Source organism: Anolis carolinensis, chromosome 1 (assembly GCF_035594765.1).
Source record: "Anolis carolinensis isolate JA03-04 chromosome 1, rAnoCar3.1.pri, whole genome shotgun sequence".
Lineage (NCBI taxonomy): Eukaryota > Metazoa > Chordata > Lepidosauria > Squamata > Dactyloidae > Anolis > Anolis carolinensis.
Window position 1 is genome coordinate 263495972 of NC_085841.1, and position 1068451 is coordinate 264564422.

The following is a 1068451-nucleotide window of genomic DNA, read 5'->3' on the forward strand; positions in this document are numbered from 1 at the left end:
TGTGTAGAAGAGAAGCCCAGTTCTGTATCTTGCGATAGTGTTTGAGTTTTGGATGAACACACTAGACAATTAGGATATGAATCCTTCATTTAGTCATGGAAACCTACAGTGTGTCTTTGGACAAATTATATTCAAAGAAGAAAATGATGGCAAATCTCTTCTGAATAACTTCTACCAAGAAAATCATGGGGGTCTAAATACCCTAAAATGCCAGATCCTGACTGAACTTGGAGGTTTAGCATGGCGACTAGTTGGATAAAAACTACCAATGAATATCAGATGCTGTAAGCTATATTTCAGAGGAACTGGCAAAATCACCTCTGAGTGTTCCTTGCCTAAGAATACCCTTTGAAATTAATGGTGTCTCCATATGTTGACAGGCAGCGTGAAGGCACATACATACACACACAGAAGCCAAGGATAAGATCACCATAAGAAGACATGACCTATTACAAAAGACTAGAAATGCTTGCTAAGGTAGAAGGCAGTAGGAAAAAAGGAAGATAACATTATATCAAGGAAGTTACAGCCCTGAGTCAACAGGACTTCAGCATGATAGGGTAATTTGAAGGTCTCTCATTCATTGGGCCGCCATTAGTCAAAGTTGACGTAACAGCTGTTAACAACAAGGTCACTATAAGTTGGAGTTGACTTGAAGAAAGAAGGAGGGGAGTGGGGGTCCTGGGATTTTGGCATGGTGGCATACTTGACGTGTGTATGTGTATGTGTATATATCATTTTAATTATTTAACTCCTGCACAAGTGGGCATATTAGTATCAGTGGAGGTGCAGATGACTGGAGCAGAATAGAGGTATAGGATAGAGCAGGCCCAGGGATAGAAGGTGTTATGAAGTTCATGAAGGTAGCAGATACATTGTAGCATCATAAGGATATGTTTCATTTTGGTAAACCAGATATTGAGTTGTCGCTAGAGAGACCTCCAGTCGTGGGCTATGGTCCATGTGATAAGTGCTGGTGTCATACCCCAGCCACCTTTGGCTTCTGAACCTGATCCAGAAATGAACTTTGACCAGGATGAAGCTTATTCTGACCTTTTGCCCAGTCCTCCCAGCTCCTTTTAGTTACAGCTGCTGGCTGTTGATAGTTCAGATGCTTCCTTAATTGGGAGAGATACTGGAGATGTTACTCCCCTGGCTGAACCAGGGGTTCCCTAGAGAACGTGCCCTTCAACCGAAAGGAGTTTTTGCATCGCCAGAGATCAGAAAAACAAGGGCTTAAAAGGAGTAACCGCTTGGCATCTCGAGGGGATTGTGGAAAAGAAGATTCCCTTGGGAACCTTTGGGAGTTTGGTCTCCCTTCGTTGGGATCTGATCTTCATTCCATAAAAGTGCCTTGCACTGTAGACAATTTGCGGTGTCAACGTAGCATTTTCCTGAGAACATTTCACTGACTCCAGTTCCCTGATTTCACCAAGCCAAGCCTCCTGTTTCTGGTGGCCAAGCTGAGCCGTGACTCCCGATTTAAACCGGAGTCAATTCACTTCCTTGCCTTGTTCCTGAATCAAGTTTGATCTTCGCTTCGTCTTGTTCCTGCTTTGATATCCATGATCTCCTAGTGACTGGGGACCTTGTTATTCAGCCTTGCTTCCTTGTTGTTCCCCGCTCAAACTTCCCAACAGTTTGAGCGTGTTTCGGTTTTGGACTTTGGACAGTAATATTGGACATTTTCCTTCATCTTTTTGGACTTATTCATACCTTTCCACAAAGGACTATTTCCCACTCATTCCTTCTGCTTATGCATTCCTGAATTTATATTTGCGTTAATAAAGATATTATATGATTATTGGTCTCTGTCTAGTTCCCAGTGTTCACGCTGCCTTGGGGTGCAACAGCTGGTTTGGACTAGCACCAATCAAAAAGCCTGTGCTCCATGCGATCAGTGCAAAGTCGGTACCTGGCACCCATTAAAATTCGCCAGACCCAATGAGGAAGGCTCTCGGTTGGCCCCAGCGCCATGCGATCTATGCTTGAACTTGGCCAGCGCACATTGAAGGAGATTGGGCTCCCTGCGAATAGACGCTGGTCCAGACCAGCACAGATTAAAGAGCTGGGTCCAAAATAGAAAATAGAAAAATGACTTAATGGGAAGGATGAGCTGCTGGTGGTCGCTGGAAGACTTCATGTAAATGGAAGGATGCCACTTAATTCCATTTCGACTTATCATCCTTGGAGAACTACACATCTTTTGGGGTGAGGGGTCCTGTGTTCAGCAACAATACAGGTGCCCTCCTGCTTTCCATTGCACCCGTTGCTCCCAATCTCAGAGCACAGACTAAAGCCTATTGCCGCAGCAACAGTTGGCTCTTCTCCCCAATCCCATCCCAAGCTTATAACAACATCCACTCGCTTGGGAGGTAAATTGGTGTGGTGCTGTAATATATAATTGGGTGAAATGGGCTGGAGCAGCGGTTCATTTCTCTGTAGAATTGCTAGTATTGAAAAGATTTATCTCCTTCCTCTTAATCATCCTAATTCATGAGGCGGCTAATGATATAAAACCACAGTTTTAAAATGGCAATTAAAACAAGCTGGCTTTGTATGTGCCTCCCTATGAATGCTTGCAACTAATCTTTTCTTCCATGCAACCTCCTCCCTTCATTTTGGGTTCCTCTCACAAGTTCACGTTGTTCACGCAAGTAGCCACCAGGTGGTGCTATTTTATCTGTAACATCAGCAGCAGCCCTTGAGTGAGATGTTTGCAAAAGGTGAACCTTTTCCCAAAGAAAGAGATTAGCTTCTTGCATCTGTTAATCATTGACATAACTGTAAATAAAGGAGAGCCTTAAAGAAGTTGGCGGGCCTTCAGAGCAATTCTTGTGCTATCAACTTTAATGTAGTTGCATTTGAGGCAACGTTTGACATTAATCAGGTAAAAGGACCTATTCCATCCTCTTCCATCCAGGAGTTATAGTTCACCCATATTCAGAAGACTGAAACCATCTGATGAAGGATCTGGACCAAACTTGGCACACAAGTTCAACATGGCCAACTGGGAATACTGGTGGACTTGGGAGGTGATTGACATTTATCTCTGGGAGTTATAGTTCACCTGTATTCCCCACCAATGACGGATTTGGACCAAACTATGCACACAGACCCAGCACTGCCAACTCAGGGTGATTGACCTTGGCACAGTTCACCCATAATCGGAGAACACTGAACCCAGCAAGTGACAGATCTGGACCAAGCTTGGCACATAGACTCAACATGGCCAACCGGGAATACTAGGGGTGTTTTGGGAGGATTGACCCATTATTTTGGGAAATATAGTTCACTCACATCCATGGCATTTTCTAATGGGAACATTAATAAAAAACATCAGGAAAGACTGAGGTTTTTTTGGTAAGAAATAGCGTAACATATGACCAAAGTAATATTACCTAACATTCAAAAACAAACAATGCCCTTTTCAAATAACCCAGGCATCGCTGGGAACCCAAGCTAGTTAGAAATAAAATAATAGCAAAATAATTCCACTGAATATAGAAATTTATCTTTTTGTCTTTTTTAGAAAACAGAAATAAGACAGCGTATAAATAATATAAATTTGTGCTGTTTCTTCACTAGCACATCCATGTCATACTGGAATGCCAAGGAAAATCTGTGGAAGTGCCCAGTCTAGCAGATAATCATAACAATAACTGGGTTGCCATTACCCAGATTGGTGAGTAAAAGTGCTTAAAATTCCCTTTTTGAATTGATCAGAACTAACTTGCTCCCTAGGGAAAATCAGATCTCTTCCTAAGGATGCACAAGGCCAGCCTTAAGACATTTATGTCCTTTAAAAGCTATCCCTCTTTTTTTCCTCATAATGTAGAATTAATGCAGTTTGACTCCACTTCAGCTGGCATGGCTCAATGCTCTGGAATCATGAGAGTCACAGTTTCACCAAGTCTTCCTCTTCGCACATTTCTCCCCTTTGCCCTCCATTCCTGCCTCCTCAAAATCCACAGAACTGGTGGTAACAGCTGACCTCCAGTTATTGCACTTTGGGGCCAGGGCTTGGTGTCACTTGTAATTGGACTACCTCCTAGGGTTGTTATGAGGATAAAATGAGGAGAGGGGAAATGAAAGAACAGTTAGAGATATTTACCTGATTACTTTTTTTATTTATCCAAGCTTTTAAACCCACTCTGTGCATTAATTACTTGGTTTTAGTTTGCATTTTATATCTTACATACTGCATTTTGAACCGTTTCCCCTCCATGATTGTTTTAGATGTTTCTGGCATCTGCTGCCTTGTTGCTGTTGTTGTTTATCCTGTTTTTGAAAACATTGAATTGTGCTTTGCTGCTCTATTTCATTGTGATTGCATTTTTTTCAGCTATTGGCCCTATTGATTTTTACCATTTTGCTTTATAGTGTACATTGCATTGAGAGCCCAGAATATGGGGTGGTTCATAAATTTATTTAAATAAATAAAAAATAAATCACGGAATAAACAGGGAATCCAGAAGAAGAAGGAGAGGCAGAGTTTGCAAACTCCACTGACTTTTTAAAAAATTGTGTCAGAAGCGACTTGAGAACATGCTGCAAGTTGCTTCTAGTGTGAGAGAATTGGCAGTCTACAAAAACGTTGCCCAGGGGATGTCCAGATGTGTTACCATCCTGCTGGAAGGCTCTTCTCATGTCCCCGCAAGCTAGAGCTGACAGAAGGGAGCTCACCCCATCTCACGGATTCAAACCGGCAGGCTTCAGGTCAGCAACCCAACCTTCAGGTCAGCAGTCCTGCCAGCACAAGGGTTTAACCATGGACTGAGAGGAAACTAGTACAGATTGGAGAACTTCATGCATCTCCCATTCAAACAGTGGGAAAATGCTCTCTCCTAATACTACCACATCCTGGGTAAAATGAAGAATATTTGTTAGAGCAGTGGGCATTGAAACATCACTCTTGATTAGGAGAGCTTTCATATGTACTCTCATCTTTCCACATTTGCTGGGGTTAAGGGGCCAAGATCCAGTAGAGGCAGGAAAAATGTAAATTAAAAACCTATTTCGATGTGTTCTGCGTACAAGTTGAATAGGTAGGGTGAAAGTATGCAGCCCTGCCGCACTCCTTTCCCAATCTTGAACCAGTCTGTTGTTCTGTAGTCTGTTCTTACTGTGGCTACTTGGTCTTTATACAGATTTCTCAGGAGACAGACAAGGTGACTTGGTAATAAACATGCCATAGTTTATTATGATCCACACAGTCGAAGGCTTTAGAATAATCAATAACGCAGAAATAGATGTTTTTCTGAAACTCCCTGGCTTCTTCCATTATCCAGCGGATATTGGCAATTTGGTCTCTGGTTCCTCTGCCTTTTCTGAACCCAGCTTGGACATCTGGCAACTCTCGCTCCATGTATTGCTGGAGTCTGCCTTGCAGGATCTTGAGCATTACCTTACTGGCATGGGAAATAAGTGCCACTGTACGGAAGTTTGAGCATTCTTTAGTATTTCCCTTTTTTGGTATGGGGATATAAATTGATTTTTTCCAATCTGATTTATAGTTCACCTACAATCAAAAAGCCCTTGAACCCCATCAATGATAAAATTAGGCCAAATTTCTCACACAGAACCCCATGACCAACAGAAAATACTGGTTTTTGGTGACCCCCATGACACCCCCCTCTCGACCCCCTTCAGGGGTCCCGACTCCTAGGTTGAGAAATGCTTCTCTAGGGCTTCCAGTGCAATTCTGTTGTCTGAAGTTGAGCATAGATTTCCGCTGGAGGACCTACAAATGCTTAGAGAAGTATGACTTCTGATGGAAATTGACCATAGAATTGCAACTGGGGAACTAGTGATCGCTGAAGGGAACATTAATCAATCCTACAAATATTAAATCCACAAAAGTCAAATCCGCAAATATGGAGGCCCAAGTGTATATTGACCACTTCACCATGTCTGTCCCTTTCTAACTCTAGAGTCCTGTTGTGTTGCATTGACAGGGTGGGATGTGGGCGTCAGAGCAGTAGTGGCTCCTTGGATTTGTCATGTAAAGAAAAGTTTCCATTTTCACTCAGTAGTGATTCAGAGCTCTATGATGCTGGTCCAGTGTTGTGCTTCTATTTCCTAAAAAGCTCAGGTGCAGAGGAAAGGCTGTCTGAGTCATTAAGGTGTGGTGCGTTTTCCTCAAGGAGGTTCTGCCAGGTGTTTGGAAACAGAGCACTCAGGGAAATGGAATCTCTGACTTCCACTGAAGAGTTCTCACTCCTTCAAAATGTCCTTAAATGGGAGAGTGAAGTGTAATTCATACAGTCATAGTGCATTCATACAGTCATAGTGCATAGTATTTTAAGCTATGAAATAAGGGGAATGAGCTCAAACAGGTGTGCTCTCTAGCTTCCAGGAAGGGATGCCATATTTCAGACCTCAGAATACGTCTAGAAAAGAATGACATAAGCACAATTCAAACTCATGATGTGTAGATTGGTGGCTTTTAAACCCCATCTTTTTTCTAGGAGCCCTTGGTGGCGCAATGGATTAAACTCTTGTTGCTGGGTTGGGTTGCTGACCTGAAGGTTGTTGGTTTGAACCTGGGGAGAGCATGGATGAGCTCCCTCTGTCAGCTCCAGCTCCCCATACGGGAACATGAGAGAAGCCTCCCACAAGGATGGTAAAAACATCAAACATCCGGGTGTCTCCTGGGCAACGTTCTTGCAGTTTCTCAAGTCACTCCTGACACAAAAAAATCATTTTTTTTTCTAACATGAGAACCAAAGTGGCTCTCAAACAGATTAAAACGGAATCATTATAATTAGAAAACAAAATGAAGAAACATTCAAGAAGCTCTTTTATTTGAAGCAGCACTACCGGTAATTTGAAAAAGTTCTGAAAACATTTAAACCATAACAAAAACAGAAGTACAGCACCTGCTACTGAAAGACCTTTCCACAGTAACTAGTTGATACCCTATATAAATAAGAAAGCCTTTATTGCCTGTCAGACAGTGATCATTGTATGATAGCTGCATTTGAGGTAAAGGGATCTATTCTATCCTTGCCTTCCTATAGCCAACTCTATAAACAGACTAAAATTCTCCTAAAGATGCATTATCAGTGTAATATTTGACTCTTATGTTTTAATATATACCTGTTGTGGGAGGGGGTTCCAGAGGCTGGCAATATCATTCATATGGTTTCCATCTGTCAAAAGCTGACCTGAAGGCACATATTTTGTGATGACTCATGGGCCTTGTAGTCCCGCTTCTAGTGTCCCTGTGGCAGATGAGGATGAAAACATGGGGTTTTCTCCGGATCAACAACAGCCGGAATCCTTTCAGATGCCTGATGTTGATGTTTTTGCCCAAGAAGCAATTAAAAAAGACCTTGAGCAATCCTCGCCTCCTTTTGCCAGGAGACAGTCCTACACTGCGGAAAGGAGAGAAAGGGAGCAGATTCGCAGGAGTCTGAGAATCGCAGCTAAACAAGACACTGATTAGCCATGCTTCCCTTGGGAAAATCTAGGGAGTTTCACATCTGGAGAACACTGGGTTTCGTTTTCCGTTCTCTAGGGAAAGAGAACGCTGGACACCTGTTTGGCGGGAAAACGAGACCCAGATATAGGTGCCTGGCACGGTTGGATTCTGGCCACCGGGGGGGGGGGGGGGCAGCTGCTTCATCATCCACTGTGACAGCACTTCCTCATTCCAACGTCGTAAATTAGTTAAATTTGCCTCCCCACTTTATAAGTGGTACCTTATTTCCTACTTGATAGATGCAACTATCTTTCGGGTTGCTAGGTCAGCAATGAGCAGGGGCTATATATATATATATATATTAATTGACGGGTGCTCACCCCGCCACGGGCTGGCCTCAAACTCATGACCTCATGGTCAGAGTGATTTATTGCAGCAGGCTGCTCACCAGCCTGCGCCACAGTGCGGCCCCAGTGACACAACCACTGAGATAGCACTGTCGTGGGGCCTCACTAAGGGCCCTTCCACACAGCCCTATATCTCAGAATATCAAGGCAGAAAATCCCACATTATCTGAGTGTGGATGCAGATAATCCAGTTCAAAGCAGATATTGTGGGATTTTCTGCCTTGATATTATGGGATATCTAGAAGGCCCCTATATGTGTGCATGATGGGACTAAGAGAAAGCCCTCCCACAAGGATCTTAAAGCTCAGGCTGGTTCATATAGCGTGGTGTTTCTCAACCTGTGGGTCTCCAGCTGTTTTGGCCTTCAACTTCCAGAAATCCTAACAGCTGGTAAACTGGCCAGGACTTCTGGGAGTTGTAGGCCAAAACACCTGGGGACCCACAGGTTGAGAACCACTGATATAGGGAGTAACAATATGACCCTCATAAATATCCATCCACATGATATATTTTGGGATTTCGCATGGTTTTGTGAAACCACAGATAACAGTGAACCTTATTATTTTCAATGAGATGAACAACGGAAGTTCTGAGGTGAGGGTATAGCTTTGACCCTCTGCCCACTTCTTTTTCTCCTCCTTGTGCCGGGGTGGGAAGACATTCTCAGCTTGGAAATGAGTTCCAATTTCAAACAGGGGTTCATTGCATTCCAGCAATGGGCAGAACTAAGGTAAGATCAAAGATAAAATAAGCAGGGATAGATGTGGTTCTTATAGTTAAAGCTGAAGTAAAATATGAATGCTATAATTGCGTAATACAAAAGGGTCCTACGGCTTTTTTCATGCCAGGGGCAACTTGAGAAACTGCAAGTCACTTCTGGTGTGAGAGAATTGGCTGTCTGCAAGGACCTTGCCTTGATGTTTTAACATCCTGTGGGAAGCTTCTCTCATTCCCTGCATGGGAAGCTAGAGCTGACAGGCAGGAGCTCACCCTGCTCCCCTGATTTGAACCGCTGACCTTTCAGTCAGCAGTCCTGCCGGCACAAGGGTTTAACCCATTGTGCCACAGGAGGCTCCGGTCCTAAGTTAAAGCAAGTATCATTTAAATAATCATACATTTTTGCACTATGACTCCATTTCTTTTGTTTCAGAATGCTAATTCCTTGGGACAGCAACCGATTGTACCAAAAAGGTTGTGTACACAAATGACATGTTATCTCTATGATTATCATTAATGGGAAATGAGTGAGATCCTGAATTGAAACAATATGTTGGAGAGCTCTGAAATGTAGCTACTTTATTCATTGAGTGAGATCCTGAATTGAAACAATATGTTGGAGAGCTCTGAAATGTAGCTACTTTATTCATTTGGCATAAAAGAGGCTCAAACTTATATGCTTTCAGAACTCTGCAAAACTTTTGTGCTTACAAAAATATCACAGCCCCATTCATAATTGCAGTGATGGTTATCATTTTGTCTAGGCCGAACTCAGAGTTAAAGCAGATACAATATTAGTGGTGCAGTCTTATGGATGACAATAAAAAGGAAGCCTCTCTGCATTCAATGGGATTTACTGCTGAATTCAAAAGTACAAGATAGCAACCTAAACGTGTCTTTAAATTTAGTATGTTCGAAAGTCAAAACAGGATCCAAAGGGAGCCGTGATCTAACAATGGAAGCAATGAGAGATCTGTGCTCAATACCAACAGTACTGTCACATGAAGGATTTTCTTAAGATCACAGTAGGAAAGAAAGGAGCAAAATTCATCCTCCAGGCCTGCTGCAAACCTCATAGCTAGAGAGACTATTTGCTGTTAAATGCTACATTGCACATTAAATGCAAAGGCAAAGTTAAATAATATCTAGTTTAGCCCTGGGGCTTGTTTACATAAGCATTCAGTAGAAATAGGAAAGTGATGACTCACATCCCATTCTAAAAAGGGACTCTTCAGAGGAAATGGCTTCTCCATGAGTAGCACATCCCAGCATGCCTTGCTCCAGACGGTATTGTTAGAGGAGACATGGCACGGGAGTGGGAAAGCCAGGGACAAAACAAAGGCTGCGGTTACATATTAAAATATACTTCTGCAAGGAGATAATATGTTACCGGAAGCCAGAGGATTAAGCACTAAAATGCAGCAAGTGCATTCTTCTCTTTCCCTTTCTATTATTGCACCCACTTTTATATTGCGTTGTGAAAGGCTTTCATGGCTGGAATCACTAGGTTGCTGTTTTTTGGGCAAAGTCAATCAGTGAGGATATTTGCATGAGGTAGCCTAGCTGTTGTTGCCTGGGGGAATCCTTTGTTTGGGAGGTGTTAACTGGAACTTGATTGTTTGCTGTCTGGAATTCCTCTGATTCTGAGTAGTGTTCTTTATTTACTACAGTGTTCCCTCACTACTTCGCGGTTCACTTTTTGTGGATTCGCCATTTCATGGTTTTTTAATAAACTCTAAAAGACTATTATAAATCATAAAAATTACAATTTACAGCCTAAGGAAGGGAGGAAGGAGAAGTCAAAGGGATAGAAAAGGAGCCCAAGAGGCAACAGAAGGAGGAGGAGGAGATTTATCAACACACGATTGGTTGATAAAGACTTAAAATAGTGTATAACTACTAAAATAATGTATAAATATTAAAATAAATATAATGTCAATACTTCGCGGATTTTCACTTATTGCGGGTGGTCCTGGAACCTAACCCCAGCAATAAGTGAGGGAACACTGTATCTTGATTCTGGTGTTTTTTTTAATGTTGATAACAAGATTTTGTTCATCTTCATGGTTTCCACCTTTCTGTTGAAATAATAACAACAACAACAACAACAGCAGCAGCAGCAGCAATCTTTATTTATATCACGCCACCATCTCCCTGAAGGGGCTTAGGGTGGCTTACAAGGCATTCCAGCGTGCATATATAACATACAACAGGTAAAAACAGTACAGAAGTATAAAACAAGTCATATAAAATTATAACAACAACCCCCGTCAACACATATAGCATAAAATCAAAATAGCACAATTTTAAAACAACAGTAGATAACTGTCATAAATTCACAAAGTGCCAAGTGTCAGCTTCATATGGGCCCATTCAGCCTACTCAAGGTCAAAGGCCTGTCTGGACATCCATGCCCACATGCTTGTGGATTTCAATGGTTTCTCTGTGTAGTCTGACATGATGTGTAGACTGCTACTGGAACATGCCCATACAGTTCAAAAAACTCACATCAACCTACCATATATTGTAAGCTGCAAACTAAATGATCTGCTGCAGTTAATTGCACTGTACTTACAGGTGAGAGGGGCTAGGAACCTTTATGGGTTTTCTTAGGCAAGAAATATTCAGAGGTGGTTTTGCCAGTTCCTTCCTCTGAAATATAGCCTACAGCACGTGGAATTCATTGGTCTCTTATCCAAGTACTAACCAAGGCTGATCCTGCTCAGCTCCCAAGATCAGACAGGATCCGATGCCTTTAAAGGCATTAAGACTTATCTGTCTCTACTATTACCCTTGAATCTGCAGTAATCAATAGTACACACAGGGTGTCAGATGTACACTAGAGAATGAGTCCACTTTAAATCCAGTTTCTACCTCCTTAAGAATTCTGGGGTTTGTAGTTTAGTGAGGCCCAGGATCTTTCTGGCTGAGCAGTTTAAAGATTCATCCCTAAACTACAAGCCCCAGAATTCTGCAGGAGGCAGAAACTGGATTTAAAGTGGAACCATACTTTAGTGTGATGAGATCCGTAGTCATGCCATCAAAGATATGATAAAGATCATTTTATTCCTTTTACGATTATAGTCAATAGAGAAATTGCCTTTTTATAGCAGCTACACATGATGCTGCCATTGAGCTATCTACTAAGATCTCTTTCTTGGTCAGCAGTAATCCTGACAATGTAAGTGCAAATTAGAGATAATTTACCCCAAAGTGTTAGATGCCTTAGCGGATGAACTCAAGCCGCACATTGAAAGGATGTTCCTCGATACAACTATTAAAGACATACCAAGTATATCACAGCTGCAATTCAGTTTCGATCCCTTCTACTAAAAATATTGCTACCTACAAACTATGAATGTTTATTGCAAAGTTCAGTGGTGAATGTGGAGTAGGCCTGATAGCAGCGATCCACTTTTACAAGTGGACAACAAAATATAATGGCAAAGGATACTGGACTTAATTAAAAAATAGAAACATAAGGTATTTTGAACACTATAACTTTCTGAGTGCTAATTTCAAGACCAAGGCAATTAGGAAAAAATATTTTCAATTTTAATTTGGAAATCTCACTGTAAATTATGCTGCAGTTCAGCAAACAGTTCTTTCATTCACTCAATGATCACCATAATTTTGTGAAGAATCAGAGCAAAGGCTGATCTAGCCTAGCATCCTGTTTGTGCAGCGGCTAATTAGATGCCATTGGGAAGCCATATCAGGAAATGAATGCATTAGTATCCCCTTGCTTATGTCTCTTAGCAACAAGTATACAGAGGCATACTGACTTGGAGATAGCAATATATAGCCTCCATGCCTAGAAGCCATTTTTAGCCCTTTGCTCCATAAATTATTCAAAACTTTTTAAAAACTCATCCGAGATGGTAGCAAATTCTATAGTTTTGCTGTGCACTGTGTAAAGAAATACAGTACAACTTATGTTCAACTTATAGATTTTCTTGGTAAAATTTGCTCAGAGGGGGTCTGCCTTTGGCATTCTCTGAGGCCCCTTCTATACTGTCATATAAAATCCAGATTATCTGCTTTGAACTGGATTAGATGGTAGTGTAGATTTGTATAATCCAGTTCAAAGCAGATAATGTGGATTATCTGATTTGATAATCTGGATTATATGGCAGCATATAAGGGACCTGAAAGAGTGTGGCTTGTCTAAGGTCACCTAGCAGGTTTCTATTGCTGAATGAATATTCAAACCCTGGTCTCTAGAATCATAGTTCAATGCTCAAGTCACTGTACTGTGCTGCTCTCTAATGTTTTCTGAACAATTACCTACATTTCTGTAATTTTATCCTTGTATTGTAACTTATTCTCACAAGGTAGTACAAACTCCTTGATCATTTTCATTGTTGTTTTCCCTCCCAGATCCAAAATCTGCTTTAGAGTGGACTGACCGAAGTTATACACAGTATTTCAAATTCAAAGCTTGCACCATAGATTTCTGTAAGGGAAACATATTGGCAGTTTTATTTCGAACTCCTTTTCTAGATTTCACTCTCAATGGGGAATCTTGACAAGAAGATGCACAAGGGATTGGAATTGGCATTTTTATCAAGCTACTCATCCTAGCCCCAGGCTGCTGAGGCTCTCTACACAGATACATGTGTAAATCTCAGCAGTGTATCTGTGAAAGTACTTATATCTGTTTTGCCACAATGTGTACCACTTTACATTGTCTTAGAACAAACTGCATAAAATATTTGAATGCACATCCCTGCCGTTTAAATAGCCCTTTTGGTCTTTGCAATCTTTTTATTCTAAGCACCTATTTGCTATCCATAGAAAAACCTGACTACATTGTTGCTCATCCCAGATTATTAACTTGGGCCTTTTGGGTGTTTGGACTTCAACTCCCAGAAATCCCAGACATCTTACTGGTTGTTAGGAATTGTGGGAGTTGAAGTCTAAAACAACTGGATGGCTGAAGTTTACCCATGCTATAGCACAGGCAATGGCAAACTTCGGCCCTCCAAGTGTTTTGTACTTCCAACTTCCACAATTCCTGGTCTCAGACCCTTTCCTTTCCCTCCTCAGCTGCTTAAGCCCATGTCTGCTATAGCACCTATATTTGTTGGCAGCATCCCATCCAAATATTCACTAGAGCTTATCCTCTCAGCCTGAGTGAGAGAGGATCTACCCTAGCAAAGTTTTTGTATTGTTATCCCAATACCCCATGCATATGGGATATGTTGAGCATGGTGATCAGATCATGATATGAATAAACATAACAGTTTAAATAATAAATATAAGGCCTTCTCGCAGATCACTCTGAGAATTTCGGGGGGAGGGGGCTGAAGCCCCTCAGGTCCCCCCTCCCCCCGGCTACATGCCTGACGTGAGTAGATCAATAGGTACTGCTCCGGCGGGAAGGTAACGGCGCTCCATGCAGTCATGCCGGCCACATTACCATGGAGGTGTCTATGGACAACGCTGGCTCTTTGACTTAGAAATGGAGATGCTTAGAAACGGAGGGTTTGAAACCGGCGGTGAAGAAAGACCAGAGTCAGACACGACTGGACTTAGTGTCAGGAGAAAACCCTTAATTATTATTACAGTAGAGTCTCACTTATCCAACACTCACTTATCCAACATTCTGGATTATCCAACACAGTCTGCCTTTTAGTAGTCAATGTTTTGTAGTCAATGTTTTCAATACATTGTGATATTTTGGTGCTAAATTCGTAAATACAGTGATTACTACATAGCATTACTGTGTAATGAACTACTTTTTCTGTCAAATTTGTTGTATAACATGATGTTTTGGTGCTTAATTTGTAAAATCATAACCTAATTTGATGTTTAATAGGCTTTTCCTTAATCTCTCCTTATTATCCAACATATTTGCTTATCCAAGCTTCTGCTGGCCCGTTTACGGTGGATAAGCAAAACTCTACTGTATTATTATTCCAGACAAGAAAAATCAGGGTCAGTTAACACCTCCTAACCAAGGTGTCCCTCAGGCAGGAAGCAGCCAGGCTTTGAAGCTGCAAGGCTATTCAGTGCTAATCAAGGTGATCAATTGCAACATTCACACTTGCCTGAGGCAGGCAAGAGTTCTTTCTCCCACCCTGGACATTATTCCACAGATATATAAACCCCACTTGCTTAGTTTCCAACAGGCCTCACAACCTCTGAGGATGCCTGCTATAGATGTGGGCGAAACGTCAGGAGAGAATGCTTCTGGAGCATAGCCATACAGGCCAGAAAACTCACAGCAATCTTGGATGATTGTGGGGACCTCTGGGAGTGGAAGTCCAAACATCCTGAGGGAGGAGTGTGAGGGAAGCCCAGCTTGGGGGTCTTGGGGCGGGTCTCCCTGCCCCCTTTCCCAGCGCCCAATCCTTTGCTCTCTTCCCTCCTTCCCGGACTCTGGGGGCGGGGCCACGAGGGCGGCGAAGAGAGACCAGAGCTGGATCCATCTGCCAAGAGGGCTCGCTGGGCTTGGAAGGATCAGCAGCAGGCGCTGGAGGTGAGGCTTTGCTTTTTGCCGGGGAAAAAAGGTGCGCAAAGGGGAAGCACTGCAGAAAGGGAAGGGGGTGGGGGTACGCAAGGGAAAGCAGGGTCCTTCTGTCTCCGGTGTGGATCCAATCTGGCGCCTTGACCCATTTGAGAAGGCCGAGAAAGGACGCACCACTCGCCCAGAAAACTTGGAGAAAGTGGGTTCGTTTTCCCCCCGCTCGCTGCCTTGTCTCCCTCCCTTTGTCTCTCCGGATGTCTTCGTAAGGCAAGGAAGGGGCCTGCCAGTGCTCACCGGTTGAGTCAGATTTCAAAGCAGCGGAAGGTTAACCTGGTTATTTTTCTTTAACTATAACCCTTGCTTTCGGGATCCAGGTGGGGTCTTCTGCCTCTGCGGCGGGTTTTATTTTTAATCTTCTCCCCTAAGGCGGGATGGGCTGAGTGGGCTGTCTTGCTTTGTTTTCAGAATGGGAAAGATCACTCAGGCCAACAGCAAAACATTCCTGGTTTCTTCTAGGCCTGTTCCTGGGGTTATTCAAGGCATTGATTCAGAACATTGCATTGGATAGATTGTGCAAGCATGGGCAAAGTTGGGCTTAAGGGGGAAAAGGAAGGGGCCTGAGGCCAGGAATGGTGGGAGTTGAAGTCCAAAACACCTGGAGAGCCCAACTTTGCCCATGCCTGCTCTAGTGTCTTAGATATAGTTGTCAAGATTTCTTATGGCGACTGGTAGATGGTATATGTTCTGGGTTGTTGTGACTTTTCCCAGCTGTATGGCCACGGTCCAGAAGTATTCTTTCCTGACGTTTCACCCACATCTGTGGCAGGCATCCTCAGACATTGTGAGGTCTGTTGGAAATTAGGCAAGAGGGGTTTATATATCTGTAGAATAATGTCCAGGGTGGGAGAAAGAACTCTTGTCTGCCTGAGGCAAGTGTGAATGTTGCAATTGGCCAGCTTGATTAGCATTGAATAGCCTCTATCCTCCTTCAAGAAACAACTGAAGACCTGGATGTTTAGGTTGGCCTTTGGTGAGACAGTCACTGGATGACCAGCCTCAGTTGGCATTATAACTCTATCCTGAATTTCATTAGGTCCCTTTTATTCTCGTATTTTAACTGATGATATTTTTATATTGCTGCTGCAGCCCCCCCCCCCCCCCCCGCCACCAATGAAGTCAACTGAATTGTACTTGATGGTTGATTGATATTATTACTGCTGTATTAACTCTTGTTTTATTGTCTTACTGTGTTTTATTTTTATTTTTTTTGTATATTGTTCAATGTATTTATGCTGTTGTTTTTGTAAATTGTGCTAGTCGGGCCTTGCCCCATGTGAGCCGCCCCGAGTCCCCGTGGGGAGATGGTGGTGGGGTATAAATAAAGTTTTATTATTTATTATTATTGTTGCAGCTTCAAAGCCTGGCTGCTCCCTGCCTAAGGGAATCCTTTGTTGGGAGGTCCTAACTGACCCTGAAATCAGGACAGCAAATAAAGAATAACGCTCAAAAACAGGGCAATTCCAGACACCTTTGTTGGGAGGTGTTAACTGGCCCTGATTGTTTCTTGTCTGGAATAATAATAATTTTTATTCATTTGCCCCGCCAACATCTTCCCAAAAGAACTTGGGGCGGCTTACAAATGGGACATATGTCCACAAGACGTAAAAGCAAATACTGTACAATAAAACAAACACATTAAAAGGAGTGTCATAAAATACAGCAACCAAATTAAAACAGACTAAACATTACAGAATAATGCAGATTATAGAATCCACAAGAAATAAGGACCACATTTCTAAAATGGGCATGACAGAGCTATAAAAAACCTGGGCAGGTGATAGTGCAAATGGAATTTCTCTGTCTGTATCTCAAAAACTAGAGCTGAACTGGTGCCATTTTTGGAATCGGTAGGTCAAATCTACTCAGAAACAGGGCACCAAAATGTGTGTTGCCACTCCAGCCCAATATATATCTTTTTTTTAAAGTTTTGGGTAGCATCGGAAAAGGTAAACAACCCTATGGTGTTTGTTTTGTTGTCTGTGACTGTTTAAAATATGTCACCTCACTTTCTATCCCTGTGATAAATGGACTTTGAAAAATGTGATTTGTTGGGGAAACAAGGATTGATGAGAAAACTTTAATTGGGACACTTTTTCCTCATGATAACTCTTTCAGGAGTGACTTTCCCTTCCTAGAGGTAGATTTCTTTCATTTCCTGTTGTCTCACCACCTTTTGTAACTATGAGTCATTTGTAAGTCAGATGTTTGTAACTTGGGGACTGCCTATATATGTAGGAACTTATATATAGCATCTGCATTTTACTCCAAGATAATACTTACCTTTCATAGTCTGGATCCTGTTTGAGCATGGTGTTGGAAAGTTGGTATATTTGCTAAAAATGGTATGCAATCAGCTCTCCATATCCACAGATTCTGTATCCATGGATTTAACCACCCACAGCTTGAAAGTATTTTTTAAATCCCAAAAGCAAACCTTGATTTACTTCATTTTCTCAAATGCGGCTGGTGAGGATGAGAGAGAGGGCTTTCTCGGTGTTGGCCTCCCAGCTTTGGCATGTCCTCCCAAAGTAGATCAGGTTAGCTCCTTCTCTTCAGGCTTTCCAGACACAACTGAAAACATGGTTCTTTGAACAAGCCTTTGGTCCATGATTAGTACCTTCCTCATTAAACCTGAGGACTTAGTGATTGATTCTGCTAGCACTAGGTATATGGACTAAGACAGTTCACAGCCTGTCATATCTGTAGCCTTGCAGCATTATTGGATTTTAATTCAGTAGGGTCATATGTTATTTTATGCAACTATTGGATTGTAAATTTATTCTGCTATTGTTTTATTTGTTATGTATCTTATTGTATTTTGTATGTTCTTCACTATTGTGTGCTTTTTGTGAGCTGTTCCGAGTCCCTTCTGGGAGATGGTGGCAAGGTACAAATAAATACATAGGTAAAGGTAAAGACTTTCCATTGACATTAAGTCCAGTCGTGTCCTACTCTGGGGGTTGGTGCTCATCTCCATTTCTAAGCCAAAAAGTTGGCATTGTCCATAGACACTTCCAAGGTAACGTGACCGGCATAACTGCATGGAGCGCTGTTACCTTCCCGCTGGAGCAGTACCTATCGATCTACTTACATTTGCATGTTTTTGAACTGCTAGGTTGGCAGAAGCTGGGGCTAACAGCGGGTGCTCACTCCACTCCCCAGATTCAAACTTGCGACCTTTTGGTCTGCAAGTTCAGCAGCTTAGCGCTTTAACACATCGGGGGCTCCAAAGTATATGTGTGTGTGTGTATATATATATATGTATACACACACACACACACACATATATAAGATAGCATTTTACTATACCACTATATACAATTGGATTAGCATCCATGGATTTTGGTGTTTGCAGGGGTCCTGGTATCAACGCCCAGCAGATACGAAAGGCCCATTGTATTTGCTAAATCAGAAATGTTGTAGCAAAAGAATTAGCTGCAAAAATAATTAGCTGTAAGTAAGATACATGTGTGTATAAATGTAGTTGTGAAAGCTGGCAAGTGAATAAAACTAATAGGAAGAATGTCAACTCATTTGAAAGATGCTGCAGAGGAGTTCTGTAGATGCTTTGAATTGTCCACAAGCAAATTAAGCCTGAAATCTCACTAGGGAACCTTCTACATTGCCATATAACCTCGTTCAAAGAAGATAATCTGGATTTTATATGCTTTGCCAAAAGTTGAAACTGAATTGCTGGCAAATAGCAGCAAAGGTCAGAGGTAGGGACTGGCCCAATAAGTTTCAGAACTTATTGAGATTCGAAACTAGTTCTCTCTAGTCCTGCCTGAATACTCTTAACCACGAAACCACTCCAGTTCCCATCGGAAGAGGAGTGGCTTTTTTAGTTTACTTTTTAAACTTGTAGCTAATAAGGTTTACAGCTCGTAACTTAAGTGTGTTGAATTTTGAAATGTAAAATTGAAAGCAAAGTAGAAGTCATAGAGGAAGTATTCAGGAAATGTTTCTAATGCTGCTGTGCTTTGTTCATAGTAAAGCAGCCTCAGAATGGCCTGGCGCTGTAATAAAAAACCAGTTGTATTTGCATTGTTCCCTTGCACCAAATTGTAACATTAGCTAACAAAACTATAGCTAAGAAATGGCACCTTTGTATTATCTATCTCATGCAGACTTTCTTAGCAGTGTGTTTTTCAGATGGGCTGGATACAAGCTCCCATCATCCCTGAACACAGACCATGGTGGCAGGGAAAATTTTGCCCAAATGTCAAAGAAGGCTAATTTACTACACTGTAAGCATTTACATTGTTTGTATCGAGACACATGTGCTTCTAGCAGTTGTGTAGTTTGTTTGTAGATTGAGTTGAAGATGGAATGCATTTTTCATATTTCTCTCACCCAGCAGAGAAAAGGAAAAGAGAAAACGATTTGAATAAGTGAGTTAGAGGGAAAAAAAATCCCAAGTGTAGAACTAAAAAGGGCATTCAGACCTGTAGGCAGTTCTGGACAACTGTCTCTAGGAACAAACAAAGCTGAAAGCAGGGAGCAGTGGAATTTGTTGGCATTGGCTGTAAAGGGCTGGAACCTAGCCTTAAAGGAGCAAAGTCCATTTTTAACCTTGCAAACTGTATCAGAGTATTGTTTACCTGTGCGTAGTTTGAAATTGTATACCTGTGTGTAGTTTGACATTTTGGAATCTCATGTTTAATTAAGGTTGATAGTGGAAAATGTCTCATGAATACATTTTGTTTCAGAGCTTGAATATAAACCATTTGTAGTAGAGCTTTGAGGGAGCTATGATACTCCTGTGAGCTTTGGACAGCTAGAAAGACATTGCTCTGCCTAAAACGTTAGACTATATTGAATTAACTAGTCCGAAGTTTGACCTGGACATTTTAAATGTGCATACATTATGCTTCAGAATAATTTAAATGGGCTTCTTTGTAAATACAGTACATCCAGATAAGATTACAACAGTTTATATCTGACTCTGATAATAATCCAAAAATGTTGATTAGATAGAACAAAACTGGCTGGAAAACTATGCCTCAGGCATCAGATTTGGTGGGCAGTTTAAGGAGCGATTTTTCCTGTCAAGCTTGCCATTAGCCTTCATGTTTGGTTACTTGCCAGTGATACTGAGTTGCCACAGGTAAGTGTAATTTCAAATGCTTGGTATACCCATTATGGAAATATTGGTTCTACGTTTGTGAAGCATAGGGTAAGAATTCTCTATTTCTCCCTTAAATCTTATGATTTTCCTACCACAGTCACCCTGAACAGCCATTCAATGACTGGTGGAGGTCTAGGGCAGGATAGGAATAGTATCTGAGATCTACAGGGATCCTCTGGAGGTATTGGTGAATAGTGCTGTTAATCTAAATGACATCATCCACTGAAGTCTGCAAAGGGTCCTCTGGAGGTCATGATGGATGATGCCATTGGTCCAAGTGACATCATCCACTGAAATCCATGGTATTCCTGTTCCTTGCACACTCTACCAGCCGTAGAATAGCCATTCTGGGAGGATATCACATAAAAATATTATCCCTGGGGTGGTGGCTTTGATTATTGTGGAAAGTGCATACCAGTGTCTGCAGTGGAGCTCATGGTAGGGCAGAAAAGTGAGTCCAAGGTCCATGGCTACCCCTTCTTTATTCAGGGAAAGCTATGTTAGACTGTTGCAGCCAAAAGCTAGGGAAGGAAAACAATGTTAAGACTATCCAGACTACTTTAATATTGAGCTTTCATAGCTTTCAGTCCTCTCCTTCAAATGTACTTGATAAGAGTAGTAGTAAAGCCACAGGTTTTATAGCTACATACGTGTATTAGTGGGATGGAACATGTTGGAATACAGAAGGATGCAAAATGTGACATTGGGCATTAATCTCCAAAGAGCTGTGTGAGATGATACTGGCCTCTCTAGTGCTGGTAGTGATTTTTCAATGGTTGGTTAGAACTGCCAGGTGAAAGCAATAAGTGTTTGCCATGGGGTCAAAACCTGATCTGAGAAGCATCCTTTTGTTGTGTGTGCAGCTGTGACAACTAGTGTATTTTTCAAGTGTCTCATGAAACCACTATCTCTCTTTGCACAGAGATCCAGTTCCTGTCTCAGGCAGTAGAGGATAAATTGAAGGTAAATTGAGGTTAAATTAAATCTGCAGGAGGCTAGCCCTGGGAAACCAGAATGAATTTGTATCACAGACGGCAGACCCTGAACCAAGAGTGGGCAGCTGTGGAAGACTAAAGATATGGGGAGGACTAGACCTCTTTTCACAAAGTAATTTTTGTCTTCTTTTGAGGCATGTTTTTTTTTGGCCAACTTGGGCTCCTACAGGGCATTTTTATTGCACAAAATATTGTTTTGACCCCTTGAGGGATCAAAGGTTTGTCAAACCTGTGGAAATGTCCTGTACATACCTAGATACTTTTCATGCATTTTGCAGCCCTCCAAATTAGAGTCTGCCTTAAACCTTAGCTAGGTTTCTGAGAGGCACCCTTCACATTGCACCTCATAGCATGCACTGGTTTTGTCAGCTTTTCAGTCAGTCCCATTTAACATGTTGGAAAAATAATAGGACCGCTATTGATGGAGGTAAATAGGGAGCGTCTCAGTGGTGTTTCAAAATCTTCATCCAGAACAAACTGAATGTGTTTTAACAAGAAGGGGCTGCCTGCCAGTCAGACATTCCAGGCACCTTCATATATAAATAAGCAATGAATAAGATAATTTTGGAGGGGAAAAGGGGGAAATGTTGAAAAGAACTTCAGTTGACTTAAAGATTTCAGTTTGAAAACTGTGCTCTTTTTTCAGCCTAAAGCCTGTACTGTAGAAATGAGCCAGGCTTTGAAGTAAACAGGTACTTGGTGCCAGCATTTCCAGTGGCCCATTGCCAAATTGCATCCATGAAGTATGTGGTGCTGGGGGAGGGAAAGTCATGTGAGTTGAAGGCCTGGTTCTCATCTTTGTTTCCAAGGCAGTGTTAACCTTATTTTTAGTTTACACATGGGAATGTTGTGCAGGCCCTCCCTAAATAAAAATTAATGGTCCAGAGGGGAGGAGGAAAATCAGAAGCAGGCAGGATTATTTCCTTTGCAACCAGATGTCTTACACAGTCTTTTTCAGATCATTCAATGGTTAAGGCCAACGTTACTCTGTGCAATAAACCCCAGAAGGACTTGTTTTTACATTCCAATCTTCCAAAATACCCTGTCACCCAGTAATGTTATTCATTGTTGTTTCAAAAAGAAGCACACGGTCTCAAAATCATGGAGTCTGTGGCTGTGCTGGGAGTGGACCTAAGATAGCATATGAGTCTCCTGCAATGAAAACAAAGTCAGGATATATTATTGTAAAGGAGGAACTTTGCTGCAGCTATGTTCTTGTGTGTATCCCAGAAATCCTCTACTAAGAGACCAGTGTAGCAGGTACTATTTGATCCTGCAAGCAATAAGGGATCACTGCTTTCTGTCAGAGTTCCAAACATACAACCTGTTTTAAAGCTCACACCTGTCCCCTTAGTAGTGCTCCAGGGTATGTTGCAAAGTTATTTTTACTGCTTCTTCTGTCTCTTTCACCAAGTGCCTATTTCATTCTAGTACCCTTCATATGATCTTTTATCAAAGTTATACTATTGTCTGTGTAGTCAGCCTCCATATTTGCTGAGGCTAGTAAAGAACCTAAAATAATAAAATGCCTGAGAAAACACCTCTGGGAATCTCTAGGTCCTCCAGCGCAACACCATGATCAACTTTTGGTGTTTGTACGTTCACTATGTACATGTGTGTTTTCTGATCAATAACTGAATATAGAGAAAGCAAGAAAGTTTGTCTAGTGCGGAATGACTGCTTACTCAGGTACAGGTTATTTGGCTGACCACATCCTATTGTACTAACCTGTTCGGACCCTGAGATCTTCAGGAGAGGCCCTTCTCTCAGTCCCACCTCCATCTCAAGCTTAGTTGGTGGGAACAAACCAACCTTTTCAGTGGCTGCCCCTCAACTCTGGAGCTCCCTTCTTCCCAAGGAAACCAGAATGGCCCCCTCCCTGCTGTCCTTTTGATGGTAGGCTAAAACCTTTTTATTCAGGCAGGCTTTTAAAGATAAAGGTGTTGCGATCTGGACGGGGGTGTTGTAGTTTTGTATGGTTTTATTATTTTCATAGAATCATAGAATCATAGAATAGTAGAGTTGGAAGAGACCTCATGGGCCATCTAGTCCAACCCCCCGCTAAGAAGCAGGAAATCGCATTCAAAGCACCCCCGACAGATGGCCATCCAGCCTCTGCTTAATCTGAATTGTTTTAATATTGATACTGTTTTAATATGTGTATCGTTTAAGTTGTATAGTAGTGCTTTTAATTGTGAGACGCGTTTAGTCTCTGTATGGAGAGAAAAAACTGGATATAACTAAACATAATAATAATAATTTTGTGGTGCAGGATCCCCATGAAAATATGACTATAGGCCTGTTGTTTGTTATACTGGAGAGAATACTTCTCAAAGCATCTCCAGGTCCTTCAGTGCAATTCTGTGGTCGTCTTTCTCTGGATGTGGTATTGAATGAATCACTACCCTGTTTCCCCTAAAATAAGATATCTCCAGAAAATAAGACCTAGTAGAGGTTTTGCTGAATTGCTAAATATAAGGCTTCCCCCGAAAGTAAGACCTAGCAAAGTTTTTGTTTGGAAGCATGCCCAACGAACAGAACACCAGAGCATGCAGGATTGGTAAATGTACGCACCATAGATGGTTGTACATGGAAAAAATGGTAGTAACAAGAAATTCTTGATAGGATTCACAGTTTGTCTGATTATGCTGGTTTGTGATGACAACTACTGTACAGTATATAATAAATGTTCATTTTCAGAAAGAAAGACCTAGCGCAACTTTGGGAGCAAAAATTAATATAAGACACTGTCTTATTTTCGGGGAAACACGGTAGAACTCAATACATTAAACAAAGTAATGTATTCCTGTATATTACTCTTTAACAGAAAATTTGGTAGCAGAGGAAGTAGTTTTCATTTTGGTGGACATACTTATAGATCTGGCCCTCCAGACGTATTTGACTTTCATCTCCTAGAATCCCTGATGATTGTCCAAGGCAACTAAGGCCCCTTCCACACATATAAATAAAATCCCACATTATCTGTGTTGAACTGGGATATATGGCAGTGTGGACTCAGATAAATCAGGTCAAAGCAGATATTGTGGGTTATTCTGCCTGAGTTATATGGCTGTGTGGAAGGGCTTTGAGTCTTCAGGGAATTGAAGTCCGAAACACCTGGAGGAGTAGAGTCTGGAAATCAATGAGTTTTTAAAAGCATGCTGAGGGTATCTGATGAGCCAGGCTAATTTTCTTTCTTACGGTTTTGCTTTTTATGAAGGTCTAGTAAGAGATTCCAGAGATAGCTGGTGCTTGCCTTGTCTTTTGGAGGTAGAAACATACAACTAGAGTAGGACTGACTGATTAAAGTTTTATTCTTTCCTAGCTCTTTTATCACGTTGTTTACTGCAGGTACAGTGTCAAAACCTGACAATTGAATTTCTATGTTTTGCCTTGGTTGGCAATTGGCCATGAGAAAGGGAGCTATTGGTGGGTTGTGTGGTATTTTGGAGGCATTTATTTTTCATAGTTTGTCTTTGAATGTGTGTTGCCAGAGTTAATACTGTGCCATTCTTCCCTCTCATTCCAATGTTGCTATTTATCCAGCCGTAGGCTGTCCTTGTCTTTCTCTTGGTGGGCTATGTGCTGATTCTTTTGGATTCTTACAAACAGTTGTTATTTCAGAAACAAATAAAATGTTTTTCAAAATGGCTGAGATGTGGTCTTGTGTCATCCTCCCAGAACTACTAAAAGGGCGGGAAGCTGCAAGAGAGGAGAGTTCTTGGTGTTTTTAACCACAGGTGCTATTCATTTTCCTTCTCTGGAGGATTAATTTTCAGGATCTGGTTTAGTTGGTACTTGGTGCCGCTGCTATAGCAACAGAGCGAGGGAGTCTCAGGGTATTTTTATGGGGGAGGACAGCACTAGTCATGCATTCCTACATAACTTATAAGTAAGTCTCCTTGAGTTACTGCTTACTCCCAGCTAAATGCACTGGAATGGCAATCATAGGATAGGGTAGTTATAATAATTTTGTTTTGTGTCTGAATCATTTTCCTATGATCTGAAAGCAGGAAAACTTGAGTATTTGCTAGAAGGGAAGGTGAAAGAACAAGAGTTAAGCTGAACCTCTGAAAATACATCCTAGTGTTATCCTGACTAATGTAAGTTAATAGTGCTGGGGTTTGAAGATGATGGATAGAAGCTCTTATGTGTGCCCGTGAGCCCAGAGTCACCCTGCAGAATGATGCGCCACTCAGCTTTGCAGAACAAATAACACAGGAACTTTTACTAAATCCCAGAGATCAACAGAACAATGATATTTACAATAGTCCCTCTGATTGCTTACAGAAATCAGCATTCATAAGCAGTCCTTCCTTAGACCATAAATTTGCTTCAGCAGCAAACAAGGCCTCAGAAATAGTCAGGCCTCTCTGAATACAGAGCCCTCTTCTTTTCAGCCAGTACTCAGTAGACTCATACACACACAGAGGAAAACCTGTTCAAACAGGTTATCCAGCAGCAGGACAGCAATAGTTACAAAACAATTCCCCAGGTCCTTGCAAACAAAGCCAATCGGCTTTATGCATTTAATTTTCCAGTTAACACACATATAGTATCTTGCAAACCATGACAAGTAGGACATCTTGAAAATGTGCCTTAATCATTTTCTAGTTCACATAAATAACGGACAATCATCTTTACTATTGCAATATGTCAATCTAATATCAGAATGTGTAATATATATCTATATTTATCTCCTTATTTATTCTGTTTTCCCCCCATCAGTACTGGGACACATGGTAGGTTACAAGGACTAAAACAAATATTGATGAAGCACACATCAGTAAAAACATGAAAAAGTTAAGTACCAAAAACTCTCAGTAGCATTAAAAGCTATTTTAAATATGCTCATAAATAAGAACGGAACATCCCATTATTAACAGTCCTTATGGGATACATAAGTATATTCCTATGTCCCATATAGAGTGTTTGAGGTCATTCATTTTTTTATATATATAGGAGCAGGTGAAGTTCCCTAATGTGGTCCTCTCTTCTTCCACAGTAGCCTGTCCCCATTTTAGTCCATTAATAATAGGCTTTGGTAACGAACTGAAGCAGCTTTCTTTGATTTAGGTGGAAAAGAAAAATAGACTTAGATGTTGTTAGCATACTGAAAATATTAGGTAATTTAATTTAATATCCAAGACTCTGTCACTGTGCCACAGGGATTTGATGGGCCCTGAATTTCCAGGTATTTTTGCCACATTTATTTAGAATGTTTTTACATCTACTCTTTCTGTCACTTGAGAGGTGGTATAAATTACTTTTGAGATATGCAAAATTGTCCAACTCTTAATACCTTTTTCTTGTATTTTAATCAACCAGAAGAATACAGTCAAACAAATCAAAGAAAGAGCAATTAGATCAGTAATTCTCAACCTGGGGTCCCCAGATGTTTTTAGTCTACAACTCCCAGAAATCCCATCTAGTTTACCAGCTGTTAGGATTTGTTGGAGTTGAAGGCCAAAAACACCTGGAGGCCCCAGGTTGAGAACCACTGAATTAGATGTTCAATAGAGGCCCAAGAGAGAAAACGTGTTTTTGTTTCCTTGTTTTCTAAATGGGGTTATAGTCACACTAACCAAATTTTTCCAAAGGCAGTGCTACAACTGGCCGGTTTATGTTACCACCCATCCGCAGCTATGTGGAGCAACTGGGCTTCCAAAAATTAAAATTTGTGTGAGAGAAGACTATTCAACTTTTTTGAATTTATCTTAAATGATCAGGCTTCTGCATTCAGTACTGTAGTCATTCCCCATAGCTGTCCCTTTAACCCCTCCCTTCCCGATACTCCCACTCTTCCCACAATATCTCTTTCATTCTATTTCTCACTATCTTGCGGAAGTGTTTCAAACAGTATCTTTTGTTAGGCTTGACTTCTCTGAACCCCACTCTCTGTTTATTCATACCTGTCTGGGTTGTAATACATGAAGGGCTCTATAATGGGCTAGTAGTTTCACATTACTTTGTTTGCAGTTGGGTTGGGTTTAGCAAAGTGACCAGACTGAAAGGGGTAACCGTTCTAGGTCTCTAGTCTTGATACTTCACTAAAGGATGCTAGTTCTGTCTTCCCACTTTTTATTGTCTTCACTCTCTTTCATTTCAGCTGCTTCTGAAGTGGCTCAGCATTTCAATGGAGTAAAGTGTCATTAGAATGAAAGGGGCTTTATTTAACATGATGATGTTCTTGCAGTGGCGCTTCCACCATTCATCTTGTTAGGGCTGCCTTCCTAATATAAACACAACAGAGCTGACTGACATTTTCTATTCTGTTGATCTTACCGTAAGATGATATTAGCGCAGTGTATTCAATTTGCAGACAACAGATTGCAGTGGAAGTGTCTCTGTGCCCAATATTACTGCTCTGCAATACATAAAAAAGACATTTTTAAAGTGTTTTGTTCTAAATTGTTCTTAAAAACTGTTTTCTGTTTGTTGGCTGAGTAGTTCCCTAGAATGTTGCCTACTTCAGAGAAAGATGTTTCAAATATAGCTGCAGAATGTGAAATAAAGCCTTGGCTACTGCTGAATCATGCTATGAACTGGAGGCCTCAGGACCAAATCTGGGCTCCTGTGGTGGAATATAATGGCCCCTTTGCTAACCTAGGAGTGTGAGAGAAAGCCATATATCTGCCAAAAGGATTTGCCAGCTGACTATATTTGGTAGCAGGACTTGAGCTTTGGTTTTTACGTGCTGAGTCCATTACCCTAGAACAGAGTTTCTCAAACTGTGCTCCTCCAGATGTTTTGGACTTCAGCTCCCACAATTCCTAATAGCTGGTAAGCTGGCTGGGATTTTTGGGAGCTGAAGTCCAAAATTGGACAATCCTGGATTCTATCCCTAGCATGGTGCTCCACATGGAAAGCTCAGATAACAAAGTGGTTCTCAACCTGTGGGTCCCTAGATGTTTTGGCCTTCAACTCCCAGAAATCCTAATAGCTGGTAAACAAAACGTTAGGAGAGAATACTTCTGGAACATGGTCATACAGCCAGGAAAATGCACAACAAAACAGTGATTCCGGCCATGAAAGCCTTTGACAGCACACACCTGTTAACTATTATTTTGTTCTCTTACGGTGTGTTTTTGCCAAATTGGAATGTTTGGGAGGAGCCATAAAGATAAATGGTCTGATTCCAGACCCAGGCTTAAGCCTGCAGATCCTTCCAGCTGTTACATGCTAGTACTTCTCAGGCCATCTGATGTGAGGTACTGGCAATGATTTTTCCCCAATGATCCAGGGACTGGGCCCATGTGCCCATCTACTACTATTTTTCTTTCTTTCTTGGTACTTGCCAGGGTCTAGCAAGCAATGGATCAGGGACTGGTACTAGACCAAGGACCACCACTTTGAGTAACACTGTTGCTGGAGAATTTTAGCTAAATGAGAAACTGACTGGAACTCGATCAGAGTACCGCAAGGGGAAGAAAAATGAAATCAGTTGCAGAAGTCAATTCACTCTGTCAACCATAGACTGTGTACTGAGATGGAAGAACAAAACTCTGCCATCTTCTAGAAATGGAAGCAGATGGGATAAAACTTTGCGTTTAACTTTTGTTCTGCCTTGTCTTCTGAATGTTCACTGACACAAAATTTCCTTGGCTTTGTTTCTTAAGCTTTTGATTCTTTGTGTAGATCTAACCTCAAGGTAGGTTTAAAAGAAATAGCTTTGGGACCTGCTTTCTTTGTTGCTGTACAAGTAGGGACAAGTGTGCCAGGCAAGGCGTGTGTGATTAAGCAAATGTATAGTCCATAATTATATGAGCACGTGAGTCTGCAGAATGATGCATGCTTGCCAGTAATTGCCAAGCACTTCCCAACGTTGGCAATACATTCAGTACTCAAGCCGTTGAACACCCCAACTGAGTGAACTTTGTAAGTAACGTGTTCCATGACTTTTGTGAATGTATTTCTCCATAACAATAATATGTTGCCTCCAGGTCTTTACAGTCCTTTTAATAATGCACATCTTGGGATACTTGCAAACAGCTTGGCAGAATTGTGCATGTTGTGCTTTGAACGAGCTTGTGTTGCTGAGTTGGTAACTCAGTCCCTGTACCTCAGTTGAGAACATAATGAAATATGGGTTGGGCAGGTGGGGCACATTCCAAAACATTCAAAATCTTTAGGAATTGCACGAGTCATCTGGAGTTAATGGTATGATTTGTTCTTTTCATATTGGGTCTCTGTTGTGGTTTGGAATGAATGGGCTGACCTGTTTGGTGGATGGCTGAGTCTTCATCCTCAGTATAAGGTTGGAGCAGCTGCCCATGGCAGCCTCTCTCAGTTCTGTGACTTCCTTTCTTCTCTATGCCTAAAACTATAAGCAGAGAAAATGACTTCAAGTTGAGTGTATGTTGGAGTTTGCTTGCTCAGGAAGCATGCATTTAAGATCTTCGTGGTCTCAGTGACTCATACATAGGACCACCTCATCCGTCATAGGGGCAAGACTAATTTCCTTTTACTGCCAGCAATATCCATAATTTCCTCATCCTGTAAGCTGGGAGAGGGTGATTCTTGTTGGCTCTGATTTATACATAAACCCCACCTTTATCCCAGTATATATATGGAACAGTAACTATGAGTTGAAAAGGTCTGTGCAAAATTCAACATGTGGCTTTCAAACTTCCACATTATAGCAGTGAAGTCAGTGCAGAATGACTTTGGCCTTACTGTTTTGACATGCTGTCAACCTAAAAGGTACTGAATCTCACCTGATCCTGAAAGCTAGGCAGGGTCAGCCCTGGTTAGATCTAAATTGAGAGACTACCACAAATGCCAGACTCTGTAACCTATATTACAGAGGAAGGAATTGCCAAGGATTTTTTGCCTAAGAAACCCCTGTGAAATTCACGGGATTTCCATAGGTTGACAGGCAACCTGAAGGTCTATGCACACAAAGAGAGTTTTTGCAGTAACTACTAACATTTCCTATTGTTTGGGCCAGCAATACAAATTTTTGAAAAGACTATGTGTAGACAATAATTGTGTCCTATAGTAGGATTTCCTATTGAGTGAGCAGCCCAAGAACCACCATATACTTTTTTCTTTTTAAAGGGAAATTCCCAGTCCTTGTGTGTGAAGACCAACTTAAATTGCTATCTGAAATAGCTTTTTGAATCTCAGAATCTTAGGGAGGTTAAGATGAGTCTGATATGTAGGTTTTACCAAAGAACTAGGATTTCCTTGACTGGCTTAACTTTATTGTAAAAAAAAAATAGCATGTTGCACTTAGGAGCTATGCTGACTAGGGGATTTAGGGAGTTGCAATCCAAGAAGTAACTTTTCCAAGTTTTAGTATTGTATACATTCTGTTCTAGTGTCATGCTGTGCATGAGTGCTTGTGTTGTGCTGTGCACTTGTGTTTCCACAGTACTTTGGGGAATGTCTTGCTTATTTTACGGATGGCACAGACAAGAATACAGAAGCAGTAAAACGTTACTGCTTACACAGTATGTTTAATTCCCAGCAGCATTCCTCCTAGCCTGCTAATTTAAATGCAAGAACAGTGCTATGACGTCCTGTTTCTGGCCAGGATCAGTGGAGACAGCAATGATTGTTCTGTGCTTCATTGGCTATCAGTCCCACATAAATCAAATGGCTCATAAACCTCCTGCTGTACCCTGCCTACAACACTTAACCTAATGAGAACAAATTTTCTCTCTCTGCCTTTACGTTTTAGCCCTTATTCACAATTTTCCTTCCTTAACAATTTCATTGAGTAGTCAACCCTCCAAGAAACTGATGTTGGATGAGATGTCACCCAATATCCTGTATAATTCTAAGAGATTATTAGGTGATCATGGAAAATGTCCAAGAAGGAGCAATGTGTCCATGAAAGGGTTGAAAGGATGAGCACATTTCGTACAAATGTTCTTTCATATGATAGCTTCTATGCACTGGAAGTGGGGGATTGATGGCGTTCCAGATGTGAATTGTCTTAACTCCCATCAGTCCTAGGATGTCTAGTGCTAGAGGATGATAGCAGTTGCTTTCTGTCTGGAGAAGCACAGATTCCATGCCCCTCTTGTACCTTATAAATGTGGCATCAAAAAAGCCAGTCACCTTTGCAGCATGTTGCAAAAGGAGAGCAGAACTAGACTCTACTCATTACACAATGTAGGTGGTTAGAAGCGCTGGAAAATGAATTAGCAGACTTTTTACTTGTTACTTAAAACAATTGTTGATATTTGGTCAGATAGTAACAAGATGATATCCATAAAGGTTGTATTTTATAGCAGAAGTCAGAAGGCCAATCTGGATTTAGCAGTGAGTCTTTTACTGATTCGTAATCTATGAACAAGTACCTAAAATAACACCTCTGTAGGATTCTCTAGGTTCTCCATTGCACCTCCATGATCATAATATATATTAATTAAATTCTTGAGTAATCAAACCCATGAATAATCAAATCTGCAAAAGTTAAATCTGCAAATATGGAGGGATGACTGTATTCCTGGTACCCAATTACCAAGTAACCCTTCCTCAAATTACAGTATCGAATGGAGAAAACTTGAAATGTGAGTTTTCCAGGAAGGCTTGTGAGCTTCTTTCAGTTTTGTTATTAAAAATTTCTAGACTCAGAATTAATTAACTCAGAATTTGTCTTTTGCAACTAGCGGGTTGGTGGATTTTGGGTTCTTAGAAAATAAAATCCTTAAATGTCTCTTCCATTCTAGTGTGGGATGATGGCACTCTGCTTTAAGACAAGTCTTACCCTCAATGTATTTCTTCATGATTTTCTATATCTTGATGTGGAGCATTCACAGAAGTGAATGTTGACATCATGGTATCATAAAGTCTGTCTGTTGTAGAATTTTATAGGATCCTTGCTTCAGGATTGATCTTGCAACTATTCCTTTTGCTATCATCGCCTGAAAGCAGTATTATTGAACCCAAGCCCTTTGCACTGAACAGGAGTGTTTTCCTTATTAAGAAATGCATGTTTTGGTAGAACATGTAAAACAAAGTTCTAGGGAAAGTAACTACAGTAGAGTCTCACTTATCCAAGCCTCGCTTATCCAAGCTTCTGGATTATCCAAGCCATTTTTGTAGTCAATGTTTGCAATATATTGTGATATTTTGGGGCTAAATTCGTAAATACAGTAATTACAACATAACATTACTGCGTATTGAACTACTTTTTCTGTCAAGTTTGTTGTATGACATGATGTTTTGGTGCTTAATTTGTAAAATCATAACCTAATTTGATGTTTAATAGGCTTTTCCTTAATCCCTCCTTATTATCCAAGATATTCGCTTATCCAAGGTTCCGCCGGCCCGTTTAGCTTGGATAAGTGAGACTCTACTGTATCTGTATTTAAACTCTGTTGCCTCTTTTATGCTGCCTGAAGGTTATTTCAAATGTATTGATTGGCTTTAATTATTAGATTGCATGTGTATAGGAAAGAGCATAGTTCTCAGAGCAAGACATCTGCCTTAGTTTCCACCAGTGGCCCCTTGAAAGGGGTGGGTGCTAGGAATCTGCAAAGCAGGAGAATGTAATTTTTTTGTCTTCAGCTCCAAGAACCTACTCAGCCAGCATATAGTCAAAATAAGTCGCCCAGTTTTTGAGCATCTCTTAACAGAGAATGCTTGGAATCCCTTTTAAATAAATAACCAAAAACTAAAGTTCCCAGGCTTTTGTGTGAGGTAAGATACCCATGATAGTTAAGGCAGCTTGTTTTCTTAGCACAGTTATCTCTTTTTAGTGGCTGATATCACTGAATTATCTGTTCTCTATATAAGCAACAGTGTTTCTATTCTAGGTACAGTAAATCTCTCATCTTTTATAGACAGTAAATCTATATGGAGAATGGCAGAGGGGTGTTTTGAGGGCAACAGGGATGTATGCCTGAGTAGAGTGGAAAATTTTCATGAGCACTGGACTGTCAGGAAGCCAAGAAAGGAGCCTCGTTGTTTTCTCCCTGATGCTATCTCAGATGTATGCTGTAATTCCTGAGCCTCTCCTTTTGCTTGTAGACATGGCTTGCTGCCAACTCCGCTGTGTCGGCATGTGTGTAATTGGGCAAAAGAGACAGGCATAGATCAGCTCTGGAGATGGACGAAGTTTGGGGAAGTTATCCTTTAGGGCTACAACTCCCAGCCAACATGGCTAGTGGCCATACTATCTGAGGAATGTTGAAAGTTTTAATGCAAAAGGATCTATCTACCAATCTCGAGGTGGACTCATTCATCTCATGGCATCTCCTTTGGTATAAAGTTAAGTCTTAAGAAAATGGCATAACCCTCAAATGCTCTGTTTTTTAGCAAAAGTCAACACCAAGGGGATTGGCACTGCTACTTTTTCCAGTTGCCCAAGAAGACTGCCCAAGTCCGCCTAATTGGTGGGGCTGATGATGGTTTATAAAACCTCATATGGCCTGTATCTACTATATTCTGAGGAATACTTTTGTGCATTAGGATTCCCATGCCCACTAATACCAATAAGGAAAATGTTGATCGGCCTACTATTAATCTTGAACCATGCTGTAGATATTGGGCAAGTAGATTGGAATATTTCATGTATTAGGGGACAGTCATTCAAGCCCCTTAGTTTAAAAGAGTTCCACTTTTGCAGAAAGCACACACAGTCAGCATGGCCAGGGAGTACTCTGGCAATTGTAATCCAGAAACAATGCTTCTTCGCTCTGATTAGATGTAGCCTAGAGATGACACTTCCTATTTGTATCCATGTGTGTCTATGGTAATATTTGTTAGTTTTCTTTCCTGATATCCGCCAACATCACCCCCCCGCCACCCCACCCTAATTGTTTATAGCAGTGGTTTTCATTCTTTGGGTCCCCAGATGTTTTGGCTTTCAACTTCCAGAAATCCTAACAGCTGGTAAACTGGCTGGGATTTCTGGGAGTTATAGACCAAAACACCTGGGGACCCACAAGTTGAGAACCACTGGTTTAGAGACTACAGTGTTCCCTCACTACTTCGCAGTTTGCTTTTCGTGGATTTGCTGTTTTGCAGTTTTTCAGTAAACTCTAAAAGACTATTATAAATCATAAAAAATTACAATTTACAGCCTAAGGAAGGGAGGAAGGAAAAGCAGAAGGGAGAGAAAAGGAGCCCAAGCGACAATGGGAGGAGGAGGCAATTTAGCAAAACATAATTGGTTGATAAAAACTTAAAATAGTATATAACTACTAAAATAATGTATAAATATTAAAATAAATATAGTATCCCTTCTTCGTGGATTTTTACTTATTGTGGGTGGTCCTGGAACGTAACGCCCGCGATAAGTGAGGGAACACTGTACTGGGTACAGGGGAAAGATTGCAAAGGAGTGGGAATTGTTGCATTGTGGCCAAAAAATGAATACGATTCTAATATTGGTTGATTTTTTCTCTGTAATTGATTGTTTTCCCATAGATCTGATTAGTTGTGACAATGCGTGAATACAGTGAAAACAAGGAAACATGTGGGACCATCTGCCTCAAATACCTGCTCTTCACCTTCAACTTCTTTTTCTGGGTAAGGAGCCAACTATAATAATTTTCTTAACCTCACTACTTTAATGCTATGAATTTGGGGTATTCTTTAGCACAGGTTAACTATAGCAGTGGTTGGATCTACACTGCCAAATGATGCAGTTCAAATTGAATTATATAGATCTACACCAGGGGTCCCCAAACTAAGGCCCGGGGGCCGGATGCGGCCCTCTAAGGTCATTTACCTGGCCCCCGCCCTCAGTTTTAGACTTAGGCTCGCCCAAAGTCAGAAATGGCTTGAAGGCACACAACAACAACAATCCTAATTAACTTGACTATCTCATTGGCCAGAAGCAGGCCCACACTTCCCATTGAAATCCTGGTAGGATTATCTAGGTTAAAATTGTTTTTAATTTTAAATATTGTATTGTTCTTTCATTTACTAATATTGTGCTATGGTAATGATATCATATATTGTGTACTTATATACATATAATATTGATAAAAACAAACAAATAATTGTTGTTGGGGTTTTTTTGCACTACAAATAAGACATGTGCATTGTGCATAGGAATTGGTTCATTTTTGTTTTTTTCAAATGATAATTCGGCCCCTCAACAGTCTGAGGGACCATGAACCGGCCCTTCACTTAAAAAGTTTGAGGACCCCTGATCTACACTGACCGTATAATGCAGTTCAATTGCATTATTTCGTAGTGTAGATCCAACCAGAATTGTTTGTCTTCTGGATTATTTTAAATGCAACAATATATCTGCCTACTAGTGTGTCTCAAAATACATAAGTATCAATAGAACATCATTCAGACAGTTTTTAGCTAATTTATTAATTCATGAAAAAATACATGCTTCCTAGTACACTTTGACTTTAGGTTGCAGGTAGGGAGTACCATGTTTAAATGCCATCTCCATGTTGGAAACTTACAAACAAAATGAGCATGCTGACTGGTAACTCTGCTTCCTAAAATGTTGGTTTTCAGAGTTGTTGACTGACAGAGTAATTTTTAACTGTGCAATCCTTCAAATGCATTCTCAAGATGAAATTGAAAAAAACCTGACCTCTGGAGAATTATTTTTAGCAAACTTTCCCACTATATTCCTTGACCATGAGTATGTATTGTTTCTGCTCCAGAAAACTTGGCATTTGCTTGAGGTGACACAAAGGCAATCAATTGAAGGTGGGAGAAATTAGTTTCTAGCTCTTGATTTTTTACAGAGAAGCCTTTCTTTTTTATTATGAGCTATCTGCTTGTTTTTGCATGCCAAGTCAAGAATTGCTTTCTCATAAATGCTTGTGTCAAATTGCTTGTAATGCCCATTGTCCTTATCCTGGAAAACCTACTAAGAAAATTCAGGAAATTGATTATTATGATTTGATATATCATTTATGAAATATTCTACTGGAAAAATCCCTAATGAAATGTACAGAGAAAGGTGGTAGAGGGTTCTGTCTTGTTTCAGGCTGATTAATGAGCTACTTCAATTCTTGTATACAATTTGATATAATCTTGATTTCTCCTTCAGACTAGATTTTATGTCCCTTTTTAACCTTTTGTCTTAAAAAGTTTGTTCATTTCAATTGAATATATATAGACAAAAATTGAGGATATAAGCAGGGGAAATGCAAGCTATCCTATGTGTGAGACTGACCATTTCATTTTTTTCTGGTATTGCAAAAATCAGTACCATATTTTCACCCATTAGCTAGCTGTAATTGTTTCCTTCTTTCCTTGAAGCATGTCAGGTACTAGAAGCCATTGGCTTGTGGATTGGTACCAGTCAAGGGACCACTAGTTTGAATAGAACATCTGTAAATAATTATTTGAGGGGATGAGATATTCCTGCACGGAGAGTGAACCAAATTTGTTATCATTCCTTGCTAATGGCTTGAATAGCTTTTAAGAGAATCTGAGGTGATTAGAGAGAGTAATGCATCAAATCCACTAATGGAAGCATTACCCTATCAGACATCATAAATCTTTCCATGTTGTGGATCTGGTCCTAATATATAACTTGTGTGATAGAAAAGAATATATTTTTTACTTGGCCTTAGATTTACACTGAAATTTGCAAGTGCCTCTATCATAGGGCAATGCAACTCTGAGTAGTGGTGCCACCCCACGAGTCACCAGCTACCAGTCCCAGAAGAGTTTCCAGGGGACAAAGAAACAATTTTAGTCAATGGGTTCAAATATAGTGCTGGTCCCAGTCACTCTGGGGAAAAGGTCCCATATATCAATTTGCTTAGGAAGCACTGCTACAGGAGACCTTAATGAAGACAACATGATAATGCAATTGTGCTTTTTAACAAAGAAGCATCTTTTCAGAGAATTTGCACTCTACTCGCTTTCTCTTTCAGCTGGCAGGTGGAGCTGTAATGGCAGTGGGCATCTGGACTCTGGCTGAGAAGAGTGATTACATCAGCCTCCTGCAGTCCAATACATACATGGCGACAGCCTACATCCTGGTGGTGGCAGGTGTCGTTGTCATGATCACTGGCATCTTGGGTTGCTGTGCCACATTCAGGGAGCAGCGGAGCCTGCTGAGAGCGGTGGGTTCTCTCTTGACTGTACTGAAAGTTTTTGGGCACCAAATGGGATGGACAGTTATGCTATGTCAGGGTGGGTTAAGATGACCTAAGAGAGAAACACTTGGGCTGAACTGATTCAAGACGAAGGGATCCTTCATCTTTTTGACTTGAATATTAGTGCCTGTTTTACAGAAAGCTGCTGCAAATCTCATGTTGGAATAGCATAGTGACTATCATATCTGCTCCAAATCAAGGGTGAAGGGAAGGTGTACTTGAAAAACAAGAAGACAAAACAGTGTCTAAAGCTTGGCTTTATTATGTGCATAACAATGGCCACTGTACTGGAAGGACAAAGACATCTTGATGGTATTTCTGAAGTGCTTCTCACAGATAGCAATGATAGCAGCGCTGACGTGGCCTCTGGACTGCACCATTCCCTTTCGACATGCACACAATGGCCCATTGTTCTGAAAAGTTCTGTGTCTGCCCCTCTGGCACCCAGCTTTTCTTACTTCAGTTCTTCCATGCCAGAAATTACAGATGAAAAATTTGGTACAGTGAATTTTGTTGTTTTGCCACAGAAAACTAATAATCGTCTCTTGGGAACAAAAAATCCCTTTGTTCCCATCTTCTCTTCTCTGAATGGCTGGTTGTGACAGATCTATTGTCTGCTGTCAATTGGCTTCCAGTTTAGTTGGCCTTAAGCAAATATGCTCAACAAACACTTTGCAGCCAGCCAGACTATGTCAGCCAGAAGGCTTCTGCCAATACTGAGTTCAGTTCATATCCCCAAGTGTCTTTGCAACAAGAGTGAAGGACTATGTACCATCAAATCCCAACTTCTTTCTGTACTGAGGTATACTATGACACTCAATAGATGTGCAAGGGTTGTGGATGGTAATGGAGAAAGAAAGCCTGAGTGGCTACTTCTCCCTTGCACTCTTAGTGATTCAAAGGTAATGACCACCCCAAGTCAAAATAGGGTTTCTCCCGCCATTCAAATTATGGTTTACAGTCAGCCTTCCACATTTGCGGTTTTCACTTTTGAGGATTTGATTATTTGTGGATTTGAGTAATATGTTCTTTCTAGGGATCTGTAGGTTCTCCAGGATGACTCTGTGGTCAACTTCTGCTAGAGTTTGACAATAGAGTTGTGCTGGAGGACAAAGAAAGAACCTTTGCAGGTTTTCCAGCATGATTCTATGATCAACTTTCAGCAGAAGTTGACCGTAAAGTTGTGCTGGAGGACCTAGTTTCTTAGGGAAGTGCCCTGACAGGTAAAATATTTTTTTATTCATGTTTTTTTTTCACTTTCATAGGGGTCCTGAGCCCTTAACCTCACCAAATGGGGAAGGATGGCTTTATAGGCAGTCCCCAAGTTACGAGCAAGATAGGTTCTGTATGTTTGTTATTAAGTTGAATTTGTTTGTAAGTTGGAACAGGTACATTTTAAAAGTGTTACACCAGCACTCACTCTCTCTCTCTCTCTCTCTCTCTCTCTCTCTCTCTCTCTCTCTCTGTTGTCGAAGGCTTTCATGGCTGGAATCACAGGGTTGTGAGTTTTCCAGGCAGTATGGCCATGTACCAGAAGTATTCTCTCCTGACATTTCGCCCACATCTGTGGTAGGCATCCTCAGAGGTTGTGAGGTACCTTACAACCTCTGAGGATGCCCACCATAGATGTGGGTGAAATGTCAGGAGATAATACTTCTGGAACATGGCCATACAGCCCGGAAAACTCACAACAACACCCCCCCCCCATCAACACCCCATATATGTATACATACATACACACACACACACACACACACACACACACACACACACACATAAGCTTTGGATAGCTTAGGGAAGGGCTAACACACCCCTGTGGTGTTTCTTTTGCTGTCTGTGCCCTTACTCAGATTTTACCACACCTTCTGTTCCTGTTAGATTATAAAAATTTGGTTAGTTGTGGAAACAAGGATTGGTGATAAAGCTTCTGCTGAAACACATTTTTCCCTATGGTAACTCTTTCAGGAGTGAATTTGCCTTCTGAGGAGTAAATTTTTCTCACTTTCTGTTTTTTCACCCCTCTTCTTAATTATGAGTTGTCTGCAATTCAGATGTTTTGTAACTCGGGGACTGCCTATATTACCTTCTCTCCACTTTGAGACATGAGACATTATGGCATATTTCTGGGCCACATATAACTTTTCAGTAAAAGACTTTTGCTTCTGTTATGCCAACACCCTGACTGACTCAATTACATAATTTTGCAGTGAGTTCAGATGATAGCCTCCATTTGTAGATTTTCCACATTTGCTGCTGCTGCTCCCTTCTCAAACTTTCCAATAGGAAAATCCTAAGGAGGGAAAGATTGAACAACTACGTAGTATTTTTGACTGACAGAGCCAAGAGGAACTGATCTTTCTCATGAGAGAAGAAATTATCTTTCTCCCCAGTTCCTTTTGGCTTATAGTGACTGAGGTGGTTCCTTCCTCCTCGTCTTTGTCATATGGCTTTGATAACGTATTGAGTCATCCTCAGCTGTCAGCTCTGCTGACACTTGAGTAGTACATATGGTATGTCTTTCATTCCTGCTCATGGCATTCTGTGGGCCAGAACACAAAATGACTCATAGGGAGCAAAAGTATGGCTGGACAACCAGTGGCCTTCTGGCCATACTGGAGGTTCTATTATCTCAGTGGTTCTCAACCTTTGGGTCCCTAGATATTTTGGCCTTCAACTCCTAGAAATCCTAACAGCTGGTAAACTGGTTCTGGGCCAAAACACCTGGGGACCCACTGTGTTATCTAAATCCAGTGTACCCAATTTTCTCTTGGGTTGCAAAACTGGTGATGGAAATAAATTAAAGGCTACGGTGTGTGGCATGAGATGCTGTAGTTCTTCAATGACCTAAAGTTGTGCTCATTTGAACTGGGGCTTGTCTATAAGTCTTGATAATTCTGATGGTGTTGGAGAGTGATGGTGTGAAGTATTATCTCAAATGAGGTAATGTCAGAACACAAGCCAGAAAAGTGGATCTTTCCACCTCGCTGGTTGGTTGCTTCCTTTCCTCTAATGTATCAGACTGACAGAGGGATGAGGTCAGTGGCAGCATTTATTAACCTGTCTCTCTCAACAAAAGAAAAGGCAGTCCTTCGGGCAAAGGCATGTTTCTGTTCTGTTTCAGACTCTCATTAATGGGGAGGTCAGCCTTTGACTAGCCAGCTCACTATTAGGTTACTCATTCCCATGGTATGAAAGAATAGCTTGTCCAAGCATGTTGATGAACTGATGCTTCCACAGACATTGGTGGGCATGGCTGAGATTATCAGCCAGACTTTAGTCTGGGAGCACAAGGAAAAATTTCAAGTGTTACTACTGAAGCAATAACCCTTTAATCCAGTGCAAAAAAAAAACACCTTGTTTTATCATTCAATTGTTACCATTTATATCCTGGACTTCAACAGAATGTATTTTCAGGGGGGAGTTAACATGAGTGCCTGTTTATCTCCCTTTTACTGAGTCATTTACATCCATACCCCCCCCCCCCCCACACACACACAGATATACAGATTCCTAAAACTGTATGTTGGAAAATACCACAAATACAAAAAGATAAACACTATACTCTAAAAGAGAGAGAGAGGGGGGGGGGGAGGAAAGAAAGAAAGAAAGACAGAAAGAAAGAAAGAAAATGTCCCATATTCATGGGTTCAAATTACCTAACATCCAGTCCCACATACCACAGTGTCACCCTGCAGGATCTAGATATTCCTAAAGAGACTATTTCCCCCCAGTAATTGAAACTACAAAGATGGGTCTGTGGTTATCATGGTCTACTGCAGTGGTTCTCAACCTGTGGGTCCCCAGATGTTTTGGCCTTGAACTCCCAGAAATCCTAACAGCTGGTAAACTGGCTGGGATTTCTGGGAGTTGTAGGCCAAAACACCTGGGGACCCACAGGTTGAGAACCACTGGTCTACTGTGTGTTACAATTATTGCATAATATACTAAGGGAAAATAAACACATTTTCACCTGATGCAGCAGAGATACAAGGCAAGCTTCCTTGTAGGAAAGCATTCTGTGGGCACCATAGCTGGAAAGGCATTTGTCTTGGTCACTAACTACTTTAAGCTTGTGGTGGTTGGAATATGAAAGAAGATCTGTAGATTAGTAGTTCTCAACCTGTGGTTCCCCAGGTGTTTTGGCCTACAACTCCCAGAAATCCCAGCCAGTTTACCAGCGGTTAGTATTTCTGGAGTTGAAAGCCAAAACATCTGGGGACCCATAGGTTGAGAACCACTGCTGTAGATGATCTTTGAATTCAGGCAGGCTGGTGTGGCAGGAGATGGGCTAACCTGATAATATGGAGCCCTTATGTCTGCAAGTGTAATGGCCCATGCAAGTCTGTTCTTAGAACAGCTTTTGTAAATTGAGTAGCACAAGGCAGTGCACTGGAAGACTTAGAATGCCAGTCTAATTCTAGTACAGAGCTGTTTATTGGGCTCCAGGAGATTTCTTCATATGTTTCATTTGCCCCCCCCCCCCCCAAATCTCAGTTGCAGCCGCTTGACAGTTCAGAGCAGCATTCCTGAAGCTGTTTCTGTGCTGCATGTTATGGTCTTTTGTCCACTTGGTAGCTCCAAGAAGCCCAGTCATTCCAATATCGTTTCTGCCTTAAGTAATTAAGCATTCCACAGTCATCTAACAAGCGTGTGATGAGTTTGTAATGATGTCAGTCGGAAGGGTTGCATTTCAAGACAAGTGGCATTGGCAGGAGAGGAGCCGGAATCACAGCTGTGGAAGTGATCAGGGAGGGGCCGTGGCTTAGTGGTGGAGCACATGCTCTGCATGCAGAAGGTTCAAGGTCCAGTCCCCTGGCTCTCCTGTTATAAAAGGATCTCAGCCAGCAAGACAGGAAAGGCCTCTTGCCTCTCACCTTGGATTTCCATTGACAATATTATGCTACATGAACCTGAAATAGCATTGGGGTAGAGAGGTAAATCTTCACCTATTTCATTCTCACTTGCAAAAATGAATGATTTCAATCCCTTCCTCCCATAAGACTACCAGAATTCTTGAGCATTTAAAAATGTTTTTTCATATTTTGGCATTATAATCATGAAAAACTGACTTGCATAAAGTTTTTGCATTAAAACGGCCTCTTCTGCACAATCATGTTTTTGCACAAAAATAGAAGGACCTTTGCACAAACATAGTTTCTACAATAAAAATATCCAAAATGTGAAAAAGTCATAAGGGGTTGACTATTTTCACAATATTGTATCCTGTTGTGTTGAAAAACGTTCTTGTTGAGGAAGATAACATTTTTTGTTGTTGATTCTAATGACATCTGTGTGTTGACAGTTAATGAAAGGCTGCACCAATAACTGCACATATCCTGTATAGCTTATGATATTAGGGGCACATGACACTGGGGCAAGAGCAGTACACAATGCTTCAAAAAACTAGACTGGAAAGTCAAGGTCAAGAAGACTTCAAATATCATACATTATACAATGAAATGGCTGCCAAATAACCAAGTTCTCTTAAGGTGATTTCTCTATTGCAAGCATGCTCCATATTTTATTGCAGGCCACAGTTTCACTAGAGGAGGACCTTTCCTCTTAATATATGGGGAAAGTGGGTTTGTGTTAGAATGGAACATTTTCCCATAGCTCTACATAAAGATTTCAGGAATATGCTCTACTTTCACTTTTGTTTTGCAGTATTTCATCTTGCTGCTGTGCATTTTCCTGCTTGAGATAATTGCTGGAATCTTAGCCTACATCTATTACCAGCAGGTAAGCAACTATCCTTAATGAGCAAGGAGCCCTTCAGTATGTCAGGTTTTATGTTGTTGATTTCTGTTACAATCTTATTTCTCTCCTCCCAAGGTCTCCTCCCTGGGTTCTCAATTATGACTTGAGTGCATCCTGGTCCCAATGGCTAATGCAAACCAGCACAATTGTTGCTGCCACAATGACAATAGTGTTTCAAATCACAGGCTTTACAACAAGGGAAGGGTTTCCCCATATACAGCCATCACTACCATTAAAACATATGTATTGTAGATGAGACCTCCTATAAAATAGAGTGGCGCATTACACCAGGCATCCACCTTGAACTGGGGGTTGAGATTGTAAAGAAAGGGTGTACATGTGAATGTGTGCTTGTGTGTCTGTGTGTGCAAGAGAAAATGTTGAAGAGGGCAGACCTGCAGAGTCAGAAACAGTTTTGAGTGGAGTCAGCATTGATAGAAGTGCACTGAAATAGAATCATAGAGTTTGAAGAGATCATAAGGGCCATCCAGCTCAGCCCCTGTTATGCAAGAAAATACAATCAAAGGATACTTGACAGATGACCATCCAGCCTCTGTTTAAGAATCTCTAAAGAATGAGACTCCACCATGCTCTGAGGCAGTGAGTTCAACTGCGAAACAGTTCTTATTATTATGAATTAGTTCCTAATGTTCAGATGGAATCTTTTTTCCTGCAATTTGAACCCATTGTCCCATCTCCTAGTCTCTAGAGCTCCAGAAAGCAAGCTTGCCCTAACATAAGAACTTACAACTTGCAATACCTAGTTTGTTCCATATTTATTTTCATAGGAATTTAGGAAAATTTTCTTGTTCAGAATTTTAATGATGATTCTTGTGGAGCTCATGACATGCCTTGTACTACCATTTTACTACAGTAAATTGGTTAAGTGTGTAATATACACTTAAGATTTAAGGGGGGAAAAAATCAGAATTGGACAGTAGAGGAGTTGGGATCAAAGGTTTTGTAAACCAGCTCCATGGTCTTGAAAGAGGGAAGAAGCCTAATACTGTAAATAATGGGGGGATTTGATAGGTGCCCATGTTCAGTCATATCAACAAAATCTAGCAGTTGATCCAAAGAGGGCTTTTTATGATTATAGTAAATTTTAGTACAGCCGAAGCACAGTGATGACAACCATACAGATTTATAACTCTTTGCTACAAAAATGGCACTACCACCCATATATTCTGCTTGGAATAATCTTTGCATGTCAAACCTCATAATATGTGTTTGCCAGTTTTAAAATACCATGTAATTGATCAGTTCTGAGCCCATCCAGAATTAGTTTCATTAGCTGTGAAAATGTTAGCTAACAAAGCACCTGGCTAACCTCATATATTATTGGAATAAAATTTCATCCATGTTGTCTTTCTTTCTGCTGTCTTAACTTGGTCTTGTAAGCTATCTGGATACCTGATTTCTGTATTGTAACAGATGAAGATCACCAATAGCCAGGTGATAAATGATATATGAAGTGAAAAGAGAGAACATGTAACATGTCTCTGATAGCTGAACAATGATTTGACTGTGAGCTGTGGCATCTGACAGGGGAGACGGGTGACGTTGACATATGATGTGGCTTACACAGAGTACATCAGGATTAGAGAGAGGTTGTGTAATAGGGAATTGCACATGATGTGTACTAGTGGGATCAAATGCAATATTCCCTTCATTTCAACTACTGCAAGTTTCTGTCTCTGAAAACTATGGGTGGTTGAATGTCATGCATGACTGTTACCAGAGAATGGGTTAAGGAATTGTGTCAAGGTTAAAGAAAGGCATGGCATCAATTTTAAAGACTGGAAGAGGGAAAGGCATGTCATGCTGAGATTTGTAATCATCTGGGGGAGATGAAATGTTGTGTGGATCCATCATATATTACGAATGCCTCTGTTGCTTTGCATGCTATCCTTGGCCGGCCTGCCTTTTTCCTCATTCCTAGGGCACAAAATGCTCTGTCTTTTGCAAATGTGCCTTCTTTTATTTCTCCCTTTTTCTGCCTTGTTTTCCCAGTATGTATTTTTAAACTATGTGTGTGTTTGTTTTTGCTGCTTCTGTTTCATGCTGCAGTTCTTCCCTGTGAACCCACAGGTAATTTGCTTTTGTTTTTCCCTATTGGGAATCTGCTAATTGAGAAGTCTTTTTCAATTTGGTGTCAGCAAGCCTTCCGGTTTTGTGTTTATGCCAATGATTTATCCCTAAAGCCTGACACTTTGGGGGTTTAAACAAATGCTCTCCCAGTTACACCAGCAAAAATCATATTCACTAATGGAATGATGCACATCATTCAGTGGTAAAGAATATGCACAAGAGCAAAGATGTAGTTGATGGTCTCCACACTAGAGCTGTATTTCCAACAGTGCCAGGACTGCTTAAAAACCCATGCCATAAATTAGACCTGTACCACTTTAGTCCAAGGACTTCAATCAAGCTTTAAGTACTTTGTCTAGCTGGTTTGCAAAACAGACTGCCTGTTAGTTATGTAAATAGATTCAAAGGAGACCAAGACAGTCTTGCATTAGATTTTGTAAAAAGTAAGGGTGGGCTGTGTGTGCAGACAACTTCTGTTCAATTTATATTTTACAAATTGGGCTGGACATCTGTCAGGCCACTCTGTGTGCTTTTTAAGCATTGAAGTGAAAGTCCTCCTGAGCAAAACTGGTAGCGGTTTGTTTTGGAGGAAGTTTTGCTGAAGAACAGCTATCTCTGTGTTTTTTTCTGTCCCTGTTTTCTGTAGCTGAATGCAGAGCTCAAGCAAAATCTGAAGGAGACAATGACCAAGAAGTACCAGAAGGAGGGAGAAGAGGGTGTGACCAGTGCAGTGGACAAATTGCAGCAAGAGGTATGTCAGGAAATGGGGGTTTTCAGTGGGGCAGAACACACACACACTTTGATTCTCAATTTGTCTAATTTTGACAGTGACATCATTGACAGCAATTTTTTGACCCACATATTTTTTTCACTATTTGACTGGCTTTCAAAATTGGCCTAAAGATCTGCATGCATTGGTCTAAAGATCTGCATGTAGAAAAGGTAATTTCTCAAGTCTTCTTGGATTTTTGCCTAGAATATATGGCTGTTACCAGTATAGTCTCCTAATTTAAAAGGAAATCCACATAGTACTCTATATACTTAGGTAGAAGTTTAAATTGACCTAAAAACCTGGGTTGACTTATCCATAGGTCAACGTGAGTACCATACCTTGATCCTTATATAAAAAAAGGAAACCATACCCTACTCTGAGTGGAGTGGTGAAAAGTAAGACTCATAGGTTGAGCAGGAAGGTCTGAAGGATCCTTCCATGTGCATTCACCTGAACATGCTTAGATGCCTCAGTGCAATTAGGAATATAGCCCATTCAATGTTTATAGATGCCTTTATACCTGGGAAGGTCCAGGTGGCAACAATGTGTGTGTGGCCCTGTTCATTTTGGAAGGCCTTACTTGGCTTCTGTGTGCTGCAAAACAGAGGGGAATGCAAGGGCCAGATTGTGGCCTGCTCTGATATGTCAGTTTTAAAAGATGAAAAGGGGAGAGTAAAGACAACTCTACACTATATAGTTAGAGCAGCTTTGTACCCTTTAATCTGTTATAGCTTCCTGTTGTAAAATTCTGGGGTTTTGTTGGGAGGGGGTCATGTGGCAATGGCCAGTTTAGTCTTCTAAACTACAATTCCTAAGTACGATAATCCTCAGTTCCTGTTCTCTCATTTACCATGGGAATTATAGTTCAGGGGGAGTACACACAATAAATCTAGCAGATAATTTTTTAAGTTCTTCACTAGACAACAAATCCCAGGATTCCAAAAGAGTGGATTTATGCAACTTAAAGTGGCATCAATTTTTGTAGCTAATTCTCATGCAATTATTCTTGCGAGGTTGTATGTGGGACATTTTCAGCAAAATCAGCCCTATGCATGTATTCATTTATTCCATCTGTCACTTTCTGTGACAGATGAAGTATGTAAGCACCAGCATTAAGAGGGCTGAGCTACCAGAGACTGGATTTACTTTATATTTGAAAAACATTTCGCAGAAGAGATCCTAGGATGCCCTATTTAGACTGTTGGTAGATCAAGCAAATATCATTTTCCCATGCCTTCCACTTTGTGTTGACCTCCTTAGAATAGCGGGTCAAGAGGCATTGGATAGGGAAGGCATATTTTTAGCATTATTGGCCTCATTCCTGGAGCAGGAAATCCCAAAAGACAAGCACAAGTGCTTCTGTTTAAAGGGAACAGGTGGCCATATTCAGTATAACAGTATAAGTGTCTCTGTTTTTCCTCTTTCCCTGGCTCAAGTATCATGGCCTCCATGCAAGAGAAAAGTGAGGCAGCAGATGGGTCTTCAGTTGGTGACACTTAGTTTTAATTTATTTTCTGTTTTACGTTTTTATTTCCAATAAACAAATTTAGTCATTTTTCTTAATACAGAAGGTGGCATCTTATTTGGCACTTGTATTTTTCTTTTAGCTACTTGTGTCCAGTTACAGAGAAGCATGATGGAAACATAATTTATAAAGGAGCATTGTCCTTCAAGGGAGAAGCGCCTGGGTTTTTGTCTTATTTTTAATCTTACTTTAGCTGCATTTCAGATCAATCCATCATACAACACTTGGCTCGATGACCATGTAGGACTGCCTAGATTTTTAAGTTTTGAAAAATGGGATAGACGTGTGCTGGGTTTGGAGTACATACAGGGTAATTCATAAAGAAGAGCAGACAGGGAGGAGTACTTACCCATGTCGCTCAAGGTGGAAACTTTTCCTATATCAAAAATAAAGCAAGAACTTATAGCAGTTATTCATAGGAAAAGGGTCAGCTTTGTTATTTTTTCCTGTTTTCTGTTCATATAACCACTTTAGAGCTATATTTTCAAAATTAATGATATGCTTTTGTAAAATTGTTTGGATAGTAGAATTGGTATTATCACTCTAAAAGTATAATCTTAAGAAAACCATACATGCTTGGCCTTTGGAAGCCAATCCATTTATATTGCCTGAAAAGACTGTGTGTCTTAGGTTGTGCAGGAGATTGGTATATGCAGTCAAGAGCATAATGCAGTCATATATGTCTGAGTGCTGTAACTTCTCCTGGAAAAGCTGAGGTGTTGATTTGGTTCCTTCATATTATGTTTTTCTTTGTGTCATTAGTTTAAGTGTTGTGGCAGCCATAATTATACAGACTGGAGTGACAGTGATTGGATCAAATCTCCTGAAGCAAAAGGGAGGAAGGTCCCGGACAGTTGCTGCAAGACAATAACGACAAATTGCGGAACAAGAGATCATCCTTCAAACATCTATAAAGAGGTAAAAATAAAACCAAGCATGAACCATTACCCCTTGTATACTGGCTAAGCAAGAGGCCAAGTGACGCTTTTGATTTGTGATCACTATTCTCACTTTTACTCATAAGTCACCAACTCAGTCATAAAGCATGACAAACTACAGCTTGGCTTATTTTGCTTTTATTCTTCTAAAACCTTAACTAGACAAAACCAGATAGATCTGTTAGTACTTCACGGCAATGCTGCCACAACCCACTTCAGCCCCTGAGTTTGATGTTTTGCTGTCTTCTTGGAGTGTTCAGTGTGCAACTGAGGAAACACACCTTGGCATATGATATTTGGATCTCACATTTCCAGAGTATTTTAAAAGGCCCTCCCCCTTCTACTCAGAAATGCCTCTAAGTTTATTTAAGCACAAAATTCCAATTTCCGACCTATCAGTCTGCAGGGTGCTGTTCCAGAAGAGGGTGATGACAAAGCACTCACTTTTCATTGGGGTTCACAGGGGGAATTAAGTGATATGAGGAGCTTGAATAACTTGTGGAACTAGGCTTGTTTTGATCAGGCAGAGACAGACTAAGTCCTATGCCTTAGGGCATGATTGGTGACTGCCGATGACACTCCCCCACCCCATTTGTTTTTTCTAATGCATTTTGTGGAACAAGAGTAGAAGAGGGAAAAGGGCTGTCTTCTTGCTCCCCTTCGTGTAACATATATACGGTGTCAGTGTGTGTGTGTATATATATATATATATATTGTCATAAAATATATAAAATTATTCCCATATAACAAAATCACTGTGTCATAATGAATTTTCTTGGGGAAATAATGAATCAAAGTAGAACTTACATGCCTATCTAGAATGTATAGAATTCCACCTGGGTGATACTGTTGAGCACACATGTGGAGTTTTGAAGTTGTCATTTTATTCATTTATTCATTCTTTCAATTTATATGTTGAATTTCTTCTGAATTTGGACCCAAGGCATGTAATCTATGATTCTGCCAACACTGTTTTAATGTCACAGTCACAAAGATACCACTCCCTATCAAGCAAAAATATCAGATGAGCAGCCAAGAAGCTACAGGAGTTGGGAAGGGGTTTCCTTAGAGGACTCTGTAAACAAGCCAGGACATGGGCTGAGAATTAGAATGGTCTTCCATGAGATTTTCATTACTCTCATATACTAGAATGGCAATGGATCCACTTGCAGAAAGGAAAACTAGTGACACAAACGAAGCTTGGTTTTTATTGCTGTGCAAAATAAGGTATAGAAATACATAACATTTTGTATAACACATCCAAATATTCAGAGCAATTCATGCACTTCATCTTATTACACAAGTAGGAAAAGTTGTGGGTTTTTTTTTTAGTACAACTCAAACTCCCAGCCAATTTGGTCATGCTGGCTAGTTAATGCTTGAAGTTGCATTAATTTTAGTGAGTGTTAGCTAGTTAGCTAGTGGAGCCCTTGGTGGCACAGTGGGTTAAACTGCTTAGCTGCTGGACTTGCTGTCCGAAAGGTTCGCGGTTCAAATCCGGGAAGCAGGTACTCTCCTGTTGTTAGCCCCAGCTTCTGCCAACCTAGCAGTTTGAAAACATGCAAATGTGAGTAGATCATAGGTACTGCTCTGGTGGGAAGGTAATGGTACTCCATGCAGTCATGCCGGCCACATGACCTGGGAGGCATCTATGGACAATGCTGGTTCTTCGGTTTAGAAATTGAGATAAGCATCATACCCCAGGGTCGGACATGACTGGACTTGATGTCAGGGGGAAACCTTTACCTTTACCTAGCTAATGCAGTGCAACTCTGAATAGTAATCAGTGGATTACGGTGCCTCACAACATGTTGGCTGCCAGTCTATAGTGAGTTTTCAGGAAACCACATCAATATGATAACAATATAGCATAAATATGATACCATTCTCTGGTATACTGGACAATAACTGTAAGATGAGTTACTATTATTATCCCCCGCTATTCCATATAAGGAAACTGTGAGGTGAACCTGTTGCAAAGTGGATACGAATGGCTGAGACATACATGTATCATGTAGTTCCATTTCTGTAGCAATGTCTTCCAATGTTAGCTACCCAAAACTCACCTTGTAAGCAGCGAAGCCAGCCCAACCCCCATACAGTCAGAATGGGAGGAAAATAATTGGGGATACATCCAGGTATTCCAGCAGCTGGAAATACTGTCACAGGCATCTTCAGGAGGTCTGTACAAATGACATCATTGCAGCACTTCCAGTTACAGGAAAATATCTGGATACATTCCTACTCCTCTCTCTCCAACATCACTGAAACGGCCGAGGAAGCATTTGCAATGCTTACAAGATGAGTTGAAGGGGATTTTGAGCATTGCATGTTTGAAACAGAATTATGACCTCAGAACAACCAAAAATTCATTTGCAGTGGTTTGACTCTGATTTGCACCATCATAATTTACCAATGGGATGAAGCCAAGTGTTTTTAATGCCACAGCCACAAAGATACCACCCCCTATCAAGCAACCTTTGCTTCCTCTCTTCTCCCCCCCCCCCCCCCCAGCATTTGCCTCACTATCCAGTTAATCCTGTTACAGCTTCTGTGTCTGCAGTAATTTGGCAAAGATGAGGAAGAAGCAGGCAAAAGGCCAAAAGCAACATTTTCAAGATGAGACAGGCAGTAATTGATCTCCCCAGACTCTGGGCTTTGCTCCACTTCTTTGTGGTGCCAGCTATTCCAGTTTTAAAGGTGCCTGTGGTGTTCCAGTGACCTAAGCTACTAATCTTGGTCAGAAGACATAGAAACCTTTTGCTTCGTACCAGCCCTCTTGTTTGTTTACTTGCTATGTGTCTTGAAAAATCTGGCTATTATAATATACAAAAAAGAATTACTGCATAAACAGACATTTAATGATGAAATTGTGTTGTTACTTTCTTTCCAGGGTGGCTGCATCACTAAACTGGAAAATTTCATCCAGGAGCACCTGAAAATTATTGGAGCAGTGGGGCTTGGCATTGCATTTGTACAGGTATGGAAGATGAAATTATGTGAGCTCAATGCTTGGGAGATCAGAACATCCTTCCCTGAATTAACTCTAATAGAGAGGGGCTGGTCAAATAATAGCATTTGAAAAAAACGTGGCACCTGGATGTGTTCCATTGGTGCTTCATGCAGTCAATGCCGGCCACATGACCTTGGAAGTGTCTACGGACAATGCTGGCTCTTTGGCTTAGAAATGGACATGAGCACCAACACCCAGAGTCGGATACAACTAGACTTAATGTCGGGGAAACCTTTACTTTTACTTGGATGTGCATCACTTGGTTTCCTACAAAGCTGAAATATGCCAAATGACAAAACCTGTAGAAGGCACTTGGTAATCAACCACCACAAAGAGGGGAAAGGTTAATGTCTCTGTTCTCCTGGTCATAGGAATACTCTGAAAAGAGTATATTTTCCTTAGGTGTGGCAGGACAGGAGATTTTGCTTATTCTTTTGTCTGATAGTTAGTCCTAGACTGGCTTTCTGCCACTTATTCTGCCGCAGGAGAAAAAAAAGTGTTTTTTTAAAAAACAACAACAACCAATTATCTGAAAATTTAATATAATCACAGAATTACGAAGTTGGGAGAGACTACAGGGGCCATCCAGTCTAACCCCCCCTTTTTTGTGTGTGTGTCAGGAGCGACTTGAGAAACTGCAAGTCGCTTCTGGTGTGTGAGAATTGGCTGTCTGCAAGGGCATTTCCCAGGGGACGCCAGGGTATTTGATGTTTTACCATCTTTATGGGAGGCTTCTCTCATGTCCCAGCATAGGGAGCTGGAGCTATGGAGAGAGCTCACTCGCTCTCTCCGGATTCAAACCGCCGACATATTGGTCAGCAATCCTGCCGGCACAAGGGTTTAACCCATTGCACCACTGAGGGCTCCAGTCCAACCCCCTGCCATGCAGAAACACACAAGCAAATCACCCCTGACGATGGCCATCCAACCTTTGCTTGAAAGCCTCAAGAGAAGGAGATTCGACTTGACTCGCAGTCAGCATATTCCACTGCTGATAATGGCACTTCGGGATCTAGGGAACCCTTTGAAAAAAGTTTTTGCCATGTAAAACTTATCAGATTTGAATATCTGTAGAATATCCCTCTAAGCATGAGGGGAAACTGTCCTAAACAGGGGGATTTCATAGATGTGTGGGCTTTGGGGGAATAATTTATTTGGATGAGGGTTTCCTTCCTAGTATTTTGACCTTCTAAATCTAGCCTTATCTTTAGCAATGATTGTCCTTCAAACTGAAGTTGACAGTTCAGATGTCTGAGGACAACTCCAAAACAGCATATATTTGCATTAGTAAAGGTAAACATTAAGTCTAGACGTGTCTGACTCTGGGGGGTGATGCTCATTTCCATTTCTAAGCTGAAGAGCCGGTGTTGCCTGTAGACATCTCCTAGGTCATGTGGCCAGTATGGAACATTGTTACCTTCCCGCCAGAGCAGTTTCTATTGATCTACTCACATCTGCATGTTTTCGAACTGCTAGGTTAGCAGAAGTTGGGCCTAACAGTGGGAGCTTACCCCATGCCCCGGATTCAAACTGTCAACCTTTCGGTCAGCAAGTTCAGCAGCTCAGCGGTTTAATCCACTGCGCTACCAGGGGAACCCATATTTGCATTACGAATTACTTAATCAGCTTTGAGAGCAAAGTAGTTTTAAGTTTAGAATTGATCACAAAAGTTTTTGTAAATCTAATATGAGGGTTTTGAAAACAGAGCAGTGAAATGTCCCTGGCACTAGTCCAAAACCTCTCATGACACTACAGTATTAGACAATACAGTATTAGACAGTATTAGTGTTCAATGACATATAATTCCTCTATGGCACAGTCTTCTGTGATTCTGTAATGTGCAAAAACTTGAAATGTAAAAATTCACAGTGTCTGAGAAATATCACTACATCTCAATTAAAACTGATACCAATGCAGTAAACAGTTTACAGCTACAGAAATTGCATCTGATATTTTACCTGGAGGGAACGTTTTACAACTTTCAGTTGTTTTTCTAGGAAGATCTTATAACTATTTTACTGAAGTCATTCTACAGCTGTTCATTTCCCTGATAGAATCTAAACTAGGAAAAGAAAAGCCCCGGAGGTATATTTTTAGTGTTCAAAACTCTACACAAGAAGTGAGAATTGGCTATGGAGCAGAATCCTGTAAATTGGTGCATTTCAGCCACTTCTTAGTTAAAAATATTATGGCTTACAAAGATATTCTGAATATGATACAGTAATTCAAAAATGTGAGTACTCTTCAAACAAACCCCACCCTACATCATTAACTTGATCACAACTCTGAAGAGGATGAGTCAAAGAGACTGTTATCAGGGTTCATATCTTATGGAGTGTGTCTGTACATATCAAAAGCTATGTCATATAGATGCAAGATCCCTCTTTCCATATTTGCTTAGCCTCAAAGATAATGCCCAAATATGGCAATTATCTTTGTCATAGTGTACTTAGAACATTTATTTATTTAAAGATTTACATTGCAGTAGGTATCACTGGAGTTCAGGAGAGCAGGCAAGTAACACTAATCTTAGCTGTTTGGAACAATTTTAAAAGAAAAAGAATAAATTATAGTTTAAATAGACTTAACCCTATTAAACATTTTAGCAAGGGAAGCTATATTAAAAAGGTTGCAAGTTCAACTTTTAATATGATGTACATTTTGAAAGAAATTATTCAAAACTCCAAGGGTTTATTTAGAAAGTTGTGTTTTTATGAATGAATGAAGCTAGTTTTAGTAGCAGTCAGGCCTCCAGATAAGGACTCGTGTGTCACAATAGAGAAGTGACTCTTGTATGTTCTCCTGCAGAGTGTTGGTCTCACCGGAGAGAGACAGAAGAGAATTACTTGAGCAGACCTCACTCCTATGGCAGGTTTATATAGGGAGAGGCACTCCTTTACACTTCAAAGCCCCAAACTCTTTAGCATTGATTTTTTTAAATCCTCCAAAGAAGGAGCTTCCTCCACACTCCAAGGCAGCGAGTTCCACTGTTGAACAGCTCTTATAGTCATGAAGTTCTTCCTAAAGTTCAAGTAGAATATCCTTTTCTGTAATTTGAACCCATTGCTCCAAGTCCTGATCTCCAGGGCTGCAGAAAACAAGCCTGCTACTTCTTCTTTATGAAATCCTCTCAACCTTCTCTTCTGCAGGCTTAACATACCCAGGTCTTTAAGCCATTCCTCATAGGATATAGTCTCCAGAAATTTGATCATTTTAGTTGCCCTCATCTGGACACCTTCCAGCTTGTCAATATCTCTTTTAAACTGTGGTGCCCAGAACTGAACATAGTATTCCAGGTGAGGTCTGACCAAAGCAGAATAAAAGGGACACTATGACTTCCCTTGTTCTAGACCAGGGGTTCCCAACCTTTGGGCCTCCAGGTGTTTTGGACTTCAGCTCCCACAGTTCCTAACAGCTGGTAAGCTGGCTGGGATTTCTGGGAGCTGAAGTCCAAAACACCTGCAGGCACAAAGATTGGGAACCACTGTTCTAGACCAACTACTCCTTTTGATGCAGCGCAATATCCCATTGGCTTTTTTAGTTGCTGCATCTCACCGTTGACTTATATTCAACTTGTTGTCTACTAAGACTCCAAGATCTCTTTCATATGGATTGTTGTCAAGCCAGGTGTAACCCATCCAGTATCTTTGCATTTCGTTTTTTTCTGCCTAAGTGATCTTACATTTCTCCTTGTTGAACTTCATTTTGTTAGTTTTGGCTCAGCTCTCTAATTTGTTAAGATCAGTTTGAATTCTGATCCTGTCTTCTGGAGTATTAGTTATACCCTTATAATTTGGTGTCATCTGCAAACTTGATAAGCATGCCCTCTAAACCCAAGATGTTGAACAGCACTGGGCCCAGCACCCCACTAGCCACTCTTTTCCAGGATGAAGAGGAGCCATTGGTGAAGACCTTTTGGGTTTGGTCACTTAATCAATTACAAATCCACTTTACAATAGTATTGTCTAGCCCACATTTTACCAGTTTTGTCTGCAAGAAGGTCATGGGGGACCTTGTTGAAGGTCTTACTGAAATCAAGATATGCTACATCCACAGCATTCCCTGCATTTACCAAGCTTGTAACTCTATCAAAAAAAAGAGATTAGTCTGGCATGACTTGTTTTTTAAAAATCCATGTTGACGTTTAGTGATCACAGCATTCTTTTCTAAGTGATTACAGACTGCCTCCTTAATGATCTACCCCAGAATCTTTCCTGGTACTGATGTCAGTCTGGACAGTAATTGTTTGTGTCTTCTTTTTTTCCCTTCTTGAAAATAGGGACAACATTTGCCCTCTTTCAGTCTGCTAAGACTTCTTCTGTTCTCCAAGAATTCTCAAATATTATTGTCAGTGGTTCTGAAATGGTTTCTGCTAGTTCTTTCAATATTCATGGAGTCTGGCTCTAGAGACTTTAATTCATTTAGAATAGCCAGATATTCCCAGACTACTTATTTAAATTTTGGGTTGCATTCCCCCTGATGCCTTTCCCATTCCATATTGCTCAGGCTGAACACTGATTTTCTTTTGGGAGAAGACTGAGGCAAAGAAGGTGTTGAGCAACCCATCTTCTCTCCTGTTAGCATTTCACCATCTTCTCCATGCAGAGGCCCTACCATTTTCTTATTCTTCCTTTTTCTACTGACATAACCAAAGAACCCCTTTTTCTTGTTTTTAATTTCTTTGGAAAGCCTGGACTCATTTTGTGTTTTAGCTTTTTGCACCTTTTCCTTACATATATTGGCTATTTGATTGAATTCCTTTTTGGTGATTTTCCCGCTTTTCCATTTCTTGATCATGTCTCTTTTAAATCTTACCTCAGTTGAAAGTTCTTTGGACATCCATTCTGGTTTCTTTACACTTCTCTTATTTTTTCTCCTTGCTGGCACTGTTTACAACTGTGCCTTCATATCTCATTTTTAAGAAACTCCCATCCATCATTTACTCCCTTCTCATTTAGTATTTATGTCCATGGGATTGCACTCAGTATTTCCTCAACTTTAATAAAGTCAGCTCCCCTAAAGTCTAGACTGTATGCCTGACTTCTTTTAGTTTCCCCTTTTCTCTGTATCACAAACTCCAGGAGCACATCCTACCTAAGGATCCCACCACCCACTCCATTGACTTAAGTTCTCAGTGCTGGCTAGGATCAGATCCAGAATAGCTGATCCCCTTGTTGACTCTTCCACCTTCTGGACAATAAAATTGTCAGCAAGGCAAGTTGAGGAACAATGTAACAATGCAATTGTATCATGTTATTTTTAAATTAAGGATTTTTTAAAAAAAAGTCAGACCTAAAAAAGAGAAGAGTAATAAAAATGCTTAAGAAGCTATTTGCAGCTCTAATGCCCTTACAAGAAAGGCTTGAGTTAAATGACTGAACTTGATTGAGGAAGCCAAGTTCTCTTTTGCTAGACAGCCTGCCAAAGTTCCCTGTTTTTACCTGCGAAGAGCAATTGGGACACATAAGGTTAGCTCTTGCTCTCCCTTACTCCAGGAAGGTTTTTCCCAATGGTCAAATCTCATCTCCTAGCCGCGAAGACACCACTAAAACTGTCCTCACTAAGAGATTTACAGGAACTCTCAACTAAAGGTGTTGAGCTGCCATAGTACTCCAACCAAACATTAATGTTCTCCCAGACACACAGAATAGCAGTTTGCCTGTCTTTGTTTACTTACATTCATCATTTGGGATATACACCAATAGCATAAAAAGTTGATTCTGTTTCAGTGTGTAAAACCTTACAAATCTCAAGAGTTGGTGTTCCATAAAAGAGTGGTTCTCAACCTGGGGTCCCCAGATGTTTTTGGCCTACAACACACACACCCCGTCCGGAAATCCCAGCCAGTTTACCATCTGTTAGGATTTCTAGGAGTTGAAGGCCAAAAACATCTGGGGACCCCCAGGTTGAGAACCACTGCCATAGAAGCAACAACGTGAGGAACTGTATACAAACGTGATGTCATTATAAAGGAGGAATGCCACAAGATATTGTTGCTTTTATACTTGGGTTGTTATCTGCACATAATTCTAAATTTCACTATAAAATTGAAAAACTTGTTCATCCTCCACTTATTCACAATTTTCTCTAAGCATGTAAATGGGAGATCCAATAACATGTGTTTTAAACAGAATTATAGGGACTGACTAGGATGAGTGGAGACATGTTGTTGTGTTTCTAAATGCCTATATAGAAATGACTCAGTGAAATTATTACACTGTTTATAGAGAGAAGGGATACGAACACACATCTGTTGGTAGTGTTGGCAGAAAGCAGCCTCTAGCGGTGATTCATTACAATAGCACTTGGATTGAACATTATGCCTTAGGCACCAGATCCCATCTGAACTTGGAAGCTTAGCAGGGTCAGCAATAGTTAGTACCTGGATGGGAGATGGCCAACAAAAATATTATAGGCATATTTCAGAGGAAGTAATTGATAAAACCATTTGTGAGCTTGCCTAAGTTGAGGGGCAATTTGTAGCAGTACAGATACATACATTTTTAAAAGCGCTTCTTTTAAATGTTATAGTAACATGGAAATAATTCTGTTGCAACTATTATACTATGAGAGATCAGATAATCATATAGAATATTTTCTTAACTCGATATGCCTTGCCCTTTGTTATTCATTTCAAACAATTTTAGAATCCATAAATGAAATGTGATGTAGTCCTAATTCTAGAAAGGCAATGCCTCTGTTCTTCAGAGCGATTGTTGTAAAAGTCAGCTTTCTAAGGAGAGGCTCTTTTTTCTGTGAGTATATGTGCACCAGGAATCTTTGTTTTCTCTTTTTTAATTGTAGAAAAACACAACAGTGAGAAGGAATTCCTCTCTTGGTATTCTCTCTTGCGTTTATTGCCCTTCTGCTCAGATATTCCTTTCATTCTAACAAGTCTGGAGTGAGAAATCTTTACTACTTTAGATATGTTCCTACAACTCCAGTTAGCCTCATTCAAAATAACCAATTGTAAGGAATTGTGGGAGTTGTGGTCAACAACATCTGGAGGACCCACGGTTCCACCCTTCTCCAAATCCAGTCAGTCATGGGCCAGTAAAGTCTCAAACTCTGCCTAGAATACTCCACACTCCTCCTTATAAAACACTGGGATCCAAAACATAAGGGGCAGCTAAGGAGATTCACACTGGAAATAAACATTTGTCCCAGAATGCAGAAATCCTTTACCAGGTTTTGTACATTCTGAAAATGACAACTTTTAGAAACCACCCAGTCATTTTACTTGTTTCTTGTTTCTTTTTTGGTTTTTCTAAAGTGTAAGGGATGGAAGAGATGTTGCAATGCAGAAACTCTTATGATGTCTTTTCTGCCACTTAAATGTATTATATCTGCCTTCCAGATCTTTGGGATGATCTTCACTTGCTGTTTGTACAGGAGCTTGAAATCAGAACCTTACTAGGTCCTTAAAGACCACCCACCTGCTCAACTCCAACACGTTCCATCCTGTCACCCCACCCTTCATCCAGCAGCGTGGAAGACTCACTCTCACAAGGACTTTTGCTGCTTAATGAAATTTATTATTGGATAACCCAGTGCCTCTAACAGAGAAAACAGCTCCTTCCCTTTTATGGCAATTAAGGGGGGGGGGGCTGTGCTTCTTCACCCAGCTGTGTTTCTTTGTGGTCCAAAATAATGGAGACTTGCAAGGAACTCTTCCAAGCCAAGCCTGACCTGGAGTCTGAGAGAGAGCTCTCATCCAGTGCCTCTGTGTTTCCTCTTCAGCCCTTTGAATCAAGATGTCAGCTGTTTCCTGAGGGATGACAGCTGACTTGCAAACATTGGAAGAGGCATATGCAGGGTGTAGGTTTCACTACTTTCTTCCTGTATGCCTGTTTGTAAAACCAGAAGTTTGATGGCAGCTCCACCCCATCCATGGCGGATACTGTTCTTGCCAGCTGCTTCCCATGCTGGACAGTCTTTCACCATGAATTTCCTGAGACTACACCCAAGAGATGGATGAACTAGGCTACCCAACTAAGTCAGCAGCTCTTTTCTCAAAGCCTCCCTCGCTCTTTCCCTCCCTTCCACCAGTTGGACAAAGTCCCTTTAAAATAGAGAGAAGTGTTGTGCCTTTCAAGCTATGTGCTGGAGGACATTTTTTGTTCTCTTAATTAGAAGCCTTAGTCTATTTAATAAAAAAGGAAATAAGAAGAAACCATACAACTCTGGAAGTTTCAATTAAAATGGTTTCCTGCCATTGCAAGGTTGTCAAGGTGCTGTCATGATAAACCCACTTTGTGGAGTAAAAGATGCCCTGACTTAGACCCTTCCCTAGAATAAAGCTTCATTTATTTAGAGAGAAGATAAATGAATAGAAAATAACATTGCTAGCTTTTAAATCAATCTTCAAGGTTTCATTAGCCAGCGATGTATCTGACTGGGCTTGAGACCTAGAACTCGGCTCTCCTATTTCCTTTCTTGGTAATTTACTGAGTGTGCTTCTTTTTTTGAAGTTGACTTAACTAATATTTTTTAAAATATTGGTAGTAAGGCAAACACCAAATTAATTACTTGGCAGGAAGGAGACGAGTGCATGATATCTTCTGTAGCCACAGTGCCTATTTCCTCTTTCATAGAGGAAGTTGTCTTAGGAATGACTTACACCACCAGATTTGCTAGATTTCCCAAAAGTTCCATCTATACCAAAGGTTTTCATAGAACCTGTCTATAGTAGTTATTTTCTAAGCATCCTTTTTATTGTCCCGTTTCTATGGCCAGTGCGAAAATATTGCCTAATTTTAAGTTTTTCTATTATACTACTACCTTATGCTTTGGTTTCAGTACTGGAACGTTTTGGTTAATACCTTTTTCACACTTTCTCTGTGTGTCTAATTCAGCAGTATGTACAAGAATATACTTCCCATAACTTTGAGAATCTACTATACGTAGATAATTGTGGCAGCTTATGTGTTGACATCATTAACTTCTATTCCAGATTGTTGCCTTGCAACTCCATAGCAGACTTTCACCCCTCTCCCCTCTATTTACAGACCTAAGAATGTTAATAAACAAACAGTCTAGATATATTTAGTTTTTCCCTTTGAATGTCAATCACTTTAGACCCAGTTGTCCTTCTGCCATGACCTCATGAGTTTCCTCTGCTCACTAGATGTGACTTTCTTCCATCTGAAATGGTGACAGAAGACCATGTTTATTTTGAAATTATAGGTGGCTTATGGCCTTGTAGCTCTGTGCAGACTCTGGCAGGACAGCATTTCACATAAACATGTTCTTGTAACTAATTTTTAGTGTGGCGTGTGGCATCATTGCCGAGGCATGTCCTCTTGGCTTTGTCAAGAGATCTCAATCTGAGAGAGTATTAAAAAGGCAACTGGGGAGGTGAAGATGAGTCTTTCTAACTGCAATATGTGCAGTATGTTCATGCAAGGGAGAGATTTTGTGCCATTCTCATTGTTAAGGAAGAAAAATATCTGTATTACTGCAGGATAAATTGCTAAATTATTTGTTAATATCTGCATGGTGTTTTCCCTTTGAGAAATTGATGACTAACTACTGACTTAGACATTTGAAACAGTATTTGACTACTGAAGTGTTTGTGTATATGGCTTGCCTTCTTTTTCCCCCTTGTCCTCCTGGGAACCATATAAGAAAAGGAAGTGAGGACCCGGTGTATCAGTTGGCAGTCTGTGCCTGATCCTCTCTTTTCTTCATACCATAACCATGCTTTAAATGCATTTTTATGTTGCTGGTCAATAAAGCTTACATGTCATATTTTGTTTTATTTAATGCTGGAATGAAAACACAAGCAACAGAAAATTAGCAGAGCACATGCTCACTGGAAGGGTGAGCATGAAACTGCAGGGCAGATTGCCACCCATTGCTACCATTTGTTACTCCGTTATTGTGTGCCTTCAACTTGTAAAAGAGATCCAGTATAAGAATAAAGTTCTTTCAAACTCGTTACAGCTTATAATCCAAAAGAAAAGGAAGTTGCAGAAAGGAAAGGTTAGTAATTACACTAAATGGATGGGAAGGTAGCACTGCATTCATTTATTGATTTCTTAACTTGTCAGATCAATAAATGGAAGGCAAAAGATATTCTTATATCTTGCATGTATCTTTTTTCTTTTTCTTTCCATTTCTTGCACACCATATTATGACTTGCAAGACTAGTTCTCTTGTACCCAGCATTATATATGTTGAAACTGTTTCAACATGCCCTCATGTAAGTTTGTTGGAAGAAAAAGGCAGATAGAAATGGAAAGGACCATACAGATGTGATCAGTTTCAAAATGTGTTCTAAATAAGAATAGTAAGGATCTCCTGTAGCTTTCATGTGGTTTTTAAAACCTATTTTTCCAGGGTTGTAAATCTGAACAAGGGGACTGCAGAAGAATGTACCAAATACTCATTAGTGATGGCGCAGGTGACTGGAATATCGTATTTACAATCTCATGTCACACAGCACTACTGGTAGCCTTAGATGTTTTATCTGGGATGAAGAAATTAAGCCACAACATATTGCAGTAGGCTTACTGAAAAACATATTTCTATAGAACAGGGAGATATGTCAGCTTTGTTTTAGATAATCATTGGATTTTGTCCATCCATGTGAGCAAATAATACACTGGATCCGTTCAAAAGTGAAATCTTTACTTTTGTTATTTTTCTCTTATATGACCACTGAGTGGTGTCTGACTACAGTATATAGCAGGCAAAGAGGCAAGAGGCTCCCCCCGCTTTACAGCAGTTTCTGCCTTGAGTCATACAGTGCAAGATAACAATATGGTCCACAGCTACCCTGACCCAAGTTGCATTACCTTCTTTCATCTAATTTAATAATAATAAATAAAACTTTATATCCCGCCACCATCTCCCCGTGGGGACTCGGGGCGGCTTACATGGGGCAGAGGCCCAAACAACATAGAACAAAACATAGGCAACATAATACAAATCACACTATAAAAAGATAAAACAGTAATACAATATATCAATTAAAACAAAAATACAGGATAAAAAATTGCATTTAAAACATAAATGGTAAAATCGTAATAAAAACGGGATAGATTATTAAAAACCCTCTGGGGCTGATTAATTAATGACTCTATCTCCAAAGGCCTGCTGAAACATCCAAGTCTTCAGTTGTTTCCTGAAGGAAGGTAGAGAGGGAGCTAACCTAATCTCCCTGAGGAGGGAGTTCCAGAGTCGGGGAGCCACGGCCAAGAAGGCCCTCTCTCTCGTCCCCACCAAATGCAGTTGTGAGGAGGAAGGAAGCGAGAGGAGGGCCTCCCCAGAAGATCTCAGCGACCGGGTGGGTTCATAGGGGACGACGCGGTCACTAAGATAGTTTAGTTCCCAAGCAAGGGTGTTGGCCTTCATCTCCATGAATACCTGGAAACTGGTCATAGTGTTGAGAGTCTCTGAGGTGGCCTTCCAGCAAAATATGATGACCTGAGCATGGTAACCTCAGCTCTATCTGAAGGTGATTTGTTTACCCCTCTTATCAGCTACAAAGATTTTCAGGACAGTGTTAGCTAAGTGAAAAGATATATTTTCTTAAAAGATTCAGCTCTATCACAGTAAACCAGTGATTCCCAAAAAACTATTTTTTCACATGTTTTGAACGTTAATTCCCAGAAGCCTCAACTGGTTGAACCAATGATCAGGGATTTTGGGAGCTAAAGTCCAAAACAACTGGAAGTACAGAATGGGAAACACTATTAGTTTCCATCTAGTTCAGCACAGCTACTATTTACTAAATTAAGCCATTCATTGTCACAGCATATAGAAACTTTGAATCTCTGTTCGCCAAAGTTAGGTCCCTAACTTTACATAAATAAGTGGTTGGGAGCAAAGCAAACGTAATTTATAACTTTTTGATTTCATCTAGCATAGCATACAGTTAACATTCTAGATCTTTGTGACACTTGGGGGATTGGTCAAAATTGTTTTCACGTGAGTTGAAGCTAGAACAACAGCAAGAACATTCACTGCTGAAAAGATGGAATCCTTGCAGCCTACCGCTGCCCACACCCAGTCATCCAGTTCCATGCTCTCGGTGATCACTAGAAATGTGAAGAGGCCAGTTTCATTGACAGTCATGAAGAAGAAGTAAATCTGCCCACTTAGAGAAATCATGCCTGTATTAAGCTGGTGTTCCCACCCTGTTTCTGGTCAATCTTCATAATTCCTTCACTGGGAAAAGGCAACCTGTAACTTCAGGGCATGAGATCCATGACCTATATCAAAATAACACTACAACTGATTATCTCCCAGCCTGTCACAGTAATGTTAGTGGGGGTGCAGCCACAGTTGGCAAAATGAGGATATTGCCCCCCCCCCCCAAATTCTGACCCTATCCTCTGAACTTTTCTTTCAGTACCACAAATGTCTGGCATTGCAGAGATAGTGAAAATTGAATGTATATTCCTTTGATTACTTTGCTTGTTCTTTTTCTTTGTATGCCTAAGCTGTACAGAAGGACTCCTTTATCAATTGATTCAAAATCCATGGTTTCACTTACCCACATGCCGAAAAAAATATAACTCCACTCCCAAGAAGTGCTTGTGGGACTCTCTAGGTCGTCTAGGGGGATTCTATGGGATGCTTCCAGCCCAAGTATAGTCAAAAAGAGTTTACTATTTTCCGCAGTTTCAGATATCCATGGGGGTGGTCTTGGAACCTATTTCTCCGCAAGTAGTGGCATATTGTATCTCTAAATGTTCCGCTGAATTCTTAAGATACTGCAATACAAGAAAATTGGGGAAAATTCATGTGATGGCACAATTCTTAAAGGAAGCATCCCCCTTTATATTCTTGTGTGAGAAATAATGAGAGAAGGCGAATTGCAGGAATAGAAGGGGGAATCGCTGCACCCACACGCAACCTTTTGACACTATCAAGAGCCAACTCAACACCATACTGACATAACTCTTAAGAGAGAAAGAAATTGCCTTAAATGCTGGTTGAATTGATGCTGCACTGGGCAGAACTGAACTCATGTCAATAGTGATTTATCAGCATTACCTGCTTTATAGAATTACCTGCTTTCCGTCAAGCATTAGAAGTTTCAGAATGGGGACAATCACTGCCTGATTTTTTTCTCTGACAGACAATAAGATGGTCTCAGGTATCATTACTGCTGCAATGGTAATGTATCTTACCATATGCCACTACTAGTCCCTTCCATCTCCCAACTGATTGTAGAAACGTTTTCAGCAACATTTCCCCATCAATCAGTGATAACTACCCTCCCATAATTCTGGTTAATTACTCCAATGCTCTTCCACTTGCAGTAATTAACAAAACTGGCTGTCGAGCCAACTCATTTTGTTGGATTTGCAGTTACTGGCTGTCCAAGGCTGATGAAATATGGCTGTTTCTTTCCCCCCAAACAGATGCACTGCTTCTTTTCTTTTTAAGTACAGGCAAATACTCAACAATTGGAGCTCTATATGGCATGAAGACTATTTACAGTTGGCCCTCCATATCCATGGGTTCTGCGTCCAACTAACTACAACTAAAAATGTTAGGAAAATCTCCTGCACTCATTTAAGTTGTTCACCATTTCGTATAATGGATAGTATTTTCCTACAGCATGATATATAATGGGACAGATTTGAATATCCATGGGAGTTCTGGAACCAAATTGCAAGGGCCCACTGTATTTATGGGTTCATTTCATATCCATGCTTCCTTACTCTTGGAGTGGGACACAAAGTGTATTGAAAGAAAAGAGTAGCGGCTGCACAACAAAACATGGCATGCAGTGCACTAGCTGTTGGTGAACCTAACTACAACAAAAGAAATCTCAGTCTTCCAAACCCGCAAAGGCATAAAGCTTACAAGAAGGTGAAAGCAAACATAGCAAGCATCTCTCACATCTAGTTTACATTAGTGGATATTAAGCGCAAACTAAAAAGATCAGATGGGGACACTGGACCAGATGCACTGTGAGGAGGGGATGCTTCCTGCTTAAAGCAAAACAATGTTGACAGAGGTCCTTCAAGGATCCTTAGTACAAATCTACCAGCTTCCAGTCCCCAGCAATTGATCTGATTTATGGGTGGTCCACATTTCCAGTTCCTAAGAAACCACAGCTATGGTGTTGTCAAGAAAACTCTCACTTCCAAGCAAAGGTATAATTGATCCCCAGAATTTAGAAGGAAATGAAAAGGGGTGCCTGATGGCTGCCTGCTCGGTTTCAGGAAGGATCCCCTTAAACTGAAAAGTTTATTGTTGTTGCACTTGGAACATGTTTTTACCAACACCACACAATGTTCAGATAATCCAATAAGTAAAAGTTTAGTAATAAATATAAAAGGAAAAAGGCAAGTAAAAAAGAAGCAGCAAAAGTACAAGAAGTAATTCCCAATGAGATCAAGAGTTCATCAGCCTTTGAACCAAGGCATTGAAAAGTAATCCACAGAGTCTTAACACAAAGCAAAAGAAACCTCAAGCAAGATACTGTTCAAAAGTTATATTCATAAACATGAAAACAGGAACACAAGAAAGGCAAAACCTCCAAGAACAAGAAGTGATAAACAAGAATCAAACCAATAATCTTAAAATCCAGGAATTTAGGACTAGAAAACTGGGAGCTGTGTCCCCTTTTACAATGTTGTTTTCACTAAACACCTTGAAGCCCAGAAACCACTTAAAAGGCCTCAGTCCCTCTCATGACGTCATTTTGCACACACCTGTTTTTTCTTTCTTTATCTCTGAAAAAACAAGTTTGTCCTTGTTTACATGCTGCCTCCTAATTTCACGGCGACTTGATCTGGAAAACCCTTCATCTCCCACATTTTCTTCTGAAGGCCACTCTGGCCTATTCTCATGGGAACTGATGCCACTTTCTCCCATTGCCTGGGAACAGCCTGGAGATTCCAAAACCTTTCTCTCCAGGCCACTGCTATCTTTTATAGACTCCTCAGACATTACAGGTTGCAACCCATCAGCCCCTTCTTAATTATCTGAGCACTCAGAAAGCTCATCTGATGCTTGCCGGGCTACAACAATTGTCCCATCTGCATACGCTTAATCATTTTCAGAAATTACTCTCTATAAAATGTCTTCATTGGAAATTATGACTCCACCTATTATTATGGCTTTAATCAATTTACACATACTCAGATGAAAAATTTAGTAATAGAATCATAGATTTGGAAGAGACCACAAGGGCCATCCAGTCCAAGGAAAATAAAATACAGTAAAATCACTTATCTTCCTGACTGGACCATGGTTATTCAAGATTGTAGCTATGACCATTAGATAACATAACATCCAGTCCTGGCCTACTATAGAGTTGTGTTGGAGAACTCAGAGATTTCTAGAAAAGTATCCTCTCTAGGAATTTGCTGTGTCTTCTAACACAACTCTATAGTAACTTCCACCAGAGGTTTACTATATAATGGCCTAGAAGATCTAGCAAATTTCTAGAGAGACAATTTCCCATCTGAGCACAGGTAACTGAAACTGGATAAGGCTTCCACGGTTACTGGAATCTGACGGCACTAAAATTATAATCTTTCATATATTCACTCACACACTTTTATGTACATCTACAACTATACTTCTGTGTTCCTATGCATCTGGTGGTGATATCTCCTTTATTATGGGAAAACTCTAAACAGTAAAATGGTATTTTGCACAAAAAGTACAATAATCTCATAGCCTTTAAATTTGACTAACTATACCTAGTATAGGAAAACTACCTTCCTGTCTCTCTAGCTTGCACTCAGACTCAACATTGAGCAGCCAGAAGTTCAAGCACTTCCCATTACAGTTTTTAAAGACCCCCTTCCAGCTCCTTTCAAAAGATGCTGTTCATAGTATATTTCATCCCCTTTACCTGTTGGGGAGAGTGGAATGTGCTCATATTAATGAGCCCTCGGTTTCACAGAGGAAGTCACAGAGTCCTGTCTCCTGTCCAAGGCTTTTCTTCTTCCAAACTGTCAGGGTTGTCACTGAACAGTCAAGGCTGTTAATGCAACCTGAAACAAAACGAAGGCTGATGCAACACTCTGGAAAATAGGAACAAAATCAGACAAACACACATCCTTGCTCTTGTTTCTGCTAAGGTCAGGAGACCTGCCAATCTTTTAAATCAATATAAGTCATATGTACCACATCCACCTCCTGGTAATTAAAATAGTTTTGATGGGAATTTTTTCTTGAAAAATGTAATCACGGTAAAGCATTTGAATGTGTCAATACAATAATGAGATGCTTCTGTGAGTGTTATGGGTTCAATTCTCTGCTGCAGAGAGGTTCCAGGATTTCACTCTGACAATACAATGTGCCCTTCCCCCCTAAATGTACGCACTCTTTAACATTTAATAGTAGCTATGATAATAATTTGAAGGCTAAGTATACATATTTACATTGAATAATAATGTTATAATGATTTAATCAGAGTTACAAATTCCATCCTAAATTTCAATTTTGTGTAATACATTCAAATAGTCATCCCAGTGCAGCAATGCACTACTTGTATTGTCGAAGCATAGAGTTAAAGGTTTTCTTGGAATTTCACAACATGTCTCTTACTGTAAGTTTTTATCCTGTTGTGGATATATACATTTCTTTTTTTTAAAATGCACACATGTGTACCCATACCAAGAATTATAAGCTGTTAATGGTATATAACTTCTCCAGGACACCCTATATATATCTGGCATACATTTTGTTTTGAAATGTCTTTCAAGTAGACTTCAGGAGGTCTGGATTATATGATTTCACAGTATATATTTAAATAAAGATATGTGTGGGAGCTAGTGCTCGTAACAGCTGAGAAAATCCATCTTAAATTGTTAAATGTTTATTATGAAAATGACATCTAAAGATAGATATATCTTTCTAGATACACGACTTTGAGAAGTAGTGGGAGGAAGTGAAGCCACCTTCAGATTATCAATCTCAGACAGAAGGGACAGATTAGAGTCGAGGGAAGAGGGGATACAAGAAGAAATGCCAGCTATCGCACTTCACAAATATATCTGCTATAGGCACACACTCTTTCATAGAGGTGTAATTGCACTCCACTTCCTGCAGTAAAACTATTTCCAGTCATAATGTATGTGCTTCTCATCCTGTTAAAGAAAAATCAGAAGGTATGAAACAGAAAAATTCCTTGTACAGACAGCTTATTTTTTTTAGTGTAAAAGAAAATGCCCCTATAAAATGTTTCCAACCACTATATCTTTAATTGACTAGCATACCTGCAAGCATGCTTTTACTTTTCTGTGTGAAGAAACTCAAAATCCTTTCATGTTAGAAGTACATTTCTCAGTTAAGCGAGGAAGACTAATAAGGTCAGAGGAGGGTTGGCAAGAGTAAAATGATTTATTTCACTTTCCTAGCTGGCTGCATTTCACAATACCCTTCTGTCTCCCATGTTTAGATCACGGTAGCAGCTGTGTGGATGTAGTGGTTTGAGTGTTTGACTCTGGAGATGAGGGTTCAATTCCTCACTAGCTATGGGCAGAATGACATAAGCTGGTTGCTCACTGGGTGGCCTTGGGATAATAATAATAATAAACAATAGACATTGACAAAATTACGATCTGCCAACTGCAAAAGGCCACCCCACTGGGATCTGCGCACATCATCCGAAAATACATCATGCAGTCCTAAACGCTTGGGAAGTGTTCGACTTGTGATTTTGTGATACGAAATCCAGCATATATACCTCGTTTGCTGTGTCATACTATGTCGTTGTTTCAATAATAATAATAATAATAATAATAATTTTTATTTGTATTCCGTCCTATCTCCCCAAGGACACTCACACACTCTCATGCCCATAAAGCCCCATCATATGGTCTCAGGGTCACCAGAAGTCAGAAACAACTTGAAGGCACATGACAATAACAAAAACAAGCATCAGTCAAAATAGATGATGTAGAAATATAAGACCAGTCTATTTATGAACTTCCCCACAAAGTATATAATATGGTATATTAGGTCTGTTAGGACCTCATCAGACACAGAGAGGAGTATCTTCTCCCCGCTTCTCTCTGCTGCCGGAATGAAGTCCCATGGAGCCCATCACATGATGCTGAGCAGCTTCCAGTGGGAGTCCCAGCAGTGGAAAGAAGTGGATCCCAGCTTGCCTCTGGAAGAGTTGCTTGCTTACCTGACTCCTCATTGAAGAAGGTGAAGAGGTAGCAGGGACAGATGAGGAAATGACATGGGAAGAAAGAAGATGGACCCCAACGGGAGGAAACAGAGCCTGATGGTTCTCTCCACTGTCCCACACTTTTCCCCGCTGTCCTCTGTTTTACCCATGCCAATTTGATGAAGTTCTTACTCGCAGTATCACAAAAAGAATGTTAATTACTTGCTGTTAGTTGTTGCTGTTGTGTGTCTTCAAGTCATTTCTATCTTACAGTGACTCTACAGTGGCTTTATCATAGGAATTTCTCAGGAAGATTTCTTCACAAGAGGTTTGTCTTTGCCTTCCTGAGGCTGAGAGTGCAATTTGCCCAAAGTTACCCAGTGGGTTTTCATGGCAGGGATTCAAAGCCTAGAATCATATCTCTTAGACCACTACAGCATGTTGGCTCCCTTGCAGATTGTTTCTCCAAGGCCTGTCTTCCAGATGGATCTTTGACATGGAATTTGTCTCTGGCATGAGAAAGATGGTTTTCCAAGCCAGTCTTTCCGGAATGCCTTTAGCTTTGACAACTACTAGTGAGGATTCAGGTCTTAGTACAGGAGAACATTAAAACTGAAAAGAACAATATCTAAATGAAGCAACTACACATTGTCTAAATCAATACCAAGCACCTCCCTGTGGCCAAGAGATAAACATGCCCTCTGCCAGTCCTTTGAGAGCCACATTTACCCTGTATCTCCAAGGTTGTATAATTTTAGCATTGAAAAAAGCCCCATATGTCTTCTGTGGGCTGGGGGGATTTTTTCAGGCTGATTTTTTTTTGCAATATCCCAGTGCCTAAAAACAGCAAATTTGCCTCTCCAGTATCTCTTGAAGGGCCTGATGAACTTACTCAGTTAATACTGCTTTAAAATTGTGGTGCATAGTAGCAGAGTCTGCTAGGCTCCTGGGAAGCCAGATGTGGCTCAAAGGCTACCCTTTCTCCAGCCCTGGTCTAAATATAGTTTCATTGCAACAACATTTTTGGGATGCAGAGAAGTGAAGATCTGTAAGAAGGGAAGTGACAGCACAAGCAGATGATAACTAGATGGAGCCAAAGTCACTCCAGGAAGGCTAGTTTGGAAGATAATCAGTCTTATGGCCCAAGATAAATTGCCAAGCCAGGCTACCTTGAGCTCTGATTATCCATCTGGAAGCCAGGGCATGGCTCTACGCTGAAAGCTCACGGAAACATGAGCTAGAATCCTTTTGGCTAGACCTGCAGATATCCAAGATGAAGGTGGTAGTAGTGTCAGGAAGGAGAACAAGCTACTGAGAAGGGTGAGGAAAAGAGAAGACACCCAGCAGCAGTGGCAATTGGAGGAGAGGGGAAATCATGGAATAGGGGGCTTGGACTTCCTCCTGTGATACACACAGTGCTCACGCTTCTGTTAGGGCAACATCAGAAAAACTGCCATGTAAAAGTATCATGACTTTTCAATAATGAAAGTCAATTTTTAAAATGTGGGAGGCCAGGTCAGGAAGGCTTTTGGCCACATTCCTAGGCATCTACTGTTGCTGCCTGTGGCTATCAGCTGAACTCCTGCAATTCAGGGCAATCATTTAGCAGTGCTCCAAAGAGGCTGTGCATGGATTTTGGACCTATTCATTTCTCTCCTTGGAAGAAGGCCAAGGTACTGAGCCCTTTAATGAAGTGTAGCTGCTTTTGAATAGCCATGTCATCAAGAGAAGGCCAGGATATGTTGGTGGCATCTTGTGATTTAACAGCGGTGTGGAGGAATAAGCAAGGATAGATGAAGCATCAATGGAGTCCAAAGAAAAGGTCATTTGAGAGGGAGGAGGCCACGAAGTTATTCTCTCAGATTCACTAAAATCACACAAATAACAGGGACGGCCAGTTCCCAGCACAGAAATTCACTTAATCACATTTCACCCAGACCTGTGTGGCCAGCACAAAGTTTAAAATCACAAACCTTTGCCACTCTCATTTGCTGCAAAAGAAATACATTCCCCTTAACCTTGTTAAGTTTCCTACAGACATACACACAGAGAGGCCATTAGAGCTCGCAGCTTTCACTCCCTGGCTTTTCTAATCACTCCTATTGCAGACAAAAAGACCTTTTGAGAGCAAGGCACTTTGGAGCAGCAAGAAGCACATTCTCGGCAATAACAGGTTCCTGCTTTGCTGCGATAATGATCTCTCCAATTTAAAGAGTCTCCCCCCAACCAACTAGCTATTGCCACCACAACCAGCTTCTGCCATTCTGCCCAGACTCCACGGGAGGAGAACATTCCTCCTGTGCATCGAGAAAAACAAGTCATTCTCCCTATTTTCAGTGGGGAAAAATTCAGCAACTGCTCCTGCTGAAATCACATGCTATTAAAGGATGTTGAAAATGAGGAGATTCTGCAAATACATTTATATAATAATTTGGCTCTCCCAAGTTCAACAAGAGTCCTGCTGTGGGTTTCATGGTGCTATGACCTACATGCAGGTCATGCTTTGTTTCATGCAACTGATATCCTGCATCTCATCTATTTTGCCATGGTCATTAGTTTATTTGTGAAACAGGTTTGTATCCTGCCTTTTCCCATGTATGTGGCAACTCAACTGTTTATTTCCCTTTAAATCAGGCAAACTCAAACTGTGGCCCTCCAGCTTTCTGGGCCTCCAAATCCCATTTGCCCTTGCCAGCTTGTTCAATAGTCAGGAATTCTGGGAACTAGAGGCCCAAACAGCTGGAAGGCTGCAGTTTGAGGATGCCTGCTGCATCGCCCAACTTCCCCATTTGGTATTTGGTTTCCTATCTCTGGTGTAGCACATTTATACTAATCTACACAGTTGAGAGAAACACATGGGAAATATCTAAGATTTAAGAAATGGAAATCACACAACCAGAAAGTATTTTTAAATTTAATGAAGAGAAAAATAGTCTTTCCTGTGGAGGAACCTCCCCTGCAGCTCACAACACCCAGCCACAGAAAAAGAGCTGCATCCCCCACCCCCAAGGTATCCATCAATACAGAATGGGGATCTTGGGGTACGGGTGCTATTGAGAAATTGATCATCTCCTCTAGAATTAATAACTACAAAGTTATAATATATTTTTAGAGCTTGGTTGGATCTCAGCCAAGCTCAGCCCCAGCCCACCCACAAACATTCCTGGGAGGAATAATCTGATCAACTCTCCTTTTGTGATTCTGAGGAAACCCCTGGAGCCAAGATGAGACTATGACTCCCAACATCTTAAGATTGATCTTTCCCTCACCTCCTGAGCCCCACCCTCTCAGGCTCATGATAAATAAAAAGATACACTTCCCTTAACCTTGTCACCCCAAGAAACACCTACCTACCTAAACATACACACACAAAATCATAAACAAAATAGACCCTGCTCTTTTCCACTGGTTGTCTCTTTCTTTTCCCCCCAACTTCTTCACTGTTGCAAAACTTTACATAATCAATCTGCCAGCTTTAATATGTTATCATTCTATTTCTACAACTGAGCCCCTGTAATACAGTGGACGAGGGACTGAAGGATATCAAATATCATAACTTATAGTGCTTATGTGACTTTGGACAATGGGGCTGTCTTGAGAAACCACACAGATTCTTCCAGTGGACTCCCTGCTGAGAGACTGATTGACAGCAACCCAGGACCCAGGACTCATCAAGGACTTTGTTTATCCACTTGATTGACTTTTCAGGTTCCCAAGCCTCACGTTTTGTGTAGGGATTATTCCAAGCTTCCAAAGTCAATTAGTGTTAAGTACCCATTCTTTCAAGTCTGGACAATGAAGCCCACACCCTCAGAGGTGAGCACAACAACAAATCTTTAATTTTGAACCTCACCAATCCCAGCTGTTCTCTCTTTCCACCCTTGTGTGTGATGTCAGGAGGACGTTTCTCTCAATCAGAAGGTGGATCCTAGGAGGCATGTCTCCTGACCAACCTGGGACTGAAGTGGGAGGTTTGAATAGATGCCAAACTTTATAAAATGTGCTGCACTTTTCTGTATGAGTTATGTCAGTTCTTTTGGCAATCACACGGTTCTGTCATCCATCTGGCCTGATGAATAAATTTTTGTTATTGCCTCCCAACCTGATCATGTTTTTCCTGGCTTTCAAAGTAGCATGGCAAGCCATGCAACAAACCTACACTGCCCCCTGGTGGCAGGTAGTTGATTTTGGTAAGTGGTGCACTTCTCAAAAGGTAGTTTTGTGGGGACATTTTGTTATTGTGTGATCAAAGGTTATTTCTGACTTGGGTAATGTCTCCAAAAGTGTATTGTAATAGCATGAGGAAGACATATGCCATCCTAATTCATTAACAGGATGCCAGCCAATCATGCTTTTTGAGAAAAGCAGATTATATGACTGTTTATTCAGTCATTCCAGACTCCCAAGATGTTTTTATTCCAGCAGGGGAAAAGTGTGTATATAAGTGTGTGAATTACCATTCCTAAAACCCTTAAGGAATGAGAGTTAATCTTTAAAATAGGCTGCAGGGACCTCCTAATTTCTTAAGTTTTTTTAAAGTACACACTTTTCAAAGGCAGAAATAAGACTTCTGGCCAGTTCTGGTTTGGTTTTTGGCAACCTTTCTGGAAGGTCCCATGAGCAAAGATTTGTTTGCTGGACTGTCTGCAGCTCTCGAATCCTGTTATATGTCAAGGCTGTGAACAAATCTTGCCAAACCCCCCCCCCCCCCCCCATGATAGAGTTGCCATTAATTGGAAACAACTTGAAGGCGTACAGCAGCAGCGCCTGCCTGTTCTGTATGAAGGAAGTAATTAGATATGTAGCCAGATAGGCCTCTTTTCTTCTGTCCAATTTCTGTTCCTCCACCTTCGAAGCCCCAAAAACCGCTGGGCCCTGCCCTTTGCTGTTATCAGCATGTTGTCTTCCATCCCCACCCAATCCTTTTTCTGTTTTGCTCTAAAGAGAAGGCAATGCTCTTTCATTATGCATCCCCATGCTGGTTGCTATTATGGAGTACTTTACATTTACTGTATCTAAATTAAATCTCATCCCATTTAAACTCATCCATTTGGCTGAGGTCTTTCTGTCACTAAGTGATTCCATTTATCTGCTGTTTTTGCAAGTCCTCCTTGTTTGATCCACAAATGTAATCAATATTGCAATGTATTTTCACCTCCAAAACCACTAATGAAGATTTCAGGGAGCAGCTAGTCAGAGACTGACTGTGTGCTTCCTGCCCCTAATATATCATGCCAGGTTTCAGAAGTGTTCGGCATAATTGATTGTGGACAGACTGTCAGCTCGCTCTCTAGTTGCATCCAGCAATGATTCCAAAGAGAACATTCCAGTGATGTGTCACAATTTCAGATTTGTCAATCTTAAGTAAAGCAGAATTAAGACTTATAAAAATTACTTATAATTATTTCTCACTCCTCAGCCTCCTGAATGCTATTAATGTCAATCAGACTAGACTCAACAAATCAAGGGGATTCATTTGTTGATTTGACTGATTGTTCAACAGCTTGTTAAAGAGATATGTTGTGGCTGATACTTAACAAAGGATTAAGGACCCAAACTATCCTGCACATACAGAGTCCTTTCAGACTACATACATATAATGCTATGATTTCACTGTAACTCCTGTGCCAACATCCTATGGAATCCTAGGATATGAAGTTCTGGGAGATATGAGTAATGAAAGTAATGCCTATCAGGCCATAACTCCTTTTTTAATCACATGAGATCTATGCAACTACAGTAGAGTCTTGCTTATCCAACCTTCACTCATCCAACATTATTATCCAATGCAGTCTGCCTTTTAGTAGTCAATGTTTTTGTAGTCAATGTTTTCAATACATTGCTATGCTCTGGTGCTAAATTCGTAAATACTGTAATTACTACATAACGTTACCGTGTATTGAACTGCTTTTTATGTGGATTTGTTGTAAAATATGATGTTTTGGTGCTTAATTTGTAAAATCATAACGTAATTTGACGTTTAATAGGCTTTCCCTTAATCCCACCTTATTATTCAACATTTTCACTTTTCCAACGTTTTGCCGACCTGTTTATGTTGGATATGGAGACACATCATGCGACGTGCGGGGCTTGAGGAATCCAAGGCTGGAGTTAAAATTGCTGGAAGAAACATCAACAACCTTAGATATGCAGATGATACCACTCTGATAGCTGAAAGTAAGGAGGAGCTGAGGAGCCTTATCACCAAGGTGAAAGAAGAAAGTGCAAAAGCTGGGTTGCAGTTAAACATCAAGAAAACCAAGATTATGGCAATCAGACTGATTGATAATTGGCAAATAGAGGGAGAAAACGAGGAGGCAGTGACAGACTTTATATTTCTAGGCGCAAAGATCACTGCAGATGCAGACTACAGCCAGGAAATCAGAAGACGTCTATTTCTTGGGAGAAGAGCAATGGCCAACCTCGATAAAATAGTGAAAAGCAGAAACATCACACTGGCAACGAAAGTCCGCATAGTCAAAGCAATGGTATTCCCCATAGTAACCTATGGTTGCAAGAGCTGGACCATAAGGAAGGCTGAACAAAGGAAGATAGATGCTTTTGAACTGTGGTGCTGGAGGAAAATCCTGAGAGTGCCTTTGACCACAAGAAGATCCAACCAGTCCATCCTCCATGAAATAATGCCCGGCTGCTCACTGGAGGGAAGGATATTAGAGGCAAAGCTGAAATATTTTAGCCACATCATGAGAAGACAGGAAAGCTTGGAAAAGATCATGATGCTGGGGAAAATGGAAGGAAAAAGGAAGAGAGGCCCACCAAGGGCAAGATGGATGGATGGTATCCTTGAAGTGACCAGCTTGACTTTGAAGGAACTGGGGGCAGCAACAGCCAACAGGGAGCTCTGGCGTGGACTGGTCCATGAGGTCATGAAGAGTCGGAGACGACTGTGTGAATGAAGAAGAAGAGAAGGGGACTCTACTGTACTGTGATGACTCATGGGCCATGTAGTCCCGTTCCTAGCGCTGTTGTGACAGATGAAGAGGAAAACTTAGGTTTTCCTCCGTTTCAGTCAGAATTGGAACTTTCTCAGCCAGAACTGGAACCCTTGCACCTGCAGGAGGTTTGCTTTCCAGAAGTTTGCCAAACAAGCCCTGAGCCAAAATCTCCCCCTTTTTCTCGCCGTGATTATTGTCAACAACAGAGAGGAGCTCAACAGGCTAATCGCAGAAGCCTGAGAATCGCGGCCAAACAAATGGTTGATTAGCCTGCTTCCCATGAGAAACTTTAAGGAGTCATGCATCTGGACCCAGAGAATGGCTTTCGCTTCTGGTTCCCCAGAGAATCTGCTTTTGGCGGGAAACCGAGACCCTACTTAGGTGTTTTGCCCTCGTAGGAATCTTGCGGAGTCAATTCGTCAACTACGGGAGTAGGTTGTGTGTGGACTACGCTCCCGTTTCCAGCCTTGCTTTGCTTCCCAGGACCTTGTTTTGCTTCGCGGACCCAGCCTTGCCTTCCTTGACCTCGCCACGAATTTACCACGGATCCTGTTTTTGCTCCTTGTTCTTTGTTGCCTTGAATTAAGCCTTGTATCCAAGAATCAAGTTATTACCTTGCCTTGCCTAAGTTTCATGGACTTAAGGACCTTGTCTTCTCCCCTCACTTTGCTTGGCAAAGTGAGTGTTTCGGTTATTGGATTACAACTTTGGACCTTAATATCTCATATTGGACATTGTTTCTCTGGACTAATTTTGACCTTTCCTGAAAGATCTACTTCTGAACTATTTTCTACACTTGCTTTTATTAACTTTATATATTTCCTCAATAAAGATATTAGATAGATTCTGGCCTCTGTGTATGGTTATTGGTGCTCTGCAGCCTGGGTCGTGACATGTACATACATATATAGCTTTTTTTCCCAAGGTGGACTTGATGAATGGGCTCAAAGTGGGCACAAAAGCATTGCCACTGGTGGAGACTAGTATCATGTTGTAGACAAAGAGGTACTTTCCTTCATCTGACTAAGAAAGTGGAAGCCTGAGTGCGCCAGATCAGGGCTACAAGGTAGATGTAGCATCACTGACAATCTCATTTGTTCAAAAGCTTATAATGTTGCCAAAGAAGTGTGTGGTCATGCATAATTCATGGTGTAACTGGATAGCAATCAGCTGTTTCTGTGGTCTTTTCTTATGAATGGCTTCTTGAAAATAGGAGTCCACAGCAACTTTTTCAACCAGATCCTTCTTGGAAAGTGCTACATTCCCTTTGGAAGACCCTTCATAACCACCTGTTCTTTTAAAATGTTTTTGAACTCATTCAGCTTCATGTATGCATTGCATTAATATTTATCTCCACAACACTTTGGTAAGGAAAACTCAGGCACTTTCTGATTAGAAAAGGATGGTTTGTGAGAAACGCTGCCTAAAGCCATTCGATATCTAGCAATATTAAATTTCCTTTGTCAGCTAAATCTGCAATTTTCTCAGAGGAGGCTGTTGGGTCTGTCTGGCACTATCTGTTCTTTATGAACACAAGTTGCTTATCACTCACTGTGTTGTTCTTTCATAAAAGCTGCTGACATATTGATTCACACACTACATTAGCCTGGCTTGGAAAGTGTGGTTTACCACGCAGGAGTGGAATTGACAAGTAGAGGTCCATTTTCCCGAGCAAATTAAAGGAAGGACTCTTATTGCTGGATTCAGCCATTCCAGAAGGGATGTGTTGCTTCTTGGTCATCCAGGCCTTCCCAAACAATACTTTAATATGAGCTAACTCTTTATGTTTGGTGGGTGCATATGCATTTGTATATATAGGAGAGGTGGACATAGTGTCATTTATTGGTGACCCCCTTGGTAATTTCTGTGGCTTGTCACCTCCGATTTCCATCAGTCCCCTGCCAAAGCCCACCTATATTTCACCACTATTGGCCTAAATTATATTTCATCCCTCAGATATCTTAAAAAGCTTCAAGTTTAATGGAAATGTTTGTTTGATCCATTTAGATGACAAAGTTATCCCATCTAATCCTTATAAGCCCCTTTCCTGCAAAACTGGGACCCAAAATGGCATATAATCTAGAGAGAATCTATATCTATATCTATATATGTTATCTCTCTGTATAATAAAAGTGAAAATATGTTTGTATGTATATATGTGACTATATATGTTTGTATGTGGAAAACACAACCAGAGAGCCCTGTGACTCCCACCTAGGAGCGGCCCTAGGTTTTCTCAGTATGTAAGCAAACCTAGGGCCATGCCCCTCCCCCCGAAATTACACCCCCACCCCAAACTTACCGCCGCCGCCGGCGACCATTGGGTTGCTCGCCGCGGAACAAGGAAGTATTTTGTATTCTCGCGATATTTTGCGAGATCTCGCGAGATCTCGCGAGAATACAAAATACTTCCTTGTTCCGCTGCAAGCAGCCCAATGGTTGCTGCCAAAGCCGCCGCCAGCCACCGCTTCGAGTGCGCCCAGGAAGGGCTGTGCCCGAAGCAGCGGCTTCATGGGCTTCAATGAAGAACTGGGCCTGCTCTCACCAACTATTTTTCTTGACCAAACGCGGCACACATGCTCAACATGACTAACCTTAAATACTGATGGCATTTGGAGGAAATTGACCTTGGAGGTTGGGAGTTATAGTTCATCCACATCCAGAGAGCACTCTGAACCCACTAATGATAGGGCTGGACCACACATGGCACACATACCCAACATTACCAATTTTAAAAACTGCCAGACTTTTTTTGGGGGGGGGGGGGAATTGGCCAACAACGTTGTGAGTTGTAATTCACTCACAATCAAAGAGCACTGTTTACCAACGATGGATCTGGACCACACTTGGCACATATAGCCAACATGACCAATACTGGCAGGATTTGGGGAAAATTGACCCATGTTGTTGGGAGCTGTAGCTCACCCACAACCAAAGAGCAATATGAACTCAACTGACAATGGATCTGGACCAAACCTGGCAACCTGGCAAACATACTCGACCAACTTTGAATACTGGTGGAGATTGAAGGGAAATCACCCACGTTGCTGGGAGTTGTAGTTTACCCATAATCAAATAGCACTGTCAACCCCACAGATGATGAATCTGGACCAAACTTGGCACGCATACTCAACATAAACAACTTTGAATACAGATGGGTGTGGGGTAAAATTGATCCCTCATGTAGTTCACTAACATCCTAATGCATTTTCTAATGGGAACATTAATAAAAACAAAAGCAAACAAAGGCGATTTCTTATAAATTGCATAACAAAAGACCTAACCCAGGCATCACCAAGTACCTCAGCTAGTTACAAATACAGACATATGCAGGGACCCTGAGATCTTCAGGAGAGGCCCTTCTCTCTGTCTCACCTCCATCGCAAGCTTGGTTGGTGGGAACAAGAGAGCAGGCCTTTTCGGTGGCTGCCCCTCGACTCTGGAGCTCCCTCCTTCCCAGGGAAGCCAGAATGGCCCCCTCCCTGTTGTCCTTCCAGTGGCAGGCTAAAACCTTTTTATTCAGACAGGCTGTTAAAGAGGAAGGTTTTTAAGATCAATGCAGGGGGTGGGTGGTTTTTAAATTTGAATATGTTTCAATGGTTTTTAAGATACTGTTTATATTTAATTCTGTTTTAATGTTTGCATATTTGCATATTTTAAATTGTATGATAATGCTTTAAGTTCAGTTGCTTTGAATCTCCTTCAGAACAGATAAAGCGAGGTATAAATAATAATATAAGACACTGTGATCCCTAAATGTATAAGGCTTTATAACCAGGCACTTTGAATTGTGCTTAGAAACGGATTGGCTGCCAGTGGAGCCATTGTGTGCTCCCTGTAACCAATTCCTGTTAGCAATCTTGCTGCAGCTCTTTGGACTAGCAGACTCTTTCCCACACAAGACAAAACATAGAAACTAATTAATCAGAATGAAAGTTTACAACTACATTTAAATGCAATTTCATTTCTTCTGAAGGACCACATATGAGATTTGGAAGCCCCAATGGTGCATTTTGTAGTACCTTGAACTGGTTCACCAACTGTTGCTCAATGTAAAAAAAAGGTGCCCCCTTACCTCATCTGTCCAAGTTGTAGTGATGTGGTTCATGATACCAGTTGGTGGCATTTTTTCTAAGGTTAAATGCTACATATGAGGTGGAGTTAAGTGGAAGTTGTAGCCTCCTTCTCAAGATACTATTCCCCTCAAAACCCTGGTCCTTCTCAAAGGTTTTGCAGGGAATTGAGGCAATATGGGGTGGGGGGTGGGGGTAGTTGTCTCCCAAAATAAGAATGTTGACCCTCCCATGAAACCTTCCTTCATGTCCACAAATTTTTAGCATTGTAGAGAATGAAACACTGGAAATGATTCATATCTACAGTTCATATACCTGCTATGTTCATATTGCCTTGGTAACATTGTCTGCTTCTTTTCTTTTAACACTTAAACTTTATTTCCAAATGCTCAGTTGAAGTTTTAATTTACTGCAATGCCAGAAATATGGGGGGATTTGTATGGAGGGCAATACCCTCATTTTGTCCCACCCCCATAGATACACCTCTGTGTTCCCTCCCGTACTTACATGGCAACTAAGATGTAGAGATGCTATTCTATTGGCACCAATGGAGACTCAATGCTGTGGACAATAGATCTGGAGACGATATTGGATGCTCATTAGAACAGAGGAGTCACCTCTACATTGAGGCAGATGATTGCACTATCTACCCCAGCATTTCAGGACTGATAGGCAAGGTTTTTTTGTGTGTGTCAGGAGTCACTTGAAAAACTGCAAGATGCTTCTGGTGTGAGAGAATTGGCCATCTGCAAGGACATTGCCCAGGGGATGCTCGGCTGTTTGATGTTTATCATACTGTGGGAGGTTTCTATCCTGTCCCCGCATGGGGTGCTCCCCAGATTCGAAACGCCAACCTTTCGGTCAGCAGTCCTGATGGCACAAGAGTTTAACCCACTGCATCACTGGGTGCTCCACTAATAGGCAGTGATCCTCCAAGATTCAAGCAAGGGTATGATTCTTTTTTAGCCCTAGCTGAAGATGTTAGATATTGAACTTGGGATTTTGGAGCTGAGATCTTATCATTATAGCTGAAGTATCCACCAACGAAATTATGCCACACTGGCACCACACAGTTCCTATACTGGATACCTTCATAGAACAATATATGAATATATTGTCATCTTATTGTGCAAAGCAGAGATGCAGTATACAATGTATAATGCACATAGACATACCACTCTAGATTCAATACTGTGCATATACCATGGCTCTGCATGCTGAATGCCACTCAGCACCATTAGCTAGACATGTCCATTCCACATTGTCAAAACAAAAACCATTCCACATGGCTAACAGAAATTACACCTATGTATTCCACCAACATAATTTTTGTCATTGTGTGTAATGCCATTGAGTTCTGTCCCATTCTTAGCAATGCCCCAGATTGCCCCAGTCATGCATATGTGGGCAATTGTTATGAAATAAATGACAGGCTAAACACTATTTGTATCATGGAATGTCTTACAAAAAACACCTGCAGTTTGATGCCAACTTTCTATCTGCTGTTAAAGCCCAGGGATCTGTACATCATCTGCACAGAATTCTTTAAACCTCATTTTCCAATTACAGTGATTGTGGAAAAGTGATTAAATTTCTGAAGGATTTCCCACCTAATTCCCATAATGCCCATGAAAGCAGAGAGCAAGCTATTCCTTTATCTGTCAGAAAACCAGCAACAGAGCTTAGAAAATGTCTTTTTTTGGGCTATAGCTCCCCGAACTTCCCAAAACAGCATGGTTGGGAGGCTTCTCGGAACTGTAGGCAAGCAAAGTAACTTGTCTGAATGATGAGAAGCAGAATATTGAAAGAATGTGCCAGCAATTCACTGGGCAACACTGCAGCAACACTACAGGGAGCTTTTTGCTGCTGCCTTGAGACGATGAGCTTAGATAAGATTGCAGAAAACAACTTTGGACTGATTGTGTCTTCTGTAGTTAAGCTTTGGCTCTGCATGATGCACACTAAAAACTGTGATTTTTTTCCCTTTAAGTTATCACATCTAATGCCCAACTACATCTATGACTTTGGATTAAAGCACTTTAGGGAAAACCCTAATCTTTTTGTCTGTAGTTCCTGAGACCTTCTTGTTTTATTTTTCAAATACACACACATGTGCACACACTCCATCAGACAACTCTGAGCTATGGTTAACCATCGAACTGTAGCTGCACAAATAGGGTGATAATGCAAGCGTCCTGTCTTCTAGGTCCCATTATACATGGCTCCCTAGCTTCCTTTGTTGCCTCATAGTTTATAGGGGGATGTCAACTGCTAATCCTCTCCCTTTGTCTCTTTCCCCCATTTTGAGGTCCCTTCGTGCTGACTCTGTCATTGTTGTTGTATAAATGTTTCTGATGTCAAAGGCCCATTTTCTTCCCTCGTATCTGCTATGTGGAACAACCCTATGAAAGCTCACAAGCAATTATTTTTATTTCCGGTATTTCTACCCCGCCCTTCTCCCCTGGGGGACTCAGGGCGGCTTACAAATTGGCAACACAGTGCCATCACATCAACAATACAATACAAAAGGCATTAAAAACTAAAAACATTTAAAACGTCATAAAAACCAATATACAATAATAAAACATTACCATGCACCGAGGTAATGTCCTTTCATTCACTAGACCTTGTTAATTACATTAAATTGAAAGCCATAAAAGTTACAATTAGACTTGTACTGCATTGCAAAAAATACAGACCACATGAACGAATACAGATGAGTTTAGTTCACTATCCCATGTTCACAGTGCTGAAAGCAATACGTTCAAATTTGAACATCTGCACATTTTACTTTGATTACCCTATATAGCAGGCACGGGCAAACTTGGGCCCTCCAAATTTTGGATTTCAACTCCTACCGGCTGCTTGGGTCAACTTCTCCAATGGTCAATGTATGTACTGTGGCTGAACTCTTATCAGAAAAGGAACCATCCCTTTTCTGAGTAGACTGACGAAAGGCAAGAGCTTAGTCCATTCTGGGAGAACCCAAAAGAAGCATTAGCGTCCCTCTACTCTTTCAGCCATGCTGCTGTTTCTGGCTTTTTTAAATGCCTGTGTGGGAAAATGGCAGACAGGGGTTGCTGAGATAGCATTGGTGCTTTCTCCACCGCATGGGATGACCCTCAACTTATCTACAAGTCATATCGAAACCCATTGTTTTGCCCTCAAACCTGCCCTGGATTTATGCTTGAGGCTGACATATGCATGAGTACACACAATATTTGTGAGTTTGCCATCAATAATTAAATAGAAATTTTGGGAGAGCTTCACATTTGTGGAAAACTTAAGATAATATACAGAGCCCAAAAAATGTAAAGAAAACTAAAAAAGTTTAGTAAGTTATAAATGCATAAACGTATGCACTGTACTTTTTTTTGGTATTAAGGTTTGGGAGGCTTAGAGATATTCATGTTTTTCCCCCACTTCTGTAGGATCCTGAACTCCTAAACTACTTTTGCAGACTGGCACAGGAGGAGGAGCTGTGTAGATCAGGCACGGGCAAAAATTTTTGCCTTGGGGCCACATTGCAGGCCTGGCCAGGAGGGAGTGGGGTTGGGCACACGCTGGGTGAAGGTGACCCAGGAGGGAGAGGGCCAGGAAAGGGCAGGGCCCGGGTCACCCTCAGGTTGTTCTCCTGGCATAAGGACCCATCCCTATGCTGGGAGAAAGGCAAGACACATAGCGACTGCCCTGATCCTCAGTTCCGATCCTCAGGCTGTCCTCTTTGCATTATGCCAGGAGGAAGGCAAGACAGGCGGTTACTGAGAGTGATCCAGAGGGCTCTCAGCAACCGCATGCCTTCTTCAAAACATTTCTCCTGGCATAAGGATGGGGCGCTTGCACTATCCTTATGCTGGGAAGAGGGCAAGACACGTAGTGGCTGAAAGCGCTCCAGAGGGTTCTCAGCTTCCGTGTGCCTCCCTCCCTCAACTTTTTGGCATAAGGACATGGCGGGCCACCCTGTTCCTATGCCAAGAGGATAAGGAAAATGAGGAGGTCCTGGGCCTTAGTTTGCCCATGCCTGGTGTAGATGCTGAACCTTCTAATATTTTGCCAGGGCATCAGCAGAGGCACAGCACAGACAACCTCCAAACAGCTTTAATAACGTGTAAAGATCAGTATAGTGGAAATATTGGAGGTTTGTTGCTCATAAACAGTGATGTCATGGCACCTATCATTCTAAGGTGCTTTCTTAGTGAAAATAGTCCCATCATTCTAAGGCAGTGGTTCTCAACCTCTGAGTTCCCAGGTGTTTTGGCCTACAACTCCCAGAAATCCCAGCCAGTTTACCAGATGTTAGGATTTCTGGGAGCTGAAGGCCAAAGACCCATAGGTTGAGAACCATTGTTCTAAGGAGCTTTCTTATCAAAATGGTCAGTGCTTTCCCTCACAGAATGGGTCAGGCTCAAATGCCTGGCTTCAAGGAAGGATTTCTTAGATCCCTGCATTAACACCTGGTGACTTTTGTGGAAAAGCGCTAGCCACTATCTATTCCCCATTTCACTCTTCCAAATGCAAGGCAGAAGGAGTGGTGGTGAGGCTGGTGTTACTTTCTATAGAATCCACATACTCACTCAGAAGAGTGAGAAGGGGAATAAGTGGTGGCAGAAGCCATTTCTCCTCTTGCTTCAGGTGACATAAGAGCCCAAAATGCCTCTGACCTGATCCCTATAAGGCAGTATAAAACCCAGTTTGGATCAAGAGCAACATCTAGAGTTTTGAATTCCAGGCAAATGCTGCTTTCCAGCAACAGCTTGGCTATTTCTGGGAAGGAGGCCTGGAGTTTTCCCAAGATTGGATGACTAACAATATTGTGTCAATTGTCCAGTAAATAACACTGTTTTCTGGGGAGAGCTGTACTCCACAGAAGAGAGAACACCAAGCCCTCCCATGTTTCTTAGCATCACAAGCCAGATTTTCAACAACAACTCACCTTCTCCCCAAACAACTCCTCCGTGAATTTGTATCTGTAGCTAGATTTTCAAGCCTGCTTGCTCATAAATACAATCTTACAAAATTTGGCAGCACTTGCAGAATTCTTGTAGGAAATGTGTCCTCAAGCCATGCATAAACAAATTTTGTTTCAAATTCCCAAGGTACTGCACATTATCCCTACAATAAGCATGTCCAATTGCTAATTTCCCGCCTCATGATCTGATACACAGACTCATTTTCTAGCCTATGTGTGGCGGGAGACACTCCCCCATCCACCCTGAAGAGAAGCAAGAAGATTTGTTTATTGCAAGAAGTGCAATCATCAGAGTGCATCTTGAAGTATGTTTGTTCCAAGGAAGAGGAAAATGAGTGACCTCCGGATCATCCCAATTAAATAGACTCATTCCTGCCGAGTATAATTCAAACTTAGAAAACAACACAGCTGCCTCATGCACTGGGCACCACATCAACCACAGTAACAAATTTGTTGATTTGTAGACATGTTTGAAATCTCTTGTTGCCAAAAAGAAGAAAAAAAAGAGGAGGGAAAGATCAGGCTAGGAAGAACAAATGCAATTTCGCTGCATCACTTGAGAAAGCAGGCTGAAAGTCAGCAGCTGTTGCCAATCAGGAGGATCAATTAGGCATAAACCCTACATCTGCCTCTGGAGTCCTACTACGATCTGCTGCAACCACAGTGGTGCTGCGGCTAAACCTGTCCCCATCTAGCATGATGATTTGCTGATGATGCAGATTTATAGTACAGTACTGAATACCCAAGGGGTGAAGGTGATTGTCTAGCCTTGGCTTCTTCTCTCACGACTATGTTTAGCTTATACTTAAATGTGAATTGAAAAACTCAGTTTCTGTAGTTGCACAGAATTGATGAAACCGCCACAGAAAACATTCTGGTGTACAAGAAGAATTGCAGTGATGACTGGGAATTTTGTCACTCTTTTGCAATACAGCAAAGTAAGTTTTCACTATTTCTATATACAGTATAGATGAAAATACACACACACACACACACACACACACACACACACACACACACAGGCTGGAGTTAAAATTGCTGGAAGAAATATTAACAACCTTAGGTATGCCGATGATACCACTTTGACGTCTGAAAGTGAGGAGAAGCTGACGAGCCTTCTAACCAAGGTAAAAAAAGAAAGTGGAAAATCTGGGTTGCAGTTGAACATAAAAAACCCAAGATTATGGCAACCAGACTAATTGATAACTGACAAATAGAGGGAGAAAACATGGATTCAGGGACAGACTTTGTATTTCTAGGTGCAAAGATTACTGCAGACGCAGACTGCAGCCAGGAAATCAGAAGACATTTGCTTCTTGGGAGAAGAGCAATGACCAACCTCGATAAAATAGTGAAGAGTAGACACATCCCACTGGCAACGAATGTCCGTAAAGCAATGGCATTCCCAGTAGTAAACAATGGATGTGACAGCTGGACCATAAGGAAGGCTGAGCAAAGGAAGATAGACACTTTTGAACTGTGGTGTTGGAGGAAAATTCGGAGAGTGCCTTGGACCACAAGAAGATCAAACCAGTCCATACTCCAGGGAATAAAGCCCGACTGCTCACTGGAGGGAAGGATATTAGAGGCAAAGATGAACTACTCTGGCCACATAATGAGAAAACAAGGAAGCTTGGAGAAGACAGTTATGCTTGGGAAAATGGAAGGAAAAAGGAAGAGGGGCTGACCAAGGGCAAGATGAAAGGATGGTATCCTTGAAGTGACTGGCTTGTCCTTGAAAGAGCTGGGGGTGGTGACCACTGACAGGGAGCTCTGTCGTGGGCTGGCCCATGAGATCATAAAGAGTCAGAAGTGACTGAACGAATAAACAAGAACAATATATAGTTGGCACACCCACTTTTCACTAAGGAATAGTTTTGAAAGCAGCTTACTACAGGCTAGTAAGCTGTTGATAAGTTTTTGGTCCCAATTCAAAGTGCAGGTTATTACTTATAAAGCCCTACACGGTTCAGGTACAGCCTATCTTTGTGACTGCATCTCCCCCTATAAACTGATACGAGCTTTAAGATCTGCCAGGGAGGCCCTCCTCTTGATCCTGCCTCCGTCTCTAGTGTGGTTGGTGGAGATGAGGGAGAGGGCTTTCTCAGTGGTGGCCCCCCAGCTCTGAAAGGCCCTCCACTAGGAACTTAAATAAGCCCATACATTACAACATTTTAGGAAAGAGTTAAAAACTTGATTTTTTCAGCAGGCTTTTGATAATGTCTAGACAGTAACCAGAACTGATTGCCAATCACTTAGCACTTTATATCTACATTCTGTGAGCATTCAGTGGGCTGATATATTGATTATATAGATCTTTTTACTGATTCTACTTTGATAGAGGTTTTATCTAATTTATATACCTGGTTTATGTAATATTATTGTTTTTATTTTGATGTATTTTATGTTATGCATTATGCATTATGGATTTTATGAATGTCATCTTTGTGTGCTATTTTGTAAGCCGCTCCGAGTCCCTGTGGTAGCAGGAGGTATAAATGATGTATTATTATTATTATTATTATTATTATTATTATTATTATTATTATTATTATAAAATTCTTTATGATAAAATTGAAGTACTTCCTCATAAGTATAACAGCACTCCAATGGGAAGGAGAAAGTCTGAAAAATCCAACTCCAGCATGGTGGAGCCACACCTGATAAGACTTCGTTCTTAGTCCTCAGCTCTTTCACCACCAATGATAACAGCTACCTCAGCTGTATTTCCAACCTGCCTGGTTTTTAAAGATCAACTTAAAGAGGGGGCAGTCTAGAAAGAAATTATTATTATTATTATTATTATTATTATTATTATTATTATTATTATTATTATTATTATTTTGATCATGAAAGCAGATCAAAATCGATCACTTTCCTTATCCACATTCTGCATGACGTATTGTCAGGCAATAACAACAATATAATAAATTGAATATTCACCTCTCCTTGCAGCTTGAGGCAGGGTGCAACAAGGAAAGTCCTGAATTGTACTCATGGGCAGATCTACTTTCCCGTCCTCAAATTAAGAATTCGTTGGAATACATAAACCATGGGGCACCATACTATTTTTTCATCTATTTTAACCTCTTCTGCAGTGAAGTGATAATAGGCCAAAGCATAAAACAACAGAACCCCCAAAGTGTTGTCGAAGGCTTTCATGGCCGGGATCACAGGGTTGTTGTATGTCTTTTGGGCTGTGTGGCCATGTTCCAGAAGTATTGTCTCCTGACGTTTTGCCCACATCTATGGCAGGCATTCTCAGAGGTTGTGAGGTATATCTTTTTCTCATATACCTCACAACCTCTGAGGATGCCTGCCACGGATGTGGGCGAAACATCAGGAGAGAATACTTCTGGAACATGACCACACAGCCCGAAAGACATACAACAACCCTAGAACCCCCAAAGTAAGGATTTGCATTAAATCCAGCAGCACTAACCTGCTGTAATTCTGTGGTGCAAGTACAGGCAGGATTCCAGAAACCATATCCATCAAGTGGCATCTACTCTCAGATCATGCAATTCTTCAGAATTTTTAGGATTTTAATCTTGTTTCTTTGTACAAAAAGTAAATGCTGCATCCAGTTTCATAATAAAGCAGAACAATGCTTACACTACACTCTCAATGCACCATTATTTGATCTTGTAAGCTTAGCAGGATGGGGCATTTCCATTGAATATCAGATACTGTTGGTTATATCTCAGCGGAAGCAAATGAGTATTTCTTGCCTAAGAAAGCCCTATGAAATTCATGGTATCTCTATAACTTGACAGGAGCCCCGGTGGCGAAATGCGTTAAAGCACTGAGCTGGAGACTGAAAGGTCCCAGTTCCACCCCCGGGAGCAGCGTGAGAGGTCGCTGTTAGCTCCAGCTCCTGCCAACCTAGCAGTTTGAAAACATGCCAATGTGAGTAGCTCAATAGGTACCGCTCCGGCGGGAAGGTAACAGCGCTCCATGCAGTCATGCCAGCCACATGACCTTGGAGGTGTCTACGGACAACGCCGGCTCTTTGGCTTAGAAATGGAGATGAGCACCAACCCCCAGAGTCAGACATGACTGGACGTAACGTCAGGGATAACCTTTACCTTTACCTATAACTCGACAGGCATCTTGAAGGCACTTATATGGACTAATGAAACAAAAGCTTATTTGGCATAATATATTCTGTTTTGACAATTTTGATTGGCTGATTGAGCTGGTAGTTTAATTGTTTAGCACAATGCTAAACAAAATGCATAGTGTTTTGAGCTGAACTACCAGTAGGGGTGTGTGTGAAATATTTTTTGAAAAAGGAACTGAAAAATCTCTTCAATAAGTGAATTCTAACAATGCTCATGGGGCAGGTGAAATATGACTGCCATTCCCTGATGGGGAATCTCAGGTGGAAATGCATGGCATGGTTTCCCTAAAGACAAGACAAGAAAACCAAACCTGCTTATAGGGGGGAATCTTGTGCTCAAACTATTCTGCCTTTTCTCACTGTCAACACAACTGTCAACACAAATATCTGTTTAAAGCTCAAAAGAAGTGAGCAAGAACAGGCAGGAGTTCCATCTACCTAGTTTTAGTGAACAGGATAAGTTTTAATCTCAGAGGAATCAGAACAGAAGAATGAGCAAAAGCAATGTAGGGATCCGGAAAGTTTAATGCATGTGTCCTTTCTAGCTTTGGATTCTTTTCTGTGAAAGGTATGAACTCTGTGTGGGCAACTTACAACTTGGCCCCATTTTTGTCTTAGTAGTTCTATACTGTATTTTGCCTCTACGAGAGTCTCTTGGGTTTGCCTCTTCTTTTTCTCAGCTAGCAACCAAAACAGTTCTAAATCTTCAGAAGATACCAGGTCCTTTTCTGAGCTTGAAAGGTAATCAAAGGCAGCCCTAGTTAGTGCTTAGATAGGGGGCTGTTTTCAAGAAGTTCTTGCTAACAAAAACCTTATGAAGTTCATGGAGTCATCATAAGTCAACAGCTGACTTGAAGACACACAAAGCTAACAACTTTTGGAAAGGGAGGCACCTTGAGGAACTTTTAGTCACCTGATCCCAAACATTCCAGAAGAAGTCTGTGGCAAAACCACATCTGAATACTCCTTGCCTAAGCAAAAAATGGAAGGAAAAAGGAAGAGGGGCCGACCATGGGCAAGATGGATGGATGGTATCCTTGAAGGGACTGGCCTGACCTTGAAGGAGCTGTGAGTGGCCATGGCCAACAGGGAGATCTGGTGTGGGCTGGTCCATGAGGTCACAAAGAGTCGGAAGCGATTGAACGAATAAACAACAACAATAACAACAACAAGCAAACCCTATGAAATTCATGAGGTTGCCATAAGTTAGCAGGCAACATTGGGGCATGTACATACATATCTGTGTAGGAGGGATGCCTGTAGTGCTCAGCCTCTTTTCAAAGTAATGTCTCCTAGTGCCTCTGTAATTCTGTCAATGTCATGACTTTAGTATGACTCCTTTAAGTAAGCGTTTGTTTCTTGTAAGCTCTTGAGTATGGCGGAGTCCTTTTTATATTGAAATTCAAGAACTCCAATAACATTTTATTATGAGGTTTGCTATTTTTGGGACCACTGTTACTTTGTTATGAGCAAAGTACATAACATTTCATGATATGAAATCATTATGGGGACTGCTGAGTTCATTACTAGGGCATTTCAGAGTATTAAAAAGAAATCAATAGCACATACTAATATGGCAGTGTGATACCACACTTGAGGTATGAATAGCACAACTAGAAATAGACACAGTACTCTCTGGGCCTTTGTCTACTTCTTTTTCCAAGATGTCGTACTTTTCTCTCAAAGGCTGGGATGGACTTAAATTGGACTGCAATGTAATTATTTGTTTCATATTACTTAAACATTTTTTCTCAGTGCTATTTTCTTTTCTTTTTTAAAGTCTGGCAAAAGTTTACAGCTTGGAAACTATCTTTTTCTTGGACTACAACTCCCACAATTCTCCAGTCAACATGGCCACTGGTTGTGCTGGTTGGGGGGATTTTGGAATTGTAGTCCAAAATTGCAACTTTTTTGGTCTTTAGCCAGAACTTTGTCTTAGAGTATTCTCAATCTGATGTCCTCTCTAATTTTGATATGCCCACTCTAGTCCTGGTTCTGGTTATTGAGATTGTCTCTGATTTATTTTAATGATGTTTTTATACTTTACTGTTTTAATTGTTTAATTAGATTGTCATATGTTTATTGCATTTTAAAATGTGCTTTTACTTGGTTAACTTTATTATTACTGGGCTTGGTCCCATTTGTAAGCCACCCTGAGTCTCTTTGGGGAGATGGTGGCGGGATATAAAAATACAGTTATTATTATTACCATTCTTATAATTGGCTGAAGATTATGGGAGTTGTATTACAACCACATTTAAAAGACACAAAGTTCGGAAAGATTGTTGCACATAAAATGTAATTATATTTAGGTTTCCAAATGAATACCATACCTGTATATTCTAATATGTGCAGTTAAATACAATAAAAACTTATCCTAGGTAAGTGTATAGGACTAGAGGCTTAGATATTTCCTGGAAAATCCTTATTACATGTTTGGATTGATTGATTGCAATTCTGTAGCACTGATCAGTCAGCAATGCTTTCTGAATAGTGCTATCTCTCCTTTCCAATGAATCCAGGGGAGCATAATAATTCCCTCAAACTTCAGGGGTTCAAATCAAAGTTTTGGAATCTAACTTTTCCAAAACCAGAATAACAAATAGTATAATGAAATGAAATAAAAGCAATTAAGGGATGGAATTAAACAATTTAGAAATGGATAAAAAACTTGGCTGAATAAGAAAGCCTTCATCCATTCCATAAAAGATGGCATAGTAGACATGAGATGAGCTTCGAATCCTGAGGGTGGATTTCCAAGATAGGGAACTATCAATGCAGCCTCTTTCTTTTGCACCATTCATCTCATCTCAGGGAGAGAGCGCTATTACTGATGGTCAAAGTGGGTGGGAAGTTTGATGTGGGAGTAGGATTTCCTTCAAGCTCGTGGCCATGCGGGAATTTAAGGGTAAGGAACTGCATTCAGAAATGATCCAGGAGTCACCATAAAAACAGCACGTCAGCTTTCAAGGAGATAGTTGTGTTCGTCTTTTTCAGTATAAGAGGAAAAAGAATGAGAGGAATCTAGCAGCATCCTTAAGACTTAACTGATGCATTTCACTCTTTAAAAGCTATAATGTTCTCACAATTATTTTGTGAACGACACCCTGTGTAGCCCTTGAATATGAACCTTTTTGACAAAATTATAGGTTACTTTTGGAAAAGATCTTCCTTAGATCATTCCTTTTTTCACTGAAACACCTGTATCACTTTATTCTTTTTCTTACTCCCGCCCTCACCCTATGTTCTCCATTCCATAACTTATGTTGACCAGTCTATTCCTTATGTTGCAATTTGCATTTTGACTTTGCCCCATTGTATCTAGGTCTTCAACATGATCTGCAAAACATTTAGTGCCTACCCCATTCCCTGGCACATCTATATTAATCACTGTCTTTGATTCTCTGTGATTCTATATACTAAAACCCTAACTGGCAATCTGAGGTTCATTTAGTGACCTAATCATTTTTTCCATTTAGTATTGCACAGCCAGGTATCTAATTTATCCATGCATTTATCATAGCCTATGGTTTTTGAGGGAAGTTTTTACTTGGGCCCTTTCGTACTATACACTTATAGCAGTTTGATTTCATTTTAATTGACATGGTTCTATCCTATGGAATCCTGGGATTTGCAGTTCATAGAGTTATAGAGTTAAAAGGAATGACAAAGGTATCTAGTCCAATACTGCTATGCCAGAATACACAAACAAAGCCCTACGGAAATATGCCCATCCAACCTCTGTTTACTGAACTTCTGCATTGGAGAGCCCACCAGACTTTGAGGCAAGCTGCCCTTATAATAAAAAGGTTTGCCCTAACATTTTGGTAATTTCTAGTAATTTGAGCACATTGGTTTGCATTCTAGTTTCTGGAGAAAGAAAAAGCAAGCTTTTTTTCTACATGATATTTATTTATTTATTTATTTATTTATTTATTTATTTATTATTTCGTGTCAAAAGCATTGTACAACAAATACATTTCAAATAATGGAAATTAAAAAAAAAAGAAATCACAAGCAACTAAATAGTTTTGGACCAAAAGCGGGCAACAGCAACCGCATTGTCTGTAGCTTTAAACAACTCCTCCTCCGTACATGAGGCAGGGTATTGTGGGCAAGCATACATATGCTGAGTTGTTTGTTCAGCTCCACAGTCACACAAGGTGGAGGATTCCTCCAGGTAGTGCCACCTTGCCAAGTTGTCTTTTGATCTGCCCACTCCACTTCTGAGTCTGTTCAGGGACTTCCAAGTTGCCCATTCTTGGTTTGCCCCTGGAGAAAGACCCTCTTGGGGGGCCATCCAGTTAGAATTGCCAGGTTTAGCTGCCCAGAGGGACACCCTTGCTGTTGCTGGAGGAACATCAAGAGGAGTGGTGGTTCTCATGAAGCCCTTCCTTGATTTGTGTCTGGTGGGAGGAGGCTGGTAGTCATGCAGTGAGTGGCTTTCACAATGTTCGACCTTTTCTCTCTCACCGTTAGCAGCAACTTCCCGTCGCACGTCAGGAGGGGCAATGCCAGCTAACTTGTAGAGTTTATCAACAGGTGTAGGTTTAAGGCATCCCGTGATGATTCTGCATGTTTCATTCAGTGCTATGTCCACTTGCTTTGCATGGGCAGACTTGTGCCAAACAGGACAGGCATACTCTGCAGTTGAGAAAGACAAGGCCAGGGCTGATGTTCTTATTACTTGTGGGTCTGCTCCCCATGCGCTGCCAGTCAGTTTCCGCAGGATGTTATTACGTGCAGCTACTTTGTGCTTGGTGTTCATGCAGTGTTTCCTATATGTTAGTGTTCGGTCTAAGGTGACACCATGGTATTTAGGATGGAAACAGTGTTCGAGCTCTTGGCCTTCCCATCTACATGATATATCCCATTAGATATTTAAGGATTGCCATAATGTATCTGTCAAACTTCTCTTCTCCAAGCTAAACATATCCAGCTCACTAAATCTGTCAGCATAAGGCTTGGTTTCCAGAACTTTGGCTGTCTTGGTTGTCCTTCTCTGGATATTTCTTTAATTATGGTGACTAGAACTGGACACAGCTGCGAGAGGGCCATTTCAGATCCTCCATCAGAGAGCTGCTCTAGTGCTGCTGACCTAACTGCAAGCCCCAGGTTTCTGTAGCATGTTGCCATGGCAGTTAAAGTGAAATCATAGTACTACAACTTTGTAGTATGAAAGGATGCCAGTATTTAATGTGTAAAGTGCAATCTCCCCATTGTGCATCCATTGCTATTAACAAGATCAACACTTACATGAGATGTTGCAGATACATATGAACACATAGGTGCTGAACGTAATTTGCTCTAGAGAAGAGGAGATAAACTATATTTATAGCTACATATTTCATCAGAAAGGTGTCCTTCAAACTTCATGGAACTCTTATTTTTTTGCCTGGCCTATAAGATGTTGGGCACCTCGCTTGTTCAGTTCCATAATCTGTGTTCCTGTTCTTATTGGTGAAGGGAGATTTAAAGAGCACTTTGCCTATGTTTGGTTTGTATGTGATGCTTCATAAGATATTGTATGATGGGGGAGAGGTTTGGGATAGAGGCATTGTTTAATTGCTTGTAAAAATGGGTACTATATTTAAAAAGTGTCAGAGAAAGCTACGTTTGTTGTCTAAAAACACTTCTCTATGAAGTTTGGGGATTCTGCCATTAATCTGCACCAGTGGTCCATGGCTGCTGTCGGCTTGAGCCATGGGCGTCTGCTATTATTCAAGGAGAAAAGAAACGTGCCTTGTGTGGGAAGCAAAGAGTCACTGACACTAGTATAAAGTGATTGGTGAGAGTCTAGACAATGCCTGCCCTTCGCATCTATCTTTCTTTGGGCTATGTACTTAAGCCTTTTGCTTTCTTCTTACTTATTGAGGTCACTTTCCACTTTTTCAAGAAGTTAATCCCATTGTTCCCTTTGCCTGGGAAAGACACATCCATGGGACTCCAACCCACAAATTGCTGTTTTTACCCAGCAACATTTAGGAGCTTTTATAATCAAGTATAGGCCATCTTCTTTCCTATTTTAAGATGGATTTCCTGAAACAAGAAATGTTAAGTTTTCTTTTTTGCCTTCCAAGAACACCTATAATAGTTACTGCAGTTTCTACCACAAGTAAATCTTGCACTAGCCTGCTGCACTCTCCTTAATATACAATGTTCCCTCACTACTTTCACGGTTCGCTTTTTTGCAGATTCGCTATTTTGCGGTTTTTCAATAAACTCTAAAATAATATTATAAATCATTAAAAATACAACTTACAGCCTAAGGAAGGGAGGAAGGAGAAGCTGAAGGAGAAGGAAAGGAGCCCAAGTGGCAACGGGAGGAGAAGGAGGTGATTTATCAACACACGATTGGTTGATAAAGACTTAAAATAATGTATAACCACTAAAATAATGTATAAATATATAGTGTCCCTACTTCACGGATTTTCACTTATTGTGGGTGGTCCTAGAACCTAACCCCCATGATAAGTGATACCAAATATCCCTACACCTTCTACTTAGAGGCACTTTAGTTGTATTACTCATTGTTGTTGTATGCTTCATATTGCTTCAAAATAATAGTGATTTTAAGGTGAACCTGTCATGGGATTTTGGGAAGGTGAACCTATCATGGGAAGAGCTGAAAACCTGGCTATTTCGATGTGCATTTGACTGATTCGCCACAATTGCTGCTGTCCTTTTACTTCCACCTATATCCAGCCATTGCACTTTATTCTAGCCCAGCTCTAGAGGTTGCAAGATATTTCACATATATAAATTCTACTGCATTACTTCCAATCTTGAATATGTTCACTGCACCTTGGCTATTGGTCGGTTGAGTATGTTTTTATTGTATCTTATATGCCTTGTTTTATATGTTTATATGTTTTAAATGCATTTTGCTGTTGTATTTTATGCTGTATTTTGGGCTTGGTCCCCATATGAGCCATCTCGAGTCCCTCTGGGGAGATGGGGTGGGATGTAAGAATAAAGTTGTTGTTGTTGTTGTTGTTGTTGTTGTTGTTGTTGTTGTTGTTGTTGTTGTTGTTGTTTTTTGGAGTTAGAGAATCTGACAGCTCCCAGTAGATTTTCATAGCTGAATGGGATATCCTCATCCAATATACAAACCACTACATCACAACATAATTAACACCAGTTCTTTGGAGACGTGTGCTAGAGGTGTCTTTGAAAGCCTGCCTACCTGGAGAGAAGCTCCAAGGATTGAGACCACAGGTCCTGTGGGTGCTTATTATTAGTTTCTGGAAATAGTGCCCAATCTAGATATTCCTTCAATTTAAAAGAAAGCCCACAATTTAAAAGAAAGCCCCATAAAGCTCTTAAAATGGGCTCTTTGAATTGAAGCTGCTCCTTAGTGTTATTACTGCCAGTTGTTTCCCCCTTCATGGAGTCTTATGTGACATCAGCAGGAAGCCATCCACCTGCACTCTCTGTGATATCCACTAATCTCACCATTTGAGTTGAACAATTTCAGAGATACAGGTAAAAGTATTATTACAGGTGTATTTTATTTTTAATCCTTTCACTTCTGGAATCACAGCAGAACAGGCCTGTTAAGATATAATTTCTACTATTTTAAAAACTTAATGGGACTTACTTCTGAGGAGACAGGCATAGGATCACACCACGGAGAGCCTAGAAAGTATTATGTCTGTGTTATTTATTCTTAAGCATTATTTTCCATGGAAATAAATGCTGAGCATTACCTACAAACAAATCCAGAACTCTGCCTTTTCCCATGAATCTTATTTATGTGTGTTTTGAGATGGATTTCTCACTGGTATTGGGGCTTAAAACAAAACACATGCCTTTTACCAAACCTATTTTCCCTCACTCCTCCATTTTTTTCCACATGTTCAATTCAATTTTCTACTGGCAATAGTGTTGACAGTATAAGAAAACAAGTCCACAAGATTATGTTATTGTTTGTTATTTTGTTTAGTTCAAAGAACAATAATTCAGGCTAGAAGTTAATTATGATAGCTCTGGAAATTATGCACTGTGACGGATGGTATCCATTTATCAAGGTTGTTTTTAACAGAGAGTGAAGCTACGGTGTGTGTGTATGTGTGTTTTTCTTACTTGGCTGACAATAAGAAAAAATAAAGTTAGTGATGACCTGAGCCGGGGGCCTTTTCTGGTAATAACGTGAAGCACTCAAGCCATTATTAGCTTAATGGCTTAATTTAATAGATCTTTCCTGGAGGAAGAATTTATAGTATACACAGGCAGAGTTAGAAAAAGTAAAGTTAATAATAGCTTGAACTGCATAGATCTTTATGGGAATTGGCCTTCAGCACTAATTATGTTTTGATTTTCTAAATTTTAAGCAACACCTCTCACTTGATTATTTCATATTGCCAGCTTCGGTGTTTGGTGTTTCATTATCATTTGTTGTTACACTCTCTAAAATGTATTAAAGCAGTATGGAAGCTTCAAAACCCTCGGGTTAGAATATATCTGTTTCCCAATTATGTTTGTGACCCAATGTGTAATATACCATGATAGTAAGTAAAGTCAGGGAAGAAATAAAACTCATGATAATTTTGTTAGAGCTCGCTTATGACTTATTCCTACAAAGAAGGGGAACAAATCACAGAATATATCCTAAATTTTTGGTCAATAAAGACATCATTTTTTTTCTATAGTTATAGACTCTTTTTAAAGAATTCTCAAGATGTTGCATATAAGCGGGACTATGGTGGAACATTCAAGAGGATTGCGATCTTTCATTGAAAACAATTGATTTCTTCCACATAGGTTTATACACAGTCCAACACAGAGATGCCTATTATCTAAAGCAGGGATGTGGGCCCTCTGGATGTTGGACTGTAAGACTCAGAACCCTTGGTAGCAGAGTATGATGAGAAATGCTAGGAATTGCTACCCAATAACATCTGAATAATCCTTACCCATTAGTCACCTAAAGTTTCATCTGACTGGCAAATTTAGGTAAATGTAATAATCTCAGGATATTCCACTGAGGAGCAGAGCCAGTAAGGTGGACAATAGATCTACTAGCTTAGTATCAATAGTGGCCACATGAATAAAGGCAGATTCTGTACTCATATGGGAAGAGGGAATTTTAGCAGGGGTAACTTGCATGCCAAGGTACAGCATATGAAAGATCCTCTTTCAAGACTTCTTTCATGGTGTGAAAACCTTGTCCTCTTTGTCTTGTGACCACTTTATTAATATCCTAATCCTAATAGTGGTATTGCCGTGTGCTCTGTCTCTCTGTTCTAATTCTGAAAACCTAATGGGAATCTCTGAGTAGTAATTGCTTTAATTGCCAGTCAGGTGCTAATTTTTGGAGGATGCTGGAGAATGCTGTAATGTCAGAAAGAGGACGTCTATACCATAGCATCCAGCATTTCACTGGGCACAATAGCCAGGCCTGTAGCGAGGGGGGGGGGGTTAGGGGTTCAACCCCCCCCCAAATTTTTCAAGTTATAAAAAAAATCTCGTTTACTCATGAATTTTAACTGGTTAACCAAATCCCCATGCTAAGTCTATGAGATGCAAAACATTAAGAGTCCCTCCAGGCACTATCTCAAGCAGATATTGACAGGTTTGTAGCGGGGAGGGGTATGTGCTAGGGGTTCAACCCCCCCCCCCCCCCGAAATTTTCAAAACCCCTCCCGAAATTTTTTTCTGGCTACGGCCCTGACAATAGCACTTAAGCAGAAGTGGAGGATTGTACGGTAATTCCCTTACAGAAATAGATTCCTTAGGGAAAAGAATCTTTACTTTTGCAAACTAAGAAGGAAAATTATGCAAATTCTAGACTAATCTCAGAACAGAGTGGCTGATTACATGCCACTAAAAAGAAAGAGGAGAAAAGAGAATGCAAAATTTCACATATTTTACACATGTTAATTAATATGTACAGATGGTAAATTCAAGGTAATTGTTACTATTAAACAGCGCAGGAAAAAATGCCACTAGGGAATTGTATGGATGCTTAGTCTTTTGTTTAGGTCTAATTGTTGATGGGCAACTTCTAGGCCCCTGTTCTCCCTTTTAATGATTCTTTAACTCTAAACCAGAATGATTTTAGATTGAAAAACAGATTGTCCAAGTCATCTGGAAGCTCCTTCCAATAGAGAACTGTCTTTGGATGATGGCCATTCATCCCCACAATTGCTACCTCAGTTTATGTCCATCCATAGGCTCAAGACCCGTATTGAAATTTTAAAATAACTTTTTTAAAGTTAAAAATTACAAACACAGTGCAAATGTGAACTACAAAAGCAGACAAAAACACACCACTACAATAGAAAGAAAGATGTATAGCATTGGTTGAAAGGTATGAGAAAAGGAGGCAGTACATTAACCAAATACGAGGAAATAAATTGTTCTGATTGTACATCTATGCTACTTAGCTTGTTGACAGTTGGTGTAGCCTCTTCTTCCCAGACTAGTTTTTTCTTATAAGTGCTGTCATCAATGGCATGGTACCAACTCCCCCAAATAGTAGTTACAAACTAAATCTACTGAGAAAGCTACTGTTTTCTGAAATGTATATTATGCTTCTTCTCCAATGGGTTCAAGGTGACATACATGGCTCTTTTTCTCTCACCTTTGTCCTTCCAAAATCCTTTAAGATGGATCATCTTCATAAAGAATGGCTGACTGAAGATCATTATGTGAATTAAATAGTTTTATCAGAATTATAACTATTATCTCCCAAATCCCCTTCCAACAGCAATGTAACTATGGCATCATCCTATTAAACAGTTTAAAAAAATATCTTGTTGGGATGAATATTTAGTTGTACAGTATTAGATATGCATCATTTCCTCCCCAACATATTGGATATTTGGGAACTTGTTAACTACTGTCACATTGACTCACTTATGGTGACCCCATGGGAGAGGGATCTCCAATTTGTCCTATCATCAAATGTTTTCCTCAGGTCTTACAGATTCAGGATCATGATTGAGCCTATCTATCTGGAAGGGAAAGGGAAGGAATTTATTTTTCTACTTTTTGTGTTAAAATATCTCTTTGCACTCACCCATGGAAACTATGCTGTCAGAAACAAAATCCTGCCATTCCTTTCAGAAGATTACACCACACCAATCTCTTCCATTTCATGGACTAAAGAATCTACTTTGGATATTCCCTGTTCTTGCTGCCTTTAAAACTACTGCTGTAGAAAACCACCCCAGATTAAAAGAGTCTTGAATGAACTTGCCCAGTCCCATAAATAAAAAACCAGACTCATCTTCCGTGAAGCCATAAGGATTAATCAGGCAAGGTCAGCCCTTGTGCATTTCAGAGCTGATGATGACCCATAGGTCTTTGACTCCCTCTTGTGCTGCTGACCTTGCATACATTCTTTACATTGTCAGAGAAATCCTACTTTTGTTTTCATTTTAAAATGTTATCCCCCTCTTCTTTGTTAATTTTGCTGACGGGGGACAGTTGACTGCAGAAAGCAAGGTGCTGGCAGTGGCCTAGTTTGGCTAAAGGTGAGCCAATGAAAGGATTAGGTATGAACTATCATTCTGGTGCCAGTATACCATAGTGGTTTGAGCATTGGCCTATTGACTCTGGAGAACAATGTTCAAATCCCCTCTTAGACATATATATTTTATAGACAATATGCGTATTATGGAAATACGTTTAATATGTATCTTTTATAGAACTACATTTTAATATGCGTATTTATAGAATTTTTGCAATGTTTGTGTGTTTTGACTGCGCTGTGACCCACAAGAAGAGGCGGGTAAGAAAATTATTATTGTTAATATTACTAGACATAACACCCACATTTGGCAAGTCATTCATCCTCAGAAAACCTGTGATACGTTCACTTTCAGTAACAATAAAGATTCATCAAATGGAACAGGGGACAACGGGGGGGGGGGGGGGGGGAAAGTTGGAGGGAAACCAAGGAAAGTTGGTGTAACCACCGCACCCTGTTCCTTCCCGTCTTTTCTCATCTTCTGGGATGGCCAGCCATCCCACGTGCTTACCCTGCCCTTCCCAGTCTTTCACCCACTTTCTGCTGCTAGGAGTTGGGTAAAAACCAACTCATGAAGATGGCTTCTAGGCTCTGTTTCCATGCACTGTGGAAACAGAGCCCTGCCAGAAATGCCTGTACACCATGAGACTCTGTTTCCACAATGAATGGAAACAGAGCCTAGCAGCTGTCTGATGAGGTCCTAAATCAGAAACAAGTTAAAGCCACACAACAACAACCCTCCTGAAACTTAATCAGAACTTCTTGTCTAATCTGGACCAGTTAGTCTGTCTCAAGGGTTTGACATTTTTTTGTGGGTGCAGGCTGGAAGAACATTCAAGCAGTGAACACACAGAGCTTGGAAAGTGACATGGTAAAAAGTAATCAATGTTATTAGTCATTGCAAATCTCCCCCTCTCCAGTTATTGTTAAGATTACAGAGATGCATTACATTGTTCCTGACATTGATTGTTACATTTTTCATCAAGGGGAGGAGCACTTTAGAACTTCAGACAGCACAGAATTTGAGAAACTCCATTTAATTGTTTTCTTAGTCCGTAAGAAATAACTGTACAATATCCTCTCAAACTCCTTCCTTTTTGACAATCACTTACCCACTCACTTTTGTTCCCAATCATCAGGCGACTTTTAAAATGTAAATGTGTTACACCCTGCCATTTTAAAAAGCAACTTGTTATAGTTAGTTGCCCTCTCTGTCACTCATTTCTTTCAACTCCGTGAAGACAAACCTTCAGCTCACTGCAAGGGCACGCTGAAATCCTGGACTGCATTATTACAAACATGCCTCAAATTGGTTGGTTGTACAAAATCAGCCCACGTAGTTGAACACTGTGTAATATGGGTGGACAAATAATTAGACAAATGCTAGCTGCTCGTGTGGGTAGCAACTGTTTTGCTCCAGCTCTAATTACATGACTGTTATACAACATCCTTATGCATGGCCAGTAAGCTTTTCCCTGAAAGCAGAAACAGGTGATAATGTGGAAAGTTCCTCTAGGTTTATTCGTATGAACTGGAGGGTTCTTTAACGGTACAAGAGCAGAAAAAGTTCAACATCTGTAGTATAGACACCTTGCCATAACCGAAGGGGCATTTGTGGAGATGTGTTTCTAGCCTTGTAAGTGAGGAGTTACAACCCTCCATCCTTCTCCGACAGTGCTTTTAATTCAAGCTGCCTCCTTGGTTGCTTCCCCAAGTAGACGATTAACTGTCTGGGAGAACAGCTTGGAAGCAAGAAAACAGCTCTTAGAGCCTGCAAGGGAATTGTTGGCTGTTGTGTCAAGGTGACTGATAATGCAATAAAAAGAATCCCGAGGAAAGACCCCGGAAGAGTGTCTGGCATGAGAAGCATTTCAGGTGGGAGAATGTTGCACCTGTAGTTTGTATGGTGTCAGAGGCAAGTATAAACAGAAGGCAACGAACCTAGTACATTTTCCTACTTACAGATGGGGGAAAGTGACACCCTTTTTCAGTAGAGGTGCTGCTTCCCCACGTAAGCCGGGCCAGGGAAAAATCAGTTATATGAGTAGGTAGCTGCAGAACATTTAGAAAAAGTCTTCTGTCTCAAAATCTGATACAGGTTGAACATATTTTAACCAGAATTCCCAATCCTCCAAAATCCCAAATTGTCCACATGCATGGTTGAGGTAGACACCTTCTGATGGTTCAGTGTAGTCAAATTTTGTTTCATGCACAAAATTATTAAAAACATCATCTAACATTAACCTTCAGGCTATGTGTATAAGGTGTATGTGAAACATACATGAGTTTTGTGCTTAGATGCAGGTCTTATCTCCAAGATATCTCATTATGCATTTATAAATATCCACAAATCCATAAAAATCCAAAATACTTCTGGCTCCAAACATTTTGGAGAAGGGATACACAAACTGCATTGCAGGTACAACTCATTATTCTTTCATGCCACATGATATATATTTACTGCGTATGTCAGTAAACATATATCTGCTATATGTAAATGTTGTTATTCAGAATTTAAAAGCGATACAAATCCATAAAATACTAGTCAATGTGACTTGACTGGTATTGCAGGATCTTAGAAATATTGTGATAGAGTCGCTGATTGTAAGACCAGCACACAAAATCCTGGACAATGATGGTACTGATGGTAACTTTTGACGCACTAGACATTGTTGAACTGTAGCTCTCATGAGTTCTGATTTGTATGCTGTTTATTTGTTGTCACTTCCAACTCTTTGTGGCCCACACCAGAGCTCCATCGGTGGTCACCACCCCCAGCCCTTTCAAGGACAAGCCAGTCACTTCAAGGATACCATACATCCATCTTGCCCTTGGTTGACCCCTCTTCCTTTTTCCTTCCATTTTGTGGCTAATAATGAGGCATTATGAGAATTGCAGTGCAGCTATATTTAGAAGAACGCATGTTCCCCATCCCTGGTTTCATATAATAGAGCTGACAAGAAAATTCTCAGTTTAATTTGTAGGTTTTCATATAAAAAAGAAAAAAAGCTCAGATATTTCTATTTGTAGAATTCCCTCTTGCTGTGCTCAAATCTATATGCATTTGCTAGTACAGTGACCAGCCTTACCTTAATAATAATAATAATAATAATAATAATAATAATAATAATAATAATAATAACAACTATTATTTTAATATTATTTATTTATTTATTTATTTATTTACAGTATTTATATTTTGCCCTGCTCACCCCAAAGGGAGATATATGCTATAGATACATGCTATCTTTTCAATACTTACTTAGACAGCATATAAGCCTAACTTTCAAAGACAGCCTCATTAGTCTACCTGAGTATCAAAAGGCAGACTCTTATGATACCTTAAAGACTAATCACTTGATTTTGTATATAATAACTGATAAATCTAAGAAGCTGCATGTGCTCTTTTGACAAAGTATACACTTTGTCAAAAGAGTATACTTTTGACAATACATGTACTAAGCAGGGGAAATTAAAATTAAAAATGAAATAAATAGGAGAAAAATGGCCACAGAGGCAATTGATTTACGCTGGATACCTGAGGAAACACCGCTCTCAACTGGCAAAATATTCTTAGCTGTGTTGCAGTTAGTATTTTGAGGAGTGAAAGTTTAAATCTTCTGAAATAATTTTATAAGAGAAATTCATTCCCAAAATTAAGCTCGTTTAAGTCCATGCCATCTGTGCAACTGAATGGTTACCAAACAATTTTTCTATTATAATGTAAAATTAATAATCAAGTGCTGGCTGTAGTAACATAAATGGTGAATAGACACCCCTCTTCTGCATTTCTAGAAGCAGTTATTTAGTAATAACAAACTACTATTTGTTATTTTCCTAAAGGCAGTGCTGGCTATTTTACTAAAATACTTGTTTTTGCTTTTAGGGTAGGGATAAACACAGGATTTCCTTACATATATATTTGTAATTCAGTGTTGAGAAGGCATTATGATTATATTCAACACAGTGCTAGTGAGTGGGAGCAGAAAATTGGGTCAGGCCATGGAAATATGTGCGTTCCTGTGCTAAGACAGAAAGAGACTTTATCAGGACATCATTAGACAGTAAATGTTGTTAAAGGAAGCTTCTGACCAGCTGAGTGAGACTCTTGCTGGTTTAGTATTGGTGGAAATGTTGGAAGGGCCTGCTTGGTTTTAACAAGGTGATTCTGCTTAATGCCTGTGGCTGGGATGGGAGTCAGGGGGCTCTCCAGACAATGTCGGACTGCAAATCCCAGCCGCCCTAGCCAGTACAACCAAGAGTGAAGCCTGTTTGGAGTCACAATCCAACAACATCTGGAAGGCACATGATTCCCACCCCTCACCTATTACTTTGTGCCAAAATGCATGTTCCCACAGCCTTCTGTGATTGAACATTTCTGCTCTGTTTTATTTAAGGAAATGGAGTGGTGTGTGGAGGGGGAAGGTTTGAATTAGGGTTAACCTTCCCTCCCGAATAAGAGCTATGATTGAAATCACCCTCGTCTCCAAATTGCTAATTAATGTATGAACTGGAGAACCCAGCCGGTTCTTTTTGCTGTGATCAGGGCAAAGTTTCATGGGGAAAGATCCACACCCTTTCCCCTTTCCCCTGAATCAAATTGGCATGGCAATAACATTAAAAGAAGTCTTGAAAAGCAGCTAAATTGACATGTCGAAGGCTTTCATGGCCGAAATCACTGGGTTGCTGTGAGTTTTCCGGGCTGTATGGCCATGTTCCTGAAGCATGCAGGCAAAATGTCAGGAAAGAATGCTTCTGGAACATGGCCATACAGCCCGGAAAACTCACAGCAACCCAGTGAAATTAAGTCTTACCTCCCCTGCAAATAGCAGCAGAGGCTAAAATAAAAGGGATGCAACTGACACAGGGTGAGCCAGTATAATGAATTGTGACTCATTTCAAACATTTCTGCACATATTGCAATCTACTTCGGGTTGGGAGTTCCAGTACCAAAACCTGTGGATGATCAAGTTCCATTATTTACAGTGACACAGTAAATTAGTGTCCTTATATAAAATGGCAATGTTTTAATACATACTGGTATTTTCAAACCATAAATGGTTGAATCCAAGGATATGTAGGGCCATCTGTACTTCAAGCTTTCTCTGATCTTGTAGTGTATTCAGAGAACTGAAACTGAACTGGTTGCTAACTAACCCAATAGGTATGTATTTTAAGTAAGTTAAAATTCCTATGTGGTAATTATTTGGGGAATAGCATACTTTCAACAATATAATATTTCACTTGTAATCAAGTAGGAAACATCCTTTTGGGCTCTTTAAAGAAAAAAAAATATACCTCAACATGGAAGCATAGAAGATCAGGGTTTGTTCTCATACTCATCATTCTTTTGCTTGCAGCTAGGAACAGCCCAAGTAAGATCTAGGTTAGTGCTTCTCAGGCTAACGGATGTGAGAGAACAGCAATTTCCTTCTTTAATATGTGAGTGACTGGTACCATATAAGTGCCCATTGGTCACAACTTTTTCTTTCTTACCTGAGACTCTCCAGCTATCGGCAGCTGTTGGCTTGTGGACTGGTTCTGGTCCATGGACTACCACTTTGAATAAAACTGAGCTAGGTAGCATCAGAATAATATGGGGGAAACTGAGTCAGGAAAAACAGTATCTAAAAGCAGAAATGGCTCTGGATCAGGTATTATTAATTTGCTTCAGTGAGGAAAAAGGAGAATGATTTATATAGCTATAGACACACATATTTGAAGATCAACTATTTCAACCCCCCGTGCAATGAAGGGAGCAAATATAGCAATCATGAGAAATGGCCATCAAACTTCTGTTCTTCAGCAAAGGAGAGCCCATCACCTCCTGAGGCAGACTGTTCAATTACTGAAGTTTCTTTTTGTGTTAAAATGACATTTTCCTTCCAATTGCTACCCACTGGTTCTTGTACTCCAGGGCTCCTCTGATTTAGTCTGTGGCATCTTCTGCGTGACAGCACTTCAGTTACCTGAAGACAGCTATCACATGTCTCTTGTATCTTCTCTTCTCCAGTATAAGCATGGACAGCTCTTTTCAACCTGCTATTGCTGTAGGATACAGAAATTTTGTAAATATGAAAAACCAAATAGTTATTGCCGCCAAAGCTGGGCTAGGAATGGTGCCCAGGAGAAGTGCTTGGTTGGGCTACGTTGGGTTGAGGCATCTCTCCTAGTTCTCAAGGAAGATGTTGATTCTTCCTTTGATTCAACAGAAAATTAATACCTTGGGCGCCTGACAGTGAAATCCCATGCAGTGGTCCCTGAATTTTTAAATTGTTTTAGATTTTAGCCTGTTCTTGTAAGCCGTCCCGAGCCCTAGGGGAATGGCGTCATATAAGTTTGAATAATAAATAAATAAATAAATAAATAAGACCAAACTAGATGGGAACCAGGTCAGTGGTTCTCAACCTGTGGTTCCCCAGGTGTTTTGGCCTACAAGTCCCAGAAATTCCAGCCAGTTTACCAGCTGTTAGGATTTCTGGGAGTTGAAGACCAAAATATCTGGGGACCCACAGGTTGAGAACCACTGAACTAGGTGGTCTATCTCTAATATATCTTGTGGTCTTTCTAAATGTAATATCAGCATTATATGACCAACCTTATCTACCACAGACATATATCAAAAGAGGGTAATGAATTGTTAATAGTGGCTATGCAGCAATGGACCTGATTTGATTTAATTTCATGAAGCAGTCTTTCCCTTATCTTCCAATTAAAGTTGAACCCATTAAAGTTTGAGTTTATATCACATTGAAAGATCTCAGTGGGAAAGGGCTAACAGTTGGGATACTACAGCCTCATCCTTGACCCCAACTATTCTTAACCATTTTTAACATATGAAAATTTCATGTGTTGAATATTTTGCATCATCATAGGAAACAGCCACAGCATGTATAATATCTCAAATTCTCAAAGTAAATGTCCCAATGCAAGTGTCTGATACCTTAAACCAGATTATGATTCAATTAAAAAAACAGATTATGATTGAACAGAATTATAATTAAATTATTTGAAAAACCTACCATTTTAAGGTCAAAATTAAGGCTGCATCATATGGGCATTCGGTAGCACTTCAGAGGCTAACATGATGCCTTAACAGATTTTCCCATGATCTGGGATAATGATGTATAGTGGCATAAATTTCACTTCTTTATATCTTATCCTCCATATTCCCAGACCTTTTGTGGTCTTTCAAGCAACAATCCAAATGGGAAGGACAGAAATCAATAAAGATATCCCAGCTTGTCCTGTTCCTGTGTTACCTTGTAAAACATCAAAGCTTTATTGCATTGCTGGAGGAACTCTAGTGTGTGTTACGTAGTAATCTATTTTTTTAAATCCATCAAAAACACTACCAGAGAATTTTGAAAACTGAATAAAGCACATATGACAGTTAGTGTTGTTGTGTGTCCTCAAGCGGTTTCCAACTTACGGCAAATGTGGTATAGTGCTTTGAATGTTTGATTATGACTGTGGTTCAATTCTGTCCCCAGACACGAAATCCACTGGGTGACCTTGAGTGAATCACAGCCCCAAAAAACCCCATGACCTTAGGGTCACCATAAATCAGAAATGACTTGAAGGCACACAGCCGTAACAACAAAGATGATCATGTTATGGGGACTTTTTGACAAGATTTCTTCATAGAGGTTTTTTTCCTTGCCTTCTTCTGAAACTAAGAGAGTAATAATAATAATAATAATAATAATAATAATAATAAAATTTTATTTATACCCCGCCACCATCTCCCCAACGGGGACTCGGGGCGGCTAACATGGGGCCACGCCCAGAGCAATACAATATAATAACATATAAAAACAACATATCATAACATAATTAAAAGCAATACAATAGATTATAATAGACATTACATCAAGAAATCCAAAAAAAAACCCAAAACAGTTAAACAAGGGCAGGCCGCATGGACACAAGGATAAAACTCCGAGTGAGAGGGACAGAGTAGGAATATCCAAGGTCACTTAGGGGGTTTTCGTGGTCGAATGGAAATTTGAACTCCGGTCTCCAGAGGCCTAGCCCAACACTCAAACCACGACACCCCGGTAGCTCTCTTCAATTAGAGTTGCATGCATTTATTTAACAAGGGGATAGAAAGAGAGAGGGGCACTAGGGGGAAAAGTAGGGCCTCTTCTTTTAGGTTAGGGAGTCTTTGGCTAGAAGACAGCTGTAGGAGACAGCTTGTGATTTTTTGAATTCAAAGTGCTGCTGGTTGAATGCTTTGTAAGAATATTTGGCTGCAGTTGTCTCCTTTGCTGCCCTGATGCTTTCATTTATACTCCCAGTGGTAAATTTCCTATCTCACCTTTTCCACTCTTTCTTAGAATGAGAAGCAGACACTGAGCAGAATGCACTAGATTGCCATATAAAATCCCTTGGAAAATGTTGCTATTACTGGCAGTATTTTGACTTCCAGATAAAATTGAGCAGCTGCAGCCATAGGCGTTAATGGAGCAGGAAGAACTTAGTTTCTGATCTGTTGCTCAGAACTTCACTAATCCAGTGATGGGCTGACTTCCTTTACGAGATTGAATATCTTTAGTATATCCTTAGTTTTCATCAAAATCGGGGTGGGGGAATTGCAAAACTTGGCAAAATTTTCTTTTAGGACTACAGTTCTGGAAGCTGTAGTCTGTTCAAAAACTAGGATATGTCAGTGTCAAGTGCTGGACTATGGCAGTTTTTATCTGATTAGCTTGAAGTTTGACAAAACAATAAAATAAAACAATTCCAGTTTGAAATCTGGCACAAATATAGGTCTTGTCAAGTAAATCATGGGCCCCTGGTGGTGGCGCAGTGTGTTAAAGTGCTGAGCTGCTGAACTTGCAGACCCAAAGGTCCCAGGTTCAAATCCCAGGAGCGGAATGAGCTCCTGCTGTTAGCCCCAGCTCCTGCCAACCTAGCAGTTCGAAAACATGCCAATGTGAGTAGATAAATAGGTACCACTCCAGTGGGAAGGTAACAGCGTTCCATGCAGTCATGCCGGCCACATGACCTTGGAGGTGTCTACGGACAACGCTGGTTCTTCGGCTTAGAAATGGAGATGAACACCAACCCCCAGAGTTGGTCACGACTGGACTTAACGTCAGGGGAAAACCTTTACCTTTACCTACCAAGTAGATCATAGATGCCAAGTTTCATTTTATCAATGGCTTCAGGCCTGGGTTCAGGCCTGGGTTCAGTACCGAGACGGCTTTGGTCGCCTTGGTGGATGACCTCCGCAGGGAGCTGGACAGGGGGAGTGTGACCCTGCTGGTTCTCTTGGACATCTCAGCGGCTTTCGATACCATCGACCATGGTATCCTTCTGGGGCGGCTCTCTGGGATGGGCCTTGGGGGTACTGCACTCCAGTGGCTCCAGTCCTTTCTGGAGGGTCGTTCCCAGTTGGTGAAGCTGGGGGACACCTGCTCGGACCCCTGGCCATTGACCTGTAGGGTCCCGCAAGGTTCTATTTTGTCCCCCATGCTTTTTAACATCTACATGAAACCGCTGGGAGAGGTCATCCGGAGTTTTGGAGTACGGTGCCATCTCTACGCGGATGACATCCAACGCTACTACTCTTTTCCACCTAAATCCAAGGAAGCCCCTCGGATTCTGGACCAGTGTCTGGCCGCTGTGTTGGCCTGGATGAGGGTGAACAAACTGAGACTTAATCCCGACAAGACAGAGGTCCTCCAGGTCAGTCGTACGTCTGATCGGGGTATTGGGTGGCAACCTGTGCTTGACGGGGTCGCACTCCCCCCCAAGGCGCAGGTCCGCAGCTTGGGGGTCCTCCTGGATTTGGGGCTGACACTTGAGGCTCAGGTGTCGGCCGTGGCCGGGAGGGCCTTTGCACAACTAAAACTTGTGCGCCAGCTGCGACCATACCTCGAGAAGTCAGATCTGACCATGGTGGTCCATGCCTTAGTTACCTCTAGACTGGACTATTGCAATGCGCTCTACGTGGGGCTGCCTTTGAAGACAGCCCGGAAATTACAACTAGTACAGCGATCGGCAGCCAGGCTTCTAACTGGAGCGAATTACAGGGCGCGTTCAACGCCTCTGTTTAAGGAGCTTCACTGGCTACCATTTACTTTCCGGGCCCAATTCAAGGTGCAGGTTATCACCTACAAAGCCCTAAACGGTTTGGGACCCACCTACCTTAGAGACCGCATCTCCCTCTATGAACCCACACGTTCTCTTCGCTAGTCGGTGGAGGCCCTTCTCTCGCTCCCACCACCCTCACAGTCGCGGTTGGTGGGGACGAGAGAGAGGGCCTTCTCCGTCGTGGCCCCCCGGCTTTGGAACTCTCTACCTAGAGAGATCAGGCAGGCCCCTACCCTCCTCTCCTTCCGGAAGAGCTTAAAAACCTGGCTGTTTCAAAAGGCCTTCGATGTTTAGTTGTTGCTGGATTTATCTATCTGTCCATTCCATAATAGTCCCATTGTTGTTGTCTTGCCATTTTATACCGCACTTTATTGTCCAACTGTGAAATTTCCTTTTCCCATTTCGTATCACTCTGCATTTCACCTGGGATCTACGAATTAGTCTCCTGTTTTTAACACTGTATCCTGCTTGTTGATTTTAATGATTGTTTTTATTGATGTTGATTTTTTTTTACTGGGATAATTGTTTTATTGCTTTGTTACTGTTTTGTTTGTTTTATCGGGCCTGGCCCCATGTAAGCCGCCCCGAGTCCCTTCGGGGAGATGGGGCGGGGTATAAAAATAAAGTTATTATTATTATTATTATTATTATTATTATTATTATTATTATTATTATTATTATAATGGGAGTAATTTTATATTCACCTTAACTTTGGGATCATGCTGATATTCCCTTAAATTTGTTTCCTACAAAGCTTCAAATCCTATGTTTTCTCCAAAGATATGGAATTGGTTGTGGTATTAGATGTTGCATGGCATATTCCTCTATGCAGAATTATTTTTAGGTATTTGTAGCGGTGATACATTTAGCTGGAGACTAAGTGTTTGGAACAGAGTGTTAAAAGCCATACCTAAAACCTTCATAAAGCATAAGATTAGACTACTAATCCCTTGGTTATTCTGTCTCTGTTCTTTAGAGTGCTTGATTGTAAAGAACATCTTTGATTATAAGCCTCTAAGATACCGAGACCGTAGAACTGCAGCACATAAGAGCTGCTTGCTTTTTATACTACTGCTTTACAAGTTTCCCCATATAATCTAATCACCTTCTGACCTTCCTGCTGACAAGCATCAAGGGATGGGTGGAGAAGTTCAACATGGTCATTACTGTACTGCACTTTGCTTGATGTACATCAGTGGGATACATACATGTGTCTGTTAGAAAACACCGCTTGGATTATATTGCTAATGTGCTCAGGAAAGCATTTATCAGGAGGTGGCCTCCACTGTTTTATTGTGGGTTGCCAACAGTATGTTAGAGAACACCTTAAGAACTCAAGCCAGGTAATTGTAATATCTTACAAGGAATAATTTAGCTAGGAACAATTCAGAAGGACTTTGTTTTGTGTAAGTTTTTTCTGCACTGCACTTGTTATTAAATATCATTAATCCTTTGAAAAAGGCTACCCAATGTTCCTATAATCTTTATGAGACGGATCTGCTCCTTTTGAGAAATAGTATATTCTGACTCCTATTGTTAGTCTCAACTACAGCAGATCCATTAAATCAAGGAAACTTTCATAAGTGTTGATTTACCAATTTAACAATAGAGGTTCAAATTTAGAAAGGACCACTCATAGGAACTGAGCCTAAAAATGTTTCACTCAATGCATCTGTCAACAGTTGTATCCCTTCTTTAGGCAGCAGGAGAGATGTCAGGTGTCTGCATGCACCTCCGTCTGAGAAGATACTTGCTACTTACTCCCCTGCTGCCTTATGGCAGTGGGGATATTATTATGCTGCTTCTCTGTGAACAGAGAACTGTACGGGAGGGTTTGAATGAGGCCTGGTTTCCTTATTTAGTGTTGAAGTGGTATAGTTAAAAACAGAATTTACACCCTCATCTACTGGTTGAGAGAACATCTCTTTTACCTTTTGCACAGGACCTCCACAAAGGTGAAAAACCAGTGAATTTTCAAAATGCTACTTTTTATTACATTTCTCTAGGATTTCTAAATCCTCTAGTTTACAATGTCTTATTGCACCTTACCACTATCCTCATTTTATAGGCCGTCAGTGTTTTAATAAGACCGTTCCTTCGTCCTTTCCTGATTGCCTTTATACTATTTATGAGCCCTATCCAGAGTTCTGCACACGTTTCTTTCTCTGCACATGTATTTTATGTCTAGCTTTTTAAAGCATGTGTTTTATGTCATTTTATATTTATTTTGTCATATTGTTTTAATTCATGGGTTGTGTTTTAACCTATGTTGATGTTGGACTTGTCCCCATGTAAGCTGCCCCAAGTCCCTTCAGGGAGATGGAGGTGGGATATAAAAATAAAGTTGTTGTTGTTGTTGTTGTTGTTGTTGTTGTTAGCATATCCCTATGGCCAATGTCTGCAAGTTGACCATAGAATCATACTGGAGGACTTAAGAGATTCCTAGAGGGAACATATTAATCAAATCTGTGAATAATTAAATCTGAAAAAGTTAAACTAGCAAATGAGAATGACTTCATATCACCTAGTAATAGCTAGTGCTACCTCTATAATAACTAGCATCAGTTAACAACCTTGGTATATAGTGTTGTTTTCCATCTTCAAAAGCCATTGTGTTGCAATAAGCAGATGGCTTCTGGCAAAATGGCAGCTGCATTTTAACTTTTCTTCCTCCTCCTCCACCTCATTGATACATGTAGTACCTTATGTCCTGAAGCATTAGGGTGTGAAATTTCCTGTTCTCCTAATGGCAGCAGCAGTAATGTTGAATGGGAACAGGGAAATGCACATTGCTGCTACATGAATAAGTGGTATTATGGGACAGCTACTGTTTTCAATGACAGCTTTGTGTTTTTCATAATAATGAATCGTGCCCTGGGTTGGCGACAACAGTTCTCTACATTTACACAGAAAGATTATGCTTTGAGGGCCTCAAGTTATCTCTGGGTAAATGCCATATCTGGAAGTATCTCAAGGCTAACCCTGACTTAAATTCCAGGTACCATTGAACAGATGGGAGAAATCATAAATGTACTTATCTAACATATTGACAATGCCAAAAGGTTGCAACCAGACCCAATCAGCCAAGCTTTAATCACATTGGAATCAATGGGATTCCAGTTAGCTGTGGTTAAAGTGTACAACTAATTTTATTGAAATCGACAGACAATCCTAAATGGGAAGGTGAGAGTGAAGTGGTAGATCACCCACCATTCCAAAGCCCCACCTTGCCAATAGTGGAGATGGCTTATATATTTTTTCAATTTTAATGCTTTTTTTAAAAAGTTACCTTCTTGTAGCTTCAGGCAGATACCTATACCAACTCCAAATTGGCATGTGTGAGGGTTTTAATTCTTATTGTGGGAAAAAACCCCAAAGGATCCTTGGATCCATGCACATCAAGTCCTGCAAGTATTTTGTTGTGTTACTGTCAGTGTAAACACCACCCGCAGCATATATAATGATGGAACCCTTATCCAGGTTGGTTTTGCAGTCTCAATCATTGGGCTCCCATAACGGCATTACCCTTACCCTCCAAGGTCACCCCCTTTAATGTATTATTCCAACTTCAAGGTGTAATAAAATAAACATCAAGTCTTCAGGCTGCTTCCACTCAGTCTACAACTCCTCAGTCTGAAATAAAATAATACATCTCCCTGAACACTCTTCACATTCTCAATCGCCATCAGTCCTTGTTCAGATCTCCTACTTCTTCCTCTTTCTTTTTAAATATTTTTTATTCAAGAGAACAAAGTTACAAACATCATAACAAACAGACTTGTATACAAGAAAACATATTGAAACAGTATCTGCATCGAGGAAGTATGCTGTAACAAAATATTTTTCTTAATGTGTAGAGCTAAAGGGCCACAACAGAACGAAATCTATGGCCCCCACTGCACTGATATATATATATATATATATTGTTTACAGCTAATAAAGTCAACAAAGATACAATATCATGGAATCATTTTGCATTCTGCAATTTGGACATTTTTCCTCAAACATTGCTTAGGAGTGAATTAAAGGTCTTAACGTTACTGATTAATAAAGTGGCCCTTGCTCTATTTCTAGCTGGCATCTTTATCTCTGACTGGCCCCATCTAACTCTTCAACAGAAAAGTGTATGTTTTATTGTTTATCTGCCCCTGCATTTTAAAAGTTGTGATTGGCAACCTTTGCTCAGTCTTGCCCAATTGCTTATTTTATATATGAATATTCATGCAGTTTGTCATGGTCGTCTAGGAGATTGGGGAGGATGGATTAACCCCCATCCTAAAAATCTCCCGCCAGCAGGTCTGGGTTTTAGGATTATTCTGTAAAGCATGACTAGTTCAGAGTGGTTTCAGATGGAGCTTTTATTATGCACCACTTTGCCTCATTCACTGCACTTCATAGGGGATTCACAGGATCTTTCCCACTCATAAGCCTTTCCTGTTTTTCCACTGTTGTCTTCTTTCTTTATCCATAACCACAAAAAACCCTTAACATTTCAGAGGGAATAGTTGTGTGGTGCCTTCCAACTGCCAGCATGGAGAGCCCTTCATCTGGAAATGCAATGTATTTGATTCCAGCCAATAAGTTCTCATGTGTGTGCATGTTTTAATTCATGCTTCGGAAGCACAGAAGGAGAAAGAGAATGGTTAGAAATTCAAATTTTAGTTGAAAAAGGTACTGATTGTCTATCATCCAGGAGGAAGAGATGCCTGGCACCATCTCCATATTGCAAAGCAATTATTTTATAGAGACAGCAAAAATATGGTAGATGATCAGATAACAAAGAAGGCAGGAAGGGCAAACTCATACAATGGAAAGTTCCCAGTTGTCAGCTAGAACTGTAGGCTTTATCAAATGTTATCTACAATCCATTGTATATTAAGAATTTCCTGTATTTCATCTCATGCACACACCCTGGCATTGCCATTCAGGCTCTAGATCCTTAATTTGAATGGGCTGTTATAGAGGTAAAGAACAATATATTGCTATATATTCTATTTATATAACTTGCATGAATAATCTCAATGGTTCTTGGCTTTCTCAAATTTTCTGAGAGTTATTTTGAAGTATACAAATAGCTATCAGCTTATGTATCTCTTTAGAGTGAAATTGACAACCAGTATCCTTGGGCTGAATCAATTTTTTTGAATTGGTTGGTTGTTGCTTTAATGTTTACTTCTGCTGTAAAATACGTCTTCAAGAAATTGAGAGAAGGAAATGGTAGGTCTTCCAGGTTTACAAATTGGAAGGCATTGTAGAGTTGCCCCACATTTTCCTGCTTAACAGGTTTTCTTCTTTATGACAAAACTATGGAAGTCATGGTGGGAAATCAAGGGAGGACTATAAGTAGGAAACATAAGTGCCTAGACCAGTGTTTCTCAAACTCTGCCCCTACAGATGTTTTGGGTTTCACCTCCCACAATTCCTAACAGTTGGCTGGAGCAGAGTTTGAGAAACACTGGCACAGACCTTTCTCCCACTAAAATTTAGTGAGGGAAGAAGGTTTAGGGTACAAGAAAAGCCTTGGCTGGAATTCCATATCACAGTTATGAATGCATAAACTGGAGTGACACCTCCATAACTGATCTGTATTCATGATCCCTAAATAGTAAGGATGGTAGCCTTATTGCCATGATCATAATTGTCCCCTGAAGCCTGCTTTACTAGTCATGAATCACACAGAGAGAAGGTTTGTTCTGCTAGCAATTGGAGGATATTCTCACTCCCACCAGCAAATGAGATTGTAACTATCAGATACAGGATCTTTGTCAAGCTTCCATGTAAAAGTCTTGTTGGCTGGAGGGAGAGGGTGGAAATACAATTACGGTAACCTGTACTCCAATCACCAACAGAATGGATTTCCCCCTTCTCCTTTGTGTGGTTGCTGGCTGGTAGTAGGTTAGGAGGGTCAAGCCAGGAAAAGCTGTTTAGTTATGCACATGTAACTAAGTAGCCTGGGTGGAAGTCTGCCTAATGCCTGAACGAAGCTGGAAACTTGTTAGAAACATTCCTATTGTTGCAATAATGTTCTCTAGTGGAGAAGATAAAGAATTGTATACAGGGAAATAAGGACTTTTCATCTCCTTAAAATCATAGAGTAGGAAGAGACCTCGTAGACTATCTAGTCCAACCCCCTGCCAAGAAGGAGGAAAATCACATTCAAAGCACCCCTGACAGATGCCCATATTGCATTTCACTTCATTTGTGCCCCTCCTGTTTTAATAAGCATGACTGGACAGAAGTGCTGGGTGAGGATGGTGGACGGTGGTAGGCCACGTGTAGGTCTCTCTATCCAACTATTTAATTCAAATGACTAAAGAGTTCCAAAGTCCTCCTGTGCTGTTTATAGTTTTATAAGGCTGGTTTCTTGGGAAAAGGTTTTCTTGTTTCACTTACTGCTTCCCTGTATTCATATGTAGTATTTTATCTTAGCCACTCTTGCATGATTGGAATAGTACAGTTAGGGAGCTCAGAGCAATGTGCCCTATTTCACTTTCTCAGCAACATGGTGGAGGCACAGGAAGCGGAGAGTGATTGATTTGCCCAAGGCCCCAGTCAGAACACACAGGGGCTATTCAGATGGCTGCTTGAAAGCTTTTGAAGTCCCTTCCCTAATATTCTGGCAGAATGTTTAGCATACTCTGCATTGGATTGTCATTCCTTCAGCCCAGAAAAAATGAGAAGGCTATGCAGTAAAAACAGCACACATATCTGGTGGCAGTAGTCTCTGCAACTTGGAAGAGCTCTACTCCTTTTCCTCCTGCTGTGTGCACATGACAGTGTGAGAGCCCTGACAATGTAGAATACACACAATGTGGCGTGAGCTTTCATTTCCTATCGGCCACTGCCCTGAAAGGGCGTGGAAACAGTAAAGGGAATGACATATCTTGAACGTGTGAAGCAGCCCTTTGAGGTTGTATGAATAGGCCTCCAATGATGGGAGATACAGACACAGATAAGTTTTCCCTCTCTTAAGACATAGTTGAAATTTCAGTTAACAGTACAATTTTCACTCACCAGATAACATTCACTCTGTGAAAGATAAGCACATTCATTTTGAAGTATTCTGAAATAACATCCTCACTGCAAATATTCTTATACAACTTTTTAGTGGTTTACACATTAAAATCCTGACATCCTATCTAAGTGGGTGAACAAACAGCTGCAGCACACGGCAATCAACAATTTGTGTTCCCCATTAAAGAAACAAGAGCATGCCCTCCACACTAATTACTTTCTGTGCATAATTGCTGGAATTGAAGCACTTTTCTATCCCTATTAACATATTTAAAAGTCACAGGGTCAAATTCTCTCAATAGCAAGGAATTATAACTGAACGTGGAGAGATTTATCACAGGTCTCAGGTGCCCACTATTAGATGTGTTAATTTTCCAGCCCACACACATACACAGAAAAGTGTATTTCCCCACCCTGGAGGCCTGTTTCCTCCTATTGCTATAAAACAAGTTTAGTTCTATTGACTTCAATGAAAACGTATATGATAGCAGTGGTGATGCTGTTGACAGTGACTCACTTTCAAATGCTGTTGCTTTCTGTCTTTTGATGTCTCAGACATGTTTGCTGCCCGCATTTTCAGCTATCTGTCTTTTGCCAGGTCACTTCAATTTTGCCCCAGCTCACTCAAAGCTTTATTCCTGCCCTCAGCTTATGTCAACACCCAACAAACACATCAGCTTGTCTGAGTGATCTTTTCTCAGACAGCTTGCTTTATATGGTTTTTAATATATCTCCAAAGTTTTGGAAGATGGACAATTCCTTTTTATCCCATTGCATATGGCAGTAACTATGCTTCACAGGCACTAGATCTGACATTGCTTTAGTGGCTTGCACATGTCAATTCTCTTCTTCTCATTTAGGTTCAATATCAGTTTGTTGCTGACTATTGCTGACCTTCAAAACAGTTCTGACGCAACAGTTTGTTGTGGTTTGATTAGTGCTAATCAAAGCTTGCCCATTCCAAACCAAATATGGCTATAGGAAATAGTAAGTGGAAGTAGTCAGTAGCAAATGTAAAGACGAGTCTCGATCATATTTGGAATGGCTATGCAATTGTTTGGGAATGACAATCTGGCAGAGCTAATCACTTTTTTCCTTTCCAATCCTATGCAATTCTATATTATGGTATCACATTGCGTATTCTTCCCATCTGCCACCAATAGCCATTTATGTGAATTGGAGGAAAGTATAACGTGATGATGATTGTGATGTTAGTAGACCATGAATATGCTGTGTTATATTGCATGTCATCAGGAAGACAACAAACATGGAAAAATAAGTTTTCATCTTGCAACATCTAGGTTAGCACTAAAGTTACTGGTTCAGATAAAATCAGTATCGGAGACAGGCATATAATTCAGTAACAGTTTAAAATGCTATTTTATACTGTACACAGTCAATTCACCAGAACTTGAAAATGTGAAGAAAAAAGCATTAAAATATGTCAGCCAGCCAGATGTTATGAGCCAATGTGACCTGGCAGTGGTTCACATGATTTTGTATTGCAGTATAACCCTACAGATAATGTTGAGGAACCCTAACTAGTCTATAGTAAATAAGGTAGAGGTAGTATTTATTTATTTATTTATTTATTTACATCACTTTTACCCCGCCTTTCTCTCTGAGGGGACTCAAAGCGGCTTACAGTAAATAGGCAAAAATTCAATGTAAAAAACAACAATTCATATAAAACAATCTACAAAACAACAATTCATATAAAACAGATACCATCACAAAATAAAATCACATTATATAACATTTTAAGCACGTCCAAGATTAAAATCCATTCATCCAGAATCCTCAGTAAGTCTTTGTACAGGTCATGTAAAGTCCATGTTCAGTTAGTAGTGGGGAATGATCAAGAAGAGTATAGCACAGGATAACCTTGGGTACCCCGAACCAGCTTTTGGATTGTACTATGCTCTGTATATACTATGCTCTAGTGTAGGTAATCAGTAGGATACTTTTGAAAACACATCTGGATGCTTCAAATTACTAACCCATAGAATAAAATACACTCATCAACTATGTTGAGCCCTGGTGGCACAATGGGTTTTAAACCCTTGTACCAGCAGGACTGCTGACCAAAAGGTCGGCAGTTCGAATCTGGGGAGTGGGGCGAGCTCCCGTTTGTCAGCTCCAGCTCCCCATGCAGGGACATGAGAGAAGCCTCCCACAAGTACAGTAAAACATCAAACATCCGGGCGCCCCTTGGGCAATGTCCTTGTAAACGGCCAATTCTCTCACACCAGAAGCGACTTGCAGTTTCTCAAGTCGCTCCTGTTACGGAAAAAAAAAATCAATTTTGTGTTTGCCAGGGGTGGGGGTGGGGGTCTAGTATGTGACTTTGCCTGAAACATGGTTTCTCTTCTAATTTAGTAAGGCAACACTCCTCCCACAATGGGAAAGGTAACTTTAGCTATATCTCTGAAGGAATAAGGCTATCCCTTATTAAGCTAAAATGGTAACGTAATGTAGTTATACATGCTTTGGGAGAAAGGTGTTTCATTCTATTGTTGTGGTTTGTCTCCAAGACATTTTTGACTTATGATGACCCTATGGTAGGGTCTTCCTAGCAAGATTTGTTCAGAGATTTGCCTTTGACTTCCTCTGGAACAAAGAGAGTGTTATTTGCCAAGGGTCACCCAATGAAAGGAAATAGTGACAATTTGTTGCCCATAAGGTTATCATTTCAACAAACAGTTTGTCAATAGTTCCTTTTGAGATTCAGGATAGTGTTAAGCAGAAGCAACAAGAGGTGGATTGCTACTGGTGAGAAACTGGATAGCAGAGTGCACAGGACCTCATGCAACCAAGTTACTAGCCCGAGTAATAACAGAGTTGTGGTCAACATGAGAATAGAAAGTGCTCATTCCATTGGGATCCTTGTTCTGGGTGTAACTGAAACACCATTTGATGTGCAGATGTAGTGCCAGTGCTCTACCAGTGGGGTCCTCTCAGAGAGGGTAAAATCTGACAAGTGGCTCATGACTATTGTGGGTAGAGTTGTATCTTACATCCTCTTTCTGTTCTCCTCTCCTTTGCTGTACTTATGCTGCTTGCCCGTTTTTCAGGATTTTTTTTTCTACTGTGGTGCTATTCATCTTATTTCTCATGAATCTTATGTTCATCAGCCTCAGTATGGGTGTGGCAGGCAAAATGCTTGCAGTTGTAACAGTGGTGCCCTCTTGTGTTGTTTGCGTGAACACATATACACATGAAACCACCTGGCTTGTGGAGGTACAAGCTGTGTCAGAGTGGTAGCCATCTTAGAGGTAGGTACTAATAAAAAAAAGCAATAGCTAGTATATCCACTAAACACCAATGAACAGAAACATGTTGCTTCAGCTAAGTTGGCACTTACAAGTTAGCACATGATTCCCAAAAGATGTAGTTTTGGATGGACAAAAAAGCAAATAAGGTAACTGATGCACTCCAGAAACAGAACATTGTTTCTCCAAGCATTTTCCTAGATAATGTGGCAAGCGTACAAAACATAAGCTCTCCAACCAACTGTGAAACACAAATGCCAGAATTAATCACTTAATGCCCTTTGCATTAGGATAAAGCATGCAGTTTAAAATACAACAGAGCACTTTAAATGAGGAACTGCTGAATGCTGGGAAAAAGAGCAATCTCCTACATCCCAGCAATAAACGAAAAAGGAAGCTTAACTTGTAAAGATTCGTAGAACTGATGAGAATAATAACAGCTAGCAGTTTAATAATGTTCTGAAATCAGGTTTTTTTTTTTAGAGAAGCAAATTGATAACAAACTCAATTAAAAGAGTCTTGCCAAATGTGGGCCCCTATAAAACAGAAGTTCTGCACAGCTAGAAGTACCAGTAACTAAACATATACACATAGCTGGTCCTCCCTATAATTTCTCCTCACCTGCACTGTGCAGAGACAAACGTACCAAAACCACTTATTAGGAGGCCAAATCACATTGATAGTAAAATATTATCCCATAATTTTGGGTAACATACCCATGGATTATGTTACAGCACCAAATTTATGTCCCTTTTCTTGGACATGGAAGATTCAGGAGACATTTTGGGCATCACCAAGTCTTTTACTGAGGCCCGGCACCAGGCTCAGATGCTTCCATTTCATTTACAAATTTATTTTCCAGCCCGACTCAGATGAAAGCCACTGGTCCTAGCACTAGCAGTGAGGTGTACATGATAGATAATACCCCTTTTCTCAGATGCAAGGCTCTGAGATTATGCAGAGCTTTAAACCACAGCAAACAGCTGATATTTGGAGATATTACTTGAAAGCATGCACTTATTTTTATCACTTATTCATCATGTGGTTCTGAGTAACACAGCACAAGAACTAATGTGTGTAATGATTCCTGGAAAGTGCAGAGACAAGAAGGCAGTTTTCTCAACTGCTCTGAATTTCTGAAGCCGCACTCAACCTTTGGAGTTTATACCACAGCTCAGGAAAATGGACTGCCAGTTTTGCAATATGACATGTGAGAGAAATGGAGGGCGACTGCATTGGCAATATACACTGCTATCTTTGAGGATGTTCCTTCCGTGTGAGCACGCGAGATTGAATGTGATTGATAATGTCCCTTCCCCCCCTTTAAAATCCAGAGATATTTTTCTAAACAAGCAAAATCCATCTTCCATTTTTATTATTAGTTTTTCACATCACAACCCATGGCACTTGACACAGCTGAATCTCCAGTTTTTTTAGATAATGTCATATCATACAACAGGCTGGAACAATACTGCAGAGGAGGTTCTCATTCTCCATAACATTGACAGATGCCAGGAGCAAAACCCTGAAATTCAGAGGTTAGTATGCAGCTAACTTTCTCCACTTTCTCAAATAAGATGTGGCGTAACACAAGGAAAAGATGACAAGGAGTGGAAGGGAGGACAATCATCACAACATCATGAGCAGACTATATTCTAAAGTGTTATTAAAACGACTGCCAGTAACTCAAAAGTACAATTTTAAAAAATTCACCAGTCTCAAAATCCATGGGATTCTGATGAACTTCCATCCCTCTTTTAATTAAAACTACAGTCCCCAACTGTGTGTAAATGGATTTCAGCTTTCAGTAATTTCCTTTGAAGAGGTTAGTGGCTGGAGCAGCAGTGTGCCCAGAAAGTAAAATCCCTGACTGAGAACAATCTGCATTTGCAACCCCAGAAGTTCGGCTTGAGGATTTCCAGCAATACTCTGGGTCCATGTGTGAGTATGTGTACGTGTCTTGTGCACACATTTCTCCTGCCATTTATTTCTCCAGTGGGGCATAATTCAGGAGTTTCTCAATCAGATCAACGTGGGCAAGCAGCATTCGCCGGCAGCAATATCTCTTCAGACCCAGAGCATCCAAAGCATCACTAAAAACAAACAGAAGCAGGACAGTTTTAAAAGAACAGCACCACACTAAAACAGATCTTATCTACAAGGACAAAATTCAAGGTCTTTCTCATAGGGTAGGAAGAAAAAAACATGGAAGTGGAGTGAAGGAAAGAGAACTCAGTATGGGCTATTCAGTGGAAGGTACCTAAGGTTCTCCTCTCCTATACCACTCTCCTCAAACCGATTATGTTGCAAGAACCATGCTAATAAATTGCAGTCACTTATCTTGCATTCATGAATTTAACCATCCATGGCTTGAACATATTTAAAATCTCAATCACTTTTTTTTTTTTATTATAGCTTCCATTAGCTATCATATAGATCTAGAAAAACACTGGGGCCAAAATCCAGCTCTAGGATTTCTCGAAAGATTATAGTTTTTTCTCATGACCTATCATTTAGTAGTTTCCTAGTTGAAATCCTTCTCGTGAGGTTTTGTCAAAAGCTTTACGTTAAAGTATACTGGCATGCTTGAACCTATCTTTTTCTCTTTGGCCCCATTCATATCAGAATGCAGTGTCCAAGATTTTTCTGAAATTAAATGTAGGGCTAAAAGAGGTTCCCACATGTATACCCTATTATGTAGCAGAGGGTTGGACTAACTGATCTCCCAAGTCCTTGAAAACTCTATAAAGTAGGCATGAAACAGAGTCATAACCACTTTCCAAACTCAGTATTTCAAATAGATACAATCTCATTTTATAGCCTGAGAAGAGGATAAAACAAACACATCCCTGACCCAAAGCAGATTGCAGTCTAAAAATAGAGAAGAGACCAAAGAAATCCGAAAATGGAACAAGAATATGCAACTGATATACAAATCAAGAACAGAACACCAGAAAATAAGGCTAAAAAGAGAATTAGGAGGATGGATGTTTATCCATAAGAAACCTCTAAAACACAGAATAAAGATGTTCATTCTATTGTACAAGGAAACTGTTAAGACATTTTAACCTAGGGTTGTTTTAGCAGAACAAGGAGAACAAATACCAAGTTCAAAAGATCAGGAAGAATTAGCAATAAATATGTAAAATAGTAGGAAAAACAACTTATGAGAAATCTAGAAGTAAAAGAAAGAATAGACATACTGAACTGACAAAACACATCCATAAAAATGATTTCAAAAGAAATAATGACAACACAGTTTAGTAGTATTAATATAAGTACCCAGTAACGAAAGTATTTCATTTAGGGTGAATGCATGCATGCACAGAGAGGCTTTTACTGTTTGAAATGACAACCTTCACCAAGCCTTCTCTAGTAATGTTAGTATGATCTTGTTGCTTACTGTTTCCTGTATTCATATTCTAGTTTGCAGCTTCCTTTACTCTATGGTTTCTGAGAAGTTACAAAGGGGGCTGCAGACCACATGCTATCTCTCCCTCCTTTTGACTATGTGACCTGTTGATAGCTGTTTTGTTACAAGAGAGATGCCCTGGCTGATTGGCACAGGGAACGACCCAAACATATTTGAAACTGGACTAATTAAGTTTTTGTACCTGTATCTGCTGATCACATGAAAGTTGTGAGTAAACCAAATATGTTATTTCCACTGAAGTCTACTTAATTCTTATTTCTTGACTGCATGGTATGAAACAAGTTGTTTTATTAGAGAGTATTTTTGGGCACTGAAAAAGAAAACACTTCTAAAGCCCTGCTGTTTTATGCACTGGCAAATCTCTGTTTTCCCGACAGATCAGAGATTGCGGGTTATTCAGTCTAACAACTGAAACCATTGCCTAGCATAATTATATTTGGTTGTATACAACAAGAGTAGTTTCTGCTCTAAAATATTTTTTGGCTCTTCTTGAAAAAGTTATGCTCTCTAATATTTATATTACAGCTAAGTGCATGTGCATCCAGGACAACAGCTAAGTATATTTGCTCTTGGCTTGATAGTATGCATGTAAAAGGGACATAATTTTCCCCCAAGGTAGTTGGGGAAAAATTACCTCTCTATTACTTTGTCCCTATAGTACAGATATGTTCATTAATGTATTCCTCAAGGGGTTAAACCAGGCATAACTGGAATGGTTCTTAATCAATTCTTGCTGCTGTAGCTTGCTCTTACATTCCTGGTGCCACATTGCAGTCTGCTTCTTGTTCACTCTAGTGCAAAGGTGGGCATTAATGTGAGTTAGGAGGTTGCCAACTAATATGGATAACAGAGTTGAAATAAGACCAAGGATACTAGTACCTAATGAACTATTTCATTATTCTCCCTAATAAAGTGATGCCAAGATTTGTAAGAAAAGCTTTTATAATATACGAAAAGCGAAATGCCAATTGTCCAAACTGGGTTCAGTAAAGAAAGAGGCACTAGGAAACATACTGCAAACATATGCTGAATAATTTGATGAACCAGATTATTTCAGGAGAAAATCAATCTGTACTCCATAGATTACTGTAAAGCTTTTGACTGTGTAGATTATGGGAAATGTTTCACTCTAAAAGAAACGAAATGCTACAATATCTTATTTTCCCGATGTAGAACCTATATTCTGGATGAGAGACCACCATCAGGGCACAATAGCAGGATTAAATTGTGAAAGGAGTCAGATAAAGCTGCATTTTATCACCCAATCTGTTTAATTTATATGCAGAACATATCACATGGAAAGCAGGAGTAGACTCAGAGGAAATCAGAGTAAAAACTGAAAGAAGGAACATTAATAAATGTATTATTATTATTATTATTTTTTCGTGTCACGAGCAACCGGAGTTGCTTCTGGAGTGAGAGAATTGGACGTCTGCAAGGACGTTGCGCAGGGGACGCCTGGATGTTTTGATGTTTTTACCATCCTTGTGGGAGGCTTCTCTCATGTCCCCGCATGGAGCTGGAGCTGATAGAGGGAGCTCATCCACACTCTCCCCAGGTGGGATTCGAACCTGGCAGCTTTCAGGTCAGCAACCCAACCTTCAAGTCACTTAGTCCACTACGCCATCTGGGGGCTCAATAAATGTATGATATGTGATGACACTTTGATCAATACTGATGAAACTGAAGAAGAAAGTGCAAAAGTGGGGTTACATATCAGCTTTAACAGAATCAAAGTAATTACTACATATTATTTACATAACTTTAAAGTGAGTAATTAAGATATTGAAATGGTTAAAAGATTTTCTATACTTTGACTCAGTCATTAATCGAAATTGAGAAGTCAAGAAATCAGAAGGAGACTAAGACTTAGAAAGGCATACGGGGAGGAACTAACTAAGATCCCTAAGTAAAACATATATTGAAAGACACAGAAACTAGAACCATCTATGCTATAATATTTCTGATTTCTGTATGTGGCTGTGCAACATGGACAGTGAAGAAATATGACACAGTGAAAATAAATTCATCTGAAATGTGGTGTTGGAGAAGTTCCACAGATATGAATTGCTAAAAAGACAAATTAGTGGGTATTAAAGAAATCAGGTCTGAGCTCTCATCTAAACTCAGGCTCACATACTTTGGACATATCATGCAATTACATGATCCAGTGGAGCAGATGCATAATGTGTAATGTGGAAAGCAGTAGGACCACCATAAGAGAAAATTGATTTGGCAGCAAATAGCAACAACAAAGGATGTTGCATTGGCTCCACAAAGATCTTGGAGGAGTATATCCTAAGCCATTTAAAAAATATTTTCCCTCCAAGTGGCTTCTAAGGAGAATTGATGGCTATCCCTATTTTTTTTTTTCCATTTGGGCCGTTTTAGCCTGAGGAATGGAATTTTGTCAATAAGTTGAAAAAAGGTATTTCCTCTTTTGAAAATGACCTGGGGATGGGGAATATGCCAAAACTGTCTCACATATCTGAGGAGACATTATTGGGCAATGTTTCAGTTATTTCTGAATTATTATTTCATCCTGGGGACTACAAAAGTACGTAGTTCTGTGGATTGCACTTTCCTCATACCTGCTCTATAGCATGCAGTAGAATTACTGGAGAGCAGTATGTAAGATTGGGTACTGATTTTGGAGAGGTTCTCTGATCTGGACACTGTCATTTCCATGTCCTTGTTATTCAACCTATACCTGACAGAAGCAGGTTCTCACATTTCAGTCCTGGCTTTTTAGGTCAGAATTCCATTCACTTATGTCCCCTGGATTTCAACTGGGAATAATTAGCTAGAATTTATATGGTTAGGTTGCTGGCCTACTTGAGCTGATGACATTTTTTTAAAACCCTAAAGTTTTGAACATTTATTAAAGCCCATTTTGACATGTAAGAAAAGAATAAATCTCATATCTAAGAATTCTGCTCATGATTTCTGCCAAAATGGTATATATGAGAAGAATTAAGTTTCAATTTTCATGACTGGTTAGAGGAATTAATATTCTGTTTGAGATGTATGTCTCTTGCAGATCAAATAGGCAAAAAACAAATGAAAGATAGTATCTCTTGACCTTAGAGTCCGCCTGCATAAGAACTCAGTTCTCAAACAGGATTCTTTCCTCACTACATTGTATGATCACTCGTTATTCAAATGATTTAAAAAGTCTGTTAAAGGTCTGAAAGAGCTGCTTATTTTTAAATTAATTTTCCAAGTGTTGTAATCAAATATTTCAGTTACCCTGCAATCCTATGTATGAGAAAATTTCACAGAAACCCAAGGAACTTACTAGCACAAAATAGCACAGCACCATTCACCACCAAAAAAATGCAAACAAAAATTTAACAATGGAACAGGTTTTAAAATAAAATGATCATGCACTGATCTTTATGAATACCTGATTCTGTTTTTAAAACCTTATAGGAGCACATATTTAGCTCAAGGAGGTTATTAAGCAAAACTGAATGTACTGCTGAATAATTTCTCCTCTTCCTCCTCTAATACTGCAAATGGTAGTTTCATGAAACTCAATGTAAGTAAAAAGCAGCAATTCCAAATACTGCTTAAATTCTTTATGCACAGACAAGCAGATTATTCATCCTACCTGCCATATTTTGTGCCACAAGAAATGATTGTAACAATACCTGTCATATGGATCTGCCCTGAAAAGTGTCACAATTTAAACAATAGAAAGTTTTGTTGTTAGGAAAAACTCAAATATGCATTTGTCTTTCCGCTTGGTTAATGTAAAAAAATAATAATCATGTAATAAACTAGGATCAGATTTATGCCCAAGGCATGCATCGTGCAGGTGCATTTATCATGCAAATTATACTAAAATGCTACTTAATCTCTAAATTTAGATTCATAAGCCCCAATTTTGTTTCTGTAGCGAAAAATCAATGGTTATTACATATCTAATATGAAGTCTGGGGAAAAGGGTGATACGGGGGGGGGGGGGCAGGTTGGGCACTCGAGGGGTGGTGAGCGAGTGCTGGGCAAGCAGGTGAGCAAACGAGTGGCGGGGGGGGGGGGGGCGCAGCACAACTCGCCCGCCAAGAGAGAGGGTGTTGTGTGCCCCTTCTGGCACACATGCCATAGGTTCGCCACTACTGGTCTAGCCAGTCAAGAAAGCAGCACATTTCTAACCTTCTCTGCCATTTAATTGTTGTTACAAAAATAGTGCCGTGAAAAGCCAATTACCAAGCACTATAAATGAAATATACACAAGCAGTATATAAAGGTAAAGGTTGCCCCTGACGTTAAGTCCAGTCATGTCTGACTCTGGGGTGCTCATCTTTATTTCTAAGCCGTAGACACCTCTAAGGTAATGTGGCCGGCATGACTGCATGGAGCGCCATTACCTTCCTGCCGGAGCGATACCTATTGATCTACTCACATTTGCATGTTTTCAAACTGCTAGGTTGGCAGGAGCTGGAGCTAACAGCGGGCGCTCAAGCCGCTCCCGGGATTTGAACCTGGGACCTTTTGGTCTGCAAGTTCAGCAGCTTAGCGCTTTAACGCACTTCGCCACCAGGGCTCCTGTAAGCAGTATATATTCATATTAAATGTATAATTTATTTAATTTACAAATCTTAATTTATATAATGTATGAATTATAAATAAAGAGCAACAACAATAACATCACAAAAAGAATGTACTAAATTGTACTAGAGACAACAGGAACATTAAACTAGCTGAACTTGCCAAGTGGCCAAACTCTTCCTCTCTTAAAATGGTTCCCATTACAACCGATCATTATAAGAGCTGAAGCTTAGTTTGCTTATTTTGTCCTCCCTCGTTATCCCTTTCCCCTCCTTTTGCATCATGTTTTTTAGACGGATCCTCAGGGGATGGTTTATGATTTATATTGTCTGGGAGACTTTTTGGCTGAGTAGCAGAGAAAATATTCTTCAAATAAATCAAACTTTTCTACCTCATTATGGCTCATTTTCAATGTTCTGAAAATGCAGATGTAATTTAAGATGTTTTAAACATCTAATATTAGCAAAAAGGCCAAAAAGCGACTAAAGCTTTAAAATTAATTTAAAAATACGGTAATTTTTTGTATTCTCCAAAGGGGTTTCTAGCCTAATCACTAAATCATTTTTGGATGATCTAGTGATAGGGCTTGAAAATCTTTTGGAAAGCATAAAATTTTGCTGCAGACACTACAGAATTTGAGAAGTTGGCGGGATTTCCAATAAACGCACAAAAAAGATGATGCTATACAAAATGAGAAAAGAATCTTAATGATAAAAACAAAGTTTTGTTAAGATCGTATATTTATTTCAATCCTGCTTTTGACTAATGATAAACTATGTAAACAATGGCAGAAAACTCTATTCAAATTCAAACAGCAAGATATGAAACCAAGTGTCAAATGTAAGGTTTTTACAAGATGCAAAACAAAAATGAGAATGGGAAATATCAGGTGTGACATTTCACTTTTCTGCATGCTGTTTGGTTTGTTGGAAAGAAAGGATTGTGTTGACTAACAAGAGATTATCAGGCTTGGAAGAGCATGGCCTGAGATTTGGGTGGCATGGATACTTATGGCACAAAAAGGAAAGACAAATGTAGATTGTAATGGTCATTTTGTGAGACACGCCTCACAAAGAATATGGAAGAGATACAAGGTTATGCCCTAAAACCCCTCTAGGGGTCTCAACGCAAGACGTCTTTTATAGGGAAGAAACAACATCAGAAGAGAAATGGGCTATTTAATAAGATCTTTGAAATTTGATCAATAGAGAATTAAGTCAAATGAAGAACAACTATCAGAAAGTTATAGTTCTCAATGTTACTATCAGAGGCAAATGTTTGAAAGTTTTAAAATGGACAAAATATATGGTTTTGAAAAGAGTAAATTTAAATTTGAGATGCAATTATGTGTGGATGAAGATTTTATTGGTAAGATGCATAGACTTTTAATAAAAACTAAGAAGAGGAACAAGTTAAAGATTGTATGATATAATGGGCTCAGAATTTTGAGTATACCAATCAAGTAAAACTCAAGAGTAAGAGAATGGAAGACCATTTTTCTTCCCCCCTTTATCTAGATCGGCTCCCATTTCACCTGCTGCTATCACTGCAGCCGCTGCCACCATCCTCTCCCTCAGTAGCCGATGTCCCACGCTCTGGCTCCTATTCTGGCTTCTTGTCTGGAGTTGGTGGCAGCACACTATTCTCCTCTGGCTCCCGAGTGACAGGATGGATGCTGGTGGTGGTTGTGTACCAAAGCAGCAATGGCAACAGCAGCTCTGAAGCAGCCCTACAAGCCATCCAATTACAAGGGAGCTGGAGGTGAGGAGCACTCCACCATTGCTAGAGCCAGAAACAGGTGCATGAGCATAAGGACTCACCTGACAGGGAAAGCATAGCCAGCAGGAGTGGGTAAAATGGGAACTGGTCTAAAGAGGGGTAAAGAGATACTTGATTACATACATCAGTTGTCTACTTGTGAGCAAACTGTTCGAATCTAAGATGTAGACAGAAATACAATTACAGGTAGGTGTGGTGCTAATAAGGTGAATCTGAGGTTGAATAATCTGAATTACAGCTAGAGTTTTTTGCTGGTTTAAACAAGCCCTGGGTTTGAACTGAGTAGAAAGGTACAGGATTGTACTGCTGATAACAAATACAGTTGTGTTTGTGGGAATATTACACTGAAATACAAAAGATGGAGAACCTTATTTATTTATTTTTCACTGTAGGATATTTTTTTTATTTTATGGCCCACAGCAGCAGACAGTATGCTTGAATACAAATGCTGAAAGACTGTTCTTATAGAGCCCTAACCTTGCTTGACTTTCATGTTTAATTTCTGTCTGTATGTCTCATTTATAAGAAAGCACTTGAAGTTCAGAAATGTGAAAATGAAATTAAAAATATTCTTTGTCCTCCCAAGAACTAGCAACTGAATAGTAGAAGAAAATGAATGAAAGTTGTACAATTCATTATTTCAATGGAGTCTGCATTTTCTTCTTAGTTTCCTTTATCAACATTTATTTAAAATCACTATATAAAACTGCTGCAGGGGAAAAGAATACTTTCTCCTATATGAGCTATATGCAGAACAAGGCAAACGAGACACTGTTATAGTTGCAAATGCTACATATGTCTAGGATTTCCTGATACTGTTGGATTACAATGCCTAGAATTCTTAAGTATGCTGCCTGAGGCTTCATGGAATTGAAGTCCAATGACATCTGGGAACCCAGTGTTGGAAACTAATGTTCTAGAAAAGATTCTAATGGTAATGAAGACTTCCCGGGAGCAATATATCTTGTTTTTAGATAGAAAATACTGTATATATTCAGTGTTGTTTTAATCTAATGGTGAATTTGGGAATGGGATCAATTTTTGGACTTTTATCTTTTCTTCTGCATGGTGTTGATTGCTTTGTAGTTTATATAATTTTCCAAGCTGCTTTGCACTTAACACTGGTGCCAAAAGATAGAGTTAAAGCTAAAACACCATGTAAAATATGGCTCTAAAATTAAATTAAAAAACAAGTAACCAACGCAGGAGAAAGGTATCAGACAAATGAACCTTGGTTTTCCATGTAGCAAAAATGTTAATAGATTCTTAAGACAACAACTGTGGAAATCCAGGTATATAAAAGGAAAGGTTCCTACCCTTCTGTATATTCTGCTTGCAGAAGGCCAAGATATGCTTCCCATTTGTTTCCAACTATTTTGCCACAAGTGAAGCATCTCACAGGAATAATCATTTTACACCTAAGAAAACATTACAAACATAAACATTCAATATCATATAGAAATCTGAAACTGAAAGGAAGCCTTTCTTTTTTCACAGAAAAACATTTAAGTATCTTTTATTTTGTTACTGAAGACAATTTGTTGTAAAAGTAATTCCCTCTAGCTGAATAGTGCCCTTGTTTTGTACCTTATACTTTTTGTAAAACTGGCTTCAAAACCTAATCCTAAATATATTTCATTTGGCACAAGTACTATTGACAGGGAACAATTAGGAGCAATTGGAGGCTTTTAAGCAGAGGCTGGATGGCCATCTGTCGGGGGTGCTTTGAATGCGATTTCCTGCTTCTTAGCGGGGGGGTTGGACTGGATGGCCCATGAGGTCTCTTCCAACTATTCTATTCTATGATTCTATGGTACTGTAGAGCAGATTAAGTACAGCAAATAAAGATTTGGTCAGTGTGTCTCAGGCCCCTTCTATACTGCCATATAATCCAGATTTTTAGATCAGATAATCCACATTATCTGCTTTGAATTGGATTATATAAGTCTACACTGCAATATAACCCAGTCAAAACAGATCGTCTTTTGACAATTACCCAACCATATGTACATAACATTCTGAATAATACTTCATGCACCTGATGTTGTAATTTAAAGCCCATGAAAGTTTATTCCATTACACATTTGTTTGTTTTCAAGATGCCGCCAGGCTGTTGCTTGTAAATGAGATGAAGTCCAATAATAAATAAAATAATTTAAGACTTCATAGTATGATTTGCAGGTATTAATTCCCAAAATTCTGATTTTCTTGAAAGAAAACCAGCGCTTGTTACAGGCCTAATTACAGTTCATTATGAAAAACCGTAATTCTTTGTTCAAAATATGACATATCTTGCTTGCAGAAGAATTCATATTTCAATGAAAGTTGGGTGGTTTGGATTATTTTGCTTTGGGATAGAAAATAATAATTATACCAAGCGTGTGTGTGTGTGTTCATGCGCACACTTTTAAACAGGTATACTACCAAAACTAAGAGGCTTCTAGCACTCTTTATAAGTATTTCACCTCCAACAAGGTGAACAAAGCATGTCAAACTGATTTTCTGGATATGGTATATATAGCCCCTGAGTTTGACCTAAACTGCATGCATGATTAGGCAACTGTGGTGTAGCAGCAAGAGTGCTGAAGCTGCATGTTGAAAGAAACCCAATCTTAAGTTCCTACTCAGCCATGGAGTGCAGTGTGTGCCCATCAGGAAAACTAAATGTCTCCTGGCATGATAGCAACTTCATGGGACTACTATGAAAATGAAATAGGACAACTCAAACTAGTGTTCTATGCATGCAAACTTGTGTGTTCATCTGACAAAAAAATTGTAACTTTTAGCAGGATTGTTGTATTTGTCTGTTATTGAAAACATAAATGAGAAGTTTCTGGCATCTGGAAGAATAACATTTACTGTCAATTAGAAATATCTGGCCAGAGTTATTTATAATTATAATAATGCCTCGAACTTTAGCTTATGGTGAATCTGTTGATCTTTGATTCCCATCAGAGCCACCAAGAAGGTCTGCAATTGAAACCTGTGCCTGTTGTTTCAATGTGGGGAACAAGAACTGTGGTGTGATAGAAATGAAGGAAGTGAGGTTGACAGAGTGAAATTTGGAGAGACCCTGAACTTCTAATAGTAGGATCAGTTGCAGTTGTCGCTGTTCCTATTATAGTTATTTATACCTTGATTTTAAGCTCAGGAACCAAGATCTACAGTGACTGACAACCTTAGACAAACACACCAGGGGACTAGGATATGTATTCCTTGTTTAGCCATGGAAACCTACTGTGCAACTTTGGGCAAGTTATATTATTTTGCTAAAGAAAAAAAAGGCAAATCTCTGAATAACTCTTGCTAAGAATATACCAAGATCCGGTCTGATTTCAGAAACTAAGACATGGCGAGTAAATGGATGGAAGTCAACTACCAGGTGCTGTAAGCACAGTCCCCAAGGGAAGAAAGGGGGGTATAAACAAAGTTGATAATGTCTGAAATGACAACCTTCTTCAAGCCTTCTATAGTAGGTCCCTCCTCCAAATTGGGTGGATTTTACAGCTGAAGCCCCTAAATTATTTCCATTCAGAGTGCTGGCTTTAGCCTATAAAGCCCTAAATGGTTCTGGCCCAGCTTACCTGTCCAAATGTATCTCCCTCTATGAACCTCTATGAAGAGGTTAAGATCTTTTGGGGAGGCTCTGCTCTCGGTTCCACCTGATTCAACTGAAGACTTGGATGTTTCGGCAGGCCTTTGGAGATAGTCATTAATTAATCAGCCCCAGAGGGTTTTTAATAATCTATTACGATTTTACCATTTATGTGTTTTAAATGCAATTTTTTATCCTGTATTTTTGTTTTAATTGATATATTGTATTACTGTTTTATCTTTTTATAGTGTGATTTGTATTATGTTGCCTATGTTTTGTCCTACGTTGTTTGGGCCTCTGCCCCATGTAAGCCCATGTAAGGGGAGATGGTGGCGAGATATAAATAAAGTTTTATTATAATTATTATTATTATTCACAAATGCAGTTGGTGGGGACGAGAGACAGGGCCTTCTCAGTGGTGGCTCCTCTGCTCTCGAACACTCTCCCCAGTGAAGTTAGATCAGCGCCCTCCCTTCTGGTCTTCAGAAAAAAAGTAAAGACATGGTTATGGGACCAAGCTTTTGGCCAGTAAAGTAATGCAGTGCACGAAATTAATAGGGAATAAGTGCAACTGACAATTGGAATGGCCTGGTCTACGAATTTGGATCATGTGATTTTAATGTTTGTATTAGGTGTTTTAATTCTATGTTTTCATCCCTCTCGAAAGGACTTTGTGTGAGTCAATCCAACTGTTCTCATGATTGTATATATGTTGCTCTGCATTTCAAAGAGTAAAAGTTCCTGTTCTTTAATTATTATCTGCGTGGCATATTTTTTCTCTGGCCAGACAGAGTATGGACTGGTCAAACATGAACTACGCATGATTTTCATTTCGTCACGTGTTAGGCATTGAATTTTGCCATTATTATGTTGTACACCGCTTCGAAACTTCCTGGGGTGAGAGGTATATAAATATAGTACATAAATGAAGGTCATGTGTGACACATTGGGTCCAGATCCATCAAGCCACAAAGTACAAATCAACCAACATGCAAACTTTGATGTTTATATATAGAGACTGTAATCTCTATAAACCAGGGAGACCAAAGTGAGGGAAGGCACAAAGGCATGATCATCAAGTTTGCAGACGACACCAAATTGGGAGGGATAGCTAATACTCCAGAAGACAGGAACAGAATTCAAAACGATCTTAACAGATTAGAGAGATGGGCCAAAACTAAAAAAAATGAAGTTCAACAGGGACAAATGCAAGATACTCCACTTAGGCAGAAAAAATGAAATGCAAAGATACAGAATGGAGGACACCTGACTTGACAGAAGTTCATGTGAAAAAGATCTTGGAGTCCTCATGGGCAACAAGTTAAACATGAGTCAATAATGTGATGCGGTGGCAAAAAAGCCAATGGGATTATGGCCTGCATAAATTGGAGTTTAGTGTCCAGGGAAGTCATGCTACCCCTCTATTCCGCCTTGGTCAGACCACACATGGAATCACATCACACTGTGTCCAATTCTGGGCCGCGCAATTGAAGGGAGATGTTGACAAGCCCAAAAATGTCCAGAGGAGGGCGACTAAAACGATCAGGAGTCTGGAGAACAAGCCCTATGAGGAGTGGCTTAAAAAACTGGGCATGTTTAGCCTGCAGAAGAGAAGGCTGAGAGGAGACATGATGGCCATGTACAAATATGTGAGGGGAAGTCATAGGGAGGAGGGAGCAAGCTTGTTTTCTGCTGCCCTGGAGACTAAGACAGGGAACAACGGCTTCAAACTACAGGAAAGGAGATTCCACCTGAACATAAGGAAGAACTTCCTCACTGTGAGAGCTGTTCAGCTGTGGAACTCCTTGACCCAGAGTGTGGTGGAAGCTCCTTCTTTCGAGGTGTCTAAGCAGAGGCTGGATGGCCATCTGTCGGAGGTGCTTTGAACGCGATTTTCTGCTGCTTAGCAGGGGATTGGACTGCATGGCCCACGAGGTCTCTTCTAACTCTATGATTCTAAAGACACAGGAGTCCTTTTTCTAATTTTTAACTTGAACCTGAGGAAACAGCTTCAGTCCTCCTGGGAGTTCCTCGCATTCTTTTGGCAGGAACTCCCAGCAGCAACCGTCTCCCCTTTTCTCTTACCCGAGTGCCTCTAGAAGGGAAACGCTGTAGGAAAGCGGGGTAAACAACCGTTGCCTGGTCTCTACTAGCAACAAGGCACCGTCCTCGATGTGGAACTCTCTCCTGCGCGCACCGAGCTCGAGGCTTCCGAACAATGCCGCGGCCACGCCCCCTCTCCTCCCCCCGCCTTTTCCGGCGCTACCACTCTAGCAGAAAGGGGGTGTGTGGAGTGTTTCCTCACTCCCAATTCCTACCTGGGCCTCACAAAGCGCTGAAGGATAACCGCGGTACTGGGTGTCTAAAGAGAGGACCGTTCTTCGTCTCAACACCTTCACTGTTTTGTTTTTAAACTCCATTCCTCCCCAGAGAAGACAAGGTGGTACCTCCCGAGCGCTACGGCGCCTCGGTTGGCTCAAGAGAGTGGCGTCCGGCGAGCGCTTCGCGATTCTCGTGCGCGCTGTCTTGAGTGGCAGCTGGGGCGGCGGGCGCGTTCGGGCTGCGGAGAGCGGCGAGCGGAGGGTCCTCGGGAAGCCCGGTTGCGCCTCAGGTATTGGCTGCTTTCCTCTCGCTTTGCCCATCTCCGGAGCGCTATCAATCATCATCATCACCCCCTGGTCATCTTGCGCGGGGAGGCATTCAGTTTCGGGAGGGAGGCGCGATTTGTAGCGGAATAGGCTGGAAAGCGAGCAACTGGTGGTGTTTTGCAAAGAGAGCCCGACTCAAGTTTTTTCGCTGCTGGTGCCGAGCAAGAAAGAGGGGAGAGGGAGGACGGAAGGGAGAATTATTGCGGTTTGATACCGCTTTAACTGCCGTGGCTCAATGTGTGGGATCTTGGAAGTTGCAGTTTGGAGAGGCACCAGTACTCTTACGCAGAGAAGCTCACTACAGATCCCAGGCAGGAAGCAGCCAGGCTTTGAAGCTGCAAGGCTATTCAGTGCTAATCAAGGTGATTAATTACAACATTCACACATGCCTCAGACAGACAAGAGTTCTTTCTCCCACCATGGACCTTCCAGAGATATTGAATAGCCTTTCAGCTTCAAAGCCTGGCTGCTTCCTGCCTAGGGAAGATAAGAGCTCAGACAAAAGCTCTTTCTCCCACCCTGGACCTTCCACAGATAGCGTTGAATAGCCTTGCAGCTTCAAAGCCTGGCTGCTACCTGCCTGGGGAAGATCAGAGCTCAAACAAGAAAGTTCTTTCTCCCACCCTGGACCTTCCACAGATATATAATCCCCACTTGCTTAGTTTTCCAACAGACCTCACAACCTTGGAGGACGCCTGCCTTAGATGCAGGCGAAACATCAGGAGAGAATGCTTCAGGAACATGGGCACACAGCCCGGAAAACTCACAGCAATACAGCTCCCTTGTTTCCACAGCATTTATCCCCAGCCGCCCGGTCTCGTGGTGACAGTCGGTGCATCTACACTATCCGGTTAATGCAGTTTGTCACCGCTCTGACTGCCGCGGCCGGGGGCTGTGGGATAGTGGGAGTTGTAGTTTTGCCAAAGAGCGCTGCCAAACGACCGCTGCGGTTTTGTTTTTCCCGTGTCAGGAGCGACTTGAGAAACTGCAGACTTGAGAATTGGCCGTCTGCAAGGACGTAGCCCTGGGGACGCCCGGGTGTTTTTTTTTATGTTTTATGTTTTAACCATCTTTGCGGGAGGCTTATCTCATGTCCCCGCCTGGGGAGCTGGAGCTGACAGACGGGAGCTCACCCCGCTCCACGGATTCGAACAGCCGACCTTTCGATCAGTAGTTCAGCCGAACCCATTTGCGCCGCCACCACTCAGAGGATTCCATCTCACTGGATGTGAAAGTGAGGTCAAACCGCATCGATTCTCCAGTGCGGATCACCCCAGGAGAGACCTGGAGCGGAGCTGCTCCCTGGATCCCGCAACCCCCACCCGATGCCCTGTTTTGAGGCGCCACTTCAGAGCGAGGGCTCCATTTACTTGGCAGACGTGGAGGCTCCCTCCCTCCCTCCTTCCCTCCTTCCTTCTCTCGGTTCCTCGGGCGGTTTGGGCGCCTGGGCCCTTAACCCGCGTAGGCTTCTCAAGGCAAACGTTGCATTGCCGTCCACGCAGGTTAGTGCGGCTCTGCCCGTGATTTGAAGCCGGCATCGTTTCGGCTCTAAAAGGCTGCGCGTCTTTGCCAGGCTGGGCTTTCCAAAGCTTCTTCAGCATCTTCTGTTTGTTTGTCTTCCTCTGAGGAGCTGCTTTTTTCCACCGGAGGCTTGTTTTGGGTTGTTTGTTTCCCGGGAGAGAAGGAAGGAGGGCACCGGAATCCGAGCGTGTGCTTGAGTTCAGCAGGGCGGGGGCGTGGAATGAATTACCCACTCGTTGACCAGAGGGATTGCCGGATATGCAGTGGTTCTCAGCCTGTGGGTCCCCAGATGTTTTGGCCTCCAACTCCCAGCTGGTAAACTGACTGGGATTTCTGGGAGTTGTAGGCCAAAACACCAGGGGACCCACAGGTTGAGAACCACTGTGTTAATGGGACTTAGAATCATAGAGTTGGACGAGACCTCACGGGCCATCCAGTCCAACCCCCTGCTAAGAAGCAGGAAAATTGCATTCAAAGCACCCCTGACAGATGGCCATCCAGCCTCTGCTTAAAAGCCTCCACCACACTCCAGGGCAGAGAGTTCCGCTGCTGAACAGCTCTCACAGTTGGGAAGTTCTTCCTCCTCGGGTGGAATCTCCTTTCCTGTAGTTTGAAGCCATTGTTCCGTGTCCTAGTCTCCAGGGCAGCAGAAAACAAGCTTTCTCCCTCCCTATGACTTCCCCTCACATATTTATACATAAGTATTTATACATGACTTATGTGAATTGACACCCCAGGCAGTAAACAGCCAGACCTCGAAGCTGCAAGGCTATTCAGTGCTAATCAAGGTGGCTAATTGCAACACTCACACTTGTTGCAAACAGACAAGAGTTCTTTCTCCCTCCATGGACCTTCCACAGATATATATAAACCCCACTTGCCTAGTTTCCAACAACCTCACAAGCTCTGAGGATGCCTGCCATAGATGTGGGTGAAACATCAGGAAAGAATGCTCCTGGGCCCAGAAAACTCATAGCAACTTGAATTGACACCTCTTTAAGCATGGCACCACCAAGCTATGAAATCCTGGGAGCTGTAGTTTGGTGAGACACCAGCCCTCTTTGGCAGAGAAGGCGAAAGACACCTCCTCAAAGGACAACTAACTCCCAGGATGCCGTGGAAGTTAGTTGAGAGACTGCAGTTAAAGGTGTTCAACTGTGGAACTCTCCGCTTTGGAGTCTGGTGGAAGCTTCTTCCTTGGAGTCTGGGTGGTCATCTGTTGGGGGTGCTTTAATTGTGCTTTTCCTCCATGGTAGGGGGTTGGACTAGATGGCTCATGTGGTCTCCTCTAACTCTAGGATGTCTGTACATCAGGTATGGGCAAGGTTTGGCCCTCTGGGTGTTTTGGACTCCAACTCCCGCCATTCCTCACAGCCTCAGGCCGCTTAAGCGGCTGAGGGGGAAAAGGTAAGGGCCTGAGGCTGTGAGGAATGGCGGGAGTTGGAGTCCAAAACACCTGGAGGGCCCAACTTTGCCCATGCCTGGTGTAGATGCACCTTTTTTGGTCCTACTTTTCCTCAGTTTTGGCTGAAGCCTCTGGGTGGGGCGCCTTGGACTTTTGGAATTCTCTCTCAGTCTCTCTGTCTCTTTGGCCACAGAATGTCGCCTTTGAAATGGGCGGGATCCCTTCCTCGGCACGTAATGTTCCAGCTCCGGGAGGATTAGCCTGTAACCTCCTCCGGATTGTGTCCAATGGCAATGTCTTTTGAGGAGGGAGAGCTGCTGACGAAAAGAGTGGGAAGGGCTTTTTGCAAGTGGCCAGGCTTGGCTTTTCCACCAGTTCGGATTGGTGCTCCTTCTGCCAGTATTGATCAGAAGCTGCACTTGTGCCTGCCTGCCTTGGCTTGGGAATGGTGCTTTGATTTGAGCTATTCCAGACCAGGGGTGCAGCTACACTGCAAAATTAATGCAGTTCGATGCCACTCTTAACAACCATGGCTCAGCTCTGGAATCCTGGCTTTTTGGAGTTGTACAGACACTTTCCCTGCCAAGGATTGCCTTCGTCCCTCCCAACTACAATTCCCAGGATTCCATAATATCGAGCCACAGCAGTTAAAGTGCTGCCAGGTTCGAATCCCACCCAGGGAGAGCGCGGATGAGCTCCCTCTATCAGCTCCAGCTCCATGCGGGGACATGAGAGAAGCCTCCCACAAGGATGGTAAAACATCAAAACATCCGGGCATCCCCTGGGCAACGTCCTTGCAGACGGCCAATTCTCTTACTCCAGAAGCAACTCCTCTCACTCCAGAAGCAACTTTGGTTGCTCCTGACACGGAAAAAAAAAAAGTGCTGCCCAACTGCATCTTCGGATTGGGTTGCTGTGAGTTGTCCAGGCTGTATGGCCATGTTCCAGAAGCATTATCTCATGACGTTTCGCCCTCATCTATGGCAGGCATCGTCAGAGGTTGTGAGGCTTTGGAAACTAGGCAAGTGAGGTTTATATCTGTGGAATGTCCAGGATGGGAAAAAGAACTCTTGTCTTGTCTGTTGCAATTGGCCACCTTGATTAGCACTGAATGGCTTTGCAGCTTCAAAGCCTGGCTGCTTCCTACCTGGGGCAATCCTTTGTTGGGGGTGTTAGCTGGTCCCGATTGTTTCATGTCTGGAATTCCCCTGTTTTCTGAGTGTTGTTCTTTAGTGACTCTCCTGATTTTGAAGTTTTTAGAGTGTTTTAATACTGGTAGCCAGATTTTGTTCATTTCCATGGTTTCCCCGTTTCTGTTGAAGTTGTCCACATGCTTGTGGATTTCAATGGCTTCTCTGTGTAGTCAGGAAAGAATGCTTCTGGAACATGGCCATACAGCTTGGAAAACTCACAGCAACCCAAAATTAATGCAGTTCGATGCCACTTTGCCATGGCTCAACACTATGGGTCCCTGGCAGTTGGGAGTTGTACAGGCCCTTTAGCTTTCCATGCCAAGGATTGTCTTTGTCTCTCCCAACTACAATTCCCAGGATTCCATAGCATTGAGGCACAGCAACTAAAGTGTGCTAAAAGCCCAACTGCATCTTTGGAATGGTTTAGCAGTTTGAGTGTGGATTACAACTCTGGAGACCAGGGATGTCTTTACACCAGAACTTTCCAAACTTTCCATGTTGGTGACACGCTTTTTAGACATGCATTCATTCAAGACACAATAATTCACTTTTACTGCCGAACCCCTTATAATGGTTTCATACCCTATGTCTAGTATACAGGGCCGTAGCCAGAAAAAAATTTCGGGAGGGGTTTTGAAAATTTCGGGGAGGGTTGAACCCCTAGCACATACCCCTCCCCGCTACAAACCTGTCAATATCTGCTTGAGATAGTGCCTGGAGGGACTCTTAATGTCTTGCATCTCATAGACTTAGCATGGGGATTTGGTTAACCAGTTAAAATTCATGAGTAAACGAGATTTTTTTTATAACTTGAAAAATTTCGGGGGGGGGGGGGGGGTTGAACCCCTAACCCCCCCCCCCCTCGCTACAGGCCTGCTAGTATAATACATATAACTTTCATATAATATTTACTGTTTAAATGAGGTTTGGATTTTTTCTTCACACTTCTTATGTACTACAGTTGATTCTTGTGCACTTTCCTCTATAGCAGTAGTTCTCAACCTTTCTAATGTTGCACGACCCCTAAATACAGTTGTTCATGTTGTGATTCCCAACCATAAAATTATTTTTGTTGCTGCTTCATAGCTGTAATTTTGCTACTGTTATGAATCGTAATGTAAATTTCTGATATCCAGCATGTATTTTCATTCACTGGACCAAATTTGACACAAATTTGAATACTGGTGGGGTTGGAGAGGATTGATTTTGTCATTTGGGAGTTGTAGTTGCTGGAATTTATAGTTAACCTACAATCAAAGAGCATTCTGAACTCCACTAATGATGGAATTGAACCAAACTTGGCACACAGAACTCCCATGACCAACAGAAAATACTGGAAGGGTTTGCTTGGCATTGACCTTGAATTTTGGAATTGTAGTTCACCTACATCCAGAGTGCACTGTGGACTCAAAACAATGATGGATCTAGACCAAATTTGTCACAAGTACTTAATATGCCCAAATGTGAGCACTGGTGGAGTTTGGGGGAAAATAGACCTTGACATTTGGGAGTTGTAGTTACTGGGATTTATAGTTCACCTACATCCAAAGAACCCCCTGAACCCCACCAACAATATAATTGGGTCAAACCTTCCACAAAGAACTCCCAGAAAACACTGGAGGTATTTAGGAGGAACTGACAGTGATTTAGGGGAGATGTAGTTCACCTATATCCAGAGAGTACTGTGAACCCAAACAATGATGGATTTGGACCAAATTTGGCATAAATACCCGATATGCTGAAATTTGAATACTGGTGTGGTTGGGAGGGGGATTGATTTTTGCCATTTGGGAATTGTAGTTGCTGAGATTTATTGTTAACCTACAATCTAAGAGCACTCTGAACCCAGCCCACAATGGATCTGCACCAAACTTGGCACACTACCTACAAGGCCAACATGTACTGATGGGGTTGGGGGGGGCTGTTTTCGAATTTTGGGAGTTGTAGTTAACCAGCACTCAGAGAACATTCTGTACCAAACTGGTGATGGAACTAATAAACTTGCCACACATACCCGACATGCCAAACTTTGAATACTGGTGGGGTTTCTAGGGGACTGACCTCAGAGGTTGAGAGTTATAGTTCACTCATATTGACAGAGCAATGTGCACCCAACTGATGGATCTGGATCAAACTTGGCATAAATATCTAATATGACCAACTTTGAATGCCGGTAGGGTTTTTTTTGGGGGGGGGGGGAGTTGGCCCAACATGATGGCAATTGTAGTTCTCACTGCATCAGAGAACACTATGACCCCCACCGATTATGGATCTGAACCAAACTTGGCACACAGATCCAACATGGACAACTGTGAATACTGGTGGATTTAGGGAATATTGACCTATGACTTTGGGAGTTATAGTTCACCCACCTCCTTATGCATTTTCTAATGGGACAGTAATTAAAAAAGCCAATGGAAAGATTGACTTTTTCTAATAAATAGCGTTAAAAATTACCTAAGCTTCTTCTGCTGCTCCTCCTGATGCTGCTGGGCCACTCTCAGTCCCACATTGTGTGGGCGCTTACCCCTCTGCCTTGAAGGGACTCACTGGCGTGAGCCCCCCCTCCAACCTTGCACATTCTCCATTGCGCATGCACAACGCTGCCATGCGCCGAGCATGCTTGCTCTCTCTTCCCCACTTGGAGTCTCAGAAAACAGCCCTCCTCTTAGCTGGCAGGCCGGCCAATCATAACAGGGGGAGGGCTTTTGGTGGGAGGATTTGCCCTTTGTTTCCAAAAAAGGAAGAGAAGGACAGATGGAAAGATCTTCAGTCTTCTCTGCCAAAGGGGTTTCTAAGACCATCAGAAATATGTGTTTTCAGATGATCTTTGGTGATCCCTCTGACACCTCTCTTGCAACCTCCCCAGGGGTTCCAACCTCCAGGCTGAGAAACGCTGCTCTATAGCCACTCCATGTGGTTCCTCAGAAATATCATACACAATGTATTTTCTTCTCTTAATTAGAAAGTTATCTATAACTTATATTAATAAAGTTTAATAATAAAGTTTGTTATTATTATTATTATCCATTTTAGTGGTATTTACTGCAACTCATCAACAAATTGGACATATTATAAAAGTTATAACAGTACCTAAACTCAAACAACACCAGCTTTTATTTGTGGGGGCAGTGGGCGGGAGAGCATTTTTCACGCGACACACTGGGAGACTACCGGTGACACACTAGTGTGTCCCGACTCACAGTTTGGAAAGCTCTGTTTTACACTGTAGGATTACTGCAATTTGGCACCACTCTGACTGCCAAGGCTAAAAGCTATGGGGTTCTGGGATTTGTAGTTGGGTGAGGCATCAGCATTGGCAGAGAAGATTAAAGACTTTGTCAAACTAACACTCACTTTACCAAAATGGAAAGCATAAGAAAGGTGGAGGCTGGTAAAAGAAAAAGGCATCCCTGGATGCATTTTGAGGAAAGGTCCTCACATCTCTAAAAGGTTCCAACTGTTTACAGACTAACCAATATATTGCAGAGTAATAAGCTTTTGAGTACTAGTCAGATGTATGAACATTTGTTTTAATTGGTTGATATATATATATATACACACACACACACACACATACACATACTACTCTGTGAGCTGCTCTGAATCCCCTTCAGAATGAGAAGGATGGGGTATAAATTTAGCAAATAAATAAATAATAAATAATAGATATATGTAAACATAAGGAGAGCAAAATGGGACCAACAGTAGCAAGGCAAAAATACTATCTGTGGTGGTCTTACAAATTGTGATAGTCTTATAAACTAAAAAGTAAGCTTGTGGCATCTTTGAGCCTAAGTGAGAAAAATAAACCTTTGTGGACTCCCATCTATCTCATCCAGATACAAGTGCTGTTTTTTTTAAAGCGAATGCCATACATTTCTTTATCTTAGTCTCTAAGGTGTCACACAATTCCTTTGTGTCTATTTCAATGCTGAAACAGATTAACACAGCTATGTCTTTGATTACTAATAGCAAAATCATCATCTGAATCTGTTCTTTACAAACAATAGCATCCAGGAGGTATAAGGAGGCTTGGAGAAACATCAACATTTGTAGAAGTGCCAAATAAAGCTGGCAACCCATAAAATAGCATGGGGTAGAAGATCACAAAATAGCTCACTGAGCATAGTTTGGTAGGTGAGAATGAATGTAGGGGGCATCATGGATAATGACGTGGCTGGATGGAACAAAATAGCCCTTTGGGTTGCAGATTCTAGTGGTTCTGCGCATGGCTTAAGAGGAGCAACATGACCATTCACAACATTGTTGCAGCTATGCTGTGTGAACAATGTAGTGGTACAGAAAGTCCTTGCCTCTACTCAGTTCATCACAGAGTGTTTTAAAAAAAAATCAAATTCAGCTCTTTGACACTGGAGCCTTCCTTCTGAAGTCAATTAGTTGAAGAATGGCAAGGTTCAAGACAGAAATATTGCAGAAGACTGAAATGCTCTTCCACTGGTTTCTGGTCTTATGGATTATTCTGAAGGTTCTGCAAATAACAAAAAGTCAGTAGTTCTCAAACATTTCCCCCCAGAACACTTGAGAATTGCTGAGGTCTTTGAAGGCCACTTAGTAACCTTTTCTTTTGCTTGTATGCATTAAAGCAGCTACACATGATTCATTATTTAACAATAGTCAGCCTTTCACATTCGCTGGGGTTAGGGGCATAGGACCCTTGTGAAAGTGGGGAAAATGTGAATACATAAAATCACTTTTTAACCTGAGAAAACACCTCTCTAGGAATCTGCAGGAAGTTATTATTATTATTATTATTATTAATTTATTTATATCCCGCTTTTTCCCCAGATCGGGACTCAAAGCGGTGATCATAGAATCAGACTAGAGGAGTTAGCGATTCCTGGAGAGGGATTCTCTCTAAGGTTCTGGCAGGCGTTGACTATAGAGTTGTGCCTGAGGACCTGGAGTTACTTAGGAAGATCATTTTAATGGCATTTAAGTATAATCAGATTCATAAAAGTCAAACCCGTGTTGAGAGCCAACGATCTTTTCCAGCACCAACTTTCTTGACAAAACCAGTGCCTTAAGTGGCATTGTAAACTGAGTGGTAATATGTGTGACTGGAGTCATTGGAGTTCATCGCATTGCTCCAGCTTTCTCTGTGCTTTTTCATTACAGAGAATGCTTCTGCACTTGACTGTGGTTATTTGCTGTTGGTTCAGGCTTAGATTCTATTGGCAAAGGCAAAAGTTATTCAAGCATCCAAAGGCAAGTTGGCATTAAAATGACAGTGCACCTGTCTGTGAAATCCAGTAGTTATTTCTGTTGTCCTGAAAAGTTAGGTGTGTGTGCACACATGAATGCATGTGTGTCTTCAAGTCACCTGTACCAACCCTATGAATTTCAGAGGGTTTTTTTAAGGCAAGAAATACTCAGAGGTTTTTTTTGTATAAAGCATAAAGCACCTGGTGTTTGTGGGTGGTTTCCTATCCAGATATTAACTTGGGTTGACCCTGCTTAGCTTCCAAGATCACATAGGATTTGGTGCCTTTAGGTTATTTAGACTAAGAGTTAGATACTGAACCTTTTGTTGTTTTCCAAAATGAAGCCTTTTCTGTTTCCCTTATTCATGGGATAGCTGCAGTGTTTATCTCAGCATGAAGTATGCATTAGGAACAAACCAGGGGGAAAATAAGAGAAGTTAAAAAGAAGATGTGTGAGAGGTACTGCTGTTGTTCAGTAGTTCACTGAAATTACCAAAGGAACAAAAGCTGAAGTAAACACACATAAACATCTTCCAGTCAAGCCTAACCTATGTGATCTTGTTAGAATAAGGTTAGATGTTGTTATACGTTATACATGAAAGTTGCAATTTCAGACACAATTATATTTGAGTAACCCTCCTGAACTTAATGGGAATGGCTTCTGAGTAGCTATGCATTGGATTGTAGATCAGACTAGTGAAGCAATCTCTGGGAGCCTACCTATATATGTATGTTAATGAGGTAAAGCCAGCAGTTGTAATTTTAAAACACTTTTCTGTCTGAATTCTGGGCAAGGCAGGAATGTAGCTATTTAGAACACGGCATGAAGCCCCTTTAAAGCAGTGTTCGCTAGTTATTCCCATGGACCAGATCTGGTGTTCACCTTCATTTTCTTTGTCCTCTCCTGAACTCTATCAAGTTTTCATCAAGTATGATAAAATCTGATCATAAAGAAACCAAAACGTTGGCGACAGAGATCTTATAGTTACAGCTTGTCCTGCTTCATAAGTGTGAAGGCTTTATTGCTAGACATGTTGAGATTACATGTTAAAATTAAAATTATTTATTTTCCTTTTTTTGTCTAGCAGTGCCTCCAAAGGGATGTAAATTAAAATAAAATATCCCAGAAACTTCAAGCCAAATGGAATAGTGTAGCTCTGCTCACTTCCTCATGTCCAACAGGGATGGAGCCAACCTGACTTGGCTTAAGAGGAAGCAAAGAGAAAACTCTGTCTCGTGTACTCACCAACGTATCTTGACAGAGTAATGGGACATGCATGGGGCCTGTTGGGAACATCTCAAATTCTGGCCAGTCAGCTTCACAAGTGAAAATAACATCATCCTAACGTCTTCTTTTCTTTGACTTTCTACTTTTCATCCCAGAAACTTAGGAAGGATGTCTTAGTTAATCGTTTATTTGCTTCCAAGAAGTTGAATCTACAGTTTCTGCTATAGACAGCACAGGGAAAAGGGAGCACAGGTGGTTTTTTTTGGAAGTTGAAGGTTGGCATCCATACTGTGAGAGGGTTATTCTGCGAACTATAACTCTATTCTTTGATTGACTGTCTGGAACAGATCCCAGAGTTCAGAAGTGGCAAGATTGTGTTAATAAGATCCGTCAAAACTTTGGCATTTTTTTTCTTAATAGGTACATTAGTGGCACGTTCTAAAATTAGCTTCATATTCAACCTGAGTGCCTTTTAAAGTTTGCCTCTTAGCAGTTATTAATGCTTGTTCGTAAATAACGCATTAACATTCAGTGCTTGTACACACACGTTTTGATTCATTTCCTTGTGTCTAGTTGGTCTAGTTAATGTTGGGCTATTGTATTGATAAAAAGGTCCTGTGGCACTGAGGGCAAATGTCTAGAAATAAAGATTTCTCCTCTTAGAATTTTTTTTATAAAGCAGTTGGAATAAGCAAGCCAGGAAACTCTTTTTTTGTGGCCCATGTTATCAGGGTGGTGGTTGTTGTGTTTCTGTGAAAATGCTTGGACACAGATTCATCTTTTTTGTCAGATTTACTCTGGGATAGAGAGAGAAAAAGAGAGGCCATATACACTCAGAATGCAAATACAGTATTATATGTGGAGTAAAACATGGAAAACATTTTTCAGTACCAAATCCTAGAATCCCTCAGATAGCATGGACATTGTTTGTGGTGTTCTGGTAGTTATGAAAAGAAAAAAAGTCTTTTCTAGACTGAGACCTGGAGCTAGATAGGTGACTGACATCAGAGTTAAGCATGGTTAAGGACCATGCGTATCAAGGACCGAGGGGTTCAGAAAGACTCAGTGGTCTCCATGGCACCACTCAGCCCTATGTGAGACAATGTTGTTGCTTCATGCCTCCACTGAAAGCCATTAGTGTTGTGGGGCCAAGGCACTTAGAATCAAGGCTCCAGACTTTTTAATTAGCAGGGGCAATGACATCCTAGAGGCCGTCCCACCTTACCCTGACCTCTCTTTGCTGTGCATAGTCAAAAGACCATAGTAGAGAATAATTTTACTAGTAATGATAAATTGTTATTAACTATCTTTGACAGCATCCAAAGCATTTGGGTGGCTTTACAAAAAACAAAAGGAGAAAATAACTAAAAAGAGGCTCCAAAATAATTGAGCCATCATGGCACACACATCTTTACAAAGTTCTTTATAAAACATAATTTTAGTAGGCGCGGTGGTACTTTCACCTGACAAGGAAATTCCTTAGCAATTTCCAAATACCAGTAATTTGTGCATTCTACTATCTCAAAATTTCAGAGCTATGAAAAGTTGTATGCAAAACAACATATTGAAGTGTGCAAATAAAACATGCCTAGAAAATAGAACTCTTGTGGTGCCATGCTATTGTATGCCATTGCAAGCTACACTTGTTTAACTGAGCTTTTCTTCTTGTACAGTCTGAAAAACTGTGTCCCTTGGTTATCCTTGTTACTGGGTCTATTAGTATTATGGGTTTTTCAAGTGCTAGTTTCTCTGAAAATAGAATTTCATGAGAGTTAAGATAAGCCATTACTGCCCTGTGTATAAATAATTGTGCCTTAATGCACAGCTTATGTTAATGCGTCTTTCGTGACTATTTTTTGAAAACATGGATTATTGACCTGATGTGCTGAAACTCCAGCCTCAACGTGAACTGTAGAGGAGCACATGCCCCCAATATAGGCAACAGGGTTCTGAGATAGCTGAAATATCAGTTTTTTATGCCTTCCGGGACTAATGAAGTTAGAAGGCTTGTGTTTTTTTTGCCCTTCCCTAGGACAGTCATTATTTTATGCTATGAACAGAAGGAACTGATTTGATTCTAGGAATAGAAGCAACTAGTGTATTCTTGTAGAAATGAATATACTACTTCCCCTTTTACCTTTAGAAGTTTTACAAACTTAAATTTTGAATGGTGATATGTTTTGAGACTTTACGTCTCTTGTTTGAAGGCAGTGTTAGAAGGAAGGCTGCACTCATAAACAGACTAAATAGGAAATTAAGTCGCATGGTATACAGCAGCATTATTTCCAAGTTGTAATGTAATTGGGCTGTAAGAGCATCATGTCCTTTTTAAAAAATGGGGTGAAAGCTGAAAGCAATGCTACAGGATTTATTTAATTATAGATAGAAAGTGCATGCATAGCATCCTTGAAATAACTGTTTGCTTACAGGTGTTCAACAGGTGTAAGCAAACAGAACCTGGTGGAAGCAAATTGACTCCTACTAATGATGCATCTGATGCCAATGAGCTCAAGATGTTTTTACCTTCTGTCAGCTTGCAACTCTCACTCTATGTGTCTGCATTCAAACTGTAAAAGCTCCTTCTGGCTTCCCTGACTGAAATTCAAGTGAATGAAAATTTAGAGATAGTTGCCTGGAAAAGAAACTTACATTATAATGTTATGAGTTCTAGATGTGGCTCCAAGATGCAGATGCTAATTTGGGATTTAGAGGTTATTTTGACTTTGACTCCAGCCCTCCCTAACCATCATGATCAATGATAAGAGATTATGGAAACGGAATTCCAAAATGTCTAGGAATTCAGTGGCTTTCTGGCACTTTATTAGAATTTATCTATGCTTATTGCCAAGAGTTTGGTTCATATTATAATCTAGGTCCAGGATCATTGAGGAGCACACAACTTTTCTGATAAAGTTCTGAATCATTTACTATGTTTCTTAAACAAAACGATACAAGATACTTGTTCATTTTGATCAAGAGATTTTAAAAAACAGCCCTGCACTGTCTCAGGCCCCTTCTACGCTGCCATATAATCCAGATCCAAAGCATATAATCCACATTATCTGAACTGAATTATATGTGTCTGCACTGCCATATAATCCAGTTCAAAGCAGATAATCTGGATTTTATGTGGCAGTGTAGAAGGGCCCTAGTAATGTTGCGCAACAACATCATTTTAGGTTGATCAGGACTTTAGCATCACAAACCATGGTGATGCTTACTGTTATAGTCTGGTTGATTTGAAAGTCAACCCTACTGACTTCATTGGAACTAATTCAGAGCATAAGAAAGCAAGATACAGTAGTTAAAAAGTATATTTGCTTAAACATATCATTTTCAATATCAGATTGGAGTTTGCATGCAGCCTGGGATGAACAATGTGCCAACTTTGATTTTTTGTGTTCTCAGAAACTTAACTACTCTTACAGTGTATGAAATTGCAAGGTTGTGAGGCATGATTTATGTGTTGTGTCCTTTGTTATTGAACCACCTATTCACTTTCTTTCCTGATCTATAGTCCTGCAGAACTTGAGTCAAGATGATTTTGCTGACTGTTGTCCTAGTAATGTAGGTTCAGCTTGGTAGCACCAGGAAGTATCCAAAATTTTTGTCTTTTCTTGTTGAAATCCATCTCCATCTATATATGTTTAAATGTTGCTGTCCCTGACAATCTCTTGAAGATGTAACTGCACTGCATTACTAGGACAGTGCAGAGCTGTTGTTTTTAAACAACCAGGGTTATGACCAAGTGTCAGATGGGTTTACCTGCAACATCTCAATTATTCAGAATGATCTAACCTACCAAAAATTATTACTGCATTTTCAACACCTGGACTCCATTTTGTTTCTCTTTCACTCTAGTTATTCCTTGCTAACTCTGAGATAGCATTGCTTTTCCAGCTCAAGTGGTTTTTCTGAAATGTAATCTCTATATATTACCAATAAATTAAATGGGGGTGGGGTGATGGATGGAGGCTTCTACAAGGATCAGGGACTAATTAGTTCTGGAGATAATAAAACATCCAAGTGTTCAACATCTTGTCAATGCACAAAGTTGTCTAAGTATTTAGTCAGACTTCACTTGTGCAGAAAATGGGACAGACTAATGACAAGGAAACTGGACAATGTATTCTGTGGATTCTCACTACCAACATAGGTGCCCATCCTTTTTAAAGTAGCATATGGCTTGAGCTCTCAGTTGTCAATCTCCTGCACAAAAATAATTGGTATGTCAGGACATCTGTTCATATCCATGAGATAAGCACTCAGAACGCAGGAAGTTTGGTCAGAAATTTGTCCAACTATACTAACCAATCAATGCTTCAGGGAGGAAAATTGTGAAGGAACAATCGTCTACAAAACAGACCCAAAACAGAAAACAGAACACCCCTGGGTTTTTTTTTCCAGCTCCCAATGACAGTGCTGAAATTCATAATCATTGAGGTCCAACTCTTCTCTCATGGGATTTGGGTGTTGGATTTATCCTTGCTTAGATACAGCTCTCAAATCTTAAACAGCTAGGGATATTAACCTAGGGAAAGACCCTGCTACAAACTCTCCCCTCATTCTTTTCTGCCAACAAGATCATAAGGTAAAGGTAAAGTCCAGTCATGTCTGACTTTGGGGGTTGGTGCTCATCTCCATTTCTAAGCCGAAGAGCTGGCGTTGTCCATAGACACATCCAAGGTCATGTGGCCGGCATGACTTACTTAGGCGATCCCTCGTAGTTCGAGGATGATGGTCCTCCATTTCTTGGAAGACGCCTGTGCGTGATTTTTTTAAATGTGTGGAAGTCGGTGCATGGCTGTGCCCTCAGATTCATTGGAACACGCAAGCCCCCTTGCCACGACAAGGTGACAGTCTATCGAGGGGGACCGGCATGACTGCATGGCGCGCTGTTACCTTCCCGCCGGAACGGTACCTATTGATCTACTCACATTGGCATGTTTTCGAACTGCTAGGTTGGCAGGAGCTGGAACTAAAAGCAGGCGATCACTCCGCTCCCGGGATTTGAACCTGGGACCTTTGGGTCTGCAAGGTCAGCAGCTCAGTGCTTTAACACACTTCGCCACCGGGGCTCCAACAACAACAACAACATCATGGGTCCTTGTAATTCCACCCATAACATTAGTGGTGTATTTGCTATACCTGTTCATCTTCCACTGTCATATATGTTGTATTCTGCCAGCAGTGCCCTTCTGCATTCACCATATTACAAACAGAGCAGCAAGAGAATAAATGGCACAAATTTGACAGAAATGTAGTATCATAAAGGTAGTATCTGAACTACCTGTTCTGATCTCTAAATGTCTCTAGGGGAACAAAGGAATTTGAAGAGAGAGTTCTCTTCCTTGTCCACTGAGAAGGGGGGGGGGGGCAAATGAAGTGGGATATATTTGCAAATTTCATTAATTTAGCAGAGGTTTGAACAGAAGCAATGGCTCCTTAGCACATTGTACCCATACTGATCTGCTGGTTTTAAATACAGTTTTGTAAACAACATAAAATCTTCTTTTTAAAAGTCCCTGTCTTACCAGAAAGCAGTATTTATGTATTTCTCCCACACTTCGGAGACAATTAAGAGCCTAGCAGTTAAACAGATCTGCCATTAGTTTACAGGAGCCAGATTGTTATGCTGAACCAATCTTTTCAAGGTTGATTACAATGTTAACAATTGTCTTTTCCTGTATCTCATTACCATCACTGTTGCATGTTTTATGATGGTGTTTGGACAATTTTCCTCTAATTGTAATGTTTGCATCCACCTGCAGCTTAATATGCCTGTAGGTTAATTCTGTCTTTTTCTCTTGACTTAGACAAAAACTTTTCTTTTCCAAACATTGATCAGTTTATGTACACTTCATGTACTTGGGTCCCATCTATGATCTCTTAACAACTGTTAAACATCCAATTAAAAACGGAACTAGGCACTCCTTGACCATCCTATCATGGTTTGCACTTGGTTTCACACTTGCCCTGCAGTGTTTGCTGAGTTTGTACCCCATGCAGTCGCAATGAGATGAACAAGTGGACCATAGTCCATGAAAGTTTATGCTGACATAAATTGGTTAGCCTTACAGGTAAAGTAGAAGAGCAAGCCAGATATAGTGATTTCAGTGTTGGACTTGGTTTCCAGGAGACCAGTGTTTGGATCTTTGCTCCATTTCCATGGTTGAATCGCACACTTTCTGCTGTAGGCAAAGGCAAATCATGTTGAGATAAATCTGTAATAGAACTGCCTTAAGCTAGCCACAAATTAGATGCAACTTGGAGGCCCACAACAAATATGCCACAGTACCAAATTTTCTGTTAAAGAAGTAATGCCCAGAGACACATTGCCTTGGTTCATGAGGTATACCTGTATTTCTCACTGTGTGTGAGACAAATCTTGTCCAAAGCAGGTAATGATGTATATGATCACCTTGCTAGAAAATTAGCAGAAATGCAGTAGATTTTGTTTTGTGGGACTGCTTTTCATCCCCTACTTCGATGTTCCTTTGCAAGTGATGATACCCTATAGGGATATTTTCCAAGATTTCCCATGTATTCCTGAAACCGTAGATAACATCACACACTATATTGTGATTGTACTTGGACTGGAGGCATACTGTAGAACCGCACTGGAGGATCAAGAAAGGTCCACAAAACTTGTGGGAGATGTTTGGAAATGTGCATAAATGGAAACATGGATATCAAATATGTGGATAAGGGGGTCATACTATACACAGTGAGCCCTTCGTATCCACTGGAGTTTGGTTCCAGGACTCTCTGTGGATCTCAAAACCCATGAACACTTAAGTCTCATTGTATACATTGGTGTAGTAAAAAGGTGTCTCTTACATTAAATGGCAAAATCAAGATTTACTTTCTGGATTTTTTCTCTTTTTTGGGGGGGGGGGAGTATTTTCAAGTGGCGAAGTGCGTTAAAGCACTGAGCTGGAGACCAAAAGGTCCCAGGTTCAAATCCCGGGAGCGGCGTGAGTGGCTGCTGTTAGCTCCAGCTCCTGCCAACCTAGCAGTTCGAAAACATGCCAATGTGAGTAGATCAATAGGTACAGCTCCGGCAAGAAGGTAATGGTGCTCCATGCAGTCATGTTAGCCACATGACCTTGGAGGTGTCTATGGACAATGCCGGCTCTTCGGCTTAGAAATGGAGATGAGCACCAACCCCCAGAGTCAGACATGACTGGACTTAACGTCAGGGGAAACCTTTACCTTTACCTTTATTTTCAAGTTGTGGATGATGAAATCTGTGGATATAGTTAGGTGACGTAGAGTGCATCTAAAGTGCAGAATTAATGCAGTTTGGAATCAGTTTAACTGATATGGAATTCTGGGATTTTTAGGTTTGGTGAGGCTATAGTTTTGGTAGAAAAGGTGAAAGCTTTCCAAGACTCCCACAATTCAATAGCATTGAGTCATGGCAGTTAAAATGATATCAAAGTGCAGTCATAGTACAGTGTAGATAGATACACCCTTAGATGAATTCTGCTTTGCATTACCCTTTAATACCCAAGCAGGCAAAATCAGAACAAAAGATTGAGTTGGAGGTGGCTGGTATGACTAATCATAATGATTTCCTGGGAAATACATTAAATAAGAGCTGAACAATGGGAGTGCATCTCTTTCACCCTCTTACTTTTTTAGGTGCCTGAGTTGGAGTGGAGACAGACAACAGGGTTGTTGTTTTAAAAAATAGTTTTTGCTATGAGCTCCGTTTCCTGTTGTGTGCATGTTCATCCCTCTCTCATCTCTCTTGGCAAATTTTTGTAATGCTTTTAAGAGCTGCCTGGGCCATAATGACAGTGGGACAGAAATTAAATGAGAGAAAGTAGTTACCTTCCATGCTCTTAAAAATGAGTGCTCAGCTCTTAAAGTGTCAGCGGGGCAGTATTTTGCTTTTGAGATACTCCCACATGCAAGGAAGGGATTTTCACTGATTTCCCCTTTGCAGAGGATAAGTCGGGATCCAAAACGAGCTTCTAATAGAGAGCTGGAAATGGTGGCAGAAAAGGGCAAAATCCAAATGATCAAGGAGACAGAACAAGCCTCATATGGGAGCTGAGATTACAGTGTTCAGATCTTTTTAGGTTATAAAAATACTGAGTTGGAGAAGACATAATACGGGTGTAAGATAATATTTGTGGGGGTGGAAAAAGTGATAGGGAACAGCTGTTCCTCCTCTGTTAAAATATTGCAATTGTCACCACTGAACCTGAATGGTGGGGGATTTATCTGTCATGAAAAGAAAATGTCACATAGGTAAATTATGGATTTTGCTGCAACAGGATTTGTAAAGGCTACCAGCTTGGACAGCTGCAAGCATTGGTTGAGCAGATTCATAGAGGGCAAGGGTATCAATGGCAGCTAGATATCAGAGATAGGGGGTAGGTGGTTTTCCAAAACAGAACATTTTCCTGGAGAAGTGATCTCCTTTTCATTCTCTCTTTCCATTTATCCAGAGCTATCTAATGGTTGTACTGTAACAAGTATTTCAGTGAAATAAAATGTGGGTTTATTGAAGGCAGTGGATGGGCTGCAACAGGCCCCTTCACACTCACAATGATAAGCATTATAATTCCACTTGTATCCTATCGAATATTGAGTTTCTAAGTGGGGTACCATAGGACCCTTCTGGCTGAGAATCTAACATGCCCCTCCCTTAAACTCCAACTCTAAGGATTTTGTATCTTACTATGGCAGTTCAAGCGGAATGGTAGTGCTGTAAGTTTGTAGTGTGAACAGATCCTAGACAGGCCTCCAGTCTCATGCCAAAGTCTTGCTTTTTATATGTCACCCTGTGGAAAATGGCTGAAACCCAGCAAATTAAGCTGGAGCATGGCTGGAGATGTCACAGTTAATGCTTGCTAACTTCACACCCCTGATTTCATTAAAGGTAATGCTTATACTTATGGAGGAAAAAAAGTGAAGCTTTTGGTAAGCTTGTTATGTTGGGTGCAATGAAGAACAGCTGTGGAATAAATGCATACATAATATCCATTGCCAATTTGGAAAGCTACGCCAAGCCCTTGACTTGTTTGAAAAGGGGAAGGGGGACTGATAAGGCAGGTGGCAGGTTGTTTATTTTACACCTTGTTAATTGCTGCTGCTGATTTGGTTTCAGTGTTAGGCTGGATAATAAGGGGAGAATCGCCTCAGTTTTTTTTAAAGAAAACTTTCACCAGCTTTATTTGTGTGACGCCCAACAGAAGCCCTTGGCATCTTTCCACTGAGCTTTAAAAGCTTCCCGCAAAGCTGTTTTGCTTCTGCTGCCATTAAAAAGCCTTGAGGATCGTGTAATTTGGTGTAAACCTGCCATGTTCCTCGTGCTATGCTTTCCTGCAAGAATACACACAAAGGAAAAATCCCTGAATCTCAGTATAATTTTCACCCTTTGTACACACTGTGTTATTTCTTGGACATGGAACATAGGGAGAAACATTTCTGTAAGTACTCCTTTAATGTCATTCAAAGTCATATTTAACAGAGTCAGGAATTGTTCTTGCATATACCTGATTTCTATCCAGAAGCTGGGTGTTGTTCTACCTGCAAGTCATGGCACTTCTTGATTTTATTGTTTGTTTCTGAAGCAGGGATCCTAAACTGAATATAGTGCATACTTTCAGACTCCTGCACATGTCTCCTGGTTATGTAAATACCTGCCACGTGCGTCTGTGCCATCTGTTGGATCTGCGTTGTACACTCTTCTCAAAAAATCCAGTGACCTAGAGTGGGCAAGGAATAAATACTAAATTCATTTTTTAAATTATTTTTATTTATAAATTTATCAAGCAAAATATATAAGTATACATTCTTTCCTCTTTTTACAATACCTTAGATAAAAGAGTATGTCATATTGTATACAATCCGACAAGAAAAAAATAAACACATCTTTATAATAACACACTGATAATAAATACTAAATTAGTATTTCATTTTGTTTATACAAAGGTTTCTTAAAGTGTATATTGGTTTAGAGTCTCCATTTTTGTACCTGGAGTGTTTATATAGTTAAGAAGCATTTTTTGGAACCATTTTCCTTCAGGAGTTATGGTAGAGAAACAGACTTACATTTGGTTTCCAGTAATATTGTAAATGCCCCTGGTGGTGCAGTGTGTTAAAGCGCTGAGCTGCTGAACTTGCAGACCAAAAGGTGCCAGGTTCAAATCCCGGGAGCGGAATGAGCGCCCGCTGTTAGCCCCGGCTCCTGCCAACCTAGCAGTTCGAAAACATGCAAATGTGAGTAGATCAATAGGTACCGCTCTGGCGGGAAGGTAACGGCGCTCTATGCAGTCATGCTGGCCACATGACCTTGGAGATGTCTACGGACAACGCCAGCTCTTCGGCTTAGAGATGAGCACCAACCCCAGGAGTCGGTCACGACTGGACTTATTGTCAGGGGAAAACCTTTACCTTTACCTTACCAAGGGATGTACAGCTGTAAACATTCATACCACCCTCAGCATAACTGTTTGAGGATAAGGATGGAGATAAGGGAACCTTTCCATGGACATAATTTTGCTGCTGTCTTTTGCCATGCTGATTTAATAGAGGGATGAAGTATTCTGAACAGAATTGTGTTTTTTACATACTTCATACATCCAAAAGAACTTCACAAACAACACCATAAAAATGTGAAACGATCTACTAGAAACACAACAATGCAGCCCCATCTAACAGCAGGGGAAAATCCAGGGTTAAAAATGACAGTTATCAGTAAATGCTTGGAACACATTAGCATTTTGTGTGTTATGTACCAGAGAAGGGAAATCATATGAGATTCAGTGTGGAAAAGGCTTTCTCCATACTTCTGTTGAATAGAAATGCATGGGTTGCAGGACAAAGAACAGTCAATCCACTGACATTTGTTATTGATTTGGGAAAAGATGCTGCTCATTTTTTGCCTAAATGGAACTTGTCCAGTGTACCTTTGCAGGTATGGTCTAGTGGGGTGGGAAAAATAGTATCTAGATTAGTTTGAAATCATAATCATAATTAAGAACAGGAAGGGCTTGAGTTGTCCCACTTGTCAGGGATATGTTGTTGTTTGAACATTTTGAAAAAGGCAGCATTCTGCATATAGAAGTGCAATAGTGAAAGAAGATATCTACAGATGAAATACACCATTGTTGTTGCAGTGTGCCTTCAAACCATTTATGTCACCCTGATCATAGGGGTTTCTGGGTCTGAGAGTATGTGGGTCACCCAAGATCACTCTGAGTTTCCATGGCCAAACAGGAAATCAAACCCTGCATAGTCATAACCCAGTGCTTCAATCACTATACCATGAATTCTGAGTAATATTAATACCAGTTTGCTTTTAGGAAAGGACCCAGGCTAGCTGCGTAAATGCCATAACCTGCTCCCATTCTTGGTTTTAGAGGGGAGGCCCACGGGATTTTTGTCTTGTGCCATGTGTTTGTGTGGTGGTGCTGTTAATTCAGGGCACTCCTCTGGGGCATTCCTCTCAATGTGGTGGCCCATATGTCGGTGCCACTGGCTGCTGGTCCTTGGTGAATTTCCAGGAAAGCAATAAGTGTAGCCAATGAATGCAAAATGTAGTACCAGCCCCTGGCACTCAGTTGGGGTGAATTGCTGATCCCCAACATCAGACAGAGTGATATGTAGTGCTCTAGATTTCTTTGGCAGAAAATTCTAAATCTCTTACAAAACAACATATCCCAGAGCTCCAATAGGATGGAAACCAAGACAAGTAAAGCAATTTCAGATTGCTGTAACTGCAAGACAGTCTCCAGGTTATGAACAAGATAGGTTCTTTGAGTTTGGATAGCATCAGGAAGGGTTAACACCCCTCTGGTGTTTGTTTTGCTAACTGTGCTTCTGTTCAGAAGATTTTACTTCATTCTCTGTCTGTGTGATAATTGGATTTTGAAATAAATGGCTTGTTGTGGAAACAAGGATCAGTGATAAAACTTCAGTGGAGGCACCTTTTCCACATAACTCTTTCAGGAAGGAATTTCCCTTCCAAGTGGCAGATTTCTCTCACTTCCTGTTGCCTCATCACCATTTGTAACTATGAGTTGTTTGTAAGTTGGATGTTTGTGACTCGGGGACCGCATGTACATATATTCCTGTGAAGTATATTTGTGATACAGATGTGCTGGGTGACTGAGAGGGTGGGATGTTTTCCAACTGGTCTGAAAGAGGAAGTTCTCTTCTTGAAGAATCAGTTTTGAATCTTGTGACGTCTCATGGATCTTGTTTTGTTAGGAGAGATTCCAATAGCTAAAAGTAACATGGCATGCCTTGTGCCAAGTTTTGCTCATTTGTCGGCTGTACCCATCATGGTGTAGTGATTTGAGTATTGGATTGTATGACTCTGGAGATCGGAGTTTGAATCCCTGCTCAGCGATGAAAGCCCACTGGGTGATCCTGGACAAGTCACACACTTTCAGCTCCAGAAAACCCTGTGATAGGGTTGCCATAAGTTGGAAATGAAGGCACACAGCAACAAAACACTTTTAACTGGTTAGTGTCTGGTCACAGATATTCCTGCTTTTGAATTCCTTATTTTCCATTATATTACCACCTTGGATCCTCTGCTGGGAGAAAGGTGGGATACAATTAAAATAAATAAAATCACAACAAACCTATGTGTGAGAGGGTGTGACTGGCATAAGATAATCCTTTAATTTGATGTCTCAGTAGAGATTGGAACTTGAGACTCCCAAGTTTTCATCCAGTTCTCTACTTCTACCCCACATTGACTTGTATTCATGTCCTCGTAACCTTTGGAAGGTATTATATTTGGAGTTTCCTTTGAAGTTGTAGGAGCCCCAGTGGCGAAGTGTGTTAAAGCACTGAGCTGTTGAACTTGCAGACCGAAAGTTTGCCTGTTCAAATCCCGGGAGCGGAGTGAGCGCCCGCTGTTAGCTCCAGCTTCTGCCAACCTAGCAGTTCGAAAACATGCCAATGTGAGTAGATCAATAGATACCGCTCCGGCGGGAAGGTAATGGTGCTCCATACAGTCATGCTGGCCACATGACCTTGGAGGTGTCTACGGACAACGCCGGCTCTTCGGCTTAGAAATGGAGATGAGCACCAACCCCCAGAGTCAGATATAACTGGACTTAACGTCAGGGGAAACCTTTACCTTTACCTTTTTTGAAGTTGACTTGAAACTTTCAGATGGCACAGAATACATCTTGGCACATGGGTTAGAAATGATATATTGTTAAAGTCCTTCTCTAGCTGTCTGACCACTTTTTTAAGACCCATTCACAATATTAGAATGGATGTAGAGTTCTAAACAGCTTGGGACTACGTACCTTAAAGGAACATTTTTATTTCATCTTGCAAGTACTTAAATGCTCAGGCTCTACTTGAGGTGAAGCAGAGTGAAGATCTTGTTGTGCTTTCCCATCTCTGGAACTTTATCTACAAGAATTTTTGCATGATATTAACTTCTACACTTCAATCACTACCCTCCTTTCTATTTTTCCAGTTTTTATTTGCTGTTTGATTTTGCTGGTTTTAAAATATACATATATATTATGGAATAGTCTTATTGTTTTGATGTTGTAAATGTTTCCCATTAATTGTTATCTTGTTGCCTCCCTTATTTTTTCCCCTCCTCTCATAAGCCTGGCAATTCATCCTTGTGCCCGAAGCTGGCATGTCTTTCCAAAACACCTCATGTTTGGGGCTTGCTTATTTCAGCTTACCTATTAAAGCTTTATTTTGCTCATTTGCTGGTCCACTGGTTATTTTAATTGCGAAAACTGCCCTGGAACCAATTACAGTGAGGAGTGGTCTATACATATTTCACATAAATAAGCCTCTCCCGCAGAGTTAGACAAACTTTTGAAAAACAGAAAGATTGTGCCTTTGACATATGCATAGCATGTAACAAAATTTGCTAAGCCAATTTGAGAGCCAGTGTTCTGTCCCTCAGGAAGACAACTGACCATAGCCCAGACCTCTATCTAATTGCTTTCTTTTGTATCCTGTCCTTTGAATGTTTGCCATTGTATGTTGGAATCCGCCCTGAGTCCCATTGGGGAGATAGGGCAGAATACAAATAAAGTTTTATATTATCATCATCATCATCATCATCATCATTATCATCATCGTTGTTGTTATTGTTATTATTTATTGACACAGCAACATGGTATGACACAGCAAACAAGATAGATATGCTGGATTTCATATTACAAAACCACAAGTCGAACACTTCCCAAGCGTTTAGAACTGTGTGATGTGTTGTTGTTGTTGTTGTTATTATTATTTGAAGGTACATAGAGTGGCGAATATGTATTGCCATTAGATTTAGTTTAACCTTTATGCGACATTGGTTCTATCCAGCTCAAATGAGCAGGGGAGGTGAGAAGGGAGTAACACATAAAAACACATGCTGTGGTTTTTAAATTTGGATGTGTTCTAATGGTTTTAATTGGGAATTTTTAAAATACTGGTTATATTTAATCCTGTTTTAATGTTTGTATATTTTTATATTTTTACATTGTTATGCTGATGCTTTTATGTTAAGCCGCTTTGAGTCTCCTTTGTGGGAGATAAAGTGGGGTATAGATAAATATAATAAAAATAATAATTGTATGGCCAGCACAAAACTTGGTTTTCCCTCAGTATAGATTGTTGGTGACCATTTGGTGGCACACCTGGACATAACTTGGAAAAGTTACTTCTTTTGACTATGTGGCCTTATGAGCTGTGGGAATCTGGGAGTTGTAGTCCAAAAATTTAACTTTTCCAAGCAGTGCTCCTGCAGTTTTGATTGGCTGCTTTTTCTTTGAGGCTATCTGGTCTGACAGTAATGGAACAGGAACTAAATAGCATCTCCTCTTCCATCAGAACTGGGCAGCATGTATGTATGGTACCAGGCATTGCATTATGAGTTATAAAACATGGCAGCCACCCACCACTAGTTAGAGCTAAGCTGCTTATTCTATCCCCTCCCTTCTGACCATTATTTCACTGCAACCAGTATCTGCCCAGAAGATAGGGAGGATAGTGACAATTACAGTAGTGTTGTGACTGAGGGATCAAGTGGTAGCAACTTCAGGTGTACAGTAGAGTCTCACTTATCCAACATAAACGGGCCGGCAGAACGTTGGCTAAGCAAACATGTTGGATAATAAGGAGGCATTAAGGAAAAGCCTATTAAACATCAAATTAGTTTATGGTTTTACAAATTAAGCACCAAAACATCATGTTATACAACAAATTTGACAGAAAAAGTAGTTCAATACGCAGTTATGCTATGTAGTAATGACTGTATTTATGAATTTAGCACCAAAATATCACGATATATTGAAAACATTGACTACAAAAATGTGTTGGATAATCCAGAACGTTGGATAAGCAAGTGTTGGATAAGTGAGACTCTACTGTATTTTGTTGCTGGGGGAGTTCACCTATTCTAGGACTTGTCAGTGATGTGTTGAATCTGATGTTCATCGTTTTAAAAGAGCTAGCCAAAGGGCCCAATAGTTTGTGGAGATAATGTTTAGCACCCTGGACAGCTCATTGGAAGTACAGGGTGCCACTTGCCAGTTCCCTGATCTGTAGCAGCTCAGGAACCCCTTGGTTGGGGTACTGCAGAACTGACACCCTCAGACATAACTGAAAGCATCTTTTAATATCTGTTTTCTGCTGATCCAGGGACTAGGACAAGAACCAATGAGTTCAAATAAGAAAAAAAGAGTTTACCTAAATATCTGAAAGATTGCCTCAAACAGTGGTGGATTCTTCATCTTTGGAGATCTTTAGACAGGTTGGATGGGCATCTTTTGGGTGTGCTGTAGTTGTGTCTTTCTGCATGGGAAGGAGTTGGACTAGATTGCCCTGAGCATCCCTTCCAGTTTTTATGATTATCTTATTTTATCTTATCTTATTTTAATCTTATGATTGAAATCCATAGCAGACTTACCTCACCTTTCAAATGAGAACCACTGGCTGTCCTTAGTGAGATAGCAATTCCAGCACCAAATCTGTTCCCCTGTCCCACTTTGGGCACTTAGAAAGGAAAAGAAGAGGGAACATTGGTGAAATGGAGCCCCCCCCCCCCCCGGTGATTTAATTTAGTGATAATTTAACAGTCCAGACAGATTGGCAGCACAGAAGCTTAAGGCTGTATGTCAAAAGTCACATTTTGGAAGTTTGTGGGCCATTGGGTTTGTACAGCTTGATTTGTTCAGAGGCAGGAGAGAAGATAAAATCTTCACAAGAGCTCTGTGGACTGCCTAATGACAGCTTTTACTGATATGTTCAGTCTTTGTTTTAAATCAAAGCTGCCATTTTGACTTTGTCTTTGGGTGAATTATATCATGCTGTCTGGCATGCCCTTGGAACAGAAAGGCTGCTATTATGTCAATATGTTTCATGCTAATTGTAACCATACAAATTTGTGAATGAGAAGAAGAAGAAGAAGAGGAAGAGGAGAAGGAGGCGGAAGATGAAGATGACGATGACTAGGGGCCTTTCTGAGGCATCCTTTGAATCCATAAACAGCAAGAGACCTGGTCCTCTGTCTCTCTTTTCCTACTACAATTAAGAGTTTAATTCATTCTGTGACCAAGCTCTTAACTGAAATTGCTCTTATCTCAAAGTGAATTTTCCCATTGAAATGCATTGAAATGCTATTCATCTGTTCCGCCCCCCCAATCCCCCATTTTTTGTTATGTGCTTTTAAATAAGAAAATGTACTTTATAAATAACAAATAATGTATAAATGAACATTCACATGGAACAATAAAAAAGTAAGATCATCTTTAAAATGGTAGAAGCATAAAGTTGTGACAAGGAAGCCCATAGTCCAAGGCAAAGAGGCAGAAGCATCATTTTTTTTTCATCCTGTATTCATTCCATCCTCCCTCCCTCTCCTGGTCTCTATTCCCCTCTTTCTCTTCATAAAGCTTAACATACCAGGAACAAAATCAGCACAAAATCAACTAACCCAAAGTTCCTCCAAGCGGACAAGAGCATGAAGCACAGAAGCACAAGGCACGAAAGTTGCTCTCTTGAAGCCCTAAAACCCTGTGCTCCCATGCTAGCACTCCCTCCAGCTCTAGTGCTCCCTTTGGCTAGCTCTTAACTCAAAATGCTGCTTGTATGTCAAAGCAAAAACGCCCAAGCGGTGGCTCTTAACTCAAAATGCTCCCTTAAGAGTTGGGACACTCTTAAGTCAAGGTTCCAGCGTATATGTCTCCTTTTGCTGGACTCTCCTTGGGGTTAGCTAAACCTCGCTGTATTTTTTCCTTGCAAAGGGGGATAAAAGGTATTCCAGAAAATTTATTTTCTTTCCTGTTGTGTAATTAATGTACCAAATGCTCTCTTCAAAGTTTCCATAGTTTCAGTATGGATAGGAAAGCATTCGATAGCTCTAAATGGCGGAAATGTGGCATAGGGAGGATACATTTAGATCTTTCTATAGGAATTCTTAGAAAGAGAAAACCTCTAAATTTCTTAAATATTTTGGATTATTAATTATCTGCTCCATGTCCAAGTTCCCCTCCTCCAAATCTGAGGATGATTGTTTAATGATAATTCTCTCTAACTGATCGGGGGGCCCCAGTGCTTTCCTCAGTCTTTCAGTTCCCAAGAGGCACAGACAAATGTGCCTAGAAAATGCACAGACAAATGGAGAGAAAACTTCGGCAATGCTGTGGGAGTAAAATGTTTCTCTTTCAGATCCAATTGGGCTCATAATGATAGCTTCCACTCTCATATCCTTCACTAGGATCTTTTCTGCTAGTGGCATCTTCAAAGTCTTGATCTTACATATTATGGTATCTCAAAGGTTTTCTCTCCCAAGAACAAGGCTGGGAAGTGTGCTACCCTTGAGATACTGTTGGAATATTGTCGTCGTCATCATCATCATCATCATCATCATCATCATCATCATCATCATCATCATCTATAGCCCACAGGTGGTTGATGTGAGTTGCAGTCCACCCACTAATTCTCCAGCTGTTTTCAGGGTGAAAATAAAAAGCCAGTTCAAAAGAGTAGAGGATTTTCAATTGTGATTCCCAATCCTTTCATTGATTGCTGAACCTCTCCCTCCTGGTGCCAATCCTCAGAACAAGAAGATTTGAAGTGGTGCTTTTGTTCTGGGTCATTTTCTAGGTGGCCTTTGTCTCAGTGCAACCTGTCAGCAAGGGTAGGTGGCACTTGATCCTTTGGAAAACCGTAACAACAGTAAGGCCTTGAAAGATAGCTTGATTTCTTTCTGGTCAATGAGTCGGACAGTTCTGATCTGCAAGTTATATTTTCAGCTGTCCTTAGTATTGGGTGATGTTTTGGGAAATCAAGGGTTTGGTCTCCTCTGAGCCATAAAACTCTCTTGGCCAGTTGGTTTCTCAATCTCATGGGACCACATCCTGGAATTATTTGTGAGGAGAACCATGTACATCCTTGAACTTCTTGAGGGACACCAATGCAATAACTAAATAATGCATTCATCTTCAGATTGAATACTTTGTTCCTTTTTCCTATTGAATAAATTATTTTGTAATCCCCTTAATTTGGATCTTTGTGCCCACCTTTGTCTTTTATAAAGACAGAATGACACCTAACTGTACTCTGAAATGGAGGTGACTGTTATAATCCTGTTCTAAATGCTTGTTTGGAGAAGAGATTCATTGTGAGCCCAGGCTTTGTCCTGCAGGAGAGCTGATGTGGCATTGCACTTTGTCTCCATCACAGGTGCCCAGATGCTGTCATGTGCCAGTGTGATGGATTTATTGCATTCTTATGAATGACAAGCAGTCTCTCATATGACAACATTTGCAAGCAGAGCTAGAAACTAGAGTTCTTTGACTCTTTCCCTTCACACCTTTCTTTCTAATGAAGGTGTCAGTCTGGGAGCAGGAAGAGGAAATCAAGTGACATCTGCGTGGGCAGGGGGAGAAAGCCATTTTACTCCTTTAGGTGATACTAAGGAATGTACTGCCTCAAGGTACTTTATCCATTCTATTTTTAAGGGTATTTTCCCCCAGAGGTAAAATCCAATATGACTGGCTAGGTAGTGTAACTACATGCCTTCGAAATGGAGGTGGAATGTCTTTTAAATTGATGCTAGGTGATCAAGGATGTAGCAGGGATGAGGAATGAAGGCATTGATCTCCCAAATTAGAATTTTGTATCTCTCAATGACATTTTCATTTAGTCCCCACATTTTCAACATTGCACTTGAACATTTGGAAGTACAGTTCGGGCATGCAAAGAAACGGATCTGACAGAATCTTGCCAAATTTTAACATGAACACTTCATGAACATTCTCGAACCTTGTCTGTTGACAAAGAAGCCTTTCCAGGCATATACATTTTGCACCATACCAATGTTCATCACTTAGTCAGAGAAAAACAAATCTAGTGACCGTGGCTTCTGAAAGTAAGGTGATTGAACAAATTTCAAGTGGAAAGTCTCTGCAAGTTAACAGACATCATGGCTCATTAGATTTTTATTAACAGTTCAGATTGTTACATGACTTGCACAGTACTCATTTACTGCTATTTAGTTTATACAGGCAGTCTCCAAGTTGTGAACAAGATAGGTTATGTATGTTTGTTCTTAAGTTGAATTTTTATGTAAGTCAGAACAGGTACATTTTTAAGTGTAACTCCAAGCCAAGCTTTGGATAGCACAGGGAAAGTTAACACCCCTGTGGTGCTTGTTTTGCTGACTGTGACCCTGTTCAGAAGATTTTACCTCACTTTCTGTCACTGTGATAATTGGATTTTTAAAAAATCTGGTTTATTGTGGATACAAGATTTGAAGATAAAACTTCAGTGGTGACATCTTTTCCCTGTGATAACTCTTCCAGGAGTGAAGTTCACTTCCTAGGGATGGATTTCTCTCACTTCTGTTGCCTCACCCTAGTTCTTCACGATGTATTGTTTGTAAGTCATCTATTCCAACTTGGAGACTGCATGTCCAGTCACTTTGCATCAGGGAAAAAACTTAGCTTGCTTTTTTTGAAAGCTTCACAACATACTTTTTAATTAAAATATATTAATAGGGAGTTATTTTTCCCCATCACCTATGAACACATTTCCCCACTCTTTTATCGTGACTGATGCCCAAATCCTTCTGCGTCCCTCCCCCCAATGAAAACTATCTCAGTTCTGTAGGTAATAGTACAGTAGAGTCTCACTTATCCAACACTCGCTTATCCAACGTTCTGGATTATCCAACACATTTTTGGAGTCAATGTTTTCAATATATCGTGATATTTTGGTGCTAAATTCATAAATACAGTAATTACTACATAGCATTACTGCGTATTGAACTACTTTTTCTGCCAAATTTGTTGTCTAACATGATGTTTTGGTGATTCATTTGTAAAATCATAACCTAATTTGATGTTTAATAGGCTTTTCCTTAATGCCTCCTTATTATCCAACATATTCGCTTATCCAACATTCTGCCAGCCTGTTTATGTTGGATAAGTGAGACTCTACTGTATTTAAAAGGGTTACCAGATTGATAGCTGGGGAGGGTCCCTGTGGTTTAACAGTTGTGTACAAGAGGGAATTGCAGCAGTTATTGCTTCTCACACAACCGGATAACAAGCAAAACCTGCTCATATTCCCTCTTCCACACATCCATTAAAGGTCACTTACCAGTTTTCACTCTGGCAACCCTAACCAAAAGGACATTTCAGGGGCATTTTATAGGGAAAGAAAAAAAAAATACAGCTCCATGACTGCCTACCATTTCCAGTAAGATTCCAGAGCAATTTTGCTATGCATGGTGGTGGCTGTTGTGCATAACTTTGCCCTTTCTAAACAGACTTTACAAATAGGAGAAGGAAAAAATGAACCCCCTGTATTATTGGAGATCCTGCTCAAATGTTGCAGCACCACCTACCCTGCCACTACTGGGGGATTGATGTTCATGTCCCCCAAATGCCTGAACTGGGCCAATGTTTAGATCAGAGCTACCTACTTTAGACGTTGCATGAAGGAGAGTATAGACAACTGAATTAGCAGAGACTGATTTGAACTTAGCCTTGGGATTGTATCACACCAGGCGCTTTTAGCACAGCAATAGCATATTTAATGCAAATGTAAACATACCAGCATTACATTTCTTTCTTTTGCATTTTCTCTGTAATAATGCTGTGCTCTCACTTTGATTATGAAAGTTCTCGTGATCAGTATTTCTCATTGTTGACCATTTCTTATTACCCATCTTTTCCTCTTCCAGTGGATGCACCTTTCTGGGGAGCAGAATTCCGCAATTACAGGTTTTTGGAGGTTTTGGAGTGGGAGAGGACTATTGTACCTGGGGCAATAGTGGAAAAGCAGCAATATTGGTATTTATTGATGAGTCTCTCCCATTGATAAAAAGATTAACCACAATAACTATTGAAATACACACCAACAACAACAGAACAGTTGTGTGATAAGCAACAGCCACAGACTCTATTACCAGTATTCAGCTGCAGTGACCCTGTACCAGGCTCATGTGATAAAGTCCTTGGTCTGGATTGAGTTGGAAAATGTGCTTGAATATCCCTCCTCTGCTTGCTTTGATTGTTCTAATGGCTGGTTTTTGTTTTTGTTTCAACTTAAGTAGTAATAGAATAGAAATACCTAAATGCTTCATGCAATATTTATGGGACTAGTATTGGCTTCTCTTGACAATTAAGTGTGTCACTTGGAGTGCCCTCAGGGTGACAGGCACAGCTCAGCATGGTGGCTCTCCTCTCACCTTAAACGTGCATTAAGGCGGCATGCTTGGCTTCGCAAGTGATACCGAAACTATTGCACTGCAAATCTAGGAACCATGGGGGTCCTGTTCTTAAAGCACTACTTTAAAAATTACCATTTCTTGTCCTCCCCCCTCTTTTTGCAGCAGGAACACACTGTTGAATAGCAAATTGCTTTTTGTTGTGTTCTGTTCAAAATGGACTATTCAGGACTTAAAGCTACTGCTATGCATGCATAGTAACCGCTGTGGAAAAGGCTTTTTATTACAGTGTTTAGGCAAGAGTAGAAACGATTACTTGCTGATGGGCAAATAGGAGGGAAGCCCTTAGGTCTGTCCGCTGCCTTTATAAATATGGATTTGAGTTCTTTTGTGCTGCTTGCATACACATTCCATGAATGTGCCACTGCCATAATTTATTGATGCTGTATTGAATGACAGATATATCCAGGTGAGAAACGAAGCACACTGGGATGATTGGTGTTATGTCATACACATATACTGTTCTCCAAAGCTTTCAGCAATGGTACATTATCCAGAAATATCAGGGTATTTAGGATATGGGTATATTTTATTGTGGAATGATATTCATTGGTAAAGATTTTGTAAAGTTTCAGGCAATGATCATCAGAAAAGCACTACAGTTTACAAATGTTTTAAAAGTAGGCTGTATTGAAGAATGTGTAAGATTATAGACTCCAACTTCCTGTCCCACCACCACCTGTGTCACACTTCCTTCATCTGTCTCAAGGCCTGTCAGAGAAGTTAGCATAAAGGTAAAGGTAAAGGTAAAGGTTTCCCCTGACGTTAAGTCCAGTCATATCTGACTCTGGGGGTTGGTGCTCTCCATTTCTAAGCCGAAGAGCCGACGTTGTCCGTAGACACCTCCAAGGTCATGTGGCCAGCATGACTGCATGGAGCAACGTTACCTTCCCGCCGGAGCGGTACCTATTGATCTACTAACATTGCCATGTTTTTGAACTGCTAGGTTGGCAGAAGCTGGAGCTAACAGCCGGTGCTCACTCCGCTCCCGGGATTTGAACCTGGGACCTTTCGGTCTGCAAGTTCAGCAGCTCAGTGCTTTAACACACTTCACCACTGGGGCTCCTAAAGTTAGCATAGAATCATAGAATCATAGAGTTTGACGAGAACACAGTGGCCATCCAGTCCAGCCCCTGCTATTCAGGAAAGCACAATCAAAGCACTCCCAATAGATGGCCATCCAGGCTCCTTCTTCAGGAGAAGGAGACTCTACCGCATTCCAAGACAGCCTAGTTCACTGTCAAGCAACTCTTACCATCAGGACGTTCTTCTTAATGTTTAAGTGGAATCTGTTTTCCTGAAGTTCCTGAATCCATTGTTGTGTGTTTTATTCTCTAGAGCAGCAGAAAAAAAATCTGTGTCATTTTCAATATTACACTCTTTCAGATATTAAACATACCTATCATGTCACCCCTTAACCTTCTCCAGACTAAACAGACCCAGCTCCCCAAGCTGCTACTCATAGGGCATTGTTTCCTGACCTTTACAGTTTTAGCCATTCTCTGGACACATTCCAACTTGAGAAAATTCTTCTTGAATTTCTATGCCCAGAACAAAATGGACACAGTATTCCAGGTGAGGTCTCACCAGAGCAGAATAGAGTGGTAGTATTATTTCCATGGATCTCTAGACAATATGTTCTCACTGATGCAGCCTAGAATGGTTTTGGCTTTTTTAGCTGTTACCTCATACTCTTGACTCACAGAATCATAGAATAATAGTTAGAAGAGACCACATGGGCCATCTAGTCCAACCCACTGTCATGCAGGAACACACAATCAAAGTATCCCTGACAGATGGCCATCTAGCCTCTGCTTAAAAGTTTCCAAGGAAAGAGCTTCCACCACACTTTGAGGCAGAGAGTTCCACTGTTGAACAGCTTGTACGGTCAGGAAGTTCTTCTAATGTTAAAGTAGAATATCCTTTCTGTTATTTGAACCCATTGCTCCAAGTCCTAGTTTCAAGGGTGGCAGAAAACATGCCTGCTCCTTCTTCCTTATGACACTCGTTCACATATTTATACATGGCTATCATGTCTCCTCTCAGCGTTCTCTTCTGAAGGCTAAACTAATACCCATTTCTTTAAGACACTGCTCATAGGGCATGGTCCCCAGACCTTTGATCATTTTAGTCACTTCCTCTGGACACCTTCCAGCTTGTCAATGTCCTTCTTGAATTGTGGTGCTCAGAATTGGACACAGTATTCCAGGTGAGGTCTAATCAAAGCAGAATACAAAGCAGAATAGAGAGGCTCCATGACTTCCCTCGAAGTACATTTCTGTCTCATGTACTAAATTATCAGACATTTTGCTGCTTGAGGAAGAAGGTGCATATGGTATCCCAAATGTCTGATAATTTAGTATACGGGACAAAAGTTAAAAGCCCCTTTCGCATCCTGATATTAGAAAAAGAAAAATAATAAATCCTGTAACTACCCTGTTTCCCCTAAAATAAGACATCCCCAGAAAATAAGACCTAGTACAGGTTTTGCTGAATTGCTAAATATAAGGCCTCCCCCGAAAGTAAGACCTAGTAAAGTTTTTGTTTTGAAAGCATGCCCGCCGAACAGAACACAAGAGCATGCAGGATCGGTACCATAAAGTGTTGTACATGGAAATATTGGTAGTAACAAGAAATTCTTGATAGGATTCACAGTTTGTCTGGTTATGCTGGTTTATGATGACAACTACTGTACAATATATAATAAATGTTCATTTTTTTGTTCAACAATAAATGTGAATTCTTCTTCATGGAAAAATAAGACATCCCCTGAAAATAAGACCATCTAGAGCATCTTTGGGAGCAAAAATTAATATAAGACACTGTCTTATTTTCGGGGAAACACGGTAGCAACTTGCTGTCTTTTTATGAAACCCCGTGTTTGTTTTCTGAAGCAGTTGCCTCAGTTTATTTAATGACAGGACCTTCCCTTGTCCAAATCTATCCCAAGTTATTGACAACTACAAAACAGAACAAGATTTATGTAAAACATTCTGGCTTGTTCTGTGTAATACAGAAGACTTTCCAATAGCTGACAACTAAATCTTAAGTTTTTCAGTTTAACAAACTCTGAAGGAAAGATCAGAAGTCAAAGAGCTGTGTATGGAATCTTATGTGGATGAAACAAGAACATCAAGGCTTCACTGCTAAGCATACTTGCTTAGATCTGTGTCTCGTGGAGCTTAGTAAATCTTGCTTCCAAGTGAAATAACTTAAGAGCAGCCTGTTTTAAAACATTTTACTTTGCCTGGTGCCAGTAGAGTTTAACGTTTAATTTCTTCTCTGTTGACGGGTGCACCACCTCTCTAAGCACAGTAAAATAGTGGTATGTGCGGCATGTTAAAACGGTGGTGCTCCTGGGGTGTATGATTAAATCATATTGCTAGGCACATCGGGGAATAGTTATTTAAGAGTTTGTTCTGAAGGGCAGCGGTTTCTTTTTCTCATCTGATAGGCAGCTGTGGAGAAGCTTTCCTGTGGAGAGTGGGAATAATAAAATAATGTTCTGAACAGAAGGTCACATGATAAAATGCTTTGTAATGATTGAAAATTTTGATAGATTGATGGTTATGAAGAGCTATGCACAGGAAAATGATTAATTCGCAATCTGATTTTTCTTTTCTTTTCCATGGCCATAAATGGTGTGTATATGGAGTTCTAAGTCAATGTCTCTTTGATCAAAGTTTGAGTTTTGCATGCCTACTTTTTCTTGTCATGTCCAGATTGGTACCCAAGATTTGTCCCTCTTGACCATCACAAATGCCTTCCCAGTCCTTCAAGTGTATGCACATGAAATGGAAAATCTCTACCAGCTTTTTTTGGGGCCCAAAATAGCACTTTTAAAGGTTGCAGAACTTTCTCAATGTCTTCCAAATGACATTCCTTCTGGCTTATTTGCACACCAATTGCTGTTATCACTTAATAACCTGAATTTGTGAAATTGGTCGCATCAGTCATCCCAGGATAAGTCTGTCACTGGGGGAATCGGGCTGCAGGTGGTGTTGAGAGGGCTCCAAGAGAGTTGGGTGCCTTTTCCTTCCTTTCACATCATTCTGTAGATGGTTTTATTGACATGGCAGGCCAGGACATTGTGTGATGTGTGTTGCAGTTGCTATAACTTCTCTTTCAGTCTACTACTTCCTTTTCTTAACTGGTGAGTGGTCAGAGTTGTTATTGTGGCTGACAGAGCATCATCCTCACCTTGTCAGTGGAAGTCTGCATCAGCTTTGTTTCTGGTGCTGTGTAGAGTGAACCTTTTCTTTAGCCACTGCCTGCAAATTTCTTCTTTCACCCTGCAAATTCTCTGGGTCTTATGGTGGATCTCTTACTTTAGGAAAGATGTGCTGCAGAACAGAGACCATGCTGAGCCTCACCATTGGGCACAGTTAATTAGTCATACTAAGTAGTAGATTTGGAGTTTCCTGAAAGGATTGTTCTCGTTGTTGAATGCTTTCTAAGTCATTTCCAACTTGTGGCAAATTTAAAGTGATTCTATTGTGGGAATTTATAAGCAATATTAGTTCACATTAGTTAGCCATTGCCTTCCCTGGAGACTGAGACATTGTGACTTGCTCAAGGTCACTTAGTATTTTTCCATGGTTGAGCAGGGGTTCAAACCTTAGCCTCATAGAGTCCTAGTACAATGCTGTAATGCTGTCACCATCCTGTTCCAGACCTACCAGTCTAATTTCCCCAAACAGATTCCAAGCAGCAGTAAATAGTCAGTGTGGAAGGTGCTTATGCTACCCCCCCTCCTTAACCCCACATCTGATTCTTTTATTTGCTATGATCTTATAATAAGATTATAGCATGTCCTATCATAGTGCAATTTTGCCATCATAACACTATTAGGATTACAAATTAAAAATAATAATTGGACAAAAGTGAGGAGGTAGAGTACAGGAGTCAGTAATGATGCTTAAAATGCAAATACAACAAAGATGTGACGGAGAGCATCAAGAATCAACTACCCTACCCTCATAAGATTGGGTGAATTTCAAACAGAATAATGTTGCATTAAGTCTTGGGAAGCTTCAGGATAGTTCATGCCTGAGAGTTTTCTTTGTAAGGAGGGACCACCGGAAAATGATGGTGCTTTGGGATGAATTTACACATTTATGGACTGAGCTGAGGCCATCAGCACAGCACTTCTAACTAGTGCTCCACATCGTATCTCTAGAGACAGTCTAGCATTTGCAAGAAGAGCCTTTCCCCTAGAGCTTAGAAATAATTTGTTAAGCCTGAATACATGAACCCTAAGTTATATTTTAATACATGTTCAGCGATAACAAAACCTGTTGTTTTGCTTTCTAGACTCGTAACAGCCTTACTTGTTTTTTTTAAAAAAAACCAATGATTCATCATTCCCATCATTTTAATTTGTTATTGGCCATTATGAGTCATTTTAAAGCATTATCAATGTAATGAGATAACTAAAGTTATGAACTTGTTAATTTCATTTCTTCACATTTTAACTTTAACATGTTAAAGTCACAATGGTAGAAAATAAACCTGTTTGGGGTGGTTCAATGAGGCTTGTAGTTGAATTAGCAAATGTCTGCATGTGGCCCAAAAGTTCCTTCCTCTGCTTACATCTTTAGTTGGGTGGAGCAGGGAGTCAGTCATTTCACACTCTCACAGTTAGAAGAGAATTCCTATGAATCAATATGATGTAGTGGCTTGACTGTTGGACTGAGATTCTGGAGAACAAGGTTCAAAACCATGGCCAAAAACACACAAGTCACATCATCTTAGCCTTAGAAAATGCGGTGATAGGGTTGTTTTAGGGTTGCCATAAATTGGAATAGACTAGGGGGCACACATCGACAAAGTTGTGCCTTCTCTAGAGTTACAGCAGAGGAAGTCAGTTCAAAACCTCCTTGTTTGGAGAAGGCTTTATATTCAGTGCCTGCCTTCCTTTCCGATGGTTGTACTTGCAGCTTTTTTCTGCCCTGCTGCCTCTGCCTATACCAGAGTTACACAATCCTAAGGATTCAGCGTCTTTCTTGATGCCATTTCTTTACTGCCTGTCAACCCACAAGAGTATCTGGGATGATAGTACATCTGGGTAAAAACATTTGGAGCACTCAGTACATATTTTTTAAAAACCAGGCTCAATTAGTTTGGCCTCTTTAAAATAGTTTGACTATCACAGACAATTAAAAATAGCCTGAGCAGGAATGCCTAATTTGAAGAACGAAAGGCCAATTGAAACAGCACTTTCTTCGCTGCCCTTTGGAAACTCAGAAGGGATGGGGCAGATCTTTGAAATTCATGACATGCAGGGTTGACAATCGGAAGGCTGCTGTTAACAAGTCTGTGTTCTGCTCAAATATCAACCAGAAGTATTGATTTCCGTTTACTTAGCCATGTGTTTCTCTATAAAATTAACACAGTGTCCATTTTTCTTGATTACATGACGCACATATTTCTGTTTTTGTAAAGGGCTCACACCTCAAAATACAGGATTGGGGGAGCATCTTGTTCAGATCTAAATAAAATGGAAAACCTTTTTCTTTCTTTTTTTCTTTTGTCTTCTTCTTTTTCCATACCTTTCCTATACCCAATATTGTTCTCACTCTTTTTTTTATGTATAGACACATCCAATAAAAATATTTTTAATAAAAAAAAATGGAAAGCTTTCCAACACTCAAATATGAACATCCCATATAATAGGGAGTACCTACCACTCCTTTAAGGGATAGGCTTCCTGACACTCATATAAGGGACAACCCTTATAATAAAGGACACCTGGCAACCCTAATCAGCTCCCATTTTCTTGGCCATTTGGAGTCAATAGCCAAATACCTATTTAACTACAGTACAGTCTGGGTTAGTATTATTTTATTACACACACACACGTTGTTGTGATGATGATATACCTTCAAGTAATTTCTAATTTTTAGTGACCCCAAGGCTCCATCTACACTGCCATTATGCAGATTGAACTGGATTATATGGCAGTGTAGACTCATATAATCTAATTCAATGCAGTTTAGTCTGTATTATATAAGTCTACGCTGACCATATAATGCAGTTCAGACTGCATTATATGGCGGTGTAGATGGGCCCTAAGACAAATATACCGTGGAATTTTTTTCGTCACGATTTGTCCAGAACTGTCTGTCTTATCTCTCTATGATCAGCTAGTACTTGATCCCCTAGACCACAGAACTGCCTTCCTGTGGCCTGTAGGACCCACTTTGCCCTCTCTGATCTGTGCTCTGAGGCTTTTGGTTTTATTCAAGGATTGGGCCTAAAAACCGGTCCCCCCATAACTATTTGCATGTATACAGCAGGGCGCTGATGGACACTGGCCAGACCAAAAAACAATAGAAATCCATGATGGAGCACTTCTGCTTTTATAGAGAAGGTTGCTGGACAAAAGTAAAGAAAGTTCCTATTTTGTACTACAACTCAAAGAATCCCCAGTCGCTGACCCCTAAAACCCTGCACCATGCTGTCTGGAGGATTCTGTAAATTGTAAACCAAATAGTTAATTTCCCAATCTCTGGTTTTGACGGAGCACATTGATTGAAAGCTTTGACAGTAGAAGAAATGGCTGGATATGTTTTTTGATGGGTCCTATAGTCTCCACTCGGAAGACTTCTTTTGTTCTTTGCCTTCTCAGTAGAACTAGCAATGACCTTCTAGCCCTCCAATGCCAGGTTGTAGAAAGTAGCAGCTGCTTGAAATTGTGTGGTTGATGATAAGGAACATCTTTATTTGTACAAGGAAACCTAGATGTGGCATTTTAAATCTTGAGCATTAAGTAGCGAATGTAATTTCCATCAGGGAAGGAAACATCCCATCTACCAAGATACTTACTCCTCCCTCCTTTTCAGTGTCTTGTAATTATCAGATTAATGGTTTTGCTTGGGGCTTTGTACATTATACATTAAAAGGGCTTAATTGTACAACATTGATTAGTGAGGTGGGGAAGAAATTAATAACTTACTGCAGTTTATCAGGTAGAATCTAAAACTCTAGGGCTACCTTTTACAATTCACACATTCTTTGTGGATGTTGGACTACAGCTTCCATCATCCCCATCTGGCACCACTGATTTGGAATGAAGGAAATAGATTTGCAATGTTTAGTCTACAGTATGCTACAGATCTAGGAGAGGCACATTACTTTTTCAAGAGGTGTATCTATGACTCCTCATTGATGTAAAAACATTCGAGAAATTCCTTTCCAACCCACTGTTTTCTGAGTTATATAAGCATTACATTCACTAGCAGTCAAATATTATGTCCAGTGTGTTATGGTTAAGCAGTTGCTTTGATTTTAAAGAATTTTTTGTAAGTAAGGGAAAGTTGTGGCTGTTTGTATTTCAAGTTCTTGACGGGTTATGCTTGGGACATTTGATGTCATATGCAGGCGAGAGAGTTGGCAGAACATGTGACTGTCTGAGCTTGGCAATAGCCAGAGGGAACATTAAGTGGAAAAATATTCTGTCACCCATGGAATAGACACATCACCCAGTCCATGCCTTATTGTGCTTATGAACTCTGTGGCCTGCCAGGTGCCTTGCCATGCTTTCCGCCTATTGCACAATAAATGCTGTTGGGATTTTGGATGTGAGAGCGATCTGGCTGTGACATCTGTCACCCCATTGACTGCCAGGGTTGATTCGGCTGATCTGGCTGGCTAGGCAGGTGTCCCTGTCCTTCCTCACTGCTCCATGTGGGTCGCTCCCGACGCTGCATGCTCGGTGGAAGAGGATAACGTCCCAGGTATAGAAGGAGTGTACCTTAATAGGTTTCTAGTCTTCAGTCCCGGTTATATGATAGCTGCGCTCCCCTGCTAGAACCTCCAAACAAGCTATTAGGATCTTGTTTCTGAACCTCTTGCATGATGTCCATCCAGGTAGCTCTCTAACTGACAGGGATAGTTTGTTTTCTCATTAGTAAAAGTGACAACATCATCATTGGTGGGAGCATTGTGGGTAGTTCTAGATGAATTACAGTAGAGTCTCACTTATCCAACACTCGCTTATCCAACGTTCTGGATTATCCAACGCATTTTTGTAGTCAATGTTTTCAATACATCGTGATATTTTGGTGCTAAATTCATAAATACAGTAATTACTACATAGCATTACTGCGTATTGAACTACTTTTTCTGTCAAAGTTTTTATATAACATGATGTTTTGGTGTTTAATTTGTCAAATCATAACCTAATTTGATGTTGAATAGGCTTTTCCTTAATCCCTCCTTATTATCCAACATATTTGCTTATCCAACGTTCTGCCGGCCCGTTTATGTTGGATAAGTGAGACTCTACTGTACTACTCTTACTCATTTGGGTATTACAGTCAGCTGTCAGCATTTGCTAGAGTTAGGGGCACTTAACCCCCATGAAGGTGAAAACCTCTAAAAAAAGACATTGCCTTTTTTTTTTAACCTGAAACACTTCTCTAGGGACTTCTAGATCATCTAGCATGACTCTGTGTTCAACTTCCAATTGGAGTACCTGGAGGTCTTCTAGTATGACTGAGGTCACACTGGATGACCTAAAGATTCCTAGACAGAACATTTTAAATCAGATTCATGACTAGTCAAATCTGCAAAAGTCAAAACCATGGATGTGGAGAGATGACTATTTAAAGGGGTGGAGCAAACCGAGACATTTCTTATTGGTTAATTCTCCTGTGAACAATTAGGGAGTGAAAGATGGGGCTGTAACATAGTATATTTTGACTGATCTATTGAGAGCAGTCTATCAAGAAACACCCAGGGATGGCTAGAAAAGACATCTAGTGGCAGTAGTCTCAGAATAGAGATCAACTTCTGGTTGATGGAAAGGATCACTGTGCACTCCCATTTCTCTAAAGCCCCCAGTGCCATCTCCTATGTGCTTTATTTTACTTTTTTCCAGGAGGCATAGATCTGGAATAAATTTGAGATTGGCAACTGTGGACAGGAAACGAGGTAGGGGAAAACACTTTTCATATTCTTTATATTATTTGTATTAAACTCAGATTTTGTTGTTTTAAAAAATCTGAAAATATCATCAGATCTATTTATCAAAAACTGAATTCTTTATATAAGAGAGAAAGAACTGTCAGGGGAAATGATTCGATCTCTGAGAGCAAACATAATAAATCACAGTATACCATGTAGTATTATGAAATGCCTTCTCTACCCAGGGAACAGTAAATCATTGTACTTGCTAGGATCCTAGAGATAATACAGCTATCACCCACTTACTTGATGGGTTAAGGACTGGACCACTGTCAGAAAGCGGGGTAGTTGAAAAGTGGGACCCAGTTTTTTTTAGCTTGCAACTGCAAGACTAAACACTAAATGGCACCAAATCTAATTGGGTGTGGTGGTGTAATGACATGCCAAAAAGCAGCAACAGTGGTAAAAATGCTGGAAAACACAGAGAATGACTAGAATTTAGATCTATCAAAATGTCACAATTTCCAAAAATGATGGGTGCCTGTATTGGGTACATACTGTACCACACAATCATTGCAATTTCCCTCCTTTTTGGGGGAAAAATAGGGTGCAACTGTTAAGCAGTGGTGACATTATGTGGTGAGAACTCCTTTGAGAGGCTTTTTTCACTGCATAATGTTTCCCTTTGAGGGTGCAGCCTTCTTTCACTTTAGCACTATGGGGGCCAAGTCAAGTCCCATAGTGCCTGAGTGAGTGTACTAAGGGTGCAACTATTATGTGGGGAAGAGCGAAATACCAATTTTGCCTTCTCCAAAAAGAGGGTGCAACTTTTATGCTATGGCATTGGCTGCTATTATACAATGAATTACAGTAGTTAGAGTTACCTTGTATACCAGGATTCGCCTAGATGTGTTGGATTACTTCAGATATGTTTGATTTCAACTCCAGTTTTCTCCATTCTTAGCATCCAGTTGGCAGACATACTTAATCTGAAATATATGTATTTAAAAATGTGGAAAAAACCTGATGTGGTTTCAATCAGTTATTTTAAATCTATCTTCTCTTGATTATTTAAATTGACTTGATTTTAAATCAATCTAGTCTTAACTCTTGAATATATGGAAACAATCAATAGAGCCAACAGAATTGAAGGGCACCAAGACTCAGGTAGTTTGCTCTAGAAAGAGATGAAGAACTTCGGGTCTGTGGCAGAGGGCAATTCAGTGGGTAAACCTCTGTGGTTATCTCTAGTAGGGTTAAACCCTTGTGTCAGCTGTACTGCTGACCTGAAAGTTGGGTTGCTGACCTGAAGGTTGCCAGTTCGAATCTCTGAGATGGGGGTGAGCTCCCATCTGTCAGCTCTAGCTTGCAGGGACGTTAGAGAAGCCTCCCAGCAGGATGGTATTACATTCGGGCATCCTCTGGCCAATGTCTCTGTAGACAGCCAATTCTCTCACACCAGAAGCAACTTGCAGTATGTTCTCAAGTCGTTTATGACATGATTAAAAAAAAATCTCTAATAAATGCTGGGTGTCTTACCCATTTTTTTTGTTATTTCCAATGACCTCATGCTCTACGTGCCAACTGAAATGCAGTCCCCCAAAGCCCTTCTTAAATAAGAAGTCAGACCATGGGCCGTAAAGGCTTCATCTCTGCATAAAATCACACAAGTTACTATCACTAATTCCAGTTGAGTTAACATACCTTCCAACTGTCCCAGTTAGTCAGGTACAGTATATACTAGAACAATAAGACTTTTGGAATTTTCTACTTTTGAAAAAGAAAATATACTCATCCAGGTCTCCAGAATTAGGAGACTTTCTGTTAGAGAATATTTGGCTTCCTTGCAATAATTTGGACAGACCCTTAAAAGGGATAGTTTATCTTTAGCATAGGGACAAAAATCCTGAACTCCACTACCTATTCCTGTGAGTTTCTTTTGATATTTGTAACATGGGAAGATCACAGTTGCTTTCCGTAAAGGAAAGTACTGTTGTTTCCCAGCTCTGTTAATGGCAAATGGCACCCATATGCTATCCTGGCTTAGAGACATTTTGAATCCTGCCAACTCTTTCGCTTTGCCTATTTTTTATTCACGTTGGCTTCAAAGAAAATATCTACACTATTTCCCTGATCTTAAAAGGTTTCTTTAAAAGGTAGCTCTGCCAAATACATACCGTTCATATTTTCAAAATTGGGTTTCTAACATGAATGCAGCTTTGTTGCTGCAGTACCGTCTTCCCTGTTCCTATTGAACTGTGGCAACAGTCACAGAAAAGAGCAGTGAGCAATAAAACTTTTAATTAATGTGCCGGACTTCTAGGAGGAAGCATTCAAGGTGATAGTGGGTCATATTTCAAATAAGCAGATACCGCAGCATGAACCAGAGCCACACAGGATTGCTTAAGATGCCCTGTGAAAGACTCGGGCTGAAATTGCACATGCATTTTCGAAGCGTTTAATTAGCACGGAGGAAATTTCCCCTCCATTTCATTTAGTGTGCATTCCCATGCTGCCCAGAAGTGATATTTTTCCTTGCTTGACACTACATTCTTCATCTATCCTCCCCCTACCCCCAGTGTGGAAGCCTGCTCTAAAGGCAAGGCTTGGTAGAGGTACCTTTCTGTAATATTTCTGTTCATGCTTGTTGGGGTATTTGTGCTGAAGTTACTATCTAAAAAATTCACTTTCTACCCGACAATCTGCTTAATAGCTGTAAATAACCTGAAGTCCCACAGCATCCATCTAGCTTGCTTTGCTACCTTGTTTTTTCCACCTACCATCTTGCTTTCCAGGCTAAAAAAATGTCTTTGTCAGTTTTTCTCTTTCTCTCCACTTCTTCAGAAGCAGAAATGGCTGTAGCAGCAGGGGGAAGGAAAGAGGTGGATTAGTAACGTCAGTCCCTGATCATTTTGATTTTTGAGAGGGAGAGAGAGAGAATGAAGATGAGATGAATCACTGAAATGGCTGAGGCGTTCAACCACTTCTGAGCAAACAAAAGAAGCCAAAATGTGGAAAGAAGGGAAAAAACCTTTGAAAGTCAGAATTGTGCTGGCTCTCATTGGTGTAATTCATACTATCGGAAGAGTCTTGGGAAGCAGAGACCTCAGCTCTGAAGACTATGTGTGTGTCGGGTATACATGTCTGAGGAAACATCTACATGGTAGAATCAATGCAGTTTGACATCAGTTTTACTGCCATGGATCAATGCTATAGAATCTTGGGATTTGTAGTTTGGCGTGGCACAAGCACTTTTTGACAGAGAAGGCTAAAGACCTTGTAAACTACAACTCCTGTGAATCCATAGCATTGGGCCATGGCAGTTAAGGTGGTGCCAAACTGAATTAATTCTATAGTGTAGAAGCACCCTGAGAGTGAGGGGAAAAAGTTGATGTAAATTTCTTGCCCTTCCCTGCATCGATAACAGTGGGATCGTATTCTCTGGAAAAGTTTAGGCAAGGGCTAAACCTTTCCAAAGGCAGCCCGGGTTGTGCCTCTTTTTCATCTGTTTTTAAAATGTCCTAGTTTCTGTCTCCCCCCCTCCCCACTTTGTTGTTGTTATTATTATTTATTCATTTCTATCTCGCTTTTCTCCCACGAGTGGGACTCAAAGCGGCGTACAAAGTATAAAACCAATACAAATGCATCCACACACAATGCACAATCAGCTGAACATCATATCTATACATATAAAAATGTAATGTTCGTTTTACTATGGAGTAAACAACAAAACCACTGAACCAAATCACACCAAATTTGTCCACAAAAGACATAGTCATCCAAAATATGTCTTTCAATAAAAAAGAAACTTAGAAAAATAGTCCAAATTACAGAGGATGAGGAAGAACCTTTCTCCCCCTAACTGCCAGTTAGAAAGGTAGGCTCTGCTGCCTTTAGCCCCCCCCCCCCGCTGCTTTGAGGCCCCGCCCCTTCGTATCCTAGCAACTCCCTCAGCCAAAATGGTGCCCAGGGCACAGGCAGAGTGCACTTAGGCCTGATCCACACTGCCTATAAAATACAGATTATCTGATTTGAACTGGATTGTACAGCAGTGTAAACTCAAGGTCCTTCTACACAGCTATATTACCCATTTATAATCTTATATTATCTGCTTTGAACTGGATTATCTTGAGTCCACACTGCCATGAAATCCACTTCAATGTGGATTTTATACAGCTGTGTGGAAGGGGCCTCATCTAATCCACTTCTAAGCAGATAATATAAGATTATAAATATGAAATAATTACTGTGGTATAATAATACAGAACAATATAATCTCTAAAACCAGGACAGTAAATAAAGAGCAACACTCTGAAAGCAGGGAAATTGGGAACTCCAGAAAGGAAACAATCAGGGCTAGCTAAAACTTCCTAACAAAGGATTCCCCCAGGCAGGAAGCAACCAGGCTTTGAAGCTGCAAGGCCATTAAATGCTAATGAAGGTGCCTAATTGCAGCATTCATACCTGCCACTCCGAGACTATTAATTGCTATTCAAACTGGCCAACCAAGGATTCCGCAAGGTAGAAAGCGGCCAGGCTTACAATAAGCAAGGCTATTCAGTGCTTTTCAATCCAGCCAAACAATGATTTCCCCTACAAAGGAAGTAGTCAGGCTTCAAAGCTGCTCTTTGATTGAGGGTGCTACTCCAGCTACTCCAGAAAACGGCCAGGCTTCGAGGTTGCAAGACTATTCACTGCTATTCCACCTGGCCAACAAATGATTCCCATAAGCCACAGCAACATGTGGCCGGGCAAAGCTACCATAGTACAAATATAAAAATGGCCAAATTTAACACATCATATTAAACAGTTAAAACTTACTGCAGATACCATTTCAAAGTATCCATAACTTCAGTAACCATTACCAACAACAGATCTACTTGATAATATGGCTATGCTCTCCCGAGAAAGCTTCTCTCTTAGGGCAGTTCCTGTTGTGGACATCTCTGGCACTGAATGTGTTGGTCTGGTGTGGGATTCCCCTGAGAGCATGGCCTTTCTGCTGGTGTACCGTGCGCCTAGGGCACCAGCAGACAGCCTATCCCAGCTGCTCGAGACTGTGTCGGAGTGGTCCTTGAGGTTCCCCAGACTTGTTGTCCTGGGGGACTTCAATGTCCACGCTGATACGGACTCTTGTTCAGCAGCGGCTATGGACCTAGTGTCTACCATGGAGACACTAGGACTCTTGCTCTGCAGTACTGGGCCCACGCATCAGGCAGGACACACGCTAGACTTGATCTTCAGCGCAGGAATTCAAGTGACCCAAGCCTCTATTTTGGAGGTTCCATGGTCGGATCACTGTGCCCTGAGAGTCAGGCTGGAGCACGCCTACCCACCTGGCAAGGGGGCCGAGCCGATTTGGGCTCGCCCAAGAAGACTTATGGAACCTAGTAGGTTCCAGAATGCCCTGAAGGATCTGGAGCCTGTCAGCAACTCAATCGATGTGCAGGTGGACACGTGGAACATCAGGCTGTCCAATGCACTCGACGAGATCGCCCCTAGACGCCCTCTCCAACCCCGCCGCAATCGGTCTCCTTGGTTCACCGAGGAACTTCGATCGATGAAGCGGGAAAAGAGACGGCTAGAGGGCGTGTGGCGAGAACTTCATGACAGAGCTTCGAGATCAGCTTACAGGGCATTTATGGAGTCCTATGAGCATGCTACCATCGAAGCAAAGCGAGTATACTATGCCTCTTTGATAGAGTCCGCCAGCTCATGCCCGGCAAAATTGTTCAAAATAATTAGATCCCTAACGACGGTTCCTACCAACCCAAAAAGTGATGATCAGGCCCCTTCAGCTGAGGCTTTTCAAAGCTATTTTGCTGACAAGATCTCACTACTACGCCGGGACCTCCCCGCCACAACTGATACAATGAGAGAACTTGAGACTCCGTGGCCACTTGCTGGGCCCACCCTCGACCAGTTCATCCCACTGGACGCAGAGGCTCTCGGTAGGCTCATAGCTGCAGCTAGACCGACCACTTGCTCCCTCGACCCGTGTCCCTCTTGGTTGGTAAAATCCTGCTTGGAGGGATTATGTGACCCGCTGCTGAAGATAATAAACAGCTCCCTTGAGCAAGGAGTCTTTCCAGAGGGATTAAAAGAGGCGGTGGTCTCTCCTCTGTTGAAAAAACCAGATTTAGATCGTTTGGTTCCCTCCAGCTACCGCCCAGTTTCAAATCTTTCATTTCTGGGCAAGGTGATTGAGAGGGCAGTAGCGGTGCAGCTGCAGCAGTTCCTAGACGACACAGCCGGACTGGATCCTTTCCAGTCTGGCTTCCGTGCGGGGCATGGGACAGAGACTGTATTGGTTTCCATCACAGATCATCTCCGATGCCAGCTTGACCGGGGTGGGTCGGTGTTGCTTGTGTTATTGGATCTCACAGCAGCATTTGACACAGTCGATCACAATCTTCTGACCCACCGCCTTGCCGTTGCTGGAGTTAGGGGGACAGCTTTAAATTGGCTGGCCTCCTTTCTTCACAACCGTGGACAGCGAGTGGAGAGGGGAGGCCTGGTCTCTGAGAGGTCCCCTCTACATTGTGGGGTTCCTCAGGGGGCCATTCTCTCCCCTCTGTTGTTTAACATCTATATGCAACCACTTGCTCAGCTGGTCTGAGATTTCGGGCTTGAGTGTTATCAATATGCTGACGACACTCAGCTTGTATTAAAGATGGAAGGCCAACCGGAGTCTGTACCCGACAGTTTTCACCAGTGCCTCGAGGACATTATTGGATGGTTGCGTTCCAGTAGGTTGAGGGTGAATCCAGCAAAGACTGGGCCGACCGGGCAGTGGGGATATCCATTTGCCAACCCTGGATGGCGAAGTGCTACGCCCGTCTTCACTAGTAAAGAGTCTGGGAGTCCTCTTGGACCCCTCATTGACGATGGAGGCCCAGGTCTCCGCCGTTACCAAAACTGCCTTTTTTCATCTTCGGCAGGCTAGACGGCTAGCCCCCTATCTATCTAGGGACAACCTGGCTACAGTGATTCAGGCTACAGTCATCTCGAGACTGGATTACTGTAATGCCCTTTACATTGGCCTTCCTGTGTCAGTGATCCGGAAGCTCAAATTGGTGCAAAATGCAGCTGCCCGGCTCCTTGCGGGAGTCCCGATAAGATGCCACATAACACCAATCTTACGGCAGCTGCACTGGTTACCAATTGAGCACCGGATCACTTTCAAAGTGATGGTGCTTACCTTCAAGGCCTTACATGGTCCAGGGCCGATGTACCTGAGGGACCGCCTCACCCCCTACAAACCCCAGAGATCCCTCCGTTCTGAGGACCAAGACCTGTTGGAAGTCCCCAGTTTTAAGACCTTGCGTCTAACTGCAATTAGACGCAGAGCCTTTTCAGTAGTGGCGCCATCTCTGTGGAACACCTTGCCACCTGAAGTTCGTGCCTTGCGGGACTTGTTGGCCTTCCGCAGGGCATGTAAGACACACCTGTTTTGGCAGGCTTTTGAGTTCTGTTGCTGATGTTTTAAAAGGTGCTTTTAGGATGTTTTTAAGATTTTTTAAAAGATGTTTTAAAAATGTTTTTTAAATTGTTGATTTTAGCAGGTTCTTGTAAGCCGCTCCGAGCCCTAGGGGAGTGGCGGCATATAAGTTTGAAAAATAAAATAAAATAAAATAAATAAATATAAATATATTTTTGCTTTATAATAGAAAATTCAGAACATGGTCAGATATAATTATAATTATTGTTATGGAAGGCCAGGAATATGTAAGCTTTAAAATATATCTCAGGATAAATCACAAAGGATGGGACCACCACCATACTGAGAGGCCTCCCTTCTGGTAAACCAGTGGTTCTCAACCCTTGGGTCCCCGGGTGTCCTGAAATCCCAGCCAGTTTACCAGCTGTTCTCAGCTTTTGCATCAAATTGAGTTCAAAATACAAAAATAGTTTGCATTCCATTGCTAAGGAGAAATGAAAGATGGGGTGGGATTTTCCCCTTTTCTTTAGACATAGTACTTTATCACACCAACTTGCTATTCCGCTATAGTTGTGTTAGCATAGAGCAGTGGTTCTCAACCTGTGGGTCCCCAGATGTTTTGGCCTTCAATTCCCAGAAATCCTAACAGCTGGTAAACTGGCTGGGATTTCTGGGAGTTGTAGGTCAAAACACCTGGCAACCCACAGGTTGAAAACCACTGACATAGATAATAGATACATACCACTTTGAGCACTCTGGATATCACACTTGTCTTCACTAGTGTAATTGTATCAAATCACCATTCCATGGTCCGGCAATCATACTTCTACACATTCTCATAATCCTGCTTTTCAGCACTACTGCATTTTCTTTATTTTCAATTATTATTACTTTGTTTTAAGGCAATTGCACAATTTCAGCATTAAAAATAATAACAAAAAGTCAAGATATGTATAAAATGAAAGGAAAACTGCCACCGGGGGTGGGAAGGGAAAGCAGGAGAATCCCACCTCCTGATGTCACAAAATTGCCAACATGCTAGCATAGAACCCATCACGTGAAGATAAGCCGTGAGAACGTTATGGCATTGTGGACTATTGAATAGCTAGGGATGGGAAGATTATAGGGAGGTGAGCAAACCACTAGTGAGATGTACATTATTGTGCGATGGGGACTGTCCCCAAAGTTCACAGTCCAGCTGTGACGTGAGTTTGCCTGCTTTTTGTGATAAAGTACTTAGGGAAAAGCAAACTGTTGCAGCCTCTTTGAGCTTGAGTGCTCTTCCACATTAATAGCCTTTTCCATTTTAACCACACTCTGATGTTACTTGACTATATATGTCTCCGTTTCATCTGTTGGAGGGCATGAAAATAGGCTTCAGTTAGATTTAACTTTCCTCCTAAATGGCTTCCTCCTTTGACCTGTAATTTTAATTCCATCGTCTTGCATGATTAATTGCGAAAACAGACCTCTAGAAATCCCTCAAGTGCATTGAAAGCTACACTTAGTCCTTTGCACAGCCTTATCATTAACAAAAAAGAGGCTTAAAAATACTTCAGATGTCAATTTTTAATATTAAATCATTAGCATCCATTCAGAGACCTGTATGGACAAGATGACCGTGATACTGTGTTAGTATTCATAATGAACTATTTTTAAAATGTAACTACTTGCCTTATTTATAACAAAAAGCTTAAAATGGATCTGCTCTTATTTTTATGTTCAAGTTTTCCTTTGAAAACATTGTGTGTATCTGAGGACGTAGACTTAGTCTACAGAAGCTTATGTTGCTAACTTTGTTCTCTCAGTTAGTCTCTAAGGTGCTACAAGATTCCTTTGCATACTGATATTTCAGACTCACACAGCTATGTGTTTGAACATATGTCTGCCTTTCTGTGAGTCTGAAACCAGAAGATGAGAATTGCAAATACTACTTTCTAGTTTTAACTAGATATACGATGAATGGGAGACTGCAACAGAATACAAAATATCAGTTTATTTGGTATGCTTGCATAAACTTTCATGCCAGCTAGAAAATAGATGTTCCTTAAAGCCCACACTGTCATGTTTCAGACTATCTTTCACAATTTTTTGGGTGGGGGTGGAGGGAGAGGACATGAGATATAGGAGTTACTGTTTGCTTCAGAGCCTGTCAAATAAGATCTGATGAAGTAGGATGGAGTCCATGAAAACTTGTGCCCAGTAAAATTTGTTAATCTTTAAAGGCGCCACAAGAGTCTTTGTTTGTCAGTTAAGACTTATCAGTGTAAATCATGATCACAAGGAACGCATTCAACTTAAAAAAGAGAAGCTTCCTTATTGCCTATTTTGTTAGATGACAAGATTGTCTCCCACTGGGAAATTATTTCTCTCCTTAGGAAGTTTGCTGCTGGAAAGATGGTCTGTAGTACTCCATACAAAAACTAAAAAGAAGCAGATGCTCACAAAAGAGTGGAGACAGTGCTATAAAATAGATTACAAACTTTTTATAAGTTGAAAAGATAGTAAGGTAAAGGTAGAAGTTTTCCCCTGACATTAAATCTAGTTGTGTCCAACTCTGGGGGTTGGTGCTCATCTCCATTAATAAGCCAAAGAGCTGCCATTGTCTGTAGATTCCTTCAAGGTTATGGGGCTGACATGACTGCATGGAGCATCGTTACCTTCCCACAGAAACGGTACTTATTGATCTCACATTTGCATGTTTTCGAACTGCTAGGTTGGTAGAAGCTGGGGCTAACAGCAGAAGCTCACCCCATTCCTCACATTCAAATTGCCAACCTTTCAGTCAGCAAGTTCAGCAGCTCAATGGTTTAACCTGCTGTGTCACTGGGAGCTATAAAGCAGGGGTGAGCAAAATGCTGCCCCCCAGACATTATTGGGCCACAACTCCCATCATTCCTCATTACTGGTTGTGGTGGCTAGTACTGGTGGCCCTTTGGCCATTCTTGCTGTACAGGCTACCTTGCTCCATAAAATGACATGAAGAGCAGCTGACACAATACATCCTGAAGTTTTTTCAAAACTCAAATTCCCCACGCCCGATAAGCTGTGTAGTGGTAGTGGTGATAGCTGAATGGTGTCAATATGATCCCAAACATTTGCACAGCATTTTAATCTTCGTAGACAGACTCTATAGAAGAAGCCTATGATTATAGAAGGGACCTTTGACTTCAATCCAATTGTTATTTCCTATTAGAGAAGACCTATTGAACCAATAAAATGTACTTACATCATGACTTACCAGTCAACAGTGGATTCAGTGAGTCTAGTTGAGACTAACCAATATGATTTTTAAGTGTGCATCATCTACGTGTGTGTATGTTGTGTGCCTTAAAGTCATTTCTGACTTATGGCAACCCTATTGCAGGTGTTCCTGGCAATATTTGTTCAGAGCGGATTTGTCATTGCCTTCTTCTACGAGTGAGAGAATATGACTTGTCTTAAGGTTGCCTAGTGGGGTTTCCTGGCCTAGCAAGGATTGAAGCCTGGTCTCATGGGTTTAATCCAGCACTCTAACCATGAGAAAGTTCTGTCTCTATCCATGTATAAAGCCTTTTCCTTTCCTTGGTGTCACAGGTGTGCAAAAGGACTTTCTGAAGCTCATTCCCTGCATCATCCACCAAAAACTGGGACCCTATGGAATGAGGGTTGTGTATGCATGGTAGAAGTTGGCTGGATCCTTGTCGCATAGCTCTGTCAATTATGGGTGCTTTGAGTGGAAAGGAAAGAGAATTGGCAATGTGAACGAGAGAATATGCAATTTTTCTTTAACTGGACTGAAACAAAGGGGAGCATCAATTTTGGGGGGAAGCAGAAGGTGAACTGAAATGAGAAATGAATAAAAGGGAGAAGCCAGGAAGAGAAATTAATCTGGATAGTAAGAAAACATTTTCAGTAAGCAATGATTTATTTAAAGCTTTCCAGCACTGCCATTCTGTTCTTAAAAAGGTCCCCCCAAGGAAGTTTATAGCACATGTGTATGTTTGAAAATTACAAATATGTAGTCAACTAGTTCAAACAAATGAAAGTAGAAAACATTAAATAACATCAATTAAAATAGCAACAAGCGGAGAACAGAAATCTGGGTCAGTTACAAACGAAACCAACCAACCAACCAATGGCAAGAGAATAAAAACTCAGGGTAAATTAAAAGCTTGTCAAAATAAAAAATGTTTTTGTGGCCTGCCCACAACATAAAAGAAGGAAGGAGCCCACAGAATTTTTGTGACAGGCCAGAGAAATGGTAATTGTTCTGAATGCTTGAATAAGTAGAATTGAGTTGGGTAAGCTTGAGAGACCCCAGTCTAGCATTTTGGAACCACCCAGACCCAGACCTGTAGAAATTCATGTGAAGATGACAGTACCCAGTACTAAGGGAAGGAACTATTCCGCAGGAATAGTGAGGGATAATGGGATCTTGTGAGACCACAGATCCCATTATCCCTCACTATTGGTTATGCCAGCTACGTAGATTGGCTGGGAGAGCTTCTAAGCTACCACACATATCACCCAATCCTCACATAGCATCTGATATTTTTCTCTCAAAATTGATACCTTTGCCACCGGAGCATAAGAAGCTGCCTTATACGAACATATGCCATTGTTTTAACTCAGTATTAAGTATTCCATGCCTTGACAATCTGGGTCCCTCTTGATATTTTGTCCTACAAGTACCATCAACATAGCCAGTGGTCAGGAATGAAGACAGCAAATATCAAAATATGGGGAAGGTAAGTTTGTGATGGCATGTAGGAGATCTCTAGGGTTTCAGGCACACAATCTCTCTTAGCCCTGTTTGGGGATGTGAGGGACTGAACTTGGGAACTTTTGTACCCAGGACCTATATTCTACCGTCATGCATATGGCCATCTTTTGAGGAAGATAAATCTAGGTACCTAGCCTACATGCCTTATTGCAATAGACCTCATTCACATAATTGCATTCTATTTTTAAAAGTATTGTATGTCATATTGTAGGGGTGGCACAGATGTGCCCCCCCCCCCCAACTTGAACTTTAAAGGAAAGCCAAGCTGTTGAACATGTGGCACACCACTTCTATTTATCACCAGAAAACTTGGAAAAACACCTGTTTGGGTGAGAACCCCCAGAATCCGCCATCTATTATGGCCGGTGAAAGGTGTGCTGCACTTGAACATGAAGGATTCATTTAGTTGTTGTAGCTGAACATGGATGAGGCAGAGTCAAAGAGATTTGGGTAAGTGGATATCATTAATAATCTTTATGCATTTTTTACATGCTTTCTGCTATCTTGTTGTATTTATGCCCCCCTCAATCCCATGCATTGGCTCACTTTTACAGATATAAGTTAATTTATCTTGGCAAGTTGTTCCAAAATCATTGGCCAGATGTGCACTTCTCAAAAATGTAAACTTGCTAAATTTAGGACATATAAATGTTCTTGCCCACTCAGTTCTTTGTTCTTTGTTTTTCTTGTGAACAAAACTGTGCTATGTTGTAATTTGAGGTTTATTCCATTGTTTAGTTTAACGTAAGAGGAACATAAATGGAAATATCCATATGAGAAGGGACTACAATGGGACTACATATTCACAAGCATTACCTCTTTTACTTTTTTGGTTTGTTTATTCGGGTGTTTGTTGTTTATTGGTCTGCAGTTGTGGTTTTTGAAAGGATTTTTTCCTTGGAGACCTGATGCTGTCTTACCAAGAAATGCTGACCTGCTTGGTTTTTGGTTTGACTGCTTTTTGCCTCTGGGTACATGGCATTATTTTAAATCAGAAAAGTGTTATGGAAACTCTCAAACTTGAGAATGAATGCATATCTGGTTGTTGTACCTGGTGAACCTTCATTTTGTCTGAAAGATGTGTATGCCTGTTTGTAACCTGAAATTTGCCTGGTTTAGGAAATACCAATTGGTCTTTTAAAAAAGCGCATTTGGGAAATATAATCAATTTATATTAATGCATATATCCATAGGTAAAGGTAAAGGTTTCCCCTGACATTAAGTCTAGTCATATCTGACTGGGGGTTGGTGCTCATCTCCATTTCTAAGCTGAAGGGCCGGCATTGTCCAAAGACACCTCCAAGGTCATGTGGCTGGCATGACTGCATGAAATGCTGTTACCTTCCCACCAGATGGGTACCTATTGAACTACTCACATTTGCATGTTTTCGAACTGCTTGGTTTGCAAGAGCTGAGGCTAACAGCAGGAGCTCACCCCCCCCCCCCGCTCCCTGGATTCTAACCGCTAACCTTTTGGTCACCAAGTTCAGCAGCTCAGTGGTTTAACTTACAGTGCCACCAGGGGGCACGCATATATCCATAACCAACATGATATAGTGGTTCGAGTGTTGGACTATGGTTCTGGAGAGAAGAGTTTGATTTTCTGTTTGGCCACAGCCACCCATAAGACACCAATAGCTTTAAGGCAAACAAAGAAGCCCATGTCGTGTTATGCTGTATATTTTTTCTTGTTTTCTGCCTTCTTGTGTGTTTTTTTAATAATCATACTTTTAAAAGTCATTTAAAACATGCACACGCGTTACTAGTTGGCCAATAAAATACGTATTTTCACTGTTTGAGTATTTCTCTGTGTGGTTTATTTTCTGTAGGATTAGATGTGCCTGAAGACGGCTGAAAAGTTGAACTCCACTTTTTTTTTTTTAATCTTAGCACTTTCATGTCTCCAAATACGTTTTACTCTTGACTGTGTGTACCCTACGATGGGCAAACTATTATTTGAAACATAAAAAGAGGTATGCGTAAACCAGGCAATTACACTTCATTTATACAATTAGCTTCTAGTCTTTTGGAATGAGCTAGTGTGGAAGCTTTGGAGGGATGAGAAAGCACGGTGAGAGGGGCCGTAAAAGGAACAGCATTTGTGCATTGAAATCTTCCTTCTTTCGTGCTGCAGGCCTCACACAGAGCTCAGCCCAGAACATTCATGTTTTGAATCTTCACCAGCTACCAACTGTACATTTATTCTTTAAAAAAAAGAAAGGAAAATTACTTTGGCTTTTTAAAAAGTGTGGTTGCAGATACTAGATCTTGTGTGCCAGATAGTTTAGTGATTTTATGGACTAAATGACAGCCTCTATTTTTTTTCCTAAGCTACCTGCTTTACCTGTGGTCTCGCCAACCTATGAAACTCTCTTTCCAAAATTAAAGTTTGGATTATGTGTTTTCCTCCACAGTTGGTGATATTTTATGAGATGGTGCTTATGGAGAGAGACCTGTAAGAAGCAGTCTGTTGGCACAGAGTTGGTTCTTCCAGTAGGCAGAGGGAAGTGGTGAACACAGATGTTCAGAGAGTAGTGCCTGCCAGCAAGAATAGATCTCTCTCTTGCTCTGTGACATAACCTGTCTTATGTCCCCTAAGCTAGCCTGAATGCCTTCAGGTGTGGTGGAGCTTGTCATCCCCTTGGCCATATTGAAATATGAATTGCTAGGTTGGTTGTGGAATGTGTGCATGCGTGGGGTGGTAAGATGCCATTTTATCCTTTCCCTCAGGCAGCAGAGTATATTGACTGGCTCTAAATTAGACTCACATGGACTTCTCAGGAAAGGGCCATGAACAGTAATCATAATTTTACTGGTTTGTGTTTAAATTTCCTTTTACAAAAATAAAACCAGCACTCCTCCCTCCATGCTTATTTCCCCCTGAAGCTTAGGACTGAGAAGAACAATTGCAGGGATGTATCTGACATTTGTTTCAGGTGACTGCATTGGTTTTTCTTGCTCACCAGGAAGGGAATGTGGTTGGCGCATTTTACCGCTGGCGGAAGGTGGCCTGGTGTGCAGCCGTCTAATCCTCTTCCTTTTAAATGCACCACGGTGGAGGATAATGCTTTCATTTGACAATGACTCACTGTGTTTTGTACATTTAAGGCCAAAGCTCCCGTGTACTGGACTGTGTCTAATGCCTAATTAAAGACAGGAAAGGGAAGAAGGAAGATCGAAACAGCAGAGGATAGAAGTCCTTGTTTCTAACCTGCCCTGTTTTGTACCTCCCAAAATGTTTTCACAGGGAGGCGTGACCCTGGGACACCAACTGGTATCATATTTCTGTGTAGAGAGGCCAAATTTGGAGGAAGGTGTTCACTTTAAGATTGTAGGCTCACACAGGCAGGGCTGTGGTTTCTACAGGCTGTTTGTACAATGGCTCTTTTCGTCTTGGAGAAGCAGTTTCCTGAGGCTATGCTAGTAAATGGTATGTTTCTGTATTCCTGGTCCTACTTGAATAAAGCTGCCACACAGATATCATGTATGTCTGGGTATGGGTGGGCGGGCATGTGGACAGAGGAATTCTGTAAAGGAGTTACTTAAGGGAATATGAAAAATATGAAGAGGTTGTATTATGGCACAGGTTTTTTGGAATAATTTATTGAGAGCATGGAGAAAGTATGGCTTTTGCTAGGAAGTATACTCAGAATATTACATTTTGCATAGCTGCAGCAATCTATGGGGATAGTCCATGGATTACCAAAATCGGTGGATGCTCAAGTTCCCTTATTTATAATGGTATAACAAAATTGTGTCTCTTATTTAAAATGCCAAAATCAAGACTTGGTTTCTGGAATATTTTTCTTTTAAGAATATTTTCAAGCTCTGAATCCATAGATGTTTGAATGCATGGATACAGAGGGCCGAATGTAAATGCTCTGGAACCTTCAAGAATCCTCTAGCAATGAACGTGCTGACTAGGACAATTCCGGAGATTCCAAAGTAATATAATTTAAAAGCAACAGCAACACATAACAACAACCCCACCACTGTATTGACTAGCCACAGAAGAAGGACAGCATACTTTGGATCCCTCCCTCTATCAGCCTGATCACTAGTCCATGTGGAAACCCTGCCCTTGTGTGCATGCATTCCCTTAGTGCAGTGGTTCTCAGCCTGGGGTCCCCAAATGTTTTTGGCCTACAACTCCTAGAAATCCCAGCCAGTTTACCAGCTGTTAGGATTTCTGGGAGTTGAAAGCCAAAAACATCTGGAGAACCACTGCCTTAGTGCTTATGGGCTTCCAGGCTATTGCTCAAATTCAAGGGTGAGTTTAAGATTTTCAGAACTTCAACATGCAGTCTTAAGGCACAGATACCCTTAGACAGATATCCATGTATCTGATTCTGGTTTTCAGAGAAACCCATAATTACATGGAAGTCCAACATTTCATAGCTGAAAACTGGGAAGTAAAGTAATGGTCATGGTATCAATAGTTATTAAAGAGGAAAATCAGGCAACTAGAAGAAGCTGAAGCAGTTTGCTTTTGTCAGAGTCTGTAGGTAACAGTAAGATTCTCCTTTCTCCCTGCTGATTTAATTGGGTGCACTTTGAACTCAGTTTGCAGCAACTAAAGAAGCTAAGAACAAAGGAGGAAATGGCAGGTAGAAAGAGAAACCAGGACATTTTAAAAGCAGGTAAAAACTGGGTCAATAGAGGATTGATTTGGGCAATTGGAAAGTATGGATATACTATAGCTTTGTCATATTTTATTTTTATTTTCTTTCTCTTGTTCTGTATATTTCAGACTGTCAGAGGTATGGCAATATTCTGTTTTTTCTTGCCACCCTGAGGCTAAAAAATCTGAAGAAACTCATTTGTTATTTGTCTTGGCCAGATTGCTGGTTCTGCAGGACTGCCACAGAGCTGAAATTCAATTCTGGTATCAGTGGCTTCTTCTTTCAAGGAAGAAGCCAATTAACATGGTGTGAAAACACCATAAATATTCCCTGTTGTTTTTGAAGTTTCTTCCTCCAACGGACCATTTTAGAGGAGGATGTATTTCAGATGCGTTGGACTGCCTTCCTTTATAGGAGTGCATATTGTGCAATTGCATGGAGCAGTACTACAAGAGGAAAGAGTGGCAACAATCTTTCCCATTCCGTGTTAGCACTTGAGGTTACAGTACTTCCACCCTTCATTCCCAATTTGTTTTTGTTTTTTTATTTTCTTTTCCTTGGTGAAACATTTTATTTTGGCTAGTGTTATGTTCACTGAAGTTAAACTAGCATACCTTTCCCCAACCAATAACATTATTTGTTCATACAAAAGTATGAGGATAAATTAAAATGTTTAGTTAACACTGTAAGGCAGACATTCTGTAATCTCTTTTTACCAGCTATTCTGCTAAGTCCTTGTGGAGATGGTAGAGTCATTCAGGCCACTGCATGCAAACTTATTCAGACATTATTTTGCTGCATAGCCTTCAGGATGCAGAAGAAAGCAGGGAAATGATTATAAATGTAGGGTTTGTGTAATGTTGCTTTAAAGGTAACCTAAGTAGGAATGGAACCAGTGTGGTGTAGTGTTTTCAGTGCTGGACTATGGCTCTGGAGACCAGGGTTTGAATCTCTGCTTGGCCATAGCCACCCACTGTATTTGGCAAACCACATTTTCTCAGCATCATAGGAAGGCAAAGGCAACTTCCCTCTGAATTAATGTTGCCAAGAAAACCCTATCAGTTTCATCTTAGGTTTGCCGTAGGTCAAAAATGACCTTAAGACACACAAAAGCAAGTAGAAATAGTACTTTCTTCCCAGGTGACAGCTCAACAAAGATCTTCTGCAGATAATTCAGTTGCTCTCCTCACTTTTAGTGCTCCACTTACAATAGTCTCAACCTTTCGGAATTAGCAAGAAGTCTTTACAATTACATTTTTTGGGGTAAAATTTGATTAAGCATTCTCCATTCAACATAGTGTTTTATCTCTGCTAACAATATATCATTCCCATATCTAGCTTCTTTACTTTATATCTGACAATGAATTTGGTACAGTAACTTACACTTGGCCAGACAAAGTATTCTGCATTTGATGTCTTATGTACAAGAATATTGTGTTTTATAGTAAATACCCGGTATTTGACAGCTGGCATGAAGTGTGTTGAGTATCTGACATGATTTAATTGGAAATGCATCTTGATGGGGATGAAACAGTATTTCCAGTTCATATGACATTATGCAAACTTTGAAGCAATTGCAGCCTATGGCTTCCGTGTCAGGTGGATATTGAATTTATTCTATAGTTTAGTCTGAACTTTAAAGGAGATATCCAAAATGCTAATCCTATCTTGCCAAATAGATGCAGCACCTTGGATAGCTATATCCATATCAGCACAGAGCCACTGCTTCACTGACATAGCCACCAGACACTGCTGCTTTTCCTTTCTTCCTCATGAGTACACACAGCACCACATAGTGTTGTTGCATTAGTGCCAGTGAGCTATAGTTTAGATTGCCTTCTAAACGTGTATTGTAAACAATTACTTGTTGCATATTAATTTATTGGCCATAATATTTCTGATTACTATGTGTTGGTGTAAGTGTTGGACAGTGAAGAAAATTGATAGGAAGCAAATAAAATAAATTTCCTGGAGGAAATTCTGTGGATCTGATGGATTGCTAAAAAGACTAACAAATGGGTCTCAGAGCAACTCATGCCTTTATTCTCACCAGAGAGTAAATTGATGCTGTTGTACTTTGGCAGTTGCAGCATGATACATTAGAAATGACAGACATGCTTGATAAAAAGGAAAGCATTAGGAAAAGAGGGAGACCAATATAGGTAGATTGATTCAATCAAGTAAACCATGCACAAAGTTTGCAAGATCCAAGCCAGGCAGTTCATGACTGGGGATCTTGAAAGTCTGTCATACATAAGGTTACCCTCAGTTGAAGTTGACATGACAGCAGATAACAGCAACTCCGTTTTATGAAATTTGTAATCTGACTTTTCCCCAATAAGGGAGGAAAGATGGTTCTCAATATATACTAAAACCAAAGCTAAAGTCATTTGCAGTAGTAGCAAATAGTTTTAAAAACATTGAGTGAATGATCCTATTGAAATCCACAGTAATTTAAAAGCATAATAATGTATGCAAATGCTTAGGATCTCCTGCTTAAAGACACTTCCACAGCCACCAGGTAAAGGTATTTCTGTGTTCACAGAAGTGAAATACAGAGGAGGATAGCTTGGAGTCTCAAAGTCCAGGAGCAGCCAGTGTGGGAGGATATCCATTTTCCCTTGTCAGATGTGCTTGTGATTATGATCAAAGAATGGGAATGGCTTGAACTGGCCTGGTGCCATCTTCTACAGCCAATAGGTCAATGCTACAATGAAGAGAATGGCTTTATGTTCAACAAGTTGTCTTTTTGCTTATACTCAAGTCCTTCTGTGTTCCCCAGATCAAATAAGAAATGTGTCTGAACAACACTGAAATAAATCGGCAGCTTTCAAGCACATGCTTGTGGTGAACTACACTGCTGATTTTGGACTTAGACCCCTTGACTTGAAGACTTATTGAATCAACAAACCTTGGATCAAGCACAAGGCATCTGCTCTGTCAAGTTCCCAGAGGGTTGGCCTTTCTTGTAGAAACTATCTATGGCAGTAGAAGGAAATACTCTGGTAATGGTTAGCAAATAAAACACTGAAGGACAGAATGGAGTCATTCTGGCATTTTAGTTTAATTGGATCATGTTAACAGATGCCATCCTGAAGTCAAGAATGGCTTGTTTCAACATTACACACTCCAGGAGCAGGGAGACTCTAAAAGGGATACCTTAGGGTTCCTCCAGATGAACCAATAATATCAGGCTCTTCTATTCTTGGTTTTCCCATCTTGTAATGTTTGGAAACAGCTGTTCCTGTCTCTACATCCAGTCACAGCCTGAGTATACTGGGGTTTTGTAGCTTTCATTTTGGTGTGTATTGGGAAATATGGGAGATTGTTGTGGCTTTCTCAAGCAGAGCATATGATGTGCTAGGCAGAAGTTTGAACAGCTGACCAGCCCACCCCACCCCATGCACAGTATCTATCAAGAAATCAAACTTTGTCTTCGCTCAAAGCACATAAAAGTAGTTTTACTCATGAGTACTTGTGCACCATCAACACAAGTTCATCTTCTTGAGGATATGTAGGGAAAAGTTCTACTCCACAGGATTGGGAAAGTTAGATCATCTCAGAGCAGACAGGAAGAGAAAGAGATGATCAGATAAGACTTTTTAAAAACAAAGTAAAGCCTACATAACAGGAGGAGAATAGGTATTAATGAACACACAAACAAACAATGTAATTGTAGACCTATTGTATCTAAAAATCATACAGAGTCATGCAATTTTCAACTGAGTTCAGGCAAGCAAAAGGCTGCTAACTTCAAAAGTACGGGCAAGGTTTCCATCACCTCCTGTCCCTGCATTTAAAACTCATGTCATGTTCCAGAAATTCACAAATAGACTGGAACAGGAGGTGTATTGTTTGGATACTGGAAAAAATTCCAAAACATACCAGATTTCTCCTGCCAAATTTCAAGGCTTTTGTCCAATCTGGATGATTTCTTAGATAGAAAGGATTTTTTTACATTAAAAAAGATATTCTCTATTATAGAGTGCCCATCTTATTCATTTCATCTCTTATATGAAGTTGTGATAAAAAAGGAGATGCTCCTTGTTCTGGGCTAAGACTCAAAAGAGATGTGCACAAGAAGTAAAAAAGGGGAGATGCCACCAAAGAAGAATTCAAATGAATAACCAACTTCTGTAGGGAAAAGGTTTGCAAGGCTAAAGTGCAAAATGGGCTCAGGCTTGCCAGGGACATGAAAAGCAATAAAAGGGCTTCTTTGCTTACGTCAGTAGAAAAAGGAAGAACAAGGAGGCGATCCGGCCTCTGCGAGGAGAAGATGGGGTGATGCTGACAGGGGATAGGGAAAAGGCAAAACTACTTAATGCCTTCTTTGCCTCAGTCTTCTCACACAAAGAAAGCCATCCTCGACCTCAGCAACATGGAGTGGATGAAGGATTAGGGGAAATCCAACCTCAAATAGGGAAACAAGTCATCCAGAAATACCTGGCCATTCTAAATGAATTCAAGTCTCCAGGGCCAGATCAACTACATCCAAAAGTATTGAAGGAACTAGGAAAAGTCATTTCGGATCCACTGGCAATAACCTTTGAGAGTTCTTGGAGAACGGGAAAAATCCCAGCAGACTAGAGGAGGGCAAATGTGGTCCCTATCTTCAAGAAGGAAAGAAAGGACAACCCAAACAATTACCATCAATTACCAGCCTCACGTCGATACCAGGCAAGATTCTGGAAAAGATCATTAAGGAAGTGGTCTGCAAACACTTAGAAACAAATGCAGTCATCGCTAATAGTCAACATGGATTTATCAAAAACAAGTCATGCCAGACTTATCTGATCTCTTTTCAATAGAGTTACAAGCTGGGTAGATGCAGGGAACGCCGTGGATGTAGCCTATCTGGATTTCAGTAAGGCCTTCGACAAGGTCCCTCATGACCTTCTGGCAAACAAGCTAGTCAGTTAGGCGGATCTGTAATTGGATAAGTGAATGAACCCAACAAGTGCTCATCAATGCTTCCTCTTCATCCTGGAAAGAAGACACGAGTGGAGTGCCGTAGGTCTTGGGCCCGGTTTTCTTCATCTTTATTAATGACTTAGATGAAGGGTTAGAAGGCATGATCATCAAGTTTGCAGATAACACCAAATTGGAAGGGATAGCCAATACTCTAGAAGACAGGGGCAGAAATCAAAACTATTTTAACAGATTAGAGCAGTGGTTCTCAATTTATTTTTGACCAGGGACCACTTGACCGGGGACCACTTTGACCAGGGCCCACTCTCCAACATTAGTACCAAAAGGGTTATGAATTAGTTTTTGGTCAACTTTAGATTTGGTTTGGTTATTTGGGGTGCTGATTCAGAAAATTGCACTGGATAGATCACATCAGCTCTAGTTTCTGATACAGAACATTTGCCATCCAATAGTGGCCATCTGCTTGCCCACAGAAAACGATATTTAATAATCTAGAGCTGAATACAATGGTCAGCTCTGCTGAAAGGAGCAGAAATAAAATAAATAAAATAAAATAATAAAGAAGAAGAAGGTTCATGGACTGGATTTTTGTTCTCACGGCTTACTGCTGGGCCACAGCCCACAGGTTGAGAACCACTGGATTAGAGAGATGGGCCAAAACCAATGAAATGAAGTTCAACAGGGACAAATGCAAGATACTCCACTAAGGCAGAAAAAATGAAAAGCAAAGATACAGAATGGGATTTTGGCCTGCATAAATAGGAGTATAGTGTCTAGATCCAGGAAAGTCATGCTACCCCTCTATTCTGCCTTGGTCAGACCACACCTGGAATACTGTGTCCAATTCTGGGCACTGCAATTGAAGGGAGATGTTTACAAGCTGGAAAGCGTTCAGAGGAGGGCGACTAAAATGATCAAGGGTCTAGAGAACAAGCCCTATGAGGAGTGGCTTAAAGAGCTGGGCATGTTTAGCCTGCAGAAGAGAAGGCTGAGAGGAGACATGATGGCCATGTACAAATATGTGAGGGGAAGTCATAGGGAGGAGGGAGCAAGCTTGTTTTTTGCTGCCCTGGAGACTAGGATGCGGAACAAAGGCTTCAAACTACAGGAAAGGAGATTTCACCTGAACATTAGGAAGAACTTCCTAACTGTGAAAGCTGTTCTGCAGTGGAACTCTCTGCCCTGGAGTGTGGTGGAGGCTCCTTCTTTGGAGGCTTTTAAGCAGAGACTAGATGGCCATCTGTCAGGGGTGCTTTGAATGCGATTTTCCTGCTTCTTGGCAAGGGGTTGGACTGGATGGCCCACAAGGTCTCTTCCAACTCTGTGATTCTATGATTCTATGTTTAGCATTGTGAATTGTGTTGGTGTTTATCTCTGGTATGTGTTTGATGCTTTCAGGAACTGCTATATGAAGAAGAGGTTATACCGTAAACAAAGTAGTGGAATTTGCTCATGTTATCTGGTTGGATAAGGCAAAATCAGGACAGAGCTCTGACTGGCTGCAGTTCCTAGATCTGTTCTTTATCCATGGGTTTATATAGCGTTCCAGAAAGGCGTGTACAGTTGCGGTAAGAGGGATAATGGTAGAGTATACAGCTCTTCTCTCTTGGGGGATGACTGGCTAGTTAGCCTGCTGCATGTGGATAATCCTTGTCCAGTCGTGACAGTCTGCTTGCATAGCAGATTACTCCATAAAAACGTCAGGGAATTTATGATCTGAGATGATGTATAACAGAGTAAAAATAAATAAGACTATAAACTATTATTTGCTTGCCTTTTCAAAATCTGGGATTTCATCCATCAAGTTTGTTGACATTCCATGTGAGGAAAGCTGGGAAAGGCATGTTTACGAATGTCCTGTGGAGAGGACCTGAACAAGAGAAAGCTCAAGACTAGTTGAAGTTAAACAAGGTCTTTCAGTCGCCTTATTTTTCATGCATTGTGAGGACTTGTTAATCCTTACTCTTGGAAGGGTATGTGAATGTTAGCATAGACCTTAATCAGATGGAGAATATGGTGGTCAGCATATATTTATGCGCCTATATCTAGCCCACATATCCTGTGTATTATTCTACCCCCTTTCCTCTTTATTTTCCCCCTCTTTTTACAAAGACCTTTTTTTTCATTTACTTAATTATGGTCATTTTCTCAGAAAAATGATGGGCTTAGATGTGTCATGCATAGAGCCACCCAGTCCAGTTTTACCACTGGCATAGCATCTGAATAGTCATGTAATAGTAACAACAACAACAACAACACCACCACCAACAACAACAACTTTATTTCTAACCCTCCCTCGCTCCCCAAAGGGACACAGGGCGGCTTCCAAACAAAGGCAGACATTCAAAGCCCCATCTATATATATAAAGGATAAAAAAAATTCAGCCTAGGACAAAATAACAAAACTACACATCCCAGAACACTAAACTTGGCAACACAACCTCTCATCCATGCCTCTACGTTCATACAACAAGAAAAAAAAAGAAAAGTAAAGTCCTAATTAGAGGGACAGGACTATTGTTTTTTATCAAATTGCTGCCAGTTACAAGGCTAAACTCTGTCCACTTGGTCTCCTAGCAACCTACTCAGCCCAGGGGATGGGCACAGTTAGGCCTCAGGCCTCTTCCACACTGCCTATAAGATACAGATTATCTTATTTGAACTGGATTATATGGCAGTGTAGACTTAAGGCCCTTCCACACAGCTATATTACCCATTTATAACCTTATATTATCTGCTTTGAACTGGATTATCTTGAGTCCACACTGCCAGATAATTCACTTCAGTGTGCATTTTATACAGCTATGTAGAAGGGGCCTCAACTAATCCAGTTCTAACCAGATAATATAAGATTATAAATATACAGTAGAGTCTCACTTATCCAACATAAACAGGCCGGCAGAACGTTGGATAAGTGAATATGTTGGATAATAAGAAGGGATTCAGGAAAAGCCGATTAAACATCAAATTAGGTAATGATTGTACAAATTAAGCACCAAACATCATGTTATACAACAAATTTGACAGAAAAAGTAGTTCAATGCTCAGTAATGCTATGTCGTAATTACTGTATTTACAAATTTAGCACCGAAATATCACAATGAATTTAAAACAATGACTACAAAAACATTGACTACTAAAAGGCAGACTGCGTTGGATAATCCAGAACACTGGATAAGCGAGTGTTGGATAAGTGAGATTCTACTGTAATATGAAATAATTACTGTGGTAATCCAGTCCAACCCAATTTTGCCATGGAGGACACAATCCAAGCACGCCCAACAGATGGCCACCCAGCCTCTCAATAATAATAATAATAATAATAATAATAATAATAATAATAATAATAATAATAATAATAATAATAAGATGATCATACAATCATAAGGTTAGGAGACACCTCTAAGGATCATCCAGTTCAACTTCCTTCTACCATGCAGGACGACACAAACCAAGCACTCCTGACAGATGGCCATCCAAGATCTGCACAGTAATAATACAAATTGAATCATAGAATCAGACAGTTAGGAGAGACCCCTAAAGACCATCCAGTCCAACCCAACTCTGCCATTGGACGATACAATCCAAGCACTCCCAACAGATGGCCAGCCAGCCTCTCAATAAGAAGAATAAGAAGAATAAGAATATTATACAATCCTAAGGTTAGCAGATACCCTTAAGGATCATCCAGTTCAACTTCTTTATATCATGCAGGAGGACACAATCCAACCACTCCTGACAGATGGCCATCCAATATCTGCACAATAATAATACACATCGAATCATAGCATCAGATAGTTAGGAGACACCCCTAAAGGCCATCCAGTCCACCCAATTCTGCCATGCAGGACACAATCCAAGCACTCCCAACAGATGGCCACCCTGCCTCTCAATACTAATACTAATAATAACAACAACAACATCATCATACAATCCTAAAGTTTGGAATGACCCCTAAGGATAATCCAGATCAACTTCCTTCTACCATGCAGGAGGACACAATCCAAGCACTCCTGACAGATGGCCATCCAGCCTCTACATGATGATGATGATGATGATGATGATGATGATGATAATAAAATCATAGAATCCAAGAGTTTGGAGAGACCACTAAGGGCCATCCAGCCCAACCCTTTCTACTATGCAGCAGGACACAATCCAAGCATTCACAACACCTAGACAACGTATAAATACTATACAATACTACACAGGGACATAGACCCCCTCTACCCTCACCACTTTCACAGTACACAAACAACCAAATGCATACTAAACATAAAGACAACCATACAACAGACATTCAATACCACCACTACCTCAACAAGTTCTTACCAAGACCACCAGACAATGCCACAGCAACGCGTGGCCGGGCACAGCTAGTACAATATAAAACAGCATCTTAAATTAGTGAAGGTAAAGGTTTTCCCCTGACATTAAGTCTAATTGTGTCTGACTCTGGGGGTTGGTGCTCATCTCCGTTTCTAAGCCAAAGAGCTGGCGTTGTCCGTAGATGCCTCCAAGGTCATGCGGCCGGCATGACTGCATGGAGCACCGTTACCTTCCCGCCGGAGTGGTACCTATTGATCTACTCACATTTGCATGTTTTCAAACTGCTAGGTTGCAGAAGCTGGGGATAACAGCGGGAGCTCACCCAGCTCCTCAGATTTGAACTTTTCAGTCAGCAAGTTCAGCAGCTCAGTGGTTAAATCTGCTGCGCCACTGGGGGCTGCATTTAAATAAAGTTACAAAACAGATAAAAACAACCCACATGGTTTATCTCTCTGCAAGACTTTGTTTTATGAATAGATTGTGACCCAAATTCATCATCATCACACTTTCAATGCATGGCTTAAAAAATAAATCCATGTAATTGAAGAAGGTGCTGTGCTATAACATCCTAAGCAGTGCTTATGCTATTTTAGTCTGTTGTAAAATCTGCATGTGATAAAATGAAGTTTGGAGGGCATCTGTGACTTTTTTGTTTTGCTCTTGCAGAGTTCTCAGAAGCGGTGGCTTTGCAGCACTTAGGCTTTCCTCGCATTAACAATATCTCTCAGAGGGAAGATGTTTTTTCAGCTGCAGGGGCATATAATGAAGCAATGCCATCTGGAAATAGCATTCCTAATTTGTGCTGTTTTGAGCCAGGTAAAAGTTTCTTGTTACAAGCTGCCAGGCATTGCCTTCCCATTTCCAGAGACTGTTTTCATGCTTTCTAGATGAGAAACTGATGCATATTCAGCTGAATTCTTGGGTCAAGTAGGATTTTAAATAGACCTTTGAGATTCAGTCATGTAGAGACAATAACATTTCCCCATTTTTGAGAGGGACTAGCAGCCAAGGTTTAAAAGAGTTTGGTTTCCTAACAAGATTATTATAACAAAATAGACAATATTTTTAAGAAGAGACCAGCTTTTAAAATTTAATACCTTATTGGTGGCATGACACTTGTTAGGTCTTTTTCAGTCTGATATCTCCAAATGTGTTAGACTACAGCTCCCATTGAGCATGATATAAAAGGCTGCCTTCAATTAAGAATATTTATTCATCTGTGGTAGTGAATATTAACAAAAAAATGAGAGAGAAGGTTTAAAGTAAAAATACACTTACGCTTTGAGGAGGAGACATTTTAAGTGCCACTAATAGAGGAAATGTCATGAATATCCTAGCTAGATTCTCTATGATATGATTGCAAAACTGTTAAAAGCTTTTATAATTTTCTGCATTTTGGTATTTTTATTTATCGTGTACAGATAAATCCCAGCCTCTAGCTAGAAAAGAAAATCCTTTTAGGAATATTTTCTTTCCTCGAGTGGGTAAAGAAGATCAACAGGCACCCCGGAGGATATGTGTGGTTCCTGGATGTGATAGTAAACAGGAAGTTATCCCATGTCTTACTTTTTGACCGCATCTCCCGCTATGAACCCACTCGTCCTCTTCGTTCATCCGGTAGGGCACTTCTTTCGCTCCCGCCACCATCCCAGGCTCAGTTGGCGGGGACGAGGGAGCGGGCCTTTTCTATTGTTGTTCCCTGGATCTGGAATTCCCTTCCGGAGGAGATCCGGCAAGCACCCACCCTGGCTTCCTTCAAAAAGCTGCTTAAAACCTGGCTCTTCCGCTGCGCCTTTGGATAACCGAGCCCATAGCTATAGTAGTTGCACAGGCCATCTCTTTGACTTGAAACATTGCACTATATTCCTCTGCCCCAAAGCATCTTAGAATATAACATTGTATTTTAGTTCTAGTGGTCCCTCCAGGCCATCCTCTCCTCCATCCTAGTGGTCTTTTTTCTTTTTTCTTTTCAGATTCATATGTTATTTGAGTGATTATATTCCTTTTGTTTATGTGATTGTTTTAGTCAATTGTTATGTTTTGTTTTTGTTTTTAATTCTTATAGCATTTTATAGTGTTTTCAGTGTTTTATTGTACAATGTTTTATGCTGATTTTATATTGGAAACCGCCCTGAGTCCCTTTCGGGAGAGAGGGCGGTATACAAATAAACTTTTACTTACTTTACTTACTTACTTACTGTACAGAAGGGTGTAAAATTCACAAGTGCATTGTCATCATATGCATTTCATGGAATGTAAACACGCAGAGATTCTATGACTAGTTTTGGCTTTCAAACACAGGAAGGCTCCCCACAAATGCAGTAAAACGTAATATCTTGATTTTATAAATAGTGCTTATAGATTTTAAAATGTATGCTTTTGGATTCTAGTTTTATTCCTGCATCAACTAAGCATCATCTAAGTTTGAATAACAAAACATAGCCACACACATCTACCAAACCAGCTACCAAATGGACAAGATGAAAGACAACAGGTTAAAGAGCGAGTCAGGATGACACCTTACTTCAAGACAATACACTATTTTAATTTTATTATATTTATATTATCTTTTTGGACATGGTAGCCAAGACTTCTCACAGCATAAATTAAAACACCGCTAAAAGAACTACAGTGCATTAAAAATGTTTCTGTATAGCTATTTAGTTTTCAAATGCCTTCTCAAATGAAAATGTAAAAGGAAACCACAAGATCAGTCTAGCCTTCCATGGGAGAGAATGGTATAACCTGGGAACAGCTGCAGAAAAGGCCCTCCTACATGTCCTCACATATTGGCATTGTTGTTGTTGTTGTTGTTGTTATTATTATTATTATATTTGTTTATACCCCGTTTTATCTCTCTTGCAGGAGACTCAAAGCGGTTTAACATTTAACAATAATATACGCTTGTGATAGTGATGGGGCAAAGAGAAAGCCTCACTCTGAAGATCTGAAAACTCTGGCAGGCTTATACAGGGGGATAAAGCATTTCTAACAGTCTTTAGATTTGCTTCACTCTACATATAGTGCTTGGATTGCCATATGGCTGCATCCTGCGGAATCCTTGGATTTTTAGTTTGGCGAAGCACTAGAGCTCTCCAGCAGAAAGTTCTAAATGTTTAATGAAAGCTGGAAAGTTCAAGATTTCACAGGATGAAGCCATAGCAATTGAAGTGGCATCGAAATGCTGTAATTGCGGAGTGTGAAAATGGCCTAATTCTAAAGATATTCAGTTATTTTTTAACTTATTAAGACAGGTAAGGTGTAAAGGAACAGTTGCCTATTTTGGACAGTCTTAGAAATGAGTTCATTAAAGTCACTAATCATTAACATTTTCATTACCCCAACTTGTCCATACTATCACAGCCTACTTGTATGAGTTTTTTTAATTCAGGGGTGGAAATCATGTGACCTTCCAGATAATTTTGAACTGGCAAGTTCCCACAACCCTAGTCCCCATGGTCAATTGTGAGATATTTTGGAAATTATATTCTAATAGCATCTGGAGGATCACATGACCCCTTGCTCCCATGGATCTAAATGCAAAAGTGTGTGCACATTCTGTCTCTTTCTCTTTGAAGCTCCTCACCTTGTTTGTTTTGGAGGTCATTGAAACCACCAGTGACCACATGAATAGCTACATAAAACTGAAATTAGGAACGGACTTGCTTTAGAAATTGATCTCTTGCTCTTCTTCTCCCAGATTTCTAATTTATTACCTTTGGTTTGGACTTTGGTTCACGAATTTTGGTTCATGATATTGCAATAGTAGACCTGTAATTACATACAATTCGACGATGGAACGGCCTCGGACTATGATTTTCGGATGATGTGGTTCTAATACTGAATGTAATTGTTTTAAAATGCTTTAATTGTTTAATATGTATTAATTTTAAAAAAGTTAATTGATTTTAAGTCATTGTTTGTATGTTTTCAAGGCATCTAATGGTTGCCATATGTAAGCCACCTTGAATCCCCTTTGGGGTGGAGAAAGGAGGGGTAGAAATAAGCTAAATAAATAAATAAATAGTATTCCATGTCAAAAATGCTTGAACAAATTTCTAATACATTAATCAAATGCAGGGGCAGCAAACAATTTGTTCATGGATCCTTTCTGCTTGGTCCATGAATGGAGAGGAACAAACGTGGCTTAGTAGAAAGCCATAAGGTCACAGATATTAGGAGAATGCCACTGGAACTCGAAATTGTTTTGGCTGCAGGAGCTGTATAAAGAATTAAAGAAGAACCCCTGTTCTGTTGCTCATGGGAAAGGCAAACATTTAAAAGGATGTGATGTGTTCAGGTTTATTTAAAGACACAAAATAAACCTATGCCTTTGGGTATCCCTTTGAAGGCTAACCAGCTATAATGGTTGCAGTTCTGAAAGGGGGAAAAAGACTGAAACAAATTGCAGATATACCTTTTGAGTTACAGCTAAATGAGCAGAATGTACCAATTTGCTATTCCTGGCTTGTGCATGAGGCTCAGGGTAACTTCACAAAGGCACACTTTCTCCCCTGGGACTTGAGCGTGTATGAATCAGCCATCAGAGATTGAACACTACAGAACTTGTGCTACCTCAAAAGGAATATTTATTGTGATAGTGGTGTGCACATTCGACTTCATGGAACAGTGGTCAATGTTAAGTGATGCACAGACACACACGAACCAGTTCTTGATTTTGTTCAGAGAAGTTTTCATAAACTGTATTGGCAAATGTAACATTGATTAAAAACAAAAAAAGAAAATGACAGATATGATCAATTTCATGGAGTTTTCTTAGTGAAACAGTATTCAGAGGTGGCTTTGCCAGTGCCTTGCTCTCAAATAAAGCCTAGTATTATTTGGCAGTCTCCCATCCAAGTACAAACAAAGGCTGAACTTGCTTCACATCCAAGATTAGATGGGATTTGAGGCTTTTAGGGAACTGGGAGCTAAAAAGGGATATACAGTAGAGTCTCACTTATCCAAGACTCGCTTATCCAAGGTTCTGGATTATCCAATGCATTTTTGTAGTCAATGTTTTCAATATATCGTGATATTTTGGTGCTAAATTCGTAAATACAGTAATTACAACATAACATTACTGCGTATTGAAGTACTTTTTCTGTCAAATTTGTTGTATAACATGATGTTTTGGTGCTTAATTTGTAAAATCATAACCTAATTTGATGTTTAATAGGTTTTTCCTGAATCCCTCCTTATTATCCAAGATATTCGCTTATCCAAGCTTCTGCTGACCCGTTTAGCTTGGATAAGTTAGACTCTACTGTATTTTGAATTGGAAATGCTCATTATGACACCCACAAGCAGCGTTGTTGTGATCTTCTTGTCCCGTGTTTTGTGCGGCACTTGCAGCAGTGTAGGTGTGGTTGTGGAGTCTCAAGTGCAGTATACATAGGCTACTTCCATCCTGCCCAGGTCCTTCCCTGTTTTATCCATTTTTCAGAATATTTTCTGGGACATTTTCCAACCATGGTCTTGACAAAAGACCACGTTGACAAAATGTGCTGCATGCTCCTTGGGCAGCAAGACCAAACCTCATAGCCAGTGAGTTTTGGAATTTGTGGTGTGAAAATTTAGCAACTGAAAATACTTAAATAGGATGTGAATAATCCCCCATGATGCCTCTGGACCCCCTCCCCCTTCCCCAATCTTGATTTCGTGCTGCCTGGCATCATTTTGAGATCCTGAACAGGAAGATGACTCAAGATGTAAGGCAAACCTTCTCCCTTGGAGGCTTAAGAAGATGGTGACATGCAGAGAAGGAACTGAGGATGCTTAAAATTTTCGTCATGCATCAAACTGCCTGCCCTTGAGGCTGGTAGAAAACCAATGGTGTGTGATACCCAGCTGAATTATGACTGGCTCACCTGTGGAATTTCAGTATCAAGAAAGCAAGAACTTGGCACCATACACATCACGAGGAAGGGAAGGTATTGTTGCTCATTTTATTAATTCTCTTAAACTTTGTAGTGCATGTTTTTGCAACACTCTTACCCTTCTGGGTAGTATTTGTCACACTCCTCAGTTTCACTTGTGGTTGCCCTCTCCTGAAAATAATATTTCACCAAGTAGGAGAAAGTGTTCCTTAGCAAAACAAACACAGACTCATACAAACATACTTTTCTAGCCAATCTAATTAAGATATTGTTCCAAAGACTGATATGAGAACTGGATAGATCAAGATTATCTCAGTCAATTATCTCTGCTTTCTTGTTAATGAAATAAACAAGTCAAAACCAGTCTGTGACACCCATTTCTTGAATTGTGAGCCTATTCTGTCAGTTTTCTGCGATCCTTCTTGACCAATTAATGTCTGGTTATGTGCCTTCGTATCTGTAATAAACCTTATGGGCATAAGTGCGCACAATTATACTCTGAGTCATGCAAACAGGAGCTCCTCTTCAACAATATGCCTGCATGTATGATATTATTTTTTTGTAGTGGTGGTGGGGCTTTGTCCACTTCTGTATTTTAATTCATTTTTTCCTGCATCCCTCCTCCTCGCAAGCTAATTTGTTAGTCGGTCAGGTGCCACAAGAGCCTACTGTTTGGGCTGCAAATTAACACAGCTCCCCTCCTGGCAATTATAACCTGTGGCAAATTGCAAGCTGATTTGTTCTTTCTGCTAAATGCTTTTTCAGATCTATGGTCTTATCATAACAACCGAAATCAGTCTGCAGTAATGGGGCAAACTCCTTGAATAAGTGAATGGCTGTCTGATGTGTGTGTGTGTGTGGTGGTTAGCAGTTACATCTTGTAAGAAGACATATATCTTCTCTCCCCCCACTCCCCCTCAATGCTGGTTTCATGCCCTTGGCCTCTGTTCTGTCATCTGGATTTTCAAAAAGAGCCCTAACCTTGCAGGACATGGAAGTGCATTTTTCATGGTGCTGGCAGGCCCTCTACATACCTCCCCCACTTCCATCTTTCCTACACACTCACACTTTCTGTTCCCTACAAAACTGCATGAGTGGATTAAAAGGCTCTTTTCCCAAAGCCTTGGTCACACTGTGAAGATTTCAAATCTGTCCTTCTCTTTCTGTTTCCTTGACAGTTTGCCTTGAAATTTTGAGCTTGTTGGCCTCTGCTGGTGCCTGGGTTTCTTGTGTCTTGATGCTTGTTTTTTCCCTCTCAAAAGAAGCTTTCAGGGCTGCACAAATGAGAAATTTGGTGTCTCACAGCTGGCAGATAAAAAGTTCGGAGGAAGGATGATCATCAGCTATTTGTCATTAGAATGTCCTGCAAAGGGATATCCTTTTTAAAACAATATTTCATGGTCTGCAATATCAGATTTAAAAATGTGTGATTTTCCAATCATGTTTGTTCCCTGAGTGATGCTAAAGATGGCAGAAAATTAAACTGCTGGATGATGAAAGGTTCCTTCCATTTAAAATGAAACTTGTTGTTTCAATACGTTTATTTAAGATATTTTTGTTATTGGGTTGCTGTGAGTTTTCTGTGTGGTCATGTTCCAGAAGCATTCTCTCCTGACGTTTCACCCACATCTATGACAGGCATCCTCAGAGGTTGTGAGGTCTGTTGGAAAACTAGGCAAGTGGGGTTTATATATCTGTGGAAGGTCCAGGATGGGAGAAAGACCCCTTGTCTGATTGAAGCAAGTGTGAATGGTGCAAGTGGCCAGGTTGATTAGCATTTAATGGCCTTGCAGATTCACAGCCTGGCTGCATCTTGCCTGGGGGAATCCTTTGTTGGGATGTGTTAGCTGGCCCTGATTGTTTTTGTCTGGAATTCCCCTGTTTTCTGAATGCTGTTCTTTATTTACTGTCCTGATTTTAGAGTTTTTTAAAATACTGGTAGCCAGATTTTGTTCATTTTCATGATTTTCTCCTTTCTGTTGAAGTTGCCCACATGCTTGTGGATTTCAGTGGCTTCTCTGTGTAGTCTGACATGATGGTTGTTAGAGTGGTCCAGCATTTCTTTGTTCTCAGATAATATGCTATAGCCAGGTTGGTTCATCAAGTTTTCTTTGTTATTATTGGGTTGTTATATGCCTTCAAGTCAACTTCAATTTACAGTAATCCTAAGAGAATGGTCATGGTTTTTTTTGTTTATTCAGAGCGGGTTTGCCTTTGCCTTTTTCCAAGACTGGGAGAGAGTGACTTGCCCCCAGGGTCTCAGTGGGTTTCCAGGACAGATCAGGATTTGAACCCTGGCCTCCTGGAGTCCCAGCCTACCACTCTAACCATTACACTGCACTGGTTATACTTTGGATGAACAGTTATCCTTAAAGCTGCTCAACAGGGCATGCCATTAAAGTACAGTATACTACCCATCTAGTAGGAATATATTTTGGGCCTACAAGACCCCCCCCCTTCCCCCAGCAGCAAGGCCACTGGTGAAACTGGATAGCGATTCTGGGAGCTATAGTCCAAAAAGTACCACCTCAGGTATGCACATGGAAAATAGGTTTAAGTTCTATGAGTCCCTTCCTCCTCTCCCACTTCCACATCACATCTTTATGCATGACACTAACATATCAGAGAGAATGGCAAGGCTAGGAGCAATTTTCTTTGTGCTAGTATTGTAAATGTGAGTATCAGGGTGTTTTTTTTTTGGATGGCCATATGTCCAGCTTTGCAGAGAAGAGAAGTGCTGTTGAGTCCAAATCCAGGTTAAAACATAAAGTGTAGGAAAAGAGAGCAGGAACCTTACAGTTGCCCATCAACAGCAGATCACCCAGGGCCCTTTCAAATTACACAGTTTTTTCCAATTCCCCTGTTTATCTGAGAAAAATGAGGTCTGGATTATGGCCAATGGTGACTGCAAATATTAGCTGTTTACTACAGTCAGCATTTGCAGAGTGCTGCCTTCCCCACTCATAGTGAAACGTGTAATAGTTGCACTATGGTAATGAACTTATTATTGTGTGGTATATCTGTGTGCAAAGATATAAACAGTAATTCCTGTTGTAAAAGGACCAACTGGTGAATATTTTCAAATGATTGTGGTTTTGAGATGAGATTAAAGCTGTTGAAAATTATGAAAATGGCATCAATTCTCCTTCCAATACACCAAAATGTGTCTTCTGATATAATTCTTCCAACCCAGCCCAGCAAAGCCAATCACTAGAAGTTACGGAAGACATAGTCCCAAACATCTGGATGGCACCACTTTGGCTTTCTTTGTCATGTATTGAGGTGGTTGTGACCATAAGCAAGAGCTGATGGCTTAGGCGGTTCACTGAAGGTCCATCACAATCCTCCCCCATGTTCTTCAAGCTTTTTATGAAACTATAGAAAGATTTCTTGGAGCAAGTCAATTGTGCGACTTTCTCCTTTAGAACCCGGCTATTGTAAGGAAACAGCTTGCTCAATAATAACAGCTTTTCCCTTACAAGATGATTAATTCGTTACAAGAGTAGCTACTGCTGTTGTTGCCACAGATTTTTATAGTACACCATAATGTTATGTTTAAACATTTTAATGACCTTAAAAGTGTATTAGGGATGAAAAGATGGATGTCATTGTCTGCATTGCGTCAATGGGGAACAGAGGCTCAGAGTGCTACAGGTGACGAATCAAGACGCAGAGTTGCTATATATATGTTGCAGACTATATCTGCAAGTGTGGTTATGTTTTCCTGGCTACTCTAGATTCTCTCTCTCTCTCCCCCCCACCCCAATATCTGAGGGGGCAGGGTAGCTCCCACACAGAATGCCTGAATGCAAGGTCTAGCTAAGCCCCTTAGTTACCATCCATCAGCCAGTGGACTGTATGAACACCGCCTCCCCCAAATCCTTGTATCAGTCACGTGTGGATGTATACCAACAATATCATATGTGTGTCCTGGGGCTTCTAATGTGAGTTACTAATTCAACTATTACATGGTTGCCTAAAGTTACCAATTGGATAGATTTCTCTCTGTTTCCCAATCTTCCCTCTCAAAAATGAGAAGCCTACAGAGCAAGCTATTAGAATTTGTTGCAATAATCAGTGTCCTAGACTGCATTTTCCCCAGATTCAGGGTTCTAGGCTGAGGAGGAATAACCCAACAGTTCTTGAGAAACTTCTAGTGAATGCCAGTAAGTATTCAAGACCTCTCCGTGAACTTCACCCCAAACAGAGATTTTAAGTCCAATGTTCTCTCTCGCTTGAATTTATTTGCCAGGGATTTGTACATGGACTACATCTGAATGCTGTTTAACTGAATGTTCTAGCATATCTGTCTGTGAAGATGGCACAGTATTTCTAAATGTGGAGATGTTTGTAAGAATATTTAAGCCAAAGTGCTTACCTCCCCGCTCCAAAGATCTCATAAGCAGGATATATTGAACTGCTGGGGACAGAACTTTTGTATTTGATGATGCAGAATGGTGCAGAATGGTATATGCATAGATATCCAACATTGTCTGAAAGTGACAAACTGCAGTTTGCACCAATCTTATCTCAAATCAGGATTCCGAACTAAGTTGTGGGATGCCAAAACATAGTTTGATTCAAATCAGCAATGGAAATGTTTCATCACTTATGCCTGATGAGAAGGTAGGAGAGAACATTATCTTCTAACAGGCAACAAACCACACTTGGCTTGTTGCACTAGAACTAAGCTTAAGTTTGAATTGCAATATAATTCATTTGGGTTCAAACTACTTGTGATGACTATACATCCATTCACTTAAAGCAGAATTTGCTCCAGTTATGCATATGTGAAGCAGTGCTTGTCTTATTTGTTTGTTTATTTATTTGAATAGATGAGGAATGAGTGGTGCTTCCAACAGCTTAGATTAAAAAAAGATATATAAAGCTCTAGGAAGCTTTTGTGCCAGGTTATTTCGGTTTAGTTTGAAGCCTTTTGTTAAAACAGGTAAGAAATAATATTTACTGGCTGTGATCTCCAAAGTTATCATTTGGGAATTGCACGTATGACAGATTTTCTCTTTACTTCCATTGTTGGACTGCTTATCATCTGTCCCACTTACTACTTATTTTTTTTAAAGATGGCAAGGTACCAGCTATATTCTGAAGTTTCACTGGTCCATTAATTCATTTTGTGCTTTTCTAAATTGTAAATGAATTGAGTCTTTGAATACTATTAGACTGACATCCCTCAAGAGATGCTGGTTTTCTAATTCCATAGTAGAAGCTTAGTATGGGCAAGAGCCATGTCAATTCCCTTGCGTGGCTCTTTTGAAAAGCCTTGGAAACTGAAGGCATATTTGCTTTGGTGCCAGCTCCATTTTTGTGTGTGTTACCACTTTGCTTGTTGAAATTGGTGGGGGAGAAATTATTTTTTTAAAAGAGAAACAATCAGACGGAAATGAACCATATGGATTTGGGCCTGAATTTAAACTTTAGGAACCTCATAGAGGAGGCAAGTATTATGAGATCCCTGCCCCCAGAAAGCCTCCATGATTTTGTGTACTCCTGTGGTTTGAACAGGGACAAAGGTGTTTTATCATATGTTCATAAATTCATCAGTGAAAGGATGTTGGCTTTATCTGCCAAGGTATATGTAGTGAATGGTGACTATTCATTATCTATAATGGGGGCAACGTCAGTGGATTAATTCAACCCCCTTGTCCTCACTGGGGGCTGCGTTCCCTGAAACCACTGCAGTCTCAACATTTTAACAACGCTTGCACTGCTAAATTTGGGTGGCAAACCAGAACATATCATTAAAATAGATTGGAAATGCTTGTCTGAATAGGGCTTCTGTGGTTTGTTGATGATTTCTGTTGCCCAGTTGCAGCCCTGCCTTTTTAAAGTAAACATTTCCTGCTTTTTTGATGGCTTTTAATGGTTTGCCGCTAACATTTGGTATAATACATTCAGCTGCCAATTGTTCAATTTGTTTTAGTACACCTTTGGGAGCGGGCGGGTGGGGGGACTGCAGAAATACTGCACAGATCTTTTTTATCTTTATAGGCAAAATATATGGCTGTCGCATTTGGTATAATACATTTTTCTCTGTTAACATTTATTTATTACCTTGCAGCCTACTTTTCCTATTTTCCTTAGAAAATCCATAATGTTTTTTCTTTTTTCATTACAGTTTGTATTGGGGGCGGGGGTCCGTCCAAGTTCTTTTTTGTTTCAATTAGTGATTAGCTAAGTTGTGCTTCTTGTAATAGATTAATCTGTTATATTTCTAGTTTGGTTTAGTTTTAATTAGTTTTGTGTTTATACATATATGTTATACATACAGGTATATGTTCTTTTATTTTTGTTTTACCCTTTTCTTTCTGATTTTATTGTTGTGAATTAGTTTGTATTAAGAACCAATAACTATGACATCTTTAAAAAAAGAAAAAGATAATCCATAATGATTATTTCATTCATCATGCCAGCCAATGGTTTTCATATCATTGGGGAGGTGAATCAGCTCTGGGTTTATAGTCTGAATTTTCATGGATCTGTATTATTATTATTATTATTATTATTATTATTATTATTATTATTATTATTATATTTATTTATACCCTAATTTATATTTTTTGCAGGAGACTCAAAGCAGCTTAACATAAAAGCATCAGAATATACTTTAAAATATACAAATATGCAAACATTAAAACTGTACAAGGTACTAAGCTTTAATTTCCCCAAATGGGTTTATCACTTTGGATAGCTCCTGTAAAGTTCAAATTTTAATGGATCTACACAAGGTGCTGAGCCCTAATTTTCCCAAGTGGGTCTATCAGTTTTAATAGCTCCTGTAAAGCTCCTTTAAAGGCTAACAGCCAGAACTGATGCCTCACTCCCACTAGCATGGGAGCAATTGGCTGCCACTGGTGGTTTATTAGTTACATTTGTGTCCTCCGTCCTTGCTTTGTGAACTCTGAGCAAAGATTGTCCATTCTGTGCTTCAACCCAACCCAAAGCATGGTCAGACCCGTTTAGCTTCGGAGATGTGGTACTGTGAGATTCATTCATTTTTCCTACCTACTTTATAGTCTCTTGGTGGAGGCAAACACCCTTGGCTGTTGTTGCTGGAAGGGGCCTACGTTGTGCCCAGGGGGAGGGACCATTACCAATATTCTGTGCACCCAGTGGCAAAATGGTGGCTCCTTCACCCATCAAACAGTGGCTGAAATGAACATCTCTAATTCCCTGCTCTTTCTAAGTTGTCAATGTTGGAATGGCATTTCAATTTCAATTGAGATGGTGTCTGCCGTGACAAAGGAAAAATACTTTCAGAGTGAGTGTGAGAGAGGGGGAGAGTGTTAATGCACTACCGCAGGCCAGTGAAAAGAAAAATTTCTTTGTTCTAAACGAACTCCTAAGTAAATCTGTCTTCTTTAATGTAGTCAGAGAAAAGGAAATATTCTTTGTTCTAAATAAACTCCTGAATCTAGCTGTCTCATCCTAATGCATAATATTCAAAGGCTACTTTGATAAATTACAATGGCTTATTTTGATTTAACCCCAGTGACTGAATACTGTTCCGATAGTTCATTTTATTTAGGCTTGTCTTTTCTGGCAATGGTGTAATAATACATCTGCCTTTCGTGGTTTTCCAGAATAGACTTATCTTATGATGACTCTGTGTGTGTCTCCTTTGTTCCACTTGGCAACTAGGAGCACACAGGGAACCCACTCATTTCTCAGTGGTTTACTATATACCACTCACAAAGGGCTAAGAACAGAAGTAACTGCCTCATACAGGGCTGGATTGTTGGTCCTGTCTGCACTAACTGGCAATGGTTGAGTTTCAAATTGGGTGCCTCCTCCCCCACCACACTCACAACCTTGTTTTGAGATGCTGTGGATTGTATTTATAAATGTCTGCATGCAAAGCATGTGTTCTGCATCCTTCCCCCCAGGGAATGACAATGTGGAACGTCTAAGAGAAGAGTGTGCATGTGACAGCTGGAATATGGAAAATATCCTAGCTGTGTGAGACATGCGTGAAGTCAGTCTAGCTACAGCATACATATCTGAGTAAGATCATGGTTGGATTAGAATAGCAGAGTTTTGAATCTTCCCTTGGTCCAAAATTCACAGGAAGGGTGTTGGTAAGTATGCATGCATGGGACCGTGAGTCCTTTCTGACTTTGCAATTATAGCACTATGATTTTGCTTTAACTGTGATGGTTCCATCCTAGGAAAAGTTCGGATTTGCAGTTTGTAGAGTGGCATTCAGAATTCTCAGCTGGAGAGTCCTCTGGTGCTTTCACAAATGAAAAATCCCAGGATTCCATAGTATGGATCTATTCATGGCTGTCAAAGTGGAATCGCAATGCTGTAACTTGTGTAGTTTGAATAGACCCTGTGTCAGACTCAACTGGGGAACCTGTATTGGCAGAGCTTGGAAAGCCACCTTTGAAATAAATTTACACCACTATAGTTACTCCTATGCAACATGACTCTCTTATTCCTGGACTTGATAACCACAGTTTCATCTATCCACTTTCCAAAAAAATATCCCCACCCAGATATTTTTGTGGGCCTTTCTAGGTCCTCCAGTGTGTTCCTATGGTGTGCCTCCATCCCAAGTATAGTCAGGATATGGGGTTTGCTTTTATCTATCTTTTATCTCAGGGATCCATGTCTACATTACAGAAAAAATTGATATTGAGAAATGTCTCTGTTGGACATGTAGCCATCTATGTATAATTTGAAAGATTAGAAGTAAAGTAGAGTCTCACTTATCCAAGACTCAGTTATCCAAGGTTCTGGATTATCCAAGGCATTTTTGTAGTCAATGTTGAAGCCGCTGGGAGAGATCATCAGGGGTTTCGGGGTCCACAGATGATGTCCAGCTCTGTCACTCCTTCCCACCTGTCACTAAGGAGGATGTTCAGGTCCTGAACCGGTGCTTGGCTGCTGTGTCGGACTGGATGAGGGCCAACAAATTGAAATAGAATCCAGACAAGACGGAGGTCCTCCTGGTCAGTCGGAAGGCCGATCAGGGTACTGTGTTATAGCCTGTTGCTGGATGGGGTCACACTCCCCCTGAAGGTGCAGGTGCGCAGTCTGGGGGTGATCCTAGACTCATTGTTGAGCCTGGAGCCCCAGGTTTCAGCGGTGGCTAGGGGAGCCTTCGCACAAATAAAACTTGTGTGCCATCTGCGACCGTACCATGGGAAGCCGGACTTGGCCACGGTGGTCCACGGTCTTGTTACATCCCGTTTAGACTACTGCAACACACTCTACATTGGGCTGCCTTTGAAGACTGTTCGAAAGCTTCAATTAGTCCAATGGGAGGCTGCCAGGTTAATAACTGGAGCAGTGTACAGGGAGCGTACCACTCCTCTGTTACACCAGCTCCATTGGCTGCCGATTAGCTACCGAGCACAATTCAAGGTGCTGGCTTTAGCCTATAAAGCTCTAAACGGTTCCGGCCCTCCTTATCTGTCCGAACGTGTCTCCCGCTATGACCCACCTCGAAGCTTAAGATCATCAGATGAGGCCCTGCTCGCGGTCCCGTCAGCCTCACAGGTGCGGCTGGCGGGGACGAGAGACAGGGCTTTTTCAGTAGTGGCTCCCCGCCTATGGAATGCCCTCCCCATTGAAGTCAGGCAGGCTCCCTCCCTCCTGTCTTTCCGAAAGAAAACAAAAACTGGTTATGGGACCAGGCATTTGAGCACGAGTAGCAGCAAAAATGAGATATGAATATATGACCTACTGACAAACCCCACCTGGACATGGAAAACGTCTTAAATGTATATTTAAATGTATAATTATGTATATTTTAATGTATATTCTTAATTTTATTGTAATTTTTAATCTTGATGGATTTTTAAATTTGATGAAAACTGTTTTTTGATGTGTATGTTTATATTGCAAGCCGCCCTGAGTCCCCTGATGGGTGAGAAGGGCGGGGTAGAAGTGATGTAATAAATAAATAAATGTTTTCAATATATCATGATATTTTGGTGCTAAATTTGTAAATACAGTAATTACAACATAACATTACTGCGTATTGAACTACTTTTTCTGTCAAATTTGTTGTATAACATGATGTTTTGGTGCTTAATTTGTAAAATCATAACCTAATTTGATGTTTAATAGGCTTTTTCTTAATCCCTCCTTATTATCCAAGATATTCGCTTATCCAAGCTTCTGCCGGCCCTTTAGCTTGGATAAGTGAGACTCTACTATATGTGTCTTCCACAAGTATTTGGAGAAGGATAAGGGATACATTGTTGGGGTGGAATTTTGGGGGGGATTGTGTTTTAATTGTATTTATTCTATTTTAACTGTATTTTCAGCCTAACACACACAGTACTACTTAATTGTTTTTTAATTATTGTATTTGCTCTTTGATTAAAGTGTGTGGCTGTCAGCTGCCTTGATTCCCCTGGAGAAAAAGGTAAATAAAGATAATAATAATAATAATAATAATAATAATGATTATGATGATGATGATGATAATAGGTTGCTGTGAGTTTTCCGAGCTGTATGTTCCAGAAGCATTCTCTCCTGACGTTTCACCAACATCTATGGCAGGCATGTTTAGAAGTTGTGAAGTATATTGGGAACTAGGGAAGAGAGGTTTATATATCTCCCAGGGTGGGAGAAAGAACTCTTGTCTGTTGGAGGCGAGTGTGGAAGTTGCAATTAATTACCTTGATTACATTGAAAAGCCTTGCAGCTTCAAGGCCTGGCTGCTTCCTGCCTAGGGGAAAACTCATAGCAACCCAGTGATTCTGGCTATGAAAACCTTTCACAACACAATGATGATGATGATGATGATGATGATGATGATGATGATGATGATGATGATGATAATAATAATAATATAATGGTAAAGTGTTGGTACAAAATGGGTATAGCTATCTTCATTTTTATATCTGATTTGAAATGTTCTGAGACTACTTAATTACGGTACATTTTTTATTTTTAATTTAAACACTATGACCCATGTAACCACAGGGGGTGTGTTCCAAGACATTGCATGGATAATATGTAAAACCATGGATAATAGTGGACCCTATTGAAAAAAAGGATTTCAGGACCAAGAATTACATAGAGCCATATTGGAGGACCTAGGACAAGCCTAGAGATGTCCTGTTCTATCAGACATGGATAAATAAAACTGCTGATACTGGTTCCATGGATATGGGAGTCATAGTGTATATATACCAGTTTAAGATTCAAGGCAGTTTACAATAGTTGAAACAGACATAGTTAAAAATTCACAGTTAAAAAGCAATTAAGCTATTAACAATTATAACCAGTTTAATGTTTTTGAACTGCCAACCTAGCAGTTCGAAAACATGCAAATGTGAGTAGATTAATAGGTACCGCTCCGGCGGGAAGGTAACGGCACTCCATGCAGTCATGCCGGCCATATGACCTTGGAGGTGTCTACGGACAACACCAACTCTTTGGCTTAGAAATGGAGATGAGCACCAACCCCCAGAGTCAGACATGACTGGACTTAACAGCAGAGAAAACCTTCACCTTTACCTTTAATTTATAACTCATTAAAAATTATAGCAACAAATCAAAGTCCAATGTACTAAAAAAAATTCTTGCCAGAACTATTGTTGGAAACACCTTGATACTAGTGTTACCCTCTGAGATAATGCTGTGTGTTCCTCTAACAACATTAAAGGAATCTAATTTGGGGAGACGAGGATCTCTGTAGCTGAAAATTCAAAGGGCTCCGCTCAAAACTACATTTCCCAGAATTCTGCAGATGGCGGGGCTGCCCAATTTAAAGCCCTGGTGTTTGGACTTCCACTCCCAGAAGCCCTAGCCAGTTTGGCCAAATGTTAGGAATTCTGGGAGCTGAAGTCCAAAACATCTGAAGGACCAAATGTTGGGAAATATTGCTTTAAGTAAGCATAATGGCTGTGGCAAATTCTCTTCCCAGGACATGTGCATTTTCTTTCTTTATTCAGAACTCAAGAGTTTTAAAATTTCATTTATGTCTGTTTGCTTATGTTCAGCCTTCCACAGAGCCAGAATTGCCAAATCACAATCTGAATCTTATATGGTAGACACACAGTCTTTTTTTTTCTTTTAAAGCAAGACTCTTTGTCTCTTGCCCTCCTAAGCAGTTATTCATTTTATACTTTGAGGTGTAGTTATATCTCCTCTTCTAAAAAAATGTTTAGTGAATGGCCATAGTTGGGATCTGTGTAGTCCACCCCACTATTGCTTTCTAGCAAGGGATTCTACACACCTCACCAAATTACAAATCCCAAGGTTTCATAACATGGAGCCAAAATAGTTAAAGAAGCATCAAGATGATATATTTATTTAGTATAGACATTCTTTGAACTGAATACTAATATAAAATGCACATGGGGGAAATGACACAATTTTTTAAATTTGGTCCATCATTTGATAATTTTTGGCATTCTCATAAATGTGTAGCTCCTGTTAAGTACTGCTGTTCCAGGGAGGAATTCTGATATTTTTAAAAGATCTCTGCAAAGCCAAAGACTGAGCAGCTTTGTTGTTTTGCTTTCTACATCTCCTTCAGTAAGGTTGATGACTGCTTTGTCTCATGTTCTGGTCAGATGATGTAAAGGGATTGTGAAATCTGTTTCTTCTTGGCCTTAGACTTTGTTTTTCCAGGCATTACTTTTGTGGAGAAGTTTGTGCTTCAGGGTAGGTTTGCACAAGAAAGGAAAGCCTTTGCGTAGATGTTAAAAAGATTACTACCTTAGGAGAGGTTCCCCTTTGCCCACAGGGCTTTGTAGTTGTACACAAACATTGGAAGTGCATATTCTGCACCTGAGGGTTTATCTACACTGATCAAATGAGTCAGGGTGGAATGAATGGACTCCTTAGTGTCCCCGCGACACACCAGACTCATTAGCTTGAATGCCCACAATTGGGAGCATGCAGGGAGCTCATCATTTCTCAGTGGTTTACCATACACATAGGGCCATTCTCTCAACTAACACCACATCAACTAACAAGGATCAAAGGTGTTTGGAGAACATGAATTAATTCAGACAGAAGCCAGAGCCAGAAAGAATTGTTTTTTTTTTTTTACAGAATCAGACTGTTATTCCAGTCTGGACAGTTGATCGCATACACCCTGAAGCTCCAGAGCTCAATTGACTTTGTATAAAGAGTTAGCATAGTTCCCATTTGGAACTGACTGTTGCTGTTCACATGGACACCCCACTTTCCCCAGGCTTAGGTGGCTCAGGGACTAGGGATGGCACTTACCTCCCCACCCCCCACCCTTGGCTTAGCAGCAACTTTCAGGTGCAACATTACTAGTGGTTATCACTTGTCACAATTACTGAGGTTGACCAGAGTGAGTGCCAGGGTTTGTGATGAGGATGAAGATGAAAAGCTTCACACAGCATCTGAGTCAGGGGCAAACAGAGAGCAGCAGCTTGACACTGAGGAATCTCCCCCTTCAGAGCAGGACCAGGAGCCTCAGGTAAGTAAGGATGCAGAGTTAGGGCAGGATCAGGAAGCAGACCAGGAGTTAAGCATTCCAGCAAGGCTGCAACTGATGCCATCCAACAGAGGAGACCTAATTGGTTGGCTCAGACAAGGGCCAAAAGGTGAGAGCACTTGTGAAAGTGGCATAAATAGCTGGAGGCTGGAACTGGTAGTTGCTGGTAGCAACATTGTGGAACTGCTACAGCCTGAATCTCTGTCTGTGAATGCTTTGATCGGACCTTGGCTTTGGTGACTGGACTATGGCTTGTGTTGGTGAGATTGCTTGGCTTTGATCCTTGGAGTGAACTCTGGACTATTTGTATGCTTTGCCCTTGTTGGACGGCTTGCTGTAACTGACTTTGAATTGCCTTTGACTATGAGATGGTGAGTGGCTATGTTAACAGAGATTCTATGGACAGAACTGACAGAGAAAAAATGATTGAAGAAGAGAAGGGGAAGGAGGTATTTATTATTCCTTTCCCTCCTTCCATCACCTGTGTTACTCTGGCCAATGTCAGTAGATATGCTGAGCAGTGACCACTTTTGCATCTGGTTGTTACCACCAAACCAAGGATGTGGGGGTGGGGGAGTAAGGATGGTAGTCTGATGGTACTGAACCAGGTTTGACACAACTGGGCTATGCAGACTTCATCCAGCCATCAAGCGGACTTGGTGCCACATAGTATGGACATTTGCCAGCTGCCGAGCCAGCCTCGGAACTGACCGTATGGACTCCTGCACTCTATATCAGCATTGATGTACATGATCCGTGTAGAAGGGTGCTGAAGAACTTGAATTCATTTGCATACACCTGCTTATTTTCTATAATCTGTCTTCTTTAGTTTGGAATGATTGGGTTTGATACATTTGGAAAAGACTGAAGAAACAGCAGGAAAAAGAGTCAGTTATAGACAGTGGTGGCAGTGATGCGATAAATTAGCTCTGAGGTTTGGTTGAGACCTTTTTAAAAATAATTCTTCTTGTTTATTTATCTAGTGTGATTATATAAATAGTATAATTGGTACAATGTACAATTGTTTCCTGGTACATTAAAGTAAAATAACCAACACCAGTCAATCCTGCTTTAATGGAACTATTCAAGGTGCTGAAGTCCAACTGGGTTCAGTACTTTAAAGTTAAACTAATTTAACTTCAGCGGACACAGAGGATGGATTTACTTGCCCACTGACATGGAAACTCCTTCTGACTCAGTTTACAAAGACAAGTGTTGCTACAGGGAAAGAACAAATACTAGGCTGCCATGAGGTGGCTAAGGGACTTCTGTGGGACATGGGAAATACACATTTTGACTACAAGAAGCTCCCATGTCCCATGTCACACTACAGTTTGGTTCCACTTTAAATCTACTTTAGGGAGGGGCCTTTAAATAACTCAGCCTGACAGGTCTTGGGCCTCACCAAACTACAAACCTCAGAATTCTGCAGGAGGCAGAAACCAGATTTAAAGTGGATAAATGTTCAAGTGTGATGAGAACCTTTATTATTTTTTTAAAAACCATATTCATCTTGCCCTGTAAGTCAAGGATTTCCTCTTTATAAGTATTCAAAGGAACACCCAATTCTTCCCAAGAATGATTGAAATCTTCTATGATGAATCTGATCACCTGCTAGTTAGGAAACATTGTGCTTGCTTGCTTGCTAGGATCAGCTCTGTTGCTCCTGGAGCTGAAAGGGAGTGAAGACAGCCAGAAATAGATGCAGCTTTTCAGCATTCAGGAAGCAAATTGGTGCAGATGTTGCTTCTCCCTTAAGGGTGACAAAAGAGGTGTATGGTCTGTCAGGTTGATGCCACTGTGGAGGTGATATACTATGGCTTTGGGAATATGAACTTTGGAAGGGGTGGGGAAAGAGAGCATGAAGATGAATTGTGTTGGCTGAGGAGTTAAAAACTGTTGGTTTCTGCATGTTGCTGTACTGAAGGAGTGTCCGTCAGTCTTCTCCAGCTGTTGATGGATCCTGCTTGGCCAAGTGCAGCCTAGGAAACAAAGACAGTTGTGCTTAATGCTATTTTGGAGTCTGTGTTGATTTACAAACAACCCACAAATGTAGCAGAAGTTTTAACTACAAGGTCAGACCTAGCATTAGGCAAAGTAAAGTGGTTGCTGCAGGCAGTAGTTTTTGGGTGTGACGAAAAGGAAACAAATTCTTGCTTATCTCGTCTGTTATTATGGCTCAGAGAGGAATTTGAGGGATTTCTGGCCCATGTACCAAAATAACTTAACTGGCTTTGGGTAATATGTATCTGGATAGTTCTCAACATTTATCTCACACCTCGCTCAGGTAACTTGCCTCAGGAAATAAAACTTAAATGTCCTGCTTGAATATCTGCAAAATGATTGGGGCCATATTTTTGTGATATGTTATTTTGAACCAGAGATAGTTGTTATCAGATGATATAATTTTAGCATTCTGGTAGTTTGCTTTTTAAAGACTGGCACACATCTCAGGAATTTTCAGCTGTGTGGTCTGCCACTTTGGCTTATTTCTCTGAAGGCAGTGCTGACCACTTCATTCTCTTGCAGACCACTGGTGATGGAAATTGGCACATATGCTGGGCACAAATGACAGCTTGTGTCATAGAGAAGTGTGCCTATCAGCATTTGATCAAAAAGGCAGGTTTGTCTGGCCTCCCATCTCAATGCATAATAAAAAGTTGGGTTTCAGCATGAGGAGGTGCTGCTATCTTGTGTGTGTGTGTGTGTGTGTGTGAAATATTCTTAATAATAAATCATGTACATGGTGCTTGTCACTTAAAAATAGAAGAACATGCGCCATTAGCATAGGGCTGTGCATAGTGGGGTGGGCTGGTATATTAGGTTGTGCATATCCAGTGCTATTTATGTTGTGTAGCAAAGGGTAGGACCAGAGGAGTTCTACACAAATGTTTCTATATTTCCGGTCCATCTAAGATTGAAGTCTTGGACTTTACAAAAACGCAATTGAAAACAGCTGTTGAGAGACTCTCCCTTCATGTTCTGACTGCAACTGCTGTCAGCTTGGAGGGCGAGAAGACCAGCCCAGAGGATCCCCATCATGCCTAAGTCCCAGTGGTTTGTGAGAGCTGCATCTTCCATGTTCTGAGGAGGAACATGTCACAACTCATCCCCAGGAGTCAAATAATTCATACGGAGAGGAGGAGGTGGCAAATTCCTAAGAATCTGCATTTCCTGATAACAGTGATTTTTCTGAGTCCAAGGTGTCAAAGGACCTATTCCCCAGCAGGATTCTGCAGATGCTGAAGACCTATTACCACCATTCATCAACTGACAAAGTGAGAAAGAGCTATTGTAGTCTTCCCAGAGGTTGTTAAGTAAGAGACACTGACTTAATTATGCACCTGTATCTGGAGACCACTATCTATAGATCTTCCAGCCACTTCCTGGCAGCTTTGTTGTTTTCAACCCTTCTTTTTAGTGACTAACAGTAAGTTTTCAGTGTTTCATGTTTTCCTGACCTTGAACTGGCTACAGTTTATGACTCTATTTTACTTTTTGCTGGCTTTGTTTATCAGGACCACTAACTTGATGAATGACTTCTGGACGGCTGACAATCACTCTATTATTTTCCCCTTCATTCTGCTGGATATCCTATGACTGACACAAACTGAATTAACTACTTGACGGCTCTTGTACTTGTATTCCGGTTCCTGAATGGAACACAGGACAGAAGGACAGAAGCTGGAAAATGCTGCACCTAATTCCTGTCTCAACATCCAATTTGCCTTATGTGTCGTGTTTTATTTAGATTGTAAGGCTGAGGGCAGGAAACTATTAAACTAAGTCATTGTAAGCTACTTTGGCAAACTTTGTGGGGGAAGGATGGAGTAAAATACTTTTAATAAATTAGAAGTGTAATCCAAAGTGACTCAGAACTGTGGTCCAGTTAAGAGCTCAGTAGGTTCACCTTTGTGTGTGTGTATGTGGGGGGGGGGGGGGGAGGATGTCATTAAACAGGAACCTGCATATATTTTTTGCTGAGTTGTTAGTCCTTTACAGAGTAAGAAAGCCCTGCATATTGCCACTGGAAATCTTGATGCTTTCTCCTTGATCTCTCTGCTACCTTGTTAAAGATGACATTGACATTCAGCTATCCTTTCAAAGTTCCCTTTAAAGTGCATGTGCTAGAAGCAAATGTAGACTGAGGATTTCAAAGTGCCAAGTTCCATGCTCATGTCACTTAATTCCAGTAATATGATAAGTGAAAAATGCATGATAAAACTTAGGTTCAGTGAGATAGCAAATCTCCACAGGTTTGGTTTCAGGATCCCTAGTAGATACCAAAACCCATGCATGCTCAAGTTCTATTACATATAATGGTATAGCAAAATAGTGTCTCTCATATGCTGTGTTAGCAAGAATAAAGACTAGAGAGCTCATGTTATAAATAAACAGAAACTCCCAGAAATCCCAGCCAGTTTACCAGCTGTTAGGATTTCTGAGAGTTGAAGGCCAAAAACATCTGGAGACCCCAGGTTGAGAACCACTGCTTTGAATAGTCTTTCAGAAATAAATGCAGTCCATCTACAACAGACATGGGGAGGTCATTCTCCTTCCTTATATAAAATTGCAAAATCAAGGTTTGCTTTAAAAAAAATTTTTTTTGGGGGATATCTTTATACTATGGATAATAATAATAATAATAATAATAATAATAATAATAATAATAAAAAAAAAAAACTTTATTTGTATTCCGCCCTATCTCCCCAAGAGGACTCAGGGCGGATTCCAGCATAGAATGGCAAACATTCAATATCTCCGTAAACAAACAATACTGACATAAAATCCCAGAGAAACCCCGCATATAAAAATAACATTAAAACATAACATCAATTTAAAACCAATAAATTAAACTACATGTAGTCAAACAAAATTATATAGTAGCATAAAATCCAAACAAACATCCACATTAATTTACAACAGCCAACTAGAGTTCACAGTGTGGGTTGGTTATGTGGTCAAACGATGACCATTGGGCTGGCGTGGACTAGGAAGGTCCAAATACAATATAGTTCTCAGCCAAGGGCCCAGTAATGATCTCTCTTTATCTAATCCTCCTCCTCTCCATATGCTAGTGAGCATAAATAGGTCTTCAGTTGTTTTTTGAAGGAGAGGAGGGAGGGGGGCAGCTTTATTTCTTTAGGGAGGGAGTTCCAGAGGTGGGGAATGACCACAGAGAAGGCCCTCTCTTTCCCACCAACCGTACTTGAGGTGGGGGTGTGACCGAGAGCAGGCCTCCTCCGTTGACAGCAGTGCCCGGGCTGGTTTGTAAGAGGAGATGAATTTGGTGAAATAGCCTGGACCTGAGCCATTTAGGGCTTTAAAGGTAATGACCAGCACTTTGTACGAGGGCTATCCAAATGCTTGCAAGGAAGCAATTTTGGGACAGGAAAGGTGTGCTTCTTGCAAAACGATCCAGGACGAGTGTGGGGGAATGTGAAGCAGACCGGCAGCCAGTGGAGCTGCCACAAGATAGGAGTGGATCTCTCCCTGTATGGGGCTCCGGTTAGTAATCTGAACCAGTTGAAGCTTCCAAACTATATTCAAAGGCAACCCCACGTAGAAAGTATTGCAGTAGTCCAAATGGGATGTGACTAAGGCGTGGACTACCATGGTCAGATCTGGTGCCTTAAGGTATGGGCGCAGCTGTTGCACAAGTTTTAATTGTGCAAAGGCGCTCCTGGCAACTGCCGACACCTGGGGTTCCAGGGTCAGATGCAGTGTTGGCGGCTATAAACACTTTTTCTGATGCCTTCATTGCCACGGAATAGGCTTTTAAATGAGCTCTAGACTGTGTTCGGTCAGACTCGCTGCGACTTTTATGCCAACACAGCTCTTGTTTCCATTTCACTTGCTTTATTGGAGAACCAGGGAGCTGACTTAGATCTGCTTTGTGAAAGGAAACGCTCGGAAGCAATTGTGTCAACCGCCTGGCCATCTCCTTATTGTAGCGGTCTGGCAGGACTTCGACAGAATCACCTTCCAAGGAGGCAGGAAAATCCCCAAGAGCCGTCAGGAATCCATCCGGATCCATAAGCCTCCTGGGGCGGACCTTCCTAATCGGTCCTCTACCCCTGCAGAGGCTTAGAGCCCCAGTGAGTCTAAACCTGACCCGGTAGTGATTGGTCCATGACAAAGGAACGGTGGACAGTTCCTCCACAATACCATCACCATTATCCTGCTCTGAACAGAAGACCAGATCTAAGGTGTGTCCAGCACTATAGGTGGGGCCAGATACCATTTGGGACAGACCCATGGTTGTCATGGTGGCCATGAAGTCCTGAGCCACTCCTGACTAAGTGGTCTCAGCATGGATTTTGAAGTCTTCCAGCATGACTAGGTGTTGGGAGTCCCAACCCCAGGCCCGAGATCACCCTGGCTAGCTCAGTCAGGGAAACTGTTGAGCAGCAGAGTGGACGGTACACCAACAGAATCCCTGATCTGTCCCAGCCACTCACCCTTAGGTAGACACACTCGAATGTGGTTGACTGTGGGACGGGACACCTGGCCAGGTAGTCTATAGATAAATATAACCTCCCCCAGTATCCTAATGACTTGATGTCCTCCCCTCCCACTCTGTATCATACCCCTCCCTTTTTTTATACTCTCCCAGCTCACCCGGTCTCTCAAAGATCAATGTATCTTATCTGGGGACATGCTAGGCATAGTTACAAGTCCTTAGTTTGTGCGGGGGGTGGAAAATAAAGTAGGAGGTCCTTGGGGTGGGGGTGGGGGAAGGTATCTTTTCTGGTGGTGTCATGTGGAAGGCTAACAGTATTTTTTCTTTTGCTAATCTACTTATTCATAAAGAGTTGTGTACAAAGAGGAACTGTGTTTGATATTTTAGAACATTTTTGTGCCTTTAAGTCATGATAAAGACAAGTACACCTTCTGTGATGTAGAAATAGAGACATGAAAGGCTTTCTCTGATTTTGGCATATTTATGCATAGATAGAATCCAAAAAGTTGAGCAATTATGGTACAATAGACTGCAAGAGTGCATTAGGAATGGGAGGGGAAGAGAAAGAGGAGACTGCGAAAAACAGTGCCCTGGAGCACTCATGGTCCAGCCCTGAAACAATGGGCTCCTTAGAAAACAACTGATAGGAAAAGCCCAACAGCAAATTTCCAATGAGTTGGATTTCATTCTATCCCTTACATATGCTGGGAGATTTCAATATCTGCGCTCTAGGGCTGGTAAACCTGGGAAGAGCAAAATTTGTCCCATGGCCTTCATGCAGCTGGTAGAAACCCTCAAAACATTCACAGAATTCCTACCCAATTTAAAAAATATCCAATCTATCTCCTCAAAGCAACCACTATGTAACATCTTACTCTTCCACCCCAAAATAAAAACAAAATGGCAAAGAATAGGCTACAGTGGCATCCAGAAATACCATATCTGTTCTGGTGGCTGGAATGTGACAGTGTTCTGGTGGTGAGAAAGGAGCAACTCCATAGTCAATTCTCCAGAACAGATGTCCAGATAGTGTGGTGGGTTAGAAGGAGAGGAAATTGCGTATTCCAAGATCTGCTGGTGGGCTTCTTCTTATAACATTTTATAATATAGTATTCATCTATACAGACTTAAAAATTCAAAAGTAACACCAACTATTATAATACGATAAATACGGTATCTTTATAACATGATAAATATATCTTTAATGTTATCAGCATAACTAGTTCTAATCAAGAGATAATTGCTAAAAGTAGTTACAGGGCATCTGTTATTATTCAGCAAGCCATACATATTTTGACCCTAAGGTCTTTTTCATTGGCTGTAATGGCAGCTGTAACAGTATTTCAGAAGCCCAGTGTCAGTTAATAAATACCTTGAATGAATGAAATACCTTCATTCAGTACTATTTCAAATAATAAAGTCTCATTGTATTCCAAAGACATAATACTAATGAACCAACTATTGTATCTAACCCACAAGAGAACAAAGCATTGATAATACATAATATTGGATAAAAGTGTCTCAATCGCAGTATTTCTTTTAGGCAGCCTTTCCTCCATTGTCTTTTGTAAATCGGGTCCATACTCACCAGTTACCTATGTGCTTAATTCAAGATTGCTCGATACTTTTTTCAGTCTCTTAAAGAGATACAGCAGAGTCTTGCTTATCCAACATACATTGGTCGGCAGAATGTTGGATAAGCAAAAATGTCGGATAATAAGGAGGGATTAAGACAAAGCTGTGCGTTGCTGTTTTTCTAGGTGGCAATGCACAGCAGGCTTCTCCAAGCTGGGTGCTTGCCGGGAGGGACGAGACATGGCTGGTGCAGACGTTTCCCTCCCTGCAAGCACCTGGCTCGGAGAGGCCCTCTGCATGCTGCTGCCTAGCAACGAGCAGTGGACCTCTTCAAGTGCTGGGTGCTTGCTAGGAGGGACGAGACTTTTCCCTCCCAGCAAGCACCTGACTTAGAGAGGTCTGCTGTGCACTGCTACCTAGAAAAACAGCTGTTTCTCAGCAATGCACAGTGGGCCTCTCCAAGCGCCAGATGCCCACTGGGAGGAGCAAGACGTGGCTGGCGCATCGGATCATACGGAGTGTCGGATAAGCAGAAGTCGAATAACTGAGACTCTACTGTAATGTGAGTTAGAGCATAATAGAAGTTGAACTCTTTCAGGCCTATCCCACTCAAAAATATTTTCCTGAAGTGAACACAATAACTAGGGACCTCAACAAGGTGGTGGTGGGGGGGAGTGGGGGGAATTGTCTTCTTACCATAGTGTTTAGTTTTGGTCCATTTATAAATAAAGTGGATAATATATTTACTCCCACCACACATGATGAACTTTTGGCCATTTCTACTGTAATCCTCCATGTTTTGAGCTATCACATGGATGAATGTAGTCCCCGCCCTTTCCACATTCTTTTTTTGTGAAAGTTTGAAATCTAGGTCTAAAAAAGAGGGAGATAGAGCCACAGCAAGTGGTGACATATCAAAATTGTGCAATTTCTGAAGAATACATTATTTTTCAAAAATTACCATAAAAGCTTCATGCAAGAGGATTATTGACAAGAAGAGCATTGAGCATTGAGGCTCATTTAGAGTTCACCCATAGGAATGCTCACTCTTTAATGCCACTTAAACAATCTAACACTAGGGAATCCTATTCCATGTGAAAATAAGCACCTTTACTCTTCTGTGTGAATCGGGAGCTCTAAAGACGATTACTACCCGACTCCCAAGACTTCAGTTTCTACACACTTTAAATACATTTTTAAGATGTCCTTATGTCCTTAAACTGTTTTTAAAGTGTGTAAAAATTGGGGGGGGGGGGAGAGAGGAAAACCCTGCTTCTGATGAGGTTCTAGGAATTGCAAGAAGTATGCTTATCCCAGCCAATTTCTCAAAACCTTTTCACACTTTTTAGTTTTACCACCACCCAATTAATGTCCTCATTGCATGTGTAGAGGTTAAAGATTTCAAACTATGAATCCAATGAACTTCTATTAAAAATAGTTTCTTTCTGTTTGCATACACTTTTAAAATACTTCCAAACTTCATATTTCGGTCAACGTGACATCAGTCCAAAACACTGGAACATCTCACTGGAGGGGCACTGAATCCTCCCCACTATAACATTTTATGTTTACAAATCTTTTTTTAAAAAATCTTGTAAATTCCATTTACAGTGACTAATAATAATAATAATAAGTTTATTTGTATCCCACCTCCATCTCCCCCGAAGGGGACTCGGGGCGGCTTACAGCAAAATCAAAATACAAACAATGATAAAATATAAAACATCAGGACAAAAACAAAACCAATAAAAAATATACACAATAAGTTAAAAAAACACAACGCAGAATTAAAACATCAGGTTAAAAACAATGAGGTTGCAATAGTGGATAAGCAAAGTGTACGGTGCACATTATGGGTAACAAATTCATAAATAGATAAAGTGCATTAGAATCATTTAAGGTCACAATAGGTACGGTAGGGAAGAGTCCTGAGTAATATCAATCAATCAGGAATTGGGAAGAGCGACCAGTGCAAAAGGTCGATTAGCATAATAATTGTGATGGAAAAAAGATGATCTTAACCAAAGGCCTGAGTGAAAAGCCAAGTTTTCAGACTCTTCCGAAATGCCATCAAGGTGGGGGCTTGCCTGATCTCTCTAGGCAGCGAATTCCATAACCGGGGGGCCACTACAGAGAAGGCCCTGTCCCTCGTCCCCACCAACCGCGCTTGCGATGCTGGCGGGAGCGAGAGGAGGGCCTCCCCCGATGACCGAAGAGACCGTACAGGTTCGTAGGGGGAGAGACGATCCCGAAGGTAGATGGGTCCCAAACCGTTTTGAGCTTTATAGGTGATCACCAGCACTTTGTATTGGGTCCGGAAAATAAGCGACATCCAGTGGAGCTCCTTAAACAGGAGGGTTGACCGCTCTCTGTATTGGGCTCCCATTAGAACCAAGGCTGCCGAGCGTTGAACTAATTGAAGTTTCCGGGCCGTCTTCAAAGGCAGCCCCACGTAGAGCGCATTGCAATAATCCAATCTAGAGGTAACTAAGGCATGAACCACCATGGCCAAGTCAGACTTCACGAGGTATGGTCGCAGCTGGCGCACAAGTTTTGTGCAAAGGCCCTCCCGGCCACCACCGACACCTGAGCATCAAGTGTCAACGATGAGTCCAGGAGGACCCCCAGGCTACGGACCTGCGCCTTCAGGGGGAGTGTGACCCCGTCAAGCACAAGTTGCCACCCAATACCCCGATCAGGCATGCGACTGACCTGGAGGACCTCTGTCTTGTCGGGATTAAGCTTCAGCTTATTCGCCCTCATCCAGCCCATCACAGCTGCCAAGCACTGGTTCAGTATCTGGGGGGCTTCCTTGGAGTTTGGTGGAAAAGAGTAGTAGAGTTGGGTGTCATCTGCGTAGAGATGGCACCGCACTCCAAAACTCCGGATGACCTCACCCAGCGGTTTCATGTAGATGTTAAAAAGCATGGGGGACAGAATGGAACCTTGCGGAATCCCATAGGTCAATGGCCAGGGGTTCGAGCAGGTGTCCCCCAGCTTCACCAACTGGGAACGGCCCTCCAGGAAGGACTGGAGCCACTGCAGAGCAGAACCCCCAAGGCCCATCCCGGAAAGCCGTCCCAGAAGGATACCATGGTCGATGGTATCGAAAGCCGCTGAGATGTCCAAGAGAACCAGCAGGGTCACACTCCCCCTGTCCAGCTCCCTGCGGAGGTCATCCACCAAGGCGACCAAAGCCGTCTCAGTACTGTGACTGGTCTAAAGCCAGACTGCGATGGGTCCAGAAAATCAGTGTCATCCAGGAAACCCTGAAGCTGCGAGGCAACCGCCCGCTCCAGGACCTTGCCCAAGAAAGGGAGGTTTGAGATAGGTCTGTAATTGTTTAAAATGGTCGAATCAAGGGAGGCCTTCTTCAGGATTGGCTTCACTATGGCCTGTTTAAGGGAAGATGGAAATTTACCTTGATCCAAAGAGGAATTAATTATCCTCACAAACCAGTCTCGCAACCCACCTCTGGCTGATTTAATTAGCCAAGAAGGGCAAGGATCCATGGCACAGGTAGTTGGTCTCACCGCCTCAAGGATCCTGTCCACGCCATCTAGGTGAACAAGCTGAAACGAATCCCACAGGATAGGACAGACAGGTGCCTCGGTTAACTCACATGGCATTGCAGCAACGCTAGCATCCAAGTCATGACGGATCTGAGCGACTTTGTCTGCAAAATGGTGCGCAAACTCGCTGCACCGAGTCGCCGTGTCCTCGGGTGCCTCCCCACCACCAGGAGGGTGGAGGAGCTCCCCGACGACACGGAACAACTCCGATGGTCTATTAGTTGCAGACGCTATGCGGGCAGTCGTGAAGGTCTTCCTGGCTGCCCGCAAAGCCACGGAGTAGGCACTAATAGCAGCACTAGCCCGTGCTCGGTCAGAGGCGTCCTGAGTCTTCCGCCAGCGGCACTCTAGTCCTCTTCTCTTGCGCTTCATCACTGCCAACTCCTCTGAGAACCAGGGAGCCGACCTGATTCTGCGCAAAGAGAGGGGACGTTCGGGAGCAATCATGTCAATTGCCCTGGACATCTCGCTATTGTAGCGGTCTACCAGGGCATCGACAGGATCGCCAGCCTCCATGACAGGAAACTCCCCAAGAGACCTCAGGATCCATAAGTCTCCTGGGGCGGACCATCTTAATGGGTCCACCACCCCTGCAGAGGTTTGAGGTCATGGTAAGTCTTAAACTGATCAGGTGATGGTCAGACCATGACAACGGAAGAATATTTTGCTCTTCCACTCTGACACCACCATCCAAAGCAACAAAAACCAGGTCGAGTGTGTGACCAGCTTGATGGGTGGGACCAGATATCACTTGGGACAGCCCCATGGTCGTCATGGCAACCATGAAGTCCTGAGCTGCTCCTGTTAAGGCTACCTCAGCGTGGATGTTAAAGTTCCCCAGCACTACCAGATGCTGGGAGACCAATGCCACATCAGAGATCACCTCTGCTAGCTCAGGTAGGGAGACTGCTGTGTCGCGGGGTGGACGGTACACCAGCAGAATCCCCAAGCTGTCCCGGGAACCCACCTTAAGATGGACACACTCAAAACCTGTAGATTGCGGGATGGTGCACCTGACCAGGGAGATGGACTGCCGAAAGACCACCGCAATGCCACCTCCCCGCCCCCCGGATCTAGCCCGCTGTTGCACCCCGAAACCTGGAGGACACAGCTGGGTGAGATTTACCCCACCGAGCTCGTCCAACCAGGTTTCAGTGATGCAGGCCAAGTCCGCCGCCTCGTCCAGGATCAAATCCTGGATGATAGCAGATTTACCATTAACGGACCTGGCATTAAAAAGCAAAAGCTTTAATCCGAGGGGACTGTCATGGAGGCTACCACATCTAACCTTCTCCAGGGTCGCCAGAACTCTAGTGCGCTTCTCCCTGGGTCGATGGTGATTATTTCTCCCCCTTCCCCACACGGTCTCAATGGTCCCCCCCCCGGTCATGGCCCACCCCCTCCCCTGGGGCCCAGGCAGGTGAAAGCTGAAATTGGGGCATCCTAGTCAGCTCTCCTTAATTGGAGAGCTACGTAAGTTTGAATTGTGTCTATGATAAGAGTGTAGATCTTGAGATGGTGGTAATGATAGTGACTAGCTTGGACATCCTGTCACATGTGGCACCCAGCATATTATTGGTAGAGAACTGCTTAAAATCAGAATACAGCATCTCATCTGAATCTGAAAAACATTTGTTAGCCTTCTAACAATTAGCATTGCTCACAGGGGAACTTTTTTTTTGACATCTCCTTTCATTATTCAAGATATTAATATTTTCCTTAAGATATTCACCAGCAAGTTCTTAATATTCTTATTTGTTAATACATATCAATATTTACATATAGTGTCTTGGTCATGTTTTCAACGGCTAGGCTAATTATATTATTAGCTTACTTCTTTAATACTTTGGGTTCCAATGATGTTTCAGTATTTTTATACAAAAACCTATTTTCTCGAACCATTGAGCAAATATAACAGCATGTACAGGAAAGTCAGATATTTTACTCCAGTTCTTTTATACTCTCAAAAACTGACTGTACAGGATGTATGCTTTCCTAATTGAAAAAGAATTAACGTTTTAGACTTTTTGTACAATTCTGTAGTCAGCTCGCTTGATGTGTCTAACCTTTTCATCTGAAAAGTATATGCTAATTTTATCATACTTATGGCCAAACTTAATAGTGTCAGATCTCTCATTTAGAAATACACTGAACAAAAGTTAACATTTTTGCTCAAGGAATTACAGTAGGTCCCTCACTCTCATGGGTTAGGGATTCAAGACCGCCATTAAAGTGGAAAAAATGCAAATATCTATAGCACCCCTCCCACTTGCTGGCTCTAGCAGCCCAGATCTTGCTATGATGTGTTCCTGCTCTCATTTGGAGCCCGTCTTGGACTAAACGGTCCCTTTCCTTGTTCTTTCATAGATGTGCGGTGGAACTGAGCGAAAGAGACTGAAATGCCACTTTCCAGTCTCCTCCACTTGCCCTCACCTGCTAAAGGGGTGCAGAGGTTGCTACTGTCACCCTCCTGAAGACTTTTTTTGTGGCACAAAGGCAGTTAACATGCCCTGTCCCAGAGCTCCATCACTTGCCTGTGCCACCCTATTGTCTCCTTTCTCCTGCCTTGGAAGTGGCAGAGGTATCTCCATGAAGTCAATGACGGGTGGTCATGGCTCCTTGGCCTGCCGCCACTCCACTGGGGTTACTGCCTCAGCCTTTCATGCCCCAGGCCTTGGCATTGAGGAGGAGCAAGAAAGTCCCATGCTCCACCACTAGCACCCCTCCAGTCTCCAGTCTGCTCAAGCAAAACAGGGGAACCTTATGTGGCAGGCCAATATTTGGTTCTGTGTTTTGTCCTGGTCATTCTGCTTCATGAGGAAGTAGAAAACCAAAGAACCCTGGCAATGTCAGAGAACATTTGTTTTTATATTTCCCTGGGATGAATCAGGCAGGTGGGGAAAGCAGAAGCTACTGTTTGAAATAAGATTAACAAATACTGATTTAGACTCACATAGGCATAGCTTTTTAATTCTCCTGTTGTATATTTTATTTTAATAACCTTTAATATCCTGTTGAAATTTCTGGAATTTGTATTCTTTCAACTCTTTAAGTTTCTCCATCAATTAATTTAGGATTGCTTTCATCTTTTGGACTTCCATATTAAGTCCTTGGCTCCATCTTAGAGGTTTGTATAAGGTCCATGGAGCATTTATTCAAAACAGATCTACTAATTGGCTTTTCTTGCCAGCCCATTTGGATCCCAGCCACAAAAGTAAACCAGGGTGAGATTCTTGTTGCCCTCCACATGTTTTCGGACTGCAATTCCCAGTAGCCCAACTTAACATAGCCATTAGACTTGTGCACAGATTCATATTGGATGTTTGTCTTTGGCTTGTTTGACTTGTTTGGCTGATTCGGAAGCCTGTAATGTTATGGACTTCACCGCCATTTTTTTACCAACTGAAACAGAACAGTGGCTGTTGAAAACCAGCTGCTTTTGGTTTCCTTCAGTTACACGTTTAGTGCGGGGAGGAAGGCAGCCACTAAAAGGAAAAGGATGCCAGGAAGCGAGTTTTTCTTTTAGTCCTTTCTTCAAACCCAGGTCTCCTCTAAAGACAGAAGGGAAAGGATCCCGGGAAGTGATGTTTTTTTTAAGCTCCTTATTAAACCCAGGTCTTTTCTAAAGAAAGGACAGAATCCCAGCAAGTGAAGTTTCTTAAGCGCTTTCTTTAAACCCAGGTCTCCTCTAAAGACATAAGGATCCCAGGAAGCAAGGTTTCTTAAGTCCTTTATTAAACCCAGGTATCTTCTAAAGACAGAATGGAAAGGATCACAGAAAGAGTAGTATCTTAACTTTGATGCTTTTAATTAGGTCTTAATGGAGGATATAAGGACAAATGATGCCTAAAATGATGGGAAAGGGAGCTGGGAAGTCCTCCCCATTGTCGCCAATGGGCTGGATAGAAAACAAATTCTTTGTCTTCCCGGATCGAAAATGGATTTCTGTCCTCCTGAATTTGGAGAGCTCCTGAAAAATGGACTGGAGCCCCTACTGAAATCCGGGACACCGAACTGGATCGTAGTTTACCCAGATTACACAAGCCTAATAGCAGTGAGGAACACTGGGAATTACAGCAATATTGGGAGGGCTGCATGATTTCCACACCCTGAGCTAAAGTGATCTGAATTGCATGAATTCTGTGGAGCCAACTATAATTGAATCCTTCAGATAAAATCTCAATTGAATACATAAAAGGACAATATGACAAATCATTTATTAAATCAGATTTCATATGGAATATTGTGTCCTGTTCTGGGTATCACAATTCAAGAAGAATATTGACACGCTGGCAAGAAGCAGCTGACCAAAATGATGACTAGGATTTATGGAAGTTGCAGTCCTGGTAGGCAGCACGATTCTCACCCTTGCTTTAAGACCAACCACATTTTATGTTGTGATAGAGAAACAAATCTGGCTTAATTTAGAAAGCCAGTCTTGTTTCCATGTGAATTGCCATTTTTAGTACCAGAATTTAACACTGTTCTTAATTTAACTAGTATTTGAAATAAAAATTTTAAAAATTGATTTTTTATTCTCCAGTTTTGTATATTATTTTTTAAGAAATCTCTAACGTCCCATTGAAATGTCAGGAATTTGTATCTCCACAGCCTTTCCAATATATATGTTAGCAAGAAAAAATTTCATCCTGATGGGCATCCAGCAATCTTACGTAGACAAAGATATCTGAAAGGATTTTGACTGCAACAACTTCATGCGATTTTGCCTGGCTGGTAGCTGAATTATATAACTGCTGTCCTGTGGCAGTAAACCTTGTAGAACATAGTGAGGTGTCATAAATATGCACAGGGTTATGGTGTTTGTCAGAGTTACTATCATAATGCATAAAATAAAAATAGAAAAGAAATTATTATTTATTACCAGCTTAGTCGTCACTCATTTGCTATGTCAATCAGAAATTCTAGGAAGGGCTTTGTCTCATTCAAGTACGTTATCAGCCACTGTTAACATTTAGTGCTTGCAACCATTATTTCTTTATACTCTAGTTCTTAAAATGGATGGATCTACGTGCACTACCAAAAAATGAATTTTATTTCCTTTACATTCCACTCTTTCAGTGGCACATTTCTCATTTTAATAACATTTTAAAACTGCCTGGCTTAAGGATTTTCACTTGAAAGATCAGCTGAAAATCCTGGCTTACGTGGAAAATCTATTACATGAAGATATGATCCAAAATTTCATCAAACTCTTAAGATTTATTGTATCTCATCTGACTGGAAGCATGCCTGCAAAGGTAAGAATGATGAGACATGGAGTCCTGAAGCAAAGTTGGGTTGTTTTGTGTGTATGTGTCTGGAAATTTGGAATCAAGAAAAATACCTATGTGTACTGTTACAAGAACACTTTTTTTTTAAAAAAATGTCTTAATTGCCTGTCTACCTAATTAGGTGCTTCAGGGAACGTACAAAAATTAGAATCCAGGGGATATCCTGCTATTTTGTAGTCAAGGAAAATGCTCAAGGTGAGAAATTATTCCTTCTGGGGAAACAGCTTGGCAGATTTGCAGGCTTGTGATGTAGGTAGGTAGGTAAAATCTGTGGGCAGAATGATGATCTTACTTTTTTAAGTGGTCCTGCTTCCATTAAGGTAGTGAAGCTTTTTCTGGCATGGAAATAAAGTGTTTGGAGGAGGAACCTAGTAGCTTAAATTTGGTGTGCCTGTCTATTGTTTAAAGGCATGGGACATGGATAGTAACAAGAACAAAAACAATAGTTGTGTTTGTGATCTTGCAACCCTATTGGGTTGCTGGTCAGTTTTATGCTTCATTGCACAGTAGTGTTATATGTGCCGTTCAAAAACACTCATCCAGAGTATAGTGTGGGAGGATGTTCCTCAGAGATCTGGTGAATTTGAGTAATTGTTTCTGTTCCTTTCTGTTGGCATGAGAATGCAGGAGAAAGTCTGATTGCAGTTAATCATACTCTACAGCTCTGTCAGTGATATTTCACATGTTGCCAATTAGTCGATATTAATATACCCTCCAATATTTCATATGTAGAAATAGTGACACTTTTACATACTAGGAGTGTGACTTTCCTGAAAATTATCCATTTCTGATTGTAGGGAGCTGGGTGATAGAAATAGTTCTGTCCTCTTGACCAATATCTTGTTGCCTTCTGTCCTGTCCTTGCTCCAGAGGAAAGGTGTTTCTGAAATTGGGGGTTGCTGCTTTTCTCATAGCCAAGACAAAGACAATTCAACTGATGCTCACATTAACAAGGAAGGAGGGCGGCTTGACTAAGCTTTCCCTCTCTTGTGAGATTTCCAACTTTCTCCAAGCTTGGTGAGATTGCTGTTTGACCAGTGCAACCCTAACCTATTAATTCAGGTATTTTTATCTGCTCCAATCTCAAATTTGGTTTGGGGAAGGGAAGAGGTGATGGTGGGAGGGTTTGTTCTATGCGCCACTGGCCATAGGAACAGGATTTGTGAAAGATTTATTCATATGGGACTGTCCCTGCTGAGGCAGTAAATTACTCAAGGAAATTTGAATGAAGGCCACCTCCAGTTTTGTTCTGTCATATTTGTTTGAATTTTTGGCAGTTAGTATGGCACTCGGAGAGTCTCAGGGTACAGGTCTCAGGTATTTTTGTTTTGTCAGAGGTCATTTCCGACCTATGGCAATCCTGTCACAGAGTTTTGGTGGCAAGATTTATTCAAATTAAGTTTGCCACTTCAAATTAAGTTTGCCTGAGGCTGAGAGAACATGACCTGCCTAATGTTACACAGTGGGTTCCATGACCAAGCAGGGAATTTCAAACCCTGATCTCTATAGAGTTGTACTCCAATTTCACACCACAAGATCTATGGTCTAGTCAGCAAACCAAACATACTTTATGATTCAAAATTTGCATTTCCAAAAAGCTGTCAAATCAAAATCAGAAGAGTGCTTAAAAATAAGTTTGTTTGTGATGAGTATTCAAAGACAAAGTACAATTGGAAGGCTTCTTTGGGTTGTCCCACAGGGTGGCTATAGGGCAGGGCTTCTTAAACTTTTTCCATTTGCGACTGTCACACTCCAGAGCAGGAACCCTCTGACTTGAAACAGCACACCAAGTTGGTAAAATCAGTAAGCAGGTTATTGTAGAATATATGTAGGCAAAGTAATAAAAATAGTAATAAAGTATCAATCCAAACTCCAAGATTATCCATACAATTTCAGAAGAAAGCCAGATCCAATATTATATATAAATCCATGAAGCAAGGCACATGAAAACAAGGAACCAAAACAGCAGAAACCTTCAGGAATTTTTTTTAACTTGACAACAGCTTGATACATGGCACATGGAGCACTTGGAAATGAAACCAGCAAGGTTAAAAGATGTTGACTCGACTGAGTTACTAGTCTCCCATGAATAATTATAAACCCTTTCCAAAAACCAAAACTGACAGGAAAGCATTCTTTCTCACTTTCCCACTAGATAACTGGTTGTTATCTTTCCTTTGTTGTAAATGAGCAGAGCGCCTGAGATTCTGAAGGTTTTGCGTTTACTAAAACTTTGTTTTCTGTCCAAGGTTTCACTATTGACAGCACCTGGCAAAGCAATCTCAGAATCATTTTCGGGCTGTTTCTCTGAGAAAAGGGGTGAAAGGTCTTTCCCAGAAATGTGACCTAGCTCAGGCCTCTCTTCTGAACCTAACTTCGGCCTGAACCCATCAACAGGAGCATCATCCCCATTCTCATTATGCATATCAATATGAACATCATTTCCATCATGAACACCTAAATAAGTTGATTTTCCTTTTTCTGAAGTAGAGCTGAAGGACTTTCTGCAGAGTCCACTGCAAACGCTGCTTGTTGTTGCTAACAAGTTGATATAAATGTCTAAAACAGCCACTAGGTGGCACCCAGAACATTTTTACTTGACAATTTTTTTGCGACCCCAACATTGAGGTAAGGAATCAGGACCCACTGTTTAAGAAGCAGTGGCCAAGGGAGATTGCTGAGGAATGTCAGGTTGTAGTGGTTTTCAGGAGTAGCAATCTTTAAAGGATGACAAACAGAAGTGGATATTGGATTGCTGTGAGTTTTTCAGGTTGTATGGCCATGTTCCAGAAGCATTCTCTCCTGATATTTTGCCCACATCTATGGTAAGCATCCTTCAGAGATTGTGAGGTGAGAATGCCTGCCATAGATGTGAGCGAATTGTCAGGAACATGGAACATGACATACAGCCTGGAAAATTCACAGCAACCCAGTGATTCCAGCCATGACAGCCTTCGACAACACACAGAAGTGGATATTGATAATTTTTACTCACAACCTTTACATTGCAGTAGCATGAAAAGTACTATTTTTGTGTTAAAAAGCTGAACACAAGTATTCCTTTACACTGCATGCATAGTCTTCCAATAGCTGTGGTTACCTGGTGTAAAACAGTTGCGATTCCTAAAGCAACTATTGAAGAATTTAATAGAAGAAATCATTGTATTTATTTTACTATTATTTATAACCATTACTTTCCACCTTCTATTCAGTACGCTCAAGGTGGAATTCACAGGTCTTTCTCTGTCCCGCTTGACATTCAAAACCAGAACTTTCTGGACAGACCACCTTATTATGGGGAACTGTTGGATATGAAGATATACTAATACTTAGTACAGAAAAATTAACAGCCATACTATGGGCTTGATCAAGTAATGTAAAATCAAATAAGCTGTTGATTTTTTTTGGAGAAAGATATTCTTGAAAAACTGCAATGATGAGAAACTAGAAAAGCTAGTTTACTTCTTTGTGACATTTGTGTGTGTCTTAAGACAAATATGGTTCAACTGTGATTTTGAGATTTTTCTCATGGACCAACTGGCTTTCTTTACTTTCTGTGGCTCGACCTTGAAGGAACTGGGGGTGGTAATGGCCGACAGGGAGCTCTGGCGTGGACTGGTCCATGAAGTCACGAAGAGTCAAAAACGACTGAACAAGTGAGACGATGACGATAGCATTAAAAATGTTTCTCCCTACTTGTAGCCTATGAAGTGATTGTAGATGTGCAACAGACGATGTAGGATTTGTTGAAGTCAATTTGCATGGACGTTTATAAGCCATGTGTATAGATAGTCCTATATTGTAAAAATGAGCAGGAGAGACATAAATTTTCAATATTGTCCATGTTAAAAAATGAAAATAAATAAACCTAGTCCCAGTGGCAAGGTTTATTGTCTGCATTTGAAGTCACATGTACTCCATAAAAGTAAAATACCCAAAAGTTATACATCAAAAAATATTTCATAATGTCACTTAGCTGGAAAATAAAAAGGACTATCCCTCTAAAAAGAGGACATTGGGAGTTTGGGAACAGAGACAGCAGTTTTATACACATTTACCTGACACTAAAACTCATAAAATGCAGGAAGGCTTATTTTTGAGCAGAAGTGGAAATAAATGGGGTATAAGTGGACAATTCTTCCCTATGAAAATTTGTACTCATATCAGAGATTATTTCTTTCTCCAGGTTGTGAGTTTCCTTCTAGCTGGAACTTTCAAGGATATGATATATAATTACAAAAAATTCAATAAAATCAATAAGACAATTCATTACTCCCCCCCCCCCAAAAAAAGGAAACTGCAAATACTATCTCAAAAGGAAAATAGTAAATTTTCAAAGACAACAGTTATGAAAAATGCTGAAAAATCCATTGAATGAAATAGATTTGTTTCGAATGCTCAGTTTAAATAATTTGTTTTTGTAAAAAGCCTTTTGTTTGGAAATATGTGAACTGTTCTTCCTAGTCTCCCCCCCCCCCCCCAATTCTTTGATGGCGACTTTTGATTTTGAGACTGTATTTGTTGAAGCCTGGATCTCCAAGACAGACCATTTTTTCCACTGTGAAGCTGACAAATAGATACAAGAGACTATATAGTTGATGGGACTTAAAGCAAAGGCGTAGTTATCTTCTTTAAAATGAATTGAGAAGTGCAGAGTAGGTAATCCCTTATAACCTAGTAAAATTTCACAGCCAGCCAAAATTACAGTGTCAGTCTTCCTCTGCTCCTATCTAAATTGGTATCTAATCTTAGTCACCAAGAGAATGAACAGTCAGGGATGTTGTTTGTACTGATGTGTGTGTCATTGTTCAAGCAGAAGGCGAGATTTGAACATCTTCACCATCTTCAATCAAAGAAGGCAATTTGGATGTAAAATCTGTTTCTAGTTGTCCAACTCTTGTGGATGTTTATTTTCAAGGGCTCAATCTATTTATGTAGCTTAATGCTTTGGACAGGGAGATGAAAAAGCAACAGTGTCTCATGTGGCATTCACACAGGTTTCACCTTATCCAGCAGAAATGCAAGAAATGGGCAGCTTGCTTTTAATCCGGGCTCTGGAGGCTTTCAGACTGATCTTTGGACATTTTTTAGAGCAAGGTTTTTGCTCGCTGCATTGTGGCCCTTGGGCTATACGCTTCTCTGTGCTTTCTGAGCTGATGTAAACATAAGCACATTACAAGGCAGTATGATTCACTGCCAAAAAAGGAGTTGTGTGCTGTATTTTCTTTCACACCCAGTTGTATAAAGATACCATGTATTCTGTTCTTCTGATGCTTTGTGTTCTGTCTTTCTCTGTCAGTAGTAGCCAACGGTAGAATCATAGAATTATAGAGTTGGAAGAGATCTCATGAGCCATCCAGTCCAACCTCCTGCCAAGAAGCAGGAAAATCTCATTCAAAGCACCCTCTGCTTTAAAGCCTCCAAAGAAGGAGCTTCCACTACACTCCGGGTTCCACTACTGAACAGCTCTCACAGTGAGGAAGTTCTTCCTAATGTTCAGGTGGAATCTCCTTTCCTGTACCTTGAAGCCATTGTTCTGCGACCTAGTCTCCAGGGCAGCAGAAAACAAGCTTGCTCCTCCCTCCCTATGACTTCCCCTCATATATAGATACATGGCTATCATGTCTCCTCTCATCCTTCCCTTCTGCAGGCTAAACATGCCCAGCTTTTTCAGCTGCTCCTCGTAGGGCTCGTTCTCCAGAATCTTGATCATTTTAGTCACCCTCCTCTGGACATTTTCCAGCTTATCAACATCTCCCTTCAATTGTGGTGCCCAGAAATGGACACAGTATTCCGGGTGTGGTCTGACCAAGGCGGAATAGAGGTGTAGCATGACTTCCCTGGATCTAGACACTATATTTATGCAGGCCAAAATCCCATTGGCTTTTTTAGCTGCTGCATCACATTTTTTTTTACTTGTTGTATACAAGGACTCCAAGATCCTTTTCACGCATACTGTTGTCGAGCCAGGCGTCCCTCATTCTGGTAAGGCACATGATCAGGTAAAAGCACAATACAATGCCTTCAAGACACTTTGTCACTATTTTGTGTCAAGCTAGCTTTGCCTTATGGCAGTCCTGAGACTGAGAGACCTCAACAAACTAGCTCAGGTCAACAAACTCTAGAAAATCCAGAGTTATAACCTAACACTCAAACCATGCTGGCTCTCCAAATGCCTGAATATTGTTGTTGTGTACATTCAAGTTGTTTAGGACAACTCTAAGGTGAACCTGTCATGTGGGGATTTTTTTTTTGGCAGAATTGGTTCAGAATTTGCTCTTGTCTTTCATTGAAATGGACAGAGCATGATTTGTAGTGAGTGAACTCCAGGCATTTAAGATTTAAGACTTTCAAAGCCCCAGAACTGTATGGATAAATCTGCCCTCCACACATTGTGTAATTTTTACTCCCAGGTTCTTTCCATTCCTAATATGAAGACATTTGTAAAGTTTGGAAAATTCCTGTAAAAACCCCCCGAAATGTATTTCTCCCCCATCCCTTCTTCACTCAGTGGACGATCAGGGATATATGTTCCAGAGATTACAATATCTATATCTTCAGTGTCCTCTGAAGTCCTTGCTTTAGAATGTTGTTATATTTGACTGTGTTGGATTATTAACAATTTATTCAGTTAGTACTTGTGCTTATACTTTTTTGAATTTATCTACTGACTGTTTTCTGAGGCATACTGGCAAAAACCTGCTGATCAAAAATTAAAAAATAAATTTACTGTAACATACAAACACTCATAATTTTAAAAAGTATAAAATTATTTAAAAGACATAACAAAAAGATGACAATGTGGCACTCTTCCCCATTATAAAAACTCTTCTCTGCGACCCATTAGTCATTAAATGCCTTTTTAAATAAAAGGTCTTTGCCAGTTAGCGAAAGGAGAGCAGATGGGGGAAAATCCAAACTCTCATGGGAGGGGAGTCTATTCTCTGAGTCCAGACACTAACATGTCCATCTCAGGTGTCCTCACTAAGTGGGTCTGTGATGGTGGTGAGATCATGCCAGTAAATTTTCTTCATTGTGTAAAAATTTGATCAGACCAAGTGCCAGGATATCATACAGTGTCCCCAAATCCTATCCCAGAGAGATGACCCAGAATGATAATATGGACAATGATTTTGAAAGCTATTCAAAGATCAAACAGAGCCAACAGGGACACAGTTGCCCTGTCCAGTTCCTGGTCTGGATCATCTTTCAATGCAACCAAAGCTGTCTCTGATCCATAACCAGGCTTGTACAATAAAATTGGATTTAAATAAGATTTTCATTCCGGAATCCCTAGAGCTGGGAGGCTACTGCAAGCTCTAGAATTTTTCTAAAGAAAAAGATATTGAACATTGGCCAGTAAGTAATTCTCTAATATGGTGCAGGTTGGGTTTTTTTAAAGTAATGCTTTGGAATGCCCTCTTTTAGGTAGGACTGGCTTCTGTCTACAGTTTGGCACTTGCACAGTTGGCCAGTCTCCTTTTGACTACTTTCATAAGCCAGGAAAGGGATGGGTTCAGAAAGCTTATGGTGGCTGTCACCTCTCCAAAGAGTTTGCCCACCTGCACAAATTAAAATGTGTCCAGAACAAGCAGGGGCCAATTTTGGATCTGGATCAACTAGAGCAGTGGTTCCTAACCTTTGATTCTCCAGGTGTTTTGGATTTCAGCTCCCACAATTCCTAACAGCTGCTAAGATGGCTGGGATTTCTGGGAGTTATGGATAATGGGGTGGTACTGTACTTATGGCTAAGTGTATCACTTAAGGGTCGAAGGGAAGACATTGTCCAGGCTAAATTGATCATGTTGTTCTGACTCTCTGATGTGTATATGTGTGCATGTTCAGAAGGTACCACCAACACATAGCTCTTATAGTATTCCATCATTGTTAAACATGTTTTGCTTGTCAAGTCTTCAACAGGCCTTTGTTCATTCCCAGTTCTTTTCTCCGGGCATAGTCTCAGTATGCATCCATATTGATCAACAGGCTTTATTACAATTTCTGAAATCTGTTGGCTGTCTGTCTCTTTTTTCTTTTTAAAGACTGTGTGAATTATTGCAAGCAAGTAACCGATGAAATAATGTTTGTGTTTTGTAATAAGGCTGGTGTGCTGCGCAATCCGTCCTAGCTGCCACTGTGCTGTATGTAACAATATATTTTTATGTTTGCCTTCCTTGGTCTGCATTTGAGTTTAGATTAACATATTTGAACCATTATTAACCTAAAATAATGCAAAGTGAAGTTAAACACAATGCGAACAAGCGTTGAAATCTACTTAGTGCTGGGTAGAGGGAGTATAATGGAGTTGATTCCTAGTTGCTTGCCTTCCCATTTTTCCCCTTGATCTGAACTGACTGGACAGGCAAAATGTGCTCGCTCCATCTTTTATGCTATAAATACCGTGTAGTCTGAGAAAGAGCTTTTAGCAAGACTTGAAAGCTTTCACAGTACTTAGTAAGTATTCATTGGTGTTAATATAGGTGTGGTTTTATTGTCTCTCTATTCAGGGTGCTAAATATGTATGGAAGCAATGTAAAAAGAAAAAAAACATGAGCATTATCTGTGCAGATCATTTTTCTTGCTACTGTATTATTGTATGTAAGGCAGACCTGCTCCCTTTGCTTCACAAGCCTGATCTATTATCTACCTATTTCTGCTGCGCAGACAACTTATGATTTTGTTTTACTGGAGCTGTTATACCAGAAGCTGTAGTAATTTCCTAACAAGTTAAATGGGACCATCAGCAGATAGAATGCTAGCAGAGTGATAAAGTGAGAGAGCTTTTCTTTCAAGGCATGTATGGCCTGCTGACAAAACAAAAGAAGATCCTGTGTGAAGTCACAGTGTGAGAAGAGTCATACTCCAAAGCTGAAACCACTATGCTGAATTGGATCTCATTTGTATCCGATGTGACATAGTGGCTTCAGCTTTGACTGGAGACTAGGGTTCAAATCCTCGCTAAGTCACAGAAACCCACTGGCAAGTTTTTCTCTCTCAGCCTGAAAGTAGAACTTCCTCTGAACAAATCTTAACAAGAAACAACTTGAAGGCTGTTCTTTCTTGTCTGTGATAGGACACACATTCCTTATGCTTTTTTGGCATTGGGGTGTAATACTTTTCTTATTTACTTTATGATTTCCATCTCTCAGAATTGGTGGTGTACAACCTTTTTGACAGCAAAGGAACATTATATCTGATAATATTTCACAGATGGAAACCAGGACAAATATGGCCAAGCAATTCAGACTGTGGTCAAGTTGGCAAAAAGGATTAATTATGTACAACAGATAAGCTAGGAGAGGCTGCAGCAGTTTGCTTCTGCCTTGACCTTACTGGGAAAGGTGAGATCCCCTTTTCTCCCTACTAAGTTAACTGAATGCAGACTAATTTGAACTTTGTACTCAGACTGCAGCAATTAAAATAATCCGAGGATGAAGTGATAGTGTGGGAGGAGGAGAGAGAACTGTAACTGGTAAAAGTAACTGGAAAAGTGGGACAGCAAAGGATTAATTGAGACTGTCTCTGCTAAAATAGGAAGAGTTGGTGGATACAGATTATGGCGGATATGATCCTGCCTCCTTTGCAGGCGCGATTGGTGGTGACAAGAGACAGGGCCTTCTCAGTAGTGGCCCCTCGTCTGTGGAATTCTCTCCCCAGGAATATTAGATCAGTCCCTTCCCTCCTGACCTTCCATAAGAAAGTGAAAATGTGGCTTTGTGACCAAGCCTTTGGAGAACTTGTGCAATAGATAGAATGATTTGAAATGACTATTGGAATGGCCCAGATTACGTTTGAGGATTATTTGATTAATGATGAATGTATTGTTTTAATTGTTTTTAATTGTTTAAATATATTTTATGATTTTATAATTCTATTTATATGGTTTGTTTTTAAGGCATCAAATAGTTGCCTATGTGTAAATCTGCCTTGAGTTCTCTCCGGGGTGGAGAAAGGCAGCATAGAAATGCAGTAAATAAATAAATAATCTGCATTTTGATACACATACTAAGCATGTAAATCTTGACTTACTTCAGTTTTTCAAATAACAATGGAAGGGTTTTAATTTTTTGACTGAAAATGTTATAGTCTGCATGGAAGCAATGTTTTTTTTTTTTAACATAAAAATAACAAAATCACACTTTTTTGTGGGGCAGTTTTTTGTGCAGGTTGACAGTTTTTTTTGCAAAGCTTTCTGCTTGGGGATGAGAAACCTTGTGAACATTTCTAACAGAGATACACTCATACAGACACATAAAAACACAATGGTTGCCTTCTTTTCTACTAGCAGGAGGCAAAGACTCAACCTCCCACATTTTGCAGGAAAAGAACAATTTGTATGAAAATCTCTGAGAAAGAATGGGGAACCTCACCTCCACCACCTCCTTTACCAAGCCCATTTTCTCACTGCTAGCAGCCTTCAAGGAAGAAGATGGCGGGTAGGATTTGGCATCCTGTTGTGTTAGGAACTGTAGATTGACCACTCTGGCTGAAGATAAACTGATATCAGCCAAGCTGCTTGATTCTGAATGCTGATCATGTTGTTCAGCAAACCTTTCCACTTAATCCCCTCACTCAAATAGATCTTCTGAGTAAATTTGTATAATTACATCTTTATGGGTGCTAAACCCATCCAGTTTTGGATATCCATGAAGCATAGCTTTCCAAGAATCCTTGCTGCACTGGCTAGCTAAATCCCTTCACTGATAATACTATTTTTGCAGCCCTTGCATATGGCATTGTGGACAACCCGTTCAAATACAGCATGGCTTCTTTACCAGCTCTGGATTTGTAGAGACCTAGAATACATGCAAGAGTTTTTATTTTTTAAAGATGAATGCTGTTCCCATTGATATCTCTGACAGAAGTGAGAAGTGTAAGCAGATTTTTAAATGCAGCAAACTGCCTGTGGGGTTGCCAAAGTATTCATGTTTTTATCAAGCCCTCAGGTTATTTCCCCTGATCAAAATTATTCATGAATCTGGAAATGTCATAAGAACGTAAGAGCAGTGCGGAATCAGATTCCAGGTCTTTCCAGTCTAATATCCTGTTCCGACAAAGCTAAGAGAATACATTACATTCTCTGGTTCCTTCACCATGGCATTTGAGGCATTAAAGCACTCTTCTATCTGTTCATTGGAGCCCCTGATGGCGCAATGGGTTAAACGGCTGAGCTGCTGAATTTGCTGACCGAAAGGTCGGTGGTTCGAATGCTGGGAGCGGAGTGAGCTCCCACTGTCAGCTCCAGCTTCTGCCAACCTAGCAGTTTGAAAACATGTAAATGTGAGTAGATCAATAGGTACCGCTCCAGCAGGAAGGTAACAGTGCTCCATGCAGTCATGCCAGTCACATGACCGTGGAGGTGGCTACAGACAATGCCGGCTCTTCAGTTTAGAAATTGAGATGAACACCAACCCCAAGAGTCGGGCACAACTAGACTTAACGCCAGAGGAAAACCCTTACCTTTACCTATCTGTTCATCACATTCAGATGAACAGGAATGATTAGATGAGCATCCTAATCATAATAACAAGCTCCCCCCTCCTTCCTAGAAAACGAGTCTGTGTTCAGCAGCAGAATTTTAATTTCAATTTAAGATAATCCTAATAATATCCTGAAAAGATTTAAACCAGCCTAATCTCCAGTTGGTTGATACAGGAACAATCCTTGTGTCTATTGACTCACAGTTGAAATTTGCTTATGTATATTGTTTTTGAAATATATTTCGGTGGTGGATTGAGGGAAGGGGAATTTCAACCATACGTGGCTTTTACCTTCAAAATTCTGTATACATATCTCCAGGTTACTGTTTGGTCCCAGATAGGAAACTACTTACAGTATACTACATTTTCATCCTTCCAAAGAAAGCAGCATATGGCATGTGTCAGTATGCATATGATAATGATGAGAAAATAACATGGAGAAAGGGTTAAAGGGTTAAATACCTCCTTTCTCCATCACCACTCTATAGAAATTGCCATTGACCCCTGCTCTCTCCATCCTTCAAAAACTCTTAGTACAGCTAATCATTTATGGCCTTCATAATGTGTAGTTTGCCCATAAATATTTATTCTGAGAATGTTTGATCAATGGTGGCATGTTTTCAAATAGATGGGTGATAGTTTATATACAAGTTGAGAACCCTTTATCTGAAATGGTTGGGACTAGAAGTATTCTTCATTCCTGTTTTTTTTAAATTTTTGGGGGGATACTTGTATATACATAATGATATATTTTGGAGCTGGGACCCAAGCCTAAACACAGCATTAATTTATGTTTCATATAAATTAATATGTCCCCGGTGGCACAGCGCGTTAAAGCGCTGAGCTGCTGAACTTGCGGACTGAAAGGTTGTAGGTTCGAATCCGGGGAGTGGAGTGAGCGCCCGCTGTTAGTCCCAGCTTCTGCTAACCTAACAGTTTGAAAACATGCAAGTGTGAGTAGATCAGTAGGTACTGCTAGCCACATGACCTTGGAGGTGTCTACGAACAATGCCGGCTCTTTGGCTTAGAATGGAGATGAACACCAACCCCCAGAGTCGGACTCGACTGGACTTAATGTCAGGGGAAAACCTTTACCTTTATCTTATCTATATATATAAAAGAGCGATGGCATCACGGCGACCCACAAAACAACAAAACTACAGGCCCCCCAACCTCGAAATTTGACAACACAACCCATCATCCACGCCTCTAGGTTGATACAACAAAAAGAAAAGAAAAATAAAGTCCTAATTAGAGAGAGAGGAATAATTGCTTTTATCCAATTGCTGCCAGTTAGAAGGCAATAAAATTAATACAATAAAATACTATAATAACAGAAAATAACTAAAAATAATACAAGAAAATAATAAAATATAATAAATAAAAATATAACTTACAATAAAATTAATTAAAAAATGCAAATAAAGTCAAATAAAAATTACACAACAATTTTTAACCAATACCACCACCACTTTGCCACAGCAACGCGTGGCCGGGCACAGCTAGTATTCCTTATATACATTGTTCAGTGGTAATTTTACACAAATATTTGCAAAACGTTTGTGCATGGAACAAAGTTTGTGTACATTGAACAATAGAATGCAAAGGTGTCACTGTCTTAGGCCCCTTCCACACGACTATATAAAATCCACATTGAACTGGATTATATGGCAGTGTGGACTCAGATAACCCAGTTCAAAGCAGATATTGTGTATTATCTGCCTTGATACTCTGGGTTATATGGCTATGTGGAAGGCCCCTTAGCCATTGATGTGGAAAGATTTAGATTTTGGAAATCTGAATAAGGCATATTCTACCGATATTAACAACCCTCTTTCTCTTTCCGTTGAGTTTCAAGGCCATCTTGTTGTGTAGCCTTTTCTGTCTGTAGCATCTAACATTTTGATGTGAACTAGTGGCCCTATTTACATATCCAGTTTCTGACACTGAAGCTGGATCTATACTGCCCTATATCCCAGGATCTGATCCCAGCTTATCTGCTTTGAACTGGATTATATGAGTCTCCATTGCCATATAATCTGGGATAAGCAGATAATCTGGGATCAGATCTTGGGATATAGGGCAATGTAGAAGGGGCCTGAGAATCATCTGGTATAGACATTATCTTGCATCAGGATTCTTTTTTGTTAAAACGTGCATTATGAGGTAAAATAAAAATTCCACATTCACCGGGGTTCAGTAGGGGCACAGAGTCCCAGCAAAAGTTTACTTGAGAGAACACCATTTAAGGAATTTCTCGGTCCTCCAGCATGACTCTATGGAACATAAATCCACACTGGAGTACCTAGAGATTCCTAGAAAAGTGTTCTGACTAGGACTCTCTAGATTTTCCTGTGAAATTCTGTATTCAACTTCTATTGAGAGATACTACGAATAAGACCATCAGTTTTTCAACTAGAGATTCCTAGAAAAAACATTTCACCAATCCATCAAACGGTAAAGGTCAAATTCACAACTGTGGAGGGCCATCTGCATATGGTCATACAAATACTCCAGAATATCTATTCATCCAAATACATTATCTCAAGCCATGCTGTTGATGATCTTCTTTAACAACAACAGCAACAACAATAATAAAAATAATAATTTTATTTCTTACTTTCCTCTCCTTGTGGCTCTAGGCGGGTTATAATATAGTTTTTTTTTCATGTCAGGAGTGGCTTGAGAAACTGCAAATTGCTTCTGGTGTGAGAGAATTGGCCATCGGCAAGGACGTTGCCCAGGGGATGCTCAGATGTTTTGGTATTTTTACCATCCTTGAGGGAGGCTTCTCTCCTGTCCCCGCATGGAGCTGGAGCTGATGAGGGAGCTCATCCACGCTCTCCCAGGGTTGGATTCAAACCAGCAACCTTCAGGTCAGCAACCTAATCTCCAAGTCAGCAGTCCTGCCGGCATACGGATTTAACCCACTGCGCCTTAGCAGTATGAGGAGAACTTGAAGTTTAGCAAAGATTCTGTACTTATTTTGCTATTTGTTTTCCAAAAAACCTCAAAGAAAGCTGGGTCTTCATGTTTATGTCTGATTAAGATTTAGGTCAATAGATGTCCAGGTCTGACTACATACTATGTTTGCCAATTGCTGGAAATCTGATTTCCAATTCCTTTGTGGGCAGCAAATTGTACCACAGCTGTAGTCAACTGTCGCTCTTGTTTTTTTCCTCAGGGGACCTGTTAGTAATATGTGTTTGTTTTCAAGCCTCCTTCAGCTTGATTAATAACACTCATGAAGCTCTTTTTTCTCAAAAGCCTGCATGAAACATAATAAGTTATAAATATTTCTATTCTGCCTTTCCGACCCATGAGAGAAATGAAGTGAGAACTATTGAGCTATTGGGGGAAATGGGTGGTGGTGGTGGGAATTGTGAGGAGGGGAGCAGTTAATTCACTGACCCTCAAGGTATAATAAACTGGCAAGGATCATGGTGCTTTTAAATAAGTATAACATTTGGAACACAGAGTACCTTGTGTTCACTCCCTGTTCTCATAGTAAGGGTGACATGCAATCCTCTCCTGGTGCTTTTGATTTTCAAAGCTATAAACAAATTGGATATTGGATATCTGAATATATGCTTCTTCCCTTGCATTGCCACATGGCCTAGTTAGCTGGTGTGAATGAGTATAGCATGAATTTCCAGCATTTTTTCCAAATAAAAAAGTTCATAACATACTGAAATAGATACATGTGGCCAAATGTGCAAGCTGTGTTCATCTGTCCAATAATTTTTGTGAGAAATTACCCACTTTGACATTTTCCGTTGCTAGTAGCCAATGAAGGAAACATCAAGTGACTGGGAAAGGGTATTGTCCCCAGGAGTAAACAAATAACAATAAATGAACGAAACCAGTATCCTACCCATTGTCTGAGAAACAGTCTGCTTGGTTCAGCTTGAAACCGAGCTTTTGGGAGATCAGTGCTCTAGCTGTACCTGTCCCTAGAAAATTGTAAAGAAATCCAGGTTGTCAGTGCTGGTTTAGCAAGGACAAGAATTCTCACGATCTTTATAACTTGCATCATCCTTGATATGAAAATGTGGTTTGATTCCTATTTTCTGATTTTGTAAATGTTAAGAAAACATTCTGCCAGTACATGTTGAGTGTTCCTTATCTACAATTCCAAAAATTTAAATATCCAAAATTGGGTAGTTGAGTCAATGACACTTTGCTTCTGACGGTTCAGTGTAGACAAATTTTGTTTCATTCCCAAAATGACTAAAATATGGCCCAAAAAGCCTTTTTGAAGTTGTAGTTTTACAATGTCTTCAGCCTTCTCTGCCAAGTAGTGTTGGTGCCCCACCAAACTACAATTCTCATGATTCCATAGCATTGAGCCATGGCAGTTAAAGCGGTGTCAAACTGCATTAATTCTACAGTGCAGCTTCACAATCAATTGATATTATTCTGTGTGAGGAGCCTCAGTTCTTCTTTGAAGCCATGTTATATCTGAAACAGTGTTTTAATGTGGACCCAAAATGGGAAGAGATATGAGAATTTGGCTCAGGGAGGTCCAGGAATGAGTGGCCCAGTGGTGACTAAGGTGCTGAAGGGTTTCAATCAGCCAGTTTAAACTTCTGGTGCCTGACCTGGGAAAAACTGATGGGGTATGGAACTTGCCAGATGCTACTAACTCTGAAACGTTTTATACCACAGCCTGAGTATATTGACATTTAGGAAATGCTTCAAAACATTTCTGCTTACCCAGCTGGTTGACATTTAATTGATTTTTGTGAACCATTTGACTGGTGTTATGGTCTTTTATAATGTAGGTATGTTTTTATATTGAACTGGGTACTTAACTGTGTTATAAACCAACACGAGCTCATGTAGAACGGGCCATAAAAACATTAATGGATTTGAATTGTTTCCTCTTGTTAGCCCTATCCGTTTGGCTTTTTTTACCTCATTACTCTTCATTTCTCTTTGTAGTGCAGCTGCTGCCTTTAAGACTATAGACTTTTTAGGTAAGTGCATGCCATGTTTTCCAAAGGCTGCCACTTAAGTCTCCCCTTCTTTTTTGGGGCCAGACTGGGGATTGTCTTCAAAATGTTAATCCTTTGTTGAGCTCAGGGAAATGAACTTTGAGTGTATGTACACTGACCTGGAGTTGGAAAGCATTACGGGAAATAACTCCGTAATACAAGCAGCACACACTTTGCATGCAGAATGCTCCAGATTCAATCACTGGCATTTCCAAACAAGGCTGGGAAATGCCCCTGTCTGAAGCATGGTTGAGTCACTTCAAGTCAGCATTGGACTGGATGGACTAATGGTCATATATCAGGAGGGGCAACTGCTTCTATGTCACGCTAGTGAGCTGTTGGAGGAGGCACAAACTACCCATGCTACCTTAGGAGTGAATCAGGACTTAAGACTGAACTCCCCAAATCCCCCAGCCTAGCCAAAGGAGTTTGGGAGCTGTTGTTCAAAATAACAATTTTTCCAAGATTAGAAAAAAGTTCCCTCTTAAAGACCTTACAAAACTAAAATGTCCCATGGTAAAAGACACCAGTGGCATGAAGCTTATTTACAGTTTTAGGGTTACTCATGTGGGCCTGAAAGAGGGGATGCTCAAGTCCCATTATATGCAATCACATCACAAAATGGTGTCTTTTACTTAAGATGGCAAAATTTGGGATTTCCTTCATGGAATATAGTATTTTCAATCTGTGGACAGTTGAATCCATGGATACTGAATCTGTGGCTATGGCTGGTCAACTGTGGTTTTGTGGGACAGTCCTCTTCCACATCAGGGGCAGAAGTGGAGTCAAATGACACTGATGGGTGTTGTAATGATGGCAGAGTATCCACGGGGCAGGTTCTGGGACCCTGAGGTTCTATTATATATTAACAAGTTTGATGTAAATATTTTCTAAAGAACATGGTGGCTAGTGTCTCATGGTTGGTCCTACAATGTGCAAAGCTTTCCCACCGACTATGTAGCTCTTTGAATATGCTCACACTTTCTGCTGTATTGAGGACATCAAGACAGGCAACCCCATTCTCTCCAGCTATTGTGCACATTAGTTTCCATAAACCTCAGCCATCACAGTCAGTGGTCAGAGATTGTATGTACTGTCTCCCAAATTATCTGGAAAGAACCAGTCTCATATTCTGGTTTTCCAGATGAAAGCATTGTGGATTTAACATGCAAGAGTTATATGTGTGCTTGTTTAAATAGTCCCTCAAAATATAATACATGAAACTATAAATAATTATTTTGCAGTAGGGCTTTTAAAAAGCAAGCAACAGACAAGAGCTTACATGATTTGGCCCCCTTGATGGATTGTCACCTTGACGTGGTGAGGGGGCTCGCGTGTTCCAATGAACCTGAGGGCACAACCACCGGAGTCATGCACTCCCAGGAGTGGCCACAGGGGAGGTTCCAGACCAAGAACAATCCGAAGACCCAAAGACCTCCACGGCGAAGCAGGTGGAGGATAACATGGTACATGTTACAACGTCTGTGAAGGCGGAAGAAGGCTTATTTCCGATGGCTCTCGTTGTGTTAATCACACCACTGCTGGGACCTCAATCTGTGAAGACTGTGTGTTGATCGGCCGTGCACCGACCTCCACACATTAAAAAAAATCACGCACAGGCGTCTTCCAAGAAATGGAGGACCATCATCCTCAAACTACAAGGGATCGCCTAAGTAAGTACATGATTTGGGTGGCTCTCTAGCCTCAAAACAATTAATATGCACCACCTGAAGAAGATTTTTCATTGTAAACTGATTTTTTTCAAGCATATGAAGGCTAGAATATAATATAATTAAACTGCATAGATGCAAGCGAAAGTCATTTCCCCACTGCTCCCTGTCTCATATAATTTACAGCATTTTTCTGTGTATTCTTGTCATTGGAGAGTCTTTGTTTAGAACAGGCTGTGAACCTGACCTTATGATAATCAGATTGTATAAAATAACAAAAACAATCGAAACAAAATATAAGAAGCTATGGAAGTTTTTCTTTTTCTTAGTGCCGTTTTGGAGATGGTTATTTTCTTTTAGGTAACTGTGCTATTGGTTTATGATGTAGAATTATTGGCTTTTATGAAATAATAATGAAATATAGATTTTTTTTTTAAAAAAAAGGATACTTGATTTCAATTGAATTACCAGCAGATTCTGGAATAGGAAAAGGGCTTTATTATTTCTATCAATACTTTGTAAGTGTAAAATAAACACCTTATAGTGAGTGGTAATGTTTAGTATATTTGTTAACAGACCTACTGCTTTTGTTGGACAAATATAGTGTCCCCATGAGCAAGATGCAATTGATTTGTTGGGACAATTTTTCTGCCAGTTCTTGATTCTTTCCATAAACAGTTTCAAAACACTGGCTGAAAGTTGGGTGACTTTGTTTAAACTCCTTAGGTAACAGTGTCAAAAAAGTGCCGACATGACAGCTCTGTGGTATCAGAATGTTTTGTCTGATAGGATGAATGTTAAATATAAAATCAAAAAGCCCTATTGACTGGATACTAAAGATAAGGAAATGCAGGTATAGAATGTGGGCCATCCCTAGGTCCTGATGCTCTGTGCCTCTGAAATGGTTCTTCCGGGGTCCACCCCCACAAAAATGGGACTAGGCTGGTGATAGTAACCTGTTTTCCTGCCACCAGATTTCCTTAATTAATCACCATAGATCCAAGCCTACACACCCATTTTGAGAATCATAGTAGACATAGTTATGTGGCCCTCCAGATGTGGATAGAAAGTATCTTCCAACATTTCTCATCATTGGCGCCACTGGTTCCAGCTTCTGGGAGATGTAGTGCAAGTACACAGAATTATAACATTATATAATATAGAGTTGGAAGAGATGCCAAGAGCCATCCAGTTTATGCAGGAATGCACAATTAAAACACTACCGACAGATGTCCATCCTGCCCCTGTTTACAAACTGCCAGAGAAGGAGATACCACCACAGTCTGGGGTAGCATATTACACTGTTGAATAGGTTTTAGCACTAAGACATTTCCCCTAAAGTTTAGATTAAATCTCTTCCTTTGCAACTGGAACCAGCCTAGGGATAGATGTTTCTTTTGTATCTTCAAGTTGCCTGTTGACTTATGATGGCACAATGGTTTTCCCAGGGATTTTTAGACAAGGAATACCCAGAGATGGGTGGCCAGTTTCTTTTTCTGAAGTATAGCCTTCAAGACTTATTAGTTGGTGGTCTCCAATCCAAGAACTATCTACATTTGAACTTGCTTAGTTTCCAAGATCAGACATGGATATTTATAGTATTTTCTTTTTTATAGTAATTTTTATTGTATTATATCGTGTTTCCCCGAAAATAAGACAGTGTCTTATATTATTTTTTACTCCCAAAGATGCGCTAGGTCTTATTTTCAGGGGATGTCTTGTTTTTCCATGAAGAAGAATTCACATTTATTGTTGAACAAAAAAATGAACATTTATTCTATACTGTACAGTAGTTGTCATCACAAACAAACACAAACTGTGACTCCTGTCAAGAATTTCTTGTTACTACCATTATTTCCATATACAACTGGTATGTACATTTACCAATCCTGCATGCTATGGTGTTTTGTTTGGCGGGCGCCGGGCATGCTTCCAAACAAAAACTTTGCTAGGTCTTACTTTCGGGGGAGGCCTTATATTTAGCAATTCAGCAAAACCTCTACTAGGTCTTATTTTTTGGGGATGTCTTATTTTCGGGGAAACAGGGTAAGTAGTATTTATAGTATTTTCTTTGTTGCACAGTCTGTATAATATTGTACAATAAACATTTCCTGCTGTGTTCTACAGGTGTCTAAATTGTTTAATGTAACAATTAAATTGTGAAGCCATTGAGGTACACAGACACTTGACCAGGATAAAAGTCATGTTTAGACCTGAGTACTAGATTCAGGGAAAGATCCTGAAATCAAAAGGGCAAAGTGAGTGACAGGAGTCAGAACTATGGGCCCAATATGGAGAAGGGTTCTTTCCCACTTGTGTTGAATAACAAGATTGCACAACTGAGGGAGTAATGCAACCAGTTTCTTCAGGTGCAGATGGATACCGATTGGCTGAGAATGCACATCCAAATGCACAGTGATGCAGTGTGTGCAATGACATTTCTGCAACCTTGAACTGAATGTGAACATGGCACATGAGAGATGAGTTTCTTTCCTCTCCTATTAGGAAATGTACACATGCATAAGGTGCCAACAGGATTCAGCTAATGGGTTTATTCTGGCAGACTTCCATTATATTCAGTCTACAATTGGGCAATGTTTGACTTTAAAAAATAACACCCCTACTACCCGTGCTTCTACAACTCCTTAACAATGGCTTGTTCGAAGTGCCCCCCATCAGAATGCTATGTTAAAAAAAAGTGCACATCACCACAGGTACTACGTTTCTTCTTAGTGACTCCTCATGCTGATAGAAGTTTACAATGCTCATTGGCTTCTCCACAGTTTCAATGTTGCAGCTCATTTTTTTTGGTCATTACTACCCTTATTTCTCTCTACTCCCTATTTCCAATCCTTTGTTATGTTGTAGTGATTCTTATTTAATTGAATGTTTTCTCCCTACCAAAATCTTGAATGACTGACTGGTTACTTTTCTTCTTCTATCCCGAGAGTGCAAGTCTGGTAATATTGCCTCTGTAGTGTGTCCGTCTTTGAAAGATTGCTTGACAGCACATTATGATTATCAGTTAATGTTTCCCCACTGAGCTGTCATTCTGCCTTCTTCCACACTTGGGTGCCTTGCCGTATTCAACTTCTTTCATATATTTATTTCATTCAGATGGCTGGATAAAATTGATCTAGACATCTTATTTGCTGAGAAAGCATGATAACTTGGAAAATGCAGGGCTTCTCCACATCCTGTCTTTCAATATATACTAATATTTAGTATATCTGAAAGTCTACTTATTTATCCTTATGCGTCTATGTGTGTCATGTCTACCTGTATCTATTTATAATATTGTTTAGCAATTATGTGTAGTATCCTCCACATCCTAATCTTTGGTCTCCTATCCCGATGAACCCTTCACCAGTGGTGTTTGCTCTTAGAGATGTTTTCACAAAGCCCCACAAAGTGGTCATATGAATTCTCATTTTGCAAAGTGCAAGATAAGGATTACATCTCTCCTCCATTTTTGCAAAAAAAAAAAAAAAAAGCTTGAAAAAAGAGTGCTAAAATTGTTTTTTTAAAAAAATGACATGAAGCATTTTTATTTTTGAAGCTATTTCAAATATCACAAAAGTGTGTAATCTTCACACCAGGAAGCCTAGCGGGTCTGAGAGCTCTGCAGAGAGACCTGAAAAGACCTTCCTTAGAATAAAAGAAATGCTGGTGGAACACCTGTGGAGCTTTGTCTTCCTTAATATATCCTTGGCACAAGGGACTTTGAGAGGGAACTGAAGTTTTTGTCTGAAGCATTCAGTCTTGGGAGTAGGGTTTGCAGTTAGATCAGGTCTAATTGTCAGGATTCCTGCTTCGGTTAAGGTTACATCCCCACCCTACAAAATAGGAGTACTACTTTTAGCTTGAGGGCTGATTTTTCTCTTCCAATTCTCTGTGTAAATACAGGGCGTAGTCAAAGCCACAAGTTTACATATCCCATTCACACATATCTATTTATGTATCCATCTATAGAACTGTGTTGTCCAATACTTACATTTTCTTGTGAGGAAACTATTTAGTGTAATTAGAACTGTTATTAACTGGGTCATTTCTTAAGAGTGCTGTAATCTTCCACCCTTATTTTTAAAGAAAAACAAAAGGCACTCTTGCATATCCCCTTTTAAAAACCTTTTGCAAGACAGATTTAACACCTGCCCTTTAATAGAGCTGGGTGAAATTATTATTTTTTGTTCCTAGAATTATTCCTAGGATTATTGTTCCTAGAATGTCTCCACCAGCTTGGGAAGCTGAGCATTTTAGTCCAACTACCCTCAAACGTTTCTTGTTTTTCTAGTAGCTCCAAAAAAGGTACCTGTAAATGAGATACGCCTCATTACATTTGTATATGTAAACTAGAGCTTGGAAAATTATCTTTTTCATTTTGCTCAAGACTGTTTAAGGTGGTCATACATCTGATCAGTTTTTCAAAGATGGATATCCAAAGAAACTAAATTGTTGGGAGTGAGATGAAAAGAGGGAACAAATTTTATACAGAAGTAAGAGAAAAAACACGGGTGCTTCACTTCCTCTTCCTCTTCCTCCCAGAAGACTGTCAGAGTGAAAACTGGAGACCACTCCTGTACCTTCTGTGACCTCTTATATCATAAATAAAGCAGGTTAATAGTATTTTTGGCTTCAACTTGCCTTCTGATGTCTTCTGTTGTTTTCCAGATGGAAGACTGTGTGGAAAGTGTTGCTTTTACAGAAATAAGATATCCATTACATGAATCCTTTTGAAAGAGAAACATTTTCAACAGTATCCCACTGGGAGAACAACAGAAAATGAACAGGGGCATGGGATAGGTCCAGCTGTTATTCCTCTGTAATTGGGATTTACCAGAGGAATTGCCCCATAAGGTCCTAAGAAGCAATTTTAGCAGGTGCTGGCTCCACGGTCTGGGAGCAGCCATTGAGAAGGCTGTCCATGTGTTCATGGATTGGTGATGGAGGTAAGATAAAATCGTTTCTTCCTGAGGATCTTAAGGTCCTGGAATATTGCTTGTATAGAGAGATGGGATCTTTCAGATAGTCTAGTTCAGTGGTTTCCAAACATTGGCCATCTAGATCAGGCGTTGGCAAACTTCGGCCCTCCACGTATTTTGTACTTCAACTCTCACAATTCCTAACAGCCAGTAGGCTGTTACATCTTCTGACATCTTTCTGTTCTGCTGTGTGTATTAAAAACAAATCCTTTTCTGGGTGTTGTCTTCAGAGTCATGATGAATCATGCTGATAGGGGGTTCTGACTGTTACAGTCCAAAAAGTAATTTTGAAAGCTCTCTTACAAACTTAATGAGATCCTCTGGGAGACTTTTAGAGCAGGGGTTCTCAAACATTTTCAGACACTGAGCCCTTTTTGTAGCAAAAGTCTAGTGTGGAGCCCCAATTCGTGTTCTTATATATTATATTATACTAGCTGTGCCCGGCCACGCGTTGCTGTGGCGAAGTCTGGTGGTATAGGAAATAAAGTATTGAGGAATTGGTGGTAGTTAAGGTAAAGGGTAAAGGTTTCCCCCTGACATTAAGTCCAGTCGTGTCTGACTCTGGGGGTTGGTGCTCATCTTGAGTCTACATTGCCATATAATCCAGTTGAAATCAGATAATCTGTATTTTATAGGCAGTGTGGAAGAGGCCTGATTGAAGTGGCCCTGGGCTGAGTGGGTTGCTAGGAGACCAGGTGGGTGGAGCTTAGCCTTCTAACTGGCAGCAATTGGATAAAAACAATTCTTCCTCTCCCTCTAATTAGGACTTCATATTTCTTTTCTTTTTGTTGTATGAACGTAGAGGCATTGATGAGGGGTTGTGCTGCCAAGTTTAGTGTTTCTGGGATGTGTAGTTTTGTTGTTTTGTCCTAGGCTGAAATTTCATTACCCTTTTATATATATAGATTATATTATATTATATTATATTATATTATATTATATTATATTATATATATATCAGACATGGGTAAACTTTTTAACCAACACAAGCTTAACAGTATTTCAGCGGTAGATCCCAGGGGCCATCCAGTTCAAGCCCCTTCTGCCATGCAGGAAAAGCACAATCAAAGCAACCCCAACAGATGATCATTCAGCCTTTATAATAATAATAATAATAATAATAATAATAATAATAATAATAATAATAATAATAATAATATAATAGCAGAAACCCCAGGGGCTATCCAGTCCAACTCCCTTCTGTCACGTAGGAAAAGCACAGTCAAAGCACCTCCTGAGCAGTGGGAAGGAAATAGGGTTTGAAAGCAAGGAAGGCAAGGGAAAAAGAATCTGGGTGGTGAGGAAGGCATGGGAAAAAGGCTTTTAGTGGCCAAGTGGGGAGCAGGAAAAAGGAGGGAAAGCTTGGAGGACAAGGAAAGCATGGAGCCAGTTACTGAGGGGAGTATGCTTTGCGAAGCCCCAAGGACTCCATGGAGCACACCGCTACTTTAGAGCAGGTGTCCCCAAACTTTTAAAGCAGAGGGCCGATCCACAATCCTTCAGACTCCGGAGGGGCTGAATTATCATTTGAAAAAAAAAAAACCAAACAAATTCCTATGCACACTGCACATGTCTTATTTGTAGTGCAAAACAACAACAACAACAATGAAAGAACAATACAGTATTTAAAAATGAAAACAATTGTAACCAACATAAACCTATCAGGATTTCAATGTGAAGTGTGGACCTGCTTCTGGCCAATTAATTGGGATTGTTGTTGTTGTGTGCCTTCAAGTCATTTCAGACTTTGGCAGACCCTAAGTCTAAAATTATTTATTTATTCATTTACTACATTTATTTATTACATTTATATCCCGCCCTTTTCACCCCAAAGGGGACTCAGAGCAGCTGTATGTACATACAATATATTATATTATTAGCATAGCACAATATTAGCATTATATATTACTATATTGAACTATACCACTATACTGTAATATTATATGTAATATATAACATATAATTAATATTATTATATGGTATTATTATTAGCATTATACTGTATAACATTATAATATTATTATCAATATTATATGTATATACAATTATTATATTATTAAAAATGATATACAATATTATATTATAAAACTGAGGGCGGGGGCCAGGTAAATGATCTTGGAGGGCCACATCCGGCCCCCGGGCCTTAGTTTGGGGACCCCTGCTTTAGAGGATCAAAGAATAGCACAAAAAATAATGCTCAGACCATATATATAAGATAGTCTGTGTTCACTTTCTACAGCTATTAAGTTTTAAGTTCACAAAGTAACATAAAATACTGGGGAAGAATGTTTTCAGTGTTCATTGTTTTGCTCAAGATGCATGTGTCATGGTTTGAAGTATTGTGCACTTGGCATTCTTAAAGGTCATCCTTTCAGATGAAAATGGTGGATGGGTAATTACCCAATTGACTACTCTGTTTTAATGACATCGGAAATAAAAAGCCAGCCTTTTTTTCAAAGAGCAGTTCGAAGAACTGCTGTGAACAGATATGTTGGACCCTGCATTTTGCAGGATAGCAGCATATAGATGTCAGTTGTGCTAGGAGAAGTAAGTAAAAAGAAACATCTAACACATATAGATTTGTTTAGTTCATTTTATTTACTTGCAAAGGCATTTATGTGCCACCTTTCAGCCTGAAAGCACCCATCCAGAGAGTGAACAAAATAAAAAAATACCACAGAAGCAAACAATGAAAGTTTTCAAACAGAGCTAAAGCAATGCAGAGATTTCTTAAAAGTCCATGCATTTCTTTCAGAGGAAAAAGACTATGACAACTGCACTTATTAATGCACATGACGATAAATATTAGCACTGGTGGGCAATGAGCTAGCTATATATTCCTGTTTGAGGACATGTTGGCCTGTGCAGCATGTCTGTCTGTCTTTGATTTGTTTCATGGCATTTGGAATCACATGGCATAGAATGGAGGTTGGAGGAACTAATTTCTTTTGGCAGTTGCAGCATAACATTAATTCAGTTGGGGGAGCCATCTGCCAGTAGAGAGATTTGTCCCTTAAAAGTGGGGTTGGAAAAATGTGGCTCTCCAGATAAGTTTGGACAAGAATTTCTAGCATTCCTAACAACTAATCTAGCTGCTTTGGAGCTTGAACATCAACTTCAGCTTGGTTCTCCAATTTCTATGCTCCTGATGTTTTCCCTATAACCTTGCAAGGAAGCCAACACTTGGCCATTCTGGGAGTTGAAGTTGCAAACATCTGAATGACTGCTGATGTAGTCATTCAACTTTTTCAAGGTTTAAGCCAAGGAAAGTATTGAGCAGTTGCAGCATTTTTCACTGTGGTATTAGGTCAAAAGAAGCAACACCGGTGACATTCATCCTTAGACCTCTTTGGATGTAGACTCTGCCATTTGGTGAATGAAGGTATGTGTCTGTTTTTAAAAAGAGATAATAGACAAGAAAGCAAGAAGTTGAGTTTTTAGAGAGGCTTACACATAACTAAATACATGAGCTTGCTTTTACAAGCTCCCTTTTAAACTGGTTTGTCATTCTGAAATCCTCAAACCTGCATAATGATCGCTTGTATTATGCATGTTAAAATGTCAGTGTTTTAGTGCTCTGAGACATCCTATAGCCGTTAAATTTTAGTGCATATGAAGTCAAGCCCTCAGCTGGAGGCCCTAGAAATGGCTTTCTCTGTGTTAAAAACTGGTCGTGCGATTGCTCATTAAGGTTCAAGTTCACTCTCATGAACAAGAAAACATAGATCCATTACATCCTTCTGGTTAAATAGGCATGCTTCTTGGGAATATCTTTTGAATTAAACATTTCTGGTTTCAATTCACAAGCAAGCCATTCTTCAAGACACAAGTTATTTTGAAAGCCTCAGTCTAATTCTGGAGTCTTGAATAATGCAGATTTGCAGTCCTACATTCACTTACCTGAAACTAGGCCCTTTTGAACTTTGAATTGGTATAAGATTGTGTTGTGTGTTGATGCGGTTGATTTAATATCTGTAGGTTGATGTCAGATATATGTGCAGCAGATGCATCTTAAAAGTCTTCATGGCTATTTTTTTTGGTGTAAGAGATGTTTATAGTTAGCCCAGGATACCTAAAGATGACTGTGTTGCTCAGGCAGGACATGATCTTTGTATTACTTAAGTATTCATAGAGTAGCTTGCTTTGCTTTTGGCTGTGCTGCTTGGCAGTTAAATAAGAAGTTAGTTACACTACAAGAAAGTGGAATAGGATTATGTGTGATAATCCTTTCACAGTCTGTATTTCTGACTGTGCCACCTATCCTGATTTATCCTAATATTCAGAATTCTCAGCCAGAGAGCTCTGGTGTCCCTCAAACTACAAATGCCAGTAACCATGGTAGTTGAAATAGAATCATAATTCTTAAATTGTATAGACTGAAAGAAGCCCCTGTGGAAAATGCAGGTGATTGATGTAGTTCTTTTTTCCCTCCTCATTTTGGTCATGACTTGTTTCCCTGGTGACTTCTGGAGGCATAACTATTTTCGTTTGTTAAAATACAGTAGGTCCTCCACTTTTGTGGGGTTTAGGGGAGCAGAACCCTATCAAAAGTGCAAAGCTATGAATGAAAATTCCACTTTTTTAACCTTTGAGAAAAGTTCTGTAGAAATTTCTAAGTCCACCAGGGTGACTATAGGTTGATTATAGTGTCTCCCTGGAGGACTGAGAGATTCCTATTAAGAACATATTAACCAGACCTGTAAAAGTGAAATATCCAAATGTAGAGGGCCAACTGAATCTATTCTGTGTGATTTGATTTATTTTGGAGCTTCTGGAGGAGGTGTGCTATGGGGCCAAAGAAAGGTTTCCCCTGCATTTTATAACCACCAATGTATGAGAAGTATTTGATTTCTTCTAAGCATCATATGGCAGGGGATTTTGGTTTATCACAATTATATACTACAATCCTTTTTAAATCATATGTTAATATGCCCCTCCCACCACTTACATATGGTATATTATAAGATGTTCACTTTTGAAGAGGGAAATCTTGTTTGTTGATTGCCCTATATGACACACTGGATTGGGTTGATAATGTGTGAGAAATCCTTCATATATAAGTAACGATATAGGAATTTTCACCAAGCGAATGCAGTATTGTTAGCCATTGTGAATGATTATAATACATATTGTTGTTGTTGCTGCTGCTGTTGATGTCACTACTACCCTGTTTCCCCGAAAATAAGACTTCCCCGAAAAATAAGACCTAGTAGAAGTTTTGCTGAATTGCTAAATATAAGGCCTCCCCCGAAAGTAAGACCTAGCAGAGTTTTTGTTTGGAAGCATGCCAAGCGCCTGCCAAACAGAACACCAGAGCATTCAGGATTGGTAAATGTGCATACTAGTTGTACATGGAAATAATGGTAGTAACAAGAACTTCTTGATAGGATTCACAGTTTGTCTGGTTATGCTGGTTTGTGATGACAACTACTGTACAGTATATAATAAATGTTCATTTTTTTGTTCAACAATAAATGTGAATTCTTTTTCATGGAAAAATAAGACATCCCCTGAAAATAAGACCTAGCACATCTTTGGGAGCAAAAATTAATATAAGACACTGTCTTATTTTCGGGGAAACACGGTATTAATAATAATAATTGCATTATTAACTGATAGAGATGCAGAATAATTATGGATGCAAAGCATTACTTTGGATATGTTTGTTTTGAAATAGTGTTTTTAGAAACTACTGATACCATAGTTAAATTAATTGGATGTAGAAAAAAATAACACAACAGTTGCTGTATTTGAGTTTTAAAAAATGGTTTGGTACTTACAAGTTTGATGATCATATATAAAGAAAACAATGATTGGACCTGTCCATTGAGACTTTGCAAAAGATAAAATGACTGAAAGGAAATAATTTCCGTCAAAATTTGTACCATTTGTTAGTGATATTGTTCCTGACATTTTCTCTTATCGTATCGTTCTTGTCAGAGCAAAATTAAAATCTTTCTGCCAACAACTAAAAATGAATGCTTGGCTTGTCCAGAATATGCATCACATAATTAAAGCAAAATGAGACTTTTTATGCGGGCTGAATTCAGTGACATTCTAATTTCTGTGTGTAGGGTGGTGGTATTTCTCTTTTTCTTCACATTTCTTTCTTACTCAGTTTTTAGCAAGGCATAGTAGCATTTCTGGTGCAAGCATCCTTTTAGGCATACAATTATGCAAATAAGAGGGAGTTACAGTGATATCTTTCTATATCTTTCTAGTAGACTTCTACATGGATGTAGATGTTTAAGGCTATCCTTTGGCCATAAGAAAGACAGGTGGAGAGAACCTCATCCACGGCAATCCCAGAGATATCTTATTTAACCCAGGTAGTTGTCTGAAGATCGGGAAAGCTGTTAAACTTATAAAGCCAAAGCAATATTTGCTTGACCAGAGGTTGCTTGAATGGAAGTCAGCCAGAGATCCTTTTCAGCATCTTAGAATTTCTCAACAGGAAAGTGAGACAGAAATGTAATGAAGCAATAATGTATGAACCAGATATTTGTAGGGAATACAGGGCACCTCTTCAGGCATTGCTGGGTTCTCCAGTACAACTTTATGGCCAGCTTTTAGCAGAAGCAGCCCAAAGAATTACCTGGAGGATCTAGAAAATGCCTAGAGATGACACATTTTGTCAGGCATGTGTAAATGAATCTGCAGGCACTGGTCTCATGGATATAAGGTCATTTTCATTCTTTGTGTGTATGCATATCACTGATTCACTCAAGCTTAACTGTTATGCTTGTATAGTTAGCAATCTCCTAATTTTTGATCTGGCATACCTCCTAAGCTCAGTGCCTACTGTGGGGATTATTTAAATGGAAGCAAAATCTCAGTACAGTGCCTAGCACAACTTTTAAAAGAAATTAACACACAATATAATGGGAGTCAAGATCTGTTCAGACCAGTCCCCAACCAGCTTTGCATCAAGTCATGAGCCTAATTTCCTCAACCCAGTGGCTAGGTTTAAATTTTTGATCTAATTTCTTGTTCCATCTGCTCTCACCAACTGTTAGTTGGTAAGCATTTGTGTGTTTGGTTCAGCTCAACAGGAACCTTGGAACAGGGATTTGTTTTTTTGTAGGCAGGGAGAATTTCCTCACAGAGATGTCATCTAAATAAGGGAATTCTAATTGGCTCTTTCCATTGAGGTGTAGGTTGACTCTGTGGTGATTGGTTCCTTCCATGTCAGTTAGACATTTGAGAGTTTAGCCTAGGCATGGGCAATCTTCAGCTTTTCAGGTGTTTTGGACTTCAATTCCCACAATTCCAGCCGGTGGGCTTTTAGGAGTTGTGGGAGTTGAAGTCTAAAACAGCTGGAGGACTGAAGTTTGCCAGTGCCTGGGTTAGCCTGAAACCTTGAGGAGCTACCCAAGGTGCTAAATCTATTTGATATTCCTTTGAATGCATTAACATGGAAGTAGCCAGCTGGATATGAGCAAGTCTCAATGCTACCAGCAGGGTGCCATCTTATCATGGCAGACAGTAGTGATGACAAAAGTGAAAAAGACTTCCTTGGACTACAGCTCCCAGAATCTTACCGCCAGCCTAGTGGCCATGTCCCTAGTGGGAATTGCAGTCAAAGGCAGTAATTTTTCCATTATCTAAGGATGACCTGGGAATGAATATGTCAGAGACAGTGCTGATTGCAGTGCTACTTAGTACGATTAATAGAATGGCCCTGATTTTGTTGCTGTAAAGCAGTGGGGTGTGTGTGTGTGTGTGTGTGTATGTTGTGGATCATTGTCAGTAACAGTAATGGAAGCTCCATTCTGTATGCCCAAATTTGTCTGTCATTTATTTATTACATCACTTCTACCCCGCCCTTCTTACCCATCAGGGGACTCAGGGGACCTTTAAGGTTTTAGCAATCTGTCAATAACATTGAGAGGTTTTAGCCTCTCAGTATTATTCCATTAGTGCTATCTCTCCACTTGGACAAGTAGATCTATCCTAAAATATTCCATATGCCAACCATGGAAACCTACTTGGTGAGATTGGGCAAGTCAGCCTCAGAAGGCAGCAATGAGAAACCTCATCTGAATCAATTTTGTCTAGAAATCCCTCTCACGTGGTTACTATAAAAACTATAAACAACAACAGTGTTCCATGGCTGGTAGGTAGGAATGGGCAATGGATAAGAGAGATGCTAGACCTAAGTAGACATCTTGCTTCTTATTGCAGCCTCTCCCTAGGAATTCCCCCTAACTGAAGGGATGGAAATTTCAATTTGGCTGCCAATCTGGTTCTGTGCTACTGGAGCAGGGGGTATTCATTTATCATGTCAGAAGTGCACAAGTTGTAATGTATTTGAGAACACAAACAAAGTTTAAAAAACTTGGCATTATACTAAATGTCCTTTGGCCAGTAGCTGGCCACTTGGAGTGCCTCTGGTGTTGCTATTAGAAGGTCCTCCATTGTGCATGAGGCAGGGCTCTGGCTGCATTGTAATAGGTGGTCTGTGGTGTGCTCTTCTCCACATTTGCATGTCGTGGACTCCACTTTGTCACCTCATTTTTTAAGGTTGGCTCTGTATCCCGTGATGCCAGAGCGCAGTCTATTCAGCGCCTTCCAAGTTGCCCAGTTTTCTGTGTGCCCAGCAGGGAGTCTCTCATCCGGCGTCAGCCACTGATTGAGGTTCCGGGTTTTAGCCTGCCACTTTTGGACTCTTGCTTGTTGAGTTATTCTTGCGAGTGTCTCTGTAGATCTTAGAAAACTATATCTTGATTTAAGGCAGTGGTATGCTGGCTGATAACTGAACAGGGGATGGGCCAGAGATGTCAATGCCTTGGTCCTTTCATTGCTGACTGCTACTTCCTGGTGGATGTCAGTTGGTGCAATGGGAGCAGGGGGTGAGATTGGGGCTCTACCTTTGCAACAAGCAGCAGTCTCTGACATTTCCTGATATCTTATGTTTCCCCTTCTTTGAATATATTCCACAATTTGATTCCTCACTGATAAGCAATGTGTTCTGTTTGTGTCATTACACTTCTTTTTGTTCTGGAACAAAATGTGATGACCATTTATTGAAGGCTACAATGTTTCTTACAGATAATTATCTTTTCTTTATCGCAGACAAATTAGTGGTTTCACACTGTATTTTATTATCAGGAGAGGTACAATCTCCAACTAATTTGAAAAGTAAATTATAGTGTAAAAATGACTTCTTTAGCCCACAGTTAGCTAACCTGCAAACATAGGTCTCTAAAATGGCTCTCACAGAAGAATTTTGTTAGGCTTCTGCACAGGACCAGGCATTTGAGAGGGTAGGTGCTTGGCTGTTACAAATAGTGAACTCTTCACAATACAACCTCTTCTGTATTGTGCTACTCATTGCTTTGTAGCACAAAGACCAGAAGCTATCCATAGTAAGACAAATGGCAGATTGTGTACATATGTGCGAACACACACAGACACACACATACTACAGTGCATGCTAGTCTGGCACTATTACTGTAGATTTGCCACAAGGATTGACTACTGTTGCTTTAGAAGCACCCATTCTTTGAACCTCCTTGTGGAGAGAAAAAGTAGAGTATAAATAAACATAATAATAAGAATGCTTTTCGTAGGCATTTATCTAAAGACGGTAAGACCTGATGATCACTGAATCAAGCACTGTAGTCGTGCCCCTACGCAGGTTTAGAATTATCAACAGATTCTATAAATGTGAACAATTTCTTGAACATTAGTAACCATTTTCATCATTTACAGAATCTGCTAATAGCTCTAAACCCTGAACAAAACTAATTGCTGCGCTGCTGAGTGACACTATGCCAAATTCAGTAGTGTGTGTATGTTGGGTAAGTGTTACATCTGACATTAAGGATGCGTAACTGCTTTGCTAAAGTTTGTGCTCACTCTGGTGACTACAGAACCAGTATTGGCGTTAGATCATATATATGTTGCCAGGATTCACTGCCATGTGGAAGACTTAGGCTTCAGCAGTGAAGTCTACTTTCTTTGCCAATTTACATCAATTATGTGTGACTCAGTTAGGCTTCACATCTGGTGCTGCATACTTCCAAGACAGGAGAGTCTTATTCTGTGAAGGATGACTAAGGAAAGTGAGTTTCTGTATGCTTTGCCATTTTGCACTTTGGAAAAGGGCCGTCTTCTTCTTTTCAGAATTTATCCTTGGAGGACTAAGCTTGGATGTATTTCATTCAGGCAGATGACATCCGCTACTGATCATCAAGCAAAGGGAATGCATTCCACTGCTGTTTCTTTTTAAAGTGAACTTTTCTTTGAGGTTTGTTTTTGTCAGGTTTTGCATTTAAAGCCATAATTTTTCATGGGAGTGTACATAAAACATAAGAATCTTGCTGTATCAGATTGAGCATCTATCTTCTCTGACATTTTCTTCCCACATTGGCCATCTCCATGCCTTTGAGAGCTCACAAGCCAATAGGTTCGCAATAATGCTTTCCCTTTTTATATTCCCCAGGAAACTGGTACTGAGAGGTATATTACTATATTACTAGGACCCATTGATAGTGTTATTCTCAATGAACTTGTTGTTTAGGCTGGTAGCTATCAATACACATTATGGTTGGTGTAGCCCATTATTTAAATCTCTGCTCATTAAAATCTGAATTGTTGGATTAAGAAACTGAAATCCCTGAAACATTGTACCTGATTTCTCTGAATGAGCAATACCTCAATTCTTCTGCATGTGTTTTACTCCTTATTTAGTACTACTCCTTCTTTCCCTTTGGTTTTTTTCACAGCCATGAGGAGAAAATATGACAAATTTCTGTCAGTGTTTACTAAAACAGATTATAAGATTTGTTTATTTGTAGTAATTGCACACCACTTTCTCTTCCTTAAGGTAGATCCTCCAAAGTTGCACCTCAGATTTCTCCCTCTACTACACTCTTTGAGTGCACTTGTGGTTGTGATATCCCGTCATGTTATTTCCACCTTAGGGTGACCCTAAAGCAAACATTTCAAAGGATTTCCTGAGGCTAAAAGTGTGTGACTTGCCCATGGTCATTCAGTGGGTTTTCATGTCTGAACAGGGAGTCGAACCCTAGTTTCCATGGTTGTTGCTCAAATCATAACTGGCTCTTTGAATACACAAAAGGTGCTAATCTAGTTATTTTGTGGGGTGGACAAGGGAGTCTCAAATACTAAGGGAGGGCCTTATTAATTGAAGATATGCAAAACCTAGTCACTAAGGGACAAAAGTAAAATTAAATTGAATCTTCTAAGGATTCTGATCTGGACAAAACCGTAGTTATTGTTGCAAGGCAGATAAGGAATAGCGATAAGCTATCCATGTAAGCACAATTCAGGAAAGTGGGGGATGCTAATTTTATCCTGGAGTAGTATGCTTATCTATAAACTAGAAGAAAGGTGAAGACTTAATAATAAGTTTCAGCTATGTTTTTGAACTGTTGTAAAATTTTATGTTAATCCTCCAGTTCTTACGTAAAAGAATGTAATAATTCTACTTCCCTGTATGTATGTACCTCCCTCTATGTGCAGTTTTGTTCTTGTTTACTGTAAGATGGTGCTGAATACATAATACCCAAATCATGCTTTATTAGGGCTGCTGAACAGTCGCATTTATATGTTATTCTGAGCTCTTAGATCTCCAAAACAATTGAGAAACATGTGGTGCTTATTAAAGATTTCTCAATAGGTCTGCACCACAAGGAGTTCACAAGGATAGGGAATAGATCAAGATGACTGTCAGGACTGAACAGTTGGCGGCCTGGGAGTTGGCACCTCTGGACTGAACCTTGTTTTTGCAAAAAGAAAGAACACTCAGTGTAGTGCCTTTAAAAGGATTTTTATAGTGGCTTAGTGAACAAAGGAATTTACATTTCCATAGCCAAATGGGATGTAATAATTGTGCATCAAAATGTTTTAAGGATCTGATGCATGGTGTTTTAAGGATCTGAAGAACTAAAATGTCCCAGTCAAATTAGCTAAGATCACCAGGTTCTGGTCTGAACACATTAAGTAGAGAGATGAGAGAAATTAGTGTCTATGTGTTGGAGGCAAAAGGGTATAGGGAGGGGAAATGGTGTTGATTTCTGAAGCTCTAAAGTTTGTATTTTGAAAGTTTAGAAAAGTCAAATATCTTAATTTAATTTTTAAAAGTACTTATGTGGTTTAGGCAGTTGCCATACACCCAATCTTAGATGTTTGTTGAGGTTGAGTCACAGTTGGACAAGTCTAAGGCTGCTATGCTGTTGGCTGTGATACATTGCTGGGGTCCCACCATAAATCTCAAACCAATGGTGAGATGTTCACTGAAAATGGAGCTGGTAACCAGGAGACCACAGACCTAGAGTCAGGAGGACCGTGGTTACCTGAAATCATGGATATGGTCAAACACCATTAAAATTACTCCTTCTGTCAGGAACATGAGTCCTGCCATGACTATTCTTCATTTGCTGTATGCACTTGCTTGTATTAATTACACATATGTGCATTGGATGTGCATTTACTAACAATCAGCCACAAGCACCACATACAAAGAGCTTCATATACACTGATGACCTTGGCCAAACAACCAAGCAAAAGACTTTGAAGCAGTTGAAAATCAACTTATTAAAGCTCCAAAAGCTCTCTCCAGCTATTATAAAGATAACCACCTGAAGCCTAACCCTGCCAAGACACAAGTGTTTGTTTTCTATCTACGTAATCGTGATGCCAACAGGAAATTGAAAGTTAGCTGGGAAAGCCAAGAGCTTTAACACTGTTCCAACCCTAAATATCTGGGCATCACCTTAGACCAAATGCTAACATTTAGGAAACATTGTGAACACCAAGCACAATGTATCTGCGTGCAATAACATCCTGGAGAAACTTACTAATAGTACATGGAGTGGCCGGGCTGTGACACAGGCTGGTTAGTGGGCTGTGGCGCAGGCTGGTTAGTAGCTAGCTGCAATAAATCACTATGACCAAGAGGTCATGAGTTCGAGACCAGCCCATGTCGGAGTGAGCACCCGACCATTAAAATAAAAAAATAGCCCTGCTCATTGTTGACCTAAGCAACCCAAAATATAGGTGCATCTATCAATTAGTAAATTTAGGTACCACTTATGTGGGGAAGCTAATTGAACTAATTCACGACACCATAAAAATCGTCGAGCAGAGTTTGGAATGAGGAAGTATCCATCAAGGTGTCACAGTAGATGATGAAGCAGATGCTCCCCCTGTGGCCGAAATCGAGCATATCCTCAGGAAGCTGAAAGCTGGAGAAGGTTAAATTGCCTCTGTCTATGTTCATATGGCATTGAATGTTTGCCATGTATGTGTACATTGTGATCCGCCCTGAGTTCCCTTTGGAGTGAGAAGGACGGAATATAAATACTGCAATAAATAAATAAATGGAGTGCAGACCCAAAATTAGTATGAACATCAGCCCTGGCCTTCTTACTCAACTGCTGAGTATGCCTGCCTCGTCTAGCATAATTCTGGCCATGCAAAGCAGGTGAATATAGCACTGAATGAGACATGTAGAATAATCACAGGATGCCTTAAACCTACACCTGCTGATAGACTCTGTAAGCTAACTTGCATTCCCCTCACTGATGTGTGATGGATAGTTGCTGCCAATTGTGAAAGAAATAAGGTTGAACGCTGGGAAAGCCACCCACTGTATGGCTACCAGCCTCCTCCCAGTAGACTTTAATCAAGGAAAAGTTTTATGAGAACCACAACTTCTCTAAATGTTCTTCCAGCAACAGCAAGAATATCACTGTAGGCAGCAAAATCAGGCAATCCTAACTGGATGACCCCCCACAAGGGTCTTCCTCCAGGGGCAAACCAAGAATGGGCAACTTGGAAATCCCTGAACAGACTCAGAAGTGGAGTTGGCAGATCAAAAGACAACCTGGCAAAATGCCACTACCCAGAACAGTGGATCCCCAGATGTTTTGGCCTTCAACTCCCAGAAATCCTAACAGCTGGTGAACTGGCTGGGATTTCTGGGAGTTGTAGGCCAAAACACCTGGGGACCCACAGGTTGAGAACCACTGACCTAGAAGAATCCTCCACCTTGTGCGACTGTGGAGCAGAACAAACAACTCAGCATCTGTATGTTTGTCCATAATACCCTGCCTCATGCACAGATGAAGAACTATTTAAAGCTACAAACAATGCAGTCGCTGTTGCCTGTTTCTGGTCTAAATCTATTTGGCAGCTTATGATCTTCTTATTTTATCAGTTTTAAACTTAATGCAATGCTTTTGACATAAAATAAAACATTGGATGATAGATGTTGTTATGCTTTACCATGGTGGTGTTAGCTTTCATTTAGGGTGGCTGCTGGAGAATCTCTCATTAGCAAAGAAATTTTTCTCTCTACCTGGTAGATTTATGACTCCAGAAGAAAAAGGGGGGTAGTAACAGGTGAGCAGCTTCAAAGCCGTTCTTGTTAGAAATCTGGGATAAGGGGATATTTGAATTGTTTTGGTTTTATAATCCACTGGGGGAAAACCTATGCAAGGGGGGCTGGCATTGTATGTTGACAAATGAGATGAAAGCCGATATAACGTTTACATTACTTCATCTATAACTATATTATGCAGTTACCGTATTTCCTAGCATAATAGCCACCACTGTGTAATAATTGCACCCACATTTTTGGCGTGGCAGAACTAGTATTTTAGTATTCCTCACATAATAGTTCACTCACATGGATCAGTGAATGAAAGGTGCGACTCTCCTGCATGCCTGCCCCTTGAAGTTATGGGACTTGATTCAGCGGGTAGCCAAGTGAAGCTCTGTAGCGCCAAAGGGCAGGTGCGTGTGGGAGTGAAGCCTCACTTGCCCGCCCTCATGCTCCCTTTCTAGCTATGGGGCTTTACTTGCCTGCCAGCCAAGGGAAGCCCAGTAGCTGGAATGTTTTCACTGTGTAATAGCCACATCCCCATTTTCATTTTAATAAAAAGGGAATAACAGCTATTATGCAATGAAAAAACACTATTCATTACTCAAATCTTACAAAGTATGTTGTATAATGAGTAACTCTATTAATTTAAATCAGTGGTTCTCAACCTTCCTTATGCCATGACTCCTCAATACAGTTCCTCATGTTGTGGTGACCCCCAGCCATAAAATTATTTCCGTTGCTACTTCATAATTGTAATTTTGCTACTGTTATGAATCATAATGTACATATCTGATATGCAGGGTGTATTTTCATTCACTGGACCAAATTTTATTTATTTATTTTATGTATATACCGCTTGTTCCCTCCCCCAGAGGTTTGGTTTGCATTTTTTATAGTTGTAGGTATAGCATCTGTTTGCATTTGCTCCAGGGTTGCTGCAGATTCTGCAATAGTCTGATAGTTTAGCCTGTTTACAAGTTTTTGCTGCTTGCAGCTTGCAAATGTATCATTTTGTTCTGGAGACCGCCCCTTTTCCTGGGGATAGAAGGCTCCATTTTGAGAAGCCTATTCTGCCTTCTAGACTGAAGGAGAAACATCATAGATGTGCTTGTGTGGCCAAGCCAGGCCAACTCTGAAAAGGCCATCGTAAGTACAAACAATTGACCTGCCTTTAAAACCAGTGCCAAGCATAGATAGGGGAAAGACCTGTTCTTTCTAATAGCTTTGGCACTGGGGCAGAGAACATCTTCAGAGTTCTTTGCCACTGGAGGAAGCCCTACCAACTTCGCCTCAAAAACTAGCTTTGAGCTCAGATAGTTATAGATCTTAGATAGCAGCTCAGAGCTAGGGTGAAGAGGATCTCTGGACCTCTTTGCTTTTGGTGGAAGTTAACCTAGCAACCTAAAGGGCAAAAGCAAGCAAGGAACATCTACAAGGTTTATAAGTTGACTGTTTTTATTTGCAACTTTAATTACAAATGCCAAGTCTGCCAAGGACTTTGTGAAAATAAAATTTTGTTGGATTGTTCTACTTGAAGTGCCTTTGGTTACTGGGATTTCCAGAGCTTCTAAGTAAGGCCCCCGCAGTTCATCTGGGCAAAGGAAGAAGCACATCCTAAAGCTTTAAAAGGTGCCTGGATGTGACGGCATACTGCTCTTCTCCCCCAGGGGGACTCAGAGCGGTCTTACACAATGGCAGCATTAGATGCCACATATAATACAAAATGTAGTAAAACCAGACAATTGTAAAACACAATTAAAAGCTGATATCCACAAATACACAAATATTTGATATGCTCAAATTTCAATACTGGTAGGGTTGGAGGGGATTGATTTTGTCATTTGGCAGTTGTAGTTGCTGGGATTTATAGTTAACCTACAATCAAAGAGCACTCAACCCAGCTCACAATGAATCTGTACTAAACTTGGCTCACAGACCCAGTATGTCCAACTGTGAATACTGTTGAGATTTGGGGAGGATTGACCCACGATTTTGGGAGTTGTAATTCACAGGCAGAGAGATCTTCAGCCTTCTCTGCCAAAGAGGTTCGTAAGACCATCAGAAATATGTGCTTTCTGATGTTCTTTGGTGATCTCGCTGGCACCCCCCTTGCGATTCCCAACCCCCAGGTTGAGAAATGCTGATTTAAATAAAGGTTCTGACCTTTGAGAGCTGAAGTTTGCTTGACCTCTGGTCCTAGCACACCACAGAGTCACCCTGGAGGACCAAGAAATTCCCAGAGAAACTCCCACAATACCTCCAGCACCACTTACCTTTAGTTTGAGCATTGACAAATTCATGCTTGCAGTGTCTATGAAATTAAGAAACAGACTCGAATCATTCCATTTCTGTTTACAACAGGAGTTCCCAAACTAAGGTCTGGGCTACCCTGACCACCTAAGGTCATTTACCCAGCCCCTGCTCTAAGCTTTAGGCTGCTACCGCCATTCACACCTTGCTGCTACCACCACTGCCACTCCCCCCTTGCTCCTTAACTGTCTCCTTTCTTTTCCCTCCTCCATACAAAATGGAGGGAATCTTCTCCACCCACTTACTCCTTTACTTTCCTTTGCTTTCCCCCCTCTCTCTATTTCCCCCCAAAACCCAAAATGGAAGGAATGATTTCCACCTGATTTTTCCTCCCTCCAAAATGGAGGGAGGGAGGAGAGGGGAACGAAAGGAAAAGAAAAAGAAAGAAAAGGATGTAGGAAAAAAGAGAGGGAAGGTGGGAAGGAGAAATGGGAGAAAGAAAGATAAGTAAGGAAAAGAGAGGGAAGGTGGGAAGGAGAAATGGGAGAAAGAAAGGTAAGTAAGGAAAAGAGAGGGAAGGAATGCATAAAGCGTGATGGATTGAACCTCAGTTTGTGGCTCTGAATCCACTGGGTGACTTGTGCCAAGTCACATTCTCTCAGCCTTTGATGAAGAAAAGACAAGTTTTCTTTAAATAAATATTGACAAGAAAACTCTGTGATAGGGTTGCCTTAGGGTCACCCTGAGTCTGAAACAACTTGAAGGCACACAACAACAACAACAACAACCTATAGTCCCTCCCCCACTCAACAGTCTGAGGGACCGTGAACTGGTCTTCTGCTTAAAAAGTTTGAGAACTCTTGGTTTAGACAATGTAGGCAGTCTGTAGGTATGACATTATGTGTGAACAAAGTGCTGTAATTAACCTCAGCTTTCTAATTAAAAATATTTATTAAATGATTTAATTCAAAAAAGCAAAAGAGTTCCAAAAAGGGGCAGTAATTTCTGGATAACTATTATGCTGCCATAGTTGCTCAGTTAATTTCAGTTTCACATGAACTAAAAGCAACAAAGACTGTTGTGAGGCCTTAAAAAGTTACAACTTCTTTCTGCCACAACCTTTCTTTTATGGGCTTTAGCTCCCTTCTTTCAGATACATGAAGCATTATCCAGGCATTCTGGAGTAAACATCGTACATGTTGACAGCGAAATTATTTGCAATAAAGAAAGCACAGCATCATGCCAAGCCACATGACTGGTTTTAGATGAGAACACAGCAGAGATTCCTCAAATGGAGATGTCAAGCGAAGGAAAATGAAGACAAAGGAAAATAAAAATGTTGTTTGTGTTGCAGGAGTGGCTATGATTGACAAGGGGAGAGCAAATATCCAATCAAAAGGTGATAAAGGATATGTGATGTGCTTGTTTTCTAAGAAGAGCATGTCAGAGATTGGTACTTAATCTTTAGAGAAAAGAAGAGACAAGGATTGAGATATCTTTTGCTTTGATCATAGCTAGATGGGAGAGCTGATATTGCATGTAGTTGAGCAGGCACACATTTAGGACTGGTTTTTCTCATGAAAATGAGATTCTTATGGAAACAAAAGATTTAGAGTTTTACATTGTTACCTATTGTCATTTACCTTTAAGTTGACCCTGACCTATTGTGTCTGGCATACTTTATTCATTTCCTTGGAATATCTTCTTTTAAAACATGGATAAGGTAGGATGACATAATGTTACTGCTAAATATTATGGTCAATCATTCATTTTATAACCTTGAAGAGTGGAAACCAACATAAATACGGTACATTCATCTCCAGAGGTTTGTAACAGACCTCTAAATAGTTATTAAATTGTATATTAATGCTTAGTTTCTTAGGGAATTCCTGTACAAGTATTAATAGCCGACATTAATATTAACGTCCCATGAGACAACTGCAACTCATGCCATTATGATATGGGTTTGAAGAATTAATCACTATCACTCAATATAAACAAGGCAATATAAACAAGGCCACCCGGTGGCGAAGTGTGTTAAAGCGTTGAGCTGCTGAACTTGCAGACCGAAAGGTCCCAGGTTCAAACCCTGGGAGCGGCGTGAGCAGCCACTGTTAGCTCCAGCTCCTGCCAACCTAGCAATTCGAAAACATGCCAGTGTGAGTCGATCAATAGGTACCGCTCCAGTAGGAAGGTAATGGTGCTCCATGCAGTCAGGCCGGCCACATGACCTTGGAGGTGTCTACGGACAACAGCGGCTTTTCGGCTTAGAAATGGAGACGAGTACCAACCCCCAGAGTCAGACATGACTGGACTTAACGTCAGGGGAAACCTTTACCTTTACCTTACTATGTATTTTAATATATGTATTTAATGGTTTTGTGTGTATGTGTGTGTGTGTGTTTTAATATGTTGATTATAGTATGTATTTTGTGTACTCTGCCTTGAGCCATGAGGAGAGGTGGGCAACACATTATTATTATTATTATTATTATTATTATTATTATTATTATTATTATTATTATTTTAGATTCTGATAAAGAGCTGACTGCTGATTTAGGTGAAAAGCCAGCATCTCACCTGTTTATTTAAGCAACATAAATTTAACCAGATGGTTGTACTAATCCCTATTTAGTTATATGATGCTCTTTCTTGGTAACCTTTTAAAGAAGTGGGTGCAAGATTGGGTTGTTTGCCACTGGTGTGCTCCCAAAATGTTCAGAATGGTGAAAGGATTTCAAACTATGGGTGAAAATACAGATCCAGTTTGCTGGTATTATGGATAGCTAGTGTCCATGTCCATTCAAATCTGTATTTCCATGTGTTTTGTAGAAGAAACTAGATATAATTTTGCACATATGCAAAAATAGATAGTGTTCTAGTGCATGCAATCACGTTATTAAAATGAATAGTATGGAAAGCTGCTTCAAAAGCATAAAGCACTTGTGTAATTCCTGAAATTAAATGAAACAAAACATCAGATTCTGTATACCCATTCTATATAAAAACAAATAGAAATGCCAGTTTCCCCCAGTTTTTGATGTGGCCAGAAGAACATCTGCAATTGAGATTAATTCCACAATGTTTTTAATACAGTAGAGTCTCACTTATCCAACATTTGCTTATCCAACATTCTGGATTATCCAACGCCTCCTGCCCGGATCCACAGCTCTTTCTCCTAGGCAGCAAGGACTGAACTTTTTATGGATTTAATTTTTGACAATGTTATTACTGTAAGTTCATTTTATGCAATTCTATCTTTATTTGTAGTCAATTTGTTAGTTGTTTTTTTCGTGTCAGGAGTGACTTGAGAAACTGCAAGTTGCTTCTGGTGTGAGAGAATTGGCCGTCTGCGAGGACGTTGCCCAGGGGACGCCTGGATGTTTTGATGTTTTTACCATCCTTGTGGGAGGCTTCTATCATGTCCCCGCATGGAGCTGGAGCTGAAAGAGGGAGCTCATCTGCGCTCTCCCCGGGTGGGATTCGAGTCTGGCAGCCTTCATGTCAGCAACCTTCAAGTCACAAGGCTTTAACCCACTACGTGACCGGGGGTCCAATTTGCTAGTAGCCAATGTTTTTGTTGTCAATGTTTTCAATATATTGCAATGTTTTGGTACTAAATTCGTAAATATAGTAATTACTACATAACTTTACCGTGTATTGAACTGCTTTTTCTGCCGATTTGTTATAAAACACTAGCTGTGCCCAGCCATGCATTGCTGTGGCTTTTTGGATTTGTTTGTTGGCCAGGTGGATTAGCAGTGAATAGCCTTGCAGCTGTCAAGTGTGGCCGTTTTCTTCCTATTGTAATACTAGTTTGGTGAGGTGGAATATACTGAATAGTCTTGGTGTGGCAGGTATGCATGCTGTTATTAATCACCTTGATTAGCATGTAATGGCCTTGCAGCTTGAAAGCCTGGCTGCCTCCTCCCTGGGGGAATCCTTTGTTTGGAGGTGCTAGGTGGCCCTGATTGAACCCCCTCCCTTCCTGTCCTGGGAGTTGAAGAAGGACCAGCAGAAGACAGGGCTCAGTGGAAGGCGCCTCCTCCAGGCTGCTGTAATCAATAGCAATGATATTTAGTAATAATATGAAGGATGTGGGTGGACTACAATTTCCAAAAAATCTTGGATCAATTCCCCCAAAACTCCCTGACAGTTTGACTCTGCCACCTTAAGCACCAATTAACCTAAGGCCAGAATGTCTACAGGAACCGGAGCGGAGGCTCAACCAGCCAGTTACACCATTTCCCAAGATGAATTCAATAGAATCCGAGATACACTCCGTACGCAGGAGGGAGAAATACGGGGCTTGAAGGAACGCGGAGCCCGTCTCCCTGCCCTAGCGCTACCAACCAAGTTTTCTGGAGAAGGCTCCAAGGTTCATGTTTTCCGTCGCCAGTGCCAGGCGTACTTAGAAGCCCGCCAAGCCGAGTTTTCTCAAGAAGATGTCAAAGTGGCGTGGATCTACAGTCTCCTAGATGGGCCTGCGGCCACTTGGGCGACGGCGCTATTTGATGCGGGTTCCACGCATCTAAGCACCGCGCAAAATTTCTTGAATCACCTTAGAAGGACCTGGGGGATCGAGGACGACGAGGAGGCGGCCGGCCATAAACTCCGGCATCTCTTCCAAGGGGACAGGCCGTTGTCCCGGTACATAGCCGAGTTCCGGGTGCTGGCTCAGAGCACCGGCTGGAACGATATAGCCCTTAGAGGACAGTTTCGCGAGGGCCTCAACTTCGAGATGCAGGAAGAGATCTCTAAGGTGGATCCCCCAGGGACTCTTGAGAGACTCATCAACCAGTGTTTGCGAGCCAAAGCCCTGCTTGCCAACAAAAAGCAGTGGCTCCGAGGCCAGAGTGGAAGAGCCGGAGTGAAACCTCCCGCTTCTGCCAGTGTTCAGCCACGTCCAGTATGGAGATCCCCACCGCCAGCCCCAAACCCCATGGGAAGCGAGGAGGAGCCGATGCAGCTGGGCAATGTGCGCCCCAGACCCGAGGCGGCTGGAGCAAAGCCGGCGGGGGAAGCCAGCGACCGGGCGTAGAGAGGCTCGCCAACCCGGTCAAAAACCCCACTCAAGAACCACAAACCGGGGTCCTATTCCTCCTGGTGGTCACGCTGTGGTCAGCGAAAAAAGGACCCGTCATGATCCATGCCATGATAGACTCAGGGGCAACAAACAATTTCATCGATAGAGAGTATGCCGACTCTCTGGGATTACAATACCATGATTTCAAGAATGCCCGGGTGGTGCAGGCCATAGATGGCCGACCCCTAAAGACAGGTCCAGTAAGCCAATGGACTGAACCCACCAGAATGTGGATAACACATGGAAGAAATTTCTTTCTTCGTTACCGAGGTTCCCCACTTCCCTGTGATTTTGGGAATTTCATGGCTGACGCTCCACGACCCAAACATCTCCTGGTCCAACAGAGAACTACAGTTCGCCTCAAGATATTGCCAAAACCATTGTCTAGTAGCCAAGGTCTGCCAAGCCACAGACGCAGAGCCCATCATCACCTTGCCCAAGAAATATTCAGACTTTTGGGATGTTTTCAATGAAAAGGAAGCCGAGAAACTACCCCCACATAGACCCTACGACTGTGCCATTGACCTGGTGGAGGGGGCCCCTATTCTGCGAGGACACCTCTACTCCCTGACTGAACCAGAGCAAGAAGCTCTCAGGGAGTTCATAGAGTCAAACCTCCGCAAGGGGTTCATCAGACCCTCTCAATCCCCAGCAGCTTCCCCAGTGATGTTTGTGAAAAAGAAGTCAGGGGACCTACGCTTGGTTGTGGACTATAGAGCATTGAACAATATCACGAAGCGGAATCGCTACCCTCTGCCTTTGATCTCGGACCTATTAGACCGGCTCCGAGGGGCCAAGGTTTACACCAAGCTGGATCTCTGCGGGGCTTACAATCTAGTTCGCATTAGAGAAGGAGACGAATGGAAAACCGCCTTCCAGACCAAATTCGGATTATTTGAGTCCCTAGTCATGAATTACGGATTATCCGGAGCTCCCGCAACATTCCAGCACTTTGTCAACGATATCTTCCAGGATTATCTAGATCGGTTCTTGATCATATATTTGGACGATTTTTTGGTATATTCTAGATCACAATCGGAACACGAGCAACACGTCAGAATGGTGCTACAACGATTGCGGGATCATGGACTATATGCCAAGTTAGAGAAATGCGCCTTTGATCTACAAGAGGTAGACTTCCTGGGATACCGCGTCTCGCCACAAGGGCTCTCCATGGACCCGGCAAAGGTTTCAGCAGTATTGGAATGGCGGGCGCCAACCAACAAGAAGGAAGTACAGCGCTTCTTGGGGTTTGCAAACTATTACCGCAAATTCATCCCAGACTTCGCTCGCTGGTCTGACCCAATCACCAGCTGCATCCAAGGGAAACAGCCTTTCCGCTGGACGGAGCAAGCAGAGAAAGGGTTCCACCAGCTAAAGCAATTATTCACGACCCAGCCAATTCTACAGCACCCTGATCCTAAAACCCCTTTTGTTGTGCAGGCTGACGCCTCTGATGTGGCAATTGGGGCTGTACTCATGCAACCAGTGGGAGAACATCTTCATCCTTGTGCCTATTACTCCCGTCAACTAACAGCCCCAGAGAGAAATTACACTATTTGGGAGAAAGAACTTTTGGCCATAAAGGCAGCTTTTGAAAATTGGAGACATTGGTTGGAAGGGGCCAAATTTCCCATTGAAGTTCATACTGATCATCGAAATTTAGAGCACCTAAGGACTGCACGAAAGTTAAATCAAAGGCAGCAGCGCTGGGCTTTGTTCTTTGAACGTTTTGACTTCCAGATCCATTATGTGACCCCGGCTCAGACCAAGCAAGCAGATGCTCTATCACGGAAACCAGAGTATGCTGCAGGACGCAGAGAGACCTCAGAATCTCGATTGCTGCAACCCGAAAACGTTGCCACGCTCACAGTGGGAAACACCAAATCCACTTCAATTGAACCAACTCCCTATAACCCAGAATCCCTTTGCACTCAAGAAATTAGAGCCAGTCAACAGGCAGATGCCTGGGCTCAAGAACAGATTCGCCAAGGACTACGTTTCCCTTTCTCACTTAAGGATGGGCTACTATGCTACAGGAATCATGTTTACATCCCTCCAGGTCCAGGCAGAGAAAAAGCACTTCATCTGTGTCATGACAGCAAGCCAGCAGGGCATTTTGGACTTTTTAAAACCATGCACTTGATCCTACGAGATTTCTGGTGGCCCAAGATCCGCAAAGATGTGGAGAAATATGTCAATACCTACCCTGTATGTCAGCACTCCAAGACACGAAGGGAGAAGCCGTCAGGGCTACTGCATCCCCTTCCCACTCCTTCTCGCCCATGGGAGATAATTTCCGCGGATTTTATCACTGACCTACCACCCTCCCTTGGATTCACCACGATTCTAGTGGTGGTGGACCTTTTTACCAAGTTGGCCCATTTCATTCCCTGCGATGGTCTCCCCACGGCCAAAGAGACTGCAGACTTATTCCTTCAACATGTTTTCCGACTACATGGGTTGCCCAAGAGTTTAGTCACTGACCGTGGATCTCAATTCACCTCTCGTTTCTGGAAAGCACTACAGAAACTATTGGGCATAGACTCTCGTTTATCTTCAGCTCACCATCCCCAAATGGATGGGCAAACTGAGCGCACCAATGCCACTTTGGAACAATACCTTCGCTGTTATGTAAACTACCAACAGGACAATTGGGCTTCCCTATTACCTCTATCAGAATTTGCTTACAACAATGGTGTCCAGGCTTCAACTAAAGAAACCCCGTTCTTTGCAAACTACGGCTTCCATCCACGTTTCTTTCCTTCTGTCATTGAAACTTCAGAAGTCCCTGCAGCGGAGGACTGGCTGCAAGAACTCACAGCGGTGCAACAACTCTTGCACCAACAACTGGATCAAGCCAAGGAGGACTATAAACGCCACGCTGACGGTCATCGCCAGCCGGGCCCCGAGATCAAGGTAGGAGATCGGGTTCTGTTGTCCACTCGCTTTTTGCCCTCCCACCGTCCCTGCCGGAAGTTAGATGCCCGTTTCATTGGTCCCTACCCAGTGGTGGCGCAACTTAACCCCGTGACTTTCAAACTCCAACTTCCGCGCTCCATGCGCATTCATCCAGTGTTCCACCGTTCCCTGCTCCTTCCGGCGGATGGTGTACACCCCGACGCGAGCCGGCCGGCCCCCGCCCCTGTTCTAGTGGACGGAGAGGAGGAGTTCGAGGTTCAGGACATTTTGGATTCTCGATTCCATCGCCGCCGCCTTCAGTATCTCATTGACTGGGTGGGTTTTGGCCCCGAAGAACGCTCTTGGGAAGACGCTTCCACAGTCCATGCCCCCGACTTAGTCCGCTGCTTCCATCAGGCCTATGCTACCAAGCCGCGGCCCCGCGACTCGAGGAGAGGGGCCCTGTTTGAGGGGGCCTTGAGGGCGGGGATAGTGTGATGACTCATGGGCCTTGTAGTCCTGTTCCTAGTACTGTTGTGGCAGACGAAGAGGAAAACATGGGATTTTCGCCGGTTCAGCAAGAGCCGGAGTCTCTTCACCTGCAGGATGTTGACGTTTGCCCTCAAGAATTCAGCCAAACAGGCCTTGGGCAGAACTCCCCCCCGTTTTCCCGGAGGGACAATTATACCAAAGATAGGGGAGTCAGGGAGGCTAATCGCAGAAGCCTGAGAATCGCTGCCAAACAAATGGCTGATTAGGTCTGCTTCCCTTGTGTGATGTCTCATGGGCCTTGTAGTCCCGTTCCTAATACTATGGTGGCAGACGAAGAGGAAAACATGGGATTTACACCGTTTCAGCCAGAAACGGAGCCCCTGCACCTGCAGGATGTTTGCCCTCAAGAATCCAGCCAAACAAGCCTTGGGCAGAATTCTCCCCCGTTTTCTCGAAAGGACAATTATAATAGAGATAGAGGGGCGAGGGAGGCTAATCGCCGCTCTCTCAGAATCGCTGCCAGACAATTAGCTGATTAAGCCTGTTTCCCTTGGGAAATTCTAAGGAGTCATGCATCTGGACACAGTTTGGGTTTCACTTCTTGTTCTCCAGGGAAAGTGTTCCTTGGCGGGAAAACAAGATCCTATATAGGTGTTTTACCGCAAGGAGATCCTTGCGGAGTCAATTCGTCAGCTTCAGGAGTGAGATCGTGTGTGGACTACGTAACTCCAGTTCCTTGTTTCCAGGACCAAGTTCCAAGCCTGCCTTGTTCCCCGGACCTCGCCATGGACCTTGTTCTTGCTTCTTGTTGCCTCGTATCAAGTCTTGTTTGCCAAGAATCTAGTTTGTTTTCCAGCCTTGTTGTCAAGCTCCAATGGACTAAAGGACCTTGTCATTTCCCCACACTTTGCTCGGCAAAGTGTGTGTTTCGGTTATTGGATTATAACTTTGGACTCTAATGTCACATATTGGACATTGTTTTCCTGGACTATATTTGACCTTTCCTGAAAGGTCTACTTCTGAACTATATTCTTAACTTGTTTTTATTGACTTTATATATTCCTTTAATAAAGATATTAGATAGTTTCTGGTCTCTGCGCATGGTTATTGGTGCTCTGCAGCTTGGGTCCTGACACCTTGGGAAATTCTAAGGAGTCATGCATCTGGACAGAGTTGGGTTTCGCTTCTCGTTCTCCAGGGAAAGAGTTCTGTTGGCGGGAAAACGAGACCCAATATAGGTGTTTGTCGCAAGGGAAACTTTGCGGAGTCAATTGATCAGCTTGAGGAGAGAGATCGTGTGTGGACTTCGTAATCCCAGTTCCTTGCTTCCCGGATCAGGTTTCAAGTCTTGCCTTGTCTCACGGTTTTGCCACGGACTTTGTTTCATGCTTCATGTTTGCCTCGTTTTAAGTCTTGGATCAAGTCAAGAATCAAGTTTAATTCCAGCCTTGTTGTCAAGCTTCATTGGACTATAAAGACTCTGTTATTTCCCCACACTATTGCTTGGCAAAGTGTGTGTTTCGGTCAAGTGGATTAAAACTTTGAACTCTAATATCTTATATTGGACAATACATTTCTGGACTATATTTGACCTTATCTGAAAGGTCTGCTCCTGAACTATATTCTTCACTTGTTTTTATTGACTTTATATATTTCTTTAATAAAGATATTAGATAGATTCTGGCCTCTGTGTAAGGTTATTGGTGCTCTGCATCCTGGGTCCTGACAATTACTCTTTTATATATATAGATGATGTTTTGGTGCTTAATTTGTAAAATCATAACATAATTTGATGTTTAATAGGCTTTTCCTTAATCCCTCCTTATTATCCAACATTTTCGCTTATCCAATGTTCTGCCAGCCTGTTTATGTTGGATAAGTGAGACTCTACTGTATTTGCTCCTACACTCAGCAGATAGCTGGCTTTGGGAGACTAAGGGCGCTGAGTTCGTGCCATCTTTAATGTTGTCACTTAACACAATTGTTATTGCCTGTGATGATAGCATGTGTCAATGGGACTCCACAGCTTCACTCCTTTTAACAGGTCAGTGGAATGAAGTATTATGAAAACAAACTTGTTAAAATGTTTTCCAGGAGTTTTCTAGAGCTTGGAAAAGAATTTCAGGAACTTGATTGAGTAAATGTTCGTTGTGAGTATATGTAAAGTTCTAAATAATACATAATGTCATGCAGATGTCCTAAATATTTTGCCCACAGGGTACAAATTTTCGAAAACCCACATAAAACATATATTTTCTCTGCAACCCATTTGAACGTCTGCTTGGGAAATAGAAGCTGCTGGCTTTCTATGCATTTCCCTGCTGATGGCCAACAGATTTATATTGTAATACAGTAGAAATCCGAAAACACCTGTGCTGCTTAAATGGCTCTAAAGATAAAATCTATTGTGCCTCTTGAAAGGCCATTTTGGTCTCCAGAGGAAAAAAGGCAATTTTGACTCGACTGGGACCTCATGTATTGATCTCACCCAGGAGGTGTTAACAGAAGAGAGAGATTAATCCAAGAAAGGGGATGTGCTCTCTGTTTTGTGGAACAAACCCAAGAATGGTTCCAAAGAAATGAATACGCTGAATACTAATTCTGTGTATTTCTGTGCACAAGAGGCAGACAGAGGCAGCATGCAGTGGTTGGTGAGTAAGAGAAATGTGAGGTTTTTTTCAGACCTTTCAACACTTCAGGTATTCGACTTTTGCAGGTAACAAAGCACTTGGCCGGCGGGGTTAAAATACTTAAAGTAAGTGTGGGCAACTTTATTTCACTAATGGTGTTCAATCTCTTTTTATGTGGTCTGAAATAGCACAATAATGGTGGAGTTTGGGTGGCCCAAATATTGCAATCCAGAGCTAATTTTAATGGATTTACCAGCAAAAACAGGCTGTTTTCTCTGTTTTGAGGGGAGATCCAAGCAAGCCAGCCCTTTGGATTATAATGTATTTTTGATTCCTACAGTTGTCCATTCAAATAATACCTGGTGCAATCCATTAGCAGCCTTTTTCTGATTTGCTTGATTCAGGGGAGGACCTAGGTTTAGGGATGAACTTCTGTGTGATTTTTGGATGTTTGGAGAGAGAAATACATGTAGTTCCCATATAATAAGAGCTGATCAAGATTATCAATCATAGTGCTCTACCAAAAGGACCATAAATCAGAATAATCATTCATTGTTATGTACAAGAAACTAGTCCATGGGCATTCTGAAGTGCTGAAAGTGGCATATTTTGCAATTTAGATGTGTGTTTTCACCATGGTCTTTTCCCCCTATTGGCATGTGAGGAAGTTGTGCCATTCACAGAAAGGATGGTAGAAATAGGACTTTTCTGACACATTTCTACTGAACTGAAAGCTGAGAATTATGAGGAAATATCCCCTGTATGTTTTATTTTGGACCTATGGGTTTCTAAACAGGTCTGATGTCAGGTGAGCTCCTGAGTGCCAAGGTATGAAAATGTCAGATCAAAGCTCCTAAGTCTCAGACATAAGCTTTGCACAAAGTACACTACAGCAAAATCTGGAGTCACAGATGACTTGCTATGATAGGAATGAATCCCTTTGCCGCAGTACTTATGCTATGGCTTTTAATGGCTTGGACAAAGTTTGGGAAGATAGTATGTTGGATTTCTTCAGGGAAGAAAGACCAACTAGAGCTGTTCTCAACATCAGCTTACGATTTTGGATCTAGTATGAAATAAATTACAAGTGTGTGTTTGTCCACATATACTGTCAGCTCTCCACATTTGATGGGGAGAACTTTAGGAGAACAGAATGCAAAAGTGGCAAAGCTTTGACTTAAAAAATTCTGCTATTTATCACTTGACATAACCTTCCCAGAAATTTCTGGGTTCCTCCAGTATCATTCTATGGTCAACTTCCACCTTTCAGCTTTTGTAGATTTGATTATTATTGGATTTGATTAAAATGTTCCTTGGTGCTATTCTTTGGTCAGGTTCCAGCAGAGGTTGACTTTAAAGTTAAACTGGAGGACCTAGAGAAAACATTTTACCCCCCTTATTATTAAAATATATATTGACTCCTCCCACAAATCAGACCTTTTCTGGTTTCAAGGCAGAGGAAAAATCCTATTGAACTCTATATCCCTTGGATCAAATCTGAGGCAATTTTAGATCTGTTTTTGATACAAAGGCCTGTGAATTGAGTTCTGCAACAACAGTATAGATAGTAGTTTTGTCACTTGTTCACATAAGAAAATTTTATCTGTGATAGCTGATACATGTTTTAGATGACAGCTATTTTATCCCAGCTCTCAAATATGACCATGTTGAATCTGGGTTTACAATCCAACCCATTTTATGACTCTGTGAAATGTGTTTCACTTTGTGAAATCCTTGTTCTTTTGGCTTCTGTCCTCTCTATCCTGTTATGGGAATATTGCTGATCTGTTGCAGGAGTGTGAGTGTACTACCTCCAGGTAAATAAGAGTCCAGTTGTTTTCTTTATTATATTCATATCCTTGTTTTGTTTTGTCTCCTGTGTTTGTTGGTGATTTGATGTTTATATTTTGCACTATATGGTATAATCAGAATTTTAGAGAGAGAAATAGCTGCAAGGCAATATTTCTCTCTTCTCATTATGGTCCTTGAATTTGTATAGTGATAGAAACACAAAATTGCCAATATCTCTGTGTGGTAACACAGATTACTACTATAATCTCAGACTCCTATTGCAGTAGATCATACATTGGAACCAATTACTGTTTACTGGGAATTAAATTTCAGAATTCACCTTGTCTCAGAAACATGTACAATGTTCCTCCCTTGTTGTTTGTGTGCATGACACAGTTTTAAAAGTATCTTTGAGTCACCTTCTTGTTATTTACTTTCCAGTGTTTTCTTTGTTCAGACAGAAAAGCAAAAGAAAGTGATTGTGAAACCTACATCGTAGTCAATCTCATTAGAGAATGTAGAAATGCAAATCGCAGTTCAGTGTCATTTTAAAAGATAAAGGGAGCTATCCATCTTAACAATGTCCCTCAAGTTCTTTTGTTAGAAGATGTCTGAGGAAAAAATATGAAATTTGGGTTTCCCTGCTTGATGTAACAAGCAACTTTGAGCCAAAAAATGTGTCAGCATTCACCAATATCTACTTTGGGGATTCTTAACCTATATTGTTTCACAAACCCCTTTGCCAGTCAAATGGAAACCACAGGCCTCTTCTGAGAATAAATGGTGGATAGTTAAATTTCAGTTTGTACACAGCAGGACTGTGATCACATGTTATCTAGTGTTGGATCTAACAACTGCTGTAATTTCAATGGATGGATAAGAGTAAGAGATTTTTCGAGATATGCAACAACTGCAATGTGATATGAAATTCATGCTACTGTCATTTATTGCACATATTCATAAGTGAAGGAAGTACTGGATTTCAGTTAGAGGTCAGAGAAAATAAAGGTGAAAAGTTTATTATTTTCAGTTTAAGCTCACGGACTTCCTAAAATCTTTTTGTGGGCCCCTGGTTAAGATCCCCTTGAGTTCAGCTCTCTGGACCTCCAGCCAACAGTTCCAACTGCCTGGAATTCTGCGAGCTAAAGTCCAAAACATATAAAAGACTGAAGCTTGAGAACTGCTGATTCTAGATCAGAGCTGAGAGATTCCATCATCCCCAGGCATGCTCTGGTTTGTCTCTCCTGATACTAATGAAGTCATCTGCTAGGTCTGGACAGGACAGCAGCAATGTAGAGGCTACTGAGAAGCAATAAGGCACTGACAGAATTTTGAGGAAACTCCACCATTTGAATAAATGCTATATGAATTTTGGGGAATAACAGGAATAACGATCTCCCTATAGAAAACCCTAGTGGAGCCTGACAACGGAATGCTAAAAGTCTTTGGTGGAGAAAAATAGAATCTTAGAATCACAGGGTTGGAAGAGACCACAAGGGCTATCCAGATCCTCCCTGCCATGGAGGATCACACAATCAAATCACTTCTGGCAGATGGTCATCCAGGCTTTATTTAAATACAGTAGAGTCTCATTTATCCAAGATAAATGGGCCGGCAGAACATTGGATAAGTGAAAATCTTGGATAATAAGGAGGGATTAAGAAAAAAGCCTATTAAACATAAAATTACATTATGATTTTACAAATTAAGCACCAAAACATCATGTTTTACAAGAAATTGACAGAAAAAGCAGTTCAATACCCAGCAATGTTATGTAGTCATTACTGTATTTACGAATTTAGCACCAAAACATTGCAACATTTACTACAAAAACAATGACTACTAAAAGGCAGATTGCCTTGAATAATACAGAACCTTGGATAAGTGAAGCATGGATAAGTGAGACTCTACTGTAACAACAACAACAACAACAACAACAACAACAACTTTATTTTTAAAGTATATCCGGCCCCATCTCCCCAAGGGGACTTGGAGTGGCTCACATGGGGACCAAACCCAGCAATATACAATAAAATACAACCGGATAAATACCTTTATAACAAGACATAAAATCATAAGCATATAATATATATTAAAACATACTCAAAACCGATAGAAATAACCAGGTGCAGTGGGCATAATCAAGCTGAAAGCTAGGCAACATTATATATGAACAGAATCTTACAGCTTCTATTGAATGGACAAGGAGAAAAGCAGTAGCCGGATATAGGTAGAGGTACAGAACTGACGTTAATTTATAATAAATCAGTCAAACGCACATTGGAAAAGCCAGGTTTTCAAATCCAAAGAAAGAGACTCCATCACACTCCAAGGCAACATATTCCACTGTCAAATAGCTTTGGGAAGGTGTACCATACAAGAGTAGTTGTGTTTTTGGCTAGAGCCCTAAACAATATTCCATACTGTGCAACATTTTGTTGCTGAATTTGTTTGTCTCTCGCAGTAGCTTGTTTTCTTTTGCCTGCCTGCCTCACCCCAGAGCTGTCATTTGGATGACCAGGGCTGTTCAGCTGGTGGTGATAGTTATTAGTAGTGAAAATCATACTGTGTAGATAAAGGAAAAGTTGATGGTGGAAATGTATGTCAATACACTATTACTAATTGCCAAAAGAACAATTTCTTCCTAAGATTTGTCTAAATCTACAGTGTTGTGCAGAGCAGTTTGAGGATTGGACTTTGATTTCTAGGCCATAGAAACATACTGGATGGTCCTGAGCAAGTCACACTGTCTTAGCCTCAGAAGAAGAAAATAACAAATCTCTTTTGAATAAATCTTGCAGAGAAAACCTTACAAGGGCTGCTGTGATATTGTGATTTGATTCTATATGCTTTTATGGTTTTACCTTGGATTGTCTTACTATTAATGTTGTTTAATACTTTTTAAATATTTGTATTTTTTAAGCTGTATTGAAATGTTTTTAGTTGTGAGCCGCTTTGAGTCTTCATATGGAGAGAAGACATGGGATACAAAAAATAAATGAACAAATAAATAAAGAGCTTGCTATAAGTCAGAATTTCCTTGAAGGTACACAACAACAACAGCAGTGTTGTGCAGAGAGCTAGTTTAGAAATAAGCAACCTGATGCCCTCCAGAGGTTTTGAACCAAATAACTAATATAAGGAATAGAAAACTGGGTCAATTCACGGACAAAAAAAAATCTTGTTTAAAAGCATATTCTTCTATTCTGCAATCATTTCTATTTCACACAGCAGCAAAGTAAATAACAGCTAATGTAAAGATCATCCAAGGAACCTGAAAAGTCAGCTTTGCTACAAAAACAGTCAATGTATTCTTCATTAGGTTACAATGGTCAGGCAACGTAATTATACCTTTGTTAACTAAAATAATTACTTTAAAATAATCTCTGTGTATGAAATGATTAGTTCTCTTGTTTCAGTTTGATTCCCAAGTATTCAATAAATTAGGTTTGTTTTACTGTTTCCTAGCAATACTTCCATTTTACAATATTAGAGACCCAGCATGAGAAAATATTTAAATATGTTCTTACTTTGACAATAATAGTTGTTCCAAATAGGATTAATATCAAGTTACTATAACTTAGTAGAATCACAACCATTTGATTCTTTAAATGGAATTGCCCTTCACTTTTTGTGTTCAGAATTTTAATTATATACTGATTTTTTCTGTCTAGATTTTGCAACAGATAATGCAGATACACAATATTATTTTGTTTACGGTCATTTGGAAAGCACAGCCAGTCCTTGTAAAATACCAAATGATATTTTGTTTTCATTAGCCTAGTGTGAGTAGGTCTTAACAGACACACATTAACCAAGCAATTTATAGGTTGAAGTGCATGTTAATAGGAGCTGTTTCACGCAGACACACCAAACCCAGGAACGTATCCCTTATGGATAATGGGAGGAGATCATATTGTACTTAGAATTTCTGCTCACTTTGTACATTGATAGAAGAGCTTCCTCTGCATAGTAACAGGAGCTTCTCTTGGGCCTTGACAGCTGCCGGCTGATGGGAGGAAACAGAATTGTGTGTGTGTGTGTGTGTGTGTGTGTGTGTAGAATCTAGGGTCAATATATTTCCCCCCCTTATGAAACATTTATTGACCAAAACCTTTGACTATGAATGATATGTCTTCAGCTCAGTGTGTTTAAATAAATAAACTTTTTTGACCCTGAGCAATGCTGAATCATTATCCAACATTTCCTTCCAAGTCCACTATAAAATGTTTTGTATCTTCCTTAAGGAATCAGTGCTCTCTTCCCTCCCTCCCATCATATTTCTCAATTTTTCATTATTTATCCCAAACTATTTCCATTTTTTCTGCTTGGCATTTCATTCCATTTTTTGGGTGAATTAGTAATTTCCTGAGCCACCTTCCTCATCTCTAACCTAGGATAATTTCTCAAAATGTTGTGGCAACAGCAGTAGCAACCTAAATCCAGTTGCTACTTCCAAGATTAGCTGGAAGTAACAACACGAAGAGTGAACCCACAGGGACTTATGTAATATACAATCATTTAGTGGGTTCTCTCTTCTTGGGACTAACAGATTTCAGTCAGCTTGGTGGGTTTGAGAGATTTAGTTATGGTGGTATGAGGAATCTCATGTAACCACAATGCCATGCTCTTTTAGGGATCAGACATGATTTCTAGATAGCCCCAAAGAGACATGTATTAAAATGTTTTTAGTTGTCAGCCTATTTGAGTCTCCGTATGATAGATAAAGTGGGACATAAATAAACATAATAAATAAAATGGTACCCACCCTCCAAAACAGTCCCCCGCAAGAAGCAATTTTTAAAAGGAATACTGAGTAAACAGTACTTTAAAAGCAATCTATGAGTAATTTTGTTATTTTTGCAAGAAGGGTATCATTATGCTTTTGTTACCCCAACCATCTTCCCTGCCAAATAATGTGTTAAGGTAACACTGTTACCTATCATACTACTTCCAAGTCAGTTTGTTGATTACAGATAATGCATACTATGGTATGTAATTTGTTTTGTAAATATTCCTGAGAGGGTTAATTTTTTTTAAAAAAAGTCTACAGTTTATACACAAATTATCCAATCATTTGCTAAATCATGGTTGAGTGTATTCAATTTTTTTGTTAATCTTTGTAATGAGGTTTTTTTTTCTTTTGCTCTGAACATCTCATTTCTTTTGCTTGGATTTTGCATAGTTATAATGTGTGTTAGGCAATCCTTGGAAATGGAAAAGCTAATGGAAAAAGAAATTCAACCTATTATTTACTTATTAAACTAAATTGTTTGAAAGGCAAAGGCTGTCTTCCTTTCACAGGCACTTTGTTTTCATTTTTCTTTGAAGCTGTCTTTCTTGCACTTAAGAAATTCCACAAGACGCACCCTTTTTGTCAAGATATCCACTTAAAATAGACAGCCCTCCCATTTCCATGCCATTACTAACATTTTAATTACTGTAATAGCAATGCAATGTGCCTGATGAAATCATAATACGTTGTCAAACGCTTTCATGGCCGGGATCACAGGGTTGTTGTGTGTTTTCTGGGCTGTATGGCCATGTTTCATACATGGCCATATAGTCCGGAAAACACACAACAACCCCAAATCACAATACCTTTGCTCAGAGCAGTGATATGACACCCCCTCTACTAATAGCTCCTTTTTGTTTGTGAATGTTCTTGTATTCATAAGAACAAGGAATATTGATTTCTTAGTCCTTAACAACAGCTTAATTTTTTAAAAAATAAAATAGATTTTCCTTTTGCAAAGAGCATTCCAAGAGCGAGAATCTAAAAATGCAGATCCCATGTGATCTTGGAAGCTAAACAAGGTCAACCCTGATAACTACTTGGGTGGGAGATCACCAGTAAATATCAGGTCCTGGAAGCTATTTCTGAGGAAGGAACTGGCCAAACCCTCTCTGAATATTCTTGCTGAAAGAAGTTCATGGGGTTGCCAGAAGTTGACAGACTTTAAGGCACACATACACACAAATTTCACAAATGGCAACAGAAATATCTGTAAGTATACCATGTTGCTGGTAGACCTTTGATACTATATTTGAAGTAACTCTTTGGATCAACAAGTGTGCTCTGAGTTACTGTGACCATGCCAGATTTACACTAGGAGAAAATGTTTTTGTAAACTTCCAAAGAGGCAAAAAGTGTTTTAAAAAGCCATTTAAACAAGTTACTATATTTTTATTCTCTATGCTTGCCATGGTTGTTTGCCATTGCCTCTTTGGGCAGCAACTGCTGGAATTTTCCACACTTGTCTCTGCAACTCCAAGGTTCAAGAAGAGGCTGAAAGTTATTTGGCGGCTGAGTGATTGAGATGCCCTGAGTTTCAGCTTTCAACTGGAATGCGAGATATTGATGTAGTAATTTCCTGTGGCAGGAGCTGTTTCAACATTGGTATAGCTGCCTGTCATGACTGGGATGTTGAGTGAAAAAGGTTCTTTTTTAGGGAAGGGAAAAATGCCACTACACTGCATTTAGGTTTAAAAGTTTTTTAAAAAACTCGTGTTAATTATGTTTACATTCAAGAGGGATGATTATTACACTTGAAGTTACTTCTAAATTGGAATTTAAATGTAGGTTACTTCAATGCACTAAAAGAGTAAAAAAAAAGAGGATGCATTATTTTAACCTTCCACCCCCGTTTATGTTTTCAGTTTGGGAGAGGAGGAAACAGCTTGATGAAATGGGAAAACTTCATTTCTCATCCGCCCACCCACTGTAATGGAACGAGTGAATTTGGGAAGACATACACATAGCACAGATAGAAGAAACTAAAAATATTTTTCTATAAATATAAAGTGGAAGTCATAGTCATCTCACCCTTATCCATAATTCCACAGAATAAAAAGTAAACAATTACATATATGATAGATAGTTATGCTATCTGAGAACAACAACCTCTACACTAAAAATTCTCTTATTTTCAGTCAGAAATGTTTTCCTGAGACAGAAATTCAATTAATTGTATTGTCTAGTAACAGCTGTGTCCCTGGGCTATCCTTGTGTTGATGCCCAGTTTCTTCATCCCCTTTTTCCTTTCCAGACATTCATGATTTCTTTCTATTTGTCAGGAGTAATCTCTTAAAGACAGAAGAGAAATAAAGAAATCCTAAGGCCAAATGTGAAAGAACAGGGATTCACATCCACAGCACATCTGAAATGTCAAACATATCATAACCTTTTTTGGTATATGAAAACCAAAAGCAACCTAGTAGAAGGCTTTGCGCAGGTTTTGTCATAATATGTTGCTCGATATGGACAGGGAGCAGGTTTGTTCATATGGCTGTTTGCCATGGGTCCCCCTGAGGGAGAAGAGCGGTATATAAATTAATTAATTCATTAATGAATTAAATAATAAAAGCTGTACTACATCAGCAGGTCTTGCCATTTTCTGGTTATAAAGATTACTATTGTTTTGTCTTGTATTTTGATACCACATAATCCAATCCTAGGACATTTAGTTTTGTTCCTATATCCTCTTATTTTACCTTTCTATTTTAAATAATTTCTTCTCAGAAAATCAGTAATTGAATATTGCCCCACCTTTGCTGTATCAAAGTAATATGTCTTTACTTTAGTCAAGGATTTCTCCTTAATCAACATTGCCAATTTGACCATCTCAGCTAATTCACATATTTTCATCAGCTAATCTTCTTGTGTCAGTATATCTGCTTCTTTTCATCTCTGGTCATAGATGATTCTCATTGCTGCAATCACGTATAATAGTAACCTTCCATATTTTTTTCTAATTGCTCATCCAGCACCCTCAATAATACAGTTAAGATTTTATTGTAATTTTCACCTTTAAAGTATCTTTTAGCATCATGCATATCCGAGTCCAATATTTCTGCATTTTTTTAGAAGTCCACCACATATGTTTTTAAAAAAGGTTTTATTCACATACATTAACAACTTGCAGTGTAAACAGAATACAAAATTATGAACATATTACAAACACTTAACCACCCCACCTAGGCCTGAATACGTATAGTTTCCTCTGCCATAAATTTATGTGCCAACCAATAAACAAATGTCATAGCCAAAATTCCTGACCAGGAGGCAGGGCGGTAGTCAAGTGGGGGGGGGGGGGTAGGGGGTTCAAACCCCCCCCCCCCAAACCTGGTTTACTTATTTATTTGAACTGGTTAACCAAATCCCCGTGAGTGTCCACTGAAGTTTTCTAAATTATTTTGCATTATGGAACTACTCTTCATGATTTGCTAAAAAAAGTTTCAACCCTCCTCCATGAATTTTTTTCTGGCTATGGCTCTGCCAACAGGGTTGTATTGTTTTTTCTTATCACTCTCTAAAATATATTTAATAAAAACCGACCAATAGGAATCAAATTCTGATCTTTTAATTTCTCCCCTAAACACCCTCATTTCAGTTGATAGTTTATTTTTTAAGGCTGCGTTCCATACTTCCCCATACCATGCTTCCAGTGTGAGATTGGTTGGTATCTTCCATTTCCTTACTATTATAAGTCTTTCCACTGTGAGTAAAATAATCACCAGTTCTTTTATTTTATTATTTCTGAATTCAGCTTTGTGCATCCATTAGCATCTGTGGCTAGGTTTTATCCTATAATGTTACCTATTTCCTTAAATATATTGTTCCAAAAACTCTTCAGCTGGGGGCATTCCCACCATAAATGAAAGTATGTGCCTTTGTGCATGCCACATCTCCAACATTTCCCCATAATATCTTTGCTAACATAGGTGGCAGCTACCACCTATAGATAATCTTACACATTTTGTTTTCAAATCATTACATAAAGTGAATTTTGTACTCTTTGTCCAGTCCTCGTTCCACTGCTCCTGTTTTATTTGTCTACCTATATTTTGTGCTCATTTAACCATGCAAGTCAGGATTGTCTAGTTACAGAATTGTTGACAATAGAGCCAGGGCATGCCTTGGCTGTGCAAACCCTGCAGAATTGGTTTTGTTATCTACTGGCAGTCTTAGAATGTAACTGTTTAGATTCCCCCCCCCCCCCCCCAGGAAAAACGCAATCTAATGATTGTCAGCAGTCTGTTCTGCAACAGTGTAGGACAATCCTAGGAACACATCAAATTGGGTTTTAAGTAAAAGTCTCAGTAGTGTGGTGTAAAATCAGCCTTGAAAAATCACCATGAAAATGTACAAGTTAGTGCAAGTAATCTCCTTATTTATCCTTGCAGTCTGCTGTGTGAAGCATGTAGAATCAAATAGAAAAAAGACATCTTCTGTATCAAATGGGCTTTAGACAAGTCCTGTTAAAAGAGATTGACTGCTGGGCATGTGAAGCTGCAAAACCATCATTTTAGGAATGAATGAAAAAAAGAAAGACATGAAGCTGTTTTGAAGTGTGTGTTTGTGTATGTGTCCTGAACATGTATGATTCCCTTTGGATATTTCTTCCTTGAATTGCAAGTTGTATTCTTCCTTCTAAATAGATTGCCAGTGATTCATGCTGACATTAATCAGAGAATGTGTCCTTTGTCTATCAGTTTTTTCCAGAACTTCTCATTAGTATTTAAGAAAATCTAGGTTTTAAAGAGTAGTTTCCTTATTTGTGCAGAGAACGGTTGGTGTTGGTGTGGGTAGAGAAGAAAGGTTTGGAATCCCCCCTTCTTTCTCTGTTCCAGAGGAAGAAAGTAGGAAAACTGGGTTCCCCCCCCCCCAATTGTGCAATTACCAGCTAGCTTTTAGTGGAAAGCATTCTTCCAAAGCTATATAGCACCTCTGTAATCATGACTTTTTCACAAGATTAAAAAAAAGAGATTGATATTTTGTCTTGGTCGGTGAAGGGGTCATACTAAGGAAGTGTAAGAAGCAGATGTGACTTAATGACAGGAAACTAAAATTAGGTAACAAGACAAGTGCTGAAGAAGCAAGTGAGTGCCCGCAAAAGTAGTAGTGAATTTTGCTATATATCTGCTTGTGGGATGTGAGGCTTCCCCTCAGATAATACTAATCATACCTTAGTGACTGTGTTGTATGTATTTAAATGTACACCTGTTCTACATCCATTTGTAATGCCAACAGTTTGCTCTAAATTAATAAGGACCTAGTACAGAATGGTGGAACAGCATCGTACAGATACAATATTCTCGTGAGATCTGGCTGTCATTAGGCGTATTTTCATGAACACAGATGCTAACAAAGTAAAAACAAAGAAAATGTCAATTCTCAACACTGTTTTGTACACAGGCTGAATGTGGCTCATGGTTTTGTGTGGTAATGCTACACTTCATGTCGGTTATGGGACAACAGTGGGTAAAATGCATAAGATCCAAGACTGGCATGGATGAATTTTTCAGTCTAATGGGTGACATTTTTGTTGTTATTATGTACGGTATCTTCAGATTGTTCCTGGTTTGCGGCAACACTAAGGCAACCTTATCAGGGAGGTTTCTTGGCAAAATTTATTTGCTTCATCTCTGTCTCAGGCTGAGAGTAACTGATTTGCCTGATTACCCAGAGGTTTCTATGACCACTTGGGGAGTCAAACCCTGGTCTCCATTCCTAGTCTATCATTGAAATCACTACAACATGCTGGCTCTCACAAATGGCAATATAGAAAGGTCTAAATATTATTCAGTTTCAACTATCAGGAATCCTTTTCTGCATTCATTTCCTGTAAAATACCCAACACATGTACCAATGAACTCCAATGTGTGGCAGAAGACACAGGGACCCACACACAGTTATATGGCTTGTTGGATATTTTGTAGGAAAATCATGCAAAAAGAGATTCCTGATGGTCGAAACTGAAGAATTATGGGGGAGAAAGGGACCTTTGGTGGTCATAGATAATTTAATCAAGGAATAACAGGGAAATAAAGTGTTTGGCAGAACCTCCTGCCCCAGCACTCCTGTGCTACCAGTTTCAACCTTCTAATGCCATTTTCCATGTAATTACATGGAAATTGCATCTAGTAATGAGCAGTCTGAGGAGTCTCAATGGAACTGGGGGGCGTAACTCCTTTTTCTTTCTTTTGTGCATCTAGCTTTTCTGTAATTAATTTTCTGTAATTAATTTAGCAGTCTTATTGAGTCTTTCCCACACATGCATGACCCCACTAGAGATCTGGAGCCATCCCATAATGTAACCTGGAACTTTGGATTTTACTGGAACAGCATTAAAAGAGCTCACAGTAAAATAGGACTCATTGCCTTGACTTAACAAATTTTGTTTATTCAGAGTTTACAGGGCCATTATCATGGTTCCCACAAATTTTCCATACATACACACACACACATACCCTGTCTATATGTTGGTTTGTGTTCTGAGATTTTAAATGCACATTTGTATTGTGTAGTCCTTAAACCATGTCAATACAGAGTGTTACTGCACTGTTTTATTTCTGGGGCATTAGGTCTATAATGCAAGTAGGTGCATAGAGAAAAATTTCCTGGAAAGATTGCTGGTGAAGGGATGAATAGAATTGAGATATCTTTTGGTTTGTGCTGCAGTGTGTGAAATGAATAAGGAAAAAGATATTTGAAGGGATCAGTTGTAGAAGGCAACTTCATAGCTAGCTTCACAATCAGAAGGTAGAGCACATAGATAATTTATGAAGCGATAGAGTCATCTGTCTGTAGGTTAAGACATGGAGTCCTTTATTTGCAGTCAAAGTCAATAGCGATGTCTCTTCTACTCACAATAACATAGCACATATTGATGACTTACATTAAAGTCTCCGACACACTGAACGTGTTAAACTTTTGCCTTAAGATGAAAGGGGAAGAGTGCCTGAGGTGATCATACTTGTACTGATTGAATGGCCACTTCATTGCAGTATACTTTAATGCAGGTAGACTGTTAGGTAGAGTGAGTGTGCATGTTGGGTGGGTGTGGCTGCATAGCCATATACTGACTCTGTCTCAAGGGCACTCCTGGCATATTTAATATTGACACTTGAATTCTAGATCGGATCTGATCATGGAGTCTTTTTGGGAGATTTCCTAGTTAGATAGTGGTGTGTGAATGTCCCAGTCCTTACTTGAGCATGCTCCAAATATCGGGAGGGATTTTCTTCACTGCTGCTTTTGTTGAGCGATGCACAATAAATAAGTAGTAAGCGGAGTCTGAAAAACTATTTTTGGGGATCACAATTTCCAACATATTTGATAGTGGAAAATGTGCGGGCGGGCGGGGGGCGGGGGGCGGTATAGTCCCGAGGAATAACTTACCCATCTTTGGCAATAGGCAAACATGTGTTGGCATTTCTTTTTACTCTTCCTTCAATTGTGTGTATATGTATATATGTTGATGCATGTGACTGTGTACCTCACAGTAGGTTCTGCTCTCGCTTACATGATTGGATGTGTATTTGAGGTGGGCTGTGATATACAAGGGGTATGGGGTTATTTCCTTGCCAAATCTGGAAACACCTTTCTGCCATGGTATCATGTTGAAGGAAACCTGCATAAGCCAGTCCTGACACTTCAGAGACAATTTTTCATAACTTACTTTATGCTGTTTTATGAGAGAATGAGTGACAGTGACAATGAAATTATGTATGGGAGAAAGAAATCCCTGTAGACTGCACTGCTGAGAGAGAAAAGAATGACTCAAATGCAGGCAGTGCTAAGAGAAGACTGTGCTAAGAGGCTATGCTAATATTTTTAGATGAAGAAAAAAGTATATCTCTCCCTTTCTCTCTCTCTCATGGAAATCTGTGTTGCCTGTAACAACTCTGTAATTAAGCTTCTAGAATTTTGGGGCCAATACTGAAATCACCATGTTGTTTTGCTGGAGGGATTCCAAGACTGAATTATATGTTGGCTAGATTAACAATCACCAACAGATAGTGAGTTGTAGTAAATTGCCCAGATTTGTTGAGGCCAAAGGCTTCCTCATTCTGCTGGAGGGGAAAAAAACATAATTTTCTTGGAAAAGGCAAGGGGACAGGAAGACCTGGCAAAAGTTGTGTTCACAATCACACAGACTTCGGCATTCAGTGATACCGCAGAAAGATGAGGAGGAATCGGTGGTAGTGTCCATGGTGCCCCATGAACACTACCACCAATAGAAAGGACAGACGTGACCACATTATTTCTCATCTTTAACACAGGCCAGCTATACTTCAAGGTCACTCATCTCATACTTCTAACTTAGAGGAACCACTTCTTAAAATAGTTGGCTCTGTAGCAACCAACCTCTGGTGTGCTTCAGGTAAGACATGGTTCTGGTTTTCATTTTCTTGAACTCTAAATTGGGGCACAGAGGGGGGCTTGAGCCTTCTCTAGACTAGGCTGTGTTTATGCGTGTTAGCCTCCCTGAAATTATCTGACAAAATTAGATCACCAAAGATCGAGCCTCTCTGTAGTTGAGCCTTATCAGAAAATATCAATCAGAGATGTAAATGACCAATAATGAACAAAATATTGTTATGCAACCTTTCCAAGAATACCAAAGGTTGCCTGCAATCTGGTGTATTCAGACTTATTTGGAGTAAGATCCAAATAAAGTTTGCCTGCAATCTGGTGTATTCAGACTTATTTGGAGTAAGATCCAGTGAATACATGTAAGATGCTTCTAAGCATATATATGACCAGCAGGTAGACAAAATTAATAACCTTCCTGCCAATGTTAAATCACCCCCAAGTTGAAAACATTTCTGAGTTCCGAATACTGCCTACGTGGTTAAGGTGGCACAGGCAGACTAGACTTTTTCTGTTACTCTTTCTGGGGTGCTAAGGAGAGTGGGTATTGAGATGAACAGGTGCTACTCCCTAGATTAGCAGGAGACCCATTGGTGTAAGGAGAGCAGAGAAGTGAATTCAGAGCTCCTGGCACACTGAGCCAGGAGGTCCCTTTAATCAGCTTTGAGGTAGGCTATCCCTTGACATTGTGTTCAGAGCTTGATGCATTGTACTCACCCTGGCATAATGGTTTGTGTGTTGGACTATAATTCTGGAGAATCTTATCTTTGAATCCCTGCTTTCCCGTGAAATCCATTGGACAAGTCTCACACTCATAGTCCCCCAAAACTGTGATAGTTTGCCTTAGGGTCACGATAAGTTGGAAATGACACCACTGCCATCACCACAAGTTTCATAGGCTTGGAACTTTCTGCCAGACAGTCAGCATGCATCTATTGTTGTCTTTAATGATAAGAAAACATTTGTGAACCAGGGCAGGGAGCACATTCCCATTTTACAAATGGGTTTATAAAGAAATTTGTCATTGAAATGCCAGCTGTGAAGTAATTATATGAATATTTATGTGGACATGTGAATATAACCATATAATTATTAGTACAAACTAAAATAATCTTGACAGCTGTTTCAGGCACATTGACCAAAGTTTGGAGTTATCATAACAACAGGTAATGATGTTCCCTCCAATCTGTTGCTTTTGAGAGCAGGGGCATCATAATGACTAAACAATACAATTTTCTGGTTACTTTTTCTTATTATTTTGGGGGGCATTTTTGATTTTCCCTACTTAAGTTTAAAGCCATTTTCTTAATTGTTGGAGTAGTTTTTTCAAAGAAGTAAGCTAAAAAAAATTAATGAAACCATCAAGATTTATAGAACACATGTAATGATCCATTTCAACAAACCTCTGTCTGTGGCTTTACACTGGGCACTTGCCCATTCCTTGCTCATTTCAGCTATACGCACTGGCTTTGATGAGAGCCTGCAAGAGGACAGAAAAATATTTCTCTGTTCCAGGTAATAATAATATCCCTCCAGCACCAACTTCAGCATCTGGATGATATTGTCTGTGCACAGGTTAAGAGACATGCATAAAATGTTGTTCTGTCCATTGTGGTGAGGGAATTGTATGTAAATCCTAATTTTCAATTGAAGTTCTCAAAGCAGCTCACTATATTTATAAAATGTATTGTATTAAACAGATTACATTAAAAACCATGTATGACTGGGAGCTTGAAAATGTTCTGTTCTGTTCTCTTGAGCTGACTTGTCTCCTTCCTGTAGGTTCACCGTTACCAGTCTCTTGATGTTCAATCAGGGCGGCCCTGTGATGCAGCAGGTAGCATCAGATGTTCTGAGTAGATGGAAGAGATAAAAGATGCAAAGGCACATTCCTAACAGAGCCTACCCAGACACTGAATGAACAGTCACTATCTTCCTCAGCTCCTAATAGATTAAAATAAATCTATTAATCAAAGGCCATGTAACACTTCATATATCAATTACTTTTCCTTTTTTGGAATGTGGAAATCAATGTGTTTATCAAACAAGAGAGCTTTCAATAGTTATTCTTGGAATTGTGTTGTCGAAGTCTTTCATGGCCAGAATCACAGGGTTGTTGTGAGTTTTCCGGGCTGTATGGCCATGTTCCAGAAGCATTCTCTCATGACGTTTCACCCAAATCTGTGGCAGGGATCCTCCAAGGTTGTGAGGTATATTGAAAACTAAGCAAGGGAGGTTTATATATCTGTGGAAGGTTCAGGGTGGGAAAAATAACTCTTGTCTGTTGGAGACCAGTGTGAATGATATACTGTATTTAAACACCTTGATTAGCATTAATCAAGGATGCCTGCCATAGATGTGGGTGAAACGTCAGGAGAGAATGCTTCTGGAACATGGCCATACAGCCTTAAAAACTCACAACAACACATTCTTGGAATGGCATGTACTCAGGCATGTAGCTGGGGCGGGGGGGGGGGGGGGCTTGAGGGGCTTTAGCCCCCCCCCCCCCCAAATTCTCAGGGTGGTCCTCGAGAAGGCCTTACTGGCACGTGGCACGGTGGTGTCCTTGTCCACGCCTGGGCCCTCGGTGCACTCTCTTTCCTTTTCAGTGACCCTGGTTTCAGCCTTTGGTGCTGGGAGAGTAAGGGAAGTGCGCCGACAGCCCAGGTGCCAAAGAGGATGCCGCCGCACCAAAGACCATTCGGAGGCTGCAATAGGCCTTTGCGCCCGTGCACTCAGCAGGCCTTTGCGCCCATGCACTTGGGAGGCCTTCACACCTGTGCATTGAAGTCTCTCCACACTCGTGACTGGGAGTGGAGTGCGTCGAGCCCGTTGGCTGCCTTTTGGGACTTTCTGGATCCAGGTAAACAACAACTCCCATTTGAAAAAGGGCAATCATTCCCCAATCCCTGCCTCTATGTACAGTTGGGCACATTGGCTCTATGTGCCAAGTTTAATCCAGATCCAGTGTTGGCTTGGTTCAATGCCCTCTGGATAAGGGCGCACTGCAACTCCCAGATCCAAGGTCAAATACCACCAATCACCGCCTGTCCTATATGCACAGTTGGCCATGTTTGATCCAGATATGATGTTGACTGCCTTCAGTACTTTCTGAACTTCTGAACTACTATTTGAAAAGGGCAATCATTCCCTGATCCCTGCCTGTATGCACTGTTGGGCACATTGGCTCTATTATTGGCACCATCAATTAAGAAAGATATTGAGGTACTTGAAGTGTTGGAACTGTGTGACAAATCCTACTATCAGTCAATAAATTTCCTTTTTGACTGTGTTAGCTACTCTACCAGTAACGACATGCAGTGTGGAAAGATCGTTTTCCACCATGAAGAGAGTGAAAAGTGTATCTAGAAGTTTAATGACAGACCAGAGACTTAGTGGACTAGCAATGATTTCCACCCATCAAGACATCACTATCAAATCAGAAAAAGTAATTGACAAAATGGCTGGGGAGAAGAAAAGAAGACTGTTGCTGTAAAGTAAAAAATAAGTCAAAAAGTATTCTAAACATTTTGTTAATGAAAGTAAATAAATAACATTTATTATTTAAACTGTTATGTTTATTCATATCATGATCTGATCACCATGCTCAATATATCCCATATGCATGGGGGTATTCGGATAATGATACAAAAAGTTTGCTAGGCTAGATCCTCTCTCACTCAGACTCAGTCCCCCCCCCCCCCCCCCATCAAAATCCTGGCTACGGGTCTGCTTGTACTGTTCAGCCTCTCTGTTTTCTGTACTGAATTTACCTCAAACTGGTCATTGCTTTATATCCACATCATGACTTACTCAGTACTGTACCAGAGAAGGCAGTATTGGATTTTTTTTTAAAAAAAATCGATGTAGCTTTTACTTCCTTTTGGCCTGGACAACAATGCACATCTTTTCTTTTCACTGTCCATGTAATGTTCCTTGGAATTGGGATTTTAGTATGTGGTAGTTTGAGCGAGTCTGGCTTGGCATGGACCAACACTTTTTCCCAGTGATGCTCCAACTATGTGAAATCGTTACATGAATGAGCCCATAACATCTGCTCAGTGGTTTCAGTGGGAGTTTATTACAGAATTAACATTAATATATGATAATAACAGTCTCTTCTTGGTCCTAATAGGGCTTTAAAAGACCTACCTTTCAGTTGTCCATTGCCAGATCTCTTCCAGTCTGCTCTACTTTTGATCCAAATCTGCTGTTTATTCTAGCAAACTGCAGTTGGTGGCATGAATGAGGCTGGCAGCAGAGAGGGCTACTTACATTTCCATCACCAGGATATTTTTTTCTCCCTTCAGCCAGTTTGTTTTCACAACGTTACCTTCATGTTATGATGAGTCACACATATTTCAAACTGAGATTTGGTTTCAGTGGACCTCTGCCTTAAAAGGTGATTCTATTCATGCTATTTGACTCTTCAGAGTGCCCTTTCTTCCCAAAGGGGTTTAGACTCGGTCAAGCAGCTACATCTTCTCAGGGAACACTTCATGTTAACTTTATTAATTTTTAAAACATAAATGAGAGGGTTTATAGGAGGTATATTACCGATTTCTCTTATTGCTGGTGTGATTTATAGGCTGGGACAATGTCAGAGAGAAAAACAGATTCATATAATCCACGTCTGGAAAGTTCTGTGTTTCTTGATTCCTTTTATGGTTTCCTGAGTCCCCCCACCCCCAAAGTTATATTTTTAACACCTGAAATCACTACTCCCAAATGAGGTCCAATTAGACTCTATCATTATCTGTGAATTTTTTTAAAAAAGTAGCATAGTTCAGTGGCATTTTTTTTGTAAAAAATGGGGCTTAATTTAGCAAAGTGAATTCCAATTTCAAACATGACAAATTCAATATTAAGATTCCAAATGATTAAGTAACAATAAGAAATTAAAATAAGAACAGCAGATAAACCTTTGCTAGCCCACAAAACGCTCCAGCTGCACACTGAATTTTTTAAAAAAGTTTGTAAAGCACCCTGAAGGACAATTTTAAAATGTAAGCTTATCTTTGGATGTTGCTGCTGCAATTTTACAAGCAAAAGAATATAAATTCCTGAATATTTGGGAAAAAGATCCAGCTAGTGTGTCTAGTGTAAAGCAACATGTGTATGTAGTAAATCAAACTATTGCGACATTGTAAAACTCTCTGTCTAGTCTTGATTTGTTTATTTATTATTATTTAATTATTTAATTCATTTATAGACTGCTTTTCCCACCCCTGGAGAGACTCAAAGTGGTGTACACCATTATACATGGCAAAAATTCAATGCCTCACATCCATAGGTAAAGGTAAAGGTTTCCCCCTGACATTAAGTCCAGTTGTGTCCGACTCTGGGGGTTGTTGCTCATTTCCATTTCTAAACCAAAGAGCCAGCATTGTCCATAGACACCTCCCAGGTCATGTGGCCGGCATGACTGCATGGAGCGCCGTTACCTTCCCGCTGGAGTGGTACCTATTGATCTACTCATATTTGCATGTTTTCGAACTGCTAGGTTGGCAGAAGCTGAGGCTAACAGCGGGTGCTCACTCTTCTCTCTGGATTCGAACCTTCGACATTTGGTCTGCAAGTTCAGCAGTTCAGCGCTTTAACAGGCTAAACACATAAAAACATTACACATCTAAAAATGATCACATTGGACCATATATTAAATCATTAAAACAATATAGGCAAGCAGCATAACGATAAAACTTTAAACAGTAGGACATGTAAAGATTGCATCACTCCCATTTTTTTTTAGCTTCTTGCATTTTGGTGTTATTCATCGAATGCCTGTTTACACAGTTGAGTTTAGAGCTGGTTCCTAAATGCTAGGAGGGAGAACCATAACTGTAACAAGAGCTTGGTGAGGAAGGGATTATATATGTATTCTTTTGTATAACTGGATAACAGTGATACTAAACCAAGATGTTTGGTTTTGTCCATGGTGCTGTAGTTCCATTGACCATGATATGTTGGCATCACTTGGCTTGATTCCTAGCATGAGAGACTGCAAAGCAGAAGAAGGTTATTTTCAGCCAAGCATACAGACTGTTGGCAGCACCAGAGCTGGCAAGGTTGAGTTCTGAGAGTGAAGAGCTGGGCGTATATCCCACAGGAAGGAGTGGGGATAAGTGTAGCTCAGGAGGGCTGGGGGCACTGCGACAGCCATTTGGAGGAATGGCAAGCAGGAATAGAGGCTGGCAGACAGAGAAATTAGAAGTTGGTAAGGGTGGCAGGCGGGAAGATTGGAGGGTTTCATATTTGGCTGATCCATTCTTTGAGACCATAATGACACCCAAAGCGAATGTTTCTGCTAATATACTATCATATAAGCAGACTTTCCTGTGTAAAGTATTTTATCTTGATGAAAGGAATCATAATATGGTTGTAGTCTAAATGCAGAGCAGCTTAGAGTGGCTTTATACATTATGTAACTATGAACACAGTGAGTTTATCTGCTTTTTATTCTATTTGGGAGTACAGCTTGTTAGTTTGCCATCTACAAGTTACAAAAAAAAGTCTACAAAGTGGGTTCAAGGGTGACACGTGCATGTATTTCCTGTAATGTGTACAGCTAGTCTTCCTTTGCAATATTTTCACAACGCATATTTTGGAATATTAATAAGAGCATAAAAGCAAAATGGGAAAAGAATGGGGAGATATCTGAAATGTTGGATGTTTGATATGTTGCAATTTTTAATAACCGTCCATCTAACCCTCTTTTCTATTTAAATAGTACAGAAGAAAGAACTGTTACCGTCTTTAACAACTGAGAGAGAGAGCGATATCCAACAACATCAGCAAACAAACCTGCCCCAGTAAGTTGATACATCTTCTTCATCAACCAAGCAGTTGAATTATTTTAAAAAGTAGTTTGATTCATTTCTTATTTGTTTTCCATTAACCACCCATTTAAGGTTTAATCAAACTGTCTGGAATGATCAGACCTAGAAATGCAGTTTTCTGCCTTGCATCTCCCAGTGGTGGTCTATTCTTTTAACTTTTAAATTGAGACCATTTATGTATGGATGTGTTTGATCTTTCTTCGAAGAAAGCCTGTGTTCATAATGATACCTTTAATCTGATATGCTGCTGTCATTCTTCGCATGTGATGATTATTCATCTGCATAATATGGGGAGAATATAAGGGGGTGGAAGCTGAATGCGCATTGTAAGAAATCTCATCTATTGTAGGTGTTAAAACAAATGTGGGCAAAATGTAAAGAGCCAAACAGTAGGGGAGTAGTTCTTCAGTGACTTTTGTATAGTACACACTTAAGAGAATTTACTCTCATAACTATTCGATTAAATTGTCTTAAAAATACAATGCTTTGAATCTTGCCCCACATTTAAAAGACTGCTACGGAGTCCATGGGTAGACACATAATTTATTTTCCTTGCCACCTGTGAAAATACTAAGGAAATACTTGTTCTTTCTCCAAACGCTATGAAATCATTCACTGGCCTCTGTCAATCTTCTCTTCTCTCCTAAATCATAAATCAGTGGAACATACATTGCCATTGTAAAGTGTTAAACCTTTGAAATACAGTTTAATGGTGGTATTTTCTTCTGGTGTACACATCACACATCAGTGTTCTCTGTTATATTCCCATCAATCTTTTGGTCAGTTTTAAAAATGTATCTGAGTTACCGCCTTCTTGGATTTGAAGTCCTCACATTCATCTTCCTAACATCCTTGTAAGGAAAAGATAGACCGTTTCCATCTAATCTCTTGGGTTAAAACAACGGGATTTCAATATTATAAAATTGACTACCAATTTAGCAGGAAAAATAAACTGAAAATTAATATGTGGAGTTCAAATGAATATTTCTGGCATGGTTTTTAATACTTGTATATGAAAATATTGTGGGCTCATAGAATTATAGAATAATAGAATAATAGATTTTGAAGAGACCCCCTGCCATGCAGGAAAAACACAATCAAAGTACCCCTGACAGATGGCCATCCAGCCTCTAACAGATGGCCATCCGTCACAAACACATGAAGTGACATAAGTCACACATTTGCTTCCATCTAACAAGAATGCCACAGCATTTTATTTTTCCATCTATTTATAGCATTTTAAATTCAATTGCATAATGAACTTTTCATTTGCTGTCTTTGCTCAGTTGTTTAGATATTGTCGAGTGCAGTGGCTCCTGTATAAATAATCCCACATGACCGAGGACCATAAATCATCTTGAGAATTTACGGATGTTTACCAATTTTGGAGAATACCCAGTATTTACATATTTGCATACTTTACAGGCAACAGTTATGGATAGAATTGCTTACACTAAGTATTTCCCATTGTAATACAGCACTAATGTAATGTAATGTTACATGTCTGATAGAGAAAATGTTGTCCTGAGGTATAAAACCCAGGGGTATCCATGTTGGCATAAGGCATGTTCCAAAATCCACATCTATACTGTTATTAGTACTGTTATTTAATAGGCACAATACACAAAAAAACCTTCAAGAGCCCCCAGGCCGCTTCATTAGGCAAATATAGTGAGTCCTTGTTATCTGCTGTGGTTTGGTTCCAGGACCCCCGTGAATACTAAAATCCTTGGATACTCAGGTTGTGTTAGATTCAATGGCATAGTAAAATGTGGTCCCATATAAAAATGGTAAAAATAAGATTTGCTTTGGAGAATTGTTCCAACAATATTTTTAAGCTACATTTGAATCTGTGGATATGGAAGTCCAACTGCATGAACAGGTATGTGAACAGCCATTGTAATGGAAATGCTTTTGCCAAGTGGAGATTTCTTTACAGCAGGTAATACCAACCTGTATATAGGCATGTTGATTGGCTGATTTACTCTATCTTCCATCTTAAGAACTTAGGAGCAACTCGTATGTGTTTCCCAGCCAGTTTCTAGTCCCTATAGCTTGCAGACCCCAATTCTTTTACCTTCAAGAATATGCCTGCATAACGGTGACTGGAAAATATTCTAAAAGGATATTGATCAGATTGGCCATAGCTGGTTTGTGTGTGGAATGTGGATTGCATTGCATTGTCTTCCTTGGCATTGTTGAGTTATGTCCCTTAGATACTTGGAAGAGCAGTATTTTCCATGTGGGTCTAAAATGGGTAGAAGACAATATGTCTGTTCCTATCTACATATGTGCCCATTGTGTTGGACAGAGGAAGCATTAAAAGTGGTCAAAGGATAGAATTTCAGAAAGAAAGACTTCAAGTAAGACATTTAACTTCAGTTATTGTTAAATGTGTATTTAACTTTGATTACTCCAAGTTATATTTGGAGTAAGGAAATAATGATATTACTAAAAGGTGAAGCAACACACATTTTAGAAAGACAACATTGTAACTCTTTTGAAATTTAAGGGAATTTTAACTAATATTTTAATAGAGATTAGAGAATGAATGCTGGCAGTGTTCTTGAAAAGGCCCAAGCAAGAAATTTCAGAATGACAAATTTTAAAGCTTCTTTGAAATAAAGAGCCAAAGAATGTGAATGGCTCTTTTTCTGTTTCATTTAAAGTCATGCACTTGTGTTTTCCTTGAGTGTGTATTGAGCAGAAATTAATTGCCTTGATTCAGATTTTTTTTTAAATTGGCACCTGTCTTTCCAGAACAAAAAAAGGCAAAGGATACTTCCAGTTGTTTCTGCTTGTGTGTCATCATGTATGAACCATACTTTTCATAATTTCCTATTAATCTCTTGCACCTTCTTTTTATTGCTATTGCAGGAATGTCATTTCTTAAGGGACAGAAATTACCTGATTTTATAATTTACAGAGCTGGTCCTTGTTAGATGTCCATGTATATTCACAGGAGACTATTTTCAGTATTTTTAGTTCACTTTCCTAAGTTGCTCTGGGTAAAGGCTTATGATCACAGTTTCTTTAATTTATATGTACATGTGAATCTCATCCATAAATCTGTGTACCTTTGGGGAGTGCCGTGAATGTATTTTTGCAGTGTATTTTGTATGCAAACTATTTAAAAAATCCCACATTTTAGTTATATAGATTTGGCAATTTTGTCTAACAGTACAATGAAAGATCAGCTTAACGACCAAGCTAAATCCATGCTCACGGTTAGAATATTTAATGCAAAGCTGAAAGTGACAACACTGGTAAGGGGATATTGTACAAAGCAAGGTAGTTGTGCATCCCTTTAATGTTTTGTGCTGCATATAACAGGGATCCTGTTATGCACATTAGAGGTTTTGATGCTCTGATGCCAGGAGCTGAGCTTTTCCCATTACCAAACTTCCTGTCATTGCACCTTGATAATTTGCCCACTATTTGTGCATGTCAGAGAATGAGGCCAAATGTAGAATCCAAAAATAATTTTGTACAAAGATGCGGAGTCCATCTGCGGTTATCAAAGCTGTTAAGGCATTTCAGTGCATATCAAGGAAGAATTTGTTGTTCATATAATCAAAGTTAGCCTGACTGTCAGCTTGATTACTCTCTCTCTCTCTCTCTCTCTCTCTCTCTCTCTCTATATATATATATATATATATATATATATTGAGAGAGAGAGAGAGAGAGAGAGAGAGAGACTTGAATGCCTCTGACTTAAATACCCCAGCAATGAGGAAGGAAAACCACATGGCATGGACAATCATGCAATTGTTCTGTTCATTTAATGTAACAATTTCCTGATTGTGGGAATTGTGGGTATTTCAGGTGGTGTCCAGGAGTGAATTTGTTGTGAACTGAAAACCTATGTATCCACAAAATTGCCAAGTTCTTAGTTCTGCACATCAGTATTCTGTTTCCCTAGGAGCCGAGAAAAATAGGAATGTGGTCTCATTAAAGCAATATACTTACAAAGAAACATATAAAGCTAATGCTTTGGAACAGCCAAGTTACTTCCCCACTTTCTTTCCATAAGTGTCTTTTTTTCTTCGACCCTGCCCTATTACTTAGTTTCTTTTTGTAACCATTCAAAATCCTCCTTTTGTGTTGGCTGAAGCAATTTTTATATTCAAGAAACTTCCCTTTGTCGTAACCAGTAGTCTTGTACCGCTTTGTAATGTTAACCTTCTTAAAACTCAGCAGCCAGTATTTTTCTTTTTGTCATTTACTGAAGCAGCAGGATAATTTTTTTTCACTTTGGTCCCCTTATCTGTATATATTCTCCAAACTAATTTTTCCAGGTTTTACATTTTATGGCAAGATTATTTATCATTGTGGTTTTTTTCTTTTGCCCCTCTACATTTCAATCAAAACGTTTGGCTCCAGAAAAATATGTATTTTTAGCAACAAAAGAAGGAAATACACTGAGATTTTTCTTTGAGTCAAAACTCCATATTCTGGTTTATAAAAGTGTGCACACAATAAATGGGTCAGACAGTATTTTTCTTCAAAAATCAATAATATGGAAAATGTTCTTGGGAAACACCCAGTTAAATGTGCACCTCTCTAGGTCTTTCAGTGAGATGCTATGGTAAGGTTTGCTATTATTCATGGTTTCCGGTATCGATGGGCAGGTGGGTTTTTTGAATATTCCCCCTGTGGATAAAGGGGTTGTACTGTACAGGAACTAGCATCTTATGAACATTTGTGTAATGTGCACAGTATGAAGTCTTTTTCAGATGTTTATTGCATATCCATGGCTACTTGCCTATTCCAACTTGCAATTGTACACATGTACCTCACAATGTGTTTACTGAAGGCATATTGCTTTAATTGTCGACAAAACGACAAATGATGACATAGAGAGGAAGAAATGACGCTAAGGGTGGAATGGGGTGGAGTAAAGGAAAGCAAAGCCAGCTGCAAGGAGAAGACTGAGAGATCAAGGTCCAACTCCAAATTCAACTCTGTACTTCATGAGAGAAAATTCAGGGTATGCCAAGACATTTGCTACCTGGGGCAGAACTGCAGTTGATGTGTCCTCCAAAATCAGACACACAGTAGCCACTGCTGGGTGTGTTACGTTGGTAGCTGAAGCAACGTATCCCTCAAATCCCCAAACTAGTGAGAAATTATTTCAAATCAGACCACTGAAGCAGATGCATAGTGAGTGTGCATTTTAAACTTTATGTACAATCACATAAAGTTTAAATTTATTTATTTATTTACAGTATTATTTACAGTATTTATATTCCGCCCTTCTTACCCCGAAGGGGACTCAGGGCGGATTACAATGAACACATATATGGCAAACATTCAATGCCAACAGACAAACAACATACATTAGACAAACTCAGAGGCATTTTTAACATTTTTCCAGCTTCACGATTCCAGCCACAGGGGGAGCTGTTGCTTCACAGTCCAGAAGTGGCTGTACTTCCTCATTCCTTTCCTCGTGTTTTGCTGGAAGTTTTATGGTGTTGTAAATTAGCCTCCCGCATAAAGCGTCCCTAAATTTCCCTAATTGACAGGTGCAACTGTCTTTCGGGGCTGCATAGGTCAACAGCAAGCTGGGGCTATTAATGGTCGGAGGCTTAACCCGACCCGAGCTTCGAACTCATGACCTCTCGGTCAGTAGTGATTTATAGCAGCTGGTTACTAGCCAGCTGCGCCACAGCCCGGCACATATTGGTATAAGGGGAAAATTTAATGGTTATGGGAGGAAAGGAGAGGTGAAACTGACCAGACCTTCTTGTAGCAGATTCTTCCACCATGAAAAGACAATCATACTCAGCCAAAAGCCACATTCTTATTTCACTTAGGCTTGGCCAGACTCCCTAGTTGATCCAGTAAATATTGAGGTATCCCGTTTTGGATTTTAACATGTTATAATGACTTGCCATAGTTGTTTCTGCTACCACATTTAGTCATACTCTAGATACATTGACGATAGAATGGTTAGTTGTTTCTTCTACCATATCCAGCCATCCTCTTACTGACGGTAGAGTTGTTGCTGGTGGTAGAGGATTTTATGACTATTCCTGAGCAGCACATTTCTTTTCAACTGTACTTTTTTTCTTCTTGGAGATATGGTTGAGTATTGTGGACATGGCTTCCTTTCAATTCCTGCCATCCCTTTCATGAACGTAACATCTACATGCATCCATGCTTCTCCCCCTGTATTGCACATTTAGGATTTTTTGGGAGTCATAGTCATAATGCTGAAAAGACGTAATGTTGTACTACTTTGGAATTATAACTGTAAGAAGAAAGGGCTGTGGATAGGAAGGCAATGTTCAGTCTGGCAGCCAATAAATTAGTAAGGGAAGGTCTCTGATAGACTGTTTGACAGCCTGCCATGAAGAATTTGCACAGCACTTTGTAGATAACATAGGTCAGATCCTATTGTAGTTGATACAGTTCCAATGGATGCAACTCTGGTTCCTGCTTGTCCTATGTTATTGAGTCGCCTTTCACTTTGTGCAGCCTTAGAATGTGGACAGGATCCTTGGAGAAGTGAGAACCACCAGATGTGTGTGCTACACCCTTTTGGCTTTCCTGGCACAATAAATATTAAAACACAAATAAAATATGAAGCAATGCTAAATCAGGGTAGATTAAAACTTTTTAAATTTAGGCAGACTTTTAAAACAGAGTTTTTAAAGAGCAGGCAGGGAAGTGCTACCATTATTTAGGTTGAGCTATTCCTAACATTCATCCATCCACCCACTCAAAACTGTATTTTAACAGAATCGTTTTAAAAATAGTACTTGTTTAACCCCTATTTTAATATTTACTTTTTGTATGTTTTTAATTGTATTTTTTAAGCTGTGAACCATAAAAATAACATCTACAACTGACTATCCCTTATCCAAAATGCTTGGGATTTGAAGCGTTCCATATGTTTCATATATACCTTACACATATAGCCAGAAGGTAATTTTATATAATATTTTAAACATTTTTGTGAATGAAATGGAGTTTGTCTACACTGAAACATCAGGGAGGACTAGATTTCTATCATGATAGAAATGTGAACAATTTCAGATTTCAAGGTTTTTTGGATTTCAGATAAAGCATTTTCAATCTGTAAGAATAACAATCCAATAAAAACACTATAGAGTAGCGGAAGAAGCTGAAATGATGCAACCAATAAAAAACAAAGTGAAGCCACTACTAAAATAATAATACAGTATAAAAGATCTAAAAGCCTTAAGTGAGAATTCCCTCAGTCTCTGCTGTTTCTCTTGTCTATAGAACTAGCCCAGTGCTTTGGAGTGAGTCAGCTTCAGCGGGAGATATCGAAATTGACAGCTGCATTTTGCATATCCCAGTCTAGTAAAATACCCAAGAAAGCAGCATCCCACTCCTGTGATCACATTGGGCTTATATGTTGTGCATGCCAGTAGACTTTAATGAAGCTCTTGCAATTGATCAGAATTCAGATGTCTTCAGGGTTGTCAAGTGTATTGATCCCCCAAGTGAAGAGGCAGAACTGAGAGAAAGAACGCATGGAGAAATGTGCAAAAGGTTATTTGTTTATTAACAGTTTAGACCAGTGGTTCTCAAACTACTCTTCGCGGAGCCCTGTTCTTCCCCCTCCCCCTGCCTCCCTCACCCCTAAAGGCCTTTTCTCACTGCTTCCCTTGCCGCCCAGATCCTTTCTCTCTTGTCTTCCTTGCTTCCAAAACCCTATTTCCCCCCAGCGCTCAGAGGGTGCATTGATTGTGTTTTTCCTGCATGGCAGAAGGAAGTTGAAGTAGCTGGCCCCTGGGGTTTCTGCTATCATCATCATCATCATCATCATCAGGGCTGGATGGCCATCTATTGAGGGTGCTTTGATTGTACTTTTACTGCATGGCAGTAGGAGGTTGGACTGGATGGCCCCTGAGATTGCTCCTATTATTATTATTATTATTGACACAACGACGTTGTATGACACAGCAAACAAGATAGATATGCTGGATTTCGTTTCACAAAATCACAAGTCGAACACTTCCCAATTGTCTAGGACTGTGTGATGTATTTTCGGATGATGCGTGCAGATCCCAGAAAGGTGGCCTTTTGCAGTTGGCAGATCATAATTTTGTCAATGTCTATTGTTTCCAAATGCCGGCTGAGATCTTTTGGCACGGCACCCAGTGTGCCCATCACCACTGGGACCACCTGCACTGGTTTCTGCCAGAGTCTTTGAAGTTCAATCTTGAGGTCCTGATAGCGGCTGAGTTTTTCCTGTTGTTTTTCTTCAATGCGACTGTCACCTGGGATGGCAACATCAATGATCCAAAGATCCAAGTTCTTTTCCACAACTGTGATGTCTGGTGTGTTGTGTTCCAGAACTTTGTCAGTCTGGATTCGGAAGTCCCACAGTATCTTTGCGTGTTCATTTTCCACGTGGTGGGGGGGGGGCTTAACTGCTCCAATGATGACTGAGGGCTGTGCTGGCGGTAGTGTAACTACCGGTAGGTCCAACCAAGCCAGAGAGGCCTCAGCTGAGGAGCAGAACTAAGAGCACCTAACCCATTAGCATTATGGAGAAACAAACCCAAACGAAGTCTATACTGGCTCGGTCGTCGCCCAGGATAAAAAGGACCGCGGTGGATGCTGCTGATTCTGGACATCCATTGACAAGTGGGCTACGGAATCATCAAACCCCAAATGAACAGTCACAGAAGCGGCAGAAATACACAATGCCAGAAAACCGCACAATTATTATTATTATTATTATTATTATTATTATTATTATTATTATTATTATTATTACAGCTTGCTGCTGTTACCATCATTGCAATGGAGGGAAGGAAAGGGAAGGGTGCGTGTGCCACCTTTGGCGTTCAGCCTCCAACAACATTCTGGTGGTGAGTTGGACTACTAAGCACTCTATTGAGAGAACTTGCCATCTGCTAAACACCTACAGGACAGAACTTATGGCCTACTGAGCATGCTATAGAATAGAACTCACTGCCATTAAGCACTTTATTTGAACAGTAGTTGCCGCCATTAAGCACCTTATTGAACAGAATTTGCCGCCATTAAATATTAAGCACTTATAGAACAGAACAGAATTTGGTAAAATTAGAGTTATTCTGTCAATTTCCCTGCCTAAGCACTAGTTCATAATATTAACTGCTTCAACTGTATTACATGAAAACAAGAGGTAAAATAATGTACTATCTGCATATTGGTAGTCATATCTCTGAATACTTTCTGTTATTGGGTTCAGGTTGGGGATAAGATAGATAGAAACATGAGGAACTCCATGGTACAAACACTCCCCGAGCAGAACAGTTATCCTGTGGTGCCACTTTCTAGAACTGATTTATGAATAAGAGCAAGATCTGTGCAATGGAATGCTTTTACATCTCTCCTCAGCCTATCCATAAGTTCACAGAGTTAATATTAATACTGATATTTAGTTATAAATATTTACTGGTACTCATCTTACTTTTGTTATGGATTATGTCTTTGACTATAAAATATTTAATTTGAAGTATTGATTTTTCTCTTTGTAAGTTTAGAGGTATTGATGAATCTTATAATTTGATACAGTTTAATAGCCATTGAAAAAAAGAATGGAAGTTTTTTTTCTTTTCTAATTTCGTCTTCTTTCTTTATATTTGTGTTGGTTCTTTCTCTTTTTTACTTGTCTCTCTATTTTTAAAGCAGATAACATAGTGTTAGTGCATTGCTTTTTATGTACCTAAAATTTCTAAATAAAATTTAAATAAAAACAGAAGTTGACAGATTCAAAACTAACTAAGAAGTGCAAGATTACCGAAAAGGTTATATCCTTCAAGGTACTTTCTGCTCCAAAACTAGGTGTGAAACCAGTTTGAAATGGAGCAAGAAACTCAGCTTCAGCCAAGAGTGCTTGACATTAATCAAATTAATTTTAACAAGCATCTTTTAAAACTACAATTCATGGGAAAAAAAGAGAAAGGTTTTGAAAACTTCTTGAAGCGGCGACCAGGAGAGAGTAGTATTCAACATGACTACCAAAATAATCTCCATGAACAAATTCCATTTAAATGTAAATTACCTAAAGTGATGGTTCCTGTAGGTGTTGTCTATAAAAGCCGAATCGTTTCCCTTCTTCTGTTCAGATGTGTGATTCAGGCATCTGCACATAGCTAAAAATGTCTCTCCAGCCTCCCAACCGCCTACTATGAAGATCTTTGCACCGGGCTTCTCCGGATCTGCCCTGGAGCAATGCCTCCAGGTGCTGACAGCTGAGACGTGTGCTTCTGTTGCCAGAACCCTGTTGGTGCCAATTAGAATCCTGATGACTGGCATATCCCATATTGGCAGCACTCTGTGCTTCCTCACTGGGCACCCATCGAGCTGCTTGGAGCCCTTCACATCCCCTGTGACCTCCCTCAGTTCTCTAAACCTCACAAAAAGGTGTCAGAACATACAGAAAAGCATTACATTTCCTCCGTTCCAGTTTCTGTAAAAACCACATACAGAATAAGCATCCTTCAGGCCGAGTAACTGAAAGGGAGACAGCTCTGCAGGGAAGAATGGACCAAACAGTTTTTAGATTCTTCGAGTAATAATGATTATGTTAGTTACTTATTCTTTTTGTGTGAATCGGTACAATTCCATTTCTTTTCAGTGCTGTTCACCTCATGTGTAGCATTTTACTCATGACAACTTGTGATGGTCTCATTGTAGATAAAAATCTAGTCCTCCCTGTTAGTTGCTTTGGAATCTAGTTTAAACTATTATTTGCAGATATCTAGGGTTTTAAAATACTTTGAGTTAGATCCAGACTCCAGTACTTCCTCACATACTAGTCACCACTGCATAATAGTTGCACCCTTAGTTAACTCGTCCACATTTTCCCCCTTTACCTGGTAGCCAGGTAAAGCCCCATAGCTCCAAGGAAAAGGGGGTGAAGCTTCACTCCTCACGCTTGTCCTCTCTTGGCTGCCTTTCTTTGGTGCTATGAAAGCTGAGTGAAGCCCCATAGCTGGAATTTTTTTCCACAGGGTAATAGTCACACCTCCCTTTCTTAGCCAGAAAAAACAGATAAAAATGAGGTTATTATGTTGTGAAATACTGGTTGTTGTTGTTGTTGTTGTTGTTGTTATTTGATTTATTCCCCATTTTACCCTCTAAAAAGACTCAAAGCAGCTTACAATAAAACCAGTACAATTTAAAACCTAAAAATATATAAACATTAAAATAGAATTAAATATTTACAGCATTAAAAATAAATGGTTAAAACCTTTAAACTGATTTAAAACCTATTCATAGTGAATCCCACAGCACTTCTTGACTCGATTTTTTTGTAAAAGGTTAGCCATAGTTTAGTTCTGCTGTAAGCAGGCCCGTAGTCAGGATTTTGATTTGGGAGGGGCTGGGATTTTGCTTGGGGGGGGGGGGGGGGGCTGAGTCTGGGTAGGCAGAGGATCTAGCCTAGCAAACATTTCGTAGCATTATCCCAGTACCCCCATGCATATGGGATATACTGAGCATGGTGATCAGATCATGATATGAATAAACATAACAGTTTAAATAATAAATATAAGGCCTTCTCATGGACCACTCTGAGAATTTCGGGGGGGGGGGGGGGCTGAAGCCCCTCAAGCCCCCCCCCCCCCCCCCCCCCCCCCGCGCTACATGCCTGGCTGTAAGTCAATGGTTACTTGACCCATTGATTTGAATCTGACTAAAGTAAAAAGCAACTCATGCTGCATCTAACCCATTAATTTGTAGTCAGTTTCTTAGAGATCACAGCCATGTTTCCATATAGCTGCTGTGTCTGGAAGTTGTGTCAAGCTTGCATGTGATTGCACTATGCAGATAGCAAGATCCTTTCTTTTTCTTAATGTTTTGAGAAGTTGTGTAACTGCAGTAGGACCTTACTTAGTTTGCAGCTTGATGTATTTCAGACAAATAAATATTCTCTTGTTAAATTTTCATTTAATCTCTGATTGATTCAATCTTCTTGTTGGAATTGCATCTCTAGTTATTCACACGCATACTTCACTCATTTAAGTACCTGGTGCCTAGCACATTTAAATGATTTTCTGTTGCTTTTTGTTAAATGATGTCATTTGGTGGAGAACATCATTCTAGGTAGGATGTTGGAGAGAATAATTTTTCATTTCTGTAGTGAGTTTCCTTTCTGAATATGAATATTAATTGTTCTCTGCAATTTTTTCACTTTGAGTATATTTCTTCAAGTATTCATATGGAGAAAAGAAGTTTCAGAGCCTAAATCCAGTTTTTATATGCATAGATATTGTGTTTACAGAGTGCATGTGCTCCTGGTAGAAGGTTTCAGGACCAATACCTGACATCTCCATGTAGGACTGCAAAAATATTTCCCTGAAACCCCAGATAATTGCTTCACTACTCACAGTATTGGTCTTGGTGGACCAATGGCCTGACATTATAAGGCATTTTTCTGCTGTTGGAAAAAATAATTGAAACATATGTTTTTAGATTACAGGAGACAATTCATTTCAAGGAAAAAAACACAATAACTTTAAAACAACAGTCAGTTGAGAAATGTAATCTTGAAGGCTCCCACTATAGTTGTATAAACATGTCTACCATAATGTTCTTTGATTGATTGAATGACGCAACCTCCCTTGAGGCAGATCATAAATTCAAAGAGTTAAGCACAAATTGTTTAGAAACCACAGCAAAGAGCCTGTTGGCATCATAAAAACTAGCTGTAAACTTGATCTTAATTCAGAAAGATGCTAGCTTTTATTAAGTTCAGTGTTGTCTCCCCATGGCACTATGTTTCTGTGGTCATGGGATTTCATGCCTTTGCTAGATAGAATTTTGCTGAGGAACCAGATTAAAAATGCCTAGCACAGTGGTTCTCAACTTGTGGGTCCTCAGAGGTTTGGCCTTCAACTCCAAGAAATCCTAACAGTTGGTAAGCTGGCTGGGATTTCTGGGAGTTGTTGGCCAAAACATCTGGGGACTCACAGGTTGAGAACCATTGGCCTAGAAGCTCCTAGGCAACAGTAGTAGTGAGGGGTTACAATAGCAGTAGCATCATAGCTAATGATTTCTTAGCAGAAGGAGGCATGAGTAAACCCCTTTTGAATGCCTTACCATGAAAACACTATGACAAGACAATAGAAAATTAAACAAGAGATGATGTCAGAAAATGAAACTCTCAGGCCTGAAGTCATGAAGAACAACTGACAAGTATGAATAGTTCTGTGGCTAATGATGCATTTGATCTTAAGCCAAAAGGATATTCGGCTGTTGATGTGGTCAAAGGTGAAATGAAAATCTGAAGCTATACAATACAATAAGAGCATGGAATGTGAGAAGCAGGAATCAGGGGAAATTAGACATGGTAAAATATGAAATGCAATGTATGAACATGGCAATGCTTGGCATGAGTGAGCTAAAGTGGATAGGAATGGCCCAATTGCAGTCAGATAACTTCATAGTTTTACCTAGGAAATGAAAATCTAAAAAGAAATGGAGTGGTGTTAATAGTGAGGGAAGATGTAGCAAAAGTAGTCAAGGGATATAATGCAATGTCTAATTGAACAATAACAATAAGATTTCAAGGAAAATCATTATCCATTTTTAAGTTCCAACTAAAGAGGCAGAAGAAGAAAACTAAAGATTCTATGCTGGAGTCTAGGAGGAAATTGATCATGCACCATAACAGGATATAGCGATTATCATGGCCAATTGGAACACAAAAGAAGGAAACAGAAGAACCAAACACTGTAGGAGAAGTTGCCCTAAGATCAAGGAATGAAGCAAGCAGTGACTGAATTTATGACACCAACAGTTTGTTCATCATCAATACATTCTTCAAGCAACCAAAGAGGCAACTCTATACATGGATAGCCAATACGGAAATCAGATAAACTACATAATTGGAAGTACAGATCCTAAACTGCTATAAACCGCTACATCAAAATTAGAGTGATTCTAAAGAAGAATACAAAAGCAAACATAACGTCAAAATAGAATCTGAAGATCATCCATCTAGAATTTAAAGATAATGTAAAAATTGATTTTAACTATTAAGCTAATTGACTGGGAGCTAGAAGAACTCTGAACTGAAGCCAGACATATTTTGAGGGGAGAATGCAAAAAAAAAAAAGACAATATGTCTAGAGCAGGGCTCCTCAAAGCCCCACAGTGTCAGGATCAGTGCTGAAGACGAAGATGAAGGGCCTCTCTGAGTCTGCAACAGAGTTGGAACAGCAAACTAATCCTGAAAATACTTACTCTGCAGAGTTGAGTCAGGAGCCTCAAGCAAATAAGGAGGATGAGTCAGGGCAGGATTAGGAACTCCCAGTAGAAGAGCAGGAGTTGAGAATCCCAGCTCGTCTGCTGTTGAGGACAGAGGGCATTTAGCTGAGAAGATCTCATTGGCTGGCTCAACAGAGAGCCAACAGGTGAGAGCATGTAGAAAAGGTTGTGAGGTGACCTCACAACCTCTGAGGATGCCTGCCATAGATGTGGGCAAAACATCAGGAGAGAATACTTCTGGAACATGGCCATACAGCCTGGAAAACACACAACAACCCTGTGATCCCGGCCATGAAAGCCTTCGACAACACGCTGGACTGGTTCTTTGCTGAGAGTAACTTTTGTTGAAGTGCACAGCTAGAATTCCTGATGGTGAATTCTTGCCAGATTTGACTATTTGTTGATACTGCTTGGCTTGAACCCTGGGCTGAATTCTGACCATTCCGGTGTTTTGCCTATGTTAAATTGATTTATGTGTATGACCCTGGACTAACTGACATTTTGACTACTATAATAATCAATGCAGAGAAATAGAAGATGACAGATCATATAGAACAGGAGACCTCTTTCATGAGATCTCAGAATTCAAAGAGAAAATTCAACCAAGAGTGGAAGTGCTTTACAGCTGGCAGAGGAGCACACTGCATGATCAAGAAGAAATAAAAAGATGATGGAAAGAATTCTAGAAGCTGAATCAAAAGCACACAAGTCAGAGTGAATCTGGGTGACTTTATTTGCAAAGTGCCATGCAAGTTCTTCTAATTGGAATGTTGAATGGTAAGCATTGAGGAGCAGTTTGAAATAGGTCCCTGAACAATTAAAACAGCTGTTCTGGGCACTTCTTTGCAGCTGAAATGGTGGCAGCAACAATGATTTCTCTGCTACCCTCATTGAATGCTGGGTACTGAAGAATTGTCTGTTCAGTAGTCAGCAAAGTCCAAACCACCACAACTCCACATCCACAAAATGCAGCAACCATAACTTCTTCAATTTTGTCTGGATTCAGTCTTTATCCATCACCTTCTGCCTTCTTCTTCTCCCACATTGCATTCGTATTGGCTACAAGTGTGATTATGACAGCTGTATTTGCAAACTGGTATGTTTCTATTTACTTCAACAAATGATTGTTAGAAGACAACTAGCTGGCATGATAAAGTCTTTAATGTCAACTGTACACCTTCCTTTGCACTTTCTTCTTTGTCTTTTTCAGTAATCATTACAAATAATTGCTGTTTTCTGCTAGTAGTATGGTATCATCTGTATATGAATCCAATTTTAAACTTCATTCCTCTAAGTTTAATCTTGCTTTATATATGGTAAGTTTAGCATCCAAGGTAAACTTTTTTTTTAGCGAATCACGAAGAGTAGTTCCATAACACAAAATAATTTTGAAATCAGGCTCCATCGATAAACTTCAGTGGAAACTCAAGACAGCTAAACTTCAGTGGACACTCGTGGGGATTTAGTTAATCAGTTAAAATCCATGAGTAAACCAGGTTTTTTTTAAAATCTGAAAATTTTCATTCATTTTATTATGAAGAGGGATCAGCTTTTGAAGGTCAACCTCTTTGATCTCCCCGCCTTCTGCCGCCTTTCAAATTTCCTCATGTCTATATTATGTCTTTGAATCCCTCTATTGGCAGGAGTTTGGATTAGAGGATTCTGGTGATACTTCCAACTGTACATTGTAGGATTCTACAGAATCAAAAGATGTCATAATCAAGTTCAGATTTCAGTTCCCCAATGAACTCATGTGGTTATCAAGTGGAGCCAATTGTAGCCGCTCTACTTTTACTGCTCCGTGGAATGTTGTTAGGATAAAAACAGAGAAGGGGAAAAATGACATGAATGCCTTCAGCTTCAAATAAGTGGAATGAAATTAGTTACAACTCAAATAGTTGGAAAAAACAAGACTGTCATACAGAAACTAATGCATTTTCCCACAGCCTTTTAGGAAGACTCTGTTAGGCTACAATTGCATATATACTTATCTGGGAGGAAATCCCCCTGAAGTCACTTCTGAGTAGATATGTACGTGGCTGTACCATTAAGTTAAATGAAAAATTGCTCTTGCAAAGGCAGACTGTAATTCCCCTCACCACAGATACGCAAACATTCTGGTATTTCTTTCAGTTTCACACATACACTCTATTTCTTGCTCTCTCAGTCTCTTTCTCTGAATCTTATTTGTGCACAGATAGGTGTTCCCTGCTTCCCCCTCTCTTGCACACACACACACAAACATGCAAACACTTGTCACTCAGTTTCTCTCAGTTTCTTGCATACAATCCCATTCCTGTATTTGGTTACACACACACAGAGGCTTGCACATACAGGTAAACAAAAACTCACTGTGTTCCACCCCCATCTGACTTTTCAGGGTTCTTGCAATAGTGATTCTGGTTTGGCTGTTTCTTGCGAATTATTGTGGTTTTCAAATGCCTTATTATTTATTTATTATTTAAACATTTATATTCTGCCCTTCTCACCCCAAAGGGGACACAGGGTGGAGCACAACATATATATGGCAAACATTCATTGCCGGAACATAAAATAAACTACAAATATACATAAACACTAAAATCAATTATCTTCACATTAAAACGATTATTTTAAACCATCACAAGTCAGCCGCATCATATCTGGTCAGCAGGGTGAAATTTCCTATTGCTCCCGTTATTGCACTATTATGTGTCCCAATTTGCTCTGAATTAATGTTCCTTTTCTATTTTGACAGCTATTTATTTTGATGCTGATTGAAAGAACTTTAATTTCTTTGAAGGCATCTTACTTCTCCATATCCAGGATTCTTGGATGAAGCATACTTTCTAGACCAGGGGTCCCCAAACTAAGGCCCGGGGACCAGATGCGGCCCTCCAAGGTCATTTACCTGGCCCCCGCCCTCAGCTTTATAATATAATATAATATAATATAATATAATATAATATAATATAATATAATATAATATAATATAATATAATATATTGTATATACATATAATATTGATAATAATATTATGTTATACAATATAATACTAATAATAATACCATATAATAATATTATATGTTATATATTACACTAGCTGTGCCCAGCCACGCGTTGCTGTGGCAAAGTGGTGGTGGTATTGGTTAAAAATTGTTGTGTAATTTTTATTTGACGTTATTTGTATTTTTAAATTATTTTTATTGTAAGTTATCTTTTTATTTATTATATTTTATTATTTTCTTGTATTATTTTTAGTTATTTTCTGTTATTATAGTATTTTATTGTATTAATTTTTTAGTGTTTTTAATTATTTTTAGTGTTTATTATTATTTTTTATTGGGCTGCTAGGAGACCAAGTTGGAGGAGCTTAGCCTTCTAACTGGCAGCAATTGGATAAAAGCAATTATTCCTCTCCCTCTAATTAGGACTTTATTTTTCTTTTCTTTTTGTTGTATCAACCTAGAGGCTTGGATGATGGGTTGTGTTGTCAAATTTCGAGATTGGGGGGCCTGTAGTTTTGTTGTTTTGTGGGTCGCCGTGATGCCATCACTCTTTTATATATATAGATAGAATATTACAGTATCATGGTATAGTTCAATATAGTAATATATAATGCTAATATTGTTCTATGCTAATAATATAATATATTGTATGTACATACAGCTGCTCTGAGTCCCCTTCGGGGTGAGAAGGGTGGGATATAAATGTAGTAAATAAATGCAGTAAATAAATAATTAATTTTTAACTTCAGCTCAGTCAAAGTCTGAAATGACTTGAAGGCACACAACAACAACAATCCTAATTAACTTGACTATCTCATTGGCCAGTAGCAGGCCCACACTTTCCATTGAAATCCTGACAGGATTATGTAGGTTTAAATTGTTTTCATTTTTAAATATTGTATTGTTCTTTCATTGCTGCTGCTGCTGCTGCTGTTTTGCACTACAAATAAGACATGTGCAGTATGCATAGGAATTTGTTCGTATTTTTTTCAAATGATAATTTGGCCCCTCAACCATCTGAAGGATTGTTGACCGGCCCTCAGCTTCAAAAGTTTGAGGACCCCTGTTCTAGACCATGTAAATCTAGCTTCAGGCTGGGACATGGACGCCTTTGATCACCTTGATGGATGATCTACGCTGAGAACTAGATAAGAGGAGTATGACCTATTTCATTCTCCTTGATCTCTCAGCGGTGTCTGACACTATCAACCATGGTATTCTTCTGGAGCAACTAATAGGAATGGGGCTGAGGGGCACTGTTTGGAAGTGGTTCCAGTCTTTTCTCTTGGATCATAATCAGAAGGTGGTACAGTAGAGTCTCACTTATCCAACACTCACTTATCCAACGTTCTGGATTATCCAACGCATTTTTGGAGTCAATGTTTTCAATATATCATGATATTTTGGTGCTAAATTCATAAATACAGTAATTACTACATAGCATTACTGCGTATTGAACTACTTTTTCTGCCAAATTTGTTGTCTAACATGATGTTTTGGTGCTTCATTTGTAAAATCATAACCTAATTTGATGTTTAATAGGCTTTTCCTTAATGCTTCCTTATTATCCAACATATTTGCTTATCCAACATTCTGCTGGCCCATTTATGTTGGATAAGTGAGACTCTACTGTATTGGAAGAGTCCTGCTCGACCCCATGGCCATTTGACTGTGAGGTCTCACAGGGCTCATGACTTTCCCCAGTGTTATTTAACATCTACATGAAACCACTGGAAGAGATCATCTTGGGGTTTTGGAGTTCAGTATTGCCTATATGCAAATGATGCCTAACTCTACTACTCCTTTTCACCAGACAATGCCAAGGAAGCCATGCTGCACTTGAACCAATGCCTGGAAGCAGTTATGGGCTGGATAAACTGCAATTTAAAACTGCACCCAGATAAGACAGAGGTACTACTGGTCTCCCATGGGATGGATCTGGGAATAGGGTTACCATTGGAGCTGGACAGAATTACCCTCCCCTTGAAAGCTCAGGTTCGTAGTTTGGGGGTGTTTCTGGGTTCCTTTTTAAACTTGGAAGCCCAGGTGATGGAGGTTACCAGGATAGCCTTTGCACAACTTAAACCTGGTGCGCCAGCTGTAACCGTTCCTGGAAAAATCCGACCTGGCCACGATGGTACATGCCTTGATTATATCCCGCTTGGAGCACTTTAACACGCTCTATGTGGGGCTGCCTTTGAAAACAGTTTGTTCAAGGATCAGCAGCTAGGCTGTTAATGGGAGCGGATATAAGATAACATACTACCTTGCTCCTGAAACAGCTGCACTGGCTACCAATTAGTCTCTGCGCCTGATTCAAAGTGCTGGTTTTGCCCTTCACGGCATCGGTCCAGATTACCTAAGACATTGGGTCCCTTTATATACACCAGGGTGAGCATTAAGATCAAGTGGGGAATTGCTAGTCTCCTCAAGTACCCATGACACTTTTCACCAGAAGATGGCAAGAGAGGGGTCCTTTTTGGGGGTGGCCCCCTTTTGTGGAATGCCCTCCCAGGGGAGATTAGATTTGCACCCTCACTGTTGGTTTTCAGGAAGGGCATAAAAGCCTTTTCAAGGTTAAACAAATTGAAACTGAATCCAGAAAAGACAGAGGTACTACTGGTCTCATGTAGGATGGATCCGGGAATAGGATTACAACTGGAGCTGTAACCTTAGGAGGGAACTAATGATATCCGGATTAAGAAGGCCATATTATCTCACCACATATTATTAGGGTGGATTTAAAAACTAATTTAGGGGCATTTTAAATAGTGGTTTATATCTTTTACTAATGTTTATGGTTTTAACTTGCTTTTACTTTTTATATTTTATGTTTTTATTGGCTGTAAGCTGCCTTGGGCCTTTGAGTGAAGAAATGCAGGGTAAAATTTTCATAAAAACTAGCTGTGCCCGGCCACGCGTTGCTGTGGCTTAGTCTGGTGGGGTTGGTCAGTCTACATTAGGTTGTATTGATGCTGTGACCTCCACCCTTCTTTATACTCACATTAGTAGTAGTATTTGAAGTCTGTTACCTTCTTCAATTTTTGTGTTGATTGATAATTGCTTGAGATCCCTGTTGTCTTTGGTTTGTTGTTAATTGTAATGTCTGATTCTGCTGAGTGCGGTTTATATTTTTATTGTGGTACAATAGTCTTTTTTTTGTTTTGCCTGTGTAGGTGTTTATTATTATTGTTGTTGTTGTGGTCATGAAGGTTGGATAAGTTAGATGCTACTGTATTGTTTTTTGGAGGCCCAGTGTAGCACTGACTGACCTCTCAGCCTCAGTGCCTGGCTGTTTCTTGCCTGTGATGGTGTTGATTCTTATTGTTGTTGTTGTTGTCACTGTTATTATTGTAATTGTTTTTTTGGAGGCCAAGTGTGAATGTAGGGATTGGGGAGGTGGATGAGTTGTGTTGTCAAATTTTGTATTTGTTATAGTCACAATGCGTTGTTGTGAGTTTTGTGGGTCCAGATTGTGGTTTTCTGGTGTGGTTGTGTTGTTACAACTGAGAGGCAAGGATTTTGTGTTGTGTTGCCAAGTTTTGTATTTCTGGGGCGTTTAGTTGTGTGCCAAGTTTTGTATTTCTGGGGCGTTTAGTTGTGTTGTTATAGTCACGATGCACTGTTGTGAGTTTTGTGGGTCCGGATTGTGGTTTTGTGGTGTGGTTGTGTTGTTACAATCGGGAGGGAATGCTTTTGCGTTGTGTTGCCAAGTTTCGTATTTCTGGGGCGTTTAGTTGTGTTGTTAGAGTCATGATGCGTTGTTGTGAGTTTTGTGGGTCCTGTGTGGTTTTGTGGTGTGGTTGTGTTGTTACAACTGGGAGGCAAGGCTTCTGCATTGTGTTGCCAAGTTTTGTATTTCTGGGGCATTTAGTTGTGTTGTTATCGCATGATGCGTTGTTGCGAGTTTTGTGGGTCTGGATTGTGGTTTTGTGGTGTGGTTGTGTTGTTGTAACCTGGAGGCAAGCCTTTTGCATTGTGTTGCCAAATTTCGTATTTCTGGGATGTTTAGTTTTGTTGTTATAGTCACTGCGCAAACAACTTTATCATTTTATATATATAGATAAAAAAAATGTTATGACCCAAGTTTAACAGAAACCCATTTTTAAAATTGCAATTTCTCAAGAGTGTACCAAAAAAATTAATGCATTATTCCACATTTAGTAACACTCCTTCCTCTCGGAGGTTCAAAATATATTGAAACGCTTTTTAAAGGTTTCATTTGCTTTGACCTTATTGTTTGACTCAAACTATTGGAAAGTTACTTCAGTTTGCATAATTTCGTACTTTGTATTTTAATACCACCACCCACCCCACCCGCCAAAAGCTTTGATTCAGGTGCTGCGGGCTTTGAGAGTTTTACTTCCTCCAATAAATAAATGAATTGTTAGTGTCAGCCTTCTGATAGCTTTGTACAGCTAGTGACAGTAAGCCTGAATTAGGTACACTGCAGTTCAATAAATTGAACAGTATAGTTATCATTAAGATTTAGTGCATAGTATAATCGGTTCTCCTATGGTGTTTGGGAGTTTTTAGATTTGGAAAGCAAAGGGGACTTCAGCCCAATGGAAAACAGCTTTATGCTTTCTTAGGGCACATTGGCATTGCAAATGATTATGCAAAAGGCTGTAAATAAATATTTTTAGAGTATATTCTCTTCATGCAGCACTGATTTTTAGCTAAATGATAAATTGCCTTAAACTGGAAAGTGAACTGTTTCTGAGTGTCGAGATGGATTATAATCTTAAAGGTGACCTGCTGAAGATAAAGTGTGTTGGGTTTATGCCTTTCTTTTCACATTTTGTGTTGTATAAGCACAGTCCATAAATTTATTTGCCTCTTGCCTTCGAAATTTGAATTACTCCATATCTGCAGAGCTCTGCAGATAGTTCAAGTACTAATTCAAGAGAAATGAAACCTGAAATTTTGAAGGGCTCATTCAGATCTGAAAAGTTGGCCTCATTTGTACTTTTTCCTAACCTTGCACTCTTTGCACAAGTTTGTTAATTATTCCTGGAGACTGGTCATGTTTTGAGAGAAGTGATTATGATATAACAGAGGGCTAATTACTGTGATGTATGAGTTCATTTATTTCAGCAGTCCCACCTCTCTGGCCAAATTAGTTACAGATTTTTTTATCACTATGTATTTCTGTAACACCTGTTTACCTGTAGCAATAGTGGGATGAATAAACACACTTGAAGTTGTTTATTCCCTTATTTATTAAGGGTATGTCCCATGCGTCTGTGAAAAATTGTACTTGTAGCAATGTATTTTCCAAACTGTCTTCAGCTTTTTGAGAAAAAAACATGGTCTCTTTGCAGCCTATTACAGCTAGTCACCCTCAAATATATAGATAGAATGAATAAATGGCTGGTTTTAGTTGGGTTGGGCAGCAGTGTCATCTGGGTGATGGATAGGGAGGAGCATCAACATTTAATTTCTGCTTTCAAAATTAGGAAGAAAGATTGATAAAGTGCACATGAGATTAAAAAAAGAAGGCAAGTCCATACATAGAGGCAGTTTCACATTAATGATGTGGGATTACTGTTCCTACACTTTATTGGTTTGACGTTTCAGCAACTCACTTGCAAATTATGAGTTTCGCACGTATTGTATTGTGATTTCCCTGCTCTCCAGCAGTAATATTTCCTCATTTGCAAGATTTTGTGCTTAATGCTTGAATGGCATATTCTTAACCAAGTGTGGTTAATGCCTAATTTTTAAACATATCCTCAGGGCCTACCCCTTGTAATATCTCAAGGGGAAGAACTTAGTCACAGGTTTCAGTCTTAGCATTTCAGGGCCTGGGGTGCTGTTCATTATCATCATCATCATCATTATCATCATCAAATACCTCTCTTGAAGATCTCGGGACCCAGACAGGTTCGAAAAAGGGGTTGTGGTCAGCCAACAGTCTGGACCTGAACTGTACCTGATAAATATCCCAATTGTCCTGATTTGGCAGGGTTAGTCCCAATCAATCCACTGTTGTCCCATTTTTCAGTTTCTTTCTCTGCCTCCATCTTTCTTTTGGGCTTTAACTTACTTCAATTGCTAAAAAGTGAATCAGTTGATTGGCCACATCTGTCCCTGTGTGTTTGCATGTCATCTCCTCCAATTGTCCCAATATGGTAGTGTTGTTTATTCGTTCAGTCACTTCCGACTCTTTGTGACTTCATGGACCAGCCCATGCCAGAGCTTCCTGTTGGCCATCGCTGCCTCCACTTTCTTCAAGGTCAAGCCAGTCACTTCAAGGATACCATCCATCCATCTCGCCCTTGGTCGGCCTCGTTTCCTTTTTTCCTTCCATTTTCCCCAGCATCATGATCTTTTCTAAGCTTTCCTGTCTTCTCATGATGTGGCCAAAGTACTTCATCTTTGCCTCTAATTCCCTTCCCTCCAGTGAGCAGCCGGGCATTATTTCCTGAAGTATGGACTGGTTTGATCTTCTTGTGGTCCAAGGGACTTTCAGGATTTTCCTCCAACGCCACAATTCAAAAGCATCTATCTTCCTTTGCTCAGCCTTCCTTATGGTCCAGCTCTCACATCCATAGGTTTAACTATGCGGACCTTCATTATCAGTGTGATATCTCTACTCTTCACTATTTTATGGAGGTTGGCCATTGCTCTCCTCCCAAGCAGTAAACGTCTTCTGATTTCCTGGCTGCAGTCTGCATCTGCAGTGATCTTTGCGCCTAGAAATATAAAGTCTGTCACTGCTTCCACGATTTCTCCCTCTATTTGCCAGTTATCAATCAGTCTGGTTTTCTTGATGTTTAACTGCAACCCAGCTTTTGCACTTTCTTCTTTCACTGGTGATAAGGCTCCTCTGCTCCTCCTCACTTTCAGCCATCAGAGTGGTATCATCTGCATACCTAAGGTTGTTAATGTTTCTTCAACAATTTTAATTTGGTAGTAGCAGTCCTGATTGACCATCCTCTTGTCAGTTATTACAAACTGAGATCAAAGTGTAAAAGAAGTTTGCACTCAATTAATTCAGGCTTTGTCTTTGAAATCTCAGTACCTAGGATGCTACCAACCTGTTCAACCCTAGTATATATCCGCCAGTTATCCCAATTTAGTAGAGATAGTCCTGATCAATCCTCTTTTGTTCCACTTTTTCATGTTTTAAGGATGTTTCTTTTTCTCTCTCTTTCCATTTCCCCCTTTTGTCATATCTTCTTCTCAATTGCTGAAAACTAAGTTCAAAGTGCAAAAGTAGAGGAGAGAAGGGGGTGGAATCTGGCCCTCTACAGTAGGCTCATGCAAAAGCAAACCACTACATCCTCATTAATAATGTTTACTATCTTGATTACACTCTGGTGTTACATTCACATACCTGCCCTGTTTTTTTATTTGTAAGATGTTTGAAGGTATATATTATTATTTTGCCATGAACAGCACTATTTTGGCTAGATGAAGGCATCAGATTGGGATCTGATCTTGGAAGCTCCCCCCCCCCCCCCTCAATGTCAGGAGCGACTTGAGAAACTGCAAGTCATTTCTGGTCTGAGAGAACTGGTTGTCTGCAAGGCTGTTGTCCAAGGTTTCATCATTCTTGTGGGAGGCTTCTCTCATGTCCCCACATGGGAAGTGGGAGCTGACAGAGGGAGCTCATCCGTCCCCCCCCCCCCCCCCCCCCGTGCTCTTGGAAACTAAGTACGCTCTATTAGTGCTTGGACAGAGGACCACCAAGAAATACCAAGTGCTTTAAGCTGTGTTTCAGAGGAAGGTACTGGTAAAGAAATTCTGAGTATTCATTGTGTAAGAAAATCTAAAGGTATTTCTGGGGTTTCCATGAATCAACAGGAAATCTTAAACCATGCACACAGAGATTGTGAGGCCATATCCTATATGTCTCAGGGTTGCACTTGATTGGATATATGAATTTTCATAAGTCCTCAGTTTTTGAGGCTGAGCTTCAGACATGGACATGATATTTGCATCCTAAAAGAGCAGTTTTATCTAAAACCTAAGCTACATTGTTATTTTGAGGCATTTATCTATTTAGTGTAATATATAAATCACATTAAATATAAGCCTTACATACTTGCAAAATCATGATTCAAGGAAAGCATGTTGCAATTGTTCTGTATTCAATAAGAATCTGCTAATTGCAACAGGGTTCCAAAAATGGTTGCTGGGACATTCACGGCTGTATTTTGAACCACCATGAGCTAGGGACCTCATCACATGGAGGTTGAGAAGCCTGTGAACAGCGGAGGAAATCATAGAGCAGTGTAAGACTTTGTCCCCTTACTGTTGGTGGTCGTGGGATCCCATCCCATGACATTTCCATGCTGTCTCCATCTTCCTCCCGCTTCTTCTCTGGCTTCTCTGGGTCCGTTTCTTGGTGCTAACGGCATACTGCTGGCACAGAGCCTAATGGAGCCCCGCTGGAAGTAGCCCTGTGTCATCTGGGGGACTCCGTGCCGGTAGCACCAAGCAGCAGAGAAAAACATCAATGTGATGAGATGGTGAGATGGTTCTGGTGCCTTTGATACCACCAGAAAGCACTATATCATAGTAGCAAATCATGATTATGTTGTCTCCTTAATATTTCACCTTACATATACTGCAAGTCAAGAACATCAATGGGCAAGAGTTCGTCCAGGAGTATAAAATCTATCACTTGCTCAAGTTTTCTCCTCCAGAATAGAAAATATACATGTCATAAACATAGAACAGCAGCTCAGGTGCTTGTAAATTATTGCTGAACTGCAGCTGTAGCTGAGCTATTCCACCTCCTCCAACTGTCCAATTGGGTCAGTTCCCATTCATCTTCTGTTATCTTGTTTTATCAACAGCTTTTAAAATGTCAATTTTCTCTATCTTCCTACTATCTCCTTTGTAGCTAACTCTAGTTGTTGCAAACTGACTTCAGATTGCAAAAGTAGTTTGCACTCAGTTAACTTAGTGGGGGAGCTCCTGATGGCGTCGCAGATTAAACCGCTGAGCTGTTGAACTTGCTGACTGAGAGGTCTAATTTGGGGAGTGGGATGAGTTTCTGCTGTTAGCTTCTGCCAACCTAGCAGTTCGAAAACATGCAAATATGAGTAGATCAATAGGTACCGCTCTGGCAGGAAGGTAATGACACTCCATGTTGGTCTCATGACTTTGGAGGTGTCTATGGACAATGTCGGCTCTTTGGCTTAGAAATCGAGATGAGCACCAACCCCCGGTGTCGGACATGACTAGACTTAATGTCAGGGGAAAACCTTTACGTTTACCTTAATTTAGTGGGTGGGTAGGGTAGGAAAAAGATGGGAAAGGACAGGATTTTGCCCTTCTCTGCAGTTCCCTGCAAAAGCAAACTGTTGATGAATCTCTTAGATTGACGTTTTTCTCATTAATAATTTATGCCATCTTGACCACAACTTTATGTTGCTTAGTGACATGTATCCCAGCTTTAATCTGGGAAAGCAGGATGATATGATATTCTGGTTATATCCTGAATTGGACATTAGAGTCATGGCACGGAAAAGAATGTTTAGCATGTCGTTAAAGACATATTTATAACTATTGAGGACAAATACATTTACATGCTTCACCTATGGTAAACTAGGATCCTCATCCTGTTGTGCATCTAGACCCTTTTTATATACTAGCAATAGAGATCCAACTCAGCTCAGCTCATTTGACTTTGCGCATTTCACCAAAGGACATCCGATGCCAGTTTTGTTGACTGAAATCTCCATTATAGCAGTTTTAAAAAACATGTTATTAAACAGTTCCCTAGCAGGAAATGGGTGTGTTCATTTCCTGAATTTAGCAGTCTATTTCAGTTTTTAACTTGAGTAGTTGGCTTTATCTAAGAATGCAGTTGTAGCATGTAGTCTGTCTTAAATCTGTCATGCATGAAGAAATGATATTGCGTTGCTGCATCTACTTAAATGGTCTATAAAGAAGCGGGAGAGAGAAACAGAGAAAGGGAGGGAAGAGAGGTCAGTTTCAGTCCTCTGGTTAACCATTTCCTTTTCCCAGCATGACTTGTGTGTAGTCATTTCTTCACATTTTGCTTACAAAGCATTTTGTCAAGATCTCATTATTTCTGGTAAGGTTTCTGTTAGCGTGAATAGTAATTGGATCAGGTCCAGAAATGATTATCTGTAGGTATAATATCATACTGTGTAAGTATTTGAGGCCCTCTAGTGTTTCAACTATGTTAGAAGCATCATTTTCTATGGAAGAGATCCCTTAACTCCTGTCCTATCCTGAAGAGAGTGACAATATTGCAAAGACACTACTGCTTACAACTGAGCAATCACAGCAAATGCAAATCCTAAAAATATACGGTACTTAAAATGGAAATGTTTAGTTGTTCTTGCTTGTCTTTGTGAACATATATATATAAGCATGGAGTCAAAATTATAAGTAATCCCATACACACACACACAAGTCATAGCTAATTTTCTTTGTGTTACTTATTTCATATTTCTGTCAGAGACTTGGTGATAAAGGATAAGATGAGCTTTTTCTAGTGTTTTTGACAAAGGGGAATGATTTCAAGTCTGAAAATATTCATATATACAGCTGAACTTTAATTTCTTTAGCAGAGTGGCTGGTGAAAAAAGTGTAATATCTTCAGAGAATATGAGAATGGAAACATTTATTGGAGTAAACATTAAAAAGCAATATTGTAGACACTGTACAAAACTTCATTTGTATGTCCAAGGCAGTAGAAGCCAGAAAGATACCTGCATTTGATATCAGGCTGTAAAATTATAGGAAATAAAATTCAGACTTTGTTTGGTATTATTTATCTCTTTATTTAGATATGTGATTGTACAGTGGTTTATATTGCTTATCTTGTATGTATAACATAGTTGATTTCCTTGGAAGGCAAGCTATTTATTCTAGGAATGCCGTATTATTCTCTGAAGATAATACCTTAGGGAAATAGCAGTACAACCACCATATCCATTGGGCCATTACCTGTAGTTTCATTTACTCACACCTGACAAAATATACATTTTCTAGGTCAACCTGCATGACTCAATGGTCAACATCTGACAGAAGTTATTTGTTCAATAGGATTCACTGTTGCCCATGATTTCACATATCCATACAAAGTCCTGCAATGTATCTGCGCGGTGATGTGGGTCATGCTGTATATTCAACTGCACTTACTGCAGATCTGGCTAATAGAATTTAGACTTCAGGTAAAATAATGGGAATGTCTCTACTTACTTCATTTGACTTTCAGTCTGGATCAGACCTCTCCCACTTGTATACCTCATCAAGGAAGCTTTCTTGCTTTGGCAGTATGTACACTGAAATTTCTAGGTTTATCTTGCACACATCTGAACACCTGGCAGCTATCCTTTCCTTCATGGAAGTAATAACATGGTGCATTTCCACTGAATGTCTTGCTTTTAAAATGTAGGAAAATTGGATAGTAATTATCCCTGTAATTTCACATCTTAGCACTTTGAGCAAATTTATGGATGTGTTTGAAAGACCAACATTCACACACATCTGTTTTGAGGAGAGGATTGAGTTTTCTTGACAGCATCGTGCATCCTATTTGGCAATAATCTTCCATATCTTTATAATTAAATATACCAGTGTTCTAAAATCTATTCTAAATGAAGCTTTCCCATATTATTTTATCTGCCATGGGAAGACTGATCCTTGTAGAATATTTCACGCATGAAATCCAATTTTTAGTTCCATTTGAACCAATGAGAACTTTGTATATCAGTATGTTTCCAATTTGTAGTTGATCAATTCAGTATTGAGTATCCATTGGACAGCAATTGGATTCATTGGATCTTCCCTAGTTGGGATTGCCTATTGTGGAAGAGGGAAGACTGGCCAGATCTCTTGGCCCGAATGTCTTCCAGCTGTGTCAATTAATATTTGGTAGTCTTAGAATGATAGACATTACTCATTCCATTTAACCTCTACAGTACAGGTAGCTAAGAAGTTGTGGAAAAGTTCCCTTGCTAATGAGACTATAATTGGTCAGTGTGTATGGAAACATTGTACGTGTTTCTTTTATGTGCCTGTTCCAACATCTTTTATTCTGTTTGTCCATATAGCCTTACATATGCACTGTACAACATATCCAACATTGTACTGTGATTGTCAATTGCAGAGGCACTGAAAATCACAATTCCAACAATTCCAGTGGTTTGCTACAATGGTGTTGAAATATGACTGCTACCCACTATGAAAACTAGTTCAATTTCTCAAATGCCTCTGCAGCACCCACCCATTTTTTCTTTCTGTCCATTTGTGTTTCTCTTTGTTGGTCTTGTTCCCTCCAGTTCATGAATCTGTCAGATGCATCGCACTATCATGTGTCTACCTTTCTCCAGTGATTAAATGGTTAATTACTTTAAATTGATAACTGGTAGTCTGCATCTTCTAGGTTTTTTTCAGGCAGTTTTTAGCTATTTCATTTTAAGGTAATTTCCCCCCTTTTTTTTTGCAGAAAACTAACCTCAAAGTTAAGTCTAAAATCTTTCTTCCTTTTCTTATGATAATGGCAATTTTACATATCGGAACTCTATGAAGATGTCCTCCAAAACCAGCAGAATGTTTACCAAGAGATGAGCAGCACCAATTCTCATATGAAAGATACATGGCCCCACCCCCCTGTCCTATAATTTGGCATGTGATAAACGTGTTGCCTAAATCATCATAAACCTGTGTTCCAATTTGGTGTGTTGCCACAAGCCTCTGTAATGTGTGCATTGAGCCTGTGAGATGCCAAATGATGATTGTTTTGCTAGAGATGAATGAGTCAAATTGCCATATATATGCTGCAAGACCAAGTTATAGTGGAGAGTGTGTGTGTGTGTGCGCGCGCGCGATGGTGTGTGTGTAACTGATGTCTCACAGACTAATCAAGCTTTAAATATTCCCAATTCGTAACATGTTTTCCTTATGCGAAATAGTCATCTTTTTTAGCTAATTAGTTAAAACCAGGCTCATGATATTATGGGTGAGCCATATGAATGAATGCAGAAGCATCAACAGTAGCAAATACAATGCTTTTTAAAAATTGGATTGGAAATGGTGAACATATGTTGTATTAAGGGTAGCTTGATTTGAATCTTCTTTACTCGGGTCATCTTTCTGCAGTGGTCCTTGAGGTTTTTGAATGTTCAGTTCTTCAAGAGGGCAACAAATCCACACACACACACACACACACACACACACACACACACACACACACATATATATATATATATAACTGCAAATGTTATTTATCCTGTGTAGATGTATGGAGACTCACCTGAATATGTCTGTGGTTAGTAGTAGACAGAAAAGAGAAAATGTTTGAGAAGTTCCTTTCTCAAATATGAAGCTGAGCAAGCAAGTAATAAAGATGTTGAGTAGTACTGGGCCCAGAACTGAACCCTGTGGCACTCCACTAGTCACTTCTTTCAAGGATGAAGTGGAACCATTGGTGAGCACTCTTTGAGTTCGGTTGCTTAAACGATTACAGATCCACCGAATAGTAGCATTGCCTAGCCCACATTTGACTAGTTTGCTTGCAAGAAAGTCATAGGGGACCTTGTCGAAGGCCTTTCTGAAATCAAGATATGCTCCATCCATAGCATTCCCTGCATCTACCAAGGTTGTAACTCTATCATAAAAAGAGATAGGATTAGTTTAGCATGACTTGTTTTTGAGAAATCCATGTTGATTTTTTAGTAATCACAGCATTCTTTTCTAAGTGATTGCAGACTGCCTCCTTAATGATCTGCTCTAGAATCTTTCCTGGTATTGATGTCAGGCTGACTGGATGGTAATCATTTGGGTCCTCTTTTTTTCCATCTTAAAGATAGGGACAATATTTGCTCTTCTCCAGTGTCATATAGCCAGATCCCAGGGCTGAATTTCCAAGCCCTGAATCTGACTTCATAACATAAACAATCCTGCAAGCACCTGGCGGGAGAAGATAAAATGAGCCTGGGAACTCAGGGTTGAAAGTATAAACAATTATAATTGATGTAGTGTGTGGGAATGGTAGTAATGTGATCCAGGGGGTGGGATTTGATGATGATATTTGCGTGTGGTATTACGTTGCATCAGAAGTGATAAAATTAGATGTATGTAAACATTAGGTCATTCTCAACTTTTCCAAAGTCATGTATTCTTCAATAAAGATTGGATTTGAGAGCAGCTATCTTTGATCTGCGTTCAGACTGGTCCTTTGAAGTGAGCCTGACATTTAAGTCGAGAATCCAGTTCTCACCCTCCTGCGGAATTCGCAGTGAAGTGATAATGAGTGAAGAAGGAGATCAAAGCCCAAATGGGGCAGGGAGGCCTTTGCAAGGGGCCCGGCCGAAGAGAGAAGAGACGCTGCAAGCCATAGCTTCCTCTACGGGGTACCCCAGGCCGAACGGCGTGACCCAGAGGATTCCCAGGGGAGGAAGAGGCGTCTCTGCGGCTGCAGAAACCAGTTGGGGATCTGGAGGAAGTATGCCGGAGACCGTGGCCCTGCGGTTATCCATCCTGGAAACAAATTTATCCAGGCTGTCGGAAACCGTGGGGAGGTTGGTGCCACTATTGGAAGAGAATCTCCAAAAGGAGCCCATCCGATATGGCGCCGAGAGAGAGCCAAGTAAAGAAGGAGATTGGAGCCAGAGGGGCCAGCGAGCGTCAACGCAGAGTCCCGTGGCGGCAAGGGACGAGGGAGATGAGGAATACTGGCAGGAGCTGGAGTTCCGAGACAGAATGGCGCGCGAAGTGGAGCGCCAGCGTGCTCTGGGAACTCTGAGGCCGCCATCTCCAACAGAGCTCCCAACCCCCCGAATGGGCGTCGGGGTGGAAAGGCCACTGGGGCCAGGGATCGGGTCCAGTGGATTTGCAGACGAAGGCGGAGAGGAGCGGGGGATCCAGGAAGAGGAGGAGGATGTGCCGTACGACGAGGAAAGGCGAGATGAGGGGGCTACAGCGAGGCCAGTATGCGGATGGGCGGAAGGGCCGACAGCGGCGGCAGACTTTCGGGAGCCGCGCAGAATGACCACCGGAGTGGGGCGCGGCGTGTTCCAAGGAGCCGCCCGAGGAAACCTGATGCAACCCTTCCCCATGCCTCCCGGACAGCATCAACGGGCCGCAGAATGGATGCCAAGAAGGGAAGATCTCAAACTGGAATACGGAGGGGAATCAGATGAACTGAACTTTTTTCTAATTAGCATCAGAGGATACATGGAAGACAATGCACACACATTCCCCTCCGAAGCAAGCAGGGTTCGAGCCATCGGCAACACACTAAAGCGAGGAGCAGCCAGCTGGTATGTGCAACTACATGCCAGACACGACCCATGCCTGAGGTCAGTGCCCCGCTTCCTCGCCGCACTGGAAAACCGGTTCAGAGACCGGCTAGAGCAATTGAGGGCTCGAGACCAGCTGAAAGGAATAAAGCAGAGGGACAAAACAGTGCCCGAGTACGCAGAGGAATTCCTCCACCTCGCGGAAAGGGTACCAGAGTGGTCTGAAGTGACCAAAGTGGAGTTATTTAAAGAGGGACTACGCCCCGAGATTTTCAGCTGGGCAGCGCACAGAGATGACCCCGAAACGCTCCAGGGATGGATTCAACTAGCGGGGCGCGTCGAATCCACCCTGGCCCAAGTAAAGCGCTTCAGGAGCAGCAGCGGCCAGCAAAGACCGGTGGCGAGAGGTCGAGGAGAAACGAGGAAGCAGGAAAGACCCGGAGGGAGGCCGGGGATTCCCTCCAGAGGAGACGACAACAAACCTAAACCGGGATGCTTTGTATGTGGGAAGACGGGCCATCGAGCAGCAGAATGCTGGGCCCGGAAGGGGGAGCCGCCAAAACCCCCAAAGCCCAAGCCAGCAACCGGGAGGCGCGCGGAAGAGGAGGTGCAGGCCCCAGAATCTTCAGAAAAACTGGTGAGTCGGGACAAACGCATGATAGTAGTGCCAATCTGCCTCTCGGGGCTAGAGAATCGGGCCACCTGCAAGGCATTTGTGGATTGTGGTTGTTCTAGAAATATTATAACTCCGGAATTAGCAGGAGCGCTGAAATGCCAGCAGATGGCGCTTGACTCCCCAATTGCATTTTCGCAGCTAGATGGATCAGTCGCTGCTGGGGAAGTATCTACAAAGGAAATACGGGGGGTCCCATGTAAAATAGGCAAATGGGAAGGAAGAATATCCTTTGTGATAGCCCCTATTGCCACATACCACGTAATATTAGGGATACCATGGCTCGAACAGGCAAATCCGGAAGTAGATTGGAGAGGAAAGAGCCTAGCATTCAAAGAACAGCAGACGCAATGGGAGATAAGCAAAATTGCAGAAGAGGAGGACGAGGAAGATGAAGCAGGTGAGATAAACCCACAGCTATTGCCACCTGAATACAGAGACTTTGTGGATGTTTTCAATCAGAAAGAGGCCAGTAAATTATCTCCCAAACAAATTAGATGGGCGCAATACTTCAGCAGATTCGATTTCCAATTAAAGTTTTTTCAAGGGAAGCAGAATGTCTTGGCAGATGCTCTTTCACGCATGCCTCAACACGAAGGCATAACCACAGCAAAAGAGGGGACAATATTCTCTGACAAACAATGGGGCTTAGCTGTCAGGACAAGAGCACAAACCCAAAAGGAGAACACGGCTTTTGTTGAACTCGGCGGGGAAGATAATTGGGGAAATGAACTGAAACAGTCTTATGAAGGAGATCAATGGATCGCATCCAACGCAGAAAAGGGGGAGCAGAAGGGGGGATTTTGGTTTGTAAACAAGAAACTGTATATCCCAGCAATATTAAGGATTAAGATTTTGCATCGTTTTCACAACAACCAGAGCGCTGGTCATACAGGAATTACAAAAACAACAAAGGCAATAGCAAAACATTGTTGGTGGCCAGGAATGAGGAAGGACATAAAGAATCATGTTGTTCAATGTGATGATTGTGCCAGAAATAAATCGAGAGGAGGGAAGCCTATGGGATTATTACAAACGGTAGCGGAACCTACCAGACCTTGGGAATGTGTAGCTATGGACTTTGTGGGGGAACTGCCGGTTAGCAAAGGACATCGTTATATTTGGACAGTATTAGACCTGTTTTCTAAACAGGCCCACTTCATAGCGCTGACGAAACTACCATCGGCCGAGAAACTAGCTGAACTGTACATAAATCATATTTACAAACTGCATGGATGTCCCAGTAGAGTGGTCAGTGACAGAGGAGTACAATTAACAGCAAAATTTTGGGAAAAATTCTTGGAAATGCTAGGAGCAGAAAGGAGTCTAAGTTCTGCTTTTCACCCCATGACAAACGGGGCGGTAGAACGTACTCAGCAGACGCTTGGGCAGTTCCTTCGAATGTACTCTAACATGAGACAAAATGACTGGTCTAGGTGGTTGGCTTTTGCGGAACTAGCTTTTAATTCGACTATACATTCAGCAACAAATAAAACCCCCTTTGAAGTAGTTTACGGGTATGAAATACAGCCTTTACCCCAGTTGCCAAGATGGACAGAAAATGAGGAAACAGGGGCAGGGAAATGGAAAACGCAAATGCTAGAATGCTGGAGTCAAGTGACTGCATCCTTAAAGGAAGCACACAAAAAGTATAAAGCGTTCGCAGACAGAAAGAGGGTGGAAGGCGATAAATTAGATAAAGGAGATCTAGTGTGGTTAAGTACCCAAAACATCAAATTGGGGCTACCTTCAAGAAAACTGAGCCCCAAATATATTGGACCATTCAGAATACAGGGTGTTATCAATGAAGTAACTTTCCAGTTGGCATTGCCAAAAAGTTTAGGGAAAATACACCCAGTATTCCATCGCAGCTTACTGAAAAAGTATATGGGGACTTTGGACAAAATGGACACATAGAATTATTGTTTGATTTATTTCAGAACTATAATGAAAGAAGAACCGAAGAGGAGGACGAAGAAAACGAGGGCGCCATGTCATATAGCCAGATCCCAGGGCTGAATTTCCAAGCCCTGAATCTGACTTCATAACATAAACAATCCTGCAAGCACCTGGCGGGAGAAGATAAAATGAGCCTGGGAACTCAGGGTTGAAAGTATAAACAATTATAATTGATGTAGTGTGTGGGAATGGTAGTAATGTGATCCAGGGGGTGGGATTTGATGATGATATTTGCGTGTGGTATTACGTTGCATCAGAAGTGATAAAATTAGATGTATGTAAACATTAGGTCATTCTCGACTTTTCCAAAGTCATGTATTCTTCAATAAAGATTGGATTTGAGAGCAGCTATCTTTGATCTGCGTTCAGACTGGTCCTTTGAAGTGAGCCTGACACTCCAGTCTGCTCTGACTTCTCAAGAATTCTCAAAGATTATTGCCAGAGGTTCTACAAAGATACTAAGAATAGAACTGAAACAGTGTAAAATTACCCCTGGTTCAACAGAGAACTTGAAATACTATGTTTCCAACTGAGAAATATTTTCTATATTTTGTGTTTATTCTTTGACATGCTCATCAAGAATGGTTTAATGCTTAATTATAGCTACAGGACCTGCCCTTTCTGACATCTCCAGGGAATTACCTTACATTTCATGTCTCAGTCCTCACATTCTATGGCTTGGGAATGCTGCTCTTCTGACCAACCCTTGTATGTTTCTCAAAGTCTCAATTTGGCAAGGATAATCCTATGTGCTTTTCTGTTGCCCCATACTTTTCGGCTGCTTTTAAAATGTCATAGATTCTTTCTCCTCCTCCCACTTTTTAAACATTGTCATCAGTTTTCTTTAATGGTTGCAACCTAAGTTCAAATTGCAAAGATAGAGGAGAGAAGGGATTGAATCTGGCTTGTCCCAGTGGACTTAGGTAAGAGCAAACTGCTGCAGCCTGTCTCATCTTATCTTTTCTCTTTCTTCAATAAGTTTTTTTAATGTTGACCATATTCTGATATTACTTGGCCACATATGTCCAGCTTTTATCAGTGAAATGTTGGAGTGTGCTACTGTGTTGCTACATGGCTGCATTTTGTTAGTTTATAAAGCCTAAAAAAATTGGGAGCTGGTTGGCAAAGAGAACACCTTCTTGCATATGAGTCCATTAAGCATATAAAATAATCAGAAGAGAGGCCTTTTGGAGTTTTTACAGACTCCTAGTTCTCTCCACACTAATTCAGAGCAGGGCATTTAATATATGGAGCTCACTAAGTAAAAAGTTCTTTCCTTAGAAACCTGACATACTTTTAACAGTTTTTATTTTTAGATGTTGAGAACTTATTTTTGCTAGCCTTTCTTGTGTAATCTGGTGTGCCATCTGTTTCCTGTAGAATGTAAATATTGTGTTTTAACTCTGTATATTGGTAGTTGTGTTTATTCATTTTAGGATCGACAAATTTACATTCAGTGAGTCATAGTCTGGTGGTGGACCAGTGGTATGCTTCCAGTGGAACATCTAGTTCCTGCTGGTTGCCAGGATATTGGCAGCAAATGTGGGACTAAATGGACCATATTTTGTTCGGTTGATGAGTATAAGCAAAAATGCGTAATTGGAACAGCTAAAAAAGAGTGAAGGTTTGTTTTAACTGATGTACAATCTTGTTTTGTAAACTGAACATCTATCAGTGTACCATGAGGGGGTGTGTGTGTGTTCATTTTCTTTAAATGTTATTGATCATTTAAGACTGGCCAGTATATTCTTACATCAGAAGAAAAATATTTTCAAACAATTTTTTTCTGTTTGAGATTCCTTATGCAACTTTACTATATTTGGCCCAATGTTTCTAATATAGATGGATGGTTTGCACTTGGATTTTTAAAAAATATGTTTCTTTCTCTCCCTTTGCTACTTTTTTAAACAAGATTTTTCCTCAGTAGATCCATTGTGCCTTGGCATGAAGTATACCAAGATGCAGGAATGGGAATTGCCACTAGTTGTCACTCAGCTACCATTTAAAAGATGAAATACCTTTGAGAAAGAGTGCAGGCAGCTCCACTTGCTGGCATCATCAACCAGCTTTTCATGTTCAGAATTTATTAAGGCGTGTGTCCAGAAACTTTCTGCTGCCACTGACTTGTCAATGAGTTTTGCTTGCATTTCTAAATACAGTAGAGTCTCGCTTATCCAACGTAAATGGGCCGGCAGAACGTTGGATAAGCGAATATGTTGGATAATAAGGAGAGATTAAGGAAAAGCCTATTAAACATCAAATTAAGTTATGATTTTACAAATAAGCACCAAAACATCTTGTTATACAACAAATTTGACAGAAAAAGTAGTTCAATACACAGTAATGCTATGTAGTAATTGCTGTATTTACGAATTTAGCATCAAAATATCATGATATATTGAAAACATTGACTACAAAAATGTGTTGGATCATCCAGAACGTTGGATAAGTGAGACTCTACTGTATATGAAAAAGTCTTCTGCTCTTTTGCCTAGTATAGATTACATATGATTTATCAAGAAAAAAAACCTAGATATGTAAGGTCAAAATCTGTATTTCCTTCTTAAAATATATTGTGAATTTGTATAGATTATGTTCTAAGTATAATGAGGAATGTGACTGAAAGGACAATGTTGATGATGAAATGTAAGAATTAAGCAATGAAAGAGAGACAGACGGTTTAGAACTTTTGAACATGGGTTTGAGATGTGTTTGAAAGCAAGCTTGCCATAGGGAAATGCATTTGAAATGGAAAATCTGTTAAGATAAATATAACAGGATGCTCCTCAAACTGCTGTGAGTAAAGCCTATGAAACCAGCAAGCTGTATAGTGGATCTTTTTCAGCTTTATAAAAAAATGCATAACTTTGAACCTTGATGAAGGCTTCATCACTTAACAGCGGTTCTCAAATTTTCATTCTCCAAATTTTTGGGACATCAGCTTCCAGATTCTCTCACCATGGGATATGCTGGCTAATGTTTCTGGGACCTGAAATCCAAAGCAGCTGGAGGACCGAAGATTGAGAACTGCTGATTTAAATGCTGAGTATGCTCTGTGTGACTTTCATTTCAGTAACTGCTTTAGGGAATGTGTGCAAGTGTCCATCAGGGGTAGGCAAAATGCAGCTTTGCATCTCCAAAGCCCCCTGACTGTCATTTTCTGTTAAGAAAGGGAGAATTGCCTCTCCTGCAAAATTCCAGTAACAGTGACTTGCCTAGTAAATGCATGCATGAAGTACTGGCTGGACTGCTTAACATTAAAAACACAAAAACAAACCAACAAACTAGTTTCCGAGAAGCAGAATTGGTTAACCACTTAAATGGGGAGAGCTATTATTATTATTATTATTATTATTATTATTATTATTATTATTATTATTATTTAGCAGTTCTTATGTCCCACAAAGATTCCAGAAGAAGGAAATTGCTTCCCAGACCTGCCAAACTGCCCACCTCGATCTATGTTTTAACCATCTCTATTGAATATTTGAATAACATTTATATTGTAGAATTCTTAAAATATATTTGAAGTATCAATGCTGTTATTGCAGTGTGAGGGTGTACATCCATTAAAGTGGGGGCAGTTTGAAAAATGAACCATATGAATGGATTACAGAAATACACATGCAGCCTTTGTGTTTGTGTGTGCTGGAGATATTATTTAGGGCAGTCTGCCAGTGACAAGAGCTGCTGAGCAGTTTCCCAGAAATGAAGCACCATTCATCTCTAGGCAACAAGGGAACTGGTTTGGAAAGTTAGCCTTGATGTGCTTGCTAAGGTGTGCGTTAATGGAATTGAATGTCAGATTGTTCCATTGGCTGGGCAGTATTTATTATTGGTGTTGTATATTTCTTGAGTGTTTACATTATCAAATCATTATATATAAATCAAGAGTTACAAGTCCTGTCCTTAAGCCTGTAATCTGTAAACAAGATGATACAGCATGTAAAAAAGGGAAAATGGAAAGAAGAGTTACAAAGGAAGGATATCATTTTGGCAGTGTCAGAACCAAAACAGCATTTTGAAAAGTCTGAGTTGGATGGTTAAGAAGTATTTGCATATCATTGAAAGCCACTATGATGTTGGTAGTGAAACAGTTTTCACACATTCAGTTGCCTTTTTTCTTTTTGGACAGAGCTTGGAGCCTGAGTGTGTTTCTCCAGTATCCGGAGGCATTAGTTGCAGGTCTTATTAATAGGAGTGAATAGGAGTGCTGAGCTCAGTGTGGGAGAAGGACCCAGTCTAGTGTAGTTGTCAGAACACTGGACTGGAATGAGATAGACTTGGAATTCAAATCATCACTCGGCCACCATTCAAAACTCCAGTGTATTACCGTATTTTTCGCTTTATAAGACGCACTCCCCCCCCCCCCCCCGCAAAATAGAGGGAAAAAGTCAGTGCGTCTTATAAACGCAATCTGCGTCCAGGAAGGGAGAATGGGGCGATCTGTGCTGTCCGCACGCGCAGACAGCACAGATCGCCCCATTCTCTCTTCCTGGCGATCTGCGTCTTATCATATCGTCCTATAAAGCGAAAAATATGGTATCAGGTAATATAGGTCAATCAACATTGCTCTCTTGCTTTCGGACTTAGCCACATGAAGGACTGAACTTGAATGGTAAGCGGGTGCATGGGTGAATAAAGCACCATACCTGAAAGGGGGAGGGGGAAGTTGTTGTTTATGTAGTACAGCAAAACACATGGAGAGAGAAGCCTAGCTGGACTGTTTACAGAGAGGAGGCTGTCTTCCTCCTCTGGCTACAGTGTATGCTGGTCATCTGCCTGCAGTACATTGGGGCGATTAATCAAGGCTGCGACTATTATGCAGGGAAAGCAAAAATACTGATTTTGGGGACTGAAAAAAGAGGATGTGACTATTATGTGGTGGTACCAACTATTGTGTGGAGAAATAGGGTAGACTCAGTCAACAAAAGCCTCTGTTACCAACTTCTTTTTCTCATTTAGCCTCCAAGGAACTATTACATTTTCGTATACAAATCCATACTAATAATGCTATGCATTTGCATTCTACCACTGTGTGTATATCTTTTTGTGCAGCAGCCATGCATAATCTTTCCAGATCCTCAGAATCTGACCTTGTAATTCAAATAAATAAAAAGAGAAACTTAGTGCAAGGCAAGAACAAATGGAAACATAGTGGAGAGAATGTGAAAAAGGACTGTTTGGGGATTGTGCATAAAGTGTCTGCGCTTGTGTGTGAAAGACGAGAAAAAAGTAAGTGCATGGAGTAAAGAGAAAAATGGTATTGTGGCTGCTTTGATTAGTTCAAAGAGCTGATTTGATATGGCAAGTGAGTATAGTGTTAAAAGGAGATTATAAAGCCAGTTTGAGCAAACCGTTCGTAAGGAAATGCTCTGGAAAAATTTGGCTTCCTGTATACCAGGCTTCAGTACTTTTGTATTGGTCCAAGGAGTCTGAGGACCAATTTAAACATAACCAGTGTAGATATACTGTATATGAAATAGATTTGTATGGTATTCTGCTTTTTAAACAAACTGACAAACTCAAGGTGGCTACCAACAAATACGTAAAATGGATATGATAAAAGCCATACACTTAAAAGAGAACAATACTAGCAGAAGAATATGCTTGGCATTGAATCCCTTGGCATTTTGTTCCTTTCCACAGAGCAGTTTGTGTAAAATAGTCATGGTGCACTGTCAGAAAGCTCTTATCCATGGCAGTGCTCCACAAGGCTTTTAGTGCATATGCTAGCCCATATATCAGTATCACCTGTGTGCCTGGCTCCTGCTTTGCAATCTACTGGTTAAGTATATATGAAAGTAATGTTTATACCTGCTGATGGAAGGAGAGGAAGACAACAGCCTTCTCTGCCTCCTTAGAAAAGGAGTTGCAAAGCCAGAAGGCTGCCACTGAGAAGACTCTCTACTTTGTTCCCACAAAATGAGCTTGAGAAGTTAGTGGGTCAGAGACAAGGGCTACTCCTGAAGACCGTGGTTCCCAAATGGATTTTATAAAGGCAGATGCTATCTTGAATTGGCCAGGTCCTTGAAATTATGTTTCTCCAGCAGGGGTGAGCAACTGTGGTGGGTAGGGACCTCTTTTCTGCCACTGGGATCTTCAAGGGGCCACATGAGTTTCCAAAATTGCCAAAAAAGTAGCGGTGGGGGCGGGTTGGGGTGGGTGTTGAAACTACTTCTGGTATTGAAAAATTGATTATTTGTTGATTGATGATGTTAAGCAGTGTGGAGGAGGGTGAGGGGGCAAGGGGTAAGGGGAAGACTACTGATACCTATTAAAAAGCTGACTGAAAAGTCACTCCTTTGATAATGGTATGAGAAAAGGAGCAGCCCAGGAAGCCTGCAGGGTCCAATAGCTGCAAGAAAGAAAAACGTTTTTGAGGGCCACAAGATTCGGCTTGTTACAGGCTGAATCTATGGACTATATATTTCTATTTGTAGTTATTTGCTTGGCTGTACATACCATTCATTTTCTGAGTTGAGTTGTGGAAAGGAGGTGCACTGAGGCAGATGGCTTTATCATGGTTCATACAGCTTGCCTTCCCTATTGGTGTGAAAAAATGTGTGTTTGCAAAGCTAAGCACTTAGCAAAATGCATCTGAAAACCAAAAAGAAGGGAGTTTTCTTCTGCTCTTTTAAGGTTTGCTTTGTGATTAAAATATATGCTTCTTCAATCATAAATTGGTCACAGAATTCCTTTGTTTGCTTTTTCAGATGGCAGTTTTTACTGCAAACCATTTATTGCTTGAGCATTGCTTTTTGTCTTTGCAGTTTCAGAGAACATCAGAGTGAAGAGTCCCAATGGGAAATTAAAGGAACATAAAAACCTAAAATGACTCTTAAGAAAAGAAAAAGCTAGAGGCTCTGACTCTTAATTGTCTTTAAATGTTCAGCATATAATTATATATATAGACACACATACAGAGTTTTCCTTGAGGGATTTAATCTACATATAGTGTCCACTGCTCTGACAAAGCAGTTTTGCTGGATAAGTGGATGTTGTTTGCAGCAATGTTTTTGGAGGCCCCTGGTTATATTTATTGTATCTGTATTTATGTGGCTTCAAGTTGCCTGTTGACTTATGGTGACACCATACATTTCATTGGGTTTTCTTAGGCAAGGAATACTTAGAAAGGGTTTTGCCAGTTCTTTCCCTTTTGAAATATAGCCTATAGCACCTGTATTCATTTACAATCTCCCATCCAAGTACTAACCAGGACTGACCCTGCTTAACTTCCAAGATCACATAAGATCTAGTGCTTTTAGGATATTTAGGCCTGCCTGCTAGCTCTCTGTTGCTGGTCCTGTCACTGGAAATGCTTCTCAGTGTAGCTTCCATTGTCATATTTTAATCTAACAGATATACTCATGCCCTGTTATTTGGTATGGGTAACTCTATGTTTGAATATACAAGCTCTGCTTGAAGCCCCTTGATGGATTTTCATCTTATCGTGGTGAGGAGGCTTCAGTGAATCTGTGGGTGAGGCCCTTGGAATCACGTGCTCCCAGGAGGGTCTCCTAGTGCAGCAAGACCGCAGGGGAGGAAACAGACCAAAGCACAATCTGAAGTCTTTAATGGCGGAACAGGCAGAAGATAACATGGTACATGTTACAATGGCTGTGAAGGCAGAAGAAGGCTGCAACAGTTGAGAAGCCACCGGTCATTGGTTTAGCCATGCCACTGGATGTGAACCGAATTCTGCAAAGACTGCATGTTGATCGGTTGTGCACTGATCTCCACACATAAAACAAATTTACAGACAGGCGTCCTCCAATAAAAATAAAACAAAACCAACAAAAGTCCTATGGCAAATAGTGAGTGGCGATGGGGAGGACTGTGAAAGCTAGTCACTGACTGGCACATGGGTGGTGCATATGAATTCAGTCATTCTACCTCAAGGCCCAAGGCAGTTGAGGAGTTTGTCAGATGTATCCACAACTGAGCAGCCCTATTTAGAATCCAGTCTGCTCACCCCATATGGGGAGTGGGCTAGAAAAGATTCCCTAATTATAGTCTGCCTCTCTTAGCTTTGACTGGACTGCCACGTCCAGAGGGATCACTACCTTGCAGTCAAAAACGGCAATTGAACTTTGGAACATGGAACATATGAACACTGTTGGATAACAAACAACTCTCAACCCTCTGAATTAATCTTGCCAAAAACCAGCAGGCAACTATCATAAATGTCTATGCACCAGCACTAGATGCTGATGAAGACATTAAGGAAAAAATTTACTGTCAGCTGGACACTATTGATTACTAAGGAGGAAAAAATCATCCTCCTGGGTGATTTTAATGCAAGAGATGGATGAGATTTTGACCTGTGGCCAGAGATTACAGGGGAAAATGAGGTTGGAAATGCCAACCTGAAAGGCATCCTATTTCTCACAAAATGTGCAGAACACAACCTTGTCATCACCAAAGTTGACAGCTGCTGATCATTGCTGAATAGACCACAAGTTAATTCAATCCATGATGGCCATCAAGATCGCCCCCAAACGCAGACTCCAAGGAAGAAAGATAAGGCATAAAATGAACACCCAAGTCCTTCAAGAGCCCTCTAAATGAAACCTTCTCCAAACAACACTCAAGGATCATCTACCCATAGAACACCCTGAAAATGTTGAGGAACATTGGCTCAAACTGAAGGCCTCTATCATTACAGCCTGTGAAGAAACAATTGGATACTAAACTAAGAAACATCAACACTGGTTTGATGAAAATGGTAACAAGATCCAACAGTTGATCGATAAGAAAAGGAAAACCTTCCAAATATGGTAAACAGACACCAGCTGTGCTGCTAAGAAAAAGTGAGTTCCATAGAAGGTCCAGAGAACTCAAGAACATCTGGTAGACAAAAAAAGGCTCAAGAAATCCAACACTTTGCAGATGTTCATGATGCATGGGGATTCTTTAAAGCCACAAAGATGCTGCCTGATCTTGGAAGCTAAGCAAGGTCAGCTCTGTTTAGCACTTGGATAGGATACTACCAATAAATACTTGTTCCTGTGGGCTGCATTTAAGAGGAAGGAACTGGCAAAACTACCTTTTGAAATAGGATCACCCTTAGTCAACAGGCAACTTGAAGGCACATACACGCACTTTAAAGCAGGCATGGGCAAACTTCAGCCAAAACACCTGGAGGGTCAAAGTTTGCCTATGCCTGCTCTAAAGTAATGTAAAACCAGTACCTAAGACTACATTTTGCGGAGAGAGCAGGTTCGATGTCAGATGCTGAAAAGCTGCATAGACAATGACTGAGTGTCCTTGGCCAGTATATCCTATCATCAGTGCCTTTCATTTGGGAAAACCAAATGGAGCCCTGTAGATAGACCTCTGATGACAAATGAATGCAACATAGATCAATCTGCTGTCTTCCAGATATTTTGAACAGGAGCTCCCATCAGCCTCACACAATATCACCAATAGCTAGGATTCATGGGTTTTTAAGTCCAGACTGAGAGGCACCAGGTTGAAGACAAATGGCCTAAGTGGAATTAGCGGATTGATAGGCAACCACTCACAATTGAGAAAAACCCTCACTTGCTTTTATTTATTTAGAAAAAATAATTTAGAAAGAAATAGAAAAAAACACTTTCTGCAAAATGTTACAGCTTCTACTTTGAGATCCCTTTGCCAATCTGTTCTTCTCTGACAAATTTGGTTTCTTTTAAAACAAAATCTTAGGGAAACCAACTCTCTTAAATAGTGCATAGATTCTCATCAAGTTCAAGTAAATACTGTGTAGATCAACATTTACCCCCAGGAATTAGCAATTGATTGATTGTGTCTCATAATTATGTTTGCAACCATCTGAAGGCACAGGAAATTATTTGGAGTCTATGATTGGAGTTATTTAAAGCAACTGTGTTTAAAACACAGGGCCTTTGGGGACTGTGTTGATTAAGAGAAGGATGCCAGATGTCTCAGGTACACTAGGTGTCAAGAAGGGATTAATTAATATTTTGAATAAATATGTAATTTTCTCCACATAGGCTTTGCCTAACATAAATGTGAGAAGCCATTGCCAACAATTTTGACAAGCCACTAGCGGAGGGGTGGGGGGGGGATGACCTTTCTTTTATTTATTTTTTCTTCTTAAGTGAGCGCTTTATAATCCTGCAGTTGAAATGGGAATGCTGAACAGAGACTTTAACTTGCTACATGGAAATGTTTTTCTTGGCATCCCTCTTGTGTCTAGAAATCATGCCACTTACAATCATGCCTTCCTATCTATATATGTTCATATGTGTGTATCCATGCAATTTCTGGAATAACCTATGAGTCTAGTCCACATATTGCAGCTTTTGGGAAGGATACTGAATTTGAGAGCTATCGGAATCCAGGTACAGTAGAGTCTCACCTATCCAACATAAACTGGCCGGCAGAACGTTGGATAAGCGAATATGTTGGATAATAAGGAGGGATTAAGGAAAAGCCTATTAAACATCGAATTACATTATGATTTTACAAATTAAGCACCAAGACATCATGTTTTACAACAAATTTGACAGAAAAAGCAGTTCAATACACAGCAATGTTATGTAGTAATTATTGTATTTACGAATTTAGCACCAATGTATTGAAAAGATTGACTACAAAAACATTGACTACTCAAAGGCCGACTGCGTTGGATAATCCAGAACATTGGATAAGCGAATGTTGGATAAGTGAGACTCTACTGTATTTAGTGTTGATTTCAGGTTTCAAACTGAGAAAGACAATGAATTTCTGACAAGGTCTGTAGAGTTGCTGGACAAGAAGAAATAGTCAGGCTGGGCCACAATGAAACTGGCTGAATATAGAAGGAAGTGACAAAGGTCACACTTCCTGATCTTCAGAGGTTTGATTATGAGACTTTGCTATGAGACTGATGGCATGTTTCCAAAATTATCTGCAGTTATAAATAGCTAGAGAAATATTTAGATGTGAGGCCTGCTCATTTAGGTTACACAGAGAGCATGGAATTTCTTCCTATTGCATTATATTTTGTATTGTAGTTTGGGGGATAAAGGAAAATAATATGCTAAAGTGCACAATCTCCTTCTGTAAATAAGCTTTTATGTAGAGAGAAGCAATTTGTTAACCATATTTTAAGTGTGTAAACTGTGATAATACATTTCATATATACATGATTGCTGAAAATATTCTAACACATTATCAGAGAAACACTGCTATTCGGTTAATTTTCTCATTTTCTCGCAGCAGCAATAACAACATAGTCACATTGACAAAAGAGGACTCACTACCACTGTCTCTATCACTAAGCTGATGGTCCAGTTTATGGACTAATCCTTCCCTTAAAGTTTTAAAAATTACACCTTTGGCCAAATTGTATCTAAGCCTATTTCACATGAAAAGTGTATAGGTGATTAGATATACTAAACTCTGGAGGAAGAGGATATATTCAATCTAAATAAGTTGAAGTGGGGAAATATGGTATCACTGGGAGATAATTTCCCTGCTGATAGATAAAGGCTGTAATAAATTGTCAAAGCTTTTATGGCACTTTGGGTGTGTTGAGCCTGCAGAAATGTTCATACCAAGATGGCATTATTTCTATTATACTAAATGACAGATTACATTTTTATTCAAATCATCTCATGAATAAGGATGCTAACCAGAAGCCTGCTCAAGCTATCTGATTTGTTGTATCTTGTTGAATGCTGAAAACAAACTTTTTCAGAGAGTTGCAGACGAACCATTTAAGTATCAGTACTAATTTGAAATACTGTCAGATGAGAACCCAACCAGTCATGACAGGTACAGTATATGACTACTGTTGTTCACATATATTACATTACGAATAATAAGGGAATAGAACAATATATGCATCCAGCCACTACTGGCATGTCACTGTCTCTTGCATTAGTCAGGAAGGTGTACACTGCTTCAGATAAAACAATAACAGCCTTAATCTAGTCTGAAAATTGAATATCCAAAGTCAGCAAAATTTGGAAGCTCCTTGGACAAAGAATGCAAAAGAACTAGAGATATCCTTGGGAAGCCCCAGATATGTACCATACATAGACTGAACATAATAGACATGTATTTTTAAACCACTAGAGGTGGATAGTCACCAAGATCCTCAGCCAGGGCTAGGCATTCACTAGAGTTCAGTTTGTGTAACTGGTGCACAAGTTGGAGAAAATATTTTCACTTAGGCCTCATAAGAAAATGGGTTACTGTATAGTGCAACCTCTTATGCATCTAACTACACTGCCATGAAGTGATAATCCAAGACAGGCAGTACACATTGCCCAGGGCTGTAGCCAAGGGGGTGGGAGTAGGGGTAGGGGTTCAACCCCCTCCCGAAAATTTTCAGATTTTTTTTTAAAACCAAGTTTATTAATAAATTTTAACTGATTAACCAAATCCCCATCAGTGTCCACTGAAGTTTATTGGTGAAGCCTGATTTCTAAATTATTTTGCATCATGGAACTACTAATGATTTGTTAAAAAAAAAATCACCCCCCCCCCCCCCCGATTTTTTTTCTGGCTATGGCCCATAAGCATTTTTAGATAATTCCCATTAAATCTGTTTCTGCTTATAGTGACTTTGTGAATGAGAAATTTCCAATCAACAGCTAGTCCTGCAAATTCAGAACAGTGACATTCTTGACAGTCTATCTGTAATACAGTCTTCTTTTCCTAATTACTCTCATTTACCTCAGTTTTGGTCCTTATGGCATCTAGGGAGAATTCAGCCTTGATTTAGTCTAGAATCTATACATTGGTCATTTTGGCAGTCCTTTTATAACCCTCCTTTAGCACCACATTTCAAATGATTTGATTCCCTTCCTGTCAGCTGTCTTCACTGTTCAGAAACATAGGTGACAAGATTGTTGCATGCAGAGAAAGTAATTGTACATTCTGAAATTGAGCGAAAGCTTGCTTACATGTTATCAATGTTACTTAGATGTCACCAATGTGTTCTGTAGTATCCGGTACTCCAAAGGATATTCCTCATTATCCAGGTTTCTTGTATCAAAGATGTCTCCAACTACTGTTTTTTAGATTCTCATTCTTGTTAAGATTCTCATTCAACCAATTAATCTCTAGCCACTTGATAAGAGTGACCAAACATGGGTTCAAAATGGAAACCATAGCCTAGTAATAAGCAAAAATAGAACCAAGTGCCAATTAGATATGGATGAGACCATGTGACAAATCCTTGGACAATATGTCCCAACAATCTCACAAAAGATTTAAAAAAGTACTAGAGGAAGGGTTTTTGTAGAGCTTTACAGAATTAAAAAAACAGTTATATCATGGCCAAAACTTTATACAAAATTATCCTTGATGCTGTTCTTTTTTACTTACATCATCTTTATTTAAGAAGGTACTTGTCTATTTATATCAGCTTTTTGCTAGAAGCCTGAAATTTGTACCTGTCTGATTACTTTCCTCACTAAATCAAGCAGAGGTTACCATAGACTATGATTTAAATGTAAATTACAAATCAGGTGATGTATATCTTAAGGAAAGTCCTTATCACCTTTTATTCCCATTCTGGAATGTATTACACATTTTTATTCCTGATTTTAATCCTGTGGTATTCATCTTAAATTTCAATTTTGAATTTTACCTTTTAAAACTCTTCTGGGTGTATATCCTTATATTCTTACTTCACAACTCCTTTGTCCAATCAGTGCATGATGTGTTCCCTGCGAAATGTAGTAGTAATTTTCTACACTATTGATCTGTTCAGTTCCAAGGCTAGTAAAGTAGGCAGAATGGTGATCTGAAATGATTATAAGGAAAATATAACAACAACGTCCTGTAACACTTGAAAGACTCAAGCATTTGTTATAGCACAAGGTTCTTTGGACTAGAGTTGGTTTCATCAGCTGCCAAGTATAAGCACTGTTTTTTTTAAATAATCTATATTCAGATTCTGTACTATCTCTTTGAATTTTTTTTGATAGGGCAATTGGAGCTTTGAGAGTACACTTACAGTGGTCATCTAAAAGACTGTTGTTTTCTAAGATGTTCCGTGTAATTTCTAGTCCATTCATAATGGATGCAATACTGCTTTTATTTTACTGCACACACCAATATAAATAATATTTCTGTTTGTCTGCCTGTCTCCAACTCATTTGCTCAGTTTGTTTTCTTTGCCTTTTAATTAACTGGAAATGACACATGTAGGTTGTATATACTGGACTGTCATATTTTAAAACTACGTTTCTATAAACTTGTAAAACATTGCATAAAATAACTGCATGGGTATCACATTTTTCTCTCCATCACATTTTTTTCATGACCTTGAATTAAGTCCTTGTGGCAACTTTCCATAAACAAATTAATCTGGATGTACTTTGCAGGTAGTTTTAATCACATAGGTTTTTTCAATTTTTTAAATTTTTTGTCCCCTTTGGTTTTTGAACAGGCCAAGTATTGCTCAGTGTCTCGCTTTCCTGTCCATGAAGTGGCAGCAATGTGTTTTTAACAGGTGTACTGTGAGGATTAATGAATGTAAGCGAAGTACTTGGATGCTGCAGTGTGGTGGCCATCTGTGCATCTAGATAGATGGAATGGAGCTCTCAAATCAATAACCCAGGGTTGGCATGAAAAACAACAGCTCTATATTGTTGGTGCCAAAGAGTAAAAGAAATAGATCCAGTGACAAGGAATTCTAACTGGTGATCCTGAAACATTTTTGAATTCACACATGCGCTCTCTGTGTTCTGAAATTTGAAACAGACATTGTGTTTCAGTGGTTCACAGAAATGGTTGCCTCATTTGAAATTAGGCTGGGAAATTATCCAAACTCGGGCTGAAAAGGGATGTTAATGGAATGAGACCAACAAAATCAATAGAAGTAATTCAGCATTGCAGTCTTGGAAGTTTCAGCCCAGATAAACACCCCTTTCTAACATGGTTAGGGGGTTGGGGGCAAAATTAACATTCACTATCCCTCATCTCTCTCCATTAAAAAAAAAACAAAAAATAAATCTAAAAATGTTTTTAGCGGTCCTTGGGATGTTTTAATTCCCGAATGAGGACTTCTTAAGCCTTTGATAAGAACCACTCCTAAGGCAAAAACATGCCACAGTTGCCTCCACCATCAGTAGGGTTCATGAGGGCATTTAAAGTGGAATAATAGAACTATAGTTGTGTAGTGTGAATGGACCCCAGATCTTACTTAATTCTCTAGGTACAATCACTTTTATTGATCCCATCTTGGCCTCAATCTGCTGTCTGTAATAACTCATCATCACCATCATCATCATTAACATAGGCTATCACTCGCAGCCAAGTACGATTTCCTTCCAAGTGCAGAGTCTTGGCGGTGGATCCATAGATGACTGTAGAGATCTACGAGACCTCGTATTTTTGATCTGCATGTTCTTTTGCAGTGAGGACATTGATTTCCAGATGGAAGGTTACCCCAACATGGGGTTGGCTTGACACACCTCCCTCATGACACATTTCTCCCTTTTGACCTACATCCGTGCCTCTTCAAATTCCATAGCACTGTTGGTAACAGCTGACCTCCAGTTAGAACTCTCTAGGGCCATGGTTTCCCAGTTCTTAGTGTCTGTGCCACAATTTTTAAGGTTAGTTTTAAGCCCATCTTTAAATCTATTCTCCTGTTCATCAAGATTCATTTTTCTGTTCTTGTGTTGAGAGTATAGTAACTCCTTTGGGAGACAGTGATTGGGCATTTGGACAACGTGAAGTAGATGGTGGAGGATCATCACTTCAATGCTGGTGGTTTTTGTTTTTTCCAGAATGCTGACATTTGTCTGCCTGTCTTCCAAAAAGATTTGCAGGATTTTTTGAAGGCAACGCTGATGAAATCATTCCAGAAGTTGAGTGTGATGTCTGTAAATGGTCCACATTTCGTAGGCATAAAACAGAGTTGAGAGGACAATAACTTTATAAACAAGCATCTCGGTATTCCTATGAATGTCCCAATCCTCAAATACTCTCTGCTTCATTCACAGAGCTCAGACAGTGTTGTATTTCAGTGTCGGTGTTGACTTTTGTGGAGAGGTGGTTGCCGAGGTAACGGAAATGGTCAACATATTTTAACGTTACACCATTAAGCTGAATTTCTGGTGTTGCACAGGGATTGGTGCTAGCAGAGCACTTTGGTTTTCTCAGTGTTCAGTGAGAGACCAAGCCTTTTGTATTCTTCTGCATAGGTGTTTAAAGTGGCTTGTAGGTCTTCTTCTGAATGAGCACAGACTACATTATCATCAGCATATTTGAGTTCTATAACAGACCTTGTTGTGACCTTGGTTTTGGCTTTCAGCCTGCTGAGGTTAAATAGTTGGCCATATGACCAATAAAGCGATTTCTACACCAGTGGGAAGCTTTCCGTCAACAAGGTCCAAAATCATAGCTATGAAGATGGAAAATAAAATTGGAATGAAAATAATGACCACAGATGAGTCACACAATTTTAAAGACAATGATCAAGGTATTAAAATAGCTCAAGAGTTTCCATATCTTGAGAATGGAAACTGCAGCCAAGAAATCAGAAGAAGACTAGGGGAGCTATGAAGAAAGGACAGCTATGAAAGAACTAGACATGATTCTGAAGTGTTGTTATTTATTCGTTCAGTCAGTTCCGACTCTTCGTGACCTCATGGACCAGCCTATGCCAGAGCTCCCTGTCAGTAGTCACCAACCTCAGCTCCTTCAAGGTCAAGCCAGTCACTGTAATCCATCTTGCCCTTAGTAGGTCCTTCTTCCTTTTTCCTTCCATTTTCCCCAGCATCAGTATCTTCTACAAGCTTTCCTGTCTTCTTATTATGTGGCCAAAGTACTTCATCTTTGCCTCTAGTATCTTTCCCTCTAGTGAGCAGTCGGACGTTATTTCCTGGAGTATGGACTGGTTGGATCTTCTTGCGGTCCAAGGCACTTTCAGAATTTTCCTCCAACACCACAGTTCAAAAATGTCTATTTTCCTTTGCTCAGCCTTCCTTATAGTCCATCGTTTGCATCCATAGGTTATTATGGGGAATACCATTGCTTTAACTATGCAGACCTTTGTTGCCAGTGTGATGTCTCTACTCTTCACTATTTTATCGAGATTGATCATTGTTCTTCTCCCAAGAAGTAAACGTCTTTTGATTTCCTGGCTGCAGTCTGTGTCTGCAGTAATCTTCACTGCCTCCATGTTTTCTCCCTCTATTTGTCAGTTATCAATTAGTCTGGTTGCCATAATCTTGTTTTTTGTACAAAGATATGCAATTGAATGCCGAAGTTAGGATGGTCCATGTCTTTGTGTTTTCAGTTTCTTGTAAAAGATGGACACTGACAAAGGTTGATAAGTGTTTGAAAAACCTGAGTGTTAGTGTTAGGGTGACTTGGCAAACTCTGATTCATAGGGTTGCCATAAGTTAAATTCCACTTGTTTGCAGTTAGCAACAACATCAAGAAAAAACAAGGTCCTGACATCCCTTGCTCTTAAATCTGCATGACCACTCATTTCAAGGTGTGCCTATTATTGTTCTTGGTATCTGCCTGCTGTTTGAGGTTTAACCTCCTCTTTCACTTTCTCCCCCACTTTTTTCATTCATAAAGCAACGATCATACTAACAGACTTACTGGCCATGGCTTTTTCTATATTCATCAGCATTCTTGGGCTATGCTGGTGAGCGAATCAACAGTGACCCTTGGTGGCTAAATGTGTTCAGTGCTACTTTATAGTTGGCACAGACCTCCTTTTCTCCTATCTCCTTCTCTTCTATTGGATGGCTTTTGCCTTTTGACTCTTCAAAACTACCATATTTTCTAAAGTGGGCCATTTCATACAACATACAATTCAGTTATGCACATTTGGATCTGGGTAGCATTGTTTTGAGTTTATATATTTAGATGCTAATTGCTGTGGGCAGTTGTATATTCATGGCAGGGACGATTTGGTTTTACAGTGTTCCCTCACTACTTTGCGGTTCACTTTTTGCGGATTCGCTGTTTTGTGGTTTTTCAATAAACTCTAAAAGGCTATTATAAATCATAAAAAATTACAATTTACAGCCTAAGGAAGGGAGGAAGGAGAAGCCAAAGGGAGAGAAAAGGAGCTCAAGCAGCAAAGGGAGGACGAGGAGGTGATTTATCAACACACAATTGGTTGATAAAGACTTAAAATAGTGTATAACTACTAAAATAATGTATAAATATGAAAATAAATATAGTGTTCCTACTTCGTGGATTTTCACTTATTGCGGGTGGTCCTGGAACCTAACCCCAGAGATAAGTGAGGGAACACTGTATACTGATAGTTATTCACATAAAAACAAACACCACACTCTATGTCTGTTTAGAAAAACATTACAAATAATAATGCATCAGTTCTCCTCCATGTTCAAAAGGAGCTGAAAACCACATGTCAAATTAGCATGATGTTGAAGTTCTGTTTTACTCATTTATATTCTTGACTTTTCTTAGTTATGTCAAAATAGATTTTAAATATCCCACCAACTATTTATTTTTCTGTTAATTACTCTGTTTCTTTCTGATTCACTTGTTTATTTTATTTATTTGTTTAAAAATCATAAACTAATTTCTTTTTCTGACAGCTGATTTTGGTATTGCTTTCCTGTCCACTGAGTCCCCGGTGGCACAGTGGGTTAAACAGCTAAGCTACCAAAATTGCTGACTGAAAGATCGGCAGTTCGAATCCGGGGAGCAGGGTGAGCTCCCGCTGTTAGCCCCAGCTTCTGCCATCCTAGCAGTTTGAAAACATGTAAATGTGAGTAGATCAATAGGTACTCACCTCCCTTCTGGAGGGAAGGTAACGGTGCTCCATGCCGTCATGTTGGACACATGACCTTGGAGGTGTCTATGGACAATGCCATCTGTTTGGCTTAGAAATGGAGATGAGCACCATCTCCCAGTCGGACACAACTAGACTTAATGTCAGGGGAAACCTTTACCTTCCTGTCCACATGGTTTATTTTCCATACCCTTCAGTATTTTGGTGCTAGCTGTTCTTCCTAATTTCACAAACCCAAGTGTAAATGGAGCTAACAAATATGTAGAGAGAGCTAGGGTACACCTACAATGTAGAATTAATGCAGTCTGAGACCACTCCAACTACCATGGCTCAGTGCTATGGAATCATGGGTATTGTAGTTGTGCATAGCCTTTTAGCCTTCTTCGCCAAAGAGTGCTCGTGTTTCACCAAATTGCGAATCCTAGGATGAAACAATGGAAATGTTTTCTTCCACTAAAAAGACAAGCATGTGAAGACTTTGGAATGGTTCTCTCTGGCCTTTTTATTTGGGACAAAGGAGTGCTGCCAAAGGTAGGTACAAACTGCTTTTAGATGACATGTAGCTTCCTTTCCCCCCATTTTATCTTATAGCTCCATTATGGGCCTTTCTGCAGCATTGCCTTGCTGCCGCTCTTGCACTGGTAACATAATCTTGCTCTCAATCAGATGTGTCTGTCTGACATCACAAAGGACGATTGAAGAACAATGCTAGTTTAATTCTAGTAATTTCTGTTTAGGAAAAGGCGACCACTCTCACTGTGAGTTAGATTTATTTTGTACTCCATGACACAATGTGTGGCCAAATTTAATGGACTGCATGATAGTCACGGTTACAAGGAGGAAACCTTTTCCCAGATGTTTTTCACATCAAAAATATTTGAAAAATATTTTCACCTGAATTGGCCCTAGCGAAAAGAGAGAGAAGCAAGTCTTGCCCTCTTTTTGTGCTTGTTTTTCTTCTGCACAATGACAAAGCATAGAACATTTCTGAAGATTAAACCCACAGTATGTTCCTGCTGCGTAAGATGTGCTTGTTTCAGTGATGTTTTGGGTTATATTCTGATTAGAAAAGGCCCCTGATGCAGCTTTGTTGTTCTGGGAATTGTCATATCAGCAGGATCAGTGGCAGAAAGTTTCTTTTGTATTTGCTAGGTTTTGTCTTGATCCTTGGCTTTAAAAAAATTGAAAAGGGGACTATCAGAAGTCATGGAAGGTTGCATCGCATTTAATTCATGTGAATTCCCAACAGTAGTATTAGATTTATTGTTGCTGGATTCTCACAGAGAGAGTGTAAGTCAGAGCAAGGTTGCAGAAGGCAAATAAATCAACGGCTGACATTAGAATTTATTGCCCACCACAGAAAACAGAATGGGAACCATGATTTATATATTTATTTACTTTAATAAATTTTAAAAAATAAAATATGACTGCTATGTATGGGGGGGGGGGGGGCTGTGGCAGCGAACAATGACAGTTCAATTTGTTTTTGTCGGTGTAGTAGATATGTCTTTTTCTGGGAGAAGGTCCTGAGCAGTGGGCAGTCGTCTATGAATACAAAGCCTTTGCAGACTCTACTGAGTGGTGTGTCTGTGAAAACGATGGGTTCAGGAACAGCAAACCAAGACTGAAGTTTGTGTTCAGGGTTAGATTCCAACCGTGCGCATAAAACCCACAAAATTCAATGAGTAAGTTTACAATATCTCTATCTCCACAAAACTCTCCCATCAAAGATATAATGATAAGATATTTTAGGAACATCTGATACCCTCCCCCTTTTAAAGTATTCCTTTGGTTACCAAATGATAAGTTCAACTAACATGAGATTGGAAAATTACATAAAATCATGTGAAAAGGCTATTGCAGTTTCATGATCAAGCAGTGACTGGAATTCACTTAGGGAAAGCACCCTGTGCATGCAGGTCCGAAAAGTCACAATTACATAATGGATGTATTCTAATTGTGATGGAAGCAGAGTTGTGTTGTGCGGACATGTTCATCTTTGCCTACTCTTTGGAAGTTCTACATTGGCATTATTCATTTATTATTTATATCCCACTTTGTACATGTTTAAAAATGTATATTTTAAAACTGAAAACATACAAACATTAGAATAGAATTAATGTAGGAATAATAAAATAGTTAAAACGATTAAGATAATTAAATATCTATTAAACTACATAAACATCAATCAGTACCCTCTGTCTCAGTCTTAAAAATTACAGCTGTGCATCATGTATTTAGCACTGCAAAATGATGCCTGTCATTGGCATGTGTTGTGTGATGTTGCTATTCTACATGGGGATTGTGTAGTGCTGCCATGACCAATGTCTGCATGTAGGTGTTTGCACAACATGAAAACAATATTGAATTGAGGCATTTATAACTTCCAGTGCACACAGTAGGGCTTTGGAGTTACTGACTTAAAAACAAAATATTCAATAAAGGAAAGAAGCTTGCAAAGTGAGGGTCTTGTTATGGGGTAGTGGCAGTAATTCAATGAATTGGTCCTACTTCTTCTGAATGCCAGTGAGGCTTGGGCTTCAAGAAGATGTTATCATAAAGCAGGCCTTCACCACCTGGGCCCTGCAGGTGTTTGGGACTCCAACTCCCAGAAGCCTTGGCCAGCTTCTCCATTGGCCAGGAATTCTCGGAGCTAAAGTCCAAAATATCTGGAGGGCTGCAAGTTGTGCAGGCCTGTCATAAAACCAGCCAATAGATACAGATTGATTATCCTTTATTCAGAAATCCAAAAAGCTCCAAAATTGTACACATGAATGACTAAGATAGTGAAATATTTGCTTTCTGATGGTTTCATGCATAGATAATCATGGTAGATAGAAATCTAGTCTTCCATGATGTTTCAGCGTACACAAACTCTGTTTCATACACAAAAATATTTAAAATGTTGTATAAAATTATATTCAAGCTACTATATGTGTATATGGTGTTTAGACTTGGGTTCTATTCCCCAGATATCTCATTGTGTATATGCAGATATTCCAAAATCCTAACAATTCTGAAATGCTCATCACAAGCTTTCTGGAAAAGGAATATTTAAGCAGTTCAAAAACCTGTTCAAAGCTGTTAGTGGCGCTTTGGGACAATGAGGGTTGGTTCACAGTAGCTAAAAGTTCATCTCAAATCTAATGCCTTGGAAATGTATATGCAAGTAGATTTGTATTACGACACTCTTTTCATAAATTGGTTCTTCCATGCAGGCGCTCTCAGTCAAGCAGCTGCATTGTGTGTATACATACAACTGACATTTGGTACCTGCTGGGGTTTAGTTCCAGAGCCTTTGATGGATACCAAAATCCACAGTTACTCAAGTCGCATTATATAAAATGTCATAGTAAAATGGCATACTTTCTATAAAACAGCAGAATTAAGCTTTGTGCCTTTGAATTTTGTTTTTGGAATATTTTCAAACCAAGGATGGTTGAATCTATGGATAGTGTATTTAAAATGTACAGTGTTCCCTCGCTACTTCGCGGTTCACTTTTTGCTCACTCGCTGTTTTGCGGGTTTTCAATAAATATGAATGTAACCATTTATCATGGTATTTTTGCTGATTCGTGGGTTTTTGCAATGTGCAAAGAGTTTTGGAAGGGGAGGAAAGAGAGAGCGGGGATGGTAGGGAAGGGCTGGAAATAAAAAAGGGTTATTTAGCTTCCATTCTTCTTCTCTGTCGGTATAATGTATATTGTAACTGCTAAAATAAAGTACAGCTCTCTTCCGCACATAGAATAAATATAGTGTCCCTACTTCGCGGATTTTCACTTATCACGGGGGGGGGGGGGGTGTCCTGAAACGTAACCCGCACAATAAGTGAGGGAACACTGTATATTATTTCCTTGTTTATGTGTTTCTACATTTCCATTTCCTTGTGTTATATTGAGACTTCAGACCCTTTTGGATAGAGACCTGTCTTCTTGTATTGGTGTAAAATACCATGCACATTAGTGTGGTACTTTGCACAATGGATGCTCCAATCAATGGACTGTAGAGAGGGAATACTGAAAAGTTTCAGCCAGGTGTTTAAATTAAAGGTGACCAAAGCTTTTCCTTGAGTGCTTTGTGCTTAGGTATACTGAAAAGAACAAATCTCCTCTTGAGCTTTTCCTGTATTTTTTATAACCCATTATAGGTATTTGTCCTTGGAGTGCCTTTGTGGCTGGATTATATGGTGCAACGCATGTAGAGACCTTGCAATCCTCCAAATGCTAATACTAGCTCAGTTGACACAGTTCAATGGTTAGCAGTGCTGATATAATTCTACAGCCTGTCTTTCATTGAGAAGATGCAACAGGGGAACTATAGCTGTTAATTAGCAATCAAAAGAGTAGGATTAATACTTGGAGAATAAACGAGGTTTTAAAAAGGGCTTCTTTCGAGTGTGACGTAAGTTAAAAGGCTTTGATTTGGACTTCTTTCTTCCGTATCAGCATAACATTTACACATTTTAGGCATTTCTGTGCCACCCAAGATCTCAAGGGAATTTTTGACAAGCATAAAAACATTTTAAAATGCACATGGACAGGCCTCAGGTTTACCCAAGAAGGTAAAAGATTAGATGCCAGATCCATAACACTTGGGCATCTGGGCTGAGCGTACATTCTTTCTCTCACATGAATACCCACACCTATCTTCACACACACTTAGTGTTGTAATGAGGACACCTTGTTATTCTGTTTGAGAAACATTTTTATCTACATATTCAACTGTGGATAATTTTGAAAATACAAATTGTTTCACCTCTTTTTTCTATGTTCCAAAATGGATGCCCCATCTGTTTAGGTGGAATAGCAAGGTTAAACCGTAGAGCTGCTGAACTTGCTGAATGAAAGGTCGGCGATTTGAATCTGGGGAACGGGGTGAGCTCCTGCTGGTAGTCCCAGCTTCTGCCAACCTAGCAAATATGCAAATGTGAGTAGATCAATAGGTACTGCTCTGGCAGGAAGGTAATAGCACTCCATGCAATTATGTTGGCCACATGATTTTGTAGGTGGCTACGGATAACGCCGGCTCTTGGGCTTAGAAACAGAGATGAGCACTAACCCTCAGATTCAGACACAACTAGACCTTTACCTTTACCTACAAGCAGTGGATGTTCTGAAACAAGACGTTTCTGTTTTAATGAGCAATGAATAGAATTATATTTTAATCTCTTTAGTATTGGGAAGTACAGAAGCATAAAGAAAGGACTGCCTTGGAGCATGTGCAAAAAAGCATGACCAGTTTTTTGTTTCACCCAAACACAGCATTTGCATAAAAAACAACAATAACCTACGCAACACCCTTGATGGTTGTAATTGTTTATTGACTTGAAAGAAAACAATTAAAAAAGCATCAGCATGTTGCAAATCTTTTTATGCACCATTTTTTCAGATCCAGATTGAGCATCTCTTATATGGAATAGTGAAATTTAAAATATTCCAAAATTGTCCACAAGGGCAGCTTTAGTAGTGACACATTTGCTTTCTGATGGTTCAGTGTATACAAATTTTGCTTTATGAACAAACTTATTAAAGTTACCTCCAGGCTATGTGTATAATGTATGTATGAAACATAAATTAATTAAATGTTGGATCTCATCTCCCAATATCTCATTATGTACATATATGCAAATGCAAGTATTCCAAAATTTGAAAAAAATCCAAAATCTAAACACTTCTAATCCAAAGCATTTAGGTTGTGCGTTTAACATAAAATTTTAAAAGTTGTGAGTTTACAAAATATTAAGACATTTGACACGAAATACCTGTTACCAGTAATATAGAGGAGAAATTTGCTTGATATTTTGAGTAAATCCATTTGGCTAAACTTTCCAAATTGCTATCTACTCTTTAGAGATAATTTTGTTTTCAATCTGTTCTCATATAGTACATTGTCACCACAATATTTTCGCTATGGAGTAACTAAGAATAAATATAAAAGTATGTAGGTGAAAACTGCATTTCAGATTTCTATGTCATCTTATTTTCATTTTTCTTTTCATTCGAATCTGATGCATTTTAAGTGTAAACCAGTACTAATGAATACAGTAGAGCCTTTGTCCAAATAAGTTGATCCTGAATTGCCAGCCCTCTTCCATGTAAGTGCTAAAATGGCAGTTCCTTTAAGAATATTGTTGGGTTATCTAAGCAATCATGCATGCATTTGCAATGTGGGATGGTTTATGTAGTTAGTTATGTCTGTTGCTTAGTAACCTGACAAGCTGCATTCCAGAGTTGATGACACCATTTAGGGGGTTTTGCATATGAAATGGGTGTATCCTTTCTGGGGACACACAGGAAGTGATGTACAGATGCCTCTTCCTCTTTGCTCCTGACCATGCCATGCTGATATTCCTGTCTGTTAAGAGATATGTAGTTTCCTGAACTGTTTTTCTTTGGAACTAAGATGTTTTTGCCTGTATGACCATCATCATACAAGATTGTGAGTAAACATATTTTTGCTATTTTATTTGATGTCTCTGATGCTTATTTTATGCGCATGACTTTTTAAAGGGAAAGGGAGGCTGGATATTTTGTCTTACTGTTTAATTTCTTTTTACCTCTGCTCACATAAACCCCTAGTCTTCTGCGTTTTTACTGCTCTGCACGAATGTTTAACCATATTGGAATCATAATCTTAACAGGTTATGAAAATATATTCCTATTAGGTTATGGGCTCAGACACAAAAAGGGGATATATTTTTAAAAGAGCAATTTTAAGAGGTAATATTTTGTTTTGACTCTTTGTTTGGAGAGAAGTTTCTGAGCTCTACAGTAAAGAGAGCTCACACATTGAGAAGGCATTTCCTGCTTCTTTTGTTCTGGCTGAGGCTTGAAGATTGCCTGAAGGCAAAGCCTTTGTGTTGTAAATAGCCTGGCTGCATGGTCGCCATTTGAATGTTTGCAGGCCTTGCCAGCCAGAGGCTTGACTTTTAAAAGGACACTTTTTTTTCCTCCTCCTTTCTCCTGTGCATGTGCTTATCAGAGAACCATTTTGATTTTTCTTTTTGGCAAATTTTTCATTTTAAGCCAATATTTTGAGATTTTGATTTTGATCTTTCATTCTTTTTGGAATTCCTATATTTTTGATTGAAGAATTTTGATTTTTGGAATTTTGTTTGAAAGATGGATGATAGAGAGAGAATGTATTTGTTGAGAGACGATTTGAACAGCCATAATTTTCATTATTGGCATGATAAAGTGTTGATACTCCTTGAGTATGAGAGAGTGTTGGATTGTATTGAGAGAACATGTCCAGAGTCTAATGAGGATGCTATTTCAGATTGGAAAGTGAAGGATGCAAAAGCCAGATATTTGATCACTTCTTCTCTGAAAACTAAGCAAATGATGTATGTAAGAGATTGTGTAACAGCCAAGGATATGCTGGATGCACTAAAATGCACATTTGGCCATATTTCAAAGCTAGCTGCTATTGGATTGTTGAAGAGACTTATGAAAACAGAGCTTAATGATAAGAAAGAGTGTGATAAACATTTAGAAAATTTTACAGAAATGCTTGATAAGTTAAAGATGTCTGGTTTTAACATTGAAGATTTTCATAAGGTTGGATTATTAATAGGCTCTTTGGGCAATATTTTTGACCCATTTATGTCTTCAATTGAGTCAAATCCAGATATAACTTTTAATTTGGCCGTTGCAAGGTTCAGAGACTTCTGCAATGATCAGCATAGAAGTTCACATGTGGATAGCCCCAAAGCAAATGAATCAAGTTACATGGCGTCAAGTCGCCACCCTCATAGGGGCGGAGCTTCAAGGGACAGCCCAAAGGGGAGTACATGTTTTAATTGTGGAAAATTTGGTCACATTGCTAGATTTTGTCACCTACCAAAGAAAGATGGTACGCCATCTGGTGGCAATAAGCAAGTAAGGCAAGAAAAGAAAGTTTTTACAAACAAGCCTGCTGGAAACAGACAATCACAAAGAGGCTTGATGGCTGCTCATTCTATTTTAACAATTAATGAGAACAAAGACAAAGAAGATGTTTGGATTGTTGATTCAGGTTGTACACAGCATAGCTCAAATAACTGAGAATTTTGTTGAACTGAATCAGGGAGTTAAAGGTGATTTGAGAATAGCTAATGGATATTTATTGAAAATAAAAGGATCTGGAAAGTGTATTGTGAAATGTTGTTTGCCTGATGAAGTTGCTGTAACTGAGATTTCAGATGTTCTTTACATTGATTCACTTCAATGCAATATGCTAAGTGTTAGTTCCATGGACAAGAAGGGATTTGCAATTCATTTTGAGAATGGTCAATGTGATATTACAAAAGAAGGTGTTTTATATGCCAAAGCTTTTGAAAAGAATGGAATGTATGAATTGTGTGTTTCATCTGAGCAAGCCAACATGGTTAAGACACATGTTGATGGAAAGAATCTTGAAATTTGGCATAGACGTTTTGGTCATAGAGATGCAAATGCAATTCTGCAGTTGCAGAAGGAAAATTTGGCTACAAACCTTGAGATAAGCAATACAGCTTTTGATAAATGTGTAGTCTGTGTTCAACAGAAAGCAGTGAGTCCCTGTTTTCCAGTCAACACAGAAAAGAGATCTACTAAGATTCTAGATTTAATTCACAGTGATATTTGTGGTCCCTTTAAGACTTCATTTGGAGGAAATAATTATGCAGTTATTTTCTTAGATGATTTTTCAAAGTTTTGTGTTTCTTATATTCTGAAAGACAAATCTGAAGCTCAAGACATGTTGCAGAGATATGTTGCTATGGTGAAGACTAAGTTTGGATGCACACCAAAAGCTATTCAAACTGACTGTGGTAGTGAGTACACTTCACATCGCACACAAAGGTTCCTGGGAGAGAATGGAATTCAGCATATTAAGAGTGTTCCTTATACTCCTCAGCAAAATGGAGTGGCTGAAAGGAAGCTTAGGTCTCTAGTTGAGATGACAAGGTGTATGTTAAAAGATGTAAATCTTCCAGATTGTCTCTGGGGCGAAGCTTTTGCCACTGCTACTTTTCTTCAGAATCGTCTACCAACGAAAGGTGCTACTAAAACTCCTTTTGAGTTGTGGACTGGTAATGTGCCAAGTATGAAACGCATCAAAAAGTTTGGAAGTATAGCTTATGCTTACATTCCCAAGCAGAAAAGGCACAAGTTGAACTGTAGATCTGAACAAACTATTTTAGTTGGTTATGCACCTGCAAATAAAGGCTATAGAGTCATGAACTTAATGACTGGTGAAGTATCTACACGACATGTAGTGCATTTTGATGAACAGAGCAAAGTCAATCTAAAAGGGACTGTGCTAGATTTTTCAGATGAAGAAGAGAATACTACTTTACAGCTTACAGAGTCCATTGATGATGTACCAACAATTTCTTCAATTGACACACTGGAAATGTCACCGGAGTTCATCCAGAGAGGCAAGGAACGCACCACAGACGCTAGAGGCAGTACACAAACAGGAGGGCCAGAAGATGATGCTGGTGAGTTGTGTCCTGGAGTAGATGGATCTGCGGAGGTAGGTTGTCTTCCAGAACAAACTCACAGGTATTCATTGCGTCCTAACAGAGGTGTACCACCCTCGAGATTGTCTTACCTTGCAGAGTCAAAATTATCCAGTGAACTGTCTACTATAGAAGAAATTGAGATGCTACCTGCCACAGAATCTGAACAGTGGAGGAAAGCAGCACAAGAAGAGATTGATGCTCTACACAAGAATGGAACTTGGACATTGACTGAACTTCCACCTGGTAAGAAGCCAATTGGATGCAGATGGGTATTCACATTAAAGAGAGATGCAGAAGGAAGAATAGAGCAGGGTTGTTGTATGTCTTTCGGGCTGTGTGGCCATGTTCCAGAAGCATTCTCTCCTGACGTTTCGCCCACATCTATGGCAGGCATCCTCAGAGGTTGTGAGGTATGGAGAAAACTAAGCAAAGAGGTTAATATATATCTGTGGAAAGTCTAGGGTGAGAGAGGTCAGTGTGAATGTGTAGTTAATCACTTAAATTAGCATTGAAAAGCTTATCTGCTGTCTTCTTCCTGCCTCTGGGGCATCCTTTGTTTAGAGTCGTTAACTGCCCTTGGTTGATTCATGTCTGGAAACCCTCTGTTTTCAGAGTATTGCTTTTTATTTACTGTTCTGATTTTTGAGTTTTGTAATACTGGTAGCCAGATTTTGTTCATTTTCATGGTTTCTTCCTTTCTGTTGAAGTTGTCCACATGCTTGTGGATTTCAATGGCTTCTCTGTGTAGTCTGACATGATAGTTGTTAGAATGGTCCAGCATTTTTGTGTTCTCAAATAGTATTCTGTGTCCAGGCTGGTTCATCAAATGCTCTGCTATGGCTGATTTCTCTGGTTGAATTAGTCTGCAGTGCCTTTCATGTTCTTTGACTCTTGTTTGGGCGCTGCGTTTGGTGGTCCCTATGTAGACTTGTCCACAGCTGCATGGTATCCGGTAGACTCCTGCAGAAGAGAGAGGATCCCTCTTGTCCTTCGCTGACCGTAGCATTTGTTGGATTTTCTTCGTGGGTCTGTAGATAGTTTGTAGGTTGTGCTTCTTCATCAGCTTCCCTATGCGGTCAGTAGTTCCCTTGATGTATGGTAAGAACACCTTTCCTCTGGGTGGATCTTTGTCTTGACTCTCCTGGCTTGTTCTTGGCCTTGCAGCTCTTCTGATGTCTGTGGTGGAGTATCCATTGGCCTGTAGAGCCCAGTTTAGGTGGTTGAGTTCACCTTGGAGGAGGTGAGGTTCGCAGATTCTTTGTGCACGGTCTGTCAGGGCTTTGATTGTGCTCCTTTTTTGACTTGGGTGATGGTTGGAGTTTTTATGAAGGTATCTATCTGTGTGTGTAGGTTTTCTGTAAACTGTGTGGCCCAATTGTTGATTGGGTTTGCGGATGACCAGAACATCTAGAAATGGCAGTTTTCCTTCCTTTTCTTTTTCCATGGTGAATTGGATGTTTGGGTGGATGCTGTTAAGATGGTCCAGGAACTTGCTGAGTTCTTCCTCTCCATGGCTCCAAATTGTGAAGGTGTCATCTACGTATCTGAACCAAACAGTTGGCTTTTTTGGTGCTGTTTCTAGGGCCTGTTTTTCAAAGTATTCCATATAGAAATTTGCTACTACTGGGCTGAGAGGGCTCCCCATGGCCACTCCATCCTTCTGTTCATAGAATCCAGTGTCCCACTGAAAGTAGCTAGTGGTGAGGCAATGGTGAAACAGGGCTGTGATGTCTTCTGGGAAGTTTTGTTTGATTAGTGTGAGGGTGTCAGCTACTGGGACTTTGGTAAAAAGGGACACCACATCAAAGCTGATCAGGATGTCCTTGGTGCTTAGATTGAGGTTGCTGATCTTTTCTATAAAGTGTGTAGAGTCCTTGATATAATGTGCAGTGAGCCCAATGTGGGTTTGTAGCTGTGTAGCCAGAAATTTTGCCAGGTTGTAAGTCGGCGATCCAATGGCACTTACAATGGGTCTGAGTGGGATGGAGTCCTTGTGGATTTTGGGGAGTCCGTAAAGCCTGGGTGGGAGGGCTTCTGATTTGCACAGCTGTTGGCGTATGTCAAAGTTAATGGAGGAGTTCTTGATTAGAGTGTTCGTTTTTCTGGTGATTTTGTTAGTGGGGTCTTGTTTCAGTTTCTTGTAAATTGTGGGATCTAGAAGTTGTCTGATTTTTTCTTTGTATTGTTTTGTTTCCATGATTACTGTGGCATTCCCCTTGTCAGCTGGAAGAATGATGATTTCAGGATCTGAGTTGAGATCTTTGATGGCCTGTCTTTCTTTTCTCATTATGTTGCTGGGGGGGGAGTTTTGCATTTCTCAGGATCCTTGCTGTTTCCATTCTTACTTCCTCTGCTTCTTCCTCAGGGAGCTGGTAAATTGCTGATTCAACATTGGCAATGATGTTTTCTACTGGGATCCTGGTGGTGGTGACTGCAAAATTTCCTCCTTTTTCTAGAATGGATACTTGGTCTTCAGTGAGTTGTCTGTCTGTCAGGTTGATGATGGTCCGTGATTTATCCAGTTCTGGCTTTGGCTGTTGCTTACGGCATTTGTCAAATTTTTGTTTTTGTCTCTTGGTGTGGAGAACCATGTCTTTCTCCATTTTCTTGTAGGTAAGGCTGTCTATTTTATCCCAGTCCTGGGTATTCATCTTTTGGCTGATGTTGATGTGGAGGTGCAGCAGTTCTTTGTCTGTGTTTGCGAGTTCTTTACGGATGGTGTGGATTCTCTCTCTCAAGAGGTTGCGTTCCAGGCGGTTGTAAATGCGATGAGCCTGTGGTGTTTTGAAGGTCCTTTTGGCTGCAAGAAATTGTGGGATGAGACAACTTCTAGATCCCACAATTTACAAGAAACTGAAACAAGACCCCACTAACAAAATCACCAGAAAAACGAACACTCTAATCAAGAACTCCTCCATTAACTTTGACATACGCCAACAGCTGTGCAAATCAGAAGCCCTCCCACCCAGGCTTTACGGACTCCCCAAAATCCACAAGGACTCCATCCCACTCAGACCCATTGTAAGTGCCATTGGATCGCCGACTTACAACCTGGCAAAATTTCTGGCTACACAGCTACAAACCCACATTGGGCTCACTGCACATTATATCAAGGACTCTACACACTTTATAGAAAAGATCAGCAACCTCAATCTAAGCACCAAGGACATCCTGATCAGCTTTGATGTGGTGTCCCTTTTTACCAAAGTCCCAGTAGCTGACACCCTCACACTAATCAAACAAAACTTCCCAGAAGACATCACAGCCCTGTTTCACCATTGCCTCACCACTAGCTACTTTCAGTGGGACACTGGATTCTATGAACAGAAGGATGGAGTGGCCATGGGGAGCCCTCTCAGCCCAGTAGTAGCAAATTTCTATATGGAATACTTTGAAAAACAGGCCCTAGAAACAGCACCAAAAAAGCCAACTGTTTGGTTCAGATACGTAGATGACACCTTCACAATTTGGAGCCATGGAGAGGAAGAACTCAGCAAGTTCCTGGACCATCTTAACAGCATCCACCCAAACATCCAATTCACCATGGAAAAAGAAAAGGAAGGAAAACTGCCATTTCTAGATGTTCTGGTCATCCGCAAACCCAATCAACAATTGGGCCACACAGTTTACAGAAAACCTACACACACAGATAGATACCTTCATAAAAACTCCAACCATCACCCAAGTCAAAAAAAGGAGCACAATCAAAGCCCTGACAGACCGTGCACAAAGAATCTGCGAACCTCACCTCCTCCAAGGTGAACTCAACCACCTAAACTGGGCTCTACAGGCCAATGGATACTCCACCACAGACATCAGAAGAGCTGCAAGGCCAAGAACAAGCCAGGAGAGTCAAGACAAAGATCCACCCAGAGGAAAGGTGTTCTTACCATACATCAAGGGAACTACTGACCGCATAGGGAAGCTGATGAAGAAGCACAACCTACAAACTATCTACAGACCCACGAAGAAAATCCAACAAATGCTACGGTCAGCGAAGGACAAGAGGGATCCTCTCTCTTCTGCAGGAGTCTACCGGATACCATGCAGCTGTGGACAAGTCTACATAGGGACCACCAAACGCAGCGCCCAAACAAGAGTCAAAGAACATGAAAGGCACTGCAGACTAATTCAACCAGAGAAATCAGCCATAGCAGAGCATTTGATTAACCAGCCTGGACACAGAATACTATTTGAGAACACAAAAATGCTGGACCATTCTAACAACTATCATGTCAGACTACACAGAGAAGCCATTGAAATCCACAAGCATGTGGACAACTTCAACAGAAAGGAAGAAACCATGAAAATGAACAAAATCTGGCTACCAGTATTACAAAACTCAAAAATCAGAACAGTAAATAAAAAGCAATACACTGAAAACAGAGGGTTTCCAGACATGAATCAACCAAGGGCAGTTAACGACTCTAAACAAAGGATGCCCCAGAGGCAGGAAGAAGACAGCAGATAAGCTTTTCAATGCTAATTTAAGTGATTAACTACACATTCACACTGACCTCTCTCACCCTAGACTTTCCACAGATATATATTAACCTCTTTGCTTAGTTTTCTCCATACCTCACAACCTCTGAGGATGCCTGCCATAGATGTGGGCGAAACGTCAGGAGAGAATGCTTCTGGAACATGGCCACACAGCCCGAAAGACATACAACAACCCTGTGATCCCGGCCATGAAAGCCTTCGACAACACATTGAAGAATAGAGCGCTACAAAGCGAGACTAGTTGCTCAAGGATTTTCTCAGAAGTATGGAGTGGATTATGATGAAACTTTTGCACCTGTAGTGAAACACAGCACCATAAGACTACTTCTAAGTATTGCAGCTTCAAAGAAGATGACTGTACGACATCTAGATGTTAAGACTGCATTCCTGCATGGAAAGATTACGGAAAGTCTATTTATGAGACAACCACCTGGTTTTGAGGACAAGAGAAGACCTCACCTTGTTTGTAAACTTCACAAGGGTCTATATGGACTTCGTCAATCAGCGAAAGTCTGGAATGACAAATTAGATGAAATGCTGAAGCAATTGGGATTCAAGCAAGGAGAAGCAGATCAGTGTTTGTACACTAGAACCAAAAATGGACATTGTACTTTTATTCTGACCTATGTAGATGATCTTATTGTATCAACTGAATCAGATGATGATTACACCGAGGTTGTACAACATTTGAGCAAACAAGTTGAATTGAAAGAACTTGGAGATGCTACGTACTATCTTGGAATACAAATCAAGAGAGAGGAAGATGGATCTTTTCTCTTGAGTCAGAAGCAAAAGATTATAGATTTGCTGGAAGTTACTGGACTTCAAGATGCAAAAACAGTAGCTACACCAATGACTACAGATTTCTTGAGAAACAATGAAGAAAGTGAACTTTTGCCAAACAACAACCAGTATAGAAATGCTATAGGAAAGCTCCTATATTTAGCTACCAGTACCAGACCAGATATATCGTCTGCTGTTGGAATTCTAAGCAGAAAGGTCAGTGCACCTACTCAGAAAGATTGGATAGCTGTCAAGAGAGTTGTAAGATACCTGAAAGGAACAAAGGACTTACAATTGAAGTTACCAGCAAGTGACAAACCAAGATTGATTTGTTACTCAGATGCTGACTGGGCTAGTGATTCTTCAGATTGTCAATCAACTAGCGGATATCTGTTTATGTACGGAAATGGTCTTATTGCTTGGGCCAGCCGGAAGCAAGAATTAGTGGCTAAATCCACTACTGAAGCAGAATACATAGCCATTTCCCTAGCATCAGATGAACTTTTGTGGCTTCATCAACTTCTGACTGACTTTGGAATTGATGAGCAGAAGCCTATTCAAGTGTTTGAGGACAACCAAAGTTGTATCAAGTTTGCCAATTCTGAGAAGATGATGATGCGTACAAAGCATATTGGGATAAGGTACCATACTGTACGCAAACTTTCTCAAGATGGAATGGTTGAACTGACATACTGTCCAACAAAGGAGGTGGTGGTGGACATTTTGACTAAACCGTTACCTAGAGATGGTTTCCAAGACCTCCGTGTCAAGATGGGACTAATTGTTTAAAATGCATGACAGATTGAGGAGGGCTGTTGGGTTATCTAAGCAATCATGCATGCATTTTCAATGTGGGATGGTTTATGTAGTTAGTTATGTCTGTTGCTTAGTAACATGAACCTGAACAGAGCTGCATTCCAGAGTTGATGACACCATTAATGAGGTTTTGCATATGAAATGGGAAATGGGTGTATCCTTTCTGGGGACACACAGGAAGTGATGTACAGATGCCTCTTCCTATCTCTTCCTCTTTGCTCCTGACCATGCCATGCTGATGTTTCTTATCTGTTAAGAGATATGTAGTTTCCTGAACTGTTTTTCTTTGGAACTAAGATGTTTTTGCCTGTATGACCATCATCATACAAGATTGTGAGTAAACATATTTTTGCTATTTTATTTGATGTCTCTGATGCTTATTTTATGCGCATGACTTTTTAAAGGGAAAGGGAGGCTGGATATTTTGTCTTACTGTTTAATTTCTTTTTACCTCTGCTCACATAAACCCCTAGTCTTCTGCGTTTTTACTGCTCTGCATGAATGTTTAACCATATTGGAATCATAATCTTAACAGGTTATGAAAATATATTCCTATTAAATATTATGGTATTCTGCTTTCTGACAGGCATCACATCAAAGTTCAATGCTTCTGACATACTTTGAAGCTGCACTTCTGTCTCATGTAGAACATTTGCCACTGGTGTAGCTTTCCTTTTTTCTTCGTGTACTCTGTGAATGCACACTAATGGAGAGACTGCGCCTGCGCAGGTTCCAACGGAAACTCTTCCCAAGCTAAAGTTTAAATTTTGGCGGTAGCCACGCTCCCCGTCCCCAGAGGGCATATAAGGCGGCCCTGGGCGCCCGCTCTCCAGTTCCTTTTTTTCCGCCGCAAGGTTCACTTCGGATTCTCATGTCTACTACTCACTTCAAACGCTGCACTCAGTGTGCCGCTAAAATTCCTGACTCCGACGGCCACGCCAAGTGCCTCTTCTGTCTGGGAGAGGCCCATGTCGTCGGTACCTGCCGTTTTTGCCTAGCCCTAACGGCTCAAGCAAGGAAAAATAGAGCCGCGAGACTCAGAGCAGCGCTCTACGAGAAGTCGCTCGCCCCTGAGCCCACTCCGTCGACATCGGGCACGTCGTCGACGCCGAACCTGAGACCGATGTCGGCACCGGCTGCTAAGGCCTCTTCAGTTTCGTCAAGGGCGTCTAGGGCCTCCAAAACAGCTAAGCCCGTCAAACCGCCGTGCACGCTCACCACGGTCACCATGTCGACTCGTTCTGGCAGACTTGGCCCCTCCTCGACGTCGAGCTCGGTGGCCTCCGTGTCTTCGATTCGATCCCACCTTGGGTCTCCTCCATCAACCTCCGCGATGAAAATCGCTTTTAAGAGAGCCCACGAAGAAGCTCGTCGGACCCAGTCCGATTCGGCAATGGTCCCTCCAACGCCGGGAAAATCTCTGAGGGTTTCCTCTAAGCAGCCGCTTGCTAAAAAGAGAGCAACCCAACGTTCCTCTTCTTCTGCCTCTTCTAAAAAAGACGTCCCTTCTTCTTCAGCGACTTCTTCTAGGAGATCCTCTCCGATCGCTCCTGCACAGCGGCCTCTCCTCGAGTTCTGTCTGATGGTGAACTTCAGGATTCACCCCACCACTCCACCCAAACAGTGGTCAGGGTGCCGTCGCCTCGACCTGCTGCCGTGCATCATCCATCACGCCAGCAGCTTTTTCCCCCGACCTCGACACCGGAACGGGGTAGACAAACCACCCGCTTGGCTCGAGCTGCCCAAGCTTCGGCCTCCAAAGAAACTCGGGCTCAGATGGCTCCTGCTCTTGAGGCCTTGCCTCCCCCAGAGACTGTGCTTTCATCTCCCCCTCAGTCCCCCCAAGGGGCTGAGGACGATGAGATCGATATCGATCGCCCTGACTCCGCTCTCTCAGCCTCGGTGGTGTCTCTCGGCCTCGACCTCTCTCCTCCTCATGATGCATACGAGGTGGATCCTCCCTCACCCACGGACAATATTCGGGCCTTTTCGGACCAAATGGTGAGAATGGCCGATGCTCTAGGTCTAGAGATCAAACAAACTTCTAAGGCGGTGTCTGATCCGGTTTTCAAGCGGGTCCAAGCACAAGCCCCCCCGGCCACGCTGCTTCCGTTCTTACCTTACCTTCTGGACGTCATCCAGTCATCCTGGAAAACTCCTTCCTCGATCCCTCCTACCTCAAAAAGGATCGAATCCTGGTACTGCACCGATGACGATGCCTTGGAGTGGCTAAAACACCATCCCGACCCGAATTCTATGGTCGTCAAAGCTTCACAGACTTCCGGTCGTGAGTCTAATACTCCTGCATATAGAGAAGGCAAAAGGTTTGACGCGGTGGGCCGAAAGCTCTATTCTGGGGCCCTTCTACTTTGCAGAATGGCGAACTATGGGGCCTGTATGGGTGCATACCAGCAAATCCTTTGGGAGAAAGCTCAACCCTTCATCTCAAAGTTGTCTGACGAGGACCGTTCGGTGCTGTCTACCCTTCAGCAAGAGGCTGACTCCCTAGCCCATCATCAAATTCAGATGGCAAAACATACAGGCGACACGGCCGGTAAGATGATCGCCCACGCCATTGCCATCCGCCGTCACGCCTGGCTGAGGTCGTCGGGCCTGTCTTCTTCGTCCAGACAAGTTATTGAAGACCTTCCGTTCGACGCCTTGGGTCTCTTTAATTCCGGCACCGACGATAAACTCAAAACTAACCATGATTTTAAGGTCCTAGCTACCAAATGTGGGGACCAGCCTCAAACTCACCGTACCAAATGGTTTCCTCAACGCTTTCGTCGTTTTCCGCCTCCTTCTTACCGTCACCAGCCCTTCAGGCGTCCCTCGGTTTCGAATAACCAGAACCGCCAACAACCTCGCCGGCCTGCTCATCCTCAGAAGCAGCGCGGCCGTACTACTCCTACCTCCGGCCAGCCTCATCGGCATTCCTGACGCCATTTTTCCTTGTCGGGTCTCTACCTCCGGTATCGATGCAAGACCCACTCCTCCGCAGCCCTCCCCTCTGCTACATCAACCTCACGGCCTCTTTTCAGATCGCCTGGCTCCTTTCTTCCATCAGTGGGAGTCTATTACTTCGGATGCCTGGGTTCTCCGAATTGTTCGAGACGGTTATGCCTTGGAGTTCGAAGAGCTTCCGCCCACGGGGCAGATCCTTCTATCCAACCTTTCTCAGGAAATTCTCGCCGAAATCGACACCCTCCTCGCCAAAGGGGCTATTCGGCCTTCTCCATCAGTACAGGACCCTCAAAACTTCTTCTCCAGGTACTTCACGGTCCCGAAGAGGGGAGGGGGGCTCCGCCCCATTTTGGACTTGCGTGTGCTCCATACGTTCATACGCTCTACAAAATTCAGAATGGTATCCATCGCTTCCATCCTCCCTATGCTTCAGCGCGGAGACTACTTCGTCTCCATAGATTTACGAGACGCTTATTTCCACGTGGCGATTCGAAAAAGCCACAGGCGCTTCCTTTGCTTCAAAGTCCTCGACGAGACCTACCAGTTCACCGTTTTACCCTTCGGCCTCGTCACAGCCCCAAGATTTTCACCAAAGTCGTCGCTGTCGTGGCTGCCCACCTCAGACTCCAAGGGATCACAGTTTTTCCACATCTGGACGATTGGCTTCTGGTCGGGCCCAACCCTGTCCTCCTCTGTCGTCACGTCGACGTTACCCTCACTCTTCTCGACTCTCTCGGTCTCCAGTTAAATCTCGACAAATCTAACCTTATTCCGTCGAACAAGATCCGCTTCATCGGCGCCCTGTTCAACTCGCTCTCTCAAACTGTCTCCCTCCCGCTCGACAGGTTTCTCGCCCTTCGGCATCAAATCTCCCTCTGCGAAACCAAACGGAGAGTACGAGCCCGGTCCATCCAAGTACTCCTGGGCCACATGGCCTCCACAGTCCTCACGACCCCGTTTGCCAGGCTCCATCTTCGCACCCTGCAGCATTGGTTTATAGACGTCTTCAAACCATCCCGCCACCTCAACTCGAGGTTTCTCTCCATCCCGCTCCATGTTCGTCTGTCGCTCCGCTGGTGGAAGTCCCTCTCCAACGTTTGCAAGGGCCTCCCGTTTCACCAGCCTTCTCCTTCGGTCACCGTAACCACGGACTCCTCCAATTACGGCTGGGGAGCCCACCTGGGCAGTCTCACCATACAAGGTCTTTGGTCTCGCTCCGAAAGGACCAATCACATAAACTTTCTCGAACTTCTCGCCATCCTCAAAGCTCTGAAAGCCTTCTCCCGCCTGATCTCCCAGAAGTCTGTCCTCGTTCAATCAGACAACACAGTGGCAGTCTTCTACATCAACAAACAGGGTGGCACGGGTTCAAGGAAGCTGATGCTCCTTTCCTCTCAGCTGTGGTCCTGGTGCGTAAGCCGCAACGTACAGATCCTGGCAGTCCATCTTCCCGGGATCCAAAACGACTTGGCGGACGCCCTCAGCAGGATGACGAGTTCCTCCCACGAGTGGATGCTCGATCCCGAGACTCTTCTCTCTCTCTTCCGAAAGTGGGGATTCCCCACTCTGGACCTCTTTGCCTCTCCCCAGAACGCGCAACTACCTCGATACGGCGCGAGACTTCCTCCGGCCTCCTTTCCGGGCTGTCTGGGAGACGCTTTTCTTCTGGACTGGTCGTCGGAACCGATCTACCTCTTTCCGCCGTTCCCTCTGATACCGAAGGTCCTCCAGAGACTCCGGTCGATTTCGACGTCGGCGATCCTGATAGCACCAGCTTGGCCTCGACAGCCTTGGTATCCGGCTCTTCTCCACCTCTCCAAAATGAACTTTCTCACTCTACCTCTTCTACCACACCTCTTATCCAGAGAAAATGGCCAGATCCTACACCCGGATCTCCCCTCTCTACATCTCACTGCATGGAGAATTCTCGCCTAACCTCCCTCCCGCAAAACCTGCAGGAGATCCTCCGGGCAGCTCACAAGCCGGCTACAACCAGGTCATACACTTATAAAATCTCCCGCTTCCGTGCCTTTCTTCGGTCTCGGGACATCGCCGTTTTTCCAACCTCGGTACCGATAGTGTTGGACTTTCTTATGACTCTTGCAGATCAGAAGCTTTTGCTTTCCTCTATGAAGTCTTATCTGGCTGCTCTTTCATGGTGTTTCCAGCAACATGGTAGACCGTCTTTATTCTCTGACCATCTTGTGAAAACCTTCTTAAAGGGGTACAACAACATCCGTCCGCCCTCCCAGCCACCTACGCCGGGCTGGAACCTCGAGCTCGTGCTTGCCCAGCTAACTTCCTCTCCTTTCGAGCCTCTAGCATCGACCGACCTGCGCCTACTTTCTTGGAAAGTAGCTTTCCTGGTGGCCATAACTTCGGCTCGCAGACCCTCGGAGCTGGCGGCCCTTAGGGTTGATGAACCTTATCTTCGCTTTCATCATGACCGAGCCGTTCTCCGCCCGGACATCACCTTCCTCCCCAAGGTGGTCTCGGCCTTTCACCTTAACCAGGACATTGTCCTCCCCGCTTTCTTTCCAAACCCCTCGTCTCCCCTGGAACGGAGGTTGCATCTCCTCGACGTACGTAGGGCTCTTCTCTTCTATCGTGACCGCACCAAGGACATTCGTAAGACTCAGAGACTCTTTATAGCCCATGCCCCAGATAAGCTGGGCGATCCTATTTCCTCGCAAAGGTTATCTCACTGGATTGCTCAGGCCATTGAACTTGCCTACGAACTCGCTAAACGTCCACCTCCCCCGTCCGTTCGCCCGCGTTCGACGAGAGGTCTTTCCACATCAACTGCCTTTCTGAGGGGCATCCCGCTGGACTCTATCTGTAAGGCAGCGATCTGGTCTAACCCCCTTACTTTTGTGTCTCACTATAGAATAGACCAAAAAGCCTTAAAAGACTCAGCCTTTGCTAGATCGGTTTTGTCCTCCTGTTTGTCCTGAGGATTTTATCCTCGGAACTTACCTACCACTCGGCCCCCTGGAGGGTCCCTCCTCATGGTTTTTTCTTATCAGATGTCCCCGTGTTTGGCCATCTCGTTATGCCATATCTATGTTCTAATTTGCACTGTTCTCCCGAACCATTGTGCCTTATGTACTTCTCCTCTCTCCCCTTCGGAGATAATGCACAGTACTTATTTTTTCCTCATGTTTGAAATTGTTTATTTGGTGTCCTACCGAGTTCCTCTCTCGGCATGATGCTTCTGTTACTATATGGGTCCTTCGGATCATGTTATTTATGTTTAATAAAGATGTGTTTGGACATCAACTTGTGATTAAGGTTTGCCTTGTCCCACCATCCGGGACCTAAGCGTGCTAGTCTCCATTAGTGTGCATTCACAGAGTACACGAAGAAAAAGGACAGGTTGCTTACCTGTAACCGTGTTTCTTCGAGTGTACTCTGTGAATTCACACAAGCCCGCCCTTCCTTCCCCTCTGGCAAACCCTCTTCCTTTCTCGTTGCCTTGGCGGCGCAGGAACTGGAGAGCGGGCGCCCAGGGCCGCCTTATATGCCCTCTGGGGACGGGGGGCGTGGCTACCGCCAAAATTTAAACTTTAGCTTGGGAAGAGTTTCCGTTGGAACCTGCGCAGGCGCAGTCTCTCCATTAGTGTGAATTCACAGAGTACACTCGAAGAAACACGGTTACAGGTAAGCAACCTGTCCTTCTCATCCTTATCTCATCTGCTATCAATGCAATTTATTTATTTATTTATTTACATCACTTTTACCCCGCCTTTCTCTCCGAGGAGACTCAAAGCGGCTTACAGTAAACAGGCAAAAATTCAAAGCCTAAAAACAATGTAAAAACAACAATTCATATAAAACAATCTACAAAACAACAGTTCATATAAAACAAGTGCCATTACAAAATAAAATCACATTATATAAAATTTTAAGAATGTCCAAGATTAAAATCCATTCATCCAGAATCCTCGATTCTTCGTACAGGTCATGTAAAGTCCATGTTCTTATTCATTAAAAGCTTGTGAGCACAGCCATGTCTTTAAGGCTTTCCTGAAGCCTAGGAGAGTTGGTATCTGCCGTATGTTGCTGGGGAGGGTGTTCCACAGCCGAGGAGCCACCACTGAGAAGGCCCTGTCCCTCGTTCCCACCAGCCTTACCTGCGAGGCTGGTGGGACCGAGAGCAGGGCCTCCCCCGATGATCTAAGAGTTCTAGAAGGTTCATAGGGGGAAATACGTTCGGACAGGTAAGATGGGCCAGAACCATTTAGGGCTTTGTAGGTCAAAACCAGCACTTTGAATTGGGCTCAGTAGCATATCGGCAGTCAGTGGAGCTGGCTCAGCATGGGAGTAGTACGCTCCCTGTAAGCCGCTCCTGTTATTAGTCTGGCTGCCGCCCATTGTACTAGTTGGAGCTTCCGAGCCGTCTTCAAAGGCAGCCCCACGTAGAGCACGTTGCAGTAGTCCAAACGAGCTGTAACCAGAGCGTGGACCACCGTGGCCAAGTCAGACCTCCCAAGGAACGGGCGCAGCTGGCGCACAAGGCGGAGTTGTGCAAAGGCTCCCCTGGCCACCGCTGAGACCTGGGGCTTCAGGCTCAGCGATGAGTCCAGGAGAACCCCCAGACTGCGAACCTGTGTCTTCAAGGGGAGTGCGACCCCATCCAACACAGGCTGTAACCCTATTCCCTGTTCAGCCCTGCGACTGACCAGGAGGACCTCTGTCTTGTCTGGATTAAGTTTCAATTTGTTCGCCCTCATCCAGTCCGACACAGCGGCCAGACACCGGTTCAGGACCTGAACAGCCTCCTTAGTGACAGGTGGGAAGGAGTGACAGAGCTGGACATCATCTGCATACTGATGACACCTCACCCCAAAACTCCGGATGATCTCTCCCAGCGGCTTCATGTATATGTTAAACAACATGGGGGACAGTACTGACCCCTGCGGGACCCCACAAGTCAATGGTTGTGGGGCAGAGCAGGTGTCCCCCAATGACACCATCTGGGAACGACCCTCCAGGAAGGACCGGAGCCACTGAAGAACAGTACCCCCGAGACCCATCCCGGCAAGGTGCCCCAGAAGGATACCGTGATCGACGGTATCGAAGGCCGCTGAGAGGTCCAGCAGAACCAGCAGGGACACACTCCCCCTGTCCAGTTCCCGGCGTAGATCATCGACTAAGGCGACCAAGGCTGTCTCGGTACCATGTCCCGGCCTGAAGCCAGACTGCGCTGGATCCAGAAAATCAGTATCTACCAAGAATGCCTGGAGTTGTGCAGCCACCACACTTTCCACGACCTTGCCCAAAAAGGGGAGATTGGAAATAGGCAGATAGTTCTCCAATTGAGTGGGGTCCAGTGATGGCTTCTTCAACAGCGGTTTGATCACAGCCAATTTAAGGCTCGCTGGAACAATGCCTTCCCGAAGGGAGGCATTCACCACCACCTTCACCCACTCGGCCAATCCCCCTCTGGCTTCTCTCACCAGCCAGGATGGGCAGGGGTCTAGGATGCATGTGGTCGCCCTCACCTCTCCAAGCACCTTGTCCACGTCCTCGGGCTGAACCAATTGAAACGAATCCATCAAAATAGGACAAGCAGGTGCACTTGTTACATCCTCGGAGACTGCCGTTAATATGGTGTCAAATCCAGAGCGGATCAAAGTGACTTTGTCCGCAAAGAACTGAGCAAATGCTTCACAGCGGGCTGCCAAGTTGTCAGGGATCCCGTCTTGAGGGACGGGATATAACAAACCTCTGACAACTCGGAACAGCTCCGCCGGACGGTTCTGTGCAGACGCAATATTAGCTGCAAAGAAAGAGTTCTTTCCAGCGTCTATTGCCGCGGCATAAGCCTTAAGATAAGAGCCCAGCCGTGTTCGGTTTGACTCGTTCGGTTTTGAACGCCACACCTTGCAGAGAGATTCCAATGACAGCTGAACACATGCTCGAATTACATGTTGTTATTCTTTCTTCTGGAAATAGATATTCCTTTGAGAAAAGGGGAAATTATAATAGTATTTGTCTGATAAAAGACCCCTGAATGTCACGATAGCCCAGATTTCTTTTGGTAATCAGTTTTCTTGACTGTTTGGTCTTTGAATGTAAATGAATCTTTAAGGAGGGGTTGGATTCACACACACCCATGTACAATTTCTCCCCAAAATACCAATTCTTTGGCTTCTTGCATGCACACCTGAATGTAATAAGGAGGCCTGAGTGGGCCAGGAAGCTGAGGATATCATCATGAGAGCAGATACTGTCAATATTCTCGAGTCTTATCAGAATTCTTTAAGGCACTGTGCATTATTTTGTATTATTTTGATGTGTTTTTACTCATTTGAGGCATTGAATTTTTGCCTATCATAGAATCATAGAATCATAGAATAGTAGAGTTGGAAGAGACCTCATGGGCCATCTAATCCAACCCCCTGCCAAGAAGCAGGAAATTGCATTCAAATCACCCCCGACAGATGGCCATCCAGCCTCAGCTTAAAAGCCTCCAAAGAAGGAGCCTCCACCATAGTCCGGGGCAGAGAATGAGTTCCACTGCCGAACAGCTAGCTCTCACAGTGAGGAAGTTCTTCCTGATGTTCAGGTGGAATCTCCTTTCCTGTAGTTTGTAGCCATTGTTCCGCCTAGTCTCCAGGGCAGCAGAAAACAATCTTGCTCCCTCCTCCCTATGACTTCCCCTCACATATTTATACATGGCTATCATGTCTCCTCTCAGCCTTCTCTTCTGCAGGCTAAACATGCCTAATTCTTTAAGCCACTCCTCATAGGGCTTGTTCTGTAGACCCTTGATCATTTTAGTTGCCCTCCTCTGGACACATTCCAGCTTGTCAACATCTCCCTTCAATTGCCTTTTTGTTTTGTGTCTGCAAATTGCCCTGAGTCCCTTCGGGGATAGAGGGCAGTCTACAAATAAAATGTATTATGTGATGGAATGCGAGGTTAACAGGAAAACTATAGTGTCTGGCCACACCCGGTGGCTATCGGTATACCCTCTGATGTACTTCAGTTCTTTAAAATAAAGACTCTTGAGGTAGGATAAAGTTAACCAAATAAGTTTACTAAAAACAAAAGGCAAGGTTAACTTCAGTCAGGGTTCGTGAAAGGCGAATCAAAATAATATATTACAAAGACAAAGTTTATTGGTTGAACTTAGTTACACTAATAAATACTTGACTATATTCGAATAATATGAGGTAAAATACTCGGCTATTGAAGGTAGAATACCAGACTATATTGTTGGTAAATACTTGGCTATAGATATAATACAGAACTAAGATGGTAAAGTACAGAGCTATGGTGAAGTACAGAGCTATGGTGAAGTACACTAAGCTATATTGGTAAAGTACTATTTTGGTGGTAAATACTGGACTTTGCTATGGTGGTGGTAAAATAATCTAAGCTATAATGGTAAGGTACAGAACCATGATGACTATATGGTAAGGTACTCTAAGCTATGTTGGTAAAATACATGCTAAGGATGCCTGTCTGGATTGCCAAGGCCAAGGAACTCAGACAATTTCTGACCTTCTCCTCTGAAACTCTGACACAGAATAAAAAGGAGGGAAAAGCCTTTCAGGCAAGCTCTGAGGCAAAAAGGCTAAACCACCTGAGCCAGGCCTCTACAGGGGTTTTAAGCTCCAGCCCTAAAACTAAGTACAAATGGAAAAGTCCACACCAAAGGGAGAGCTAAACAAGAAAATGAAGCAGAGGAGGAAAAAGCTAGGCCAAGACATCACATATTATTATTATTATTATTATTATTATTATTATTATTATTATTATTATTCATGAAGTCGAAAACTAGGTTGAGATGCATCCATCCTCTTCAGGGAAATAGTAGACTCAACAGTGAAAGAGAACACAGTTCCATTTGCGAGGATGCTAAAGAAGTTCTGAGGGAAATCAAAGTCCTACAGCAATAGTGGGAAGTGATGCTAGGTCATTGTTGTTAGAAAAGATCCACTGGAAACACATTTCTGAATGTCTTTTACTTTGAAATCTCTCTGATGAGTTCATCCAAAAAGAAACAGGAGATAGTGTTGAAAAATGGGGCCTTTCCTTGGAAGGTACTTGCTCTGCTGTTGGGGAGGAGCAGAGGATAAGTACGAGTATTTCGGTGTCTAATGGCACAAGTGGACTCAAGTCAAAAGGATGTTCAGCTACTGAGTTGCTCAGATGTGAAAGAAAAATCTGAAGGTGCACATCATGTATAACAAGAATATGGAATGTGAGAAGCATGAATCAGAGGAAGCTAGAAATTGCCAAGTATGAAATGGAACATATAAACGAGGAATTGTTCATGTGGGTGGGAAGAAGAATGCAATATTTCAATTTAGATAATTACACAGTGTTTTACCCTGATATTGATAATCTAAGAAGAAATATAGTGGCATAAATAGTGAGGCAATGTATAGCAAAAGCCATCATGGTTATAATGCAAAATCTGACTGAATAATGTCAATACAAAGAATCAAATAATTAAACAGGAAAGAGTCTTACTGAATTTTGTGAAGCAGTTTGTTTGTTGCAAGTACATTTTTGAGGCAATTTAACATATTACTATGTATCTGGAAATCATTGGATGGCCAACATAGAAATCAGATAAACTTCATAAATGGAAGCCATCATGGAATAGCTCAATTCCCTGCATAAACAAAACCAGAACAGATTGTGGCATAGACCATGCAATTAGAATAAAGCTAAAGAATAATAGTAAATCAATCATTATATCAAAATACAACTTGAAGAACATTCCTGTAGAATTTAAAGATCATGTAAATAATATAATTATATTATTAAGCTTAATTGATCAGGAACCAGAAGAAGTGCAAACCAACACCAGGGTCTGTCAGGAAAGAATGCAAAAATTATCTCTGTCAGAAAAAAAGGGAAAAACTCCACAAAGTATGATAGATGAAACTGTTTAAAAGATTAAGAAGTGAAAAAACCCCCACAGAAGCAGGCTTGGAGTTCTGAATGTTACTGTTCAGCAGTTTATGCTTCTGGACACAGAAAAATGTTATAACATTGATTGCAAAGAAATAGAAGAGGACAACAAAAAAGAAAGAACGAGAGACCTCTTTTACAATATACAAGAAGCCATAGAGGAAATTTAACACAAGAACAGAGTTACTGTAGGAACAGATATATTGTCAGGGCAAAACAGAAGCATAATGGGAACAATACACTGATAACTCATACAAAAGAGAAGAAAGGATATTAGATTATTTGAAAGAAGAATCGTTTTACAAAACCTACAGTTTCAGATATCGTGGAATGTAGAAACCACTCTCAAAACACTGGGGAGAAATAAATAACCAGCAAATAACCTAAATCTTTGTTTTAAAAAATGGTAGTTGTAAATTTATGTGTTTTGATTTGTTTTTATATTGTGATGTTGGGCAAGGCCCCATGTGAGCCGCCCCGAGTCCCTACGGGGAGATGGGGCGGGATACAAGAATAAAATTATTATTATTATTATTATTAGCAAAGAATTTGATTGTGTGGGTCATGAAAACCTATGTGTTGCTTTAAAAAAGACCCCATAATGCTCAAGATTTGATTACGGTATTCTGGTACATAATCTATGCTCTACAAAAGAGGATATTATCTGGACTTCATATGGATAAAATGGTTTTCAGTTGTCAAAAGTTTTTATCATTTTATCTTTTTAATCTATACACAGAATATATATGGTAAAATGGGATTATATTGGGAGAAAGAAATGTTAACAATGGAGGAAAGAATATTATTTAAGATAGCAATGAAGCCATATTACTTGTAGAAAACAGGAAAGACTTTAAATAATAAATGTTAAACGTGGAAAAAACAGTTACAGTTAAATATTAAGAAAACAAAAATAGCAACCACAAGAAATGTACATAATTTAAAAATGGGTGATGGAGAAACTAAAATTTTAAAGATTTCCTATACCTTGGTTCAGTCTTTTGTTAAAATGGAAACATTAATCAAGAAATCAGACCAAGACTTGGGAGGTCAGATATGAATGGATTAAACAAGATCCTGAAGTTTAATACTGAAATTAAGATTGCTCATACCATCCTATTTCCAATTCTGATATGGTTGTGAAAGCTGAGAGTGACAAAAGCTGAAAGGAAGAGAATCTGAAATGAGTTGTGGGATGGGAGCTCTATAGATACCGTAGGATGCCAAAAAACTGAAATAAATGGCTTCAAGAACACATTCATCCTGGGCTCTAACTATACTAGAATGAGTAAACTGAATCTATTGTACTTTGGACATATAGTGAGAAAACATGATTAAATCATGTTATGGGTGGATTAATTCAATACAGGCCCTGAGTTTGCAAGACCTAAACAGGTCATCTGATGACTGGGGCTCTTGGTTTTCTCTAATTTATAGGCTCACTTAAGTTAAAGCGAGCTTGATGGCAAATACAGTAGAGTCTCACTTATCCAACATTCACTTATCCAACGTTCTGGATTATCCAACACATTCTTGTAGTCAATGTTTTCAGTACATCGTGATATTTTGGTGCTAAATTCATAAATACAGTAATTACTACATAGCATTACTGCCTATTGAACTACTTTTTCTGTCAAATTTGTTGTCTAACATGATGTTTTGGTGCTTCATTTGTAAAATCATAATCTAACTTGATGTTTAATAGGCTTTTCCTTAATGCCTCCTTATTATCCAACATATTCGCTTATCCAACATTCTGCCAGCCCGTTTATGTTGGATAGGTGAGACTCTACTGTAATATGAAACTCTGGCTGGATAAGTATGATAATTGCTCCTGATAGTGTTTTCTTGAGTTGTTATTGTTTTTCTAGCCATGCAAGTTCTATTTTAAAATTTCCACAAAGCTGCCTCCTGTATTTTAAAAGCCAAATGAAAATGATTTCTTCTGTATAAGCATACTCACTGGAGAGTATCTAGTAACAGAAGAATGGGGAACAAGATCAAAATGTATGGACAATAATGAGCAACACTGAGAAAGCAGATCGGAAATGTCAATTGCAGCGCTAGTGGAAAGGAAAGGTTATATTTGAAATGGATAAGAACTTGTTTTCTCAGTTATTGAAAAGTACGTCGCAGAGTCTGGAAAATATTGTGTCATTGCTTAATTGGATTTTAAGAATATAAATACATATGACTAGCTAAAATTCTAATTACAATCACTAATTACTGTCTGTTATATATGCTAAGAATTCAACTTCTCAGTGTTGTGTGCTGCATATAAATTTGGTACAAAAGTTTTTGAATACCCCTCCCCCCAATGATAAACCATTGCTTCTATCTGGAAACTATCTTTTGGTTTATTAGCCAGTCTTAACTGCTCTTGGCTGGTAAATTGGATGCCAGTGAGGCTGTGATTCTGCTCCAGGTCTTAGTTAGAATTTTAAAGGAGCTATGCACAGTGCAGACCCCTATCCTACAAATAGGCTTAGGTCCTTGGATTGGTCCTCAAAATCGAGGTTAAAATTCCGAAAGATTCAGCACCCTTGTGTTATGAAAACACCAGAATTTTAATCTCAGTTTATTAGTCTTATCCATGCTGTTATAGGGAATCTCAGTCATTTCTCTACAATATGTTTTGTATTTTCCATTGGCATCGGCTTTGCTGAAGTCTCTTTTTTGTTCTGAGAAAAGCAGGAATTAAAAAAGCTTGATTGCCAGGAATGAGAGTTCCTGAAGAGTAGTGGTGAAGTTCTGAGTCTTTCGAATTGATTAAATTTATTATGAGTTACCTTCATGCAACTCTGGTTACATAGAAATGCCTGCCTGATTCTGAAGTTACTATTTAACCCCACGAGGATACCTCTGAATTGGTTAGTTCAGACCTTTGGCAGAAAAACATGAGTATAATTGTATAGCCTTCTCACGTCAAGATAGACTACTTGGTTAAAAAGTACTATTAGTGTGGCTCAGGGATGTAAATGCTACCACAAATACCTGGGGTTTGTAGTGCTCATTCAGTAAAATTAAACCTATTTAAGTACAAATATGTTTAACGTGTGGATCCTTCTCATTCTCCAGAGTCATGTCAATATATGTGTTTGTTCTGTCTCACTATGGTCAACTCCAAAGCCATTTATTTATTTCAAGAATTTTGTACCTTCAACCAAAAAGGCCTTTGGAGAGGATTTAACTGTTTGTACACTTTGGTCTGCAGAAGTTCCCATACATGAAGGCATATTCTTTGATTCTGAAATAATGTATATATTTCTCGAGTGAGCGCTTTAAAAAACAAAGATACAAACATCATTTGTTTGTTTATTTTAGAAAGAATTGAAAATAGATAATCAAAAAAGACCACTACATATTACAATGCAGTAAGATCATGAAAGAAATCATCCTTACTGATTATAAATAATCTAGCATAGGTATGCCTATGGGGCAATTAGAGTAAAATAGCAAAAGGAAAAACTTCAACTTGAAACACTTTGCTATATTTGCCAACAGGAGAATGGGAATGTGTGACTCTCAGGTGTTGTTGGGCTTTAACACCGAACCTTCCTTGCCATTCGGTATGTCAACTAAGGCTGCTGAAAGTTTCAGTTCACACCCCTGACCTAAAATGCATTTTTTTTCTTGTGTATCCAAATAAAGCTCTATGGAATTCACTGCACTTCTTTTCCAGAGGTCTTTGGGATGTAGCTAAACTAAAAGAAGAAGATGATGGCCTGATCTCACGCCATCTTTCTCTGTGCATTGCAAACATCCCCCAGCATAAGCTTTGAACCCGTGTTTGCCATGATTGATTGATTTTTCATGTGCATGCTCTTTCAAAAGTCTGTGGAGAAAATAATAGTTATTTTGGCTCTTGTGCATTGGGATTCCAACCCGGGCTCCCAACCATAGCAAATGGATGATCCCATTCTGACTCTGCTGGCAGTGATGAATTGAAGCCCTTGGAATCGAAGGCTGAATAGATGCAAGTGACCTTAACTGATGTAAAAGCTAAGCCTTATCTGTTGGAGATGAAAGACTCAGCTTGTCAACCTCTGTTGCGTGGTACAAGAAAATAGGAAAAGGGACAATTTGCTCAGGTGCAAGTTCACATGCTGAAAAACAGCTGTGAAAATACCCAGCCAAGCATCTATTTGTAATCTGCAGCCTTAAAAAATAGGGAGAAGTACACCATAGTTGCTAGATGGTACTGGCAGTTGTCTCACAGGATGTGGATGTACTTTCTTTTCTGTGGATAATATTTATATGTGTAGCTAATATTTTATTATTGTTTCACCACTTCTTTTCTTCACAGAAATTAGAAATAGATTCAGAATTAGGTTGTTTAAGGAGAGAATGAAATCGCAAAATCCAACTTGCTGAGAGTTTCAGCAGCATAGTTTATTGTTGTCAAAAGCAGGCCTTTAATTCTTACAGTTCCATCCTATAGACTCCTGGGGCTAGTACTTTGGTGAGGCACCTGTAGAGATCTCTGGCTGAGAATTCTAGATACCCATTCATAGACTGCAAATCTCAGGATTCTATATAATTTAACCATGGCAGTTAAACTGGAATCATAACACTATAGCTGCAATTTGTGAAGGGGCCCCAGGACAGCAGCCATCATCTGGAGTCAGTGGCATTAATGACCATTTTAGGATATAGGTTGCTGAGATGTATATTGACTTCCAATGACTATACAGTAGGAGATGCTGTGTTTTACAGTACAACCCCCTTATTTATTCATTATCCCTCAATATTCACTATTATCCATGGTAGATCTTGTATCATTACTCCCACAGACACAGGGGTTGTATTGTAGTAAGTACCTTCAGTCAAGTTAACTTCCAGAAAATTCACCTAGTCTCAATCCTTGTTGCTCTTTTTTTCACTTACTTTCTTATCTGATTTTACAATGGTTCCCCTATTCATCAATTGTCATGGTGCAAATCCTTTTAGGATACTTTTAAATAAGCATTTTGCTAATCTCTCGTTTCTTTTAAAAACTTTTTGCTTTATTTTATTTATTGTCCTAAATGCAGCAATGCATTTTGAATGAAGAAATAAACATGCGTCATTGAAAACATGTAAGTAAAGTAAAGTAAAGGTCAAATGATCATACGACTTGTGGCAAGCAGAGGAAAGTGCATGGTACTTATAACCGTGTAATTAAAAAAATTATAGAACTCACTAGAATTTCTGTTTAACGTCAGCTTCCCTCCTCCATGTTGTAACTATGAGCTCTGGTTCTCCCTCATAGTACTTCAGTGCATGATGTTATTGTACAAGAATAAATTGTTTTAAATTAGAACTAGTTGCAATAAGTTCCCATGTGTTAAAAACAGCATGCAATCTTTTCCTTTTTGAATTGCCCCTAGCCACCGCTTAAATAAAAGCTTGCAACAAACTGCATAAATTGAACATTTACTTCTCAGTAAAAGCAACTAAGAATAAAATATATACTTTGGGGGGTATGGAGGTGTAGAACATGAGTGAAAATTGTGTGGCCCTCCAGATGTTATTGTATTTCTCCTGGCAGTCCTATCTAGTATAGTCAATAGTGAAGAATGCTGCTAGTTGCATTTTAGCAACGTATAAAGGGCCATATAATTTCCACCCCTGCCCTAGATGGAAAACTTGCAGTGTTTCCCCAAGGCTTAGGTATATTAATGACTAAGTTTTAGAGTTGTCAATCGTTTAAATGTTTGATCAATTAAATATGATTTATCTAGGAATTGAGTTGGTTGATTTAATTGATTTAAAAACTCAATACTAATTTAAAATACTACACAAATGCACTTCGCTTTCAGTAGATCAGATGGATTTGAATCACTGCAGAAATATAAAGTTGACCATGATGATAACCCTAAAATCATTTTTATTCTGTAACCCTATGCTTAGTAAAATGATTTCTCCAAATAAACTGGTATTATAACATGCAAGATAATCAGATTAAGAACACTGGTACATGTGTTTATACCTTAAAATAGTGTGTGCATTCATGGTAATATGTTTTGTAATGTGTAGTGCTTTGTCATGTGTATTCATATGTAATATATTTATATCCGGGTATGTAGTTATGTAATTGGAACTTTTCTTTTCCACACTGCTTTTTCACAAATTGTAGACAAGTTCAGCTCCTTTAATATATTAAGGTGCTGGATAGAGACATGAAGAATTGTTGGCTAAGGAGCAATCATTATCCCCTGCAGTGGAGATACCCAGATGGCAGATTATGATTAATAAATGCTCTAATTATAATGTCTGATCGAGCTCGTTATCTACTATATCTGTCTATTAATTGAATGTTGTCAGTTTTACTGATTTATTTTCTGACAATTTCTTGCTTTTAAAGCAGAAGGAATGCACCCAAATAAGCTAAGTGGCAATACAAGAAAAATAGCTTTTGTTTCTGTCATTGAACCACAGTATGCAATAAATATGGAGTGGGCTTTTGACATGGTAAATTCTTTCATAAGATGTTACAAGTGTGCTTCCCACCTTGACAGCAAGATTGTGCAGAAGTTTCTGGACCTGGAACTTCATCAGGGAGGCCAGGTAGACATTCAGCATGTGAGCCATTACCAATTTTTGTAAAAAAATTAAAGGTAAACTTTATGCAAGAAAATGCACAAAGCAGTGTACATTTCTAAAAGGTGCCTTGGGCTTTTTTTTTTTAATGTAAAAGCCTCACTTTATAGTACTTTGAGACATGTCTCTTTAATGCATGAATTACATTGCCTATGCTGGTGTGCTAACAATTTATTTATTTATTTGCAGTTTTATGGTAGAATTTATTCAGTAATTCACTTAGATTCTGTTAAAAGGAATTAGTAAATGGACAAATGGGGCAGTGATGCTGATTTAGCTTCAAAGGGAATTGAGTTTGAAGGGAAGTTGGACAATGAGAGGTGTGCGCAGTTTAAGCAGAGTGAGGCCTATGTGTCTCTTTAGTTTTATTGCAAAAAGACTCACAAGTGATATGTTTAATAGTGACCAATCGCAGGAGTCAACCACTATGACAGTTTGTAGGAGATAACGCAGAAGGTTGGATGCTATGATTTTGTGTGCTGTGTTCAACTTATTTTGTAACTCTAATGAGAGTTCCATGGATACAGTATCTTCCTTGTGGGACATAACTTTTTATTCTGGGCTTAGCACAAAAAGTTCTGCTGATCAAAAGGTCAGTTGTTTGAACCTGGGTTGGGGTGAGCACCCACCGTTAGCCCCAGCTCACCTGCTCACCTAATGGGTCGAAAGCAGAAATGCAAGTAGATAATCAGGTACCTCTTTTAGCAGGGAGGTAATAAAGGCGCCCTTAAGGACATCGATCCAAGCAAAGCTCCTCGGCATGGAAGATGGAGCAACAGCATCCCCCCTCCCCCCGTGGCTAGAGTCAAGCATAGCCTCCAAGAAGCCAGAAATAAGATGGGGAAAACTGCCTTTACCTCTGTTTCTGTTGTCTGTCCTTATTAAATGTATAATCAGCATTGGATTTTTGCCATATGTGTGTTCTGTAAGCTGCTCTGAGTCCCCTTTGGAGTGAGAAGGGTGGGGTATAAATACTGTAAGTAAAAAAAAATTTGTGGAATAAAGTTTTCCATTTTGGACTGTCTTGTTCAAAGTCTCCTTCTGGTTTGTATTTCCCCGAGTGGAAGGAAGCATGAGCTCTGACTGAAGCTGCTAAATTGACTTTGGGTCATTTATTCACTTCTCATTAGGAAAGGATGAGGGCAAACCTTGGCAGACAAATTCTCTTGTGCACCAAATTGTGCCTGTCCCAAGGTGTACAAGTTGTAGTGGCATATCTGAGGTAGCTTGTGAGCAGGAATCGGTGTTCCCAGAAGTAGAGATAATTTGACTTGATTTTAATATTTTAAATCACAGTTTAAATCTTTAGCAAGGGAGATTCCATCTAAACCTAATTTCCTCCCAGTAGAACTGCATTGTTTTATATATCCATAATACTTATCAAACCTTCATTAGATTGAAAAATGTAATTCTGTTTTATTTAAACTTAATAGTCTACTTGTTGTTTAGATTAATTCTAAATTCATCAAAAGCAGGAACGGCAGTTCAACGATTTTACTGCTAAAGCAGAATGAATTTGTGAAATTGTTCAGGAGCTCAACCAGCTAAATTAATAAAGATATCTTTGCTACAAAGGGTCAGAGTGATCACTACCTAATATCCTTTAAAAATAAAATCGGGCAGTTGCAACCAAGGCAACATGAAAAAATTAAAACTGTAAGTAGTGCAGCGCCCAGTGTGCCATGCAGACCATGGAATTTCCAGAGAACCTTAAGATATGACTTATAAAGGACATGGAAAGAGCTGGAGCAGTAAGACTAAAAGACTGGATAAATCAAGTTTCTAGAAAAGAACATATAAAAGAAATATTTAAGCAGAGTGGAATATCTTGGTATAATGTACTACAATTGGACTCATGGACTAAGAATGGGATAAAGTAACATGGGAAACGCTGACAGAATTTGAAGAATTAATAATACAATTAAAGCAGAATGGTACAGATGAAGTAACAAAAGGAATAATAAGTAAGGTAAAGGTAAAGGCTTTCCCCTGACAGTAAGTCTAGTCATGTCTGACTCTGGGGATTAGTGCTCATCTCCATTTCTAAGACAAAGAGCCGGTGTTGTACATAGACACCTCCAAGGTCTTGGCTGCATGGAAGTTACCTTCCCACCCAAAGTGTGATCTACTCACATTTGCATGTATTCGAACTGTTAGGTTGGCAGAAGCTTGGCTAACAGCGGGAGCTAATCCCGCTCCCTAGATTTGAACTGCCATCCTTTCAGTCAGTAGATTCAGCCATTCAACACTTTAACCCAAAGTGCCATTGGGGGCTCTGAATAATAACTAAAAATTATAAAATAGTGATAGAAAGTGATCCAGTACAATTTGGAACAAAAAATAAATGGGAAAGGGATTTAGGAATTAATATTACAGAGGAGGAATGGTTAAAAATTTGGAACAAGGCATTATGAAAAATATGTCCGTGAGATTGTACATGTCTCCAATAATGTTAAGTTATTATAATAGAAACAATCTACAAAATTATTGGAGGTGCAATAAAATAACTGAGACTTATATACATTTATGGTGGAAATGTGAAAAAATTAAAGAAAACTGGGAAAAAGTTTTTGTTGAAATTAATGACATATCTATTAATCTGCAAAAAAATCCAAATATAACACTTCTACTAAATTTTGGAGATATAAAATTAAGACGGCAAAAGAAAGAATTAATAATAATTTTTGTTTCTGCTCTAAAATTAATTATAGCCAAAAATGGAAAGAAAATTATCTATAAAATTGGTACAAAGAGGCATGAAATATTGTAGTAAATGATAAACTGGCTGTTAGGAATGGTAGGAGTTGAAATCCAAATACCTGGAGGGCCCAAGTTTGCCCATGTCTGCTCTATAGGAATCTCTAGGTCCTCCAAAGCAATTGAGACTAGAAGTAAGATAATTCAATGGTGTTTAGTTGTATCTGCAGTTTCATGTAACCACAGTCTGGTTGGGAATGTATGCCTTGTGGATACAGGAGTCATATTGTATTTACTTCCTCTATTCCTCAAGTACATCTAGACTCCACCTTGAAATATATTCTATTTTTCCAAATTCTTTCTTCATTGACCTCCTCTGGTTTTCATTAAGAGAGCAAGTACGAGAGTGAGCAAAAGCATTCATTTTATTTTTATCATATGTAGAAAAAGGACAGAAAAGTTTATTTCTCATCTGTGCAAACCGTTGTCAATATGAATATAAAATACAATCAGAAATTGTATTAATTTTGGTTTATATGACATAGACTTTTTTTTTGAAAGAAATGTTAAAAGAAAAAATTGATACTTGATTTAAATCAAAAGGCCTAATTTAAAATTGAAAAATTGTGGATTTTTATCAACTCTGCGAAGAAGTGAGTTTCCTCCTTTCCTATTCAAGTGACTGAGGCAAGGGAAAATCTGTACAGTGGGACATAGTTCAGGACCACTTCCTTTCCTACCAATCTGCCATGCCAGCCCTCATAAAGCAGCTCTTGTCTGTGTCCTGTTACTTTATTTGCAACCCGCCCTATCTCCCCAAGGGGACTCAGTGGTTTATACTATTTACCATTTTTAATTTTTGTTAGCTACCTCAAATAATAAGCAAACTCTAGAAAAGTGTCATATGAGTTTTTGTATAAATGAATAAGTAAATAAATACATGTACAGCCCTAAACATAATAGATTCTTCATCTCAATCATGGTTTCCATCCAAAACTTTCTGAAATACTCCCTGTTGTTATGAAGTCCCTTTCCCCTTGATTTCATTTTTAATTCTTTTGCTTCAAGGGGTAAAATGTCATTGTTTTCAAAGCAGAAAATAAATGAAAGAAACAAACCCTGGCAGTTCTAAAAATCAGTTTGTTGTAGTTATTCAGTTGTGCACGGAAAGGCCGTAGGAGCTCATTTATATATCCGTACACTTCATAGTTTAGACATTTCATTAGTTCTCTGTGTGCATAGGTAACACTGTGATAGACACATGAAAGTAATATGAGATGTGGGCCATAAAAGAAAAATTCTCCTTGTTGAAAATCTGTGCCTTAAATATTTTATACATTGTTTATTCAGAACAAAGTGAACCCATTGTCTTTCATTGCATTGTTTACATTTTTAAAAGTGAAAAAATAACTTTTCCAAATGTCATTGTACCTCTCTGAAAAACCCTGGTCTGGACTGCACATTCCAATTCTGGAAAAGAGATAGTCTGACTCATAATGCAATCGGCATGGGGCTGACCTATTTTGGAAGGGTGTTTGACAGTAGGTTGAAAGTATATTGGTTTCCTTTTGATTTGTTTGTCCCATGGGTCTCACTCTTGAAATGCAAAAGTTCAATCATAGAGAAAAATGATTGTCTAAAATTACACAGGAACATACTTGAAACAGCGCTGTAAATACTCGCCAAAGCCATCATGCGTATATTAGAGTGTGATGCCATTTCAACTCATACTGCGGTCTGATGTTAGCTTGAGGCAGCAGAGAGACTTGATTAATGTTGGAAAGCCTTTGAGTAATCTTTGTGTCAGCCAGGAATGAGGAAAGTATATTCTCAAGGGCCATTTCTGTGGCCCTTGGGAGACGGGAAATGTGTTGTTGTAATAATAATAATAATAATAATAATAATAATAATAATAATAATAATAATAATAATAATAATAATAATAATAATTTTATTTTATACCCCACCCCATCTCCCCGAAGGGACTCGGGGCGGCTTACATGGGGCCTTGCCCGACACAACAATATAATAACAACAGCAAGACAATAAAACAAATATCCCAACAATAAAACATCAGCATCAATAAAACAGTCATAAAACCGTGTTGAACTCGTTTTTGTCATCAGATGCCCTGGCAATACCCGGATATTTGTGGAATGTTTTTGGTCCCTCAGAGAAGTATTTTTTCCAACAGAAAGTGACCCAAACTTCCCAAGCCACTTTCTGTTGGGAGATAAGTCCTTTTCTGGGTTTGAAACATCCCAGAGAGGACCAACAATGCAATGAATCTGTATCCACATATCTTAGAATGCATTGAAGGAGCACAGTGCCCAACTTCTCCCCCTCAGACTCCAAGAGGTGCCCTAGAAGACCTATTGTCTGCCTGCATCCCTGCCAGTTGCCCACTGCTGCTTTAGTGGGTGCAGGTCTAGCTGACAGAAAGCAGCTACAAATTATGGATTAACAGCAGAAGTAGTCATTGTATAACACTCCAGATGTTGTTGATTTGTCACTCCAAGTATTCCCAGCCAACCCACTTGTCTGTGCTGGGATGTTGGAAACAGCAGAGCAATTATATATGAGAAGATGTACATAACCTACCCATGGTTAGGGAATAGGGTTACAGCCTGTGTTGGACGGGGTCGCACTCCCCCTGAAGACACAGGTTCGAAGTCTGGGTGTCCTCCTGGATTCATTGCTGAGCCTGGAGCCCCAGGTCTCAGCGGTGGCCAGGGGAGCATTCGCACAATTCAGACTTGTGCGCCAACTGCGCATGTTCCTTGGGAGGTCTGACTTGGCCATGGTGGTCCATGCTCTGGTTACATCCCATTTGGATTACTGCAACGCTCTCTACGTGGGGGTTGCCTTTGAAGACGGCCCGGAAGCTCTAACTAGTACAACGGGAGGCAACCAGATTAATAACTGGGGCGGCATGCAGGGAGCGTACCACCCCCCTGCTAAGCCAGCTCCACTGGCTGCTGATATGCTACCGAGCCCAATTCAAAGTGTTAATCTTGACCTATAAAGCCCTAAATTGTTCTGGCCCAATTTATTTATCCGAACGTATCTCCTCATATGAGCCAGCTAGATCCCTAAGATCATCTGTAGAGGCCCTGCTCTCGGTCCCGCCTGCCTCGTAGGCACAGCTGGTAGGAACGAGGGACAGGGCCTTCTCGGTAGTGGCTCGCTGGCTGTGGAACACGCTCCCCACAAATATCTGACAAGCCCCAACTCTTCTGGGTTTCTGAAAGGCTGTGAAAACATGGCTGTGTGCACAAGCTTTTAACGAGTAATACGATAACGTCGACATGGTCCGATTGAAGGTTATTAGACAAATGGATCTAATTTACATATGTTATAGTACTGATTATAAGTACTGTTTTTGTTTTATTATTATGTTCTTGGCATTAAATGTTGCCAACTGTTGTAAGCCGCCCTGAGTCCCCCCGGGTGAGAAGGGCGGGGTATAAATGCTGGAAATAAATAAATAAATAAATGGTTATTTATTTATTTACATTGTTTTATATCCCACTCTCTCTCCCTCATAGAAGGGACTCAGATCAGCTAGCAATTGGCAACCATTTGATGCCATTCAAACATAAGACAATATCAACTCAAAATACATAGCAATCACATATACAAAAATTAAAATGACAGTACATGGTAAGACAATATTAAAGCCAACAATATTTAAAACCAACTCCATCTCTAAGTCCATTGCCATTTAACATAGTTAGTCATTGTCTTCCCCAAAGGCTTCCTTCGAGAGAAAAGTTTTTATTTGCTTTCTGAAGGAGCCATTCTGATGTCCCTGGGGGGGGGGGGGGCTTCCAGAGCCAAGGAGCCACCATTGAGAAGACCCCCTGAGATGGAGAAGACCATACCTGAGATGGAGGTGGGACCGAGAGAAGGGCTTCTCCAGCATATTGTAGTGCTTGGGCAGGCTCATATCAGGAGATGCAATTGGATAGATAAGTTGGGCTTGAAGCATTCTGGGCTTTAAAGGTTAAAACCAATACTTTGAATTGGACCTGGAAGCAAACTGGTAGCCAGTAGAGCTGCCGCAATGGGTGATGGTGGTGGTGGTTGATCGTTCCCTGTATGGTACTCCAGTGAGCAGCCTGGCCGTGGATCTTTAAGCCAGCTGGAACTTCTGGATGGCCTCCAAGGTAGCCCTGAGTAGTTTAAAGTAATCTAGTCTGGATTACAGTAATCTAGTCAGGATGTGACAAGGGCATGGACCACTGTGGCCAGATCAAACTTCTCAAGATACTGGCGCAACTGGCACACAAGTTTTAATTGTGCAAAGGCTCCCCTGGCCACTGCCAACACCTGGGCCTCCAGGGTCAGTGATGAGTCCAGGAGAACACCCAAGCTGCAAATCAAAACTGGACAAGCAGTGCCCGAGTCACATCCATAGAAACTGTATTTAAATTCACCTCTTAAGTCAGAGCAGATCTGAGCGACTTTATCTGCAAAGTACCAAGCAAAAGCTTCATAGTAAGGTGCCTACTGGTCAGGGATCCCATTCAAAGAATTAGGATTCAAAAGTCCTCTGACCACCTGAAATAGCTCAGCTGGATGGTTCTCTGCAGTGTTGGCAGCATGGTTTACATTGAGCCAAGTGAATGTTCGTAAGTGAGCTTATGATATCTTGTCTTGTCTCATGAGAGAGTTTAGAAATTTGAGGTGCCTCTGATCAAATCAAGTGAGAACCAAGAGCACTGGCTCTTTATGGGTGGTGAAATGAAGTGATTAAATGCACCTCACTGCAAGGCTTACTGCTGAAGTTTCCCATGTAGGAAATGTGTCCATATAGCAAAGAGCTATGTGGTTCTCTCAATTTTTAAAAGTAGCTTACTTAGTACTAAATGTGCTTAAAATTTGCAAAGACATACTTCTGAAAGTGTTTTAAAATTGCTGTCATTTTATGTGTTTACCATAGTCTAAAATTGATCAGAATCCAATGACTGCTGGGACAAAATGCTCTGCAGTGTAGTGTCCTTTCCTGAATCAGAATAAATGATGTGCAGTTTTGTCTTAAATTGTTTGACTGTTTGCATCTTTTGAGCATAATATACATTATTGGTTGTCTCAGATCATCAGCATGGACTTTTGCTTTAATTCTGTTCCCAGTTATTTAATTCCTTGAGTGTTAGATGCCATTTAGATCAATTGGTTAGTGTAGATTAGATGTATTAATTCAGCACTGAGGGCATGTGTGCTAGAAAACTGAATGTAGAGGAAGATCTGTGAAAGTATAGTCAATAAAAAATATATGAAAATTTTATGTTGTTGCTGGCATTCCAGACTTTGAGGGGGCATATTGCTTTTTATGTTAGAGGACTGCGTTGTAGTGGGAAGGTTTTATTTGAGGATGAAGCTTCAGTTGTATTGTTGTGTGCCTCCAAGTTGTTTCTAACTTACAGCAATTGAGTTTATCATTGCTTTCTTCTGGGGCTGAGAGAACATGAGCTTGCCCAAGGTCACTCAGTGGGTGTCCAGAGTGGTACAGGAATTTGAATCCTGGCTTTCCAGCATTCAACACACAAAGCACTACACCATGCTGGCTCTGGTATTTCATTTTATCAGCTATGAATTTTGTATCACACTGCATATTTGAATGGCACTTCAGATAGGTCCCGTTTCCTAAGTACCTCACAATTTTAAACAGAAGAGAAAGACAAAAGGAAAGGAAGTATTGAAAAGAACAAGGAGAGAAGAGGGTTGATAAATGTACTTAAAACTTACTTACAGATGGGGATGTAGGATTAATCTGACCCTAGAAAGATTGCTGAAAGGCATGTGACAAGATGCATTCAAGTGAGCTGCAATATTAGTGAATGTAGAGAGCCACTTGGAAAATTCTCTGAAAGCCTGGCATCTCAGAAAGATGTTCTGTTTTCATTCTTCTATGCAAGAAGAATGCAAGGTCTTCTAAAACCTTGCTGTTGAAAAAAATACAATGTCTTTTGAATATGAGTATTGCAGCCATAAGAAATACAGATGTGATGCAAAAATTGGATTTAAACACTTTTATTTAGCAAGAAGAATGGTAAAGAAGAACTGTATGGGAAAATCACTGTATCCCTGGTTGGAAACTAGTGTGAAAGCATTGGGTAAGGCCTTCCCAACCCAAATTAACAATGACTCTACGTCGATGCTCCTCTGGGCCACCCTTTTCATGGTGTAAGGTTTAAGGTTATTTTGGGGGTTTGTAATATACGCCTTAGAAAACTGCTCCTATAAAATTCTTAACTCTGAAATTTTCCCCAAAAGTTTGCCTCCATTGCCACAATCTTTTGTACACTAATGCCAACCTGCAAGTCTCCTTGTGTTAAAATGTTTATGTCGTTTATGTCTAAATGTTATTTTATATTGAAAAAGGCTTCTCCTGCAATTTCAAAACCTCCACATTGGACCCAAAATGTGGCAAAATAGCTTTTATGGGCAAAAATAGTTTAAATATCTGTATACATATATCTGTATATAGTCAAAATAATTGGGAATGATTGGAGGGAGTAAAATAGCTTCTGGGTTGAATGTGAGTCATGGGCCACTTTTTCCCACCTTAATTTTTATTCCCCCGCCCCCCATATCACTGTTTCCAAAGGTCTCACAACTCCAGTCAGATGAGTAAAATGATCCTCAAAGTGATCCCTATCCTGACCACAGGTCTCATGTCCCTTAATTTATGCCATCAGAAATGTATTGGCCCCTCCTTCACTATCCAGACCCTGGTAACTACTTTGCTGTAGATTTCTATAATAAAACCTTTCTATCTCTTGAAAGCACTTACAGCTGGTCCCCAATATCCATTGATTCTACTTTCATGGATTGAATCATCCACACCTTGAAGACAGACAGACAGACAGAGTACATTTTGATTTTGCTATATTGTATAAGGGACACAGCTTTGCTACACCCTTGTATATAAAGGGATTTGAACATCCATGGATTCTGGTGTCCTCAGGCTGTCCTGGAACTAAGCACCAGCAGATACCAAGGGCCCACTACACAGATCAGCAAACCACTCAGTGATAGGACTAAGAACTAATAGTAGGACAGAAAATATCCTTTGTGCAGCAGATTTTGATTTCAGCCTAGAACTGTTTTTGTCCTATGCTTCAGAGAGAGACATAATATATTTGTTACCCAAACTGGTCCAGATTATTTTAAGTGGTTATGGCTGTTTAAAACCCTTGGTTAATTGAATGTCAGAAAGAATTACAGAGCTTGGTCAGTTGCAGGCAAGCATCTTAATTTTAAATGTTTATATTTCACTGGTACAAACATCAGTCTCCAAATCATATTTACTAGTACAGTAGCTAGAATAATTTAAACTCACTGTTGTTTTCTGTTTTTAATCTTGGTTATAAAGGAGACAGATGCAATTTTTAAATGAGTTACTCTATTACTGCCTCCATCCTTCACTAGAAAGGCTTTGTACAGACAGCAACAGACATTGCTGCAGACAGTAAGTGTGACATAGAAGATTACAGCTGTCTATCATGGGTGTGAGACACCAGGCTCCCAAGAGATTCAGGGGAATATCTCAGTGGTTTTTAACATACCTGTTTCTGAGTACCCAAGGTGGTCTTCCTAGCCAGGAACAAAGTATATACAGTAGAGTCTCACTTATCCAAGGCTCGCTTATCCAACATTCTGGATTATCCAACGCATTTTTGTAGTCAATGTTTACAATACATCATGATATTTTGGTGCTAAATTCGTAAATACAGTAATTACTACATAGCATTACTGTGTATTGAACTACTTTTTTCTGTCAAATTTGTTGTATAACATGATGTCTTTGTGCTTAATTTATAAAATCATAACCTAATTTGATGTTTAATAGGCTTCTCCTTAATGTCTCCTTATTATCCAGCATATTCGCTTATCCAACATTCTGCTGGCCCGTTTAGGTTGGATAAGTGAGACTCTACTGTACATAGCATCTAGAATACACATCTATTCTTATTTAGGTATAGTCCTGCAATTTGTGCTGGTCTGACATCTGAGCAAGAAAACCTATCTATGTATGTGTGCGTTCTTGCTCTTGTTCTTCCATTTAATACTGGAATGGTATTGGGAAATATTACAGTGGATTTTTTTTAGCGCTCAGTGGGGACAGACAAGGAACAGTGGGAATTCATTGTAATGCAGTAGTCTGCATCCATCATTCATGGCTTTACTTGAAATTTCATACATAATGTAAACAGTACATGTAAGAGAACAAGCTCCAACAGTAATATCAGCTCTTTCTCATGATAAATCATCCCATCTCACATTCCTGTTTGAGACCCAGATTCTGCATGTGAGCCTCCTCCCGCCGGGTTATATTTGTGGGGATGGGGACCCACATATTAGCATGTGGCAAGGTCAGCATTTGACAGACCAAAAAGGCTTATTGAGGATGTTGAATATCTGGGTTGTCACTTGGGAGATGTAGCTGATGCTTTTTCTCTCAACATTCAGGGTCTACCCATTATCTGGGTAAATTGTACAGTTTGGAGAAAAAAACCCCAAAGAATGATACTCCCACTGTTTGCAAACAGGAGTGGAGGGGGGATGGAACCAAAGAAATATACAGATATATTACTGAATTTAACGTAACTTATGCTGGATTATTCAACATATATGCGGCTTAATTTTTTTTGAAGAGATTCTGTGTTTTGAGAAATGATTCCGTGCTTTGCATGGAAAGCAGAACTTCACCAGCTAAAAGCCTTTTATATCACTGTATCCCATTCCTGGGAAAAGCTTTACTTGTTGAATTTCTTCCTTGTTTGCAGCTGCTAAAGGCCGCTTTCAGTCCTTTAATAACTCTAATCAGATATGCGGAGGAGCAGATGGCTGAGAATGGGGGAGAAGGGAAGCAGAAGAGATATAAAGGTATTTACTGTTGAGGATTATTGTTGGGAGGGGCAGAGTTATATTCTTTACTTTGTGTGTATGTGTATGAATATTTGTAGGTTTGCTTCCTTTATAAACTTTGACCAGCAAAACCGGTGTGAAATATAAAAGTACAAATAAAAAAAAACCTAGTAGTAAACATGGCATGTTAATTTATTTTGCTGTGGAGAGCTACCAAGCCAACACTATCTGAAGCTTTGCTTGAAATGGAGTGGCAAAATCTGCCCTCATTTAGGATGACAATTAAAAGGTCAGCGCTTATCCATAGGAAGTTGGATTTGAGGGCTGATCTCCATCTGGGATCCTTATGCTAGGCCCCAATGCTTGGAAATACACGGCAGGGGAGCACCACTAAATGAGGGCAGGGATGTGTTACATGGTAGGGTCCAGCTGTTGAATCTGGGCAGTGCCTCCTTGATTACTTTTCCTTGAGTTTCAGAGGACAAATGAAGGTGACTCTACTGGGAAATGATGCTCAAAGACCGGTGAATTCTCATGGCCCCTATTAAATACTATGTTTTAACTTCATTTATATACATTTCATTTGTAGCCAGCCATGTGAAGGATGTTGATAGTTCATTTAGTTCTGCTGAATGAGTTCTTTATGAGGTTGACAATCCCTGTCAGTCTGTAATTGCAGATTAATGGAATGCTGTATATCTTTATGAAGTTCTGTTTTACTAGAATATGCAGCACACATGTGTTTGTCGCTGGGATGCATTTCTTTTCCCATTCAGTGGCTTAAGAGTAAACAAAAGCAAACAAACCAATAATGATAATCACAGTGTAAATCGATGAAAAATATACAACAAATGTACCTTGCTTAAAGTATAAATGATATTGTATAAACAATTATATCGTGAAAAAATATATAATAACCTTACATTAACTGCTCTGAAGGAGTTTATAATGATTCCCCTCTACACACACATTGTTGTTGTGGGGGTAGTATTATTGTACATAGTAAACATATAGGATGATACAGTATGTTGTATAGCCCTCTAAAGAAAAAAATACAGAGAAAGGACACTCATACAAAAAGGATTAGTATTAAACAAATTACTCAGTTTTGTACCCAAGGAACATATACAGCGTGGAAGATATTTGACAGCTGGGTATGCTGTCTGAATTTAAAATAGCATTAAAGACCAGTTTCTTCTCACAGGCTTATCCAGATGGTTTATAAATTGAGAGTTTTAAAATTTTGGTTTTATTGTTTTAATACATATGATTTTTAACTGATGTTAAAGCTCTTTTATTTGGTTGTATATTTTAATTGGAGTTTCATGTTTTAATTGTGTTATTTGTCAGTTCATTCCTGTATTTTAATCTGCTGTTGCCTGCCTTGATCCATAGGGAGAGGTAAGAAAATTATTATTATTATTATTATTATTATTTACTTATGTATTTATATTCAACCCTTCTCACTCTGAAGGACTTAGGGTGGATCACAGAACACATATATGGCAAACATTCAATGCCGTTATACACAGACAGGACAGACAACAGTATAGATAAGAGGTATATAGGCATTTTCCCATCTTCGGCATCCTGGAGGTTGTGCTTGATTCTGGCCAAGGGGGGAGGGAAGGTTGCTGTCACTCCATCCTCCATGTCAAAGAGCCCTCTTCATAGACACCCTCCTTTTTTGATCGCTGGCATTTTTCTGGTATTTCATCATGGTGCTATTAAAATACCTCTCCGCATAAATGGTACCTGTATATCTAACAATGCTGCATTGTGTGGTATCCCCCTGCTCAGCATCCTGTAACTCTAGAGGACAGCTTTCTCACAAATTATGAATTTAATTGGGAGATAGCCTGAATATTCTGAAGGCAATGAATCCCATCTGATCTTGGAAGCTAAGCAGGGACAGGCCTGGTTAGTACTGGGAAGGGGAACTGCCAAGGAAAAATATGTTATATTAACTGTATTTTAGAAGAAAATAGTAGCATATCTCTCTGCGTGTTAATTGTCTAGGAAATCTCTGTGAAATGCATGGGGTCGCCATGAGTCAACTGGTGATTTGAGAGTTGGTATACACCTATTTGTGAGCATAATCAACCATTTCAGGATTTGATCAGAGGTGAGGGGAGTCTTACATCTATCCTCCATATGGTTTGTGGAGTATCTTGAGACAGAATTAGTGAAAGATTAAAGATGTATTTTTGTAGGGTTTCCATAATCTGAGTGCTGCCCCCCTCCCAAAGTCTGCCCCAATTTAATATTTATACCAAGTATTGCTCAGTTCACTAGGTTTACCATCTGCCTTTCTGTATAATCCAGAGGAAATTAAATAGAGCTCATGGAAAGTTATGCTTGTAATAGTTTAATAGAAAAAGATGGGTTTCTAGAAACTATGCTGAAGCTACTACAGTGTGCTTGAAAACCTTCACTTGTTCTATTTGATTGCCATTATTTGACCATTTATGTGTCTGCAAGTGCCTATGAAAAAATCACTATTTTAGCTTGGAGTAATTAATACAAAGATGCTCTTAAGAGTAATTAGCCCTAAACTTTTAAAATTACCTTTGGGGGCTCAGCTGGATACCTGAAAATAATGCCATATTGGAATGTAGGAGGATCTAGAGCCATATACAGTAGAGTCTCACTTATCCAAGCCTCGCTTATCCAAGCCTCTGGATAATCCAAGCCATTTTTGTAGTCAATGTTTTCAATATATCATGATATTTTGGTGCTAAATTCGTAAATACAGTAATTACAACATAACATTACTGCGTATTGAACTACTTTTTCTGTCAAATTTGTTGTATAGCATGAAGTTTTGGTGCTTAACTTGTAAAATCATAACCTAATTTGATGTTTAATAGGCTTTTCCTTAATCCCTCCTTATTATCCAAGATATTCGCTTATCCAAGCTTCTGCTGGCCCGTTTAGCTTGGATAAGTGAGACTCTACTGTAATTTGAAAAAAGGACTGAGGATTATGACATGTATTTTACCATGAGATTGCATAGATGTTTAAAAGAAAGGAAGCCAACAAATGGACATGATTAACACCATGATACATTAACACCATTTTGACATTTTTGCTGCCATTTTAAATTAAAAATATTTTTGCATAGGAAGGGTTTTATCAATGTTTAAGGTTGCATTGGTAATCAAGATAGAATGACAATGTATGGATATGTAAAATAAAACACGTTTTAAAGATAACTATATATCCAGTAGTCTCAGAGATATTTTGAAAAATATGTATTCAGATCTGTGAACCTTTATCAGTGCTGGACTACAATTACTATATACATTTGAAAATAACACCTATTAAACACTGTGAAATTCATTTTCAGATTAAGCTCCACTGCCCTTTGGATTCTGCTGCATGTTGCATTTTGTTCCCATTCTACTTCCTATCTATAAGATGCAAAATCTGCAAATACAAGATACAAGTTTTCTCAAAAACATTTAGAGATTTTAATTATCGAAGGGACTGTAATAAAGCGTTGGGTCTATAAAATGTCCCCCATTTCAAAAGCTATCCCTTTTGGTAATAAATGTTCCATTGTAGTGAGCAAATAAGCACAGATTTTAATTGAGTTGTCCAGTAGACTAATGATCCCTTAATTCTTGAGATTTACTATGTTTCCATGGCTCTGTATTGGAATTCTTATGGTGGATGTCTATCTATTAGTAAGCAAGTCCATAACAGTGATAGCAAATAATTTAATCCAGAGGAGACCTTGCACATTTCTGTGTTATTCCTTATAATCTCTGAATTTGCCCTCAATTTATTTCAGCCTGTCAGCCAAGGCTCAGTAAAGACATATGGAGGGTAAAGGGGGAGCAAAAGATCACAGCACTATAATAAAGAGAAGCTGTTGGTTCCAGACAAGGATTGTCTCCCTTCTTTTTCCTAAGGGGAATATAAAACATAATGGAAGAAAATGAAGTTAACATTCTTGACATTAGCTGTGTACTGTAGTTACTGCTTTGAAGGGAAGCCTTTCAGGAGACTTAGGTGTGGGGTATTAGAAAAGACAGCAAGTGGAAATGGATTAGTGCAAATCTTTCTCTCAGTTGCTTATATCTATGCTACTGTAGGTGAAGTCTTGCATCCTTCAGTTCTTATTGAGTTTTAAATCTGTGTTTATCATTTTGATGTATGATTCAATCTCTTTATGTTCTCCTTTCTTCTTATCTAACTTGTAAAAAACTTCTTCCGTTGAAATTGATAATGGGGTTTTTGGACATAGTTTAATTTTGTACTTGATCCAGTATGGCTCATCTTATAAAATGTTGATGAAAATCTGCATGTACTTTTGCTTTTTGGTACAATACATAGGCATGCCATCTAAAACATAAATCATGACCATCTAATTTCTTAAGGTTAGCCAATCTTTGACCCAAACTAGTAAGCATGTCTCAAAGTACAATTTCAGGTTTGTTTGTTTCTTTTTTAAAATTAATTTGATTTATTGATACTTTCTTCTAATATGGGGCTCAAGGTGGATTACTCCAGATTTAAATAAGATGCAACCAAAATTCCAATGACAAGAAAGTAATTAAATTAGCTGTCATATTTGAACACCAATATTTTAAACAGTATAAAAAATAGTTTAGTAACATTATAGAGTAGAACCCAGTAAGGATTAAAAGTATACCACACAAGTCAATGTGTTCATCACCAAATGCCTGTTTAGAAACCCATTGCCTAGGCAGCATGGTGTAGTGGTTTGCATGTTTCACTAGGTCACTGGGAGATCAGAATTTGAATCCTCACTCAGCCATAGCAAGCTATTGGGTAATCTTGGGCAAGTTGCATTCTTTCAGCAAAAGAGGAGGACTAAGGTAAAACACCTCTGAACAAATCTTATTAAAAAAAAAACCCCATGTAATAGGTTTCCCTTAGGGCTTCCATGAGTTAGAAATAGCAATAAATACACTGCACTGTCAAAACTGTCACTGTACCATCCTTGTGCAAAATCTCCAGTCTTTATATTATTGATCTCTGGCTGGCATCCCATTGGTATTCCCAACTACAGTGGATTTTTTTCATGTCAGGTGCAACTTGAGAAACTGCAAATCACTTCTGGTGTGAGAGAACTGGCCGTCTGCAAGGATGTTGCCCAGGGGATGCCGGGATGTTTTGATGTTTTTACCATATTTGTGGGAGGTTTCTCTCATGTCCACGGTAGTTGGGAATACCAGAAGGAGCTGGAGATGACAGAGGGAGCTCATTTGCGCTCTCTCCGGGTTGAATTCGAACTGGCAACTTTCAGGTCAGCAACCCAACCTTCAAGTTATCAGTCTTGCTGGCACAAGGGTTTATCCCATTGCTCCACCAGGGACTCCTACTACAGTGGATGTATTCAGTTAATTGTTGAATGAGTCAACATGTAAGTTAATCCCCTTGACTGACTGAGTCTATTGGAGCCCCCAGATGGCGTAGTGGACTAAGTGACTGGAAGGCTGGGTTGCTGACCTGAAAGTTGCCAGGTTCGAATCCCACCTGGGGAGAGTGCGGATGAGCTCCCTCTATCAGCTCCAGCTCCATGCGGGGACATGAGAGAAGCCGCCTCCCACAAGGATGGTAAAACATCAAAACATCCGGGCGTCCCCTGGGCAACGTCCTTGCAGACGGCCAATTCTCTCACTCCAGAAGCAACTTCGGTTGCTCCTGACACGAAAAAAACAAACAAAAAACTGAGTCTATTGTAACTAGAAACAGTTTAGACACACATTTCTACACATTATCACAGTCCATGTCTCCTTTTATGGATGGTGTCCATATTTCATTTACACATTCTTCACAGTTGTATCTTTTGTGTTTACTGTACTTGAAAAAATTATGTTCAGACTGAACAGACTGATGGTCTTTGAGAAATATGCATTGCATTGTGTTGTCGAAGGCTTTCATGGCCGGGATCACAGGGTTGTTGTATGTCTTTCGGGCTGTGTGGCCATGTTCCAGAAGCATTCTCTCCTGACGTTTCGCCCACATCTATGGCAGGCATCCTCAGAGGATGCCTGCCATAGATGTGGGCGAAACGTCAGGAGAGAATGCTTCTGGAACATGGCCACACAGCCCGAAAGACATACAACAACCATGCACTGCATTGCTTTAGGATTTTCCTGGCTTTCTTTGCTAAGTGTGGGTAATGGTCTGTAGGATAAAATAATGAGATTTATGTCTGCATTGTATCAATCCAACAACAGGATCTTTGATTATTTTTTTTTAGTATAAAATACCTTTTTCATTTCTTTCTTTATGCAATAAGCTGCCAGTTAGAATTGAAAAAGATATATTGGTAAAATAGATTTGCAGTCAAAGCAACATTTGTAATACTGCAATGTGCTGAGATAAACTCTGTAGTAATCAGGGCTGGATATAAAAAGCCTTTTCTCAACAAAAGCTGCCGCCGCTATCATTACCTTTCACCTCTTGAGAACAGGAACTTGTGTCCTGTAAGATTCAAAAGTATTTCAAATGGATCTTGTTAAGAAAAGATTGCTAAGAAAGAAAATACTTGTTTCGATTGTTTTTCAGTGGTGTGGCTACCACCAACCTTCCTTGCTACCACATTTTGAATCATATCTCTGTTCCTCACATTGTGCAGCTGCTATGATTAATTTCACCTGAAGTTCTACAGACTGAGTGCTTTTCCTCTTCTTCAAAATGTGTACCATTATTTAAACCAATAGGAAAAGTTTGTAAGAAATATGCAGCTAGATCAGAGCCAAATTTCTGGCACAGGTTCAGGTGTTTTGTATGTTAAGTGAAGATAAATATGACAGTTTTATTATAATGGTTGCAGTATTGCTTGTTTATGTGATACTGTTACACATTATCTAATGTGCTATTATAACTGTTCAAATGTTTAGGTGAACTGAGACAGCTCTTGATCATTCAGGGTGAATTAGTTAGATGACATGTAGTAAACTGGCTAAATTGTTAACATAGATTTGGTTATCCACTGGCATGTATAGGCTAGAGTAATAGTAGAGGCAGGTATGAAAATATAGAGCCTTTACTGGATAGCTTTGTACTACTGACTAGTGCTTGTATATGGACTAGATAGCTGACTTTTGCTGAAATCCTTGGTATGCGAATGAGCTATTTCAGGCATCCCTTCTTTAGATTTTAATTCCAGCCAAATGAATAACTTCCCTTGCCCTCCTAAAGGCAGGACTATAAACTGATCTAAATTCTCTGAGCAGCTGAACATTAATAGCCGTTGTTGCTAGAAGAGCCAATCAGTCAAGATGTTCCACTGTTACAAGCCTAATGAAATACCAATGTTTTGTGGCTGCAAACTGGCATGGAAAGGAAATATCAATTACAGAATGATTTCATATCTTTTGATTGTCCTGGTTTGGCAATTAATCCCCTGTCATCCCACTTTTTCAACTGTTTTAAAAATGTCCCAGATTCTCCTTTAGTTCTCAGCTTACTTCATTTGCTGCAAGCTCAATTCAATAAGTAATCTGTGCTTAGTTAACTCAAGTGTGCAAAAAGGAGAGCAAAGAATCATGCCCTTCCCTATAGACTCAGGCTAAAGCAAACTGCTACAGCCTCTGGTATTTTGTGTCTTCTTCCCCATTATCAACTTTTGCCCTCTTGGCCACACTCTGATGTTGCTTGACTGCATGTGGCCCAGGTTTCATCAACATGTGAAATGTTGGAAAGTATGCAATTGAGCTACCACCCTTCATAATGGTTAAAAGCAAATAAATGAATAGGTTAGTTCATCTAGATTGGGCAACTTATGACCTTTTAAGTCAGTGGTTCTCAACCTGTGGGTCCCCAGGTGTTTTGAACTACAGCTCCCAGAAATCCCAGCCAATTTACCAACTGTTAGGATTTCTGGGAGTTGAAGGCCAAAACATCTGGGACCCACAGATTGAGAACCACAGCTTTAAGTGCTATTTGGATTTCTATCAGTCCTGGCCTACAGAGGCAGTTGTGTGTGTAGGGGGAAGTTGGAATCATTGTCCAATCACATCCAGAGGGCTACAGATTGTTTATCCATGATTATCTATATTGAGATCCAATCTCTAGTTTGTGATAGTTGGGAGAAATAACCACCAGTCACAGATTCTAAGTATTTAAGGTTGTAGCGTAGGGCCTCTTACCTACAGTCCAGTTTCACTTATCTATGTTCCAAGAAACATTTCCCCCTTTGGAAGTGTTTGTTGGCCCCTGTAGTTTCTGCAGGGGGGTTCTATGGTATATGTCTGTTCCAAGTATAGTCAAAACACCAGGCTCACTTATATGCATTTTTAGAAACCCACTGAGAGACTTGGAATGAATTCACTGTGGATACAGGTACTTTACTGCTAAGCATATTTCTTTAGAAGGAAATCCTACTGAGATAAATAGGACATCCAATTAATATTGCAGCCTTAAATAGCTAGGAACTAGTTCTCGTTGCTTTAGACTATTGTGTCTAGGAATGGGCGTCCTCTTACAGTTGAAACATTTGGACACATAATAATTCAACCAATTTTTAGCTATTCTCAAGAAGCGATATGAAAGTGAACACACAGGATTGCAATGTTGCTTCCCAGCATGATTGTTTTTTTTACATTCTGAGAGAAGAAAGAACATATGGAACATACTAAAATGGAGAACTCTTTCGTGTTATGGTGAATCTAGATGGTCATATGAGAAGAAGGTTGTCTTGCTGCTTGTTCCCCAGATTACTATGGCCATTGTGGGGAATAAACAGAGAAGTAATTGACAGAAAATACATAAAATACAAAGTAAGCTGTATAATACAGGCAGTCCCCAAGTTACAAACAAGATAGGTTCTGTAGGTTTGTTCTAAAGTTGAATTTGTATGTCAGTTGGAACAGGTAGATTTTTAAAGTGTAACTCCAGCCAAATAGATAGATAGATAGATAGATAGATAGATAGATAGATAGATAGAGTGTTTAGCTTTGGATAGCATAGGGAAGGGTTAATACCCCTGTGGTGTTTGTTTTTCTGTCTGTGCCCCTGTTCATGAGATTTCACCTCACTTTCTGTCCCTGTGATTACTGGATTTTGAAAAATCTGGAAACAAGGATTTGCGAGGAAGGATTTGCGAGGATACCTCTTTCCCATGATCACTCTTCTGAATTTCCCTTCCGAGGGACAGATTTTTCTCGCTTCCTGTTGTCTCCCATTCTTAACAATGAGCCATTTGTAAGTCAGATGTTTGTAACTTGAGGACTTGGATTTGAGATAGCTGAGGTTTTATGTTTCATAGTAGCCTACAGAAAGACAGTGTGGTGTACTGGTTTGAGTATTGGACTAAGACTCTGGGAGATACTAAGGTTTTAATCCAATCAGCCATGAAAACCCACTGGGAGACCTTGGGGAAGTCACATTCTCTCCTCCCGTTAAGAAAGCAAAGATAAACCTTCTCTTGACAAGAAAAACCCGTGTTTGTCATATATTTGCCATGGATCAAAAAGTAGCCAAACACAAAGAAGACATTGCATTTTCCTAGCACATAAAGATAAACAATAGTGACCATTTAACCTCCTCCACTTTTGTATTTTTGGGCCCTGTTTAAACCAGAGGAGACGGGATCATAATAATGTCAACCCTGATTGCAACTGCATGGCAACCACATTTATATACAGTAGAATTTGAGGTATGTGTGCATGGAAGGGGGCAGCTTCTAGCAAAATATCTTCTGCCATCTTTATCACATTCTCCAGAGAACTATTGTTAAAATTACTGTTTTTATACAAATTTCAATAATTAATCATGTTTTGGCAGTTTGCTGCAGATTGTTTCTAATGGCTTTGTTTACACTTACAGTTGTTCCCTCCAGCAGCTTTCTTGTTCATTCTCTTTTCTACGTTATAGAAATGTCAATTCGAGTTAACAGTAGTGTTTTGCATAGCTGTTGCAGCAGTGCAGCCTTTTCAGGGCAGAAAGGCTCTCTGTGTTTAGTGGGGTTTACTTCCTAGAAGTGGTGTGTTTAAGAATGTTTTTTAATGATAGGGGTCAGGGCAGTTCTAGCTTGACCCTTTTAATTGAAGAAGACACTTGGAATTGACAGCATCAGTGTCTTTTTGGTGTTTACTGCCTTATTTGAAAAACACAGCTGTCTTGTTTTCCAATATCAGTGCTCTATTGCTGTTACTGCTGTTAATTATTCAAGTAGCCAAGACCTTGAGATCAGTTTCCAAATGAATGGAAATCAATATGAGTGTGCACATTAGAAATGTTCTTTGTAGTGATTGCCTGTGTTTAACACATTTGTAACTGGTTCAGTGCACTGAACCAGATGTGATTCCCCACCTCTGAATGGGGGATTGAGAGTCTTTTGTCATTTGTCAACTTGAGAGTCCTTTGCCATTTGTCAATTAATCTGGACTTTGTGGTCCCCGTTATCAGCTTTTGGCTACTTAGGCATCCAACTTATGATGGTGATGAAGCAGAGTTAACATAATTAAGTATTGGAGTTTTAAGATATTTACATGGGGAAATGAGCAGGCTCTTTGGCAATATTTTATACTATTCAGATAACCATAGTTATACAAAACATATACAGTTACCTTAAAAGAGAAATATAGACATGTCAAGACTTTGCACTTTGCTTCCATTTAATTCTACTGTAGTCATGTATGGCATCATACATTTGTTTATGTTATCCAATCAAAACAAAGATTTTAGACATGACATCACTGTGGGCCCAGTTGGGTCCATGTTAATCACAATCTGATGTTACTCAGACTGCCTTGAGTCTCGATATCAGGAGAAAGCCAGAATAAAAAAATAAAGTCAATAAATAAATAAACAAATTTCTTGGCTAGATCAGACCTCCATCTCCGCAGTGGTGGGGGACCAATTAAGTTGTCCCGCCCCAGTAGGCTTATGGATCCAGATGGATTTGTGATGGCTCTTGGGGATGTTCCTGTCATCTCGGCAGGTGATTCTGTCGATGCTCTGGCTGACCTCTGGAATGGGGAAATGGCTTCATTCCACAATTGCTCCTGGACATACCCTCTCATGAAGCAGAGCCAAACCAGCCTCTTGTTTTTCCAAGGAGTTGGCGGCAATGAAGGATGTGAGATGGAGACTAGAGCAATGTTGGCAGAGAACTTGAAGTGAATCTGACCAAACATGGGCTAGAGAGCATTTGAAGCCTACTCCGTGGCAATGGAGGCAGCACAGTTGTTCCTTGCTGCCACTACTGCATCTGCAAGGAACGATCCAGCTGAGCTATTTTGAGTGGTCAGAGGGCTATTACATACTGGCCCTCAAGGAGAAATCCCTGATCATTCAGTAGCTTGCTTTGAAGAATTTGTAAGTCACTTTGCAGATAAAGTCGCTCAGATCCGTTTAGACTTGGATGCTGTTGTTGACACAATTCCAATGGATGTAACTTTGGCTCCTGCTTGTCCAGTGTTGATGGATACTTTTCAATTGGTGCACCCTGAGGGCATGGACAGGATCCTTGGGCATGTATTCTAGAATATTGCTCCTTCTGGCTGATTAAACAGGCCAGAGTGGCAGAATGGGTGAAGGTGGTGGTCAATGCCTCCTTAGAACAAGGCAAAGTTCCAGCTTGCCTAAAGGAGGCAGTTTTGAGACCTATATTTAAAAAGCCATCCCTGAACCCCTCTATAATGGAAAACTATCGGTCAGTGTCCAATCTTCCAATTCTGAGCCAGATTCTGGAGTCTGTGATGCCTCCCAACTCCAGGGATTTCTGGATGAATTGGATTATCTAGATCCATTTCAGTGTGGTTTCAGGCCTGGTTATGGAACAGAGACAGCTTTGGTTGCCTTGGTGGATGACCTATGAAGAGAGCTAGACAGAGGGAGGGTGTCCCTGTTGATTCTCTTGGATCTCTCAGTGAATGGTATCCTTCTGGGTCATCTTGCCGGGATGGGACTAGGAGCCCTTCAGTGGCTCCAATCCTTCTTGAAGGGCTGTACCCAGAAGGTGGTGCTGTGAGACTCCTGTTCAAACTCCCGGCCATTGACCTGTGGAATTTCTTAGGGCTCCATTTTGTCCCCCATGCTGTTTAACATATACATGAAATCGCTGGGAGAGGTCATCCAAAATTTAGTAGTATGGTGCCACCTATATGCAGATGAAACCCAACTCTACTACTTCTTTACACCTAATGCCAAAGAAGCTGTCCTGATTCTAAACCAGTGCCTGTAATCAGTAATAGACTAGATGAGGGCAAACAAAATGAAACTGAATACAGACAAGACAGAGGTACCTCTGGTCCTGGTCAGTCGGAAGGCAACCAGGGAATAGGGATTCAGCCTGTGCTCCCCCTGAAGACACAGGCTTGCAGTTTGGGGGTCCTCCTGGACTTGGCGAACCTGGAGGCCCAGGTATCTGCGGTGGCCAGGAGGGCCTTTGCACAATTAAAACTTGTGTGCCAACTTTATTTATTTCGTGTCAAAAACATTGCATAATAAATAAGTTTAAAAGTGATAAAATAAAGGAATCACAAACAGCTAAATAGTTTTGGACCAAAAGCGGGCAACAGCAATCACATTGTCTGTAGCTTTAAACAACTCCTCCTCCGTGCATGAGGCACACAAGGTGGAAGATTCCTCCAGGTAGTGCCATCTTGCCAGGTTGTCTTTTGATCTGCCCACTCCGGTTCTCAGTCTATTTAGGGACTTCCAAGTTGCCCATTCTTGGTTTGCCCCTGGAGGCAGACCCTCATGGGGGGCCATCCAGTTGGAATTGCCTGGTTTAGCTGCCCAGAGGGACACCCTTGCTCTTGCTGGGGGGACATCAAGAGGAGTGGTGGTGCTCATGAATCCCTTCCTTGATTTGAGTCTGGTGGGAGGAGGGTGATAGTCATGCAGTGGATGGCTTTCACAATGTTCAACCTTTTTTCTCTCACAGTTAGCAGCAACTTCCCGTCGCACGTCGGGGGCGGGGGGGGCGGGGGGCGCAATGCCAGCTAGCTTATAGAGTTTATCAACAGGTGTAGATTTAAGGCATCCTGTGATTATTCTACATGTTTCGTTCAGTGCTATGTCCACCTGCTTTGCATGGGCAGACTTGTGCCAAACAGGACAGACGTACTCTGCAGTTGAGAAAGACAAGGCCAGGGCTGATGTTCTTATTACTTGTAGGTCTGCACCCCATGCACTTCCAGTCAGTTTCCGCAGGATGTTATTGCATGTAGGTACTTTGTGCATGGTGTTCATACAGTGTTTCCTATATGGTAGTGTTCGGTCTAAGGTGACACCAAGGTATTTAGGGTGGAAACAGTGTTCGAGCTCTTGGCCTTCCCAAATAACTTTCAGTTTCCTGTTGGCTTCACGGTTACGTAGGTGGAAAGCACACATTTGTGTCTTGGAAGGGTTAGGCTTCAGGTGGTTCTCTTTGTAGTAGCTGGCGAGAGTGTGCCAACTGTGCCTGTTCTTTGGGAAGCCAGATCTGGCCACAGTGGCACATGCTTTAGTTACATCCCGTCTGGATTACTGTAACATGCTCTATGTGGGGCTGCATCTGAAATGCTCGTTAACATCAGCTGGTCTAAAGAGCTGCAGCCAGGTTGCTAACTGGGGCTGGCTACAGGGAGCGCCCCCCCCCCCTTGCAGCAGCTCCACTGGCTGCCAGTCTGTTTCTGGGCACAATTCAAAGTGCTGCTAATGACATTTACAGCCCTAGATGGTTCAAGTCCAGGCTATTTGGCTGACTGTATTGCCTTTTACGAAACCTGTCCGGACCCTGAGATCTTCAGGAGAGGCCCTTCTCTCAGTCCCACCTCCATCTCAAGCTTTGTTAGTGGGAACGAGAGAGCGGGCCTTCTCGGTGGCTGCCAAGGGCAGCTCAAGGCATACGCCAACTACGCAGTTGCGGAAGGGTCAAGAGCCGGTTGAGCCTGGAAGGGCGCAGCGCCGGCCTCCCTCCCTGGCTCCCACACCCTCTTTGTGCCTTGCCCCTTTAACTGTGTCCCCAGGGCGCCTCTCTCTTTTTTCCACCCTCTGATGCCCAGAAGTAGCAGCAGAAGCAGCAGCAGCGGGCTCAGCCCTTTGTTTCCTGGCGCTGCCGCTGCCACGCTTCTGGATCCCCCGCCGTTTCGCCTTCATCTATGGCAGGCATCCTCAGAGGTTGCGAGGTCTTTTTTCTTTCTTCTTCCCTGAACTTCCAAGGCAGTCTTCCAAGGCACTCCTTCGGAAACAGGGGGAAACAGGGGGCATGGTCTCCTGGGAGGGGCGTGCCCTCCGTGCCCTTAGGCCCCGCCCCCTCTGCAGTCCACGCATGGCCCGATCAAGATGGCAGTTCTCATGGGCTGTCTGATCATGTTCCAGAAGCATTCCCTCCTGATGTTTTGCCTGCATCTATGGCAGGCACTCTCAGTGGTTGCGAGGTCTGTTGGAAACAAGGCAAGTAGGGTTTATATATCTGTGGAATGTTCAGGGTGGGAAAAAGAACTCTTGTCTGAGGCAGGTGTGAATGTTGCAATTGACCACCTTGATTAGCATTAAATAGCCTTGCAGCTTCAAAGCCTGGCTGCTTTTTGCCTGGGGTAATCCTTTGTTGGGGGGGTGTTAGCTGGCCCTGATTGAGGATCCCCATGCGCTCTCCCTCTTCTTCCTCCCTCCTTCTTCTCTTCTTCTTACTACTTCCCTCCCATCCTTCACTCTTTCCTTCCTTCCTTCCTTCGTCCTTTCTTTCTTTCCTCCTTCTTTCCTCCCTCCTCCCTCCCTCCCTCCCTCCTTCTTTCCTCATCTCCTTTCCACTGCACGGACATTCATTGGCCATTTTCCCAGTCTCTGTAGTGAGTTTTTGGCTATGTTCCAGAAGCATTCTCTCCTGACGTTTTGCTTGCATCTATGTCAGGCATCCTCAGAGGTTGTGAGGTTTCTTGGAAACTAGGCAAGTGGGGTTTATATATATGTGTGTGTGGAATGTTCAGGGAGGGAAAAAGAACTCTTGTCTGAGGCACCATGATTAGCATTAAATAGCATTGCAGCTTCAAAGCCTGGCTGCTTTCTGCCTGGGGTAATCCTTTGTTGGGAGGTGTTAGCTGGCCCTGATTGTTTCCTGTTTGGAATTCCTCTGTTTTTCTGAGTGGTGTTCTTTATTTAGTGTCCTGATTTTAGAGCTTTCAAAATACTGACGTTTCGCCCACGTCTACTAAGTTTGTCCCTACTTCAAGTAAGTCACCCCAGCCTTGCCATCAGAGTTGTCAGAGGTTGAGAAGAAGGTCTGCTCAAAATTCTCATGCTCATCAGAGGGCAAGGACCATAGTTATAATGCTGAGCATATTCTTCAAAATGCCAAAGCCTAGTTACTGTAACCCTATTCAAGCTTCTATCTAAGTAAGAAGGCTAAAACAACCACATTTACATCAATCTCAGCCACACCTTTTTGCCTAAATGTCTATGCCAAAATTGAGGTGCACATTACATTTATGTAATACGGTAAAGACAAGTGGGTTGCTGTGAGCTTTCTGGGCTGTATGGCCATGTTCCAGAAGCATTTTCTCCTGACATTTTGCCTGCATCTATGGCAGGCATCCTTAGAGGTTGGAAACTAATAAAGTGGGGTTTATATATCTGCAGAAAGTCTAGGGTAGGAGAAAGAAAGAACTCTTGTCTGTTGGAGGCAGGTATAAATGTTTCAATTGCCCATCTTGATTAGCATTGAATAGCCTTTCAGCAGCTTGGCTGTTTCCTGCCTGGGGGAATCCTTTGTTGGGATGATACATTAGTATTATTATTATTATTATTATTATTATTATTATTATTATTATTAGTCCTTGCTCCAGGGAAGGTTCTTCTGCCGTGGCTCCCTACCTACCTATCTACCTTGTCACATATTTTCCACATTGTGTGTATGTGTATGTATATGTATATACAAGATACACACACACACACATACAAACACATATGCAGGGACCATATGTGCCATATGTGTATGTGTGTGTGTATTCTATTCACCTCTACCATCTACCTTTTATTTTTCAGCGATTGGTTTGGGCTGGGCACCAAAAATACTGCTTTCTTACACTTGAAAATTACCTAGGGCCGGCCCTGGTGGCTGCCCCTTGACTCTGGAACTCCCTGCCCAGGGAAGCAAGAATGGCCCCCTCCCTGCTGTCCTTCTGGCACCAGGCTAAAACCCTTTTAGACAGCTTTTAAAGATGAAGGTTTTAAAGATCAATTCATAGGATGCTGTGGTTTTAAACTTTGTTTCAATGGTTTTTAACTGGGATTTTCAAAAATACTGTTTATATTTAATCCTGTTTTAATGTTCATATATTTTTATATTTTAAATGGTTATGCAGATGCTTTTATGTTAAGCTGCTTTGAGCCCCCTTTGGGGAAGATAAAGCAGGATGTAAATAATAATAATAATAATAATAATAATAATAATAATAATAATAATAATAGCCTGATCCTTGCAGCCCAGGAGCAAGCCATCATAACAAATGCAATTAAGGCCAAGATCGAAAAATCAGCTGATGACCCAAAATGCAGACTGTGCAAGGAAGCTGACAAAACCATTGATCATATCCCCAGCTGCTGTAAGAAAATCACACAGACGGACTACAAACAGAGGCACAACTATGTGGTCCAAATGATTCATTGGAACTTATGCCTCAAATACCACCTCCCAGCAGTAAAGAACTGGTGGGATCACAAACCTGCAAAAGTATTGGAGAATGAGCACGCGAAGATACTGTGGGACTTCCGAATCCAGACTGACAAAGTTCTGGAACACAACACACCAGGCATCACAGTTGTGGAAAAGAAAAAGGTTTGGATCATTGATGTCGCCATCCCAGGTGACAGTCGCATTGATGAAAAACAACAGGAAAAACTCAGCCACTATCAGGACCTCAAGATTGAACTTCAAAGACTCTGGCATAAACCAGTGCAGGTGGTCCCGGTGGTGATGGGCACACTGGATGCCGTGCCAAAAGATCTCAGCCGGCATTTGGAAATGACAGACATTGACAAAATTACGATCTGTCAACTGCAAAAAGCCACCCTACTGGGATCTGCACACATCATCCGAAAATACATTACACAGTCCTAGACACTTGGGAAGTGTTCAACTTGTGATTTTGTGATATGAAATCCAGCATATCTATCTTGTTTGCTGTGTCATACAATAAAATAATAATAATAATAATAATAATAATAATAATAATAATAATAATAATAAACGTGTCCCAGTTTTCCTATGTGAAATGTTAGAGGGTATGCAGTCCTGCTAGTGGTGATAAACTTAATGTTCAAAATGGATCATCATTCTTTTCCGGCAGATCTCAAACTAATCTGCTACTTTGGCCCTGCAACGGAGGGACAAACAATACAATCTTTTTAAAGATGCTGTTAGCAGCTGCAGAATTTTTATAGCTTTTAGAGGAGCCAGGCAGGGGGCTCAGCACTACATTGAGATCTTAAGATAGGAGCTTGGAGGCTTTAGTCCTTTGGCTCTGCAATTGTTCAAATTCATATGGAAGGGCAGAACCCCAAATTTATTGAGAAAAAGTATATAACCACTCAATTTCTTCACTTATTCAGTAGAAAAATTATAGACACAGTGGAAGACAAAGAGTTAAAGCCTGCCTAGTCTAGGGTCTTAATCTGAAAAAAAGTATTTTTGAGTTTGACCCTGAATCTAGACTAATACAAAGCACATTAATCTCATTTTCTTTCTTTCTACCACTGGCTAAATGAGAATTGATTCAGTGTTTTGTGTGCTTCCATTGCTCACTACATTTTCAATTTGAGGTTGCCCCTTAGATGTCTATATTTGTATGTGTATGGATTTTGTAGTTTTTAGCCTGCTGTTCTTTGGGGAAAGTCAAAGCTATGAAGGACCTGGAGCCTGTTTCATTTGTCTGGTGCAACAGATCAAATACCCTCATATTACTAGGATTTTGTCCACCTGTGTTTTCATAAAGTACAGCTGGAAGAGCGAGGGGAGGTGAAATGCTGACCTGTGAATGTGTTTAATGGTATGTGTGCAAAGGTTTGCATACAAACATTTATGACAAATCTCTTCTGAACAAACCTTTCCAAGAAAAGCCTTTGATGGGTGTGCTTCAAAGTCACCATGTTTCAGAAATGAATTGAAAGCACACAACAACAATCACCCCCCCCCCTCCAAAAGATACCACAATTTTTTTTCAGATGCATCTATGGTGGGAACAGACCACACATCAGTTTTGTTTGGTAGACAGGCATACATCACTATCTTTCATTAGGCAGATATTGATCAACACACAAGAAATTCATATTTCCAGATATCTAATGGTAGAAGAATGCTGAAACAGATCTATAATCTTTCTGCATATTTATTAAAGAAAAATGATTCAATTTATACCTACATGTCCCCCATGGAAGGATATTACTTCACATAGTCTAGGCACATTCTTATAGTGGCATTGCCTTGTCTAAACACTAGATGTTCTTTTACAGGCATTGCCTTCTTATCAGAAACATTACATATATCTTGTTATCAAGCATTTCAGTACGGTACTCACTCTAGCAACAACATAGAAAGTAGTGGTATGATAAAGCTGTTAGAAGCAGTCCTGTAACTGCTAGTAGCTTATCTGATCTGAGACTGATTTTCTAGTCATGTCTGGTTTCTGTATCTGATCATCAAACTCTAAAAAGATAAGGTTACTACTTGTCAAAAGAGCTAGGAATTAAAGGCCACTCACTCTTCAACTGGTACCTACCACCGATTTGACAAAGCTTCACTAAAATGATGACAAGGTTCTGACTTTTATCCATATAGTGCTGGTCTTCTTTTTGATACTTATGGTATCATTGTTCATAATTAAGAAACTGTTCATAATTAACAACTGTGTTTGTCCAAGTAGAATGGACCCTATAAATTAATAGCACATCAATGTTCATGGCTAATGCTAATTCTACTCTATGGGTCCTGAAATTGGCACCATATACCAGCTAGCTAACAAGCCATAACAAGGCAGCATGTACCAAAAAGCTGTAACAAGGTCTAGGCCCTGGGGATTTCACTTTTGTGGCCCCATTTCCTTAGCTCTGGTAAAGCGATCTTTTATGTTGTCTGATTTGCCACTCAGGGAAATATGTAGGTCAGGGAAATGTGTAGGTTTGTTAGTTGTGAGAGTGCAAATGTCCCTTCTCTGACATTCTTTGGACCAGAAGTGTTTTGTATTTTGTATTTGTTTTTTGGGATACTTGTATTTGCATTTACATGCATATTTTTTTTCGTGTCAGGAGCAACTTGAGAAACTGCAAGTCACTTCTGGTGTTAGAGAATTGGCTGACTATAAGAATATTGCCCAGGGGATGCCTGGATATATTGATGTTTTTACCATCACAAGTGTACACATGAAATTCATGTATGTTTTGTTTAAATCTTAGATACATAGCCTGAAAGTAATTTTATGCACATTATTTAAAATGTTTTTTTTTACATGGAACCAAATTTGTATACACTGAATTATCAGAAAGCAAAGGTGTCACAGTCTCAGTGACCCATGAGGACAATTTTGGATTTTGGCATGTTTCAGGTTTGGGAATTCTGGATTTTGGAATATTTTGGGTTTGGGAATTCTGTTTTCTGTCTTTACTTCTCCCATATAGAGTTAGACTTGTTAACTGTTGTCTTTGAAACTTTTTGTCACTTCAGAAAATGAGCAGTTCATAACTATACTTTTATGTATTCATTCAGTCGCTTCTTTCCCACTGGTTTTCATTCAAGTTATGCACAGAAATCTTTCTTTTTCTAAATCAGAGATGAAATAGTCTTGTTGAATAGTCCTGAAGCAGGAGGCAAGACAAATATATTATTGTGAGATAGACACAACTGTTTTAAGTGCAGGAACAAGCTGTGAACCGAATTTATGCCTGCGGCATGAGGAAAGAATGAAGAAAAGGTGGCACTTGGTTGCTTCCCTAAGCGTCTCATAAATTTCAAAGTGGTGTCTTGCTTTTTTTTTAGTAGCCTGTAAAATGCAACTCTGGGATCATTAGATGTTGTGCTGGTAAAGGTGATAGCAAACCAGAGAAGAAATTTCTGGGAGCTGGATATTTAATGATTTGTCGGTCAATTAGCTGGAGGTCGGATGCACACTATTAGCGTTACACTCCAGTGGGCCATGTTATCAAATTCTTCCAGTCTGTGTTTTTCATAGATGTAGATACTAAGGGTTTTTGTGTGTATGACTAATGGCATGTTTTGAATAATTAACTTTCCAGTTTGCATCTCTTTCCAATGATACCTTGGCACCTTTGTTTGATAGAAAAATATATGGAAAGTTGATGTAGTGATTCTTAAATATTCTGTGTGATTGCAACATGCCTCTGGAGAGGAGTGTGTGTGCTTAAGGAGCTGGTTTAGTATTTCGGTACCAGTAACCAGTGACTGCCCAGCTAGTGAGCCATGACAAGTGCTTATTTTTCTAATCATAATATTCTTACTGCCATGCTCTTCTGATTGCACTGATTGTTGTTCATTTTTTTTTGCCTGCCTTACTCTGCACATTGAGAACCCTGCTTGTTATAGCACACAGGAGTGAAGAACAGCTAAATGGGCTACTGTGAGTACCAGAATGTGAGGCATTTGTGGACTTTCTTGCTGTTCTGATGCCTGTAAAGTTGTATGCAGAGTAATAACAGCCAATCCTGCACCAAGGAATTTTATCTTGGAGTGATTCTAGCACCATTAATTCTACAGCTAGGGCTTAGAGGGGTTTTACATCAAGCCGTTACAATTTGACTCAGCAAGTCAGATGAAGCCCACTTGCCAGTTTGCCCTCCTCCCATTTTCGAGGAGGAGAACTATGAAGCACTTGGCAGACTAGAATACATGACTGTTGGTGTGTATTCACTATAGTGGGTTGCTAGTATTGCAAGCCCCCGGTTTACATTTTCATTGCCTAGTTTAAGAAGATTAAATGAAAAGGCCATTGCAAGAGTTATGAGTAATGCTGTGCACAATAGGCAGATTTTGCTGATGTTTGCAGCTCAAAAGTTGCTCAGAAGCTGCTGGAGCCCTTCTGCTGGACGGGTACTGATTTACACATTCAGTCTCTGCACTGAATACACTGAGATATCAAATGAAAAACATTAACAAAAAGAGACATTCCTGGGGATAGCAGACTAATAACTTTTGCATTGATCAAAGGGCTGCCTTATTAACCTGGCATACAATCATTTAAATTGCTGCCATTGAATTTTTGCTGAAATATTCATCCTCTAAACAAGGAATTCCAAACCATGGTTTAAGATTCCAGCTCATTTACATTAGTAATAGTTGAAACCAGAGGTGGGAATACAGACAATGCACCACATGTGGTCTAATTGACCTATTCTGCATGCCTCTCCCAATGGATTGTTGCTAGAAATGATTTCATTGGAATATATGACACACTACATAGAGGATGCACACTACATTTTGTAAAGAACTGTTCTAGCAGGTGACGGTGTTTAGCTTCCGGTATGCACTATTCTTCCTAGTAAAAATACTGAGTTTTTATGGTGGCAGAAATGGCAGTGATTGTGTATTTTTGATGGAAGCATAGGAAAGGTACGACAATAATTGATGCTTGGAGGGAGACTGAGTTCCTTCAACCCTGGAAAGTTGCCCCTGCTTGGTTTAATTACAGTTTGGAGGTATGGATGTCACAAGAAGGACGTACTTGAAAATGGAAGCAAGTACGTCTGAGCACCTTGAAAATGGAAGGAAGCACCTTGCAGCTACACTGAAGAAGAATGGAGGGAAGCAGGCTCGCCCATATAACACTGCATTATTGTTTAACCTTATATCCGAACTTGGTCAAGGGCAACTGAAACTGAAATGCTTAAGGACAACAGCGCATACCAGTCTGAGATAGCAGCAGCTTGCTGGGGGGAAAAGCACTGTGAGGAATCTTTAAACCGATTGTGGAAAAGCCTTTAGGCTGTACAATCCACTTCCTGGCCTTCAATCTGTTTCTGATCTGTGGATTTCCCCTAGCAAAAATCCCAATTGACACTTTCCAACATGTCATGTTTATCCACTTTTAACCAATCTGTTGTTAAATACGATCTCTCCTAATTTGCTTAATAATGAAATGGGGATTACTACCTCATATCATTGAAGGTCATTCATGGGATTCTTAAAAGATTATGATGTTATTTTATTGTACTCAGTTGTTTGCTACAACAGGATCCTTGCTTTTATTGAGATTTCTGTTAACTGTAATAAATTTTAATAATGTCTGTTGAAATATAGGAGTCTCAGCATTTCATCAAGCTCATTTAATGTAGCTCTGATTATTCTATTCTGATTACTCTCTAGTGGTGAAAACTCTGTAGTTTTGGCTAGAGGTTTTGTGTTTGGATTTTTAATAGTTTTGTAATTAGGTTTTGAAAAATTCATCAGACAATTGATCGAGTTACAACTCAAATGTCCCTACCAAAGTATACTGGTGAGTAGCAATCACAACTAATTACATTATGGCTTCCATTAATCTCAGTGTAATTAATGAGACTTTGGAAATTGCTACAGAGATGAAGTTCTGCAGTCTAATATTTTTGTAGGCATGACTGAAGCTTCCATTGTGTTGGGCAGAATTCTTGTCTCCGAGAGTTTACATCACGCATGGCAGTACATGTGTTGTTAGTGGGAATTGACAGTGTGGAGTACACTGCTACTTAATGTGTCTTTAATAGAAAAGATATGAATGTATATACAGCTCTCTTCACAGGTTCCAACATGGAAGCTTTGTATCAATGCATTACTATGTGCAAATAGTAAAACGTGGCTTTCAACAACGCCACCACCTGCTAATAATAAACATTAAAATTGTACTAATGTCCATGTAAACTAACATAATTTTTTAAAAAAGATGTGGCAAATCTATGTTGGAAAGGAGACTGGTAATGTGTGGCTTATCTGTCTCCAAATTACAATTTTGTGGGAGAAAATATTAAATTGTTGATGTAAATCATTTACTCAATTCATTTAGAGCTTTTCAGTTCTGACTGGGTTTGCTGAAACGGATGAGGATGGCAGGGGAAAGAATTAACTCCATCAAAGTTGTATTTGAAATTTGAAATGAAAGAATGCCAAACAAAGACCTTAAATTACTTTTCTTAAACGCTGTAAGATTAGAAATGGTGAACTCATGAGAAATGCTTAAAGGTCTTTATATACAAAAATGACTTGAGTGGTCCACAGAAAAGTGATCATACACAATTAGATGAGCAGATGATGAAATCAAAGAGGACATATTTGAAGAAATCTGGAAGCCTTTTATTACTTGTGATGTGTATGTAATGTAAACGCTGGATTCAAATATCATCTGACCAAGCATACTTGTAGAAAATTGGATTTTGAATTTAGCTCATTGGTCAGTACTTTGAAGAAGATTTATAAATATAATGATTGATAGTGGTCCAGAGTTACCATATGTATTCATGTATAAGTTGACTTCATCTAAAACTTGATAGCAGGTTTTGGGGTCAAAATTCTGGATTTTGATATACTCCATTGATCAATTGAAGGTCATTCTACAGAGGGGAGACAGTTTCAGTGCTGCTTCAATGAGGCAAATGTCCCCGATGGCCGCCGCTGTCATTTTCCTGCCTAGGCATTCAAAAAGGCCAGAAGCAGCTCTGCGGCAGAGAGAATAGAAAGGATTGGTACTTCTTTTTCATTCTCCTGGGATGGACTATGTGCTCCCTTTTTCGAATCTACCCAAAGACGGTACCTTTTTAAAAAAATAAGAGTTAAGGTACAGTACTTAACATTAACCCATGGATTTCAAGCTATGTTTTTTGGCTTGATTTTTGAATTAAATTTCTAGGCTTAAACATGAATACATACTGTAGGGTCAGTATTAAGATGTAGGATTGTAAGAGAGAGAAGGAGAAAAAAGTGTCATTGATTGTTGTTTTATATTTCTACTAAGGTAAGAAAGAATTGTGATGGAAAAATCTAATTATGGTTGTTTGTGTGTTTTTGAGTCACCTGTCAACTTATGGCAACATGAATTTTATAGATTTTGCTTAGACAAGAAATATTCAGTGGTAGTTTTGCCAGTTCTTTCCTCTGAAATATACTCCATAGCACCTGCTATTCATTGGCAGTTTCCTCTCCAAGTATTTACCATAATTGAAGGTATTAGCTTCCAAGATCATATGGGATCTGGTGTCTTTAGGGTATTTCTGTTATAAAAAAACCCTATTATCATCAAAATTTAAGGAAAATACTGCCTTACATCTAAAGAAAGGCCAGGATAGGCAGTGTGTGTGTAGCATCTATATCTGATTTTTTTCCCTGACACTTTATGATAGTTTACAAAGCATGATGCAACTCTGGGAAGGAACATTATGCTTATACAACTCTTCAGAGGTGTATTGTTCAGGGGTGTGTGTGTGTGCCTATATTTGTGTCTATGACAGATATGCTCCTGCAGGCATAGCTGTCCTCTCCCAGAAAGGCATTTCTGCCCATAATTCACTTTGGGGACTTTTCAGGTTGGTGGTGATGGAAGGGTTGCGCTGTCATCTTTCCCAGAAACAAGCCTCCTCAAAGGGATTTGTAGCTGACTATATTTTGTGTTTCCTTCTGTGGGTTTATCTGAGAAACCATGGATTTATACATGGCTTCCTTGCATGGTGATAATGTGAGGAAATTATTCAGTGTGATTCCTTTCATGCTTCATAAAGAGCTTTTTGGTCTTTTTGTCACTCTTTCTTTTGTATAATTCATCTCTCTAACGGATTTCTTCCTCTGTCCGGTTCATCCTAATCTGAGAATATTCATAGTTGCCATTATTCCTTGATCTAATACTATTATTGGTTCCTAAATAGGACCAGCTCAGTAGAAACCCTTTTGCAAAAGGTAGAAATGACAATAAGTCTGCCATTTTTCCTTTGTTGTGTAGAGGTTATGGACTTGAATACAACACATTGCCAACAATCTAAACCTTTTGCTTGAAACTGGTGTTTAAAGTTATCCTCGTAAATTTTACTTTTTAAACTGAATTCTGTGAAGTTTGAGAAAAGACAATGTTTCTTTGAGGCACTTTGTCCTGTAAGAGTTAAGCCTCTTTTGTGGAGGTTCAGACAAGCTGTTAGCCTTTAAGCATCTTGCCTTTGAGGATTAGTCTGAACTGTAATAGTCTTGCATCCTGGCAAGTGCTGAATTATCAGTATGATTGTCTTTGCAACATTTTGTGAGGTCAGTGCTCAAGACTTTCATGACAGAGTTGAGTATGTGAAACTGAGGGACTGTATTTTGCACATTGTCACACAAAGAAGCTACACCAGAGGTGAGATGAACTCATATCATAGGCATTAAGAACTCTGCAGTAGTTCAAATTGAGCACAGCTAAGGACTGTATTTTCTGTAGAGAGAAGTGCAACTGAGACAGTACTTGGGGGTTTGGTATCCAATTGCTTATCCCCAACCCATTAAAACAGACATTCAACTAGAATTGTTGTCATGCCTCCTATATGTTTTGGGATTGGATAGTTGGTAGTTGGTGCATCCCCAGCCTAGGATATTTAGGAAGCATTAAAGATTCTCAGTTGTGATTGGGTTTGGTGAATAGGGTGGTAATGACAGAGAAATAATTAGTCCCATTGCTGCACCAAAGATCTAATTTGGATTCTTACTTTGACAGGCTTCTCCGCTTTATAGCTGAGCATCAGGTTTTGTCTTTGTCTATATGTGTATCTCTCATGCTTTAAACACACAATTTCCCAAACAATCAAAAATCACAGCTATTCATTCCCACTACCAAATTCCTGGCCACATTTCAAATGGTAGAAGTTTTGAAGGCAAAAAGTACAACCAAAATATCTTTCCATTTACTCCTGCATCATGAAGACAGGTGCCATTCATCCCCATTAAAGCAGTGCTTGCACATTGCTGCTGTAAATGAGTAAAATAATATATTTTATTTACTCATCTGTAAACTGAGAATGGTATTTGGTATACTTCTACTAATACAAAATGAATCTCAAAAACAGCACAAATAAAAATAAATAAAATAAAATAATCAAATAAAATAATGATTTTAACAGGATAACATTCACTGCATGAAATACAGGTCTTAGAGATTAAAGGGGATCTTTTCTCCTCAGATTGGACACAATTAAAATGAGAGAAAAAGGGCTTTTTGAGGAAGAGGGCATAACCTTAGACCAGCTGCAATCTGTTCCATTTTAAAGATGACAGCCGAACAAATACTGAAGATTAATTAAAAACTGTGTTTTATTCATTCATTCATTATTTTTAAAAAAGTCTCTTCAGCTCTTTGAGAGATTTCTCCCCAAAGTGTTCACTAACATAAATTAACAACTATATTATTATGTGGAGCACATCAATCAGGATTCTATGCGTAAGAAGCATGGAGGAACATGAGGGGAAGAGTTGAGGGAGTTGGGCATGAGCAACGTGGTGAAAAGAAGCTTGAGCAGAGATATGTCACACTCTTTAACTATCTCAAGGGCTGCGACAGAGAAGAGGGGGCAGTTTGTTCTCCACTGCTTCAGCAGGAAGGACCAGGTTTGAAGTTACAGGAAAGTAGATTACAATTGAACTTTAGAAGGAACTTCTTGAGAGTAGGAACAGTTTGGCAATGAAACCAATGGTTAGAGGGTCTCTTTTTATGAAAGTTTGTAAAAAGAACAATTTGATAGCTACCTGGTGGGATGGTCTAGCTCACATGTATCAAATGCAAGGCCCATGTGCCAAATTTGGCCCACCATGTCATTCATGTGGCCTGTGGGCTTTCACTGCCAAGGTAATATAGTTACATTTATACAGTCTTACAATTACATTTGGGCCTTTGAAAGCAACCATAAGGCCACCCCATGGTGAATTTGAGTTTGAAATCCCTGGTCTAGCTGGACTCCCTGTATTGAGCAGATAGGTGAGCTCAGTAAGGTCCCTTTCAGCTCTGTGAGTCTGCATATCTGTTCAAGTTCTAATCCCTGGCTCAAATTAAATAAATTCCCTTAATGCATTTGAGGAAGCAGACTTAGTCTATGTAAGTTTATGCTAGCAACTTTGTTCTTTCAGTTAGTGCCTAAAATTATTTTGCATACTGATATTTCAGTTACTCAACTGTCTCAATTTCCTTGATTTATTTGCAAAAATAACTGATGTTAACTTCTAGGTGTTGTAATGGATTTCAGAACACACTTGTTTGGAAGTAAGTGTTATTGAGATTTCTGAAACCTACATTTGAGTCATATGTTCAAATGCAAGATATGTTTATCTGGCTTAACATTTCCAGTGTCATAAAAATTTGGAATGTGGAGTAGGAGTGAATATCATAATTATTATGCTGCTAGAAATGTTCTCTAATAGGCTGGTCAATTAATTTGGATTTCCTTTTCCTTTTCAGACTTCTTGAATTCAGCAGACTTGTGCAGCTCCTGTGGTAGCATTGATCTAGCTTGGCAGAGCCACAAATCAGGTATTTATTTAATTTTAAAAATTATATCAATTAATATAAAGGCCATTACAGTCTTTCCTAAGAAGGCAGGAAGGTTTTCTCTTTCTCTCTAACTTTTTGGTAAGGGGTTTTCTATGAATTATTTTGGATTGTGAAGAACTACCAGAGACAAAGCAGATACTTTGCCTATATGGCCCTAGGGGGAATTAGTTGTCCAGATCCAATTTACAAAGAAAGTGTAAAGCTATTCTAGCAATGGGCTTTTAGGTCATAGCCTGGCCACAGAGTATGATACCGTGGTTGCTTAAAATGAGGTGGATTTTACCACCCATGTGAAAGAGAGTCAAGCAAGAAAACAGGCTGCAGGAAGAAATATTATTGTTATTTTAGTTATTATTCACTATGGAAGCAAGTGAGAAATAGCATGGGAAAAAACATCTCAAGTGCATATTCTCAAACGGGGTAGTACTTTTTAGTAGCATGCATAACTTGAAAATACAGTGGTGCTCCTATTTCACTAGTACTTGTTAGAGCACTAGAAAATTGAATGCCAAAAAATGCTCGTATGCCACATATCTCAGGAGTCCTCTAAATTTTGCAAGGAGCTTGATTTTCTTTTACTACCTTATGAGTTAAGGCCACCTTGCAGACTGTTAGAGGCAGGAATTGCTCATTTTAAAAAATAGTTCCTGGATTTTAGTGCTTAAATTGTCTTAATTTGATGCCTCAAGTTTATGCCTCAATGTCACACTTAAAAGTGTTTTAGTTTTGTCTTTTCTTGGTAACAATGCTTTTGTCTGCCATAAGCATGTGAGATCCCAGAATCAAAATTCTTATGCTACTGTCCAGCACTGTTAATAAAGAAGAGGAAAGGGAGAAAATTCTTAGACTGTCACCAGTTAAAAGGTTAATGAAGACCCTGATGTCCACTAGGAAGAATCTAGCTTGTGTCATGACCCCAAAAAGGTAGCTTGATTTATTCCAGACCTATCCAAAGGTAGCCTCCCTTCTATTTCTACTGGATCAGAGGCAATAGTTCTCACAATTCCCCAGTGAATCCATGACTTGCTTAAGTTATTCTTTTGCAGGTATCACATGTGGTTAATTTGCCATAATAGTCAAGTAGAGGGGAATGGCAGCTTTTCCTTCACTGGAACTTTAGACTGAAATATATTTCCTCCCTGCACAATACTGTCCTAATCCATTGTTAGGTCATCCTGTTTGCAGTATAGATTAGGCATATGGCAATGATCCAGCCTTGGCTTTATGTCTTCCGTGTATCTTTCCTGTCATAGAAAAAAGAAGCCTTCCTGAATAGTTGTGTATGCTTGCTCTGCTGCTTTGTAACCTTGTGTAAATTGTGCTTCCAGACTTGCTGCTAACACAGCAAGTCTCCTAGTGTTCTGGGTTGTACATCAGCCTTTAGAGACCATCCACTGCAGCAGTCAAATGGATTGCTTTTTACAAACCTTTCCAGGATGCAACATGGATGAATTAGCTAATAGTGGTGAAGTACACTGACAAGAAGAAAGGTCTCTCTGCAAGTGCTAAGCATCCTTATTACATAACACACAAATTAAATCTGGCTGTGTCTCACAGTGCTCACTTCATGTGAAGTGCTATGTATTTCAAATTAATACAATTCAGAAGAACTGTATTACATTCACAATGTTGTAAAGCAATCTGTGCCAGAGAGTAGATCTCTTGCGTTTTCGTTCATTACATTGAATAGCTGTTAATTGCCATATTTGCAATTTAAATTTATAGGTATTAGAAAGTCAGAGCTGTTAGGCAGCACACAGTCGTTGTGTCAGACACTCTGCTCATGAATATAGTTGCACCTCATGAAGATCTGACCACTTCTGAGGAATTCTTTGTGGGTCTAACTCAGAAAAACAGATGGGTGAAAGGAGCTGAGGATGACGTGTTAAGGGCTAGTCTTATATTTTGCATGGATCACAACCTGCAACATTGCTCTGTAGCTACCAAAGTTGGTGGACACAATTTCTTGTCCAACTTATGCCTTAATTGTGCCTTCCTCCTGTCCTCCTACTGACAAGATCTCCTTCCAGTAGCACCTAGAATGAAGGCACCACCTGGAGTGGAACAGGGCAAGAGCACATGTCTGCTTCCAATTTTGCTAATGCTGTGCTGCCTAGCAGGCACATTGATTTTCTGGATTGCAGCCTAGCACTCAAGAGATTTTTACTGCAATTGGTAGAATAAAGATATCTACTTATTATTATATGATACCCACAAAGGAAAGAAGGATAACAGGGACACAGAAACACACACATTATCAATTTTCTAATTTAGTTCCCTAATAGAAGAACACAATCACAATGCTAGAAGAGGTCTTATGGGCCATTGAGTTCAATTCCCTGCTCAGTACAGGATTTCCAGCTAGAGCATCTCCATCGGATAGCTGCCCAGCCTCTTTTTGAAGGTGTCCAGAGAAGGAGACCCTCCATCTTTCTAGCCAATTGTTCCGTTACTGAACCATTCTTACTGTCAAGAGGTTCCTTCTAATGTTCAGTGGAAATCTGTCCTCCTGTAACTTCTAACTATTAGGCCTTATCCTATCCTTTGCCACAGCAGAGAACCATGAGAGCCTTTGAGGCATTGCAAGTCTTCTCTTCATGAAGCTGTTCATGCCCAGCTCCTTCAACCTTTCCTCATGTTTTGTTTTCTATTTCTGTCATTGTTGTAGCACTTCTCTGAACCTGTTCCAACTTGTATCTCTTCTTCTTAAGTGTCTAGAACTGAACACAGTGTTTCAGATGAGGCCTGAGTAATAATAATAATAATAATAATAATAATAATAATAAGTTTATTTGTATCCTGCCTCCATCTCCCCCGAAGGGGACTCGGGGCGGCTTACAGCAAAATCAAAATACAAACAATGATAAAATATAAAACATCAGGACAAAAACAAAACCAATAAAAAAATATACACAATAAGTTAAAAACACAACGCAGAATTAAAACATCAGGTTAAAAACAATGAGGTTGCAATAGTGGATAAGCAAAATGTACGGTGCACATTATGGAATGCAGAATAAAGTGGGCATGTTACAGAATGATTCCTGTTAGGGATGAAAGGACAGTCAAGGATGCACAGTCAAAACATGTGGCTCTGAAAATCTACATTTTATCATATCTACTGCTTGTAAATATTTGGAGTCTGAACTAGTCAGTGTTTCACCTTCAAAACTGGTTTCAGTTGTCTGTGCAACCAGAAAGAAAAGCAACGTCCTAGTGAGGATTCCACTACTTATTGATTGCTGCTGTCAAGTGAGATTGTAGATGCCTCCATCCTGTCATTCACTACATATTTAGTGCACAGAATGTGAATGAGCTGTCAGCGGCTAAAGAGAGGGAGAAGAAAACGATTTGGGAATATATGTGTACATTCAGAGGGTGTCAATGGAGAGGCGTATAGTACAAACACATATATACACACATTCTATCTCTGCTGCTGTGCAGGGTCCCTGATATTTTCAGAAATATTGTCAGGACTGCAAGGTGAAATTGGAGTTTGATGCTATTTTATGGATCAAGCTTGGCATGAATCAATCTCTGGGGCATCCATTCCTGAAATACAAGATGCCTGATGATCAAGGGAGGAAACTGCATTGTTAATGGAACATTGGACAAGCTCTATGCTGGGGTGAAAAGAGAGCGAAAGCTTCCACAGGGCTTTCATTGTGTTTATGTTGAAAACATAAATCAAATTATGTTGGTGATAGAAATCATTAGCACAGCTGAAACGGAACTAACATAGAGGTTAGGGACACAACTATCCTGCAAAAATGGGAAAATGTGAATGTCTTTAAGATCCCCCAAATTTTATTCAACACACACACAAGTACATGTACTGGCGAGGTTGCTGGGTTTGGCTGCATATTCAGAGGGAATAAGACAGGTAGCAAGAGAAGGGAGGATACACATATTCCCTTGCACACTTGCTCACCCAGGCAGGCAGGCATGCAGGATGCAAGCAGGGGGAAGAGAATGGGACTAAAAAAGTAGGAAGAAGGGTGGCCTATGCCTTATCTCATGCACTTAGTCACTTTTCAGTTGGCTGGAGGATAGTAGATGGGATAGGGATAAGGAGAGTGGGTACTTCATAGATCTCCGGGTTGTACGGAGGGAGCAGGATGGTGGAAAGGGAGGAATTGAGAGTTGGGCAGTAAGCAGAGGTGACAGGAGGAGGGCAAGGGCAGTGGGAAGCAGCTGTGGCAGCTGCTTTCAAGATTGCAGCATTCCCTCCATCTCCAGAGAGTGTTCACTCCTCCCCATACCATTCCTCCTCCACCCAAGCAAGTGACTGAGTGTGTTAAGGAATTCATCTGTGGCTGAACCCAGCCACTCCACCAGTTTGATTTCCTCTCAGTGATGAAAGATTTGACAATGACTAAACCTGACTAAATGGAACACAACTCAAGATGGACACTGGTGCTATCAAAGTCCCTTTTTAAAAAGGCAAAAGGCAGCAGCAAATAATCCACGAATAATCAAATCTGTGAAGGTTAAATCCGCAAGTTTGGAGAAATGACTGCATTTCTACTGCACCCACTGAAGAATGTCATTGTGAGTGTGCATCCTTTGTCATCACTATCCATTCAACACCTTGGCAGCTCAACCAGAGACTTGGGGCACACTAATTCCTGCTGCCAGCTGCTTCTGTGGAAACAGTTTATCTGAGGGGCTACTCAACGTTGAGATCTCTTAGAGGTGATCATCATAAGTCCATACGTCAGCTTAAAAGAGGTACAAGATGGTGCTGCTGGTCAGTGTAATGACTAAACCTCAGGACTAATAGGTGCAGCAGCATGATCCACAAATTCTCCCATGAGCAGAATCCATGGTGCCAGCTGACAAGAAGACCTGTTCAGGAAAATAGGACAGAAGGATGCCTGGAATGGACCTGGAGAAGAGAAACATTCTGTACTCTCCAGATATTGAAATAAGACTTTAGCTAGCAGGTGGTACATTGGCTTGAAGTTTCACCTGCAGCTCTCTAGGATTTCAGAGAGCAGTAAAGATCAAATAAAATGCAAATTTTATTCCTCAATATTTGGAACAGGGAAACCCAGCTTCTATTCAGAAATGTTCTCCATCCATGTGTACAATGATTGCATTACTGCTAATATATTATAAAGATATTATTATCATCAGAGATGATTTAAAATCCTGTATATCTTCATAGAAGATAGGAACAACAGCTTTAATTATGATCAAGGGAAGCTGAAAATTTCCACTGCACCTGTTTAATCAAGAACAGCGACTTTTCACATGGTATTGTATTTTGTGCCATGTCAGGATGGCAGCAGTGCGTTATTCACAAAATCCAGTAAGAAATTTAACCTTGGAACTAATGGTTTTGTTCTGATGATGGCTTCATTGTTTCTTGCTTTCCTATTTTGCTTTATAATAAATGCGTCATTGGTTGTTTAATGAAGAGCTTGTCCATTTTATTTGCCGTTGAAGAATACGGCTTGTGCTGTGAACTGTGAATAGGTTTACACCTGTTACTGAGTATATGATTAAATTTGTGCCACGACTATACAAACATTCATCCAATTTGAGTGGATATACCACCATTCATCACCCATTAAAGGTGATTCCATACTGAGGTTTACCTGTGTGATACATTTGTCACTATGCCAGTTTCAAATGGTGTGTCCAGATGGTTCGCTGCTCAATCATAGTATTGCCCTTCTCCCCTTGTCTTCTTTGCACTCTCTAAGTGAAGCTACATGAAAAAGCCCAGTAGAGTTTTGCAGTTTTCTACATTTTGCAAAGTGATTTCACAAACGTGAAATAGGCATACAAACCAATATACAGATGCAATAAAGAAACCACAGCTCTAAGTATGAGTAACCTTAGCAGTGCTATTAATACTCAAATCTTATTTAGGTTTGTCATTCATAGAGCTGCTGTAAGTTGAGGTCCATTTTATGGCACACAGCAAGAACAGCGACAATGGAAGATGATGGAAACATCTTATGTAAGCTTCATGAAAAAGGCAACAGAGTAATAGCTCTGTAAAAAAAATTCCACTTTTGTAAAAGGTCTACAAAAGTCAGCGTTGTGCACGCTGCGTGTTATATTGTATTTCAGCAGATGGTCTTTCAGATATGGGCTAGCATTTTGTAAGTGACATACACATGCAGGGGCGGTTCACCCGTTAGACCAAGTAGGAGGTTTCCGAAGGCACCATCCTCTAGGGGGGGGCGCCTAGGGGGTACTGCGGCCTGGGCGAAGGCCAGGCTGCAGCCACGGAGGCAGGCTGCGGCATTAGTCAGATTACACGGTTCCAGAAGGCGCCATGAGGGTGCAGCCTGCCTCCCTCCCCCCCCTGGCTCCCCCACCCACAAGCATGCCCCAGAAGCGAGGGCGAAGGAGGCGGGAATGGCGGCACCCCCTCTCGCACCCCTGCCCCCTTGTCAGGAAAGGCAGGTGCAAGAAGGCAGAGGGAAGCCCCCAGGGCCGCTGCCGTGCATTCCAGGAACATGGCGGAGGAGGCAGAGGCTGCTTGAATCCCGGCGTGAGGTGAGCATGGGAGGAAGAGCTTGGCGCCAAGGAGTGGAGCCTCATCCTTCCTGCTGGGGAGAGGAGAAGAATGAGAACCAGGCAAGGAGGCTTCTTCCTCCTCCTCCTCTTTCTTGGGGAAAGCGCGGACAGTGGAAGGAGAAGCGGTGCGTTAGGGAAGGCAGGCAGGAAGAAGGGCAGGCGGCTGTTCCTCCCTCCCTTTCTGTGGGTGTCTCTCTCTCCATGAGGGAAAAAGTGGTGCTGCCATTCCTTCTCTCTCCTGCCTTGTCCTCCTTCCCACCTTCATGCCCACCTTTCCTGCCATCAAAAGGGAGAGAAAGGGGGATTGCATTCCTCTTCAGAGAGAGGCTGCTGTTCACCGGCGGGCGTTCTCTTCATGCCGCTCTCCTTTCCTGCCACTAAAAAAACCCCTCTCTTCTTTCTCTTGTGCACCTTGGCTGTGTGCCATATAACCCAGAATATCAAGGCAGAATAACCCACAATATCTGCTTTGAACTGGGTTATCTGAGTCCACACTGCCATATAATCCAGTTCAAAGCAGATAATGTGGATTATCTGCCTTGATATTCTGGGTTATATGGCTGTGTGGAAGGACCCTCAGGGCTCTTCCACACAGCCATATAACCCAGAATATCAAGGCAGAAAATCTCACAATATCTGCTTTGAACTGAGTTAACTGAGTCCACACTGCCCTATATCCCAGTTCAATGTTTGGTGCTAAATTCACAAATATAGTAATTCCTACATAACATTACCATGTATTGAACTCCTTTTCTGTTGATTTGTTGTAAAACATGATATTTTGGTGCTTAATTTGTAAAATCATAAAGTAATTTGATGTTTAATAGGCTTTTCCTTAATCCCTCCTTATTGTCCAACATTTTCGCTTATCCAACTCTTTTATTTTTCAGTGATTGGTTTTGGGGGGGGGGGGCAGCAAAATTCTGTTCGCCTACACTTGAAAATTACCTAGGGCTGGCCCTGTACACATGCAAACATTGAACTACAAACATGGAGTGAATTATTTGCCATAGCATGACAAGCATATTATGTTAAGAGAGGCAGAAGTAGAGTTGCACATCCAGCCACATTTCATATCATGTTTATGAATTGCATTATGTGCATTGTGGTTATGCATTGCACTTTGCTCTTTGTTCAGCATGCATTACACAACAGTGCCTAGTCACTGACATATGTTGTCGGCCACTTGTTGCCATGCTTTGTAGAGATCGCTGAGTGCTGGTGCAGCATATCGCTGCATGCAGATATTTATATTATGCTGCAGAGAGGAAGTCTAATGTCCCACCTTTCTCACAATATAGAACTCAAGGAAGTTTATGGCATTGGTTAAAACAAATACAGTTAGCTTAACATACGAATGGCTACAAGACTAAAAATCTGATCCATGAAGCTTTTCCCCCACATCTCATATTGGCCATAATTTCAGTGCTTTAGATAATGCCATCTTTCTGGGGTTTGAACCACTTGTAGTACAAGCCTCTTATCCATGGATGATATCCATGATTTCATTTACACCTTGTTTGTTGGCCCCTACTTATAAAGGATTGGAGAAGAAAAGTAGTAGAGTGTATCCAAATGGCCAAGATCTCGAATGGCATAAGGGGAAGAAACAAAGATGAATTTGCTAGAAAATTGAAACTGGCCTTTTAAAAAGAAGACAAAAATAGATTTGGAAGTAGCTGAACAGGGATTAATTAATGTAAGGATAAGGACAGATTTTTGTTAGATACTAGTTCCATGTGGTGTGGTATCATGGGTGGTGGTTCATGGATGGCAATGGGGAGATAGTGGGACAGGAGAAATAATACATGTATTTTAAGTGTTGAATTTTTAAGTAACATCAGGACTGGTTTGATGAAAATGATGAGATCCAACAGTTAATTGATAAGGAAAACCTTCCCAATATGGCAGAGAGACACCAACTGCACTGCTAAGAAAAAGATCTTGCCATTGCAAAAGCTGAGGTCCAAGAAGGACCAGAGAACTCAATAACATCTGGTGGACAAAAAAGCCTCAAGAAATCCAACATCTTGCAGATGTCCATAAAGCACAGGGATTTTTTTTAACACCACAAAGGTTATCTATGGACCAAGAGATATGACGTACACCCGCTACACTTATAAGATGGAACCAAACTCCTAAAGGACAAAAAAAATCATTCGCTAGTACTATGTTGGAAAGATCACTACCACAACCTCCTTAACCACAGCTCCATATCAGGGCTGTCTTAACAGCATTATAGGCCCCCGAGCAAAATAGTGCATGTGGGCCCTGCCCACATAACCATTCACAGGGGGGAAAAAAGGAGGAGGAAGAGGAGGGGAACTCCCCTCAACCTAACCTGATCCCTAACCCTTCCCCTCTTCCCTCATAAGCAGTGCCAAATGTGCCCCACTTTACGCATAGCATAATTCACCCCGTACCCCCTTTTTGGTTTTTGAAAAAATGGGAACAAAGCAAAGTGTATGTCTTTACAGTTAGCAATAAAAACGGTAATATTTCTTTCATGAATGCATACATGCCAACTCTTCTCTACATGTCAGAAATGGTCTCCTATCTAGTTAGCAAGAGATTTGAATGTTGAGACGGGTGATCAGAAATGTAGTGTTAAATTCTGGTTTGTTCATTGATTGACATGGGATTCTTTTGCTCCTGGGTTTCCTGGATGCTCATAAGTTAAGATGAGTTAAGATCCATATTTAATTTGTGCATATTTACTTAGAAGTATGTCCTGCTGCGTTTTAAGTGTGCTTCAGTTTACAGCCCAAATTGCAAAAACCTGTGAGATTCATGTTTGTTTTCCTGAATATTTTATTACTAGTATCCTCCATTATTACTGGATTTATCTGGTTCTGTATAAAGGCTTTGTTTTACTGCTACCCTAAAGAGTAAAATATTGTAAGTGGGAAATACTGCTGTTGTCTTGTTGTTTGATTTGTTTCCATTAAGTACAAATGACTTGTAAAATCTCCATTACAGACAAAAATTATTTGGGCTTATTCATCACTGTTTGGGCATGAGTAGGTCTTGATTTTTGTAGGCTTTATGGTCTGCTGTCTTGAGATATTTAAGCTGTAATTCTGTGCATACATTTCTTGGAGGGGGGACTCCCCTGAACCTGATGAGACTAATATCCAAGTAAATCGGTACAGAATTGTGTTCTTGAGAAAAAATGTTGCCAGTACTTGCAATGACAATATATGTGGAAAGAAAAATATCAGTTGAATTATGTCCTGTTAGGTTAATGCGTGTAACTAATTCATAGTTGCCATCAAGGAACAATCAAAGATAAGTTCTAAAATAGTAGCATCTTTTCTTCTTTGCTTTTTATTTTCCCCATGTAGGTGAATTTTTTTTAAAAAAAACACTATGAAAAAAAACCCCCAGAAACTTGAATCATGCCTAAGGATGTGTGAGAAAAATGTGTTGAGTTCACATTTCAAGGCAAATTTACCAATTCACACTTCTCAGACTTAAGCGTAAACTGGAACACAGTTTACCTTTGAGAGAGTCTTAATATTTCTAAAGTTTTGTGATGGAGTTTGCAAAAAGATGCTTTATCCAGTGATGGTATTACATGAAAAAAGTGTATATGTTTTAAAAATACACATGAAAGCCCTTCCTGCCCCAAGTCCTCAGCCGAGTTCAAATGAGACAGATCAGGATGGGCAAACTTCGGCCCTCCAGGTGTTTTGGACTTTAACTCCCACAATTCCATGCCTGAGATGGACCAAGCAAGGAAAGGAAGGCTTGCTTACCTGTAACCGTGTTTCTTCGTGTGGTCATCTTGTACACATATGACCCCACTAAGCGGTTTGTTGCCTTCCTTCAGGAAAGAGTCTGATATCATACCTTCCTTCAGGAATGAGGGGCTGATACCTTCACAGCCAACCTTCTTCTTGAGTTTCTACTCACTCTCTCTAATAATGGACTCGTGTCATTACTTAAATGCTACCTGGTAGCCATCTCCTCTTATAGGAGGGCAGCTGGCCTCCCTCCCTGTTTTGTGGACCCCTTGGTCAAGACCTTTTTACAGGGATATAAGAACTTTTGACCCTAGGTAACCTCCAGGTCCTCCTGGAGGACTGATGTGATATTACCAGTGCTTGCAAGACCACCCTTCGAGCTAATGGCAACGTCTGATACCACACCTTTTGTGGAAAATGGTCTTTCTGGTGGCAATCAGCTCGCCATGCCAGTGAGCTCTGTCCCCTCTGAGTCGATGAGCCATACCTTAGATTCCACAAGGACAAGGTAGTCCTTTGAACAGAAATTCCTTTTCTGCCTAAGGTCACATCCCACTTTCATGGTCCTTCTGGTGCTCTTCCAAGATCCCAAGAGTGCTCTTTGCATCTCCTGGATGTTTGTAGGACCCTGGCCTTCTATGTTCACAGAACAGCACCACTAAGGAAGTTGCCCAGGCTATTTCTTAAGTACTGCAAGGATATGGCTGGCCTCCTGGTTCATGTTGGCGATTCGGTTGACATATCAGCTAACAGGGCTAGACTTACCTGTTGTCGTGATTTGTCTCTCAAGAACAGCCTTAAAACAACGTTGTAAGTAAATGAAAACTGCTTTTCTTCAGCAAAACATAAAGAACAGCACACACAGTTGTATAATGCAAAAGAAAGCAAATATGTCTTAATGCAGACACAGTTCTTAAGTCTCTGATAAATTCCCAAATAAAGCAGCAGTCTTGTTTAAGACAAAGAAACAACAATACATGCTTAGGAGCAGTTTCCCAAATTCAGGCTGGAAGCAGGCACAAGGGGAGCAAAGGCTTAAGCATCAGAGTCATTTGTTACTAGCCAAAGCTGACTACTCCTGCTTCTGATTTATAGCCCTGAGTTCCCCCACGCTGCAGCTGCTAGGGCAGTTCCCAATTACTTTAGCATTTCTGGCAGCAATTCTAGCTGAACAGCATCTCTGCTCTGTTTCCTTTTGCCTTTCCTGAAATGTGGGGACTTGCAAAATCTCCTCCTCTGATTCCAACTCCCCCTCTAATTCCTGAATACTTTCCTGCTCCCCTTCCTCTTCTGAAGTTGAGGAATCCCTAACACCTATGCAGGTGAAGGCCAATTCTACCATGGCAGTTGCAATGTCTACGGCATTCCTGAGGGATTTTCCACTTAAAGACATCTGTCAGCTGGCTATCTTGTCTACCCCTTATACTTTTGTCACCCACTACAAATTGGATGTCCTTATTAAAAGGGATGTGACTTTTGGTAGAGCTGTCGTTCTCTTCAGTGGCATGACACCCATCATTCCATGGGGACGTCTACCACATGTGCATATTTCACAGAGACCACGAAGAAGAAGGAAGGGTTATTTACCTGTAACCGTGTTTTTTCGATTGGTCATCTGTGAAGTTCACACATCCTGCCCATCCTCCCCACATCTGTCATGCCTTGGTCCATGGCTGCTGCTTTGCAGCACGGGAACTGAGGCTACAGCACCTCCTTTCAGGCTATATGCTCTGGGAGGGTGGGTTGGGTTGTAGCCCTATAACTCAAGAGCTTGCTAGAAGAGTCCCAACTCAGCTGCATGGATGCAGGAAACTACCACAGGTGCATATTTCACAGCAACCACAAAAAAACCCAGTTTCCAAAGGGAAACTGAGCTCAACAGAATTGTTTATCCTTGGGCAGGAACCGTTTGCATACATTCTTAGCAACATTAGCATTTTATTTCAGTTTTTATTGGCATAGATGATCCTGCATCAAGATAATTCCCTGGCTGATTTGGATCCAATTAAAAGATGTTCCTTTATTGTATCTTGACTATATCACCAGTAGAATCCTAGGATTGTAACCCAAAAGGCAAACACAAACAAATTAGTTTAGAAACATGCAAAAAGAGTCTCATATTTAGATATTACTTTCTCATCCTGATTAACTATTGCATATATGACCATTTTTGTACAGTTATCTGTTCAACTCTTTAAGACATTTCAGGGAATTTCACATCGGAAACAGCAGTTAGACAGTTCTCCTCATAGTTTTTCCTTTACTTATTTCAGGTTAACAAATTGATTGGCTTTTTGCAGTAGCTGCAGATCCTAAGGCATCAAGGAAATTGGGAAAAGTTGTTATTGTTTTTTCCATAGCTGTAAATATATTTTCCACTCATCTGTGCTTTAAAAAATACAAGAGCAGATTATATTGACCTGACCTGTATGAAGGATGCCCAAGGAAAAACCATAATGCCAGTGGTTCTTCAGCTTTCATTTCAGGCAGATACAGTTAGAGCTGTCTTGGAGGCATGCCCGAGCTTTGAAAGTATCACCCTGCCGTCTGTGTCAAAATGAAGATAAGTTGGCATTAGAGAGGTCAAGTCAAAGCAATGATATTGTGAAGTGGGAAAGCAGAACAATAGTTTAAATGAAGTTTTAAAGAAAATATGGGGGGTGTCTCTTTTCAGAAATATTTTTGTCATGAATGTAGTCTTGTTGTTGTGTGCTTTCAAGTCATTTCTGACTTATCATGGGGTTTTTGGGGCTGAGGGTGTATGACTTGCCCAAGGTCACTTCGTGAGTTTCCATGGCTGAACATGTAATCGAACCTAGTTTCAGAATTGTAATTCATTGCTAGACCATTATATCAAGCTGTGTTTATGCTGGAGGGAACATAAATAATAAGTAATTATTATGTGCACACTTTTTTTTTGCATAGACATGTTGAGTATGCATCAGCAAACCAGACAGTGAAATTATATGAATGAAATTTCCAACTTATCAGGAATGGACATTGCAGGTTGTTGCTATGGGATATGTCAGGTGCCATTTTCCTTGACACTGGGCATTTTCCCAGGAGCTTGGACACCATTTTGCAGGCTATGGGAAAGAGCAAGAGAAAAATCAGTCTTAGCAGGTAGGACCAAAGACAGCCTATGTGTAAGATTCACTTTGGTCCATTCCCAGAATATTTGAGCCAGCTACATCATTCCCAGACCAGATCTCTTTACTTGATCTGTTTTGTGAAGATATTGTAAAGAATTTGTAAACTTTGTTGCAGCTTTGAGCAGGTTTAGTATGGCACTCAGATCCAGGGGAAGGAAACATGGACAGATATGCCCTGCCAGGCCCTGTTGGAAGTCCCCTTATGGGACCTTGGGGGTGAGACATACGGAGTCATGCTCAGTTAGGGGGCAGGTGGCTCTACCTACTCCTAGGAGAGAGCAGAAACATGCAATGGCTTCTGCCCATTGTGCATCCCATTCCTGTCATCCCAGAAATCTCAAGTTTGCTTTTATTATTTGGCAAAGAGGCTGACTGATACCTAGCTCCAGACCCAGCTGTATCCAGTAAAATTGTGACCTTTTTTTATTCCAACTTATTGTTGTCAATGTGATTATTTGGTAAAGTGATCCTTCAGTACTGCCGATAGTTTGCGTACTCTGATATAACTTTGGTTCCATAAGTTGCCATATTTTATTGTATATAATATTTTACACCATTTCAACAACATCCATTCCTTTTTGTCTTAGGTCTGTTAGTAACAGACTGTTACATTTTTGTTTTCCCCTACTTACTCCCCCCCCCCCCCAAATCTTCTTTCCCATCGAATATGTATTATTATGTTAGATCTTTCTTCAGGTAACAATGTGTTCTTTGTCTTCTGTCTATTAAGCCTGACAATACCTGAATCTGTATTTTGATTCCAAACAGTGAAAATTGATTAAGTAGAGTAGAAATATTTGTATTCAATCATTTGTTCATTCCTTCGGTTTTAGATACAGATAGATATAAAATAGAGATGCACATACACCTGAAGAGCCAAAATAGCCTTCTTAAGGTGAATCATAGCATAAACATATGGAACAAATTCATGTTATGTAAAACACTCAAAATAATGGACACCTAAAAAAGGTTCATTCTCAGCTCAGCAGTAAAGGACTCTGTAAAGCACACTTTGAGAACCACTGGTCTGGACCAAGGGAAATCATGGTGCCTCCCTGTTCTGCTTTGGTCAGGCCTCATCTGGAATACTGTGTCCAATTCTGGTCACCACAATTTAAGATAGATATTAGCAAGCTGGAAGGTGTCCAGAGGAAGACAATTAAAATGATCAAAGGTTTGGAGATGGGGAGTGTCTTAAAGATCTGGGTACGTTTAGCCTGTAGAAGAGAAGGTTGAGAGGAGACATGATTGCTATGTATAAATATGTGAAATGATGTCATAAAGAAGAGGGAGTAAGCTTGTTTTCTGCTGCCCTGGAGCAATGGGTTCAAATTACAGGAAAGGAGATTCCACCTGAACATTAGGAAGAACTTCCTGGCTACAAGAACAATTCAGCAGTGGAACTCTGCCTTGGAGTGTGGTGGACAGGAGACTCCTTCTTTAGGGGCTCTTAAAAGAGGCTGGATGGCCATCTGTCAGAGGTACTTTGATTGTGCTTTTCTTACATGGCAAGGGGTTGGAATAGATGGCCCATGTGGTTGCATCCAACTCTATGATTCTATGATTCTACAGTAATCTCTGTAGGAAGTCATTAATTTCCATATTATCTACGGTTTCTGTTTCCGCTGTAAGTTCAGGAATATATCCTATGCAGATATGAGAGCCATACTACATTAGTTTCTTCATAATGTACTGGAAGAGAAAATGTCACCACAAGAATTGGGACACCGTGAAGTAAATAATTGAGTTTTAGAAACTGGATGCTTTGACAACTTGTTAAAGCTTGAAAAGAAGAGAGACTACTCAAAAGTTTGCCGCTTAAGCTAGAAGGCCTATGTTCCACATAAAAATGAGCAGGAATTGCTTGATTTAGTAGAGTGAGAAAAACACATAGGAACTGTGTATTATTATGCATTCTGTGACCGAACCATGACTCATTTTAAAGTATAATCTCATCGAAGCAGCTTAAATTCAGCCATAGAATCACTTTTGCTGATCTGAAGGAAAATCTTTTATTTTCTTTTTATGGATGATTATTGTGACATTTGGGTTTTAAATCTGAAAACTGGGATTATTTGGGAGATGCACATCAGACACTAAGCCTTCAAATTGTATTCTCCTGTGGTTATCTGTGTGTCTATCTCCCTACCTAAGAAAGTGTACATTGAACTAGCAGACTGACTGACTGAACTCTTTTCTCCCATGTCCTTTCAACACAATTTCCTATTACAGCCTTCCCCAGTGTGGTGCCATTCCTATGGAGTGGCATATATATTGAATTGTGAAGGCTTGGGAAAGAAGAACAGATTTTTTTGGTAAAAAACTCCCCACATTCCTCTAGAAAAAAATGGATTTGCTGAAATAATGGTGAAAACTTTCTCCTATATTTTTCACATCTCCTCAATATCCTTTACATCAAAACAACTAATGGTGTAAGATCACTTTTCCCCATTGCCATGGACGTTCAATTCCAGTTTTTAAATTCTCCAGAGGAACTTGAAAGTTGTTCTACTATATTGATGTCAGATGGAATAGCAAATGCAAGGGACATTGGGCTTCTAAGAATCACAGAATATCACCAAAGTTTCTGATGCAAAGGTTTTCTGAGTGCTTCATAGAAGAAATGTCTAAGCTGCCATAGTTGTCAAAATGTCAGTTCTTCCTCAGGTCTTTCTGCTTCACTGAACTTAAGAGCCACACAAGGGTGCCATAATGTCCATGCATTGCCAGTACTATAAAGAAAAGAAAACTCCAGCCAGGCATGAATAAAGTGTATACGTATGTGCATCTATTATTCCAGCTTTTTGATTTTTGATGCTATTCCATCACAGTAGACAACCAAGAAAAAGTATCCTGTTTGAACTTTCTGTTTGATCCATCACGATATGTTTGGAATATCTTAGTCCATCACCTTCTCTATCATAGAAATCCTTCATGTCTACCTCAAGGATTGTTGGGCACAAACTTTAATAAACAAAGATCTATTAAGTTGAAAGCGTGTTGATCACTAAGCACAATGAGTTTGTAAAATGGCTTGTAATTTAGGTAGTTGGTATTGATCACCAAAAGTGAATAATGTATTGAAAACCTCAGTATTTTTTTAGAAGAACAAAAATCAGGATTTTGTTTTTAAAAGTTTTAAAAAAGTGTCCAAAATATAACAAGATGTGATGATTCGCTACACTAAAATAGTTGCTTTCAGAATTAGAGTTGCTGCCTAAATTAAATCATTTTCTTCTCCTCTAGCTTCAATAACGCTAAATCCCAAACATAGTAAGTCTTATGCATGCCATGTTACACTCAATTATAATAATTCTAAAAAAAGATTTTTTTTCTTAGCTATGTGTTTTATTTTAAATCTGTTGACTTCAGAGATCAGGGGAAAATACTTTTCCAATGTGAGTAGGTAGAGAAATGATATGGGCTCGGGTTACAGCACATAATGTTACCACACTATGTGGCACCACCTTCTCATTCAGTGGCAAATAATGCAACTTGAATGTTTTGTGACAGTGTGGCATTGATCACATAGACAGTCTCTACTGTTGGAATATTAACAATTTTCCATTCTGCTAGCATCAATGTCAGGCTGAAATACAGCTTCTCTATATTTAGTGACTCCCCTTAAATCTGCTCATTTGGGGTTTGGATTTTATCGTGAATCAAATCCATTATAGGCTGTGTTATGCTGGCTAGTAATTAGGTTACTTTAAACAATTATATTCACCAGTTGTAAACAGGGATCTGTCATCTTATATGCTTAATGTGGCAACAGGCTTGATAAGTGGGAAATGGAAGACCATAAGTGCACTGTCTTTGATGGCCCCTGGGTTTTTTTACCCTATACAATGATAGCATTTTGATTCTGCCTTAGTTGTCATGCTTCCATCCTATGGAATTGTGGGATTTATAGTTTTGTGTTTAGCAACTGCAAAACAGGGCTGTTGTGAATTTTCTGGGCTATATGGCTATGTTTCAGAAGCATTCTCTCCTGACATTTCACCCACATCTATGGCAGGCATCATCAGAGGTTGAGAAGTCTGTTGGAAACTAAGTAAGTGAGGTTTATATATCTGTGGAATATCCAGGGTGGGAGTAAGAACTCTTGTCTGCTTGAGTTCAAAACACGTAATTCCATAAGATGAAGCCATGTCAATAAAATGGCATTGAAGTGTCTTACCTGTGAAGGAGACCTACATGTTCAGTAGTGTGTGTGGGAATTTCTATTATTGACTGAATTTAATTAATTAAGGGCAGCATTGGTTTAAATTACATGGACATCATTTTAGAATCATCATGCCTTTTCATTACCTATCCTGAAGCAAATCAAAACAGAAATACCAGGCTTGAAAAGTTTAATGATATCTTTATGATGTAGTTGACACAACATATGTATGTTGTTATTGCTCTGAGCATGTAACATGCTTGGCTTCTGATGTAGAGCCATTTCCACTAAATTGGACTTCTTGTATTAGTTGACTTTGATACCTTTGCTGGTGTCCTCCACATTATAATATCTTCAGTGAATGTACTTCTGTTATTTTTTCTCTATGTGTTATATAGACACACACTCTCCCAGGACTGTGGCCTTTAAAAACAAAAAAGGAAAAGAAAGAGAACAGCAAAAACCCACTTCTTTGCAGTTAGCATAATGAAAATGAAGGCATAAGGCAATCTTTGCCAACCTGGTGGGGTGCTGCTAGTTATAGAATTAGAAGAGTTGTAGTCCATCATATCAAAAGGGTGTTGGACTGTTGAAGTGAATAAGGAGAAGCTATAATCCTATGCATTGCCTTTTATGGTTATATTACAAACAAATATATAAACAGATGAAATGAACATAGATGTGCGCAAATGGAATAAGGAACAAAATTGTGGTATGTTGAGCCTGCATTTTGCACTATTCAGCATAAAATGGCTTCTGGGCGCTTTTTTTTCAAGTCAGGGAGAATAGATTTCACCTCAAATCTCTGTAGTTCTTGAAAATTGTCTTATTAAAGAAGCTTCATCATCTAAAGTCTCTAGATGTTTTTGATGATTTAGGCCTCACTGCCTTTAATGAAAGATAGCATCAGCTTTCATTACCAAAGTAATCAATCCAAGTTCAGTTCTTGGTTGAGTTAATGAAGGTATAAACAGAGACTGTCACCCATGCTTTTTATTGTAGTGCTGTAATTCTTGTTTGCTTACCTTTCTTGAAATGTAAAAGGAACATTTCACATATTTACAACTTAAAAGAAGCATGAAAAAAGTGCTCTTAATAAAATTTGTAATTATTATCACTTGGGTGTGTGTTTAGGGTTGTTATGTACTTATGTTCTATTGAGAAGTCTCAACATTTACACTTAAACGTTCTAGGTGTTTTTTATCCATGCTTGTGAAACTGCATAAGAAATTGAAATAACCATTTGTTAAATGAATGACATGATTGAATTGCATTGGCCTCTGAAGAAATGTTTCTCCAGTTGTTAATACTCACTTGGATTTGTATCCCATCAAGTCCAGATTAGTTCAGGTAATATTACCTGCCCTGTATTCTCATGGCATCAGAAGCAGTAATTGCATCATTAACTCTCTGTGTTGTCTGCCCAGGGCAGTAAAAACTGCAAGTTCTGTATAACTGTAGTGTGTAATAAAAACAAACTAATGTAGATTGGTCTTGCTTGGCCAGATCAGTAGAAGTAGGAGATATAAGAAAAAAGGGAGTCTAGGTAAAATTGCACCTGAGACAGATGAGATTTAGTGAATTTAGATGAACCACTATCAGCCCACTATCCTCTGGCCCCATATAAAATATGGAGATAATAAATCACATTGGCATACTTAAAAGATTTAGTGTCAAGAAATTTGATGGAATGTTTTACCTCACAAAGAGTTTGTTTCACAGTAAAGAAAGAAAGGGGGATGAAAAGAAAGTAACAGCATTGTTAAGCCTAACTGATTTTTTTTTAGCATGCATTTGCATGGATTTATATCCAATTTTGAGATGTACTATATAATAGCAATCCACAGGTATTTAAGAATGATTTTACAGAGGTGAGTTCAAAGTATCATGAGATACAGAATGATGTAAATTATGTCATTGGCCACGAGTGTCAGGTTTCTGGAAAATCTCGGAATAAGACCAGCTCACAATGTACTCACTGGAAACCGAGTCTTTATGACACTTTTACCAGAATACAAAAAAGCCAGTTCTAATGGCATCTTCTTTGTTGCAGGTTATATACCTCACAACCCTCTCACCCCCCCCCCCCCTTTTCAGGCCCCCAAACAGTTCCCAAAACAAAAGTCTTATTGGTGGTTCTCTCCAGTCCTGTCTCCTCCTTTCCCCCTTCCTTGCATTCCAGACTTAGGCCAGGGTGACTGTCCAGCCCTTTTCACACGGCTGGATCTGGCTTCCTGACAACGAGTCCCCAAAGTGTTGCGTAAGATGATAGAGATTCACCAAGCTCTTTAGACCTGAAGTGTAAAAATAAAGAGAAAAAAAATCAACAGGTTTTTAAATTGATCTGCTTCGAATAATATTTTGGAAGTGTTATCCTTTTCTACATCTAGTTCTGAGGAAACATCCACATCACTGCCCATTTCTGATTTCCCTAACACATGTAGTATGCTAAGAAACCTTTGTATCTTTTCATCTCTCTACTAATGGACTGGAACCTGTGAATATATCCCGTTTCTCTTTCCAGTCTTCATTGGTAATCTATTTTTTTTCCAGAATAAAGGTCATTTGTTGCTTGAAGGTCATTAACTGCATGTCTAACAATATTAAAATATTCTGCCCCTTGTTGCAATTTCTAACAGTAAATCTGAGTCAATTTATCATCTTGCAGAGAGATTATGCTGTTTGTCCAATGCAGAGTGCAGAGGTGCATTGCTGACAGAGGATGGCATATGTCACATTCAAGGATGAGCATGTAAAAGCATCTCCCATGTTGTGGGATCCTTAAATGTTGCTGGCAAAGTAGATGAGGAGCAGATTTGGCAATGGGATCTGTAACAGAATCTTGACCCTGTATTTCTATTTATGCTACGTGTCTTATTGTAGTGAATAGTGGTTTAAAGTCTGAACGTTGTCTGTAGACAAGTAAAGCCTGATATCCAGATCCTGTGAGAAAGCAGTACTCTTGTCCAGAATGGTTTGCAAATTTTTTGATGATATATTTGAATGGTCTTATCCGGGAGCTGCAGATAACTAGTGGTATATGTTTCTGTCATTTTGGGGCTGGGGATCTATTTTTTAGTTAAGAATAGCCAGTTTAGAATCATCCCAGGTTCTGCAGTTTCAGTGCCACAAACTGATGCCTAAGGATGACACCTGGGAATGTCATTAAGCTTTATGCTGCAGGGACAAACCACAGCTTATCACTCAAAGTCACACACACACACCTTTCTCTCACACATACCATTAAAGCATATCTTTCTGCTTGTAAATTAAGACTCAGCTAAAGGCTCAGATCAAGGTGAAATTATGAAGTAATTCCTTCTTACGTACTTAGCAAAACAAGATTCAAAACATTTCATTTTGCCTACTTTCTTCTAGTGAGAAGCTGGATACAGAGCAGAAGCCCTGATATATCAGCTTAGAGGCCTAGGAAGATGCTTACAAAGGACTCTCACATAAAGCTATTATTCTACAACAGTTACATGGTCACTGATAGCAATATACTGGGATGAGCACCCTTGCTATTTCATCTCTCTGAATTTTCAGATCTATACTGGTTTACCAATCTATGGTACCACAGTAGTACTTTTGCATGACCTCATAACTCTGTCCTCCTGCACTTTTCCAATTTTTTAAACAAGAGTTCTGCAATTTCGCCTCAAGTTATTTTTTAAATTATAAATAAAATTTATAATTAAAGAATTGCTGCTTCAGGAACGTGGAGTGGGAGAGGAGCAGAATCCCACTTCCATACCAGCATACTGACACAGATTCAGAATGCTCTCATCGCAAGAGGTAAGTGATGGAACAATCTCTGGCTGCTGGTTGATTTTCCCTTAATAACAGGGATGGGTTTATCAAAAGGAGAAGGCAAACCGTCAGTGGGATGTGCACATCATTGTGTGATAAGTAGCATTATCAAAGCTTATGATTCTACTTCAGTGCTGATTTGCCTTCATTGTATAATAAAGTCCTGGAGTTACAACCAAAAATCAATTAGGGCATGGAAATTGTAGAAATTGTTGCTACTCTACTAACTGTACCCTACTTGCATGAAATGTTTTCTTTTTGCCTGGAGCTGAGCCCATCAAGTCCTTGCACCATTGACTCCTACCTGGAGTTAACCTATTAAAACGGAAAACTAAAGGAGATTAGGTATCTTTGCTTGCAAGGTATTAATTTTGCCATGTTGATTTTCAACTTCATTGGGTGATTACTGTAGTATGAGATACTGTGGTATCTACCCAAGTGTGAGTTTTGAGTCTCTGTCTGATGAATTACTGGTGGGGTTAGATGTAAATAATAGATTTAGTAGAACATGACTGTGGTATTGCCTTTCTTTGATGTTGAGATTGTGTGCTTCAAGTGATATTCTAGCAAATCTATTATTAACTGCTAAGCCCACCACTACAACTCATAAGATAGAGACTCAAACTTATAGAGGCCATGCTGCTAGTAGCACATCTGCTGGTAAGTTTTCCCATATTAGAGAGGCCTTTGCTGAGGAGCCAGCCTAAATATGCCATATAGCTGCAGGGCAGCAGGAGTAGTGTATGTGTGTGTGGAGTGAAAGTGGCAGACTTCTCAGAGACTGTAGCACTGGCATCAATGCTAACTCCAAAAGTGCTAGTGTTACTCAGAAGAATATGATTTTTTAATTTAATAGAATTTTACTTTAAAATTGTAAAAACACCCAAAATACACATTACAAACATATACACATACATATACATAGACAACCTGCCACCCACAATACAATTATTCCTCAGCCCACTCCCAGTGCAACCCACCACCTTGACTCCTGACACTGAACTACACAGAGTTTATGCATAATTTTATTTAACCCTCTGTGCTTCTGAATCAATAAATTCCCCTTGTTTTTATTTCTTAATTTCTCCCATCAGGTATGATAAGGCCAGTTTCCAATTTCTTTCAAAAACTTCATGACCAAGATGGCCAAGATCTCTAGCAATTTGAAATATGAAAGTCAAGAAGAATATGTTAAACACTCCTGACATCCTTTAATTTTGAAAGCACTATGATGAGACAACTTAAAATTCAGTGAGATAATGCTGAAAGAAGACAGGAGGCACTCAACCAACTACTGGGGAAGAGTAGACTACAAATATAAGCAGTGCTATGTCTCTTTCTCCATCAGTGCCAACATTTGGCTTATAACTTGTCTTTCTCCCCAAGAGAACAAGGTGAGTACTCCAACACCAACTTCAAGTCCACCCTGTCAAGCTCGGGAAGGAAGACTGTTGGGCAGCCAACAGGCTGCAATAGATAAGAGGCCACAAGTTATCATGTTAATCCTGTTATTGGATCAAAACCTCTTACTGTGAAGACTGTGTGTTGGTCGCTGTGCATCAAACTCCACACAAAAAACAATTTTGCACACAAGCATCTTCCAAGACAAACCAAAACCAGCAAAAATCCCATGGCAATTGGCAAATGATCATGGGAGTAGGACTGTGAAATATGGAAGCCCCTAGCTATGGACCAGTACATGGGCAATGGACAGGGATTCAGTTGTTTGTTTGTTTATTTATTTATTTACTTACTGTATTTATATACCGCTTTTCTCACCCCAGGGAGACTCAAAGGGATTTACAACATAATACGAGTAATAGCAAAATTCAGTGCCTAACATACATATAAAATTGAAACATAAAATCTAAGGAAGAAACATATATCTATGCATTAAAATCAATAAGACCATTAAACATAAGATGTAAACAACATTTAGATATGAAAACAGATTTAAAAACACCAAATATAAACATTAAAATCACATGATTTTAATAGTTGTCTCACACTGCATGTTGGTAGCCTTCTTGCCTACTGAGCAGAAAAACCTGGCAAACAAAGCTAGAGAGGTTAAACCCCATTTGCATCCAGCCTGTTCTCTGTGATAGACTAGATCAGCATGCTCATCCAGAATCAAATCCTGAATGTGACTTGCTTTCCCATCCACTGATCTAGCATTAAACAACAGCAGTGTTTTCAACCTACAAGGACTGTCAGCAATCAGGTGGAGGCAATCATGAGCGCTTCCCCCCATGGATTCCAATGGCAACACGGGAGCCCTCCCACGTTGCCCTGGCAGCAGCATGTGCCAGTTATGCCCTCCTTCACCCACAAAGCCACACTGGCATTGTTTGATGGGAGCTGCGTGGCTGACCTGGGCTAAATTGGCACATGCCGCTGATTTTAGCCCCATGTGAAGAGGTCGTAAGTGAGAACATGCAGCGTGAGAAAGCATGAATCAGGGAAAGGTAGAAATCATAAAACAAAAAATGGAACATATAAAGCCATATTTTCCAAATTAAATAGTCCTCAGATGTAATTTTCCCTAGAATCCAAGATGTCTAAATTGAGGTTATAATATTTTGGACACATCACAAGATGATGTGATTCACTGAACAAGACAGTAAGGCAGAAGGAAAGGCGGGAGAGCACATTCCAGGTGGATTGATTCAATCGAGGAAGGCACAGCCATGAGTCTGCAAGATCTGTCCATGATTTGGAGGTCTCTCATTCATAAGGTCAAAGTCTACATGAGTGCAAATAACAGCAACAAATTGTATTCTGAATGGAAACTGAAGGTGTTTGATTATGTGTGAGTGAAAGCTGAAGATGGAAGGAAAACAAATCTGAAACTGGGCAGACTAATTGTATTTATCTGCAAAAATGTTTTACTCAATGAACTATGACTGAAACAAATCTTGAGTTAGTATTATGTGTAACTGTAAGATGTAGAATTGGATTTTTATCCAGATTTTGCCTGAGTTAAGATCATGTGCTGTTTACAAAATGGAAATAGGTTTGGTTTTGGGGAATGCTTTGCAGTTCCCAAGTTACAAACGACTCATAGTTAAGGATACGGGTAAAACAGCAGGAAGTGAGATAAATCTACCCCTCGGAAGGAAAAATCACTCTTACAGGAGTTATCATGGGGTAAAGGTATTTCCATTGAAGTTTTATCACCAATCATTGTTTCCACAACAAGTCACATTTTTCAAAATCCATTTATCATAGGGACAGAAAGTGAGGTAAAATCTTCTGAATAAAGTCACAGGCAACAAAACAAACTCCACAGAGCTGTTAACCCTTCCCTGTGCTATCCAAAGTTTTTCTTAACTTCAATTTGTATGTAAGCCACACACAGTTCAAATACATTCATTGAAAAGTAAAGTTTCATGGGGATATATAAATTTCATAGTGTTGTGACTGGGGAAAGAAAAAGGCAGAGTATAAGGAAAGAATAATCAGGGTAGATAAGAGATTTCTTTAAAATATAGGTATTCTCAATGTTATATTTAAATTGCTTTTTCAGAGCTCTCTCAATTGTGGAAATGTTCTGCCTTTTAAATAAAATATAAGATGTACCTCTATGCTCGCCTCTTAAAGGGTAGCTTTTTACATTTCTCACTGATGTAGCCTGTAGATTATAATGACAGAATTCTTTAGTCACCACTAAGTATTGGCAATTTTAGTTTCTAACTGTTGTATTCTCCTCATGTCCTGTTGTTCTCAATACGCTGGATGGTATAGAAACTGCAGTATAAATCCTGGACTTGGCAAGAGAAATTCCATCCAATTATCTTACTGACTGGTCTTTATTGCAGTTCATCTGGTTTTCTGATTTCATTTCAGATCTCCTGACATCTGTTCTGCAAGTGTTAGTGGCAGGCATAGGTATTTATAGATATACAGATAAATGTATATGTATGTATGCATAATAACTGCATATTCCAGTACCACCTATTATTGCACAGAAATTAAGCTACTGTTGCTGTTCCCCTTCTGGCATCAACTCTTTAAGAAGGCTAAAATAAACATGGGAAAAGTGTGACAAATTAATCCAGAGAGTATGTGTTTTCACCATTATTCAAAAGTAAACGGGTTGACTTGACAAGCTCAGTTTTGAAAGCACTCTTTCTCTGGGTATAGAAGGGTAACAAGTGGGGAATCCTACAAGAAGACTCAATTTACCAAATGTCAAGTAGGTAGTATTAATTTTTAGCAAGAAAATTGCATTTCTCAGAACTAGGGAATTCATCAGATTACACTGGGAAGTGTTCAGAAAAAGAAAGTTCTGTCTACCCCATTCCGTAATAAAAAGGAGTTTTTCCCTATCTTGGGATCACACTGTTTAGTGCGCTCAGTTGTCTTGCCTATTTTTCAATGAAAAGGTTTCCACACTGCAGACATTTGGCCCTGCCCACCACCCCACTTGGTGCTTCTTGATACTACAACTCCCACAATTCCCAACAGCAGAGAGGGAGAGAGAATGGATGGGAAGGAATCCCATTTAGAAGGGTAACAGCACTGGCCCTCTCAACAGAGGACACAGAGAAATCATGGAAGGAAAGGAAAAGGTACCCTAAAAGGCGTTATAGAAGCGTTATGAGGTAGCTTACAACCAAACCTTCTTGCTTGGGAAGCAAAAGGGAATGCCGGAAATTGCCCAAAAAAGTTATTCTGACTCCTCCCCCCATTTCTCCTCCCACAAATTGGGTGATTCAAACCTGTGAGCAACGAGGGCTACTTCATTAAAAATTTGGCAAAACATCCGGAGATTTGAGAAAAATCCATTTCCTCACCTCTTCCTGATACGGTGGAAAAAAATGCTGCCCTCCACATTTAAAAGACTCAAAAACTGCACTTTAACCAAAACGAATGTAGTGGACCCACAGAATACCAGATTTTAAGTGGAATTTAAGTTATGTGATGAAGTGGTAGAAGAGGAACTGGTAAAACATCTCAGAGTATTCTCTGTCTGAAATTCGTAGGGTCACCATATGTTGACAGGTAGTTTGAAGGCACACACACAAAGACTTCATGGAAGCTATGATTTGAGTTACATATATTATGAGAACAGAAGGAAGAAGTCCTGTGAATGCTGTCTCGTGTTTCTCTTTTCCATTTTGAAAAGGTTTATTTCCCATAAAATGATTATTCTCTCAATAATAACTTAACCTTGAGGAACACAGCATGTTTGTTCCAAATAGGTGCGAGTTGCATGCAACATGCTACTTTCCTGAAGGTAAGAAACCATTTCTCACTCTTGATGTAAACGTAGTGCTATGGTTTTCAATGTAGCATCTTTGCACCGGTCCAGTTTGGGCAGATGACTTTGTCTAGGCTTGCATTTGAAACTCAGTTCTTATGTAACTTCTTCCATTTGCAGAGTAATAAGAGCGATTTTTCATAATTTCTGACTCAGAAATAATCGTCTACAATATTTGAAACAATCATTACTTGATCTTAATTGTTTTTTAAATGAAAAAGAACTTATGTCTGCATAAATTGATGCCTTGGGTTTCCATCCTCTGTATTGTGTGCTTTTTATATATTTTCTCTGTTGCTGATTAGGAGATTACTGATGGGGCAGACTCCAAAACTGGAGGGGTGTGTATTAGAAATGAGACGTGTATGGGCCCAAGAGGCACTTCTGCACATACCATGATCTGATAACTGGCCACAGAAGTGTCTGAATTTGATCAGTGTGCTCACTTTCATAGTTTTTGCGAAGTTTCAATATCAGAGCTTTCAGGCCACATGAATATAGTTATATCACTGAAACGTTTAGGGAATTGGGAATTTGCTTGAGACAGTTATATATGACTACAGGAGAGATATCAGTGTTCCAGTGGAAACAACAGAAAGAGCAGCAAAAGCAGATCAATAGTAAATTCATTCCATTAAAAATAATGGTTAAAATATTCACTTCATCATCATTACTTTTTTTCAGTAACCCTGAAGCAGAACATGAACAATTATTTTCACTCATATTCTATGTTGCTTTAAGATTAGCGAGTGCAGCTTCTAGTGCAAGTCTAAAAACTGAATATGGAGAGCCAGTAACATATTAAGGTAAAAATAATTTTTTTAACCATTGTTCAAAGCAGTGGAATTTTGGTCAGATTCGTTTAAAGGTAAAGGTTTCCTCTGACATTAAGTCTAGTTGTGTCCAACTCTGGGGGTTGGTGGTCATCTCCATTTCTAAGCCGAAGAGCCAGTGTTGTCCGTAGACACCTCCAAGGTCATGTGGCTGGCATGACTGCATGGAACACTGTTACCTTCCTGCCGGAGCGGTACCTATTGATCTACTTATATTTGCAGGTTGGCAGAAGCTGGTGCTAAGAGCAGGAGCTCACCCCGCTCCCAGATTTGAACCGTCAACCTTTCGGTCAGCAAATTCAGCAGCTCAGTGGCTTAACTGCTGTGCCGCAATAGCAAAAATGAAAGCGGAATTAGCAGATTACCAGAATAAAGTCAAAAACATGTTCAGAATAAAAGCATAACATTATTTTCTAATAAGGAAGACTTTTCTTTGGTTTCTAAATAACAATGGACAAACCCAATTGGAACAAAATTTAAGGTGATTATGTGGGTGGGGAGAAGTAATATAATTTATAATACAGATACATAGAATCATATTGGAAGAGACTGCATGGACCATCCAGTCCAACCCCCTGCCATGCACGAAAAGCACAATCCAAGCACCCTCTGACAGATGGCCATCCAAGTCTCTGTTTAAAAGCCTCAAAGGAAGGAGCTTCCATCACCCTCTGAGGCAGGGAGTTCCACTGCTGAACAGCTCTTACACTCAGGAAGTTCTTTCTAATGTTTATGTGGAATCTCCTTTTTCACCTGTATAGAAACTTGGTGAAAAACTTTGATGAAACTATGTAATGCATAGAATTTTGTTATTGTACTACAGAAATGTAAGTCAGTTATGCTAGTACAGTAGACTCTCAGCTGGCAGCCATGGAACTTGGTAGGTGTCAGATAAATTTAGTTTCTGTTGATTGTAGTTACAGTAACTAATACTATAACCAATACTATACTCTGTATTGACTTTATATTCATATTAATATTGAAATACAGTAATTGAAAGCAAATTAAGACAAACTTAACTTAATATAGCACAGTTTTACTGCATTATAAAAATAACTTTGTGAATGCAGTATTATTTCTTTGGTTTTTTTTTTTTTTTGCCAGATGCTTGAGGGTTTTGATTGCTGAGAGTCTACTATAGTTGCACTTCAGGAATAGAGGCAGCAATGAGAAAAGGAGAGGGCTGCTAGTATTGAGTCATCATTTGCTCCAGTGTCATGGGAGAAACCCTGTTATATGCCTGCAAAACGTGGACCATCTACAGATGTCACACCCAATTCCTGGAATGATTCCATCAGCGTTACCTCTGAAAAATCCTGCAAATCCCTTGGGAAGACAGGTGGACAAATGTCATCATGCTGGAAGAAGCAAAGACCATCAGCTCTGAAGGGATGATCCTTCGCCATCAACTCCGTTGGACTTGTCACGTTGTTTGAATGCCCAATCACTGTCTCCCAAAGCAGTTACTCTACTCTGAACTGAAGAATGGAAAATTGAAGGTTGGTGGACAGGAAAAGGGCTTTAAAGATGGACTTAAAGCCAACCTGAAAACTATGTCATATACATTGAGAACTGGGAAGCTCTGGCCCTTGAGCGCTCTAACTGGAGGTCAGCTGTGACCAACAGTGCTGTGGAATTCGGAGAGACACGAATGGAGGGCGAAAGGGAGAAACACATCAAGATGAAAGTGAGTCAATCCAACCCTTACTGGGACTGCCTTCCTTCTGGAAACCTATGTCATCACTGTGGAAGAACATTTGAGTTAAGAATAGGTCTCCACAGTCACCTTCGAACCCACCACCAAGACCCTACACTTGGAAGGCCATCCTGCTCAGACACGAGTGGTCGCTGATGGTGATGATATTGAGGCCAATACTACAGGGTACATGGGGAGGGTCTGCAGCCAATCCTCCCTTTCCAGTATTTTCAAAATTGAATGCTGAAGTGTGTAGTCAGGCAGTTACTTTAAACTTGACACTTTCCCATCCAATGTTTGTCTGATAATTCTGGTAACTAGCGGTGCAGGCAAAACTCTGAAGTCCTCCAGTTCTGCGATGCATCCACTTGTACCTGCAACGTTGCATACCAAAATAGTTTTGTAGCCTGGATGTTAGGATTGTGTCCTCAGGTTATTATTTAAGCACATAGAGGCCTTGGCTGATTGAGGTTATGAGAGCTGCTCTTAATTGTACCTCAAGGCTGTAGTATATTCAGGCTTAGCAGCCCCCAACCAGGTGAGCTAATGAATTCCAAGTTTTACTACTTTTGCCAAATTTCGTTAGTAAAAGTTTGAAGTCAGCTGCCATGCTCTGTCCTTCCCATTCTATATGTTTTAATATCCTTTCCCATCTTACAACTCATTGCTTGCTCAGGCCTTATGCCACAGCTTCCCATAAAGACAAATGATTTAATGCAGCAGAGAGATGAAGGAAGAGCTGCGTAAGGCTGATATATAAAAACACCTCTATGCCTCATAAACTTAAGCTTATTATTAGCAGGCTGAGTTGGATCGCATGGTGTCAGATGGTGAGTTTGAGAGTCATTACACTTTAATTCTTCTTTCCATTTTACATAGGAGAAAATGCTCCGAAAGCAAGTTTTTAATTGTGAAAAAGGGGAGAATTTTGCCTTTTCAGGATTGTTCATGAAAACATTTATTTACTCAGTTTAAACTCCAGAGACTTCCTGTACAGAATTCAGAATACTCTATTTACTCAGGTCTAGGTAAAAGGTGGCTTCCCCTGATGTTAAGTCCAGTCGTGTACGACTCTAGGGGTTGGTGCTCATCTCCATTTCTAAGCCAAAGAGCCGGCGTTGTCAGTAGACACCTCCAAAGCCATGTGGCCGGCATGACTGCATGGAGCGCCGTTACCTTTCCGCTTGAGCAGTACCTACTGACCTACTCACATTTGCATGTTTTCGAACTGCTAGGTTGGCAGAAGCTGGAGTAACAGCGGGCGCTCACTCCACTCCCCGGATTCAAACCTGTGACCTTTCGGTCTGCAAGTTCAGCATCTCAGCGCTTTAGCATGCTGCGCCATTGGGGGCTCCGAATCTATTGCTCACATTTTTGGCTAAATAACTTTACTAAAATTAGGGTGCACATTAGATTCATGTCATATGGTAATTTTAGGGCTTTTCCACACAGGGCCAAAAACCATGATGGCTTTCAGATTAACCAGAGGCATCCAAATGACGTGTCAGGTTAATCCAGGTTAATCCAGAGTAAACTGGGATTTCCCGATTTATTCTGGATTATAAAAATACCAGAAAGGATCTGGACCTTACTGCAAGATCGGGTCTTTTCAGGAGTTGGGCCTGTGGCACCCCCTCCCCTCCCAACCCCCCTTTCTCCTTTAAATTTACTGGAGGGGTTTTGCTGCATCCTCAGGCCTCTCAGAAGAAGCTTTCCACACATCAAAATGACACACCCAGAGCTTTGGAGAGGGGCCTGAGGAGACAGTCAGGCCTCTCCCGTAAGTTTACAGGAGAAATAGGGGTCTGGGGTCTGTCTAGATGCCCTCCTGGGTCAGCTTCTGGGCCTGCCTGGAAGGGCTCTTAGTGCTGAGCCAAAGCAAAGGGGAAGCTGCTTCAGGAGCAGCTGGAGCTCCCATTTGAGGGACATCATCTCTAATGTAACTAGAGACTAGACAGACTAGAGAGATGGGCCGAAACTAACAAAATGAAGTTCAACAGGGATAAATGCAAGATACTTCATTTCGGCAGAAAAAATGGAATGCAAAGATACAGAATGGGGGACGCCTGGCTAGACAGCAGTACATGTGAAAAAGATCTTGGAGTCCTTGTGGACAACAAGTTAAACATGAGCCAGCAATGTGATGTGGCTGCTAAGAAAGCCAATGGCCTGCATCAGTAGGGGTATAGCGTCTAGATCCAGGGAAGTCATGCTCCCCCTCTATTCTGCCTTGGTCAGACCACACCTGGAATCCTGGGTCCAATTCTGGGCACCGCAGTTGAAGGGAGATGTTGACAAGCTGGAATGTGTCCAGAGGAGGGCAACTAAAATGATCAAAGGTCTGGAGAACAAGCCCTATGAGGAGAGGCTTAAAGAGCTGGGCATGTTTAGCCTGCAGAAGAGAAGGCTGAGAGGAGACATGATAGCCATGTACAAGTATGTGAGGGGAAGTCATAGGGAGGAGGGAGCAAGCTTGTTTTCTGCTGCCCTGCAGACTAGGACGCGGAACAATGGCTTTAAACTATAGGAAAGGAGATTCCACCTGAACATCAGGAAGAACTTCCTCACAGTGAGGGCTGTTCGGCAGTGGAACTCTCTCCCCTAGACTGTGGTGGAGTCTCCTTCTTTGGAAGCTTTTAAACAGAGGCTGGATGGCCATCTGTCGGGGGTGCTTTGAATGCGATTTCCTGCTTCTTGGCAGGGGGTTGGACTGGATGGCCCATGAGGTCTCTTCCACCTCTACTATTCTATGATTCTATGATTCTATGAACTGTCATGTCTCAATGCTGTACAATTCTGGGATTTGTAATTTGGTAAGACATCAGCATTATTTGGCAGAGAAGGTTCAAGACTTTGTCAAATGACAGCCCCCACAATTCCATAGCATTGAGTCAGGGTAGTTAAAGTAGATTCATTCTACAGATGCATCCCAAGGTTTTTTTTTCCTATTGCTGAAAGTTTTTGTGTTCTAACACTTTTGTTTTTAAATAAGGAATTCTAAGCAGGCAGCAACTGTAGTGGACAAATTACAAAGAGTGCACTTTTTGTTGCTGTGCATTACATTTGGCAGCAAATATTTGGTTTCGGGGTTTTGAAAACTGAGGTGTTCATTAGACTCAAGTAAATATGATAGTTAAGTAAAACAGGAGAGTTGTAAACAGAATTTTCACCTGCCTTCCTCATTTATATCCACAGGTTCTGCATGCATGGATTCAACCAACTATGGTTTGAAAATATTTTTTTGGGCGGGGTGGGGGAGGGGATTCAGAAGCAAATCTTAATTCTTCCATGTACCAAACATGACACTAAAGTGTAAACATGCCCTGCTGTAGTCTCCTGTCTTTTCACAGATTCTCAGACTCTCAACAGTATAATTTGAATTATTATCCATTTTATATTAGAGATTTTAGTTTATTGTGCCATTACATGCACATGAATATCCACAGATTTTACTATCCTGAAAGAAACCCCCAGTGAATTTTAGAAATTCTTGATGTGAGGTATGGACATGGAATATAACCTAATTTTTTTATGTTTAAATGGGCAAAGTGCAGCCCCTCAAATGTTGTCAGACTGTTCCCAGTTCCTTTACTATGTTGGTTAGGTGTGCTGTGAGTTTCACTCTAACAATGTCTAAAGGAGTGCGACTGCTCACTCTGGCTTGCAGAATTTAAGATAAAGACCTTTTCAAACTTTTCAGTAAGTGCAGGCAATGCGTTACAATTTTGACATAGCTTCATGAAGTAAATCTTATAAGCCTTCAACTTTAATTCAACACAGAGAGAAAGGGTTTGCCTGATTTATTGGTGAAAAGCCTTAAGCCGTGGGCGACATTAGCAGTGAAAATGTCAAGCTCTGTAGTGTGTAGTACATAAGCGTGCTGTAATTTCTCTATACTTAATGTAATGGAACAATAACCAAGGCTTTTACGCTTTTTCTTGGATATTTTATAACACTGAGGGAAGATATACATGTTACATTTGCCATCTAGTGCTGTCTTGGCCTAGACTGCTGCTGTGATGTGTATAGCCAACTCACATTAATTGATTTCTCCAGTGCGGGTGCATTTTGCTATTTGTTTGTGATGGACATTTGGATTGAATAGTGCTTCTTGACTCTCATGCAATTAATAATGCTACAGGAAATAGACAGAGGTTGGAGTCACTTACCCTGTCCCAGCAACTGAATCATCACAGGGCAAATTTGTAATATGTGATTTTTTTTTAATTTTGTGCCATCAATGTTGTGAAATCATGGGCAATTGTGTGCTGTCTTGTGCAAACATGGGGTGGTGCTACACATCCAAACAGCTGGTTTGCACCCTCAAAGAATGGGAAGCCTAAGCCACATTAGCTCCTCAGGAAATCTTGGCACATTATATCTCCTCCACCAAAAGTGCTCCTCCCTGAAAAGAAATGCTTGCAAATGTCCTCGAAGGTGCATGGGGGCATTTTCACCATGTTTTCAGGTCTTTCTTGACCATTTTAGCCCAGGAGTCTTTTTTTAACAGCAGGAATTGGCAGGTGTCACTTCCTGCTCATTTTGTCTTTCAAAATGACTTCTGATCCTAAATTGGTCCAGAACAGTGGTTCTCAACTTGTGGGTCCCAGTTTACCAGCTGGTAGGATTTCTAGGAGTTGAAGGCCAAAACATCTGGGGACCCCCAGGTTAAGAATCACTGGCCCAGAGTGTCTCCTAAAATGTGATGAAAATGTAAAGAATCCAAAGGAAGATTAAACATTGATTATAACCATCAGTTGATGTGGCAGCAGAGGAGTGGAAGGAGGAGAATGAACAAGGGGAGGGAGGGTGGGTTGTAATAGTAGTGGTTCTGGCAGTGACCTTAAATGCACAATCCTGGCACAGATAAAAGAGCCGAGCTGATGGAAGAGTGTTTTAAAAGTGAAATTCATGCCTAGCAATGGAATTTGAGAGTTTGAGTAGAGAGAAGGAATGCCAAAAAGAAGAAGAAGTAGAAGTTATAATAACAAAAACAACCACCTGAAAAAAGGCCATACCCAGAGATTTTTACTTTTGCGGTTCTATAGTCATGAGTTTATTGGGTGTGTTTGTAGAACTGCACATCAGTAATAGGATGGCATAGACAACTTTTATGTAATTTCACTTATTGCTGGCTAGCAGCCCCAGTGTGCCTACCAATGTGTCTGCCAATGCAAGCAGCAGCAGCAACAATAGGTTTCCTACCTCTACAGTGTAAGAACAGTGGCATAAAGTTAAGAATTCAAGGAATGCATGTTTTACCTAAAACTTCCCAATCTCTGGAATCCCCAGCAAGTGACTTAATTCCCACCTCTCTTGCATCCCCTGCCTGAAAGTGAGCCACATTTTCAGCTCTTCTGCTCTCTCTTGCCTGGCCATTCCCACATACTTTTCACTGCATAAGTCAAACATGGAGTTGTTTTGAGCATGCTTATGATTCTCATGGTCTATAACAGAACAGAAACTTGCATTAAAAAATTTACAAACATGCTGCATAATGATTGGGATATACTATGTACCAGGCTTTCTCCTAGATTTTGTACAACCCCCCCCCCCCCCCCCCCCCATTTTCTTAATGCTATGCAAGTAGAGAAATCAGCGAATGAAAGTTTAATACCAGGAAATCTATGATGGGGAGGAAAATATTTAATTATCCTGTTGCTTTGGACTACAGTTTCCACAATACCTTCCTTTGGTAATACTGCTTGGGACTGATACGAATTCTAAGCCACTATATCTTGGGAGGCAAAAGGTCCCGCATCCCTCTGAGAGAAAACAGACAATGCCTGTCAAACTGCTGAGGGTGACTCATCAAATTTAAACTCCCATAAATAAGATTTCTCCTCCTCTTTCTACCTTAAAATTAGCACAGGCTGTTCCCAAACCTACCTTTCTGATACTGCTCAGTTTTTGATCAGTCTGTTGTACCACTTCTGAACAGAAGCCATAGATGCTCTTCTCCGCCCCTTCCCTTTCTAGTACAATGGTACAACATTATTCACCCAACACAGCCATTCCCGAGGCCCGATAATGAGCCATGAAAAATTATCTGAGAAAGATAATTGCACAGCTGGGGTCTAGCTGATATTCCACCTGGCTGTAGCACAGAGAAAGCGAGACAGAGGAAAATGTGACAACACATCGAGTTTTTGAAAGGTGTCTACAAGAGCAACCTGTCCTCAAAAGCTTCAAGGGGAACTTAAAAACAATAACGGAGATTGAAGGCTTTCATAGCAGGAATCACTGGGTTGACGTGAGTTTTCCGGGCTGTATGGCCATGTTCCAGAAACATTCTCTCCTGATATTTCTCCCACATCTATGACAGGCATCCTCAGAGGTTGTGAGGTCAGTTAATCAGTGCTAATCAAGGTGGTCAGTTACAACATTCACACTTGCCTCAAGCAGATAAGAGTTCTTTCTCCTACCCTGGACATTCCACAGATATATAAGCCTCACTTGCCTATTTTCCAACAAACCTCACAACCTCTGAGGATGCCTGCCATAGATGTGGGTGAAACGTCAGGGGAGAATACTTCTGGAACATGGCCATGCAGCCCAGAAAACTCACAGCAAACCAACAACAAGGATGTTAGCCGTTACTTCCCATGGGGAAAAGCCAGTATGCTGACTGGGGACTCAAAGTAGCTCCTTCGGTAACTTTAATTTAAAAATGCGTATTTTATAGCAGTTCCTCATTAAATTAGGTGATACAAACTCAGTGGCATATAGAAGCTACAGATTCCAAAGGAAAGAGGGGCGAGAACGAAATGTAAGACATGTGGTACCAAAATAGGTATCAAAAGTGTATAGGGTTGCCAGATCAGTATTATCCCAGGTCCTGAGATGTCAGGGCCAACACGTGAGACCTATGGATCACCCTGGTGGGGTCAGAGAGGAAAGGCCTCGGATGTCTTGGGGCTGGCCCTGATAGTATTATTAAACATCATACATTAGTCATGAACAGCAGTTGCTCAGAGCATGCCACTCTTTTTTTTTTTTACTTCTGTCTTTTTTATTTCAGAAAAAGTAGGATATAATAAAATATGATTGATTCAAATAAAAACCACCTAATCTAACAAAGGAGAAAATATTTCTCTATAGAGAAATGTAAATTTCTGAAGCTCTGCGTTGGATAGAAACAAACAAACAAACAAGCAAACTAAGTACAGTACAAGAAAGCAAACACAATAGTTGCTGCATCAATCCAAAACTGTCCTGCCTTACATATATGAGGTCAACATTGGCGTGCCTCTGTCCACACCTGCTTGACCCCTTCCGCTGGTGTGGCTGGGCATACAAACCAGAAAAGGTTTGCTTAACAGGTAATTCAAACTCAGGATCCTGATTTTCCAAGAAATAACAACAAGCCAGAATGCACTCTTTCGTTATGAATCCCAACTTATTTGAACAAAAACAGGAAACTTATCTAGCCTGCCTAGTCCAGCAATGTGTTTAGGTAGTATGTTAGTCTGTGTATGTGATATGTATTAATGTGGTCTCTCCTACATCATAACATTTTGCCGAGTGGACTGTGAGCTCCCAGGTGGCATAATGACTGAACAACAGCCATATTTTGGTGGATATGACATAGTGCACCATGCTGCTTATTCTCTACTTGCAAAGTTAACCTACTTCCCTGCTGTTCAGTGGAGGATGGAGTGTCCTGTCAGCACTCCTAAAGTTAGCTTCAGCTGCCAGTCCAGCAGAATTGGAGAGGAATCCTCATTTTGTCATTTGCCTCAGGCAGGAAGATGTCTTGGGCTGGCTCGGGATGAGCTTGACTGGAATTGAGATGTAGCGGAGTCCTGTGCTACTTGGATACATGGGTTTTTCATTATGTGAAATGAAGTGTGTCTCTTCACCCTGACGAAACAGAGCTTGCAAAAGGATAGCGGCATCTCCGACTCAAATGCTGTATCTTGTCTCATACAGGGAGGCAGTCTGAATTATCTGATTTCGAAGTGTACAGAGAAGAGAGCTATTTTTCTAACACAGCCTTTCTGCTTGGTTCAGGATATGCCGCACAACCAGTCAAAATATGTAGAATGACAAAAGCCCTGTTTGTAGGCTTTGGGGAAGGAGGGGAAAGATTTGGTGGGAAATGAAATACACAGTTTTCAGCTGCATAAGCTGTAAGAGTGGGCATAAAGACATTTTCAGTGTGTGAGGCAGGCTCATAATATAAAAACAAGCCATCCAATTTTAATGGCAACTAAAATAAAGATTGGAATATTGGATGGTGGGGGGAAAGATGGGGACAGACTCACAGAATCAGCTTTACTATGTCTATATGTATGTTGGATATATGACTATAATGGAAAACTCAAACCCTAGCTGAACATGAATATCCTGCTTTTTTCTGAAATAATGTTAAACAGTATGAGAATATGATACAAAATACACGATTAAACAAGAGCTTTGGAGCATTAGTGTTGATGTCAGTCACAACATCTCAAGTATTCTGAAACATGTTGATGTAGCACACCATTTCATAAGAGGATAGTAAGTTCCATGTGTTATGAAATGGCCAAAACCATTTATTCTTAAATGTACAACATATTTCAGCCTTATCTCGAATTGTAATTCTTCACGGGCTATTCAATCTTCAGAAATTTCTGGAGTTACAGTATGCATTCTTCCATACAAGAGTGCCATTGAATATTCAGAGAAAGAACAGAGCTCACTAAACCAGACTGGCAAGCGAGGCACAAAAACACAGTTTGGAGTGTGTGAATAAATACAAATCTTGATATTAAATTTTTAGAAACATAATTTATTCTCATGAAAATGTTAGGAAAAGGTTAAAAAGTGTCTTTTGTCATGTTAATATTTCTAAAACACTACTCTTCATTTTGTAAACATCAAATAATAAAAAAAAAAAACAGCCCAATATGGCAACTATACCAAATAAGGAAATAAATTGAAACAAAACATTGGTCAGTACTTAAAAAGTACAGCCATGGATATTTCATCATTGAGATAATAGATCTTAATCAAGTGATCTTTAATTGAACTTTAAAAATGTTAATGGATGAAGGGAACAAATTAATTTTAAGAAATTAGTTGCAAGACCTAGATTTCCTTCCCTTTTCTCTGTGTGATTCATTCAACAAAAGTTGTGTTTATCTCTTAAAATTATTTTTCTCCCAGCATTGCATTTGGTTTGGCAAAGAATCATGCATACTAAAGCATGAATTTAAAAACCAAATAATGAAATATGAAAATTAGATGCCAGTGCTTTTCCTTCCACTGTTTCGCACATTATGTGGCCACAAGCCTGAGCTTGCCTTAAAGCGCGGTTCTGACAGTGAGTCACAGTTCTTGGATGTGTTGTATTATACTCATACTTTTACATTTGCACTTTAAAATCCTAGTTGAACGCCTTATAAAAAGCATACCTCCACTCTCTAGCCAGTATAAAAGGGTTTGACTTGACCTTCCATCTGTTTTTTATTTGGTAGTGAATCTTGAAATGACCATGATGCCATTGGCCCTTGGAAAAAGAGAAAGACCACACTCCAAGTGAATAGTTGCAACCAAAAATATCATGGCCCTGAGTTTGCAAGACCTGAGCAGGGCTGTTGATAACAGGGTTGCCATAAGTTGAAGTTGACTAGATGGCTGCTAAAAACAGCAACAGCAACAACTGTGCATTTTAACACTGCTAAACGAAGCAGCTGAGAAAATTAATGAGAATGGTACTCCTAGCTATGGAAAAAAGGATGTCTGCTTTTCCTCCCTGACATAATTTTTCTCTCAGATTGTTTACAAACTGAAGAGCTGTTCATACATTACCTGTGACTGCTGCTGTGTGCATTTTAATAGCTGCTATGACGCCTCAAGGTGGACAACAGCAGCTTATGAAATAAATGATTGTAATCTCAAAAGACTTTGAGAAACAGCAGAATAAAAGCAATAAACAAGCAGCAGCTAAAAGGCAGTGATTTCAATTTGTGTGCATGCTTTTCAGTCATCTGTTGACTTATGGTGACCCCAAGAATTCCATTTTAGGCAAGGTGTGCTCAGAGGTAGTTTTACCAGTGCCATCCTCTGATTAGTAGCCTTCAGTAATTGATATCCATTGCTGATCTCCCATCCAAGTGCTAATCAGGACTTATCTTGCTTAACATATGAGGTCAGAAAGAATGTGGGGCCTTTAGGGTATTAAGGCCAAGTAGTTCCAATTTAGAGGGGAATAAGTATTGGGTTTACATTTTTTAAAAGTGGCATTAAAATTTGTGAGAACAGCACAGATATCCACTTGCACTTGAAGTATACTATGGGAAGAAGTCAAGCAAACATGATTCATGATGCTTCTGGAATAGTTCATGAATTTGTGTGTAAGCATGGCACCAAAGGCCAGACTAATTATTCCAGTTTCTGAATATGGGTCACCAGCAAAATGCCTGAGTGCTGTGGTTTTGAACTGCAACTTTACACCTCCCCGTGGTTTCTCAATTTTAATTAAGAAAAAGTTCTGACTGTTTTAAAACACCAGTTGTCTTCCCAGCTGACAGCAGAGTCTGTCTGCTGGAAATTAAATGCAATCTGATCTCTGTCTCAGCTGTAACTTTTGAAAAAGTTAAAGCATGGTCCTGCTTCCCATGCTCCCTCTCCCCAGTTTAATTCAGAATGTGAGAATGGCATATTTATATAGGCCCTATCTTGATAAATAATCTACTGAGATTGATTTCAGAATATATACATTGATTGGTTGCAGAAACCTTCTTTGACTTTGCCCAAAAAATGGCTATGTTCACATATCACAACAATTCAAGAGAATTATGATTTGTTGTAGACAAGCAAGTATGTTAGTACATGTTGGCTAGTTGATCATTCGTACAAAATAGTCCACAGACCTTTGTGACATGTAAATATTTGGCTCTCCCAACAGGCCAGAGAAATAACTGCAGGTCTGGCTAGTCCAACACTGCCATATGGAGCAAAATTATTATTATTATTATTATTATTATTATTATTATTATTATTATTATTCATTTCTATCCCTCTTCTTTCCCATGGGTGGGATTCAAAAAACAAAGTGGTGCCTGTTGCTTCCATACAAATCCAGCTTAACTAAGAATTAATCTTACTTTTTCACTGGCACTGGAGAGTGTTCCAGGCATCCAACCAATTCATGGGGTGAGGACAGATTATGTGGTACACCGCTTAGTAACATCGTTCAAGAGAGGAAAATGGGCAGGGAGCTGAAGAACAATATCAAGAGAGCAGCTTTGTTGACTCCCAGCATCTGGAAGGCAACTGCTCCTCTATTTGCCTTCAGGTCATCTGTAATGGTGACTCCATGAATTGCATAGGATTATCTTGGGCAAGGAATACTCAGGAGTGGTTTTGCCAGTTCCTTCCTCTGAATTATAGCACCTTGTATTCATTGGCTATTTTTCATTCAAGAACTAGCCAGGGATGACCCTGCTTAGCTTCCATATTCAAACAAGATCTGGTACCTTTAGGATATTTAGACCTGAACTGTCCTTACCATAGATGTCTTGTCTTGTCTGTCTTGTCAGGGGACCAACCACAGTATTGTCTCTCTGTTGGGATCACACATAATAAATGTGTCATCCGGGGGGGGGGGGGGGGGAGGGGGGAATCTGAGGATGTGACCATTCCATTATATACAAGGGCAGAGTCAAATGATGTCCCTTACATTAAATGCCAAAATCAAGGTTTGTTGATGATTGAATTCATAATTACAGAATCTGTGGATACAGAGGGGTGACTCTATTTGATAATCCGTTATTACCTGCATTTTTTTTTCAAATGCACGTCATTGTTTGTAGTTATTAAGCCTGAAGTCTAAACAGGCCTATGGATGTCTCTACAATTCCTGTGGTATGAAGTGTGAAGGATGGGGGTTAATTATCTTTATCTGAGCATGATTGAATGGTTGCCCTATGACCCCTGACCAGCGGTTTGCTTTATTTTAGAAGTAAATATATATTTTGGGTGGAGCTCATAAAGTGCACTAGCCATATTGACTGGAAGATTCTAGGAGATGCTCTAAAATACAACATCTCCAGCTCATATTTTGTGTTGTATAGAAAATTCTAAACCAAGTTACAGTGATTGTAACATAATCTGAGATGAAGAAGTTGTGATCATAATAGCTCACACAACAGATATTTTCTCTAGCCATTCTCTAGCTTCCTATGAAATGTTACATAAATGAAACACCGAAGAAATGACAGATGTGATGGCTTGGTCCCATTAGTTGGAAAGGAGAGATTAGAAAGATTTGTACTTGTGTAGCAGGAAGCGTGACAAATGTATTTTTGTGATGGTTGATTAAAAGCGATTTAAGTATATTATATATTTTTGGTTATGTAATAAACCCTACAGACCCCAGTGCAACATACATCCCTGTAAGGTTCTGCAAAAAGATTGTAGCCTCAGGCAATTTCTCAGATACTGGGAAGCAAGACTAGTCTACTATTTGAAGTAATACAATGAAAGGAAATTGCCTGTTTAGCTGGAGTGTGTGTTTATTAAACATGGGCAGGAGCAGGCATAGAGTTTTGTCAGTTTGCTTACTCAGCATATCATCATCATTACAGAGACTAAAAATTCTATTTATCATAAACAGTGCCTCTGTTTGTACATTAAATGTTGCTGCATGTGGTAGTGTATTATGTCTGACATAAAATCTTTGTGATGAGGGCTGTAATCTGGGCAAATTTCAACAAATATGGTGTTCTGATAAATCGGAATAATTGCCTTATTCCAATTCACTGGATTTTTCAATACTGCTATGAAGAAAATGCCAAGGAAATTCTATGATGCAAAAGCTTTAGTTTCAGAGCAGTTAAAACATCTAATCTAATTAGATGTTTTAACTATCTAATTTCCACACCAGGTAAGTACAGTACAGTCTCACTTATCCAACATCCACTTATCCAATGTTCTGGATTATCCAATGCAATTTGCCTCCCATCCCAATCCACAGCTGTTTCTCTTGGCAGCAAGGATTGAACTTTTTATGGATTTAATTTCTGACAAAGTTGTTACTGTAAGTTCATTTTATGTAATTCTATCTTTATTTGTAGTCAATTTGTTAGTAGCCAATGTTTTGAGGTCAATGTTTTCAATGTTTTGGTGTTAAATTCATAAAAATAATAATTACTACATAACGTTACCATGTTTTGGACTGCTTTTTCTGTCGATTTGTTGTAAAACATGATTTTTTTGGTGCTTAATTTGTAAAATCATAATGTAATTTGACCTTTAATAGGCTTTTCCTTAATCCCTCCTTATTATCCAACATTTTCACTTATGCAATGTTCTGCCAGTCCATTTTTGTTGGATAAGTGAGACTACTGTAGTAGGTCAAGGTTGGAGCTCTGTGGCTTTCTGTATCTTCTTGGAGCACTACTCTCGGCAACCTCTGCTTTCATTTTATACTTCCATTTTCATCAGAGATTGGTGTGTATTAGTTGTGAGGGGCTGTATGTAGAAGAGAAGGACAATTCTAATAAAGGCTAGCGGAATAGGGTTGACCATTGCAACAAGTATATATACGGTTGTTCAGTATACCTTGGCATTATAGCTAAGATGTGAGACTGTACAATGTGTTTATTGCTCACATGGTGTGAAAAAGAAGACAGGTGCATTAATTTGCAATTTCCATGGTTTCTGATGTGTGAGTAAATCTGTAAGTTTGTTTTTTTCTAAATCAAAGTCATTTTATTTTTTAAAAAATCTTATAAATAGGTAACAGGGGTGAAATACCATTTGTATTGTATGGATTTATTCATCCGATTTCAATGCATAGTATTTTTATAATGTGGCTGACTCTTTCCGTGGAGTTTCTAATATGAATGACATTATTCTAGCTTGTAAGGAGTATCACACTCCATCTGAGAGCACCCGAGCATCCTTTCCATTAAAGATGCCTCAGAGCACAGTACATTAATATAGTTCTAATGTTGCCTGGAAGGCTCTGAGTTATTGTTGTCCTCTGCATCTCCTACTGTGCAATACAATGGGCTTCTGGATGACTTTCCTGTGGCTTTTCAGAGACAATATATTTTAAAGCAAGCAATGGTGTCTTCATATCATTTCTTGCTTTAATGGAGGCTGAGGGTGATAATGTAATGCTTCTAAGTGGGGCCACTTAAAATGTCCTCATCTCAGTATTTTTTTTTAATACCCTGAGATTTAACATACAAATGGCACATCTTTTCAGAAAGTATTGTGTGCTATCATTAAGCAATGCCACTTTGCAACAAGGATTGCAAAATCCACCAGTACTGGATTTAATCTAGCTCCGCCCATTGAACCATTATGCCTGTCTTTTCAACAGTGCTGCATTATCCATATATTGATAGACAGAATGTGGGCTGGAAATGTAGAGATGAGCTTCAGGGTCAATGAAGGGTGAGTCTGGCCTCTTGCTGATGTCACCCTCCAAGTATCACACACGATGCAGTCTGAATTGCTGTGAATGTCACATGCAGCAAACCCAGCTGGGAGCAATTCCATCCCTTTCTGGTAGCTGAGGCATGTGTTCCTCCCTGAAGAGGGAATGCTTGCTGTGCATCCCTGGTGGAGAACATATGCTCTTGATATTTTCCGCAGTCAACCTTCAGCCTTCCCCCTTGTAACATCATTCTGCACTGCAAGTTTCTTCACAGTTTCCCTTGCCTCCTCCCTGCCATTTCTCTTGCTTTTCATTTTCACTCTTATTCCAGGTTGCCCATTTTCACTGCAGTTTCCTAATGGATTTGGCTAGGCTTGTACATTAGGACCACACAGTGCTGTTGCTGAGAGCTTGTTTAAAGGATGCTAAAATGAGAACAGCTTCAGCTAATTGGCATTTCTCTTACGTTTCGTTTTTACCGAACGAAAGGCAGTAATGTGGTGGCCACAAAAGGTGCTGGATGAAAATGAAACAGCAAGTGCTTGCCTTAACTAAAAGTTGGCACGAATGCACATTAACTTCATTCTCTCATTGTGATTCCTATTAGTTTGGAGAGGAGTAAGCTGCTCTCTCGCACACCTCTCTTGGGCATGTGACTGGAACACAATGTGCTCCCTAGCTCCTGGGTGTTGCAGAACCTTATCTTCCATTTCCATATTGATGGTGCAGAAAGGAAAGCAAGCTGCAGAGACAAATCTGTGTCTCTTCCTTCCCTCCTCCCCCAACTTGATCCAGTTTCTGTCTCCTCTTTTACAATGAAGGAAGAATGGAAATACTGCATGTCAGCCTACTGAGAAGGGGGAATATATTACTGTTGTGAGATATGGGTATTTCCCAGGATATATCATCTGGCGTGGAAATTCGGTTGGACCACACACCCTGGAAATGCAGATACTCGATTCCATCTTTTTGGACCAGAATTAGATTGTGTTTTTAAAATGCTGCAACAAGTAGTATGTTTTAAAGTTCTCAATAAACTAGAAACATATGATGACATTCAAAATTGTAGTCTTTGTGTCGTCACTGAAGATTTTTTTTAAGATGTTGATTTAAAAGTAAACCTGTGTTCATTTGGTTTGCATTACATATTAATTCATTTTCTAGTAATCCTTATGCAAATGTCTGAGTTTGGAAAGACTCCGCCATTTTCTCCAAATTCTGAAACTAGATTGGCATCTTAATGGCAAAACTGCTTTGGTTTCTCAGTCAGGCTGTTTTTCATTTCTCTTTCACACCTCCTGTTTTCTCATTCTTAAAAGTGTTATGTTTACTGGGAGGCATTGCACTGTTTAACATTTTGCCTCTTCTTCTGCAAACAGTGCTGCTGGCTCCTTTCCTGCTGCTGCTGCTGCTATCTTCTTGACTTTGATTTCCTCAAATATTATTGGCTGCACAGCATTGGCCAACCTCATTCAGCACACAGTGCATCCCACTTTAGTGTCATGCTATGCCAGCATCCAGCAATGATGTAATGGTAGTTTGATGTATCTTTTGCAATATTTTATAAAAGAAGTGAGGTTGTTTGGAAAAATGGAAATGGGCCTGAAAGTGGGAAATGAAATATTGTAATGGTAAGACATCTTGGGACTTTTTGAAGAAATATTTAAGAAATTTAAAACAAACCAAATTGCTCCTAGCTTCAATCAAATTTAGGTTTGTAGATTCTTAGACAGAACCTAAATCACAGATGGGCTGAAAACCCAATCAGCGACCCTATTAGACTTTTAAACAATGTATTAAACAAGCAAACAACCAAAGACAAAAATTCACAATTGCAGATTGCGTCCTCATACCCTATTACAGGATCCTATCTCAGTTCCTCTGACCCTTGTATTATTTCAGTTTTGGACAGATGTTAATATAGCCTGAATATTTCAGTGTTTTGTAAATGTTCCCACAACAGCATCATATTGTAATCCAGTTCTAGAGCTGGACAGGGTCTGTTATTCCCTTCTGTGTTGCAGAGTGCTGGCAGCTATCAGTGACAGGTTTTCCAGTTACAGCCTCTTTCTCAAGTGATCATGTTGGTGATAAGGTTAGTTGTTTTCTCCTCAGCCCTGCAGCATGCCAGAGCATTTCCAAGGTTCCCTACTCACTTATAAGGTAACTGGAAGCCAGTGTAGGCCTTGCAGAAATAGTGTAGTTCTTGCAGAACTATATGCTGCACTCACTGCAGCTTCCAAACACCTTTCAAGTACAGCCCCACACAGAGCACATTACAGTAATGTTATTGAGAGGTAATTGAGGCATAAACTGCTGTGGCCAGATCTGTCTTCCTCAATAAAGGCCACAGCTGGCGCAACAGCCAATGCTGGGCAAAAGCATTCCTGCCACTGGAGTAACCTGGCTTTTCATGACTCCATGTGTTCTGATAGCACCCCACACCAGCTATGAATCTGATATTTCAGAGGACGAGTAGCCCCTCTGTTCATGTTCATGGTGTCAAAATAAATATTACTGTATATCATTATCTGACTCTCTCAACAAAACAGCTGTGGGAGACATTCATCACAAGATAAAGGTCCACAAAATCTGTTCTCCTCTTCTACAGAGTCATGCATTTTCTTGAGCTTGTTTCAGGTTTCCATTTTGAAAAGTCCATTTCAATATCTCTGAATAGGCTGTTCTGGATTCATAGAAAATAGAACAGCTTGACTAGAAATTTTGGAAACTGTTGCACTATAGCCTTGAAACTACCTTTCACCACAAACCACACTCTGTCCAGGTAATCCAATAAGTAAAAGTCTATTAAGATAAGAGTATATAAAATAAGCAAATCTAAAAAGGAGAATCAAAGTTCAAACAGTTATTTTGAAAATAGCAAAGATTCCATAATCTTTTCAGTTATAGTCTCAAGAGTCAGTCCCCAGATATATCCATAAACATCATAGCATGAATCCAAGGCAGGCAACCTATGCCACATATGAAACTAGAACCAGGAACAAATTTAGAAACTTGATCACATGAATACAAAACATTGGACCACGAACCGAGAGCTGTTCACCTGAATACAATGTTGCTCTCACAAATGATCATACCAGCATAAACCACTTTAAAGGCCTCAATCCCTCCCATGACATCATTCCTCACACTCCTGCTTTTCCTCTTCTTATCCGCTTGGAAAAGTGAGTCTGTCTCTGTTGTATGCTTTGCCTCCAAAGTTCCAGGCACCTTGATCCGGACAGACATTAGTCTCCCACATTTCTCTCAGCCTGTGCTTCTAGCAGATTCTCATAAGAACTGATATCGCTTTCTCCAGTCTCACAAAAACTGCCAGGAGATTCCAAAGTAACTCTCTCCAGGCCACTTCTATCATCTTCTGGGCCATCCGAATCTATCCCAGCATCCCCTTCATCATCTTCAGAGCACTCAGAATCTGACCAGGCTACAACAGAAACCAGAAAACTTCACCTCTGCCCAAGTTTGCTTGAGATCTCCAGATTTTCCCTGACAACCCACATCTTTTCCCCTTTCTTGCCATGCACTCTTGAACTGCTGAAGAAATTCTGAGTCACCCCTTAGAAGGTGATTCAGATATACTGCAAGTCAGTTTCAGTAGCAACCAGGGTGCATATGCTTTCTAGGAAATATGAAACCAGATCTTGTGAGATGTCAAAATGGCAATGTGTTGCATATGTGTTCTGTAATGAATGAACTGAACAGGAGGCTAAGAAACATTGGTCATAGATTGGTAAATCAGAGAGCAAACAAATAAGGGTTAAAAGCCAAAATCACATGAGAGGGAGTCAATTTGGATAGTGGGACTTTCTCCCTCTCTTCTCCCACTGCCCTCTCACTTACTGCTGCCAAGAACTGGGCCTTGCACTTCATACCTTTTTTCACAACTGGGGTTAAAAGTTTCTTCTAAGGCTATTTTTACCCCTAGCCCACTTAGTAGGCTGCAAATTTGTGCTTTAGAACACAAAAAGTGACATAAATGTTTACTGACTGCCAATGTGGCTGCTTTTTAGCTGAAATGTCATTTTTGCAGGATTTTTGAGACTACAGGGGCCACACTTGGGGGTCCCAAGGGACAAAACAAGCTTGCAGACTGCATTGTCCTCATTCCTGACCTGTAAGCATTGTCTCCAGAATTATTTTGAGGTGCCTAACCAGAGATATGTGTGTTCCTCAAGAATAAACATATGCAGTCTGACATGGGCTGTCTAAGCGCCCCTAAATGGCACTCTTGTTGAGAACTCTCTCAGAGGGAGTTCACATGCTTTTTATGGATCTGTTTTGAACGTTAATTACATTAAATATAAATTCAAGACTAGCAGGAACTTGGCCACCGTGTTTTCATGCCCACTGCACCATGATTTTAAAAATGTGTATCTGTCTGTGTGATATGATATTATTTGTACAATAGAAATCGTTTTTCATAATTTTAGTTTTTGACTTCTGAGATGCTGACCATTTAAATCAGGACTGGTTGTGACCTTTTTGGTACATCAAGCAATTTTCTGAATGTTTACCATAGTGAAGATGCTAGAAACATTTCACTCTCCCAGGAACCTGATACCAGTGGATATTTTTAGGCATATCAAACAAATTATAGATTACAACCTTCTTCCCTCTTGAGGAAAACTACTTATATGGCTAGTTGCCAAGGTGTGGGTCCACATTGCAGCTGGTCAGCACTGAGCCAATCATTTCTTTTGCACTTGGCCAACTCAAATGTTAAACAACATTTTAACCATCTGCTTTGTAAGTTTTGCCACCATTTGCTAAATATCAGTGCATTTCACATTAATGAGCTAACTGGATTGTGATTAAATATAACGTCACTAAGCCCTTTGCTGCTAACTCCACATTTTCTCCCACGTAAGTCTAATGGATGCCTCTAATGTCATCATTGCTCACAATCCAAGCAAGGAGAAGTGTAACTCCAGGTGTGGTTGATAAAACATAGAGCAGATGATTTTATTTATACTGAAATCGGCAAGGAAAAACCTTAGGAAGCAACTATACTACCCAGAAATATATGTAAAATGGAGCAGGACATATTACTGGTCAATTAAATGCCTATTAGTGTGAAAATCTGTCCTTGCCATAGTTCTTTTAGTATTTGAAAGTGCCATGGATATTCTCATTGAAAGTTCTTCAAAGTTTGCCCTGCATTCCCCCAGTTTTCTTTGGAAAAAAATGTTGGATTGCCATGAGAATATCAGGAGCGTTTAAACTGACAAAAACATTAAACCAATAATTATTGAATACCAGAGATCCTGACGTGTGAGAGAAAGTATTTCGTTAATTGCTTTTTCTGGTCATTATGACTTTGTCACAGGCAAAAAAGATATGTACATGGAAGGATGCTGGGAATCTGAATAATCTTCCCCAAAAGGAAAACTAATTCAGAACGTGTAGAATGTGAACCAGGATTTTACAGAAATAATTAAGTACCAAAGATGGCTTAAGTAAAGAGTCTTGGCCTAACAAAAAGTCAGCTTCAACAAAATGCATCCTAATGATTTAGCAAAATTGACAGTTAAGGAAAGACTCTTCTGAGCATTTTCAGAAATGGAAGTTTTTCTAATGGCTAAGCCGTAATGATGAACATACTGAGCGACAGTTATTCATGAGTTGCATACACACTTCATGTTGTCTTGGATGGAGAGTTCTCAGTTAAGAAACATTGTACACCTGAAGAAACAGCTCATTTTTCCAAGTAGAAATAAATGCTTATCGGGTCATACCTCTTGCTGACATGTTTGCCTAGAGAAAAGCTGTTAGTCTAATGAAGAATGAAATACCAGTGCCAGATACAAATATGTTTATTCCAGAAATGTATTTTGCATTTGCAATTCTGACACAAGATGATTGCTTTTTAATCTGCAGGTCTTTCAAACAATGCATTTTACTGCTTTCCTGAAAACTCTGGATGATAGTCCTACTTAAATGAGGGGCGAGAAAAGTGTGAACCAGTGTGGTGTAGTGCTTTGGCTATTGGGACTACAACTCTGAAGCACAGTGTTTGAATCCCTGCTCAGCCATGGAAATCCACTGGCTCACCTTGGACAAGTCACGTTCTCCTAGCCTCAAAGGGAAGCAAAGGCAAACCTCCTCTGAACAATAAAACCCATTGATAAGTTCTAATAGGCACTTCATGGGTCAGAAACAACCTGAAGGCCCATAGTAGCAACAAGAGAAGTGTAACCTTTGAGCATTATGAAATTCCCTACCTGCCCAATTTTAGAGAGGGTAATGAAAAGTCATCCCAAAAGTGCCTCCAATGCTTTCTGGAATAGTTTTGTGTATCAAAAAATCCCTACTATTTAGTTAGCAATATAGCAGGACCAGAAATAATTTCTGGGATGTTTTTAAAGTGCACAGTTTATCCTGAGGTTTGTAGTTTGGTGGGACACCAAAGGAGCTCTCTGGATATTAATTCAAAATATTGCTCTCTAAATTTAAATCCCATCAATTCTGGCAATTAGTGGTGTGAAAGGTCCTCTGGTCATTACTTGGTGACGTTTTAGATGTGGACCTTTATTATTATGTGCTTAGTTTTATCCTGCATTTCTTCCAATATGGGATCTAAGGGGGAGGGGGTGTCAAACCATTAACCAAAGTTTGAGTTTTCTTTTATGACTGTGCATTTTTGTGTTTTCTAAACAAAGATTATTCAATATATCAATTTCTGGGAAGAAATGACAAACTGAAGCAACACAGCACAATATATAGGTTTTATATTCCATGAGAAATATGGATCATTGTGAAGATAACACAGAACTTTAAAAAATAACTGAGAAAGTCCCTTTAGTGTTGTGCCATAGAAAGTTAACAGGCAGGGTTGTGTATTTGTGAAAAGAAAGAGATGCCTATGATCAGATTCAGAATATGATGATGAATGGATGTATTTAGCATACAAAAGAGATAGAGGAAAGTTAGCAGACAACCACAGCCAATAGTGGTATAGTCTCTTTTCATTATGCTCGTGCTGAGGTGATAAGTTTAATCTCTTTTATATTCCTGATGTTCTTCTTCTTGGGAGTTCCACTGTGAAAATGGATTCTTTTTCTGCTTTATACAAAGCTGTGAAAAAAGAGATGGGGATTAAAATAGATTACTGCTGCTTTAGCATGGCCAAATGTATTACATGTGCAAGTAAGACTGAAATAAATGCTGTATTGTTTACAGTTTGACTTTCCATATCTGCAGGGAATATATTTCCCCGAGTTCACATGGCTATACAAAACTGCAGCTAATAGCAAGCCCTATTGAAATGAAGGACATTTGCCCAAGATTACCTAGAGTTGTGCTAGAGAATCTAGAAAATGCCCAGAGGTTACATATTTTGTCAGAGAGAGAAATGAAACTGCGAAAAACAGTCACATGTGAACAGGGGACATACTGCAATGTCTTCTTAAAAACTTGTGAAATGTACAAAGTGTTATGTGGTATTCTTTGGCTATGTTATCCTGGAGTGGTGGCTGCAGTGGTAACAACCTCTGAATCCTATTTCAGTCCCTGAAATTTTAACTCAAAGTCAAATGGAGTTGAACGGAAGGTAAAGAGCCTATGGCAAGATGAAAGTCTCTTGATTCACTTCTCTTTCATTCTTAGACTAGGTAGTAGTCATATATACAATAGCAGTATTTGTTCAGAGTCTTGTAAGCAGTGGAAGATATTGTGCACCTAGGAATAACAATTGTTGGATGGGCATGTAATCCTTTCTGCATCAGCTCAAAAACTTTCCATTGTCTCTTGCTTCTTCTTTTTTTTAAAGGGTAGACATTTTAGTTGAATTTGTTCAGTTTATTAGATTAACATATTTTCTGAAACAGAAGGAAATTATAGAAACATCAGTTAAAGGGCCAAGAGCTATCCAAAGCATCCTCTATTAAATTAAAATCCGAAGACTAAACTCATACAAAGTTACTGAGAGAGTTCTTCAGAAGACCACATTCAATAAGTCCATGAATTTCAAATACAGCAAAAACAAAAATTGAGTGTACTTCATATTTTAGTAGGCCCGTGTGTGATAGTGATTTGAGTGTTGGACTACAGCTCTGGAAAACAAGGTTCAAATCATCTATGGAAACCCACTGCATGACCTTGGGCAAATCACACTCTCCCAGCCGCCTCACTCAGAGGAAGGCAATGATAAAAATCCCCAAAACAAAACAAACAAAAGCACAAAATACCCTCTGAACAAATCTTGCCTCCAAGCATACTAGTGTCTTCTTAGAGTTATGTTCCTTTAAGTCAGAAATCACTTGTAGAAATACAACAAACTTTATATTTTGTTGACTTTTTAATTTTAATATTTATTTTGGGTAGGCTGTAGCTCGAAAATTGCTACATAAATAAATAAACAAATAAATATCTCCCAAGGCCAGGTCTTTACATTATATAAATATTGAGTATAAGAGGAACTTTTAAAAGATGTCAAGAAGCTTTGATGATAAGAACAATGCATAATGGTGGTGAAGAGGAGTTCCTACTTTACTATCTTGAATATTGTTTTATTTACATTGTGCTTATGACAGTTTTATTTGTATTTATTTAACTAATAGTTTTTTGGTTCTGTTTAATTTATTTATTTTGTTAAATCTTTACACATTTAAATCCTTTAAACTAGCAGCCGAATGTGATAGAGTTCCCTGTTGCTGAATGAGACCAAACGCCTCTTTGCTTTGGCATCTTAGTTCCCATAATGAAAGTCCTTGAGCAGGGCATGAGGCCATTTATTGTACATCAGAAAAATGCATCAATAAATAATACATGAAATTGATTTTGCAGAAATGCCCTAATTCATTTTCATAACTGAACAGAGGAACAGACAGATCACAAAGGTATAAATTGAGCCATGCTGGACCACGTCAAAGATCTATATTCTGTTTACATAACCAGCTGCCTGGGGAAAGCCCATGAAAGGAGGACATTAGTTCAACTGCACCCCTGTCCTAGTGTTTCACAGGAAGTAATATATAGAGGCATATCATGTCTGATACTGGCAGAGATATATAGCCACTATGATTAGCAGCTGCTGTTAGTCCTAATTTCCATTATGTTCTCTAATCCCTTTGGAATTTGTCCAAGAAAATAGCTATCCTCACATTTTACGGCATCGTCTTAAGAAATATTTCCTTTTATCTGTCCTAAATCTCCCACTATTTAACTTCAATGGCTAATCCCAGCTTCTGATATTTAGAGTGTGAACGCTTTTCCATGTTAATTTCTCCCAGACTATGCATAATTTTATACACCTCCGTTATGTCTCCTCTTGATTGCTTTAGTCTCTTGTGCTTGGTAAGTTAAAGCATTTAGAATGTGCTAGCCATTGCAGAGAATCAAAATCATCCTTAGAGTCTTCAAGTGTACTGGCATATTACTGTCCTCTGGAACATTATGCGATACAGTCCTGAGTTGCAAACATCTGACTTACAAACAACTCATAGTTAAAAACGGGGGTGAGACAACAGGAAGTGAGAGAAATCTACCTCTCAGAAGGGAAATTCACTCCTAAAAGAGTTATCATGGAGAAAGGGACATCAACTGAAGCTTTATCACCAATCCTTGTTTCCACAACAAGCCAGTTTTCAAAATCTATTATCAAAGGGACAGAAAGTGAGGTGATGTCAGGACCCAGGCTGCAGAGCACCAATAACCTTGTACAGAGGCCAGACTCTATCTAATATCTTTATTAAGGAAATATATAAAAACAATAAAAACAAGTGAAGAATATAGTTCAGAAGCAGACCTTTCAGATGAGGTCAAATATAGTCCAGAAATGTATTGTCCAATATAAGATATTAGAGTTCAAAGTTTTAATCCACTTGACCGAAACACACACTTTGCCAAGCAATAGTGTGGTGAAATAACAGAGTCTTTAAAGTCCAATGAAGCTTGACAACTAGGCTGGAAATAAACTTGATTCTTGGCTGGATCCGTGACTAGAAGACGAGGCAAACATGAAACATGAAACAGAGTCCATGGAAGTCCGTGAGACAAGACAAGGCTGGAAACTTGATCCGGGAAGCAAGGAACTGGGATTACGAAGTCCACACACGATCTCTCTCCTCAAGCTGATCAATTGACTCTGCAAAGTATCCCTGGCGCTAAGCACCTATATTGGGTCTCGTTTTCCCGCCAACAGAACTCTTTCCCTAGAGAACGAGAAGCGAAACCCAACTCTGTCCAGATGCATGACTCCTTAGAATTTCCCAAGGGAAGCAGACCTAATCAGCCATTTGTTTGGCAGCGATTCTCATGCTTCTGCGATTAGCCTCTCTGGCTCCTCTATCTTTAGAGTAATTTTCCCTCCGGGAAAACGGGGGGGGGGGGGGGGGGAGTTCTGCCCAAGGCCTGTTTGGCTGAATTCTTGTGGGCAAACATCAACATCCTGCAGGTGAGGAGACTCCGGCTCTGGCTGAACCGGCAAAAATCCCATGTTTTCCTCTTCGTCTGTCACAATAGTACTAGGAACAGGACTACAAGGCCCATGAGTCATCACAGGTGAAGTCTTCTGAACAGAGGCACATACAGCAAAACAAATACCACAGGGATATTAACCCTCCCTTGTGTTATTCAAAGCTAAGAAATATACATCTTTGGCTGTAGCTACACTTAAAATGTACCTGTTCTGACTTACATACAAATTCAGCTTCAGAACAAACCTACAGAACGTATCTTATTTATAACTTGGAAATTGCCTGTCCTGCATTGCTATGAGTTGGCTACTGTGTTGGCATGGACTAGGCAAGAATTGCTGGTTTGACAAGCTCCATTTAGTATTCTTGGATTGCACAATACATTCTTCCCCTTTTAGCCATCAATCTCTGAAGAATTCCTCATCTCTTGTTTTGAATTTACCCCCCCCCCCCCCAAACATTGGTCTTGAGTCTAAGGACTGTACCCTGATCAACATACATTCCTGTTCTTTCTTACTATGACTGGTGTGTGGGTGTTGCTGCTGCTGTTTTTTTTTTTTTTAGAAAAATAATATTTTTAATTAATTTAGCAGCCATGTATTCAATATTGTATTGGCAAAAATAATGAGCGTATTATTAAGAGAAATATCATAAGGTTTCTCAGTGGAAAACTATCCCGACAGTGAGGAGAGATTATATGCTCTGGAAAAGCTACCTATGTGTCTCCACTTTCTATTCACAGGTATTTCTATCAATCATGGCAAATCCGTTGGTGCTTTCTGTGGGATGTGGGGAACCTGTCACCCCTCATATCGCTCACTTACCACAGGCCCAATGCCGCGGGAGAAGTATCTGCTCCCCGGCTACCCCCGTTGATCCCAATGTGACACAGGAAGCCTCCCATGTTGCCACCATGGCAGAATATGCTAGCTCCTCTTCCCTTTCGTGACAGAGCCCCACCAGAAGTAGATGTGTGTCGTAGAATGTGAACTGATGGGCTCCGCCACAAAAGGGAAGAGGGACCGGCATATGCCGCCGCAGTTCTATCCAGATGAGAAGGATGTTCCTTTAATATGGTAGAGTTGGACAGATACAAGCATCATTAGAAGTTGTAAATCAACAAAGAAAGACTTGCATGAATCTACATTGCAGCTTGCTCTAAACTAATACAGGAGCTGTAAGTGTGTACCAACTGTATGGTTGTCTTGTCATTTGCTGACCCAGGTATCTAAATTTAGCTTTTGCAGTCTGACTGATATGAGTAAGCTGAAGTTTTCAGCAATATTCAGGTTAGCAGTCCATACATTGCAATAGAATCAAGGAACATGAGGAACAACCGCTATCGCAAGCAAAATTGGGGGGGGGGGGGGGAATTACCATAAAATTGCTGGGCAACAAAGAGAAAAGGAAATCTTTTTTGTACTTAAGATTAATGTTGCATGTCACAAACTCTTTTAGAGCTCTTCCCTTTCAATTTGTTTTTGACTTCTTATTTATCCTCCTAGTTTCCACTTGTATCTGAAGTCATCTGTAGGTATGTTTTACACTGCACTATTTGGGACTGAAGGCATGAGTGGATATGTCAATCCTGATACACTTACCACTAAATCAATGTGCAGGAACTCTCAAAGCTGTCTAGAAATGTAGGAGTTCCCAAAGGGTGTCACAGCTCTTCAGTCAATTTTTGCCAATAATATGATTAAATAAACTTAATAATGGTTTGATGTAATGTCTCAATGTTTAACAAGACTTAAATTATCATTACCATTGCAAAACTTGAAGCAAGCCCCCAAGATGCAGGTTGCTAGGAGATGGAAAAAGAAAGTAAATATGTTTGGGTTTCAAGCTATAGTTAGCAGAAACCATGTTTGAAAAGATTATGAAATAATGCCATTGTCCCTGTTGGCCTTGGTTAGATAAGACACTCTTTTGGGGAATCTTCTACAAATTGTAGCAATAATATTTTGTCATTTAATGATCTCTATAGTGGGATAAAGGGTTAAGTGGATATAGTTAATAAATATCTCATAAAGTAAAAGCAGCTCAACATAAGACACATAATTTTCTTTGTTCTTTAGCCCATTATGTGAAATCAACATTGATCAATTTGATGTTCCATTGCTTCAGTGAAATTTTTTTTACTTTCTTTCTTTCTGTATTCCAAAGCCATAGAGTAGGATATTGCATAGATGCTTCTCTCATTTTGTCTTCTTAATAGCTGCAGAATAAATTGGTGAAAATCATCACCATCTTTGCTATTCTGTCAGAGAAACCCTCCACTAGATTTTTCACTCTTCAAAAAATGGAAAAGTTGATCTGCAACTAAGCTATTCTTCACAAATTCACGTAGTTCATGGAAGTGAGAAATGAATATGTCAGCTTCTTTCCTCTGCAGAATTTAAGCAATAAGTTCTGAAATCCTTTCATTTAGGAAACTGTAAAAGAAAGTGGAGTTACAGTCAGTCCTCCACATTCACTGGGGTAAGAAATACAGAAGTCCTCTGAAGGTGGAAAAACCGCAAATTTTTTTTTAAAAAAACCTACCTTTTAACCTGAGAGAACATCTTTCTAGAATCTCTATGTTCTCCAGCATGATGCTTGGCCAAAAACTTGTATGAACCTGCAATGCAAATTGCCCTAAATGAATACAGAAGCTGTAAGCATGTACCCACTGTATAGTGTTCATTTGTTGACCTAGGCTTCTAAGGGCTTTTCCAGATAGCCTGATAAAAAGAAGTGGGGCAAAAAAATTGCAGTACCTGAAAGCAAGTCCAAACTGTCAGTCCCATTAAATAGTCCCTTGGCGTCCTGAAACATTTGTTTGTAACGGATTCTAGAAATCTACAAAATGGATGCAGGATGTCTGTGGGAAGTTTCCTTTTAGTTTTTTTTCATCTCTGAGATGCACTGGACCTCATACGTGCTGATGCAGTTATACAAGTGTGCACACAAGCAGATTTCTTGTTATTACTTCTCCTCACCCTCCTGCTGCCTTCATGTTTGCCCTCTTAAATCCCACTTCCATTTGTGGTCACTTGCCTACCATCTTGGTGCCCACTCTGTAAATTCAAGCTCTCTTTAATTTCATGAATATGAGAACAAAGGAATGGTTGCAGAGAGTTCTCATTGTAATTGCTTTCCAATTGTGCTTCCATTTAGTCACCTGTGTGTCTGTGGCTCCATCTGTTTGCAGCCCTCATCAGCTGTTTCAGAACTTTAAAATGCTCACAGGCTCTGGAGCAGTTCACACCAGTGTATGGCATTTAAGTCCGATATTTTTCGTGGGTGCAGGAATATACAGTGAAGCGAATATGCATATATTTTAGTCGATCTCTGATTTTAAATGCATCTTTTTTACATGTGTTTTACAACCAATGATAAGATTCACTGCACATTTTCAGCAAGCGTCATTTAACCACTCGATTTTTATCCTGGTTTCTCTCAGATTTAGGGCCAGTGTGGTAGGACCCTTGGCTTTGTCTTCACAGCCTGACTGATCTGGGTAAACGGAAATTTTTCCGAAATATCCAGGTTAGCAGACCATAAAATGGCAGTAAGATCAAAAAACATGATGAACAACTTGTAGGGGAAATTTGAAGTGAATAGTTTTTAATCATAAAACTTTTTTGAGATGTTAACCATAGAATCATATTAGATGATCTACAGATGCCTAAAAAAGTGTTCTCTATAGGAATCTCTAGGTCCTCCAGGTCAACTTTATGGTCAACTTCTGGGGGAGGCCCTGGAGGGAACATATTACTGAAATCTGCTAATATTCAAATCCACAGTAGTGAAAGCTGCAAATGTAAATAGTTGACTGTTCACTATGTTTCCAATAATCATGGAACTGATATATGCAGTTTCGTCCATGATTTCAATTATTCGCTCAAGGCCCTGGGTACACCTTCTCTCAGTACTTCTGTCATTGGTCCTATTGAAAATTAGAGGATCTGCTATTATCTGTGGTTTCATGTATCCATACGAAGTGTAGGAACATATCCCCTGCAGATATAAGAGTCATACTGTAAATGTTTTTTGAGAAGATATTAGAAGAAGGGTCAGAGGGCAAATCATTTAGAATTCCTCACAAAATGATGTAATTGTGTAAATAAGATAGTTCACTTTGGTAAATAATGTCCTTTAATCTGTCCAAAATTGTCCAACTGGAGCAAAATAGATCAATTAAGGAATGATATTTCTTCAGAGAAATGATTACTTATGTGACTATCTATTAAGAATATCATGCATTCAAAGGTGAGAAAAGGTTGCAGCAAAGTTTGAGACCCTGATTAAAACAGAACCAGGACTACAGATGCTATAATAATAACACCTGCAGCAGCTTATATGAAAATAGCAGTTAAAGGGGGAATAAAAATCTTTTCACTCTGCCAAAGTGTAATAAAAACAAATCTGTCAAGTATATAATGCTGTTGGCCAGAATATTGCTACTTTCCCATTTTCCAATGCATTTGGTTTATTTGATGTACAAGATACAAACCTTGTAAGAAGTTAATGTGGAACCTTGACTAGGGAGAATTAGGAAGTGATAGGGCACACGATAGAAGGTGTTTTTTTAAAACTCATTCTGCAGACAAGAAATGTCTTGGTCTAGTGCGGGTCTCCTTTTTAAAATCTGGTCAGGCCTTTTAGGCTGTTGTGGAAAAAGAGTTTGCTTCTAAGGGGTCAAAACTGAGGATAATCATGATAATACAAATATCTATGGGAATAACTGACACCTGATGAACTTAAGTATGCCAATTTCCATAAATGGAATATCCGTACTGTTTGTTTATCAAGTATGAGGTGACTTGTACCTTAGGTTAGCTGTATCATTTATGCAAATAATAATAATGATGATGATGATGATGATGATGATGATGATGATGTATATTCTGCCATATTTCCCTGGAGGGACATATAGGTCATAATCAGAAGAATGGCAGGCATTAACTTTATTAGTGAAAGCCTGGCCTACAAAAACAGTGACAATAACATAAAATAAAGAGTTTCCTGGGACTTCATGGCTTGTGACATGTTGAAAGGGCCCGCTATATGTGGACAGATCATTAATGTGAAAATCACTCTGCACGTGCATGTTATTTTAGCTTTAGCCACATGTACTGGTAAGGGAATATGCTTATTCAGTCTGAGATATTATAAATAGAGTGCTGTCAGCAGTACTCTTACATTATAATGACCTGGATATTTTTTGTGTGTCTGGAGCGACTTGAGAAACTGCAAGTTACTTCTGGTATGAGAGAATTGGCTGTCTGCAAGGATGTTGTCCAGGGGATACCCGGATATTTTAATGTTTTACCATCCTTGTGGGAGGCTTCTCTCATGTCCTCACATGGAGAGCTGGAGCTGACAAAGAGGGCTCATCTGTGCTCTCCTCAGATTCCAACCAGCAACCTTTAGGTCAGCAACCCAACCTTCAAGCCAGCAGGCCTGCTGGCACAAGGGTTTATCCCATTGCACCATCAGGGGCTCCTTACCTGCATATAGCATTTGAGATGCTAAGCCAAAGAATTTCCCTTCATAAAGTGTCTTAAAAATAGGCATTTTGATACTGTTAATAAAGGGACAGTGGAGGATTTCTATATCTTTTGGTGCCTATTTTATTGAGAATATGCACCAGAGTAGTGAAGTGGTTTGAGCATTGGACTACAATCCTGCAGACCTGGTTGTGAATCACACTCAGCCATGGAAACCCACTGTGTGACCTTGGGGAAGTCACACTCTCTTGACCTCAGAGGAACGCAAAGTCTGTTGAACAAATTTTGCCATTAAACCCATGGGGTCATCATCAATTGGGAACAACATATAACAACAAATGCACATTATCCTTGATTCTTTCAGCATGGATGTGTGTCCTTTTGCTTATCTTCTGACATCCTTCCAATTTTTTCCATGTAGAGCCAAGGCTGTTGGAAGAATTATGGTGACCATTGTCTTCTATTGTTGGACCCAGATTGCCCAGCAGGCTTTTATAATGACTGGGCAGAGATTTCTGCCAGCTGCACAGTGACATTGCAGACATCATTTTAGCAATATAAACCTCTCCCCATCTCACTGTTCATCTTTGGAATTGAGTTGTTTTAGTTTGTGTGATACTGCATGCAACATTAAATCAGCTGCTATTAGTCCTGCACATTAGAAGCATTTGTAAAATTAATTGAAGTGGCTGCAAGGCATTTTGGTGGCAGAACAACTCACATGAACATAGGATTGTTCCACTAAATTCAATCGGGTTTACTTCCATGTTAAAAATACTCAGAACTATGACAGAATGTTGATAACATTTTGGCTGACACTTTAACTTTTGTTGACAGAATATATGTCTGTGCTGTCCATCTTCTCACATTGTATCTGAAAAGGATTTAATTACCAGCTAATGTGACAAGACTGAGGTTATGATCAGGTAGAATTTCCTAATTTTAGCTTATATCTAGGGGGAACTTAAGTGACTATCCATTTAGAATGCCATGCATTAAATGAGAGAAAGCACTATAGCAGAGATATAGCTGAGCAATCATATACATGATTTAAAATCAGCAGGGCATTGTTAAACAAAAGTCCCTAAAGTACGGCACACTTTGTAGATACCTTCCTAAGCAGACTCTAAAAATAGCATTAACAAAAACTTACTTTGGCCACATCTATACCTACACCTCTTTCACACTTGCTGAGTCGCTGAAGTTCAACAATAATCCAGAACAGCAGTTTAAGTGGAGGTTATGCAAAGGTGCATAATATGCTACTATATTATCAAGCCATGCCAGAATGCCTCAACTAAAATCCTTATCCTAATTACAGGCAAGAACTCAGAAAGATTTCTTTTTTATATGCTTATATGTGCCTTCAATTCACCTATAGACTTATGGTAACTTTGTGAATTTCATAAGGTTTTCTTAGATAAAGAGTACTCAAAGGTGGTTTAACAAGTTCCTTCCTTTGAAACATACCCCACAGCACCTGGTATTTGTTGGCTATCTCCCATCCAACTAGGCCTGGCCCTGCTTAAATTCTACGATCAGGTGGGATATGGTGCCTTTAGTATTAAATGCTTTTTTAAAAATTAATAGATCAGGTTATTTTATTTCTGTCCTACTCAGTTCAGTTGAGGGATGAATCCTGAAATGCCCCATATTTAGTCTGTTTCTTCTCCTTCCTACTCAGATGTCACTGACCTCTTAATTTTTTTCTCCTCACTTCCAGCTTCAAATCACATAATTTTTTTCCTACCTCTTTATCTATTTTTCCTTCTAGCGTGGGGAAATAATACTATTTCTCTTTAACAGAGTAACTAAAAGAGAAGAGAAATGGTGGAAACAAGTAATGTAAGAACTCATATTTGGAATAAAAGTTAGGTAGACAAAAGTAAGGAACAATTGGAAGAGACTACAACAAGATGTTTTCAGTTTAAAGTAGCAGTTTACACTGTGTTGCAGCTATGTATCATTTTGCAAGGAAAAAAGCCAGTTCCAAATAAAAAAAACATGGTGGTTAAAATAGAATGCAACAGTTAATGTGTATTTTGTATAAAGTGAACAAACAAATGACAGCAATTTCAGAAAACAGGACTAGTGTGGAAATAACAACAACAACAACAACAACAACAACAACAACAACAACAACAACAACAACAACAACTTTATTCTTATACCCCACCACCATCTCCCTAAAGAGACTTGGGGAGGCTTACATATGGGACAGAATGTCCGCAAGACATAAAAGTAAAACAATCAATTACAACAAAAACACAATAAAATAAAACCTAGTAAAATATAACAATTCAGATATAAACACAGTTAAATAAAATATAAGAATATAAAACAGCAGCATTGAAACTCCATCAAAACAATGCTTGACAAAAACCAAAAGTATTAAAATGGGCATGAACAGGCTATTAAAAGGGCTGGGCATGGGATAGTGCAAAGCAGCATACTATAGGGCCGGGGAGTTGGTGGAAGTACAGAGAACAGAATACTATCTGGTGAATTAGGGGGTGGGCATATATAACTAGGGACTACTCATTCTCAAATGCTTGCTGAAACATTCAGGTTTTCAAATCTTTGCGAAAGGAGGACAGTGTGGGGATTTGTCTGACTTAATAAAATAACTTTTATTAAATGTCATACTCATCTATGGGTCATATCAAAAAGCTGAAACTATTTTTTTTTCATTTTAAAGAAGTGAATTGTCCAAACTATCCTCAAGTAAAGGGCCAATACTTATTTTTAATCCTACTGCAGAACAGACATATAATAAAAATGAAGGTGAGAAAAGTAACATATATCAAGGCATTTAAAGACCTGAATTTGCAAGACCTGAACAGGACTGTGGATGACTAGGGTTCATGGAAAGCTTTGACTGATATGCCTGATGATAAGAAACAACATAAAGTACATATCAGATATAAGCTGCCATATTTTGTTAATTTTATGTATATTTGATACAGTTCTCATGCTTTCTTTTGCATTCTTTAAACATTCAGCTTGTTTGAAACCACTTATGACTTGAATGTTGTAATAAGAGAGATGCATGGTATGGTACATATGCAAGAATCAAAAGACTTTGTTTTCAAATACACTTATCAAAGCTTAATTAAAAGGCCTGTGGAAGGAAAAGTGATTTGTTTTGCTACTGCTGTTTCAAGTTTTACCATGAAGGTAAAACTTGAAACATCTGTATTACATTCTAGTTGAGACAGGCAGCAACCCTCACACAGCAGTCCACCTGTTTCTACGAGTTTATCTAGTAAGAAATCCTCCTGGGAATTTCCACATTAATAGAGGAGGATGTGGGAGACTGCTTTCTTCAGTAGCTATCATTGTATGATTTATTTATTGTCCTTGGTGGGAGACTGAGGCGGCTGCCATTTTAACTACCCAAACTACAGACAGAAATAAATTCTTGCTTCCCACTAGTAGTCCCTGAGAGGTTCATAGAAGGGAGGATTAAGGAAGGATCCCTTTGATTTACACTTCACAGAAGGCTCAATAGGAGTGATTCATTTCCAGGAATGTGGCACAGCATACTGCACACCTAGAAAACAATACAGGAAATTAAGCCCCCAGAGACTTGACTATGTTGGTCAGGAGTCCCCAAACTTTTTAAACAGGGGGCCAGTTCACGAACCTTCGGACCATTGGAGGGCCGGACTATAGTTGGCCGCCAAGCAATAATAATAATAATAATCATCATCATCATCATCAACAACAACAACTTGTGATTTAGTGATACGAAATCCAGCATATCTATCTTGTTTGCTGTGTTATACAATGTTGTTGTGTCAATAATAATAAAGAGGGTTGGAAGAGACCCTTTGGGCAATTGAGTCCAACCCCCTTCTGCCTTTGTGCACCAAAAGCACAAGCAAAACACCCCTGACAAATGGCCTCCCCGCCTCAATGTTGTTAATAATAATAATAATAATAATAATAATAATAATAATAATAATAATAATAAAGAGGGTTGGAAGAAGCTCCTTGGGCCATTGAGTCCAACCCCCTTCTGCCTTTGTGCACCAAAAGCACAAGCAAAGCACCCCTGACAGATGGCCTCCCCGCCTCAATGTTAATAATAATAATAATAATAATAATAATAATAATAATAATAATAATAATAATAATAAGAAGGGTTGGAAGAGACCCTTTGGGCCATTGAGTCCAACCCCCTTCTGCCTTTGTGCTGTGGGGGCCGGATAAATGGCTTTGATAAATGGCCTTAGTTTGGGGACCCCTGGTTTGGACCATCATTTCACCTACATTCCAAGCTTTGGACAAAAGCTGGAGAAACACTTCCATCATTTTTTTTTCTGTGAGAAAGATATCCTTCTGGGAAGTTCAGAAAGATTGCAAGAAGTATTATTATGTATTTATTTATACGCTCCTTTATCTCTCCCAAAGGAGACTCAAAGCAATTTGACATAAAAAGTATTAGTATACAATTTAAAATATACCAATATGCAAACATTAAAAAGAATTAAACACAAACAGCACTAAGAAATTCACAGGAAGGGAGGGGAACACTGCAAGAATGCAAGGTGAGGTGAGGGAGGAAAGAGGAGAAACAGGAGAGCAAGTAGTGCAAGCACTGGTGGGTAGGAAAGAAGATAGAAGCATATGGCACAAGCTGAAGTGAGTAAGAGAATAGGAAAGATAGAACAGTGAGTAGTGCAAGCAGCAGAGTTAAAGAAAGTATAAAAGGGTATACAGTAGGCTTTTACTGGGATTAGGGTTGCAAGAACTACACATGAGTGGAGAAACAGCATTTTTAAATTAAAAACCCTTTTAAACTTTAGTGGGCAGTTCTCTTAGGACCTCATCACACTGAGGTCCTTAACGTGGGGACAGCAGGGGACTGTAAGGCAGCAGGGCAAATCATGGGGCAGCCGCATGAATCTGTTGCCCAGTGCCCCGCACCGCCCACACCACCCACTTGCATAGCTTTCTGGCATGGGTTGTCCCCATGATTCTCAACTTGAACACGGGGAGTCTCCTATCTTTAGGCTTCCACTTTCTACCACACTTCACCGAAACAGTTGGCACAGAGCCCCACCAGAAGTAGATGTGTGATGAGATCTGGTGTGCTCCATGCTAGCTGCATCAGTGAAGTATGGTAGGATGGGGAATTTCTTTAATGTCATGTGGTCCTAGGTATGCCAGTACAAATCCATGATTAACCTACACTGGAAGTGCAGGTGGATCCTACAAACGCCTAGAGCAGGGGTCCTCAAACTTTTTAAGCCGAGGGCCGGTCCACAATCCTTCGGACTGTTGAGGGGCCAGATTATCATTTGAAAAAAAATATACAAATTCCGATGCACACTGCACATGGCTTATTTGTAGTGCAAAAACAACAACAACAACAAGAACAATGAAAGAACAATACAATATTTAAAAATAAAAACAATTTTAACCAACATACATTTATCAGGATTTCAATGGGAAGTGTGGTCCTGCTTCTGGCCAATGAGATAGTCAAGTTAATTAGGGTTGTTGTTGTTGTTGTTGTTGTTGTTGTTGTTGTGTGCCTTCAAGTCATTTCAGACTTTGGGCGAGCCTAAGTCTAAAATTAATTAATTTATTATTTATTTATTTACTGCATTTATTTACTACATTTGTATCACACCCTTCTCACCCCAAAGGGGACTCAGAGTGGCTTACAAATTATATGTACATACAATATATTATATTATTAGCATAGCACAATATTAGCATTATATATTACCATATTGAACTATACCACTATACTGTAATATTATTAGTAATATTATATGTAATATAGAATATATAATTAATATTATTATATTATATATAAATATTATTATTATTATTAGTGTTATATTGTATTACATTATAATATTATTATCAATATTATATGTATATACAATATATTATAAAACTGAGGGCGGGGGCCAGGTAAATGACCTCGGAGGGCCGCATCCGGCCCCCGGGCCTTAGTTTGGGGACCCCTGATGTTGGTTCTAGTGTGGGATTTTATAAGCAACTGCCTGCTTCACCAAATATGGGAAGCAAGGCTGCTGGCAGGGTGGGAGTTCCCTGACCTACACAAAGTCACACCGGATCACCTTCTTTCAGGCAAAGAAATAAAGGTTCTAATTCTAGAGTGTCAATCATGTGGTCCTAAATCAATTTTTGAAGTCCCCGGGTCCATCCCAATCTCCCAATGAACCAAAATAGTGCAAACAAGACAAGGTACTATCCCTGGATACCTCCAGGAGTAGCAGTTTGTCTTGAAAAAAGCGCACTATCTCACACACATTAAAAAATCTTTGTTTTACTAGAGGGAAAGTGGGGTTTGAACACTTCCATTTTTATTTTTTCAATTTCCTGGATCTTAAAGCAAAGCTCTCTTGTATATTCTTCCCTGAAATAGTCAGTCTTACAAGGACCGCCTTGGCTTGAGAGGCTATTTGGTTCTGGAGGGTTGTATGAGAATGAAGCTTAAGAGGCAGGAAGAAATAAGACTCTCAAGTTCTTATTGTATTTGATAGGGGACATAAAATATTTGGAAGGGTGTCACAATGAGGAGGGGACAAGTTTGTTTTCTTTAGAGATTAGGACATGGAGCGATGGGTTCAAATTGTAGGAAAAGAGATTCCACCTAAATATGAAGAAAAGCTTCCTGATGGGAAGAGCTGTTTGACAGTGGAATATGCTGCCTTGGAGTGTTGGTCTCTTATTTTCTGGAGGTTTTTAGTAGAGGCTGGATGTCCATCTTTGAGGGTGCTTTGCTTGTTTATTCCCTCATGGCAGGGCGTTGGACTGGGGGGCCCTTGGGTCTATTCAGACTCTAGGATTCTGTTTGTGACTTCGATGTCCTCTGCTTTAATTGGAATTAGTTGTCCTAGCAACAATGGGAACTCTAAATACATGTGAATGCCTTCCTGAACTTCAAGTCATTTTACCCTAGTCAAGCAACAATGAGGTTCAGTTATCCAGGTTAAAGTTTTGTCAATCTTGAAGGTATCATGAATAAGGGTTGGCAGTGTTGGGGATGAAAGCCTATGTTGGATAGTTGGCAGGTACCAAGATATACCCATATTTATTCAAGTCTAATGCACAATTGTATCTAATGCACACCTCTATTTTCAAAACCCTGCAACCAAAGAAATATTTGCTGGTGAATGTAATGCGTAGAGGCAAAAATTGCACTTTGTAATTTGGACAAAAAAGGTACAAATTACACTGCATGCTAATAATTCCTTTGTTAAAAACAAAAGTGTTAGAACACTAAAGATTTCAGCGTCTATGCTGTAGAATGAATCCACTTTAACTTTAATAGGAGCTCCAGGCACTCCTGAAGTAGTTTATGCTTTTGCTCTGGCTCAGCACTAAGATTACCATATTACGTAAATCTAATGCCCACCCTAATGTTAGTAAGGCAATTTAGCCAGAAAAGGTGAGCATTAGATTCAAGTAAATACAGTAGTACTTAGGTTGTCAGTTGTTTGTTTGTAATGTGGGGTAATTTTGATGAAAGCGTAATGTGAAAGCATAAGATAGCATTGCTGAGGATTCAGGGAACTGTAGTCCATAGAACTAATGTTTCCAAGTTAATTTTGTGATGTTAATCACATACCTGGCAATGCTTCCATTTATCAAGGACATATGTAATTGATTCTCTCCCCTCATATATTTTAACTGTTTTTAAAACGTTGCAGATTATCTTTTTCTTCTCCAACTCTTCCTCTTTGTCCTTTCTTCAGTTGATGCAAACTGAGTTCAAAGTGCCAAGAATATTTTGCATTCAGTTAACTCAGCAGCTGGGAGAGAAGAGAGGAAGACATGGAACAGTGTTCTTTACAGTAGGCTAACCTTGGGCAGCTCACTCTCTTTCTCAGTCTCAGAGAAAGGCAAAGGCAAATCCAATCCAAACAATCCCCTCAAAAAAAAATCTTGATAAATTCACTTTATGATTACCCTCAGCCAGGGGGCTCTTCCACACAGCCATATAACCCAGGATATCAAGGCAGAAAATCCCACATTACCTGCTTTGAACTGGGTTATCTGTGTTCACACTGCCATATATCCCAGCTCAAAGCAGATATTGCTGGATTTCCTGCCTTAATATTCTGGGTTATATAGCTGTGTGGAAGGGCCCAGGAACATCTTGTAGGCACACAATAGCAACAATATTAGAAAGTATGTAATTGAAGGTCAGTAAACAAGTGAAAAACCCAAGAAGAATAAAACTCTGTAATCTATTTTATACAAACACTTTCTTGCTAAGACCATAGGAGTGGATCAGGCAAGACCATTAAGCAGAGAGTGTTCACATTTGTATACAAAACTCCAGTTAGTATTGGACATTATAGTTTTTATGATTTGATACTGAAGGATAAAAAATGAAATTATGCAGTGTAAGCAATTTGAATTTCCCATGATAAGGAAATGTTTCACATTAGCTTTCTGGCATTTAGTGTTATTGAATATTTCCCACTGAAAGAGAATTACTGGGAACATTGCCAGCTTGTTCAATGGCAGCAAATATTCCAGTGTAAGTGGAGGGAAATGCTATGATCTTAGTATTTGTTTTCACAAGAATGTTTGGAGCATTCATAAACATTTTCAGCTTTAGTTCCTCTTAACAGTATGTCCAGGCTAGATATCTGTGGTCATGCTCAGTCTTGCTGGGAAGGATGGAAATAACAAACTACAGCAAGTGCTAGTTTGAACTCCCACCATGAAATAATGAGCCAGACGCAAGAAAATGGATCTAAAGGGTCATTCTTTGACCTATTTATTGAAAGAGCTAGTAATAACTTGTAGAGGGAAAATTTGTAAAAATGCAAAAACATAACTCATGGGTGAATGGCCACCTGGTGAGCCTAGTCCCTGGGCCAGGGGTCACTCCCTCTGACCACCTCCAAGGACATGCGTGCACCAAGGATCCTGAAGGCCAACCAAAATTCTTAGTCTGTACCTCTCAGCCGATCATAGTTGGAAGATCATCCTGAAGGCGTTCCCTCCCAAACCACAGAGTTTTTCAAGAGTGAGAACCCTCAGTCCAGCCATAAGGGTAGCTCCCATTTAATGAAAACTTACGGGGACTTTTGTGGGAGTCCACCCTTCACCCCCTGAGGGGGGGGGGGGTGCCACAGTGCCTATCATCACTATTTAATCTTAAACATGCCACTAAAAGGGGCAGGTGTCTGCCTAGTCCCTTTTTCCCACTAGGCAGGCCAATATATCTTTTATTCCCTCTTTCAAATTGCTCACAAACAAAACATTCCCCTCATCCGAGTGCTAGTGTGGTTTGAGCCATAGAATTAGTTCCTGTGGAATTGCAGTTTGCCTACGATATCCACAAATCCCATCCATGTCTTGAAAACTTTTTTAAAAATTAAAAGGTTAACCTTGATTTTGCTATTTTATGTAAGTAACAACATTTTACTGTGATATACAATGTATATCTTAGGTGTTCATGGATTTTGATATGGGGAAGGAGAGCAGATTTCCGGAATTAAACTCCAGTAGATACCAATGGTCCACTATAGAAGAATTTTATGTTCGGTGAAGACAGCTGAGGTTCAAATGCACATATTTAGTATAAACTACTTTTTTCTGCTTTCTTGGGGTATGCTACATATATGGCCTCTTCAGAGAATACACTGGAGCAGAAGGAATTGAGGGATATTTTGAGATGCATGTCTTCCATTTTTCACCTGCTGATTTTTTTTTTTTTTTTGCTGGTTAATGAAAAAATATTGAAATTTGTATTTCACCGTCAAGCATTGTGAGAATCAAAGAGCGAGATGTAGGTAGTGGGCTGGGGAGTTGCCTTCTGATGAAGAAATGGAGCCACTACTAATACTGTGTCTTTTGCATTTGTATGTTCAATCAGAAAGTAGAAAACAATTGTAGGAAACAAAATGAAATTCCTGATTTGAAATTTGCTCATTTTTTTGCTCTTCATTTCTTTTTGAGAAAGGAGGGTAGATGTAGTTAACTATTCCTGACAGCTGTATTCTAAACTGGTTTCCTCACTGTTGCTCCAGGAGGGTTACATCCCAGTAGGAATGCTTTGGAGTATGGGCTTAGTTTTCTTATTATGTCTGCACAGAATCTCAAAAGCTGCTGTCATCTTAAAATTGTCCTAGGTTGTATCGCTCCTGTTTATTAAACATGTCTACTGTTCTTATTGTTCATATTTTATTGAGGGTTCTTAGTGAGAACCAATAAAGGACAAATGCCAGGCTGCAGGTAATATAATTTTTATGCACTGTGACTAATACTGTTCAGTTTTGATTGGGGAATTGTTGGTTTTAATCCAAAATTGAAATCATGAAAAAAATAACTATGCCCTAGTTGTAGGAGGGATGAGTGGGTAAGGGCTTAGGTAAAGAGTAAAGGGTTTCCCTTGACATTAGGTCTAGTTGTGTCCAACTCTGGGGGTTGGTGCTCATCTCAGTTTTTAAGCCAAAGAGCTGGCATTGTCCATAGACACCTCCAAGGTCATGTAGCCAGCATGACTGCATGGAGCGACGTTATCTTCTTGCAGGAGTGGTACGTATTGATCTCACATTTGCAAACTACTAGGTTGGCAGAACCTGGGGCTAATAGCAGGAGTTCACTCTGCTCCCTAGATTCAAATTGCCAACCTTTTGGTCAGAAAGTTCAGCAGCTCAGTGGTTTAACCTGTGCACCACTGGGGGCTCCAGTGTGTAGGGGCTTATAAGGGAAATATTGCATGTTAATAAAGCTAAACTAATAATACATCAATAAAAACATTAGAACCAAATAGATACGTCTGAGAAATCGATATGATTGAGAAATTATTTGGAAAACATGTTGGAACATTGGATATTAGGAAAAAGAGAAGCACATTTATTTTTTATTTTTTTAATAACACACTTTTCTCTTGACATGGAACCTAAGGCACTTTACAAAGACTAAAAACAATATAAGTTAAAAACCTGATGCTACAAAAGTTAAACATAGTTAAACCATTATCATACTAAAAACCAGTACATATAAATCATAACCAGCACTTTGAATTGTGCCCAGAAACAGAATGGTTGCCAGTGAAGCTGTTTCAATAGAGGAAATGATATGTTCCCTGTAAGCAGGAGCAGTTATGATTGCAATGCCATGTAGGGTGTATTATAGTAGTCTGAATAGGTGCACATGGCACAGTAGTCTCTTCTGACTTCTCAATGAATGGTTCAAACTGGTGTACCTAGTCTTTGATGTTCAAATTGACTTTTGGTCTCTGAGCATCTAGCTCTGGTTTGAGTCCTGGAGTCCCAAGCGCCAAGGCTGAGATTTCAGGGAGAGTATAATTCTATCCGGAGCCCCGGTGGCGAAGAGTGTTAAAGCACTGAGCTGCTGAACTTGCAGCCCGAAAGGTCCCAGGTTCAAATCCTGGGAGCGGAGTAAGCGCCCGCTGTTAGCTCCAGCTGCTGCCAACCTAGCAGTTCAAAAACATGCCAATGTGAGTAGATCAATAGGTACCGCTCTGGTGGGAAGGTAACGGTGCTCCATGCAGTCATGCTGGCCACATGACCTTGGAGGTGTCTATGGACAATGCCGGCTCTTCGGCTTAGAAATGGAGATGAGCACCAACCCCCAGAGTCAGACATGACTGGACTTAACGTCAGGGGAAACCTTTACCTTTTTCCTATAATTCTATCCAGGGCAGACAGAATCCATATTTCTTGATGTGCCTTTCAACTGAACAGGAACTCCTTATCCTTGTCTGGATTATATTTCAATTTATTTGCTCAAGTATCAGGTTGAAACTTATGAAAGAGAAATTAGTAAAGCCAATTGCAACCAAAGCTCTTAAAACATGCTGCTACTAACTGAGAGATCTAAAAGCTCAACTCAAGGTGTTGAAAAGTGTATGTTTAGGGCTAGATCTACACTGCCATATAATGCAGGCATTAATTGAGGCCAACCCAAAATCCAAATCAACAATATATAAATATATAAATTTCTGCTATAAATAAATTTGTCGTATGAGGATAACAGCAAAAATGGAATAGAGAATCGGAATATCCAAAGGTTATTGATTTAAACATCTGTAACTCATATAGCTATAGATCTCCAACTCTATATTTCTTAAACAGCAAAAATTGTTTTTCAGGTATATTGGTCACCATATCATCATCATTTCAAGAAAAAGTTTTCTAAACTAGCAAATTGTAGGAAATGTAATACTGTTAATGCTTCCTTGGGGCATATGTTTGGTGTTGTCCTGCAGTAGCTACATTTTGGAAGGAACTAACCACACAAATAAATCTGATTTTTAGAAAGTTTCTTTATATGCTGGAGCAGCCCCAGAGAAGGAGCCTTCTTTCAATTTGCCTAAACACATTTTCGAATGAGACCAAGTGGCCATCAGGGTCTCCTCACTGGACCTCAACTCTCAAGTGTAAAGAGGAACAAGGTGTTCCAGGTTGGCTGGACTGAAGCCATATAGGGCTTTGTAGGTGAGAACCAGCATCTTGAATTGAGCCTGGGAATGAATAGGCAGCCAGTGGAGCTGTCTCAGGAGCGCTATAGTGTGCTCCCTGATACCAGCCTCCATTACCAGTCTGACTGCAGGTCTTTGTACGAACTGTAGTTTTCAAACAGTTTTCAAGGGCAGACCTATGTAAAGTGCTTTGCAGTAGTCCAGTCTGGATGTAACCATTGCATGTACTACTATGGCCAAGTCCGATTTCTCCAGGAACAGTCGCAGTTGGCGCACAAGCTTTAATTGTGTGAAGGCCGACCTAGACACCACTGCCTCCAGGTTTAAGGCGGAGTCCATAAGGATCCCCAAACTGCACGCCTGATATTTAAGGAGGAGTGTAACCCCATCCAGCTCAGGTTGTAATCTAGTTCCTGGATCCATTTTCCTAGACAAGCAGTATCTCCGTCTTGTCTGGTTTGAGTTTCAGCTTGCTCAACCTCATCCAGTTCATCACTGCTTTCAGACAATGGTTCAGGGGCAGGTGAAAAGGAGTAGTAGAGTTGGGCATCATCCGTGTATAGGTGATATTGAACTCCAAAACTCTGGATGATATCTCTCAATGGCTTCAGGTTAAATAACATCGGGGATAGTGATGAGCCCTGTGGGACCCCACAACACACGAGCCATGAGGTCGAGCAGGACTCCCCCAATACCAGCTTCAGGGAGTGGCCCGAGAGAAAGGATCAGAACCACTGTAACACAGTGCCTTCTAACCCCATCCCCTCGAGTCTCTCCAGAAGGATACAATGATCTAAAGTATCAAAGGCCACTGAGAGGTCCAGGAGGGTTAATAGGCTCATACTCCCCCATTAAGCTCTCAGTGTAGATCATCCTTGGGTGATACAAGCTGAAATGAATCCATAGAACCCGGAAAAGGCAGGGCAATGGGTACATCCATGGGATTTGCACTAACTGTGGAACCCAAAACCTTGCGAATCTGACCAATTTTTGAAGAGAAATGGCTCACAAAGGTGTGGAACAGATGGTCTTCTATCCTCGGGTTCAGGAGCCCTGGCACTACTCTGAACAATTTGGTAGGTCTGTCTTTTTTGGCCGCAATAGTGGTGGAGTAAAGAATTCTCTTAGTGGTGTCAATGGCAGCACCGTACGCCTTTTGATGGTTTTTGGTTTTCTTGTAGTCGGATTCACATTGTTTTTTTCTTCAGTTGCACTCTAGTCTCCTCCCCAGCTGTTTCATTGCTAGAAGCTCCCTGGAGAACCAAGGGGCTAATTTAGCTCCATATCTGGCAAGGGGATACTTTGGAGTGATCGTACTGATTGCTCTGAATGCCTCCATATTCCAGAGGTCAACCAAGGCCCCAATATATCCACCTAGTGTACATGATATACATACTTACTACATAATGTATTCCCCTCCTTTTGTATATATGTGCGGGAAAAGGTATTCCCTCCCACCATATCATCACATTTGAATATGAAAAGGATTTCCTCTTCTTCTTAAGATATTATCAGACATGTAAAGTGATATCCAAGAAATATATTAGAGTTATCATTTTTTTTGTGAGCATGAATGAAATACTTGATTTTGATTCCTCCTAATAATGCCAGGGATGCACGTCACCTATTCCTGTAAGCAGCTGTGCATTTAAAAGGCTACAGGGAATTCCAGAGAACCATGCATCCTTAAAACACACCCTTAACTAGCCTGGGATGGTTTTATCTTTAGAAGTCTTTATAGAACAGAGAGGCTGCGGCTGGTCAAGAGTAAAAATAGTTCTGAGTTTTCAATGGCTGCATTCCTGGCTGGAGCCTGAAACCATGAATCAGGACTGAGCAATCAGACTGTGCAAGACTTGAGCGAGGGAGTTGTGCGACAGAAGCCAGAAGGGGAACAAACGGCTAGCTGAGATGAGTCTTCCCACAGCTTCACTAATTCTTTGGGATGGACCTGTCTTGCTTGTGCAACCCCAACAAGGTACTGTGTCTATGGCGTTGTCTTGGGTCTGGTTGGCTCTGTCTTGTGCCACAGTGCTACAGAAACAATGCTGATGGGTTTTGAATTATCTAAAGTGTTTCATTATGTGTTCCCCTTTCATCCCACTCAGATTCTTCCTTGGGCTCTAGAGGTGCACATGTTAAGGCAGCCAGAACTTTCAAGCATGGGGTGATGGCTGATATTCTAGCTACCGTAAGCCTTCTGAGCACTTGCTTTGTATTCCAAGTTCAATGGATAAGATTTTCTCATGCCACACTATATTTGTGTGTGTTTTGATGGAATCCAGATAGTAGAAAATGTAAAATCCTAAATCCGCAAAATAGAAATATATTTATTGGCCAGCCAAAATACATACAATATAAATATGATTCTAAAAACAGTTAAAGGTTCTGGATAGTCCTAATCTGTGTGGTACCACGCCCTTGAGCTGATAATTGCACATCCTGCTAGCCTGACTGTATGACCCATCAACAACCCACACAATATTCCACAGGTTGTGTCTGTCATTTGAGACCAGGGGCTACCAGATTGTCAGGATTCTTTTAGAACATGCCATTTGATGTTTTTGATTGTGCTGTTGCTGCATTCCCTATCTGTTAGGAGCGTAGGATGAGCTCAGATTAAAAGGGATTGTGTGGAGTGGATGGATGCATGATGCTATGCACTGCATGAATGTATTTTGGAGTCAAAACAAACAAATGTGTCCCTTAGTTGCAAGAAGGGAAACCTTCAGTAGCATTGATCCAATCAAGATGGGAGATGGCTGATCACCTCTCCTAAAGATATTTCCTTCTTACTGATGGTAGATATTTAATATGGAGTTCAGTGGGGTCTGGTGATTGGTGCTTTCTGCCCTTTTATTTTTATTTATCTTCTGGAGATAGTGCAGTCATGGCAACCATTTATGTCAGTATAGCCCTAGTGACACAAGATATTTCCATCACCGCCTTCTTTTAGGAATAGGAATCTTGCAGAGCATTAAAGAAATGGGTTAAGCTTACATACAACATTTCTAGTGAAGGGTGTGGTTTGCAATGTGCTCTTTCCTTGTTTCCAGTAATACTCTACTATGGTGATCTCAAAGAATTTGCCCCAGAGTCTTGAAATACTATACTGTAAGACAGGCAAAGTATTGGCAGTGACAGTGTGTTTTACCTATCCCAGAGGTTTCCTATTAATATCAGAAATATAAAGATGGGTTAGGGGTTGTGACCGCCATTGATATTCACAGTTATTGCTGTGTGCCATTAGTCTTTTGGAAGCTTGCTCACATGCCACAAGTCACATTGTTATTGTTGTGTGCCTTGAAGTCATTTTTGACCTATTGTCATCCTAAAACAAATCCATCACAGTGTTTCTTGGCAAAATTGCCTTCCTCTGAGACTGAGCGAGTGTGAGAGTAATTTTGAACTGTGGTCACTAGTGTCATAGTTTCAGCATGTGAGTGTGTTTTTCCAGATATTCCACATTACATCTCCATAATAAAACAAATTTTGAGAGCTTTACATGATTGGTGTGTCTTGCTGGATCAAGCCCTATGCAATATTACCAAATTCAGTGGTACCAAAGGCCAGAATAGTATTCTTTTGGATTTCTCTCCTTCTGATTTGTAATTGTCAGAGAAATTTGTAAAATTTTCCATTACATACTTTTTAAAAAATTTAATGACATTCTTGTACATTTTTATTGCACAAAGATTTTTCAGATATGACCAAGGCATAGCTCTTAGGTTATTAAGTTGCTGGAGATGATGTGTAGCAAGTAGGACATTATCTCTACATGTGGTGAGCTTGTTCAGTTGAGAAATTTGGGGAAATGTAATATTCCAGATAATTAGACGAATTCTATAATTAGAGATTACTGGGGAACCTGCTAGGTATCTTATTAGGTTGTTCTAAAGATTTTGTCTCAGATAAATACGACCAGTTGGCACTTAATATTTGGGTGGCACTTAAAGTGCTAAATATTTATGTGTATAGCACTGCTTCAGGCACAAACCAATTTAGAACACTGAGCATATGAAATGACATGCTAATTATATTCAACTACAAAAAGGTTAATAAACTACCAAACAAATAATAAAAAGTGAATTAATGCAAAACAAACTGGAATGTCTTTTGGAACTATAGTGATCATTATTATATACAAATACTTTAAATCAGGTGTTAGTGTATTATTGTTGTGATTTAATATTGTAGAGTTTCCCCTAAATCTGCTTTTCAATTTCTTTGAAAATGAATAAACAAGTTATACATGACTTTTAAACAGCAATGCCAAAAGAACAAGAAATGTTATTCCTCTTGGGATCTGAAATATTGAATGTGCCATGGTAAACCCGACAGAGGGCAGGATACCTAGCAACACCTGTATTGTCGCTCCATATTCCTCCTTCTATGGCTAATAGTTTCATTGGGAATAAACATTGTGACTTGGACCAGGGCTGTGGCACAGAGAAAATTAGTAAATCTAATCCAAATATGTTGTTGAAAACTTTCACAGCTGGACTCACTGGAGTGTTTTATGTTATCTTCAGATCCTGTGAAGATGCCAGCCACAGATGCAGGCAAAGCATCAGGAGAAAATGCTGCTAGATCACAGCCATACAGCCCCAAAACCACACAGCACTCCACCACTTCAAATAGTTCCCTCATGAATACTTTTAACCAACTGTTGATACTTCTTTATTTTCTCTCATATGCATCTAAAAATGCACCTAAAGAGTATAGGAAGGATCAGTCCATAAAGGGATTTTTTCCCAGAGATTCACCCATTGGGACCTCCTTCCTTGCCTGGCTCTTTCACTTTGACTTTGCCTCAGTCTGGAAGGACTTTCCCGTCACGCCCTGGCCCCGCCCCCTGCACAGCGTGAGAGGCGGGGCCAGGGTGCGCAGCGTGGGAGGCGGGGCCAGGTCTGGCCCTGCCTCCCACGCCACGTACCCTGGCCCAGCCAGGTGAGCAGAGTACACACACAATGGTTTGGAGCTGGAATCTATTGGGAAAGCTTGCTGTGAGGTTTTCTATTCTGACTGGCAGAGCTGCTTACAAATATCTTAGTATTTTCCTCCTTTACAGAAAACAGTAGATCATAAAACATACCAAATAAGTCTCTTGTTTGATTATCAGAAAGAATTGGTGTGGGATTTACTACCATTTAGGGTCAGGCTGCATGTTAATGACTAATGCAGGAGGTTGACCTCCTTCTTATAACATTTTCCCAATTATAATTCCTCACATTGAAACTATTTTTTTCTGATAGAGAGAATATATATATATATATATATATATATATATATATATATATATATATATGGATTAATAGAGAAGAATACCTTGAATACCTTCTGCATAGATATTTCTATGCAGAAATGCAGGCAAGGAGAAAGCTTAATTTTTACAAAAAATGGTTTGCTGAGTGAGATCTCCCTGATATCCAGTCCTTCACATCAGCAATGTATCATGTCCCTGTGAAATGGTTAGGGTGGAAATAATGTTTTAAAACATCCCACCCACCAAAGTTTGAAAATGTGTTTCTCATATGAGAAGAAATCCAGAGAAAGAGAATACTGGAGTAATTTGAATTTTTTTTAATTTAGGGGCTTTGCGCAAAATTCATATGGGGTTCCCCCCTTTTTTGCCTAGAAAGCATTTTCTGTGCAGAAAGCATTTCGATACAAAAATATGATATTTTGTGTAGAAATATTTTCTGTCCAGGAAATGCTGTTTTTTGTGCAAAAATGCCACATTGCACTGTGAATGGCCCTGACATGATGGTTTACTGAAGAACTCATTTGGTGCGCACATTCATTTATCTCTGTGTAGAAATGTTCTGACTCTGTCTTAAATATCCCAAAAACACTAGATTCTATGGCCCCATCTAAACTGCCAAACGAAATCCAGATTTTCTGCTTTGAATTGGATAATATGGCAGTGTAGACTCATATAATCCAGTTCAAAGCAGATAATGTGAATTATCTGGGTTGATAATACGGTTTGGGCCATCTAATCTTGGTAGTATTTGAATGAAAGACTACTAATATACTCCTTGTCCTGTGGAATTCATAGGGTTGCCATGAGTCAATCAGTGACTTGAAAGCTCACACATACTTCTCATGGGATTAACTGGAAGCCAAGAACATTATGAGACTTTGTGTTTGCTAATGTGTGCTGAACTGTGCTGAGTGCTTGGTATTGGCTTGTTTCAAAAAAGAAAACAGCAAAATGTGAGGAAAGCTGTTTAACTAGTACCAAGCACCATTAGGGTCACTTTAGATTAACCCAGAAGCTGTATTCAGGAAAAAAAGTTTTGTTTTATCTAAATTAGTGTACTTATCTTTAATGCATGCATTAATAAGAATCCAAAGAACTATAGTTGCTCAGCACTTTCCTCGCTTTGTCCTTGGATACCCACATGCCTTGCCAACATTGATTTAGCCTCCTAGGAGCCATTTGAGATAACATTCTGCCTCGACATGCAAAGTGTTGTTTAATTCTTATCTTGTCTAAAACAAATTTGCAAGGTAGGTCTCTGGTATTTAGGGGTGCGTGTGTGTCCCTGGCTAACCAATTAGTGTCCCTGGTAATCACTGTCTTGGTGAGTGTTCACATCTTACGCTCTTTTGTAAGGCCATACCCACTAACATTTCACAGAGGACAACAAGGACACACACTTTGTTAAAACGTGATAATGGATTTCTCAACCTGATGTTCAGGTAATGTGTAGTATCCCACTTTTTGAATCGGATGCTTTAGTTGACTGGATGCAAATTGGCCTTAATTTTTATAGTATGTATTACTTCTTTCTTGCGTTTCTCTCTCTCAGCTTTTTGGTCCTCTAGGCTGTAAGACTGATTGTATTGACTGATTCGTATTGACTGATGTGTGGTACAAGTTATTGGTGGCAGTGGAGGTGCTGGACAACTGAGAGTGCCCCTGTAAGCTCAAGTGTTGTTCCATCTAGTTTGAAAACTTATCACTTTCAGCAAAGCATCTAACTGTCTCCTGCCCAAATCCACAATTCTGTGACCTCTGCTCTGTCATCTATTTCCAGCCAGCATTTTCACCATGGAGTGTAAGACTCTGTTATGGATCATGAGCTAAGAAGCCCATCATGTGAGATGTGTGTGCTCATCATTACATTTTCTGCCTATGAAGCTGTGTCATAACTAAAGAGGTTTACTTTGGCAATGGTTGGTGATATGTGAACTTTTTTTAAAAGCAGTAAAATGTTCACTCTCATCATAGGCAGCTTTATCTGCTAGACGGTGAGTTAATGGAATATTAAGTGTAGAAGATGAGCTTTCCTTGAGAGTGTATAATGAGTGGGAATGCTGACAAAAATGTCTATTGCATTTCTAAAGTTGTAAGCACAACAGAAAGTTAATGTCATTTTGAGAAAAGTTCATGTGGGAATCTATCAGACAAGATGCTTGGTAATCATTTTAGCTTCAATTATATAAGGGCACATAAAGTATTTGCTTGGAAATCCTTGTGTCATAAATACAGATGGCAGGTAGTAAAATAAATTGTCTTGGAAAGAGATGCTGCAAGGCAAGATAATGAAACACAAAGTCCTGCAGTTTGTGCCCTAGTGTGAGACTGGGACAGGAGTCATCACATCTCCCCATTTCCTTTCCCTGATTCTTTTGAGTCTTATATAGCTTGCATGGGGAAACTGTCAGTGGGAGGTAAAGCAAGAGAGACTGATGGATCAGAATAATATTCCGAGTTCATGAGAATATTCTGTGAAGTCAGCAAAGTGTATTGTAAATATCATTTCAATATCATATTGCATTAGTTATGCCTATTACTATTAGCCCTAAAGGTTTCTCTTCTTTCTGCTTCTACTCCATTTTACTTGCAATGGAGCTTAGCTGAGTCAAAATGAACATCGTACATTTTTCTCCATAGGGAATGTTAGGAACTGAGTAAAGTGAACACTTTTTTAAAAGTTGTATTTTTCTGACTGGTTTTTAGGTACAGTTCAGGCCATTAGAACTTCAAGAAATAGAAAACCTGGTCTTATATCCCACTCTCAATAGTTTCCTGATTGGCTTAGCCTGTTTTTTTTTTTAACAGATATAAGTGCACATGTATAAGCCTGGGTTAAAGCTGGCAGCTTTTCAGAATCATATTTAGTTAGAGAGAGGGTGGGTTTATTTTCTGCCAAATGTATCATCTCTCCCAAGCCAATCTAATTGAAAGGGAGAACCAATGGGATGTATGCAAGGATGTCTTGCATCTTGGGGCCTGTGCACTGGAGAAAAAAAGCACCTTGGTCTCAATCCCATGCTCCTTAGATCCTTTGGTTGTGGAGGGGGCTGCATTGACTCTACAGTAAGTCTAGGGGAGTGTTTGTCAATGTGGAGGAAGGAAGGGAATATTCATCTCTGGGTTGTCCAAAAGGAGATATATGCAGCATTAAGGTTGACTTGCATTTGCACATGCACTAACTGGATGCCAGTTATGATGTCCAAAGTGCAGTAGTCTTCATCTAGTCATTAGGCTTTCAGAAAGAATTCAGACTTGGTTTGTTTTAGGATTGATTGAGGGATTGATCTGACTGTTCTTGCTATCTGTAGAACTCTCCTCCAAAAGCACTTTCCAAAGAGTTGATTCTCTTCCAGTCAGCATTCTTCACCCTCCAGTTCTCACAACCATATATTTATATTCATATTTATTATTTATACCCCGCTTTATCTCCTGAAGGGGACTCAAAGCAGCTTAAGTTTAAAATAAACAAATATACAAACATTAAAACAGAATTAAATATAAACAATATTTAAAAATTCACAGTTAAAAACGATTCAAATATATTAGATGTATATTCAAAGTTAAAACCACAGCACCCCCTGAGTTGATCTTAAAAGCCTTCTTCTTTGAAAACCTGTCTGAATAAGAGAAATCAGAAACAGTATGACATTTTTAAATTTTCTTCCATGTCCTGATTCCTATATGACAAAGCCATTATGAAAATATGAAAATCATTACCACAAGAAATAGTGAGTGGTCTCTGTCACATCCATGAAGGACAGAGCTGTCATTGTCTGCTAGTCATAATGCACATACATTCATCTAGTACCAGAGTCTGTATTCCTCAGTTCTTGGGAATTGTGTTTTTGTTTTCCTTGTGTGCTGCTTATGGGTTTCCCTGATACAGTCACATTGGTCAGCTGAAATATACCATTGGATCTCTGACTTAGTTTGCTCTCTTCCACCGTAGAGAACTCTTGAAGACTTCTGCTCTAATGAATGCAGCACTGAAAGAATTGATACCCATCCCCAATGGAAGCAACTTCTTTTTGTTATTCTAGTGAGAAAATTGCCACTTTTTGCTGAGAGAGGGGGAGATCTGAAATTACTCGTAATTTTTACAAAGTGAGAGGCAGATGTGGAATGACTTGTCTTTCATTTGTGTGTGTTTAACTACATTGTTTATCATGTGGTAAATTTTCATCCTAAACGTAATAACGGGGGCTGAGTTTTATGTTAAGCAAATGGAAAAAAATCTTTATTTTCCAGTCTCATTTTATTCTGCATTTTTGGCCCGATAGTTTCACAAAACATTTTGAAAGTCCAAAACTTACACAGGAAATAGTCTGACAGATGGGAAGAGAAGTGCAGGAGACTTGTTAAATTGTATATCTGTGGCTGTACCGTCTGTTATATAGACACATGCCTTTTAGTTCACCTTGTGCATCTGTAGCCTTAGCAGCAGGTGCCATTTCCAGACAGCTGAACAATGCCGGAGTGATTTCTGAGGAGCAGGGAGGACATCTCGCTGTATTGTTGCCCTAAGTGAGTTTGAATGAGGGAGCCAGAGCCTAAAGTAGGTGTGCATATGTGCCTGGGTGTTTTGGGGGGAGGACAGTCAGAAGAGAAGTGCAGAGAAGATCCTGACAAGAAGAGAGAAGATGAACCTTTCAACTCTGTTTGGAGAGGAATAAACATGAATCGAAAGGTGATCTTCCCTTGCTGCTGCTCTCAGTACAGACTGAATCTGAGATGCCTTGTCTCAGAAAGACAGGAGAGCAGAGGTTCACTTGTGAATGAAAGGGAAAGGGAGCCAAAGTGAAGCTCCTCTAAAGTGGACTGGAATTGAGATGTTAACAACTCTCAATATTATTAAAAGTTTCAATTTAGAAAAGCAGAGATTCAAACATTATTTCTCCAAAACATGTTCCATTTGCTTCCAAGCTATTTATATAATGAGAATGTTGGGGGTGGTGTGGAAAGCATTAGTGAGGACAGATGAGGAGAAAAGGAAAGAAAGGGAAATATTGTCACAATACATGGTTTGCCAGAGCTCTATAATCATAAGAAGGCAACAAAAGTTAGTAGGTCCAGCATTCTGTTTGGGCAGAGGCCTGGGATAAGTTCACAAGCAAGACATGAACAGCGCACTCACACTTGTGCTTTCCATTGTTCTTATTGAACCCCCACCCGCGAAATAAAGAGACCAGAGACAAGATGTGGGCCATTTATTGACCTAATTATAAAACTGGTAATTGAGATAATTGACTAGTTGTGGGGGAGAGCACTGCGACATGGGTAATGGTGAGGCCAGGTATCTTTTGGGACCACCTGCCAAGCCAACCCCTGGGCGAAACACCTGACCCCAGGGGCACTCCACATTGATGGTTTACTGTCCCGGCCGGTCATTACTGGAAGGCCATCCCTGGGCAGCTCTCCCCCAGACCATAAAGCCCCCTAAGAGAGAGGTGAACCCCCCAAAGTAAGCCCTAAGGGAGATATTTTGGGGAATCCCCTAAGCCATAGAGCCTACAGAGATAACCCAAAATCCCCCCTTCACCCCAGTATGGAAGGGTGCCAAGGTGTACACGGATCAAAGTTCTCCCCCACTTCCTGCCACAAAAAGACTCAGGCGTCTGCCTAGTGTCTTTTCTCCCCCCTCACTTTCAGAGCGAGCTCCAAACCCCTTTTAAGATCAGCTAAGAATATGTTGTTCCGCTCTACTGATAGGTGCACCCCGTCTGGTCAGTAAAGCTCTGGCTTATGGAAAACGATTTCTGGAGGAGGGAGGTACTGGACTGTTAATTTCTCCACACCTTTACTTAGTTGCCTATTTACTTTTAGTCTTGCCCTCTGTATTGCCCTTGGGTCACCATCAACCCTCCAAACCCGTCATGGCAACAGAGCCGACCAGATGATGTGAACCCCGGGCCATCTCTTGGGAGGGGGCTACCTGAAGCAAGGTTCCTTTAGCCCCTCCTCTTTGCCAACTGGCGGGAATGCCAGCCAGAACCAATTGGTCCTTCGCAGGGGGGATTCAATTGCTCCCCTCCAGCCCTCCGGTTGGCTCCTTCTGTCTGGAGGTGTGTGTTTCTCTTGCAATGGGGACTGGGCAAATAGTCCTTGGATATGGCTGATTTAAATAAAAATAAAATAAGACAAACTACTTAACATTTTGCAATAAATCCACTTCTATATTTTATGGTGGCCTTTCTGAAATCCATGAGTCAGTCCATACCATAGAATTTAGAGCAGGTAAATACTGGACAATGCATAGTCTCAAGCCTAAGGTTCTATTCTTGTTGCCCATTACATTTTTCATCTTAACAACTATATCTCTGAGCTATCTCCTCTAATGCATGAGTATAATCCTACTGCTCATTAAACCGGATTGTAAAGTGTTTAATGTATGTCAGCATTTTCTGGCCTTTTATTTTGGAGCTCAAACTGTGTTTTTTGAGCTACGTGCTGTTTAGCAATTACAGACTGAACACCAGGAATTCCCAAATTTGAAAATGTCCCAAAATCTGAAACTGTCCACATGGGTGGCTGAAATAGTGACACCTTTGCTTTCTGATGACAAACTTTGTTTCACGTGCAAAATTATTAACATTGTTGTGTAAAAATTATCTTTTGGCTATGAGGTATATATGAAATGTAAATTAATTTTGGCTTCAGACTTGAGTCTCATCTCAAAGAAACCTCATTATATACCTATATGCAAATAAAGTTATTCCAAAATTCCAATATATACCAAAATCCAAAACACGTTTAATCTCAGGCATTTTGTATGAGAGATGCTTAACTTGTGTTATGAACTTAAGTTCTTAACACTGATTTTTGGATTATGGTTTAGATTACATCAAGTAATCTGCCAACTGTAATCTGACCTGAAAAGGGATGTATTAGTAGCTGTATATATTTTTGTTTTATGAATAACCTCAGTGGCCAGAGGTTATTGATTTTAACTGTTTTAACTGTTTTGTTTTAACTGTTTTGTATGATGTGTTAAACTGGGTTATATTTGTATATGATGTTTAGTTGATTATGCATTGTGTGTAAATATATTTCTATTGGTTTTATACCACTTTGAGTCCCACCCATGGGAGAAAAGTGGGATAGAAATGAATAAATAATAATGAATGAATAATGAATAAATAATAATAATAATAATAATAATAACAACAACAACAACAACAACAACAACAACAACAACAACAATAATAATAGAACACTGAGTTGTCTGGAATACCATTTCATCTGCATTTGTTATTCATGATCTCTCCACTAATTATATCAACTTTGAATCAGCGAGAGCTTTCATAATGTTTTTTCAGACTACAAATTAAAATACAGTTTTGAGAGCATATATTGGGTGTATCCAGACAGCCCCTTTAATGCAGGACTTCCTGCCACAAAAAGGAGGCTGTCCAGATGACATCTTTGGAAAACACGTATTAATCTGCCTTTCATCAGTGGGTTTTAACTTATATTTTAACTCTGCATAGCTTGTTTTATGTGTTTTAATAGTGTTTTATCTCTTCTTTTAACAATGTTGTACCCCACCTTGAACCACAGGTAGAGGTGAGACAAACAGACAGAGAATATCCATAGTTCCTTCCTTTGCACAAAACTCCTTTTTAGGAGTTAGGGAAGGGGGATAGAGAATATGTCTCAGTGGTGGAGCCAGAGTTAGGCAAAGTTTCCTGAACTTGCCAGCTAGCTTGTCCATGTGTTCTGGAGACTTTTCCAAACTGGAGGATCTGAAGATGGTAGAGCACTCACTAGAAACCTCGGGGTTGGACTTCTGGAATGCATTTTACATTTGCCTGCCTTTGTACCATGTTTGGAAACACCAGTTGGTTCAAAATAAGTTAGCCAGATTGATTACAGGAACATCTAGGAGTGAGCGTATTACACCCATACTAAAGTCACTCCACTGACTGTCAGTTAGTTTTTGGGCAAAGTACAACATGTTGGTTTTGATCTTTAAAGCCCTACATGGTGGCCACTCCAGTCTGTTAGAACCTGGGTGACCACCACCCAAAGGACCTTTTCATTGACCGCCCCAAGACTGTGGAACAACCTGCCAGAAGAGCTCTGACAGCTAGATGAGCTGTAGGAATATAAAACAAATCTTGCCAAGAAAACCTCATGATAGTTTTGCCTTCAGGTCACCACAAGTTAGAAATGACTGGAAGGCACACAACAACAACCACTGAATTGTGTTTCCAGTGGCTTGACTATAGAGAAATGCTGGAAAACCTAGAGATTACTAGAAAACATTCCCAAAAATTTCCAGAATGATTATATTGAGCCATGATGGAGGACCTAAAGATTCCTAGAAAGATATTATTTCAGATTAAAAAGTAGTGTTTTTTATTCACGATTTGCACCTCTAACCCTAGCGAATTCAGAGGTATGAGTATATTCAGTGAAAATAACTGGACATTTTGCCATGTTGGGGAAAGAGGCTATCAGGACAAGGCCTGCAGAGAGTGAGGACAAGAAATGCTTAAAGAAAGGCAACAAGAGTATAAAAGTTAATATCTGTGTAGGTCTGCAAACTGCAGTGAAACACAACGTGATGCTGTAGACAAACTGCTGAACTGAAACAAGTGATACCAAATTCAAATCCCCATTCAAACCATCATGTTCTTTGGTTGGATCCATGTGCCTCAGTGTAACTGAGCAGAAAGACCCATTGTGGGGATAAATTGTAATCATTTTAAAATGAGTACATGGCCCTTTTCACTTAGCTAGACTCTGTACCTAAGAAAACTCCCTGCCTGCAGAGTCACAGTAGTGACTGGATACCTCAGCAGAGGGGAAGGGAAGGGAAGATGATGAACTCAATACAGAATGCAAGGATGAAGAGATGAGTTTTTAATAAATGTTTAAAATTAGAAACCAAGGGAGCCATCCAAAGTTCAAGAGGTATAGCGTTCCAGCAGCAGAGCACTGCAACAGGGAAAGGATGCTACTGGAATGCTATAGATATAATCTTTAATACAATGTTGTGGGCATAAGCCCTGGAGGATATCAAGGTGGAATTGAGAGAACTTGAATTGTACAGTCATTTCTGTTTGCAAATAAAACACAGCCTGTGGGCTTGTCAGGATCTGTAAGGCCGACCTTTCTCTTGTTGAGGGATACTTTTGCATTATTCAGTTGTGAATAGTTATGCAGACATGTCCATTGTGCCTTCACTCTTCAGCATTGTGCCCAAAAGTTTTAGTTTTCTGGCAACAGTGATTGGACTTTCATGAGTGAGTGTTGAGGCTGGCTGTAGTGATATTAAGGCAGCAAGCTTTACAGTAAAATGAGTACAATATTTAAATGGAATGTTTGGAAGAAAATCTAAAAATTTGACATGAGAAATTACGTTGCAAAAGAGGTTGAGAAGCAGAAGACTGGGCACCCATTAAAATGCCAATCCCTTCTCTGTCACATAAAATGGCAGCTTTAATTTAGGGCCATTTCAAAGCTCATAATAATCTTTTCTATGATTGAGCCAAAGCTAGGTTTTCTCTTTGGTTGTGGAGATAATATTGCCATTTCAAGAAATATCAGCATTGTTAAGCAACTGGAAATTGAGTTGTATGGTAAGTATAAAACCCAAGATAGTAAAGGCTTTGTACAGCATAAAGGTATAAAGAAAGAAAAATGTTTCCTCTCTTTTCTGCAATATTCCCTTTCCTCTTTGGCCGCCAAGTAATGCTTCAAAGTGACTTGAATGATACGATTTGGAGGCAATAAATTTGTTATGATATAGTAGACTTATTGTACCAATCATTTCTCCCTCCTGCAAATGATCTTCGTGTAGTGAATATGAGAAAAATAGGCACCCAACTTTATCAGCTCATATCACCCTCTAACAGAATTTGAACTATTTGAATGTAAGCTTCTACTTAAACAACTTCAGTGTACAGTATTACGAAATACACAAAATTGGGGCACTTCATTCAACTCTGGGGTTATGGTGGATTAAGTCCTAGTTTTTCCGTTTAATTAAGGTGTAGCTCACGTTTTATGTATTTTAAACAAGAACAGATGCTGAGGCTAAAAGGTCCACATTGCAGCTCTCTTTCTTGCTCAAATCCTTAATAATCTTAGACTGAGGCTTTGCCATGTCTCACAATCATTTGATTCCCCTCCTTTACATATTAAGTCCTTAAATCTGTAACGTCTCAGACTTTAAAGGCTTTACCTGCATTTTCATGACTAAAATGTATTCCAGTGTTCATACTTTAAAAAAAAAGATAGAACCAAAATTGTAAAAGGTCTGAAACCTATGGAAAATTGTTAAGGGAGCTGGATATGTTCAGTTTGGAGAAAGGATTTGCTTTTTTTGCTGCTGCTGCTGCTGCTGTTAATTTAAATGCCAAGAAAAGAGATTCTAACTAAGCACTAGGAAGAACTTCCTGATGGCAAGATGTGTTTAACAATGAAATTTTCTATCTTGGATGACAGAGTTCTCTTCTTCACTGGAGACTTTTAAACAGAGGACACATGGTGACCTCTTGGGGGTGCATTCCTGATGGTTTCTGGCATTGACAGGAGGTTTGATGATTACCCACAAGTTTCCTTCAATTCTTTTATTCTAAGATACCAGTGCATTTACTATTCTATCATGCCAGTGTACCTGGCTTATGACAACAGTTTTACCTAATTAGGTCCCAATGAGATTGCAACCATGGTGTTGTATCAAATATAGTAGAGCCTCCACATTCACAGGGAATAGTAGTGCAGGATCCCTGCAAAAGTGGAAAAAACTTGAACAAAAAATCCACTTATTTTTAACATCTAGTGAAGTTGACCACAGAGATGCATTGGAGAACTTAGAGATTTATAAAGAGAACATATCAATAAAATCTACAAATAATTATTTATAATCTGAAAATTTTAATGTGGTGGGCCAGCTGTAATGTCTTCTAAGAAGTGTTCAGAGGATAACTTTGTTAATAACCTCTGGCATGCAACAGGGATTAGGATCCCATATAAACCCAGCCAGATGTTTGGGCCTCCAACTCCCAGAAATTTAGCCAATGATTCAGTGGCTAGGAATTTTGAGAACTAAAGTCCAAAACACCCGGAGGGCTGCAGGTTTGCTCTAGACTGATAGTGGGGCAGATTTTTTTAAATCATGTCAGAAGTGACTTGAGAACGTACTGCAAGTCACTTCTGGTGTGAGAGAATTGGCCGTCTACAAAGACGTTGCGCAGAGGACACCTGGATGTGTTGTTGGGAGGCTTCTCTCATGTCCCCACAAGCTAGAGCTGACAGACTGGAACTCACTCCGTCTCGCAGATTCAAATCGGAAACCTTCAGGCCAACAGTTAACAAGGGTTTAACCCATTGTGCCACTGTGGTGCAGATGAAGACAGGTGTTGTCTCTGTAATCTAAGGCCCCATCTACACTGCCATAAAAATCCAGACTATCTGCTTTGAACTGGATTATTTTAGTCTACACTGCCATATAATCCAGTTCAAAGAGATAATCTGGATTTTATATGGCAGTGTAGATGGGGCCTAAGAGGTCAATGGCTCCTCATCAGAAGCAGTGGCAGCATCACAGGGGATAGGAGAGAAGGAGCAAAGCTTGCAGATCCAGCTGACTGCTGCCTTCACTATGTGCACAGCATGAGTACTTTGCGGCCCACTTGCCTTTCCTAACTAAGAGATAAACTAGGAATAAAGCTGGCCCACCTGAGCTGTGTTTGAGAGTCACAGAGTCCTACACTAGGGATTCAGCCATGTCCCTAAGCACCAGTCACGTCACTTGTCTTCTCTATGCAAAGAAGGTGAGAAAGGACTGCAGTTGGGCTCTCCTAATTGTGATTCCTGGCACTCTTGAAATGATGGCTGAGAGCCAACTGACCTTGATGTTAAGTGACAGTGCTTTCTTTTAATATTAGATGGGAGAGGGCATACCGGGTGTAGAAACTCTTGTAGGCCAAGTGAGGGCCACAAGTGAATGACTGCTTTCCCTAAATGTTTTAAGTTATTTATATTACAATTATTTTAATAATTTATTTATATCCCACCTTTCTCCTAGTATAGCTCCCCAAATGTCTTACCAAATAAGTCAAAACAAAATATAGTTAAAATAAAGTACAATACAAAAGTTTAAAAAATGAATAGACAATCTAAGTAAAACATTTAAAACAATTAAAATATATTCAAAGCATAGTGGAGGTAAAAATATAAAGTTTCAAATAGTATTCACTTGTACCATTCCATTAATTACTTGTTGGGGACAAATCTAGAACTGTAGCTTTACCATGTTTTCCCATAACTCTTGGACTGATACCTTGAATATTTTTATGGTAATTAATTTCCTCTTTAGTGGGAGGATGTTATCACTCAAGTTCTTCACCTACAGTCATCCTGATTTCCTTACCCCTGGCTAAGGAGATGAAGTTTTTATTTGGTTGATTGTTTGAATGGAATTACTCTTGGTGAATGACACCTGATCATCTTTTTCATTTGGTAAGTAGGAAGTGGAACAGTTTTGTCATTAACAGAATATGTGCTCTGGGCCTTCTTCTTCTTCTTCTTCTTCTTCTTCTTCTTCTTCTTCTTCTTCTTCTTCTTCTTTTTTTTTTTTTTTACGGTGAATACATTTAAGGAGTGGTAGCCTACCAATGATTGTTAAGTGTGAATGTTCTGATTCAGTGTATGGCTGATCAACAGGTGTTGGTTACCAATAGTGGTTGTTTTATTTATCATTCTTTCCTTCAGTGCTGAAGAAGGTGAGTCTTAGGCCCTATCTACATGGGCCAAATAAAAGGGTCTCACCTTGCAATTGCTGCATGTAAGCAAAAAAAAAAAAATTAGCTTAAGTGCTGCTTCCAGCCCTTACTATGGGACAAGGGGAAGCACAAGTCACTCTGGTGTTTTTGAGTTGTGGACAGCTGGATTGGCTGAATCTGGCCCACTCCAGTCCATACATCAAACAGAGCCACCACTGTGTAGAAGTCTAGAAGCAGCTCACTGGCAGAGTCTTGCTGGTGACATTGCTTCTACTGATCACTTGGCTGGGTGCCTATTGTGATCTCACCAGAAGCAATGTTGACAGCACAACTTTCCTGGGGAGCTGCTTCTGACCAATAAAACAGTGGTGGCAGTCCCAATGTGCTGCTGGCCTGGCTGACCATCTGGATTCGAAAAGGGATCTGGGGCAGCCCCGGAGCAGTATGACAGATTAGTTTAGCAGGTGTAGATGCATTTTTGATGCAAAATATAAAGATGCATCATACAGTTTCAAACAAGCCTATCAGTTTTCTATCAGTTACCATAGAACACGTATACCTTAATTGTTTCAGAATGCTGTCTATAGATTTGTGCTTTGTAAAAACAAAATACATTACTACAAAGAATACTTGTTGACATTTCTCCACATAAAGATAATCTTCTTCCCCTACAAGAGCAATTTTGAACTGAGTTGCATAGCTGCCATCCTACTAGAGCAGAGATTGAATTGTTTGGTCTGATAAATATTGGTCTGTATTTGCTGTATCCCTTACTTTTCAGTAGGCTGGCATAAACTGATGGGAGGTGCAGTCCAAAAACAGTTGGAAGACCACACAATTCCTAGTATTTTTAGTAGAGCTACGCTCAGCAATGGAAGCGGACTTTTATTTCTAAACTGTGCTTATTCCTCAAATTCTTTCTCCTGCACCCAAGAATGAGTGAAAATAAGTTTGCAATCCCGATGAAAAGGGTCTTATTTTATCAGGCCTCAAAATCCATTTCAGAGGTTTGTGTCAGCTTATATATCTTGTGCCAGTTCACACGGTATTTAATGATGGCAATCAATATGGTACAGCCAGCAATTTTTTCACCACCTCAAACATAGTGCTTTTCAAAAGAGCTACAGCATCTGTGGTATAGATACTCCAAATACCAAGATGCTATCAGCTATATTTCAGAGGAAGGAATGGCAAAACATTATTTGAGTATTCCTTGCCTAAGAAATGCCATTAATTTCATAGGGTTGCCAGAAGTAGACAGGCAACTTGAAGGACACATGTGCGCGCGCACACACACACACACACAGCTTTTAGACAAAAAAGCAACATGCTTTCACCAAATGAGTGCCCTCGAATCTGATGGATTATAATCCCCTTTACTTAATGGAGGGCAGCAGTTTTAGGAAGGCTGAAAGGTTAAATCCCATTGAATTCAGCTGTGTTTCCTTTGGAGGTGATATGCCTAGGATTGTACAGTTTAGTTTCCAAATTATGCAGAGTTGGCCAAAGGTGTGGTTTTATTTGGAACTTTGATACTCTCAATAAATTAAAATGGGTTCACCAATAACTTTTTTGAATGATAATTTTTTCTCTCTTCATGCCGGTCACATTTTTTAAAATGTCCCTTTACAACTCTATCTCTGCCTTCAGCAGCTGGTGGAGATCAGAAGGCTCTGGAATGCAGGGGATATTGCTCAGCTGATGAGCTGTCAAGCTGCCTCCAAAAGTGCAAGCCGGGCTTTCTCTGGAAGACATTGACATAGTGGGGGCAGCTGCCCCATAATTTTGCCACCCCTTTTGATTGCTTGCTTTTCCTCCTATGGTTGTATAGGGCCTGAAGAAATGTGCAGGCAGGGGTGAACTATTCACTTGGGCACGTTTCTTCCTGCATATCTACATCTGGGATGTTAAATCCCCTTTCCGATACTGCTGAGGGCCAGTTCAGTCTCTGCAGATTCTGGGAATGTCAGACATGAATCTAAGGAATTCATTTTGTGGATTTTTTCCAGTGAGCCAGTGCTTCAGAGCTTTTAAAAAAAGATTCTTTGGGTGGGAATTGGTATTGCAGAACAAGTGTGCTGGAAAGTTTTAATCCCTACCCTATAGAGTAGCAGCTTCCTTAGAAGCTTGGTGCTCACTTGTTTTCAGTCAATGTTTCCCAGATTTGCAGTCTTTGCTTTGGGTATAAACACTGACAGATAACAAAGAAGAAGAGACAAGGTGAGAAGGGTTTTCTCCCTTCCTGTTCTCCTTCAGCCCTCCTGTTGCACACCTCCTTTCCTTGTCATATACATTTATGTTGGTGACAGATGGGCTGCTGCTGAAATGAGTTTGTTCCCCTTCCAGGATTAGGTGATCTCATTTGGAGTCTCCTGTGACATGTTTCTGGCTGCACACAGCCAGATTGGTCTCTTGGCAGCAGACATCCAAGAACAGATTACTCTCTCCTTGTTCATCATTCGGCTTGCCAAGGCCCCTTCTCATTGCCAGGATGACATTGCATGAGGGAGATAACCTATCTTTACTTAGCCACAATTCAGAGTGCCATCAAGTAGAAAATATTCCAAGGGGAGTAGGAACCATGCATACACCCAATCGGGTCATGGTTCTGTTCTCCCTTTCTCTCTATGCCTTTCTTTGAATTTATCCATAAAGAGCAGGTTTGGCTTTGCCTCTGAGGCTGAGAGAATGTGTTCACCCAGTGAGTTTCCATGGCCAAACAGGGATGCAAACCCTGGTCTCCAATGTCATTGTTCAGTTCTCAAGCCACTACACCCCACTGGCACTAACTGAAGACATTCAATCTGACAATTCCATATTTAACATTTCATGTACAATTGGTCTTTTAAAAAAGTCTGTGCATAAATATAGTTAACAGATTTGTCAGTGAGATGGAAAGGCTAGCAGACATGAAAAGAGTGCTACCTTTGCAAGCTCCTGATAGAAACAGATGCAGTGGCAGCAAGCAGGGAGACAAAGCAGTAGGACCGCAGCAAGATAACAAAACTCTGCCTTGTAGAACTTGCACATGCTGACAAATCCAAGCTGTCTTCGGGGGTCTGATCAATATCATATCAAAGAGTAATGTTTCAGTTCTCTTCTGATCATATTGAACGGACTCGTGCTAATGGCTGCTCGTCCCTTGAAAAGAAGTGAGCAGCTTTTTGCCCTTGCCAAAAAAATCCTCTCCCCCCTTTCCAGGTAGCACTTAAGAAAAGAAGACTATAATCAAATGGCAGATAACAATAGTGCAGGTTGGCTGAAATGCCAATGCTGAGGCTCCCAAGTGGCACATTTCTTAGCAGTTGCCAGGCTCCATCTGTTTTCTTTGTGAGGCCTTTCATCTCAGCGGCCAATCTCTTGGGTCAAGCAACCACTTTGCAAAGAGCATGGCTCTGGAATCATCCCTGAAAGACACAGAAAATGATACACCGATCCCATGGCAGTGCTAAGGCATATAAAATAGCCCAAGACATTTTCTTACCACTGCCTGCATTGACATCAGCTGAGGATTATACTCTCTATCTGATATTGTTCAAATAGCCCCAATCGAATCTGTCATGAAGAGCTTCTTTCTGAAAGATTGTGAGGCTGATACTCTGAAATGCCTGAGCTTTAAAATCAGTATTCAGGTTGCATTTGATGCTTGAAGCTCATTTGATTTTTGAGTGCTCCTGAAAAGTCAAACTTTGAAGTACAGTATTGTGAAATGGAAAGCTAAGGGACACAGGCTTTTCAGATGCATGCACAGATCTCTTTCTACCTACCACCCAGCCACCAATACACATTTCTGATTAAATATGTAAGCACACAAGCACATGAAATGGGGAGTGCTAAGCAAAACTACTATGGAATATTAGTACTACTAATACTAGTAATAATAATACTTACCCATCTCTCCTCACAACTTGAAGCGGAGTACAGCACACTTAAAATGCATAGATAAAAGAAATTACCATAAAAATAATGTATTAAAACATAAACCAAGGATTAAAACCAATGCTAATAAAATGTAAATTTAAAATTCATAGTTTATATAGCACTGATCCAATAGTTAGAAATGTTTGCTGCCATTTTCCCCCTGCAAAGTGACTTTGAGAGAGGGCATTTCCCATAGGAAAAATAGTAGGCAAGGGGGAAGACATATAGTTCATTAGCAGATAATTTTCAGACTTTGGGGATGTTCTGGAGCTGATTGGAGCCCATCCCCTTGGATGCTAAAATCCATGGATTCTCCAGTCAGACTACATACGATCGGATAGTAAATTGGTGCCTCTTATATAAAATGACAAAATCCAGTTTTGCTTTTGGGAAATGAAAAAAAATCAAGCCATGTATTAAACAGACTCCACGGATATGGAGGACAAACTGTATACTTGCCTATAACTGGTCTTTCCTAAAACCATTTGTAGGAAGTTTTGGTATTTGTTTCTGTAGTCATGAGCTTTTAAATCTACCTACCAATCTATCTGTCTGTTTGTCTGTCTATCTATCTATCTATCTATCTATCTATCTATCTATCTATCTATCTATCTATCTATCTATCTATCTCCAGCTGATGTTTCTGTTGTCCCAGACTATTTACGGTATTCTTGCCCTTGAGATGGGTTTCTATAGAATAAAGAAGGACTGTTGTCTGAATAACTATTCAGTACAGCTGTAAGCAACATTCAGAAATGTTCTTGTCTCTTAATGAGAAATAATATATTGACATTTTGATTGACCCAGTCAAGAAAATGGCCATTCATCGTAATATTTTTAACATTTCAAATTTTTATTTAAAAAACATACAAATTATACCGGTTTGGGTGCAGAAATAACAATTTTTTCACAATATTTTTTTAAAGTTCCAAACTGAAAAATTATCAAAAATATCTACAGTTGCATTTAGCAAGGGGTAACCTTTGTTCTGGCATGGGGACATGAAACCAGTGAAGACCAAGCTCAGCTTCCATCACAGTTATTTGCTGTGTTCTGCACACAGTCTGGGCTGAATCTACACATACAAAATACAAAATATCCTTATCTTTATCTCAGTTCTGCTGGAAGACAAGGTGTTCCTCTCACTCCTGTTTTTGATGCCTGAGTCTCTAAGACTTTTTTATCCCTAGTTTACTCAACTCTTTGGGGGAAGAACAGGATTTTTAAAAGCTGTGGTTTGACCCCTGAAATGGGATCAGGGTGGAAACTGAAACATTTCAAAAAGTGTGATGAAAGGGAATTATTCTGAAGAGTGTCGACCAAATTGAGATAGTTGGAGGGTATGTTACTTCTCCTACCCAAAGAAAATCCAGGGCTTCTCCTCTGGTGCGCTCAAGTTAAAATAATGGGATAACAAGATGGCTTTCAGAGATTCTGAAAGCCATTTCAGGGCAAAGTAAACAATATGGTTGAGATGAGCAAATGGTTCTGCAGTAAGGCAGATTCCTGTGATATTTCACATAGCTGCATTCCCACTTAATTTCTCCTTCACCTATTCCCCCCCAGCCACTGTTCAACATCATTATGTGCAAATGAAAAGCATTTTCCGTAGCCAGTAATTTTGATTTCTGGGGTGGAGGAGTTCAGTAAAATGGCCTTCCATCTGTAGTTGAAGACTTTTAAAATTATTATTCTGACAGGATTATTTATGAACAAAGGGCTTTTGATAATAGGCTGTAATATTTCTGTTTTGTGTCTTTTTAATGGATATGTTTTAAATAGTTTCTAATGCTTTGGATGGAGCCCCCGGTGGCTCACTGGGTTAAACCACTGAGCTGTTGAACTTGCTGACCAAAAGACTGGCGGTTCGAATCCAGGTAGCGGGGTGAGCACCTGCTGTTAGCCCCAGCTTCTGCCAACATAGCAGTTTGAAAGTATGCAAATGTGAGTAGATCAATAGGTACCGCTCCAGCGTGAAGGCAACAGCACTCCATGCAGTCATGCCAGCCACATGACCTTGGAGGTGTCCACGGACATCGACGGCTCTTTAGCTTAGATATGGAGATGAGCACCAACCCCCAGAATTGGACACGACTAGCCTTAACATCAGGAGAAACCTTTACCTTTACCTAATGCTTTGGATGTTTGAATTGTATGTAATGTTGATAACTTTTTGTTTTTACCCATATACGTTTTTATCTGTATCAGTTTAAATCAATTTTCCAGTTCTGAGAAAATGAAAGGCAAATAATAAATAAGATTGTTTCTGGAAAAAACAGGTCACAGTTTGTTGTGGATTTAAAAATATAAGCATATATATATTAGTATAACCACATCAATGTTATCAGCATAGGGATTTTTTGTTTGTTTGATAGATAGATAGGTAGATAGATCGATAGATAGATAGATAGATAGATAGATAGATAGATAGAGAAGTTCCTTTGAAGTGCTGTTCTTTGACCATTTGCCAGTTTGCTACCATCTCAATTCATACTGGCTTTGGTTTATAAAGCCATAAATTGTTCTGGTCCAACTTACCTGTCCGAACGTATCTCCCTTTATGAACCAATTAAAGCTTTTAGATCTGCTGGGGAGGCCCTGTTCTCGGTTCCACCCCCTTTGCAAGTGCGACTGTTAGGGACAAGAGACAGGACCTTCTCAGTGGTGGCCCTTCGGCTGTGGAACTCCCTCCTCAGTGACATAGACTGGCCCCATCCCTCTTGGTCTTCAGGAAAAAGTTAAAGACTGTTGTAGCCCAGCCTTAGGTTGGGCGTGTTCAGCCTGTGATTGTCCCTGCACCTGACTCTGTGATTGTTCCTGCACCTGACTTGTCAAAGGACTCTGGGTTTGGGCCTGAGGTTCCTATGCAGCTAGAGTTGGAGGAAACTGCTGTCCCAGGCCAGCCAGAGTTTGGTTTGGAGGATTCTGGGAACAGGCACACAATCATTCCTTGAAGGAGTCAAGGTCGGGCCTTCCTTTGCCAGATGGGCATTCTAGTGAGGATTCTAGTGACAGAAAGAAAGCAATTTATCAGCAGAGAAGAGAAAGGGCGGTGGGGGTGGTCAGGCGCAGTTAGCAATTGTTATTGAGAAAGAATAATGAACAGACTTCCCATGGGAAGTGGCCTTGAGCTTACCCTTAAAAAGAGCTGCTTCTGTGAAAGATTCAGAGGTGGTAACTTTGCTCTTCAAGAGAGAGATCCCTGCTTCATGCTTCAAGAACCCTGTTCCATGTCCCTGTGAACCTCCATGTCAATTTATGCAGCCTTGTGCCTTGAGTCTTGTTCCAGTCTTGTCCTTGCTTTTAGGGATTTTTGGGTATCCAGTTATTGTTCCAGTAGTTTGCATTTTGAATTTCCTGCTCCAGTTAAGATCCTGCCTTGTGTTCCAGCATTGATCTTGTTTCTTAGACTAATCTTGGTGCTTTGATTCCTAAGTTTGAGTTTGATCTTGTGCCTTGGACTAATTTTGATATCCTGTTTGAACTCTGATCTTCTGTGCAACTTTCATAGACTCTTGCTTCAAGATTATCAAGTGTTTTGTACCTTGTGGACTTAGGCCTTATTTCATTGACTTTGGACTCTCGTTTGCTACTGCTTGCATATAATCTATATATATAAAAGAGTGATGGCATCACGGCAATTCACAAAACAACAAAACTACAGGCCCCCCAACCTCAAAATTTGACAACACAACCCATCATCCACGCCTCAAGGTTGATACAACAAAAAGAAAAGAAAAATAAAGTCCTAATTAGAGGGAGAGCAATAATTTTTTTATCCAATTGCTGCCAGTTTAGAGGGCTAATCTCTGCCCACTTGGTTGCCTAGCAACCAAAGGGACAGCCAGGTTTCAGTTAGGGGACAGGCCGATTTAGGCCTCACTTAGACTTCTTCCACAGATTATCTAATTTGCACTGGATTATATGGCAGTGTAGACTCAAGGCCCTTCCACACAGCTATATAACCCATTTATAATCTTATATTATCTGCTTTGCACTGGATTATCTTGACTCCACACTACCATATAATCCACTTCAGTGTGCATTTTATACAGCTGTGAAGAAGGAGCCTCATATAATCCAGTTCTGAGCAGATAATATAAGATTAGAAATATACAGTAGAGTCTCACTTATCCAACGTAAACAGGCCGGCAGGATAAGTGAATATGTTGGATAATAAGAAGGGATTCAGGAAAAGCCAATTAAACATCAAATTAGGTAATCGTTATACAAATTAATTATACAAAACATCATATTATACAACAAATTTGACAGAAAAAGTAATTCCATGCGCAGTAATGCTATGTAGTATTTACAGTAGAGTCTCACTTATCCAACACTCGCTTATCCAACATTCTGGATTATCCAATGCATCTTTGTAGTCAATGCTTTCAATATATCGTGATATTTTGGTGCTAAATTCATAAATACAGTAATTACTATATAGCATTACTGTGTACTGAACTACTTTTTCTGACAAATTTGTTGTCTAACATGATGTTTTGGTGCTTAATTTGTAAAATCATAACTTAATTTGATGTTTAATAGGCTTATCCTTAATTCCTCATTATCCAACATATTCGCTTATCCAACGTTCTGCCGGCCCGTTTATGTTGGATAAGTGAGACTCTACTGTACTGTATTTACAAATTTACCACTAAAATATCACAATGAATTTAAAACACTGACTACAAAAACATTGATTATGAAAAGGCAGACTGCGTTGGATAATCCAGAACATTGTATAAGCGAATGTTGGATAAGTGAGATTCTTCTTTAATATGAAATAATTACTGGGATAGAATAATGCAGAACAATATAATCTCTAAAACCAGGACAGTAAATAAACAGGGGAATTCCACACAGGAAACAATCAGGGCCAGCTAACACCTCCCAACAAAGTATTCCCATCATCAAAGTCTGGCAAATCCTGTTTTCTCAGGGCCACAGACAGTAGAAGCACATAAAATATCGCAAACAACACCACTCTGAAAACAAGGGAATTCCAGACAGAAAGCAATCAGGGCCAGCTAACACCTCCCAACAAAAAATTCACGCAGGAAGGAAACAGCCAGGCTTTAAAGCTGCAAGGCCATTACATCCTAATCATTTTTCCTAATTGCAGCATTCATACTTACCTCCAACAAACAAAAAAAAACCAATCAGAAATATTGTATATTCACAACCTTTAGGAAATAATATCCCCTGATGGCGCAGCGTGTTAAAGCGCTGAGCTGCTGAACTTCTGGACCAAAAGGCCACAGGTTTGAATTTGGGGAGCGGAGACAGCCCCCACTGTTAGCCCCAGCTTCTGCCAACCCAGAAGTTCGAAAACATGCAAATGTGAGTGCATCAATAGGTACTGCTCCGGCGGGAAGGTAACGCCGCTCCATGTAGTCATCCCACATGACCTTGGAGGAGTCTACGGACAATGCCGGCTCTTCGGCTTAGAAATGGAGATGAGCACCAACCTCCAGAGTAAGACACGACTGGACTTAATGTCAGGGGAAAACCTTTACCCTTGACCTTAACTACCACCAATTCCTCAATACTTTATTTCCCATACCACCAGACTTCGCCACAGCAACGCGTGGCCGGGCACAGCTAGTCTTCAATAAACAGCTTGCTTTGCTTATATTTTGGGGCTCCAGTGTGGTTTTGAGGTGCCTCTGCAGCCTAGGGGTGCAACAAAGACCTGGCATTTGCTGAGTAGGGTAATATGAAATTCGACCTCGAGCTAGCAGTTTCAATAATGACTATAGGAAAACCAAGAAGTATGGAAACCAAGACTTGGCACTATGTATGTTTTTAACCTGTTTATTGTATTTATATGCTTTCACTGTTTTATAATTTGATATGGTATGTTTATTGCTGTGTCTATGATGCGGCATTAAATTTTTGCCATAGTTTGTAAGCTGCTCTGAGTCCCTTTTGGGGTGAGGAGGGCAGAGTATAAATATAGTAAATAAATAAATAAATAAATTTAAGATTAATATTCCTAATAAATTTAACCCACTCTTGTGTTCTTCTTTAAACTACAGTCCATGACTTTCAAAAATGCATATATCTTTGCAGGTATATAATTTTATGTTTTGTTATTTGGCCTTTAAGAAGATGTTCTCCTGTTTCCCCAAGATCATCTCTGCATGTATCAGAAGTAACAACTGGTACACAAATTCCTCACGATGCATAGATGTTGATGTCTGAAGGTGCCAATTTTCTCCTCTTATTTTCTTGTCAGAAAGCAAATGCCTTCCTACTGCGATGTTAATGGATACTGATTATAGGGCCCAAGTGATGGAATGATGAAGGTCAAGTTAATTTTTCTCAGCAAACAAGGTATGGGGTGGGTTTCCAGGGCAACCAGCACTATCCCCACCATGCTGTCCAGAACTCACTTTGAAATATAAATAAATTAAGAGATCATAAGAAGCAATTTATAAAAAGTGTCAAAGCCTGTGTAGGATCAAAAGATAAATATCCCACAGGTTTTTCTGTTGCTTGCAGGTGGGAATGAACTGTTTTAGGGATTCTCAGATGTGGTCACAAAAATGTCTGAAAAATTAACAGTTTGAGCCTGTTCTGGTGGTAACTCCAACAAAGCTGGCCATGCTCACTTTCATTTTAAGTGGAGAAGAATAAGGCTTAATGTCCACCTATAAGACAATAGGAGAAGTCTAAGGTTGGGGTGGGCAATTGCAGAGGCATCCACTTTCACTGCTTTGCACTTCCAACAAACTAATCAGCATGCCTAACACCCCCCCCCCCAACACCTAAAGTGGCTGAAAACATTGCAAAATGCAGCAATCTTACTCCCTGACCCCACAAAGATCCCCATATACCTTAGACTCCCTCCCAAAGCAAAACAATCAAGCAAACAAATTGTACAAAACACAAACAGGACGTGACTGACATCACATCCAGTACTAATGTTGATCTGTTTCACATTTCCAGGTGGGGGAATCTTTACACCCTCCCCAAGTATGGAGAAGCTTGTAAGGGTAGAAGTGCATTTTGCTCTACATTTTGCAGTAGTTTTGAACACTTGAGAGGAGGTAACAAACATAGTCCAAGAAACATTTAAATACATTGGAGAGGACTTCAGTGCGCAGTTTACACTTGGTAAACAAAAAGGATAAAAATGGTTTCTAAGGTTGAGTCTACATTGAATGCTGAACCCAGGATCAAATACACCCAACTGAATCAACTGTGGCTCCTCTGGATCATCATCTCATCATCCACGTAGCTGCCACCACTCCCAGGCTGAGTTCTTGACCATCGCAGGCATCTCTGCTAATGTCAGAATAGGGTGCCTGTATACCCATGAAGAAGAGGGGGAGATTATACCTTCTTGCTAACTGTGTGGGTTTCCCATTCTGACAGCAGAGTCAGCTGCTGTGGCCAGGTTTTTGGACGGAGCTCTATGGCTGACTGGGAACAGCAGTAGTGGCAACATGGGATGAGCCATCCCTTTCCCTGCACTAATCATCCTAGGCAAGACTGATGGTGCAGTGTCCATCTAGACAGTAGATTGGTCCAAATCGGACCGGATCCTGCTGTCCTGGATGTTATGCAGCATCCCCTGAGTGTGCCCAAAGTGCAATGTTCACCAGGAATTGGTGAATATCATAGAGACAGTGACCGTTGGATACGAGGTGAGTCAAGATTTATTTGTCCATGTAGAGCAGTGTTTCCCAACCTTTGGGCCTCCAGGTGTTTTGGATGTCAGCTCCCACAGTTCCTAACAGCTGGTAAGCTGGCTGGGATTTCTGGGAGTTGAAGTCCAAAATCACCTGGAGGCCCAAAGGTTGGGAAACACTGATGTAGATGCACCCTCAGTTATTCAGCTCCTAAAAAGCTAACATAAAATGAAGCAATGAGAAATGGCATTAGTTGGAGGGAGCATGGCAAAGTGGAAAGAAAATTGTTCTTCCCCGTTCTGCTACAACACATGTTTATGCCAAGTTTTTAATGTACTATTTGTTTAGTTAAATTCCCTTAGCCCATATGGCTGATGGAAAGAGACGAAAAGGGCCAAGTGAAATTTGCTTCAATAAGGGGAGTAGTCTTATTCATCTGTGGATGACCAAAATTGTCTCATAACAGAGTCTCACTATACAGTTTGGGGTATATATTTCAAACATCATTGGTGTACTTACGGTATATATGTTATAACCATTGCAATACAGCAGAATGTATATGGTGAGTACTCATCTGCCCTGAGAACAGTAAAAGTTATAATAAAAAAATACAAGCCCTATGGTTATACTTCATTTTACATTAAGGAGGGCTTGCATGATGACAGTATCTATTGAATGGTGAAATTTCTCCATCTGATCAACCTCATGTCTCTGTGTTCATGTGTTCTGTTACTTGTTCAAGTTTCTGTAGTTGTACTTACCATAATTCTGTGTTATTGCTTTGCTTTATTACTTGTTCAGTATTGTATTTACCATAATTCTGTGTCATACTGGTTTTGCGTGTCCATGGTTCTTCCCACTCAAGCATAGATTAACATGTTTTACTAGAAATGTAGCATGGTGAGTATGTGTGGAAAGTAAGGGTATACCTCATTTTACAGATTCAAGTTATGAAAACAGAGGTGAAATAGCAGTTATTGTCACCAACATATGTGTGTGCTGCCCTGACGGAAAACCACTTTCCTCTACTAATCAACCTTTATACTGAGGTGTCTCTTGAGAGTGTTTTTTACACACAGAGCCTGTGCATTTTAGGCTGCATTATTGATTGTCCGTTGCTATAAAGCTAAAAATAAGAATACAGTTACTTTTGGAAAGGAATTGTTACCATTACTGTTTGCAATTTTAATAATTAACTTGTGACTGTTTTTGATTCATTTTTAAAGGTTTCTGGTTGTAACGAATGATACTATCAGTATGAATCGTTACTTTCCATTATATTTCCTGCACACACACACACACACACACACCCACACACCCACACACACACACACACAGAAATATACATAAGAAAGTGATCCAAAATGCCCCAGAGCACTGTTTTGCTACCTAGTAAATTACTGTTTTAATTCCTCGTTACTGTATTTTCACAGTTTCATTACTGTAATATTTTGCAGGTAATGTTATTACTTGTAATATATTCCTTTTAATCTCTGTGAGTATATATGCCCAGGGCTTAGAAATCTTTCAAAATAAAGCAGTTTTCTTTAGCAAAAGTATTAAAGAATAGTGCCATTCTCTTTGTAGATACCAATCATCTTCAACAAAACTTGAAAGACATTACTTTGTGGATATGGGACCTCGTTACATTGAAGTCCACAGACTGGACAACAGCGAGGGGAATTTCTGGGCAGCGTGGTGAATCTTCCCCCCACATTGGCCTTATTCTAATGAGGGCTCCATCCTAGGTTGCTTCCAGGAAGAAAGCCAGGATGGAGCCTGCCAGAAATAGCCCTGAATAATGTGATGGACTCAATCAGGCTCCTCTCTGGCTCCATCCTGGAATTGTCCTACAATGGAGCCCAAGGCTAATGTGATGTTGTGGTGTTGATTAATTTTGCAAGCTCTCACAGAAAGTTAGAAGGTTCTGTTTTGTGTGTGTATTTTTCAGGGTAACCTGATTGCTGTAGCTGATTTTTAGATCTACTTAATTCTGCTCTATTACTTTAAAAATTGTACTCAAGAGAGTCAGAATTCCACTTACCTTTAGAACAGGGACTGGATTGATCTGTCAGAAGGGAACAGTTATACCTAATGCAATGAACCTGCTTGTCTTTTGTATACCTAGCACATACGAACAACCTTTATACTGAGGTGTCTCTTGAGAATGTTTTTTACTGTGTGCCCCTACATCAGTAATTGCTGCAGTGCTCTTTTCCTAACAGCTCCAGATTGATTTTTAGTGCACTATCCCCTTAGGGATACCCAATTTCTTTCCCCTGAGTGCATTTTTTAAATATTTTAGTTGATTGTGTTGAAAATGATCTCATCCTGCTATTTTTTGTTTGTTTGTTTGTTAGATGAAGAAGAGATTATTTTGTACTACACAACACTATGATTGCTACTTGCTGGGTAGCATTGACATCCATGTGCAAAACACACATGGTCCCCTCCTTTCCTGTGCATTTTGAGTTGCATTATTGATTTCTCATTGCCAGAAACCTAAGAATAGGAATACAAACATCCTCTTTTCTTTCTGCTCCCAAATACCATGGGAAACAGAGGTGCTGGTTAGAAAAATTGCTTGTTTTGAACAGGCAGCCTGATTAGGGCCCCCCTGGAGCTACTGTAATACAAGCAGAGGCATTTACTGGAACTGCAGTAGCACCCTGTGTACAGACCTGCATACACATACACACACAGAGAGAGCTCTTACAATTGCCACCATTTTTCAGTTCAATTCAATTTACCCTAACCCTTGAGCAAGAGCAACTGCAATAGTTGCACCATAATTTTCCACTGGCTTGCATATTGCAGAGTTTTCAGTCACTACCAAGCAAATCAATCTATTTTGTCAATACCTCCGCTCCTCTTAATCAAAACATACAGTGAGATAACACCGTGGGAGAAAGTTTCTTGGGTTATCAATATATATGATCAAACTATAGTACCAAAACTAAGAATATGCTGGTGGAGTCTCCTCCTCTGGAAAAATTAAAACAGACTGGATGGCCATTTGTCGAGAGTGTTTTGACTGTGTTTTCCTGCATGGCAGGGAGTTGGATTGAATGGCCCTTGTGTCTTCCAACTCTAGGATTCTATAATTCAATAAAGATTAAGGTTTAAGGGACAAAGGATCAGGTGAAGGAAAAAGATCGTTAACATAAAAGGAACTCAAACTGTTTTCTAAACAGCCCATGGTAGATAAAGAATAGTCTCAAACTAGTATTGCAGGAGCAAAGATAATTCCTCACATTCCTTAGATGGTAGGTGTTTACAGTAAATACAGTGGGCCTTTGATATCCACAGGGATTTGATTCCAGGACACACACACAATCCATGGATGCTTAAATCTTGTTGTATAAAATGGTATAGTAATGATGACCCTTATATAAAATGGCAAAATCAAGGCTTGATTTTTTTTGGGGGGGGGGGGGGGTCAATTGGAATATTTTAAAGCCACAGGTGGTTGAATCTGTGGATACAAAGTGCCAACTGTAGTTCCATTTTCCTTCGCTCAGTTATTGCATAGATACTGGACCTGACCCCACCCCTGGGGCAGATGATGGGATTCTCGCTACAAACATAGCATGTACGTTGATATCTAATGGAAAAAACTAGGGCACTGTGTGCTGGATACACTGGATTTTTTTATACAAAGATGGTTGTATTCTTCTGATGCCTTTCAATCTGCAAGATTCCATAAAGAAGAAACTGTGTCACAATGCAAGGCTGAGCTTACTCATTCAAGCCACTCTTCCAATGGCTTATGGTCTACACGGGGCCGGGCTGTGGCGCAGGCTGGTGAGCAGCCTGCTGCAATAAATCACTCTGACCATGAGGTCATGAGTTCGAGGCCAGCCCATGGCGGGGTGAGCACCCGTCAATTAAAAAATAAAAAATAGCCCCTGCTCGTTGCTGGCCTAGCAACCCGAAAGATCTATCAAGTAGGAAATAAGGTGCCACTTATAAAGTGGGGAGGCAAATTTAACTAATTTACGACATTGGAATGAGGAAGTGCTGTCACAGTGGATGATGAAGCAGCTGCCCCCCCCCCCCCCCCGTGGCCAGAATCAAACATCCCCTTAGGAGAAGGTTAAATTGCCTCTGAGTCTGTCTCTGTCTCGGTTCTATGTGTATATGGGCATTGAATGTTTGCCCTATATGTATATAATGTGATCTGCCCTGAGTCCCCTTCGAGGTGAGAAGGGCGGAATATAAATACTGTAAATAAATAAATAAGTAAATAAATAGTGACTTCCTTCTTTTGTAGCAACATATGACTGTTGTTTTGATACAGGCAACCAGGCCAATAGCCATCACCATATGCCTGTTGGCTTTGAGACCCAGCACTGTTCATTGCAACATGTGTAACAGGCCCTGTCTCTGTGAGGAAATAGCCTTCTACAAGTATTAGTAACAGACAATACTGATTTGTTATTTACAAAGGATCAATGGGACTCCTTTGAGAATAATACTCGGATAGCTGCTTAATTCTACTTGCCCTTTAGTAAAACAATTTGCAGTTCCCATGCTAAAATGCTAGAATTTTTCTAATCATCTGAGAATCTCCTCAAAATAGCAATATTGAGGGATTAACAAATGTAATGAAAAGAAGTGAAAGTGGTGTATTGATTGGGTACACTTTATGCTGTACTTTGTAGATGAATAAAATGTCTCTGAAATAGACATAATGATCAAAGTCAGGAAATGTAAGAGATGGCATGGGAATAGTTGAGACTTTGAAAATCAGCTTCCAGAATGGTAGGTTCATTTTTGATGCAAAAACAACAAGAAATCTTGCAACTTTCTTGAAGCTGAACAGGTTTATTATATCAAGCTTTCATGGATAGTTCATCAGTTGCATGAGTTTAGGATGGAAGATAATGCAAAGATAGGGCTCAAGAATTGCATTCTAATGCTTGAGACCAAGCTTTTGTGTTTAGAGGTAAATGGTGTGGTTTACCTGGATTAATAAAGACAGATGGAGCTTGATATTGTTCATCCAATGAATTTCTATCCTTCATTACCAAAAAAAGATTATCTCAGTTTGGAGCAAATTAAATTACAGTGTTTGTTCAGCCTTCCTCAGATGTCTTCCAAAGTTAAAATTGTCCGTTGTGCTCAGCAAGTCAAGAAACAGTGAACAAAAATGCTGTACAGTTTTGAGAAATCTTAGTTTGCAGTTTTGACTTCTCTTGACTCTGGAGTAAGGCTGGATCTATACTGCCCTATATCTCAGGGTTATGTGCTTTGGCCTGGATTATATGAGTCTCCACTGCCATATAATCTAGGATAAGAAGATTGAGATCAGATTCTGGGATATAGGGCAGTGTAAGTCCAGCCCTAGAAGTCTGGGTATGTCTAGGATGGGATTTCTTAAACTTTCCCACTTGCGTCCTCTTTTGGCTCTAGAAATAGGTATATAAACAAACATTTACTGATAACAAATCAGCATTTCCAAGGCTTGCTAAAGGGCTAAACAGTCTGATATTCATTATTATGAAGTACAGGTGAAGCATCTTCTGCAGAGTCAACTGAAAACTCTGCACAACAGATTTGTGTAACAGCCATTAGGGACTTCACCACATGAGAATTTTGCCCTGTCCTATGACACTTCCAGGATGAAGCTCGCCAGAGACCATCACATGACACATATCTACTTCGGGCGCAGCTATGTCCTGGCAGCATCATAGGACGGAGCCTTGAGAGCATAGGTGGCTACCCTGTGTTCTCACAAACTAAGCAGGGGACAGTGCGGGGGGAACTGGATAGTGACAGTTCTCTCCGCTGCCTGAAGGATTTTCCCTGCTGTCCTCTGGCTTAAGAACCTCCATGTGATGAGGTCCTAGGTGAAGTTCAGAAAACTTTTACTGTTGCCAAAATGTTGGGGATCCCAACATTGAGTTAAGGCGACTCCATTTGGGGTTGTGACTCACAGTTTAAGAAACCACTGTCTTGGAGACCATGAAATGTGTGCCCATGTTGATAATAATAATAATAATAATAATAATAATAATAATAATAATAATAATAATAATAATAATATAACCTGCTTTGATTGAAGTAAAAATTCAGAAACTCCTCAATGCACAGCAGACAAAAAACCAGTACATTTGGAAACAATAGACATTGACAAAATTACGATCTGCCAACTGCAAAAGGCCACCCTGCTGGGATCTGCGTGCATCATCCGAAAATACATCACACAGTCCTAGACACTTGGGAAGTGTTCGACTTGTGATTTTGTGATATGAAATCCAGCATATCTATCTTGTTTGCTGTGTCATAATATAATAATAATAATAATAATAATAATAATAATAATAATAATAATAATAGAAGAAGAAGAAGAAGAAGAAGAAGAAGAAGAAGAAGAAGAAGAAGAATCTGGACAGTATGAACCATAGACCGCAACCTTGAGATTTCCCTTCCTCACTTCTGTACCCTAATATCAGGTTTGTCTAGAAGCTGCTTATTTGCTTTTAGTGCATTGATGTCATTAAAAAATGGTTTTTGGAAGGCTGCTCTTTTGCCTTCAAGAATATGCTCTGAAGCCATATGCACACAGTAATTATTGTGAAATGGTGACAGCAGCCAAGCTCTTACTGCTTAAGTAAAATGTGGAGAAAAAAGGCGCTTTCAGTCAAACTCCAACCTTTTGAATGGCAAGGAGAATGAACTGGAATCCCCCCCTCCCCCGCCAACTAGGATTCATTCTGAATGAATGTGAGAGTGGCAAATGGTATGGCAATCCACTGAAATTCTACTTAAATAGAACTCTACTTTGAGTAAGAAAATCATAAGGATATCTGCTGAGTGGTTTCCTTCTCTTTCTTCAGGCTTATGCTTTCAGTCCTTGTTCAGGCTTTTAATATGATAGAGTGCCTCCACAATTCTGTATGACTTGTTATGAGATGTAGCTTCACATATACCCAGTTGTGTAGCAGAGTAAAAGCCTTTTACTGAATTGTGAGGAAGTGCAATGAAACACTAGCAAGAGTGTCTGATGTGCACAGGACTGATACAGACCAGTATGGCGAGCACATCTTGCCTGCTGTGCATTGGCCCATTATGCAGCAGTCACCAATGCACATCTGGCACTTTGTGTTACAAGGTAGTAACACATCAGTCCTTCACTATATATAGATGTTATGCAACTGCACAATTCTAATTGTTCAACATCTAAGTCTTCTTATGAAGAAGTAAGTCCCCAACAGGATTCCAGCTAGCTTTTTATTTTTTGTCATGACAGATTGATTGTGGAACTTCCCTCAAGGGACATCAAGCTGGTTCTGTTTCTGTTAAATCTGTGAATGGCAGCCAAGGCTGTATTGTTCCACATGGCCTTTGTTCTTTAAAACTGGTTTTACAATTGGCAGTTGGCATTGTTTCTAATCTGTGTTTGAATCACAGAATTATAAGGTTGAAAGGGACCATAAGGGACATCTAGTCAAAACCTCTGCCAGGCAGGAACATACAACTGAGAGAAGAAAGATTTTTTTTTTTAAAAAAAAAGAATGGCCTTTAAAATGTTTTTTAAATGTTGCATCTATTTTATTTCACATTGTTTTGGGAGTCCAGCCAAGCAGAAAACCAATGAGTACTTGCAATGCATAATAAATAAATATTTAAAACATATATAAAACTGAAAGGGCAGTAAAACACATTAGGCAACCAGTATAATGATTGTAAGAGCTAACTAAGCAACAGCAGTAATACATTAAACCAGTTCCGTTTCTCAAACAAATGAAATTTTGAGAAGCCATCTAAAAAGAGAAAGGGTAGGGAGGGGAGGTGGTATGTTTCCTGAAATGAAGAATGAAATAACACCTCTATTTGTCATACAGATGTCAACTAGGAGAGAGAGTTAAATCGTACTTCAAGTATGGTGATAGGATAGCATCCTGCTCCTTTGAGAACAGCAGACTAACCTAAGGGGCTACAAGGCACACTTTGTAGCATCCAGAACTCTATCCTGCAACACCTTACTGCTGTTTCGACAACAATTTGTCAGCTGTGAATTCTTGTCATGCTGTCCAATGAATGGACTGGCCCTGAGTAGGAGGCATACATATTTCTTATGGGACAAGAGGGGGTCACTTCTGAGAAAACCTTATCTTGTGTTCTGATTTCTATGATTGGTGAATCTACAAGATCCACCTCTATCACCAATCTCAAATTCTGTACTGGAATAATAATGATTTATTTATTTATTTATTTTTGTATTACTCAGCTGTCCTTTTGGCTCAAGACAGGGCACAACATTGTTAAATACATCTATAACATTACATATTAAAACATAGTTAAAATGAAAACATGAAAGCATATATTAGAACATGCACATATTAAATAACTGAGACAAAAGTTAAAACACAATAAACATAGGGTGTAATTTTAATGTCATAGTTAAAGTCATAGTTAAAGCTGACTAGGTAGGCCTGCCAGAAAAGATAGGTCTTAAGTTGTGTCTTAAATTCCAACAGCTCATTTAGCTATCGGAACTCTTCTGGCAGGTCATTCCACAGTCTTGGGGTGACTGATGAAAAGGTTGTTTGCGTGATGGGTTCTGACAGGCTGGAGTAAATGTCCCTCAGGAGACCTCAGTGTACGGGATTGTATGGGAGAATGTGACCCTGTTGGTAACCTCAACTCAAACCACGTAGGGATTTAAAAGTCGAAACCAACACATTGTACCTTTCTCGGAAATTGATAGGCAATCAATGCTCACTACTACATGTTCCTGTAACCATTTTGGCTGCCATGTTTTGAACTATGAGCCCAATGTAAAATGCATTGCAGAAGTCTAATCTTGAGTCTACTGATGCATGGACTACCATCTTTAGGTCCTCTAACTCAAGGAGCACAGGTGGCATTAGCAGCTGAAGCTGGTAGTAAGCATTCCTGATCGTCACATTTGCTTGGGGTACCATTTGGAGAGACTGATCCAGGAGTACCCCCAAACTGCAGACATAGTCTTTCAGGGGGAGTTTAACCCCCTCCCCAGAATTAGTTGACCCACCTTCATTCTTAGGTTAGGACCCTTGTTGGCAAGCACCTCAGTCTTGTCTGGAGTCAGTTTCAATTTGAGAGAAACATATGGAGAAATATATGTGGCTGTCATTAGCATATTGAGAGCACCCCACCACATGCCTTCATATTATATCTACCAGTGGTTTCATGTTCATGTTAATAAACATTGGGGATAGAATGGCCTTTTGTGGGACACCATGTAACCGCTCCTTTTTAAAGGAGCAGCTATCTGCAAGCACCACCATCTGGACCCTGCATGAGTGGTACGCCCAGAACCACTGCAACACAGTATCTTCAATTTCCACCTCCCCCCCCAGCTACTCCAAAAGGATACCATGGTTGATGGTATCGAAAGCTGCTGAGAGGTCTAGAAGCCCCGACAGGGACATACACCCCATAAGAGCATAAGTAACCCTTTGTATGACTACCCCAAGACCCATAGAGCTGTTCCACCTCATTACAGTTTCTGCCTCCTGGAGAATTTTGGGGCTTGTAGTTTATGGAGGGGCCTTTAAACCGATCAGCCAGACAGGTCCTGGGCCTTACTGAACTACAAAGCCCAGAATTCTGCAGGAGGTAGAAACCAGATTTTAAGTGGACCCATGCTCTAGTGCAGTGGTTCTCAACCTATGGGTCCCCAGATGTTTTGGCCTTCAACTCCCAGAACAGCTGGTAAACTGGCTGGGATTTCTGGGAGTTGTAGGCCAAAACACCTGGAGATCCACAGGTTGAGAACCACTGGGCTAGTGTGATAAGGCTGTTATTACAATTAAGGAAAGTATGAACCCTGTTGTTGTTGTTTTTGTTGTTGTTGTTGTTGTCGTTGTTGTGTGCTTGAAATGACTTCTGACTTACCATGGGATTTTCCTGGCAAATGTATCCAGAGAGGGTTTTGCCTTTGCCTTCCTTTAAGACTAAAATAATGTGACATGCCAACGATTACTTAGTGGGTATCCATGGCCAAGCCGGGATTCAAATCCTATAACACCATGCTTGTTCTCTGAACCAAGGACCCTCATTTTCCTTAGCTGGTGGATTTTTTCAAATGAAAAATTAATTAATGCATGGCATTTGAAAGATGATAGGTGTGAGTTGTTCTAACACAATTAAACATTTGCCCAGACTTGAGGTGCATGTATATTTAGAAAAACTGAGTTCTATTAATACATTCTGGAGTAAACTATCCAACATTTACAATTAGACTGTTAGAAGTAAAATTATTACCAGCATTACTAAGTCAGCAAGGCATTTAATAGATTGTTGAATCTCTTTAAGAAATTATTCCTGGGGTGAATTCTTGTGAAAAATATCTTGTATAAATTATGCAGACATAGGAGTTGTACCCCCTGCACTCCTTAGCAAGAACAATGGACTAAAGAAATATTTACTTCCCAGGAATGTTTGTTTGTAATTCCTATAGCTGCCATGATTTCCACAACATGTTATGATGGTACTTCATAATAGCACAACTTGGTTGTTATCCTTATGGCAGTACAACTTTGTCATATGCTGAAGGAATTCAAAAAGTCATCCCTTCCCAGGTGTCCATGAAATGAGCTTATTAAAACTTTTTTGTTTTTATTTCTGTTGCCAATGTATTGCTGAGAAGTCATGATACTTCTGCCTTTTTGTAAATAGGTTAACTAGAGATATTGGCAACTTTGCCATGCCTGCCCCTCTGGGTATACTAAATATCTTTTGTGAGAATTGTATATAAGTCGTGACTACCTGTACATACTCACTACTCCATGTGGGCTATAGTTCTTGCGTTGCCTTCCTATATACATAATATTTGTGGTCTAGTGTGATTTGTATTGTCATATGTAATTAGTGAATATGAATTGACATATTAGAGGGAACAAAATGTTTCTGAAAGCCAGCTATTGATTTATAAATATCAGAAGTACACAAAATGCTGAAGAATGTGATTTAGTGACTTCTATTTTGTGCATACTTGATCTGCCATAACATCTACTAATGTAATCTGCTTTGCATTTGGGTTATAACTCACTGCTCCCCTATGGTGAGTCGTTGCTTTCGGTTTGTTGAAACGTGGACACCTTATTAGTGAATGTTGTATTACATGGCCTCTTTGTACTTCTTTTCAGTTCTGCAATAGGCAATTTAAGGCTTCTGAACAAAACTCACTGATGATTTCTCTAGCAAAATAATAGGTTCTTAGGTATTTTTTCACAGAGCAGCAACACAAAGATGTCTAGTCCAGATAAAAAGCCTTGACAAGTCACACAAAGCTCTTCTGTTCTTCCTTGCTATGGAATAGAAGTTAGAAAACCAATATCTTTATCTCCTGAGAGGGTTGCCAAATTTCAGGATCTGGCCCTTCTTCTGAAGTCTTCAAGGCAAGAGGAAAGAATCTCAGGGTGAAAATACTCCCTCGAGAAGTGTGTACATTTCCCCCATTTGTTAGATTTGGTGTTTTTCATTTGCATGGTGTAGGCTCTGTAGTTGTGATTTATGCTTGTTGTTATCAGGGCCTGCTTCCTTTGACATCATAATGTGTTTTCTCTAAATCTCAGCTTTTGGCCTGATATCCCATTGGGATAGAGTTAGCCCTGGAACTAGCCTGGCATGTCCTTTCAATATTAGTTGTTGGATTATAGGAGTCATATTCTGAAAGAAAGTGACTTTATTTGGGCTAGATTGCTTGAGCTGCTCTACACCTTCTGTGCCTCAAGCAGTTCATGTAGAAGGGAAGCTTGAATAAGCTGCTGGAAAATTAGTCAGTAGCTCCTATGTTGAGGTCTTTGGATGCACATTTGCTTCCTGATTTTCTGTCTGTTTGTTTCTTTGGCATTGCTTTTCCCTGTCCTTCCCTGTTTGCTTCCTCCCTGGTTTGCTGCCTTCACTTTCCACCAAGACTCCTAGCTATGCCAGCCTTGTCACAGCAACTTTTCCCAGTAAGGCTTAAAACATTATACAGTAGAGTCTCATTTATCCAAGCTAAACGGGCCGGCAGAAGCTTGGATAAACGAATATCTTGGATAATAAGGAGGGATTAAGGAAAAGCCTATTCAACATCAAATTAAGTTATGATTTTACAAATGAAGCACCAAAACTTCATGTTATACAGCAAATTTGACAGAAAAAGTAGTTCAATATGCAGTAATGTTATGTTGTAATTACTGTATTTACAAATTTAGCACCAAAATATCACGATATATTGAAAATATTGACTACAAAAATGGCTTGGATTATCCAGAGTCTTGGATAAGCGAGGCTTGGATAAGTGAGACTCTACTGTATCTCATATTAGGGCTCATAGTAATTGAATGGATGGGCAGTAGCTTCCCAACTAAGGCTTCATTCAGAAAGCCTTCAAATCTGAGGGGGAGGTTTTGAATCATGGTCATGAATGAGACCAGTTGGGAAGCTGTGCCCTTCTATCAATCTGGAGCTGATGGGTTTCCCAGCCTTGGCCTGACAAAAGAGCAAAGAAGGGGTTTATGTGAGTGATTCTAACTCGCTATCAAATCTTATGCACAGCCTACTTTTGACTATGTAATTTAGCTGAAAAGAGTTAACATTAGATTGGAGTAAATATGGTATTTCTGATTAAGAATTCTTGATCCTTGATTCATTTTCAGATTTTTGTAGACATCCAGTGATCACTGCATGTCCAGTGAATCCATATCTAACTGAAATATACTATTTCTTAGTAACCTTTAACATCATTACCTTTTAACAAGCAGTGTTTTAAGAGTGTATGTACATGTTGGTGGAGATGGCTGTGGTTGGTAAGAAGAGAAGAAATGTACAATTTAGTGACAAAATTTAATTGAAAATTATATGAGATTCCATATGATATTCCAAATTTTACAATTTTCAGATTTGTCAGGCTTTCATCATCCCCAGGCAACGATTTTATTTCGGGCAGTGTAGTCCATCTGGAAAAAAGTCCTAGGAGGCTACTCTAAAATGAGAAAAATAGTATCTTTGAAGGGGCCAATAACAAAATGTGCTCCCAGGGAATCAACAGTGACAATTTGCAATCTATAAATGCTGTGGTGATCTTTGAAAACTAGCAACTAAAGTAATTAATCAATCAGCACTAACTCAACAAATTAAGCAACTTTAATTAATGATGTTAGTAGGAGCTAATTAATCTGCCTGTTTCTAGTGTTTGACATTAACACATTAATTTTCAAGCCTAATGTTCCAAGCAAGTAGCTAAGTTATACAAAGCCATTTCTTCCACATATTAGCTACAGTGTACTTGAAAGATCATTAAAACATCCTATACTCCCTCTATATATATTGTGAAACTCATGAAAAGTGTTTTTTTCTCTCTCTCCTAACATCAGATGGCACATATTCAGCAATCTGGCCAAACCTGGTTGCAAAGCTATTCCCACTAGCACATTATTTTTCCAAGTAAATACCCATATTACTGTATTTTGTTGTGGCAAAAGTAGGCTCACTTGTCAATAAGTAAGAAAGGGAGCCACAGGGAAAAATGATTTGGTCTGAGTAAGTGAAACAGGCTCATGCATGAACAATATGTGCCTGATCAAAGGAAGTCATAGTCCCTCTCTATTCTGCTTTGATCAGACTTCACCTGGAATACTGTGTCCAATTCTGGGCACCACAATTTAAGAAGGATATTAACAAGCTGGAATGTGTCCAGAGGAGGGTCACTAAAAGGATCAAAGTTCTGGAAACCATGCCCAATGAAGAACAGCTTAAAGATCTGGATATATTTAGCTTGCAGAAGAGGTCAAGAGGAGACATGAGAGCTATGTATAAATATGTGAAAGGATGTCATAAGGAGGAAGGAATAGGCTTGTTTTCTGCTGCTCTGGAGACTAGGACTCAGAGCAGTGGGTTCAAATTACAGGAACGGAGATTCCACCTAAACATTAGGAAGAACTTCCTGACTGTAAGCGCTGTTCAGTAGTGGAACTCTCTGCCCCGGAGTGTGGTGGAGGTTCCTTCTTTGGAGGCTTTTAAGCAGAGGCTGGAGGGCCATCTGTTGGGAGTGCTTTGATTGTGATTTCCTGCATGGCAGGGCATTGGACTGGATGTCCCATGGGATCTCTTCCAACTTTATCATTCTATGATTCTATGTAGACTAGAACATAGTTATCCTTGAGTTGAGTTTTGTAAAGTGTTATACAAAAATGCTTATATTGGAGAAGGCTACATGGAACAATATGTGCTGCATTTAATTGAATATAAGTCTAGACATTTCAGTCAAAAGATTGACTCAAAATACTGAGTTGACTTATCTATGGGTCAGTGTAACTACTGTACTTTAACTCATAAAATCATCTCCTTCTTTGTGTAGAAAGTGAAATGCAAGAGCTTAATTCATCATAGGAGAACCTAAAAGAAACTCTAACTCCCTTCATACTCTTTGCTATGGTGTCCCTTCTGTTGCTTTTGAATGCTTGGGTGGGGAAATGGCTGTGGTGGCTCTTTGGCACTTCTCTCAAAGGAGTGCTGAGGGCATGGGGGTGTCAGTTTTTATTTTGACACTCTATGAGATTTAATACTGTACCTTTTCTCAAAAAAGGAACCATCCCCCTTTCTGAGTAGTGTAGTGAAAGATGAAAGCTTAGTCCATCTTGGGAGTGGCAAAAGACCTTATTGAATGCCTGATGGGAAAATTGTGGTAATACCCAGGGACAGTTAGGTCCATGCAACAGTGCTAGTACTTCCCACTCTCTGTGGAATGATCTTCAATGTATCCATGAATCATACTAAAATCCATAATTTTGGCCCTCAAACCTGCCCTCGACTTATTTATTTATTTATTTTTCAAACTTATATGCCGCCACTCCCCTAGGGCTCGGAGCGGCTTACAAGAACCGGCTAAAATCAACAATTTAAAAAACATTTTAAAAACATCATTAAAAAAAATCTTTAAAACATCCTTAAAACATCAGCAACAGAACTCAAAAGCCTGCCGAAACAGGTGTGTCTTACATGCCCTGCGGAAGGCCAACAAGTCCCGCAAGGCACGAACTTCAGGTGGCAAGGTGTTCCACAGAGATGGCGCCACTACTGAAAAGGCTCTGCGTCTAGTTGCAGTTAGACGCAAGGTCTTAAAACTGGGGACTTCCAGCAGGTCTTGGTCCTCAGAACGGAGGGATCTCTGGGGTTTGTAGGGGGTGAGGCGGTCCCTCAGGTACATCGGCCCTGGACCATGTAAGGCCTTGAAGGTAAGCACCATCACTTTGAAAGTGATCCGGTGCTCAATTGGTAACCAGTGCAGCTGCCGTAAGATTGGTGTTATGTGGCAGATTATCGGGACTCCCGCAAGGAGCCGGGCAGCTGCATTTTGCACCAATTTGAGCTTCCGGATCACCGACACAGGAAGGCCAATGTGAAGGGCATTACAGTAATCCAGTCTCGAGATGACTGTAGCCTGGATCACTGTAGCCAGGTTGTCCCTAGATAGATAGGGGGCTAGCCGTCTAGCCTGCCGAAGATGAAAAAAGGCAGTTTTGGTAACGGCAGAGACCTGGCTTATGCATGAAATTATGCATGAAATTAACTGAAACATAGGTATATACAATACACTGTGAACATGTGTACGTATAAATGTGAATAAGTATCTGTATGTGCTTTTTGAAAAACTCAAATTGATATGGAAATTGGACAGTAAGGACTTAAACAGAATAAACACGAAACTGAAAAACCGATTTGTTCATCCCCAGTGACTATACTCCATGGCTACTGTCTTCTCTCAGCACTAGGAAATGTTATCTGTGTTTGTGTATGTATATTTCTCATACACTAGTAATAAAGAGGATACTACTTGATAAATGGATTCTGACCCACCGGGGTTTCTGCCACAGCGAACTGATTCATCTTTAAGGTGTCACAAGACATTTTGTTTTTATTACTTTTGGCTTTTGGATCAAACAGATGTACTGCGGCAGGAATTGGCTGTAACAATATTCCTTTAAAACACTATTTTAAAAGCTATTTCGCTTACCATTCTGACAAAGAAAATAATACATAAGAGGGTTTTTCTGCTTCACTTCCTTCAAGGTTTTCTGCTCATAAACCTCCTTTTTCTTGATGCTATTCACTTAGATTTAAGAGGTGTTTCATTGTCCCTGAGCCTGACTGCTTTGTACATATTGTTCTATGTTGTTTACATTTGAAAGTATCTTATATATATATCATATCTCTGGCAGTATTTTTTGTGTGTGGGCAGATGTTTGAGAGTAATGCATGTACTCTTCAGTAGAGAGGCATTTAAGATCTCTTCACTAGAGATGCATTATTGCTGCTGTTGGAAACATCATAAAACTTGTGCAAATAGCTAACCAAAGATGTAAAATGAATTCTTTCTGTAAACAATTTGAGATCAGAGTCAACAAACGAGCTTTGTATGTATGTATGTTTGTGGAGTTCTTGTAGCTGGTGCCCCTCAGCCAACAAATGAAAACCCATCGGCTTAGTAACTGCCTGCATCTTCTCAGTAATGAATGCAACATTAACCTTCTTGTATAGCAGTAATGCATTGTACAAAGCTCATTTGTTGACTCTGATATCAAACTGTTTGCAGAAAAAATGGTGCTCCATGCAGTCATGCCGGCCACATGACCTTGGAGGTGTCTACGGACAACGCCGGCTCTTCGACTTAGAAATGGAGATGAGCACCAACCCCCAGAGTCGAATACAACTGGACTTAATGTCAGGGGGAAAACCTTTATCTTTACTATAGCAGTCAAGGGCTAAAGTGTAACAAGCACAATTACATGAAATTACTGTTCATATTAGCTGTATTCCTCAGAAATGCAATGAAATCCAAACTACTCAAAAGAAAGACAATTACCGGGCAACCAAAATGGCCAAAATATACCATACAAGCTTTTTTTTTTTGAAATAATTTTTATTGAAACTTTTCCATAGGAGGGGGGAAAGGGGGAGATTGGAGGTGAAGGGAGTGGGGAAGGGTGGGGAGGGCGAAAGAGGAAAGAAGGGGAGGAAAATAAGGGGAAAAAGGAGAAAGAAAAAAAGAGGTTTGTGGATATATTAAAAAATCAAAAAATCAAGGGGGATGAAAAAGAAAGAAAAAAGGGGGGGATATATAGAACTTCCTTTCTTCCTTATAGTGGGATAATGCAAAAAAAGAAAAAGAAAAAAGAGCATCCATTTACACTGTTCTCTTCTGTAGTCCGTTTCATATTCTCTCTCTGTTTTTAAATTATAATCTTAAACTTATTTTCTTTCATCCAGTTCTTAAAAGGTGTCCAGTCTGTCCTATTTCTACTCTTTCCCTGAGTTTTGGAGATCAGGGAGGTCAATTCATTCATATTCATAATGTCCATCATCTTTTCAACCCATTCTTCTTTTGTAGATGTGTGTTTCTGCCTCCAGCTTCTTGCATGGATGATTCTTGCGGCTGATATGATGTATGTGAAAAGTTTGTCCATGTTTATTTTCCAGTCTGTATTTGTTATGCGTAGCAGGAAGTATTCCGGTTTTAGGGGGATTTTTTTTAAATTTTTTGGCTCAGCTCATGTATTCCTTTCCAATATAGTTTTGCTTTATCACATGACCACCAAAGGTGATAGAAAGTTCCTTGTGTTTTGCCACATTTCCAGCAGTTTCTGTTTAAGTCCTTTGAAATTTTGGCCAGTTTGTATGGAGTCATGTACCACTGATGTGTCATCTTAATCACATTTTCTTTTAAATCGTATGAGTATGTATAATTCATTTTTCTTTTCCAAATTGTCTCCCATTCTTCTAATTATTCTCCCTATGTTTCTTGCCCAGTTTATCATACATTGTTTAAGAGTTTATTTCTCTGTACTCCATTCCAGCAAAATTTTGTATATTCTTGTTATAGTTTTTCCCCCTTCATTATCATATCCCATGGTGATATATAAGTTGTAAATCCTACTTTCTTGTCTTTTTAAAAATATTCTTTCATTTGATAATATTGAAGCCATGATATCCTGTCGAATTGAGTACTGATTTCCTCTTGTGATTTCATTACAAATTCCTTGTTTTCCTTTTTCAATATATCCTTATATGTCAGCCAAGCATTCCACCCCAGTTCTCTTTGGCAAGATTCAATTGGTGAAACCCATAGTGGGGTTTTATTGTAAAATCTGTTTTTATATTTATCTCAAATTCTTAGTAAAGCGGATTGGATAAAATGATTCCCGAAATTCTTCTCTATTTTTTTCCTATTGTACCAGCCAGCTCTTAAGTCGTGGCCTTCTAATGTTAGGCTGCAAAGGCTTATGCAGGGAAAGGATGGAGGCGGAAAAGGTTCCTCCTTCCTTGGAGGAGAAGAAGGAAGCCACTGCTGTGCGGGTTGGATAAATGCCTTTGAGGGGCCTCATGTGGCCTGTGGGCCATAGTTTGGGGACCCCTGGTTAAGATGATCTGGAGGGACCTCAGTGCCGACATAGGCTACTCCTTTTCTTGACCATTAGGGGATTAGTAACAAAGGGCAATACAAGACAAGTAATAACATTTTAATTATATTAACAACAGAAAAAGTAATTTTCCTTGAGAACCAGGATGCCCCTATGCTGTGTAAAGCTAGCTGTCCCTTTGTTACACAGAGAATATTAATTTCTGAAGAACTCCCTGGGTCTTTGTTAATTTTTTAAAAAACTTTAAATGCTGCATAGATAAAACCTGCCAATTGTAGTCCAAATAAAGGGTTTGTTGTAGATAAAAACCTCACTGAGCTCCCTTTTGCATTGCTATATAATCCAGATTATCAAAGCAGATAATCCATATGATCTGCTTTGAACTGGATTATATGAGTCTACACTGCCATATAATCCAGTTTAAAGCAGATTTTATATGGCAGTGTAGAAGGGACCTGAGTTAAGTTTCAGTCCATTAGCTCCCTTCCTGACAAGGTTCCCTTTGTTGTGGAACAAATTAGTATCTTCGAATGCAGGAAACATATTCAAGGGAAGTTGTATTGGTCATGCCGCAAAATACAACAGAACCCAAAATCTGACATCTCTGTCATTCAAGTCAGAGGGAATTTAGCCTGGAATATTTCTCCTGCTTAGCCAGTGCCCTGACCAAATAGAAAATAAGCAGTGTTAAGGGTGACTGTCAAGATATAATCACTCTTATAGCAAAGCCATAAAACCCTGTAATTAAGGCAATTAGTTGTTACAAGAGCAATTAACAATAAAGCTGACCTTCCACTCTGGGCAGCCATTTGTTGGCACTGGTTACTACAGCTGAAATGTGTCCAAATGCCATTCTCATTTGGCAATTCGCCTTCTTAAAGTTATACTTATTGTTCTCTGATGTTACTGAAATGCGGGATTTCTTTTTGACATACTTGTTTCTCTTACCCTGGTCGTAATTGGGGGCTTCTGCTGTGATCCAAACACTACTGTTATGCCTCCACAAGGTGCCTCTGCATCATTAGTGATGGACACTTCTTGCCCTGATGGGTTTGCAGCTGAAAAAGGCCAAAAATGGAGTGGCACAAAGTTTTCCTAAAGCCACACTAAAGCCCGTTGATGGCAGATTGGAGCTGCCTAAGAATAGCTGCCAAATGCCTGGACTTGCAGGCATGGGCTTCCTGCCTTTTCTTGCTATGTGTATACTTGGCAAGCTACTTTTGTCTGTTATAATCCAGTTTATCCAGTTGGCCTCAGAGAAATCTGAATGAATAGAGCAAAAGCTTAGCATAAATGAGGGGTTTCTTTGCAAAAAGGAAAAATGAGAGTCATTCTGCCTTCCAGATGGTATGGGACTGCAACTCCCATCAGCTCTAGTTGGCAGAACTCATAATGAGGATTGATAGGAATTGTAGTCCAGCAATATCTGAAGAGCCAGCCACATCTGGCATAGATTTTCATTTACAATACAGATCCAGAAAACAGTTTTTTTAAAGTGTTGACTGAAAATGTCCACTCTCTTCACTTCTTTCAGAAGGAGTGAAATTTAGGAGACAGTCACAGGTAGTGCCTTGGAGGGATATTATTTAGAATCAGTAGTAAGCCTCAGTATGTTGAGGTGAATACAGCAACCACCACTGAATTTCCTGCTTCCTCTCTTTCCCCTCTTTCTTCAGATCCTGCTTCAGACAGTAGCAAAGCTACTTTCATGGATTCCTTGACTGAGTCTGTTTGTTGTTTATTTGTTCAGTCACTTGGGACTCTTCGTGACCTCATGGACCAGCCCATGTCAGAGCTCCCTGTCGGCTGTGGCCACCCCCACCTCCTCCAAGGTCAAGACAATCACTTCAAGGATACCATCCATCCATCTTGCCCTTAGCTAACCCCTCTTCCTTTTCCCGTCCATTTTTCCCAGCATCATTCTCTTCCCTAAGCTTTCCTGTCTATCCATCTGAAATGCAGTCTTCCTCTTTTCTTGCAGCCTTGTTCCTTCTCCAGCATTATTTTCATTCCTAGTGAACCATGTCTTCTCAGATTATGGCCATAATACGGCAGTCTCGGGGATCTTGACTTCAAGGGAGAGTTTATTTATTTATTTACTGCATTTATATCCTGCCCTTCTCATCCCGATGGGGACTCAGGGTGGCTCACAACAAGGCACAATTTGAAGCCAAACATATATACATATATAGAATAAAACAACATATGCTTTAAAATCACATAATTAAAACTTATCAATCTTAAAACCATTATTTAAAAATTACACAATCCAAGGAACATTCCGGTTGTTAATTGCATTGTTCATTATTTTACTGAGAGATCATTATTGCACTGGGAGTCATTGTCCAAAGGCTTGGTACCACATCCATGTCTTCACGTTCTTTCTGAAGGCCAGGAGGGACGGGGATGATCTAATTTCCCTGGGGCAGGAATTCCATAGCTGAGGGGTCACCACTGAGAAGGCCCTGTCTCTCGTCCCCACCAGTTGCGCCTGCGAGGGGGGCGAGATTAAGAGCAGGCCCTCCTTGAATGATCTTAACCTCTAATATGGTTCATAGAAAGAGATACATTTGAAAGTTTAGGCTTGATTTGCTACAACATGCTTTTATTGGTCTTTTCAGCAGTCTATGTAACTCTTTTCCAGCACCATATTTTAAACATGTTGCCTTTATTCCTATCAGCTTTCTTAACTTTCACAACCATACATAGCTTTCACAACTTTCACAACCATACTTAGAAATGGAAAATACTGTACAATGACATGAATAACCTAGATGTGAGTATTCAATGGTACAGGGTGTTTCAAAAAGATGGACCCAGTTTAAAATCAATGGGAGCCCTGCATCATAAGGACTAATGAGATATTCGCGATTTTCAAAGTTATTTTTAAAGATTTCTTTATGGCTTAAAATCGTTAGTAAAAGTTGAAATTTTGATAACTCATTAAATGGTTTGCACTATGTTGCAATTACAACATGTTGCCATCATGAAAAATATTGTTTTAAGATTGGGTCCATCATTTTGAGATGCCTTGTATATCTTTGCACTTCAGGATCCTGTCTAGCTCCTTCATAGCTGCCCTTCCACACTATAGTCTTATTTTGATTTTCTTGTCTGCACCCTCCATTCTGATTCATGATTGAGATGGAAAATGTCAATGTCTTCATTGTCTACTTCAAAGTGATGTAAAATACTTGTGGTCATTGTTTTTGCTTTCCTCATGTTCAAGAGTAAACGTATCATTTCTTTTCTTATTTTCTTCCTTTACTTTCTTTAGTAGTTGTTCCCAGTCTTTGCTATTTCCTTCTAGTAGAGTGGTATCATCTGCATATCTTAAATTGTTGATGTTTCTTCTTCCAATTTTCAAGCCCCTCCTTCCAATATATAATCTTGTTTTGTGTACAATATGATTAATATACAAGTTAAATAGATAAGGAAATTAAATGCAGCCTTGCTTAACTCCCATGCCAATTGGAAACCATCTTGTTTCTCCATATTCTGTCATGATGTTAGCCTCTTGTACCGAGTACAAGTTATGCATCAGGACAATCAGAGTTGTGACACATGTATTTCTTTGATTCATAGTTTTTCATGCTCTACACTGCCAAAAGCTTTGCTAAAATCTATAAAGCACAGTCCAATTTTCCTTTGAAATTATTTGGTGATTTTACTATCCAAGATATGTTTGCAATATGATCCCCAGTGCTCTTCCTTTCCTATAGCAAGTTGCCCTATCATCTCATATCATCTCTTTAAGCAATAGGGACACACTACTCCAAGATCATTGTCTGAAGGAGAAAATCTGACAGGAGGCAGCCACTGAAAGTAGGTAGCTGTCCTGCAATATATTTAAAAATGGAGAAGGAATATGAAGTTACTGTGTAGTTTCCCAAAAAGACCACAGCTCTAAGTGGATAGACAGTAATTCTCCATCTGAAATTGCTGACTCACGAGCTTCCAAATTCCCTCTGCCCTTGCATTTGGACACAGACATTTCCAAAAGGACAAAACTGGGCTCAGTTTTAATTTATTTTTACTTATTGTATATTTTTGGCCAGAGAAGCTATAAAAAGTGACTTATAAAAATACAAAGTGTATATATTATTTTTGTTTTAATTAAAATAAGTATTGTTTTCACTCACCAACCATCTTGAGTGAAATGAATATCTATTAAAAGTGTGTTAAATCAAAAGAAATCGTTGCATTACCCTCAGGATCAAATAACAGTATGCATCAAAAACAGGAACACTTTTCAGCTGCTACACTTAGAATTGAACTAATTTCTAACCATTGAACTAATTTCTAACCAGACGGGATCCCTGACAACTCGGCAGCCCGATGTGAAGCATTTGCTCGGTTCTTTGCGGACAAAGTCGCTATGATCCTCTCCGGCTTTAACACCATATCAACGGCAGTCTCCGAGGATGTAACACGAGCACCTGCTTGTCCTATTTTGATGGATTCTTTTCAATTGGTTCAGCCTGAGGATGTGGACATGGTGCTTGGAGAGGTGAGGGCTACCACATGCATCCTAGAACCCTGCCCATCCTGGCTGATAAAGGAAGCCAGAGGGGGTTTGGCCGAGTGGGTGAAGGTGGTGGTGAATGCCTCCCTTCGGGAAGGCATATTTCCAGCGAGCCTCAAATTGGCTGTTATCAAACTGCTGTTGAAGAAGCCATCACTGGACCCCACTCAATTGGATAACTTTCAGCCCATTTCCAATCTCCCCTTTTGGGGCAAGGTCATGGAACGTGTGGTGGCTGCGCAACTCCAGAGATTCTTGGTTGACACTGATTTTCTGGATCCAACACAGTCTGGCTTCAGGCCGGGGCATGGTACTGAGACAGCCTTGGTCACCTTAGTCGATGATCTTCACCGGGAACTGGACAGGGGGAGTGTGTCCCTGCTGGTTCTGCTGGGCCTGGAAGGTCAGTCCCAGATGGTGTCATTGGGGGACACCTGCTCGGCCCCACAACCATTGCCTTGTGGGGTCCTGCAGGGGTCAGTACTGTCCCCCATGCTGTTTAACATATACATGAAGCCACTGGGAGAGATCATCCGGAGTTTCAAGGTGAGGTGCCATCTGTATGCAGATGATGTCCAGCTCTGTCACTCCTTCCCAGCTGTCACTAAGGAGGCTGTTCAGGTCCTGAACCAATGCTTGGTCACTGTGTCGGACTGGATGAGTGCCGAACAGGGTATAGGGTTACAGCCTGTGTTGGACGGGGTCGCACTCCCCCTGAAGACACAGGTTTGCAGTCTGGGGGTTCTCCTGGACTCATCGCTGAGCCTGGAACCCGAGGTTTCGGCGGTGGCCAGGGGAGCTTTTGCACAACTAAGACTTGTGCGCCAGCTGCACCCGTACCTTAGGAAGTCTGACTTGGCCACAGTTGTCCACGCTCTGGTTATATCCTGTTTGGATTACTGCAACGTGCTCTACATGGGGCTGCCTTTGAAGACGGCCCAGAAGCTTCAAGTAGTACAACGGGCAGCAGCCAGATTAATAACCGGAGTGGCGTACAGGGAGCACACCACTCCTCTGTTACGTCAGCTCCACTGGCTGCCAATATGCTACCGAGCCCTATTCAAAGTGCTGGTTTTGGCCTACAAAGCCCTAAACGGTTCCGGTCCAACTTACCTATGAACCTATGAGAACTTTAAGATCATCTGGGGAGGCCCTGTTCTCGGTCCCACCTGCCTCACAAGTGCGGCTGGTGGGAACGAGAGATAGGGCCTTCTCAGTGGTGGCTCCTCAGCTATGGAACTCCCTCCCCAGTGATATCTGTCAGGACCCAGGCTACAGAGCACCAATAACCATGCGCAGAGGCCAGATTCTATCTAATATCTTTATTAAAGGAATATATAAAGTCAATAAAAACAAGTGAAGAATATAGTTCAGAAGTAGACCTTTCAGGAAAGGTCAAATATAGTCCAGGAAAACAATGTCCAATATGTGATATTAGAGTCCAAAGTTATAATCCAATAACCGAAACACACACTTTTCCAAGCAAAGTGTGGAGAAATGACAGGGTCCTTTAGTCCAATGGAGCTTGACAACAAGGCTGGAAGCAAACTAGATTCTTGGCAAACAAGACTTGATACGAGGCAACAAGAGGCAAGAAGCAAGAACGAGGTCCGTGGCGAGATCCGGGGACAAGGTAGGCTTGGAACTAGAACAAGGTCCGTGGCAAGATCCTGGGAACAAAGAACTGGAGTAGCGTAGTCCACACACGATCTCACTCCTGAAGCTGACGAATTGACTCCGCAAGGATTTCCTTGCGGGTAAACACCTATATAGGATCCCGTTTTTCCGCCAAGGAACACTTTCTCTGGGGAACAAGAAGTGAAACCCATACTGTGTCCAGATGCATGACTCCTTAAGATTTCCCAAGGGAAACAGGCTTAATCAGCTAATTGTCTGGCAGCGATTCTGACGCTTCGGCGATTCGCCTCCCTAGCGCCTCTATCTCGATTATAATTATCCCGGCGAGAGAACAGGGGAGATTTCTGCTCAAGGCTTGTTTGGCTGACTTCTTGTGGGCAAACATCTTGCAGGTGCAGGGGCTCCAATTCTGGCTGAAACGGTGGGAAACCCAAGTTTTCCTCTTCGTCTGCCACAATAATACTAGGAAGGGGACTACATGGCCCATGAGACATCACAATATCTGGCAGGCCCCATCCCTTCTGAGTTTTAGGAAAAAGGTGAAGACCTGGCTTTGTGAGCAAGTGTTTAATGAGTGAATTGTGTTGGCTTTGACCTGGTCCAGATTAAGGTTTATGTGCAAGGTTTTGTGGACGAATTGTTCATGTATTTTATATTGTATTGTTTTAAATGTATTTATTGTACTATGCTAAATTGTTTAACTCTTTTAATTGCTTATGTTTTATCTTTTTGTATTGTATATTGGCATTGAATTTTGCCAGATTGTGAGCCGCCCTGAGTCCCCTCGGGTGAGAAGAGCGACATAGAAATGATGGAAATAAATAAATAATTGTACTCACATAAAGTGATTTTTTGAAGGACAGAGAAAACATAACTGACAACCTGTTACAAATGATGAACACTTTGGGTTTCCAAGAATAAATTCATTAAAGAAATGAACATTGCCATTTGCCGGATATATTTCAACTATATAGCATTTCCAAGAAGTTAAATTGTCAACTTCAGAATAGATCAAGAAAACACAGTATTTCAGCTTTTTATGTTAGGGCATATGGTCATATAGAGCTCAAAATGTCAGACTGGAGGTGTTTGATAAAAACTCTTCAATGTTTTTGTTAATAAGGTGTGTGTGAATGTGCATGTGCCTTTGAGTCACCTGTCAACTTAGGCTGACCCCATTAATTTCATAGAGATTTCTTGGTCAAGGAAGACTCAGAAGTGGTTTTGCAAGTTCCTTCCTCTGAAATATAGCCTACAGCACCTCTCACTTTTTCTCCAATAAGCTCACAGCAGCAAAAATTCCTTTGCTCTTCTCCATTTTATCCACTTTCTGTCCCTTGATGTCAATCAGGTTAAGAGGGTTTGCTAGGATGTTAGAACAGCAATAATTAATTCAAACGCCCTTCCACCTTCAGGAGAATATATCCACTGCCCTAGGGAAGCACAGCAAAATTTTAAAATAATCTGATCTCCATCTACAGCCTCTTCAGATATAATAACATTGACATTCTTTTATTACCTGACTAGCTCTGTTAATTACTGTATTTTTACATATTAGCATACTTCTTGTAGCAAACTCAGAAACAATTGCCCATAATTGTGAATCCTAGATCTGTTTTTATTGCACCTTTTTGCAGCTACACAGACCCAAAGATCCCTATTCTTTTGATGTGATGCACACTGCAGCCATCTTTATCCATAAAGCTTGATAGGCACATATTTTCTACCAACTTTAATTAGCTAAGTAAGCGTTATGCACCTGAATATGCATTCAGTTCTTCCTTTTGTCCATTTGAGGTCTGTTTGATGTGCTACGCGATCTACTTCTCTTGGCCTTTGGTCTAGATACCTTGAACAATATAATATCCTTCAATAGAAACAAAATTGTATGAGACTGTTTCCAGGTGCTAGGAATTCTGCAGGAGGACTAAATGAATACAGTATGAGTCTGTATCTGCAGGGGACCTGTTCCTGGACTTTGCATAGATATGGGAAACGGTGATAATGGCAAACTTTGTTGAAATGACCCAAAGAAACCTACAGAGTTTCTCTGAAGGACCTAGAAAATGCCTAGATATACCTATCCTGCAGATATGGGGGTTGGCCTCTGGTGGCACAGTGTGTTAAAGTGCTGAGCTGCTGAACTTGCGGACCGAAAGGTCCCAAGTTCAAATCCCAGGAGCAGAATGAGCGCCAGCTGTTAACCCCAGCTCCTGCCAACCTAGCAGTTTGAAAACATGCAAATGTGAGTAGATCAATAGGTACCGCTCCAGCGGGAAGGTAACGGCACTCCATGCAGTCATGCCAGTCACATGACCTTAGAATCATAGAATCGTAGAGTTGGAAGAGACCTCATGGGCCATCCAGTCCAACCCCCTGCAAGAAGCAGGAAAATCTCATAAAAAGCACCCCTGACAGATGGCCATCCAGTCTCTGCTTAAAAGCCTCCAAAGAAGGAGCCTCCACCTTGGAGGTGTCTACGGACAACGCCAGCTCTTTGGCTTAGAAATGGAGATGAGCACCAACCCCCAGGGTCGGTCGCGACTGGACTTAATGTCAGGGGAAAACCTTTACCTTTTTTTTTTTACTATTTACGAGAACAATACTTCCACCCACTTATTTGTAATTATTTTATTAATTATTATAATGATAATTAGTAAATTATTAATACTTCAATACCTCAACCTAAAAGCATCCCAAATTAAAAGCGTTTTAAGTAAAGAGCTGTTGCTCAGCCTGGGCTTTGCTTTGATATACGAGTAGAGTTTTGCGTTAAGAGCTAGTGCCAGAGGGAGCTCTAGCACCAGAGTATAGGGCTTTAAGGCTTCAAGGGAGCCTCTGTGCCTCATGCTCTTATCTGCTTTGGGAGATTGCTGTCCGCTTTGCTCTTGTCGCCTTTGAGGAACTTTGGGTTATTTGCTTTTGTATGGTTTTTTATTCCTGGTATGTTTGGCTTCATGAAGAGAGAGGGAGAAAGAGCAAGAGTAGAAGGGAGGCTGGAATGAGTACAGTATAAAGAAAATGAGGCTTCTGTCTTTTCACTTTGTGCTTCCTTGCCACAACTTTGTGCTTCTGCCAGTATAAAGTTGATCTTTCTTTCTTTATTGTTCCATGTGAATGTGCACTTATACATTATTTGTTATTTATATAGTACTAACTGTGTCCGGCCACGCGTTGCTGTGGCGAAGTATGGTGGTATGGGAAATAGTATTGAGGAATTGGTGGTAGTTAAGGTAAAGGGTAAAGGTTTTCCCCTGACATTAAGTCCAGTTGTGTCTGACTCTGGGGGTTGGTGCTCATCTCCATTTCTAAGCCGAAGAGCCGCCGTTGTCCGTAGACTCCTCCAAGGTCATGTGGCATGACTGCATGGAGCGCCGTTACCTTCCTGCTGGAGCAGTACCTATTCATCTACTCTCATTTGTGAGGCCTAACTCTGCCTGTCCCCTGGGCTGAGTGGGTTGCTAGGAGACCAAGTGTGTGGAGCTTGGCCTTCTAACTGGCAGCAATTGGATAAAAAACAATTATTCCTCTCCCTCTAATTAGGACTTCATTTTTCTTTTCTTTTTGTTGTATGAACGTAGAGGCATGGATGAGGGGTTGTGCTGCCAAGTTTATTGTTTCTGGGATGTGTAGTTTTGTTGTTTTGTCCTAGGCTGAAATTTCATTACCCTTTTATGTATATATATATATAGATACTGTCTTATTTAAAAACATGTAACAAAAATGAAGGGGGTGTGCCAGAATGGATTAATAGCATTTCAGTGTGAAAATTTGCTTCAAGATAAGAGCAATTTGAGTTGAGAGCTCAGTCACAGAACGAATTAAACTCTTAACTCAAGGTATCACTGTATTCAGTAGTTACTTTTTCTGCTAATAATTTCGGCATGATGTAAATGTCCTTGCTCCCCTTCCCTTTACCCTAATAAATTGCCTGTGGATTATTAGTCTTGAAGACATTGAGAAACTCAAGGTCATCCTGTGAACCTGATGACTACAACTCAGACCTCCCCGGCCTCATTTTCACACCCTTGTCTGCCTGTAGGTGTTTTAAATATAGGAGTGGGTTTTGGCACATCAAATTTATGCTATACAAGATTCCTGCTACGTATTCTTTTGTAGCTCTCACTTCTACTTAAAAATCATTTTTAGCCACTGGAAAAGGGACTTGAACAGGAATGCAAAAAAACTGTCAGTTTTAATTTTTGTATTGTATTTCTCCAAATCCCTGCAGCATTCTTACCAAGACCAAGTTTCATATTAGGCTGTGGAGTTTTAAATATTCCCACATGGTTTGCCCTGCCTAATTTGCACAATTTCTGCAGTTTTCTTAATACCTTTACACATTTTCCTTGTTCACTAGGGCGCAGTTCAAAAAGAGAGAGAGAGAGAGAAGAAGGATGAAGGAAAAAAGAGAGAAAGACAGAAATAAAAATTAAAAGGGGTGCAAATTATGTGACAATCACAATTTTCTCCTTATGACTACTAGTAATCTTTAAAAATGGTTTTGCAGGTACTGATTGAAATAAATTCATTAAAAACTCCACCCCTACTTGATACATACTCCTTGTATTGATGGTGGGTTGCTTTTTTTAAAAAAAAACACACACTAAGGTTTCCAGTTTCCCATAGCAGTGACCTACTTGACCTTGTTCCGAGGAGTCCTGTGCTGTGAATTTGGGGGAATCTCTGTCCCATCCTTGACTATTCAGTTACATTAACAGCATTTATGGTTGCTGCCTGAGGTAGGAAGAATTGTGTCCCAGTGTTCTTTTCACCTTTTGTCGCAAAAGTTATGAGCAAATGAAAACCTGCTGATAATGAAAAAGTCCTAACACAGTTAACGATTGTGTTCAGCGCACGGTGAAGATGATAATAAAGCTGGTCTTGGCAATAGCATCCATCCAGTAACTGTTAAAAGACTCAGGAAGAAATGGTAAAACATAAAAGCTGCTTTTCTTTCCCTAATGCTGCGAGCATGCACTGTGTATATGGATTGTAAGCTGAAGATAACAATGTGGGGTGACCTTTGGTACACCTTGGTTCTTTGCCTACAGGAAGGAAGGGCCTGAACTTGGCCAGAGATGCTGCTGAGAAGGAGGAGAATAATTCACAGTCCAACTGTGGACCACCTGATATTCTTGGGCATCCACTGTAGCAGAATAATATGAGTTGCTGCTTTGAGGCTGGCCCAGAGCCAAAACCTGCTAGGCCAATGGACAGAGAGCAAGAATAATAACTTTGTCTGCTCCATCATGGGTAACACGTCAAGCTGCAGGATTCCAGCTTTAACATAATGAAACAAAACCTGTGCAGAGTCCGGGAAGCTGTGATTTGCCATTAGTTGGTTCAGAGTGTTTTTGTAACAATGAATGGGAAGGATGGATATCTGTGTTTATCTGAGCAACCAAAATCTGTCTGTCTGCTTGTGTGCTTCTGCATGCAGGGGAAAGGGAAGTCCTAGTGGTATTCACTGTATATACATACAGGCAAGCAAAAGTGATAAATTGTCAGAGTTTGCGCTCTCTTTTTGTATTTTGATATGGCTGCTTCATGTTTTATGCAGACTCTCTAGACCTGTTATCAGAAAGCTATACCATTAATTCCTATGTATGTGTACTTGCATACATAATGAAAAACACCCCTCCTTCCCCCAATGCAGTTGTGTGTTTTGTGCACCTTCATATTTCCACTCAATTTATGGGTACCCCATGAATTTTTCATAGAGTTTTCTTAGGCAAATAATGCTCGGAGGTAGTTTTGGCAGCTCGTTCCTCTGAAATATACCCTGCAGCACATGGTGTTCCTTGGCAGTCTCATATCCAAGTACTAACCCTTCTTAGCTTCCAAATCAGACAGGTGCCTTTGAGGTATTTGTAATACACACTTGCAAAAGCTACATTTGTCGGTAAGATGTGGTGGTGCAAGCTAGAATGTACTGTAAAATATCAAAGCTCAGAATGTGGAAATGAGTTCCTAGTGTTCACAGCAGACCATCTGCTAGGATTGTTTTCATTGAGGTCCACCTTCATTCACTCTGCACCTCATCCCCATTGGTGCCACTGACTGATGCTTGCTGAAAACTGGTGTAGCCTGCAGAGGCTTTGCTGCTGTGAGGTAGAACAGGAGCCATTATTTCCTTCATCTAAATTAAATCCAGCTTTCACATGAGGGTTGTTTCTCATGTCATTAGATTCCAGCTCGGCAAAGCTTTTTTCCATGCAGACTAGGATTGTAAATTCAAACAGGAGCTTTGGGAAAATTGCATTCTGCAAACTATTACTACTGAGAGAAGCCTCTCCCCATCCCCATAGGCATATTGTTTCAGCAAGGTTGCTCGAAGGTAGCCCCAATCCTGACTTGTTCTGCTGTGGTTTGAATATCACAGTCAAGTACAGCCCAGAAGCAGCTGAAGCAGAAATCAGGACCTTGGACAGTTCCCAGTGGGCCCTGTTAGCAATTTTGTATCATCTGGAAGTTAGTTATCTGAAGCCTTATAAATGCAGAAAAAAGGTTTCTGAACGAGTCAGGAGTTATGTTCCTTAAGGGACATTTGCCACATTTCAAATTATTGGGCTTTTGTGAAATTTAGAAGATGGAGAGACTTTGGAGATCCACTCCTGCTTCAAAACATAGCAATAAGACCAGAACTTCTGACCAGGAGGGTGTGGGAGAGGACACTGAAAGTTCTCTCTGAGATAAATCAATCCATGCTTCAGTGTTACTTTGAGCGCTCTGGGTTCCCAAAATTGAATGCCATGACAACCCGCCCCCTTGGTGGGGGAGGGAGAGGAGATGTTGATGGAGCTGGTAGTGTCTGTTGTTGCCTTAGCCCAGTGGTTCCCAACCTTTGGTCCTCCAAGTGTTTTGGACTTCAATTCCTAGAAATCCCAGTCAGCGTACTAGCTGTTAGGAATTGTGGGAGCTGAAGTCCAAAACACCTGGAGGACCAAAGGTTGGGAACCACTGCATTAGCCTGTTCAAAGGAAGTACCTTAACATATGGAAAATGAGAAGCAGAGGACACGGTGCTTCTTGGGTGGCTTTCAGAGATGTGTATGTGTTTATTTGATAACTGTAATGCACAATCTCTCAACCAATGTTCCTAGTTTGAACAGGATTAGCATGTTGATAACAAATGCACAACCACATTTTCCGTCATACATATTGTGTCATAGTTGGAAATGTTGATAGATGCATTCCAATGGTATTTGGACAAAGTCTATTTGGAGAATGGGAAGACAATCCCTCTGACTGTGGATCTAAACACAGTAAGAATAGCAACTTCTACAGTGAATTCTAAAAGCTACAATATCATTGAATAATTTAAAAGCTGGCTGTGGGAAGAAATATTTGCATTAAGCATTAATTGGATTGGTGGAGATTTTGAAAGGCACAAAGGACAAAGAGGCTTGTAGCTCTTACCAAAAGCACCCATAGTTTTTAAATTTCCATTTAAGGATTTGAAGAAATTCCTCATTTTCTAAATCCAATTTGGGAGATAGCTTTTCCAGGATTTTGTATGTTGTAAAATGAATAAAAGGAATTGAGGAAAAATATTTGGAGAGCTCACCCAATGATAATATATGAAATCACATACTCTTTTGTGGGGGGAAGGTTGAAAAGTGTTAATGTACATGCAAATGGCTGATGATTTATCTAAATTGCTATATTTTATTTAATTCCAAAAAAATGTTGCATCCCATGTTTACTAGAGTGAAAGGAAGAAACTTGAAAGGGAGATTGAAGCTTTTGCACTTGGGGTTTATGATTTCCTGAAACTGTAGTCACCCTTTGTTTTTAATTGTTCATGTATTTTGTGGGTAACTACAGTAGTCTCGCTTATCCAACGTTCTGTATTATCCAACGCAGTCTACCTTTTAGTATTTAATGTTTTGTAGTCAATGTTTTCCATACATTGCTATGTTTTGGTGCTAAATTCAAAAATACAGTCATTACTACATAAGATTATCATGTATTGAACTTCTTTTTCTGTCAATTTGTTGTAAACATGATGTTTTAGTGCTTAATTTGTAAAATCATAACATAATTTGATGTTTAATAGGCTTTTTCTTAATCCCTCCTCTTTATCGAACATTTTCTCCTATCCAATGTTCTGCCAGCCTGTTTATGTTGGATAAGTGAGACTCTACTGTATGTTATATTTATTTATTTATTTATTTATTTATTTCCAATATTTCTATCCCGCCCTTCTAACCCAAAGGGACTCAGGGCAATTGGCAACAATTCGATGCCGACACATCATTAAAATCAAACAGCATATAGAATCTATTACAAACAATTGGATACACTATAAAATATAAACCATATGGTTAAAATCTGTTCGTCCAATATCCTCGTGCTTTACCCATTGTCTTACATATTTAACCAAATATATGCCTTTAGAGGTTTTAACTGAGTTGAAATTAGGCTTGCAAATATCATCTTACATATTTAGATAAGAATTTCATATGCATTTGCTCAACAAATTTGTCACGTGCTTAGTCCACTGTGTTGTGAACACACATCAAATTTCATGAGATACATCCAGTGGGCCTAGATCTGGAAGAATCAGTCTGAAATCACCATCTAAAGGGAAAAGGCATGTGAACTTATCCTGATTTATCAAGCCCAGGAAGGATAATGGGCAGTTTTGAAAATGAGCTTAGACGTTCTGTTTCACAGTCATAACATTTTAACTGAAATCCTCTTTGAATTTGGTGTAAACCAATAGTATAATTACATGGAAGTCAAAATTATAAAGAGGGAAGATAAAGATGGACAGCCTGGCCTCAGTATGAGGTAGTTTTCTCAGCACATCTTCACACCCAGTTAGTGGCCATTTGTGCTGGGAGAGGAACTGTGTCTGGCCCTTGTCCATCAATTATGGCATTGCTGAGCAGAACTGTTCTGCAAGGAGGCATGGGGCACCTCCTTATGCAACTTTTGAAAAAAGAAGCCACTTATTGTAAAGCCCCAAGAAGATTCTACCCTCAATCATTTGTATCACTTGACCATTTTCCCAGAAATCGTTACTTGCTTCCATAGATAAAAAGCAGAAGCACTCAAAAGAAATAGCTCATACATTCAGCAGAGGATAAAAGTGAGGTTTTGACCTCAAGGAAGAACATCAACACATTATTTCTAATCCATGAGCTGTTGCCATCCAGAGTGCAGTCTTTCAAATTACATTTTTGTTGTTAAAGCTGCGTTACAGAAAATTAATGTTGACATAGAGTACATTTTATTTAATTTGTAATAAAAAGTAGTCTTTTGGGCCTTCTAGGTGTTTGACCACTGTTGCGGCTGAGTGCCTTGCTTTTAGTGCCTGCTTACAGGCTAGTAGTATCTCAGTCTCTCCAAGGAACAGAATGCAACATCCCAGTGAATGTATTTCTTTTACTATAGTTTTGTTTTCTGGTCAAGAGCTTTAATGAGGCAGATAAATAAAATAAACTGGTGTTTGGTGTTGCCTTTGTTAGCTTCCATTTGTGTTTGACCTAAAGAAATATAGAAGCAAAACATAGAAGGCAAGAAGTATTTTCCTAGACCAGGAAAAAGAGCATTTTAGATGCAAGGCAAATAGGAGTCAAAACACATACTTCATTTATAAACTGTTTTGCCTTATCATAATACCAAAGAATATGCTCATTCTAAGAAATAGCCAAAGCCCTGTTTTGTCTGTGATATATTACATTTATAAACTGCTGTTTGGCCATTAAAGCTCCCAGGCTAGACCTTCTTTACTTGGTGTATTAACTAGATGGTGGGTTTGCACCTTTTCTTTCTTCACAGAGCAACGCTTGTCCAAACCCCATACATGCGCCATGCAGTGGGGATGAGTGAAAGAAAACTTTACTCAGAGAGAAGTGATATCTGTTGGGTGCCACCTTTGCTCCTAGTTGCTGAGAGAGGGGGTGAGTGACACTCCACAGCTGAGCCCTAACCCTGTGAATCCTGGTAGGTTTAGATGGCTTTGTGCCTCTTTCCTGCAGAGGAAAGGGCACGGTAAAAGAGTGAGCTGCTGGCATCTGGCACATTTAGAAATGGCTGCATTGTGAATCTAGGGTTAAATTGGCATATACCAGTTCTAGTCAAGAGCATGGCTGGCTTCACTTTATGTTCTCTTTCTCTGCACTAGATGCCAGCAAGCACCAGCTGAAAGCATAGAATCAAATCTCTGCTATCTCCAGTACTTGGCTGGGAAATAATGGGGTCTCTTCTTCCTCCAAGTAGACTCTTCTTTTGTTTCCATCAAATATACCTGGGAAGGTGGTGGGTCTAAAGCAGTGGTTCTCAACCTGGGATCCCCAGATGTTTTTGGCCTTTAACTCCAAGAAATCCTAACAGCTGGTAAACTGGCTGGGATTTCTGGGAGTTGTAGGCCAAAAACATCTGGGGACCCTAGGTTGATAACCACTGGTCTAAGGGAAGGACCTTTGTTGATGGTCTTAAAGGTCAGGTAGATTCACATGGGAAGATATAGCCCTATAAATAGCTTGGACTAGAGCTGTAGGGCTTTATAAGTCTTAACCAGCACTTTCAAGTGTGCTCCAAAACAGATTAGCATCTAATGGAGCTGAAGCAATAAGCAAAATAGTCAGCCTCAGTTAATAATCTGGTTGTAGCTTTTTGGATTAAGAGAAATATCTGAGCACTTTTCAAAGGCAATACTAGGTGGAACACATTATGGTAATCCAAAGCAGAGATAACCAAGGGATGAGCCAAGTGGTTATATTTTGACCAGATCAGATGTTGGAATAGACTCGGGTGACACACTGGTTGTTATGTGCAAATGTACTCCTGGCCTCTGCAGAAGTCCAAGACTCCAGGCTCAAGGCTGTGAGCCTCCATCTTCCTGAGGAGCTTGGAACTTTTGGATCCTCCATGGAGTTCTCCTCATTGATGAAGCTTTCTTGATGGTCTCTCATAAATATGGATTTAAGGGTCAAAACCAGCACCTTCAATTGAGCAAAAAGACATATTTGTAGTCAGTGAAGTTAGTTTAGGCTTCATGCTTTAGATGCTTGTGAAAGTTTAAATTCACTACCAGATTAGCAGCCAGATTTTGACTGAGTTGGAGATTCCAGAATGTGTGACTGGTCAGCTTTCTTGTGGAGTAAAGTTTGGTATTATACTCAAGAAATGGCCAGAGTGTAAATGACTCTAGTCAGATCCTTGTCTTCCAGTAGAGTAAGTATAGCATTATCATTAGCAATGTAAATGCTTGAAAAGCATTCTGGACCACATCCACAAATTTAAGCATTCAAAAGGAATGCAAAATTGATTCCTAATGTGGCATTTGACCCCATGTGGAGCAGTTATTTCTTTCTCCAGCTAAACAGGTACCAGCTAAACTCATGTCACAGTCATCTCTACTTTGTCTTAATTGAACATCGGTTTTTAACCCTTGTACAGTTTATCAGTAACTTCAGGCAACTATTAGGCAAGGCTATTACTTGAGTCTTGAAGAAAAGAAGGATAAAGTTGAAGGCACTCCAAAGTTCAAAACAGTTTTACCCAGTGGTTTTATATCAATGTTAAAGGAGTACCAAGAAAAATGCTGAATGAAAATTAACAACAGGTTAATATTCTAGAATAATGATCTCCCAGTGCCACACAGCTTATTGATGACCCTTCTATCGTAAAACATACAAAGCTCAATTTTACCTTATTTTCATGGTGCTTCATTTCAGCATACATGCCTCACTTCCCTGATTTGCTTACAGCTATGCATTTTTTATTGGTACCTAGTGTAAGTCTACTCCTGCATCCTTTGTTTACCATCATTCAACTCCCTCTGGAGTTTCTTACAGTGAGCATCTTTGATTTCAGTTTTGATGAATTATGTTTTATGTCGGAATTAGAGGGAATAAATCTGAGACTGCAGAAGCTCCTGAATATCCAATTGTGCATGCCAGGACTATACACAGGGCATTTTGAAAAGTTTTGACATGATCATACAGGTGGAAAGCAATACTGAATTTCAAATGTGATTTAAATGTTGGATTGGGGATATGGAATCTGGGATATATGAACTAAAGCTTATACCTAGTCTAATGAGCTGCTGGGAGATGTCTTTGCCTAACTTTTCCCTTCTTTCAAGTTATCAAGGAGCAGGAGGGGAGTCAAGAATTGTCTTTCACTGTTTATTAGGAATTGTCTTTTAAAAAGACAATTCTTTTTGTCTTTGCTTACCTATAGTTCCTTGCTTTTGCCCAACATGATTCCGTACTGCTCCCTGATTTGCATGTCCTGGTCCTAGGACCCCTTTCTTTCTCTATTCTAGCAGGTTAGTTTGCTTGGTTGCTGACAGAATCAGAATAGCATCACCTAAGATCAGTGCATGAAAACACACATATACTCTTAGCTCCCAGAATCTCATGTGTTTGGAGGATGCTTGGAGCTATAATAAAAAAGTATTTTTCCAAACTTTGCCTATACATTGAAAAAGAGAAAGTGGGAAGGATTGCTGATATAGCTGCCTGTAGCTTATCCATGGACTGCTATATGTGTTTGTTAGTGCAGTTCTAATAGTAGCCATCTTTAGTTGGTAGCCAGAGAAGACCAACTGCTGAAGATAAGTTAGTGTGAACAACAGTGACCTATGCTCCTTTTTTCCTTTCACCTATTCAAGGGCGGCCAGTCTTCCCTTAGTATTACAAACAGACCAAAGATAACCCATATATGTGCATTCAGTCATTTAAAAGCATCATTGTGTGGATTGAAACAGAATTGATGGGAAGGTTCCACTTTGAGGTTAGAAAAAGTGATTTATCTCTTTCATTCAGTGTCATAGGTCTCAGATTCCAATATGGATGTTCATCATTTGACGACTTCAGTATCACATAGTGAATGTAGGAATCAATGGTCACAGATCAGTCCATAGACGGAGGTATGGAGGTGTGTGTGTGTGTGTGTGTGTGTGTGTGTGTGTGTGTGCTTGGTCACTTCTAAAATCCAGTTTGACCAAAATTCCTAGAGTTCTTTAAAGACTGAGAAAGTATGTGGAACTTTGGTTTACTTGTGGCAGGTAATAGAACATCTCAGAAAATCATCCCCAATCTCATTTTCTCTTTAATTCTATTTATTATGTTTTTCAACCTGGATTTAATTTGAGTGATTTTGGCATTGTAAAATAGGATTAGGGGAATAGAACAAGATTCTTAGGCCCCATCTACACTGCCATATAATGCACTTTCATAATGCAGTTCAACTCCATTGAACTGCATTATATGGAAGTGTGGACTCATATAATGCAGTTCAATGGAGTTAAACTGCATTATGAAGCTGTATTATATGGCAGTGTAGATGTTGCCTTAAAGTGGACTCATTTTATGAAATGGAATTGGTTAGATGGATGAAGTGAAAATCTGTAATACAAAGTTTTTAAGATCATGTTATTATAGATTTTAGCTAAAGCTGTAAATAAAAAAGTAGAAATCCACATACACATTCATCTTAAGTTAAGACATAACGATAATAAGTAATCAATAGATGGAAATGGCTTTTAGATCTTTCATTTTATAGCAGCAGAAGGGCTGCTAGAAGCACAACCTTTAAAAGCAACAACTTTGTATTATCTGGCTTATGGCCAGTGCCTTGCATGTGAAACTGCAAAGTGCATTTTCTTCCATCATAGCCAGATCCCAAAATATAAATTGGAGATGGAAATTTTGGCATTGCTTTCAGAAAGGTCAGGTGCATAGGTGGTGGCTGCGAGTTAGGCAGTGATGTTTTCATGATATAAAATACATTTGAGTACAAAAGGGCATGCTTCTGTCGTTGAATGCATTCTTTTGGCTATCCTGTACCAAGCAAAGGAATAATTCAGCTGCCACTTTAGGTACTATAATACTTTGAACTGATGCAGGGTGAAATGTTGTATAGCTTTCTTGGGGCTGTTGTCAGTTCCACATGGCTGGCAGACCAACAAACGGGACCCAGGATTCGGCTGCTATTGGAGTCTTGCCTCTTCCTTCAGCCACTGAAAACAGCCAGATCCATCACAGGTGTGCTTAATCTTTCTTAGGTCTTGGGGAGGTCCTAGTCCCATGCACATTTTATAAGCAAAGGAGATTGGATTACTATTTTAACCAATCAGAGTGATCCACAAGGTAGCTTAGAAATATTGAAATGTTTAGCTTACACTAAAACTACTGCAACACATCCAACATAGAATTCTTTTGCTGTTTCATATTGATCTTTTTGAAAGAAGACATTTGTTCACTTCCAGTGTATTGATGATTCAACATTTGTCCTGAAGTAGTTAACCTTGAAGACAGAAAAAGAGACTGTGAGCAATATATATAGATCAAACTATATATATATATATGTATGTATTGGGCATATGCACTATTAAATGCCTTAGATACAATAATTCACAAAATATATCATATACAGATTCTTTGTTAATCAAATGCACACAGCCAATAAATTCTGCAATCTTTATATCTGTGCTGCTGTGTCAGGAGAAAATGCTGATTTCTTCCTTCATATGTGACATCTGAAACACAGGAGACTGAATAAATACCTATATCTAATCAAACATTAATCCAGATTAATTCCTCATCCTGATGTTCTTTATGCATTTTTGTCACCCAGAAATGCATTTTGTTTTAGAATTCACACAGAATGAAACCTATAATGTCCCATATTATACCTACTTGCCTCTGTGAATAACTGCAAGAAATGTTCCCAAGATTCAGACATCTGTTAAACAGATAATCTTTTGTTGGCACAATAACTGCTTCAATACCTTGACTGGTTTTTGCCATTGGATTTTTTAAAAATCTAGCAAATGTAATGTAAATAAATAAATAAACATCCCCTGCCATTAAAAAAAAAGAATACCGTGATGCCACAGAACAAAACTGGTCACCAGTAAGCTGGTCTCATTTGGGGTGATGGAAGACTGGGATTCTCTGTAGGTTCAGGAAATAGATCAAGTCTGTGTTTAACCTCAGCTTTACCACTAGCCTTAAATGCCCCATGCTTTCAGTACATTTGAATTCCAGTCAGTGGCAGCCTCCCATCCAAGTAGTAACCAGGGCTGATCTTGCTTAGCATCCACAATCAGATAAGATCTGGTACCTTTAGGATATTTGGGCTTTGCTTCCAGCAATTCATAACTACAATTTACAAGGATCACATAGGGCCATATCAAATAAGAGAATAGAATGAAAAGCTCAATTAAAATGCCTACTAGACGGCTGGCCCAAATTTCTTGGGATAAATGTAGTGGGTTGCAGGACCCAGTCCATTCTATGAAACTAGTGCCAGTAATAGGAAGGAGGGTGCTCTAAAGTAATAGGCATGGAGGAAGAGAAACACACACACATCAGGGCCAAGATCAAGGCCACTATGTTTCTCTGGGACATCTTTTTTTGCTACCCCTGACATCAGCTCCTTACTCTCTTAGGAGATCCCACAGTCATTCTTATTGGTTTCTGTCCTAATTTTTGGACTCCTTCAGCATGGCCTTTCCTGGGGGGGGTGGGGGGTGGAGGGTGTCCTGTGAATGGAATGGATAGGGATCACCAAAGGATGAAGTGGGAAAATCTGAGATGAAGAGGGCACCCTTCAGCCAAGGCATCCAGATGTTGCGGTCTGGTGGGTGCTCTGATTTTAAAGTTCTTAACTCTTATATCCTGCTATAAACAATCTTATCTTGTTTTTTAAATGGGTCCTGGTTTGGGAGAAAGGCAGCCAATGAAACAAACAAACAAACAAGGTCCTAGAGCAGTGTTTCTCAAACTTTGCTCCCCAGGTATTTTGGGCTTCAGCTCCCACAATTCCTAACAGCTAGTAAACTGGCTGGGATATCTGAGAGCAGAAGTTGGAAACATCTGGAGGAGCACAGTTTGAGAAACACTGCCCTAAAGGGATCCAAACTATGTTCATCCTTCAGAAATTCCTTTTCCCCTTCTCATGAGTTCTTTCCTTCATCAGGAAGTTCCAATAGAAGCCGGTGTTGTAACCTTCCAGAATATGTAGCTTTCTGTGAAGAGTGGGAGCAAACACTGGATTTCCATGAGGTTATGTGCTAGTTGCAGCCTTTTTTGTGGGAAGACCTGGAAGACCAGGGTGATGGGGGCCAGGTAGGGTAATGAAATTTGGAGTGACACTGGTAGCAAGGCTTCATCTTCTTTCAAGCTCCTTCACCCCTCTGTCTTCCTCCTTCCTCTTCCTCTTCTGGGACTTGGGTCATTTGAGGCCCAGTTGTTTCATGGTCCTTCATCCTGGAGTAGAGACTTCATCTTGGTTCCGAGAGTCTCTGTGGCTGTATCACTTGCTGTTTAAATGACCCATTTAGAAAGTTCAAAAGAAACTCTTTCTGGTGCCACCAAATTGCTGCCAATTAATGGAGTTCAAATATTATTTCACTTTATTCAGTTTTGCGTTTTATTAGAAAGTGTAGCATCGTCTTTAATCTAACAATGAGGTCTCCTTTAGACTGGAAGGGCCAGGAGCCAATAGTCCTTTGATACCTTACCATTACCTCCTGTAAATTGAAGGGCCATTAATAAATAATTATTGAAAATAAGTGCAAGCACATGATGAAGTATTTCCCCAAACAAGCCATCAGGTATTCTAATTAAAGTTTAATAGACTTACAAGTATAAAGCACTTTAGAGTATTCCAGAAGTAGTACTAGACTGGTTTAATCTTCTCATTTTTAGAAAGCACCATAGAGCAATTGTAGTGAAAGTTCTGTGTTATATAAATAGGTGCTTGTTTCTTACAGAAGAGAAGTAGAACTAAATGAAACTGATGAATTCTAATAATTTTCCAGATATCTGAGAACTACCCTTCCCTTTGATACTTGTTACCTTCTCACTCCAACAAGTCTACAGCATAGCAGCAGCCTGTAAGATGAATGATGGTTTCTTTCTGCTGCCCATTAGTGAAAACGTACTGCTGTGTTGATACACTTCCAATGGATGTAACTCTGGCTCCTGCTTGTCCAGTGTTGATGGATACCTTTCAGTTTGTGCAACCTGAGGATGTGGACAGGATCCCTGGAGAGGTGAGAGCTACCACATATATTCTAGATTTGTGCCCTTTCTGGCTGATCAAACAGACCAGAGAGGGGACTGGCAGAGTGGGTGGAGGTGGTGGTCAATGCCTTCTCAGAACAAGGCAAAATCCCAACTTGCCTAAAGGAGGCAGTTGTGAGATTCATATTAAAAAGTCATTCTTGAACCCCTCCTAATGGACTACTATCAGACAATGTCCAACCTTCCCTTCTTGAGCAAGGCTTTGGAGTATGTGGCGGCCACCCAATTCCAGAGATTTCTGAATGAAACAGGTTATCTAGATCCATTTCAATCTGGTTTTCAGCCTGGCTGTGGAACAGAAACAGCTTTGGTCACTTTGGTGGATGACTTACTCTAGACAGGGGGATTGTATCCCTGTTTGTTCTCCTAGACCTCTCGGTGGCTTTCATTTCCATCAACCATGATATCCTTCTAGTCTTGTCTTGATGGGATGGGATTGGGAGGAACTGTTCCTCTCTGGAGGGCCGTACTCAGAAGGTGGTGCTGGGGGACTCCTGTTCAAACACCTAACCATTATCCTGTGGGTTCCCTCAGGATTCTGTTTTGTCCTTTGTGCTGTTTAACATGTACTCGTACATAAAACCACTGGGAGGGGTCATCTGGAATTTTGGAGTACACAGGTCTGCAGTTTGGGGGTCCTCCTGGACTCAGCATTGAACCTGGAGGTCCAGGTATCTGCAGTGGCCAGGAGGGCCTTTGCACAATTAAAACTTGTGTGTCAACTGCGATCATTCCTTCAGAACCAGATCTGGCCATGGTACATGCCTTAGTGTGATGACTCATGGGCCATGTAGTCCCGTTCCCAGTACTATTGTGGCAGATGAAGAGGAAAACTTGGGTTTCCCACCGTTTCAGCCAGAATTGGAGCGCTTGCACCTGCAAGATGTTTGCCCACATGAAGTCAGCCAAACAAGCCTTGAGCAGAAATCTCCCCCATTTTCTCGCCGGGATTATTATAATCGAGATAGAGGCGCTAGGGAGGCGAATCGCAGAAGCACCAGGATTGCTGCCAGACAATTAACTGATTAAGCCTGTTTCCCTTGGGAAATCTTAAGGAGTCATGCATCTGGACACAGTATGGGTTTCGTTTCTTGTTCCCCAGGGAAAGTGTTCCTTGGCGGGAAAACAAGATCCTATATAGGTGTTTGCCCGCAAAGAAATCCTTGCGGAGTCAATTCGTCACCTTGTGGAGTGAGATCGTGTGTGGACTACGCTACTCCAGTCCCTTGCCTCCAGGACCAAGTTCCAAGCCTTGTTTCTCGGACCTTGTTCTAGCATCAAGCTTTCCTTGTTTCCACGGACCTCGCCACGGACCTTGTTCTTGTTTCTTGCCTCTTGCTGCCACGTATCAAGCCTTGTTTGCCAAGAATCTAGTTTGCTTCCAGCATTGTTGCCAAGCTCCATTGGACTAAAGGACCCTGTCATTTCCCCACACTTTGCTTGGCAAAGTGTGTGTTTCGGTTATTGGATTACAACTTTGGACTCTAATATCACATATTGGACATTGTTTTCCTGGACTATATATGACCTTTCCTGAAAGGTCTACTTCTGAACTATATTCTTCACTTGTTTTTATTGACTTTATATAATACTTTAATAAAGATATTAGATAGATTCTGGTCTCTGCGTATGGTTATTGGTGCTCTGCAGCCTGGGTCCTGACACTTAGTTACATACCGTCACAATTATTGTAACGCTTTCTACGTGGGGCTGCCTTTGATGAGTCCTCGGAAACTTCATCTGCAGCAGAGTGTCAACTGGGACAACCCTCCTGTTGCAGCAGTTCCACTGGCTGTCAGTTTGTTTTCAGACACAATTCAAAATGCTGGTTATGACCTTTAAAGCCTTAGCTGACTCAGGTCTAGACTATTTGGCTGACAGCATCTCCTTGTGTGAAGCAGCCCAGGCTCTGAGATTTTCAAGTTTGGTTGGTGGGAACAAGAAAGTGGACCTTCTTGACTCTGGAGCTCTCTGACCAGAGAAGCCAGAATGACCTCCTCCCTGTTGTCCTTCCAGCAGTCAGGGAGCTCCAGAGTCAAGCAGGCTTTTGAAGAAGAAAAAATTTAAGATCAAGTCAAGAGGTGCTATAGTTTTTAACTTTTATTATATTTTTATGGATTTAAACTGAGTTTTTAAAATACCATTGATATTTGATTTGGTTTTAATGTTTGTATATTTATCGTTTTTTAAATTGTATTGCAATGCTTTTAATGTAAGCTGCTTTGAGTTTCCATTGTGGAGAGAAAAAAATCAGGGTATAAATAAACATAAGCATAATAATATTTACACCATCCCCTACTGATGTTGAAAAAGGGGTATTTTAATTATGTTAATTCTATCTTAATGTTTAAATGTACGTTAGGCTGCTGTAATTAAAAAAAATCCTTTCTCAATTGTAGGAGGAAAATCTCTCCAATATTTACCCCCTACCTACAGAAAATGGATTAGTGGTAAATAGATTTTTCCCTCAGGAAGGATGCAGAAAACAACAAACTTTATAAATATAAACAAGGCTGCCATTCTGAACTACAGCAAAGAATTCAAAAGACTTTTCTTCAGTTATCCACAAAGTGGACTTGATCCAGGGTTTGTTAATAGTTCATTAATTCCCTAATAAGGGTTCTCAAAAAGAGATCCAAAGCAACTAATACAAAGTCTAAAATTCTTTATTTACAAAATAAAAAGGAAGCAATTATGTCTTTTAAAATACACAATTAAAACAGTTTAAAACACATTTAAAACATAATAAAAAGAGAAAAGCGTAGTGCACCACATTCTGACACATAATTTAATTTGAACTCCAAATGTCTGTCTAATTAAAAGGTACTTGCCTGGTGGGGGAAAGAGAGCCAGAGAGGAGACCAGCTGAGCCTCTCCTGGAAGGGATTTCCACAGCTGGGAGCGGCCAGTGAGAAGGTTCTCTTCCATGTTCTTATCAAATGAGACTGTGATCGTGGTGGAATTGAGAGAAAGTACTACCCTGAAGAACTTCAAATTCAGGCCATCTCACATAGGGAAATACAATCTAGTCCCAAGCCATATATAGTTACAGCAGTTTGATTCCACTCTCTATGTCTTGAGTCCATCCTACAGAATCCTGGAATTTTTAAGTTGATGAAAGACTCTGGACACATCTACACTGATCACAGTCAACACAGCTGGTAGGGTTAAAGACAGTCAAGGTAGATTCACTTATGGAGGAGGGGCATAGAGGAAGCTGTCATGAAATCATGAAGGTGAAATTTGTGCCCCACAATAACAGAGCTATTGGCTAGGATTGGTCCAACCACTCTGCCTTATAATTTATATTTACAGTTGGCCCTCCACATTTATGGGCTTTACATTTGTGGATTTGATTGTTCACAGATTTAATTAAAATGTTATCTCCTTGAAGTTTTGACCATAGATTCACACTGGAAGACCTAGAGATTTCTAGGAAGAACAGCCCTCTAAGAATTTCTGGGTCTTCTAGTGCCGTTCTATGGCCATGTTACAACAGAAGTTGAACATAGAATCATACTGGAGACCTTAAAATCTCTTAGAGACATATTCTCTTAGATCAGTGGTTCTCAACCTGGGTTCACCAGATGTTTTTGGCCTTCAGTTCCCAGAAATCCTAACAGCTGGTAAACTAGCTGGAATTTCTGGGAATTGTAGGCCAAAAACATCTGGGTTCCCCAGGTTGAAAACCACTGGCTTAGATAGACAAATAAAATTTTAATACACATGCACATTATTACTTTTGTGGGGGTCCTGTGGCCTTAACCACAGTAAATCTGGATGGGCTGACTGTATATTGTACTTTCCATCTTCTGTATGCCCTCTATATTCTCCATGTGCCTCTAGTCTCCTGACAGCCCATCCACACTTTTTCTTTTTATGTGTCTTCCTCCATTCCTTCCATCTCTCTCCCATTATCTTACCACCCACTCCCTTCTCCCTTTCTCACTAAGCAGCTTCATTCCCCATCAGTACCTTTGCATCCTGAGACATTATTCCAAAGACCTCCTCTTCCTTTCTCTACCACCCTTTTGTCCTTGTTCTTTATTCTTTTCATTTGCTTGTGACTTTCCTACTATAGCTGTCACCAGCCACAGAATGAAAACTGGAATGAGGAGTGCAGGAACAGCAGCAAAGAGCAAGGAGACTATGAAGATAAGAATCCACCATCACCATGCCATATGATTTCCCGAAACAAAACCTCTTAAAATTGTACAAAGTTTTGTTTGGAAAAAAAGTTCTTCAGGTGGCGCAGCATGCACTTTTTTGTTTTCAACATGAGATGTATTAAAAGAATTCATTTGACAGGTCTAGTCATGCTCGAAGTAACAATTGGATTTAGCTAGGAGTGGGTAGGCAAGAAAAATAAAGTTGAGGTGAAAATGGTTTTAAAAAGGAAACAGTATCTTGTGTTGCCAAAGAAGAATCCATACAAGGCTTGAGACCTGTTGTACACAGTTCTGTTGTTCACAAAAGAAAAAATTGCTCCAGAAGAGGAGGTGGGTTGGAGCTGAGAAAAAAATGTTGTATGTTTCATTTAACCATTTCCCTACCGCTCTCTCCTAATCACTAGGAGAGTGATAAAGATTCTAGATCTTTATCCCCAGGACTTTTCTCACGCAGGCACCATGAGTGTATCTTTTCTTCTCACAATGTCCTTGCGGATGGCCAATTCTCACACTAGAAGTGGCTTGCAGTTTCTCAAGTCGCTCCTGACATACACACACACACACACAAAACCTCTTTCTGCATGTGGCAACTGTCATCACTACTATCTCGTGTTTCCTGGGCTTAGGCAGTCCAAAGACCCTTGCTTTGCCTGACCCAAGTGCCACAGCAGTCACTAGCAGTGACACAGATCTTACCTGTCTACTGCCACATGTTGTGACATCAGCCAGAGTGATGGGGTGCGCTGGAAAGAGAGGTAGTTTTCCTTCTCTATCCCATGCCCACTGCTTTGATGCTCTTTGCCCCTGCTGATTGCCACATCATGGAGGGCACAGGAACAGTTATAGCTGCTGCTGGCCAGTGGGGACTCTCTGTTGTGGATCAGCCTGCTCTTCAGCCTGAGATGGGGTTTGAATCAGATTTTGGGCCCATCCAAGGCTTTGACTGAAGCCCTGTAAATTTGCAGGTGCCTGAAGTAGTTGTTACAGAGGATCCAGTAATTCGGGAACATTCCAATGGTCAGTCAAGGCCAATTCAGCCAGATGGGGTTGTCAGCTCGGAGGAGTGTGTTGATTTTGACCGAAGAGGGATGTTTACGAGAGAGAGGAGCAGAAGGGAGGGTTTGTGAAGAAGTCAGCGTTTGGCTCTCAGGTGCACTAATGAGGAACTTTCACATGAGAAGACTAGCACTCCCTAGTTCTCAGTGCGCTGTAGCCTTGAAATCTCTTTAAAGATGCCTTGCTCCCTTTTCCCTGTGTGGTGTCAACTTTGCTATCCATGTGAGAAGAATCCTTGTTTCCGTGCTCCTGCTCCATAACTTCCCTGTCGAGACTCTGCCTTGTGGATTCTCTGAGTATCTCTTGCCTTGTTTTACCTTGTCTTCAGTGGAACCTTATTGCTTCCTGACCGTGTGGATTACGGTTCTTGGACTACCTGGGTTTTGGGTTCTTGTTCTTTGTGACTCTTGGCTGTCGTGCTTACTTCAAAGGACCAGTCTGAACGCAGATCAGAGATAGCTGCTCTCAAATCCAATCTTTATTGAAGAATACATGACTTTGGAAAAGTCGAGAATGACCTAATGTTTACATACACTCATTTTTATCACCTCTGATGCAACGTAACACCACACGCAAATATCATCATCAAACCCCACCCCTTTGTCTCACATTTCTACTATTCCCACACACTATACCAATTATGATTGTTTATACTTTCAACCCTGAGTTCCCAGGCTCATTATATCTTCTCCCGCCAGGTGCTTTCAGGGTTATTTATGTTATGACTCCAAGTCCAGGGCTTGGAAATTCAGCCCTGGGACTTGGTTCCATGACATGGCGCCCTCTTTTTCTTCGTCCTCCTCTTCGGTTCTTCTTTCATCACAATCCTGAAATAAATCAAACAATAATTCTATGTGTCCATTTTGTCCAAAGTCCCCATATACTTTTTCAGTAAGCTGCGATGGAATACTGGGTGTATTTTCCCTAAACTTTTTGGCAATGCCAACTGGAAAGTTACTTCATTGATAACACCCTGTATTCTGAATGGTCCAATATATTTGGGGCCCAATTTTCTCGAAGGTAGCCCCAATTTGATGTTTTGGGTACTTAACCACACTAGATCTCCTTTCCCCAATTTATCGCCTTCCACCCTTTTTCTGTCTGCGAACGTTTTATACTTTTTGTGTGCTTCCTTTAAGGATGCAGTCACTTGACTCCAGCATTCTAGCATTTGAGTTTTCCATTTCCCTGCCCCTGTTTCTTCATTCTCTGTCCATCTTGGCAACTGGGGCAGAGGTTGTATTTCATACCCGTAAACTACTTCAAAGGGAGTTTTATTTGTTGCTGAATGTATAGTTGAATTAAAAGCTAGTTCCGCAAAAGCCAGCCACCTAGACCAGTCATTTTGTCTCATGTTAGAGTACATTCGAAGGAACTGCCCAAGCGTCTGTTGAGTACGTTCTACTGCCCCGTTTGTCATGGGGTGAAAAGCAGAACTTAGACTCCTTTCTGCTCCTAGCATTTCCAAGAATTTTTCCCAAAATTTTGCTGTGAATTGAACCCCTCTGTCACTGACCACTCTACTGGGACATCCATGAAGTTTGTAAATATGGTTTATGTATAATTCAGCTAGTTTCTCTGCCGATGGTAATTTCGTCAGTGCAAGTGGGCCTGTTTAGAAAACAGGTCTAATACTGTCCAAATATAACGATGTCCTTTGCTAACCGGCAGTTCCCCCACAAAGTCCATAGCTACACATTCCCAAGGTCTGGTAGGTTCCGCTACTGTTTGTAATAATCCCATTGGCTTCCCTCCTCTCGATTTATTTCTGGCACAATCATCACATTGAACAACATGATTCTTTATGTCCTTCCTCATTCCTGGCCACCAACAATGTTTTGCTATTGCCTTTGTTGTTTTTGTAATTCCTGTATGACCAGCGCTCTGGTTATTGTGAAAACGATGCAAAATCTTAATCCTTAATATTGCTGGAATATACAGTTTCTTGTTCACAAACCAAAATCCCCCCTTCTGCTCCCCCTTTTCTGCGTTGGATGCGATCCACTGATCTCCTTCATAAGACTGTTTCAGTTCTTTTCCCCAACTATTTTCCCCGTCGAGTTCAATAATAGCAGTGTTCTCTTTTTGGGTTTGCGCTCTTGTCCTGACAGCTAAGCCCCATTGTTTATCAGAGAATATTGTTCCCTCTTTTGCTGTGGTCATGCCTTCGTGTTGAGGCATGCGTGAAAGAGCATCTGCCAAGACATTCTGCTTCCCTTGGAAAAACTTTAATTGGAAATCGAACCTGCTGAAGTATTGTGCCCATCTAATTTGTTTGGGGGACAATTTTCGAGGAGATTTTAAATACTGGAGGTTCTTATGGTCAGACCAAATTTCAAATGGGATTCCGCTCCCTTCGAGGAAGTGTCGCCAGCATTCTAAGGCTTTTAATATGGCTAATGCCTCTTTTTCCCATATGGGCCAACATTTTTCAGTTTCACTGAACTTCCGGGACAAATATCCACAAGGTTTTAAGTTCCCATTTTGATCCTTTTGCAATAGTACTGCCCCGTATGCACAGTCTGAAGCATCGCAATGGATTATGAAAGGGCTCTTGATATCGGGGTGTTTTAAGATGGGTTCTTCTGTGAAGCATCCTTTTAGGGTTTCAAATGCCTTTTGGCATTCTGGCGTCCAACTCAGTTTGGCGCCAGGAGCTTTCACTTTTGCTGTCTCCCCTTTCCCTTTTGTTTTTAAAAGTTCAGTAAGGGGTGCGGTTATTTGCGCGAAGCCTTTTATGAAGGATCTATAAAAATTTGCAAACCCCAGAAACGATTGCAATTGCCTCCTTGTTTGAGGTACTCCCCATTCTTTTACGTCTGATACTTTAGACGGGTCCATAGCTAACCCTTCTGGAGATATCCGATACCCCAGAAAGTCAATTTGAGTTTTATTAAATTCACATTTGGACAGTTTTGCGTACAGCTTTGCTTCCCTTAGTCTCTGCAAAACTTCCCGGACCAATTCCACGTGCTTTTCTTTATCTTCGCTCACGATCAAGATATCATCAAGAAATATGAATACCCCTCGGTACAACAATGGGTGCAGTATTTCATTTATAAGCTGCATAAAGCAACTGCCGCCATTTTTTAATCCAAATGGCAAAATTTTATATTCAAAATGGCCGAATGCGCAGGAAAATGCAGTTTTCCAAGTATCCTCAGGTTTGATTCTTAATTTATGATATGCTTCAATTAAATCAAGTTTAGTAAATATGCTCCCTTTCTTCAATACGGTAATTAAATCCTTTACTAAAGGCATAGGGTATTTATTGTCCTTAGTAATTGCATTTAAATTTCTATAGTCAATGCACAATCTTAGGGAGTTGTCTTTCTTTCTCCTAAATAACACTGGGGCTCTGAGAGGAGAATTGGATGGCTTAATAAAGCCTTGCGCCAGGTTCTTATCAATATATTTCCTCAATTCCTCCTTCTCCTGAACAGACATGGGATACACTTTTGGTTTTGGTAAGTTTGCTCCTGGGGTTATTTCAATTTCTACTTCTATATTCCTCTTGGGAGGTAATTTACTTGCCTCTTTCTGATTGAAAACATCCACAAAGTCTCTGTATTCCGGTGGCAATAGCTGTGGGTCTATTTCACCTGCTTCATCTCCCTCGTCCTCCTCTCCTGCTATTTTGCTTATCTCCCATTGCGTCTGTTGTTCTTTAAATGCTAGGCTCTTTCCTCTCCAATCTACTTCAGGATTTGCCTGTTCGAGCCATGGGATCCCTAGTATTACGTGGTATGTGGCAATAGGGGCTATCACAAAGGATATTCTTCCTTCCCATTTGCCTATTTTACATGGGACCCCTCGTATTTCCTTAGTAGATACTTCCCCAGCAGCAACTGATCCATCTAGCTGCGAAAATGCAATTGGGGAGTCAAGTAATGTCTGCTGGCATTTCAGTGCTCCTGCTAGTTCCGGAGTTATAATGTTCCTAGAACAACCGCAATCCACGAATGCCCTGCAGGTGGCCCGATTCTCTAGCCCCGATAGGCAGATTGGCACTACTAGCATGCGTTTGTCTCGACTCACCAGCCTTTCCGGAGATTCTGGGGCTCGCACCTCCTCCTCCGCTCGCCTCCCGGCTGCTGGCTTGGGCTTTGAGGGTTTTGGCGGCTCCCCCTTCCGGGCCCAACATTCCGCTGCTCGATGGCCCGTCTTCCCACATACAAAGCATCCCGGCTTGGGTTTGTTGTCATCTCCTTTGAAGGGGATCCCCGGCCTCCCTCCGGGCCTTTCCTGCTTCCTCGTTTCTCCTCGACCTTTCGCCGCCGGTCTTTGCTGGCCGCCGCCGCCCCTGAAACGCTTCACCTGGGCCAGGGTGGATTCGACGCGCCCCGCTAGTTGTATCCAGCCCTGGAGTGTTTCTGGGTCGTCTCTATGCGCCGCCCAACTAAAAACCTCGGGGCGTAGTCCCTCTTTGAATATCTCCACTTTGGTCACTTCAGACCACTCTGGTACCTTTTCCGCGAGATGGAGGAATTCCTCTGCGTACTCGGGCACCGTTTTGTCCCTCTGCTTTATTCCTTTAAGCTGGTCTCGAGCCCTCAATTGCTCTAGCCGGTCTCTGAACCGGTTTTCCAGTGCGGCGAGGAAGCGGGGCACTGACCTCAGGCACGGGTCGCGTCTGGCATGTAGTTGCACATACCAGCTGGCCGCTCCTCTCTTTAGTGTGTTGCCGATGGCCCGAACCATGCTTGCTTCAGAGGGGAATGTGTGTGCGTTGTCTTCTATATATCCTCTGATGCTAATGAGGAAAAAGTTCAGTTCAGATGATTCCCCTCCGTATTCCAGTTTGAGATCTTCCCTCCTTTGCATCCATTCTGCGGCCCGTTGCTGCTGTTTGGGAGGCATGGGGAAGGGTTGCATCGGGTTTCCTTGGACGGCCCCTTTGAACACGCCGCGCCCCACTCCGGCGGCCGTTCTGCGTGGCTCCCGAAATTCTGCCGCTGCTGTCGGCCCTTCTACCCATCCGAATGCGGGCCTCGCTGTAGCCCCCGCACCTCGCCTTCCCTCGTCGTACGGCACATCCTCCTCCCCTTCCTGGATCTCCGGCTCCTCTCCGCCTTCGTCTGCTAATCCACTGGACCCGATCCCTGGCCTCAGTGGTCTTTCCACCCCGACGCCCATTCGGGGGGTTGGAAGTTGGGTAGGAAGTTCTGTTGGAGTTGGCGGCCTCAGAGTTCCCAGAGCTTGCTGGCGCTCCACTTCACGCGCCATTCTGTCTCGGAACTCCAGTTCCTGCCAGTATTCTTCATCCCCCTCGCTCCTCGCCGCCACGGGGCTCTGCGTTGAGGCGCGCTGGCCCCTCTGGCTCCAATCTTCCTCCTTACGTGGCTCTGTCTCGGCGCCATATCGGGTGGGCTCCTTCTGGAGATTCTCTTCCAATAGTGGCACCAACCTCCCCACGGTTTCCGACAGCCTGGATAAATTCGTTTCCAGGATGGATAACCGCAGGGCCACGGTCTCCGGCATGCTTCCTCCAGATCCCCAACTGGTTTCTGCCGCCGCCGAAACGCCTCTTCCTCCTCTGGGAATCCTCTGGGTCACGCCGTTTGGCCTGGGGTACCCCGTAGAGGAAGCTATGGCTTGCAGCGTCTCTTCCCCCAACGGCCGGGCCCCTGGCAAAGGCCTCTCTGCTCCATTTGGGCTTTGATCTCCTTCTCCACTCATTATCACTTCACTGCGAATTCGCAGGAGGGTGAGAACGGGATTCTCGACTTAAATGTCGTGCTTACTTCAAAGGACCAGTCTGAACGCAGATCAGAGATAGCTGCTCTCAAATCCAATCTTTATTGAAGAATACATGACTTTGGAAAAGTCGAGAATGACCTAATGTTTACATACACTCATTTTTATCACCTCTGATGCAACGTAACACCACACGCAAATATCATCATCAAACCCCACCCCTTTGTCTCACATTTCTACTATTCCCACACACTATACCAATTATGATTGTTTATACTTTCAACCCTGAGTTCCCAGGCTCATTATATCTTCTCCCGCCAGGTGCTTTCAGGGTTATTTATGTTATGACTCCAAGTCCAGGGCTTGGAAATTCAGCCCTGGGACTTGGTTCCATGACACTTGGCTGTTCCTATTTGGATGGTGATTTCTTTGTGGACTATTCCTGGAACTTTTTGGGGCTAGCATAGCTCCAGTTGTGGATTACAACATCGAGAGACTTTATTGGACTATCATTTAAAACAATTAAGTACTCTGCTCTGTGGATCTTCCACTTTATTGACTTTGAACTTTACTTTCTTGCACTTATATATATATTCTTCAAAAAACTGTTTGATTGCTTACAATCTGGGCTCCAGTGTGGTTTTCGAGGTGCTCAGCCACCCTTGGGGTGCAACACTCTCTTCCACCTCCGCAGCACCTGTGGACTCCCTGTGAGGACAATACCCAGCATTTGGTATGCCAGATCGACCCTGGGTTATGAGGCAGTGTAGCTCTGCCCTAAGAAACTATTTTTGCAAACAAAACAAGCAAACATGTTTCCCCTTGCAAATAGAGTGAACATAGGTAATATAATTTGTATTGTACTAATGCAATTGAAATTTACCAGAGTGATGGTAGGAGTGATCAGTTTATAAATAGCATCTTACATTTCTTGAACTAAATTCTCTAGAAAGATTGAACCTTGGCTTTCTTCTTCTTCTGAAACTTTGCATACCACCTGACTGCATGAAAAAAACAGAAAAGGTCTGCATATAGAGGCTTATATCACTAATCCGCACTAAAGCAAATAAACAATGAAAAATGTTCTTCAGGGTGGAACTTCATTTCTTTCATATGAGCAGTTTCAGTGGTGTCAATGAAAAATAAAGAAATGCGGCTGTGTTTTTGATGAGAGATAAGCCACCCAAAGGAAGGAAAATGGATGATTTTTTAAAGTTTATTTCCTCTTCCCTTGGTTCAAGTACATTGCTTTTCCATTTTAATTTTTAATAATAATTGTATTTATTACCTACTTTGTTCTCATTAAAACACTGGATTGTTTTATATCTCTATTTCAGGATGTGTGTGTGTTTTAAAAGCAAGATCCACTGCTGCTTCATTTAGAAGTAATAACTTGGCTTTATTCATCTTAGAACACATATAATAGTTTGGTGTGCTCTACCATCAAAATAACATTTTTGTGTTTACTGTCAAAGATGCCCACTTCTAAGTGGAATAGCATATCAAAAGATAAAAAATCATACACAGGGGAAACACCTTGCTGCTGCTATGAGTTTATTTTAAAATGTTATTTCCTAGAGTAGGATTGTCTGCAGGGAAGCTAAAAGGCTGTTCATCTTAACCACAGTTCTGTTCAATTGAGCTTTCATTGTACTGTATAGCATGATGAAGATTGTTCAATTCCTGTGGGAACTGATGTGATTTTGTTGTCACTGTTAACTTGTCCTTGTGGAATGTATGCCCTATTTGATTTAGTTGTTTTGCAGATAGGATTAAACTTCTGGCTGCAATCTTATATGCAGTTGCAAGGAAGTGAGCATTTGTAAGTAAATGCACCAATTTATTTTTGTTTTTTTTCATTAAAAGAGACGATGCACAGCAGATGAAAAGCAATAAAATCTTTCTTTGGAAATTGATCAAATCTATTTTTAAAACACATGACAATTTAAGACAGTTTTGAACTGGTATTAAAAAAGTGGTTTCACTGTGCAGATAATTATATTGGAAATCCTGGAACCAGTTTGAAACTAAGATGGTGATTACACAAACCACAGAGTACTGATGCGCTTTTGTGAGAGTTTTGCTGTCTAGCCACTGCAGGTTGAAGTTAGCTTTGAACTACAGTTAATGGTCAGTGTAGATGGGACCATAGTTAAAACAGCCAAAGGTAACATTGGTTTTGAGACCAAATGTAATCTAAAATGCTGTGGTTTTGTCTATATGCTGGAAGTTGTTTATGGAAGGAGCCATCCTGACTTTCTTTGGGAGGAAGTTTCATATCTTAAGTACTGCTTCAGGTATGAAACTCCCTCCCAAAGAAGAAAATAAACACACTGATCCTCAATGTGCATATGTGTCTGTACATATATGTAACATACACAGAATATGTGCAGGTTACATATACATGTTGTGTGTCCTGCTATCCTGAGCGGCTGGCACGGGACTGTGGCAGTACTCAGAGGAAGTTCTGTGTCACATATTTGCATGGGGCACACAACATATATTCACATACTCTATATATGTACAGACACATATGCACATTGGGAATCAGACTAGATCTAAATTACCATTGCATATCCCAAGGTCTTTCCATCACTTCATTACAGAGTTTGGAGAGCTCTTTAAAAATCCTTTTAATTTCTGCAGTTCTGCAGTTGCTTATCTTCTTGACATTATTTTAATAATTTGAGGACAGGCAAGCATTTTTTCTGAATGTCACTTGCAAAAGTGGCCCAAATTGACTTATATTCTTTTAAACATTCCCCACTTGCAATCTATAGATCTATTAGATTGCAAGTGTTTATTAGATTTTTTTTTCATATCTGCCTCACGTGCCAATTTATATGAGATAGGGTCACTTTGAATCAAACTGTTTTAAAGGCCAACTGAGACATTCTATAAACATGGCAGAGATAATACTATATGGCCATTACTTTTACAATTAGTTGTAGTATTGTTTGAATTCCACTTTTTTTCTTCTCCCACGCTCTGCTTCTTGAGATGCCTTGAAAATGTCTGCCACCTCATATCTGTAGGAAACTAACACTGATTTTTGTGCATGATTGAATGCTTTGTGCAAGAGATTGGTAGTGTTTGTTCTATACGTGTGTAATAAGGAATGGTGTATAGGAACCTCAGCTATCTACTGGGTTAGAAGATATACCAGCATGCCTGCTAAACAGTATATAAATTGTATTAATGTTGCACCTGGTTGCTGAACAAATATAGAAATATCTTATCAAAGAAACTCACTGAACAGATATTGATTTTCATAGTATGTTAAGTGTGACATGCATTTTTAAATGCTCCATCCCTTTAATTTTGAAATTTTAAATAGGAAAGATTACTTGATTCTTTAAGGAACAATTTACAATGGGTAAATATTACTAATTAGAAATAATAAATCTCTCAATCCATGACTTTTCCAATATTTCTAAAGAAAACAGTCAATTAAAATATGTAATATCAGAGCAATTCAATGATGGAGATGTATAAAGAGCAATTCTCTGTCAGTGAAAATATCCAAACCGTGGGGATCCTTTCAGTATTATAGTTCAATACTTGTTGAATTAATTTCATGGCAACAGCATCAAATGACATGCGAAAGGATCTGCTCTGCTATGACACCCACTCTGTGGAAATGCCACGTCTTGGTGCCTCAACTGCTGCTGACACTGGCTTCATCCCAGTGCCGGGTTTCAACATGGCTTTCCGTTAAAGATTTTGGGGCCTTACTTAATTCCAAAATGTAAATGTTTAAACCTTTTAAACTGTTTTAGCTTCTTGAGTTGTTTAGTATGTTTTTCGTCTGATTACATTATTTTTGTTGTTGTTGAAAGCTGGTTATACAGTTTCTGTACACCATTCTAGGATTGCATGATTTAGGGTTGGATGTAAATATTTTGAGGTATAATATTTTAAAAGTAACTAATTTGAACCCACACATAAGTACAGCTGTTGTCACCCTGCAAACGTGGTTCATCTACTATATTATAACTTCAGTTACCAATTTACATTTGTAAAACATTGTTTGAGCAAGTACAAGTGACAATTTGCTTGATTCTGGCTGGATCTACACTACTTTATAATCCAGTTTCTGAATCCAGTTTTTCTGCTTTGAAATGGATTATATGAGTCTGCACTGCCATATAATTCAGGTCAAAGCAGATAATTTGAATTCAGAAACTGGATTATATGGGGCCTCTGTCCCTCTGTTGAGAACCTATATTCTTTCCACATTGTTTACATTTGTTACCTCCTGATTTTAAATGTACTGTCTCTTGTCCTGATTTTGCTTCTTTGTTTCTATACCAGAATATATTCTTGGTAAATTTATGGTCCACTATTAGCTGCTTGTTTTTTCTTGCTTGTGTCTTGATTTTTCCACTGTGTGTTTTGATTTTCTTTTTATTTAGTTCAAAAGCCTTTATTTTCATAGAATTAACAAACAAGAGGCAAAGGGGAAAAGAGTTTCTTACATTGTTTGGTGCAAGTGTGCTGTCTCGTGGTTTTTATTCTTCAGACAGGACTCAATTCACAATTGCTGCCCCATTTCCATTCTATGCTGCAGGGTAGAAACTTTGTGCTGTATCCAGTTGTGAATTATAGTAAATCTGAGTTTGTCAGTATTTAGGATTCCCCCCTCCCCCCGCCCTCATATTCCCTTCAAAGGACATTACATTTTCTAATCCTTACTTGTCAAATGACATAGAGAAAACTATATTGAACTCATTACATGTACTTCTTTGTGTTGTAATTGTGATAATAAGGGGAGAATAATGAAACTATATGTTACGAAGTGTAAGTGGGGATTCACACTGGATTTGGGGTGGGTGCTTGGAGGGAATCGGAGACACATACAACTACCCTGAATTCCTGCATCTACCCAATTTGCAGAATTCAAAAGTCACTGGAAATACTGTTGGAAGCCTGAACAAGTATTCTTGTGTGTAAAGTGTGTCTGTGTGTGTGTGTGTGTGTGTGTGTCGGAGAAGAGCACTCACTGCCCCTGGAAGCCCTTGAAGGCATGTTTCTACAATTTTGCTGATTTGGGGTTTAAAAGGAGGTGTTTTGGAGCTGCAGAAAACACCCATGTAGAGTGCATAATTTCCACCTTGATTATAAAAAGGATGTTCAGTAAGGAAACGGGCTTATATTGCACATCAGAAGGGGTCTAAGACATATTTGGGATTTCTGTTGGAATACCAGGATAAGCCTACTAATTAGGCTTCTGATATAGATTTTTTTTTTCATTCTATGAAATGAAATATATGTTGACACAATTTTAACTGTCATGATAAAGTGAGAGTTGTCACAGAGGTGGGCAATTCTACCTGTGGACCACACTGAGGGAAAAAAACCCTATAAATCACATGATGTCACTTCTAGCTCAGGGTTTCAGCCACTTTGGGGCTGATGTGGGGCCTTTGGGGTGATTGCATAGCTGTACTTTATGGCAATTTTAAGCCCGATGATGTAGTTTCGAACAACAAAATGCCCTTTTCTTTTTTTGTTTTAGAATGGAGGACTTAGAGGTTATGGTGATTCTGGGCAGTTTGTGGCCACAAAAAGAGGCTGGGGCACATATACATCTCACAATTGCTGCACTTATCATAAGACTGAGCTGCAGTAAGCCGCAGGATGGCAAACTTCCCTTTCCTCCCCCTGTGTAATTCTGAGGACACCTGGAGCTTCCTTTCATTAAAAAAAATTGATCAAAATTTATCATTCTATCTGGATTGCTTCAAGCAAACCACTTGATAATCTATGCTGTGAAGCTGCCTTGTTCCTTCAAACCACAAGTAAGACTCACCACCTCTTGTTGGGTTCAAACAAAATGAGAAGCTGTGGTTAATCAAAACCAGAAGGGAACACTGCTGATCACATATCAGCACAGAAGGAAGTCAGAGGGACTGAAGCTCACTGTGGCTTATTCCTGTTGTGATAAATCATATTTGTCAAGAGTAGGCATCATAAATGATATACCGTATAAAAATAAATACACACACTGACCATTTTTGTGCCTCCTGCAGCCCTCCATTTACTACCAACAGTGCTGTTATAAGCACACAGTAGAAATGTGTTAGCATGGCAATGGGCCTGTCCCCATACTTTTGTGATACTCCTCCTTGACAGTCTACAGGGAGTGTGGTGTAGAAGGCATCGTCTTGCAGCATAGGAAACCAACACAAGGACCTCTGGTTTTCTATATAGAATCGGAGCTATCAAAGTCCATCAAAGCACACTATGGAAAACTGAAATAAATGGACTGGATGCATTTGCAAGGCAGTATTTTGCTAGGAGATTGGTGAGCAAGTTATAGAAACTGTGGGACTTCGTGCGTTACCCTTAACTCCCTAACTTAGATGCCTGTGGGAGCAACAGCACAACTAGAGTTGTATCATGGTAGCAAGGGGAGGCAGGCAAACTCTGTCATCTTCATTCAGCCAGTTTCTTCCTTCATGGCTTCTGAATCCATAGCATTAATACTCCTGCTACCACCCTTTGTTCTACTGTTGCTTGCACTGACAGCGCATCAACAGAAATCTGGTCAAAAATTAAGATCTAGCCAAGCTCAGCTGTATCAGAGGACAATTTCTTTATACTAAGGACTTATACACTCAATGACTTACTCTTTGATCTGCATGATATTTCTATCTTGCACATCCATCGCAGGGTACCATCAGTATTGGAATCACTATGTATTGGGGTGTTTGTATGCTCATGTGAATTCAAGAAAGAGAGTAGAAGATGATTGCCTGTCATTTTTATAAATTTCTTGTAGTTCAAGCAAATGGATGACTAGTGAGGATGACCTTGAAGCAGTGGTTTGTAATAACATGCATTCGACTTTCTCAATTTTGATGTTGAATTGAATAGAGTTCTCTGTATGGGTTTCCCCAAGAAATATGAATTAGGCAAGTGATCTGCGTTCATCTTGTGTATTTTCTTTCTGCAGGAAGGTGTTTAAATTGCTAACTAGTTCCTTGTTCCTTCTTCCTCATGATATATTTCATGCAGTAGATATACTATCAAAGTGATTCCTTATCTGAAGGGATATCAGTGTGCCATTGGACTATGAATTGTGAGCATTCAGTGCCAATTACCCAACAGGTTCCTGTACTTGAAATATAATCCAGGGTGCTCTCTGACAGGAAGACGTGGGTTACTACAGACTCAGAGATTTCCTGCTGAAGCTTACATAAATGGGGTGGGGAAAAATATTCAAGATGCACATGCATACAGCAGTAGTGAAATTCCCCTTCCCCTGTATTGCCTTCTCACACTTTCCTCTACAACCTAAACAATTCTGAATGTACATCACTGTCTGAATGGAGACCTTAAGGCAGGGGTGGGCATAGCATGGTCTATAGGCTGAATCTAGCTCATGGCATCCCTAAATGCATCCCTGAAGCCCCTCTTCCAGAAGCTTCTCAAAGTTCTGAGACTTACCAGTTAGGGCTGATTTGGGGGTAACATTTTGCTCATAAACAAATCTAAATCTCCCAGAACTACCTAAAATCTTGTCAGTTTTGTTTCCTTAACTACCTTAGACCTCCCACTAAACAAGGAAGGAATTGGTCTCAAATCAGTCAAAATTATAGCCGGAAATGATGTCGCATCACTTTTGAGTGCACCAAAACGTGGCAGTGTGGCCTGCTAGGCAGGTGCAGATTGCTCTAGAGTTGCCCACCCCACCCTAAGTCACATCACCTGCCATAGCAATGTTTGCTATAAAATAAATAATAATTTTCCACACACAAGGTGTCATGCTGCACAGTGTAACATTCTCCTGTCTTCTGCCACAGAACTAGAAGAGACTACAAGGCCCATCCAGCCCAATCCCCTACCACACAAGAACACATAATCAAAGCACTCATGACCGACATTTAGCCTCTGTTTAAAAATATCCATAACACTCCAAGACAGCATATTCCACTGTCAAACAGGTGTTATTGTCATGAAGTTTTTATTAATGTTTCAATTAATATTTTTTATTAATGGATATTTTTTTGAGCTGTGCTCAATCAGCATGAAACTACTATTGTGTGCAGAGTCAGGTGTTGGTTGAGGTCAACCCATTGCACATTCCCATGTTCAGTTTGAATGTATGGGTGGCAATACATTAATCTAAATGTGAGATGCATCATCTCCTCTTAGGTCTTCCAAAGAGGGAATATATCCACATCTTTATCAACCCTTCAAAGTGAACTTGCTGGAAGCAATTGCAAAACACTTGTGAGGCTAGTAAGGATCAGCTTGAGTGTTGCTGTACAGTACATGTACATGTTGGTTTGACTGACTAATTGGATTGAGAGCTCACCTTTCCTCCAAGGAACTCAAACCCTTACCATACTTTATTCATATAGGTACGTTAGGTTAAGTGATGATGATCAGCCCAAGGTCACCCAGTGAGCTTCATAGCTGACAGGGGATTTAGATCTGGGTCTTTCCCCTCTGCTGTCTAATACCTAACTGTTATATGAGGCATTCCGTGTGTGTGTGTGTGTGTGTGTGTGTGTGTGTGTGTGTAGAACGGAAGCCATTTTCTGCACCCTTGATAATTGCACTGTCCTATGACACTGAATTGATGGTGCTTGAAACCTACTCTGTGGGGATCAGAGACAGGTAAAAAAACCCCAGCTTTCAAAACAGTCAAGTGAATGACCTGTCAGATTACAAGAATGAGAAGTGAAACATAGAAGTCCCTCACAGTAGGGGATCACATCAGCAGCATCCCAGGGATGTCAGCTGCAATGTGTGTATGTGTGGTGGTTGTGGGGGGCAACATCTCAAAGAAAGCTTAGTAGGGTTTTTTTTTTTTTTGCTAGCAACAAATATAAGAATATAATACACTCCCATGTTTCTCAGAGCGATTATACTTAAAACATCTCTAAATCCTATGATTGCTCCCAAGGGGACAATAAATCCAAGGAATACCAATGTCATTTGGGCTACTTAAAACAACAACACTCACTCTGTGCACCAGTATGTGAAGGATGAAGTAAGACTACAATTACCTGGAGAAACAACTCCGATGAAATCTAAGCCATACACAGTAGTTTCTGCACCCGCACACTGATTGGTTAAAAGCAGCTCATGCTGGATTTGCTGTGAAGAAGCCAAGGAGGATTGGTTTTTATTTATTTTATTATTTTAAAGAAGGTGATGAGAAGGAGTAGTGTAGCGTGAGAGTAAATTTGATTGGCTGTGGGAGGGGGCCGTGAGCTCGGAGAGAGTGCTGAGCAGGCATTCATGAGATACAGTAAGAAAAGCCTCTTTCCCCCTGCCGCTCGCTTCAGATGCAGGAACCGACCAGAGCGCGGTGCCTGTGTGTTAGTAGCACAGAGAGAGCATGACCGGACTGGAATCTCACAGGAGTGACGGCGCTGTGAATGAAGCACTGACAGCTCGCTCTTTCTTTCTCCTGCCGTAGCTGTCCTCTGGGCACAGGGGAGATGGGGAGACCGCTTTAAAGTGAGCTGAATCGTCTCTGGGCAGAGCAATGTGGCCAGGAGGAGCAGGGCATGGGAGCTCATTGCTGTGTGGATCATCTCGCTTCTTAGCCTCCGTTCTGTGAAGCATCCTTGGTTTTTGTGGGGCTTTACATGGCATTTGGGATAAAAAGCAGGATATTATCTCTTTTTTCTTTTCTTTTCTTTATAAAACAAACCAAACATAATTTGGGAGGCATAGTATCTTCTTCCTCTCTTCTTCTTCTGTTAACCCCTTCTTTTTGGTAGGAGAGGAAGGGGGAGACTGTGCCACCCAAGGGAATGTTTCCTGTGCAGGAGAGACTTTTCAGCAAGTAAGCACGTTGTGTTTCCCAACTCCTGGCTGGGCAAGGCTCTTGTTAGCCCACTGGAAGCTTTCTCTACACACTGTATTCCTTGGCAGGATGGCAGGCAAAAGAACAGCTGGCAGAAAGCAATAAGGAGGGGAAGCCAAATAAGGAAGTGGTCCATAACACGCCCTCCAGTAAAATAATCCTACAAACATTGTTGACAATAATAATTGTGGAACACTTTTTTGACGTCACAATGCGCAGATCTAGCACAGATGAATCTACCTATCACAGGAGCCCATCTTTGGACAGCAAGGATTACAGTTTTCCAAATGGCGCCTTCCGTCGCTACAGCAGCATGTATGGTGGCCAGTTTGGGGCTGCAAGCAACTCTTTTTTTGGATTCCACACCAACCCAGGTCCTAAGGCCACCAAGGCTAAATACACATCCCCCAAGGGGAACAAGTATGTGGTCTTTTACTTGGATCTCTCCTTTATTTTTCTTCTAGAACTGAAGAGGTGCAGTATGGCTCACAACTGCCTGCAGTGCATTAAGTACCTCATGTTTGTCTTCAACCTCCTGTTCTGGGTGAGTATGTACATGTGTGGGATCCTCCCCCCACTCTGTTCCCTCAAAATGTATTTGTTTGCTCCAAACTTTGGGCCTGTGCGTAATGGTAAATATGGAAAATGGGGAGTGTTCTAAGCATGCTGCAGATCAACATGGTCAACTTGAGGTGGCAGACTTCTGGGCTATACCACTTTGTAGAATGATTGGTGGGTGACAACAACTGTTATATGTATTTTGGTTTTCCACCAGTCTGGGGAAAAATACCAATGTAGAACCACTCATCAGAGAGGAGAGTTTAACATACTCAACTCTCTGGTGTGGTAGTTTATCATGTGCTTTTTATTTGAGGGAGAGGATTACAAATGTAGAACCCTTACCTTAGGTTTGAAATGGCACAGTCCAGAGAGTTGCCATCTCAGTCTACCATCTCATTATACATAATATATAGAATGGTTCTCAGATTGGTTTTTACTATCTAAGCCACTTGGTGAATTATCATGGAGCAAATCTGTTTTGCCTTGTCCTTCATCTGTTTTGTTAAAATGTATGCCTGTTTAAATATTATCACAGACAATGGGAGCTCATTGTTCCACCCAAACTTATGCATGGATAATTTCTTATATTCTGTCATGGCATGGGTGATTGTTCTATTGGATCTCAAAGCAGAGGAATTTAACAGGACTCCTTTGTTTTAAAGATGTTTTGTCTGAGCAAATGGACTTGTTTGTTCCATGACCTAGAATTACCTGATCAATGTGTACATCGTTGACATGCATGTAATGAGGTGGCCACCTATGCTGGGTAGGGGCATCAATAATAGTGATACTGCAGCTGGAATAAAGTAGGTTATCAGATGAGTGCTTGCAGTGAGGAGAGACATAACAGTGAAGAGTATCTCTAATACAGCTCAAATGTGAGCTCCTTGCACTATCATAAGCAGTCATACCACCTTCAGTCTCCTATGAGTATCTGCAGATTCTACATGTGTAGAATATTGTTTCAGTTTAAAGTGGACCCATGCAAGGATGAAAGCTATGTTGTTGGATAATCATTCAGTTGTCTTGATAAGCATTTATCTCAAAAGAACATTGCAAGTTTTCAAGAGCAAGTGTTCTTGAGCAAGGTATTGATCTTGCTTCAGGTATGTATGCTAATTGTGGGTAACGGAAACATGCTTTGGTTTGTTAACTACTTTTGAGGCATATTTGCTTTTTGTGTTTAGCTGGGCCAACCTGTGAAGAGTGAAGTTTATTGTAGCGGATGCAACTATATGACATTCTTACCTGATGTAACTTTTTGTACACAGTATCACGAGATACATTCACCTGCTAGTACTTCTCCTTACAAATAATTAGAAATGAGTTTTTTAAAAAGTAAAAAGTTGGCCACATCTACTGGCAATACCTTGGTAAAATCTGCAGGAACACCTGGGTGGCATTTCAGTTATCAGTTCAAGTTCTCTTATACTTTTCTCTGCCATCACAGAAACAGGCATTTTAGACAGAGAGGCAAGAGACTGAGACGGTGATGGGAACAAAGCAACAGCTGGGGCTTTGTAGGGAGGTGAGGGGGATTGCTTAGGACTTTAAAGTAGTCCAAATTGGCTTGACCCACTAACCCTTCCTTTAAATTCTTTTTGCTTCCTTTTCTAGCCTTCTGACTAAGGCTGTCTGTATTGAAGACTAGCTGGTCTTCTGAGGGAAGTTCTGCTACTCAAGGAGTGGATCTCCACTTAAGCTCTGGATAAGCTGATAGAAAATATCTCAGACTAGTCTGCCTTCTAGCTCCTGGTTCTCTCACACTGCTGGGGTCCTAAATATCTCACAGTGTTTATTCCAGCTTAAGCCTCACGTTTCCTGAAAAGATAAGTGCTGTGACTGGTCTGCCTTTTTAAGCTGCTCACTTCTCTCAAGCTTTTGTCCACCTTCATTTATAGCTCAATCAGCAGAAGCAGCTAGTGGTACTCACGTTGGTGGAGTGATGAATCGGCTCTGGGCGTCAGTCTGAATGTTAAAGGAGCTATCCAAGGTTCTGGGCCTCCTTGGGGAATATAGATCAGCACTTGGAATAGTTCATTCAAAGTTCAAACTAAAACCCAGAGCAGATTACCCCCTCCTCCAATTAACCAGGAAGCCATCAGTTCTTAGTTTCACACAATTGAACAGTATATGTAGAAGAAAATCTAAATGGCTGGCATGAACAGTCTTCCTTAAATATGATGCATGCAAGACCTTTGAAGGACATTTTCTCTGCAAGCTCTTTCAATACATTCTGTACTATAGCACATGCATATCTTTTTAAAAAGGATTACATCTTGTAACGTGCATGTACTTACAATGAGAATACACACAAATTACCTTGGAATATTCGCAATGGAAGTGTGCTGCATTCTTTCTGAAAGTGAGGTTTAGAGGCAGTTTCTCTTTGTTGTGTTATTTCTTTTTCTCAAGGTCTTGGCTGGTATTTTGCAGGGGTTATGAACTACTTATGTCTTGAGAATGGATCAGGATATTGGGGAAATGATGTATGTTGCTACTACTACATGATTGAGGTATATAATATACCTGAAATGAGAAAACCTTTGCTGGTATAACTATATCTGGCCTTATGCCATTCAATTTTTAAAAGTTGTATTATCCGTGTTTATAAAGGTATGTCCTTGATTATTAACTGTAGTTGATGATTTAATACATTTTTCATTTTAGCCAAACTGATTTCAATCTCTTGCAACCAAACAGGTCTCCTGGATTAAAAAAAATCACTCCAGTCTACCTGGCTGCAGTCTCCCCTACTTGACCAATCTTCTTCTGCTCATCTCCTTCATTTAGGGGAAGTGCTACATTAGAAGTGGGAATCTTTCTAGGTTCTGATTCTCTAGCCCCAGGACCCATAGCAGGCTATGTAAGGGTCTTTTATAAGCCACATAATGGAAGTGAGCATAATGCCACTCCTGGTTTTGAGGATTATGGAGGTGGGCTTAGAAGGGCTAAATTGAAAGGGGGGCTGTGACATGTTTAAATGCAAATCTGCTGCTCTTGGAGGCTTCCAGAAGAGCAGGGACCCCCCTCCCTTAATTATTCCCAAAGAGTATTTAGGAAGGATCATGGGCACCTTACATCAAGGCATGGGTTATAACTTCCATTTTTTCTCTGGTGTGATTATTGTTTTTTTGTTGAACTTAAAGTGACCCTAAGTCAATTCTACTATGGGAATTTCTTGGCAAGATTTGTTCAGGAAAGGATTGCCATTGCCATTCCATTACTTGAGAGCCTATGGCATGCCTAAGGACACCTAGTGAGTTTCCATGGCAGAGCAGGGATCTGAACCCTGATCTCTAGCAGTCTAGTCCAACACTCAAAACCCTACATCATGCTGGTTCTCAAACTGATTATGTTTGGGAGGTTTTACATCTCGCTATCTGGTTTTGGTTTTTATAAAAGGGCTTATTTATAAAACCTACATACCAAAAGGAAGACACCTTTTTGATTAGATTATTAGTTATTTTATTTTTAAAAATCAGCACCGAACATGTAAACTCTGTGAACTGGCAGCCAGTTCAGAAGGGGAGGATGTTGCTGAAGAGTGACTTTCCTTAGACATCACAATAGCTTGAACTGTTTAGGCTTGAGGAACATCAATAATACATCATCCTGACTTTAGGATACCTCTCTTGCAAAGATTATGTGCCTAAGGTGAAACATCATATTGGACTGAATTGCCATTAAGCATCTGTGCTTTCCAGTGTCTTTCCTGTAATACCATACTATTTGACAACTTTCAGAAATCATTCACTTTTGGGTCTTAGTTTTAGTTTTATACGTATATGTTACTTTGAATTTTTCGTGAGAAACCCACAAGAATGAAAATTTCTTTACTGTTTGTATCAGGATTAGTTCTTCTGCATTCTTTTGGTTTAGTGATACATTTTATCATGGGATTTCTAGTGTTTATGATGTGAGACAGATGATCTGGCTTGTGTGTGTGTGTTTCAGAATTACATGAGGTCTATAGAACCTTTTGAATTTCAAGTTAGGGAGGCATCAAATCTCTAGAAACAGTGAGAAACAGTGGTGAAATAAAACAGATTATGAGTTTGGAGGCATCATAGAGTTATGATAAGCAACTTCAGCAGCAACTGATGGGAAAGTCAGCACATCTTTTGCTTATAATAGGTCTCAGCAAGATCTTTGTGTCCTAAAGCCAATGTATATATTGGAAGTAAGTTGTATGTTGTTGGTAGATACAAGAGGACTAGCATGCTCCTCCCCAATTACTCTTTCCAAGCTGTGTGTAAAACACAATACCAGAAGATGAACCCAGCCAGATAAGGTCAAGCTAATTTTGCTCCATAAAAAGAACTAAAATATTCTAGAAGTCCATGTTAAGTATACCTTATCTGAAATACCTGAGGTGTGGAGTTTAGATTATTTTCAGATTTTGAAATGCCTGTATTTATATATCTGTATGTAATGTGATATTTTGGAGATGGGACCCAAGTTTAAACAGGAAATTCATTTATGTTTCATGCATGTCTTAGACTGAAGATCATTTTCTGCTCAATAGTTTGTGTACACTCAACTATCAGAAAGCAAAAGTCTTATATTTCAGCCACCCATGCAGGCAATTTCAAGTTTTGGAATTCTGGATAAGGTATCCTCAGACTAATTCAAAGAAGACTAATGGTTTTGGATATATGTTTGAATCTGGGAAGGCCTTTTCCCTTTGTTTCTCAACTAAGGAGTAACTTATAACCACCAGATAGTTCGTTATTTTTAATTACAAATGTTTGTTTCCCTGTGTTTAGTTTAAGATATTTTGAGATGCCGATAATCATTGGATGGGTTCCACCAAACCCTAGAAAAAGTGATTAGTTTATGGGTGCAAAGATGTGATATTATGCTGTGGTAAAATCTGGGAGGAAGCACTGGTGGCGAAGTGTGTTAAAGCACTGAGCTGCTGAACTTGCAGACCGAAAGGTCCCAGGTTCAAATCCCAGGAGTGGAGTGAGCGCCCACTGTTAGCTCCAGCTTCTGCCAACCTAGCAGTTCGAAAACATGGCAATGCGAGTAGATCAATAGGTACCACTCCGGTGGGAACGTAACGGCACTCCATACAGTCATGCCGGCCACATGACCTTGGATGTGTCTACGGACAACGCCAGCTCTTCAGCTTAGAAATGGAGATGAGCACCAACCCCCAGAGTCAGACATGACTGGACTTAACGTCAGGGGAAACCTTTACCTTTACCTTTGCAGCATATACACTCGAGTTTCCATTTTATATAAGTTATGGGATTTGTAGTCTGCTAAAATACTTGGTATTCTCTGCTTGAAAGCTCTAATGAAACAGGTCGAGGGAGTGTACTCATGCTAGATAATGGCAAAAAGTAAGTAAGTAAGTAAGTAAATTTTTATTATAGTCAGTGACCAGCTCGTAACAGGGGTACCTAGTTCTGTACATGGCAAAAAGAGATATTATACCTGTGTTGACAGAAATGTTGTGTTTGGATATGCAACAGATACATATTTTGCTTTTGTGTGTATGTGTTGTACTGAACACTGGTGGGCTTTACACTTTGCATTTAAAAACTTGACAATTTAAGATGCTGCCATCTCTTCAGGCTGGGGAGATATAGAAGTGTTATCTGTATTCACAATCCTAAATACTTTAAGCACTTAAACAGAGCAGTGGAACATCCTTGAGTTGTAAAAATCTGTTTTATATTTTATCTTTGGAAGAGCCATTTGATTCTGTGAAATGCATGCTCCACATGGATAGACCAGATCCAAACAACTGGGTTTCAAATCTGCAGGCATTAGAAGATGACCTTGTTCATAAAAAAGTGAGCAAGAACAAGCATGCTGGTTCTGCTTCTTTCACTTGTTGCTTTTGCTGTCTGTGGCACCTATGGAATCTCTCTTTGGGAGTATAGAAAGGGGAAAGTATTGAAAGTACTGGAAAGCAAAATTACTAAATTTCAGAGAGAGCATCCATGAATAGAGAAAACATTTTGGCAGGAAGAGGGCAGATGTACAGATAGACAAAAAGAATGTAGGGGTCAGAGAACTAACTTGTGTATTTACCTTTATCTTTAAAGATAAATGTAAATATTTAAATATGTGTCATATTTATATCAAGTATATTCAGTTGTTTCTGCATATCCATGGATTCTGCAATGTACATATTTAACCATCCACAGCTTGAAGGCATTTTTTAAAAAAGAATCCAATTTTTTTTTTAGATTTTGTTGTTTTCTCTTTAAAAAGGGACACCATTTTACTATGCCAGTGCTTGAACTTGAACATCCATGGAATTTGGGATCCATAAGAACAAAACCCCATCAGATACCAAGGACCCATTGTATGTAACAGAAGAGGCAATTTCAAAATACGTATAAGAAAGTTGTACATGCTCATGGATAGGGCAGCCAAGTTTGGCAGCAGCTTTTTTATTAGTGAATACATGGTGGTAGAGTTAATTTGAAACTGCTCTTGTAGCAAAGGTTTGAGAATCTGAGGGCCTTTCCAGACAGGCAAAATATCCAAGAGGAATTGGGATTTAAAATCCCAGGTACTCTTAGGATGAAGGTCACACAGCTGACCAAAACCCCGGAATTTTGCTGTGGAGTGTCCAGATACTCACATCTGCTGATCTGTGATCAGCAGGAGTGGGCATTGGCACTGCCAGCCTCCCCTTCCCTTCCCCCCATTTCCCCCTGCACTTACCGGGAGAAGAGAAGTCTGAAGCCCCTCTCCTCCTCCCTTGAAAGAGCAGAAGAAGGGCTTTGCATGGGGGAGGGGGGTTTCTGCTCTAAGCCCCCATATTGGATCTTCCAGGGAGGAGGAACTGAGGCAAAGGCTGAAGGCCTGCATGGAAGGCTTCCTCCAGTAAGTTGAGAGGGAAATGGGAGGCAGGAGGGAGTCTAGACATGGGGGAGGGAAGGAAAACATGTGTTTGCCAAGCCTGCGGGTTTACACAGGCATGGAAGAATGCATGTTTCTCAGGAAGTACCTGGTTTAAAGGGCAACTTTTAAACACGTGTTTTCCACCCTTCAACCTGATTCTTCCTGCATTTTGATTAAATGTAGTTTAGCTACCCCCCTTCCCCTTTTAACCCAGTTGAACATGGGTTATAATGCATGTGTGGAAGGGCCCTGGCTCAACTTATCCCTAATGCCTATTGCTGTGATGCAGAATTCACCAAGCATTGGATTGTTTGCCCACTAATAGGGAACGTGAGCTGGGGTTGGACCACTGTGAGGCAGCTTAGTTTAACCTACTGATGAGGCGTTGTTGTGCTAGTAATCCTGCTGAGTATGAGAGGAACTGCAGGTTTAGACTATAGTGCCTATAGTGCTCTTGATCTTCCATTTAGAGATTGTGGACGATAAATGGGAAGGCTTACTTTTGACCATCTATCTTCAGAACAGGTCGTCTTAGTTTCACATAAATGACCCTCCCTCTTCCTAAGGCTCCTTTGTCACAACTGAATAAAATCCCGCATTTTCTGCTTTGAACTGGAATATATGGTAGTGTGGACTCAGATAACCCAGTTCAAAGCAGATGTGGGATTTTCTGCCTTGATATTCTGGATTATATGGCTGTGTGGAAGGGCCCATAATTTATACAATTACACATTAACTGCAAGAATGTTCACATTTTAAACAGTACGAAATGCATAGAATTTTTCTGATTCCCAGAAGATCACCGTGGTAGTTTTTACAGCACAATTCAGCAAGTATGAATGATAAGTCCTTGACAATGATATGCAATGCCACTGAATAATGCATTGCCAAATTGGGAGGAAGAGATTATATCTTTAATGAAAACAATCAAAATCTTTCAGCTGATACCAGTTATGAAACAAGCTGCAGTAATAAAACAGTATAGCTTCACTTCTGGTAAATATGATTATCTCTGTCTGATCTATCTATCTATCTATCTATCTATCTATCTATCTATCTATCTATCTATCTACGTTTTTGAAAATAAAATATCCTTCCAATCACCTTTATTAACACCAGAGCTAAAATGAATATCTTTGAATGGTTTGGGAGATGTTTTCATAATTCCTTCAGACCTCAGTGAGCCACGCCTGCTGGTTTATTTCAAAATAGATCCACCCTATATGCCTTGACCATGTAGAAAAAGACTATTGCCATTTTTAAAAGTGCACTTAGAGTTTAAACCAGGCCCAGGGACTGAAATAGCCATGAGTGACCAGTCAGAGTCCCCTGGAAGATTCTGGGATTGTTGTTGGACATTTTCGGTCCAGATTTCTTCCCCCCTCCCATTAGTGGAGAAGTCAAAAGTGTCTGAGAGTGCTGGAAGGCCACACTGGAGATCCTAGCTGGGTGTCTGAAGCCCAAAGATTGCACTTTCCTCACATATTGTTCTCTAGTGTGACAGAGAGACTCAAACCACCAAGAGTTCGAACTACAGAGATGGGGAACCTTTGGCTTCATAACAATTTTGAGACATTCTGAGTATGGAGCAGGTTTAGAATCCCCCAGGTGATGCCTAGAAGGTATCTCTTGACTTCCTCCCATATCTATATCTATGAGCAAAATATTGTGCTGCATTTAGAAATCCAATTATAAGGAAGTAAGAACTCAGCATTAGCTGTCAGGCATCCCACTGTGGAGTTGGGATGGAGCATGTTTTTGTAGGAAGACTGCAAAGAGGTCCCACAAGGCTGCCTGAGGAAGTCCATAGGGGAGCAAACATCTTTACTCTCTGTGAAGATCCATGTACGAAGGATGTCCTGTACATATCAAGCTGTAATATACAGTTTTCCCTTACATGTGTAACCAAACACCACAATAATACGAGGTATTTGTTCCCAGACGATACTGATTTATACTATCCAAGATTATTAGTTAAGCTGACAATTGTAGTATTGACTTTGTGGCACCCCACCAAGGGGAATGATATAAACTCCCCTTCCTGAGTTATTTGTACAGACTACCTGGGGGAGCTGGTGCTGAGCCAGCAATGTCAAGGCACTGCATAAGTGTTGCTTTACATTCCTGTTAGAACAAATGCATGACATTGTGCAGGCAGCCCATATGTAGATCTTTGTGTATTAAGCAGTGCGGCTTGTTTGCTCTGCTGTGTTTTTTCTCTTGAGAGCTAGCAGGATGAATAGGAGGTTGTGAAGGATTTTGTCTTTTTTGCATCTCTTAAGATGGCATGCCAGTCTGCTGCCCTTTTGAGGATTTGTGTTGAAATGTCACAGTCGAGCTCCTTAATCTCTGGAAAAGGAAAAGCTTCCAAAAGTCGAGGCAATCCAATGTGTGCTTAATGGTAGGGGCAGTTTAATCCTAAACTGATAACTGGCTGGCTGCTGAACGGATAAAGAATTCAGTTGTTGCTGTGCTGAGTGACCTCCCCCTGAACATAACCGCTGGGTGGTGGTAGAGAGACATCATTTATGTCCTGAGACCACAAGTGGCAGCAAAACCAATTGTCAATATTTAATTAGAGGGAAAAGTTTCTCTAGAGAACCTGCTGCTGCTATATGTTTTGGATGTATTTCACTTTGCTTGTACAGACGCATATCTATGTTTGGGATGGAAATAATATTAAACAATTTGTTTCTTGACTGTCTTAAAACACTGAGGAGGAGAATTCTGGAGTGACGAGAACTTTCACTGTTCATGTCTCTGCAATTTTCTCAGCACAAAAAAGTATGATTTCTGTATAGTTTAAGTTTTATCTGCAACATTGTGCATAAAATAGTCTGACATGTTATTTTATGTGCAGAGGATGCTGTTCTCTGCATAAAAAGACCATATACAAATTTTGTGCCAAATAAATCTGAAGGATAAATAGTTTTCACAAAAAAGTGCAGTATTTCAAATATTTTCTTACAGTGGGGACAAAATGTTAAAATTATTCATTGCTTCCTTCAAAAGTGAGATTGATGAAGAATTAAATTACCTGTGGGTGTGCCTCTCTGAATGTGTTTTAAAATGGGATAAAAATTCTGCTGACTTAAATGTACACAGAGTTCCAGGGGTCATAGAGGTCTTTCATTCATTGGGCTGTCATAATCCAAAGCTGACTTGATACCAAATAGCTCCCAAAAATGACAAAATATTAAACAATATTTTTTCTGGTGTAAGGCCAAATATAGATGCAAAAGTAACAATGAAATAGCTATCCCATGGAAAATTGTTAGTATTTTTATGAACATCAGATATCATTGTGGATTTTATTGGGCTAATGGAACTAAATGCAAGGCAAGGTCATATAAAGCTTCATAACTCTTGTGATATAATTTTCAATACAATTTATTTATTATTCAAGGATATACGTGGCATATAACAGAAAACAGTGAGGAAGCTTAGGCATTCCTTATCATTTACCATTTGTGAATCACACGCACACATGCATGCACACATGTATCCTGGAAATGAATCAGAGATTAAGAAAGTTGAGTTAATATGATTATCTATTGAAAAGGGACATTAATGTACTCCTCTTCCAAATGGTCCACGTACCTCTTTATCAACTGAGTGCTAGAAAAGTTTTTAAATGGGACAGTGTAATGTCTTAGAGAACAAATTCTGATTTAAACCTGTGTAGAAGAGAAATTTCCAGGAATTGTATTTCAAAAGGCAAAGAAATATGATAATATTAGGCTGATATTAAATAGTGAAAATGATTATATGGGTTTTTAAAAAAAGTGTTCTGCCTCAAATGAGTGAATAGACTACTAATGTGGGTTCTGCTTGAGGTTTGCTTCTCTATGTGGGCAATTCTGAGATGGCTTTAAAAATCCATGAAAAAGACTCTTACTAAAGATGAATGTATGTTGCTGGTGATAATGGAAAAGTTGAGGTGGGAAATTAAAAATATTCTAACATAGCCATTGTGATTCCTAAGACCTTTTCTTCTGGAAAAAAAATGCTCCTAAAACCAAAGCTTGGAAAAAAATTTATAAGTATTTTTTTCTCACTAATAGATGTGCTGTTTAAAAAGTAATTTGTCCTTCATGTGTGTTATATTGTCTAGCAAGCAACTTACTGCATGACTCATTGTACTGCTTTGCTGTTTAGTCTTTCCTATTTTTGTGTTCAGATGTTAAGATAGATGAAAATGGTGTAAATCATGACTAATGTGTTTCCAAATGCCTCTAAATGCAAGGTTGACAATTAATTAGAAAACATTACTTGTCAAACCAGTGAAGTAATTGCATCCGCGTCATTAGCATTATTTTTGAAATTCATTTTTGCTCCACCCTTGTGCCAACTGTATCTGTCCATTGCCTCATTCATCTTCTGCAATTCTTTCTTGCAGATTGCGATCGCTTGTACAGAGGAGATATTGCTTGTATGCACTAAGCTGGAGAGCTCTCTCCTCTTGTTTGTAAAGCTTCTCAAAAGGGAGGGGGTTAATTCCTGTGTCCTGTATATTATTTATTCAGCAGCAGTAGATGGCACTGTGAACCGAGGCACTGGTGCATAAGCATTTCCAAGCCCATGTCTCAAAAACAGGCCGTCTTCTCTCCTGGGGAAGATAGTGGTTGACAACCAAGGCAAAATGAGGTAACAGTTCTAAAAACAGCCCCAAATTTTTCTTTTTTAATCCTAAAGATATGTCAGAAGGATAGATAAGAGCTGGAGGAAGAACAATGTTATTTTACAATGTTGCTTTATGTGGAATGGAAGAGATAATGCTGAAAATGGCTCCAGGCAGATCCATTCCACAAAACCAATTTGCATTGTTGGCTAAACTACAATATATCCCATGTATTCTACCTAGGGGGGCCAAATGTAAAAATTACAGACATTTCCTAAACAGATACTTTCTGTTTTTGAAAATTATGTTAATGTTTTCATTAGAATGAATTTAGTTGGCTTTTTTAACTGATAAGATATTTTTAAAATATCCTTTTAGATGAACAGGTTGAAAAGACCTGCTGCCAAAAATATGGATGTGACATTTGTCCTCAAGCAAAAAGAGTTTGTTTGTTGCCCTCAGGATCCCCCCCCCCCCCCCGGTTGATTTCATGGCATTTACTTCTTCAACATGTACTTGGCAATAGCCCAGAAGAGAAACTATTTGCTGCAAGAATAGTTATTAAAAATAAAAAATGTGGCTTTCTATAAACAGGACATCTTTGATTCATATTTTCCCAGCAGTTTCATTAATGGATGAACTGCTGAATGCAAATTCAATACATAAGCAACTGCCTGTGAAAAAACACTGTTATGGCATTTGCAAGAACAGGGCATATTTTCAAGGTCTGCTGCTTTTTAAGTATCTGACCCTAATTTTTATGAAAATCTTCAGAAGAGCTATTGAGCTCATAACCATGAGCTTGTAACTGCTGGAGTGGGATGAATACTTTTCTAGTCCTAAAGGAGTAATAAGCATTGGTAGATTTGGGGAGGAGGTAAAGCATAGATTTTAAATACAGCAGGGATCTTTAATTCAAAACATCTTCTCTTCCTCAGAATTATAGACCTTGCGCTAGTTCACCCTGGCTGGTTATTCCTACTGGACGGGTTCAATCTGTCTCTAGTTTATATAAAAATTATCAGGTTTCAAGTGATCTAACTATGGTTTTGGAGAGGGGCTCCAGTCAAAGCAGCCAACACTGGATTAGTTGAACAAATAGTTCAACATAGTATAAGTCTTATGTGCAAATGTGAAGATCCACTGCCTGCTTAATGAAGGCTTTCTTTAAACCTAAGGGATGGCTTTTACCCATGACTGTTAGCAATAGGCAGTTACAAAAAAGCTTATCATTGTCTGGATGGCTGTTTCTGTCTAGTTGTAGAAATAATGAAGATACAGTAGAGTTCCGCTTATCTGACTTCCGCTTATCCGACATTCCATATAATCCGAAACAATGTCAGGGGCTTGTTGTATTCTCCCCGCTGCTGCGCGCTCATGGCTGTCTCTGCCGCTGCATCTGCCTCCCCCTCCTCCACGCCTCCTCTTTTGCATCCTCCTGCGGCAGCCAGAGGAAGGGAGCACCCCTGAGCTGGAGGGAGCTCAAGAGAGGAAGGAGGACTTTTCTCTTCCTTGGCCTGCCCCAGGAGGATACGAAGGAGGAGGCAGCAGAGGAGGGGAGGCAGACGCAGCAACACAGGCAGCCATGGAAGGTAAAGGTCCGGGCCTTTGGAGAAACCTGCCGCATGTTGCTAAATAGCAACACACCCCAGGTTTCCCTAAACTGGCCTTTGCTGGAGGGAGGAAACTCTTCCCTCCAGTAAAGGCCTGGGACTTTGGAGAAACACAGAGCATATTGCTAAACAGCAACATGCCCCGGGTTTCCCTAGGCCGGGCCTTTGCCAGAGAGAAGAAACTCTTCTCTCTGGTAAAGGCCTGGGACTTTGGGAAAACGCGGAGTGTGTTGCTAAACAGCAACATGCCCCGAGTTTCTCTAAGTCGGGCCTCCCTATTATTCAACAGATCCAGTTATCCGACACCCAGCCCACCCGTTTAAGTCAAATAACCGGAACTCTACTGTACATACATTTTACTAGCCTGTTCATGTTGATGATGATAATGATGGTGGTTATGATTTTATTCATCTATATCCTGACTATCTGCAGCTCTTTAGGCAAATGTTCAAGTGCAAATCGAAAACACTTCAGTAATACAAAGGAGATGCAACCAAAATATGTGTTACCACAACCATATCTGACTTCTCCAGGAATGAACAAAGTTGATTTAATGTTGATTGTAATAAGCAGAGGCTGACCACAGTATAGAATACTCTTATCACATTATTGTCCTCTATGCTTTTTTAATTTTATTTTTATTAGACATTTTACATAAAATATAAAAGATATGGAATAGTAAGAAAGGGGAAAAAGTAGGGAAATGGTAAGGGGTAGAAAGAATTATGGGAACAAAGGAGAATTGGGGAGCTGTGGCCCAATGTCCAGACCACTACCTCACACTGGCTCTCACATAATAGTTACCCTTCTCATTTTGAAAACAAGAAGTCATATCTATCTAACGTAGCTGGAAAACATGCCAGTGGCTTAAATGTTAAGTTCTTCATTTCTCCTCTGATTAAAAGGAAGATTCACACTGAGAAACAGACTTCTCCTAAGAAAATCAATTGTAGGTTAGAGTAGCCTCAGAGGAGAGCCAAGTCCCTTGCTTTGAACATGATTGCTTTATTGGTCCCTCTCAGGGCATGCACCTGAGTAGTTGCTGAGCTGACAGCATCAAATGGGAACCGTATTCTCTGCTGTTGTATTTAATGCAGCACAATGGATTCATATTTCTAGTTTATACTGAGCCACAATTTCTATGAAAATTTCCCTCTTCAAGAACATTCATACTCAAATTATTTTCTTTTGGTTTTTAAAACACTGTTTTAGAAAATGTGAAATCTGATTAAAGATATGGATAGACATACATATTTTGGAACTGTCATTTGGATATGAGGATATGATACATGAGGTGTGGCAGTGGGAAGGATGTGAGATGGGGCTACTCCATTCGCTCTGCTGAGATCCCAGCTTTTCTTGGTTTCTTTTACCCCCTGAATGGTTTCAGTGCAAGACTGTTATTATGAGAACTTTGCAGCATTAGAAGCTATTGTCTGTGTTTGGTTGTTTTTCTTATTCCTTTTCATTCCATTTTCCTCTTTCTGTTTGATGGTTGAGATTTTAAGCCTTAAGGCAGGGACTGTCTTATTGGCTATTGATCTTTTGTGAACCACTCTTGGAAGTCTTTTTAGCTGAACAGCAGGATAAAATGCTTTAAATAGTAAAGAAACACAGTGAAATATGAAAACACAGAACATTCTAAGGCTGGAAGCTTATACCTTCCTTGAAACCAACTACACTTTAACTTGCAAAACTAGACCAAGAACAACAGCTAGGTCTGCATTCTTATTCCCACTTTAAGCCATCAATATATAAGTTCCACCAAAACAAACTGTAAAGTGCTAACCTGAGCAAAGATCACAATTCTATGCCTTGTTAGCTTTGGATGTTATTTCCACAAACTGCATGTCAGTAAGTGTGTATGTGTATGTGTCTTTGTTGTCTCTTGGTTTATAGTGATCCATAATATTTTCTTTTGAAGGAATAACTACAGATTGTTTGCTTTTTCCCTCCTCTGAAATACGGCCTGCAGCACCTTGAATTCCTTAATGGGCTTCCATCCAAGAATTGACCAAATTTGGTCTTGCTTAGTTTCCAAAAGGATCTGGCACCTTCATGGTCTTTAAGATCTAAATGCAGCACTGTGGCATTATTGGAAGGGATACATAGTTGAAACATGTGGGCAGATATGTCTTATTCAGTCCTTCACTCCCACTTCTGTTTTTTTGTTTTTGTTTTTTTAAATGATGTCGATTAGTCGCTTATTCAAACCAGCTTCAAACTTTGAAGTTTATGCCCAGTCTGTAAAGAGCAGGAAGGGAGAGATGGCTGCACAGCTCTGGGACTTTTCTTAGGGCTGGAGCAATTAATTCCTTTGCCAACAAGCCAAGGTGAATATGCATATGATTTCATTGATTGACCTTTTTTCAGAAGAATAATTCTTATAGGGTGTGTAAAATAATACTTTGGAAGTAAAAAAAAAGAAAAAAAAGAATGAAGAATTTAACAACGAGACAATAATATAACTTAGTTAAGCGACCAAACCCAAAGTTTGTTCGGCAATGGTTACATTTCATCCTGGAAAGAAGTGACTATTGGAGTGCTGCAGGGTTTGATACTGGGCCCAGTACTGCTCAACATCTTTATTAATGACTTGGATGAAGGTTTAGAGGGCATGCTTATCAAGTTTGCAGATGACGCCAGAAGCGAATACACCAGAAGACAGGATCAGAATTCAAAATGACCTTAACAGATTAGAGAGCTGGTCCAAATTTAACAAAATGAACATGAGCCAACAGTGTGGTGCAGCAGCTTAAAAAGCCAATGAAATTTTGGGCTGCATCAAAAGGGGTATAGTTTCTAGATAGAGGGAAGTCATGGTGCCTCTCTATTCGGCTTTGGTTAGACCTCACCTGGAATACTGTTTCCAATTCTGGGCACCACGTTCAAAAGAGATATTGACAAGCTGCAAGGTGTCCAGAGGAGGCCAATTAAAATGATCAAAGGTCTGGAGAACATGCCCTAAGAGGAGTGTCTTAAAGAGCAGGGGATGTTTAATCTGAAGAAGAGAAGGTTGAGAGGAGACATGATAGCCATGTATAAATATGTGAAAGAATGTCATAAGGAAGAGGGAGCAGGCTTGTTTTTTCCTACCCTGGAAACTAGGACTCGGAGCAATGGGTTCAAATTACAGGAAAGGAGATTCCACCTGAGCATTAGGAAGAACTTCCTGACTGTAAGAGTTGTTCAGCAGTGGAACTCTCTGCCTTGGTGGGAGCTCCTTCCATGGAAGCTTTTAAACAGAGGCTGGATGGCCATCTGTCAAGGGTACTTTGATTGTGCTTTTCCTGCATGATGCGGTTGGACTAGATGGCTCATGTAGTCTCTTCCAACTCTATGATTCTATGATTCTGACTTAGATGTACAGCAGTTTAAAAAGTATCTAATAATGAAATTTCTTTTTACAAATTCTTTTTTACACCTGTCCAGGATGCTTTTTTCTTCTTGATCCTCTGTCTATTTAAGCGTTTTTAGCAGCATCAGCATGGAGTTGATGATACAGGAATGTTGGAGAAACACAAATGTTTAGTGTTGCACATCTGCAATAATGAATGTAATAAAGCTTTTGCTAGCCAAGAACAGGAATCTCAGGCACAGTGGTTCTCAGCTTGGGGTCCCCAGATGTTTTTGGCCTACAACTCCCAGAAATTTGAGCCAGTTTACTAGCTTTTAGGATTTCTGGGAGTTGAAGGCCAAAAACATCTGGGGACTCCAGGTTGAGAACCACCGCTAGCATATCTCTACCATAGCCATGTGTCTCTCCATCAACTGCAAGATAAACAACACTTGCCCTCAGACTCCCTTGCTGAGCAAGCATGAACAGCAAAACAGAGTGAATGGTAGAACACCTATTGCACTAGCTGCCCGTAACATGTTAAAAAGCATAGATCCGTCAGTGTGACCAACAAAATGGAAATCTTGAAGAAAATGGAGGCTTGTGAAAGAAATACCTGAATGTATTTTGAATGAAGCCCCTAGAAAGTTCAAAATGTTTTTGTTTACTTATGGAAGGCTTATTTGACCTGGTTAATTCATTTCATGTGTACATATTTTGAGTGAAAGGTTTGATTAAACCCATTGACCGCACTTTGGGAAGTGTTGGAATGTATGCCACTTCTTTCCATTTTATTTTTGTTTCTGGAACCAAGTCTTATATGAAAGAAATAATGCCCAGGAACATACAGTATATCTGCTTCATTAACTGAAGTATACCTTGTCATGTTATAGTTTTTATGGACTTTTATTGTAAAGAAGTCCCCCTAGCCCTTTTCAGTCCCCTTTGTTTGCATTAGAAAAAAAAGAATGGGAGGAGAGGAAATGATCAACTTTCCCTCTACTTGTGAACTTCATCTTCTTGTCCCTATTGCTTTTTGCATTGTTTCAAGACCCACAGCTATTAGATACACATTTGTCTCTCACACACATGACCTGAAATCCTGAAGGATTAAAAACAGTGTGTGTCTCTCTGCATGGAAAAGAGTAGAAAACCGGAAGAAAATAATGTTCAAGATAAAAGTAAGCATTTATGTCACATTCGGCCTTCCTTTGCTTCAAAGTTTCCCTCCCAAAGTCACTTTGTGAAAGAGAAGGGACTTGCTTGAAGTGTAACTTTGACTCTGAGCATTGACTTTGAAATACCAGATGGCTGAAATTATATTTATGGTACTAAATACTGGATCTACTTATGACAGGAGAGTGTGGGTTTTATCATGATTAGGTATCTTTCTGCAAAAGTGCTTTACTCCATCTGGGGTAAATTCCACTGTCTCAAACAAAATTATGATTCATGCTCCATTCTTCATGTAATCACTACAGAGAGGGAGAAAAAAAAATCTCTTGCATTATGTGACACATTCTTGTTTAATTCAGTCCCTCAGCTATAAAATGAGAGGCTATGTTGCTCTGAGGAGCCAGAACTAGGATTTGAGAAGTGGGACAGGATGTCAATGTAGGGACAAGATAAAACTTTATAATCTTTACGCAGCTAAAGGTTCAAGATTATCCTTTAGCATATATACTACTCATACCATATCATATCATATCATATCATATCATATATCTCATAGGGTAGGAGTGATGTGGCCCTCCAGATGTTATTGAACTACAACTCCCAGCAATCCTATCCAGGATTGCTAATGTTGACAAAGTTAGGAGTTCTGATTCTAGACGGCCATACAATTCCCACCCTTACATTATATTAATATATTAAAAGCAAACTCAGATACTGAGTAATGATGACTATGTAACCGATAGTAGACGTTACTAACAAACAATTTGATTTCATTTGCTTTTATGGTTGTAACCTGGATTGTTTTAGTATTAATGTTGTTTATTACTTTTTAAATATTTGTGTATTTGTATATTTTAAGTTATATTGAAATGCTTTTAGTTGTGAGCCACTTTGAGTCTCCATATGGAGAGAAAAAGCAGGATATAAATAAACATTATTATAATATTATTATTATTATTATTGACACAACGACATTGTATGACACAGCAAACAAGACAGATATGCTGGATTTTGTATCACAAAATCACAAGTCGAACACTCCCCAAGTGTTTAGGACTGTATGATGTATTTTCGGATGATGCACGCAGATCCCAGTAGGCTGGCCTTTTGCAGTTGGCAGATCGTAATTTTGTCAATGTCTATTGTTTCCAAATGCCGGCTGAGATCTTTTGGCATGGCACCTAATGTGCCCATCACCACCGGGACCACCTGCACTGGTTTCTGCCAGAGTCTTTGAAGTTCAATCTTGAGGTCCTCAAAGCAGCTGAGTTTTTCCTGTTGTTTTTCGTCAATGTGACTGTCACCTGGGATGGTGACATCAATGATCCAAACCTTTTTCTTTTCCACAACTGTGATGTCTGGTGTGTTGTATTCCAGAACTTTGTCAGTCTGGATTTGAAAGTCCCACAGTATCTTTGCATGCTCATTTTCCTATACTTTTGCAGGTTTGTGATCTCACCAGTTCTTTACTGCTGGGTGGTGGTACTTGAGGCATAAGTTCCAATGAATCATTTGGGCCACATAGTTGTGCCTCTGTTTGTAGTCAGTCTGTCTGATTTTCTTACAGCAGCTGAGGATATGATCAATGGTTTCATCGGTTTCCTTGCACAGTCTGCATTTTGGGTCATCAGCTGATTTTTTGATCTTGGCCTTAATTGCATTTGTTCTGATGGCTTGCTCCTGGGCTGCAAGGATCAGGCCTTCTGTCTCCTTCTTCAGTGTCCCATTCGTGAGCCATAGCCAGATCTTTTCCTTATCCTTCAGTTTTGTCAAGGAACTTTCCATGCAATGTTTTCTTGTGCCAGCTGTCAGCTCTAGTTTGTAGTGCGGTTTTCTTGTACTGGTTTTTTGTGTGCTGTGCTTTGAGGCGTTTCTGATTTTTGACTTCAATCAAAGCAGGTTCTTCACTTTGTTTTATATATTCTGCCAGGGCATGTTCTTCTTCTTTGACTGCTTGTTTTACTTGTAAGAGTCCTCTGCCAGAGGAGGATGATGATGATGATGATGATGATGATTATTATTATTATTATTAATAACCCAGAGGAGAAAGTTCTCCGAAATTCTCTGAAATGATCCAATCTATATTAGGCATGCACACTGGCTACTGGATGCTGCGTGTCTTTGTTGGGGTGGAGGGATGAGTATGGATGAGATGGAAAAGCAATGACATGCTAAGAAGTCTCTTCTTTCACATCCCAAAGCACTCACCAATTTGCAGTCTGCATGGATATCTTCTGTAGTTACTCCTTTATTTAGTTTTCATCTTCTCTACTTATTTTTTACTCCTCTACCTATATTTTCGTTCAATTCCTAACTCATTTTCATGATCTGCTTTGTTCTCTTTTTTCTGAGGCTCCAGCTCTGAACAAGCTGTCCTTCAGCTTTGCAATCTTTGTGGGTTCCCTCTTTCTTAACTCTTATCCAAGCGTGGCTGGTGGGGTTTTTTGAGAAGGTGATGGGGGTGTTAATCCACTTTAGATTTTTGTCTGAACTTAAAACAAATTATATACAAGGTGCTGAGATCTAATCTAATCCCCATATTCCTCTAAAGTTCAGAGTAAAACTCTGGATTCACTGTTCCATTGGCATGGAAGCCACTAGCCAGAGTTGTCATATACAACGCCTCCACTCTGTAGGCCACTAAGAAGGCCCTCTCCTCTGTTTCTATCACATTTCCCTCTGAAGATTGTGGTTCATAAAGAAGAATATAGTCCTTCATGTAATCTGGATCATAACTAGCATTTTGAATTGTGTCTGGAAATGGACCGGCAGCCAGTGGAGTTGTATACACCCTGTAGTCAGCCCCAGCTGCAGCTTTTTGGACACATTCAAGTTTCCGAACACTCTTCAACATCTTACAGTAATCCAACTGGATGTAACTAAGACATGTGTACCCCGGTGGCACAGTTTGTTAAACCCTTGTGCCGGCAGAATTGATGACTTGAAGGTTGGGTTGCTGACCTGAAGGTTGCCAGTATGAATCCAACCCAAGGAGAGCACGGATGAGCTACCTCTATCAGCTCCAGCTCCATGCGGGCACATGAGAGAAGCCTCTCACAAGGATGGTAAAAACATCATAACATCCAGGCATCCCCTGGGCATCATCCTTGTAGACGACCAATTCTCTCACACCAGAAGTGACTTGCAGTTTCTCAAGTCACCCATGACATGAAAGCAGGATTTGAAAAATCTTTGTCATAACATCCACATCATTAAGTGAGATTTAAAAAGTTACTGGTTAGAATGAGTATTCAGAGGCATGTCTGTTTGAGCATTGCATGTTTATATTTAGATTATTTTAAAAAATGTGTGTGTGTGTGTGTGTGTGTGTGTGTGTGTGTGTGTATGCCGTTAAGCTTATGGCAACCTCATGAATTTCATAAGGTTTACTTGGACAAGAAATAGTCAGATATGGTTTTGCCAGTTCTTTCCTCTGAAATATATCCTTGCATAAATTTCATCTTTGGCAATCTTTCATAGTCTGAAATCCTATGCCAATCTCAGTGCACTCAGTGCGGCTTGTCGAATGTATAGGGTTGCACAGTTAGAGTTGCGTAAGCAGTAAACAGTTCAGTTTTCCAGGTAAAACAAGGAATGGAGGGCACTTACGCACTTGTTACTGTATCTATGAAAATGAACATAATATGAGAACCCTTTTAGTATCCGTAAAATTAGTAAGGGATATAATATATTTTGAGTTATTGTTTGTTTAGAAACTTATAAATTCACACTGGTATTATTTTGTGTATGGATAGATGTGGAATTTAATTATAAAACATTTCTCTGAGTACAAGATTCAAAGTAGTTTATAGCACAGAATAAACCAAACAATAGCTAAAAGCAATTAGAGCAGTAAAGAGTAACAAAAGCAATTAAACAAACACCAGATAAAAATAATTTAAAAGCAATTAAAATATAACAGATGAAGAAGATAAAAAATACAGAATGCACATTTCATTTTAAAAAATCCTTCTGCAGCAATGATCTAATGGTCAAAACCTTACCTAAGGACAAAGGGCTTTACCTGCCAGTGGAAGCAGAACAAAGATGGTGTCAACTGAGGCCCCTTCCACACAGCTGAATAAAACCCCACATTTTCTGCTTTGAACTGGAATATATGGCAGTGTGGATTCAGATAACCCAGTTCAAAGTAGATATTGTGGGATTTTCTGCCTTGATATTCTGGGTTATATGGCTGTGCGGAAGGGCTCTTAGATTTACATGGGAGGGAGTTCCATAGCCTAGAAGTAGCCAATGAAGAAGGTTATTTCATATCATCTAAAAATCTGTCTTTCTCAAAAGATCTCAAAAAGATTCATATGGGGAGGTATGAATCACATGGGGAGGCTCATAACAGGGCCCTTCCACAATGCCAATATAACCCAGTTCTAAGCAGATAATGTGGGATTTTATACAGCTGTGTGGAAGGGGCCTCAGACTTTCAGATCATTTGAGTCCACACACTTCTATGTCAAGCAGTTGAATTGTACATGAAAACAGGTGAGTGGCCAGATGGGTTCCTAGATCTCAGGGCCTTGTGGTTTTAGTGGCACACTCTGTACAACTATGACCAATGCTCAATGCTATTATGCTTAATGACCTCACCAAGGCCCATATGACATGGGTCTCAAGTTTTGATATGAGATCTCAGGAACTGGATAGGGCTGACCCGGGAAGCAAAACTCTTAGAACCCACTGAACTTTCCAAACTCTTTCCAAAGGCAGCCTCATGCAGAATATATTATGGTGATCCCAGGTCCTGAGGCCCCTTTTACACAGCTGTATAAAATCCGCATTACCTGTTTTGAACTGGCAGTGTGGAGCCCCCGGTGGCACAGTGTATTAAAGCGCTGAACTTGCAGACTGAAAGGTTGCAGGTTCGAATCCAGGGTGCGGAGTGAACGCCCACTGTTAGCCCCAGCTTCTGCCAACCTAGCAGTTTGAAAACATGCAAATGTGAGTAGATCAATAGGTACCGCTCCACCGGGAAGGTAACGGCGCTCCATGCAGTCATGCCGGCCACATGACCTTGGAAGTGTCTATGGACAATGCCGGCTCTTTGGCTTAGAAATGGAGATGAGCACCAGTCGGACATGGCTGGACTTAACGTCAGGGGAAACCTTTACCTTTACCTATATGGCAGTGTAGACTAAGATAATCCAGTTCAAATCGGATAATGTGGATTTTCTGCTTTGATAACATGGATTATTTGGCAGTGTAGAAGGGGCCTGATATCTCATGCCATTACAGTGATCTCAATAGGGTGCTATCAAGACATGCATCAGTGTGCTTAGATCACACATTTCCCAGAACAGGCACAATTCACACAGCAGTTTAACTCTGAAAGCTTTGGGTAATCTAGGCTCAGAACTAAACTCAAGAATCTAAGGACTGAAGCTGTGAACCTGAGATTGCAGGGAGAGAGTAACCTCATCCCAATCCTATTTCTTGATCCACTTTTCAATTGATCAGGAACGTATTTGCCTTCTCTGGATATAGTCACTCTCATTCAGCCTATTACTAACACTGGACAATGGTTAAACATGAAACAACTTCCCTTGAAATGTATGAGAAGAAACAAAATAATGTGAAGTGTCATCTTAGGCCCCATCCACACTGCCCCTGTATCCCAGGATATCTGTTTATCCCAGATTATTTGGCAGTGTAGACTCATATAATCCAATTCAGAGCAGATAACCTGGGATTAGATCCTGGGATATAGGGCAGTGGAGAAGGGGCCTTACTGGTGGCACTGAATCCCAGTTTTGCGATACAGTGCTTTAAAAAGGAATAATGAGTACGTCTGTATGTGCACATTAATCAAAAGCATACGTGAAAAAATGTGTATTGTGAAAAATATTGTACAAAAAACATGATCCAGTGAAAAATGTTTTCTAAATACTGGAGAACTGTGAATGAAAAATCAATACAAACTTGTGGAATCTTTAAAAAAAGATGGAGAAATAAGACAAACAAAAACTGGAAAAAAATGAGAGAAACAGAAGTTGACAGGATCTTTCATTTCCAGACCTATTGCATTCCTTTGTTGCTACCTTGCTATAGCTCTTAATTAGCTCAATAGGTGGTCTTAAAATTATGCTTTTCACTGCATTTTGATAGTTTCATGTAGGAACCTCAATCCTCGTTTAACCAAGAGTTTAATGTCTCTGTGAAGTGTGTTGAAGCAAGCAGGTTCAACAGCTTGCTTATTTTAGTTGATCTTGTTCAAATCCACTGAATTACTGAGTCCATTCTTGGCAGTCTTTCCCTCACCTTCCCTTTCAAGTGCCATGGTGGGTCGCTATCTGCCCCATGAAGCATGACTGCATGGTTCATGAGAGCCTGTTAAAATTCAGAGGACCATAATTCGTCAGCTTTGATTGCTACAGAGAATAAGTGGCAGCAGAATATTCGAAAGGCTAGAGAACCAGAAAGCAGATAAACAGAACACCAGTTTTATTATGCTTTAAAATGTAATGTTTTCTAAAGCAGTCTCTTGAGGGACGGATTTATGACTTGAACCTGGAGAAGCAGTGATTGCAATGCTCTTAAGTTACCCAGTTGGATTAGAAGAATTTTGAAGTGTGTATGTGAATAGGCAAGGGACTTGTTAAACTCTGTACCAATCTAAGCACTTTCTCTTGTAGGCACAAATACAAGTACAAACATATGAGTTCCTTCCTCCATCCTCAGATGTCGAATTTTAAGTAGACATTTGCTGACCCAGCTTCCAGAAGTCAAAGCAAAGGAGTGGAAGTTTTCATCTTGTTCCAAAGTCTGCAATGCCCTTATTGTGAAGGAGAAGTTCGAATGTCACTGAAAGTGAAGTCATACCTGTAGACATCTGGTCCCTTGCTGGTTTCCCACCTCAAACAGGTTACATCAACCTTGAAGTTCGCCTTGACAAGTTCAAACTGCTTGGCTTTTTTGATTGGTTGAACTTTCAACAGATCATCTTACTAAATTGTAATAGAGGAGGATACATTTATGAGTGATACAGGGAGTGACATTTTAAATGTCTGTGAGTATTTGGATCTAATTCCCCCCCCTTTTTGGCTTCTACCATTCTACCAGTCTTTTCTTGACAAAAGTCATGTGAAATGTTGCAGTCAGGTTGCAGTCTAACAGTCTAAAGAGCTTCAATTGTGATTTAAAATTAAATATGGTTTTGGTTCTTGTGAAAATTGATAGCCAAATCGGTTTCCACTCCAGATGTTTACTCACATTTCTCCAGAAAAATAATTGTTTTTTTGTTTATGTCATTTCAAGATGTTTAAATATTTCCTTACTGCAGGTTTAAAAAGGTTTCTGAGATTATTTTTCTACACTGTGCTTGTTGCATAACACAGTACATATACAAAAGAGTTTATAATATGCTCAAGTAAGGAAGATGAAGACAATGCAAACAAATGTTGTCCTCATTTGTGACGAAAAGTGTGAGGAATATATTTGTTCATCTTGCATTAAATATAGAGACATACCTAAACTAAATTATCTAAACCAATATGCAACCCAAAATACAATTATACTTCAATGGTAGTACTTTCCCAAATTTTGTGATGCAGTTTTATAGTTGAAAAATGTGTACAAACATTTGTATATTATGGGAAAATGCAAAAAAAAAGCATATATTAATGAAAGGGATAAACAAAATAGAATTATGTTAGACAAATGCTTGCAAAATGTATATAGTTAATAAAATTGCATACAAAAATACATCTGTTAGGAAAAACGCATATGAAACTGGATACACATATACATGCAGAGTTATCCAACACTCTAATAGAACTAGAATAAAGTGAACTTCAGTTCAGAAAAATGAGAGAATACATTGAAATGCACACATACACATGATAAATTTACACACACACAAAATTCATTTCTGCCTTGCTTTCCTAGCTGATTGTTGATCTCTCTCACAGTCTTAAAATTCTGTAAAGATGTGTTAGGAAATCTTGATGAAGAGACACAGCAAATATTTCCCCTGCCATATTATTAAAAAAAAATAAGGCCTAGTGATCAAATATGTGAAAGATGACCCGAAAATATCTCAACAGATGCCTTCTACTTTAAATAAGGAGCTTGAGCCATGCATTTCAATCATGGATCACACTCACTCTTTTATGTTTTATCTTATGTTTTGTAATTAGAAGGTGGAACAGATGGTGACGTCTCTCTGCAATGTTATGGACCATTAAAGTAAACTACAGTGTTCTTGTTATGTACATTGCTAACACATGGTGGTTGTGATGTTGGAAATAGTGTTGCTGGGCAATCACTGTAGACCAGTAGTTCCCAAAATTTGATTTTCCCAGTGTTTGGGACTTCAGTCTCTGGAAGCCTCAACCAGTTTCATAGCAGTTAAGAATTTTGAGAGCTGAAGTCCAAAATATCTGTAGAGCAAGCCATTGCTGTAGATAGTGTTGCTGTTTCCCCACACAAAGAGTTCCATAAATCTATGGTTTCTGTCCTTCCATATGAATTCATACAGCAATATCTGGATCACATGTGGCCCACCAACCCCCTTTTTCTAACCCTCCCTGTGTCTGCCAGTGTCCTCCATAAGTTTCAGTTCAAATGAGTAAGTAGATTCTAGAAAGTGGGCGCAAAAGGTAATATGCCTAAGCTTTGCTAAAGCCACCACTACCACATTCTTCCAGTAACTCAGGCAGTGGTATCTAATGATACTATCCCCTTATGCATAAAAGCTAATTTCAGTAGCTGCTTTTGTCCAGTTCGCAACCAGGGACATGCTTCTATTTGTGCTTCCCTTTCTGTCATTTCTTTCTCATTAATCCAAAGTTGTTTGGGACTTCCTACTTTAGGATATTGGGTTCTTCTGCTTTGAAGTTGCTTCTCCTTTACTATATAATTGGAGCAGGAGAGAAACGGGAAATGAGAAATCTCCCTCCTTCAACTGCCTGTAACATCTACTTGAGCAATCACTTATTTATATATTTTAAATGCATTCAGGTTATCATGGCTTACAGCAACAACACTGAGAAAAATGGAATCAGAAAACAGCAAATGAGAGCCAAAGTGAATAATCAAGTCCTGTCCAAACCTTTCCTCAGTCCCTTTTTCCAACTCTTAACTGTCCAAACTTTTTATAGGTGTCACAACCCCTCTTTGTCATCATTATTGGTCAACAGGTGAAGGAGACTTGTGTTGTGCATATTTACCAAAATAATAAATTGTTCTCCAAATTCCTGTAGACTTTCCTTTCCTCTTTCCCTCAGTTGGAAAGCAATGGCACTTAGTCAAAGCTTGTGACCAGTTTTTTCCTTAAATGAAGAGCATAATCCATTGATGAAGGCCTAATTATCTTAAAGGAACCAAATCCTAATTACCCTAAAGGCACCATTGCCTGGTGGCGCAATTAGTTAAATCCTTTTGCCAGCAGGACTGCTGACAGAGAGGTCGGCAGTTTGAATCCGGGGAACAGGGTGAGTTCCCATCTGTCAACTCCTGCTCCCCATGTGGGGACATGAGAGAAGCCTCCCACAAGGATGGTAAAACAAACCTCTGGGCACCCCTTGTGCAACGTCCTTGCAGACGGACAATTATCTCACACCAGAAGTGACCTGCAGTTTCTCAAGTTGCTCCTGACATGAGAAAAAAAAACCCAAATCCCATGCTATCTTGGAGGGGTCAGCTCTTGTTGGTACTTAGATGGGAGACCACCAGTGAATCCCAGGTGCTGCGGACTATATTTCAGAGGCTAGAGTCTGCAAAACCATCCCCGAGTGTTCCTTGCCTTAGAAGATCCCCATGAAATGCATGTGGTTTCCATAAACTGACAAGTAACTTGAAGATATATACACACCCACACACAATTCATTAGCTACTCAAAAATGGTACTCTAGTTACAGTGACATCCTTGGAAGCATTAGAGCATTGGAGTTCCTTCTCCAGGTATTTAACTTAAGCAGACAATCAGAAATTTGCAGCTTCTTATAAGTTGCATTCAGAACAAAAGATAGCATCAAAAATCTCCAGTGTATAAAGACATTATTTAATGCTCTCACTCCCTCTCCTTCACAGCATAGCTTCAGGTCACAGGAGACACAGCTGTCTCCTGTGTGATTCTCCCCTGAAGAAATGACTTTTAGTTTCTGGCATGGTGCCAGATTACTGTCATTGCAGTTCTTTTTGGCCAGTGATCTCATCCCCTTGACACTCTGTCCTCATTGTGTTAACCTTTCCCTGGCATAAATCCCTTGCAGATTTGTAATGAAGGTGTGTGAAGCTATAGCTCAGGGTACAGCATGAAGCCAGGCCTAGTGCTACTATGTGAATCACCATGGGCCCCACTCCTAGAGAAAGGCAGCATATAAACAAATGAACAATACATACTAGCTATCTTTATCACAAATCATTTGAAGTCAAAGCCATAATTTTGATAATTGTAATATCAAAGTGTTTAAAATCAAAGCTTCATTGGGATTGGGTACACACCAGCTGCTGCTACTGTTATGCTTTCTGAAAGGCCACCAATACTTCTTGAAATACGGTATATGGGGGTGGTGGCAGTCACCTCTTCCACACCAACTTCTCACTCTCATAATTCCCTCTGGGTCTCCTGTTGTTTCATCGTGAAGCTGAGCTCACTGTATTAGGACCAAATTTGTTATTATATTTAATGCACATTTTTGTAGTCTAACCTAAACAGGGGGAACAGAACAGGTTTTGGGACTACTCTAAATGTGAAACTGAGGTTGGGAGTGGAACTATGCTCTTCTTTCTATGCTCCTCTGAAACTACGATGTGGAAGCATCAAGGTAAACTTTCTTTCCCATTACAGGAGATCTCCCCTAAAATTTGAATAGTCACTTGAGGGAGGCAGTACCCTGTGGCTGCTCTTTAAATCATGAAAACTCACTGTACATTAAAGCAATGTATTTCAAATGCAATGCTAGATGGAATGAAGAAGCTCACTTGCAATGTCCCTCAAATTGTACACCAAGGTAGAGGGTAAAAAATTCATCTCATAGGAAACTTGCCACAGGGGTAAAAATAGCATAGTGACTACCTATGGAATTATGGATGTGAGAAAAAGCAATGTAGTGACCAGGGTTGGACTAATTTGTGCACTTTTCTCTCTTTCAAAATAAAACCAAAATACCATAAACAAGGGAAGGCAAACTATTATTCTTTTCCATCTCAAGCCTTACTCCCTCCCCCTCCCCCCCGCGCCTCCTCCTTCTTCTTTATCTTTCCTTTATTAGTTGTCAGTTGTGTTTTGACTCTCAGAGAAGACAGCACGAAAGATGTGTTTAAATCTGACGGAGGCTACAGACTACTGTGCCCTAAACTATAAATGTTTTGGGCTCCATTGCTTATTCTTCTCACTTTTGTTCTGTCACAACATATCTTTTATTATCTCAGGACGTGATGTGCCTTCACCAGATGATGTCAGATTAATGGATTTTTTTAACTGGTAAAAGAAGGAAGCAATATACTAGTCTTCCTGGGCCACTCTTTTCTCAAAAGAACCTAATATGCAACCTGGCATGATAGATATTGAAATTCACATGTTTGGGAACTTCAGTTGATGTGAAATGCAATTACCTGTTTCCCAAAGAGGCTCGGGTCACTGAAATCGCTTTACACTTTTGTACTGATTCCCCCATTTTTCTTCAGGTATAAGTGCTAGTTTTGCTTATGTTAAAAAGATATTTCCCCCATTCTGTTGCACTCTAATGGGACTAAAACCCCGCACCTCGCCTTCAGTAATATATATAGAGGGCTGGTCACATCTGATACTTCAGATCTATACTTCAGCTTCTTTTCTGATTTCTTGAACTATGTGTGTATTGCACTTTGACACCACTATAACTGATACAGTTGAAAGCCATGGAATCCTGGGAGTTGTAATTTTAAAAGCTTCTCTTTGACAGAGAAAGCTGAAGACACTTTAAAACTGCAATACCCATGATTCCATAGTATTGAACCATGGTGGTTAAAATGCCATCAAACATTATTAATTCTACAATGTAGATGCATCTATAAAACATTCCCTCCTTCTTGAAGATGTGAAGGACCCTGATACTGGATGTTAATATTCTCAAAAGCATCTCAGTCATATGCCCTTTCAAAGTAGCACCCTTCTTCCTGGGTTCATCTTCTTTATCACTTATCATCCTTTGATTAGGAATCCACATCCCCAGATTCAGTCAATGTTCTGGCTTTTTTCTTCTTATCCTTGCATTGCAAGAAGAGCGTCATCATTATATTTCATCATCTGTCTTTACATATGGGTTTGTCAAGAGACTATTTAATGCTGCAGGTATGGAAGATTTAGTTCCTTACTCCCTTTATCAAAATGTTAGTGGTTGCATAGGGAGACGTCCAGCACTCCTTTTGTGTGTGCATGGATATGTGTTCATATAAAATAGTTTATATGTAAGGAGAAAGGAAATAATATATGCCTTATCCAGTGTGGTAATCTTCTAATATAACACAGGCTCCTGGAATAAATTGGATTTGTTGAACATAAATGTATGTCCCTGTCCCTACAAAAGCAATTTACAGCAGGTGTGGACAGGAATTGACAAATTTGGAAAACAAGATGGAGCATTGTGTGTTTCTGTGACAAGCAACAGTATAACATGAAGGAAACTGCAGCATTCAACTATATTTATGGAGCGTGCTACTATCCCTCTGGGGTGCTGAATTTATAAAAAGTATACCGTAGGCCAGTTGGCATGGATGACCTGCTTCTTTGATCTGAAGCATTTGGGCACAGACTGCAGTTACTCAGTAGAAAGGGGAAGGCACTCTGTTTTTCTTTTACTAGTTCATGCATTCCGGGCTGCTGGCCATGGTGCTGAAAACAATTTCCAGGCTTGAGCCTTAACATGAAAGAAAGGGTTGTTGCAGAGGTCAAACCATCCTATCACTGTCCAACATACTCAGTTATAGATGCATAGCGAGATCATTTCTTGCCATAAGTCAGTGACTTGATGGCACAAGCATACATGCATGCATGCACGCCACAGAGAAAAGTATATTTCGTTTTATGCTTTCCTGTTATTCTAAATAACATGTGTTTAACATGAATATCAAGTATGAAATGTTACTGAAATGTTATTGATGACCATGTCCACATCTGTCTTTTCAGTCCACAATAGTTTGCTGGTACTGTAGGAGAATGTTTGTTTCTGTGCTGTTCATACTTCTGCTTCAGTAGGGAATTACTACTATTTCTCTCTGCTTTGGTCCCAAATGAAAAATAGTGCATGGCAATCCCACACTTCCCCATTGCACAGTATAAAGGGCTCCAATGGCTCTTGTGTTTGACAGAAGTGCAGAAGTAATTATAGTTCCCAAAGTTTACCTTATTTCTTTTGGCATCCCAACAAACATCGGAATAAGCATAATAAACGCAATGGGGGAAATGTCCTCCTTGGTGTTTTTTTTATTTCTTTTCACCCTAGGTTCTCCTCTCCCTTTGATTTTTAAAAACAAAGGGATGAGAGTCCTTTACATGTGTTACTTAGAGCATAACATATAATTAACCTCATACTGACCAAATGAAAGCCTTGCTTGATGTAACAAAGGAGAGTGGCCATGGGGAGGTATTATGAAACTCAGTGGGTGGAATGGGTAGCTGTTGCCTAGGGATAGAATTGTTATAACCTATAAAAGGTTGAGAAATTCTTAGAAGGACTAAAAACCGTGATAAAGAGGAACAATGCTTGTTCTGTACTGGATTTGGTTTTTTGCTGGATCTTTTATTTTATAGCGACTGCTGGAAGAGATGCTACTGTAATTCCTTCCTGCTTGGGTATTTTAAAACACATAAAGTTTTTCATGTTATTTTCTTTGCCACGCTGGTATATTGTACTTTCCCCGTTGAGCTCAGTAGGTAGGGAATGTGCTCATTTTACTTTTGTTTCAAACTTGTGAGGGTAGTTTAAGACTGAAAGAGTGGCTGATCTAAAGCCACCCAATGGCTTTCATGATTGACTGGGGATTGAAATTCAGGCCTCTTTTATCCAAATTCAGCACTATATCCACTACCTCACATTTGCAATTTAACTGGTTGATATGACTGGCTTTTTGATTGGCAAAAATAAGATTCTATCTGATGGGAGAAGTGAATTGGTATGACCTCTTGTTGTTGCAGTAAAAGAGCTGAGCTGGACATCATCAAAGCAGCACCATAATGGTGTGAAAATGATTGTTTCCATACTGGAATGCTTCCCTTGGCTTAAACAATAGGATTGCTGAGAGACAACAGGCTGGTGTATTAAACCTCAAACTCTTCTGTTTGTGATCTCGCCTCTTGAAATGCAGTAGTGCCCCCATTGTGGTTCTATCGCTGTTAGAATTCCAATGTGACCCTTGGTGTCCTTGCAGGTAAGCTGTGAGTGCATCTGCTGCTCTGATATCAAAATTAGTAGAAAGGATGAGACTGATGGTTGACAGCAAGACTGCTTGACAGAGCTATTCAAGTTGTTCCTGAAAGCTACTCTCTGTGATGTCCATGTTTGATCTTTATTTGAACAGAAATCACCCCTGTTTTCAAAATTCCTCATAACAGGGCTTGCACTCATAGAAGGTCTTGAAGATGCAATCTTAACTAATTCATTTGATCCGGGTAGGCTGTGAGCATCTAGGTTCCTCTGTTCTTTCTTTTTGTGCCTGCACGAACCAGTTCACAGGCGTAATAATCAAAGTAGCCTGTGATGCAAGGTTTGTATGTACCCTGATGCAGTCGGCTTGGCTGTGTGAAAAGACAGATCTGTGCCTCATTAATTCATTAAATTCCTCTGAAGGCCACTAGTGGCTATGGTAATGCTGGAGAATCAATATTCTTCTGCACTTCCTCTGCCAAGACTCATTTTCTTTGGCTTCAGTTCAAGAAAAGTGTAATGTTGACCTAGACTGAAGGGGAAAGGTATATAATTAATCTTCACATTGGCTTCCCCACCTTCCATCCTCTTGTGATGGTCTGAGCTTTTCCTGAAAGCAGATTTATCTCATCTGGGTTAAGAATCAAACGTAAAGATTGTTTCACTAAATGGTTCTAGCTGTTGCAAGCTTGGATTGGGGAGATGGATTTTGTTTAATCATAGCACCCATCTTGAATAGGAATAAGGTCCTCCATGGATTGACAGTAGGATGCACACCTCCATTAATTACAATGTTCACCTACCCTCTGGCTTCTTAATTGGCAGCTTCTTTGTTGTTATGACTAATAAGACTGGCCAGAGGCACATATTCTCCAGTATTTTACTGCTGCTGGCAAAATTACTGCTCTCAGAATTGATGTCTGGCCTTTGTGGCCTTCTCCCAGTGGAAGTACCATGGGATACCAGTGGAGTAAAATAAGTGGGATTATCCTGAGGAAGAAAACCTCAGAGGATTGTTAGAAATGGTTTTGAATTGATTTCATTTCTCACCTAGAAAGAACTGGAACTGAACAAAAGTGAGTACATCAGATTTTAAGTTTTAATGTCCAGGATATCAATTGTTAAGGTAACGTCATCTAGTATCAATTTGGACATTAGCAAGCTATGTGAAATAATGTTTCCAAAGAAAATATACTGATGGCAAGAATTTTAAGGCTAGTTCTCTGTGTGAAAAATAAATAATGCATTCTAGAATACAGTAGGACTGTGATATGTATTAGAATTTTGTTCCAGGACCACCTGTGAATACCAAAATCTGTGGTTGCTCAAATCTCATTATATACAACGGTGTAGTAAAATGGTGCCCTGTATATAAAATGAAAAAATCAAGATTTGCTTTAAAAATATTTTTGACTGATGGATAGTTAAATTTGTGGATACAGAATCTGTAGATACAGAGGGCTGACTGTACTAACATCCTCTCTCAATGCAGTGGCCAATGTACACACAGATCTCCAGGCATCTCGCTGTCAATGAGCCTCACTTTGGCAAGAGTAAAATCTCCAACCTTATAACCAAACTTGTGCTTTCAGAGAAGGAGAACCATCACCACTTTTTTGATACCTGCAATATTTATCTCTTACTCATGCAGACTGCCATCTCCATTTAGGGACCTGAATTAGACGGCACACCTCGTGTGGTTTACTTCTTGGGATTTCTTTTACTTGTTCCATCCCCAATTTTTAATGTTATCTAACCTGATAAACATTCTGGAGAGCTTGTAAGCATGCACATTTTATTAGGATTAAAAAAAAGCATGGTTCTGATCCTTAGGTTATTTTATTGTAATTGTCCCTCAAGCCTACTAATAACAAATTAAGGAGTGTAATTAGTGTATTTCTTTTCCCCTCACTGAAATAAATTTCTGTATTGTTGTGCAGAGTTTGGGCTCCTGCCTGCAATTTTAAAGTGCAATTTAAAATGCGGTATAATGTTTTAGATATCACTTTTAAGGAGTGCTTCTGATTTACAGACTTCTTAGCCTTCTTTGATGTACAGAAACAAGCACCAAATAAATATGCATTCACATATATGCCAAGAGCAATACTGTGGCCTTTATTTGTCTCTATGAATCTATGCAAAATATGTTCTGCTGTCTTTGGAACGAAGACTGATTATGTTACCTTCACTTGTCTATTAGGTCCCTGCTTGACTTTGGAAATAACCTTATTTCTTGAAACTGAGTGTGTTTTTCTGCCTACATACATATACTTCACTATGACATTATTTCACAATGATGCATGCCATATGTTTGTGTGCTTTTTTATTCAAAGTAATTTTCTGCAAGTTCATGTAAGCAGTTGCTACAGTATGAACCTCTAACATGAGAGGAAATGAGAATGCTCTTGGGAAACATATGGCTTGTAATCAAAATAGAGAATTCCACAGCAACTGTGTGGTCTGTTTCTACTACTTCCTTATTCTGAGAATGTATCAAAACATGTAAACATTTATATTTTACTTTCAAGAAACAATTGTGCATATCACCTGAATACAGAAGTAGTATTGATTAAAAATTTTTTTGAATAAAACTAGGATTAGTACTGTAATAAGATCCACTGAGGATGGATGTAGCAGCTTTAGGAGTTAGATGATCCCGGTTTAGTTGTTAACACTATCTAACAATTAAAAAATAAATTCTGTTCCTGATTTGGAAGTGTTATTTCCTGTTTAATTGTGCAGTATTTACTTTGAAAGTAGTTATAGTACTCCAGAAACTTTGTTTTCACGGCTAGGGTAGTACTATTATTTCATTCAGCATAGGCACTTTGTCTGTAATTTTCCTTAGAAATATGCCACAATATACAATATGTTTTATTGATTAGCTTATTGGCCATATCAAAGCATTTGACATACATTTAACACATACAACATACAACCCACATTACAACTTTAAAATATGCCATTTTGACTGTTCAAGGTGCAGACTGCAACAACGTTTTTGCAGTTTAATAAACGTTTCCCATGTTTTTATGATAGAATGAAATAGAAAATGACATTTATAACCCAGGAACAAAAATTGTGTTACATAGTGTAATTTTTTTCTGCTAACTAACTACTGTGTGAAATTTGGTCAAGAGAGTTAGCCCTGGTTTATTGGGTCTGGAAAGCCTGGGGCTTAGATCAAACTCACTGTGTTGAGTTTGGTTTAGTCATTTTCTCTATCAAGTTAATTACACAGAGTTGTTGGAAATACATGAAAAAGCAGGGAATTACCTTGAACTCTTTAGAAAGAGTGTGGGGAAAATATGACTTCTTAAATCTGCAAACAGCATGCAACAGAGGTTTCAAATTCTTTTTACTTGACTTACTGTTGGAGGAAAGAAGCAGTCAGCTTATGTTGGACCAAGGACTATATCACACAAATGATTCAAACTGGCATTGAAGCCAAAAGTGATGGGTCCCTATTTTATGATAAATGTTGCAGATCTGCCTCTTCCTCTTAGTTAATCTATTCCCTGCTATTGACAGGAAAACCATCAATAGCTACCAATGGTGTCATGTTCACATCACCACTCTGGTATGATGAGGTTGTTCTGCTTCTGTGCTGTTATGCCAGCACTGAAGTGACATTGGATGAGACAGCAAAGGTAAACTGGAGTAGAAGGAAAGATTGGAGCCATAGGATTCATTGAAAACAAGTTGAAAATATGGCTGGATTGTCTTGGGAGTTATGAACTAGCAAATTTGGCTAGGTGGGAAATGATTAGCTGTTGTAGATGGAGAGGTGGCAGACAATGGATTTCAGTGATAGTAGGCTTAAATTATAGAGCAATGGAAGTGTGGGAGGGTGGAGTTATGAGGTTGTATGGAGATATGGCTGCTGGACCACCACAAATTGGAAATAGATGCAACTGTGTGAGTGAGGAGATTATATGATAGCAAGGGTGGTCATGCCAGTGTATAGCCACTATTGATAATTATACAGCTTCTGTGGAATAGCGCATTTGTGTGATAAAGTCCACAAAGCACGATCACTGACTACTGTTGTTAAGTGTTTTTAGTCCAAAAGCTGGACAAGAGGCTCGAGGAGCCAGGGAGGCAGGCGAAAAGAGATTATATTCAGCCTTGGTATTCAGAGTTTTTCTCGTTAATGGCTTTCTAAACACAGTATTGTTCCTGGAGAAATTTTCTGTGAAAGGTACAATTTAGTGTGAAGGAAGCCAATTGCTTGTTATCCTATTGCTATTGCTATTCCATTGGGAGGCCTAACCTCACTTACAGATGCCATCTCCGATTCTGCTTTGGCTGACAGAAGTTTACCCCATTATAACCCACTTCAAAAAAATCCCCAGCAACTTGTCGGCTCTGCAAAGGCCATTTGCAAGTCGACTATTAAATGGAAAGAAACAAGGGGGGACATGAAGCCACACATAGCAGCGTTGAGGGAAAATCAAGAGTGAAACTTGGTTAGCAAATTAGAAAATTATCTGTTAAAAGAAATTCATTCAAAGGGGAAAGCCTGTGGCAGAGCCCAGCCTATTAAGCATCTGTTGTTTTTAATGGAAAATAGAACTGGAGATGATAGGCCTCCCCATGCTGCTCTTGCTTGTCGGGACCTGTCAGCTTTTGGTGATACCCTAACGGCCTCACTGTCTCATAACGGGAATCTTTTTGTGGAGAAGCAAGATGCTCACCTAATCTTAAAACAGTTGTATGGAATTAGGTTCTGGGAACTACAATTTGAATTGAAGTATTCAAAAAGACAGTTAAGACATGAAGCCATAATATATAGCTGGGCTGAATATTCATATCCAGCCCTGTTCAAGGCAGTGGGATCCTTCCCATTCCCAATAAAATAACACTTGTGGATGCCTACAACATGCCACAGTCAGAAATCCCACTAAAATCTCCTTTCCAAAGGAAGCTAGGCTGGTCTACTGCATAATGTCCATCTACCAAGAGTTGAAGACCTTTTTTCTCCCAAGCAGTGACTGCTTCCTAAGGGAGCAGCTTTTGATGCAAGGAAGATACTATATGTTTCTCTCTTTTTTAACTGATGTGCTTTTAACATTTCATTTAATTTGATAACTGGATCAGGATAATAGAATATGAAAATCTATTTAATGGTGTCATAGTATTGTAAGTTAGTAGAATCCTTATTTATATCCATTCAAGTAGACAGGTGTAATAACCCTCGTTCTTTGCTGGTTGTTTTGGTCCTACCATTTCTTAAACCTTTCAGAGTTGGTCCATGATTAATTTGCTGCCTGACAAAACTTTTACTTAGATGAGGCACCCTGACACCCAGCTATTTGATTATCCCTATTACCTTAATGTCACCATTGGACAACCAAATGGAGAGCATTGTGACTATTTGTTCTTCTTTAAAAAGAAAAACTGAGCAAATGAGTAATTGTATTGGTTCACTCCTTGTGTATATTTGCTGAACGTTACAAGATATATCTAAGCAAGATAACAGTGTAAAATAACCTTTATAGAAAATATATAGAATAAAAAAATAGTAGTCCGAATCTATCTCTGAATCCACCTTATTGTATGTTTTAAGTGGACAGTTATCTATTTCATACCATATTAAATGTATTTTAATATGGGAAAATATTTATGAAGGCTCATTCAGCTTTGGATAATGCAGTATATCTTTGAAGACTTCTCAGGCTAATTGGAAGTGATGGGGATAAACGAGAATGTGTATATGAAAATTGAAGTCTGGTATCCTAATAGAATAGACTTTCCTACCAAAAGTATATGAAGCAGATGTTGTGGGTAGACAGGATATTTTTCACCAAAAGTGAGCTCCTTTGAGAGTGAACAAACTTGATGATAGAATCTAATTAACTAAGGCATGGGAGAGAAATGCAAAACTCTTCTTTAATGGAATCATTTACTGGCAATTTGATTTGAAATCATGTTACAGGCAACTGCTGACTTGACTTTTTATTTTATACCCCCCCCCCCAAACCATCTTTTAAAAATTCTGAACAACAAAATGCATTTCATAGTTTTCTAGTATCATTAGCAGTTCTCACAGATTTGTTTTCTCTGTCACTCTGTAATGAGCAATGAACTAGACTGATATTCAACTGAGCTGAATGAGTGATTGCTTTTAAAACTTCACTTGCCTTGTATTTCCTGAACTCTCACTATTGCCTTTCTAGTAGGCAAAAGAGATGCCCATTCAAGTATGGATCTACAAATACAGAAGACAACAGTAATACAGTATATGTATATATAAGAACTAAAATGCTTTCCATATATGTATGTTTGTATGTATGTATGTATGTATGTATGTATGTATGCAAAGATATCAGATGACATTCAAAGGGAGAAAACTGCTTTAAGAACCTCTATTTCCCATCCTCCTTTCCTTTTCCTGTATTTTACCAAAAGTTAACATGGAAGCTCAAAAATTCAGAATGCTAAAATATAATAATTTAGAAAATTTCACCTCACTTTCTATTCCTGTGATAATTGGATTTTGAAAAATTCGGCTTGTTGTAAAAACAAGGATTGGTGAGAAAGTTTCAGTGGAAACACCTTTTCCTCACTCTTTCAGGAGTGAATATTCCTTCCTAGGGGTAGATTTCTCTCACTTCCTGTTGTTTCATCCCCGTTTGTAGCTATGAACCATTTACAAGTTAGATGTTTGTAATTCGGGGATTGCCCGTACAAGGACGATTTTTGATTTGTCCTAGGTTTTTGACAGCACCTTTTGAGTTCCTGAGTAACCAAACCCTAGACAAGGACACAGATGTCAGTGGGTGGGAGAGTGTCTCTATCTGTTTTATTGAGTCAACTGTCTTTTTTTTTTTTCTTTCCTGAAGGGCCAATTATGGTGACAGGCATTCTTGCAGTCAAATTGGTTCTTGTGCACTGACTGTGAAAGGCTAAATGGCAGCAGCAACAGGTCACTGAATAAGGTGCAGTCTGCATGACAAAACTGAACGTGAAGGGGGTGCACTGCAGTCCTAATAGCACAGAATTCAGGCATTAGAATTTGTTGCTCTGCCGTGTTGCTCTTTGCTCTTACATCTTCCAATGGCTATTGATCAGTATGTTTGGTCCTGATTATATTTTATTAGAATAACTTGCTTCAAGTGAGGAAATTAAATGCAAGGAAGTGAATCTATACAACACTTAGTGGGTGTGAATTTATTTCATGTATATCCATAGCTAAGATGGATTCCTACACCGATGTTCAAGTTTTGGAGGCTATAACGTGTGTTGTACAATATTCTGTCTCCTTGACATAATTGGAAGTAAATGTTGGTGTTAATCTGTTCATGAGAGAATGATACACTGGAAACATAACTTCAAACTAAGGATCACATTCAGTTTGCATCTTCTACTTCTACATAGTGGGTATGATTTCAAGTGTAAATTAAGGTTTCAACCTGTTGTTATTAATAATTAACAATCAAGTTCAAATGAGGACATGGATTTAGAACTCAGAAATAGTGAGCTTTTTATATGCCTTCTACTTCCTACTGGATTGTTGAATACATTGGACATTAAGAGATGCCATAACTCAGTGGTAGGGCACCCATGCTGTCAAAGCAAAAAGTTCCTGAATCACATCTGAGAACCTCTTCTTGAAAAAATCCCAAATGAGAACAAGTGTCCACTAGCATTAGCAGGACTTAGAAAAGTAACTTTTTTTTTTCAATAAGAGCCCCTAGCATCTTATGCCCAGCCAGGGACCATTGTACCATTTGGGAATTGTAGTCCAAGAAGTGAGGCTTCCAAGCTCTGGTCCATAAAATAAATAATTTCTTTCACACTCTTTATGCAGACCTATTCACTGTTCACACCCCAACTTGAACATGACCCAGAAAACACTTGTACACAAGAGTTCACACTTTTTATAATTTTGTGATTTTAGTCACTCAGGTAAAAAAAGATGGTAGACACAAAAAATTGGGAGAAAATAGATGTGAAAGGATGTGTATTCAGGGGTCATTCCTTGCAAAACCTATGAGCAGTCCATGTGTAACTATATACAGTAGAAGTGCACAAAATAAAACACAATAATGGTTTTTTTTGTGTGCAGACTTTTCAAAAAAATACATCTCTAAGAGTTTTCTAGGTCTGCCAGGATGACTCTCCAGTGGATATTGCTCATTTCACTAGGGCTTGCTTTCATCTACAGTTTCCTGTTTTCAGGATAAGTTCAAGAATATATCCCATGCAGATAAGGAGGTTGTGCCATATACTTAATACCTTTAGAAAAAAGAAATGAAAAGTAACATTTTAAAGGCTTATTCAGGAACCTCTAGGCCATATTTACCTATCTGCTCTCTGTACTGTGCTAGAACATCTTGTTGTGTATTTTGGGAACCTTGGCCTTTGAAACTAACACCTACATCAGGCTTACATTTGGTTTATTTGAACTGGATCTGCCTCATAGGTCTTATTATCATTCGTAAGCCCCCACTGTTTAATTGGATTTTACCAAATCTATTTTGGGTTAGCTTGTTTATAATTTAGGATAAAGACTCCCAGATTGCATAGTTATTATGTGTATGCCTTTGAAACCTCTATTAATCATACTAATTCCATACATGAAGAGATTCATAAGCACTTTCTTTTTTCACCCTCAATGTATTTAACTTGTAATGAAATTATAACTATGATTGGGGTTGCCAGGTCTCAGGGTACCAGCTGAAATCTTTGTGGATTTATTTTAGCTCTCCAGGCAGAGGGATAAATCTTAGAACTAGTGGCACTGAGGGAGAAACTGTGTTAATTGTTAATATGAAATGGATTTAAAGACTAAGCATACATCTTTGCTCTTGCCCCATTAGCACCAGGGCTGTCTGGGTCAGTACATAGGAATGTATGTGTGTGTTGGGCTAGTACAATGGAAGTGTATCAGGAGTTCAAGGGAAAAGAAAGGGGAGATGGGAAAATCTGAAAATGTTCACTCATACCTATTATCAGGCATTTATAACTGTTTTGGTAGAGGGGAATCAGTATTGGCAGACCAGTTGCTAATAATTTTGCCTTCCAGGGAGAGGAAAACATTTCCCCCATTCATTATCATTAAAACATCCTTCAATCCAAGGGTCTTGAGTAACTTGCAGATGTTCTCCCCAAGATTGAATGATTTACGTGGGAGATTGAGGGCCCTTCCACACAGCCATATAAGACAGAATATCAAGGCAGATAATCCACAATATCTGCTTTGAACTGGATTATCTGATTCCACCCTGCCATATAATCCATTTCAGTATGGATTTTATACAGCTGTGTGGAAGGGATCTGAGAGAGATTAATCTATGTGCAGCAAAACATAACACTTTACTCATTGACTAAACACTGTAAAGCAGTAGTAGACCTGCTTCTAACAAAAATAACACTTTTCACCTTTATTGCATTTCAGCTTCCAGAAGTGCTACCCTGTTTTCCCTAAAATAAGACATCCCCAGAAAATAAGACCTAGTAGAGGTTTTGCTGAATTGCTAAATATAAGGCCTCCCCCAAAAGTAAGACCTAGCAAAGTTTTTGTTTGGAAGCATGCCCGCTGAACAGAACACCAGAGCATGTAGGATTGGTAAATGTACGTATCATAGAGTGTTGTACATGGAAATATTGGTAGTTACAAGAAATTCTTGATAGGATTCAGTTTGTCTGGTTATGCTGGTTTGTGATGACAACTACTGTACAGTATATAATAAATGTTCATTTTTTGTTCAATAATAAATGTGAATTCTTCTTCATGGAAAAATAAGACATCCCCAGAAAGAAAGACCTAGTGCATCTTTGGGAGCAAAAATTAATGTAAGACACTGTCTTATTTTCGGGGAAACACGGTAGCTACTTGTTTTTTAATGAAAGGTTGGAAACTGCACCAACTAATGGTTGAAATGGACACCAGCTACCATGCCCAGAATCCAGATAAATTCCAGACATGTGCCAACCCTGTTTGCACAATTATTGTTTAACTTTCTTAAGTAGTGCACACTGATTTTTTAAAAGATATTTTATTGAATGAATTTAACTTTTGAGTTATGCTTCACTGTACAGTTGATCATAAATCTTCACAGGAACTTACTGTGTGATGTGCAAAGATCTGGAATTCTGTCTGTCTGCATTTTTAGATGCAAGAATATTTTTTTTCATTTCCTTTTGTTAAAAGTAGCTGTTGAGTATTCATATTGATGCAATTTAATCAACAGTAGCCATGGGCTGGTTTTGACAGGAAAATGAGTGTAATAGTTTTTCTGAGACAGCTGAAAGGTTTTTAAAGGCGTTAATTAATAGTAAATGTCACAGCAATGTGCTGTTGGACACTTTCATTCCTCTAGAGAGAAGGGTGTAATGCAGTCTGGGACTTAGGCACTTACAGCTTGCCTTCAAACTAGTAAACATCGGGCTTGGTCAATCTAAGCCTGCATTTCCACATATGTCCTCAGTCATGGATTCATAATCTGTGCTGTTCGCTACTGGGATGTACGATTGACATGTTACAAGCATGATATGTTCTTCAGTCATAATTGCTCTGATGTGTATCTTTTATACTTTGAATTCATCCCTCTTCAGCCTGACTGAGCAAAACTGGTGTCCCAGTTCAGTGTCCCATAGCAATCACAGTTTGCAGTAGTTTGTAATAATCTACCTTATACAATCACCTAGACACAGATCTGTAGCAGGAGGAGGGGGTAAAATGGAAAAACTAAAGACCTTGATCATCAGTTTTCCTCTCTAGCTGCTGAATAGACATCAAAAGGGAGATAATTTTGAAACTAGTTCATATCTAAATATAAGATGAGCTGCAGTAACATGTTAAATGTGACAGATATATTCTATTCATTTGCAACCAAGGAGGTAGTGTACTTTGGGGTTGGTCTTCTCTTCTTAGTTTAGATATCACACTTGAAGGTCATTTCAGCCTCAGATCTGAAACATTATCAAAAACCACTCAGATATAAATAAACTACAGCGAGCCAAGAATTTCCTGGTTCATCTAACAATGTGCCTTGGTTCTACCTCCTACCAACAGCTGTCCTTTTCATATTTAATTAAAATTCCTCCCCATACCAGCTCCTTTGTAAATTTCATTTCATTTCCACACCACAGAACCAGAGTTTCTGTGCCTGTAAAAGAAAAGTGTGTCTTTTGTTGATCCTCTGTGAATCTCAGTGACTTCAATGAATTGTCATGTTCTGCTATATAATCTATAAAGTTTTTGTACATCCTGAAACTTTTGAGTCACTGAAAGATCAGGGGGGTTGCTAGTAACATCTGTAACTTAAAGGTGGTATTCAAGGACTAATATGAGGCTTTGTGGTTTGCTCTTTCTGCATAAATAAGTGCTAATGGGTTTTTTGTCATTGTAGTAAAAATACTGTTTTCATCAGTTGTTAGATCAGACATTCTGTTTACTGAATCTAGGTTCCACTAGGGTCTTTGAGTAAGCCTTTGACTGTTATAATCTGGGCCACATAAGGAATGGATGTATCCTTTTAGCAACATTTGTGTGTTGCAACACATAGACTTGTGCAAAATGTTTATGTGTGTGTGTGTGTGTGTGTGTGTGTATTTTACTATACAGTATTTCGCAGGTTAAATGACTACTTAAGATCTGTACTGAGATTCTACACTGCTTAGAAATGAAATTCATCAAAATCCAAACTTACAAATTATTCTATTACTATGTGATTTGATTAAAGATAAAATTTTCAGTCACTTTCAAATTGCCTAGGTGTGAGTATAATGCTTCTTTATCTTTTGATCAGGAGCCCCCGGTGGCACAGCGGGTTAAACTGCTGAGCTGCTGAACTTGCTGACTGAAAGGTTGGTAGTTTGAATCCGGGGTGCAGGTGAGGTCCTGCTGTTAGCCCCAACTTCTGCCAACCTAGGAGTTCAAAAACATGCAAATGTGAGTAGATCAATAGGAACCGCTTCAGGGGGAACGTAATGGTGCTCTATGAAGTCATGATGACCACATGACCTTGGAAGCATTTATGGAGAACACCTGCTCTTTGACTTAGAAATTGAGATGAGCACCACCCCCCAGAGTCGGACACGACTAGACATAATGTCAAGGGGAAATCTTTACCTTTATCTATCTCTTGACCATGATTAAGATATTGGGAGTGTGAATTAGACTGTTACACTCATTTCCTGCCTCATCCTCCTACTCCAGCTTTCATATTGTTCCTCTTCTTTCTCTCTCAAGTTTCTCTTCTTTTCAAAACTAAAACAATGAGTTGTGTTAGGTTTGCAACGAGCCTCAAGGAAAAAAGTTCATCCATGGCCAAAATCAATATATATTTTGCACATAGCAATGATGTTGAATATTCACCTTATATATCTGGTTCTTTGTCTGTTTGGCAACAAAAATGTGACTCCAGGAAAATAAAATCTTCAACCCTGGTGACTGGTGGTTACAACTGAATTTTAAACATGTTTAACTATGTTTTGGATAATGTTGTAAAACCAATTAATGATTATTAGTTCATTTTAGAACTGTGGCAATGCTACCAGCTGTTGCATTTAAATAGACTGGGTTCAACATTTATTTGTTTATTTTAATTATTTATATCCTTTATCAGCATAGTGTAGTGGTTTGAACATTGGACTATGACTCGGGTGGACTGGGGTGCAAATCTCCCCTCTGCCATGGAAATCCAGTGGGTGACCTTGGGCAAGTCACACTCTCAGCCTCAGAGGAAGACAATGACAAAGCCCCCCTGAGCAAATCTTGTCAAGAAAACTCCATGAAAAGGTTTGCTGTAAGCTAGATTTTGTCTGAAAACACATGACAACAATATCCAATGTTTGTTCTGCTCTTTAGCCAGAAAACCTTCCAAAGTGGCTTAAATGTAACCGACAAAAGATGGTTTGTTTTTTCTGCCTTCAGGCTTATATTTAAAAAGACATGTCTCAAAAGGAGAAAGGGATGAGGAAGAAGGAGGGGGAAAGTAAGCATTATTTTTTTCAGCAGGTTTCGTGGGGTGGTGATTTTTCTCATTGCCTCCTTCTGCTGTAGCCTGCAGGAATGGCTGTTGGCAGTAACGGTGTGGCATGGGGATCAAAGTAATAATTGAGTGTCTTTACCTAATGTACGTTGTGCTTTGTTTAACCATGTTGAGAAGCAAAAGTGAAAATCAACTTGGAATAAATTTACAATGTTATATTGATTTGGCTGTAGGGTAAACTCAATAGTTATTTTCTTGCATGTAGGGAAGGACTAGTTAGCCAAGTGACCTTTAATGAACTTAGAAAGTGTAGAGCCTGGGGAGTCATGCATTAGAAGGAGTTGTGGATGAAGCAAATTTCACTGTATAATTTGAAATTATCAGGCATTTGGTTATCTGCATGTCTCTATAGTACCAGCATAACTTTTGTTTTTCAGTATTTATTTCCCTGTCATTTTAAAAAGCTTTTTCCCCAATCTGTGTAGTGATGTATATTAATCCTTGGATGTGAAAAACACAATGCATTCAAACACAATTCCATTCTTTTGCTGCGCTGCAAATGGGAGAAACAGCAGTGCGAGCAAAGTAACTTCCTCTGAAATCATTTTTGCAAGTCTAATGAGCAGAGAATGACTTTGCTTTCTCTCATCATGCTTCTGTTATAAACAAGTAGTAACAAGTTGGCTACGAGGCATATGGAAATGTCAGAATATTATTACCTTAAATAGTTTTCTTCGCAGTGAAATGATCTTTCTCTTCCACATCATTTGAGAGGAAGGAAGGTTCACATTATGTTGACAGTCTATATTTTCTTGCTCTCAAGCACTTGGGAGAAGAAAAAATGACGTGAATGGCCTGGATAGAGAGAATTAGATGTTGCCATTGAACACTATGGTATCAGTGTGTCCTCAGAACGCTTGCTTAACATATCTATGCCTTAGGAGAGAACTATGGGTAACAAATAATGGCACCCTACATTATTGTCATGGGTCCACCCCGTTTGTTAATAAACCCTCACAAACTGATGAATATTTCTTATCATTAGCTCAAATTGAACAGAAGCACTTGGTTTGATCTTCTTTTCAGTGGTCACCATATATTTCATTCTCCCTTCCTTCAATTAACTTTAACTGGGACTCACAGCCTATCTGTCTTCCAGAATAAAATATATCTCCCTGAATTTATGAAAATAACCATTGTAGCACTTGATGTATGCCAACAGTTGAAACTTTAAGTAGATATGAAAATCTGGAAAGGTTACTTAGATATGAGCTGCTGGAACAGATGAGGAGATATCCAAATGAATCCCAGTACAATGGTTGGTGTATATTAGTGCAGACTGGATGCTGAACATACCCTGTTTCCCCTAAAATAAGACATCCCCAGAAAATAAGACCTAGTAGAGGTTTTGCTGAATTGCTAAATATAAGGCCTCCCCCGAAAGTAAGACCTAGCAAAGTTTTTGTTTGGAAGGATGCCCGCCAGACAGAACACCAGAGCATGAAGGATCAGTAAATGTACATACCATAGAGTGTTGTACATGAAAATAATGGTAGTAACAAGAAATTCTTGATAGGATTCACAGTTAATCTGGTTATGCTGGTTTGTGATGACAACAATTGTACAGTATATAATAAATGTTCATTTTTTTTTGTTCAACAATAAATGTGAATTCTTCTTCATGGAAAAATAAGGCATCCCCTGAAAATAAGACCTAGAGCATTTTTGGGGAAACACTGCACACAATCTCATCACATTGGGGGGTTTTATGGCCCCTTTTTCCTCTTCTGGATAGGGCCTGCCGAGCATCATCAAACGACGCTGGTTTGGCCCCACCCCCATTCCTCCTGAAGTGGAGAGGAAGTGTCGCAAGACGCTTCCTCTGCCATGACAGAGAGGAAATTGCCTTTCTTCCATCTGATGGAGGAAAGGACAATGTAACAGTGTGCATTGCTGCCCTTTCACCCATCTGATGGGGACAGGACACTAACACGCCTTGTACCGTTCCCACCATGTGATGGGAGAAGGAGGGAGAGCATGTGGGGTGCCACAAGGTGCCCTGCTCACCTGCCGTTTTGTCAGGGGCTGCACTGTGACTGTACCCCAAGGGCCATTTGAAGAAATCCTAAGGCTGTCATGCACATACATGTAATGTCATGGCCGTTAATGGATATATAGCAATGGTTATTTACCTTAATGCACTTGACAGAAACTTATTAATTTATTTGATTCAAACAAATAATTAAAAAAAATTCAAACAAACCAACCACTTTTCCTCATGAGGAAGTATAGAAGATAACATAGGTGACTTATACAGTCTATATATTTTAACAATTTAACAAAAAGAGATAAATTTTAAAATATGTAATCATCCTCATCCCCTACTTGTATCCATCGCTTTTCCACTATTTCCCCCCTCTCCCATTCACCCCCTCCCTCCAGGAACAGTCATATATTTCCTTTATCCTTCATTCTGTTTGTTGGATTGTAAGGATAGTCTGGTTCAATTTATATTTTCTGTTGCCCTTTGCCTTGGCTATCAGTTTTCCTCATTTTCCTTCACATTTCCCCCAGGGGTATCCATTGGTATATTTATTTTTCCTATCCATGATATAATCTTGAAGCATATAGTCTGCTAAATATTCATACCATTTTTGTATATCCCATTTCTTATGTTCTTTCCATCCCAGGGTGCCCTAGGATGAAAAGCCATACTTCAGCTCAAACCACTACACCATGCTGGTTTGCTACACATACACTGGTTTGCTCTCCCAGTGCATGCATATTCAAATAAAATCTATCATTCCCAAACAATTGACAAGAACCAGAAAACAGAATTGATAGAAGGGAAGGTAGAGAAAAGATGTGTTGTGTCATTAAAAAAAACCCCCGAATAATAATAACTTTAATTTTGGCAAATACCTCTTCATTGAAATCTTGGAAGTTCAATTATCTGCCATACTTTTTCAGGTGGATAGCATTAGACTTCTGCCCATTAAAAAAGAAGATAGGTCTTTGCCTGCAATTTCAGTGGTCATGAAGGCTTGGTGTATAGTCTCTTATCCACTACAATTCCCTTTGAAGATAATTCAAATTGGAAAATATAGACATTTATTTAAAAATGGAAGGAGTGGGTTGACCATGAGAACAGCTAATAGCACCAGATGGAAAATGTCTACCATTATTGATGTTTGAAGCTTAAACACAATTTACCTGCTAATGTTGAATGGCAGTATTTGCAATTATAGCACTTTTTTGATGCGTGCATGCCACTGGCTTTGAATACTTCGGCATCTCCTGCATTCTTAGAGAAATTAATTGGATTTTTGCAGAAAACTAAACCATCAATAGTTATTTATAAATGCTTATTGGAATGTAATAACTTTGACATTCAAGAGCTTTGAGCTGAGTGGAACAAAGAACTAAAAAGTCTCATGCCATGGAATCAGTACAAAGTTGTTTTAGCTTTATATGCACCCTTTTCCTAGATTTAAAACAAAGTAATATAGCAAAGAAAATATATTTCTGGGCTGAACAACTTCGTAGAAAGAAGCTGGCTAGTTCGGGAAGATGTGGATAATGTAATACAGATAATGCCCCTTCAAGAGATATTATGTAGTTGTCATTTGCAGTGGTTTCTTTTCTGGCTGGAAGTTACAGCCTAAGTTATTTTTGTTTTGTAAAAATAAAACAATGATACATTCAAAATGGTATATATTTGTAAATTATATTCCTGTGACATGGAGACTAAGAAAGTGATAGCTTCATTATGAACTGGCTTTGTTTTTGTTTTTAGTAGTGCAAAGGGAAGCTATGTGACAATGACAAAAATGCTGCACAATAACACAAAAGCTGAACTGCATGTGGCTTGGAAATAGGTATCAGGCTGTTGATTATTATCCATTAGCACTTCAGGTATTTAAAGTACCAAGCCCCTTGTTGCTGAGTGAATGAAGGAAAACCCTGTGAATCTTTGCTTCAAAACAAACAGAAAAATTCTGAATAATCCCTTGTTAAATCTGTCTTTATTCTGCTTGAATAGTAATGAGAAGAAGAGTAGCATTCTCCTAGAATTTTCCTCTTACTTTTATCTTTCAGGAAAAAAATACATTTAGAATAATTTCAGACTTTACTCATGTGCATGCAAATTGGAAAAATATTTAATTCCATGCCTGTTGATGCCTACATTGTGCCTGGAATGCAAATGGTTCAAGCATCTGATTGTGATAATGTTCCTAGAACACATTCCCTGACAAAATCAAGCTCTCTAGTAGGTGTTGGTGTGTGTGTGTGTGTGTGTGTGTGTGTGTGTGTGTGTGTGAGAGAGAGAGAGAGAGAGAGAGAGAGAGAGAGAGAGAGAGAGAGAGAGAGAGAGAGAGACAGATTTCATCTCACCATGATTTTTTTTTACGTTTTTAAGGCAAGGAATTCCCAAAGGTGGTTTTGCCAGTTTTTTCCTCTGAAATATAGGTCACGGTACCTGATATTCCCTGGTGGTCTCCCATCCAAATACTGACCAAAGCTAATGCTGCTTATCCAATATCAGATGGGATCTATCCTTTAGGAATCACATATATCTGGGAACAGAATTTACTGCTGTAAACATTTGGATTGTACAAGTGAATCAAGATGTGCATTCTAAAGTACAATAAACAACACATTTTTGCAGCAACTCTTCGGTTATCTCAGGGTTATTATTGGTCTTTATTTTTTCCAGTGATGGTGGATGAACTTGCCAGCTGTCTTTTATTAAAAGGTTGTGACCTTTGTTTGACAAAGTAATTCTACAGCATCTTCAGATGAATAGTTTTGGAAAACAGTTCTGATGACAAGCATAGACTTGCTCAATCTTCAGTTAAATTGTGTTCTAAAACCACCATGCTCTATAGAGCCACACTTTAATGTAGTATTTGGAAGTTCAAACAGGCTGATTGAGCTGGCAGTGTGCCTTGCATCATATGCTGGCAATTATCCAAAATAAGGTTAATGTCAGGGTCATTCAAAAGATTTATGAGGTCCACACTCAACATGACTCTTTGCCCCTATTTCTGAAATGCTCTGTGGTATTTACTACATCCATCACTTCTGCCTCTGGCTGTATGTCATTTGGGTGCATCCCCACAATCTCCTGGATCTGATGTTGTAATGACAGCTGAAAACCTTCAGTGGAATTGGACAGAAATTTTATTTTTTCCAACTTCCAATCTCATAAAATTACACTATGTAACACGATTTTTGTCCTTAGGTTATAAATGTCATTTCCTAATTAGTTCTATCATAAAAACATGGAAAGGGTTTATTAAATTGCAAAAACTTTTTTTTGCTATAATTTTGCTATAACATTTTGCTATAATTTTTCAATTAATATCTGACAAAGTCTCAACCAATTCAACATAGTTTGCGGCAGCCACAAAAATAAGTTTTCAGAGTATAACTACTTTTAAAGCAAGTACTGCACAATTAAACAGAAAATAACACTTTCAAACCAGAAAAAATGTTTTTCAAATTTTGTTACATAATATTATGGATTAGCATGTTGCTGTTTTATTTCCAGTGCAAATACTTTGACTGGTGCCTTGTTAGACCAGCTCTTATCCTTGCACGACTGCGATAGAGCCCTCTGTTTTGTAGTTTGGGACTGTAAACAGTTACATTTGTAATGGGCACAAAGCCTTGCAACATTCATCTTCAGTGTAAAGATCTAATTCCTAACTAGATTTTGTCTCAAAGGAAGCAAGGAGTAATTTTGATCCGTTTTTTTTCTCACAGAAACAAATTCTTCAAAAAAGTCCATGCAGTTTTTGAAAACTATTTGCAATTTGAGACTTAATTCTGCACAGCATTCACTCAAGGTTGTTTTGCACAGATAATGGGATTTTTCAGTACACGAAACCTTTTCTGTGCCTAAAATTATATTCCTGCATAGAAATATCGTTTTTGCATAGACAGTGCTGTTTCCTGTGCAGGAAATTCTGTTTGCTGCAGAAAACAACAATTTGTGTCTTTTGCACGGTATAATTCCTGAACTATGAAGAATCACATCAGTTCTGAATTCTTCACATGATTAGGGTATCTTAATACTTGAAAAGCACAGTTTTTTAAATGATGTATTAAACATTTCTCTCTCATATGTTGTGACATCCTTCTAACCCTATATCGAGGTTATCAGACCTATGTCTCTGTCCATTATTGCTCTTGGATTCTCAATTACTGTGATATTTGACACATAAACTTCCCACATCCAAATATTTATAGCACTTTGTGTTGTTAAACTTTAATCATTCAGGTCTATTTGTTCTGAGAAATACCAATATCTTCAATTGATGCAATTCATGCCTTCCCTTCCAAATTATGTTGTACTTTAAATTAGTCTTTAAACAAGAAAAAATCCTGTGCTATCTCTTTGAACTCTTCTTTCACCTTTGTATATATACTGTCTCTAACCATCTTCTTATAAAGCAAAGCTATTTTCTTAAGTGATTTTCCAAAATACTTCCTCTTCAATCTGGTATGCCCAGGTTGTCTTATCCCCAGTAGAATGGCTGAATCCCTGAAATTCATTAAAGCAAATTAATCTTTCGGATTAACAAAATGCCTCATTGCTTTTTGTCTTGCCCTGACTAACAACTTTTGACAAGCAAATTATTGGGTCGGTAGCCCTTGCAAGATGGAGTGAATGGAGGAAATTGGCATCAGCTTCAAAGCACAAACTGCTTATTGTCATGAGAAACATGGCAGATTTGCAGGGAAGCTGAACCCAATTATCAGTACCCTCTGTGGGTAATGCCAAGCTGTTGGAGGCTAATTGCCTAAAATTTCGGCCAATTTATCATTTTGTGTATTTCTAAACAAAGCTCCTCCCAACGTGGCTTTTCTCTCCTCAAATGCAGTTCTGTGTTTGGATTTTCGTTGTAGCTTATTGTTTTAATTACTGTGTTCTAACAGAATCGGCTGGCTTGGGATTGATGAATTAATAGCTTTGATGTTGCACATTAGCACTTTCGTTTCATTACTAGAAGTGAAAAGAGATAGCATAAAGATGTGCCAAATAGTTAGCTCTACACTGTTATCCCAGCGTTAGGAATCAAGCAAGCATCAGTCCTAATGCATTGCTTGTGCCACAACACATTGACAGGATCCAGAGCTCTTTCGTAATTCCTGTTAGTTTAATAATGAAGATTTTGCTTAGTTGATTGCTATATTGGGGTTTCAGGAGAAGCTCCTGATCTGAGACCAGAACAAAGCCTCGTGACCTACTGGGCATTAAACATGCCCTGGTCTCAAAGCCTTCTTCAGGATCATCAGACTGAGGCCCCTTCCACACAGCTGAATAATATCCCACATTATCTGCTTTGAACTGGGATATATGGCAGTGGCGACTCAGATAATCCTGTTCAAAGCAGATATTCTGTATTACATGACTGTGTGGAAGGGCCCTGAGTTGTCAAACAGGAACTTGTCATTGAATACAAACAGATGAATCAAGCAGGAGTAGTAGGATTTTAGGAGTCTGTCCATTTGCCATTGCTTGGCAAACAGAGCCATGCCTTTCCGTCTGCTGTTCTTCCAGTGAACACTTCTAAGTGAAAATTTCAGAACTGGGAAGATGTATTCAGCAACCCATTAAGGCATTCAGTTGGGATTGTATGAATTTATTCATCCATGAGTATAAAACTCAGACATACCATATTTTATTGCATAGCAGTCGCCATCACATCCTCCTTTTTTGGGTCCTGGTTTTGATATTTTATCATTCCTAGTATAATAGTTGTTCATGGGCATGACACACCCACCTTATCGCCTCTTCTTTCTGAGCTACGGTGGGTTGCCATGGCTAAGGATTGCCTCGCCTCTTGGCAAGGCAACCCTCTGTAGCTCTGAGGGGAGAGGCACATGAGCGAGTAAGCCTTCATCCATGCCAGTAGGCATGTGGATTTGTTGCAAAAAAAAAATCCTCACATAATAGTTGCACTCCCTTATTTTCTCATTTAAAAGGTGATATGTATGTGTGTGTATGTGTGTGACTATTATGCAATTAAATACAGTATTTTAAATGCTGTATATGTCAAGATTGGCAAGAACCAGAGCAATTCCTTACTCAATTTTTTGCCATTAAAATGCTACACATCCCCTGGTAGGTGGTGTTGGGCTAATGTTGGCAAAACCTTTAAAAAAATGTTCATGGAAATTACATTCTCCTGATTTCCATTCAGGCTGATCTCAACTTACCTTCCAAATTTTGCAAAAATCCATCCAGCTGTTGTTGTTTGGAGCATACAGTCAGAAACATGCTTTTATTCTTACATATAGGCATACTGAAATTATCTGGTGTCTGATTCATTTCAATTTGATCACTTGAAAAGGGAAAACCTCTTTAAGAATGGATATTTTTCTTTTGTTCCCATCTCTCTGATCACTCAGAAAACCTCATTTGATGTTTGCAGGTTTCTGCTGATTGAGAAATCCTTAGGGAAAAGCCAACTTATTTAAATAAATTCTTGTCTAGACTCTATTCTTGTAGTATGTCTGGATGCTATTTCATACGTGACTTTCATGTACATGATGTCATTTTATACATGTAAGCTATTTGTCAGTTATAAGTAAGACATAATTAGAATTATGAATGACTTATAGGATCATAGAATCCTAGAGTTGGAAATGACAACATAGGCTATTGAATCCAACTTCCATGACATTGCTTAGCATAGGAAATCTAGCTATAGATGTCCAGAGATCCCAATTTCTCTCTAGGTAACCTATTCCATCTTGGCGCTCTAATTATCAAGAAGTTCTTTCTAATGTTCAATTGATATCTACCCTACTTCATCTCAAAACCATTAAACCTGGTTCTATCTTCTAGTGTAGCAGAAACCCACCCCCTCCTCTCGATGACAGCCCTCTAGACATTTAAATTGTACATTCATGACAGCCCTCAATTTTCTCTTCACAAGGCTGAACATGCTCAACTCATTTAGTTCTTCCTATGTTTTGTTCTCCATACTTCTTGTCATTCTTGTTGGCCTTTTTGGATTCTTGTTGGCCTTTTTGGAACCTGCTCTAACTTGCCTATACCCTTCTTAAAATGAGATCCAGAAGTGAATGCAATACTCCAGATGAGCGCAGAATACAGTGAGAAGATTACTTCCCTTGACTTGGAAACTATGGTTCCATTGATCTGCAGTAGTATTTGCTTCTTTTCTGCAGCATCACAGTGTTGAATCATGTTTAATTTATGGTCAACGATAATCTCAATGTCTTTTCACACGTACTACTGCTAAGCCAAGCATGCCCCAAGTCTGTAAGTGCCCATTTGGGTTCTTTTGGGGTGTGGGGCATAAATATAGAATTTTGCATTTGTCTTTGTTGACTTTCATTCTGTTCATTTCATGCTTGGTCCACATTTGGAAGTGAACCAATTTAATTAATGCCTCCCAAACTAGTATGTAAATGACATACTCCTTACATCCTCACAACTTTACACTTCTTGGACATTTACAATGTAGTTTTCAGCTTTTTAAAATGTACTAAGTGCATTGTAAACAATTATTTTATGGAGAAATGCATATAAAATATGTATTTTACAAAAGGTATATTTCACAATGAAATGTTTTGAACTTTTTAAAATCAAATTTGTTTTTTAAAAATTCAGAAATAAGAAGACTTACACATGGGAAATTGAAACCAAACAAAAACACACCAAAAATCATCACTGTGTGATTGAACAGTGATTGAACCTGTGGACAATTGACTTTAATTATTTGTCACTCTTAGAAAAAAGAAACTAAAGCAAACTAAGACAAGAATGATGTGCCAAAATGGAAACATCAGTTTTAACATCATGTTTGCTGATGAAAACTCAGTGAATTTCAGTGGAGTCAGTTCATCAATACAGGTTCCAGTCACCATTTGTTGAATCATTCCATAAAGTCATGTTCTACACTTGCATGATTGAATTGCCACCAGTCCCTTATCTTGGCATTTTACTGATAGTTAATAATTGAAGTTATCTCTTGTAAGTGATCCACCTATTAAGATTTTCCCATTTCTTTACATTTAGTAGTAATCCGTAAGGCTCAATCACCCACTTCCATCAGATCAGGTTAAGTACAATACATTAAAAAGCAAGTACAAAATATTACATTAACATTGAATTTTGTTTAGCCAGAATCAGAGCAGATGCCAGCTTCATTACTCTAACCCATTCCACCACACTGAATCGAATCTTTGAGTTTCATAACTGGAAATAGTCAGCAAAATAATGGTAATCAGAAATGTTAATCAAATGTTTTGGTTTTGTTGTGTATAACAACAAGTTTGTCTGTTCATACTTCATAGAGTCTGTTATCTACTTTTCCAGTTGATATGATTATGACATTTCAGTGCATTATGTAGTTTTAAACTCTTGTTTGGACACTTTCTAGAAAAGACTGTACAATACAGTCCTTTTCAATCTTACATTTTTTCAGGTCAGCCCTCCTTTTTTGCTTCAGTTATTTTCCTCAGGGTTTTCCTGCTGCGTTCTTGATCCACAGGAGGAATCTTTGGAGAGGGTTGCTTGTATTCGATGACCTAATGATGGTTCATCTTCAAGCTGTTAAAATAAATTCAGCATATACTGCCATAAGAACACATTCTCATATCTGAATATTTTGTGAAGATATATTACTTTAAAAACATGCAACTGTATCTAGTAATAAGATTGGATCCTTTGGTTGACAGACAATTAATATTTTATATTAATTGGAGGTGTGAGTTGTAGTCAAACAAGATGATCCTATAGTCTATCTCTGCAGCATCCAGCTGTACACAGCCAATAAAATGGGAGTATCTAAGCACTGCTTCCTTACTAAGGCATAGTGAAATCTGAATAATGCAGCAAAGAATGACACTGAATCAGCATCAGAGCATCCTACAGCTGCTGATCCTAGAAGCACATTAGAATGCTAATAGCTGGTAACACCAGAAACCCCCAAGTGTGCCGAATTTTAAGTAGGTCTCCTGCAAAATAAAAGAAAAGAAAAACAATGACCTTGTACTACACTTCTAACAGCTATGTCCAGATTTAGTGGTGGACTGAACAGCTGTCCTAGCTCCCCTTGAAATTAGAATAAAAGAGGTGTCAGCAGAGCTAGAAGTTATAACTAAGACAGTAAACATCACTTTGAATTTGACTTTGAAACTCATTTTTATCACCCTAACTCTTTGGTTTATACACAGAATATACAGAGAAAGAAGCAAGATTATATTCAAATGAAACAGGTGTAAAAATTGTGGGGAGGAACACACTTAAAAGAGATGTGGATGACACCATATTATTTGAAGAAAATAGCAGAGGCTTGGAACGACTATTGAGCAAAATCACGGAGGAAACTATAAAGCAGGATTACAGTTTAACATTACGGAAACAAAAATAATGACCACAGAAGATCTATATAATGTGAGTGATGAAGAAATCAATCAGAATGGGAACTAGTGAAGAAATCAGAAGATTACTAAGAACTAGATATGAAGGAACTGGATAAAATCTTTCAAGTGTTTACCGTTAAATAGCAAAGTCCTTATTTTCTATGCCATACTAATTCCAATTTCCATATTCAAGTTTAAAAATGGATGTGTATATTAAGTTGCATGTCTTCAAATTGGCAGGCAACTTATAGCTACCTCATGCACTTAATAAGGTTTTCCTAGAGAAGGAATACCCAGCAGTGGTTTTGCCACTTCCTATCTCTGCAACATACAGTCATAGACTTGGAAGAGACCTCATGGGCCATCCAGTCCAACCTCCTGCCAAGAAGCAGGAAAAGCACCCCCAACAGATGTCCATCCAGTCTTAGTGTAAAAGCCTCCCAAGAACATAGTTTACAGCACCCATTATTCATGACTGGGCTACCATCTAAGAATTAACTAGGACTGGCCTAATATCAGATGGAGTTTGGTCCCTTTAGGTTATTTAGGATCTGCAGTACAAAACATTTTTTAGGAAAGACTGTGATTCTTTGAATTTTCAAAGTGATGTGTTTGAACCTAGACTACTTGACATTTTTCTACTCATACAATAATTATAATACTGGGAATGAGGAATGGATGGCGCTAACAATGTAGTCAGCTGAGTTTCAGCGTTGGATGCTGTTATAGTACAATAATGACTTTCTACTGGCTTGCTTTATGTGACATTGATTGAATGCTGCAGATGACAATTTTGCATTTATATTGATTTTTTCCAACAAACCTGATTTAATTCCGCATAGCAAAGTCATTTCAAATGGGAACTATGAAAGAATCTAGAATTTGAAATTGATACAAAGAGGCAGTAGTCTAACAGAACTTCTTGATAAGAAATTGATTGTTGAGAATGAAATGTTTCTATAAAAGGATAGTTGTCATCTTATTTTCAAATATAGCATTTAATGAATTTTTATCGTGGTTCTAAAGTGGTGTTCATTCGTGAGGATATTCAGAGGATCTGTCCTTATTGGACTCAGGATAAGTGAGTCTCTGACATGTGTATGTGGTGGAGGAGAGGGTGCAACTGCCATTATGCCAGATTAAATATTCTCAATCGGAATATGTTTGGGATCAAAAGTGTTCTGCTTTTTCTTCAGATTTTGGAATACCTGCATTTGTATGTGCGTGCATAATGAAATAGCTTGGAGATGGAACTCAAGTCTAAATAGGAAATTAATCGATGTTTCATATACACCTTATACACATAATCTAAAGGCAATGCTATACAATGATTTAATGACTTTGTTCATGAAACAAAATGCATGTATGTTGAATCATCAAAAGGCAAAGATGTTACTGTATCAGCCACCTATGTAGATAATTTAGGATTGTAGAGTATTTTGGATTTTGGAGTTTTGGACAAAGGATGCTCAAACTATAATATACTGCTTGATGATATGGTTGCAAAAATTGATGGCCTCATGTTTAATTAGAATCTTAGAGTTAGAAGAGACCACATGGGCTGTCTAGTCCAATCCCCTGCCATGCAGAAAAGCACTAAGTACCCCTGACAGATGGCTATCCAGCCTCTGTTTAAAAGCCTCCAAAGAAGGAGCCTTCACTACACTCTGAGGCAGAGAGTTCCACTGCTGAACTGCTCTTATAGTAAGGAAGTTCTTCCTAATGTTCAAGTGGAAGCTCCTTTCCTGTAATTTGAACCTATTGCTCTGAGCAGAAAAAAAAGCTTACTCTCTCCTCCTTATGACATCCTTTCATGTATTTATACATGGCTATCATTTCTCCTCTCAACCTTCTCTTCTATAGGCTAAACATACCCATCTCCTTAATATGCTTCTCATAGGGCATGGTTTCCATAGATTACTAGGGATGGTTTGAGGAATTTGTTCTTTTGTGAATTCTAGTATAAACTGACTTGACTAATATGTAGATCAAAATAGCTATCACACTTCCAAAATGTTCTGAAATTATTTATGTATTTACCTAGAGTACAAATGGCTAATTTTACAGCTCCCTGCCCTTAGTCTTGCAAACTAAATAAAGCAGAACAAACAAGGAAAAGGGGGTGGCCCTTTTGGGAAGTGGATTATGCTGAGCAGATACTGGCTATTATTGTTTTCTTTTGGAAATGTTCTTTCAGAACAGACACATCTTGAGGAACATTTTGGGACAATCCAATACAGAGAGATTGCTGCACAGAAACATTTGTTTTCCTATACAGCAGGGAGAAAACTAAACTGATTATTCATCTGTGTTCTTCTACTGGGCATTCCATAAGCAGATGTTTGGCCACTGAGTGAGCTTGGTTTTTGATCTGATGAAGCTTGGCTCTTTAACATGTTCATATATTATGACCAGACCAGCTCAAGACATTTTGCTGCTATACGGTGCTCAGAAACAACTTGGACAAGCACTCAAATCTTGCTTCAGCACTAGGAATAGGAAGGCATCTTCCATTTTGAAGGATGGCAGGCTACCATGAAGGCTCAGAGGACACATTAAGAACACATTGTGTACAAATTCCAATATCTCAATATTACTAACTCATTGCTCTATGTGCCAGCTCAAACTAATGCACAGTAGCAATGCCAGTATATCTCATATCGGCAGAGCAATATCCACATCCCATGATGTCAGGAATGACTATGTCTGTCTTCCTCCTTGCTTGGTCAGGATCTTTTCCTGATGTTTAATATACTGCAGCCACATTCTGCCCTGAACCATTGATAGGGTCATGAACTGGCCTGATTCTTATCTAAAGTCAACTCAGCTAGTGCCCGCTGCTATGCATAGAGACAGGGAATTCTGTAAATTCATTATGTTTTATATTAAAGCATGCTTCTTTGATATCGGGAAGAATTTGCTCACTTTCAGAATTCCATGAAAAGTCCAAGAGCTGTCATAAAAGAAGGAGAAGAGAGGAGAGGGACTGTTTTCAGCAAAGATTCAACTTCTAAGTTAAAATAGATTGGGGCTACAAGATGGGGTGAGGTCATGATTACAACTGATTTGAGGCAGAGGACACTCTATTAACACTACTAGAAGGCTAGTCAGAGAGACACCAAAGCACCCAGAACAGTGTTTGTAAGGCAAGAGCATGAGGAATATGGTCCTGCAGAGACCTATGGCCCTCGTTGGAAAGAAAAATCATAAGCTGCCTTTAGAAATAATGGGATTTGCCTGGCTTGCTCTTGCTACTGGGAACTTGTATTTCACGCTAAAGAGGTTTGTGCTATTAGTGGTGTGAAGAGTAGAAAAGATGCATTGCTGACTTTTGGGAGCTGCTGTCTCCACTTCACTCAGCTGTGAGGAACACACAATGTCATTTTCCTCTCTGAAATCATCATTTAAATGTTTCATTAGCAACACTCAAAGCATGTCATGTACTCAGTGGGTCTTCAACAACCACTGTCCATTTCCTAATTATTGGGACTTAACTATTTGTTACTGGGAAGAAATATTCCTCCTCAAACAGGGAGAGAGTGTCCATAGGAATGTGAAGTGAAATTACACTGGGGTGGTGGTGAAATATCGGGCAATGAGACAAGAGCAGCCAGCCACCACTGTGCAAAGTGACTATATGTTGTATCTTTTACTACTAAACAACTGCTTGAAGTGCTCCAGGATTGTCACAGTCTTTACATTAGGTATAGATATGTAGCGCAGGAAATCCATTTAGAAATATGTCACAAAAGCTTGTCTGGGAGCTGATACTCAATTTTCTGAGAGATGTACATGAATAGGAGGCACATCCTACAGATATCAGAGCTTAACATACAAAACTTTTGTACTGGAAGAAGTCATATAGCATTGGGGGCTGGCTCCACCTAGCCTTATGTCTGTATACAACCCTTTAATGTGACATAATGTACTCAGGGACTGTGGAGAACAGACTGGACTATGCCAAATTAGATGTAACATGAGGAACACAAAATTCCCTGTGAATAGCAGGAGCAATTCTGCATGATTTCTGTCTCTTTTTAATTTTTGTGAGAAAAGTAGTGGGTAGATGTGGAAAAAAATAATCGGGAAAAAGGGCAACAGAAAAAAAGACTAAGCTCTATGTCTTGCTTCTGACTCAGCAGGACTTTTTTTTAAACAAACAAACAAACATTTGTAAGACATTGAAAAGTACTTCGATGTTTGATTAACCCTCAGTCTGATATATGTAGACCAGTGATTCCCAATCTTTTTTTTTTTTTTAACCAGGGCCCACCTGACCAAGGCCCAGTTTGATCAGGGCCTACTTTGACCAGGGCCGACTTTGATCAGGGACCACATGAACAACATTAGTACCAAAACAGTTACGAATAATTTTTTGGTCAACTTTAGATTCAGTTTGGTTATTTGGGATGCTGATTCAGAAAATAGCATTGGATAGCTCTAGTTTCTGAAACAGAACATATGCTACCCAGTAATTGCCATCTGCTTGCCCAAAAGAAAACCATATTTAATAATCTAGAGCTGATATGGTCTATTCAATGCAATCGTCAGCTCTGCAGAAAGGAGCCGAAATAAAATAAATAAAATAAAATAAAATAAATAAATAAATAAATAAATAAAGAGGAAAGAGGTTCATGGACCAGATTTTCATTCTCATGGCCCACTGCTGGGCTGCAGTCCACAGGTTGAGAACCACTGATATAGACAAAGTAAAGATTTATGTGAAGTTATATGATTCTTTTCACATGTATCTGGCAAGGGGTAGCCTTCTCAGGCAATAATTATTCAGATTAATTTTCATAACAGTAACTATAATTAGTTGGATTCAGCTTCCCCAGCAGTTATTTGAAAGCTGTGATTGTTTGATCCTTTGAGAATAGACAAAGGATTTTAGTTTGAGAAATTGTGTATGTGTTTTGTATACTGTGAATAATTACAGTAATGTTAGAATAAGCCATCTCAGTATGTTGTATTGCTAGAAAAATTGCACCTTTATGTCCCCATCCTAAGCACTAGGAAGAGTGGGGTCCAGTTGATTCAGTCAGGTTTATTTTCAAATAAATGTGCTTAGGGCTGCATTCATAGTTACCTTTCTGTTATCTAGCTGCAAAATGGCGACTTCAGTATACTACTCAGGTAATGCTATGCATCTTGCCTCTATAAGAACACAATACATTTATATCATTTCCCATTGTTGCCTTGCTTTCCTAGAGGTACAGAAAGGATATGGTCAGGAGCTATGTTAGTAGCTTCCATATGGGGAAGACCTCTACTTTAGTGGCTGCCATACTATAAAGACAACATAAGAACTTATCTTTAATTTCTTCTCTGTATTGAATGCCGAAGCATGATGTTCACATTACACTCCTGGTCTAAAAAATGATGTTGTGATTGTGTCATTGCAGGTCTTCAGAGGAACAAAGGGACAGTCTGTAGTGACTTCTACATTAATGGCTGGCCTTAGATTTGAAATGCATATCAGAAAAAATTGAGACAGAAAGCATAGCCAGCGGACAGGTTGTGGGCATTGAAAACATGCCAGACTACAACACAAACAAATAGACCAAACTCATCAACTGAATTTTTTGTGCTTGGAAACTTTTAAATTGGAGTGTCATTTAGCATTTTCCAAAGTAAGGGTAACATATGTCTCAAGGGGCTCTCTGTAGCACGGTCCAAGTCATTAGTGAAAATGATAAATAGCTCTACAGCCAAGGCTTACCCCAGTGGAACCCCATTAGGATTTTATTTCAGTCTGGCGAGCTAATGCTAATCATTGTCTTCTCCTGTAAAAGTTTATAAATTTGTGCAAAGAACTTCAATGGCACTGAAATTAAACTAACCAGCTTGCTGTTGCCTATCATGAGGAATAGACTGGGTGAGAGGAAACAAATTGAAATTTTATGTGGACAAGACAGAAGTACTCCTTGTCAGTTGGAAGGCAGATCTGGGAATAGGGATCCAGCCTGTGCTGGATGGGGTTACGCTCCCTCTGAAGATACAGGTCCACAGTTTGGGGGACCTCCTGGACACAGCGTTGAACCTGGAGGCCCAGGTATCTGCAGTGGCCAGAAGGGTCTTTGCACAATTAAAACTTGTGCACCAACTGCATCCATTACTTGAAAAGCCAGATCTGGCCACAATGGTACATGCTTTAGTTACATCTCGTCTGGATTGCTGGAATATGCTCTATGTGAGGCTGCCTTTGAAAATGGCTTGGAAACTTCGGTTGGTCCAAAGAGCTGCAGCCAGGTTGCTAACGGGGTTTGCTACAGAGAGCAGACACACCCCTGTTACAGCATCTCCACTGGCTCCCAATTTGTTTCTGGGCACAATTGAAAGTGCTGGGTATGACCTTTAAAGCCCTATGCAGCTCAGATCTAGGCTATTTGGCTGACTGCATCTCCTTGTACAATCCTGCCCAGGTCATGAGAGCTTCAGGAGAGGCCCTTTTCTGGTTCCAACCTCCATCTCGTTTAGTTGGTGGGAACAAGAGAATGTCCCTTCCTTCTCAATGGCTGCCCCTTAACTCTGGAACTCCCTGTCCAGGGAAGCCAGAATCGCCTCCTCCCTGTTGTCCATCCAGCAGCAGGCTAAAACTTTTTTTTTTTATTCAGGCAGGCTTTTAAAGAAGAAGATTTTTAGGATCAGGTCAAGGGGTGCTGTGGTTTTTAGCTTTGAATATGTTTTTAATGAGTTTTTATAGGTTTTAACTGTGAATTTTTTTAATACCATTGATATTTAATTCTGTTTTAATGTTTGTATATTTATAGATTTTAAATTTTATTGCAATGCTTTTGATATAAGCCGCTTTGATTCTCTTTTGTGGAGAGAAAAAGCAGGGTATAAATAAACATAAACATAATATTAATGACTTTTTCTTTCTTTCAGGATAATGGGTGATAATGCGTGAACACTGCACTTATGATTCAGTCCTATAGCCTGAATTGAGCAGGGCTTACTCCCAACAAAGTTAGTAACCATAGACAGCATCCATGGACAAAGTTTGTAAAAAGTAGAACAATGTATAGTCCTACTTCTGTATGATCAAGATTTAGTGAGAAAATTTATATTGAAGACATTTTAAAAAGTAGCTACTTTTTAAAATCTGGATTGTCCTGCTCTATCTCTGTGTACGAATTCTCTGGTGTTTATAAGGTAAAGGTTTCCCCCTGATGTTAAGTCCAGTCATGTCTGACTCTGGGGGTTGGTGCTCATCTCCATTTCTAAGCTGAAGAGCCGCCGTTGTCCGTAGACACCTCCAAGGTCATGTGGCTGGCATGACTGCATGGAGCACTGTTACCTTCCCGCCGGAGCGGTACCTATTGATCTACTCACATTGGCATGTTTTCGAACTGCTAGGTTGGCAGAAGCTGGAGCTCACAGCGGGCGCTCACTCCGCTCCCGGGATTTGAACCTGCAACCTTTCGGTCTGCAAGTTCAGCAGCTCAGTGCTTTAACACACTTCATCACCAGGGCTCCTGGTGTTTATAAGTACATCCATAACCATTTTGACTACTTGGATACAGCTCAAATTTTGGGCTTCAGTTACAGTTAATTAAGCATGTTACATCTCAAGTCTATGTGAAAGTGGTAGGGCCCAAAATATTTTTGTAGAAGAGCTTGGCATTTTCATGAGATAATTACAACCCTCCCATGATACTGTGTACTGTCACAGACTTTTCATTATGCAATATAATAAAACAATAAGAATGTGATTAAAGGCCCATGTTCTGCTTGTTTGGTTGATTACTCTTTTCTAGTTATCTCATGGTGCAGGAAGCATGTTGATTGTTGATGACAAGAGTCTTTCAGCTTTTATTTTTCTGTGAATGTCTATTTCTCTATATGTTTGGTATTTATTGGTCCTAATCATGTTTTTAATGCTGTATTTAACTATGAACATGAACAAATGTAGATGTAATGGTCTTAATCTCATGAAAATAATTAAAAGAAGCAGACCAGGAGAATTCATAATTTTCTCCTTATGGTCTCCTCCATCTCATATTTGGGTGCTCCCCATACTATGTTCACAACTGTTATCCATAGTAATAACAAATAGAACTACCGTAATTCTTAATCAGAAGTTGAAAATGTTTCAAAATCTAATTATTTTAAAATAAATTATTTTTAACCAGATGCCTGCTTTGGAAATAGGATGGAGAGGGTGGCATTGAAATGTGTTGTTAGTGAATACCAAAGCAACCAAGAGAGGTGCACACATGAATATAAAAATGCAGAGATGTAAAGTGCCATTGGTAACTGCATCAGTCTGCAACGTGTTCCTTTTTAAGAGTCCTCACAGTGGTGAGCAGTTAAAGTGTTTTTACAAGATAATGGATTTGAGATGTAACATAGTAAACTTAATTGTCTATGTGGTCTCAGCCAATTTCAGGTTTTTTTTTCTTCCATAATGGATGTAGGGTATGGGGTGTTGTGTGGTTTCTGGGCTGTATGGCCATGTTCTAGCAGCATTTTCTTCTGATGCTTTGGCTACATCTGTGGCTGTCATCTTCAGAGGATCTGATGGGAGTAAAGCAAGTGAAGTATATATACCTGTGGAATGTCCAGGGTGGGAGAAAAGACCCATTGTCTGTTGAACAGGTGAAAACGGTGGAATTAGCAAGCTGGATTTGTGTGTGTTGAGTGGGTTCTACTCATTAGCATGCAAGTAACCACAAGGAGCTCCATGCAGTCATGCCGGCCACATGACCTTGGAGGTGTCTATGGACAACGCCGACTCTTCGGCTTAGAAATGGAGATGAGCACCAACCCCCAGAGTCGGACATGACTAGACTTAATGTCAGGGGAAACCTTTACCTTTACCTTCACCTTTAACCACAAGAATAGCATAGTCAGTTACCAGGGTCATCTGCATAGAAGTAGCCTGACTTTTGTTCCCTTTGAATTGTTTGCAGCCTGGAGACATCCTTTGTCTGGGTGGTGTTCATTAGTCCTTGATTTCTTACTGCCTGGATACCTCCTGTGTTTAGGTGGTCTTCATTAGTCACTATCTTGATTCTAGTGCTTTTCAATAGTGGTAGCCAAATTTTGTTCATTTTCATGGTTTCTTACTTTCTATTGAAATTATCCATGGGCTTGTGGGTTTCAGTGACTTCTCTGTGTAGTCTGACATAGTGGATGTCAGAGTGGTCCAAAATTTCTGTGTTCTGAAATAATGTTCTGTGCCCAGATTGGTTTATCATATGTTCTGCATTTGCTGATTTTTTTTCCTGGTTGAATTAGTCTGCAGTGCCTTTTGTGTTCTTTGATTTTTGTCTGGGCACTCTGGTGGTCCCTATGCAGATTTGTCCACAGTTGAAGTGAGAGAAATCTACACCTATGAGGGGAAATTTACTCTTGAAAAAGTTAGCATGGGGAAAAGATGTCACCAATGAAACGTAATCACCAAGTTTTGTTTTCACAACAAGCTAACTTTTTCTAAATGCAGTGATCACAGGGACAGAAAGGGAAGTGAAATCTGGGTTGCTGTGGGTTTTTCAGGCTGTATGGCCATATTCCAGTGAAATCTTCTGAACAGATGCACAGATGGCAAAACAAAATCTACAGGGTAGCTTTTGCTATCCAAAGCTTGCTTATACATATTTACACTTATATATATGGATGGATGGAGTTACACTTTAAAAAGTACCTGCTCTGACTTACATACATATTCAACTTAAGAACAAACCTGTAGAACTTACATTGCTCATAACTTTGGGACCACCTGTATAGTTTTTCCCCAACAGGCAGCATTCCAGTGATCATGTCTAGTGTCTTCCTATTTTTCTCTTGTACTGTGAAGAGTTTAATTATCATCTCCCTTATTGTATTGGTCTTCAATATCATTGCTTAAAGACTAACGGTTTGCTGATAGATTCAGTTTTGGAATCTTGATATCTAGTTTGGCTTTTGGAGAAGCTAAGATCTCACTCCTACAGATGCAGGAAAGACCAAAGAAGCAAATAGGTCATGGATCATGATAATACTCATCAACCATAGATTAATTGTGGTAGATAATAGAAAAGCTCTGAAATTATTACTTTCAACTGTACAGATATCTGGCATTTAATGCCTCATAGTAATTTATCATTGCTACCAAGGCAATTTGTGTACTGAATTTCAATGTGCCTTTCCACTTCTTTTTTGTAGTTTTCCCATCATGTATTTCTCATCACGTAGTATGATAAAAATCTTTTTGTTCTACCAAAGAATTCCGATGGTGCATTGTGAAATATTTGTAGATTATATTGTGAAACTAAGCAGGAAATCTCAATGGGGTTCCAGCCTATCCTTTTTTCTCCATCCTCTTTACCAAGGCCAAGTAACTTATCACAAGTCAATATATAATTGTCATGGACACAGTTTTTTTGCATTTGCAATGCCTGGGTATATTGTGATTTGTGGGTGTATTACCAGTTAATGGGGTTGAGAGTATTGTTTGTGACTGTGTCTTATCTTGCTCTGGGTACAATTATAAGTGCCTGAGAGAAAAGCATTGCACCCTGGAAAAGATGTTCCACACTGTGGACTGTGTGCATGAAGCAATTTCATCTTGAAACAAGTATGGCTATAATGTAGGCTACTTGCAGTTGATATTACAGTATAGCCTAATTATAAGCTGAAATTTAAAATAAGCAGTCTATTGTTATAATGCAGAGTAATTCTCAGGCATATGGGAAACATGCTTTCTCATTAAATTTATTTATTTATCCATCCTCTCATTTTGAGTATATACCTCTTCTGGAGTTGAGTGTTTGGGCTTCCTTTGCAGTTTCCCACTTACCTGTAAATTAAATGTGTTAGCACTGTGCTCCTTGTTTCTGTGGTGAATGCAAGGTCTCCATGTTCTCATTCAGAAATCTTTCCAAATCCTCCCTGAAGGACTGCATTCTTTTCATCCATATGCAAACTCTTCTAATTTTCTTCTTGTCTTGCTCATCAGTCTACTAGAAGGATGGTAACTAGCATTTGCAATGCAATGAATGACATTAGGCTTGAAACTAGTGCTGAGTAGTCCTTGCATGACACATTTTTGGATGTGTTGAATTCAGTCCTTTAGTTCACTATATGAAAACACTGTTTGTGTGCTTCAATGGTTGTTCTTTTCTCCCCCAAATCCTGCACTGTTGCCTATGTCCATTTCCATTTCTATATATTCCTTCCTGCCATATTAATTGAGAAATAGCATACACTGGTAGTTGGTTTTAAGAAATGACATCATTAGGGCCATGTGGAAATTATGGTATCTATACGGGATGCAGAAGGCTCCACATTCAATCCCTGGTGTCTTCTGCAAGAATTTGGAAAAATTTCTGTCTGAGAACATGAAGACCTTGCATTCACCACAGAAGCCACTGAGCTAGATCAGAGGTTGGATAAATTGCTTTGAAGATGATGCCTCCCAGAATCCCCCATCCAGCAAAGCAGAATGGTTAATTATGGGAACTCCAATCCAAAAGTAACTTTTCACAAGATCCTAGCTAGATAAACAAGCAATCTGACTCAGCCTCTTTGGAGGCTTTTAAGCAGAGGCTGGATGGCCATCTGTCGGGGGTGCTTTGAATGCGATTTCCTGCTTCTTAGCAGGGGGTTGGACTGGATGGCCCATGTGGTCTCTTCCAACTCTACTATTCTATGATTCTATGATTCTATGATTCAGTGTAAAGATAATCTTTGTTTCTAATGTTGGTTTATAGTTCCCCACAAATGGAAATGTGAAGGCATGGAGGGGGAACGGAAACATTTGAGGGGTGGGTTGTTCATTCCCAAATAATTTCCTTTCCCCCAAGGAAATGGAAGAAGATAGATGATGGATTTTAAAAAAGAATTATGAATAAAATGTTTAAGGGCAATTGTTCATACATTTGCCTCCACCCACACATTCACAGCCACGTTATTATTAGAAACTATGTAGCATCACTGAGATTCCTGGTTCTGGTTTCCATTTAACATTTCTTTTTACTGGAGCATTAAATGCTTTATGCCTGCTTGGCATTCTAAAGGAGGGAAAATATTGCTCTTTTGTTAAAAACATTGATGTTTCTTCGATTTTATTTTTTGCATTTGCTAGTTCAGAAGGAGCAAGCAAGAAAGAGAGTTCCTTATACAGTAGTTCAGGTGCTCTTAATGTTTCCAGATCTTGTAACTGTATTTATAACAAAAAACAATAAAGTTTTAAAACATGAACTTAATTGTCTGAAAAACTGTGCTTTAAATTTATCAAACACAAACCTTTATGCCAAACCAAGTAAAACATTATGTACTTTATGGTCTTAAAATAACAGTGTATTTCAGTCTGTAAATTATGTAAATATTGCATTTATCATGTTTATCTGGGGAGAAATACTCCCAACTGACTTCAATATTTCAGGAAATTTTAATATTTACCCCTTCATAACTGATGTTTTGCTGTGTTTTGCTAGTCTTTTCCCTTTATTATACAGTCATCCCCAAAGTAGTAGGAGGTGCTTGTTGCAGGTTGTGGTGAAGAACAAGTGCGATGGGTGTCATTTTAGATGGCTGAGCTTGCTTTTCCTTTCCAGAAGCCCATGCACAGGTTTTTGAGAGGTAACCTGAAAACCAGGATTGACTGGTGAGCATGTTGGAGGTTGCAAGACACATGGTACCAAAATCCTTGGATATTCAAGTCTTATTATATACAATGGTGTAGTCAAATGGTGTCCCTTATATAAAATGGCAAAAATCAAGGTTTGTATTTTGGATTGTTTTTTCCAAGCCATGGATGGTTTCATCTGTGGAAACAGAATCTATGGGTATGAAGGGGTAACTGTATGAGCCAGCCTGCAACATTATCCTTTCCCGTTTTAATCTTGGAGGCTTCATCCCCCACCTTCCCTCCATCTATTATGCTCACAGACATATTTGTTATGGATTTTGTTTTCTGAAACTTTTTCACAGCTTCTGGGGCAGGTTTGGCATGGGGCCCAAATCCAGGGGGACCTAGACAGTACTTGTGTGCCCATTAGAAGGGTCCACTTATGGGTCCTTAGGAGTTTGAGCAGCAAGGATCATACTTGAAGGCATCTGGTTTTGCCCCACTCCCAGGTGACATGGAAAGACTTCTGCTGCATTCAACCATGTGGAATCCCATATCTGTCATCCCAGATCAATGCTTAGCAAGTAGATTTAGCTATGTAGCTCTTTGACTGGTATATGGGTTGGTTTATGCCTGGATCTGGACTTATTTTAGTGCCAAGCCTATTTGCAACTGTAACCCATAAAGTTATGCCTTGTTATATCCCAAATGTAGCAGAGCAGTGGTTATCACCAGGTACAACATTGGAAACGAACTTATTCGACCACCACTCCTTTGTTGATAAGGCAGACTTTCTTTCCCTAAAATAATTTTAATAGGTGGTCTTTAGCTTGAAAATTGTGTTTGCAAGGTTGGAATCTCTTGAGGTATCAAAGAATAACATCAAATACCTTTTTTTAAAAAGCAAACAAACAACCTAATGGGGTTCTTGCTTTGTAGAAACAAAATTTGTAATGCTATAACTTTTACAAATTGCAATGTGGGATAGGGATAATAAGGAGTTTCAGTGGACCAGGAGGCATTGGTCATTTGTTGTACAACTTTGTTTTAATTATTTAACATAATGTAAATGGATGCCCACAATTGTAACTGTGGCTGTAAGGAGCCCCAAGTGCCTGCTCATGTTTCTTAAAGTCCGAGCTCTCTGTAATTTGCAGCATTAAAATGATGTAACACTGCCCCAATGTATGAAGAAACTGGTGCATGGAATACAATCAAATGCAATAACAAAAGTATGAAGCTGTTGCGTGCAGGGGTCGAGTGTCTGAGTCAAGGGGACTGCCTTCACTTCACTCTTGCCAGATTCTGATAATGAACATAAAGATCATGTGTTACTTGACCTTTGTGGTAAAACCTATTCATCCTTGGAATTAATAATTTTATATTGGGCAACTTCCTAGGAGTAGAAGAAGTGCATTTAAAATTAATGACATGGTTCTGCACATTAATTCTCAGTTTTATGAGGAATATAATTTCTGGTTTTGCCTTCTCTATCTTAAACTAGAGTGTTAAGAAAGTACAACTAACTACTATGTCAAGAATGGGATGGGAACGGAGAGTGCTCCCTGGTGTCCTTGGACTACCAAGCCTGGGGTATACAAGATGGTCATGTAAACAGTTGCAGCCAGTACTATCTCGCAACAAGCCCAATTGTTTACACAGGCCCAAAGTCACAGTTTGCTCTGGATTCTTGGGAAGAATTCAGAGCAATGCATAATATTAGTTAACATAGCTTAAAGCCACATTAACCTGAATCTGCCCCATGAGTCATGCAGCTGCCACAGAACCAATCCTTTGGGATAATAGGCCAGTGTAGAAGTGCCCAGAGAGAAGGAGTTGTGTCGCTTTTCATTCAAGACATTCTCTGATCACAAGCTCAGTTTCCCCATCCCAAAAGCACCAAATATGAGCAATCTTAGTTAATAACAGCCAGAATGATAAAGTGGGACAACCATGGCTGTTAATGACAGCACTGATTATTTCATTGATTTCTGTAAGCTCCTTGTTGTCCATCCATTTGCTTAGTGTTAATGTTACACATGTTTCTACTCTGCTTCATTAAGTGATCATCTGTTTTTCTTTGCAAATAGTATCTAATGAAGGTAACTTAAATATTTTCTGTCTCATACAAAAACTGCTCCTTTAAATGCTTACCAAATTGTTTTGCCTTCAATAATTGTTGAGACTTTCTATTGTAACTTGCTTTCATTGTGCGCTGTTTTTAAAAAGCACACGTCTACATTTAGTGCTTCTAAAATAATTTTATTACCCCTTGTGGCTAAATCAAATATTGAGTTTAATGGGATTAGCTTCATCTCTTTGAAAGCATACTTCAAATATTGTTAATGGGTAAAGAGTGGTTCAGTGTACTGTCAGGGGTTCTTTCCCTTTAGTCTTCCAAAAGTGATTTTGAGAGTCAGTGCATAGACATGGCTTTTCATAAGGCTTAAGCTAAAAGAATAGACATTGAATCCAACATTTGCATTTGAAGACTATTTAAAATTCCCTTTTATTTTTTCCCCTCTTTGGAAAAATGTCTTCCCAAATTCTATACAGAAACTCACACAAGAGAGAGAGAGACAGAGAAAGACAGAGTGATGATAGTGAGGGAGATTGCTTGTGAAGTAAGGAACAAAGTTGGTTTAAATACCCCGAAGGCACCAGATCCCATTTGATCTTGGAAGTTAAATATTCTGGTTAGTACTTGGATGTGGAGACCACCAATGAATACCAGGTGCTGTAGGCAATATATCAAAGGAAGAAACTGGCAATACCACTGAGTAGTCCTTGCCTAAGACCTGTGAAATTAAAGAGGGCACACAGCAACTTGAAGGTACACACTCACACACACACAAGGTACAATATTAATTCTTGATCGCTTATCTTTTGTATGATAATTCAAATCTAATGCTATATTTCTGTGTTTCCCAGCTTTTGCAACTGCAGTTTATTTTTGAAGTACATCAAGAGGTCCAGGGATATGAGAAACTGGATGTGGAGGTTGGAAGGATGATTTAAAGGATGCCCGAATGTCATGAATATAATTATAAGTAAAGCAGAAATTGGCAACTTTGAGCTTTCTGTACGTTACTGGGTTGTAGATTCCACAAAGCCAGTAGTGTGGGATGATGTAGCTGTTTATATGATTAGGGAAACATCAGACTGACCTCATGGGTCATCCAGTCCAACCCCCTGCCGTGAAGCAGGAAATTGCATTCAAATCACCCCCGACAGATGGCCAATCCAGCCTCTGTTTAAAAGCCTCCAAAGAAGGAGCCTCCACCACACTTCAGGGCAGAGAGTTTCAGTGCCAAACAGCTCTCACAGTGAAGAAGTTCTTCCTGATGTTCAGGTGGAATCTCCTGTAATTTAAAGCCATTGTTCTGCATCCTAGTCTCCAGGGCAGCAGAAAACAAGCTTGCTCCATCTTCCCTATGACTTCCCCTCACATATTTATACATGGCTATCATGCCCCCTCTCAGCTTTCTCTTCTGCAGACTAAACATGCCCAGCTCTTTCAGCCGTTCTTGTTCTCCAAACCCGTGATCATTTTAGTTGCCCCCCTCTGGAAACATTCCAGCTTGTCAACATCTTCCTTCAATTGCGGTGCCCAGAATTGGACACAGTATTCCAGGTGTGGCATGACCAAGGCAGAATAGAGGGGTAGCATGACTTCCCTGGATCTAGACACTATATTTATGCAGGCCAAAATCTCATTGACTTTTTTAGCTCACGTTGTTGGCTCATGTTCGACTTTTTGTCCACGAGGACTCCCAAGATCTTTTTCACACAATATCTGTTGTAGATTGGTTTGTTTAATTTGTTTTATGAATTCAATGTAGAATTGGACATATTTATGCTGCTTATGAACTCTTTAGTATAGAACAGTGAAGAGGCACTTGTATTCCTCCAGATGTTGTTGAACTGCAATTTCTGCAGGTCCTCACCATTGGCTAGGCGGCCAGGCCTGATAACAGTGACATCTGAGAGAACCACAGGTTATCCATCTATGACATAGGACAGCTGTTCTCAAAGTGTTGGAAATGTGAAAAGCATGTGGGTACTTTTATCACATGTGGTGGTCCTGTGAAATCGCAAATAACTATTGGAGAAATATACATGAAAAGATACATAAAATATTGAATATAGGATTTTAAATTGAACCAGAATACTTCCTCTTGGTAATGACAGATATGAATTTGGACAAGAATCAAGATATTTTATTTAATTATTTTGTTATGGCAGCAAGAATAATTTATGCAAGAAAATGGAACACTAAAAAAACCCAACAATAGAGGAATGGCTACTGAAAATTGCAGGCATTATGAGTATGGACAATTTAACACATCAACTAAAGAATTACCAAAGGAACCCAAAAAAAAATTAACAGATTGGACTATGTTTAAAGATTATTTGAAACAAGAAAAATTGAAGATGATGATTTAACACTAGACTATTACCCAGAGAGGGAGTGGAATATCTTCACAAGGACTGAAAATAAACAAAGATTCATTACCTTGAAAATGATTGGAATTCAACAACTCCCTTTCCTACTTTTTTATGCCTCTTTTTTTTTTCTTTTTTTTCTTTTTCTTTTTGTCTTCTTGTTACTTCCCTCCCTTTCACACCTTAACCTGTTGAGTCTTTTATAACTTGTAAATAATACATTTTTTCTTCTTCCTTTTTTTTCTTACGATTAATCAAAATTATTTTTTTAAAGTGTGCTCTGCAGAGCCCTTGGGGCTATGCAAAGCATACTGAGGGGCTTCGTGGTTCCCTCCCCCTCCAAGCTTTCCCTCCTCTTTCCTGCTCCTCCCCCTTCAAAAAGGCCCAAACGCCTTTTCTCCCCACCTCCCTTTCTGCCAAAAGCCTTTTCCCTTCACCTTCCTTGCTTCCAAAACCCTATTTCCCTCAGGTGTGTTTTGATTGTGCTTTTCCTGCATGGCAGAATGGAGTTGAACTGGATGGTCCTTGGAGCAGCAGCAGCTTCTTCTTTTTCCAAAAGCTGTGTTGCCATCTGTTGGTAGTGCTTTGACTGTGCTTTTCCTGCATGGCATAACAGAGTTGAACTAGATGGTCACTGGGGTTTTCCATTATTATTATTATTATTATTATTATTATTATTATTATTATTATTATTACTACTACTACAACAAAAGCTGGGTTGCCATCTGTTGATAGTGCTTTGATGGTGCTTTTCCTGCATGGCAGAAGGGGATTGGACTGGATAGTTCTTGGTGTTGCTCCTATTACATATATATATATATATATATATATATATAAACATTTATTGGGGCTCCGCAAAAAACCATTGCTTTAAAAAGAACTCTGCAGCTGAAAAAGTTTGAGAACCCCCGACGTTGGGACTTGGTTATCTGATAATGAGAAGAAAGGGGTGACAATGGAAGAAATAATGAGCAAGACTCTGAATAATTGTAACATTTTAGGTATTTGTATTATTTCATTCTAAGCATGTGAATGGAGGTGGTTCTCTTCTTAATATTTTATGTCATGTGGTGAAAACATTCATTTTTGAAGGAAGAGGTAATACGTTTGTGGGGCAGAAGGAACATTTAGTGTACCTTTTTAAATCTTGATAGCTTTTTTCGCAAGTGAGAAGCTTTTGTGTTAAGTGGTTTTTTGGGAGGGGGTTGTTCAATCATTTTAATGATAAAATGACTTTTCAACAAAGAAAGAAGAACTAAGTGCCTCAACTCTGAAAATCAATAGCAAATCTCGAATCCCATCAGCAAACATGTGAGGGTCTTCTCTAGCTGAAATCCCTTTTATTTTCACCTTTAATGAGGTAGAAAGTTTTTCATTTGACATACTGTGCCCTGGCCTTTTCACAATAATTGACCTGGACCACTGGGTCATGCCTTAATACATCTCTTGTTTAAGAGGATGGGAAGAGAAAGCAGAATTTATTTGTTCTAAAACTTGTTAAATTTGATTCCCATGTTGAAATTTCAGTTCTCTTTTTGCTTCTTTGCTTGATCTGGCTTGCTAGTATGGTACAAAAATATTATCAAGGTATGTTTTTGTATATTATATACGTGTGTGTGTGAATGTGTATACACTCATCTCTTTGTATGCATTTATTTTCAGTGTGCCACTTGGCTTTTATTTTCTCAAAGGACTGAACATTTGCCATATACATAGAAGCAAGGATATAGACAAATCTGTCAAATTAAGTTTCTCAACTTCCCTCATCCCATAATGTTTCTGTATCAGTTTGTAACATTTTAAAATTATAAATTAAAAGTGAGATACACTTTGTACATTATTTTCTATTATATGCAGAATTGTAAATTTACCAAATAAACACTGCTTTATATGCTGTTTGCTTACTATACACATATCTACATCAGTTTTTCCCCAATATATTTCTTTCTGCGTACTTTTCTCTATTGAGAGGACTGCGTCAAAAATTCAGAATGTTTGAATCTCACAGGAAAAGTGTATTCTGGTTTTTATATTTGTCCAGTAACAGCATTTTGACAAGATCTTGCTGTAGTGTAAACTGAGTGAAGTTCTCTTCTATTCCTGTCTTGAAGCTTGAAACCCAGAATCCCACATTCATTTCAGGAACCATTCAGACTTTTTTAGCCTTAACAACCCGAATGCCTGCTGCAATCTTCAGTGGAACATCTGAACCTATCATAAATATATCAGCTTGAAGGAAACTAGCACCATGTCAAGAATGACATTGATGAAGAAGTAAAAACCAGCTAGGAAATGAATTCATTTGGGATTGCACATTCTATCTTGTGCCAAGAAAGAAAAGCTAAGAGAGACACAAGGACAGTTCTAACACAAAAGCCATACATCTTCAGAAAGAAGAAAGATATATCAGCTGCAGGACACTGAAATACCTGCTACGCAAGATGTCTCTCTTTTTCAAACACATTTTGAAGGCTGGTATGCAGTGAGACTGCTGTATTATTTAAAACGAACACACATAAAGTATAAAAACAGTTGCAGCATTCTCTTGTCTGAAGCTGATTTTGTTAATTACCTTTAGCAGTTTCCACTAGATGTAAGTGTAAAATGGTAGATTGGTCCTAATAAGAGGAAAAGTAGGCACTTGTGTTCAAATTGCCTTATTTAGAACTATGCATGTAAGTTATTTTATCAGTAAAATTAGACTATTTCAGCTTTGATAATAGGCCTTTTCAGGTGTTTATGAAGTGGACAGGTTGAGCACACATAGAGGAGAAACATGGTAGTCTTGCTTGCTCTGTCATTATCTCAATGTGAAGAGGAGAGCCTGCTCGTTGTGAGTGGCTTGCCACACAAATAGAACTCCTTAACAATTGGACTATCCTTTGCAGTCTGTCATTTTCCATATCATAACGGTGGAGTGGTCTAGCTTTGCTCCTCCTTTTCCCGTGTTGTCTTTAGCAGGGCTAATCATGACAAACTTTTAGTGTGCTTCTTTTCTATGATCATTCAGACCTTCAATTTTTGTCTGTTGAAGCCCCCCTTTAATAACAGATTCGATATTCACAGTTTCCCTTACTGACACTCCAAAAAATATGCCCACCCCCAGACATGGTTTCTGGGCTTCTCTCAGCCCTCCAGTGGAATTCTTTATGTTTCTAAAAATATAGGGATCACTATTAGTCACAGTTTCAAGTATTGATGGGGGATCTTGGAACTGTTTCTCTGCAGATACTGGGGTTGTACAGTATTCTGAATGTGAAAAAAGTAGAACTTCATTTGCACCATATCTACTAGAGAAGATAGAGACATAAAGGTGGGCATTATTTTGCCTTTCAAGCTTTAGGCAAGCAATTTTTGGCATAGTAGAAAGTAGGAGAATGTAATCATGGCCTAAAGTCCATGCTTTATGCTCATCCGTGTTGGGCAATGTTCTTGATCCCTGATCAATTGCAGGATTAGTTAGTCTGTGAAGTGATTTATAGTTCTCAAATCATGACCTCCCTGAACTGCTGCAAGCTGGATAGAAAATGTCCCAGAAGCAAGCAAAAATACAGCAGAGTCCTTTCACAGCAAAACCATGCTTCAGCCTGTCTATCAGCAGAGTCTAACTGCTGGCATCTTATCTTATATATATACAAATGCAATATATACAAATGTACAAACAGAATATGCAGATCCACTTTACTTGTACTTGCAAACAATCAGTCATCAGATAGTTATATCCAACATAGGCAGATACTCACAACTGAGTCACACAGGAGAGACAAAGATGGATTCTTTCATCCTCCTTATATAGCCACCTGCTGATAGGTCATTAGTAAGGGACACTGGCTGATGCAACCCTTTACATGGTTATGACTCAGCCATTACCACATTCCCATAGGTATTGCATCATGACATTCATAGTCATTACTCAGGTGCTATCAATATGCCACATATTCATCAAACAGTATTTTTATGTGATTAGAAATGCAGTGCCATTTCCATCTGACATGATCAGCAATACTTGTACAGTAATATGATAAGAAGGAAGGCTCCTCCTAGAAGGGAAATTAAAGTACAGGTTTATGGACTAAGACTTGAAAGTTATGATGGAACTAGATTAGATCCCTAAGCATAAAGATGTATAATTGAACACCAAAGTCTGAATCATCTATGCCATATTATCTTTCATTTCTTTGTATGGTAGTAACAGCTGGGCAGTGAAAAAAGCTGAAGTCTAAATATCACATTGCCCTTTTACAGAAAGCTATCACTTTGGCTTTTGTCATTTTTTTTATCCCCAAAGACACCGAGTCTCACAGAGGGCATGCAAAGTCTGTCTTGAATTAAATGCAATACTTTGACCTATGCCTAGTGTTCACAGTGAAGCTAAAAGGATTGCAGCAGAGAGTAAAACAACTGAAGAAAAATAGCATAGTTTGTTTAAAAAACCAGCTTCAAACATTTTTCTTCCCTGCTCAGATAAAAGCAAGATCTTTGGTATTACATTTTAAATATGTACAGTCCCTTGTAAATGTGCTTTTCCTTACTTTTTTGGTTTCTGTGCTTTTTAAAAGAATAGTTTAGACTTGTCTCTATACATTGCGACACTCCAATGGGAAAAAAACTGTCAGTCATCACAAGGTTTTTCAGGCTTCCATTATGTGATTGAAAAGCAGCATTAGCAGTAATAAAAAATGGAGTTGCACACAAATGTATTTTGCACACACTACTGTCTTTCTGCAAACAACTTGCACCTTACTATGAAATGTTCATACAGATGTCCCAAATGCAAATAGTAATAATAATTGGAGATGTACGATTATTATTACCCTCTAGCCTAGCAGGAAGACGTTGATTCTTGTGTGTGCTCACATGAAATCAGTGAAAAATTACATTCCTAGTTGATATGTGCCAGGTGAGTTAGCTAAGCTTATACAAAGTGCCTTTGTATTGATAATGTAACAGTTTGCCCTTTAATTTATTTAAAACCTTTTATTTAATGGACCAAATTAGATGAGCCATTTTTATCTCAATTTTACCCCTGAAATGTTTTGCACTACATGTGGGAGGGTGTTGTGGTATATGAGTTTTCTATAAATGTATCTTTGGTAGCAGTTTATCCCCAAGGAGGTTTATTGCACCACCTTGAAGTCAACTCATAAACCTCCACTGAAACATGATAGTCACTTCCCTGAGGCTAAATCTAGTGCTGCACTGCATGGCACTGACATTGCTGGAACAGGCTGATCACACAGGACAGAGGGATCCAAAAGGGCATTCCCAGGTTAGTACTGCATTCAGATCACTGATGCTGACATGAAAACTCTTCACATATTCATTCATTTTATGTGATCACATTGATCAATTTTATGGGTGCAACTTGTAGACCAACCACAAGAAGGCAGCAAGCAATTCTGCATTAGAAACTAGTGGATTAACGTAGAGAGCAGTTCCCATGTTAAAACAAGGGCTGTACACACCTGACAAGATTGCCATAGGTTGAAGATATATTTTGTACAAACTGCCAACTGGATTTTTTCAAAGTGATATCAGCTAGAAATCTCTCATATGTTTCATAGTGGTCTGTTGATGAGGACAAAACAATGAATTATGTCTAACAGATCCAAGCAGTTGCAGTGTATTTTCTTCCTGAAGTGTACCTCAAATGGTTTCCCCAACCTCTTGCTAGAATCAACAGATTTGCTTAATCAATGACAGCATAATGACTAATTCAACAATTAATAATATGCTGCTCTTTGAAGGTAACATGGTGGCAAATTATTTTTAACATTTCATGACTTTTTGTGAAAATGTCATTTGTTAAACAGATTATAATTTGTGAAAATTACAATGTTTGGAGAAAACATTTAAGCAAAACACAGTGTTTCTTGTAACTGAAATTCTCACCCCACAGTCCTGAAATTATAGACAAAACCACATCAAAATGCATATAACCTTGGCAGAGTAAAGGGGAGGAAACATTTGAAATGTTTCATTCTCAGGTACAAAAATGAAATATAGTGGTATCTGATGGGGTTTGGTTTCAGGATCCTGATGGATACCAAAATCAACAAATGCTCAAGTCCCATGATATGTAATGCCACAGTAAAATGATGTTCCTTATATAAAATGACAAGATTAAGGGTTATTTGGTTTTCGGTTTGTTTTGCTTGTATGCTTGATTGTAATATTTTCATTCCATGGATGGTTGAATCCATTAATATAGGATCCTTGGATAAGGGGGGGGGGGCTGATTTAAAAGGAGGCTTATATTTTGTTGAACAAAAGACTCTTTACCCAAGTCAATAATATAGAAAGTTACTTTCTAAAAGGAAGCTCTAATCATCAGGGCATTTTTATTTGCTGTTAGATAACCATCCTATTCAAGAGGTTTTTGAATAGAATTTTCTTCATTACATACAATTCTGACATTTGTATTATATTGGAAGTGTTTTTCCCAAAGGAAGAAGTCAATAATACACACATTAATATTCTAGCACCTAACTACCACTAGGAAATACTTGAATTAAAAAGGAAAGCCCTAAAACAATTATCGCTCCTTAGACAAATTGGTTTAAACAATGAAAAGGATATGTATTTAAAATTATTTTTATTCTTGGTTTCAGTAATCTGCAGAAGGCATTGAAACAAGGGCGAGACTCATGCAATTGTCCATTTGTCTCCACTGTGGCCAGAAGCCAAGACTAGACGTCCATCCAAAAATACAACTGCTTTGTAAATGCCTTGCTGATCGGCACTGCCTGCAATAGAAAGTTTGTGCACCATTTATTCATATGTATAAGAATTGATAGCATATACTGAGTCCTTTGATGATTGCTGACAAACATCAATTCTTCCTGATCCCCAGGACTTTAAAAACATCTTCCAAGTCTTGACACAGAAAGTGGCATGATGCCTCCAACCAGATATGCCAAAAACAGCTTGGGACTTACTTTGACGCTTATTTTTTGTAAAAAGGCAGCAGGCAAAAACTGAGCTCAAGAGCAAAAATCTCCTTCTAATGAGGCCACAGTGGCACTTTGCAATGCATATTTTAAGGCACATAATTTGGAAAAGCCTCAAAATGAACCCAAGCTTGCCATATTTCCAATTTAACACTGCAAACTTTGCACAGTTCAGGTTTATGTAGGTGTTCCTTTAGTCCCCTGGAAGTTATTAAATGGCATTTTATACTGCTTTAGAAAGAACTTTGTGAACATTTTATCTCTTTTACAAAGTTTTAGAGGTTCTTGGGTATTCAGAGAACACAGAGAAGTTGTGTACAACAAAGAGAGAGAGTGCCACATTTAGAAATCTCATAACGCACATTTTTTTAAAAGCACAAAAATATTGTCGCTTATGGCTCTTGATATATTTGCTGAGTATATCTGAATATCTGAAGCTTTGAGTTTGCTTTCTTTCCATTTTTAATAACATATTTCCCCTCCTGTACCCCCAAGATTGCTAAAACCCAAGTAAGCAGCGAAATGGAAAAGAGGAAAAATAATTTGCTAGCATTAATTAAAAATATCAGTCCCCTGAGTCAAAAGAATGCTGAAGTCAGACTCATATAGCACACTGCTCTTTAAAAAGTTTATTATGTGTATAAAGTTGAAAATTTAGGGGGGTTATTTAATCATTTAATTAGAAATCCTCTCTGGTTTTTCATAGTTGGTTTTCATGCAGTTTCTGCACAGTGCTTCCATTCTGTAGTCTAGATATTTTGGGTAAAGCTGGGAGGGGAAATAGGACAGGATCTCTATTGCATATGGGTCTGTGTCCAGTTGGAAGTGTCTTGCGGGGATTATTGCAGTACTAAATAATGACATTTAGACTGTAAGGAGAACAGAAGGTGGTTTTATCGGTCCTGGCTCCCATGAAAGCTGTGCCTCTGCATATTGGACATGTCATTAACACACTTTGAGCTTAGTGTGGCTTTTTGTAGTGAATATATATTTTTGTGTGTGTATATCAACAAGCTTGATATGTTGGGAAATGAATATGTAGTGGTAGTGTCACTGAAGCGAATGTGAAAAGGCTGCATCCCCTGGGGCAAGAATTGACTGGACTTTGGCAATAGTGAGAAGAGATAAAAGGATCATGATGCGTTGTCATAATCAACATACAAAAAAAGCCAACAAATGTCATAATGCTAGGATGTGGGGAGCTGGAAAGAGCTGAGCCAAGCATAATTTTCAGCTGCTTTCACAAAACGGTTTCTTGAAATACCTGGGAGGCTGCATTCAGTGTTATTACTGGACAGGTTGTGGCTTAATCTCAAGTACTTCGATTAGTTCTGATTCAAAAGAGAAAGATTGGAGGAGATTCTTCAGAAAGAAATAGATATATGTATATTTTAACTTGTTTCCTTCTTGCACCTGCAAACAAAGTATTTCAATAATTTTTTCTTGGTTGGGTGAGGCTACTTGGATTTTTGCATTTTTAAAAGGAATCGTTGCAATTATTTAATGAAAACTATGCTTATGCAAAAGTTATGCAACATGCAACATTTTATGCAACCAGAATGCATTTTTGCTTGAAATACTGTTTTTTGCTTGAAATCCTTTTTAGAGATTTAATGAAATATTCACAAATATTCTGCAATGCAAAGCAACATGGGAAAATGTGCAAATTTTCTCATCTTTTCTTGCTGAGGATGAGAATTACTGGGAATATTCTTTACATTTCTAGAAAGATGTGTCAAAAGTAACAAAGGAATTTGGAGATATGACATACTATTTTATATATGATGTGAGATATCTAGTTTTCCCAATTTTCATGGTATCCCCTCCCCTCTCCCTCCTGAAGATTTTCATGTGCCTCCGTAAATTGGCTCAGTGCACTTATAACCACAGTGTATAGTTATGAAAAATTAACTAACTAACATTGAAAGAAACTTCAAAGATGTATTTAGTTTCCACATTTACTTTTTGTGTGTGTCAGGAGTGACTTGAGAAACTGCAAGTCGCTTTTGGTATGAGAAAATTGGCCGTCTGCAAGGATGTTGCCCAGGGGACACCCGGATGTTTTGATGTTTTACCATCCTTGTGGGTGGCTTCTCTCATGCCCCCGCATGGACCTGGAGCTGATAGAGGGAGCTCATCCGCACTCTCTCCAGGTTGGATTTGAACCAGTAGCCTTCAAGTCAGCAGTCCTGTTATTACAAGGGTTTAACCCACTGCGTCACCGGGGGCTCCTCTCCATATTTAAGTGAATTGGACTGATTCTTCTTGGCTTAAACTAATATAACAATATATATATATATGTATATGCAATATAATCAAGTTCAATGCAGTTAATCTGCATTCTGAAACTGCATTATATGGCACTGTAGATGAGGCCTCAGACTTATGAACCAACACATACACAGTATTTATTTATTTATTTATTTACAACATTTATATTCCGCCCTTCTCACCCCGAAGGGGACTCAGGGCGGATCACATTACACATATAGGCAAACATTCAATGCCTTTTAACATAGAACAAAGACAAGACAAACATAGGCTCCGAGGGGGCCTCGAACTCATGACCTCCTGGTCAGAGTGATTCATTGCAGCTGGTTGCAGCTGGCTTGCTCTCCAGCCTACGCCACAGCTCGGGCCTATACAAGGCAATTATATAGCATCTTTGAAATGTAAGAGATAAATTGGTAGCATAAGCTTTCTTAGCTTTATGTTTATTTGATCAGGCAAATGGAATGAAGTGCCTAGGAGTAGACCTTTGTCAGCAATATAAATGTGTGAATAGCAATACAAATACAAAATTTGTGGTACGGTGAGGAGGTGACAAGTTCAGTTCTAATGATGGCTGTTGGAGGACAATTGAAATATTAATCACACTGCTTAGTTGTTTAGGTCATTCTTCGTGACTCAGAAAAGAAACTGGCAATGCAGTATTTTGTATTATCACTGCATCTGTGCTTAATGGATTCCCCCTATGAGATTGGAATTTTGCATTTGTCAGAAACTCAAGAAGAATAGAAATACTTTAGTAAATAGCATAGGCACGATCCTTGTACCAGTAAGCAAATTGGCATTCTTAGAGTAAGGTACTTTGATTTTAATCTGTAAAAGAACATGCTTTACTACATGACCAGGGTTTTGTTGCACTTTGAGAGGAAACTTGAGAGGAACTTAAATTTAAATTTGGAGCCTCGACTTGCAAACTTACATAAAGAAGCAATGATTAAAAAAGATTTATGAGCATTTTGAGATGTATGAATCAATGGCCTGTTTCTCAAAGCACCTCACTTCTTTCCCTTTTCATTAACACTCATATTGATTAGATGTAATACAGACCTTAAGAGGAAATGGCTGCTTTGAAAGGTTTCCTGATTGTGGCTTGTTTATTTATTTTTTATTTTAAAAAATCTGTTCTCTTAGTTTAGAAGTAATTTTGTCCACTTAGGTTGGCTCTGAAAGTGAATTAATTAAATTGGAAAACAATTTTAGCCAAGATTATGTACTACTCTGAGTGACAAACTGCACCATTAGACACAACAAGGATACTGCGGCGACATTTAACTTGAATGGTATTTTGGAAGGTAACAAATAAATAGTCATTCTGGAGTTGAGTGTTTTCTTTTTTGACTCTTAACATTATTGGGACAAAGCCCCGTTTGGAAAACTCTCCTGAGCCATCTCTGTGAGAAGGAAAGTTGTTGGCCTCACTAAACCGAAATGTCACTGGATGATTGAAGATGGCAGTGCCTTTGCTGAAGCCTCTTTTGACTGCACACTATCTTTTAAAAGACACTAAACACTTAGAAAATAATTAAATAGATAAGAGTATAGCATATCTCTGAAAGAGAGAAGTTAAAAGAGGACACAAACTTGCCACAGTCTCACACATTTTAACTTACATGTAGTTGCCAATTTGTAAATAATTATTAGAGTTTAGAAAATAATGCAACTCACTATAGTAGAAATGACTTTGAAATGGAAACATATGAACTGCTAACACAGAGACATGCTATACAGAGTGTGTGTGTGTTCTCACCAGCCATCAGAAGCAATGAAGGAAGGAAACATTGCTGTTCTAGAGGAGAAAAAGGATAAAGGTAGGAAAGCAACACAGAAAAATATGGAAAGGATTCAAATTTCTACATTTAGGCTGCAAACCCCTAATGCACAGTTATAAGATGGGAGATGCTTGGCCCAGCAGGACTACAGGTGAACAAGTCTTTCAGATTATTGTTGATCATAAAGTGAAAATCTTCCAGCAGTGATGCTGCAAAGAAGGCAAATGCTAGCTTAGTTAAAATAATAATTGCAAAATTTCCAAGCAGAGGGGAATAGTCTGCTCTGCTCAGGTCTTGCCTGAAGTACTGCATTTTGGGTTCCTGATTTTAAGAAGGTACAGAGAAAGGCAATGGAGATAATAAGAGGGATGGAGGGTAAAATGTATGAAGAGAGGTTGAAGGATTTTGACATATTCAGCTTGATGAACAGGAAACTGAAGACTGACATGATTGCCATCCTTCAATACCCCAAGGGTTGCCCCAAAAATGAGAGTGTTGGCTTGTACTCTGTTGCTTCAGAGGCTCCAACTAGTGACCTCATCGTGGCCCCCTCCATTTCTACACACCTGTGAAACAGTGTAAAGGCAGAGTCCCACAGATCCCATCATATGATGCAAAATTTCTGGCCGTTCCCTGAGAGACTCCATCTTAAAAATGTGTTTAAAGTGTGCAGAAACTAAAGTTTAAGGAGTCGGGTAGAAATTATCTTCAGAGCTCCCACTTCGTGCAGAAATGGGTAAAGGTGTTTATTTACACATGGGATAGAAACTGTCAGATTCCCCTGTGGTAGATTATTTTAGTGACGTTAAAGAGTGGGTGTTCCTGTCAGTAGTCTTGGGGCGAGCCTCAATGCTCCTTTTCTTACCAGTAATCCTCTAAAGACCTAGATTTCGGACTTCTACAATTGCAAAATTTACTTTTAAAACTGAGAAGAATATGAAATGGGCAGGAGCTACATGCACATATGTGATTGCTCAGAACACAAGATTACAGTATAAATGGGAAAAAGTATGTTTCATGTGTTGGGAGTGATTATACAGCATTATCAGTTTTCCTTACTAACAAAATGGAACAAAATGCAATGGTATAAAACAATCCCTCCCACACACACACACTATTTCCCCCAAATGGGATGAGGTCCTAGGTTTAATAGTTTTAAGTTACAGGAGGACAGGTTTTGATTGAATATTAGAAGGAATCTCTTGACAATAAGAGTGGTTTGGCAATGAAACTAATTGCCTACCAGTTTGGTGGGATTTCGTTCTCTGGACATATTCAAAAAGAGGGTGAAGACCTACCTATTGGTTATTCTCTAGCTTAGTGGTTCTCAACCTGTGGGCCCCCAGATGTTTTGGCCTTCAACTCCCAGAAATCCTAACAGCTGGTAAACTGGCTGAGATTGCTGGGAGTTGTAGGTCAAAACACCTGCGGATCCACAGGTTGAGAATCACTGGTCTAGCTGGAAATCCTGCATTCAGTAGGGGCAGGATTTGATAGCCCACAAAGCCCCTGCCAAATTTAATGTCTAGTCAATAATTCCACATTTAAACATTTATTTTTCAGTCTCCCATGTACCCTTTCATACAATTTATTTACACACTATGATTCTACCTTAATTGCCATGGCTGCATCTTATTGAATCCTGAGATTTGCAGTTCTCAAGTTCCCAAAATTCTCAGCCCCATAATTGTAAGCATCCCTCCCTAATCTGCAAATCCCATGATTCTATAGGATGCATACTTGAGGGTTAAAATGAAATCATAACACATATACTGCGTAACATGAAAATACCCCATGTCTTTATTTCATATTTAAAGGGGTGGAGGTGCTTCCTCATGATGCCCTTACCCATTGTAAATTCTCTCATTCCATAAATCTCTTTTTTTAAATGAATAAAATCCAGGTTTTTAAAGAAAGATGGAACAACAGTCTCCACAGCTGTGTATGTTATTGTGTTGTGCTTCCATGTTTTGTTTTGTTTTGTTTTGTTTTGAAGACCTGTGCTTTTCACAAAGTCAGTGTATCTTAATGGGCAAGAGATCCTCCCACAGCTCAGCCCACTTTCACTGTATTTTTTACAGTGAACAGAAATGATAATTTGATAATGCCATTATAGAATATTAATGTTGATGTGAGTATTTTAATTAGCACTGTAATACTGTCCCCTCTATAGTCAAATGTTAATACCATGTATATAATTCAGTAAAATAGCACAATAATACTGCAGTGCTAATTGTAATGAAATAAAATAAAATAATCCTCACCCAATCACTGCCATTCTAATGTATTTTTTAAATAGTTCCAATTAATACTTCCAAGCCATTAAAGTATGTGTATTGAATATTAGCAAAAAATTATTTCAATAAAATGTACTATTAAACTATTACTACTAATGAAAATAAAAAAATTAACTTTTCCCCCGTTCTTGACTAGTTCCAATTAATACTTCCAATTCATTAATACATATTATATTAGCAAAAATTCTACTTAAATAAAAAAAATACTACTTAACTATTACTACTAATGAAAATTAAAAAATTAACTTTTCCCCTTTCCATGACTAGCATTGGATAATCTTGCTGAAATGATTAAGTACCTGGCATGAGACAATTAATTGGGTAATACTAAGGATCACAAAATTATTTTTGTTGTTGTGAAATGGCCACTCAGGTGACTTGGACCTGCCTCTTCATTGTCCACAGCAAATATAGTATGGAAAGCCATACCTAGCTGTTTTGTTGTTCTTAATTTCTTCATAACCTCTCTCCATGAATTGAGGCAGGGAACAACACCATATGAAAATACAACATATACAAGCAGTTAAAACACATGAAAGAGCCTAGCAAAACCATCAGTTTTAAAAGTATACAATCAATAAATATTGAAACGAGTTCATAATTAACATGCATAATTCTGGATAGGCTTGCCAGAAGAGACACATCTTTGTTGCTGTTTCATATTCAGGGGGCACATTCAGCTGTTGACTCTCTTCTGGCAGGTCATTCCACAACCTAGGGCCAGCTGAAGAAAATGTTCTCTGTGTGACTGTCACCAGCTTAGTCTTTTCTGACTTCAGTAAACTTCATCCAGAGGACCTGAGTGTACCAAATTGATTATATAGGAGGAAGCAATCTTGGAGATAGCCTGGACCCAAACCCTGAAGCAATTTTAAGGTAACAACCAGCTTTGTCCAGAAACCAACTGACAGCCAGTAAAGTTATTTAAATATAGTTCTGATACGCTCACTCCTAGGTGTGCCCACAACCAATGTGGCTGCCATGCTTCAAATTAATTGAAGTTTCTGAACTTGGTTACCAAGAAAGTTCAAGGTACAGCACATTGCTGAAAACCAGCCTTGAAGTTACCAGACCATTCACTACTATCTTTAGATCCTCCATCTCTAGGATGGGGTGCAGAAGCTGAGACTATGTACTCCTTACTGCCACATCAATCGTAGCTGTCATTTGTAATAATAAATGCAGAAGCACCCCTAAGCTGTGAACACAGTCTTTCAGGGGGAGTTTAACTCCATGCACACTTCCAAACCCAAACTAGGACCCCTGAAAGCAAGCTCCTACATTTTGTCTGGATTCATCTTCAGTGTATTTTCCCTCATCCAACCCATCACTTGCTCCAGGCATTCATTCAGAAGAGACACACTATCCTTAGCTGAGGCTGTTTTTGAAGGCACAGAGACAGTAATGGGCAGTAAATGCATGTACATATTTTTAAGTTCTGAAGAGAATTTTAAAGTATAACCTCAACTGCTCCTGATTTTATTTCTTTCATCCACTTGTATTACTGTGGCAGACTGTCAAAATGACATTGAGTAAGAAACACATATCCTTTTCCAAGGTGAGATTTTGCTCCTTGATGCTTTCAGACTCCACCCAGAACTTTAAGAAGTGCTGTAGTGAAAGAGGCGCAAAATCCCTCTGTGGGAATGGAATGACACACTAATAGGACCAGATCAACCATTTCAGTGCATTAGTATTTTATTAGTTTGCATCTCAAAGTAAGTGCATTAGTGCCGATCAGCACTTCTCATTTATACTGGGATTTTATCGGGGTTGTCAACTAGGCAAAGTGTTAAAAGCCTTATTGGTCTGGATCATCATGTTAATGCATTAGGGAATCTTGTAAATGCTTAGATGACAGACTTCCCTAAGACTTTTGAAGTGTTCCTATGTATCATTCACCTCTCAACACCTCTTTCCTATTGCTTTGAAGTGGATGTTGTGAACCTGATGCAACTTGATTATCAAAGACATGTGTGCTTTTCTATTTATTTAAAAGGAAGAGTAGCACAGAAAGTAGAGATTGATTTCTGCTATCCCTTTCCCCTTCTATGTGTAATATGTGAATGTAACATCCTCAATTTAAAAAAAAAATTGAAGTATTTCACATTTAGTGATAAATACATTCAACAAAAAAAGTTGCCAGAGTAGCTTTACTGCCTTTCAGTTTTAAGGTAAAATTTCACATCCCATCAAAAAATGCAGGTTCCTGACCTATTTGGCTGAAAAATAAGTGTGTGGGGAAGCATTTTTAGTATATGGGAAAGCATTTTTCTTTTAAAATTTTCCCCCTTTTTGCCCAAGGAACCTTTACGTGACCCTGGGTATATCTCTTTATATAAAAGTGAAAATATGTATATATGTTTGTTCTTCAAAGGCTCCTACATGATTTGACAAACATAATCCTTCATTATCCAACTTAAAATATTGGTGGGGTTGGTAGGTATACGAAGTTTGGTCCAGATCCATCAAGCCATGTAGGGAGCCTTTGTGGTACTTTGTGGTAATGCAGGAAGTATATACATGTCTTCATTTTTTAATATATAGATGAATGCAAATGTTGGTACTAATTAGATGGATGTTCTTTAATTCCTTATTTTTATATAAAGAATAAAATCATGATTGAATATTTGATACTGAAGAATGTAGAACATCTTCCACATTTTCCATGCCATGATGTTAGGCTTGGTTTGTACTTTCAAGTGGAAGCTAACAGATTGATGGAAATGTCTAAAAAAACCCCACTAAGTGGCAATATACACAACTTTTTCACAACCCTCAAAAAGGGTCACCCTAATCCCACATGCTCTAGATAATACTCCCACTTCTATTTTTCACACTATCATCTGCTGCCACTGCTCACCCTAAGATGGTTTCTTTCTTTCTTGAAAGTATGAAGGGTGTTGCTGGTATAAGGAGTGGTGGGAATAAGGAAATATGGGGAAGAGTACAGTGAGAATGCATAAGGCATTTCTTCCCCAGTGCTCCCCAGTTCAACATTCATCTTTTTCAGCAGACTTGGATTGGAAACTCAAATCCATTTGCATAATGTATAGTCTTGATTTTAATTCCTTGTTCCCTGGTCTTTTACTACAGTTCTACATTTCATGTGTGCTTCATAGTGCCTTAAATAATTCCCTCCATAATTATTTAACATCAATTACAGATTACATTAATTTATGACTTAATTAATATGATTTTAATTAATATGATATTGAGCGGGGAATATAATACTACACGTTGACCACGGTACATTTCCCCATTGAGTATAGTGTTTTTAACAGTTTTCCTCAATTTTGCTGCAGTTTGCCAGCAAACCACTATGGGTTTTTTTTAAAAGCAAGGAAAGTACACATATGCCTTACTTTAAGGTGTATTGTTTCAGAGTCTACATGAATATTTCTATTATATGGTACAATACCATTTTGTTACTCATAGTCTATATACAGCATTTGTACATGTTGTTTCTCAGGTTTGCATCCTGACTATTTTTTAAATTTGTTATCTTTCTTTTGCACCACTTTTAGGCCTAGAACTTAATAAATGATACATGATGTTTTAGGCCTTTATATGCACTGATATTTGCTTTAAGGTGATAATCACTTTAGGCTGGTGGTCTGGAACCTAACCTGCTGTAAGGTATAGAGATCACAAAATGAAAGACATACAATCTCATTGCAACTTGTGCGCCAGCTGCGACCGTACCTCAAGAAGCCTGACTTGGCCACTGTGGTCCATGCCTTAGTTACCTCTAAATTGGATTACTGCAATGCTCTCTATGTGGGACTGCCTTTGAAGACGGTTCAGAAACTTCAACTAGTACAACAAGCTGCAGCCAGGTTACTAACAGGAGCAAACTGTGTGTGATAAAGTCCTTGGAATCATTACAGACGCAAGTAGAGAAAGGAGAGGACCACCCCCCTACTGAAAGAGCTCCACTGGCTGCCAACAAATGTCTGGTCCCAATTCAGAGTGCTGGTTGTCACCTATAAAGTCCTATACGGCTCAGGTCTAGCCTATCTTCATGATCACATCTCCTATTACCAACCTGCACAAACCTTGAGATACTCCAGGGAGGCCTTCCTCTCTCTCACCATCGTCTCAGGTACGATTGCAGGGGACGAGAGAAAGGGCCATCTCAGTCGTGGCTCCCCGGCTCTGGTACTCTCTTCCGAGAGAAATAACATTAGCTCCAACTCTGACCTCATTCCGAAAGGAGTTGAAAACCTGGTTCTTTCAAGCCACCTTTGGTTAAGATGAACAGCTGATTGAGTCCCCATCCCCACCTATATCCTAGCTTTCTGTACTTTATCTCTGCCCCATGTTACTAGTACTTCCAAGATATTGCACAATTGCACACTTATAATTTTATCCCTCTTCCCAAAATCAAAGATTGAAGTGCCATTACATTGTTCCCAGCCTCTGGCTAAGTTTTTATTGTGTAATGATGTGTTTTAACAGTTATGTATTCACTTGTTGTGATTGTATTGTATTTTATATTATTGTATTTTTATACATTCTTGGGCTTAGTCCCCCATGTGAGCCGCCCTGAGTCCCTTCGGGGAGATGGGGCGGGATACAAGAAAAGTTGTTGTTGTTGTTATTATTATTATTATTATTATTATTATTATTATTATTATTACTTTGATGAGGTCATGCGAAGTGATTTGTCAGCCTCCATGGTAAATCGGCAGGGCAGCCGGGCAAATCACTACTTCGCCCACAGTAATGCTTTCTCATCACATGTAGGGAAGCATCACTATTCGGCTTCCCATCACACTAGACTCATTGTTCCGGACACAGTGTGGTAGGACACTTGTGTCCCGATTCATCAATGGAGCCCCACAGAAAGTCTGTATGTGTTGTGTGATGGGCAGCATGGGGCTCCGTGGATCAACTGGGGTGCAAGCATCCTACAGTGCTTGCAGCCCTCTGTGTGATAAAGTCCTTGGAATCATTACAGACGAAAGTAGAGAAAGAAAGAGCAAAAGAAGGTTGACAACGGATCATTTAGGGTACATCTATACTGTAGAATCAGTGCAGTTTGACGTCACTGTAACTGCCATGGTTTGATGCTATGGAATCACGGGAGTTATAGTTTAGTGAGGCCCCAGGTTATTTGCAAATAAAACTAAAGGCCTGGAAAGCAAAAAAATGATCGACATTTTGTCTCTTACCATACTTTCCATGTTCTACCTCTTTTGTAAACTTAAGTGTCGCTTAACTTTCCCAGTACAACTCCTACCAATATTGGAAATCTTTCACGCACATTGGCAGTACTTTCTGTATCTGCATTGTTGCTCCAAAATGCATATTTAATGCAGGAAGTCCACTCTTTGGGCACAGCATATTAAACATTTCTTTTATTTTGCTCTTTCTCTCTGCCCCACTTTACCTCACCTTCTTAGAAGATGAGGTGGGTGTTTTGCTGGCCTGTGGCGATGGTTACGTTATGCTTTTGGAGAGAGATGCCTCTTGCATTTTAACATCTGCCTGGAAGGATTTTCACCCCCACAGAAAATAAAACTCTTATTCATAAGTAGAGAAATATAAAAATACTGTTGCTTTGGGCTGATTTTCTTTAATAACCTTTTCATTTCTGCTTTTCAACCCCCACCCCCAAAAAGTGAAACTTACAGAACCTACATCCACATTTGAAAGCTGGGGTTTATTTCAACCTTCTTGTGCTTTGCTCACACTTTGCTCAATAAGATACAGTTTCCTTGTGGTATTTATTCTAAACCATGGAATTGTGTGATTTGTTTCTGGACACATTGTGTCCCTGGACTGCCAGCCTCTGGGAAATGAACCTGAACCTTTTCTAATCACACACTTCCTCCAACCCAAACATTTGTTAGAGGCAGCCTATCTTGAGAGTAACAGTTGTCCAATTTCCTTATTGCCATTTCTCAGTAAATTGACCTTTAGAGCCAGAGCAGGCAGGCAGAGACACTGTTAGAAGGCTCTTAAAGATTTGAGCCTAAGCAGCAGGTTGCCTCTGAATTTCTCCAAACATCCTCACTTGAAATAGATATGCTTTGAGATAAAAGCTTTTTTATCTTATTCTGAAGGAGGGATTGTGTCAAGCAGATCAAACAAGCTGTGAAGGAGTCAGCAGACATGGAGTTTTCTATCAATGGCTATGTATGGTGTTTGTGTGTTGTTGTTTTTTAAAAAATTAGCCTTAACTGAAATTAATCAGGGGAAGAAGTATGAATATGCTGTAAGGGTTTTAGGCAAATTAGCATCTATATTAGTCTTGTGCATTTGTATGGAATCGCTACCCATTTCTGTTTGCCTCATTCGTGTGGCCCTGTTTCCATTTCTGGCCACTGTTTCTGAAAACTGACGACTATACAAATGACTTTTCCCACCAAATGAACCTTGGGCAGCAAAGTGCCTGGGCCTGCCTGGGCCTTTAGACCCTGCCAGCCAGGGACTATATCCGAGTGGGCCCGGTTCTCAACTGTAGGCCCTGCCTGCCAGGCCTACAAGCATCAAGTGCTCAGTGCTTGACTGTAGGCCCTGTGAGTCGGACCTACCAGCTTTAAGCGCTCGGCTGTAGGCCCTGCCAGATGGGCCTACGAGCATCGAGTGCTTAGCTGTAGGCCCTGCCAGCCAGGGCCTACAGCCGGCATGCCGAAAATCAGCCGACCAAACTGCTATCGTTACTCCCTTTTTTCCATTTCATTGCTCTTTCCGTTCGGAGGGGGTTGTATCACTCCATGCCATCTGAATGGACGGAACGGTACGAATACATGAAAGAAACAGATGAAATGGTATCCAGGCCCAACTCTAATCTATATACTGATTATAAAGATAATAATTATTCATGGTTAAAATGAGTGTAGTTATAAAAAAATCAAGTTTTAATTGTTGCCAACAGAGATTTTAAACTTTAAGCATCCGTCAGTAAAATGTTGTTATACTATATAATGACTATGTTCATCTGGGAAGACTGAAGTTCAACTGCATTATATCATCAGTGTAGACTCCTATAATGTAGTTTAACTGCATTGAACTGGGTTATATGAGTCTATACTGACCATATAATGCAGTTCCATCTGTATTATTATGGTGGTGTAGATGTGATCTTAGCTATCAATCACAGGGGAGGTCAGATTGGCTCTTTAAAAGTTTGTCCAGAATCAAGAAGTACACAAACTTCCAGTGATTCAGATCAGTGTGCAAGCCAGATCCAAAAACATTCATTGGTCTCCAAATAATATTATTTTAGGGATGCCAGATCAGAATTATCACAAGTGTGAGATTTGCAGGCCTAGGAAAGGCCTTTTGAAAGCCATCAGAACATGTCTTATAGAATTGTAAGAAGAAGAGTTCACAATCTTAGCCTGATCCAGCTGAGTACACACTAGGGCAGCTGAAGTTGTGATGAACCCAAGGAATTTTGGAAATTACTTTAGATTATCCTGGCTCTGGTTTAACTTTGTGCTGCAACAGTAGCTTGTTCCTTGGGCAGGGAGGAATTTGTGTGTGGCACAATTAAGCTCCTTTCTCACTTTGCCTCCTTCTCTCTTTTGCTCTTCTTCTGAATGATCTCAGCTAGCAGTCTTATCAGTAGATCCCTCTAATATCAGCTAATAGAAAGGTGTTATGGTGGCATTAAAGCTGTCCATCCATTAAAACATAGGTTTTGCTTTTGTCTATTCTTAACACACATAACAACAACAACAACACTTTATTTGTAAGCCACCCTCTCTCTTTCTGAGGGGATTCACATGCAAATCTGCATTGACGCTTTTGTATGTTAGGATTTCAATGTCAAAGTGAAACACGCCAAACTGAAACACAGCAACCTGAGTTTCTTGGAGGCAGGTGAATAGATTCCTTTGGAATGTAATAACAGGCAATCAGAAATGTTTGCTTAGCTTCATCATTCACCTGTCTGGCTGGAAATGATGAATGTGAACAAGCAGTCTGAGTTATGACCAAGTTAGCTTTCTCTAGCTATGTAGAAAAAATGACTCATAAAGTGAAACACATGTGTGCATACTGAATCTATGGATGAACTTTTTCTTATTTAAATTATATTAATGCAATCATAAATACAGTGTCTATTTTTGCAGTTTATGCTTTCAACTTTTAAAGCATCAATCAGAAAACTAGACCAGCATTTTATAAATACAAATGAACATTTGTAACAACTGTAGAAGTTCTGTTTGTAAGGCTTTTAATTTTGCCAGTTCAGTCTGAAACTCTTTGTTGGATCACTCAGAATCAAGAAATACACAAGAGCTGCATATTTATTAAATGGAATATTTATAAAAGCAGTGGTGCATGGCACAATATTCCTTAAGTAGTTTAAATTTCTCTTTCTGTATCTTCCTACTCATATGGGCTTATTTCCGGTTAAGTGTGTATAGGTTACAGTCCAAAGCTCACATTAAACATGAAGATGAGATCAAAATTTTAAAAAATGAGCAAATCTACTTGGTTACACTCTCTCAGCCTCAGATGAAGGTCAAAGAAAACCCTGACTAAGCAAATCTTGCAAAGAAAACCCTAGATAGATTTCACCTTAGGGTCACAGAAATAACTGAAGCCACACAGCAACAAGAACAAAAAGAAGGATGGGTCATTAGCTGTTTCCAACAAAAAACAGTGGCTTTTTGATCTCCACTATGTCTTGTTTCCAGGATCCCTGATGGAGATCAAAATCCATGGTTAAGCCTACATTATATACTGTACAGTGTAATGCTCAAGTTCATTATACACTGTACAGTGGTATATTGAAATGGTGTTCCTTACACAAAATGGCAAAAATCAATTTTTGCTTTAAAAAACATTTTCAAGCCATGGATGGTGAATCTGTAGATGCATAAACTGTGGATGCAGAGGGCTGGCTGTATTGTCAATCACAACTCAAAATTTCTACTAATTCTGTTGAAAAAAGAAACCAACCATAATAAAGAGTACTACACAATGCACCCATCATCATGAGATTGGTAATCATGGGTGGTATGTAGTGATGGCATTTCAACAGCATAAGGAAAACTCATCTTCATCCTTCTACAGATGTCAGATCCAGTACTTCTGTTTATCAGAAAAATAGTCCTGATCAGAAAGATCCTCCTCATCACAACTTCCTTGGATAATGTCATTTTTAACATGAAAAGTTATTTTCCATCATTTTTCATTATTGTTTTGACAAGAAGCAGGAATAATAGATCCAGAAGTGCCCTTAGCACACATGGCCAGTGAGATTTTGCCATCAGCAGAAGACATTTCTAAAGAAAAAATTACTATATACTGTGTCAGTCAGCATTAAAGTTGATATGCAATAGCATTAATAATACTATTTATATTAGACCTCTTAAGAGAATAATAATTTCTAATTGGCAGAAGTGCTGAACTTGTTATGTATCTCTCACATGATAAGAACAGCTGGCATTATCGAGTTGAGAGGCAGGTGCAGGTTTGGTAAAATGTTTGCCTCCAAATATATTAATTAAGCCAGTCACTTGTACTTTTGCAAACAAGATGCATTCCACATAAACTCAAATTTGCAAAAGTCCCAAGATCTGAATGAGATATATGCTTTCTTACTTAACACATTCTGTCTAAGAGACGTTTCCTGATTAAGTAACCAATTATATGTGTAATAACAAAGAGATTGTTAACTAGATTGAAGGATTACAGTTGAACTTCCATATTCACAGATTCTACATTTACAGATTCAACCATCTATATCTTGAAAATACCACCCTCTCCAAAAAAATCCAAGAAGCAAGTCTTGATTTTTGCAATTTTATATAAGAGACATCATTTTACTGCGCTGTTGTATATAATTCGTATTGAACATCCATGGATTTCAGTATTGTCTGGGTATGTGAGTTTCCTGACCAATACAGTGGGACCTTAACAAATACCAAGGTCCCACTGTATTGTACTTTTTAAAACTGTTAACTTTGAAGTTCTGTGTAAGAATAAGATTACTGTAATAAGAATAAGATCAGCAAGTGATAACTGAACCTGCAACAAGAAACATGTGCTGAAATTCCATCTTCTACACAATCATTCAATGTCTAAGAGACCTGCTTTTCTCCTGGCAATCCTAGGGGCATCAAAAGATTTCCTCTTGTCAGGAGATGCGTCTGGAATGATTATATTTAGTTTGTTGCCATTGTTCTATTCTGTATATTAGCTAGTAATAGGACAACTTTATCTCTACAGGAGATAAAACTGCCAGACCAACTCCTAAAACACCTGAGGAACCACCAGGGCAGCTGTATCCCCCCCCCCCCCCCCCAAAATCACCATGATCAAATAAATGACATATTGATGTATGTTGGTACAAATAAACAACAGAATTCCAGCAAAAATAAGTTTTTTGAAGGAATGTTCTCAAATGAAGCCATTTGGAGCCAAATGAAGCCATTTGGAACCCTTCTGGAGAGCCATATAGTACCAGTAATAACTTAGATTAAGTTAAGGTCTTCTGCCCTTCTGAAAATCCTGTGCATTCAGACAGCACATCAGCCGAGAATCATTTCACTGTGGTCTGCAGGATATGATTTGCATTTATTTTTGTGTCCTTGTTGTTTTGGTCTGATATTTGGTGATGTTTTGTTTCAGTTTGCGCCTGTAAAAATAAGATAACATTTCTTTATTCCACAATTGTCTTAAGAAGTTAAATAATGTTGCATTGCAAGCTGATAACAGGGCAGCAACAGCAGCAATGTTTTCATAGGAAGCAAAACAAAAGCATATCAAATAAACAACCTAGAAGAAGAAGCTGATGTTAATCTGCGTCAGCCATACTATCTCTCTTTTTAAAAACGTTTGCCCTATTTCTCTGTATTGGGCACATAACAGTGCATTAAGCATTCAGTGCTTTGGAAGAAGATCAGCGTAGTCCTTGGGGATAATAATTATAGAAAACAATGCAGACACCTGTTTGCCATTATATAAAGTCTCATGAAGTTTGTTCTGTTGTCTCATTTTCACAACATTGTAAACAGCATTTATATTATTTTGGCAACCAGATAGCACCTTCTAAAAAAGCATATCAATGCTAGGTGTGTTCACCAGGAGAAAGAATTGGTAAGTAGAATTTGTTATAAGAAGCAGGGTAGGTGAGAAAGCTAGTTTCATTTAAAGAGTCTTGAATGGCTTGACTTTCCAATAAGACATGTTCTTTTCTTTAAACCTAGTCGTCTGGTGCCATTTGAACATCACGTATCCCACAGCTCTTCAGGAGAATTGTAAGCCTGCCTTTCTCTAGCTTGCAGCATCTGGATGCCCATATAAAACAGAAGGGTCGAACCAGACTGTCATTCAGTGCATCTCAGTTTGCACACCAGATGGAAATATTTAGCCATTTTCTCCCACCTCATTTTGTACCTTCCCTTGCCAAGTGATCAATATTCACTTCTCTTTAGCATTATTATTTCCCAGAGTTACACCTTACTTGGAGAAATACTCTGTGGCAGGTTATAAACATGAGCAAAAAGCAGCAAAATGGCATATCTGTATTACAATGTAGTCATTAGCCATCTGTGGGTACAGTGTTAATTGGAAGTCACAGAATGCACCGAAACAAGACTGTAGAGGGTTGCCAATGATCCATAAGTGCCACAATTACTCTAAATCTTTCTGACCTTTCACTACCTCCTTTTCACTTTTTTGGCCAAGTTATAGCAGCAGTAGTAATATTCCTAGCATTTCTAAACATGGTTCCAAGATTTTATAATTAGATGGCCTGCTCATTAAGGCTTATTATGGTCTAGATACCCAATATAAATGGAAAAAGTTATGGGGATATTAATATTTAACTTTATTCTTATTAGAGAAAGGTTAAGTTCTGGGATAATTGACAGCATTATGACAAAGAACTTTACTGTCAAGGACTTTGATTCAGAACTTGCAAATAAAGACTAACATATCCAGCAGAGGGGGGTCTAGGGTCAGTTCCCTTTGTAGTGACTGGAAAAAGAGGCACGCCTTTAAAATGGGATTTGGAGACACTGCTATGAATTGAAGAGGAGTTCTCAAACAGTTTAATATCTGAACTCTTAGAAACACTGTGTGATATGCTTGTTTCTAATTGTCTCACTGTTTGTTTGTTTATTAGAATTATATTCTGCTTTTCTCCAGAATAGGATTCAAAGCAACATTGTTCATATGAACATGCCATAGTTGAGGGCAGGGAAAACTAAGATCAAAATTGCCTATTTCTTTGTTTGGACTAGATTTTATATGCTTCCCGGGTAGGTGTGAAAATAAAATACCATAAATTCTTTGAGATACATTGAATATTGAGTTGAAGAGCTGTTACATAAAAATGCAGGGGCTGGAATCCTGTTGGTGGTATACATGTATGTAATGTACTCAGGGTTATATACACTTATGTCTTGTTTTCTTATTTCACAAGCTGCTATTTGTTAGTTGCTTGTGGAATACAATACAATCCCCTTATGAGCAGACTTGATAGCCATGGTTTCACTTATTCGTGCTCCAAATAATATTTTCCCCCAGAAGTATTTGTGGGCCTATTTAGATCTTCTGGTGCTATTTTATGGCATGGTTTCAGCTCAAGTATAGGGTTTGCTATTATTCAGTTTCAGGTATCCATGGATGTGTATGTATGTGTGGTTGTCTTGAAACCTGTATGTGGGTGTTTTCCTTGGAATGTATCCTCTGTGGACATGGGAACACTACTGTATCCAAAGCCTCTGGCCCTGCAGTTATGAAACTCTGGAGAACACTATTGTGGTTGGTTCCTGGCTGAGATGGAGAAGGAAGGAGAAGATCATCAGGTGGCAGCTATCCTGGCTTCACTTGTAGCCAGGGAAGATGACTGAGGTCACTTTCCCAGATCTTTGACAAGGCACGGTTATCTGGTTGCCTTTCCCATCCCTCACCTCCAGTCAGGAAACAGCTGCAGCATCCCTTAGTGCTTGACAGCTGCCTTGAGGTGAGGCAGGTTGCGTGGAGCTACACAGGCAGTGTATTTTGCTCTAGATACTGCAGTGTAGGAGAGGGCTATATGTGCTATATGTTGGAAGAGTTTTATCTAGAGATCATTTTCAAAATTATTTTTCTCCCATCACTTGTGTCATAATTCTGTCTTCTTAGTTATTGGAATGCATATGAATGTATTGGTGGGGGCCCAAATAAAAATCAGGTTTATCACATGTATTTTGGGTACAGAAAAAAGAGAGTATGGAATGCTGGAAATGCCAGTATATTTGTTCTCTTGCTCCAGATCTCCAAGCACTCATTTCTGTGCATTATGTTATTAGTTGTCTTTCTGTCTTCCTTCTCATCACACAATTACTTGCCAACATACTGTATAAAGTTTTGTTTTGTTTTTGTGCACTCTCTTCATCCATTTACAATAGTGATTGTCTTCAAGGTTATAATGAAGCAAATGAGAAGAACCTTTTGGCATGGTGTATCTAGGAAATCATACATAACATACCCAAGGTTCTTACTGGTGGTTCCTTACATTTGAAAATAGAGGATATTAAGGGTAGGAACACTGAAATAAAAATAGTCATCAAGTATCTTTCCAGAATGGATGACTTACGCATTAGTAAACCCGTGTGTTGTCCCTCCCTAAAATAATTTAAAATAAAAGAAAAACTTTCTGAGCCGCCATAAGGCTTCTCGGCATGCTTTCTGGAACATACCAATGTAGCACTAAAAGACTGGGCGGGGGGAGGCAATTTGGCCTAATGGTAGCCTGATAAGTTATTTTATTTTAAAGGTTTTTGGGGGGATTTTGGGAGGGTGTGTCACGACCCAGGCTGCAGAGCACCAATAACCATACACAGAGGCCAGAATCTATCTAATATCTTTATTAAGGAAATAAGTAAAGGCAATAAAAATAAGTGTAGAATATAGTTCAGAAGATGACCTTTCAGGAAAGGTCAAATATAGTCCAGGAAAACAATGTTCAATATGAAATAGTAAGGTCCAAAATTGTAATCCAGTAACCGAAACACTCACTTTGCCAAGCAAAGTGAGGGGAGATGACAAGGTCCTTTAGTCCATGAAACTTAGGCAAGGCAAGGAAATAGCTTGATTCTTGGTACACAAAGCTTGATTCAAGGCAACAAGGAACGAGGAACAGGGACAAGATCCGTGGTAAATACTTGGCAAGGTCCGGGAAGCAAGGCAAGGTCCTGGAAAGCAAGGCTGAGTCCTAGGTAGCAAGGCAAGGTCCACGAAGCAAAACAAGGCTGGAAACAGGAACGAAGGCTTGGAAACGGGAGTAGCGCTGTCCACACACAACCTACTCTGGTAGCTGACGAATTGACTCCGCAAGATTCCTACGGGGCAAGGAACCTAAATAGGGTCTCGTTTTCCCACCAAAGAACACTTCTCTGGGGAACCAGAACCGAAAGTCAATCTCTGTATCCAGATGCATGACTCCCTAAAGGTTCTCATGAAAGCAGTCTTAATCAGCTGAATGCCTGGCTGCGATTCTCAGGCTTCTGCGATTAGCCTGTTGAACTCCTTTTTGTTGTTGATAATAACTACGGCGAGAAAATGGGGGAGATTCTGACTCAGGGCTTGTTTGGCAGATTTCTGGAAGGCAAACCTCCTGCAGGTGCAAGGGCTCCAATTCTGGCTGGGAAAATTCCAATTCTGGCTGAAACGGTGGAAAAATCAAGTTTTCCTCTTCATCTGTCTCAACAGCGCTAGGAACGGGACTACATGGCCCATGAGTCATCACAGGGTGTGGGTTCCCTCTTCACTTCTCTGGGCTCACAGGACCCAAAGAAGCAAATTGGGCTGTGCGGACTGACCCCTCGGTAGTTCCAGTCCTCAGTAGTTCCCACAGGACCCATACTCCATTAGATCCAGGTCTTGCAGGAATGCCTGGGTCTAATGGAGTTTCAAATTAATTTGGGACAAAGCAGGGTCCATTAATTATTTCAGTTAATTCGGTTAAAATTGTGGGAGCTCCCGCATTATGGGCCCTGTCTGGATGGGCTCTTAGTGACCAGATATCCCCTGAAGTCTCTATTTGGCTGTCTCTGTTCTAGAGAAGTGCCTCTATCACTTTTTAAACAGCATTTGAAGATTGACATATTTGATTTTAAAAATTGATATATTTATGCAATGACCTGGAAGAGGGTTTTGAAAAACATTCTGCCTAGGTATTCATTTTCTAACCAATATATTTCAGTACTTTTAAAAACAGTATAGAATAAAAAGAAACTGTTTTGCTAAACATTCAGGCTATTCATTATAACATTATGGGAACAGTTGTGTGTCTTTTCAGTTGTGACTTAAATATATACGTTCCAATGTTACTGTAAATTAACTTCAGCAAATATTACCATACATAAGTGAATAACAGTCAGTGCTACTGCTGTTCAGAAACATAGCTAAACAAAGTTCAAAATATAAGAAAATATTATTCACAGACATTCAGAATGCTAGACTCTGCATAATCTCTCCATACACATTCCTGCCATTTTGTGAGACTCACGCAGCTATGAACACAGTCCTGTATTACTGTTGAAAGCAGCAAGAGATAAGATCTTGAACTATTGGGAGGCAGTGGACATTAATTAATTTGCTTTATTTGGATTATTTTCTCTATGTATTGTGATTTGTCCTTTTGATATGTTCACTTTGATTTTATCTTTTGGATTGTCAGTGTGATTGATACTATGTATATTGTTTTTTCTTGTTTTAAGCTGCCCCGAATCCCCGAGGAGAGAAGGGGTGGATTTAAATAAAGCTGGATGATGGTGATGATGATGATGATGATTTATAAGGCACAGTGGAAAAGGTGGTGAAGTTCTTTAAGAAGGAAAGCCCAACCTGTTATCTAAAATATGCAAACCAGAAGTCCTGGGCATTCAATAGTCTCAGGCATCAATAGTACGTTGGAGGCATCTTGCCTGCATAGATGCCATTTTCAGATCATATGTTACCAGTATTCTAAGTTACGCTTGGCCTCATTTCACAGGTGTATCAAAACGCCCTTAAATAAGCCTCTTTGAGTCTCCTCCAGGGTTGAGAAAGGCAGTGTAGAAATGTGATAAATAAACAAATAAATAAATAAATATTTAGATCATGGTTAAAATATTTATCTCATTGGGGGCTCATGATTCAGATGACACTAAATTACAACTGTTTTTAGCTTGGGTGTCAAAGGGAGATATCTAGGTTACTAAACCTTTTGTAATGGGTTGGATTCAGCAGCTTAGATACTGATTTCAAAGTTAGGACTAAAACCCATAGTGATTTGCAGTCTCACTGGCATGAGAGCTAACTACCTCCACTGGAATTTTTTTAAACAATTTAAAATATCCTACCTCAAGGTTGCTTGACATCCAGGGGTGCAAATCAGGCACAGTAGAAGTATGGAAGACCAAAGTAAGGTAAAGCTATCACCAACCAAGAAAAATGTACAAGCTGCAGAATGTTTAATGATTGAAATCATAAAATCATAGAAATGTTGAGTTGGAAGAGACTACAAGGGCCATCTAATCTAACTCCCCTCATGGAAGTACACACAACTAAAGCTCTCCTGAAAAATCCAACCTCTGTTTCAAGACTTCCAAAGATGAATACTCCAGTGTAGTTTATTTCATTATTGAAGAGTTCTTATAGCAAAAAGGAAGCTCTTCCAAATGTTTAGGTACAATCTGCCTTTTAATAATTTGAATCCATTGGTATGTGATCTCTGGAGCAACACATTTAGCACTTTATAGTTGGTCGCTCCAATGTTAAATCCTGGCCACTATATCTGGTTTTATTGATGGAGCATTATCATTAGGTTTTAACTTGGCTTATGTGTTTTATGATTATCGGTTTTAAATATTCTTGGATATGTGTATAATGTTTTAATTGTTGTATGTTTTAAATTGACTGTATATTTCCTGGTATGCTGGAAACCGCTCTGAGTCCCTTGAGGAGATAGGGAGGTATATAAATAAAGTTTTATTAAGTTTTATTAACAGAAAACAGGAATCGCAAGAAAAAGTAAATTAAGTAATTCCAGAACACTCTGGCCAGCCAATCAATTAGTCCTTTCTACTTATACATATAATCTGAAATGTAAGGGAAGTATTCCAGAGGATTAGTTTTCACTATGGTTACTCAGTAATTTTACACTATGGCTTAATGATAGTTTAATGAAGGCTAAACTATATCTAGTGTACACCTTTGATATCCTGTAGGTTAATGTATACTCTTACTGGGTAGATGTTCTAAAACTCCTATAAATAGTATCATGTATCTTTGCTTTGGTGCATCTGGATTAGAATATTGTTAAATGAACTATCTTTAATGCCTCCATTCTTCAACCCAAACTTCAGGGGTTCATTTTTATTGTTATCAATGTTGGCTCCTCTGCAACATTGAAATTGGAAACATCCATTTTGTTTTGTATGCTGTCCACATCTAATGTAAAACAATATAATTCCAGACAACTGCCTAGAACTCTTGTGCAACTGGACCAATTCTGGAGAAGTCAATATTTCTGCCCCGCCCCAGTAAATGACTACAATTAGTTCTGAGAGAATTAAATAGCTAAACTAGTTAAGTGAATCAGTCAGCATGGATTCGGTTATCCTCAGAATCCATGCTATAAAATTCATCAGGAAGGGTAATGTGTTCATTCAACTTACTTCAGACAGCACACTAGGAAGAAATTATTTGAAAATAAAGGTCTGTGATAGCATAACTAGGTAGTAATAGTTGTGATACCCTGCTTTAATAAAAATCGAGATATCCTTTCAATATCCCCTTGATTAACAACCTACTCTTCCATTGTGCCTAATGCAGTAGGTGCTTTTAAAATGGAAATACAATGTTCTTAATAGCTCTGTAGATGGCTGAAATGAAGTGTGCAATAGGTTCTTATCATGGTGTGAAGTCAGAAGCCAGGCTTCTTCTCCCAAAAGCAAAAATAATAATAAAAAATATGCAAGACTCGGAACAACTTTGTAATGGCAGAGTGACTCTGCAAGCATAATAGAAATAGAAAGATGGTACTTAGCAGAGGCAATTGACTGGAGCAACACTTGACTTCAAATAACATTATAGCAGAGTTTATTAATGCATGCACGCACAGAGCCACCACCTATTTTCATGATAACAATAAAAAATTAAGTGGTGATAGTGCAGTAGGGTGAACTAATAATTGGGTAAAAATAGATACACCCACACACCTGTGGCTAGAAGAAAACTATCTTGAAAATTCTGTGGGCATATTCTGTATTTAAAGTACATAATTTATTGCCAAAAGCTGTAAGCTGTAAATGTGTGCTCCAGCTAGAGGTCGGAGATATATAAATATACTTGTCTGCCTAGAAAATAGTACAGGTAGTTATATCAGAATAAAAATGGTTCTTCTGGATTAATTCATCAGTATTTTAATCATCAGTAAGACTATAAATTAATTTCAGTAGCCACTTTCGAATCAGAAAAAAATTAATATTTATGTCATCATAGCCATATTAAATTCAGAAGTTAGTTACCCAAGATTTGCAAAAATGTGCTACATCAGTTATGTTATTTCAAACACTTCAATGCCTCTGGTGGAGATTTTGTTTATTTATATGATTTATGGCCTTTCCTTCTCTCAATACTGGAATACAAAGCTGCTCACAACAGGATTAAAATAAATAGAGATAAAACAGATGAAAGTGAGCACAAATAGAAATAAAAGCCATTGTGCCTAAGAGACTGGGTGATATCACCCTTAGTTTCACAGGCATACAATAGAGTTGTTGTTTCCAACTCTGTTGTATACCTGTGAAACATGGACCACCTACAAATGTCACGCTTGACTTCTGGAACAATTCCATCAGTGTTGCCTTCGAAAAATCCAGCAAATTTCTTGGGGAAGTCAAGCGGACAAACGTCAGTATTCCAGAAGAAGTGTTGAAACCATGATTCTCCGCCACCAACTTTGCTGAACCAGCCACATTGTCCAAATGCCCGATCACCGTCTCCCAAAACAGTTATTTGAGTCAAGAATAGAAAATGGAATGTCAGTGGATAACAAAAGAGATTTAAAGATGCGCTTAGAGCTAACCTTTAAAATGTGGGCAAAAGAGGTAAAGATGCCAGGAGGAAGGTGCACCAAGCAACCCTTGTTGGAACTGCTTTCCATCTGGAAATTTATATCCTCATTTGTAAAAGACCATGGAGATCCAGAATATGGCTCTAGAGTCACTTCTGGACCCATCACCAAGGCACTACCCTTGGAAGACCATCATTATTGGCCACAAGGGATCGCACAAGCAAAGAGAGGCTGCAGAAGTTTACTTTTGCCCGAGCCTACTGGAAATGGCAAGGCTCCACCCTCTCATTTCCTCCCCTCTCCCGATAAATTGTGTACAAACTTTGTTTATACTTTGAACACATTTTGCATCAGTTGAAATAAGCTGATGATACAGAGTGAAAGTGGAAACAGATCAGGACAGTTTGAGAGTTTGGGATTTTTGTTCTTATTTTTTCCTCATTTCTGGATCTGTTGTAGGGAAAAAGTTGCCCTTCAGATAATGCAGTTGTTTTCCCTTCTCTTCATGTCCCTGCGCTTCCCAATCTTTCATTACTTGTTTTTTCTCCTAGTATCTTCCGTTTACACTTGGAAAACAAACATGTTTGGAATATATTTTTCTTCATTATTGTATTAATTTGACTAATAAACCTGCACAAATCTTTCTTTATCTCTTCTTGTATATTGAGAATAGATATCCAGGTATTGAGGATGAGTGACTAAGCTTAAATGCTTTGTTGTATATCAGAATTACTGGATATCCACCATACACAATTGTAGTCCTCCATCGGTAAAATGGGAATAATAGCTCCTTCTTGTCTTATATAATTGTGGGAAAAGCAAGGTGAAGAAAATCTGTGGAAATAGCTCCAAAGTCACTTGCCTTAAAGTAATGCTACTGAAAGCACCCAGCCTGCTTCGGAGAATGCAATCTTCCAGTTTATGGTTGATTTTGTGATAGAGGCCATATGAATAACACTTCATAGAATTACAGCCCAATTGCAATCATTGAAGCTGAAAGTAAACTCACAAAGCAAAGTGGGTTTTGAATTGCATGTCTTGGAAAGTAAAATAAATAGATGGAAGGCCATGTAAGTTTACGCACTGAGATGACATGGAAAAGTATTTTTGTTTTCAACATGGACATTTTCTGAGATTCTAAACCTTTGCTGTCTTGTTGAACTACATTTTTTGTTTGACAGAAGCTGAAATTAACTTTAGTCAACATGCTATCTTTTTATATTTGCTTTTGTTTTCCCCCAGTAGGGTGGAACCAAATAAAGTGTGGATGATGTTCCTAGAATTGTGTTGTTAAGCACTGTTTAAAAAGATTTAATTCTTTCTTATAAGAATTTAGTTTTTATGTGTTTATATTTATTATGTTTCTATGCTTTTTTTTAAAAAAAAGATTATCAGATTAGCTTAATGCATTTAGAAACACATTTTAAACCACATAGGTACACAGATATTGCCTTAGCATTTATTGTAGAATATAGTTCTGCTGTAGCTTCCCCCTCCATCTTATGATTCTCTCTCCCAACCATTTTTTAACTAGTTAAAAAAGTCTACATGTTTAGCCTTTGACTTGTGCAAAGTGGGTGCTGTACCAGTACGCTTTCTGACAAGTGAAAAATGTGATTTTTAATCATCATTTCAACTGATTTGGGGTCATATTTTTTGTATTTTATGTGTGGAGGAGAGTTGTTGTGGCACCCTAGAAGATAGAGGAAGCAAGCTGCTGCATCTTGGGGTGGTTTGTAGCAATTTCTGGGCACAAAAATGCCTGAAAACAGTTTCCCATTAAAATTAACTGGGGGTCTTGAAGGCTTCAGGAGCTACAGTTAGGGGTCACAAATACTTCACTTTGTCCTAAGCATTGGAGGACCCAGCAGTTTTCTAAGTTATCTAACATGACTCTATGATAATTTCTAGCAGATTAGTTTGAATAGGATTCAATAGGGTTTGCCATTATCTGTGGTTTCCTGTATCCAATGTAAGCTCCAATGTATCCCCTGCATATATGGGAGTCATTGTACTTAAAATCAGTATTTCTTAAAAAGAAATAATTGGCCAAGAAATGAGTACGCTGTCATGAGCAGGTGCCAGTAACATGATCAATAGCATACTATCTCAGGTGCAGTATCCCTTTCCCAAGGGAAGAATTCCTTTCCATGTGCAATGGCCTCCTGATCACTCCAGGAGAAACTAATCCTTCAGAGTGTCTTCAACATGCCTTCCTTGACATTATGCTTAAATGCTTCCGTTTTCAGTTGGAATACAATAAGTACCTCATAAGAATCTTGTTATAATAATCAAATAGTGTGTGTCCTATCCATGATTGTTGACTCAATATTGCTTACTTGTAACATTAGTGCAGCAAAGGCATGTGATGAGAAATATTTTGAATTTTGGAATTCTCGCATATACATAATGAGATATCTTGGAGATGGGACCCATGTCCAAACAAGAAATTCATTGCCCAGAAACCACACAACACTCCAAGAAATTCATTTATCTTTCATAATACCTTCTACACATAACCTGAAGGTAATTTTATATAATGTATTTTGATAATTTTGCGCATTAATCCAAGTTTGTGTATATTGAACCATCAGAAAGCAAAAGTGTAATTTTTTCAGCCACTCATGTACACAATTTTGGATTTCCAAATAAGGAATGCTCAAGCTATGAATGAATCTTTTCTTCTAAGTGATTAAATGAATATGACTATGGTAATATTTAAAGGTTTTATGGAGCATTCTTATACACAACTTCTTTCTTCTGAAAATGAGGAGTTTTTCACTAAAGAAAAAACATATTATAGCTTAAGGTATGTTAAATTGCCCCTGGTGGCACAGCAGATTAAACCACTGAGCTGCCGAATTTGCTGACTGAAAAGTCGGCATTTTGAATCCAGGGAGCGGAGTGAGCTCCTGCTGTTAGCCCCAGCTTGTGCCAACCTAGCAGATCAAAAACATGCAAATGTGAGTAGATCAATAGGTACTGCTCTAGCGGGAACGTAATTGCTCTCCATGCAGTCATGCCGGTCACATAAACTTGGAGGTAGCATCTACGGGTCTTCGGCTTAGAATTGGAGATTAGCACCAAGCCCCAGAGTCGGACACGATTAGACTTAATGTCAGGGGAAAACCTTTACCTTTATTATGTTAAATTGCATTGTTCCCCATCATGGCTTTAGCCTTTCCTAACACCATAGTTACAGACTTTCTGGAAGCAGTATGAGAGAACAAAAATATCTGCTACATATTGTTTTCCAGTGCTGGACAGGCACAAGGAGAGGCAGGAAAAAATCTGGAGAACAATGTGTGAGAGAGTTGATGATCTGATTTTATAAACTCCCAGATCCCAGAATTGTGTGAACTTCCTTGTCTATTATGTCTGTAAATACAAATCTGTTTTGATTGAATGCATAAGCTTTTTCCTTCTTAGATGCCTACATCCAGTCTTTCTTGTGCATATATGAAATCATTGTTGTTCTTGCTGTGGGAAAAGAGTCTCTTTATTATTAATTTGTCCCTCTGCGAATGGCAGAAACATTTTCTGTGTGCCTTCCAAGATTTGCAAACTGGGATTTTCCCCTCTGCTTCAGTGATCTGTGACATGATGAAAAAGGAAAAAAAAATGAAACTTTTAACTTGTTCCTTAGATAGATTTCAGCTGCATGGCAACTCCGACTAAGTACTTCATACTAAAAGAATGTTTAAAGCTTATTCAAGATGAGTGAGCGAGTAAGAGAGGCGCCTCAGAAAAGGGAAGCAACACATTGGCTCTTGCACAATATGTTACGGTGTCCCTCTTGGCATTGCTTTGAAGATACTTCATTCTGACTGCAGAGTTTTTTGGGGGGTTTTTTGCTAATAAATCTTTTAAAAACCTTTACTGTCTTCTGGAAATTAGTGCTTGCCTGAATGCAGCTAGGCAAGTGAGGATACATTTCTGAATGTGAAAGAGGAAGGGTTTTAAAGGCCTCTAAGTGAAAGTAACATCCTAGCTTTGACCTCGTAGCCTTAATGCATTAATGTGAGGTCTACAAAAGCATTGTGCTAAAGAGGTCAGGCTGATTCCAGAGGATGGCAGAGGGATTGTTGCCAAGTCCACAAAACCCAGCCTAATATAATTCATACTTTGCACATCTTACAGTTCTGAGGATGGAGGCAGGGACTCCCTAATGGTGCAATGTTGGGGTGGGCAAATTCATCCTACCAATTTGCCCACTTGACCACATTCTGATGTTGCTTAGCCACATGTGTCCTTTTTCTCATCTGTATAGTGTTGTAGAGTATGAAAACCCAGGAGCCAGTGTCCATAACAGAAGGCAAGAAGGTGGCTCCTATTTATTTGATATTTGAAGGGAATTGTAGACCTTGATGAATGCATCACGGATCAGTATCATGCTAAATGACCTATTAAATTATTTTGCCCTTCAGTATTGCTGAGAGTGATCCCTGTGTGATCATTTTCGAAAGGAACGAAACCAACATGTGCTTGTCTTGGTATATTCATTGGCACATATTGCTAATAATGTAGAAGTTATATGAATTTTAAAATTAATTATACACAATACTTGGCAGGCTTCACTATGTCAGATGAGATCAGGATTGTCTAGAAATCATAAAGTCAAGGGCAAACAGTTCAGTAATGAAAAGGCAAGATCAGCGTCCTTCTTTTTATAAGTTACAGTGATACTTTGAGTTAAAAGTTTAATTTGTCCAATGACTAAACTCTTCACATCAATTGCTCTTACCTCAAAGTAAATTTTCACATTGCAATGCATTGAAATACTATTAATCTGACCCGCCTTTCCCCGAAGGCCCCCCTCCATTTTTTGTTACATGTTTTAAAATAAGAAAATGTACTTTATAAATAACAAATAATGTATAAGTGCACATTCACATGGAACAATAAAAAAGAAAGATCAACTTTAAAATGGTAGAAGCACAACGTTGTGGCAAGGAAGCACAAAGCACAAAGTGAAGAGGCAGAATCACTATTTTCTTTATACTGTACTCATTCCAGCCTTCCTCCCTCTCTTGCTTTCTCTCCCTTTATGAAGCCAAACATACCAGAAATAAAAACCACACAAAATCAACTAACCCAAAGTTCCTCAAAGTGAACAAGAGCAAAGCAAACAAAAATCTTCCCAAATGGACAAGAGCACAGGGCACAGATGCATGAGGCATAAAGGCTGTTCTCTTGAAGCCCTAACGCCCTGTACCTTCGCTCTAGTGCTCCCTCTGGTGGTGATGCTTCCTTTGGTGCTAGCTCTTAACTCAAAATGCTGCTCATATGTCAAAGCAAAAGTCAGGCCGAGCGACAACTTCTAACTCAAAACACTTTTAAGTTGGGGTGCTCTTAAGTCAAAGTTCCACTGTGCATAATTTGAAATCAAGAAATTCGCCTTAAGATGTCAAACAGACCCCTGCAACTCCTTCCTATAAAATAAACTAAGTAAGGACTTAACAATGTTCCAAATCTCTGATAATTATTTGGCATGGTTATATCTTTAAATGAAGTAGATGTCTCCCTGGGCACTACTTGTGGAAACAATAGGAATACATTTCTGCAGCACAAAAAAAAGAATAGTTCAACATGTTTCAACATGTTTCAACATGAAACATTTCATCAGAAACATGAATGAAATGAAACAATGTAGGTCAGGTAAGCCTTGTACCAACAATGTAGGTCAGGTAAGCCTCTCTCTCCTATACATTGCTAGAAGACTCGCACAGTTGCTAGAATTGAGCAGATTTTGTTATATAGCAGGAGAGGGACAGGAAATACTGGAGAAAGGAAACTGTGTTCTTATTCTCCTTCTTCCTAAAACTCGCCTTTATTGTGAAGGGAGGGAGATTTTATAATTTCATGGCATACATTATAGTCCCTATAAACAAAACCCTTGTGAACCTTATACAAATCACCTGAAGGCTTCTTCAAAAATACATCTGGGGATTTTTCTTTCTTTCACTAGATTCTACATTTCTTAAGATTTCCATTTTGATTATCAAACCTGTAGATGCTATTCAGCAAGTTGAGGGTAGCAAGTGAGGCTAGTTTATCTGCTTTCCCTTTTTCTCTTTGGGTGTATCTACATTATAGAATTAATGGAGTTTGACCTCACTTTAACTGACATGGCTCAATGCTATATAATTATGTGAGTTGTAATTTGGTGAGGCATCTACACTATTTGGCAAAGACAACAAAGGACCTCATACAACTTCCATGTTTCCATAACATTGAATTATGCTGCAATCTGGCTCAGTAAATCTGTGCTTCCTCACACTGTTGATGCTACTAAAATGTCCAACTAAACAGAGAACACGAAGGAATGAGGGAGTTGAGCAGGCCTAAAAATGCTTTGCTAAAAGAGTTTAATTGTTAGAAAATTTGTTAAGTGAGATAAGGCTGTATTTTTATTCTGACTGAAGGTCAGACCTTAGGATTCATAGGCAGCTCTCATACGAGAGCTATTAATTTTTCCTAGTTATTATTCAACATTACTGCTTCATATATTTGTTTATTAAGATAAGTTATATATCTTAAAAAATACTGCCAAAGGCAGCTAAAAAGACATTCATAAAAAATAATTCAAACATTAAAAATGTAAAAATAACACTCTAGCATGTCATTAAAATGGCATAAAAAGAAGAATATTTCTGCTTTAATTCCACATGAATAAAATGTTTATGGCTGAGATCCAATGGTTCGTTGCAATTAGCATGGACCCACTGAATCAATGGGAATTTGGTAAGGCAACATTTACTTTCTAAATCATCACATGCTAGGAATAAGTTTTGGAGACACTTTTTTTAAATCCCTGCAGATTGATGTTAAAGTTGTATTTCTCTCATGAAGACCATAAGTATATTTCCAGTCCAAATAACATTGTGCAGTTTTCAACAATAATAGAATCTTGCATTTCAACATCCTGGCCCTCTGTATCCACAGATTCTGTCCATTGATTCAACAGCCCTTTGAAAGCAACCATAAGGCTGATGTGGCCCTTGATAAAAATGAGTTTGACACCCCTGCTGTAAAATGACATGATGTGGAAAAGACTTTGATGAGTCCCAGGACTCTGACGAGTCCTAGATGTTACTGAATGATAGTTCCCATCGCTTTTGATTATCTGCCATGTAGACTGGGGATAATGGAAATTGCAAACCAACAGCACTTGTGGCTCTGAAGTTGAGGCTAAAGGTTAAAGGATAGTTTAAAGTCAGACATCATATACAAAAGCCTTGTATCTAAATTCAAACCACAATACCCTGACTAACTGCAGCCTTCCAGTCGTTACTACATCACAACTTCCATCAGTTTTAGTAATGATGTCTTATGAAGAGTAGTCGAGCATCTAGAAGGCCTCATAAAATAACATCCTGGTCCAGATTTGGCCTGCAGGCTTTAGGTTTGACATATGTGTTTAGAGCAGTGGTCCCCAGATGTTTTGGCCTTCAGCTCCGAGAAATCCTAAGAGCTGGTAAACTGGCTGGGATTTCTGGGAGTTGTAGGCCAAAACACCTGGGGATCCGCAGGTTGAGAACCACTGTTTTAGAGAATCAAGTGAAGCAGGTATGGAAGCTGATAGCCTGAAATCCAATTCTTAACAGTGATAGATAAGGAAATGTTACAGGGCCCATTTTCACATTGCCTGTGATGTGATGATAGCCATTCATTGAGAACTGCTGGTACCATGGACAGAGCTCGTTTTCTGATTGCCAGTGAAATGTGCAGATTGTATGTATTGTCTTCAAAACACAAAACAGACCACCGGAGAATGGCACCACCAATGTGGATACATCTACACTATAGAATTCATGGAGTTTGACGCCACTTTAACCCTTATGGCTGAATGGTGTGGAAACATGGGATTTATAGTTTGGTAATGACATGATTCCATGATACCATGATAACCGGAGGAACATACCCGTACCCTTAGACTCTATTTGTCTTTTTGTTATAAATTATTTTGTAAAGCTCTGGCTATGATTCACAAAGACTTCATGACTTGCCCAACTTCCCCATCCCATTGGCAATTTGTCCTGTTATGGGCAAGACATCCTTTGTTCAATGAGAAAGGCCTTTAGAAGAAAGAAGATGACACACTGAAATTACCATGTCCTTTTCAGAGACCTTCTCACCTTGTGACCTATTGTATATTTATAGTACCACAAATGTTTGATAGATCACTTGAGGACAGTGGGAAGTGCTTATCTTTTAAACATTGTGCTGTCTTAATTTGTGAAGGCAAAGAGTGAATTCAAATTGACAGGTTAAGTGCCTATATAATGATAAATGAAATTCAGGGTTTTGGAGGGTTTTTGGTGACCAGTTGTTCTTTTCCTTTCAGTCCCTGGTGGGACATAACATTCATATGCCCTTGTTGCCTTTGACATAGTTGTCAAAAGTTGGAGACCTTCCAGTTTTTAAAATTACCTCAGCTTGCATTTATCCCACTTTTTGATGTTCTCTCCTAGCACATATCTCGTGCTCTTTAGGGGAATTTTTCCCCCTCTCTGCTTTTGTGCCTGTAATTTACTTCTCAAAATATTTTAAAAGCAGACCAAACGTAGCCTCAAAATTAGTTGTCATTTCATTATCCATATGAATAAAATATGATGTGCAGTAATTTATGGAGGAGGGTCAGCAGGGGAAAATGATGCAGTCTGAGAGCATTTCCAGTAATTTAAATGTGTTACAGAAGCCATTTCCTTCATTTGTGGTCAGAGCAACTTAAATTGAGATGCAGATTGTTATGAGGGCACAAGAGATTTATTGGATCATAATAAATGGCAAAAATGAATCACAGAAATCTCTACCATTCCAAAATGATTTTGGCAAAGATATTAGTTGTGAAAATGGTCTCAGACTTTGGCACATTTCTGACAGGACATTGTGGTCACCTCTCAGGACAATTACAGCAGCCTCAATCATGGTTACATGGTAGTTGGGCCCTTCCTTTTTCAGGTGTGGTTGGCATTTGTTTGGGTTTGGCTTCTTCTGGTAAAGCTTGGTCTTGTATTTAGTTGATCTTTTAGCCAATTGAACTGAATGATTTTATTTTACGTTTTGATCAGCTGTGGTCATGGTCTTCTGTGGTCATTAGTGAGGTCAAGAGAAGGCTTTGAACAGGAGAAAGCAAGGTACGGTACTCTCCAAAGGACTAATATTTGACTCATTCTTCTCTCTGTGTTTCTTTCCCTGGAGTCTAGCACAGCAGCCCTCCAGCTCTACATGTGACATAGCCTGTTGATGTGATGGCCCAGTTTCTCTTTTTGGTTTATTGTGGTGCATTGAGAATTCCAGTTCTGCCACTCTCCTCCTCCCCAAAATTCAGGTGTCGTATTCATGTTTCACAAGGAGCCTGATTTTTATGGCTAAGTTTTATGTTGAGAAATGGACTGTAGAGGAGAGCTGTGCACATTAAGGAGCGCAATGAATTATGCATAAGGCACAGTAGTCAGGCATCGACAGTGCCTTTTTACGAGGGAAAGAGAGTGCTATTAACAATTTACACCATGCTCTGGCTCCTCTTTTTCGTAGGGAAGCAATAGTGGCTGATTGCCATGTGGCTCCTCCTCCTGGTCCCTGAGGACTCTCAAAAGAGATCTGGCAGTAGGAAACAGAAAACCGCTTTGAACATCATGCAAGAGTGGAGTGGAGCAGGAGGGGAAGGACACCACCGTTTTGTAAACCGTTTTGGCAGTGTTCTGCAAGAGTGCTGGGATGAGAGCCAGGCTGACAGATCTGTGCATTTGTGTGATCTGTATAATGGGGCTACAAGGTCATTCCACAAATTGGCACATAGATGTGGCTAGTTCAGAAGTGCTTACCAACCCCACAAGGAAAACACTGAGAATAGAGTACGGGGAGCAGGCATGTGCAGAGCTGCTGATAATCAGCCTCATTGAGTTGATTGTAAGGCTTAAAGTGGAAAAGAAAATAGCAAAGGACTACAAAAAAGATTCCCCACCATGTAGGTATGTGTACCTATTTGTCAACTGCTCCTTGTTACTTACAATATTATTTTTTACATTGCTATTCTCTCCCTGCAACTGAGAAAAGATAAAAGGTTGTGAAATCCATTACTAGACTAAATGACTAAAGAAGCCCCAACCATGATAAAATTTCAGTTTATTTATTTATTTATTATTTACAACATTTCTACCCTGCCTTTCTCACCCGAGGGGACTCAAGGCGGCTTGCAGAGACTGGCAAAATTCAATGCCCAGAACAGAATTCAATAAAATCAAGCAACACATTTAAGTCAATTAACAATACTTAATAAAAACTTTATACAAAGCTTTAAAACATATAAATATTTAAATTTACTTCTCATCTGCTCATTTATTATATATTGCTTGGTGTTTCCTACTTATGCAACAGTCTTGGCACAACAAAGGGATTTCCTATGCCAGTCATGAAAGGATTTAGGGAGGGTATATGGAAGGTTTTGCCCTGAACCATTTTGTGGTCAAGAGGGTCAAATAGATTTGATTTCTTTTAATCACTAAAATATACCTTCACCAATCCAACTCGCCCCCATGTATGGGGAGATTTTCACCATCTTTGTAGCTCTTTGGACCCTTTGGACTCAGGAATGTCTTTTCTTCCAGCTGCAGAATTGATGTTTGTGACAATAGAGGTGTGTGTTCAGAATATGAAATTTGGCCATCTGGGAAAGTTGGAAATAATTTTAGTATGGTCGATAGGCAATTAATTGTATTTAGTTCTGTGGGTCAAGGATTCTTTTTGTGTTGGATTGAATTCCATAATAACCTCCATACAGATTTGTAATTGAATTCTGATGAAGTGTAATTTATTAGAAATGACACTATAGTTTGTCATGTTTTGCTTCTGACATGGTCCACATGCTGTTATGAATAACAATTCTAAACTCACCTTCTCTCCATTCTTTTATTATTTAGTTTCTTTCAGGGAGGAGGAGGAAATAGATGTGCATCTGAATGCACAGCTGAATGATAACACCAGCTCTGTGGTTGTGGTTGTGTTTAGATTGAGGGTGGATAGCTGGAAGTATTTTCCATTCCAAGATTTTGGATACATGCTCCATTAGAAACAGTGCTTTCATTTGGATGTAAATTCAGGTGCATTCAGTTTATGTTTGCACTATAATCATATTTGGAACAGACTGTGACATTTATGTAGATATTTACAACGAGTCCAGAAAAATTGAATACTCTGCAGAAATAGATAGGTTTGCCTAGATTGTTAATACAGGATCATCACATGCCAAGAGTGTTCCAGACCCAAGGCTGAGGTTGAGGGACAGCTGCGGGTGATGTCATTGTTATACATGAAGTACAGTTGGTCACATCTTGTCACTCCAACACTAATACATGTAGAGGGAACATTGTTTTTTTTCTGTTTGGATATCACTGTAAGAAATCTTCCTCAAAAAAGCTGTTTCCAGACTAAAACTAATTGAAGGGATTAGAGTATTCCTCCTCACCTGGTCAGATAAAATGAAGAACATTGAAATCTACCTGCTTCTAGCCAAAAGGTGGATGCAGAGCAGAGGGTGAGTCCTGCTGCCTCAATGTCTAGAAGCAAAGCTAACTAAACACAGTAAATATATGGCCCCTTAAGAGTTTTTGCAAGCTATAGCAACAAATTAGCCAGGGCTTGCTGATTGTAGCAAGATGCTGCTCTACTAGCCGAGTAAAAGATTTTGCCCACAACCCTTTTCTTTTTTCTATTGATTCTATAAAAGCTGGAGAATTTGCACTTTTGCCTCTTGCTTCTACACAGACACATAATGCACGTGTGATCTGGCATCCTGGATGCCAGATTGGGCTCACATGGAGTCCCCATAGGGACTCCCTCAGCTGCCTCGGAGATGGAAGGGAGTCCTTACTGCCCCTGATTCCTGGAGAAACCTGAATCCTGAGAAGATTTGGGCTTTCCTCTGATTTAAGTTAACCTGGGACAAGGTGTCCTTACACCATTCGATCCGGTCAATCCCATGAGGCATTTAGTTGCTGTGGGGCTGATCCATTCCATACAAACTTCAGTAAGTGCAGAAATGCCTCTGGAGATGACCCATGAAAGCCAGAGGCTCACATGTAGACTCTAAGTCTGATAGCTCTAGGTTTGTACTTCCTTAATATTTATGCTATTCCTCTTCAAGTTTATACTTTTGAAATTTTCAAAGAAGAGTGATGTACTTTATTGAATAGATAGGGAATCTGACTCATAGAAGCTAACTGTTGGCTTATTTTGGGAAACTCTTTTGTCAAATCCCTTTTGTCCCATTCTTCATTAACAGCTTCTGGTTGAGTCCTGTTGAAAACGTTTGCGTTGTTGCTAGGAATAATATTTATGTGTTCTCCAACTTGCCCTCTAGATGTTACTATAGTCACTGCCCATTTCTGATTAAAGTCGGTAAGATTAATAATGTGTTGTCGAAGGCTTTCATGGTCGGGATCACAGGGTTGTGGTATGTCTTTCGGGCTGTGTGGCCATGTTCCAGAAGTATTCTCTCCTGACATTTCACCCACATCTATGGCAGGCATCCTCAGAGGTTGTGAGGTATACCTCACAACCTCTGAGGATGCCTACCATAGATGTGGGCGAAACGTCAGGAGAGAATACTTCTGGAACATGGCCACACAGCCCGAAAGACATACCACAACCCTAAGATTAATAATATTTGCAGAACTGGGGCTTTTGCTGTGATTCCTCCAAAATAGATCATTATTCCTTCTTAGCTTATCCTGTTCTCATTTTCAGTAAGTTACTGGCTTAGTTTTCAACACTTGGTTTTCTGTTGTGATATGTATAAAAATGTAAAAATGTGTTGAAAGAGTTTGTTCTAAAATGTTTATCTGGAATTGTTTGGATAGACAGTTTATAAATATTTAAAATGATGAAAACCACTATTTTCAGGCCTAATTATGAGCACAATCTCATTTGACAGAGAAATGGAGAGAAGAGTTGGGAAGAAAGGGGGAACCAAACCAGGCCCCTGAAAAATGAAGAAAATTCATTTCTAATATCTCCCTGGTCTTTTTCAATAGAAGATAGAAGATGGGAAAATGATCCCCAAATCTCATTCAATGATCTCATATCTGTAACAAAAATACATACAGAGTTTTTGAGGCTCAGATTTGTGTCTAGCTGGCTTTTGCATTTGTTTTGAGTATTCAGTTTTAACATTTTACATTTCTATGAATTGTTTTAATGTTTATTGCTTCACTCTGAAAAAGAAGGGGAATTATTTTTAAATGCAGTGTATAAATTTGCAGGGGAAATGTACTGTAAAAGACAAGTCCTACATGCATTAGCTGCCTCTGCCATGTTATTTACTATTTGTATTTGTGAGAATCTTATTCTGGCCTGTCTTTATCTTCTTTGTGATAAAAAATGTTGTGAATAATTCTGTGATTACAGAAATAGTTGTGAATAATTTTGTAAGTACAGAAATGCCTCTACCAAAGCAATTAGAAAGAATATATAGTATATTCTGCAGGCGGCTTCCACATATATAACCAATTGGTTATGGTATTGTGGTTACAAATAGATGTAACACTAGTTTCGTTCCAAGATGCTCCCAAGTGTTCCCATATATATGCCTGTTTGGATATGGACACTAGCCCCACATCAGCTGTGTGGGAGGGAAATTGAACTAGGTCTATGCATAAATCAAGACTTTCAGGTTTATTAATCTCTCCTATACATCTCAACTACACCCTGTTAAAATGCTGATTAGAATTATTGTCAAGCATTTACGTTTCTTCATCTAATTAGAGTGCTTTATCGACTGTGCATTGCAAAAGCATTGGCTTGGGAGATTAAATACCCCTTGCACACATAAAAATATGCTATCACCATATTTCCCGCAACAGAATGTTCCCATATATGTTTACTGTAGTGTGCGTGTGAAAAATTAAGTCTTTCTTTTTACACGTAAATGGAAATCACAGATTTGTTTCCTAATTGTTTTCTTTTTGGCAAAATGTCTTCACGGTGTAGTTACATATGTGCCTAGGGGCAAATGAAACTAAATTATTTAGTCTGCCCTCCATTTTCACTTCTTTTCAAGTGACTCATGACTCAGTTGCAAATATTTCTCTGGGGAAAATACAGATGTATAAGTAAGACAGCAAGAGAGCTTGTTTGAGTCTCCAGATATGACATAGTTTTCAGAGCTACTTAATTCTATTTCTTAGGTATTTTTATATCCTTTGGGATCTCTCATGGACTTTGAGAAAGTTCAAATGCTGTCAATTTTAAAGTAAAAAAAATATCTATAAACCAATCACTCGGCAAGTTCCTATAATGTGAAATTGAAATGTTAGAGGAGATGTTAGCACTCCCTCTACAGTTTTGATCTTAATTAATATCTCTTTCAGGGGCAAGTCCGCTCCTGGTTTTACTGTGCTGTTTGAAGTTGCAAAAAAAAAAAAAAAAAAGCGTTGTCCAATATTTTGGAATGTAGCTACATATAAAGCTGGTGTAGAAAGGGCAATGTTGGTGTTGATAGTAACTATGTTGCTGGTTTGTCACATCTGGCTTCTTGATGTCTGTTGTTAGGCAAGAAGCATGATGTGGGGGCTTTGCAATACTTGAGTGTTGCTAGGGTTCCTGGAACTTGCAACCAGTTACTGTGTATACTCATGTACAAGTAAACCCCATGTATAAGTCGAGGGCAGGTTTAGGGATCAAAGTTATGGATTTTGATATTAGGGTCATTCTGTGGAGAGGGGAAAACACCATTGCCCTTAGGGTTTTATTTATATTTATTTCCCATTCTTGTGTCTCACCTTTCTCACCTCTGAAGGGGACTCAGAGCGACCTCACAACTGGCAGCAATAGGCTCAGCAATTTGATAGTTGGGGGATTGCGCATCTGTGCTTCTATTCCTAATACAGGGCAAGTTTCATAGAGTAATCAGTTCTCTCCATGCTACTTTTTGTAGTGCCTTGAGTCACTCTCTACACACACACACACACACCCGCCCATTTTCTTGATGAATTGTGTGAAGCTTCTGGGAGTGTTCATTGGGAGATCTGATACAAATTGCCATCAGTAAATGATGGCATCATTGTCTTTCATATTTGAATCAGGTGTGGTTGTTTGGTTTTTGCAGCTAGTGTCCATTTGTTGGGCTGGGCATGAAAAAATCTGGCTCTGAATAATATCAAGCATTGCAGTTGAATGGTTCGCACAGCTGGAAGATAGGTTGACTACATGCTCTGGATCTGGTTGCTCCTTAGGTCCAGTCTCCAATGATATGTAACAGGGTAATGTAGCACAAAGCCCTTCCCTTAAAAAAAATTGACATGCTCCAACTATCCTTAGTTTTAGACATATATTAAAAATATAAATATCTGTGCCAGCCTTGCTATTGTGTGTTTCCAAATCAATTTGAACTTGCAGTGATTCTATCGTAGGATTTTCTTGGCAAAATTTAATGGGAGGAAGGTTGTCATTGCCTTCTTCTAGTGGTGCAAGGGCATGATTTGTGCAAGATCACCCAGTGTGTTTCTGCTGTTGAACAAAGATTCAAACCCTGCCCACCTCCAAATCATAGTGCAATACTTAAAGCATTACACCACCTAACATGCACCACATAGATCCAGATTATCCAAGGAACAAAAGGCTTTATATGAAATATTAATCATGAGCTTCTGGTAAAATTATAGACTTTGTGTAGATTTTCTTCCTCCCTCCTACATTTTCCATGATATCACAAGATTGAATTAAATGAGCAGAGTTGTAAAGCAAAACACACACACACAACTTTTCTGACAGGGAGGGAATTTCAATACCCTTCCTCTGCCACCATTTTGTATGTAACACACTAGGCACCCGTGAACTTCTCAATAAGGTGGCGGGGGGGGGTATTATCCCACCGCTGCCACCATTAAATATGAAATGCACTCACACACACACAAAACTTTTCTGACAGGGAGGGAATCTTTTTGTTGATATCCCACCTTTGCCACCATTAAAATGTAAAAGCGCTTCACCATCAGGCAGGGGGCAATCTCTGTTTCAAGATCCTTACCTCTGCCAATAATAAACACATGAGCGATTTTGTGCACGCATATGAGGCAGTATTGTGCTGAGAGGAGAGCGATGGACAAATCCTCGCAGACTCGGTAGTGCAGTTCATAACTCGATGACACTATTTTTATTGAAAACAAAGAAATGTTTATTTTTGAATTCTTTGCATATAAAGTGTATCTTGTTACAAAGTTCTTTCCTTGAGTTCCACTTGGATGTTATAAATATTTTCTTGCACTCACTTGGTTACACAAAGCTATTGATATATAACTTTTCGAACACTCAAACTTAGTTCAATTTGTTAATGCTCTATTTTTCCTTTCAAAAACCATATATTTCTCCACAGCCTTTTTGACTGGGCAATTAAATCTCAAAGTTACTCTTCACTCTTGTCAACCCGACTGAATCCTAGTCTCAAAAGACTATTCCTCTCAGTTTTCCTAACCAAGGACCCAGACTTAAATCAGGCTCTTTTTACCACAATATACACTGGAAGCTACAAACATGAACACATGCATCTTCCATCTAGCTCACTGGCTAGAAACTGAACAACTTTTAAAAAATCTCCCCTCCTTTTTCCTTTCAGCTAGCTCCACCCCTTTCCTGCTAGTCTCTCCAAAGAGTTACATTTCTACATCAGTAGCTGCATTACCATGGTGACACAACAACCAATCAGTAGTAGCTAACTCCTGCCTACCTTTGCCATAGAACTAACATTAAATAACATAGACAAAAATCCCCATTAAAATAAGGTTTTCCGTTACAAGAGTTTTTCCGCTATCAAGTTTTTTTCTCACTTCTATGGCTCCCATCTCCAAACTTTTAAACAAGGCTTCGGCATCTTGAAGCCCTCTAGGAATGAGGAAGTACTGTACTCGGTGTCACTAGTGGATGGTGAAGCAACAGCTCCCCCTGTGACCAGAATCGAGCATACCCTCATGAAGCTGGAAATGTTAAATTGCCTCTGTATGTGTCAATACTGTATGTTGTTTGTCTGATAGCATTGAATGTTTGCCATATATATGTGCATTGTAATCCACCCTCATCTGCTCTGAGTCCCCTTTGGGGTGAGAAGGGCGGAATATAAATACTGTAAACAAACAAACAAACAATGTTCTTAGACTTCAGATTCCAGTAGACCTCACCAATAATGACAAATGCTGGTAGTTTCAGAGAATCCAGAGAAACCATATGGTCCCTTCTTCTATATTAAACATATAGTTACAATATGCCAGGATTTCAATAGGAAAAGACTTTGAAGACCACTCACAAGTAATGCTTAAAAAAGCCTGTGTGTCTTTTTTTGAAGCTGAAAACATATTTTGCAACAAAAAGAGGGGATATTTTTATTTTTGTCCTTTAAAGTTTAAAGTTCTTTTCATCTTTTAGCAGTGTAGTAAGCAGATGCTCATGTGCCATATAGCACTTTAGGAGGTGCTTTCTATAGCCATTAGCAAGACACACTTTCAATATATATGGTAACAGAATGTTTACACACAGAAGTTTTGTTTCCTTTCTCTCTCTGGGTCTCTCCTGGCTCCCATCTCAGTAGTAATCATCATTAGTAGCTTTTTTTTTAAGGCAAAGCAAATCACATTCAAACAAGAGAACTTTTTCCTGTATTATTAATCGGAATCTCCAATTAAATAAAAATTAAATGTCAACCACTTGTTTTCTTTCAAATTTAGATTAATACTAGTTTTGCTACAGTATATGCACAGGGAAGTAATGATGTGCTTTATATTGCAGGCCACACTTAAAATACCAAGCAAAATATGAACACAATAGTTTCTTGAGTCCAACAAAGTGAACTGCTATTATAGTCCAAGTCAACTTACTTTAACGAGGGTTATTTTCATCATTCTAAGCAAAGCAAAATCTCTGCCTTGAGGTTTATTTCAGAGGACAGGAGTAAGCTCTGTGCTAACATTGATCAGGCATCCTCTAATGACTTTCACTGGGGCAGGATCAGATTCTTGATCTCCACTGTCAGTGCCAAAGTCCTATGAGGGAAAAAAGGAGTGAGCCAAGCTGCCATCTGCCTAATTGGGTCTGGCCAATTGTCCTTCAAGCCCAGAGTGTTACTCCTGACACTTATCACTTTCATATGTCACAGATGAAGGGAAAGGATGTGCTTATTGTGGGAAAGGATGATATCTTACATTTTGGTAATATGCTTTTGAAGCTTCTGGCAGGCTTAGATTTAAGGCTTACAGCTAGGTAAAGTATCATTTAACACACCAGCACCAAATATCATGGGAATTGATGGCACTGTTAACCTTTTCTAAAACATTCTGTTCCATTTCCTCCATAATATCTGGGATAGGGTAGACCAGAACCCCTATGGTAAAATAAATAGTTTGTAAAATTTTCTCTGCAGCTAGAGTTATGGGAAAAATAGAGGGAAATTAACATTCATTCTTAAGAATTGCAGATCCTGGCTCCGCTTGTTCAAGTGGAGACAACAAAGGAACTGCAGCATGGAATTTGTACCTGTGTTAAGTCTTTCCCTTTGCCAAGTAATAAGAAGGCTGCTTATGGGTGAAGTGTACAGGGTGGAGGGGAACATAGGTCCCAATTTGAGTTTTTCAAGGCTTTGGTGCATTTACTGTAAACTCTCTGAAGCTAAACTGAAGAATGTCCATGGGACACTTTGAAGAAAAGCTAAATTGATCTCTTTTTCTCATCACTGATCATATTGGGCTAACTTAGCCCATGGAAATAACTTCATAGTTTGGGCTTCTTCTTTTTCTCCACTCTTCTTGGTTTTTCATCACCATATATGTCATTTCATTTCATATCATTTAATTTTAAATATAATCTGCTCTTTTTCATAAGACGTCAGGATATCTGGTTAAAATATGCTTGAGATAATTAGGACAGATGCCCTTTCTTCAATTTGTCCCAATGGCATCACAATCAGAAAAATGCTTCTTGGTGATCACTGAACAAATGGGATTTTGGCCAGTGAATGACACCCCGGGATTAAAGGGGGGGGGGGCAAGGGATAGCTCATGAAAGTCTGCAGACCCTCCTAGTGATCAAATCATCACTTTTGTAACAGATGATCATGGATGGAGAGACTGAGGCTGTGAGTGCAAGGAAAGGGTGAGCTCTGAATATCTGCATTGAAGGGTAGAAGTCTCTTTCTTCCATTTTAGCATTTAGATTTGGTGTGGAGCCCTGACACAGCAGAGAAGTTTCTAAATCAGTATGTAATCATTTGTGTCCGTATCCTCTAGACCAGGACTTAAACAGTTATGGCTCTTTGCCATCCGATAATTTTTTCCTAACCCCAGGTATATATATACTGTAAGTACAAAAAAAAACATTTATTGGTAATAAATCAGCACTTTAAGGGCCTGATAAATAGGCTGATTTTTTTTTATAAAACACAGCTGAAGCATCTTCTGCAGAGTCTACTGCGAACACTGCACAACAGATTCATTTAAATGTCTAAGGCACTAGGTGACGTTCAGAAAACCTTTACCATTGCAAATTTTTCAGGATCTCAAAATTAAGTGGACCCAAATTAGGGATGGGACCCAATTTCAGAGGCAGTGCTCTAGACAACCGTATACTTGCTGTCTTTTCCATGCTTTCCACTGCTGTGCCAACAGTATGATTTTGGCAATAGGGTTGGTTCCATGAAGAACTGACATTTACAAAACTTGCAACCAGGTCACAGATCTCTTACTTTCTGACTTTTGCATGCTGGAATATTAAGATGCCAGAAAAATGCAAATGCTGCACTATAAGCATTTCAAGAACACTTTATTACATGCTCACGCCCATGCATCTAAACAAACAAACATACCTATCTTTCCCTTTCCTTATTCATTTACATCCCCATCTCAAAAGAAAAAGATTTATACCTTCTTGGGAGGAATGATTGTGTTGATAAGATATCTTCTTATGCTAACTATAAAAAAGACTTCTGAATAAGCACATCCTACAATGCTGTGCTGGATATCTAATTGAATTGCTGTGGAGCAATAATAACATTATATTTAGAAATAAGTGCATTGCAAGTAGGTTTGAAAATAGTACCTATGGCAGCAGCCCTGCGATAATTAAAGTAAGCCTACTTTTAACTTCGGGGACTGCTTAAATTATGTGCTTCAGCCTTAGTGCTTATTAAAGCAAACATGTTCTGAACATAATATGCAAGAGGTTGTGCTTTTTTCTCCTAAAATCTTTTGAGATGACGATTGAGATTTGGAGAATATTGAAGTGTTCTCTTTTTATTTAGTCCACGTGTTCTGTGTTAAATCTGACCCCCCAAAAAGTTAAAAACTGACCTGGAGTGAAATTTGGGTTGAAAGATCTGACATAATAAAATTAAGGACTGTAAATCAAATAACACACATCAGTGCTGAACACTGTTAGCTGACCTTGTCTGCTTCCTATTTGCCAGAGATTGTTTTTGTTGACCTTTGTGTTATTGGCTCCCTGGAACTTTTGGAAAGTTATGATTTTGAAGTATAATCCTCACAATCCGGCCCTGCTGGCTGGAGAATCCCTGGGATTACAGTCTTTCCACAAAAAAGCAAACAAACTTTCTGCACCTTCTTCACACTGTCCTGGCAGACTTATCACCATCACTTGGAAAGACAAGAATGATAAAAGCATTCTTGGTATCATATTCTCTGTACTGTGAAGATGTGAAAACTACACCATTATAGATTGAAAGGATCATAAGGTTGGTCTGTACACTCATGGGAGGATTGCCTTTGTGAGATACGTAATCATGCATACAAAATAATGTTTGGCTTAGATAGTCTATGCAACATTTGGGTTATTCAGTTTTTGCTTTTCTTCCCTTTTCTTTTAATCTCTTTTTCAAGTTTGTTGCGCTATTTTTAAATCCAAATATCCAGAATTCATCTTTGCATTGATTTACTGTTTCAACCATCTTATAATGTAACAATATTTGCAGTGCCTTGGAGCAATTCAATGTGATTTTTTCCCTCAGAAGTGTATATATGCAGAGCCGTGTGTTACATATTATTTGTGATGGTGGAAGGTACACACTGAGCCAGTGTGGTGTAGAGGATTGGGTTTAGGACTTTGTGAATCAAGGTTTGACATCCTGCTCAACCTATTGAGTGATATTGAACAAGTCCCACTCTTTCAGCCTTAGAGGAAGACAATGGCAAATCCACAATTTAAAAAATCTTGTCTAAGAAAACCTGTAATAGAATCACCTTAGAGTAGCTATATGTTGGAATTACTTGAAAGCATCTGTATCAAAGATAAAACAAGCCTATCAGTTCATCAGACAAGCACTTCCTCATTATAATCTTGGCCACAATACAAGGTAGGAAAGCCAAAGCATACACATTAGCTGACCACTTAACCTTTTCTTTGTAATGTACAGTAACATATAAGTTAGGTAAAGGTAAAGGTTTCTCCTGACGTTAAGTCCAGTCATGTCTGACTCTGGGGGTTGGTGCTCATCTCCATTTCTAAGCCGAAGAGCCACCGTTGTCCGTAGACACCTCCAAGGTCATGTGGCCGGCATGACTGCATGGAGCACCGTTACCTTCCCGCCGGAGCGGTACCTATTAATCTACTCACATTGGCATGTTTTCGAACTGCTAGGTTGGCAGAAGCTGGAGCAACAGCGGGTGCTCACTCCGCTCCCGGGATTTGAACCTGGGACCTTTCGGTCTGCAAGTTCAGCAGCTCAGTGCTTTAACACACTTCGCCACCGGGGCTCCTTAGCATGTAAGTTACTGCATGCCAAACAAAGGAGCAAAAAAAATTTCTAGTGAAACACAAGCACATTTTACAATGTGAGGATTGTTTTCTCCATTTTAATTCATTTCTTTTCTAGCCTAGGAAGATTTGAGTTGGGACATGTGTTATTATTTGTTTTATTTTTATTTTTTTTGTCAAATCTTAACAATTCCCACATCCAGCTCTCTTCGCAATATTTAAAAGGCTACCATCATCTGAAATTACCATTAAAACAGGAATAATGTTGCTAACTATACCCTTCAGGTAGATAACTGAAGCATAGTAAGTGAAATGAGTCTTCGGTAATCCAAAGAGTGTGATACAGGGGTCTTACACCTGTTTGATGCACTCGACTTTTTAAAATGCCTTTCAGTGGTTTTCATTTCAAATTGCTTTAATGAGAAGATGTGGTCACTTTATCTAATGTGTTGAGTCTTGATTCCATTTGGCTTGTTTACACCATTAAAACCAGGACAACCAAGCTGTCAAAGGGAAGCCAGACTAAATTTGAAAATGTCAGCCAGGAAGCCAAGTTTTATCAGCACCCAAGTTTTTAAGAGCACATAATGATTATTTATTTCTCTTTCCACCAGGTGGATCCGTCAAATACTAACATATGAGAGGGAACATATCCAGCCATGCAGCATACTTTTTCAAAGAACCAGACTATAGGTTCTTTGGTTATGTGCAGTCCTTTTCCAACAATTACTATCGACTCTGCTGATGTTTTGATTTCCACTTGAGTGAGATGCACCTGTTGAAATCTTAATTTCCATTGAGCCAAAAGTCTTGAGACCCTGAGACAGGTGTGAGATTAACCTTTGCCTTCTCTATAATTATATCAGCAAACAGAAGAGTTTGTGTGATTTTTTTTTCTTTGAAAGAGCATTGGCATGAAACTCCAAACAGACAGCCTGTCTCACAGAGGGGAGAGCACACAGTTCCTTGTAAGCAGGCAAGCTGGTGTTCAATAAAGCAAGCAAGCAAGCAAACAAAGAAGGTCATTTGTTCCCAAACAGCAAGTGTGCATGCAGGGCAGGAAAAGATGGCTGTGGCCTGGAATGACATGTTTGGGTTTGAGGCTCGTGCCTTCCTTCCCTAGTTACTTGAGCTACTTGAGTATTGACTTTTAGCTGCACTATACAGTCACCAACTAGGAAATAGTAGTAATAGGAACTGAAGGACCCCCTCCCCTCTTTCTGGAAGAGGGTATATCCAGACACATGCTTAGATGTGTCCCCTCTAAAATTATAGTGCAACTTTATGCCAAACCAAGAAACAGCATAATAATTTTGCACTAGTGGGATCCAACAAGAAAATGGGGGATAGAGTGAAAAGGAAGGACTCTCTTAGTATAATTTCAAGATTCCCCTTTTCTGCCTTCAGAGTGTGAGGAGGTTCTGCTTCTCTCTCCTTTCTCTAGCCGCATACAAAACACTCAGTCCATAGCAATTTAGCTTTCACTCTTTGAGTTAAATTCGGTTGTGAGCCACAACAAAAATAGACCCAGTGAATCAACTGCTGAATGTTATGCCAGATTTGTTTAGATCCCATTAATTTAATGGACTTATAGCTGAGACTAAGAATTGGGCTGCAACATTTGTGATTGAATGGCTGAGTATATTCATTCCCTCCATCTATGGTTGGAATACAATCCTTCAGCCCTGAACTGCATGCGGGGGGCTTGCTAGGCTGAAGGGAAGCAAACACCTGTGGGAAGGGGTGTGTGCATTTCATCCCATTCTGTCTTTGAGTCAGTCTGGAGTATCTATGCTGTTTGTAGAGACCACTAACTACTTTCGCGTTCTTTACCATTTTCTCACCTTCCATGTCAATATGCATAGAAAGGAAGTTGTTGTGTGTGCCTTACGATGAACTTATTACAGGATTTTCTTAGCAAAACTTTTTCAGAGAGAGTTTGCCATTGCTAGAAAAATGATGCAAGGAAATAAGTAATACACTTGGGCCAAAAGAAGTGTGGCACAGATGGTAGAGTGGAGAGTTTGGAGAAAGTAGGATTCCAACCCATGTTGAGCTGACTAACATTTATCCAGGTAAACAGGTTTCAGTGTTAAGATGCAGGCCTCTTTCACCAAAAATTTAATAAAGAATGGTGTTCCTGTCATGTGTGCTTTTGCATCAGAGCAGCTGAGTCCCAAGCTTAAGGAGTGTGGTTTCTGTGTACACGAGAGCCCTGGCAGTTCTTTTTCTGGAAGCAAATAAGCAAGAAGAGATTTCTGTGATTAAACACAACTGGCTGGATAATGGCCATGTGGCATGTCTGATTTCTGTTTATGTCTCTATATAAATGTCACAGTGCTGGCAGTTTATTGCTTAATTTTAGCGGAAAATATTGCATTGGTCCCAAATATCCAGTGGAAAAAAACCAATGAAAGAGGAGGAAGAATTAGTTTGCCCCCTCAAATATAACATGAAACTACTTTTTACATGTTGTAAAATATTATATAATTACAATATACATGCGCCTGACTGGAAGGAATTTGTGTAGTGATACTTCTTTTCACATCCTCACAAACAAGTTATTGGCAATTTCTCGTTTCTTTAGAAAAACATTTATAGAGAGAGAGGGTGAGGGTGGAGAGTGATTTTAAAGATATATCAGCTACTGAAAAGTCAAATAACCAAATATTATTTTGTTTACAATTCATGAAGGAAAGTTTCCCAAAATCACATTTATGCATATAACATCCCTCAAAAGTTTTTTGAAGAAATATTTAGGAAATAAGGAAGAACTAGTTTTCATTCTTCAAATTAAAAAACAGTTTTGAACTGTATGTGCACCCAACTCCAGCTCTTTTTTTGCTGTAGAAATAGCCTAAAATGTTGATGTATTGTGATCTATAGAGTTCATAGAATTATAGAATAGTAGAGTTGGAAGAGACCTCATGGGCCATCCAGTCCAACCCCCCGCGAAGAAGCAGGAAATTGCATTCAAAGCACCCTCGACAGATGGCCATCCAGCCTCTGCTTAAAAGCCTCCAAAGGAGCCTCCACCACAGTCCGGGGGAGAGAGTTCCACTGCTGAACAGCCCTCACAGTGAGGAAGTTCTTCCTGATGTTCAGGTGGAATCTCCTTTTCTGTAGTTTGAAGCCATTGTTCCGCGTCCTAGTCTGCAGGGCAGCAGAAAACAAGCTTGCTCCCTCCTCCCTATGACTTCCCCTCACATATTTGTACATGGCTATCATGTCTCCTCTCAGCCTTCTCTTTTGCAGGCTAAACATGCCCAGCTCTTTAAGCCTCTCCTCATAGGGCTTGTTCTCCAGACCCTTAATCCACATGGACTGAGGTGTTTTGATTCATCCTCTGAGATGAAGTTTTGTTTGAAACTACTCAGGTAGCTAGGTAACATAACATTTAATGTGAGAAGAAAATATCTCTTCATGTGTGTTTGAGGAGGTTGTGTTGATAACAATTTTCAAATAAAAAATCAGTAGTTAAAAAAGAAGTCTAGAAGCAAAACCAGGAGAGATTTGTGATCTTCATTCTGATACTGACAATCCAAAAAACCTATGAACTTGTTTCTGGTACTGATAATCTTCGGACTGACCATATACTCAGAAATGGCCCACCCCTTAATTCTTAGCTTATGACCACTGTCCACCGTTTGATTGTTTTGATTAGGTCAATCCAATTGATCTGTATTTGGAGAAAGAGATGCTTTAGTCCCAAGGAACAAATGGAATATTTCTGTATGTTGACTCATCATCTGTAAGGGATAATGAGAAGAAATGATGAGGGCGGCTATTTTACTCTCACTTTCACCCTATATATATGTTTTATATTCTTTAGAGAGGCATAAAATGATTACTGGGAATTTTCTAGTTAATCAAGCAGGCCAGTTACAATTGTTACAGCTTCTCTAGCAGACTGTGGAAGATTAATTTATATTATAGATATAGATAAGAATGTTTTTAGGCCTGTGCGACCAATGGAAAAAAATGCTTGAATACTCATTATGAAATTAGGGAGTGGGGGAAAAATAATTTCTAAAATGTTTCTGAAATTGGACAGGGTCTGTATCGTAACTATAATGAGCTAGCTACTTTTTTGTAACTTTTTGTAAAGTAATTAATTATGCCAATGGGGAAACTTCAGGGGTGCCTTTCTCCCAGATTGTTAGAGCTATTGGCATGAAACTTGCTACAGTTATAGAACATATTTATCACTGTTAGGCCATCTAGTTTGAAAATGTTTCACTAAACCACGGATTTTGGGGGAATTTTCTAAGTTTTTACAAACAACATTTTTTTTAAAAAAACCTACAAGAACTATCTTCATGAGTTAAACATACAATGGCATGACATATCAGAGGATCATTATCCCCAAGTTTCAGAAATATTCATTCATTTATTTATTTTTGAGATTTTTAAAAAAGCTTTGATAAAACATTTTTTTAACAAAGCCATAACAGCTATCTCATTGAATGTCTCTCGTAGAACTTCAATTTAGAGATTTCTTCTCAGCCCGGTACTGATTTACTTACTAGTAAGTATCAGTCAGTCCTTCTCTTTGCAGATTCAACAATTTATTGGAACTCTGGCTGCTGCTCTGAGGGAAAAATCTCTCCCCTATCCTGACTGGGGCTTTCTGATGCTAAGCAGGATTCTGGGAAATGTAGTTTAGGACAGGGCTTTTAGAATTCAATGCTATAGGGTTCCTCGCTTTCCCAAACTACATTTCACAGAATTCTGTGCTCTCTCTGTCTCTTTCCCAGCTCACTCAGTTTGTTGTGCCCAGCTGCTTTCTTCTCCTCATGGCAAGAGGCCATTAATTTAAAGAGGAATGGCAGCCTTTTTGGCTTGACCTCGCTTGCGCTGAAAATGAAACTGACTTTGATAGGCTTCCGAGCACTATAGAATTCAATGAAAAAGTCTTGGCTGAGTTTCGATTCTTAAGTTTTTGCATAGGCAATGTCATATGAATTAGATATGACGAATTAGATAGAATGTGGTGATATTCCCCCTTCACCTCTTCTGTAAGTGTCAGCATCTCTTTAAAAAAGGGAGAAAGGTTATTTAAATATTGGGAAATATCAGATAGTTTGTCTCATTTTTCAGGGGAAGTAATTGGCCATTATGCATACCAGAAAACCAGTCTATTGGGAGTAGCATTATATTCATTGTGTGGACCTGAGTGGACAGCAACTGTGATGGAGTGTTTCAGTGAGCTGAGGGACATAAACTAACTTGGATGTTATTGCTGCATCCTGCCTATATCTCCATATAATCAATACGCGATCTGTGTCTACTTTTCCTTTTTGCAGTCCCTCAAGCCTGTGTCAGCATAGGAACTGAGTGACTCAGAACCAACACAATGATGTAGGCCATTGTGTTTAATAGGTTTAGTTCTAGGTGAGCCATATATAAAGAATTCTACTTGTAAACATCTTGCAATGTGTAATTTCCAGACAGGATTGCACCCAGAGGTGTAATGGTTTAATTTTAGAGTCCGTTGGTGCTAGTAACTGGAATAGTTACTCTTCTCATCCATCCACCTTCTCTAAAAGGAGATTGAGTGACCTGATGGACAAGACTCATTAAATTTATGGTAAATATTTTGCTATGCTATTCACAAACATGTTGTTAAATAAATAGGCACACTCCCTCCAGTGGGAATGGTTTGATATGGGGCTATAATCAGGCCTGTAGCGAGGGGGTGGTTTTAGGGGTTCAACCCCCCCCCCCCCGAAATTTTTCAGGTTATAAAAAAAATCTGGTTTACTCATGAATTTTAACTGGTTAACCAAATCCCCATGCTAAGTCTATGAGATGCAAAACATTAAGAGTCCCTCCAGGCACTATCTCAAGCAGATATTGACAGGTTTGTAGCGGGGAGGGGTGCGTGCTAGGGGTTCAACCCCCCAAAAAATTTTCAAAACCCCTCCCGAAATTTTTTTCTGGCTACGGCCCTGGCTATAATGGTGCACAATATCAAACACTGGGATACACTTCTTGTCTTTACTTACAATGAAAGTTCAGGTGGAAGCAGGGACTGTGAGTATACCTACATAAGTTAGAATGTGTGTGTGTGCGATACATGCATATCCTTGCTTTTCCAAAGTAGAGCTCTGTAACTATTCTAACTTTAAAGTGAAGGATTTCTCTCATTAGAGAATCACAGACCAGAATGTACGTTGTAAATTTGCTTGGGACAAGAAAGACCTATTAATGGGCCTGTGTTTTGAAAGGGCAGATAAATTAAGCCACTGGGGTCACATCCAAGTCAGAAGTAGCTGAACTAGCTTTCCTCTTTGGTAACAGGGAATCCACACAGTGGCTTTCACCTAGAATCCTGTTTCTTTCATCCATGTCTGCATAAAAAGCAAACTATGTGAATGTGTTTCTGTCTTTTTTCATATTTGCATCTGGGCCTAGACTATTGCACACACTTTCAGCTGTAATTAATGAAATGGTGACCTTTTTATTCCTACAAATATTTGCACTCTTTACTGTCAAGAAATGCTCCATTTTGCTGGACTTACAAATCTGTTATCAAGCACATAGCCAGGCCCTTTCGTTGTGTACATCCTTGTCAAAGCAATGGGTTAGCTTTTAATCACCTGGAAGAGACTGGAAGACAGATACTAAGGATCCAAACAAAATGAGCATACAAAATACAAAACATCTTGCTTAGAGTGCAGTTGTGAAGGAGATAATAGATATCTAAGAAAAATAAGTTCCTTGGAGTGAATTTATCAAGCCATAGTTAAATAGCTTCTGGGATGAGACTAAATCAAGCAATAGAAAAAAGTATAAATTAAAACCATATTGTGCTCTAATATGCATGACAAATCATTACAGGATAATTTAATGTTATGGATTTATCTTGTTCCTGCATTTATCATTCTAGTAAGCAATAAATAAAAGCTAGTTTTGCATAAACTTATCCTTCTGTTTACCTTCTTTCAGACAAAAGACATTTATCAACTTAAATATGTCTGCAGGTTCCAAAGCATGCGGTACCAGTCTTTTTTGTTTGCAATGATAGGTTATCAATTCCTATGCTGCTATTGATACCATCTGTGGTTTTTTTTAAAATGTAAATAAGAAACAGCTATATATGTAATACAATAGACCATTTTCAAATGATGAATTGGCATTCTTGAGGGACTGTATCTCCTTCTACCAACCCACTCAAGCCTTGAGATCCTCGGGAGAGGCCCTTCTCTCATTCCCACCACCATCACAGGCGCATTTGGTGGGAATGAGAGAGAGGTCCTTTTTGGTGGTGGTCCCGCAGTTCTGGAAATCCCTTCTTAGTGGGGTACAATCAGCCCCCTCCTTACTGACCTTTTGTTCACAAATTAAAACCTTTCTGTGGAGCCAGGCCTTCCCAGATGAATGATAAAAGGCACTGCCAGTCTGATAAATATTTTGAGAATACTTGACAAATAACTTCAGTGGCCGGAAGTTATGGATATCTTCAAATGGTGCTTGCTGTAAGTTTTAAAATTTGTTTTATTTGATGTTAATTGGGTTTTTATATCGGGATATGATGTTTTGACTGATTATGTATTGAGGTCGGATGTACTTGTATGAATTGTATATGTTGTACGCTGCTTTGAATCCCACCCATGGGAGAAAAGCAGGATAGAAATGAATAAATAAATAAATAAATTATTATAACTGAGAAACAGGAAAGCTCTTGGTCCCAAAACAAGTTAATAAACATTTCTTAACAAAGACTAAAAATTAACTGTGGTGTTAGATATGTTCTCTTATCAGCCATGCTCAGTATCTTCTCTACAATGTTCCACTAGGAGCCTACAGATCCACTTCTCAGATTTTTTTTTCTTGTGTGACATTTGTAAACTTTTTTGTTAGTTTATTAATGGTAGAAGTAAAGTAAAGTTAATTGGAGTAAAGCAAAGTTAAATAAAGTAAAACAACAGTGAACAAATGATAGGAATCCTGGGACAAATCCTATTAAAGCTGTGTTACTTGTCAAGAGCTTTCATCCTTGCAGTAGGACAATGAGGTGTCCTTGATGTTAGTTTGAGCTTGAAAGGAACTATCTGAGGTACAGTACCCTATCTCCAAAACAGATTCAGCACTTTAAATAGCTCCTTTAACGTCCATGTTAAAACTTAAGAGTGGATTCAAAGATTACACCACTGACTGTTGAACATTTTACTTGCTTACTTATTCTATCCTACTGAATCTTAGTGTGAGCTCATTAGGGAAAAAGCAATAAAACAGGCTGGTGGTGGGAGTTCAAACAACATAGTATTTGGTGAGGAAATATTCCAGCAGGCATCAAGATTCTAGCTTCTTTCACTTCTATTTTTCCCTCTGTCTCGTTTAAACTACTCCCACTGCAGGCATATTGTAGCTTTATAAAACTGCCCACGTTTTACAAGTCATGGTAAATCTGCTTCTGGCATATGTCTTTCACATTTTCCAGCACTCTGAGGAGAAACTTGCTATCATTTATACTGAAAGCTTGGGAAGAATTGGCTTTGAGGGAGGCTAAATGTTCTGTTGACTTTTGATCAGTGTTCCTCTGAGGTCCCTTTCAGGAATGTTGATCTCTCATTGATCATATTTTCAGCCATGTAACTTTAAAGATGTTGGTCTGTACTGCCTTATAGTTTATTTTATTATAACGTTATTTCTGAGTCACCTTTCCAGCCAAAAAAGGGTCCCAAGGTGACTTACTGTTTAACCCTTCAAAACAATATAATATCAAAATGGATTAAGGAGAAAGGGAAACCAGATTAAAGAGTCTTTTAAAAGCAGGGGGTAGAAAACATTTTAGAACTATTCAAAAGCTGTGCAGAACAAAAAAAAGTTTGTATATTCTTCAGAGCCGAGCAAGTTGGTTTTTTAACAGTAACTTTCATTATTACTTACTTTGTGATCTAAGGATAATTAGTTGTAGTTACTTATTCTAGTGTTTAAGAAAGTAATGTTTTCTAATGCTTGTCACTTTCTCCTTAATTACTATTAATCTGAAAACAAAGCTATGGTCTAAATCCAATGACTAGTCCCAACTAGAACGGACTCATTTAATCAATTGGGTGATGGTAAGGTAAAATCTAAATAGATTACAGTAATTCAATGAGTCTGATTTAGTAGGAGTCAGATTTAGGCCCTTTGCAATTATATGAGAAACACTTAAAACTTGAAACAGTCCTTGGAAAATGCTTTTAAATTGCCCTTGAAGAGTAATATAAATAATGTAAATTATTATACCATTAAAGCGACTTCTTTCCCGTCTAATGTTGCTTTTGAAAAATAATCCTTGTTGGTGAGATGGAAAGAAAAGCGTCTGAAACAGAACCTTGATACTATAAACAAGTGTCTTTCATATATTCTGGCTCCAAATTCTTGGGATTTCCTAAGTAATTTTTAGCCAGTGAGAGCCAAAGAGGTTATAATTCTGTAAAAGATAAGAGTCTGAATTGATCAGATACCCTTTCCACAGATACGGAGGAAAAGTCTATAAAATGTACAATGCAAACAGAAATTTTGGTCAAATCTTAGTGTCAATTTATGTGATTTTAATATAGCTGTCCACTCAGAAAAATAGTCAATTTCCATATATTTTTCAGAGAGGCTTAAACTTTCAAGTTTTCCTACTTGAAGAATTAGTTGTGCAGAAACTAGCAAAGTTGGCAAAGCTTCTCCACGCTGAATGTACACCATGCTTTCCTTTGCCAGCTGAAAGGAGATGACCATCTGTGAGACACAAACTAGTAGGCACCAGATGTATTTTTGTTTCAGTTCACTGGGAGGCCTTCCTGCTCCATTACGGGGTGCATGTGCCTTTTTTATAGTTAGCAAACAGCAAAGGCATTCTGCGAAGTAGTAAAAAATATCCCTTAATAATAATAATAATAATAATAATAATAATAATAATAATAATAATAATTTTATTCTTATATCCCGCCCCATCTCCCCGGAGGGACTCGGGGCGGCTTACATGGGGCCATGCCCAGACACGACAGCACAAATCAGATAAAACATTAAACCGAGCAGTAAAACTTCAACATGATTAAAAACAGTCATAAAAGTCAATATACACAATAATATTAAAATCCCGATTTGGGTCAAAAGATCCAGGCCAAGGTGCAAAGCAATATCAAGTTATCAGGGAGGGATAATTATACAGCAGGTGTAATACTTAAAGTGCTGAATGAATCCTAAAAACAATCCAGAGGGTCTACTGCTTAATAGGTAAATAACATTATCCCACAAGGATCAGTCAACGAAGGCCTTCTGGAATAGCCAAGTTTTCAGGCTCTTCCTGAAAGAGAGTAGGGTAGGGGCCTGCCTAATCTCCCTGGGGAGCGAGTTCCACAGCCAGGGGGCCACGGCGGAGAAGGCCCTCTCCCTCGTCCCCACCAACCGCAACTGCGAAGTTGGTGGAAGCGAGAGGAGGGCCTCCCCCGACGAGCGAAGAGGTCGTGCGGGTTCATAGGGGGAAATGCGGTCTCGAAGGTAGGTGGTTCCCAAACCTTTAAGGGCTTTGTAGGTGATAACCTGCACCTTGAATTGGGCTCGGAAAATAAATGGCAGCCAGTGGAGCTCTTTAAACAGCGGCGTTGAGCGCGCCCTGTAATCTACCGCAGTTAGAAACCTGGTTGCCGATCGTTGTACTAGTTGTAGTTTCCGAGCCGTCTTCAAAGGCAGCCCCACGTAGAGCGCATTGCAGTAATCCAGTCTAGAGGTAACTAAGGCATGGACCACCATGGTCAGATCTGACTTCTCGAGGTATGGTCGCAGCTGGCGCACAAGTTTTAGTTGTGCAAAGGCCCTCCCAGCCACGGCCGACACCTGGGCCTCAAGTGTCAGCGCAGAGTCCAGGAGGACCCCCAAGCTGCGGACCTGCGCCTTCAGGGGGAGTGCAACCCCGTCAAGCACAGGTTGCCACCCAATACCCCGATCAGACGTACGACTGACCTGGAGGACCTCTGTCTTGTCAGGATTGAGCTTCAGCTTGTTCGCCCTCATCCAGGCCAATACAGCGGCCAGACACTGGTCCAGTATCCGAGGGGCTTCCTTGGAATTAGGTGGAAAGGAGTAGTAGAGTTGGGTGTCATCCGCGTAGAGATGGCACCGCACTCCAAAACTCCGGATGACCTCACCCAGCGGTTTCATGTAGATATTAAAAAGCATGGGGGACAAAATGGAACCTTGCGGGACCCCACAGGTCAATGGCCAGGGGTCCGAGCAGGTGTCCCCCAGCTTCACCAACTGGGAACGGCCCTCTAGGAAGGACTGGAGCCACTGCAGAACAGTACCCCCAAGGCCCATCCCGGAGAGACGTCCCAGAAGGATACCATGGTCGATGGTATCGAAAGCCGCTGAGATGTCCAAGAGAACCAGCAGGGTCACACCCCCCCCTGTCCAGCTCTCTGCGGAGGTCATCCACTAAGGCGACCAAAGCCATCTCGGTACTGTAGCCAGGTCTGAAACCAGACTGCGATTGGTCCAGAAAATCCGTATCTTCCAAGAATCCCTGGAGCTGGGAAGCAACCACCCGCTCCAAGACCTTGCCCAAGAATGGAAGGTTAGAGATTGGTCTGTAGTTACTGAGGTTAGCCGGATCCAAGGAGGCTTTCTTCAAAACAGGCCTCACCACAGCTTGTTTTAGGCCAGATGGAAATATGCCCTGCTCCAAAGAGGCATTGATTATTCTCACAAACCAATCAACTAGCCCTCCACTGGCTTGTTTTAAGAGCCAAGATGGGCAAGGGTCAAGGGCACAGGTGGTCGCCCTCACCACTCCAAGAATCTTGTCCACATCATCAGGCTGCACAAGCCGAAACGAATCCCACAAGATCGAACAGACAGATGCCTCGGTTACCTCACCTGGCAATGCATCAAGGCCGGCGTCTAAGTCGGAACGAATCTGAGCGACTTTGTCTGCAAAATGGTGAGCGAACTCGCTACACCGAGTTGACAAGATGTCGGGTGCTTCCCCGACCTGAGGATTTTACATATCAGTTTTAGCATAGCAGTGGAGATACAGTGCAAGAGCACCAAAAGAGGAAAATGTACTGTGCCCTATGTGTAATATGGCATTTCCACCTGTTCTCTTGGCTTGTATGTTGTTTGTATTTAAACTTCTATCACTCCCACCTCACAGAAGAATTAACCGCAGTTTTGAATACTTTTTTGCAACCATTGTTTATTTGTTCTTAAATGATAAGTGGTTGATTAAAGCTAGATGGTAAATGTTTGTGTAATATTATTCTTCTGCACTATTTCCTGGGAGCAAGAACTGTTACTGGGATCTATTACTTACTCAACATGAATAGTACTGAGCTCTAAGACATTACATTGACAAAGAATGAACTAATGAATTCCCTCTACCAAAAAATTACTGGACAGGAAGGGATACAACCATTGCAATATTACATTTTGATCTTTTGCATTCTACCCAGGACATTATTCCTGCAATGCTTGGTAGATTTTTATGGTAGCAGTCCACCCTAGAACATAATGTGATGCAGAGATGTCATTGCATCAAGCTCTTACACATATATGGAGAAAGGAGAAAGAAATAATGAGATCCATTTCAAGCCAACTTTAGGCCGGGTCATGGGACAGAAACTACTTTGGTTGCCCTGGTGATCTTCAGGGGGAACTGGACAGGAGGAGTGTGACCCTGCTGGTCATCCTAGACCTCATCGACCATGGTATCCTTCTCGAGCACCTGGTGGGGATGGGACTTGGAGGCACTGCATTGCAGTGGTTCCAGTCCTTCCTCTTGTGTTGTCTGGTGGTGTTGGGGGAGCCCTGCTCGACCCCATGGCTTGTGAGCTGTCACGTCCTGCAGGACTCATCATTATTCCCAGTGTTGTTTAACATCTACATGAAACCACAGGGAGAGATCATCCAGAGTTTTGAAGTTTCAGTGTCATTTATACATGGATAATGCCCAACTCTATTATTCCCTTTTACCTGATTCCAACGAAGTAGTCCTGCCCTTGAACTGTTGTCTGAGGGCAGTGATGGACTGGATGAGGGTGAACAAGTTGAAACTCAATCCAGACATGATTAGGTACTGCTGGTATCTCAGAAGAAGGACCTGGGAACAATATTCTAACCTGAGCTGAACAGGGTTACACTCTCTTTAAAATCTCAGGTTCGCAGTTTGGGGGTGGTCCTGGACTCAGCCTTAAATCTGGAAACCCAGGTGGTGGTGGTGGCCAGGGCTGCCTTTGTACAACTAAAACTTGTGCACCAACTGCACCCATTTCTGGAGAAATCTGACTTGGCCATGGTGGTACATGCTTTGATTACATCCCGTTTGGACTACTGCAATGTGCTTTACGTGGGATTTGATACTGCAGTATTCAGATATTTTGACCAAATTACTTTACTCCATGCATTTTGCACATGGTTCCATTTGCCAATGTGGTAATGCATGCCAATGGTTCAGTATACCAAATTTTGAGTTCATATGATATCTTGTTCCCCAGGATATCTTGCACATATAAGGCAACATCAAAGAACTTTAAATGTAACTTTGACCCTCTCTGCTTAATTCTCAAATGCCTCCAGTGCAAAGGGGAATGGCAGCAAGTGTCTGAATCATGACAGGAATAAAACTGAGAGCCTGCTAAGCTTCATCAAGCATTTGGTGATACCGTGCATATGAGGAACCTAGAAATCTAAAAATTAATTTTGAGAAAGTTGGGTTAATTTGGACAAATCTAGCAGACATCCGGGTAATTGCTGGGTGACTTATTTATTTATTTATTTATTTATTGCCAAGAATAATTAAAAATGAGATTATTGACAATATTTGTCCATCATTACTGAAAATATACCCATGAATGTTCTTCACATACAACCCACATAGTTTGTACCATCAAAACAAAAATAAAACCATCGTGATATGTATGTTATTTCATACTTAAATATGAAGTACCAGAAACATGCCCATATTTGTAATTGTAACCATGCAAGACAAATGGAGTAGTGAATATGCTTTGGGTTTTCATCTGAATTTTAAAATAGAAGTCCAAGGTCTAAAATAGGGATTCAGTCCCTGGGATTAAAACCCGAAGCTCCATTGTGTGAGATGCACCAATTTACACAAGAGTAACAGCTACATTGAAAAGCTTCTCTTGCTGAAGCTGTGTAATGTGCAACCAGTGGCCCACCTCCCCTTGCCACTTTGCATATCATCTCAGTGTAACCCAGTCAGAAAAAATGGCTGTTTGAAGCCCTGATAGACAGCCCACAGGGCTTACAAATGCAAATACAAGTACATAATATGTTTGAAAGCTTGGGAGTGAACATCTGGAGAATTGGGCTTCTAATTTTTGATGGGCAAGTGGGTCAGAATAATTCGGATGGGGAAGAAAGTGTGCATTTCCTAATGGAGTTGTACTATCTTGCTCCTTTCATGCCAGCAAGCTTTTTCTTTGTTTTATTCCTTACTATGTTTTGGAATGCCTGCTAATAGTTGTACAGTCTTGACCCAGGGTCATCTAAAATTTCCTCCTCCTTCCCTTTGGTAAACCCAGACAAAATATTGAAACACTTGCCTCACAGGGGACTCTTCAAGTCATCTGAAAGTGAGCTATTAGAAGGAAGTGGGGGATAGTAACAGTTTTTTAGGCCCTTTGCAGTGTTTCACCTGTTAAATAGTTAATGCGCTCAGAATGGAGCTCTCAAATGATTCCTCTTCTCTCCAATATCCTCTTGCTGCAGGCACTTACTATTCACTTTCACTGAGCATTAGATTCTTAAGGGGTCATTAATTAGAAGCAGTTTTTTTATGGCCAAGTTACAGATTTAATGTTGCCTCAAGGAGCACATATTGTTGAATTAAGGAGGATGCCTGGTTACTTCTTCATGGAGTCTTTGTGCCCATGTTGATTGTAAAAATGGAATTTGTGCAGGCTCACTTGAGGATTCTGTATGGATTCCATTATCAATAACAGGCATACAATAGTAACTCTTGAGAAGCCTCTAACACAAGGTTTGAGGGTCTAGAAGTTTCCAGTTTCTATGTGTGGTTGTGAAAGCTGGACAGTGAAGAAAGATTATTAATTTTAAATGTACTGAAGAAGATTTCTATAGATATCATGGACTGCCAAACAGACAAATGAACGCGCCCTAGAACAAATAAAGCTTGAAGCTAAGATGACAAAATTGAGACTGTCATACTTTGGGCATATCATGAGAAGATGTGACTCACTAGAAGAGACAATGATAAGGTAGAAGGCAGTAGGAAAAGAGGAAGATTGCATTCTAGATGGATAGATTCAATCAGAGAGCTACAGTTTCTCTGAGTCTACAAGACCTGGCCAGGGCTGTTGATGATAGGGTGATTTGGAAATCTCTCATTCATCAGGTTATCATAAGCTGAAGTCAACTTGGTGGCAGTCAACAACAACAAATCCCTCCCCTCCACACACAAACAAACACAAACGATGCCTCCCCAATTCCAAACAAAGCCACACATAAAAGAATGACCATTGCCAATACCTCACACAGAGAAACAGAACTGTCTAGTAATTGATATATCTATTTGTGAACATCCTGTGGCTCCTCCATGATGACATGATGGCGACAGTCTTGGACAGCAACGGCTCCCAAAGTGATCCATTTAAGGTGGAATCAGGTGTCAAGCAGGGATGTGTTATTGCCCCTACCTTATTTTCCATCTTCATCGCTATGATACTTCACCTTGTTGATGGGAAGCTTCCCACCGGTGTGGAAATCATCTATCGGACAGATGGCAAGCTATTTAACCTCAGCAGACTAAGAGCCAAAACCAAGGTCACCACAACATCTGTCATAGAACTCCAATATGCCGATGACAACGTAGTCTGTGCGCACTCAGAAGAAGACCTACAAGCCACTCTAAACACCTTCGCAGAAGCATACGAGAAGCTCGGCTTCTCATTGAACATTGAGAAAACCAAAGTGCTCTTCCAACAGGCACCAACTAATCCCTCTGCAATGCCAGGAATACAGCTTAATGGTGTAACATTAGAAAACGTTGACCATTTCCGCTACCTTGGCAGCCACCTCTCCACAAAAGTCAACATTGACACTGAAATACAACACCGCCTGAGCTCTGCAAGTGGAGCATTTTTCAGAATGAAGCAGAGAGTGTTTGATGACCGGGACATCCGTAGAGAGACCAAGGTGCTTGTTTATAAAGCCATTGTCCTCCCAACCCTGCTCTACGCCTGCGAAACGTGGACGGTATACAGACATCACACCAAACTCCTGGAGCGTTTCCATCAGCGTTGCCTCAGAAAAATCCTGCAAATCTCTTAGGAAGACAGGCCGACAAATGTCAGCGTGCTGGAAGAAGCAAAGACCACCAGCATTAAGGGATGCTCCTACGCCATCAACTCCGCTGGACTGGCCATGTTGTCCGAATGCCTGATCACCATCTCCCAAAGCAGTTGCTCTACTTCGAACTCAAGAACGGGAAACGTAATGTTGGTGGGCAGGAAAAGAGATTTAAAGATGGGCTTAAAGTCAACCTTAAAAACTGTGGCATAGACACTGAGAACTGGGAAGCCCTGGCCCTTGAGCGCTCTAATTGGAGGTCAGCTGTGACCAGCAGTGCTGCGGAGTTCGAAGAGGCACGAATGGAGTGCTTAAAGGAGAAACGTGCCAAGAGGAAGGAGCGTCAAGCCAACCCTGACAGGGACCGCCTTCCACCTGGAAACCAATGTCCTCATTGCGGGAGAACATGCAGATCAAGAATAGGTCTCTTCAGCCACCTGCGGACACCCTCCCAAGATCCTGTAACTGGAGGACCATCATCCTCGGCCTACGAGGGATCGCCTAAGTAAGTAAGTAATATCTAGCCTTCAAATTGGCTAGAGCAGGTAACAGTTCTGTCCTCTTTGAATGCAGTTCTGGTTATTTCAATGGGACAGGTTCAGTTATGTGTAGTGGCAACAAGAGATGGTTGTGATGGTGATTGCCCCTACACAAACATAATAGAAATACCAATAATAGTATGAACAGACTCAAAAAGATTGTTTGGACTAAACCCACAATATCTGTTAGACAGAATGAATGGCCACTGACCATAGTGGCTAGGGATCTCTAACTGTTGTAGTTGTGAAAAAATAGCTTCACCAAGCTCTGATCCATGTGAATGCAGCTTTGGACAATGTCCCCCTCTTTTTGTAGAAAGAAGTCATGAGGGCCTTCATATGCTTATTTGTTATAATGAGGTGGATCTCCTAGGACAGTGGTTGTTGCACTCCAAGGCAGCGTGAGCACTGGAAACCAAACAGAGACCAATAATCATATAATATCTTCATTAAAACAATTATAAATTCAGGAAAGAATAAATGGATAAGGTGAATGAGCAATAGTCCTTTATGATATGGTATGAATTAGTCCAAAGAGTTGAAGAGAAATGTCCAGTATTATTGTCCAAAGTCCAGAAACCGAAACACGCTCAAAACTGTTTGAAAGTTGTTGAGCGGCGAAAAACAACAAGGAAGCAAGAGTGAATAACAAGGTTCAAAGAGCAAAGGTCCAAAGAAAAAGGTCCAAAGTCACTAGGTAATCTTGAATATCAAGGCAGGAACGATGCGGAGTTAAACCCAATCTTGACAATTTTATGTAACTTTACTGCTCTCAGATACCATCTCGGCTGTGACATACAACGTTGCCAAGTTCTGCACAACTGCAATTAAAATTCGGCAGACGATGATTGAGAGCCAAAAGACTTAAGCATCTCCTACAGAGTATAGATGGGGAATCAGAAATAGACTGATAATTATAGTTCTAGACTGTTATTTATAGTTATGGTTACTCCCCCCCCTCCCCCCGGTGTCATCCCCACTCCCTCCCTTGAGACTGCCCCAGAGGATCCTGTGGGATTAGTTGGGCTTCAATAGTTACTTGTATGTGGTCTTTAGCCTAGATTTTAAATTGGTAAATAATTCAATTTTATAATGGTTTTTTAAATTTTTTATTATAATTTTATTATTATTAATGAAGTCTGACATGGATGTACAGAACTGGGTACCCCTGTTACGAGCTGGTCATTGACCGTAATAAAAGTTTACTACTACTACCCAATCTTGATTCAGGAACAAGGCAAGGAAGTGAATTTACTCCGGTTTCAATCGGGAGTCGTGGCTCGGCTTGGCCGCCAGGAACAGGAGGCTTGGCTTGGTGAAATCAGGGAACTGGAGTCGGTGAAGTGTTCTCAAGGAAACGCTACATTGACACCGCGAATTGTTCACAGTGTAAGACACTTTTATGGAACTTAGATCTAATCACAGTGAAGGGAAACCAACTCCCAAAAGGTTCCCAAGGGACTCTTCTTATCCACAATTCCCTCGAGATGCCAAGCGGCTACTCCTTCTAAGTTTCTGTTTCTGTGATCTCTGGCGAAACAAAAATTCCTTTCGGTTGAAGGGTACATTCTCTGGAGAACTCTGGACATCTGGTTCGGCCACGGGAGTAACATCTCCCGTATCTCTCCCAATTAAGGAAGCATCTGAATTATCAACAGCCGGCAGCTGTAACCAAAAGGAGCTGGGAGAACTGGGCGAAGGGTCAAAATAAGCTTCACCCTGGCCAAAGTTCATTTCTGAATCAGGTTCAGAACTCAAAGGTGGCTGGAGTATAACAGTGGTTCTCAACCTGTTGGTCCCCAGGTGTTTTGGCCTACAACTCCCAGAAATCCCAGCCAGTTTACCAGCTGTTAGGATTTATGGGGATTGAAGGCCAAAACATCTGGGGACCCACAGGTTGAGAACTACTAATAATATTCTTTCCTTTCCTTACTTAATTTATCCATACCTCACAACCTCTGAGGATGCCTGCCATAGATGTGGGCGAAACGTCAGGAGAGAATACTTCTGGAACATGGCCACACAGCCCGAAAGACATACAACAACCCTGTGATCCCGGCCATGAAAGCCTTCGACAACATATTTAATAGTGCTTTATTAAAGAAGAAGCCTTGAGATGTTTATATAATATTTATTTATCCTAAGAATACTGTTTCCAACAGGGAAATACCACTCCATTTAAGACAAGACAAATTTCACAATATTGAAATCTGTAGAAACACAGCGTCCCTTTCTCATTTCTGCCCCTTCCAACAGCAACTGACAGTATGTAAATTAAACTGGCAGACATAAAACTGCAATAAAACATAGTTACTGCATGAGTTTATAACATCAAGAAGTAAAATAATAAAAATCAATAAATTTAGTATCAGTCATGCCTCTGTATCAGTCAGCATAAGCAACTTGTGCATTAAATGTTGCAAGGAAAGGCATCACATTCAATAACTTCATGGTCCACGTGCTGAGGTTTGCTCTCAGAAATTCACATCATGTGACCAGAGACAGGATTTACTAGCATATAAAAACCATACAGTAGTAACCAGGTCTGGTTCCAGATTTTTGGGGCCTTAAGGCATAAAATTTGATTAGATCCCTGCTTCCAAATTGGGTTGACATGCTCCAGTTTCCTTTGACAGCATTGATGCAGCATACTTTGAGGCTAGCTCTCATTTTAAAGGAGTTGATAACCTCGCATAAAAGAAAAGTATTCTCCACAATCCCCTGTGTTTTCAATTTAGTGAGCCAATAAACTAAACTGGCTCATGGTAAACATAATAAAGGAAGGGTCAGATAGTAATGGGAATGCATATTTCTTGCAATACTCCTTTCCCCTTACCCTTTTATTGGCCATGTGTTAGAGTTTCCTCAAACATATTTTAGTTGTCAGACTAGGAAATTAAATCTGTGATTAACTTCCACAAAACAAAACATGTAAATGAGGGCAATGGTGAAGAAAATTTTTCATCAGTTGAAAACTTTAAATATTATTTACTTTATTTTTTCATATATGCTTAAAATTACACAGTTTTTTCTAAATAATACAGTTATTAAATCAGTTGATTGATTCTGGCTTAAAGCTCTAATAATTAATATATAATAAATATAATAAAACGCATCCATTTATTATTTTCAAGAAAAGATCATTTGGGATACTATCCTATGTTAAGTGACATGTTTTAGTGATTTGAGTGTTGGGCTACAACTCTCTGGAGACCAGAGTTTGAATTGCCACACAGTCGTGGAAATCCATTGGGTAAACATGGGCATGTCACATGCTCTCAGCCTTAGAAAACCCCATGATGGGTCCACATTAGGGTCACCATAGGTCAGAAATAACTTGAAGGCAGAACAATAACCTATGTTACTTAACAAGGTAAAAATAGAACAAATTGCAGTTGACATTTGGTTATATCTGAGTTGCTTGGAAGTTTTGTCCACAGAGATCTCAAGGAAGTGGTTAAATCTTGGTAGTTACTTGATTCAGGCCATAATGCAAAAATAGATTGATTTGGACTTGTTTGTGAGTGCTATCAAAATTGCAAGCAGTTCTTATGTTGTGTTTCCCAAAATAGCCTCTGAAATGAGACTGTTGTAGTGATAGCAAATGCTTGTGCAGGATAAGGCATGCTGTAGTTTTTTGGAATGGCATCACAAAATCTAAAACTGCATACATATGTACTAGAATAGATATTTAAGGCCAAGGCTCATAATTTTTATAGACAACCAGAATTTTACCCAATATAACAGAGGATATCAGTACTGAAATTTTATGTTTAACATATATAATATCAAAAGCAAATTGAAATTTCAGAATAGATATAATTTCTATTAATTTCATTTGTTCCTTCCTTAAGGTATGTTTACATATGTAAACTTTTGTCATTCTCTGAGCTTTTGTAGTTGAATTTCGGAAATAATGGTGTATATTCAATCTAATTAGATTTGGCTTGAGTCTGGTTGTTTTGTTCTTTTTTTCTGTCAAGACTAGGTTGAAATGTTTGCATGAGGCCAAAATTATGCATTTATCTCAGTGCTTCCCAAGGTGGGTGGTATTGCCTCCTGGGGTGGACGCTGGTATGATTCGGGGGGGGGGGGGTTTAGTAGTAACCACAAGTGCAATTGCAGGATGCTGAATAAAAATAAGGGGTCAATGGAAACATAAAGCAAGAAAAGGAGAACATTTTGAAAAGCAGTTTGTACAAGTTTCATCTCTATCGTCACAGAGTTAAAGTCGCAGTGAATATTTTATTTTCAAAATGAGGACACAAAATGCAAGTTGTAACAGATCAGTAATCAATTCTGCCAACAGGTCATAACAAGCAAGTTTGGGCAGGTAAGCATGTTGTGCATTATCAGGAAGTGCAGCATGCATTGGCAGGAGAAAGTGCATGTAATTAATTGTTTATAATACAATCCTATACATAGGTGGCATGTATAAAACCAAACTTAGATTGTTTCTGAATTGTGTGTGAAGCAGTTAACAATAGTACAAGTTCAAATAGTATTTTAAAATGTAATTAATGATGCTGACAAAAATAAAGGTGAAAGCAGTGCACCAGCTTCATCCTTTTCGTTAGGATTATTTAAAATATTCATAATTTTTATTTTAATGTAATCCTTTGTTATTTTAATTTTCTGTGTGTAATGTGAATATTAATATGGTTGGTTTTAATAAATTATTTGATAATATATTCAAGCTTCCAGGTGTCTTATTTAAAACAACATCTTTCTTTACCATATTGTAGGACATAGTTAGAAATAGGCATACATAAAAGAATGCAAATTTGTCATTGCATTTTTCTGTTTGTTTGCTTTGAGAAGGTGGATTTTCAGGGTGGAGCTGCATATGTATGTAGATAGATAGATAGATGGATGGATAGATAGATAGATAGATAGATAGATGATAGATAGATAGACAGACAGACATCAGATAAGTTTAGGGAATCATAGAATCATAGAATCATAGAATATTAGAGTTGGAAGAGACCTCATGGGCCATCCAGTCCAATCGCAGGAAATCGCATTCAAAGCACCCCCAACAGATGGCCATCCAGCCTCTGCTTAAAAGCCTCCAAAGGAGCCTCCACCACAGTCCGGGGGAGAGAGTTCCACTGCTGAACAGCCCTCACAGTGAGGAAGTTCTTCCTGATGTTCAGGTGGAATCTCCTTTCCTGTAGTTTGGAGCCATTGTTCCGCATCCTAGTCTGCATGGCAGCAGAAGACAAGCTTGCTCCCTCCTCCCTATCACTTCCCCTCATGTATTTGTTCATGGCTATCATGTCTCCTCTCAGCCTTCTCTTCTGCAGGCTAAACATGCCCAGTTCTTTAAGCCGCTCCTCATAGGGCTTGTTCTCCAGTCCCTTGATCATTTTAGTTGCCCTCCTCTGGATGCTTGTCAACATCTTCCTTCAATTATGACATCCGGAATTGGACACAGTATTCAAGGTGTGGTCTGACCAAAGCAGAATAGAGGGGTAGCATGACTTCCCTGGATCTAGATGCTATACCCTATTTATGCAGGCCAAAATCCCGTTGGCTTTTTTCGCCACCGCATCACATTGTTGGCTCATGTTTGACTTGTTGTCCACGAGGACTCCAAGATCTTTTTCACACGAACTGCTGTCGAGCCAGGCATCCCCCATTCTGTATCTTTATATTTCATTTTTTCTGTGGAAGCGGAGTATCTTGCATTTGTCCCTGTTGAACTTCATTTTGTTAGTTTTGGACCATCTCTCTAGTCTGTTAAGATTGTTTTGAATTCTGCTCCTGTCTTCTGGAGTGTTAGCTATCCCTCCCAGTTTGGTGTCATCTACAAACTTGATGATCGTGCCTTCTAACCCTTCGTCTAAGTTGTTAATAAAGATGTTGAACAGACCTCTGCTTTAGCTGATAATTTTCTCTTGCAACATTTCTTGAGCATTTAAAAGTTATAGCAACAATTTGTATTTTTAAACATATTAGCAAGAACGCCTTTGCCCACCTCTTCTATTATTTCTGCATTTTATAGTGCTGAAAGATTGCTTAGAATCACATTGGCTTAGGCCTCTGCAGCAGACTTCCTAGCATGCAATGTGAGCAAACAACTTGATACATATAATTGTAGTTTAATATATGACAGAATGCTTTGCTACACCTTTAAAGGCATCTTGTAAAGATCTTTTTAATTTTCTTTTCACCTGAAGATGTTTCTGTCAGGTTCTGTAGTGCAGGGAAGTCTCTAATTCTGCAAGTGCTCAGGAGGCACCTAAAAGAACAACAAATACAGTAGACAGCAAGGGTTCATTCCAAATCAGGAAGGCTCTTTATCTTGAAGTTCGGCAATGCAGACAGAAACAGCTATATACAAAATATACATGCTCCCTCTCTCCTCTCCTCTCCACTAATCACTTCTCTCCAGCATGCACTGACAAACACCATCAGGAGGACCATCAACTCACACATGGTGTCTGTTTTGCTTTTTATACACATCTACATGATACAATTCTACATTTGCTACTTGATGCAAGCCCACATCTCTGGTTGCATCATCCACTTGTTTTGTCATCCTGATTCAGCAATTAATCACCTGGATATGCCATTATATTTTATATATCCTAAAAGTCTCAGCAGCACAAATTAAAAACATGAAAATTAACCTGGTAGAGAAGAAAAGCTGATCTTCAAAGTTATCTGCAAGCTACAAAAACTCAAATTATGAGCAGCGATACATCACTTGTCGAAATCTACATTTCAGCACCAAGGACAGCAGGACATAATCTTGTCTTGCAAACAAGCTGTCATTCAGTTGTGTGGAGTTTCTGTCGAGAAGAAGGGGGTGTTAAAACCACCCTGATTTCATGAAGTCCGTGACTTAACACAGGGCCCATGCTTTATTTAAAGTCCCATAATTATAACACTAGGGTTCAGGCTAAATGTTGTTTCTCAAGGTACTAAATATTATGTCTCCACTGGCATCTGCTGGTCTATGTCTTCCTTCATTACATTCAGCAGTGGGTGTCTCTTTTGTGGCCTGTCCTTGTGGGTTCTGGGATCTGTGGCCACTTCCATGCTTTTCCCCTAAAACATGAATGTTGCTAGCCCCCGCCTTCCTGTGGTTACTAAATGCCTGAGGTGACAGGCAAGGGACTTGCCCAGATTTCTACAGCTGCACTGGCTGAGGCAAGGGAGGAATGGGTGAACAAAAATATTTCACCTATGAGTTCATTTGTGTAATTAAATATCCATCAATCCTTCCAAAGGACCAAGGTTGCCTGAATAGCAGTTTGTCTGGCTAATTATTATCTAGTTTTGTCAGATTGTTGCTGTGCTGTCATAAAAATGTGGGACCATAGAGTGTGCTGATGCTCCTTTACATACAATATCCTTGAGTTGATCTTGCCTTTTCTCTTGAAATGATCTTCTTCCATCCCTCACTCAGCACCATGGCCAGTTCTAAAAACAAGGGAGGAAATTATGTCTCCTGTAGGACATATATAGCCTCTTCAGGGGTCCAGTGCAGCCCTGGTGACCCCTCCCCCTTATCACCTGCCAAACATCTAAAACATTTGACCAAATAGTATGATTTACCATATATACTCGAAGATAAGCCGAGTTTTTCAGCCCTTATTTATGAGCTGAAAAAGCCTCCCCCGGCTTATATTCAGGTCAGGGTCAAGCTAGCAGCCGGAGCCTGGAGGCCACAGTATGTTTTCTTTTCCATAACCTCCCTTCTTCGCTTCTCCTCCCAGGCTGGTTATCTTATATATTTTTTGAGAGAGAGACAGAGACAAGAAGCGAATGTTTTCAAAAGCGAAAGGAGAATGTGAGAGAAATCCTTGCAAGCCAGATTGCATGGGTAGAAGGGGAAGGAAAAAAGATATTCTTGCAAATTTGCACGATTCATTACTATTATTATTACTACTACTACTACTACTACTACTACTATTGCAAGAACATTTGAGTCCAAAGGGAAGGAAGGAGGGAAAAGAGAGCAACAGAAGATGTGTATTTCTTTTTATTCCTAAGGAAACAAAAATGAGGTGATTTTTTGGGGGAGGGGGAGAGAAGTTTTAAAAAGCCCTTTCTGGCTACTTTTAGAGTTTGAAAAAGGGAGAAAGAAAAGAGGTGGGAAAGGGCACGAGAAAAGAGGACAAAGTTGTTTTTAGGAGGACTTTGTTTTGAGAGGATTTGCAAAGGGGGAAATACACATGTGAAATTAGTATATATAATGATAGATCTCTATCTAGCTCTGCATTGTTTATGTAGGCATTATATGTTTGCCTGTTACTATGTTGGAAGCTGGCCTGAGTCCCCAGGGGGAGATAGATAGGGCAGGGTACAAATGAAACTGTTGTTGATGAAGATTATTACTATTATAAAGTTATTGTTGCTTTTCCACTTATAGAGTTAGTTTACTGTTTTTCTTTGAAATACAGTAAATATTCAAAACATTTAACCCACTGATGTCTCAATTAATATAATTTTATTAGTATCTAATTTTATTTTTGAAATTTACCAGTAACTGCTGCATTTCCCACCCTCGGCTTATACTCGAGTCAATAAGTTTTCCCAGTTTTTTGTGGTAAAATTAGGTGCCTTGGCTTATATTCGGGTCGGCTTATACTCGAGTATTTACGGTAGATGGGAAAAAACACTGTTAGAGGGGGAGACACCTCATCTTTGGGGTGGATGGGTTGTAAGCTGTTTCCAAAGGCTATCTACTCCAAAACAATAAAAAGAAGGAAAAGAAAACACCAAATGGAATCCAACCAGAAGTGATGTATTCACCATCTCAGTTACTCCTAATTGTGGTTGTGATGCCTTCTTGATCCCCAGGAACCCAGAAAAGGCCACAAAACAGACAAAGTGACCCCCTGCTCTAGTAACATACTTGTCTTAAGTATTTGTTGGCTGATAACTATGCTTGATCCAACAGGCAAGTAAGCTACTTGTCTGCCATTGCTGACAAGTCCTGCTCTCAATGCAGGGACTCCTTGTCAACTGGTGGACCAACAGGACCTAAGCTATGGAGTCCCTGCAGTGTCTCACATGAGATTTCTCTTTTAAACTTATCTCTATATATGCTCCATTATAACATTAGTTTAGATCTTTCTTCATTCACTCTACCCTTAAAAAGTCAAGCCAGGCTAGCTGAACAAATTGCCCAAAGTCACAGAGGACTGTGAAGTGTTTTCTTGGTGATTTTGCTGTTTGTTTGTTTTTTTCATTTTACAATGGCATTTTTGCCTCTCTATGTTCAGCATTTTACGTGTTATTTCTACTATCAGTCCATTTGTGAAGTGCACACTATCAGACTTCATAAGTACATTGATGACTTGATTTGTATGCTAGAGAAATATCTCCTTGTTTTACTAGAACTGCTTTGGAAAACATCAAATCATTTTGTGTTTAGGGAATTTTGATCACTTTTAAGCTCATTATTTAAAAAACAGCCCTTATTGGAAATCACATTTCTATTTCTTTGATTTTATGTGTGTGTTTGGATGTGTTCCTGGGCTTAATTTTTTTTAGTTCTAGAGAAATAACATGGAAAGAACATCACAAAAATGAAGAACAACAAGTTTGAACACATTTTAAATTCAAAATTAATATTATACACATAGAAAGTAAAACAACCAGGTCAGGTATGCCTTGCATGTGCAAAGAAAAAACTTTTAAAACCTTCACTTAAAAGCTCCATCCAAAATGTGTCCTGGGATGATTTGCCTTTCTTTCAATAGCTTCCACTTTTTCAATTCTGGTAATGAGGCCATGTTTTTCAACATGCCATGGTATCTGGTGGTTAGTCTAGTCTGCTTTCCCTTTTTCTTTCTGTTTTGCTCTTCACATTTGCTTGGTGATTCTGAATGCAACTTTTCACCTTGCCTGTTGTACATAAGCACATATAACTATAGTAGGATTATCTAGAGCAGAATCCAACTCTCTCCCTGACCAAACGTGTTAACTACAGTAGCACTTCTGAACATGACACTTACAGTCTGTCTTTCTCCAGCTCTCTGTCCCAATCCTTCCATTGCCTATGCTGCCGGGGTGGGGGTGGGGGGCACCTTCCAGGAGGATTCTGGGATGGCCTGCAATAAAAAGACATTGTATAGAGGAGCTTCTTTGTCAGAGGCTTTGTTAACAGAGGCATGTCTATATACAAGAGTTATATCCATCTTCTACTTGTTTACAGTGGTCTTTGAGTATTTTAAAAAAAGTGTTTTGCTGCCCAATATCCTAATGTATCATTAGGTTCCATAATAATAAAGTTGATCTTTCCTAGCAATAACTGGCTTGCAGATGCTGCAGATATTTGTTGTTATTCTTGTTTTAAGGAAAATATATTACAGATTGTAAAGTTGTAAAATTATGTTACAATTGCAGCTGCAATTCCATGTGAACAAATCTGGCACAGCCTTGTATCATACAAAACACAGGCAAACCAATTTGTTTAAAGCAGAGATAGAAAACATGTAACCTTCCAGATGTTGCTGGACTGCAGCTCTCAGAGCTCCTTAGTACTGGCCCTGCTGACTAGAGCTGCTGAGAGTTGCAGTCCAACAGCATGTAAAGGCTGGTGTGATTTTCAGCTCTGTTTTAAGAGTGCCTTATCTGTCTTCGTTTTAAACAGAGGCCAGCTGGAACCACTGGCTTGTTTTCAGCTGTATGCTCTAAGAACTCCAGCAACCTCCCATTTCTGATTGCTATTTCAACTGATTGATCTTGACCGGTTCAATTTTAGAGCTCATAAACCAACCCTTTCCCCTGATCGTATTGATTTAATTCATGGCCAATCCCAGCCGCCTTCTCTAAATGACATTTAGAGAAACATAGGAATAGATGACTAAGTTTTAACATTTTCAATTTGTCATAGTTTCAAACTAGAAGCTGAAGCTGATGCATAATTTCCCCTCGCTTTATATTCCCTCTCTTTTCCCCTTGGATATGTATTCATAGCACATTTTTTTCTGATGAAAACTCTCTAGCACTTGGTTCAAAAACCCACCTTTGGTTTAATTAAAGTTTGAAAATATGCAAGTTTTGATGCTTTGGCATTTTTAATCATCGACTTCAGAGTATTGTGTTCCAGAGGGGTTTGATGTTTTAGACTGCTGCAGCAAAAACAACTGAAAGTTTTGGGGAACTTTGAAGACTAACAGATGTATTGTGCAAAAGGCTTTTGCAACTTGAGGCTTCTGACATGAAGTAGCATTTAGGCCGTGAAAGATTATGCCACAACAAATCTTAAATCCTTCAGATTCCACCAGGAAACTGGATGAGTATGCCCTCATTTGCATAAATATCATTTCTGTAGCAATATAACCTGTACCCTGCCACACAACAAAGTTGCCAAGGTTCAAGACCTAGAGCTTGGAATATTCCTTTTAAAAAGTAATCTGTTGCTCTTATATTTCCAAGGCCTTCAAATAAGAGTTAGTTACTACTGTAATTTTATTTTCCAGAGTAACACTTTGTATTTCCATTTCTCAAAAATGACTAAAAAGAAACATATGTGAATGCTACATTTCATTCGCTCTGTACAAGCCTGCCATCTGCCTCTTTTTTGCCTCAATACACACAATACGTTGTTAGCCAACCCATTTAATGAAGCCATATCTTTATGTTAAGCCACTTTGAGTCTCCTGCAGGATAGATAAAGCAGGGTATAAATAAATATTATTATAAAAATGATATCTCTGTAACTGCAAAAATTACAGTCACACTACTGAGAAGATAGTAAAATTGCAGTTATAATGTAATATAGTTATACTTTCCTTTCTAGGGAAAAGGAATTAATTACAAGAAAGTAGTTGCTTCTAAGGCTTTGCTCAAAACCAAGTGTCCACAGATATTAGCCAGTTTCTGTTTGTCCTAGCCACTATCTCCTCCACTGTTCTCTCCATCTTTTGGCATGCATGGGAAGTAAGTGAGAAATTTAGGGATGGATCTCATTTGGTGATTCACACCCTATCAGCCCCTTAAAATGTGACAGGTCAACTGTACGGTTGCTATTAGTTGGAACTAGCCTGAAGTCATAAAGCAACATAAGGTGGCAAAACATACACTTTTTTCTTAATTCAACCCTACATACTCAAGGGAGATGCAAATTTCTCCACTTATTTCCATTGAAGCTTGGAGAAGTTAGGAACCAGCAGTCTGTTTTGTTGTTCAGGCTCTTTATTCTATCTGTGCAAAGGTGCTTAGTCACATTCTCTCAATCTCTTCCAACCACTCAGGTTGAAGGGGATGTGGCCAAGGATGTTTCTTTCTCTCTCTACTATGAGGTGTGGATATTGTTAAAAGCAAAGGCACCAGCTCATTTCTTCTCCAATATCAGTACATGTGAAAACTCAGGGGAAAACATCATCACTGCTTTTTACCAGAACACCAAGGGTGCTCTCACCTGGGGTCAAGTGGGTGAGTGAATCACTGGATGTCTTATCATGACACACTTTGCTATTTGACAAACTGTTTTAAACAATGATCCAAATAATTCAGAAGATTTTTGGAGGTAAAAAAGTCAGTATTTGTATTTGCAAACAGAGTGGAGTTCAGAGTCAACACTGTAATCACTGCTGTCACCTGGAAAGTGGAGGAAAGGAAGGACTCTGAGATAGGTCTGTTATACAGTTTGTTGTACCCTTTCAGGGATGTATTGGCTACCTTTATTCCCAGAGCTCTGAGCCAAAGCTAGCTCTGGGAATAAAGCGCACATGAAGGACATATACAGAGGAGTATATCAAGCCCATCAAACACTCTTGGCCACATATTTTCATGGGATCACAAGGCAGCAGTTGCTTGAAAGTGATTCTGATTCTCCATGATGAATCATCAAACAAGAAAGTCGATCAGGTAGGAAGAAAATGTTTCCGGGGGAAAGGCAGTGATGGACAGACAAAAAAAATGAGCACATTGGAGGCACAAACCAATATATCTAACGCTGAAGAAACATGGAGCTATGAAACCAGGACCTGTGTATGATTTCCCAGAAGGTTTTGCAATAAAAGGTTTACCTGGAGCCAGTGAGACTGTAATGTTTAGTCTGCAGGCAACAGGTCAGGGGCACGAAGAACTAAAACCAATGGGAACAGGAAAATTCAGCAGTCTATCCAGGAGTCTGAACAGCTCCTGAGCCTCACCTAGTGGCAGCACATAGCTTTTGTGTCAGTTAGGTGGTGAATTCATTCCAAATGTTAGCTCTCTTTCTAAAGAGTAGATTCAATATATTATTCTCTCTAAGCAGCATTAAAGATTGAACTAAAACTGGGAATGGATTCACCCAGGTCACTGACATAGAATGTACTACCCACCAGTGATCTCAGTTTAAAATTAGAATTGGGGGCAGCATCCTGGAATGCAAGCAGTGTATTTCATTGGCCCAGATAACTGCATTTTGCACTTTGCCTTTCCATACAACCAAAACTCACACAGATGTACATGGCACACTTCTTGGCCCTCCTGTGTGGGAGGAAATGGAGAGCACACCTGAAGTGAATGAGATATGATAGTAGACTTTTAGTGGTGTAAGCAAGTTAACCAGCAATTGCAAATAATAAGCTTGATAAAAAGCGAAGCCTGGGTTTACTGGTTTGGGAGAAAGCTCTACCAGGTATAACTCTCTACAGGATCTTTGCAGCCAAAGGTTGTTAAAATGGACAATTACCCAAAATGACTCCAAAAATGAAAAAGGTCAGGTTGAAGGTAAGCAGATTTTAAAGCAAACCAATTATGTCTTTATTAGGAGACAGAAAAAGATCACAGTAGACAATCTGTTTCTCAAAAAAAAAGAAAAGAAAAAAAAAGACAGGTGCTTTAACACCCCTACTGTTGACCAATCTAAGGAGACTGTGGGTGGTACAACTAAAGGGGTTTCAGACAAAGACACAGACATATTTTCTCACCCTCTGATGTGAAGAGAAGTTGAAATAAAGCAGGGAAGCAGGTTCTGGATGAAAAAGACTTGGAAGGTTTCTGCTGTTCTTGCTTCTGTGGAAAATGTAGAAGATCTCTCTAGACTATCTTACAGAAGATCTCTCTGGAATCTGTTTGGAATGTGTGGGGCCTCTCTTTTCTCTGGGATCTCTCTGAAATCTATGGGGCTTCTCTGGAATCTGGTGTAAGATTTCTCTTCTCTAGGATCTTTCTGTGTGCTTGTGGATTTTTTCTGTCTTTGCTTTGCTCTTCTGTCTATATTTAACCTGTTCCTAACTTGGAGTCTGTCACCTGGAGGGAAGAAAATACATCTGGGTGGAGCAAAACACAACCTTAGTGTTATTCTATGAGGAGTTAAAAGAAAAGGCTACATTGTGCTTGAAGTGATCAGAAAAAAGGGTTGGTATGCAAAGGGCAGGTATGAATGTGACATCTGTCACCCTGTGGCAATGATTCCTAACTGATCCTCTTTTTAGGCAATGAGGTTGCACATATGCGAAGAAATCAATCAAGTGTACAGTGTACCATTTTGAACTAGTTTGACAAGATTTACCATCTGTTAGGAGCAAACAAGATAGTTAAGCACTGATTGCTGTCTTGAATGCAACAAGGAGACCATTTTCTTGTCAGCAGTAGTGAGGCAATTTCACAGGAAAATTCCAGTTTGTACTTTTAAAATGAGACCTGTCTTCTTCCAAGGTGACCAAGGATCCAGGAGATCATGTCCCCCTTCTGACCTCTTGTTCACACTATAGCAGAAGGCACCTCCCCATTTAAAAACCTTCTTGTGAGTCATATTTACTAAGCGTAGCTCATAGCAAGCTAGTTTGCAGGCTTGAGAGTTGCTTCAGCTTTGTGTTTCAAGCTAATTTTTCAAGCAGATAACAAGGATGTGGGATGGCAGCCTGTACAATTAGTTTCAAAGCACTTTTAGTTTTTAATCACGTCACACACTTTATCATCTTCAGAGGTGCATGGAGTGGCAGCTGTAATTCTGTGTGATTTACTCACTACCATAGATCTGAAACTCATTCAGTTCCTCAGGGTTGTAGCAAATCTTGATGCAATGGGACAAAGGAGGAATAAATGACACTGGGACAAAATGAAAGGAAAATACAGCAGGCAATAGATTTTGTTGTAAACTGATACCCTGAGACCCATCACAGAGGAGCAGCTGTTGTGTTACTATTATTACTTTTGGCAGTGCCAGGAGGTTTGCCATTAATTTGGAAAGAAAGTTTAGCATGGCTGGGAAGCAGCTTACACAAGAGAAAAAGCACAGTTGATGAGAGATAGATTATTTTGTGTTTTGTTTTATTTTTTTGGCATCCTGGCACTAGCAAGTGGCTTCACTTTACTTTAGGCAAAATTTTCCTCCCATTTCTTTCTTTAATCAAGTAAATATCAATGCCTCACCTTTCCCAGAGTTTATAACTACATCTGAAAACAGTGGAAAAATCTATACATGTTATTTTCAAAACCAAAAAGAAGAGCCACACTGGATTAAAAGGTCTCCCTGCGGGATAGCCTCCAGACATTTAACAATTTTTTTTTTCATTTAAAGGCCTTCATGAACATGCAGACTTGTGAAAACAAAGAAATAACTCTTTTCCTTCTAGATGTTTTGTCTTCCTGAAGTGCAAAAGCACAAGAAGGAACCCGTGACAACTATCAAGGAGTGGATGGGAAGTCCAAATCCAAGTGCAATTATTCCTGTTCTACCACATATGCAGGGCCCCCAGGTGGCACAGTGTGTTAAAGCGCTGAGCTGCTGAACTTGCGGACCAAAAGGTCCCAGGTTCAAATCTGGGAGCGGAGTGAGCGCCCACTGTTAGCCCCAGCTCCTGCCAACCTAGCAGTTCGAAAACATGCAAATGTATTTCAATAGGTACCGCTCCGACGGGAAGGTAATGGCGCTCCATGCAGTCATGCCGGTCACATGACCTTGGAGGTATTTATGGAGATGAGCACCAACCCCCAAAGTCAGTCATGACTGGACTTAACGTCAGGGGAAAACCTTTACCTTTACCTACCACATATACAACACAAATCAAATACAAAGCACAAGACAATGCTTTTTAATATATGTAGTGTGTACTGTACATGGGTTAGTGTGGTATAGAGGTTTGAGTGTTAGATTAGGACTTTGCGAGATTGGTTTTCCAATCCATGCTTCACTATATAACCTCACTGGGTGACCTTGGACAAGTCGGTTTCTTGGGAAGGCAATGGCAAAACTCTGAATAATTTTCTCTAAGAAATTGCTGGGATAGTTTGTCCATAAATTGGGATCCTTTTGAAGAGACATAGCAAGATGTACAGCATTTCCCTCCCCCAATACAAATTCTGCTTCCCAAATGAAATGTTACTTTGGTCACCACATTTCTAGCATTGCAGAGAATCAAATATTGAGGCATTTTTGTACCTATAACTTTTATATTTGCTATGTTCACATATTTGTCTTCTTCCACCATCCCCTGGAATGCCTAAATTGTTTTTTCTAATTATTCAGTTGAAATTGTAAGTTACTGCAATTCTAAAAAATTGGGAGCCAATAGGGTGTGGGGAGGGGGGCAGAATTCTTACTAGGAATACAATGCTGTGCCCCCCACAAACACACACACACACACCAGCTACTATTCCTAGTGCTGTAGTACATATAAAACTTGTATATATGTTCCCATATACATTTCTAACATGGGGCTCATCTACATCTACATGGGACTCAAACCATGGCAGTGGCAAGGTAGACTCTATTATCAGTGGTTCTCTACCTGGGGGTCCCCTGATGTTTTTGGCCTTCAACTGTCAGAAATCCTAACAGCTGGTAAACCTGCTAGGATTTCTGGGAGTTGTGGGCAAAAAACATCTGGGGACCCCAGGTTGAGAACTACTGCTTTCTATGGTTCAGCAAAACTTCAGAACATTTCCTGAGTTTCCCTAATGTGGAGCTAAACCAGTTCACCACAATTTACCACTCATTAAGGATCTGAGGTTGCTGGCTGTCATGTGGACTTCCAGGAGTCACTTCTTGTTCACTTCAGGTTTTAGGCCTAGTGTTGACAAGTTTTTGGAATGTATTTTCCACTAAACAACAGCTGGGGAGAAGGTGGCAGAAATACAACAACTGGAGTAGAAGGAAATAACATGGTTTTTAAGAAGAATGCTTTCTCTCTGATTTGAAATGGAAGTCCATTTGCTATCACCTGAGATTCCTGCTTTTTTAATGATAGAATCTCCAAAGATGCTCTTAAAGAAATTAGGCTGCACTTAAAGGAATAGTATCTCCAAAGATGCTCTCAAAGGAATCAGGAAGGAAGCTGTTGGCAGGCTGTGTTATAGTGCCTGCTTAATTCTTCACAGCTATGTCTTGGACTGTTTTTCAGACTTCTTTACCTTGCCCAGCCCAGCCTCTATGTAAATCTTGTGTATTGTCCCTTGGTGTTTCTTCTGGTGTCCTTTAGCTCTGTGTGTCTGATTCTTCCCCAATATCATGTGCTATTGTAAGACCTTTGGGCCTCCCAGGCCCTCTCTTGCCACTTTTCCCATGATGGTGAATCATAGGACTGTGTGATAGATGAAAAAAAGTTTCAAAACTCATTACAAAATTAGGGGGCACCGGCATTTCATTTCCAAAGTGTTTCTAAAGAATCATTAGTGAAAATTTCAGTACTATAACAAGAGTTTAATGAAGTTTCATTACTTTTTTTGTTGCACAAGTGGGGAAATTTCAAGGGTTCCTATCTTCCTCATTGTTAAAGCTATTGGCATGAAACTTGTAACAGTTATAGAACACATTTACCACTATTAGCCCATCAGGTTTCAGAACATTTCGCTCATCCACAGAGCTTTGGGGAATTTTCAAAGTTTTTACAAACAATATTTTAAAAAGAAAACTACAAGAACAATCTCCTTGAATTTTCTATACATTGACATAAGATATCAGAGGATAATATTCATACATCTACCAATTTTTGGGAATTTAAAATTTTAACAAAAACTGTTTTAAAAAAAAGTCACAACAGCTATCACATTGAATATCTCTCATATTAACCAATATAATTTACATTTAGGGATTTCTTCCCAGTCCAGCACAGAGATTTACTTACTAGAAGTATCAGTCAGTCCTCCTCTTTGCAGATTCAACAATTTATTGGAATTCTGGCTGGCTGCTACTACGGAGGGATAAATCTCTCCCCTAACCTGGTTGGGGCTTTCCGATGCTGAGAGGAATTCTGGGAAATGTAATTTAGGACAGGGTTTTTTGAATTCTCTGGCATAGGGCTCATCGCCTTCCCAAACTACATTTCCCAGAATCCTATGCTTTCTCAGTTTTTTTCACAGCGACTGCTTTCTCCCTGCTGCTTCCCTCTCCTAATGGTGAGAAGCCATTAATTTGTTTGCTTGTGCTGAAAATGAAACTGACTTTGGGAGGCTTCCAAGATGTACAAAATTCAAATGAAAAAGTATTAGGTAAGTTTCAATTCTTAAGTTTTTGATACAGGCAATTCTTGCGCATCATAAGTACAAATTTAACGGATATGACTTACGAAGACTAATGAAAAATTGCACACCCTTATTAAATCATCAGACCTATATCCCTACTTCCTGATCCAAGACTCAGTAAATTGGAGGTGAAATTTAGCAAGACACAGTAACTGAATGTTTTCTATAGGTGGCACTCTCTTATATTTTAACTTTGGCTTATGACATAGTTTGCAAAAGGAAAAAAAAGAAAATCCCAACCCAATCAATTGGTTTGGTTTTTCTTTTATTATGTGCAATGTATTTGTGGGTTAGAGAAACTTTTCAAGTGTGTAGGTCTGGGTGAATCTCAAGAGCCATGAACAGGAAGCCACTTGGTTAGTAATCTTAGCACCACTTCTGCTTGTACTGTCTAACTTCACCATTAACCCACAAAATTTGTAAGAGATACTTGCCCTTTATGAGCATTAAATCAAGCAAACTTGAATAAGATCATTATGGCCACTTTTAAAAAACCAGTCTGAATTAGGTTTATACTGCTTCTGAGAGGGAAACACACAAAGCCTTTTTCATCTTAGCTAATGACAAGGAAGATTTAACTATTGTAACTTAAGGGGTTTGTTCTCTTCTGTGTAAACTAGTTCCATCTGAATGAGATGAATAAGAGAACTGCTTGCTTAATTTGTCCCTGTTTCAGCACTTTTCCTCCTCCGAGAATTAAGCTGGCATAAACCTAATTTTGCAATGAGAAAAAGTGTATTTAAAGTTTGTTTGTAAAATCTCCCATTGTGATTTCTCTCTTCAATGCAAATAGATGAAGGCGTTTATCACAAGTACTGAGCTATAATAAGATGAAAGTTTGAATTTTATTCTCCTGCCTCCTTGTTGATTTGGGATAATGCATCCTTTCCTGATGTTTAATGCAGCTGACCTAAAGTGGGATTTATTTATGATCAAGCATCAGCACCCAAAGTGCTTCCTATCTTTCCAAGATTCTTTCCTCGTTCTTCAAATTTATGTTTCGAGATGCATATCCAAAAAAGAATGGGGAAATCTGAGAATTAGGAAATGAGTGTGTTCACATGTGCAGACAAAGCAGAGGATCTTATATAGAGGATATATTGATAGGAAGAGCTGTAAGAATAGAACTCCTGGCTTAGTTTTTTTCACATTCCCTTTCCCTACTCCTTCATCTACTCTTTCTTTGCTATTATGGCTTCATAGTGTGCAGTGTCAAAGAAGGCCCTCCTGACTATTTTCTTCACTTCAATCATAACTGAGGACATTTGTCATAATGCAGCCTGCAGAGGGAGTTAGATATAGAAAGGCCTCAAATGATGGGTCTCCTCCCTGAGTCTGAGAAACTGGTGGCAGATGCAGCTGATGAGGAATTCCAGCAAGATCGGCCCTGGGAGACATTGAGGAGACACCCCATTATTTGTGGAGTGTCATTAGGAAAAAGCAAAGGAGTTACATCTTCATAAATAAGTAACTCTGAGCATTTGTGGATTAAGCATATCAAGCTCAGGCAGCTTTAAAACCCGGAACAGCTGTTGAGAATTTTCGCTGTTTGCAAGCACATGCTCCCTAGCCTTTGTGCACTTCCTGCTGGTGGATTTATTTGCATTCTTGACCTAGCTTAAGTTTTATGTCTGCTTATCTTTCTGTTTTGACTCTCATTATCATAAGTACTGACTTCCCATAATGAATTTTGGAACAGTTGAGACCTCCCTTTGACTTTGCTGAACTCCCTTGCTTGCTGCTACTCCCTACTACAGTCTGCTTCTACTGACACTTTTTGCCTATAGGTATCTGAATAAAAACATCAGACTAGTGACTTTCATGTCAATTGAAGGTGAATTTGGTCTGAAGGTTAAAAGAGCCATCTCAAGTGATGAACCTTGTGGGTTTAGCCCACTGACATGGAAGTCACCAGCTGTTGCTGAAAATGATCTCTTCCTCATCAAGAAGGCCTTCATCCAAGCCCACATTGCTATCACTATAACACTTCAGCTTGCATGGCTAGAAGATTAGTGTGTTTAATTTCAGGGAACATAATGGGATGCTTTGAATTCCTCTGCCTATCTGTCAAATTTCTGTTCATGCAAGAGACTATGCTTTTATAAATACATTACTTTCCTCAGGTGTATATTTGTCTTTTACCTGTACTTCTGCAATTGGCTTGGAAATTGTTTTACCCATCATCACTCATTTTGCTTTGCTAAGACTTCTGTTTGTGCATTACAGCCCAACCATCACTGCTATTGCGATCAGCTCTTCGTATCCTTAGAGTCTGCATCCATGACTTAAACTAACTAAGGCACAAAAATATTCAGAGAACCTAGTAGGATATTCTCACACATCAGTGTGGTGCTTGGGGAGGAAGAACAAGTCTTGATTTTTACATGTGCCAAGCACTACAGTGATGTGTGGGCATATTTTGCTATAGCCTCTCACCATTTCACAGATCTTCGCCCTCTCTCCAGCTGAGGTTTGAATTGTTTATTATTTTATATGGGTCACTTTTTTACTATGCTGTTGTATGTAATAGGAATTGGGCATCCAGTGGTTTTGGTATCCATGACAGGTTCTGGAATAAACCCTCAATAAATACTAAGAGCTCACTATTCTGTTACAGTAGTCGATTGGCTGGTGGCAGAAGGGAACAAACTTTTAAGTTATTTTAAATTAGACACATCCTAGGGCTTCCGTGTGTTTCCATATATCTCCCATAATCCAAGATGTTCAGAGAAGAGGTTGCCCTATTGCCTGTTCTTCCTTTGCCTGCTATGTTCTTTGCAGATCCTCTTGAGATTTGACGTGAGGATATTATCACAATGGCTTTAGCGCAGTGTAGGGAGGGGCTGCTTCCTTCCTCAAGGCACCAAATGGTTTCCTTGTCCATTATGCATCAATTCAGTTTACTGATGAGAAGCTTTTAGGGGCCAAGAGATCATGGACAATGATAACTATCAACATGAATAGAAAACCATCAGAGGCTTATGGAGGTGGCACTTTACACTGAGCTTTCTGTTTTCCCTCCTCTACACTTTGAATGGAAGGCTTCCCAGTGTTTTCAAAGAGATTCTTTTGTTGTTATTGTAACTTGTCAATGCCTTAGACTGAGCAGGCTCTATTTTCTTTTTTAAAATGCTGTCATTGCATGTGGTGAGCAAGAGGTTGAAAGAATAACCATTTAGACTCATGAGCAGCAGAATAAGGCCAGCTACTGCTGTTACAAATCTCATTAATGCGATTGAAATCATATTATAGTGTTAAAAAATCTCACTGCAACCTTTATTTTACTTGGTAGTTAAAATTATAGTGAAGTAAGCTCACAGAAGAAATATTTTTCTTGAAAGCTTAGTATTCTCTGAACAGTGCCTGAAAGTAGATGTAATACAGTATACGATCCAATAGAAGAACATAGCATCTTATATATAATACATGAACAAGATTAACTTGGGTATTTAATTTAATTTGATAACACGCATAAGAGCTGTGGATGAAATACATTTTCTAGGTAATCACCATAATAAAAATCACTTAGGGTTACCAGGGCTATTAGGATGAACAATGAGGCAATTTCTGGCATCATATTATAAAATACGTACAGCACTAAAGCCTTGAATTGAATGGTTATATTAGAGGCTACTTTGGATAATTTTGTTTACAGTGGGCAAGAACAATTGAAGCATGTGTATTCTAGTTCTGAGTGCTTTAATTTCCAACTTACTTGAATGGTCAAAATGCTCTAATTGAGCAACACATATTGTGCATGCATGTGTGCACACATGTGCTGAGGAGGAAATTCATGGTTTGCTTACTCTTTAGCAAGGATAGAAATCGGGTAGGAATTGCATGATCTAGGAAAGATTAGCAAACAACCTCTGAGTATTCATTGGCTAATCAAACCCTATAAAATTCATAGGGTCATCATAAGTTTATGGGCTACTTAAAGGCACATATACAGACATTTTTGGATTGCAACTTCCAGCATTCCTACCATTGGCTATCTGGCTGCCTACAGCTGATAGAAGTTGCAGTCCAACAAAATCTTCAGGGTTGTCTCATTCTACCACCACCACCACTGAAGTATAAATCATCATCATCATCATCATCATCATCATCATCATCATCATCATCATTTAATTACTTATTAATTGCCCTCCATCCAAGATGCTCTAGGCGATTTACAAGATAAAATTGTAAAGGATAAAAATATATACATATAAATATCGATAAAATTAACATAGATTAAAGGCTCTAGTAAAGAGCCAGGTCTTGAGTGCTAGGGTAAAAGGCCCTAACTCACGCATGGCTCTCATATAGGGCGGCAAGGCATTCCATAAGGCAGGGGCAGAAATAGAAAAAGCTCTGGTCTGGTCCTTTCCAAATGCACTTCTCTAGGACCCGGTATGTAAAGTAAGTCACGCTGAGATGGTCGTTGCGACCTCCGATGATGGGAGAAGGAGAGACGGTCCCTAAGGTACAATGGGCCCTGGCTGTAAAGAATTTTAAAGGTCAGAACTAGCATCTTATATAGACCACAGTAATCGGTTGGAAGCCAATGCAGATGCTGCAGCACTGGTGTTATGTGGCATTTCATGGGTGTTCTTGTGAGTAGCCTGGCTGCTGCATTCTGAACAATACAGAGCTTTCGGGTCGTGGACATCGGAAGGCCAACATACAGGGCGTTGCAATAGTCCAGCCTAGACGTGACCGTGGCATGGATGACTGTTGCCAGAGCCTCATCAGATAGATAGGGTGCCAGTTGCCTCGCTTGTCGTAGATGGAAAAAGGCCTGTTTGCTGGCAGCAGCGACCTGAGCTTCCATTGTCAGCTGCGAATCCAAAACGACACCCAGGCTCTTAACGGTAGGCAAAGGAGATAGGGCAGCACCAACGAAGGTGGGTAGCAAATGGGTCAGACCAGTCGAGCGGCCATGCCAAAGAATCTCAGTCTTCGCCGGTTTCACCTTCAGTCTACTAGCACATAGCCAGTTCGACAGAGCCTCCAGACATAAGATGAAATTATCTGGTATTGACGTTGCTCCAGTCTCCAAGCGCAGAAGGAGTTGGGTGTCATCTGCATATTGATAGCAATCTAGGCCGAAACTCCGAGCCAAACTAGCAAGGGGTCTAACGTAAAGGTTGAAAAGAAGAGGGGAGAGAATTGCACCTTGGGGTACCCCACATAGGAGGGGAGATCTGTCAGAGACTTGATCCATATACTCCACGCATTGGTTCCGGTTTCGGAGAAATGAGTTGAACCAACTGAGGGCCTGACCACGAACTCCGGACATGGCGAGACGGTGAATCATTAGGTCATAGTCAACGGTGTCAAACGCTGCGGTAAGGTCGAGAAGTACCAGAAGCGCTGATCCGCCGCTATCAGAATGACGACGGAGTTCATCTGTGATGGCAACCAGGACTGTCTCCGTCCCATGACCAGGGCGGAAGCCTGACTGGAAAGGGTCCAGGCCGGCTGTATCATCCAGAAATTGTTGCAATTGTCCCAGTACAGCCCGCTCTATCATCTTACCTAAGAATGGAAGGTTAGAGATTGGACGATAAATGGCAATGGTCATGGGATCCAAGCTAGGATCCAAGCAAATACATCAGTTTCTAGAGTTGTAACCAAGTTTTCTCATTCCTTTACTCAGAAGACAAACCTCAGAGCATTTCTTTTAAAATCAAAGTAAGCCTTATGGTTTCCTGTATTTTTCTCTGGGTTGCAATTTATTTTCATAGGCATGGAAATGTTTGTCTGTTGGCAGCTTCAGATGCACTATTGATGGGTACAGTAATGACCTCATCAGATGGGATGCTTTTCAGTGGTATATGCTAGTCGACCTTCCCTTTTGTGATGGAGCCCACCGGTTCCAATTCCATGATGTAGAGCCACTTCCAGGGGGACTCCATCACAAAAGGGAATGTCAACCAGTGTATGCCGCCACCACAGTGACATGGGAAACTTCATCTGTAGAATTGAGATCAACGGGGGGAAGCCGGTGGCCAATGCTCCTCCCCATGGGATCGGGCAACGTGTCAGGTGATGTGGGTTGTGGGGCAGTGGATTTCCCATACCCCCTGATGGGCAACACCAGATTCTCCACAGTTCATGGTGATTCCGGCGGCCTGCTTTATGAGGTCATAAGGCAAGGAGAGAAAAGGGATTTTATCTGACCTCCCTGCTGATAGAGCTATCATTAGCTCTGCCACAATAGAATGAGAAGGAGCGGAAAGGAAGGAAATGTGAACCTCCACAAAGGAAGGGGACTGCAGACTCAAAAGAATAAGCAATTGCAAACAAATTTAAAATATGTGGAAGGAAGGATGCTTTCTCTGTTACCTGTCTAAGCTAAGCCTAAAGCACTACATCTTGTTGAGCAAACATGCAGGTGCACAGAGCTAGATTTTTTTTGAAACCCTACCCATTTCACCACACACTTACAGCCATGTTTTCTTATTGCACTAAACATTCAAGTCTTTAGTATAATAAGGCTTCATGCACATGTATGGGACATGTGCCTGGGGAACATCTCACTCTTTCATATCTTAATGGGTCCATTCATTCCACTTAGCTGAGTAACATCTGAGAGAGTTACAATCTACAAAATCTAACATCACTAATTTAAACATGGATAATCTAAAATATAAACTGTCTATAAGAACAATGGAAACTCTCTCATGGATCAGACCAAAAGGCAGTATTATCCTACATTCTGTTTGCATCGTGGCCAAATAGACTTTTTGTGGAATGCCCACAAGTACTATGCATGCACAACACTTTCCTCCTAACTCAAGTATCCTTAGGAATATCTGTAGATATTGGAGACTACCTGTAGGTATAGTGGCTACTACACACTGGTTTATTGTCCTTGAGTTTGCCTAATCCTCCTTAAAGCTGTTCTGATTGGTAGCTGTAGCAAATTCCTTAGTTGGCCTATGTCCTGTATGAAAAAGTACTTATTTTATTCTTCATCATCTTCCATTTAGCTTGATGGGTTTTCTAAGTAAAGGTAAAGGTTTCCCCTGACGTTAAGTCCAGTCATGCCTGACTCTGAGGGTTGGTGCTCATCTCCATTTCTGAGCCAGAGAGCCAGCGTTGTCCGTAGACACCTCCAAGGTCATGTGGCCAGCATGACAGCATGGAGCGCCGTTACCTTCCCACCGGAGCGGTACCTATTGATCTACTCACATTGACATGTTTTCGAACTACTAGGTTGGCAGGAGCTGGAGCGAACAGCGGGCGCTCATTCCGCTCCCGGGATTTGAACCTGGGACCTTTCAGTCTGCAAGTTCAGCAGCTCAGCGCTTTAATGCACTTCGCCACCGGGGCGAAGTGGGTTTTCTATGTTCTAGTATTATGAGAGACAGAGAAGAGCTTCCTTCGCTCTAGAGTTTTCATACCATGCTTAATTGTTACACCTCTATGATGTCTTACTTCCTTACTTACTCCCGCCCAGCTAAAATAACCCAAATGTATCCTTTCTTTAAAGGCATGTTGCTCCAGTAAATACATTAAGGTTTGAAAATATAAAAGAGAAAATTATTACAAATTATTACAACATGTTTGTGGAAAAATTTTGTGTTTTTGCGCAAACAAATCCAATTTGTGGCTAGATGGGACTGGAGAAATGATTCATTCTTGCATGTGAAGATGACAGAAGAAAACCAAATTTAAGGTTCTTAGGTCCAAAGGCTATACAGGACAGGGTACAGTGGTCGCTGTATTCATTGGTGCTGGTCTCAATGCCCCCTCAATGTTTGTTGTCCACACCTAGAATCATAGAATCATAGAATAGTAGAGTTGGAAGAGACCACATGGGCCATCTAGTCCAACCCCCTGCTAAGAAGCAGGAAATCGCATTCAAAGCACCCCCGACAGATGGCCATCCAGCCTCTGCTTAAAAGCCTCCAAGGAAGGAGCCTCCACCACAGCCCCGGGGAGAGAGTTCCACTGTCGAACAGCCCTCACAGTGAGGAAGTTCTTCCTGATGTTCAGGTGGAATCTCCTTTCCTGTAGTTTGAAGCCATTGTTCCGTGTCCTAGTCTGCAGGGCAGCAGAAAGTATGTTTGTCAGAAAACAATTCACTCTGTAGAATCGAGGTCTTTATTTATCTTGCCCTGGCAGCTGGTGGTTTCCTTGCTTTAGGTGAGGCTTTAAAGAGGCTATCAAAAATACTACACTTTTTCCTCTATCCCAAATAGGTTCAGCACTTTGGAGAAGTACTGTGAGGTTTTGACTAAAACCTATAGAGGAGTTAACCAATGTAATTCTCTCACTGACATGGAATGTAACAGCTATCCCCAAGGCATTTCATGGTCAATAAGACTGACTTTGTTCACATGAATATCCTTGGTATTTTATCTAACTATGCATGAGCCAGAAAATACAGATGAGGGAGAAAGGAGGCAGTGACTGTGTATCTGCTGTAATTGTGGAGGATAGAGAAGGTGTCAAAAATAATTACTCAGTACCAGCATTCAGACCAGGCTGCATTTTAATTCAAGGTGGGATAAATGTTGTGATCATCAGGAGGTAGCTGAAGATGTCATATTTGATAAACAGGACTTGCCTCACGCGTTTCCTGCAAAATCAATACAGGCTTGGTACTTACTTGCTAATATATCATGCCATCTCCAGTCTTTCTCTCTCTCTCTCTCTCTCTCTCTCTCTCTCTCTCTCTCTCTCTCTCTCGTCACTCTTTTGTTTCAGCATGAGTGTCTTCCATTTCTGCGACAATTTGAGGGCCTTCGGAAAACAGTAAAGCTATCAAAAACAGCTATGTTAGTAGTTTTGTTTTTGTTTTATTTGTCACGGCAGCTAGCTCTGAAAACTGTCAAGCCTCACTATTTTATCACTCTTCCGTGAAGTGTTTGGCACTATAAACAAGGGATGGTGAGGAACTAGGGAGGGTGGGGGCACATCATATGAATAACCAAGTACAATTATCCATAAATCACAGGCCCATAGATGTCAGGCAGAAAACATTAAAACAGATGAGTGGCAGACAATAGTGAAAAGATAGTGTCTACTTCAAAGTTCAAATTGTTTTCCTCCCCCATATTATTTCTTACCTGAAGTTACCTGAAGTTTTGCAACATTTCTCACAGACAGACATTAGTTGCATTACAATATAATTAGGAAATGCATGCAATCTGTCCTGTTTAGGTATGTCATCTATTCAACAGAACGCTGTGATAGCCTGTAGTCTGTAGCTGATATTAATTACTGCTATTTGTTGATTATACCACAGGTATTTGTTTCTATTGATTGAAAATTGAGAAAGTGCATTGGGGAATATGTGTGTCAAATGTACTCAGCACAACTGTGCACCACTTCTAAGTGGAAAACCTCTGCTGAGTTATGTACATTATGCAATGTTACTGAGCAAAAGTATTAATCATTTTAAGAAATACTCACAGGTTTATAGAGATTTTTCTGGACATTGCTGCTTTTGTTGTTGTTGTTGTTGTTTTTGTGGATGATGATGATGATGATGATAATGAGAGATAGCAATGGAGATTAGTAGAATGGTAGCTTTCTTGACTGTGTTGCTGAATTATCTTGTTTTTCTTTTTTCCTAGCTGGGAGGCTGTGGGATCCTTGGAGTTGGCATATGGCTAGCCGTCACTCAAGGGAACTTTGCCACCCTGTCCTCTTCCTTCCCTTCACTGTCAGCTGCCAACTTGCTGATCATCACGGGAACTTTTGTAATGATCATTGGTTTTGTGGGGTGCATAGGAGCCATCAAAGAAAACAAGTGCCTCCTACTCAGTGTGAGTATAAAACTATGTTCTACCTGTTGTCTACTGGTATCCTGTGTTCTGCTCTCTGAATGTTTTAGTGCATTTCTATGTTAACATATTTCTAACATTAAAGAGTGTGCATAACCAATGGCAGATATTGTATATATCTATTATCACCCCATGCAATTACTGTGAAGAGTGTGCTGAAAATAGCTAGCTATTTTAATTGTGGGTTGTAAGAGAAGCATAACCTGAAAGAAAAAAAATAATAAATAGCATTAAACATACATACATACAAACCAAAGATGGATAATGTTGTACATAGAGCTGGTGTACCATAGTGATTTGAATGTCAGTTTAGGACTTTAGAAGACAAGCTTTGAATCCCTGCTTGACCATAGAGACCTAGTGGGTGATGTTGGGTAAGTCACACTGTCTTAGGACCTCATCACACTAGAGCAGTGGTTCTCAACCTGTGGGTCCCCAGATGTTTAGGCCTTTGACTCCCAGAAATCCTAACAGCTGGTAAACTGGCTGGGATTTCTGGGAGTTGTAGGCCAAACACCTGGGGACCCACAGGTTGAGAACCACTGCACTAGAGCATGGATCCACTTTAAATCCAGTTTCTGCCTCCTGCAGAATTCTAGGCTTTGTAGTTTAGGAAGGGGGCCTTTAAACTGCTCAGCCAGACAGGTCCTGGGCCTCACTAAACTACAAAGCCCAGAATTTTGCAGGAGGCAGAACCGGATTTAAAGTCGATCCATGATGACTCTGTTAGTCTCAGAGGAAACTCCATCTGGACAAATAATGGTAGAGTTATCTTAGGGTCACCGTAAGTTGGAAATGAGTTGAATGCATGCAGCAACAGCAGCAGCAGCAGCAGCAGCAGCAACAACAACAAAAACAACAACAACAACAGTATTGTATATGCTAATATATTTCTACGCTAACCACCAGGATGACAAAAAGGCAATGTAAAAATGAAGGGCACTGCATCTTGAGTGAGGTAATTCAACACTTTCAGATTCATGGCTTTAAAGATATGAGCTCAAGCAAATTACTATGATCAGAGAGTTGTATATTTGCCTTATTAATAGTGCATTACTTTGATATACCCAAGCCATCAACTGTAAATAAAAATGGAAATCACATTACTTTGTTATTAGTTCTTAGGTATGAAATTATTTTAGACAATACATCTGTGGTATAATTTCATAATCCCTCTGTAATTATTGTGAGAGAAAATAATATATACACTGAACAAGGGTTCAAGTTTAGAACTAAACCAGTTTAAAGATATATTGTGAATTTTATTTGTGGTTGCATAGTTATTGCTAATCATACCTGAGATTGGATTCTTTTCCACACACACACACATATATATACACACCTGTACACTGCAGGAAGTTTTATCATTCCACTGCCAGTAGCTTTTTAAGACAGGATACAGGGTGGTATTTCACTAGTGCTTTAACTTGCGCAAGTTTTGTTTCTGGATACATTTACTTAGACATTTGATGAATGATCATGCTTGAGATTAAGCAGTATGGCCATCTGCCAGACTGCTTCCTTTGGGTCAAATCAGCTGGTGGGCAATAAAGGAACGGAGAAATCTGGAAGTCCATTGCCACTTTTCAGTACCCAAGAATTACCATGTGCCACAACCCTGTCCCCAAAAGAAGCCCATTTCCAGTATTGTAAAATCTGTTCAGGGGAGGAGGGCAAAATAATGATAATGCACAAAGAAGTTTTGCTTCAAGAGAAAACTGAAATAATCATTTCCCATCCTTTTCCTCAGTTGGGTGGCTTTGGGGGGAGGGGGTCTAAAGAAGGGCTATGTATAATAGCGTCATATAGTCTAAAAGCAATAGGTTTCCTCTGCCTGATCCATACCCAGTAGCCTGCCTGTTGGAACTGCCAATGCTGTTCATTCTAATAAAACTGAATGCCAGATTTCCTCCTCTTCCTACACTATCTCACAGCCAATTGACTTGTTGGCACCTGCTTGCAAGTGCAATGCGACTCCATTTTTCTCTTTCAACATTTAGAGATGTTAAATTAGATGCTGTAGCATCCGGTATTTGGTGGGGGCGGTTTTACCATTGCTATCAAATATAGCCTAGAATCTGAAGAGACCTTTCAAGCATTATTTGTTGGAAACCACCCTGAGTTACTTTGGGGAGATAGGACAGTATATAAATAAAGTTTTATTATTATCATATTTTACCATTAAGATTAATTTAGGATCTGTTAGGAATTACTATACAGTACTGTTGAAGAAAATAAGTGCATTCTACACCAAGGGTTCTTTTTCCTATTCACAAGGCATACAGTTAAGATCTGGGCCAGTTAAACTAATTCTGTATTTACCTTTCAACAGGGCCGTAGCCAGAAAAAAAATTTGGGGGGGGGGGGGTTTTGAAAATTTCAGGGGGGGGGGGTTGAACCCCTAACACCCCCCACACCCGCTACAAACCTGTCAATATCTGCTTGAGATAGTGCCTAGAAGGACTCTTAATGTTTTGTCTCATAGATTTAGCATGGGGATTTGGTTAACCAGTTAAAATTCATGAGTAAACCAGGGGTTTTTTTATAACCTGAAAAATCCCTGTGTATTGTCGAAGGCTTTCATGGCCAGAATCACTGGGTTGTGCCGGTAGCAAGGTTGGGTTGCTGACTTGAAGGTTGCCAGTTCGAATCCAACCCAGGGAGAGCACAGATGAGCTCCCTCTGTCAGCTCCAGCTCCTCATGCGGGGACATGAGAGAAGCCTTCCACAAGGATGGTAAAAACATCAAACATCCAGGCGTCCCTTGAGCAACATCCTTGCAGATGGCCAATTCTCTCACACCAGAAGCAACTTGCAGTTTCTCAAGTCGCTCCTGACACACAAAAATCAAACACTAGGTTGCTGTGAGTTTTTTGGGCTATATGCCCATATTTCAGCAGCATTCTCCCCTAATGTTTTGCTTACAACTGTGGCGGGCATCCTCAGAGGTTCTGTTGGCAATTAGGCAAGTGAGGTGTATATACGCCTGTGGAATATATAGGGTGGGAGAAGAACCCGTGTCTGTTTAAAGCAAGTGTGCATATTGCAATGAGCAAGCTTGAATTAACATTTGAGCAACCATGAAGTTTGCTAAGTCAATCAGTGAGGCTATCTGCATAGCGGTAGCCTGGCTTTTGTTACCTGGAGGCATCCTCTGTTTGGGAGGTGTTAACTGGTCCTTGCTTGCTTGTTGCCTGAAGTTCTCCTGTTTCTGAATGGTGTTCATTATTTACTGTCTTGATTCTGGTGTTTTTTTAATACTGGTAACCAGATGTTGTTTATTTTCTGTTGAAATTGTTCACGAGCTTGTGGATTTCAATGGTTTCTCTGTGTAGTCTGACATAATGGTTGTCAGAGTGGTTCAGAATTTCACTGACGTGCAGTAACCTGCAAACCACAGCATTCTCACATCGAATCCTTAGACTTCTCTAAGCACAGAAGACCCATACACATATTAATTGAACCTCAAAACCTACAGAATATCAAAATTTCTACAGCAGTTGGAAGAATGAATGCATTTAAATGTAATTTGTATTCACACTTATCCTGAGGCACAAACAGATACAAAATTTAATAAGTGATACATTCGGCCCTCCACATCCTCTGGTGTTAAGGGCACAAGACCCCCTTGAAAGTGAAAACCATAAATGTAAAGAAATTGCTTTTTTTTTAACCTGAGAGAACAACTCCCTAGGAATTTCTAATACCTCTATCATGACTCTATGGCCAACATCTGCTGAACATAAAATCACATTAGAAGAACTAAACATTCCTAGAGAGAAAAGTTTAATCAAACCTGTGAATCATCAAATCAGAAAGGGAGAGTGTGCTTGTTGTAGTTTATCTCATCTGATCTTGGAAACTAAACAGAGTTAACCTGGTTACTACTTGGATGGGGGACTGCCAATGACTGCCAGGTGCTATATGCTATATTTCAGAGAAAGGAACTGGCAAAGCCACCTCTATCATCATAAGATGGCAGGTGACATGCCCGCATGTGTACACACAAACACAGTGTTTCAGTAGTACTACCTATTGTCATGAGATTACATGATGCCCCTATTGAAGATGAAGGAGAGCCTACAGACTGTCCTATGCATGGGCTACATTCTTGGTAGGAGTACCTCACAGGAAACGCATGGAAAGAATTTCACTAATTTCCAGGCCCAACTGACACTGACATTGGATATTCTAGGACATTTTGGAGACTGAAGTTCATGGAGGTTGTAAAATTTGTGCCAGTGCATTTTTAATTTTTAAAAACTGTTTATGATGTTAATTAATGAATACTAAACATAGTGAAAAGTGAAATATTTCATAAACACTTGCATACCTACGCAGTTTGTGCAGGGTCAACGGGAAATTCAACATCAGTTGGCTGCATCCAAATCAAGTTTATTATATTTTATTGCAATTGGAATCAACCAAGCTTCAGTTAGCCATTATTAATTTGTCCCCTTGGTTTGTAGGTGAGTAATTTATGGTCTGGTGCAACCAAGGGTGTTTTTCAAGTAAACTTAAAATGCTTTCTTCCTAGCCAGCAATGGCTAGAAAGTGTCTCACATTGGAAATGAAAGATTTCCACAGAATATAGCCTTTCACCAAACAGCTTGAGCTATTTTTCCATGGTGAATTTAAAGGACGAGAGCTATTTTCCAAAGAATATAAAAAAGGAAGCAGGTTTCTGCTAAGGGTCACTCTTCTTTTTGTTGTTGTGTGGTTTATCAGATTGTGCTCATAATTCATTGCAAAAGTACTTTGAGCATACAAAAAGTAGTTTTTCTAGTAATATGTAATAAATAACAACTTTCCCCCTGATTTGGGGCCAGTTCCAGCAGATAGCATGAGAACCGAATTGCTTCCTTTCTTCCCTGGGTGACTCTCACGTCCTACTTGTTTGAAATAGCTGTTTAACAATCTCTACCTCTCTTTAAGAGGTAGGGGAGGAAACAGAACTGAGTGCTATTTTTCTTTCCAGAACAGTCATTCACATTAGATCATTCCAGTCAGCACAATTTAGAGCAGCCTGAAAGCTAAAGATGAGCGGCTGAAGAAAGTTAGCTTTAAGGCAATTTTGTCCCCATTGTTTCTTGATGTGCTTGAAGTATGGTACACCTTAAATTGAACCTTGCCATGTCTGAGTGAAAAGCTATCATCTTGTCCTCCCATGCCTACTCCGGCATGCACTGCATTTATATGTGAACAGCATGCACCTTTTCTTCATTTCACATCAGTGTGGTGTATATGTTCCCTGCACAGTACAAATACTTTCACACTATTTCTAGGGGTAGACTTAAACAGATCTCTGAAATCCAACTGTGCAGATTATAATATATGGTATGGAGCTTCAACACAGAATATAAACCTCCTGTTGAAAGGTATAAAAGCTAAACAAAGGCAAAGCCTTAAATTCCTGAATGATAGAGAAAGGAAACCAGTTGCATTGAGAGGTGTAGAATTAGAAGAGTGTTTCTCAACCTGGAGGTTAGGATACCTGGGGGGAGTCTTGAGAAGGTGTCAGAGGGGTCGCCAAAGATAATCAAAAAACACATAGGGATCTTAGGAACCTCTTTGGCAGAGAAGGCTGGAGATCTCTCTGCCTGTCCTTCTCTTCCTTTTTAAAAAAAGACAGCTAATTCTCCCAAATTGGTGCCAAATTTGGTCCACTTCCATCGTTGTTTGCGTTCACAGTACTCTCCAGATGCAAGTGAACTGCATCTCCCCCAAATCACTGTCAGTTCCTCCCAAATCCCTCCAGTATTTTCTGTTGGTCATGGGGGTTCTGTGTGGGAAGTTTGGCCCAATTCTATAATTGGTGGGGTTCAGAATGCTCTTTGATTTTAGGTGAACCATAAGTCCCAGCATCTACAACTCCCAAATGTTAAGGTCTATTTTCCCCAAACTCCACCAGTGTTCAGATTTGAGCATATTAAGGATTTGTGCCAAGTTTGGTCCAGATCCATCATTCTTTTGAGTCCACAGTGCTCTCTGAATGTAGGTGAATTACAACTCTAAAATTCAAGTTCAATGCCCACCAAACCTTTCCAGTGTTTTCTGTTGGTCATGGGAGTTCTATGTGCCAATAAAATGCATGAAGAAGTATTTGATTACATTTTGCAAAGGTGATGGGAACCTGTTAATTGACCTGATAGTTTATCAGATTTTGGCACAGAATTTAGGAATCTATGCAAATTATTGTTTCACCCAACTCTGTGTTCTTTACGGTAACTGGTAGTGAATCTCCAGGAATTTCAGATAGGTCAGCGGTTCCCAACCTTTTGTTTTCCAGATGTTTGAGACTTCTATTCCCTGAATCCCCAGCCAGGTTGGCCAATTGTCAGGAATTATGGGAGCTGAAGTCCCAAACACCTGGAGAGCCAAGGATTGGAAATCACTGAGATTAGCCTTTCTACGCCTTTCTTGAAGATGCCATGTGTCCAACTGAGAACTTTCCTTGCAAAGCATGCGCTCTTGTGCTGATCTATGACCAACATACAAGATGAAGCTCAAATAAGATAAGTAGTGGACTAGTTTCTTTGGCTGGCTATAGATGGACCTCTTTGTGTCTTCTTATTGCAATGTATGAATTATCCACCCCCATTCTTCACCCTCTCTTCCTTTAGCCAGCAGTTATTTGATGTTCATTTTTCAGAGCTCAGACAAAGCATGAAGCTTTTTCCCTGTGTTCCTCTCATTTGTTTTAATTAGTGTACATTGTCACTGTTGAAGGCTCAAACAAAGAGATGTAAATTAAGATATAAAACTTGAGAGTTCATGGTTGTTGTTTTTTTGTATTGCATTTCCTACTGCCTATTTTCCCTGATCTGAATAATATAAAGACTTTTAGATTAGGAGAGAAAGAACAGTTGTGATTCTCTTACATGTTGTTAGAAGACAAACCAACTCAGTAGCTAGCATCTTGTACAATAACTTTTAGGTCTTAAGACCAACTTTCTTACTTCAGAGAGGACTACAAAAAGAAATTCTAAGTGCAAAAAAAATCTTAAGTGAAAGTTCTCCAGTAACTATTGACCTCATCATACCTTAGTTGTTGGCTTTTGGCAGCGGCTCTTGGCAGGACTCTGGTTCGCTGCCGGGCACCAGGAAGTTTCCACCACACACCCCACTTTGCCAGGCTCCTCCGGCAGCTTTTCACACAAGGGAACTTGTGGTGTGGGCATGGAGTGTGCAGCTTCCCCAATTGAAGAAACGGCAACACAAAGTCTCTTGTGTTACTAGGGTGCTAGCAGCGGCATGCTGATTCTGCCCTCCTTCACCCATGGAGCTGGCACAACATTGTGTGATCGGAGCCAGCCGGCTCTGTGGGTGCCTGGTAGATTGGTGTTTACCACCAAATCTAGCCCCATATGATGAGGTCATATATCTAGTTGCTGAAATATCTAGTCACAACCGTCTTGACAATTTCATAGAGGAGCTCATCTGGTTCCAAGAAAAAAAACTCTGGTTGAAGTAAAACCAGATTTATAAATAACTCGCTGTGCCTGGCCACGCGTTGCTGTGGTGAAGTCTGGTGGTATGGGAAATAAAGTATTGAGGAATTGGTGGTAGTTAAGGTCAAGGGTAAAGGTTTTCCCCAGACATTAAGTCCAGTCGTGTCTTACTCTGGAGGTTGGTGCTCATCTCCATTTCTAAGCCGAAGAGCCGGCGTTGTCCGTAGACTCCTCCAAGGACATGTGGGATGACTACATGGAGCGGCGTTACCTTCCCGCCGGAGCAGTACCTATTGATGCACTCACATTTGCATGTTTTCGAACTTCTGGGTTGGCAGAAGCTGGAGCTAACAGTGGGGGCTCTCTCCGCTACCCTAATTCAAACCTGTGGCCTTTCGGTCAAGAAGTTCAGCAGCTCAGCGCTTTAACACCCTGCGCCATCAGGGGATATTATTTCCTAAAGGTTGTGAATATACAATATTTCTGATTGTTTTTTTTTGTTTGTTGGAGGCAAGTATGAATGCTGCAATTAGGAAAAATGATTAGGATGTAATGGCCTTGCAGCTTTAAAGCCTGGCTGTTTCCTCCCTGAGTGAATTTTTTGTTGGGAGGTGTTAGCTGGCCCTGATTGTTTCCTGTCTGGAATTCCCTTGTTTTCAGAGTGATGATGTTTGCGATATTTTATGTGCTTCTACTGTCTGTGGCCCTGAGAAAACAGGATTTGCCAGACTTTGATGATGGGAATACTTTGTTGGGAGGTGTTAGCTGGCCCTGATTGTTTCCTGTGTGAAATTCCCCTGTTTATTTACTGTCCTGGTTTTAGAGATTATATTGTTCTGCATTATTCTATCCCAGTAATTATTTCATATTAAAGAAGAATCTCACTTATCCAACATTCGCTTATACAATGTTCTGGATTATCCAACGCACTCTGCCTTTTCATAATCAATGTTTTTGTAGTCAGTGTTTTAAATTCATTGTGATATTTTAGTGGTAAATTTGTAAATACAGTACAGTAGAGTCTCACTTATCCAACATAAACGGGCCGGCAGAACGTTGGATAAGCGAATATGTTGGATAATGAGGAATTAAGGATAACCCTATTAAACATCAAATTAAGTTATGATTTTACAAATTAAGCACCAAAACATCATGTTAGACAACAAATTTGTCAGAAAAAGTAGTTCAGTACACAGTAATGCTATATAGTAATTACTGTATTTATGAATTTAGCACCAAAATATCACGATATATTGAAAGTGTTGGATAATCCAAAAATGCATTGGATAATCCAGAACGTTGGATAAGCGAGACTCTACTGTAAATACTACATAGCATTACTGCGCATGGAACTACTTTTTCTGTCAAATTTGTTGTATAATATGATGTTTTGGCGCTTAATTTGTATAACGATTACCTAATTTGATGTTTAATTGGCTTTTCCTGAATCCCTTCTTATTATCCAACATATTCACTTATCCTGCCGGCCTGTTTACATTGGATAAGTGAGACTCTACTGTATATTTCTAATCTTATATTATCTGCTTAGAACTGGATTATATGAGGCCCCTTCTTCACAGCTGTATAAAATGCACACTGAAGTGGATTATATGGTAGTGCAGAGTCAAGATAATCCAGTGCAAAGCAGATAATATAAGATTATAAATGGGTTATATAGCTGTGTGGAAGGGCCTTGAGTCTACATTGCCATATAATCCAGTGCAAATTAGATAATCTGTGGAAGAGACCTAAGTGAGGCCTAAATCTGCCTGTCCCCTAACTGAAACCTGGCTGTCCCTTGGTTGCTAGGCAACCAAGTGGGCAGAGATTAGCCCTCTAAACTGGCAGCAATTGGATAAAAAAAATTATTGCTCTCCCTCTAATTAGGACTTTATTTTTCTTTTCTTTTTGTTGTATCAACCTTGAGGCGTGGATGATGGGTTGTGTTGTCAAATTTTGAGGTTGGGGGGCCTGTACTTTTGTTGTTTTGTGAATTGCCGTGATGCCATCACTCTTTTATATATATAGATTTGCCTGTTTGCATTATCTAACAGCAGTTCCCAGTGGTCAAAGTGGACCATAGTGTTGTACTGGGGAACCTGGAGATTCTTCAGAGAACATATTAATCAAATCCCTGAATAATCAAATCAGCAAAAGTTAAACCCACAAATATGAAGAGGTGACTGTAATATAATTCATGTGAAGGGCTGCATATTCATAAATTAAAGGCAAGTGTGGCATCTCAGATAACTTCAGTGTGAATGGTCAATACCTATATTTTCGGTATTTCTATAAAAAAAACATTTAGAATGCCATGCTGCTGAGAATTCCCAAAGCACCCATTAAAGTGTGAGAAATATGTTAGCTGTCTCTTGCTTAGCATCTGGCCCACAAATCCTCTTACAGTATTCTCAGGGTTTTTATTCTGGTGCAAGGATGCTTATCTTTTAAACATTTGATGAAACTTAAGATCACAAAAGTCTGAATTGTTGCTGCATTGGAGTCCAAGAATGAAGATTTTTAGGGGCTTTTCATTAGCAATTTTGGCAAATCCCAATCCAAAATGTTTGAGATATTAGGCAAATATTGTTGTGTTCTTATCTGCCTTCAAGTCATTTCTGATGTACCCCATGATAGGTTTGTAAGGCAAACCTATCATGGGGTTTTCTTGACAAGACTTGTTTAGAGGGGAGATGCTTTTTCTTCCTGTGAGTCTGAGAGAGTGTGACATACCCAAGATCACCCAGTAATCTTTCATGGCTGAGTGAGGATTTGAATCCTGGTCTCCAGAGTTATAGTCCAGTGCTTAAACCACCATACCATACTGTGTCTCATAGCAAATGTACTCTTGGTTATATGAATCCAGTTTAGCAACTAGGTTCACATAGAAGCAGATAGTAGGAAATCATATATATTTATTGAGCTTCAGGTTTTTCATATACACCCAGCTATAATATACATCTAGCTGTGTATCTAGCCTTTTCATCCTGGGAGGTGTGAGTAGTATTAATGGGGGATTTCATTAGTCCGGATGAAACAGAGCAATTTAAGCAGCCATAGATAGCAAGATCCAGGCCGTGGATACCAAGCCCATTAAGTGGCGATCGACACTGGCGCTCAGCTGATCTGGGAGTCCGTGTGCTTGGCAAACTAGGAAGCCAAAGTTTCAAAATAAATCTCACCAAGTTTGATGATGAAGCCACCAAGGTAGTTTATTCAATCAGCTGAAAGTGATGTCAGCAAAGCGCCAAGAAAGATAAGCTGAGATACATTACTTTTAAAAGCAATTTTTATACAGAGCACATTCAAATTTCCCACTCCCACCCAGCTGTACTGACTCCACCGTGATTGGCTGAGCCCCGATGATGTCAAGTGAGATCCCCGGCGAAGGAGGAGATTGGCCCTTGCTGGCCAATGGGAGAGTGAGCTTTACTCTTGATGCAGATTTCCTTCTGCCCAATCACAGGAGAGGGGCCGGCAGTCCAGGAAACAATGGTGCTGGAAATGGTCCTGAGTGGATTAAGAGGGTCCCAGCATAGGATAAGCAAAGGAACCTACAAGGTCCCAAAAAACGTTTATTGACAAAGATATGTTGATTTCCAGTGCCTCCTGTTTTGTCCATTGCAGAGAAATATTGTCCATCCTGAGAGGATTAGATGATTCAGTGGCTGGGGAGACGACAAAAGGGGAATGTAATTGTCTTTGGAAGCAGGACATAGCTAACCCCTCAGGGGAACCGCTATGCCAGGAGGAATACGGCTTTTGTATGTCGATATGGCTTATTCAAAGGACAGACAGCCCCTGTGCTGGATCCTGTCGTCCTCCTATGTAGCCAAAGCTATTAGTCACTGATATGTGTGAATGAGTCCTGATTGATGCAAATGAAGCCCAGGGCAGGAAAAGGTCACCTCAGAATTGAGTCAGTTGGCAGCCATCATCAATATTTCATTTAAAGATATAAAGCATAAAGATTAAACACGTACACATAAATGGAACCCATGAATTGTGGGGGATTCAGTCTTTCTTCAGACCCAAACCCATGAGTGATTGGACACATACAGAAAGGGTGCATGGACATGCAGAGTGCTTCCATCTCCCCTAGGTTTTCCATCGTGAGAAAAAAGTAGAAAAGGGACAAAAAGTTAAGGAAGACAGGTGCATGGGGGCTTCAGGAGGCCTGCTGAGACCCCTGGGAGCATACGTGAGGGAGTTATGGATCATGTTTGGTCTCCATGTCCACGGGAATGGGGGCAGACACAAAGTATGGGACCCTGGACTTGATATAAGGATGGGGGTATGGGATATATAGTTTTTCTAGAAAGGACAGAAAGAGGGGTGGGATACAGTAGGGGATAGTGGGGGAGTGTGAGTGTGCCTCTCTAGACCTGCTGGCAAAATATGGGCAAGACACAGCATGTAAATCTAGAGAAAATGGCAAGATTCGGTATTCACTATGGCGTGCCTGGGAACTAGGTCACTGGGTTGGTTCATCTGAGGACGAGTCAAAGGGAAAAGCTGCCAATGGGAAAATGTGACATTCCCAGGCCCATGGGAGCAATTTAATGTGAGAAAGCATGTTGGGGGCATTAGTGTGGAGGAAAAGGCTGTGAGTGTGTACCCCACTGGGGCTGGGAAGGGCTGTTGCATGGGAGTATGGCTGGAATGCAGAAGTGAGTGGAAGGAGGAACATAGGAGTCAAAACAAAGCCAGGAGGCAAATCAGATAAAGTTAACCCTTTTATTGAGCGATATAGATAATGGGGTGAGGGTCATGGAGCTTCCTGGGCATTGAGGGCTGCTGCTGGATATCTTCCATTCTTGAAATTCATTAAATTGTAGATCAACAGCTGTGTTAACTCACAGAATGCCTTGCAGCAGCGTAATGTTAATCAATTTGATATTTTGATTGGGGGGGGGTTGGTCTTTTGCACTCAATAACGTGGAGGCAAGTGCTCACTTTCTAAAAATTATTGCCCTAGAATTTTATGTTCATGGTTAGCTAGAAAAAAACCTATGCTGAGCATGTGCTCAGAGTGTGACACAGATCTGTGGCTTTGGTATTTTATGACATTTTATTGATGAGTAGTTGTTTTCTTCCAAAAATTCATAAAACACTGAAAATGCCATAAAATGCCAATTAAATTTGCTGTCTGACAAACAATCCACAGGACCATTCCCTACTCTAAGGTTCCTAAACTAATAACATGAAATGATTACTGCTCAAAGCTCAAGTGACAAAGGTATGGATTTACTTGTTAAAGATCATGGATGTTATATATGAGCCTCTTACTTTTGGGAAACTTGCATTTACATTTTCAAACCAGTAATGAGTGATATAAACTTTACCCTGTAACATCTTATCCAGTGTGCAGACTTCTAAAGCCCCATTACACATTCCTAACCAGCACACATCCCTTAAGGCACTTGTTTGCAGCCCCCTGTTGTTTTCTAATCTTCGACCACCAGCTATGCTGCACATACTCTTTGGCAGGTTCACAAATACTCCTTGTTGTTCTGTCAACAAAGCATGTATTGCTCCCGCTGAATAACTGTGGTGTTAGACTCACACTCAATACACATGTGGCAAACCTGCCTAGAATTTGCCACTGTCGGTCGGTTGGAATCTTTTTGGTGCTCTCTGCCAGCATAACTACTCCAGTGTAGACAAGGTTGGCAGGAGCGAAAAGGAGCATGTGCTGCAAGGGACAAAAGGCAAATTGATTGGACAGGACTGGCAGATTTGGTATGTCTTTCCTCAGCACTGCTGTGCATCCCGGGGAAAAGTGTAACAGCAAGCACAGTACTCTAATAGCCTTCTGGCCATAGTCTGCTGGTCTAGACCATCATCACGAGTAAATGCTTCCATTGCCGCCGCCATCATCATCATCATCATCACCATCATCATTTCTGTGTATAAACAGAGGCCCTTGGAAGAGGGTACCTTGATGAGCTTAGAGCTACCCTGGTGACATCTTTTTCCTTTGCATCTAACTTTCCATGTGCATAGCTTTATTTCTTAGCTGAGTAATCTGCATGGAAGTTTAGTTGTTTTGGATTATTATTTTACTTTAGATGTTTACAATTTAGTTTTAATTTTTAATTTTGGGTCATTTAAAAAATGTTGTCTATGGGAAAAAATACAACTTTCTACAGTTAGCTCTCTGGTGGTTCTAATTTCCAAACCGCAGCTGCTGACTATTCATTGGCTCTTATTCATTAAACTGTCTGGTAGAAGAAAGATGCTACTACTCACAGGCTGCCATCCTGCATAGGTAACAGTGGCTCCCACCTGCCTGCCTATGCAATAAACACACGTTTGAAAAGGTGACCAATTTCTCTTCCCTTTATTTGGGCATCAGCATGGTCACAATAATTCCTCAGCTCTCTCTCATATTGAAACGATGTCTGGGGTTATGTTGGGATTACAGTACGATCTCCATATCTGTGGAGGCACTACCTGTAATTTGTTTTTCCACATCCAACACAGTATGTACTCTCTAAGCATTTTCTAGGTTCCCCAACATGACTCTATGGCATTCTCAAGCCAGAAGTCCTTTTTAAAATAGGGTTTGTATTATCCATGGTTTCACATAGTCACATAAAGTTTGGGAAGTTACCCTCCACAGATACAGTGGCTATACTGTACTACTTTAGATCCAAGTGCTTCACCTTGACATCACCATTTTCTTTCCTGGTGTGTTGTGATAAGCCAAGATCACCCAATAAGTTTCCATGGCAAGCAGTGGTTTGAATCCTGTTCTCCAGAGTCATAGTCCAATGCTCAAACTGCTGCATCAGGTGGCTCTGCAGAACTATGCTATTACTACAATCAAATGAAATGAATATTTCTAGTGGGGAGGAAAGGTGGAGAGTATAAGAGAAAGTTCTGCTGCAGTTCAATGTAAGTCCAGCCATATGTGTGTGCTTGCATGCGTGCGCATTTAGTTTTGGATCGCATAGGGAAGGGTTAACACCCCTATGGTGTGTGTTTTGCTGTCTGTTCAGAAGATTCCACTGCACTTTCTGCTCCTGTGATAATTGGATTTTGAAAAAAATTGACTTATTGTGGAAACAAAGATTGATGATAAAACTTCAGTTGAGACACCTTTTCCCCGTGATAACTTTTCAGGAGTGAATTTCCCTTTTTAGGGGTACATTTTCTCACTTCCTGTTGTCTCAACCCCGTTCTTAACAATGTCATTTGTACATCAGATGTTTGTAACTCAGGGACTGCCTGTACTATCTTCTTCTCTCCTTGCTCCTGTTGAGTGCTAGCACAGGGGCCTTTAAAATAACAGCAGCAAGAGTCACTCTTATAATAAAGATTTCCCTCAGCAGCTTTCTCCAGATACCATCTCTGCTCCCAGAAACTTTTGTGATGACATATTTCTCCCTGCAAAGTAGATTAATCTTCTTTATGATGTTCTGTGCGAATGCTTTGCATTGGGATTGTGTTGCCTCAAGGCATAAATCTTTCTTATATCAGCAGCCTGCAGCCTCCCAGAACCACACCAAAGTTCATTTTTGTTCTTCCCCAAATTTATAATTTCGCTTGGGAAGCAAACTATGAGATATTTTTGGGATCTGTGCCTTGAGCTTTCATAGTTTTCATTGACCTTGCGTCAAAGCTGTTTAATAACCTGCATATCACAGATGTTGGGACTCTGGTATTGTATGTTGGAGCATAATGATGGCAAGACCGTTGTCTTAGAATGGACGACAGTGATATAAACAGAAGTATAAGTGGTGGTGTTTGTGAGTTCAATTGCATTATCCAGTTCATATGGAGCTGGCTTACACTGACCTGGCTCATACTGACTCAGATTATTGATTTGTTTAAGCCTTTAGCCAGTTTTTTAGTCTCTTTTTTTAGTGATTTGGTAATAATTTTAACTACGGTATACAGGTCAGAATTTTTTAAACAACCTGTGCATGTGGGGCCAAAAATTCAGTATTGTGCAACAGGAGTATTCAACTGATAGATGAACATGCTATCTGTGTAACTACGCCTCTCTATCTTTGGAAATTGCACATTAGACATTGTGATTATGTGTCCTATACTTTGCATTGTGGTGGCACACTGTGAACTGTAGATTTTATCTGTAGTTGTTTTAATATTTCTAAACCTTATTGAGTCTCAGTGTTAGGAAATAGTGGGAGGAGGAAAATATATCATTATAATTCCTATTGTTAATTCCAACAAGATTATAGTCTGCATCCACAGATCTGACTAAAAATGTTCTCTCTATGAATTTCTATGTCCTCTGGTTGACTCTATGGCCAACTCCCCCCAATCATGCTGTACATCCCCCCCCCAGCACATATTTATAGCATTCTAGAATTAGGCTGCAAGCAAATGATAATTCTCCCCAGTGAGCAAATATGAACACTCTGTTGTGCTTTTCTCCCACTCTTCTTGATTCATAGCAAATGTGAATTAGCTGAATGCTTGGAAAATAAGAGTCACATTTCCTTTCGCACTTTTGATGGACCTGTTTTCCATAAGCTGCACAAAATAGCTGCTGGTTATACATACATTTGCGTGATCCCCCTCCCCCGCACCCTTCCCCACTTTTTTTTTTGAAAGAGTAGCAAGGAAAAATAAGAGCAATGCTATTTTAACTGCTGCTTAGTTGTCTAAAACTGCATCAAGGTTCATCATCAAGTGTTATTTTCGTGACAGCAAAATTGGTTTGCTTAGCAAAAGAAGCTCCCTAGAGAGAAAGCGAAAAAGACTAGAGAAGCAACAAAAGACCCGAGAGCGCTCTCCATTGAACCTGGGTGGGAGGTGGGCACAGGATGAGAAAGAGTCAGCAAGAGCCTGATATTAAATTGCTTTGGATTTTCAAAGTAAATTGCTAAATTAAGAATTTCATTATGTCACCTTTATGTGTAACCTCCCTTACTGCTAAATGAAGCAGAAAAATCCTACAGCATTCAGCGAAAGGGTTTTTCAAACTGTAATAATATAATTTTTGGAGGATTTCAGATTTTGGAATTCCAGATAAGGAGTGCTCAACCTGTATTGAACAATGCTCTCCTGTACCTCTTGGAACAACTGAAGACCCTATGCATTGGTGTTTCTGAGTTCTGACTCCAAAAATCCATGTTTATTTGCTCAGTGATATGATGCTTTAGCAGGATCATAGAGTATCATTTGCAGTATCATAGAGCAAATGTTAGTGGTTTGAGCATTGGACTGCAACTCTGGAGAACATGGTTCAAATTTCCACTCAGCCATGAAAACCCACTGGGTGACCTTGGGCAAGTCATACACTATTAGTCTCAGAAAACCCAGTGATAGGGTTGCCATAAGTCAGAAATGACTTGAAGATACTCAGTAGGCTTGTGCGATCCAGGAAAAAATGGTTCCAAACTCTCTTCAAAAGTAGGGGATGTTGGCTGTTTGTTTCTAGTCATTTCTGAATTTTGAAGCAAAAAATTCGGAACTTTCTGAAACTTCTGAATATTTATAATTAATCCGTTAATGGTGGATGCACATACACAATAGCTCTGCCCTGGCTCTGCACGGGGGGGGGGGGGGGGGGGGGGTTAGGGGATTCTCCTGTTCTCATTTTTTGAGCTATCCTGATCAAACTTGCTACTGTGGTAGAAAACATTTACTATTGTTAGCTCAGCAAATTTCAGAAGGTTTTCCTTATCCTCTGATCTTTTTTGAATTTTCATAGCTTTTATTAAAAAAAACGTTTTTAATAATTACAGAAATCTGTTCCTAGTTTGAAAGTCTTATTTCCTCTTTCATTGGGTTGTCTTTACTTTGAAAGCCATTGTTCTTCTTCAAAAACTTTGTTTTTGTGGCTGAAACTGTTAAGTTGGTGGACAGGACACTCAGCAAACCATAATGTGCTATTTATAAGACGATATCCCTTGCACAAAGACAAAGTTTTGGCAGTGTAATAATGTTTTGCCATGTTTTTGTGACAGAACCAATTAGGAAACAACATTTATCAACCAGGCACACCATCAAACCACTCCCAGCAGATGCCCATTAGCCTCAGAATAAGGACATCTGTTCCTGGTTTGAAAGTGTTATTTCCTGTTTTATTGGGTTTTTGGGAATAATGGGACATACAGTGCTTTGAGGAGGCCAAACAAACAAAGAAAGGGCCTTGAACCCAGAGGATTCAGCTATGTAACATTGCTGCCTCTCTCAAACTAAAGGAGGACATTGAAATTGAGAGTTAACTCCGACACGCTAATGCGCATCGGAACCCTGTTCAAAAATCGGAATAGATCCGATTTTATTCTGATTTACGATGATTCTGAGGAATTCACCCATGCCTATTACTCAATTATCCTTCTACAATTCTACTATGCAACCATGCTCAGAATACTCAGGTCCACACAATCTGAAACCCTCCAGTTTTTTGTGTCACCAACTCTCAGAAGTCGTAGCCAGTTTGTCCAATGGTCAGGAATTCTAAGACCTGAAATTTAAAACACCTGTAAGGCCACAGGTTGTGCAGGTCTGTTGTATATAGTTCTGATCACCACTATTCACAGAATATGTTCTACTGGTAGAAAAGGTGGAGAAACGAAAAAATGATCAGGGGATTAAATGATCCTGGAGTGGAACAACTCTTACAGGAAGAAAGATTACAGCATTTTGGGCTTTTTAATGTTGCACCCCAAGGTAGCGTGAGCACTCGAAAATGAGAACTCGTTAGCTCTCCCAAGAAATCAAGTCCGCGAAGTTAAACAGGGAAACAAGGCTGGTAAAAAACAGAGTTCTATTCACTGGAAATGCTTTGTAGCAATCAAGGTAAACAAGGCGTTAAAGCAGAGGCAAACTTGAATCAGGAACGAGAAATAACATCCGAAGTAATGCCAGGGTCTACCTGAGAGTCGTGGCCTGGCGCAGCCCGACTGGAAATTGGAAACTTGGCTTGAACAGGAACTAGGAACAGAGAAACCTTTCTCCAGAAAGCATCATTGAAACCGCAAAGGAATCTACCAAACAATACACTTTTAACAGATTCTGGTCTGTTCAGAATTTGGGGAGTACAAACTGCCAAAACTTTCTCAAGGGAATGCTACGCATTTTCCCATCTGTTTGCCAGTCTCTGGCTGCGGCAAATTTCCTGTTTTGCCCTCCTTTGTCTAGTCACAAAATCTCTACGATTAAACACTCCATTCCCAGGCATTTCTTCCACATCTGGCTCTGTCTGTGATGAAGGACTAGAAGAATCCTCCCCAATTAACAATTCTCCAATGTCAACATTTTCAGGCACCTGCAGCTGTAAAGGCCCCTCTGTGGAGGGTGCAATGTCAGTGAATTCCTCCTCATTATCTATGTCAAAGTGCAGGTCCTGAAACGCTGCAGGCCTTGGTGCCCTAGCCGGCTGGGACCTAACATTTAGCTTCACAACAAAGGAAGACACATAAGGTCTATGCATACCATTGAGAAAGTGGATCAGAGAACTGTTTCAGGTCTCTCCTGTAGTTTTAGAATGCAGGATAAACCAAAGAACTTTGGTGATGGGAGTGTGAAGAAATTTCAAAGAAAGTACAATGCATAGTTCAACTATGAAGTTGGTTGCTGAAAGGTGTATTGATAGTGACCAGATTGGGTGGTTTTCAAAGGGAACAAATTTGAGGAAGATAAAGACCTCGAATTAGCTACTAGTCATGGTTACCTGTATATCATTTTTAGTATCAGACAATTTCTCATAGGCATCTACTGTCAAAATAGAATACTGGAAAAGAAAGATATTTGGTGTCATCCAGCATTGCTTTTCTGAATATTCTAGATGTATCTTAGCTGTTGTAGGTAAAAGTAATTTCCATATTTGGTGCTTTGGTTATTTGGCCTTTTTCCAGGTGTACATTTCCTACCAGACTAAGTTGGAGCCATGATAAATATTGTCTATACCATGAAGACTTTTAAATGTCTCCTCCTGAAGTCAACTGCACTACAGGTAGTCCTCAAGTTGTGAACAAGATAGGTTCTGTAGGTTTGTCCTTAAGTTGAATTTATTTGTAAGTCAGAATAGGTACATTTTTTAAGTGTAAGTCCAGATATATATATACTTTGGATAGCATAGGGAAAGGTTATCACCCCTGTAGTGTTCGTTTTGCTGCCTGTGCCCCTGTTCGGAGGATTTCACCTCACCTTCTGTATTTATGATAATAGGATTTTGAAAAAAAAAAGATTTTTGTGGAAACAAGAATTAGTAATAAAACTTCAGTTGAGACACCTTTTCCCCATGACGAGTGAATTTTGCTTCCTAGAGGTAGATTTCTCTCACTTCCTGTTGTCTCACCCTCATTTGTAACTGTGAGTTGTTTGTACGTCAGATGTTTGTAACTCAGGGTCTTCCTTTAATACTGCATCAGTTTACTTGTAAGACTCCTTATTACATATTCATTCAGAAAAATTTCCTTTGCATAGAAGATTTGAAAAAAAAATAGTATGTGTTCTAGCTTTGTGATTTTCCTGATCTGTTATTTTATGATGTGTGTGGAATTTTCTTGTATGAAGGAAAATCCATTTATGTGAACCTCCATCTGCATGGGAAGTGGTACCATCCATGCAGAGGTTTACTTCCTAGTACAAGATACAAATATTGTGCAGCATTGGTAAGATGAAACAGACTTTTGATGTTTCTGGGCATTTCTCTCCCATCCCTCTTCTCTTGACAGTTTTTTATCATGCTGTTAATTATATTTGTGCTGGAGCTCACCGTGGTGATTCTCTTCTTCGTCTACACCGACAAGGTATGTCAAAAGACCCCTCTTTTTTTCTCTCCTTTAGCAAATCAGTATACCCCTTCTCTCATAAATAAATCAGGAAATCTTTGTCTTGGCATGCATATCATGTTTTCTCAAGATACTCCCTTTCAGGCAAAGTGCACTCAGAATACATAACTACTTTTTCTACATGGATTCTATCTCTGTGTTTGTCTCTACTTCATTTGTGATCCAAGGTCAGATATATTTGCAGCACAATGACTATTTAAATAACAATGAAAGCTAATCAGGAATGGCTGATGAAAGCTCATGCTCTAAAAGGCAGATAATAATCACATTAAGATGTCCATTAGTAAGGGAATACATTTTTTCTACCTAAATTCCACAGTGGACAATGCAGACATTCGATCAGAAATATGAAACTGGAGATTGTTGATATATACTCTAGTCAAGCTGACAATGGCTAACATCTGCTATTGCTATTCCCCCAAGTTAGCTTTAAGGACACAAACAACAATAGGTGTTTTCACCCTCTGCTTTTCCCCCTCCAGCCCTATCCAGAGAGCGGAAACAGAATTTAAATAGAGCTGCCTAAGTAGCTCTTTGTCACAACACTTTTCTTTATCTTGTCTCCTTTTATAAAGAAACATTATCAGCTTTTTTCTTCCCTTCCTCTTTTAAGCCAAACAAATAGACAAGAAGGGGGTGCCCTTTTTGTCAAGACTTGAGCCCCTGTCTTCCATAGTTGCCTCCCTTATTTTTATTGCTGATTTATTGATTTCTTCATTATTAATATTATTGGTGTGTGTGTGTGTGTGTGTGTGTGTGTGTGTGTGTGTGTGTGTGTGTGTGAACAAATAATGATCAGGCTGAATAAGAGGTTAGTCACTTGAGCAAGCAGAAGCACCTTGCACTCTAACTACCTTGTCTCATGTTGTAAGAATATAACAGTGCTTGTATTTCACCTATTAATAGATAGATAGACAGACAGACAGACTGACTGACAGACAGATTCCTATTCTCAAATAGCTACAGGTGGCATTTTGTTTCATAGCCAAACTGTGAGATAGGTTAAGCTGAATAGTAATGATTTACCCAAGGTTTTCTCCATCCACAACGAGTAATGTAAATACTGTACAATGCTGATTCATTTGTAGAATCAGTAATTACAGTATTCCCTCACTACTTCGTGGTTCACTTTTCACAGATTCGCTGTTTTGCAGTTTTTCAAGAAACTCTAAAATACTATTATAAATAATGAAAAAATTACAATTTACAACCTAAGGAAGGGAGGAAGGAGAAGCCGAAGGGAGAGAAAAGGAGCCCAAGTGGCAACAGGAGGAGAAGGAGGTGATTTATCAACACACAATTGGTTGATAAAATCTTAAAATAGTGTATAACTACTAAAATAATGTATAAATATTAAAATAAATATAGTGTCCCTCCTTCACGGATTTTCACTTATTGCAGGTGGTCCTGGAACGTAACTCCCACGATAAGTGAGGGAACACTGTATTTGAAATTTTTAAATTGCCAAAGCTTTTACTGCCTTGGTATCTGTTAGGATGAAGCATAGTTTAAAACTTCTATTATAAGTATGGCAAAATATGGAGTTAATGCCAAAATGATCTATAAAAATTCAGAGTTGCCATGAAAGATGATTTACATTGTCAGTGACCATTTTAAATTACTCATATGCTGTAACTGGTCATGAATGAGTTGTAACCTCTTATGAGAGAGGCTTATGCATAATAGAAGGCAGATTAATGAAAAGATATGAACAGTGTACAATTTTTTTTAAAATATATATATACCTAGCACCACACTTGGTATGTTTAGAAAGACGAAAAGATGAGGACTGTTGTAATGTTTTTATGTGAATCAGAGTTGGTGGAGAGTAATGTAATGAGAGTTAAACATGATGGCACATTGCTTCACACTGACATCTGTAGAATACTATGAATCAGTAGAAAACTTGGCTTGGGTGGCATTATAAGCATCATTTCAATTCATCACAGAATCATATCACAGAATCATACAACTGGAAGAGACCACAGCCATTTAGTCCCTGCCATGCAGGAGAACACCCAATCAAAGCACTCTTGATAGATGATCATCATTTGTTTTTCCAAATTATTTGGGAAAACAAAATATTAGGTTCAAGTAAAGGTTTTCCCCTGGCATCAATTCTAGTCATGTCTGACTGGTTGGTGCTCATCTCCATTTCTAAGCCGAAGAGCCGGAGTTGCCCATAGATACATCCAAGGTCATGTGTCCAGCATGACTGCATGGAGTGCCGTTACCTTCCCAGCGGAGTGGTACCTATTGATCTCACATTTGCAAGTTTTCGAACTGCTAGGTTGGCAGAAGCTGGGGCTAACAGCTGGAGCTCACCCCGTTCCCTGGATTCAAACTTCTGACCTTTCAGTCAGCAAGTTCAGTAGCTCAGTGGTTTAACCCGCTGCGCCTCCGAGGGCTCTCTTAAAATATGAAGAGAGGTATATTTTTGAGTGAACTTGATCAGGAAAGCAGTATCTTTTACAGTGGTCATGTATGGTCTCTCTTCCTTGAAATCTATTAGCCAGAAGTTCTAGGAAACAGGCCAGGGACTTCATACTATCAACCGTCTTATTTCATTCTCATACTGAACATATACAGAGATATCCAGATATCACCAGCAGGAAAAAAAATGAAGTCCTCATGATTAGGTTTCTTATGTGAAGTCTTTTATATAAAATAGAGAAATGATTATAGCTTTTTCTTTGACATTTTGGAAAGATAAACAGCATTTGCCTTTTCCTCCGAACCTCCCTTATCCTCAATAAAATGAATGTGATAATTTAGTCCTACGTGAAAAGAGAATTGACATATTACCAATTGACATTTCTCAGGAGAAAAAAAATGGGAAAGGTTTGCCTCCATGTAGATGGTGATCATTTCAAATGTTCAAACAAAGCAAGAAAACAGACTTCTTACTAAACTTCAATAACACGCATAGGCCTTGCACACTGTAGACACATGGAGTACAAAAATAAAAAATACTTCACCAGTAAGAAAAGTGAGCATTGTTGAGTAACAGACATATCGCCTATGGTTGATTTGGTTCCCCCCGCCTTCATGCAGACCTTATATTAAGACAATGGTATGTTTATTGCAAAGTGGGTCATTTCTATGTGATGCTTCAGCACTAGCAAGCAACAAGAACAAAACACTGGGTTTGGGAGAGTTACAGTTTTGACCACAGCACCCAGAATACTCCAGACAATGGGGAGACGGAGTGGATTAGCTATGATAGTCAAGTCAGCCTAGAAAATGCTCCCTGAAAACATAATTTTCCATATATTGGTATGTTCCTTAGAACTGACTTTTTAAACTTTACGAGAATGGCATGCCCTGCCAAGTATGAAAAACTCTGATTGATCCTTCTTTGCATTAGTTTATTTTCATTTGCATTTTTATTTAGATAATTTTCTAGAGTTATTTTAACTTTTCCTGAAATACAGTGATAGTTATTTCATTGAAAAAGATCAATGTTCTAACATGTCGGATACTGTCAGTCATGGCAGCCCTTCTGAGTCACATACTGGTCTCTTTTCCTTGAAATCCATTAACAAGAATTTCTAGGAATCAGGCCAGGGACTTTATACTACAAGCATTCCATGGTGCCTTTGAGCGAATGGGTTTTTTTTTCTAAATTTAAATAATTGTAGATGTCAGCACATTTAGGATGTATATGTCACAACAATGTATATGTCACAAGCTGAGCCAAACAAATGTTTATGTTATGGTTCATCAGTGTTTTGAAATCTTAAATTTTGAGTTTCTAATACTTATGAACAATTCTAACCCCTAGGAATAAAATAATTCAAAAGCATAACAGCAATCCCTCTCTTTAAAGCAAGAGTCATCTTTGAGTTTCCAGATATTATTGGATTGCTACTCTAAGACCTAGGTAGCATTGGTACCAATTGCTGGTAGCTGTAGTCTGACAACATCTGAAACTATACAATACTCCATCTGTACTACATAATTTTGCTCCCTGTCATGGCCTATATTCTACTTCTCACTTTTTATAAAGTTCTTCACCACCCAGTAGTCTACTTCTTCACTGTCTTCCTTCTCATCTGATCTGCAGAAAGTAGTCTGCATTGTCTTCTCATGCCATTTTGCCTCCTTTCATTTCCTGGACTTCGTCATTACAACCCCCTACATCTGTTTTCACCTGAATCTCCTTTGATTGGCCTTGTTCTCCCTGATGCCCGATTATCTGATCCATTATAGATTGTAACTCATTTAGATAAAGATCACCTCATATCTGTGTTTTTTACAGCACAAGAGGGAACAAACATTGTATTCTAATGCTTGTTTTTTCCAAGCTGAATTGCAAATGTGCAATTCGCAGTTGGCTGTCATTCACTTTACATAATTCTCCTTCACAACTTCATTTGATCCCCATGATGTGAATGCCTAAATATGCCTAACTGAAATAAGGCATGCCTTTTCTCTTCCACTCCATCCATTTTCTTTGTTTGTTCCCTTCCACACCATCCTTTTCCTCTATTGTCTGTCCTCTTCCAATTGCAGATTGTAAACCTTTGAACAGCAACTCACAGAATCCTTGACCCACAGCCATGTTGCCTGAGACTTTTTAGAATTCAAGTCCAACGAGAACTTGGAACACAAGGTTGTGAACCACTGGTATAGATCACATATTTGGTTAGGTGTTCTGAAATACTGCATATGAAAAACATCTTCTGAGAGATAATTTTCCATGGTGTAGTGGTTAAGTGAACCCTGGAGGCCAGATTTTAATCTCCCACATGACCATGGAAACCCATTGGGTGACCTTGGGCAAATCACCCACTTTCAGCCCCAGAAAATCGTGTTTTGGTAATGCCTTGGTGTAGCCATAAGTCAGAAACTACAAGGGTACACAACAACTAATACTCTGAATACTCATTTTAACCAAGTTCACTGCTTTAGCGCAAATAAAACTGGGTAGATTTATTATCAGAATTTAAGAAAACAGCATCTCCAAATACAGTGAAGAGTCTGTTTTAGTACTGTTCTCCTCAGTACTGCCAACTTAATGTTTCTAATGTGCCACGGACTGGTATCATATTTGTACTCATAGGGTACAACTCTTTCCTTTCCATCCCTCCCCCCTCCCCTTACCTTGAAATTTGTCAGCTGATGGTTTGCAGATCTGCACCAATCTACAGAGCAATATTTTCATTCTGCCATATTACATTATAAAGTATTTGGGGATTAAATATTCACTACACAATGTAATCTCAACCCTCTTTGATTTGAGCTATTCCATACATTAGCAGGTAAAAACCTTGGTATCTAATCATATACACCAGGTCCTGTGTAGGAGATGTTGTTGAACTGCAGTTCCAATGAATGTACAGAACTGGGTACCCCTGTTACGAGCTGGTCATTGACCGTAATAAAAGTTTACTTACTTACTTACTAGAACTGCAGTTCCAGCAGCTCCTAGCCAGTGATGTAGAATGTTGGGAATTGCAGTCCAACATCTGGAAGTACATGACTCCCATATCTAAGTTCATTCTGCCAAGAAAATCCTGGCTGAAAATCCATATTTCAAGAGCACCTATCTCTCCCTCCTGAAGGTGCCACATCTCAAGTTTCCATCCATCCTTCCTCCAGGCTTGAAGGTCAAGCATAAGCGTAACATTTCCAGAGTTATAAGAATTCATAGGTGCATTGTTTGCAGAGTGTTGACTCCGTAAATAACATGTCAATAATAACTTATTCTGCTCTTCCAGTTTTAACACTGTATTTATATTTCTATTATGAATGCTCTCCCAAAGGCAAAAAGTAAAGGCCAGATTTATTTTTCTTTTGCAATATAATATATCATTCCCCAGTAGGCTTATTTGTTCAGGTGTTGACCATTCTAATGATTTATACAGAGAAGTCTGGTAGTGCTTTTTAACACCTACAAACTGGGAATGATAAACTCAAGAAGAATGATTTCAAAGTTAGAAAGGTCAAAGGAAGTTTCTTGTACAAATAGAAAGGAAACCAAGAAGTGGCTTAATTGTGTGCTGTTGATACATATTTATTGGATTCAGCTTGTGGTCTCAAAAGTAAAAATTGCAAAGACATCTAAGAGGGTTGGCAGTTCAAGAAAAATATTACTTGAGGAAGGAATAGACACTACATTGGCCAACATACATATATTGATGTCAGATAGCATCAGAGTGTTGCATTCTTCCTTTACCAACCGAATATCCTCCACAAATACCTCCATCCTTGGGGCTTTTCACTTCATCTCAGCCTATTTCTAAATCTATAATCCTACTGAGAAATATGAAAACTGATAGGGTTTTATTGTTATTGTTAATTGCTATCAGATCAACTCTGTAAATGAGATACCTCCAAGTCACTTTGTTATCAGTAGAGCTGCCATGGCAATGGTCTACCATGCAGGAAGACCCAACCAAAGCATTCCCAACATGGAACTGCATGGAACTTCTTGACTGATTCCAAAAAGGAAATAAGACAGGAAATAATCATAGAGATGAACCATAGAGAGAAAACCATGGAGCTTGAAGTATAGGTTGAAATACACTCATAAAACAGGGAAACAACTATAAGGGCTGTAGGCGACAGTGTAATAAAAGTGAAAGTGGCCGAAGTGGGCACTACAACAAATCTTCACAAATTAGACATGGTTGTTTGTTTGTTTTTAAGTTGGCTTGACTACAGAAATGACTGCAATGTCAACAAGACCAAGATTCAAGTATCAGAAATAAGCTTTCAGGAGAAGTTACTTCCACAAGAAGATCCATTGAGGGAAATCTTAACCCAATTAAGAACCATTACAGATGGAATGAAAAATCTGGAGGTCAGGATTGACAAGAGAATTACACAGGCTGAAGAACATTTATGAAAAAAGAATATTATGAGTTAAACAACCATAAAGAAATGGTCCCGTTAGCATTAAATGCTGAAAAGGCTTTCAATAATATCAACTGGATCTTTTTCCAAATTTTAATGAGCGAAATGGACACGGGATATCAATTCCTAAATGCAATCAAAGCTATTTATGATCAACAGATAGCAAAAATTATGATCAATGGCCAAGAGGTCAGAAGCATTAAAATAAGCAAAGATACCAGACAAGGATGCCTCTTATCTCCTTTAATTTTTATAATTGCAATGGAAATAATTTTAATTAATATCAGGGAGGACAAAAACTTGATTGGAACTAAAATAAGGAATAAATACTATAAAGTGAGAGCTTTTGGTGATGATTTAATTTGTGTTGTTGACAATCCTCTAGAAAATATAAAAAATGGACTAACAAAATAGAAGAATTTGAAGATCTCTCATGCTTCAAAAAATACCAAAAAACCCTAATTATTTTAACCAAAATATACCAAAGAAAAGTCAAGAAGAACTAAAAGAGATTTCAGGACTACAAATATCAAACAAAATTAAATATTTAGGTCTTATGATTTCAGCAAAGAATTATCAACTTCTGAAAAATAACTATGAATTGAAATGGAAGGAAATCAAAAAGGATTTGGAGAATTGGAAAAATCTAAATTTATCCTTACTAGGAAGAATTTCGACTATAAAAATTTACATACACCCAAAAATGTTATACCTATTTCAGAATCTTCCTATAATTCAAAATATAAGGATTTTCAAAGAGTGAAACAAGGACTTACCTAAATTTATCTGGCAGGGGGGGAAACCAAAAATTAAATATACAAACTTAACAAATGAGAATTTAACAGAAGAGAGGAGGCTTAGGCCTGCCAGATCTAAAAGTATACTTTGAAACTTGTGGTTTGACATGGATAAAGGACTGGACAACACTTAATAAGAAGAAAATACTGATGTTAAAAGGTTATGATTTGAGAATCGGATGGCATGCCTATGTGTTAGGAATTTCTCTTCTTCAGAAGAGGAAGGAGAGCAGGAAAATGTTCATGATTTTGAGGGGGAGTTGGAATCTGAGGAGGAGATTTTGCAAGTACCCACATTTCAGAAGAGGCGAAAGAGAGCAGAGATGTCGTTCAGCTAGAATAGCTGCCAGAAATGCAGCTGAGTAATTGGGAACTGCCCTAGCAGCTGTGAGGGAACTCAGGGCTATAAAGCAGAAGCTAGGTGAAGTCAGCTTTTGCTGGTAACAAACTGACTCTAATGCCTAAGCCATCACTCTCCTTGTGCCTGCTTTGAGTTTGCATCTGGAAAACTGTTCTTAAGGATTTATTGCTGTTTCCTTGTCTGAAGTAAGACTGCTACTTGATTTGAGAATTGATCAGAGACTTAAGAACTGTGTTTGCCCTAAGACTTCTTTGCTTTCTTTTGCATTATACCACTGAGTGTGCTGTTCTTTATGTTTTGCTGAAGTAAAGCAGTTTTCATTACTTACCACATTGTTTTAAGGCTGTTCTTGAAAAACAAAATAGGACACTATGTCTGGTATGAAAAAACAAAAATAGAGAAAAAAATTGGAAACCACTTTATAAGATCTACTTTGGGAAAGATACAAAAAGAAACTTTATTCTAAAATAGCATTATGGATTTCTCCATTAGAAGCAGGAACAGGAGACTACTAGGGTGGGAGAAGTGGCCCACCTATAAAGAAATCTTGAAGAAATAAAAAGGGAATTCATGAGATGAAAATGCAGGAAGAGATTAATCTAAACTACGAAAATGTCTCTTGGTTCCAATAAAGACAACTAAGAAAAAATTATAACAAAGGCAAAAATGGATTTACTGAAAAAGAAACATTCTGGGACAAAATAATGACAACAGATAAAAATTAATTACCAAAATTTACAAGAAGTTACTAGAATGTTCAACAGATACTAAACAAGTCAAAGAATGCATGATTAAATGGGAAGCCAATATGCAGGTCAATAAAAATGGAAGAATGGGGCATATATGGAACTACAAACTGAAACAAACATATGCATATGATTTGAAGGAAAATTGGTGCCAAATGATGTACTGGTAGTATATAAACTCACAAAAATTAGGAAAATATTACTAAAAATGCAAAATAAATGTTGGAAATGTGGAAGTTAAGAAGGCACTTTATACCACATGTGGTGGATGTGTAGTAAAGCAAAGAAATGTTAGAAAGAAATTCAAGAGACCTCATTAAAATACAATTGAAACCTGAATATTTTCTATCAGGAATAACAGATATGAAAATGGAAGTAAACAAAGTTGTACTTTTTGACTATCTAGTAACTGCGGCAAAACAAAAATGTGCAACTTGGAAGTCTCTGAGCAGACTCAGAAGTGGAGTGGCAGATCAAAAGATAACCTGGCAAAATGGCACTACCTAGAAGAATCCTCCACCTTGTGTGATTGTGGAGCAGAAAAAGAACTCAGCATCTGCATGCTTGCTCACAATGCCCTGCCTCATGTACAGAGGAAGAATTGTTTAAAGCTATAGACAATGCTGTTGCTGTTTCCCGCTTTTGGTCTAAAGCTATTTAGCTGCTTGTGATCCCTTTATTTTATCAATTTTAAATTTATTATGCAATGCTTTTGACACAAAATAACTGTAGCTAGAATAGTATACACAAGAAACTGGAGACAGAAAGAAATACCTACAACAGATCATCAAAATAGTGAAACTTATGAATATGGACAAATTGACTCAATTATTAACAAAACATTAAGGAAGATCCAAGAAAACAATGGATTGGCAACCCTTCAAAGACTATATGATTCAAAAGAACAGAAGTTTACTAATATAGCCAATTCTATTGAGGTAAAGAAAATTTGCCTTACAAAGAAAAAGAGCGAATGGGTGAAGCACATAGACTGAATGAGTTGAGACTAAGGACAATAATTAAACCGCGATGAAGAAGATTGGAAGGACACAAATCTTTTACCTCTTTTTTGATTCTGTTTTTTCTTTTTTTCTCCCCATCTCTGTCCTTTTTTAGTACTTTCCCATATAAATCTTTTCATCCTCTCTCATCATTTTCCCTCCTTAATTTTTCAATTTTACAATGTGTGAAGCAAGCTTTAATTTAAAAATCATTAAAAAAGAGATGGAGAAAGATATGCAACAGATGACAGACACAATGAGTGGTATTTTGAAGCAGCAGGAACAGCAAAAACAGAAAATAAAAGTAATTGAAGAGGCTCAAAATAAGATGCAAATGGATTGCCAAAGAGACTCAATTCAGTTTTAGGGATTAGAGTTTTCACAAAGTGAATACTCTTTGACATTGGGAGAAATACTGGAATCTGTACAGAAACTGAATAACTGAAGTTGTGGCTGGAATCCTTGGTAGACCAGAGCAAGTGGCTGAGACTCAAATCATCAGGACATTTTGGGTCCAATCCCAATATGTAGTAAGGAATAAACTTCCAAGAGATGTGGTTGTGTTGTTTACAAGAAGGAAAGTATGAGACCAAATTTTGCAAGCTTACGCCAAAAATCCAATTGAAATAGGAAATACCAGGATTGCAGCATTAAGGGAACTTCCACCTCAGATAATAAAGAAAAGATTGCTTTTTCCTGACAGATAAACTCAAGATGAAATGCTGCAGATTTAGATGGGAAAATCAAGAAGAACAAAGGTATTGGTTAACATCAATCATGAAGGCCTACAATAAAATTTAGTTCTTTTATGATAAATTAAAAAAAGAGCTAGATTCAGAAGAAAGATCAGAAGACCAAGGAGAAAGAGAACATACCAGAAGGCAAGAAGAGATGGCAATCTCAATAGATCTTAGATAAGGAAGATGTTCAGTAACAGCAATACGTCATTCCACATGATGAAGGAGAACTGGATGATCATCTACTATCTCAAGAATGAGGACACTAAAGATACCTTTAAAAATATAATTGGACAGAATTCGTCAAACAAGAGAGCCTTCCATTATTTGTGGTTACTGGAAACAAGAAGAAATTCCCACTCAGGATTTATGGATTACATAAAGTTAGCGATGGACAAACTGACTAGGTATATACAATCACAGATCCTTCCAGATTTGAAGAAGACTGGCAGCCTTTTATTGATTATTTAAAAGAAGAAAAGAAAATGAAAATATGGTGTTTTCTATAGCATAAAGGGAAAATTAGTAGTACAAGTATGTAGGAATAACAAGAAAAGAAAAAACAGAAGTTAGTGACAAGAATAGCAGGATCCCCAATGATACCCAAGGGATTCTGGAAAGTTAATCTACCAGAGAAAAGAAACTGACAAAAAAAGAGAGATTTTTTTTAATTATGAAGAAGAAATCAGAGACAAAGTATGAAGCATTAGTTAGGGCTTTCTGTTTTACTTTTCTCAACTTCTCTATCTCTCTTGTTTCAAAACACTGTACATCCCTTTTCTATCTTTCTGTTTTAGCTTAGAAAATAAGTGTGCCTTTTTCCTCTTTTCTTTTTTAACATCATAGAAGCCATGTTTGTATTGGATAACAATAAAAGAAGATGAAGAAGATGTTAAAATGCCCCTGTTCTATATCCACTCTTGTATCCTTCCCCATTCTTCGTATATTTGCAATAAAAATATATGGAAAAATATAATAATTTAGTTTACCAACTAAACATTAGAAAGGCAATGGGTAGCATATACTATGCTACCCTAAGTCTCATTTTAGGGTTGTTTTTAGCCATCTTGTTTGTCTCCTTCCCCCCATTGCTAACGTTGTACATTTTTTTAAAATGACTGATTGACTAAAACAAATTTGCCTTTGGGATTTCCCACAGTGCATATTCCTGTTGTTACAGCAATTAAGATTTGAAATTCAGTATTCCTCCAAAGTGGAAGTAAACCTGAAATAGAGAATCAATTTTGTTTCCTTAATTTATTAGACCAACGTTAAATGCAATACCTATAAAAATCACCATCCTGTGAAATGTTCATCATATTAGAGGCTAGGAAAGAATAATGAGCACATCTATGCCCTAGTGTTACCTAAATACAGCAAGAGTGACATAGATGTATAAAATGCCTTTTCTAGAAATGCCTCCCTCTTGATTTTTGTTGTTGTTAGTCCTTGTCAAGTCAATTTTGATTCATGATTCATTCCTATGAATGAGAGACCTCCAAATCACCCCTTCTTCAACAGTGATGCTCAAAGATTAATGGCCTTGTAAAAAAAATTGAGGCCAGAACCTGATTAGTGGCATAGGCTAGTGCAGTGGTTCTCAACCTGGGGTCCCCAGATGTTTTTGGCCTACAATTCCCAGAAATCCCAGCCAGTTTACCAGCTGTTATGATTTCTGGGAGTTGAAGGCCAAAAACATCTGCGGACTGCAGGTTGAGAACCATTGGGCTAGTATAATCAGAGTTATACTTGTGTAATGATTTTTTAAAAATGAAATTGAAGAAGAATGTATCAATTCCCTCTTTACACTATGAGTTTTTCCCAAATAGTACACTGGCAGACGAATTGTACCCAGATCACCATTCTCTCATCTCCATCTCAATGAAACAGCCATTGATTAGCCACAGGAGTACACTGATAGTTGTTTCATACAATTGCTCAGCTGGCAACCATGACCTCTCAGACCTTCAGGTAAGTATGAAACTTTACCCTCCACCCATCAGATAAGATCTCAATCTTATGTGGTAATAGCCATCTTCTAAACCAAATTTCAGTCTTTTATCAAAGTTGTGTTGTAACGATATTAGAACTAAAAGATAGGAGATTTGTGCTAAATACCTATATAGTGCATGCTCATACTTTTGCACTTCCTAATCTTAATTCTTCCTAATCATACATTCTTAAATAAATGATCTATGAATTGTTTCGTTTTATAATTTAATGTTAGTTCAGTGCACACTATGCCATGTGCCAAAAGTACTCTTTCATACTACCCAGATTCATGGCTCAGAAGCATTACTTTGGGAATATCTATTTCACAATCACTATAAATCTCCATTTATAGCTGTGGAAAATTATGCAGAAGATAGAGGATCTTATTTTCCTACACGTGCAGATCTACATCTGGAGGTTTTCATCTGTTTGTTCTTTGAATATTTTTACAAAGTGTGGGATGACAAGTAGCTATGGGTGAAAAATACCTTTTTAGTGGTGGCACCTGGTTGTGTAACATTTTCCTGAGATTGGCATGCATAGTGCCTACTTTCGTGTCTTTTTGGAACAATGCAAAAAGCATTGTCTTCCTGAGTCTTTCTTGTAGTATTTAAGACTTTGACTGTGTTGATATTGCTACTGTTTTCTCCATTTGTTTTGATCGGTTTTTCACTTTCATTTGTACTTTAAATGAGGTACTTTATTGTGTTCTTTGTGATCTTTATTCTTTAAGCAACCAAAAAATAGCATCTTATTCTGGGGAGGTATATAAATAATGCAAATAAACAAGTAAATAGATTTTTTTAAAGCCATAATCAGTTATGGTACACAGTTCTGTATTGAAGAGAGATACTTACATTTGGATGTTTCCAGAATTATTGCAGCTTGACACTGTTCTTTTTTTCTTGCTTCTATACAATGGAATCCTGGGTTTCATAGTTTGGTGATATGCTTACTGCTCTCTGTAGCACTACTGTTCAAAAGAATGAATTAAAACTCTCTAGCAAAGATTTTTAAAAACCTCCCCAAAATAACAAACCCCAGGATTCCATAGAAAATAGCCTTCGTAACTAAACTGGCATCAAACTACTGTATTTTTGGAATATGGGTACATTCTATTTTGCTCACTGCTGTCCAGTGCAGCTCAAGAACTGGCCTCTTGATTTAGATCCCTCACGCAGCAATCCCTCCCCCACTTTACTGGTTTACAGACTGCTTATTTATTTATTTATTTATTTATTTCCATCATTTATATGCCGCCTTTCTCACTCAGGGCAGCTCAAGTGCTTACACTTGTTAGGCTCTCAATTCTCAGCCAATGATCATAACACCTAGAATTCCCTGAATCTTGTAGACTCTTCCTTTCTTACACCATCCTGTATTTGTTGCATCGCTTAGAGAGGGTAAGATTCCTCAGTAGCATATCCATACCAGTCACAAATCCCACACCATAAAATTAAAAGTTCAGTCTAGAAAACTGTCACTCTGATCTTCTAAGTAACTTCAGCACAGTCTACAGTAAGTGCTTCAGTCATTCTGCGTGGGTGTATTCAGTGGCTCCTTGCACAGTATTTTTTGTCCAATGGCTATAGGATACTGGGAGCAGTTTCCTAGCTCAAGCGGTCACTGCTTGTCATGTGAGGACAAGTTCCATCATGCCATCATCTAACTATTTGCCATCATTGTCCTGGACATCCATCCATATACATTGTCTATCCCACCACCATTAAATATGATCTCTGCCTAGATGGACAGCTGAAAACCATATGCTAGCTATTATATTTACTTTTGTGACAAATAAATTGGACTCAATAGATAAAGTGTTCATTGGGAACTCCCAATTTCTCCAAAAGAGTAGCTGATATAAAGGACGGTATTAGCAGTTTGGATGTCCCACACTCTCATTGCAAAATCAATGTTGAGAGTCTTTACAATAAAGCCACTAACTGTGCTAACTACCTGTTAAGTGAAGAGAGGAGGATATCACCACTGAGTCTTCATAGTATGTTCTTTCCTATCTGATTTATCCCACAGGATTTAATTCATGTGGCAGGATGGCACCCATCTGTGTTATGATGGGTACTGATGTTGCTAGAGTTGTACCTGACTCAGTATATGGATTTGTTATGTTTGGGATTCTCAGCTTCATTTCATGCTGCGGTTGGGTGAGGAGACCTTCTTCAGGTTGGAACATTAAAGAATATTCTAAACACGTACAACTTTGTAGCCATTATAGAATATCTGTGCATATTCTTAAGAAGTTTTGAGAACAGAGGTTACAGAAGCCTGCATGAAGGCAAAGCATTCTGAAGAGACATGAACGTCTCTATTGAAATGGAATACTGTGCAAGATTGGTACCCAAGTTAAAATAGCATGTGATTGCCAGAGTAATCTATGCTTATCTCCTTTTCTTGAAGCTGATACGCCTCCTTTTACATTACTGCTACTACCACTAGTACTACTGCATGCTGCAGCTTCTAACATTACTATTCCTATTGTTGTTAAAATCAGTTCTCAGATGTTTGAGATCTCAAGGGTGCCTTGCACAATGTTGTGTTTTATCGGTGTAGTTTCTCTCCCATCTTTCTATATGATATATACTCATGCCTATGCTTCCAAAATTGGATAGTCAAATCCCGTAGAGCAAAGCAGCTAACATAAAAAACAAATTTTCATAGCCCAGTGATATAAATTAATATCAGAGGATGAACCAGTCATGGGGTGGGTGAAGCAGGGGGAGAGAAGAGAGATGCAACAAATGAACAGGAATGATTAGGAGGGTGTATTGAATCAGACAGCATATTTTTTATTCATTCCAAGAACATTTTTGAAGTGTCACTATGTATTTAAGCCAACAATATGTGTTGACAGTAAGCTAACTGTTTAACAGTTTTACATATACAAAACAGAGCACAAAATGAATGTTCTTGTTTGCAACTGTGTAAAGGCCAGCGCATAACAACCATCATCTTTACGCTTGGCAACTGGCAATAAAAATATAATGACAACAAGGTGGTTACAGCAGTCTTGCAAGTTCTGAAAGGTCATGGCCATGTGGCAAAGCTGGCTTAGATTATTGTCTTTGTTGCATAAGGAGTAATTATGTAAGAAAAACCTCTTAGGTGCCTTGGCTCCATCACACACACATACACACACACACACCCCTCCCCAAGGCAGACATCCTAAAATAGGCATCTCAGAGCTTGTTGCTGCCTCTTCTTTTCCCCCAAAGAATTCTACAAAAAAAGTGTACCACACCAGCATAGTGGCATCACAATGCCATCAGAACAGGTCATCAGTAGGCTTCTGGCCAATGTGTTCTAATGAGAGCATATGAATATAATGGTTTAATTATTTATTCTTCCATATCGGAATGTTAATTGAACACAGCACTTCCCTAGTATATAAGCATACTTCATGGATATCATGGTATATTCCTCACATATATTAAAGCCCATGCTCCTCTGTGTTGAAAATGGAGGGAACTATGGTCAGTTGGCCAGTGCAACAATGCCAGTATAGACTATGGTGGAAAGTGGTGTGAAATAAATGTCATTGGTACAATAGTTTGATCAGAACTGATAGACCTCTCCACCCAGAGAAGACAGGAAGAAAAGGAGAAGCCGGAGTTTACAAAGAAACAAGCAAGAAGAAATGAATAGAACCACCATAAAGGAGATCGGAAGTCAACAAACTGTCCCCTCCCCATTATTTCGTACCTTCCCTTTTCTAGGACATTGCAACCCTTACCCACCTCTCTATTTTTATTATTTTTATTTTTCCTCTTTTCTTTTTAATCATTCCATCACGGAATTTATCCTATTTTATCTTGATGTTTAACATATTTGAATAAAATAATTTTTTTAAAAAAAGAACCGATAAACTAAACATGAATCTTGTTTGATATGCTATGCCTCACAGAAATTGGAATGAGCCATCACGTCCAACCTCCTGCTCAAGGCAGGATCTCCAGATAAACCATTTGCAACAGATATGCTCTTCAGCTCTTTTTGAAGGGAAGGAAGCTCCCATCTCTGCTCTAGACAATTGTTCCATTGCCAGACCTTTCTTACTGTCAAAACATGATTTATCAGTTGAAATCTGCCTACTCTTCTATAACTTAAAATCATTAGAACTGGCCCTACCCTCTTAAGAAGCACAGAAGAGGTCTGCACGCTCCATCAGATATTTAAAGGCTGTGATCATGTCATTCCTTAAGTCTTCTCTTCACCAAGATGATCATGCCTAGCTCCAAGTTTTCCTCTTGCATTTTGTTCTAATACCTTGTGTCATCCCAGTTGCCCTTCTCTGAACGTATCCTAATTTATTTATATACTTTTTAAAATGAGGTGCCCAGTACCTGAAAGTAGTTCTTCAGATGAAGCTGGATTAACAGAAAAAATAATAGGACTATTGCTTTTCTTGACTTGTAAATGATGGTTATGTTCATGCAGGCTAAAATATTATTTGTTTTCCATGCTGCAACATCACATTATTCGATCCCGTTCAACTTATGTTCAACTCAGAACTATGCTGGTGCAGGTGGTGATGGCAGCAGAAAAAAGGCTGCAAGAGCTATGAAGGAAATGAGTCACTGGAGAAATGGAAGAATTTGTCCTCCTTGTCTGTCATAGACTTTTACTTCATCAGAAATAAAAAGAAAAGAAAGAAATTTGGAAGCATCCAATGGAATCCATGAATAAAAAGAAGATTCATCTCAATAAAATGTGGTCTTTAACTGTTAAACAATCTGACAAGTTTCAGTCTGTGATGTACTTAAAACTTCAGGGGGATTGTATAAAATCTGTATAAAAATAAGATTCAGTATCACTGGCATCATTACTTAACTAAGTAGCATCACCCAGGATGACTCCCCTTTTCTCACTTACCAGGCGGCAGCCACTGTGAGTGACAGAGATCTGTTCCTTTGTCAACCAGGAATCAGCTGCCTAACATTTCCACTTCTTCCCGTGAGCAGTTTCTGGTGAGATAGTGTTGAAAATGACAACCTTCATCAATCCTTCTCCAGCAATCCATTTGTCTATGATCTTGTTGCTTACTGTTTCCTGTAAGTATGTTCTGGTGTGCAGCTTCTTTTACTCTATGGTTTCTGAGAAGTTATAAAAGTGGTTGCAGACCACATGCTCTCTCTCTGTCCATTTGATTATGTGACCTGTTGATAGCAGTTTTGTTACAAAAGAGATGCCCTGGCCAGCTGGCACAGAGATTCATCTCAAAGATATTTGAAACTGGACTACTTCATTTTGTCTCTTGAGTGCATGATATGAAGCAAATTGTTTTATTAGAGAGTACTTTTTTGAGGACTGATAAAAACACTTCTAAAGCTCTGCTGTTTTTCTGCACTGGCAAAGCTCTGTTTTCCTGACAGATCGGAGCTTGCTGGTTATTCAATCTAACAACTCTTCTTTAAAAGGTTGTAATTTCTAATAAATAGTCAAAAACAGGTGTCCTGTTTAAATCCTCCAAAAGTAGAACCAAAAACAACGGATTCAAATGGCAAGAAAGAAATTTGAACTAAACATTAAGAACTGCCTGATGGCAACTGCTGCTCATCATTGGAACTGGCTGTTTTGGAAGATAAAGATGAAGGTAGGGCAGTCATCTGACAGGGATCCTTCAGCTGTGGTTTTCTGCCCTGGTAGTGGGTTGAACGAAATAGCCCTTTGGGTCCTTTGCAACTACAGCTCAGTTGGAGATTTCTTATATGTTTTGATACAGAAAGATAAAAAGGTCAGACAGATTTTACCTGAAAGTCAGACTGTAGTAAAGGAGTAATTAACACTATTGTAGATTATGACACTTGAGAGAAGAAAAGGTTGTTTTTATGACAATAAAGCAGTGGTTCTCAACCTGGAGTCCCCAGATGTTTTAGGCCTCCAACTCCCAGAAACCCCAGCTGGTTTACCAGCTGTTAGGATTTCTGGGGGTTGAAGGCCATAAGTTTGAAGTGGTGGTGGAAATCCAGTTGGTTAGTCCAAATTACAGTTGAACCACTGTAATAAAGGAATGTATCCAAGAGTACATGGGGAATCAAATGAATCCAAGCTAGTTTGGTGGCATTACTCAGAAGGCCCAAACTACAGTTGAAAACACAATCGTGGCTCCATTTCAGAAAAAGCCATAGCTATACATTCCCTTTAAAATATAGGGACTGTTTTGATTAACCTGGCCCATTTATTCACTGAAACACGATTTAAAATACCTTCTTTCTAATTTGTCAACAATTTATCATTATTCTGGTTTTCTCCTTTTTGTCCATTCCTCCGCAGTGGACCAGTGGGACTTTTCTCAACATATAAACCGCAGTGCTTATCGTTAGAGAAATATGACACTGTCACTACATCTTGCATTCTGATGTGATAATGAATGAACGTGTTCTAACCCCCATACTTACCGGCAGTTGTGACAACAAAGCAGAATGAAGTAGAGACAAAAGTTGACAAGAAAACCAAGAGAGGTGTTCATATTAACAATTGGTAACATTATGAGCTGCATAATATTCTCTTGTCCCAATAGACTGAATAATAAATGTAGTGACAGCCCTTATATTTTTGCTTGTTTTTGAAAGAAAAGCCAATTAACAAGACATTGTATTTGTCTAGTTTGCTAGAGCTCTTTAAACAAAACTGATCTCTGAACTTTGCTTTATTTGCAAAATACCAAATAATGGAATAGCTGTATTACTTCTACTGAACTACAAATATATAGATGATTTTCATAGCAAATACTGTTGGGAACAATCATGTATCCACTTACCTGAGAGTAAGCTTTACTAAACCCAGTTCCATTAGAATATGAGCTGTTTGAGATTACACTGTATCCTATAAAGTAGTAGTAGACTGCTGTCAAAAAGATACAAGAGCATTTATAGAGTCATAGAGTTCAACAATGCCCCAGTCTTTTATTTCAGTCAGTACTAGGAATGGGAAAGTAAATATTTCACTTCTCAGTTAAATTTGAATGTGTGAAAGTCAGCTTTCTGAATCTAAATTTGAAATGGAATACCTATATTTTTTGAACTATGAGACACAGGTTGCAAACAAAAAACCATACAAGTAATGACTCAATTTGAAGATATGTTCATAAAAATGCATAAGTTTGAAGTGGTGGTGAAAATCCAGTTAGTTAGTCCAATGATTCAGTTGAACCATTGAATCCAAAGTCAAATATTTAGTCAATGCATAGGTAAATTCCATTGATCCAATGGCTGTTCTTTACTTAAGCCTAGGTGTAGGAGTTGGCAAATACTGTATGTACAAAAAGTATGTGCATTAAAAACAGGTACAAAAGTGGAAAAATCATTTGTTGAAGAGGTGTATATTTGGAAAAAAGTACAAAAGTATGAACAAAAAGATGGATATATTTTGAGAAATGTGCATCATCTAAGACAAAAACATTAGTGCATTGGAAAAAATGGCTGATGTCAATAATCCTTCAAACAAAAGTGATGATCTATGGCAGATATAAGTGGAATGATATAGGTACAGTAGAGGCTCACTTATCCAACATAAACAGGCCGGCAGAATGTTGGATAAGCGAATATGTTGGATAATAAGGAGGGATTAAGGAAAAGCCTATTAAACATCAAATTAGGTTATGATTTTACAAATTAAGCACCAAAGCATCATGTTATACAACAAATTTGACAGAAAAAGTAGTTCAATACGCAGTAATGCTATGTAGTAATTACTGCATTTACGAATTTAGCACCAAAATATCACGATGTATTGAAAACATTGACTACAAAATTGTGTTGGATAATCCAGAACGTTGGATAAGTGAGTGTTGGATAAGTGAGACTCTATTGTACTATCTGTCTCCTGATCCAGTGCCCTAAAACTCACTTTACAAGCCAGCAGCCATACCAAAAAAGAGACTTCTATAGCACTGGTAATTGAAGCAGAAAGGTTGCCACATCTGGTCCCCTACTTGTCTGTCAGCTGTAGTGTGATGAGCAGTAACAAGGACTCCTGTGGGTTCTTATAGCAACTGCTTATCATATTGCAGCTCACTAGTGAAGATGGGCTGCACATATCATCCTTCATCATTTCCAATGTTGTGGTGATGACTGGTCATTTTGGGATAGTGAAGGCCCTTCCAGACAGTCCCAAAACACAGGACCTCTCATGGGTTTATCTGAGGTGTTCAAATGACACCTCAGGTAAATTTTAATTAATCAAGAATAAACTGGGATTACCCAGTTTACTCTGGATTAATCTGACATCTTGAAAGATCTAGATCTTAATGTAAGATCTGGACCTTTCCAGGTGTGGGTCCTGTGGGAATTGACTCCCAGGACTATTTCTGCTACCCCAAGGGTCAATCCCCACTATGATTAAGGTTTGGGCTCAAAGAGCGTGCATCTCGGCCACCCATTTACCCCAAAAACTTGCGGAGCCCGGCCGCATCCTCAGGCCCTTCTGGCAAAAGCTCCTGGGGCATGAAAATGATGCGTTGGAAGGTTGTTGGGGGGGGGGGGGTTGCTCCTCCCCCCAATATCCTGATGCATCATTTTCACATACCAGGAGTTTTTGCTGGAGGAGCCTGAGCATGTAGCCAGGCCTCTCACTTAGGTTTTTGGGGTAAATGAGGGGCTGACAGCTGGCTCCATTCCCTCCTGGCTCAACCTCTGGTTTGGGGTTGGTGTAGGGCCTTAATCTTGGGAGAACTGGGATAACATATTCCAGTTCCTCCCGAGATTTAGATCTGTGTAGAAAGGCCCTGAGATGGCAATTCAGCCTTCCAGCACTGCTGATAGTTTTGAAATTTGTGTAAAATATTATTTGCATAAAATACTAGTCTTTGCATAAAACAAGTGTCTTTTCACTATGTGCAACTAAACATATGCACACATAAGAACCAGGGATGGAAAAAAATTGGAAGATATTCCAAGAAATGATGTTCCTGATGGGAGGAATACTTTAAAAATTATTATTTAATTTGTAACACAAATAATTAATTCACAATCATGGTAATATACATAAAAGGGGGGAGAGAAAATATATTACTAAAACTAAAACACAATATTAAAACACTAAGTACAAACTAAAACACAGTAAGGGTTCTCACCCCAAAGGCGGGAAACACAAAAATGATATTCCACCATTCCAGAGCCACCTAATTAATCCTACTAATTACTAATAACAGTAATTATAATAAATAATAATAACAGATTATTACATTGTTATATTTCATAATATAACAACAATAACATTAATTGTTCAGAAAGTCCATAGACAATTTCCAATAGCGTAGAAAATTGTCTGGAAGGGCTGAACGTGGCTGCCTGACCTCAAAATTGTGCACAAAGTCTCTGCTTAATCAATCCTTATTAAATCGTGTTTCTTGGCTTGTAAATCACTTGGAGATTCTCAGTTGGAAGATCCTCCACAAGTACAAATTGCAGGATTAAAGTAACATAACTGGAGAAGTTATTTAAATCTGGGAAAGATGGTGAAAAATTTAAGCACTTAAGTCTCTTGAGAGAGAAAAATGAAATTGATTTTCCACATTCCAGCAATTAATGAAAAAAGAAAGTAATGAAACATGCCAGTGGGGAAGGTCTTGTGACATGAAAACAGCGGTTTGCTCAGTCTTCCATTCAGTGCATTAGCCTTTCCTTCATAAACATTTTAAAAGCTCTAGTAAGCTTTGGATTAGCCAAAATAGTTGTTGAAAGTGCCATTTAACTGCAGCCCTTCAGAACCTTGGCAAGAGCAATACTGTTCTCTGACAACACCAAAGGAAAGAGCATGCTGTGGCTTCAATCCCCAACTGTCGCCTTGAGGAATATTGCATTCAGCAGCAAAGGAGCATCTCATATGTTTTAACAAAGCCATGCAAAAGACTTTCCAGGGGCAGAACAGTCTGGGGAGGGAAGGAGCGGGGCAGAAGAACAAATTGTTTCTCTTTCAAGGTAAGGAGACCAGAGGAGAAAACAGGAAGGAAAATATGTGTCTTGAACCCCCAAATGTATTGAAAGGCTTGCTTAGCATTTAAACAAATGTCAGCTGAAACCCTCCTGCTGGTTGCCACCAGCAGTACTGGCCATTCAGCAATTGGATTCCAATACAGTGAGTAGAATTTTTTGTGTGTGTCAGGAGCGACTTGAGAAACTGCAAGTCGCTTCTGGAGTGAGAGAATTGGCCATCTGCAAAGACGTCTCCCAGGGGACGCCCAGATGTTTTGATGTTTTACCATCCTTGTGAGAGGCTTCTCTCATGTCTCCGTATGGAGCTGGAGCTGATAGAGGGAGCTCATCCGTGCTCTCCCCGGTGGGATTCAAACCTGGCAGCTTGCAGATCAGCAGCCCAACCTTCAAGTCACAAGGCTTTAACCCACTACTCCACCCGGGGGCTCCTGTAGTGAGTAGGATGCACTCAGTGGAAAGCCACTTCATTGTTGGTGGAGGTTGTCACTTTGTTTGATTCAGAGTTATGTACAAGCAGCAGGGAAAACCTTTTCGTAATGACTTCTGTTATCTCAGATGAGCACAGAGAGGTGACATGGGGTCACCTCTCTGTGTTCCCTTCTTCCCTGTTCCGGAAAATATCAGTTCTGCACATATAAGATAATTATGTGGCTGAAACTGGGGTGATTGTTTCCATTTCTTCAGAAATGGTAAACAGCATCTGCGTAGCATCCATTTTAGGTTCTCTCTTGGGAACCAACCCATTATCTCTCACTATATGTCAGCCATCGACTGCTCTGTCTTACACTTTGCATGGTAATTTTTACAAGATTTCTCATGCACAAAGAACATTTCTGATTGCAGACTTAATCCTTCCTGTAAATAAACAGTGTTTATTTAGTTTTCCGTCTGTATTTCTTGGTTTTTTCGTGGCTTCTAGAAGTAAGTTATTCTGACAGCTTCCTGTCAATTCAGTTGGGAATCTGTTGTTGGCTTCAGTCTTAACTTTAAAGGATTTGCTTATGGTATTGGAACTTACCTCCAAAATAGGATCAGCACTTTAAATAGATCCTTAGTTCAGGCTAAAACCCAGAATTAAATCACTGCACTGTCAACATTTATTTATTTATTTATTTCGTGTCAAAAGCATTGCATAACAATTACATTTTAAAATGATGGGGGGAAAAAGGAAATCACAAGCAACTAAATAGTTTTAGACCAAAAACGGGCAACAGCAACCGCATTGTCCGTAGCTTTAAACAGCTCCTCCTCCGTGCATGAGGCAGGACATTGTGGGCAAGCATACGGAGTTGTTTGTTCTGCTCCACAGTCACACAAGGTGGAGGATTCTTCCAGGTAGCGCCACCTTCCAAGTTGTCTTTAGATCTGCCCACTCCACTTCTGAGTCTGTTCAGGGACTTCCAAGTTGCCCATTCTTGGTTTGCCCCTGGAGGAAGACCCTCATGGGGGGCCATCCAGTTAGAATTGCCAGGTTTAGCTGCCCAGAGGGACACCCTTGCTGTTGCTGGAGGAACATCAAGAGGAGTGGTGGTTCTCATGAAGCCCTTCCTTGATTTGAGTCTGGTGGGAGGAGGCTGATAGTCATGCAGTGGGTGGCTTTCACAGTATTCAACCTTATTTCTCTCACCGTTAGCAGCAACTTCCCGTCGCACGTCAGGAGGGGCAATGCCAGCTACTGTCAACATGGAAGCTGGTGATTGGAATAGGATAATAGATGAGGAAAACAATATTTGGCTTGTCCATTCAATGTGTCAATAGTTTCTCTGGCACAAACTTACATAGTTTTTTAAAGGCAAAGAATAGTGAGAGTGGTGTTCTATATGTGGAAAGAGGCAAAAGATGGCAAAAGATTGTTTGCTTCCCTAGAGAACAGAGACAAGTAGAATAAGATTAAGTTACAGGAAACTTATTTATTACCATATTGAACAGCAGAGAACCTGTTGACATCATGAGTAGCTTCAAAGTGGATCCAATGATCTAGAGCAGCAGTTCTCAAAGCTTCGTGAAGAATACTGAGGGGCTCCCACAGTTGTTTCCTCCACCTCCTCCTCCTCCTCCTCCTCCTCCTCCTCCTCCTCCAAACTTTCCCTCCTCTTCCTGCTCTTCCTGCCAACCTTCCTTGCTACCAAAAGCCTTTTCAACCTGCCTCTCTTGGTGCCAAAACCCCTTTTTCCTCACTTTCCTCAGTGCCCAGATTCTCACTGCCCAGATCCACAATTCAAAGTGCTGGCTTTAGCCTATAAAGCCATAAATGGTTCTGGCCCAGTTTACCTGTCCAAACGTATCTCCCCCTATGAACCACCTCGGAGATTAAGATCATCTGGAGAGGCCCTGCTCTCAGTCTCGCCTGCTTCGTAAGCGCAACTGGTGGGGACAAGAGACAGGGCCTTCTCAGTGGTGGCCCCTCGGTTATAGAACTCTCTCTGGGTCAGGCTTTCAGAGAATAGCGCAGTGCAATAATAGATTTGGAATAATGTGCAATGACTACGGAACAACCTTAGATTACGATTTCTGGATGGCATGATTTTAGTATTGAATGTAATGCTTTTAAATGTTTAATATATATTAATTTTAATTCAATTTATTTTAAGCTTAATGTTTTGTATTTGTTTAAGGCATTGAATAATTGCCATATGTAAGCCGCCTTGAGTCCCCTTCGGGGTAGAGAAAGGCGGGGTATAAATAGGGTAAATAAATAAATAAATTTCCCCATTGCCTTCCTTGCTTCCAAACCCCTATTTCCCTCACACCGTTCAAGGGGTGTTTGATTGTGCTTTAACTTCCTGGCAGAAGAGAGTTGAACTGGATGGCCCCTGGGGTTTCTGTTGTTGTTGTTGTTGTTGTTGTTGTTGTTGTTGGCACAAAGACTGGGTAGCCATCTGTTGGGGGTGGTTTGATTGTGCTTTTCCTGCATGGCAGAAGGGAGTGGACTGGATACCCCTGGGGTTGCTTCTATTATTATTTTATTGTATGACACAGCAAACAAGATAGATATGCTGGATTTCGTATCACAAAATCACAAGTCGAACACTTCCCAAGTGTCTAAGACTGTGTGATGTATTTTCGGATGATGCGCGCAGGGGGTTGGACTGGATGCCCCCTGGGGTTGCTTCTATTATTGTTACTACTACTACTACTACTACTAAGGCTGGGTGGCCATCTGTTAGGGGTGCTTTGATTTTGCTTTTCCTGCATGGCAGAAGGGAGTTGGACTGGATGCCCCCTGGGGTTGCTTCTATTATTGTTACTACTACTACTACTGCTACTACTACTACTACTACAAAGGCTGGGTGGCCATCTGTTGGGGGTGCTTTGATTGTGCCTTTCCTGCATGACAGAAGGGTGTTGGACTGGATGCCCCCTGGGGTTGCTTCTATTGTTGTTACTAGTAGTAGTAGTAGTAGTAGTAGTAGTAGTAGTAGTAGTAAGGCTGGGTGGCCATCTGTTGGGGGTGCTTTGATTGCACTTTTCCTGCATGGCAGAAGGGGGTTGGACTGGATGGCCCCTGTGGTCCTCCACTGAAATATTGCTAAGTTTATGTTGGTTAAAACGTTTGCCCATGCCTGATATATACATATAATATATTATATATACGGTAATATAATATATAAACATTTATTTGGGCTCCACAAGAAACCTTTGCTTCAAAAAGGGGCCTGCAGCTGAAAAAGTTTGAGAATCCCTGATCTAGAGCAGTGGTTCTCAACCTATGGTTCTCCATGTGTTTTGGACTTCAGCTCCCAAAATTCCTAACAGCTGGTAAGCCGGCTGGGACTTCTGGAGTTGAAACCAAAACATCTTGAGGATCCAAGATTGAGAATCACTGTTCTAGAGGGACAGTGGGCTTTTCTTTACTAGAGCTCATTAAGCGGAAGCTGAAGAGCCATCCTTTGAAGAAGTTCTCTCTTTGGATTTCCTTTGCTAAGAGATGAAGATAGGCCTCGTGCTAGAAAGTCAGCTTTGTAATTTATACAGATAGATAGGTTGCATCATTTATGAGATCTTATTGTTTATAAGATCTTATTTGGGCCGCGGTGGCACAGCAAGTTAAACCACTGAGCTGCAGAACTTGCTGACTGAACAATCAATGGTTCAAATCCGCAGAGAGGGGTGAGCTCCCATTGTTAGCCCCAGCTTCTGCCAACCTAGCAGTTTGAAAACATGTAAATGCGAGTAGATCAATAGGTACCACTTAGGTGGGAAGGTAATGGTGCTCCATGCTGTCATGCCAGCCATATGACTTAGGAGGTGTCAACGAACAACGTCAGCTCTTTGGCTTTGAAATGGGCATGAGCACTACCCCCCAGAGTTGGACTCGGCTAGACTTAATGTCAAGGGGAAACATTTGCTTTTTATTCCTACACTCTTCATACAAAGCACAAATTAAGAATTACCTTAATTAAACTTATCATAGAATCATATAATAATAGAGTTGGAAGAGCATGCATGGGTCATCTAGTCCAACCCCCTGCCATGCAGGAAAATCACAATCAAGTATACTTGATAGATGGCTATTCGGCCTCTGTTTAAAAGCCTCTAAGGAAAGAGTTTCCACCACTACGAAGCAGAGAATTCCACTGCTGAACAGCTCTCACAGTCAGGAAGTTCTTCCTAATGTTCAGGTGGAATTTTCTTTTCTTGTAATTTGAACCCATTGCTTTTAGTCCTAGATTTCAGGGCAGCAGAAAACAAGCCTGCTCTGTCCTCTTTATGACATCCTTTCACATATTTATACATAGCGATCCTATCTCCCCTCAACCTTCTCTTCTACAGGCTAAGCATACCCAGCTCTTTAAGCTGCTCCTCAAAGGGCATCATCTCCAGACCTTGAATCATTTTAGTCACCCTCATCTAGACAGCTTCCAGCTTGTCAATAACCCTCTTGAATTGGGGTACTCAGAATTGGATACAGCATTCCAGGTGAGGTCTAACCAAAACAGAATAGAGAGGCACCATGACTTCCCGTGATTTAGTCTCTATACTCTTTTTGATGCAGTGCAAAAGCTGGCTAGTGACAATAAAATCTTAATCTTCCAGATACTAAAGGAAGTTATATAAGAGTTCCCTCTAATTCAATTCTTAAGTCAGGGTCCAAGAAAATAACTCTGGCTTTTTGATTTTTTGGGATACTGTTGTCTTTTCATCATATCCAATGCACCCTTCCTGCCCATATCTAATTTCACTGTCCTCCAGGGCAGAGCCTCAGAAAGAAGACCAATATGTGTCCATAGCAATGAACTGAAAACAAAAACCAAGATTTTATTGGATCCTGGTGGAGCATAACACTATGTAACATGATTTTTGTTCCTGAATTATAACGGTCATTTCTTAATTGGTTTTATCATTAAAAACATGGAAAAGGTTTATTAAACTGCAAAAACTTTGTCTTTGTGGGACATACTCCAGCATATTTTGCTATAGTTTTTCAATGAATATTGCATTAAGTCTCAACCAATTCAACATAGTTTGTGTCAGCCCCAAAAATGAAATTTCTGGAGTATACAACTACTTTCAAAGTAAGTCCTGCATCCTGCACAATTAACAGGAATAACACTTCCAAACCAGTAACATGTGGGTGAAACGTCAGGAGAGAATGCTTTTGGAACATGGCCACACAGCCCGAAAGACATACAACAACCCAGTAACATATTTTTCCATTTTTGTTACATAGTGTAATGTTTTACAAGGCTATATCATTGTGTCATCCCATTGTCCTTGTGTCTCTCAAGGGAAAACTATGTGCCAGGAGGTACTAGATACCTCCTTGTAAAACTTATGCAAGAATTGTTACATAAGTGTAGTCTCCGTTGATTTAAACGTGTAAGTCACAAAGAGGGTTCCAATGAAAGGCATATGCTTTGCACCAGAAGTTTGTCTGTAGTCTTAAGCTTAAGATGGAATCACAGCCTTAGATTTTGAACAATTTATGGGAGAAGCAAAACCTATTGCTAGAAGTTTACAGTTGTAACTTTGCATCATTTTGTCTTCATGTCACTTTGAAGGAGCAGCAAAAAAAAAAGTTTATTCTCAAGCCACAATGCTCATTTGCTGTATTAGTATCCTCTGCACAGCAACAATAATATGGACTGGCAAGCAGAAATGATGGCATGTGATTGAAAGCTGAATTCTCCTTGGAAGGTCCCACTGAGGATTTTCTACTTATTCCTCATTAGTCCTGAGCAGGTCTGCTCATGAATCCTGTCACTTTAGCAGCAAAAGATCTCTTTCTTGCTTTGTTGTCAGTGAGAAAATGAATTGCACGAGCATTGGAATTCATGAAGGCAGACTATTGCAATTAATTTTCTTAAAGTCTGTCTTGGAGACTTTTAACAGTTATGAATTGGGAAGCACGATCTTAGTGCACTCTTAATTACCTGTGTGTGGGGGGTAGATATGAAAAATCATTCTTAAGAAATCCCCCAACTATAATTTATTTTGCATTTTAGAATAACAATGACATGAAGAAAGCAGCAGTATGAAGTGTTACTGGTATCAAGATTTCTTTATTAGATTTATGTGACATGGAAGAAAACATTTAAAATGTAGTAGGTACAAATGAAATACAGAGATCCAGGTCTCCTCTATTCTGATAATCAATTAGTTGGCTTTAAGATCATGTATGGATATCAATAATATACAGTGGGTCCTTGGTATCTGCTGGGGTTTGATTCCAGCATCCACCCCACTTCCCTTCGGATACTGAAATTTAAATGCTCAAGTCCCATTATATGCAATGGCATAGTAAAATGGTGCCTCTTCTATAAAATGGCAAAATCAAGACTTTTTAAAAATATATTTTGAATATTTTGGACTTTAGATGGTTGAATCCATGGGTGTGTAATCCATACAGAAGATTGAGTGTAAGGCATTCTGAGAACTGCTTCTCTCTCATTTTTGATTGTATGCACAGGGCCCCCAAATTGGTACAGCAGCGCACCCCAATGGCAGGCCCAAATATTTTGAGTTGTTATTCCTATTGGCATCTTATGCTTATGTAAGTTGTCCTATCAAAGCAGTTGGATATTTCTTGTCCAGCAGAAGTAGCATTGTACATGTGATGTTGTGGCTCGTGGCTGATGCTTCTCACAGCACTGCTGCTATACATCATCTCTCTCCGTTAGGGTTGCTGTGACTTGCTAAGAGAGGAAGGGGATAGCACCTTGGCCAAAGCCTCCTCAACCTCTGAGCATGCATTAGAATTAATGCAATTTGACACCACTTTAACTGCCATCACTAAACACTATGGAATCATGGGAGTTGTAATCTTTAGCCCACCCAGCCAAAGACACAAATTGTTTGTGTCTCACCAAACAATTCCCATGATTCTGTAGCAATGAGCCATTGCAGTAAAGTCATGTAAATCTGCATAATTCTGCATTGCAGTCAAACTGACTCTAGTTTTAGTAACATGAGCTATTGGTTGTAGGTGGCCAGTCTTGAGTGGTCAATACTATTCTCCTCCACTCTTCCCTTACCTTTAGGAACATACATTTTCTCTGAACAGGTATTTTATTTGTATTTGCCTTTCATCAAAACTTCTAGGAGCAGCAAGAAAAATGGATCCCAGATTACAGGTTTAAATGGTCTGCATGAGAGATTCTGGGATTTGTTGTCACAAAAGGTTGTTTTTTTTTCAAGATTTGCAATGTACATAAACATGCATGCACATGTGCATGCACACATACAGCATTTAAAAAGTAAATAGCAAGAGGACAGCACCAGCAAAGTGGCTAATTGATACATTAATAGGAAATTCCTTTCTTCCTCAGGTACACAATGACTTTCAAATGAACCAGTTGTAAATTCACCCCCTTCAGCCAATAAGGGCCTGGTTGCCTTTGAACTTCCAGCACAAGGATATTGTACAAGGAGGAGCTGTCTACCTCCTTGTGTAATTCCCCCCTCCACCCATACATTTATAGGCATAGTGAAGGATTATGCCAGCAATAGTAATCAAAATAAGATTGTGGTCATAGGGAACTTTACTCCCCACCCCCACAAGTGATTGTTCTCAAATGCTGGTCTTTTATAAGTTGTGTCTATTCATTAAAATATTTATAGCCTGCCTTCCCACCTCAGTAGGAATGACAAGGTGACTGAAAACAAATGTTTACAAATAGTTCAATCTTAAAAGAGTAAAATGCACTGCAAGAGCAGTAGACCCAAAATTTCAAGCAAGAAAGCAAGGCAATTAGAAGTCATCACATACTGACCAGGGCAGGCAGAATAAATGCTTGAAGGTCAGACCCAGAAGGTTCTCTGAAGAATCCCCATTCCCTCACCTCAGATAATGGGGGGGGGGGTACACAAATGGGTTTCTTTTGGGCTGAGCAGGCAGAAATATGTGGCTCCAACCAATGTGAAGGGTTTAAATGATGATTAACCAGCACTTGAAGTCATCTTAGAAACAGTCCAGGTGCTAGTAAAGCTGATATGATCCATTAAAACAGCTTCAGTCCAAAAATTTAACAGCAGTGTTTTGTAATGGCCATGGCTAACTCTATGATTAAGTAGGAGAAAACAATCACTTTAGGCAATTTGGAAGGTGGGCAGTTACAGCTAACCTCCAACCAGGTATCTTTAGTCCCCTACTCCTCTCTATTAAAAGACATAACTGTTTGCCACATGGCATGTCCTTTGCTATCAAGTCCCTTTATCTGTGTTGATATAAAATTTGACTATCAGTGTAGTTTTGCTCCAATGAAGGAGAGAGCAAGCCACCACCTCCTCCTCTGTTTTAAGCAGCAAAATATGCTGGTCCAGAATACCAAAGTTTCCAAAGGCTTTCAAAGAAAATCAAGAATCTGGAACAATTACAAGTTGAAGTTTCATTCAGTTTATTTTTATTGGCTTTACAGAAAAATGGATGGAAAAGAACCCAAGGACATTGCCCAAGCCTTTGCCAGATGTCATCAAAAAACTGGAAAAGATTGGGATGGGGAAAGGAAGATCGCAAAATGAGCAAGACTGGGGTACAAAAGGGGGGCTGGAAAGGTGAAAGAACTGGAGTGAGAAGGGGGCAAGTGGAGAAATTGGAAAGACTGAGGTGGGAAAGGGGGCTGGGCAAGTGGGAAAGGCTGGGGTGAGAAAGAGGGGCTGGGAAAGAGGGGTGGGACAAGGGGCAACACTGAAATGAGAAAAAAAGAGGCTGGAACCTGGAAAAGGCAGGGATGGGAGAGGAGCTGGGGATAGTAAAGAAGGGGGAAACTAGAAAAAGGAAAGACTAGGGGGAAAGGGGTCTAGAAGAGTGCAGGGAAACCAAGGTGGGAAGGGAGGGAAGGACTGGGGAGAGGAAGGCGCACACCCTCCCCTCCCCTCTCAGCACAGCAACCCAGCTGGGTGACTCTGCTGAGAGAGGAGGATAGAAAGGCATGCATGGAGCGAGGGAGGAGGAGAGAAAGGTCCATGGGGGGTGAGGGAGAAACAGAGAAAGGCGTGAGCAGGCTGAAGAAGCAGAGCAAGGAAAGCTGGGTCACTATGCAGAGAGGTGAGGGTCCTGGTGGGAAGGCCCCACACCTTCCCACCAGGACCCTCACCTGAGTATAAGCCAAGAGGGGCTTTTTCACCTTTAAAAGGGGCTGAAAAACTCGGCTTATGCTCGAGTATATACGGTATTTGCTAGCGTAGAGAACAAGAATGAGCAGTTGCCAATTTTTGTCCCTTCATGCAACCCCTAGTGTGCCACACTGTTACACCAAAGGCCTCAAACTCCATAAAAATAAAATATATTTTCCAGATTTTCTTTTATTCTCTCAAAAATACTGTTTCTTACCTTCGCATATCTCAAAAACCAAGTACAAATTAGCCAAAATGGAAAAAGGAAGTAGCAATGTGGCTTTTGGTTTTAATTTTAGGTGTTGGGTTAGGGTTAGGGATTTTGAAGTTATATTGGTCAATTAGAAGGGACAACAGCTAAAAGCCTATGGTGGGATTGGGCCAACTATCACCATATTTTACTTATTTTTTTTTTAGGGACCTGAGGCTTTAGGGGCCCCCAAGGCCACACATGACCTATTACCAGCACTTTGTCCATCGAATAGGTTCACCTTCAGTGTCAGCTAAAAAACTTGAAGCCTTGGGCAAGTTATTCTGCAAAAGGACATCAGTGTGGGAAAAGGGAGCTCCTTCTGCATCTCCCCTCATACCTTTCTTTCTTATTTCATCCTGAGTCACACTCCATTACGATTCTAATGTTTCTATCAATAAATGATGGATTTGCCAGCAGTGGCTTAAGTTTAAAATTACTTGCGAAAGTTTAATGAAGCCAGCAAATCAGGAATTATATTTCAAAGAAATTGCCTGTGACAGTTAAAAACTACAGGGCCAAAGTAATTTCAAGGGTGGCACTTTCTTAATCTTCCCTTCTCTTGCAGTCCATTCTGAATTGGTTAAAACCAGAGGTGGCTCTGCGGGCATTGCTCTTAACCTTTGTAAAGAATTCTGAAATCACTTCTTGCTGCAGGGATTCTCGTGTGTTCTGGATTTACTCTCAGTGTGACAAGAAAGGTAATTCTTTCCCTTGAGGAAAAAAAGATTCAAGCTTCCATGTGGTATCTGAGAAGGATTTCATCCTGCCATGTAATAGATTTCCAGTTTGTGCACAATGTGGACCAAGTGGACAGAGAAGTGGGTGCCCAGCTGGCTGCTTGCTTGGTGTGAGCTAGCTAAGAGAAGTGTCATTGTGTCAGGTCTTTTATTCCCCCAGGCATCTGCAGAGGAGATGTGTTCTCCTTTTATCCTGCAAATCAAGCACTTTTGCTACCATCAAAGCATGACAGCCTTCATTGTTATGTGCCTCTCATTCTGGATGAGACCAATGTTAAGATGTGTTGGATATTCTATTTGTTATTTTCTTTTCCAAAGATATTACCACAATAAGGATTTTGGAATTTGTTCAAAATATCAAGCATGATGCCATACTTTGATATTACTGTTCTTATACTATGATAAGATGTATCTATTATCATAAGATGACTGAACCGTTCTTATATGAGGCATGTGAGAGCATTGAAAGATTTGCCATACCCTTTCAGAAATCCATCAGGGTCTTTGTTTTATTTTGCTTGAATTGGCCCGTTTCTTCTCAAATGACCTCTCCAAGGTCGTCCAAAACTGTAGCATGAGCAAATAATCCAGGAATGCTTTGTTTAGTTAATGGATAGATGTGTGTAGGGCCTGACTGTGTTTTGAGAATACCAAATGGATCTCTAGTTGTGAAAGTTTGATGGGACCTGATGACTCATTTCCCTTAACTCTGAATGCCCTTCAGTTTCCATCTGTAAGGTGCAGCTGCTTCAGAGAAAACATACAGGGTCAGCCCACTGTTGTTCTGAAGCAGATCAGAGTAGACTGAAGCACTATGGACTAATTTATTTAAACCCATGTAAGGATGGATGGATGGCAGCCTTGAAGTGACTGACTTGACCTTGAAGGAGCTGGGGGTGGTGACAGCTGACAGGGAGCTCTGGTGTGGGCTGGTCCATGAGGTCACAAACCTGGCAGCAGTAGATCTTTGACCAGTGCCCACCACACAGCTTTTCAGGGCAGTGCTTTATTTTTCACCATTGCATCTGGTTCTTAGCTGTGATCTTCATTGACACTGCATTTGAACCCCAAAGCCTGGAATGCATTTAAGGGCTCATGCATGATGCCTCTACTTTAATCACCAAAGAGGAATTGAAACAAATAAACAACGCATGTAGGGAAAATGTCCAAAAGGCTAAAGCGCAAAATGAGCTCAAGCTTGCCAGAGAGATTCGAAACAATAAAAAGGAGTTATTTGGTTTTGTCAGTAGAAAAAAGGAAGAAAAAGGAGACAGTGGGGCCTCTTTGTGAAGAAGGTGATGAAATGCTAACAAAGTATAGGGAAAAGATGGAGCTGTTTAACACCTTTTTTGTCTCAGTCTTCTCCCAAAAGTGTTCAACCTGATGAATATGGAGTGGACAAGGTAATATAGGATATGCAACTTAAAATAGGTAAAGAAGTAATGCAGAAATACCTGACTATTCTAGATGAATTTGAGTCACGAGGGTCAGATGAACTACATCCAGAGTATTGAAGGAATTAGCAGAAGTCATTTTAGAACCACTGGCAATAATCTTTGAGAATTCTTGGAGAACAGGGGAAGTCCCAGCAGACTGGAGGAGGGAAAATTTTGTTTCTATCTTCAATAAAAAAAATAAGAGAGGACCCAAACAATTACCATCCAGTCATCTTGACATCAATACTAGGAAATATTCTGGAGCAGATCATTAAGGAGGAACATTTGGAAGAACATCCTGACCGTTAGAGCTGTTCAGCAGTGGAACTCTCTGCCTCATAGTGTGGTGGAAGCTCCTTCCTTGGAGACTTTTAAACAGAGGCTAAATGGCCATCTGTCAGGAGTGCTTTGATTGTGCTTTTCTTGCATGAAAAGGGGTTGGACTAGATGGCCCATGCAGTCTCTTCCAACTGTTATTCTATGATTCTCACCCCCCCCCCTTGTTTTGTCTGGTTTCTATGTTTTCGAGCTACACATATATATATAATCTCTTATTGCACACGAAGAAGATATTAGAGGGCAGAAAGCAGCTAGCAGAAATGGGCACTGGCTGTTACTGTTATTATTGCTGTGTGCTTATTTCCAACTTAGGGTGACCCTAACGTGACTCTATCATGGGGTTTTCTTGGCAAGATTTATTCAGAAGAGTCTTACCGTTTGCCTTACTCTAAAGCTGAGAAAGAGCGACTTACCCAAGGCCACCCAGTGGATTTCTGTAGGTGAGAAGAATTGAACTGTGTTCACCAAGAGTAAATTGTCCAGCTCTCAAATTATTAATCCATGCTAATGTAATGGCTTTTAAATACATCTTTCATTTTTAGGCAAAATCAAAGATGGCTAGGAAATAAATAAGTGAAAGCAGGAGCTACCTATCTTCAGTTCGATATTACATATACTATACTTGCCTTTTAAAAAGCACTGAAAAATATAACTGTTTTAGTTTATTATTGCAAGTCACAGAACTACCAAAGATTTGGATTTTGGAATCTTTATTTAATTTTAGGATCTGTAATGGGACCAAACTGAAATTCCCAAATTGGGCTCAAAACCAAACTGGGAAATGCTTATATAGCCCTCATTTTTATACTATTCCCCCCTTATTACCTTGTTTGGCATATGCTTGATTAATAGACAGGAGGACTTTGTAGATGCTTTCAGTCTACAGCAAATTGCACAGTTTTGAATTGTGCATATATTTTATTTTGACTCACTTCTGTGATGCTTTTGTTCCTAGATGTGTAATTCTGTGGAGAGTTCAACAAAGGCACAAACCTGCTCTTTCTTTGTGAGGCAGCCTCCAGACACAGATCTGAATTCACCCCAAACTAGTGGAAGTGGGGAGGTTTCAAAATGAGAATCCACAGAAAAGCATCAGGGGATTTCTTTGTTGATGTGATCTATTAGAAAATGATTCTGTAGGGAAAGCATATTTAGTTTCTAAATCCAATTAAGCTTTACTGAGTATTGAGAGCAGAAGGCAGCTGAAGTCAATGCTATATCCCAATAGGTAATCTTCTTTGAATTAGTGCCCAATAATGCCATATCTCCAGATTACCTTCTTCATATGCTATCAATAGGAGGAATACTAGGGCTAGGATTTTGACAGTGTCTTAGACATGCACAGATTTCCTTTCAAAAGCAACTGAACACTTTGATTCAGAACATCCGCAAACCTCAGCAAACAGGGCTAGATTTGGCAGCAAATGCCATTCTAGCCCTGGTCACCCATGGAGCCAGCTGGCTCCCATCAAAGGATGTCATGCCGGCTTTGTAGACGCAGAGGGCTGGAACCAGCGTGCTGCCACCGTCCTGCTACACGGGAGGCTTCCTGTGTTGTCCAATCTGTGGCGGAAATTGTGTGATCCACACGTGCTCCATGCTTCCCCCCATGTTATCGCCCTCCCAGCAAGGCAGGCAATGTGAGACATGAGGTGCCGGATTCCCCACGCCTTGCGGTGAAGCGGACCACGGCCTCCTTCTGCCGCCGGCAGTTTGATGAGGTGATTAGTTCACAGTTGCAGGAGAGGTGTAAATATGATACCATTGTGGATGTGCATGTGCATATGCATGCACATTTGGTTGCACATTTGATTGTATATGGAGGGTTACAAATGTTGCCATTTAATAAAAGGATTTATTGCACAATCTCTCTCCCTCTATAAGTCAACATTTGTTTGTTTGTACCACTGTTGCTGTTGTTAGGTGAAGTGGCCTTCTATGATGTCACTGGATTGACCTACTAAGAAAATGATTAGTGGTTGCTAGGTGAAGTGGCCCCCTTCACAGGGGGGGGCATATGTATGAAGGGGAGGGAGGGAGGGCGGAAGGGAGGGAGGAAGGGAGGGAGGAAAGAGTCACAAAAACAGCCTACTTCACCATGAAGGTATTCCTTCCTTCCCTTTCTCCCTTCTCCAGCTTTGAGAGGGCTTACCTTACAATGTCTCAGTGGCAACATGGCTACCTTTATGGTTCTTGCCTTCCTTCCTCCTTTCCCCTTATACACATGTCACATTTCTTTCCCAGTGTGTGACACTACAAAGGGCCATTTCACCTAACAATAGCCATTGTGGTGCAAACAGACAGACAGATAAATATACACACATACGTGTGTGTGTGTGTGTGTGTGTGTGTGTGTGTGTGTATTGAGCACAAAACAAAATGTGTAAACAATGAACCATCAGAAATCAAAGGTGTCACTTGCTCAGACAGCCATTTAGACAATTTTGGATTTTGCAGTGTTAGGATTTTGGATTTCTGGATAAGAAATGCTCAACCTGAATTATTCCAAATTTGCAGTCCACGTTACTATTGAGAGAAACAAAGTGGTCCTCTTCTTCTAGTAAAGAGTTCTGGAAATGCACAAAGAATAAGATGGCAAATATTTTAGTCTCTCCATATTTCTTTGATGTTTCAGGGGCAATCAGTTGTTCTCCAAACCAAGAATTCTTATTGAACTTGTGGATTTCCTAAAGCACAAGAACATGATTAGAAACTTGGAGAGCCTCTTCTATAAAGACCTGCAGAATGCTCAAAGCTTTTAAAAGTGCAGGGAAGTATTTTAAACTGCATCATTTACAATATGCAGGGGGAAGCTGTGCATCATGTGTGTTTTTTTCCTGACCTCTAATATTTGAAAAGAATTGCTTCAGTCAGCAGAGATACCTGTGAAGCTACTATCTTTAAAGGAAAGACATGAATTGTCCTTTTGAAGAGAGGACAAAAACAAATAAAAACAGAGTCAGTCAGGGATTGCCCTGTTCAGTACAGGCTGTGGAAGTGTCCCTAACTCTTTTATCATTCACGCTAGATCTCCCTTTTGTAGGAGTCTCTGCTCATTGTAGTGATGAATGATGAAATAACTCACTGTTTGTGACAGAGGTCATTTCTGGATAGCTGTGATCATAATCAGCAGTGGCTTGGTCTGCCTGAAATGCCATCAAGATCCATTAAATGCAGTTTCTCTAGTTTGGAACCTTAAGTTGGACGAATAAGTGGACATTCTGGACAAAACAACTGACATTAGGTGAATTAAAATGACCCAGGGGCACATTTTTCCAAGTAGTATATATTTCATCATAAAAAAACTGACAGGCCATGCTATAATAATTTATTATAACTTAGGTTGCCTATGGCTCTGATGCAAAATACATTTTATCCTTGTATGTCTCAATAAAGTCTACTTTCCTACAAATGTCATATTTGGGCAGGTAGTTGGTTCATAGAATCATAGTTGGAAAAGACCTCATGGGCCATCCAGTCCAACCCCCTGCTGAGAAGCAGGAAAATCACATTCAAAGCACCCTTGACAGATGGCCATCCAGCCTCTGCTTAAAAGCCCCCAAAGAAGGAGCCTCCACCACACTCTGGCAGAGAGTTCCACTGCTGAACAGCTCTCACAGTGAGGAAGTTCTTCCTAATGTTCAGGTGGAATCTCCTTTCCTGTAGTTTGGAGCCATTGTTCCACGTCCTAGTCTGCAGGGCAGCAGAAAACAAGCTTGCTCCCTTCTCCCTATGACTTCCCTTCACGTATTTGTACATGGCCATCATGTCTCCTCTCAGCCTTCTCTTCTGCAGGCTAAACATGCCCAACTCTTTAAGGTTCTGCTCTGCCTTGTAAAAAAAAAAAGTCTGAAGGAGAGGTTAAAACAGATCATACGAGTAAGAGAGGAACAGTTTTTGCAAATGTTTGTGCAATGTTTCAGCAGAAATCAATTATTTCTAATAAAAACTATTCCTGTAATTAGATGGTACCACAAAACCATTTTTCCTAAGTCTAGAGTACATGTACTGTGTCCATAAATGCAGAAGGCTAAAACTTTTTCCTAATTTTCCTGAATTTTCTAATGTGCATATGTCATTATTACTCAATTACAATGACACATCGAATCACATATTTATTTATTTATTTATTTATTTATTTATTTATTTATTTATTTATTTATTTTGACTTTCACCCAGTGTGGGGACTCAAGGCAGCTAACAATCAATAGGAGACCATGCAAATCCATGTAAATGCATTAAAATATATACAAAATAAAAACAGTTAAACCATGTGTGTCATTAAAACCATTAAGCATTAATGTTTTAAAATGCATAAAAACTCCATACCTACCATGAAAATCCAATCACAGCATCCCCAAAAAGCATGCCTCTCATCTGTCCATCAATACCTGATGGCAGAGTGATGTTTTTGCTTGCCTACAGAAGGCAAGCAGGGACAGTTACATTTTGATCCTCTCTCGGATGGGAGTTATAGAATCTGTGGATATGTCTATATTATAGAATTAATCCATATTGACATCACTTTACCTGCCATGGCTCAGTACTAAGGAATCATGGATGTTGTCGTTTTACAAATTCTTTAGCCTTCTCTGCTGCAGGATTCCAAAGCATTGAACCATGGTAGTTAAAGTGATTTTAAACTGCATTAATTCTGCAGTGTATATGCACCCTGGAGAGGTCACCATAAGATGACCGTTCCCAAAGATGAGAGGCTGGAGACTGGCCTGTAATTATCAAGTGCAGTAGGATCCAGGCAAGCCCGTAGCCGGGGGGGGGGGGGGGGGGGGAGTCTGAGTGAGAGAGGATCTACCCTAGCAAACCTTTTGTATTGTTATCCCAATACCCCCATGCATACGGGATATATTGAGCATGGTGATCAGATCATGATATGAATAAACATAACAGTTTAAATAATAAATGTAAGGCCTTCTCACAGACCACCCCACCCCCCGCCCCCCAGCTACATGCTACATGCCTGGATCATCCAGGGAAGGGTTTTTGTTTTGTTTTGTTTTTTTAGAAAAGTCTTACTACTTCCTCTTTCAGGAATGCTGGGACCCTGCCTTGATATAAAGAGTATTAATCACTTCCCTTACCCATTCTGCTGGTCTGTTTAAAGAAGCCAGGAAAGAAAGGATCAAGAACACATTTGGTGTCTCTCATTTCTCCAAGAATCCTGTTCACATCCTCAGACTACACAACTTGAACAGTATCCATCAACATTGGGTTTTTCTTTCAGGCTTCCATAAGCCCAGTATATAGATATCAAGGTTTCTCTGTTTAAAATCTATTTATATATTTTTCCCCTTTTAGTAAATTTTGCCCTCTTGTTGCCTGGTCACACTCTGATGTTGCTGGGCCATACATATCCCACTTTCCATCTGAAAGGTTGGAAGGTCTTGGGATGCGCAAAGTCCACCCTATGGGCAGCTTCAAACTGCCATGCTAAAAAATATTTGGCAAAAAATGTTTTCTTTTGCACCTAGAGGCCTTGATGAATAGCATGCCTCATGGTGCAGGGCCCTCCCCAATTAGGGTTGCAATAACCAATCATGTGGGACATAAGGCAGGGCTACATAAAGCCCAGCTTAAGTGTCTCGAGACAAAGCCCTGGGTAGGCAAGTCACACACAGCCTTAGAAAAGCCTGTGACAGGTTCACTGTATGGTTGCCATAAGTCAGAAGCACTTGAAGACACGCAACAATAAATTTCTCAGCAATGGTACTGTTACCATTAGGAACCTGGAGAGACTCCTATTTTTAGTATTGTTTGGCATTGTGATGTTTTTGTTGCACTATTGCTGTGGCTATCAGGATCTCATTACATGGAGGCCAAGAAGCCAGGGGACAGCAGGGAAAACCATTGGGCAATGTACCACTTCATCTCCTTACCATGGTTGGTTATTGGATCCCTCCCCACAACGTTTTCCCGCTGTCCCCACCTTCCTCCTTCATCCTCCCTGGCTTCTTCTATGAGTAGTCGGGTATAATTCAAGGCTCCATGTCTCTGTGCTGCTGGCACGCTGCTGGTACAATGCCCAATGGAGTCCTGCTGGAAGTAGCCCTGCATCATCTTATGGGCTCTGACAGACTCCATACCAGCAGCATGCTGGCAGCACCAAGAAGCAAGAATTGGTCATTAGTCTTTCTCATACATGAGATCACTTTTTCCCAAGAGTATTTTGGCTTGCTTATTTGTATTGTTACAATTCTAGAACTGAAATATATTTTTGATATAATTTAATGTTGCTAATGTGTACATTCAAGTTGTTTTCAACTTAGGCTACCTAAAATTAACCTATCATTGGATTTTCTGGGGATGAGATTGTGTGATTCCGCAAGATGGGTTTTATGTGTTGTTGAAGGCTTTCATGGCCGGGATCACAGGGTTGTTGTATGTCTTTCGGGCTGTGTGGCCATGTTCCAGAAGTATTCTCTCCTGACGTTTCGCCCACATCTATGGCAGGCATCCTTAGAGGTTGTGAGGTATGGCTAAACTAAGTAAGGAAAGGAAAGAATATATATCTGTGTAGAGTCCAGGGTGTGGGTTTTCATCGCCAAGATGGGTTTTCATCGCCAAGTGGGCATTCAGATCCTGATCTCCAGAGCTGTAGTTTAAGACACTACACCATGCTGGCTCTCCAGATATGACTTGTAGGAATGAAGATATTGCTAGCCTGCAACATCTGTCAGCCTTTGTGAGCATAACCAATAGTGGTGGATGGGGAGAGCTGGATGTCATCTGGAAATCTTCAGGCTTCTCACTTGTGTTCTACCATAACAGTCATAAAATATGTTTTGATAATCTTTTCTAGATTATATTATTTTATAATTGGTCTTGTAGGTATTTTGGACTTCAGCTCTCAGAACTCACAGCTATCTTTACTAATGGTCGCAGACTGTAAATGACAAAGTTCAAAGCATCTGGAGGACCAGATCTGTGAGAACCATAATATTAGAGGATACTAGTGGTTCAATAGTCATATAACAGAATGAATAAATAAGGCTGCTGAGGAGAAATAAGAGTTAGTCTGTCTTGCAAGACCTTAAATGAGCAACCAGACTCATGAGATCTGTAGAGATTGGTGCTCATTTTAAAAGATTCCTCTGTATATTTTGGCACAGAAAGAGGAGAAATGCAAAAAGTGACATAAGCTGCAGTCCTCTTGTTGGAACCTTGTTTGGCATTATGCTGTGATAGATGCTGTGCCTCTCTAGCTGATGCCCGGAAATCTAGAAGTTGTTCGATTTTCTGGGTGACAGCAGCTACACCTCATGCTTTTTCTTCCTAGCCAGTTTCCTTGGCTTTCCCAGATGGTACTCATGATTTCCAATCTGCTAGAGCTGGAGCTGATCGCACACACAAATATGTTTGCCAGCTGGCCCTATACATGGCTTGGTATTTCTGATGGACCTTGGCATCCGCACACAAAGAGTAGAAGAGCTTTTCAAAATGACCTAGAAACAGTTTGGATGTTGATTTATGCTCTTCTCAATTGAAGTCAGTGTGTCCTGATCTAAAGAGGAGCAGATCTTGCATTTGCTGTGACCCAATAAATTGAAATAGGAAAACTTTCAGAATTATGAGTATGGCCTCTACTATTGAATAACTAGGGGTCATGAATACAAGCCAATCCCAAATGTATAATTCTATGTTATCATACCTATGACTCTGAATTCCAGAAGGCACAAAGCACATTCCATTATCCAGCTGTAAGATGGGCTCATGGCCGCTATGGCGGCCTTCTAGTGTTTACCATAGTGGCCATGAGTCCAGCTTTACAGAGGATTTTGCTTGAAGGACACTCTTCTGTCTAAGCTCATCTTCTGAAACAGAGTGTGTGGTGGGTTGAGGGCCAATTTTCTAGCCCTGTGGCACTTAGCTGATGAGTACATAGATTTCCCCTAATGTCAACAACAGAAAGTTGCAGGATTCTGTTTCTGATTTGAAAACTGGACTGTTTTGCATTGAATGTTAAGCATTACAAGATGGTCCTCCAACATTTTTACAAGTTGAATTGTTGTTCATGGACATTTCCAGGAAATGGAATTCATCCTTTGGGTGGGCAGAAAAAAAGGAATTTGGAGGTGGGCAAAGGATATGAAAACAGCCTCATAGGCAGTGTGTTTATCTCAGGCCCCATTTCACTCATCCATCTTTTGAAGATAAAGAACCATTGAGAGGGTGAACAGGGGCTTTTAAACTGCCCATCAGCAGGAAACATCAGGACACAAACCAAACAGATAGAAAAGTCACTCACTTGCAACCTTCCTGTTATGGTGAAATATATTTCTGCTTAAACTAAAATTATTTTTTATTTATACATATACTCATGGATTCGCACTATACAAACCTATTCCCTTTTTTGGTCATTTCCCCCCCCCCCTCTTTCGGGGCACAAAATTAGCCCCCTCTATTCAAGGCAGTTCTATACTGGAAAGGGTAGGGATCCTCCAGACTCTCAAGAATGCATACACATTGCTACTGAAGCATTGCTTCCTCAGGTCTTCACTGTCATTGCGAAGGAAAAGCAAATAAATAAATTGTTCTAGATTTGCTTGAAAAAGGTGGGGTATTTGTTTGTTTTCTTTTTTCCCCCCATCAAGATGTCAGATTGGTGTACTCTGTGCCCTGCAAAACTTCCTGCAAAAGAACATTGCATGTAGCTTGTGACTCAGGATCGTATATTTGCCTCCCTTCTATGTTCCTTGCTTTTGGATGAGATCTGTAAACATGGTGTCATCTCTGGCATTATGAGCATGAATTCCAGCTTGTCTCTCTGCAGGATCCCTTGTGAAAGAGAGATCTGAACCTTACGTCTGTGACAAATGTTGACTTTGATAACTGATCTCATGGGCTGTTTATTTGCATTGATGCTCTGATAGAATTACAAATGGAGCTGGTACCCTTTGGCTGTGAAGATTGCCTTGTCTATGGATTCAAGCTGCAATCTTGTTTTCTCCTCTGATACTCTTTTTTGGGAAAGAAGCAAACATTTGATAAAACGCAGTTGCGCTTAGCTGGCAACCACAAATTAATGTAGGTCATGTCATGGCTGAAATAGAAACTCTCTTGTTCACTTCAGTGGGGAACAGCCTGCTCTTTCACCTCTGTTTGTTATCATGATTGCTGCAGCACTGATTATTTGATGACCAACTATTGAATAATGAAATAATATACAGATACAGAAAATTGGGTTAAATAAGAGCCACTTTATTTCATCTATTTCCTATTTAAGTGGATTGAGCCTGAAAGGAGCAAGAGGGTGGGGAACAATCTGATGCAAGTCTAGCTGAGGCCCAGTGAGTAGCCTATGTCCTTAGCCTTTCCTTGGGTAAACATCTGACCCCTGAGGGCAAGCGGATAGCTGGGTTGCTTTGACTAGCCAACCCCGCCCAAGTCTCAATCGGAGCAAAAACCCCAGGTCAGTCCCAAGGCATGCCCTCAGATCCCAGGACCAAAAAGTGTACACCAAACTCTTAAATTCTTCCCATGCCACTTGCCAAATGACAGTCTATTTACAGGTACAATCTGGAGCCAATTATCAAAGTTCCTCAGATACAGTATGGAGTAATAAAAGTAGAGGTTTCCCCTTGACATTAAGTCTTCTTGAGTTTGACCCTGTGAGGTGGTGCTCATTTCAATTTCTAAGCCGAAGAGCCAGCATTGTCCATAGAAGCCTCCTAGGTCATGTGGCTGGCATTACTGCATGGAGTGCTGTTACCTTCCCGCCGAAATGGTACCTATTGATCTACTCACATTTGCATGTTTTCAAACTGCTAGGTTGGCAGAAGCTAGGGCTAACAATGGGAGCTCACTCTGTCCCATGGATTCGAACCACTGACATTTCAGTCAGCAAGTTCTGAAGCTAGGTAGTTTAACCCGCTGTGGCACCATGGCCCCTTGACACAGTATGGGGTAGGCAAGCAAAAAACTCTCCAAAAATGGTAAAAGGGGAAAAAACCCTACATAGCCCTGAAGCAATCAGTATACTCACATGGCAGGAGGGTGAACCATGCTCTGATTATCTAAACATCAGTCTTGCCAAGAAAGCCCAAGAAAGTTACCTTAGAGTCACCATAAGCAAGAGACAGTTTGAAGAAACACAATACGCATGCCCGTACAGAAGCATTTCAGCTTTAGATGCAAACTCTGCAGTCTTCTTTTTTTAAAAAAAGTAACCCCATTAGAAGACAATTTCTTAAAGCTTTGTATCTACTTGAAGTAGTGTCTACCTTTTGCTGTCACCCATCCATGTCTAAATAGCATTAATCCCTTTTTTTTGTTCCATGTTCAATAAACAACTATAGTAGTATTTTAAAGTTTTTTGTTTGTTTCCCACATTCTTGTTTTCCTATTATGTGTAATACTATAGAGATATACAAAATGCATCTTGCTTATGATGTATTTGTCTATGAGCAGTTGTTTATCCATATCAATAAAAATGAGAAAAATGATGAGGGCAAGCAATTCTGTGGTAAGAAAAGCACTTCAAATAACCCCACAAAATCTTCTGAATACCCATGGATTTCCTTACTCATATATTCAAGAGAAAAATATTTATCTTGCCCTAACCTCATAGAATCAGGAATGAAATTAAATCACCTTCTGTTGAAATACCGGGTGGTGTATATGTTGAATTTCCCATTTGTTTTTTTCTTTGTTTTCATATCAGACTCATGGATTGCACAATGGAGAGAAATAATTTTTTCTGTATCAACAGTAAACATGTCAATGGCTCTCCCCTTTGATTTGATTCCTTTAGTAATGAGCAAAAACAGTATTATTCCTTAAACATAAAGAACATTTTATATTCATTGTGTTAAAGAGCTTTTTATTTCAGTTTGAGTATTTACAAAGCAGTGTGGGTGTAGAAAACCCCAATCTATCTGTATTCTAATTATTGTTACATTTGCAGGCAGAGACTTTTCATACAGACTGGAGATGCTCTGATTATTTCTTCTTATGTCTTAAGATGAAGTCTGGTATTAACTTTAGGGGCTTTACTCTGGTGAGAAGAGGATACATATGTAACATTTATATGGCATAATGATTGCCAAGTGTATTACAATTTCATTTGTAATCTCAATGCAAATTACATTTCGAATCCACTTCGGTGACTTGTTTTTCATTCACATTGTAGCACTTATACTTGAGTAAATCCAATAGATCTAGCTTATTGTGATATTGACTGATGTGTTTCTATCTGGCTTTTAGTCATTTGGTTAGAACATATTGTCCATGTCCAGACATGCCCAATCTATACTGTGGTGATCCAATTCTCATATTTTTGGTGCTCAGATCTTTCCACTTTCCATCTTGCCTTCTTCCAGTCTCTAACCCTATGTGATCCTCTTCTTCTTCACCTGTCACCTACTCAAAGAAACACCAGTTGGTGCAGGTTATGTAATGTCACCCATACTTTGTCTGTGTGAGATGTTTGGTTGAGAAGCCAGTCAACCAGAAAACCACCATCTTCATATGCTGCCTGATGATGTTCCACTATATCCATGACTTGAGGAATATGTATCTATATATATAAATGAGTGATGGCATCACGGCGACCCACAAAACAACAAAACTACAGGCCCCCCAACCTCGAAATTTGACAACACAATCCATCATCCATGCCACTAGGTTGATACAACAAAAAGAAAAGAAAAATAAAGTCCTAATTAGAGGGAGAGCAATAATTGTTTTTATCCAATTGCTGCCAGTTTAGAGGGCTAATCTCTGCCCACTTGGTCTCCTAGCAACCAACTCAGCCAAGGGACAGCCAGGGTTCAGTTAGGGGACAGGCAGATTTAGGCCTCACTTAGGCCTCTTCCACAGATTATCTAATTTGCACATATGGCAGTGTAGACTCAAGGCTCTTCCACACAGCTATATAACCCATTTATAATCTTATATTATCTGCTTTGCACTGGATTATCTTGACTCCACACTACCATATAATCCACTTCAGTGTGCATTTTATACAGCTGTGAAGAAGGGGCCTCATATAATCCAGTTCTAAGCAGATAATATAAGATTATCAATATACAGTAGAGTCTCACTTATCCAACATAAACAGGCCGGCAGGATAAGTGAATATGTTGGATAATAAGAAGGGATTCAGGAAAAACTGATTAAACATCAAATTAGGTAATGATTATACAAATTAAGCACCAAAACATCGTATTATACAACAAATTTGACAGAAAAAGTAGTTCCATGCGCAGTAATGCTATGTAGTAATTACAGTAGAGTCTCACTTATCCAACACTCGCTTATCCAACATTCTGGATTATCCAACGCATTTTTGGAGTCAATGTTTTCAATATATCGTGATATTTTGGGGCTAAATTCATAAATACAGTAATCACTACATAGCATTACTGCGTATTGAACTACTTTTTCTGCCAAATTTGTTGTCTAACATGATGTTTTGGTGCTTCATTTGTAAAATCATAACCTAATTTGATGTTTAATAGGCTTTTCCTTAATGCCTCCTTATTATCCAACATATTCACTTATCCAACATTCTGCCAACCCGTTTATGTTGGATAAGTGAGACTCTACTGTACTGTATTTACAAATTTACCACTAAAATATCACAATGAATTTAAAACACTGACTACAAAAACATTGATTATGAAAAGGCAGGCTGCGTTGGATAATCCAGAACATTGTATAAGCGAATGTTGGATAAGTGAGATTCTACTTTAATATGAAATAATTACTGGGATAGAATAATGCAGAACAATATAATCTCTAAAACCAGGACAGTAAATAAAGACCAACAGTCTGAAAGCAGGGAAATTGGAAATTCCACAAAGGAAACAATCAGGGCCAGCTAACACCTCCCAAGAAAGGATTCTTCCAGAAAGGAAGCTGAGAAGGGAGTGAAGCACTGTGTATTACCAAAGTCATTATTATTACTATCATTACTATTATTGTTGTTGTTGTTGTTGTTGTTATTATTATTATTATTATTATTATTATTATTATTATTATTATTGTGTTGCGGTCAACCATGAAAATGAATACAATCTGGCTCCAAGTATTCAAAAACACTAAAATCAGAATATATAAAAATTAATGTGGTATAATAAAACAGAACAATACAATCTCTAAAATCAGAACACTAAATAAAGAACAACACTCTGAAAACAGGGGAATTCCACACAGGAAACAATCAGGACCAGCTAACACCTCCTAACAAAGTATTCCCATCATCAAAGTCTGGCAAATCCTCTGTTTTCTCAGGGCCCCAGACAGTAGAAGCACATAAAATATCACAAACAACACCACTCTGAAAACAAAGGAATTCCAGACAGGAAATAATCAGGGCCAGCTAACACCTCCCAACAAAAAATTCACGCAGGGAGGAAACAGCCAGGCTTTACAGCTGCAAGGCCATTACATGCTAATCATTTTCCCTAATTGTAGCATTGATACTTGCCTCCAACAGACAAAAAAACCCAATTAGAAATATTGTATATTCACAACCTTTAGGAAATAATATCCCCTGATGGCGCAGCGTGTTAAAGCTCTGAGCTGCTGAACTTCTGGACCGAAAGGCCGCAGGTTTGAATTGGGGGAGCAGAGAGAGCCCTCACTGTTAGCACCAGCTTCTGCCAACCCAGAAGTTCGAAAACATGCAAATGTGAGTGCATCAATAGGTACTGCTCCGGCGGGAAGGTAACACCGCTCCATGCAGTCATCCCACATGACCTTGGAGGAGTCTATGGACAACGCTGGCTCTTCGGCTTAGAAATGGAGATGAGCACGAACCCCCTGAGTCAGACACGACTGGACTTAATGTCAGGGGAAAATATTTACCCTTTACCTTAACTACCACCAATTCCTCAATACTTTATTTCCCATACCACCAGACTTCGCCACAGCAACGCATGGCCGGGCACAGCTAGTATAGATAGATAGATAGATAGATAGATAGATAGATAGATAGATAGATAGATAGATAGAGGTAGGTGTGTGTGTGTGTGTGTGTAATCAAACAAGTTTGGCAGCAGAGATGAGGTTATCGATGAAATCTACATGCAAACTAATAATTGAAATAGAAGGCTTGGCAGAGTACTGCAAATTCCAATATTTATGTTGATCACTATAGAACTAGATCAGTTTGCAAAGTATGTCAGAAGAGAGTGCTATATTTTTAGTTTTCAAACTGTATAATTCATACATTTCCTCATTTGCTTTTAAATTAGCTAAATGAATTATACAAATAATTGACACAAAGGTTATTCTCTTGAGATCGCACTACTGAATGGCTCCATGGGCATATGGCCAAGTCTTTCATCTCTATATAAACCAACAGTTTTTCCTTTGCTGAGTCACAATTTCTGCTAAGGATTATATACTCAGTATTTCCCTTCTGCTCAATTTAAAATCGTACAGTGGTCATTAGGGTTTAACAATGGAAACGATGACTTTCCCTCTAGATTTCCTTCTGCCTTGTGTATCCTTTGTTGTGACTAATTGCAATTTTATCTCTAGTGACATGTTCATCCCAAGGTTTTTTTGTTAGTTCTTTTGACATAGTAAATTATGTTCTGGTTTCATAACAGGCATGTCTCCAAATTATCTCCAAAATTCACCTTTTAATTGCAATGCTTCCCTCTCCACAACTAATTTGTGACCAGTGGAGAGCAGGGTCATGGGATAAACATTTGGCTATATCCCTACTGTTGTGACTCAGCTGGAACCTCCAACTGACTCTGATGAGGATGATGGGATTCAGGTTCACAATCAGGTTCAAGATGTCCCCGTTGTAGAAGATTAGGAACAGAGAGTACAAGTTCATTTTCCCACAGCAAGGAATCATGTTGTTGATACTGAAACTAGCCAGGTGCAAATGGACTTGGAAAAGGAGGACAGTTCACAGTCTGATAATGAGGCTCAGCAAACTAACGAGCAGGCTGACCTTGATGAAACAGGTTCCTTAGATCGAGCTGACCGTGTGGAATTCAGGGTTCGGAGGAGTGTGAGAATTGCAAACAAGAGGGAGGCTAGAGGCCAAAGAAATGATTTCATGCTTTGCAAAGGGTATTAAAGCAATGTGTTTGGAGACAAACCTTTGTCAAAGCAACTTTCGTTCAACCAAGAAGCAAGCTCTCGTTTTCCTGGATTACCTTGCAGCTTTTGTGTTCATGTTCTTGGGACTATTGGGACCTTTTTTATGCCTCATGATTTTTGGATTTATTCTCTATGGCTTTATTTTGTAACAATTCTCTGGAACTTTACTTTTGCTTTTAAAGAACCTTTTATCTTCTATTTTCTAATAAACTAAAAAGACTTCAACCTGTGTGCAGTTTGGTGTATATAGCAAGGTGAAGCTAACCTGAAGTGCAACACCTACAGCCAGACACAGAGCAATGACATATCCACTGAGATTTTCAGGGTAGGGGAGGTGTCCCCAAAATGGCGAATTGTTAAATGGTCTTGAAGAGGGGAGGACTGAGTGGGGAGTGAGAGGAGAGATGGAAAAGCTATGCTGTATGTGTCAGCCTAGGTTCAGTAGTCCATTGAAGACCTCCAAAAGCCTTCAACAACTGGTCAAAGATTGGTTTTTCTCTTGATAGTATTCATTTGGAATATTTTCATGTTCTGGGTTTGGTACAGCCTCCTTCTGAAAATGAGGCTCTGGATCTTTCACCTTTGTAGCAAGCCCATATACTGAGTAATGTCCCGCCCCAATATGAAGCTGTCCTCGTCTAGTAGTACAATCGATCACATCTTTTTCCCAGAAGGAAGCAAGACTCCTGCAAATGACCTTATAGATTAGGTGCTCTCTATTTACATTCAATTTCCAGCTCTGCGCTATCTGTAGAGAATGATTATCAAGGCATGAAATTAGAAGTTTCACCCAGTAGGAAACAATTGGATATTTTGTCATTTCTTTACAGCTTCTTCTCTCTTGTTAGTGGGAGGAGGGAAGCAATCATCAGAAAGGTCAGAAATATTTACTTACCAATATTGAGACACTGCCTAGGCAGCTGCCTTCAGTATAAAATAATTGCAGCTTGGGATCTCAGTAATTGGAGAACAGGTGAAGGGAAAGTGACGCTGCAGAGAGCAGTGCGGCCTGAAATATAAATTACTGTCCCCAGGTGAGAATCTGTGGGAATACTCTTGGTGAACTCAGCAAAAAGACAAGAAAGAATTTCTAAAAACTCACCCAGGGGGGTTAGACCTAGGCTGGACAATAGCAAAAAATACTATTAAGGCACTAAATGTAGGTATAGGGGTATAACAGAGGGGTGGGGAGCTTGCTTTGAAAAGTCCTGAGATGCTAAAGGATAACAAACAAAATCCTGATATATCAATACTCCCACTGATGGTCTGAGACAAATTGTAGCTCTCGCATTTTTGTGTGGAAGAGATGTCATGTAATTCAGGGTACTTCTACATTGTAGAATTAATGCAGTTTAACACCACTTTAATTGCCAGTACTGAGGTATCCTAGAAATTAAAAATACACCCCTAGTGTCACCTGTTTAGGAAAGGGCTGTAAGAGGGCACTGTGTTATTTCTATAAACATACCTAAGTGTATATTTTAAATTGTTTTGATGTGGTTAATAGTTAGTTGGTTTTAATGCTTATTCTTTGTATATTTTTCAATTATACAGTATGATACGCACTCACCTTTTCAACTGGGAATATATTCCTGAACTTACCCTGGAAACAGGAAACTGGATAATAGCTAAAAATATTGAAGTGAACTTCTCCCAGAATTTACTACAAAGTCACCCGGGGGGGGGGGGGGGGGGCGCAAAATAATGGCTAGATCCTTCAACACCCAGCAAAACATGCACCTCCAGACAGAAGGAGGGCTGGAGGGGAGCATTTGAATCCCCCCTGCGAAGAACCAGTTGGTTCTGGCTGGCATTCCCACCAGTTGGCAAAGAGGAGGAGCTAAAGGACCCTTGCTTCAGGTAGCCCCCTCCTCTTTGCATTCACTTCCCTGCAGCACAACCCACCCTCCCGCCCTCAGTTCAATATGAGTTAAGCTGATCGCATTAGGGCCAGGTAGGAATGTTTTCCCTCCTTGTAGAGGAGGGTTTTTCGCCTACCCCATATTGAAGCTGCTGGGAGTAAGGAATTTAAACGGGTGGGGGTTGTATAAATAGGTGTCACTGGCAGGAAGTGGGGAAGAACTTGGATCGGCATACACCTTAGCACCCTTCCATACTGGGGTGAAGGGGGGATTTTGGGTTATCTCTTTAGGCTCTATGGCTTAGGGGGTTCCCCAAAATATCTCCCTTAGGGCTTACCTTGGGGGGTTCGCCTATCTCCTAGGGGGCTTTATGGTCTGGGGGAGAGGTGCCCAGGGACTGCCTTCCAGTAATGACCAGCCGGGACAGCAAACCATCAATGTGGAGTGTCCCCGGGGTCAGGTGTTTCGCCCAGGGGTTGGCTTGGCAGGTGGTCCCAAAAGATACCTGGCCTCACCATTACCCATGTCGCAGTGCTTTCCCCCACAACTAGTCAATTATCTAAATTACCATTTTTATAATTAGGTCAATAAATGGCCCATTTACTTCTCCACATCTTGTGTCTGGTCTCTTTATTTCGCAGTGAGGATTCAATGACAGAAGAAATTAGAAAATTCCTAGAGAAAAGATGATTTGTTGGATGAGGATATGTGAAACCACGTGCATCAATTCCATAGATACTGGAATTATAGTGTATTGAAATCATTTTATTTTGTAAACTACCTTTAGACCCAATCTTGGGGAACAGGCAAGATTTAGAAAGATAGCACTAGTAACAACATGTTGATTATCCTTAGATATTAAACACCAGCTCAGTAAATAGAATGCTTCCTCTTTCTTATATTTGACATAAATAATCTGTGCAATACATTAATCTTTTCCTAGTTTCTGTTATGAATATAGTGGGAGTAGAACCAGCTGAGTAGCTTCACAGGTTGTTAATATGCATTGACTCTGTCCCTAAATGTACAGTCTTATGGCTTTTGGGGGCTTACAGATAACTGCTGTACTGAGTTTAATTTGTACAAGTTGCACATTAGTGGTTTTCTTACATGGTACAGTGTTGAGCAGAAATGCATGATTAAGCAATCTGTTACGGTAAAATGAGAAAACGTGTTATGGCACACCTGAGCTAACTAAGATATTTTTCTGGACCCTTTGGGGATTCTATAAATGTTGATTTGGTGTTATTAAAATGATTGATTTGAAACAGGGCACAGAGATTACATTAAATAGGGTAACATCTGAATCCAAGTCAGAGGGATAATTATGCTGTGCGGCTGTGTCAAATGGTTTGCAGAATAGACTGCAGAAAAGCATCTTTGGCATTTTGCATTTCCTTACATTTGCCGCTTAGGCATTTTTGTGGCTTTAAGCCTACATATGCTTCTTCCACTTTATTCTACATGGAAACCAGCAGCAAAACAAACACCACAGGGGTGTTAACCCTTCTCCTGGATATTCAAAGCTTTTATCTAGATATAGATATAGATAAGCATCTGGAGTTACACTAAAACTGTACCTTACAAACACATTCAACTTACAAACAAACCTATAGGACCTATCTTGTTCGTAACCTGGGGACTGCCTATATAGTGAAAACAGAAAGAAATGAGGCAGCTCTGCCACTTATCTAACTACATTTTGATCTTCCTCAAGATGTGGTTTTTAAATAGACTAGAAAATTACACATATGACAAGGGGAAGTATCATTTGTTCAAAACTGTCTTTAAGCACTGTCTTTAAACAACACACTAACAAAAGTGATATGCAAAGCCATGCATCTTAAAATTTTAATGATGAGTTTTAAACTTCCATGCTATGTCTAACTTTTGTTTTGTGTATTTTAATATGTATTTTATGGAGATATGTTTTAATATGTGTATTTTACAGAAAGTTTTAAGTGATCCTGTCGTGACACAGAGGCCTTAAAGAGCCACACACTATTTTAGTCCAACAAAAGGGTTTATTATAAAGCAACAGAAATACGCTCAGAGACACTTAACGTCAATGTCTCTAGCCAAAATTCAAGGATTTGCCCAAACTGAGCTTCAAAAAGCAACCGGAAAATAATCCGGATTAAACAGAAAGATAAACTGGAAAGAAAACACAGAATAAAACTCAGTTCAAAATAAACAGCAGCAAACAGCACTATAACAAAGAGTTCCACTAGCCAGTCCGGAGGTCCAGGGAAGGAGAAAGCTGCAAACACGATAATCCAGTCCAAACATAGTTACCGGAGGTCGTCAAACAAAGCCGAAGTCATCAGTCCAAAAGTCCAGGGAGGGAGAAAGCTGCAAACACGATAATCCAGTCCAAACGTCGTCACCAAAGTAGTCAAACAGAGCCGTAGTCAAACAATCCAAGGTCCAGGAGAGGAGAGAGCCACACTCACAATAATCCAGTCCAAACGTCCAGGAATCCCAGGTAACAGAACTCCAGGCTGCAAAACCTGAACCCAACCCAAAAACAGGCAGCGACAAAACACATCCAACACTTTGCCTTCTGCAAAGAATCCCCACTTTAGACCTTATTTTATTTTACACATCATCATCAGATGAGCTGGTCTCCACCCCATTATCATTCCCCACAGCTGTTCCTGTCGTTACACGTGGACCTCACCCATCATCCCTCCAACTCCTCCATCTTCTGTCAAGACTTAGATCTCCCCATGCCCCAGGTGTATTATCTGCTTGCCAATCGTCCTGTCCTGAAAATCCCACAAACGTATCACCAGAAGTTGACTGTGCAAACACATCCCTCATTTCCTGAACCCTAGTCCAGTCTGATGTGCCCTCTACGTTTTCATCACTCCCAGACCCATCATCCCCAGAGAAACCCAAAAACGTTTCATCTTCTGTGGAAGCAATAAGTGTATCTCTCTTTCCTCATCTGATTCTTGCTCCCGAGTAACCCTTTTAGTTCCTTTACTCATATCCATCCCGTCTCCCTTTTCAATCATTGACTCCTCATCACTTGAAAACCCTTCAAATGTGTCTTCCTCCGACGGAGCCATAAGTATCTCCCGAATACGTTTCCTTTGTTGTTCTTCATCAGGCAGCTGCTCAATATTACCCCTTTTCCTCCTACTAGTCCTTTTACTACCGTTTGTAATATTGCCAGCTGGCTCAACTACAACAGATCATGTGTTTTGATTATGTGTTTTAGTAATGTTGTAACCTGCCTCAACCTGTGAGGAGAGGCAGGTAAGAAATAATAATAATAATAATAATAATTATTATTATTATTATTATTATTATTATTATTATTATTATTATTATTAAATACAGAGGAAGAATTGGCCTATGATTATTGTGAGTGAATGTGTGGAAGAGCTGGTTAACTGGAGGCGACAAAGAGCCTAATTGATCTTGAAAACTGAGACGACTATTGCTTTTGCACCACTAACCCTCTGGAAATATTTTCAGTATTTAGGTCGTTACTTTCCCATTACATATGTCTTACACTGGGCAGTAGTTTCAAGAGCAGGGGAAAAACATCTTGCTCAGATACATACATACATTGGTTTTCTCTGCTGTAGTTACGCACACCCCGCTTTCAGTGCAATCATCATCATGGCTCCCTAAGGAAAACTCTGCTGAAAATATCATTTGGCAATTTCAAGTCTCGCATACTTATATGCAACTGTATGTGCTTTGTTTCCAGATTGATAAGTATGCTCAGCGGGACCTGAAGAAAGGGCTTCATTTGTATGGAACTGAAGGAAACATTGGCCTCACTAATGCATGGAGCATCATACAAACAGATGTAAGCTTACCCTTTCATTGTTTTTTTCCATCTTTTATCCATCAGTGCATATACATCTGTCTGGCTTAAAATTTGCAGCATAATGGAAAGGATTTCATCTGGATTTCTAGAAAAGCAAGTTCTTAGAGCTGCTGAGTGCCACTTGCAGCATAGTGGGGAATGCCTCCCATGCCAATGAGAGAAGTGAATCCACTCCAGGTTTTAGTCCAAATGTTAAGTGTGTTTGAACCCTATTCCTCATAACAAGATTTAGCATTTGGTCTAAAACCTGGCCCAACCACTCCACTGACATGGTAAATTGCAACTTGCCATTGACTTTACCTACCGACTGACTACTATGCCTATGCCTAAACAGCCCTTCCCCTTAGCTGCACTGGAAAGGGCTTAGAGGGGATTCACTTGGAGTTTTTGCCTTAAACTCATTGGCATGAAATCTGCTCTTCATCATGTAAACTGCAGACAGGCTAAATCCATGTCTCTCAAGCTATCTGATGGGAAAGGCCATCAGTTGCTGTTTTGTTTTGTTTTTCCTCTCCTTCTCCCAGTTGGACAGGGACTGGCACCATATTTGAGCCCACTGAATCCAATTATTTCTTTCTTTCTTGGAAACCTTCCAGGGAGGGCTGGCACTGGTCCATGGATCATCACTTTGAGTAGCGCAGGGCTAAACGGACCTATTTTTGGTAAAAAAATTTAGTTTACAGAATAGTTTAAGCAAAGAAGAGCAAAGTGCTCCATCCAGAGGGTGATTACAAACATGCAGGTACTCAGCTAATTTTTATAAAGTTATGAAAGAGGAGACTGTCCAGTTTTTGAAAAAGTTAATGAATGCGGCATTGAGGGATAAAGAAATTCCGGACACGTGGAAGAAAGCCGAAATAGTAATGCTAAAAAAAGAAGGTGCGGATCTAGAAGACGTTGCAAATTATCGTCCGATATCCTTATTAAATACGGACTACAAAATTTTCTCAAATATTTTAGCCAGCCGACTAAGGAATTTTCTAAAGGAATGGATTGGAGAAGACCAGACAGGTTTTCTCCCAAACAGAAGCATTAAGAACAATGTAAGAATTATAGTAGATACCCTAGAATACTACGAACATTATCATCAAAAAGAATTGGCTTTACTTTCATTAGACGCTGAGAAAGCGTTCGATAACATAAATTGGGATTTTTTAAAATTATTGTTTAGAGAATTAGATTTTGGCCACCAATTCCAAAATGCAATTGAAGCAATATATAGCCAACAATAGGCCACAATAATGATAAACAGACAACTTTCGAACGAATTCCCCATATCTAAAGGAATTCGACAAGGATGCCCATTGTCTCCGCTAATTTTTATTTTTTCTTTAGAGATTCTAATGAGAAATATTAGAAACAATAAAGATTTAAAAGGATTAAAAATTGACAAGCATGAATACAAAGCAAGAGCATTTGCGGACAATATAATTTGCATTATTGAAGAGCCTAGGTCAAATATTAACAGATGGATTGAGACTATAGAGGAATTTGGAAAAGTGGCAGGTCTAAAAATCAATAGGAAAAAATCAATAATTTTGACTAAAAATATTTCAAAGAAGAATCAGGAAAAACTGGAACAAACAGTAGGTTTAAAAATTTCGTCAAAAATAAAGTACTTGGGAATATGGATAACAGCGAAGAATAATCAATTACTTCAAAATAATTATTTAAACAAATGGAAGGAAATTCAGAAGGAACTTGAGTGCTGGAAGAACTTAAATCTATCTTTATTAGGCCGAATAGCTGCGATACAAATGAATATCCTACCAAAAATGATTTATTTGTTCCAAAACCTCCCTATAATTCGGAATACGAAAATATTTACAGAATGGAATAAAGATTTAACGAAATTCATTTGGAAGGGGAAAAAACCAAGAATAAAATTTACCGTTATGACAAATCTTAAGAAAAAGGGAGGATTCGGAGTTCCAGATCTGAAATTATATTTTGAAGCGAGCGCTTTGGTTTGGATAAGCGACTGGATAAAATTGACAAAATCAAGGGTACTTACAATAGAAGGTTTTGACTTAAGAAGAGGGTGGCATTCGTATATTTGGTATGGGAAGACAAAAATAGAGAAAAATTTTGGCAACCACTTCATCAGATCAGCATTAATGAGGGTGTGGGAAAGGTATAAGAGAAATTTCTACACAAAAACTCCAAAATGGGTATCGCCTCTTGAAGCAAATCAAAGAAGGCTATTAGGGTGGTCTAATTGGCCCCCATATAAAGACTTATTAAAAGGAAAAACCCCTACTCTTCAATTAAAATCACAAGCAGAGATTCAGATGAAATATAAAGAAGTTACCTGGCTACAATACTTACAAATCAAAGAATATTTTAATATAGATAGTAAATTAGGCTTCTCCGAGGAGGATTTTTGGGAGAAATTGATTAAATTAGAGAAAAAATTAATCACTGTAATATATAATAAACTTTTTGAATGGTCTACCGAAACAGAACAAATTACTAATTCAATGACAAAGTGAAGATACAAATTTTTTTTTAAACATTTTTATTGGGTTTTACATTCATAATTCATAATTCACAACAACACTACTTCCCTTTTATCCAATATTTTTTCCCTCCCTACCACCCACACCCTCCCTCCTCAACCACAGTATGTTTATATTAATCTTGCAGATCCAGCCACAGGTAAAGTCTTTGTATTTTTTCTTTAATGTAATCGTTGGCTCCTCCATTTTTCACTCAGTTGAAGTAGTCTTTCCATCTGTTTGTAATGTCCTTTTGTTTATTCATTCTTGTTACTTGGTTAGTCATAATTCCTGTAATATCTAACAACACTTGATCATACAAATAATCGTTCCAATTATTTAACGTCCATTTCGATTTGTCTCTCCATCCTCTAGCAATCACAGCATGTGCTGCTCTTATTGTTACTTTCAATAACTCTTGGCACTCAGTTTTTATACTTGGATGATCCAGCACTCCCCAAAGTAACAAATCATTATTAATTTGTATTGTTATCTGTAATAAGTCCTGGATTTTCCCTTGTATCATTAGCCAAAAATTTTTTAATTCAGAACACTCCCACCACATATGTGAATAAGTGCCCTTTTCTTTATTACAATGCCAGCACTTTGAATTCTTCCCTTTTATCATATAAGACAGTTGTTCAGGAGTTCTATACCATCTTAATACCATCTTTTTTTCTAATTCATTATATTTTTCTGTTTTTATTTTATTTATGTTCCTAATTATTTCATCTACTTCTTGTGTGCTTAATATTTTAACCCCATTCCATTTGTTACGTATTGCTCGGATCATAAATTCCTTATCTTCTACCATTAAATTGTATATTTTTGCCACTATTCCTTTACTTGTTTTTTCTCTTGCATTTAGCAATTTATCTACCTTCAGTTCTTCAGTGGGCTGTGCACCCTCTTTTTTTACTTTTTCCCAGATCCCTCTTAATTTTAACCAATATTCTTTCCCCCCTTTTTCCAAAAGGTCTAGCCAGTTAATTATCCCTCCATCTTGTTTCCACATATCTTTTACCCTCCTTAATCCTTTTTCTTCTAAGGTATTTACCAACCTTTCAGGGAGTCCCATGCTCTTAATTGGGGTCTTTCCAGAAATTTTATTTGCCCATAGTTTTTGCCATTTTTGCCAACATTCAAACTCAATCTTTCTTGGACCTGTTAGTTTTTCTTTTATTTCTTTAATATCTCTAGTATATAGCCCATATTTTCCCCGCCCTTCATTTATTTCGTTCTCTACTTTTATCCATTTATCTTCTCCCTTTAAACTTATTTCTAGTAAAGATCTTAGTTGGAAGGCCTCATAATAGTTTTGTAGGTTTGGAAATCCCCATCCAAGTAATCTTCTTGGGGTATATTGAATCTTTTTCATTATTCTGTTTCTCTTTTTTCCATATATCCATTCTCTCAAGGTATTATCCCATTCTTTTATTTGTCTATAGTCTATTTTTATTGATAGGGTTTGGAACAGGTAAAGTAATTTGGGTATAATGCACATTTTTAGTGCTAATATTTTTCGTGGGATACTTAATTGTTTATCTCCCCAGGATTTTAATTTTTCCTGGATTTTTTTCCATATTGCCCCATAATTGGCTGCTTTTAACTTAGTTATTTCTTTGGTAATGGTTATACCTAAATATTTTATTTTATTTCTTATTATTTTTATGTCTCCCATTTTTGTCTGCAGCTCCTTCTGCTCCTTTTTCCCCATATTGTATATCATCATTTCTGATTTGCTCATATTCACTTTCAATCCTGAATACCTTTCAAAATCTTTTAATATTATTTGTATTTCATGAATAGCTTCTGCTGGGTTTTCCATTATTAGTAAAATATCGTCCGCATAAAGATTTATCTTCACCTCTTCGTTCCTAATTTGATATCCCTTTATCCTGCCGTTGTTTCTTATTCTATCTGCTAGAGGTTCCATTGCTAATGCAAATAGGAGCGGAGACAGAGGACAACCTTGTTTTACACCTCTTTCTGTTTTGAAATATTTTGTTAAGCCTTCATTTACTCTTATTCTTGCTCTTGAATTACTATATAACTCTTTTACTATTTTAATAAATGAAATGTCAAATCCGTAATTACCCATTAGTTGTAACAGATATTTGTGGTTTAGTGAATCAAAGGCTTTATAAATGTCTAACTTTAATAGTGCAAACTTTCTTTTTTTGTTATGATTAAGGATGTTTAATACATTTCTTATAGGGTGCGCAATATTCCTGCCTTTTATAAAACCATATTGATCTTCCTTTACTATTTTGGATATAATCTCTTCTATTCTATTTACTAATATTTTCGTGAATATTTTATAATCCTGATTTAGGAGGCTAATGGGTCTGTATGAATTGGGATCTTCTGGATCTTTCCCACTTTTTCTTACTGTTATTATCTCTGATTCTCTCCATGTGTCAGGGATTTTCCCTCCCTTCATTATGTTATTAAATAGAATCTTCAATTCTGGAATTATTATTTCTTTCATTTCTTTGTAAAATTCTGCAGTGTATCCATCCCCTCCTGGAGATTTTCTATTTTTCAGTGTGTCGATAACCTGTTCTATTTCTTGATACGATATTTCTGTTCCTAGTTTCCTATTGTCTTCTCTATCTATTATTTTCTGTATTTTTTCGTCAAATTCTCCATGTATTTGTTTTTTATACAATTCCTGATAGAAGTCTACAAATGCCTCCCTTATTTCCTTGGTCGAGTTTACTTTTTTATTATATTTATTTTTTAACTGAATGACTCTTCCTTTCTCTTTCATGTTCTTCAAATAGTTAGCCAATTTTTTCGTTGTATTCGTATTTTGTCTTTGGAAATTATTTTTAATAAATATATCTTTTTTCCATAAATCCAAATTATCCATTTCTTCTAACTGTTTCTTTAAATTTTCCAACTTTGCTTTCACCTGCACTTGGTATTTATTTTGTAGTAATTTTTGTGTTTCCTCTATTTCTCTAAACACCCTTTTCCTTTCTCTATCTTGCTGTTTCTTTACTGCCACTTCTTTTGCTATACAGTAACCCCTAATTACTGCTTTTGCTGTGTCCCAGACTGTTTCTGTACTTGCTGAACCCCTATTCTCTTTGAAGTAATTTTTTATTTCTTCTGATAGTTCCTTCTTAAGTTTTTCTGTCTTAATTATAAAATTTTTATATTTCCAAGTTTTTATTGCCTCCGATTCATCAGGCTCCTCTATCCTTAACTCCACTATAATAGGTGCATGATCTGAAATCCAGATCGGTTGTATTTCCATATTTAAAATTCTAGACCTATTAGTATTTTTTATTAATATATAATCTATCCACGAAAAAGATTTATGACTTTGTGAGAAGTATGTTGGCTTTTGGTTTATGAGATTTGCTTCAAATATGTCCTCCATTTTCCATTTTTTTACAAGGTCTTTGTTTTTTCTAAGGTCCATATTAAAATCCCCTCCAATTATTAGCTCCCCTTGATAAATTTCCTGTACTTTCCTAAACCACTTTCTAAAATATTTCTTTTGTCCTTTATTTGGGCCATATACATTTCCTATTGTATATTTCTTGCCATTTATTTTGCATATTAGTACTATGTACCTCCCTTCCTTATCTATTATTGTTTCTAATATTTCCAGTTTCAATGAGTTTTTCATTATAATCGCTACCCCTCTAGCTTTATTCGTACCTCTCGCTTCAGCTATCACGCTCCAACCTGGAATATTTATTAATTGTTTGTTATCTTTCTGATGTTTGTGGGTTTCCTGTAAACAAAGCACATTGCAATACAATTTCTTTGCTAGTTGTATTATTCTTGACCGCTTGAGATCTGAAGCCAACCCGTTTGTATTTAAAAAACACATTTTTAACTTGTCACCCATTATCTATGTATATTTGTGGCTCCTCATCTGCAATGTTCCCTTCCCTTATTACTGTGGTTACCCCTCCCCCCTTCTCAAATGTTATTTTAAGGAAATGAATCTTTCCTTTCATTTGAGATTTCTTGCGGCACTGCGCCCCCTGTTCCCTCTCCTATTCGTTCTTTGTTATTACTATTCCAGGCCATACAGTTACTTCACTGTTTTTGCCCATTATATGCCTGCTTTCAACCCTCTACCCGCCATACATATTAGTTTTGTTGTACATAAGCTTAAACATAATGTCCATTCAATCCTGCATCCATCTTCCACAGAGATTCTAAGGTAGAGTCCCTACTTATTATGATGTTGTAGTCCTTGTTCATTTTAATGGTCTTGTTAACCCACTAATCTTCATCTTCGTCACCTTCCTCTGACTCACTTTCTTCTCCTTTTTTCTCTGTAGAGTCTTTTGTTTCTGATGTCAGCGGAAGGCCCAATTTATCCAGCATTGAGTGAGCTTGTTCTGGTGTTCTTGCAGTATATTTTTCCTTGTCTTTGTAAACCAGAATAGCCATTGGTAACACCCAGGAAAACTTTATCCCATGAGCAGTCAGTCTGTCTGCATACGTTTTTAAAAGAGCTTTTATCTTCAGAGATTCCGGAGACAGGTCGTGTTTTGGAATTATTTTTTTCCCTTTATATGTTAAGTCTCTGTTTGCTTTAAGGAGTTTAAACACTTCATCTCGTTTACTTTCTGTGGTGAAGGCCATTATGATATCTCTTACGCCTCCCCTTTTTGCATAGTGAAAGGTTCTGTGAACTCTTTCAATTTGAGTTTGCACTATTTCCATGTTTAAACCTTGAAGCCATAATATTATTTCCACTTGTAAATTCTCTGCAGAAATTTCTTCTGGGAAACCGGACAGTCTCAAGTTTTTTCTTCTTTGTCTATCTGATAGCTCAGCCACTTTATATCTTAAAGCTGCAATTTCGTTCTGGTTTTGCTGCGTTCTTTTCTCAGTCTGTTTAAGTTTTTTTTAATTAATTTATTATCTTGTTGTATGGTCTTCATTTGTTTCAGCAGCATGTCAACTTTTGGATTCAAGGTTTCCGACAGCTCTGTAATCATTTGTTGAATATTTTGTAGTTCCCGTTTGGACGCCATTTTTGGCCGTCTTCCCGGTTTGATTCTTGCTTATCTTACTTAATAAAGTCTCTTTCCCCCAATTATTTTACTGTAGAGAAAGTTTGTTGGCTGCAGGGGTCTCCCACGAATAATTATCCATTAACTGACTGCTAAATTAATACTTATCTCCGGCTCTGGACTTTAATTCATTTGTATCTCCGGAGAGTCAGGAACAGAGCTGCTTCCTCTTACCCAGGCATGCGCAGAGCCTAGCTGCGATACAAATGAATATCCTACCAAAAATGATTTATTTGTTCCAAAACCTCCCTATAATTCGGAATACGAAAATATTTACAGAATGGAATAAAGATTTAACGAAATTCATTTGGAAGGGGAAAAAACCAAGAATAAAATTTACCGTTATGACAAATCTTAAGAAAAAGGGAGGATTCGGAGTTCCAGATCTGAAATTATATTTTGAAGCGAGCGCTTTGGTTTGGATAAGCGACTGGATAAAATTGACAAAATCAAGGGTACTTACAATAGAAGGTTTTGACTTAAGAAGAGGGTGGCATTCGTATATTTGGTATGGGAAGACAAAAATAGAGAAAAATTTTGGCAACCACTTCATCAGATCAGCATTAATGAGGGTGTGGGAAAGGTATAAGAGAAATTTCTACACAAAAACTCCAAAATGGGTATCGCCTCTTGAAGCAAATCAAAGAAGGCTATTAGGGTGGTCTAATTGGCCCCCATATAAAGACTTATTAAAAGGAAAAACCCCTACTCTTCAATTAAAATCACAAGCAGAGATTCAGATGAAATATAAAGAAGTTACCTGGCTACAATACTTACAAATCAAAGAATATTTTAATATAGATAGTAAATTAGGCTTCTCCGAGGAGGATTTTTGGGAGAAATTGATTAAATTAGAGAAAAAATTAATCACTGTAATATATAATAAACTTTTTGAATGGTCTACCGAAACAGAACAAATTACTAATTCAATGACAAAGTGGGCAAGAAACATTGGAAGACCAATACAAATTAAGGAATGGGAAGAAATTTGGATGAAGAAACTAAAATATATTTACGCATCAGACTTAAAAGAAAATTATTTGAAAATGCTGCACCGCTGGTACATGACCCCAGCAAAACTCGGGAGAATGTACAAGAATATGGACAATAAGTGTTGGAAATGTAGGATAAATGAAGGTACATTCTTCCATTTATGGTGGACATGTAAAAAGACATCTGACTTTTTGAAAAATATTCATGCTGAATGTCAAAAAATTCTTAAGAAACCTTTTCCAATGAAACCGGAATACTACCTTTTGGGAATATTTGATCCGGGACTATTCGCAGACCCAAATATGGATGAATTGTTCACCTTCTTATCAACAGCAGCGAGAATAGTTTTCGCTAGAGGCTGGAAGTTGGATACAACCCCAAATACAAACGATTGGATTTTTAAAATAATGGATATAAAAGATATGGATAAACTAACTTTTTTATTAAAAGAAAACAATGGCAGAGGAATGAAAAAAACAGATTGGTCTCTCTTAGAAGATTATCTTGAGAAACCTTAAAGATACAAGTGGGAAAGAATCTATTATTAGCTTTGACATTGATAGTACCAAAGTGTTATTTTTTTTACAGGAAGAGTAAGAGTGGAAGTCACTGAAAATTCCTGTATATATTTTTATTTTATTTTATTTTTATTTTTTTATTTCTTTTATTATTATTACTTTTTTTCTTTTTTCTTTTTTCTAGTTATTTTTTCTGGTTTTCCTATACACATATTGTTCCCCCACTTTACTTGTATATATTATCGTTTTATATACATTTCCTTTTCTTTCTCTTTTTTCCTACTCTCTATACCTTATATTGTTCCCCTACTTTTTATGTATATAGATCTTTTTCTCTTCATTAATAAAAATTATATATATATATATATATATATATATATAGAGAGAGAGAGAGAGAGAGAGAGAGAGAGAGAGAGAGAGAGAGAGAGAGAGAGAGAGAGAGAGAGAAACTATGGCAGACCCATCGAAACAATGAGATTGATTTACTTGTTCAGATTCTATCTGTTCTTCACCATGTTGGTTCCATATGGTCTCCCTGGTATAGATTTTACAGTCATATAGAAAAGGAGGAAATCACCCATTCTTTTAAGAGAAAGAGAGTTTAAATAGTTACTACCCCTGATTTTTTTAAAGAGCAATTCAGAGGGGGGATACATTTTTCTGCTGTTGACATGTCTTTTACTGAACAGTGTTCTGGAGGCATCCTCATTAACATTGTGATACTGTTTATCCTGCAATAACAGTGTCTCCAGATATGAAGCTCAAAATAATGGAGACTTGTTTTCTTTGCATATAGCTCTGTAAGTCTTTTTTTTTTTTTACTGATTTCAGCTTGTGTTTTTTTTTAAACAAAATGCACATATACAATTTTCAAAGCAATCCTGAACCTAGTAATCAGAAACCGAGCCCTCACCCAACCACTCCCACAGTCTCCCCTGTGCATGAGTACATCCCTGTTATTCTCGGAACTTGAGAAATTATTTGAAATTATAGGTCCAGGTCCAAATAATTAGTTTCAAGTCCAGCACCCAGCAAAACAATGGCCTAAATCCTATTGGTTAGTCCCAACTGCAAGTTTGGATTGTAGTTGGGATGAAATCAATTGTTGAGCGATGGGTCAACAGGCAAGCAGATCTAATTGATTTGATCTGCCTGCCCTAGCAGCAGGATTAGGGATTACATTTGGTAAGGGACACACATCAAGATCATTTAAACCATTGGACTGTGCTACAAATCATGCCTAGGTATTAAGACCATACATGCCTGTAGTTATAGAATGGGATTTGGCCTGTAGAAATTGTGTTATCTTCTGATCACTTGTATTAAAATAAAAATCAGAGAGCAGCCAATGGAAACCTTGGAGATGGAAATTGTGGTATGCAAGGCCCCTGGACCATTCACACATATCCACACATATTATTTTAAAAAAACTAAAACACTTGTCAGAGTGTAAAATGATGACATTATTCCTTTTTGCAAGTGAATTGTAACTTACCTACTTCACCTACTGATAAACTAACATATTTGTAACTAGCAACTTCCAAGCACTTACTTTCTCTTGTTCACCCTGAGAACACTAACACTGACAATAAAATTAGAAGAGCAACAAGCATTCCTTGCAGTAAACACAGCAGTTTTTTGTCTGCCTGAACCTCTCTTGCCCTCCCTTGATATTTGTAATTGGTCCAGATTTACTACAATTAATCACCGAAATCCTTGTGTTTAAATATTCTTTTTGTCCTCAACACAATAGGAGAGGTTTGTCATAATCCCAATGGCTTGTTCGCTTTCCAGCTTGAGTAGATAAATTGTCTGCCAAATTTCTCCCTGCGCATTTGCATGGATGAGCATTTCCTGTCCTGAACTGCTGTGGCATATTGCTTCAGACTAATAGGAGGTGGCATTAATTTTATGAAGCTTCGGAGAAGGAAGGGAATATGGCAGAGTATGAATATTAATTCAATTTAAAGAAAATCCGTACAGAAATCAGTAACATACTCAGTATGGGTCATAGAGAAAATAGAATTTAGAACCCCTTACAATTTAAGGTGATCATAGTAAACACTAATTTATAAGATTGTTTTCCCCGAACAATTAAGAGCCAAGTTTTGAAATATTGTTGCACCTCTAAGCAAGGCATTCTTTTGTTAATACAGTAGGTTTGTTGTGGCTTAAAAGAAACATATGAAATAGTAAAATGCACTTCCTTCAGCCTTCTGAAAGAGATTTTATTACAAGGCGGAACATACACCACCAGTTCTCTTGGATACTTTTGTGAATTGGCTTATATTTCCTATTTTTCTCTTTTCTGTGTGAATTTATAAGCAAGCCTGAAGAAGAATTATGTGGGAATCAAAAGCTGACACTTGTAACCTTTGTTCTCTTCTGCCTTGCCACAAGTTCCCAGATATTCACCTGCGCCCACATATGACCAATCCCAATATGAGCAACAGTAGTGTTGATCAAAAACAATAGGTAAACTACCTCACCTTTCCTCCCATTCTTATATTAGATGGAATTGATATACCTTTGTCTCCTTTCACAGCTATAACACTACGATTCCACTTTAACTATCATGGCAACATAGGTTGAAATCCTGATATCTGTCTTTTGGAAAGGAACTAGAGCAGTGGTTCTCAATCTGTGGGTCCCCAGGTGTTTTTGGCCTACAACTCTCAGAAATCCCAGCCAGTTTACCAGCTGTTAGGATTTCTGGGAGTTGAAGGCCAAAACATCTATGGACCCACAGCTTGAGAACCACTGCACTAGAACGAGGTGGTTGAAAATCCTAAAGGCCCTCCCAAAACTGAGAATCCCAAATTCAACAAATGTTGTCATGGCAGCTAAAATGGAATGATAACATTATGATTGTATAGTGTTAATGTCCTCAGCCTTTGAATACTTTAAAAAATAAAATAAAAATGTGATGTGACAGGTGGTAGTGCCCACTCATATATTTTAAATTGCCTCAATATATTTTCATTAAAACTGGAAATACTTTAACCTTTTCTAAGGGAAATTAAATTCCCTCGTCCCTGTCACAGAGTCGAGTCCCTCTATTTTTCAATACATCTTAGAGTGGAGTGAACAAACTACAAAATGTAGACTACATGCAGCCCCTGGACCTCAGTATGGTGGCCCTTGAATTTCCCCACCAGTTCCCCATGGATTTTTAAAAAATACTTTCCCTCTACGAACTGCACAGAAAGCACCCCACCATGCAAAAATAGATGAGAGCCCTCACCCCTACAAGCACCCAGAACTTTGTACTATCCTTTGGATATTTGTTTTCCTCTGCACTACTTATTAAAATGGTGTGAGGATGGGAAAGTGAATCTGAGCAAGCACAGGCAAGAGCGTATTTAAAAGCCTACTCCATATATAAATAAAATAAATGAGTTGCTGAAAGGTTTGGAAACTTGTCGGTGTGTGGAGCTTGCGGTTTATCTCTTTTGGATTAAAATCCTGAAGTGTAGAAGAATAAGGGATAGGATGAGTAGACATCATTTGTTTCACATTTGAGGCAAGCATTATGATATATCATTGTTCACATCCCAAGCCAACAAATGATGAAACTTGGCAATGTGTTCAAACTTCAGCTTCCTATGCCTTTTGTGGAGTGAGGTTGTCTTCATAAATACACATTTGAAGGCCCTGTCAGAGACTTGATGCTCATCCCAGCTATCCATAGAGCCAAAACCAGCCCTGGAAACTGGCTCCAGGCATATGAATGATACATCTTTTTTTGGCTGAAGCTGTTTCAAGGGGGAGTGGAGGGCATAATTTGGTTTACTGCATTCTCCCCATATTAGAAAAGGTGTTTCAGGATTATAAAACATAACCATTTCAGAACCTAATTTATTTCTTATTTTCTCAGTCTTAAAAGTAGTAAATATTGGATCTCTTGGACTATAACAGAACTAGGGCCACTAATAACTAATTAGTTAAAGATTTCTGGCAGACATGGGAGTTGTGGTAGCAAAACTGAGAATTAACTCATCCAAGCAAGTACAGTGGATGCTGTTAATTAAATGTGGATTGTTTAGAAGCACGGCAAGCATACCATGAAAGTAATGAATGAATTTGCTTGCCCAAGCTCCAGTATTAGAAGCTATATGACAGCTTTGTAGTGGTATATGTAAAAGGGGGAAATACTTTAACACCTCAAGCAAATATTCTGACTGTTTAACTGGAACAATAAATCATTCACCTTTGCAAAGCACTAAAATTTTCATCCACATGCTGAGTAGGTACAATGGAAGAGATACAAATCAAAGTTTACTACTGTGCTACTCAGAAAAAGTTTTTTGGCTGCAGTCTCAGCTCCAAGATCATGAATATCTATATTACAAAATGTCAAAGACAATTTCAAGGCAGAGCCTATGCGACTCAAAAGCCACACATCTTTACAAAAATATAATAAAACATGTTTCAGTGCAGCAACCATTTCATTTGCTGCTCATTTTTCCTGTGGTAATAGCATACTTGCAAAATACTATCATTGCACGCTGCAGTGCTGACAATCCAGTGTTTGACAGGAAACAATTTGCTGAGTCATGGATTTAATTTTGTATTTTGAAAATCGCAAGTGCAAGAAATGGCAAAAAGTAAATTATTTTCCTTGTGTTTTTCTATGGAAATAATTTTAGTTGTTTACTTTTGTTAGAAAGTTTGCAGAGCTCAACAACTATATGCTTTCATTTATACCCTGACCCTTGTTCCCTGTGAACTGGAGGCTGGACTTCTCATGGAATGAGTTCCTTTTTGCATAATACAATCCTAACTCAAAGATTCATCACCTTAGGAGGGTTAGCATTAGTCACCTGCCTCTTCTTAAGGCACATCTTCTAGTTGCTCTTAGGGATTTGCTAATTCTCAACATCCTGAGGCTGGGAGGGATGTGGATTCAGCAAAGCTTCTGCTGGTGTAGTGTTGGTTCAGCTGGGCCATGACTGTCTTTTCAGGTAGATGTACACTCTTGATTCGTCAATCCCACTTGAGACTGGGAGCAATTCGCAACGACAGTGTGATCCCCATAACCATGGGAGTCATACCCGTGGATGGTTTCATCTATCCACAAAATGTCATCTCTAGGAACTGTCAAAGTCCTCCAGGTAATTCTATAGTATGCTTCTGCTGGACCATATAATTTTCTAGGGCCTCTACAGGTAACTTCCAGTGAAAACCATTCAATTCTATAGGGTTGGTTATTACCCATGTTTTGCTGTTGCATTGTAAGTTCAGGAAATGATATCCTGGAGATACAAGGGTCATACTGTTCCATGCAAATGTATTTATTCATTTTTATTTGCAGTTCTTTTTCATACCCATGAACTGTAGAAGAGCAGCATCTTTTCAGATAAATTCCTTTTTGCTTTATGATCTTGTGTGCTCATATTTTCAACATAGCTTGTTCTGCCCTTTCCAGTTCAGATGCTGTGGAGTGTCAAACTACACTGACTGGTTTGAAGTGTACAATACTACACGTGTCCCGGATTCATGCTGTTTGGAATTCAGTGAGAATTGTGGTCTTCATTCCCCAGGGACCTGGTGGAAAGCTGTGAGTAGTTGAACTTACATCTTACATTGAAACAAGTTGCTCTATAATTGGAGAGGTTTCACAGGACAAAGGAAAAAGAAAAGTTGTAGTCTTGCCAAGTGCTGGTTGTTTCATCCTAGGACATGACCTAGCATCTATCTAAACAATATTTTGACACATTCATCATAAATGTGGACAATAGTTTGACAAATAACCCAGAGGGAAAGCCTTTTGACTAACAAGATGGGAAATAAGCAGCTCACTTTTAAAGGGTAGAAAGGAGCAGAGAAAATACAGAAAGAGCACACAAACATGAGCGAAGATCAGGGCATAGGGTTAATGTAAGATTTCTGTTCCTGTCTATCATGACTTTTTCACCATTTCCTTCGGCTGTTATTGCAACAATGGACCTTTTAACAGCTTTAGTTTTTTGAAAAGCTTTTTAAAAAAATAGAAACCAGAGAAGTTATTTTTATATAACACTAAATTGCAACTGAGCTGAGTGTTCTTCAGAATAGATTTTTATCTTGAATGTTATATCTGAGGAATTAATCTTTTTCCCCATCCTATTTTTTCACTATGAATGCAGCCGTGTAATTCATAACTATTGCCCACAATCACCTGCTTTTCATTCTTCAAGTGAGGAAATAATCACACATTGAATCTGATATTTCCTTGTAGTGCAGGAAACAAAAAGGGAACAAGCTTCACATGTCAATTGATGGCCAACTGTTTATTCTTTTAAAAAGCCAAATACATTGCAGTGTTCTTCAGAGGCATTCAGCAGAAATCTCTAGAGCTGTAAATAACATTCTCCAAAATCTTGAACCATTAAGGAAAAGTTTTCTATAACTCCAAGATATCTGTTGAATGCCTCTGAAGAAGGCCTTTTCTCCTATAGGCCAAAATGCAATTGGATTTTTTGTGATGACCCATGGGCCTTGTAGTCCTGCTCAGGACATTGTAATCCCTGATGAAGAAGAAAACTTGGGTTTTTTACCTTCCCAGTCAGAACTGGAATCTTCTCAGCCAGATCTTTCCCAGGCAGATCTGGGAACCTTGCACCTGCAAGAAAGTTGTGTCCCAGAAGTATGTCAAACAAACCCAGAGCCCACATCTCCCGTGTTCTTGCGCCGTGAGTTTTGTAAACAACAGAGGGGTTTGGAAGCAGCTTCGCGCAGGAGTGCTAGAATTGCAGCTAAGAATGTAGCCAATTAAGACTGCTTTCCGTGAGAATCTTTAGGGAGTCAAACATCTGGTCCCAGAGTTTAGCTTTCGTTTCTGGTTCCCAGAGAACTGCTTCGGCGAGAAAGTTAGACTCTATATAGGTGTTTTACCCGCGTAGTAACTTCGCGGAGTCAATTCGTCAGCCTCCGGAGCGAGTTGTGTCTGGACAGCGCGCTCCGTTTCAAGCCTCGTTCCTGCTCAAGCCTTGCCCTGCTTTCCAGCCTTCGCTCCAGTTTCCAGCCTTTGTTTACCTACGGACCTTGCTTGTTTTCCAGGACTATACCTTGCCTTGTATCACGGATTTTACCAAGTTATTCCACGGACCTTGTTCTTGTTCCTTGTTACCTTGTTCCACGTTTTAAGCCTTGCTTCAAGTATCAAGTTATTTCCTAGCCTTGCTCAAGTTTATGGACTAAAGGACCTTGTCATCTCCCCTCACTTTGCCTGGCAAAGTGAGTGTTTCGGTTATTGGATTACAACTTTGGAACATAATATTTCATATTGGACATTGCTTTTTTGGACTAATTTTGACCTTTCCTGAAAGGTCTGCTTCTGAACTAACTTTTACATTTATTTTTATTAATCTTATATATTTCCTTAATAAAGATATTAGATAGAATCTGGCCTCTGCGTATGGTTATTGGTGCTCTGTAGCCTGGGTCGTGACAGTTTGACTCCGCCACCCTAAGCACCAATTAACCTCGGCCAGAATGTCTACCGGAACCGTACCTGGGCCGAGCGGCCAGCCGATTACCTACACCATCGACAAGGATGAGGTGGATCGAATCCGTGATAAGCTCAATGCCCAGGATGGAGAAATAAAAGGTTTGAAGGAACGCGGAATCCGTCTACCGGCCATGGCGTTGCCAACCAAGTTTACTGGAGAAGCTTCTAAGGTTCATGTTTTCCGTCGCCAATGCCAAGCTTATCTAGAGGCCCGTGCTGCCGAATTTCCCCAAGAAGACATCAAGGTGGCATGGGTTTACAGTCTTCTAGACGGGCCAGCGGCCAACTGGGCGACGGCACTGTTCGACCAAGCCTCTCCACACCTAAGATCCGCGCAACGCTTCTTGGACCACCTTAAAGAGACTTGGGGAATCGAGGACAATTTGGAGGCAGCCGGTCACAAACTCCGTCGCCTCTTCCAAGGAGACAGACCTATGTCTCAGTACATAGCCGAGTTCCGAGTGCTGGCCCACAACACCGGCTGGAATGATGTAGCCCTCAGAGGACAATTCCGGGAGGGTCTCAACATCGAAATGCTGGAGGAAATCTCCAAGGTGGATCCTCCCCAGACCCTCGAAGCACTCATTGATCAATGTTTACGGGCTGAAGTCATGATTGCCAACAGGAAACAGTGGGTTCGAGGCCAGAGCGGTAGAGCTGGGGCAAAACCCCCCGCTCCCGCCAGCGTTCAGCCACGTCCAGTGTGGAGACCCCCACCACCAACCCCATACCCCAGAGGAAGCGAGGAGGTGCCGATGCAGTTGGGCAACGTGCGTCCCAGATTAGATGCCGCCGAGAAGGCCCGTCGTCAACGCTTAAACCTCTGTTGGTACTGCGGGAACGGGGGCCACTTCGCCAGAGAGTGCCCAGCCAAAGGGAAGCCCGCCGCCCGTCTTGCGGCGGCGTCCTCCACGGAGACGAAGGCGTCTGAGCCGGCTGGCACACAGCCGGCGGGGGAAGCCAACGACCGGGCGTAGAGAGGCTCGCCAACCCGGTCAAAAAACCCGTTCAAGAGCCGCCAACCGGGGTCCTGTTCCTTCTCGTGGTCACCTTATGGTCAGCAAAAAGGGGACCCGTCATGATCCACGCCATGATAGACTCCGGAGCCACCAACAATTTCATTGATAGAGAGTATGCCGACTCTCTGGGATTACAATATCATGATTTCAAGAATGCCCGTGTGGTGCAAGCCATAGACGGCCGCCCCCTCAAGACGGGCCCCGTAAGTCAGTGGTCGGAACCCACCAGGATGTGGATAAGGGAACATATGGAAGAGATTTCCTTCTTTGTTACCGAGGTTCCCCATTTCCCTGTGATTTTGGGAATTCCATGGCTGACTCTCCACGACCCAAGCATCTCCTGGTCCAACAGAGAACTGCAGTTTGCTTCACAGTACTGCCAAAACCATTGCCTTGTAGCCAAGGTCTGCCATGCCACAGACACCGAGCCCATCATCACCCTGCCCAAGAAGTACTCCGAGTATTGGGATGTATTCAATGAAAAGGAAGCCGAGAAATTACCCCCACATAGACCTTATGACTGTGCCATTGACCTGGTGGAGGGGGCCCCGATCCCGCGAGGGCACCTATACTCCCTGACTGAACCAGAGCAAGAAGCTCTCAGGGAATTCATAGAGACAAACCTTCGTAAGGGATTCATTAGACCCTCTCAATCCCCAGCCGCCTCCCCAGTGATGTTTGTGAAGAAGAAGTCAGGGGAACTACGCTTGGTGGTGGACTACAGAGCATTGAACAATATCACCAAGCGGAACAGCTATCCCCTACCCTTAATCTCGGATCTACTGGATCGGCTTCGAGGAGCCAAGGTTTACACCAAGCTGGATCTTCGGGGGGCTTACAACTTAGTTCGCATCAGAGAAGGGGACGAGTGGAAGACCGCCTTCCAGACCAAATTCGGATTATTCGAGTCCCGAGTTATGAATTTTGGATTATGCGGAGCTCCCGCAACGTTCCAGCATTTTGTCAATGACATTTTTCAGGACTATCTAGATAGGTTCTTGATAATCTACCTGGACGATTTTTTGGTGTTTTCTAGATCACAATCAGAACATGAGAACCACGTCAAAATGGTGTTACAACGATTGCGGGATCATGGACTTTATGCCAAGTTGGAAAAATGCGCTTTTGATCTACAAGAGGTAGATTTCCTTGGTTACCGTATCTCGCCTCTAGGGCTCTCCATGGATCCAGCCAAGGTTTCAGCAGTATTGGAATGGCGGGCGCCAACTAACAAGAAAGAGGTGCAGCGTTTCTTGGGGTTCGCGAACTATTACCGCAAGTTCATTCCAGATTTTGCCCGCTGGTCTGACCCAATCACTAGCTGCATCCGTGGAAAACAGCCCTTCCGCTGGACTGATCAAGCAGAGAAAGGGTTCCAGCAACTAAAGAAATTATTCACGTCCCAGCCAATTCTACAGCACCCAGATCCTGGAACCCCTTTTGTTGTGCAAGCGGACGCCTCTGATGTGGCAATTGGGGCTGTACTCTTACAACCGGTGGGAGACCACCTTCATCCCTGTGCCTTTTACTCCCGTCAACTAACCACACCAGAGAGAAATTACACCATTTGGGAAAAGGAACTACTGGCCATAAAGGCAGCCTTTGAAACTTGGAGACATTGGCTAGAAGGGGCCAAATTTCCCATTGAAGTCCACACTGATCATCGAAATCTAGAACATCTAAGAACTGCCCGCAAACTAAATCAGAGGCAGCAACGTTGGGCTTTGTTCTTTGAACGTTTTAACTTCCAGATTCATTATGTGACCCCAGCCCAAACCAAGCAAGCAGACGCCCTGTCACGTAAACCGGAATACGCTGCAGGACGCAAGGAGACCTTTGAATCCCAATTACTACAACCCGAGAACTTTGCCACGCTCACAGTGGGGAACACCAAATCCACTCCCATTGGTTCAACTTCCTCTACTCCAGGACCCATCTGTGCTCAAGAAATCAGGGCTAGTCAGCAAGCAGATGCCTGGGTGCAGGACCAACTTCGCCAAGGTCTGCATTTTCCCTTTTCGCTTAAAGATGGACTGCTATGCTATAGAAATCATGTTTATATCCCACCCGGACCGGGCAGGGAGAAAGCGCTTCGTCTGTGTCATGACTGCAAACCAGCAGGGCATTTCGGACTATTTAAAACCATGCATCTGATCCTAAGGGATTTTTGGTGGCCCAAGATCCGCAAAGATGTGGAAAAATATGTCAACACCTGCCCAGTATGCCAGCGCTCCAAGATAAGAAGGGAGAAGCCCTCAGGGCTTCTGCATCCCCTTCCTACCCCATCTCGGCCATGGGAAATAATTTCTGCGGATTTCATCACTGACCTACCACCTTCCTGTGGATTCACCACGATCCTAGTGGTGGTGGACCTTTTCACCAAGTTAGCCCATTTCATTCCCTGTGAAGGTCTTCCCACGGCCAAAGAGACTGCAGATCTATTCCTTCAACATGTTTTCAGACTACATGGATTGCCCAAGAGTTTAGTCACAGACCGTGGATCTCAATTCACCTCTCGTTTTTGGAAGGCACTACAAAAACTATTGGGCATAGACTCTCGCTTATCTTCAGCTCATCATCCCCAAACAGATGGGCAAACGGAGCGCACCAATGCCACTTTGGAGCAGTATCTTCGCTGTTATGTAAACTACCAACAGGACAATTGGGCTTCTCTGTTACCACTGTCAGAGTTTGCCTATAACAATGGAGTTCAAGCTTCTACAAAAGAAACGCCGTTCTTTGCAAACTACGGCTTCCATCCACGTTTCTTTCCCCCTGTCATTGAAACTTCAGAAGTTCCCGCAGCAGAGGATTGGCTGCAGGAACTCACAGCGGTACAACAACTTTTGCTCCAGCAACTAGACCAAGCCAAGGAGGACTATAAACGCCACGCTGACAAACATCGCCAGCCGGGCCCCGAAATCAAGGTAGGAGATCGGGTTTTTCTGTCCACTCGCTTTCTGCCCTCCCACCGCCCTTGCCGGAAGTTAGATGCCCGTTTCATTGGCCCCTATCCAGTGGTGGCGCAATTAAACCCCGTGACTTTCAAACTCCAACTTCCGCGTTCAATGCGCATCCACCCAGTGTTTCACCGTTCCCTGCTCCTTCCGGCGGATGGTGTGCGTCCTGATACAGACCAACCGGCCCCCCCTCCTGTTTTGATGAATGGGGAGGAGGAGTTCGAGGTTGAGGACATTTTGGATTCTCGCTTTCACCGCCGCCGCCTACAATATCTCATTGACTGGGTGGGTTTTGGCCCTGAGGAACGCTCTTGGGAAGACGCCTCCACAGTCCATGCTCCTGATCTAACCCGTCGCTTTCATCAGACCTATCCCGCCAAGCCGCGACCTCGCGCCTCGGGGAGAGGGCCCCAGTTTGGGAGGGGCCTTGAGGAGGGGGATAGTGTGATGACCCATGGGCCTTGTAGTCCTGCTCAGGACATTGTAATCCCTGATGAAGAAGAAAACTTGGGTTTTTTACCTTCCCAGTCAGAACTGGAATCTTCTCAGCCAGATCTTTCCCAGGCAGATCTGGGAACCTTGCACCTGCAAGAAAGTTGTGTCCCAGAAGTATGTCAAACAAACCCAGAGCCCACATCTCCCGTGTTCTTGCGCCGTGAGTTTTGTAAACAACAGAGGGGTTTGGAAGCAGCTTCGCGCAGGAGTGCTAGAATTGCAGCTAAGAATGTAGCCAATTAAGACTGCTTTCCGTGAGAATCTTTAGGGAGTCAAACATCTGGTCCCAGAGTTTAGCTTTCGTTTCTGGTTCCCAGAGAACTGCTTCGGCGAGAAAGTTAGACTCTATATAGGTGTTTTACCCGCGTAGTAACTTCGCGGAGTCAATTCGTCAGCCTCCGGAGCGAGTTGTGTCTGGACAGCGCGCTCCGTTTCAAGCCTCGTTCCTGCTCAAGCCTTGCCCTGCTTTCCAGCCTTCGCTCCAGTTTCCAGCCTTTGTTTACCTACGGACCTTGCTTGTTTTCCAGGACTATACCTTGCCTTGTATCACGGATTTTACCAAGTTATTCCACGGACCTTGTTCTTGTTCCTTGTTACCTTGTTCCACGTTTTAAGCCTTGCTTCAAGTATCAAGTTATTTCCTAGCCTTGCTCAAGTTTATGGACTAAAGGACCTTGTCATCTCCCCTCACTTTGCCTGGCAAAGTGAGTGTTTCGGTTATTGGATTACAACTTTGGAACATAATATTTCATATTGGACATTGCTTTTTTGGACTAATTTTGACCTTTCCTGAAAGGTCTGCTTCTGAACTAACTTTTACATTTATTTTTATTAATCTTATATATTTCCTTAATAAAGATATTAGATAGAATCTGGCCTCTGCGTATGGTTATTGGTGCTCTGTAGCCTGGGTCGTGACATTTTTAGAGGAATAAACAATTGACTACCAATTATATGTGGAACTCATCTCCTTTTTACTTTAGAACAGATTTCTAGAGTCATGTGAACTACAGGGAGGAAGAGGAACTAAGAATAAAAATGATAAGAGCTTACCCTTTCCATGCAGAGAAGTCATCCCTGTGGACTCAATATATTCACAGCTGGAAATGATCTTCACAGAACCAGCACTGGTCAACTGAGCACATATCAAATTTCTGTTTGGGCTTTGAGCTGAATTATAGAATAGAACTCTATCTCTTCTAAAGCAATACTTTCATAGGACCAGGTTCTTGTCCAGTCTAGTGTGGCCTGGGTGCTGGGTTTGGAAAGACTAAACCAAAAGCCACGTGCTGCTAGGAAATTCACTGGGTGACCTCGATCTTGTCTGATGTAGGTTGCAGGAGTTCTTTTTCAAAGTAAAGCAAAGTCTTCTGTTATAAAAATGACAGCTAAGTAACTATATTCTTAATGTGCTGGGTCATCAAATCCTACTTGGAGATGATCAATTTGATATGCCAACATCATGCTCAGACTATATCACAGAATGTAGTGTTATCTTGCTCCGCATGGATGCTCAAAAGGCAGTGCAAGCTGCTCTGGCAATGACATTGGTTTTAGTAGCACAAGTGGCGTTCCACATTCTTAGTTTGCAGCTGTACATGAAGATTTACAAGTCACTGTTCAATTGACTCATCCAGGTATTTAATTCATGTTGGCTAAAGTAGGGTAGTAGCAAAAGAGCTCTTCTCATTTATTTATTTTTTATTATTGCATTTTGCACACAGTATCCATCCACTTGACCTTCAGGTGTAGTGTCTTTCTGAGCTTTTAAGAGCAGACATCACTGCCAGCTACCCTCCAGGCATATTTTGTACCTTCAGTGAAAGTCTGAAATTGACACCTCAGTTTGTTCAGTTTGATCTGACATTTCAGTGTCTAGTTGTGCCTCTTGACTCAATACATCAACATGTTCCTGAGTAAATAAATCTTCTCCCTTCCTCTTTCTTTTGAAGCCTTGCTATGAAACAGTGAAAATATGGCTGCAGGAAAATCTGTTAGCAGTGGGAATTTTTGGATTGTGTACAGCTTTGGTTCAGGTAGAATTTTATCTTATTATCTGAATTCTTTCTGCACTGTTATCTACAAGTGTGTTATTATTTACAAGTGCAGTGCAGCATTAAATGCAACTAAAGTTTTTGTTTTGCTCTCAGATAAATTTTGTGTAATAATATCAGAGACCTACATCTCTTTTTAGTCTTAGAAACAAAATTTACAATGGCTTCTTTTCAAAATGTTAGAACTATGTTGTCCTAGCAAGTTTGGCATCAAAACTTATATTACAATCAATACTGAATCCACTTGCCCTGTTTAGATGTATGTATGTACACAAATACCAGCTACTTGTGTCTTCATTTAAAGCAGTGGTTCCCAGACTATGGGCCTCTTTGTGTTACTACATTGTGTTTTCTGTTGTAACTATATTACTTACAATTGTGTGGTAGGATCTAAAATAGATGATAAAGTTTGATTTGTATGTTTCTTTTTCTTGATTATGCTTTTTGTGTCTACAGATTCTTGGACTGACATTTGCAATGACCATGTACTGTCAGGTTGTCAAGGCAGATACCTACTGTGCATAAAAAATCATATTCAGAGTCCATCTGCCATGGCTCATCCACTCTACAGGATGAAAGAAGGCTCTTCTTCATGCTCAACATAATTTTTTCCTATGTAAAATAAACTGTATAATCCTCTTTGGAAATTTTGTGAATCACCCTCGTTTGTCACCACCATCCAAATGGACATGTCAAGGAACTAAGCAGACTTGCTTAGACAAAAGACAATATTATCTCTAGGAAAAGAGAAAGCTACTGAGGAAGGAAGAAATTGCTCCTTTTGCACAGACCATGGTGTGGGTGAAGAGGCTGATTTTAATATATAATCCTGCAGGCTGCTGATAAATAGATGTTTTCCAGTGTGGTGATCCCAGCAATTCCAAGAAACATTGAGTCAAATTGTTTGTCAAGATGGGTGTTGAGGATATACCCTTTTATTGCAGTTTGACTTTATAGGCTGTTGAGATGTCAGCTTAACAAGAATATTTGTGAATTCTCAAGATTCCACCATGGAGCGTGTGTTTGGGAAGCTTTTTTCTGCTTGAAGAAATGGTGGCAGTGTCAACATCTCCAACTTCAGAGCAGATAAGGAAAGCAAACCTATCCTGGGCCTGTTTATGTTTGTCACTATATACATGTGGTGCATTCTAAAGAGAGTAAAGTAGTGTAGCAGCTTCCTGTAGAAGCAGGGAAAGGTTCCCCCCCCCCTCATCTCTGTGTGCAGGGACCATGCATTCAGAAGGAGATAATACAGAGAGAAAGGCAGGATATAAAATAAAATGGGGGAAGGAATATAGCCCACTGTACAACAAGTCACTATTTCCAATATATCTCTTCTTCAGGAAAGCAGCAGCAGTAGCTAACTTTCTTTCACTGTTATTTGAGTTTTGTTTTAAACGTCATTTTTCAACTTTTCCATGCATTTCAAAGTGTGAATTTCCATAAAGAGATTGAAGCTACTTTTCTCCAGTATACAATTTCATTAAATGTTCATCTATACTTTCATCTCCAAATAGTTTGGGCTCACCATGCACATGAGAAAATCCTTCATGTAGACAGGTTTAAGTTGTAGTTTTTTTAAAAAAATAATGCAGCTTCTGCTTTGTTTGATTCTAGGATGAGTAAGGAAGTAATGAAGAAAACACTCTCAATAAATAATGAACATTGTTGTTGACTTATTCTTTAGGTTTTGTAATTTTGACAATAATCTAGTTGATTTATATTTAGTGAGTGTGTTTTTTTTATTAGTGATGGCCCTACTTTATTGGAGTTGAGACCCTTCCCTCACTTTGCCAGGTCTTAACATAATTTCCCCACTATTTAAATTTTACATGAGCATCTCTGTCTCTTGTCTGAAGAAATACAAACTGAACCAAACAAAATTCATGTTTAGACACTTAGACATGACCTTTCTTCTCATTACAGAGTGGCCAAAGTAGCCAAAAACATTTAAGAATAAATTCACATAGATTCTGAATTTATTATCACAAAGATTAGAACGGGGAAACAAATTCTGAGAAAAAGAGATAGCTGTGACTATGTTGTAATTCCAGCTATAAGATTATATTCTGTGAGTCTGTGATGGTTTTGTCATACATAACATTGAGGAAAATTTTGGAGGTCAGCTTGTAAACACTGGTATTCAGATCAAATACGTGTTATTTTCCTGCCTAATTTTCTCTACCTTGAGCAATTGAGGACTTTAAGCTAGTCTTTCAATTTTACCCATATAGATCCTTGGTACTACTCTGTACTTAGTGACTGGGTATCAACATGAAGCTCTGGCTTGAAGCCCAAAGATTATGCAATTTAATTTCAACTAGCCAGGGCAGACATTTATCAGCTAGGTTGAAAGGGAATACTATCTTTATATATATATATCCAATGAACTCTTTCAATACAAAATCTTAAATGATTCAAGGAGCATCTAAATTTTGTAAGGAGCTTCCAGAAACCAGAAATCAGGTGAGAAGACCATATGATCAACTCAAGGTTTCTCACATCAGGTAGGATTATTGCTCTACTGCCTGAATCAGGTACCTGCTGGTAAGAGATACTAAGTAATATTAATGCTAATGAGGTGTATGTCAGAGGTGTGCAAAGAGAGAAAAGACAATTTAATTATTTGATACCTCTCCCTACAGCAGGAGTTCTTACAGCAGATATATCAATTACCGGTACTACTTCTAGTGAAAGAGCACAACATATGTGCAAAATCTAATCTAAGGACCTGTTTTCTAGCAAGGTAACTGTCATCCACAAGTCAAGGAATTGTAGTTTGCTGATTAAGCTGAAAAGCCTCCAGAATCCCTGCCATGCCTTAAACCTCAATAACCTTAGCCATGATTCACTGGGATAATTAATTGCTAATCCATCTTAAATCTATATCATAGACATACCTGGCTGAAGACTTATAGCACCAGCAAGCAACCCAGTTTTTGCTATCTATACAAACAGCTACAGCCAAACATGTAATTCAGAATTGTAAAAGGAATATTTGTGAAAATCTGAAACATCTTGACACTGCCAAGGAAATCTAGAATCTTCTTACATTGTTCTACATTCCAAAATGTACTGTTGATATCACAGATGGGAAATCAGTCACTGTAATATGAACTATAAGTCTGGATCTCAGTCCTATTCAAATAGATGCTCTTAGTTTAAGAGCTTAAGTACTAAGCCAAAAAAATCATGTTCTCTTTTGAAAAATGAGTAAAAAGCCATAGGCAGATCAAAAAGCAGGGCTCATAAACACCAGACATTTTAACCTTATAGTAACCTCAGATTTGGCACATTCGTGCCTAATCTGACGGAGCAGAATGTATCTCAATTTGCCTGTATCACTGCCACAGCTGCTAGTTGGCCACAGAGTTCTATGTGAGCTCCTGACCATCATGAGTGCCTCACTTGACATCAGATTGGGTCAACAACATGACTAGCATGAAGGAGAGAGGCAATCTTTCCTCCTCCTTCTTGGCCACACGGATGCCATATTCTGACTCTGGCAGAGGCACCCACATGACCAGGAAAAAGGGGTGAGTTGCCTCTCTCATTCATGCTGGTCATGCAGGCATTTGGATGTCATTAGAAACACTGACAATGGCTTGGAGCTCACATTGAGCTCCATGACCAGCTAGAATAAACAATAACATGGCCATAATCCATCCCCTTTCTCTGCACTGATGAGTGCAAGAAAAAGGTGATGGCACTGGTGTCCCATCTCAACAGTGTATTAGACCAAATCACACCCGAAACAGCTGTCAAACTGCCCTGAAGCTACTGGAGTTTCCAACACACTCTAGAACAGTGGTCCCCAACCTTTGGCTCTCCAGGTGCTTTGGACTTCAGACACAATTCCTAAAAGCTGGGAGCTGAAGTCCAACATACTTGAAAGAACAAAGGTTGGTAACCACTGCTCTAGAATATCCACTGAATTTTCCAAAAGCAGGAAAAGGTCTATTTAAACCTCCAAACCCCAATATACTCACTTGAAGTAGCTGTGCATCATAAAGACCGCCAGCTTTTTCATTTGAGGTGAATCCAGAGTTTGACTAGTGTAGACAAACCCTTAATCATGGGGGGGGGGGGACCCAAACTGCAATAAAAAACTAGGAACTGAATGTTTCCTAATATCCTATCATACATCCCAATATTCCTCACTAGCCACCATCCTTACTATTTGTGCAAGCTTTCAAAGGTTATGTTTAAAGCAACTGTTTATATGCTATTTCCCATCTCTTTCTATGATAGTTGCTCTCTATTTGCCTGCCTTTTCCTTACACATGAACCCATTGCAACTTGGGAGTTCCGTTGCTGTTAGTTGTCACGGTTCATTACCACTGTTGTACTCACAAGCATTCCTGTCGACAGCTTGTGGTTTCCCATCTCTGAAGAGTAGAATAATGGAGTGATGAGCACATTAATAAAACATTGGTTCGAAAAAGATTAAAGACATGGAATCTATTTGTGGAGACACCCCCTCCCCCATTAAAAATCAACACATCAGTCCTGGTGACTCAGCAGATAAGAGCACAGAAGTTGTGTTGTAGAAGGAAATGTTATGGGAGGGTCCTGCGAGACAGCTGTTAATCATTTTACTGTTTTGCTTCCAAAGTGGAGAAAATGAGCACCGTCAAACACCTCGCATTTTCCCTTTCTATTTTAAATTATGCTCCTGGTACTGCTATACCAGAGGCCTGTTTGGAAATTTGAATGAGCACCCTTGCATTTCTTTCCAGTACTCCCTGCCATCCCTCACAGAGGTGTAGGAAGTGCCATTTCCCCACCACCACCAGTCACAAACCAGAATCAAACTGCTTCAGGGCTCAATGGATTTATGACATTTTTAAAATCCTATGCCTCAGCAGTCAGAGCCTGGGACAAAAGATACACCCTCAAAATTAAAGAACCAACTTCCATTGGGTATGTTCTAAGTCTAGAAGGCGATTTTCAATGCCAGGATTCAACAGAACCAATTCTCCTTTCACAGAACAGCCCAATCTTCCCGATTATGCCAAGTTGTCTCCATTTCAGCAACTGAATTGCGCACGAATTAAGAATGCCATTGCTGTTGTTATTCCAACAGCTGGGAGGTGGGAGCCCTTATGTATCCTGTTGTAAAGCACCCAGAAATGTACCAGTAGATTCCAACTTACCTTCTGCCCACCCCAATGCAAACCATGGCATACCCCTAGAGCAGTGCTGACCTTTAAAAGCAACAATATTATATATTCTTAGCATGCAAACAGCATTATATTGGTTAAATGATTTTGATGCCCCTTCATTCACAGCTCTAGGCTGTGCCAAATGGATATAGACAAGGGGGGGGGGGCAGATGCTCTGGCCTTTGACATTCAGGGTACACCACTGAAATAATTAATTGACTTTCTTGATGGAGAGAGGCCTTATCAGGTTGGTCAGGCCATTCAGTGTTCTTCACTTTAAAAATCAAAGGAACAGAAACTGACATTTGACATGCATCAGTGCAGCTAGAGAGTAAATCTAGCATCAGCCATCAATCCAACACCAGCTATGAAAGCTACATAGAAGTAGCTCAAACAACTTGGAACATAATCTTGTGATATTCATACTATGTTCAGTTCATCAGTCACACAAGCTTGCTTCAGTGTTTTTTTTAGATGAAGGAAATAATGTAGCCTCTGAATAAGAACCAACTTCTTTATCCTGTCCCACTCTACTAGCCTGTTAGCTAAACGTGTTCAAAGCAGCATGGAAAAAGCCGGTGCCTATGTTTTTCTCTGTTAAAGCACAGGGCTTTAAAAATGTATAAAATGACCAAAGCCATTTAGGGTTCAGGAGCCAAGCCTGCCTCTAAATATGTGGGTTTGGGTCCTTGGTGCTTAGTTTTTGGTACATGGCCCAAGGGCTTATTGTAATATTATTCAAACCAATGCAAATTAGAATGTGGGTTTACATTTCAGTCTAGCATTTGTTGGGACCGTGTTGTCTTGTGTCTACTATGAGTATACCGAATACAATGTGTGCTGTATACAATATACTGTAAAATAACTATTCATAGCTGCCCAGTTTTGTTATCTGTCTCATATCGGGGTGGGGGGTAGGTGGGATTATTCAGCACAGTTAACAGAATTCTGATCTATGAGAACTTCCTTTAACACTAGTTTGTCTTTCTTTCCATTTTATTGCTGCCACTATAATTGTACAGAATTGCAACAAAAGTGAATTTGTCACAGATGCTTTGAAAGACTATGCACCTTATCAACAGAAGTGTAAATGCTTTTTACAGGGTTGTGCAATGAGGTTTTTGGAGGTTCTCAGGTTGCAATCTGTCAGTTTGAGGCTCTTCACATATAATAGAATGGGAATCCATGTGGAAGAGATGGTACTACTGCATATATCAGTTCACAAGCTGTGAATAATATACAAAAAGGAATGTGGCAGCAGCAGAACTGGGTTTGTGTTAAGACCCATGTTTTCCAAAAAAAAGCTCCCCAAAAAATAACTGTCAGGTTTTGTTTTATGCATGCTAATTAAAGATAAGTTTCACTAAAGACAGTGGAATTTGTCTTAGGAGCTTAAATGCCATTTTGCATGTTATGTGAGGCACATCTGAGTTTGCCACCAAGTGCACACTGAACAAAACAACTATACTAGATGTGACATGCTGTCATATGCATCAGTCTCCAACAATGATTACTATCACTACAGCTCCTATTACTATTACCATCCACCACCAGTCCTTGGCTAGTGTCCTGTTGGTGCTGTACACCAGCATAATATGCCAGCAGAACTAGTGGTAGCAGTAGGGAAAAGGCCAATTACACAGTGGAAATGAATGAAGGAAGGTTTGGAGAAACAGATTGCACCTGCCTTTTCCCACCTCTGCTGTTTGACTTGGGAAAAAGTACAATCGCAGAAGAGTGCACCAAAAGAATCCTAACCATTGCCATCACCAATGATAATAGTAATAATGGAGAAACAATGGAATAGGAAAGCAGCTGCTGGCATTTTCCTTCCTCCCTGGTCATTTTGTCTCAAAATTCCTTGCCTACATTGAAAACTGTATTCTCTCTTGTAGGAAGGAAAACAGCCTGCAGAGTCTCAGTTGAGCAGAAAAAACACTTGAGTAGAAACATTTAAGCCAAATGCCTCCTAAGATTTCTTCCATGCCAACTCATAGACTCTCAAGGCTGTTATTAAAAATAAACCAAGATCTGCATGCAACTCTAGGTCACATCCAATTTGACCCAGATTTCTGAAGCAGCCCCAATACAACACACATTTCCATAAAAATTTGTCATAGATGTGTACTCAAAACATCTCAAGTGTATACCTAAAAACCTATTGTGTGGGAAGGCCTCTAAGACCTGTTGGTGCTGTGAGAGATTTAAGCTCCTTGGCACCTATATTCTACACTTTTGTAAATGTTGCCCTCTGTTTTGCAGAACATTTAGAACTACGCAGCAATTTCAGCTCATGGCTCCATTCTTAATCTTGTTTCCCCTCCCAGTGTTAATCTGTTCCTGTCCCTTGTAGCTTTCCTTGATTTCTTGGATATTCTTGCTGCAACAAAAAGGAATGGTATATTTTCATGCACCTCATAGGAAGAAGAAGAAGAAGAAGAAGAAGAAGAAAAAGCTATACATTATTTTTTAAAAGACTTATTAAACATTCTTTAAAGTTTACAGTGGAATGACTTTTGTATTATTTGACATGCATGTATAAAGTATTATTATATATTGTCATTTTTTTAAAAAAAACTTTCAAGTTCCTTTTCTGTATGGAAAAATACATTGCCCATTTTCTCTACTTCTTGGTTTTTATTCTCTTGGGGGAGGAGTAGCAGGGGAAGGGGGAAGTAAAATTGGAAGTATTCTGCACAATACCAAAAGTTTCATGGAATACAATCTGAAAATCAGTTTCATGACTTAGAGTTATACAACCTGCATAATTGTAGAAAGGACATTACATAAATATTAATCTATTTAAGAATTTGTGGACATGCTATGAAGGAAATCAGTTTGTCATGCCAGTACCCTGGGTGTACTGCTAATTGTGGTATGATTCCATGATGGCCATATTTTAGGAGGCTAGTTTCAACCAAATGTTATGATACAAAGATATTTCAGGAATGTATTGCAATTAATATTCCTAGAGAATGAAAGAGCATCACACCTGGAAACTGCAACAAACACAAAGATCAGTCATAAAGAAGCTATACTGGTACATCCAAGTAAAATACAGACTTTTAAGCAACCACCATCTTGTCAATGCAACTATTGCTCTAAAATGAGGTGGGATTGTGTAGCCTGCCACCTACATAGAGCTCTTCGGCCCTTGAGACCTCACCAAAAACTCCCAAACTCCCCAAATATTCAACAAAATAAGCCAATCTATCCTACCCACCCTCTGCACATTTTAAAGGCAAATGAGCCATTTGTGAGGTTCTTCTGTGATGTTTTGGGACTCTCATTCTGAAACAATTAACTCCTCCACAGCAGCCATGATACTACAGATGCAGTCCTTTATAGGAATCAAAAATCTGAGTGTATTGCCTTCTAAGGTGAGGAGCAGACCCACCCAGCTCTACGCAATTTCCTCCAATGTAACTGTGCATACAAGAATGTCATTTTCCAAATCTGGTCCAGTAATCTCAGAGAAGGTGAACAATCTTCCATATGAGAATTCTACTCATTGGAATGCTGTTTGTGGAGAAGAAAATCCATATCTTAATACTTGATAAAGGTGGAGTAGTAGGAAAAGAGGTAGTCAGAGGAGCAATGATTCTGAGACTGCAAAAGACCCTGAGCTGTTGAGGATAGGATGATTTGGAGGTCACTCATTCATAGGATTGCCAACACAATGTGAAAGTAGCTAGCAACCACAAATGTAAAATGGTCTAAACCAGTGGTTCTCAACCTGTGGGTCCCCAGGTGTTTTGGCCTATAACTCCCAGAAATCCCAGCCAGTTTACCATCTTCTGCAGATTAGGTAGTGCTTATGTTAGTGTCAGATAGAGACTACACACACACACACCCCACCCATATTACTGAACCAATTGTAAGAATGGCCAATCTGCACAATTGATTAATTGAATGCTCCGGTGCCTTGTTTATAGGAAGAGATGTGGCTGCATATAAATAGAAATAATAGATGACACTTCTGTTGTTATTGCTGATGGCACAAGGCATTTTCATTTTAATTTAGCTGGCTTTCCCACTGATGTTGCTGTTTCCCTTCAATACTTTACAGTGCATTAAATGCAAAATTGAAACTTAAATTGAAAGTGCCAGCACTTCGCATAACTGTATGCATAGTAATCTTGTGGAAACAGAGTGAAGAATTTACATTTAATTGTTTTTAGAACTATATTGGCAATTTTAGGTTCATTTATTCCAGGATACATCATTTAATGTTTGTTGGCATTAAAAACAAAACTTAAAGCAATACAGGAATGCATAACCTAGAAAGTGAAAATTAAACTAATAGAAAGGAAATCTCCTTGCTTAAGGATTAAAACTGATCTGGGTCTTGTATGTCCTTAAATCTCTCTAGACCTATGCCATCTTTTATATCAGATATCCTGTCCTTGCATTAATCTCACCAGATAGCGAGCAGTCTTTCTCATTTTAACATGTCCAGATTTTAACATGTCCAGATTCTTGAAGGTGAAGGATTAGTGTTCATAAATGCCAGGCATGAATGGATGCCTCAATTAAATACCCGTAATGCTGCCCCCAACACCCTAATCCTATAGGACCAACAGGTAAAGATGCCTACAAATTGCAATCCTGGTTTATATTCATAAAAGAGGAGAAAAGGATTCCCTAGAGGTGCTACAGAATGACAGTGCCTAAGCATATTTACAGATTATCACTGGAGGCTTTTAAACCCCGCTGTATGTTTCCATTAATCCACAGAGCTGCTTGCCTAATTTCACATTGGCACGCTCTCCATGTAACAATAGAGAGCTTATTAAATATTAAGACTTTAATCTTAACTACTTCTATGTGATGGAGGAGGCCTAACATTGCAAAGACAGGCAACATTTTCCAAGTACAAAAAAGTTATCCTTCAGAGAAAGGCTAAAAGCAAGCAGCTAAGGACTGCATCAAAACAAGTCCACTCATATTAACTGGTGTCTGCTGCAGCCCCCAGGACACATTAGTTTAATTATCAACAAAAAATTGCTAACACATGGCTGACTTGTAATGCCAGAAACCCATACGCCCTTCTTGTGCTGCATTTTCCTAAGTGCATGGCTGTAGTGTTGAGTATAGACCAAGTTTTTTTTGTTTTTGTTTTGAGCCCTCTAAAAGAATCACATATCAGGCACAGATCACATTTTCAAGGATGAAAAAGTTCCTTCATAGGGTGTTTCTATATAGGGATGGCTAGATTTGTCTGTTCCTGCTAATTGTTAGGTTACTCAATTTGAATGTATTTATTCACCCAATTTACTCATATTCATTCCCATTTGCCTATTTTTAAAGCTACATTAAAATCATATTTAAATATATATCACTGGACATAAGGTAAAAATGTCTAGATGCAAATCTTAACACCTTAATGTCACATGGTCCCAGTCTAGAAGATAGTACCCTGTGTAGTCATGTATAAATCAACCTCATGTATAAATAAAAAGCAAATTCTGGAGCTAAAATTATAGATTTTGATATGGATAAGTCAAGGGTCATTCTGCAGAGAAGAGAAATGTTAGCACCTCCTCAGGGGCCATCCATCCTCAAAAACCAGAAGCAGCACCATGGTGGAGGAAGTATAGAAAGTCAGTGGTTCTTTTAGGTTCCCCAGGGATGGGTTAAGTTTTCACCTTTGGCCCCTCTACTCAGAGAAGGAGATAGTTCTTTTTCTGATAAGAGGAAGGTACAGTACTTACATTGACTCATGTATAAGCCCACCCAGGTTTTTTGGAATTTTTTACTTAAATCTCTAGACATATAAATTAGTATATGTAGTGCATTAATAACATCATCCACTTAAGAATGTTGCCAATAGAGTTCTAAACTACCAACCTGGATGCAGTTTACACTTACTTTGAGCAACTGATAGAAGCAGAAGCAGAAGCATTTTGCAAGTTCATTTATTATTAAGCCTTTTAAATCAGTTTAAGAAATGTATATTTTGGTGATTAATTGCATCTTTTCAGCATTCTGAACAAACTTGTCAAGAGTACTTCTAAATCACTTCAAAATACATCATTAAATACATACCACAGAATGCATTTTCTCATACACATTTATGAATGCGCTTGATCTCAAAGTACACATTACCGAATGTATTTTATCCTAAAACACACACTGTAAAGCCTTTTGGTACATACTCACCTTTTGTACAGAGATTTACACAACAAAATGTGACGTATTGCTACATGAGATGCAGATAAGGCTTTTTGGTATTGAAATTCACAAAGAGCAAATGCCACGGGTGTCTCTACTGCCAGAGAGGAATAGAGTTTTTACTACATAGTGCACATGACCCCACACCCCTCTAACATATATTTCCAATTCAACTTTTTAAAAAACTAGATGTGCCTCAGGTATTGTACAGAAGCAGTGCTTTTTAATATATTCATGAATGTTCTGGAGTTAGGAGTGAGCAATGAGGTAGACAGATTTGCCAATGAAACTACATTTAGACTGGTAAGAATAAAAATTGATTTCAAAGAGCACTCAAAGGATCTCACCAAACTGAAAGAATTTCAGTGAAGTGGCAAATGGAATTCAATGTAAGCAAGTGTGAAGTGAAGAATACAGGGGAAATCCTTTACCAACTCTGTATATACTGTACTAAGATCTAAGCTGGCAATGGACTAGGAAAGAGGATTTGTTGTTGTATTAGATAATTCATTGAAAATGTCAACCCCTGGGCTGTTGAAACACATAATTAGAAAGAGAACTGAAAATCTGCCAATAACTTTGTACAAACCTACACTGCAATCATGTATTGAATACTTTACACAGTATTGCCTCTAAAATATGATCACTGCATATTTTAGAGGCAATACTGAGCTCTAATGGAGCTGGGAAAGATGAAGAACCACCAACATTATAGGAATTGGCAAAACCACCCTCAGGAAATTATTTGATATTCAGTTGTTTAGCGTACAAAAAAGAGAGGAAAATAAAAAAGGTACACAATTATGCATTGTGTATGGTAGGATGAAAATAGACAAAGATAGGCTTTTCTCTCTCTGGAATTCAGGATCAAGCACTGAAGCTGAATGGTGGAAGATTAAAAGGACAGATAAAAGGGAATGGATTTATCCACACTGCCCAGAATTACACTGTGGAACCCACTACCACAATATGTAGTGACTAATGCCTGACAATGTGAATGCCTTGGGGGGGCGGGGGAATGAAAAAAGATCAATAGAGGATTGGGCCCTGAATAGATATCCATCAGGATAGCAGTACCATCTTGTTATAAAGTTGATTCTATAAATCAGTAACTGGGACCATGGAGGGTGCAATTTTAGTCATGCCCCAGTGGCAGACGTTCTGTGGACAACTGATTAGTTGCTGCGTGAACATAATGTTAGACCAGAAGGTGAACCTTTGGGTTGCACCAAAATAGCTGCTCTTATGTTCTCATGTCAGGAGACAAAAAACCAACATATTGAAACTGTTAGCTAATCTCTTTGTTTTCTATGCAAAGGAATTGAATCCCCAGGGAGGAAGAAAAATGTGTAGCTGTCTGTTTCCTCTTTGGTATTGCTCTGAAGAGCCAAGATGGTACTGGCAAGCCGTCACAGAGGCCACGCCTCCATGGAAAGGGTCACGTTAAAGTCCCCAGCTTGCATGCTCATTCAAGCAAGCTCGACACTGAGCATGGAAGGATAATAGCTTTCATTTTAAGTTTAGACAGCCCTCTGGTAAACATTAAGACAGGAACGGGCAAAAGTAGCTTCAAGGTGAGCATTGTATTTTTGCAGGTGGGTAGGTAAGGATATATGTAAATAGGCATGATATATGCAAATAGTTGCATAATAAGGGGGGGGAGAGAGGTACTCTGAAGGAAGCCAGATGAGGCAGTAGATGAAAAGTGATACAGGATAAGAAAGGGTGCTTAGTATCAGCCACCCTAGGCTTCTCTCTGCCAAGCTTTCTTTTTGTAGATGGGCTCATCTCACCATTTCGTCTGTCTCATGGCTCTCAGCAAACTGCTACATGATTATTGTACTGAATAACAGCCCTCCAATCACTCTCTACTTGTGTCCAAATATCTCCACATCATTTCTCCTGTCCTGCATTTGCTGCCCAGATCCGCTCCTTCTGGGTTCCTCAGTAGCCTTTCATTGGCTTCTTGGGTCCACCCAACTGCAGGTTTTAACTAAGCTCTCATTCACTCTTGAGGTCAAATGTTTAGAACAAATCTTTCTTAAACAAACTCTATGAGACTGACTGACAGAATAATATAGAGTTCCAGCTGATGCAGAGCAAGGTAAAAGTGTGGTCCCTGGGCAAACCTGAATCGCAGTAAGTCAACATTATATATATATAAATCAGGAAGACAGAACACCATGGTCATTATTTATTGAACATTAGTAATATTAAACTGGTCTTTGCTTTATTTTCCTTCCATCAGCAGATAAGGACTTTTTTATTCTAGCAGTCTTAAGCAACTGGCTGTTGTGAAAGGAGCTTTTAACCGCTGTGCTTTTTTAAAATTTATTGATGAGGTTTAAAATTGCTTTTTTGATGGGTTTAACTATTAGTTCCAACTAAAGTGGATCCACTGACTCAAAGAGGTTTATAGAAATGTTGACTTACCATCCAGTACTTCATTCATTGAGTTTGTGGCCAAAAAATTATGGGTAGTTTATGTCAAAGTATTACAATTTGTGTTATAACCTTTAAAAATGTATCTGTTTTTAATCTATGCTTATTTCTTTCTGTTTGAAAATGGGAAGCTGCCTAGCATCTAAGTTTTGAAAGAAATGCAGACTATAAGAAATCAAATAAATAAAGAGTGTCTCACTTTCAGAGAGCTCTAGCATTCCTACTTTCTGAACATGGAAGCTAGAGCATTTTCTAGGACATTGCTTCTCAGCTTTTGGTGCTTTAGATTTTTGGAACTTCCAGAATCCTTGACCACTAAGGATACTGAGACTCATGGGAGTTGAAGTCCAAACCATCTAAGTGTTTAAAAGAATGCTATCCTAGTTGACATTCTGGCAACTACCAACATAATTCCTTCTCCATTTGAACCAGCACATGGTGGTGGTGTCATTTCTCCAGATGGTAAAGAATGACAAAACTGGCAGGGTGTTTTTATTCCTTTCCCAGTCCCCTGCTGCTCACTACAGTTGTGATATTTTAGTGATCCAATAAAGGTATTACTCAATTGTGAATAATAAGCCAACTAAGTTTCTACAGTACAAAATTACTAGTCATTGCTTTTAAGGCCAAAATTTGATTTATTCAAAATAATAGTCAGGCAATACCAGAGTCTGGAAGTGACTAATAGCAAATAACCATCTGCTATTAGTTTTTGTCCTCAGGAATAAAAGTATAACTGCATTAACTTGCAGCTGTAACTTAACAAGTGATAATATTACTTTTGTCATGTACCTGTAAGTAACTTTTAGAGTCATGACCATGCTAAATGGTGAAGGAAGAATAGAGTTCTAATGCTGGTTTGTGCTTAGTTGTGGGTGTTGAACTGGTGATAAAGAGGTAGAAAAATGTGTTTTCCATCAGGTACACAGGTGATTGGAACATTCAACTGTAGCTTGAGAAAAGGAAAAGGAAAGAAACTCCCCTTTAACAACTACATCTACAACAGTAACTGATCAGGAATGGTAGTCTTCAATTATAATTCCAACTAGCTGGTTTTTTAAAAGCAATTTTCCAATCTCTGGGGGACTATGATTCTTTCACCTGTTCATTTATATTTTCTAATGTTTAAATTCCTTAAGCAACCATGAAAAGTGCTGTAATATAGTGTAGACCAGAAGCCAGGCTTTACTGCTTTGCTCTCTATTGGCCATAAATCAAAAGTAGATATCTTTGTTACAAGCTATTGTGGAAGGAAACCTTCAAACCGACACTGAAAATGATTAGTAGGAGGAGAACTACCTTTGACCATATGGCCTAGAGGATCGTCAAATGTGATTGCCAGTTAGAAGGAACATAATTGGAGAGTCCCCCAAATGAAAAAAAACAGCTGGCTACTGAGAGGCAGGGAGCTATGCTGGGAGGAACATTTTATAAGGTCCAGGAGGTTTTTAGCTGAATTATAAGATAGGGCACTCACAATAGTCCATGAAACAGGAATTGCCAAGAAGAGTTGGGCCTGTGATTGTGAGGCAGTACAGGGAAACCTGTGCTGAGAGAAAAGCTATTGTGAGATTATTAAGATGAGCGAGACAACCGTATTTCTTTGGAATGGTAACCCAGGATACTGAGTCCGAATACAGAAGCGTGTAACATATAGGTCTCCAGCCATATGTAACTATTACATTTTTGCAATACAGTAGAGTCTCACTTATCCAAGCCTCACTTATCCAAGCCTCTGGATAATCCAAGCCATTTTTGTAGTCAATGTTTTCAATATATCGTGATACTTTGGTGCTAAATTCATAAATACAGTAATTACAACATAACACTACTGCGTATTGAACTACTCTTTCTTTCAAATTTGTTGTATAACATGAAGTTTTGGTGCTTAATTTGTAAAATCATAACCTAATTTGATGTTTAATAGGCTTTTCCTTAATCCCTCCTTATTATCCAACATATTCGCTTATCCAAGCTTCTGCCGGCCTGTTTAGCTTGGATAAGTGAGACTCTACTGTACTTAAATTGCCCTCAGCCACTGCCAAAACCAGGCAGTGCAATCTTCTTGAAGAATAAGATCCATGAAAGGTGCAAATCTTGTTTTGGAGCAAAATGACATTCTTGGAAGTGAACTTATACTCTAAAACCAAGGCTGTACTACTCATGAGGCCCTCCAGTTGTTGTTGAGATGCAAATCCCAACCGGCTGAAGCAGTGGTGAGGATTATGAAAAGCCGAATTCTAGTAACCTCTAGAGAGCCACATGTTTCCCACCTATGTTCCAAAAGATATGTGTGCTTCCTGAACACCTTGTTTCTAAAGAGAAGTCTGGCTTTATCCCACAGTTAGTGTTATATCCCAGCTACCTTTGACCCCGGTACCCGACCCTGGGTTTGCCTTTGACCAGGATGAAGAATATGTTGATATTTCTCCGAGTCAGCAAGACCCGATGAATTTGCAGCTGCCACTTGTTGACGATACACAGTCAGATCTAATTGAAAGGGAGAGTGTTGCGGATCACTCTAGTCCCTTGCCAGATGTCTCTAGCTCACCGGAGTCTGTGTCCTTCAACCGAAGAGAGTATGTAAACAGAGATCTGAGAAACAAGTGCGGAGAAAAAGTGCCTGCTTGGCTGAGCGTGGAGACTCTCTCTAGACGCCTTTCCCTTGGGAACTTTGGGGAGGAAGGCCCCCCCCTTTAGGGGGGAGACTCTGCACTTCAATAAAAGTTTTGCTCCCAGTAGTCTCCTTGCGGTGTCAACATTGCTCAACTCTAAGAAGGGACATTCGCCTCCAGTTTCCAGCCCCTTTACTCAAGTGGCTAGCAGCTGCCTTGAGTCACGAGTAGACCTGGATTTAAGTCTGCTTTCCTGTCATTTCGTGAACCAAGATTTATTTCCACAATCTCAAGTTCCTGCCTTGCTTCTAAGAACTATTCTTGAACATTTGGACCCCGTTCATGTGCCTAGCTTGTTCGTTTGATTCCCCGCTCAAAGGCTATCATTAGTCTTGAGTGTGTTTCGGTTTCTGGACTTTGGACTCTAATACTGGACATATTCCTTGACATTTCTGGACTATCTTATACCTTTTCTTAAAGGGCTATTGCTTGCTCAACTTTTCCACCATTTCATTTTTGGATTACTATTTGTTTTAATAAAACTATTAAAAGATTATTGGTCTCTGTGTTGGTTTTCAGTGCTCTCGCTGCCTGGACTGCAACAGTTATCAGTACAACCATTTTAAAGAGAAGAGACGATCAGCAGTAAGAATGTGAGACTCTTAGAAGGTCTAGTAAAGCACTCCACACCCAGAAAGTTGACCACCCTTGAGTTAAATGCAGTTTATACCTCCTTTATAACCTTAATTGTGTTCATTTTATTTTAGTGACTTCACTCCCATACCTATAACATACGAACTAGGCTGTTGGCTTTCTATTTAACAGATGGGTATGTTTTTGGAAGCAAGACAACAATGTACCTCCAGACCTCATAGGTTTTATTTTAGTATTTCTGTATGCTGAATTCTTTCCCCACATTCCTTTGCAAATGAACCAAATTTTCAGACAAAATAATACAGGGCTCAGAGCTTTCTGCACAAAACAAAACAAAATCAGATTAACACCAAAGAGATAATTACAATCAAACTAGCTTTAAACAAAGAAATGTGATGCACTTATAGTATAAAGACTGTTAATCTTTACAGTTGCTCCTATTTTCACATTTTTTTGGGTGGGGATTATGGTTTAATATAAAACAGCATGGAATTTTTCTATCATGAGTATGCATTTTAATTAGAACTAAGGGGTATATTAAAACAGTTTAAGGAGAACTTTTTAAAAAAAGTTTTTAAAATCCTTTCCTAATTACATTTACAGAGCCATCCCTTTTGTGGCATGTATTGACAGAACCACATGTTCCTTGTACAAGCCCAAGAAAATAATTACTTTGATAACCTAACACAGTGGTATATCCTGGACACATTACATGAAATGAGATAACACTTCTTTATTGGTATCTCTACCACTGAACTCTTTTGTAATCTACATTCAACAGACAAATCAAATTTGCTTTACCATATCTCTATTTGTCCCTGTACAAGGTCTGGGAGACCTTTCTTGTCATAATGCAATTCCTTTTTCCTTATCAGCTGAGATCTTGATGTCTAACTTCACCCTGGCAGGAATAAATTGGAAGTGCTCTGATCAAATCCAAGTAAGCAGCATTTATCAAGAAGATAAATACCCAGAGTTACAACACCTTTGACAGCTGAAAGGAGCAGGGACAAAATGGGAATTCACCCTTAAAGAAAATCTCATTGTTATCATGGGCAGGTTCCTCAATGTGCAAAGAGCCCATGCGCAACCAAATCCATTTCAAATTGCATGTGAAAGAACCACAGCAACAGTTGTGAATATGCAATGTGCCATTAACTTGGTATGCCAGGAAAAAAATTAATACAGTAGCAGGCGTAGGATGAGGATAACCAATTTTGTGAGGCTCTGGGACTACATTAGAGACTCTCAAACCTGTCATGCTGTCAGTGGTGTGAAAATTCAGCAGCAGATGTTGGCATTGCTGTCAATACAATTTAGCAGCAACATGGAGGGGAGTGTGCAATGCGGAGGTTATCCTTCCCTTCATAAAGGAAGAAAGGATTCCAGCACTGCAGTTTGATGGAGGAGACAACGGGAGGGTGGCAGGCATGGGGAGAGCTTTATTGTCAATCCCTAATGTAGGAGGGCATTTTACATTAATAGAAAGCTATGGAATTAAAATGAATTTGATCCTTATATGAAATATAGTGCACAAAGGAAGAGAGACTTAATGCTCAAACTATGCATGCTCAGACTATGAACACTGCACAGGAGAGGCTTGTCAGTTGTGGTGTAGATACTGAGGGTCTGCTGGGAAAATCCTCGCAAGAATCCTTGCAAACCACCTTCTTCCAGTCTCAGAAGACACCCTCCCAGAATCCCAGAATGGTTTCTGTCCCTCCAGAGGAACAGTGGACATGATCTTCACTGCACAGTTCCAAGAAAAATGCAGGGAACAAAACCAACCTCTGTACATGGCATTCATTGACCTTGCAAAGGCATTCGACACAGTGAATCGCAGCATTCTCTGGACCATCCTCCAAAAAATCGGGTGCCCTGACAAATTTGTGAACATCCTTCGGCTCCTCCATGATGACATGATGGCAACAGTCTTGGACAGCAACGGCTCCCAAAGTGACCCATTTAAGGTGGAATCAGGTGTCAAGCAGGGATGTGTTATTGCCCCTACCTTATTTTCCATCTTCATCGCTATGATACTTCACCTTGTTAATAGGAAGCTTCCCACTGGAGTGGAAATCATCTATTGGATAGATGGCAAGCTATTTAACCTCAGCAGACTGAAAGCCAAAACCAAAGTCACCACAACATCTATTATAGAACTCCAATATGCTGATGACAACGCAGTCTGTGCACATTCAGAAGAGGACCTACAAGCCACTCTAAACACCTTCACAGAAGCATACGAGAAGCTTGGCCTCTCATTGAACATCGAGAAAACCAAAGTGCTCTTCCAACAGGCACCAGCCAATCCCTCTGCAATGCCAGGAATACAGCTTAATGGTGTCACATTAGAAAACGTTGACCATTTCCGCTACCTTGGCAGCCACCTCTCCACAAAAGTCAACATCGACACTGAAATACAACATCGCCTGAGCTCAGCGAGTGCAGCATTTTTCAGAATGAAGTAGAGAGTGTTTGATGATTGGGACATCCATAGAAAGACCAAGGTGCTTGTTTATAAAGCCATTGTCCTCCCAACCCTGCTCTACGCCTGCGAAACGTGGATGGTCTACAGACGTCACACTCAATTCCTGGAGCGTTTCCATCAACGTTGCCTCAGAAAAATCCTGCAAATCTCTTGGGAAGACAGGCGGACAAATGTCAGCGTGCTGGAAGAAGCAAAGACCACCAGCATTGAAGCAATGCTCCTACGCCATCAACTCCGCTGGACTGTCCACGTTGTCCGAATGCCTGATCACCATCTCCCAAAGCAGTTACTCTACTCCCAACTCATGAACGGGAAACGTAATGTTGGTGGGCAGGAAAAGAGATTTAAAGATGGGCTTAAAGCCAACCTTAAAAACTGTGGCATAGACACTGACAACTGGGAAGCCCTGAACCTTGAGCGCTCTAATTGGAGGTCAGCTGTGATCAGCAGTGCTGCGGAGTTCAAAGAGGCACAAATGGAGGGCTTAAGGGAGAAACGTGCCAAGAGGAAGGCCCATCAAGCCAACCCTGACCGGGACCGCCTGCCACCTGGAAACCGATGTCCTCACTGTGGGAGAACATGTGGGTCAAGAATAGGTTTCTTCAGCCATCTACAGATCCATCCACAAGACAACAGAGACGGACATCGAACTCCAAGGGATCACCTAAGTAAGTAAAGTAAGTAAGAAAGATACTGAGGGGTTATTTAAAGGCACTTCCCACCAAGACAAATTCTACCCCTCCAAAGAAATATCCCTTTAGCCCACAAATTTTTAACGCTATGGTAATGTAAAACTGCAGTTGAGCATTAAGAAATACAACTTAGACATTCAAAAGAAAAAAAGAGCCAAACTTACCAAAGGAATGCAGATGCAGCCAACATAATTCTAGTTGAGAACATTTTCAGAGTCTCATTCTCTGTCATGCAAGACATTTGGAGAAAATTTCATTGAGGTGCAGAATTCTTGGTGGGCTGATGGCATCTATTCTCTCTAATATAACTGCACCCTTGCTTATCATATTGACAACATTCAGTCTTAAATATAATAAGATCACAAAAATGATCAAGCTCTGAGAAAATGCATAAAACAGGCTCTATCGCTTGCCAGAGAAAGCATCCTAAGAGGTATCTAAAAGACAAGTCACCAGACTCCTAGGATAGCTAGGGGGACTTCTGATACTGTGGAGATCTATTTCTGTTACTTCCCTGAAACACCCAAGGGATGTGACACTTTCGTGGAATTGTCTCCCAGAATGGTGAACTTCTGTAGAGTATTCTACCAATTTCTTGTAGATCCCCCTCTGACTACACAGAGTGAACTGGTTTACAGAATCCCAATCTGTTTTTCAAATTTAGTCTGAAAGACTAAGTTAATTAATAAACCTCCAGAAGGTTTGGGACACTTCTGATAATGGGAAGTTCTATTTCAATTGTTACTTCTAATCCCCCAAATGATATGGCACTTTGCATAAGTTCCACAGGCTGGTGAGCATATGCAAAGTAGCCCACCAATTGCTTGCAGGACTCCCTCCTGCCATTCAGGATGAACTAGTTTCTAGAAACCCAATCTTTTTCCTTATGTTTCTTGGTCAGTTTTCAAATTTTTGAAGCTCTGGAAGCATTCCAAAAAAAACCAAGCAAAGAGTTATATCATATTCTTGCAGTTGCAGTTACATCAATATATTATCAATATGTACTGTGGGTCACCCAAGCTTATTCACATTTAAGTGAAGTTCTCTACAGAATAAGAAGCCCAAGGCTAAATAAAACCTTATTCTTTGTAAATTTTGAAGATTACTGGATAAGTATGGCAAACTAAAATCACTGCTTATTGGCATGATTAAGGTTAAGGTTTTTCCTTGACATTAAATCTAGTCGTGTCTGACTTTAAGGGTTGGTGCTCATCTCCATTTCTAAGCCGAAGAGCTGATGTTGTTCATAGACACCTCCTAGGTCATGTGGCCTGGTATGACTGCATGGAGCACCGTTACCTTCCTGTCGGAGCAGTACCTATCTACTCACATTTGCATGTTTACGAACTGCTAGGTTGGCATAAGCTGTGGCTAACAGCGGGAGCTCACCCCGCTTCCTGGATTTGAACCGCCAACCTTTCAGTCAGCAAGTTCAGCAGCTTAGCAGTTTAAGCCCACTGTGTCACCATTAGCATGATTATAATTATAATTTTCAAAAATTCCAAGAAAATACAAGGAGTGAAGATTTCTAAATATGTATAAAATAGTTATCTGCATTATTTTCCTCTCATGCAATTGCAAGATCTATTTTCTAGTTTTTCTACCTGAAGCAAAGACTTTTGATTCAAGCTAGAACTTCATCTTCATTAACTAGACACAATTACAACCCACGGGGTTATGGGGTTATATAAGTAGTCCAAACAAAATGCATGTTTTTATTGTGCTTCATAATTACAAATGATAAATATGAAACTTGAGTGTTTCTATTTTATGCTAATGCCTTGTAGGAATCCGAATGAGGAAGTTGAGGTTTCATGAGGAGGAAGTTTAGCTAATTCCTAATTATTAACATAAAACACATGCACAATAAAATAAAAGCACAGGAAAGATATTGAAAAGCTGGAACATGTCCAGAAGAGTTTGACCAAAAATGGTAAAAAGTATGAGTAGGAATTTATAAAGAACCCAAAGGAAATGACCAAAGCAGGATTTGTTGACTAAAAACAATATTAATACTATATAGATATATTTTGTATCATTTATATGCTTTACATTCAAGGGACTTTGGATAATTGATGTGTTAGTACCCTTTAATTAGAATAATAATATTTGCAAGCTTTGTTACTGTGATATTTTAAAAATATTCTGTGTAGTGTAAAAGGTAAAGGTAAAGGTTTCCCCTGACATTAAGTCCAGTCATGTCTGATTCTTGGGGTTGGTGCTCATCTCCATTTCTACGCCGAAGAGCCGGCGTTGTCCATAGACACCTCCAAGGTCATGTGGTCAGCATGACCACATGGAGCGCCGTTATCTTCCCATCAGAGTGGTACCTATATATCTACTCACATTTGCATGTTTTCGAACTGTGTAGTGTAGTGTTCAAAAAAAGAAGAAAGAAGAAAGAATGACCATTTAACACAGTAACTTAGTATTGTGTAAGTAAATTAAAATTCTAGATTTATATAGCAATAATTAAAATTAGATAAAAGATCTTAAATAAATACACCGATAAGAAAATATAAGATTAAATCTTAATGTAGACATCTGGAAGAGAAGTCAGGAAGAACATGGGACAATATAAGAAGGTATGACTACCAGTTTTAATGTTAAATGACAAGAGTACAGTCTTTGATGTTAGGATATATGGAATTTTTATTACTTTAGACAGTGTGTATAATAGTAATTGAGATGAAGATATAGGTGTATTAATTATAACAAATACAGGGCTTCTCTTCCCCCCAACTCCCTTCTTCTCCCTTGGCAACATAATAGACATTTGTAAAGATCTAATTTACTAACAGGAACTCCATTGCCATCATCCTCTTTTTTGTTTTTCTTTTCTTTTTGTGTGAAAAAAATCCTTGAAAAGGTGCAATAAAAATTATGAAAAAAGCTGAAATAACAGCCAAATACAGAAGCTGGAACAATTGGCTCCAGTGGGAGATTCTGGTGGCACCATAATGTGGGTATTTCAAGGGAGGGATGATGATTAATCTGCAGAAAAGTTGTCAATTCTAATGGATTCTGTAGAAAAAATAGAATGGATATGCTATGTTCTTTTTTTGAAAAATCATTTTGTTAAAAGACATCTTGTAGATCCTACATGGTGAAATGTACATGCAGATAAATAAATGACATTCCCTGTTTAGAGGTACAAAGTCTATCCCATCCCACAGCTTGTTGCCCTCGATTTTAATGGAAATTACAACAATATGCAAAATCTACATTTCATCATGCTGTTATATTATGCAGCATGCTTCCATAACATGCAATGAGGTGAATAGCGTGGCTTCAGGCAGTGAAACACTACAAATATGATGCAAAAGGAAGGATGCGTCACTTTCACCGTGACACCAATCAGCTGAACCTCTCAAGCATGAGTCTTGATTATATTACACTAAGGCACACAAACATAAGTGTTATTATGGGCCAATTATTCTGCAGTTTTTGAACGAGTTATGGTCTTTGACTTTATGACCTTGTGCAGCAGTTAATTTTTCTGGCTGATTGCACACTCTGCATAGAAACCGCTTCTAGTTTATTTTCCTCCTTACTAAATTCATTTGCTACAATTGCCACAAGGCAGTTTCTTTCTGTATTATATAATGCAAGGAATGATCACTTTTTATGATGTAAGATTCAGTGGCTTAGAAGTGCATCCCTAGCTCCCTTTTCAGACCATAAGAACAGCTCTATCAGACCAAGTCAAAAGATTATATAGTCCAGCAGTCTGTTCACACAATGATCAACCAATTCCTAAGGGAGCTCTGCAGAACAAGTGGTCTCTTCCAACTCTATGATTCCATTTCCCCCATCCATCACTACATCTTGTAGTAGTGCATTAGACTGTGTGCTGCTAAAGATACAATGCCAGCCTCTTCCCCATTCCTTCTTGAACTTGTCAGCATCACAGATGGCCCCGGGTTCCATTATTATGACAGATGTCCTTATCTATTTCTCCACACCACACACAATCTGTGCATCTCTACCACATTTCCACTTACATTTCTTTTCCAAGCAAAACAGCCCCAAATGTTGCCTAATAAAGGCATTCACAGTTTTCAGCACACATTCCAGATCTGAAATATATTTTTTTTTCAATGGAGACTAGAATTTTATGCAACATTTCTGGTGGGGTCACACTATGGATTTGTGAAAGAGCAATATAATATTGACAGTTTTCTTCATAGTTCCTTTTCTAATTTTGCCAATGGAAAGCTTGTTTTTTCACTGCACTGCACACTGGATAGACATTTTCATTCTGCTATACCAACAAAAACCCGCATCCCTTTCATGATCAGCATGCTTTCAGCCCACTTTCCATCAATATACACATAGTTGGTATTTTTTGCTAAAATATACATCATATTACACTTGCTTTGACTCTTAACTGCCATTTTCTGCTCATTCCCCCAGCATGCAGAAATTTTTTAGGAGACACCTACAATCCATTTGGCACATCACAATAATTTGGTATCATTAGCATCATGGGTTATCTCACTCATTTCCTACTCTAGGTCATTTATGAACAAGCTTAAAAGCACTGGCCCCATTTCAGAGCTCTGGAGAACTCCATTGCTTGCATACATCCATTTCAAGAACATATAGAACTCAAAGCTGTTACTTTAGAAGTCTTTATCTCCCCCTCAATTTAATGTATTAACAAAAATGGCAGATTTTTGTTATAAAATGGAGTGTATGGACTCCAAACAATACAAAAACAAAATTTAAATTAGAATTCCAGAAACTAATAAAAAACGGATGTTACAGACAAAATATACTCGAAGCAGCAACAAACATTTTAGCAATGTGATGGGCAATTTACAAATTGAATGTAACTGTAATAATGGATGAAACAGAATATATAATAAACAGGTATTAGTGATGCACATGATTCCCACATTAATTGTATAGAAAATCCACATAATAAATACTATAGCATTCGCAGTGACAATTCCTTCTGCACTAGCGTATAGTACCTATTCTGAAAGAATAAAGAGCTGACATTTAGAAGCCCCTCCAACTGGGCACAAGATGTCACCAAGTATGCCAAAGTGAAAACGCAAGCAGTTTCCCTGTTGGCCTCACTGAAAATGTGGAAAGGAGCATAAGGGTAGGGAATAGTAAAGGTAAAGGTTTCCCCCTGACACGGGCCCGTAGCCAGGATTTGTTTCGGAAGGGGCTGGGATTTTGGTTCGGGGGGGGGGGGCTGAGTCTGAGCGGGAGAGGGTCTACCCTAGCAAACCTTTTGTATCGTTATCCCAATGCATATGGGATATATTGAGCATGGTGATCAGATCATGAAATGAATAAACATAACAGTCTAAATAATAAATCTAAGGCCTTCTCGTGAACCACCCTGAGAATTTCGGGGGGGGGGGAGGCTGAAGCCCCTCAAGCTCCCCCCCCCCCTGGCTACATGCCTGCTCTAACATTAAGTCTAGTCATGTCCGACTCTGGGGGTTGGTGCTCATCTCCATTTCTAAGCTGAAGAGCCGGCATTGTCCGTAGACACCTCCTAGGTCGTGTGGCCGACATGACTGCATGGAGCGCTGTTACTTTCCTGCAGAAGCGGTACCTATTGATCTACTCACATTTGCATGTTTACAAACTGCTAGGTTGGCAGAAGCTGGGTCTAATAGAGGGAGCTCACTCTGCTCCCTGTATTTGAACCACCAACCTTTTGGACAGCAAGTTCAGCAGCTCAGTGGTTTAATCTGCTGCGCCATCACGGGCTCCATAGTAGGGAATAGGGGCAGCTAAATAGTACAGGGCATGTTTTGCCTGCACAAAATCTGATCCCTGGCATCTCCAGGTAGGGTTGGGAAAGATTTGTATCTGAAATCCTGGACACTTGCTGCTGGTTATTTGTTTGTTGTGTGTCTTTAAGTCATTTTCATCTTATGTTAACCCTATCACAGGGATTTCTTATATTCTTTGCAAGATTCATTCAGAAAGGGTATGTCTTTTCCTTCTACTGACATTGAGAGAATGTATATTGCCCAAGATCACCCAGTGGGTTTCATGGTGGGACAAGGATTCCAACCTATGCCCCAGAGTCAATCCAATGCTCAAACCACTAAAACAAAGCTTTCCAAACTGGGTTGTGACAAGTTAGTGTGTCGGCTGCAGTGTGTAGGTGTGACACATAAATGTAACGAGTCTATGTGAAATAAGCAACCAATCATATATATTTTTGAAAAAACATCAATATAAGGTTTCTGCGAGATACATTGTGTCCCCATACAATTACAATTTACATGTGTGTCCACATCTCTTATAAGGGGTTGGTTTAACATCTGATTTGCTAGTAAAACTGAATTATTGTGTCATAAAATGAAGAATGTCTAGCAAGCATGTCACCCACATGAACTCTTTGGAAAGCTCTGCACTACACCAACGATGGTTCTGCTGCTCATTAAGAATGGGAAAATGTCCTCTCAAGGGCCCACCACAAATTTGAATTTATTTAAAACCTAACATTTCCCTTCTCTTTAGGGGCATGGGGCAAATTTCCCATGTTTTTGTCCTCTAGTTGTTTTAAACCTGCTTTCCAGTTTACTTCCTGTTTTGAAATAGGTCTTTGCTGGGCCTAAAGCATGCTGGGAAGGGCTCCATGGCAAAACTGTCCCTCTGCTTAGATGGAATGTGACAGTATTTTAAGTTTTAAAAAAAACTTGGGGAATTCAGGCAGTTGGAGTCTTCTTTGTGCTATCCCAGGACCTTGGAATTTTGATTATTGATTTATTTATTTTGTGTCAAAAGCACTGCAGAAATAAGCAAGTTTAAAATGATAAAAACGGGGTCACAAGCAGCTAAATAGTTTTAGACCAAAATGGGCAACAGTGACAGCCTTGTCTGTAGCTTTAAATAGTTCTTCCTCTGTGCATGAGGCAGGGAATTGTGGGCAAGCATACAGATGCTGTTTGTTCTGCTCCACGCTCGTACAAGATGGAGGATTCCTCTAGATAGTGCCATTTTGCCAGGTTGTCTTTTGATCTGCCCACTCACTTCTCAGTCTTTTCAGGGACTTCCAAGTTGCCCATTCTTGGTTTGGAATGGGGGGCCATCCAGTTGGGATTGCCTGGTTTAGCTGCCCATAGGAATATTCTTGCTGTTGCTGGAGAAACATTTAAAGGAGTGGTGGTTCTCATTAAACTTTTCCTTGATTTAAGTCTACTAGGAGGAGGCTGATAGCCATACAGCAGGTGGCTTTCAGTGTTCAACCTTATTTCTTTCACAATTGACAGCAACTTCCCATCACACATCTGGGGGGGGGGGATGCCAGCTAGCTTATAGAGTCTATCAACAGGTGCAGGTTTAAGACATCCTGTGATTATTCTACATGTCTCATTCAGTGCTGTATTCACCTACTTTGTGTGGGCAGATTTATGCCAGATGGGGCAAGCATACTCTGCAGTTGAGTACGACAAGGTCAGGGCTGACATTCTTATTAGTTTTGGGTCTGCACACCATGCACTATTAGTAAGTTCCCACAGGATGTTATTGCGTGTAGCTACTTTGTGCTTGGTGTTCACACAGTGTTTCCTAAATATTAGTGGTCAATCTATTTAGGGTGGGAACAGTGTTCAAACTCATGGCCTTCCCAGGTAACCTTCAATTTCCTGTTGGCTTCACGATTACATTGATGGAAAACACACACTTGTGTCTTGGTAGGGTTAGGTTTCAGGTGGTTATCTTTGTAGTAGCTGGAGAGATCATTCAGGGCATTAGTAAAGTTGGTTTTCAACTGTTTCAAAGTCTTTTGTTTCTGTTGTTACCAATAATGTAAACAATTTTCAGCTATGGATCAACAGCTAGACTTGGCATAGTTTCTTTCAGTTCTGAGCAGATTAAAATATCAAGGCATTTGATTGTTCTGAAAATTCCCACCCACTCACGTTCTCTATTGTCTTCAACATGTTAACTGCATACAATGAAACTGACACATTCCCCAACCCTTTCTACCAACCTATTCCACTGAGAGCGTGCTGTTGCCAACTCCCACACTCAGGTTTTTGACAAATGCAGTTGCCAAACATATAGCAGCATTTCTTCATCATCCAATTGAAATTCATCACCCAGTTGCAATAAGCCCTGGTAATCAATACCAAATATTTAAACTGACCCAATGATAATGAAGATACTGATGGGATTTTATAGGCAAACTTCCTCATTAATGATCATATCATTTTGCTTAGTTGCAAAACAGCTGGTGAGGGCGACACGATTAAGGAGCATCAATCCATCACACTTCAGCCTGCCTTGAAGCTCCTATTTCATTACCTGTATTACATTATGGATGCTACTGTAAAATTCATAGCTTTGTGCTGACAGTTTTGTCACAAAGGCCAGCCAAAGAAGCTCAAAATTGACAAAGAAAGGTTTGGGATATGGCAGCTGCTACCCTCCCAGGATCCCTATGTGGACCTATTGATGAAGGCAGAATATAAAATATACAACTGTGGAAATATTAAATTGGTACACTATTGGTTTGTGGCTGAAACAAAAAAAAGGAATTCATCTGACTTGGAAAAAGCAGACTTTCCACTCACACACACTCAGGCAAAAATCGTAGAACCATGGAGTCTCAAGAGACCTGAAGGGCCATCCAGTCCTACTCCCTGTCATACAGGAATGCAACTCAAAGCACTCCTGACAGATAACCAACCAGCCTCTATTAAAAAACATCCAGGCAAGAAGAAGCCAGGTCTTGAAGTTACAGGGCCATTAAATGCTAACCAAGGTGATTAATTAGTGTTCTTTCTCCCACCCTGGACCTTCTACAGATATATAAACCCCACTTACCTCAAAATCTCTGAAGGCCCCGAGCACCCGGAGGTCCAGTGCAGGCACTGGGAGGCCCAGCGTGGACACCGGGAGGCCCAGCGTGGGCTCCAGCAAGCGCTGGGCCACCCGATGAGTGCTGGGCCGCCCGGTGCTCACCGGAGCACTGAGCAGAAGGGGAAGGCCTCACCAGGAAAGCCTCACCAAGAAGGCATTTGGCGGTTTGGGGAGCAGAGAAGCACCAGGAGGCCCAGTGCAGGCACTGGGAGGCCCAGCGTGGACACCGGGAAGCCCAGTGTGGGCTCCAGCAAGCGCTGGGCCGCCTGGTGAGTGCTGGGCAGCCCGGTGCTCGCCAGAGCACTGAGCGGAAGGGGGAAGGCCTCACCAGGAAAGCCTCACCAAGAAGGCATTCAGCGGTTTGGGGAGCAGAGAAGTGGCGCTTCTCTGCTCTGCAAAGCCCCAAACGCCTTCCTGGTGAGAACGCAGGCGTTCGCCCCAAACCACTGAACGCCTTCCTGGCGAGGCCTTCCTGGTGAGGCCTCGCCAGGAAGGCGTTCGGCGGCTTCTCTGCTCTGCAAAGCCCCGAACGCCTTCCTGGCGAGAACGAAGGCGTTTGGGGCTTTGCGGAGAACTGCTTCTCTGCTCCCCAAAGCGCCGACCTTGGCTCCTTCCTTGCGGAGGGAGGCGCAGCGGCGGAGGCAGGCCGCAGGAGTTGTCTCGATGGCGCCCCCAACAAGATGGCGCCACAGGCAACTGCCTAGTTGGCCTGGCAGTTGAATCGCTTCTGCTCATGGCTCAAGGTGGGTTACAACATAGTTAAAACACAGAATCATCTTAAACATGCTATAAAATACACATATTAAAATGTATTTCTATACATATTAAAATACACAGTTACAAAGATTAAAACACAGGTCGCCAGTATAAAATTCATGATTAAAACTGACTGGGTAGGCCTGTTGGAAGAGATAGGTCTTCAGATGGGTTTTAAATTCTGATAGCTCATTTAGTTGTCAGAGCTCTTCCGGCTGGTCATTTCAGTCTTGGGGAAGCTGATCAAAATGACTAGTTTTGGTGGGAAGAGAAGATTAGAGATTAGTTTATAAAACTGTAACCCAATATGCCATGACCTATTCACACAAGTGGTGTGCAAAATGTTTACCTGATTGCCATTACCTCCACTGCACTGTAACTCAAAACTCTCCACAATCTAACCCTCCGTCACATGTGGTTTCTTGCCTTCCAAGGTGGCCATATATCACAAGCACCTAACAGACCTGATGCCCAACTAGTTTGGCCTTATCAAACAGCAGAGTGAGATGGCCCTCTCAAATGACAAATGCCAGGTGAAGGGAGCAGAAATCTGTAGTAAGGTATTAGTTTAAAGAACTGTGTGCGTGTTCTGTGCTTCAAGTGCTGGCTTGCAGCCTTAAGAGGCAAACGAGGACATAGCTTTTTAATCAGTGAAGAACTTTATTTAAACTTCACCTGAAAATGAAAGCAGAATGTTTTGGCCAGGTTCTGTTATCCAACAATTCTCCTTCTTCCCTAACAGAGCACTGCTGTTTTCCTCTATCATTTCAATCTCTGAAATATGGCAAAGTATACACTGCCACCTAATTGAAATGAGGAAAAAGAGCAAATACTGGTTTTTCCCTCTTGCCCCTGCATTTCTTCTACCTAGGCTACTGCTGGGGTGGGCTATCAAGCCCTCTCACTGTTTCTCTCATAAACTATTCTGTGATAGCTATTCTAGCGAAAGTATTTACAGCAGCAGTGGCTGGTAGTGTGGGGCTATAATCAATAGCCTCTCATATACTGGGGGGCAGGTGTGGATAGGGATTTATGGCCTATTTTAACATCCATTTGTAACTGGGCCATTTGGGGGTGGGGGGGGGGTATCCGGACAATTCCCAATGCCTAAAGAGAGTATCTATTAGATGCTGTATGTAGGATTCCAAAGAAGGAGCCATTAATTCTGTACAGATAAAGTTGAAAAGAAAAGACAAAGAGCTACAATAAACATTTCCAAAGCTTTTATCTGTTGTTACGCAAAGCCTAAGGCTACAAGTAAGCTGTTACAGCTTATATAAATCCTGCTTAAATTTAAAATGTGACTGAAAGGCCTTTTTTCTTAGTCTTCTTCATGCAACATTCACCCTTTTCTTTCTCTGTTGCATAAGCGAAAACAATATCCACTTTAATTTTAACTGGAAAACATATTGACAACCCCTTGATTTGACTGTCTGCCATGTATAGGCTGAGCCCTTAATACATAAATGTAAAGAAAACCATAATCCAAACTTCCCAGAGGCATGAGCCTTGCTTAAAACAAGTTCCCATCAGGCTGCATGCTCTGCTATTGATCCATGTGCTATCTACTTTGTGGTCAGGGTAATGTTTTAACTGCAGGGCTCAGCTTCAACATTTTGGAAGTTTTTCACAGCAAGCCCAGTTTATTGACAATGATAAACAAAATAGTATCCAATAATAAAGGCTAGCCCTCTTTCCTTTACAATTCTCTCTACTTCGACCTCAATCACTGAATTCCAAAAACGTTTCATGATGATATCAAAACATCTACAGTTGGAGTGTAGATCATGCAGTCCAACATATGTTGTTGAGCTACAACGCTTATGACTGTTGAGGGCTGCTATTCAGAAATATCTGGTGCATTGAGTAATTCCTAACACTGTCTATGTATCATGCTACACCTGAAATGTTTACTTAAAACAGCAATGTTAAGGTAGATATAAATTACAGCAGAGTCTCACTTATCCAACATTCTGGATTATCCAACGTATTTGTAGTTGTTTTCAATACATCATTTTATTTTGGTGCTAAATTCGTAAATACAGTAATTACTACATAGCATTACTGCATATTGAACTACTTTTTTTCTGTCAAATTTGTTGTATAACATAATGTTTTGGTGCTTAATTTGTAAAATCATAACCTAATTTGATGTTTAATAGGCTTCGCCTTAATCTCTCCTTGTTATCCAACATATTCGCTTATCCAACATTCTGCCGGCCCATTTACGTTGGATAAGTGAGACTCTATGTTGCACCCCAAGGCAGCGTGAGCACTGGAAACCAGACAGAGACCAATAATCATATAATATCTTTATTAAAACAATTAATCAGGAATGAATAAGTGGAAAGGATGAGTGGATAATAGTCCTTTGTGAAAAGGTATGAATTAGTCGAAAGAGTTGAAGAGAAATGTCCAATATTATTGTCCAAAGTCCAGAAACCGAAACACGCTCAAAACTGTTGGAAAGTTCTTGAGCGGGGAACAACAAGGAAGCAAGACTGAATAACAAAGTCCAAAGTCACTAGGAAGTCTTTGATATCAAGGCAGGAATGAGACGAAGCTAAGACCAAACTTGATTCAGGAACAAGGCAAGGAAGAGGATTTACTCTGGGTCTACTTGGGAGTCACGGCTCAGCTTGGCTGCCAGGAACAGGAAACTTGGCTTGGTAGAATCAGGAGCTAGAGTCGGTGAACTGTTCTCAGGAAATAGCTACGTTGACACCGCAAAGTGTTCACAGTGCAAGACACTTTTATGGAACTTAGATCTAAACACAACGAAGGGAAGCCAAACTCCCCAGAGGTTCCCAAGGGAATCTTCTATCCATTATCCCCTCGAGATGCCAAGCAGTTACTCCTTTGGAGCCCTTGTTTTTCTGATCTCTGGCAATGCAGAAACTCCCTTCTGTTGAAGGACACATTCTCTGGGGAACTCAGAACATCTGGTTCAGCCATGGGAGTAATATTTCCAGTTTCTCTCCCAATTAAGGAATCATCCGAGCTATCAACAGCCGGCAGCTGTAATTGGAAGGATTTCTGCAGACTAGGTAAAAAGTCAGAATAAGTTTCATCCTGGTCAAAGTTCATTTCTGAATCAAGTTCAGAAACCAAAGGTGGTTGGGGTATGACACTCTACTGTATGTTGAATTAACTGAAAAGTTACTACCCTATTTTTGAGTGACTGATGTTCTTCAGTAAGAGCTAGGTTATGTTGCTCAGTCCAGCCCTTCTATCACACCCTTCCCATGATGTGCTCTGCCCCAACTATTGCATGTTGATCACAATGGTCTGAACAATGTACTCCTAAGAAGTCCACTCCACTGGGATATCCACACAATTAGACATCCTGACTAAGTAAAGTCTGTATGCATGAGCAGTTGTTCACTCTTAGAATTTCTGTTTGATAAACTGGGGCATGGCTAGCCTGATATTACAACATCAGTGTAAGGTCAGCAATGAAACCCCATTCATGCTGCAACATGTCAATGTCTAATGCACAAGGAAGACGTAAACAGAATGTTCAGTCTGATGTTTGGAGACTCTATGGAGGATAATGTCTGCTTTAACAAATGAAATTTGAAGATTGTATATTGTAAGAATACTTGCCACTCAGAATTGTTTTAATGTTCAGTGTACATGACGTACATTATCTCAATGATCCTTACAACTGTCCTGTGAAATAGATTGATATTATTGTCTTGACACTGCAAGCAGGGAGCTTGTTAAAGGACAGTTGTTTATCAAAGGATATTTACTGAAAAGAAGAGGAAGATTTGGACCAAGAACATTTTGAATGGTCACAAATCTTTTCTTCTGACAATGAAAAATACCTAACATAACAAAGACAGTTAAATATTGATTAGTTCTGCTCTTGTTGTAATCCGTAGGCTCAACCAGTGCAGGATTAATTTGCTGCAAACACTATCTTATCGGAAAAGTTTGACCTCAATTCAGAGAAGGAAAATGGAACAGCTCTATGTTCTATTCCTGGGATCTCCAGAAAGTCCCAGAGATACCCAAGACCTTGGAGAGACTCATACTAGACAAAGCAAAGCTAAATGGATCAATGGTCTGACTCATTATAAAGCACTTTCATAGGCTGGATTCCTTTTGTAGCTTTCTGTTTCAATCCTTTGGGGAATTTTGGTATTTCTTAATTAAGAGTCTCATCCCACCAAGTTTTTTTTTGGTTCTACAGCTGTTTTGTCCCTCCTTAAATGCTTTACTGTTAACATATGCAATTTGGAACAGCCTAATAGCAGTATTGAGCAAAACCATGCTCTTGCAATGAATTTTGATGGAGAGATAATGCTTATACAATTTATATTTAACTCAACAAAATGCTGTATCATCTTAGATTTACTGCTGGTATAAAACATTTTAATTATTTTAGCAAACAGTTCAGGAATCCCATATTCTTTTACCACACTGCTGGTAGCCCCTCATCTTTGTAATTTTAAGTGCATCAGGGATAATGAAAGACCAAATATCTTTCTCTTTCTCTGGTATGTTATTTATCACTTCCTCCAATAATGAAAGCTGGCTTGAGTGCCTATCAGCTTTGATGTTAAACAGAGACCATGTAGATAGGTAGAATTACCTAAGATGTGTGAGCAACGCCCTCCCCCCCCCCCCATCAAAAAAGATAGGTCTAAAAGAATGAGCAGATCAAATTAGTTTTATCTTGTCTGAAAGCTGTACCAGAGGAGCAGAGCTATTCCATATACTTGACCCAAGAAAAGGACACACTTGAGGACAGATGCCTTCTTCCACCAAGTGCACAACTTCACAAAGGGTGCCTATGGACCAGTTAGGAAGGAAGGGGACAGACAGATTAGCTCGGTCTCCCTTAATGATCAAGTGACAGATGTCTGAATCAAAAAGACTGAAAATTTATTAAGTATATGACCAAGAGAAGCTGAAAGTATAATTTTGGGGTAGTAGCTCAGAATTGAACACTGCAATCTAAAAAACTACAGAACAAATAAGTTTCAGATTTTAGGAAAGTTTCAACTGAAATCTACACCCTGAATTTCTAGTATGGCACTATTACATTTTAGTTGTTAACTGTACTGCAATCTAGTCTATGTTGCCACTGCACTACTTCATTGGCTGTTCAGTTCTCATGAGATCTCTTGAATTGTCCTTACAACCAGGTAGTACAAATATATCCTTTTGAAATGCAGACATCACATGCACAGTATTAAGAGATTCCTTGCACAGAAAAATATTCTTAACTATGGTTCTGTCACCAATAGAAGCTCTCTTTGCAGGAACACTTGAGAACTCAAATAAACAGATGCAAATATAGATGAACACTTCATTGAATGTATGTGAATTGAAAATAAATTTCAGGTAGACTTAGAAGTAAGAATTTGCAGGGGAAAAGAGATGAACGCCAATAGCCAAAAGTGACAGGATATCGCAAACTCAGTCTGCACACCGTCACAGCAAAAGTAGAACAAATTTCTAGCTGCAATACAGATGCAAATTCAGAATATACACGAAGTGATCAACCAGATTGCATAAAATATGTTTTCATTTAAAGTAACAGTAAACATTTCCTGAATGCTATCATGCTTATGTAGCTAAAATGGAATCACCCATGTAGAAAAGGAGGCTGCAGAAGTATATCACATCTACCTTTGGGGCAAAATAATGACAACAACAAATTAAAAGGTGGGAACACTCTAAACACAAGGCACTGCACAAGTGCTGCTTGTAAGCCGCCTTGAGTTCCCCTCGAGGTAGAGAAAGGCGAGATATAAATATGGTAAATAAATAAATAAACAATGGCCATAGAATGCTTAATTTATCAGGGGGAGGGGGTGAAACAGATAACAGGAGGTAGGGAAAATATGTATATAATTGGAGTGAGCTTGTTGCCAGTCCCACTTGCTAAATCTTAACACAAACAAAAATCTAGATTTGTACAGAACTAAAAAATGAAATGTAATATCTTTAAAGAGAGCCATAATATTAAAAATAAAGCAGTCCAAAAGAAGTACAAGATATAAAGGCCAGACATGCTTTTAACCCAATTATCCAGATGCGTGCAGTAGATATTTTTTCTTTTTTTTCATTGACCTATATTTTATTTACTGCTTCCTTCTCTCTGAATACTCAGTGGACCACTCATTCTATATCTCTCACAAAATAAGCTTCAGTAAAAACAAAGCTGTGGAGACACAAAACTTTCCTACTTAATTGAATTTCTCAGCAAATAGCCGTGCTTCACAATAGATTGGTGATAATAATGGTCTCATTGGCAATTTCAGGGAACAGCTACTGTCACTAGCATCAGCACACCATCCTTGGGAGCTCCCCAAAATATGGAGTCAGATATTGCTGTAAAGAAAATGCTGTTTCAAATGCATTTTTCATCTCACCCAGCAGACCACTGCTTGTGTTTTAATGTATGTTTCCTGCAAATACAATGCCATTATTGGCTGGCCTGTGTTTGAGCTTCCCCTGCTTTTTGGAAGACACAATTTTCCCAAAATGTTCTGTAAGTGTCCAGGGCAATGTGTATGCTTTGGATGCAGAAAGCCACAGAGTCAAATCTGCCATTTGCAGGTAGGGCTGGGAAAAATCTCTGCTTTAAATCCAAGGCAGCCATTTCTACTCAATAAAGACTATTTGAACAGGTTGGACCAATGTTCTACCTCAATACAAGGAAACTTCCTGTACTAATATTCTAACCAGATTAATTCCAAACTGATGACATAAAAGGATCCCTAGCTACATCATATTGATAGATAAAATATGGATTTATTAATGTTGATGCCTGAAGAAATTGTCATTTAATTTGGACTTGAAGGTTACTTTACATTTTTTTGGTGAAACTAGAAAAAGTCCAGGTTATTGAAGTTGGATCAACATACTGAAGATCAACAGAATAAATTACATTTGTATTGATCTATCAAGGAGAAGGTGATGGGGAAGGAGATCAGGAAAACTGTTGGATACCCAACAACACAAGAAGTCAAGAAGCTCCAAAGGTGAATCAGAAAGTTGAAAAAAAGATCAATGGGACTTTAATCAGCAATGAATAGCAAATGACTTATCTGAAGACATCAGATGCAGACATTCCCTGCTGAGATTAATTAGTGGGGTGCGAACAAAGTGGAGGCATTATCTTGGTGAGAGTTGCAAAAAGAACATCAGGGCATCTTTAGCACAACTGCTCTCAGTCCCACTACCCTCTCAAGCATGACTGGTGGGGATGAGAGACAGGGCCTTCTCAGTGGTGGCCCTTCATCTGTGGAACTCTCTCCCTAATGAAATCAGTTCAGCCTCCCTGCCTCCTGTCCTTCAAGAAAAAACTTAAACATGGCTGTGGGACCAAGCATTTGAGCAGTAAATTGCAGCAATAGAATAATGAGGGTGAATTTTTTTGTCACTGACAATGGACAGACCTTGCACTGTGATTTTGAATTTGCGTAATTTTAATTAATGATTTAATAACCGATGTTTTAACTATATGGTTTTAATTGTAACTATTATCTATAAATGTTTGTGTTGGCATCAAATTGTTGCCTGTTGTGAGGCCACTCTGAGTCCCCTTCGGGGTGAGACAGGCGGGGTATAAATTTGGGAAATAAACTGCACAAATATGTCTCTTGGCATTCAACATCCTTCTTTCAATAAGGTTCACATTCCCATACTCACTTTCTATTGCCTCTCAGCTAACACACACTACTAGACCTTATTCAGTTAATAAGGCTTAAAAGATTCAATACATGTAGTCCAATAAGAGTTTTTTGAGGGGTAAAGCACCTGAATCTGGCCCACAGCAGACTGTTTAATCATTGAAACCACTTAAGGTTTGTTTGTATCCTCACCCTACAGTATCTTTTTCAAATCTTTGGCTACTATATTAAGGCTATTTCTTCTAAGCAGAAGTGAATGAGTCTGGATACACTGTCTTTGCCAAGTGAACCTGGATGTAGACTGGCACCATCCATTGAAACACCTCACCAGGGAAGGATAAGGCTGCCCTGCAGCTCTTTCTTAGATCCTCTGCTTCTATTTGATTGCTGTGAAGGGACAGAAATGGATTAATGGAGGCAGAATTTCTGGTTAAAAGCCATTAATAAAGAGGAAGGCTGCATCCAAGGAAGTCTAGTAATTTATTGTGACAAGGATTAGAAGGAGTAGAAAACTGATTCTGAGCTCCAGAAGAAAGTGGAGGATTTCTCTAGGGGTTCATATGTAAAAAAAAATGTGCTAGAAGAGTACTATCACCTTTAACAACCACTCCCTCTAGTGCACAAACAGTAGAAACATGACACGAATAAATTCATATTTTTATTTGTGAACAAATATAAATGTGCCATAAATGTCTTAAATTTCCACTGACCTTTTACTCTAAAAGAAACAAAAGCCAGAAAAATGCTGTTCCTGGACTATTGTTGTTAACTAACTTCAGGTCCACTTTTGCTTATGGTAACCCTATGAATGAGAGACCTCCAAGTCATCCAATCCTCAACAGCCGTGCTCAGATCTTGCACACTCAGGGTTGTGGCTCACCGGATTGGGATCCATCTGAAATGTGGCCTTCCTCTTTTGCTATCACCCTCCACCTTATTAAGCATTATCATCTTGTCCAGTGAGCCATGTCTTCTCATTATATGTCTACAGTATGACTAGCTCAGTTTAATCATCTTAGGCTCTAAGTAAAGTTCAGACTTACCTTGCTCTAAGATCAATTTATTTTCATTTTTAACAGTCCATGGTACAGTAGTGTCTCACTTATCCAGCATAAACGGGCCGGCAGAATGTTGGATAAGCGAATATGTTGGATAATAAGGAGGCATTAAGGAAAAGCCTATTAAACATCAAAATAGGTTATGATTTTACAAATGAAACACCAAAACATCATGTTAGACAACAAATTTGGCAGAAAAAGTAGTTCAATACGCAGTAATGCTATGTAGTAATTACTGTATTTATGAATTTAGCACCAAAATATCACGATATATTGAAAACATTGACTACAAAAATGCGTTGGATAATCCAGAACGTTGGATAAGCGAGTGTTGGATAAGTGAGACTCTACTGTATTTATAGAACTCTTCTCCAACACCACATTTCAAATGATGTGATTTTCCTCCTATTGTTTTGTTCACTGTTCTGCGATGGTCACTGTCATCCTTCACTACTGCTGCTATTCAGTAGTTGTTTGGCACACTTAATCTGGCTCCTTAGCAAAAGCCTGTCTGGCGTGAAAGACCCTACTAGCAGCATCAACATAGATTCTTGCCTTACAGGAACACACAATCCCATTATGGTGGAAAAGTAGTGCCCTTTCTCCATATTGGTATTTCTGAGATTTAATCACTTACTTCTTTTCCCAGAGGGTATTTGTTTTCATTTGTAAGCCATCAAGATTTCTGGATGTCTTTATCTCCCACCTGCTCTGCCCACTAGGATTTTTCCCTTCTCCTCTTCACAGAAGAAGATCCAAATGAAATTTTCCAACCTCCTTTGCCTTCACATTTCCCTATTCTTTCAATACCCCACTTCTGTAGACAAGTGTTTTTTCCCCCTGTAGAACTACACTGAAGATTTTCCATTGCCTTCTGAAAGAGTGAAAGCAAGGTGGTTCTTACGTGCTCAGGAAAATGTGGAGATGCAGGAGAGAGCCTCAGTAAGAAGAGCACATGAGAGATCTGGGATTTGGTAAATCTATATTTGAACTATTTAATTCTAGAAATGATCCTGGTAACTTTTATATAGTGAATAGGTATAGCTTTTTAGAATAATTAGGGAATTGTAACATTAAATAGGATTATAACTGCTTAGATTTTTGCATCTTTATTAACGACTTAGATGAAGGGTTAGAAGGCACGATCATCAAGTTTGCAGACGACACCAAACTGGGAGGGATAGCTAACACTCCAGAAGACAGGAGCAGAATTCAAAATGATTTTAACAGATTAGAGAGATGGGCAGAAACTAACAAAATGAAGTTCAACACAGACAAATGCAAGATACTTCACTTCGGCAGAAAAAATGGAATGCAAAGATACAGAATGGGGGACGATGCCTGGCTCGACAGCAGTACATGTGAAAAAGATCTTGGGAGTCCTCGTGGACAACAAGCTAAACATGAGCCTACAATATGATGCGGCGGCGAAAAAAGCCAATGGAATTCTGGCCTGCATAAATAGGGGTAGTCATGCTACCCCTGTATTCTGCTTTGGTCAGGCCACACCTGGAATACTGTGTTCAATTCTGGGCACCACAGTTGAAGGGAGATGTTGACAAGCTGGAAAGCGCCCAGAGGAGGGCAACTAAAATGATCAAGGGTCTGGAGAACAAGCCCTATGAGGAGCAGCTTAAAGAGCTGGGTATGTTTAGCCTGCAGAAGAGAAGGCTGGGAGGAGACATGATAGCCGTATACAAATATGTCAGGAGAAGTCATAGGGAGGAGGGAGCAAGCTTGTTTTCTGCTGCCCTGGAGACTAGGACGCGGAACAATGGCTTCAAACTACAGGAAAGGAGATTCCACCTGAACATCAGGAAGAACTTCCTTACTGTGAGAGTTGTTCAGCAGTGGAACTCTCTGCCCCGGACTGTGGTAGAGGCTCTTTCTTTGGAGGCTTTTAAGCAGAGGCTGGATAGCCATCTGTCGGGAGGTGCTTTGAATGAGATTTTCCTGCTTCTTGCAGGGGATTGGACTGGATGGCCCGTGAGGTCTCTTTCAACTCTACGATTCTATGATTCTAGGTTCTTTGTTTTGTCACAGCAAGAGAACATGAGCATGTTTTTTATCCATTATTTGCTACAGTGAAGGAGTGTAAGGGCAGGAATGCCTTTCAGGGAAATTGCAAAATACATCTCTTTCCTTGTCTATTAACATCCATGAAACATTGTCTTGGAGTTTGGTAAGCTGCAAGGATACTGATTTGAATAAACATTCAAAGCTTTGTTATAATATCCATCAAAGAAAAAAGGTTAGGGTCCTGAAGAGATTTGGATACTTGAAGAGCAGTATTTTTAATATTGCTAATATGTTGTATATGAATTGGAATTGTAGAGGGAAATATGTTGAGGTGTTTGTATTGGATTTGGGAAATAATGCTGTTTTATGTTTCTAAGGTGTTTATGAACCTGTTCATTTATTGTACTTTTTATAGGAAATTTTGTTTTCAAAATATACGAACTCGGATATTAGACATCAAAGTCATATACTGGTAGTTTGATGATAACTCAGTTTCACCATGTATGATCTCACTATACTGTAAGAATAGTTTTAGATTGCTGATGATCTAAATCCAGTTGGCTAGTCCTGTAAGTATTCACTTGGCATCCATCTACTAATTCAATGGCTCTAATCTACTTGGGACTACCAATTGGAAGGAAGGATCGTGTGTCCTGAATTGGACACATAAACTTTAATGGGTCCAGAATGACTGTTTTAAATTCCTTATATCAATTAGTATCATTGATGCAAGCCATACAAGGAAATCACAGGTAATGAACCATAATAAGTAGGGATTAGCTAGACACATCTCTGAAAGTTGTGACATTTAGGAGGAGACATCTTCCATCCTTGTGTGCATGTGTGCCTTCAAGCCACCTGTTGACTCGAGGTGACCCCATGAATTTCATAGGGTTTTCTTAGGCAAGGAATACTCCAATATGGTTTTGCCAGTTCCTTTCTCTGAAATAGAGCCCATAGCACCTGCTATTTGGTGGTGACAAAGGAAGCATCAGACAAAGAAGTAGTGTTTTAGTTTTGAGCTCTGGAAACGACCTGAAATATATCTGAGGTATATGATGTGGGTTGGCAATACACTTCTGGTGGCAGTTAGATAAAAAAATCCTACTTAAAGCCATAAATGTTATCTGTATTTCAATGATTGTTTCCTTTTTTTGGTTACATTTCAGAACTGCACAGCTCTATAAGAACAAAAATTATGTTTTTAAGTTTTTCCATTTGGGCAGAGGGTGCAAACTTGTGTGGTTGGGAAAGATCCGCCAAAAAAAGGAGGGAGCAGTGATATAGGGGAATATTATTACGAATATTAGTGTGTTTATCTATATTCTGCTTTTTCTCTCTACAAAGAGACTCAATATGGCATGGATTGGGAGGCATCATCTCTCGGCTGTGTGATAAGTCTGATATGCATTATTTTATTAGATACGAAAACGTAACAAGAATTTGAACAGGTGAGTAGGTATCCATTCCACATCTAAATGACGAGTTGTCTACTTTAAAATGTATTTTCTGAGGTGTTTTCTGTGATATACCCCAAAACAGTAGTTTTTTTCACTGGAGGACTAGTTGCATACTGCAGTAAGTCAGGCTTGGCCATAGTGCCAGGCTTAAAGAAAGCCTGGGGAAATAGTCCCTGAACCAAAGCCAGGTCATTTCAGATATAAGAGAGAGGATGATTCTGATGAGGATCTCTGCTTCAAGTGGTGCAGATAAAAGCCAGAGCCTCATGGGCAGCAAATTAAAGTGCACTACCCATTTCTTCATTGACTCCATGTGCAGTAGGAAATGGAGCAATCTTGGACAGTAAATATTGTAGCGGATGGGGAAGAGAGATCTATGTGACAGCATTGCAGAACTTCAAGTTTGCAGGACACCATAAACAGAATGAAGCCACTAGTATCTGAGAGTCCTGTAACATCTACATCATTTCTATCATTGATAGCCTAGCTTTGCTTGGAAGCAGATGTCACTGGACTCATATGAAAACATGAATTAGCTTTCATAAGGAAGAAACGTAAGACTGCTTACCTCCTCTTGTTGTAGTTAACTTTCTGATAACTTTGTTGGAGCAGTAGTTTTTGGAGTGCTCCTTGATTTAGAATTACTTATCTTTATGCAACACATGATGATTAATAAAACAAGATCCTTTATTGGGAAAACTTGAAATTGATCCCATATAAATTACATTCTTCCTCACAAATAAATTTCTGCCTGCCACTTTCACCCCATTTCCAGTCTATTAAAAATGATATGTCAACAAATAAAAGAACATATATTACTTTAAAGTAAGTCATAAAAATAATCCAAGCCTTGGCCCAGCTCCCAAATGGCTATTCCGGTGCCCAGTTCCTTTGCAAGCTCTAATCGTAGTTGGATAGACTGCAAAACAAAAGAGATGGGTAATTAATGTTTCTAAATATATCCATTAGGAATAGGCTGGTATTTTGGGGGAGGGTTAGAAGAAACAAAAATTAAATATCAGATAGAGCTTTCATGTCATATCAGATTGCACAGATTTGAATATTCCTCATCTGAAATGCTTAGGCTAAGAAATGTTTTCAATTTGGATTTTTTGGAGTTTGGAATACCTGTATTTATATATATGTGCAAAATGAGATGTCTTGGAGATGAGACCAAAGTCAAAATATGAAATTCATTGATGTTTCATATAAACCTTTACACACAGACTGAAAGTCATTTTATATAATGTTTTTAATAATTTTGTGCATGAAACCAGCTTTGTGTAAACTGAACCACCAGAAAGCAAAGGTGTCATTATCTCAGCCACCCATATGGCCAATTTTGGAGTATTTTGGATTTTGAAATTCTGGATAAGGGATGTTCAACCTGTAATGATGTATTCTTAGCTAGCAGAAATAGTAATGTGCATCCCTTTATTTAAGTAATGTAGGCATCTACCTTGGAGTAATTGTATACAATCTAAGACTAGATTTTCAGTGTATCCTGTTAAAATCAAATTAGGCTTTTGCCCATATACTAGATTTCTAAAATGGAAATACATTTACCTTTAAAGTTGGATAGAAGACTGCATGTTTGCCTCCTTTATTCCTGTAAAGCACACAAAATGAAAAGAAAAAGAATACAACCTTGGAAATAGATAATATTGTGAGAGGCATGCCTTATCTATTTTGTTTTTTAACCCAAATTACTTTGTTTCTATTGAATGAGCATGCAAGCACAGGGATGAGGACTACTGTTATCAGGGCTGTACAGTTGGAATGGGAAGCAATCTTGGGTGGTGTCAGAGTTTGGAACTGCAGGCAGATTCTGACCTTGACTTCAAAATAAAAGAAAACTGTATAACATTATAACAACATATGTATTATTTTCTGCATTATACCATATGAAGTCTGAAACAAAGAAGTAGCAAAATTATCCAATATCAGTTATGTGATTTATAAAAGCAAATGTTGATTGAACAAAATGTTTCAAGAAAGACTGCAAACCAATATTGCTAATTTCCACTAAGTATAAAATAACACAAAATGGTTTTCTGCGTCTGTGAATAGTTCTAACTAGATTGCAGTTAAAATCAATATTTTCATAATAATTCCTTTGCTGAATGTGCTTATTTTTGTTAAAGAACTTATCCAATACCAAAATACCATGATTTTGCTATTGGTATAAATATACTAGTGAACTGGTTTAAGAAACCACCATAACTTTCATGCCGCTTGTTCCTTTTAAAATAACTAATTTCTTCTGTTTCTATACATCACTCAAGTGTTCTAAAGAAAAAACCCTGGAGTCAGAAGTAAAAAAGGAAAGAAGTAACAGTTGCAACTCACTTTTTGTATTCAAAATAATGTTCAGCTATTTGTTCATCCCAAACCAGTTTAGGCTTATGTTCCTTCAAGACGTCTATATACCTAAAAGTTTTTTAAAAAGAAGAAAAAAATCAGGATTCCACCCCAAAATATGTGTGAGTGTGTGTGTTTACAATAGTAATGTTACACATAACAATTACTTATTCTAGTCACAGGATTAACATGCCCACAAGGCTGAAGCTGTTTTACAGCATTTAATCCTGCTGCATAGTTCCTAAATACTGATGAATTTACCTTTTTTTTTTAAAAAAAAAAAAACAACTCATTCCTTGTCGCAAACAAGTGCACCTTAGTGTGACAAACATTTTTCTTCTTAAAATTTCATTACATACCTTCTAATTCTTTCAATATATGGTAGTTCTTTTTAAAAAATCCCTTTTCATTTTTATTAGTGATCTTAAACCAGTCAAATGCTGTGTGTGAGTGTGTGTGTGTGTGTGTACTCTTAAAGCAACCTTTTTTGGCTCTTGTTTCTCGAAATGGAAAAGTTTTATAGTATCTCAGTTCTTTTCTATTTTTCTCCATTTTCAGTTGAATAGTTCAAAAGGAGGCCATGTATTATGCATGATTTTTACAAATGGACACCTCACGTTCACAATTTGTCCATTACACTAAAATCTAATGGAGGACCTCTTCTTTTTAATTTGTTTTGAAAATATCTCAGTTTACCATTGTTCTTCTAAGTGGTTGACTTTGATGCTGTTAAAAATTACATTGCAAGTACTCTGGGAATATGGACATCACTTGGTTATTGTCAAAATGCCCCAGAACTTTGTTTGAAATATTATATCTATTTTTCTTTTCATACTACCCTCTGCCTAAAAGCATGAATTTGGTTTTAGTGCTGCACTATTCTGAATTTAAGAAAGAAAAGTCTGAGTTTTAATACACATTCAAGCACTAATTCTGAACTATCTATGTGTGCACTGGTTCCATGAAACCTACCAGAATGCACTAGAAGATGAGAACTTAGCATTTGACTCTTGTTCCTGAGCCATTGTGATAGACCATAGCTTTATTCCTTGCCTTGGAGGTGCTATAGCAGTAAAGACTATTGTTAAGTGGCACTTTGGAAGTGATCAATCACTCCTGAATGAACAACCCAGATATAGAAATGGTCCTTTCTCCAGTCCCGTAGTTCACAGAAAGGCTAGGGCTTGTCTTTGTACTGCTCTCTATCACAAGTGGCACTCTGCCTCTTGAGTGCTGAAGAAGACATTTGGAAATTATTTCTAAAGCATTTGGAGAATTGGAGAAGTGCATCTTTTAAAATTTAAGAAACCTCAGCTTTTATCTAAGGACTGCCTTTGTACTTTGCTTCTATAGCTCTCTTTGACAATGAATTCCTGTCTTTCTCACCAAACTATAGCTAGAGAGGAAACGATTCACCATCCTCTGCAGTTGAGATGGTCTTCTGCGGCCCTCCTTTTGAAAGGCATCACAACAGCAATGCAACTGTTTGTGTGTGCACTTCCAAAGCATCTTGAAGCACCATGACAGCACCCCCACATCTCATATAATTTGAATTTCAAATATAAATTCCTCACTCATGGAAGAGACAGTAATCCCTGCCTGTAATTATCCAAGTTACTATGATCCCAGTCAGAATGTGTGAACATATATTAAGTATTACTGCTATTACTAACTTTATTTATACGATACATTGGGACTTAAGGTGACTTTCATTTAAAACAAGGACAACCTAGTTAAAATATACAAGAGTCAACAATAAAACAGAATTAAATCATCTACAATATTAAACAATTTAAAACAAAGCAGTTAATTAATAACTACTCTTATTGCATTTATATCCTGCCCTTTCTCCAAGAAGGTTAAAACAGCACACACGGCTTATTTCACATTTTTACCTTCTTTTGCACTAAATGAGGCTGAAAGATATTGACAGTTCAAGGTCACTTATGGTGAACCTCTTTGGCAAGCAGAGAGCTGAAAATAGGCTTCTCTTGTCTTAGCCCAACATTGTGATCACCAGACTTAATTTTTATTCCTCTACCCTATGTTAAGAAACCCAGGGAACGTAAGAGCTAGCAAAGGAAAATTTTCTCAACTCGTAATTGCATTCAGAGCAATCAGTTTGAATATGTATTTTACTAGAAAGCTTCCATTTTAGATGCGAAAGGCAGTAAACTGATTTCCATCAAATAATAATCAGCTTTGCTCATCCTAAAATTTCAATCAGGACTAAAGATATGTATGCAGGGATAGAAAACTGCAGTCTTTTCCAAATTGAAGAAACTTATGTTTGAAACATGAATAGATTTCAGTTTTGGTGATGAAAATCTGATCTTACTGGCCCATCTTGCACAGGTGTTGCAAGTTATAACTCAATGACATGAAACAGAATCACTGAAAGCAAAACAGCAGCTGTAAAAAGAAGAATTAACAGTGCAAGACTGACACAATAATCCTGCATATATTTCTGAGGAGAAAACCCAATAATCAAGATGGTGCACACAGAATTCCTCATATCATTCAAGAAAGAAAAACATAATCAATATGCACCAATGTCTATCATATGTTACCTTGCTCTTTACACAACTGAAAAGGTGAGATGTTGATTTATACACATATTATCTTATTGTAACGACAGTATGTGTTAATGTGTCTTCAAGTTACCTGTCTACTTATGGTGACCTTATTAATTACACAGGGTTTTCTTAGGCGATTAATACTCAGAAGGGATTTGTTAAGCTGAGGAATCCATGGATGCAGAATTCATGGATACAGGGAATCAATGATATGAGCTAATAGAACATCTTCATAGTACTGGGGCCTTTTTGCCTGGGGGCTTATCTCTTAAAGAGGTAGCATACAATAGATCGAAGCTCTGATTGTAAAAAGATCAAATTAAATAACCAAAGTAGAAAAATAGAATAGATATGTAGTGAAGTAGATAGAAACATAAATTAATACAGTATCAGTTTCTGCTTTTTTCTTCTTCTGCACTTTTGCTCTCCATCATGTTCTGAAAGACAATCTCCTTCCTCTGAAATATAGCCTACAGTACCTGGTAGCACCAAATACTAATCCAGAGCTGACCCTCTTTAGCTTGTAAGATCAGACAGGATCCAATGCCTTTAGGGTATTTGGGGTTCGAGGTATATAACAACCAACGTATTATAGATTTGTGTAATATTTACCCCTTTCTCATCCAGCAAGTTTCCATATTTAACTTAAAGGAATCCACAGAATAGAGAGAGATTTCAGAGAGATTTCAATCTTTCCCTTTAGATATTGAAGAGACAGATAGCTTTCTCATGGCCTTATATCTCCATTCTTCCATTAGAAAAAAAAAAAGATGAGGCCATATGAGCTGCCCCACTCAGAGAGAAACTTCTAATATTTGCTCCACTGTCTTCCTAACCTTTTGGGAGGTTTGAGGACAAGTCCTCAGTAGCATCTTCATCTCCTCCACATTGTTAAAGTTAGTAGTTACAAAAATAGAATGGAACTGTTTAAAGAACACAGCCAGCTACCCCAGGGAGACAGGGCCAACTGCACATCAGCTCTTCATGTCTATATGAAAGAACATCCCTTTACTGTGTGCCACAGGGGAACAGTCCCTTGCAAAAACCTCACTGGGAGCTTTCCTTGATCTTGAATGTAGGCATAACTAACATACTCAAACTACATTCTTTTGACCTTGATTTTATCTGATGTGGCCCAGTTTACTAAGACTTTTCCTGTTGCCTTTTTGCCCACAAGTTGTTGTTGATGTTGTTGTTATATGCTTTTTCTCTCCACAAGGTGACTCAAAGCAGCTTACATTAAAAGCATGTCCATACAATTTAAAATCTATAAATATACAAACATTACAACACAGTTAAATATCAATGGTATTTAAAAATTCAGTTAAAATCTATAAAGATATATTCAAAACAAAAAACTATGTTCCGCTCTCCTCCCCCTTTGTTCTCAAATTAGTCTGGAAGCTACCAGTTTTTGCCACCATTATTGCCAAGTCAGTGTTGTTAAAGAACACCGTGCAAAGATACTGATCTAATGTCATGGTCCTCTGGGTGCCCCATGTCTGGGTAAAATTAGTCTAAGCTGGTGACAAAACTGGGAAGACGGTTGTCTTTATAGAAGGAACAAATAGCTGGTTATGAAAAGCAGGAAAATTGAGGAAGGACATGTAATAAAAAGACACAAAGACTCCTAGCTTTATCTTCCTCTTTCTCCACTTACTTCCAAGCTTCAGTGAAATGGTTTCAACTCAAGACAAATTCTGTCTTGAGTTGATGCTGGTGAACACCAGGTCTTTTTTTTTTTTGGGGGGGGGGGGCTCCTTAAGGCACTTCATAGATATTTTTAGTTGGAGACAGTCTTGGCAAATGTGAAGACCTTCCTTTCAGGGAATTCTTAAGATAAAAATGGGAATGACGTGGCCTTTCAGATACTGACAGTACCCATAGCCAGTACAACCCATGGCAAAGAATGCTGGAAGCAAATGTACAACAAAACCTGCCTTAAATGGAGGAAGAGAATATCAGAATAAATGTTATTGATCAGATTTCCCAAGAGGCAACAGTTGTGAGGTGAGAGCAAGAGGGAGGCAAGAGTAAGAGTGTGTGTGCATGCACAAATGAAAATCCCAACTGTTGTTGTCACTATTGATTCTTCTGAAATGTTCCTCATATTGCTAATTGTTATAACTGGATTCTGACAGCATGCTATTTCTTTGCTGCAAATTCACTTTGTTTCAGTTTTGATGTCACATAGACATTGATTTATTTTTGTTTCTATTTATTACAAAAGACAGAGAAGACAGAACAAGTAGAGATTGAACACTTGTATTTAAATCTGCAATATGAACTAAGCACAAATCCAGCCCGATCTATAAAGTGGTGTGCACTCATGCATTTAAGTATGAAAGGCAGGAACCACAAGAGTAAACATCTATGATTCATGGCTGGCATGGTTGGTACAAGAAACACTTTCCTGGCATGTGAAGAATATATGGTTTTGCAACATTCCAGAAAGGAGTGATCCATTAACTGTGAAAGAAGAAATTGATCTATTGCACATAGCTTCAATTTTCTGCCATGCTTTTGAAGAAGAAAAAAATCTTTCAATACAGTTTTTACAACCAACAAGTCGAGCAGAACATGTAGGCCCATATATTCTAAACCCAGGATTTTGTTCTCTTCTATCTACTTTAAGGGCCAATTTGGGAAGAAAAGTTGGCTAAGTGCTATCATAGTACAAAGACACTGACCAGGTTGCCAGTATTATTTAAACTGCAGTAGATTCCTTTAGGCAATCTGTTGTGGTAGGTCTTTGGTGCTTCTTTTGAGGGCAGGAATGGGGAGAAAAGTCTCCATCGACTCTGCTCTCCACTTTGGTGGCAGCTCTTTGGTACTTCCTTGCCGGGACAAGGAGAGAAAATGGCGAGAAGCTGAAAAACACTGATCTCCTCTGCTCTGAGTGCTATGGTGGCAGCTCTTTTGGTGCTTCTCTGTTGGGGCAGGGAGCATAAAGAAAAAAAATGCAACCTCCTTTGCACTCCTCACTGCAATGGTGGCACTTTGGAGTATTCCCACTGGAGCAGGGACAATGGAAGAGGTTGGGAGAAGCAAAAAAAAAAAAAAAGGACCCAATTGACACTGCTCTATCTACCGCAGCAGTAACTCTTTGGCAAACCCCTGCCAGGACAGGAAGAACTGTGAGAGTCAAGATTTCTTTTAGGTTTTCCAAGGACTAACAAAGTGCTCTCCTTTAAGAATTTTGTTCACATGTGGAGAACCTAAAAGAAACAATTACCCCATCTACTCTGTCTAGCAATCTCTTTCACTGCCTAGGTTGAAACATGGTGGTGGAGAGGTTCATTTGACTCTCCACAGAATGGCTGTGAGGAGTCTTGTAATGAACCCTAAAATTTTACCCTCAAGCTGTCCATGAGTTATATCAAAATCCATAATTTGGTCTCCAAAACCTGTCCTCCATTTATACCTGAGGTATACATTTGGGGGGGGAGGGGCTGATGGCACAGTGTGTTAAAGCGCTGAGCTGCTGAACTTGCGGACCAAAAGGTCCCAGGTTCAAATCCCGGGGGCGGAATGAGCTCCCGCTGTTAGCCCCAGCTCCTGCCAACCTAACAGTTTGAAAACATGCAAATGTGAGTAGATCAATAGGTACCGCTCTGGCGGGAAGGTAACGGCACTCTATGCAGTCATGCCAGCCACATGACCTTGGAGGTGTCTATGGACAACACTGGCTCTTCAGCTTAGAAATGGAGATGAGCGCCAACCCCCAGAGTCAGTCACGACTGGACTTAACGTCAGGGGAAAACCTTTACCTTTACCTATACATTCAGAGGTATATATGACAATAAGACAAATTTATGGGAGTTGGGTAAGGAAAATACTTTCCTTAATCAAACTTTGTTGCAAAATGACAACTACTTTCCAAAACAAATGATAAAATGAATTCAATTATTTATGCACACCTTACATCATTTCAGGATTATGCAGATAAACTGAGTGCTGGTATTCATTTGATTTTTTTTCCATTTGAAGTTATTTTTCTGCAGCTGAGAGTTAAACTGCAATTTCCCTTTCTGGCTATAGTTATTTGTGACAACTGTTTATTAACTGCTGTTTTGTCATCAAAGGTATTCTTGGTATTTTCCTATAATATTAAGGATTTATGTTCAACTGATTATAACCCAAGATCAAACTTTTTTTCCTTCCCAGTATTTGCTAGAAAACAGAAACTACATTTTTCTTTTCTGTTTCTCCAAAGTTGGTAATACTTGTAATGTTGCCCTTTAAAGCAGGACTAGCTTTGATAATTCAATCCACATTGCCAGATTAAGGTCTTGGCATTTTCAAAAGCCACCATCTGCCCTGGATATCTTTGATGCAAGCCATAAAAATACCTTTCCTTCAGATGACCCACAAGTTAATGGTGCAATAATTTACTTCGGCTAAATAACTCACATTTCAAAATTTCTAAAAAATAATAAAGTATTGGCACTGGAAAATATGACGAAACATGTTCTCTGTGGGAATAAGGTTTGTTTACTTACAATGAAATTGATTTTTCATTATTTCATATGCTTTTTGCTAATCTACTGACAAAAGATATCCCCTTGTGAAGAAATTGTTTCTTTTAGATTGTACACATATATTTAAATTTTATTTCAAAATTCACTACAATTTGGAAGACAGTACTCCTGCCTCAATAACATTGTTGTTATTTTTAAAATGTTTGTATCAGAACTAATAATAATGATGATGATGATGATGATGATTTTATTTCTTACCCGCCTTTCCTCATGGTTAGAGCACTAGGCTAACTTGTTGGGGGGGGGGGACCTCCAGGCAATTTGCATTCTGAGGGTTTCAATGATCAACAGATTCATAGCCAACCAAGAGGCACCACTATATACTCAAGTCAACCTGCCAGATCATGATTCATGAAGGACGTTTCAATCACTTTCTCATCAAAATACACAGCTCTCAAATCATAGAAGAGTGTTTAAAAGCTTGCTCTGAATTACTTGTTGGAAAAATATATAAAATTAAAATATTTACTGTATCTGCTAATTATTTCAGAAGTCTGGTTATTGAATATGGTTAGGGGTGCAGGACCCCTGCAAATGTGGGGAAAATGTGAACGTTTTTTATAGTTCTTATCTGGGAATATCTAAGTCCTCCAGCATGACTCTATGGTCAACTTCTGCCAGAGGTTGACCACAGAAACACACCAGAAGACCTAGGATTTTATCAGATGCAAGGTGTCCCCCCCCCCTTAATATACACTTCATCATATGATGCAAAACTACTTCTGCTGGTCACCCCATTGGACTCCATTTGAAAACTGGAAATGAAGGATTCTGGAGTCAGGGAGCAATAGTCTTCAGAGCTCCCAATGCATCCAGAAATGGCTAAATGCACTTATCTATGCGTAGGGTGGGAATTGCCAGATTTGCTCATGTTAGTTCATTTTAGTGATGTTTGAGTAGGTGTTCCTGTGGGTGGTCTTGAAATGAGCCTCGATGCTCCTTTTCTCACCAGTACTCCACCTTCATGAAACCTTTACTGGAAATTTTAAAGTTAATTTATCAGGAATTCTGCAATTTCAAAATATCACCACTTTGTTGTGGCTATATTTCCCTTCCTTTTTTAGACTTAAGAGTTTGGACCATTACAATTGTGAAGTTTTCCTTTAAAAAAACAAAGGATGCAGAATGCGTGGGGACTATATTTGCCCTTGTGATAGCTTAGAATGTAGAGGATTACAGTACAAATGGTCAAAATACATTGCGTGTGATGGGGTTGAAAATAAAATGGAATAGTACCAAACAGTAGTAAGAAGAACATTCCTCCCACTTTATCCCCTTCAGGGGATGAGGTCCCTAGAGATTTTTAGAGACATTTTAATCAAATCTGTGAATAATCAAATCTGCAAAAGTCACACACACAAATGTACTGTATAATTTTGTGACATATTTGTTAGGAGTGATTGTTTATAAAGGTTTTGGGTATTTCCAAAACATTTCCCTAATATATTTTTTCTTTGTTAATGGCAACATACTGACTGTGGCCTACACCTTCAAAATTCTCATTAGATAAGAGGTTAGGAAGTCTCCACTCTGAGAAGAGAAGCCTTTAAGTTGGATATGGAGAGCAGATGGCTGGTCTCTGCTGCTGAAAGCTCTGCAAGCAATGTACATCAGCAGCAGTCCAACACTTTTCCCAGATGGATGTAAAGGATGTGTGTAGGAGACAGGGATAAGCTATGAAAGGAGACACAATGAAGGCATTGCTGCCAATATAATTCTGTCATCAAATTGAGTTCTTCTTCAATCCTCAAATTTCTAGCATCATAGAGAAAGAGACACTGAAAATAATTCACATATAGAACTGTTATATTTGCAATGTTCCTTTGGTAATTTTGCCTGCATCTTTTCTTTGGAATTTTACGCTGTACAGACACACCTCAATTACCAGTGAAATTCTTGTTGTTTTTTGTTTTGTTTTGTTTTTAAATCTATTTAGGCCTGCCAAGCGCCCCCTCCATTTTTTCATCCATCTAGTGAGGATTTTTTTTTTAAACTAGTATCAGCATTTGGAGGATGATGCTGAGTGGCTGGAGAAATAGACTTTTAGTTTTGAGGTGTAGTAAGATGTCTTAAATAAACAGTACAATGAATCTTGAACAGAGAAAGAATGGGATTCTGCTCCTGCCAATCCTGCTGTAGCAGTGTCTGCCTACAATAGACAAGTTAAATAGCAACTGCCTCCAGAATTCCTAACTGTGCATACATGAACAGGAAGAAACGGAGAGAGCAGATAAACCTTTCTCACCAATTACCCCCAGCATGTTACAGAAGCATAGATCTATTGAGTTGATTACCAAAGCAGAAATTGAAAGAAAAGTGGGGAAAGGCATCCCTGGATGTCAGCAAATTAATCTTTTCTGTTTGTCAGTGGCTCCAGAGAAAAAGGTTCCCCACTCCTTAAAAGAAAAATTATTGGTAACCCACCCCCCTCCTTGCAAAGCTGCATACATTGACTGACAGTATATAATGAAGAAATTGATTCATTACATATGCTGCAATGACAGATAACTGGGCACCTTCATATCTTAAAACACAGTATGGTTTCAATCTGGCTGACAGACACTGGCTTTTGTACAATTTTGAAACATCAAACTGAGAAACACATTTGTATGGTCTTCAGTTGTGAAGTGTGAGAGTGGACCGCCTGGCATCTACTTTAGCATCTTTCTAGCCCCAGCACTTTCATATTACATTATGGTTTCATACTGTTTTAGCTGTATGGATTTTCTCTCTCTGCCCCCAGCTTTTATTGATTTGTGGCTGCAAAGTTTCTTTTATAGTGATTTGTGATATTTAAATGGTGTTTTACTGGCTTTATGAAGCCCAAATAAAGCATCATTTCGCAAAGTTTTCACAAGTTTTCACATAGCTCATAACATGAAATGCGATTCTGCACATGTCTCCTCCAGTAAAGATGAGATCAGGCTACTTTGTAAGAATATCTACAAAAAACAAGTTTAACATGGGGAGGCTCTTTCGCTGAACTAAGCAAATCACACGAAAGTTAACAGTATTTTTCCTGCTTTCCTTTCTGTCAACTTTTATCCAAGTCTTTCTGAAATCAGAATTAGGACAGAGCTATACACTGTCAATATATCGCGAGGCATTTTTGAGAGGGCCAAAAAAACCCAGTAGACAAGCCCCAAAGAAACATTTTGGGGGCATGGGAGATGTTGAACCCTGAGAATAATTGACCAACAAAAACAATTTTATTTATATCCTGCCCAATCTCCCCGTGGGGACTCAAGGCAGCTTGAAACATTAAAAAGGCAAATATTCAATGCCATACAATACAATAAATTAAGCAATACAAATAATAGTATAAAGCATTCAATCATATAAAACAATAACATAAAACACCAATAAAAACACAGCACACAAAATGTCCCAGCCTACATAAGATACAGCTTAGACAGAAGTCCTTCCTGTATTCACTGTAAGCTCTGTACTTCCTAGGGGTTTCACTATTTTAGAGTGTGACTAAAAACTATAATTAAGGATTACAGAACAATTAGTGAACTAAGCATTAAATAAACAAAAATGAATTCTTTAAAAGATGACTCCCCCAGTTTTCATCTTTAAATCAAATACGAGCTAGATGCTTTTACTATTAGAAATGCAGATTTATTTATTTTACTGTTAGAAAGATGCATAATCCCCTTGTGATTTAGAAGCATCTCTTAGTTTATCCTTAATTTCCTAGGAAGAAAAAATAAGTTTCAATAATCCTGCATCCAAAGTTGACCCGTAGTGCATCCATGTGTTACCAATTTACTTTGAAATCAGAGGGAATGAGTACACTACTTTTCAAAGGGAAATATGACTTTAAAACAGTCAAAGTTGAGCACAGGTTGCTTTCAAAGGTAGGATTACACCCACTCAATTCCCTCCAATTCAAAACTCTGGGATGTAACATTCAAATTTGGGCTGGATCATAGGCAATCTTCACTCTAAGAAATAAAATCCCCCCTGAAACCTATTGCAACTACAAAAATGTAATAAATTCACATTGGCAATATCAGCTCAGCAGGTATTTTATCCCATATGAATCAATAAAAAATTAGCATGATAGATACAAGGACAATTCTTGATTGTACGGCTCTGTGGAAAATTGCAGATATTACCAAAAATCAGAACTCCACTTGGCTAATCCATCTATAAATAAAGGCTCAATGCAGAACAGCACTGATAAGATTTCAAAACATTCTTTCTGAAAAAATGACACAAATTCCTGTGACTCCAAGTGTGTTTGCCAGCAAAATACTAATCTGAAATGTTAACACACTTTACCTCTCCTGCTTTTAAACACATCTGTGAATAAAGCTGCTCGGCGAGGCCAGTCAACAATTTGGAGTATGTTGGCAACCTAGTTTATTTCACTTGTTGCAATAAATTTTGGTTATTGCAGGGTTTTTTTTTATAGATCTGTGCTATTCTGGACAATCAAACAACTCCAATTGGTGCAGATGGCTTCCAGAATTTTGACTGACATGACCAGATTGGAAAGAACTGTTTTGGTTGCCTGTTCACTTCTGGATTCAACACAAGGTCTAGTATCTACCTTAAAAGTGCTATATACAATTTGGGACCCACATACTAATGTTAAGAGTACTTGGCACAGTCCTGCTTCCAATACCATGCTTATCAGAGGAATAATTGGAAATTACCTAGTAGATGCAATCATCATTTTGCATTGGCCTCTGTCTCCCTCAATTACTACTTTGTAGCTGGCTGCACCTGATGGATTTTGTGAGTTTCAAATGAAAAATTAGAAAGTAGATCCCACACGTCTAAACCCTGCACCACTTCTTTCCTATCAAAATACCTGTTTAAAGTACCATAAGCCAACCAGAATATAAGTCGTGTCACCTAATTTGCAGAGACTTGCAAACATGTGAGGGGAAAATTCAAATATAAAAGTAATGTATACGTATAGATATAGATATGCAGGTACATGGAAATCTCTAGATATCTATATGTATATAGGATTTGCAAAGACCTGCAAACATATGAGGGGGAAATTCATATATAAAAATAATGTATATAGATAGATAGATATAGATACATAGGTACATAGGAATTGCAAAGGCTTGCAAGGGGAAATGCCTATATATCTGTAGCAGAGATTAACAAATATTTCAGGGGAAAATGCTTTTATAAGATCAATTGATATTTTTTTTCTTCTTTCTAACTTGCAAGGTCTTCTCTCTCTTTTCAAAACATTCCCTTGGTTAAGAATGAGGGAGGCTTTGGAAAAGAAAACACACTGATAAGGGAGGGTAAGAAGAGACAGAAATATATCATATATTGCAAGTAATCGCTTCTAGACTCTGCTGACCAACCTCATTATAAGCCGAGGAAGGCTTTTTCAGATCAAAAAATGGATGAAAAACTCAGCTTATCTTTGAGTATATAGGGTAATGTATTCTTGAATAGGCTCTAACGGGTCATAGTGAACCTATTATTTTAAGGAATTGGAAATACATACAAAAGGAGCAAATAACTTCTGAATATTTTGAGGCTATTGGATCAGGTAGGGTGGTTCTGCCTTGTAAAGTCATTCCATTTTATCTTTGATGTTTGAATAATAATAATAATAATAATAATAATAATAATAATAATAATAATAATAATAATAACTTTATTTTTATACCCCGCCCCATCTCCCCGAAGGGACTCGGGGCGGCTTACATGGGGCCAGGCCCGATAAAACAAACAAAACAGTAACAAAGCAATAAAACAATTATCCCAGTAAAAAACATCAACATCAATAAAAACAATCATTAAAATCAACAAGCAGGATACAGTGTTAAAAACAGGAGACTAATTCGTAGATCCCAGGCGAAATGCAGAGTGATACGAAATGGGAAAAGGAAATTTCACAGTTGGACGATAAAGTGCGGTATAAAATGGCAAGACAACAACAATGGGACTATTATGGAATGGACAGATAGATCAATCCAGCAACAACTAAACATCGAAGGCCTTTTGAAACAGCCAGGTTTAAATGCTGCCAGCTATTCCCTATACCCCCTTTAATAACCTCATCACATTAAACTATACTGTTTCTGAACTCATTTGCATGCGATTCTCAATGGGTCCCATTATATTATGTTTGATTTCTTTAGTCAGCAACCCGTTGGAAACCATCTGCAAAAGATCTCAGAAATGGAGTACTGGAATTAAACATGAATTTGAAATTGTGTTTGTTATCTTAAATCGATTCTGAGTTTCAGCTTTTCTGTGTGAGCCTGCATCTTATATACATTTCATCAGCTGTGGGTTTCTGTGAACGGATTCTGCTGACCCTGTGAGGGAAGAAGCCACCATTTCTCTTTCAGTGGTTGCCAAGAAAAGACCTTCAGAAAGGCTATTTACTAATTAAAGATTTCTTTTAAAAGAAATAATAAACACTGAATCTGCACAATTTCCTTTAATTTGTCAGTTTGAACCAAAAGGTAGTGATTGGTATTGCACAGATGCAGTATTCTTCCAACTCTCACAATATCGGTATTTTGAGGCTTCAAGGCTACATAATTGCTCAATATTTACCAAAATCATTGTGAGGGAAAAGGTCAGAGAGTGACATCTGGGGACATCAAACGAATTGGGAGGAGCAAACCTTCCATGGAGTCAAAACAGATTATTTTCAAAACGTAAGAAAAGTGTGTCATGGGGTTTGTACGCATTCCATGTGTATAATAATAATAATAATAATAATAATAATAATAATAATAATAATAATTTTCTTACCCACTCCTCATGGCTCGAGGTGGATTACAGCACGGTCAAAACACAAAAATATTGCAAACATTCTATAAAGACACATATTAAAATGTAGTTCTATAAAAGATACCTATTAAAATCTAGTTCTAAAATACACATTAAATACTCAGGACAGAGATTTAAACACAGGACACAAGTTTAAAATTCATGCATAAAATTAGCTGGATAGGCCTACTGGAAGAGATAGGCCTTTAGATTCCTACAGCTCATTTAACTGTCGGAGCTCTTCCGGCAGGTTGTTCCAGTCTTGGAATATACATTCATCCTTTACGAACAACAGGATGCATATAGATTTACCGTTTCTCAGCGTTAATGTGATGAGATCCTAAGACAGCCTCTAGGATAATTTTTTAAAAATACAAACATTTGCACTTTGAGAAAGGTTTGCATCAGGAATTTTAAAAAGGCATTCTATGGGAGGGTATAAATTCAAAATCAGACAAAAACTTATCTATAATTTTATTTTTCTACAAAGATACTTATTTAAATGAATCTGGTTATTTAAATCAGTGTTGTCCAACCTTTAGTTACCAGAAAGCCAATCAAACTTTAGTATAGGAATGTGAGGGCCAGAGACATACCAGAAAGAAAATGTTTCTTAAAAACTTAAAAGCTGTAAGAAGGGTAAACAATTTTTTTCCAAATGTTAAATTAAAATATTTTTCCAGTAAGAAGGGAAAGGGCCAACAAATATGAATTGGTGGGCCGAATACGGCTCATGGGCTGCAGGTTGGACCACACTGATTAAAATGAATGTATCTCCCTGTTTTTGCTTCAGCAAGCATAGGAACAGATCTGAAATACATTTAATTTTGCTACTTTTTTGGTCAAATTTACTATTACTTTGTTGAGTAAGTCACACGTAAGTCCCTGTAGACCCTTACTTCCCACGGATAACAGAAGTGTAGACCTTTAACATCCAATTCCTTCCCTTTTCTGAAACATCTTGCCTGATGATGAAAATGAGATCTAAAGGCTTCATAATCTTGCCGAAATGCTTGTGTCTTTGGAGTAAGTCTAATGGTTATTTTCACTATAGTAAATGATTGCAATTAAAAGGAAAACACTTCAGGGAAGATGTTAAGTTCACTGTGAGGAATTAATGAAAGTTGATGGGGAATTTCCCACAGCCACCCATATGTTTAAGAATGCCCTGGGCCACAGGTAGAAAGTCACAAGGAACATTGTAAAGCTGATGAATACATTTAGCTGTATCTGAGTCTACACATACAAATGCAACATGAAATTAAAAAGAAGTCAGATTTCGAGGCTGAAACGTACATCTGAATTGGTGCAGCAGAAATATAATCTATAACCAGAACACTGGTTGGGATATTAACTATAAGCAACAAAAGAGGCCTAAATACATCATGATCATAAGGCATCACCTGTCACAACCTATGCTTTTTCATTTGTAAAACAAAACAGAATTCCACTTAAAAAGAGTGAATTCTACAGCCTTTAAATCTCTCAAGAGTAAGTTTGCCTTTTCACACACTAGCAGGAGGTGGGAAAAGAGAGATTTGACAAGATAAACCGTACTATGCCATTTCCTTTGCAGAAAACCTAGAAATAAATAACACAGCAAACTAGTTGGCAAGGAATTAATTAGCAAGATGATATTTGTGATGATAATCTAGCAGTTCTACTTAGCCAGAAAATGTGGACCATGTGAGGAAGTGCAACAGAGAAGGGATAGACAAGTTTTTAAAGCAATTTCATTTTTTTCTTCCACACCATGTATCTTTCATCTGTACAGTCAACCACCTTGTACCTGGTTTGGTCTACAGATGGGATGCACATTTTAGAAGTAACAGAAGTGATTATGCAGTTTTCAAAAAGGTCTATACGTTTTCTGTATTTTAAAATGCAATCCTAGCTCCATCACTGGTAGTAGAATAGCTCCCTCTGGTGCATCAGGCCTGCAAGCGCTGAAGAAATTTTGGTAAACCAAGAGAAGCTGATTATTACACATAAAAGGCATGTATGAACAGTTTATTAGGAGGAACAACACCTTTTATAGTGTATCACTAGTAAACGAAGTCTAACCCGGCTTGTGCCAAGTCACTCTTTTTGAGTACCAACCCTAGAGTGGTGATTTAAAACAAGCAGAGCATTATTGGTGGTATTTCCTCAATTACAACAACAACAACAACAACAACATAATGTAAGATGATTATAATTGATTTATTACTTAGTTGTGAAATGTCAGTCTTGATTACTAATTTGTTATGAAAATATGCTGTCTAATAAGTATTTATGATTGATTTATTCATAAACATGTTATATAGCTCTAAATGCATAAATGCATTACCAGGTTTCTATATATGGTCCAGGAAACCCTGAGTACCTCAATATCCAACTATTGAATGTGCTGTTTCTCTACACAAGTTTACATATATGACCTGAAGCATTCTCAGTTATCATTAGAAAATTGATATAAGCCACATTATTATCAGATCAAAGACCTATCTCATGCAGTATTCTGCCTACCAAGTGGCCAATCAGTGGCTTATAGAAAATATAAAATATAAAAGAAGAGTACAAGAACATCCTCCTCTTCATGTGCCCCAACCACTCATATCCATAAATATATTGATTTTGAATCTGAAAGGTATATGGCCTGGCCACAATCACTAGCAGCTCAGCTACCATGCCCCTTGGTAAAGCTGTCCGCGTTTCCACTTCTTGTCTCAGCAATTCCAGTTTGACTATTATTTTTATTTATTGACTGCATTTTTAGCCCGCTCTATCTCAACCCCGAATGTGCTTTATGATATGGTTTTCTTCCATATCCTGAATCTTCCATTATTCAGCATCACTGGAATACTTTGGGCAATAGGAAGAAAAGGAGATATATGATGCACACATCTCATATCTCCTTCTCTTCGTAAGCTAAACAGTTCCAAATTCAACTGTATTCATTAGAAAGTTGATCTAATACTTTATAATTTAGATAGCACTTTTTCTATATATTTTCTAGTTCGACAATCCCTTTTCAGTTTTAAGAACCAGAGGATCCTAAATGCATTCAGACCAAGTGCATTCACTACTCTTATGTAAAGTGCATTAGAGCAGCATAATATTGGCAGTTGGATATAACATACTTTTTCCAATTATGTCCAACTGTCCATCATTGAATTTATCTTTTTATGATGTAACATACTTTGTGATGTTCCCTCATGTCTTTCCATAGCTCCCAGGTGTTCTTTTCCTTCAGTCCCATCAATGCATATGCAAAGTTGCATTTTTGCCCCAACAGCTCTTATTTGCTTATACCGGACTGCATTTGTCATTTTCCTGCTCATCCCTTCAGTTTTGAAAAATGCTTTACAATATTGTAATTGATAATTTAGTCTTATCAATACACCTAGTCACACCACTACTTTTCCTTATCTATGGATCTTTTATGTAAAAGTTAAGATAAACTGCTCCCAGCATGAATGCCAAGAGACACCCCCACCCTTAACCTTCCTTTGTGAAAAACGGCCATTCATCCCAACTCTCTGCTTCCTCTTCTTTAACCAGTGTTCCATTTATAAAAGGACTTCTAATCTTAGTCTATGACTACTAAGTTTACTCTGTGGGAGGTTGATGTGGGTGTTTATCAAACACCATTTGGAAGTTCAAGTTTGAAGAAAATAGCGGTTGGAATCCTGCCAGCATAACTATATCAGGAGTAGTGAAAGAAGGGGAAAATCTGTGGGCAAAGCAGCAATAAGAGAAGTTTAGCATTAAGCAAGTAGGGTATTTAGAGGAAGCAAACTTTCCCATGTAGCTGTGGACAAGTCTACATAGGGACCACCAAACGCAGCATTGCCCAAACACGAATAAAGGCACATGAAAGGCACTACAGACTAACTCAACCAAAGTCAGCCATAGCAGACCACTTGATGAACCAACCTGGACACAGCATATTATTTGGGAACACAGAAATGCTGGACCACTCCAACAACCACCATGTCAGGCTACACAGAGAAGCCATTGGAATCCACAAGCATGTGGACAATTTCAATAGAAATGAGGAAATCATGAAAATGAACAAAATCGGGCTACCAGTATTTAAAAAACTCTAAAATCAGAACAGTAAATAAAAAACAACACTCTGAAAACAGAGGAATTCCAGACATGAACCAATCAGGGCCAGCTAACACCTCTGAACAAAGGATTCCCCCAGGCAGGAAGCAGCCATTAAATGCTAATCAAGGTGATTAATTACAACATTCACACTGGCCTCCAACAGACCTTTCTCCCACCCTGGACCTTCCACAGATATATAAACTTCCCTTGCTTAGTTTTCCAATATACCTCACAACCTCTAAGGATGCCTGCCATAGATGTGGGTAATACAACAGGAGAGAATGCTTCTGGAACATGGCCATACAGTCCAGAAAACTCACAACAACTAAGCAAACTTTGATTTTCTTCACTACTGCTGCATGACCTTGGACAAAGAGTAACCATTAGCGTAATGCTCCAAGAGGATTCCGGCCCAAGAGGATTCACATAAAGAGTGAAGAAGGTAGGGCCACAGGCTGCTGGCCCTTCAAGGCCATTTTCTGCCTGCTAGATGACTCCAAACTCACCCCATAAAGTCATGGGATTCACATGCCCCTTAATGCCAAGATCAAAATGACAACATCATACTGCCTTGGGCAGCAAACCCTTTTTCCTAACAGGAAGTGATCCAGTAATTGATCTTTACCTGCTACTGAAAAAGACTCCCTGCATTTTAAAACTGGCTTGTAGGGAACAAAACTGGATAAAATTGACCCTCAACCCTCCAAGGGTACATTAAGTGATGTTTCAATGCAAAAATAGTTTTAAGAAGTTATTTTTTAAAATGAGTGGCTAGGAGATAGTGGTGCGGCCATTTAAGGGCTCATGGGTGACCAATATGTCCCTTAGTGCCTGTCAATTGGCAACCCTAGTGTACCGTGACTAACACTTTCAGAAAGATTAGCGAGACACATTAGTGAGACACAGGTTTTCCCTCTCCAGGAAATATGTTACTCACAAACACAATTGTGAAGAAAACAAAAATACTGATCACAGAGCAGTTACATAACTTTAAAGGAGGAAATAGTTCAGTAACTGTATTAAAGAAATCAGAAGAAGTCTAAAACATGGAAAGGCAGCTCAAGATGCATAAATTTAAAGACATACACTTGAAAACCAAAGTCATAATCACCCAAGCCATACGATTTCTGATTCCTATATATGGCTGTGAAGGCTGGACAGTGAAAGGAGCTGGCAGGATGAAAATAATTTGAAATGTGGTGCTGGAAGAGAGAACCACAGTTACATGAACCACATAAATGTGTCTAGGAGCAAAACAAGCCCAAATTCTCTCTGGAAGCCATACAAACTTTATTACTTGAACCCCTACAGTCGTGCTACAATAGATAGCAGATTCATATGGGTTGAATGCCTTCAATGTCACACCATTCTAACACAATTGAACAGATTTGCTCATCCTTGGTACCTTTGCATACACTTGTAACCCCACCTTCCCACATTACTGTTCTTTCTTTAAAAAATAATAATAATAATTTTCAGCACAATGCCAGTTTGTCTTTGGCTAAAACTTTGGATCCAGGATGACTCACTGGAAAAGACAATAATGTTCAATAAAGTGGAAGGCAGCAGAACAAAAGGAGGGAGCTCATATTACAGATGGATTGATTCAATCACAGTAGACACAGCACTGCATTTGCAAGACCTGAGTAAAGTTGTCAGACATTGACACTGTCCTGATGGCAACACAACAGCAGAAGTAGCAGTGGTATTAGCCACTCCTGTTGCTACTACAATCTTTCCCACTCCAACTGCCTAACTGCTGCCAGTTCTTCATGCTATAATTGAAACAGAGATAAAGTCTTAGTAGCCTTGCTAAGTGCAGCCATAAACAACAATACCAACAACAACAAGGATGCTGGTAGGAATAGTTATTTGTTCAGTCTGCTTTACTATACAAGAACAGCTTTTGAGCATAACAATGAAAAGCTTGTGAAGTGCTTTGAACAATAGGATACCTATACGTCATAAGGGCAAATGGTGATACGGACAGACAGCCACTGCCTATTATCCATAAGATACCCAGAGTTATACTAGCCTTAGAGACTGCAATTTTAGCTCCCATCTTGGTTAACAGTCACTGGTAAACAAATCGTTTTGCACTAGCAATTACCATTATATTTTGTAACATTTCAAGATACTACAATTCTAATGCAAAAAATGAAGTGCTAACATTGTGCTCTTCTGAAATTTGCAGTTATTTGCATCATTACTAGAGAAAGGTGCATTCCCCATTACAGACACAGCTACATTCATATATTAGTGTTCCATTCTCTGCTCCTTCTCTCAAGCTAATACACAATTAACTTTCTTTCTCCTTTATCATAAACAAACCTTCTCTAAACTGGTGTTCTCCATATGTGTTTGGCTTCAACAGCTGATATACCGTGTTAATCAATTCTACTGCTCACCTTTTAAAACTAAATTACCTTCCCAAAATTAGGGTGTACATTAGATTCGCGTAATATGATAAATACTTTTTTGGGTTTCAGGGTTTTGAAAATTGAAGTGCACATTAGATTCAGTGGCACATTAGACTTGAGTAAATACGGGTATTTCAATGGAGCTGAAGGATTTGTCCTTCTGGGTAGAAATATTCTCAAGTGGGTTTGCATCACTGCTACAGAAAGGTACATTCACCAGCATAGGTGTGGCAGACACACTGTCCTTCAGAATATTGGGTACTTATCTGTCATCCAGCTAGATGGAGAGGCAAACCTGAGGTTTTAGGGGTCTGCCCCCAAAGTTACACCACCTCAAAATTATTCTTGATATTTTTTTTACCCCAAATGCCCTTTCAGAGACAATTGAGACAATAATTTCAGAAGTCAACTTCTGAGACACTTCTCATAGGAAAAAGTCCACTCTTTAGACTTAAAATGGGGATTTAAAAAGTACTGAACTGCACTGCTACCCTGGGAGGTATTTTGGTGCAAAAAAAGGGGGAGGGGAATTTTGAGGGTGACATAAAAGAAGAAAGGGGGATGGGGACAAAATGCCTCTGAGGGTCACATGAATTCTGCAGGTCACTTTCCACCAAGCCTGACTTAAGACTGTTCTAACACTCTAACATGCTGTCTTTGCCAGGATTTGATAAAGATATAGTTTCTCATGTCATCTCTTTAGCAAAAATGGACTAAATCAAGCCTGCTTTTGTGCCCCTTCTGGGTTTATTGTTACCATATTTTGGGGGTACCCCTGGGCCATTTTTAACCCAGGATAGACTTTGACAAAAACAGAGGTAAACTAAAAGTGACTTTTGCAAAAAGACTTTTCCTGGCCCAAAGTGCATTCCAGAAGACTTAAACATGAGACCCGAACATCCCCTCACAGCCCAGACAGGACATTGGGGACATTTAGAGGCAGGAATTTGGGAGGTTTTTGTGGTGGTGGTGGGGCATGTTGGGGTGCAGCCTCCCAAGTCTCCTAGGGAGATAATGCAGCCTCTAAGCCTCCCACTGTTGAATCTCCCTGCTTTAGACTGAAGAATTGGCTTTTTCTTTTTTCTTTTCTTTCTTTCTTTTTTTCTTTTTGTTCATCTGTATCTTTTGAAGGTCCAGCTTGTTACTTTTTGGTTGCCTGGGCTCCCAATTCATGATTGATGTTATGATCCAAGGAGTCCAAGTTACCCTGTTTCCCCGAAAATAATACATCCCCTGAAAATAAGACCTAGCAGAGGTTTTGCTGAATTGCTAAATATAAGGCCTCCCCCAAAAATAAGACCTAGCAAAGTATTTGTTTGGAAGCATGCCCGCTAAACAGAACACCAGAGCATGCAGGATTGGTAAATGTATGTACCATAGATGGTTGTACATGGAAAAAATGGTAGTAACAAGAAATTCTTGATAGGATGCACAGTTTGTCTGGTTATGCTGGTTTGTGATGACAACTACTGTATAGTATAAAATAAATGTTCATTTTTTTGTTCAACAATAAATGTGAACTCTTCTTCATGGAAAAATAAGACATTCTCAGAAAATAAGACCTAGCACATCTTTGGGAGCAAAAATTAATATAAGACACTGTCTTATTTTCAGGAAAACATGGTAGCATCACACTCCATTCAAGCACTCCTGAATGGAATCTAAGAATATTCATATGAGAGAATGAAAAGCCTTTTTGCACTTCTTTTATACTATGTTACTAATACTATCATAGTAGTAGCTACACTATACATTCCTCTTAGGGAGAAATACAAAATTTCATTGTCTAAGTGTATTACTGTATCATTTTCTCATCAAAAGGCATAAAACGTTTCAATTTCTAATCAAATTATTTCATAATCATCTTAGCAATGTTCACTAAACAGCATTATATATAATACAATACAATATAATGTAAATGATATAATATGATATAATAGATAAACATTTCTTGGGGCTCCACAAGAAACCTTTGCTTCAATAAGGGCTCAACAACTGAAAAAGTTTGAGAATCTCTCATCTAGATATTTATCAGCCAGGAACCATGTAGTCCCATCAGAACTGTTGCAAGCTGTTATATTCACATGGACAAAGCATTAGCAAATTCCTGAATTTCATACCTACCCTCTTCTGCTGGAATACCCGTAAATGATTATCTGTATTTATTTATTTTTTATTTACAGTATTTATATTCTGCCCTTCTCACCCCAAAGGGGACTCAGGGCGGATTACAATGAACACATATATGGCAAACATTCAATGCCAACAGACAAACAACATACAGTAGAGATAGACACAGAGGCATTTAACATTTTTCCAGCTTCACGATTCCGGCCACAGGGGGAGCTGTTGCTTCACTGTCCACTAGTGGCTGTACTTCCTTATTCCTTTCCTCATGTTTTGCTGGCAGTTTTATGGTGTTGTAAATTAGTTAAACTAGCCTCCCGCATAAAGCGTACCTAAATTTCCCTACTTGACAGATGCAACTGTCTTTCGGGGCTGCATAGGTCAACAGCAAGCTGGGCTATTTAATGGTTGGGGGCTTAACCCGACCCGGACTTCGAACTCATGACCTCTCGGTCAGTAGTGATTTATTGCAGCTGGTTACTAGCCAGCTGCGCCACAGCCCGGCCAATTGGTATGATGGCACTTCTATTTTGGAATCCTCCCCAAGGGAAAAGGATTTCCCCCTGAAACCTCACCCGTTTCATGTTAAACGCTCTTTACTGACTCTCACATAGTCAGCTTCCACTACTTACAGTACTACAAATTATTCATTGCACAAGGATCCAGGCAACTTATTTTTGACACATCGCTTAGCATACTTTTGGCACTAAGTAGATTTTAAATATTAGTAGCTAAAACATTCAGCTAGCAACATTAATCTGACGTGGAATGAGACTGGCTTTAATTCCATACCATGTTTGTTAATAGTCTGTATAAAACATGAAACTGAGTACATGCAGACTTCCATTTTCTGTGATGGATGGGATGATCTTGAAGTGGAGGGACTTTCCACAGTTGGTTTAAAGATCTGTCAGAAAGTCTTCTCTTCAGAAAGAGAGAGCATTGAGATAATTTGCTCAAGAAGGCTGATGGATCTGCATGGCTTTTTGATAGCACTTGAGAATTTTTTTGTTGCAGTAATGTAAAAGCCCTAGTTGATTTTAGCAAAGAAATAGCAAATGCAGTGGATGGAAATGTTCTCCCTCTCACAGTGTAGAATCAAAATAACATGCTTCTTTCCAGCGAGTTGGTAGCATTGAAATTGACAAACTACAGCAACATCTGACAGAAAACTTGGGGTGACTCCAATTAAACGTATGCAAGAGTCTGTTTGAAGGACTAAAGTATGGAAGTGCAGGATGAAACAACCCCTCTGCCTCATTGCATCTGTTTTGTTTCATGTGGGCAGGGGTCTTTTGCACAATGGCACATGAGAAGAAAATCCAGACCATTCATCAGTCCACCATGAATAATTTGCCTCACACTTTGCAGATTTGATCAGATGTGCTCTGATTTAGACACTATCTGTATATATAAAAAGATAAAAAACAATTCGGCCTAGGACAAAACAACAAAACTACACATCCCAGAAACACTAAACTTGGCAACACAACCCCTCATCCATGCCTCTACGTTCATACAACAAAAAGAAAAGAAAAATAAAGTCCTAATTAGAGGGAAAGAAATAATTGTTTTTTATCCAATTGCTGCCAGTTACGAGGCTAAACTCTGCCCACTTGGTCTCCTAGCAACCTACTCAGCCCAGGGCACAGGCACAGTTAGGCCTCAGGCCTCCTCCACACTGCCTATAAGATACAGATTATCTGATTTTAACTGGATTATATGGCAGTGTAGACTCAAGGCCCTTCCACACAGCTATATTACCCATTTATAATCTTATATTATCTGCTTTGAACTGGATTATCTTGAGTCCACACTGCCAGTTGTGGCCGGGCACAACTAGTAGTTTATATAGCCTCACTAGAGATATTTTTGGGTCCTGCTTATCTAGGATGTGTACTTTTAGGGGGTATTTAGAGATGTGAGAGGTCCCATAACATGCATCATACTATGTGTTTATAATAGTTTCAGTGACTCAAACTACTACCCTGTTTCCCCGAAAATAAGACATCCCCGAAAAATAAGACCTAGTAGAAGTTTTGCTGGATTGCTAAATATAAGGCCTCCCCCGAAAGTAAGACCTAGCAAAGTTTTTGTTTGGAAGCATGCCCAGCGCCTGCCAAACAGAACACCAGAGCATGCAGGATTGGTAAATGTACATACCAGCTGTACATGGAAATAATGGTAGTAACAAGAAATTCTTGATAGGATTCACAGTTTGTCTGGTTATGCTGGTTTGTGATGACAACTACTGTACAGTATATAATAAATGTTCATTTTTTTGTTCAACAATAAATGTGAATTCTTCTTCATGGAAAAATAAGACATCCCCTGAAAATAAGACCTAGCGCATATTTGGGAGCAAAAATTAATATAAGACACTGTCTTATTTTCGGGGAAACACGGTATATACATGGATGTTTTCTTATATAATGTGCTCAAATTTCAAACATAGCAATTACTTTGGGTTATTTATATGTTCTTAATCTAGAGTCTCTCGTTATCTCTAATAAATGTTTTTGTAATCTGGCAACTGTATATATGATAGATTATATGTTTTATGGGAATAGGGATTCAGCCAGTATTGCACCAGCTGATATTCGTCGGGAAGTAGCAGTCAGTAATGAAAGGACCAAGCCACTGACATCTCTGGCCCATCCTCTGTTCAGATATCAGCCAGCAAGCTCACACCTTAAATCAGTGTTTCTCAACCTGGGGGTTGGGACCCCTGGGGGATCGTAAGGGGGGTGTCAGAGGGATCGCCAAAGACCAGTATTTTCTGTTGGTTATGTGGCTTCTGTATGGGAGTTTTGACCCAATTCTATTGTTGTTGGGGTTCAAGGGGCTCTTGGATTGTAGGTGAACTATAAATCCCAGCAACTACAACTCCCAAGTGTCAAGGTCTAATTTTCCCAAACTCCACCAGTGTTCACATTTGGGTATACTGAGTATTTGTGCCAAGTTTAGTCCAGATCTATCTTAGTTTGAGTCCACAGTGCTCTCTGGATGTAGGTGAACTACAACTCCAAAACTCAAGGTCAATGCCCACCAAACCCTTCTAGTATTTTCTGTTGGTCATGGGAGTTCTGTGTGCCAAGTTTGGTTCTGTTCCATTGTTGGTGGAGTTCAAAATGCTCTTTGATTGTAGATTAGCTATAAACCCCAGCAACTACAACTGCCAAATGACAAAATCAATCCCCCCCCCAAAAAAAAAACCCATCAGTATTCAAATTTGGGTGTATCAAGTATTTGTGCCAAATTTGGTCCAGTGAATGAAAATACAACCTGCATATCAGATATTTATATTAAGAATTATAATAGTAGAAAAATTAGAGTTATGACGTAGCAATGAAAATAACATGGTTGGGGGTCATGTGAGTGTGGAGAAGAGCAAACTACAGACCACTTATTACAATGCAGTCTGAGCCCTACCACATGCACCATGAAGGACCTTCTTACAGCGACAACACAGGCACTCCAAGTGGCCAGCTTCTGGTCAAAGGACATTTAGTATAATGCCAAGTTTTTAACTTTGTTTGTGGGTTTTTTATGCAGTATAACTGTATTCTCAATTTGCTTCTGACACGATAAATAAAAATAAATACCAGTACTCCAATGGTTATTGGTCTGTTTCTGGGTAACTTTCAAGGTGCTGGTTACAATCTGCAGCCCTATGCCATTTGGATTTAGATTATCTGAAAGACAAATTATCTCGAAGGACCTGCTTTGAGATGATCAGAAGAGACTCTTCTCTCCAACCCATAACCCCCATCAAGGGATAGCTTTGTTTCTGCTCCAAGACCCTGAAATTCCTCTCCTAGAAAGGCTAGTTTAGTTCCCTTCACGATGTCCTTTAGAAGAAAGGACTTCTAATAGTGGATTCTAGTGTTCTTATTTCTTTCATTTTAATAAATACACCAATTAATTTTAATTTAATTTAATTAAAAATCTCTGCATGTTTTTACAGATACAAATTTTGTCTGCACCTTTTAATATTTTTTGTAAATTGCCTTCAGTCCCAGAAAATAAACAATACTTTCTGAAACATAGGGACACTCAGAAAATATGTTCCCATTACCCCTTGGGATTCAGAACTTAATTTGCTTTCAAAACACATCCCTAGAAATAGGTCTAGATATATGAAGCTTGCTATTTCTTATTGACATGAATGTTCCCACACCCTTCTCCAAAAATATATAGCAGAGATTTAGCCATCACTGAATGATCAGTGGTGCCTTAGGAAAGAAATGTGGGTTGAATTATAAAATCAGTCAACAGCAGAAAATCCCTGGAAGAAACATTTCTTGTCCCTCCCACGTCCTCTTCAATCACTTGTGACACATTTTATTTATCCTGGCATTCTAGTTTTAATCTGGTAAATTATCTTGTATCTCATATTGAAAGAAAGGCAGGATGTAAATTAATTTAACTCATTACTTTTTTTTAAAAAAAATGTGAATGTATAGACAGCTAATTTGGTTCAGTTCAAGAGAAATACTGTACTGGAACCCAAGAGACAGTTCAATTTGGTTTCCCATATTTTCAAAATACTAAACATACAAACAAGAAACAGTCCTGATACTTTCTTTTGATCTTCTAACAAAATACACTGCAAAATACATTTGTGTACCATTTGTAAGTCAAATACAATTAGGGTAGTACACTTTACTGCACATTAAACCAATTCACATAAGCCAACCAAACTTTTCTCAACAGGAGAGCTGACTCCAGTTACAGCTCACAACATAATCTCATATGCTGTTTGAGGATCATAACAGCTTACGACTTAATGCTTAATCATGGTCATAAAACCCATTTTGGCTGGTGAGATTTTTAAAAATCATCAGACATTTTTAGCTCATAGTTACCACGGCCTACAATTCTCTCATCACAATTAACGGTTCGTGATCCCTTTCTAAAACTTTGCTTTCTTTTTAAAAGTCTTTTATTTATTTTTACTTCTACCTGGTGCAGGAAACTGATTCAGTCAAATATTACAAATGAGCAGCACTGTACCTTTTCTGAGAATCACTGTACTTTTCTTTCTTTATTTTACAACCTGGCAGGTAGATACAAGTGAAGAGGGAGATAAATTAAAGAACCCATTTTTGCTAGTAAGCATGACAATTTGTGTTCCTTTTCAAAACTGTCGCTTATGTGGTTTTTACACAGTTAATGGAAGGTAACAGTTCACTATTCCACCTCATTCATCCATTTGTGTAGGTTTTTTTTGTGTCAGGAGTGACTTGAGAAACTGCAAGTCACTTCTGGTATGAGAGAATTGGCAGCCTCCAAGGACGTTGTCCAAGGGATGTTTTGTTGTTTGACCATCCTTGTGGGAGGCTTCTTTCATGTCTCTGCTTGGAGCTGGAGCTAACAGAGGGAGCTCATCCACACTCTCCCCAGGTTGGATTTGAACTGGCAACCTTCAAGTCAGCAACCCAACCTTCAAGCCAGCAGTCTGCCGGCACAAGGGTTTAACCCATTGCGCCATTGGGGGCTCCATATTTATGTAGATGTCTTTGATTCAGGTGAAGTTAGTTCTGACTAAGCCTTACTGAAACCAATTAGTTGCACCAATAAGCCCCCCTCCTCTTCCCTTTATTTGAGCCTCAGTTTCTCCATTCATTCAATGTTTCATAAAGCATGGCTTATGGAACTATTGAAAAACAATGATTCTGCAAACTCCTCCCTCAACCTCTAACCTTTGGGTGGAGGAGTTTGTGGTGTGATTTGAGACAGTCATTTCAGTAAAACATAGAATACTGGCTTATATTCATATTGGTTATTAACAAACCAGAAAGGCAGAATCCGATCCTGGATTGTTACCTTTGCTAGTCTTCCAACTAAGGGAACTCTGACTTAATGAAAAACACAGTCTTCACACTGAAGTTGGTACACAGATAAGAAACACACATCTATGGTTTCACTGTTGTTGTGTACCTTCAACTCATTTACATCTTATGATGCCACTAACATGACCCCATCACAGGGTTTTCTCCACAAGATTTGTACAGAGTTGGTTTGCAGTTGCCTTCCTCTAAAACTGAGGGGATGTAACTTGCTTAAACCACTCACTGGGTTCCCATGAGCGACTGGGGATTTGTACGTAGTCTCCCAGAATCCCACTCAAACTACCATACCATTCTGGCTTCAAAAACTATGCCTTAATAGGGTTGTGGATAAATATGCACACATGACCTTGCTGAGAAATTGGCTCTAGCTGAAATGTGACCAAATCTTTTCCCAGCATTACATTTCTTACTTTTGTGACTTGTGAAAGAAAAACTATAACCACTGAGAGAGATGAGTTATAAGATTACCCTAAAAGTATTTTTCCACGTAGAAAAAAAATCATCACTATAATACAGCTGCACAACTGATATAGGGAGAAAAATAGGATGAAGTGAAGGATGATTCACACAATTGGTTTGGGGTACACTGCCATGTGCCAATCTGCCACAAAGGAAATTTAATATAGTGGCAATAGATGAGAAAGCCACAGGGCATCTTTCATTAGCAGAAGCAGACTCGGAATCATTTAACTCTGGCACCTCTTGAACTTAACTAATTGGTTGCTCAAGTTACTATACTTCCCAAATACATTTTAATAAAAGTATGCAATCAACATGTGTGACAAGCAATAATAACTCTTTTGGGTGCCAGAAAAACTGCAGAAGCTAATGAGCCTTGTGGTAGATTTATCACATAGGGTAGGTTAAGTCCAAAACTTAAATCATCATGAATTGATTATTGCTTAATGAATGCAAAACAGCACAAAGGTATTATTGGTGATGAAACTACTGTACAGCAAATTGCATGTTGCCTAGAATTTGTGTGTTAATTTACTCAAGCCTGTTCTAGGAAAAATAAGATTAGCAGAAAACAAGTATGTTACTTGTTACAATTCTATGCAACTTATTTAGTTAGATGGAAGTAGGTCCTTATAATTGCGTGTTTCAACATCCTTAAAGTATCTATAAGCATTGTCTAATTAATGCTCTCTAAACTTACATTTTCCTGATGAGAAACTAGGACAAGGTTCTTAATTATTTGTTCAAGGTTACCAAGAAATTATCAATTAGCATGTGCAATGGATGTTTCCTAGGAATTTCATTATTTTAATCAAAGTACAGAGATAGTTGCACCACCTGTGCCTTTTGATCTCAACGTAATTCTTCCTTTTAGTTTTGACTTTTTAATGTTTAGATAGGAGTAGAATTACCCTCACTCCATCATAACAGACTGTGCTGTCAAATTCTGTTACCACATATCAATGGTAAGTAAATATGATTGTAAAATATATCTCCAATGGGGACTAGTGTCCCATATTAAAAATATTGCTGTACTCAAATTCAGATTACTACATTATTACTATTATTCAGATTACTACATTATTTACATCTTATACACATGTTCTGATTTTTGTTAAAAGAATGTTCAAAGGACCAACAGTTATAGTCAATAAAGGGAAAATAGGGCTATGCCACTGTTTTATCCAAATTCCAGATAATAAAACAAACAGTCCTCATGAGACTGAAATGGCCCAACTATGTTCCAGAACTTCAAACTGATCTAGTGATTCATACAATAATATGTAAGTGGGGAGAAAAGCTAAACACTGATACAATATGAACATATAAGGAATATGTCAATGTAGTACAGGTTTAGCATCCCGTATTTGGAATTCTAAAATCCCCAAATACTCCAAAATTGCCCATATGAATATCTGAGAAAGTGACACCTTTACCTCTGGATGGCTCAATGTACACAAACTTTATTTCATGCACAAAATTATTAAAAATGTTGTATATAAAATTATCTTCAGGCTTTCTGGTGTATATGAAACATACATGATATTCATATTTAGATTTGGGTCCCATCTCCAAGATACTGGAGATGTACACATATGCAAATACAAGTATTTCAAAACCCAAGAGAATCCAAACTTCAAAACACTTCTGGTCCCAAGCATTTCACATAAGGGATAGTCAACATGTACAATGATCACTTACAGCTCTAACATGGAACCTGAAGGATATATGTCACTAGTACATTACAGCCACAGTTCTTAAGGGGTGAAATTAAGTCAATGAATTCACTGTCTTATAAGTTTTCTTTATTGCATGTTAGTAGCACATTGTACATCTCCAATCTCAAACATGCAGATGACACCATACTACAAGCAAAAAATAGAAAAGACTTGAAGAATTACTGAAGAAAGTCAAGAAAAATAGGATTTATCCATCTCAAATTAGGTTGAGTGAGTACTTTATTTATGATAAACCATACTCAGATTTGATGCAGGTGTATGAAAAAAATTATTTATAGCATTTTTGGAGTTACAGTAATTGATTCCAGGATTCCCAATGTTCAAATTATATTTGGGGTACAGATCAATCTGATCTGAAGGAGATCAGATCTGAATCACTGAACTGGACTCCAAACAAATTGGGGGCAGGAGAAGGGCATGCACGGCACTGCTTTAAAGTGTCAAATCATTATCAGCAACTGTGAATTATTTAGTAGCTGTTGCTGTTTGCACTTTGCTTGCAGTTGAAATATGATACTTTAATCTGTTGCCATTTGCACTGCGAAGAATGTATCCATCTCTTCCTAAAATGCCTTTTGGAAATACTTATTTGGTAAATAAAGTCTTAATGTGCATAAATGTTACTGGTCAACTTGCATGGTAGATCATGTAGAGAAACAAAAGTTGCCTTTCTATATCTATATGAATGAATGAATAGTTTTATTCATTTTATTTTTCTATCTTGTCAAAACCTCAATACAAACATTTGCTCACATATACAAAATTACAAGATCCATGGAAACAAAAATTTAACTTAAACAGCAACAATGAGCAGCAAAACTGTACTAAGCCACTGGAGAACGGTATTCTCTGCTTCCAAGCTTATGGTAAAGGGATCCATCAGCCAGGTCACAAGCCACTGTTTGAATACCTGCTATCTTTACCCTACTATTACCTTTTTGTCTTTTACAATAGTTTCTTGTAACTATTAAGTAATATCGTCTACATGTAGTTATGATTTTTGTTGTTGTTGTTGTTGTTATTATTATTATTATTATATTATGACACAGCAAACAAGATAGATATGCTGGATTTTGTATCACAAAATCACAAGTCAAACACTTCCCAAGTGTCTAGGACTGTGTGATGTATTTTCGGATGATGCGTGCAGATCCCAGTAGGGTGGCCTTTTGCAGTTGGCAGATCGTAATTTTGTCAATGCCTATTGTTTCCAAATGCCGGCTGTGATCTTTTGGCACGGCACCCAATGTGCCGATCACCACCGGGACCACCTGCACTGGTTTCTGCCATAGTCTTTGCAGTTCAATCATGAGGTCCTGATAGCGGCTGAGTTTTTCCTGTTGTTTTTCGTCAATGCGACTATCACCTGGGATGGCGACATCAATGATCCAAACCTTTTTCTTTTCCACAACTGTGATGTCTGGTGTGTTGTGTTCCAGAACTTTGTCAGTCTGGATTCGGAAGTCCCACAGTATCTTTGCATGTTCATTTTCCGATACTTTTGCAGGTTTGTGATCCCACCAGTTCTTTGCTGCTGGGAGGTGGTACTTAAGGCATAAGTTCCAATGAATCATTTGGGCCAAATAGTTGTGCCTTTGTTTGTAGTCTGTCTGTGCAATTTACTTATAGCAGCCGAGGATATGATCAATGGTTTTGTCGGTTTCCTTGCACAGTCTGCATTTTGGGTAATCAGCTGATTTTTCAATCTTGGCCTTAATTGCATTTGTTCTGATGGCTTGCTCCTGGGCTGCAAGGATCAGGCCTTCTAGCTCCTTTTTCAGGGTCCCATTCGTGAGCCTTATCAGCTTTTCCTTCAATTTTGTCAAGGAACTTTTCATGCAATGTTTTGTTGTTGTTGTTGTTGTTGTTGTTGTTGTTGTTATTATTATTATTATTATTATTATTATTATTATTATTATTATTATTTTTATTAGAAACACAATAAGGTGAGTCCACAGCACACACAGCAGACACTCTGCTGGCTGTTGTATTGGATCACATGTTGGACACTTCCCAAATGTCTAGGACTGTGTGATGTATCGGCGAATACTGCGTGCAGATCCCAGTAAGGTGGCCTTCTGCAGCTGGTAGATGGTAATTTTGTTTAAGTGCAGGCCAAGGCCTTTAGGCACTGCACCCAGTGCGCCGATCACCACTGGGACCACCTTGACTGGCTTGTGCTAGAATCTTTGCAATTCGGTCTTTAAATCCTCATATCGTGTCAGCTTTTCCAGTTGTTTTTCTTCAATCCTGCTGTCCCCTGGGATTGCAACATCGACAATCCATACTTTGTTTTTTAACACGATCGTGAGGTTAGGAGTATGATGCTCCAAAACCCTGTCTGTCTGAATTCGGAAGTCCCAGAGTAGCTTGACATGTTCATTCTCTGTAACTTTTTCCAATTTGTGATCCCACCAGTTCTTTGTTGCAGGCAGATGGTATTTGTGGCACAAGTTCCAATGAATCATCTGAGCAACAGTGTTATGCCTCTACTTGTATTATTTATTTATTTATCTATCTCCCCAATGGGGACTCAAAGTGGCTTGACATAAAAGCATTAGCATACAATTTAAAATATACAAATATACAAACATTAAAATAGAATTAAACACAATCAGCACTCAACTGTTCAGTTAAAATCCATGAAAACATACTCAAAGTTAAAAACCACAGCACCCCCTGACTAGATCTTAAACACCATCTTTAAAAGCCTGTCTGAATAAATAGATTTTAGTTTATCACCAGAGGGGTATGGAGCATGGAGGGCGCCATTCTGGCTTCCCTGGGCAGGGAGTTCCAGAGTCAAGGGGTAGCCACCGAGAATGCCCACTCTTTCATTCCCACCAACCGAGCTTGAGATGGAGGTGGGACCGAGAGAAGGGCATCTCCTGAAGACCTCAGGGCCCGGGCAGACTCATACAAGGGGATGTGGTCAGCCAAATAGCCTGGACCTGGACCTTTTAGGGCAGTGGTTCTCAATCTGTGGGTTCCCAGATGTTTTGGCCTTCAACTCCCAAAAATCCTAACAGCTGGTAAACTGGCTGGGATTTCTGGGTGTTGTAGGCCAAAACACCTGGGGACCCACAGGTTGAGAACCACTGGTCTAGGATTTTAAAGGTCATAACCAGCACTTTGAATTGTGCTCGGTAACAGACTGGCAGCCAGTGGAGCTGCTGCAACAGCGGGGTTGTCTGCTCCCTGTAGCCAGCACCAGTGAGCAACCTGGCTGCAGCTATTTGGACCAACTGAGGCAGCTTTTCCACACAGAGAGTGTTACAGTAATCTAGATGATATATAACTACGGCATGTACCACTGTGGCCAGATCTGGCTTCCCAAGGAATGGGCACCTTTGATGCACAAGTTTTAATTGTGCAAAGGCCCTCCCGGCCACTACAGATATCTGGGCCTCCAGGTTCAGTGTTGAGTCCAGGAGGATCCCCCAACTGCGAACCTGTGTCTTCAGGAGTGTGACCCCATCCAGAACATACTGGATCCCTATTCCCTGGGCCTTTAACAAGAAAGCAGAAAAGCTGAAAAAGATACAGAAAAACATGAGCCCAAATGATCAGAGCACAATAGAAAATTCAGAGCAGAGAAAAGGAAGCACGTTTCTCTCAACTCCAGTTAAATTGGAATGTCTGTGCGATGTGGTAATGATCTGAGCAGCTTTAAAAAGGGATTAGACAATTTCATGAAGATGGCTATAACTGATAAAGGCTGTATGTCACATCTGAAGACTAGTTACTGGGGAACACGCATGAGAAGCTGATACTGTGGGCATGTCCCTATTATAGCCATTGCAACTGGCTAGTTTACAGTCGGAAAGAGCAACTGCATGGGATCCTGGGGCCAATCCTCTCAACCCCAAATAGGTCACATTGCTTCCTCCCTAACAAATCCAAAGATTTTAGTTTTCCTCTGCAGTTATTGTGAAAATAGCAACAGTAAAAGGACATCCGGGTTTTGGGGTGCTTGTGGGGTTGGGATGAAAGGTACATAATTTTGAATCTTTCTTGCTTTACAATGGTCTTTTGGTGTAAGGTGGGCCTAAAATTTGCCTCAAAACTGTTCTGGTTTTTTTAAAAATTGTGGTGGTTGGGTCTTTGGGAGTCTAGTATGGGACTTCAGGAGCCACATAAATGCACTATGCCCACCATTGGCTTACAGGACGACATAGGTCTGTTCCAAACCAGAAGAGTTCCTATTACAGTTTCAATGCTGATAATCTTAGAATAGGTCCTTTTCTTGCAAAAAGTGAAACAGAAGGGAAAGCAGAAGTTTTTAGTGCAGTGCAAGTCCCATGTCGTCTACTAGAAAAGCAAATGGGTAAAATTCCATTTAGACTCCTTTCTGTAACATTCTTTTGTTACCCTTCTTTGTTAAATATACATCTGACAATTCTATTCATAACTGATACCAGAATGTGGAAAATTTGTCGCTATTGCTCAGGAGGAGCAATGTAGCCCAAAAGAAGCAGCATATCAAGGTTAGAAAGCTTTAAATCTAACCAAGTGATGCTCTTCATGATGACACAGATGGGCATATTAAGACAGTTATAAAAGTTCACACACCCTTCAGTTTGAAGATCTTCACATATAGACACATATTTCAAGTGTGTTCTCATTAAACACAACTTTGAGCTGCACAAGAATTGTTCCCAGTACATTTCTTTCAGTACAAGACTTTGCTGCATTTATCTGATCTGTATTTACATATAGTTACTCTTTTTTAGAAAATACTATAATCTTCATGTGTTCGTATTTCTTAAGAATACACAATAGTACTTAAATTCCAAATGCTACAAAATCTCTCCCAAATCCCTTTCAGGCAATGTGTCTTATTTAACAAATGAGGTTTCTAATTCAAAATTCCAAATACAATTTACCATAGGCTGTAAAACTGGAAATCCCAAAGGTCTGCTTTTAGCAGTTTACAAATGGAAATGCTTCTGTGCCCATATACAGAAGAATCTTTTATTCAAACTTGTGATACTTGTGACAAACAACTATTTTTACTTCCAAAATTCTATGATATAGCAGCAACACTAAAAGGCAACAGGGGGCATGTGTCAGATAAGGAGACAAATACTATACCATTGTTTCTATTTTTCTGAACACAGATAATATCTCAAATAAGTGCGGCTGTCTAAAGCAACTTAGGAAAAAGCGCAACCTCACATACAGAATACATTGTATTATACAATCTGTGTGAAACTGATGGGTCTGTAATTACACTGAGATCACTGAGATTAATAAATTTGAAGGAAAACAAAGATATCTCAAGGACTAGTAACAAGAATGAAATAATACCAATTGCTATAGGCAATACGTCAGAAGAAAGAACTGGCAAAACCACCTGAGTATACCTTGTCTAAAAGACACTATGAAATTCATGGGGTCGCCATAAGGCAACACGTAACTTAAAGGTACAGGCACAAAGAGAAGTTCAAAGCCCTTAAATACATAGTAGCTCTATTGCAGAAGAGTTTCTGTTCAACCTTATTTTGCAACCAACATCACGATTAAGTTAATTTACAGGTAAGCATTCTCATTTTTCTCCTGCCAGATACCCTGCCCACAGCACAGTTTTATCAAGTTAAAAGGTCAAAGTGGGACATATAACATATAGGGTAAGAAGGGTCAGTCTGCTTTAGCACAAATGACCAGAGTTAGATTACTTATGTGGCCTATTTATCTTAATAAAATGCCAATAGAGTTCCCATCCAAAACAGCTAGTAACTCACTTTCCCAATCTCTCCTTCCTGCACATTATTTTTTCAGAGTTGCTCTTGTGGTTTTCTGTTGTCCCAATCAAGTTAGTACTCACATGTTTTATAGCAATCCATTATTTTTAATGCATGTGTTATTCCTCCCTGCAGCCCACTGCTGGTACCTCACTATAAATCACAACTCTATTTTTCAACTTTTCTGTTTCTTAGGCCTCTGAAAATCATTAGCATTTGCTAGAATGCTAGCAAGGATTTATTAGTCTGAAATGTATCTTCTCTAACTAACTAAAGTGACTCCAGCTAGACATTAGGAAGAACTTTTTGATGGTAAGCTAGATGGTGTTTGAGAGTGAAATGTGCTGCCTCAGAGTGGGGTTCAGTCTCCTTTGGAGGTATTTAAAAACAGGCTTTTGAAAGTCATTTGATTATGTATTTCTGCATGGCAGAATAAGGTTGTACTGGATAACCTTTGTGATCTCTTTCAACTCAATGATTCTAAAAATAGGAGTATTCCACTCTACTTTCTCCTACACTCATAAAAATAACCTAGTGAGGTCCTGATGCTTGCTAGTTCTGATTCATCCTGTTAATATCCAAACCAATCCATAGGGTGCTTTACAGCTTGTTAACATTTATTAGCCATCACAAATTATCGGTAAAAACTGCTTCATTAGTTAATTACTACAGCTGTTGCTGTTAGTGGTGCTTGATTCTGACAATACACATAGTGGAATCACAGAATCATAGAATAATAAAATTGGAAGAGACCACATGGGCCATCTGGTCCAACCCACTATCGAAGTATCCCTGACAGATGGCCATCCATCCTCTCTTTGAAAGTTTCCAAGGAAGGAGCTTCCACCACACTCCAAGGCAGAGAGTTCCACTCATAAAAACACCTTATCAGGCAGATAAACTATTGCTTTTGTATGAGACATTATTCAGCCACTTTCAAACTTAATGCATTATTAGAAAGGAGAAGTTAGAGACAGAAGGGGAAGAGAAGGTACAAATGTTGACCAAAATTGCAGCCATGCTAGCCAGCTATTTCTTTTTGCAGAGACATTGCTCGTCGAATGGACCAAATGGCTTATATTCCTACATTAATTAGGAAACAGCTGGGTTTACCCTGAAAGTTCTGACTGTCAGCATGGCATCTTTATTCCCCAGGTAAGGATGATATATTCTGATGTGAGCATAAGCTGAAATGCACAGTCATGACAGCCACCAAGAACACATGTTTCTGAAAAAAGTCTTCCAAAGACAACATGGCTACTGGTTCAAGCAGTGTTCTGGTTAACTATGAAAGCACTATGTAGACATTCCATTACAACAATTTAATTGGAACTCATACATATACGTTCTGAACAACTCTAAGAAATCTCTCAATTTCAAGCAGTAGTGATGTGAGGAGTCCTGAAAAGGAAATTTAGAGCAACCAAGTAGATTTTAACTAAAGACATGGTATGTCTTTAGAGTTTAGACCAGGTATGGGCAAACTTCAGCCTTCCAGGTCTTTTGGACTTCAACTCCCATAATTCCTAACAGTCCAAAACACCTGGAGGGCCAAAGTTTGCCGATGCTTGGTCTAGACCAACAGTGTTCACAAAAAAGGAAATATTTCAAATAAAGAGCAACAAGGGCTATATTGCAGAACTATATTTTTAAAGTGTGCTCCTCTAAGCCTGTTTAAACCATGTGGAAGGTTTCCTTGTTGCAGAATATCTAATATATTGGCTCAGGCTTGGTCCCTCAAATTATCCAGAATTCCATTAAGAATCTATATATTGACATGTAAGATACACATGTTGTCTCTTGAGATCACATCTTATAGAGAAATCTATAATATTTTCCCCTAAGTTTTTTAGTCAAAAATCTATGTTTTCTGATTAGAATAGTTGAAGGAAAGAGCTTAGACTGTCCCAGGAGAACCTAAAAGAAGCACCAGCCCCCTCTAATCTCTGTACGTCTTTTTGAATGCCCGAGTGTGGAAATGGTCGCTGGTGGTGATTGGCCCGCTGACAAAGAATTGGTCTTCTCCTCTTTGTAGAATGACCCTCAAATTATGCAAGGTTCATATCAAAATCCGTAATTTTGGCCCCACAACCTGCCCTCAATTTATACATAAGGTTAACTTATATACACGTATATATGATGATATTTCTCTGACGATGATAAAGAGGGTGTCATTCTCTATGTAGTGGGACTACCCTTCAATGAATGGTATAAATACTTGATCCAGGAATAAAAAGACCAGGATCAAGAAGATATAATAATACACTTTATTTATATTCCACTCTATCTCCTCAAGGGGACTCAGAACAGATTACTGTATACACAATATAGGCAAACATTCAATGCCTTTTATACAATGAACAATAGCATACAATACGCAAACAAAGGCAAAGGTTTCCCTTTCCATCTCTGGCGTCTGGAGGTGATGCTCAACTCTAGTCATGGGGAGGTGCTCTTGTTCCATTTTTCATGCCGAGGAGCCTGTTGTCTTGGTTGTATTTTTGCCAGAAGGGCCACATGGGTGCCTTTTGCCTTCCCGCTGAGGCAACACCTATTGATCTACTTACATTACATGTTTTCGAACTGTTAGGTTGGCAGGAGTTAGGGCTTACAGCTGGGAGCTCACTCTGACCCCCAGCTTCAAACGGCCAACTTTCTGGTCAGCAAGTTTTTCTGCAGCTAGTGGTTTAATCTGCTGTGCTATTGCTCTAAAGCAGGGGTCCTCAAACTTTTTCAGCCGAGGGCCGGTCCACAATCCTTCAGACTGTTGAGGGGCCGGATTATCATTTGAAAAAAATACAAACAAATTCCGATGCACACTGCATATGTCTTATTTGTAGTGCAAAAACAACAACAACAACAACAACAACAACAACAATGAAAAAACAGTACAATATTTAAAAATAAAAACAATTTTAACCAACATACATTTATCAGGATTTCAATGGGAAGTGAGGTCCTGCTTCTGGCCAATGAGATAGTCAAGTTAATTAGGGTTGTTGTTGTTGTTGTTGTTGTTGTTGTGTGCCTTCAAGTCATTTCAGACTTTGAGTGAGCCTAAGTCTAAAATTTATTTATTATTTATTTACTGCATTTATTTACTACATTTGTATCACACCCTTCTCACTCCAAAGGAGACTCAGAGTGGCTTACAAATTATATGTACATACAATATATTATATTATTAGCATAGCACAATATTAGCATTATATATTACTATATTGAACTATACCACTATACTGTAATATTATTAGTAATATTATATGTAATATAGAATATATAATTAATATTATTATATGGTATTATTATTAGTGTTATATTGTATTACATTATAATATTATTATCAATATTATATGTATATACAATATATTATATTATAAAACTGAGGGCGGGGGCCAGGTAAATGACCTCGGAGGGCCGCATCCGGCCCCCGGGCCTTAGTTTGGGGACCCCTGCTCTAAAGGGTTCTTTCACACTATACAATTATAGCAACAGTGAAGTGCCATGTCTCCACACTATGGGATTCTGGGATTTGCAGTTATCTGAGGTACTTAGAACTATCTGCCTGAGAAGTCTTATGAAACAACAAATCCCTCACAGGATGCAGTCAATGCTGTCAAAGTAGTATCAAAATGATACAATTTTGTAGAGTGACAGTAACTCAATTTCTCCTTTGTTGTGGAGTCGAACAGTCCAAGGCTATCAAAGGATATATCTCAATTTGCCCTTATGCTTTGTTGTTGAAAGCTTAACAGAAAGCCACATAAACTGGTCCAGCCAATGCTTTAGGGGCACATTCAGCCAAATGCTTTGTCGATTTGTCGAATTGATTGAAGCTTTAGCAAGAATTCCTACTTGATCTGCAGTGGAGTTTAAGACAAAAAAGACATTTTCTGTTTATATTTAATCTGTGGGCATTTAGCAATTACGATGAACAAGTCAGACTGGGATCTGTAGTTCACCAGAGAAAGAAGGTGAAATCTGCAATGAAGAGGCACGTATTCTTTGTTGGTTTTACTTTGTAAGCAACTGGGGCTCCTTCCACACTGCTCTTCATCTCAGGATCTGATCCCAGATTATCTGATTTAAACTGGATTATATGAGTCCCCAGTTGCTTATCCCAGATATTCTGGGATAAGATGATAATATATAACCCAGCCATATAACCCAGAATATGAAGGCAGAATACCCACAATATCTGCTTTGAACTGGGTTATCCGAGTCCACACTGCCATATAACCCAGATCAAAGCAGATAATGTGGGATTTTATTCAGTTGTGTCAAAGGGACCATAGACAGAAACTGAAATGGGAAAAGGATGAATGAGTAGGGAGATAAAAAGGCTAACAAAAGCAAAGAATGCATAAAAAAAACAAGGCAAGGAGAAGATGAGACATTTGTAATCATCATTTGTAGGGCTTCCAGCATACTGCAGAATTTCATAGTATTTTATTTCTCCTTCCTTTCACTTTTGATTTTGAGCTGCCTCTTTATCTGGGAAGAAATTTAGTGCCATCCAACCTGAGCTCTTTATTTTAGTCTTGGAGAGACTAAAACCATTTTTCTTTTCAATTATGCCTCAGACTGAATAGACACATGTTATTAGCACTTTTCCTCTCACTTCTCCTGCCTTGCCCAAATTTGAAGATTTTTTAGCACAAATGATTATATTTTAAATAATCATCGCCCCAACCGCCAATGAATTAGTGATTTATATATAAATGATGTTTTGCAACAGCTTAACCCATGTTCATATAATTAATAAAAGCAGCAACATATGGTTCTGAATACAGTCTTAAGAAATAATCACTGTTGTTATGGCCTTAATGTTGATTCATGGTTTTGGAAATGGGGCAGAATGTAATAGGATTCAGAAAGATGCAAATTGTGACCCTAGTCATAAATCTTCAAAGCTATTAATATGATAAAATAATATTGAAATGGAAATGCATATAGGACAGATATTCTTTTTTCTTATGATGAAACAGATTAACAAGACTTTCTCTTTGAAAACAGCTACATCAGAAAAAGATTCCTTGACCTGAAATGGATTAACAGTTGATAATGTAAAAAAAGTAACCCTTTAAAAGATGAAAATTACAAAATAAAACATAAAATCAAAAATAGGAAAAATATTTCAATTAATCTAGTACATTTCTTTTTTTCTTACTTTGTAACAGGTTAAAGCAGCTAAAATGTTTTCTGCTTTCCTTGTCTTCTACTTGTAATAATGGCAAATATCTTCTGCATATTTATAAGAAACTAGCTTTGCTCGGCCACGCGTTGCTATGGCTTATGGGAATCATTTGTTGGCCAAATCTCCTAGCAACCCACTCAGCCATTTAATGGCACCCAGGGCCGCTTCAATCAGGCCTCTTCCACACTGCCTATAAAACACAGATTATCTGATTTGAACTGGATTATATGGCAGTGTAGAATCAAGGCCCTTCCACACAGCTATATTACCCATTTATAATCTTATATTATCTGCTTTGAACTGGATTATTTTGAGTTCACACTGCCATATAATCCACTTCAGTGTGCATTTTATACAGCTGTGTAGAAGGAGCCTCATATAATCCAGTTCTAAACAGATAATATAAGATTATAAATATACAGTAGAGTCTCACTTATCCAACATAAACACCCCGTTGGATAAGTGAATATGTTGGATAATAAGAAGGGCTTAAGGAAAAGTCTATAAGGATTTTACAAATTAAGCATCAAAACATCATGCTATACAACAAATTTGACAGAAAAAGTAGTTCAATGCTCAATAATGCATTGACTACAAAAACACCGACTACCAAAAGGCCTACTGCACTGGATAATCCAGAACATTGGATAAGCGAATGTTGGTTAACTGAGACTCTACTGTAATATGAAATAATTACTGTGGTATAATAACACAGAACAATATAATCTCTAAAACCAGGACAGTAAATGAAGAGCAGCACTCGGAAAGCAGGGAAATAGGGAATTCCAGAAAGTAAACAATCAGGGCCAGCTAACACTTCCCAACAAAGGATCCTCCCAGGCAGGAAGCAAATAGGCTTTGAAGCTGCAAGGCCATTAAATGCTAATCAAGGTGCCTAATTGCAGCATTCATACCTGCCACACTGAAACTATTAATTGCTATTCAAACTGGCTAACCAAGGATTCCGCAAGGTAGAAAGCGGCCAGGCTTGCAAGCAGCAAGGTTATCTAGTGCTATTCAACCTAGCCAACCAAGATTTCCCCTAGATAGAAAACCCCCAAGCTCAGAAGCCACGAGGCTACTCTGTCCCCTGCAACCAGGATGCCCTATGTAGAAAACGGCCAGGCTTTTAAGCTGCAAGACTATTCAGTGCAATTCAAACTGGCCAAACAATGATTTCCCTACAAAGGAAGTAGCCAGGCTTCAAAGCGGCTCTTTGATTGAAGGTGCTACTACAGGTACTCCAGAAAATGGCCAGGCTTTGAGGCTCCAAAGCTATTCACTGCTATTCCACCTGGCCAACAAATTATTCCCATAAGCCACAGCAACGTGTGGCCAGGCAAAGCTAGTAATTTATACACCAATGGGAAGCTTCTCGTCAGGAAGGTACAGAGTCATAGCAATGAAAATAAAAAATAAGGTTGTGGCAATAACATACCCCTATTTGACAGTATCAAGACATTTGACTTTGTGGCTGATCTGCAGTAAAGGTGAATCTGTAGCCCGAAGTCATGGTCACGGAGCACCAATCACCACTTTACTGCTACTTCCACCATACATATAGTAAAGCTCCATTTTATTAAGACACCCAAACAGAAAAATTCCAACTTTGATGTCAAAACTCTCATCTAACTGTATGAAGATCATTTTTTCATCAATTTCTGCCCAACTGAATCATGGGAGTTGAATAGTCACCACATAATTAACATTGTGTGGTTTAATTTCAACAACCACAGGACTGAATGATAAGCAGCAGGAGAAATTAAGTCTCCAACAAGATTACAGAAAACTACAATTTTAAGGAATTCCTCAAAAATGTATTCACCTTCACTATTATTTGCCAATTACAAAATAGCAAACAATCTGTTTAACACAGGTTTAAAATTTCAGCTAAATTGCATCTCAGAGCACTTAATTTGTATACATCATTAGAGGCATAGCAATTGTGGCTGCAAATAAAAACAAATTTATCACTCATCTGCATGCATGAAAATTAAGGCCTGTAAATTTCCTTGTTGAATATTACTTGGTGATCAGGCTTCACAGCCTGATGAACATAATTTCCATAATGAATCAGAGGTAAACAAGAAATCAAACATAACAAGACTTAGAAGAGAAAAATAAATTAACAGATCTACTTCACAAACCTCAAGAGATTCTCAAACTTTTGTTAGGAGATTGCTCTGTAGAAGGCTAGGGTAAGAAAAAAATTATGCTAGGAACTAGGTCCAGTTTTTTCAACTCCAAGAATTATGTGTGGCATTAATAGTCATCATATACAGATATCAGGAAAGCATTACTAAAAAAAATTAAATGAGTAGGGTTTGAATTTAAAGGTTAATATATATGGGTAAAGGAATGGGTCTGGAATTTACAGGTTATTTCAGCAGCAATATTTAGGGGCGGGGGGGGGGAAATGCTGACATTATTTGAAAAATATATTCTGCTCGTCCATGGCAATCTTGTGTCAGAATGCAGTACTGTAATTATGTTCCTTTTGGAACCCAAGTATGTGGAAGTGGGGTGAGAAAGAAAGATAAAGGAAGGAGAAAAAAATAGAAGAGTGACCCCCTATCGTTCAAAAAGAACTCAACAGGATCCGTATAATACCCATTGTCATGGCATTCAATCACAATTAGCATTCCTGTGAGGAATTTTTAAAAGTACAGGATTTTGTAAGGCATCATTCTGTGTTAAAGGAATGGACAAAAAACCCTCTGGCAGTAGTTCTCAATCAGTACATAATTATTAATTGAAGATTAAATTAGGCCAGGGAAAGGGGAAATAAGCCACATTACTTCTAAGTGATTCTTTGCAATGTGCTCATTTTATCTCAGCTGCAAGAGTCCCTGCATAAGATGGATTTTCTAAATTCAATCTTTTTTCAGTCTGTTTATGAGAAAGACACAATTTCTATCGCCTTAGTGGACACTGGACAGCCCACAACGGACACTGAGCAAAGAGAGTATGTCCCTATTGATTCTGCCTAACTGGTCAGTGAGTTTACCATTGATCATGGCATCTTTCTGGTGTTCTTTATTGGGATGGGATTTACAGGCATTGCTTTATGGTGGCTCTGTTCCTTCCTGAAGGGAAAAACTCAGAAAATGCTGGAAGACTGCTATTCAACTTCTTAGCTACTGGCTCGTGAGGTCCCTAATGTGTTCCCTATGCTATTTAACACCATGAAACTACTTGGAAAGTTTGTCTAGAGTTTTAAACTCTGATGCCATCTATATGTAAAGAAAACCCCACCCAATTCTGCTATTTTCCCCACTTCAGTTCTATAAAGTTCTTTCTATTCTTTCTATTTCTAAACCAGAGCTTACAATCAATAATGGACTTAATGAGGGTGATCAAAATAACACTTATGCCACAGCAGACAGATGAGCTTCTAGTTTGTCAAAATGCAGATCATGGAATAGGTGGTGAAGATTTTTGCTCCTGTAAGAGGGTTAATGGAACAAATCACACATTTGTAATTATACCCCACCCTTCAGACACATTTGATGGTTTCTTGTACTCAGGCTTACAGGCTAAATAAGAAATAACCCAGGAGGAAAAAGAAATGACAGTAGGAGGGCATTAAATCCAGCAGGTTCTGCCTACTTTTCACACCATCTGAGGTCACAGCAATAACAATTGAGATGGAGCAAGGGCCCTTCATCTGCTTCTTTTCCTAAGCATGATGGGTGATGGAGCTATATCCTCCTCTTCTTCTCTCCCTACAAGGCCAGAGCAGTGACAATTGGGCTAGAAGGAGAACTTATGCCTGGCTCTTCTTCTCTCCTTCCAAAGCTACAGCAGTGGCAATTGGGATGAAGGCTTTTCATTCATTTCCCTTGCATGCTTCATCAAAATGCTTTCACTAGGGAGATACTTCCACCTTTTCCTCTCAGGTATCTGCTATGAAATGAGCAAAAATATTACTCATATTCAAGGCAGTGCTATGAAATCTTGAGCCTTGAAAGTATTATGTGAAGGGGTCACAGCCAAATTCAGGCCATTCCTGTTTCATTCAGATCTTTGCTGTACATCAAAGAAGATAATGTTGGAATGAAAATAAATCATGATGACAAAAGGAAGGTAACACAAAGTGATTTCCCATGTTTCTCTTTTCACATTCGGCATTAATAAAAGAATGGGAGTAACTATGATTTTGATGCGTAGCTCAAGGGGTCAACAGTGTCAAAAATGTTATGAAGTACTGCCCTAGTTAGTAAAAATACTGTTTGAGCAGTGAACTCCTTAGTGTATGACTTCTGCTTGGCACAGCCATAACAAGGAGTGGATGCTTCACTAGAAGCTTTTAAATTACATGCCTGACTACCTACAAGAAATCACTTCAGAATTTTATAAGAAAATGACTAATTTGTACTCAAATCCTACAGTTTGACCATTATCCAACTTATGAGCAATAGCAGAAGGCTTGGATGCTGCATAGAGAAACAGCAAAACCTACACACACAAACTAACAATACATTTTGATTAATTATGAACCTCCACTGTTGCTTCCACATTATGCAGGCATGAGAAGAAAGTTTGAGATATACTATGGGAACACATTGTTCATGCAGACAATTAATATCCCAAGTACTGGACTTGAATGGCATGTTGTGGCTCCATGAGACAAATAAGCATTTTGTAGAGAAAGGTCTACAAAGAAAGCAGCTCTGTTACAATTAATTAAATGAAGATATAATGTTAACAACATTCACACAGCAGGTAGCTGCTCCACAAGTTGCTCAAGGGAAATGGCTATGTAAGGTGATAATTTGTGTTCTACCATGAGGAGATAGTCATTTGACCTCCAAAATGTGAATGTCAATTTTCAGGGACCTGATAGCAATAACAACTTTAGATGGAAAAAAGATATACAGGAGTATGTACAGCTTCCCCTCCCGTTCCTCCAGAAAATGTATAGCTATATGAACATAAAGAAGAGTCCTTTATGGACTTTATAGACTATTTATTTAAATTTTATATCTAATCATATATGAAGTGATCTCATGTCCCAGTTCCTTATCAGTCCAACACCAGAGAAGGGATACAGTGCTGTATCTAAGTGAAAACAGTGGAGTTTTTTTAAAAATATATTAACTCCTGAGTTAAAACACTTGGTTCAGACTACCAGTGCTTCCCAACATGGTCTAGTGCATTCTCCTCTAGAGAAATCAAGACTTAATTCTAGCAATATTTACAATGAAAATACATACATTTACACTAAGCAGGAAAGGTCAACAGACAGATTTCCCTAGATTGTCATTACCACACTTAGGTACATGCTTTCCATACATTAAACCACAGTTCACAGAAATTCGCTTCTTGGGAATACAATTATTATAACAAGAATAAACCTTGTATAATTTATGCTAACACTCACTTTAATTTCCCCAATAGTCACAACCTCATTACTGCCAGATTTGTGCATCTCATTATGATGCTGACACTGGCATTTATGTGTGATTAGCACTGAAATTACAGATTCATTCTGATTTAGCATGGTCTTTATTGCTCTTAATTAAGCAATGAAACGTGAAAACTGTTATGACATTTTAATTATCTGAATGCAATACTATTTGTATATTTTGTTTCAAAATGCATTCATTTGCTAGTTTCAGCTTCTGGACTAATCACAAGCAACTGATTAATTTATGCTGTAAACTAAATCTCTTCAGCTGCATCTTCCCAATACTTTATCCCTGGTTAACCATCAGTAACGAGAATATATCTATCTATCTATCTATCTATCTATCTATCTATCTATCTATCTATCTATCTATCTATCTATCTTTAGATCCAGGCCTCAAAAAATCTTAACTACCTGCATGAAAAATCTGGTCTATTTTTATTCTTAATCACACTAAAAGATTTTCTCCTTGACAGCTGTACCACAAAATTGTGATGTCTATTTAACAAGAGAAAAGTATCTCAAGTTGGGAGACTCAGACACAAGGTTTTTGCTCACAGAATAATACCTCCACTAGAGCAAGAACCTAAAATAGTTCCTCACTCATTCATATTTCTTAAGCTGTTTGGTGAATAAATCACAGAAGTGACTGCAGCCATTCGTTTACAGCATTCACTCCCTCCAGATAACATGAAGTTCTAGCTTGTCAAGAAATGCCGGATGTCCTTTATATTTAACATCCTTCAAACAAATATTAGACATCAATACTAGAGACAGCAAATGAAGAAACAAAAAATAGTTCATATAAATCCACATTCATTCATACATGCATGCAATCTGGAGTTTGGAAAATTACTTTTCAAAAATAATTACTGGTAGTTGCAGTTATAAGTCAAGATACAATTTGAAGGCACATATATAGTTCCAAGACACAAATCTTAGGAAACTAAATATTTGTCACTATCTTACAAATGCATTTTTAATCCCCCCCCCCCCCCCCCCGTTTCTTAAGAGCAACTAAACTAGTAATCCTAAATTATTTTCAAAAACTTAACAAATTGTCTTCAGATTTTTTTAAAAAAAACTCATCTAGTGTCACATCTAAAGTAAATGTACAATACTGCTGCTATTTAGAGCAGCTCACACACAATTGATCAGTTCTTGCAATGGGTCTAATCTATCTGAGACTAGACTAGATTTAGGTTTCTGAAAACTGAGAGCCAGCGTGCTATAGTGGTTTGGGTACTAGACAATGAGTCTAGAGACCAGGGCTCAAATTCCCACTGAGCCATGAAATCCACTTGGTGACCTTGAGCAAGCCACACACAAGTCCTAAAAGAAGCTAATGGCAAATCTCTTCTGGACAAATCTTACCATGAAAATCCTGTGATAGTTTTGTCTTGGGTGACCACTCAGGCTGCAATCTCCATTTTAGAAGTTAGTTTAGCTTCAAGGCATAAACTGCAACATCCATTCTGATAGTTGATTTTTGTTTGTTTGTTTTAAAAAAAACCTTTCCTCATTCCCTAATCTAGTGTAATGATGCATTCTGGGGGATTCTGGAGAATACAGCATGAGATAGACTTCAACATTTCAAAGATTACTAACATTGCTAGACATCATACTAGAGCTGAGAACTTTGTGGTTAGGAAAATAAAACTTGGTTCTTGACATACAGACAATTTTGAAGTGGAAAATAATAGCTATATACCAGGCATGGGCAAACTTTGGCCCCGTGGGTGTTCTGGAATTCAACTCCCAGAAATCTCAGTCAGGTTACTGGCTGTTAGAAATTGTGGGAGTTAAAGTCCAAATACCTGGAGGGCCAAAGTTTGCCCATGCCTGCTATATACTGACAGTATATTTATGAAATTATCCAGGCTGGTTAGGACAGTCCAAAGATATCCATAAAACCTCTTTACAGAACTGTTCGAAAGCTTCCTATTACAAGAGGATTTGTAAAAGGGATGAATGGGCACTTTTTTCCCAGCACGCAAACTTTTCTCCTAGTATTGAATTGAGATTAGTAACTGCCCCTTTAGAGTTATAATTAATATCAGACTACAAGAAAAAAGTATCTTTCTTCTTAATCTTCCATTTTAACCGAAAATATACCACATTTCTTCACAAACCTACACAGTTTATGCAATACTCGCAGATTGCTATATCCAGCCAGTCACACCCACTGCAGCCCTATACACAATAAAAGAAGTTCTCTCTAGGCATTGGTAGGCCCTCCAGTGCATTTCTATGGTCAACCTCCAGTAAAAGCCGACCACAGAATAATGATGGAGAACCTACAGATGTCTTTCAAATGTTCTTCCATATAAAAATAGCATTTGTAATTTTTATTTATCTTCATGGTTTTCCACTTTTTGCCAAGCCCCTGTGTAGCTAACCCCAACAAATATGAACCATATAGGTTCTGGTTTCCATTTCTTTTTACAAACATTGAATGATAAGGGGGGGGGGGGTCTGTCCCTGTTACATAAGAACCATATCATCACCCAAAACAGGCGGACACCAAAATCAGCATGCATAATCAATAACCTTACTATTTTGACAACATAGTCATGGGAGAAAACCTGAAGGAGAAATATCTACTGCTGCAAGTCTGACTGGATGACATATTTTCAACCTTTAAATTTATTAGCTCTTAGTTGTTCCGAAAAGATAAAAGGTAAAGGTTTCCCCTGATGTTAAGTCCAGTCGTGACTGACTCTGGGGGTTGGTGCTCATCTCCATTTCTAAGCCGAAGAGCTGGCGTTGTCCATAGACATCTCCAAGGTCATGTGGCTGGCATGACGGCATGGAGGGAACAAGAAATCACGTGACTGAATGGAGAAGACCTGAGTAAGAGTGGATCCTTAATGTCTCTTTTATAAACTTGGTGAACAGTATTTGCTAAAAATAGTGCTGTCATCTTAGAATTCTGCCATACCATGCCCTCAAATTGTTGGTAAGGAGGTCCAATTTCTCATAATCCTCCCTTGGGAAACTAACTTTTGTTAAGCAATAAAAACAGACAAGAGATACCCACAAACTTGCCATTATTCAGAATGACAGGAGAGCTAAAAAGGTGGTGTTGGAAGTGTTTGTGCAGGTGCCAAAAGAAATATCTCTTTATTAAAGTTCAGCTCCTTTATTCCCCCTGAAACCTCAGTATCACTTCCTACTCTCAATGCTATATCATCACTGCCTTGGGACCTGGATAAGGAGAAAGGCAGGATATCAATGAATGAACGAACGAACGAACAAACGAATGAATAAATGAAAGAAAGAAAATTATGAGATGTTTTCAGAATTCTTTTGATTTGAAGGAGTATCTTGTGTTGCAACTTATCGAAACGAGTGGTTTGAGGCATGAAGGAGAACAATCCCATTAGTATACTTCAAGGTATGTGTATGAAGAGGCTTTGCTAAACTGCAGACACTGAATTTAAAATAAGTTGTGCTCAAACGAATAAACATTAAAACAAGCATTAAGACAATTGACGTACATTATAAATCCTTCCGAAGGGTTCCCAATTATAACTTTTACATGAAACTAAAATTAATATACTTAGCTTTTCAGTCCTTGTAAGCCTCATAAATCTTGGTTTTTATTACAACTATACTATTAATGTAGCAATTAAAATTAGTCAGATTGAGCCATCACTTATTATCAGAGGTGAACATAAAAGAAGTTGTCAAAAAAGAGAGAGAGGAAAGGTTGCATGATCAAATTCAGAGCAAACTAGCATGCAAATGCAGGGAAAGTCAAAGATGCCTGTGAGGCTTTTAATGCCCGGGCAACATTCGGTAGTTACATTTATACATTCTTTCACTTACAAACAACCCTTTGAAGGCAACCATAAGGCTGATGTGGCCCTTGGTGAAAATAAGTTTGACATCCCTGACTATCAGTCCATACTCCTTATTCCAGTCCAACCCTTCTTTGTGGGTGCACTAATTACAAAAGTAGATTGAAATCCACAACAGGGCTTACTAAAATAAATAAAACACTTAAAAGTACCTGTGGTTAAATGCCTCCTCCTCCCTTTTCTGTTAATACTGTAACAGACAAAAATGGCTACCTACTGAAAAACAGTAATAACACACTTTTAGTGTGTGCTTAGATATCCTCAAATGATTCCCCTCGCCTGCAGACACTCAATAAAGCCATATATACTAAATGAATCCTAAATGTAGTTTGTTTTGCTATTTTCTGAACTCTGTTATCACGGCTCTTCATACCACAAAAAAGATGCAAGGATAATAATACTCTTTAGTGAATAGACAGGATATAAAGCAACTAGAAAACAAATTGCATTGAAAATAACTTATGGCTCTCAATATTGTGGACAAAAATGGGGAAACATGTATGCTATTTTTGTTGTGAACTCATTTCCTTATTCATCACATGATTGCCATTTCACATTATGCCTTCCACGTGCGAATAAGCCACAGTCACAGAGAGAAACGCAATGCTTTCCCCAGGTTCATGTATTTCAACTGTGGTAAAATGCGGAAAATGAAGTGATGGACATGAATGTATAAATTGGTTTAGAAGTCCTTCTACTTTTTGGTTGTGATCTGTTATCCATGGATTTGTCAAGGACAAAATCTGTGCCTGCAATGTTAAGATATAAACTACAAACCAAATTCACTATAGATGCAAGCTCTGACACTGATTGAGTTTTTGCCATTTAAAGTTAGATGCTTTTTACAGAAAAATGAACTATTTGGTCAAATAAATGTAGCAATAAAGTCAGCCAGGGAGATTACATATTGTTGTGCCCTTAAAGGTGCCCAAAGTAGTAATATTAATTTGAAGGTAATTGCGTTTCTCCCCAAAATGAAGTATTTATAAATAAGTACAAACTGATGAAAGTTTATTGGCTTCTTGTGCCATTGCCTCATGCAGAACAGTGTCCTTGTGTAGCGATGCTGGTGACAATTATTTCTCATTCATAGTGGCCATTCACCCTGACTTTGGAATGCACCTATCCTCCTTTGTTCCCCAACAAACAGTTAAATCTAAACTTGCCAACTCATCACCATAGCCATATGTTTTGGATGACCATGGCTAGAAAGATCTGTTAGTAGAATTTCATTCCATGCATCTGAGGAAATAGTTGTAGTGTGCAAAAATTTATGCTACCAACGTTTCCCTCTCATTAAACTTCTAAGGCAATACAGGATCCCTTTTGTTAGGTTCCTTCAGGTCAACTCCAACTTATGGCGAGCCTGTCAAATTCTCAGTACACCTCTCAAGATCAGAGTACAGGCAGTCTCAGAGTTACAAACATCTGACTTACAACAGGAAGTAAGATAAATCTATCAATCGGAAGGGAAATTTACTCTTGGAAGAGTTATCATGGAGAATCTATGCTATGGATTAGATAAAAGTATTGAAGAATTTGATTAAGCTACCAAGTTCAAATTTTCACTCACTGAAAATTTGGGGATCACTGAGTAACCATGGCTTCATCCTCCAGGTCTATCCTGCCTGAGAGAGTAATGGTGGAGATAAAAGCAAAAGTGAGCAACACATAGAATCATAGAATAGTAGAGTTGGAAGAGACCTCATGGGCCATCCAGTCCAACCCCCTGCCAAGAAGCAGGAAATTGCATTCAAAGCACCCCCGGCAGATGGCCATCCAGCCTCTGCTTAAAAGCCTCCAAAGAAGGAGCCTCCACCACAGTCTGGGGGAGAGAGTTCCACTGCCGAACAGCCCTCACAGTGAGGAAGTTCTTCCTGATGTTCAGGTGGAATCTCCTTTCCGGTACGGCACATGTTGCCGTAACATGCTATTGAGAGACTCGACCTGAGGGAGATAAATAATTGAAAATTCAGAGAAATGATCTTTCAAATGATAAGAAATGATGAAATATAATCAAAATAGAAAAAATTGAGACAATCTGATTAATTTGCTATATTTGTAATTCACCTGTTTTCTTTTTAACAAGAAAATGCAGAGCTAAATAATGTTGTCTCCTTGCATCCAACCCACAAACTATTAATGCAAATTCCTTCTATTTTTAGTAATTTTCAAAGAAGGAGTTGTGTTAGTTTCTTATAGTATAAAAGGGGAAAAAAGAGGTAGATAAATAGGAATGCCATGGCGCCTGTAAAGCTTTTTGTTGTTGTTAGTTTGGTTTGATGTTGTTGTTTCTGCTTTGGGCATGTGATTTCATAGATTTAAACCTTCTTCTTTGGATGCTATCCACCTGTACTGCATCCAAAGACATAGATTTATATCCATGAAAGCTCATACAAAAGGAAAATCCAGTTAGTCTTAAAGATGCTCCTACATTACTTTTTCCCCACTCTCTTTTCTTTCCTCCTTTTTCAAAGATCATGCATTCATCTATTTTTAGGTTATGCATTCATCTATGAATTTTATCCTCACATTCTGCATTTCATATTTAAAGATTTTGCCACAAGAGTCAACATTTGACAAGATTTATTAGCTTGCTCAGAATAACAGTCAGGATTAGACAGTAGTCATGGAGAGTAATCTGTATTTGACAACTGACTTACAACATACATTCAGTAAATCTACAACAGAGTGCTAGTAGAAGTAATTGCTATGGTGAGTCTTAATATTAACAATTGCATTCTAGCATGTATTCCTTTTTATTGTATTCACATGTCACAGATTATTTTTTACAATGAGAGGTGGAAAATAAAGACGTACTTTCATTTCATGTCTTTCAATTGCTATACAGAAAAAGCACAACAAACTAGTTTATTTTTGTTCCTAGGACAGGCTCCCAATTTTTTGTTTACGTAGGTAAACAGCCCCTGATAATGCACAATTCAAAAACACTTCACATCCTGATCCCACCTGATCTTGGGAGTGAAAGAGGGCCGGCTCTGATTAGTCCATTGATGGGAGACCACCAACAAACACCAGTGCTATTGACTGTGTTTCATAGGAAGGAATTGGTATGTTCCCTACCTAAGAAAATTCTATGAAATTCATAGGATCATCATAAGTCGACAGGTGACTTGAAAACCTGAAATGTACAAACATACACACACACACACATAAAGTAAATGATTGCACCAAATGTCTGGTTGCTGCTTCTGAATCAGTAGAGTCTCTATTCAGCAGCTGATAGTAAATGCATAAGGCTAAAAACAGAAAATCAGTTAACAGAATGGGACAGCATCACTTCTGTACAGCTGTATGTCCTCAGAGTCTCTTCTTAGAACAGAGTCCCACTGAGGTCAATAGGTTTTATTTCCTATGCCTTTAGTAAAGAACCACAACCTGCCAGGTTAAATCAAAGAACCATTATAGAATCTAACACTTTTTAATGCCTGTGAATACATGAAATTATCTTAGAAATATTGTCCGCATCCATAGGCTATATCTGTTCATTCTGTAAATATATCACATGACCGTCCGAAACATGTCTCTTTCCAAAGATCACTGCAGACATCCCTTTATTGTGCTTCATTGCCATAATTTTTGGAGAAGCTCTCACCTCTAGCTGTTCTAAGTATCACTTTTTATTGCTTGCTATTTACAGCATGGCAGGCAGCCAATATGGCTCTCTATAGAATTCTGCAACCTCACGCAGTTTGCAAGGAATCTTCTTTTGTCTCTCAAAACCACAGTTCAATGTCAAGTCTCTTACATTTTTCTACTAGCAATTTATTTTACACACCATCCATGTGTAACCAACAGAAGACAAGCCCACTCAAGATTCTTTTTAAAAAATATTCAAGAGCATGCACCCTATTCTCATATGTCTTGAAAGTATTTCAAATGTTTTAGCTGACACAAAAAGCAACTGAAAGCTTGGAGCTACCAATGTTTGACTTGCTTCCCTTTTAGGTGAGCAAGGCAAGTATTCACACTCTGTTCTCAAGATGACTTGAAACCAACATGAAAAAAATCATCTCATAAGATCTGTAAAACAAGAACTAAAGCAGAAAGGTGCAGGTCCAGTGTGTACCATATATTCAACAATATATTATCTACAGTGGGGAAGCTACAGATTGCCAGTATGGCAAAAAGGTATTTGGAAGCATAAAGTGTGTTGATATATTCAAAATAGATCCCCAAATTCATTTTTAGAATATAATCTTGTGACTGAATTTCCATAAGGAAGTAGAGTATAATCGACAGGGGGATATGTTACCAGCCGGATTACAGTTACTTGAAACTGCAGATATACCTGAATGTCATTAAACTACATGACTAACTGTCCCACCACACCATAATTCGCTCGAAAAGACCTAGAAATCCTAAAGAGACAATTTTGCCATAGGCACAACTAAATGAAACCAGAGGGGTTTCATCTGTGATTAGGGGGGCTTATTTTATCCTAAAGATTTTGGGCATGCCACTGGAAATATCTTAAATCTATGCTTAATTTCATTGATTGTGGAAATGAATTCTCAATACTAAGATTTCCTTTTTTGGACGAGAAAAAGAGTAAAGCTTTCCACAGTATTTTGACCACATCATTATGATGCTAGCAATGGCCTTATTTCAATCTGCTTCTGAAAATACTAGAAAAAAATGTTATGCATTTTATAGGACTGGTGCACTGGCCATTGTTGGACGAAGGAGAGACATTAGGAAAGGAGCAGTGTTTTCAAATAGATTTGAAAGCAAGATATTGGATGAAAAGTGAACAGGGTGCAAACAGTCTGGAGATGAGATGGAAGAAAGGTTGCTTTAGAGATGGGGCAGGATATAAATAGAGCTTCATTCATTCATTCAGATAAGAATTAATCCCTCTGCCCAAGACTCCAATAATAAGCAAGCACATCAACTGACACATTCAAAACAGTCAAAATAATAGTGCTTTCAGAACGCTGAGTTATCCAAAACCTTGCCTGTTACCAAATATTGGTTCCCCTGAAGCACTGAGTGCAGAATAGTCCATGCCATAAAAGTTGAGTCCCAGAAGAATTTTATTTCTCCATTTGGATTCTGGATCCAACATCTGAACACAGGCTCGCATCCAAGGTAATGGAGAATTAGGGCCAGGCCTGCAGAAAGAGCAAATAAACAGTTGAATGGTAGCATCCTCAGAGAAGAAAATGTTTGCCTATTCAAAAACCACTGTACTGCAGAAAGAGCCTGCTGATCGAAAGGTCAACAGTTCGAGCAGTTGGGGATGAGCACCCACCATTAGCCCCAGCTCACCTGGGTTGAAAGCAGAAATGTGAGTAGGTAAATTAGGTACCGCTTTTAAGTGGGGAGTTTATAAAGGCGTCCGATCGAGAAAACTCGATAGACGGCATGCAAGCTCGGTGGAAGGCATGGAAGATGGAGTGACAGCCACCCTCCATGACCAAAGAAGAGCACAACCTCCAAAGATGCCGGAAGCAAGATGGAAAATATCTGCCGTTCCCTCTTCTGAGTTGTCTTTGTTAATTGTGTAATCAGCATTGAATGTTTGCTGTATATGTGTTCTGTAAAGCTGCTCTGAGTCCCGTTCGAGGTGAGAATACTCTAAATGAATAATAAGGAGACGGTGGACTAAATCAGTCCTACCTTAAATTAGAACTATTCGAGCAACCAGGTTTACCTATGTGTTGACTGTGTCAGCAACTGGTTAAATGGGTCTACTTTAGTTAGGATTCTAGGCCATAATCCCCAAAAGAAACTGCATAGCTAGCTAGAAGGATGAGTCAATTCTAATACACGGATCCTGGAAAGACAAAGCATGACAACTCATTACATTTCTTTAATTATAGCTCTTCTTTGCTAATTTTATTGTTGCTGGTTCATTACTAGATTATATTTTGTTTTGCCTCTGTCAGCTTGTTTTATCTTCATAAATTGTATCTAGGTTTTATAGGGCATTTAGTCCAGAAAGGGATAATATGAATTTTAATATCTGTAAAACTGCTCTGGAGAAGTTACCATCTTCATTTTTTTTTAAATGGAGAAAATTACTCACAATTATCAGATTGTCAACTGGTATTTACATACACACATAAAATGATAAGAGTTATAGCATTTTTCATTCTTGCTTTTTGAAAAAGTATAAAACTGTATCATTTTGTGTTGGATTTTTCAAGCATACATCCGTCAGGCATTTCAAGCAATATAACCTTTTTTTCAAAGCCTCTTCCTGCAACCTTGACAGTCTGCTTTTATTGTAACATTTCCCTGTCTGTTTTCAATATGCTCATTGTTGGCTGGAGATGTCTGAAATTTGAAAAGCCCTAAAGAAAAAGGAAGTGCCTCCTGTGTAATACAGAATTCTGTTTGTAACTTTGCTTGGGCAAGTTGTTGGATGATTTCCCTTAGCAAGATACAAACATTTCATACAGGGGTTGATAAAGTGGGAAGAAAATATTATTTTGTGTGTATTAAAGTCCTGTTAGAACTACTTCCAAGTAAAAAGGGATTAAAATAAAGGAAGAGTTACTTTCTTAGTTGCCTATCCTAAGGTACTATGTCAGACGGGGATTTTAAATACCTGCCAAACAAGATGAGAAGAGGTAAAAAATGCAATATATATGCAAGCCAAAAGGAACAACAGCCATTATATTTATTGTAAACTTTCAAACTGCCAAGTCTCAAACCAAGACAGCAAAACAGTTATTTATGTATATAGTTCTACCCTAACATAGAAATATTTATAAAGACCCTGAGATTTATGTATATGGTGGACCCTTGAATTCTGCTGGAATTTGGTTCCAGGATACACACAAGCAACCCATGGATACCAAAATCTTTAGATGTTCGAGTCCCATGGTATACAGTGGTGCAGTAAAATTGGCGTCCCTTATGTAAAATAGCCAAATGAAGGTTTGCTTTTGGACGATTATTTTCTTTTTTTGAATATTTTCAAGTTGTGCATGGTTGAATCTGTGGACATGGATTACCAACTATAATTATTTTTGGTCTGCCATGTCACTGTCCACAATAAAATGCCATTTCACAATCTAAATTTTAGTGACTAAAACATACAATGACATAATTAATTAAAACAAAGCAACATTCAGTTGTGGTCCTTGCATTGACCTATTATTTATTTTTCACCTGTCCATTCAGTTCCCATGAGAAAACAAACATCAATTTTTTTACATGTACATAAACAGACAAGGCTGCAATTTAAACATCCTTTTTCTAGGTACCTTTTATTAAGCTAATAAACATGCTGAGAATATATCTGTAAATCACTAGTTAAAACCTCATAAAGGATAACATTCTACTGTGCTAGAAATTCTAACAAGCATATATTTTATAACTGGATTCACTAAGAATTTTCAATCTAATCATATAAGATGCTTTTTGGGTGTCCCAATTTGCCACAGTATTCCCCAAAACACCCTTTTATAAGGGAATAAATGCCTTTGTAAAACTTCCAGAAGTGGTATCCCAACTTTCAACTATATTGTAGAGAACCATTACCATAGTTAAACATCATTTTAAAAAGCCTTTTCTCAAAAACTGAACTCCAGGGTACTCATAATTTTCTTTGGCTTCCCTCACCCCTCTTTTTTTTTTTTAAGTTTTTCTTTTTAGTTGTAATCCCAGTGGGACCTGCCAAAGTTACCAATCCTAGAGGATAATAATCAGGATTGATGTGAGCTCCCGGTATGTTTGTTGACATTACAGTCACAGTTCTGTGTGTCCATTATAGTGTGTAATTATTTTCTGTTTTTATTGCCTTACCGTTGTGGTGCTGAATAATCATATGTCATGAGGCTGAAACTGTCCACGACTGGGGCTAGGAGATCAAATTCTTTCTTTGTGAATGGTCCCAACTGGTTAGTTCTTTAACAAAAAACAGAAATAATTCTATGTAATATATTTATATAATTCTATCATGTATTACACATTACGAGGACAAGTAATAGTACAAAGAGGTTACAGTATGAATTTTGAACACAGAACAAACAAGGAAAGGGGCTTAATCAATGAACTATTACATGGATGTGTAATTCACAGACACTTACAGGTTTGTTACAGGGTTAGGTATAGGAGATCATAGGAACTAGAGTGTTGCACCAAAAAGTTCACAGAAAGGGCATGCTATGAGAGAGGAACCCAGAAAAGACATACATTTTTCAAAGGCTTTGCCCCGTAACACACTTTCTTCAATCCTCAAGCTACAATGCCCACCATGTGAAGTAAAAAACAATAAAATCAAAATAATGAAAAAATCTAGAGTTTTCCCAGGACTAATCTATTACAGAAAAGACTGGAGACAGAAAACAGCAGAATCCCACTAGTGATCGCACTGTGCTCCCAAGTGAGATCACGCAGACATATCATCAATAAAATACATCCTGTAATGAACAGTAATGATACCCCTCTCAAAGGCTCTTTTTCGCAGGCCTTTATTTGCCTACAGATAGCCTCCCAATCTCAGTTACTCACCCACCGGAGGACAACATGAATGGGGAGATGGGTGCAGGACCTTGTGAAATCCCAGGTCCACCTGTGGCCACACATCTACTCAGGAAATGTCATTATAGGACCTAATCATGTCAACAATCAGTCTCCGAAACACTTTCACTTGTTCATCCTCTAGTCCAATGGTTATCAACCTGTGGGTTCCCAGGTGTTTTAGCCTACAACTCCCAGAAATTCCAGCCAGTTTACCAGCTGTTAGGATTTCTGGGAGTTAAAAACCAAAACAACTGGGAACTCACAGGTTGAGAACCACTACTCTAGTCTATATATGCCATCCCCTGTTAACAATGCCCTTCAGCACTCTACATTGGATAAAGAGGCCAATTTCTTTGCCAGAGGATAAATGAATGTAAATCTGATACCAAAAATTGGAATGTACAAAAACCAGCTGCAGAACACTGGGCATTTCATCTCTGATCTTTGAATACCTGAACACCTGTCCTCAATCCAAAGAAAAGAAAAGCCTACAAAGGAATACTGGAAAGAAAAACAACAATTGGAATATATACACAAACTTCAGTTCATCAGCAGAAAGTTAAAGAGAGACAAATGTTTTCTAACACACTGCACATATTATCCCACGGTATTCCAATAATTCCCTCACTATTTGTATAGTTATGTACTCATCTTGGCTCTGGCCAACATTTTCCCTCCTGTCTTTGACCCCACAACAACCATTGTTAAAACTGAGCATGTCACCTTATCACCATACGGACAAGATTTGTATGTCTATTGCTATTCACACATACAGCATAGTTAAAAAAAAAAAGATCCCTTTGCACTTTGCTCTATAAGCATGAGGGAGTAGGCTTAGTCTATAAAATCTTATGTGACCAACTTCATTCTCTCAGTCTCTAAGGTGTTACATGATGTCATGGCCAGCAGTTTTTCTGGCCTGGCTCAGCTGCAGCTGTGGGTTTGGAAGAGGTTGATCTGACCTTCTCCTGGGGCAAGCTTCACAGACTTCGGGGATTATCTGTGAAAGCTTACTGAAATCATCAGCAGCTGAGACTCTCTGAATAAAAATGGGTCTGGAAGAGATAGCTCTTTGGCTACAGATAACATCATACTTTGGTACTTTTGTCCTGGACTTTGGCCCTATTACCCATGAGTCAGAATTCTGGACCCCGACATTGTTTCGGCAATCATCTACTGTTCTTGCAACCCTAATTTGGACCTTGTTGTATCCTGAAATCTTGAATCTGAACTGACTTCCTGTCTTGATTTATGGACTTTAATTTCAGTTTGTACCTTTGGATGTTTGAGGAACTCTGATAAGTGAACTCTTGGTATCTGACTTTCGGATTGCAACCTTGACTACTGTTTGTTCTTACTCCTGACCTGGCTTTGTAGAACTTTCTGCGCTAATTGGACATTTGACCTTAATTTGTGTTACTCCAGCTATGTGCTGTAATTTTCTTTTGCCAGCCAGACCTTTGAAAAACTGAAAGCTTTAGTTTTCCATTCAAGTAAATATGGTCATGGCTCATGCTATGTTTGTTTGATAAACTTCAGCCTTTTTACCAGGAGAGCCTCTGGAACACAACACACATTTATCCAGCCTTTTAAGTCTAGACCCAAAATGGGGATTCTTTTTCTATCTCCATTCATATCACTCTAACTCTCTTGGCTAGGTGATGTCAGAACATTCTCAGGAAAAATGTATATGAGAAAAAATGACCTTTTTACACCAAAGCAGGTGTTTATGGAAGATTGGGAATCTTAATCTGGTCTCAAAAGTCAAGAGTCTAATGCTCAAACTACCACGCTAACCCCTTTTTTCCTCAAGTTGCTCCTGACACGAATCCTACTCATAGTTTACAAAGCACACAAAAATTACTATTATTCACCAAGTATGTTTAGTTGAGACTGTTTCCATTATTTCTGAACTGAATTTTCACTTTGACTTTAAATTACAATGAAACTGACCCTATTCAAAGACTGGGAGAAACAACACTTCAAAGTATACCATTCTTTTCCTGGTAGACTAACCTCTGGCCAACCAAACACTCCCACTCAATTTTCCCATCCAACTGAAAAGCTTTGTGCTCTTGCCTCTGCCACTCACAAATAATTTTCTACAGACCAACCTGCATGTTTCTTGCCTTTGACAGATTAAATCAATGCTTGAAACAAAACATTCTAATTTTACATTTGGCAAGGCAACAAGATCGTGTTATTAATGTATTTACATTGACAATTCTTGTTTAAGCATTGTAGAAACTATTCACTTTCCAGGACAAAGGACCTGACTGATTGATTTTGCATGTGCAAGCACAGCTCAACAATGACATAAAAAACTTATGTTTGTAAAGCTCCAGCTGCTGTAAATGGCAAAGTAAACAAATTGCATTCCAAACTGAAGATGTGACATTTGCATTTTAGGCACTGAATTCCTGGGCTAGCCCTGTATGCAGCCAAAATGAAATGTATGGGCTTATTTCCAAATAAACATATATATCAGTTTGTCTATTATGCTACACTCCTAATTGGACTTTCTAGGAAATAAGGTCTTATTTAGTTTCTCAGATCCCTGTCAAATAACTGCTGTTTTTGAAGCAAAATACTCAGGATGACATTCATGCCATTAGCAATTATATGAATAGTGGGGAGGAGGAAAGGAGAAACAGTGGTTAAGGGAGGCAATTGTGGGGCTATTATTTGCAGCGCATGTAAACCCTTTGAAAGGTGGTACAAACAGACACATTCCTTCCAACACAAACAGAAGGCATGGTAAACTTAATCCAGAATGAGACTTCAGCAAGAGTAAAAAGGTTAAAGCCCCCACTCCTCTCTAGAGTCTCAAAACTGGGTCTGCCCATGTACTTTCCAAAAAGAACCACACAAATCTTTCATTACACACTGATAATTGTGCTTAGAACATAACATCTAGTTTGTACTCTAGGATACATTTTTTATTTACCCCCACCCCCACCCCAAAAACCCTGAGTAGTGTGAAGGTGCAACAGGTCCTTCAGTAGTTGGCAAGTTGAAAGGTTTTGACACAATATTGAACGTAAAGCACCATAGTCCAGTATTTATTTTTGTATTTATTTACTTCATTTCTATTCCGCTTTTCCCCACCCAAAAGGGGAGTCAAAGCGGCTTACAAACATTAAAATGCATCTCAACAAAATTAACAATCTAAAACATGAGCAATTAAAACACATATAAATCAATTAAACAGAGTCATGATCTCATAACCAAATCATTTTCCAAAATCCATAGTCTGTTATTCAACTATATTATTCAAACTATGGAAACTCATTCCATAGTTTCCAATTCATCAAATGCCTGCGAGAAGAGCCAGGCTTTTTTCCCTAAAAACCAGGAGGGATGGGGCCTGCCTGATGTTGCTAGGGATGGAGTTCCACAGCCGAGGGGCCACCACTGAGAAGGCCCTGTCTTTTGTCCCAACCAGTCGTGCTTGCAATTTATTTTCCAAAGGTTTTTTGGTTGGTTGAACCTGTGGATGATGAACCTGACTATATGTAATCACGCTAGGAAATGAAGAAAGATGCATGTAGGATAGCCATTATATACAGCCCGATTCCAATAATTTGCGCATATAAGTCAGCACCTTATTCTAAAGCAGTGATTCCCAAAGTGGGCGCTACCTCCCCCTGGTGGGCGCTGCAGCTATCCAGGGGGACAGTGATGGCACCTTTTAGGACACGGGGCGGAGCCAGGGGAGGGGCATGGCTTCTTCCCAAGAGCCCGAGACGGCTGAGAATCTATACTCTCCTGAGGCGCTTGTTGGGACACAGAGGGCAGAGCTAAGGAAGGGGGCGGGGCCTCCTTCCAAGAGCCCGAGACAGGACTGAGCCTCTATACCTCTCCTGAGACCCCTTTTAGGACGAAAGGGCGGGGCTATACCTCTCCTGAGGCGCTTGTTAGAACACAGGGGCGGGGTATAAAGGTTCAGCCCCATCAGGCACTTGGGAATAGGCCCCACCCCTTCCTCTAGCCCTGCCCCCGTGTCCTGGCAGGCACCACAGGACAGGGATAGAAGCTCAGCCCTGCCTCAGAGCTCGTAACTCCGCCCATCCCAGTCCTGGCCACCCATTTGTGGCCCCGCCCACCTCCCCCTCCCAGGCTCAGCCCCGCCCACTTGAGCAGGAGCCACTCCAACCCCTCTAAGCCAGGCCCCCATTTCCCGGGGGTGCTGAATAATATTTTTTAAGGAAAGGTGCAGTAGGCCAAATACGTTTGGGAACCACTGGTCTAAAAGGGTTCCTACACAATATTCTCTACGTGGGCCACACAGAGCTTTATGCTTAGTTTGTGCAGAAAGTATTAGCAACAATGGAAGAATCATAAACCACCCACCCATCCCGTTCTAAGCACATTTACATATAAAGAACTTTTATTTATTCCAAAGGAATCTGTCTAAATATGTCAGAATAATCAGATTATTTTGAAAGAGAACAGCACTCAATTTATCCAACTATATTCATTCTATTCCCACAGTATGTTCAAAAGGCAATGCAAAGAAAATGACGAAGTCCAAACAAGCAAGATGACAATTTTCCAAGCAAATATGGAGACAAATGGAAACAGATATCACATTAATTCCATTAAATTGATAAAAAATGAAACTCTTAGAAATCACAAAAATCCATTTTCATTTTTTTTGCCTTGTTAAGAATTCTAACACTGTGCTCTCAAGTCTAACTGCTATTAAAAATAAACTTCTACTGAATGACATTCTGCTGCATGATTCCGATTTACAGCAAGAAAGAGGTTTATTTTAGACATTAAACATTACTAAAAATATCAGGAAAATATTCAAAGCTGTAGTCTTAAGATAAATGTCTGAAAAATAAGCATCACTGTTCATACTGTGATTGAACTTGTGAGTAAATATATACTGGATTGCATTGTATAGCTATTATTTTTCTTGCATAATGTGACAGCAGTAGTAGAAAATTCACAATTACTAGAAAAAACAACTGAAATAAAATGTTAAGATTACAGTACTAATAAACATATTTGCTAATATTTGTTCTTTTTAAAACTTACTGGGAAAGGATATATAGCATGGGAAATTAATCTAGTAACTTCAGACATTTCAGCCAACAATTCCCAAAATCCCTTGCCAGAAAGGCCAATTCAGGATGGAGATTGCAAAGAAAAACATTTGCAATGCAACAAGTGCATATAAGCATTCATTTTTTAAAAAATATATTGATGTTTATTTATTAAATGTTTCGGAAGTGGCAGGGCTAGATAATGTCAATGACCTCTCTACTTTACCTGAGTGGGATGCAGTCTCTAGTGGAGAGGTAAAGTCTTTAATTGCATCCTTGAAACCTAAGAAAGCACCTGGAGAAGATATGCTGCCTCCAGAACTTTTCAAGGAAAACCCTGAATGGTGGAGCCCCTTCCTTGAAAGCCTGTTTACCAGCATAAACAGCTCAGGACAAATGCCAGGTGGGTGGAAAATGAGCATTATAGTTCCAATCTACAAGAAAGGTGGTAGAAACGACCCACAAAACTACCGCCCAATCAGCTTACTTAATATCACCTCAAAGCTATACCCGCAACATTTGCTACAGAAACTGACAGAATGGCTACAAGAAAGACAAATTGTACATGAAGAACAGGCTGGTTTCCGTAATGGATACAGCACTATAGACCAATGCTTTACTCTAAACCATATCATAAGGAAATACACAAAGCAAAACAACAGCCATGTATTTGCCGCTTTCATTGACCTGTCTGCTGCTTTCGACTCCATTAACAGAAACAGATTATGGGGAAAGTTACAAAACTCTGATATAGATCGCAGACTGCTGAGACTGATCCAGGAACTATACACCAACACAGAAATGAGAGTCAGATTTGGCAGAAATGGGTCGCTGACAGAAGCCTTCTCTACAACAAGTGGAGTAAAACAGGGATGTTTATTGGCTCCCACCCTTTTCAACATCTATGTGAACGATTTAGTGCCATGTTTAGCCAAAATTGACTCACCCTCACCAACAATCAGGAACAGAAAGATTTTTGTCCTGATGTATGCAGATGATGTAGTGCTCTTATCCCTTTCTCGCCTGGGTCTCAAAAATCTTCTAAAGGCTTTCAGTAAATACTGCCAAAAAGAATATCTATCGATAAACTACTCCAAGACCAAGGTGATGGTTTTTGGAAGACACTGTCCCAGGTACAAATGGACTTTAGACCAACATGACATAGAGCAAACCCACTTATTTAAATATTTGGGAATTGTTTTCAGTGAATCCCTCTCCTGGAAACACCACAGGTGAAGCTGAAAGCCGAGAAAACAATAGGAGCCCTAATGAAATTCTTCTGTACACAAGGCGGCCAGCTAATTGAACCCGCCCAAAAAATTTTCAGCAATCAAGTGCTGGCACAAATTCTCTATGGCGCAGAAATCTGGGGCTTAGATACCAACATTTGTATAACCCTGGAGATTTTGCAGAACAAGTTCTTACGCAAACTTTATTCTCTTCCATCTGGAACGCCTGCAGCTCTGCTGTGCACTGAATCTGGTTGGCCAACAGTAAAAGCAAAAGTAGTGTTATGGTTGAGCCTTATGGCTCCGATACTGGGAGACGAGGTCGTAAGACTCCTCGAGAGTCAGACTCTCTTGAGGAACGAGAGAGGAAACGGCTGCGCGATATCTTTGCAGAACCATCTGACGAAGACTCCTTTGAGGGTTTCACTGAGAGAATGGAGGAAGAGGTGGTTAGCTCAGAGGAGGATGACATGGAATGGACTCGTGTGAGAGAGGATTTGGGTGTTCCTGGTAATGATAGCATGGGAAGCAACTGGTGGGTTGCAGGATCGGACCCGTGGACGAGTTGGAGGGATGGGACGGGATCCACAGCTGGGGATGCTGTGGGGCGTAGTCAAAGATGTTTTAGTTCTGATGAGGATGATGATGATGAGGCACCTGGAATTAGGGTTACACCTGATAGCGATGAGGAGTTGTAACTGGCATAAAATGGGGTCTTGAATCCAGGGCTAATTGCGTTGGGCAAGGTAATCTGGACGGACGCTTGGGATCTTGTTTGGGAAATTCCTGAAGACGGGTGTGTTTCGTTTGCTGAATACGTAAGTTACCAAGGACACTGGGCATAGGCGGCGGGAGGAACTGTGTGGGCTTTTGTTGTGCAACCTGTGTTTAATCTTATTAGCTTGGACCTCCGTCGTCTTCTTGACGGACATTGTTTATCTACTCGGAATTGACGCTGGACTGGCTGACTGACTACGACCTGGGACTATCCTTTCTTGACTATCGTTAGAATTCGTGGAATCTAAGACGCCTGCACCTGGTAATCGACCTCGGACCGGATTGGGACCCCGCTGACGCTGCAACCCTTGATTGATGTGTTTGGACCCGGAGTTCGCCCGCTGCACGGAGGAGTAACAACTTAGTTGCTCAGCCACAGCTGTTGAGTAGCAGAGAGGAATCTGCTGCCAGTGTTTATGTTCTATTGAATCTTTGTTTACTAGCTTTTGTTTGTTTATAGTCCCAGGCTGAAGTAAGCATTTTTGGTTTAACTCGGATTAAACTCCTGTTTAATCCGGTTTATCTTTTGAACCATTTTTGTGTGACTTTTCTTATTGAAGGCGAGTGTTTGCCTAGCTCTTTGTTTTTTACGAGCATTTTTGGTTCTGTATCCTTAATAAACTGTGTTGAATCTTATCTACTGGCGTTCTGTCCTTGACAAGTAGATTGTGCCCAGTTAAGATACCTCAAGTGAATTGCTACTCTCCATAACGACCGTCTCCCAGCACTGTGCTTTCAGGAAATGACGATTTGGCAACACAAGAAATTTGGCCTAGAAAACCTCCTACTCAACTACAATCTTCCTGAATTGAATTCTGCCCTGGACATGAATAAGAGGCAACTAAGGGACTAGCTATTTTGGATTGATTCAAGAAGGACTTTGCAATCAACCAGGAATTCAAAATTCTCCCCGTGGTTCCCTTTTTTAAAAACTGAACATTTCAGAGCCAGATATCTGATTAAGCTCAAGCCACCGTCCTTAAGATTTGCCTTTACTGAGCTGCGATTCCAAGTAATGCCTACTGCAGTGTTAGATGGTCGCTATCATAATGTGCCATGGGAAAATAGACTATGTATCTGTGGCCAAAGTCAGGTAGAAGACATTGTGCATTACATGTTAGTTTGTCCATTGTATAGTGACCCAAGAGAAAGACACCTGGAACCCCTGCTGACTCATGGTAAAGGGAATTGCTTAGCAGAAACTATGCATTTTCTGCTGAGTGACACAAACAACTATGTAACTCACAAAGTAGCCCTGTTTGCTCTATCTGCAAAAAAGATCAGAAAGATAGAATTAGATAAAATTGCCATCAACTGCCGAGGAGACTCAAAGGATTAAGTGGACTCACAATATGCATCTATACTCTTTCGCAATTTTTTTAAAAAAATTACTGTTAAATGGCATTGTTTTAACTCCTTGCAGGAGCACGATTATGGCTTCTGCTCAGTATCATTGGAGTCTATTGCTCCGAGGGTACTATTGTGTGCATGCGTTGCTTTTTGTCATGGCCTTGGGCCCGTACAATAAACTATTTTGATTGATTGATTGAAATGTTTCTGTATGAAAGTCAATAACGCTATAAAACTCAAAATTAGTTGATTCAAATTAAACCTTGCATGTTTCTCAAACATTTAACACATCCTACCATTGATCAAACAAACTTTTGACATATGTTAATAATTTTTCAACATCCAAACTAAATGACTTTTTCCCCCTCTTATCCTGCATGGTTGTGGGAGATGGCATTAATAAACTCACTGTAACCTGAGATGATGTAATGGCTTTTAAAACCATTTTCTATGTTTTGCTCATATACATAGGTATGGTTCCTTCCACATCCTTTGAGATAAGGTTGAAATACCCAGCTGTTACCATTGTACTTTGTCCCATTGGAGTGAAAAGCAACTGGAGAAAGAAAAATCATCTAGTCCACATTATACTAGCTTTGTTTGCAAGAATATCATGGGGACCAAAATCTGAAAGTGACACCCAGAGTACTCTTGGAACTCCCTTCAGAGACAGAATGATGTGAATTAGGTTGATATGTCTGTTTTTGAGAAACCCAATACTGCCTCTTAGCAAACACATGGTTTTCTAAGTATTGACAAACTGAATCTAAATAATCTGCTGTAGAAATGTTCCTGTGCTGAAAACTCATGGATTTTTAGCATAGCATTATTAAATATATACCACGGTAGTTACAGCGGATCCCACAACTACACAGGTAATAGTGAAATTAGTACTACAACTTTGAACTAACCCAACAAGCATTGGTCAATTATCTCCACATTCACCAAGTCAAAGGAGTGAGAATGGGTTGTTTTTGTGCCAGTGGAAAGACTAGGTAAAGTACTCCATATTTACTCAAGTCTAATACGGCATTGAATCTAATGCACACCTCAGTTTTCAAAACCCTGAAACCAAAACAACTATTTGCTGTCAAAAACTGTTCTCTTTGTAATTTGGCCAAAAAGGTATTATTGCTGTCTGCTTAGAATTTCTTCATTATAAGCAATTGTGTTAGAATACGAAAGCTTCCAGTGATGGAAAATAAAACCTTGTGGTGAATCTATTCTGTAGAATGAATCCACTTTAATTACCTTGGTTCAATGCCATGGAATCCTGGGGGCTGTAGTTCAACAAGATTTTGAGTCTTCTCTGCCAAAGAACGCTAGTGCCTCACAAAACTACAAACTCCAGGATTATATAGCATTGAGTCCTGGCCATTTAATTAGCGATTATATCCTTCAGAGTCCTTGAAGCCTGCTGGAATTTTCTCAATCACCCACACTTTTCAATGAGCTGATGGAGCTGTTATGTCAGCTCAGGTCCACCCTCTTTAAATATTTCAACAGAGATCTGCTGGCTTTATTTTTTAATTGGCTGAAGGCTTTGCAGACTTCCTCCAAACTAGGCTGTGATGCAAGCTAATCCCTGGTTTGTTGTTGCGGGATTTGTGAGAGAACCTCTTCAGCCACATTGGAGCTGTGGTTAAGGAGTTTATGGTAGTGCTCATTCCAAAGTAGTGCAATTTATTTATTTTTTGTTCTTTAGAAGTTTGGTTCCATCTGAGGAATGTAGAGGGTGTATGCCATGCTTTCTTGGATCATAGGTGACCTTAGTGGCTTTAAAAAATCCCCAAGCATTGTAGACATCTGCAAAGTGTTTGATTTCTTGAGCTCGTTTTGTCTACCAGATGTTCTTGAGTTCTCTGGTCCTTCTTTGGACCTCAGCTTTTGCACTAATGTAGATTAGCTGTGCAGTTGGTGTCTCTTTTCTTTTCTTATTGTTTAACTGTTGGATCTCGTTATCATTTTCATCAAACCAACCTTGATGTTTCTTATTTTCTTTCCAATGGTTTCTTCACAGGCTATAATGACAGAGGTCTTCAGTGTATTCCAATGTTCCTCGACATTTTCAGGGTGTTCCATGGGTAGATGATCTTTGAATGTTGTTTGGAGAAGGGCTCATTTAGAAGGCTCCTAAAGGGCTTGGGTGTTTATTGTACATCATATCGTTCTTCCTTGGAATCTGTATTTTGGGGCGATCCTGATGGCCATCATGGATTGAATTAACCTGTGATCTGTCCAGCAATCATCAGTGCCCGTCTTGGCTCTTGTGAAAAGAACATTGCAGCGATCTCTGGCACAGATGATTACATAGTTGAAGAAGTGCCAATGCTTTGACTGGAGGTGCTTCCATGATGTCTTAAACTTAATTTTCTGGTGGAAGAGTGTGTTGGTTATGACAAGATTATGTTCTGTACATTTGGCGAGAAGTAGGATGCCATTTAAAAAAAAATTGCTGTTTCCAATCCCGTCTTTTTCTATGATTCCTGGCCAAAGGTCAAAATTTCATCCAACTCTGACATTAAAATCACCCAGGAGGATGATTTTGTCCTCCTTAGGGATCTCCAACAGGATGGTGTCCAGCTAGCAGTAAAAAATTTCCTTGATGTCTTCATCAGTATCTAGTATTGGTGAATATGCATTTATGATAGATGTCTATGAGGTTTTGGCAAGATTAATTTGGAGTGTTGAGAGGTTTTTTGTTAATGCCGGTGGGTGCTTCAAATAGATGCTTCACCAGGTTGCTTCTGATAGCAAAGCCGACTCCGTATATTCTTTGTTCTTCTTCAGGCAGTCCCTTCCAGAAAAAGGTGAAGCCTCCTTTTTCTTCCTTCAGCTGTCCCTCTCCTGCTCTCCGAGCCTCTTGGAGTGCTGCTATATCAATGTTAAAGCACTTCATCTCCCTTACAGTAATAGCAGTCCTGCATTCAGGGTGTTCACTGTCTGTGTTACCCAACAGTGTCCATATGTTCCACATTCCAAAGTTCTTTTTTTCTTTTTTTGACTGCAAGGTGGCGACTCCTCTGGATATGGCAGTCCAGTAGGGGAGACCGAGGCAGACTTATGTTTAGGGCAACTTTTCTAGCCCCCTCCCCTTATGGGGTGAGAAAAGTGGATCCTAAGTAGGGCTGAGATAGAATGACTGAATCTATAGCCACAGCACATGTGCCAATCCGAGGGGTTCCAGATTTCACAGTCCTGACCCCGTTTCCACTCACTGATTGCCATGGGACTTTGTTTTGGTTTTCTTTTCTTTTTCTTGAAAGGCATCTTTGTGTGAATTTGTTTTGTATGTGGAGATCAGTGCACACCTGATCAACACACAGTCTTCACATACCCAATGGCATGGTTAACCCAACAACTTCTCATCTGTTGCAGCCTTTTTCTTAAGTCTTCACAGCCATTATAACATATACTATGTTATCATCTACCTGCTCCACTGTTGAGGACTTCAGATTGTGTATGGTCTGGTTCCACCCCTATGACCTTGCCGCCCTGGGAGACCCTCCTGGGAGCACATGACTTCACCTGCAGGTTCATTGGAATACACAAGCCCCTCACCACGACAAGGTGATAATCGATCGAGGGGGAGACATGGAAATGCTAATATATTGGATGGGAAGAAAGGGTTTTTTTTTTGTTTTTATGCTTTTATAATTTTATGTTGTTTTAAACCGTTTAAACTGTTATTTGTTTTATCCTGTTTTAAGATATGATGTATGTGTTTTAATTTGATTATTTTATTATGTTGATTGGGCTTGTCCCCATGTAAGTCGCTCCGAGATGGAGGTGGGACACAAAAAGAAAGTTGTTGTTGTTATTGTTATTATTATTATTTTAGTACTATAGGCCAGTAACATGTACTATTCTGCTTTTAAAAGGGACAAAAGGTAACCTTCAAAAGTACAAAAAGTAACGATGGAAAAATGGGAACATAACTACAATACAGTAGAGTCTCACTTATCCAACATTCTGGATTATCTAACGCATTTTTGTAGTCAATGTTTTCAATGCATTGTGATATTTTGGTGCTAAATTCATAAATACAGTCATTACTACATAGCATTAATGTGTAATGAACTACTTTTTCTGTCAAATTTGTTGCATAACATGATGTTTTGGTGCTTAATTTGTAAAAATATTAACCTATTTTGATGTTTAATAGGCTTTTTGTTAATCTCTCCTTATTATCCAACATATTCACTTATCCAACGTTCTGCTGGCCCGTTTATGTTGGATAAGTGAGACTCTACTGTATTTATAAATATTACTGAACTATAACTGTTTTTAAAGTAATTTCCCAAGCTCTGATGTTAAGACTCAAAAGCCTGAAGCACACGAAAGTTTCCACAGTTTACAAACATTTTATAATAAAGTGTTTTCATATTTACAGTTTGTACAGAAGAGCCCAAAATTGTTTTTTTTAAACAGACTAAAACTGTAGATTAATTAAATGAGAAATGCTAGCAGTATCTGAACTTCCATCAAGCTGAAGCAGTGTACATTCTCCTATAAACTAAAACCACTCTCCTGCTTAATGGATTACTTAAATGCAATTTTGTCATGTCCTCTTGTTGAGCTAAGCATGTATGTGCAATGATGCCGAACTATAAATATATGTGAGTGACATTTTTTAGTTCGATCAGCAATTCCTATGTGTAAAGAACACAATGAGAACAAGGCCTTTACCTCTGACAAAGTTTAACATTCAACTGGCCACTTTATTTTGATGAATGATAGAGGTACTTCACATTCTGCGAACCAATAATTTAGTTGTCATATTAAGGTCCAGCCCTAATCCAGCAGAAGTTCAAACATAAATTAAAAGCAATCATCTCTTCTTGGCACTCACTTGTACCCATCAGTCTTCACAGCAGTTATATGGCATTTGTGGCACATTTAAATTGCCAGCACAATGTGAAGCTATAAAATGAGGGGCATCTGTTATGTTACACAAACTAAATGGCTCGGGGCAACACAATTTCTTCCCTCAATCACAGCAGCACCCATTAGCAACAAATATATTGTCATTATGAGGGCGGGAACAGACGGAACAAAATACTGCTTCCTTTCATCATACATTGAATTTATTGTGCATTATATTACTTTCCATAGATTGAAGGAGAATAGTGTTTTAATGCAACTGAGATGCAACATTTTTAGCCAAGCAAAACATTTCAATAAGCAGCTTATGACCCAAAGAGCATATCTGTGCCTACTCTATTATGAATTCCATTAATTACTTGAAATTCAAGTATAATTATTGCAGATTCTTTTTTCCCCAGGACAAAGAGAGAAACAATATTGGTAGTAATACTCGTTAGATAAATCACTCTAAGGAGGATGTTTTATAGTAGCTCTCCGAATGTGATATACGGCTGCATTAAACCTACTGCCAGGTAAACACTTGAACAGTGGTTGCAGCCTTTCTTTATAAAATTGAACATCTAACATCTTTTAGCGCAAAAGAAAGCTAAATACAGTCCTGAGACCACTTACAGCTCTTCCAATGATGTCTTTCTGGCCTGCAATTCCTCTAGGCTACCTGGACCACACTTTGTCACACAAAAAGGATACATTTCTTGCTTTTAAGACCACCAGAAGTGGCAGTTAACCTTTTAAATAACTTGTATATTCTATTTAGTATTTTTAATGCTAGTTTTTCAACAACAGAAGTGGGCCTTTTGATATTCTTGGCTTTGTTTTCTAATTTTTGGCAGTCCATATAGCAGCAACCTGGCCTCCAGAACTGGAGCCATAGTCCACCTTTGCTTTAAATTAACAATAATGTAAAACTAAACTAATTTACTCATGAGAAAGCTAGGACTTGATGCTTCTCCTGGTTTCTAAACATCCATTGGCTGAAAGCAAGAAGCTAAGTGATGAACCATGAAGTTAAGTGCATTGTAGCACTGTGCCATGGACACCACAATGCACAAGGGCAGTGTTTTCCCAAACTATGGTCTTCCGTGTGTTTTGGACGTTTGCTCCCAGATTCTCTGATCATCATCCAAAGCAGCAGAGGCTTCTGGGAACAGAAGAATTTGGGAATCGCTGTACTACAACCTCTGTTCATTATTCAGCTCCCTGTTCTAACTTATGACACTAAAGGAACAGAAGGAAAAGCCACAATAGTTGTGCTCTACTGATTTCTTCAAGTATCAAGGCCAAACAGAATTAGAATCACAAGCAGGACAACACTACCACATTCATTGGCCCTGTATTATGTTGTTAGTAACAGGTCTCAAAATCCTCAAAATACTGCAAGGTGAAAACTGGAAACATAGATGCCTAATTTGAAGTGTACTAATGACTTTGGCTTGAGAGCCAGCATATGAAGTACTTGTACTTCCTGTACCTATACAAACTTGCTGATATGTATATATGTGTGTGTGTGTGTATGTAAAAGTAAAGTTTTCCCCATGATGTTAAGTCCAGTCGTGACCGACTCTGGGGGTTGGTGCTCATCTTCATTTCTAAGCCAAAGAGCCGGCATTGTCCGTAAACACCTCCAAGGTCATGTGGCTGGCATGAGAGCCGTTACCTTCCCATGGGAGCAGTACCTATTGATCTATTCACATTGGCATGTTTTCAAACTGCTAGGTTGGCAGAAGCTGGGGCTAACAGCTCATTCCACTCCCCAGATTTGAACCGCCAATCTTTCGGTCAGCAAGTTCAGCAGCTCAGCGGTTTAACCGGGGGCTCCATATATGTGTGTGTGTGTATGTGTGTGTGTGACTCAACAACTTCTCAAAGACTGCTGAACAAGCTTCATCTGATAGCAATTTGAACTTCTTAAAATCTTCCCAAAGGAAGATTTTACCTAGATTTCTTTTTTAGTTTTGTTCTACTATAGTTTAGTAAAATGTGATGTGATGCCTTTAAACCACTGTTATTATGCTCACTGAAATTCTTTTAAAGTATGTTTTGAAATCTATTTTAATTTTTAACATTATTTTTGAAAATTGTCTCAGGATGACTTTACCTCCAAAGTTAGCACATACACATCTTTAAAAAACAAAAACAAATACCTTCTCAGTCAGCAGGCAGAGCTGTTAAGATCATCAATTTGGAAATCATATTTTGGATCTTCAACTTTTGTACTATAATTTACAATCTTAGGCATTTCCTGTAGCCCTTATCCCCAGCAACCATACAGTAGTGATTAAAATGACTTTATCCCAAGAAGGTGTCCTTGAATGACTTTACAACATGCTTGTTTGGACAGCTTTAAATGGGGATTAGAGAAATATATGGAGCCCTCGATGTCGCAGTGGGTTAAACCACTGAGCTGCAGAACTTGCTGACCGAAAGGTTGGTGGTTCGAATCTGGGGAGCGGGGTGAGCTCCCACTATTCACCCCAGCTTCTGACAACCTAGCAGTTGAGGAACATGTAAATTTGAGTAGCTCAATTGGTACCATTTCTGCGGGAAGGTAACAGCACTCCATGCAGTCATGCCGACCACATGACCTTGGAGGTGTCTAAGGACAACGTCGGCTCTCCGGCCTAGAAATGAAGATGAGCCACCAGCCCCCAGAGTCAAGCACAACTAGATTTAATGTCAGGAGAAAACCTTTACCTTTACCTACCTTATGGAGAATAAGGTTACCCAAAGCTATTAGACATGATGTTTATACAGTTAGCTCTCTGTATCTATGGATGCAATTGTCCATGGCTTGATATTTTTTTAAAAAAAAAAAAGAAAGAAAGCTAAAACCAAACATTTTATTTAAATGACACCATTTTACTATGCCACAGTATATAATGGTCTTGAGCATCCATAGATCTTTGTACCCATTGGGGTCCTGGATGCAAAACCCAGGTGATACCACTATATATAAGAAACAGTCTCACAGGCAGTATCTCTTTGAAAATCAGTTCATAGGGAAGATGAGTGGGAAATTGCTATTGTCTTGTGTTCTTATTTATGCTTCCTCAACACATCTGGCTGCTTCCTCTCACAGTAAAAAGCTCTAACATTGGGGAACAGGGAGCCTGCAAAGGATCTGAAACATATTCCGCAAACTGCTTGGATGAAAAAACAGAATCAGCAAGGAAAAGTTCATCTATTCTTTTTCCTGAACACTGCCCACATTTTTGCATGTGCTTCCTAAACGACTGCTGAGCACATTCAAGGCTGCTGTCAAGCTTGCCAAATTAGTGCTTCAGTGAGCAACCTTGAATTCTCCTTGAACCAAGACAAGAGCAAGCCCCCTTTTTAGGTGGCACTGAACAACAAGCAAAAAGGAAGCTGAAATAAGAAGAGCATGCATGGCAAAGTGTACCCTTCCTTTTTCAAAAGGAGCCAAAACACAGTTGAACTGAATTGCCTACAACATAGAATCTTCTACACTGGATTTGCTGATTTACAAATCGCTGATTGTTCTATGATGTCACTCCCTTTGTGTATGGTTTCATATGGTGCTAGGAAAGCCCTGCTCTGTTCTCTAATGTCAATGTTAAGGGCAAATTACCTGTTATATTTGCTGTACAGTTCTGAACATAAATGTGATTGCTACTACTTCTACAAATTGTCAGCATACAAGCAAGCAACCCGGGTTAGAAAAAGAAAACAAGAAAAAGAAATAAACTGAACCTTTCTAAACACAACAACTTTACACATGTACTTGGTGTAGGTTATGCTTGCCTGGAATTTGCACAGTCTAAAATTGACTAACTGAAATGAAGCAACACTATTCTGGTGGCATGCCATCAATGTGAGTGTGATGGCACACTCACCTGAGGAATATATGTTTGGTTGAAAGTTGGCTGCTGAGAAAAAGGGCATTTAGTGGGGAAGAAGAGTTTAAGGTCTTGGCAAACATTAACTCAGAACTGCTCATTCAGCTGATGAAATGAAAAGCACACAGAGAAGATCCTTTGGAGTCATCATAAGTCAGAAACAACTTGAAGGCAGTTCTGGCTTATGGTAACTCTAAAACAAACCTGTCAGGTTTTGTTCAAAGGGGGTTTATACTGGCCCTCCACTGAGGATGAGACAGGATAACCTGCCCAAGATCACTTAGTGGTTTCCCAGTATCTTAGTCCAATACTCAAATCATTCCATTATGCTGCTTCACAGAGAAGACCTTATGGATTCAAATCTACTGAAAGGAAGCAAAAGAAACACAGAAAAGCACTTGGTCAAGAACCTCCACTGGAAAAATGTCTTCGATTTTCATATCTAATTGAACTAAACACAGTTGGATCAACATTTGTGCACATGAAAGAGTGAGATTTCATGTGCACATATACTTGAACATAAACATACTTGAAAAGTCTTTTCATATGAGCAAATTCTTCCACAATCCCTGTTAAGATTGGGAATTTCAGCCAAAGAAAGGAAAGAGGGCATGTCAAGTCAACAGCATATCTACCAGTGAAATATGTTTTCAAAATTCATTTAATTTCATTCTGACACATTTGTCAAAAATCCTGTAATCTGCGTGCTTGTGCTATTTTTTAAGGTTGAGATCAAAGATTAATGCAGAGAGATAGAGAGATCCCTAGATAATAGGAGAATGCAATGTGCATTTCAGAGGCAAATCAGCAATGAATTATCTGACTTTTGACATTCTCAGAACCAGCATTACAGAGGGAGATAGTTATCTGTGTATGTACAGTATAAAATGAAATATTTTATTACAACATAATAGCTAAAAAGCTTTATGCAAAGGATTAACCTTGGCCCTTAACTGTTGCCTTTGCCCATTTTGAGCACATCTAAAATGTTTAAAAAGCCGCTATATAGTTATTGGTAATTGAAAACTTTTCTCAATATCCTGCTATGATGACTTGAAATAGAGCTAGCTGTGGCTACTTTATAATGAAAAACTAAAGAAAAATCCCATATTCTGCTAAGTATCTTTTAGAAGAAAAGTACCCATTTCTGATATTACATAATATACTTTAAACAACACGTATAAATCTAAATCACTTCATCATGAAGACAAATGAGAGAAGAATATTTTCTCTCATTCCTCTAGAAAGCCTAATGTTATTTCATCTGATTCCATCCCTTCCTCACATATGCAAAGAGGAGTCCCTAATTTTCTATCAATACAAAACTATTCACAGATCTGAAGTGCCTGCTTGAATTCATATAAGCAATTCATTGTTTAATAGGAATAAGCTTATAAGCCAGTTTGATGCTTAGCTCTTCAAGCTAAGACAGCTTTAGATCATAATTCAGGGTCTCTATAGCTTGCATATAAATGTGATTATAATGTGCAGGAATGGGACTTTCTTGAGCCGTAATAATTCTGAAAAGTATGACATTCAGGAAACGCAGATCCATGGTGTTGCTTGGGGTTTAGTGATACAACCACAACTCATTCATCCAGACCTAGAACAACAATTGGGAATCCTGGTAGTTAAAATGAGAACAGAAGAAGAAATGCAAAATGGACAAAAGATACACAGTATTCAGTGCAACTTATCTCCTGCTTACACTGACCATTCAAATATCTCTGGGACATAGAGCATGTCAGACCCCTCTTCATGTTGCTGCTCATCATCAACAGCATAAAAACCACAGAGGGATCTCTATGCCATGAATCTATTCTTGTGTTAAAATGAAAATTCATCATTTTAACACAATGAAGATCCCATCCAGAATGAATGGAATTTGTCTGTGATAAAAACAATCCTACACTACAAGAAGCACTGCTTTCTCTTCTCTGTCCTGAATTTACCTGCAATCAATTCTACTGGTAAATCATTCTGGTTCTAAAATAATGATGGGAGAAAAGTATTTGCCTACTTTCTCTACACAATGAACATTTTGTAAATGTATATTACACAAGCCAAAGATGGTGTGCAATGTAGATTATCTTGGTGGCCCCTATAAGATAACAACTACTTGTAAGTCCCTATATTACTGAAGAATCACAAAATAAAACATACCGAAACAAATCCCACACTTGTGAGATTATACAGAAATGAGCCCCAGGATTATATTTACTGAAGTTTCAACTCAGAGACTACTACTAGGCCTGTACAAGGATAAAGGTAAGATACACATTTCAAAAATAAATAAAACTAAATTAAGTGATTACTAAATTATTATTATTAAGGTAGCTTTATTTCAAATATTTCTCCCAAAAGATAAACCACTGTCTATTTCTCAGGCTAGCTGCAAGGATTTGAAATTACCCCCCCCCCCCCCAAAAAAAAAGCATCTAGCTATTCAGAACTGTCAAGATGAATCAAGCAACCAAAGACATACTGTAATGAGCCAATTCATATTAACTATCTGATAATTTTCAGTGGCCTAAAACAGACACTGAAGCAATAACTAGAATGGGAATCACAATGTATAATAGCAAGTAAAACACTTTGGGAGCAGGGCCGGTTTAACCCATACGGCCGCTGAAGCGCCCGCCTCGGGCGCACGCCGCTAGGGGCGCTGTCGAGGCGTCGACAGCGCCCCCGTAGCGCCGCCGATGCTGCCGCTGCGCCGCCGCCGTTTGGCTCAACGGCCTTGCAGCCTGGGCTCAACACAGGCGCAGATCGCCAGCCGATCTGTGCCTGCGTTGAGCAGGCAGGGAGGAAATGGGCGATCTGTCCCGTGCGCACGCGCGCGGGGCAGATCGCCCATTTCCATGCTGCCTGCTCAACGCAGGCGCAGATCGGCTGACGATCTGCGCCTGCGTTGAGCAGGCAGCATGGAAATGGGCGATCTGTCCCGTGCGCACGCGCGCGGGGCAGATCGCCCATTTCCATGCTGCCTGCTCAACGCAGGCGCAGATCGGCTGACGATCTGCGCCTGCGTTGAGCAGGCAGCATGGAAATGGGCGATCTGCCCCGCGCGCGTGCGCACGGGACAGATCGCCCATTTCCTCCCTGCCTGCTCAACGCAGGCACAGATCGCCAGCCGATCTGTGCCTGCGTTGAGCAGGCAGGGAGGAAATGGGCGATCTGTCCCGTGCGCACGCGCGCGGGGCAGATCGCCCATTTCCATGCTGCCTGCTCAACGCAGGCACAGATCGGCTGACGATCTGCGCCTGCGTTGAGCAGGCAGCATGGAAATGGGCGATCTGCCCCGCGCGCGTGCGCACGGGACAGATCGCCCATTTCCTCCCTGCCTGCTCAACGCAGGCACAGATCGGCTGGCGATCTGTGCCTGCGTTGAGCAGGCAGGGAGGAAATGGGCGATCTGTCCCGTGCGCACGCGCGCGGGGCAGATCGCCCATTTCCATGCTGCCTGCTCAACGCAGGCGCAGATCGTCAGCCGATCTGCGCCTGCGTTGAGCAGGCAGCATGGAAATGGGCGATCTGCCCCGCGCGCGTGCGCACGGGACAGATCGCCCATTTCCATGCTGCCTGCTCAACGCAGGCGCAGATCGTCAGCCGATCTGCGCCTGCGTTGAGCAGGCAGCATGGAAATGGGCGATCTGCCCCGCGCGCGTGCGCACGGGACAGATCGCCCATTTCCTCCCTGCCTGCTCAACGCAGGCACAGATCGGCTGGCGATCTGTGCCTGCGTTGAGCAGGCAGGGAGGAAATGGGCGATCTGTCCCGTGCGCACGCGCGCGGGGCAGATCGCCCGTTTCCATGGTGCCTGCTCAACGCAGGCACAGATCGGCTGGCGATCTGTGCCTGCGTTGAGCAGGCAGGGAGGAAATGGGCGATCTGTCCCGTGCGCACGCGCGCGGGGCAGATCGCCCATTTCCATGGTGCCTGCTCAACGCAGGCACAGATCGCCAGCTGATCTGTGCCTGCGTTGAGCAGGCAGGGAGGAAATGGGCGATCTGTCCCGTGCGCACGCGCGCGGGGCAGATCGCCCATTTCCATGGTGCCTGCTCAACGCAGGCACAGATCGCCAGCTGATCTGTGCCTGCGTTGAGCAGGTAGGGCGGAAATGGGTGATCTGTCCTGTGCGCATGCGTGCAGGGCAGATCGCCCATTTCCACGGAGCCTGCTTTCTCGGTGATTGAGGTTTTTTGGGGGGGGGCACCAAAATCCTTTTTCGCTTACACTTGAAAATTTCCTTGGGCCGGCTCTGTTTGGGAGTTTTTAAAAGAAACTGCTGCTTATGCAAGTTTTATCCTTGTGCTCCAGGGGACCGTACAAAGATTTCTCTGGATAAAAATGTACTTTCTTTTGGAAACAGTGACAGCAGCTGGTATTCACTAGACGAAAGTCTGTAAAACATTGATATATAAAATAGAATTAAAAGGTTTCTATAAAGCAATGGAATTGTGATTGCACCATCAACCACAGTTTAACTATCATACATACTTGTGTATAAGTTGACTTCATGTATAAGTCAAGGGAAGGGTTTGCAGCCTAAATTATGGTTTTTGATATGACCCATTGATAAGTAAAAGGTAAAGGTTTCCACTGACGTTAAGTCCAGTCATGTCTGACTCTGGGGGTTGGTGCTCATCTCCATTTCTAAGCCGAAGAGCCGGCATTGTCCGTAGACACCTCCTAGGTCATGTGGCTGGCCTGACTGCATGGAGCGCTGTTACCTTCCCGCCGGAGCGGTACCTATTGATCTACTCACATTGGCATGTTTTCGAACTGCTAGGTTGGTAGAAGCTGGAGCAAACAGCGGGCACTCACTCCGCTGCTGGGATTTGAACCGGGGACCTTTCGGTCTGCAAGTTCAGCAGTTCAGTGCTTTAACACACTTCGCCACCGGGACTCCTACCCATGGATAAGTTGAGGGTTATTAGAAAGAGGAAAGTGTCAGTGAAACCCCAGCAGGCCACCCGCCCCTGACCACTTTCCCTGCCATTTTCCCACCTAGGTATTCAAAAAGACCAAAAGCAGAGTCACAACAGAGAAAATAGTGTGTGTATACACTTCAAGGGTCTCCCAGAATGAACTAAGCTCTTGCCTCTTACCACTCCACTTGGAAAGAGGGAATGGTTCCTTTCTGTGATGTCTCATGGGCCTTGTAGTCCCGTTCCTAGTGCTATTGTGGCAGACGAGGAGGAAAACATGGGTTTTCCACCGGTTCAGCTTGAATCGGAGCCTCTCCACCTGGAGGATGTTTGTCCTCAGGAAGTTAACCAAACAAGCCTTGGGCAGAATTCTCCCCCGTTTTCCCGAAAGGACAATTATAATAGAGATAGAGGAGTCAGGGAGGCTAATCGCCGGAGTCTCAGAATCGCTGCCAAACAACTAGCTGATTAGGTCTGCTTCTCTTGGGAAATTCTAAGGAGTCATGCATCTGGACAGAGTTGGGTTTCGCTTCTTGTTCTCCAGGGAAAGTGTTCTGTTGGTGGGAAAACAAGACCCTATATAGGGGTTTTGCCGCAAGGGGAACCTTGCGGAGTCAATTGATCAGCTTGAGAGAGAGATCGTGTGTGGACTTCGTATTCCTTGTTTCCTGCTTCCCGGATCTAGTTTCAAGTCTTGCCTTGTCTCACGTTTTGCCACGGACCTTGTTTCATGCTTCAAGTTGCCACGTTTCAAGTCTTTGATCCAGCCAAGAATCAAGCTTAAGTTCCAGCCTTGTTGTCAAGCTTCAATGGACTATAAGACCTTGTCATCTCCCCACACTATTGCTTGGCAAAGTGTGTGTTTCGGTTAATGGATTATAACTTTGAACTCTAATATCTTATATTGGACATTATTTTCCTGGACTATATTTGACCTTTCCTGAAAGGTCTGCTTCTGAACTATATTCTTCACTTGTTTTTATTGACTTTATATAATTCTTTAATAAAGATATTAGATAGAATCTGGTCTCTGCGCATGGTTATTGGTGCTCTGCAGCCTGGGTCCTGACACTTTCTTAGTAAGAGTTAAGGTATAGTAATTACAATAACACATGGATAATCAATTTAGACTACATATAGCATATTCAGATATACCTTTTCACCTAACTACTTTTACATCTCACCCTTTCTCCCAGGAGCTTATGATATGATACATTGTACTTGATCTTTTATATTTACAATTACCTTGTAAGGTAAGTTAGGTGGAGTGTTATTGATTCAAACAAGATCAGCTAGCAAATATTCTTAATAGGGATTTATTTATTTATTACTTATTTATTACAATATTTATATCCCGCCCGTCTCACCCAACAGGGGACTCAGGGTGGCTTACAATAAAACATATATATAAAAATTATACAGTGCAATATAAATCAGTTAAAAATTATTAACTTATATCAGTATTCATAAAACATATTATAAAATACAGGTAGGGGTGTTCAGTTAAAAAAAAACTGGGTCTGTCGATTGAGTTCAGCGTACATGATAATAATTAACGCTGCCAATTATTATTCAAAAGCCTGGCCCCATAACCATGTTTTAACCTTCCTACGGAAGGTAGGAGGGAGGGGCGTTCCATAGGCGGGGAGCCACTACTGAAAAAGCCCTGTCTCTCGTCCCCGCCAGCCGCACCTGTGAGGCTGACGGGACCGTGAGCAGGGCCTCATCTGATGATCTTAAGCTTCGAGGTGGGTCGTAGCGGGAGACACGTTCGGACAGATAAGCTGGGCCAGAACCGTTTAGAGCTTTATAGGCTAAAGCCAGCACCTTGAATTGTGCTCGGTAGCTAATCGGCAGCCAATGGAGCTGGCGTAACAGAGTAGTAGTACGCTCCCTGAACGCTGCTCCAGTTATTAACCTGGCAGCCTCCCGTTGGACTAATTGAAGCTTCCGAACAGTCTTCAAAGGCAGCCCCACGTAGAGTGTGTTGCAGTAGTCTAAACGGGATGTAACAAGAGTGTGGACCACCATGGCCAAGTCCGGCTTCCCAAGGTACGGTCGCAGCTGGCGCACAAGTTTTAACTATGCGAAGGCTTCCCTAGCCACCGCTGAGACCTGGGGCTCCAGGCTCAACGATGAGTCTAGGATCACCCCCAGACTGCGCACCTGCGCCTTCAGGGGGAGTGTGACCCCATCCAGCATAGGCTGTAACCCTATACCCTGTTCGGCCTTCCGACTGACCAGGAGGACCTCTGTCTTGTCTGGATTCAATTTCAATTTGTTGGCCCTCATCCAGTCCGACACAAGGGCCAAGCACCAGTTCAGGACCTGAACAGCCTCCTTAGTGACAGGTGGGAAGGAGTGACAGAGCTGGACATCATCTGCGTACAGATGACACTGGACCCCGAAACTCCGGATGATCTCTCCCAGCGGCTTCATGTAGATGTTAAACAACATGGGAGACAATACAGAGTCCTGCGGGACCCCACAAGTCAACGGTTGTGGGGCCAAGCAGGCGTCCCCCAATGACACTATCTGGGACCAATCCTCCAGGAATGAGTGGAGCCACTGCAGAACAGTACCTCCAAGTCCCATTCCTGCGAGGCGTCCCAGAAGGATACTGTGATAGACGGTATCGAAGGCCGCTGAGAGGTCCAGAAGAACCAGCAGGGACACACTCCCCCTGTCCAGTTCCCGGCGAAGATCATCAACTAAAGCAACCAAGGCTGTCTCGGTACCATGCCCTGGCCTGAAGCCAGACTGCGCCGGATCTAGAAAATCAGTGTCAACCAAGAATCCCTGGACCTGCGAGGCAACCACATGTTCCAGCACCTTGCCCAAGGTCCTGGAATTGCCATGGGATTTGAACTCATGCTGCCCTAGCATCCTTTATTTCTGCATAATACGGTGATGTTGTCTTCGCAGAATATTACTGAATTGTCAAGGTATGTTCAAAATGGCAAGTGACACCATTATTTACTTAGTTACTGTAACGCACAGGTGATTAATTTCCTATACACAACAGACTGCAGCAAACCTCTGTACAACCCAAAAGGGATTTACTTTCGGTAAGTGTTCTGTCGTTGACAAAATTTGGTGACTTCTACCCAAGTTCTCATCTGCAGTGCTGTTGCCATCTTATAACAACACAATGAATCTCTGTGGTTGAACAGTATAGCAGGGCACCCTCTAATTTCATAGATTTTTCCAGGTTGCAGTTTGTAGCGTCTTCCTTTCCAAAATAAATTGGAATGCCAAAGGGAACAAAAGAAATGTTTTTGTGCCACCATTTTTATCAATATAGCTTTCAACAATAAATGGGTGCTACAAAGGACACAATAAACCACCTGTAGGTTGCATACGCGTCATTGATTGCATGCTTTCCATACTGCCATAAAGTATAATTCACTGAGGTTCTTGAACATCTTTACGCTCTTGGCTGCAGAGCAACACAACATTCAAAGCACTGATTCTCAAACTACATGCCAGGTTTTACTAAGCAGCGGTCCCTGAAGAATTCAGCAAAAAAAAAAAAAAATCAGAACTCTGTCCAAAAGACAGGAAGCACCATTATTGTAATACAGGAAAACACCACAACTAACTGATGAAGCTGAACATGCATCTGGAATACATAGTTGGGATCATGGAAGCATTGCTATTGCCTGAAAAGTATAGCTCTTGAGTCTTGAACAAAGGAGAGGACAGAATGGCAGATTCCTTGTCAGAAGAAACCTAAGATTAAAAAGCTTCTCTCTCATGACATAGCTTTTCCCACTGCATAATAATGTTATCTGTCATGTTTCAAGCATACTCCAGGAACGTAAGTTAGACTTTGCCTTGATAGCTCTGTCTACCAGGAACAGATTAGAAATGTCTGTCAATTCTCACTTTTTACTTCTGCCATCCCAGGTTATGGGATTCTTTCCTTCTATTTTTCTTAAAGTAAAGTGCCTTGAAATGATAATAATGGAAGCCTTACTGTTTTACCATGATAACTTTTATAAATATCCAATGTCGCTTATACTGTACATCACTCCTTTGTAAAAATCCAACAGAATATATATTAGACAATTCTGTGTTTTGTGAAAGATAACACTAAACTATATGAGGTTAACTAATGTTATCCAATACTGATAACAGCAACTGATACTAGTATACATGTTAGATGATACCAGGCTATTATATTAGAGAGCACAGTAGCTCACAAACAGAATGTTGTTTGAGTATGTAGCAGAACAGTAGATTGCCATAGAGCAGGTATGGGCAAACTTCAGCTCTCCAGGTGTTTTGGACCCCTACTCCCACAATTCTTAGCAGCCTCAGGCCCCTTCCTTTCCCCCCTCAGTCACTTAAGCAGCTATGGGAGAAAAGAAAGGAGCCTGAGACTGTTAGGAATTGTGGAAGTTGTGGGGGCTGGAGTTTGCCCATCCCTGCCATAGAGTCATGCTTGTGCTACGTGTTCTGTTTTGTCCAAACTTACACTCTAAAGCAGCACATCTCAAGTAACCTGAACTGGATTTTTTTTTCTCCACATCATGTCAAGGATCAGTTCCATATTTGTGAGCTTTGTTTACAACTGTTTTATTTTCCAGGAAACTCACTAAGGACCAACAGCCAATGCTTTCCAGACTATCACTAGACCACAGACCACCATTTTGAATAGTACTACTCTAAATGAGAACGTCTACTCATGTCAAATGTCATCAATATTTTGAGAGAAAAATCTACTGATGGTCAAAGTTTTATCTTGGTCTTCATTCAATCCCAAAACTCAGAACACATTTAATTAGCCACCATTCAGAATACAGAGATGGAACAATTTCACATCCACTGTAACTATTGATGCAACCAATCCTTTCCTTCTATACTGATATAAACTCTTCAAGATTGAGGCAGTAGTTGTTCTGAGCCAAAATGGAACTTCGCCCATCCAAGGCTTTCACATGCAAATCTAGGTAGTGCACCACTGATTTACAGGAGAAATGCTAAGTATGACAGGTGTAAAAACAGATACAAAGTTACAGAATATATATGCTTTTTTATTACTTTCTTTTTCAAATTGTAACGACACCCTACCCTGCCTCTGTGGGGAATGAGGAAAACCAAACCAAAGAAGCAATGAAGAAATTAAGTGGGACACATATCAAAACCCTGTGTCTATGTTTTCTTTGAACCATGGTCATCAAGTCCTGCTGGACACCAGGAGCTATGGACACTTCATTCAATAATGAGGGAACCGCATGGATACAATAGCAACCCCGCCCCCTTTGATTTTTGAGAGGCAGCAAGTATTTTCTCCCCTTCTTTGCTTGTTTATCTGACTTTCAAAAGCCATCACAAAACAGCACTTCTGCTGTTCATCTCATTAAAATTGAGAGAAACACACAATCTGATAAGGATTATTTGCTGAGGCTGCACAGCTTTAATGTGTTTTCTTCAAAGATGGGGATGCACAAAAGGTAAAGATAAAAAGCAACTGCTGAATTCTAAGTTTAACAACTTGTCCTGGACTTTTAAAAAATCACAACATGGAAAATTTTGTTGCTTGGATCCTTTTCTAGAGTGCACATAGCACTCCATTTCAGCTAGAGCTATGAAAGCAAGATCGGGCAATCAGATTATCCAAGATTTCTGGATGGTTTCATTCTGAAAGACCAGTCATTGTAAAAACCCAGCAATTATCTTTACAATGAATTCGTTTCAAATTAATATTTAGTGACACTATAACTTTGGGAGAGCTAGCATATAGTGGTTTGAGTATTAAACTAGGATCCTGGAAATCAGGGTTCAAATCCATGCTCAGTCATGGAAACCCATTGAGTGATCTTGAGCAGGTCATATTCTCTGTGCTTCAGAGAAATGCATAGGCAAGCCTGCTCTGAATAAATCTCAGCAAGAAAATCCCATGATAGAGCCACTTTAGGGTCACTGTAAGTCAGACACTATCTGAAAATCACTATCTGAACAACAACTTCTGAATCACCTAATTTTTAGTAATGCGGTATAATAAAATTTGGGGACACACAGCACTATAAAAATAGCTCCGCTATATAATTAGTGCCACCTTGTAAACATTACTGGAACAAAACACTGGAGTCTGTGGATTATCAGACAACCTAGCACACAGACAGTACATAGTCCTGTCAGTCCTCCATTAAGAGATGGAAAATAGAGGAGGGATAGAGCTCTTTTGAAACCATGCAGATGTGCTAGTATTATCCCACTGTAATAACGTATAAATAATTCAGAATGTGCCCTACACCATAAAGGGAGAAGAAACAGTTCAGGACATTATAATAAATCATGATGAAATGCACATAGGATTTCCTAAACTTTAATATTTCAATAGCAATTTCAAAGAATAATATGATTTATACTTCACTGCCATATTTACAAGCTCAGATGGAGGAGGAATGACAGAAGGAACTAGAAAAAAAGTTTATAATAATAACTTTATTTACCCAATATTTTTTCACATTTTTCCAGAAAAAAAGGATGTCAAACTACCTAGCCAACACATTTTTTATTTAAACTTTATAATTTACAATATTAACTTTCTATGAATTCTGGTGATAATTGAGAATGATAAACACATCTGTGCACAAAGCCAGAACACATAAACATAATCAAGAAAAATCAGATCTATGCATAAGGTTGATCATTACATACAGTCTGTATCCATGGGGTCTGCATACATGGATTCAACCAGCCATGACTCAAAACGATTATTAAAAAAGCTCTCCTGCACTCATTTGAGTAGTTCAACATTTCATATAAACAATGGTATTGCACTCTGCCATTGGATATAATGGGACTTGAGCGTCCATGGATTTTGGTATCCATGAGGGATCGAGGCTTAGAACCAAATCCCTGCAAATAACAAGGGTCCACTGTGCTATTATTCTAATATGGGCTTGTATTCTGTATCAGCTACTAAGTGTATCTAATGAAGAATCCTCTCTTGACCCAACCTGACAGAAATATCAACCACCCCCGCTCTGATTATGGGCTGAATTTAGTTCCTCCTTCCATGCATTTGATGCCACAAAAATTAAGCTTGGGTGAGGCACTTACAATTACGGCAATACAAAATCACAGCTAAGTAGCAATTGTGAAAACCAAAGTCAGTAATATGTACAGACTGCTACTTAGTCACAACTTATGTATTTACAAAGTAACTGACAGAAAATATAGGCCATGATCTATCAATGTGAGAGTAGTCTTCTTGGTAGGACTAAGTTTTTCAGGGAGTGCTTTCTAACTAGCCGACATAGGCATGGAGGGAAGAGAGAGATCAATATACTGTAATAGGAATTCTCACATTTCCTCATCATTTAACAATGGTAGCAATACTAACAACAATAACATTCCCTCCTTGTACACAACATATTAAAGAGTTAAAAGTGTGTTAAAATCATAAGTCTATCAATGTAACAAGGAAATACTGAGGTGAAATGTGCAGGCTTCTAGATTCTGATTGTTTAACCAGCTAAAACTTTTTAAAAAATAGATAAGAAGAACAGATGGAAACTACAACAAAAGGGATTGAGAATGCAACATATCCAGAATGGCTGTCTTCTTTAAAAATTAAAAAAGGGAACCCACATAAGGGGAATGTGGCCAACATTAGACCATAAGAAAGCCAACTAGACAAGATTTATTTCCTATTATTGCTATTTTCCAAGATGCAGTGAGGCTTATTCTGTAATTCATGACAAAAGAAATAAATAATTGTTGTAAAAACTTAAGAACAAAGAAGTGTCAGCAGATCAGGGTAAGTTACCCAATGCCTTAGCCAAAGACACTTGTTGCTGGCTGATCAAAATCTCCAAAATGGTTATGAATATTATGTTGACCATACTGTAGAATGCCAGTATAACAGTTTGCTCCTTGTTACAACGGCTAAGCTCAATTAATGCATTGTACATAAATGTACTGTAATGGTGAATTTGTACAATGTATTTGAAATACTGAAATATACCAAAAGACATGTCTGAATTGTGTTATTTCCTTTTAAGGATGTGCAGAAGATGACAATTCACCAGTAGCACTGCTTTAGCTGTTCCCACCTTCCTGGCCTTAGAAAGAAAGGCAAACCAGCTGCTGACTTCAATTAAAGCTTTTGTAAGAGCAACAAGTCATAAGGGGGGCTGGAAGTCATAAGTTGCATCAGAGGAGATGGGCTGCAGGTATTTCTACTGGACCTTAGCATAAGGGTAAAAAGATTCTCAAAGAAAGGTGTGGTCTAACGCTTTTCTGGGGAGAGGTTCTTCAAGAGAATTAACTCAAAAGTTGAGAGACTTGTAGGGGTCTGAGGACAAGCCCCACTCTCAGTCAGAAGGACAAGGAGACTGGGAGTAACTGAAGTGAAACATGCTTTGTACAGATATATGATTGGGATAAAATTGTTGGGAAAGCTCTAAACTGACTCAGGAAGCTCTATCAAATTCCAACTATCCCAACTTGGATTCCTTGTCTAACCATGTAGCAGAAGCCTGTAAATGAAAGATGCTTACTTGAGCCTCTCCTACAGTCCTTTACTTGGCCAAAACTTGTTGAACTTAAATAAATATATTTTTTTCCTATGCAAGAGGACATGTAAGTCAGTATGTATGTGTGTGTGATGTACCCTTCCCATGAAGGGAATTAATCCCATAACAGTATGACAAATGTTCCTTATAAGAAAGCAATATGTCTAGATGAGGAATTGGCAACTGTTAATGTAGCATTGTCTCATTCCCTAGGACATTTGGAGGACCATGCCCACTTTCACACTGCCCGCATGAAAAAAGAAAAAAAAGTTTGATGTGCCAGGGACCATTTTTGAAGTTAATCATTTCATTTTTAGTAATATTTATTTATTTATTATTAGACTTGTATACCACAACTCCCAGTTTGGCTCGGAGCGGTTTACAGAAATAGATTAAAACAATACACTTAGCTTTAAAATAACAATAAAAACAACAATAAAAACAACAATAAAAACAGACATAGCCCCGAGTTTTTCACCCATTGAAAGCCATTTAGTAATTGATAACTGATGATGGCAGGAACAATACAATGAACATATAAAAGTTTTTAATAAGAAAATATTTATTTTATGTTTAGTTTTTAAAGAAATGATAAAATATTAAATTCCAGAACTGGGAAAATGGGAGACTATAAACAAAAATATTAAATGGCAGCAAGCATAAGGTTCCTCACTTGAAGTATTGTATATGCATGCATGTAATCAACCAAACAGTATAATGAATACATTATTTATTATGTCCTCAATTTAAAGTTTTCTGTTTCTTTATCTATTCAGTGACACACTTGTTTTCTATTTTAATAATACAAAAAATAAGTAATACAAGGGGAAAAGGCATAAAATGTAAGCCAAATGAAGTAGAAATTACTTCTGATACAGCAAATGGCTTTATCAGTATGGGCTGACGTGAAAAAAATCTAAGTGGGAATTGGAGATGTAACAAAAACAATATTGGTACTCTTTCAGTGTAGCTATGGGTGTAGCTGTAGATGCGACAAATGTCAGTGTGCTGGAAGAAGCAAAGACCACCAGCACTGAAGCGATTATCCTCCACCATCAACTTCATTGAACTGGCCTCGTTGTCCAAATGCCTAACCACCATCTCCCAAGCAGTTACTCTACTCCCAACTGAAAAGTGGAAAACAGAAGATTGGTGGACAGGAAAAGAGATTTAAAGATGGGCTTAAAGCCAACCTTAAAAACTGTGGCATAGAGACTAAGAACCGGGAAGCTGTGGTCCTTGAGTACTCTAACTAAAGGTCAGCTGTTGCCAACAGTGCTGTGGAATTAGAAGAGGCACAAATGGAGGACAAAAGAGAGAAACGTGTCAAGAGGAATGCGTCACAAGCCAACCCTTACCGGGACCACCTTCCAGCCAGAAACCAATGTCCTCACTGTGGAAGAACATGCAGGTCAAGAATAGGTCTCCACCGTCACCTACGAACCCAACACCAAGACCCTACGCTTGGGAGGCCATCCTACTTTGACATGAGTGCTGGCCGATGATGGATGTAGCAAGGATGGGAAATCTCCACAAGTACAAAGGTGAACCAAGATGTTGAAGAAGTGGCTTACGTGAAATAAGAAGCAGAAATTGACAAGTATGGCTGTGAAAGTCAAACAGGCAAGAAAATTAACAAGAGATTCAACCCATTAGAAGTGTGGTGCTAAGAAAGAGTTACAAAAGATGGCTACAAAAGATTAGAAAGACTATTGGATACATCTAAGAGCAAACCAAATTTAAAATTGCTCTTGAAGCCAAAATGACTGAATTGAGGCTAACATCCTTTGGGTGAATCATTAGATGACACAACTCTATGTAAAAATAGTAATGCTGGTTAACATTGAACAGAGTAGGAAAAGAGAGATACCACATTACTGTTCAATTGATTCAATAAAGAGGCCACAGACCTGAACTTACAAGACCTCATCTCATAACAAAAGTCAACTGAAGGTCACTTTAAGTTGGAGATCAATAAGCTGGGATCACTTGGATAAAGAATGTATGGTAGAGGAAGCCTACTAAGGAAAATAACGAGTTTAGAAAACTAGGTGAAAATGGCTAGGTGCCTGATACATGCATGGAGAACAAAGGCTGTGTCTTCTGTCACAAAAATCAAATGCTAAGATGTGAGGGACCAGGCTTGGTGACCACTAACTGCCAAGCTTCTCTACTGCGTTCATAAGGTTTCTGATAAGGCCATTCAAATCCTTATCTGTATGTAGAGCCGTATTCCTCATTAAGTCAGTCTAAATACTGATTACATAATGGCTTGTTGCAATATGCTAGACACCTTGAGGAGTTGGTGTTATCAGAGGTGTTCTCAGATAGTGGAAACAAAATCCCTATTCTTTGATAAATGAACTCCTGTAGAAAAGTAATGTGCATTGGAAGATTCATGAATAGCTAACTTATACCTTTCTGTGATAGGAGGCCCTCCCAGTTCTGTAAGATATCGGTTAACCCCTTGCATTCAGGTTTTCAGTGACTGACAGTCTCAATCTTCCAGTGATTCTGACTATAGAGAGAAATATGGTCCATACATCAAGTCCATCTGGAGGAAATGCCTTTATTCTCTGCAGTTTCTTTTTCAAGTTCCTCCTCAAAGCAGCAAGCAAGGGGAGCATAAGCAAGTTTTGTTCTCAGTAAGCTTGAGCCCTGATAAGTTTGAAAACGTGTTTGGATTTCCTTCGACTTGAATTATAGCTGCTGATTGACAAAAAATGTAGATTTTATTAAATTAACCAACTTTTTAAATGAAGTATTTCATCTATTTTGTGAATATGAAGCACTCGAGTCCAGATTTCATCATATCTCACCATTTTCAACAAACCCTTTCAACAAAACTGAATCAATCAACAGGAAAAAAATCGTTTCCTAGACTGTTCATAGAAATCTGACTGCTGATAAACTTTTATGGGTACTTTAAAACAAAACCAACTAAAGTTCTTTTTGAAAGGCATGCACCTCATCCCTACACACAGAGAATGTAGATCAGAATACCTGAACAGATTCATGAATGAGACTTATAGCATTCTGAGAATGGAGATGACATAAATCCTGATCTACATTCCCCATGTAATTCAGGTAATGAATGGTTGTGCACCTCTATCTAAACCACTAGACATTAACTGACTCAGGCTATGTTCCTATACACTGAGGAGGGGAAAATGTCACCTAAGCTCCTCACGTGGGTCACAAACATAGTCTCTGAGACCTTGTAGGATCTCCAGCATCCCCCAAAAAATTTGAGCCCAAACATTCTGAGGTTTTATTTTGACCCCAAATGCCCTGCTTCTTTTTCATTCATAAAAGACGCCACTGATCCTAAAACAGTTGAGGGGATCCTAAAAAGTAGCAAAACCAAGGGAGAGGGTACTTTACGGCAAAGGCTCTAAATGCTTTAAAAGTCCACAAAAAGACATCAAGATCCTCTATGTGAGCCAGACTAGCCTCTAACCCCTAGCATTTGCCCTTTCAAACACACTTACCTGGTGCTAAACCCCATCAAAAACAATCGAAACTAGATTAAACACACAAAGGACTGTGCTGAAACTCTTTAAAATTAAATTCTGCCTTTCGGGTTTAAATGAGAAATACAATTCTAGGTTGACCTCATGTATAAGTTGAGGGCTGACTTTGATATGACTTGATCCCTACTATAAGCCAAGGGGTCATTCAACATAAAGAGGAAAGTGCCAGTAGTGCCTCCAGGGACAACCGCCTCTGGCCACCAGCACTGGCATTTTCCCATTCAGACATTCAAAAAGAACAGAAGCAGTGCCATAGAGGAGAGAGTAGAAAGGGTAAATGCTTCTTTTGGATTTTTTTGGGATGGACTAAGCTCTCACCTTTCAGCACCCCACTCAGAGGGGGAAGGCTTGTTTTTTTAAATAAGATTTAAGGAACAGTAGTCACACAGTATTCAACACAGGTTTTAGGTCAGTTCTTTGACTACAATGTCTAGACTTAAGTATACAAGGTATGTTTAAAACAAGGGAAGATTTGGGTTGCTGTGAGTTTTTCGAGCTTTATGGCCATGTTCCAGAAGCATTCTCTCCTAGTGTTTCACCCACATCTATGGCAGGCATCCTCAGAGGTTGTGAGGTCTGTTGGAAACTAGGCAAGTGGGGTTTATATATCTCTGGAATGTTCAGGGTGGAAGAAAGAACTCTTGTCTGCCTGAGGCAAGTGTGAATGTTGCAACTGATCACCTTGATTAGCATTGAATAGCCTAGCAGCTTCATAGCCTGGCTGCTTCCTGCCTGGGGGAATCCTTTGTTGAGAAGTGTTAACTGGACCTGATTGTTTCTTGTCTGGAATTCCTCTGTTTTCTGAGAGTTGTTCTTAGTGGGTCTATAGATAGTTTTCAGGTTGTGTGAAAACTCACAGCAACCCAGTGATTTCGGCCATGAAAGCCTTCGACAACTCAAAGGAAGATTTGTCAGTGAAGCAAACAAAACACAAAGTTTTTATTACAAGTTAGAGGATATTTTCAGATAGCCAAAGAAAGAAAGTATGTTACACCATTGCTTTTAATAGCCCGACAAATATAACTGTTTTACGGTTTGCTGGCAAGTAAATCCTCTCCTGGGTGTAATAAAATTGCTATAAAAAGAATGTGGCTAACCTGTCTTCGACTGAAGTAATTTACAACACACATTTAAGTGAAAGAAACCTTTAATGTCCTTCCTTTCTAAATAAACAAATCTTCAGCATAGGGTATAAATCCCCCACCAGTAAGCCCCCTTTCCTGAAAGGGAAGGGGAAGTTCAGCACATCCCTGCAAATTTCCACCCAGGTACTTTTGACAAGATCAATTTCACAAGAGCACAGATACATGGAACAATTCTGTAGGAAATCAGGAGGGGGGGAGAACATCCCATATTTCCAAGACAAATGGAGATTCTGCAGACAAATATTTTTATGGTTACAACAGTTTATAAAAGGTAAAGGTAAAGGTTTCCCCTGATGTTAAGTCCGGTCGTGTCTGACTCTGGGGGTTGGTGCTCATCTCCATTTGAGCCGGCATTGTCCGTAGATACCTCCAAGGTCATGTGGCTGGCATGACTTCATGGAACGCCGTTACTTTCCTGCTGGAGCGGTACCTATTGATCTACTCACATTGCATGTTTTCGAACTGCTAGGTTGGCAGAAGCTGGAGCTAACAGCGGGCGCTCACTCCGCTCCACGGGTTTGAACTTGGGACCTTTTGGTCTGCAAGTTCAGCAGCTCAGTGTTTTAACACACTGAGCCACCGGAGTTTATACACCCATGGGAGTTTATACACCCATGTTAATGAGTGATTGACTGTTACCACACAGATTGTCAGTTAGAACTCAATGCTGACCCATATTTTTCAATGAAGGGTCAAATGTTCAATTATGAATATATATGCTAGAATCAGTCAACCAGATATTAAAATGTGAAGTAAAATTATTGATGGCTGAAGAACAGGAAGTCCCTTCTAATCCCTTTTCATCTTCAGCAAAATGAAAACTTCATTTCCCAGGCATAAAACACAGTAAAACTAATACAGTTGCCATTACAGAGCATGTTCCAACTGCCATTAGAAGGTGTCAGAGATTTCCTTACATGTTGCACCAGACATAAAGCTTACAGCAACGTATTAGTGAAAGCTCAGTGATTATGTAGTTAAAATCATGTTCTTCACAGTTGGCTGCATCACAGCATATGTAATAGCACACATTTGTGCTTAACACTTTGACATCAAGGAAACAAACAGCATCACAATACACAAGAATTATGGGATGAATGGACACAGCAGCATTTTGACAAGATATTCTGTTCCTCTAATGCATATCATCCAAAGAAAGATGTGAACAACAAAGCTACTCAAGTCAGCCAAGCAAGATGGCCAAATGAAAAATCAGGCACCATAGCATCTTCCTAGGGATCAGTGTTTAATCATATAAAAAAAAGAACTGGCCAATGACAACCTGAAGCATCTTGATAAGATACAAGAATATTATACTATGAAGTAGGAAAGGCCATTGTTATGCTAACATGAAGGACTGATAGGTTTGTATATAAGACATCATATTACATTGACATGTCTGAGTAGACAGGAGACAATAGCAACACAGCAAAAAAACAGAGCATAAAATGAAGAAACACAATGCAGTCTGATCTTGGAAGCTATGTAGGTTCAACTCTGGTTAGTACATGAATGAAAGACCACCAGTCTGAGGAAGGAACAAGAAAAAAACATCTTCAAGTATTTCTTTTTAGCTAAGAAAAGCCCATTAAGTTCATGTGGTTACCATTTGTCAACTGACAATTTGAAGGCACATGAACATACACAAACCAAGTCTAGGACAGGGAGACAGAATCTAATGCCTTCCAAATGTTTTTGACTACAACTTACAGAAATCCACAAAAATCAGAAACGGAAATGCACATGAAGAAATCAAAACAGAGTGATATGGTTAATGAACTAAAAGACTTGTAAGTATGAGAGGATCCATCATTCTTCACTTATTGCTAATTATTGTTCTGTTCTATTATTGACTGTGGTAGCTGCTCATATTTCTTTAAGTGTGGTACCAAAATCCAGGAATTATAATCCAGTGGTGCCATAAGGCCTAATAAATAACATGGATGGTAGCAGTAGTACTCTTACATTTCAACTAAAATATGGGGATACTCTTGAAAAGGATACTTTATGAAAAGATAGCAACCATTCTGTAAGGGAATGTTAACAGGTGTTAAATTCCAAATTCTGAAACAAAGAAACCAAGTAGTTATTATCTTTTTAACTAAAACTCCCTGAGTAATCATACATTGTTTCTTGAAAAGTATATTGCTATTGAAGTCTATTTGAATCCCTATTGACTCTTTTGTTATATCTGATTTTCTACTTTGATAGTAAGAAGAAAATCTGAATTAGTTTTACAGGTTTTCATCTAGATAAGTTTTTTTGTTTGCTTCCTGTGCTTTGAATGAACATGTTTTATCAATTTCTTCCTGCATTTTTCTTATACTTACCCATTCCCGTGTCCTTTACTTTTTAAATGTTTTTGAAGGCATAAACATTCTGTCTTTTTTATCTGCACCAAGTAAAAGAGCAGAAGAGACACTGAGACAAGAGGGATTTCTAAAAGCTTACAAAATATACAATAAGCTCATCAGCTGGTTAGATTTGGCAGTTAACAATAAAGAAGAATTACTGCTAGTGCTAAAAGACTTGCCTTATAAGCTATCTGGGGAGAATGGAAGGAAAACACATCTATCATGATGAACCTAGACTTGCCTTTTGATTCTGGTCACATACAATAAGTAAAAAGGCAAGCCTTCTTCCAATTCTGTCTGCTTTTCCATGAAGTGATGGCAAAAGTTTAATCTCTCTCAAGCTTCAGTCTAAATCACAGGTTTTTATCCTACCACATTCAACCTCCTATCTGAGGGGCACTTTCACAATGCACGATTCTTCCAAGGCTATCCCCCAATAGCTGTTTCTATGCCCTTTCCAAAAGTTATGAACAGCACCACCCAGTTGTGAACAGAGCCAGCTTTTCTGTTTGGAAAGTTTGTATTTCATATTCACTTTTACAGTTGAGATGAATGAGCCATCAGCACAACTGACAGCTTGTTCAAGGCTACACTTTGATTGATGAAACCAGAACTGCAAAACTGACTTGCCGGGGGGAGGTGTCTTTTTAGCCACAGGAAATATATATTATACCTACGCCTTTTACAACTCAACATTTTTCATTTTGAGAAGGCTTATGGCACAGCAAGCTAGAAATCTTAAGAGCCTTCTAGGAAAACAAAGTATTCTGCCTTGCCTTTAGAATCAGTACAGTAAAAGGGGGTGACAGGGAAGAGGTACATCTTTTGCTGATAATATACAATGATAGCCACAGGATCAAGGCTTCAAAATTTAGGGGCAAAACCTTTTGACACTTCATCCAACCTAAGAGGCCCTCCTTCCAAGGAAAAAAATATTCTCATTTTTTCCTCAGTTCAATAGCATTTATTCATTTGTGTAAAATTCTATACATGGCTGTCCACATGTTATCAACAAGATAGGTTCTGAAGGTTTGTTCTTAAGTTAAAATTGTTAGTGTAAATCCAGCCATACACACACTTTAGATAGCATTGGGAAGGGTTATAACACCCCTATGGTGTTTGCTTTGCTGTCTGTGTCTCTGTTCAGGAGATTTCACCGCACTTTCTGTCCCTATGATAATTGAATTTTGAAAATGTTGGTTTGCTGTAAAAATAAGGATTTGTGGGAAAGCTGCAGTGGAGACACCTTTTCCAGGAATGAATTCCACTTCCGAGGGGTAGATTTCTCTTACTTCCTATTGTCTCATCCCGGTTCTTATCTATGAGTTGTAAGCTGGATGTTTGTAACTCGGGGACTGTCTGTATTACCTTTTGTATCCTTAAGTGGAATCTAAAGAAATAGGGAAGGTAAAGTTAAATTGTGCAGAGGTCCTTGTGGGCTTGGAGGCAGTGCAGAGACACTTTAAATAATGTTGCTAACTGCCATCAACCTGGCTTGGATTTATGCTGACTCTATAAACAAAAGACTTCCAAATATGTCATCAATATCTCTACTCTGACCATGCAAACAATGAGTTGTGGCTTCCTTGATTAAGTTTATCATTCTGTAATGCAGCCATCTTCTTATTCTACTGTCAGCCCATTATAATCTTTTCTAATGAATCATGTTGTCTCACAAAAAAGGCAAACTATACTTTATCAGAATTCTGGAACAGAAAGAGACTACAAGGACAATTCAGTCCAATCCTTGCCATGTAGGAACACAGTCAAAGCAATCCCGATAAATGGCCATCCAGCCACTATTTAAAAGCCTCCAGAGATAGTGGTTCCACCACGTTCTTAGCCCCCATATTCCACTGACGAACAGTTCTAACTGTCAGGAGATTTTTCCTAATGTTTAGGTGGAATCCTTTTTTCTTGTTTTTGTGTGACTTCAAGCAATTTCTCACTTATGGGAACTCTAATGTGAATTTATTACAGTGTTGCCTTGTCAAAATTTTCTCAGAGGAATTTGCCATTGCCTTCCTCTTGGGCTGAGGGCGAGTGACTTTCCCGAAGTCCACCCAGTGATCTTTTATGGCAGAGGGATCTGAATCTGCTCTAGACCTAGATGAATACCTAAACCACTACACCATATGCAATAGACTAAGATTAATTATTTTTGCTTCTATGGCAAGTTCAGGCTTGACTTGGTCTAGAATCCATTCATCTGTCTTTTTAGCTCTCCTTGGTATCCGTAGAACTCTTCCCCAGCACCACATCTCAGATAAGTTCATTTCCTTCCCATCAGCTTTTTTCACTGTCCAGCTTTCTAGGTAGAGTTCAGGCCTGATTAGCTGTAGGACCCATTCAATTGTTGGTATTTGTTCTTGTGTTAATTAAGAACCAGTGTGATGTAGTGGTTATAGTGCTAGGTTTTGTTTTTGTTTTTCATGTCAGGTGCGACTTGAGAAACTGCAAGTCACTTCTGGTGTGAGAGAATTGGCCATCTTGAAGGATGTTGCCAAAGGGACACCCAGATGTTTGATGTTTTACCACCCTGTGGGAGGCTTCTCTCATGTCCCCACATGAGGAGCTGGAGCTGACAGAGGGAGCTCACCTGCTCTCCCTGGATTCGAACCACTGACCTGTTGGTCAGCAGTCCAGCTGGCACAAGAGGTTTACCCATTGCGCCACCAGGGGCTCCAGTGCTAGAGTAGTAGTAAGAGGTTATATTCTAATCACTGCTGAGCCATGAAACTCACCTGTAGGTCACTCAGTAGTGATCTTTGGGCAGTTAACTCTCTTGCAGCCACATCTATATCACAGGTTTGTTGTGAAAATAAAAAATAAAATGGGGAGACGGAAGCCATAGAAACATAACAAGTCCATACCAATAAACAAACAGCTATAACTTTCTATGTGAAACTTCATGAAAGAGTCAACATAGGTAATACAATCTGGCATTTCCATATCTCACAATGCATGTTTAGGGGAACTTAATAAAATATTTGCCACTTTCCAGATAATGATCTTGTTCCTTAAGTGTTTGGTATCTCCTGCCAAGCACTATTTCAATATGATTTTCCTTTAACACAGCATTTTCCAGTAATTTGATCTCAAATGAACTGAAGAAGCATGACAGCAACTCATTAAAAGTAGCATTTAGCTGTGTTCCTCCTTTTAGGTTTTAATCAGGATAGAACACAAGAAAAGCACTGTTTTGGCCACTGGGAGTCTAGCTCAAAAGACAGATATTTTTTATAACATTTATCAGGCTTTCACCAGATACAGAGTTTATAAGTGTTATTTGATTCTTTGTGGTATCTTTTACCATGCCTTTTGCTGAATGTTTGATTAAATCTACTCCAAGTTCGACACATCAAGGATATTAAATTATGAAAAGTACACTTTCCATCATTTGTAAAGGTTAGACTCAAATTGACTCTAAAGTGACAATGAATAAAGATGACATAGTATGAAATATACCCATGAAAAGCAGATTTCAGCAGGAGCTCAGTAATTCTATGAATCTAATTTACCACATATTGCCAAACTAGCACTTTTTAGAAAAATCAAAAGCATTTTGATAGATTCCGCCTAAGAGGCAGGAGGAAGTCTTTTTAAGCTAATCAACTGAGCCCTATTTGGAAATGGTGGGTGTGGTGAGAATACTTTCCTTTTATGAGCAGGAAATGCCTGCATATTGTATTTATACAGCAGATATGTATTTGATGCTCTGCAGAAAAACGTCAGCAAAAGCTCTGTCCCAAGAGCTTACAAACAAGGCCATATTTCTGAGAGAATAAAAATAAAATATTTTATGAGCTCTGTGAAAAGATCAAAAGAAAAGCAAATTTCTAATCATTACTGGGTCAAAGGAATACTTCTGAAAGAATCTGGGCAATGATCTCTCAGAGGCAAAGTAAGTAAACACTGACAAGCAGGAAGGTAAGTGGTCTTGAACAACTCTTGCCATGTCACTAAATTATATATACTGTATAAAGAATTATGGAACATGGTGTGATAATGGACCCATCCCCATTATCTGGGCAACATAGTCAAGCAGTATAGTCTCTTCCAGATAATCAATGGTTAATAAGATGTTGGGCTTAGATTTATAGCTATTGTGACCAGCATTACAGAAGACCACAAGGGATTATGAGAGATCATGGCTGATCAGTTAGCCCATCAAGACGGATTAATTGCCAAAGGCTCCAGAGGCTCCTGAGTCAATGTTATTAAAAAAAACCCTAGGTGGCACATGGCAAGGGAGAGAACAAAGTGGTGGCCCGCTATATCTATAAAAAGTTGGTTGACGCAACAGCACATGATCTACTCCCAGCCTTCCCCTTCATGGACATCAAATATCCATGAACATCCATTTGTTATCATTTGAAACACATGGATGTATTACTAGTTTGCAGTACGGAATTATGTTTCTTTTAACCTTGGCAGAATATGACCCAGGCTGGTTTCTTAAGTGTGCCTGAAGGAAGTTGCCTTCATGTAAAAGATATCCCTTTGCTGATGTATAGATTGCTTTCTTAAAATAAAAGCTTTCCATTAAAGATCTCAACCTTTCTCACATTCCTGCCTTGTGCCTTTGCTCGGTTTCTCATCTTTTACTGGGAAGTGGGGGAGGAAAGGTTTCTGCACAGTTAAAGGTGGAAAAGTCCAAGTTAAGCTCTTGGAAGCTTCCCATTAAGTTACGGGGGGGGGGGGGGGGGGGGGGGTTTAAAATCAGTGTGTGGCAGCAGCTTAGATTACTTCAAGGAGTCCTGCTTGGAAGCAGGAGGAAACTCCTGACACACGGTATATAAAGTAAGAAACCAATTACAGCTGATACCCATGACATATAAAATTTTGGCATTCTGTTTGGATAACCTGGATGCAGAATTTTCATTCTTCTTCTTGTCAGTAGAGAGTACATACAGTCTCTCCTGCTCTCTGTCTGCATTTATTACTTTGTTGCATCGCTGGAAATAAAACCATGCAATGCTATAATTTGTCAGAGAGATGTGAGCTTTTTTAGATTGATAATTTTCTTTCATGGCTTTGGAGTCAGAAGCAATTTTGGGTGGAGTCAGTAAAAATATGCAGACTCTGGCTTTAAAATAAAAGAAATATATTATATAAATATATTGTAAATATATCATTTTATTCTGATATTTGTTCCTTAACCAAATAATATATTTTCTTTCACTGGAAGTATAATGATTCATGTGGTGGTGATGAAATGCCTTGTGGTACTAATTCATTACAAATAATATGCATTTGTCATTTATGAAGTAGTCAGATAATAGAAAGATGAGTCAGAGTTGAAGCTTTAGCATACCAAACATTGGAGTTAACTTAAAGGAAGAGAGATTCTACCTAAACATTAGGAAGAACTTCCTGGTGGTAAGAGCTGTTTAACAGTGGAACATTCTGCCTTGGATTATGGTGAAATCTCCTTCTCTGGAGGTTTTCGAAGAAAGTCCAGTTGTGTTGTCGAAGGCTTTCATGGCTGGGATCACAGGGTTGTTGTATGTCTTTTGGGCTGTGTGGCCATGTTCCAGAAGTATTCTCTCCTGAATACTTCTGGAAACATCAGGAGAGAATACTTCTGGAACATGGCCACACAGCCCGAAAGACATACAACAACCTAAAGTCTAGTTGGCCATATTTTGGGAGTGCTTTGATTGTGCATTCCCACATGGCAGGGGGTTGGGACTGAATGGCCCTTGTGGTCTCCTCTAACTTTACAATTCTATGGTTCTATACATACTCCACAATCCTGTTTTCCTTTTCTGCTATCCAGAAATATTTTGCAGCTATACTGAATATGTATACAGTACTTAAGTTTAGGAGTGGCCACTGGTCTACAACCTAAGACAGCTATTGTAGTCACTCAGTCAGAGAAAGTTGAAGCAAAACAATGTCTTCCTTTCCAGGTCCTTCTCTCTTCATATCCAAAACTGACACCCTTCAATATTTTATGGTTCAGCTGTGCTGAACCCACTGTAGACTCTGGAAACAATTCAATACAAGTCCTCCTCAAACCAGCCGAGTAGCTTAAACCACCCCCACCCCCCAATAACCTTCCATGTATATGAGAGTCCTTGAGTATTTAAAATCCCTTCCATCATCTCTAGCTGGGACCATTTCCGCTTCTGAACTGGCCAGCTTGGTGTTACTCAAGTTCCCAGGAATGTACCAATATCCACTAACAGGAATGCTAGGCTCCATAAGGATTAGCCAAGTGTAGGCACATCCCTGAGCATCCTGCTTCAAATATCTTCTCCAGGATATAAGTTTCATGCTGCCAATCTCCTGCCATTTATAGGATGAGTTCATTTTGTTTTTTTTAAATCAGTCACAGAACTACTAATGTTTTGCATCAGAAATGCCGATGATATCTGAGTCCTGCTGTGATAAAATTGATGGGCTGGAAATCATTAGAATGTCACAATGGCTTCCACTGACCTTAAGACAGCAACATTTAGAGAACTGACAGCTTCCTCATCCCCAACCCATTAGGCACAAAGCTCTCAGAATCTCAACGTACACTTGATATTCTAAAAGGCAAAGCTCTTCTGTGTAAATCTGCACAGAAGATTATTCATCCTAATGGTCTGTAAAAAAAACATTCCACCTGAGCAGGGTAATCCACAATTCCACAATCTCACATTAAAAGATATACATATTAGCCAAGCCAGGTGTAGCATTCTAACTAATTTGACAGAGTAAGGGGTGCAAGATAGTTTAGTTTGGAAGATTGTCTCCAGTCTACTTAATATTCAAAATATATGAATGCCTTTTACAATATCTATTGTTTGCTGCAATTATCCTAGAAGTTGAAAGGAATGCATTAGCTTTAGGAGAAGCTTAGTTATAATAATGACTGATAATGCAGAAGAGGCAAATGTGTTTGGGAGCACAAATTTGCTTCATGTAGCAGACACCAATTTGTAAGCAGAAGCAATATGCTTTAAATCTAAACTAAGCAGATAAAGGCCCAAGAATCATGTGACTTAACTGGGATCTAATGATCCTGCTTACATAGTTGAGCTCTTATGACAAACAGGTGTCATAACAAGAAATAAGCTACGAAGTATAGAATCCCTGACATTTAAGGGGCATCTGAATATGTATTACTGGTAAATACAATTGCTTAATGGTGAATCTCAAAAGCACTGAATGTTTTCAAACATTAAGAACCAACTGGAATACACATACCGTAAATCTACCTAAACCAAGGGCTCTTGTGTCTTCATCATAAGACACAAAGCAACAGAATCAAAGTATAGGAAAAGAAATCCCACCTAAACATCAGAAAAATCTTCCTGATTGTTAAGACCCGTTCATCAGTGGAATATGCTGCCTCTGAGGGTAGTTGAGTCCCCTTCACTGGAGCTTTTGAAACAGAGGTTGGATGTGTTGTCGAAGGTTTCATGGCCAGAATCACCGGGTTGTTGTGCATTTTCCAGGCTGTATGGCCATGTTCCAGAAGCATTATCTTCTGACTTTTCGCCCACATCTATAGCAGACATCCTCAGAGGTTGTGAGGTATATTGGAAAATTAAGCAAGGGAGGTTTATATATCTGTGGAAGAGGCTAGATGGCCAACTGTTGGAAGTGCTTTTATTGTGTGTTCTTGGATGGCAGGAGGCTGAACTGGATGGCCCTTGAGGTCTCTTCCAACTCTATGATCATGAGCAGAACAAAACAAAACACCCAATCCATGCACATGCAGAAACAAAGACCAGTATAGCTGCACTCTGCAGGCCTCTGACAATGAGAAGCATTATGGTAGCACACCTCTATAGGATCAGGCCTGGAGTGGAGTGGCAATGCTATCCATATGAATAGAATGTGAGCATACCCTGCCAGTACAACAACAACAACAACAACAACAATAATAATAATTATTATTATTATTATTTTATTTTTATACCCCGCCTCCATCTCTCCAGAGGGACTCGGGGCGGCTTACAAATATAAAACAAGCATACAATGGTATCAAATACAGAAAAACACACAAATAAAATTAAAAGGCATAAAATAAAATCACAGTAATTGTAAAACACAGGTTAAAACACAGCGATGAAATCATAAGATGAACTGAGCAAAGTGCACTGAGTGAAACTTGTAAACATGAAGGAAGTTAAGGTGCTATAAGATCATGGGGAGAACCTTAAACTGGGGTGAACCCTGTGGCTATATCGAAGAGTTAACCAACAGGTACAACCAGTCAGAAGTAACCGCTAGTATAAGGGTTTAACGTACAATGGGCAGTACTTATTCAAAAGCCTGTGCAAAGAGCCAGGTTTTCAGGCTCTTCCTGAACACTTCCAAGGTGGCAGCTTGCCTAATTTCCCTGGGGAGCGTGTTCCAGAGTCGGGGGGGGGGGGGCACCACGGAGAAGGCCTCGTCCCCACCAACCGCACTTGTGACAGAGGCGGAAGCAAGAGGAGGCCTCCCCCGACAAACGAAGAGATCATGCGGGTTCGTACAAGATTGATTCCAATGGACAAGTCAAGGTGTTGATGCTTCACAGCCTTAGCGAATCGCACGTGTAGACTTAAAATACTGTCTACAAGCATAAATCAGGGCTGTCTATGCCTACAAATCTAAGATGCAGATCTGTATTACACTAGAGGCCAGACAGATCCTAGTTGCTGTATTTATTAGTGATTGGCTTCAAGTACTGGATAGCATCAAGGGTGATAATGCAGAATTGTTACAGCTCAGTGTTATTATTATTAGGCATTTCATACATCAACATGACTTAACCAATGAAAAGATCTGAAAGATCTTTGCATTTCATTTGAAGAAGTGATTCATATCCATGACAACTCATGCAAAAATACAAAAGCAGCTAGTCACATTTTCTTTCCCTCTCCCTTCCTCCAATCCTCCTTCTGCCCTCCTTTTCACCATCAGGTATATTTAATCCAGTATAATTTGATGGTTGAAAAGAGAGAATCGAATAGCCATTTTAAAGTACCATTTTAAATTTCTAATATAAAGGATACAAGAATATCAGCTTTTACACAAGTGGAGTATAACTAGCTTGATTGATATTAGGCTGATGAGTAATACACATATTCAACTCAAAGGTATGTTGTACAATTGGCAAGTTCTTTTTTCAGAATAGTTTAATACTAATGAGAGTAAAATATTTGGCAGAGTATTATAAAAATTCAAAGTGAAGTGGCCAGAAACAACGCTAAATGTCTGTCTTGTACAAAAAAGTTCAAACAAACAAAGATTATCCTTTATTACAAACTAGCTGTGCCCGGCCACGCATTGCTGTGGCGTTGTCTGGTGGTGTTGGTGAGAAATTGTTGAGGTAATGGTGGTATTGAATGTCTGTTGTATGGTTGTCTTTATGCTTAGTATGCATTTGGTTGTTTGTGTACTGTGAAAGTGGTGAGGGTAGAGGGGGTCTATGTCCCTGTGTAGTATTGTATAGTATTTATATGTTGTCCATGTGTTGTGAATGCTTGGATTGTGTCCTGCTGCATAGTAGAAAGGGTTGGGCTGGATAGCCCTTAGGGGTCTCTCCAAACTCTTGGATTCTATGCTTCTATTATTATTATTATTATCATCATCATCATCATTATGGGGAGGCTGGATGGCCATCCATCAGGAGTGCTTGGATTGTGTCCTCCTGCATGGTAGAAGGAAGTTGATCTGGATGATCCTTAGGGGTCACTCCAAACCTTAGGACTGTATGTTGTTGTTATCATTAGTATTAGTATTGAGAGGCTGGGTGGCCATCTATTGGGAGTGGTTGGATTGTGTCCTGCATGGCAGAATTGGGTTGGACTGGATGGCCTTTAGGGGTGTCTCCTAACTGTCTGATGCTATAGTTCGATGTGTATTATTATTATGCAGATATTGGATGGCTATCTGTCAGGAGTGGTTGGATTGTGTCCTCCTGCATGATATAAGGAAGTTGAACTGGATGATCCTTAGAGGTATCTGCTAACCTTAGGATTGTATGATATTCTTATTCTTATTCTTATTATTGAGAAGCTGGCTGGCCATCTGTTGGGAGTGCTTGGATTGTATTGTCCAATGGCAGAGTTGGGTTGGACTGGATGGCCTTTAGGGGTCTTTCCTAACTGTCTGATTCTATGATTCGATTTGTATTATTACTGTGCAGATCTTGGATGGCCATCTGTCAGGAGTGTTTGGTTTGTGTCGTCCTGCATGGTAGAAGGAAGTTGAACTGGATGATCCTTAGGGGTGTCTCCTAACTGGCAGCAATAGGATAAAAACAATTATTCCTTTCCCTCTAATTAGGACTATATTTTTCTTTTCTTTTTGTTGTATCAACCTAGAGGCGTGGATAATAGGTTGTGCTGTCAAATTTCGAGGTTGGGGGGCCTGTAGTTTTGTTGTTTTGTTGGTCGCCGTGATGCCATCACTCATTTATATATATACTAGCTGTGCCCGGCCACGCGTTGCTGTGGCGAAGAATGGTGGTATGGGAAATAAAGTATTGAGGAATTGGTGGTAGTGAAGGTCAAGGGTAAAGGTTTTCCCCAGACATTAAGTCCAGTCATGTCTTACTCTGGAGGTTGGTGCTCATCTCCATTTCTAAGCCGAAGAGCCGTCGTTGTCTGTAGACTCCTCCAAGGTCATGTGGGATGACTGCATGGAGCAGCGTTACCTTCCCACCGGAGCAGTACCTATTGATGCACTCACATTTACATGTTTTTGAACTTCTGGGTTGGCAGAAGCTGGGGCTAACAGTGGGGGCTCTGTCAGTTCCCCCAATTCAAACCTGCGGCCTTTCGGTCCAGAAGTTCAGCAGCTCAGCGCTTTAACATGCTGTGCCATCAGGGGACATTATTTCCTAAAGGTTGTGAATATACAATATTTCTGATTGTTTTTTTTTGTCTGTTGGAGGCAAGTATGAATGCTGCAATTAGGAAAAATGATTAGGATGTAATGGCCTTGCAGATTTAAAGCCTAGCTGTTTCCTCCCTGAGTGATTTTTTTGTTGGGAGGTGTTAGCTGGCCCTGATTGTTTCCTGTCTGGAATTACCTTGTTTTCAGAGTGGTGTTGTTTGCGATATTTTATATGCTTCTACTGTCTGTGGCCCTGAGAAAACAGAGGATTGGCCAGACTTTGATGATGGGAATCCTTTGTTGGGAGGTATTAGCTGGCCCTGATTGTTTTCTGTGTGGAATTCCCCTATTTTCAGAGTGTTGTTCTTTATTTAGTGTTCTGATTTTAGAGATTGTATTGTTCTGTTTTATTATACCACATTAATTTTTATATATTCTGATTTTAGTGTTTTTGAATACTTGGAGCCAGATTGTATTCATTTTCACGGTTGACCGCAACACAATAATAATAATAATAATAATAATAATAATAATAATAATAATCCGAAAATACGTCCGAAAATACATCACACAGTCCTAGACACTTGGGAAGTGTTCGACTTGTGATTTTGTGAAACGAAATCCAGCATATCTATCCTGTTTGCTGTGTCATACAACGTCGTTGTGTCAATAATAATAATAATAATAGTAAGGATAGTAATGATAGTAATAATAATGACTTTGGTAATACATAGTGCTTCACTGCCTTCTCAGCTTCCTTTCTGGAAGAATCCTTTCTTGGGAGGTGTTAGCTGGCCCTGATTGTTTCCTTTGTGGAATTTCCAATTTCCTTGCTTTATTTACTTTCTTTATTTCTTTATTTCTTTATTACTATCCTGGTTTTAGAGATTATATTGTTCTGCATTATCCTATCCTAGAAATTATTTCATATCAAAGTAGAATCTCACTTATCCAACATTCGATTATACAATGTTCTGGATTATCCAACACAGTCTGCCTTTTCATAATCAATGTTTTTGTAGTCAGTGTTTCAAATTCATTGTGATATTTTACTGGTAAATTTGTAAATACAGTACAGTAGAGTCTCACTTATCCAACATAAGTGGGCTGGCAAAATGTTGGATAACCGAATATGTTGGATAATAAGGAGGCATTAAGGAAAAGCCTATTAAATATCAAATTAGGTTATGATTTTACAAATGAAACACCAAAACATCATGTTAGACAACAAATTTGGCAGAAAAAATAGTTCAATACGCAGTAATGCTATGTAGTAATTACTGTATTTATGAATTTAGCAATATATCATGATATATTGAAAACATTGACTACAAAAATGCGTTGGATAATCCAGAACGTTGGATAAGCGAGTGTTGGATAAGTGAGACTCTACTGTAATTACTACATAGCATTACTGCGCATGGAACTACCTTTTCTGTCAAATTTGTTGTATAATATGATGTTTTGATGCTTAATTTGTATAACGATTACCTAATTTAATGTTTAATCAGCTTTTCCTGAATCCCTTCTTATTATCCAATATATTTACTTATCCTGCCGGCCTGTTTATGTTGGATAAGTGAGAGTCTACTGTATATTGATCATCTTATATTATCTGCTTAGAACTGGATTAGATGAGGCCCCTTCTTCACAGTTGTATAAAATGCACACTGAAGTGAATTATATGGAAGTGTGGAGTCAAGATAATCCAGTGCAAAGCAGATAATATAAGATTATAAATGGGTTATATAGCTGTGTGGAAGGGCCTTGAGTCTACACTGCCATATAATCCAGTTCAAATCAGATAATCTGTGGAAGAAGTCTAAGCGAGGCCTACATCGGCCTGTCCCCTAACTGAAACCTGGCTGTCCCTTGGTTGCTAGGCAACGAAGTGGGCAGAGATTAGCCCTCTAAACTGGCAGCAATTGGATAAAAACAATTATTGCTCTCCCTCTAATTAGGACTTTATTGTTCTTTTCTTTTTGTTGTATCAACCTAGAGGCGTGGATGATGGGTTGTGTTGTCAAATTTCGAGGTTGGGGGGCCTGTAGTTTTGTTGTTTTGTCCACTGCCCTGATGCCATCACTCTTTTATATATATAGATAGATAGATACACATTAGGGTTTAAGAGAAGCTTTGCACTCAACAAATGCTATCTTATTCAGAAAATCCGTAACTCACATCTCAATTCCAACATTTTAATTGCTGCTGTTTCTACAACAGAGAAACACACATGTGAGTTCTTTGCTTCAACAGTTCTTAAATGCTGTAACGTGTTGTGTTCCACATTTTACAATGAATATAGAAGTCAATGCCCACAGAAATGAAATCCTAGCCGTCACACTTTCTAGTAAGCATCCCCTTCTTTTCCTAAGGTACGAAGCTCAGCATTTTCTCAAAGAAGATATAATGGGTATATCCACCATAGACACAAAAATCTATGCATGTTCAAGTCCTAGTATACACCATGGTACAGTAATATTGTGTCCCTTGTATAAAATGGCAAACAACTCAAACAAATATTGGAAAGAACCTGAGGATTTGTGAAATGATGGGAAGCTACAGAAGGATATTCCTACACATCGGTATAATGTGCAGCACACTTTGAAATTTTTTAATGAAATATTTTCAAACCATGGTTGGTTGAATCTGTCAGGGTCTGCAATACAGACGAAGATGAAGGGCTGCCAGGCCCAGCGTCTGAGTCAGTAGAAAGCAGGAAACAACAACAGCTGCAGCCCTACACTGAGGAAGCTACCTCTGCAGTGCAGGACCAAGTGCCTCAGGCAAGTGGGAGTCCTTAGTTAACTCAGGATCAGGAGATCAGGAGAGTTAAGTATCCCAGAAAGACTGCAACTGAGGACTCATGCTATTCCGCTGCGTAGATCCGCCCAGTTGAGAAGGGCCGCCAGGTGAGAGCACTTGTGCTATGGAGTATAAAGACTAGCAGTTTGGATTTGGTCTTTTGCTGGGAGCAATGTTTGGAACCTGCTACAGCTTGGAGCTCTGTTGGATGACTTTGTATGCCTTATTGTGTGTTAGACCTTGGCTTTGGGCTTTGGATTACGTATAGTTTTGGCTGTTTTGGTGAGGACCTTTGGAATGGACTACTGAATACAACTTTTGGATTATCCCTGCATAGTTTGTTGTCTGAATCAGTTTTGGCTTGGATCGCGGACTGACGACAAGCATAGTGAGTGGCTGTTTATACTGAGAGACGCTGTGCAGGGTTGCGACAGAATTCATGGGTGCAGAACTAATTAATACCGAGGGCCAACTGTACTGGCAACATTTTTCTCACATTTTAGGCTGCATATATGATTGATCTCTTGCAGAAATAAACTTAAGACAGCTTGAATAAAACAGAAAAAAATAATTTGGAATTTGTTTTGAGAACAAGGCACTCACCCTGGCATCACAGCAGGAGGGATGACCAGTATTAGCTTAAGCCGTGCCTGATGTAAAGCTTCGGAGAGGTGAGTGAGCAGGTGAATCAGGCCTCTGTAAAACAAACACAGCATAAAAACTGCAAATAAGAAATACAGAGCAACACTGACTGTTTTGAAATTGTCATTTTAGAAGCAACATTTGAATTGGAAAGAACACTATTTCCAATATACCTCTTTATCCTGAATTGTACCATCAATTCTTGATAAAAGATGCAACAAGAGATAATACATAGGTACAAAAAGGCAAGGTGTTTTTTTCAGTCTTTATTCTAGAATAAAGTACCAGTTTTCTCTTTTCAGATTTGCTCCTTGGGCAAGTGAATTAAAACAGCCTGCTACTTATTATTTGGGCCTTCCTTACTTTCACTGGGATCCTAGCAATCTCCCATGCCTTGTCTTGTGGTTGGTTAGGATTAGAACTGCTTACAAGATTACCAACATAAAAAGGAAAGCCCTACTTGAACACCTGTCTTCCTTTAACTGTGTTTGACTCCCCTTTCCAACACTGTGGCAATGGGGAGCTGCTAGCAACACTGGCAGGATCAGTCTCTCTCTTCATTCCCTAATTGCTAATATTATAAATATTTGCAGTCCAATTATTACCTGTACAGTTAATTACATGCTATTGTTAACTATTCTTAAGTACTAAATAGTATCCCATAAATGACTATTAACAATCCAAGTTCTACCAAAAGAGCCAGGAGACAGCTATATTTAGAACTATTGTCCTACATTCTTTATTCATCTTCAAAAGCATCTAACCTTGCAGTCGTTCCACTGAAATTGTAGGTGATAATATATCAAAAAGCATTAAATAAGAATATGAAAACAGTGAAGAAAGCTGACGGGAAAAAAAGTAATTTATTTGAAATGTAGTGCTGGGGAAGAGTTCTACAAATATCAATGACTGCTAAAAAGAAAAATGAGTAGATGTTACAACAAATGAACTCTAAGTAAAAGTGAAGATTGCTAAATTGTGGCTATTACCTTTGGGACATATCATGACATAGCTTCTTGGAAAAGATGATAATGTTTGGTAAAGCAAAAGGCAGTAGCAAAAGAAGGTAACTGCATGATATGTAGGTTTATTGAAACAAGGAAGACTGAGCTTGCAAGACCTGAGCAGAGGAGTTCATGATCTGGGATGTTTCTTATTCAAAGATATGAATGTGAATGAGATCTAATAGTCTGAGTAGACCACAAGCTGAACGTGAATCAACCATGTGATGCAGCAAATTAAAAAACCAACATGATTCAACAGGAGTATACTGGCTAGAGATTGAGGGAAGTAATAGTCCCATTCTATTCTGCTTTGGCCAGACTTCACCTGGAATATTGTGTACAGTTCTGGGCAACACTATTCAAGGATATTGAAAAGCTGGAATGTGTATAGAAAAGGGTGATCAAAATGATCAAATTTTAGAAGCCAAGCCCTATGAGGAACAGCTTAATGAGCTAGGTATATGCAGTTTGGCTAGAAGATTAAGGGACATGACAGCCATGTTTAAAAATCTGAAAGCATGTCATACTGAAGGTGGAGCAAGCTGGTGTGCTGCTGCTCCAGGGACTAGGATATGAAGCAATGACTTCAAACCAGAGGAAAAGATATTCCTGATAAGAGCTTTTTGACAGGAGAATGCACTTCCCCAGAATGTGGTGGAGTCTCCTTCTCTGGAGGCTTTTAAACAGACTGGATAAACATTTGTGAAGAGTGCTTTGATATCTGTGTGGCTGGGGGATGGGACTGGGTGGCTACTGTGGTCTCTTCCAACCCTGATTCTACAGTAGGTCTAAGTTAACGTGATGACAAACAACAAAAGGGAGATCACATTCAAGAGTTCAATGAGGGCTGAGCTTGAGAAGTCATATTCAAAGTGCATGAATATGATGACATACTGAATCTATCCCTTACTGAGCTGTGGCAAGATGGTGCTCTGGATCTCAAAGCATCACTCTAGCCATTGATTGCTTGTGGATGACTTCAGAATATCATTATAACCACCCTTAAAAGAAACCTTCACCAAGTCCTGAAACAAACAAATGAATATTGAGATATCTACTAATAATGAATACTTTCCAGATTAATGCCTTTAACTTGTTTAAAATCAGAAGCAGCATTCTTCATCAAGGATTTAGTATCCACATGTAATTTTACTAACACGTGGACTATCAGAAGAGCCAATGGACCAGGTTATTTTCACTTCAATGGACAAAAACAGCAGGACTTCTCAGTAGGACTTCTACAGCTGTTTCTCCTGATCATATTACTCCTCCAGTAAACAGAATAAGCAGCACACCATTGTAGTATAAACACAAGATAAGAGGAAAGAGGAAGATAAATTACCTTAATTTTTTCTGCTATTATCTCAGCACAATTTTGCAGCTATCACAGAACTCAGCACTGTCTCCCTACCAGTATAGACCACAAAGAGAGCAAAGAGGGGGAGAAAGATGTTATGCCCATTTAGGACACCTGTCAATGTTTTGCCACTAAACCTGTATCATAGTGTTTCACTTGATTAATGGTAAAGGTAAAAGAATGGTGGCAGTTGCTTTTGCAAGAAAAATAGCCAGGGAAGGTTTAAGTACTGGCAGACTTAACTTGTCAAGCAATGTCTCTGCCCCAAGAGCACCTTCAGCCAATTGAAGGGATTAGTGGTTAATGCTCAGGCTTCATTTAAGTGTACTTCCATTTGTCACCCCAAACAGACTATGTAAATCAAGTGTGCCTGTACTCTGCTATCCCCAACAGCCCTGGCTGAATGCCCATTTACAAGCAACCTATAAATTATATCCCTGTTCCTCTCAACAGTAGTGTTTCCCGTATGAGGACCATATTTCCCCCTATTACCGATGTCAACTTGGGAAGAAAAAAAAAACATATCCTCTCCTTTGCTTTTTTAAAAACATAATGAGTTGAGAGCAAACCTGTCTTCACGTCAAAACACCATTAAATATTCATTATGTACTTTACCATTGTCAAGTTTAACTTCACAGCTTCTCTAAGGCATATGCAGCTTTGGGAATTTCTCTTAAAAATGCTTGCTGGCCATTGTCTGCATATACAAAGCTCTTGTTTCCCTTTTTGCCCCTTCACTCTCAACCTCATTCATTAAACATATGTTCAGACACTTTGGACATCACAGAACTGCTTTGTCCTACTTGAAGCTCATAATGATGCTGACCTCACCGGAAACTTTAACCCAATACGCATTATTTATGGCATGCTCCTAGAATCTCATTTTAACTATAACTAAGATTCAAGTTTGATGGTCGCTCACTTTGCCCTCCAAGTCAACAATTCTCCAGGGTGAAATAAAAAATAAAAAAGATGATCAACAAAATAAAGCCATCGCTGGAGATAACTAATATAAAATTAAAACTACAAATTTAAAGAATCATCTCAGTTCAAGAATGAGTTATTGCCAGTTGTCCTTTCACTGCCCTAGGTAGTACCAAGGATGGAAGCAACTTACCGTAAGCCTTTGATTAATAGGTTAAATTTCCAAGGCTCAGACAGTTAATAAGATACCTGAAGGTCAAATGCAGGTGTTCAAGTAACTAACAGCTAACACAGCATATGGTGAAGGCAACTTTACAGTATTAGCACCATCTACAGTCTAATTTCACCTTGAACAGAACACTAAGTGTACCTTTGCCTACTCGGAATCTAACTTGTACCTGAACCAAGGTCTCTGTAAGGCACTGAATTGTCAGAAGTAAAGAACTGTCATCATGCAAAATTGCAAGAGAGATCTGTTAAGAACCAGGACAATAACAATTTCTCTTCTTTTTTTTTGGGGGGGGGGGGGATGACTAAAGGCCACAACTTGTTTATTGGTTACTATCACTATCACAATTTATTATGACCAAAAGTTGTGTGATGAACTTATTCATATGCAAGAAAAGAGTATTTAAAACACCCAGTCTCATGATTTCAACAAAGTACAACTTTCTGCTATGTCTTAACAATGAAAAACTAAACTTTTCTAAATCAAACTATTATAAACCATGATATAAGATTTCTGTTTAATTGCAGTTTGAAAGGCTATTAGTTTCCTCATTTTTGGTATAAATTGAAAATACTATTTTTGCTCCAAATGATAAATTGTATTTTCTTCTAAGTGAAAGAAAGAGGGAAAACAAAAAAGATAACATGCAAATCTCACCACAACAAAACAGAACATTGTTCAGCATGGATGACATTTATCCATGTCTGAACAGGCTTATATAGTACAGAAAATGGGAACTCAGGAAAACTTCCAATTTCTGCACTTCTGCTTTAATAGGCCACAGGGGACTCGTGACTCTCACCTGCAATCATTCCATGAGCTCTAATAGACCTTGGGAACCCAGTATATTTGCTATGGATGAGATGCTCAGTTCCCAGAATCAAAGACTGCAGTAACCTCTAGCTATGTGCCAGTATATCCCTTTATATTGTACCAAAACAACATGTGGTGATCTCAATCTCAAGAGTTTTTTTTTTACTGGGTGAATACAAATATCCCTATAATTAGTTGAGTAGTACTTAGATTTTAGATAATACAGCCCAACCAAAAATAAATTCTTGGTGTCTTGATTTTAGGCTTGTACCTGGGGTTCTTTGGGGTGCTAATTCAGAAAATTGCATTGGCTAGATCACATCAGCTTTAGTTTCTTAGATATGGCTGTAGTGGTTTTCTATGGATGATCACATAGTGACTGGTAGATGCCGTATGTTCTGTATCTCAAAACCTAGAGCTGATATAGGGAAGCTGGTGCCATTTTTGGAATCAGCAAGCCATAGAATCATAGAATGATAGAGTTGGAAGAGACCACATGGACCATCTAGTCCAACCCATGCAGGAAAAGCGCAGGAAAAGTCAAGAAATAGGGCTATCAATTGAGGCACCAAAATATGTGTTGGCCAATGGTTAGCATTCATATTAGCTATCCTGAACAGGGGCTTGTCCATGTCATATAGAAATCTCTGTTTCCTCAACGTAATTATCATCATCATCATCAAATTACTTTTTAATCGCCCTCCATCCAAGATGCTCTAGGCAATTTACAAGATAAAATAGTAAAGGATAAAAATACATACATACAAATATTGATAAAATTAACATAGATTAAAAGCTTTAGTAAAGAGCCAGGTCTTAAGTGCTAGGGTAAAAGGCCCTAACTCACGCATGGCTCTCATATAGGGCGGCAAGGCATTCCATAAGGCAGGGGCAGAAATAGAAAAAGCTCTGTGTCTGGTCCTTTCCAAGTGCACTTCTCTAGGACCCGGTATGTAAAGTAAGTCGCGTTGAGATGGTCGTTGCGACCTCCAATGATGGGAGAAGGAGAGACAGTCCCTAAGGTACAATGGGCCCTGGCCGTAAAGAATTTTAAAGGTCAGAACTAGCATCTTATATAGACCACGGTAATCAGTTGGAAGCCAATGCAGATGCTGCAGCACTGGTGTTATATGGCATTTCATGGATGTTCTTGTGAGTAGCGTGGCTGCCGCATTCTGAACAATACAGAGCTTTCGGGTCGTGGACATCGGAAGGCCAACATACAGGGCATTGCAATAGTCCAGCCTAGACGTGACCGTGGCATGGATGACTGTTGCCAGAGCCTCGTCAGATAGATAGGGTGCCAGTTTATTTATTTATTTACAGTATTTATATTCTGCCCTTCTCACCCCGAAGGGGACTCAGGGCGGATCACATTATAACACACATAGGGCAAACATTCAATGCCCATAAACACATCAAACAGAGACTGAGAGACACACGCAGAGGCAAGTTAACCTTCTTCTGAGGGGATGTTCGATTCTGGCCACAGGGGGGAGCAGCTGCTTCATCATCCACACTGACGGCACTTCCTCATTCCAGGTCGTAAATTAGTTAATCTTGCCTCCCCACTTTATAAGTGGTACCTTATCTCCTACTTGATAGATGCAACTATCTTTCGGGTTGCTAGGTCAGCAACGAGCAGGGGCTATTTTTTATTTTTAATTGACGGGTGCTCACCCCGCCACGGGCTGGCCTCGAACTCATGACCTCATGGTCAGAGTGATTTAAGGCAGCTGCTCAACAGCTGCGCCACAGCCCGGCCCTCGCTTATAAAAATAAGCAGAGACAGTTGCCTCGCTTATAAAAATAAAAAAGGCTTGTCTTACTCTGAATTGTTCTACTCTATAGAAATATTGTTTTATACACTGCTGAAAAAGTATTATCCTGATCAGCAACCTCTAATTATGGCAGAATATCTATCTTTTAGCTGCACATCTTTCTTTGTCTTACCCCATTTGTAGGTCAGTAGTGCCTGCTCTGAAAATTGAGCTCCACTCCTTTCTTACTTGAAATAGCAAGTGTTTTAATTCCTGTGATCACTTACAGACCAAATTAAAAGCACCAAATCATCAGAACCTAATTAAAAAAGGAATCTTGTTCCTTTTCAAATCACTTGAGCCTGATTAAGATCATCAACATATAAATGTCATATATTAAGATGTAAAACAGCAGGATAGACCTACCAATGCATTTAGTACCTTTCCTTCTAACATGTCAAGGAAAAAGAAAAATAATCTTCTAAAAATGAGTGAATACTGCCACCATGAGGGTAGAGTATGAATGTCATGACAGATTTTAAGTACCAATACTCACACAGCTCTTCCACCACTATGATTTTCTCCCCACCGTAATTAAGACATGAACCAACAAGCCTGAGGTTAGACAAAATATATTGTAGTACAAGAAAATCTGTGTCTCATCATTCAACAAGAATGATTTTACAGACACTGCAGACTGAATCTTGAGAACTGCTGCAGGCCTGGTTATGGAATTGTATATACCCAAAGAAATTAGGATTTAGTTTTTTGCTCTTCAATGAAAAGGTACATGCATCACTACATTAGGAATTGTTTCTGAACAGATCACCCTACCAGTTTCATAACCAATTTCCTAAGCAGCCTTTGGGACTGAAACCTTTCCCCAGTACTATTTGGTGCACTGAAGAAATGCATGAACCCTTAGAACCTGACTGATTGCTCTCAGAGACAGGACTAACACATTAGCTTGGAATTCAAGCTTTAAAAGAAATATTAAGACCATCATTTAAAAAGCTTTGAGCCTTGCAGAAACTGTAACTAACTAGATGAAGTTAAGCCAGTCATCAGATATGTTGGAAAAATTCTAAAATAAAGGAACAATTCAATGTATTTTTAACTTCACTGACTGACTGAAGCTGGAATTTTAATATCAAACCAATTCCAGAATTCAGTTATAAATCTATCAATTAAATGAAACACAAAGTGAAAGAGTTAACTAATTTTACTTTTCCCAGCTGGTATTTTAACCAAAACCTAGTTCTCCAACAGACTGTTAGAAAACTACTACTTACTTTTTGCTTGTCCCTCGGGACTGGAGAACCACATGATTAAGTCAAAATATTTTAAACAAACTAGTCTCTGTTTAAAAACCTCTAAGGAAAGAATCTTAAGCACTGCAGTGGAATCTCTTTCTTTGGAGGTTTTTAAACAGAGGCAAAAATTATGAAGAAATCACAACCAATACTCTTTTAAGTACAGTGATGGGCTTTTTTGTGACCTGACGTAGTTGGACAAAGCAACCAGGAAATAACTTGGTCGGGATGTGCCGCAGCTGGTTAATAGCCAGCAGCAATATATCACTGCTGACCGAAAGGTAATGAGATTGAAGCCCGTGGTCGGATTGAGCTCCTGACTGTTTAATAGCCTAGCTTACTGTCCACCTAAGCAGTTCGGAAACAGCTGCAGCTGTAAGAAATTAGGGACCGCTTAATGTGGGGAGCTTAATTCAATTTAATTTATGACATCATAAAACTGCCGGTGAGTGAAGAAATACTATGATCAAAGGACTCAGCGTCATAGTACATGAAGCGACACTTCCCGCAGTGGCTGAAATCGAGCATAACCTCCTGACACAGGAAGTTGGAAAAATATTGTATCACCTCTACTGTCTGTATGTGTGTTGTATGTCTAATAATGACATTGAATGTTTGCCATATTATATGCATTGTGTTCCACCCTGAATCCCCTTTGGGGTGAGAAGGGCAGAATATAAATACTGTAAATAAATAAACAAACTTCTTATCTGGCTAAAGGCTTTGAATGTTAACACCTAGGTTTTCTTAGGCATTCTTTGCTGCTATCTCTTTTTTATTTAAAAACCAAGAGCCGCTGGGACCATTTTTGGCCTGCAAGAAGTGAGGAAAAGAGTGAGGAATAATGAGGGAACTGGAGTTATTCTTCATGTCTCTTGCAACCCTTTCCTATATTATCTAATTGGTCATTTGCCTCACTTTATCTGATATATGATTTCACTGGTATCACAAAATCATTGTGTCTACAAGGATTATTTTTATTAACAATTTGCTAGCTTGCATGAAGAAGTGTGGGAATGACTGGCACTTCAGGTTTCTACTTTCAAGGTCTAGGTATCACTGTAAAACATACTTCTACAATGTTGTTATACCAACATAGAAGGAATATACAGAATCACTCCAGCTTCACAACTGCAATGGCTTGCTATGATATAACCTGGAATTTCTGAAGTCACTAGAGATGCATTCACTGGAATAGTTTCCATTTCATTGTGGAAAAATCAGGACTCTTGGTGGTACCTATCCTGCCAACAAGATCCTTGGATTTAATTGTCACATAATAATTTTAACACTGTTTAGAGACGAGCTCTGTCAGCTTGAGCAAAACATGATTAATCATAAATAGTACTTACAATTACAATTTTAAACAGAATAATCAGCATATGTATACAAATGTAACATTTTAAAATTTCAAAACTTACGTTTTTTTCTGATTTCCTAGCTGACTCCAGACTTCAGCCACAAAGCCACCAAAGTTCTCACTCTGAAATAATAAAAATAAAACATTATTCTGAATAAGCAGACAACATAACAAAGAGTATTAGTTTTGATGTCCTGTGAATACTTATCTGCTCTTTGGATCTTAATCCTTTTATCTGTGAAATATTGATAAAATGTTTTTATTTCCTCCACTATTTTTTACTGTTTTATTTTACCCTGCCTTTCTCTCTTGAATGTGACCCAAATGAGCTTATTACTAGACAGCACAAAAGCATAAAATTGAAGCATGAAAAACATAATTTAAGAAAACAAACAGATGTCTCTGTTTATTGGTTTTGTTCAGTTTTATCAGCACAACCTTCTCATTTTGCAACATAGCTATTTATATATTTGAGCAAATAGATGTAACTAAATTTTATACACAGCCCATGCTACTTCAGAGGACTGTACTACAGCTTTATATTGCAGCATCTGAACTGAGGACATGATGAAACTGATGAAATGAAATGTGGAAAAGCACAAGATCATAGGAAAAAAAGAACCACCACATTACAGGTAGATAAGCAAGTCTTTTGATGCCCAAAGAAGATATTCATAGGTCAAAGCTGACATTATGGCAAGTACAAAATCATGATGCAATGTTTTATCTGTAGACATAAACGAAAGCAATTGCTTTAAAGTACTGGAATTTAGTAATATTTCTACTCAAGTACTAAAGGAACGGATACTACTGAGCACTAACAACTCATTTGCAAATGTATTTCCACACCTAGGACTCAACCTTCATTAATTAATTTCTGTGTGGGACATTAAGATTATAACTGAAACGTTATTCTGCACATATTGCTTGTAACAGTCAAAGGGGTTTTTTTTAAATCACACACACATTTTTGTATCTCATTTATTCACCTACTTACTTACTATAGGCATGATTTTACCTTGGCTACTTGAACCATATTATCTGAAAGCTCTTCTATTTCATCCTCGCTGTTAAACACACTCTCAAAATCCTGGTAACTCCAGCCTTCAAATAAAATTCGAGGTACTAAGGATTGAACAGAGAGTGCAAACATCATTAGTAAATCTGATGTGATTCATATCACTGTCATGAAAACATTTCTTCTTGATAGCTATTCCTCTAATCTATAACTTTTTTTGTGTGATTTGAAATGTGTGTGTGTGTGTGAATGTCTTCAAGTTGCGCACTGATTTATGGCAACCCCATTAATGTTTCATAGCGTCTTCTTAGGCAAGAAATACTTAGAGGTGTTCTTGGCAATTCCTTCCTCTGAAATACAGCCAACAGCACCTTGTGTTCTTTGGCAATCTGTCATCCAAGTACAAACCAGATCTGCTTAGCTTCCAAGATTAGATGGGATCTGACATCTTTAAGGTATTTCAGCTCCTATTTTCAAATAGAATGTGCAACTTTCAGATAATATGTGGCCTCCAAAGGTCTTAAGCCAGTGGTTCTCAATCTGTGGATTTCCAGGTGTTTTGCCCTACAACTCCCAGAATTCCCAGCCAGTTTACCACAGCTTGAGAACCACTGTCTCACGCTGAGCCCCACCAGTGCCCTGTCACGTAACTACCAAGTCTGCTGAACTACCTATTCCCTGTGGCAAGAAGTAAGCAAAGAATAATTTGTATCAGGACTTCTGAGAGGAAGAAGGTGCATAAAATGTTCTCCATATCCTTCAAGCAAAGACGGAGCGATACGTATAGATCCCAAGCAGCTGTTCATTTTTGCTTTAAAGGAGCATGGAAAATGTATGATGCAGGCCTTATTGTAATAGGATCACTTTACTGTCATTATACATTGTGCAACAAAATTAAATGCTTTCCTCAGCACACATCACAAAATACACCCATCCCTCCACACTCCAACACCACACAGCCCCCAATGCCACATCAGCGCAAAACCATGGAGTTTAATATAGCTACAGCTCTAGGATAAAAGCTATCAGTCTGTTTGTATGATTTCAAAGTTATGTGATAAGAGAGATCTATAGGAAACGTTGAAAAAATGCCAAGAGAGCGGCACTAACTACAACATTTCCAACGAAGTTCAAATTAGATGCTCCAAGGTTAGGGAATAGCAGTTTCAGTAGGGAATTGATTTTATTTTATTATTTATTTACTTTGTTATTCCGCCTTTCTCCTGACATAGAGATTCAAGATGGGAGGACAAAAAATGTTTTATCTCCTATGACTTCCAAAAACCTTCCCGCTCACCCTTGCAAGACCAAGGAATTGGTGGGCAGGATGGGATAAATATTACAGACAGGGTGCAATGCAAACATAAAAGATTCATTCCAAAGTTACCTATTTTGATGTTTTTGGCATTCTTCTTTACTTCCTTTATCCAGCCTATTAAAAAAATAAAAACAAACAGCAAGTAAATATAAAAATGACAAAATCATTAAGGATCAATTGTGACTTGTCAATTACAGTGTTGTGTTCATGTATGCTATTTCTGTTTTCTGGATGTATTATTTTATGGCTGCCCTGGTATTTAAAGGTATGTGATATCACCATTCACCATATATGTGTACATATAGGGCAATATATCTACCGATACCACTGAACAGCAACCTTGGGTGCCTTAGATGAAAGCCTTGGCACAGAACATATATAGTTTCCAAAAGCATTTCAAAAAGAATGAAAACCTCCCCAAACAGCTCAATAAAGACTGAAAATATTTAATGAGCTCAAGGAAACATGGATGATGGATGTAAGAAAAGAAAAATGGATAAGAGGTGGTAAAGATGTGTGAAATGAACTGCTTAAGCACCTTACAACTCAGAGCTTGAGTAGGAAAAGTCTACTTTCCATAAGTTACAAGACTACAACTCTCATTGGCCTTAGCCAATGATGACAGAATCTGCAATTTGGAAGACCACATTTTACTCATCTTGGCTTAAAGAGTACTGTATCTTGGTCAGAAAGTAAGACTCACTAGTATCTTGCAGGAATGCCTCTTTTATTGCAATAAGACATGCTTCTATATTTTGTTACAGAGCCCACTTGTAGTTTATAATTTGTGTAGTTTCTACATTTAGATTTTGCACATAAATATCAACCCCCACCCCCAAATTTTGAACTCACACACACACCCTGTCCCCTCTATCATGTTCACTATTCAGTTCATGTACGAATTTAATGAAGTAGGATCTGACCTACATAGCAGAGAAGGGGAACATGTGACTTTCCATATATTATTGGACTCCAGTTCCCATGATCTTTCCTCACTGGTATGCTGCCTAAACAGTCCAACATCTACATGTAACAGTTTACTTTATAACCAATCAGTTAAGCTGATTTTTATTTTTATTTTTTGCTTTCAGGAATTATAACTGGAAATACTAGTTCAAGTAAATTGGCTGGATTATTCCATAGTCAGAACACAATTCTGTGTTTTATAGAATATATCTAATTACTCCAACTGCTCAGTCAAATTTGGCACCACTCGATATTTCATAACTACTCACCACCTACAAAGAAAAGTGTTTAACAGAAGAACTCAGCATATTTACATGATCCACATCAATCTCAGAAATCAAAACTGCTAAGGCAGACAGCACATAAAAAAATGAATGACCTTGGTCAGCGTCATGAAGGCCTGTCAGCTGGAACCTCTCCTTTCCCCTTCTTTTCACCTGAAGCCACACTGGTGAGATCATTGTGAATTTGTTTCCAAATATTTTTGCAATATCATAGCCATGGCTGTTCCACTAGCAAAAAGAACAAAGAAAATGCATTAGTACATAAATACTGTTGTATACTCAGTGGCCGTATGCCTTCAGGTCATTTCCAATTTATGGCAAACCTAAGGCAAACCAAGAATTGAAGTTTCTTGTCAATATTTGTTTAGATGGGATTTGCCTTTGCCTTCATCTCATGCTAAGGGAGTGTGATTTGCCCAAAGTCACCCAGTGGTTTCCATGTGCGAGTCAGGATTTAGATCCCGCTCTCCAGAGTTGTAGTCCAATGCTCAAACTATTACACTACTCTGGCTCTCCTCATACACTTTCCATCATATTTAATGACAACCACATTTGTTAATGTTCCTAACATAAGATTCAGGCATATAGTTTCATTTAAAACCACATCTTGCCCCATTATCCCTGCAAATGTCTGCATCTCTTACCATGTTTTCTCAATACTTACTGGTGTGATGTAGCCTAGAACATCTTCTGGGAAATGTTTCTCTTGTGCTTTTTTAGCACAGTAGCTTTTATGTTCCAGGATAATATCCCTTGTCTTTGAATCAGTAACTATCAATCCACGGTCTTGTACTGTTTTATCTGAATGGTGAATCTGCCAACAATAAATTATGTTAGAATTAATATACGTAATTTCTGTGCAGATGCAATGATAGATAATGATTCAAATTGGGTTTTTTTCCCCAAAACTAATACACACAAGCAAAGGATTTCTTAGCCATTACAGCTAAAGAAAACTACTATTTTCAGGAAGAGCATAAAGATAGTAGGGACAACTATATCAGAGAATTGTTGCCATGAAATTATAGTACAGTGCTAACTATATTAGGTGAGAGAAATTTGGTCCCCCAAATGTTTTGGTCTACAACTCTCACAGTTACTTAATGTTCGTTGGATGGGTCTGATAAAGATAGCAATTGATACAGTTGCTCAAAGTTGGAAATCCAGTGTGGGGCTAAATACACCTTAGATTCAAAGCAACAAGCCTCCTCACATGCTCTTTCACTATTTTATGATTATCTGATTCAATACTGAAACTATCTGCTTTGGATATCTCATATATGAATGGACATTAACAAGAAGAAATTAAATCGTGCTGATTTTAATAGTGTCCCCTAAACTACTTATGTTGTTAAATGCCTTCAAATGAATTCCAACTCATTATAACCACACCATACAATTTTCTTGGCACAATTTATTGAGCGGAAGCTTGCCATTGCCTTTGTTTAATAGCAAGTGAGTGTGATTGCCCAAAGTCATCAAAAGGATTTCAACAGCTGAGAAGGGATTGGAACCCTGGCTTCCTAAAGCTTTACGATTCATCTATATTATAGAATTAATGAAGTTTGACACTACCTTGACTGGAATGACTCAAGGATATGAAATTGTGGGAATTGTAGTTTTACAAGGTTTTAGCATTCTCTTCCAAAGAATTCTGTGGCCTCTACACATCTATAATCCAAGGATTCTATAGCGCCGAGCAATGGTAATTAAAGTATATTAATTCTAGTGTAGATAAACCCTTAATCCAACACTCAAAATCATTACACCATGCTGGCTCCCACTCCCTATGCTATTTAACATAAGCTTTGCACATAATGTTACTTGAAAGAAATGTTAGAATCAAAAACAGAGGTTTAGTATAGAATCACAGAATTGGAAAAGACCTTGTGTGCCATCCAGTCCAACCCCCTTCCAAGAAACAGGAAAATCACATTTAAAGCACCCCCGAGAGATGGCCATCCAGCCTCTGCTTAAAAGCCTCCAAAAAAGGAGCCACACTCCAGGGCAGAGAGTTCCACTGCCGAACAGCTTTCACTGTGAGGAAGTTCTTACTAATGTTCAGATGGAATTTCCTTTCCTGTAGTTTGGAAGCCATTGTTCCGCGTCCTAGTCTCCAGGGCAGCAGAAAACAGGCTTGCTCCCTCCTTTCTATAATTTCCACTCACATATTTATAAATGGTTATCATGCCTCCTCTCAGCCTTTTCTTCTGCAAGCTAAACATGCCCAGCTCTTTAAGCTGCTCCTCATTGAGCTTGTTCTCCAGACCCTTGATCATTTTAGTCCAGCTTGTCAACATTTCTCTTAAATTGCAGTGCCCAGAATTGGACACAGTCTGATTCCAGGTGTGGTCTGGCCAAGACAGAATAGAGGGGTAGCATGACTTCCCTAGATCTAGACACTATACTCCTATCGATGCAGGCCAAAATCCCACTGGCTTTTTTTGTCGCTGCATCACATTATTGACTCATGTTTAACTTGCTGTCCACGAGGACTCCAAGATCTTTTTCACACTAACTGCTGTCGAGCCAGGCGTCTCCCATTCTGTATCTTTGCATTTCATTTTTTTTTGTCTAAGTGGAGTATCTTACATTTGTCCCTGTTGAATTTCAATTTATTAGTTTTGGCCCACCTCTCCAATCTGTTAAGATTCTTTTGAATTTTACTCCTGTCTTCTGGAGTATTGGCTATCCCTCCCAATTTGGTGTCATCTGAAAACTCGATGATCATGCCTTTTAATCCTTCATCTAAGTAATCAATAAAGATGTTGAACAGAACCGGGCCCTGGACAAAATCCTGCAGCACTCCACTCGTCACTTCTTTCCAGGATGAAGAAAAAGCATTGGTGAGCACCCTTTGGGTTTGTTCACTTAACCAATTACATATTCTAAAAAACGCAGGTTTAGAGCCAGATGCTCATTCCATTTGTAAAGAAGTGTGTGTTTTATTTTGATTTATGGATGACATGTTTGTTTGATTTTGTTTAGGAGTCATGTTTGGCTATGTTTAAAATGGTAGGTATTGGAGTTGATAATACAGGAAGGTAACCATCTTATCATTCTAAGGCAGGTTACCATAACAACGGGGGTGGAGCCAATCGCTGTTTGAAGGAAAAAGGAGGGAACGTTTTAAAACCCAGTCAGTCAGTGAGAGTCTGTAATGGTGAAATTACAGTGAAGACTGATTCTCAAGTGGAGGATCAGGGTGGCTCAAATGAGGGAATTTGAGTCAATTCTGAAATAAGGTGACTTATTTTAGGTAGTCTGTGATTTCTAGTCATAGGGGAACAGACTGGTTCCAAGTTTGAGGAAACCAGGGAAGTTTAAATCTTAGTCTGTGATTCTTAGTCACAGGAGAAAGACTGGTTTCAGATTAGGAAATCAGGGAGGCAGACCTCTAATAGGCTGTGGAGTAAGGGGAATTAATCCCAGTGGATCCAAGAGATCAGTTTCTAGTTTAGTTTTGAGAGAAGGAAGTATTTTGAAAGTTGGAACACCTCACATCTATTTGTAACTGTTATTTAAGTGCCTTAAAGAAATTATTGAAACCACTAAGCTTTGTACTTGAAATAAACTTGTTTTGTTCTTCAAACCATCTAAGTCTCTGTCACACCTATATTCAAGCTAAGCAACGTTACCATCTGAAGTAAATAAGAACAATTAAAAAGAATAAATTAAAATCATCATCCAGACACCTTTACAATTGGTGGTAACTGTGTGGTGGGATTAAAAGCATTCCTCCCTGCCTCACATCATTGCAAATTGGTGGCAGCGGTGGGATCAAAAGGATTCCTCTCTGCCACATCTGTACACCATTCAAATATTATACCAGAACCTAACACAGTTTAGCCAATTGAGTAAGTGTGGGGGAAGAAGAACTCTGACCAATTCCCCTTCCCCATCCCTGCAACATATTCCATGCTGCTCCTGGGGAAGTCTAGCACTCAAGAAAAGCTTTTTAAAAAACCACAGGAGGAAGCAGCAATTTTGAGCATGGTTCACCAACTTCTGTCAGTTTAACTCTGCTAAACACTAATCCGGACTCTCCGTTAACTGCATAAAAATTGTTTCAGAAACAAGTTACTAAATGCTGGACAATTGTTATCTTAACTGACAAGACTAAAGCACTATGTTACAAACTGACTGAGCAATTATAAAAAAGACAGAGGCGGTGCCCTTAACATTCCCATTATATACAAACAATCTAACAAAACCATTCAAAAACCACAGCTGCTTCTAACAATCAAACCAGATATTTATCTTATGTAAAATGTGTATAGATAAGATCTTCTGAACCTTTTCACATCACAGCTTTCCTGTGAAGAATTCACTTCCAGATCCTCATGTGAACCCTATTGATTGCTAATTAAGTGTAATGAGCGTAATAGCCCAATCTATTCCACTAAAAGGATACGGGTGAGGCTATGCAACCAACACCAGCAGCTGCCTGAACATATGTGAGACCTCGGCTTCTAATGCTTTGTGATGCAGTAAGTTTAAAATAAGGTAACATAAGGAATAATTCACATTACTGGGGGAAAGTGTATGTTCATATCACTTATAGAGCTTTCATTTTAGAATTAGCACATAAACTCAGCAACTATGCATCTGAGTTGGTTGGTATAATCAAAACACATTGCACAAAAAATTCAAGCCTTACCACTACAGAATTGTTGTGTGTTTTCAAGTCATTTCTGACTTATAAAAATTCCAAGACAAACCTATCATGGTGTTTCTTTGGCAATATTTGTTCAAAAGGGGGCTTAATTTTGCCTTCTTCTGAGGCTGTGAGTGTGTAACATGCCCAAGATCAGCTGGGTTTCTGGGAATTCAAACTCTAGTCTCCCAATCCTAGTTCAACTTTCAAATCACCATGCCACGCTAGCACTACGAAATTATCTACTTAGAAATATAGGAGGCTGTTGTGAAGTCAGCTGCTCTATATACACATAGAGAAAACACCACCATACCAGAATACACCACCTCAGAGTATCAGAACCAAATGCGAGGTAATGAGTTTTCCTTTCCTACCTTTTCTTCCACTGTTTTTGAAGTTGCTTTTTTTGTGTCTTTCTTTGACAATGTAGCCTCAACCACCTGCGAAGCCAGGGCAAATAGGGCAAATCCAATAAAGATGCATCTCATGGCAGCACTAGAAATTCTAGTCTAATTTCTGTGCAGAGACAAGATTAAAAACAGAGGTTCCATTGTTAAATGAAATACGATTAATATATTGAAATGAGCATATCCACCCAGAACGTAGTTTTCCTCTTTTTGTACTGCCCTCCACTTTACAAACCATTATTTTTCCTAGGGAGTGATGTTCTGTCATGATATTGCCGAAGTATGACAGCTTCCATTTATTCATCTTATCTCCTAGTAGTTTTTGCAATTTTCTACATTCATAGATGGCATCCCAAAATGCTAATTGGTAAGGAGAAATGAATAACATTTGCCATTATTGGGAAAGTGTATCAATCTGTAATTTCCAAATTATCCAACAACAGTTAACACAATGGTATATTTTCTACAAAATAAATTATTAGTCAGCAATCCTCTCAAATTATCACTTTCAAAAATCAACACTTATGTCTAATGCAGAATCATTCAGATATATTATTAGTGGCTTGTTGCAACATCTACCACACTTCAAAGTGTTCACATTTCAGTTGATGCAGATCAAAGTGGGCCCTTTTTTAATTAAATGTATAGAGACCAGAACCACTGTCCTAGAAGCTGATTACAGAATCACATAAGGGGACTTAGACATTCCCAGGAAGGTATTCTCTCTAGTCCAGTGGTTCTCAACCTGTGGGTCCCCAGACATTTTGGCCTTCAACTCCCAGAAATCCTAACAGCTGGTAAACTGGCTGGGATTTCTGGGAGTTGTAGGCCAAAACACCTGGGGACCCACAGGTTGAGAACCACTGGTCTAGGTCCTCCAGCATGACTGAAGGAAGTAAAGCAGAGTAACATCAGATGACCTAGAGAGAACTTAAAAAAAATCCATGAATAATCAAATCCACAAAAGCCTGTACTGCAATTCTGAATGCATTCAAAACAGTGCAACCAAGTAACATGCCTAGGAGTGTGCTCTATCAGATCTATTGTGGAATAAGCCTTTATGGCTCCAAGAAACTAGTTCTTAAAGCCTAGCCCTTCATGAGTTTGGGACTCCAAATTTCAAGCAGCTAAGGCCTCTTTCCACACAGCTGAATAAAATCCCACAATATCTGCTTTGAACTGGAATATGTGGCAGTGTGGACTCAGATAACCCAGTTCAAAGCAGATATTGTGGGATTTTCTGCCATGATATTCTGGGTTATATGGCTGTGTGGAAGAGCCCTTATTGTGCCAGCTGGCATCATTTATCTCCCTTCATTGTTTTACAAAGTGGCAAATTTTTCCCCTGAATAGCAGTTTCGGGCTAAAGAACATGTTCAAGCCCAATCCCCATCTGCTGCCCTGTCTGATGTGGCTGACCATTAGCCTTCAGCTGGCCACTCTGTATCATGAGTCTCTTTGGAAACGCCTGGGAAAACACAACTACAGTCTCAGGGCCACACATCCCCATATCTCAGAATATCAAGGCAGAAAATGCCACAATATCTGCGTTGAACTGGGTTATCTGAGTCCACACTGCCATATATTCCAGTTCGAAGCAGATGTGAGATTTTATTCAGTTGTGTAGAGGGGGCCTCGGAGTCAGTTGCCACACTTACCTGTCCTTTCCCCCTCTATTACAAGGGTGGTAGTGCGTTATGTGTGGCAATCTAAAAACTCAGTTTTATGCTGCTTTAACTGCCACAGCTCAATGCTATGGAATCCTGGGATTTGGAATTTGGTAAGGCACCTGCATTCTTTGCCAGACAAGGCCAAAGGCCTTGTAAAACTACACATCCAATGATTCCATAGCCTTGAGCAGCGGCAGGTGAAGTGATGTCAAGCTGCACAAATTTTACAGTGTAGATGAACCTTAACGCTTTGATCTGTATTATTCACTTTCACTGTTTTCTAAGCTCCCAGAGTCCCTTTAGGGAGATGGGGCGAAATAAAAGGTTAGGTAAGGTAAAGGTTTTCCCAGGACGTTAAGTCCAGTCGTGTCCGACTCTGGGGGTTGGTGCTCATCTCCATTTCTAAGCCGAAGAGCCAGCGTTGTCCATAGACACCTCCAAGGTCATGTGGCCGGCATGACTGCACGGAGCGCCGTTACCTTCCCACTGGAGCGGTACCTATTGATCTACTCACATTTGCATGTTTTCAAACTGCTAGGTTGGCAGAAACTGGGGCTAACAGCGGGCACTCATTCCGCTCCCAGGATTTGAACCCGGGACCTTTTGGTCTGCAAGTTCAGCAGCTCAGCGCTTTAACACACTGAGCCACCAGGACTGCGACTAGTGTGCAGCAGTTCCTGCCAATTAGATAATCCATAATATGATCCGCAATCATCATCAGATGGGGTTCCAGAGAATTGAAGGGAGAGGGAAAGAAGAGACCTGAATTACTGCCATGGCTCAATGGGAGTTGTAGTTCCACAAGGCCTTTAGCATCCTCTGCCAAAAAGTTCTGGTGCCTCAGTAAACGTAAACATCCCATGATTTCGTAGCAGTGGGCCATAGTAGTTAATGCGGTGTCAAACTGCATTCATTCTACAGTGTAGGTCAGGCATGGGCAAATTTGAGCCTTCCCTCCGGGTGTTTTGGACTTCAACTCCCACCATTCCTCACAGCCTATCAGCTGTTAGGTGTCTGGTGTAGATGCAGCCGTGGATGGGGAGGCAAAATATTGCAAGATGTGAAGATGGCAGAACAGAAAGACATGCTTCCATACGACTGTCCAGTATACAAACTCTCCCCATGCAAACCAAGCACACAACAAGGGGAAAATCTATATATATAAAAGGGTAATGAAATTTCGGCCTAGGACAAAACAACAAAACTACACATCCCAGAAACACTAAACTTGGCAGCACAACCCCTCATCCATGCCTCTACGTTCATACAACAAAAAGAAAAGAAAAATAAAGTCCTAATTAGAGAGAGAAGAAATAATTGTTTTTATCCAACTGCTGCCAGTTAGAAGGCTAAGCTCCGCCCACTTGATCTCCTTGCAACCCACTCAGCCCAGGGGACAGGCAGAGTTAGACCTCACTTAGGCCTCTTCCACCCTGCCTATAAAATACAGATTCTCAGATTTGAACTGGATTATATGGCAGTGTAGACTCAAGGCCCTTCCACACAGCTATATAACCCATTTATAATGAACTTAATGTCAGGGGAAAACCTTTACCCTTTACCTTAACTACCACCAATTCCTCAAGACTTTATTTCCCATACCACCATACTTCGCCACAGTAACGTGTGGCCGGGCACAGCTAGTATATATATAAACCAAGTGACCAGTGCAAGGCAGACACACAGAAGGTCTTCCCCACGAGGGTTTAGGATTGCTTGAGACCTGGAGGGAAATCGCGCCAAGAGGACCCCACGTGGCAGCAGAAGGGAGGGGGGGGTGCCTGCCTGCCTTTGGACTCCCCTCCCACCTTAGGTAACGATTCGGATTCCTGCCCGCGTTTCCCTTCTGCAAACCGGAGCTCTCTCCACTCGGAAGTGAAAGCCTTGTGCAAGCACGCCTTTTAAAGGAGCCACCAGCCACGGTAGGTGGGGCGCTTCCTTCAGCCGTCCTTGCTCGCTGCCGGGTTGCAGGACAAGCAGCATCTGCAGGAAGACAAACCTCTTCTTGGCCCTTCTTGCACACAATCCTTAAAGCAGGGATCTCCAAACGCTGGTCCTCCGGGGGTTTGGGACTTCAACTCCCAGAAGCCTCAGCCACCTGAGTCAACGAGGAAGGGTTCTGGGAAGTGAAGTCCAAGGGTGCACCTTCCCTGCAGAATGAATCGACCAGTTTTTACTGCCAGGGCTCAATGCTATGGAACCATGCCATTTGTAGTTTGGTGAAGAACTAGCACTCTTTGGTAGAGAATATGGAAATGTTGTAAAATTACAAAAGTGAGAGTATTCGAGTCTGGGAACTGCAGCATTGAATTTATCCTTTAATTTAACGTATCCTTCATCCTTCATAGGAGCCTTCGGTGGCTCAGTGTGTTAAAGCGCTGAGCTGCTGAACTTGCAGACCGAAAGGTCCCAGGTTCAAACCCTGGGAGCGGAGTGAGCACCCGCTGTTTGCTCCAGCTTCTGCCAACCTAGCAGTTCGAAAATATGCAAATGTGAGTAGACCAATAGGTACCGCTCCGGCGGGAAGGTAACGGCGCTCCATGCAGTCATGCCGGCCACGTGACCTTGGAGGTGTCTATGGACAATGCCGGCTCTTCGGCTTAGAAATGGAGATGAGCACCAACCCCCAGAGTCGGACACCACTGGACTTAACATCAGGGGAAACCTTTACCTTTATCCAAAATGCTTGAAACAGAAGTATTTTGGATGTGTTGTCGAAGGCTTTTATGGCTGGACTCACTGGGTTGCTGTGAGTTTTCCGGGCTGTAAGGCCATGTTCTAGAAGCATTATCTCCTGACATTTCGCCTGCATCTATGGCAGGCATCCTCAGAGGTTGTGAAGTCTGTTGGAAACTAGGCGAGAGGGGTTTAAATATCTGAGGGATGTTTAGGGTGGAAGAAAGAACTCCCGTCCTGAAAAGGATTCTCCCAGGCAGGAAGCAGCCAGGTTTTGAAGCTGCAAGGTTATTCAATGCTAGTAAGCTGGCCAATTGCAACATTCACAATTGTCTCAAACAGACAAGAGTTCTTTCTCCCGGAAAACACACAACAACCCAGTATTGAGGGAATATGAAATAAAAATTCCATATTGCCATGAGTTCACTGGAAAGGGTTGCTATGGCAACAGCTGCTTGACTAAGCAAGCCAGCATTCTGATTGCTTGTTCCCTCTGGCTTGGCAGAGGCAGACCAACGGTTTTTCTAACTGACAGAATAGTTCATATTTTTCCTCTTCTGGAGTGTGGAGGCAAGAAGCTGACAGGAATTTTTGGTCAGGAATGTAATGGCTGTCCTACTCTCCAAATTTTGACTATTTAAAGAAGAGATGAGGCATATGTGAAAGGACTGTTACATATTGTTGCCTTATATGTGTGTTTGAACTCTTGAACCTGAATAAAGATACTGTTATTGCTGTATTCAAGCCTACGTGACAGCCTTATTACACAGCAGAGTTTATTTTGATTTAAAGACAGTGATAAAGCTTCCATTTACATATTTATTTTTATTATACACAACCACGCAACATTTTGGATGTTTCCTTCCCGCACATCCCCCAGATGTTGGAATACCTGCAGTTCCATATATGTACATAATCTTAAGAGATGGGATCTCATTCTAAATTCCAAATTCATTTATCTTTCTTATGCATTGTATACACAGAGCCTGAAGGTCACTTTTAAATACAATATTTGAACTCATTTTGCAGATGAAACCAAGTTTGTGTACACTGAACCATCAGAAAGCAAAGGTGTCACTATTCCCAACCACCCATGTGGATAAGGGGTATTTTAGGAGTACTGTAGAGCCTCACTTATCCAACGTTCTGGATTATCCAATGCATTTTTGTAGTCAATGTTTTCAATACATCATGATATTTTGGTGCTAAATTCGTAAATGCAGTAATTACTACGTAGCATTACTGCGTATTGAACTACTTTTTCTTTCAAATTTGTTGTCTAACATGATGTTTTGGTGCTTAATTTGTAAAATCATAACCTAATTTGATGTTTAATAGGCTTTTCCTTAATATCTCCTTATTATCCAACATATTCGCTTATCCAACGTTCTGCCGGCCCGTTTACGTTGGATAAGCGAGACTCTACTGTATTTGGGGATTCACAAGATGCTCGTCCTGTTCAATAACTCTGGAGGTTTCACTCTGGCAATGCTATCACTTGGTATCACTGGGAGGGGGGGTGCAGGTGCAGTGTTTCAGCAGAAATTTCTTATTTTTTATTCACTAGGTAGTACTGGATTGTGTCATGTGGAAGCACCCTCTGTGACAACTAGTGACCACTATGTCAGTAGCATGGTGAACTCTCTCTGGGTTTTAAATCCAAACACTGAAGAATAAATCCTATGTGCTGAACTCTATTTCTAAAACTGGTTCAACGTTTTGAACAGTTAATTTAAAATTTAGCCAAAAATTCACAATGGATTCATTGCCTTACTAAAATTGGTATCTGTATAAATAAATTTGTATAGTAGAAGAAGCAAACGGTATAAGTAATGTAATAAATTTTATTGATTAGCCCTTAGGCTATATCACAAAACAAAACAAACAACAAGGCTTGATAAGACTTGGTTACACTCTATAAGTTACAATAAGACACTTATCTATATATATAAAAGAGTGATGGCATCAGGGCAGCGGACAAAACAACAAAACTACAGGCCCCCCAACCTCGAAATTTGACAACACAGCCCATCGTCCACGGCTCTAGGTTGATACAACAAAAAGAAAAGAAAAATAAAGTCTTAATTAGAGGGAGAGGAATAATTGTTTTTATCCAATTGCTGCCAGTTAGAGGGCTAAGCTCCGCCCACTTGGTCTCCTAGCAATGCACTCACCCCAGGGGGCAGGCACAAGAGTTTGGAAAGACCCCTAAGGGCCATCCAGCCCAACTCTTTCTACTATGCAGCAGGACACAATCCAAGCATTCCCAACACATGGACAACGTATTAATACTTTACAATACTACACAGGGACATAGACCCCCTCTACCCTCACCACTTTCACAGTACACAAACAACCAAATGCATACTAAACATAAAGACAACCATACAACAGACATTTAATACCACCACTATCTCAACAGGTTCTCACCAACACCACCAGACAACGCCACAGCAACGCGTGGCTGGGCATAGCTAGTAGGTATATATGGGAAGGATATAAATGAAAGATTATATATAGAGAGGGGAGGAGAGAGAGAAACTCCTTGTACAACCATCATACAACTTGTATGCTCTTCAGATACATGGGACTGTACCTCCCATCATTGCCAAACCTTGAGTTGTAGGAAGCCCTTTTGGTCTGACAAAAGAATTATATATCTAATCTTCTACCTTTCCACATTTAGGGACTCCTTTGACTCAATGACAATACTTGGATAGGCTGAGAAGAAAACATCGGATGCTCCTAGGACATGGCATAGTAGCTTTAAAGATCATGTAAGGCAATGACTGCCAAACAAACCTGGCAAAAATGTCTGTCCTGTCTCACAAAGTTACCTAAGACCACCACAGCAGGAAGCTTGCCCTGAGCAAATGGAGCAATGCTGTCTCAGAAACATGCAAGCAATCCAGAGCAAAACCATACAAACCTGTTCAAATGCAATATTGTGCCATAGAGATACAAATCCCTCTCGCTCCCAGTAAATTGTTCTATCATCAGCTGTAGCTCTGCCTATACTCCCTTATGACAGTCATAGTTCTATGACATCACGGGTAACCAATAATACAGGTGCCACTCATAGTAGCAGAAAAGCAGAGAAGATATACCCATCCCATTATTAGATCACATTTGGCAATTCTACAGAAACATGCATATCATCCCCACACATTCATATTCAATGGCTTTTCCCCAGTGTTGAATGCAGAACCTACAATTTGTTTTTAAAAAACTGCATATAATAAACATTACAATAGAGTCTTTGTTTATAAAAGTATTTCCAAGCTCTTCCCCTCCTTTAGCAAAGATGTTTCCCCTTCAACCAGTTTCCTCCCATTCTTGAGAGTCTCAATAACAAAAAAGGCACCTTAACAGGGTGTCTCAAAGTCCTGTCTGTCTTCATCCAAACAGCTTCAGATGGAAGCCACAATAGTCAGTCTATCTTCATCAGTTAAGGAGATGGACATAATAACCAGTTATACTTATTAGACAAGTAGCATCACAGCTTGAAGACCTAATAACGAGTCACGTTTTGCCAAGTGAGATAAAATGATACACATTTCTGAGGACCTCATCAGATCCAGGTTTTCCTCCATTTCTACACATTAAAAAAAAAATTAAAGACAGAGTCTCATGAAACCCATCATGAGACTGAAGTAGATGCAAGACTACCTCAGGTGACATCAGTTAGAGGTCACAATGGTCAGTTTCAGGTGGGCAGATCAGCATAAGAACAATTCATCAAGTTCTTATTAAAACAGCCAGTAGCATGGGGGCACATGGTTTTTCTGACATGTGTGTATTGAGACCAGGAGAGTGGGGCCATGTGGTTACATGGATATTTGATTCTCAGGTGAGCAAATAAATGAATTTTCTAGCAGAGTCTGTCTCTACTCAAATCTGTGGGTAACTCTCTCTTACCATATTATCATACCAGGGCTTTAAAGTGGACAGCCCCACATTTCTGCCACCTGCAGAATTCAGGGAAATGTAGTTGAGAGGCAGCACCTTTTGAATTTTCAGCTACAGAGGTCGTCACCTTCACAAATTACATCTCAGAATTCTACAGGCGGCAGAAATGCGGGACTGCCTGTTTAGAAGCCCTGGTGTGATAACATCATTACTGAGATAGGCAGTAGTATGTGGACAAAGAGAGGTGGAAACATAGCAAGCAGGCAACTGATTTACTGCAGGTAAATGGCTTGAGACCAAAAGTGGAATGGTATATAGAAGGGCTCAGGAATACTAACAACACCACAGACATAACACAGTAACATCTTGCAAATGGTGCTACAACTGGACACAGTGTAAAGGACTGAACAGCAAGCTAATTGTCTGTCTGTCTCTCATCATCCCCATCTCCAGATATAAAAGTCTGTCCATCTGTACCACAAAGGCTATTGCTAGGTTACATGGTCCTCTGTGATGTCACTGGATTGGCTGTTGCTAAGTGAAGAATTAGCTGTTGATAGAGGAAGTGTCCTTCTATGATGTCACTGTGAAAGAAAGGTGACATGTGTATAAGGAAAAAGGAGAGAGGGAAGAAAGAAGGGGCCACAGGGAAAGGGGGAAAAGTATGAGGGGAGGGACAGAAAGGAGTCATAGAATTGAAAGAGACCTCACGGGCCATCCAGTCCAACCCCCTGCCAAGAAGCAGGAAGATGACATTCAAAGCACCCCTGACAGATGGCCATCCAGCCTTTGCTTAAAAGCTTCCAAAGAAGAAGCCTCCACCATACCCTGGAACACAGAGTTCCACTGCCAAACAGCTCTCACAGTTAGGAAGTCCTTCCTGATGTTCAGATGGAATCTCCTTTCCTGCATTTTGAAGCCATTGTTCCGCGTCCTAACCTCCAGGGCAGCAGAAAACAAGCTTTCTCCTTCCTCCCTATGACTTCCCCTCACATATTTATACATGGCTATCATGTCTCCTCTCAGCCTTCTTTTCGGCAAGCTAAACATGCCCAGCTCTTTAAGCTGCTCCTCATAGGGCTTGTTCTCCAGACCCTTGATCATTTTAGTCACCCTCCACTGGACACATTCCAGCCTGTCAACAGCTCTCTTCAATTATGGTGCCCAGAATTGGACACAATGTGATTCCAGGTGTGGTCTGACCAAGGCAGAATAGAGGGGTAGCATGACTTCCCTAGATCTAGACACTATACTCCTATTGATGCAGGCCAAAATGCCATTGGCTTTTTTCGCTACCGCATCACATTGTGGGCTCATGTTTAACTTGTTGTCCACGAGGACTCCAAGATCTTTTTCACACATACTGCTGTCGAGCCAGGCGTCCCCCATTCTGTATTTTTGCATTTCATTTTTTCTGCCCAAGTGAAGTATCTTTTGTCCCTGTTGAATTTCATTTTGTTAGTTTCGGCCCATCTCTCTAATCTGTTAAGATAATTTTGGATTTTGCTCCTGTCTTCTGGAGTATTGCCTATTCCTCCCAGTTTGGTGTCATCTACAATCTTGATGATCATGCTTTCTAACCCTTTATCTAAGTCATTAATAAAGATGTTGACCAGACCGGGCCCAGGACGGAACCCTACGGCACTCCACTCGTGACTTCTTTCCAGAATGAAGAAGATGCATTGGTGAGCACCCTTTGAGAAAGAAGGGATGAAAGAAGGGGGGCAGCAGCCCTTCCAACACCCAGACAACGCTGGGTATACATGCTAAGTCAAATATACAAATCATTATAGGAACTAGCAACATACTCCAAATACAATCTCCAGTAAGCACTCTCCAAGGGCAGATTAGGGACCTCATCAGATGGGCTGGGGTGGGGTGGGGGGAAAAGCAGGGGAAAGAGGAGACAACCATCTTACAACATTCCTTTCCATCTTTCCCCATCTTCTGGGATGGCCTCTGTGGGGCTCCCGTGGGGGCCTAAGCACATGGAAATGGAGCCCCAAGGCCATCTGATGAAGTTCTCTGAGAGCACAATAGCAATAGAAAGGAACCAACGGGAATAGCAGTGGTGCACTGGATACATTTATGAGGAGGAGAAACCAGTGTCTTCTAGCTTTGATGTATAACAGAGGCAGGGTGCTTTTCTATATTTATGAATATGATATGTATTGCTGCTGCTCAGTCGTTTAGTCGTCTCCGACTCTTTGTGACCTCATGGACCAGTCCACGCCAGAGCTCCCTGTCGGCCATCACCGCCCCCAGTTCCTTCAAGGTCAAGCCAGTCACTTCAAGGATACCGTCCATCCATCTTGCCCTTGGTCGGCCTCTCTTCCTTTTTCCTTCCATTTTCCCCAGCATCGTGACCTTTTCCAAGCTTTCCTGTCTCCTCATGATGTGGCCAAAATACTTCAGCTTTGCCTCTAATATCCTTCCCTCCAGTGAGCAGCCGGGCATTATTTCCTGGAGGATGGACTGGTTGGATCTTCTTGCGGTCCAAGGCACTCTCAGGATTTTCCTTCAGCACCAGAGTTCGAAAGCGTCTATCTTCCTTCACTCAGACTTCCTAATGGTCCAGCTCTCGCATCCATAACTTACTATGGGGAATACCATTGCTTTGACTATGCAGATGTTATCAACCGCGATTTAGTAGGGATCAACTCCTGTGAGGGAGATCTGATCCGTCTCTCAGATGAGGGAACGAACCTCGGCGAGCAGACCGAAAAATAGAAAATAATCCGGAATATAATTTACCTGAGACCAAAAGGAAAAGGCTCTGCCAAGTTGAAGGAAAAACCGTCAAAGTGTTTATTAAAGCGATTCAGCTGAAAAGGACATCAAGCCGCGATAGTTCGACATGCGAGATGTAACATTTCGGTGAAAATAAAGCCATTTTATACATTTCCAAGTTTGAAGTCTGCTTGAATTTCCCGCCCCGTCCCTCTGCCCATCTGGCTGCTGATAGGTCGAGGGCGCCGCACTAGGCGGGAGCTTGGTTTCCCACCCTGCGCCTTGGCCAATGAGGAACAACCTTTGTCTCTGTCAGGGCCAATCGGGTTGAGGGAGGCGGGAGTCAGCTAGACAATGGATTTTGGTGAATGAATCAGTGGAGATATGCAAAGTGACTACCTGAGGCTAGTGCCTTCTAAGATAATCTAAGATTATTGTTGTTTTGAATAGAGCCATTTGGAATGTCCCGGGTTTTACGCACGTACACAATTCATGAACACCTAAGGTGTGACAGAGGTGACAGCAAATATTTGACACTATGGGGTTATGGTGGCAGGACTAGCGGGGGGCCTTCCTACAGCTCCCCAGGGGTCCAGGTGAGTTAGTGGTCAACATTACCATATGAGATTTAATCACCCGGGGGACTGCTCCGATCTGGGGTGGCTCAATCTCTCGCTATGGGCCATGCAGATGCAAAATAGATTAAATTTTATGGTGACAGTTTATCCTCTTTTGTGTGTAAAGCCCAGAGTACAGGGCGAGGGAAGGCGGGAATTTTTTGGGGTTAACTAGAGTTCAGGCTATGCCTTCATTGATTAAAATATACCAGGAAATAATATCTAAAGTAACAATTAAAATAATATCTAAGATATGCCATACATTCACCAAGGGGAAGCTCATGTAGAGTATTTGGGGAATTCAGAGTGTGTGTACCAGCAATTCATAATATAGTCAAAGTTCATGCACAGAGTTCATAGACAATAGAGGAAATTCATGGACATGTGGTTCATAGTTCATGAAAAGTTCATAAGCAGCTCAGGCATCTGGAGGTTCATAAAAATAATAAAGTAAAAGAATTCAAGTTGATTTTGGTCCTTGGGAGTCCGGCAAACCATAGAACTGTAAGTAGGTATATGAATGAAGAATCCGGTCATTCATAAAAATGAATGAATGAACAGAAGAAATCCATCCGGGAGCTCTTGCCGCCGTAGAGATCACAGCTGGTCCTTGAAGAAACTACATTTCTCTCCCAGGGGAGATGGCAGTCCACCACCAACAGCCCTGGGGGAAAACGCCATGTTCTTGCGGAGGCAATCCGCCAGCCACAAAAGCCGATGAGCGGCTGTGGCTGGGAAAGAGCAATCGGAACCGGCTTTTTGACAGTCAGCTGATTTGAAGTTTTAAACTGGACCGATTATGGCGCTGTTGGTTGTCCCGGAACCAGGAGCCTCCAAAAGAGTTAGATATAAAAGATAGGCATTCTTGGAACATTTTCGATGAAATTATGGGTCAAATTGTTCCGTCCGTCATGTTACTCAATGGCAGGGAGAGCCTGGAAGGCTTCCCGCCAGAGTTTGAATGGCGGCTGGTTTAGTGGAGGAAAGGAGAGAAGTTTCCCATGCAGAGGAGTCAGAAAAGGGATACAAAATAACCACTTGAGAGAATTACAAGTTAAAAGAAAAGATACTTTTTATTTAGGGATTAGTTACGATGTTAGGGCTGGGGGAAAGTAATGAAAAGAATTTAATAATAATTTGTTGCGGTCAGAACATTTTCCCACTTTGCTGGCGATCCGGATCTGTGGAACTCTCCGCCGCAGGTCAGATGAGTTTAAAAGCGGGGGTCTCCGCTATCACGGACCTTCGTTGCCGGTGTGATGTCTCTGCTCTTCACTATTTTGTCAAGGTTGGCCATTGCTTTCCTCCCAAGAAGTAAACGTCTTCTGATGATATGTATAATATTTCTATATTCTATATATTATATTCATGCCCATTTTGTGAGCTTTCCATAAAACACCATTGGTAAGACACCATGAACAGAATGTCTGGAATAGAAGACCATTTGTCTGGTCCAGCATGGCTCTTCTTCAACTCTTTTTGGAAGGTGTCTTAAGGCTCATGATACTGAGTTTCTGATATCTGCATTTTTTTAAAAAAGTGTAGTTTACTAAAAGAAAAATCTTCTGCTTCAAATACAGACTTGAAAAAAGACTTCTTTAAATGGGTATAAGTACCCTCTGCAAATGGTGATGAAAGTAAATTGCTCTATCTTCAACTTGAGAAATGGCTAAAAGCACTAGAAAAACAAAAAACAAAGTCAGCATGGTATAATCATTTGAGCAGACTAGGGAGACTAGGGTTTGAGTCCTCACTCAGACATGGTAATTCACTAATTGTCCTTGAACATGTCACACTATCTCAGCCTTAAAGGGAGTTAAAGGCAAACTCACTCTGAACACATCTTGCTAAGAAGTACTCATGATAGATTTGCCTTACTTTTGTTATAAGTTGGAAACAACTTGAAAGCACGTAACAAATACCAGAGAAATAGATGCATCTTTCAAGGAGCACCACAGAAACGTGCATTCATAAAAGAGTTCCTAAAATTTCAAAGTTCAGTCCCAGAATCCACAGGACAGAATCAGGCATTTTGACAGAAATAGCTATTTGGCTCCAGTGTTTCCTGGCAGAAAAACACTGTATGTATTTCCTCACCTACTAAAATGGATAAATCACATAATGATTCCGATTCACATAAAAGTGGTGTATTTGCTGTTAGTATAACAGTATGCATTTTTTAAACTTGGAAACTCCAGAATTTATCACTAAATACATTTTATCTGAGCCTTGCCTGATTTTTAATCTCTCCAATCTGTTATAAATAGATATATTCATTGTTTATCTGCACTGTTTAAACTGAACTTGGGTTTATTGCATAGCCATTGGCTTTCTGAAAGCAGGTGTATTTTCAGAGTAAACAATCACAGTTCTGAGTAGACAATAGTACCATAATAGTGCAATCCAAAACTCATGCCTAAGAGAACAATAGTGTCATCCAATGAGTGTTTACTCAGAAAGTCAACCCTAAGGGCTTAAACCCACCTGCCAGTTGCAGCTGACAGATTCATTTAATCCATTGTTCAACAAGAGTCAAGCAATTAAACTTCACTGACGTTAATGCAACTACTTTTGTTGGGGCTAACTGCCACGGCTCAATAAAATCCTAGGACTTGTAGTTTGTCCAGCACTCTTTGGCAGAGAAGGCTAAAGACCTCATAAACTACAGCTCCTATGATTCCATAGTACTGAGCCACAACAATTAAAGCAGTGTCAAACTGTATTAATTCTACAATGTAGATGCACTCTTGGATAAGGGATACTAAGCTGTAGAGAGAATTATAGTAATTTGGCACCACATTGACTGCCATTGAGCAATGCTATGAAATTCTGGGATTTTGTGTGCTATTTCTCCTTATCTGTCAACAAACTACAAATCCCACTATTCCAGAGGATGGAGCCATGGCAGCTAAAGTGTTGCCAAACTACTATAATTCTTCAGTGAAGCCAGTCTGTTGGCCATCTCCCCTCCAAATGCTAACCAGAATTTACCCTACTTAGCTTCCAAGGATACATCTACTCTGCAGAATAGTGGTTCTCACCCTGTGGGTTCCCAGATGTTTGGGCCTTCAACTCCCAGAAATACTAACAGCTGGTAAACTGGATAAGATTTCTGGGACTTGTAGGCCAAAACACCAGGGGACCCACAGGTTGAGAACCACTGCTGTAGAATTAATGCAGTTTGTCACCACTTTAACTGCCAGGGTTCAATGCTATGGTATACTTGGAATTGTAGCTTGGTAAGGCACCTTCACTCTTTAGTAGAGATCCTGTGACCCTCTAAAGCGGGGTTCTCAAACCTTTTCTGCTGCGGAGCCCTTTCTTGTGGGGCCCCAAGAAATGTTTATACAGTAGAGTCTCACTTATCCAACATAAACGGGCCAGCAGAACGTTGGATAAGTGAATATGTTGGATAATAAGGAGGGATTAAGGAAAAGCCTATTAAACATCAAATTAGGTTATGATTTTATAAATTAAGCACCAAAACATCATGTTATACAACAAATTTGACAGAAAAAGCAGTTCAATACACAGTAATGTTATGTTGTAATTACTGTATTTACGAATTTAGCGCCAAAATATCACAATATATTGAAAACATTGACTACAAAAATGCGTTGGATAATCCAGAACGTTTGATAAGTGAGTGTTGGAGAAGTGAGACTCTACTGTATATTATTTTATATATAATGCATATAATATATATCAGGCATGGGCAAACTTTTTGACCAACATAAACTTAACAGTATTTCAGTGGAAGACCCCAGGGGCTACCGAGTCCAACCCCCTTCTGCCATGCAGGAAAAGCACAATCAAAGCACTTCCAATAGATGATCCAATAGATGTAATTAACAACAACAACAACAGCAGCAGCAGAAACCACAGGGACCATCCAGTTCAACTCTCTCCTACCATGCAGGAAAAGCACAAAGCACCCCTTGAGCGGTGGGAGGGAAATAGGTTTTGGAGGCGAAGGCGAGGAAAAAAGGCTTTTAGAGGTGAGGGAGGTGAGGTGGGGAGAGGGAGGAGCAGGGAAAAGGAAGAATAGCTTGAATGGGGAGGAGGAAAGCACAGACCCCTCAGCATGCTTCATGGAGCCTCAAGGGCTCTGAGGAGCACACATTGTGAACCGCTGCTCTAAAGACTCTGTAAAACACAACACTCGTGATTCCATAACCTTGAGCCATGGCAGGCAAAGTAATGTTAAACTGCATTTATACAATTGGAATACATTTATTTACATATACAGAAGACTCTCAGTTAATAATAATAATAATAATAATAATAATAATAATAATAATAATAATAATAATAATAATTACTGTGGGACTTCTGAATCCAGACTGACAAAGTTCTGGAACACAACACACCAGACATCACAGTTGTGGAAAAGAAAAAGGTTTGGATCATTGATGTTGCCATCCCAGGTGACAGTCGCATTGACGAAAAACAACAGGAAAAATTCAGCCGCTATCAGGACCTCAAGATAGAACTTCAAAGACTCTGGCAGAAACCAGTGCAGGTGGTCCCAGTGGTGATCGGCACATTGGGTGCCGTGCCAAAAGATCTCAGCCGGCATTTGGAAACAATAGACATTGACAAAATTACGATCTGCCAACTGCAAAAGGCCACCCTACTGGGATCTGTATGCATCATCTGAAAATACATCACACAGTCCTAGACACTTGGAAAGTGTTTGATTTGTGATTTTGTGATACGAAAGCCAGCATATCTATCTTGTTTGCTGTGTCATACAATAACAACAACAACAATAATAATAATAATACTTTTTATTTCTAGACCCACCCTCTCTCCCCAGAGGGACTCAGGGTGGTTCACATACATATAAAAGGCAAACATTAAATGTCATAATTGAAAACACAATATAAAAGATGGGAATTACACATTAACATACCGTACATATTACAAAACAGAATTAAGAGAAAATAGTAAGAGATACAAATACTTAAATAAGATAATTACACCAATAAAACATAATCACACAAAATCATGTATTCTGAACAATTAAAACAATCAAGTTGCAAATTGCGCCAAGCATCAGATGTAATTCAAAATAGACTGCAGCAGCCATAACTCAAGCAACTAGAACTCCCAAGCAACCGGCAAAAAAACCCCACAGAAAAATAACGTTTTAAGTAAAAATTAAAACAAAACCATTTTTAACAGAAATGTTACATTCTGTTGGTCTTTACTTAACTTTGAACTGTGGTGTTGAAATAAAATGAAGTGCCTTGGACCACAAGAAGATCCAACCAGTCCATAGTCCAGGAAATAATGCCCAGCTGATCACTGGAGGGAAGGATAAGAGAGGCAAAGATGAAGTATTTTGGCCACATCATGAGAAGACAGGAAAGCTTGGAGAAGAGAATGATGCTGGGGAAAATGGAAGGAAAAATGAAGAGGGGCCGACCAAGGGCAAGATGGATGCATGGTATCCTTGAAGTAACTGGCTTGACCTTGAAGGAACTGGGGGTGGGATGTAGCAGGATTTTAACTGGTTAACCAAATATGCATAAGTCTCCAATAAAGTTTATCTTTCTTGAGTGTCCACTGAAGTTTATCGATGGAGCCTGATTTCTAAATTATTTTGCGTTATGGAACTACTCTCAAAGATTTGATAAAAAAAAAAGTTTCAACCCCCGCCCCCCAACATTTTTTTCTGGCTATGGCCCCTGACAGGGAGCTCTGGCGTGGGCTGGTCAATGAGGTCCTGAAGAGTTGGAAGCAACTGAACAAATAAACAAGAACAACAACTTGCTCATGTTCCAGAATCATTCTCTCCTGATGTTTCGCCCACATCTATGGCAGGCATCCTAAGAGGTTGTGAGGTAGAGTCTTGCTCATCCAACATGAACGGGCTGGCAGAACGTTGGATAAGCAAAAATGTTGGATAATATAGAGGGATTAAGGAAAAGCCTATGCGGCCCTCCAAGGTCATTTACCTGACCCCCACCCTCAGTTTTAGGCTTAGGCTCGCCCAAAGTCTGAAATGACTTCAAGGCACACAACAACAATCCTAATTAATTTGACTATCTCATTGGTCAGAAGCAGGCCCATTGAAATCATGATAGGTTTATGTTGGTTAAAATTGTTTTTATTTTTAAATGTTGTATTGTTATTTGTTTTTTTCCCCGTACTACAAGTAAGATACGTGCAGTGTACATAAGAATTTGTTAATTTTTTTTCAAATGATAATTCAGTCCCTCAACAGTCTGAAGGATTGTGGACCAGCCCTATGCTTAAAAAGTTTGAGGACCCTGCTCTACTGTATATTGGAAACTAGACAAGGGAGGTTTATATACGAATCTGTATCTGTGGAATGTTCAGAGTGGGAGAAAGAACTCTTGTTTGCCTGAGTCAAGTGGGAATGCAGCAATTGGCCACCTTGGTTAGCACTGAGTGGCCTTGCAGCTTCAAAGCCTGGCTGACTGCTGCCTGGGGCCCCCAGGGGCTGGGGGAATCCTTTTTTGGGAGAGGTAGGTCTATGCTT

At 39.9% G+C, this 1068451-nt stretch overlaps 3 protein-coding genes and 4 long non-coding RNA genes across 23 annotated transcripts; 3 read left to right on the forward strand and 4 right to left on the reverse strand.

Annotated features, from left to right (window-relative positions):
• Positions 1-14901: 14901 nt before the first annotated feature.
• Positions 14902-61097, forward strand: cd151 (CD151 molecule (Raph blood group)). Of its 4 annotated transcripts, none has more exons than XM_062967598.1 (9): positions 14902-15034; positions 34592-34693; positions 37027-37218; positions 42916-42990; positions 45079-45099; positions 45746-45850; positions 48159-48314; positions 51228-51314; positions 58705-61097. In XM_062967598.1, exons 2-9 carry the CDS (start codon positions 34610-34612, stop codon positions 58762-58764), a joined length of 780 nt encoding a protein of 259 aa, XP_062823668.1. In that variant the 5' UTR covers positions 14902-15034; positions 34592-34609; the 3' UTR covers positions 58765-61097. The 4 variants fall into 4 exon arrangements, with proteins under 4 accessions (XP_062823668.1, XP_003214821.1, XP_062823670.1 ...); XM_062967600.1 differs by lacking the exon at positions 14902-15034 and adding an exon at positions 15197-15221; XM_062967599.1 differs by lacking the exon at positions 14902-15034 and adding an exon at positions 15326-15346.
• An 861-nt stretch (positions 61098-61958) lies between these two features.
• LOC134295358 (uncharacterized) lies at positions 61959-67329 on the reverse strand. The gene is made up of 2 exons (XR_010001903.1): positions 67177-67329; positions 61959-64069 (listed from the first exon to the last, which is right to left on the reverse strand). It is a non-coding gene; the product is annotated as an uncharacterized LOC134295358 (long non-coding RNA).
• Positions 67330-122786: 55457 nt separating this feature from the next.
• On the reverse strand, positions 122787-137246 carry polr2l (RNA polymerase II, I and III subunit L). 2 transcript variants are annotated; one of them, XR_010004642.1, is made up of 3 exons: positions 137108-137246; positions 132511-132612; positions 122787-123521 (listed from the first exon to the last, which is right to left on the reverse strand). It is a non-coding gene; the product is annotated as an RNA polymerase II, I and III subunit L (long non-coding RNA). The 2 variants fall into 2 exon arrangements; XR_010004627.1 differs by lacking the exon at positions 137108-137246 and adding an exon at positions 136875-137030.
• A 23-nt stretch (positions 137247-137269) lies between these two features.
• tspan4 (tetraspanin 4) lies at positions 137270-885118 on the forward strand. Of its 9 annotated transcripts, none has more exons than XM_008108423.3 (11): positions 137270-137400; positions 314506-314582; positions 414012-414111; positions 441441-441512; positions 605897-605976; positions 778247-778438; positions 798570-798644; positions 854125-854226; positions 868736-868867; positions 877226-877309; positions 877784-884947. In XM_008108423.3, exons 3-11 carry the CDS (start codon positions 414069-414071, stop codon positions 877850-877852), a joined length of 849 nt encoding a protein of 282 aa, XP_008106630.1. In that variant the 5' UTR covers positions 137270-137400; positions 314506-314582; positions 414012-414068; the 3' UTR covers positions 877853-884947. The 9 variants fall into 9 exon arrangements, with proteins under 9 accessions (XP_008106630.1, XP_062832187.1, XP_008106667.1 ...); XM_016990758.2 differs by lacking the exon at positions 137270-137400 and adding an exon at positions 241704-241946 and having other exon boundaries at positions 314501-314582; XM_062976117.1 differs by lacking the exon at positions 414012-414111.
• A 23137-nt stretch (positions 885119-908255) lies between these two features.
• On the forward strand, positions 908256-926552 carry LOC134297782 (uncharacterized). Its single transcript, XR_010004658.1, has 3 exons — positions 908256-919340; positions 924066-924304; positions 926517-926552. It is a non-coding gene; the product is annotated as an uncharacterized LOC134297782 (long non-coding RNA).
• chid1 (chitinase domain containing 1) lies at positions 920016-1054133 on the reverse strand. 5 transcript variants are annotated; one of them, XM_062975659.1, is made up of 13 exons: positions 1054008-1054133; positions 1050306-1050447; positions 1045939-1046088; positions 1045370-1045502; positions 1044094-1044138; positions 1042707-1042813; positions 1041750-1041811; positions 1032890-1032982; positions 980287-980388; positions 977487-977642; positions 921699-921779; positions 920916-920958; positions 920016-920268 (listed from the first exon to the last, which is right to left on the reverse strand). In XM_062975659.1, the coding sequence occupies exons 2-13, from the start codon at positions 1050417-1050419 to the stop codon at positions 920170-920172; spliced, it is 1185 nt and encodes a 394-aa protein (XP_062831729.1). In that variant the 5' UTR covers positions 1050420-1050447; positions 1054008-1054133; the 3' UTR covers positions 920016-920169. The 5 variants fall into 5 exon arrangements, with proteins under 5 accessions (XP_062831729.1, XP_003214818.1, XP_062831778.1 ...); XM_003214770.4 differs by lacking the exon at positions 1054008-1054133 and adding an exon at positions 1053817-1053973; XM_062975708.1 differs by lacking the exon at positions 1054008-1054133 and adding an exon at positions 1053571-1053688.
• Positions 1016285-1022972, reverse strand: LOC134297793 (uncharacterized). The gene is made up of 2 exons (XR_010004671.1): positions 1018631-1022972; positions 1016285-1017828 (listed from the first exon to the last, which is right to left on the reverse strand). It is a non-coding gene; the product is annotated as an uncharacterized LOC134297793 (long non-coding RNA).
• Positions 1054134-1068451: the final 14318 nt, after the last annotated feature.

Bases quoted from the DNA above. Each gene is read 5' to 3' on its own strand.
- cd151 (XM_062967598.1), top strand. From the start codon at position 34,610: ATGCGTGAATACAGTGAAAACAAGGAAACATGTGGGACCATCTGCCTC. The intron at 45,851-48,158 runs GTATGTCAGGAA...TTGTGTCATTAG, and splicing joins TGGACAAATTGCAGCAAGAG to TTTAAGTGTTGTGGCAGCCA. The intron at 48,315-51,227 runs GTAAAAATAAAA...CTTTCTTTCCAG, and splicing joins CTTCAAACATCTATAAAGAG to GGTGGCTGCATCACTAAACT.
- tspan4 (XM_062975864.1), top strand. From the start codon at position 605,644: ATGCGCAGATCTAGCACAGATGAATCTACCTATCACAGGAGCCCATCT. The intron at 778,439-798,569 runs GTGAGTATAAAA...TTCTCTTGACAG, and splicing joins ACAAGTGCCTCCTACTCAGT to TTTTTTATCATGCTGTTAAT. The intron at 877,310-877,783 runs GTAGAATTTTAT...TTGTGTCTACAG, and splicing joins TGTGTACAGCTTTGGTTCAG to ATTCTTGGACTGACATTTGC.
- chid1 (XM_062975659.1), bottom strand. From the start codon at position 1,050,419: ATGAGATGCATCTTTATTGGATTTGCCCTATTTGCCCTGGCTTCGCAG. The intron at 921,780-977,486 runs GCAAGGTTTTGG...AAAAACTTTTAG, and splicing joins GAACCAATATTTGGTAACAG to GTATATAGACGTCTTGAAGG. The intron at 920,959-921,698 runs GTGAGTTGCAAC...TGTGCTTTACAG, and splicing joins CATTATTTTGAATACAAAAA to GAATAAAGGAGGCAAACATG.